The sequence below is a fragment of the Schistocerca cancellata genome, chromosome 2 (genome assembly GCF_023864275.1).
Source record: "Schistocerca cancellata isolate TAMUIC-IGC-003103 chromosome 2, iqSchCanc2.1, whole genome shotgun sequence".
Classification (NCBI taxonomy): domain Eukaryota; kingdom Metazoa; phylum Arthropoda; class Insecta; order Orthoptera; family Acrididae; genus Schistocerca; species Schistocerca cancellata.
In genome coordinates, this window is record NC_064627.1 from 859,765,260 (window position 1) to 860,868,966 (window position 1,103,707).

Sequence of the window (1,103,707 nt, forward strand, 5' to 3'; positions counted from 1 at the left end):
AGATAGGTTTTGGACTTGGTCTGATTAATTCTTAGGACTCCCTTGTCCCAGATTGGGTTACGTACTTGGTTCTTCGTACTCTGCTTAAAAGTTCTGGTTTGGCACTGCCCATATAATTGAAACTTTCTAAACATTCAACCTTTCCGTGCAATTTGTTGTTACAAGGTCAAACTGATATTCATTGTCACTGTCTTATTCTTACAATCAACTTAAATTCTTTGAATATTTTATCCCAGTAATCCAGTCTCTTCTGAAGTCCAATTTCTGCCTCTACCCAAATGGCGGTATCATCAAAAGCAAAAGTACTGATTTCTTCATTTTCTACTACAGTTAGTCCAAAAATAACGATTTTTCAGACTTCGTGAAAACTGCAAAATACCTAGTTTTTGAGTACTTTTTTCTTTATAAAGAAGAAATACATGCAATGCTATACACCGCAATCGAACCTCTCACTTTCTGGTATGGCAAGCATACGTAAGAGTACATAGCATCGCTGATATTACACTCACTACCTACTAACACAGTCAGGCCAGGCTGTGTTAATTCTGTGCTCCCGCATTACTGATGAAAATAAGACACTATGGTGTAGGGACGTAGACAGTGCGATGCGTGCAAGTTAGGTCGGTCCGGGAGGCGAGGCGAGCACGGATAGCCTAATGTCAAGGCGACAGCTCGCGATAAGCGGGAAATCCACGGTACAGCACAAACTTACACACCTCATAGAGCTGACACCAAGTGTTTCGTGTTTAGCGAATTTATTTCCATCGAACTGGAAGACGCTGACTCACTGTTGGACGAGCAGGTCGAAGTGGAACCCACTACTTACCCGGAGTCTCCTACTAATTGTTCAGTTTCCTGTCGGTGGTTACTTGATATAAATGAGTAAATGATGTAGTTTTAGAAATATGCATGAGTCAGGGCTGAAATGCCCTGGAGCTTAACTTCGATTGTTGATGTACGAATCAATCGATGGATGCCCAGTACTCACCCTATTGCATATGGAGTAATTGAATACGCCCTACTCCGCAGTGAGATGTTCAGTTTCTTTAAATGACATAATATTTGTTATATTTCTACTATATGTACAGAAACTGAAATAAAAGTGCTCAGAAACTACATCTTTACCATTTCGCACAAAACTTTAAAAACCGATATTGTTTGACTACCTGCAGCGCCAATGGTACTGGGTGCAGAAAAAAATTTTAGTAATCGAATTTGTAGAGAATTTTGTGCTCTCTCAAAAAGGAAATGGATGTCAAAGCGCTAGGAGCACAAGAAACTGATTTTGAAAAACACTGAAAAAATCCGTTATTTTCAAAACTTTTGTCTGTAGTGAGTTTAGCCTACAAATTTCGTTGGCAAAACTTGGTTTTACACTCTTTCCAACCACATAAACGAGTTAATAAAATGAAATCATCTACTCCACCTTTTGCAAGGTGTATATACAGTACATTTTTGACTAGACTATAGGGCGTGTTATAGCGTCTTTAGTATTCCAATTGTGACCGGTTGGTAACGTCGGAAGCTCTATTAGGCAGTTCCCAGGTGACGCTGTTTTATATCTAGGTCGAAAATTTTTGCGAAAAGCAAAGTATTCTGAGGATCTACGCTTCTTGCAGAGAGGCTATTTACCCTCTAACAAATGCGTTTCGCACAAACAGGGGGAAGGATACGTTATAGTTTCATTACTGGTATCACAGCCGTGTGCACAACCCTCCTCAAGCAGTTGCTGACAGGTGTAATTATCACCGAACTATCAATTTAATGAGTCATTGTATCAAAATACTAACAACGAGTAATTTACCGAATAATGTTTGGTTTCAGGAGGAATTTACTGACAGTCTAAGCAATACTGACCCTGACTGACGATAGGTTAAGAAAAGGCAAACACACGTTTATGGCTTTTGTAGATTTGGAGAAAGCTTTTGGCAATGTCGACAGGAATACACTGTTTGAAATTCTGAAGGTAGCAGGGGTAAAATGTAGAGAGCGAAAAGTTATAAACAACTTTTACAGAAACGAGATGGCGATAATAAGAGCCAAGGGACGTGAAAGGGGTGCAGCGGTTGAGAAGGGAGTGGGACAGGGTTGTAGCCTATCCCCTCTATTACGTCTACGTTTATACTCCGCAAGCCACCCAACGGTGTGTGGCTGAGGGCACTTTACGTGCCACTGTCATTACCTCCCTTTCCTGTTCCAGTCGCGTATGGTTCGCGGGAGGAACGACTGCCGGAAAGCCTCCGTGCGCGCTCGAATCTCGATAATTTTACATTCATGATCTCCTCGGGCGGTATAAGTAGGGGGAAGCAATATATTCGATACCTCATCCAGAAACGCATCCTCTCGAAACCTGGACAGAATTTGTACAATGAACAAGCGGTAGAGGACGCCACAGAAAAATTTGGAATACTAATTAAAGTTGAGGGAGAAGAAATAAAACCTCTGAGGTATGCCAACGACATTGTAATTCTGCCATAGACAGCAAAGAACTTTGAAGGGCAGTTGAGCGGAATGGACAGTGTCTTTAAAGGAGGATATAAGATGAAAGTAACTGGCAGATTAAAACTGTGTGCAGGCCGAGACTAAGTCGAGTCCTTTGCCTTTCGCAGACAAGCGCTCTACTGACTGGGCTATCCAAACCCAACTCACAATCCGTCCTCACAACTTTGACTACACCAGTATCTTGTCTCCTATCTTACAGGTACTGGCTGAAGTAAAACTGTGAGCACGGGTTGTGAGTCGTACTTCGTAGCTCAGTCGGTAGAGCACCTCGCCACGGAATGGAAGGGTCCAGATTTCGAGTGTCTGGTACGCACTTTGTATCTGCCAAGAATTTTCATACCAGTGCACAATCCGCTGCAGAGTGAAAATTACATACAGGATACAAGATGATCGCCAAGAAAACAAAACGACGGTAACTGAATGCAATCGAATGAAATCAGGTGACGCTAAGGGAATTAGATTAGGAAACGAGGCACAAAGTGGTACAGGAGTGTTACTGTATGGACAGGAAAATAGCCGACTGCAGAGGCGTAGAGGATGTAAAATGCAGACTGGCAGTGGCAATAAAAAGTTTCTGACGAAGACAAATTTGTTCAGGCGTCTCTTCCGGCTGGTATTTGTCTGAAACATCGCCTTGTACGGAAGAGCAACGTGGACGATAAACATTTCAGACTTGAAAAGAATAGAGGTTCAAATGGCTCTGAGCACTATGGGACTTAACTTCTGAGGTCATCAGTCCCCTAGAACTTAGAACTACTTAAACCTAACTAACCTAGGGACATCACACACATCCATGCCCGAGGCAGGATTCGAACCTGCGTCCGTAGCGGTCGCTCGGCTCCAGACTGTAGCGCCTAGAACCGCTCGGCCACCCCGGCTGGCGAGAGTAGAGTCTTTCGAAATGTGGTGCTACAGAAGAATGCTGAAGATTAGATGAGTAGATCACGTAACTGAAGAGGAAATTTGGGAGAAAAATTTGTGGCACAACCCGACTGGAAGAAGGGATCGGTTGACATGGCTTATTTTGGGACATCAAGGGATCAACAACATAGTATTTGAGGGGAGTAAAAATTATATAGGGAAAACGTGAGATCAATACAGAAGAAAGGTTCAGAAAGATGTAGGTTGCAGCAGTAATTCAGAGATGAAGGGGCTCGCACAGGATAGTTTAGCATGGAGGGCTGCATCAAACCAGTCTTCGGACTGAAGACAAGGACGACACCAACATCGGTCCGGAGCGATTAAAAGTACAACGACAACATAAAATTGGTTGTTGGAAAGTAAGATACCATACCGATTTGTAGGAGGATTCTTAGCGAAATATCGTCAATCCAAGAGGGTGTAGCGTGCAAAACCGTCGTTCAAGCGTATCTTGAGTACTGTGCACCACAGGGTGCATTTACCAGACAGGATTAAAAGAAGCAAGAGTTGATGCGTAGAAGAGTAGCAGTTTTCGCCACGGGGTTGTTTAGTAAGCGCGACAGTGTGTCATGGCTGCTCATCAAAATCCATTGGCAGACGCGACAAGATCTAACATTCTGCGTGGTGTCTGTCTGTTCTAAGTCGTGTCTCCCTACCACTTTCGCGCAACGACGCTCTGAGCGAGTTTTTTTTTTTTTTAGGGAATTGGCTAGTGTGAACCTGGGACCTGTTGCTGGTAAGGAGACGCCAGACCACACATGACATGTAGAGTTCAGAAGAGTTCAGTGAGGCTAGCGATGATATAACCAAATACTTAATGATTTCAGCGTCAGCTCCACTGCACTCCCTGTAAAAGAATCTTAATACTAATTAAATTTAGTGGAAGGGGTTCAAGGCTTTCCTTTTTTTTAGTTAGCTGGTAAAATAACGTCCAAAAAGCAGTTAAGTTTACCACTGGAAATTTTATTCTACTCACAAAACATTGTTAATAAATTGCGCTATTGATAAAAGGAAATGTTTTAATACAGGATGGTAAAAACCAACTGCGTACAACAAAAATGTGAACGAATATTCCCTGAATGGGTTTCCAAGTTCTACAATGGATCGAAGGATGACCTATGCCATATCACATCTATAACCTAGGTTTAAATTAAGTTTCACAAGAGAGAAAACTATCATGATGGTCTACAGTGACCCTCAATTATCTTTAATTACTTATCTAACTTGTCGTAAGTTACAGTGGCTGATGTGGCTTCTCAATAACTATATAACAGAAAAATCATAGCGTTTCAGATTTTTACTTCAAGTGGCAAATGTGAACACCATGAGCTTTAATTGACGATCGACACTAGTATTACGCAAAAAGGGGGTGTAACAGATGAGACTTCTGCAGTTCTGAGTGAAGCTTTATGAGCTGTTATGTGGCATCGTGTGCGTTCATTACCTTGTCGGTGTTCGTCAGGTGGCAGCGGACAGCACAGCTCCACTCACCTCGCCGTCTCAGCAACTCTCTCCTAACTTCTCCTTACTACAATTTACTGAAGTTGGTTTAAGAAAACTATCTGGCTGTGTTTTCATCTGACCAATCAGGGTCTCAATGTTAACCTTAAGCTCCGCCTACAAAAATTCTGTCTATCCAATGAGAAACTTTATACTTTTCGTGGTGGGGCAATGTTTTTAAAGTTTGCAACGTAGCAGAGACGCGAAAAAGTCTCACGCTAAAACTTGCAGCTGGTGTGGTCCTTTTAGTGTTATCGTAAGATCTATACTGTTTTTCTGGAGGGCTCTATCTTTTAACATGGGCTGCGGGGGGTGGTCCTGACGTAACAGACGCGAAAAAGTCTCACGCTACAACTTGCGGCTGTGGTGTGGTCCCAGCGGTTAGCTGGCGACGTGGGTGTCCGTCCCTTATCGTAGGGCGTTCCAGCTTAACACGGTTCTGCTCTCGGCTTCTGTTCTCGTTTCTCCCCTCGGAACTGCGTCTGTCTCATGGTGGGAAGGTATGATATGCATTTAGGCATTCTTGTGTTGGTCTGTGGTATTCCATTTGCTCACTCGTTACTCTAATTACTTTGGTTAATTTAATGTCACGATTTATTCGGAGCTATGTGACATATTACTAGATTTGCTTATCATGTCAGGGTTTTCATGGAAGGTGTTGGATTTACCCGACACCTTACAAAGAGGGACGTTATACGTGACAGATCTGCTGTCGAAATTTCGAAAGCGTACTTTCCATGTAGAGTCCAGTAACACTTTTTTTTTTTACCTAAATATATCAACGACGGTAGAACGAGGAGAGAGAGAGAGAGAGAGAGAGAGAGAGAGAGAGAGAGAGAGAGAGAGAAAGGTGTATGGGGGAGAGGAAGGTTTGAGACAGGAAAAGGACAGTTTTCTTCTGGTAGATAAGTTTCTGCCGTGCTCTTGCTTCACAGGCGATAAAGTTCTGTTACTGTTTAGTGTCCAGCCTACGTTGTGACAAAACTTTCCAGGAAGCAGGTCGTTATCTCTGGCACCTTCTTGCGGTCAGTCGCGTACTATCATTCCCAGTTTTCTGCCGAACCGACTAACGGAACATTGTTATCACCTGCAGTGTAAGCATACGCAGCATGTGGAGGCCGTGAGCCAAGTGCTGTTCCTGGAATACGGGCTTTGTTGTTTTAAAAAAGCTCACACATTCTCCCTTTCGTTTCAACGGAATGCATACTCGTCGCCATTCAACCAAAATGTTCAATACTAGCTAACACTTACATGAAAACGCGTGGATACCAAATAATAAAATACTTACTTTTGTTTTCCAAAATTAACTAACCGAAATACGACCTTCCTACTTCTGTCCGTCGCACGGACGGGGAAATTAAACATAGAAATTGAGCGAACTGAGAATCATTTAAAAAAAGCTACTTGTTTCATATCGTGCCCACCTGTCTCTATATGGACGATCTGACAGTCTTATAGTAAAGCCTCTTTCACACACGCAACTTAAGTAACACCGGAGCTGATGGTATACTGTACCGGCAGCGTGATCTATCGTTCATACAGGGCGCAACAAGTTCTACGTTGTGGTATAGTTTTCAGTATGGAGACTGTTGAGACGATTTGTTCGGATATTAACGTTATAGTGCAGGTTATTGCCGGGATTAGGCAAAGCGTGAGCACAAGGAAGAGAAAAATGTTGGACCTGAAAATGGATTTCATGTGGGAATAAAAGGTAACAAGGAATATTTACATAGAAATAATGCTCTAAGGGAAGATGCTGTCTGCTGTGGCAAACAAATTAACAATTGGCTTGTAAATTTCATTTGCAGACGTGCCACTCTTTGGGTTTGTAATTTGTTCGTTAATGAAAGCGCTCTGAACACTTAATTTTTACTTTCGAAACTGTCACACCCTGCTCGGGAGTATTTCCTGCATACTGAGCACGATTTGTACAGTGTGTCTCTCAAACCACATTTAAATCACTCGCTTTGTTTTATTTATTTACTTTTTATCTTTTAAATATGTATAAATTACACACACACACACACACACACACACACACACACACACACACACACACACACACACACACACACACACACACACACCTGCCGCGCACCGTATTTTTAAAAACAAGAAATTACATTCAGTAAGAACATAAGAACAAACGGACTAATCAGCGATTATCCTACAAAAACAGACATTCTCTGTCTTTCGAATACCACCACCAGGGAATTACCAAACGGTGGTGTATATTGGTGAAGGAAGTCTAGTGGTGTCTAACTATAACCGAGATGAATTTTTTGAGGCATGGCAGAAAGTGGCACCATTCAACTGACACCACCGAAAACCGTATTCTCACATGCAACTGCGGTACCAATGCAGTAAGTCACGAGCAGTTGTGGCGCTTTAGTTGCGTTTGTGGACGTGGATTAATGTGACGACGACGGAACAGCAGAGCGTGCTACGTGGGAGAAAGATGCAGCTCGTTCCAATATGTAAGGAGGGTCGCAGAGCAAATACGCAGAACTATTAGATAAATTAGAGAGAGCGAGGCAGAGAGAAATTATATCAATAAGATAGACAAAGGGTTTCAAAAACGAGAAAGTTATAATATCGTGTCAATTTTCGTAGAGTTCAGGAAAACGGGAAACTTTGTAGATAGACGAACATTGCCCCAATTTTGGAGGAGATGAGTCCGGACAGAAAATCCTTTGAACTGATTCAACAGACTTAAACCAGGACGATATCCTAGGATAGATCCAAAGGAAAACGTTCAGGGTCTTTCAAGATCGAAACTGGAACCAGACAGGCAGACAGACTATGTAACTGTGTCCTTGATAAGGTGATCAGGGAAATGAAAGGAGCGGGTGGAATACGAATGGTATGCAAGAAAAAAGGAACATAGAAGTAATGTATGACATTTGCAGAAGGGATTGTGATAGTGTTGGAATCATTAGAAAATACAACTAGCTCCAGAGACGACCGGCTAAAAAATATTTATAAATCTCTATAGAGAAGGCACAGTATCAGACGAACATGGGACACGTCATAGATGGATGACCTTAGCAGGAGGAATTTAAATACCTAGGAGAATGAATAGAAGCTATTCTGATAGAAAAAGATGCTACGTAAGAACGAATACACAAGACGAATTTGGCATGCGAACTCTATATGAACATCTACAACAAGAAAAATCTTTTTATCAACGAAAAATGAAGGAACTGCCAAACAGTCATCTTCCCTGAAGCCATACACACAGCGAAAGACTGAACCTGTAGATACTTAGATGTAAGATATTACTTAGACTGGAAACTATGAACGAAGGATTTTGAAGAGGATATTGGGGCACTGAACAGGAGACGGTAAATTTAGAAGACGAATGAACCAAGAACTGCACACCCAAACAGAAATGATCTAACACCCCCTGGAAAAGAAATTAGTATGGCCTTCGGACACATCTTTAGAAGAGACCAGAGGACGTTGACACATATCAGGTAATTTCTTGTGAACAACAGAACCAAGTAAGCGCGATTCAAGAGGTACAAAGGGATCTGGAAAGAAAGCCCACATAAGAACCATACTTACAACAGGGCGACTTTCAAATGAAAAATTCAGGCTTCCAGGACAGTATAGAGAAAACTTTGTGGGCAGACGAGCAAAGAAAGTTGTAGAGTATGAAGGTCAAAGAATATTGGTCAGAAGAAACGAAGCTAATTCGAATTAACATGCTCCTCAGACGGCAAAAATGGAAGGACCACAAAGCCCACAATGCTGAAATATCTAAAGTCGAGTAAACGCTGGAATATAAGAAAAGAATACTACGAAGAGAACTGGCGAAACGAATGCAGGAACAGGGAACTAAGACGGAAGAGTATGAATTACTAATTATTGCAGATTGCGTTTGTAACCAGGAAACCACAGGACTGTGATAACATACAGTCTTAAGCAACCACGAACATATATTCCGATATATTGTACAGAGACGTGAAAGAAATTACTAACCATGTCAGTAACTTTAATGGAAAGCACACTGTCGGAAAAAAAATGCAGTGCACTCAATAACAAAACCATTTTAGTGACAAATGATATGACAGGTACTTCATCGTGCTAGGATTATATGATAAATTCAGACCAAATGAAAAACTTCACAGTAAAGTGTACCCAGTCAGTCATATAAATATACAATGTACCCCTCTGTGACCGAAACGTAGACCTGTATTTCCCAAGAAAACTATTCTAAAGGTGCGGAATGGCGTCCTAAGACTACCCGAAGCATCTTTCTCCTTTTGGTGCAATTCGGCCTAAGCCATTTTGACTATAGCCTCTTACTAAGTTTCCTCTTCTTCCACAGGATAACCACAGCATTTATGGAAAGACTATGTAACATCAGTATAATCTTACCGTGAAATTGTTTTTGTACTGCCATTTAGCCTGAAAATGAGGTATTCTCTCGAAACATGTAGCAAAATAAATAAATGATACAATAGTTCACAAAGTTTGTGACTGGTAGCGGTAATTTAAAAAACCTTTACATATCGGCCTTGGTTCTTGCATGCTCTAGAGAACGACTATGTTCCTACTTTATCGTGTCCCATACGGGTTCAATTGGCGAGAAATCTGGTGATCTTGCTGGCTAGTGGACTAGCTGTACACCACGAAGGGCACATTGTATCGCAGTAGCCCTACGTGGACGTACAGTAACCTGCTGAACAAGCACATCACCTTACTCTCGAATAAATGGCAGTGACACAGAGTAACGACTTGTGCAATGTAGCGGGCACTAGTTATTTTACCCTGCAGAATATCATCCGTGAGCGTGAGTTGTAACGGACGACCCCCTCCCCCCCCCCTCCCGAAACTATGAAGCCTGGGGGGTTGGACCTGTGCATGCACTCAAAGAGGCCCCTCATCGGTTCTACACGTGTACGTGCCTCATTCGAATGCAGACAGATTAGATTAGTTTTTCGTTCCATAGATCCGTGCTGAGGAAATCCTCGTGGATGTGGGTCAATTTTTGTTTAGTTTTTAAAGCTGAAATAACAATACTAATAGTATGAATATACACAAAACATTTGTTTCTATTAAAAAATTCGTCAATGGAGTAGGAGGAGTTGGCCACTAGTAAGATTTTCAGGCTCCTTTTAAACTGATCTTTATTTGTAACTAAATTTTTTATGTTTGCTGGCAAATTATTGAAGATGAGTGTTCCTGAGTAGTGGACCCCTTTTTGAACTAAAGTAAGTGCTTTTAAGTCCTTGGGCAGATCATTTTTGTTTCTGGTACTGTACGTGAACTGAGCTATTTGTTGGAAAAAGAGATTATTTAGGACAAATTTCATTAAGGAGTAAATATGCTGAGAGGCAGTAGTTTGTATACCCAGTTTTTTGAAGAGGTTTCTACAGGACGTCCGTGAATTTACTCCACAAATAATACGTATTACACGCTTTTGGACTCTGAAAACTTTTGTTTGACTTGAAGAGTTACCCCAAAATATTATACCATATGACATTACGGAATGAAAGTAGGCAAAGTATGTAAGCTTTTTCATTTTTATGTCGCCTATGTCTGCTAACACCCGAATTGCAAATACAGACTTGTTAAGGCGTTTCTGCAGTTCTGTGGTGTGCTCCTCCCAACTGAATTTATTATCAAGTTGTAATCCCAGGAATTTAAGACTGCCAACCAATACTATCTGCTCTTCTTCATACTTTATGCATATGCTGGGTGGAAACCTCTTACAGGTTCTGAATTGCATATAGTGAGTCTTTTCGAAGTTTAATGTCAGTGAGTTGGCTTTCAACCATTTAATATCCATGAAAATATCATTAGAAGATCTTTCTAGAACTACACTCGACATACTATTTATTGCAATACTTGTGTCATCTGCAAACAAAACGAACTCTGCTTCTGGCAGTGTAACTGATGATAGATCATTAATGCACACAAGAAAAAGCAATGACCCTAAGATGGATCCTTGTGGGACACCACATGTAATTTCTTCCCATTCTGGTGATGAATGATGACAATATACTAGTCCCTTGCACCCTTTGTTTCCTGTTAGCGAGGTATGACTTTAACCATTCTGCAGCACTGTCCGTGACACCATAGAATTCTAATTTATTTAAAAGGATGTTGTGGTTCACACAATCGAATGTGCTAGATTTACAGAAAATACCTGCTGCTTGTAACTTGTTATTTAATGAATTAAGTACATTTTCACTGTAGGTGTAAATAGCCTTCTCGATATCAGAACTCTTCAGAAATCCAAACTGTGTCCTTGATAATATGTTATTTGTGGTCAGATGGTTGAGAAGCTGCCTGTACATTACTTTTTCTAAAATATTTGAGAATGGTGACAACAGAGCTCCACTGCATTTTCCACGCGATTCTCATGACACCAGAGTAGCCATGCGTGGTGGTGGTGGTGGTGGTGGTCGTGGTGGTGGTGGTGGTGGTGTGTCACGGGCGCCTGGATCGAGGCACACACAGTCTTAGTCCTGTTGCAAGCAGACGGTTCCCAATTGTCGTCCGTGAGAGCAGGTGTAAAATGTGCTAGATTTCTTCCCTGAATGGCGTTCAGTCTGCCACCAACGTTAACAAAATGCCTCGGTCTTTACGTGCTACTGTACTAAGTGAACCTACAGGTCTACAGGTGCAGGAATGCTGAAAGTGGCAACACACCGCCGATATATTGTGCCCAACATGTGCAGCAATCCATCGATGCGTACACCCAGTTTTCCGCAAGCCCACAATAGGAACCCATCGAAACGACTGAAGTTGTACGGCACGAGTACGTCATCGATGCCGGGGCATATTGTGCCCTAGCGTATATGTTGCAAACCCTGTTCATCATTAAACTCAGCTAAGTTACTGCCTACAGAGGCAAAACACGAGGGCGCACAGACAAACCTCCTGGGCGTCATCTGATTGGCGGTGGCCATGACGAATGAATCATCAACGCTACAAGCCCTCAGTATGCACATATTTTACGCTGCTGCCACTGAACGCAGTCGTTTTTCCCCTCGCAGCAGTGTGTAAACGTGGGAAACTTATGTATCTGGTACTGTCAACCGTCTTCACTCAGGGGGGCGAGAGATGCAGTGAAGGTATCAACCACACTGCAAGCCACACATTAGAAAATGTGATGACTTTTAGAATCATGATGACATTTTTAAGTCATTGTAACTTTTCCATACAACTGGACGTCTATTCCCGTGGATGGCTTCTGTACCATGGACTGTGTCACGTGATAGTGCCATATCTGTTTATTGCTTCATCTTTACCTTTTGGAAACAATCTTATAACCCAAATTTTAGGTTAATATATTATTACGCTAATATGTTCTGAATTTTTACTATTCTGTATCTTTTTCTCAATAACCTAAAATAATTGCCAGTTACTATGATACGCTCTGATTTGTTGCCTGCTACTGTGTACTCCGTTTGTAATTGCTGCAATTTCTTTTAATCATAACATGTGTTAACTAAGTAATATGGCAATGGCATAATGACATATGCCAAAAAACCGACTAAAGGAATAACAGAAATAAAATTTGAACATGACTAGGATGGAAAAGGAATATGTCTGTCTTCCTCAGTGGAACATATGTTCTGTGCTGGTTTAGGAGCAATGCGAACTCAGCCCAGATAAACAATATACAATAAGTTTTTTTTAATAAGCATATAAACAAACGCCCTTCCAAGAGCAAGTTAATTAAAGGAACTGTTTGTAGTAGTTCGTGTTAATCACTAATTTCACACAAGTTTGTAAATGGCCAGGTGGCCCCAATAAAGAAGGAAGTCAAAGTTGAGTTCACGCTGTTACAAACTAAGATAAAGGAGATGGAAATTTCCAAAACCATTTTTCAGTCTCAGGCGGAGGGGTCACTTCCTGGCGATGTCTGAGGTAGCTACTGGCGGCTCCACTGTGGCGGTGACTGGCTGTGAGACTGCATTGACAGTTCTGATGTTTTCCTTAGCGACAGCTCTGATGAACCACAATTGTGGTTGGCACCTAGCCGAGAGGACTAAGGAAAAGACTGTTCTGATGACACTCGTGCAGCCATCTACCAGCCTGGTTAGCATGCCCGGTCTTAATCTGCAGGCTGCTGGTGTGGCCCCTGTCGCTCCACTGGATTGGGACACACTCACTGTGTGTGAAGAGTTGCTGATAGGCTAAGTCCCAGAAGGCTCTCACCTCCCTCTTGGCAGCTCAGCTCATGGAATCAGTGAGCCTGGAGGGCTCCATCGGAGCAGGTGTGTGGGGCATAGGGGTGCTGGCCTCGCTGCAAGCTGGAGGTTGAAAGACCTGTTGAGGCAGTGGCTGGTCAGCATCGTCCGTGGCCCTGAGAGAGGGAGGTAGTCCAACTCTGGAACAAAAGACTGTGAAAGACCACTGGTAGAAGTGTGTGTGCACTGGGGGTACACTTGATTGATTCGTTTGTGGCACAGAGAGTAGTTCCACTTCGCACAAGGTCTAACCTCAGTGGCAGCAGTTCTTGGAGAAACAATGCTCGAACTTTTTCGAACTTTATACTTGCTTCAGTAAGGGGTGGTGGTATGGCTGTTAAGGAGGGGAGTCAGATCAAGTCAGAAGAACGATGGAGAGTTATGAACAGTGTGGTCGCTCACGTAATTTCTCTGTTGGCCAGACTATTGTGAGGTAGAGCGGTATGAAGCGAAAAAATAGGGTCGTGCATTATCCAGTGAATGGTATCAGTGCAGCTTTGTTAGTTGCGAGTTATGTGCAGACAAATCATTCTGCCGATCTGCTGGATGCTGTACGGAAGGCCACTGCATGGCTCAAGACAGTGCCATTGATAGAACAAAAGGAGGAAATTTCAAGAGAGATGAACTCGCGACTACATTTTCGTAAAGCTCCTTGATCGAAAATCATGGGTCAGTGTCTGAATTGCTTGAGATGATGATGATGACGACTACACGCGTTACACATACGAGAAGCCACTGAATGAACTGACTACAATGAATCAGGAAGACCCTTAAAAGGGTCCTGCTAAATCTAAGTGGAGGCACACCCAAGGAGATGACGTATTAGGCCAGGGCAAATACCGCTAAGCTGACACTGACAGTTTAAACTGACAGATTTGGTAAATTGCAACCACATTGTCAATGTCAGTATCACTCGTGCCAATATACATGTTGCCTAGCCAGCCGCTTTGTCAGCGCTATTCCCCAGTGTTGTTGGACGAGTGACAATTTGCGGTGCCAGAGGGTTTATGGAATCATGTCAGGAGTGCGACTATTGTTCCCCTGTAGTAGGTTGCCTTTAAGGACAGATACTTGTTGCGACGATCCCAAAAGGCTAGTGCTTCCAGATGGTCCAGATTCTTCCAGTCCACTGGACATACTTCTCAGATGACCAGGTCATTAGTGGAGTGACAAGCGATGAGTGTCGCGTCTAAGGGGAGAGTGGCCACTGCTACTTCTGATTCATTGTCCACGTGGAAACAGACCACCTGTCTACATCAAATTCTGGGTGTTGGCCTGCTGGAAGTCTGGAAAGAACGTCAGAATTGGCAGGTTGAGCAGTGGAATGATACTTCATGGTTTACGAGTAGCTGGACAAAATCAATGCCTACTGTTAGAGACAATGCACTCTCCAGGTAGGAATGTGTCTGGCGGCCTTTAAACGTGGTAAGAGGTTTGTAATCTGTCAACAGTGCAAAATGACAGCCATGTGCGTAATCGTGGAATGTTTTGAGGGCACAAACAATAATAACCTCCTTTTCTATACAGTTCTAGCTGTGTTGGTCCTGCGTTAACCTTATGGGGATAAATACAATTGGGAATTCCAAGCTGTTGACTTCATATGATAAAACCATGACCAAACCATAATCCAATTGCTAGAACAGCTGATAACTCAGACGGCAAAAACAAGTAGGAACGTAAACGGTTTAAAAAATGAGCATTCATTCAGGAAGTGGTGGACAGTTAAAACCTGGGCGCAATGTGTACAAAGTGATGGCGTAGCGCCATTTAAATGACGATGGCTAAAAAGGCAGTGCCCAATACGCAGCCTAGCTAAAATGACCTCCTCTCGGCCGCTGGGAGAGGCTTACTAAGACGCAGCTTATTCCTGTAAAGGGAGGACCAACGGCGATGCCAAAGGGACACCACATCGTGACAGACGGCAACACAGAGGTCATCCGAGGGACTGTAGGAACTCGCCGACTGAGGTACGAGGACTGCAGCCTTGGCAACAGCATCAGCAGCCTCATTTCCCGGCAGACCGACATGACCAGGAACCCACAGAAACGTCGCACTGGCTCCACCAATAGTGACCAAGTGACAGTTTTCCTGGACCCGCTGCATTAAGGGATGGGTGGTGTACAGCGCACATAGACCTTGAAGTGCACTGAGTGAGTCTAAGCAGAGGACACAATTGAAAAGGCTGTGTCGCCGGATGTACTACGTGGCCTAATACAGAGTGAAGAGCTCGGCTGTAAATACTGAGCAGAGTGCTGGAAGCAGATATCGAAAGACACGGGTGCCAATGACGACGGCACACTCGACACCACAGTCAGTCCAAGAGCCATCAGTGTATACAAAGGTAGTAATACGAAGTTCCATGCGAAGGTCGTGAAACTGAAGGCGATAGATTGAGGCTAGACTAATGTCCTTAGGAAGCAAATTAAGGCCAACGTTAACATGGGCCACTTCATGAAGCCAATTTGGTGAAGGGTTCACACCCATCGGGAAAGTTGCAGGTAGTGTGAAGTTAAGCCGGCGTACCAAGTGCCAAAAGCGGACTCCAGGAGGTAACAGAAAAGAGGGAAGCGCCCCATATTAGTGCTCAAAGGAATCATCAAAGGAGGAGGCATAGGATGGGTGGCCATGCATGGCGCACACAAACGGCATGCATACCTGCAGAGGAGACAGTCACGGCAGTAGGACAGTGGTAGTTCAGCAGCTTCAACATACACACACTCAACCGAGCTAGTGTAAAAGGCGCCTGTGGCTAAACCGATGCCATGATGGTGCATAGTGTTGAGACTGCCTAAGGGGGATGGACGTGCAGATGCATAAACAAAGCACCCATAGTCGAGTTTCGAACAGACAATGGACCAGCACAAATGGAAGAGGGTGGTTCGATCGGCAGCACAGAAGTACTATTTAGGACACATAGGACATTGAGAAACTGTGTACAGCAGGCTGCCAGGTAAGGCACATGGGAGGACTAAGAGTGTTTGCTATCGAGCACGAGCCCCAGGAATTTTGTAGTTTCAATGAACAGAAGGACAACAGGCCCAAGATGTAAAGATGGTGGGAGAAACCAATTGCGTCGCCAGAAATTCATACAGACATTTTTGTCAGTGGAAAAGCGAAAGCCACTGTCGATGCTCCAGGAGTAAAGACGATCAAGACATCGCTGAAGACGCTGCTCAGTGAGAGAGGTCCGTGGAGAACTGCAACAGATGGCAAAATCGTCAACAACAAGGGAGCTTGGGGTGCCTGGCAGGAGACAGGCCATTATAGGGTTAATAGTGACAGCTCAGGACACAACCCTGAGGCACACCGTTTTCTGGATAAAGGTGTCCAACAAGGCAGAACCCATACACGCCTTGAAAACTCTTAATATGGCCTGAAAGAAACAGCAAGCGGCTGGGGAAGCCCCATGTGTAAAGACTACGGAGGGTAAGAAATCTCCAGCAGGTATCTTAGGCATTCTGCAAATCGAAAAACACGGCCACAGTCTGGAATTTCCGCAGAAAACCATTCATGACATGAATGGACAAAGTAACGAGATGGTCAACTACACAACGCTGCGCTCGAAATCCACATTACACATTCATCAGTAAATTGCGAGACTCGAGCCACCGTACCAGTTGGGAATGAATCATACGTTCCATCACCTTAAAACGCAGTAAGAGATGGGGTGGTAGCTGGACGGAAGGTTTTTGTCCTTATCGGGCTTAGGTATGGGTATGACGGTGGCTTCACGCCAGCGTCCATGGAATGTGCCCTCTGCCCAGATGCAGTTGTACGTGTTAAGCAGAAAGTGCTTGCCCGCAGGAGAAAGGCGCTGCTACATCTGGATGTGAATAGTGTCTAGCACCGGGGGAGGAGGATTGGGACGAACTGAGAGCGTGATCTACCTCCCTCATAGTAAAGGCGGCATTATAGCACTCACGATTCAGAGAAGAGAAGGGTATTGCTCGAGCCGCCCCCGCTCGTTTTCGATGGAGGAAGGCAGGGTGATTGTGGAAAGAGCTCGAAACGTCCGCAAAATGGCGGCCCAAGGTGTTGGAGACAGCACTGGGTCCACAACGACATCGTCTGCTACTGTCAGGCTGGAAATTGGAGAATGGATCTTGGTCCTAGAGAGCCGTCGGAGGTTGGCCCACACGACAGAGGAAGGGGTGGAACTGTTAAAAGAACTAAGGAATTAAATCCAGGTAGCTCTTTTGCCATCCCGAAGAACACGACGACACTTTGCTCGCGTCTGTTTCTAATGAATGCAGTTTGCCAACGTAGGATGACGATTAAAAACGCGGAGAGCACGTCTCCAGGCGCGAATCTCGTCGCGGCATACCTCAGTCCACCAAGGGACTGGGGCAGGACACGGTAAGGAGGAAGTGCGAGGAATGGAAAGTTCTGCAGCAGGAAGGATAACATTTGTGAGACATTCCACTTGGTCATCACAACTGGGGAAATCTTGTTCTTCGAAGGTCGCCAGGGAGGAGTAAAGCTGCCAGTCAGCCTTGGTAAGCTACTATTTGGGCGTGCACACAAATGGCGTAGGAGTCAGTAAAAGGATAGCACACGGGAAATAGTGGATCAAGTAGGTATCAGAAAGAACAGACCACTCAAGACGATGGGCAAACTGGGCAGTGCAGAAGGAAACGTCCAAATGGGAATAGGTATGCGAGGAGTCCGAAAGGAATGTGGGTGCTACAATGTTAAGGCAGAAGAGGTTGAGTTGATTAAGAAGTTCAGCCAAGAGGACACCTCTCCTCTTTGGCAGGTCCTGGGAGAACTCCAAAGGGGATGATGCACATTAAAGTCACCAAGTAGCAAAAAATGGGGGAGGCAGCTGCCCAATAAGAAGAAGAAAGTCTGCCCTTGTGACATCGAATGACGGAGGGACATAAATGGTACAGAGGGAAAAAGTCACGTGGGGAAGGAAAAGGCGAACTGTAAAAGCTTGAAGATGGTAGTCAGGGAGATGGATTGACTACGAACGTCATTCTCTATGAGCAGCAGGCCACCCCACGAGATGGAATGCCGACCTCAGGGGGAAGGTCAAAGCGAATCAGTAAGAAATGTGAAAGGTCGAAGTAGTCATGAGGGCGCAATTTCGTTTCTGAAGGCAGCGTACAAGGGGATGCTGTGATGCTAAAAGCAGCTGTAAATCCTTGTGGGACCAAAGGCCGCGATCGTTCCATTGGCTGCTGCCAAGTGACAGCCTATGAAGAGTCGCTACTACAGGGCACAGAAACAGGAGGATCCTGTTCCATGGGGTTCACAGAAGCAGTGGGTTGCTTGTGCGGTCGGTCTGTGGAGTCCAACGCTGTAAAACTGTTGGTGGTGCGCACCAGAGACATGGAGGCTGGCCAGGACAAGGTATCACATGGCGACACCATCGAAGATGATCTTCGAGTTGGCAAAGGAGAAGACTGTTTGCCTTTGGTGGACTTCTTCGAGCCTTTCCGGTAAGAGGAACACTAGTAATGTTTGGCTGGAGGGACAAAGGAAGTCTTCACAGGAGTACTCACTCCTGTCCTTTCCGGCCAACCAGTTGTGTAGCTGGTGGCTTCACCAGCTGAGGCAAGAGCTTGATGGCTTGTTGCACAGCTGGACAGTGGGATGACGATGCTACCTTGACACTGGGCGATTTCACAACCTCAGAGCTGAATTGGAGGTCGCATATCTGTGTGGCCATGTCCTTCATGGAGCGAGGGGTAACAAGAACAGAACTATAGGTGCCAGACGGGAGAATGGGCGACTAGCCAGTAACTTGCAAGCGACAGGGTAAAGCACTTTTTTCTTTACTCTGATCTCTTGGACAGCCCACTAATCAAGATACATGAGACAATCCCAAGATTAGGCGGCATGGCCGCCATTGCAGTTTATACAACAGGGAGGAGGCAGACAATCGCCCTCATGCACATCCCTATCACAGGTTACACTTTTGTCTGTGTGTTGACAAGACGTTTTAGTGTGGTTGAAACGATTACACTGGTAGCAGCAGGTTCGGAATATCTTGCCAGACTGTGATAATTTCATAGCCTACTTTTATCTTGCATGGAAACACCATTCTATCAAAGGTGAGAAAAAGATTGCAGGTAGGCACTAAGGAAGAATCTACCTTTTTCATTACATGATGGACGGCAATGACACCATGATCAGAGAGGTGAGATTGGATTTCGGCCTCCGTTAGACAGTCGAGCAGCCTGATGTAAATTACACCATGAGAAGAATTCAAAGTTCTATGGGCCTCAACACGAACAGGGTAGCTATGGAGAAGCGAGGCAGCAAGCAGTTATTGTGCTTGGAAACCAGAAGTCTTCTCCAAAAGCAAATTGCCATTCTGTAAACGAGAGTGGGATTTCACAGGGCTGGCAATTGCATCAACACCTTTCTGAATAATAAATGGATTTATTGTGGCGAAGGACTGACTCTGCAGTACGTGAAACAGTGAGGAACTGTGGTGCAGCAGGAAGGGTCTTTGAATCATTAGCCTCATTACGTTTACGTTTTGTAGACGTTGAGTGGGAAGATGATTGACTCATCACGAGGAAATCCCCATGACTGCCAGCGTCTCCGATGGTGCACTCCTTCCAACTGGGGGCCCCGTTCACAAAGGGGCACATCTGCCTTAGGTTATTGTTCACACCTCAGGTCACACCTCCCCAACACCTGACTGAAAGACCAATCGGCAATTTGGGAAGGTTGCAGATTAGGCACTCACCCCTCCCTGGGCCTGGCATTTACCAGTGGGTACATGTGAACCCTGCCTGTCGACCAAGGGCTGGGAACTATACGTTACACGTCAGACGCATGTGCTGGCCTTCAGGACCTCACAGGGAGGAAGAAGAAAAAGAGGAACCTCAGACGCCCCAGCGGAGGAACGAGAGGAGAAGGGAAACAAAGGAAAATGAGACACTTGTTATGTCAGCGATAGACAATGCAGAACATTCCCCATAAAATCCCAGACATGTTTTCAGAGAGAGGGGAAAAAGAATAGGAAGAGGATAGAAATATAGCAAGGAAGGGAAAAAATGCTGCAAAGGCTGCGGCCCTGTGGTAGCCAAGCACGAACCCGCCAAAGAGTGGCGAGACCCCTGGGGGGGAGGGGGTGGGGGCGCTGCATGGAAGATCAATTTTCGATAGTATTTTGATTGGCCTAAACCTGACTGTAGTTGCTTAGTATCATTAGGTGTGATTTTTTTGGATGGCCTGAATAATGTGGTGTGTGCCACATTCCTGAGGCACTTCAGGCATGGCCTAGATATTCGACTTTGATCACAACGAAATAGTGTTTGTCCTTGTCGTACGTTACACTGGTGTGCTGTAGCACAACAAAAAGGGAATCTAGGTTGTTCGCCAATACTCGAGCAATTTTACACATAACAGTAATGTCATCCAGCTAGTTTGCTCTTCCACGTATATCCTGATTCAGATTTTCTAAATATCATTGGAAAATAGCTGGGGGGCTGCGATGCCAAACGGAAGTCTATTGTAGCAGAATAGCCTAAAAGGTGTGTTGATCACTGAACTGTTTCGTGATGTCTCGTCCAAAGGGAGTTGAAGATAAACACACAAGTCATGCCTGAATGTCTTTGAGCTTAGGGATAGGGTAGGTGTTGATAACGGACTGTGCATTAATCATGGACTTTAAATCTCTGCAAATCCTGTGGGACATTTATCTTTTCTACAATAAAGATCAGGATGTTCACCGACTGTGAGGTACTGCCTTCAAGATGCTTTCCTCTTGTAGGCACTGGAGCTCCATTTTTAGCTTCTCCCTGAGCACAAACCGAATGTTGCATATCTTGAAGAAATGAGGCACAGCTGACAAAAGTGGGACAACATGAACCTCAAAACTTGTGACGCCAGTCGAAGGTTGAGAAGAAACTTAGTTGTATTTGTTGCATACGTCCCATAAATATGAGCTGGCCATTGCAGGCTGCACGCTGTTAGCAGAGTCCAGGACTTCCAAGCCCAAGGTGTTAAACAAGCCCACAGTGAGGGTCTTCATGGGCCCTTCCTTCCTGACCACCAGTATGCATGCCATGAAGATGTTAGATTGGTAATGAATCTGGGCAGTAAACTGTTCTCTGGCTTCAGTAATACCATTGATGTAGCTGCAGAGTTGTCTGGAGAAAGCCTGAATTGGAAGGGAGTCCATGCAATAAGTCCCTAAACGAAGATAGTCATGGAAGAACTATTATCAATCTGGAACATCATTGGATGGTATTAATTTCCAGTGTGTTAAGAGTGAGATAAGGAGTACAGCCTAGGCCTGTAGGACATCCAGTGAGGTGGCCTCAGGCACCTCATCTAATCCTTGAGTTGGGGATGGAGGGGCTCCATACAGACAATAGATGTTCATCTTTAGGGTCACTAACATACTTCAGCTTTGTGTCCCATTTTACTGCAGGATGGACATCTTACACAGTGAAAATGGCAGTGTTGCCATGAGTTTTGGAAGTGTTTGCAAGTAGGGGGAAATTCAGTTCAGTGGGAAGGCTGTGTATGGGACTGGGACCAGCGAATAGGGTGCACAGCAAACACTTTAGAGGAGCCCTGCAACGCAGCAGAAGATTGGAGAGATTTTTCAGAAACCCTGCTGATGGGGAACTTGCCTCCAACGCAGGATCTTTGATTTTGAGGTGGTCACTGAATTCCATCGTTTCGTGACTGGATGAGGATCATGTCCCAGGCTAGGGAATTTGCGAAAAATTGTTTACGTTGGGGTTTGGTACACTGGAAAAGGCAGTCTCTGGACAGGCCTTGGCTATCCATACCCTATTGGACAGACCCTGAACCAGGCTATCCATTCCCTATAAGAATATAAACAGAGCCCATGGCAGCTAAAGAACTTAGCCACAATGTGCACTTGTGAATTGAAATAGTCGAAGGGAGAAGACTTCAATGTGCATATGGGAGGGCATGGGGCTCCACTTCTGAGTTGAACTGCAGTAGCAAGTCGTAAATTTCTGAGCCCAAGTATAAAGGGAAGGGTGGGGGAAAGGAAGGGTGGGGGAAAGGAAGGGTGGGGGAAAGGAAGGGTGGGGGAAAGGAAGGGTGGGGGAAAGGAAGGGTGGGGGAAAGGAAGGGTGGGGGAAAGGAAGGGTGGGGGAAAGGAAGGGTGGGGGAAAGGAAGGGTGGGGGAAAGGAAGGGTGGGGGAAAGGAAGGGTGGGGGAAAGGAAGGGTGGGGGAAAGGAAGGGTGGGGGAAAGGAAGGGTGGGGGAAAGGAAGGGTGGGGGAAAGGAAGGGTGGGGGAAAGGAAGGGTGGGGGAAAGGAAGGGTGGGGGAAAGGAAGGGTGGGGGAAAGGAAGGGTGGGGGAAAGGAAGGGTGGGGGAAAGGAAGGGTGGGGGAAAGGAAGGGTGGGGGAAAGGAAGGGTGGGGGAAAGGAAGGGTGGGGGAAAGGAAGGGTGGGGGAAAGGAAGGGTGGGGGAAAGGAAGGGTGGGGGAAAGGAAGGGTGGGGGAAAGGAAGGGTGGGGGAAAGGAAGGGTGGGGGAAAGGAAGGGTGGGGGAAAGGAAGGGTGGGGGAAAGGAAGGGTGGGGGAAAGGAAGGGTGGGGGAAAGGAAGGGTGGGGGAAAGGAAGGGTGGGGGAAAGGAAGGGTGGGGGAAAGGAAGGGTGGGGGAAAGGAAGGGTGGGGGAAAGGAAGGGTGGGGGAAAGGAAGGGTGGGGGAAAGGAAGGGTGGGGGAAAGGAAGGGTGGGGGAAAGGAAGGGTGGGGGAAAGGCGGAAAAAAGGGGGGAAAGGCGGAAAAAAGGGGGGAAAGGCGGAAAAAAGGGGGGAAAGGCGGAAAAAAGGGGGGAAAGGCGGAAAAAAGGGGGGAAAGGCGGAAAAAAGGGGGGAAAGGCGGAAAAAAGGGGGGAAAGGCGAAAAAAGGGGGGAAAGGCGAAAAAAGGGGGGAAAGGCGAAAAAAGGGGGGAAAGGCGAAAAAAGGGGGGAAAGGCGAAAAAAGGGGGGAAAGGCGAAAAAAGGGGGGAAAGGCGAAAAAAGGGGGGAAAGGCGAAAAAAGGGGGGAAAGGCGAAAAAAGGGGGGAAAGGCGAAAAAAGGGGGGAAAGGCGAAAAAAGGGGGGAAAGGCGAAAAAAGGGGGGAAAGGCGAAAAAAGGGGGGAAAGGCGAAAAAAGGGGGGAAAGGCGAAAAAAGGGGGGAAAGGCGAAAAAAGGGGGGAAAGGCGAAAAAAGGGGGGAAAGGCGAAAAAAGGGGGGAAAGGCGAAAAAAGGGGGGAAAGGCGAAAAAAGGGGGGAAAGGCGAAAAAAGGGGGGAAAGGCGAAAAAAGGGGGGAAAGGCGAAAAAAGGGGGGAAAGGCGAAAAAAGGGGGGAAAGGCGAAAAAAGGGGGGAAAGGCGAAAAAAGGGGGGAAAGGCGAAAAAAGGGGGGAAAGGCGAAAAAAGGGGGGAAAGGCGAAAAAAGGGGGGAAAGGCGAAAAAAGGGGGGAAAGGCGAAAAAAGGGGGGAAAGGCGAAAAAAGGGGGGAAAGGCGAAAAAAGGGGGGAAAGGCGAAAAAAGGGGGGAAAGGCGAAAAAAGGGGGGAAAGGCGAAAAAAGGGGGGAAAGGCGAAAAAAGGGGGGAAAGGCGAAAAAAGGGGGGAAAGGCGAAAAAAGGGGGGAAAGGCGAAAAAAGGGGGGAAAGGCGAAAAAAGGGGGGAAAGGCGAAAAAAGGGGGGAAAGGCGAAAAAAGGGGGAAAGGCGAAAAAAGGGGGAAAGGCGAAAAAAGGGGGAAAGGCGAAAAAAGGGAAATTGCAGGAAACGGCAAGTGCATGTTGACCAGATATTGCGATAGTTAATTTTTAACATTGTATTTGCTGGACAGCCAACAAACAATTGGTTGGCGTTCTGTTTACTGCAATCGCATAATGGGAATGATATAAAGTCAACGCAGTGTGGCTGCTGTGGTTGAACGTAAAGCATGTTATAGCATTCTTGAATCATCTAGAGCGCTGAAAGCTTCTTGTGGCAGTAGTGGGTTGAACTGTGCGTCATATAAGCCTTTGTAGTTGCACGATTCTTGCCACTCTGCAATCCACTTCTATGATCGTTAAATTGATGTTGTTTAAGAGTTCCATGGCTAGTATTCCTTTATGGACCTCCTCTGTCAAGATTAACTGCTTTGGCCAGCTGAACTGCTGTTCCATTTCCAGGAATTCCACAGGGAGCTCCACATGGTATTATACTCAATCCTACACGCATTTGGCAAACTCCCGATTCAAACCCCTTCCTATCATAGAGACCAGTTTCATGGGGTTTTCATTTAATCAGTGGATACAAATGCTGGGACGATTCTTTGGACAAGTGCACAGGCAATTCCAATCTCTGCCCTTTTCCTATACGATCTTGCGGTTGTTTCTAATTCAATCAATGTAGATAGAACATTAAAATCTAAATGTCTTTCTGTAACTTTTTTGGTGTACACTGCTCAAGACATTTTCATTTCTGCATCTATGCTCTGCAGACCACGGTCATCAGATCCTTGATCATGGGAATAACGCAGCTAGGAGAGTTCTGGCACAAAGAGTACTGCCATTTCTTCCCATACTCCTCCCCCCACCTGTACCGATTCTGGAACAAATGACATTGTCTCCTAAGGCCACCTCCCTCCCCTGTGCCAATTCTCAAACAATGGGCATTGTCTGCATTGTAGTCAGATCATTTATTCTAAGTTTAAATGGTGGGAAATCCAAAAAATCATCGGTTTTCCACACACTTGTGACATTCCAGTTCACTTTCTCCACTTCCGTTTGCGCTATGTTTAAACAGTTTTCCCCACCCCTCTGACATGACAGTTCTTGCTGCTGTCACCCTAAGCTTGAAATCCAAAAGCTCACTTTTCCCAAGTTTAAAATAGTAGGAAAACTGAATTCACTTAGTGTAAGTTTAAAATGATGGCAAGCCCTCTGGTTGACAGAGCCAGAGCACTTGTCGTAACTTTAAAACTGTAGGTCATGGATGCAACCTGTATGATTGGCAAACACTCGTCACTGGCACGTGTGGGTAGCAGGATGTTGTGAAGTTCTCAGAGAGCTGCAGCCAACGCTATCAGCCGCCAAGCTGACAGGGCCTGCATGGTGCTGTGCCCTTGCTATGCTGCGTAAGACCGTAACCTCCTGTCTGGTGTTACATGTCGACGGCAGTATTCCAAACAGCCACCTACACGGTTTAACAATTACTCCTACTTTAATTTTAGAACTACACTTCATCGCCACAAATATTCTGTGAACCCGCTCCACCATCCACATCCACTCATTACATGTTGGAGTATACAGGATTTTATGGGAGCACACCTTGAGGAGACTGCAGAACAGTACCTAGTCCATACAGTTACACTTTCATCTGGGCTATATGCAAATTATGATCCTAGCAGGGCATTTATGAGGAGGAGGAGACTGGTGTTTAACATCCCATCAACAATGAGGTAATTACAGACAGAGCACAAGCTCTTATTAGGAAAGACTGGAGAAGAAAAGCATCCATGTAATTTCGAATGAGCCATCCCATAATTTTCATTAAGCGATTTATGGAAATCATACAAAACCTAAATTAGGATGGCCAGACATGGGTTAGAACGGTCATCCTCTCGAATGCGAGTCCAGAGTGCTAACCACTGCACTTCATCACTTAGTTGGTGTGTAATTTCGTTCAGTCTGTTGTCATGCTTACTTCGTAAGTGCTCCAAACAAACATCTAGAATTGATCGCAATAGTGTCTACAATGCTATTTCCTTTACAGTGCATGACATTTTCTGATAACCATTCCAATAAATTTAGGTCTTCATTCGCTTCTCCTGCACTTGAGTTAAAGAATGGTTCTATGGATCTTAATCTTCTCAGTTTGATGTCTTCTACACACACTCTAAAGATAATTTCACCTCTCCGTTGGTGGTTGTGGAGTAAAAGGGGTTGTGAAACCACATAAAGGACTGTGGAATAACTACTTAGGCGAACGACGTGGAAAAACATAATTTTACATGTTTAGTTGCAGTTTTGGGGCAATTTGTTACAATTTTTAGTTAATTTGTTACAGTTCCTACCCTAACATATAGACGTATGGGGTTAAATGTTATGTAGTCTCCAGTGCATAATGCTTCAACTGTTCAATTTCCCACCTTTTTCCTGCTTTATACGGAGTCCAAACTTCATCCAACATACTTCAAGGTAGTCTACCTAAAATCAAACTCCTCATGACCTTAGTTTTCTTAGTTCGATGATCTGAACTATTTCACTACAGTGTAACATATCTGAATGTCTTACAACCTAGCAGGATTGTAGAATTTCCCAAAACTGCATGCACAGCCATTTCGCATCACATCTCCAGATGCCTACTATCATAACCTGCAAGAAGACCACGAGCACACGTGCCCTTGTTGGAACAACTATGCACCCACCCATTGGAAAATCATACAGAAATCCTACGAAAGCCCGTAAGCTTGCTAACAGAAGTTCCACTAATCCACCAATCTATTTCAGACATGAGACTCGCGTATCGTTCACACCTTCAGATTTCTGAACTGTCACCATTTAGATATCCGTTGGAAATGTGAGATGTCTTATGTACAACGTGAAAAACTTTCAATTTATATGAGGACTCAGTTAAAAATGCACTGCTACAATGGACGTCAGATCATTTCTTTTTATATGAAAGATGGAGTTCAACACTTCGACTACATCGACATCAAATTTCCATCACACCAAGGCACACCTACAGCGAAAAATCAACGTTAGTTAAAGAATATCACTGTCATCTATCAAAAAGTGTATGGTTATGTGTATAGTTAGTTGAGAATCTTTGGCATGAATCTTCTATTATAGTTAGTAGAGAAACTATCTGAATCTCTAATATGAATCTACCTTACTGAATTCGCCACAGGACCAATGTTTGAATCTATGGAACGAATGTACTACAACTACAACAACCACCACAAGTACTCTGTCAATGGAGCTATACTATATTTTCCCCCCACAAGCTGATCTGAACGCATCTGGGGCACTATTGGACTTTGCCTCTACAGCTGCAGTTTACGAGAGTTGTGTATAAACTTACGATGTGAAACACCTCCAGAAGAAATCACAGTAGAACTAATTTGTCTGCAAGCTAGATCTGCCAACAATCTTAAGACTGCAAGTCGAAACAGCACACCGCTCTATCATGGTCATCCACACCCTTGGGCACCAAAAGACTTCCAATGCATGCGTGTTTTTTGAATGAATCGCACGAACATTCATCCGAAATGATTTGAAAATGTGAAGTGCATGTATCACAAATCACTGCATGTCTTCAGCGACACTTCTGAGTGCTTGTACTATGCTACTGGATATCTTCAACCTCAGATCCGTGACACTTGTCATTGATCATCTAGAATCTAACAGGACAAGACTTCCATCAAACGAAAGGGATACTCTTTCACATCTAGTGCTATCTGCAGCACATGTTGGTACAGGACTTTTACGCTACTTCTGTCAAGCCTCAAACTGTGATACTTGACGCAGTTTGTCTGAAATTATTTAGAATCCTTTGGAAACGACAGATGTCTAGGTCATTTATGTACGTTTAGACACTAGCAGTCCACTATAATGAACTGTGTCCTATCTTCCAGGATCTTGGGTGTTTGTGGTACAAGGCTGAATTATGCTACATTGCTTTGAGGTTGTAATGGTAGTCTAAGAGAGAGAGAGAGAGAGAGAGAGAGAGAGAGAGAGAGAGAGAGACTGATAAGTTCATCACTAACACTACTGCCATGCACATGTCTGTTTCTGTCAAAGCGATTCCAGAGATTTGAAAGGTGTATCATTAGTTAAATATGTAAACACAATGTACTTGAGAATATGAAGTACTGCTAAACGAATAAAATCATTATTCCATGCTACTCCCCTAAGTATTTAGTTATTACACCGTCCTCTATATGCGGTTTCACAATCCTTTTTCTACTGCGCAACGACGGTAAAAAGAGATGATATTGTGTCGTTGGGCTTCCCGTAGAAGATATCAACCTGTTTGGATACCTTTCATAATACAGTAGAATTGTTCTTCGACTTCGTAAAGTACAGGAGAAACGGATGAAAGATTTTTTGGAAGGATTCTCGGAAAACGCCACGTTCTATATAGAACATAACATAGAAGACACTAGTAGCGTCAGTTCTGGAGATTGGTTTGAAGCGCTTATTAAGTAAGCATGAAGAGAGATCGGACGGAATCAGAGACGCCCTGTTAGGAAACTTAATTGTATATAGTCCATATGAAAGTAACAGTATGGACAAGGTTTGACGTGAATTTTACTGCTTCATGTGCAAATGCCATCGATTTCGATGCAGTATTAGTTGATTTTAGCATAAATTCGATTTCAGAATTCAATGATTTGCTGTACATATAACGGCTATCTCCATTTGGATATCCTATGGAGACATCTGATGTAAGCAATGTAAACCACAGTGAAGCAGAAATCCTTAGATGCCGAGTGAGTTATACGTTTGACTTCGCTTTGCCCTCCTCTGCCTACGTTCAATATACCCTGTTAGTCCTATATGGTACGAGTACCACAGACTTTAGTATTATTCTAGGATGTGTTGCAGGAAAGTTTTGTAATAAATCTCTTCTGTAGATTCAATATATTTTCTTAAGATCCTACCAATGAACCAGCTGATTTACCTACGACTGAGCTTAACTGAGCGTTCTATTATATACCCTTAAAACTTTTTACACCCAGGTATTCGTAAAAGTTGACTGACTCCAACTGTGACTCACTGATGTTATAGTATTAATACACTATTTTTGAAGTGCACGTCTTACATTTCTGGACATTTATTCCAAGCTACCAATACGTTCACCACTCTAAGCTTATCAAGAACTGACTGCATATTTTTGCAACTTTTTCTGACTGTAGCCTGCTTCATTTATTTATAAGTGCATTATCTTTAGAAAGTCTTGGTACAGTTGTCTGCCAGACCAGTAAAACACAACATGAACAGGAAGGGACACAACACATTCGCGTGCTACACAGCAGAAGTTACTTCCAGATCTGTCGATGACTCTTCAGCAAACTTAACATACTATGGCCTCCTTGCCAGTAAATGCTCAATCTACTCACCTATACCGCTTAACGCCCGTACACCTGTACTTTGATAGCCGTTGGTGAGTCGATTTATTGCAGGTTTCTGCACAACCATCTTCAGATACAACAACGGATACAAAATTGATGTCATGACAGTTCCAGGGTGGTCAACAGCATGGTACAACGCACTTTCAGAATACGAACTATAAGTTTAGTGAGAATGAAGTCTTTCCCAGTAAGCAGTCTTCTTTGGACGATGGCCACGGGCACGTATTAGTCTTTAAATACTTTCTGGTAATGACAGAACATCGATTGTATATCAATATACAGGGTGTTTCAAAATGAAAATACCGGTTTTAAGGCGTTTTAGCATCTATTACGTCCAACTTAAAATTGTAAATAATACACAAACCGAGAGAGCAACTCAAACAGTTTTGTTTGCATACCTGTGTATGACTAAAATTGGGTATGACGTCGAAACCAAGGGCCAAGCGTCCCAATGGAAACTGTCTGAAGAGCCAAGACCGAAAACAATTTGACAAGTTCGATCACATGTGAATGTTCCTGTTTTCTTCTATAACAATGGCATAGTGCATCACGAATTCCCGCCTTATGGGTGTCGGTTCATAAGGAATACTACCTGGAGGTTATGCGCCGTTTGCGTGAAGCAGACCGAAGAAAAATACCAGAGTTGTGACAAAACCACTCGTGGAAATTACATGACGATAATGCTCCCGGTCACAACTCAATGCTAGTTCGAGATTTTTGGCAAAAGACAAAATCATTATTTTGCCTCAGCCACCGTATTATCTGGTCATGGCCCTCTGCGACTTCTTTACATTGCCGACGCTGAAGGGAACCATGAAACGACGTCGTTTTGCCACCACTGATGTGAGAGAAAAAGAATCGCTGAAGGAGCTGAACACCGCAACGAAAAGTGAGTTCCAGAAGTGCTTCCAAGACTGGAAAAAGCGCTGGCGAAAGTGTATTATATCTGAGGGGGTTACTTTAAAGGAGACAAAGCTGATGTTCATGAATAAATAAAGATTCTTTACGAAAAACAAATATTCCCCATTACCTTTCCATCACACCTCGTATAGTCTGCTATTTAAATTAAGAGTGATATTCGTTTTAAGAAGCCTATACTGGCAACAGCCTGGGAGGTTATTAACCACTCTTTGAAGTTAATCGATGCCCGAATTCCCCCTCAGACTAAAACATTATAGGAAGTGGCCTATCGACTAAGATCCGCTTTATAGGAAGTGGCCTATCGACTAAGATCCGCTCTTTGTTACAGTGCAAGAAGCGTCGCCCACAGCCAGAGTCCACTTCTCACAAATTAGTGTAAAAAGTTTAGCGAGTAAGTAGAGACAGTTTACTACACAGAAGAGTACGGATTGTCCTGTCACAGTGCAAGTTGTTGGTGCATGATCTGTTCTAGGAGGAACCCCAGCCTCTGCTGTGTCATGGTTGGCACAGTTCCAATGTGTGACCTAAGTTGGCAATACTTCCACCGTCTGCGTTTTACGAGATCTCAGAGTGTGTTTGTGGACCAGTGGACAGTGACGGAACGGGGAGTGGGAGGAGGGGGAGGAGCAGAAAAATGGCAATTGTGACGGGTTTCATCCTAAACAGATGTTCACATCTGGTTTGGCGTGTGCCCTTAAGCTTATGCTCTGAAAGACGCCTGGATCCTGCTGAGCGTGTGTGATAGAGCGTGCATTTGTGGTGTGTGTAGCGAGCCTGGGTTACGCTTGCTCTTCGTGCTAACAGGTACTTCCTATTTGCCGAATTCCGTCTTTGAAGGCAGTGAGATGTTTTGAGTCCACCGGCAGACTGCGTTCCTCTATTGAAACACACAGTGTTTGGTTGCCGAGGTTTCTGATTGCTATTTTCTGAATTCGATTTGCACTCACATGATTGACTATCATTTACTGGGACTTTTACTGATATTTACACTGGCCAGCAGTTGTGGTGAAAGAAAGAAGTGTTGAACTGCCTTTATGTTAAGAACAATGATAACTGGCTATTAATTGTAGTCTGTCGCCGGTTCATTTCTCTTGACATCTGTTACTTGAAAGAATCCATGTGCTAAGTGCCAGCCACACGTAGGAAGGACGCCAGGGCTGGCTCTGAGCACTATGGAACTCAACTGCTGTGGTCATAAGTCCCCTAGAACTTAGAACTACTTAAACCTAACTAACCTAAGGACATCACACACATCCATGCCCGAGGCAGGATTCGAACCTGCGACCGTAGCGGTCGTGCGGTTCCAGACTGTAGCGCCTTTAACCGCTCGGCCACTCCGGCAGGCGACGCCAGTGCACCATGCAGTGAACAAGCTAATATTTGGCTTGTCTGATACGATGTGAGCTAGTTTATGAGTTGCAGAGACAAGCATTAGAAGCAAAAGCACAGTACGGGAACTGAACAAGTAGGCCAGCATACTCATCTACTGGTGTTATGTGAAGCGACCAACCACAATAAGATAAGCTTGGTGGCAGCTGCTGTTTGTGATTTCTTCGTAGAGATCCTAGAAATTACCCTTAACACGGGTACTCCTACACCAAGTCAAATACGTAGATTACATGTGCAATAAATTTTAAGTTATGTACAGAGCTCGTCCAAAAGACCTCTGTTGCAAGATGGACACCAAAATGGTGTACTGGGTCCAGCATCTGCAAAGCTGAATGCAATGCGGAGCCATATGAAAGACTCCCATAATCAGGAGAACCAGAACATTGTAAAGCCGCAAAAAGTGAAGAGTGGTCTGTGCCCCAGTTGGCGTTACTGAGGCAGTGAAGAGTATTAAGGAGTGACCAGCATGTTTGGTAAAGATGGCAAAGATTGGGAAGCCACATCAAACAGGTAACGAAGACCAGTCCCAGGAAGCGATAAGACTCCACCACATTGAGCAATTGGTCATTGAGGTAAAGTTCTGTTTGTGGATGGATAGTACAACAGTGACAGAAGTGCATGATGCCTGTCTTGGCAGGTGAAAACTGAAAACCATCGGTGAGCCCAGGATGCACCTTTTATACAACAGTTAGCGTTCAAGAACTTCTGGACAAAAACTGGGAGCAGGCCCTGGAAACCCCACCCACGTAGGGTAATGAGGATGTGATTGTTCCATATAGTGTCTAAAGTCTCTTGGAAGTCTAAGAAGACAGCGATAACATGTTGACGCTAGGCAAAAGCGTACTGGATAGCAGATTCCAGACAGACCAAATTCTCAGCAGTAAAATCAGCTTTGTGAAAACTGCCCTGTCACATAGCCAAAAGACCTCAAGAGACAAGGTAATATTGAGAGTTGACAATACTGTCTTAGGATTTAAAGGTTGGCTACAGCGCGGATACACAAGCTCTGGAATCTAAGATATTATTGTCGCGCTTCGCAGCGCACGGATTAACTAGTGGCAGTTTGGAAGCCAGTGTAGGAGCCCACCTGCTGTGGTGTGCACGTTCGTTGGGCGAGGGGTCGTCACCGAGCTGCCGTGTCCGCCAGCAGCGACACAGGATCCGGTATTGAGTTGATACTTTTTTATAATTTGCAGCGCGCTTATTAATTTAAAGAAAAGGGTTTGTGTATGTGCGTAGCAGCAGACGGTAATTTTGATGATAGGAGTTGTATTCCTAACGGAAACCATTGTTAGGCGAATAGATTAAGTTTTGATTTTTGTCATCGATTTCTTTTGTAATTGTCAGGGAATTGTTTCACTATGTATTTAATTGAGAAGTATTTCCGTCTGTCTCAAGAGTTTGATTAATTTGTAATATTGCTTTACTGCCACTGGATGCAGATTTACATATGAAGCGATTGTTCAAAGAGCTTCTAGCGTTTTGATAATTGAATGAGAAAGAATCGCTTTCAGAATATAGTTTTTGAAAAAAGGAATTACCCGTTTGGGTTATCATTTATCGAGTTTAGATTTGACCAATCTCTCTCTCGAATTATATGTAGTTGTAGTAAGCAGCAGCAGTCGCAGCAACAGCAGGAGCCACCATACAGAGCATGCATTGCACTCAGCATGAATAATAGGTTTTTTAATGTTTTTGTTAAATAGTGGAATGCAGCAGATCAAGCAGTGGTAGTAGAAAGACCAAGTAGGTTATTTGTTGCGTACAGGACCAATAAAAAAAATAAAGTTTAGGCGATCTCTGTAATAGTAAAGTTAACAAGAGTACAAGTAGAAAACACGAGATAAGAAGATAGAGCTCGCGACTTTCACTATCGCAGCTACTGGCTCACTATAGGTTTGTGTAACTTGCAGAGAGCCAATAGCAAGGACATGATGTTGGCAATCCATTAATAGGTGTTTGAGCATTTTGCTATGGATGCAGGCTAGCCCTGGAGCCACGAAAGGGCAAAGGTCAATGGCACTGAGGAATTCCCAGTCACTGTATGTAGGTGGCTCCAGGTGACCTGTATTGAGAGGTTACTGACTTTACCCCATCCGCTGTTTGAGGAAACAGAATTCAGGATGATAATTCTCAGACAGAGAGGCTCGAGCGTAATTCAGAACAAAATGTATGGCAACAGCATTTGGGTCGTGTAGACAACAACATTCAATGATACATCTTATAGTACTGGTGTCCATAGAAGTGTCAAGCCTTTGCCCAAACCCGTGAATGAGGGGTATGTGGTCCAAGGTAGTAACATACTGTTTCCATCATTCTTCTTTCTATCACTTTATTAGATGGCAGACCTGGGCACAGACCTGTTTAAAACCAATGAGATGCTTCGTCAATGGATGTCACTTATGGCACTGGAGAGCCCATCTGTGATCTCTAATGGCCAAGACTATTTCGGAAATCCCCAAGATACTGTCTTCCAATTGGGGGAGGGGGGGAATCCTGAGGAATAGGGGATCGCTAAGTCTGCTGCCGACAGAATGGCTGCAATTGTGCTCTGGACAGCCCCATCGATATCTCCACGTGTCAGGGTGCTTTGAACACCAGTAGAGGCAAACGCAACCCAGCTGGCATTGTTAAAGAGTTCATCCGAGTGGACACCCAGGTGAGTGACGCTGAGGAAGGGATAGGACGACCAGAAAACGATCAGTCACACAGGTCATCATCATGGACTCTCCAATAGGTGTGGGGAGAAGACTAGAGCTACAAATGGAAAGGTCAATGGCCGAACAAGATCCATACGCCACACTGAAGTGTGTTGGGGCACTGGAATTCAAGAGACAATGATCACACTCAGCAAGCAAAGTTTCAATAGCATTACTGTGACCAGTGGTTGTGGATACTGAAGTCTGCCAAAATTAAGAAAGATGGGGCAGCTGAGAAATGAATGCAAACAATGCGTTCCGAGATACTTTAACACTGACAGGGAGATCAAATTACATACAGTAAAATCCAAAGACATCCTTACACAAAGGTCCACAGTCTCCAAAGCCTTATCAAGTGCCATATGTTTGCCATAGACAGAGTGCAGAACGCATGTGCAAACTCAACCCGATTCTCTGTCATTGTCAGCTTTTAGTAATCATGCCATTCATTCATAGAAGGGCACTTGTCACACACATCAAATACAGAACTCTGAATAAAGATGTGTGTCATCGCAATTAGTTCGTAAACATTGGGCCACATATTGTGTGAAAGTATTACTCGACAGTCTACCTGCTGGAGAGCATTTGTAATCTCCATGGGGCAAGGACGAACAAAGGAGCTCTGGTACCATGGAAGACATCTGGCACCTAGGATATTATATAAGCAAGTGTTTTATATTATTCACAGACATGTTAACGAGAGATCTTTGAGACAGTAATGTTAGTTGGTTCTGGGAGTAGGAACAATGTGTGACTTTATGGAAGTTTGTGACAACTGGAACCAATATACACTTAAATAGAGAAGCAGTGTTTTATTCTATAGTCGTTTCACTTATAGAAATCTGCGAGGAAGAAAGAAGTTCAATGGTGAGGAAGAACGGCCACACCATAGTTGGACCCTGAGATAAATTGCAAGAGTTGCAAGGTTAAATCTCTACACTAAACTAATAAGGGAGTGTTAAGGCGGCAGTGTTAGCTGCAGCTCCGTGGAGTAATAGGTCTAGAACAGACGTTGCCCAAGCAGTCGAAACACCGCCACACAAGCTAAATACAACAGTCATCAGCCATTAATGAACACTCCAAGCTCGAGTCTTAAAATAGCTGTAACAGCTGTGGAGGGTACAACTTCACGACCCTGGGATCCAAGTTTCCTGGAGGACAATGCAGAAAGCAGAGGAAATGCATATGAGTTATCTTAGCTCAACCTGGCTAAGGAGAAATGTGCCAGAGTTTCACTGTATGAGCATGCTATTCGTATCCTGTGAACGTGAAGAGACCAAGGAGGCAGGTCATGCCCCAGGGTTGCCTGCTGCCACCTATCACAAGGATACGATGATTCTGAAGCAGATTATGTGGAGGGATCCAGTGCCACAGGGGCCACCAGAAACACCACCTTGGGTACAGAGTCAGAACATGATGGGTCAAGGGGGACCACTGGGAACAGTTTTCATCCTAGAGGTCTTTTTGTCCCTGTTCTCTTGGATGATTTCTATGTCCGCAAGGGCTTGTCTGCCCTACTTTCAGGGACAGACGAGGAAAGTGAAGCCATATGACCAACAACCTGAGGCAGCTCCAGCCACTGGCTGGTAACCACTTGCAGATCAGCAGAATCCTGGGAAGGGAGCATCTTGAGGGACCCCTCTCTGATAAGGGATGCCAGAGGATGGGGTTTCTTTTCCAGCTTGGAGTTGGGGCTCGATAACCCCACTAAGTGTGGAGTCAAGGTTCCAAAGTGGGTGTGGATGAAACAGTAGGAGGAGTGTCCCCACCATTATGGGAGTGGGTGTAGTTGATGGCCCGAGAGCCCAATGTAGAAGGCACATAGGATGAGGGTACCATCACTAGAAAGAATGACACTGTCATAGTCATAGCAAACATCACTGTCATATGTACAGGAGGCAAACTTATATTTCTTGGCCTCCCGATAACCGAGTCGGTCAAGATTCTTATAAATTTTCTATTTTATTTTCTCTATGACAGGCAGTAAAAGCCAGGGAACATGGGGAATGACATTCCTCACAGATGGGTGGAGGAGTGGCACAAGGAGCGTTTGTATGCAACTCATATCTACATTCCATACAGATGATGCTAGCATTACAACCTGAAGACATGTGCTCTAATCTAGTGCATTTGAAGCAGCACAAGGGAGGGGGCCATACGGTTTCATATTGCAACCATATACCATCACCTTGACCTTTTCAGGTAACGAATTGCCTTCAAAGGCAAGATGAGGGTCCCAGTATCAACCCATTGTACAAGGGGCATTCAAACGAAACTCAGTCACTAGTGTAAAGCAATGGTAACGATTTTATTAACTCAAAAATGTAGTTATACACACTACACATACTCAAAAATAGTCGCCATGGACCTTGCCGCTGGTGGGGAGGCTTGCGTGCCTCACCGATACAGATGGCCGTACCGTAGGTGCAACCACAACGGAGGGGTATCTGTTGAGAGGCCAGACAAACATGTGGTTCCTGAAGAGGGGCAGCAGCCTTTTCAGTAGTTGCAGGGGCAACAGTCTGGATGATTGATCTGGCCTTGTAACATTAACCAAAACGGCCTTGCTGTGCTGGTACTGCGAACGGCTGAAAGCAAGGGGAAACTACAGCCGTAATTTTTCCCAAGGACATGCAGCTCTACTGTATGATTAAATGATGATGGCGTCCTCTTGGGTAAAATATTCCGGAGGTAAAATAGTCCCCCATTCGGATCTCCGGGCGGGGACTACTCAGGAGGACGTTGTTATCAGGAGAAAGAAAACTGGCGTTCTACAGATCGGAGCGTGGAATGTCAGATCCCTTAATCGGGCAGGTAGGTTAGAAAATTTAAAAAGGGAAATGGATAGGTTAAAGTTAGATATAGTGGGAATTAGTGAAGTTCGGTGGCAGGAGGAACAAGACTTTTGGTCAGGTGATTACAGGGTTATAAATACAAAATCAAAGAGGGGTAATGCAGGAGTAGGTTTAATAATAATAAAAAATAGGAGTGCGGGTTAGCTACTACAAACAGCATAGTGAACGCATTATTGTGGCCAAGATAGACACAAAGCCCATGCCTACTACAGTAGTACAAGTTTATATGCCAACTACCTCTGCAGATGATGAAGAAATAGATGAAATGTATGACGAGATAAAAGAAATTATTCAGGTAGTGAAGGGAGACGAAAATTTAATAGTTATGGGTGACTGGAATTCGTCAGTAGGAAAAGGGAGAGAAGGAAACATAGTAGGTGAATATGGATTGGGGGGAAGGAATGAAAGAGGAAGCCGCCTTGTAGAATTTTGCACAGAGCATAACTTAATCATAGCCAACACTTGGTTCAAGAATCATAAAAGAAGGTTGTATACCTGGAAGAATCCTGGAGATACTAAAAGGTATCAGATAGATTATATAATGGTAAGACAGAGATTTAGGAACCAGGTTTTAAATTGTAAGACATTTCCTGGGGCAGATGTGGATTCTGACCACAATCTATTGGTTATGAACTGCAGATTGAAACTGAAGAAACTGCAAAAAGGTGGGAATTTAAGGAGATGGGACCTGGATAAACTGAAAGAACCAGAGGTTGTAGAGAGTTTCAGGGAGAGCATAAGGGAACAATTGACAGGAATGGGGGAAAGAAATACAGTAGAAGAAGAATGGGTAGCTCTGAGGGATGAAGTAGTGAAGGCAGCAGAGGATCAAGTAGGTAAAAAGACGAGGGCTAATAGAAATCCTTGGGTAACAGAAGAAATATTGAATTTAATTGATGAAAGGAGAAAATATAAAAATGCAGTAAATGAAACAGGCAAAAAGGAATACAAACGCCTCAAAAATGAGATCGACAGGAAGTGCAAAATGGCTAAGCAGGGATGGCTAGAGGACAAATGTAAGGATGTAGAGGCTTGTCTCACTAGGGGTAAGATAGATACTGCCTACAGGAAAATTAAAGAGACCTTTGGAGAGAAGAGAACCACTTGTATGAATATCAAGAGCTCAGATGGCAACTCAGTTCTAAGCAAAGAAGGGAAGGCAGAAAGGTGGAAGGAGTATATAGAGGGTTTATACAAGGGCGATGTACTTGAGGACAATATTATGGAAATGGAAGAGGATGTAGATGAAGACGAAATGGGAGACACGATACTGCGTGAAGAGTTTGACAGAGCACTGAAAGACCTGAGTCGAAACAAGGCCCCGGGAGTAGACAACATTCCATTTGAACTACTGATGGCCTCGGGAGAGCCAGTCATGACAAAACTCTACCATCTGGTGAGCACGATTTATGAGACAGGCGAAATACCCTCAGACTTCAAGAAGAATGTAATAATTCCAATCCCAAAGAAAGCTGGTGTTGACAGATGTGAAAATTACCGAACTATCAGTTTAATAAGTCACAGCTGCAAAATACTAACGCGAATTCTTTACAGACGAATGGAAAAACCGGTAGAAGCCGACCTCGGGGAAGATCAGTTTGGATTCCGTAGAAATGTTGGAACACGTGAGGCAATACTGACCTTACGACTTATCTTAGAAGAAAGATTAAGAAAAGGCAAACCTACGCTTCTAGCATTTGTAGACAGAGAAAGCTTTTGACAATGTTGATTGGAATACTCTCTTTCAAATTCTGAAGGTGGCAGGGGTAAAATACAGGGAGCGAAAGGCTATTTACAGTTTGTACAGAAACCAGATGGCAGTGATGAGTCGAGGGGCATGAAAGGGAAGCAGTGGTTGGGAAAGGAGTGAGACAGGGTTGTAGCCTCTCCCCGATGCTATTCAATCTGTATATTGAGCAAGCAGTAAAGGAAACAAAAGAAAAATTCGGAGTAGGTATTAAAATCCATGGAGAAGACATAAAAACGTTGAGGTTCGCCGATGACATTGTAATTCTGTCAGAGACAGCAAAGGACTTGGAAGAGCAGTTGAACGGAATGGACAGTGTCTTGAAAGGAGGATATAAGATGAACATCAACAAAAGTAAAACGAGGATAATGGAATGTAGTCATATTAAGTCGGGTGATGCTGAGGGAATTAGATTAGGAAATGAGACACTTAAAGTAGTAAAGGAGTTTTGCTATTTAGGGAGTAAAATAACCGATGATGGTCGAAGTAGAGAGGATATAAAATGTAGACTGGCAATGGCAAGGAAAGCGTTTCTCAAGAAGAGGAATTTGTTAACATCGAGTATAGATTTAAGTGTCAGGAAGTCGTTTCTGAAAGTATTTGTATGGAGTGTAGCCATGTATGGAAGTGAAACATGGACGATAACTAGTTTGGACAAGAAGAGAATAGAAGCTTTCGAAATGTGGTGCTACAGAAGAATGCTGAAGATAAGGTGGGTAGATCACGTACCTAATGAGGAGGTATTGAATAGGATTGGGGAGAAGAGAAGTTTGTGGCACAACTTGACTAGAAGAAGGGATCGGTTGGTAGGACATGTTCTGAGGCATCGAGGGATCACAAATTTAGCATTGGAGGGCAGTGTGGAGGGTAAAAATCGTAGAGGGAGACCAAGAGATGAATACACTAAGCAGATTCAGAAGGATGTAGGTTGCAGTAGATACTGGGAGATGAAGAAGCTTGCACAGGATAGAGTAGCATGGAGAGCTGCATCAAACCAGCCTCAGGACTGAAGACAACAACAACAACAACAACAACAACAGATGGCAACGGGATCTGCTGGAGATGGCCGTTCAGTTTTTTCCATCTTGAATTGTGCTATGAAAGTATGGTATTGACAACTATTCTCAGAAAATATCATTCTTTGTCGTCATATGCATTTTTCGCGTTTTTGGTGGCTACAATTGGAGTAGTAAAACAATAGAGTATTTCGTTCTAAAATATTGCTGGTGTAAGTAAGTTCGCGTGTTTGACGGTTCTGTGATCGGTGGTTATGTTACTGTCAACAGAATAGCCACTGTCCACACAAATTTTTGTGGTTAGTTTTATGTGCATAGTACGTTAACCTATTTTTTTTCGCTTCAGACCCACTACCCAAGTTTCAACCACCAGGAAGAATCTGCACCCCTCTATGTTTCAGTACCCCTGCAGAAGGTGAAAGGTGGCTACACTGAGTCACAGCGCCAGAGATTGCGCCAAGGAGTATTATTCAGCCGCCTCCCCTGGCAGTGCTTGTTCAGAAGTGGTAGTGGAGAGTGCTTGTTAAGATGTGGCAGTAGCGTGTCGTGGTTGAGAAGTTCCCATGGAGAGTGCTTGTTCAGATGTTGTCATTGTTTTGATGGGCTAGACACCAGATATTGTTGGATTGGGGATGCTGTAATGATCAGAGTGTGCTTTTCGTCAATGTATATGAAGGTAAAAAAATTCCTTTTTTTATTATTTCAATGTCTTAAACAATAATGCCTCTTGGTCACAGGTTCAGTCAACAAAGCATCTGGCTCGTGTTCTTGTATTAGACTGTATTTGTGGTTTCTGTGTCCAATTATAGTATTTCAGTTTTATTTAATTAATTCACTGTAAATGGTATTTAAAATATCTTGTCTTATTGAGGAAGAACCGTGCCAGATGTGTACGTTGAATCATACTTCCACACACAGAACAGTTACACTTGTGTTTTGTTGTTTCGTAGGTTTTATAGTTGCTGGGGACTTAATTGTGTTAACGGAAGTCTTCTTTCATTCTTTGTTTCTTTGTTGTTATTCTATGCAGTCAGATTGCGTACTAATACTGGTCAGGGCCAACCGGTTACGAGACTGCGTAATCGGACAGACAGTAAAATTATTTGCATAATATTTAAATAATTAAGCCCCCATGCAAAGGTTTGTATGTATCATAGGATATTTACAGCTTAAATAAATTTTGACTACGTCATACAGGGGGCGTTCGATAGGTAACGCAACATCTTTTTCTGAAAGATTGGTTTTGGTTTTATTCAGGATTCCAATAAAGCATATTATTGTCCACTCTTTTGGCTACAAAAGCCAATTTTCCAGCATAATTCTGTTCAGTGTTATGCCACCTTGCCGGTAGGACCTGCATGCCTGCATCAGAGCGAACTTCTTGCTGCAGCAACAGCCTCCCCGTTATACACGTACTGCTTCCCACAGAGTACATTCTTATGGGACCAAACTTTTAGAAGCTGGAAGGTGCGAGATAGAGACTGTAAGGTGGATGAGGAAGAACTGTCCAATGAAGTTTTGTGAGCTGCTCTCAGATGTGCAGTCTTATCAAGTCGCGTTGTCATGGAGCAGAAGAAGTTCGTCTGCATTTTTGTGGCGACAAACACGCGAAGTCGTTTTTTCTATTTCCTGAGCGTAGCACAAAACACTTAAGGGTTCATCATTGCACCAAGACGGAGTCCCAGAAGACTGTCACCATGATTAATAGCCGAGGGGTACAGCTCGGAACTTTTTCTTCGAAGGAGAGGTAATGCTGCGCCACTCCATGGATAGCCGTTTTCTTTACAGCTCGAAGTGATTAACCCACGTTTTATCGCCTTTAATGATGTTCAACAAAAAATTTTCAGTCAGTCTCTTAACGTGGAAGCAATCCCACACAGATTGTGTGGTGTTTATGGTCTTCTGCTAGGCAGCTTGAAACCCAATGGCCACACATCTTTGAGTACCCAGCACTACCAATCCTATGGAGACATCTGATATTAACTGCACCGTTAAACACAGTGAGACGGGAGTCTTTAGATGCGAAAGTTCCATCACATGACAGAAAATTCAAGCATCTGTGGACTGCTAGGTGAAAGGCTTGAGTATGGGGTGACTGTCAGCAGCCACTGTCCACCTGGGCTACACGGCAAACCACGTGATTAATATAACTGTGGTGTACTTATGGAAATAGTTTTCCCTCGTACTGAGACAGCCTGGGCTACACGGCAAACCACGTGATTAATATAACTGTGGTGTACTTATGGAAATAGTTTTCCCTCGTACTGAGACAGCGTGCTGGGTGACTTGACCACATTACGTCCACTATATGGCAACAAACTCTGCAGGAGGCAGCAGTTCAGTCTTTCATCTTTAAATGCGCTGGACAAGTATGGTACTGACCACTGTTCTCGTAGACAACATATCTTCCTGTCATATGTATTTGTCGCACATCTCACAACTACAATTCGATTTGTAAGTAAGTGTGTTTCATTCTCAAGTGCTGGTTTGATAATTCCGGTAAAACAGAAAATAAAAGTTTCTCAAACGACTCACATTACTTTTTGACAGTCCTTTGGGGGCTATACATTTTGTCCAATAATTCTACAGCTATTTTATCCCATTGGAAAAACAGGTTGTCAATCTCTGCAAAATACTCGTTAACTGTAACGATCACGTCCTCATTTGATGAAAATTTCTTCCCAGCAAGACAAAGTTTCAGACTAGAGGACCGGAAGAAGTCACTTGGAGGCTAATTCATGCACTTCGCCATCGTCATCACTGATGTGTGAAATGGTGCGTTATCCTGCTGAAAAGAACTTTTTGGCATGCCAACCTTGGTCATTTTTCAGCCAATGCAAGTTTCCATGCGATGCAGCTTTAACATCCAAGTATGAATCTGCCTTTTACCATGTGCTCTATGAGGATTACTCTTTGGAAGTCCCAAAAACAGTGGCCATCACCTTACCAGCTGACAAATTGATCTTTGCCTTCTTCAGTGCTCTTTCAATTGCCTTCATTCATTGTTTTGATTGCCATTTCCACTCTGCTGTTTAATGATGGATCCGGGTTTCATTAATAGTCAAAACTCGACGCAAAAAGACGTGCCTATTGCGATTAAATGTGAGTGGGATGTGCTTTTGGTTAACTGTGAGCAATCAGGGCACCACCTCGCACACTTTTTTTATAGACAGTTCTCCATGAAGGATATTACGGAGTCGCTCAGTTGACAATCTTATTGCCTCAGCAATCTCACGAATTTTTATTAGACAGTCTTGGATTACCAACTCATGGATTTTGTCAATGACTTTCTTATCTTTGTGATTTGTCTGACCATGTTTATGTAATCCAGAAGTCTTCAGTGATGGTGCAGAGTCCGTATGATAATACAATTCTGTTTTGATTTGTGCAGCAGTGCCACCTTTCAAACAAATATGTTTAATAACAGCAAGATACTCTTGTTTTCTTCATTTTCAATCACAGTCGACACACTGACCTACTCAGATGGGTGTCAACGGTAAACTGTAGACTGAACATTGTTGAAATTCTTTATAAGATACGTTGAATCATCAGGCTTAGCAGATAAATGCAACAAAAATAGTCCATTATTTTATGGAAATTTAGCAGACTTATCAAACCACCATCATACACCCCTGGTACAGGTAAGTACGAGGGAGAGTTGGAAAATAAGTTTCCCCTGACGACTGTGGGCAGAATTGTGCGATATAGGCGAAAGACGACACGGCAGGTGAACGCGCATGAGCAAGACACCGATACACCATTGGGTAGAGGTCGACCGCGATCAAGCAGATGGCGCTGTCGTAGTGCCTGCGCAAAGCGGAAGCCAGACGCTCAGTCTTTTCCCGGAACTATAGAGAGAAGGTGCGTTTTGGAGACGTAGTCACAGGCGGAAGTGAGAGCTGTTATCCGCTATGAATGGACACGTGGAGTATGAGGCACAGAAATTCATAGCCGCCTTGTTGAGGTGTATGGGCCAGGAGTGATGTCAAGGCAAATGGTGCGGAGATGGTGCCAGCAATTCAGTGATGGACGTCAGCAAGTGCAGGACATACCAAGGCCTGGACGGCCGCGCACGGCCACTAGAGATGCAAATGTCAGGAAGGTGGGTGACATGATTAAAGCGAACCGATGTATCACCATCGACATGGGCGAGCTCACAAGATCATTCACGACATTCTTCGATACAGGAAGGTGTCGGCACGATGGATGCCCTGCCAACTGACCCCAACACACATGGAACAACGCATGGCGTTCAGCCTGGAACAGCTCGCGCGTTACCATGAATCTGACAATGACTTTTTGTTCTGGATTGTGACGGGGGATGAAACGTGGGTTCACCATTACACACCCGAATCGAAGGCCGCATCCATGGAGTGGAAATATCCTCTATCACCTGCCCGAAAGAAGTTCAAAAGCACTCCGTCTGTAGATAAAGTGCTACTCACCGTTTTCTGGGGCGCCAAAGGAGTTTTGCTGCTGGAGTTTCTGGAGAATGTAACCATCACTACTGCACAGTACTGTGCCACTGTCAAAATTGAAAGAGGTGATTCGGAAAAAGCGGCCTGGCCTTCTCAGATCTGGCGTTCTGCTGTTGGATGACAACGTGTGGCCACACACGGCAATGGCAAAGCAAAACCATATTGCAACTCTTGGTTGGGAGCGCCTACTACATCTGCCTTACAGTCCGGATCTCGCACCAAGTGACTTCCATCTGTTTCCTGCTTTAAAGACGACTCTCGGCAGAAGGCGCTTTGGCAGCAATGCTGACGTCAAACAAGCCGTTCAATGCTTCTTCCATATCCAACGCCCTGATTTTTTACTGGAAGCCTTTTTGAAGCGTATAAAGTGGTATGACAAATGTCTTAATGTACTTTGAAATTATGTATAAAAATAAAGATATGTCTTATCTTTAATGTCTCATTCTTTTTTTTTCCTTTCACACACAACTCAGACCACAGTCGACAGGGGAAACTTATTTTCTAACTCCCCTTCGTGCATGTGTGACTGCTCTGCGGATCTACATGAGGGTTGGAACTTCTCCCCTTGCAAATAACAGCCTGGGCTATTATCAGGGTCGAAATCTTGGTAGGCAGAAGTTCACAGCCATCGCTATCTACATCACCACCATTGCCAGCAGGCCTTGCTATCCACCATTGTCTCCACTGCCAGTTATCTTTTTTACCAGTCATCACTGCCTGTCAGTGCTTTTATCATCAGTCCTCACCAATGATCATCACATTTGCCACCAGACTTTGCCCTCACCATCAGTCATCGCCAGTCCACATATTCACTATATCACCATAGTTGTAGGGTCCTACAACTACGATGTCCACAGTCTTCTTGCTCTTTTACTCCACTCTCACCTCCACTTACTCCTGTATCCTATAATCACTATCACCTCTTGCACTATGCTCCTTTCCCACTACTCTGATTACTCCATAATCCCACTCACACAACCTCCATCCCGACAATTAACTCATTTGCAGATTTCATCACTGAAGCATGCATTGTTGGTCCTTTGGCACTGCCGTTTCCATTAACAATGCCACCAACTCCACCACTGTCAAAACTGCACCAGCCAGCAACGCCATCAGCTCCTACTACTGCTCTAGTGCCACGACCATCACCACCACATCTGGGTTCAAAAACACCAGCCACACCTACTCCAGAACCAACCAGACCCACATGAGTAACATATACCACATCCACATCTGCATCAGCTTCAACCTCACCCTCACCAATTCCAGGTAAGAAAAATAAGTCATACAAAATTCCATCCCATTCCACAGTCTGCATCCTCTGACACCCTATCCTCAACTGATCCCTGCAAGCCACATTGTAAAGGCACCCCAAGACACCCAACTGCCCCCTCCCAGCGCCACAAACCAGAACCTATGGAGTCGTCTTCCATTCCAACCACACATCCCCTCTAACACATCCAGTCATCCTATTACATACCACTGTCAGGTTTTTCTATCCTAAAACATGTTCCTTTGAAACAAAAAGCACTTCACAAACATATCACAACTCATAACCCAGTATAACTCCATAATCATCAAATCCTCTGATCCTGATTTCCATATCCACCTACTGCAATAAGTACCTACCATCATGTTTGGTCGACATGCCTCCCTACTCCCACTCTGCCCAATACGACACAGTGGACAACACCAACCTCATCCCCCCCCCCAACTGCCTGCAAACTCTTACTGCTGTGATCAAAGGGGGGGGGGAGTGGAACCTGAGAGATCATATCGGGGGGGGGGGGAGGACTTAAGCAGGAGCTAAATTCCAATCACAACTCCCCAATCACAAAAGCTATTCGAATTCACCACCGTTCTGGTCCTACATTCCTCACTCATGTCTTATCCGAGGGTCCCTCAACCATACATCACCTCCTTCAGCATGGAGCCTTCATCTATCACTGTAAACACAAAATTGAGCTTCCACGTCTATTGTTGCCGCAAATTTCTCATCTACAGTGGTTAACTCATGGGTGCAAAATCCCTTCTATCTGCCCTCACTTCGAAGCCAATGATGTGTGCCTAAGTGTCCCAACCTCCAGCCCACACCCACCTATGTCTCTTGCAATGAATCCTATCCCAGTTCCTGACATGACTTTCCCAATCCACTCTACTGACACCACTTCACCCAAATAGCTCCCTACATTCTACTCCTACCACTGAAGACATCATCCACTTCACTGCCCCTGTTCTTCAAAACGTCCATCAATTTGATTGCCCACATATCCTATTTTCAGGTCACTCTGGCAGCCCATTCCATACTTCATTTAAATGACAATGGCACACATTCGCAAAACAACTTCCACCTCCTCTTTCCCCATGCAGACACCCTTGTCTAATACATTTCCACTCCAAGCTCGAGCAGCCCCTCCAACTCCACAGCACACTAGACCTCTTCCATCATCACTCCTCTCATAACCACACCAACAACCTCCTCTTCTCCGCAACTTCAATTCCAGCTCTTCATCTTCATTCTCCATTTCACTCTGTACTGTACTATTGCAATCTGCTCCATCTACCCACCACCTGGAGCTAGTCGTCAAGCAGAAACCACATCAGCATCATCTCCTGCAAATAATTGCCTCCAAGCCGCTTGCCATGAAACGCCAACTCCACTCCATCAGCAACCCCCAATAATTTCAATACTATTTTATTCACCTTCAATTTATCTCCAAAAGCTATAGGCTGAAGAACAGCTAAATCACTGCTGCCCACCTGCCCCCACAAGGGGAATGAAATAACAAAAAATAAAAATAAATGTGTGAGTGATGTTCATGTTACAGCTGAGTGAAGCCACCATCCATTCCACAGACAAATTTTTGTGGCGAATATTACGAACATACAATTTTTGGCTTCAAAAGCACTGCACGAGTATTGAAGACAAATATGATTCCCTAGATCTTTCAATTTTCGTGCAGAACTTGTGAGTCATAGGTTATTTTCATGATGCACGAATTTTGACTCCCTGTCATTTGGGTTAAAGTAAAAATGTGATGCCTGCATTTTTTCTAGTTCCCTCTCATTTTAAGTCAGGTCATGCAGGCTGTGGCTGCAGTGCCATCATAACAGCATGCTAGTGTTGTGAATCTGAACTTCTACACTCCATTCTGCACTAAGTTCTCGAAGCGGTAGTATGCGTGTAGTGTGTCTCTCGTACTGAGCTTTCACCAATGCACGACGGCGCTACTCCAGTTAGCTCTTAGTGAGGTACTGCGAACGGGGTGATGGTGGTCTTATTGACCAGTCTCGTGATCATGAATTTTGCGACAGTGGAACATGGAGCTCTCCCTGGCAAGGTATTTGTTTAAACAGAGATGCAAGTCCTCCTACTAAACAGACTACAGTTTGAACTTTAACTTAGGGTAATAAAGTCAGGGCAGCAGCACGGGGATATGTCCAGTAGCCACTTACGCGGTGTTTGTTTAAACAAAGATGCAAGTGGAGAGATTCAGACAGAGTTAGGAGAAGCAGTATTCAGTGACTATACACCTCAGAGTGAAACATGTTAAGTAGGGCATCCTTTGTCTAGCAGACACGCCTGGACCTGCAAACATCCTTCGTCTCAGGAAATGTGCCATAGTGCCAGTATTCCAGAACTGGGGCTCTGACGTCGTAGAGAGTGTGTCAGCATTCCAGGTCGGCCAGCATGATACTGCGCCATCCTGCATTTTTGAATTTTTCGCCAATTCACACTCTGAACATCAGCCCGGCTTACACTGGAATGAGGGGGAAAAACAATTCACCAAAATTTGTCCGAAAAGATAAAGAAAGAAAGGACCCATGACTCATATGACACTTCGTGCCCCAGCTGTAATTACACTACTGGCCAATAAAATTGCTACACCAAGAAGAAATGCAGATGAGAAATGGGTATTCATTGGACAAATATATTATACTAGAACTGACACGTGATTACATTTTCACGAAATTTGGATGCATAGATCCTGAGAAATCAGTACCCAGAACAACCACATCTGGCCATAATAACGGCCTTGATATGCCTGGCCATTGAGTCAAACAGAGCTTGGATGGCGTGTACAGGTACAGCTGCTCATGCAGCTTCAACACGATACCACAGTTCATCAAGAGTAGTGACTGGCGTATTGTGATGAGCCAGTTGGTCTGCCACCATTGACCAGACGTTTTCAATTGGTGAGAGATCTGGAGAATGTGCTGACCAGGGCAGCAGTCGAACACTTGCTGTATCCAGAAAGGCCCGTACAGGACCTGCAACATGCGGTCGTGCATTATCCTGCTGAAATGCAGGGTTTCGCAGGGATCGAATGAAGGGTAGAGCCACGGGTCGTAACACATCTGAAATGTAACGTCCACTGTTCAAAGTGCCGTCAATGCGAACAAGAGGTGATAGAGACGTGTAACCAATGGCACCCCATACCATCACACCTGGTGATACGCCAATATGGCGATGACGAATACACGCTTCCAATGTGCGTTCACCGCGATGTCGCCAAACACAGATGCGACCATCATGATGCTGTAAACAGAACCTGGATTCATCCGAAATAATGACGTTTTGCCATTCGTGCACCCAGTTTCGTCGTTGAGTACACCATCGCAGGCGCTCCTGTCTGTGATGCAGTGTCAAGGATAACCGCAGCCATGGTCTCCGAGCTGATCGTCCATGCTGCTGCAACGTCGTCTAACTGTTCGTGCAGATGGTTGTCTTGCAAATGTCCCCATCTGTTGACTCACGGATCGAGACGTGGCTGTACGATCCGTTACAGCCATGTGGATAAGATGCCTGTCATCTTGACTGCTAGTGATACGAGGCCGTTGGGATCCAGCACGGCGTTCCGTATTACCCTCCTGAACCCACCGATTCCATATTCTGCTAACAGTCATTGGATCTCTACCAATGCGAGCAGTAATGTCGCGATACGATCAACCGCAATCGCGTTAGGCTACAATCCGACCTTTATCAAAGTCGGAAACGTGACGCATTTCTGCTCCTTACACGAGGCATCACAACAATGTTTCGCCAGGCAACGCTGGTCAACTGCTGTTTGTGTATGAGAAATCTGTTGGAAACGTTCCTCATGTCAGCATGTTGTACGTGTCGCCACCGGCGCCAACCTTGTGTGAATGCTCTGAAAAGCTAATCATTTGCATATCACACCATCTTCTTCCTGTCGGTTAAATTTCGCGTCTGTAATACGTCATCTTCGTGGTGAAGCAATTTTAATGGCCAGCAGTGTACTTATTTACTGGTATCGATGAAAACAAAAAAAAACAGTCATTTTGCGTTGTTTATAGCTTCATTATGACATGCCCATCATTTCGTTAATGGTCTTAGTTATTCTGACATTTTCGTCTAAAACACTGCATGAATGTCGGCCTCCCCTTCCAAACACACTAATGAACTCACCCGTCGCTTCCGACTGAAGCTGGTCGCTGCTCACCGGTCATCGTGCCTGCGCGGCAACACTGTCTGAAGATAGTTATACAGTACGTGTGCTTGTTTGATTCTCAGCAAAGGCTTTGTGCAAAATCATAAGTCGTCTGGACATTTTCACAGAAACCAAATTTGTCGAATGTTTAGGAAAGTTAATTTTTCTTGATTTGCAGAAAAAATTAGGAAGTTGTTCTAGTTTCTCCCTTTCCCAGAGCATAATCCGTTGTTTTTTATGCTTATGTGGTTCTTTGTACAAACCGGTGAGAGCAAGAATATTCTCGGCGTGGTGACTAGTGGGAGTAGCTGCAGCGATTGAAGTCTGATGCTGGTGATTGGTCCTGCTGCTTTCTGATCACTACCAGATTTAAATAGCAGTCTACCATCAGTTTGATGGGATTCACACGTCAATAAATAACACGACTGCAAAATCAGCTACACGTAACATTTCAATGATCGTTAACTAAGTGTGTCACTTTCGCTCTCGTAGATGTTTATCTAATTTCCCTGATGTTAAGAGCTGTACATAAGACTAAAGTGTTTTCTGCTTGTTCACATTTGACTTCTATTGATTTAAGTAGTCCCATCACCCATCTCGCCGAGAGCCTTGTTAGAGTGTGCGGATAGTAAGTGGAGACTCAGTTTAGAGAAACAAGTGATATGCAAGGCGTACACTATATCCAATAGCACGATGTAACGACGTACAATACAAGGATTTCGGTTACTTTTAACAGTCTGGCTGCACCTCTTAGTCAACTTGAGGGCAGGATGGCAAAAGGCCGGGATGGTTCCTACTACAGGATAAGGCTAAAGGCCTGTCCCATTGTTGTCCAAGCGAACCTGTAAGTATGTAATGTCTGTATAAAAGGTTAACCTTCCCCACCGCCACAATTTCGGAGGTTATTTTGATATAAGGGGATTATAAAGTGCATTTCGTTTGATTTCTTATTCCGATTTATCTTTGTATCTTTGTTACACTCAAAATTTCCGCACAATAATGCAAACGCCAATGGTATGCATTGTGGCTATGACTAAGCAGACTGTGATGAAAGTCTCCTCCCTCCCCAACTTCCTTTCTTTGTCGTGCTGCACAACGGCGATGTCAAAAAAACTTCAAAGGGAGAATGACAGGAACGAAACCTGCACCGCTTAATCGAGCTCGTTTTTACTCTCTCTCACACTACTCTGTCTATATAACGCTAGCTATATCCAAACTCGCCTACTTATACATATAATAGAAACTTTAGTCTTACCCTGGGTTGCCACGTGTTTCGATTTTTACCTGACTGTTCGGAAATTCGGTGCCGAAGTATGAGTGGTTTGATATGTTTAGAAATCCATTCATATCACAAATATATTTACTGGTTTGCAAAATCAAATCAATAAATATCAGATGAGCTTTTGCTAACCGGCTTGTCCTGCATTCGACCCTTGACATGTCATTCTCCCTCTAATTGTCGATTCTGCTGCTCCCTGCCGCCGTTGGATAAGCAGCTGCAGCAGCTAGTCGTATACTCTTAGCTCACTTATTTGTTACATAGTTTAATTCTTAATTTCTTTGCGTGTTTTTGGTATTTGCATTGTTTAATTCATAAATTTCGGGCGTATTATAGTATTTGAGAGTTGTAGCATCGCGTTTTAGTACCTGAATAGTGTAAATTCGCGTAGTCTCCTTCCACCTGCCGAGCAGTGTGTCAGCAGTGCGCAAGTAGCAGCATTACTGCATTTACTAGGCAATCTTTTATTTTAATAACCGTTTAAATTTTGTGTCTAATTGTTTGTGCTCTCTGTAGATTAGTTCAGACGTTCTTTGCACAACAGTTTTTAGCATGGATAGGGACTGCAACTGCTTTGTTCGGATGCAGGCTGAGTTGGCATCCCTTCGCTGCCAGCTTCAGGCAGTGTTGGCTTCAGTCACACAGCTTGAGGCTGTTGCCAATGGGCATCACTGTGGGGGTCCGGATGGCGGTTTGTCGGGACGACCAGCTCGTCCCACGCATCCCCCGATCGGACTAGGACTGTGGCTGCCCGGGATACTGCCCACATTGAGGCTGATCCTCACCTGTGGTAGAGTGGGAGGTCGTCTCAAGGTGTGGAAGGGGGCGAAAGACATTCCGGAGGGCTGAACGGAAGGCCTCTCCAGTTTGTCTGACGAACTGGTTTCAGGCTCTATCTCAGGCTGATACTGATCTTCGGCCGGACATGGCTGCTTGTCCTGTTCCAGAGGTTGCCCCTCAGTCTGCAAGATCCGGGCAGTCGCAGAGGGTGGGCTTACTGGTAGTTGGGAGCTCCAACGTCAGGCGCGTAATGGGGCCCCTTAGGGATATGGCAGCAAGAGAGGGGAAGAAAACCAATGTGCACTCCGTGTGCATACCGGGGGGAGTCATTCCAGATGTGGAAAGGGTCCTTCCATATGCCATGAAGGGTACAGGGTGCACCCATCTGCAGGTGGTCGCTCATGTCGGCACCAATGATGTGTGCCGCTATGGATCGGAGGAAATCCTCTCTGGCTTCCGGCGGCTATCTGATTTGGTGAAGACTATGTACCGACTTGACAGAAAATCCTAGAAAGTTCTGGTCTTATTTTAAATCAGTAAGTGGCTCGAAACAGCATATCCAGACACTCCGGGATGATGATGGCACTGAAACAGAGGATGACACGCGTAAAGCTGAAATACTAAACACCTTTTTCCAAAGCTGTTTCACAGAGGAAGACCGCACTGCAGTTCCTTCTCTTAATCCTCGCACAAACGAAAAAATGGCTGACATCGAAATAAGTGTCCAAGGAATAGAAAAGCAACTGGAATCACTCAACAGAGGAAAGTCCACTGGACCTGACGGGATACCAATTCGAATCTACACAGAGTACGCGAAAGAACTTGCCCCCCTTCTAACAGCCGTGTACCGCAAGTCTCTAGAGGAACAGAAGGTTCCAAATGATTGGAAAAGAGCACAGGTAGTCCCAGTCTTCAAGAAGGGTCGTCGAGCAGATGCGCGAAACTATAGACCTATAACTCTGACGTCGATCTGTAGTAGAATTTTAGAACATGTTTTTTTGCTCGCGTATCATGTTTTTGGAAACCCAGAATCTACTCTGTAGGAATCAACATGGATTCCGGAAACAGCGATCGTGTGAGACCCAACTCGCTTTATTTGTTCATGAGACCCAGAAAATATTAGCTACAGGCTCCCAGGTAGAAGCTATTTTCCTTGACTTCCTGAAGGCGTTCGATACAGTTCCGCACTGTCGCCTGATAAAGTAAGAGCCTACGGAATATCAGACCAGCTGTGTGGCTGGATTGAAGAGTTTTTAGCAAACACAACACAGCATGTTGTTCTCAATGGAGAGACGTCTATAGACAAAGTAACCTCTGGCGTGCCACAGGGGAATGTTATGAAACGACTGCTTTTCACAATATACACTCCTGGAAATTGAAATAAGAACACCGTGAATTCATTGTCCCAGGAAGGGGAAACTTTATTGACACATTCCTGGGGTCAGATACATCACATGATCACACTGACAGAACCACAGGCACATAGACACAGGCAACAGAGCATGCACAATGTCGGCACTAGTACAGTGTATATCCACCTTTCGCAGCAATGCAGGCTGCTATTCTCCCATGGAGACGATCGTAGAGATGCTGGATGTAGTCCTGTGGAACGGCTTGCCATGCCATTTCCACCTGGCGCCTCAGTTGGACCAGCGTTCGTGCTGGACGTGCAGACCGCGTGAGACGACGCTTCATCCAGTTCCAAACATGCTCAATGGGGGACAGATCCGGAGATCTCGCTGGCCAGGGTAGTTGACTTACACCTTCTAGAGCACGTTGGGTGGCACGGGATACATGCGGACGTGCATTGTCCTGTTGGAACAGCAAGTTCCCTTGCCGGTCTAGGAATGGTAGAACGATGGGTTCGATGACAGTTTGGATGTACCGTGCACTATTCAGTGTCCCCTCGACGATCACCAGTGGTGTACGGCCAGTGTAGGAGATCGCTCCCCACACCATGATGCCGGGTATTGGCCCTGTGTGCCTCGGTCGTATGCAGTCCTGATTGTGGCGCTCACCTGCACGGCGCCAAACACGCATACGACCATCATTGGCACCAAGGCAGAAGCGACTCCCATCGCTGAAGACGACACGTCTCCATTCGTCCCTCCATTCACGCCTGTCGCGACACCACTGGAGGCGGGCTGCACGATGTTGGGGCGTGAGCGGAAGACGGCCTAACGGTGTGCGGGACCGTAGCCCAGCTTCATGGAGACGGTTGCGAATGGTCCTCGCCGATACCCCAGGAGCAACAGTGACCCTAATTTGCTGGGAAGTGGCGGTGCGGTCCCCTACGGCACTACGGTCTTGGCGTGTATCCGTGCGTCGCTGCGGTCCGGTCCCAGGTCGACGGGCACGTGCACCTTCCGCCGACAACTGGCGACAACATCGATGTACTGTGGAGACCTCACGCCCCACGTGTTGAGCAATTCGGCGGTACGTCCACCCGGCCTCCCGCATGCCCACTATACGCCCTCGCTCAAAGTCCGTCAACTGCACATACGGTTCACGTCCACGCTGTCGCGGCATGCTACCAGTGTTAAAGACTGCGATGGAGCTCCGTATGCCACGGCAAACTGGCTGACACTGACGGCGGCGGTGCACAAATGCTGCGCAGCTAGCGCCATTCGACGGCCAACACCGCGGTTCCTGGTGTGTCCGCTGTGCCGTGCGTGTGATCATTGCTTGTACAGCCCTCTCGCAGTGTCCGGAGCAAGTATGGTGGGTCTGACACACCGGTGTCAATGTGTTCTTTTTTCCATTTCCAGGAGTGTATATAAACGACCTAGTAGATAGAGTCGGAAGTTCCATGCGGCTTTTCGCGGATGATGCTGTAGTATACAGAGAAATTGCAGCATTAGAAAATTGTAGCGAAATGCAGGAAGATCTGCAGCGGATAGGCACTTGATGCAGGGAGTGGCAACTGACCCTTAATATAGACAAATGTAATGTATTGCGAATACATAGAAAGAAGGATCCTTTATTGTACGATTATACGATAGCGGAACAAACACTGGTAGCAGTTACTTCTGTAAAATATCTGGGAGTATGCGTGCAGAACGATTTGAAGTGGAATGATCATATAAAATTAATTGTTGGTAAGGCGGGTACCAGGTTGAGATTCATTGGGAGAGTCCTTAGAAAATTTAGTCCATCAACAAAGGAGGTGGCTTACAAAACACTCGTTCGACCTATACTTGAGTATTGCTCATCAGTGTGGGATTCGTACCAGATCGGGTTGACGGAGGAGATAGAGAAGATCCAAAGAAGAGCGGCGCGTTTCATCACAGGGTTATTTGGTAACCGTGATAGCGTTACGGAGATGTTTAACAAACTCAAGTGGCAGACTCTGCAAGAGAGGCGATCTGCATCGCGGTGTAGCTTGCTCGCAAGGTTTCGAAAGGATGAGTTTTTGGATGAGGTATCGAATATATTGCTTCCCCCTACTTATACCTCCCGAGGAGATCACGAATGTAAAATTAGAGAGATTCGAGCGCGCACGGAGGCTTTCAGACAGACTGGAACAGAAAAGGGAGGTAATGACAGTGGCCCGTAAAGTGCCCTCCGCCACACACCGTTGGGTGGCTTGCGGAGTATAAATGTAGATGTACCACTACATTTATTTTATACATCACTTATTAATTTTATTTCATGAACATATTGAAGTTCTGGAACCTGAATACATAAATCCTGTAGAATTGTATGATATGACAACATTAAAAGAGGATATCCAATCATGTAGAAACGGATCATTTCTATGGAGCAAAATCCAACCATTTTTAAAACTAAGGCCGTGTCCTACGTAAAGCGTCGGAAGCGAGCGACGGCTGGATATGCGACACTCCAGCAACAAGCGGCAGGGCAGCATACGGCGATACGCTTCTGTGTCCCATGTGCGAGCGACCATCTCCAGCTACAAGATGGCTACTAGAGCCGACCAGCTGTTTCTATAAAACGCCGCTCCTAAACTGTACAACACTGCAGCTCGAGAGTACGGCTACAAAATTAGCTTTTCACAGGAAAATAAGGCGAAAAGGAGCGCTGTGCATGAAATTTACGAAGGGAGGAATCTTCGAAGAGCGTTTCGTAATTTGTATCATCAGCCGCGAAGAAAGAAATTCTTCCAATAAACGTGTATGAGCAGAGAGGCGTACACCACCTCATGAATAAATTAAAGATAAATGTTTCTTACATTATCAACAATTTTCAACAGCCGATAGGTGTGGAAGAATGACTACCGTAAATACAAAAGAATGAGTGCTATTCCATGAGGGGTATCAGTATTGCAACAGTGGCGTCTTCGACTTTTAATTGGCCTGATGTATGGTCCTGGCCATATTAACTGAGTCAGCTACAAATATGTATACCAAGTTTTATGTATACTGTTTAAACTACGTCGCTAAGTGTGTTTTTAAAGTATTGCTGAATTATTTGAACTGTAAGTGTATAGGCATTATATCCCAGCAGATCACATACATTAAATTCCTAATAAAATACAATGAACAACCACAAAATTTTACTGATATTTGATTGTTGGTAATGTAATTCAGAAGCAGTCAATGTTACGACCAAGCTTTCCATTTAATCTGAATAGTCTGCGTAAGTAAAGCGTATTTTTTTTTAAAAAAAAGGAACATTTTGTGAAATGATTTGTCGAAAAGTGTGGAATAATATTAGAGAAACATCTGGTACAACTCCTTTTCTGCACACGATTTCTAGCATCATTCAAAGGGACGTCAAATGTTTCTCTGATCTATTTTATTTCTTTTAGACAAATCATTTAACAACATATTTTACCAATTTCTTTTATTTTTTATTTTCAAGTTTTATTCAGAAACCATGATCTCATTAACACCTCATTTGCTTTCCTAACATCTGTACCCGAAAAGTTTAGTACGTATCTGATTCGAAGGGAGCATTTTTTATAGTTAAATATCACACCAATGGAAGTTTTTATAGGCTTGATAGCTAGGCTTTGAACAAATGAACGTTTTGACACTTCATTTACACCGCTAGCAGCAGCTTTTCGTCAGATATTTCCATTTTTCCTCAACTCACTGATTAAATTTTCCTTAATTACCCTTATTACCGTCAACTAATTATAACGGGCATTCAAATGAAACCCGGTCACTGGTGTAAAGTAACAACTATTTTATTAGCTCAAAAATGTATTTATACACAGTACACCTATTCAGAAATAGTCGCCCAAACTGTTGGCACATTTATCCCATTGCGACACTAGCCGGTCGATTCCATCCTTGAAGCTAGTGGACCCGGACCCAGTCGCACACTTCGTCGTCCGTTGCGAATCGATGTCCGCGAATTGCTTGTTGTAGAGGTCCAAACACACGGAAGTCACACGATCCAAGGTCGGGACTGTGCGGTGGATGTTCCATCGTTTCCCACCGAAACTGCTGCAATGTTGTGTTCACCGTATTGGCCGTGTGTGTGGGAAGGCGTTATCATGTAGGACCATACCGCCAATGGACAACATGCCTCGGCGTTTCGACTTGATGGCTCGCCTAAGGTTCTGAAACGTGGCTTGATAACGCTGGGCATTGGTGGTGGTTCCCCGTTCCAGGAACTCGACAAGGTCACCTGTGGCAATACGCGACAGAAAGCCGTATTCCTCCTCATGATAATGTTGCAGATGACTCAAAGACAGCGCCATTCGAGTATTGCACTGATCGGCGGTCAGTTGGTGGGAAACCCACTGCGCACAGACATTTCGAAAGTTCAAGTGTTGATGCATTATGGTGTGGGCAGTGCCCACGCTAATACCCAGTAACCGATGGATCTCGTCCACAGTGATTCTGCGGTTGTCCAAGACTAAAGCATTCACTTCCGCAACCATTTCCGGTGTGATGACACGATGACTTGTCCAGGACGAGCATCGTCTTCCAGTGACTCGCGCCCCCTCAAGGAATCTTTTGCGTCATTCCACAACAACAGAACGACTCAGACTGTACTCACCGTACATAGCCTTCATCCGTTCAAGGCCTCAAATTCCCTCCGTCGTCAAAAATCGAATTACTCCTTGTTGTTCCTGCATATTCGATAGTGGACGATAACTTGTGTGGACCACGTTCTCTTCGGCGTGAAACCATGATGGCGCTTTGCAACATCAAACGATGCGAACGCGTCAGTCCCCCTACCAATAGATGGCGCCACCATATCCGCAGTTACGTGGTGCCACCTTACGTGTAAGGCAAAGCTAGACTGACCAGGTTTCATTTGAATGAGCCTCATAAGTACTTTTATGTAAAACCACACCTCACGCAGGTCGCTTTGATACCCTGTTTGCGCGTTTCTCTGTCTTTGTTTGGCTATGAAAATTCTGACAAAAACGTGTGCAATTTATAGGGGCTCTTGTTTTCTCTGCTCAAACATTTGACAAAAACGTGTCAAGTGTTAATCGTACGATAAAATACATCCTTTCTGCGTGCTGTTATTTAAAAAAAACTCGTTTCGATATCGTGAACCGTTTATGAGGTACGACAATTTTTACGACCCCCGATGCGCAGGAAAGGATGCGGACGCGCCGCGAGCAACCCGTCGGCAGATGTAACAACCAATATGTCGAGAATGAAGCTCCAGATACAATTTCTATGTATTGTTTACTTTTCAAACGCAATAATCTATGGCCTAAAATGAACCATGCGGAAAGATCACGCAGTGCGATTTTATCTTTGCAAGCTCTTAAAAAGTTTCGTGCAGTCATATACTAAGTTTCGTACAGCACAGTAACTATGACGAATAGCTGAAATAAATTCACATCTTTATCGAGCGAAGATATCAAGCTGTAAGATGCGAAAGAATTTTTTTCACTGAATAGTCTTCTTGAAATCGGATGACTATTTCACAGCCGCCGTTACGTCCGCTCCACTGCTTTGTCGAGAAGACTCATAGCTGTTGCTTTCACTTTCGCGCGTGCTCCAGCGACGAGATTCAAAAAACGTTTGAATTCTAACGCGCTAGTTGTAGCAGAGGACAGGCAGCGCCAAGGACGTCGCTCATGTAGCACTTCCGTAACTATACATGCAGTTGTTTCGTTGTCTGTAAGCTGTCGCGCTGTCGATCGCTTCTGTCGCGTACGTAGGACGTGGCCTAAATGAGGCTGAACGAAATAAATTCAAGAATGAAGCTCTCGCAGCATACCAAAGAGCCGAAGATATTCTTGGAAAGCTGTTTGACTACTAAAAATCTTCTTTTAATGTATTCAGCTAATTGGATGTAGGAAAACAGCCCCTACATATGAAAAATATGTGCAGATATCAAAGGTGGTAGGTACTGAAAAAGACATTGATAATGCTAGTTTATACGAAGAGAACCGTGTACTAAAAAGAACTTTGAAAAATTACGAAGTCAAGCTTCTGCGTCCGCAAACTCGTTTTCGTGATAAACGATTTAACAGAAGAAACGCCCAAGACAAAAAATTATAAAAAGAATAATGGCAGTTACATCCAGAAATACCTTTTTGGAAAGAGTCTTCGGTCACACGAATCATCATTGTGATCTGAATCTACGAAGAAATTTAGTGCCGATAACCCAAGGCAGACTACATATTAATTGTAATATTGCAAACTTCAAATCACCGACTTTAACCAAAAAATTAAAGGTAAAAGACTGTTGAAAGCTATAACTAGATAAAAATAAATATTTTTAATGTTTACTAGGCGTTTTATTGTGTTCACCGTCAGCTCAGCAAGTCCTTTGCCAGGCAGTGTTCGGTTATTTGTCAATTTAATCTGGAAACCCTAGTTTTATCGCCATCCTTGATTATTCTTTGCGGGCGCCCATAGAAGTACGGGTTTGAATTCGACCTCCTGTATGTACACGAATGTACGGTCAAAGAATCGGTTGATAAACTCCGTAGCAAGACAAAGCTACCTGTCAAACGTGGCTTGCGACGGTACATAACGGTTACTGCAAATGTAATTCTTCCAAACACCATCCCTTATTACCTGCAGTTACTCGTACTTTAGGTACTTGGGCTATGCACAGCTCAGTTTAAAAGGAGTAGCTACGTGTAGTCATAGGGTCGAACCGCGAAAGTTTGCTTTCATGCCCCGCAGCTAATTCGCTGCAAATAATAACATGCCGCTGTGATCCTGCAGTCAGTTTATGCATTGGCTAGAACTTCAAGTTAATAAAATACTTAAAATACTAAATAAAAAATGAATAATTTAATAATAAGTGTTCTATTCTAACTCCGTAACTGATGTACACAGAGAATCACGTACAATAATGTTTATTCGAGAAAGGACATGTCAAACTGAAGTGGTCGTACGATATTTAATTAAAATACAGACAGAAAATACCCTTGTAAACTGCAGTGAAGTGACAGAGTTACGAGAATGGCGGCAAAATCCCCAAATTAATCGAAGATACGCGAAAACGAAGACCATTTCGTCATCACAATAAATGAAAAACTCACCAGCTCAGAACAGTTCAGAGTTCAACATGATGATTCACAAATTAACATACACGATACAAAGAATAGCATCTCTTCCTCTGCTCATCCTCGATTCCGTAATAGAAGCGGAAAAAGTCCTATTCGAGGCACACTCAGACCTCTAGAGATACATAGTCCCTTCACAAGCTAGGTTACGAGAGTGGTCCTTCACCGTCCAGAGAATCGCCTACGCGACTGAATCAGGCACATTACCATAGGCAGTGACTCCGACAGAGATCCGCCACTGTGCAACTCTCATTGATCAAGGCCGTCTCCACCAAAAATACATCGTTCTCAGGTTCTACATACATGATCTGACTCATCTTTACCTCTTCCCAGACTAAACTAAAATATTACAAGAATATTTAAATAAAGAAATGTCAAACATTCGGCTACACTAAAATCAGTTACAATAAATATAATAATTGATTCGTGACTTGCGCAAGTGAATTAACGTTAAATGACAACGAAATGTCGTTAAATATTGTTTAAACAACTACAGAAGTTGTTTTGGTTTTCTTTTCAATCGTGGTGTGCGCTAACACATGCGACTTACTTCCGTTAAACGGGTACAGTTTTTAATAGCACTTTCAATCAAGATTTAAATAAAGTTACTAACAAAATAGTGAACTGTTCATTCATTAAATGTGACAATATGTGTTTTATTCATGCTGTGTAATTGTGAATAATACGAGGTTCTGATAAACATTTGTGTAATACAAAAATACAAGAGACATAATACATAAATAAATAAAGTATATACAGATGAGTGGGTTTCCGGGACGATAGCTACCATGCAGTGCTTTCATCTGAGGTATCGTTTGTTGAAATCGCATGAAGTATTTAAAAGTTATTAATTCAGAGGTTCATTGTGAAAATATTTATTCACGGTGAAATATTAACTTCTGTAGTTTTAAAGATATTGACATATTGCTGTGTCATTGAATGCGCATCATTTTCCGGAGTCGCGGATGTATTCATATTTGTTTTATACTTGAATGAATTATCATAGATGCTTGTAGAGCTGTAAGAAGCCATCTTTCAGCCCGACTGACACTCCCAAGGCCCATGCGAACAGCAACCGTGCAGATTCCCAGCTTTGGGATTTGCCCATTTCGGGCGACGCCCTTCTTGTCCTCGCACCTGAGCGGCTGCTCTGTGTCCTTTAGTGCGGCCGTGAATGCTTCGACTTCGTCGGCCGACAGAATTACATTTTGTGCCAACAGTGAACAAGAGTAATTATCGACTGACGGTGTCAACTTGTTATTCGAGTAAGTGAAATTTAAGTTTCTAATTAACAATATACTTTGTTTCAAATACGTAATAAGTTAACTAAATACGGCTTTCAGTACTTTAAGCACTATTAAGAACGAAATTATGATCTATAGTATGAGGTTAGAAAATAGCAAGTAAATTATCAAAGTTATTGCCAGATATTGTGGTGATGTTTCAAAATTTCGGCAGATGAGGCCTCAATTCTTCGTGTAAGACCTACTGAATCGAACTTCGCCGCTTTGCCATTTATTGTTTCAATTTTATAAGTAGAGCGCAAATACTTGTTACCGTCCCAAAATTCTTGTTTATCCGAACTGTTGTGTAAACAGTTCGTGTTTCGTTGTCGATCCTAATCGGCCCTACACGCGTACCAATTTATCGACCACCCGATAAACTGGACGTGTGTAGCGGCGTCCCGACCATTTTTTCTTGTCGGGCGGTTGGTTGAGTGACCATCAGACAGACGAGCCCTCCACCACTTCACTCAACAAACTGTGCTGCATGTAGCGCTGTCCAACCAACTTCCAGACTGACGATTGTCAGCAGACCGCGCGCGCGGAAATATACGCTGTTCAAAACAAATGGCTAGAGTGGCAGATAGCGAGGTAGGTAAGTGTTATGAGAGAGTTTCGAAAGAGGACTCTTCTGTTTCTTTCATTACTGTTCTTTATTACAACTATTTACGCTATAAATGCAGTATATTTTTTACTTGAATATCTTTTGTTTTCCTTTATATACCGGGTGATCAAGAAGGCAGTATAAATTCGATAACTGAATAAATCACGGAATAATATAGATAGAGAGGTACAAATTGATACATGCTTGGAATGACATGGGTTTTTATTAGAACCAAAAAATACTGAAGTTCAAAAAATGTCCGACAGATGGCGCTTCATCTGATCAGAATAGCAATAATTAGCATAACAAAATAAGACAAAGCAAAGATGATGTTCTTTACAGGAAATGCTCAATATGTCCACCATCATTCCTCAACAATAGCTGTAGTCGAGGAATAATGTTGTGAACAGCACTGAAACCGTGTCCGGAGTTATGGTGAGGCATTGGTGTCGGATGCTGTCTTTCAGCATGTAAAAAACTTCCTAGATCCCGTGAAGAGTTAATAAGGTCTGTGGCCAGCCACATATCTGGCAGTGCAACGTGCTGCGCTATTTTACAAGAATTTCAAGAGTCGAACGTACAAAGGTGCTTAAATATCGGGTGCACCATAGCTTGTTTTACATGCATGTGCTGTTAGTTTGCTGGAAAATTGGGATTTTTTTTATTGCTTCCAGTTAGCAACTATTGAAGATAAATTAAAGTCTGCCAAAATGATTCTTCGCGAATTAGATGCTGATCGATCACGATACACTTGCGACTTCAGGTAACCCCAAAGCCAATGACCGCACGGACTGAGGTCTGGGGACCTGGGAGGCCATGGGGTGGTTCTAATAAAACCCCATGTCATTCCAAGCACGTGTGTCAATTTTTACCTCTATCTACTTTATTCCGTTGTTTATTAAGTTTTCAAATTTATACTGACTTTTTGATCACCTGGTATTTCCTCAACCAATTACGTATCATGTTCCAGGTTTCAGCTATTATTTTGGATAATAACTGTGAATCTGAGATCCTCGTAACGTCTCGCATTGGATAGATACCGTGATGTGGCAAACGCCCTCTCCTCCCAGCTTACAGCGTCTCTCGTCACTGTATTCCTTTTCGTTAAGAATGGTTTCGTGATGGTCAGCGGCTCCGAAAACCGTGTTCCATCCATTCCTAGATAATTATAAAAATCATTGGCTCCCAGCTCCTTAAGAAGGGGCATGGCTGAATTTCTTTCTTTGCATAAAAACCACTTCTTTGCCCACAGCTTTCTCTCGGCTTTTCTTGACTTGTTACCTCCAAAACAGCCAAGACAAATCCCAGATTTTGTTTGTGTCAGAAAATTCTGCATCTCGTCACATGTAATATCAATGAATTTACTATAGGATCAGGCACACGTTCAATATTTACTGACATTACTAGTTTGTCAAACCTTAAATATATTGAAGCGACCTCAACTAGCAATAACATTGACGAAAATTGTCAGTTGACAACGCGATTTGACAAGGTTAAGATGTCTAAGACAGCAAAGAAAGCGTGTGCTGCAAATATATTAGCTTTAGTTTGCAAGCAACAGAAAACAACGAAAAAGTGGGAACTGATCCGACGAATGGTTGAAAAAAGGCGTCTTCACCACCGAACCTCACTGACTATCAAAACTGGTTCTCCACTACTAAGTACTTGATACTAGAATCATAAAAATTGTCAACGATTCAGAAGAATTTTATTACCTGAATACTGTTATTTCTTTTATTGTGCTTAGCAATTCTTTGGCAGATGATGGTATTAAAACAAACACACACTTTCTTTTGCGCACTGCTAAACGACAAGACAAAAGGACAAAATGATAGAAACATGTAGACAAGTTATTTCACACACGAAAATAACATTAACACGCTGCCCATGTTGAGTTGCTGAATGACTTAAGACGTTAAAGCACGCCGGTAGCCACGCCCACGTCTCCGCTTGCTCCAAGTGTCGGCTGAGAGGCACGGCCGCAAGAATGTTCAAGAACGTGATGCAGAACATATAGGTCTAAAATTCAAAAAATCCTTGCCAGTTAAAATTCTCAAATCCTGGACATTTTCGCAAACCTGACAGCATTAAAAAACCAGGATACAGCAGGATGATGGTCAGCATACTTCACTGCACAGCAACGCAGTGATATTAAAAAATACCCACATGTTCACATGACGCCGGACCTTCTGTTTGTGTATTTAATGCCGAAGGTCAGTCGCTGCAACTGTTTATTTTAATAACCATTCCATATTTAAGATCCCTTAAATGTAATATATTGAACTTTACAACCAATACCATTAGGATATATGCCTACAATTTTAGAATCACTTCAGTCCATTCTTTTTGAAAGTAACTGTGCATTCGATAAGTGAAAGATATGAAGTTTCTTCAATGTTCACACGTAGCATATTTTAAGCTTCACTGTCAGTAAACCAATCATGACGAAATTCACTACGCGTCACATTTAATTTTTGTATGCTTGAGATACGCCGAAATATGTACATGGGATGGGCCGAGAAATTCTTCACTCAATTGTTTCAATAACGAAACTAAGGTACAGACTGATGAAGTCCCTTTAAACGCCAGAAAAAAATGACAAGACAAGAAATGTTACAAAACAGAATTAGATACGCCAAATTTTCCTAACATATTCAGATTTTAATTTTCCCATATAAAACCCGTGACTGAAATCTAAGCATAATAAGCCAATCACGAATAATATAATTTAAAATTTAAGAAATCTTCCTTGCCAATTTTTGACGTTTTCCCGAAGTTTTGCAAAGAATTAAGAAATGGTTAGAAAGTTTGGTTCCTGCATGAGTCAGTAAGCACATGACTTATAATGGTTGGGAAATACATCAGTTCCTGCACCTGGATATTATCACTTTATAAAAGTGACAGGTTACAGAATTTATACTAGCAGGAAATTTATATCTTACTACGTCAAAGAACGAAAGTCCATTTCCCATTTACTGCAAAATGTTTACTATCCATATGTAAAGATCATGCGCAATCTCATCGCCTCACATTGACGTGACAACCACCTGTTGCGCCCAGTTGACCGGCGAATTCAGAGGGAAGTTCCGTGAGCCTCTTAGCGAAATGACAGTTTATGCTATATCATCATGTAATGCTTACTTATCTTTATAGTATTTCAAAAGTGATATTACCGAAAACCCACAATTTCATTAGCTGCAACATACGCCAAATACTATAGCCAATGTTCATGTTCGTAAAAACAGTATCGTCCTGGAGGCTACTGGATGTAAAGTGTATAACAGCCCTTGAGGCCACAGGTTCCCAAAATAGAATGAATCTTAGTCACATCAAATGTGTACATAGATTTGTACCATAAATCTCTTATTTAATTCCGTATAAGGAGTATTGTTGGAGGACATACGAAAATAGATGAAAAAGTACTTTTACGAATCGAAAGCTTGCGTGCGTACAGTAAGTCACACCGTTTTGAAAAAGCAATACATATTTTTTTTTTTGCTAAGTGATCAATAACTAAGTCTTAGCTATAAATTTTATGCAAATAGAAATACAGAAAGCCAAAACTAATTTATACTTACAATGAAACATTTGTCTAATACAATACGGTGACACTTACTTCTCAGAAGGCTCCTGATTGTAACGCCGAACACGTTCAGCCGCGTCTTGTTTTATAGGACACAAATTTACACTGGTTTTTACAAGTTCACTTGGGCCCCGCAATTAAAAAGCCCCGCCGCACTCTTGCTTATCGATGTTTAACACACGTTAAGTCGAGAATAAAGTCGACTAGTTTTCCATCGTATTAAGTAACACAGTGACATCTAGCGTTTTCTTGAAGTATCACATCTTACGCTCAGTTTTTTTTCCGAAACAGAGATGACTAAACTACGTAACAAAAGTTCCATAGAAAGTTCTTGAAACCTAACAAATATGAATGTCATAAGTCCATATCTCTCAGTTCGTCCTCTGTGTTGTCAGTCATGGATGATTCAGAATCGGATGAATCATCATTACTGTCCTGATCTTTAAATACATGTTTTGCAGCATATTTCTGAACATATTCTTGCACTTTCTTCTTATAATCATCTGGTTTGTGTAAATACAAGGCAGCTGCATCCGAATTCAGAGGATCTGTTGGGTTGGGATACGCGAGCAACTGGGGCAAAAATGACTCGAATATATTTGACAAGTCATAAAGAGCTGTCCATGCCTGATTAATTACATCCAGACAGACTGTCCCGGACGATTCGTCTACATTTGGATGATAAATTTTATTCATGAAACCGATTGAAGGCGACTTAAAAGGATACTGTTCAGGTAAGTGAACACGTACATTCCATATTCCACCTTCGTACGGTGTTCCTTTCGGCCCATTAAATTTAACACAAAATTCATTCAGACCTGACAGGAACGTTACCTCCAATTTACTTTCTATAAGTTTAATAATGTCTGTGTCGATTCGCCTTTTGCCTGCACTGGGTGAAGACATTATTTAGCGATGTTCCTTTCGGTGCGATGTGCTGCTTGATTTAACCACCAGATTCTTGGACACTTCTGCTCCTGATCGTTGACGTATATGGAACTCACGTCGCATACTCCCTAACGTCAGATGTGCTTCGCCACCATTACCAACACACTTTGACAGTATGACAGATTCCCTGGCTTTGCTGCACTGCCCGTACTGTCTGTACCATTTCACTACTAACGCAAGCGCAGACTCGCAGTACAGTGATGACAAAATCTCCCGTCCTACTACGAGTCATCTGTCATAGTAAAACAGCAATATCTTTGGAATACTTGAGTAGAAAATTTGCGGTATTCATAGTGGAACAGCTGATCCGATAACTAAATTTCACAGATTTGTTGTTACTTGCTAAACTTCGGCGCTACTGTCGACTTCTAGACTACTGAACGATGCCTAAACACAGTAACATTTGACGATTAATATCTGATTTGCTTGTTAGTCAATGCGCAGTGTCGGTGAAGCTGTAATAAACAATGTACGTATTTGCTTCGTTTCCACATTAGTAGCAATTGTTTTCACAGATAAGCATTGGTGTGTGATGCAATTGCTATCGCGTAGATAACTTTCTATCCCCACGTTTTGTCAGTATTAATTTCAACCCTTTCACTAGTTCTCCTGATTTTGAAAATGACAAGCACAAATGAACGCCGCCAGCTTGAAATGGAATTAACCGACCTCATAGATGCTGAAAATTTAAGGGGGTATGAAACTCTTTGTCAACTAAAAAAATACGAGAAACAAGTGTGCGGATGTAATATATAGTACGTGCTCTTAGAAGATAACAACGGTAGACATTCTTAAGTCGCATCAACGCCAGTGATTTTCACCGCTGTGTTGTTCCTGAACACTTTTCGAAACTCTACTAAAATTTTTAAAGTTTGTTGTGCTCGTGTTGTTCCAGTGCTAATAAATCGCTCGTAAACCATATATTTGTCTACAGGAAGGATGCAGCATTAGCTTACAACAACAGGGGACATATAAGATATTTGCAAGTGAACTTTGATGGAGCAATAGAAGATTATGATAAAGCAATAGCAATCGATCCTGACCTAGCAGTTGCATATTACAACAGAGGAACCGTTTTTTACAGACTAGGTAATGGTTTCAAATAATTTTTTATTACGTTGGGAGATACAAACTTAGTACTCGGCAAGTTTACCATATTGTTTTTCCTCATTGAGCTCACAAAACACAATGAAATGGTATTAGTTACATGATAGTTTTTCCACATGGAATCAGAAAATAATGCCTCCACTATCTTAGGTCTTCATTATTTGTCTTTTAGCACCATAACAAGGTGTCAGGCATGCCATCAGTGGACTAAACCACAATTTAGTTCGTTAACTAACATATCCCCCTATACTAAAGATAATTTAAAGAAATGTGGATTGTGTCTCCAGTAGAATAGCAAAAATTGATGTAATGAAATGATAGTGTGCTCTACATGAGCTGTAATTGTTAATGCTGTGATTGTGCTACTAGAACTAGTTGAATTGAATTGAATTGAATTTTATTTGATCCTGTAGGATTACATGATGCACAGTGAATGTGCATGTAATATAAGACATGTCAGAATTAGAAAACATTCATTATCACACACTTCCTAACCGTTTTTCTTACATTCTAACTTCATTCTGTATAAGTAACAATACATACAAATTTAACAATATTATGAAAAGGAAAGTTGCCACTCACCATATAGCGGAGATGTCGAGTGGCAATTTCCTTTTCACAATGTTGTTACATTCCCTACTGGATTTTTAATTATGTACACATTTAATGTGATAAATACTCATCAATACTGTAAAATTCCTTTTCCACGAGGTAGTCTTTGAAAACTTAGTGTCACATACATTGTCACTCAGTCTTTTTAGGCAGACTTGATAGTAAATTGATACCTGAGTATTGGGGTGTTTTTTCAACCATTTTCAGTCAGTGGGGTATGCTTTTTATGTCACTCTTCCTCCGCATTTGTAGTGTACACAGCACTATCTTCTGTGGTATGTATTATTGTTTTATATATGTGCAAGGATGTAATAATATGATCCTGACTGCTTTCTTTGTAATGTGAACGCCCTTTTTATTTCTTGAATGTTTGAGTTTTCCCACACTCTCTCACCATACTACATGTATGGTTTGAAGAGTCCATGGTGTATTGTGCACAGAAGCTGTTTGTCTGCATACTATGATAGTTGCCTCATTAGGAATATGATGGTTCTGAGTTTCTTACAGAAAGAATTAATATGTTGTTTCCATTTCAGCTTGTTATCTACAGTAATACCTAAGAGTCTAGTAGATTCTACTTCTTCCAGTCTTGTTTTATCCACCTCTAAACACATGTGCCCAACCTTCTCTTTATTTGTGAACAGTACATAATTGTCTTTTTTAGGCTTATAACAAGTCCATTTTCCAGGAGCCACTGAGTTGTGGTGTATGCAGATATGTATGCTCTTCTTTAAGCTGTACCAAATTCCAGCTGTTGTTCAGTATTATCATGTCATCTGCCTACAATATTTTCTTCTCTTTCTGATCAAAACCTATGTCATTAACAGACAGATTAATCGACAGTGGCCCCATTACAGATCCCTGCGGAACACCATATTTGACGGCTTTGGTTTCTGACTGATATGCATTCCTTACTGATACATATTGTTTCCTGTTGCACAAGTATGATTCTATCCTCTCGCCTGCTTGCCGTCAAATACCATAATTTTCCATTTTTCTTATCAGTATGTCATGGTCAGTAGTGTTAAAAACTTTGGAGAGATCCATAGACATTACAGAAACAACTTTTTCCTCGTCTAAGGACTGTATAATATATTCTGCAGACTGGCAGTTGCTGGTTCTGTAGATGTACTCTTTGGAAACAATGCTGTGAAAGTATAAGTGTGTTGTGTTGTGTTGTCCCGGTAGTCAACTAATCTATTATATGTGAGCATTTCCAGGATTTTTGATAAACCTGATATCGGTGAAACTGGGTGTAATTGTTAAGGTCATCCCTATCCTCTTTCTTGTGCACTGGTGATATCCTGCTTATGTTCAGTTTACTTGGAAAAATTCCATCTCTGAAAGAGCTGTTTTCTATGTCCAGCAATGGTGAGATTATTTGCTCACTTGCTTTATTATATGGTTCTATATTTAATCATTACCAGCTGATTTCTTGGATGTCAGTTTTTGTACAGTTTTTCTCAGTTCTTCATCTGTGGCTTGTGCTTAATTTTTTTGCTGACTACTACTTTGCAATTTTAAGTTCTCTACCACAATTATATAGTTATCATTGAGTATGTTAGCTATTTCTCTGCCATCTGTAACCACGGTATGGTCTATTTTTATTTTGACCTGATAGCCTATCTGTTTCTTTGTGTGATCCAGCTTTTTTCTTTCTTTCTTTCATCATTAATTACATTCCAGGCTGCCTTTACCTTCTTTTTTTGAGTTCAGCATTATAAAATCGATTGCTCTCGCTTTTGTCTGCCTTATTATTTTTCTATACTTCCTTGTAGTATTTTACAATTTTCAGCTTCATCCCTCCATCTCAAATCCTGCAGCTTCCTTTGCACTTGCCTTATTTCATTGGTAATTCACTCTGTCTGATCCCGCAACTTTTCTTGTCTCTTTATTTTGGGAAAGCTACATTAAAATGGTGACCAATAATTGTAATAAATGAATCATACTCTTCATTTAAATTCTGCACCTGTAGGGTTTCATTCGAGGTGTCCCTGCATAATATTTTACTGTAGAAGTTAATATTTTGTTCACTGATTTCTTTGATTGATTGTTTTGGTTCTGACATTATTTCCTTACTGCAGAAGCAGATCAGCTGTTGCTGATGATCAGATATTTCTGTTTGGACTACAGCTAGCATAGTTACGCCTACCAGTATTATTAATGATGATGTCAATAACTGTCTGACTTTGAGAAGTCACTCGTCTAGCTGCAGGTATTGTTGCCTCCATATTGTATATTTTACTAATAATTCCTCAAAATTTACTCTTGGTTTTGATTCTTTTACCATGTCAGTATTGAAGTTTCCACATGTAAAGATGTTTTTCTTCATATTCATTCTTAGTATGTTGGCAGCTTTTTTTTCCAGAAAAATGCTAATCTTGCAGCTTGGTATATTAAACACAAAACAATCTTAAAGTTATCTGTCATTGCATCATTAATTTCAAAGTCTTTTTCTCTAACTGTGGGTAATCTTCACATGTAGTATTTGCAGTCTTCAGGGGTTTTCCTATTTAATACATAAGGAAAATCCACCACCTTTAAGTTTAGCTCTGCAGAAGTAACTGGGTAAGATATAGTCCTTTATTGTCAAGTTAGCTATCTGACTTTCAGATAGACCATGTTCACTGATACATAGCACAGTTGTATTTCACTTAGAACTATTCCTGCTTCTAGTTTCTTGTCAGTAAGGTATTGAATATTCCGATGTAGTACCTTTATGTAACTTTTCTGTTGCCGATTTACATGTTGTGGGCTGCATTCTGAGAGCCTATTCTGTAGTCCCTCCTTTATTGTGTGGTTTTTGCTTCTTCAGCTGCAGCTAGTGTTGTAAAATTCCTGGGAATTTGAAATCAAAGAAATATGCCCAGGGAATAATGCTGGCAATATTCCCAAAATTCATAAATTACTGGGAATATGTCTGCTTGTGTCTGTATATGTGTGGATGGATATGTATGTGTGTGCGAGTGTATACCCGTCCTTTTTTCCCCCTAAGGTAAGTTTTTCCCCTCCCGGGATTGGAATGACTCCTTACCCTCTCCCTTAAAACCCAAATCCTTTCGTCTTTCCCTCTCCTTCCCTCTTTCCTGATGAAGCAACTGTTTGTTGTGAAAGCTTGAATTTTGTGTGTATGTTTGTGTGTCTATCGACCTGCCAGTGCTTTTGTTTGGTAAGTCTCAACATCTATATTTTTAGATATATTTTTCCCACGTGGAATGTTTCCCTCTATTATATAATATAAAATACGAACACTCTTATATTTCAAAAAATATTATAATTGAATAAAAACATCAGAAAAATAACCAGAATGTAAAATGTTATAAAAATCAAATTAAAACTACTAAAAGGCAAAAGGTTTAATACAGCATCTTTACTTTCCACATTCAATCTTTTCTCAAGTCCCCTAGTCACTTTCACTCTCTATATCCATTAAATCATCTTGATCCTTCTCCTCTTCTACATTCCCCCCCCCCCCCCCCCCCCCCCCCCAGGAAAAAAAAAAGGTCATCGATACAGTTACTTACTCGATCTCATAATCTTCTTTAGTATCAAGGATTTCTTCATCTTCTTCCTGTCCTCCTGTTTCCACTGGGTTGACTTCTGCTTGCATGCTTCTTTCTTCTCTTTTGGAGGTGGAGTATTCATGAGCTTCCAGTTGTAAAAAAGAAATGTCTGTTTCGCTGCTCGCCTCAGAAGAAAAATTGTTTCTTTTCTTGAGATGCAACCAAGAAAATGTACTGAATGTATGCTTTGTGGCAGCCGAAGTTACTGGTGTCCCCAATATTCCTATGCCTGTATCTGCCAAGTCACAAGTACCTCTCCACCATGACAGAGGCCTGATAATTTTATCCTTTTCGCCCATCCCTCCCCAAGAAACATTCTTTAGAATAAGCCTTCCTTGCCTGTAGTCATCTAAACTTTCTCTTACTTTTAAGATGACCAAACCCATATGCTGAGCACAATCACAAACAAAACCTATGGCGTCTAGTAGTTCCGCAGGGTTCAGTAAAGTTTCCTGCATTTTAGGGTCCAACATAAATTCTGAAATTTCTCTCTTGATGAACTTCTCCATGACTGTCTTTTCTTCGGATTTTTGTATGTGTGATGTTGGTAAGTTTTCCTTCATACTTTTCTCTAGTTCATTTAATTTCCTGACCACTCTATGTATTTGTGGGTCATTTGATTCAATGTATGTGATAAGATCAACAGTTGGTTTCAGCAAATTTATCTTCTTTTCAATTCTAACCCAAACCATAGTTTCCTTTTAATGGATGGGTCTCGATCAGCCTTTTCATTGACTGTCAATGTTTGGAGGACCACTTTGTTCGATTGCTAGCTCTCCAAACAAAAAAGGTGGCTGTTCCATGTGGTCTGTCCAGGTAACTTCAGATATATTCAGTCTTTGAGCTTTTTCTCAGAAGAAATATCATTGAACAAAGCTTTCAATATACAACTGTTTTTGACAGTTTTTACTATAGTTATCACCTCTGCAAAGAAACTTTGAACAGTCTGGCATCCTAAGATGTCAGCACACAGTAAATGGAGAAAGTGAGCAATGGAGCCTAAAGGTACTATATGGGGATACTTTTCTTTCAACAGTGTTAAGGCTGCCTTCATGTTCGGAGCCTTGTTGCCGATAAGCACCAAAAACTTATCAGGACCATACTCCTCAAGACAGATCCAATGATCTCTGCTGGGTATTCGGCATTATGTCTCTCGGTTTTTGTCATTTTTAAATCTATAAAAAATGGTTCTGCCTTTGAAATCACAAAATTAATTATAGACTCGTTTCTGATATTACTCCAGCCATCACATTGAAGATGTAAATTTTTTGTTTACTGAATTATTTTTGTAATTTCTTCTTTCATTTCTTTATACTGAGCCTAAAAATAAGTTGTAGACGTTAGAAATCTTGATGGTAACTTATATGCAGGTCCTCAATTTTTGGAAAAAATCCATCCACAGTGGGTGCTGTATCAAAGGTATGGGGATCCACTTACAAAAACTGCTTTAGCTAAGGATTGGTTCAGTACCTTGTGCAGAAAAAAAATTAATGGCAATGAACCATTTAATAAAGCCACAACAAAGAATAAAAACTATTGACTTGTGCCACCTAAAAAGTTCTTATTGCTTTTGAGAAATGGCATAACACACTTCATTGTAAACTGTTTTGCGATTTGAAGGAGCAGTTGCAATCTAGGCCTACTACTCCTAAATGCGAAAATAGTTATTTTTCAAAGGAATTGTGAAGCCATATTCTAATAGCATGAAAGTTCAGTCAGAAAAACTAACCTACTTTTGTTTTTGTGATATTTAAATGGTGGGAAATATTAGGCTAGGAGATGCTAATATATCTCTTTTAAGAAAAAAGACTAGAGTTTCCAGTTTGGCTGTTAGTCAGTAATTTTCCTTCTTAATACAGTGGAATACACACAACATTCTTACTGTTTAGCATCACAAAAGCAATTGAGGCCTACAATATAGTAGGCGACAAAAAGGCCTACTATGAACTACCCATTTTCATACCAAAAAATAGTTGGCCTTAAGTGATTTAAACTTACATTTGTTTCGTTATTCATGTGAACCAAAAATGCAGTTATTCCTCTTGATGAACCTGGGCTGTAAATTGGTATAGTACCAGATCCCAAACTACAAGAGTGTTCAGATAGGGGACTTGGCCAAGGCTTTGGTGGAGGTGGTGTTGGTGACTTGAAAGGAGATGTAGCTGAACTTAAACAAGCCGAGGATACAAAAGCTTCGCCTTGGGTAGTCTGGCCTACATTTGAATATGCATCCACTGTCAGTGCTTCATTGATATCCATTTTGGTTGATGGTCTAAGTGTTAGTTTATTGACAGTGAGTATATGTTTCAATCCTGCAGGGAATCCTGCAGGGCATTTGATACATTTTTATGCAATTTTCCATTTTAACTGATTTACCTTGCTTGTATTCTTGAGTACAATACTTACAAACACCTTTTCCTTTAATATTAAAGAAGTCCCAAATGACCACTTTTTTGTGACCATTGTGCAACAGTGAATGAAAACACAACAATGAACAAAACAGGAAGCAGGCCTACTCAAAGTTGTTTGATTCACTTGTCACTTGGAAATGTTATAATTTCACACTCTTATCTCTCACAAAGTTGTAATGAAACTGGTTCTTTAACTTGCAAGCACAACTGTCAACTGAAAAAAAACAATATGGCTGTTTCTCTGAAAGCTGCAGTGATGCAGTTTTCAAGGGGGAAGGGAAAAATGGCCTCTTTCGTCTTGTAAGAACTAAATTTCCCCATTACAGCTTATTGTAATTAAATTACCCTTAAGGCCTAAAACATGGTTATGATCAACTTAATTGGTTTTTCATAATTTTAATACTTTTTTACTTGAGCACTCTTACTTTCTATTTTAAATTATAAATAAAATATTTGGATAGGTTTTATGTTTAGGTTTATATGGATCTGGACTTAACCTCCTTGTTAGAAATAAACATATTTTTTGTTTTCAGTGTTTTAAATATCAAGGAATTAGCCCTAGAACTGCCAAGTGTCGAAATTTACAACTATTACATTTCCTAGAACTGCCATCTAGTGAGTAATTAAAGTTACTAAAATACACAGGGAAGTTTGTTTATTCAATTTGTTAAGTTTTCTGTCAGTTTTAGAGATATTTTAGGCTATAAAGTTTATTTTAAACTCATGCGAATTTTGTGAACATTAGTAATTAAAAATGGCATTTCGGGGGGAAATTATGCGAATAAACTGGCCGAATTTATGATTTACTTGAAAATACAAGTGATTTTATTGACATTGGACATGGTAAAATATTAATTAAAATTTCTAAAAGTTATAGTGACATTTCAGAAAATTAATTTATAAATCGTAATTCCTCGCAGGAAATGAGGAGTCTTTGAATTCTGAAAGTAAACACCTCTAGTCATTTGTTTGGAAAAATTAAAAAATACGACAGGTGACGGCTGATTGAGAATTGCGCCTCCAGAGAAATATTTTGTAAGTTTAGCTTTCATTCAGAGAAATGTGGGGTTTCAACTTGCCAAAAACAGTAGGCTTAGTGAATATTTTAAATTATTCTTTCCGCTAGACTTCGGTAAATGATATTTTGCATGGAATTTGCAAGGAAATTATGCATGGAATGATAAGTCTTGGATTAAAATGTATGAATTTACTTAGTTAACCTAGTTTTAAGGTTCTTTAACTGTCAATAAGTGTTAAAACATTCAAAATCTAAAAGAACTCTCAATTTTTGAGGACCTTCCCAGGCCAAAGAAATATTCCCGGCAATATTCCCATTTTATGAGTTCCCTTGCACTGGTAATATACCCAGCTCGCACCACTAGCTGCAGCAATTGATGTTTCACCCCCCCCCCCCCCCCCCCAAATCAGGCCATATTTCCATTGCTTCTGATTATTTTGCATACATTCTGCTGAGTGTTACAGACCTTAACCTGTTTAAATGCATGCCATCCTAAGTAGTTTTCACATAGAAATTTGCTTGGGTCTATGAAAACTGTCCCAAGACGATGACACTGTTCTTTGATAGTGCTCCAAACGTCGATATTTATGCCTAAATATGTTTATTGGTCCTTTAAGTCATCCTTCTACAAGATATGTACAATATGATAGTAAACATGTCCTACGAAGATGTTGTGGATAGTGGTATGATATGATTGAAACAAAAGTTTTTTTTCCACATATTTTATGTTAATGCTTATTTCTTTTACAAAAATCAGTCCCGCATTTGATTTCATACTCGTTTGAATGCACATGAGTCAAAAATTCAGATACAGCATGAGCAATTAAAAGCAATTTGGCTTTTAACATGTTTATTAAACAAGAACACAGATTTCATATTCTATATTTCTGCTGCCAGCTTGTTGTGTAGTTGAATATCTTGGTTAAATAGTGAATTTTTAAAGGCAGAGGAATACATTGTTTGAACCTGGAATTTCATTTTCAGTTCTGCATCATGATCACTGACATTCACATTTATGCAGAATTTTGTTGTAGTATTATTACTTTTAACAAACTCGCACATTTCCAGTATGTAAACACTGCCAAGACAGAATTTATTTTTGTAAGAGAGGTCTACACACGTATTGGCTTCAGCCTATGCATTACATTCAGAGCTCTCCTTCTGAGTTTCTGAGCTAGGAGGCATTTCTGTCCCAAATGTGAATACCTTACTATATCATGAATGAAACTGGGTGTCATATGAAAAGCAAACAGTTTTTGGACATGTTCTGTATAGAAGAATGTGTGGTGTGTAGCATACTTTATGCAGCTATTTCTTTTGGTGATATGTGTCTGCCATTGTTAGTTACCCAGGAGTCACAGGTCTTAAAATCTTGTTTCTAATCTGGGAGTGTTTGAGTCATAAATTCCGCCTACATATCTGGTTAAATTTTCCTGATCTTAGATGAAAGTGTTAAAATTTATCAGCCTGTATGTTCATTTATGACATCTCCAAAGTCTTGAAATTTTTTTTCTATTAAAGAGGACATTGATATCCTCTGAAATAGTGTAACGATGGTATCTCTGATGTTCAACAGTTGGTTATTTATGTATAGAAGGACCAGTAGTAGTAAGAGTATCAAACTGTGGGTTACATCTTGCATGCTGTGCAATAGCTCCACAATCAGAGTAGAATGTTCCAATACCCTCTTGATGGTTGTGCTTTGTTGGCACTTTTTGTTTGGAAGATATGATCTGAACCAGTTCAAGTGGATGCCTTTGGTGCTACAGGACTGTTTTTTCTGCATCAGCATCTGTACTCTGCAAACCACTATGAACTCTGTGGCAGAGGAAACATCCCATTGTTCCAGTTTTAAGGTTTTTTTTTCCCCCTTCCAATCATGTATGGAGAGTGGGAAGAACGGTTGTTTAAATGTCTCTCTGCTTGCTATAGTTAATCTAATCTTGTCATCACAATCCCTACTAGAGTGATATGTAGGGGATTGTGGCATGTTCCCAGAGCCATCATTTAAAGCCGATCCTTGAAACTTTGTAAGTAGCCTTTCTCACGATAGTTTATTCAAATTGTGCCTTGTTGATACTGTAGTCATAGGATACTGTGTTTTTTGAAGTGCACAGTTTTACATTTCAGAACATTTAAAGCACTTTGCCAGGAAATGAAGGACTTTAAAATCAGACATGCTGTCTGACTGACTGTTTGTACTAGATAGCAACATCATCTGCAAAAAGTCTGAGGTTACTATTAGTATTGACTGTAAGGTCACTAATACTCAGCCTGAACAGCAAGGGACCCAACATACTTCTCTGGGGTACACCGTACACCTGAGGTTATGTCTATATCTGTCGATGGCACTCCATCCAAGACAACGCAGTGAAGGGAGGGGAGAAAGGAGGGGGGGGGGGAGTCGCAGATTTTGCTTGATCTCTCGTACAATCCTACTTTTGATAACAATTGTGGGTGTTGTACTGAGTCAAATGCTTTTTGGAGATCTAGAAATACTGCATATACCTGACTGCCTTGATCAATGGTTTTCAGTAAGTCAAGTGCAAATTGGGTATCACATGATAAATGTTTTTGGGATCAGTGCTGGTTGGCATTCTGTTCAAAATAGCTCATTATGTTTCAGCTCAAAATATGTTCTAAAAGTGTACAACAGATGAACATGAAAAATATTGGATAGTAATACTGTGGATCACTTCTGCTCCCCTTCTTATAGATGAGTGTGATTTGTGCTTTTTTCCAATTACTGGGCAGGGTTTATTGTTTGCACAATCTATGATAGATTATAGTTTCCTGAGGAGCTAACTCAGCCAAAAATTCAGTATAGAATCTGATAGGGATTTCATTGGGCCCTGGAGCTTTGTTCAGTTTTAATAATTTCAAGTGTTTCTCAACACTGCTCACACTAATATGTATTTCACTCATCTTTTTAGTGGTACAAGTGTTAAATAGGAGTAACACTCCTGAGTTTTCTTTTGTAAAGTAGCATTTGGAAAGCGAGTGAGGCATTTCTAGTTTTGCTTTGCTTATTTTAATTTCAGTCTCTGTCTCATCCATGAATTACTGGATACTAACTTGGGTGGCACTAACAGTCTTTCCATATGATGGAAATTTCTTTGGGTGTTGTGAAAATTTTTTTGGCAATATTCTGGTACAGTAGTCTCTGCAGGCTTCAGACATTGCTCTCTTGATAGCCAGGTGCATTTCATTCAGCATTTCTCTGTAGCCCTATGCTTTGCTGTATTCTGTTTGCAGTCGTCTGTATCCTTAGAAGTTTCCTTTACAGCAACTGTATACCATGGAGGGTCCCATCCCATCATGAACTGTTCCACTGGGTACATATCTGTCCAGTGCATGGCCAGCTATTCTTTTAAACTTGAGCCACAGTTCCTCTGCATGCTTCTGTCCTGAGCTGAAAGTTTAAAGTTCCTCATTGAGATATGATACCACTACTTTGTCTAGTTTGCAGAACATATAAATCTTTATACTTGTTTTAGGTGTCCTTCCTACTGTGGTATTCATTCTTTCAATTGTTGCCTTGTGGTCAGTGATTTCAGTTTTGATGCGGACATCCTCAAGGACGTCATTGAGGACATCAGGACTATTTGTTGCCTGATACATTTCCATCATGCAGAGTTCCAGATTATCTGTTGTAGGTAGGTATCAGAGGAGGGATTCAGAAACGTCCCTATTTTAATCCACTACACACCCCGTTTACAATGTTCGCCTGATACATCTTCCCTTTTAGCAGATGACATGTGCTCAGCCAGTCGCGTCCTTGAGTTTGTGTCAGTGAGATGACATTGGTCATTTGAAGCTCCTCTATGGGTAATACAACCCCCCCTTCAATAGTAGGTTTCTAAGATTTCCTTCCATTTTTAGTTTCCCTCCTTCTTGAGTTTCGCTCCCATTGCTGCTGATTTCACACTCGGTTTTTTACCCTTCCCTAAGCCACAGAATGGGCACTTATGACTGTAGCAGTTTTGCGCCCTAAAACAACAACAAAAAGTAATGTTCTCTGATAGCATTTTGTACTTCATGATGTCAAATGCTTTTGACAAATCTAGACAGTAAACACCTCATTCAGAAACTTCATCTGATTTTCTACTGCTAGTAAATTGTTGAAAGTGTTTCTATATTAGTTGTATTTCCTGTTTCCATTTGAAGAGAGAACATTTACAAGGTTGAAGGCTTGGGCGCAATGGACCTAATAAAGTGGTTGGTTGGTTGGTTGGTTTTGAGGAGGGGGCCAAACAGCCAGGTCATCGGTTCCATTGGATTAGGAAAGGGTGGGAAGGAAGTCAGCCGTACCCTATGACAGGAACCATTCTGGCATTTGCCAGAAGCAATTTAGGGAAATCACAGAAAACCTAAATCAGGATGGGTGGACACAGGTTTTAACCATCGTCCTCCTGAACGTGAGTCCATTTTCCTAACCACTCCACCACCTTGTTTGGTCTAATAAAGTGTATCTGCAGCATCTACAGAATTGTTTTGCGTCATGTATCAAATGTTAAACTAGCTTTCAGATTGAATGCACTTGTGAGATTCAGTAGATATTCCACCTCTCCAAAGAGGACCAATGCTGTTGTCTTTTAGTGAAATTTGTCTAAGAGTGTTTAAGGATTTCTGAAAAATGTTTGACACTGCTATATGGAAATGATAAAGGAGTAATGATGTAGGTGTCTAAAATTTTGATAACAGCTGGTTTCAAATCCACATCTTTACTTAAAAAACTTAATTGCTCTCTACAATATTTTATGAATTTTCTTTATAAATTTGACCATCCACAACCCCATATTGACTTTTCCTATGATAATGAGTTGCTAACATTAACCAAGTATGCTAATATAGCAAATTTAGTTTGATTCCAGCCAGTGTTCTGTCACACATAGGGCATTGATTACATACCGTGAAGTGGTTGTAAATAACAATTCAATGCCTGCAGTCTTATTAGTGATTGACTACATGTCTTGTCGAACATTCATGAGTACTGTGATAAACTTATACGGTTATCATCAATTATAGGCTTAAACTTAGTTGTGTTCTTTTAAAATTCTTGAGACCAGTAGACATATTCTCATTCAAAACAATCATTCTCTAATTTCATTGTACAACTGCATGAGAAATAGGTAATTTGACAATTTTTGGGTGCTTACAAAACTATATTTTTGTAAGTTACTGATAAAAGTCTCCTGGATATGTAATTTATTTTGTAGCAAATCAGCATTTGTGGTTCACAGTTCAGCCAAAGAATACATCATCCCTGAATTTCACTATTTATCAGCACAAACAAACGTCCATTTTTGAGAATTTTTACGAGAAATTTGCAGTAAATCAGCATTTGTGATTTACTTACTGCAGCGTATTTTCTAACTAACATATTGTGTTACACCTAGATTTTCCTTAGAGATGTAGCCCTGTACAGGGTGATTTTTTCCACTGTGTTCAAACTCTTAGGGATTGATCGATAAGAGGATATGGAATAAACAAACTTGTCTGGAAACACATGGTTTCCATGCTAGAGACCATTTATTCAATCGTACATTGTTACAGAGACTGTGGTCTAATACACATTTGTACCATGAAGCCACAGTTACAGTATGTGTTGAAAATGCTTTCCATATGCCTCAATGCATGTGTGTACGCACTGTAGCTTGTTCTGTCTCTCACATTCACATTTGAAAGGCTGGATTGGCACAGTGCCAAAGGCAGCATGAATATGCTGGTCCAGTGTCTCCACATCTGGAATGGGCTCTGCATACACGATACTTTTGAGATGGTCCCATAACCATAAATCGCACGGATTGAGATCCGGTGAACGAGGGGGCCAAGCAACTGGACACCCTCATCCGATCCATCAACCAGGGAAGACACGATTGAGATGCATCCAGATGTTAACAGTGAAGTGTGCTGAGCACCATCACCCTCCGAATCACCAATAGCACATCTTCCAGCAGCGGAGACAAAGGCCGATAGTTCTGGCCAGTTAAGCAATATGGAAGAAAGAGTAGACCCAAAATAATGTTGCCAATTATCCTGGCCCACATATTCCAGCTTGCGGTCTTGGTAGCGTTCTCGCTTCCCGGGTTCGATTCCCGGCGGGGTCAAGGATTTTCCCTGCCTCGAGATGACTGGGTGTTGTGTCGCCTTCATCATCATCATTCGTCCCATTATGGTCAGAGGAAGGCAATGGGAAACCAACTCCACTCCGACCTTGCCTAGTATGGCAGTGCAGGTCTCTTGCATCATCCCCTACGCTCCTCGGAGTATGGGACCTCATCATCATCATCATCGATGCTGATGATTCGCTATCACCATACCGTGGGGGTTTTGCATACTATCTCACAGATGACTGTTACGAAAGTTGAAGCTACCATTCCGCATAAAGGTGGCCTCATCTGTGAGTAGGCTGGATCTCACAAATCCCGGAATTGTGGTTGCCTGGTGAAGAAACCAGCGACAAAACTGCTCCTGATATGGGAAGCCTATTGCTAATAAGCCATGCATGTGCTATAAGTGATAAGAGTAGTAACAATTGTCATGGAGAATGTTCCACATGGTCATCTGGCTCACGTAGTACTGATGGGCCAACAGCCTGCTACTGACATGGCAGTCGCCTTCCACAGTGGCGATCACAATTTCCTCCAAGTTCAGTGTCTGAACATTTAGGGTATGTCCTTCATTTCCTGCTTCCTGAAACACCATTGCAAACATTTAATGCTGTGGTTGTTGGTGGGGATAGGTCTCATGATACTGCCTTGCTGCCTGCCGCCTGTTGCCATTTGTCTTTCTGTTAAATAAACACCACATTCACAAGCTCTCTATTCCAATATGGTGTCATTATGTACAACGCTGTATCACATCAAATACAAGGTGAATCATAAAGAGAAGTGAATCAGACTCAACATTACCAATTACTGTGGCAAAAGAGGGCACTAGGGCATGACTTATGAGGAACAGACCACCCTCTAGGAGGAAACCATACATACTGTAACTGTGGCTACAGGGTTACAGCACATATTAGACCACAGTGTCTGTAACAAAGTATGATTGAATTAGTGGTCTCTAGCATGGAAACCATGCACTTCCAGACATAAGTTCATTAAACCTTTTTTGTTCCGTATCCTCTCATCAATCAATCTATAGAGTTTGTACGTGGTGGAAAAAATCACCGTGTATATTATCTGTATTTATCATTAATTAACTCTGTTTTCAAAACATTTTGGAAACTAGTAATTTTTACTGCCATAATAGAAATCTGGTTTTGTGTATTTGCTTCAATTTTCATAAGGAATTAGCAACCATGTAGCTGAACCGATCAAAAGATAATCAGCGGACTTAATTTAAAACTATTTGTTCACTGCCTTGTAATATATTGCACCAGCCAAAATGCAGCCCCATTGTGAATGGTTTTTCTCTAACAAGGGATGAAGTGGTTGACATTCGTAAGCAGGTGGAAATTGCCCTGAGTACTGTCAAACATTTGGCAGCTGCTGTGAATCAGTTTCTTGGAGGAGCTCCCTAGAGTTTGTGTACCTGTGATACCTGTACCAGAGGTACATCAAAAACTATCCTCTCCTGTAGATTTTGTCTCCTGTGCACAAAGTAAAAGATCAGTCAATACTTGCCCACTTGACTGTGAGTGGTGCGTCAACGATAGGTCTAGGCATCCTGTACATGGAGGACTGAGGGTGCCATACCAATCCCCCAACCAACAAATTTGGGGTGCTGTTATCAGCTGAAACTGAGCCGTGGGACTCACTTCACCTGTTTTGTCCGGTGTTAGGAGGAGCCAAACGCAAAACAGTATGGATCTATTAATCAACAGCAGTTTAAATGTATGGCAAATGATGGTACCCATTAGAGAAGGAAGTGACAGCAAGGGACAGGAAAGGACACCAGGTGCACTCAGTGCGTATGCCTGGGGGCCTCATTCAATGTGTTGAAGAGACTATTCCAGCAGTCACTGATGGAACAGAGTGCAATCAACTGCAAAATGTGGCACATGTTGGAACAAATTATGCCTGTCGTCTGGGATCTGAGGTCATACTTGGGTCATTCCGGTGTCTGGTAGAGAAGGTTGAGAAGATCAGACTTGCACATGAAGTTTCACCAAAGCTCACAATTTGCAGCATTGTCCCCAGAATGTAGCCATTTGGTTCTGAGTTGAGTGGAAGGACTGAACCAAGGACTTTGAAGGTTCATTGACAAGCTAGGCTGTGACTTCTTGGATTGGTGCCATAGGGTTTAGAATCGTAGGGTCACTGTAAATGGGTCAGGTGTGCTCTACACATCAGAGTCTGCTACTCAGCTAGCTGAGTGTGTGTGGGGTGTACACAAGGGGTTTTTAGATTAGGCAGTTTGCCATCCAATCCGGATAATGGTAACTGTAGGAAACCCAGAAGTATTAGTGTAAGATCGAAAGAAATTCTTCCCACGGGTGAGAGTATTAAAATCCTAATTGTAAACTGTCGAAGCATTCAGAACAAAGTGAAAGAGTTTGAAGCAGTCATGAAAGCAGAAGCTGCCATAATACTAGGTACAGAAAGCTGGTTGAAACCTGAAATTGTCAGCAATGAGATTTTTTGGGGAAAATTCAACTATACGTTGAAAGGATAGGCAGATGGGAAATGGAGGTGCTGTATTTGTTGCAACAGACAAGAAACTCAGATCTGCCAAGGTGTAAATTGAAGCTGCATGTGAGATTGTTTGGGCAAGACTCAGTATAATTAGATCCTTCTATCACCCACCTGACTCATCTCCTGATGTAAGCAAAAAATTCAGAGAAAACCGCAGTTCACTTGCACATGTGTTCCCCAATCATACTATAATCATTCGTGGAGACTTCAATCATTGAATAATTAATTGGAAAAATTGCAGTTTTGTTAGTTTCCAGAATGAGATTTTTACTCTGCAGCGGAGTGTGCACTGATATGAAACTTCCTGGTAGATTAAAACTATGTGCCGGACCGAGACTCGAACTCGGGACCTTTGCCTTTCGCGGGCAAGTGCTCTGCCAACTGAGCTACCCAAGCACGACTCACGCCCCGTCCTCACAGCTTTACTTCTGCCAGTACCTTGTCTCCTACCTTCCAAACTTTACAGGAGCTCTCCTGCGAACCTTGCAGAACTAGCACTCCTGAAAGAAAGGATATTGCAGAGACATGGCTTAGCCACAGCCTGGGGGATGTTTACAGAATGACATTTTCACTCTGCAGTGGAGTGTGCACTGATATGAAACTTCCTGGCAGATTAAAACTGGTCCTGAGTTAGAGTCTCGGTCCGACACACAGTTTTAATCTGCCAGGAAGTTTCAGTTTTGTTAGTAGTTGGCATGATAAGACATCCTGGTAAACTGTACCAAATGCCTTCTCTGAAAACTACATAGAATAGGTAGATAGGAACCCCACTTGTAATGGAAATATATTGGATGTAATGGCAACAAATAGACCTGACCTCTTTGAGGATTTTCACATTGAAAACTGGTATTAGAGACCATGACGCGGTTGTGGCAATGGTGATTACCAAAGCACAAAGGACAACTAAAATGAGTAGAAAAATATAGATGTTCAGTAAACTACAGTGGTGTCCAAAATTATAGGAACAAACTACTATTCCCCGTTCTGTGTCTAATTCATGATATAATCATACAAACTGTCAACAGATGTCCATAAACCATGTTCTGCACAGAAGATCGCATTCTGGTCGATGGGCAACCACACTAACGATGACGTCAGGGCATTTATCAAATGGGTAGTGTTTGCTGGGTAGTCCCTCATCCACAACTGCTGTGTACACAGTCACAGACGGTGCAGTATGGCACAGAGAAGATGCCTACCAGACTATCTACAGTGGAGGGCCATAGGAATAATTGAAGCAGGACAGTCGCAAACTGATGTGGCCTGATAGCTTAATGTGAATCGTTCTGTTGTTTCTCAGATGTGGCACTGTTTATAGAGGTTGAAACTGTATCCTGATGACTGAGACAGGGCTGACCATTTATGACATCAGAAAGAGAAGACCATTATTTGATTGTAAGGGCATGACGATACCACCTTAGTAGTGCACAACAATTGACATCTGACCATGGAGCATCCACTGGATGTGTTGTATTGAGGCAAACGGTGTACAGAAGGCTTTGGCAGTGTGGACTTGGTCAGAGACCTGCTGTATGTGTACCTCTGATGTGTCTTCACACAAGGGAACATCTTGACTGGAGTTGTCAGCATGTCACCTGGACAGTCAAACAGTGGGCCAATGTTCTTTTCACAGATGAGTCTTGATTTGGTTTGGAGAGTGATTCTCGACAGATTCACATCTGGAGGGAACATGGAACTCAATTTTGCAACCGAGCATTGTGGAAAGAGACAGATATCGAAGAGTATCCTTAATGGTGTAGTCAGGGATTAAGTTAACCACAAGAACACGTTTTCACGTAATTGTACAGCTGAATTGGTGAGGTTTAAATGCTCTCAGGTATCGTGACGAGATCTTGGGACCCCATGTGCAGTTGTTGTGAGGTGCTGTGGGCTCAGACTTCATATTGAAGGAGGATAAATGCTTGACCTCATAGAGCACACGTGGTTGATGTTTTCTTGGAAATGGAAGACTTTGCACCCATGGCGGGGCCTGCTCGCTGTCCCAATTTGAATCCCATAGAGCATTCCTGGGATGCACGAGCAGACAGGTTGTATCACATCAGCTTCCACCAACCACTTTCCAAGACTTGTGACTGGTTCTGCAGTAGGAATGGGTGTTATTTCCTCAACATGAGATCGATGACATCATTCACAGCATGCCTCATCATTGTCATGCCTGTGGTGCTGGCAGAAGTGGTCCCATCCCATACTGAGCACGTTAACCAGTTGTCAGAATGTGTGTGTGCAAATCCATTTGGCAAACACAAAGAACATTTTTGTCTACTGTTATGGATGTTGCAGATGTTTACATTCTGTGTTCTTTACATTGTTTCTACTTTACTATCACCTGTGTATATTGTTCTGAGACAAAATAAAGTCAAACCTTGCACAATTTCCATATGTTGTTTTAATTTTGGACGTCATTGTAGATAAAAAAAATCAGTAGTGTCATGTTTCATTGAGGAACTTGACACTTTCTGCTCAGAGCTGGAGCATGTAGAGGAACTAGAGTCCTGCATGACCGAGTAAGCGAGCACAAAATACGAAATGGGGCGAGCACACCCTAACTGGATAGGCTGCCCACACTGGTTCTAGTGACCAAGCATAGAAGCCGTGACCGAATACGTAGCACGCAACTTCAAACACATTACACGTGTCATTATCCGTGTGAGACTGCAGCCAGTACGGGCTTCTCATTTGTGGTGTCTCTCTCTCTCTCTCTCTCTCTCTCTCTGCAATCATGCAGTGTGAGGAAGCCAGTGCAGTAAGATGTAAGATTGAAATCAATGTTTACACATTGAAGAGACGGGAAGGTCTAAAAATCCAAGTACGGAGCGTATTTTTGGTGGTTGTAGACGAAAACAGTGCGTCTACTGGATACGTATCATGCATAAACTGCTCCACATTATTGTGTTTCCAATCGGGAACTACTCTTTCAAAGAAACACAGTTGCAAGAAACCTCACAAAGGTACAGCTCCTTCAGGAATACCGGCAGTAATAAAAAATAGTATTACAGCAAAGTGTGTTGCAATGTGTGCTAAAGATATGAGACCTTTTAATGCTGTTTGTGGCGAAGGTTTCAGAGAACTAGGCCAAGAATTAATACATCTAGGTGCGCATTATGGAAAAGTTAACGTGGCAGATGTTATGCCACATCCCTGTACTATATGCAGACATGTCAAAGAACAAGCTGATGCAATACGAAACAGTATAATGCCTTCTGTTATTGCGGAAGTTATTAATAAAACATGTGCTGCGACAGTTGATATGTGGACTGATTCGCATAATCAGGTGCACTATTTGACGCTTACATCTCATTACATTAACACAGATTGGTCTCTTGTGATCATAGTTTTATTTACAACAAAATTCCCGGACGTTAGGAAGACGGGAGTAAATATTAAAAAAGAAAGTGCTCTATGAATTTAGCTGTGTAACGTACCCGTTCTTGGAAACGTTACTTTTGTATTAAAACTTTTGTATTAAAAGAAAGAAGGAGAGAGAGAGAGAGAGAGAGAGAGAGAGAGAGAGAGAGAGAGAGAGAGAGAGAGAGGCGTTGGATTTGTGCAGTACAGAGCAGCGAGCCGTGGCGAGGCGAGGTGAGACGTCAGCGGTGACCGGTCATGCTCGGTTATCCGCGTGTCCGGAATCCGGACATCAGACATGGGGCGATCACGTGACCGAGCTGAGTCGTATGGGGCCGGACACGAGCGGCTCGGTCCCCCTGTCAACAAGCGAGCCGTGACCGTTCAAACATGGAGTGTTGCAGCACTCTAAGAGGAACTCTGGTTCAAGTTTAAAAGAACAGTTGACCATGCACTGGATAGACATGTACGCAGAACAGTTTATAATTGAAGGGACCCTTCTGTGGTGTAAAATCACTGTAAAGAAACTTCTAGAGAAATAGAAATTACAGCGTAATAAGTGTAAAATGAAGTGTAAGCTATAGACAGAGAGATACTGACTGAAACATGCTTGGCAGTAAAGAGAAGAGCAATGTGTGGTGCCTTCAATGACTAGTGTAGCAGAATATTGTCAAATGATCTTTCACAAAACCCAGAGACATTCTGGTCATATGTAAAGGCAATTAATGGCATTGAAGTTTGTGTCCAGTCCCTAGTGAATAAGATAGGAAATGAAATTGAGGGCAGCAAAGTAAAAGCTGAAATGCTTAACTCGTCATCATCATCTTGGACAGTTTCCAGCCACTGGCTGGGTCTGTCGGGAACACAAGCCTCTCCATCGTGTTCTGTCTTTCCACCATTCCCCCTCTTCCACCTTCGTCCAGTTCTCTCCTCTTCTCGTCACACATTCCTTCACTCCCTTCACCCATCTATCTCTTGGTCTTCCTCTGGGCCTCTTCCCCTCCAGTTGCAGATCAAACATCCTCTTTGGAATTCTTCCCTCATCCATTCTCTTCATGTGTCCATACCACTGCAGTCTTGATTTTTCTATCCTGTCCTGTACTGGTTCCTCCTTTAGTCTTTCCCTCACATACACATTTCGCAATCTGTCTCGTCTTGTTACACCCAACCTGCTCCTCTGGAACTTCATTTCGCTAGCCTGTATTCTACTTTTGTCGCTTTTGTGCATTACCCATGTCTCACTTCCGTATGCCAATATGGGGACAAAGTAGGTTCGGTATATAATTCCCTTGGATTTCTGTGGCACCTCCTTGCTCCAAATAGGCCCCCTAATGCATTTGTAGAACTGCCCTGCTTTTCTGCACCTTTCATTTATTTCCATTGCGTTTCCCCCCTTACTTTCAATCACGCTTCCCAGGTACTTGAAGTTCTCTACCACTTGTAGTTTTTCCCCTCCACAAGTTATATCCACATTTGGCCTATTCGTCTTCCTTGTTGTGACAATTATTTCACTTTTCTTTGCAGAGAAATGCATTCCATATTGTGCTGCCGTTGCCTCCCATGCATCTAACTGCTCTTGCACCTCCTTCTCGCAATTTCCCCATAACATCAGATCATCGGCAAAAAGCACTGCTTTCATTTTATGATCTCCAATTGCATCTGACACTTGCTGTAGGATTTCATCCATAACAATAATAAACAATAAAGGCGAAAGTGCACTTCCCTGTCGCAGCCCATTTTCCAGCTTGAACCATGCAGTACATTCCCTCCCCACTTTCACACAACTCTCACTTCCCTCATACATTTTTCTGACTTTTCGTGTTATCTCTTCATCTATCCCTTTTGCGTTCAGCACATCCCAGAGCTTGTCCCTACAGATACTGTCATACGCCTTCTCAATATCTAAAAAGGCCATGATTAAGTCCTTCCCGTACTCATAGTGCCTTTCCTGCAGTTGCCTTACCGCAAATATGAGGTCCGTTGTTGATCTTCCCGGTCTGAAACCATACTGCTCCTCTTGCAGTCTACTTTCAATACTGCTTCTTATTCTCTTCTCCAGGATCTTTTCATAGATTTTTCCACAGTGGCATAGCAGGGTGATTCCTCTGTAGTTCTCACATCTCCTTTTATTCCCTTTCTTGAAGATCGGGACTATAATTCCTTTCTTCCAATCCTCAGGAATTCTGTTCTCCTTCCACACCACCCTCAGCACTCTGTATAGCCACTGGGTTCCTACTTCTCCTGCTGCTCGTATCATATCCACTGTTACTTCGTCCCAACCTGGTGCCTTGCCCCCTTTCATCCTCTTTATGGCTTCTTCCACTTCATTCCAAGTTAGATCATCAATTTCCCCACTATTATCATCGTCTGCTGCCTTAGGCTCTCCATCGCTGTTAGTTACCCGCTTGGCGGCATTCAACAGATCTTCAAAGTACTCCTTCCAAATCTTTTTGAGCTCATGCATTTCCTCCACAACTCTTCCATTATTATCCATGATCCTCAGGCACTCGCTTCTGTCCTTCCTCTTATTTCCTACCATGGTGTAAAGTACTTTTTTGTTCCATTCACTGTCCTCTTCTAACATTCTTGTCCATTTTTCCATCCACTTCTTCTTCTCCGCCCTTACTATGGTCTGTGCCGCTTTCTTGCTTTCCTTATATTTTACCCTAGCTTCCTCTGTTCGGGTCTGGAACCATTCTCTGAAGGCTTTGTTCTTTCGAAGTACTGCCTCTTTACATATGTTGTTCCACCATGGGGTTTCCTTACTTCTCCTCTTTGTGCTAGTTCTTCCGCACACAATCTCAGCTGCCTCAACTAGGGCCCTCTTAAAATCTCCCCATTCTTCTTCCACTGTTCTCTGATCTTCCTTTGGCAGCTTCTTCCTGATCAGTGTCTGGTACTGGGTCCTTCGTTCATCCTCTTTCAGCATCCATGTCTTCAACCTTTTCTCCTGTATATCTGTTGCCCTCCTATCTTTTTTCTCTCTCAGGGTGGCTACCAACTTAACTCCATTTTCCATTGTTCCTTTACAAAGGAAAACCCAGGAGAATTGTTCCAATTTAATCCTTGTACCACTGAAAAGATTACTGAAATAAGTACACTACTGGCCATTAAAATTGCTACACCAAGAAGAAATGTAGATGATAAACGGGTATTCATTGGACAAATATATTATACTAGAACTGACATGCGATTACATTTTCACGCAATTTGGGTGCATAGACCCTGAGAAATCGGTACCCAGAACAACCACCTCTGGCTGTAATAATGGCCTTGATACACCTGGGCATTGAGTCAGTCAGAGCTAGGATGGCATGCACAGGTACAGCTGCCCATGCAGCTTCAACACGATACCATAGTTCATCAAGAGTAGTGACTGGTGAGGTGTGATGAGCCAGTTACTCGGCCGCCATTGACCAGAAGTTTTCAATTGGTAAGAGATCTGGAGAATGTGCTGGCCAGGGCAGCAGTCGAACATTTTCTGTATACAGAAAGGCTCGTACAGGACCTGCAACATGTGGTCGTGCATTATCCTGCTGAAATGTAGGATTTCACAGGGATCGAATGAAGGGTAGAGCCACAGGTCGCAACACATCTGAAATGTAACGTCCACTGTTGAAAGTGCCGTCAATGCGAACAATTGGTGACCGAGACGTGTAACCAATGGCACCCCATACCATAACACTGGCTGATACGCCAGTATGGCGATTACGAATACATGCTTCCAATGTGCGTTCACAGCGATGTCGCCAAACATGGATGCGACCATCATGATGCTGTAAACAGAAGCTGGATTAATCCGAAACAATGACATTTTGTCATTCGTGCACACAGGTTGAGTACACCATTGCAGGTGCTCCTGTCTGTGATGCAGCATCAAGGGTAACCACAGTTATGGTCTTCGAGCTGATAGTCCATGCAGCTGCAAATGTCATCGAACTGTTCGTGCAGATGGTTGTTGTCTTGCTAACGTCCGTATCTGTTGACTCAGGGATCGAGATGTGGCTGCACGATCCGTTACAGCCGTACGGATAAGATGCCTGTCATCTACTGCTAGTGATACGAGGCCGTTGGGATCCAGCATGGCGTTCCATATTACCCTCGTGAACCCACCGATTCCATATTCTGCCGACAGTCATTGGATCTCGACCAATGCGAGCAGCAATGTCGCGATACGATCAACCGCAATCGCGATAGGCTACAATCCGACATTTATCGAAGTCGGAAACGTGATGGTACGCATTTCTCCTCCTTACACGGGACATCAGAACAACGTTTCAGCAGGCAACGCCGGTCAACTGCTGTTTGTGTATGAGAAATTGGTTGGAAACTTTCCTCATGTCAGCATGTTGTAGGTGTCTCTACCGGTGCCAACCTTGTGTGAATGCTCTGAAAAGCTAATCATTTGCATATCACAGCATCTTCTTCCTGTCGGTTAAAATTTGCATCTGTAGCACGTCATCTTCGTGGTGTAGCAATTTTAATGGCCAGTAGTGTATTAGCGTCAGTGGTGTTGAGAAACAGCTGAAATTGAACAAAGCTCTAGGGCCCAGGAATCCCTTTGAGATTCCATACTGAATTTGCAGGTAAGGTAGCCCCTGTTCTAACTGTAATCTATGATATATCCCTCAGACAAAAAAATCATGCCGTTCTTGGAAAAACGCACAGGTCACACCCATCTACAAGAAGGGTAGCAGAAGTGATCCATAAAATTACTATCAATATCTTTGAGATTGATTTGTTGTAGCATTGTAGAACATATTTTGAGCTCAAACATAATGAGGTATCTCGAACAGAATCAACTCCTCAATAACAACAAGCATGGGTTTGGAAACATCGATCATGTGAAACCCAACTCTGTTTGCTCAAATGATATACTGAAAACTTTGGATCAAGGCAGTGCTTCTTGATTTCTGACAAGCATTTGGCTCAATGCTGCACCTATGCTTATTGTCAAAAGTATGATCGTATGGGGGTATCAAGTCAAATTTGTGACTGGATTGAGAACTTCTGGTAGGGAGGGCACAGCATGGTATCTTGGATGGAAAGTCATTGTCAGATGTAGAAGTAACTTCAGGTTTGCCCCAGGGAAGTGTGATGGGACCCTTACTGTTCGTGTTGTACATTATCATCTTGCGGACAATATTAATAGTAAAATTAATTTTTGCAGGTGATGCAGTAGTTATCTTTAATGAAGTACTATCTGAAAGAAGCTGCATAAATATTCAGTCAGATCCTGATAAAATTTCAAAGTGGAGCAGAGAATGGCAACTTGGTTTAAATGTTCAAAAATGTAAAATTTTGTGCTTCATTAAATGGAAGAAGGAAAAAAAAGTAAGATCCTCCGACAATAATATCTGTGAGACACTGTTGGAATTGACCAACTCGTACAAATACCTGTGTGTAACACACTGTAGGGATATGAAATAGAATTATCACATAGGTTCACTCATGGGTAAAGCAGGTGGTAGAGTTCAATTTATTGTTAGAATACTGCGGAAGTGCAGCCGTTCTACAAAGGAGATTGCTTACAAATCACTTTTGGGACTTGTTCTAGAATACTGCTCAGGATTGTGGGACACATACCAACTAAGAATAAGAGAGAATATTTAATGGAAACAGAAAAGGACAGCACAAATGGTCACAGGTTTGTTTGCTCCATGGGAGAGTGTCACAGAGACATTGAAGGAAGAGAACTGCAATATCCTCGAAGATGTATGTGAAGTATCCCGAGAAAGTCTATTAACAAAGTTTCAAAAACCAGATTTAAATGAAGACTCTCAGTGTTCACTAAAGTTATTGAAAAGGCTGTGTATGTAAGGCTAATTGATCATATTATATCACATAATTTGCTATCAAATGCACAGTTTGGCTTTAGAAGTCCGTTTAACAACTGAAAATGTTCTATTCTCTATTCTCTGGGAGGTACTGGATGGGTTACACAAAAGGTTTTGAACTCTAGGCATATTTTTTGACTTAACTAAGGCATTTGATTGTGTTGATCACAAAATATTGCTCCAGAAGTTTGACCATTACGGAATACGGGGAATAGCTTGCTACTGGTTCACCTCTTACTTTAACAACAGACAGCAAAAGATCATTATTCACAGTGTTGAGAATGGCTGTGATGTGGGGTTTGAGTGGGATACAGTCAAATAGGGGGTGCCCTGGGGATCAGTGTTGGGGCCACTCCTGTTCCTTATTTATATAAATGATATGCCCTCTAGTATTACAGGTAACTCTAAAATATTTGTGTTTGTCTATGACACTAGCTTGGTAATAAAGTATGTTGTGTGCAACATTGGCTCGGTTTCAAATGGTGCAGTTCATGACCTAAGTTCATGGCTTGTAGAAAATAAACTAACGCTAAATCACAGTAAAACTCGGTTTGTACAGTTCCAAGCACACAATTCAACAAAACCTGATGTTTTAATTTCACAAAATGGGCATATGATTAGTAAAACTGAATTCAAATTTCTAGGTGTTCAGGTAGATAGATAGACCGTCATGGAAAGCCCACATTCAGGACCTTGTTCAAAGACTTAATGCTGCCATTTTTACTATTCGAACAGTATCTGAAGTGAGTGATTGTTCAACATGAAAATTAGTCTACTTTGCTTATTTTCATTCGTTATGTTGTATGGTATTATATTTTAGGGTAACTCTTCCTATTCTGAAAAGATATTTTTGGCTCAGAAATGGGCTAACCTCGTGTCAACTCCTGTTCAGTAGTCTGGGTACTTTGACATAAGAATAAGCAGCTTTCATTCTGTTAATACTCTGCAGAAATCCAACCTATATTTGGATTGGACTTCCTCCACTCTTGTGCAGAAAGGTGTGCAGTATACTGCTGCATCCATTTTCAATAAGCTACCACAAGAATTCAAAAATCTTAGCAGTAACCCACACACTTTCAAATCAAAACTGAAAGAGTTTCCTCATGGGTCACTCCTTCTATTGTGTTGAGGAGTTCCTTGAAAAATTAAACAGATTCCTATGTTATATTGTTGACTGCATTTATTTGAACTTATGGCTTGACTTTTTCTGGGTTCATAAATATTTTAACTGTTATTTCTTTTATGTTGTAATTTCATGTACTTACACATTTCATGACCTTGGAGATTTGCTCCTCAATTTGCTCTTACGGAACTTGACGTGTAACTAAAATGAATGAAATGAAAATAGTGTTCATGAAAAAATTTATTCTATAACTTTCTTGCCAGGTGATACTACTTATATTATTGCCTAAGCTATCTTGTATTGGTTGCCTCTTATGAGTATACATCTGTTTTCAAGTTTTTAAGTTATTGTCATGTGAAAAATGATAGTGACAAGCACAGATAAAGCAACTAGGATGGCCAAAGCTGTTATATAGTACACAAGTCATAATGTTTAAAATTTACAGATGTTAACCATGAACCTTGCCATTGGTGGGGAGGCTTGCATGTCTCAGCAATATAGATAGCTGTACCATAAGTGCAATCACAACGGAGGGGTATCTGTTAAGAGGCCAGACAAATGCGTGGTTCCTGTAGAGGGCATAGCCTTTCCAGTAGTTTCAGGGGTAACAGTCTGGATGATCAGGCCTTGTAACATCAACCAAAACGGCCTTGCTGTGCTGGTACTGCGAACGGCTGAGAGCAACAGGAAACTACAGCCATAATTTTTCCTGAGGGCATGCTGCCCTACTGTATAGTTAAATGATGATGGCATCCTCTTGGGTAAAGTATTCCAGAGGTAAAATAGTCACCCGTTCAGATCTCTGGGTGGTGACTACTCAGTAGGATGTCATTATCAGGAGAAACAAAGCTGGCGTTCTGTGGATCGAAGAGTGGAACGTCAGATCACTTAATCAGGTAGATAGATTAGAAAATTCAAAAAGGGAAATGGATAGACTGAAGTTAGATATAATGGGAAATAATGAAGTTCAGAGTGTTAGGACTTCTGGTCAGGTGAATGTTGTTGTTGTTGTGGTCTTCAGTCGTGAGACTGGTTTGATGCAGCTCTCCATGCTACTCTATCCTGTGCAAGCTTCTTCATCTCCCAATACCTACTGCAACCTACATCCTTCTGAATCTGCTTAGTGTATTCATCTCTTGGTCTCCCCCTACGATTTTTACCCTCCACGCTGCCCTCCAATACTAAATTGGTGATCCCTTGATGCCTCAGAACATGTCCTACCAACCAATCCCTTCTGGTCAAGTTGTGCCACAAACTCCTCTTCTCCCCAATCCTATTCAGTACCACCTCATTAGTTATGTGATCTACCCATCTAATCTTCAGCATTCTTCTGTAGCACCACATTTCGAAAGCTTCTATTCTCTTCTTGTCCAAACTATTTACCGTCCATGTTTCACTTCCATACATGGCTACACTCCATACAAATACTCTCAGAAACGACTTTCTGACACTTAAATCTATACTCGATGTTAACAAATTCCTCTTCTTCAGAAAAGCTTTCCTTGCCATTGCCAGTCTACATTTTATATCCTCTCTACTTCGACAATCATCAGTTATTTTGCTCCCCAAATAGCCAAAACTCCTTTACTGCTTCAAGTGTCTCATTTCCTAATCTAATTCCCTCAGCATCACCCGATTTAATTCGACTACATTCCATTATCCTCGTTTTGCTTTTGTTGATGTTCATCTTATATCCTCCCTTCAAGACACCATCCATTCCGTTTAACTGCTCTTCCAAGTCCTTTGCTGTCTCTGACAGAATTACAATGTCATCGGCGAACCTCAACGTTTTTATTTCTCCTCCATGGATTTTAATACCTACTCCCAATTTTTCTTTTGTTTCCTTTACTGCTTGCTCAATATACAGATTGAATAACATCGGGGAGAGGCTACAACCCTGTCTTACTCCCTTCCCAACCACTGATTTCCTTTCATGTCCCTTGACTCTTATAACTGCTATCTGGTTTCTGTACAAATTGTAAATAGCCTTTCGCTCCCTGTATTTTACCCCTGCCACCTTTAGAATTTGAAAGAGAGTATTCCAATCAACATTGTCAAAAGCTTTCTCTAAGTCTACAAATGCTAGAAATGTAGGTTTGCCTTTCCTTAATCTTTCTTCTAAGACAAGTCGTAAGGTCAGTACTGCTTCACGTGTTCCAACATTTCTACGGAATCCAAACTGATCTTCCCCGAGGTCGGCTTCTACCAGTTTTTCCATTCGTCTGTAAAGAATTCGCGTTAGTATTTTGCAGCTGTGACTTATTAAACTGATAGTTCGGTAATTTTCACATCTGTCAACACCTGCTTTCTTTGGGATTGGAATTATTATATTCTTCTTGAAGTCTGAGGGTATTTCGCCTGTTTCATACATCTTGCTCACCAGATGGTAGAGTTTTGTCAGGACAGGCTCTCCCAAGGCCGTCAGTAGTTCCAATGGAATGTTGTCTACTCCAGGGGCCTTGTTTCGACCCAGGTCTTTCAGTGCTCTGTCACTCTCTTCACGCAGTATCGTATCTCCCATTTCATCTTCATCTACACCCTCTTCCATTTCTATAATATTGTCCTCAAGTACATCGCCCTTGTATAGACCCTCTATATACTTCTTCCACCTTTCTGCTTTCCCTTCTTTGCTTAGAACTGGGTTTCCATCTGAGATCTTGATGTTCATACAAGTGGTTCTCTTATCTCCAAAGGTCTCTCTAATTTTCCTGTAGGCAGTATCTATCTTACCCCTAGTGAGATAAGCCTCTACATCCTTACATTTGTCCTCTAGCCATCCCTGCTTAGCCATTTTGCACTTCCTGTCGATCTCATTTTTGAGACGTTTGTATTCCTTTTTGCCTGTTTCATTTACTGCATTTTTATATTTTCTCCTTTCATCAATTAAATTCAATATTTCTTCTGTTACCCAAGGATTTCTACTGGCCCTCGTCTTTTTACCTACTTGCTCCTCTGCTGCCTTCACTACTTCATCTCTCAGAGCTACCCATTCTTCTTCTACTGTATTTCTTTCCCCAATTTCTGTCAATTGTTCCCTTATGCTCTCCCTGAAACTCTGTACAACCTCCGGTTTAGACAGTTTATCCAGGTCCCATCTCCTTAAATTCCCACCTTTTTGCAGTTTCTTCAGTTTTAATCTACAGGTCATAAGCAATAGATTGTGGTCAGAGTCCTCATCTGCCCCTGGAAATGTCTTACAATTCAAAACCTGGTTCCTAAATCTCTGTCTTACCATTATATAATCTATCTGATACCTTTTAGTATCTCCAGGGTTCTTCCATGTATACAACCTTCTATCATGATTCTTAAACCAAGTGTTAGCTATGATTAAGTTGTGCTCTGTGCAAAATTCTACCAGGCGGCTTCCTCTTTCATTTCTTAGCCCCAATCCATATTCACCTGCTACGTTTCCTTCTCTCTCTTTTCCTACACTCGAATTCCAGTCACCCATGACTATTAAATTTTCATCTCCCTTCACTAACTGAATAATTTCTTTTATCTCATCATACATTTCATCAATTTCATCATCATCTGCAGAGCTAGTTGGCATATAAACTTGTACTACGGTAGTAGGTGTGGGCTTCGTATCTATCTTGGCCACAATAATGCGTTCACTATGCTGTTTGTAGTAGCTTACCCGCGTTCCTATTTTCCTATTCATTATTAAACCTACTCCTGCATTACCCCTATTTGACTTTGTATTTATAACCCTGTAGTCACCTGACCAGAAGTCATGTTCCTCCTGCCACCGAACTTCACTAATTCCCACTATATCTAACTTTAACATATCCATTGCCCTTTTTAAATTTTCTAACCTACCTGCCCGATTAAGGGATCTGACATTCCACACTCTGATCCATAGAACGCCAGTTTTCTTTCTCCTGATAATGACATCCTCTTGAGGAGTCCCCGCCTGGAGATCCGAATGGGGGACTATTTTACCTCCGGAATATTTTACCCAAGAGGACGCCATCATCATTTAATCATACAGTAAAGCTGCATGCCCTCGGGAAAAATTACGGCTGTAGTTTCCCCTTGCTTTCAGCCGTTCGCAGTACCAGCACAGCAAGGCCGTTTTGGTTATTGTTACAAGGCCAGATCAGTCAATCATCCAGACTGTTGCCCTTGCAACTACTGAAAAGGCTGCTGCCCCTCTTCAGGAACCACACGTTTGTCTGGCCTCTCAACAGATACCCCTCCATTGTGGTTGTACCTATGGTACGGCTATCTGTATCGCTGAGGCACGCAAGCCTCCCCACCAACGGCAAGGTCCATGGTTCATGGGGGGGGGGGGGGGGGGTCAGGTGAATACAGGGTTATAAATACAAAATCAAGTAGGGGTAATGCACGATTAGATTTAATACTGAATAAAAAGATAGAAACACTTGATAGCTACTATGAACAGCATAGTAGTGCTTTATTGTAGCCAAGACAGTTAAGAAGCCCATGCCTACCACAGTAGCACAAGTTTATATGCCAGCTAGCTCCACAGACGACGAAGAGATTGAAGAAATGTATGATGAGATAAAAGAAATTATTCAGATAGTTAAAGGAGACAAAAATTTAATTGTGATGGGGGACTGGAATTTTCTAGTAGAAAAAGGAAGAGAAGGAAAAATAGCAGGTAATGTGGACTGGGGGAAAGGAATGAAAGAGGAAGCCCCGCCTGGTAGAATTTTGCAGTGAACCTAATTTAATCATAGGTAATACTTGGTTCAAGGATCTTGACAGAAGGTTGCATACATGGAAGAGACCTGGAGACACAAGAAGGTTTCAGATTGATTATATAATGGTAAGACAGATATTTCGGAACCAGATTTTAAATTATAAGGCATTTCCAGGGGCAGATGTGGACTCTTGATCACAATTTACTGGTTATGACCTGTAGATTATAATTGAAGGAAACTCCAAAAAGGTAGGAATTTAAGGAGATGGGACCTGGATAAACTGAAAGAACCAGAGGTTGCAGAGAGTTTCAGAGGGAACATTAGGGGACGAGTGACAAGAAAGGGGGGGGGGGGGGGAGGCGGGGGAATAAATACAGTACAAGAAGAATGGGTAGCTTTGAGAGATGAAATAGTGAAGGCAGCAGAGGATCAAGTAGGTAAAAGGATGAGGGGTAGTAGAAATCCTTGGGCAACAAGAGATCTTTGGAGAAAAGAAGACTACCTTTACGAATACCAAGAACACAGATGGAAAACCAGCCCTAGATGGGAAAGCAGAAAGGTGGAAGGAGTATGTAGAGGGTTTGCAGGCAATATTATGGAAATGGAAGTGGACATAGATGAAGATGAGAAAGGGGTTTATGATACTGTGTGAAGAATTTGACAGAGGACTGAAAGACCTGAGTCGAAACAAGGCCTCGGGAGTAGACAACATTCTGTTAGAACTACTGATAGCCTTGGGGGAGCAATCCGTGACAAAACTCTTCCATCTGGTGAGCAAGATATATGAGACAGGTGAAGTATCCTCGGACTTCAAGAAGAATATAATAATTCCAATTTCAAAGAAAGCAGGTGCTGACTGAAGTGAAAATTACCAAGCTATCAGTTTAATACGTCAAGGTTGCAAAATACTAACAGGCATTCTTTACAGAAGAATGGAAAAACTGGTAGAAGCCGACATTTGGAAAGACCAGTTTGTATTCTGGAGAAATTGAGGAACGCACAAGGCAATACTGACTTTACGATTTCTCATGGAAGATAGGTTAAGGAAAGGCAAACCTATGTTTATAGCATTTGTAGGCATATAGAAAGGTTTTGCCAATGTTGACTGGAATATTCTCTTTCAAATTCTAAAGGTGGCAGCAGTAAAGTACAGGGAGTGAAAGGCTGTTAACAATTTGTACAGAAACCACATGGCAGTTATAAGAGTCGAGGGGTATGAAAGGGAAGCAGTGGATGAGAAGGGAGGAGGACAGAGTTATAGCCTATTACCAATGTTATTCAATCTGTATATTGAGCAAGTAGGAAACAAAAGAAAAATGTGGAGCAGGAATTAAAGTTCAGGGAAAAAGAGAGAAGAACTTTAAGGTTTGCCGATGGCATTGTCATCCCATCAGAGGCAGCAAAGCACTTGGAAGACCATGTGAACGGGATGGATAGTGTCCTGAAAGGAGGATATAAGATGTACATCAACAAAAACAAAACAATGATAATGGAATGTAGCAGAATTAAATCAGGTGATACTGAGGAAATTAAACTAGGAAAGGAGACACGTACAGTACTAGATGAGTTTTGGTATTTGGGCAGCAAAATAGCTGATGGTGGTCGGAGTAGTGAGGATATAAAATGTAGACTGACAATGGCAGGAACAGCGTTTCTTTTAAGGGAAATTTGTTAATGTTGAATATAGATTTAAGTGTCAGGAAGTCTTCTCTGAAAGTATTTGCATGGAGTGTAGCCATTTATGGAAGTGAAACACAGGCAATAAACAGTTTAGACAAGAGGAGAATAGAAGGTTTCCAAATGTGGTGCTATAGAAGAATGCTGAAGATTAGCTTTGTAGGTCACTTAAATAATGATGAGGTACTGAATAGAACTGGGTAGAAATGAAATTTGTGGTAAAACAACCTGACTAGAAGAAGGGATCGGTTGGTAGGACGCAATCTCAGTCTTGAAGGATCACAAATTTAGTACTGGAAGGAAGTGTGTGGGGTAAAAATGGTAGAGGGAAGCCAAAAGATCAATACAGTAAGCAGATTCAGAAGGATGTGTGTTAAAAGTACCTGCTCAGAGATGGAGAAGCTTGCACAGGATAAAGTAGCATGGAGAGCTGCATCAAACCAGTCCTTGGACTAAAGAAGACCACTGCCACCACCACCAACAACAACAAATATAAATTTTGTACAAAAACAGATTACTGTATTTTTTAAAAATAAGGTTGATCCTGTCATTGAATTAATCTACTTTTCACACATATACTGACGAATCTTTAGAGGAGAAAAATATTAGTTTTCTTTTTCCATTAAAGCCTCAGTATGTGCTATGTATATCCTCTTTTTGAATCCTATCAAACACTTTTGACAGGGCAAGAAAACACAGATAGGCTGGGTTATTGAACTGTGTGCATTTCTCCAAAGCATTGTAAGAGTGAAAATATCTACTGTGTTCTCGTTTTTCCTGAATCCTTGCTTTTCTATATCATTCTGTATCCTATCTCTGATTACTGATGTTAACAGTTTTAAGGTGGTATCTAAGACTTATCTCCACTTTTATATACTGGAACTGTAATACTTTCCTTCTGTTCTTTTGATATCCTACCTTCCTTCATAATACTGTTAAATAAAGTATTTAACTGTTGACATAATACCCTCTCTCATATTTTATGTGCCATCTGGCCAAGAATATTTTTTATTTTTAAATCTTTTTATTGCAATGCATATTTACTCTGTTGAGAAGACGATTAGGTTGTCATTTTCTGTCTTGTTTCGATTTTCACATTTGTTACATTCTTATACTGTAATTTAAAATAATTTTCCCACTGAATTTTGCTTACACTCGGTGCCTGAATGTGTTAATTAATATCCTCACTTTTGCATTTGGAGCATCTGCCATACTTTCTTTTGTATTCCAGTAAGGTCTTTTTCCATACATTTTGTATACTGCACCCAATAATCCTCTTGTTAATTCCAGTCTTTGTTAGATGTGTGAAGGATGTTATACTGTACCTTATGGGAACAAATTTCACTACAAGAGTCTCAGTGAAAGGTGATTCAGCTTATTGCTACCTTCAGTTATTTTTATGTGTGAACATCCTAATTGATTGACTTAACATATAATCTGTCAGAGTCTCTAGACGTGATCATGTAATCGTCTTCTTCAAACAGTTAGTTTGCACATTACAGTTGTTAAGACACTGGCCTCATATTTGGGAGGATGGGCGATGCTCTGTACAGCCATCTGGATTTCTTATCATCATCATCATGATCATCATCCATCCTTCAAGGATTAGGATGGTGCATGTTTTGAATGCACAGACAAAATCATCCCCATCTGTTCTGAGGTCTTTCAATATATCTTTTTCCCATTTGGCTCATAGTTCCAGATCATCTGGGGAGTTCTGTGATCTAGCATTGTTATGAGGTGCTGTCTCCAGTCTTCACAATATTTTTAAATTTTTCATTCATATTGAAATATTTCATTTTGTTCTAATATCTTCATTTTTAATCATTTCTCTTTTTGTACAGCCCTTCATCTTTCTTAGGAACCTCATTTCTTCAGTTTGAATATCATTTTGTTGTCATTTTTTGGTGGTAGCCCAGTTTTTTCTTCCACAGGATATCACAGGAACCGCCATTATTTTATAGACTTTCATGATGGTCTCTTTTTGTACTTTATGGCCCAATAGTCTGCTAATGGTATCACAGGCAGCTTGGAATTTGTGTATTTTATTTTTAGTATCAGGGTAAAAATCAAAACTTGTAGCACAGCCTACGTAAGAGATTTGTTCTAAAACTTAATTATCCAAAACAGTTTTTGATCTGACTGGATATTTTCCTCAGAAAGCCATTATTTTTGTTGTATTGTTATAAATTTTGAAGCTTTACTTGTTGTAAATTTTGTTCAGCTGGTGGACTGATTTTTGGAGGTCATCTTTATTCTTTTGAATAATAATGTTGTCATCAGCAAACAAAAGTACATTCAGGTGTTCTTCATTCATTATCTTAATTCCTTTGTTTACTTTACATTTATATTGGCATAGAATGAATTCAGTGTAAATATTAAAATGGGTTGGTGATAGTCTGCACCCTTGTCTAATACCTTGGTTAATTATTATGTCATCTAATTGATTCCCACCTGTGTTTATTACAATATGTGCAGTTTTGTAAAGATTTTCACTAATTCTGTTAGGTTATAAGGATATCCACATCCAGACATGATCTTCCACAGGCTATCAAGGCTCACATGGTAAACGTGACCTGATCTAAATCCATTTTGTTGTTCAGGAATAATAGCTTCTGTGATATTCTGTATTTGGTTATTGATTATCTTTGAGTATAGTTTGTAGCCAATGTTTAGGAGACTGAAGATCCTGATTTATGCTTTCGTAAATAAATTCTGGCGAATGCTGGGATGGTCTGTCAGCAAGACCGTGGCCAACCATTGTACTCATGAGTATCATCCTTATATATCTGTAAATTTGAGCTGTTTATTTTCATAGGGTTATGACTACAAATCCTACGTCATTATCAGGAGGTGTCTCCCCCTCCCCCCCCCCCTCCCCCACGGAAAAATAAATAAAAATCTTTGCTTGCAATTGAAATGTTAGCTGCAGTGTTAAGAATAAAATATACATATGTGAGATTTCAAATTTTTTTTTCAGCACATACAGTAAATTTTGTCCACATGCAGGATAGTCACTATATATTTTTTTTAATCAACCGTGACTGGTTCATGTCTGAAAGTGTACAGGTGGCTATAATTTTTACTTCTTTTTTGTTTATGTATGATAATATTGATGCAATTGAAACTGTGACCATTGATGAAAGCAATGTAATCGATCAAGCATAACTTGGTTTGAAATTTTGATTTTGGTACTAGAAGACACATAGAAGTGTTGACATACTAGTGTACCACCCCCATTCTATTTTTATGTAAAGTGGCACCGCAGTTACCATCCAGGCACCTGTGGATGAGACAGTAACTGAAATTGATGGTAGCAAAGTAAAAGCAGGAATGCTTAGAAAACCATATTTAATCCTTGTACCACTGAAATAAGTGTGATACTGAATTTGTAGCAGAGTTAGCCCATCTTTTAACTATAATCTATCACAGATACCTCAAACAAAAGTAGCTGGAAGAAAACATAGGTCTACAAGAAGGGTAGCAGAAACGATCTACAAAACTACACTCAAATATCCTTGATGTCCATTGATTGTAGAATCTTATAACATATTCTGAGCTCAAACATAATGAGGTATCTCAAACGACATCCACAATGCCAAACAACCACTCGAAAACTTAGATAATGTGAACCCAACTCACAGTTTTCTCATGACATCGTGAAAGCTATGGATCAAGGCAGTCAGTACCACACCTATGCTTATTTTCGAAAGTAAGAATGTATGAGGTATCTGGTGAAATTTGTGACTGGACTGAGGATTTCTTGGTAGACAGGATGCAGCATATTATCTTGGACGTGGAGTAATTGACAGATGTAAAAGTAACTTTCTGTGTACCCGAACGAAGAGTGTTGGGTCCCTTGCTGTTTTGTTGTATGTTAATGCCTTGCAGACAATATTAATAGCACCCTCATACTTTTTGCAGATGGTGCAGGTAACTACAATGAAGTAAAACTGAAAAAAGCTGCATAAATATCTAGTCAAACACTGATAAGAATTCAAAATGGTGAAAGATTGGCAATGTGCTTTACATGTTCAGAAACCTAAAATTGCACACTTCACAAAAAGAAAAAAAAACATAGTACCTCTACTACTATAACATAAGTGAGTCACAATTGGAATCGATAACTCATACAAATACCTGGGTGTAATGTTGTAGGGGTATGAAATGAAATGATCACATATAGACAATGTCTTGGGTAAAGCAGATGGTAGACTGGATTATTAGTAGAATACTGGGAAAATGCAATCAGTCTACAAAGGTCATTGCCCCAAATCACTCATGTGACCCATGCTAGGGTATTGCTAAAGTTTGTGGGGCCTGTACCAAATAGGACTAACAGGGGTATTGAGTGTATACAGAGAAGGGCAGCAGAAATGGACACAGGTTTCTTTGATCCATGGGATGGTGTCACAGAGATGCTGAAGAAAATGGGCTGGCAGAGTCTTCAAGATAAAGTATCCTGAGAAACCCAGCTGAAGCAGTTTAAACAACCAGCTTTAAATGATGACTAGCAATACGCTGCTATGTATCACTCCCGTAGGTATCGTGAAGACACAATTAGATTAATTACAGTAAGCATGGAGGCATTTAAACAGTCATTCTTTCCACACTCCATATAACCCCTAATAACTGGTTAAAGCGGAACGTACACTCTGCCAAACACTTCACAGTGGTTTTCAGAGTATAGATGTGTATGCTGTATTTAACAGATTTTAGAAAATAGCTAAATTCCACGAGACTGGAATAGAAGGGAGAACTGATAGAGGTACTCAAGGTACCCTCCGCCACACACCCCGTCAGGTGGCTTGTGGAGTATGGATGTGGATGTAGATATGCCTGTATTTGAAAATACACTCCTGGAAATTGAAATAAGAACACCGTGAATTCATTGTCCCAGGAAGGGGAAACTTTATTGACACATTGCTGGGGTCAGATACATCACATGATCACACTGACAGAACCACAGGCACATAGACACAGGCAACAGAGCATGCACAATGTCGGCACTAGTACAGTGTATATCCACCTTTCGCAGCAATGCAGGCTGCTATTCTCCCATGGAGACGATCGTAGAGATGCTGGATGTAGTCCTGTGGAACGGCTTGCCATGCCATTTCCACCTGGCGCCTCAGTTGGACCAGCGTTCGTGCTGGACGTGCAGACCGCGTGAGACGACGCTTCATCCAGTCCCAAACATGCTCAATGGGGGACAGATCCGGAGATCTTGCTGGCCAGGGTAGTTGACTTACACCTTCTAGAGCACGTTGGGTGGCACGGGATACATGCGGACGTGCATTGTCCTGTTGGAACAGCAAGTTCCCTTGCCGGTCTAGGAATGGTAGAACGATGGGTTCGATGACGGTTTGGATGTACCGTGCACTATTCAGTGTCCCCTCGACGATCACCAGTGGTGTACGGCCAGTGTAGGAGATCGCTCCCCACACCATGATGCCGGGTGTTGGCCCTGTGTGCCTCGGTCGTATGCAGTCCTGATTGTGGCGCTCACCTGCACGGCGCCAAACACACATACGACCATCATTGGCACCAAGGCAGAAGCGACTCTCATCACTGAAGACGACACGTCTCCATTCGTCCCTCCATTCACGCCTGTCGCGACACCACTGGAGGCGGGCTGCACGATGTTGGGGCGTGAGCGGAAGACGGCCTAACGGTGTGCGGGACCGTAGCCCAGCTTCATGGAGACGGTTGCGAATGGTCCTCGCCGATACCCCAGGAGCAACAGTGTCCCTAATTTGCTGGGAAGTGGCGGTGCGGTCCCCTACGGCACTGCGTAGGATCCTACGGTCTTGGCGTGCATCCGTGCGTCGCTGCGGTCCGGTCCCAGGTCGACGGGCACGTGCACCTTCCGCCGACCACTGGCGACAACATCGATGTACTGTGGAGACCTCACGCCCCACGTGTTGAGCAATTCGGCGGTACGTCCACCCGGCCTCCCGCATGCCCACTATACGCCCTCGCTCAAAGTGCGTCAACTGCACATACGGTTCACGTCCACGCTGTCGCGGCATGCTACCAGTGTTAAAGACTGCGATGGAGCTCCGTATGCCACGGCAAACTGGCTGACACTGACGGCGGCGGTGCACAAATGCTGCGCAGCTAGCGCCATTCGACGGCCAACACCGCAGTTCCTGGTGTGTCCGCTGTGCCGTGCGTGTGATCATTGCTTGTACAGCCCTCTCGCAGTATCCGGAGCAAGTATGGTGGGTCTGACACACCGGTGTCAATGTGTTCTTTTTTCCATTTCCAGGAGTGTAGTAACACTACAGGTAGATTATTACTCAACATGTAAGATAGTAAAATTTTTAGATCAGGTGAAGTGTACAAATTTTTTAGATCAAGTGGAGTGTGTAAAATCATCCGTAAGCACTCTGCAAAATATGCAGGTCTACACTTACCTGTGGCTGCTGGATTGTCTGAACAGCTTGTGTTTGGTAGAAGGGGGGAGAGTTATTCAGCTTATGCTAAGCAGCTAACTGGAAAAATCATTGTGATGTACTGTTTGAAGTTCTACATAACACAGAAAGATGAGATTACCAGAAGTATTACAAATAAATACACCACAGAAAACACCTTATATTACATGGACAAACATTACTCGAGTTGCCTCCTATACATAAATAATTTTCACCCATAAATTAATTTATGCATAGGTCTTTGTTACTAGATTATTCCAATGCTAGGAATAAATTTATTATTGTAATGTAGAAATTTGCTTTCGTGTAGAATGTGTACATAATGTCTTTTTAATTGTAAATTATGTGTATACTGTCTAATAATTTTAGTTGACCTTGAGTTAATTTATCATTTTTAAGAAGCTTAAAAGCAGATCTTGAACAAATAAAACATGTTGCAGAACATCAAGAATAATGCATTTTCTTATTTAGTTATGTTATGCTATGAACTGACTGAGAACTCAGTATAAAGAATATTACTGTTCAAGGGAAAATACTTACTTCACAAAATTGGCTGCTTTTTTCCATTTATACTCTACATCACTGTTTCTTCCCTCTACAGTAACTGCAGTTGAAATATGCAAATAGATGTAACTGGTTATGTGTGAAGATATAGATTTATTTGTATAATGACTTTAAATATCTAGATGTTTTCGTCAATGAAGCCCCCTGCTGATTTCCTTTGCCATCTTTGTCCAAATTATCTATTCTTCACTATTAAGGCCTTGTTGGCAACAGGGCATTAACACATTGACTGCCATGAGGCTGCAGGCAGACACAGCAGTGTCTCACACACAGTGTCATTTGCCTAGCCCTGCTGGTGAAATATCGATCACTATGTGTGTGTGAAAAGTTTAATATACCTTCATGTGTAGAACTGTGAAAACTGTTTGCACAACGTACATTCTGGAAGAGTGAACTACACACAATTTGCTAATAAAGGTTTTAGACAGTCAACAATCCGTAGAAAGTGTTGCGAACAAGTGTATGTCTGTACCTTCTTTTTCAGGTTCCTGTTATACTGTACATTAATCAGAGTTTCTCAACACATTTTGTGCAAGAATATTGGACTTATGTCTAAAGTTTGAGAAGTGTATGATGTCTGTAAAAAATTTAAAAAATAACCATTATGTTCAGTTTTGAGCCAAGATTGTAACTTGGTGTTTCACATGCAAATAAAAAATATTAATAAAATGATTGTACATCTTTTGTTTTTGTGGAGGATGTTCTACACCTACGATTGCTCTGCAATTCACAGTTAAGTGCCTGACAAAGGGTTCATCGAACCACCTTCAAGCTATTTCTCTACAGTTCCACTCGCAAACGGCACATGGGAAAAACGAGCACTTAATTCATTCTGTGCGAGCTCTGATTTCTCTTATTTTATCATGATGATCATTTCTCCTTATGTATGAGCCACCAAAAGAATATTTTTGCAATTTTAGGAGAAAGTTGGATCACGAGAAGATCCTGCCACAACAAAAAACGCTTTTGTTTAATGTTTGCTGCACCAATTCAGGTATCGTATCAATGGCACACACTCTCCTACTTCGCAGTAATACAAAGTGAAAACCCCTTCATTGAACTTTTTCAATATCCTTTGTCAGTCCGATCTGATGTGGATCTCACACCAGACAGCAGTGCTCCAGAAAAAGGCAGACAAGTGTGGTGTAAGGACTCTCTTTCGTAGATCTGTTGCACACTCTAAGTGTTCTGTGAATAAATCAGTCTTTGGTTTGCTTTAACCACAACATTGTGATTGTTCCAATTTTAGTTATTCATAATAGTAATCCCTAAGTTTTTAGTTGAATTTACAGCATCTAGATATGAGTGATTTATTGTGTAACCAAAATTTATCGGATTTCTTTTAGTACTCATGTAGGTGACTTCACACTTTTCATTAATTAGTCAGTTGCCACATTTTGCACCTTACAGGTCTCTTGTCTAAATCATTATGCAATTGGTTTTGATCATATGATAACTTTATAAGATGGTAAACACCACCATGTGCAAACAATCTAAGAGGACTGCTCAGATTGTCTCCTGTGTGGTTTATGTAGACCAGGAACAGCAGAGAGCCTGTAACACTTTGTTGGCAAACATCAAATATTACTTCTGTTTTGCTCAATGACTTTCCATCAGTTACTATGAACTGTGACCTTTCTGACAGGAAATCATGAATCTTTTCATACAACTGAGGCAATACTCCACAGGCACACAATTTGATTAGAAGATGCTTAATGAGGAACAGTGTTGGAAAGCCATCTAAAAATATGAAATCAATTTGACATCCCCTGTTGCTAACATTAATTACTTTGGGAGAATACGGAGCAGTTGTGTTACACAAGAATGATAGTTTCTGAAACCATGCTGACATTTGTCAGTAAATAGTTTTCATTGAATAATTTATAATGTTTGAACACAATATATGCTCCAAAATCCTACTGCAAATTGACATTAGTTATATGGGTCTGTAATTCAGTAGATTACTCCTATTTCCCTTCTTGGGTATTGGTGTGACTAGTGTGATTTTCCAGTCTTCTGGTGCAGATGTTTTGAAGAGTGAGAGGTTGTATGTGATTGCTAAGTACGGGGCTATTGTATCAGTATATTCTGAAAGGAACCTGACTGGTGTACGGTTTGCATTGGAGGCCTTGCCTTTCATTTGTGGTTTTCGCTGCTTTGCTACACCGAGGATATCTACTTCTAAGTTACTAATGTTGGCAATTGTTCTAGATTCAAATTCTGTAATATTTACTTTGTCTTCTTTCGTGAAGCAATTTCGGAAAACCGAGTTTAGTAACTCTGATTTAGTGGCACAGTCATCACGCAGTGAAGGTATTGATTGTGTGTTGCTGCTGGTGTACTTAACAGATGACCAGAATCTCTTTGGTTTTCTGTCAGATTTCGAAACAAGAGTTTGATTGTGGAAACTATTAAAAGCATCTTACATTGAAGTTCACACTACATTTCGAGCTCCTGCAAAACTTTGGCCAATCTTGGGGAGTTTGTGTTCTTTTAAATTTTACATGCTTCCCTCGTTGCTTCTGCAACTGTGTTCTGACCTGTTTTATGTGCCATTATCAGTTTGTGTGGTATATCTCCCAACTTCTGTCAGTACTGTTTGTTTGCATTCAAACCACAGCTGGTCCACGCTTACACATTCAGATCGGAATGTGTGGAAACTGTCTAGCAGAATTTTTATCCGCTTTTTCATAAGCATGTGCTTTGCATTTATTTATGGTGGGTTTGCATATTGCACTATTCAGTCTCACTACAACTGTGTTGTGGGTGCTAATCCCTGTGGCTGTCTTGATGCTCCCTATTTGCTCAGGACATCTGTTGCGAAGAGGTCAACAATGGTATTGCAATCATGTACACTTTGAATGGACTTTTAGAATTGTTCAAAATAATAATACAAGAAACGATTCAGTAGAATTTTGGACAGCCGTTTTATGCCTATTGCTGGCTTTAAACATATATTTTTGCCAACATATTGAGGGTACATTGAAGTCATCTTTATTGGTCTCATACAGGTACGATTTTATGTACGTAGACTGAAGCAGCGAGTGAAAATTCCCGACCTTGGTACAAATTGCCACTTGCCGCTTCAGTCTATATAGATAGAACCAGTTATTAATTTACTCTATTTGTCAAATATAACCTCTACCCACACTAACTCACAGAAACTATCTACTTCAGTTTCAGTACAACGTAAACTACTTCTGACAGCAAAAGTACTCCACTACCAACTGTATTTCATCTATCTGTTCTTAACATGGTTAAGTCCTTTGAAAAAATTTTGGCTGAACTTATTTCCGGCTTTAGCCAGCTTTACATACCTATAACGACTTGAGCTTCAGTGCTCTGGTTCTGTCTCAGCACAATTTACAACTACGGTATCTATTGCTGCTAGGTCTACCTTCCTGTATTTGCCCTACATTCTTTCACACTGGTGTCCTTTCTGTAGTTTCTTGAGATACTCTAACCTAAAAAAGAGAGAGAGAGAGAGAGAGAGAGAGAGAGAGAGAGAGAGAGCGCCCTCCACACAGTCTTCACTACCAGTGTAGCCGTTTCTTGTGTGTAGTCTACCCCTGACCCATTACACGGAATCCGGAAACCCATCATATGATGGTACAAGTCGAGGAATGTGCATACTATGTGGCAGCAGAGTCACCTGAGCCTCTGATTGAGGCCCCCCACTCTGCTGTATATCACAGGACAACAGTCAGTTCTGTCGATGGTGCTGCAGATGGTGAGCTCCCTTCATCTTGCAAGCAAGACTGGCAGTCTTTACCATTCGGATAGCTGGCCAAAACCAGAGAGAATCTCTTCCGATCCAAAGCGACAAACATTGTTGATACCGACATGAGCCAAATTATGCAGTTGGCTGCCGCTTGTGGTCTTCATGGCATCCGGAAGCACCCTTTCCACATCTGGAATGATTCTTCCCGGTGTGTACATAGAGTGCGCACTGGCTTTCTTCCCCTACTTGGCAGCCATATTGCTAAGGGACACCATTACGTGCCTAATGTTGGAGCTCTCAACTACTAGTGAACCCACCCTCTGTGAATGTCCAGATCTTGCAGGCTGAGAGGCTTCCTCTGGAACAGGGACTTCACCAGCCATAGATATTGCCTGACGCCTGTTCCTCAGACAAATTGGTGAGGCCCTCCAAATGGTCCCTTGGAAAGTTATGGAGACCAGTGCTTTACGCATTATTGAAAGCAGTTGGTTTGATTGACCGTAACAATTGAAAAATGGGGGTGTATCATATTCTTAGTGTAAGATATTCTTGGAAAAAAAAGATGAAGTACTATAAATACAGACTATGCTGGACAGTATTATTGGCCTCTGTGCAAGTTGCTGTTCAATCTTGTCAGACTGTGTGCGACTGGATTTGGCAAATGCACATATAAAAATTCTATATCTAAAGAAGCTTTTGTGTATCAGTGTTTGCAAGTTTTATTGAATAAAAATTTTATGTTTTGGAGCATTACCCCAAGAAATTATCCAACTTAACAAAGGACGAAAATGTTTCTTATATTTGTATGCACGTACAAAACCCTGAGACTCTTAAGTTAAAAATTACATTGTTTATCATGATGTGAGAAATGATCCATGCCATGAAACATAAATGCGGAGAGTGGGAGGGGGACTAGAAAACTACCACAGAGCATTTCTTTTTAAAATTTCATTTTAACACAAATGATTTTTATCATCATTGCCAAATAGAACATATTTAATTTTTGCCATGATGTACTTCCAGGCAGGTGGCACTAATTTGATGTGGACTTCGAGAAAAGTACATTCATACAGCTATAGTAAGAAAACAAGTGATGACTCCAAAGTTGTGGGTATAGCTGTATCCTAAATTGACAGACAGTAGTAATATTTTCAGAAAAAGATGTGTATGTTACAGAGGTTGACACAGGATCTGGAGTTTGGAAAGTAAGTGGTGTTCTTTACTGTTTACTAATTTGGCACCCCTGAACATGAAAATGCCACCACTCTAAACCCCCCCCCCCACCCGTTTTCTCTGCACAGTTACTGCTTCACTCAGTATACTGTGGGCTATTTACCATTGGCTACAAAATCTATATTATGTAGTGTAATTTACATAAATGTGGTAACATTGCGGGTTTATAAGATGACGAGTCAGAGGGAGAAAGTGAACTTCAATGCTGATTTCCATCATTGCCACAGAAATCAACAGCTGACTGAGTGCGAGTGCTAGAAAGTACTTGCACATGATGTTGAGTGGTTTTATTTCATTGAAGCTGTATTCAAAACGTCGGGAAGACAATGTCTGAATAGCCCAGATACATTTTGTTATATATGTGGAACTAATGGGGTAATTACAAGATATCGGAAAATAATAGAATTTTTGCTTGAAGAAATCATATTTTGCTTATTATGGAATGCTCCTAGAATAAAGTCATTTGTTCCCATTAAAGAAGTAGCGGGAAGGTAAAATGAAGTGCTGAACTTCATTATGTCCATGGTATGGCGCAAATGGAAGAATTGTCAGTGATTCGTCTGTATGACAAATGTAGTGTGATACAACAAAAGAAATGCGAACAAAAAGTTCACAAACTTGGATTCAATGATTAAACGTATCCCTCATGGCCCAGAATTGTGTTGTGATCCGTTGTCTAATATCATCAATGGATATATTTGAATTCTCTGAACCAGAGGTAAGTTATTAAAGTAATGAATCAACTATTTCAAGTGGGTTACTAACAGTAACCCAAAATCTCTACTTAAACAGAAATTTGGTGAAGGTCTTGATATCTCTGGGATCACATCTTGGTGAAAATAATATACTTGCACATGCTACCTCATATTCTGTGTATAGAAAGAGTGATGAAGACTTCAGGGTGGTGTTCTGCAAAGGCATTAGTGATGAAAGTGGAAGCTCAAAGGTATGACAGTAAGCAGTGGAAGTTATTTATAGATTCTTCAGAGTTGAGTTTGAAAGCAGTATTGCTGCTTACTGGAAATGAGCTAGCATCAATTCTAAATGGATATACAATGCACTTGAGTTACAGTACCATGGAACTACTACTACAAAAAGTGAAGTGTGAAGAACACCAATGTTTTGTAAGAGGTGACTTCAAACTGACTGGCATTCTTGGCCAGGAAATGCGGCAAACCGAGATGCTTTTCTATCTGTGTGAATTGAGCAATACCCCCCAGGGGGTTCACGGTTCTTTCATGAGTTCATGTGTGGCACACACGGGCCCCACACTATTGCAGCTCTTTCTTTTCTTCATTCCCTAGCTGCAATTCCTTTTCCCTGCCCCTTCCCTCCCTATCCCCGCTCTTTCCCCATTGCCACCTCCTTCCCCTCTCTTGGTGTTCTGGTTTATGTCGACCTGGCTATTCCCCTGGTTTCCTGTATTGGTTGCAATTTTCTTCCTTTTGCCTGTTTTTCCACCCTTTTGGCGTTTCGGTCCCCAATTCCGGTTTGACCTCCACTTCAAAATTTCCTGTTTTTAGTGTTGAGCTATATGGGGAAGAACTCCCTCCCTAGCATCTACAGAGTGGATTCCTCTTCTGCCCCCCTACCTTCCCCACTGTAACCCCCTTCCACCCTGCTAGGTCACCAGCATGTGTAGCCAGCCCGTGTGGTGGGGCTGTTATGTACCCATATGGCTGAGCTCCCTGACAATATGGGGATCACACTACTGATACCTGAGCTGATCCCTCCCCCATGTATGCCAAGGAGTGGTTGCATGTCTTCTTGGAGCACTGGAACTCCCAGCAATGGCTGCCATGACTGGGTGGTGCCCTTGAGGAGAGCCCCTGGTTGGAGTGGGTGGTATCAGGGTGGCTGCTTGGCACATGAAGCGTATCAAGCTGCAAAAATCTGGCCGTTCTCACACGGCCTTCTCTTAGAATGGTGAAGGATCCTTAAATGCTGCTTCGTATGACCTGGCAGCTTTCCCTTTCCTGGCTACCCCATGGGAGGAGGGCCAGGCTCGCCGTCTTGGGTTGAAACCCTTTTCCCGCTACCTCGTCTGTACTACGACGGATTGGGACACTTTCACCGCCACAAAGCCATTGTTTTTCATGGAAAATATTGAGGAAAAGTTTGGTGAAGTGGAGTTTATTAGTAAGATGCGGTCAGGCTCTCTGTTGATCAGAGCTTCTTCTGCCACCAAATCCGCAGCTTTCCGAGCCTGTGATCATCTTGGCAACATCCCAGTGTCTATCACTCCTCACCAATCTCTGAATATGGTCCAGGGCATCATTTTTCACAGGGACTTCATCCTGCAAACCGATGAGGAACTCCAGGCTAATTTGGAGCGGTGTGGCATTCATTTTGTTCGATGTGTGCAGAAGGGTCGCAAAGGTAACCACACCGATACTGGCGCCTTCACATTCTGGCTTTCGAGGGGGTACCCTCCCAGAGGAGGTCAAGGTTATTTACCACAGATGTGACATGAAGCCGTACATCCCTCCACCTATGCGGTGCTTGTGTTTTGGGCATATGTCTTCCAGCTGTACGGCGGACCCTTTGCGTGGTGACTGTGGCCACTCAGTCCATGAGGGAAGCCCTTGTGTTTCGCTGCCTTTGTGTGTCAACTGTGCTGACCACCACTCCCCTCACTCGCCAAATTGCCCAGAAGATACAAGAATACAAGTCCTTGGATCGCCTGTCTTATGTTGAGGCTCGCCAAAAGTATGAGAGACTCCATCCAGTGTCACTATCTTCCACTTTTGCCTCTGTTACTTCCTTTCCTCCTCCCTCGTCCTTACCCCAGCCCCACCCCACTCTCCCCTTGCAGTTCCCACAACCTCCCGTAAGGAAGTCACTCCCCCTCCCTGCCTGAAGAAGTGTCCCCCTTCTTCGGGATCTGCCGGTGATCGGGCTCCTTCCCAAGAACCCTCTCCCTGGTGTCTCTCAGGCCAGAAGACTCTCACCACTTCTTGGCCACGAGGCACACCATCTGTGTGACCTAAGGTTGTCTGCTCTCTTTCTCTTGCAGATGCCTGTACTCCCCGTGTCCTGCCCTCCTCCACTTCGGAAAGAGAAGAAGAAACATAAATCTTGGAGGTCTCAACTCCCCTCTCACAACCTGCATCTGACATCTTATTTAGGGATGTCACTCCATCCTTGTTGATGACAACTACTGACAGAGTGACCTGACCTCCTCGGCTCCTTCATCCCTACCTCAGACTCACGCCACACGATCATCCAGTGAAACTGCAATGGATAACTGCAACGTCTTGTTTCCTCTTATTCTGCGTTCTGTCTTGTTCTCCAAGAAACGCATTGCTGTTTTAACCACTCTCCAGCTTTCTGTGGGTATCGGGTGTTCTGTCGGAACTGTGCTGGCACTGGGATAGCATCTGGTGAGGTCTGCACTTTGGTTCGCTCCGATATCCTTAGTGACTGGATCCCCCTCCGTACCACTTTGGAAGTGATAACAGTTAGAGTGCAAACGACTCTGGCAATCACCCTTTGCAATGTCTACCTCCCTCCAGGTCAGCCACTTGCTTATGTTGCACTATCTACCTTAATCCAGCAACTCCTGCCCTCGTTTCTCCTCCTTGGGGATTTCAATGCCCACCATCCACTGTGGGGGAGTGTCACTTCAACGGGTCGGGGTATCCTAATCTATCAACTTATCATGGACTTCGATTTGTCTCCCCTCAATGATGGTTCCTTTACCCACTTCAGTGCCGCTCATGGCACCTTCTCTGCTATCGATCTCACGATCTCTTTCCCTGCCCTCGTGGCTTCCCTACATTGGTCACTCGATGATGACCTTTGTGACAGTGAGCACTTTCCAGTGACACTCTCATTACCCCCGCCAGGCAGACAGGCCCCCATGTTGGGCATTCTGCAGGGCCAATTGGCCTCTATACATGTCTGCTGTCCGCTTTCTCTTCTGCATGCTGCTGGCACTGCTGTCCCACTATCCACAGGGTGCCCTTTTCATCGGCCAGTACTGTGGTGGACCAAGGACGTCGCAGTCGCTGTCCAGGACCGCCAATGGGCACTGCAGTGATTTGAGACCCCTCCCAGACCAACCTCCTCATTTTTAAGCATCTCCGAGCTAAGGCTCGTTACGTCACCGTATCAGTGTGGCTTCCGGGCAGGGCGAACTCCAACTGATCATTTACTCCAATTGGAGTCCGCCATCCAACAGACTTTTACTCACTGCCAGCACCTTATCGCCATCACATTTTAGTTACCCTCCATGACGGGCTTCCGTGGTGATCCCGTTCTGATTTTTATCCGTGAGTTTTTATCTCACTGTCTCTTCCGGGTTCGAGTTGGCACTTCACTGAGCACCCCCTCAGATTCAGGAGAATGGTATCCAACAGGGTTCTGTGCTAAGTGTCACACTCTTCCTCATTGCCATAAATGTGCTTGTGACCTCTGTTGGGCCTCTGGTTACCCGGTGTTGTACATTGACAATTTTTGCATCTGGTGCAGCTTATACTCAGTGGTGTCTGCGATGCCAGCTCCAAGGCGCCATGTGACGGGCCTCTGCATGGGCCACCACTCATGGCTTCCAGTCCTCCCCCTACAAAACGCAGGTTATGCATTTTTGTCGTCGACCCACAGTACACCCTGATCCAGAACTTTATTTAGGCAAGCAGCTCCTCGATGTTGTAGCACAGTCCCGTTTCTTGGGCCTTATTTTTGATAACAAGCTGACATGGCTGTTCCACATTTGACACCTAAAGACTACATGCATGCAGAAGCCTAATGCTCTCCACTTCCTGGCCCACACATCTTGGGGTGCAGACCGTTCCACTCTTCTCCATATTTACCGTGCTCTGGTCTTGTCCAGACTCGATTATGGTGGTCAGGTTTATGGCTCAGCAGCTCCTTCCACTTTGAAACTCCTTGATGCTGTCCATCAATGTGGGGTGCGTCAGGCTATTGGTGCCTTTCACAGTAGTCCTGTTGAAAGTCTTCTCACAGAAGCAGGGACTCCCCTTCTACACATCTGAGAGCCACCTCCTTGTTTCTTATGCAGTCGCCATTTACAAATTCCCTGACCATCCTGTGCTCTTCGCCAATGAGAAATATCTCCCCCCGTAACACCTGCCTACGTGGGATTTCCAGTTGGCATGTCTCAGTACCCTCTGCTGCCGGGATCTGCACTCACTGGACTGCACCCCATGTCTTTCCTCCCATAACCCCCCCCCCCCCCCCCTATCTCTTCCAGGGTCTTAAGGTCTCTGTTGCTCCTATGGTTTTCCGGCATCTTGTATGTGCCATCCTTGCAGACTTCCAGGGTGCAACCATCTTTTACACTGATGGTTCTAAGACTACTGATAAGGTGGGATACGCTTTCATGTCTCCTACCGGCTTCGAGCACCATTTGTTGCCAGGATCATGTAGTGTATTTACAGCAGAGCTTCTAGCCATTCACAGGGCCCTCCTTTTTTTTCTCTCAGGCCTCCCCTCATAGTGTTGTAATTTGTTCCGACTCCATGAGCAGTCTGCAGGCTATTGATCGATGTTACTCTCATCACCCCTTGGTATCTGCCATCCGTGACCTTCTCTCTGCTCTTGAGCAGTCATCTTTCTCTAGGTTCTAAGTCGTGGGAATCCTAGGGAATGAATTGGTTTGGCTAGTGAAACAGATACTTATCCCCCATTTCCTTTCACGATTCCAGCTGCGGATATGTGGATCTACGTCAAATTGCTCTTTGCCCAACAGTGGAATGCCATCTGGAACGCTACTGCGCACAGTAATAAACTCCACACCATCAAGGAGTCTACTGCAGTTTGGGGCACTTCTTTCCGCCCCTCTCAGAAGGAGTTCACTGTTTTATGCTGTTTACGTATTGGCCATACCAGATATAAGGTACTCCTTTAGTCTTGGACCAGGGGCAGGTTAGTTGTGGTTGGGACTCCTTTTGCAGTCTTCATGGTCTGTGACCCCATGACCGCCTTTTTTCCAGTTTTTAGATTTGGTCTCACCTTTAATGCTTTTACTGTGTGTGTTTAATGTTCATTCTTTTATAATTTGACTCCTCTGACTGTATCCATCCACTTTTAGCATACCCTCTTTCTTATGTAACCCACTTTGGAATCGCGGAACTGATGACCTCGCCGTTTGGACCCATACTCTCTCAATCTATCACTCAAACAATTGAGCAGTAGTGCATATCGTGAGCATTGAAGCAGGAGAGTGTGGCCTAAGAGGAAGTATGTGAAAGCTCTGGATAAAACAGGAAGCTGTTTCCAATACCTGTATGCCAATTCTCAAATTTGTCGGCTGCTTACCTGTACGTCAATTCTCAAATCTGTCTGCTGCACAGTTGAAAGGAAGGATATTTGTTCAATTGAATATATGTAAATTGTTGTCTGATGAACACTTTGTAATTACAATGACAGAAATAAAATGGCAAGCTTGGGGAAGTTTAAAAAATGTGCACCATTTCCATGGGCCACAATAAGCAGCCCGATTACAAGGAAATAGTGAAAGATTACCTTACAGTTCATTTAAACAGACAGGTTGCAAGATCTCCCTAAAACTAAATTTTCTAATGTCATACATAGACAATTTTCAGAACAATTGAGCTAAATGTCAGAGGATCATGGTGAATGCTTCCACTAGGAACGTAAAACTCTGGAACATTATCAAGGTCATTGGCGAATAAATATGTCTGAATACTGGTGGCGAATCTCACATGAAGAAGTGCCACGCAGAAGGAAGGACACAAGCATTCATTCATGGGCAAATGTAAACAGAGGCAATATCTCCACTTGGAAAGCGTCCACATTACCATATTTGCTTTGTCCAAGTTACCTTTTTTTCCTTTTACCATTTCACTTCCGTCTTCCTTTCATTGGATAAAGATGTCGATGATGGTAAGAAAACCTGAAGCATTGTAAAGAAACAGGCTTCACATTCGTGATCAGCACAATTGGTTAGAAATTCATATTTTTATGCAACCTCTAAACAAAAAGTCAAAATTTGTTGACTTGTGTTGTTAAATGTATTTACAATCTGTTAACATTTGTTTGTCAATATTGGTAAGAAGTTTAATTTGAAATTTTATATTATGTAGTAATGCTGATAAACACACAAGTACTATACCTTTTACCCCTGAAGTAAGTAATGGTCAGCAATTGTGTCTGTTATTGGTTTTTCTCAATCTAATTTTCCTGCTTTATGAACATACGACGGTTGTGATTTCTCTTCTCAGCTTCTGTGTCAGACAGGATGAACAGCAATCTGCGACTGTTTGCTGATGACGTAGTAGTATACAGGAAAGTATCATCGTTGAGTGACTAGGAGGATGCAGGATGACTTACACAAAGTTTCTATGTGGTGTGATGAATAGCAGCTAGCTCTAAATGTAGAAAAATGTTAGCTGATGCAGATGAGTAGGAAAAACAACTGCATAATGTTTCAATGAGATGTGTGCTGCTCACTGTCGTATCTATTAAATATCTACGCATAATGCTGCAAAGTGATGTGAAGTGGAATGAGCACATAAAGACTATAGTAGAGAAGAATAGTCGACTTTGGTTTATTGGGAGAGTTTTATGAAAGTGTAGTTAATTTGCAAAGGAGACCGTATATAGGCTGCTTGTGTGATGCATTCTCAAGTACAGCAAAAGTATTTGGGGTCCCCGCAAGATGTCAAAACAATTCAGAGGCATGCCGCTATGTTTGTGGCTAATACGGTTGATCAACGAGTAGAAATGGAGGTGCTTCATCAACTCAGATGGGAATCCCTGGATGAAACACATTCTTTTTGCAAAACACTACTGAGAAGATTTAGAGAGTGGGCATTTGCAGATGACGACTGCAGAGAGATTCTACTGCTGCCAACATACATTTTGTAAAAGGACACTGTAGAAAAGGTAACTGAAATTAGTCCTCCTCAGCTCACTCCATTTGTACATGGTACCCTCTGCCATACACCACACAGTGGCTTGCAGTGTGTGTAGCTGTAGATTTTACTCTGTAGTGAACAGTTAATTACATTATCTGCCACAAAGACCAACAATGCAAGTAAAATTGAAAGTGTGTATATTAATGCATGCACCATCACCTTACTGGAAATGAATGAACAAAGCAGTCAGTGATAAACAGTTTCTAAAAGTCATTCAATATGATCATCACTTTGAGCATTGAATAAAAGAAAAGAAATACTGGAACATTTTTATACTTTCTCAAAATATTTGGGTATTGTTAAATACTCCAGAAATTGTTTTCCAAGTCTGGTCTCAAAGGGCACTGTATTTACTGTCTGAAGATGGTGAAAACCATACTTTTAGGCTCATATATAAAATAAATAAATAAAAAAAGCTAGTGGACTGTGTTTGTAAAGTCATCTTCAGAGGCTTGGGTTTGGAATCAAGTTTTGTGTGACCAATTGTATTGTATATTTCTTGCTGATGCAAAGACAGTGTGGGACATCCTCTGCATGTCCTAAGCACCAACATTTTGAGAAAATGTATGCGTTTGCAATGATTCTCTACACAAACCATTTAACATGGATACTACTGAAGTGTTTTATTTTTGCCTTAATACCTTTACCTGTTAAAACATTTAAGATGTCATATTTGGTCTGACTTTGTTCTACTGGTAAATGGAAATGTCATGTGGCTAGGGCCTCCCGTCGGGTAGACCGTTCGCCTGGTGCAGGTCTTTCGATTTGACGCCACTTCGGCGACCTGCGTGTCGATGGGGATGAAATGATGGGGGGATGGGGGGGGGAAGCTGTCAGCCATTTCGAGGGTGGCTACACAAAATGTTTTGAACAGTGGGACAAACATATTAGTTGTAATGGAGGGTATTTTGAAGGAGATAAGATTGTTTTGTAAACAATTTGAAAATATATAGCTTTTAAAAAATTAGTTTTTTTTGTACCCCTTCCTAAAGTAAGGTTGTGGACATGCTTGGAACACTCTTGATGTTATGCATTCCTAGTATCCTGCTGACATCATTTATAGCACTGCCCATGAATGCTATTGTCTTGGTGTCTCTTGTTGCTGCTGGCTCTCCAGTGCTATGTACTTGCCTGGTTGTTATAAACATTTCTTTTGAATATGTTCGTGAAGTGTTTGAGTCTGCTTGTAACATTTCTTTGAGGATAAATGTCATGAGCATTTGTCATACACAGCTCTGCCAAACCACCCACTGCAGAGCCCAACTTAAACAAACACAGAGCTTACCAGAAAGAGATCAAATACTTGAAAATCCCATTCAAAAGAAATGGTTGTCACAACAAGTAAATACAACTCACATTTTGTGGAAGGTACTGCTAACTTGAGAGCAAGATGAGCAGGAGACTGAGCCACACTTCATATGCAGGCAATACAATGGATAAGATCAGCAGGATCCTAGGGTGGCACATCATTAAGTAGTGTTCCACCCACCACTCAAGACCTTGGCTTTAGTGGCATCTGTATGATAGGATTTGGGCCTCCACGAGACAAGTCTACTGCATCCCCTGCCAATGTGGCAAAGTACATTGGAAAAGAAGTAACATTCTGTTGAAGGATATAAGTGACTGATTTATGAGCTTTATTTGATTTTTTGACACACATCACTTTTCTGATACAATGGCGACTGTCTTCAGGTGGGCAGCACTCTGTGAACTAATGTTCACGCTGTGTGAAACTGAACATATTACCAGAAATCATGGAATTCTGAGGGTTGACTGAAAAGTAATGCCTCCACCTTTGTAACTCTCTAACAGTTGGCAGCATTGGTATGCGGCAGGTACTGGCGTGTTCCGTAGCGTCTTCTCTACCGCTCCAGTTGACAGGAAGCCTTAGCGTTGAACGGTTGTATTGTTATAAAGTATGGAACACTGAGCACACGGTCAGTCTGTGCGATTTAAGCAACGTGGAGTCATTGAATTCTTGACAGCAGAAGGTGTCGCCCCAAAGGAGATTCATCAGAGAATGAAAGCAGTTTATGGTGACTGTGTTGATGTGAGTAGTGTTTGTCATTAGGCAAGTAAGTTTAAAGATGTTGATGCTGGAATATCTGACCTGAGTTTCACAAGCAAAATGTTGGCAGATTGATTCAAAAAGATTGTCGTATCACTCGGACAGAAAGTGCAAGCATAATTGACATTTCACGGGAACATGTGGGTCACGTTACTGATTTGTTTGGCTATCGGAAGATCTGTGCACGATGGGTACCCCGGATGCTGACTCCTAAAATGAAAGCACGGACTTGAAATTTGCCAGGAATTTAGCACTGTTTGACTTCCGCCTGCTCCTGATAATGAAAGACGGTCTGCGGGGACATCATTATGCTTCTGATTAAGACATTGAGAGAACAGAGACTGTGGTTGCGGAAAGTTTTGACTTCTTCCGTGACGGCTTCAGAAAACTTGTTCATAGTTGGCAGAAATGTATCCAATTGGCTGGTGATTATGTGGAAAAGTGAAAATTGGTAATTAAAGATCACATTCTAAGGATTATTTCTGCGTTTGATTTATTAAAATATTCCCATCCAAACCCAATCAATGAAGGTGGAGGCAGTGATCTGCAGTGGAATGTCGATCTTGTCAGCTGCATGATCTCTTCTGAGATTATGGCCACTGATGTGAATGTCTTGCAGCCTGAAGAGCAGTGCCATCAGCTATCTAACTGATCACCCCTGTTTCCATTTTATAACAAAGCCCTTACTGTTTTAAATATGGTTTTACTACTTCAATGACTTGTATTCTACTTTTTTATTCTAAAAATAAGACAAAAAAACTTCAACAATTTTATGATTTTTACTAATAAAGAATTGTCTTTACAGATGTGCACATCTAGTGCAAAGAGTAAAGGGGGGGGGGGGATGTACACTTAGCTGATTATTGTGTCGTGATCAGTTTGCCATCACATGAACATTTGTTCACCACAGCATCTGAAGGTGGCATTGTGTGCTGAAACTAGTAATGATTTGATCATAAAAAGGGACTGTGCCTAAGATGGTTCATAAACCATACATTTGCGAGACACTTAACTGCAATCAAGGAGATGTGTAAAAAGAGTAAATGTCAGACACAGCTCCACCACCCTCCTAAGTTGGTCATTATAGAGATTACTCAGAAACAGAACATGCCACAAACAATGAAAACAGTCCTTTTTGAGAATTAAAGAAGCAGTACTTCCAGACTCAGATAGTACCTGGTAAACGGAGATAGTCAATTCTGTTTTGTGGCCAGGCATGGGCTCATCGACTTACCATTAACATTAATTAATAGGTTTAGAAGTTAATGGAATTGAAATACTACCACATACTGGGGATAATGAATGGAATAATGTGTGAGAGGGACAGCAACCTTGTGCCACAGGTACAGATTGGTAGAGGTTGGATGTATATGTGCAGAAGAGTAATTATAAGGGGTGGTCAAATGAAAATGAGACAGATTAAAAAAGTAATTGTCATATCTGTTAATACATTTTTCCCACTGTGAGACAAGGTCAGTGTGTTTCCACGGAAAAAGGTTTGAAGTTGCTTACAGGACCAGGATTGTACCCAGGCATGCACCTCTTCATTCAAAGCACATCAACAGCCACAAATGTCTTTCTTCAGGGCACTAAAAATATGGAAATCAGGGGTCAGGATAGCATCCTGGAATGGACGATGTGTGAGGGCTAACTCCTGCAGCATAGCTGAAACAATGTTGGCAAAATATAATTTCATCCAGGCATGAGTCCACCCCTCTCACCTTTTGTGCATTTACTATTCCATGTTTTTGGAGCTACTTGATCTCATCACAAGCACTAGTAAAACTTTATTAAGGCAAAATTTTCTTTCCTGCCGAGGTGACACCATTAGCGAAAAAGATGTTTGAAATAGGCTGTCACTAATTCAGTGTAACATGTCTATTTGGATTTTCTTTGATTATGATTCCTAGCAGGAGATCCCAAAACAGAAGCCACCAACAATACTGAAAAACCTGGAAATTTTGACAAAGTAGTAAATTTTCCTACAGTATTACAAATAAATGTAATTAAGTGGTCAGCATATAATTATTATAGTGGAAAATGCTTCTTTCCAGGAACTAACAAAATGAGCACACAGTTGGCCGGAAATGGTTCTTCTAACATGCTTTATTGTCATTTCATATCCCTGAATGTTTTTTGTGCTATTTATGTTTGTCAGAGTTGGGCATTGGTTGCTATTACATATTTGGTACCCTAATTAATTTTATGATAACCATCCAAAATCTTGATTAAAATTAGGCTCAATCCTCTCATCTGTCTGCTCTGTCAGATTCTGTTAATGCAGCTTTTATACCAAATAGCTTAACTGCTAACTTATAAGACAGCAGTGAATTAGTCATTTGCACACAATCACTTATTTTAAATAACCTTAGTGGAAAACCTATGAATACCATGACAGGCTTTCAGATTTAGTGAACTGGAAGGCTAGCAAAGATACTCTGCAAATTAACATGTATATGATGAGAAAACTGAACAAAATAACTTAAGATCTTTGTATGTTTTGGTGCCATCCCATTTAACTGCTATCAAAGCACAGCTCATAGACAACTTCATCTTAAGACAGAAGAGTAATAGGCAAGCACTGTTATAAATGGAAACATGTGGCACACACAATACATAATTTGGATTTTCATTTTTTCTTGCACCCATTAGTGAAAAAATAAGATATTCTCATTGTACATGTTAATATGAGAGAATTTCATTAATTTTATTTTGATGTATGTGCAGGAAAGTTTGAGGATGCACTAACAGACATGGAACAGGCTGTAAGACTGGAAGCAAAAAATGGAGAATTTGCGGAAGGACTAACTGCTTGTCTTACAAAGAAAAATCAAGTAATTGCAAAATAATATTCTTTTGTATTAAAATTCAATGTGCTTGACAATCCATGTTATAATTTGCAATACAAATAAATTTGTAACTGAAATGCATATTGTTTCATTCATCATCAAAGGCACAATTAAATGTTTATAAGACAGGGTATTGCCATGATGCTGAATTTTTTTCCCCACAAACATATATATATATTTACAAAACAAGCACTGTTGATTTACACAATATTTTTGAATTGCTGTTGTATTGTTTCACTATATTGGTGTTATTAGGAGAAAGAGCACCCACTTTTTATTACCTCTGGAGCTAGAACATTTGTTTTTAATTTTTAGCTAGGAGAGTAAAATGTTCCAATATTTTTTAAGAGATCAAAAGATTAAAACAAATATTTGTATCAACACAACTAACATGTTGTGCTTTTGACAAATTTATTTACAAGATGATAAGGTACCTGATGATGCTTTCTACACACTTGCATTTTGACATAGTCTCAAAGATTACCAAACAAGTAGCTGTTAGAATTTTAGGCACTATATTTGCACTGTGGCAACACAAGAAGCTATACAGATTGAAGAGATGCTCAAAAGTAGTGCCTTGTTAGAATCTGCACACATCTGTCACCTCATGGTCTATAGCCACAGCAACATTTCAATGATGAATATCTTCTTTCAAACATATTAAGCAAATCACTTCTTGCCACAGTGACACCACATATCTTCTAACTGATGGAGAATTGTTACTGCCGGAGAAGCAACAGGTAAAATTCTTTCCATTTCCCGACGATTTTTCGCTGCTGTCTTCTGAGACCATTACAGCGTGGAACACACGTCCGATGTTTATCCTTTACTAATCTTGTCAGCACAGACACCCAAAGGACTGGGCCCATACACCATCCCCCCAAGATCTTAGAGGGGGCTGATTGCTGTGTCCCCTAATAAGACAAAAAGTAATCAGCACCCGCGAGATCATAATTCTCATCACCAATTCTTCGTTGAACCTGAAAATAAAATGCTGAAACTTCTACAATAATACAACAGGCAGTGGAAAGCATATCCCAGGATTAGTCAAGAGGTCAACCAGTCATTCGTCAGTTTAAGCAGTCAAATAAGTCATCTGAAAAATTATCTTACTCAATACTCGTGCAAATGTGAGCGAAACCAGTACTGACTTTGAAATGTTATGGGCTATTGTATTTACAACAAAGATACTGACACGACCTATAACTAAGAATAGACGATTGGTTTAAAAATACACGCATCAAAGGCCTGTCTATCTGTGACAGAAGAATATGATGAAAACATCATTTCAGAAACTAACTTTGTAGCTAAGATAAAGCAAAAAATACTAATACGCTGACATACCAAAAGATGGAATTAGAATGTATCATAAAGCAAAACAATTATCAAGAATTTATGAAGATGTAAACAATGATTTGAGAAACACTTTTTACGTGATAACCGACCATTGGGGACCCTCCAGACGAGCGCGAGTGGGCCCCGTGTTGTGGCCTGGGAGACCTATCTCTGCCAAGACTTAAGTCATGCCAGTTCTCCTGCTGGCTGTCTGTGTCACCAGACAGCTCCTCACTCTTTATTTCTTAGGTGAACCACTGGCAGAGCGTCGCCGTCCAGACCGGCGGTCCCTCTCCCTGTCTCTGTCTCTGTCACCAGCTCCACCACCACTTCGGCGGTGGGGTCTCTGCTGAGCTCGTGCACGTTCCCTCTCCCTTTCACGTTCTGCTTTCCGCATTTCTGCCATACGGCGCTCGTGTTCCGCCATGTGCTTGCGCCTCATTTCTTCCTTCACCACTATCTGAAATACCATTTTTTTTGTCATTGTATGTACAAACAGTATCAAAGTTAGGAGTAAAATGAAATCGATGTGTTATGTCTTGTTAATAAGAGACAAAATTGTTAGCAGTATGCCATGAAGGATCTGTGATCTGACTAATCATTTATACCTGACTCAGGAAAATCTAGCAGAATATCATCTTATACTTCAGGAAGAAAGAAAAACAGGAAGTAATAACTTGCACGAATTAATTCTCACAAATGAAAGGAAATCAGTGCTTTTCTAGGGCATGGTTCAATTTATTGGAGAACACAGTATTCCAACTTGAAAATCTGCTGACTCTTCAATCATGTAGGAACCTGTAGTTTAATGAAGACTGTTCACAACTTTGCCCCATAGGGTATGGACATCTGCAAGGCAGGTGCACGTGGTAGTCTACCCACCGTGTGGTACTACTGCAAATTGTTCAGGTCTTGTTCTGTAGCTTGCTGAGCCTTTTCCTACCAAGCATCTGTGGCCACTTACAATCACATATGCTACCCTCCTCCCTGACTGCCAGCTCATCAGCTGTTTGCCCACACCTGCCTAAGGGTGGGCAGTTGAGCCTGGCTTAATGTGATGCTCTACTGATGTAGCAACTTAGTATTACTCACATACAGCAATCTGAAGTCAAATGATATTCAGTTACTAGAAATCTTAAGACCAATATGAAGAATAAATCTCTGAACTGGCAGTTGATAACCTACTGACATATTTTAAGTCTTTTTTGTTTGTTTAAAACATTACTGATCGAAGATACAATCTGAAACCTTGATCCTAAGTAGGGCAGTTTTAGTCAACAGCAAAACACCAAGGCAGCTGCTTGAAATACTATAGAAGCAAAGAGGCGATCAGATACACTCCCTCACTTATGAAACCAATTATAAGGGAAGTAGTAAGGAACAGATTCTCACCACAGATGGTTACAGTGGGGATTCACAATGCAGGACATACATATGTCCTAACTTGTTTTGTTCCATATGGAGTCATAGTGACTAAAGTACTGTCAATCCTTCCCTCTGTGATATTATTTATTGCCATTATTGGGTTTTGAACAGACTCAGTCTTATTTAGCACTCTAACGACCAAGAACCCTCACCGTTAAACATGAGCAATAAAGATTAAATAGCTACAAGATGATATCATGCCCTTGGGCTATTTCCTCCTCCGCTGACTGTTTTGAACGCTCAATATCAATATTGTAGTCTCTAGTGCTAGTGCAACAAAAAATTCAAAAGAAACAGATTCTAACTAAAGGAGTTAGTAAGAGGTGAATGCTAGGTAGCACATAGACATACTGAAAGGTCATGAAAGTTCTGCCTGTAAATATGCTCATGTACCACCTAGTATCCATCTGGAGATGAGAGTATGCTATCTTGATATCTGACACTGATTCTATTCTGTAATTTTTTTTTAATCAGGATGTCAGACTGACAACAGTGTGTGTATGATGGGAACTTCTAAACAGGAACTGCAACAACAAGAAAAAAAAGACGAGACTTGAGTCAAAATTGAATATCAGAACATAATGATTAGTATCGGTTGAGCAGTGAAATCTACTTAATTCCCAAAATGTGGCAACACTGCACACACCTTTCATGCATTACACTGCTCTCATCTCAAAGAAAGGAAGTGAAGATCTTACTGTGTCTATGATTAAAGAGGCAGAAGAAAAGGAGATGCCTAATGGACATGAGACAAGTTTGCCAGACCTGGATTAGAACTGTCATCCTCACCTTCTATGGTGAGTGTCCTACCAATTGTGCTGCCTTTGATGCAAGAGAATATTTTTCTGCTCTTTACGGATATACACTACAATGAACATTTGCTACAAACTAACACAGTGGTCATTGCAATGTATACTTCCCATTAATAATAGGCTATTATCACCTCAAGTGGCCTAAATGTATTAAGGCATATGAAGACAAATAACAAAATTATGAAAAGGATAGTCGCGACTCAAATCTCCACTATATGATCAATAGCAACTATCCTTTTCATAACACTGTTACATTCCATCCTGGATTTTTCATGTTTGATTTTGCATGGAGCCAAGTAGCCGTTTTAAAATTCATGAAACGTAATAGATGCAAAATGGCGAGAAGCGCCTTCCAAAATTGGTCATCAATACATTGTAAAGTGCAACTGAGATTGTATACCATGTACCGTATTTATTATAAGATAAGGCTTTTCCCAAAGCTATCAGTCGAAAAACAAAGGGTCGTCTTATATTCACAGATTAAACTATTGCTGCAGAGTCCAACATATTTCGGTTGTTTAATAGATTCATATAGGGGTTATTTTACATTTACTGATGAAACTTTGGCTATACTGATGTCACATGCAGATATATTTTGAAGAGTTTGGAAGGGTAGGTCGGGCAAATGATACTCGCACTCAAACAGCTCCATTCAGCAATACTAAACAGTCCTCCAAAGTAGTACGTTCAGTCATCGATTTAACAATTGCAAATTTCAGGGAAAGCCTACAGCAGTTAGACTGGGATGAGGTGTACTGTGAACCTGATGACAATTTAAAATATAATTAATTTCATGACATTTTTGTAAATGCATTTGAAAACTGCTGCCCCAAGAAAATAGTTAAATATACTCGTAAGAAACCGTGTAACAAACCATGGCTTACTAAGGGTATAAAAATATCTTGTAACCGGAAAAGGGAAATGTATCTGACAGCAAGAAAGAGTAGTGACCCAGAAACTATCAAAAATTATAAAAACTACTGTGTTATATTAAGAAAAGTTATTAAAAAATCCAGAAGTGTGTGTATCATGTCTGAAATCAGCAACTCTGATAATAAAATTAAAAAAATTTGGAATATTATTAAAAGAGAAACAGGTCAACCAAGAGCACAGGAAGACAGTATTACCATCAAATTGAATGAAAACTTTACAAACAAAAAGTCAGAAGTTGAAAATATTTTTAATAATCATTTTCTAAATGTTGTGGATATAGTAGGATCCAGGTGTTCATTAGAAGATGCTAGGCTGTTAATGGAAGAGGCCATACCTATGCAATTTGATACAATTGAAATCTCACCCACTTCTCGCTCTGAAATTAGGAAAATAATAAACTTGCCTAAAAGCAAAAACTCACATGGAATTGATGGCATTTCCAGCAAAATACTAAAAGCTTGTTCTCAACAGATAAGTAAGATTCTCAGCCACCTGTGTAATAGCTCTCTGGAACAGGGCATTTTCCCTGATAGACTGAAATATGCTATTGTTATACCTTTGCATCAAAAGGGGGATAGATCTGATGTCAACAATTACCGTCCAATCTCCCTTCTAACAGCTTTATCCAAAATTTTTGAGAAAGTAATGTATTCAAGAGTAGCTTCACGTATCTGTAACAATGAAGTACTAACAAAATGTCAGTCTGGTTTCCAGAAAGGTTTTTCAACAGAAAATGCCATATATGCTTTCACCAATCAAATTTTGAATGATCTGAATAACCGAACACCACCCATTGGGATGTTTTGTGATCTCTCAAAGGCTTTTGATTGTGTAAATCATGAAATTCTGCTAGAGAAGCTCAAGTATTGTGGTATGGGTGGGACAGTGCACAAATGGTTTAATTCGTACCTAACTGGAAGAGAGCAGAAAGTTGAAATAAGTAGTTCTCATAATATGCAAAGATCATCACATTCCTCAAACTGGGGAACTATCAAGAATGGGGTTCCACAAGGGTCAGTCTTGGGTCCTTTGTTGTTCTTAATATATATTAATGACTTGCCATTCTATATTCATGAAGAGGCAAAGTTAGTTCTCTTTGCTGATGATACAAGTATAGTAATCACACCTGACAAACAAGAATTAACTGATAAAATTGTCAATACTGTCTTTCAGAAAATTACTAAGTGGTTCCTTGTAAACGGACTCTCACTCAATTTTGATAAGACACAGTACATACAGTTCCGTACAGTGAATGGTATGACGCCATTAATACATATAGACCTTAATCAGAAGCATATAGCTAAGGTAGAATATTCCAAATTTTTAGGTGTGGCCATTGATGAGAGATTAAATTGGAAGAAACACATTGATGATCTGCTGAAACGTTTGAGTTCAGCTACTTATGCAATAAGGGTCATTGCAAATTTTGGTGATAAACATCTTAGTAAATTAGCTTACTACGCCTATTTTCACTCGTTGCTTTCATATGGCATCATATTTTGGGGTAATTCATCACTGAGGAATAAAGTATTTATTGCACAAAAGCGTGTAATCAGAATAATAGCTGGAGTCCACCCAAGATCATCCTGCAGACATTTATTTAAGGATCTAGGGATATTCACAGTAGCTTCTCAGTATATATACTCTCTTATGAAATTTGTTATTAACAACCAAACCCAATTCAAAAGTAATAGCAGTGTGCATAACTACAATACTAGGAGAAAGGATGATCTTCACTATTTAAGATTAAATCTAACTTTGGCACAGAAAGCGGTGAATTATACTGGCACTAAAGTCTTTGGTCACTTACCAAATAGTATCAAAAGTCTGACAGATAACCAACAAGTATTTAAGAAGAAATTAAAAGAGTTTCTGAATGACAACTCCTTCTACTCCATAGAGGAATATTTAGATATACATAAAAAAAAGTTGTTATATTAACTTAAGTATGTTGTTAAATTAACTTAATTATGTCATGTATTGGAAAATTTGACTCGTTCCACATCATTACGAAATATCGTATTCATGATCCATGGAACTAGTATTAATCTAATCTAATCTAATCAGCATCTTGACTTCCCAATATGCTGAAGCAATTGGTACAGTATTGACCTCGCTCGAACAACCACGTGACATTTTATTCGCATGGCGCTAGTGCAAGGGATACACAAGAAACTACGAACTACCCACCATAACAATCTACTGCTCTGCTTAAAATTTAAAAATTTTGTGAAACACTAGAGGAAATAGCATCAAATCCTATGATCTTATAAACTGTCATTGTATTTGAACAGGCTTGCAATGAAAGTTCTCATACATGTGTGGATATCATATACAAACATTTAGGATGCTTTTTAACCAAAGGGAATCCACAGTGCGTACTTTGGCTTTTTATGAACATTTGCCATGTTTAAACTGCAGTTTGCCTTAATTTAAAATTAGACAAATACACAACAACAGTATGCTTTTCTGCAAGAGATAGTAAAAGTTTACATAGGGGTCAGTGGCGTACTTAACGTCTTTCCTGCAGCATTGTTGTCAACGCTGACTGAGGTATGATGGGAATGAAAGGGGGAGTGTAAGCTGTTGGTTCTGCACAGACGATGGGCGAGCGGTGGGCAGGCAACATGTTTGTAAGCAAGAAACATTGTATCATTTTCACATCAGGATAAAAGTGAAATGTGACATATATTTGGCAAAAAAACAGCTGTTCTCTGGCCCCACTGTAACCACAACCTCAGAAATCACAAAATAATCAGAAGGAACAGCCAAATACTTGCGAGAACAATGATATATAAATTTCACAGCAGTAGTGGTACTTCGGACGACAGGATTAGTAAGCAAAATAGGTTATGAAGATAAAAATTAATGTAAATTATGTCTTTGTTTATTTTATTTCCCCTTGCATTACAAAAATGAAGGCAATCAATAACTGATCTGAGTTTAGAATAGGTATAATGCTAACGCTTTAGGCAGATACGCACATCAAAAAAAGTTTTGCAGCACCCCGGTTCCCAGAACTCCTGTTGATAAGACATTGACTGTGGATGTCTTATCAAAGACACAGTCCCTTTGACTGTTCAGAGATGTCATTATACCCACCCAAAGATGTAAACAACCATGCAGGAGCAGCACATATTAGACGGAGGGGGTCCGAGCCAATCAGTTCCAGTCATTCTACCAGGAAGGAGGTACACAGCTCATGTTGTCTGTAGTTCAACCATGCCTAGACGGTTCGATTGCGTCCACATTTCTACTTTGTATCAGGAAGGGCTCTCAACAAGGGAAGTGTCGAAGGATCTCGAAGTGATGGTGCTCGGACACGGAGGAGATACAAAGAGACAGAAACTGTTGATGACATGCCTCGCTCAGGCCACCCAAGGGCTACTACTGCAGTGGATGACCGCTACCTACGTATTATGGCTTGGAGGAACTCTGACAGCAATGCCACCATGTTGAATAAGGCTTTTCGTGAAGCCACAGGACATCGTGTTACGACTCAAACTATGCACAATAGGCTGCATGATGCGAAACTTCACTCCTGATGTAAATGGCGAGGTCCATCTTTGCAACCACGACAATGCAGCGCAGTACAGATGGGCTCAACAACATGCCAAATGGACTGCTCAGGATTGACAGTTCTCTTCACCGATGAGTGTCGCATCTGCCTTCAACCAGACAATCGTCAGAGATGTGTTTGGAGGCAACCCGGTCAGGCTGAATGCCTTAGACACAATTTCCAGCAAGTACAGCAAGGTGGAGGTTCCCTGCTGTTTTGGGGTAGATTATATGGGGCCGACATTTGCTGCTGGTGGTCATCATCAGCTGTAACGGCTGTATGATACGTGAATGCCATCCTCCGACCGATAGTGCAACCTATTTTCTGCTCATTTTTCCTTACATTGTCACTACTGCCAGGGCTCTCAGACACTGGAATAGCACCCCAGCGTTGGATGTAATGGGAAAGTCCTGTACCATAGGCGATATTATAGATCTTATAATTAAATGTTTCCTTGAGACACTTAAGCCTCTTCATTATCTACGATAATGATCGAAGCAGAAGAGGGAAGGGCACTCAACTCGGGTAGTTCATGCAACAATGTTGACCATTGTACTGCAGTGGTGTAATGGTTAGCATTTCTGCCTAGCAAGCAAGAAGACCCGGGTTCGAGTCCCGGCCGCAGCACAAATTTTAATTCATTTCTTCTGCTTCGATCATCGTGCCTGGGATAGATTGAAAAGGGCTGTTTATGGATGGTGTGACCCACCAACCACTCTGAGGGATCTACGCCAAATTGCCTTTGAGGAAAGGGACAATCTGGACCAACAGTGCCTTGATGAACTTATGGATAGTATGCCACGACGAATACAGGCATGCATCAATGCAAGAGGACGTGCTACTGGGTATTATAGCAATCTGGGCCACCACCTCAGAAGGTCTCGCTGTATGATGGTACAACATGCAATGTATGGTTTTCATGAGCAATAAAAAGGACGGAAATGATGTTTATGTTGATGTCTCTTCAAATGTTCTGTACAGGTTCTGGAACTCTCGGTGATGCAAAACTTTTTTTGATGTGTGTACTTTGTCAATAAAACAGTTCATAATTTTGATTAGTCAAAACATGACTGCAATAAATTTTTCTCTAGGAGCCTCTTAAAAAAGGGCGTCGTCTTATACTCAGGTCCATCGTATACTAGGGTAAATGCGGTACTAAATTGTGAGACTGTAGTGCCCTCTTCTTTCAAATGGAGGAAAAGTTTTTCACTGTATGAGAAATGAACTCTAATGAGGTTTCGGTCAACACATGCTATTCTGAAGATATTGTATAAAATAATTTAAGAGAGTTTGAGTTACCAGTTTTCAGTAGGTTGGATTCAATTTTTAAATATCTAGTGTTGAGGAATATCCTTCAGGAAATGACTAGCATAAGAAATCCAAATTCAGTTAGCAACAAATTTGGTGAAATAAGGAATTTATTGTACACCACTGTGTAGCACAACATTTGCATGGAAGCGTACAGTCGAAGATTTTCATTTCTATGATTTAGAATGTTTAGTGACAAAACTCTGTGCACAGTTTTTTTTTTGCATAATATTTTCCAAACGTATACAGAAACCAATATTTATGTTTATGTTACTATGCAGCTCTCTAACACCATGCTGGTAATTTTCTTTTTTAAAGTAAAAACACTTTAGACGTCAAATATGAATTTAAATCTTCCCTTTAAAAAAACTGACTCACTTTTTCTATCCCTCTCTCTCTGAATGTTTACATTTTAATAGCACACACTTTATGAAAAAATAAATGTGTTCCCCTCTATAATGCTTCAAGCACATTAAATTCAATTATTCAAATTAGTGTAAAAATCCAAGTCTTTTTTTTTTCCCCTGCATCCAAAAAGGTACAGGCACTGAAGGATCAGTTATTTCATCACCTAGCACAGCTAGCTGCCTAGAACATTATTAACAGAGCCAAGAACTTGGGTATGACCAACTGAAATCCAAGCAGGAACATCTTAACTTTTTGTTAAAGAATAATGTCTGACAACAAAGCAGCTGTCAGCACTACTACTTACCAGAGGCACCATCTCCAGTCAAAAAGGCCAAAACTAGTGCTCTCAATAGCCATCGGAGATAATGCATGTGCAACCAACCCTGAATCTGCAATATCTTTCTGTAGTACATTTCAAAAACTTTTATTCACTTCTTGTCGCCATTGATTATCATCCACGTTTCATTTCTTTATGTTTGAATGTTACCAATTTCCTTTTTTACAGAAATATTGTTCTTGCTATTGTCATTCGGCATTTTAAATTTCTCTACTTTGGCCATAGTCAGTTATTTTGCTGCTCAATTGACAAAACTTATCTACTACTTTTAAGTGTCTCATTTCCTTTAACTTGACTACATTCCATTATTATTTTTTTTTATTAACTTCAGCTTGCAAGATCTTTTCAAGAGACAAACCAATCCATTCAGCTGCTCTGTAAGTGCTTTGCCATCTCAGATAATTACAATGTCATTAGCAAACCTCAAAGTTTTCATTTCTTACTTAATTACCTCACCAAATTTCTCCATGGTTTCCTCCGCAGCTTCCCTATACACAGATTTAATAACGCCAAGAATAAGCTCAGACTCTCTCCCTTCTCAACTATTCCCATTCAATGTTGGTTTTTCAGTGCTTTGTCACATTATTCTTTCCATATCACATCTCCCTCTACTTCCTCTCTTCTTTATATATTGTCTTCAAATTTATTTCTTTTGTACATACCTTCCATACATTCTCCAGCTTTCAGCCTTACCTTCTTTGCTTAGTATTGGACTTCCATCTGAACTCTTCATATTCTCTCTTCTCCAATTTCCCTACACATGACATTTATCTTTCCACAGTCATGCATGCTTCAACAGCTTTGCATGCATGTTCCTTGTATTTACCTGTCTTTTGTTTGAGAAGAAACATTCATGGGTAAATAAAACATTGAAAAGAAGTTCGGGTTGGTGAGGATTTGCTGTTGTGCCCACTGACAGAACTGCACACAATTCTGGAAATCATTTCCTTGCAATTCTTGATGTAGGTGTACACGGTATGGATGGAACTGGTGATGTGTAAGAATATGATGTACCCTGGTTTTAGGATTGCCAATCCCGTGTTCAAGCTGTCGTGTGCGTCGTGTGCTCACATGTGGATTCACAGCAATGCAAGTGAGAACAGTAGCTTCGGCAGCTTTGTCTGTGCAAGCATGGCGATGATTGCCTTGTCGTGGGTTGAAACTTCCAGTTTCCTGAAGCGTTGCAACAGGACGAGAAAACATCTGTTGGGAAGGTGTGTTCTTGTCAAGATATCACTCTCTGTACAGTTCCGCTGCCTACATAGCATTTCATCTACCTTCAACAACAACAACAACAACAAAAGAAACATTACGTCAATGCAGTTTGTACGAAGGACAGCCTTTACTGTATGCCTACTCTACACAACAATATTTCGTACATAACAAAACAGTACTGCAATTACTGTTTTGCTAACTTACATTCCCCAGAAATGGGTAGCATTTTTACCTTCTCTTCATTGGTGTACATTCTACTCGCACAACTCTTCAACTGACAATGGTTGACGGAATGACGGGTGTGCATTCTACTTTTATTTAGATTTGTCCTCTGTCAACATCGTCGATGTGTTCCATTACCCTGAGTACCTGCACTAAGCTCTGGGAGCATCAATGTCAATGTTGCATTATGTAATTAATAACGTTCTGTTTCAGTGAATAGTACACTGTGATACATTTTTGAATAGGTCTTTAGGAGAGGAAATGAATTACCGAATAAAAAATACAGGGTCCCATTTAAAAGAGTCATACCGCTGTTCATATCTTTGCAAAAAAAAAAAAACAAACAAACAAACTACAATGAAGGCAATCATGCTGATTGATGTCCCCCTGACGGCTAAAGAACATTTGCTTGAAACATTTTGTAATTTGCATGTGGACAAACAGTTATTTATGGTGGTCAAGATAAATGGGACAACCTGTACAAAGCACTGTGTGAAAAACAGGAACAGCTTCTATTAGGCTAAAAATTTCATCACTGAAGACTAAACCTGGTCACCCTGACAAGCACACTATCTGACATCCATTAAGCTTATGTAAAATCCCTGAAATGTGTTAAAACTGTAATGAAAACACACGTAATGCAGAATAAGAGCTAAAATACCTAGATGGAGATGTGACTGGCTGACCACCTTAAAATAGGAGGGGGGGGGGGGGGGCACACACAGGAGAGAGCCCTCGCCTCCTTGTATTTACCGGTCCTTTGTTTGAGAAGGAACATTCATCGGCAAATAAAACATTGGAAAAAAGTTTGGGTTGGCGAGGATTTGCTGTTGTGCCCACTGACAGAACTGCACACGATTCTGGAAATCATTCCCTTGAAATTCTTGATGTAGGTGTACATGGTATGGATGGAAGCTATGCATCATAGGTCTGTGTCCTGCTTCAGAAGGACTTCACCCCACCTGCGTGGCTGGAAGAAGATACAACATGGCCCAGTCGTGGACTTTACTAGATGCAGTTTATTGTCATCAGTTCCATCCACGCTTCTTCCCATTGGCACATGATTCTGTACCTCAACAGCGATGTGATAGCATGCAGGGGGGAGCAAGTATCTGAGGATCACAACATGCGTCGTCGGCTGCTGCATCCACCCTTTCATATTCCATAATATCCATATACCCTGCCAGCCAGCAGAAAGACACCTCCTTCCCAGCACTTTTTAGATGGAGGAGGATGTCATGGATAGTCTGGACTACTACAGCTCCCGAGTAAAATAAATGATGGAAATTCAAATTAGCAGCATCCATTTTAACTCTGATCAAGATTACTTAAAATGGCTGTCACAAAAATAGGTACCGCAAGGTCATGCCTGCTGCGTGACTTCGTTAGGCACGAAGTGTTGTAATTTCTCCACTGCACAGATTTGTTGCCACATTCACATGCATCAATTATAAAGGTCAGTGCCAGCTGCATTTCCAGTGTTCCCGTTTGATCTGATTTGTTCACGAGTGGTTTCAGTCTTCTGTAGAAAAGTGCACTGACTGACTTTAGTTTTGTAGTGAGGGTAATGGAGGAGGAAGGCTACCAGCTGGTCGGTGCGCGCAATATTTTTGAAAATATTGCAAATCCTATGTATCGATATTCAAATAAATATCATTATCGGCCCTTGATATATTGAAAAAAATTATTGACAAAAAAAATATTGACTTAGCAGCCAAAAAAAGTTTTCAGCTGCCAATTTTAGAGCTGTATATTTAGGTAGTGACTTACTATTTAATATTCTGTACATCAAAAAGCTAGCAGCAAGACGTCAACAAGCTAGCAGCAGGAACTGAAAGGAAAATGATGCACGTTCATGGCTGGCGATAACCACTTTGCTAACAATGGTAACTGCAGGTGAGTTGCACAATAAAAGGTGTCGATGGATCCATCATTCACTTTCGTCACATACTGCATTTGTCTGGAACATTACCCCGTTTTTTCATTTCTACAAATGCCAGCTACCTAGCTAGCCGTAATGTCAAAATTATGTGATGAAGTTAAACATTGCGGTTTCTGTTGGTAGCACCGAGTGCTGCTTACATTCCTCCTCACGTCTATGCCCATTGCTAAGACTAATCTTGACATTTGGATTTCTGTTCATCAGTTTCAACAACTGTTTTTGAAGAATCATAGCACACTAGTTGGGTTAAAAATTATTTTTTAACAGAACTGTTGTGCTATTTCTTCTAATCAGACATTTTGTTCTATCATTCAGCCCCCCCCCCCCCCCCCAGTGCAATCAGACTACTACTTTGTGCCATCTACACTTGCTTCACACAGTCATAGAGAAAGACTGTATGTGATGGAAGCTCAAAAAGTAGTAAGACTCCTTCACACAGTGAAAGTCAAATTATGTTCTACTACAATTTCAGAAGAACTACTTCAAATATTTTTTGAAAATTGAAAAAAAAATAATTATAAAATAACATAAAAATATAGGCACTCAATATTGCCATTTCGATATTGATATATCGATAAATAAATTATCGCCGGTATATATCAATATTTTTTGGAAAAAGATACTGATGTATCAGTATCTTATCAACAGCTCTAGTGCATAAAGGGCAAGAAGACATCGGAAAATAAACTAAGATTGTAGTATTTGAAGTAGTGAAGTTTTTTTTTCTGATCTGGCCAACAGTGAAGAAACCATAATGTAAATTTTGTGCAAATTCATAAATTGATAGCAAAACCTAATGTTAATTCTTAATCGACTATATTCCGTATTACGCGATCACATACTTTGATCCTCCGAGAAAGGGATACAAACAAAAATGGAAATTTACAGAATTTGACAATTTTAACAAAAATTTAGTGTGCAGAAAATGTACTTGGCTATGACGACAGAGGAGAGCACCCAGTGGACAGAAAAATACAAGGCAATCTCCGTTAAATAATTATGTTCTTAATCTTTTCCACTCACTTCATTTTCAGCTCAGAAAGTGTAATGATGGACAAAAAATTTTAATGCAATGCAGAGACACTGCTGCAGAAAGAGTGAGGTTTTTGTGTAAAATCCACTTACTGCATACTGAGGACAATAGTTTTGTAGTATAATTCAATAAAACCTGGGTTTCACAAAACCATATGAATAAATATATTTTGCTAGACTTAAATGGAAATAGTGGGCTGACGATATCTACAGTTACTTTTGTGTACCATATATCGGTGATCTGGGTGATGGGTGCAGTGCCAAAGGGTCTTTCACAACTGCAAATGAAAAAGAATTTTGGAGGTAGGGAGTATTCTCAGTCATATTCGGACAAGCTGTCGGAACTTAAGTCCTGGCAGCGGCATACAAGTAATCGTGCACTGTCATAACACGATGCAATAGTGATGTCTCATATGTTACCAGAATTAATTATATAGTTTTCTTAACAACTTTCTTGCTGGAAGTTTTTAGTAGATCCAACAGAACGCAAATTCATCAGTGACGAAATTGTTCATTACACAGGCGGAACAGTTTCACACAACTCGCTGTATTTTATTTTTTATCTCTGAATACTTTTATGTTTTCACCGCTGTATTTTATTTTTTATCTCTGAATACTTTTATGTTTTCAGGATAAAACAGGTATCAAATGAATCTATAAACTCTTTCCTATATTTTTTCCAATCCAAATACGCCACTGGTTCTGTTTTTCCCACATGTTGAAGAAAAAAATTATTTTTCTTGAAAACTCCTTGTAACATTAGGGGTAGGACCAAATCAATTTTCCATTTTTGTAAATTGTCTCACACTCTCTCAATGGAGGCTGCAAAGACCAACACCCTTCTGTTTGTGTCGAGGGTTCAAAATAAAAGAAATTCTTCAGTAAACTGCGAGGCGTGTGGTGCATATTATGCAGCGGACAAGGTGTGACCAAGTGCAGTGACCCAAATGGACAGTTGCATCAGGGCAGCCATCGTTGAAGGTTTTAAGTATATTGAAACATTTTTGGAGTACATTAATTAATATTTAGACTCAAATGATTTGATTTGTTGTTTTGGTATTTACCTATATTGCTTAAGTAGCTTATTTGTATTTAAATTTCATACTTTATCATTTTTTGATGTATTCAAAAATGGTTAAAATGGCTATGAGCACTATGGGACTTAACATCTATGGTCATCAGTCCCCTAGAACTTAGAACTAACCTAAGGACATCACACAATGCCCAGTCATCATGAGGCAGAGAAAATCCCTGACCCCGCCGGGAATCGAACCCGGGTTTTGACGTATTCTGGTTATTTTATTTACTTAGCTGTTCCCCCGATGCAATGACGCTTAGCTCAGAATATTACTATTTACATTAAACTTAAAGGGATATTACATTTTTTAATTTTTTTTACTTTTTGATGGTTTTATTGTGCTTTTTTAAATTTTTAATTTACGTTTTATTTCACGATTTCTAAACTTTAGACATGGTACGATCGACACACTATTCCCGCAGTCACACAAATACTTTCTCAGACGAAAACATAAAATTACGATATGAGATCTTGCCTCCCCGAAATTTGCGTATACTGACAAGATATATATTTTGATTAATATTATTAAAGATACAAGATTTTGGCAATGCAATATCACATGGGCAGGTTTTAGCTACTATTAGTAATGAAAATACATTTCACTATAATAGTATTTTACCAACTGTCACTTATCAGCAATAAACAGTGGCAGTAATTCTAAATCAAGTTGAAAGGAAGTGGGTTGCCTTTGCCCCTCTTGCAAAAGGCTACCTAAACTATTGGAACAAAAAGCACTTGATTAGCATTGAAGTGTAGACCTCAAAAAAGAACTACAAAAAAAAAGACTGCCATATGTTTATCTTTTACAGTTGAGTAGCAATACCCTTTTTCAGCTTTGTAGGCGATGAAACTGGCAACTTCAAAAGACAAAAACCATTGTTTGTAACTGTAAAAGATAAAATATATGTTCTCGTGGATGTTTATTTAGATCTTTTTGACCTCTGCTATCTGGTACTACGTATCTTGATGTAGCTCCTATGTATTAAGTAGTGTATATCAAAAGAGTGCACTGGTGGAAAACATTTTTATTTAATTTAGTTGATGAAATTTAAATGACTGAAGAGACTTTCATGGAAAGCAGCTAAGAACCATTATCCAGTTATCAAATAAAAAAATTGTATTGAAATCGGAGCTTTCATTTGAGAGCTACGATGCCAAAGACAGACACACACGTTAAACTTATAACACCCCCAGTTTGCACCAGACATTAAAAGGAGAAGGAACTGCGAAGTTGTGCCTCATCTGTTCAATTTTTCTAAAATTACCATTTACTTGCACAAAAAAAGGTCACATGAAAAATATCCATCTATTTCAAATAATGCCAATAACTGACAGGAAGAACAGCACAAGCAACCTAGAAATAATGTGAAACAATAGTTTTCTGTCAAACAGAGTGAAGGGAAAACTGAAAACATTAAACTAAAGAGAGACGTCAGAAGGACAATTCTGACTGTTCCACAGATTCCATGAATTTTTCTCCTGGTATTAGAAATGTTCTCTGATGACAAATATTTATTTTTAGGTGTTTTTTGGTTTTACAGTAATACTACTATGAAATAGTTAGTGTACAAGTAGTTTTAGTTCAATTTATGTGATGTGATGAAATGATTAAACAAATGACACAATAAATCCTGATATATTTTCTGGGGAAAAGACGGGCATTAAGGATGGACACACTACACATTATATCCATGATACAAGCACAACCAGGACAAAAAAAGTACTCTGTATACAAGAACTATTTTCCCATACAATTCAATTCACAGATCAATCAACATAAATTACATTAGTAGAAAATGAGGATAATTCAACACAAAGTCTTATTTTATTTTTAACAGCCTAAATTGGAACAAATGTACGAACTAAATGTAATAAATAGACATTAAAGATGTTGATACATAATGTACCACCTGATTAAAATGCCACAAAGTGTATTTCTGGTATGTCATGTTTATACATTAACTGATCCTAAACAACCACACACCTATTAGTGGACATTAATGTGGGTTATGTCCCTCCTTCACTTCTAACACCTGGAACTCTGCTGGGGACACTTTTAGCAAAGTTCCGGAATATCTGTGGAGGAATGGAAGCCCATTCTTCCTCAAGAGCGCACACCAGAGAAGGCAGTGATGCTGGACACTTGGGTCTGGAGCGAAGTGGTTGGTACTCTGGGCAGGCCAGTCCATTTCAAGACTGCAGGGTGCACTGTCATGCTGATGCTATCAGCCACTGTTTCTGAACAGTTTCACTACCATACATAGTACACAATGCTGTCAAATGTTTTCATTTCCTTCTGCATTTAGGATTTTCTTAAGCATAACAGGGAACCACACATTAACCATGAAAAATAACCCCATACTGTAACTCCACCTCGTCCATACTTCGGTGCTGACATTACACAATGGCAGGTATTTGGCAAACCCAAACCATTCAACCAGATTGTCACACGGTATAGTGCGATTCATCACTCCAAATAACTTTTTTTCTAGCGATCCACTGTTCACTGACATTACTATTTACATCGCATCAAGTCTCGCTTAATGCTGACTACAAAAATGTGTGGCTTATGAGGAGCTGCTCGGCCAATGGGCATTTATTTAACTGTGGTTGTTCCTTCATGTTCTACTTCACAATCACATCACTGACAGTAAACTTAGGCAATTTTTAGAAGGGTTTAAAAGTTACTGACAGATTTGTTACTCAGGTGACTCACAATGACTACTCAAAGGTCAACATCATTGAACTCTCCTGGCTGACCCCTTTAGCCGTTACTACTACTCTACTGACAACACAATACTGCCTGCCAATTTTTATACTGGTGGGCCTGCCTCAAGACAACTTATGGTCAATTCCACATTACATAGGGATGTCCGGATACTTCTGATCAGATAGTGTATGTGACACTGTGGTAGGTTAGTACGACAATGTGGATTTTCGAAAAAAAACCAAACAACAATTACAAGCTTATTGTCACCTACACATCACTGTGACTATGCACATGCGAGAAATCACTATGAGTGGTAATTTTTGTTTTACTCTATATGAAGAATTGTGGAAGTACAGGCTGTTTCTTGCTTTTCTTAACTAACTGAAACCTCGGTTGACATTTAAAAACTATTTTCCTCCAGCCCTACAAGATGATAAGGACACATTTAACAAAAGATATTACCAACCTGTTCTGCAGTAAGAGGCAGCCAATATATACATGGTGCTGTTTTTGTCTTCCTGAACAAATCGTCCAAAAGTTTTGCTGGTGCATCATCCTCTTTTTTCTTACTTTTCCTAGCTGGAAATCAAGAAAATTCAAGTTAGTTTCTTCACAGTCACCCACATCACAAACTGAAATGCATAGTCCGATCCACTAAATAATTAAAAAGGTCAATGTACCAGATACATCAGAAGGAGATGTGCTCCTGCTCCTATGTGGCTTATCTTTGCGAGATTTTCGTTCTCTGTCTTTGGTTCTTTCTTCCGATCTGCTATCTCTTTCAGGAGACATTTGCCCGATCTTACCAAGATCCCACTCCCTAACAGCAGGAGGAACCTGAAATAACATTTAATGTTTATAGAGCACTTAATAAATGAAAGATTCCACTTATAAGTGTAAGTTTACACACACACACACACACACACACACACACACACACACACACACACACACACAAAAAGCACAACAGAAAATATGCTATACATGGCTTCAGATTTGCCAATTTACGTCTAGCCTGAGTACCCAGGTCTAGAAGAGAAAATTTTAAGATATTATGATGAAATAGAAGTTACAAAAATGGATAATTAAGAAAGGTTTTATTTTGGTGTATATTTGCAAATTAAATATGGAAACATAGCTTCAGAATGTGTGTGTGTGTGTGTGTGTGTGTGTGTGTGTGTGTGTGTGTGTGTGTGTGTGTGTGGGGGGGGGGGGGGGGGGGGGGCGGCGCATGCGTGTAAAATTTGTCTCACTGTAACATGAACTTTTCTTATGAGAGATAGTTTTCTTTTGAATAAATTTAGCAGAACACTATTAATACTGAACCAGGACTATGTATCTCTGCTTTCTTGACATCAACTGGCTTGTGAGCAACACTAACCATTCCTATCCTGTAACATTCCTGATGAGAAATGGTGTGTCTATGCTAACATAATGAAAAGAAAAGAGTGGTTGAGCGCAAACAAAGCAGCAACTTCCCGTACAAAGACGGGTGCGCATCCACATAAGATAATGTTTATGCATCTAGGGGAAACAGTGATGATGTGGTGTACTATGAGTTGCTTACCCAAACTATAACCATCACTGCTGGCATTTTACTACCAACAACTGAGACGTCTTGCAGGTGCAATCCAAGAAGGACGACTAGAGAGACTGTGTGAAGTGATGCTGCTCTACAATAAAGCCCGTCTGCATTGTGCTACACTGACAAAAAACTGTGTACAGGAACGCCAGGTTGTGAAGTCATTCGCATCCCCCTTATTCACCTGATTTTGCGTCCTAGATTTTCAGCTATTCCACTCTCCAGTGAACAACATTCAAGGAACTTCCTTTCCAGATGAAAATGCATTCTGAACATGGCTTGAAGAGTTCTTCACTTAAAAACCCAATTGATTTCCACAGTCAAGGAATCTACACTGAAGTGCCAAAGAAACTGGTATAGGTATGCGTATTCAAGTACAGAGATACGTGAACAGGCAGAATATGGCACTGCAGTCGGCAATGCCTATATATGAGAAGTGTCTGGCGCTGTTGTTAGAATGGTTACTGTTGCTACAATGTTAAGTTATCAAGTTCTAAGTGAGTTTGAACGTCACGTTATTGTCGTTGCACGAGTGATGGAAAACAGAATCTTTGAGGTAGTGATGAAGTGGTGAATTTCCTGTATGACTATTTCATGAGTGTACCGTGAATATCAGGAACCAGGTAAAACATCAAATCTCCGATATCGCTGCAGCTGTAAAAAGATCCTGCAAGAATGTGACCAATGGCGACTGAAGAGAATGGTTCAACATAACATCAATACGGGCTTTGGGAGCCAAAGGCCCACTCATGAACCCTTGATGACTGCATGACACAAAGCTGTACACATAGCCTGGGCCTATCAACACAGACATTGGACTGTTGATGACTGGAAACATGTTGCCTCATCGGACAAGTCTCGTTTCAAATTGTATCAAGCGGATGGACAGGTACACAGACAACCTCATGAATCCATGGACTTTGCATGTCAGCAGGGGACTGTTAAAGCTGGAGGAGGCACTGTAATGTTGTGGGGAATGCACAATTGGAGTTATAAGGGACCCCTTATACGTCTATGTATGACTCTGACATGTAACACGTACGTAAGCATTCTGTCTGATCACCTGCATCCATTCACATCTCCAGTGTGCATTCCCACAGACTTTGGCAATTATAGCAAGAAAATGTGACACCCCACATGTCCAGAATTGGTATAGAGTGGTTCCAGGAACACACTTCTGAGTTAAACACTTCTACTGGCCACCAAACTCCCCAGACATGAACATTACTGAGTACATCTGGGATGCCTTGTAACATGCCGTTTAGAAGATATCTCCACTGCCTTGTACTCTCTCAAATTTATGGACAGCCCTGCAGGATTCATCGTGTCAATTCCCTCCCACTACTTCAGACATTAGTCTGATTCCATGCCACGTTGTGTTGTGGCACTTCTGCGTGCTAGCAGGGGCCCTACATGCAGGCAGGTACATTAGTTTCTTTGGCTCTTTAGTGTAAATGTTACCCCACGGTTGGCAGACTGTTGTAAATAATGAAGGAGAATATATATATATATATATATATATATATATATATATATATATATATATATATATATATATATATAGAGAGAGAGAGAGAGAGAGAGAGAGAGAGAGGGAAACATTCCACGTGGGAAAAATATATTTAAAAAGAAAGATGATGAGACTTACCAAACAAAAGCACTGGCAGGTCGATAGACACACAAACAAACACAAACATACACACAAAATTCTAGCTTTCGCAACCAACGGTTGCCTCGTCAGGAAAGAGGGAAGGAGAAGGAAAGACAAAAGGATATGGGTTTTAAGGGAGAGGGTAAGGAGTCATTCCAATCCCGGGAGCGGAAAGACTTACCTTAGGGGGAAAAAAGGACAGGTATACACTCGCGCACACACACACACACATATCCATCCACATATACACAGACACAAGCAGACATTTGTAAAGGCAAAGAGTTTGGGCAGAGATGTCAGTCGGGACGGAAGTACAGAGGCAAAGATTGGAATGACTCCTTACCCTCTCCCTTAAAACCCATATCCTTTTGTCTTTCCTTCTCCTTCCCTCTTTCCTGACGAGGCAACCGTTGGTTGCGAAAACTAGAATTTTGTGTGTATGTTTGTGTGTCTATCGACCTGCCAGCGCTATATATATATATATATATATATAAAAAGAAAGATGATGAGACTTACCAAACAAAAGCGCTGGCAGGTCGATAGACACACAAACAAACACAAACATACACACAAAATCTAGCTTTCGCAACCAACGGTTGCCTCGTCAGGAAAGAGGGAAGGAGAAGGAAAGACAAAAGGATATGGGTTTTAAGGGAGAGGGTAAGGAGTCATTCCAATCCCGGGAGCGGAAAGACTTACCTTAAGGGGAAAAAAGGACAGGTATACACTCGCACACACACACATATCCATCCATACATACAAGACACAAGCAGACATGAAAATGTGTGTATGTTTGTGTTTGTTTGTGTGTCTATCGACCTGCCAGCGCTTTTGTTTGGTAAGTCTCATCATCTTTCTTTTTAAATATATTTTTCCCACGTGGAATGTTTCCCTCTATTATATTCATATCATTAATTTGAACCCAACAATCACGTTTGTTATTGTTATTGTTATTGTCACTGTTACATTTCGTAGTCTTTTCTGTCATCTTATTTCCTCCTTCTGTTTTTGCCAGCAGTTTTACTTTCTATTCACCTTTTCCTTTTTTTACCGTAATCCAGTATACAATTTTATCCCGCCGATATATACTCAATAATACGTAATAATACGTAACCCACTTCCAAACCATAACCAAAATTTTTTTTTCCGCTTTCAACACTACCGCTGCTATAAAATCCACCGTTTCCAGTTCAGTTTCCAGTTCCAGTTCACAAACAGTTCCTTTCAGCTACTAAACAACCTTTTCGGCTAGTTTTAATATATTTTGCTTTATTTCCAGTTCCGTTTTTCTCACATCATCGATCATTTTTAGCCGCTTCCCACAGGTTTTAACGTCATTATTTCTTCATCAGACAATTGTTAGCCTCATTTCCATTATCTGCCACCACCAAACCACCCTTTTAATACATCCTCACGTAGTTTTTTCGAAATTTTCCCGTATTTCTCCACCCTTTAACGTGTTTTGGCGGCACTAACCTTTATGCACATCATTATCTACCTACACAAGTTCACCACAGGATCAACATAGCCCAGCTCTAACCAACCCTTTTTCGCCTTTTTTCACACCAGATCTCCATTTGCTTTCTAGTTTTACCTTTATCTCTCCCCATTTATTTTTATTTTCATTTTCATTTCAGCCTCGTGTTCCACTTTCCACCTTCTAGTACCATGTCACCCTCACAACACCTCCACAACGACCCCATTAAGTTTTATTTACATTCCCTCCGCAAACATGCCTTCGCCCTAGCCAGATTACACTCCCATATTTTATTTTCTCAGGCTTGTCTGACATTTGGCATCACCCCCAAAGGCCTCACACTTAAAGTTCCCATCTCTGGCTGCAACCCTTCTTTCCATCAGTCCCTATACCAGTTCCAAACCGAACAATCCATTGCCCTCACCCACCTAATCCTTCACCTACACATCCACTCAGCCAATCAACACACCCATCAACTCCTGTCCCTAATAAAAGTCCTCAATCTTTCCTTTCCCACATCCACACCGGTTGTTCAGAGCATCCTCCTACAGGCCAACCGCAAATTAGAAAAGCATGCCACCCTCCACCTTAAAAAACTATCCAATCTCCTGGTTTCCCACCTCCGGAAAGGCAACTCACTCACCCTTCACAACCTTTCCAGCAAACCTCAACCTCCTCTCATTGCACACAAACCCAGTCTCTCCCATCTACTCAATCTCCCACTTCCAGCTCCACTCCCTCCAAAACCTCAAAATTCCAATCAACACAATCTGGAACCACAACACCCCAATTCAGTAGTTAACCTCTCCTCCAAACCTCTCTCCCAATCCGAAACCTCTGTCCTATCCAAAGGCCTCACCTTCAGCCCCACACCCAGATTTAACCAAACAGCCCTTGTCAAAGATTTACTGTCCTACACCCGTACTCTCTGCTGGAAATATCACTTTGCCACTAAGAAAAATGATCCTAATCCTACTCCTAATGATCCAACTCCCCAAGATACTATCCAAATTGAACCATGCCTGGAACAGTTCCGTCCTCCGTCACAGCGGGACCCACCTCCTCTTCCTCAAAATCACCCTCTCCTAACCTTCCAGGAATTTCTGACTTCCAGCCTTGCCTCTCAATCCTTCTTAAAAAACCTTAATCCTACTCCCAACATCACCACTGCTGAAGCCCAAGCTATGCGTGATCTGAAGGCTGACCAATCCATCGTCATTCTTCCGGCGGACAAGGGTTCCACGACTGTGGTACTTGATCGTCGGGAGTATGTGGCTGAGGGACTGCGTCAGCTTTCAGACAACACCACTTACAAAGTTTGCCATGGTAATCCCATTCCTGATGTCCAGGCGGAGCTTCAAGGAATCCTCAGAACCTTAGGCCCCCTACAAAACCTTTCACCTGACTCCATCAACCTCCTGACCCCACCAACACCCCGCACCCCTACCTTCTACCTTCTTCCCAAAATTCACAAACCCAATCATCCCGGCCGTCCCATTGTAGCTCTCTGCCTACGTAGATCAACACCTTCAACCCATTACATGCAGTCTCCCATCCTTCATCAAAGACACCAACCACTTTCTCGAACGCCTGGAATCCCTACCCAGTCTGTTACCCCCGGAAACCATCCTTGTAACCATTGATGCCACTTCCTTATACACAAATATTCCGCATGTCCAGGGCCTCGCTGCGATGGAGCACTTCCTTTCACGCCGATCACCAGCCGCCCTACCTAAAACCTCTTTCCTCATTACCTTAGCCAGCTTCATCCTAACCCACAACTTCTTCACTTTTGAAGGCCAGACATACCAACAATTAAAGGGAACAGCCATGGGTACCAGGATGGCCCCCTCGTACGCCAACCTATTCATGGGTCGCTTAGAGGAAGCCTTCTTGGTTACCCAGGCCTGCCAACCCAAAGTTTGGTACAGATTTATTGATGACATTTTCATGATCTGGTCTCACAGTGAAGAACTCCAGAATTTCCTCTCCAACCTCAACTCCTTTGGTTCCATCGGATTCACCTGGTCCTACTCTAAATCCCATGCCACTTTCCTTGACGTTGACCTCCACCTGTCCAATGGCCAGCTTCACACGTCCGTCCACATCAAACCCACCAACAAGCAACAGTACCTCCATTATGACAGCTGCCACCCATTCCACATCAAACGGTCCCTTCCCTACAGCCTAGGTCTTCGTGGCAAACGAATCTGCTCCAGTCCGGAATCCTTGAACCATTACACCAACAACCTGAAAACAGCTTTTGCATCCCGTAACTACCCTCCCGACCTTGTACAGAAGCAAATAACCAGAGCCACTTCCTCATCTCCTCAAACCCGGAACCCTCCACAGAAGAACCCCAAAAGTGCCCCACTTGTGACAGGATACTTTCCGGGACTGGATCAGATTCTGAATGTGGCTCTCCAGCAGGGATACGACTTCCTCAAATCCTGCCCTGAAATGAGATCCATCCTTCATGAAATCCTCCCCACTCCACCAAGAGTGTCTTTCCGCCGTCCACCCAACCTTCGTAACCTCTTAGTTCATCCCTATGAAATCCCCAAACCACCTTCCCTACCCTCTGGCTCCTACCCCTGTAACCGTCCCCGGTGTAAAACCTGTCCCATGCACCCTCCCACCAACACCTATTCCAGTCCTGTAACCCGGAAGGTGTACACGATCAAAGGCAGAGCCACGTGTGAAAGCACCCACGTGATTTACCAACTGACCTGCCTACACTGTGAAGCGTTCTATGTGGGAATGACCAGCAACAAACTGTCCATTCGCATGAATGGTCACAGGCAGACAGTGTTTGTTGGTAATGAGGATCACCCTGTGGCTAAACATGCCTTGGTGCACGGCCAGCACATCTTGGCACCGTGTTACACCGTCCGGGTTATCTGGATACTTCCCACTAACACCAACCTGTCAGAACTCCGGAGATGGGAACTTGCCCTTCAGCATATCCTCTCTTCTCGCTATCCGCCAGGCCTCAATCTCCGCTAATTCCTAATTTCAATCTGCCGCCGCTCATACCTCACCTGTCTTTCAACATCATCTTTGCCTCTGTACTTCCGTCCCGACTGACATCTCTGCTCAAACTCTTTGCCTTTACAAATGTCTGCTTGTGTCTTGTATGTATGGATGGATATGTGTGTGTGTGCGAGTGAAAATGTCTGCTTGTGTCTTGTATGTATGGATGGATATGTGTGTGTGTGCGCGAGTGTATACCTGTCCTTTTTTCCCCTTAAGGTAAGTCTTTCCGCTCCCGGGATTGGAATGACTCCTTACCCTCTCCCTTAAAACCCATATCCTTTTGTCTTTCCTTCTCCTTCCCTCTTTCCTGACGAGGCAACCGTTGGTTGCGAAAGCTAGATTTTGTGTGTATGTTTGTGTTTGTTTGTGTGTCTATCAACCTGCCAGCGCTTTTGTTTGGTAAGTCTCATCATCTTTCTTTTTAAATATATTTTTCCCACGTGGAATGTTTCCCTCTATTATATATATATATATATATATATATAGAGGGAAACATTCCACGTGAGAAAAATATATTTAAAAAGAAAGATGAGACTTACCAAACAAAAGCGCTGGCAGGTCGATAGACACACAAACAAACACAAACATACACACAAAAATCTAGCTTTCGCAACCAACGGTTGCCTCGTCAGGAAAGAGGGAAGGAGAAGGAAAGACAAAAGGATATGGGTTTTAAGGGAGAGGGTAAGGAGTCATTCCAATCCCGGGAGCGGAAAGACTTACCTTAGGGGGAAAAAAGGACAGGTATACACTCGCACACACACACATATCCATCCACACATACACAGACACAAGCAGACATTTCCGTCTGCTTGTGTCTGTGTATGTGTGGATGGATATGTGTGTGTGTGCGCGAGTGTATACCTGTCCTTTTTTCCCCCTAAGGTAAGTCTTTCCGCTCCCGGGATTGGAATGACTCCTTACCCTCTCCCTTAAAACCCATATCCTTTTGTCTTTCCTTCTCCTTCCCTCTTTCCTGACGAGGCAACCATTGGTTGCGAAAGCTAGATTTTTGTGTGTATGTTTGTGTTTGTTTGTGTGTCTATCGACCTGCCAGCGCTTTTGTTTGGTAAGTCTCATCTTTCTTTTTAAATATATATATATATATATATAATAGAGGGAAACGTTCCACGTGGGAAAAATATATTTAAAAAGAAAGATGATGAGACTTACCAAACAAAAGCGCTGGCAGGTCGATAGACACACAGACAAACACAAACATACACACAAAATCTAGCTTTCGCAACCAATGGTTGCCTCGTCAGGAAAGAGGGAAGGAGAGGGAAAGACAAAAGGATTTGGGTTTTAAGGGAGAGGGTAAGGAGTCATTCCAATCCCGGGAGCGGAAAGACTTACCTTAGGGGGAAAAAAGGAGGGAAAAAAGGACAGGTATACACTCGCACACACACACATATCCATCCTCATATACACAGACACAAGCAGACATTTGTAAAGGCAAAGAGTTTGGGCAGAGATGTCAGTCGGGGCGGATGTACAAAGGCAAAGATGATGTTGAAAGACAGGTGAGGTACGAGCGGCGGCAAATTGAAATTAGAAATTAGCGGAGATTGAGGCCTGGCGGATAGCGAGAAGAGAGGATATGCTGAAGGGCAAGTTCCCATCTCCGGAGTTCTGACAGGTTGGTGTTAGTGGGAAGTATCCAGATAACCCGGACGGTGTAAGACTGTGCCAAGATGTGCTGGCCGTGCACCAAGGCATGTTTAGCCACAGGGTGATCCTCATTACCAACAAACACTGTCTGCCTGTGTCCATTCATGCGAATGGACAGTTTGTTGCTGGTCATTCCCACATAGAACGCTTCACAGTGTAGGCAGGTCAGTTGGTAAATCACGTGGGTGCTTTCACACGTGGCTCTGCCTTTGATCGTGTACACCTTCCGGGTTACAGGACTGGAGTAGGTGGTGGTGGGAGGGTGCATGGGACAGGTTTTACACCGGGGGCGGTTACAGGGGTAGGAGCCAGAGGGTAGGGAAGGTGGTCTGGGGATTTCATAGGGATGAACTAAAAGGTTGCGAAGGTTAGGTGGACGGCGGAAAGACACTCTTGGTGGAGTGGGGAGGATTTCATGAAGGATGGATCTCATTTCAGGGCAGGATTTGAGGAAGTCGTATCCCTGCTGGAGAGCCACATTCAGAATCTGATCCAGTCCCGGAAAGTACCCTGTCACAAGTGGGGCACTTTTGGGGTTCTTCTGTGGAAGGTTCCGGGTTTGAGGAGATGAGGAAGTGGCTCTGGTTATTTGCTTGTGTACCAGGTCGGGAGGGTAGTTACGGGATGCAAAAGCTGTTTTCAGGTTGTTGGTGTAGTGGTTCAAGGATTCCGGACTGGAGCAGATTCGTTTGCCACGAAGACCTAGGCTGTAGGGAAGGGACCGTTTGATGTGGAACGGGTGGCAGCTGTCATAATGGAGGTACTGTTGCTTGTTGGTGGGTTTGATGTGGACGGACGTGTGAAGCTGGCCATTGGACAGGTGGAGGTCAACGTCAAGGAAAGTGGCATGGGATTTGGAGTGGGACCAGGTGAATCTGATGGAACCAAAGGAGTTGAGGTTGGAGAGGAAATTCTGGAGTTCTTCTTCACTGTGAGTCCAGATCATGAAAATGTCATCAATAAATCTGTACCAAACTTCGGGTTGGCAGGCCTGGGTAACCAAGAAGGCTTCCTCTAAGCGACCCATGAATAGGTTGGCATACGAGGGGGCCATCCTGGTACCCATGGCTGTTCCCTTTAATTGTTGGTATGTCTGGCCTTCAAAAGTGAAGAAGTTGTGGGTCAGGATGAAGCTGGCTAAGGTAATGAGGAAAGAGGTTTTAGGTAGGGCGGCAGGTGATCGGCGTGAAAGGAAGTGCTCCATCGCAGCGAGGCCCTGGACATGCGGAATATTTGTGTATAAGGAAGTGGCATCAATGGTTACAAGGATGGTTTCCGGGGGTAACAGACTGGGTAGGGATTCCAGGCGTTCGAGAAAGTGGTTGGTGTCTTTGATGAAGGATGGGAGACTGCATGTAATGGGTTGAAGGTGTTGATCTACGTAGGCAGAGATGCGTTCGGTGGGGGCTTGGTAACCAGCTACAATGGGACGGCCGGGATGATTGGGTTTGTGAATTTTGGGAAGAAGGTAGAAGGTAGGGGTGCGGGGTGTTGGTGGGGTCAGGAGGTTGATGGAGTCGGGTGAAAGGTTTTGTAGGGGGCCTAAGGTTCTGAGGATTCCTTGAAGCTCCGCCTGGACATCAGGAATGGGATTGCCTTGGCAAACTTTGTAAGTAGTGTTGTCTGAAAGCTGACGCAGTCCCTCAGTCACATACTCCCGACGATCAAGTACCACAGTTGTGGAACCCTTGTCAGCCGGAAGAATGACGATGGATCGGTCAGCCTTCAGATCACGGATAGCCTGGGCTTCAGCAGTGGTGATGTTGGGAGTAGGATTAAGGTTTTTTAAGAAGGATTGAGAGGCAAGGCTGGAAGTCAGAAATTCCTGGAAGGTTAGGAGAGGGTGATTTTGAGGAAGAGGAGGTGGGTCCCGCTGTGACGGAGGACGGAACTGTTCCAGGCATGGTTCAATTTGGTTAGTGTCTTGGGGAGTTGGATCATTAGGAGTAGGATTAGGATCATTTTTCTTCGTGGCAAAGTGATATTTCCAGCAGAGAGTACGGGTGTAGGACAGTAAATCTTTGACGAGGGCTGTTTGGTTAAATCTGGGAGTGGGGCTGAAGGTGAGGCCTTTGGATAGGACAGAGGTTTCGGATTGGGAGAGAGGTTTGGAGGAAAGGTTAACTACTGAATTGGGGTGTTGTGGTTCCAGATTGCGTTGATTGGAATTTTGAGGTTTTGGAGGGAGTGGAGCTGGAAGTGGGAGATTGAGTAGATGGGAGAGACTGGGTTTGTGTGCAATGAGAGGAGGTTGAGGTTTGCTGGAAAGGTTGTGAAGGGTGAGTGAGTTGCCTTTCCGGAGGTGGGAAACCAGGAGATTGGATAGTTTTTTAAGGTGGAGGGTGGCATGCTTTTCTAATTTGCGGTTGGCCTGTAGGAGGATGCTCTGAACAACCGGTGTGGATGTGGGAGAGGAAAGATTGAGGACTTTTATTAGGGACAGGAGTTGATGGGTGTGTTGATTGGCTGAGTGGATGTGCAGGTGAAGGATTAGGTGGGTGAGGGCAATGGATTGTTCAGTTTGGAACTGGTATAGGGACTGATGGAAAGAAGGGTTGCAGCCAGAGATGGGAACTTTAAGTGTGAGGCCTTTGGGGGTGATGCCAAATGTCAGACAAGCCTGAGAAAATAAAATATGGGAGTGTAATCTGGCTAGGGCGAAGGCATGTTTGCGGAGGGAATGTAAATAAAACTTAATGGGGTTGTTGTGGAGGTGTTGTGAGGGTGACATGGTCCTAGAAGGTGGAAAGTGGAACACGAGGCTGAAATGAAAATGAAAATAAATATAAAAATCTGGTGTGAAAAAAGGCGAAAAAGGGTTGGTTAGAGCTGGGCTGTTGATCCTGTGGTGAACTTGTGTAGGTAGAAAATGATGTGCATGAAGGTTAGGTGGTTGTGTTGCCGCCAAAACACGTTAAAGGGTGAAGAAATACGGGAGAATTTCGAAAAAACTACGTGAGGATGTATTAAAAGGGTGGTTTGGTGGTGACAGATTATGGAAATGAAGCTAACAATTGTCTGATGAAGAAATAATGACGTTAAAACCTGTGGGAAGCGGCTAGAAATGATCGATGATGTGAGAAAAACGGAAATGGAAATAAAGCAAAAGATATTAAAACTAGCCGGAAAGGTTGTTAAATAGCTGAAAGGAACTGTTTGTGAAATGGAAACGGTGGATTTTATAGCAGCGGTGGTGTTGAAAGCGGAAAAAAAAAAAAAAATTTTTTTGTTTGGAAGTGGGTTACGTATTATTACGTATTATTGAGTATATATCGGCGGGATAAAATTGAATACTGGATTACGGTAAAAAAGGAGAAGGTGAAAAGAAAGTAAAACTGCTGGCAAAAACAGAAGGAGGAAATAAGATGACAGAAAAGACTACGAAATGTAACAGTGACAATAACAATAACAAACGTGATTGTTGGGTTCAAATTAATGATATGAATATAATAGAGGGAAACGTTCCACGTGGGAAAAATATATTTAAAAAGAAAGATGATGAGACTTACCAAACAAAAGCGCTGGCAGGTCGATAGACACACAGACAAACACAAACATACACACAAAATCTAGCTTTCGCAACCAATGGTTGCCTCGTCAGGAAAGAGGGAAGGAGAGGGAAAGACAAAAGGATTTGGGTTTTAAGGGAGAGGGTAAGGAGTCATTCCAATCCCGGGAGCGGAAAGACTTACCTTAGGGGGAAAAAAGGAGGGAAAAAAGGACAGGTATACACTCGCACACACACACATATCCATCCTCATATACACAGACACAAGCAGACATTTGTAAAGGCAAAGAGTTTGGGCAGAGATGTCAGTCGGGGCGGATGTACAAAGGCAAAGATGATGTTGAAAGACAGGTGAGGTACGAGCGGCGGCAAATTGAAATTAGAAATTAGCGGAGATTGAGGCCTGGCGGATAGCGAGAAGAGAGGATATGCTGAAGGGCAAGTTCCCATCTCCGGAGTTCTGACAGGTTGGTGTTAGTGGGAAGTATCCAGATAACCCGGACGGTGTAACACTGTGCCAAGATGTGCTGGCCGTGCACCAAGGCATGTTTAGCCACAGGGTGATCCTCATTACCAACAAACACTGTCTGCCTGTGTCCATTCATGCGAATGGACAGTTTGTTGCTGGTCATTCCCACATAGAACGCTTCACAGTGTAGGCAGGTCAGTTGGTAAATCACGTGGGTGCTTTCACACGTGGCTCTGCCTTTGATCGTGTACACCTTCCGGGTTACAGGACTGGAGTAGGTGGTGGTGGGAGGGTGCATGGGACAGGTTTTACACCGGGGGCGGTTACAGGGGTAGGAGCCAGAGGGTAGGGAAGGTGGTCTGGGGATTTCATAGGGATGAACTAAAAGGTTGCGAAGGTTAGGTGGACGGCGGAAAGACACTCTTGGTGGAGTGGGGAGGATTTCATGAAGGATGGATCTCATTTCAGGGCAGGATTTGAGGAAGTCGTATCCCTGCTGGAGAGCCACATTCAGAATCTGATCCAGTCCCGGAAAGTACCCTGTCACAAGTGGGGCACTTTTGGGGTTCTTCTGTGGAAGGTTCCGGGTTTGAGGAGATGAGGAAGTGGCTCTGGTTATTTGCTTGTGTACCAGGTCGGGAGGGTAGTTACGGGATGCAAAAGCTGTTTTCAGGTTGTTGGTGTAGTGGTTCAAGGATTCCGGACTGGAGCAGATTCGTTTGCCACGAAGACCTAGGCTGTAGGGAAGGGACCGTTTGATGTGGAACGGGTGGCAGCTGTCATAATGGAGGTACTGTTGCTTGTTGGTGGGTTTGATGTGGACGGACGTGTGAAGCTGGCCATTGGACAGGTGGAGGTCAACGTCAAGGAAAGTGGCATGGGATTTGGAGTGGGACCAGGTGAATCTGATGGAACCAAAGGAGTTGAGGTTGGAGAGGAAATTCTGGAGTTCTTCTTCACTGTGAGTCCAGATCATGAAAATGTCATCAATAAATCTGTACCAAACTTCGGGTTGGCAGGCCTGGGTAACCAAGAAGGCTTCCTCTAAGCGACCCATGAATAGGTTGGCATACGAGGGGGCCATCCTGGTACCCATGGCTGTTCCCTTTAATTGTTGGTATGTCTGGCCTTCAAAAGTGAAGAAGTTGTGGGTCAGGATGAAGCTGGCTAAGGTAATGAGGAAAGAGGTTTTAGGTAGGGCGGCAGGTGATCGGCGTGAAAGGAAGTGCTCCATCGCAGCGAGGCCCTGGACATGCGGAATATTTGTGTATAAGGAAGTGGCATCAATGGTTACAAGGATGGTTTCCGGGGGTAACAGACTGGGTAGGGATTCCAGGCGTTCGAGAAAGTGGTTGGTGTCTTTGATGAAGGATGGGAGACTGCATGTAATGGGTTGAAGGTGTAACCTTCGCAACCTTTTAGTTCATCCCTATGAAATCCCCAGACCACCTTCCCTACCCTCTGGCTCCTACCCCTGTAACCGCCCCCGGTGTAAAACCTGTCCCATGCACCCTCCCACCACCACCTACTCCAGTCCTGTAACCCGGAAGGTGTACACGATCAAAGGCAGAGCCACGTGTGAAAGCACCCACGTGATTTACCAACTGACCTGCCTACACTGTGAAGCGTTCTATGTGGGAATGACCAGCAACAAACTGTCCATTCGCATGAATGGACACAGGCAGACAGTGTTTGTTGGTAATGAGGATCACCCTGTGGCTAAACATGCCTTGGTGCACGGCCAGCACTTCTTGGCACAGTGTTACACCGTCCGGGTTATCTGGATACTTCCCACTAACACCAACCTGTCAGAACTCCGGAGATGGGAACTTGCCCTTCAGCATATCCTCTCTTCTCGCTATCCGCCAGGCCTCAATCTCCGCTAATTTCTAATTTCAATTTGCCGCCGCTCGTACCTCACCTGTCTTTCAACATCATCTTTGCCTTTGTACATCCGCCCCGACTGACATCTCTGCCCAAACTCTTTGCCTTTACAAATGTCTGCTTGTGTCTGTGTATATGAGGATGGATATGTGTGTGTGTGCGCGAGTGTATACCTGTCCTTTTTTCCCTCCTTTTTTCCCCCTAAGGTAAGTCTTTCCGCTCCCGGGATTGGAATGACTCCTTACCCTCTCCCTTAAAACCCAAATCCTTTTGTCTTTCCCTCTCCTTCCCTCTTTCCTGACGAGGCAACCATTGGTTGCGAAAGCTAGATTTTGTGTGTATGTTTGTGTTTGTCTGTGTGTCTATCGACCTGCCAGCGCTTTTGTTTGGTAAGTCTCATCATCTTTCTTTTTATATATATATATATATATATATATATATATATATATATATATATATATATATATATATATATATATATATATATATATATTATTGATGACTAAAGTCTCTGTTATGTGTATCTATTCTGTTTCTTAAACTTATGGAAAACGCTACAAACTCGTGCACTATGTCAATATATATAAAAATGGGAAATACTGCTAGCAAACATATAGAGAAGTTATGTACCGATTGACTTTCAGATTTTTACACGATACCCTAATAAACATTTGGACAGACATAGACTATACTTCTTTAAAATTTTCACACACACACACACACACACACACACACACACACACACACACATACACAGGCAAACTCTATTAACAAAAATCTCGAAAAGTTCATGAGCCACATACTTCAAATATTTGCATAATACTCTAATAAATGCTTGGCTGGACAAAGGTTACATATTATTTTAAAATACTGTATATCCACGTATAATCCATGCACCATTATTTTAAGGGGGAGGGAGGACTTTGTGTTTTGTTTAAAAAAATACTTATGTAATGATTTTATTTACTTTTGTCATCACTAGCAGAAGAATGATCATTGTCGTCGACACCTTCCCATAGTGTGTCGTCCTTGCTTCTGTCAAGTGAATTTGTAAAACCACATTTTTTGAAGAATTTTTCTGCAAGTGGTAGCAGAAATAAGTCCCTAAGTCCCAAGCACATTTCACCCAACCACAAACCTGAGACAAATCCGGCCACTTGAATTTTCCTCTTAGCATGAACTTGAAGTTTCCATCAGCTCTGCATTGTGTACACTGCTGTTTAAGTGCAGCTTTGGATGGCCGATTTACACACACATAAAGTGGTTGCAGGACAGGTATTAGGCCTCCAGGCATAATGACCAAGTCAGTTTTCCTTTTTTGTAACTTTCTCACACTTCTTCCATTATATGTCCATGGAAACTGCCCAGGACCAACATGTTACATTCAGTCAGTAGCACACCAGGGCAACATTGCCAATCACGCATCACCCAGTCATCAACAAGATCACTGTCCATCCATCCTTTCAGATTCACTCTCACCAGTATGCCTTTCACTGATATTTACAGAGTAATTTTTTTCCCTTCAAAGTATCATATAAGGCGGTAGTTTTCATTAATTGACAGTTACATTCATCATCACTGTATGCCTTTGCTTTTTGTTGCTGCCAGTTTGTATTGTGACACTGGATTTCCCTTTCCTGTTCGTGGTCTTGTTAAGTGGTATCTCAAAATAGACTGGCATTTGGTTCGTTTTACCAATATGTGATAATACATAGGAATTTTCACGGTACAAATTTATCATGTAGGAATGAAAATTAACTGCTTTTTTCACGTAATGCCCTGCAAGCCGTTGAGTGATGGTAGTTTGCCCCTGGAAGCCTAATCCATTTTTATTGAAAAAAATCTTGATATCCAGCCCCAGCTAGCTCTGAAACTGGTATGCCTATTTCTTAAGTTGGTATAAGCACTGACATGAAGGCAAGGGAATAGGGTGGCATTTTTGTCTTTTTAATGTGCAAGTGGTTAAGTGTGGAAATGTGAACTATGGCGAAGTTATTACAAAATGAGTCCAAACAGGACCAAAGTGCAGTTATTCTTTCCTTGACTGCAGAAGGATGAACACCAGTGAACATCCATCAAGGAATGACAATGTGTACAGGGAAGCATGTCTGCCGAAAACCAACAATGTGGAATGGTGCGCCAAGTTCCATGCTGGTCGCGATTTGAAACAAGACGCTGGTCAATCTGGGAGGCCAGCCTCATCCATTATGGGCAACAAGTGGGTGGTTCATGATGCAATTAGGGTGGACCAGCACAAACATTCATGGACTTGCAAAGAATCTCAACATCAGCTTTGGTAGTGTCCAACACACTATATGGCAGGATTTAGGCTACCATAAAGTCTGGTGCCAGTGGATAACTATGTTGAATGCCGAACAAAACCGGATGGCTGTTTGCCTGTAGCACCTGATACATTCCAGTACTGAAGGCAACACATTACTTGAGCGCATTATTGCAGGTGATGAAAAGTGCCACCACAGGGAACTGGAATGTAAAGCATTGACGATGCCATGGTGTCGTTCCCCGTCCCCTCATCCCAAGAAGTTCAAGGCCAAGCAATCTGCTGAATAGGTGTTGCTCATCCTGTTCTTCGATTACCGGGGCCCACTGCTTATTGATTTCAAGGAACTGTGTGTGTCCATCACTGGGGACCAGTACTTCGCTACACTGAAGAAATTATGGAGTGCAATTAAGGTGAAACATACAGGAAAAATATGACAAGCAGTGCTGCTGCTTCACGATAACGCACGTCCCCATATCGCAAATGTTGTACTGGAGAAATTATGCTAACTCAGGTGGGAGATGCTTGAGCACCCACCCTATAGTTCCGAATCTCTCCCCATGTAATTATCATGCATTTGGTCCTTTAAAAATGGCCTCATCCAGTTGGATGAGGATGTACAACTGGCACTTACACTTCTTCACACAGCTGGACACTGCGTTTCACCAAATGCGTACCTTCAACCTCATGCATCGGTGGGATGATTGCCTCAATGCTGAACCGATTGTACTGTGAATATGTGCAATTTCATTTACTTTTTCAGTCAGTTTTAACTACAATAGAACATCAAATTGCACAGGTCATGTTATCCATCATCTCCGATGTTCATGAAACTTTGCTTATACTTATAACATAAGAATTTGGGCAGAATCTTTTTGCTCTCAGGCTACAATTTTTTTTAATATCCAATTTTAAACGTGGTGATATTCTGATAACTGGGCTCTGCAAGAATGTCAATGCAAAATGGTAATTATCTACATAAATGGCCATAATTCAGGTGTTTATGAAGTTTTTGATTTGGAATTTTTTTTCATAATGTAAGAGATGCACATAGTTAACAGACATTTAATTATTTAAGCAGCAAAGTTACAAAGAACAATGCAAAAAAAAATTAATGTGTGTAGCTTTCCAATTTCCGGAAAAGAACAGACATTCAAAAATACTATAATCACAGTTCTCCAACCTGGTGGGAACTTATGATTGGTCTTAAAATAATCCCCAAGGCACTACACATTGTAATAAAATAAAATTATTAATGGGTTTTCTATGAATGGACACACAAACCTGAAATAGCAATACCTGACACCCACTGCTGCAATAGTCGATGCAAAAATTTCTCGACATATTTAATGTAGTTTGAGAGAAAAAAAATGGAAAATTTTTACAAACATAAATGCCGCAACTGAAGCTTGTTATTTGCATTGCTTTACTTCAGACAAAAGTAATAATAACAACAAAGTATTTTATTTTCAACACATCACTGTCGTATTTCCCCAGATGTCACAGAGGGGAAAAAATTGATGACTATTCTTGAATTATAGGAATATAGAAAATCAACTTAAGCTGCTGTGGTTAAAAAAAAGAGCCCTCTGAGGTTTGATAGATACTGGATGATCATTTAACATATATCCCATCATTGTCCAGAAGATCATTCAAATCAGATTATGTAAACTGACAATCTATAGTAAGGTTGCCACATGAAAGTAAAGGGCCAAAAGTTATAAATTTCATTGAAACATTTTCATTACACGGTTTAATTTTATTCAGGGTGTCAAATTACAATCTTTAAACAATGATTATTCAGCCACACTAATGTTAATTTAAAATGTACATGTTCAGCAGTGAAGATCTTGAAACTATCAATGAAACTTCTTAAGAGCATCTCTGTTTTTAATCCATTGTGACAAATTATATTCTGTTAACTTCATATCCTTTTTATTAAAGTACTACATTCTGCCTAATAATGTTGATTCAGGTACACCAATAGCACATAAAATGCTTTTCAAAGGCACAAAACAAGCCTTCCTTCTTAGGCCAAAAGAATGACACTGCTGGTCCACGTGGGTGGAGAAAAAGTAGTTAAACGTCATCTTCATCACAAACATTTCTGACGATGGCATGTCCATTGTGGGCATTTTCATTGAATGAAAAAACGAAGGAAGACTTTTCAGAAGAAGTTAATTTTCAAATCTCTAAAGAATCACAGGAAAATACCTGGTACTAGGTATTGTGCAGGTTGTTGAAAATCTCTTCTCGAGGTTCTTGTGTAGGAAATCTACATTGACTTTCCCTTAGAGATGAAAAAAACATTTGTCAATATTAGCTTTGCAGAAATAGTAAACATCAGATGCACGTTATTTGTACATCATCTGCTAGTCGAAGACTAGCTCTTCTCAATAATGTTTTATAGTTTTTCCCAAACCATTGTACATGGATTTACCGTGGCTAGTAGCAAAAAAGGAATGCTCAGCATCAATAGAAAAATCGTTTTTGTGCTCAAACAAATTTTTAAAGCTTTTTATATTGAGCTGCGCACCCATCAGCAAAATAATGCACTTCCTTCACTTGTGGGTAATGCTCTGCCAGCCACTTAACCATTTCTTTCTGGACATCATTTACAAATTCTACATCCTGTTCCATATCATCACTTATAAAGCAGTGGTTCACCATTACCAATTTACTTTCTTCATTTACCACAAATACACACAGGTGGGATTTACAGCTGATTCTTGTCCAGTGGTAATTCTGAATGAAATTGAGAATTACAAAACTGTAGTTTTCTGCAAAGTCCATTAACAGAATTGCTTTTTCCAGAGTTAAGACTTTCTTTCAATTTTTTTCAAAGATTTTGACTGACACTTACAGGGTGTCCGGAAAAGGACTCCCTGATTTCAAAATTAAATATCTCGAAAACAAAGATCGATAGAGGAATGCCGTAAACGGTATGTTTATTGTGAAAGCTGTAAGAAGTTTATACAGCAGAAAATACTGAGAAAGAGCCTACACGTTTCCATTCAAAATTCAAACGCACCATTCCATACCCGTACGAGCTGTGCAACAAAGGGTTGCCTTTGCTAATCAGATGCTCACAATGATTGATAGTGAAGGATTTGATGTTGGCTGCATCTGGTTTACAGATGAAGCACACTTCCAGCTGAATGGATACGTGAATAAGCGTAACTGGCGATTTTGGGGTTCCGAAAAGCCATATTGGTGTGAAGCGAAACCCCTGTACTCTCCTAAAGTTACTGTGTGGGCTGCAGTATGCAGCAGACGCATTATTGGCCATTTTTTCATTTGAGAAACGGTCACTGGTGCACGTTACGTTGCAATTTTGGAGCAATTTGTCGCCACACAGCAAGTGTTAGAGGATCGACCAGGTACTGAATGGTTTATGCAAAATGGAGCCCGACCACATCGGACCGAGCAAGTGTTTCGCTTTCTTGAGGAATACTTCGGGAATCGAGTCATTGCTTTGGAATATCCCAAATTTACTGGTGCAGGCATGGATTGGCCTCCATATTCGCTGGATTTGACTCCCTGTGACTTTTTTTTGTGGGGCACAGTGAAAGACATGGTCTACCTGAAGCATCCCGCCAAATTGGACGAGCTTGAATCGGCGCTCTCTGTGGCATGTGAATCCATTTCAGTTGAGACACTACGAAATGTGATGGCGAATTTCATTCTTCGTTTGCGCCACCTCAGTAGCGCCAATGGTGAACATTTTGAAAACATTGTGGTGTGATTGTTTGGAAAGATTGTTTTCATACGATTATTTCACTTATGTATGCTGATATGAGCTGTACAGCGTACAGCGCCATCTGTTAGCAGCTTTTGTAACTATTATTTCAAACTGCTGTATAAACTTCTTACAGCTTTCACAATAAACATACTGCTTACTGCATTCCTCTATCGATCTTTGTTTTCGAGATATTTAATTTTGAAATCAGGGAGCCCTTTTCTGGACACCCTGTAGACGTAAACGAGTGTGGTTTAAGTGCCTGTAATTTTGTTACCAACAAGTCTATGTATTCACCAACAGTTGCAGACTGCTTTACTAATACTGTCCGATGACCTGTGTTTATCCACTGGCTGAACTCAATTTCATCATCACTATCTTTGTAAGCTAATTTCTGTTTTAATAATTCTGACAGTTCGTCAACAACGGGACAATTATCACAGTGATTAAGCATGCAGTCATAGTTTTCAGAGTCATGTACAAGAAACTTTATACGTTCTTTGTATGTTTCTTCCATGTGTTCTGCATCCAAAAGCAGTTTTACGTTTTGGTGGATACTAAACACACACACACACACACACACACACACACACACACACACACACACACACACTCTGAATGAGTGCCGGCAGCAGCAGCTAAAATACACTTCAGTTTTAGGGAAAAAAACATTTAGAGAGACCTATGTTAATGTTTGGTTTCTCCAATTTAAAACAAGGGTACAGTTCGTGACAATCTTGACCACCATATCACTAATAACTTTCCTGCTTTTTGATTTAGAAATTGATAAAATACCCATTTCTGTTTTCAGTTTCCTTGCATGTTGAACAACACACTCATTAACGTTTGATTCTGAATTACATTTTCTTTTGACCAAGAGGGAGGAGCTAAAGTTAAAATTTGAATTTTTTCAGGAACTCTCACACTAGCTACTTTTCCTTTCATCAACAATATCATGGCATCAAAATCTTTAGCTTTCTTAACAATTTCATCATTAATTTTTTTCTCTACTCTCAGAATCTTCAATACTGCAATCTAATGCCCGATACACTTTCCTTTCCAAAACATGCTTACTTTTTCTAGCTTATTTTTGTCATATGAAGCCTTGCTGTGATTTGAAATGGAGTGAAGTTTTAAAGGAGAGCACCCCAAATCATGTGAAGTGTTATCAGCATCCTCTAATATTTTGACTTTTTAGTACGGATTCATAAAATGTCACCGCCAGGTTATCCGTATCACTTTCTTTACTATCACTGATGTCAGTTTTCTGTTCACAAATTTTACGGCATGTTGTGCACAGTTTCTGGCCTCATTTTACATAGATTCTTTTAGCAAAATGGTTCAAATGGCTCTGAGCACTATGGGACTCAGCTGCTGAGGTCATTAGTCCCCTAGAACTTAGAACTAGTTAAACCTAACTAACCTAAGGACATCACAAACATCCATGCCCGAGGCAGGATTCGAACCTGCGACCGTAGCGGTCTTGCGGTTCCAGACTGCAGCGCCTTTAACCGCACGGCCACTTCGGCCGGCCATTCTTTTAGCACTTAATGTTTCACACAAATATAAGCAAACTGACCTCAAAGATTTTTTAACTGTTTGCCTGTGTTTCTCGAAAGGATCACATTAAGTTCTTTAATGACTTGCAAAAATTTTAAGTAATAGTATCTGTAATGTCCACATGTAGTAGCACTTTTGTGATCTTGTGGAAAGCTTATATTGGTTTTCAGCAATATCAAATCTTGTTGCTCTTCACTCCGCTCTTTATTTTTTGTTGAGTTTTTACTAAGGTATAGGTTGTCAAATGACATTTTACAACCGTGCATCAATTCACATTTTCTACTGCAATTAACTGAGCTCTAATTCACATAAAACATACTTTATACAAGTGGAATGATTGGGTCCCACCACAAACAGAAAGACAAAGAGCAACTGAGGCCAAATAGACTAATTGTTGCATGCCAGTTATTCTCAACAATGAATTTCAGCAATTGCTGCATTGTTTTGATGCCTATAAAGGTTTCAAACAAGCTACTGCTGTCTAAGAACACTTTTTTCTATCACTGTGAGCAGGTGACTGGCTGAACACACAAATAATAATATGTCTTTAAAAAATTACTGAATTAGTCAAATGAAAGGAAATAAATTTTCACACTTAACGTTAACTTGTCTGCCTAGAATGCGTTATACTTAAATATGCTAATTTGATACCCTTGCATCTGAGCCAGTGAGTGGGTGAACTTACTTAAAATGACCCTTTTACATCACAGCAAAATGTATTTTGATTTCAGATGTGTGTGTGTGTCAATTAGCAAAAGACCCATCAAAATTTTTATTTTATTAAAAAGCTTACAATCTAGAGGGTTATTTAAGACCAAAATTAGGTTCCCAGCAGGTTGGAGAAATGAGATATAAGCATTTTGCCACATGCTCGCAATTTTCCTGAAATAAAAAACCGACATACTTTAATATTTGTTTCAAAACTTACTTTGTTACTTTACTACTTCAAATAACCCAGTACTGTTAACCTTATGCCCTACTTAACTACTGGGGGGGGGGGGGACCCCCAAAATTATAAGCTTCATAAACACCCGAGTTATGGGCATTAATGTAGGTAAGTAATACTTTGCATTGACATTATTGCAGAGCCGCCCTGTTATCAGAATATCACTACATTAAAAATTCAATTTAAAAGTTGTAGCCTGAGACCGAAAAGATTTTGCAGATGTTCCTATGTTACAAGTATAAGCAAATGTGCAAAGTTATGTGAAAATATGAGATAAAAGGTTACAAATCCTTGAGTTATTGTGTGTTTTGACATGGAATGACCCGAAAGTAGTTTTTATGGCTTATTGTCTTACGACTAGAATATGACTACAGAAAATCATCCTAAACATTACTGTCCTACCAATTCACAAATTAAAACTTTGCAAAATACTGTCATGGAAGCTGCTTTCATCACAGATCCAGAAGGCGGAGACCTCTCTGTCATATACTGTATACAAAATGATACCGACCACTTTCCCATTCACTTTCAAGCAGCTTCAACTGCCAATCAAGGTTTTGCTTGCAGTTATAATAAACAAGGTCTCAAGGTTACAGAGAGGTGGAAGTGAAGAAGGCGGGGGAGGAAGCAAAAATACAGAGGGGGGGAAGGAGGAGATGGACAGAGAGGAAGGGAGGAGGAAATGTGGAGAGATAGAGAGAGGGGGGGAGGGGGGTGAGAGAGGGGGGAGGGGGAGGGAGAGAGAGAGGGGGGTGGGGGGTGAGAGAGGGGGGAGGGGGAGGGAGAGAGAGAGGGGGGTGGGGGGTGAGAGAGGGGGGAGGGGGAGGGGGGGGGGGAGAGAGAGAGAGAGAGAGAGAGAGAGAGAGAGAGAAGAGGGGGTGAAGGAGGAAGGAAGAGACAAATTTGATAAGGAAGCAAGGCAACATTAACAAATTCATTATATAAGGATTAAACTGATCTTGACGGTAGTCTGGCCTGAGCCGCCATAGATAGTGGTCCTGTGTATGTGAGGTGTGCTTCCTTGTGTGAATACGAAAGGGGGTTTCTTTTCTAATGAAGGCTTTGGCCACACACAATGTGTAACAGTCTTTTTGTTGTGCCTGTTTACAAATTGTGTCACCTTTACAGTGAATAGCAATCTATCCTTCCCATATTTGCTGATAATATTTCTGCTTCCTGTGCAGAATGTCTGACTGTATAAAACGTAAAATTTTTTAGAGTTTATAATTTCTATAATTAATGGTTCAAGTGCACTTGTGTGCAAAACTTCACGATGAAATTAACTTTTGCACGATGTGTCAATGCCAGTTAACACAGCTTGACAAAATTTGGACCGTACATAGAAAGAACTGCTACATTATACCACAGAAGATATCTGAAAGAAGTAATGAATGTGACAAACAGAAACGACACTTTTATTCAAAGACCGAAGTCACAGCAATTTACGATGGACCCATGGACATTACAAAAAGTGGGTCATGATTCTTATTAGGGCATGTGATTGCCACAGACGTTGATGCATGCTCTGCAACGTGCTTCCATGCTGACCACAAGACTGGTGAGAACTTTTAGTGGACGGTGTTTCATTCCCCCACCAGCGCTGTTGATAAGTAGTGGATGGTAATTGTTGCATGTGGACATGCTGCAATACATCTTCCAAACGCATCGCAATGCAAATGTGCTTGATGAAATTCCAGTTGGGGGAACAGACGGATCAGACCATTCACCGAATGTTCTCTTGTACTAAGAGCTCCTCCAATCTGTGCAGCTTGATACGGTCACACAATGTCATCCAAATAAATGAAGTCAGGGCCATATACACCCGACACAATGCACATCGGGAAGGAGTACAAGGTCACAATAACACTGATCGTTAAGTTGACTGTGTTCCAAGATTTGGAGGACAGTACGTTCTTGCAACATTACGTCTCCCCACACAACACCAGGACCAACAAAATAATCAAGCTTGACAATGTTCCTAGGTGCATTATATGTTCCCAACTCTCACTGTATGAGGTTCCGTAACAGTGTTCCTGTAGTACACCTAACTTCCATAATGCATACACGAACTGCAGAGCTGGACAAACGTTTCTGAGTGGTGCAGGACTACTTTATGAACTATCCAGCACATCACAACTCATTTATCGTATTTATTTATCATAGGTTGTTGTTCTCTGGGCAGATATTACAATTAGCTCCACTAAACATGCATCGACACCTCGAAGTAGTAAATAATTTTTGAAAATGTGCTTTCCCTTAACATAAAAAATAATATTTGGAGCTTCTGCAACAACTCAGCTGTTTCATTTCGATATAGTACCACCTTTTGGAAAGTTTTCATTGCAGAAATGAAGGAGTTTAATGTGGACTCTACCTTCATTGACTTGTAGAGAACTTATTAGTGAGCAAGGCATTTGAACCCAGTTTTATGGAGGTATAGGTAGTTACAATTTTTAAGCAGAAACCACACATCAGCTACCCTGGTACATTAAAAGCAAAGTTGTTTTTAAGGTAACATCCCCTCTTAGCATCTGTGCGGAATGAAATTTCAAAACAACTCACCTTCTGTGCCCTCTGTTCTGGCGGTGCAGCTCCCCTTTCCTTAACTCGCCCCCTTTCCCTTTCCCTTTCACGTTCTCTATCTCGTTCTTTGTCACGCTGTTGCTGAGATGCAACCCAGTTCTCAACAAGTGGAATATTTCCGCCTTGCACAGGCAGAGAGACTGGAGGCACTCTTTCCACCTGTAGCGGATCTGTCTTGCGCACAACACTGTCAGTTTCACCTGCTGCCTTTGCCGCTTCCATATCTTCTCTTCGTCCAAAATCTACACACAACTGTTTTGGATTGGAGACAGGCCATCTTATACCATGGAGCGCATGCCGTGTCTCCCTTGCTTGGTCCTCTGTTTCGTACTATGTAACAAACAACATCTCATTAGCAAATCCAACCTTCCTCATAATTTGCAAGACAGCTTAAGTTCACATCTTTATATAATTATATGATTTTGCAAATGACCTTATACAAAGAATGAACTTTTTGTTGTTCAAAAATGACATTCCCATAAATAAATAACTGACATCAAACAAATCGCAATGCTAACAGAGTGTTATGATGTTTTAAAGAGTACTGAATAATCAAACACACAAAAACTGACAAAAATGTGCTATAATATTTTGTTCATCATAGCTCCTGCATTCAGAAATTTTCTCTGCAGAGTAACTGCAAGTTGGTTTGTGAATGGAAATATTTGAGTGGCTAGCAGCAACACAGCTGAATATATAAAACTGAAACCAGTTATCATGGCGCCAAAGGGACCGACGGTTTACAGTCATTATAGACGGTGGTAGCACGAACTGTTTTTGCTTTGTTTTTAGATAAAAATTTGCATATATGTAAGTTTCAGGCTGCCATAGAGTAACAGTCCACAAAGTATTTGTGAAAAGGGATTGAAGAGAAATTTTTCTGATGTTTATGCATTGCATATAGCAAGAAAATGCTAGTAAAATGTAAAAATCTTCCAATACATGAAGAAAATAGCAACTATGTAACTTATTCAATAACATCAAACATGTTCTTGGATAATGAATGAGGCAAATGTTGAGAATGTTTAAAACTTACTGTAAGTGTTTCATAGTATAACAGACGTGAATGACAATTTGTGACGAAGCAAGCGGGGATATTTTTACTTCTCTTGTTTTGCCATCTGTCTCCTTAAAATTCATTTTTCCATGTCCGACTAACTACCATTAACATGCGTAAGTATAATCTGCATTTTCATAAAAGAGAAAGGTTGGCCCTCAGTTTTAAAGAATATAACACTAGATCTAATTTCGTGCTTAGTTTTATGTATGTAGTTGATTTTCTAATTTATTTTGACTATTCATAGTTAATATCTTTCACTACAGGGTGAAATCAGTAATTGTTTTGTAACTTAAATTCTACTGCTGACTTATAAACAAATATAAATTCTATAATAAATGTAAACATTTGGAGGAACAATTAATTGTATGCTTAAAGGATCTATTTGGCTCTATTGGAAAACATGTTAGCAAAGCCAGCTTTTAATTAATTCCAAAGTATTTAACAGTTTTGTCACAAGTATTGTTTGTGTAACAATATTTGTTAATTTCATACTTTAAACAAATAATTCAGCCTAACTCTTGTAGTAGAAGAAAATGCTAAAAAGAACCAATTTTTCGATGTATTCAGTTAATTTAACTTCGAACAATGTGTAGTTTCAGTACCTATTATTGTGAGGATATATAAGGGCCTGATTTTTGGTCCCGAGACAGTCAGTCCACGGCCGACTTTCAGACAAGAAACTTATGTTGGTTAGATCAACAACTATGCATCATCTTAACTGTGAAATAAGTGTAACACAATTATTCCATGTTTAAAAACAATGACTGTGTCTGTTTAATACGCACCGCAATTTATTTGAAAGACTGAACTGTGTGGTTAGGCTTTTTCTGCTCGTAGATGTTCAACAGTAAACTATTGCAGCAGTATGTGCATGTTTGCCTACAATCTATTAATGGGACTTATCGAAAGTTAAACAATAGTGGACTGGCCATATAACTGTGTATTATTGGGGGGTTGTGAACAGTTAAAAGTAAAGGACTTTGAAACGCAACTGTGCACCTGTCAGCTACATTATTTACAGTAGTCAGTGTCGAAATTACAAACCTCATTTTTCACCCAGTGTAGCAACGCAAGTATGTAGACACCAAGGACAATCAATGAAGAAATAAAGCAGGCAAATGTCACAAACTCCGTTCTAGTTACTGTATTACAAAAATTAATCATAAGTCCCAAAATGAAAAGGCAGTATTCTATACATAATTACACAAAGGCCTACACTTTCTCCTGTGTTTCTCTTCAAAATTTTGTAAAAATGTGATTTACTGTACCTAATTCATTGGAAGTATCTAATACAGATAAGGACAAAACAAGAGTAATTCCACTTCTGTACTTAAAAAAAAAAAATTACCACCACTGGAATTTAATTTTTTCGTTTTCTACATCACAGCAAGACAATTTATATTGCTGTAACTTTAAAAATGCAATACAGTAACATATAGTACATTATACTGTTCTGCTTCAGATAATTGGTAATTTTATATTGCTGTAACTTTAAAAATGCAATACAGTAACATATAGTACATTATACTGTTCTGCTTCAGATAATTGGTCATTTTTGTTTGCTTTTGTATTTAAGGCATGCATACGCATTCCGCTTTTGATGAGTCATTTGTTTTAAAGCCTCATTTGAAACCAACATTCTACAGAAAACAAGATTTTGAAAATAAGCATTACATTCTTGTTAGTAGTTCCCAAATATGTGACAAACAAAAATGAACATTGGATGTTATAGCCAACATATTTCTCAGAAAATGTACTAAAAAATAATTTATTTTATAACATATGTCACAATAAGTGAGTCATACTAAGCAACATTTAAAGAGTGTGCTTACATAGGATTTAGACAGGACATCAGATTTTGCTGTTATGGGCAATACATTGCTACAAGGGGTGTCACTATGAACGGTATTGACTGTATATCGATCAGTAGTGAGCACCTGTGAGCACTAATAATCTAATGAACAATAATCACTTTCGTAGTCCAATGACATAACATGAAATTCTAGGACACTTTCTGAGCTGCTAAATTCAATGTCAAATGCTTTATTGCTATCTATGTTTGGACACACTATGTACTAGTGGCGATAAGCAACCATAACTCTCAGCAAACAACAAATGCAAACAGAATTTAAATCTTTTAAAGTTTGCTACACTGCCCACTTAAAGCAAGAAAGAAGAGAATACTAATGAGGTTAGGCATCAAAGTAACACAATATTACCTGCACAAAACATTTTGATTTAATTTTATCAATCCAGAAGCCATCTTCAACAATAGTGCCGGTCCTTGCAAGCAATTCCTTCAGTTGGTGAACTGTGAAAGGCCGTACCAAATTGGTTATAAATAATATGTCAGACACCTTGTTTTTTGGAGGACTGGGGGAACGCTGCAAGGTCCGGGCATCATCAGACACAATTGAGATCTTCCTCACAGCAAACCTATCTGAAAAAACATAACCAGTGCTGTATTAATCTTCAGATATAATAAAAAGGGCATCCACAGCAAAAAGGCGGAGGACAGACAGGAAAGTAGTCATTCTCAAAACAAATGGTTCATTAGTAGCAGACAAACAAACAGGCACCAAAAATCACAACATGTTGCCTGCTCTCCGTAGGAATGCCAACTTTCATTTCTGGGACAACTGCAATGATTCTAACGATTCTGATGACACTGTTAATTTGCGTGTAACTTTTCCATCATCATCCCATAATGCCCGTTCTTAAAATTCATTAATACAAATTTATAAAATCAAATAATTGAATGCAAGAGGAAATGTGATTTTTCTTAGAAGTTAATTTGTAATTCAGTGGTCATCCAATAAATGGAATCATTTGAAGAAAACAAAATTATTTGGACACAACACGACTGTTATTAACAGAAATCTAAATCAAATATACTTGATAAGGAGTAAAATAAAAATTTTCGATGGGCATTTACTACTACTACTACTACGCTAGACTCTCGATAATCCAGCCATTTCTGGCACATATGGGTGTCGGATTAGTGGAACTGCCAGATTATTGAGTGTCTGAAATTTATTTTATTCATTTATTTTGTTTTTATTTATTTTGAAAACATAGGGGATATAGTGTACTGTATTTTATTTAACTGAAAGATACAATTTTAAAACACAGAGGATATACTTTATTAAGCCCAAAAATACAATAATTTTCAAAGAAAACTTTGTCCTTGAGTGTATAATTTTTAACTGTCGCAATGACGGCACGTGACGGTGGCTTGCTTTATCACACAACCACTTTAAAAGCATTTCATCGGTACCGCATGTATCTGGTTGTTGCATAATGTACCCTGCCAGGAAGACCTCGGCAACTTCAGCACCAACAGTGTGAGAAATCTTCATGCTCTCTCCTCCTGTATCCTCTTCTTCATCACTTTAATCATTACTTTCTTGCACGCTTTTCATTATTTCTTCATATGTTAAACATTGGTCCGTATCACAGTTTTCTTCATTCGGCCACTTAGTAACATCTTCATCAATTTCTCCTCTTCCTCCTCGAAGGTTGTGGAACATGCCAGTTAACAAAGTAATTGATAATACTGAACTGACTGGCTAATCGCTGTCACTCACTACTGGATCCAACTTGGCATCAATGCATGGCCACAATTTTCTCCAGCTCTTCATTGTGGTAGCACTCTCCACTTTATCCCACGCTTTGACTGCTTGGAAAACATCACGTAAGTTAATTGCCTTCTGCATAGTCTCCATAGAGTCGTTTTCACTTTTGTTCAGCAAGGAGATGAGAAGTGAATGTCGATAATGAGGTTTAATTGATTCAAAACTTCCCTGGCCCATGGGTTGAATTAGAGCTGTCACATTGGGTGGGAGAAAGAGTGCAATACCATCGGACTTTAGAGAAACATTTGAAGGATGAGTGAGAGCACTGTCAGTTATAAGAAAAGTTCTTAGTGGAAGCTTTTTCTTCTTTAGCTCTTTCCTCACTGCTGGTACAAACGTTTCACAGAACCACTGAGAGAATATTTGTCTGTCCATCCACGCTTTCTTCTGAGCGCAATACTGCACTGGTACAGTATTTATGTCATTGTGTTGAAAACAACATGGCTGTTGGGAGTTTCCAATCACCGTAAGTGGTAGTTTATGACTCCCATTTGCATTACAACATGCCATTAATGTTACGCGCTGTTTCTATTGCTTGCAGCCACACGCTTCCTTCTCATTCTTGGCAGCTAATGTTTTTGAAGGAAGCATCTTGTAAAAGAGTCCTGTTTCATCAGCATTATACAAAGCATCAGCAGTTAAATCTTCTTCCTCTATTATCTTCCGTATCTTGCTTATAGACTCATCAGCATACTTATCGTTAGCTGAGCGATTTTCCCCGGTGACTGTCAGCTGCCGAATGCCATGTCGTTTTTTCCAGTTTGATAGCCAACCTTCACTCGCTGCAAACAAGTTACTATCACCAAGTTGTTTGCTAAATGCAGCTGCTTTTTCCTTTATAATCGGGCCACTGACTGGAATTCCTTTACTGCATTGTTATATGAACCATATATAAACGGCTACATCCAGTTCTTCATTCTCACTCTTTTGCAAAACCTTCCGTTTTCCCAACTCACTATCCATTTGTGTTGAGTTCTGTTGAATAACATCTTTCTTTATGATGTCATAAATAGTTGCTCGTCCAACACTGAACTCAGCAGCAATGGCTTTTTGCAAAGAACCTCGATTTAACTTATCTAAAATGTCGAATTTCTGCTTGAGGTCTTGCATACAGTGTTTCCTTTTAAAAGACATGATTCTGAACTGTAAGGAAAGCTACAATTTCAAACACAGTATATAAATCATTGTTTAACTAAGCATTGTTGTGCACAATAATTCATTGTGTACGTGTTTTTGGATGAGACCGGACTACCCAGGGCTGGATTAATGACAGTCTAGTGTACTAATACTACTACTAGAATTACATGGCCGTGGTGGTTTGTTTCTCCTGTACATTAACTAGGATAATGTATCTCATGTTAAAGACCTATATTTTCCAATTAAATTTTATTCTGGAATTTAGCAATGTCATACAAAGAAAACTGATATCTTTGCTACTGCTTTAAGACCCTTCTAGACTGTGATACACCAACTAATCCAATTAGACCATGCTTACAATTGTTTAATGGCTGTGTGTGTGTGTGTGTGTGTGTGTGTGTGTGTGTGTGTGTGTGTCACCCAACACCGTGGGCCTGACCTCCAGCAAATATGGAAGTGGTGTTAATTGAGTGATTTGTTTGACGTGTTTAAGTGTTCATTTGTGCACCATGATTATGCGACAACCGTGCCGGACACTCATGATTTGGATTGCAGTGAGGATTGGGTATTCAGTGCGACATGAATACTGGCGTGTGACGACATTAATAGGTGAACTGTGATGAGTTAACCATTATCACTTTGACAGACAACAGGAGTAACTGCCTCATTCGTGCTGTTTAAACAAAAGATAAAAAATATTAACAACAAGTATTTATTGATTACTACTACCTGACATCCTAATTAGCTTTGTTGGATTTGACATGAAACGACTCCAATGCAAACATTAACCAATCAGCCTTTATCAGTTGCGCACGGTCGAACTATTCTAAATTGTTAGGCTATAATCCACTAGTCAATAACAGTGGGTTTAATAAGGGAGTGTTTCAATGTTTTACACAAACAATTACATATTGGGGAAAGAAGAACTACAAGGCAAATGAAACTTACCCTCGATTCATTCTTCGCTTAAAAAAAAAAAAAAAAAAAAGGAAATACCAGGGGTGAATAACTATTGTGGTATCTCGTTACTACCATTAATGTCCCAGATCTTGTCACTATCCATAATGTACAAGATCTTGTCACTATCCATCCTCAAGTGATCAGAACAACAAATCAAGCTGCATAAACTGAGAGAACATTGAAGAAGATTTCAAAAAGTTTTGGTCATCAGTGCAACAAATAGAAATCTAAAAATGTTAATAAGACTATTCTAAGAGGAAGACAATATGTTTCTACCTTGGTATATTTTAAGAAGGCACGTGACTCCATCGACTATGATGTGCTACTTAACATACCAGCAGAACTGAGAACTCGATGAAAAACTATTAGGTATAATAAATGCAACTGTGACTAAAATTAAGTCCAAACTCAAATTTAAGGGATGTATCTCTACACCCTTTGAAACCAAAACAGAGAAGTAAAGTTTGGAACCTGTTTAAATCTCTCAGTACTGAGACATACAAGAAGACTGTGGAGATACACTTTAACTTTTGTAGATGAGATAGCCATAATGTCAGATGTCTTTGAAACAGCAACAGAACAAATAAATGTGAACTGGAAAAAGTAACTGAACAAACAGGCTTGCAAATAATTTTTGAGAAAAAATGGAAATAATATCAAAAATTTAGGACAATACAAACCAGTTAAATACCCAGTATGGAACAATATAGCATACGAATTTATTTAAATATGTATGTGAATGGATTAGGCTTGATAAGGACAACTTGAAAGGGAAAATCCAGGAAAATGGAAACTAAGGTAGTGTATCTAGACACTCCTGAGCGACTTAAGTATGTTATACAGAGATTAGTGGAATTATAAGGAAAGGAGAGAAAGATTTTGAACAGTACACTGTGTCTATATTGTAAAAAAGGAATCTACAAAAACAATTACCAACAAATATATTCTGAAGGAATATACACTGAAGAGCCAAAGACACTGGTACACCCGCCTAATATCGTGAAGAGTCTGCAAGCATGCAGCAGTGCTGCAACATGACAGGGAATGGACTCAACTAATGTCTGAAGTAGTGCAAGAGGGAACTGACACTATGAACCCTGCAGGGCTGTCCATAAATCCAAAAGAGTACGAGGGAGTGAAGGTCTCTTCTGAACAGCATGTTGCAAGGCATCCCAGATATGCTCAACCATGTCTGGGGATTTTGGTGGTGAGCGGAAGTGTTTAAACTCAGAAGAGTGTTTCTGGAGCCACCCTGTAGCAATTCTGGAATTCTGGACACGTGGGTTGTCACATTTTCCTGCTGGAATTGCCGAAGTCCATCAGAATGCACAATGGGCATGAATGGATACAGGTGATCGGACAGGATGCTTATGTACGTGTCACCTGTTAGTCATATCTCGACTTATCAGGGGTCCCTTGTCACTCCAACTGCACATGCCCCATATCATTAAAGGGTCCATGGATTCATGAGGTTTTCTCCGTACATGTACATGTTCATCCACTCGATACAATTTGAAATGAGACTCTTCTGACCAGGCAACACGTTTACAGTCATCAGCAGTTGAATGTCGGTGTTGACAGGCCCAGGCGAGGCGTAAAGCTTTGTGTTACGCAGTCATCAAGGGTGCACAAGTGGGCCTTTGGCTCCAAAAGCCCATATTGATGACGTTTCGTTGAATGGTTCGCACGCCGACACTTGGTGATGGCCCAGCATTGAAATCTGCAGCAATCTGTGGAAGGGTTGCACTTCTGTCATGCTAAACGATTCTCTTAAGTCGTCACTGGTCACGTTCTTGCAGGATCTTTTTCCGGCTGCAGCAACGTCAGCGATTTGATGTTTTACCAGATTCCTGATATTCATTTTACACTCATGAAATAGTCACTACCTCAGATATGCTCGTGTGTTGACTATAACACCACAATCAAACTCACTTAAATCTTGATAACTTGCCATTGTAGAAGCAGTGACTGGTTTCACAACTGCACCAGACACTTGTCTTATATAGGCAATGCTGACCGCAGCACCATATTCCGCCTGTTTACATTTCTCTGTATTTGTATACACGGGCCTATACTTGTTTCTTTGGTGCTTCGGAGAGAGAGAGAGAGAGAGAGAGAGAGAGAGAGAGAGAGAGAGAGAGAGAGAGAGAGAGGGAGGGGAGAGAGGAGGGGAGAGAGAGAGAGAGGAGGGAAGAGAGAGAGAGAGGAGGGGAGAGAGAGAGAGAGGAGGGGGGAGAGAGAGAGAGAGGAGGGGGGGAGAGAGAGAGAGGAGGGGAGAGAGAGAGAGGAGGGGGAGAGAGAGAGGAGGGGAGAGAGAGAGGAGGGGAGAGAGAGAGGAGGGGAGAGAGAGAGGAGGGGAGAGAGAGAGAGGGGAGAGAGAGGAGGGGAGAGAGAGAGGAGGGGAGAGAGAGAGGAGGGGAGAGAGAGAGGAGGGGAGAGAGGGGGTGGAGAGAGAGAGGGGGTGGAGAGAGAGAGAGGGGGTGGAGAGAGAGAGAGGGGTGGAGAGAGAGAGAGGGGTGGAGAGAGAGAGAGGGGGTGGAGAGAGAGAGAGAGGGGGTGGAGAGAGAGAGAGAGGGGGGTGGAGAGAGAGAGAGAGGGGGTGGAGAGAGAGAGAGAGGGGGTGGAGAGAGAGAGAGAGGGGGTGGAGAGAGAGAGGGGGGGGTGGAGAGAGAGAGAGAGGGGGTGGAGAGAGAGAGAGGGGGGGTGGAGAGAGAGAGAGGGGGTGGAGAGAGAGAGAGGGTGGAGAGAGAGAGGGGGTGGAGAGAGAGAGGGGGTGGAGAGAGAGAGAGGGGGTGGGGGTGGAGAGAGAGAGAGAGAGAGAGAGAGAGAGAGAGAGAGAGAGAGAGAGAGAGAGGGTGGGTGGAGAGAGAAAGAGAGAGGGGTTGGAGAGAGAAGTGAGAGAGGGTGGAGAGAGAGAGGGGGGTGGAGAGAGAGAGGGGGGTGGAGAGAGAGAGGGGGTGGAGAGAGAGAGGGGGGTGGAGAGAGAGAGGGGGTGGAGAGAGAGAGAGAGGGGGGTGGAGAGAGAGAGAGAGGGGGTGGAGAGAGAGAGAGAGAGGGGGTGGAGAGAGAGAGAGGGGGGTGGAGAGAGAGAGAGGGGGGTGGAGAGAGAGAGAGGGGGTGGAGAGAGAGAGAGGGGGGTGGAGAGAGAGAGAGGGGGGGTGGAGAGAGAGAGGGGGTGGAGAGAGAGGGGGCGGGGAGAGGGGGTGGAGAGAGGGGGCGAGAGAGCGAGGGGGTGAGAGAGTGGCGGGAGAGAGGGGGGTGAGAGAGTGGCGGGAGTGAGGGGGGAGAGAGGTGGAGAGTGAGGTGGGGAGAGAGAGGTGGGAGAGAGGGGGGAGAGGGGATGGGAGAGAGGGGGAGAGGGGGGAGAGAGGAGGGGAGAGTGAGAGAGGGGGGAGTGAGAGGGGGGGGAGAGTGAGAGAGGGGGGGAGTGAGAGAGGGGGGAGTGAGAGGGGGGGAGAGAGAAAAGAGGCGGTAAAGGGAAGTGCTGGAACTCAGAAAAGAGTGACTGAATGCATGCAGCCATGGTAAGCCCACACCGTGGTCGCTGCTGCGGGAGATTGATCTCCACATCTGGATAAAGGAGACCATAATTAGGGTGCTTTGGCAGGCAGCGAATGCGGAGTGTGTGAGATATCAGCTGATGTTGGCACAAGACTCGCAGCGGTGGAATCCCCGCCTCTGCAAGAAGGCTGATCAGAGGGCTAGTCCGCAAGGCACCAGTCGCAAGTCGTACCCCACAACGGTGGATGGGGTCTAGTATCTGCAATGTCGAAGGTGTCACAGGACCATAGACAGGACTCCTGTAGTCCAAACGAGACTGGATCAGTGCTTTGTACAATCACAAGAGAATAGAGCAGTCTGCACCCGAGGTGGTACTGCACAGACATCTAAGACCATTGAGATGTAACCAGCGCGTCCTCTTTAGCTGGCGAAGATGAGGGAGCCGTATCAACCTGACATCGAAGACCAGACCCAAGAAGCAACGGATGTGAACCACCTCAAGGGATTGGTCATCGAGGAACAGGTCTGGATGGGGACGGACTGTACAGCGACCTCACAAATGCATGACACACGACTTGGCCACCGAAAACTGAAAGCCAGAAGGACCAAGTTATCCACCATAGAGCGGCCACAGCAAAAACCACCTTGAGTCGATGACGAAAGGTCACGGGATTGAAGGATCCAAAACAGCCGCTGACTCACCAAGCGTTCAAGGAGCTGGCAGAGGGTATCGGCAAGGCTAATTGGATGGTAGCTATCCAATCGAAGTGGCTTCCCAGGCTTTAACACTGGAATAACAATTCTTTCCTGCCACTGGATAGGTAATACCCCCTCACTCCACAGATGATTGAAAAGGGTGAGTATACGACAGTGGCCAGCCACCGAAAAGTGTTGGAGCATTTGGTTATGTATCCGATTCGGTCAAGGAGCTGTGTCAGGACAAAGGGCGAGGGCGCTAGCGAATTCCCACTTGCTAAATGGCTCCAAGCAGCGAGAAACGAACGACAAAGGCAGTAGTTCCGAGCGCTCTTTCAGGAGGAGGAACGTGGGCTGGTACTGAGTCGATGCAGAGGCTTGGGCAAAATGTTGAGCGAAATGCTCTGCGACAAAGTCTGGATGCGTAAGGACACCACCATGCACAGAAATTCTGCAACGCTGGTGGGAGGACAATGGCAAAAAATTCGCCCGAGTTTCACCCAGACTTGTGAAGAGGGGGCGTGTGGTCCTATGGCAGCCACATATCGTTCCCAGCAAATCCGTTTCTGAAATTTGATTAGGTAACGGGCCTGGGCACAGAATAGTTTTAAGACCAGAAGGAGAGCAGTAGAAGAGTGCCGCTTGAAGCGTTGAAGAGCACGGCCGCGGTCTTCTATGGCCGCAGCAATTCCTGGAGTCCACCAAGGGACCATCTTCCAATGGGGGGGGGAAACCGAGGAAGAAGGGATGGCTGAAACAGCTGAAGAAAGAATGGCAGTAGTCAGTCTGTGTAGACTCATCAATACTACTGTCTGGTAGTACAGAGGGGCTGGTAGCAGAGAAGAAGGCACCCCAATCAGCCTTAGAGAAGGCCCATCTGGGAGGGTGACGGAGTGAGATATACTGAAGGAAGGTCGAAACAATCCGGTAATGATTGCTGTCACATAAGTCATTGTGGACACCCCACTGAATGGAGGGAAGAAGGCCAGGACTGCTGATGGAAAGGTCAATGGCAGAGAAAGTGCCATGTGCCACACAAAAGGGTAAGGGAGAGCCGGTATTTAGGAGACAGAGGTCAAGCCCTGCCAGAACAGCTTCAACTGTCCTGCCCAGTGCAGTAGTCATGTGACTACCCCAAAGAGGGTTGTGGGCATTGAAGTCCCCTAGAAGCAGGAAGGGAGAAGGGAGTTGTTGAAGAAGGGTGGTTAGGGCAAGGGATGTAGGCGGCCTGTCGGGTGGGAGGTAGAGATTACAAATTGTGATTGGAGTTGCCAGATGGACCCTGACAGCAATTGCTTCCAGAGTGGCATGGAGGGGAACCCATTTACTAACAATGTCCCTGCAGACCTAGGCGCAAACACCATCAGAAGCCTGCAAGAGGGCAATTCAGTTTCAACAGAAAGCGTGGAACCCACGAAGGGTGGGTCAGTAAGAATTGACAAAATGGGTCTCCTGGAGAGCAATGCATGCAGCAGAGTAGGAGGAAAGATGGGGCTGCAACTCCAGGAGGTGACGCAAATAGCCATTAAAATTCCACTGGAGGTTTCTCAAGCTGGAGTCCAAATGGGAAGCAAACGGACCGGAGCCGGACACACCACTGAGTCGCCATCAGTCACTGAAAAGGATGGGGTAATGTCCATACAGGTGGGATCAGACACTGTTGGTTCGTTGACTGGAGGAGGGGAAGGTGGCACCTCAGGGGGTAACAGAAGGGCCTTTCCCTTGTTCTTGTGTTTCTGCTTCTTCTCTTGTGAAGGAAGAGAAGGGCAGATTGCAGTAAGGTCGGGCACAGAATTACACTAGGCAATCTTGGCACCCACCAGGCATGGATCGCGCCACCGATGTGGAGCTGCAGATCGTCTTTCAGTGGGGTGCTGGGAAGAGGAGTCCTGGGAGGGAGCTCCAGTACCGGCAGCTGCCGAAGAAGAGGAGCACTTCTCTAGTGGGGGAGGGGGAGCAGCACCTGAAGGGGTGGGTATGGATACTGATGGGGAGGGGAAGGGGGGAGAGTGAAGGTGAGGAGGAAGGTGTGGGGTGAATGGGGCAGGGCTGGGAAGAGGAGGGGGTAGGAGAGGGAATGGACGCAACTGAATCAAAAGTAGAAGTTATAGGCACGGGATGGAGCCGGTCGTACCTTCGACAAGCCTCAGTGTAGGTTAAGTTGATCTATGGTCTTGTAATCTTGAATCCGTCATTCTTTCACATACACCAGGCATGCTGGTGAGCGTGGAGCAAGCTGCGCATTACAATTTACGCCCACTGGCGGGAGAGCACAGGCACTCCCCTCATGGAGGGGGTGCCTGCAGTCACAGCAGAGGGGATCATTAATGCAGCGGGAAGACGTGTCCAAACTGTAAGCATTTAAAGCATCTCATTGGTGGTGGAATGTAAGGTTTTACATCACACCGATACACCATCACCTTTACCTTGTCTGGGAGGGTATTCCCCTCGAAGGCCAGGATAAAGGCGCCCATATCAGTGCGATTGTTTTTAGGGCCTCGCTGTACATGGCAGATAAATCGGACTCCTCGCCGCTCGAGGTTTGCACAGAGCTCCTCGTCAGTTTGGAGAAAAAGACCCCAGTGGAAAATGATGCCCTGTACAGAGTTCAAAGATTGGTAGGGTGCGATGGAGACTGGGAAGTCACCAAGATGGTCACAACCACGCAGGGCTTCAGATTGGGCAGCAGCTGATGTCTTTATGAGCAAAGAACCAGACTGCATTTTACTCATGGATTCCACTTCGCCATACTTATCTTCAATCATCTCCATGAAAAACAAAGGTTGTGGCAAAACTTTCACCATCTGTCCTGGTACACACCAGGTACTGAGGGGAAGGTTTCAACCCAAGCCGGAGAGCTTGACGCTCTTCCTATGGGGTGGCCAGGGAGGGGAAGGCCGAAGGAGGAGTGTCACGTCTTCTATCACTCTTAGAGACGGCCACAGAATGGCCAGGATGTTGAAGCTTTTGTTGCTTCATGTGTACAGCAACTGCCCTAGTACCACTCACTCCGACTAGGGGCTCACCCAGCCACAGCAAGGGCCGTCTAGCACGGTGGCCATTGCCGGGAGTTCTGATACCCCAAAATGATAAGCATCAACTCCTTGGCATACACGAAGAGTTAATAGCTCAGGTACTAGCAGTGTGATCTCTGTGTTGTCAGGGGGCTCAGTCAAGTGGGTACTTAACAACCCCACCACACGGACTGGCTACCGTGCTGGTGACCTAGCAGGAAGTGGGCCAGGGTGCAAGGGGAAAAGGGAGAGGAGGGGGAGATGAGCCTGCACCATGGAAACTAGATTGGGAGTTCATCTCCAAATGGCTCACACTGAACAGAAAACGTTGGAAAAGGAGGTCAAACCCCAAGGGGACCAAAAATGCTGAAAAGGAGATGGAAACAGCAAACTAAACAATAGCACATACCAAAACATTGCTGGGAGGACAGCCAGGTCGACATGAAGTCCACTAAGAGGGAAAGGAGGGGGCAGGGAGAAAGGAGCAAGGACAGGGAAGGAGAGGGACAAGGATGGTAATGCATTCTGGAAAAAGGAAGGAGACTGCAATAGCTTGGGGGCCCGTGCTTGCCACAAACACACAAACAAAAGGGACTGTGGGCCCCTGGGGGGAATTTGCTATGTTAAAAGTGTCAGCATTGTACAATCATTGGAGCTTTAGGCAGGTCTTTGTTATAACGTGTTAGGTTTCACGGCTGAGTACTACATCGCAATATGTGGCATGTATCTTAAATAGACTCTTCAACCGTCACACATAGCATGCCACCAGATCATTAGGCACATTGGCACAATGTTGCTTTTGTATACTTTTTATTTTGCAAACAGGTTCTTACACACACACTATCTTTCCAAATTTGGCTTTGCCAGATGATTTACAATACCAGTAACTGAAAATTGGTTACATTTTTTATATTATATTTATATGCAAAAAATAAAGCTATTTCAAACTATCTCCGACAAAATACTTAATCTGGATTAGTATTAAGTAATTTTGCGTTTTCGCACTTTGAGGTAGAATTCATATCTATTTTGCAAAATGCGAATTTTTCTGGTCCCTACTTGTCACTAAAACTGGGTAGACATTTATTACCACTGCATATTTGGTGAATATTTAAACAATTACAAGGAACCCCTTGACTGTGAGGTCACAAGTTCAATATCTAGCAAGGTTCATTTGAAAGTGTTGCATTAACAATTATGACAGAAAAAACATTTGCTGCTAATGACTCACCATTTTCATCAGGAGGGTGAGGAGCTTATCGTTAAACTGGTTATCCTTTAAGGAGCAACTGCAGATGATGTGATGACATATGTTTTATAGCAACAGAAAGAACAAACGTCCAGAGGCTGAATTTGTCCAGTGGTTCAAATAGGTATAAATTGCATGTCATACACTTTTCATGAGGGATAGTTTTGTCTAAAGGGGTATGATATCTATACGCACACCAGGAATCGAGCAAAAGCCCATTATTTTGACCAGCTGTTGGCCAAAAGCACTGCTGATACCATAGTTGTACTGCAAAATCTGTAGAACACTGATTTTGAATCTGTAACGTGTAAGTCCTCATTAGCTTATTGCAGAGCCCTTTTGTGGGTAATGAGATCCATACTTGCAAATGCTAGATAGGGCATACTAACTACTTACGTAGAAATAGGATCAAAAATAACTTTATTTGCACTTTACAGGATCTCTTTCGGTGTGGTTGCTATACGTTGACTGGTTTCTCTTTCCAGTCACTATGGTGTGGGAACTATAACCAGTACAATGTGGCTGGTAGCCACAACTGTAAACAAATGATAATTTTAATGGGCCAAGGAGTGTAGAGTGGTTTAGGGAAAGAAGCCCTGCCTCCCTCCCACAGGACAGCCATTTTACACCCATGTTCTGCGAGAGCAGAACTGACATAAGGATTATAAGGATTGCCAATCCTTTCTGGTGTTGAGAGACCGCTCTCACCTGTGGTAGAAATTTGAGAAACTGAAAGATTACTAGATTCGGTGTGTGCAAGCATTTTTGTACAATATACTAAATACTGATTACAAAAACGTGCCGAAAAACGTGACAATGTGGAGAGAAACAGGCACTAGTGTGAATCGGACAGGTATTAATTCATTCAATATATTTACAAATAAATGTGTATTTCATATATTTATAAATAAATGTATATTTGTATAATATGTACTGCTATCAAATGAATACTGCTGTGTAACAAATAGTTCAAATGACATAACAATATGCTTGCACAAACTTAAGAACAAAAAATGGAAACCATTTCCTATAATTCTTGGATGACTATTTTCCCTTTCTACCTTTTGATTAGATGATTAACGAGGCACAACTGGAGCCAGTCAATATTTTACATTCAATGGGCTTAGGTAACACACTGAACTGTTCAAAACACACTTGAAAATAACTGAAGAGAGACTGTCCACAAGGCCAAAATTCCTCGCAAAGATGGTGAAATTCACTATAGTCTTACCATTTACTAATGATAGGCTACAGCTGCTTTTTTCTTCCTTGAAAAGGGTGCGAATACAACATATGGCTATAATATAATGGGACTGATGCTGTCAAAGAGTAATGCCCAAAGATGAATGACCAATAGCTGTGACGTATGAAGTCTTATCAGTCGAATGCGGCATCTCTGGTTTCTAGACAAATCTGCATGGCCATGGCCTTCGCTTGTGTAAGAGTTGTTTCTTTGTTTTCCCGGAAAAATGACAAGTGTAATAATATTCAACAAATAGTCATGAAGTTTCACACGAAACTTGGAAGAACTACTACTGAAACCTATCTATCTAAAAGAAGTACATGGTGAAGACAGTTTATCATATATGTGAGTTTGTGAGAGGTTCAGCCGTTTCAAGAGGACTGAGAAGACGCTGGAAGGTGATACACGACCTGGATACCCTTTAACATAAAAAATGGATGAAAACATTGCGCAATAGGTAATCTGATATGATCTGACCATCGGTTGAATTTTTGATTGATTGCTGAAGCTGTAAGAGTTGATCAAGAATGTAAGGCGAATTTTACCTAACCAATTTAACATGAGAAAAGTGTACATGAAACTAGTGCCAAAGATTCTCACGATCAAACAAAAAGAAGCCTGTGAAAATGTTTGCACTGACGCTTTGAGCAATACAGAAAACGATCCTAATTTCTATGAAAAAGAGATAACATGTGACAAAGCTTGCTTTTTCACTTATAATCTAAAAACTAAGCACCAATCCATGCATTGGAAGGGCCGAACTTCATTGAGAGTGGGAAAAGCTCAAACGAGCAAATCAAGATTCAAAGCGATGATTTTTTTAAAAAAATATTTATGGGGTTGTGTATCTTCACAGGTTTCCCGAAGGTAAAACTATTAACAGACTTTATTACACTGAGGTTCTTGCTCATCTCCGTGAGACATTAAAAAGAAACCCAAACTGCGAAGAACAAGTCATGGGCTCAGCATCAAGACATTAAACCACCTCTTACTGCAGTGTTTGCTAAGAGGTTTCTAGTGAAATACAGCAAACTGTATTAGAGCACACACTTTATTTGCCTGACCTAGCACCATGTGACTTATCTATTCCCAAAGGTAACATCTGCATTAAAAGGAACAACATTTCAATCCACTGAAGCAGAGAAAGAAAATGTGGCAGACGCTATCAAAAAGCTCACAGAGGAAGACTTGGTTGGTTGGTTGGTTGGTTTGGGGGAGGGGACCAAACAGTGAGGTCATCGGTCCTATCGGATTAGGGAAGAATGCGGAAGGAAATCAGCCATGCCCTTTCAGAGGAACCATCCCGGCATTTGCCCGAAGTGATTTAGGGAAATTACAGAAAACCTAAATTAGGATGGCCAGGTGTGGGTTCGAACTGTCGTCCTCCCGAATGTGACGAAGACTTCCAGAAGTGTTTCCATCAGTGGAAAAATCACATGGAGTGTTGCAGGGATATAGGAGCAGAGTATATTGAGGGTGACAATAACTAAATGTGTATGTTTTTGGAAGGGGGGGGGGGAGTTTCAGTTGTAGTCCCATTATATTCTAGTCAACCTCATAAAAGTACAAAATGGTTGTTATGTGAATCAATACTCATGTTTACTGTACAGCAGGTGGCTCACTTGCAATGAGTGGTTATCACTGTTAGCATTCAACCGCGATTCTTATACATATATTTTAACAACTCGTTTCAAGAGACAATGCTCCCATCATCAGGTTGTAAAATCTATGTCATGACAGATTTTACAACCTGATGATGGGAGCATTGTCTCTTGAAACGCGTTGTTAAAATATATGTATAAGAATCGCGGTTGAATGCTAACAGTGATAACCAGTATAATGACAACTGCTACCTCGACTCCATAATGGATTATACTAAGAAGATACTTTTGTTGTAACAGCAATGAGAATTTGAAAGACTAGTTGTATTTTGTGGAAATATGATATGAAATGTGCTTTCTGACCTGTGTCTAAGATAAATATCCTTTTAGGTTCCATTCTGTCATATTCTAGCAAGTCATATATTGGTCACACTATCAGGACAGTGAAAGACCAGTGCACTGAGCATTAAGCATCACACATGCTTACAACAGTTGAGCAGATCAGCTATTGCAGGATACTGTCTTGGCACTGGTCATCCTATGGAATATAATAACATGGAGACTCTGACACCCATTTCCAACTATTGGAAAAGTGTTATTAGGGCAACAGTTAACATTAAATTAGCAAGTAACTTTGTAACAATACGAGAGAAGGAAAGCTGCTACTCACCATATAGCGGAGATGCTGAGCTGCGATAGGCGTAATAAAAAGATCCACAAAAGCATAGCTTTCGGCCATTAAGGCCTTTGTCAGCAGTAGACACACACACACACACACACACACACACACACACACACACACACACACACACACACACACACAGCTCTCTGAGACTGCAGATGTGTATCCAAGTTGAACTTGCGTGTGTGTGTGTGTGTGTGTGTGTGTGTGTGTGTGTGTGTGTGCGCGCGCGCGCGCGCGCGCGCGCGCGTCTATGTGTGTCTACTGCTGACAAAGGCCTTAATGGCCGAAAGCTATATTTGTGTGAATCTTTTTATTGTGCCTATCGCGGCTCAGCATCTCCACTATATGGTGAGTAGCAACTTTCCTTCTCTCGTATTGTCACATTCCACCGTGGATTTTCCATTGTTTGATTCAAGTAACTTTGTAAATAGAGATGAAGGTTTCTGCTTAAATTCTGCATGGAATCCTGCTCTCTCCCTTGTCAGGAAACAGAGGGACACAGTTAATGCTACTTCACCTGTTGTTTAGTAATTTTCACTACCGATAACTTCTCGTGTCAGTCATCTTTAGTTGTGTGATGGTGCTGGTGTTTACATTGTGTGTGTGTGTGTGTGTGTGTGTGTGTGTGTGTGTGTGTGTAGTCTTTGCCTTGAATATAAGTGTGGTCACCTGTCGAAATATAATCAGTTGTTAATGTCACCCCACTGCATTCCCTTACGTTATTTGAACACTATAGGTAGATACTCTGATGTCACTTACACATACTCGTTTTGAAAATTCACAATACAGAGCAGTGATTCCACTTAGATAAAGTGCAGTAGGTGATACATCATATCAGCATAAAGATTTCATTCCAGAATAAAAGTACAAGCTTTACTTACTGTGATCATCTGCTGCTGACGTAGTGGGTCTGCTGGTGTCTGGCATCACTGCAAGTGGCCTCATCAATTCCTTTACCTCTGTAACTTTTGCTGACCAGCTTTCTTCCACTTCAATTTTAGTATCTTTACAGTTATCATCTTCAGTCAGCTGAACTTCTCCGGCAGAAAGTGGTTTGGCACCAGGAATCAAGTTCTGTAATTACAGTTCACACTTTTCAGACTAATAAAGTAAATGGAAAAATCAAGGGTTGTACTTCTTGTAACTGAAAAACTTAGAAACCCACATCTGTAATATGAAAAAAAAAAAAAAAAAAAAGAAAAAAATTTACATGAGAAATATTCTTGTGTGCACTGAAGCGCAAACTGCAAACTTTTTATGTTTTAGTTTACTGTCTCATTTGTTTTGACCAAGTCCCTGAGACTAGCTACTTATAAACAAGTACCTATATTGGATTACCATGAACCTGTGCCATAATTCATTGTTATGAAACAGTAATTAAACATGGTGTGTCATAGAATTCATCAGGTGCTGACGCCACCCTGCACCAGACCTCTGCCTGGCAGTCTGCTGCAAGTACAGCCTCTGTGATTCAACAACTGCACAGTCCAGTGAGCCAAGAAATTTGCTGCAGAGGGCCTTGATGTAGATGAGACATGAGGACAAGAGGCGCGCACAACTACAACAGGGACTGGTCTTACTGCAGACTTTTTGCTGCATCCACTGCATCATATGCGACCAATCAAATGCAATTATGACTGCCCTGCGAGAATTTAGGCCCAAGCCAGCCCTGAGCTAGCCAGTTCTGTCGTAGCCGGTAATCTGGCGTCTTCCGTTACGGACCCAGCACTGCTTCCGACCACACACTGCCTTCACCACCAGTGAACAGCACCAAGTTCATCCACATGCTTGTGGGAACTGTTGGTATCATTCGATCACTCGATACTGTCAGATGCTTCTAATGAGACTGAAGGGACTTCGAAATCATATTGGTTTTGTTGGAAGTTTCATTCTGTTCAGGCTTACGCTTCCCAGTGGGACTGCGACCTTAGAATTTCTCAGTGTTCAGTCAAATAGGAGGACTGGATCACATCACAGAGAATATTTTTGTGTGTTCCAGGAAGAGAAGGACTGTGTTATTAAGCATTCAGTGAACTTACTGTTTAGTCGAAGATTTTCTTCCAGGTTTTTGCGATTTTTGGACTCAGTCGGTGTTGAGTTTCAGTATCAGTCAAAGGAGACCATTTGGATTAAGTTGAGGAAAATTATTTTATTAATTTATTTATTAATAAATGGAGACAGAACTTCACTCTTATTTTTTGTTGTGGGAGTGTTCTGAGCCTCGAACACTTCAAAATATAATCAACAATGATGAAGATAACAGTAGGTAAAGAAATGACGTGCAGTTATCATTAATGACAATGCTGTGTGATTTTGTAATATACAGTACCGTATTTACTCGAATGTAAGCCGCACTTTTTTTCCGGTTTTTGTAATCGAAAAAACCGCCTGCGGCTTAGAATCGAGTGCAAAGCAAGCGGAAGTTCTGAAACATGTTGATAGGTGCCGCCACAACTAACTTCTGCCGTCGAATATATGTAGCGCTACACAGGCATCCTTTGTAGTTTGTACCTCTGCGTCATTAAAAAAAAAAAAAATATATATATATATATATAATAAAAAATAATTGGAAGACAAGCTTTTTTTCTCCGCCCGAGTTTCGACCACTGCTTTTTCATACATAATCCAACGAAGTAAATACAAATTCCGTATCGTTCATCTTCGAATTTCAATGTACTACGAAAATCCGACTGGTAATACTGGGATTTTTGTCAATATGGCCAACTCTACGTTCTGAATTTTTTCCTACCTGTGAGAAGAGATGGTTGCTAATAGGAACCTGATGAAATGTGAATCACGTGCAGTATTCTCTTCACCATAAGAATAATACGAATATAAACATTTTGCCATGTATTCTTTCGTGTTTGCTTCTATCTCATTTATATCCTGTCTGCCAAATAAACTACGAAACTAGAGTGAGACAACAGCAAACGCAGAAGAATATACGTATCGTGTCATGTTTATATTCGTATTACTCTTAGGCCTAATAGTGATACAGTCAGAAATGAAGCACGGCAACTGACTAGATTTTTAAATCTAAGATGACTAATTTCTGTGCAGAATTTGATGTACTAAAGAAGCGGCCGCAAAGATTTTCAAACGGAGAAGAATTTTCGCCAAACTCTCGTTCAGAACATGTTCTATCATACGCAGTCTATTATTTGGTTCTTGTTGATCATTATCAAAGAAAGCAGCAGTCGAAGTAACAACAAATAGCAGTCTCTTGTCATTGTTTCGCTAATGAGACGATTCCTCTCCTTTTTAAATTGTAGGCGGTGGTAGCGCGCACAAAAGCAAGCCATGCCGCGAGCAGCGACAAGCCGTAAACACGCACTATCAGAATGCGACAAACGATGCATGACACAGTATAGTAACGCATTTTCAGCTTCGAGTGACTGACGTAAACACCTATAACATAGAAAACGGCACTTATCAGATCAAAGCAAAATAAGCAATCGATTCAAACCAGACGAAGCACGTGAAAAAGGAAGGGTATCCATATAAATACGGACGGAGCGCCTGACGCATAGCAATGGCTACCTGGTAAAGCTTAACTGCTAAGTTTTCGACTCGAACCAAATTACTGTAGCTGTCTCGTCATTCATTCGACCTAAATTGTGTCTCATATTACAATGGACCAACTTTGTTTCGATTTGGAGGCGCGGCCTAAAACTTTTCTCTCCCCTTGAATTTCGAGTCTCAAATTTCAGGTGCGGCTTAGATTTGGGAATTTTTTTTTTTTCCTTTATTTCGAGTCTCATTTTTCAGGTGCGGCTTAGATTCAAGTAAATACGGTAAACTGAAAATAATGAAGCATGTTATTTACAACAATATAGAAAGGATAGGTTGCTATTCACCATACAGAGGAGACACTGAGTGACAGACAGGCACACTGAAAAAACAAGACTGTTGGATATTATAAGCTATTGGATTAAGTCCTTCGTCAAATGTAGACACACACACAAACACAAACACACACACACACACACACACACACACACACACACACATTCATTCATTCATAGAAGCATACTATATCTATATGTACTCAATAATTAGCGATGGAATTATTATTCTGGGGGGGGGGGGGGGGGGTCAAATTACAAAGAAGGGCCATTAGCATATTAAGTAGAAATAGTAACTGAGTTCCACTGCTGTAAATTCTAACCGTACAGCACTTTCTACAAGGGAATAAAATTGTGCAATACACTGAACAATGAGATTAAAGAGATAACTAAAATCTAAATATTTACAATCAGTTAAGGCATACCGCTTACATAATTCATATTACAAACTCAAGGATTATTTAGCCGAGACAGGGTGGGTTTACGGTAAATTTAATATTATTTACTAATAAACAACTGTCTTTCTACATTAAACTGCTGTAGTTTAACGAAAGCTATTGTAGGACAGCATGCCCAAAATCTCTGATGGAAAATAGTAACATCTTCCCATTTCCTTGAACTCAATGCCTCTATCACTGCGGTGAGGTCCTGTCTGTTTTTTCATGTGGTCCGCATGCGCGGGTGTGTGTGTGTGTGTGTGTGTGTGTGTTTGTGTGTGTGTGTGTGTGTGTGTGACGAACTGCGCATTCATGTGCATGTGAGCGCGCACAATGTTACCATTGGTGTGATACAAACAAAAAGCAAAACTACTTGTCTTACTTCTAAGGGCTCTTCTTTTCTGCAGCAGCAGTAAAAAAAAAGTAATATAATTTATATTCTACATTTTCACATTGTAATAGTCTTATTTAGACCAAAATATGGTTTACATTATTTCAGAGCATCTTTGGTGGTCATGTAACAATTTGGTTTTTATTGCAAATCTGTTTGTCAGGATCTTAAGTCCTCAAGCTTTACATTACTACAATTAAACAGCATTAAATTAAAATGATTATTCATGATTTATTTCCTCCTACTGCATTACTAATTTCTTCCACACATACAGTAAAACCCTAAACTAACGAGCCAGCATTTAAGGAAATCCCGCTTTTAAGAAATATTTCCGTGACCCAGATGAAACTCCCATAAGAACAATGTTATTCCTACCTGCTTAAAGAACATTGCTTTAACAAAAAGCCTGCTTTTAAGGAATGAATACAGAACACTCTAACAATTAAAATCCAGTTTTTGCTAAATTTGTTACATACCCAATTGAGTTGCTGAATTCTTTCGGTTTCACAAATGTCTTTTGTGTCGTGTGACGACAGTATAAGGAAACTGATTCTTTTGGTCGATAAGTACCTGAATTGAATTACACTGTGGCGATATCAGAAAAAGCATTGAAAGAATCAGAAATCAATTTGTGTCCTGTCAACAGTGCGATATTACTCACGTGATCTGATGTCACATTCACTGAGTTAGTTAGTCATGTGTTCCACTCATCAATCTCATGGTAACTGTTAAATGTGGAATGCGGAAGACAAATGTATAAGAAATGCACTCATGAATCAAGGTTATCTCTCACTCTCTCTCTCTCTCTCTCTTTTAAAAAAGCTTAAAATTTTTATTACCTACCCCACTGTCTTAAATGGCACAAAATGTATACATGGCACCTATAGATTTATTTATTTCTATTCAAGAATTCATCTATGGTATAGAAATAGTTGTCAAGGAGATATGACTTCAATTTATTTTTGGAAGTATTACTGCTGTCTGTCAGACATTTTATTTCTTGTGGTAATTTATCAATAAGTTTTACAGCAGGGTTTGGGTTGGGTTGTTTGGGGAAAGAGACCAAACAGCGAGGTCATCGGTCTCATCGGATTAGGGAAGGATGGGGAAGGAAGTCCGCCGTGCCCTTTTACAGCAGCATATTTTTACCCCTTTCTGTGCCAAAGACAGTTTAAGAAGAGGACAGTGAAGCCTGTCTGTCTTCTGGTACTGTAATCATGAATGTCACTGTTGTTTTTAAACTGGTACATATTTCGGAGAACAAATTTTATTACTAAGAACATATACTGTGAGGCTATTAAAACTGAGTTTTAAACAGATGCCTACAAGATGTGCGACTATGAGCCCCACACATTATTCTAACTGCTTTCTTTTGAGCAGTGAATAATTTTTGCCTAAGTGTTAAGTTACCCCAAAATATTATTCCATATGACGTCTGAGTGAAAGTATGTTAGCTTAGCTTACTAATCTCCATATCCTCAAAACTGGCAATTATTCTGGCTGCAAAAGTTACTTTAGGAGACCCAAAACATGGATTTTGCCATTAAGATTCTCATCTATATGTACACCAAAAATCTTAGTATGCTCTTCCCTGGCTACTGTCTTCTGTTGATGTATTATATTTTTTGAAGGAACTGTACTCCTTGCAGCAGAAAATTGGATGTACTGTGTTTTTTCAAAGAAATTATTTGTATCATCTTCTAATGGAGTTTCTTTTACTGGATTAATAATGATGCTTGTATCACAGCAAACAGTGTCAGTTTAGCTTCTTGTTTCAGATAAGAAGGGAGGTCATTCACATATATCAAGGAAACGAGGGGACCCATGATTGAATCCTGTGGAACTTGTAATGTAATTTACCCCAGTTAGATGAAGTGGCAAAATTCCTTAAATCACTTAAACCATATAAAAGGAACTTTCTGCTTCCAGTTTTGTAGATATGACAAAGTGGGAGACGTAAAGTGTTGTCTCTGTTATTGACAAATTTATCAGTTTTACATATGTGAGGGTTATGGCCTGCAACTGTAGAAAACTGATGATCATCCTCCACAATACTGAAGATAGTTGCAACATATAATTTTCTGACATGGCAAAGAACTATGATTTAGCACCGTCTTCATCATGTGGCATCCTTTTTATTAAAAAAAAAAAAAAAAAAAAACAAAAAAAAAAAAAAAAAAAAAAAGAAACCACCACCACAACAACAACAACCCACACCACACATTAAATTCTAAGCTAGTGATTCCCCTGGATGCAAAGAAAGAACAATCACGTCAACATTTAAAGATGTGGCGCCTATTATTTTTAAACGGTTTGAAGTAATGAGAAGTGGCGGTATTCCTGTAAGTGGAAACATGCTGCAAGAGAAGCTTGGGAAATCCTTTTGAAGATGGGTCTTGAAAATTTCAGTGTTGAATGGCTTGTGACGAAGCAAGCTGGTATATTTTTACTTCCCCTCTTGTTTTGCCATCTGCTTCCTTAAATCGTTTTTTTCATTTCTGACTAATTACCACAAACCTAAGCGAGTATAATCTGCATTTTCAAAAAAGAGAAAGGTTTGTCCTCAGTTTTAAAGAATATAACACCAGATGTAATTTTGTGCTTAGTTTTATGTATGTACTTTATTTTCTAATTTATTTCGACTTTGTCTAGTTAGTATCTTTTGTTATAAGGTGAAATCAGTAATTGTTTCATAACTTAAATTCTACTGTTGACGTATAAACAAATATAGATTCTGTACTAATTATAAAGATTTGGAGGAAAAACCGATAGTATTCTTAAAAGAACTATTTGAAAACATGTTAGCAAAGCCAGCCTTTAATTAATTCCAAAGTAATCAACAGTTTTGTCATAAGCATTGTTTGCGTAACAAGTTAAGATCATAATTTAAACAAATAATTCGGCTTAACCCTTGCAGAAGAAGAAACAGTTAAAAAGAACCAATTTTTCGATGTAGTCAGTTAATTTAAAGAGTTAAGTTTTAATTGTAATTTCTGTAAATTTAATTTCAAACAATGTGTAGTTTCAGTTCCTATTACTGTGATAATACACTCCTGGAAATTGAAATAAGAACACCGTGAATTCATTGTCCCAGGAAGGAGAAACTTTATTGACACATTCCTGGGGTCAGATACATCACATGATCACACTGACAGAACCACAGGCACATAGACACAGGCAACAGAGCATGCAAAATGTCGGCACTAGTACAGTGTATATCCACCTTTCGCAGCAATGCAGGCTGCTATTCTCCCATGGAGACGATCGTAGAGATGCTGGATGTAGTCCTGTGGAACGGCTTGCCATGCCATTTCCACCTGGCGCCTCAGTTGGACCAGCGTTCGTGCTGGACGTGCAGACCGCGTGAGACGACGCTTCATCCAGTCCCAAACATGCTCAATGGGGGACAGATCCGGAGATCTTGCTGGCCAGGGTAGTTGACTTACACCTTCTAGAGCACGTTGGGTGGCACGGGATACATGCGGACGAGCATTGACCTGTTGGAACAGCAAGTTCCCTTGCCGGTCTAGGAATGGTAGAACGATGGGTTCGATGACGGTTTGGATGTACCGTGCACTATTCAGTGTCCCCTCGACGATCACCAGTGGTGTACGGCCAGTGTAGGAGATCGCTCCCCACACCATGATGCCGGGTGTTCGCCCTGTGTGCCTCGGTCGTATGCAGTCCTGATTGTGGCGCTCACCTGCACGGCGCCAAACACGCATACGACCATCATTGGCACCAAGGCAGAAGCGACTCTCATCGCTGAAGACGACACGTCTCCATTCGTCCCTCCATTCACGCCTGTCGCGACACCACTGGAGGCGGGCTGCACGATGTTGGGGCGTGAGCGGTAGACGGCCTAACGGTGTGCGGGACCGTAGCCCAGCTTCATGGAGACGGTTGCGAATGGTCCTCGCCGATACCCCAGGAGCAACAGTGTCCCTAATTTGCTGGGAAGTGGCGGTGCGGTCCCCTACGGCACTGCGTAGGATCCTACGGTCTTGGCGTGCATCCGTGCGTCACTGCGGTCCGATCCCAGGTCGACGGGCACGTGCACCTTCCGCCGACCACTGGCGACAACATCGATGTACTGTGGAGACCTCACGCCCCACGTGTTGAGCAATTCGGCGGTACGTCCACCCGGCCTCCCGCATGCCCACTATACGCCCTCGCTCAAAGTCCGTCAACTGCACATACGGTTCACGTCCACACTGCCGGGGCATGCTACCAGTGTTAAAGACTGCGATGGAGCTCCGTATGCCACGGTAAACTGGCTGACACTGACGGCGGCGGTGCACAAATGCTGCGCAGCTAGCACCATTCGACGGCCAACACCGCGGTTCCTGGTGTGTCCGCTGTGCTGTGCGTGTGATCATTGCTTGTACAGCCCTCTCGCAGTGTCCGGAGCAAGTATGGTGGGTCTGACACACCGGTGTCAATGTGTTCTTTTTTCCATTTCCAGGAGTGTATATAAGGGCCCAAATTTAGATCCCAAGACAGTCAGTCCACAGTTGAGTTTCAGACGAGAAACCTGTGCTGGTTAGAACAACAATACTTCAACTAACTGTGAAATAAGTCTTACACTATTAGGCCATCTGTAGAAACAATGACAGTGCCTGCTCTCCATATGTAACTTTCTATTCTTCAAGAACAGTGAACTTCATGGTTAGGTTTTTACTGCTCGTAGATGTTCAATAGCAAACTACTGTAGCAGTATGTGGTTTGCTTGCTTACCTATTAATGAGGCATATCGAAAGTTAAACAATAGTGCATTGGGCATATTAAAAGTGTACACGGGGGGTTGTAAAAAGTGAAAGTAAACAACTGTGAAACGCAAATGTGCACATGTCGGCTACATCATTTACAGTAGACAGTACTGCACTTCAACCCCCTATTTTTTAGCCAGTTCGTCGACACCGAAGACAATCAACAAAGAGATAAAGCAGGGAACTTCGTCACATATGGTGCTCCGGGTAAGGACTATTGTGTGTAGGCACAATAAACTAGAACTCATGAAATTTGATAGTGAAGTTTGAACTCTGGCAGTTCACAGGGATTTAAATGGAAGAGATCCTACAGCCAAACAGCTCTGGGGTTTCATGGCCACAGTATAACAGCAACTAATCAGTGAGTGGGTTCTATGGAAGCAGCCATTGAGTACAGGGGCAGCCAATCAGCATGCAGGTGACACAAAATGACCACAGATAAATAGGATGCCTCGCCAAGAGAATTACAACTTGCAGCAGGCGACAAATCGGGACGACAACTGCAGCAGCAGCAGACGAGCATTTAAAGAACATGGTAATTTCATAGCAAAAGCCATTTCATATTAAGTGATACATAAGTGACCTTAACGAACAAGACAGTGGGACTGAGAACAAAGCTGTAGAGGTTAAGTTTTTAAGTGAACAGAAAGTCCTAAGTGGGGCTGGTTCTGTAGAGGATAGTACTTATAAATACATCAGACATGAATGTAACTTTTGAATGATGGGGATGGAAATCCTATTGTAGATGAAATGATAAAAGCTTCATCTACATTGTGTGGTGATATCAGCGAAATGGACGAAAACAGTAATGAAGTGCATGAGGTCGTTAAGTTTAAAGAGGAGGAACCTGGTAGTAAAAATCAGCAAGAGCGAAAGTGTATGGCAGATGGAAAAGTGAAAGTGACGTTAAGGCAAATTATTAGTAGTATTAAAACTGACATGATTAGCTTAAAAGATGAACTGAAGAAAGAAATTGAAAAGGAAATTAAGGTAGTTAGCTCTAGTCTTTCAGAATTAAATATGAAGGTTGAGGCAGTAGGGAAAGATTGTGATGAAAAGATAAAGAAAGTAGTACATAACACCAATTAGAAATTAACACTGATGAGTAGTAAATGTGTAGAAGAGAGAAAGAAACTGTGTGTGTGTGTGTGTGTGTGTGTGTGTGTGTGTGTGTGTGTGTGTGTGTGTGTAGGAGGGCGGCAGCTTCTGAAAAACAGTGTAAAGACGAAGTCAAAGCTGCCAGGAAAATTGTGTGCTGATAACAGGGTTAAACTTGAGAACCATATCATCAGATTATAAAAGGATTTAGAAACAGAGGTAGAAACCAAGTGTGCAGTAGTGGCAGAGGAAAAACTGGAAAAAGTAAATGAAAATGTAGATTAAAAATTGACTGAAATGGAGGAGGTACAAAATCTAAAGCATAGAGAAAGTGACAGTGGATCTGATAATTTTATGGTAAGCTGGATGATAGTTTCTTCCAGGCAAAAGATTAATGAGGATTTTTTTGTATGAACAAGGTCACATGGTAAGTAAAAAGGAAGTGGATCAAAGTGTTTACTGGGTAGTGGCAGTGATTTGAATGACACTGGACAAGAATTTTTTGAATCTATTAAGAACACGAAGGGTATAGTGGTGATGTATGTTTCTGGAATAAAAATTATTGGTGCTACTGGTAAACTATCAAAGAGTGTAAAACTAGATGATTGATAGGGCAGCTGTTCGAGTGCAATTTATTGGTAATTCAAAATCTTAGCATTGATGTAATATTTGGGAATAGTTTTTTGTGCAATTAGCAAGTAGGGGGTTCAACATTCTGTGTTGGATTCATTATGTGGTGATAACGCTTATGTCAGCTGCCTGTCTAAATTTTCACATTCCCTGAGGCAGTCAAACTCTTCTCCTATCCTATCTGTAGTTTATAAGTGAATCAATAGGATTCTAAAGTATAGAAATATGTTACAGAAAGTTTTTCTAGTGTTATCTATATACATTATGTTGTGTTAGTGATAAGTAATAGAATCATAAGAGGATGAAAGAAAGTAAATTGGTACCATGGTGAAAGAATTTATGTCAAAGAAAGAGGTTAGGTAAACGGAAAATGAAACATGTCAGCATATGTAGAGGATAATTAACATATGAAGTGGTCAGCTCGTTGGTGCAGCAGCAGAGTCAATATGCAGAAAAAACCATCTTAAATATGAGTTCTTAATATTAATTGTGGTATAATAGAAGTGTTTGTGTTCAATGCAATCAGTATATGGAGACAACTATCAGCCCATAGAAGTGAACTGTGGTACAGCCTCTTCTAATAATATAAGCAATTTGATGGAATACAGTGAAATAATAGTTTTTCTAAGTTATTATTTTGTCGGATCGGTAATGAGAGTTAAGTTTGCCTTAGCATACGGATCTGTTACTGTGGAGTGTTTGTAAGTAGAATCAATTTTGCATTGGATAAGCAGAGAAGATGTTCATTTATTAGTTAATGAAGCAACAATGTAATAATAACACGATGAATAATGTTAGGGATTTAATCGTTGGGAGCCTGTCTCTGCAGTAGGGATACTTTTTGAGAATGCACTCCACTAGTTAACTAAGTGAGAAAGGTAAGTAAAACAATGAACCTGACAGACATGATTAATGAAAAAGATACCTATTTACAAACAAATGTGGTGTAACTTTATTGATGATCTAATTGTGAACTAGGCAACATCTGGTACTGCTTATGTTGTGCAATTTATGACACTGCAGCTGGAATGATAGCTTAACAGAAAGAGCAATATTTTAGTGACGTAAACGTTATATTATGCTGCATCATTGGATCTATAAGTTATCTCAAAACTTCTATTGGTGTTTTGAGGAATTATGAGCTTAAAGTGGTAATACTGGAATGAAGAACAGTACGCTTGCTGATTAACTGTGGTGATAGACTGATGTGAATAGTCTGTCAGGTCAACCATTTGATAACATTGTGAGGATTTAATTTTCTGGTTGAATGAGAGTAGTGCTCAGAGTTGAGTAGAGAAATAGGGCAATGATTTGGTACAACTTCCATCCCCTTAATTTTGATTTGGTTTGTAATTAAGTTACGTGATGGTGACTATTTTGTTTTTATAACGTAATGATTAGTAAATCTATGCTGTTGCACATCTTGAGTTTTCGCTATTTTGCAAATGGGAAAGAAACCCAAAGTCAAGTTTCAGACAAGTTATGACTGAGTAATGTTTGGTGTGTAATGTGCACTTCGTTTTAATATTTTTTCTAGTCTACACCTTTCATACTATAGTCAATTTTAGTGCTAATTACTATAATGTTATGAGAACTATGTACTGCAATTATTTATGATGTAATGACTATAGTTTGCCATTAGTGTTAAACTTTTTTTTAGACATAAGTTAGAATTAATCCTTATGGGTAATTTTTGCTACCCATGAGGATTAATTCTTTTAAGCAAGACAGGACTTGTATAAAGTGATACAGATCTTAGCATGCAATCATTGTTTAACCAAAAAGGACACCACTCATCATGAATATGCCTAATTTCTATTAAAACTATAACCTCTGGATATTTTATGCAAATGTACAATACACTGTGAATTAGTGAAGTTCGGTGGCAGGAGGAACAAGACTTTTGGTCAGGTGACTACAGGGTTATGAACACAAAATCAAATAGGGGTAATGCAGAAGTAGGTTTAATAACGAATAGGAAAATAGGAATGTGGGTAAGCTACTACAAACAGTCTAGTGAACGCATTATTGTGGCCAATATAGATACGAAGCCCACACCTACTACAGTAGTACAAGTTTATATGCCAACTAGCGCTGCAGATGACGAAGAAACTGAAGAAATGTGTGATGAAATACAAGAAATTATTCAGATAGTGAAGGGTGACGAAAATTTAATAGTCATGGATGACTGGAATTCACTAGTAGGAAAAGGGAGAGGAAATGTAGTAGATGAATATGGACTGGGTCTAAGAAATGAAAGAGGAAGCCGCCTGGTAGAATTTTGCACAGAGCACAACTTAATCATAGCTAACACTTGGTTCAAGAATCATAAAAGAAGACTGTATACATGGAAGAAGCCTGGAGATACTGACAGGTTTCAGATAGATTATATAATGGTAAGACAGAGATTTAGGAACCAGGTTTTAAATTGTAAGACATTTCCAGCGGCAGATGTGGACTCTGACCACAATCTATTGGTTATGACCAGCAGATTAAAATTGAAGAAACTGCAAAAAGGTGGGAATTTAAGGAGATGGGACCTGAATAAACTAAAAGAACCAGAGGTTGTACAGAGTTTCAGGGAGAGCATAAGGGAGCAATTGACAGTAATGGGGGAAAGAAATACAGTAGAAGAAGAATGGGTAGCTTTGAGGGATGAGGTAGTGAAGGCAGCAGAGGATCAAGTAGGTAAAAAGACGAGGGCCAGTAGAAATCCTTGGGTAACAGAAGAAATATTGAATTTCATTGATGAAAGGAGAAAATATAAAAATACAGTAAATGAAACTGGCAAAAAGGAATACAAACTTCTCAAAAATGAGATCGACAGGAAGTGCAAAATGGCGAAGCAGGGATGGCTAGAGGACAAATGTAAGGATGTAGAGGCTTATCTCACTAGGGGTAAGATAGATACTGCCTACAGGAAAATTAAAGAGACATTTGGAGATAAGAGAACCACTTGTAATGAACATCAAGAGCTCAGATGGAAACCCAGTTCTAACCAAAGAAGGGAAAGCAGAAAGGTGGAAGGAGTATATAGAGGGTCTATACAAGGGTGATGTACTTGAGGACAATATTATGGAAATGGAAGAGGATGTAGATGAAGATGAAATGGGAGATACGATAATGCGTGAAGAGTTTGACAGAGCACTGAAAGACCTGAGTGCACAACTAACATTATTACGTTTTATGTAAGTTTACGAGTAGCAGAAGGAACACCCTCATGTTCCCCAGAGTTCCTCCAAACTACAACAGAACAGAAATTAGATTACTGGTGTGTCACGAACACCTGGCATTTACGATTGGAAGGGGGGGGAATGTGGTTGATGTGATAAAGTTATATATAAACCTACGTAATAAATATATACTCTTAAAATGTGAATTGTTATTATGTGTGATATCAATGTGCATAATGATTATGTATAAAATATTGTTTGTTCAATCAGAGGATGGCAATGTGTAGTGTTTCGAGAATTTCCATGTAAATTCTAGAACCACTCGGCCTTCTACCGTCTCAAACACATGATATTTTAAATATAAGTGTGAGAGAGCCTATCTACTGCGCATCGCCTGTCTGTGTGTGCAGGTCCAAAGTGTGTGGTGAGAAGAACTGTAGACACGGCAGTCGAACGGCACCGACGAGTACTGGTCGGTTGCGCCAAGGAAGTTGTAATGGAAGAACACGGCAGCCCCAAGGAACCTCTGTGTTATTTGGTGCTGTTTCATAACTTTGACTTCTGTGTTGGAGGGGGAAAAAAAAGTGGAGCTGAAAAATGATTTTTAGTAACTTTCAACACAGGCGTGCTAGAGGCAAGACTTGTTTGTGATTTCCGCAGTTGTTAAACCAAATCTTTAGTAAATGTATCTTAATTGTGTCTAATGTGAGGCGACACGGGCAACTTACAAGAAGTAAAATATTTATGTGAGAAATGACAATTTGTTCTTTATGAAAGTTGAAATATACCGACAGTGAACTAAAAGTATTCTTAGAGTACCTACTTATTTCACGAGTAAAGAGAGAGTCTTATATATTCCTTTAACTAGCATCATTCTTCAGAGAAGTAGTTCATAGAGATTTGAGAAGCCGGCTATCCAGAGAAGATCGGCTGCGCATTCCCAAATAAGTCGACTGGTGTAACAGAATGAGGGAAGGTTGCAATTCAACTTCATACATTGTTGTTGTCAAAAAACATTGGAATACAAAAATCCCTTTACAAAATATTTACATACAGTGTATTGTTGTTGTTGTTGTGGTCTTCAGTCGTGAGACTGGTTTGATGCAGCTCTCCATGCTACTCTGTCCTGTGCAAGCTTCTTCATCTCCCAGCACCTACCACAACCTTCCTTCTGAATCTGCTTAGTGTATTCATCTCTTGGTCTACCTCTACGATTTTTACCCTTCACGCTGCCCTCCAATACTAAATTGGTGATCCCTTGATGCCTCAGAACATGTCCTACCAACCGATCCCAAGTTGTGCCACAAACTTCTCTTCTCCCCAATCCTATTCAATACCTCCTCATTAGTTATGTGATCTACCCATCTAATCTTCAGCATTCTTCTGTAGCACCACATTTCGAAAGCTTCTATTCTCATCTTGTCCAAACTATTTATCGTCCATGTTTCACTTCAATACTCGGCTACACTCCATACAAATTCTTTCAGAAGTGACTTCCTGACACTATACTCTATGTTAACAAATTTCTCTTCTTCAGAAACGCTTTCCTTGCCATTGCCAGTCTACATTTTATATCCTCTCTACTTTGACCATCATCAGTTATTTTGCTCCCCAAATAGCAAAACTCCTTCACTACTTAAAGTGTCTCATTTCCTAATCTAATTCCCTCAGCATCACTCGACTTAATTCGACTACATTCCATTACCATCGTTTTGCTTTTGTTGATGTTCATCTTATATCCTCCTTTCAAGACACTATCCATTCCGTTCAACTGCTCTTCCAAGTCCTTTGCTGTCTCTGACAGAATTACAATGTCATCGGCGAACCTCAACGTTTTTATTTCTTCTCCATGGATTTTAATACCTACACCAAATTTTTCTTTTGTTTCCTTCACTGCTTGCTCAATATACAGATTGAATAACATCGGGGATAGGCTACAACCCTGTCTCACTCCCTTCCCAACCACTGCTTCCCTTTCATTCCCCTCGACTCTTATAACTGCCATCTGCTTTCTATACAAATTGCAAATAGCCTTTTGCTCCCTGTATTTTACCCCTGCCACCTTTAGAATTTGAAAGAGAGTATTCCATTCAACATTGTTAAAAGCTTTCTCTAAGTCTACAAATGCTAGAAACTTAGGTTTGCCCTTCCTTAATCTAGATAAGTCGTAGGGTCAGTATTGCCTCACGTGTTCCAATATTTCTATGGAATCCAAACTGATCTTCCCCAAGGACGGCTTCTACTAGTTTATCCATTTGTCTGTAAAGAATTCGAGTTAGTATTTTGCAGCTGTGACTTATTAAACTGATTGTTCGGTAATTTTCACATCCGTCAACACCTGCTTTCTTTGGGATTGGAATTATTATATTCTTCTTGAAGTCTGATGTATTTTTCGATGTATTCAGTTAATTTAAAGAGTTAAGTTTTAATTGTAATTTCTGTAAATTTAACTTCAAACAGTGTGTAGTTTCAGTACCTATTACTGTGAGGATATATAAGGGCCCAAATTTTGATCCCAAGACAGTCAGTCCACAGACAAGTTTCAGACGAGAAACCTGTGTTGGTTAGAATAACAACAAAGCTTCAACTTAACTATGAAATGTCTTACACTATTAGGCCATCTGTAAAAACAATGACAGTGCCTGCTCTCCATATGTACCTTTCTATTCTTCAGTGAACTTTGTGGTTGGGATTTTACTGCTCGTAGATGCTCAATAGTAGTGAACTATTGTAGCAGTATGTGGAGGTTTTCCTGCAACCTATTACCGTATTTACTCGAATCTAAGCCGCACTTTTTTTCCGGTTTTTGTAATCCAAAAAACTGCCTGCGGCTTAGAATCGAGTGCAAAGCAAGCGGAAGTTCTTAAAAATGTCGGTGGGTGCCGCCACAACTTAGTTCTGCCGCCGAATATATGTAGCGCTACAGAGGCATCCTTTGTAGGCACAAAGATAAATACTGGAACCAAAACCTCTGCGTCAGTAAATAAATTTTTTTAAAAAAAGGTGGAAGACAAGCTTTTTTTCTCCGCGCCGAGTTTCGACCACTGCATTTTCATACATTATCCAACGAAGTAAATACAAATTCCGTATTGTTCATCTTCGAATGTAGTAGCATTTCAATGTACTACGAAAACCCGACTGGCAAGAATGTTTAGAATGTTTGTCAATATGGCCAACTCTACGTTCTGAATTTTTTCCTATCTGTGAGAAGAGATGGTTGTTAATAGGAACTTTTATAAATTGTGAATCACATGCAGTATTCTCGTCACCATAAGAATAATACGAACATAAACATTTTGCCTTGTTCTGTTTCGTGTTTGCTGCTATCTAATTTAAATCCTGTCTGCGTAATAAACCACAAAACTAGAGTGAGACAACAGCAAATGCGGAAGAATATACGTATCATGTCTTGTTTATATTCGTATTATTCTTATGCTAAACAGTGATACAGTCAGAAATGAAGCGAGCAATTGACTAGATTTTTAAATCTAAGATGACTCTAATTTCTGTGCAGAATGTAATGTACTAAAGAGGCGCCTGCAAAGATTTTCAAACGGAGAAAATTTTTCGCTAAACTCTCGTTCAGAACATCTTCTATCATACGCAGTCTATTATTTGGTTCTTGTTGATCATTATCAAAGAAAGCAGCAGTGTAAGTAACAACAAGTAGCAGTCTCTTGCCATTGTTTCGCTAATGAGACGATTCCTCTCTCTCTTTTTTTTTTTTTTTATTTGTAAGCGGCGGTAGCGCGCACAAAAGCAAGCAATGCCGCGATCGGCGACAGGCCGTAAACACGCAGTATCGGAGTACGACAAACAAAGCATGACACAGTACAGTAATGCATATTCAGCGTAGAGTGACGTAAACACCTATAACAAAGAAAACTGCGCTTATCAGATCAAAGAAAAATAAGCAATCAATTCAAAACAGACGAAGCACGTGAAAAAGGAAGGGTACCCGTACAAATACGGACGGAGCGCTTGACGCATAGCAATGGCTACCTGGTAAAGCTTAACTGCTAAGCTTACGACTCGAACCAAACTACTGTAGCTGTATCGTCATTCATTCGACCTAAATTGTCTCATATTACAGTGGACCAACTTTGTTTCGATTTGGAGATGCGGCCTAAAACTTTTCTCTCCCCTTGAATTTCGAGTCTCAAATTTCAGGTGCGGCTTAGATTCGGGAAATTTTTTTTCCCTTGATTTTGAGTCTCATTTTTCAGGTGCGGCTTAGATTCGAGTGCGGCTTAGACTCGAGTAAATACGGTAATGAGGCTTATCGAAAGTTAAACAACAGTGCACTGGCCATATTAAAAGAGTATATGGGGGGGGGGGGGGGTTGTGAAAAGTGAAAGTAAACAACTGTGAAACGCCAAATGTGCACACGTCAGCTACATCATTTACAGTAGACAGTACTGCACTCCTCCCCCTATTTTTTCAGCCAGTATGTCGAGACCGAGGACAATTAACGAAGAAATAAAGCAGGGATTGTCATCATGAGCTGGTTGGATCATTATAAAAAAACATAGTAATCACTTATTTCAGAGTGTAAGTGGAATGAGTGAGGTTGTAGATATAGAAAGTGGAAATCACTGGAAGAAACGATTCCTACAGGGTTACAAGCCAGGGTAATTTCTAATGCAGGTGAAACTTGTGTTTTTTGAAATTTACATATTCTGTTATGGGAGAAAAATATCATGAAAGTAAAAAAAAAGTGAAGAATGAATTACAGCGCTACTGTCTGTAAATGGCGACATAAAAAGGCTACCTACGAATACAACAGCAATGCCTGCATGGCAACAGGCATCTGGTAAAAATTTCTCAGACATTTAAATGTTACAATGGAAGCAATGGGTAGGAAAATAGTAAGTATTATTAACCTAAGCCCTGAACATCGCAAGAAAACACTGTATCTGAGGAGTGTAAAAGTTGTGTTCCTTTCACTGAACTATGCATCACCTGCAGCCTGTGTCAGAATGCTCTCTCTTAAAGCCAAACATGACGTAGCTGCTGTCCTGAAGTCAACTCCATTCATTCAGGCACTGATAAGACTACATTCTACAGCTATGCATATGCTTGTTGCCAGCTGGAATTGTGAAACACAACATATTGTGTTACTGCACATGGTTTTGCAAATGCTGACTGTGGTACATCAGCTGCAATGGAAGTTTTGCAGCTGCTGGGCAAGGAATTTATATCTTCCTTCAGGAACTACTATTCCTTGTTTAACATAGACAAGTCAATTCTAACAAACATTAAGCAACTGGAGTGACAACTTCTGTCACTATAATATGCAGGAAGGACCAAACAAACAATTCTTCCTGTTTCTGTCTTTAAAAAAGTGTGTGTTTTTGGTATTTAAAATTTCAGATCATTCGTGAGTTTATACACAGAAGTGCCAAAGAAACTGGTATAGGCATGCGTATTCAAATACAGAGATATGCAAACAAGCAAAATATGCCACTGTCGTCGGCAATCCTATATATAAGACAAGTGTCTGGCGCAGTTGTTAGATATGTTACTGCTTTTAAAATGGAAGGTTATCAAGATTTAAATGAGTTTGAACGTGGTGTTATAGTTGGTGCACGAGAGATGGGACACAGCTTCTCAGAGGCAGCGATGAAGTGGAGATTTTTCCATACCACCATTTCATTTCAAGAGTGTACTGTGAATATGAGGAATTCGGTAAAACATCAAATCTGACATCGCTGTGGCCAGAAACAGTAAGAACGGAACCAACAACGGCCAAAGAGAATCGTTCAACATGACAGAAGCGCAACCCTTCCGCAAATTGCTGCTGCAGATTTCAATGCTGGGCATTAACAAGTGTCAGCGTGTGAACCATTTAACGATACATCATCAATATGGGCTTTTGGAGCCTAAGGCCCACTCACGTACCCTTGACGACTGCACAACATAAAGCTTTACGCCTCACTGGGCCTGTCAACACTGACACTTGACTGCTGATGACTGGAAAAATGTTGCCTGGTTGGACGAGTCTCATTTCAAATTTTGTCGAGCGGATGGATGTGTGCATGTATGGAGACATGCTTCACGAATCCATGGACCCTATGTGTCAACAGGGAACTGTTCAAGCTGGTAGAGGCTCTGTAATGCTGTGGGGCACATGCAGTTGGAGTGACAAGGGACACCTGATACAGCTAACAGGTCATCTAGATACTGACAGGTGACACGTATGTAAGCATCCTGTCTGATCACCAGCATCCAGTCATGTCCACTGTGCAATCTGACAGACTTGGGCAATTCCAGCAGGAAAATGTGACACCCCACTTGTCCAGAATTGCTACAGAGTGGCTCCAGAACACTCTTCTGAGCTTAAACACTTCTGCTCGCCACCAAACTCCCCAGCCATGAACATTATTGAGCATATCTAGGATGCCTTGCAACATGCTGTTCTGAAGAATCTCCACCCAGTCATACTCTTACGGATTAATGGTGTCTCTCCAGCACTACTTTGGACATTAGTTGAGTCCATGCCACATCATGTTGCGGCACTTCTGCATGCTCGCGGCGACCCTACACGATATTACACAGGTGTATCAGTTTTTTTTGGCTCTTTAGTGTAGTTAAACAGCTCTTACAACATCTTAACAAGTGGGAATTATAATTCTGGGTCACTCCTTCCATGTATCTACGCTAAAACTCCATTTAAGGACTGTGTGTGTGTGTGTGTGTGTGTGTGTGTGTGTGTGTGTGTGTGTGTTTGTGTGTGTGTGTAGGGGAGGCACATTTCACATTTACTAATTTCTGTGTGCGCACGTTAGTACTTAGTTAAAGCTGCTTTACTACGGTGTAGTGGATGATCCTGAGTGGGTATGTTGACTGTCTTCTTGTGACATTATTTCTGCGGTAGCTAGGAGGATTGTTATTTCTCTGCTATGTTTGATTAGTTTAAATGATGTTTGGGTGCTGGTGTTTGGTTGTTTATTATGTGTTTCTTTTCTGTGAATGCCCATTGAATCTCGAAATTTTCTTGTAGTGTCACGAAATGTTTTTTGTTGCTGAATCTGATTACTTTCATATCCAACAAACAGAATTTGGAATATCAGAAATCTGACATACCAACTCAAGTGCAACAGCTGGGATGCTTTATACTTAGGACAGACCAGCAGGCAATTTGAAATAATATAAAGAAAAAAAAATGGAAGTATGATACCAGCCACTCAACATTTCCACCAACCACAATAGGAGCAAATATGAATGTAGTACTGACTCGGCAACAAAAAACATCTCCTGACACTGTAAGAAAACTTCCAAACTAGATAGCCAATCAGAGAAAGAATGACATACCAAACAAACATCAGCACCTAATAGTTATTTAAATAAAACAAGTTGTTTTTGTTGTGGTCTTCAGTCAAAAGACTGGTTTGATTTAGCTCTCCATGCTGGTCTATCTTGTACAAGCCTCTTCATCTCCAAATAACTATCGCAACCTACATCCTTTTGAATCTGCTTACTGCATTCACCTAATGGTCTCCCTCTATGATCCCACCCCCCGTTTCACTCCAATGCTACACTGGTGATCCCTTGACATCTCACAATGTGTCCTTATCAATAGATCTCAACTTCTAGTCATGTTGTGCCACAAATTTCTTTCTCCCCAATTCTACTCAGTAGCTTTTCTTTAGTTAGATGATCTACCCATTTAACATTCTTCCGTAGCACATTTCAAAAGCCTCTAGTCTTTCCTTATCTAAACTGTTAATTGTCCATGTTTCATTTCATACATGCCTACACTCCATACACGTACTTAATCAGTTATTTTGCTGCTCAAATAGCAAAACTGGTTTACTACATTAAGTGTTTCATTTTCTAATCTAACGCCCTCAGTAACACCTGAAACATATAGCAGATAAATAAAACTCCATCTAGCCACCAAAAAGACAGTATCACCCAAAATAGTCAGCATACCCACTCAGGAGCCCCCCCAACACTATTGTAGTCAAGTACCTAAAACAATGTAATAACGTGTATGCGCCGAAGTTAGAACATGAATCTCACATATACACCCACACCAAAATATTGAAACCTATGTACACGTGTACTCTCTCTCTCTCTCTCTCTCTCTCTCTCTCCAACCACAGATAACAAGACAAATGATAATCACATAAAGCAACAGAAAAACCAACTACATGTGGTGTACGTGCCTCCACACAACATGAAAATGTATGTATATTCAGTGTCAGTGAAGTGCAATCTTTTAGAAATATGTGGAAAACCATTAGGAATGCAGTATGAATAAGTACATTGTGAGTATTAATCGTAATTTAGTGCTGTTTAATTGTAGTAATGTAAAACACAGGCACCGCTTACAGTACCGACAAACAGATTTGTAAGAAAAACCAAATTTTTGTCTGACTGCTGAAGATGTTTTGAAATAGAGCAAAAATTGTTTTATCTAAATAAGACTTACTACCATCTCAAAAGATGGAATGTAACATATATTACTTGAATAACAAAAATACTTTTTGCTGATTTTTGTGTATGCATGTTTCCACTTTTAATTCAGATGACAGTATTATGTAAACAATCAACAGATAAATTATTCATTTGCATTTGTTGTGATGTAGACTCTGATAATCAATACAAGTGCCATAGCTTTCTTTTGAAATCATTGTCACAATGAACTTTAAACAGGACCACAGTGAGTTATATAGCGAATTGTTCTAGATAGACTTTAAACAAGTAGTCACCGTCTTTGATTGTAACACACTACATGAACAAGTGTGTCAGATCAATTACACAATACATGGCTTCGTCAAACTGGAAGGAGAAAGCTGCTGTCCATTTATACATTTTGTTACATCTCAGTGCACAGCAGAAATTGTTGCTAATAGGCAATAGTGCAACAACCATCCCTGCTTCTGCCTGCCTGGTCCTAGCCATCTATGTCTGACTACTACAGCATACTTCCTTGTAGGTATAGACAATATTTACCTTGAGAGAATCTGATGAGATTGAAAGTACAGGCTTCTTATTGGCTCGGCTTGTCTTACTTGCACCCCAGCGCCTTTTTCGAGAAATGCTGCCAGCTGCTGCTGCTGCTGCTGCATCTGCTGGGTGAAATCATAAAATTTTGTTGGAAAAATATAATTAAAAGATAACACATCACATTTCTGACTAAAAAATGATGCCATCAAGAATAAAAGGACCAATTAAATTCATTCCATTCGAGTGACTCACCATTTCAAGAAAGTAGAAATAAAGATTAATAATAAACGTGTACATAATGAGATCTGGAATTAGAAATCCATCCCATCATGAATAAGGTTGTAAAATAGAAACCACAAAGGATAATTGAAAGAAAGATCACGGCCTAGAATAAGAAATATTATATTTTACAGTATTTTATGAAACATATGGTGGAAAAGCTATTGAAACTGAACTGCTAATTTCCACCATTGTTCTACATCATTTAAATATGTTACACACAAACAACACAGACTATGTGAGTTTTACAAATAAGTTACAGACCCATGCAGGAGAGGTGGTGAATATGGGGTAAGGCTGTGCGTGAGGGGAGCAGCATAATGAAATCTACATCATGAAGGCTAAGATTAAGTATGACAATGAACACCACAAACTGAAAACCCCACATTGCAACGACTGTTCGGCTGTCAGACAGGCACTGCATTATGTCTTCACAGTCTACCCTTTTTCCCCCCCAACATTTAATCAACGCATTGTAATTCAAACTGTATTTTACTTCCTGAATATGAGGTCAAATGAAAAAACTAATTTCTTCAGTTTCTGCTGTTGCTTCATTCATTTATAATACTGTTCTTGTATTTGTTTACATTTCACATTACATGGAACTTGATGATGACCAATGCATTTATCAATCATACACACACAACTAAATATGAAACCTATCATAAAACAATGGACACTGGAACGTAAATGCCTGTACGAATGTTTTGTAATTATATAATGTTTGAGAGTACATAGCAGGACTTACTTTAAAAGGAGTGCATGATTGGTGCACTGGAATGTGGCAAGACACACGATGCAAAAACACTAATAAATTCAAATCAACGTCAGTGAAGCTTGGATGAGTAATTGTACAAAAGCACATTTGTTTCAAATTTAAATTTACCCGGGACTTGGAACTTTTATAGTGTTTTGAAATGTAGCTTTAAGTAAATGAATAATGTAAGAAGTACAATATTCTGAAAAGTACAGTTGTTACTCACCATATAACGGAGATGCTCAGTTGCAGATAGGCACAACAAAAAGACTGTCACAAAATTAGCTTTCGGCATGGCTTCAGAGACTGCAGTCGTGTGTGTGTGTGTGTGTGTGTGTGTGTGTGTGTGTGTGTGTGTGTGTGTGTGTGTGTGGCCACAAGCTTATTTTGTGACTATCTGCAACTCAGCATCTCCACTGTATTATGGGTAGGAACTATCCTCTTCAGAATATTGTTACATTCCATCCTGGATTTTACACAGTAAGAAATACAATTATACATAAATGCTATCAATTTTAAAACACATGACCAATTCAGGAAAGATCGAAATATTTTTGCAAAAAAATAGTTACTAAAAAGAGAACAGCTTCAAAATGTAGAAAATATCAACAATTAAGTAGAACATATTTTGACAATTAAACTCTAAATGTTGTAGTTCTTGCTTGTTTTGCTGGTACATCCACTCACCTTTGTTTGAGACCACCTTCTCATTCTCCTGAAACAAAATTAAAAAGATGTATTTATAATAAAAGCATTGAATGGCTTCAACTCAAAAGATCAGCTGAAGTGGTACTGAGGGAACAAGTAACACTTCGATTACCTTATTATCCTTGCCATCTGTTGCAATATCAGTTTTGGCTTCATCACGGGAAACAGTTCCTGTGTCCCCTTCAATTCTTGAAACAGATTTTTCTGAACTGCAAATAATAACAACAATTATAGTAGTTATATAAAATGAAATGTGTGATAAGACTGGATAACTAATAGAGATCCTTTACATGCAGACACCCTCACAGAGAAATATCCAGAAGCGCACCACATGGTACGCCTGTAATAAAGGTCAAACAAACAATTAATTACCACAAAGCAGATGATGTCCTACTTTTCTATAGCAGCTAAAGTAAGATATTGGAAAACCATATGAAGCATCATATTCTATTATTAGTTTATGCAATACACCATTTCTTGTACACTGCGGGGAAAAAACTGCCCAGGCATGAACCATTTCCTTCCCCTTTTTAATGTTTCTGAATTTACCTTGCAGTTTTACTTAGTACAATAGATACTGAATCAAATATGGAGCAAATGTTGCATTCATAAAAGAGTAGTAGTTCTTCCTGCATCTACAACTACTCAGCAATTTATATTTAAGTGTCTGGCAGTGTGTTCACAAAACCATTTTCAGATTATTTATTGACTGCTCCACTCTTGAATAGTGTAGGCAGTTGAGGGTTCACATGTCATCAAAATCTCAACAGATATTACATATCAATCAAATGCTACTGTTGTGGCCTGAACTTCGGACAGACCTTCGCAAGTGAACATCGTATATGTGGGGTGGTCCCCAACAGATTAATCAAGGCAGTTAGGTAGATGTAGTATTTCTTAATTTCTGAAAAGCATTTGACTCAGATCATAAGGGGTGTCAAGTGAAATTTGTGACTGGATTGAGGACTTTTTGGTAGGGAGAACACAACATGTTATCTTCGAGATGTAGAAATACTTCGGGTGTGCCCCAGTGAAATGTGTTCGGACCCTTGCCTTGTGGTACATTAATGATCTCGCAGATGTTGTTAATAGTAAAATCAGGCTTTTTGCAGATGATGCAGTTATCTATAATGAAGTACTATCTGAAAGAAGCTGCAATCAGAACTTTAAGATAAGATTTCACCAAGTGGAGCAAAGATTGGCAACTTCGTTTAATTGTCCAGAAATGTAACTGTGCACGTCATCAAACAAATGAGCACAGAATACTATGACTACAGTATCAATGAGTCACTGTTGGAATTGGCCACCTCATTCAGATATGTGGATGTAACAACATTGTAGTGATATGAAAGGGAATGATCACATAGGCTCAGTTGTAGGTAAGGCAGGTGGTGCAGTTCCGCTTACTGCTGGAATAATGGGGAAGTGCAATCAGTGTATAAAGAAGATTGCTTACAAATCACTCATGTGACCAGTTCTGAAATACTGCTTAAGTGTGTAGGACCCTTACCAAATAAGACCAACAGGGGATACTGAACATATAAAGAATGGACACAGGTTCTTTTGATCCATGGCAGTGTGTCACAAAGATATTGAAGAAACTGAGCTGGAAGGCTCTTGACGATAAATGTAAACTATCCCAAGAAAGTCCATTAACATAGTTTCACAAAGTGGCTTTAAATGATGATTCTAAGAATATACTACAATCCCCTATGCATTGCTTACATAAGCAACATAACGATAAAATTACAATAATTACTGCACACACAGAGGCATTCAAACAATCATCATTCCTGCACTCCAAACATAAACCCTAATAACTGGTACAATGGGACTTACCCTCTGCCATGCACCTAACGGTGGTTTGCAGAGTACGGACGAATACGTATATTTGGCAGCCGGGCACTACAACAGTGCTGGTGCAGTACCCTATAATGCGGCATTCTGCTGTTGTTGGTTGACTGGGCTGCTATGTTGTGTAGCACAATATGGAGTTCTAACAGCTGAGTGCACGATGAGAGCCTACACATATGGTTGTAGAGGGTAGGAATGCTTCCAGCTCACCATTCCTTTGATGTCGTGCATTTGACTGGTCCAGTCTCTGTCTCATTCATTGGTTGATTTTACAGCTAAGCTACTCCAGCCTCAACAAGCAGCATCAGTGACTGGGTGGAACAGATCTGTGGGTCTCCAACCAAGCTGACAATTCTGGACTTCATATAAGATCTGCTGAGGCAAGACTGTCCAGCGAGTGCACATCATAAAGACTGCTTAGATGCCATAGGAGGGGGAATATTCACTGCAGTCAACAAAAATATTGTCTCTATAGAGGTTGAAATTGATTCTAACTGTTAAGTTATCTGAACACGAATAATCGACCTAGACTGACTTAAGTTAATTATTGAATGTTTTTATCAGCCAACTCTATTTAAAAAATGTCTAATTAAAATACGTTCAGCCCTCTGAATTTCCAGTTATTGTAGTGTGTGCTACTGTTCTCTCATTTTATTCCTTAATTTATCTTTAATTTTGATGTTACTCCCTGTACAGATTGATATCGTTATATGTTACTAACTATTGCCACTGTAAATAATACTTACATCACCCTTTCTGTTATTTCACACTGTTATCATTGTTGTCCTCACACAGGGGCCTGAAGATGGTGTAATGGAGTGTTGAAAGTGGTTCAAGTAAAATAACAACAGGAAATTTAGACCACTGAAGCTGTTCTGACATTCTATATTGAACAGCCAATGTCAAGCAAGCAACCTTCTGCATAAAGATGGACTTGCAGAGACATTCAAAGAAAGTTACGTTCAGTAGTGCAGAAATGCCCTGATCATGCAATATTTGTTGGAATTGATATTAACCTACCAGGTATGCAACAACAAAAGCAATCAACTATTGATAAAATTATTTAATTGGGTGGATAAATAAATCTACTCACCAAGCATCGGCAGAAAACACACACACACACACACACACACACACACACACACACACACACACACACAACAGACTGTTGTGATTGACAAGTAGATCTGTTATCTATCCAATTAAATAATTTTATCAAGTATAGACTGGGACGTCTATGGATTCACTGCAGGTGGTATGGCCAGACAGTCTTGTGAAGTAGTTCTAAACATGTTTCCCAAAAATGTCTTTAGCAGTAAATTCTATAGCCCACGCAAAACTGAAATAATTCAGACCTTACAGCCAGACAGACCTGACCTTACCAACTGTGTCACTATAGACACATGATTAGTGATCATGATATTGTGATGATGCTTACTAAAGTTAATAAATCTGCCACTAAAGCTAGGACAGTACTTATGCTGGAAAGAGCAGATATGGAATAGTTAGCATCCTACTTAGACAGAGAATGGATATCATTTAGTTCCACGATAGTGAATGTACAAGAATTAAGGGCAAATTTAAATTGATTGTAAATTGCGCTCTGGAGAAGTATGAGCCGAGTAAGTGGGTGAAGGGTGGAAAAGACCCACCATGGTTTAGTAATAAAATTGAGGAAGCACAGTGTTTTGCAGTCTCAGGTAAAAAAAGAATGTGTAAATGTCAAAAGGCAGAAGTTGGTACAAATTTTGGAATCTGGAAAAAGATCAATGTGCAAACCAAACAACTTTCACTGTTTCCAGAATGAGATTTTCACTCTGCAGCGGAGTGTGTGCTGATATGAAACTTCCTGGCAGATTAAAACTGTGTGCCCGACCGAGACTCGAACTCGGGACCTTTGCCTTTCGCGGGCAAGTGTTCTACCAACTGAGCTACTGAAGCACGACTCACGCCCGGTCTCACAGCTTTACTTCTGCCAGTATCTCGTCTCCCACCTTCCAAACTTTACAGAAGCTCTCCTGTGAATCCTGCAGAACTCGCACTCCTGAAAGAAAGGATATTGCGGAGACATGGCTTAGCCACAGCCTGGGGGATGTTTCCAGAATGAGATTTTCACTCTGCAGCAGAGTGTGCGCTGATATGAAACTTCCTGGCAGATTAAAACTGTGTGCCCAACCGAGACTCGAACTCGGGACCTTTGCCTGCTGTGAGACCGGGCGTGAGTCATGCTTCGGTAGCTCAGTTGGTAGAGCACTTGCCCGCGAAAGGCAAAGGTCCTGAGTTCGAGTCTTGGTCGGGCACACAATGACATCGGCTGTTGCCTCAGATTTCCACTGCTTGGGATGTCAACGCACTGCGTACTAACCATGATCAGCATATGAGCTGCATTTGTCAAAGTATTGTGTGGGAGGCATCGAATAATGAATAATGTTCCTGTCGAAAAAGAATTCTTGACCCCACACTTGTCACTGCACTGGAAAACCAATACCAGAGCTTCCTGTACATGCAACTCAACAGTCAGAACTGGCCACCCCACAACATTGGTTTTACTTTGCTTGCAATAGGGTTGGGCAAACGCTGTCAAATTTCTCAGATTGAAGAGCTGGATGTATAGTTCAAGTGATGAAAGGGGATTTAGTGGTTTTGGAGAGCACAATAAGGAAAAAGATGGTTGTTTATAGGTGTTGGCTTTGTAGTTTGTTGGTCACAATGATCCATTCCCTTGCCACAATGGCTTATGGTGCAACAGTGTCATGCTACAGGACCAAGGCTGGTGTAGGCCTGTGACCTCCTGCGACTGACTGAAATATGCAGGTGCCCCACGTTTTAACTCAGGACTTCCTAGATACTGGGCGAAGTGTCAGGCAAAGGAATGTGCCAAAGGAATGCTGCTACTGGACGAGCAGGGACTATTTATATTCCCCTGACCAGATGTATGGTAGGCTCCCATCACATGTCTGGCTGTGGAAATGATGGATTGTACTACAGCATATAGCAACTCAGTCAACCACTGGCAGTAGAATGTTGCATTACAGAGTACTGCACCACCATTAATGCCATGCCCAAGAACAGTATTACATCTGCGGCTGGCCCACATCTTCCTAACCAGTTGTGAAGACTCATGTAAAGCTCAGACCAAAACACTTCCAATAACAAACTTCCGGTTAGCAGAGGAAGACTCAGGTTGGTTGGTTGGTTGGTTGGCTGGAGGGATGTAGGAAGTCTTCACGGGAGTATTGCTTCTGTCCTTTCCGGCCTGCCAGTTGTGTAGCTGATAACTTCACCCCATGAGGAGAAAGTCTGATGGCTTCTTGCACAGCTGGATGAAGGGATGGTTGCTACCATGACACTAGGCGATTTCACAACCTCAGAGCAGAATTTGAGGTCACATGTCTGCATGGCCATGTCCTTCATGAAGTGAGATGTAGCAAGAACAGACAGAAGAATGCAGGGTTTGCGACTAGCCAATAACTTGCAGCGATTGGGTATGGCACTTTTTCCTTTACCCGAATTTCCTGGATAGTCCGCTCATCAAGATACATGGGACAATTTCGAGAGGAGGCGGGAGTCGCCATTGCAATTGATACAGGGGTGAGGAGGCGGCCGATAATCGCCCTCATGCACATCCATACCACGGGTTACACATTTCACCAGGTGTCAACAAGACACTAGTGTGGTTGAAATGATGACACTGGTTGCAGTGCATCGGGTTCGGAATGTATGGTTGGACTGTGATAACTTCATAGCCTGTTTTGATCTTGGATGGAAACACCACTCTATCAAAGATGAGCAAAAGAGTGCGTGTGGGCACTAAGGAGGCATCTACCTTTTTCATCACCCGATGGACGGCAATAACACGCTGATAGGAGAGGTATGTTTGGAATTCGGCCTCTGTAAGACTGTCGAGCAGCCTAGTGTAAATAACACCACGGGAAGAGCTCAGAATTCTATGGGTCTTGGCGCAAATGTGGCAGCTGTGGAGAAGTAAAGAGGTAAGCAGTTGTGCTCGAGTAGTAGCCTCCAAAAGCAAAGCGTCATTCCGTAAATGAGAGCAAGATTTCACAGGGACAGCAATTGCAACAACACCTTTCTGAATAATAAACGGATTTACCGTTGCGAAGGACTGACAGTCTTCAGTACCTGAAACCACAAAGAACCGTGGTGCAGCTGGAAGGGTCTTTGAAACATTAGCCTCATTCCGTTTACATTTCGTAGATATTAATTGTGAAGACAATTGGTTCATGGCAAGAAAATGCCCCAGAATTGCCATCGTCTCCAATGGCGTGCTCCTTCCAACTGGAGGCCCCCCTCACAAGGGGGTGCACCCGCCGTAGGTCACTCTTCACGTCTCAGGTCACAAACCCCAAACACCTGACTGATGGACCAATCGGCAATTTGATAAGGTTGCAACTCAGGCAATCACCCATGAGAAGGTGAATGAAGAAAGGAAAAGGGTACGAGGAAATAAAAAAAAAAAAAAAAAATAAATAAATAAATAAATAAATAAATAAAATAAAAAAATGGAGAGACTGTTCTTATGTCAGCATCGGACAATGTGGAACATTCCCAATAACACCCCAGACACGTTCCCCAAAGAAGGCGAAAAAGAATAGCAAGAGGATACACATGCAATGCAAAAGGGAAAAGATGCTGCAAAGGCTGGGGCCTCGTGGTGGTAGCCAAGAACCAAAGAGTAACGAGCCCCCTGGGGGGAGGTGTGGTAACAGGGATGTGGTGTCAACTGTGGTGAGTAGGGATCCAGGAGGTAAAGGGGTTGGGGTGGTGGAGTGTAAATGACAAAAAGTCACTGGTACTTTGATGTTGGCGGTTAGATTGTAGATGTTGGAGAGCCCTGTCTGATGGCTCTATCTTCATCTCTGTCCACATTAAACCCACCTACCACTAAGAGCACCTGCATTTTGACAGCTGTTATCCCTGTCACACCAAAAACTCCTTCCCATAAAGCCTGGCCATGCGGGGATGGAGTATCTGCAGTGAAAAGAACTCCCTTGCCCAGCAATCTGAGGGTCTCACCAAGGGCTTCAAAGACAGTTATTATCCCCCAGACCTAGCCCGCAAACAAATCTCCCATGCCATTTTCCCTTAAATTCCTAATCCTCCCCTTACCCTCAAGAACCAGACATAAAAGAGTGACCCACCTTCCTCACCCAGTACCACCCATGACTTAAACAACTTAACCACATCCATCGCCATGCCTTTTGAGTACCTATCATCATGCCCTGAAATGAGGGACATCCTACCTGAGATTCTTCCCACCCCTCCTAAAGTGGTGTTCTGTTGCCCACCTAACCTCCAAAACACCCTAGTCTATCTCTATGCCACATTCAATCCTAGCCCCATGTCACAAGAATCATATCCCTGTGGAAGACCTAACTGGAAGACCTGCCAGCCCACCAACCCAACACTTCCTATTCCAATCCTGCCATAGGTTTATCCTACACCATCAGGGGCTGAGCCACCCATGAAAACAGCCATGTCGTTTACCAGGTCTGCTGCAATCACTGCACAGCTTTTTGTATTGGCATGATTAATAACCAGCTGTCCACCAGGATGAACGAGCACTGCCAATCTGTAGCCATGAGCAGCGTAGACCACCCTGTGGCACAACATGCATCTGAACATAATATACTTGATTTCAATGGCTGCTTCACTACCTGAGCCATCTGTATCCTCTGTGCAGGTGGGGGTTATCCTTACAACACATTCTCTGCTGCTGCATTTATCCCAGTCTCAACATACGGTCCCCACACCCTCCAGCCAGCAGTTTCCATCCCCCCTGTCATGTCACTTCCTCCCCATTCTTGTCTCCAACCTCTGTTTGTTGCCCTCTGCATCTTTATCCTGCTCCTTTCCTTTTCCCCCCACCTCCAGCACACAAAATTCTGAAGCTTTGCCTGTTGGCATTCTAGCCCCTGCACACACCACCAGACAGTGTTCCTCTCTCCTCCCCACCCCATATCCTTCCCATTCCCTGCCCCTTCCAGATTGCTGCTTCCATCCCATACAACAGTTGCATTTGGCCCGAGCTGCAGGAACTGGCAACCTTGTACATGAGCTGTGCTTGCTTGTGTGTCTGAATGGTGGGTGCTTCTCTTTTGCTGATGAGGGCTGTGGTTGGAAGTTTTGTTTAAGTGTCTTTTAATTGTGCCTGTCTGCAACTTAACATGTCACCTTTATGGTAAGTAGCAATCTATCTTCTCCTACATTGTTAACGAGACCTCTAAACGTGAAATGAGCGACAATAACTTAAACAGCTTAAAATAAAGCAGAAAACAGTATAATCACACCTGTTCCCAAATTGACTGGTGATGGTCAACTTACAATGATCTCCTTAAAATAATTCTTTCGTAACGTTGACCTGGACTGCGAGGTTCTTGTGAGTCACTTTCCCTTCTGCGACTCTTCTGTGATGGCTCTGGACTACGGCTTTTCCTGTTCAACTTTACAGGCCTTTGGTTCTCGTGTGAATCAGGGCTGTGACTTCTGGTGTCTTTACTGGCTGCACTGTAGCTGTTCGTATCTCTACTTGTCCGACACAATTTTATTCTCTTTGGTTTCACTTTCACCTCTTCTGTTTTCAGTTGATCAGATGAGCCACTCTCATTTTTTGCAGATGAATTACCTGCCTCGTGGAGCTTCTCCAAATGCTTATCAGTCTTCTGTGAGTTTCTCTCATGCACTGAGTCAGTTTCCTTAGCAGAATCGTCTGCCTCAGGCTGCTGTTTATCAGATGATGAGACAGTTTCCTTAAGAAGAGCATTTTTTTCATCAGACGATTCCATTTTCACTCCTTCTGATGAGTCACGTCCACCCTCCTCCCTATTTGACTGAAAATCTGCCGAATCACTGCTGCTGCGTCTCCTTGGAACAGCACTTTCCTTGGAAGGTGCCTCTGAAGACGTTCGTGATGCACTACTGTCATCTTTGATTGCATCTTGTTGTACAGTACTTTCATCTGATGTTTCTCTGTCACTTTCTAACTTCAAACTGCTTTGCAGTGCAGAACTGTCATCACCTAGAAGTTCCAATACCTTTTCTTTAGTCATGCCCTCAGAAATATCTTTCTGAGAGTTGTTGTCACAGTCTGTTTCTGACTTATCACACGAAGAATCATTGCACATATCTGCAATCTTTTCTTCTATAGTTTTTTCTTTTTTTACTACCTCAGAATTTAATCCAAGAGATAGTTTCTCTTCAGCAGGATCTTCCTGCTCTGATCTATTGTCCATGGAATTTCTTCTACCCTGTTCACTAGAGTTCTCATTCAATTTAACTTCACTCCCCTTTGCTTCTGACACATTACTTCCCTGAGCACAGTCTGAAGCCACTCTATCCCTTTTACTAACTGTCACTTCAGTCCCATTGTCAGATTCACTTTCAGTTCTTCCTCTCTGTTCTTCACTCTTAACTGCAGAACTGGCTGCAATTTCATCACATGTTGCTCTGTCTGCAGCAGGTTCTCCATCCTCACAGCCACTGGCAGTAGACCTCCTACGTACCCTGCAAAAAAATTAACAATCATAGCACAGAACCTGACAAAAATTAGATATGTGTAAAACTTTCAATCCTAAATTTATTACAATAAAAGTGCATAGGTGCATGTGACTGCATAAAAAGTGGCAGTGGCAGAAATTAGAATTGTTATAGTCAGTTTACGCATGAGTCAACTGTATTACATAGTGTGCAGTACTGTTCGCAAAAGTAAATAATACACGTAATTGCGAGTGTCACTGACAGAGTTATCTCTCTCTGCCACTCAGCTTGCATCCTCCAAGAACACGAGAAAATCTGCTCTGTGCCATACTTAGGATTTCACTCATGGAAAAGGCACTTGAAATTGTGAGATGGAGTAACAAGTAGAACAATAATAAGAAATAGCTGAATATCACAAAACTGTGTGTAATAATTCTGAAGTTTAGAGACATAGTAGACAACCTGATAACTGCAAGAAGAAACTGAGATTAGGGTTTAACATCCCACTGACAACTAGGTCATTAGATATGGATGCGAGATAGCACAATTCGGACTGAATCCTATCTTCAGGAATATTTTTTTGTTTTACTGCATTAATTTATTTCACAAAATGAACAGTTCTTGGTTCCTCATATTTATTTTGGACCTCAAAAGGGCAGAGATTGTGTTTCTTCACCACTTAATATCTCTCTAAAGACCTTACATTTCAGTGAACATCGGCATCGTCAGTGGAAGGCACTCAGTTAGGTGTGCAAAGAATCTCTAATTTTCATCAACCTTTTCCCAGTTTTCTCACATGGTCTGTTCTGTTTCTGCCCATACATTTTTAATGGGCCTAAGGCCGTGGCCTACGTAAGCTACCACAGCCTAATCCCACAAAACAAAATCCACCAAGGACTTTGTGAAATTACTTTGCTTCACAAGAGCAATGTTGAGGTCATGAATAGCTTGTTGACGATGAGGAACTGCTGAGCTAAAGTGAGGTGGTTGATATTTGACCTTGAAGCATGTACTGTCATTGGATATTCCAGAATGAATGATGTGATGACACACATCAATGCAGTAGAATACTGCTCACTATTTCAGGTACATTTCTGCGTAACTGAAAATATCTCCATTCCCACAGTGTTGAGCAAGAGCACGCATATCAAAAATATCAGAATGGATGCCAACAACAAGCTTCCTTGTAGAGGCAGCTAAAATGTTTTTGTTATTACTACTGCTATGTCAAAATTTTTACAGTGAATTCCTCATTTCAATTGAACATGTTTACCGTTTTGTTCTTCTTGTCTTTGGTTCTAAAACAACACCTCTCCCAGTCTCAGGCAGAGACTGCTGAGACTGTGAACCTTCATCTGTGTCCATCACTTCTGTGGTGGGTAACTTTTTCTGAATTGGTTCTGTAGTCTCTTTAGGAAGCAATCCCTGCAAAAGGCAATGTAATGTTCAGTCACACCTCCTTAATCCAAAATTCAATTATTGTTGCTGCATTATTAACTGAACATGTGAATTTATGTTCTCACAAACCTGTGGGTTGTCTTCAGACCAAAATGCAGTGTCTTCTTTCCAATCCTCTTCACAGCCTGTCAAGTTTTTTTCTGTATTTTTGCCTGGATCCGTCTTCTTTTGGCCAGACTTAATTGTTTCATTTAATTCATTAGAAACTGTATTATCCTCTTGTTTCTCATCTCGTTTCAATGATCTACTCCTGCATTGAGACTCACTATCATCTGCACCAGAGTCTTCCGCTTCTGGTGAAGAGGAATGGGAGTGTTTTCTCCTCTTAGAATGCCTCCGAGATGAGCGCCGGACTGTTTTCTTTTCTGGACTCTCTCTATCTTTTTCCTTCAGCTTGTCACTTTTCCTTCTCATTTCCTAATTAAAGTGTTAAGTTAGAAAACATTATAATTTTATACATATATCTAATAATAACAAGTGAACAATCTGCAGGACTGAATTTTTTGAATTATATCAATCACAGACATAACAGCAAGGTTAATAAGCACAACGTTCTGAAGGAGAAAGCAGAGGCTATGGGGCATATATACAATGAAATAAATATCAAAATCAAAGTTAAGATTTTTAAGTTTGACAGCACTGCAATTAAAAAGATACAAGCATACATGGATTTTTTTTCCGTCAAAGTATAGTCATCAACAATTGCTGCTTTCATTTGTGAGGAGGAAACAGCATGGCATAGGATAACGCCACATATAGCTTCAATTCTGGTATATCATGAATATAGCGTACAGTAGCTGAGGCTTTTGTTTTATCAGAGTACTCCTTTTAAAGGTGTATATTGGGTAGGGGGTTTTTGCCAGTTAATGGTTGACTTCTTGGTATCAGATTTGTGGTACAACAGTACTGGGGAGTCTTTTGGAAAAAATGTTGAAAATGCCTTTAAGAGATGGAATTTGTGAGGGTAAATTTAACAGAAAAGCTGCAGCATTTTCCCCAGAAGGTGTTGGGAAAGAGATAGAGAGACTAGGATTTAATATTCCGTAGGTCATTAAGAGGGTCCACAAACTCAAATTGGGGGGGGGGGGGAAGGCCGTTTCCTTTCCAAAGGAATCAGACTGGGATTTGTGTAGACATTCTTTAGGGAAACCATGAAAAACATAGATGTAAAAGACCTGAAGGGGATTTGAATCACTTGAATGTAAGTGCAAGGATCTCGAGTTATTGTGCAACTCACTTGGTCTGTCAAGGCTGTACCACAACAGCAATACGAAAATATGTTCCAAAAGTTTCCTAAGTTGCTAAAGGGCAGCATACTGAAGTGGTTACTGGGTTAGACAAATTCAGAAGTTACAAACGTAACTCTCTCATGAACAATATACTTGCAAATTAAAGTTAACATCAGAGCTGAAGTTTTGTAGTGGGGTGGCCTTACTATGGAAAAGCAGTCTGGCAGTAAGCTTGGAATCTTGCATCTGAAAAGAGTAGTCAAGTTCTGTATTATGGTGAGCTCAGCAGTTAAGTTATGTAGCATGTGAGATGCTGAGCAACTTACAAAATCCTGTTATGGAGAGGAAGAAGGAGGTTGAGCCAACAACAGTCAGTGTTAAATCAGCTGAAAGCAGGGAGTTTTAAAATCTTCCTATGGGAGGAGCAAATGTTCAGGTGAGTGACAGACATGTGAAAGAGTGGAAAGTACTAAGGAAAGCTGAAGCTTGTAATGGATTTTGAATGGCAAGAATTACAGGGGGAAAACAGCAAAAATCTTATCATTATAGATTGTTTTGGTTTGACTTGAAGTTTTTGTAGGTCTTGTACGTCATACGTAAGAGACTGAGTGCCAGAAATAATTTTATTAACGAACTGGGCACAGCTACAGGATTACTCTGAAATTCATGCAGAAGTATATGGTAAAGCATTCACATCTAGCCACTTTTAGACTATTTCCTGACCATTCCATTCTCACGTAGCATGTCAGAAGAGGAACACCTAAACCTTTAAGTGCGACCTGTGTTTTATGTCTTTTGACACAACACAACAGTCCTATGGAATTTAGCTCCTCCTGAGACAACAGGCTTTTACTTCAGTGAACTATATGCTGAAATGAACATATGTAAAAGATTAGATATGCTTGTCAGACTGTAATTCCAAGCTGGGTGCTTTCTTCTACTGGGCAGTGTATGGCTAATTGACACTTGCACATTTTTGTTTTTATGATTCAGCTGTACTTTTGCTCATGTTTTTTAACATGTATTTTAATTATTGTGGATGGTACCTTAGATTGAGTGTACCTTAGACTAAGTTGCACACTAGACCCGTAATATAGGTGTAGCCGATATAGCGAGTATATTGATTATTGCAATACTGATGTTCCACTTTGCACTTTTTTAAATGGTGGTTGTGGTGGCAAACTGATGTGCTGCATAGTCTAAGGCCTAAATAAAGCTGGAAGGTGATGGGTTTGCTAGGGAGTTGGCAAAGTCAGTGTGTATCTCACATCGAAAAGCTATCTGAAATATGAAGATAGTGAAATTGACTGATCTGAAGTGCAGCCTGAGGTTTAGGTTAGATTGGAAGGCAGATGATTCCAGCTGGCGAGAGCAACAAATGTTATAACAATATTTTTTATGCATTCATTATATCAAAGGTACACTTGCTTCCATGGTGGGAAATCTTTTTTTCCTCTGCAGTGTGATATTTTCACATTTTAAATGTTTTTCTATGTACAAATAACAAGAACAAACCCACTCAAAAATGTGTATTACTATGGAGGTCCTGTTAGTTCGCAAACTTTTGTTCTGTTTTGATAATGTTTCAATGTTGTTAGTGACTTTGTCCATTAGTTGTTTCTTGAGGCTTGCATCTCTGCCATGTTAAGAATATGAATCCATGCATACTTCATAACAGGGAAAAGATCATTTATTTTAAATAGTGAGCAAAATGATAGCAAGGCTGAGAGGTTTACGTTAAAACACAATAACCCTCTGTACCAAGCAACAGCAAATCTTGCAGCCATAGTGTTACTGAAAGTGACAGCAAAGTTGAAGGAGGCAGGGCTGGCATGTTCAAATTTACAGCACTTGACAGAGAGAGAGAGAGAGAGAGAGAGAGAGAGAGAGAGAGAGAGAGAGAGAGAGAGAGTTTTGCCTTCAGCAGGAGTACATTACTTAGCCGCTATCAGTTAAAATCAGAATTTCGTTTAAGTTAGACATGAACATATTTCATTAATGTAACTACAATTTGTTTCTTCCCTATTGGGTAAACAATGGAAAACTTAATTTTTAAGCACTAGGGGGAAAATAGCAAAGTTTAAAAAGTCACTACTCTTTAAAATATAAACAATGGTGATTGCACCTCATCCATAGTTCTGTGGTCAGATTTTGAAATTACTCACTAAAATTAATTTTGTCAGACATTGAACCACTGCTCTATTATTCCTTATCAAATTACTAGTAATATTTGTTGGGAATGGAATCCTGTGACTAAACTTCTGAGAGGAATTTTTCTCTATGTGGATTGTATGTTTGGCAGGTGAAGATTAAATGATTAACACCGCTCACATATGAGTTGCTGCAGTCACAGGTGTCTGAATTCCTAAGTTGTAGACCAAATAATGATACAGAGAACTGCCTTGATTAAATCTCATCCTTTTGCAGTGTAAAAGTAGCTCTGTGGTGTACAGACATATCGTAAAACCACAGTATGCAGGATACATGGGGTTGTACCCAACTATAATATTTTCATTTATTCACTAATGATATTTTCCATTCCCCTTCCTAATGGGATCTGATTTCCATTTTAACTCTATGTAATAAAGCAGTGAAAGGTAACTGGATATCTAAAAAGGTTCCAGATAAAGCACCTGCCTTGGCCAACTCGTCTACAGTTTTGTTATACAAAATGCTTGCACGAGCTTTAATCCAAAGTAAATAAATATATTTCTTTATTTGAAAGCATTCTGTTATTTCACGAACTACGCTGATAAGTTCATTGCTTTGTTAACCAATTCCTGTTCTCTATGGTACTAAGAATGTTTTTGGAATCAGAAATAATCACAAGTCTTTTATCGTTCTGGGTTAAATAGTACAGTGCATCATAGCAACCGTCATTGAAAAAGTTAACAATCAGTCAAGGCGGCTACGAGAGTCTTTTTGCTAGAAAGAGCAGATAAGCAGTTGTTAGCAGCTCACGCAGACATGAACTGCAATCATTTAGTTCCAGTATGATGGGTGTTACATTACGTTAATGCTTGTTTCATAGATTTTGAATTTGACAAAAGGTTTTTGTGGCAGCACTTTCTGTGCAACATAGATGAGTAATGAGCAAAGTTTAAACAAATTGTAAGTCATGCTCTGGACAAATATGTCCTAGTAAGTGAATTAAGGGTGGAAAAGAGCTCCCAGTAGTTTAGCAACAAACTGCAGAAAATACTGACAAAGAAAGGCTTTTGCATACTTGGTTCATGCTTGAGGGATACAACAAATATGACTGTAATATATCAGCAAAAAAATCTGGTCCTATGTAAGCTCTCTGAAGCTAGTCTGGGTAAGCCTTCCTTCCAGTCACTCATTGACCAGTCTCATGTGGCAGTTGAAGATAGCAAAACAACAGTCGAAGTTTTAAATTTTCCCATTTAAGAAATGGTTGCAGGAAAATTGTACAAACATACCGTCGTTTGACCCTGGCATAGAGTCCCATATGGGCAACATACTAATAAGCAACCCTGGCATACAGAAACAACTGATAGAGTTGAAACCACTTAAGTTTATAGGTCTGGATGGAATCCCAATTCGGTTTTACAAAGAGTACTCTAAGGTACTAGCCTCTTACTTAGCTTGGATTTATCGGAAATTTCCCACTCAGCGCATCCCAAGCAACTGGAAAAAAAAGCACAGGTGACTTCTGTCTACAAGAAGTGTAAAAGAAAGGTCCTACAAAATAACAGACCAATATCCTTAACATTGATTTGTTGAGGAATTCTAGTACAATTCCAGTTTAAATGTAATAAATTTTGTAGAGACCAAAAAGCTTATATTCATGAATCATTGCTGTTTTACAAAGCACTGCTTGTGTTATGCTCAGTTCGTCCCTTCCTCACATGATATACTATGGTTGAAGTGCAACAGGCAGATTCCATATTTTCAAATTTCCAAAAGTATTTGACATGGTGCCCCTCTGCACACTGTTAATGAAGGTACGAGCACACAGAATAAGTTCTCAGACATGTGAGCGGCTTGAAGACTTCTGGAATAATAGAACCCAATATGTTATCCTTGTCGGCGAGCGTGCATCAGAGACAAGGGTATCATCAGGAATGGCATAGGTAAGTGTGATAGGACTGCTATTATCTTCTATAAAGATAAATGTCTGGAAAGGGTGGGCAGCAATCTGCAGTTGTGTCTGTGGTGTGTGGGAATGTGTCAAAGATGAGTGATTGTACGATGATACAAGATCACTTAAGACTAAATTTCTACTTTGTGTGATGAACAACAGCTGGCTTTAACCCTTTTAGTGCCAAATACGATCTGATCATGATCCAGATTTTCGGTGAAAAATGCCAGTAACGATCTGATTGTGATGCCCTTCTCATTCATTTTTTCCGCACTTGAAGTCAAAGTTGTTAGTATTTCCTAGCCAAGACACAGAAGGAAGGTCAAAGGCACAGCATATCGATCTTCTTTTCTATTGTTAGTGCAATATTTCGAGTAAAATAAACTTCTCTGGTGTTTATCTACCGAGTATTTCGCGGAAGCATGGCGTCGTCCAGTAAGAAGTTGCGGTTCTATACGAGTGATTTAGACAATAATATGATAAGTAGTGGAAGTGAAGATGAATTTGCAGGATTTGTAGAAAGTGAATCGGATTATGAGATGTCCGGTGGAGAAGAGGACTCGTTTTCTTCTTCAAGTGACGATTGTGCGTCAGCAAATGATGACGACGACGACCAAACACAACTGAATTGCAGTGCAAATACTTTTGTTGAAATAATTGATGAGGAATCAGATAATCCGCCCCCTCCAAGCTTTGAGTATGCGGAAGTACCAGGCCCTAAACATATACCAGCAAACGCCACACCAATTGATTTTTTTAATTTGTTCTTCTCGCAGCAGCTTCTTACGATTATGGTGACTAACAGATACGCTCGCCATGTGATTCAGTCAACGCATTTATCGCCAAATTCGAGAATCAAACAGTGGCAACCAACAACTGTAGCAGAAATGAGAGCTTTTACAGCAGTGATTTTGAATATGGGACTGAAAAAAAAAAAAAGACGATTTTTAGTTATTGGTCAACTGATGCAAACCTGTTGACACTGTGGTTTCCGCAAATGTTTTCATGCAACAGGTTTCAATTGTTGCTGTGGTTCTTACATTTTGTAGACAATTGTAAACTTCACCCTCCTGGTCACCTATTATATGATCCAACAGCCAAATTTCAAGTATTGCCAACAATGTTTTCCGTCGCTACTAAACTCCACACCAGCAACTGAGTGTAGATGAAAGTCTTGTTGGGACAAAGGCGCACTCACAGCTAATCCAGTACCTTCCCAATAAACATCATCACAGATGGGGAGTCACATTTTGGATGCTGTGTGATTCAGTAGTAAATTACTGCCTAGGGTTTTATGCATACCGTGGTGCAAAAAGTGATGATGACAAAAACGAAATAAAAGAAAATGGTCTGGGATATGTAGTCGTCATGAAACTACTAGCTCTTGGGAGCTACATGCCAAAAGGTTACCATGTGTTTTGCGATAACTTTTTTACATCTATTCCTCTGGCACAAAAGCTGTATTCAGTCGGCACTCATCTAATGGGAACAATTAGATGAAACAGAAAATTCCTGCCACGTGGTCTTCTGTCGAATTATGCTGTAGGTCCGCTACAGTTTTTCAAGAAATCTTTTATACTTCTCTGTGGCTTCAGACAGAAGAAATCACAGAGAAATCCAGTCCTCCTTGTGAGTACACCATCCTCTGCTAAATCATCAGAAAAGACAATTCGCAACTGACAGTCGGTCAAGAAACCAGATGTAATTTTTGAATATAATAAGTATATGGGTGGCATTGACTCATCTGATATGATGGCATACTGCTATTTAGATGAGAGGAGGACTGTCAATATGTGGAAGAAGGTAGTGTTCAGCATAATTGCCGGGATGTTGCTGAATGCATATGTTTTGCATAAGGAAAGCCTAAACCCCAGCGACAAACCACTGACACGGCTGAAGTTTAACAGCATAGTCATATGCAAACTTTCTCAACAGTGGTTTCAGGCAAGGACTGCAACCACAAGTGCAATAGATATAAATGTACCTGCTCCAACAGTATATGGTGTAGAGACTCTTCCGGGGAGAAAGAAACGCTACTGTAGTGTTTGTTCTACGAAGGATAAGAAGCGGTGTTCACGAACAGTATGCGTTTGTTGCAAGAAAGGACTGCATCCTTCATGTGTTGGTCAGCATGTGTGCAAGTAGTTGTCATAACTGCAACCTCTCATTTGTCAGTGATTTATGACTCAAGAACTGAGAACACGTTTAGAGCAAAACAATTTTTTTTGTAATGTTATGTTCTTCTTGATTTTTTCCTTAGTGAAATAAAAATAATTGTATTCCTTTATGATGTTTTTGTTACGGAAACTACATATATACCTGAAATTTTTGAGTATATCATCATTTGATGGGTCTCAGAGTAAACTGAAATCAAAGTTTTAATTTTTTTCAATAAACCCCATCATGAAAATAATTTTTTTTCTGAAAATATGTTCTTTGACAATGTATATTGCACATATTACTGTAGCCAGCAGCATTCCCTAAAAATTAAAAAAAAAAAAAATACATTCCTTTATGCATTAGTTTAGATTTTATTGCAAGTATGGCAGAGGTCTGCATTTTACTGTAAAATCGCATGGCACTTTTAACATGATCTTTTCCGAAAACGACTGGCGCTAAAAGGGTTAGATACAGAAAAATGTAAGAATGCAGATGATCATGAAGAAAAAACCCTTAATGTTAGGATACAGGACCAGTTGCGTCCACTTGACATTGTCATGTCATTTAAAATCTGTGTGTAATATTGCCAAGCAATGTGACATGGAACTAGCATGCAAAGACTATGGTAGAGAAGGCAAATGGTCAACTTCAGTTTACTGGGAGAATTTTAGGAAAGTGTGCATCATCTGTAAAGGAGACTGCATATTGGACACTGTTGCGACCTATTCTTGAGCACTGCTGAAGTGTTTGGATCCAAATTGGGTTGTACCAAAGGAATTCATCAAAAAAATTCACAGGCAGCTACCTAGATTTGTTACTGGTAGATTCGAACAACATGCAAGTGTTATGGTGAAGCTTTGGAAACATACATAAGTAGTCTTGCTTCTTGTTATAATAAATTTTGGATATATGTTTCAACCCATGAAAACTTTCTGGAGATCGATATAATATTATGTTGGTCACGATGATGTGTAGTGTTTTACATTTATTAATTACTGGGTGAGCTAAAAGCACTATCCTTTTCAGAATATATTTGCTGGAGGGCCATTGTTCCCTAAAATCAAGAGACATTACCAGTCTATTACGAGTGCACTGGCAGGAGTGAGTTTGTTTGGTTTGTTTTAGGGCATGAAAAGAACTGGGGTCATGTGCCCAAGTCCAAACTATAGAATACGAAGACGGAGAGGTGTTAAAAATGACTATGTGTCAATCCCAATTGACATAAGGCAGCTAAAAACAGGGATTTGCAGAAAGGGTTACAAAAGACACCATACAGATACAGAGGTCCAGAACTAAAAATTAAATGGCCTTCGCCATACTGCTATGACGGATAAAAGTAAAACGCAGTCAACAGCCCGTGTGACATTTGCTAAAACGGCCGATAACTCTTGACAGCAAACCCAAGCGTGAATGTAAACAGCTAAAAATGGGCATTCCATGAGGATGTGGAGGACAGTTAAAACTTGGGCACAATATGTATAAAGTAGTGTGGGAGCTCCACTTAACAAATTACAATGGCTAAAAAGGCAGTGCACAATAAGCAACCTAAAATCTGGAGCTTATTCCCATGAAGGGGACCAATGGTGATGGTAAAGTGACAACCTCCTGGCAGATGACAACACAAGAGATCAATGGAAGGAGTAGAGGAACTGCTGGGCTGAGGTACGAGGACTACAGCCTTGGCAGCAGCCTCGTTTTCTGGAAGACCAACATGACCAGGAACCCACATAAACATCACAGTGGCTCCATCACGAGTGAGCAAGTGCCAGTTTTCCTGGACCCGTTGCACTAAGGGATGGGCAGCGTACAGCGAACGTAGTCTTTGAGGGTGCTGAGAGTGTCTGAGCGGAGGACACAATTGAAAAGTCTGTGTTGCCGGATGTACTCCATGGCCTGATACAGGCAAAGAGTTTGGCTGTAAATACTAAGCAGTGTGCCAGAAGCCGATATCGAAAAACGTTGGTGCCAATGACAAAGGCACACCCGACACCATGGTCAGTCTGAGAGCCATCAGTGTACACAAAGGTACTACCGCAAGATTCCATAGGAAGGTCGTGAAACTGAAGGCGATAGAGTGAGGCTGGAGTAGTGTCCTTAGGAAGCGAATGAAGGCCAAGGTTAACACAGGCCGCTTCACGAAGCCAAGGTGGTGAAGGGTTCACACTCACCGTGAACGTTGAAGGTAGTGTGAAGTCAACCCACCAGAACAGGTACCAAAAACGGACTCCAGGAGGCAAAGTAGAAGAGGGACGTGCCCCTTACTGGTGATCAAAGGATTCATCGAAGGAGTAGGCATAGGATGGGTGGCACTGTATGCCAGACAAACAGCATGCATACCCGCTGAGGAGAAAGTCACGGCAGTAGGACGGTGGTAGTTCAGCAGATTCAGCATACAGACTCACAACCGGACTAATGTAAAAGGAGCCAGTGGCCAAATGGATCCCAAGATGGTGGCTAGTGTAGAGATCGCGCAAGAGGGACGGATGTGCACACACATAAACAAAGCACCCATAGCCTAGTTTCGAATGGACAAGGGACTGGTACAAACTGAACAGGGTGGTTCGATCTGCACCCCAGGAAGTACCATCAGAACATGTAGGACATTGAGGGACTGCGTACAGCGGGCTGCCAGATAAGACACACGGGAGGACCAAGAGAGCTTTCTACCTAGCATGAGCCACAGGATTTCGTAGTTTCAACGAATGGAAGAGCAACGGACCAAGATGTTAAGATGGTGGGAAGAATTAATTGCGCTGCCAGAAATTCATACAAACATTTTTGTCCATAGAAAAACAAAAGCCACTGTTCATGCTCCAGGAGTAAAGATGATCAAGCCATTGCTGAAGACGCCGCTCAGTTAGACACGTCCTTGGAGAACTGCAATAGATGGCAAAATCAGCAACAAATGGGAGCCGGAGATGCCCAGCAGAAGAAAGGCAATTATAAGGTTAATGGTGACAGCAAAGAGCACGGCGCTCATGATGGAACCTTGAGACACACCGCTATCTTGTATAAAAGTGTCTGACAAGGCAGAACCCATACACAGCTTGAAAACTCTGGTCTTTTAAAACAGGGCAGGCGGCCACAAAAGTCCCACATGTAAAGAGTACAGAGGATACCAATTCTCCAGCAGGTCTCATAGGCCTTTTCCAAATCGAAAAACATGGTCACAATTCAGAAAACCACTCATGACGTGGGTGGACAAAGTAACAAGATGGTTAACTGCAGAACGGTGTGCTCGAAATCCACACTGTGCAGTCGTTAGTAAATTTCAAGACTTGAGCTACCATACCAGCTGCTCTTGAAATCATACATTTCATCACCTTGAAAACACTTCTGGTGAGAGAGATGGGTCAGTAGCCAGGAGGAGGTTTTTGTCCTTACCGGGCTAAGGTATGGGTATGACGGTGGCTTCATGCCAACATTAGTGAAACATGCCCTCTGCCCGAAGTGGTTGTACGTATTAAGCAGAAAGTGCTTGCCTGCAAGAGAAAGGTGCTGTAACATCTGAATGTGGACAGTATCTGGCCCTGGGTCAGAGGATCGGGATGAAGTGAGAGCATGATCTAGCTCCCTCATAAGAAGCGGTATTGTAGCACTCACGATTCTGAGAAGAGAAGGGTATTGCATGAGCCACCTCCACCCATTTACAATGGAGGAAGGCAGAGTGATAGTGGAAAGAGCTCAAAATTTCTACAAATGGCGGTCCAAGGTGTTGGAGATAGCGATAGGGTCTACTATGACGTTGTCCGCTACTGTCAGGAAACAAATCGGCAAATTGATCTTGGTACCAGAGAACCATCGGAGGTTGGCCCACAGGTCACAGGAGGGAGTAGAACTTTTGACAGAACTAGTGAATGAAATCCAGATAGTTTTTTTGCTGTCTCGAAGAACGCGACACTGTGTATGCACCTCTTTATAACGAATGCAGTTTCCCATCATAGTATGACGGTTACAAATGTGGAGAGCACATCTCATCACAGGAACTGCGTCATGGCATGCCTCAGTCCACCAAGGGACTGGGACACAGCACGGTAAAGATCAAGCGCGAGGAATGGAACACACTGCAGCGGTATAATATAATATAATATAATCCACCTGGTCATCACAACTGGGGAAATCTTATTTGTTGAAGGTCGCTAGGGAGGAGTAAAGCCACCAGTCAGCCTTAGTAAGCTGCCATTTGGGTGTGAAAGCAGGTGCGGTAGCAGTCAGCAGATGGATAGCACACGGGAAATGGTCACTCGCTTACATGTCAGAAAGAATGGGCCACTTTTTTTTTTTTTTTTGTTGGGTGGGTTTAAGGGCGCTCAACTGCTGAGGTCATTAGCGCCCAGTCACTGTTGTTAGAGCACATGGAATCTGGTAAAACTCAAGGGGATGGAGGGGACACCAGAAGGACCCGACAAAGATGCAGACAAAATAAGTAAAAAGATTAAATGTCTTTGGACAAGCCAGTTAAAGTTATAAAACGCAGAATACGAGCAGCTGCTTGAGCGTCATCAGCTAAAACATCCGGTAAAGTAGATGGCAGGGACAGGACAACACGAAATTGACTAAAACGGGGACACGACAATAAAACATGGCGCACTGTTAATGCCTGACCACAAGGGCACTGCGGGGCTGGGTCACCGGAGAGCAGGTAGCGGTGGCTAAACCGGCAATGCCCAATCCGCAACCTGGTCACAAGGACCTCCTCGCGCCAAGATGGTCGGGAGGATGTTGTCCAAGCAGTTGGTAGCGGTTTTACTGCCTGGAGCTTGTTTCCTTGGAGGGATGACCAAGCATCCCACCACAACGACACAAGCCTCTTACAGACATCCCCACGAACGTCGGATGACGGGACACAATGGGAGGCCGGCCGACGCAGGAGGACTGCAGCCTTGGCTGCAGCATCCGCAGCCTCATTCCCAGGCACTCCCACATGTCCGGGAACCCACAGAAAGCTGACAGAACCACCGTTATCAGCGAAAGAATGGAGGGACTGCTGTATCCGTTGAATCAAGGGATGGACCGGATAGGGAGCTCCAAGGCTCTGAAGAGCACTGAGTGAGTCAGAGCAGAGTACATATGATGAATGGTGGTGGCGGCGGGCATACTGAACGGCCTGATGGAGAGCAAAAAGCTCGGCCGTAAAGCTGGAACATTGGTCGAGGAGCCGGTATTTAAATGTGGCGGCCCTGACGACAAAGGCACAGCCGACACCATCGTCAGTTTTGGAGCCATCGGTGTAAATAAAGGTGTGACCGTCAAGTCGAGCACGAAGTTCGGCAAACCGTGAGCAATACATTGCAGCCGGAGTACCATCCTTCGGGAGTGAGCTGAGGTCGAGATAAATATGAACCGGAGCCTGGAGCCAAGGTGGTGTCGCGCTCTCACCCTCTCTGAAGGTGGTAGGGAGGGCAAAATCCAATTGTCGAAGCAGGCGACGGAAGCGGACTCCGGGGGGCAGCAGGGCAGACACATACAACCCGTACTGACGGTCGAGAGAATCGGCGAAGAAGGACTTTTAAGAGGGGTGGTCGGGCATAGACGACAGCCGGCAGGCATACCGATACAGCAGTACGTCGCGCCGGTAGGTCAACGGTAACTCGGCAGCTTCAGCATAAAGACTCTCGACAGGACTAGTGTAGAAGGCTCCGGTCGCAAGACGTATCCCCCGATGGTGGATGGAGTTGAGCCGGCGTAAGAGGGACGGTCGAGCGGACGAGTAGACAAAGCTCCCATAATCCAGCTTCGATCGGACTATGGACCGATACAAGCGAAGCAGGACAGTGCGATCCGCTCCCCAAGATGAACCGCTAAGAACTCTGAGGACATTAAGGGAACGTGTACAACAGGCTGCCAAAGAAGAGACATGTGGAGACCAACACAGTTTCCTGTCCAACGTGAGCCCTAGAAACTTAGTTGTGTCCACGAATGGGAGAACAACGGGACCGAGATGTAAGGATGGCGGAAGGAACGCTTTATATCGCCAAAAGTTGATACAAACCGTCTTTTCTTCAGAGAACCGGAAGCCATTTGCCACGCTCCATGAGTAGAGGCTGTCTAGACAACGCTGAAGGCAGCGCTCCAGGAGGCATGTTCTCTGGGCACTGCAGTAGATCGCGAAGTCATCGACAAAGAGAGAGCCTGAGACATTAGGTGGAATGCAATCCATAATTGGATTGATCGCGATGGCAAAAAGGGCTACGCTCAAGACGGAGCCCTGAGGCACTCCGTTCTCCTGGAGGAAGACGTCGGACAATACGGAGCCCACACGTACCCTAAACTTTCGATCCGTTAAAAAGGAATCAATAAAAAGGGGCAGGCGACCGCGTAGGCCCCACCTGTGCATAGTGCGGAGGATACCTCCTCTCCAACAGGTGTCATAAGCCTTCTCAAAGTCGAAGAACACGGCTACCGTTTGGCGCCTTCGCAAAAAGTTGTTCATGATGAATGTCGACAAGGTCACGAGGTGGTCAACAGCGGAGCGGCGGCGACGAAAGCCGCATTGGACATTAGTAAGTAGCCGTCGAGATTCAAGAATCCAGACTAACCGAGCATTAACCATGCGCTCCATCACCTTACAGACACAGCTTGTAAGAGAAATGGGGCGGTAACTAGAAGGAAGGTGTCTATCCTTCCCGGGTTTGGGTATAGGAACAACAACGGCGTCACGCCAACGCATGGGGACTTGACCTTCGGTCCAGACGCGATTGTAGGTACGGAGAAGGAAGCTTTTGCCCGCCGGAGAAAGGTGTGCCAGCATCTGAACGTGAATGTCATCTGGCCCCGGAGCAGAGGACCGGGACAGTGCAAGCGCACGTTCGAGTTCCCGCATAGTAAAGGGGGCATTATAGGTTTCCAGATTCAGCGAGTGGAAGGAAGGTCGCCGAGCCTCTTCTGCCTCTTTCCTGGGAAGGAAGGCAGGATGGTAATGGGCGGAGCTTGAAACCTCCTCGAAAAAGCGGCCAAAGGCGTTGGAGACAGCCACCGGATCAACAAGGACCGCATTACCTGAGGTCAGGCCAGGTACCGAGGAGTGGGCCTTAATGCCCGACAGCCGGCGCAGGCTACCCCAAACGACGGAAGAGGGAGTAAAACTGTTAAAGGAGCCGGTGAAAGAGGCTCAACAAGCTTTTTTGCTGTCTTTGATGACTCTACGGCATTGCGCTCGGAGTCGTTTGTATTCAATACAATTCGCCAACATAGGATGGCGGCGAAAGGTGCGTAAAGCACGTCGTCGAGCACGGATAGCGTCCCTACAAGCCTCGTTCCACCAGGGAACGGAAACGCGACGTGAAGAAGTAGTACAAGGAATGGAACATTCGGCAGCATGGATGATAACAGCCGTGAGGTATTCGACCTGACTGTCACAACTGGGAAAATCGTGGTCCGGAAAGGTCGCCAGGGATGAGTAAAGTCCCCAGTCAGCTTTCAGTATGTTCCAGCTCGAAGGACGTGGGGATGGGGTGTGGTGCAGGAGACGAACGACACAGGGGAAGTGGTCGCTCGAATAGGTGTCAGAAAGGACATACCACTCGAACCGACGGGCAAGAGTGGTAGAACATATCGAGAGGTCCAAGTGGGAGTAGGTATGAGTGGAGTCCGAGAGGAAAGTCGGGGCGCCAGTATTGAGGCAGACAAGATTGAGATGGTTGAAGACATCTGCCAAGAGTGAGCCTCGGACAGGATGCAGGAGAGCCCCAAAGGGGATGATGGGCATTGAAGTCGCCAAACAATAAAAACGGCGGAGGAAGCTGAACAATCAGGTGCATCATGTCAGCCCGACTAACAGCAGACGACGGTGGAGTGTAGATGGTACAAACTGAAAAAGTAAAAGCAGAAAGAGTAATGCGGACAGCTATTGCTTGGAGTGGGGTGGTCAATGGGATGGGATGGTAATAGACGTCGTCCCGAATGAGCAACATGACCCCTCCATGAGCTGGGACACCGTCCACAGGGGTGAGGTCATACCGCTCCGAGGTATAGTGGGTAAAGGCAATACGGTCAGTCGGGCGCAACTTGGTTTCCTGGAGTCCAAGGACGAGAGGACAGTGCAGGCGGAGGAGCAGTTGTAATTCCTCCCGATGAGATCGAATACCTCTTATGTTCCAATGAAACAACGCCATCCCTAGTCAAAAAGTTGGGGGAACGAGACGGGGGAAGAGCTGGTCACCTCGACGGCCGCGGAGGGCCAGGTTGCGAGGGAACAACGCTACAACCGACGGGAGGCGGATCCGGTTCCATCGACTGGTCGCCAGCTGCGGCCGCTGTCCCTGGTTGTGTAGGAGGGGCAGCATCATTTGCCGACGAAAGGCCAGCTGAGCGCCTGGCAGCAGAGCGTCCCGGCGAAACTGAGGACGGCCGGGAGCGGCGACTCACGGATGGAGCGTCAGTCGAAACGAGCCGGGGTGGAGAGGGGGATAGAGACTTCTTCTTGGAGGCCTTCTTGGAAGGCCGAGGCGGCACAGGGATGGTGGGCTGGACCCGAAGAAGGTCCTCACACGCGGGGTCCGTTTTGGAACGCCGGACCTCGGAAGCCGGGGTCCGGAACGTTTCCCCGATGGACGCCTGAGAAGAGGATCGCTTCTCAGGTGGCGTGTGGGGAGAAGGAGGAGGAAGGGTGGCCCCTGGGGCAGAGGGGGTGGGGGCCACGGGGGAGGAGGATTTGGAAGGGAGGGATTTGGGAGGCGGAGGCAGAGCCCCCTGATGGGCGGAGGAGGCGGAGGGGGGACAGGAGAGGGGTGAGGATACCGCAGAAGGAGTGGACACAACTGAGGCAAACGAAGTGGTCAATGGCACGGGATGGAGGCGGTCGTACTTCTTCCTGGCCTCAAAATAAGACAGCCGATCCAAAGTTTTGATTTCTTGTATCTTCTTCTCCTTCTGATATGCGGGGCAGTCTGAGGATCTAGGCGAGTGGACGCCAGGACAATTAACGCACCGAGGTGGTGGGGTGCATGTATGTTCCTCACGAAGAGGACGTCCACAATCGCCACAGAGGGGCTCAGCCTCACACCGTGACGACATGTGCCCAAAGCGCAAACACATAAAACAGCGCATAGGAGGCGGAACGTAGGGTCGCACGTCACACCGGTAGCACATTACCTTTACCTTCTCCGGGAGAACGTCCCCCTCGAAGGCGAGGATAAAGGCCCCAGTGTCGATGCGACGGTCTTTGGGGCCGCGCTGGACTCGCCGGACGAAATGCACGCCTCGGCGCTCCAGGTTGGCCCTGAGCTCCTCATCAGATTGTAGCAGGAGGTCACGATGAAAAATAACCCCCTGCGTCCTATTGAGTGCCAGATGTGGGACAATGGAGACTGGAATGTCCCCTAGGCGGTCGCACGCCTGGAGCGCCGCCGACTGTGTGGCGGACGTGGTCTTGATAAGAACGGACCCTGAACGCATCTTGCTGAGAGCCTCAATTTCCCCGAAGATGTTCTCAATGTGCTGAACAAAGAACATGGGCTTGGAGGTGGCGAATGTCCCCCCATCGGTTCGAGAACAGACCAAATAGCGGGGGAAGTACTTCGCTCCAAGCCGGCGGGCCTGTCCCTCCTCCCATGGAGTGGCCAAGGGGGAAGGGGGCAGGAGAACCAGAACTAGAAACGGTACCTTTTCTTTTGAAAGACTCGGCCGCAGAGCGACCCGATAGACAGGCATCTAATCGGCTGACGTGGGGAGGGTGCAGCTAAGGTATCGGCAGTACGATCCCTGTGTTGTCAGGGGGCTACAACCTAGAGGGTACATGACGACCCCACCACAACGGGCTGGCTACCGTGCTGGATTTCTGGTGCCATGGAAAGTCCATCATGATCGCTGGTGCAGATGGAGACGCACTATGGGCGTAACTGGGACAACCCAAAAGGCGTTTAGGCCCAATTTGAGTAATAGTGGGTATGGTTACAACGCCGGTGCAATGCTGAGTGCCAAGGTCTGAGTGCACTTAGGACCAGTGGTACACCACGTAAGGTGTCCTTCCCCAAAAGGCTCGTACTTCTGTAGAAATTTAGAGAAATGGAGGTCAAACCCCAAGGGGGACCATCACATGGAAGGCCGAAACGGTTGAAACTCATTTTAGTCGCCTCGTACGACAGGCAGGAATACCTCGGGCCTATTCTTACCCCGGACCCGCAGGGTGGGGTGGGGGGGGGGGGGGGGGGGGGGGGAATGGGCCACTGAAGACAATAAGTAAGCTGGGCAGTGCTGAAGGTAGGTCCAAATGGGAATAGGGTAGGTCCCAACGGGAATAGGTGGGTGAAGAGTCTTAAAGGAATGTGGGTGCTTCAGTGTTAAGGCAGAAGAGGTGTGTGTGTGTGTGTGTGTGTGTGTGTGTGTTTTTCCTTTTCTCTTTTTCTTTTCTTTTCTTTTCTTTTCTTTTTTTTTTTTTTTTGGGGGGGGGGGGGGTTAGGGCGCTCAACTACTGAGGTCATTAGCGCCCAGTCACAAATGTAAGTGCACATATAATCTGGTAAAACTCAATTGGGTTGGGGGGGGTGGGGGGGGAACACCAGAAAGTTCTTACAAAGACGCAGATAAAATAATTAAAAGAGTTAGATGTCTTTGGACAAGTCCATCAAAGTAATAAAACGAAGAACACGAGCAGCTGCTCGAGCGTCATCAGTTAAAATTTCCTGTAAAGTAGATAGCAGAGACAGGACAACACAAGATTGATTAAAATGGGGACACGAGAATAAAACACGACGCACTGTCAATGCATGACCACACGGGCACTGCGGGGCGGGCTCACCAGACAGCAGGTAGCGGTGGCTAAACTGGCAATGCCCAATCCGCAACCTGGCCAAAAGGACCTCCTCTCGCCAAGATGGTCGGGAGGAGGTGGTCCAAGCTGTTGGGAACAGTTTTATGGCCCGGAGCTTATTTTCTTGAAGTGACGACCAAGTATCCCACCATAATGACATAAGCCTCTTACAAACAACCCCACTAATGTCAGACGATGGGACACAAAGGGAGGCAGGAGGACTGCAGCCTTGGCCGCAGCATCAGCAGCCTCATTCCCAGGCACTCCTACGTGGCCTGGAACCCACATAAAGCTAACAGGAGAGCCATCATCAGCAAAAGAATGGAAGGATTGCTGGATCCGTTGCATCAAGGGATGGACCGGATATGGAGCTCCAAGGCTCTGAAGAGCACTGAGTGAATCAGAGCAGAGTACATATGGAGAATGGCGATGGCGGCGGACATACTGAACGGCCTGATTGAGAGCAAAAAGCTCGGCCATAAAGCTGGAACACTGGTCGAGGAGCCGGTATTTAAAGGTGACGTCCCCGACGACAAAGGCACAAGCGACACCAGCGTCAGTTTTGGAGCCATCAGTGTAAATAATAGTGTTAATGGCAAGTTGCGCACGAAGTTCGACAAAAACGTGAGCAATACGTACCCTCCTTCTGGAGTGAGCTGAGGTCAAGATGAATGTGAACCAGAGCCTGTAGCCAAGGTGGTATCGGGCTATCACCCAGCGGACTCCAGGGGGCAGCAGGGCAGACACATACAACCCATACTGACGGTCGAGAGAATCGGCGAAGACGGACTGGTAAGAGGGGTGGTCGGGCATTGACCACAGCCGGCAGGCATACGGACAAAGCAATACATAGCGCCGGTAGGTCAATGGTAATTCGACAGCTTCAGCTTAAGGACTCTCGATGGGACTAGTATAGAATGCCCCGGTCGCAAGACGTAACCCCTGACGATGGATGGAGTTGAGACGGCGTAAGAGGGATGGCCGAGCAGACGAGGCTCCCATAATCCAGCTTTAATCGGACTATGGACCGATATAAGCAAAGCAGGACAGTGCGATCCCCTCCCCAAGATGAACCACTAAGAACACTGAGGACATTAAGGGAACGTGTACAATGGGCAGCCAAATAAGAGACATGCAGAGACCAACAAAGTTTCCTGTCCAGTGTGAGCCCTAAAAACTTCGTTGCCTCCACGAATGGGAGAACAACGGGACCGAGATGTAAGGATGGTGGAAGGGATGCTTTATATCGCCAAAAGTTGATGCAAACCATCTTCTCTTCAGAGAACCGGAAGCCATTAGCCACACTCCACGAGTATAGGCTGTCAAGACAACACTGAAGGCAGCGCTCCAGGAGGCATGTTCTCTGGACACTGCAGTAGATCGCGAAGTCATCAACGAAAAGAGAGCCTGAGACGTTAGGTGGAATGCAATCCATAGTTGGATTGATCGCTATGGCAAAAAGGGCTACGCTAAAAACGGAGCCCTGAGGCACTCCGTTCTCCTGGAGGAAGATGTCGGACTATACGGAACCCACATGTACCCTGAACATTCGATCTGTTAAAAATGAATCAATAAAAAGGGGCGGGCGACCACGTAGGCCCCATCTGTGCATGGTGAGGAGCAGGTAACAGGTATCGTAAGCCTTCTCCAAATCGAAGAACACAGCCACCGTTTGGTGCTTTCGCAAAAAGTTGTTCATGATGAACGTCGACAAGGTCACAAGGTGGTCAACAGCGGAGCGGCGTCGACGAAAGCCGCATTGAACATTGGTAAGTAGCCGTCGAGGTTCAAGAATCCAAACCAACCGAGCGTTAACCATGCTCTCCATCACTATACAGACACAGCTTGTAAGAGAAATTTGGCGGTAACTAGAAAGAAGGTGTCTATCTTTCCCGGGTTTGGGTATGGGAACAACTACGGCCTCGCGCCAACGCATGGGGACCTGACCTTCGGTCCAGATGCGATTATAAGTGCAAAGAAGAAAGCATTTGCCTGCCGGAGAAAGGTGTGTCAGCATCTGAACGTGAAAGGCATCTGGCCCCGGAACAGAGGACCGGGACAGTGCAAGTGCACATTCAAGTTCCTGCATGGTAAAGGGGGGCATTATAATCTTCCAGATTCAGCGAGTGGAAAGAAGGTCGCCGAGCCTCTTTTCTGGGAAGGAAGGCAGGGTGGTAATGGGCAGAGCTTGAAACCTCCGTGAGAAAGCGGCCGAAGACGTTGCGAGACATCCACAGGGTCCGCAAGTACCTAATTACCTGAAGTCAGGCCAGGTATCGAGGAGTGGGCCTTAATGCCAGACAGCCAGTGCAGGCCACCCCAGATGACAGAAGAGGGAGTAAAACTGTTAAAGGAGCATGTGAAACAGGCCCAACAAGCTTTTTTGCTGTCTTTGATGACTCGACGACACTGCGCTCAGAGTCATTTGTAATCAATACAAATCGCCAGCGTAGGATGGCGGCGAAAGGTGTGTAAAGCACACCGTCTAGCATGGATAGCGTCTCTGCAAGCCTCATTCCTGCAGGGGACTGAAACGTGACGTGAAGAAGAGGTAGTACGAGGAATGGAACGTTCGGCAGCACTGATAATAGCCGTGAGGTATTCGACCTGACTGTCTCAGCTGAGAAAATCTCGGTCCAGAAAGGTCGCCAGGGAGGAGTAACGTCTCCAGTCAGCTTTTGGTATGTTCCAGCTCGAGGGACGTGGGGATGGGGTGTGGTGCAGGAGACGAACGACACAGGGGAAATGGTCGCTCAAATAGGTGTCAGAAAGGACATACCACTCGAACCGACGGGCAAGAGTGGTAGAACAGATTGAGAGGTCCAAGTGGGAGTAGGTATGAGTAGAGTCCGAGAGGAAAGTCGGGGTGCCAGTATTGAGGCAGACAAGATTGAGATGGTTGAAAACATCCACCAAGAGGGAGCCTCTCTGACAGAATGCAGGAGAACGCCAAAGGGGATGATGGGCATTGAAGTCACCAAATAATAAAAACGGCGGAGGAAGCTGAGCAATAAGGTGCATCATGTCAGCCTGACTAACTGCGCATGACGATGGAGTGTAGACAGTTCAAACAGAAAAAGTAATACGGACAGCTATTGCTTGGAGTGGTGTGGTCAATGGGATGGGATGGTAATAGACATCGTCCCGAATGAGCAACATGACCCCACCATGAGCTGGAATACCGTCCACAGGGGTTAGGTCAGATCGCTCGGAGGTAAAGTGGGTAAAAGCAATACGGTAAGTTGGGCGTAGCTTCTTTTCCTGGAGACCAATGATGAGCGGACAGTGCAGGCGGAGGAGCAGTTATAATTCCTCCCGATTAGATCAAATACCTCTTATGTTCCAATGTAACAGAGCCATCGCGAATCAGAGAAAGGGGGAACGAAACGGGAGAAGAGTTGGTCACCTCGATGGCCGCAGAGGGCCATGTTTTGAGGGAACATCGCTACAACCGTCGAGAGGCGGATCCTGTTCCATCGAGTCGTCGCCAGCTGCAGCCACATTCCCGAGTTGCACATGAGGGGCAGCATCATCCGCCGACGACAGGCCAGCTGAGCGCCTGGCAGCAAAGCATCCCGGCGAAACTGAGGACGGCCGGGAGCAGCGACTGTCGGATGGAGCATCAGGCGAAACGCGCCGGGGTGGAGAGGGGGATAAAGACTTCTTCTTTGAGGCCTTCTTGGAAGACCGAAGAGTCACAGGGATGGTGGGCTTTGAGGGCTGGACCCGAAGAAAGTCCTCACGCTCGGGGTCCTTTTTGGAGCGCCGGACCTCGGAAGCCGGTGTCCGTAACGTTTCCCTGATGGACGCCTGAGAAGAGGATCGCTTCTCAGGCGGCGGCGGAGGAGGAGGAGGAGGAGGAGGAGGAGGAGGTAGGGTGGCCCCTGGGGCAGAGGCCGTGAGGGAAGAGGATTTGGAAGGGAGGGATTTGGGAGGCGGAGGCATAGACCCCGGATGGGGTGAGGAGGTGGAGGGGGGACAGGATAGGGGTGAGGATACTGCGGAAGGAGTGGACACGACCGAAGCAAACGATGTTGTCAACATCACGGGGTGGAGGCAGTCATATTTCTCCCTGACCTCAGAATAAGACAGATGGTCCAAGGTTTTCAATTCTTGTATCTTCTTCTCCTTCTGATATGCGGGGCAGTCGAAAGATCCAGGCGAGTGGATGCCAGGAAAATTGACGCATCGAGGTGGTGGGGTGCATGTATGTCCCTCACGAAGAGGGCATCCACAATCGCCACAAAGGGGCTCAGCTTCACACCGTGACGACATGTGCCCGAAGCGCAAACATCGAAAGCATCGCATAGGAGGCGGGACATAAGGTCGCACGTCACACATCACCTTTACCTTTTCTGAGAGAACATCCCGCTCTAAGGCGAGGATAAAGGCCCCAGTGCCCAACGCGACGGTTCTATGGGGACGCGCTGGACGAAATGCACGCCACGGCGCTCCAGTTTGGCCCTGAGCTCCTCAGCAGATTGCAGCAGGAGGTCCCGATGGAAAATAATCCCCTGCATCCTATTGAGCACCAGATGTGGGACAATGGACACTGGGATGTCCCCTAGTCAGTCGCATGCCTGGAGTGCCGCCGATCGTGTAGCGGAGGTGGTCTTTATGAGAATGGACTCCGAACGCATTTTACTAAGAGCCTCGATTTCTCCGAAGATGTCCTCGATATGCTGTACGAAGAACATGGGCTTGGAGGTGGCGAACACCCCCCCCCCCCCCCCCCCATCGGTCCGAGAACAGACTAAATAGCAGGGAAAAGTATTTCACCCCAAGCCAGCGGGCCTGTCCTTCCTCCCAAGGAGTGGCCAAGGGGGAAAAGGCGGAAGTACCAGAACCAGAGACAGAACCTTTCCTCTTGGAAGACGCGACCGCAGAGCGACCTGATGCATGCTGATGTTTCATCTGCGAAACGTCCGCCCCGATACCACCCACTCCGACCAGGGGCTCTCCCCACGGGCGCCACCCAGCCTCAGCAAGGGCCACCTGCCAGGATGACCGTTGCCGGGAGTCCTGATGCCCCAGGTAGACAGGCATCTACTCGGCTGACGTGGGGAGGGTGCAGCTAAGGTATCGGCAGTACGATCCCTGTGTTGTCAGGGGGGCTACAACCTAGAGGGTACATGACGACCCCACCACAACGGGCTGGCTACCGTGCGTGATTTCGAGTGCCATGGAAAGTCCACCATGATCGTAGGTGCAGATGGGGACGCACTATGGGCATAACTTGTGCAACCCATCAGGTGTTTAGGCCCAAATTGATGAACAGTGGGTGCAGTTATGACGATGAGTGCCAAGGTCTTAGTGCACTGAGGACCGGTCATACACCACGTAGGGTGTCCTTCCCCAAAAGGCTCGTACTTCTGTAGAATTTTGAAAAATGGAGGTCAAACCCTAATGGGGACCATTACATTGAAGGCCGAAATGGTTGAAACTCCTTTTAGTGTCACCTATTACGACAGGCAGGAATACCTCGGGCCTATTCTTACCCCGGACCCGCAGGAGGCAGCAGAAGAGGTTGAGTTGATTAAGATCAGCCAAGACGACACCTCTCTAACAGGTTCTGGCAGAACCTCAAAGGAATGATGCGCAATAAACTCAATGGACAGCAGAAATGAGAGCAGTAGCTGCTCAATAAGCTGGAGAAAGTCTGCCACAGTGATGGGTAGTGAGGGAGAACGTCATCATCTATGAGCAACAAGACACCCGCATTAGATGGAATGCTGACCTCAGACAGAAGGTCGAAACGAGCCGGGAAGAAATGTGAGCTCAAAGCAGCCGTAAGAACATAATGTTGTTTCCTGAAGGTAGAGTACAAGGGGCCGTTGCGATGCTAAAAGCAACAGTAAAGCCTTTATGTGGGACCGAAGTCCGCGAACATTCCATTGGAGGAGAGTCATGATGAAGAAATGAAGAGGTGTCACCTCGGCGGCTGCCAAGTAACAGCCTGCGAAGACTTGCTGCTACAGGGTAAATATGCGCGAGGATCCTGCTCATGATGTCCACTGAAGCATCGGCTTGCTTGTGCTGTTGGTCTGTGGAATCCAACGCAGAAAAGCAGTAGATCCTGTGCACCGGCCAACCGGAAAATTTTTGAAAAATGGAGGTCAAACCCTAATGGGGACCATTACATTGAAGGCCGAAATGGTTGAAACTCCTTTTAGTGTCACATTGGCAAAGGTATCACATTGGCAACACCATCGAAGAGGATCTTCGAGTCAGTGGAGTAGACTGTTTGCCTTTGTTGGAATCCTTCGATCCTTTCCGGTTAGCAGAGAAAGGCTCAGGTGTTGGTTGGCTGAAGGCACGTAGGAAGTTTCATGGGAGTACTAGTACTGTCATTTCCGGCCTACAGGTTGTGTAGCTGGTGGCTTCGCCCCTTGAGGCAAGAGTTTGATGGCTTGTTGCACAGCCAGATGAAGGGATGATGATGCTACCTTGAAACTGGCTGATTTCACAATCTCAGAGCTGAATGTGAGGTCGCACGTCTGCATCGCCATGTCGTCCTTGGAACGAGATATAGCAAGAACAGAACTGTGAGTGCAAGACGAGAGAACGCAGGGCTTGTGACTAGCCAATAACTTGTGAGTGACTGGGTAAGGCATTTTTTTCCTTTACCCGGATCTCCTGGACAGCTGGCTCATCAAGATACACGGGACAATTTCGAGAGGCGGCGGCACGGTCGCCATTGCAGTTGATACAGCTACAGCAGTGAGGAGGAGGTGGCAATCACCCTCGTGCACATCCCTACCATAAGTCACACATTTGGTTGGGTATCGACAAAGGACTCGAGTGTGATTGAAACAATGACACTGGTTGCAGCGCACCGGGTTCGGAATGTATGGTTGGACTGTAATAACTTCATAGCCTGCTTTGATCTTGGACAGAAACATCACTCTATCAAAGAGGATCAAAAGAGTGCGTGTGGACACTAAGGAGGCATCTGTCTTTTTCATCACCCGATGGGACAGCAATAACACCCTGATCAGAGGTATGTTTGGAATTCAGCCTTTGTCAGACTGTCGAGCAGCCTAGTGTACATAACACACTAGGGGGAAGAGTTCAGAGTTCTATGGACCTCAACACGAACAGGACAGCCATGGAGAAGTAAAGAGGTAAGCAGTCATGTGCTTGAGAATCAGAAGTAGTCTCCAAAAGCAAAGTGCCGTTCTGTAAACGAGCATATTTCACATGGCTGGCAATTGCATCAACACCTTTCTGAATAATAAACGGATTTACTGTTGCGAAGGCCTATCCGTCTTCAGTAGGTGGAACCATGAGGAACCATAGTGCAGCTAGAAGGGTCTTTGAATCGTTAGCCTCATTCCATTTACATTTTGTAGACATTAATTGTGAAGATGATTTGCTCATAGCAAGAAAATCTCCCACGACTGCCAGCATCTCTGATGACACACTCCTTCGAACTGGGGGCACACACGACTTAGGTCACTGTTCACATCTCAGGTTACACCTCCTGAACATCTGACAGAGGGACCTATCACCAATTTGGGAATGTAGCAGCTAAAGCAATCACCCCTCTCTGAGTCTGGCCTGTACCAGGGGGTACTTGCAAACCCTATCTGTTCACCCGGAGCTGGGAATTAAGCGTTACTCAGTCATCTGTTGTGTATCAGACACATGGGCCAGCCATCAGGAGCACACAGGAAGGAAGAAGAAAAAGAGGAACTCCTAATGCCGAAATGGAGGAACGGGAGGAGAAGAGAAACAAGGAAAGGAAAATGGAATGGAAAACTGTGGTGAAACGTTCTGAAGTCAGCGACGGACAATGTGGAACATTCCCAATAACACCCCAGACATGTTCCCCAAGGGAGAGGAAAAAGAATAGCAAGAGTTTAGACATGCAGCAAAGAAGGAAAAAGATGCTGCAAAGACTGGGGCTTTGTGGTAGCCAAGCACAAAACCTCCAAGAGTGGTGAGCCCGCTTGGGGGACTGGCAGGAGTTGATCTCATCAGGCCAAGACAAGTCCAGATACAGCAATATTGTAAAGCATCTAATTTACAGATATACTTTATGCTGGCATTCCCACATACCACACATCCATATTCGATCCTGCTCCTAATAAACGCCCTATGTAGTCAATAATAGATTGGCGTTTGCACTCCACCAAACTTTAGTTAAAGATCTGGTGATGTTCATAACTGGGAGACAAGTATTAATAATGTAATCAATGGGTGGAATCCATCTGCATCTGGAACTCAATCACTTTCAAAAGAATTTAGCTGATAGTTTAACTTGGAATGAATAACTCAGTATGAATTTCATTATAAGGCACATGACTACTTGAAATAATAACTTAAGTCTCTGAAGTAGTAGTTCCAAGTCCATTGAAAAAAATAATACCTGAAGTCTTTGAAGTAGTAGTTTCAAGTCCATTTGCATGTAATCAATCACCCACTTCTGTTACTGCCCATATCAGTTTACCGACTGCTGAATCCTCCATAGAATCATATGATATGAAAATGTATCATCAGCATACTATAGTATGTGGACATCTGGATGAATAATTTCTTGCATATCGCTAGAATAAATTATGTATAACAAGGGGCTAGGGATTGCTCCGCGAGTTAAGCCTATGGAACAAATCAAAGGTTCTATAAATTGTTTCTGATAGGCTATCCTACTGAAATCACTCTCCTCACAAGGGCAGTACAAATGCCATATATCCAACTGATAAGAAGAACAGCTTGCTTTCTAAAACGATAGAGACCTGGACATTATTAGGAGCTGATGTCACACCTAAGAATCATGACGTTAAGAACAATTTTTCTTTGAAAGCTGAGCATCACAGCACAAAATTGTTATGTTGTCCATTGCTATTTTATCTTTACTAAAGCCAAACTGGGATAAACTTAAATAACTCAGTTTCCTGCAATATTTCAAGATGACTTGATGAGTCTTTCAAGAATTTTCCCGCGGGACTGCTACGGTCGCAGGTTCGAATCCTGCCTCGGGCATGGGTGTGTGTGTTGTCCTTAGGTTAGTTAGGTTTAAGTAGTTCTAAGTTCTAGGGGACTTATGACCTAAGATGTTGAGTCCCATAGTGCTCAGAGCCAAGAATTTTCCCCACACAAGGGTAAAAGGCAATTGGTCTACATATCAATTTTGGGGTTATTTCCTGGTTTCACTACAGGTGTGATAATTTGTGTAGTCCATTCTCCATTTAAGTTCCCCTTTCCCAACATTTTATGGAATATCCAAAGTAGTAGTTCCACAGCACCCATGTGCTCCTGGACAGGTATTCACAGAAATTTTTCATAGCTGATTCAACTTGTCAGAGGAACAAAGCTAGTGGAGAATGATTGAAATGTTTCCTCTGGAATGACCATGGGGGCTTCATGACAAAATGGAAGAACTGCTTTTATCACAAATCCTTCTAACCACATGGGATCCACTATTGGCAAACCAACTGCATTAGAATGTTTTAGAGATTGATTTTCCTTCAGACATCTGAAATGTTAAGAGACCGTATTCAATCTATTACAGAAGTTGACTCAAGCCTTGTTTTTCCTGTTCTCAAGGAATCTTCTGGTGTTTGGATCTACTCTTCTGTACTCTTGGAACCACTGTAGCACCTGTTCCCCTACTTAAGGCTAACCTTTGTTTAACCACATTTTTGGAGCAGTCAGAGTCTCACCAGAAAACAGTGTTTCACAGAGTAAAACTCCTTGAGGTCATCAGTGCCCACAGAAATTTTAGTAACTGGTAAAACGCCAGTCTATAAATCCAAGTTTGCTGGTTCAATCCCTGGTCACACCTAGGATTTTGAGCTGTCACTTACTTCCCTTTCACCTCTGTTAATGTGAAAAATACTGAGCTGGACCTTGGCTTGGACCCCATGTTTAACTGTAGATTCCCCAATAACTGACTGGACCAGTCAGTTCAAAGTGTTGGAGGTCAATAATGGCATACTACCTCCAATAGAACCAGGCCTAGTAGAACCTTCTAATATTCAAACCAATTTATGGATTATTACAGTTTTATTTTTTCCATTCAAAGTTATTGCTGAGCAAGTTGAAATAGCTTTGTTTGCAATATTGAACAAACAATCACAATCTTGAGATACTGTATGTGTCACCACATCACATGGGCAAAAGCAATGTTGCATTGAGATATTGATCAGTTAATGAAAAAAAATAGAAGGGAGGAGGGAAGAGTAATACCGCAAGAGAAAGGATGATAATGAAAAGTACAATAAAAATTATTAAGTTATATATGATTTAAGACTGAGGTGAAAGAGGAAAACATGGGCAAAAATAAATTACTGATAATAGGGATTCATACAGAAAAGATGGGTAACGGGAGCAATAGTAACAATTAAGTAAATAAATGTAAATGTCGTGTGGCGAGCGCCTCCCGTCGGGTAGACCGTTCGCCGGGTGCAAGTCTTTCGATTTGACGCCACTTACACGTCGATGGAGATGAAATAATGATGATCAGGACAACACAACACCCAGTCCTTTAACGGAGAAAATCTCCCACTCAGCCGGAAATCGAACCCGGGCCCTTAGGATTGTCATTCTGTTCCACTGACCACTCAGCTACCAGGGGTGGACAACAATGACGTTAAAGATGGGGTTTTATTTCTAAAGTAAACAATACTCATCATACATGTTCTATAGTGGATAACTGCAACAATGTAGAGCACAATTTGTCCAAGAATAACTCATCGTAACTAATTGTAGGTACACCAATTCCTCCTAAACGTAACTCGAACTTTTCACTCTTTTAGAGTTAGAGATAACAATGAGAGAAATCTGTAGCCTCCTTCAAACTATCAATCCTATCTGTAATGTGTTTGTTTCATGTTAAAACTGCGTACTTGATCCACTTCTGGGTTAAAATTAGATTCACTAAAAAATAACACTCAGGCTCAGGCCAGTATTGGAGATAAGAATGCAAAAAAGTTCGGAATGTCTGTACACATGAATTTCTTTTAACGCAATTATTTCCATATAGTGCCACGTTGTGTACTAGTATACGATTACCTACACATGATACTATGTACAAATGAACTACTAATGTACATATCGCCTACCACAAAAAATAATTACCGAATATTATTCTTATTTATCATGGAATTTCAGCAGCACGTAATCGAAAGTGATCCTTTTTACACATAAATATACGAATACATTTTAACGGCAAGTTACACAAATTGTTATTGTTACGTGGCAAAAAACTACTAATAAAGCAAAGCCACTGAAAGACGTTCCTAAGCAAATTACAACTGCAAGGCATTTACATCGACGGCAAGCAAACTTTTCTTCTAAAAAAAAATAAAAGTAAAAAAAAATTAGTTATCTTCTTCAACGCTACCCCTGCTCCAGAAAATTCAGTATAACTTAGAGGCCAACTCTTTTTATAACAGATTGGGCGAAAATTATATGGTGAATACGGGCAACACTTAACTACGATCACGATGAGCCATTGTAATATGTAAATTCTAAAGTAATAAACACACAAATTCAGTCACAAAAGCACGCCATTATTACTTACTTCAATAGAAAAGTAATTATATAGATGGGAATAGCAGAGAGAGTCTATAAGCAACAACGACAATCTGCAAAGGGCTCAAAATCATTCACAAGCCAAACAGACATACAAACGCTAATAAAGACCAAAACACAAATTCCAAATACGATATCACAGTTTTCCTAATCAAAGATAATACATTCGCATCGACAAAAGGATATACTTTGCCAAAGATTAGCAGCAGTGCAGCACGGGAGTATAGGAAACAGAGACGTTTGCTGGTCAACGATGAACTCCATACTGAGAAAAAAAGTGAGGACATATATTCCGTGCTTACAGTGGATAGTGAGTTAAGTCCAAAAGTGGTGTAAGCGAGTTAAGTCCACAAATAATTCCCCGGAACTTCACTTCTTGTCTGCGAACACTGTGTTAAGTCCTATGTCATCTCCCTCTGTGCAGAGCATTAGCATTTAGTCAAGTTCGAGAAAGTTGATCCGGTACAATGTAGAGTGTGTAAGGCGGGTATTACACTGTCAAATTGCTTTGTACAATATCTTCGTCAAAGAAATGTTATGGTGTAATAGGGAACTTTGCCAAATGTCGTCAAATATTTGATCAATCTAGGGCCTCGCTGTAGATATTATCATAGAAGTCGCTTGTCTTCTGTTCACTGCGATGTGACGTTACCACGTTGAGCGCTAGCATCGCTGCAGCGTTCTGTTATCTGTAGTGTTTTTATAAACATTGCCATAAATACAATTGGTATGTAACGACAACTACAAAATTAATAGAGAGAAGTATGAAGCTGATGAGGCGCTTTACAACGTGAGGCACCCTGAATACAAAAACATTAAGAAGATTGGAGGCTTGACCTAACCTAACCTTACTCTCTCCTGTAGCAAGGAATCGGAGTGCAGACATAGCAGTTCTTGAGCATTGTGCTTTGTGATATGAAGATACACTGAGCACATACAGAAATGTATGCTCATCCATTTTTAAGTAATTGATGTACGACTTGACGTCCTCCACTATAAGCTCACGTAACAACTTTTGTTGAATGCTTTCATCTTGTCGTCGTAAAACCCACGGCTTCACCCAGTACGTTTCCTTCTTTTCCCCCCGCTTCTCTTCCGCATGTGCACACAGTGCAATTTTGGTACATGCAACTGCTGCAGTTAATAACAAGTTGTTGTCGGCCATCTTGAACTTTCACGAAAATATGACGGTGTAATACCCCTTGTAAGCGCCACGTCAAAGATCTTTGTCAAATATATTTAACAAATATTTGATCACATCTTTGATCAACCCTTTGACAAAGTTATTTGATAGTGTAATAACGGCCTAAGATCCGACCATCCTGACTTGATACATTCTTCGCTGAGCTCAATGCAGTTGGGTGTGTATACAATGAACCAATTCTGCTAACCCCTAATACGTGTCGTCGCCAGTCGCGTCTTGCGGTTTTTGGGGAACAAAGGCTACCTGATAAATCTGGCACGATGCAGCGATATTGTCGCATGTGTCGCCAAAGATAGCATACTAAGTTGGCAGATTAGAAACACGTACGCATGAAAACGAACCCTTTTAAGATGTGTGGGGTGGGAAACGTGGTGAGTCACCTGCGGGTGTGGATGGCGCTCGTTAGAGGGAGCCACCGGCGGTGCGAGGTAGATCCCAGTCGACAGCGCAGTGGGGAGAGAGTTTACAGTTGGGGAACACGAAGGGAGGCAAAGCACGATGTACGATATCACATGCAGCCGTTAGTTATGGCTCACGGAACAAACAACGACCACACTGATAGGAACAAATAAATATCCCACTCATACGGTTATAGCTGGTGGGGACTTCAGCCTTCCCTCGATGTTGTTCTTGTTGTGGTCTTCAGTCCTGAGACTGGTTTGTAGCAGCTCTCCATGCTACTCTATCCTGTGCAAGCTTCTTCATCTCCCAGTACCTACTGCAAGCTACATCCTTCTGAATCTGCTTGATGTATTCATCTCTTGGTCTCTCTCTACGATTTTTACCCTGCACGCTGCCCTCCAATACTAAATTCGTGATCCCTTGATGCCTCAGAACATGTCCTTCCAACGGATCCCTTCTTCTATTCAACACCTCCTCATTAGTTATGTGATCTACCCATCTAATCTTCAGCATTCTTCTGTAGCACCACATTTCGAAAGCTTCTATTCTCTTCTTGTCTAAACTATTTATCATCCATGTTTCACTTCCATACATGGCTACACTCCATACAAATACTTTCAGAAACGACTTCCTGACACTTAAATCTATACTCAATGTTAACAAAATTTCTCTTCTTCAGAAACGCTTTCCTTGCCATTGCCAGTCTACATTTTATATCCCCTCTTCTTCGACCATCATCAGTTATTTTGCTCCTCAAATAGCAAAATCCTTTACTACTTTAAGTGTCTCATTTCCTAATCTAATACCCTCAGCATCACCTGACTTAATTCGACTACATTCCATTATCCCCACTTTGCTTTTGTTGATGTTCATCTTATATCCTCCTTTCAAGACACTATCCATTCCCTTGAACTGCTCTTCCAAGTCCTTTGCTGTCTCTGACAGAATTACAATGTCATCAGCGAACCTCAAAGTTTTTATTACTTCTCCATGGATTTCAGTACCTACTCTGAATTTTTCTTTTGTTTCCTTCACTGCTTGCTCAATATACAGATTGAATAACATCGGCGAGAGGCTACAACCCTGTCTCACTCCCTTCCCAACCACTGCTTCCCTTTCATGCCACTCAACTCTTATAACTGCCATTTCGTTTCTATACAAATTGTAAATAGCCTTTCGCTCCCTATATTTTACCCCTGCCACCTTCAGAATTTGAAAGAGAGTATTCCAGTCAACATTGTCAAAAGCTTTCTCTAAGTCTACAAATGCTGGAAACGTAGGTTTGCCTTTCCTTAATCTAGCTTCTAAGATAAGTCATAGGATCAGTATTGCCTCACGTGTTCCAATATTTCTATGGAATCCGAACTGATCTACCCTGAGGTCGGCTTCTACCAGTTTTTCCATTCGTCTGTAAAGAGTTCGTGTTAGTATTTTGCAGCTGTGACTTATTAAACAGATAGTTCGGTAATTTTCACATGTATCAACACCTGCTTTCTTTGGGATTGGAATTATTGTATTCTTCTTGAAGTCTGAGGGTATTTCGCCTGTCTCATACATCTTGCTCACCAGATGGTAGAGTTTTGTCAGGACTGGTTCTCCTAAGGCTGTCAGTAGTTCTAATAGAATGTTGTCTACTCCCGGGGCCTTGTTTCGACTTAGGTCCCTTGGTGTTCTGTCAAACTCTTCATGCAGGCATTATCTATCTTACCTCTGATGATATATGCCTCTACATCCTTACATTTGTTCTCTAGCCATCCCTGCTTAGCCATTTTGCACTTCCTGTCGACCTCATTTTTGAGGTGTTTGTATTCCTTTCTGCCTGCTTCATTAACTGCATTTTTATGTTTTCTCCTTTCATCAATTAAATTCAATGTATATTCTTTCACCCAAGGATTTCTACTAGCTCTCGTTTTTTTACCTACTTCATCCTCTGCTGCCTTCACTATTTCATCACTCAAAGCTACCCATTCTTCTTATACTGTAATTCTTTCCCACGTTTTTGTCAATCATTCCCTAATGCTACCTCTGAAACTCTCTACAACCTCCGGTTCTGTCAGTTCATCCAGATCCCATCTCCTTAAATTCCCACCTTTCTGCAGTTTCTTCAGTTTTAATCTACAGCTCATAACCAATAGATTGTGGTCAGAGTCCAATCTGCTCCTGGAAATGTCTTACAATTTAAAACCTGGTTCCTAAATCTCTGCCTTACCATTATATAATCTCTCTGAAATCTGTCACTATCTACAGGCTTCTTTCATGTATACAACCATCTATCATGATTCTTGAACCAAGTGTTAGCTATGATTAAGTTGTGCTCTGTGCAAAATTCTACCAGGCGGCTTCCTCTTTCATTTCTTAGTCCCAATCCATATTCACCTACTACGTTTCCTTCTCTCCCTTTTTCTACCACCGAATTCCAGTCACCCATGACTATTAAACTTTCGCCTCCCTTCACTAACTGAGTAATTTCTTTTATTTCGTCATACATTTCTTCAATTTCTTTGTCATCTGCAGAGCTAGTTGGCATATAAACGTGTACTACTGTAGTAGGCATGGGCTTCGTGTCTATCTTGGTCACAATAATTCGTTCACTATGCTGTTTGTAGTAGCTTACCCGCATTCCTATTTTTTATTCATTATTAAACCTACTCCTGCATTACCCCTATTTGACTTTGTATTTATAACCCTGTATTCACCTGACCAAAAGTCTTGTTCCTCCTGCCACCGAACTTCACTAATTCCCACTATATCTAACTTTAACCTATCCATTTCCCTTTTTAAATTTTCTAACCTACCTGCCCGATTAAGGGATCTGACATTCCACGCTCCGATCCGAAGAATGCCAGTTTTCTTTCTCCTGATAACGACGTCCTCTTGAGTAGTCCCTGCCCAGAGATCCGAATGGGGGACTATTTTACCTCCGGAATATTTTACCCAAGAGGACGCCATCATCATTAACCATACAGTAAACCTGCATGCCCTCGGGAAAAATTACGGCTGTAGTTTCCCCTTACTTTCAACCGTTTGCAGTACCAGCCCAGCAAGGCTGTTTTAGTTAGTGTTACAAGGCCAGATCAGTCAATCATCCAGTCTGTTGCCCCCTGCAACTACTGAAAAGGCTGCTGCCCCTCTTCAGGAACCACACGTTTGTCTGGTCTCTCAACAGATACCCCTCCGTTGTGGTTGCACCTATGGTACGGCTATCTGTATCGTTGAGGCACGCAAGCCTCCCCACCAACGGCAAGGTCCATGGTTCATGGAGGGGCTTCCCTCGATATGTTGGCAAAAATACTTGTTCAAAACCGGTGGTAGGCAGAAAAATCTTCCGAGATTGTCCTAAATGCTTTCTTCGAAAGTTATTTCGAGCAGTTAGTCCATGAATCCACGCGAATTGTAAATGGTTGCGAAAACACACTTGACCTCTTAGCCACAAACAATCCAGAGCTAATAGAGAGCATCATGACTGATACAGGGATTAGTGATCACAAGGTCGTTGTAGCTAGGGTCAATACCATTTCTTCCAAACCCACCAGAAACAAACGCAAAATAATTTTATTTAAAAAAGCGGATAAAGTGTCACTAGAAGCCTTCCTAAGAGACAATCTCCATTCCTTCCGAACTGACTATGCAAATGTAGACGAGGTGTGGCTCAAATTCAAAGATATAGTAGCAACAGCATTTGACAGATTCATACCTCATAAACTGGTAAGAGATGGAACTGATCCCCCATGGTATACAATACAGGTCTGAACGCTGTTGCAGAGGCAACGGAAAAAGCATGCAAAGTTCAGAAGAACGCGAAATCCCGAAGATTGGCTAAAATTTACAGACGCGCGAAATTTGGCACGGACTTCAATGCGAGATGCCTTTAATAGGTTCCCCAACGAAACATTGTCTCGAAATTTGGTAGAAAATCCGAAGAAATTCTGGTCGTGTGTAAAGTACACAAGCGGCAAGACGCAGTCAATACCTTCACTGCGCAGTGCCGATGGTACTGTTACCGACGACTGTGCTGCTAAAGCGAAGTTGTTGAACGCAGTTTTCCGAAATTCCTTCACCAGGGAAGACAAATGGAATATTCCAGAATTTGAAACACGAACAGCTGCTAGCATGAGTTTCTTAGAAGTGGATACCTTAGGGGTTGCGAAGCAACTCAAATCGCTTGATACGGGCACGTCTTCAGGTCCAGATTGTGTACCGATTAGGTTCCTTTCAGATTACGCTGATACAATAGCTCCCTACTTAGCAGTCATATACAACCACTCGCTCACGATAGATCTGTACCTACAGATTGGAAAATTGCGCAGGTCGCACCAGTGTTTAAGAAGGGTAGTAGGAATAATCCATCGAACTACAGACCTATATCATTGACGTCGGTTTGCAGTAGGGTTTTGGAACATATACTGTATTCAAACATTATGAATCACCTCGAAGGGAACGATCTATTGATACGTAATCAGCATGGTTTCAGAAAACATCGTTCTTGTGCAACGCAGCTAGCTCTATAATCGCACAAAGTAATGGCCGCTATCGACAGGGATCTCAAGTTGATTCCATATTTCTAGATTTCCGGAAAGCTTTTGACACCGTTCCTCACAAGCGACTCCTAATCAAGCTGCGGGCCTACGGGGTATCGTCTCAGTTGTGCGACTGGATTCGTGATTTCCTGTCAGGAAGGTCGCAGTTCGTAGTAATAGACGGCAAATCATCGAGTAAAACTGAAGTGATATCAGGTGTTCCCCAGGGAAGCGTCCTGGGACCTCTGCTGTTCCTGATCTATAAAAATGATCTGGGTGACAATCTGAGCAGTTATCTTAGGTTGTTCGCAGATGATGCTGTAATTTACCATCTGATAAGGTCATCCGAAGACAAGTATCATTTGCAAAGCGATTTAGGAAAGATTGCTGTATGGTGTGGCAGGTGGCAGTTGACGCTAAATAACTAAAAGTGTGAGGTGAACCACGTGAGTTCCAAAAGAAATCCGTTGGAATTCGATTACTCGATAAATAGTACAATTCTCAAGGCTGTCAATTCAACTAAGAACCTGGGTGTTAAAATTACGAACATCTTCAGTTGGAAAGACCACATAGACAATATTGTGGGGAAGACGAGCCAAAGGTTGCGTTTCATTGGCAGGACACTTAGAAGATGCAACAAGTCCACTAAAGAGACAGCTTACACTACACTCGTTCGTCCTCTGTTAGAATATTGCTGCGCATTGTGGGATCCTTACCATGTGGGATTGACGGAGGACATCGAAAGGGTGCAAAAAAGGGCAGCTCGTTTTGTATTATCACGTAATAGGGGAGAGAGTGTGGCAGATAAGATACGCGAGTTGGGATGGAAGTCATTAAAGCAAAGACATTTTTCGTCGCGGCGAGATCTATTTACGAAATTTCAGTCACCAACTTTCTCTTCTGAATGCGAAAATATTTTGTTGAGCCCAACCTACATAAGTAGGAATGATCATCAAAATAAAATAAGAGAAATCAGAGCTCGAACAGAAAGGTTTAGGTGTTCGTATTTCCCGCGCGCTGTTCGGGAGTGGAATGGTAGAGAGATAGCATGATTGTGGTTCAATGAACGCTCTGCCAAGCACTTAAATGTGAATTGCAGTGTAATCATGTAGATGTAGATGTAGAAATGTGGTGAGAACAATTGAATTACTCGGCGAATACTCTGACTATGTCCGTAAGAGCAAATCATGTTTGACGGATATTATTATTCTCGGAAGTCCAGGTGTTCCAATGCGCCCCATTCTGGTTGAGCCAAGTATTGTTTTTTGTTTAGCCCTATACCTTTTGCAAGCAGAACTAAGTGATAAAACGGTTTTCCTTTTTTAAAAAATCATTGTTCATTAAAAAAGTTTGGTGATTCCTCTTGTCTTTGAAATGAGTAGCCTCAAAAAGTTTCTCTGTTTTTCAGAACTCAGGCTGGTTGCTTATGTAATGTTTTGTTGATTGTTACATATACAGCAAGTTGTACTTTTATGATACTTTGCTGTGGACAGTAGCGACTGCTCACCACGAACCGCCCTCTGCCCCCCCCCCCCCCCTGCCACAGATGTTTTACATAACTGCTAATAATTCCAGCACTGTATTTGCAGTAGTTACAAACTCTGTACAGGTTTCGTTGGGTAAAATCCACCAAGTGCTCTCTTGGTGGGGTGAACTTGATGCAAATTTCTGTTGACTTTCTACCCATTTTATTACAAGTAATAATCTGTAAACCAGTTAATGCTTTGGAAACCACAGTAGATCAAATAAGGGCTAACACCTGCCTTCTGTGTTTTGGTACTGAAATTTATTTAATGTTTGAAGGGGCTAGTGCCCGACATCTGTTTGCTGATTCTTTGTATTAATTGTTTTTAATCACTAATCATTTAAAGGGGACAGTGCATACATATTTTTTCTAGACCAGAATTTGTTTAACATTCGAAGGCACCTGGCACGTATTTGTTAATTTCTCTGCATTAACTGTTTTTAATCTAACCATTCAAAGAGGCTAATGCCCGCTTATCTTTCTGTATTGAGATTTGTTTACCATCTGAAGGGGCTAGTGCCAACGTCTATCTGCTGATTTTGTGTTGAGTCGCTAATCGTTGAAAGTGGTAAGCGCAGCTTTATCTTTTCTGTAGTGAATAGTGTTGAATATCTCAAGGGACTAGTGCCCAACATCTATATTTAAATTTTCGTAAAATCTTACAGGGACTGGTGTCCATTTACCTTGCCATATCCAAATCATTTTGACATTTTGAGAGGCTATTTTCCGACCTTTATTAATTACATTTCCTGTCGTGGATTTTAATGTAGAGAAAGGCTAATGGTCATTGCCTTAAGTAATCTTACTGTTGTCACTTGTGTCAATAAAGTAAAAGCACTGCAATATCCTTTGGGCATTAATTGTTAGCTTTTTAGATAGTTTAACTGGCAAGAGTTCTTTCCTAATTGTTGAAGTTGTATTTTGCTCAAGTACTCAAGGATACTGTTGTTTAATCGAAAGCGGAAAGTGCAAGATGGCGGCAAGTGTACACGTAACTTTAAAACGCTCTGCAGTTTTTGAGGACTTAATTTCAATCAAGTGTATTGTTTGTGACGAACCAGTGCTAAATGGAATTAGAATATGCGTGTTTAAACATAAATGGTGCCATTCACACTGCTTTGCTCAAGACGATTTACAAATACAGTGTAAATGTGACATAGAGTGTAACGGCCGCGAGATCGCGAGTGGAAAGTACTACGCGGGAATAGAAGACAGCGTGCATGACGAACTTCAAAAAGAACTTGACATTATAAAAAAATATATAAAAACAATGGAAAATTTGGTACTAACCATACGGGAACTGTCTGAATCGTCAAGGCAACAAGATCTCATTAATGCAAGCCATAAAATTCGTAGGTCTGCACAACCAAATGTACAAAGTGTAAACAGTACGACTGTAACTAGATATATGAACGAACTGAGCACTCAAAAAGGCACAAGTGAATCAAACGCAAGAAAAGAAAGTGTTAATAGTGCATCTATGGATAAAAATATGAACAAACTATCCACACAAAAATATACAAGTGGATTAAACGGAGAAAAACACAAGGTAAATATTCGTAAGGAAAAAAAAGTAAACAACCACGTTATGCATAAGCAAGGACACAAGCAACAGACATATATTTTTGCAGATAGTCATGGGAGAGGAATTACGGAAATTATGAGAAGAAATCACCCAGACCTTAATCTAACAGGCATCATCAAACCAGGCGCGCCATTACGCGAAATTCTGAAAAACAGTGACAACATATTAACGACCGGTAACAGCTGCATCATAATAGGAGGCGCAAATGATGTTTACTGTAATGAAACTTTGCGTGCAACGAGAATCCTAAAGGAAACAGTCAAAAGGATGCCTCGAGTGCATTTCTACATTGTTAGTATCCCCAGGAGACACGATCTGATGGAAAACTCGTGCGTAAACATCGAGATTGTTACAGCAAACAGGCTATTTGAGAAAATATGTAGAGGTTTCCAGAATACGACTTTCGTAGAGATAAACAGTGTTCACAGAGAGCACTTCACAAGACATGGTCTCCACATGAACGTAAAAGGGAAAAAGATTATTAGTGCCGAAATACTTAAATTTGTTAATGAGTCATCTGTAATGGAAGTGTCTCCAATCCCAATTCCGCCAAAACAAGAGTTGTCTGTAACAGTGGAACCATCATTATCTGCAGTAGAGCTACAACAAACACCAGTAGCAGCAGCAAAGGCTCAGATATTCTCAGCAGCAATGTCAGATAAACCAACAGCAGCAGAATCACCACAATCATCAGCAGAGCTGTCGTCATCAGCAACAGCATCCAGAACAGCAGACCCCATAATACTACCTCAAGGCAATGAAAATGCATGTGAGGAAAACATACAAGGTTCATTAGCCGCAGCAGCTAACAAAGAAGGGCAGTCACCAAGTCGGGGAGTGCAGGAGCCACCAGCAACAGCAAACACACAGAAGAGGTATCTGAGGCCTGGGAGATCAACAGCAGAAGCAGCTTCCAATCAAGACAGATGCCTGAGAACTAGGAGACCTGCTACACTAAGTGAGGATTTTTTATGGTACCGAGTAAGCAGAAAGAGAACATGGAAAACGATGTAAGTAAAACTGTCCACCTTAAATACCAGTGTGACAATAGTGAGAGGGACATAAACACCGGACAAAGATACGATCCAGGTTTAATGACACAAACTGAAAAAAAACATTGCATAGTACCAGAAGCAAAGGGAGCAAGTGAAGTGCTTAGTATATTACAGGAAGGGGAACTATCACATTTAAAGCCAACTGTTAGAATACTTCACCAAAATGTTCAATACATAAACAATAAAACAGAGGAACTAGAGGTAATATTACAGGAGTATAGGCCAAACATTCTAGTAGTTACAGAACATGGACTAAAAGAAACTCACATAGGAATGTACAACTTGAAGAATTATGTGAAAGTAGCCAGTTTTTGCAGAACTTCCTATAAAGGTGGTGGGGTTGCTATTTTTTCTAACTATAAATCAACTAAAGCCATAAATATAACAAAATATGCTATAGAATTGAGCTTTGAAGCTACAGCACTGGAAACTAAAATTGCTGGGAATTTATGTTGTGTATTAGGTTTGTATAGATCACCAAATGGTATAATCAAAACCTTCTTTGAACAGCTGGAAGATATAATCCAACACCTCTCAAAAACATATGCTTATTTGATAATTATAGGAGATCTGAACATAGACACAAGTAAAAATACAGACAATACTAAGACCCTATTGGACATATTGTGCATATACAACCTAAAAATAAAAATAGATAAACCAACCAGAGTAACAAAGCATAGTGAAACTATAATTGATCATATAATAACAAATATTCCTACATGCTATTGTGACACACAGGTAATAAACTCCACATTAGCAGACCATTTTGCAATCATGATAGACATTAATATAAAGACTAGTGATTCAGTGCAGAAGATATGGGAGATGAGAAGACAGAACTACCCACATAACATAAATCTGCTAAAAAAGATGTTAGAGGCAGAAAACTGGGAAACAATATATGCAGCTAAAGATGCAAATACCAAATGGAACCAGTTTTTTTGTTTATTCAGATATTATTATGATGTTACATGTCCTGTTAGTAAAAGGCTTGTCAGACAGCAACAAAAAAAGAAAAGCTGGGTGACTGGAGAAGTAATCCATGCCAGAAATAATCTGAGAGTGTATTATGACCTCTCCAAACAAAAAAATACTGAGGCCTACAACACACTGTATAAAATGAAAAAGAAAGAGTACTGTAGTTTTATCAGAAAAACTAAAGCATCATTCATCAGGATGTCTATAGATAAGGGAAAGAACCACTCAATAGGTTTATGGTCGTTCATTAATGAAGAGAGAGGAAAAGTAACAAATCGGGCGGAGGACATCTGCCCACTGATGAGTGGGAAAAGCAACACAAACCCTCTAGAAGTAGCCAATACTTTTAACAGATACTATATTACTGTAGCAGACGAATTAATAAGTCAAAATAAAACAAATGCAGCAAGTAAATTGTTAAACCCCCCACATACAAATCATACTATGGTTTTCATACCTACAACGGATGCAGAAGTGTCAAACCTAATAAAACAACTTAAAATTAAACATTCATCTGGCTTGGATGGTGTCACATCACATCTCATAAAGGAATGCAGAGAATGTATATTAAAACCATTGACACACATGCTGAATGCTGCGATAGAAGAAGGTGTATTTCCAGATTCACTGAAAGTAAGTAAAGTGAAGCCAATATTTAAGAAAGGGAACAGGGATGAATTAGGAAATTACAGGCCAATATCATTGATCTCAACATTTGCTAAAATCTATGAAATGATAATAAAGAATAGAATTGTAAGTTTTATAACAAAGTACAGTATACTGCATTCATCACAACATGGTTTAAGAGAAGGGAAGTCAACAAAAACAGCATCAACAGATATAATAGAGCACATTCTTAATTTACTTGACAGGCAACAAAAGACTTGTGGGATTTTTATGGACCTATCTAAGGCATTTGATTGTGTGAACCACTCAAAATTAATGATGAAGTTATATCAGTATGGAATTAGAGGAAAATGCTATGACATACTTAAATCATACATTACAAATAGGAAACAATGTACAGAAATCAGACATACTAGTGGGGGAAATATAACAAACTACAGATCAGAATTACAAACAGTTAAACATGGTGTGCCGCAAGGGTCTGTTCTTGGGCCAATACTATTTATACTCTATGTAAATGACTTCCCTAGCTATATAAATCAGAAACTTATAATGTATGCTGATGACACAACAATCATTTGCACAGCTGACACAAAGGAGGAGCTTGAGAAGGAAGCACTCATGACTATCGAAAATGCAAATAAATATTTAACACAAAACAACCTGTTTATGAATCAGTCTAAAACAATGAATGTAGTATTTCAGACCAAGCATAGTGAAAATTATAATATAAATGTTAATATAAATGGAAAGACTATTAAAGAAGTAACCAGCACAAATTTTCTAGAACTATAATAGACAAACATTTGGCATGGGGGGAGCACATCGATGCACTATGTAAAAAGATAAACAAACAGATCTTCATCATGCATAAAACAGCTAAGACTGTGGATGATAAAGTCCTCAGATCAATGTATTATGGACTTGTCTTCCCACATTTGTCTTATTCAGTTCATATATGGGGAAGTGCACAAGCTGGCTACCTAAAAAGAATATTCACAATTCAGAAAAGGGCAGTGAGATGCATTGCAAAAATACCACCAAGACAGACCTGTAGGCAAGCTTTTGTATACTATAATATTATGACAGTATATTCACTGTACATATACCAAAGCATAATGGCGGTAAGGTCAATTAATAAACACCTCCTAAATAAAGATGTACACAAACACGGTACAAGAGGAAATGAAAATTATTACATGATAAACAGAAATCTAAAACTGTCTATGACTGCCCCAGAAGAAGCAGGCAAAAGGTTTTTTAATAAACTCCCCAAAATCATTAAAAAAGAAAATGACCTAAAATGTTTTAAAAATCATTTGAAACTATATCTCACAGAGAAATGTATATACAGTTTGAGTGAATACTAAGATGGTGTTTAATATGTTATATCATTACTGAAATGTATCTTTTAAAATTATCATGTATGTTGCTTGGATTTGTGTGTACATATAATGTGAAACATGTAATACCTTTGTATGATTATGGACTATTTCTGTTTAATCATTTGTTTCATTTATATATAATGAAATCAAGTTTGATGTTAATAGCCTATTGTATGACACACCCAATACTCTCAGCTGGATTTTCAGCTGGAGTCCATGGGCAAAGAATAAATAAATAAATAAATAAATATTCGACCTGTGACAAAACGAAAATACGACTGAAGTTTGGTCCAGAAAATGAAAAACCTGAGTTAATGAAAGCTATGAAAGAACATCATGAGGCAGCTGATGCAACTTACAAAAGTAAGGCTACTGAGAAAGAAATTGCAAGTAACAGTAACGAAATGCAGACCATTATATTTTATTTGCAGCAATGTCTTCCAACTCCTTTACTCGAAAATTCGATTTCATTTTACAAAAGGACTTACAGATGCACTGTTTAATAATATAGGACTGTAGAGGGGACTGACACTCTGTTATTTATGGCATGAGGCTGGAGCTACGAGAGGAGCTAATGAAGAGGGACCCTGCTTGTACAAATTCATTCAGATATCAAACCAGATGTGAAAACATTGATAATGTATTCCGACAGTTGTCCAGGCCAATCACAAATCTTCTACTAATGGACACACCCACATGGAGTGTGATTCACAGCATAGTTTGATAGAGCAGAAGAAGGAAAGCTTTCGTTGTACTTATAGAACACTCATATGACTGAATGTGATTGATTCGACAAACTAGAAAAACAAGTTTCACTGCCATCAAAATGCAGAGAAACGATTTTCTTGGCTACTCTGCCCTCCTGAAAATGCAAATACAAAATTGCACTAAAAAAACGATAGTAATCCATTATGATGGAGGCGGATCAGGTGGCTTCAATTAAACAATGAACAGTCAGGGACTATTATTTATAAAAGATCACTGGAAAAAGTAGAACTATTTAAATCTGTGAGCTTCAAGAGCCGAGAAAAACAGCAAACACTGAAGCCTCTTCTGAAGTATTCCAAATCATGTAACATTTCACCTGAGAGAAACAAGGATTTGATGGACCTACTACGTTTCATTTCTCCAGTATTACATTATTTTTACCAAAATTTACCAACATTAAGAGGTGCAGGTAACGATGAAGAGCCATAAATTTTTTGTGCAAACTATAATTTTTGTTCACTTTGTTTTTTTTTCAATATTTGTATAGAATAAATGCTAGAGGTTGAAAATACCGCTTCAGTTGTAAATATCTTTTATTATCACGACTGGTTCCCTGTTCTGGACTCTTTCTGGAAACATCCCCCAGGCTGTGGCTAAGCCATGTCTCCACAATATCCTTTCTTTCAGGAGTGCTAGTTCTGCAAGGTTCGCAGGAGAGCTTCTGTAAATTTTGGAAGATAGTAGACGAGGTACTGGCAGAAGTAAAGCTGTGAGAACGGGGCGTGAGTCGTGCTTGGGTAGCTCAGTTGGTAGAGCACTTGCCCACGAAAGGCAAAGGTCCCGAGTTCGAGTCTCGGTCCGGCACACAGTTTTAATCTGCCAGGAAGTTTCATCAGTGATTAAAATTCAATCTAAATGGAATACCAAATTATACTGATGAGATGCTTAGTTTGGGAATACAATAAACAGCAAAATAATTTTTAGCCACCATTGTACGATTTTGCATAAGCTGTCAATCTTTGAATTGCGATTTGCCAGAATTCTAATTTTTGGACCTGACACACTATCCATTGCAGGCACAGATTTATAATATAAAAATGTAGGAAGATGTTTTAAGGTCGAGTAACACTTCTGGAAATGGAGTGGGATCGAATGTTAAAGCATTCCACAATGCATTTCAAATGGTGACATTCATACATTCCTTCAACAGAAGAGGACATTATGTAAACATAAACATATCTCATGACGGAGATTTGCGCAAATCTCAAACAGACAGTGATGGGCCCTACACACGCACTAACTGGCCGACCGATCGACCAATGTCGAGTGCAGCCAACTCCACCTAGTTGGTGTTGGTGCAGACTATGTATGTTCCGACTGACTTTACTCAGCGAGTACAGAACTACCCTTTTCCTATCGCTGGTTGTAAATTGTTTATAGTAACTTCACTGGGTTACATTTGACGAGTTGACACTCGGTTTTCCACAGAAACAAAAACTGAGAGTTGCCTATGCTGTTTTAGTGGTAACAAGACAAAAGAACTGAGAGAAAGTTTTGGGTGAAAACGTGGCTAACAAATGAAGAAATTCACCCACGCTCTGTTTGTTAAGGAGGTGGGAGCCGATTATTTTCGTAATTATCTAAGAATGGATGAAAAACATTTTTTGAAGCTGATGGACACCATCAAACCATTCTTGACGAAAAAGAATGTGGTCATGAGAGAGGCTGTAAGCTATGAGGAGGGGTTGTTAGCTATGTTATAGATTCTACCCACTGACCACTTTCCGATTTCAGACGAGTGTCACACGTACTTTTTAGTCACTTGCCAATCAATTGGGTGAAGTGGTGACAGTGACAGGTGAAGTGGTGGGGAGTTGGCTGTCAGGTGGTCATACTATACTGATTGCTCAACGAGAAAACTTGGTCAGTTGGTTGGACAAAGCACCTAGACTTATCCAGTTTTTCAGTTGGTTGGTTGGTGTATATGTAGAAACCTATAGTCATCTGCTAACATCGAAAGCCAACCCCTTATTACCATGCTCACTTATGTTGCAGTACTGGGTTTCCTGCTTCTGCTTAGTATCTATTAATTTATTGTTTCATTTCTTTTTGCAACACACTGAAATTGACGACTTGGATATTTTTTCAGTGAATTTTTTCAACAACAGGGGCCAGATATCTGAAACTGAAAGATGATTTAGTTTTGACTACACCTGGACAGAGAAAAGAAACAATTTTTACTAAACAAAATTTTTAACAGTGTAAAAGTCAACACTATTAAATGAGAAAATACAGGTGTTTCTGGCAGTATTTGATAATTAGAAAGGGAAAAACTCTCAAAGGATATGGAAAAAAGGGTCCATGTATTATCTTCCAAATATTAACTGAAGTGTTTATGCATATATATTTTCTCTGTCAATTCAAGGTAAGGAAATTACTCAAAAGCCACAACATCTCGACATACCAACCTAGATGTATACATGTCCAGCACATTTGTCACCTGGTGGGGATGTCTATCGAGTTTTGTGTAAGTACATCACTGGGGGTGAGGGGAGGATTCAGCCCAAAGCTTACTAAAATTTAAGAAAAAATGTATAATGTACTGATCAAAGATGCCCCAGAACTGCAGAAAATTTCAATAACATATTTCCATCAGCAGCAGATAATTTAGGTTTTAACTCATCCTTAGCAGACAGCCTACAGTACATAAGCATAGCCTTCCAAAACAATTACAATGAAATTCAACTTTGTCTTACATCTTTAAGAAAACCCCTTTCCTCAAAACCAAAAGTTCAAGTGATTATGATGAAATGACTAGTGAAATAAAATGTTGTTCATGTGAACTAAAATATATTGATTTAGTTATGGCGCTTTCACTGAGACAGCAACTCCCTTGACACAGTGGATACACTGGTTCCCGTCAGATCACCGAAGTTAAGCGCCGTTGGGCGTGGCCGGCACTTGGATGGGCGACCATCCAGGCCGCCGTGCACTGTTGCCATTTTTCAGGGTGAACTCAGCCTTGTGATGCCCATTGAGGAGCTACTCGACCGGATGGTAGCGGTTCTGGTCAAAGAAAACCATCATAACGGTTGGGAGAGCAGTGTGCTGACCATACGCCCCTTCCATCTGCATCCTCAGCTGAGGATGACACGGTAGTGGGATGGTTCCGATGGGCTACCCGTGGCCTGAAGACGGAGTGCTTTCTCTGAGACACTTGAACATGCTGTTGTCAAGGAACTTCACAAAAAGTAGACAAACGTTTAGTAAGGAATTACTGACTTATTTAATTACTGCCAGCATTTTGTAAAATTGCCACTCTTATTACAGGAAAACACGCTCAGTAACAAACAGTTTGGATTTTAAAAATGACTGTCAACTGAAAAGGCTGTTTTTACATTGATGGATGATATACTAGAATCATTAAATAATAAATTACTACCATTTTGAATATTTTGAGACTTGGCTTTGAGTTTTGGTTTGTAAAAACATTACAGAATAGTGAGCACATCAGGTTCATGGTTTTTACCTTATTTGAATGACAGAAAGCAACATGTACCAGTGCCAATGGTATAACGATTGACCTGAGAATTGGAAGAAATTAGACATGGTGTACCAGAAGGCTCGATTGTGGCTCCTTTGCTGTTTCTAATATACATAAATATTCTGCCATATGCAGTTTCTGAAGATGCAAATTGTGGTCTTTTTGCAGATGTTACAAGGAATAAGAAAATGTATGAGCAATCTTACCGAAAAGGCACCTAATGAATTACTTGAAAACATCCACAAATGGTTCAAGGCAAATGGATTATTATTGAATTTTGATTAGACTCAATAATACAATTAAGTACTTCTCATAACTCCACAAGCTATAAAAATAGGTTTCTCAAATAATGAATTGCAAGAAGTAGGTTGTGTTAAGTTTTTGGGACTACAAACAGATCATAATCTCAATTGGAAAACCCACTGGCTAGAATTAATGAAGCACCTTGGTTCAGCTGTTTTACAGTATACATAATTTTGTTATAATCGATTTGAAAATGATGAAACTAGTTAATTCTGAATATTTCGATTCACTAATGGGTTAAGCAATCGTTTTGTAGAGAAATTCAATCTTCAGGGATACTATGATATTTGAGGCTTTTCTGGCATATATACTGCTTTCAAGGTTCTTGGGTGTACTGGTAGACACAATCGTCGAATACCTACATCATTTCAGTGGATAGCCATTCTGCCATCATCAGATCATCCTGATGGAATGATGTATCTGCTGCATGTTTGTCGTACTGATGGCTACAGGTCCATAGTTGGTGTTGTGCTCGACGGTGCAGGGGTGGTGGTGGGGTGGGGGGGGGGGATTGTGCAGCTGTGGCGGTGGTGAGGGGGGAGACACTCATTGTCAGTTGGCACCTGTTGTTGCTCACTGTTCCAGTCGCATCTTGTGCCTGGATGTCGCATTCTGCTTTGATGGAGTTTAATATAGGCTCCAACGCCTTGCTCAGTTGGAAGCCTGTGTCCATATTGATTAAATTATCAGTCACGTGGATTTCGATTGCTTCTTTGGAAATGTAGTTCCAGAATTTCTCGGTGGTTCCTAATGTCCTAATGTCCTATGTCCATTATCCATACAGTTTTCTGCTACTGCATACTTGACAGGCTGCAGTAAAAGGATGTGGCACTCATGTTCTGTGCATTCATCATGGACTGTTAGTTACTTAGTTAGTCAGTTAGTTACATGTTCCACTGATCAATCTCACGGTGACTGTTATGATGTGGAAAGTGTCAAGTGCATAAGCTTAAAATTTTTGTTACCCATCTCATTCCCTTAAACGGCACACAATGCATATATTTTACCTACAGATTTATTTATTCCTGTTCAAGAATTCATCTATGGTATAGAAAGAGCTGGCAAGGAGATAAGATTTCAGTTTATTTTTTAGAAACTATTACTGGTTTCTGTCAGACATTTTATTTCAATTGGTAATTTATGGAGAATTTTTACAGCAGCATATTTTACCCCTTCCTATGCCAAAGATAGGTTATGTACACGATAGTGCAAGTCTTTCTTTCTTCTGGTATTATAATCATTAATGTCACTGTTGTTTTTAAACTGGTCCATGTTGTTGAGAACAAATTTCATTCCTGAGTAAATGTACTGTTGTAAGAATTCCTAACCTTTAAACTGATGTCTACAAGATGTGTGACTATGAGCACCACAAATTATTCTAACCACTTCCTTTTGAGCAATGAATACTTTTAGTCTAACAAGTAAGTGCTGAGTTACATAAAAATATTATTCTGTACGACACCAGAGAGTGGAAGTATGCAAAGTATGTTAACTTACTAATTTCTATCTCCTGAAAATTGGCGATTATTCTGATTGCAAAAGTTGCTGAACCTAGTCGCTTTAGGAGAACCAAAATATGAATTTTCCAATTAAGATTCTCCTCTATATGTACACCCAAGAACATAGTGTGCTCTACTCTGGTTACTCACTTCTGTTCATGTATTATATTTATTGAAGGAACTGTACTCCTTGCAGTAGAAAATTGGATGTACCATGTTTTTTCATACTTCAGAGCAAGCCCATTCACAGAAAACCAATTAATAACTTTTCCAAAGACATTATTTGCATCATTTTCTATTGGAGATTTGTTTACTGAATTAATAATAATGCTTGTATCATCAGCAAACAGTGTCAGTTTAGCTTCATGTTTTAGATAAAAACGGAGGTCATTTACATGTCTCAATAACAGAAGGGGGCCCATGATCGAACCCTGTGTAACACATAATGTGATTTCACCCCTGTTAGATGAAATGGGAAACTAACTTAAATCACTTAAACAATGAAAAGTAACTTCTAGCTCCCTGTTCTGTAGATATGACTTGAACCACTCATATGTTGTTCCATTTATACCGTAAAATTGTAATTTTTGTAACATAATGTCATGGTTCACACAATCATATGCTTTGGATAAGTCACATAAAATTCCTGTAGGTGACATTTTAACTGTTTAAAGACTCTATTATCTGGGCAGTCAAACTGTATATCGCTGTCTCAGTGGAACAGCATTTTTGAAATCCAAACTATGATTTACATAGAATCCCATTACTGTTGAGATGGCTAACTACTCTTGAGTACTGTGTAGATTGTTTGACCAATATAAGTTTTTCCCCAATTTACACAGAACTTTGTATACCACCGATTTTTAAAGATCATATCATCTTTAACTGTCCCTAATAAAGTTCATATTTTGGCTGGTGGACAGAAAACTACCATTATGTGGTGTTTTCACAGTAGTCTGCCAATTTTTGACCCTACATTGCCAGCAAAGAGTATGAAAGTGGTCTTTGTATCATACTCTTCCATGTTTTTGGCCTCCATGTGAGATGCGACAGTGACAGTGGGCGGAAGGCAACTAAGACTCTTGCCCCCATCACTGCAGCCACATGACCTTCCACCATTCACCACCACATGGAACCTGTGAGGCCCGAACTCTGGTCTAGCAGGCATAAATACTGCCTGCCACCATACTGCAGACACATCATTCTGTCAGCATCACCTGATGATGGCAGAACAGTTAATCACAGAAATATTGTGGACTTTCAATGATTGAATCCGACAGTATACCCAAGAATGTTAGAAGCTTCAGGGATACTGTTTTCAGGATACAGAAATTTGCTCTAAGAATTACACCTGATATTAAGTCTAGAACATTCTGCAGATATTTATTCAAAAAATTGGGTGTTTTGACTAACCTCCACAAACAGGGCAAGGGAATAATATTAATACAGAAAGGAGTCAAATAAATGGGTACATATGGATAACAACTTACTAGAAACATTAAACGTATTTTTTTTATTTACACGGCAAGTTCTGTAGAACCAAATTGAGGAACAAATCTCCAAGGTCATGGAATGTGTCACCAAATGAAATTAGAACATAGAAATAATAACAGATAAAATGTTTATGAACCCAAAAAAATGTCGAGCCATAAGTTTAAGTAAATGCAATCAACAATACAACAAGAATCAGCTTAATTTTTCAAGGAACTCCTCGACAGAACAGAAGGAGTGACTGATAAGGAAACTCTTCAGTTTCGATTTGAAAGCGCATGGATTACTGCTAAGATTTTAAGACTGAATGCCTTAGGTTAATTTTTAATTAGAATTAGCACCATAAAGTAGCAATGTGATGTTATTTCACTGTGTTGCACTTAAATAGCATTAAATTTACATCTTTGACTTCTTTCAACATACTAGGGATGTCCCCTCTCTGGGACTCATGGTATATGACTAATGTAATGTAATGTAGTGGATGGCTGACCAACTGATTTTGTTTGCCACTGTCAGCTGTAGCTGACCACCCCGTACTTGATCCTCCCACCATGTCACACAAGCTGAGCCATGTGCAGCACTGTTGTGGCAGCAACCCGTCCGACATTCGTAAATGATGTTGTAACTTTCAAGAATAATTTTACTTAGCTAGTATTGTTCAACATACAGCTGCAATCAATTAGAAAACTTCAAAGGTCTGCCGGAATCATATCCTCACAGTTTACAGCTTTTCTCATCACAATATTCTTTTTCATCAACTGTGGGTTCATGAGGTTTAGTAGGACAGGAAAGAATTTCTGGTGCATTCTTAAATAATTTCAGAGCTTGTCGGATCACAGCCTCTTCAAAGGCCAAACAAAATTCTAGCTTTTTCATCTTTTTTATACCATGCCAGACGTCGAGGAACACAGTCTCAATGAACGTAACATAAACAACACGCAGATGGCTATAGGAGTAGGGCAGCACTGTTATCACTGCTTGCCATCAGTCAGGCACTGTGAAGGTTGCCACCAAGTTAATCGGTTGGTGCATATTTAGGAGCCTGACAGGAGCATAGAAAAATCATTCTTTCTTCTTGTGTCAGTTTTACAGGATGGACGAAAATGTAGAATGCGCTCGCTTTTGTACTCAACCAATTATAGGAAATGGTGAGTTATTCTCATTTTTAAGTTGCCTACATTATTTTGAAACCAAACACTGAATTCGAGTTCTGTTTAAAGCACGTAGGACCTACTACCTCAAAGCCGAAACAAGAAGGATGAGGAGGAGGAGGAGCAGGAGGATATATGGCGACGTCTAACACGACTTCTAAGCGCTGCAACTCAAGATCCGTACTACACTGTTTAAAATTTAGGAACACTCTGAACTACAATTGATGTTAAACGAAGGCCTGAACATTTCTGTTTCATGAAACTAACTGGATACGACATAAAAAAGGAAACAGCCCGACAAACAGCGAGGGAAACTATCACTGACTAACATGACATGACCATTGTGCGAATAAAAATACTCAAGTCACATCTTTCAATTTGTAACATAATCTGCACCAAGTAAATAGTACACGTAATTTTGATAGTGCATGTGTTGTTGTAATCGTTTTCATTCCTTGGTAACTGAAAGGCAACGAATCTCTGCTAACAGCACGTGATTAGCTGAAAAAATCGTTGTGAGTAAGCATTCATCATTTTGTTTGATTGCAATTATATAGTAAACAGCAGTGACATTTATTTCTTGTGTGAGAATTTACAGCGAAGAAAGGAACGTAAGTCAGTACAAAATGTTCAGATAAAAGTAATCAAAGAAGCTTTGACCACAAAATTCAGGGAAGAAAAGCAAGGATCAAGAGGGAAACACGTGGGAAAATTCCATAGTATGGATACCACATTAAAAAGAAAAATGGCACTGAGGTGCAGCAGAAGATGAACAGCTGGTGTAAAATGTTGATACTTAAATCACAGAATGGCATAATGTACAAAAAATGGTGTCTGAATGGAGACAAGCACATGCCAAGGAGTTGTCTGGTGAATTTTAACAAATTTTTGAGTACCCTATCTTAAAACGAAAAACAGAAGTGTTCATCGAAGAAATAATCACATCACAAATCTGTGTAGTAGAGAATGACAGTGCCGAAGATGTATGAGACATGTCTGAAAAAAAAGCAATGGGATAAAATAAAAGAAACCAATTACAGAACAGTTGCAAACACTAAAGGAGATGTTACAATTTGAGCTGACAGCAGGAGTGTTAGGGCAGCCAGTGCAGTTGCAATGACCACTGTGCCTGGATGGTTTAGTGGTCAGAGTATCTGCCTAGTAAGCAGAAGACCTGGGGTTGAATCCTGGTCCATCACCAATTTTCAACTTTCCCTTTTGATTTAAATCAATGTCCACTTGCAGCCAATGCCTGTAATATCTTCGTGTCTTAATTTATAGTGGTTGTTAGATCAAAATGGTGTCTGTCCTTTCAGACGTGTCTGAAAAACAGAAACCACGTATATATTAACATTTAATAAATTGTGATTGGAGGGAGGGGGTTATGATCACTAACGACTACCTTGGACCTGCACCTGCCGATGTATTTGTAAGCAGTGAGGTCGAGCAGAGGCTAGGACTTTATACGCGCATTCGGAATGACAATGGTTCAAATCCACGTCCGAACGTCGTGATTTACGTTTTCCATGATTTCCGTAAATCACTCCAGGTATCTGACTGGTTGATTCCTTTGATGATTCCTTTCCCATCCTTGAAACAATCTGACTTTGTGCTCCGTCTCTAAAGACCTTGTTGTTGATGGGATGTTAAATTTTCCTTTCTACCTGCTGTATTTGACTGTTTATTAGTGCTTGCTTCGTTTGCTTCCACCATCCGGAAATAGGGGTCAAATTTGGCTGCAATGATTTAAATAACCCGATGTCATTATTGATGTCGTAGATATTGTCTGGGTATTGGTATTATTGGTTTTGTTCCTCGGTTATTTGGTCTTGGGTGTTGACAATGTGCTTAGTTTTTTACTAACTAACAGTATTTCATATTGCTGGTGTACTGCGTCGAAAGAGCACGAGACATGGAGGCCGTTAGGGGAGGGGTAGATTACAGAGACAGCATTTCTGCCTCGTCCCTTTCACACCTGATTTTTGGTTTTCAGACCTTCATTCATTACAATATTCTCAGGCATTTCTAGAAGTGTAATCCATTCAAGTAATCTGCATTTTTATCCATACTTGGCATTACGAATCCGATTCCCATAAGAGTTACTGTGTCTTGCAGATGCTGCGTAACTTAGGTTTGTTTGGTTGCCACTCTCATCATGGGAAATTAAGTAGCGTAGCATCGATTTCGATGCTGTCCTAAAGACAAACTGTATACGAGGCTTTGCAGAACATCACTTGAATAGGAGTTCCAAGAAAATTATGATCACCTGCTTGATAGTGTTGGCCCATTACTGGAAAGCAATTCGCGATTCTGCGTGACATGGATTCAACAAATCTTTGGTAGGTTTCCAGAGGTATATGGCCGCAGATAGATCACGTCATTCCCATAAATTACGAGGCAGTGGTTTGTGAGCGAGGAGCTGGTGCCCAATAGTGTCCCAGGTGTTTCATTGGGACCATGTAGAGTAAATTTGGTGGCCAAGATGTCAACACAAGTTCAGTATCATGCGCCCTTCCCCCCCTTCCCCAAGCCATTGTAGCACAAATGTGACCCTGTGACACAGGCAGTTATCCTGCTGGAAGATGGCCAGCAATAATGTTTACACAGACCACAGCTGTCAAGATGCCTTCGATTACCGCCACAGGTCGCATGAGAACCCAGGTGAAAGACCCCATAGCATGATTACTGCTCCGACCAGCCTGTGTCCGTCGTGCACGCATTTTTCGAGCAGCTATTCACCTAGGTGACTGCATATCTGGACACAACCATCGACCAGGTGTAACAAGAAACGAGATTCATCCAACCATGCGATAATTTTCCACTGACCGACGGTCCAATCTCGACGATCCCACGCCCGCTGCAGTCCTAAAATACGACGTCGTTGGGTTAGTATGGGAACACACAGAGGTCGTGTGCTGCAAAGCCTCATGTTAAACACTGTTTGCTGAACGGAGTTCTCTGAAACACTTGTGCCTACGCCAGCTTTGTACTCTGTCGTCAGAACCGTCATATATCGCCACATATCCTAATTTACAGAGCGGGTGAGCCTCCGACCTCCACTTTCCGTGATGAGATGTGGACGTCCAACGCCTTCTCAGCTACTCGTGATTTCACCGTCGGTCAACCTACTCCTATACATGCTACTGACAGTAGCAAGCGGTCAAGCGACCAGCAGATGTTCAACTTCGATGCTGTTGTGAGGATCCTGACACTTCGTGTTATTTACTGTTATCTGGAATTAAAAAAAACTGCTTTTTAGTTTGGCTGCATAATGAGTGTCGACTGTGATGCAACAACAGCTGGTTGAGTTGTAACAAGTAGTACAAATAATCTTTGCTGCTGACATTTTTTTTTATGATTTAGTGTTATTGTTCATGATGTGCACGTGCTGGGCGTAATATTTGAATGGGTATGCTTCGGTTGGCAGTACTCTTTGGATGCAGGGGCTTTAGGGAGTGTGTGTCCTTCTCGAGATTATCTTCAGTTTAATCATTAGCACCCCATTTATAGTACACTGGAAGTTTCAGTGGGAAGAAATTCACTATGTGTTGTGGCATACATTGATTTTCTTAATCAAAATATACCTTGAAATTTTGGAGAAAGACCAATTGCAATAATAAACAGTAGTTTGTGATTCGTCATTAATTGTTGTCTATTAAGTTCTTTACTGGTCATATTATAACCTGCTACTGAAGGAACAAGTAAATCATATATATTACAGAATAGCTGCCCCAGTTCATGGCACACAGTACCAGCTGCAGGTTGCTTATCTAACGGTTTAAATGCGCAACAAAAAAATCGATTTTCAGTGTTTCATACATTATTGGTCATATTTAAAAATTTAAAATCGTCGTAATCTGTCCATTAAGATGTATAATCTGTTATTAAAAAGTTAACACAGTAATAAAAATATTACAGTTAGAAACTATACACATGTCTTGAGGCAGTGTAGCTCATGGTGCACAAATCACCCAGACTATATTCATCCAGTATTTGAGACTAACATCACTTATTGACTCCAAGAAACTTTACTCGTAATTTTCTTATTCATTATTAAACCTACTCCTGCGTTACCCCTATTTGATTTTGCATTTATAACCATGAATTCACTCGACCAGAAGCTCTGTTCCTCCTGCCACCAGGCTTCATCAATTACCACTCTATCGAACTTCATAACTATCCATTTCTCTTTTTTAAATTTTCTAACCTATCTGTCCGATTAAGGTATCTAACTTTCCACGCTACGATCCCTTAGAACTCCAGTTTTCTTTCACCTGAAGACGACATTATCCTGTATAGTCCCTCCACGGAGATCTGAATGGGGGGACTACTTTACCCCTGGAATCATCATTTAACCATACAGAAGAGCTGCATGCCCTCGGGAGGAATTACAGCTGATTTTCCGATTGGAGAAACTGATGTGGAGAGGAGGATTACTGTTGCCAATATTGCAATTCGAGTGTTACACTATGTGTAATACGTTGTCCTTAATACAAGGGGAAGACAGAAATGGAACGACCAGAAGCCTTTGAAATGTGGTTTTACAGGAGACTATGAAACATGTCATGTGGATCGATTAAGGAATGAACATGTCCTGTAACGATTGATCGAGAAAAACTGTCTAAAAGCGCGTGTCCTCTAGCGAATAAGTTTTCGCAATTCGTTTGCAGAAGCTACTTCTGCCTCTTATTTGATGTGGAAACACCCCCAGTAAGTCGAATTCTGCAAGCTTCATCAACTTGCACAAGTACCTTCCGCAAGTTAATGGGAACAGTTTCTTCGATCTTGCTGCAAGTACTTGCCGAACTTGTCTGATACTGGAAGTTTTTCGAAAACTCGCAGAACTTTTGTGTGTTCAACCAAGGGTGACGACTTTCCAAAATCTCTGTGGGTGCATATCATTGGCGGAATGTAGTATATGTTTCCTGAAAGTCTCGTTTGTTTTATAATTATTACCTTTCATTTATAATCTTTTATGAACACTGCCTGTGGCATAATGATTTGTGCTTTGATAAAGTAAAATACACCGGTATTACAAGCATAAATTAGACTGCCCTAGCTCAGTCAGTAACACAGCTGACTTGAAAGCAACAGAAATCAGATCAAACTCGGGTTAGAATGTGTTTGGACCAACCCACCAACCGAGAGACATAGCATACGCGATACGGGCCTGCCTGCAAAAATAAAAATGTATTTTGTATAATCTATCATCTAATACCGTAACTTTCATTACAGCAGATAGAGATAGAAATTTAATCAAGTATGTTGTAAAATCCCATGTAATATAAACAAAGAGATCATTTGTTTACTATTTGCAAAATATATGGATAAATGTTATTAAAAATTAAACGCACTATAGTTACTGACAGACAATATCAACAAGCATAGGCCTGTAGTTCTATCTGTTGTTTGATTGATTTGTACTTATAAAACCTTATGGTACTCACCTTGACCTCTAGTAAAACTGGACCATGTGCTGTTCGTTCCATAATGAAATGTACTGATTATTTCACTGGCATCAATAGATCACTTTGGATACTGTGGAGGCTGAGTTCCCTAACTCTGTCTTGGGTCATAGAATTCCACAGGTAGTTTTGCTGTACATTACTGGATAATAACAAGACAGGTTCACTTACATGAAGTTCGCTGCAGCAAAGATTTCAAGTCAGGGGCATCTTCTGCCCTAAGCAGCAGCAAATGATGAATATTGCTGCTTAATTGGTGTGACCACAAATTGCTAGTCCTCGATGACTTAACTTAACTTAAAAGCTGGAGGGACCTTATTATCTTTAAAACCACCTTGCATGCATTTTTCCTATATTCTAATTTATGTGTTGAGATGACAGATGCAAATAATAAAAGACAATGTTAAAAATAGTCTATCAAAGGTTAACTATGTTGGGATCAGTACAGATGCTAGTAATCACAAGCATGTAAAAATGTTTCCTGTTCTGCTCCAATAGTTTGACATTACACAAGGTGTTCAAAGTAATATTTTACGTTTGAATGAGTGTGACAATGAAACCACAGTACAGTGTCTGAGTGTGTGTATAAAATAATTTTAGAATTCAACTTTAGTGACAAAGTTTGTGCTTTTTGTCGGGATAATACAAACACTAACTTTGGAAGTGTTGAAAGAAAAAGGGAAAACAATGTATTCAAGAAACTTGAAAACAAACTAAACAGGTCCATAGTAGGGGTAGGTTGCCCAGTTCATGTACTGCATAATGCTATTCAAAGTGGAACCAACATACTTTCTCAAGATGTGCAAAGTATAATTATTAAGGTCTATAACCACTTTTCAATTTATACTGTTCATGTAGCAGCATTAAGGAATTTTTGTGATTTCCTCCATATGACCCACAAAGATTTACTTAGGCATGTGAAAGCTAGGTGGATGAGCTTATTTCCTGCAATTGAAAGATTCGTACACATGTTTCAAGCTCTTAAATCGTACTTTCTGTCTCTCGATAAGTGTCCAAGTCTTCTCAAGTCTTTTTTTCTGATGCTTGTGGAGAGATGTATTTACACTTTCTGCTTGCTCAGATGAGTCCATTTCAAAAGGCTATCGCCAACATTGAGAAAGAGGACATCTCTGTGAATGAGGTTAGGGTCGAACTTAAAAACTTCATGCATGTTTTAGAGGAAAGAAAGAAATATACATTCATGACTATGAGATTAAAAGAGTTAATGTCAGATCCCTACCAGTATCAGCAGTCAAAATTTGAAGAGGATGTCATGGCATTTTAACAGACAGTTACAGATTATCTGATAAAATGGAACAAGCCTTTATCTGAACTTGAACATTTGGCAGGATACTGTTGAAGGCTTTACCTGATTGGCAAAAAAGTTGAATGTACACACAAGTGGATGCAAGAAAACACAACTTGCAAAGTGGATGAGAGTTTGCTATTTGACCAAATAGTGAAACTGAAATGTTTTCTTACACAGGAAGATAACCAGAATTTGGAGATGATGCCTCATAAAAAGTGGGTTACATTTTTAGAATTATGTTTCTAAAGAGCAGTATTCAGAACTGCTTGCTATTGTGCAGTGCTATTTCTTCATTCCAGGGCATAATGCCAATGTGGAGAGAGTGTTTTCCCTAGTGAATGCACAATGGACAGAAGAAAGAAACAGGCTAACTTTAACATTAGTCAATGCAATTCTCCAAATCGAATATAACATGAAAAACACAAATTGCACAGACTTTCATAGACTGATTCAGAATCGGAGCGAGTTTCTTTCTTGTGTCCAGATCTCAGAGAAATATGACTGGTTTAAAGCATAAGGTGAAAGATATATATTAATGGTAGCAGCACGACTGTATACATGTTAATAATGTGTGTTCAGTGCTTTAATTAAAAAGTTATTTAATGTCAATTGCAATTAATTTTTTGCACCGTTGACCACTCCTTTATAGACACCATTAATGCTTGGATTAATTTTCCTTGTTAATTACAACTTCTTTGCTGACAGAATTACTGTTTGAATTATGGTAATTATGAAGATTTGGCTGACGTGCAGAAAGGTGAAAGGACATTGTGTGATTCCAGGTTTCAACCACATCTTCATAATTACCACTGTAAAGTAATGACGAAGATTCAACTGAAATGCAAACCAATGGTCACTTGCACAACATATTGGTCTGATTCAACCACATCTTTATAATCACCGAATTTTGTCCTTGATTTTCGTCCTTGGATTATGGCAACCCTAATTGGACGTATTGTGCAGAGGGAAATGGTGCACAGAATGCTTCGGCAGAGTGGCCTTCATTGTCGCGGACCTGCTGTATGTGTACCTCTGACGTGTTTTCACAGAAGGGAACATCAAGAGTGGAGCTGTCACTATGCCACCTGGACGATTGAACAGTGGGCTAATGCTCTTTTTTTTTCACACGAGTCCCGATTTGGTTTGGACAGTGATTCTCGACGGATTCGCATCTGCAGGGAACGTGAGACACGATTTCGGGATTGTACGGTTAAATCAGCAAGCTTTAACTGCTGTCAGGTATCGTGACGAGATCTTGGGACCTCATGTGCAGTTATTGTGAGGTTCTATGGGCCCAGGCTTCATATTGCTAGACGATAATGCTCGACCTCATAGAGCACAGGTGATTGATGTTTCCCTGGAAACGGGAGATACTGAATGCATGGTGTGGCCTTCTCGCTCTGTCGATTTGAATCCCATAGAGCATGTCTGGAATGACTAGGGACTCCGGCTGCATTCCGTCAGCATCCACCAACCACTCTCCAAGACTTGCGAACAGTGCTGCAGGAAAAATGGGCGTTATTGCCTCAGCATGAGATTGATGACATCATTCACAGCATGCCCCGTCGTTCCTCATGCCTGTATTGCTGCCAGAGGATGGTTCAAAATGGTTCAAATGGCTCTGAGCACTATGGGACTTAACATCTATGGTCATCAGTCCCCTAGAACTTAGAACTACTTAAACCTAACTAACCTAAGGACATCACACAACACCCAGTCATCACGAGGCAGAGAAAATCCCTGACCCCGCCGGGAATCGAACCCGGGAACCCGGGCGTGGGGAGCGAGAACGCTACCGCACGACCACGAGCTGCGGACGCTGCCAGAGGAGTCACACCCCATACTGAGCACATTAACCAGTTGTCAGAAAGTGTGTGTAAACCCGTTACATTGGAAAAAATAAAACATTTTTTTCTACCATTATGCATGTTGCAGTTGTTTTCGTTCTGTATTCTTTATATTGTTTCTACTTTACTATCACATGTTTATACTGTTTTGTATCAAAATAAACGCAACCTTATAAAATTTCGGTTTGTTGCTTTAATTTTGGACACCAGTGTATGTAAAAGCCGACTAAGGGATTTTCCTTTGTGTGAGACCGCATGTACAATATCGTCTGCCATTTTAAAGTTTAGATTCGCATATTTTACTGTCCGAGTCGTTTCTGCGTAATCGTTCATTGATTGTATCAATACCCATTTGTATTGTGAAATTTCGAACATTCGCAAGTGCTGCGATAAACTCGTTCTGTTATCGTTAATTGTAGTGCTCTTTTGAAATGCTTGAGAAAAGTAGGCCTATCCTCGTTCAAAACAATCTTTCTCTAGTTTCATTGAGGTGACAGAAAGGAAATTCTGAGAATTTTCAGACACTTGAAAAACTATATCTTCTCAAGTTACCGGTAAAAATGTTTCGGATACGTAATATACACTCCTGGAAATTGAAATAAGAACACCGTAAATTCATTGCCCCAGGAAGGGGAAACTTTATTGACACATTCCTGGGGTCAGATACATCACATGATCACACTGACAGAACCACAGGCACATAGACACAGACAACAGAGTATGCACAATGTCGGCACTAGTACAGTGTATATCCACCTTTCGCAGCAATGCAGGCTGCTATTCTCCCATGGAGACGATCATAGAGATGCTGAATGTAGTCCTGTGGAACGGCTTGCCATGCCATTTCCACCTGGCGCCTCAGTTGGACCAGCGTTCGTGCTGGACGTGCAGACCGCGTGAGATGACGCTTCATCCAGTCCCAAACATGCTCAATGGGGGACAGATCCGGAGATCTTGCTGGCCAGGGTAGTTGACTTACACCTTCTAGAGCACGTTGGGTGGCTCGGGATACATGCGGACGTGCATTGTCCTGTTGGAACAGCAAGTTCCCTTGCCGGTCTAGGAATGGTAGAACGATGGGTTCGATGACGGTTTGGATGTACCGTGCACTATTCAGTGTCCCCTCGACGATCACCAGTGGTGTACGGCCAGTGTAGGAGATCGCTCCCCACACCATGATGCCGGGTGTTGGCCCTGTGTGCCTCGATCGTATGCAGTCCTGATTGTGGCGCTCACCTGCACGGCGCCAAACACGCATACGACCATCGTTGGCACCAAGGCAGAAGCGACTCTCATCGCTGAAGACGACACGTCTCCATTCGTCCCTCTATTCACGCCTGTCGCGACACCACTGGAGGCGGGCTGCACGATGTTGGGGCGTGAGCGGAAGACGGCCTAACGGTGTGCGGGACCGTAGCCCAGCTTCATGGAGACGGTTGCGAATGGTCCTCGCCGATACCCCAGGAGCAACAGTGTCCCTAATTTGCTGGGAAGGGGTGGTGCGGTCCCCTACGGCACTGCGTAGGATCCTACGGTCTTGGCGTGCATCCGTGCGTCGCTGCGGTCCGGTCCCAGGTCGACGGGCACGTGCACCTTCCGCCGACCACTGGCGACAACATCGATGTACTGTGGAGACCTCACGCCCCACGTATTGAGCAATTCGGTGGTACGTCCACCCGGCCTCCCGCATGCCCACTATACGCCCTCGCTCAAAGTCCGTCAACTGCACATACGGTTCACGTCCACGCTGTCGCGGCATGCTACCAGTGTTAAAGACTGCGATGGAGCTCCGTATGCCACGGCAAACTGGCTGACACTGACGGCGGCGGTGCACAAATGCTGCGCAGCTAGCGCCATTCGACGGCCAACACCGCGGTTCCTGGTGTGTCCGCTGTGCCGTGCGTGTGATCATTGCTTGTACAGCCCTCTCGCAGTGTCCGGAGCAAGTATGGTGGGTCTGACACACCGGTGTCAATGTGTTCTTTTTTCCATTTCCAGGAGTGTATTTCGTAGAAAATCAGCGTTTGTGGTTCACAGTCTGTAAGGTGGCTATAATTTCGTACCATACAAGCACTCATCTACATACTTTGCCGTGATTTACTACGGGAATTAGGTATCATTTTATAGGTTGTACATCGTATATATGAATATTTAAAGAAGACTGACATTGTCACGTACACCTTGTAAATAGTTGTTAACGCTTATTGCATGAAAGTTGATGGAGTGTCTTTATATGAAAACGGCGTAATGAATGATTGCCTATACTAGTAAAGGTTGGAACGCCAGTGGAAATGAAACAGCTGGGTGGAAAAGCCTGCACAGATGTGTTGGTCCTGCTTAACAGAGGAAGTAGCCCGAGCCGGACGGTCGGTGCACCTGAGCGCTGAAGCACAATAGAGTGGCTGCTGGCCGATATTGTAGCTAGACCCGAAGGATAACCGGAAACTCTGAAAATCTTGGACGCAGCAGAGAGGAGCAAGGAAGCGTTACTTCATAGATCATGCAGGCTGGGTTATTTCAGAGGATTTTTTCTCTTAGAAGCGTCCCATTGTATGAATTCCTAATTAACGGGGATAGGTATTTCCTCGCTAACTTTCCGCGCTGGACGACAAAAGACTAAATTATTGTTGGTCGGTGTTTGGAAGAATCTGTAGAGAGGGAGAATATTGTGTGGTTTCTAGCATATGATTCCCCTTCTACAGTTATAAGGGAGGGGAGCCGAGCTCTGCTGGGAAGCCAGCGGTGGAGAGAATGAGGTTTTCCATTTTGAGTGACTGTGTTTGAGAGACGCTTAGTATCAGCTTTTGCTGGTACAGACAGACTTGCTGTCTTTGCTCTCAGGAGATTTTTATAGTTAGAACCGTTATGCACTCTACTGTTGCGAACTTATACGATTATGGACTTCGCCTCCGCGTAGGCAGTCGTCGTTGTGTACACAGCATCCAGTGATTGAGAGCACTTGTTCTGTCTATACTCACGTAGAGACGTTATCTGAATTCCGGCCTTATGGCTGGGAGCTCGCGTTTCTTGCGTGTAGAATACAGAGAGGAGAAGACAGTATTAGATCATACTAGTCAGAGGACCGCTTTCTGCCGTCCTAGTGTTTGAAAGAGTTTTTTATTTTGTGGCTGGAATTCTTCCATCGGTCAGACGTGTACGAGAACCATCGCTCCGATGCACCGGATACAGTACATACGGTGATATTGCAAATTGTTTCGCCTTATTAGGGCTATAAAGCTAAATATGTGTGATCACATAAGTTTCATTTCCACTGAGGTTGCACACCACTGTAGATCATATTTGAAAGTATTGTCTTCTAGTGTTTGGTACGTAGATGATATCAGTCATCTCGCGTTATCTATATTAGATCGCGTAGCCATAAAAAGGGTCAGATTTGGGCAATTGATCAGTAATATTAGTTAGGAATATTCATTTGTGTCTCTTATGTATTTTGCACATTGATATATAAGCATTTACAATATATAAAGGGGTTTTAATCCCCAATAAATGTATAAGCAGAAACAGCAATTACCATTTGTAGTTACTAGTTCCCTTAATTATTCATGTATGTTTATGTTGTAATTTATATGTTAAAAAGCAAGAAGGAAGAGATAATATCATCACTAAGAGATCCTGAGAACTGCTTCAAGGGGTAGTCAGACAGGGCCAAATCTTCATTTTCGCGTTCAGTATTTTCCGTTATTTTACACCCGCCTGGAGTAGTGTCTTGGAAGTTCTGTCAAAGAATACTTTGCCCCTGAACTTCATAGTCTATCAACGCAAGTAAACGTGCGTTTTTTTTCAGAAGCTACAATTGTCCTTTGCATAATCTACAAGCAATTTGTAGCGAATCGGCGTTTGCGATTTAGTTACTGTAGGAGATCTTCTGAGTAACATGTTGTGTTACATTTAGTTTTGCGTTAAAGACGAGTAGCCTTATAAATTATCTGCCAACATCGTAAATTAACTCTGCTTTTGAATTTGCTAACAGCTACAATTAACCTCATAACTTTTTAGGAAATAGTAGTTTTCCACCACAGGTTTATGTGTTGCTTTAATAGAAATCTCGTTTTGTGCATTTGCTTTGATTCTTATAGGGAATCAGCAGATTTTTAGCTCAACAGATTAAAAGATAATCAGCGCACTTAATTTAAGGTTATTTGTTCAATGCCTTATAAACACTCTTCTAGCCAAAATGCAGCCGCACTATGAATGCTGTTTTCGAGCAAGGTATGTGTGAATGCTGTTCTTGAATACGGGATGAGCTGGTAAACGTTCGTAAGCAGCTGGAAATAGCCCTGACTACTGTCAAATGATAGGCAGCTGCTGCGAATCACTGTGTAGGAAGAGCACCTGAGAGTCATGTACCTGCGATACCTGTACCAGAGGTGCCTCAAGTACTGTCTTCTCCTGTGGACCATGTCTCCTCTGCAGAAATTACAGGATCTGTCATTATTCATCCACTTGACTGCAAGTGGCGTATCAGTGGTACATCTAGGCGTCCTTTAAAGTGTGGATGGGGACCAGGGAGGACTCAGGGTCTTGTGCCGATCTCCCTAACCAGCAAGTTTGAGGTGCTGTCTTCCACTGAAACTGAAACTGAGCCTGTGGGACTAACTTCACCTGTTTTAGGGAAACCTGTTTTGTCCAGTGTCAGGAGGAGGCAAATGCAAAAGATTAGGGGCCTATTAATCATTCGCAGTTCAAACGTTCAGCGAACGATGATGCCCCTTAGGGAAGCAGCAGCAAGGGACAGGAAAGATCACTATTGCAATCAGTGTATATTCCTGGGGCCATCATTCAACATGTTGAAGAGGCTTTTCCAGCAGCCATTGAGGGAACACTGTGCAACCAACTGCATATTGTTGCACACACTGGTACAAATGATGCCTTTCATCTGGGTTCCGAGGTCGTTCTTGGGCCATTCCAGTAACTGGCAGAGAAGGTTGAAAAGACAAGCCTTGGGCATTATGAGTTTCAACGAAGCTCCCAATTTACAGCTTTGTCCCCAGAAATGATCGTGACCCTTTGGTTTGAGTCGAGTGGAAGGACCGACCCAGAGACTTCGAAAGTTCTGTGACAAGCTAAACTGCGACTTCTTGGACTTGCGCCATAGGATTAAGAACTGTAGGGTCCCCATAATTGGGTCAGGTGTGCATTACACATCAGAGTCTGCTATTCAGGTTGCTAACTGTGTGTGGGGTGCACAGAAGGTGGACACTTTAATCACCAAGTGACCCTCCATCCAATCCAGATCATCATTGGTGGAGATTTTAATCATCTAACAATTAATTGGGTAAATTACTGTTTTGTTATTGGTGAGACATCCTGTGAAACTTTACTAAATGCCTCCTCTGAAAACCATGTAGAACAGATACTTAGGAACCCCACTCATTGGATTTAATGGCAAGAAATAGACCTTATCTCTCTGAGCATGTTCACATCGAAACTGGTATCAGTGACCATGACACAGATTACGGAAGTACAAAGGACAACTAAAGCAAGCATATATATATATATATGAAATGGAAGATTGTTAACAATTAGTGGTGAGTTTTATTGCATTATTTTACAACGTTATAAATTTGAGCACTGATCTGATAATCAGGAAGCAACAATTTTTTATTTAAATAAAAAAAATGTGGTCGCTGTAAGGATCTTGCACCACGCATGTGTCAGGGTAGCGTCTTAAAACCATTTGTACATGTTGATATCATTGTGCTCACTGCTCCAGAGACAGCAGACAGTCAGCAGTGAGATGTGTGCCCAAACAGTGAGGCACACAGTGGACTAGCTCCATGTCACTCGACACCAGGTGCCACCTGGTGATCTCAGCATTGGCCTGCTGTATCATATAAAGCTCCCACCACTGCAGACTGTGGCTCCTTTATGTGCAAAAGAGTCAGACATCCACTGCGAGAAACTGGCTCATATGAACAGCTCTGCCCCTGATGACAGATGGTACATTCGTACAGCAGCTGCATCAGCTGTGAAAGTACATGACTAAATCATATATTAGAGGCTTTGAAAAAGACAAACAGTACACTTTCCCTTACCGCTATAAATTATTATCCAAATGTTTTCCAAGATCATGTTACTTACCATTGTAATTTGTTATTCAGTTAGCACTGTCTAGGGGTCCTGGTTGTCACACATTTTTCCGAGAACATGTTGCTTATCACTAAATTTTTCACTCTGATGGCTGCCAGATGTCTTCCAAGACACTTATAATTTTTGACTCAGATGACTGCCAGATGTTTTTCCGAGAAACATGTTCCTTACTGATATGATTTTTGTGGGCTGTTACCCTATTGGCCAGATGCATCAGTAGCATCCTCCAGTTCCTCCCTGGCTATTGGTTGGAAAAACGGTGGAAGTTACCCCACTCAGTGGATTGATAGGATTTGTCTCCACCAACGAAATGCAATTGTGTGTGCTTCCTTCCTCTTAATCCACTCTGTCCCTAGGGGGTATAACTGCTCTAGCTGAATTTCCTTCTGTTTTAGACTGACTCTCAGCCATTATCAATTTGGCGATGCTGACAAGGGAAGCAGATACCTTTGTCTGGAAGACGACAGTGTATGTATATATTCAAAACATTTTACCTGTATATGTTTTTGTTTGTGTATTGGCATGATCTAATGATTTTTGGTGTTGTTACAGATGGCAGAATTCTGTCATCACTGATATGGGATAATACTTCAACCCTCTTGATGGAGATTATTATTACTCTTGAGGGAGGTGGCTGGTTTGTGATGGCTGAACTAGCACCACAAGCAATGATGAATTGGGTTGTAGGTAAAAGTCTTTATTTATGTGTTTAAAAAATAAATTTACGGTGGTTGCCTGACATCATGCTTTTCCTCCAGGATAGTTGAATACTGTTGGTCAGATGGAGATACATCAAGGCACTATTACTAAGCCTAGTCCACTGGTTGTGTATTCGATTAGCAATACATCTAAACCAAATGTGGCCAGTGTGGATATCGCTAGCTCCAATATGATTAGTTCCTAGGCTACAGATGTCGAAATACATAACATGTCTCCATCTTTCTATTTATATATACAGGGTGGTCCATTCATCGTGACCAGGCCAAATATCTCACGAAATAAGCGTCAAACGAAAAAACTACAAAGAACGAAACTTGTCTACCTTGAAGGGGGAAACCAGATGGCCCTATGGTTGGCCCGCTAGATGGCGCTGCCATAGGTCGAAAGGATATCAACTGCCTTTTTTAAAAATAGGAACCCCCATTTTTATTACATATTCGTGTTGTACGTAAAGAAATATAAATGTTTTAGTTGAACATATGCTTTAAATGTTATATGGTCAATAAAATATGAATAAATGCAAGAATTACTAAAACTGGATACGGGATTTAATTCATAAACCAGCAGTTCCACATTATATGTGTAAGATAATAAAATCTAGGACTTTCTAGCAAATAACAGAATGACTACAATCAACAACCATTGAGGACATCAACCTAAAATTAATGCTTTGCTTGCTGTTCTTGAATAATTTTAAATACATTGCAATGAATGCCTCATTTCTGAGTAAATTGCAATTGCAGCTAAATACTGTATAAATTCAGTCTTCATGATTCAGTGCATGCAGCAGCATAACAATAACTTCATTCATTCTGCATCCCAAAGATTCTGCTTCATAATGAGATTTATGGAACACAAACTGTGAATGAAACTTGAACTCAAATGGCAGCAGTCATTCAGATTGCACCAAATTAAATAAGTATTACATTAAAAAAGGGGAAAATATATTTTAATATTTTATTTTTATCTTTCATGTTTGTACAACGCACAGTAATGTCAGAATTAAAGTATGTCAGAGTATGTTGTGATAATCTTCATTAAGGACTAAAGTTGCAAGGACACAGTTGATAATATAATTAACCTAAATATACTGTTATTATTTTGTAAGAGTACTTATACAAAGACACAATATAATTGAAGTGGATTGCTTCGAAATCTGACTGTTAGGTAATGGAATTTATAGGGACAATTAACTATACACTTTAGATTTTTTTTTGGTTTTCTTAAGGGCTCCAGTAAATTGTTGTGTGATATGAAAAACATTGCTGGATACTTATTCTGAAACGTGAACTAACGATCTGGCAGGGACTGTCTAAGAACAAGCAGGTTAAAAGTAATTCTCATTATCAGGAGTCAATGTCTTCCAGGTCCCACGATGGGACCTGCTTCGATGAACCCACATGCTATACCTATTTTTGAACACCTTTCCACAGATTGGACATGTCTCAGGTTCAGCTTCAGCACTTCCATGTGCACAGTAAATGTGACGTGATATGGATGTGGTCAAAGCAAAAACCTTCAAACATATTGGGCACTGTCGAGATCCTCTCAGATCTGAAAAAAATAAAAGCAAAAACTTTTACATACAGTTAAAAATTGTGATGGTCCAAAGAATTCTAGAGCACATTACAAGTCTATGGATTGCACTGTGTTAAGACTACTGCACCGTAACATAACTGGCAGATACAAACTAATAGGTCAAAAGAATTGCAGCACTAAAAAATAATTAATGTAGAGTAATGAAATTTCAGGAATACATTTGTTTAGGTAACATATTTAAGTGATTAACATTACAAGATCACAGGTAAATGCAGGAACGAAATAATCCCCTGCAAATGTCAAATGCTGATACATTAATAACTAGTGTTACTACCAGAATGTTGAGTGCAAGTATGCAAACGTGGTTGCATTGTGTTGTACAAGAGCCTGATGTCAGTCTGTGGGACGGAGTTCTATGCCTGTTACATTTTGTCAGTCAATATGGGGACAGTTAATGTTGATTGTGAATGATGCTGGAGTTGTCATCCCATGATGTCCTATATGTCTTCGATTGGATCTGGTGATCAAACAGTGCAAAACACCTTGTCGACACTCTGTAGTGTATGTTGGGTTACAACAACGGTTATGTGGGAGTGTTATCCTGCTGGAAAACACCCTCTGAAATGCTGTTCTTTAATGGCAGCACAACAGGTCGAATCACCCAATTGACGTACAAATTTGCTGTTAGGATGCATGGGATAAGCACGAGATTGCTCCTGCTGACATACGAAATCACATCCCAAACCATAACTCCAGGTGTAAGTCCAGCGTGTTTAGCACACAAACAGATTGATAGCAGGTCCTCAACTGGAATCCTAGCACCGAGGGAGAACCATCTTTCATCAGGAAACACAACAGACATCCACCTTGCCCTCCATGAGCTCTCACGTGACATCACTGAAGTCGCAAATATTGGTGGGCTGTGGTCAGCGGAATGTACACTACAGGGTTTCTGGATCAGAGCCGTCCTTAAAATAACCGATTTGTAGTAGTTGGTTGTGTCTATGTGGTGCCACCTGCTGCTCATATTGCTGCCGCAGATGCAGTACAGTGCCCAGAGCCATACACTAAACACAATGGTCTTCCCTCTCGGTAGTGCCATGTGGAAATCCAGAGCCCAGTCTTCTTGCAACCGTACGTTCTCGTGACCACCACTGCCAGCAGTCATGTACAGTGGCTACATTCTTGACAAATCTTTTGGCAGTATAGCTGAAGGAACTTCCAAATTCTTGTAGCCCTATTATACGACCTCATTCAAACTCAGTGAAGGCATTATAATGGTATCTTTGTCACCTTAAAAGCATTCTTGGCTAACATCAACTCAAGACGTCCAGTCTCAAAGGTAGCTAACGTTCACGACCGTTACAACGAGTATTTAAAACAAATCTGATTTGTACCCTGATAGTGGTGCTACTACCACAGCTCTTACGCGACTGGCGCGATACTTGAATTTACATCATATTTCAGACGTAGAAACATATTTACAAACTTTCTTGTATGTCACACAACTGCTTCTTGATTTTGCGTTTTTTCCCCGCCAGCGAATGTATAGTGTGACCCAAGAGGAACGGTTAAAACTAAAGGACGTGACAGGAGTGATCACTAGAAGCAGAAGTGTCTAGTAAACATGGGATATAAATGCGCCCTTAAGAGCTATGAGTACTTCATCAGCTTGGATACTATGAAACAAATCTCTTCTGCAAGCTCTTTGCTTTCCACGTTTACAGAGGTGGTAGTGTGAACCAAAACAACATAGCTCTTCAGTTATGCCATTTAGAGTCCATATTTGCAAGACATCCTGTCATAGTCCTGAATATTGACCATTCCTCCTGGGTCACGGTATTTGTGGGCGCGTCTGCGCGCGTGCGTGCGTGTGTGTGTTTCTAAGATGTTTTATGAAGCAGTCTAAAGTATAATAAGATGAAGTCATCGTTTTCACTGGAGAAGTCTGTATTTGCCACAAGCAGGAAGGTGTATGAATATTCTCATTAGACTCATTCAACGGGATCTGGAACTGTAGGAAAGTTGTATTGATTTAATTTGGTTCAGGCATGAAATGATGTAATCATATTCGCTAATGGACGGACTATTAATGGTCGGCTGACTCTGCATCTGAATCTCAAAACAGGACATGATTAGTGGTAGACAGAAGACAGTTCACAAATTATACCTTATGAAATATGAGACTTGAACAGCACTTTTATTGTCCTTTATTACTAGTGTGTGGAACCATCAGTGAATTTCATAATGCAGTTGCTTAATGACACCTAACGAGTTGACATAAATTTTTCGATGACAAAAAGTGGCAGTAGCACTTACTTTTGTGTCTTTCTCTGCATATGCAAATTCAAGCTGAGATCATATGAAAATGGCTTATATACGACAGATCGCATCTCTAGGTGCTGTATGTGACAGGTGAGGTGTAACACGTCGACTATATGGAGTAACATGTTGCACTTCTAACCACTCCGGCTAATGAAAGATATTCATGGAAACTGGAAACATTGCTTAGGTAATTGTTATATGTGGAACATCCCATTGTGCATGCTCCGGTTTGCCGTATGTCGACACTTGGTGTAAAAGATGTCAGATCAGAATATCGACAAGGTGTGATGGTGAGTCAGCATCTCCACCTGCTTTGGAGATGTGGAACTACCAGTCAAGAGAGATCTGTTTCAGTTGTAAATGAAGTTGTACAGTGGAAACACTACACTTATAATACAGATGATTTACAGCGTAATTTTCGTAGTTTGAATAGTTTGGAGGTGCCTTTCAGCACCTACCCACTACAAAACGTAAAGAAGTCTCATGATACGATCTAGTGCCACTGCACAGCAGGTCAACTACCGCAAATAACCTCGAGAACATAAAATGTAATGGCTCATTTTTCATAATATTTCGAAGCTAACTCGGTTCACTTGATTAATTGTTAAGTCATTAAGTAGGATTCATACACTAACAGGCCAAAACATTATGACCACTGACCACCACGATGTCGGATGTCGCTTGGTGGCATTGAGGGCGCGTGACGAAGTACATGTAAGCACAGCAGACACAGACGGGGAATCACCCCAGTGAAGATAAGGGCTACAAATGTGGAAACGAGTATCTCGAAAATGGCGAAGCTTCTGTCATGAGCATCTATGGAAAGAGCAGCTACCACTAGGTGATAAAAAGTTGGACGTCCATGACTCTTCGCAGAACATGAGATTTGTAGGCTTGTCTGTTCTGTAAAATAGGATAGATGGTGAGTAGTAGAACAATGACGACGTCACCCCACTCTCCATTATTGCCAAATGTATCCAAGATAGCGGCGATGACGTCATCCAAGATGGCGGCGTGTAGACTTGGCAACAGCACATGACATCATCCAAGATGGCGGCCGTGACGTCATTTAAGATGGTGGGTTTTGGAGGGAGATAGATCAAGTGGGCTACCTCCACTAACATAACCCCCCTCCCCTCCCCCAGAAAAATGGCAGGAAGCTCAAATTCCAACAGGATAATGCAGCACACCCTGGTTACCTCTCCTAACCTAAGAAAATGGATGGGAAGATAGGTCACTTGGGCTACCTCCACTGACCTAAGTCATCCAGCTGCCACCTCTTCCTAGGAACTGGCACCAAGTTTGAATTTTGGTACGAAGATAAATCAATTGGGCTCACTCTACTAACCTAAGAAAATGGCTGGAAAGAAAGGACACTTGGGCTACTGCCACTAACCTAAGTCATCTGACCACCATCTCTTCCTAGGGATTGTTTGCAAAGGATCCACCCTGCGCTGGTGGCTGCTGGAGAAAGGAAGGAGTGTACTTTATTTATTTTGGGACAGTTTATTTAGGGGCGGATTTTGAGAGATAATATATTTATCACAGTGATACAGAACACATGCTCTGACATGCCACAAACCTACAGACCTGCAAACCACTCGTAAATAATGCAATACATTTATGTCCAGAGAGCCAAACAACTCGTAAATCATCAAAATAATAATCCATCTAAGAGACTCCGCAAACATGCTTGCTAATTGCCAGTTGTTGAAATCATGCACCAGTCTTTATTTAAGCAATTTGAAGCACTACCACATTCCAGTGTGTTCGCCACGAGGTCCAGAGCCCAAGTGACCTAGTACACATTACCACCTCCAGAGGCCGCTGTCGTCCATTCTGTGACGTAATCTAAGATGGTGGGGGAAATGGCGGGAAACAGTGTGGTCGCCAGGAGGTATGGACCTAGTACACAGTACTATCACCAGACAGCACTGTCCTCCACCCCATGATATATCCCAAGATAGCTGTCTGGAGGGGAAAATGACTCATTCTGCGCTGGGTTGCTGGAGAGGGTAAGGAAGGAGTGTACTTTATTTATTTTGGAACAATTTATTTAAGGATGGAGTATATTTATCACACTGATACAAAACACACGCTCTGACATGTTTCAGGTCACGCCACACAGCCTACAGATTTGTAAACTACTCCTAAATAACGCTCTACAGACGCGAAATCAACTCGTAAACTGTCCAATTAGTGTGTAGCACAGCCAACAGCGCAAAATAATGCAACAGAGACACGCAGGCACCACCCTCCGCCCCCTGTCCACTAGACCACACAGGTGGCTACCGGCAATCGAGATGCATCGACAGCCCCTGCAAAGTGACGTGACCTTCAGCTGCCAATTCACGCACAGGTGCCTGCAAGAATGAGGTGGCAACATCCTGTTCATACTTGGTACCTGAGGAATTGCCATTGAAATACGTGTTTACCTAAGCTCCATTGCTGACACGACCAGATGGGAGTGAAGATCTATTTGCAGAGCATGTGAAAACTGGACGTAAGCCAGCGTGACTCATCACTCTCACTCTGCTGCCGACGGCATGTGAAAGTTCTTCGAATGTTATGCTGACTTCACATGTCTATCTAAATAACCGCCAAGTCATCCTCGGGACTGCACATACCTGCGGTGCGGGTCCAGTGGGAGCACCATTCGCCATTGTTTTCTATAAATGAGACTTTCAGTGGTAAAATTATTTTGCACACATCGCTAAATTGCACTGACAGTTAAACCCACAAAGTTGTCTACAGCTCATCAAATACATACGAGACTCACAAGAGTGTTGAAAGCCAGGGACATATTTACCAGTGTTACTACAATTAAATATTACGATTGCTGCTACAGTCTGACACCGATTGATGTACAGGTAATGTCTCCTCTTGACGGTCATGCTTTTGGAACAAATCTCAGTATCTATAGTGCACATAATTTTCCACATAAAAAATCTCTCTCAGACCCTGTGGTTATCCCTCACGATAGGACACACAGTCATCTTCTCTAGTCATGCCACAACATAAACCACAGTAACTTTACCATGCAATATATACACATTTTACACAAACAGTGCAGTTATCTTTTATATCTGTGCAGCACCCGAAAAAATTATGATTTGTCTGCACTCACACCAGCTATATGTCACGATTGTCCTCAGTCCTAGGGAAGCACCGTCCACCTTTACTTTATTTCTACAGACGTAACTTTCAGCAGTAAAAAACTATTTTATACTGATGGCCATATTGCATCGACAACTAAACTTCACAAAGTGCCATACATATCGTCAAATATGGAAAGACTCGAAAAGACTCTTACTCAACTACACTGCACTCCTACTGAGGACAGGAGCTTGAATATTATAGCTTGAAACTGATCTCCAACCCAGCAATATATTACCGCGTACCTCTGCCATACAAAAATCATCCCTTTTACATCAGAAAGCTCTCAGAGGATCGAAGTCACTCTCTGAACAGTTGTGCAAAGACTGGCTCGTCTCACCCCTTGGTACAAATGCGTTACTGTTTCTGGTCCGGACCTGCCTGCTTTCTCGCGTTTCTACACCCATCTCCAGAATCTAGGATTACAAGAACACATGTATTTTCACATGGGTTGCAATAATATTATACCATTTTCGTCATACTTCTCGATATCAAGCACACAGCAATATAGTCTGCATAATAGTATCACTCGTGCAACATAATTCCGAAGATACAGACTGCAAATTATTTCTATACAAACCTGAAACTTTCGTGCGTATCCCACCCATGAGGACCTTTACGTGAGAACTCGAAACAAACAGTCGAAAAATGACATTTCCACTCACGAATACCGATCTCGGTGATGTAACAGATTCGAAATCATCCCTGTAATTTACAAAGTCCGAAGTCAACTAAGGTGTTTCTCATGTCTAGAGAACCAGCAAATGTGTCTTTCACCTGATAGATGCACACACCACAATCCATGGTCCCTCAACTAAATAAAGGCACGAAATGTGGAGAAGCAATGAACCAAACAATGTACATGGGCGGGAATAATGGCCCAGCGCAAACACACGTCCATATTCAGTCTTCTCAAATTTTCGTGCGATAACGAAAGCTATCCAACACATACTAAGTATTAGTTCGCTATTCTGCCATCTAGAGGACGATGCAGTTAACTCAGCTACATTCCTGCATTCCAGCAGGCCTTTGTATTCAGACGGTTCCTGCCATCAGCTGGAAACGTGAATCACTCTCACCACAGGCCACACATAGACAGAATCATCCCACAAAACCGATCACATATATGTTTTATCATTGTACTTACAATTAAATGTTACGATTGCACTGCCGGTCGCGGTGGTCTAGCGGTTCTGGCGCTGCAGTCCGGAACCGCGGGACTGCTGCGGTCGCAGGTTCGAATCCTGCCTCGGGCATGGGTGTGTGTGGTGTCCTTAGGTTAGTTAGGTTTAAGTAGTTCTAAGTTCTAGGGGACTTATGACCTAAGATGTTGAGTCCCATAGTGCTCAGAGCCATTTGAACCATTTTTTTGTTACGATTGCACTCTCAGTTGAAAGACATTCGACAATGAACTAAATATCGGAAATACACCCTGCTGATGGGTGTGGCTCTGGAAATAGAAATATCACTACCTTACTTATGACTTGACATACTCTTCCCTCAGCTTTCACAGTATTCCACAGTCACCTCCTTTGCACATATGAGAACACAAACACATACTCTATAAGCCTAATGCTCAAGGTGAACCTATCACGCATCCCCTACTACTAAATATAATACTTCGTCAATAACTGATTGCCTATGATACAAAATAATACTGAGAGAAAATCAGCGATGGATGGACATGTCTCATAAGTTTTTCTTGTGAATGATACCATTGTGTCTCCTAGAAAGAGAGTCATAATCGTCTCATATGTAAAAAAAAAAAACCGATCGCAACAACTACTGCATGTTACTACCACAAGCGGTCTTGGTTCTAAAGGTGCTCACAAGTATCCATGTTAAAAGCTATACTGGCGTTATAAATCGAGGTATGGCATTACCTCCGAATGAGGTGGTTTTTTGCCCAGACAAATATCGAGACGTGATTGTAGGAGTGCTACATGTAACCCACGACGCAACCTCGTGATAAAATTGCTGAATTTTGAAAGTGGTTCGGCTAAGGAACACATTATGTGACCCGTATTTGTAACTCCCTCACGCCGATAGATATTTCTATAGTATTTGTAACGATACCATGTCAGACGTTCTGCTATACATCCACTGAGTTATAGGCGATGAGCGATGACTGATTTAGAAGGATCACAAACAGTAGTAGATGGTGTGCTGATTGAGGTCGTAAGAAATGTACAACAGCTTTTCAGATCACTAGTGTTACGTTATTCGCTATAAATGACGTCTATGATTTGGAATCAAGTCCTCCCATTCAACCACAGCCGCAAGTGAATCATACTTCTGACACTCTCAGATCTCGAAAAGACTCACTTCCCTCGAAGCTGTTTGCTACAGTAAAATTCGAACCTGATTTTAGTCAATTCCTACACATCTTACAGCTACAGACATTTCTACAGCTCCACGCATGTGTTCGTTGCAGTTTAAGTTGGAACTGAGCAGAAGCCGAAGAAAGCCATATCCACCACCTTCTGCAACCCATGTAGAAACAGAGCGATCTGAGTTAGTGCGACAGGATCGTGTTTTGCCATTCGGTGGAAATGCGCGCATTGTGGTGCATTCCCAAACTACATACAAGTACTACAGATCCACGTCGATTCAAATCTATCAGCCCAGCATACTATCATCGTTATTCTCTACCCCCCCCCCCCCAACAGAGAAAAATGTAGAACTATAGAAGCTCCACTAACTTCATCTGATATAGAACTGACGTAGGTACCATTGCTCGCGCAATGACGCATAGCTGCGGTGCAGTCCAGCGCGGAGAGAGAGATTTCGCAATGCTTCCCAGAATAGCACAGCGTGCATCCATTCTAGCATTCCTAACGGAACACCTCGTCCCTCACTGAATTTACACCTCAAACTGCTGCTACTGCCTGTGTGGGACGATCTTATTAAATATACACTCCTGGAAATTGAAATAAGAACACCGTGAATTCATTGTCCCAGGAAGGGGAAACTTTATTGACACATTCCTGGGGTCAGATACATCACATGATCACACTGACAGAACCACAGGCACATAGACACAGGCAACAGAGCATGCACAATGTCGGCACTAGTACAGTGTATATCCACCTTTCGCAGCAATGCAGGCTGCTATTCTCCCATGGAGACGATCGTAGAGATGCTGGATGTAGTCCTGTGGAACGGCTTGCCATGCCATTTCCACCTGGCGCCTCAGTTGGACCAGCGTTCGTGCTGGACGTGCAGACCGCGTGAGACGACGCTTCATCCAGTCCCAGACATGCTCAATGGGGGACAGATCCGGAGATCTTGCTGGCCAGGGTAGTTGACTTACACCTTCTAGAGCACGTTGGGTGGCACGGGATACATGCGGACGTGCATTGTCCTGTTGGAACAGCAAGTTCCCTTGCCGGTCTAGGAATGGTAGAACGATGGGTTCGATGGCGGTTTGGATGTACCGTGCACTATTCAGTGTCCCCTCGACGATCACCAGTGGTGTACGGCCAGTGTAGGAGATCGCTCCCCACACCATGATGCCGGGTGTTGGCCCTGTGTGCCTCGGTCGTATGCAGTCCTGATTGTGGCGCTCACCTGCACGGCGCCAAACACGCATACGACCATCATTGGCACCAAGGCAGAAGCGACTCTCATCGCTGAAGACGACACGTCTCCATTCGTCCCTCCATTCACGCCTGTCGCGACACCACTGGAGGCGGGCTGCACGATGTTGGGGCGTGAGCGGAAGACGGCCTAACGGTGTGCGGGACCGTAGCCCAGCTTCATGGAGACGGTTACGAATGGTCCTCGCCGATACCCCAGGAGCAACAGTGTCCCTAATTTGCTGGGAAGGGGTGGTGCGGTCCCCTACGGCACTGCGTAGGATCCTACGGTCTTGGCGTGCATCCGTGCGTCGCTGCGGTCCGGTCCCAGGTCGACGGGCACGTGCACTTCCGCCGACCACTGGCGACAACATCGATGTACTGTGGAGACCTCACGCCCCACGTGTTGAGCAATTCGGCGGTACGTCCACCCGGCCTCCCGCATGCCCACTATACGTCCTGGCTCAAAGTCCGTCAACTGCACATACGGTTCACGTCCACGCTGTCGCGGCATGCTACCAGTGTTAAAGACTGCGATGGAGCTCCGTATGCCACGGCAAACTGGCTGACACTGACGGCGGCGGTGCACAAATGCTGCGCAGCTAGCGCCATTCGACGGCCAACACCGCGGTTCCTGGTGTGTCCGCTGTGCCGTGCGTGTGATCATTGCTTGTACAGCCCTCTCGCAGTGTCCGGAGCAAATATGGTGGGTCTGACACACCGGTGTCAATGTGTTCTTTTTTCCATTTCCAGGAGTGTACATGTATTGATCCACTGCAGAGGTCACTTTAAAGTTTCATCACTTATATTCTAGGAGAATGATCGTATTCCACAGACTATACTGTAAGTCGCAAGAGACACTCCCTGTGGTCCTGTTTAGTTGTTTTAAACACTGTTTTCTAACACGCTTTTGTACACTACCAAACATTTCGTTTTTCTGCCACGACTTCGAGACCTGTGTCAGGTTCTAATCTGACATTAAGACATTCTGATCCACGGCCTCTCGCAGGAAACTAGACATCGCACGGTAAATCATGTTGTTACGGCGGCTACTATAACACGCCACAAACTGGACGATTTTAAATAAAAGACAGTTACAACATAAGAAAACTGGAAGAGTTTTTCGCATTGTGTAGAGTTTCCAAACTACAGTCTGAATGTGATTCACAAGCTCTACATTTAAACTCATATGTCATAGTGATGGAGTAGCTGATGACACTACGTTCCGTTTCGACTGATTCCTCATATTTTAGTCATGTACGCGAACACTGTTACGGTGCTATCCACCCAGAAGGTATAGCCCAGCCGCCAAAACTCTTTCTTCAACTCAAACAAGCGAACTCAATCAGTCATTATGTGGTAACAAACAGCGTACCAGTGGACGGATGGGATGGAAAAGACAACATCAATGTACTCTAATAATAAGCATCACAGTTGATAGTGCGAACGATTTTAGCAAATTTACACTAATTTCAAAACTGACCAGTGATGTGACAGCATGTTTCCCAATTTCAGTATCATACCTAAACCACTCCTTCTCCACTTTGCGAGTACCATTGCGAATGTAGACAGATGACTGTGCAGTACGTCCATTCACTGTTAATCCCCGAACACATACATAATCAGAGTAGGTCAGACAATGCTCTACATGTTTCTAACGCCCCGAGCATAGTACATAATTCATGCTTATGGGAGTCACAGACCATTCTCGCTGTCTTAGGGGAAAATTAGAGGGTGAAAGACCCTCTCGCACTGTCTCTGACCAACCCCCCCCCCCCCCCCCCCACCTACAGCACCGATACCGATTTAATCTGCGTCCGACCAGAAATAGGCCGCTACGTTCCATGTACCGTGAATGAATGGAGCTTGCCAAGTCATAGCCTATCGAAATGCACAAGATTTCTCGAGGAGGTTAGTATTCCTTATCGATGTATAGTAACAGGTTTGAAAGAGTTGTGATGTAATAGCAGATGGTTAAGAAGAACAAGAAACAGTTGATTTTTATGAACCATGGAGCTCCAGACAGATGGAGTTCGAGGCATTTTTTCTTAAATTGACCAAGCTATCAATTTTCAAGTATTATTCCAGAGTGTAGGATCAGTATCTGGAAGGTATTGGTAAGAGAGAACATAAACACACGCACTCCTAAGGCTACGACTTTCCGCACTTAAAATGGGCTATAATGTTAGATCGCTTGCGTTTTCGACCTATCAGTCATATGGAAAGTAGCGCTGCTAATATTCGAATGTAGGAAATATATATTTCAAGCGCTTGACATTCATCCTCCTCCTCGGTCTCTCTGCGATAAACTATGGTAAAACGGGAAAACTACTTCTTTAAAACACTGGCTATGTGTGATACATGCACAATATAACTTTCCAGAGATGTATAGCGTCCACTGTTCACATCCGATCATGCTTCAGAAATTTCACTATCCCCACATCAGCCCTATATAAAACGTTCGTTAGTAACGGAAAATACCTATTACAAGGAAACAGATAAACACACAGCAGCAGCATCCGACATGTGAAATTACAAGTCATGCCGGCTCTAACTCTGTAAACAGCACATACGTCAAGCTGACGTATATGGGGACTGCTGTATCTCACAAACGACTATCGCTACTTAATCATAAAACTGATGTTTCGATTTTACACTTAAGATGCGAATAGGGAATGGAGTACAACGGATAAATGGTCATTCGTTTAGAGGAATGTGTCCAAACAGGATGGTCACGTTTCATCACTCATGAGATGGAAGTCCTCTGATGGTGGAGAGGTTTACTGTTAACGATCGCAAGTACACAGTGCTCTAAAACAAATACAGAACACGTGCTTGTACACCAGTGGAACGCAAACTATATCATGCGACTGATGCATCCAGGCAGATCAGCGGAAAAAATGGTCATTTGACCTGCGCCAACATCTCTCTCACTCTCTAGAATGCATCATCAGTCTGCCATTAAATCGTACCTCTACAGCTCCATCTCAATCGATCACACCGTCCATCGCTGTTACCCTTTAACACAGATGAAAGTAAGTTTAGAGGCGGATGGTTCTCTGTCTTCCAGAAAAGCGTCAAATACAGTAGTCAACTCGCGTGTATCACACGTACCTCAATAGACATACAGTATAATGCTACCTCGACGGAGAAAAAAATGACTGCTTCCTGACTCCCTCCGATTCCATGTCGACATGCTCTCGGATTCCTCCTGCTGCCGCATACTTGTCCCCATGTACAAACTGTTCTGAGCGAACCAGAAGATAAGCAAGTACTTCCTCAATTTCTCCACATTTCGATGTATATTCGGTCAATTTATGGCTATTCCCCGTCATTTTACGTAATTCTATCGATTTTTTTATATCACTTCTATCCATGCCATCATAACAGTACCTCTCGTTCAGTGTTCTAAAACTACTTGTAAATGTAGCACAGCTGGCAACATCTGGACCAAATGCACTGGTTGGGAGTTGTAGTATAGCACTGTACTCTACATCTACATCTACATCCACGGTGTGTGGCGGAGGGTACCTTGAGTACCTCTATCGGTTCTCCCTTCTATTCCAGTCTCGTATTGTTCGTGGAAAGAAGAATTGGCAGTATGCCTCTGTGTGGGCTCTAATCTCTCTGTTTTTATCCTCATGGTCTCTTCGCGAGATATACGTAGGAGGGAGCAATATACTGCTTGACTCCTCGGTGAAGGTATGTTCTCGAAACTTCAACAAAAGCCCGTACCGAGCTACTGAGCGTCTCTCCTGCAGAGTCTTCCACTGGAGTTTATCTATCATCTCCGTAACGCTTTCGCGATTACTAAATGATCGTGTAACGAAGCGCGCTGTTCTCCATTGGATCTTCTCTATCTCTTCTATCAACCCTATCTGGTACGGGTCACAGTCTGCTGAGCAGTATTCAAGCAATGGGCGAACAAGTGTACTGTATCCTACTTCCTTTGTTTTCGGATTGCATTTCCTTAGGATTCTTCCAATTAATCTCAGTCTGGCATCTGCTTTACCGACGATCAACTTTATATGATCATTCCATTTTAAATCACTCCTAATGCGTACTCCCAGATAATTTATGGAATTAACTGCTTCCAGTTGCTGACCTGCTATATTGTAGCTAAATGATAAGGGATCTTTCTTTCTTTGTATTCGCAGCACATTACACTTGTCTACATTCAGATTCAATTGCCATTCCCTGCACCATGCGTCAATTCACTGCAGATCCTCCTGAATTTCAGTAAAATTTTCCATTTTTACAACCTCTCCATGTACCACAGTGTCATCCGCAAAAAGCCTCAGTGAACTTCCGATGTTATCCACAAGGTCATTTATGTATATTGTGAACAGCAACGGTCCTACGACACTCCCCTGCAGCACACCTGAAATCACTCTTACTTCGGAAGACTTCTCTCCATTGAGAATGACATGCTGTGTTCTGTTATCTAGGAACTATGCTCTTACTTTGTTCATTAAACGACTGTGGGTAACTGTAAACCAACACCTTGCGGAAGTCAAGAAACACGGCATCTACTCGATTGTATCCAGTCACCCCCACATTTGGAGAGCGTTTGCTCTGTTTTCTGTATGTCTGCGTATATGCATGTGGTGATCTGTAGCATCTCTGCCGAAACAGCACAGTGTTGGTCCATGTTTCCGAGGACACCGTGCACCATACATTGTTGAACACAGAGTTCCGCAGCAGACCACCCCTTCCCATTCAAATGTTGACCCAACGACATCGCCATTTACGATGGCAGTGGGCACAGGACCATAAGAATTCGATTGTTGAGCAATGGAAACGTGTCAGCTCTTCAGGTGATTCACATTTATGCTACACTAGGTCAATTGTCGTCTCCACAAACACCGTCATCGAGGTGAACGGCGGTTCGAAATGTGCAGTGCGCCACTGACAGTCTGGTGGGAGCAGTATTATGCTATGGGAGACGTTCTCTTGCACTTGGGTGGGACCTGTGGTGTGTATCGCCCCAAGGGCAGAAAACCCCAATGAACAAATTTTGTGGAAACTTAAAGTAGGGAAGTGAGTCATCTTGACAGTGACGGCAACGATTGACGATAAAATCTACACTGGTAATATTTTGATTAACACCTATATCATTCAAATACTGAGAATAGCATACAAAAAGGGGATGTAAGAGGAAAGGATTATCATAGATTCCTTATCAAACATCTATAGAATAAATTCAAAATCATATGAACGGAGGTTAAATCCAAGTAAGTAATTCAGTCAAAGATAACATTTACCACGGAAGAGAGTTCTAGCCGTATCGAAAAGGAAATGCGATGTGACTACAATGCAACTCGGATATGGAAATGTTCAGTTAGTTAGTTGCTCTTGAGTCGCTCTAGAGTACTTTTGCGATAGTTGTCTGGACGCAAAAGCTATTAGATTGTTTCAGTTTTGAAAGTTTGATAATTTGTGAGATAGAGATTGAAGTATTGCTCAGTCATTCAACTGAAGAAAGTTAATCTTTAGCGTTCTCAATGCGACAGTATAGTAAGACGAGTGTTAGACTTCAATTGCGTAATATTGGTTTATCAGACTTATGCTTCGTACTGATGAACAGTTACAAACCTTGAGAGAAATGGATCAATGACAGAAAAACAATTCGTAGTTTTGAGTAGGACACAATAAAACGAAGACATGAAGAAAGACAAGTACGTCGATTAGTCAAAAGTTGTCATCAGCATCACGATTACTGAACTGAACAGAAGTTAATCTTCAATGGCCGGCCGCGGTGGTCTTGCGGTTCTAGGCGCGCAGTCCGGAACCGCGCGACTGCTACGGTCGCAGGTTCGAATCCTGCCTCGGGCATGGATGTGTGTGATGTCCTTAGGTTAGTTAGGTTTAAGTAGTTCTAAGTTCTAAAGGACTGATGACCACAGATGTTAAGTCCCATAGTGCTCAGAGCCATTTGAACCATTAACCTTCAATGACATATCGTTGTGCATGTGTTGTAGGGACAAACAATTAATTACAGAAAGAAGAGTCAAAAGGTAAATCTTACGTGTCGCCTAACTCATTAAACGGACAATACAATGTGTATTAATGCAAGTTGATTGACTCTTTAAACATTTTAACTGACTAAGTGAGTACATGAATAATGGACAGTGAAGAGTGATTAGTTTAAACCAGTATTATGGTGTATTAAAAAATATTTACTCCAACATAAGTTATATCTGGAGTCACGTCTGAGCGTTGTTAATAACTGGACGTAGCAACGGCATAGCATCGGAACAGTAGACAGCAAAATTTCGTCCTTGCTATCTATGATGTGAAAAACGACCGTAATGATGACATCAAGAATCAAGATTTTATTTCATCATGGAACTAACCGGGCAAAAAAAAAAAATTAACGATTGCAGTTTACCAGTTCACACAAGCTGAGAAGACTGTTGCGGACAGATAGCAGAGATTAGAGATTAGATTAGATTAGATTAGTACTTGTTCCATAGATCATGAATACAACACTTTGTAATGATGTGGAACGTGTCAGGTTAATAACAGGTGTCCATACAAGATATTCTATTAAACAAAATATTACATGACACTTAATATTTTTAATTTTTTGTTTTTGTTTTTGTGGGGATTGGGAAATTACCCACTTATTATATCCAAAAATTCATCTAATGAGTAGAAGGAGTTGCCATTAAGAAGCTAATTTACTCAGACGTATATTGCCAGAATTTGCAATGCCCCTATTAGCATAAGTAGCTGAACTCAAAAGTTTCAGCAGATCCTCAGTGTGTTTTTTTCAGTTCAACCCCTCATCAATGCATACACCTAGAAATTTTGAATATTCTAACTTAGCTACCGATTCCTGATCGAAGTCTATATTTATCAACGGTGTCACTCCATTTACTGGGTGGAACTGTATATACTGTGTTTTGTCAAAGTTTAATGTGAGCCCATTTGCAGAGAACCACTTAACGATTTTCTGAAAAACATCATTTACAATTTCACGAGTTAATTCTTGTCTGTTGGGTGTGATAACTATATTTGTATCATCGGCAAAAAGTACCAGCTTTGCTTCTTTGTGAATATAGAATGGCAAGTCATTAATATATATTAAGAACAGCAGAGGACCCAAGACCGAACTTTGCGGCACCCCATTCTTGATAGTTCCCCCGTTTGAGAAATCACCAGTTTTTTGCATATTATCTGAACTGCAGAATATTTCTAAACCACGTGATGAGTTGTGTTCTTACGAGAGTTACAGGTGCTGTTCCATGTCTGGCAACGGGGACGAACATCGTTACGAGTCGCGCCTCCTCCTGGTGAGTGAAGGAGGAGCGAAGGGACGTCACAGGTAGTAATCGAAGACATGCCGATAGGTGCGAACCAGCTGCATCTTTTCATGCTTGATAATTTCTCCAACGGCGATGTCGTCTTTCAGCAGTGTAACTGTTCGTGTCTCTGAGCGAGAACCGTACTATAGTCGTTTGAGAAGCATTAAAGCGAACTCACGTTGATATCTCAGCGAGCAAATTCGCCTGATGTAAACCCTATGGAACTCATCTGGGTCGCTATCATGGGGCCATAACAGAGTAGGCAAATCAGTGGCCCATTATTTACGCGAATTGCATGACTTGTGCATAGATGTCTAATGCCAAATACCTCCACAAACCTACTAACAAACTGCCGGATCCTTGGTACGCAGAATCAGTTATGTATTTTGTTCCCAAATCGGACAAACAAGCTATCTAACAGGTGGTCATAATGTTTTGTTTTGGCTCATCAGTGTATATGTAACTTCGCCTCTTGAGCTCTGCAATGTGATTTGCAACAACTTCATGGTAAAGCATTGGGTAATATTATGTCTGCCCATTGGCAGGAATATGTATTGTCAATTCGTTTAGTTTAAATTAGAACTTTTCATTTACAAACGATTGGATAACAAAAGAAGCACCAAACATACTATATTTTATGATATTAGAAACCTGTAAAAACTCTGTTTGTCATATTGTCAGTTTGCTATACTATCCGTTAACACAACAGCATCCAATTACTTTGTAATTACTATAATCCACAATATGAAACTAAGTGACAATGTGAACAAAAAGTTTGTTAAGGTTACTGGATTATATATTGAAATTCTGTATAAACTAAAAAAATAATGCACTCATATCTCAAGCAAGAAACATGGTAGTAATGCTTGGGCTAATGAAGTTTCAGTGCCATTAACCGAACTACAATCAGAACTGTTTATTTGAATCATTTTACTTATTTTTCCATCAAAACGAAAAATGAGTATTCGACTTTGTATGCTGTTGCATGTATTTCAGTTGTAATCACCGAATGATAACGTTTTCTGTAATTTTGAACAACTTCTGTGACTGTAATTAACGAAATTACTATATGCAAAATATTCGAATTGATAGCAAGAGTATATAAAACCCACAAGAAATAGTACAGGAGAGCCAGTAATGTGTGAGATTTTGAGCTGAGCTGTGTGACATAAAGTCAAATAAATGTGTGTACACCAGAATCCTTTGACTTTTCAACTTATTCAAGAACCATGCTGTTCTTTGGCCTGTTATCAAGTAAGATGTTTATAGGAAAACATAACTGCAGTGGAGTAATGAAAGGGAGTTCTCTTCATCATTTTTTGAACAGTTCTGAGTTACATCCATCTAACTTCAAGAACCTTTATTTCATCTACGTTTTTCAGGACTAATTTTAGCAAAGACTATTGCTTTGCTTTACTTTCATTTAACAATCGTTATCTGCAGCAAGTCAGTTACAATGCATCATGGTTGAATGGTCTGCGATACTGATTTAATTCAGGTATAGTATTTAAGTAAGCTTGTGAGTCCAGGAGTAGCATTCTAACATGAAGACTGAAAGACAATATCATTTGGGAAGCAAAATTTTGGACTGGATGCTGAAACATTCTGAAAGCAATAAATTATAATGATGATGAAACTGGACTGTGGAACTGTGAGTACCAGCAGCTACAATCACATTAGGCATCGCAACAACCAGGTTATATAATCGTCCATTATTTCATCATTTCTTCAATGCCATCAGTTCAGTACGCCATGTGAAGAAATTTTTGTTTACAGAGTGTTTTTTGTGCATGTTCTTCATATATTTTCATGAGGTGTGATGACAGTGGGGCTGACACTCAACATGTCCAGGTAAATTTGATACAAGATAGGGAGGAGACATTTCAAGATAATGTTAGTGATATACAGCCAAAAATGGAAACAGTATGTGGAGATTCAGACAGTATCTCTTCACTGATTCAATGTTCCAGTCATGAGGAAATAGTTGGCAATAGTAGCAATCTTTTTAATATGCTTGTGGAAGTGACTGGGAAGAAATTAGAAGTAGCTACCCTTTGGGATTTCCAGGTGAGGTCTAGACCAGGAAACAAAAAGGAAATTTCAATTTTTTTACCAGACATAAAAACTGAAATTTTTAGATTTACTGCTTTTTCAAACCAAAAAACTTCCCGATCCTAATGCAGTAATAACAATGTGTTTCAAACATGAGATACCAAATGATAAATATTAAATTACCTGTATTAAAGTTATTTCAGTGTTTCCAGGCCTGGTGATTCGCCATGTATACGAATATTTTCATATTTTACTGTAATTTGTCTCATAAAAAAATTTCAGTCTATTCTTCAAAATCGATAACATGAACAAATCAATTTTTAATTTCTTACCCTAATATAAAAATTTTAAATGTACAAGATTCTCTAGTTTATCATCATTATCTGAAACTGACATAACTTTATGACCAAATTTAGTTGGTAAAAATACAGCTTTTTAAGTATAATAAGGTTTACTTTTTTAAATTCTATAAATTTAATAAGCTCATTTAATGGCTCTTCAATATTGCTGCTCATAGTTGTTTGTTATTTGTTTTATTTATATGCAAGATTTATTTAGATTTTAAAAAAATAAAAATTGTTACATAGTTTAAACATTTTTTTGTTTAAACTGCATTAGAATTTTTATCTTAAAAATCCCTTCAAAGACCATGCACAGAAGATTTTTAATTGGGCTAAAAAAATGAATTCATTCGAAGAAAGCGCTAAAACCTTGGCGCCAGGAGAAACCCTGTGGGGCTTTTTGTTGGTACTCTCTTTATTTCATCTTTCCCCAAAGAGTCTTCTCTGTTTGAATTTCGCTGTTGGTCTATGACTTCGGTTGCTATGTCCCATCTGCTTGTTGGCTGGATAGTGGCATATACATCTTGGCGTAGATAGAAGAGCTACTGACAGTTGGTGTCCTCATCTTTTCCTTGATAGGCCGCATTGATGGATGGATATAAAATACAATAGAATTGCCTGGCCAGTCCAATTGCTATAGCATTCAGTTTCTCCCCGCAGGGCAAGGAAATAGCGTTCACAAACGGTATATATAAAAAAGTCTGCCTGCTTAGCTCGGAGTAACGTGCTCGCCTCCCAAGCATGGTATACATAGTTGGTAATCGAGTGACAAAGTTGATTCGAGGGCAAAAATTTCTACATGTGGTGTGGTTTCATAAACGAGTAGTGGGAACACAGATCGCACTGCTGTATATACAGTTTGACACTCATAATATGCATCAACTGTACAGTTTGGCACATGTAAGATACATCAAGTGTAGTGTTTGACATATGATAAGGTGCATCAAATGCAGAATTTTGTTATAACTTTTTATTTTTATGGATAACTGAATTCTGATAGCATTTTTGGACAGGGTCTATACCCCTGAAAGTTCGCTACCTGCTATACACAGAAGTATGTTGGGTTGCATAGCTCGCAGGGCAAGGGGCAAAATCTTTTTTCTTAATTTCTCAGTCAAATGTTAACCGATTTTAAAGATTCAAAATGCTAACATAATCCACATAAAAAGAGCCACCCAAAGAAATTATAATGAGTAAAATCGGATATCATTTAATAAGTCATATATTAAATATTTCAGCTTAAAAGTTCTCAGTTAATATTCTGTGCTGCACGTCATAAGTTAAATTCTTTTTATCATACATAATTATGTAAGCAAGGGAGTCATTAGTAATGTTATCATTAAACAAAGCACGCAACTTCATTTTTCAGTTTTCTGTGCAGCTTAACACATACATTCTTCTAGACATATTTATAACAAAAATCGGAAAATTTTCAATAAAATTGAATGGCTTTATATTAACATCACCATTTAATTTTGTTACTCGTTTAAAATAATGGAAAATCGTCACAAGCCTTAATATAATTGTTTGGAGGACGTAAGTTCCATAATTCTTGAAGAAAAACTTCGTTTCTACCACTCTTTATACAGATATTCTGTAATTTAAAATGATTGAATAAAGACAAATAAATCAACTTATTATTTATTGATTCATTTGTAAAACAACAAAAACAAAGTAAAGTATATCACATTCTGCAGAATCTTAGTAATCGGTAATACCTAATTTCAATGTTATGCGATTCAATAAAAGATGAAGGAATTTTTGGATTTCTTAGTCTGTCTTCTCCTGCTTGAGTGATTACAGTGGCTCATATCTAACCACAGGAACTTGAATTTCTATTTGTTCCACAACTATTTTACCTTCTGTAGGAAGTATATCCTTTATTTCAACTCCAGCTTGATTACAGTCAGACCATCAATGAATGGCATTGTTTACACTGGAGCTCCAGGTAAAAATTACACTTAAATCTCCTTCCCACATAACTTCCTTGTGATGTTTAAAGAACCCACTAAAAACTCTAGTGAAAAGAGTGCTTCAATTTTTTTACTTTTTACCTTCCCATTACTGAAGATATGATCATCCCTCGTTAACTCTTTGGCTGAAGATGAAGTCAGTTGCATAAAGACAGACGAAAAATGAAAGGGTATTCAATCCTAGACAAAATATGGTTCTGTTTTATTATGGTGATAAAATTGAACAGCCTCGACCCATGTCTGTCAATAAATTTTTTATTTAATTTTCCGTCATATGTTGGGTAATCTGTATCATCACCTTCAATAACACAGAAGCTCGTATACAATTTTTCCATGATTAGGATAAACCCAACCATAACCAATATAAATAATAATCTCTGCCTCCTTATTAGGAATATTTAAACTATTTTTAGTCTGCTCATTCACAGGAAATGAATAAAACTGATAACTATCAATCTTTTTCATTTCATAACAATAAAATTTACTAAAACATTTCTAAAACGACTGTCACACAAGCACCATTGAAGACAAGCAAATTATCATTTTGGTGAGTTACAGTTATTTTTAAATCCTGTATGGTATAAAAAACTGGAATGTATACAGGATACTTCGGCTTGCGAATTAACAGTGCACCAAATTCTGCATTGGATTTGAATGAAGCAATAATATTAGTTTCTCTATGAAAGTGGTCAATATCCTTTACACATATTCCAACAGCCACATTAAAATTAATGTTGATTACCTCAAATAGAATAATTTGAGGCACATCATTAGTATTAGTTCTATCATTGGCTTCAATAATTTGGTTATTAAATCCTAATACTATCCTTTATGTCCTTATTTGATTTAACATCATTCTCAGTAATAACTCTATTTAAAACTTCATCTGCTTTCATGGGAATATCAGACTTTTTTTGTGTGAATGAGTTTTTCAAGCTATACTGACCAGCAGGAATTTCTGTTGTTTGCCATCACAATACAATTTATTATTTTTTGATGTGATATTTGGCATTATAGCTGTTGCATAAAAATGATACTACAGCTATCTCTTATAGGTACTGTTAATCTTTCTTTGAGAACAGATGACTTACCACTCAATTGAAATAGACAATGCATTTATATTAATAAAAAATATGTATTTAATTAAATAAAAGTAACAGATATCCGCAAATAAGAACTCCAGAGAAGGAACCTAAGAAAAAGCAGGGCAAGGTCTTGCCTAGCTCTATTTGATGTGTGATAATAGGATGAAGTAGATGTTGAAAAACAACATTAATGACTGAGAATTATGTTTTAGTTCCAGGATGGCTAAACTGGAATGAAATAAATCATTTCTATATTTATTCAAAAAGTGTAGATCAACCAAAATACTTGGAATTCATAAAAATATGTAAAAAAAGTGGAAGAGAAAAAGAATGAGAAGAATACCAATTTTTTTGAAAATAATTATGAAAATATGCCATTTGATGAACATAAAGATAATTCAGTTGTAGTATTCGATGATTTTACTCTTGAAAATCAGGGTGTAGTTAGAGACTATTTTACTAGAGGAAGGCACAAATGACTGGATTGTTTTTATTTAGCCATGACATACTCAAAGGTACCAAAATAATTACTAAGAGGTAATATACATTTTTTAAAATATTTTTTGACAATACAAGACAAATTTAGACCACATTTGTCACGAGTTTATCACTGTTGATAAACATAAACGTTAAACATAGAAATTAAACAGAAATGTTAAACATAGAGGTCTTTTCAAAATATTCTGGAACATTTGCAATTTCACGTCAATGGTGTGTTGGAGCAAAATGTGATTGGCATCCCTGCACAGGCCTTTGTTTCATGATAACTGCCAGAAGTTTCATAGTTGTATATCTATTAGTTATAGTGCTGTGCTCTATTGAGTAGAACGATAATTTTTTAATTTCGAGATGACAGAGTTTGAGGAGTAATTCGCCTGTATTAAATTTTGCATGAAACTCGAGAAAACCTTTACAGGGACACACTAAACGATGCAGGAAGCCTACAGTGATGAGTGCTTAAGCTGTACTCGGTGTTATAAATGGTTCACATGGTTTAAAAGTGGCCAGATGGAAGTTAAAGATGACCCTCATTCAGGACATCTTTGACATCTACCAATGACGCCCATGTCAAGAACGTCTACGAATCTGTCCATATCAACTGACTGTCTGAGAGATTGTAAAAGAATGTGATATTTCAGTTGGATCATGTGATGGAATCCTGACACAACATCTTGGAGTGCATCGTGTTGCTGCCAAGTATGTCCCACAACTCATGAGTCAAGACCACAAAGATCTTCACTTAGCAATCTGTGAAGAGCATTTGGATCGCGCAAATGAGAACGAGATGTTCCTTAAGAGAACTGCAACTGGTAATGAGACGTGGGTCTACGGTTATGTTGTTGAGAACAAGGTTCGATCTTGACAATGGGTCGAGAAAGGTTCTGCAAGATCAGAAATGCTCGTCAGGTGAGGTAAAACGCCAGAGCCATGCTGATAGTTATTTTGATTTTGAACGATTAGTTCATCATGAATTCATGCCACAGTGCAGACTGTTAATCGATGGTACTGTTGGGATGTGTTGCTGCACTTCAGAGAAAATTTGAGAAGGAAACTGCCTGAAATGTTGCGAGACAATTTATAGCTATTGCATCAGAATAACGCATCTGCGCATTCATCACTGTTGGTAAGTGACTGTTGCACAAAAAACGAAATCATTGTACTGCCTCATCCTCCATACTCCCCAGACCTTGCTCCTGTGGATGTTTTTTTTTTATTTCTACAGCTGAAAACCCTTTTTAAAGGATGAAGATTTGCAATGATAGACGAGATAAAGGATAGTTCACAGATGGTGCTTCATGCAATCCAGCGAGAGGCACACCAAGACTGCGCCTGGAAGGGAAACGGCGTTGGGAGCGGTATACCAGTTGTGGAGGAGAGAATTTCTAAGGAGACCATGCCCAGTAAGTAAAAGGTAAGTTAAAATTTTGTGGACGAAGTTCCGGAATTTTTTGAACAGAACGTGTAAAAGTTAAACATAAAATGTTAAATATTAAACACAGAACTTTAAAAATAAAATGTTAAACACTAAGCATAAACATTAAATGTTAAGGATAAAAATTAAATGTAAACATTAAATATAAACATTAATCACAAATGTTAAACATCAACATTAAACATAAAGTGTTAAACATTAAACCTAAATTCAAATATAAAACGTTAAACGTTAGAAATAAATATTAAACATAAAACATGAAACATGTTCAGAAATGTTAAACGTTAAAAATAAATGTTAATTGTTAAAAATAAATCATTAATGTTTTTATCCTCACTAAATGTTTCCAAAATACGATTATCAAAAACTACAGAATGCACATTCTGTATATGATCCACAGGTGTTTAAACAGGTTAAAAGAAATAGGAGAGTATAGAAGCAATTAAAAGAGGAATTTAAAAACTAGAAGAAACAACCTGGAACAGAACACAAAAAATAAAAAGAAAACAGCCTGTTATTGATGCAATCGAAAAAGTAAAACAAGGAATCGAAGGTTGGGGTGATGATGTTCTGAAAACTATAGAAGAAAACAGAGAAGTCGAAAAGCAGATGATTCATTATAAATATTTTGCAGAATTTAATGATGTACTAGCAATTAAGCAATATGATAGTGATAAAACAGATTATTCAATAAGCAACCCAGTATTAAGGAATCACTGAAGAACTACAATAAAGAGCTTAAAAATAGAGAGAAGCAATCTACTAAAAAAATAAAATAAGTGAAGGAATGCTAGAATGTATTAACTGCAGTGAAGACAGTTTTTGGATTAGGACATGTTGGTAAATTTAAATTGATTGGTAAATTACCAGTAAAATTTGATGGAGATTAATAACATATTGGTGAAAGGGCACATTAAGGAACAGATGTTTAATGAATCAACTGAAAAACATGTTATTATGGATTACATGAATACAAGATTTACTGGCTCTGGTTTATCAAATTATGTGGATATATTGTACCATTCATTAGCATTATATTCTGATAATAATCCACATAAATTAAAATCAAGTAAAGGTACTAAATATAGATATTTACTAAAAGAAATTGTCGATGGTTTTTTCCAGAACTGAGGCAAATAAATCTGGATTATTCATTGCAAAGTGAGGATGAGAATAGAAGCGAAGGCTTACTAAAAATATACAAAAAAATTATTGAATACGTTTGGATGAATGATATTAGAGATTTAATTAAAAGATTAGCAGCTATTCATGGAGAAAAATGAGCTGGAAATAAAAATTGTCATAATGAAAAAGTGGGAATAACACCAATGTTAACAAATAAATTTAGTTATTTCGTTATCAACAGTCCAAAAGGAATACCATGTCTGATTAAACTTTTTAATAATTGTCCATACACGATTTGGAAAAAGGAAAAATGTGGAAAAGCATTATTTAATTCTTTAACTAATAAATTGCCATTTGAAACACATCAGCCTCGTTATAATTATTGTGGCACAGGAACAAAATTAGAAGAAAGATTTCCACTAGATGAAGCTTGCAAATCTCTATAGAGATGATAATGATTTAGTTAAAAGACATGAAACAAATAAAGAACTTCAACTAGCTGTCAAAGAAGGAATGGAGCGTCATCTGGAGAAAAATTAGCTGTTACAGCAGTCAGATGAATAATGTATAGAAAGAAAAAATTAGGAATGGGCTTGGAACCTGATGACAAATATTGGAACTATAAAAATATTAAACTTTATAAAAATAATAACTTCAGCAGCAGCTATACTTTGGTACCTAGTGGAAAGACTAAACCAAAAGCAATTAAAATTAAACTAAATAATGATCAACAACACAGTATTTATAATTTTTTAACTGATGTACAAATAAGAAAGACAGATAAGAAGACAGGCGGGACTTTTTATAACATTAGGTATTCCTGTTGTGAAAAAGATTATCGAACATCTAATAAAAAAGAAAGATTATTCTGGATTAATGAAACATGAAGGAGTTAGAAGACCAAAAATGACATAATTTAGTAATGAAGAAAAAAGTTCCAGCTGGCGCTGTAGTGAAGACAAAAAAAATTTCCAAAAAATAATTCATATTCTAATGCATTAAGTTATTTTGATAGAGAAAACTTTGCTAAACAATTAAAAATCAAATACTTTCATGGTGTCATTATGATCCATGAATGGCCAATTCATCCTAGAGAATGTGAACCTGCAATAGTAAATTCAGATATGCCTGATTATGTGGCCACTCATTGTATATGATAGTATAACAATAATGATAAAAATTGTGTTTGATTGGTTTGGAGGAACTACTCCCAAAGAATTCATTAAATACCTTGGCTCCAATGAGCTGTTTTATAATGGGCAGCGAATCAAAATTTTAATGAAACTAAATGCAGCCATTTGTGTCTCATTGTGCTACATTTACGGCCAGATAATTGCATATTTAATGATACATTGAACATAATAAATGTACATTTTTGGAAATAAGGTGCAGCCTAAGGGCTAGTGAAGAAATTTGCAAGAGTTGGAAAAAATAAAGTCGGCTTTACAATCATTTGACCCAAAAATAAAAATATGATATACATTTTCATAAAGAATTAAATAAAATTTTTCAAAGTATCAAGGGTTATATTATGAGGGCTATCCACAAAGTACATTACGTTTTGGAATTAAAAATAAATAAAGTATTGGAAATGTTTTTATTATATACAGATGAAAGCCACACTTAAATACTACTTTTCTACATAGTTGCCATTTAAATTAAGGCACTTATCGTAGCAATAGACGCGCTTGGAAATTCCTTCGTCGTAAAATTCGGCCGCCTGCGCCTTCAACCACGTGGTTACCTCTTTTGGGACAGAAAAGGTGTGATTTTTGTAGATTTTCTGGAAAGAGGCACTACAATAAACTCTCAAAGGTATTGCCAAACTCTGAACAACCTCAGAAGAGCAATACAAAACAAGCCTAGGGGAAAGTTGGGCTCAAAGATCTTGCTGATTCACGACAACACTCGGGCCCACACGGCAAATGCCACTCGTGAAGTTCTCGAATCTTTTAAGTGGGAGTTGTTTCTTCATCCGCCGTACAGTCCCGACCTGGTACCGAGCGACTTCCACTTATTCCCAGCAATGAAGAAGTGGTTGGCTATGCAGCATTTTGATGACGACCCACAGCTTCAAGAAGAGGTAACCACGTGGTTGAAGGCGCAGGCGGCCGAATTTTACGACGAAGGAATTTCCAAGCTCATCCATCGCTACGATAAATGCCTTAATTTAAATGGCAACTATGTAGAAAAGTAATATTTAAGTGTGGCTTTCATCTGTACATAATAAAAAAAATTATAATACTTTATTTATTTTTAATTCCAAAACGTAATGTACTTTGTGGATAGCCCTCGTAGTTTTACAGGAACAAGGTTAGTCAATATAAAAGATCCACTATGTGGTTAATGTTTAGAAATCAAAATAAAAGATCTTGTCACAGAGGCTCAGTATATGAGTATTCTCACACAATTAAATAATTATATTACCAAAGAGGAATAAGTTTCAGATAGTCTGCGACTAAATAATTACTTTACAGAAAAAGAAATAGAAGCAGTATTAATAGATCACTCAAACAAAACACTGTGCCTAGTACTTGGAAAAAGCCATAGGTCATACTCATCTACAAGTAGGGCAGTAGAAGTTATCCACAAAACTACTGTCCAATGTCCATGACATGAATTGTTTCAGAATCTTAGAACATTTTCTGAGCTTAAACATCATTAAGTATCTTGAACAGAATGACCTCCTCAATGCCAACTAGCATGGGTTTCGAAAACATCGATCATATGAAACCCAACTCGCACTTTTCTCAGATGACATACTGAAAGCTTTGGGTCAAGACAACCAGGTAGATCCACTGTTTCTTGATTTCTGGAAACCATTTTACTCAGTACTGCACCTATCATTACTGTCAAAAGTACCGTCACATGGGATATCAAGCGAAATTTGTGCCTGGATTGAGAACTTTTTGGTAGGGAGGACATGGCATATTATCTTGATGGAGAGTCATCATGAGGTCTGAAAGTTAATTCGGATGTGCCCATGGGTAGTGTGTTGGAACTCTTGCTGTACATGTTGTATATTAATGATGTTGTAGACAATATTAATAGTAAAATCAGGCTCTTTGCAGATGATGCAATTATCTAAAATGAATTACTATCTGAGAGAAGCAGCATAAGTATTCAGTAAGCTATTGATAAGATTTTAATGTGGTGCAGAAATTGAGAACTTGCTCTAAATGTTCATAAATGTGAAATTTTGCACTTAAAAAAACGAAAAAACATAGTAACCTATGACTATAATATCATTGAGTCACTGTTGGAATCAGCCAACTCGTACAAATACCTGGGTGTGACACTTTGTAGAGATCTGAAATGGAATGATCACATAGGTTCAATATGGGTAAAGCGGGTGGTAGACTTTGGTTTATTGGTAGAATACTGGGGAAATGCAATCAGTCCACGAAAGAGATTTCTTACAAATCAGTCATGTGACCCATCCTATAATATTGCTCAAGTGGTTTGGGACCCATACCAGACAGGTCTAACAGAGGATATTGAAAATATACAGAGAAGGGCAGCATGAATGGTCACAGGATTGTATCATACATGGGGTGTTTTCACAAAGATACTGAAGAAACTGAACTGGCAAACTCTTGAAGACAGATGTAAACTATCCCAAGAAAGTCTATTAAAAAGTTTCAAGAACCAGCTTTAAATGATTACTCTAGAGATATGTTAAACACCCTACATATTGCTCACACAGGGATCATGAGGGTAAGATTAGATAATTACTACATGCATAGAGACATTCAAACAATCATTCTTCCTGCACTCCATATATGAATGGAACAGGAAGAAACCCTAATAAGTGGTACAATGGGATGTACCATATGCCATGCATGTCATCGTGGTTTGCGGAGTGTAGATGTAGATATAGATGTAGATTTAATTTCAAGTATTAAATCGAAATGCGAAAAAATCCGTCATAAACAAACAGTTCAAATGGCTCTGAGCACTATGGGACTTAACATCTGAGGTCGTCAGTCCCCTAGAACTAGAAATACTTAAACCTAACTAACCTAAGGACATCACACACATCCATGCCCAAGGCAGGATTCGAACCTGCAACCATAACAGTCACGTGGTTCCAGACTGAAGCGCCTAGAACCGCTCGGCCACACCAGCTGGCAACAAACAGTCGATTTTACATTTATTGAATGGTATGAACAATAAATTCATCATGTAGATTATGTTTTTATTCTTAATCAAGTTTTTGTTATTGGTATACATATAAATAAAAATGTATCTTTAAACGATTTTGATATGAAATTGAGTGTTTTGATATGGTTTACCAAGTGAGTACAGTGCGATCCACGATCGATGACGGTTCGCGCATGTCGAGACAAGGACCAGGATTGCATTGTTGACTATTCCAAGTGATAGTTGCGGTACACACATGAACATGCTTTACGCTTGAAGAAAGCATATATCCCACATTATGTGTCCACCTTTCTTATGTGGATTGTATTACTTACTGCCACCATAAAGATGAGAACTCGCAACAGATGGAATAAAAATTCACTAAACAACTTGGTACGATCACGTTTCATGCTCACATAGCTACGGCATTCAGAGCAGAGTGCTCAGAATACTGCTGAACACTCATTCATTGTCGGTGAATGCATGATGTAAGTGCACAGAACAAGCCAAATTCGACCACCATCATTTATGACTCCAACTGTAGTGACATTGTATTAAGAAAAATCGAACATAAATCAAACTTTCTAATTGTATTATTAAATGATTTCGTTAAAAATTGTATCAGTTGATGTAAAGATAATTATATGTTGGTAAAACAATTTTAAATTTTGCAAATTTTTAATCTATATAAATCGACACTCACATCTGGTGCTTGAAGTGCAGAAAATTTACTGAAGCTCAACCTCAAAGAGTCAACTCTAAAAAGGGAAGACAGAGGATTAAAGGTATCTGCACAACATTCAAGACTAAAGGAAGTATATTTACTAAAAAAAAAATTGTAGGTGATGGTCTGAATATTTGTGAAGAAATTGTTAATGAATTACATAAACCAATGAGAGGGAATTTTAGAAGAAGAAATGCTGTTTCCTTCGATATAGATGATTTATAGCAACCAGATGTAGTAGAAATGGAATCTGGAAAATTAAAAGAAATTTCATACAAAAATAAAGGATATAAATATTTATTACCTATCTCAAAATTTGCTTGGACTATTCCAGTCAAAGATAAAAAAAGTAGGAAATGTAGTTGATGCTTTTGAAAAAATATTTATAGAGAAAAGGAAATGTAGTTGATGCTTTTGAAAAAATATTTATAGAGAAAACTCCAAGAAATATACAAACAGGTAACGCAAAATAATTTTATAATAAAGATTTTCAAGAACTAATGAAAAGTATAGCAGTAATCACTATTCTACTTTCTCTGAAATGCCTAGTGTGTCAGCACTTTCTCACGCTCATGTTTTGCCGTGGTACTATTGGTCGCAATCGCATATTTAGGTGTGCGCAGAACAATTTAAAGAAGGTCGGTTTCCATCAAGGTTGGAGTGAGTTACGAGAGGGCAGTACTCTCCTGTACCAAGGGTGGTATGGCTACGGAGGTTGAGGCGAGTCACCCTGAAATAGTGCACGGCCGTTGTTGGATTGGCATGATGTGGAGGAGTGACACAGCTGAGTGAGTGAGTACAGCGAGCCCACATTGGCCTATTTGAACTGGGGTCAGCAGTGTCCGCAGTGGAAGCCGCTGGTGCCTGTTGCTGATTTAGGCCTGGATGTTGCTGACCTGTGGCATCATGCAGCATCTCCAACCCTCATGCTGCTGTTACCAATGGCGTAATTTCTAGTGAGTGAGCCATTTTAACTTTTGTACTCCGAAATACCAAGATGTTGGCGGTTATTTTCCTGCTGGAAACCGCATTGTGTTGCAATTGCACTGCTTTACTTTCTGGCTTAGCAGTGTCCGAGTTCTTACCCATCTATACTCTTATTCATGTTTAAATCAGTTTGTTGTAAATGTCCATGTGGCCCAAGTTTACAGCTGTGCCTGGAAATGAGTTTCTGTGGTTGTATCAAGCACAAACTATTTAAAATGTTTTAATGGAAAGCCAGTGAAAAACGCTATGCACCTGTAGTTCTGTTAGTGATACTTAAATCACATTCAATTTGGGAGGTGTCATTATAAACACTGTAAATTTTAAATCTTTCTGTTCAACATTACTGGTTTTCAGTGTCACTTAGGTTAGTTAAGCCTCTTAGCAGCCCAATGCTTCTATAAACTGTGTTATGTAATTAAATACTAATGTGATGCCAGTTTTCACTTTGGTTATCTATAGAGTAAATCCAAAATCTCATTGTCATAATTAATTTTCACATCATTATCTGAAAGTTGGCTTATATGAACCATGATATGAGGTGTCTGGTATGTACTGAAATAACTGATTCCTCTGATAGATTAATTCAGTGGTTGCCATGTTAAATTAGTGCTGCGTAAAAGGCTCATGGCTTCACTAGAGTCACAAAGCTTGGCTATAAATTTATTGCTTTGTCAATATGTTGTATAGTGCAGTTTGTCTGTGTTGTGTTTGAGGCTGCCTTAGGTGCTACCACTGTTGGGTGCAGTCAGCGAGGCCTATGCTCTCTCTCAAGGGTTCTATAGTGCAACAACACAATGTTGATGAGAAAGTGCTTTCTTTAAAAAACTTTTTTAGTTGTAAATACGCTATTTTAAGTAAGACATAAAGGTTACTGATTCTACTGGATCCTTCATGCTCCAAAATAGGCAAAATAAAATTGATGTTTAAAGAAACTATTCTATTTCCCTCTAAAATAACTTTGTTTAAATGCTGGAAAATTACGTCTTGCTTAAAGTCCCCATGGCAAGGGATTGGTTGCTTCCTTGTGATGATTAATTTTTTGTGGAATTGTGATATTAGAACTTGAAGTTTAAATTCAGTTGAAATATAATTTCCCTAGCAGTGCCATGGATTGATTTGGCTTACATTGAGGTATTCATAAACAAACATTCTATTTTTGTTAATAACTTACGTTTTTAATTACTATGTATGCTATGTTTCATGGGCTAATCGTCAGTGGCTCCAATCTATAAATTCAACATATTGTCAGTTTTAGTTTTTCATTTTATTGTTACATTTTATTTGTATAAAGTCTACCACCTAAGAACAGGTTAGTGAAGTCTGAAAATCTATGCTGATACCAGTATGCCATGGTATTATACTACTATGTTGTGGTAAATAAAGTTTGTTGTAGAGTATCCTCTATGGACTCCTCACAGCCTTGAGACCTGCTAACAACATATCACTTCTTTTACAGAATTAAAAGCACCTGTAGTAGAAAGATTTAATAGAATATGAAAAGAAAAAAATGTGGAAGAGATTTACACTTCAAAGGAATTATTAATGGGTAGATATAGTCTCAGAGTTAGTCAATGAATACAATAACACAAAACATTCAACAATAAATATGACGCCAAGAGAAGTTAATGTCAAAAATTGTACGCCAACCATCTTTGTATCCAACGATAAGCCTAAATATAAAGTTGGTGATAAAGTTAGCATGAGTAAACATAAAAGAACTTTTGAGAAAGGTTATAGAGATAGTTGGTCGACAGAAATTTTTCATATTGATGTTATTCACTCTAATCCAGTCACACATAAATTGAAGGCTTCAGACAGAGAAGAAATAAAAGGAAATTTTTATGAACAAGAACTATAAAGATAAATTATCATGATATATATCATGTTGAGAAGATGATGAGAAAGAAAGGAAAACATGCTTATGTTAAATGGTTAGGATTCGATATAATTCACATAATGGGTAAATAAAAAGAAAGTAATTTTATAAAATTTTTGTGTATATAAGGGGAAGTCATTATTGATAATTTAAAGCTGTTTGATAGTGATTGTAATATTAACTTTGTTAATTGTTTTATTAGAGAAGGTAGAGTATATTTTGATATTAAAATAAAAGTTAAAAGTAATGATATAAGGTAGGAAGTATTGAGAATTTTAAATTTGGTTTCAAACATTATAACGAAAATCGTACATTTTTGGTTTCAAAACATCTAAAATATTCATTCCAACATAGACTGATTCATCGAATATTAATTTCGTTTTTTTATACAGACTGATACTAAATTTTCTGAAAATATTATTATATGTTCATAATTTGCTTTTGAAATGAATTACATATATTTTTTGGTGTCTGATATTATTTTAATAGTTTCTCCATTTCTGGTATTTTCCATTGTTTTACCAAAAACAGAATTAGTCATTAGTTTATAATAATCTTTTTCAAAATCATTAGTTGACATTTTTCTCATTCCAGAATTAAAATCGATGTATTATGGGTTTTTGTCAGTTGTTATGCACTGCTTATGATTTCTACAATGTTAAACATATTTTTAATTATTATCTAATATTGTTAATAATGTATTTTCTCCTTCTGGCGTTAAAGGTAAATCTTCAAGTAAATTGTGTAATTTTTCACAGCATTCTAAATCAACTTCTAAAATATACCCATATTTATAATCGTCTGGTGAGTCGAGTATTTTATTAATTTAAATATTTTGGATCTAACGAATCAAAATATTGAAATGGTAAAAGTTGATACATAGCCCAACGATATAAAGTAGTCACATACATTAAATAATTCTATTATCTTTTCAGACAAATTTTTCATACATTTATTATTACATTTAACTATTATCCAATACTTTGGGAAATACCTACCTGAATTGCTTTTTCTAACATTGACATCATATTACAGTTGTTTCATAAATAGGTCAGTTTTAGTCATTTTAACATGCATTTCAAGATAAACCTGGAGCAGTAAAGTGGCAAGAAATATTGAGTTTATAAGATTTAATACAAATATTTCCAAAATTTTCAAAAATGTTAGCTAATATTAAAATATCAGATTTATTATATAATTTTGTACATTCTTCCAAGTTTCTAATATTGAATTTTTTCCAACCTGGTTTTCCGTGTCGATAGTGTTTAGCTCCTACGTTATGTTTACTAATTCTCAAATAAAAGCGTCCTTTTTTACGTAATTTTGTTTGTTTCAATTTTTCTACAAACTCCATATATTTGTATGAATAAACAACTTTTCTTAACCATTAAACGTAATTTTTTACCTTGTGCTTTACTTCGATTGTTCTTTTTTAAGATTAAAAGATAATTAATCAATACTTAATGACACAAATCTAATAGTATCCACAAATCTTAAAGGTAACCCACTTCAACTACTTTACTAAGGGAAATATATTTTTCTTCATATTTTTGGCATAGTGTTGACATCTTTATTATCCAAACAAATAAACAGATGAATATCATAATTCGTTAAATTATGAACATAATGTGGAAGAGAAGGAGTTTCATAGGTAGTGTAACAATCATCATGGGTGGCACCTCGAAATTTTCCCTTTAAATGACAATGGTCTCTTACTTTTTCTCCAATAGTAAATTTTTCTTGTTGAATAAACATTTTTTAGAATTTTTAAAATTCATTTTATCTTGTTTAGTCATTATGATTTCATCATTTTGTTCATATATCGCTTTAATTTATCTAAATTCTTATTTTAACATTCCTACAAAGTTCTGTAGGACATCATAATTAACATAAATTATGGGTAGTTTATACTCTGCAACAGAATATTTTATATAATAGCAAAGAGAAATTGTCAAATGTTTTTGGTATTTATTAATATACAGTTTATCAGGACGACCTTGAGTAGTACTAACATATTTCAATATACATTCAAAATTGGTAAAAATCGCAGAAGGCAGCGTTAATGAATTATTATAATTTTTAAATATGTATTTTTCTCCTTTTTTTTGGGCATATTTATTTTCACTTCATTTTGTTCTCTGCAACTATTTTTGTGGCTGTCTAAATTTTCTTCTGAATGAAAAAACCTTAAGCATCTATCACAATAATAAGTTTTTTCTTCGTTTAGTTTTTTGTGATCAAGATAATCTGGACAAGTCTTTTATCCAACAATAAAAAGATTTGTTTCGATTCTGAATGTAAAACAAGGTTGTCATATTTTTCTTCTTTGGTTTTTGTATGGTAAAGAGTATACATAACAAATTTTCTCTTATATACATACAGATACATTGAAATATTTGATTCGTTCTCAGATTTTTTAATATCTGTGAATTCTTCAGGAAAAGTAATTTTTTCTGTTTTCAAAAATTTCATCTATTTCTAGAATGATATTTTTATATTTATTAACCCTGTCCACATGACCTTTTGGTGGATACATAGCAGTTTTTAGATACAGAAAACATGTATGATCGTTACCTTATCATTAGTTTTTTAGTGGAATGAAGTGAAAGAAGATCTAACCAGAAAGTGTAATTTTATGAGGAATGTGTTTTGCGTTCCTTCTGCAAGTGATGTTAGTTGTGCCATGGAATCCATTTACTGTGTTCAATCTTTACCTGACAACATGAGTAACCAAACTAATGCTATGATACCAGTAAAGTTGATAAAAACCCATGAAGTCAGTGTGGATGTAGCATTTGATGAAACTGAAAGTGATCTTGTACATTAAGTCCCTGACAACAGAAAAGGTGATTCAGATTTTGGGTGTCCTTTCATTAAAATTAAGATTTATTAGTGGCAAGGTAACTATTTGATTGATACAGTTAGCCCAATTTCTGGTATATCTGAACAATTTAGAGACAAGATCAAGTATACTGATGAATTCTTCTTGGGTTATCAGCCGAGTGGTGGCGTCGTCTTGTCGCAACATTTTGACGAGTTTCGTACCCATCATCTTCTGGCGAAACATCAAGTATAGTAATATTTTGTGGAAATTCCCATTGTGTAAAGATAAGATGAGCTACAGGAAAGCAAAGCAAATTAGTAAAATCTCAGGTACTTTTAACTTTTAGTATAGAAGACAAAACTTTTGAACGTGGATGCTTAGTGATCCCTAGTCTGGAAGAAAATATAATTTTCAGTATGAAATTTGACAGTGAAAGTTGAGGCTTGTTTTGGGTGGAATGCTAAAGAATTGTTTATTCTGGAACCTAAAAGTAATGATTATGTGAAAACTAATTTCTGTATTTTAAACTATGGGAAAAGTTGTAACTATTTACAAAACATTGTGACCCAAAGTGAGTACCAGGTGTTTAATGATGATATAGATTTTGATGAGACTGAGGATCAGGATTTTGAAAATATAATAGATTCTAAAGTAAGAGCAGCTACAACTCCTAATGCCCAACAAAAGGAACAACTTAGGAGTTTGTTATTAGAATTTAAAAATGTGTTCAGTGAACTTTATCTTAGAGACCATCAACTTTTCTTTCTCAAGCCATATAATATACCATTTTCAAAAAGGAAATATGTAGAGAAAAATTCCAGAAAATGGAAATGTGTGTGTGTGTGTGTGTGGGGGGGGGGGGGGGGGGGGTTAATTGAGAGAAGCAGGAGTGCTTGCAATTATCCTTTAGTTGTGGTAAGAAAGAGAAATGGTGGAGTGAGAATTGTTTTGGACTCTAGACATCTTAATAAGTTTCTTATCAGTCAGAATGACCATCCTGAGAACATGGACGAGCTGTTACGCAAATTTGCTTATGTAAAATATATGGGTAGTTTGGACTTGAACGCTGGACTTCACCAGATCCCATTTGAAATTAATTCTAGAAAGTATACTGTATTTTTGTATGGAGGTAAGTGTTTCCAATCCTATGTGGTGCCATTTGGGCTAAATGAATCTGCAGCTGAATTCATAAGAGCTCTGTATTTTATCTTGGGAAGTGAATTGAGTTCAAAATTGATTGCGTATGTCGATTACATTTTGGTGATTGAAAAGTTTTGGGAAGAACATTTGAATCTGTTAAGAGATTGTGACAGTTTGCCGTCTTTGTTTCTTCTTTTATTGTCCTCAGTGTCGACGTACTGGCTGAAAAAATAGGGGCTGGAAGTGCAATACTGTCTACTGTAAATGATGTAGCTGACTGGTGCACATTTGCGTTTCACAGTTGTTTACTTTCACTTTTCACAACCCCCCCCATATACACACTTAATAAGGCCAGTGCACTATTGTTTAACTTTCGATAAGACTCATTAATACTTTTCAGGCAAACATCCACATACTGCTACAATAGTTTACTGTTGAATATCTATGAGCAGTAAAGAACATAACCACATAATTCACAGTTATTTCGGAATATTCGGGTACATATGGAACAGACACTATCATTGTTTCAACACGTGGCCTAATTGCGTAACACTTATTTCACAGTTAAGTTGAAGCATTGAGGTTGTTCTAACCAACATGGATTTCTCGTCTGAAACTCGGCCATGGACTGACTGTCTCATGACCAAAAATGAGGCTCTTATATATCCTCACAATAACAGATTGATTGATTGATTTTAACAGGGGAGCTAAAACAGCTCAGGTCTGACCTGCCACTGCCCGCACCAAAACTAGGTTTATTGTGCGCTCCCTGTATATCTAGTAAAGCCAACCAGTGCCCTTAAATAGTGCAAGGAGACCCTCTACCAGTTTTTTGTTAGGCACAATTTCTTCAGGTCTAGTTGTCCCAAAGTTTCTGTATCTTTTACTCTCCAGTGCTATGCACTCGAAGATTAGGTGTGATGCAGTTTCTTCACCCTCATCACAGATCCTACAATCAGGGTCCTCTTCTGTTATACCCACTGTGTGTAGGTATTTTTTGAAATTCCCATGGGCGGTCATTAGTCCAGTCATGAGTTTGATCTCTTTCTTGTTCAATCCCAAGATTGCAGGGCTTCTTTTAAAACATGGCTTTGGCATCATTACCTTACCATGTTTTTGTTTATGGACCTTGGTCCCATATCCTATGTGCTGTTTCCTGATCACAGCTTTGCCGATTGTCAGGACAGGTTCCGGTCCAATAAATGGAGTTGTTGCCCCCATCCTACCCAATCTATCAGCTTGTTCACTGCCAGAGATCCCTGAGTGGCCAGGGACCCACACTAGGTTCACCCTATTGCTTCCCCTAGCTCCACCAGAGCCCTGTGGCAATCTGCAACAATCTTAGATCTTGTTGCAGGAGCTGCCAATGATTTCAGGGCTTCCTGGCTATCTGAATAGATGTAGATGCTATGGTAATTGTAGCACCTATGCATATTCTCCTCCACACATGCCCTGATTGCAGTAATTTCAGCTCGGAATACAGAGGCCAGTTTCCCCAGAGATATGATACTCTCCAGTCTTGGCTGAACCCCGTTCAATCCTGCCCCAATGCCTTGGTCTGTTTTCGACCCATTGGTGAACCAAACAATGTCCCCCATATGGTGTCGAACTGTTTTCTTCCACTGCTTCCTACTTCCAGTTATTACGTTGTGTTGTAAGGCTTGTCGAAGCAGTTGGGAGTTATTATATAGTCGGCAGGCATTTCCCCAGCCATACCTATATTTACCTCACTCACTATGTTAGTGTGTGATTCTGGATATCCGAATGAGACCCAGTTTTGCCAGTTTTAAGTCTGTGTGCCCCAGCTGCTGCCTCCATCTTAACCCGACGGTGAAGTGGAGGCATATCCAGCACGGCTTCCATTCCAGCATTTGGGGTGCTGCTAATCCCGCCCGTTATGGCTAAGCAGGCCAATCTCTGCACCTTAGCAAGCTCCTTAGCAGTAACCCACTGTTCTACCTTCTTCCACCACACTATGGTCCCATAGGAAATCCTAAGTCTAACCACTGTGGTGTGTATCCAGTGCATACCGCTGGGGCTTAGGCCCCAGTTTTTACCACAAGCCCTCCTAGTACTCACTAAGGTACTTTTTGCCTTGGAGCAGATGCTCTTAATATGAGGGGTCCAAGTTAGCTTCTCATCCAAGTTTACCCCTAGATATTTCACTATCTCCTTCACAGGTAGAATTTCATCGAATAGCTTTAGATTCCAACTTGCATGCTGAATATGTCTCTTCGTAAATGGCACCACATTTCTCAGATCCTATTTAATGCACCATTTTTGCACAATGTCCTACCCTCCTTGTACCATATTCCTGACAGTGTAGCAGAGTAAGTAGCAGAGTTTGTTACCTCTGCCACAGTGACCTCATATCAGGACAACTGCACAATCACCATGAAGTGCACAAGTAGGAGTTTTCCTTTGTGGAATAACAAACTGGAAATGCAAAGAAAACAGGTATGGAGGCTGTTTAACATTGTGAGATGTAAAGGACAATGGGGTAAATATCGTGAGGCCCTTGTCAATTACAATCTTGCAATAAGACAAGCAAAGGAGGTATCCTGGAAGGCATTCTGTGAGGAAGTGGAGGGCACGGCTGCACTGGCCAGACTTCACAAGATTCTCACTAGAGTACCAATCAATCCAGGAGGTATGTTGAGGAAGGAGGATAGGGAATAAAAAAGACAGCACATGAGAATCTGGAATTGCTCCTCAAAACTCACTTTCCTCAATATGCTCTGCCGGACAACACAGACCAGTATGTGACCCCAGAGAGACAATGGTTCTCAGGCACTCGAAGAGAGGATGGAATTGGCCAAGGAATGTGTGAACTTCAACAAAATCTAGTGGGCGTTGGGAACATTCCAACCATTCAAGTCACCTGGCCCAGATGGAATTTTTCCAGCTGTCCTGCAACAGGCAGGAGGAAAGCTTATAAGAGTCCTATGCAGACTGCTTAGGGTTAGCCTAGCAGTAGGAACCATTCCCAATGCTTGGAGGGCAGTGAAGGTTGTCTTCATTCCAAAGCCAGGGAGAACTGTTCATACCAAGGCCAAAAACATGAGGCCAATCAGTCTGTCCTCCTTCAGTCTCAAAACATTGGAAAAACTGGTTAATGTATATGTTGGGGAGAGGAGGCTAAGTACGGTCCCTCTATACCCGAACCAACACGCATACCAACCTGGTAAATCATGTGAGACAGCTCCCCACCAACTCATTGGGAAGGTGGAAAAAGCACTTCACTTCCAAGAAATAACCCTCTGCATCTTCCTGGATATTGAGGGGGCCTTCAGTAACGCGACCTTCGATTCCATGGTAAGGGCAGCAGAGGTGCATGACCTGGGGACCACTATATGTAGGTGGACCAGGGCAATGCTTAGTGGAAGGAAGGTAGAGGCCACCACGATGAATGAAAAGATGGTAATTAAGACCACTAGAGGCTGCCCACAAGGAGGAGTTTTGTCTCCTCTATTGTGGAATCTAGTGGTGAATGAACTCATTGAGGAACTAAATTCCAGACAATGCTTCTGCTAAGGATATGCAGATGACCTTGTCATAGTAATACAGATACTAAAACTACCTATTTTTCAAAGTTTAATTTACAGAAATTACAATTTATAATGATATGTTTACGTAATGTGTATACATAAACATACAGTTATAAATGTCCCCGTTCGTAGTCGCTAATTATAACAATATGTTACTTTTGTGCTGTAACATATAGCTATCTGAGCTAAGTAACATATTAAGCTATCTGTGTAACCAGTCGTTTATCAGTGGAATATTTCCTGAATGGCTGAAATATGCTGAAGTTAAGCCACTGTTTAAGAAGGGAGATAAAGAAATAGCATCAAATTTCCGTCCAATTTCACTGTTGCCAGCATTCTCAAAAATTTCCGAAAAAGTAATGTACAGTCGTCTTTATAACCATCTTATCTCAAATAACATACTGTCAAAGTCACAGTTTGGATTTCTAAAAGCTTCTGATATTGAGAAGGCTATCTACACTTACAGTGAAAATGTACTTAATTCATTAGACAAAAAATTGCAGGCAACTGGTATATTTTGTGATCTGTCAAAGGCATTTGACTGTGTAAATCACAATATCCTTTTAAGTAAACTAGAATATTATAATGTAACAGGAAATGCTGCAAAATGGTTCAAATCTTATATCTCTGGCAGGAAACAAAGGGTGTTATTAGGAAAGAGACATGTATCAAGCTATCAGGCATCATCCAACTGGGAACTAATTACATGTGGCGTCCCACAAGGTTCCATTTTGGGGCCCTTACTTTTTCTTGTGTATATAAATGACCTTTCATCAGTAACATTACCAAATGCCAAGTTTGTTTTGTTTGCTGATGATACAAACATTGCAATAAATAGCAAATCAAGTGTAGTCTTAGATTGATCAGCCAATAAAATATTTGTGGACATTAATCACTGGTTCCTAGACAATTCTTTGTCACTAAACTTTGAAAAAACACACTACATGCAGTTCAGAACTTGTAAGGGGTGTCCCAAGAGTATATGTCTAACATACGATGACAAGAAGATAGAAGAAGTGGACAGTGTTAAATTCTTGGGATTACAGCTTGATAATAAATTCAACTGGGAGGAGCACACCACAGAACTGCTGAAGGGTCTTAACAAATCTCTGTTTGCAATGCGAATTTTGTCAGACATAGGGGATATAAAAATGAAAAAGCTGGCATACTATGCTTACTTTCATTCCATAATGTCATATGGGATTATTTTTTGGGGTAATTCATCAAGCCAAGCTAAAGTTTTCCGGGCACAAAAACGTGCAGTAAGAATTATATGTGGTGTGAACTCAAGAACATGCCTCCATCCTTGCTACCCTCCCTATTTTCCTTTCCCTGTTGCTTCATAGCCTGGGTTGTGAGTAACTGAATCTCCTTTCCCTTCTTCCCTTTCTTTCCCCTCTCTCCTCCCTGATGAAGGAACATTTGTTCCGAAAGCTAGGAATGTAAATTTTCGGTTCTGAACAATATTATAAGGCACACAAGAGTATTTTATTCAGGAGACATAAGAATGATTCAGATAATTGGAAACTATGTTGGCTGGAACAATGTATTGATTCTTTAATTACTTATACACATGAGAGTTTTGGTCATTGGTGGATCAACCAAATGTACACAAAAGATCCAGAAAACATTTTTTTATAACATAGGAAGGAGGGTCAAGAAGAAGATTGTCAAAGAGCGAAGGTAAGTAGCCAAACAAGTAGAGGCCAAATGCAAAACATACTGCTTAATAGTAACCTAGATATCATGTTTGTGGATGTTTATGGATCTTTGCCTCAGTCTAGGAATGGAGTTTGTTATGTTTTTGTGGTGGTTGACGTATTTTCAAAGCTCATAAAGCTGTTTCCTCTTAAGAAAGCTACCGGTAAGCAACTCATCTCTAAGTTTGAAAACACATATTTTCATCAGGTGAGTATTCCTAAAACAATTTTACCTGACAATGGTTCTCAGTTTAAATAACAAGCTTGGTAAAATTTTGTTGATCACACAAAAATAAAGCACATTCTAAACTTGGCGTACCATCCTTTGAGTAACCCTACCGAAAGATATACAAGAGAAATTGAAACACTGCTTAGAAGATATTGTAGTAAGAATCATACAAGTTGGATAGATTATGTCTGTGATTTTGAGGATATTATGAACAGCTTATAACATTCTTCAACAGATTTTTCACCATTTGAAATCATATTTAATCATTCTGAGAATGTTAAGTTTCCTCCATGTAAAATTCAGTCACTTCAAGAGAGGGAAGAGTGTGTCAGGGAGATTATGAAAAAGCAGAGGGATAGGAGAAAGCAGAGACATGATGGTAAATGCAGATTTTTTAAGTTTGAGGTAGGAGATCATGCATTGGTGAAAGCCAATTTTTTGATTTTTATATAGGACCATTCGAAATCCTTGAAAATCCACATCCTGATGCATACAGACTTGGGTATCCTAAATCTAAGAGGTTGTTTGTATTAGGGGTGAAAGCTTATAGACATGATCCATAAGTATCTAATTTTTTTTGTTTCCTTTTATTTTTCCATTGTCAGGAATGTAATACATAAGATCACGTGATTTCTAAAGTTCTGTATTACATATCGACTAAGTTTAAATCTATGACACACTATATTTGCAGGTTCATAGAACTATATAATTATGTTTTGTAATAGATTTTTGCTTTAGAATTTGATACATATATGCCATGATACTATGGGAGTAGATCTTTTTACAATTTTGCAATGGGACAGTGCCATTAAATATCTAGTAATAAATTTTCATATTTTGCATTGTAAAAATTAGGAGTAGTATCATAGTATATCTGTGTGTATCACCTTCCTAGTTCATTTTTCATTGCATTTAGCTCTGTTCATTAAAGTTTCATATGTGAACTCCAGTCGGACGTAAACATTGTATACTTGTTCTTTTTCTCTTTTTTCTTTTTTTGTCGATATAAATAAGCAGAGAATATGCCATGTGATACAAGGAAGGTATGGAACAGCATATTTAATACACAAAACAATGTTGTAGGATTTGATCTGAATGCTAGACAGGAAGTAACTAATCCATTGGAGTGTGTGATGAGAAATCTAGGGAGGAAACTGAAAGATGTGGGTTTATCCACTCCCACACTGCTCTATGGTTGTATCCTTGCTCGTCTAGTCCACTTAAAAGAGATTGCAGGTGCTACATCAGTGTTGTCACTGAGATTTTTAAATTTTTAGCCAAGAAATTATCCTGTATGAAGAATTCATGGAGCTATTTGTTTAGAAAGATCGCCACTGGCATGAACGTGTTATTCCATATAAATGTATGTTTTTTCAAGTAGGGGGATTAGCTTCCCAATACATTATGTAACTTCAAATAAGTATGTGTTTTTTTACCATTTTAACTGAATCTTATAGGCCTCTATGTATGTAGTTAGTTTGTATGAACAATTAGCAAATAGTGTGGAAGACATTTACGACTACAGACAGTATAACAAGATACATTTCTGAGTTTGGTCCTTGAGCTACTTGATTATGTCATCAGTCAAAGCTATTTATGACTATGATTACCAGTATTTATCTTGAATACTGCTTGATTGAATCTCATTGCAACTTGAGTTGTGGGCAAACTCATGCTTAACTCTGTTTTTGGTACCCCTCGTCATCGCAACTCTGTGTGTGTACTCAAGGAGAGTGTGCAACTATTGATTGAGGCTAGACGCATCCTATATGCAGTAGATATGTGCTAGCTCTGTATGTACAGCAATTTTTTTTTTTTTTTAGAAACATTTGAAATTATGAAATATTTGTCACACTTACAGTTTCTATTCTTTACATATGACTGACCTTATTGATATACGATTGTGAGCTTTATTCATTTTGTTGTGTTGAAACATTTTTGCTGGTCTGTACCTGGTGTGGTTTTGACTCATGGGTTGGTCCACAGATTGTAAGGTTAGGCACTAATATTTTTTCATTATTTTGTTCTTTCATGAGTCAACATATCCTTGTACACTCTGGTTTATGTGGCTGATTGATTTTGTGCTGTATTCCTACTCATGACTGAGTATATCTTTCTGGTCTGTACCCATCGTTGTGAGTTTTTTGAGTCGGCTCACTTGTCATACACTTAGGCTCTGAATATTTTTTCTTCTCTTTGGAAGATTTTAAAAGTGTGACTTTATAGATCTAAACTTGCAATTTGTAGTTCTACATTGTCTGTGCCCTTATTTCTATAGTTTAGTGTTATAATGTTGCAGATCTGACTCTGTATCATTTGTCTTGTGACAGAATGCTCTACAGATCTGAACATCTGAATGCCATGTCCTGATATACGTATAAATTATGATGTGTATAGTAGATATTTTTCTTATGTTTTCTGTAATATGTTATGTATCAGATACTTCTATACATCTGTATTCCATCTTTTGACATAATTTTGTACATTGTTTGGCAAAAAAGGTCACAAAATATTGTAAACATATTGTTTCCAACTTTTGTGAGGGGGGATATAGTAAAGGGGAACCCTCCTCTAGCATTACTTTCCATCAACAGACGTAGTCGATACAATAACTAATTTTCGAATTTTGGATGGGTCAGTATTATCTCAACTGTTTATCTAAAAAGTTTCATATAATTTTATACATAATATGTTATATTTCAAGCTAAAAACTATGAAATTGAATTACTTTATTGTAGTTGTTGCAGTAGATATGTGCTAGCTCTGTATATACAGCAATTTTTTTTTTTTTTTTTTTTTTTTTTTTTTTTTTTTAGAAACATTTTAAATTATGAAATATTTGTCACATTTACAGTTTCTGTTCTTAATTACACAATTTGGTACTGTTTATTTCTGGATTTGCATATAAATTAATAGCAATTCATTTGTAAACCCTTTGGAATATTATTACCGCATCGTGAGGAAGTAGTAGTGGGCATGCCTCTGATGTGATCGGACATTTTTTTGTATTATGTAAGAACAATGTAATTTTGGCTTTGTTATTGTGATGCTAATAATAGGAGATTTTAATGCAAAAATAGGCAGGAATGAGCATCCATATGGAGTTTCTGGAAAATATTCACTACATGAAAAATCAACATGAATGGAGACTTACTATGCCAGTTCGCAGCAAGGAATAATATGATTATTAAAAGCACCTGTTTGCCACACTGAAGGATCAATGTGGGTACTTGGAAGTCTGTAGTCAATGGAGTATTGACTACACCATTGGCTGCAGACTTCCAAGTGCCCATAAAGACACTGACCATATTTTAGTGATTGCACTCCACTCCACGTCAGTTATTGATGTATGGAGCTGCAGAAGACCAAACAGTGACTCTGACCACTTTGTGATAAAATGAGACTTGAGAGAGAAACTGTCACTAACAAAGACAGCAGAGCAGGAAAGATAATGAAATGGAATACTGACAAACTGAGAATACCTGATGAAGTAAAAAAAATACCAAGTAACACTAAGCAGAAAGTTGAGCAATGAAGAGACCACAGTAGGAATGGACAAAAGGTAGAGCAAGATTGAAAAAGGCATTAAAGAAGCTGCAGAAGAAATAACAGACATAAGAAGGAACAGAAGAACCCAGGAATGGCTTGACCAAGATTGCATGTCAGCAATATAGGAAAAGAACGGGGCAAGAACAAAAGTGCTACAGAGAGAAACCAGAAATAATGTGGAACAATACAGAGAATTAAGGAGGAGAGCTAACAGACTTTGCAAGAGAAAGAAAAGAAAGTGGACTAAGAAGAAATTTCAAGAATTAGAAGAGTTAAAGGAACACAGTGAAATAAGAAAGTTCTATCACGCCGTAGGCAGAATAAAGAACAGATTCCAGCCAAAATTAATGGCTACAACCAGTAAAGATGGGAAAATGATAAAGGAGGAAGAACAGATAGTGGGGAGATGGGCAGAGTATTTCTAGATACACTAAGCAACAGCCTAGAAATGAAGAGACAGCTGCACAGGAAGAAAGAGTGGAGCTGGAAGTAGACAATTATGCCATTGAGGCAAGAAAGCCAACATTACAAGAGGTCTTGCAGACTGCACAAGTCAAAAAACAATCAAGCCTCTAGGGAAGACAGCATACCCCTTAATTAATAAAAACTGGTGGTGAGGCTGTAATAAAAGAACTGCACACATTAATGTCAGATATATGGGAAACAGAAACTATTCCAGATAATTGGAAAACTGGAATAATACTCCCCATTTATAAGAAAGAGTACAGAAAAGCAAGTGAAACCCTGTAGAGGTATAAATGGCTTTCGAACAGACAGAGGAACAATTGATCAAATATTTGTGACAAGGCAAATGACGGAAAAGTTCTATGAATATGATATAGATCTACATTTCCTATTCATCAACTTCAAACAAGCCTTTGAAAGCATAAATTGGAAGAGCTATACAGAGTACTGGAAGAATTTGGTATATGTGCTAAACTAAAAAGACTAATCAGAATGACCATCACAGAGACAAGAACAAAAGTGAAGGTTCTTAGCAGAACAAGTGAAAGCTTTGACTTTAACAAAGGCATGAAGTAAGGTGATAGTCTCTTCAATGTTCCATTCAATATGGCCCTGCATAGTCTAGTATATAAAATCAACAAAAGAGGCACCATATTTATGACAACTAGCCAGATATGGCATATGCTGATGACATTGCTACAGTAGGAAGCAATATCAATACACTCCAAGAAACATACCAGGCAATGGAAACAGAAGCCTTAAAAACTGGCCTCATAGTAAATGAAAACAAAGCAAAATATATGGTGATGTCACAATCTGAAGCCAGAAGAACCCCTACAGACATAAGCATCAATGGGAAATGCTTCAAAGGAGTGTCCTCTTTTAACATACAAATGATAACAGTATTGCAAAGGCTATAAGGGAAAGAATACAAGCAGGAAACAGAACTTACTTTGCAAATATGCAACATTTCAGAAATAACCTTCTTACAAGAAAAACAAAACTGCTAATATATAACTCCCTAGTCTGCCCAGTTATCACATATGGGTCACAGATATGGACATTGACAGAACGTGACAAAAATGCACTAAGAGCTTTTGAGTGGAAAATACTATGCAAAACCTATGGTCCAATAAGGGAGGCAGAAGGCTGGAGAATATGCTACAATCCCAAATTAAAAGTGTCTGTACACTGTAGCAACATAGTAAAATTTGTGAAATCACAGCCAATACGTTGGCTAGGACATGTGGGGAGAATGACAGAGGATAGAATTCCAAAGAAAATAATGAAAGGTGTGATCCATTCATCGGGATTGAAAAAGGCATTAAAGAAGCTGCGGAAGAAATAATAGGCATAAGAAGGAACAGAAGAACCCAGGAATGGCTTGACCAAGATTGCATGTCAGCAATAGAGGAAAAGAACAGGGCAAGAACAAAAGTGCTACAGAGAGAAACCAGAAATAATGTGGAACAATACAGAGAATTAAGGAGGAGAGCTAACAGACTTTGCAAGAGAAAGAAAAGAAAATTGACTAAGAAGAAATTTCAAGAATTAGATGGAGATGGACTGATGATGTCATTGTGGATCTCACCAGTATGGGAGTCTGGGGGTGGAAAAGAGCAGCAAATAACTGAGAAATGTGGAGTAAGAATGTTGAAAAAGCCAAGGTTCACCAAGGGCTGTAGTGCTACCAAAGAAGAAGAAGAAGAAGAAGAAGAAGAAGAAGAAGAAGAGGTGAAAAAAATCATGGGATACCTCCTCATATCATGTCAGACCGCCTTTTTCCCAGTGTAGTGCAGCAATATGACCTAGCACAGACTCAACAACATAAGGAAGTCCCTGCAGAAATATTGAGCCATGCTGCCACTGCAGCCACCCACAGTTGTGTAAGTTGCCAGTGCAGTGTTTTGTGCACAAACTGACCTCCTGATTCTGTCTCATAAATGTTCAGTGAGTTTGACACCGGCAATGTGGGTGACCAAATCATTCTCTTGAATGTCCAGAATGTCTTCAAAACAATTCAAATGGTTGTGGCTTTGTGACATGTTTGGGACTATGAAAATGGTCTCCTTGTAGCTGAGTGTAACCATGATTGATTTGGTTGGACTAGAGGACCCAGCCCATTCCAAGTCCACACCATAATGTAGCCATCACCAGCTTACACAGTGCCTTGTTGAGAACTTGGGTCTATGGCTTTGTGGGATGTCAGTTGGGTTGTAGCCCAAGAAAACACACTTATTTCTGTAAGACTCGGTATATTTCATTACAGATGTCCACATTACAACAAATCATACAGTGAACTGAAGAAGCAAGATGGCATGGGTCGTTAGGTTAACAGAGTCAAAGAACTTGTGATGGCGGAGATATGTTGTTCGTATTTGTCGACACCACACAGTTCCCCCCCCTCCCGCCCCTCCACCCCCTCCCCTTAACCACAGTGTGGAACACTGTTTGGGTGCAGTGGAAGGAGGGCATGTCCAGTGTTGAAGGCAGTGAGGGAGACAGCAGTGAAGTGATGGGGATGTCAAATCTCCGTAGGTTGTTGCGGCAGGGACCACGCTGGGAGGCCGACGTGGAACTCCTGTAGGTGGAGTGGGTGGACGAGGCATCGGCCCGCGCATAAGGATGGAGTTGTCTGGGGAGGGCCTGTGTCCCCCGTGTGATCAGCTGCCAGCATTCAAACTGTAACCCTCCTTAGGTAGTTGCCGTAGCTCAGAGAAGGGTGTGGTCGACCCCATACAGGTGTGGTCAGGAGTCGGTGATCTACTGACGAACTGGTCCCCGGTCAGATGAGGTGAGTTGTCCAGTGGATTTATTAGGGTGCATGGCTTGGAAGAAGCATAGTTGTCTGCTTGAGAGGGGAATGGAACAAAAAAGTCACATTTTTATTACGTTTACACCGGCGCGGATGGCAGTTTGCGAATGCCAAGTGTGAGGCAGGCACGAGCGGTGCACATAGAAGCTGTCTATTGTCTATAGTGCACAAGAGAGGTGTGCTCGGTGGTGGCGGTGCTACTGGCGTGTGTGGAGCTATGGAGCGAGCCTTTCGAGGAGGCGCGAGAGGGGGGAATGTTTATCAACACACTGGGCGGTGCCCACTTTGTAAATTGATGAAGCAGTAAAGCACTCAGGCATTGCAGGAGCACTATCAGTACACATGGTCTGTATCAACAAAGGCAAGATTGCACACGGCATTGTTGTAATGGTTGCCTGGGCTGCCAGCATCTCATACATAGTTTGTGCATGAAGGGCAGAATCCATGTCAGCATGATGAAAAGCAAGAACTTTGCTCTCCTCATTGTCATTTTCAAAATACACATGTTGATGTGCATTCGCTGGAGAGGCAAAGCCTGAATCTGCAGTCACATGTTGCACTGTCGAGTGGCAAAAGTGCTGAGGCGACGAAACTGCAGGAAACGTGTTGTAGAATCCAGGTGGCGGTGAAGCAAAAAAAAGTCTCGTTGTAGGCACAGGAGCTTCAATATTCTCGTGATGCATGCCAGGATACATGACTAAATGGAATGAATGAAGTAATAAACAGAGCTGGCATGGTAGATGCGAAAATACTTGCACTATGAAGAAACTGCCCTCTTATACCTTGTGTACACGATCTACTGCCATCTGGATATGTGCATGTCACTATCCCAAGATTTTTGTCTAATCAGTGTATGTTTAATAAGTATGAGTATCTGCTGCAGTAAGCATTTTCTAAAAGCTACATGATTTGTAATAGTTGATGTGATAAATTATATCCCAAAGCAACTTATACTGAAGTTTTTGACATAGTTAATCTAGTTACTGACCAGTATATTTGAGTATCGGGTTTCCTGTTATGCAGAAATATAGCATACAAATATATTCTGTAGTGGTAGGAGTTGTGACTATCACTATTATTATTTGTTCACAACATCCTCAATGAGGCCCCCTAGTTCTAGATTGGCTGAAGCCAGTTGATGTTGACTGACTTCAGGCCATGAGTGTTTTGTGTACAGTCACTGCCTAAATTGATGATCAAAAAATATAGTGCTGTGCATACCATAACATGATTGTCATGTTGTGCCATACTCCTTGAGTAAGCACACAAGTAGTGCCAGCACCCCATGAGGAAAGCACAAGTTGTTCCCTCTGCACCAGCGTTCTTCCAGTGGTTGCATGAGTTGAACTTCAGAGGTTGGTGCTTCCTTCCTTCCCTCCCCACACCACCGTGAAAAATTAGTCAGGACATTATGAAAAAACTATAGCTATTACCACGCGGCATGCACAGAATTAGGGAAGCAGTCACAGAAGCCTATGATCTGGATGATTGAATACATTGTAATTTTATTCTGGGTCTATTGATAAAAATTCTGGTTCGATGTACTTAGAATAGCTTTTGATATATAGAATAAGTGTTAAAAAATAATTTCTGCTTTGAATATGAAAAAGTTACTAATTGTATGTGACCAAAATTTTTGATAGAATTAGCTGTCAACATCAGCAGAAAAGTTATTAACGGAACTATTTTTAAAGAAGAAACTTCAAATAGCCTGGCCTTACATGGTTTTGAATCCTGTCAACTAAAACTACAAGTTAGATCCATGGGAGAAACATTTATGCCCAGCTCACCTGGATACACCACATGAGTAATGTAATTCAAGTTGTGAAATGGCACTTAGCATTATTCGATCTGTCTCGACAGTATGGTGAGGGCAGGCAACCCAGCATTTTTCTTGCTACTTACAGAGCTGTCATTTTATCTAGAATAGACTATGGCAGAATTCTACGTCATAATGGTCAAAAGAGCTGTTAGAGAAACTTAGGTGCATTTCATAAAGATGTATAAGCAATGAGGAGCACACCTATGAATGCACTATCAATAGAAGCCCTAGAGAAACCGTTCAGCCTAAGAAGACAACAGTTGTCTGATAAATGTTTCCTTTCCAGATTTTCAGTTATTGAACATCTAGTTTACCTAAAAACTCTGACGTTTTCACCCATGCAAGAAAGGAGAAGTACCAAAATGCTAGCAATATTGTAGTACAGTTATGTGTCTATTAGAATCAGTTCTCCAGTGGAGATCTGCCCCAGTGTATGAAAGCAATTATATCATACCATTTTAAGCTCTGACTTAGATAAAAGAAGGGGAAGAATTTCAAGTTTTTATGTTACCTTCAATCATTTGTTAATGCTGCAAATTAAGAGGTCAAATTATTTTCCAGTTTACATAGATGAATCAAAAATGAAAGATGCAAGTCATGTAGGATTCATCTTTTTGTGTCCACAGGTATGAGCAAGAAAACTGTTCACAATTACTCAATAATCTTATACATGTACAGCTGGAAGTGTTGTGATAATAGAGGCAATGAAGCATGCTAGAAGAATCTTAGTAACAAAAGTGATTAAACAGTTCATGGATGAACTACAAGATGTCAGTGTCAGATGGGCACAATATTTCAGCAAATGATGATGGCAGTGTGGTTATTTGCTGAAATACTGTACGCATTGACACTAACATCTGGCAGTTCACCCATGATCTGTTTCATTCAACATGAGTTATGCCAAACGAAGCTGAAGAGTCACAACAAAAGTGTTGTTATTAACAGACTCTCAGTGTCTGCAGAGAACACACTGAAAATCATGAACTGCATCTTTATTAAAATAATGCATGAGTTATAGTATGTAGAAACTCTAATCAGATAATATACACTGATGAGCCAAAACATTATGACTACCTGCTTAGCAGTGAGCAAGTCTGCCTTTGGAAAGCAATTCAGAAGTGATCCTGTGTGCCAAGGATTCAGCAAGTCTCTGGCAGGTTTCTAGTGATATATGAGACCAGATGTCCATATACAGCTCATGCAATTCCTATAAATGGTGGGCAGGTGATTTGTGAGTGTTGAACTGGCACACAATAGCGTTTGAGATGTATTGTATTGGGTTGAGATCAGCCCATTTGGTGGTCAAGACATCAATGTGAGTTCACTATCACATTTCTCAAACCACTGTAGCACAATTCTGGTCTCATGACATGGACAGTTATCCTGCTAGAAGCAGCTTTCACCTATGGGGAAGATATCAAGCATGAAGGTATGCCTGTGGTCTGCAGTAATGTTTATATAGTACACAGCCACCTTAGATTACAACCACAAGTCCCATAGAAGAACAGATGAATGCCCCCATACTATAAAATGGCATTTATCAGCCTACATACATGGTGCTGTACATGTTTCGAGGAACTATTCACCTGGATGAGACTGTATCTGGATGCAACCATCAGCATGGTGCAACAATAAATGTGATTCGTCCAACAGGCCGCAATGTTTCCATTGGTCCACAGTAAAACCTCAATGATCCCATGGCTACTGCACTCATAATTGACAATGCCACTGGGTAAATATGAGGTCACTTAGGGTTCGTATGCTATAGACCCTCGGTTCAACAGTGTGTGCTGCACAGTATGCTCTGAAACACTGTCTCTGTTGTCAGATCAACCATGGATCCCAGGATATTCTGCTTTAGAGAGTGTCTCTGTGATGAGGCTTGGACGTCCAGTGCCTTGCGCCTTCCTCTACTCAAGGCTTCAATGTCCTTCAACCATTTTGTGTAGATGCTTACGATAATAGCACATGACTAACCGACCAGCTTCACCACTTCTGAGATGCTTAACATCAGATCACAGGCCATATGAATACACCCTTAGTCAACACTGTGTATGTCAGGGTATTTGCCTATTTGTGGCTCATATTGTCACTAGAATAGTCTGCCATTCATCTATGGCCCCTTCATATACTTTTCCTTCAAATTACCACAACACTGCCAGGCAGGACTCAATCTCATGGTGGGCAGTGGTCATAATGTTATGACTTGCTGGTGTAAATAGTCTGAGTTAGAAGCCACAGTGGTGTAATGGATAATGAGAAGGCTGATCAGCTGGGAAAGGATGCAATTATTGATGAGTTATATCTTAATATTAAGCCTCTGTATGAGTAATTTTACATCTTCCTGTCATTGACAATTGTGGCCAAGTAAGAATCATGATGGCATCCTCTTGTGTAAACTATTCTGGAGGTAAAATAGTCCCCCAGTCAGATCTCTGGGTGGAGACCACTCATAAGGATGTCGTTATCAGGAGAAAGAAAACTGGCATTCTTCGGATCGAAGAGTGAAATGTTAGATTCCTTAATTGGCCAGGTAGGTTAGGAAATTTAAAAAGGGAAATGGATAGGATAAAGTGGGATATAGTGGGAATTAGTGAAGTTTGGTGGCAGGAGTAACAGGACTTGTGATCAAGTGAATACAGGGTTACAAATACAAAATCAAATAGGGGTAATGCAGGAGTAGAGTTAATAATGAATATGAAAATAGAAATGCAGATAAGCTGCTATGAACAGCATTGTGAATGCATTTTTGTATCCAAGATAGACACAAAGCCCACACCCACCACAATAGTACAAGCCTACATGCCAACTAGCTCCACAGATAATGAAGAAACTGAAGAAATGTCTGATCACATAAAATAAGTTATTCAGATAGTTAAGGGAGATGAAAATTTAATAGTAATGGTGGACTATAATTCAGTAGTAGGAAGAGGAAGAGAAGGAAAAATAGTAGATGAATATGGACTGGGGGAAAGGAATGAAAGAGGAAGCAGCTTGGTAGCATTTTGCATAGGGCATAATTTAATCATTGTTAACACTTGGTTTAAGAATCATAAGAGAAGGTTGTATACATGGAAGAGACTTGGAGACACTACAAGGTTTCAGACTGATTATATAATGTTAAAACAGAGATTTAGGAACCACTTTTTAGCTGTAAGACATTTCCAGGGGCAGAGGTAGATTCTGATCACAATTTGTTGATTATGAACTGTAGACTAAAACTTAAGGTATTGGGAAAAGGTATGAAATTAAGGAGATGGGACCTGGATGTTGGCAGTTTTAAAGGGAGCATTAGACAACAGTTGACTAGAACAGTGGAAAGGAATACAGCAGATGACAAATGGGTAGCTTTAAGAGATTAAATAGTGAAGGCAGCAGAGTATCAAATAGGTAAAAAGATGAGGGCTAGTAGAAATCTTTGGGTAACACAAGAGATATTGACTTGAAGGAGAAAATATAAAAATGCTGTAAATGAAGCAGGCAAAAGGGAATACCAATGTCTACAAAATGAGATTTATGGAAAGCACAAAATAGCTAAGCAGCAGTGGTTAGAGGACAAATTTAAGGTCTTAGAAGAATATATCACTAGAGGAAAGATAGATACCACCTACAGGAAAATTAGAGAGACCTATGGAAAAAAGAGAACCACCTGAGTGAAAAACTAGAGCTTAGATGTAAAACTAGTCCTAAGCAAAGAAGAGTAAGCTGGAAGGTGGAAGGAGTATATAGGGTCTATACAAAGGAGATAAACTAGAAGGCATGATTATAGAAAGGGCAGTGGCTGTAGATGAAGATAAGATGGGATATATGATTCTGCTTGAAGAATTTGAGAGAGCTCTGAAAGATCTAAGTTGAAACAAGGCCCCAGGAATAGATGATATTCCATTAGAACTACTGATGGCCTTGCGAGAGACAGCCATGACAAAACTCTTCCATCTGGTGTGCAGACTTTAAGAAAAATGTAATAATTCCAATTCCAATGAAAGATGTTGCTGACAAGTGTGAAAATTACTGACCTATTAGTTTAATAAGTCATGGTTGCAAAATATTAACAAGAATTCTTTACAGAAGAATGGAAAAAAACTCGTTGAAACCAACCTTGGGGCAGATCAGTTTGGATTCCATAGAAATGTATGAACACACAAGGCAATACTGACCCTACTACTTATCATAAATATAGGTTAAGGAAAGGCAAACCTGCATTTATAGCTTTCGTAGACTTAAAGAAAGCTTTTGGCAATTTTGTATGGAATACTCTCTTTCAAATTCTAAAGGCAGCAGAGGAAATATACAGGAAATGAAAGGCTATTTACAACTTGTATAGCAAGCAGACAACATTAGAAGAATTGCAGGGTATGAAAGAGAAGCAGCCTCTCCCTGGTGTTATTCAATCCACATATTGAGCAAGCAGTAAAGGAAACCAAAGAAAAATTAGGAGTACGAATTAAAATTCATGGAAAAGAAATTAAAACTTTGAGGTTTGCCAGTGATATTGTAATTCTGTCAAAGACAGCAAGGGACTTGGAAGAGCAGTTGAATGGAATGGACAGTATCTTCAAAGGAGGATATAAGATGAACATTGACAAAAGCAAGATGAGGATAATGGAATGTAGTCAAATTAAATCAGATGATGCTGAGAGAATTATATTAGGAAATGAGACACTTAAAGTAGTAAAGGAGTTTTGCTATTTGGGCAGCAAAATAACTGACAATGGCCAAAGTTGAGAGGATATTGGTAATGGCAAGAAAAGCATTTCTGAAGAAGAGAGATTTGTTAACATTGAGTATAGATTTAAGTGTTAGGAAGTCTTTTCTGAAAGTATTTGTCTGGAGTGTAGCCATGTATGGAAATGAAACATTGATGTTAAACAGTGTAGACAAAAAGAGAACAGAAGCTTTCAAAATATGGTACTACAGAAGAATGTTGAAAATTAGATGGGTAGATCACATAACTGATGAGAAGGTACTGAATACAATTGGGGAGACAAAAAATCTGTGGCACAACTCGACCAAAAGAAGGGATCAGCTGATAGAACACATTCTGAGGCATCAAGGGATCACCAATTTAGTATTGGAGGGAAGTGGGGGGCGGTGGGCAAAAATCATTAGACTGAGACCAAGAGATGAATACAGTGAGCAGTTTCAGAAAGAAAAATGGATGAAGAGGCTCACACAAGATAGAGTAGCATGGAGAGCTGCATCAAACCAGTCTTCAGACTAAAGACCACAACAACAACAACAACAACAACAACAAGGACAACAGAACTCCTCAAAGCTTGTTTAGGGAAGGAATTATGCAGAGGTACTGCTTAACAGCATCATGATTTATGGGTTGAAATTTGGACCTGGGTGTTTTCCCTATTATCTCTTTAGAATCAATATCAATGCAGTGCCATTTTGTGACTGTGACACTGAGTCTATTGGAGATGTAAAACATCTGTTTGAACCATTCCTCCTTCTCTCTCTAAAGTTTGAAAAATTTCAATAAAATTTTTCCTTTGTAAGTCACAATATGAACAGACCATGAACACTAAGAACTTCTGGCTAACTTGAATATCACAATGAAAAAGAGAAGGTCCCAATAACAATGAATGAAAGTTAAATTCTTTTTAGACAATCTGCTGTAAAATACCATGTAATCATATGACAGCATTCATTTTTGAAATAATTCATCATCAAAAGTAAACTGTGAGCACAATAAGTCAGACCATTGAGGCAACTGACATCATCATTGTTCAGTGATAGATGAGCAATCATTTTAAAAAATTATCATTTTAAAATATATGTGATTATGAGGAAATGATCATAAATCGCAGGATGGGTCTGCTTTGTAGTAAAGAAGAAATAATGAAAGAACACAAAAAATGTCTGGTCATTATCCTACCAAACCATCAGTCCTAGATCTTTTCAATCTGGCTGCTGAAACAATGGGAAAATACACGTAAAATTATATTCATTACACAGGAATCAAGTAAGGTTAGGTGTTTTTAAATAAATAAAATATGTTTCAAGGTACAATATAATCTGTTTCAACCCTGGACACAGCTTGACGTCAGATACAGAAAAGGTGCAGTACATGGAAGTAAAAAAAAAGATAGTATAACTTTTCAATGCTTCTAATGGTGTAGCTCATTAATTACAGTCTCTGACCACTATAATACAGTTATTACTCTGACAATTTATGTTATTTGAAAAGATATAAAAAGAAAAAAATACAATATATTGAAATAAATGTACAGTCACTTATAATACATGAGATCTTGACACATATACAGTCTAAGACATAAAAAACAACACACCACAAAGAAATTACCTGAATGAGACAGAAACTGGTAGATATGATGTAAATGTACAGACAAATAAATGATTACAATTTCAGAAAAATTGGATAAAATTATTCAAGAGAAAGAAAGCGCGTCAGGAACTGAGCGAGTCAGTAAAGCATTGGTTCACCCCTGGCCTTTGTGCAAGCAGTTCTTTTTCTTGGCATTGATTGATAGAGTTGTTGGATATCAAGCCAAATTCTGTCCAACTGGTGTGTAGTCAAATACAAGATGACTTAGACAAAATTGCTAGTTGGTGTGATGAATGGCAGCTAGCTCTAAATGTAGAAAAATGTGGATGTGTAGGAAAAGCAAACCTGTAATGTTTGGATGCAGCATTAGTAGTGAACTGCTTGATGTCGTCACAACAAATTTATACCTGGGCATAATCTGCACAGTAATATGAAATGGAATGAGCACGTGAGAAATGTGGTAGGTAGGGAAAGCAAATGTTTGACTTCGATTTATTGGGAAAACTTTAGGAAAGTATGGTTCATCTGTATAAGAGAACATATACAGGGTGTTACAAAAAGGTAAGGCCAAACTTTCAGGAAACATTCCTCACACACAAAGAAAGAAAATATGTTATGTGGACATGTGTCCGGAAACGCATACTTTCCATGTTAGAGCTCATTTTATTACTTCTCTTCAAATCACATTAATCATGGAATGGAAACACACAGCAACAGAATGTACCAGCGTGACTTCAGACACTTTGTTACAGGAAATGTTCAAAATGTCCTCCGTTAGCAAGGATACATGCATCCACCCTCCGTCGCATGGAATTCCCTGATGCGCTGATGCAGCCCTGGATTCTCTACATTTGGTACCGGGGTTGCGTAGACAAGAGCTTTCAAATGCCCCCATAAACGAAAGCCAAGAGGTTGAGGTCGGGAGAGTGTGGAGGCCATGGAATTGGTCTGCCTCTACCAATCCATCGGTCACCGAATCTTTTGTTGAGAAGCATACGAACACTTCGACTGAAATGTGCAGGAGCTCCATCATGCATGAACCACATGTTATGTCGTATTTGTTGTGTTCTAGCAGCACAGGTAGAGTATCCTGTATGAAATCATGATCACGTGCTCCATTGAGCATAGGTGGAAGAACATGGGGCCCAATCAAGACATTACCAACAATGCCTGCCCAAACGATCACAGGAAATCTGTGTTGATGACGTGATTACACAATTACATGCGGATTCTCATCAGCCCACACATGTTGATTCTGAAAATTTACAATTTGATCACGTTGGAATGAAGCCTCATCCGTAAAGAGAACATTTGCACTGAAATGAGGATTGACAAATTGTTGGATGAACCATTCACAGAAGTGTACCCGTGGAGGCCAATCAGCTGCTGATAGTGCTTGCACACATTGTACATGGTACAGAAACAACAGGTTCTCCCATAGCACTCTCCATACAGTGATGTGGTCAACGTTACCTTGTACAGCAGCAACTTCTCTGGTGCTGACATTAGGGTTATCGTCAACTGCACGAAGAATTGCCTCATCCATTGCAGGTGTCCTCGTCATTCTAGGTCTTCCCCAGTCATGAGTCATAGGTTGGAATGTTCCGTGCTCCCTAAGACACCGATCAATTGCTTCGAACGTCTTCTTGTTGGGACACCTCCATTCTGGAAATCTGTCTCAATACAAATGTACCGTGCCATGGCTATTGCCCCGTGCTAATCCATACATCAAATGGGCATCTGCCAACTCCGCATTTGTAAACATTGCACTGACTGCAAAACCACGTTCATGATGAACACTAACCTGTTGATGCTATGTACTGATGTGCTTGATGCTAGTACTGTAGAGCAATGAGTCGCATGTCAACACAAGCACTGAAGTCAACATTACCTTCCTTCAATTGGGCCAACTGGTGGTGAATCGAGGAAGTACAGTACATACTGACAAAACTAAAATGAGCTCTAACATGGAAATTAAGCGTTTCCGGACACATGTCCACATAACATCGTTTCTTTATTTGTGTGTGAGGGATGTTTCCTGAAAGTTTGGCCATACCTTTGTGTAACACCCTGTATAGGATGCTGGTGCAACCTATTCTTGAGTACTGCTTGAGTATATGGGATCCGTACCAGGTTGGATTAAAGAAATACATTGAAGCAATTCAGAGGTGGGCTGTTATTTTTGTTACCAGTAGGTTTGAATGACATGTAAGTGTTATGCAGATGCTTCAGGAACTCAAATGGGAATCCGTGAAGGGAAAGTCAATCTTCTTTTTGAGGAACACTATTGAAAAAATTTAGAGAACTGGGATTTGAAGCTGATTGCTGAACAGTTCTTCTGCCACCAACATACGTAGCATTCAGGGATCAGATGGAGGCATGTAGACAGTTGTTTTTCCCTTGCTCTATTTGCGCGAGGAACAGAAAGAGAAATGACTGCTGGTGGTGCAGGGTACCGTCTGCCATGCACTGTACAGGGCTTGAGGTGTATCTGTGTAAATGCAAATATAAATGTACGAGGGCGGTTCAGAAAGTAACCTCCGATCGGTCACAGTGCGGGTTGTGGGGGGAGTATCGACGCCATCTGTGCGTTCACGCACTCAACAGGTCAGTCGGCATCAAGCCGTGGTCGAGTGAACGTCGTACCTGTGCTAGTTTCGTTTTTGTGGCAGTTTGAAATGTGTGCTGCAATAGAAAACCCCACCACATGTGCGTGCTGTCATAAGGGTTTTTACAGCCAAAGGATATTCTGCAGCAGCTATTCATCGTGATCTTTGTGCCGTGTACGGACCAAGAGTTATGAGTGAAGGAGTTGTCCGTGAATGGGCACGTTTATTTAAAAGTGGACGAGAAAACGTTCATGATGAAGAGAGGAGTGGTAGACCATCATTGGTGACTGACGAACTCGTTCAGACAGTTGATGCAAAAGTTCGTGAAAATCGACGTTTCTCAATGTCGGAGTTGTCTACTGGTTTTCCACAGATTTCTAAGACTCTCTTGTACGAGATAGTGACAGCAAGATTGGGTTACCGTAAGTTCTGTGCACGATGGGTGCCCAAAATTCTTACCGACCACCACAAAACTCAAAGAATGGCCTCTGCATTAGACTTTCTGTCACATTATGAGGACGAAGGAGAACCATTGTTAAACAGAATCGTGACCGGTGACGAAACCTGGATTAAGTACGTGAACCCTGAGACAAAAGAACAATCAAAGATGTGGGCACATTCAAATTCGCTTACCAAACCAAGAAAAGCCTCGCAAGATTTTTCTGCCAGAAAACTGATGGCAATGGTGTTTTGGGATGCCAAAGGGGTGTTGTTGGTTGAATTCATGGAACGTGGTACGACCATTAATCAAGACGTGTACTGTGAAACAATAAAAAAGTTACGACGGGCTATACAGAACAAACGCCGTGGTATGCTGACTTCTGGTATCGTTTTTTTGCACGATAACGCCCGTCCTCACTCTGCTCGCAGAACAACGGCCCTTCTTGAGTCCTTCAAGTGGGACGTTATCAACCATCCACCTTACAGCCCAGACCTGGCGCCAAGTGATTATCACCTCTTCATGCATTTGAAGAAATGGCTCGGGTCACAGCGGTTTGATGACGACGAAGAGCTCAAAGATGCGGTCACAGGCTGGCTCCAGGCACAAGCGGGTGATTTTTATGCAGAAGGAATTTCAAAGCTTGTGAAGAGATACGATAAGTGTCTCAATCGCTATGGAGACTATGTAGAAAAATAGTGCAAAGATGTAGTTGTAAGATGTATATATTAAAATATTTTTATTTAACTTGGTGTATTTTTTTAAATCAACTGGAGGTTACTTTCTGAACGGCCCTCGTATATGTAGATCATCAAAATCCCAAGACAACTGGAGGACCATACCCATAATGCTCCAAAGGTTCACAGTTGGAGATTGATGTGGCAACCTCGTTGGCCAACACAGGGTTTGGCAGGGTTATGCAGTTCAGGTGTGAACCAGTTGTTCTGCTATTTTTTGTTTGGGGCACCATCTATTTGCACATTTTTAGTTACTTGTGGGCAACAGCTTTGAACTAAGCTCATTAGCATGTTAATAAAGAATTTAAAAGCATTACTATTGTTGTCACAATTATACACTCTATCCCACTAAAGTTCTGATAATTTTTGCCTTAGCTGCATAATATTGTCTGGATAAAACAGTCTAATTCTCTTAATATGCTTGGGTTGCAGAGCAGGACAGTTTTTACAGTTGACTATCAGCTATAGGCCATGATGGCTAGATAACATTGGAGCTATCACTTCACACTGATACTCACCTCTCATCAAATTGGAGATTATGTTATCCCAGCATGCATCTAATCAGGATAGTTTGCTATTCAGACAGTACAAATTGCTGTATCTTAGCAGGTTTGAAAATGGAAGACTGTTGATATTGTATGTGTGATATCAATACTAACACCACCAATACATATTACATTGTGGCCTGTATTTTACCAGTAGGTACTTATCTAGAGTCTCCATTTGATCAACAAAATGATTCATGTCAGAGGTTGGGGTGTGATAAATAGAGATAAACACTAACTTTGGTTTAGGAAATAATTCTGCAACAATTTCAAAAAGTTGTTTCTTACAAAACTGATCAACTTTCTGAGTTGCTTAAGATGTTTCATTTTTTTTTATTCTTTTCCATCTATTTAGCATCCTTACTGCATTCAGACATTGAGATTGAGATAGTTGCACCAGCATTGGCCACCACACTGTGGGCAGCATGGACTTCATGTCAGCTGGCAAGACTCACTGGCAGTGTAAGCTAAGAATCCAGGAGTGCTTTCCTGGTCCAGTTGTGTAGATGTTTTCAGCGCTTTCCACTCACTGACATTATTTTTACACACAGTTACTCACTTGCTATTGGTTTTCATCTCAGTTTGCTGTTGTGGCTTCATATGTATAGTTCTTAGCTTTCACATTTTGGATTACACTTGGTTTGCCCTTTTGAATATATGTACTGTTTTCATCGTTAACCACAGTGTTCTTAAGGCCACTTGCCATTTCTCAGAAACTGATTCATAGAACTCTCACGCATGGGCAGTACATTACTGACATCTAAGTATAGCATTGCCATAGAATATTATTCCATAAAATATTGATGAAACAAAAGATGCAAAATAGTGTAATTTTTTTATGTTTTCGTCACCGAAAATGCCAGCCACATACATAGTAAAAGTTTCCAAACTTTTACATCAGCATCTATGTAAATACTCTGCAAACCACTGTGAAGTGCATAGCTGAGATTACTGCCACTATTCATGCTTCTTACAATTCCATTTATGTACAGAGCACAGGATGAAATATTGCTTAAATGTCTCTGTGTGTGCATTAATTAGTCTGATCTTGTCTCTGAGGTCCTTACAGGCATGATACATAAAATGTTGTATGATATTTTTAGATTCCTCACTTAGAAGTGTTGGAGATCTATTATATAGGATCTTCATTCAAATTATTATCAGTATTACCACCACAAGTTTTTAACATTCAGTTTTACATGTTTTCTGTTTTATTTTCTATTATTATTCATGATGTTAAAGCCTTCCCTCTACAGAACTGAACAAAATATGTTTATTCTTAGTTAATCATGAAACCCAGAAGGTTTAAGATAAATTAATTAAAATTGAGAATAATCAATGTTGAAGTTGCCTCATTAGCATGCAGTCATCAAAGTTGTATGAGGTAGTCAACAGGTTTGAGAGAACTGACACCACTCATTAGTCCATTCATTCCAATAATCTGTTAAATTTTTGTGAAAACTATGAACTTCAATAATATTCACAATGAAAGATTGGCTGCATCCAAAATTACTTTTGCCATTTGAGCCATTGTACTTGTTAGATTCCTGGATTTGACATTATACTTTCACTTCTCATTTTTTAGAAATCAGATAACACTCATCAGTGTTCAGTTAATCCTTTAATTAAAATTTGCATAAATTAACAAAATTACAAACATGGCAAGTCTACTTGTAAGTAAGTAATCCACTGCGCAGGCATACAGTATATTATCACTATCACTATGTACCACCCTACCCCCCTCCTCCCCCTCCCCCCAAAAAATTGTCCCATGATCAGCATTCAACATGATAAGTTCTCTGCATAATATCTGCAACAAGAAGTTATATGAGCAACATCTACGGAACAGAATCTGTGTCTTGCAATAGTCCAGTTCCTTATTTATGAAAGCTTGTGGCTAGAAGGCACTAAATTAACATTTCTCTGTTAAAAAAATTATAAAAGTAGAACTTGAATATATTCATCAACTCTTTTTGATTACTATATATGTGTGTGTGAACAGTGTCTGCCAGTCTCCTAATAATGTGTTTTTGACTTTACCATTTTGAATGTGATTAGTGACTCATACCAAGAGCTATGCATAATTGACTACCTTTTGAAGAACACAGGTATTGTTTTAGCCAATGTTTTACCATAGTACACTAAAGATTATGAAAAATTAAATGATATTCTATGTACTTATAATCTGTCAGACAGAGTTGATGGGTCAACCAGACTATTTAAAGATTCCTCTAGCTGTAGTTCTGGTGCAAAACTTACGAGACTAGCAATCCTGGAAGTGCAGCTGAACTTCTTTGAAGTTTGGAGGACAGAAGATAAGGAACTGATGGAAGTAATGTTGTGAGGATGGGTTGTAAGTTGTACGTGCAAAGCTCAGCTGATAGAGCACTTCAGTGCAAAAGGCAAAGGTCCTGAGTTTGAGTCTTGGTCCACACGTACTTTTAATCTGCCAGGAAGTTTCATATCAGCACACACTCCATGTGTTGCTATGGTCTGCAGTCCAACTGGTTTGATGCAGCTCTCCATGCTACTCTATCCTGTGCAAGCTTCTTCATCTCCGAGCATCTACTGCAACCTACATCCTTCTGAGTCTGCTTAGTGTACACATCTCTTGGTCTCCCTCTACGATTTTTACCCTCCACGCTTCTTTCCAATACTAAATTGAGGATCCCTTGATGCCTCCAACATGTCCTATCAACTGATCCCTTCTTTTAGTCAGGTTGTGCCACAAATTCCTCTTCTCCCCAATTCTATTCAGCAGTTCTATTCACATAACTATCAGTTAAATCATCTACCCAACTTATCTTGAGCATTCTTCTGTAGAACCACATTTCAAAAGCTTCTATTCTCTTCTTGTCTGAACTATTTATCATCCATGTTTTGCTTCCATACAAAGCCACATTCCAGACAAATACTTTCAGAAAAGACTTCCTTACACTTAAATCTGTACTTGATGTTAACAAATTTCTCTTCCTCAGAAATGCTTGCCTTGCCAGAGCCAGTCTACATTTTATATCCTCTCTCTTTCGACCATCATCAGTAATTTTGCTCCCCAAATAGCAAAACTCATCTACTTACCTTAAGTGTCTCATTTCCTAATCTAATTCCCTTGGAATTGCCTGATTTAGTTCAACTACATTCTGTTATCCTTGTTTTGCTCTTGTTGATGTTCATCTTCAGTCCTCCTTTCAAGACACTGTCCATTCTATTCAACTGCTCTTCCAGGTCCTTTGCTGTCTCTGACAGAATTACAATGTCATCAGCAAACCTCAAAGTTTTTTTATTTTTTTCTGCCTGGATTTTAATTCCTACTCCAAATTTTTCTTTTGTTTCCTCTACTGCTTGCTCAATGTACAGATTGAATAACATCAGAGATAGGCTACAACCCTGTCTCACTCCCTTTTTAATGACTGCTTCCCTTTCATGCCCCTCGACTCTTCTAATTGCCATCTGGTTTCTGCACAAATTATAAATAGACTTTTACTCCCTGTATTTTACCCCTGTCACTTTCAGAATTTGAAAGAGAGTATCCCATTCAACATTGTCAAAAGCTTTCTCTAAGTCTACAAATGCTAGTAGCGTAGGTTTTCCTTTCATTAATCTATATTAAGATAATTCATAGGGTCAAAATTGTGTGTTGCAACATTTCTCTGGAAATCCGAATCCAAGCTGATCTGCCCCAAGGTCAGCTTCTATCAGTTTTCCATTCATCTGTACATCTGTAAAGAATTCATGTTGGTATTTTGCAGCCATTACTTATTATACTGATAGTTCACTAATTTTCACACTTGTCGACATCTGCTTTCTTTGGGATTGGAATTATTATAGTCTTCTTGAAATCTGAGGGTATTTCACCTGTCTCAAACATGTTGCTCACCAGATGGGTGGCTCTCCCAAAGCTATTAGTAGTTCTAATGGAATGTTGTCTACTCCCACGGCCTTGTTTCGGCTTAGGTCCTTCCGTGCTCTGTTAAACTGTTCACACAGTATCATATGTCCCATTTCATCTTCATCTACATCCTCTTCCATTTCCATATATTGTCCTCAAGTACATCGTCCTTGTATAGACCCTCTATATACTCCTTCCACCTTTCTGCTTTCCCTTCTTTGCTTAGAACTGGGTTTCCATCTGAGCCCTTGATATTCATACAAGTAGTTCTCTTTTGTCCAAAGGTCTCTTTAATTTTCCCACAGGCAGTATCTATCTTACCCCTCATGAGATATGCCTCTACATCCTTACATTTGTCCTCTAGCCATCCCTGCTTAGACATTTTGCACTTCCTGTCGATCTCATGTTTGAGATGTTTGTATTCCTTTTTGCCTGCTTCACTTACTGCGTTTTTATATTTTCTCCTTTCATCAATTAAATTCAGTATCTCTTCTGTCACCCAAGTATTTCTACTAGCCCTCATCTTTTTACCTTCTTGATCCTCTGCTTCCTGCAATATTTAATCTCTCAAAGCTACCTGTTCTTCTTATACTATATTTCTTTCCCCTGTATTTGTCAGTCGTTCTCTAATGGTCTCTCTGAAACTCTTTACAGCCTCTGGTTCTTTCAGTTTGTCCAGGTCCCATCTACTTAAATTCCTACATTTTTGCTGTTTCTTCAGTTTTAGTCTACAGTTCATAACCAACAAATTGTGGTCAGAGTCCACATCTGCCCTTGGAAATGTCTTACAATTTAAAACCTGGTGCCTAAATCTCTGCCTTGCCATTGTATAATCTGTCTGAAATCTTCCAGTGTCTCCAGGCCTCTTCCACATATGTAGCCTTCTTTCACGATTCTTAAACCAAGTGTTAGCTATGATTAAGTTATGCCCTGCGCAAAATTCTACCAGGCATCTTCCTCTTTCATTCCTTACCCCAGTCCATATTCACCTATTGCTTTTTCTTCTCTTCCTTTCTCTACTGTTGAATTCCAATCCCCCATGACTATTAAATTTTTGTCTCCCTTAACTAATTGAATAATTACTTTTAGCACATCATTCATTTCTTCAATCTCTTCATCATCTGTGGAGCTAGCTGGTAAATGAACTTGTACTACTGTGGTAGGCATGGGCTTTGTGTGTACCTTGGCTACAATAATGCATTCACTATGCTCTTCATAGTGGCTTATCCGTGCTCCTATTTTTTAATTAATTATTAAACCTACTCCTGCATTCCCCCATTTGATTTTGTATTTATAACCTTGTATTCACCTGACCAGAAGTCTTGTTCCTTCTGCCACTGAACTTCACCAATTTCCACTATATCTAACTTTAACCTATCCATTTCCCTTTTTAAATTTTGTTACCTAGATGCCCAATTAAGGGATCTGACATTTCACGTTCCGATCCGTAGAATGCCAGTTTTCTTTCTCCTGACAACAACGACCTCCTGAGTAGCCCCCGCCCAGAGATCCGAATGGTGGACTATTGTACCTCCATAATATTTTACCCAGGAGGACGCCATCATCATTTAACCGTACAGTAAAGCTGCATACCCTCGGGTAAATTATGACTGTAGTTTCCCCTAGCTTTCAGCTGTTCGCAGTACCAGCACAACAAGGGCGTTTTGCTTAATGTTACAAGGCCAGATCAGTCAGTCATACAGACAGTTGGCCCTGCAACTAATGAAAAGGCTGCTGCCCCTCTTCAGGAACCACACATTTGTCTGGCCTCTCAACAGATACCCCTCCATTGTGGTTGCACCTACAGTACGGCTACTGTGTCACAGAGGCACGCAAGCCCCCCCCCCCCCCCCCCCCCCCCCCCATCAACGACGAGATCCATGGTTCACACTCCATTGTAAGTGAATATTGTTTCTGGAAACATTCTGCAGGCTGGGGCTAAGCCATGTACCCACAATATCCTTTCTTCCATGAGTGCTAGTCTCTCCCGTTTTGCAGGAGAACTTCTGAGAAGTCTAGAAAGTAGGAGATGGGGTATTGGTGGAAATAAAGCTGTGAGGACAGATTGTGAGTCTTGCTTACCGCACGTTTTTCCGGTTTTGTAATCCAAATAATTGTCTGCGGCTTAGAATCGAGTGCAAAGTAAGTGGAAGTTATGAAAAATGTTGGTACGTTCTGAATTTTTTCCTACCTGTGAGAAGAGATGGTTACTAATAGGAACTTTTATGAATTGTGAATCACACACAGTATTCTCTTCACCATAAGAATAATACAAATATAAACATTTTGCCATGTCTTGTTTTGTGTTTGCTGCTATCTCATTTAAATCCTGTCTGCCTAATATACTACGAAACTAGAGTGAGACAACAGCAAACGTGAAGAATATACATATCATGTCATGTTGATATTCGTATTATTCTTATGCCTAATAGTGATACAGTCAAAAATGAAGCACAGCAATTGACTAGATTTTTAAATCTAAGATGACTCTAATTTCTGTGCAGAATGAATTTTACTAGAGATCTGTCTGCAAAGATTTTCAAACGGAGAAAATTTTTCGCTAAACTCTCGTTCAGAACATCTTCTATCATACGCAGTCTATTATTTGGTTCCTGTTGATCATTATCAAAGAAAGTAGCAGTGCAAGTAACAACAAATAGCAGTCTCTTTCCATTGTTTCACTAATGAGACGATTCCTCTCTCTCTTTTTTTTGTGACGAGGTACTACCAACAATGACAGACTGAATGAAAGACTTTACAACTACGACAAGGGACATTGAATAGGAAAGATAAGTACAAACTATTTGTGAAATTAATTTGTTTGTGGACCCGTGTGATTGTTAACAAAATGAATAGAGATGAGGGTAGTAGTGATGTAGAAGTGAAAGCTGTGGGATCCAGTCAGTACATGTTTGAGCTGAGTGAAATCGTAGTCAGCAAAGAAACAGTAAAAACTGATAATTTGCAGTTGATGTTAGCAAATCTACAGGAAATGAAGACAGATAACAATAGCAAATTGGATAGGGTGCAAGACCAAATGGACCAGCAATCAGGTTTCAGAGCTAAAAAATGGGTTATCAGAGAGGTTAAAAAGTATGAATGAAAAAGTTGATGTCTTAGAAAATAAATCAATTGTTTTGGAAAATAAGTTAACTGCCAAATCTGCAAAACATTCTTCAAATGTTAATGATGTCATAGTTGAACAGATGGCCATAGTGGAAAAAATGGAACAAAACTTAAGTAATTGAGACCAAAAAATTTTAAATGTTGAAAACAATATCCAAATTAATGTAAATGTTTTAGATCAAAAAATTTCAGCAGTTCAGGAAAACTGCATTCACAAAAATCAGTATTCAAACAATGATATTGCATGGTCCAACACTCCAGTCAAGATCTTTCCATCAGGCAATTTACATCCTGTGGATTTTCTGCACAACTGTAAAGATAGTTTTGTGTCAGGCATGAATGAGAATCAAAAAATTAAATTTGTTAAAATATGTCTTGAAGGAGAAACTCTGTCATGGGTAAGTTTAAATTTAAGTCAGTGGGAAACATATCAAAGTTTCAAGAAAAGTTTTTAAAATAAATTTTGGTTGGAAGCTGAACAGGGAAGAATCAAAAGTGAATTTTTCAATGGTCCTAATTATAGGAACAGGGCTGGTACTTTGAAAGAGTTTTGTATGAACCAACTTAAAAAATTAACACACCTTGATAAACCATTTGACAAAATGAACTTGGTTGATGCACTTAAAAGGAGATTATCAGAAAGATTGCAGCAGGATTTAGTACACAGACCTGATGACTGTCTTGAACAATTTTGAGAGGCTGGATAGGGCAGTAGAAAAAAGTATGTACCATAATAATTGGAATGATAGAAATCATAATGGTAGTAATTACAGAAACAGAGATAATGGTAACTTCTGTCAGGATCAAAGTGTCAATAGAGAGAAATTTTGAATATTGGCAGGATGGGAATAATGGGGATAACCATGGGCATTTTAATTGAAGGAACAATCATAGAAGTAACTACTCAGGAAACATCAGTTCGCCTCAATGAAGGTCCACAGTTTTGGGGTGAGGGAACACAAGAAGCACAGGACTCCCAATTTACACTTACATTTGGACAATAATAACAGTGTTAATGACATGGCACAGGTATCTGAAGTTGAACAGAAGGAATACCAGACTTCTCACTTGGTTTTTGATCAAAAGTTTTGGGATACTATGTTTAATTATAGTGATATAGGTACCATTCACAAACCAGAATGTGAGAGTAATGAGAATTTTGATGTCATGTGTACTAATGATTTCTTCTCTTGGTCAGAAAACAGTGTTACTGATATATGTAAATCAGGTGATGACTATATTGGACCTGAACTAGGTGATATTTTTGATATAGATGTAAATGGGAGCTGTGAAAGTTGTAAGTCTGAGACTGGTAGCTTATTGCAAACGAATGGAGGTGTCGATGGAGATGAGACTTGTGTTGTTAATGATGTTGTTGATGAAGTAATTTTGGCAGAATATGATGATGATGATGTCGATGTTGATGAGTAGCAGGTATTTGTGGAGTTTAAGAAAAATGAAGTTTCAGATAAGGTAAGTGATGTATGTGATGATGTAAGTGAGAGTCATGGTATACAAGTCCAGTCAAAGCAGTTTTTCATTGGTGTCATGTGGAGTAATGATCCAGACAATAGAGGTGAGTTGTCTATAAGCCTAGAGAATAAAGGTGAAAACTTTTTGAAGTTTGTTTAGGACCAGTTTGATGATAACATAGATAAATGTGCATTCTGGAACAGATTAGTTGTGGTTAGTCAAAATTTGGTGGAATGAAGTGAAAGAAGATCTAAGCAGGAAGTGTAATTTTGACAGTAATATATTTTGTGTTCGTTTTTAAATAAGTGATGTTAGTTGTGCTATGGAATCCATTCATTGTGTTCAATCTATATCCGGAAACATGAGTAACCAAAGTAATGCTATGATACTAGTGAAGTTGATAAAACCCTGCAAAAACAATGTGGATGTAGATTTTGATGAAATTGAAAGTGATCTTTTACATGAAGTGTCTAATAACAGAGATGATGATTCAGATTTTGAGTGTCCTTTCATTAACTAATGATGAAGTATTGAACAGAATTGGGGAGAAGAGGAGTATGTAGCACAACTTGACAAAAAGAAGGGACCGGTTAGTAGGACATGTTCTGAGGCATCAAGGGATCACAAATTTAGCATTGGAGGGCAGCGTGGAGGGTAAAAATCGTAGAGGGAGACCAAGAGATGAATACACTAAGCAGATTCAGAAGGATGTGGGTTGCAGTAAGTACTGGGAGATGAAGAAGCTTGCACAGGATAGGGTAGCATGGAGAGCTGCTTCAAACCAGTCTCAGGACTGAATACCACAACAACAACAACAACATTATTAAGATTAAGAGTGATCAGTGGGAAGGGAACTGTTTGTTTGACATGGGTAGCCTGATTTATGGTATATCTGAACAATTTAGAGACAAGATCCATCATAGTAAGAATTTTGTGGAAATGTCCATTGCATGTGTAAAGACAAGAGGAGCTACTACTGGTAAGCCAAGCAAGTATGTAAAATGTCAACTACTGTTAATGTTTAGTATAGAGAACAAGGCCCTTGAACATGGATGCATAAAGATCCCTAGTCTGAAAGAAAATATAAACTATGTTAGCAGATCTGTAAGACTATATAATTATGCTTTTTTCAGTTGTAAATGAATGTAGTATGTAAGATGATGTGATTTCTAGAGTTCTGTCTTATCTATTGACTTAATTTAAATCTATGATACACTCAGTATATCTGTTTGTAGCACCTTGTTAGTTCATTTTTTTTATTGCATTTAGCTCTGTTTATTAAAGTTTCATATGTGAAGACTTTTTAATCTCATCTGACATAAATCCTTTATACTTGCTTTTGGAATATAAATAGGGAGAGAATATGCCGTGTGATTTGAAGAAGGTATTGAACAGCATATTTAGTACACAAAACAATGTTTCAGGATTTGATGTGAATGCTAGACAGGAAGTTACCTGTCCTTGGAGCATTTGATGAGAACTCTATGGAGGGAACTGAAAGATGTGAGTGGATCCACTCCCCTCACTGCTGTATGGCTGTACCCTGATGAATGAGTCAACTTACAAGAGATTATAGGTGCTGGCTAATGTCCTCAGGCAACTATCAACTACATCAGTGTTGTGACTGAGATTTGTAAATCATTAGCCAAGACTGCCAAACACAGTATTATTCTACATAAATGCATGTTTTTTCAAGTAAGGGGATTGACTTCCCAACAAATAATATAACTTTAAGTCAGTATGTATTTTTTCAGTTGTAAATGTATCTTCTAGGTCTTTATGTATGTAGGTTAGTTTGTATGGACAATTAGAAAATAGTGTGGAAAACTTTCACAAGCACAGAAAATATAACAAGATGTATACATGTCTGCTTTCGTACACTGGTTTTAGTCCTCAAGCTACTCAATTATTTCATCATTCAAAGCTATTTATGACTCTGTTTACCTTTATTTATCCTGAGGACAGCAATATTGTATCTGACTGGAATGCGAGTTGTGGGCAGAGTCATGCTTAACTCTGTTTTGGGTACCCTGGTCATCGCGACTGTGTGTGTGTACTCAAGGAGAGCACACAACTATTGATCAAGGCTAGATGCTTCTTATAATTACTCTTTACATATGATTGAACTTATTGATATGATTATGAACTGTATTCATTTTGTCGTGTCGAAACTTTTTTTCTCATTTTCACCCATTTTAGTTTGGATTCATGGGTCGGTCCCCACATCATAAGCTTAGGCCCTAATATTTTTTCATTATTTTGTCCTTTCATGAGTCAGCATATCCTTAAATACTCTGGCTTATGTGACTGATTGATTTGGTGCTATACTCCTCCTCATGATTGATTATATTCTTCTGATCTGTACCTGTCATGAGTTTTTCGAATCAGCTCAGTCATCATACACTTGTGATTTGAATTTTTTTCTCTTCTCTTTAGAAGATTTTGAAGGTGTGATTTTATGGCTGTAAACTTGCAATTAGTAATCCTAGTAATTTACCTTGTCTCTGTATTTATTTCTGTAGTTTACCAATTGTCTTGTGACAGAATGTTCCACAGATCTGAAAATCTGAATGCCATGGCCTGATATATGTATAGATTATGACTTTCATAGTAGATATTATTCTTATGTTTTCTGTAATATGTATCACATACTTCTGTCCATTATTTTGTACACCGTCTGGTAAACCTTATAGTCTGTCACAAAATATTGTAAAGGGAACACCCCCCCCCCCCCCCCCCCCGCTAACATTACCTTTCTTCAACAGAAGTTATTGATACCAAAAATACTTTCTACATTGTAAACAGGTTAATATAACCTCAGCTGTTAAACTAAAAGAATTTCATATGATTTTGTACAGAATGTATTATATTTCAGGGTAAAATGTATAAAAAGAAATTACTTTATTTTCTTTGTTACAATTGATATGTACTAACTCTGTATGTACAGTTAAAATTTCTCTTCTTTTAGAAACATTTTGAAATTACGAAATATTCAGCACACTTAAAATTCCTAATATTAACTGCACAATCTGACACTAATTATTAAATTTATTTCTGCATTCATTTACAAAATAATAATAGAAATTAATAGACAGGCATTTGTCAAGAAAGATTGTAAACTCTTTGGAATACTGTACCGCAGAATGGGGTAGTAGCGGGTACAACTCTGATGTGATCGCATATGTTTTTATGTTTGGCAGTAACAATGTAATTTACAATTTTGAATTGGGTATTGTAAAGACAGTGTTATATAGAAAAATGTGATAGGAAAAAAAAATTACAGAAACAGAAATTATGGAGCAGGCTTACTTCAGCATTGTCATGTCATTTGGAACCTACAAAGTCAAAAATTTCAGCCTAAAGGAACAACCCCTAGACATGAAGAACTGGAGCCAACTATGAGAAAAGAAGATAAGTAAAAACATTTATTGTAAATCTTACTCCTCTTAAATCTTATTAAAAGATTTTAGTCTGAAAAGAGTGACAATCAACAGGTAATGTGAGGGATAGCAAACTTTGATTTACACAAGTCTGATAGAAAACTTTGATTTGCACAATGTACATTCTATAGTTTTTGCACTGCCAGTGGTAAAAGTACTCATTTTTTATGTTGCTGTTGAAATTATGTTTTCATTGTTAGCAACAGTGCAAAACATTAATAATAAATAAACAAAGATTATGGAGAAAGTTGTTCAAGTGGTGCTTCTAGCATATATATTTGCACATTGTGTGGCAAATTGAAATTAAACATCTGCTAGCACAAAATACTTTAGCCAAGTGGAATAACAAGAAAGTGAAACATTTGAGTGACACCAAAAACTTTTGGGACGGGACAGTGAAGCACTTTGAAAAATGTGGGCTGTCCCAGGAAAAATGGGATGATGGGCACCCTATTCCAAAACCATGTTGTCCACTGAGATTTCAGGCCTGATTCTCCCCCCCCCCCCCCCCAAAAAAAAACTGTTTTAGCCTTAGTTGTAAAGATATTAACAATGAATTGTTAACTAGGTAATTCATGAGAAGAGGTGCACATTTTAAAACATTATCTTTTCTTGCACTACTAGGGTATTATCTGCTTACAGCACATACATATATAAATAAATAAACAATAAATCATATTACAGCCTTTATCTGCTTACAGAACATACAAATGTAAATTAATAAATAAATAAACAATAAATCACATTACATCCCTGAAAATTTTCGTCTATGTAGGAATTTACAGAACATAATATGTGAATCAATGAGCCACAGCGAAAGTAAAACTTGGCAAGGAAAACATGTATTGCTAATAAGGACTTATGTATAATTATATTCTGCAACCACCATCTCTAAGTTTTTATGCTCTTTTTTTTTTTTTTTTGTTAATGCAGTATTAATGATGGATGCAGAAAAGTAACCCTCCCCCACACATGTATATCCAAAGCTGCAATACCCCAGTTGACAACATTGTCCTGGTGGGTTGAGATGCACTGACAAGAAAATATAGACAGACGGAACCATGTAGTCATATGTGAGTGTTTTGTAATAGCTATCTCTAAAGGACATTCTCTGAAAGTCAGCAATGTTTTTAGTCTTGTTTATGTGCCTGTGGAGCATTCAATGGCTAACCTACATGGTGAGTGGCTATCTTTATTCCTTCCACTTTCTGCATTCCACCCAGAAGTTTCCAGTACCATAATGATAAATCTCTATTCTGAGGGTTAGTCTAGAAGTTAAGATTCAAGAAGTAGATGTTCTGGGGTGTGTTTTTATGCGTTTGTGTTTTTGGGTGTATGTGATGTCAAGCAATAGTGATTTTATCCGCTTGTACTTGAATTATTGTAAATGATGTCCACAGTGGTTAGGGTCACAGTCTCTAGACTGCAGGATCCTTGGTTTGATTTCCCTGGAATGGAGATTTCCTTCATTCGAGAATTCAGTATCTGAGCTGTTCTAATCATTTCATCTCATCTTTATCACAAAGATGCTCAAGTTGCCGATGTGGTATCAAACAGAAAGACATGCACCAGGTGGCTGAACAGCCCTAGATGGGGGTCTCTTGGCCAACAATCCCATATCATCATTTCACTTCAGTTCATTCTAGATGATAGCTCTATTTGAAAGTTCATCTGATAATATAAAGCACAGATCACTGTGGTTGATTAATGTGCAACTCATTAAAAAAATAATAACTGTATAAATATGTTTGTAGCATATCCAGGAGCTTGTTTGATCCCACGGGTTAAAACATTTGATAAAAGTGGAAATAAAATATTTTATTTCACTTTAAATTGCATTTTGAGACCGATCTCTTGCACAGCCTTCCTTTCTTTTTGTCACCTTTGGTTCTGCTTCCAAATTTTTAAACTGTAATGCAATAAAAGGGAGAATAGTGTTGACTCACATTATGAACAGACTATGTGCAGATGAAATAATTTTCTCTGAGCAGACGAAAATGTATGGTGACTATGTCTTCAGCATTAAAGAATACACTGTAGAAACACAAAATTTGCCATAGTCACAAAATAAACTCGAACTATTAACTGACCCAGTAATTTAATACCACATTTCACATGGGAAGTGCTGGTGAAATGATGATGACTTACTTCAGCTTATGTTTTTATTTACTTTTGTTTGTCTTTTACTCACTGGATGACCTGAGACTAGACACTGCTTATGTCAACATTAATTGTTATATTATAATACTCTAAATTCCAGGACAGAAACAACAAACAAAAATGAAAACATCTGTTAACATCAAGAAAAGTAATGAGAATTTTGTACTTATGTTATAAAAAGAGAGGGAAAGCTTGAAGGCTTGGGAAATTTTCTGATCTTTAAAGTGTGGCTATGTGCCAACTACCACAAATTTTGCAGATGAATGGTTACATTTCCTCACTTTTCTTTTACTAGTTATTTAATTACTGTTTTTAAGCCTTTTAAGGCTTGTTGTGTGGGTAATTCATTCATGCTTATTTTTGCAAGGAAACTAAATGGCTGGCCAGTGCAGTGGAATTCCCAGTACTGTTGTTATAAACAAGCACAAAATATTAATCTTAGCTTTCATAACTTGTATGTATCTTCTTCATGGACGGATGAGGGATCAGTTGAGTAAGGTTGCAATCCCTCTTCACTCCCTGAAAAAGAAAAACCAGTTCTGAAAGTTAGGATTAATATTTTCTGCATTTAAGTGTTTTTATCAACATTACTATGAATTTTGCCTTGTGAAGGTAAGTGTCGGATAGTCATTGTGCCTCACTGCAGTTTTAAATTTTCTCAGCTTAATTTTCCTTTTGGTACATACTTACTTTTAAGGAAATATATTTATAGTGCTGCTGTTTATGTGAGCAATGGTCAATTGCTGTGAATAAGTTTCACATTATATTACTTTCACTGTATGACTAAAGACTAATGCCATTCACCCAAAGCATGAGTTTATAATTGAGTTAATGTTAGCAGGTGTTACAGCTGAAGATATCTCCCTGAGCCACTGCTGGGGCTCTGGAAATCTACATGGCCATGCACCAACTTCATATGCCTCTGAAAGTTTGACGTGCGGCTGAGTACTTTGTTGCAAAGTTTACACACAGTCTCTCCTGAATGTATTTTCTTGTGTGATGACAAGTTTTTAGCGTATCTGTAAGCTGCTCCACAAATGTCACAGGAATACATTCTTCCCTCAGATGATGACTCCCCAGTGTGGTACAAAATACCGGGTAGACCTGTAGAAGAAAACAGTCCTCAGTATTTGCAAATAAAATTGAACTATTTGTTCTTAGACATTGTATTTGTTCATCCAAAGCCAATTAAAGTACTCCAGTCTTGAACAGAAAATTGTGATACTGAATAATTATGAATTATGGAGGTGTAATCTTTGCTATTTACATATGGTGAATTTTCATCTTTTTTAAGAATTAAGCAAACTTTATTGTGTGGTACAAACAACATAACTGGACATGGAACAATTGACAAGCCATAGACCTCTATTTTCAGTTATCTGCAGAAATGAAAAATATTTAGCCAGCTAGCTAGGGAGGAGGGACAGATGGGGGAGAGTGGTGAGAGAGGAGGGATTTTCTGGCGGACACACAGTTCAGCATGGAATTCAAACACAAAATAACTACAAATTTTTATTGAACAAAATCCAGTTCCCAAGACAAAATCTACCACATTCTTGTGGGTTATCTTTTGGTACTTCAGCCACAAAATCACAGTTAAGAGGGCCATATATTTAATAGCTGATGATTTAAAGCTGACAGGATGAGTGCTAATTAAAAAGGCTGTAGGGAAAGAGAATATCAAACTTATTAATTAGTTTTAAAAAGGAACAAGTGGATTCAAAAACTTCAGAACAATGACAATATATGATATCTTCTATCCAAAGCTTCTTTCTTTATTTTGGACAACATAGCTATCTTTTATGTAAATGGATATATTCCACTTTGTTTTCCCACTGGGATTACTGCCTGAGAAAGCAAAGCAGTCATCAAAATTGAGATTCCAGAATAAAATTTTCACTCTGCAGTGGAGTGTGCTGATCAAAACTGTGTGCCGGACCGAGACTCGAACTTGGACCTTTGCCATTCGCAGGCAAGTGCTCTACCGACTGAGCTACCCAAGCACGACTCATGAACTGTACTCACAGATTTAATTCCACCAGTACCTCATCTCCTACCTTGAGTGAAAATTTCATTCTGGAAGCATCCTCCAGACTGTGGCTAATCCATGTCTCTGGAATATCCTTTTTTCCAGGAGTGCTAGTTCTGCAAGTTTCACTAGAGAGCTTCTGTGAAGTTTGGAAGGTGGGGCAGAAGATACTAGTGGAATCAAAGCTGTGAGAACAGGTCATGAGTCATGCTTGGGTAGGATTGTGAGTCATGCTTAGGTAGCTAGTTGGTAGAGCACTTGCCTGTGAAAGAGAAAGGTCCCGAGTTCCAGTCTCAGTCTGGCACACAGTTTTGATCTACCAGGAAGTTTCATATCAGCGCACACTCCACTGCAGAAAGAAAATTTCATGCTGGAAACATCTCCCAAGCTGTGGCTAAGCCATGTCTCTATAGTGTCCTTTTTTCCAAGAGTGCTAGTTCTGCAAGTTTTGCAGGAGAGCTTCTGTGAAGTTTGGAATGTAGGAGATGAGGTACTGGCACAATTAAAGCTGTGATGATGGGTGGTGAGTCGTGCTTGGGTAGCTCAGTCAGTAGAGCACTTGCTTGTGAAAGGCAAAGGTCCCAACTTCGAGTCTCGGTCCAGCACATGGTTTTGATCTGCCAGGAAGTTTCAAAATTGAGGTTGGTTTGAACAACAAAGGGCTTCTCTAGGTACAATCCGAACAGAGGTGGTTCACTTTTGCTTTTCTGGGCAGTTGCAGTGATGTCTAGAAGTTAGCATGGAGTACTAATTCTGGTGCAACTTGGCATTCATACAGGGAAAATGAGACAAAGATGAAAACAGTGTTCAATGCCAGAAAAGGTTGTTTGTAATGGTCTGAATAGTGACAGATGTCCTAATCAGGCCATTCAGCAGAGAAGAATGAGTAAAAAAATTTTATTTCTGTAAAACTGGCATATTTTTAAACAATGCACACCGTAGCACTAGTATATGATAGTTGCAGTTTATCTGAAGCTGTTGTAAGTTAGACAGTAATTCAGTGGGGAAGCAGTCTTGCGTATAAAATATATATTTGAACTGAGAAATAGTTTTCAGAATAATATCTTTCACAAAGTGATGAAATCTTTGAAGATTTTAAATATTGCAGAGTAAGTGTTGCTCAAATTGAAGATCAAAATTTACAGTCCTTGAAAAAGAACAAGAGAAAAAGAAAGACAGTTGACATTTACATTAAACAGGAAAAGCCCAAAAAACACAATTACATTCAAGTAGCATTTATGTGTGAGAATGAAACTGTAAAATCATCTCCATTAAGAAATAAAAACTAGCGAACCATTAGCTAAATATATGGAATCATAAGTTTGATAAAAAATTAGTTAACAGTACTATTTTTTCAAAAACAAGTATAAGAGACAGTCAAATGAAAACTAAACCCCTCACAATGGGATCATGCAATGATTCCATTCAAAAGTAATCACCACACATTAAGACACTGATTCCACTGGGAAATGAGATGAGCAATTCCTGTTTCATAGAATGTGGGCAGTTCCTGTTTCATAGAATGCGGCTGACCACTGACAGATCCACATCCATACCCACACTTGCATTTCCTCATCCAACTGAAACTGACACCCATGCTTGTCTTTCTTCAGGTTGCAAAAGATGTGAAAATTAGATGTGAAAGAATCAGTTTTTATGGAGGATGTTGCAGTGTTTCTCAAACAAATCACTGAAGCACAGCCTGTGATTGTGGCAGTATGGAGTGGGCATTATCATGCAACAGGATGATTTCGTCCAACAGTACTGCTGGGCACATTGACTTCATGTCAAATTGTGTTGCAGTTTCTTCAATGTGTCTGCATAGCACTGTGCATTGATTGTTCTTTGAAGCTTGAGGAATTCAACAAGCAGAGGGCCCCAGCAGTCAAGAAGATGGACATCATGACCTTTCTGGAACTTGTATGAACAGTTTTGGATTTCTTTCATGGGGAAGATGTGGGGTGTTGTCACTGTTGGCTTTGCCGCTTGCACTTGAGTTGTGACAGCGCTGTCAGAAAGAATCATTTTGTTGCATGATAATGCCTGCATCACACTGCCAATCATATGAAGGCTATGCTACAGTGATTTGTTTCAGAAACACTATAACATTCTCCGTACAGCCCAGATCTTCCACTGTGTGATTTTTCACATTTTTGGTGATCTGAAGAAAGACATATGTCAATGTCAGTTTCAGCCAGATGAGGAGGTCTGAATGAAATGCATTTGGCTCTCAATAGAGCAATGCGTGATGCCATCAATGACTACTGTAGCAAAATATTGTAAACAACATTTCACAAAATCCAGAGAAATTCTGGTCATATGTAAAGGCTGTTAGTGGCACCAAAGTTAGTGGCCAGTCCTAGCAAATAAGACAGGAACTAAAGTTGAGGGTAGCAAACCAAAAGCTGAAATGCTTAACTCCATTTTCAAATTTTCATTTACAAAGGAAAACCTAGGAGAACTGCCCCAATTTAATCTTCATACCACTGAAAACATGAATGAAATAAGTATTAGTGTCAATGGTGTTGATAAACAGCTGAAATCGTTAAAACTGAACAAAGCTCCAGGCCTCAATGGAATCCCTGTCAGATTCTATACTGAATTTGTGGCTGAGTTAGCCCCTCATCTAACTATAATCTATCGTAGATCCCTCAAACAAAAAACCATGCCCAGTTCTTGGAAAATGGCACTGGTCACACCCATCCACAAAACTACCATCCAACATCCTCGACATCAATTTGTTCTAGAATCTTAGAACATATTCCAAGGTCAAACATAATGAGGCAGTCTGAACAGTATCACCTCCTCAATACCAACCAGCATGGATTTTGAAAACATTGATCATGTATAACTCAACTTGCGCTTTTCTCACATGATGTACTGAAAGCTTTGAAACATGGCAACCAGGCAGATAAAGTGTTTCTTAATTTCCAAATAGCAATTGACTCAGTACTGCATTTATTGTCAAAAGTATGATCATATGAGGTATCAAGTGAAATTTGTGACTGGATTGAGGACTTTTGGTAGGGAGGATACAGCATGTTATCTTGGATGGAGAGTTGTAATCAGATGTAGAAGTAACTTCAGGCATGCCCCAGGGAAGTGTTTTGGGCCCTTGCCATTCATGTTGTATATTAATGACCTTACAGACAATATTAATAGTGAAATCAGGCTTTTTGCTGGTGATGCAGTTTTCTGTAATGAAGTACTATCTGAGAGAAGCTGCATACATATTCAGTCAGAATATTTCAATGTGGTGTAGAAATTGGGAGGTTGCTCTAAATGCTCAGAAATGTAAAATTTTGTGCTTCACAAAATGAAAAAAATGTAGTTTTCCTATGACTATAATATCAATGAGTCACTGTTGGAATTGGCCAACTCATACAAATACCTGGGTGTAACACATTGTAGGGATATGAAATGGAATGATCAATAGGTTTAGTTATGGGTAAAGCAAGTGGTAGACTTTAGTTTATTGGTAGAATACTGGGGAAGCACACTCAGTCTACAAAAGACATTGCTTGTGAACCACTTGTGTGACCGGTTCTAAAATACTGCTCAAGTGTGTGGCACCCATACCAAATAAGACTAACAGAGGATATTGAATGTAGACAAAAAAGGGCAGCACAAATGGTCACAGGTTTGTTTAATCTGAGGGAGAGTACCACAGAGATACTGAAGAAACTGAACTGGCAGACCCTTGAAACAGATGTAAACTATCCTGGTAGAAAATCTATTCACAAAATTTCACAAATTGGATTTAAATGATTACTCTAGGGATAAACTGTTATACTGGACCCAAAGTAGCCCCTGAGGGTCGGCAACCCATATTACACCACAGAGGATGAAGGTGTCTATGCCCAAGGCATACGAAAAGCACCACGGTAAACACCGGCTATTTACATACAAGATAATGGAAACTGACATTCCGAGCACTACTTCCTGCGGGGGGAGCTTGAGCCATGGCCTGCAGGAAGTATCACTACGCCAAAACCTGATTGGCTGGAGACAGCTCTTTAGGGGCTAGAACCAGCCCCGAAGTTCGGTTCAGGCCGGATGCCGACCTCGTGTACTGCGACCGTTGAATATTATGTCTTTGTCTCTGAATTGGACTGTTACTAGTGTGTGTGTGTGTGTGTGTGTGTCTGTGTGTGTGTGTGTGTGTGTGTGTGTGTGTGTGTGTGAGTGTAAGTGTGTGTGTGTGTGTGTGTGATCTGCTCTGATTATTATATACACATATAAAATCTGTCTTCTCATTTCATCAAATGTAGGAACTGTTTCAAGATCCAAAAGATAATAATCAGAGCAGGTCATTTTAATTTTTCTATCTGTTATCCTTGCTCAAATTGCTACTGTTTATGTGGATAGTAAGTACATAACATAAATTTAAGAAAAATGGTTGAGCTGTTATTATGCAAGCATTTGTTGTTATTCATAGAATGAGAATCATATCACCATAACTATGAAATTATATGGGGTCACATTTTTTGGAATCCAAAATTTGCAAAAAGAGCCATTAGAATCATATCTGGATGCAAACCCAATGACTCATACAAACCAGTGTTTTAAGATTTCTGGTATTCCACCTTTATCATGTACATACATTACAGAAACTATTATTTTCTTTAAAATAAGTATAATGTGATAGCATAGTGGTTTTAAAAATAAAAAAAAAAGATGACATTCATAATCACTACACCAGACAAAACAGTTACTTATATTTGACCCGAACCAGCACTTGCCTGCACCGGAAAATTGCTTTCCACATGGGAATCAAACTTTTGATCCAAATTAAAACTTTTTTGTGCCAGAATTGCCTTTCCATGTGGGAATTAAACTTTATAACAAATTACCAAGAAATTTAGGAGTACTAAAAGAAGCTCAAAATTTAGTACAAAATTCAATGTGGTATGCTTTGAATAGTTTGTAGAATGAAAACCTGTCTTGAAGTCTGGCAGAAAACCCAAAGAGATTCTGGTCATATGTAAAGTACACCAGGTAATACCTTCCATGCATGATAGCAATGGTGATGTTACTGGTGACAGTGCCACTAAAGCAGATTTACTAAACATAGTTTTCTGAAATTCCTTCACCAAAGAAGATGAAGTAAATATTCCAGAATTAGAATCAAGAATGCCAAATGAGTAACTTGGAAGCAGATATCCTCGGTGTAGCAAAGCATTTTAAATCATTTAATAAAGGCAAGGCCTCCAGCCCAGATTGTATATAAGTCAAGTATCTTTCAGAGGATGCTGATACAATAGCTCCATACTTAGCAATCATATACAGCCACTCACCCACTGAAGGCTCCATATGTAAAGACCCGAAAGTTGCGCAAGTCACACCAGTACCCAAGACAGGAAGTAGTACTAATCTGCTAAGTTATGGACCTGTATTGCTGACGTTGATTTGTAGCAGGATTTTGGAACATATACGGTGTTCAAACATTATGGGTTACCTCGAAGAAAAAAAAAACAATTTATTGACAAACAGCCAACATGAACTCAGAGAATATCATTCTTGTAAAATGCAACCAGCTCTTTGTTCTCATGAAGTAATGAGCGCTATTGAGAGGGGGTGTCAAGTTGATTCCATATTTTTAAATTTCTAGATGGCTTTTGACACCATTCCTCACAAGTAATTTCTAATCGAACTGTGTGCCTATAGATGATATTATGTGCCTGGAGCATGATTTCCTGTCACAAAGATCATAGTTCATAGCAACTGACACAAATTCATAAATTCATCAAGCAAAACAAAAGTAATATTTGGCATTCCCCTAGGAAGTGTTACAGGCCCTCTGCTCTTCCTTATCAACATAAACAATTTAGGAGACAGTCTTAGCAGCCCTCTTATATTGTTTGCAGATGATACTATCATTTACTGTCTTGTAAAGTCATCAGATGATTTAGACAAGATATTTGCATGGTGTGAAAACTGGCAATTGACTCTAAATAATGAAATTATGAAAACATCCATACAAGCACTACAAGGAATCTGTTAAATTGTGGCTGGACGATAAATCACACAAATCTAATAGCTGTAAATTCAACTGAATACTTAGGGATTAAAATTATGAATAACATAAATTGGAATGGCCACATGTTGTTGGGAAAGCAAACAACAGACTGTGACTTATTGGCAGAACATTTTGAAAATGCAGCAGATGTACTACAAAGACTGCTTACACTATGCTTATCCACCCTTTTCTGGCATACTATTGTGTAATGTGGGACCTGCATCAGACAGGATTGATGGAGGACATTGAAAAAGTTCAAAGAAGGGCAGCTTGTTTTGTATTATGAAATAGGGGAGAGAGAGTCACAGATATAATGATTGGAGTGGCAATCATTAAAACAAAGGCATTTTTTGTTGCAGCAGGATCTTCTCAAGAAATTTCAATCACCAGCTCTTCTCAGAGTGTGAAAATATGTTGTTGGCACCGACCTACATAGCAAGACATGATCATTGTAACAAAATAAGAGAAATCAGTGTTTGCATGGAAAGATTTAAGTGTTTGTTTTTTCTGCATGCTGCTCAAAAGTAGAATGGCATATAAACAGCTTAAAGGTGAGCCAGTGAACCCTCTGCTAGTCACATAATTGTGAATTGTGGAGTACTCATGCAGATGTACCGGGTTATCAAAAAGTCAGTATAAATTTGAAATCTTAATAAACCACGGAATAATGTAAATGGAGAGGTAAAAATTGACACACATGCTTGGAATGACAAGGGGTTTTCTTAGAACCACCCTGTACTGCTAGACGCGTGAAAGATCTCCTGTGCGCGTCATTTGGTGATGATCATGTGCTCAGCTGCTACTTTCATCATGCTTGGCCTCCCAGGTCCCCAGACCTTAATCCATGCGATTATTGGCTTTGGGGTTACCTGAAGTCGCAAGTGTATCGTGATCGACCGACATCTATAGGGATGCTGAAAGACAACATCCGATGCCAATGCCTCACCATAGCTCTGGACATGCTTTACAGTGTTGTTCACAACATTATTCCTCAATTACAGCTATTGTTGAGGAATGATGGTGGACATATTGAGCATTTTCTGTAAAGAACATCATGTTTGCTTTGTCTTACTTTGCTATGCTAATTATTGCTATTCTGATCAGACGAAGTGCTATCTGTCGGACATTTTTTGAACTTTTGTATTTTTTTGGTTCTAATAAAACCCCATGTCATTCCAAGCATGTGTGTCAATTTGTATCTCTCTATCTACATTATTCAGTGATTTATTCAGTTTTCAAATTTATACTGACTTTTTGATCACCCAGTATGTGTAGATGTAGAGATATAAAAGCTAATACTGTGAACAAAATCTTAAAAATCTTTAAAGTTAGATATGCAGCATCATTTGTTTTACACCACTGAAGAATATTTAAATGTATCAAGTATATTACATAAATGAGAAGAATTTGTAATTTTATATGTGTGTGCATAGAAAATTAGTTACCATAATACTGCTTTTGTATACATAGGCCCAATAAACATATAATACAATATAATAGATAACTGAAAACAACCATTTTAGTGTGCAAAGAACATGCTGTATAAAGTTCAACCTGCTACCAGTATGACCACCAAGGTGTTTTGAGAGGTGTGCTTGCTGTATTACAGCATTATTATCATTATTATTATTATTATTATTATTATGTATTATGTACAGCAATAACAACTTTTGGTCAAATGAAGCGGCTGGTACCGAGCATTAGTTTTGACTTGTGACATAATGATGATGCGATGTCATCTACATGTGACAAATTTGAAAATTTGTGTGTGATGAGAGGGCATTTTGAAGTAAGTGTTGTTTAAAAAGTCACTCTTTTGCAGTAAATTTCAGTATCCAGAATGTTCCTGTGTATGTCATTTTAAAAAAATTGTATTTAGAGGTTTTTGTGTGTCTTGAGTGTGTAATTGTGGTAGTCCTATTGTAAACTGTGGAAATGTGCAACACACTGCATACCATATCATTTCTTCAAAAGCATGGTCTATCACTTTATTAACTTACATGTCATGAATGCAAAAAGTTATGAAGTTTCTGCTATCTGTACCAACAACAGATGTATTTAGCATTGTCAGAAGTACAGGTCAAATAGTTGGGGTATTTGGTTTTTAAAAAATTATGGCTTTCCAGCTGTAATACTGTTTTGTTGATTTTTTTTCTGTTATTATTCTTTGATTTGGTAGTCTGCAAATCTATGAGTTTTCTGGAATTCAATTTAACTATACAGATGACACATTTTTTTATGAAAATTTGTTGATTTGTGGTTGGTGAGTATGAAGTTGAATAGCTACGTATGATAAGTGAAGATGATGACATCAATTTTACATTGAAACTGGCTTTTTTTAATTGTTTGTCAGTATCATGATGATTAAGTTAGCTACATAGGTTTATTGCAGATAACAATACCAATTTTGTGGGTTGTTTAGGAGGTTTTATTTATTTTTTTGTTTTGTTTTCGGATTGTTTGTATTTATTGAATAGGTTATCATTTCATGCAGTTTTTATTCTTAATGAGAACACTGACTTGAATTGTGACCTTTCTAAAAAAAAATTCTGAAATCAAAGAAAATCTTAAATGGAATTATTTCAAAACTCTAAAGTCTATTTGGCAGTCATCAGAGACACTGCATGGGATTGCAAAAGAACATGCTTGCAAGTGATTCAAAGGATGGAAAATATGAACAGAGTTGTGCATTGTAGTCCAAGGGGTTACTTTAAAGGGAGCAACATGTAAATTAAATGCAAAAATCTTTACAATAAAAGGTTTTTCAATTAATTTTCTCAGTTTCCATGAGACTCTCTTGAGTCCGAGTAGTGTGGTCATATAATGAAGTACTACATAAAATGTATGAATGACTGAACAGTTCACAGAAATATGATAAAAAATTAAAGTGATGATTCATGATAGTACATACATACAAGAAATTCGATACAGTAAAAGGCTCTGAAGTACTCTAAGTAAACTTTGTAGAAAATAGGATTGTATCACAAAGAAGCCATGTAATAGCTTAAAGGAACTTTTGACTGTACAATTCAACAGTGCTAAAATTGATAAAAACTGAAATGAAATACAAACAGGAATTTAGTCCTATTCCCACTTACAAGGAAACATTACCAACTTGACCTTGTATTTTATGGAGAAAAAAAATCATGCATACATGATATTAGCCCCGGCAATTGATCTGACATGAAAATATGGCAATTATATTGACAGTACATGGTTATGACCTTCTGAAAGTACAACTTTTAAACATGCATGTGCATCACTTGTTTGTGACTTGCTCCACCCCATTGTGCCCGCTTGATGTCCGAGAGCAAAATACTGTACAGCAGAATGACAACCAGTGCCTTCCTATTTAAGAGTAGCACAACTCTTGCAAATGTACTCCATTTTAATGGTGTCAGCTTCACAGTCCAATAGTTACATAGTGCTATCTTACTTCTTTAATACCACACTCATTTGTTTTGTTAATTTACATCACATTCGTGCATGATAACATAAAAGTGTTCAAAATACATAGATCTCTGACACCAGCTACAAGTTAAAAAGTGACAAAATGATATTTTGATGGATGTTCAAAGTGATCAGGCTGGTCACTGATGCAGCTTCTTCAATATCAAGTTCAGTGGAAGACAGGTGTGTAAAGAAGAGAATGCACTTGAAGGATATTGTTACACTGGCTGAAGTTCACATCAACACCCAGAAGTCATTGTGCACTGGTAAACCTGCAGACAAGACCCTTGAAATGTGGAAGACAAATACCCTAGTGGCTGAAGTATCTTGCTTCACCTGGAGGTATTGTCAATACAGATGTTAGTAGTACTCTGTAGTACACCTAATGATGACAAAAGTTTTAATTTTTCTTGTATATTTTCATGTTCTGTTGTTTTATAATATAATTTTAGCAGCAGTGGCAGCATCGGTGGTGGTGGTGATGGTGGTGGTGGTGCCTGAAGTATTTTAGGAAAACCACAGAAAACATAAACCAGGATGGATGCATGAAGACTGTAGACATCACCCTCCTGAATACAAGGCCATTTAGTTTATTCCTAGTGCACAAAACTGTTTTGCAAAAAATTACTTAATAATCTGCTAGACTAGTGCTGAACTGTTCATTCGTTTCTCAGTCTTAATTGTTGCAAGCACTATACATACATTGTCTCATAATGTATTCAAGAAAATACACACACTATCAGCTGTCATCAAGACCATAACAATGATGTTTGATTTCCAAAGAGACATTTATTGATAATGTATTTATTCTGCAAAAATAAGCAGTAAGAATATTGTTCAACATTGGTGACAATATATCTTGGAGAAACTTCTTCTAGAGCACTTCTAATTATTTTTCTTATGCTCTTGTTCATTTACTCATTAATTTTATTTATGTTTTCTAATAAAAATCAGCTTCAGATTAACAGTGCAACAAACAATCATGACTCAGGAAGTAAAAATAATTGATGTATTTTTGTCTTGGCTTGAACTGTTGTTATCTGTTTCAGTCCACAACAACTACTACTACTAACAAAAGACTGTATTATTGCACTAATAAGTATCTTGTTGTTGTTGTTGTGGTCTTCAGTCCTGAGACTGGTTTGATGCAGCTCTCCATGCTGCCCTATCCTGTGCAAGTTTATTCATCTCCCAGTACCTACTGCAACCTACATCCTTCTGAATCTGCTTAGTGTATTCATCTCTTGGTCTCCCTCTACGATTTTTACCCTCCATGCTGCCCTCCAATACTAAATTGGTGATCCCTTGATGCCTCAGAACATGTCCTACCAACCGATCCCTTCTTTTAGTCAAGTTGTGCCACAAACTACTCTTCTCCCCAATCCTATTCAATACTTCCTCATTAGTAATGTGATCTACCCATCTAATCTTCAGCATTCTTCTGTAGCACCACATATCAAAATCTTCTATCCTCTTCCTGTCCAAACTATTTATCATCCATGTTTCACTTCCATACATGGCTACACTCCATACCAATACTTTCAGAAACGACTTCCTGATACTTAAATCTATACTCGATGTTAACAAATTTCTCTTCTTCAGAAACGTTTTCCTTGCCATTGCCAGTCTACATTTTATATCTTCTCTACTTCGACCATCATCAGTTATTTTGCTCCCCAAATAGCAAAACTCCTTTACTACTTTAAGTGTCTCATTTCCTGATATAATTCCCTCAGCATCACCTGGCTTAATTCGACTACATTCCATTATCCTTGTTTTGCTTTTGTTGATGTTCATATTATGTCCTCCTTTCAAGACACTGTTCATTCTGTTCAACTGCTCTTCCAAGTCCTTTGCTGTCTCTGACAGAATTACAATGTCATCGGCGAACCTCAAAGCTTTTATTTCTTCTCTGTAGATTTTAATACCTACTCCGAATTTTCCTTTTGTTTCCTTTACTGCTTGCTCAATATACAGATTGAATAAAATTGGGGAGAGGCTACAACCCTGTCTCACTCCCTCCCCAACCAGTGCTTCCCTTTCATGCCCCTCGACTCTTATAACTGCCATCTGGTTTCTGTACAAATTGTAAATAGCCTTTCGCTTCCTGTATTTTACCCTTGCCGTCTTTAGAATTTGAAAGACAGTATTCCAGTCAACATTGTCAAAAGCTTTCTCTAAGTCTACAAATGCTAGAACGTAGGTTTGCCTTTCCTTAATCTTCCTTCTAAGATAAGTTGTAAGGTCAGTATTGCCTCACGTGTTCCAATATTTCTATGGAATCCAAATTGATCTAACCTGAGGTTGGCTTCTACCAGTTTTTCCATTTGTCTGTAAAGAATTCATGTTAGTATTTTGCAGCTGTGATTTATTAAACTGATAGTTCGGTAATTTTCACATCTGTCAACACCTGCTTTCTTTGGGATTGGAATTACTATATTCTTCTTGAAATCTGAGGGTATTTCGCCTGTCTCATACATCTTGCTCACCAGATGGTAGAGTTTTGCCAGGACTGGCTCTCCCAAGGCTGTCAGTAGTTCTAATGGAATGTTGTCTACTCCCGGGGCCTTGTTTCGACTCAGGTCTTTCAGTGCTCTGTCAAACTCTTCACGCAGTATCGTATCTCCCATTTCATCTTCATCTACATTCTCTTCCATTTCCATAATATTGTCCTCAAGTACATCGCCCTTTTATAGACCCTCCATATACTCCTTCCACCTCTCTGCTTTCCCTTCTTTGGTTAGAACTGGGTTTCCATCTGAGCTCTTGATATTCATACAAGTGGTTCTCTTTTCTCCAAAGGTCTCTTTAATTTTCCTGTAGGCAGTATCTACCTTACCCCTAGTGAGATAAGCCTCTACATCCTTACATTTGTCCTCTAGCCATCCCTGCTTAGCCATTTTGCACTTCCTGTCGATCTCATTTTTGAGACGTTTGTATTCCTTTTTGCCTGCTTCATTTACTGCATTTTCTCCTTTCATCAATTAAATTCAATATTTATTCTGTTACCCAAGGAGTTCTACTAGCCCTCGTCTTTTTACCTAGTTGATCCTCTGCTGCCTTCACTACTTCATCCCTCAGAGCTACCCATTCTCCATCTACTGTACTTCTTTCCCCCCATTGCTGTCAATTGTTCCCTTATGATCTCCCTGAAACTCTGTACAACCTCTGGTTTAGTCAGTTTATCCGGGTCCCATCTCCTTAAATTCCCACCATTTTGCAGTTTCTTACTCTTCTTCTTAATCTACAGTTCGTAACCAATAGATTGTGGTCAGAGTCCACATCTGCCCCTGGAAATGTCTTACAATTTAAAACCTGGTTCCTAAATCTCTGTCTTACCATTATATAATCTATCTGATACCTTTTAGTATCTCTGGGATTCTTCCATGTATACAACCTTCTTTTATGATTCTTGAACCAAGTGTTAGCTATGATTAAGTTACACTTTGTGCAAAATTCTACCAGATGGCTTCCTCTTTCATTTCTTAGCCCCAATCCATATTCACCTGCTATGTTTCCTTCACTCCCTTTTCCTACTCTCGAATTCCAGTCACCCATGACTATTAAATTTTTGTCTCCCTTCACTATCTGAATAATTTCTTTTATCTCATCATACATTTCATCAATTTCTTCATCATCTGCAGAGCTAGTTGGCATATAAATTTGTACTACTGTAGTAGGCGTGGGCTTCGTGTCTGTCTTGGTCACACTAATGCGTTCACTATGCTGTTTGTAGTAGCTTACCCGCACTCCTGTTTTTTTATTCATTATTAAACCTACTCCTGCATTACCCCTATTTGATTTTGTGTTTATAACCCCGTATTCACCTGACCAAAATTCTTGTTCCTCCTGCCACCGAACTTCACTAATTACCACTATGTCTAACTTTAAGCTATCCATTTCCCTTTTTAAATTTTCTAACCTACCTGCTCGATTAAGGGATCTGACATTCCACGCTCCCATCCATAGAACGCCAGTTTTCTTTCTCCTGATAACAACGTCCGCTTGAGTAGTCCCCGCCCGGAGATCCGAATGGGGGACTATTTTACCTCCGGAATATTTTACCCAAGAGGACCCCATCATCATTTAACCATACAGTAAAGCTGCATGCTGTCGGGAAAAAATTACGGCTATAGTTTCCCCTTGCTTTCAGCCGTTCGCAGAACCAGTACAGCAAGGCCGTTTTGGTTATTGTTACAGGGCCAGATCAGTCAATCATCCATACTGTTGCCCCTGCAACTACTGAAAAGGCTGCTGCCCCTCTTCAGGAACCACACGTTTGTCTGGCCTCTCAACAGATACCCCTCCGTTGTGTTTGCACCTACGGTACGGCCATCTGTATCGCTGAGGCACGCAAGCCTCCCCACCAACGGCAAGGTCCATGGTCCATGGGGGGGAATATAACTGCAAAACTGTGAAATAAAAATGAAAGATGAACTGCTGTATGTTGAAAACCAGAGATGTGTCCAAAATTTAGCATTTTATTCAAATTAATTTTTTACAATCATTTGTGGGTATATAAAATGCAAATAGTGTTTCTCACCCACTTTCATTCATTCATCATGTTCCAAAAATCTTATCAAGAAAGAAACCGTTAGGGATGTGGGTGAACCCATGCATATTAACCTACAACCACCTCATCTTAGGATTTAATTTATATGATGCATTACCAATAAACTAACCTATAGCAATCACTATACTGCTAAATGGTCTGCCTCCACAGCTGAGAAGTTGGTACATCTGCAGCACCTGCATTCAGTTCCCAGTGCAGGTGGTGATATTTTGTTTTGGTAGTAGGATTGGAATGAGGTTCACTCAGCATTGTGTTCTGAAAAGTAGTTGCTTCACCATCTGGATACCTGACAATAGCTGGGACAGGAGTGTCTTGATGTTATTCACTTCAAAAACACCTTCAAATTACACAATTGGGCAGAGGATGACATAGCACCCTGGCAACATCACATGGTCCTATGGGCATCATGAAGTTAGTTTATTTGTTTATTTTGAATTTTGCTTAGTATTAGTTGTGCTCACAACAGCTTAATTTAACCTAACTTGTGTTATTGATGATGATGGTGATTCTGAGTGAGAAGGAAAAGTGCGGCACTTAGTGCTGGCATATAGCACACTCCTCTTGAGTAGCACTGATTGGACTACATAACTAAGATAACATTAGCAGTTGTCATATGTTGCTGTAATATTTGTATACATGATTTCCAGGAAATAAATTTTTTACAAAATTGTTAAGGCTTTCGTGGCCACTTGTTGACAAATTGCCTGTTGGCTTCTGTCTCATGTTCTTCGGCCGAAGTTTGTCTGATGATTTTTCTGGCACTTCACCAGCATATTGTCAAAGTTTCACTCTCCATTGCTGGTGGTGAACTGGATCTGAGCTCGCAACCATAGACTACATGTACCTGGCATGCCAAAGTCCGAGGGCTTCTCCATGGTCATTTCCGGTGCACTTTTCTCGCTATCTGCGATGGTTATTCACTGCAAGACAGGAAGCCAGGATTTGTTTACATTGAAACTTTCCTCTTTCTTATTGAAACTATTCTCATTTTTGTGTATTTCTACAGTTTCTCTGCACAAATGGGTGCGATAGTTCTTTTCTACAGCCATAACTTCTGTGTCGGAGAATTTTACTACATGGTCGGGCTCTCACACAGAGCGCGCTCTCCCACAGTCGATTTCTCCACCTGTTCTGTGATCCTGGTGTTGATCGATTGTCCAGTCATTCCAACATAAATTTTTCCGCATGTGCATGGTATGCGCTATATTCCTGGCATTGCAAGTGAGTCCCCTTTCTCCTTTGCTGATCTGAGACACTCTTTGATCTTCTTTGTTCATTAGTAAATAATCTTTATGCTCTGTTTTACGGATTTCAAAAATGCTGTTCCACTGAGACAGCAATATACAATTTCACTGTCCACATAATAGAGTCTTTAAATAGTAAATTGTCACCAATAGGAATTTTCTGTGATTTGTCCAAAGCATTTGATTGTGTGAACCATGACATTATGTTACAGAAATTACAATTCTGTGGTATAAATGGAATAGCATATGAGTGGTTTAAGTCATACTGACAGAACAGGAAACAAAAGGGGTCAAGTGATTTAAATGAGTTTGCCACTTCATCTAACTGGGGTGAAATTACATTAGGTGTTCCACAAGGTTCAATCATGGATCCCCTTCTGTTCTTGACATATGTGAATGACCTCCCTTCCTACCTGAAATAGGAAGCCGAACTGACACTGTTTAAGCATCATCATTAACTGAGTGAAAGAAACTCCAATTAAAAATGATACAAATAAGGTCTTTGGAAAAGTCGTTAATTGGTTTTCTGCAAATGGGCTTGCTCTAAACTTTGAAAAAACACAGTACATCTAATTTTCTGATGCAAAAAGTACAGTTCCTTCAATAAATATAACACATCAACAGAAGTCAGTAGACAGGGTAGAGCATATTAAGTTTTCAGATGTACATATAGATGAGCATCTTAATTGGAAGATTCATATTTTGGACCTTCTAAAGCGACTAGGTTCAGCAACTTTTGCAATCAGAATAATTGCCAATTTTGATGATATAGAAATTAGTAAGCTAACATACTTTGCATACTTTCACTCTCTGATGTCATACGGAATAATATTTTGGGGTAACTCAACATTTAGACAAAAAGTATTCACTGCTCAAAAGAAAGTGGTTAGAATAATGTGTGGGGTTCATAGTCGCATAGTCTTGTTGGCATCTTTTTAAAAGATTGGGAATTCTTACAACAGCCTCACAGTACATTTACTTACTAATGAAATTTGTTCTCAACAACATGGACCAGTTCAAAAACAACAGTGACATTTGTGATTATAATACCAGAAAAAAGAAAGACTTACACTATCCTTTACTCAACCTATCTTTGGCACAGAAAGCATTAAATATGCTGCTATAAAATTTTTTGACAAATTACCAGATGAAATAAAATGTCTGACAGACAGCAGAAATAGCTTCAAAAATAAATTGAAATCATATCTCCTTGACAACTCCTTCTATACCATAGATGAATTCTTGAATAGGAATAAATAAATCTATAAATAAAGAATATGCATTTTGTGCCATTTAAGGGAATGGGGTAAATAATAGAAATATTAATCTTTAACTCTGTATTGTAATATATATGATGATGATGATGATGATGTCTCATACTCCGAGGAGCATAGGTAACAATGCAGGAGACCCGCACCGCCGACTACTTAAGGTCCTAGCGAAGGTGGTTTGCCATTGCCTTCCTCCGACCGTAATGGGGATGAATGATGATGATGAAGACAACACAACACCCAGTCATCTTGAGGCAGGGAAAATCCTGACCCTGCCGGGAATCAAACCCGTGAGCCCATGCGCGGGAAGCGAGAATACTATCACAAGACCATATATTAAAAAAAAATCTTCTTTCATATGTGCATTTCTTGTGCACTTGACACGTTCCACATCACAACGGCTACCGTACCATGCAATTGATCAATGGAACATGCAACTAACTAACTAACTAACTAACTTTGTACAATATACAGCCAATCCTGTTCGTCACTCTGGGAATTACGGCAGAAAGGCTGTACTCGTCAGTTCTTCTTCTGATTTGTCACTTTGCCAAGTGTTTGGCTTTGTTATACTTCTAATATCACTTGTGGAGTACCCATTGCTCCTCAGAAACTTTCCAAGTGTTGTAATTTGCGTCAGAGGTGCTCTGGCTCACATATTCATCTTGGTCGCACTATGAGCGTATTAATCATGCCTCTTTTCTGGCTCAAGTGGTGATGTGACAGTTTGTGCAGGTATCAGTCCATGTCAGTTTTTGATACATGCTGTGTTCCAGGTTTTCACCATCCCTTGTGACCAGTACATCTAGAAATGGTAGCTTTTTGTCTTTTTCTACTTTCACTGTAAATTTTGTGTTGGCATGGAGCCTGTTCAAGTGTATTAGGAAGTCACCAAGACGTTTTTCACCATGGCTCCGCACAATGAAAGTATCATTGATGTATCTGTACCACACCTTAGGTTTACGAGGTGCCAAGTCCAGTGCCTGTGCTTCGAAGTGTTCCATGAATAAGTTGGCCACCACAGGACTAAGATAACTACTCATGGTGATGCCCTCCAGCTGATTGTAGAAGTTATCATTCCATGTTAAATAGCTCATAGTGAGACATGCATGAAAGAGCTTAGTGATGTCTTGCGAGAAGACGGAACTGATGTGCTCCAGATAGTCCCTGAGTGGCACTTTTGTAAACAAATAAACAACATCAAAGTTGATCAGGATGCCATTTGGTGCAAGTTTTAGTTTCTTCAGCTTCTCAATGAAATGTTTTGAGTCCTTTACATATGTGTCAGTCTTCGCCACATGTGGCCAAGTTTTTGCCAGTTTATATGTTGGTGAGCCAGTAGTGCTAACAATCGGTCTTAGTGGAATGTTATTCTTATGGATCTTAGGCAATCCATACAGCTGAGATGGTAGGGCTTCTGTGTTGTGCAGGTCCTCTGTATGACGGTCAACAGAGAAGATGTCTTGATTAACCAATCTGTATTTCGTGTGATATGCTGTGTCAGATCTGCACTTAGTTTTCAGTACGTCATTAGATCTAACATGTCCTGGACCTTCGGCTCATAATCTTTGGTCTTTATTATGATGGTTGCATTTCCCTTATCGGCAGGCCATACCAATATAGTCTTGTTGGCGTTAAGGTTCTTAATGGCTTGTACCTCTTCGTTCTTCAGATTTAAAGCTGGTGGCTTTGCTCAGCTTATTGTCCAGGCTGTTTCAGTGCACATTTCCTCTGCTCTTTCACTTGCACCAAATGACATCCTGATCAGCTCTGATGTTGTTTCTTTGTCTACAAAAGTGCCACTCAGGGACAATCTGGAGCACATCAGTTCCATCTTCCTGCAAGATATCACTAAGCTCTTTCATACATGTCTCACCATGAGCTATTTCATGAGGAATGGCAACTTCTACGAACAACTGGAAGGCATCGCCATGGGTACTTCTCTTAGTACAGTGGTGGTCATCTTATTCATGGAACACTACAAAGCCATGGTGAAGAACGGCTTGGTGACTTCCTAAGAAAACTGAACAGTCTCCATGCCAACATAAAATTTACAATGGAAGTAGAAAAGGACAAAAAACTATCATTTCTGGATGTGCTAGTCACAAGGGATGGTGAAAACCTGGAAAACAGCATGTATCAAAAATTGACATACGTGGACATACATAAACTATAAAATCACCACGTGAGCCAGAAAAGAGGCATGATTAATATGGTCATAATGTGGGAAAGATGAATATGTGAGCCACAGCATCTCAGATCTCCTGCAATGTGAGGAATATACTATATACCTTGCAAATGCAGAAAAGATTATGTTGGAATGACTGGACAATTGATCAACACCAGGACCACAGAACGTAAACGACATTGCAGATTGGGGCAGATGGAGAAATCAGCTGTGGCAGAGCACGTGCTGTGTGGGACCAACTTCGTAGTAAAATTCATTGACACGCAAGAAAAGAACTCTCGCACCCACTTGTGCAGAGAAGCTGTAGAAATACACAAACATAAGAATAGCTTCAACAAGAAAGACGAAAGCCTCAAGGTAAACAGGTCCTGGCTTCCTGTGGTGCAGCTAACGACTGTCACAGGTAGCAAGAGAACTACACTGGAAATGACTGCAGAGAAGCCCTCGGACATTGGTGCGCCAGGTACATATAATCTGTGGCCGTGAGCTCAGATACAGTCCACCACCAGCAATGGAGGGTGAAGCTTTGACAATGCCAGCCACTCGTGCTGGCAAAGCATCAGAAAAATCATCAGACGAAAGTCAGCTGAAGAACCCGAGACAGAAGCTAATAGGCAGTTTGTCAATAAATTTTTTTATATTAATTGTGTCTTTTCTTTATCAGATGGTATAAGTTTGTTAGAAAATTCATATTGTGACATAATAGGTCACTGCACAAAGACAAATTAAATTTTATCCTTCAGCATTCCACAATATTTTGGAATTTACATGATAAAATTGGTGATTAATGGTGTATGAAATATCTGGTACTTTATCATATCAGAGGGAACAGTATGCCACATTTAACATGGCAAGTTAACAATAAGAAACTGTAAACAAGATTTGTGTGTCTACATGTATGTGTGTTCTGTGTTAACTAAGAGAGAAATATGAAATGTGTTTTTTTGTGCTAACTAAGAAAGAAAATGAAATGTTTTTCTCAGTAATATTAGACCCCCCCCCCCCCCCCCCCCCCAAAAAAAAAGTAATGGACAAAAGCCCTAATTTTGTGTGATGAAATGTTACTGTGGATGAAATGAGATCAAAAATGTTTTTCATCTGAAAAATGCACCCTTCACAAATATGCTTTGGCAGTGGGAAAATTGAAGGGTCTGGATAATTAGTTGTTGAGTTACCCACATTATTTATCACGTTTGGCACTTTACGATTTCACTGTATCCTCATTTATAATGCTCTTCTGCCATGCAAAGATTAAGTTTTATGACATTTAGGTCCACCACATAAAGTATCTGCCAAATTCTGCTTTGACTGACCTTTGATCCAATTTGTAGCCTGACTTTACTGTTGTAACGTCTTCCGCACACACCACTTGCCAAAACCTCAGTAGACGCTTTTTTCACAATTTGTCCTTAACTGACACAATACTTATGGACTTCATAAGGTCATCATTTAAAATGCTCTTCTGATTAGTGTCAGCAGCTGCTCATTTGAGGTTCTTTGTTTCCATGATGCTTAAAACTGATCATACAGCTCATTTCTAGTGGGCCAACATTTGGTGCTATAGATTGCGAAAAGACTGGTGGCAATGTGGCAAATTTTAAATTTCAGATTATCTTTTTCAACAGCTGCAGTTGACTTTGGTTGTTATTTCTAACTTCATCAAAAATCTATTGGTCCTTGCACTGACTTCATCAGTAAGTTGGCCACTGTTCATGACTGTGTACCCAACATACTTGAAAGTTGGTCATTAGTGATAGATCTAGGCTGCGAACATGTATTGATCTAGCTTTTTTTAAATGAGATGTCACATACTTTGTCTTCATTATTATGAGGCACAAGTCTGAAGTGGCAGTGTCCACTTTGAAACTATGGAAAATCTGGAATGGAATAACAACAGTATGAAGAAGATAGATTCCTACTCACCACATAGAGGAGGTGCTGAATGGCTGTCTTCCTCAATGTGCCTTTCAGCTGCTCAATGCCATCTCTATGTGGTGAGTGTCCATCTTGAGAGGGAAGGAAAGAAGGTTAGGGTTTAAAATCGTATCAATGGCAAGGCCTTTATAGATGGAGCACAAGTTCAGTTCGAGGAAAGATGAGGAAGAAAACGGGCAGTTTCTTGTTTAAAGGAAGCATCCTGGCATTTAACTTTAGCGATTTAAGACAGCACTTTTATGGATTGAACATAACTTCTCAGTTTGGAAACAGGAGCAATGTGCGACTGCGATGTTACTTCAAAATGACATATTCCCAAAGTATTAATCAAGTCAAGCCATGTGGTACTTGATCAAGGAAATTCATTAGGCCTAGTGTCAAGTTAGATGCAGCTACATTATTGTCCACGAATAACCAAAAAAAGTCGTACGTAATGGCACTGCAAACAATAACATCTAGATGTAACTTGGCTTGTCACGATGGAATACTGAATAACTATGTTCTTTTTACAAGAGATAGCCTTTGAAACATATGTTCAATGAAGTTTCGAAGACAATCATCAAGGGAAGCAACATACTGTCATTCTGCAAAGGTCTGCATCGCACAGTGACCTACAAGATACGAAAGTCAATGACAAATGGGACAGTCAGCAGACTCATTTCAAAAGCCATTATGGTTTTTGTTGAAGCTTGAAAATGCAGAAAATTTCTTTCCAGATGTTATGATACTGTCTGCTACTGCTAATGCTCAGGTTCAGTTAGTTCCCACATCTATAGTGAGTTTTGTGCGAGTTGTACATAACCATTCTACATGCATATTGTTGTAATGGTGGTACATGTGCAGTATCATAACATGTACAATGGGTGCCTGGATCTCAGTCTTTTCACATTTACAGACTGTGCCATGAACTGTCAAGACTTTTCTAACAAGTATAATTTCTGTTGTTGTTATTTACTTTTTATTTGTAGTATGTTCCTTACAGCCACTTCTGGAATTACAGGCCTCTACATATCTAGTAGCAGTTTTATTGTTTTAGTTGGCAATCAAGAAATGGTATCTTATATAGCTGTTATTTTATTGCATTTTAGTAAACTGATCTGACTGTAGCACTTTTTTCAAGTCCAGCAGTGTAACTGTAGGTTAACATATGTAACCGGAACATAGGGAAGTGCATAGCGTGAAATTTTAGCTTTTCTTGTTGTTCTGTATTTCTTAAAATGTTACTCTTTACCCAATACTTTCACTAAAACTACAGTTATAATGGCTATGACTGGTATCATAGATACATACTCCAGAAAGTTCATTACTCTTTTATTGTGACCTGAAAAAAGCAGCACCTTACTCTATTAAACAAAATCATACACAAAATGTAAAGCTGGTGGCAAAGTAGCCATTCGGATTATTATTTATATTTCAGGGCAGAAAAGGAAATGAGTGGAAGTAGGTACAGTTTGACAAAAAAATTGTTGGACTTACTAACTTCAACTCTTTATTATTAAAATGAAATACATTTTTGTATAGTTTCACATAATTGTATTGTCATCATAAAGAAAGAAATATTTTGTTACATGTTATGAAATACAATAACTGTCACCTAGGAAATCAAAATTAAAGGTATTATGAAAATGCATAGCCATTATGTTTATACACAGTTTATTTTCCATTTCCCTACAGACTTTTTGTCTGGAGTTTTACAGTGGCTAAAACTTTATTTTATACTTAACAACCAACTTGAATAGCAGCTGTATGACAAGAGTGTATTATGTGGAACACAGTTTGTTAGAGTTATATGGAGTGGAGGAAAGTCATTTTCGATTGCAATACTTGTGTGCCAATAGTGAAGGTGTACCTAAAGAGCTTGGTGAGGAGACCAGTACCTAAATGGTAACACATCTTAAAAATACTTACAATCACATGTGCCCAGGGAGATGCACTGGCTTATTGTAAGAAAGAAAACAACTGCCTAAAGACATGAGTGCTTGATATACTGTACACTTATTTTTATTTTATGCACGATCACAGAATATGATTACAATCATAACAAGTTTTACCCATACATTGTCATACAATGCTTTCTTTTCCAAATGACCTACATAAAATGAAGCCGGCCAAGGAATGGCTAAAACTGGTTATAATCAAATAATATAAATCAGTTGCCTGAAACTGCAGTTGTGTGTGTGTGTGTGTGTGTGTGTGTGTGTGTGCATTTATTGTTGACGAAGGCCTTAATGGTTGAAAGCTATAACTATGAGAGTCTTTTTGTTGTGCCTATCTGTGACTCAGCACATCTTTGCTGAGTAGCAGCTTTCCTCCTCATAATATTGTTATAAAGCTGGTTATAATTATAATCATGCCCTATGAGTGACTAAAAGCTTTTGGGACAAAATTAATTGTTGGTGATACACTACTGTCAGATCATGGCAACAGCACATGGACAAGTTAACTAAAAATCTCCTTTCTGCCTGGTTTGCATTTATAAATCTGTCTCCTTGTGTTGACCTACAGACAGGACTTTGTGTACTTTCACTCAATACTGCCTTATAGTATACCCTTCTGTGGCAATGTAGCTAAGATGAAAAAAGTATTTATTCTACAGAAAAGTGCAATAAGAATATTGTAAAAAGTTGACAACTGAACATCTTGCAGAACTCTCTTTGGGGATTCTTACACTTACATGTCAACACACAGACGCTCTATTGGTAAAGGGTGGCACAAAAGAGAACACAAAGATTTGACTTGCATAGTATCGGTCGTGGGAGTGAAATGGCAGGGTGGGGGGACCTGTTGCTTTGTAGGTTATTACTTTCAGTAGCAACGGCACAATGTACCGTGCATCATCACATGTTCACTTTTGAACATTTCCTCAAAAGTAATGACTCTGGGGTGACAGTTCAACAGATTTTCCATATGCACTTCAATGATTTGCAAAATCGTTGAACACCTGATCACAACTGGATAATCATGAAGCAGACATCACCTGGTTATCCTCACACAGTGTGAATGCACAAAAATGTTGATAGAGTAAGAGCATCTGTTTTTCAAAGTTCTCGTTGCTCCACTAGGTGGTATTTCCAACTCTGGGTTGTCTCACTGCTTGCTGCAGTGCATCCTGAATGATGAATTACATTTTAATCCTTACACAGTGATGATCATGTAGAAGTTTCATGGCTGTGATTATGATGAATGGAGACAGTTTTGTGAGAGAATGGTTGATGTTCCTGCTGCTGATGACATTGTGTTGATGATGAGCAATTAAGCACACTTTCAGTTAGAGGTTATGGAAACATACAAAAGTGTTGCTATTGGGCAACAGACAACCCACAAGAAGTGCATCAGAAACCACTGCATAGTGCATAAGTGACAGTGTGGTGTGGAGTGTCCAAAGGGCAAATTGTTGAGCCTTGTTTTCCTGAAGAATGCAGTGTTAGTATGACAGTGAATGCTGCATGTTATGTTGCAATGGTAGCCAATTTCATGTGATCACAACTGGGCACTATTGGGATGAACATGGCAGACAAGTGGTTCCAAAAAGAGGGATGCTGCTGTTTCACATGACATGTTGTTGAAAGTTACGGTGAACTTTGAAGAAAGACTTTTAACTGTGTATTCACTAAGGAGATCACCAAGTTATATGTTGTCTTAAAATGTAAAAAAAACGTAACAATTCAGAAACTGGATACATTACCAACTGTCATGATGTGAGTACATTTTGTATGTGAGCAAAATAGAGCCAATTACACTCGTATGAAATTCACACATTCTTTTTGCACCACCCTTTATTTGTTGTTAATAATAAAAGTGAATTTAAGATGAACTCTGATGTCCGCAACCACAATATTAAAAATAAAAATATTTTTCATATAAACCATGGATCCCTATCTAAGTTTAAGAATGGCATTTTATATTCTGTTGTAACAGTTTATAGCATACTATTCACAGAAATCAGACAGGAAAATGAAAAACCCCAGATATTTAAAAACAAATAAAATGAATATCTCATTAATCACTCTTACAATCTGTTATAATATCTGGGCTCAGAGATGTAAATTCCAAATAAATCTAATGTTTGAGTTAACCAGATCTTGATACCACCAATATATAAAATGCTGACAGTGGGCTGCGTAAACTAAATGCTTTATTGCAAGTGTTAGATAAAAACATTATCTGACAGTGATAGTGTAAGTGAAGCAGCAGTAGCTTTTTTTCATTTCTTTTTCAAAAGACCTTTTTTTTTCTTCTGTAACAAAATAATCTAGAAGTAGTTCCCATATTTATCAGTGTGGGTAACTTAGCACAAGTAATAATTTAGTAGCTGTTAGTGGCTGCTTTTCCCTGTTAATGTTTACGTATAGAACTGAATTATAGAGGTATGCTGCAGCCAAGATATAAACAGAGTATTCATCCTTTTAAAAAAATGCAGTTAAGGCATTAAGCAAATGTCAGCCAAAGAGCCTGAGATTAAAGTCAACAAGACATACATTAACAAGTAACCACAAAAGCCTCAACAATTTTGGGGTTTGGATTCTGTGCAATATCAGATACAATGAACAATATAAAAGGATGTTCAATATATGAGGGCAAGCTGATAAGTTATTCTCCAACTTTTTATGTGAAAACTCTTAAAGCTTTTTAAATAAAACAAACTTTATTAAGATTCTACATCTTTATTCTTCACGTCTACATATTTTTTCTCGTACATAGTCACCCTGGGGATGAATACACGTTTCACAATGAGAGACAAGTTTGCTGATACAATCACTGTAGAATGTTTGACTTTGTCGATGAAGTGATGACCTCACCTCTGTTTGCACCACTTCATCACTATTAAAGGGAAGTCTTCGAATGTGTTCAATTTCTACAAACAAAGATTGGATGGCACTGTATGATAGGTAACTGAGAACAGTGAACCCTGGGGTGTCAGACTGTTGCAGATGTCACAGTGCTCATGGTGCAGGAGAGGGTGCTCCATGTATGGAAAACATTCTCTATGGTTAGAAACTCGATTACAGCACACTGCATCCCAAGCACTGGCATAGTTACATTACCCACCACACTACAATTCAGAGCCCTCTAGCAGCAGAGGGTTGCAACTTGAATCAGTGGAGCAGAAACTCAAACGAGTAATATGCATGACACAAAGTATCTCAACTGATATTGAGAATAGGATAAAAAATTTGGAGGCATTACTTCTCAGCATGCCCTCGTGTATTTCTCACATTGCACAACTAATTTTAAAGTACAGGCAGTACAACAGGTTTTTTTTTAAAAAAAAAGGATGTATATATTTTTAACACTAGGGCAGGTTGTGATTATAACATGGCAAGATATAACATAAAATGTACAAACAACATTCCGCACTCATATGAGAAACAAATTGTTTAACAAACTTCCAAAGTTTATTAAAAAGTTTAAATGGAAGTTGCTTTAAATATGATTTGAAGGTGTACCTCAGTAGAAATGTTTTTATAGTGTTATGGAATTCCTCTTATAGGAATATATTATCTTAATTTCCACTACATTATTTATAGGTAATATGTAAAATAAAGGAAAGGCTACCGCTCACCTACAGCTGACTGACACATGGTGCATAACACATACGACAAAATCAGTATTTAGTAGCTTTTGAGCTCTTGCTCTTTGTCTAGTTGGAGTATTCACATTCACACACACAATCGCACAAACACCCAAATGAAGACACGTGTGGGCATGGTGAGATTGACTCAGTCAGTCAGTCTTTCTGTGACTGTAGGTGTGTTCATTTGCATGTCTGTGTGTGAATCTGTGTACTTTTACTAGATAAAGAGAGAGAGCTTGAAAGCTACAAAATATTGTTTTTGTTGTTTATGTCTGTGTGCCACATATCAATCATATAGGTGAGTAGTTGCCTTTCCTTTATTCTATGTATTATTCCATCCAGGAATTTCAATTGCTGTTAGTTATAACTAACTAATATAATGGGTGGCGCAGTTACAAGTAGCTTGCCCCAGACCCCATTCTGAATGTTAACACAATATTTTGGCTTCTAAAATAAACAACCACAACAATGCTCAATTTTATGCAATAATTGATTGTTATCATTCTTCTGTCAGCATTTCAGTTTATTTCATCAGCGAAGTTAGATGTTTCTCTTTGCAGTCTGCAAAATGACTTTCTTGATAGAAGAAAGAATTAAAATTGTGGAAGCATATGTGAAAAACAGTTTGATTTACGAAACTCATGAAACTTGTTGGGGTCATGTATCCAGATAGAGGGCTACCTCCAAAGAGAGCAATGCAGAATCTGTATAAAAACTGGTGCACCTATGCATCTGTGCAAAATGTAAAATAAAAAAGAATTCCTTCACTTTGCACACCAGAAGTTATTGCAGACATCCACCAAAGGATCCCAGAGCCCAAAGAAGTCTACACATAAATTGGCCCAACATGCGCATGTAAGTAGGTGGAGTTGCTAGCGGACACTGGACAAGTCTTAATTTGACAGTTGTGCAGCAATTATGGGAGCATGATAGTCATAAACGTGTAGTTTACAGCATTTGGCTATGGAATAAATCAACAGCGGTTTGTTAGACCCTTTCCATTACATCATGAGTGATGAAAATTGTTTCAACTTTCCAGTCATATGAATTCACAGAACACGAGGTACTGGGCAATAGAGAATCCAGACATTGTGTGTCAGCAATCACTCAAGGATGAAAAAATTGGTGTTTGGTGTGGTGTAACAAAACATGCATTATGGGACTGATATTTTTTGGCACTAACCTCAACATGGTTGTATATATGGAAATTTTTGATACATTTTGTGCTCAACTCACTGAATACAAAAGACAATACCGCTTCTTCCAGCAAGATAGGACAACAGCCACATGTCTAAGGTATCCCTGGAAGGAGTCTATGATGTCTTCACTGAGGAACAAACTGTCAACAAATATTTTTGGCCATATTTTCTGGGTCTAGCAACATGTGTTTTTTTCCTGTGGGCACACTTGCTGAGCCACACGTGATACAGGAAGTGAAAGACAATATCAGCTGTGAAGCTACTGCCATCGATACATGAACTTTATGCTTGGTGTATCTGAATATTCTTAAACATGCACAGTTTTGTACAATGTTGCAGGTGTCACTTTCATCATCTTCTACAAATGGGTTTTTCAATGTATTTTTCATTGTAAATAAATGGTAAGTGTGGTGTCACTGCCAAACACCACACTTGCTAGGTGGTAGCCTTTAAATTGGCCGCGGTCCATTAGTATACGTCGGACCAGCGTGTCGCCACTATCAGTGATTGCAGACTGAGCGCCGCCACACGGCAGGTCTAGTCTAGAGAGACTCACTAGCACTCACCCCAGTTGTACAGACGACTTTGCTAGCAATGGTTCACTGTAAACAGACGCTCTCAATTGCATGATGACAGTTTAGCATAGCCTTCAGCTATGTCATTTGCTACGACCTAGCAAGGCACCATATTCAGTTACTATAATCTGAACAGACAATATTTTGAATCATGTACCGTCAAAAGTGATGTTCATCATTAATGGATTAAAGTTAAGTATCAAACCAGCTATGTCCGCTTTCTGAATTCTAATTCCTTGTCATGTTCCAACCTCATGTCAGTATAGTTCTTTCCTCCTCACGCCAGCCTGCGTGAGCTAAAACGCGTACATTTCGGACTCCTCTAGTAACACGGTGTTGGCTCTTCTGCCAACACAACAGTAAGTCCATTTCAACTTTTCGTTTCTGTAATTTCACCACATTTCCTTTATACTTACATGGGCTACTTTTATCTGTGCCATCCTGTACATAACGTTTCTGTAGTTGTTTCCGGAAAGTTATGACATAAATTATAACATGTGCCCACAATCCAAAACAAATGTAGCATTCATCTAAGGTGAATAAATAAATAAACTTGACTCATTCCATATCCCTCCATGGTGGGATTTATTGAACATAATGTGTGAATGAATGAATGGTGAATTGTTGAATTTGCTGGTAATTTCATTGATATATGGTTCAGAAAACCATCATCACATGGGATGACTACTAGTTTAGTGATTCAATATAGAGCAGGGTGGCAACCATCAGTGTCACAGTGAATAGTTGTATGCATCACATTTTGACATACTTTTTTGCCATCATTTTTCTGGGCAGCTCCTAAAGAAGTTTTTTCTGGCAGTTTCCAGCAGCCTTATAAAAACTGTCAAAACATATTGTATGTAATGAAGTTAGCTTTGCAGATCAATAAAGGTATAAGTATAAAGCTGTACATAGTGCGTATTCCAAGACACTATGTTGCAGCTTAAATAAATGGAGGCATTCTGTCTGTAAAGTCTGCATTTTATTATCAAAGAACAGAAACTCCAAATTGGAATATCAACAATTTCCTAATTTGCTGCATTTTATTATGATATTCAGCTTTTTAGATGTACCTTGTAGTAATTACATTGGTGGTTTGGTTTAGGGGAAAAAAAGAAAAGAAAAAAAGCAGCAAAGATTTGCATTAAAGGAGAATTTAGTAAGGCCAAGGAGACTTCTGAAAACCAAAGTGCACTGCAATAATAGGACAAACATGCCAAAACAAAAATTTTCAAAGATTACAAGGTGCGAAATTAATACCAGGAATTGAATTACCTAAATGCAAATTAAAATACATGAAAAAAGAATTTTGTGCTAGAAACACAGTGACATGATAATATCAATAAAGTACTGTCTGAAAAAGAAGAAGGAAGTATTGTGCACAATACATAAGATGCCACCCATAATTCTGTGTCCCAGTTGACATTTAATTTCTGTTTAGTCTTATTTCCTCCTATTTTTTTTTTTTTTTTTTTTTTTTTTTTTTTTTTTTTTTTTTTTTTTTTTTTTTTGTGATATATATACGAACATCTGCCTTCAAAGGGTATCATTTTCTGTGACTATCCATGTGTACTTGTTGCTGTTGAAACTTGTTAAAAGAGAAATTTCACAAAATTTTTTCTTTGATGTTTTTATTATCTATACAGTTCAAATCAAATTATGAAATTATTTTGCCTTGAAAAAGTTACCTAAGAAAATTACAGAATGGCTAGGAAAACAAGACTATCTGAAACAATTATAAAAACTAATTTACATAAAATATATTTGGCTAAAAAAGAAGCATAGGAGTAATATGTAAATCACATGTTCTCTTGAGTCATGCTCAATACTGAACTCACACAGCAAAAGCAATACAAACTTATAGACTAATAGAAATAACGACACTGAATACGGCAGCAGTACTTCAATGTAACAATAACTTTTTATTTTTTTGTTACTATGTACTGTTATTAGATAAATTAATAATACATTTAGAATTCCGTTTTCCTTTTTTACTGTGTCAGTGACTGACATTTTTAAATATCAGAGTACATTAAAGAATGATGCCAAAGTAGATATTTCTGTTTCTGACTTGTAGCCATTGCCAACTGATTTTGTAGTAGGATCCACAATGAATTAAAAATTTTATTAGTAAAAAGTTCAAGCCATCGACTTCAAAACATTGTGATAATTAAATGCAAAACCTCCAGGAAATTTGTCAACAACAATTTAAAAACTTATAATTTTTATTACAGGCTTACTAGTATTACAAAGTGAGACATAATATTGAAATAACTGTTAACGTGAATTAAATGAAACATAATAAATATTGACAGTTTTAATGAAAATTCTCTTCTACAAATCATTTATAGGTCCCGGAAAAGAATCAGAGTGAAAAGACATCTGTTTGTGGTAACGACTGTTGTGAGTAGACAGGCTCCATTTAGTTTTAAAATAACGATTGCATTTCTCACACATAAAGATCCGGGACTGTACTCGATGTTTCGCTGCAATGTGACGTGAAATGATGGCAAATGTGTTGAATGAACTTTGGCAGATATTGCACATGTAACGGTCACCCATAACCGAGTACTCATCACTGCTATCTGAAAATGAGAAAAAGCAGAAGATTACTGACAATATTAATTTCCCCAGCACATCAGTTATGAAGTCTGGCAAAAAAGAATAGTGTCTGCTGGCAATACTAAAAGACTATATGTACTAGCATGTGCGTACATGACTTTTTTGACATTGGACTATATCTTTACACTGTGATAAATTTCATCAAAATTGATCAATGCAGAAGCAATGGGTGACCAGTTTGTTAGAGATGTTTTTGGTGTAAGATATTACTTTATTTTACTGTTTTCAGAAGGTGTAACAAAAGAGTAATCAATTGTCTGGAATATAATGAGGCAAAAATGGAAGAGATCCAGTGTAGCTTCATGGAAAATAACATGTGGCAGTACTTTAAGTAGTGACAGGTACAAATACAGGCAACAAAATTATCTGGCAAAGTGCAAGAACCCACTGCATTAAACAGTATGTCCACTGTCACTGAATTGATTAATTTTGATGAAATTTGTTACAGCATAAGGACAAAGTTAAAGGGTGAAAAATGGTGACAGACTACAACAAATAGTTCCTTATAATGCTAGCAGTCTAGTCTCCCTTTTGCCAGAACTTTTCTATATCCCAGTTCTAAGTTCAAGCAAATGAAGCCTACATTTCACATGAAAATTTGAAGCCACTGGAAAGCAAACTAAAGACAACTTCAAAACAAGTAATTCATATCTGGAAAGATGTGATAAGAATGCAGAATTTTGGGAAAATAATGCATTGGCAGTCAGAGTGCTGAAAATGACCACATTCAAAGGGAGAGAAAAGAGTTATTTTTCATGTATCACCATCAGTATTGGTTGTATAAAAGGAATGTGAAACAGATTGCTGGAATAAATACTGTTTCATACAGAAGAGACATCTCAGCTTAAATAGATGTGAACAAATAGATGTTGAATTTTCAATAGTCCCTTCATCAGAAGGAGGGAAACATAGAAAATTATTAAAGGAGCTCATTTATGTATTGTTTGTTACTTCTTATATACATTTAGACACAATATTTCTGTCTATCCAAAATTCACAATCTTTCCTTTAATTTTTTTCCCCATTTATCTATTCCCCTTGAACAGCCTAAGACATTCTGATAGCCAGGGATTCAAACCCACCCCACCCCGCCCCATCTCTCCCAAGAGTTGGACACACTAATATAAACATCCTGCAACAAACTTGTTGTTTCAGAACTAATAATCTGATTTACTTGTTGCTCACTGTCTTTCATTTCTCTGTTGTACTCTAACATATCCTGAAGCGTTCTACACTCAATAGTGCATCTTTGAGCACTGTGTTGATTTAACATGTTGTTACAGAATTTCATTGCGGAAAACTGTTGGTACTCAATTCACTGGTGCATCCATTAAAACTGCCACAGATTTACAAGGTTTATCATAGAACTAATATATTTACTTGCACAACATGTGTTCTTTGAACTTTAACTACAGAATAACTAGTGAAAGAAAAACTAAATTTGCTGGCAGAGACAGGAGGGCATTAAAGAGGATCACATTGATGTTTTTGACACTACATCTGATTCAGTTTAACTATTTCTTTTGGCCACAGGTACAGTATAGATAATGAACATTTTGCAACCAAAAGAAGTTGATAAACTGAAGTGGGTGTAACAATCCAAAAAATTGATGTAGACCTTAAAAATGAAGTTGTACTTCCAGAATGCGTTGGATGTGCACAGAAAAATAAAATATTATGGTTGAAGATGATGTAAAAAGATCTCTAATTTTGTGTGACAGAAACTGCATAAACAAAACATTCATACTGAAGTGGCTATATTGCTTGTACACCATGTTAACACAAAGAAAGAGGTTTTAGTAGTGCAAAAAGCACAAAACCTGGGCACCTATGAACGGAAATATATATTTTGGTGAGTCTGGGATATACTGTTTCCTTATGAAGAATTCATTTATACATCAACAATACCAGGGTAAGTGAAATTCAGACAATTCTGAATCATAGTGCAGTTCTGTAATGAATTGCAAGGTCTTATCGTCATTTTCAGTTCCATCATTGTCCAGCTCCAAGCTAAGAATGAGCATGGAGGAGAGTTAGTTGGGTCGGCAACCAGCTAGAAAACCACTAACATAGAACACTGGTAAATAATCCAATTCCCTAATGAAGGCAATGGCTTCACACACAAGGCCTTTAAGGAGGATGATGTTACCTCTGTGGAGGAACAGCCACTGGAAAACATCTCATGGTATCTGTTCTGCTGTTAGGGGTGGCAAAGATATCTGTTCACGATGTAAGGGCAGTCTCTTGGTATGTGAAAACCATTGGGAAGCTACTGCATTAACAAAGTACTCAAAGTACTAAAAAAAACTGCTTACATAGCATTACAAATCTTTTGACAGTAAAAATTAATTTCAGACAGACATCTGCATGCAAGATGCTGAAGAAGATCACATTGATACAAGATTAAGAACAGGAGCAAGGAATGTTAAGATCTTCTTGCAATTGGGACGTTGGAGAATCTGAAGGAGGAAATGAGAAGAAACAGAGTGGATATAATGGGACTCCCGGATGGAGAATGGACAATTTGTACAAAATGAATTCAGGATATTTTATTCTAGAGCAGCATGCAGAGTAAACCATGGTTTTGGCATAATATTTGGGCCAAAAGTCAAGGATGAAGTGACATGTGTAGATAAAAGGCTGTACCAGTGAAGACCCACAACAAGAAAAATCTGGTGAAAAGTTTACAAATGCCAGGCAGAGGTCAATCTGATGATGAAGTAAATGAAAACCACGACAAGGTAGAGGCTATAATAAAGAAAGAAGAGAAGAATGTATGTTTAACAGTAATGGGTAACTGGAATGCAATAACAGGTGGAAGAACTGTGAGCAAATGTGGATTAGGAAGAAGGAATGAGTGAGCAGAAGTATTGGAGGACTTCCATAAAACAAATCTCTTCATTATTGCAAATATTTTCTATGAGCAATACAGAAGAAAAATGTACACTTGGACTAGATAGATGGCTCAAACATACCAGACTGACTACATTTTGATAAGGAAAGATTTAGAAATTGTTCAGAACATGATAAGACATTATCAGGAGCAGATATCACATCAAATCAGGTCTCTTGATAGGAGAAGAAAGATAGAAAAATGAAGACAAAATTTAATGTGGAAATACTTAAAAAGGAAGAGGTGACAAGTGTATTTCAAGAAGAACTTAAAAATAAAGAGGTAACAAATGTATTTGAAGAGAAAAATCCACAAAAAAAGAATCCAAATAACATAACAGTATAAAACACAGCCACAACCCAGCCTCGTAGCCAAGATGCAGCTACCACCAGCAGTCGCGGTCATTATCTGCCTGCACAGCAAGTCCAGCAGCAGAGAAATGTTCCCACATCCAAATTCTGTGAGTCAACAGGCAATTCTGGGGCACTGACAAACTTTTGGGAGGCTTACATGGCTTGATCCAAAACTGTGGGCAATCTCGGTCATTGGTCCTATTTGAGTCCCTACTGCTTGACAGAGAAATGTGACGTCTTCCATGTTGTCAGAGCCTGACAGCTCCATATACAGCCCCACAGCTAGCCAGTTACCATTCCAGACAGCCAGTCAGTGTCGTGGCAACAAGCCAACCACAGAGTCAATGTCACACTTATGAGGCAGCCGCTACTGTTGGTGCCGGACTCAGAACAACTGGCTGTCTGATTCCCAGGCCATGGCAACCAGAAATCCATTTCTCTCTACTCAATGAGAACATTCATTGATCTGCCTGCTGCCTAATGGATGGAGAACGAATGGAAGACATCCCCCCTCCCCCCCACTCTCCCAGCTCCATTCCACTGATGTCCATCACAGCCAGTGGTCCAGAGTCCATCTCCCTGGGCAGCTTGGATACTGTTGCATCACCAGATATTGAGCCACAGCATATGAAGACTGTGCTGCCTAGTGCAGGTTGCCAGATCTGAGATGGGAGCTGTGACCTCAGTATCGACTAGATGCCTGGTGTGTCAGCAAAACTAAATCGGTGCACCGCCTCCTGGGTAATGTGTGTATTCCACAGGCCACATGTATGCTCACTTTACTGAGTGGAAATATGAGACAATGCAAAGCTATGTCCTGGGTGAGGTCACACCAATGTAATTGTGCAGATCAGATGGGATGGTAAAGAACTGTTATGTTTATTAGTTGTTTTGCTGCAGCTGCTCACAACATCTTACAGTCCCCTTGCCATCACATGAACACAGCACACCCTAGGTGAGAGTCAACCACCTCCTTATAGGTACTAAGACGCCTTTCACCACTGAGTAGTAGTAATTAACCTTCTGACCCGCTACATTTTGCATTTAGAAGTAGGATTGCTTGGAGATTGAGAAGAAGGTATGCTCCATTCTGGTGACAGAAGCAGATGAAGATTTCAATGATGAGTCAACTGGGACAGCAACATATGTAAGCAGCAGCTCAGATTTTGGGTTTTTACTCAGGGGTCCTTGTAACCTTGTATCCTGGGAATCCCACTGTCCATTATGTGAGTCAATACCTGGGTCTGAGACACAGATCAACTATCAGAAAGCTTCCACTGTTCTATCCACTATTGTGTGGAAATTGCCAGACCTTGGTTACTGGCCTTTATTCAAGACACTTCCATGTGACACAGAAATGCAATGTCTCCTGTGTGGTCAGCACTTGACAGCTGTATTTAAATCCCCTTAGACAGCCAGTCATCATCCCCATATGCTGGGAAATGAGTCTGTGTTGGATGCAGCCAAGGAATCAACACTGCACTTATGATACACCACTGACACCAGACTCTGAACCCCTGACCACTGCCTGACTGGCCAGGTCCTGGCAGCCAACACTCCACTACAGTCTGTATGTGACTGCCTCATGGCTGAGGCATGAATGGAAGACTGCCCAGCTCCATGATGCTGATATCCATCACAACCTGATGCAGCCAACAGTCCAGGGTCCATCTCCCTGGATTGCTCTGTCTGCTGTTGTGCCACCAGGACCCTGAGCCAGAATGTAAAATGTCTTTACTGCCTGCCACAGGATGTCAGTTCTGAGGCGAGTTGTGACCTTCATGTCAACTCAGCACCCAGCATGTTGGCAGTGTCAAGTCAATGCGCCACCTCCTGGGCAGCATAGATATGCCGTAGGCTGCACTAACACTGGAATGCCCACCATACCGAGTCAAAATGTTACAAGATGACATCAGGCTGTGCCCTCGGTGAGTGTGCATCCATAAAATTGTCCAAATCAGGTAGGATAGTGAAGAACTTCATTGATTGTTTTGCTGAGCCTCCCACTATGTCCTCCAGTCTCCCTCATAAGCACAGGAACCCAGCAAACTCCATCTGAGAGTTGAGCACCCCTGACAAGCACCAAGACAGCTCCCACCATGCAGTAGTGGTCAGTGCACAGCCAACCCTCTACAATACACAACTCATCAGGCAGTAGTAGCAACAATTTGTCTTGAAGAAGAGAACAGTGTTAAGCAACCATGCCAACCCTCTACAATACACAACTCATCAGGCAGTAGTAGCAACAATTTGTCTTGAAGAAGAGAACAGTGTTAAGCAACCATGGGTAACAGAAAAAAAAAGTTGGTTGGAGTAGATGAAAGAAAATACAAAATATGAACATTTTGCTAAATAAGAAGGTAGAAAAAGATACAATACTCTAAATAATCAGCCTAAAAAAAAACTGGTAAAGCTACAGCAAAATGCCTACAACAGAAATGTGTAGAAATTTAGGAATTAGAAAGAAAGGGGAAGTATGGAGTGATGTATGGGAAGCAAGTAACTTGGACCTCAGGAAGAAGGAGAACAAAATGTGGATGATAAAAGGTGAGAATTGGAGTGAAATTGCAGGAAACAAGGATTAATCAATAAATGGAAGATGTATCATGAAGAATTATATGAGGTACGAGGTTGCCCAGATGCTTTGGATGTGTTGCGGTCTTCAGTCCAAAGACTGGCTTGATGCAGCTCTCCATGATACTCTATCCTGTGCAAGCTTCTTTACCTCTGAGTAACTACTGCAACCTAATCCCTCTGAATGGACTTACAATATTCATCTCTTGGTCTCCTTCTATGATTTTTAATTTCCACACCTCCCTCCAGTCCTAAACTCATGGTTCCTGATGCCTCAGAATGTGTCCTACCAACCAATCCCTTCTTTTAGTCAGGTTGTACCACAAATTTCTCTTCTCCCCCATTCAATTCAGTATTGCCTCATTAGTTTACTGATCTACCCATCTAATCTTCAGCATTTTTCTGTATCACCACATTTCAAAAGCTTTTATTCTCTTCTTGTCTAAACTGTTCATTGTCCATGTTTCACTGCCATATATTGCTACTCTCTGTACAAATACTTTCAGAAAGGACTTCCTGACACTTAAATCTATACTTGACATTAACAAATTTCTTTTCTTCAGAAATGCTTTTGTTGATATTGCCAGTCTACATTTTGTATCCTCCCTACTTTGACCATCATCAGTTATTTTGCTTTCCAAACAGGAAAACTCATTTAGTACTTCAAGCATCTCATTTCCTAATCTAATTCTCCCAACATCAGCTGATTTAGTTTGACCCTCATTTTGTTTTTGTTGATGTTCATCTTATATCCTCCTTTCAAGATACTATCCATTCGTTTCAACTGCTCTTCCAAGTTGTTTGCTGTATCTGACAGAATTACGATGTCATCAGCAAACCTCAAAGTTTTTATTTCTTCTCCCTGGACTTTAATTCCTACTCCAAATTCTTCTTTTGTTCCCTTCACTGCTTCCACATCATACAGATTGAATAACATTGGGGATAGGCTACAACACTCTCTCACTCCATTCTCAACTTACTGCTTCCCTTATGTGTCCTTCGACTCTTATAACTGCCATCTGGTTTCTGTACAAATTGTAAATAGCCGTTTGCTCCCTGTATTTTACCCCTGTTACCTTTAGCCAAAATTGTCAAAAGTTTTCTCTAAGTCTACAAATGCTATAAATGTAGGTTTGTCTTTCCTTAACCTATCTTCTACAAGAAGTCATAGGGTCAGTGTTGCCTCGCGTGCTCCTACATTTCTCTGGGATCCAGACTGATCTTCCCCAAGGTTGGCTTCTACCAGTTTTTCCATTATTCTGTAAAGGTTTTGTGTTAGTATTTTGCAGCCATGACCTACTAAACCGATAGTTAAGTAATTTTTACAACTGTTGGCACCTGCCTTTTTTCTTTGGAATTGGGATTATTACATTCTTTGCCTGTCTCATTCATCTTACTCACCAGATGGAAGAGTTTTGTCATGGCTGGCTTTCCCAAGGCCATCAGTAGCTCTAACGGAATGTTGTCTACTTCTGGGGCCTTGTTTTGAATTAAATCTTTCAGTGCTTTGTCAAATTCTTCATGCAGTATCATATCTCTCTTCTCATCTTCCTCTATGCCCTTTTCAATTTCCATAATATTGCCCTTACCCTTGTATAGACCCTCTATATACTCCTTTCACCTTTCTGCTTTCCCTTCTTTGCTTAGGACTCTGAGCTCTACATTCATACAGGTTGTTTTTTTTATTTTAGATATGGAGGATGAAAAAGAATTACTTGAAGAGGATAATGCATTTCCAAACATTGCAGAAGCCAAGAAAAGGTGGAAATACTGAATTCGTCCAATAAGATTTATGATTAAGGTGAGTGGTCAAATGACTTCACGGAAATAGTGATGATGCCAATATCAACGATAGCTAATACCATGGAATAAATGGAATATAGGACAATCAATGAGATATCTTACTCGGTCAAAAATTCTATTGAGAGTAATGAACTCATGTTGAGATTTCTGGTATAGAGAATTAGAAGAAAAACAGTTTGGCTTCAGTTGGAAATAAGGTACAAGATATGCAAATGGACTGTTACAGATCATTGGGGAAAGATGCCTAAAAAAGGTGAAGAAGTTTGTGTAATCTCTGATGACACTGAAAGAACCTTTGAGAACAATTTTCTGAAGCACAAACTGCAAATAAGAGTACAAAAAAGCAAATCATCATATGACACAACAAGTAAAAATAATGAGAGGTAATTAAATGGCTGTAAGAATTAAAATTGGGTTAGAGATTAGACAATGCTGTTATCGTTCACCTACTATTTTTAATATCCATTAAGATGATTTAGTGAAAAACCACTTCCAGCACGAGAGTTGTGTGATAATAGTAGGAAAGATAATATGATGTATCAGATTTGCTGATGGCTTGGTATTACAACGTGAAAATGAAAAATAAATTAACAATACGATAAAAGAACTAAACTCCAACTATGCAGAATATGGAATGAAGATAAATGTGAAAAAGATTACACAATGGTTTCAACAAGGCAACTGAGAAAGATGAAAGTGAAAATCTGTGATGAGATAGTGGAACAGCCTGATAATTTCAAGTGCCTAGGATGAAAAATAACATGATTTGTTATCAAGAAATAAAGATAAGGAAGCTACTACAGAAGAAACATTTTACAGAAGGAGGAGTATTTTCTATGGTCCATCAAATGAGCAATTAGGGACAAGATTAATGAAATGTTTTGTGTGGATTGTAGTCCAATATAGCGCCAAAACTTGTACACTGCAATGGAGAGAGAAGAAACATTTGTGCCCCTCGCCACAGACACTATGTCAGGTTCATTTGTTCATAATTCATAAGCTGGCACTAGATGTCATGAGTATTGCTGCCAGAGGCAGCCAGACAGCAGACGTGGCCACCAACCGATGGCCGTATTGCGGACATGCCTTCCTAGGCTGCCACTGGCAGTGCTGCTACCAAATTGGATACGAAGCTAGCATCAGGCCCCCTTCAGTATTATGACTGATGCCTTTGAGTACACAGTCTCTTTGTGTCAGTGACTACAGTATTACAGACTTGTCTACAGGCTATGGCACTCGGGGCATTGGTCGAGACTGACTGTACCCATGCTCTTCAACCTATTGAGTTAAGTACGTGATTTTCTTTTATTGTATTTTTTTTGTCCCTGTTCTCTGTGTTCTGCTGTTGAGGCTGGTCCTTTGTTAATCTGCTGCTTGGTGGATTTGTGTCTTGCTGCGACAGCAACACTACAGCAATGAAGATAGTGTTGTGTTTCTTGCAGATTCCTGGACAAACACCACATTGCTTGGTAATGATTTTCTCTGTTTTTCAGAAACTTATCTGTGACTTCTAATTGAAACATTCCTTACAGCTCCAGTGTTTACATTTTGTTTCTATTCAGTGTCTACTCTGTGTTGAGTCATGGCGAATGTGCTGCAGGATTTACCACTGAGCCTAGCTATTCAGTTCCAGGCCTAGCAACTTCAATAACTTATCACAGGAATGACACAACTGATGCATCTACAAGCAGAACTGTTGGTGTCACTTGCATCACCACAGGGAGCACCAAAACAAGCTCTGCCTGTCTGTGCACCACAGTTCCAGACATCTGATGCACAGTAGGAAGACTGGTGTGAATACTGTGCTCAGCTTGACACCCACTTCACTGCACATCATATTCAACAAAAAACCACATTTCTTTGGCAACAATAGGCATTGTAGTACACGAGCTGGCATGTGAACTTTTTCCCACAACCTGCCCCAAATGTGTAGCCTATGAGGACTTGATTGCTGTGTTAGACAAATACCTTTATGAACAAGTGAATGTGGTTGCTTCTCATTACAAGTTTTTCCTATTACATGTGCAACCTCATTAAACTAGAAAACTGTGAGTAGCTCATTTACAAGGCCTGACCAGGCATTGCAACTTTAAGTGTGAATGTGGTAGATGCTATAGTGACGACATGATCTGAGACACTATCACAGAGAACATGCCTCACTCTAAAACCAAGGAACAAACACTGAAGTACCCAGATCTAAATTTAAAGCAAATGTTGGAATTAACTGAGTCACAGGATTCTTATGATAGTGCTGCAGTAGACTTTGACTCTCCTCACATATCTGTGGTGCAAAGTATGATTGATAGCGAGCTGGTCGTGCACCCGGTTCAGACACCGCACCACTCCAAATGACAGCCAGGGCAGAGCGGTGCACAACAATAGTGTAATAGGCAGATGGTGTGTGGTGTTAAATCTTGGCTTCAGTGCTTCATGTCACACAAGTGGCAGGCATGCCCTGCCATGATGCAAAGTGTTTCCATTGTGGTAAGCATGAACATGTAAAATTAGTGTGTTTGCATAAGAGAAATCTCACAAGCAATCTGTTCCTAATTCAAAATGTCAGTCTGTGAATGTCAATGTCGTACTTTCAAAGTCACCTGGTGCTATCCATAGTGCCATGTCAGTGTCAAAATCAGAGTCACAGAAATCTAATAACTCTTATCCTATTCAGCGACAAGCAAATAAACTCTTTGTCACTTTGCAGACTGCTAACTGTAACATGCACATGCAGTTAGGTATGGGAGCTTCGGTGACAATTTTGAACAGATGCGTGTCTGAACTGTTAGGAAAGCCTAAATTTCACAAATCACAGAACAACTCTCTCAAGTTTTCAAAAGCTATGATACTGGTCATGGTATCCCAGTTCTTGGTGCTTTTAGATTGCCTACCACTTTTCACAATGTTACGAAGACAGCTTCATTCACAGTGTTGTGTTCAAAGGACAGTCAAAACATTTTTGGTATTGACTCATTCAAACTTTTTGAGTTGCAATTTCAGTACTCTGTTTCAAAACTTTGTGGAGATTTCAGTGAACTTTTTCAGTACTGCCGCAGCAGAGCCACCAATTCTGAGGCTCATATTACAGTGAAGGAAAGTGTGCAGCACAGGTTTAGCTGGGAATGGCCTGTACCTCAACCAATTAGAGATCAAAGCACCACAAAAATTGTTAAACTGGCAGGGCAAAGGTGTAAACACTCCAGTAGCAACTAGTCAGCGGGTATCTCCTCTTGCAATCATCATGAAACCATGTAGCAAAATAAGACTGTGTGCTGATTTCAAGTTGGCAGAGAATGCTCACACAGTGATTGACTCATTTCCATTAACATGGTCTCATGGACCGATGGATGAGCTAGGAGCAGGTAGTTTCTTCTCTAAAATAGTCTCACAGGATTCTTATTTGCAGATGGCATTGGATGAGCAGTCTCAGAAATTTTTTGTGACCAACGCTCACAGGTGGTCACTCAAGTTTTTGCATTTGGCCTTCAGCGGTGTTTCAGTGCTTGTAATTTTTCGGCACTTTCTTGAACAGCTGACTGCTGTAGTGCCTTCATGCACAAATTATTTGGACGATATTGTGGTTTGGGGTCATACTCCCAAGTAAAATCTTTATAATCTTCTGCTGGTCTCAAGTGCTACAAACACAAGTGTTATTTTTTTCAGACCAAATTTGAGTGTCATCAATGCTCAGAGCATCCACCCTTAGCAGTCTCGTTTAACTGCAATTCATAACCTCCCAGTGCCTTGCAACATAAGTGAACTTCAAGCAGTAATAGGAAAACCCACTTACTACTTCATTTCATTCTGAATGCAGTGCCAATTGCTGATCCATTGGACATGTTATGCAAGAAAAATGTTCCTTTTGTATGGTATCAGGAGTGTCAAATGGATTTTCAGAGACTGAGGGAAGCTTTGTTGAGTGTTTACTTCATCACGATCCCATTACTACAGCCTAGCTAGCGATAAATGCTTACTCATATGAGATTGGTGCAGTGCTTTACACATAGTTGGATCCATGGGCAGACCAACTGTGTTTGCTTCCAAGCTTTCTGCAAGGCTCAGTGCAATTTTTCCCAACTAGAGAAGGAATCCCTTGCCATTATCTATGTTGTTGTTGTGGTCTTCAGTCCTGAGACTGGTTTGATGCAGCTCTCCATGCTACTCTATCCTGTGCAAGCCTCTTCATCTCCCAGTACCTACCGCAACCTACATCCTTCTGAATCTGCTTAGTGTATTCATCTCTTGGTCTCCCCCTACGATTTTTACCCTCCACGCTGCCCTCCAATACTAAATTGGTGATCCCTTGATGCCTCAGAACATGTCCTACCAACCGATCCCATCTTCTGGTCAAGTTGTGCCACAAACTTCTCCTCTCCCCAATCCTGTTCAATACTTCCTCATTAGTTATGTGATCTACCCATCTAATCTTCAGCATTCTTCTGTAGCACCACATTTCGAAAGCTTCTATTCTCTTCTTGTCCAAACTATTTACCGTCCATGTTTCACTTCCATACATGGGTACACTCCATACAAATACTGTTGACTGTCACCTGTGAAAGTTCATAAGGTTAGGTGTTACTGTGGTTGTGCCCCATCCTTTTTGTAGAAAACCTCATCACCAGATCCATAAAGTACATGTACACTTGGAAAAATTAACTCGCGTAATATTTTGAGGTGCACTTCTCCGGTGAGAGTACCGTCAAAGAAAATGTGTCCTACGAAGCCTCTAGATCAGTGGTTCCCAACAGGTGGTCTGTGGACCCCCAGGGGTCCGCGAGCTATGCCAGAGGGGTCCAAAAGATGCTATTAGAATAAAAAATATATTAAATATATTTCGTATGATAACACATATTTTGTTTTGGCCGCTTTCTGCATAAGCAGAGCTTTAGCGAATGCTAACTTCTGCGTCTAGCAGATTTTAAGCAATAATCAAAAATTTAACAATAACAATGATGGCTAAATTGAAAAAGTTTTAAGTTCAATATTTTTTCAATAAAAATATGTCAATGTTGTTTCTAAGTACCAAAAATAGAAAACATATAAAAAGATCCTTAATTTGGCTTTTTTAGGTACTTGATACTCTGATATGACAAGGTACTATTCATGATCGATGGGGGGTCCTCGAGAAAATTTTGTTGGGAACTCCTGCTCTAGATGGCTTTATTTGGATACCAGTTTTGGCCATTTACTATGGTACCTCCAGGCCCCCTGACCAAAGTGTAGGAAGATTCTGACCTCGGTTTTGGTCAAAATATGGGCCAGCAATCAGATACTGGTATCTGTAGATTTCTGCTTGATGCAGCGATCACTTCAACCATCACCTGCTGACTCAAATCATCAGTCAGCAGATGATGGTTGAAGTGATCACTGTATCAAGCAGAAAGCTACAGATACCAATAGCTGAATGCTGGCCGCTATTTTCACTAGAACCGAGATTGGAATCTTACTTCCCATCAGTCAAGGGGCCTGAAGGTGGTGTAGTAAATTGCCAAAACAGGTAGCCAAAAAAAAAAAATAACAGATTGAAAATTAGATGGCTGAAAGGTGTCCAATTTGAAATTTTGTACTGAGCAGCCGAGTCCCACAACCATCTCTGAAAAGACGGACGTACAGAGATTTCATCACAAACTTTTCATCATCAGTTATCATTTGTTGCTGATACCATTCAGAAAATTGTATTTGATGATCAGGATCATCATCATTAATTGCATACAGTAATTGTGGGATGTAAATTTTCCATTTAACCACTTTTAGAATTTACTGTACACTTGTAATGATAATCCTGACTTCGCATGCACATTGAGTAACAAACTTCTGTGGAGAAGTAACACACTTTTCCGACACTAGAGCTCATGAAGCAGGACTTGTAACTGTACATGGTCTTTGTAACATCACAAATTGTTCCATATGTTTCAAACTAATCAATGATGCCTTTAATTGTTGGGTGCACTGGAGGTTCTGTTTCAAACTACCACCTCCAGTGACACTGCACTTCAACGGCATTATCAAATTTGATAAATTACTTCAGAATGCATTTTTGCTGCTCAAACATGTGTTCAAGCCATTTTGTTTTCTCATTATTATGATGAAAGTACTGACATCCACTGTGTGAAAGATCATACTACAACATACTCGTAATTCAAATTGATTGACAATATCTGTATTCTGATACAGTCTGACAAAGAGCATATACATTTTTTGGCAGACTCTGTACACAACTATGAAAACTGGAGGGGGTGGGGGGGGGGGGGGGGGGGGGGACTAGAGAATGCTCAGTTTGCAGTAATGGACCTGCCTTATGGACAGAAAATGTCATCATAATTGTGATTTTCAGTGGCTACACCGATGTACTAAAAGGAACCAAGTCCTTTGCTGTGTCTGACAGAATTACGATGTCATCGGCAAACCTCAAAGTTTTTATTTCTTCTCCATGGTTTTTAATACCTACTCCAAATTTTTCTTTTGCTTCCTTTACTGCTTGCTCAATATACAGATTGAATAACATCGGGGAGAGGCTACAACCCTGTCTTACTCCCTTCCCAACCACTGCTTCCCTTTCATGCCCCTCGACTCTTATAACTGCCATCTGGTTTCTGTACAAATTGTAAATAGCTTTTCGCTCCCTGTATTTTACCACTGCCACCTTTAGAATTTGAAAGAGAGTATTCCAGTCAACATTGGCAAAAGCTTTCTCTAAGTCTAAAAATTTTAGAAACGTAGGTTTGCCTTTCCTTAATCTTCCTTCTAAGATAAGTCGTAAGGTCAGTATTGCCTCACGTGTTCCAGTATTTCTAAGGAATCCAAACTGATCTTCTCCGAGGTCGGCTTCTACTAGTTTTTCCATTCGTCTATAAAGAATTCGTGTTAGTATTTTGCAGCTGTGGCTTATTAAACTGATAGTTCAGTAATTTTCAAATCTGTCAACACCTGCTTTCTTTGGGATTGGAATTATTATATTCTTCTTGAAGTCTGAGGGTATTTCGCCTGTTTCATACATCTTGCTCACCAGGTGGTAGAGTTTTGTCAGGACTGGCTCTCCCAAGGTCGTCAGTAGTTCTAATGGAATGTTGTCTACTCCGGGGGCCTTGTTTCGACTCAGGTCTTTCAGTATTATCTATATGTGACAAAATTCCATTAGTATCTTTATGGAAGGATGTTTTTCTTGGTGACAAATCACAAACCATTGACATCACAGTTCAGGCCTTCCAAGCCAGTTCTGCCATACACAGCAGAGAAACTGCAATGCTGGTCATTGATATTATCCAGTTACCAGTATGAAATCGTGTACAGACCAAGAGCTAAACATTCCAATGCAGACACCCTCTATCATTTACTTGTTGGCAACAACACAACATTCAACACATTTAAAGACTCTTGTTCCCATATTGATGTGCAGGACAATGAAACTCTCGATGTGTTCCCCATTGATCAATGTCAGATTGCTTAGGCGATGGCTGCAGATCCCAATCTGCTGCAATACATCCACACTAGTTGGCCACATACTGCATTTCAGGGTGGGTTGTTGGTACAACATGGTGTAATTCTATTTCACTTGGGTAATGATCAATTTATGTGATAGTTCCACAGTCTCTACAGAAGAAAGATCTTCATCTTTTGCCTCAAGGCCTTGGAGGCAGCTCACCTAATGCCACTGTTTATGCCAGGATGGACACACAGATTGAACAGTTGACCTCTCATTGCCAGGCATGTGCAGAGCACCAGTCTGCTCCACCCCAAAGATACTTCGATGGCCCAAGCCCAGTGCCCCTTGGCAGAGACTATATATTGATTTTGGGGGTCCATTTTGGAACAACCATTGGCTAATTATTGAAAATTCCCATTTGTGGTGCCAATACAATCAACCACAATGGCAAACACAATCAAAACTCTCAAATAAATTTTCTGTATAGAAAACCTCACAGAAGTTATAGTCTCAGATAATGAACCATAGTTTACATCGGCAGACCTCAAACAATTTCATAATGCCAACAGAATTCAATATGTGACAAGTGCACTGTTCCACCAAAAATCTAACAGCAAAACAGAATGCTTTGTTAGAACATTTAAACAGAAAGTGGGCAAGTTACATGTCTCCCACACAAGGGAGCAAACTTTGGTGATTTCCCTGTCCTCATACCATTCCCAGTTAGACAACGTCAAGTTGCCTGTGGAAGTCCTGCATGGATGCCAACAGAGAACACTGCTGCATCCACTACAGTTGTCAGGCCTTCCCCTTTGGTGTACTAAATTTAATGTCAATGATCATGTCTTTTACAGAGTCTTTGGCAGAAACAGATGGTGGGAACAGGGAGTGGTAACTCAAGTCTTGTGCTGCTTTCTTTATCTTGTACAGAGTTTGTCCAGGCTGCACAGGCAGCATCAGAATCAGCTGGAGCCCTAAGGTATCTCACAGCCCCAACCGACCTCACCTCCCTTGTGTCTCAAGCCACTGGCACTGGATGGGGAGCCCACAAACGTCAACATGGTACCACCAACTCATAGCAGAGTCAGCAGTCCTTGCCATGGAGGTCTGGTCCTCTTCATCCTTCCCCTTTTCTGCATGCCTCCGAGGACCCACCAGTCACCAGCGTGTCATCATCTGTTCACAAAGATGCTCCATCTCTTGACATGGGTGTACACCCTATGACCGATTTCTCAGCTGGTGTTTGTGGTCATTCGTAAGGTGAATGTCAGAGTGCAAGCAGGAGCTTGCAACTGCCTACAGTTCTGGCTCCTGCATCCACTATGACACTTGCATCCAGACTGCTCTCCCCTTCCCCCCACTGTCATTACCAATGAAGCCAGTACACAACACAGTGAGAACGTTTCCAAGAACAGAGGGGGCAAAATGTGGTGTCATTCGCCCTGGCACCATGCCAATCTACTTGTAATTCGTAGGTTGGCACCAGACGTTATGAGTACTGCCACCAGAGGCAGCCGCACGGCAAATGCAGTTACTAACCAGTGACTGTGCTACAGACATCAGTTTCTAAGCCAGTGTTACTATTAAAGTGGTAAGAGGCTGCTGTAAGCTAGTATCAGCCCCTCTTCAGTATTATGATCAATGCCTGAGAGAACACAGCCCCTCTCTATTAGTGACTGCAATATTATGGACCGACTATGACACTCTAGACATTGTATTGGCTCTGACTGCACTAGTGGTCTGCAACCCATTGGGCTAAGTAAATGAGTTTTACTTAACTGTTGTTGTGTCTCTCACTCACTTCCTTCTACCATAGAACCCAAACTTCACTACAGGATACAACAAGACACTTAGTGGGTCTTGAGATGTGGTTTTGGAGAAGAGTGGAAGATATGAAATGGACATATAAAATAAGGTATCAGGTTGTGTTACAAATGGTGAATGAGAGAAGACATATAGTGGAAACAGTGGATGAGAAGAGATTGCATAATCAAGAGTGGACTAGAACAAAAGATGTTTGAGAAGAGAACTAGAGGAAGTAGATGATTCTAAGTAACTGACAACATCAAAAGGTATTCATAGTACAAAGGATTCAAAAAATGTATACACACCAAGGAATGAAAACTATTTATTATTTCATTGTTTTACATTAAAATACTGATCACATATGTGCCTGTGGTGAGGTTAGATGTTCAAAATGTCCGCTGCTGGGCGACCAAACACATAGTGGAACAATGACTGGTCACCACAGCAGCATCGGTCAATGTTTCAATGGTTATTGCTGCACATGCTGCTGTAGTCTCATGGCATGATCTCCAACGCACATGGCTTGAGTTGAAAGACTTGCTCTTTCACAGTTTCCCACAAGTAAAAGTCCATAGGGGTTAGATCTAGAGACATTGGTGGAAACTCACTGGGCTCTCTTTGTCCGATCCAATGTCCCTGTTGACTGTCACCTGTGAAAGTTCATAAGGTTAGGTGTTACTGTGGTTGTGCCCCATCCTTTTTGTAGAAAACCTCATCACCAGATCCATAAAGTACATGTACACTTGGAAAAATTAACTCGCGTAATATTTTGAGGTGCACTTCTCCGGTGAGAGTACCGTCAAAGAAAATGTGTCCTACGAAGCCTCTAGATCAGTGGTTCCCAACAGGTGGTCTGTGGACCCCCAGGGGTCCGCGAGCTATGCCAGAGGGGTCCAAAAGATGCTATTAGAATAAAAAATATATTAAATATATTTCGTATGATAACACATATTTTGTTTTGGCCGCTTTCTGCATAAGCAGAGCTTTAGCGAATGCTAACTTCTGCGTCTAGCAGATTTTAAGCAATAATCAAAAATTTAACAATAACAATGATGGCTAAATTGAAAAAGTTTTAAGTTCAATATTTTTTCAATAATGAATATGTCAATGTTGTTTCTAAGTACCAAAAATAGAAAACATATAAAAAGATCCTTAATTTGGCTTTTTTAGGTACTTGATACTCTGATATGACAAGGTACCATTCATGATCGATGGGGGGTCCTCGAGAAAATTTTGTTGGGAACTCCTGCTCTAGATGACTTTATTTGGATACCAGTTTTGGCCATTTACTATGGTACCTCCAGGCCCCCTGACCAAAGTGTAGGAAGATTCTGACCTCGGTTTTGGTCAAAATATGGGCCAGCAATCAGATACTGGTATCTGTAGATTTCTGCTTGATGCAGCGATCACTTCAACCATCACCTGCTGACTCAAATCATCAGTCAGCAGAGGATGGTTGAAGTGATCACTGTATCAAGCAGAAAGCTACAGATACCAATAGCTGAATGCTGGCCGCTATTTTCACTGGAACCGAGATTGGAATCTTACTTCCCATCAGTCAAGGGGCCTGAAGGTGGTGTAGTAAATTGCCAAAACAGGTAGCCAAAAAAAAAAATAACAGATTGAAAATTAGATGGCTGAAAGGTGTCCAATTTGAAATTTTGTACTGAGCAGCCGAGTCCCACAACCATCTCTGAAAAGACGGACGTACAGAGATTTCATCACAAACTTTTCATCATCAGTTATCATTTGTTGCTGATACCATTCAGAAAATTGTATTTGATGATCAGGATCATCATCATTAATTGCATACAGTAATTGTGGGATGTAAATTTTCCATTTAACCACTTTTAGAATTTACTGTACACTTGTAATGATAATCCTGACTTCGCATGCACATTGAGTAACAAACTTCTGTGGAGAAGTAACACACTTTTCCGACACTAGAGCTCATGAAGCAGGACTTGTAACTGTACATGGTCTTTGTAATATCACAAATTGTTCCATATGTTTCAAACTAATCAATGATGCCTTTAATTGTTGGGTGCACTGGAGGTTCTGTTTCAAACTACCACCTCCAGTGACACTGCACTTCAACGGCATTATCAAATTTGATAAATCACTTCAGAATGCATTTTTGCTGCTCAAACATGTGTTCAAGCCATTTTGTTTTCTCATTATTATGATGAAAGTACTGACATCCACTGTGTGAAAGATCATACTACAACATACTCGTAATTCAAATTGATTGACAATATCTGTATTCTGATACAGTCTGACAAAGAGCATATACATTTTTTGGCAGACTCTGTACACAACTATGAAAACTGGAGGGGGCGGGGACTAGAGAATGCTCAGTTTGCAGTAATGGACCTGCCTTATGGACAGAAAATGTCATCATAATTGTGATTTTCAGTGGCTACACCGATGTACTAAAAGGAACCATATCTAGTAACAGTTTTGAATCCAGTTTAGGTGTCTGTATTTGTGGAAAGATAAAGGCATTGCTCTCAGTAGGGGAAAGCATCTTCCAAGATGGTGTTAACTGCCACTCACAATCTACCCAAAACCCGACTGATGAGAATGAGAATCAGTAAGTCATTACACCTGACCTGATGAGTTTGAATATTATTCAGCCATTGTGGTTGTGCTGAAAAGACAACAAAAATATATATTAAAAAAAAATCAAGAGTTTGTTCCCTCCATCCAGCACCTCACAAGGTACTGGCATGGTTTCTTTGTGAAGATATATAAAAATCCTGTTGCCCACCTTTCAAGATTTATATGCATTGGTCCTCAGGAGGATTCAGACTGTTAGTTTCATTTTCCATGCAGCATTTGTGCAATACATAATGACGTGGAATGAGTCTTTTACATTGACATCACAGATTAATTTGTAAATATGTTTTTCTTTAAGTTACTTCAATTTTTTATTTAAAACATACAGATTTGACTACGTAATTCCTACCCACCATCTTCCATACATTACAACAGAAATTCTTCTACAAAATAGAAGGAGTTGTCAAGGAGAAACTTTTTCAGTTTGTTTTCATATTTTAGTTTTGCTGTCTGTGAGACATTTTATATCACTGGGTAAGTGATCAAAAGTTTTTGTTGCAGAATTCTGCACTCCTTTTTGTGCTAAAGAAAGTCTTAATGTGAAGTAACGAATGCAATTTTTTCTTCTGGTATCGTAATTACTTACATCATTGTTCCTTTTGAAAGAGGATTGTTTACAACAAACTTCACGAGGGAATAAATAGCAGTAGTCAAAACGCTGAATTCCTTAGTCCGATGTCTACAAGTTGTGATGGGTGACCACAATATATTATTCTCGCAGCCTATTTTTGGGCAATGAACACTTTATTTCTTAAAGATGAGTTACCCCAGAACATTGTTTAGAAGACAAACTTAGTGCTTCACTCCTAAACACAACATTTCAGCTGTTCAGAATAAATAATGAAAGCTGATAAAATGCAAATATACGAGACAGGCTGGCCATGTACTGCCTTACAGTGGGATTCAGAGTTATGGCAACAAGGAAACTGCAGCAGAGGAGGAACACCAGACATGGGCAAACAGAACAGAGATTGGAGATAAAACACAGCTAAGAAAGCCAAAGGGTGGTGGGCAGCAGTAAATATGGGCACCTGAGTTGGTGAGGAAATTGGAAGTTAGTGTCAGCAGGTTAGGGTGCATGAACAGAATTCCTCTACCTATAAATGAGTCAGAGGCGTGCAACTGAAAGACCCATTTCTGCCACTCAGGAGCCTCAACTGTTCATTTTCCGACTCATACCAATCAAAAGTACAGCTTTCTCCCACTTCAGCATGTACACACAGTTAATTGCTTTTTGTAGCCACATCTTTCCTTTCACAGCTTTTGTTGATCCCCACTTAATTTCTTATAGTAAGGGAAGTTCTGGCACACACACACACACACACACACACACACACACACACACACACACACGTAAGGGAAGTTCTGGCACACAGACTTTGGCCAATGGAATCTCATAATTCATTGTTGGAAAACAGTATAATATAACTATACATTTCATTGAGATGTTACAAAAAGGAAAGAAGAAAAAATGGGACTTAAGATATTTAACCTAGAGTATGTCACTGCTAATAAGTATTTTAAAATTACTTCTTTCTCTGCAGTCTGTTTCCTGTTTTTCACTTAGTTTATTATAAAGGAATTTTTAATTAAAACATGACATTAACCACTGCTGCCACCATTTCAGGCAGTTGTTGATAAAATGAGCTCCCCTTTTTCTGATCTTTTCTTGTCTTTGAATACCACTTCTCACAATCACCACTGTACTGCTCAACTTAACACGGCTTTTATGTTACATTAATTGTAAGTTTAACATCATTTATGGAGAAAGGGTAACAGAAACCATATATCTGAGAACAGTGTAGCTGTACTCTATCCATTCTCCAGTACAGAAAAAAATCTGAGAGTGATGTAGAAGTGTGTAAATAATGAGCATCTGGGGATCTTTCTGATAAGTAGGTTTTTAGTTAACTCACAACATCAAGCTACAATCCATGACTTAATTCCCACAACTATCAAAATGTGCTATACACATATATGCTGCAATACGCTCTTGGTTTTGTCTTCATGATGCTGACATGGAATTACAGAAAAGCTAAGCTGAGAAAGACCTTCAGATTTCTCAGCTGTGGTTCAGTTTTGTAATATGGTACATTACGTTTTATGGAACAACCTCATTAATTTGAATCATTTAAATATTTTTGTGGCAATATGAGTGTGGTCTACTGATCGCCACTATAATTACAGTTTTTAACTCTCTTTGCCAGTCATTCATCTGATGAATATCAACTAGTTTCTTATGCTCATAACTAGAAGACCCGACCTAAACATGTCGCTCCTCTCCCATACATTTCTCCACAGTGGTTGCCGACCTGATACAGCAGATGACACAAGATTTCCCACAATAACACCCCTGCTGGATCTACACTGTGAAATCAATCATACTCATTCCTTGTGTGTATAGTTCTTCATTACCCATTATGCAAATTTTCAAAGACTAAATTAACATCATTGTTTCTGACTGAGCTTTCTTCTAAATGGAAGTTAAAATATGTGTGCAAGATGAACTATGTTGCTGCTCTTCATGTTTGTTTGATTGACTAGAATCTTCTTAACATTGACTCATTAACTTACTGTGCTATAGGCATTATGTTTATGTTCACTGATTTTATCCATGTGATCTGACATAACACAGTCTGACACTAAGGATGTTGGACAAAATATGTTAATATTTACAAGGGTAGATTGAGGTTCACAGTACATTAAAACGTGTTTATATAAGGTTTATCTAAAAAGGAAAGATGATGAGACTTAACAGACAAAAGCGCTGGCAGGAGTTTGGGCCCAAACTCTTTGCCTTTACAAATGTCTGCTTGTGTCTGTGTATATGCGGATGGATATGTGTGTGTGTGCGAGTGTATACCTGTCCTTTTTCCCCCCTAAGGTAAGTCTTTCCGCTCCCGGGATTGGAATGACTCCTTACCCTCTCCCTTAAAACCCACATCCTTTCGTCTTTCCCTCTCCTTTCCTCTTTCCTGACGAAGCAAACGTTTGTTGCGAAAGCTTGAAATTTGTGTGTATGTTTGTGTTTGTTTGTGTGTCTATCGACCTGCCAGCGCTTTTGTTTGGTAAGTCTCATCATCTTTCCTTTTTAGATATATTTTTCCCACGTGGAATGTTTCCCTCAATTATATTTATATAAGAAACTTCCTGGCAGATTAAAACTGTGTGCCCGACCGAGACTCGAACTCGGGACCTTTGCCTATCGCGGGCAAGTGCTCTACCAACTGAGCTACCGAAGCACGACTCACGCCCGGTACTCACAGCTTTACTTCTGCCAGTACCTCGTCTCCTACCTTCCAAACTTTACAGAAGCTCTCCTGCTCTCGCAGTAAAATTACCCCAGAATGTCACACCATATCTTAGCTGAGCCTGTTTCCTGACCAGTGCATGCTTGCAGAACACACAAAACACAGCAGCCAGTATTTATTTTACTAGCTCAGTGTGTTTATCTTGTTTCAGATTACCTAGCTCCCACAGACAAGGGATATGTATTCAGTGTTTTTTTATTTGGTTGCTAATCGACTATTACAGGTGGTTTGGATAGGTTTGTTTTTTGTGTGGTGTGGAAATTGTTGAATACTATCTTTTTGCTGTTTATAGTCTCTTGTTTACGGCTCAGTTCCAGTATTAATCTGCTTTCTATATTGCTGTCCCCTTTGAAGGGTACAGTTGTGTCATCTACAGATATAACGTTTCTGTAATCATCTATATTCAGGCTTGATTCATTTACATACAGGAGGAATAGCAGAGGTTTCAGACATCATTATGAAAAAGAGTCTTCAAGAACATAGTGTAAGTAAAGGTGTAAATTGTTTCTGTACAATATGTTTGTAATAGTGATCATTAATCTGTTAATTTCTATTTCAGCTTGAAAAAGTTGCCACTGGCCATGTCATAAATAACAAAGAAGTTACTACTTCGGGAAGAAGGTTTCTGATTTCCCAGTTATAGCACATAATTTCTGTTTACTTACTCCTGCTTGCTCCATATTTATATATAGTGTATTGCTGTTTGTCCTGGGGTAAGAGTAATCCACATGGTATAGAATGAAGGCCTCTAAAAGTCACAATTCATCACTTTAGTAACATAAATTTTCAATTCCTGAGTCTCCAGTTATAACATGTAATTTCTTTTTGCTTACTCCTGCTTCCCCCATATTTATATACAGTACATTGCTATTTGTCCTGCGACAACAGTAACTCACATGGAATAGGATAAAGGTCTCCAAATGTCACACTTGCAATTTGTCACTTTAGTAACATGAATTTTCAAACCACGAGTCTACATGATCATATAATTTATAGTGTTCTTTTCAGTCCTCAGAATTTTCAGACTTGTTTCCTTATGTCTGCAAATTATTAAAGATATTTATACCATATTACAGTACTCAAGCCTATACCTACAACAACAGAATTTACATGAAAATAATCAGGCATTATTCCCAACTAGTTTCCTTAAATGATACATTATGTCTTTTCTTTGCAACTGAAGTGATTTTTTTTTAGTACCATATAAGCATACTCAAGTCTCCAGTTCACATTACTTACAATTATGACTATCACAACATTTCAAATTCCCTCACTTGTTATTTAGAGACATTTGAATGGCATGTTTTGTTTTCTCTGTGCTCAACAAAACCCAGCAGGTGCAACTATTACAGCTCAAATATGACATTACATTTAATAAAAATAATGAATTTTATGTAAGCTATAAGATGAACATGTACTAAATAATTAAGGCTTATAATGAGATGAAATATTATTACCACTCACAAAAATTGGAAGAATTTGGGGTGAACTGTTGGAAACATGGAATGACATTAGATGAGAAACAACAAAATTTTAAAAATCAAGCATTTCTTCCAAGTTAAAGATACAATAAAAATAAAATATGTTTATGTTTTGTAGTGCAAGCTTTTCTTTTTGATGCTGTTTTAATAGCTTGTGTGTCAGCTTGGTACTTATTTTTATCAAGCAGCTTCATTGTTAGGCCTCTTGTAACTTGGTGGAGTCCATTCCTGACCATTCAATTAAAGAAAAATGTGAGGTGTTGACTAGGAACTGAATGTTGGACCTGTGTATTAGTAGTCATCACATGATAGACACCAAACCATGGATGAGATAGGAGACAGCAAAAGTGGTGAAAGCACACGAGATTAATTAAAGAAGGGAGAAGTAATATAAAACACTGAGCTGGAAATAATGTTACGTAACTGAAATTGTGCAAAAAATTGAAATGGAGCAAAAACCCTGTGCGCCCATCAGGGCGTGATGTTATACTCTGCCACTGGAATTATTGAATGCAGTATGGAGGGGCGTGGGATCAGCACACTGCTCTCTTGGCTGTTGTCAGTTTTCATGATCTGAAGCTGCTGCTACTCTGTCAAGGTTCAGTGCACCCCGTTCCAGTCCTCCCACGGAGAAAAAATCCCTGGCAGTACCAGGAATTGAACCCAGGTCCTTTATATAGCAGTCAACTGTGGAGGCAGACATAAAATTTTATATACATACTGAAACTCATGACACAGGCATAAGAAAAAAATAAGAGACAAACTGGAGATGTAGTGTTGAATTTGCAGGGGGTAGGAAGGGGAGTGACAATAAAAGACTAGGGGAAGGAAAGAGTATGTAGGGACAAGAAAAATTAAAAAGATTACAAGTGAAAAGGCAAGAAAGCTAGAATAAAAAGTGATAGTTGCAGTAACAACAAATTGCACTGCTAAGACAATATTCAAATTATAAGTGATAATTTATTACAGTCACAGTTTAAAATTAAGTCCAGAGAACATAAGTGATTTCAGCCTACTGGAGCCATCTTTTAATCTTTACCCCCCGCCCCGCGCGCGCGCACACACACACACACACACACACACACACACACACACACACACACAGAAAAAGAACTGTGGTAACTTGATGATGATGATGATGATGTTTGGTTTGTGGGGCGCTCAACTGCGCGGTTATCAGCGCCCGTACAATTTCCCAACCTTTGCTCAGTCCAATTTCGCCACTTTCCTGGATGATGATGAAATGATGAGGACAACACAAACACCCAGTCATCTCGAGGCAGGTGAAAATCCCTGACCCCGCCGGGAATCGAACCCGGGACCCCGGGCTCGGGAAGCGAGAACGCTACCGCGAGACCACGAGCGGCGGACTGGTAACTTGCTGTTTGATTATATATATGTAGATGTTCGAGACATGTTGGAATATAAAATTATGAGCATTGACTGGTTATAGATTATAAGGCCACAAAGAATTATTTGTAATGATCGCTGCCTCAGTGCTGAAATACTGAACAGGAAAATGTCCAGAATGGTATCCATTCTAGATGTTAATCTAAGAACTTTAGGAGACAAATGGTATGGAATGGAGATACGCACATAAGCTTACAAGTAACTGGTGTGCATTACAAGTAATGGTGACCTTTTTGATTTGTTTAAAGAATGACATGCTTAATTTTAAAAACATATATTCTGTTGTTGTTGTTGTGGTCTTCAGTCCTGAGACTGGTTTGATGCAGCTCTCCATGCTACTCTATCCTGTGCAAGCTTCTTCATCTCCCAGTACCTACTGCAACCTACATCTTTCTGAATCTGCTTAGTGTATTCATCTCTTGGTCTCCCCCTACGATTTTTACCCTCCACGCTGCCCTCCAATACTAAATTGGTGATCCCTTGATGCCTCAGAGTAGATCCCTTCTTCTGGTCAAGTTGTGCCACAAACTTCTCTTCTCCCCAATCCTATTCAATACTTCCTCATTAGTTATGTGATCTACCCATCTAATCTTCAGCATTCTTCTGTAGCACCACATTTCGAAAGCTTCTATTCTCTTCTTGTCCAAACTATTTACCGTCCATGTTTCACTTCCATGCATGGCTACACTCCATACAAATACTTTCAGAAATGACTTCCTAACACTTAAATGTATACTTGATGTTAACAAATTTCTCTTCTTCAGAAACGCTTTCCTTGCCATTGCCAGTCTACATTTTATATCCTCTCTACTTCGACCATCATCAGTTATTTTGCTCCCCAAATAGCAAAACTACTTTACTACTTTAAGTGTCTCATTTCCTAATCTAATACCCTCAACATCACCAGACTTAATTCGACTACATTCCATTATCCTCGTTTTGCTTTTGTTGATGTTCATCTTATATCCTCCCTTCAAGACACTATCCATTCCGTTCAACTGCTCTTCCAAGTCCTTTGCTGTCTCTGACAGAATTACAATGTCATCGGCGAACCTCAACGTTTTTATTTCTTCTCCATGGATTTTAATACCTACTCCAAATTTTTCTTTTGCTTCCTTTACTGCTTGCTCAATATACAGATTGAATAACATCGGGGAGAGGCTACAACCCTGTCTTACTCCCTTCCCAACCACTGCTTCTCTTTCATGCCCCTCGACTCTTATAACTGCCATCTGGTTTCTATACAAATTGTAAATAGCCTTTCGCTCCCCGTATTTTACCCCTGCCACCTTTAGAATTTGAAAGAGAGTATTCCAGTTAACATTGTCAAAAGCTTTCTCTAAGTCTACAAATGCTAGGAACGTAGGTTTGCCTTTCCTTAATCTTTCTTCTAAGATAAGTCGTAAGGTCAGTATTGCCTCACGTGTTCCAGTATTTCTACGGAATCCAAACTGATCTTCCCCGAGGTCGGCTTCTACTAGTTTTTCCATTCGCCTGTAAAGAATTCGTGTTAGTATTTTGCAGCTGTGGCTTATTAAACTGATTGTTTGGTAATTTTCACATCTGTCCACACCTGCTTTCTTTGGGATTGGAATTATTATATTCTTCTTGAAGTCTGAGGGTATTTCGCCTGTTTCATACATCTTGCTCACCAGATGGTAGAGTTTTGTCAGGACTGGCTCTCCCAAGGTCGTCAGTAGTTCCAATGGAATGTTGTCTACTCCGGGGGCCTTGTTTCGACTCAGGTCTTTCAGTGCTCTGTCAAACTCTTCACGCAGTATCGTATCTCCCATTTCATCTTCATCTACATCCTCTTCCATTTCCATAATACTGTCCTCAAGTGCATCGCCCTTGTATAGACCCTCTATATACTCCTTCCACCTTTCTGCTTTCCCTTCTTTGCTTAGAACTGGGTTTCCATCTGAGCTCTTGATGTTCATACAAGTGGTTCTCTTATCTCCAAAGGTCTCTTTAATTTTCCTGTAGGCAGTATCTATCTTACCCCTAGTGAGATAAGCCTCCACATCCTTACATTTGTCCTCTAGCCATGCCTGCTTAGCCATTTTGCACTTCCTGTCGATCTCATTTTTGAGACGTTTGTATTCCTTTTTGCCTGCTTCACTTACTGCATTTTTATATTTTCTCCTTTCATCAATTAAATTCAATATTTCTTCTGTTACCCAAGAATTTCTACTAGCCCTCTTCTTTTTACCTACTTGATCCTCTGCTGCCTTCACTACTTCATCCCTCAAAGCTACCCATTCTTCTTCTACTGTACTTCTTTCCCCCATTCCTGTCAATTGTTCCCTTATGCTCTCCCTGAAACTCTCTACAACCTCTGGTTCTTTCAGTTTATCCAGGTCCCATCTCCTTAAATGCCCACCTTTTTGCAGTTTCTTCAGTTTTAATCTACAGGTCATAACCAATAAATTGTGGTCAGAGTCCACATCTGCCCCTGGAAATGTCTTACAATTTAAAACCTGGTTCCTAAATCTCTGTCTTACCATTATATAATCTATCTGATACCTTTTAGTATCTCCAGGGTTCTTCCATGTATACAACCTTCTATCATGATTCTTAAACCAAGTGTTAGCTATGATTAAGTTGTGCTCTGTGCAAAATTCTACCAGGCGGCTTCCTCTTTCATTTCTTAGCCCCAATCCATATTCACCTACTACGTTTCCTTCTATCCCTTTTCCTACACTCGAATTCCAGTCACCCATGACTATTAAATTTTCGTCTCCCTTCACTATCTGAATAATTTCTTTTATTTCATCATACATTTCTTCAATTTCTTCGTCATCTGCAGAGCTAGTTGGCATATAAACTTGTACTACTGTAGTAAGTGTGGGCTTCGTATCTATCTTGGCCACAATAATGCGTTCACTATGCTGTTTGTAGTAGCTTACCCACATTCCTATTTTCCTATTCATTATTAAACCTACTCCTGCATTACCCCTATTTGACTTTGTGTTTATAACCCTGTAGTCACATGACCAGAAGTCTTGTTCCTCCTGCCACCGAACTTCACTAATTCCCACTATATCTAACTTTAACCTATCCATTTCCCTTTTCAAATTTCTAACCTACCTGCCCGATTAAGGGATCTGACATTCCACACTCCGATCCGTAGAACGCCAGTTTCCTTTCTCCTGATAACGACATCCTCTTGAGTAGTCTCCGACCGGAGATCCGAATGGGGGACTATTTTACCTCCGGAATATTTTACCCAAGAGAATGCCATCATCATTTAATCATACAGTAAAGCTGCATGCCCTCGGGAAAAATTACGGCCGTAGTTTCCCCTTGCTTTCAGCCGTTCGCAGTACCAGCACAGCAAGGCTGTTTTGGTTATTGTTACAAGGCCAGATCAGTCAATCATCCAGACTGTTGCCCTTGCAACTACTGAAAAGGCTGCTGCCCCTCTTCAGGAACCACACGTTTGTCTGGCCTCTCAACAGATACCCCTCCGTTGTGGTTGTACCTATGGTACGGCTATCTGTATCGCTGAGGCACACAAGCCTCCCCACCAACGGCAAAGTCCATGGTTCATGGGGGGGGACATATATTCTAGGTAATATGAAATCTAAAAGTTGAAACATTTTTAAAAAATAGCATATTTTTACAGTTGATAAAACATTTTTATTTAGAATATGTTTCACAATTACATAACCTATGTAAATAAAGAATTTTCATTGCAGTTTACATTAAAAGGTACTTATAATTCAACCACTGTATTGTGTGAAGATGTAGTAACATAACAAAATGACCCAGATGGTCCTGTGACTTGGAGGGGGTACACTTAAGTGTAGTCTTCAGTTATTATAAAGACACTGGAGATGTGCTGTCCACACATGAATATTGGCTTACATAAAAGAAAAGTAAGGAAGGCTAGGTTTACTGTCTTTTTGTTGACAAGGTCAATAGAGATAGAACACAAGCTGAGAATGGAGGACAGTGAAAGAAATCTGCTGAGGTCTTTTCAAAGGCAACAGAAACACAGCATTTTAATTCAGCTATTTAGGGAAATCTTGGAAAAAATGTAAATCTACATGGGTGAATAGTGATTTGAACCTCATTTCATTAAAATATGAGTGCAAGGCCTCAACCAAAGCACTACCTCGCTTTTTGTTAGTATCAGCTGTCCAGCATACTGTGGGCACTGCAGGACGGAAAAGATATATGGGATTCAATCTCATATTTGATGTGTTGCATGGCACATGAATCTGACAGCAACAAACTAAAATTATCATCAGATTGTCCCACACAATACCAATAAATTTCAAGTTCTTCAAGTGGATTCAAAAACCACCATTTACATGTCTAAAAAGGTTAGGTAAAGGATAGATTGCTACTCACCATAAAGATGACCCACTGAGTTGCTGACAGGCATAATGAAGAGACTGTTATACATTACAGCTTTTGGCTAAAGCCTTCTTCAGAAAAGAAAACGCATATGCATTCACACAAGCAAGCACACTTCATGCTTACATGACTGCTACCACTGGTAGCTCTGACTGAAATGTGACTGTCACGTGAACAGCAATCTGGAATGGCATGGGGAAGGAGGAGGGATAGTATGGTATGGGTGGGGGGGAGAGTAGAGCATTGTCTGATGGTGGGTGCAGGGACTAGGTCATGGCCTGAAAATACCTCCAGGCATAGCATCAGGAGGTGGGGGTAAAAACACAGGGCGGAAAAGGAGAGGGGCACGGAAGGGGAAAGAATGCATGGGTGCATTGGCAGAGAGTGGCACACAATGACGATGAGGGATGTGAATTGGGAGGAGGTGATAGGATGGGGGGGGGGGGGAGGACAGAAACTGTTGAGTGTAGGGTATGGGGACAGTATGTCACCGTAAGGTGAGAAGGGGACAATTCTGGGAGTGAAGAATGTGTTGTAAGGATAACTCCCAACTCCGCAGTTCAGAAAAACTGTTGTAGAGGGGAGGATCCAAATGGCCTGGGTTGTGAAGCAGCCATTGAAATCAAGCATGTTGTGTCACAGGGTGGTCTACTCTTCTCTTGGGCACAGTTTGTCAGCAGCTGTTCTTCCTGGTGGACAGCTGGTTGGTAGTTATACCAATATAAAAAGCTGTGCAGTGGTTGCAGCAGAGTTGGTACACAACATGGCTGTTTTCACAGGTGGCCTGGCCTTTGATGGAGTAAGATAATCTTGTGATAAGACTGGAATAGGAACTGCTTAGTGAGTGGATTGGGTAGGTCTTGCACCTCGGCTTTCCACAGGGATAATCCTTCTGGTACGGGTTGGGACTGGGAATGGCATGGGGATGGACTAGGATGTTGTGGAGGTTGGGTGTGCAATGGAACCCCACTTTAGGAGGGGTGGGAAGGATCATGAGTAGGATATCTCTAATTTCAGGGCATGATGATGCATAATCAAAGCCCTGCCAAAGAGTATGGTTCAGTTGTTCCAGTCTGAGGTCATACTGCATGACAAAGGGGGCACTCTTTTGTAGCTGGCTCTTTGGGGGTGGTGGGCGGATTGGGGGTGTATGGGGATATGTCATGTGAAACCTGCTTCTGGATTAGGTCTTGGGGGGGGGGGGGGGGTAGTGCCTGTCTGTGAAGGACTTGGTGAGACTTCCAGATTACTGGGAAAGGAAGGTCTTGTCACTGCAAATATGCTGTCCCTGGATGGCCAGGATGTATAAAAGGAATTTTTTGGCATGGAAGAGATGGCAGCTGTAAAAATACATGGACTGTTGGTGATTGGTGGGTTTAATTTGGACAGAGGTGTGGATGGAGCTGTCAGAGAGGAGAAAGTTAACATCCAGAAAGGTGGGACACTGTGTTGAGGAGGACCAGATGATGCAGATGGGAGAGAAGGTGTTGTGGTTGTGAAGGAATGAGGACAGAGTGTCTTGGTCCTGAGTCCAGATCATGAAGATATCATCAATGAACCTGAATCACATCAGGGGTTTGGGAGGCTATGGAGATTTCCTCTAGATGGCCTGTAAACAGGTCAGCGTAGGAGGGTGTCATGCAGGTGCTCACAGCTGTACTGCATATTTGCGCTGCATACTTTAGCTTCAAAGGAGAATTAGTTATCTGTTAGAATGAAGTTAGTTAGAGGTATGAGGAATGAGGTAGTAGGTTTGGAATCTGAAAGATGTTGGGAAAGATAGTGTTCAGTTGTGGAAAGACCATGGATACGAGTAACATTGGTGTATTGGGAAGTGATATCAACAACAACCAGCAGGGAACCAGAAGGTAAATGGATGGGGATGGTGGAGAGTTGGTGATGGAACTCGTTGGTATATTTGATGTGGGAGGATAGATGATGGGCAACTGGTTGGAGGTGTTGGTCAATGAGGGCCCAAACCCTTTTGATGGGGGCACAATAACAAGCTGTAATGGGACAGCCAGGATTGTTGGGTTTGTGAATTTTGGGGAGCATGCAGAAGACTGGTGGGTAAGGTATCATGGGAATGAGGAGGGAAATGGATTCAAGGGAGAGGTTCTGGGAAGGGCCTAAGGCTTTAAGCAGGATCTGAAGGTCGTGTTGAAGTTCTGGGATGGGATCACTCTGGCAGCGTTTTCCAACACCCCAGTTCCCGGAACTCCTGAAGATACGACGTTGACTGTGGATATTGTATCACAGACACAGACCTTTTGACTGTTCGGAGATGTCACTACACCTGCCAAAGATGTAAATAACCATGCACGAGCAGCACCTATTAGACGGAGGGGGTCCGACAGCCGATCAGTTCCAGTTATTCCACCAGGAAGGAGGTACAGGTTCGTGTTGTCTGTAGTTCAACCATGCCTAGATGGTCAATACCACAGTTCAGTCACATCCGCATTGTTACTTTGTGCCAGGAAGGGCTCTCAACAAGGGAAGTGTCCAGGTGTCTCAGAGTGAACCAAAGCGATGTTGTTCGGACATGGAGGAGACACAGAGAGATAAGAACTGTCAATGACATGCCTTGTTCAGGCCGCCCAAGGGCCACTACTGCAGTGGATGACTGCTACCTGCGGACTATGGATTGGAGGAATCCTGACAGCAACGCCACCATGTTGAATAATGTTTTTCTGCAACAACAAGACATTGTGTTACGGCTCAAACTGTGCGCAATGGGCTGCATGATGTGCAACTACACTCCCGGCGTCCATGGCGAGATCCATCTTTGCATTGCAACCATGACACCATGCAGCGCAGCCTGACAACATGCCGAATGGACCGCTCAGGATTGGAATCACGTTCTCTTTCACTGATTAGTGTCACATATGCCTTCAACCAGACAATCGTCGGATATGTGTTTGGAGGCAACCAGGTCAGGATGAACGCCTTAGACACACTGTCCAGTGAGTGCAGCAAGGTGGAGGTTCCCTGCTGTTTTGGGGTGGCTTTATGTGGGGCCGACGTACATTGCTGGTGATAATGGAAGGTGCCCCAATGGCTGCATGATACGTGATACGTGAACGCCAACCTCCGACCGATAGTGCAACCATATCGGCAGGATATTGGCGAGGCATTCATCTTCATGGATGGCAATTCGTGCCCCCATCGGGCACATCCTGTGAATGTGCTTCCTTTAGGATAGCGACACTACTCGACTGGAGTGGCCACCATGTTCTCCAGACATGAATTCTATCAAACATGCCTGGGATAGATTGAAAAGGGCTGTTTATGGATGACGTGACCCACCAACTACTCTGAGGATCTACACCAAATCGCCATTGAGGATTGGGACAATCTGGACCAACAGTGCCTTGATGAAATTGTGGATAGTATGCCACGACAAAGACAGGCATGCATCAATGCAAGAGGACATGATACTGGGTATTAGAGTACCGGTGTGTACAGCCTCTGAAGTTCTCACTGTACAGTTGTACAACATGCAATGTGTGGTTTTCATGAGCAATAAAAAGGGCAGATATGATGTTTATTTTGATCTCTATTCCAATTTTCTGTACAGGTTCCGGAACTCTCGGAACTGAGGTGATGCAAACTTTTTTGACCTGTGTAGGTTGACAAGTCAGACATTTGGCAGAGGCAGTCAGCCAGGTAGTCACTACGACTCATCATGACACAGGTGCAGCCTTTTTCAGGCTGTTCTGTTTTGAGAGTGTGTATGGCTGTCCTTTCCTGTGCTGAAAGGTTGGTGTTCTTAGTAAGGAACCTGGGGAAGGATGGTGATGCCAAGTTGGAGGTAAGAAATTCCTGGAAGGTGAGTGAGGGGTGATTGTGTGGGAGGGGGTTAGGATCACTGTTGGAGGGTGGTGTGAACTGAGAAAGGCAGAGTTCAATGTTGGAATTAGCTTGGATTTGGTTGGAGGAGTTAGTGGCATAGAACTATTTCAATTTCAGGGTTTGGGAGAAGGAGAGTAGGTCTTTGATGAGTCCAGCGTGGTTAAACTTGAGTGTAAGGCTAAAGGTGAGTCCTTTGGATAGGAATGAAAGTTCTGTGGCACTGAGGATTTTGGTGGAAAGGTTAACAACAGTCTTCCTAGATTGTTTAGGCTCTAGATGTGGAGTGTGGGTAGGGAGTTTTGAGGGAGTGGCAAGATGTAAAGTCCACTAGGAAGGGTCTGGTTTCTATGAGGGGTTGACGAGGAGGAACACTGCGGATAGGATAGGGGTTGGATAATGATGTCCCAAGGCTGCAGTAGGATGTCAGCAGCTTGGATAACTTATGAAGGTGATGTCTGGAATGCTCTTCCAGGTGCTGGAGAGCAAAGCACTCAATTTCAGAGATGTGACTATGTAGTAGGCATTGCACAGTAGCCGTATGTTGCAGAGGGAGCAGAGTTGGCTCTGGGATGCCTATACCATGGAAATGTGTTTCTGCAGTATCAGGTTTGTGAAGGGCAGGTTGAAATGGCTCTGAACACTATGGGAATTGACATCTGAGGTCATCAGTCCTCTAGAACTTAGGATTACTTAAACCTAATGAACCTAAGGACATCACACACATCTATGCCCTCTGAGGGGCAGGGACTGGTGAAATTTGAAAAGTTGGAAGTCATTGTGAACGGAGGAGTGGGTTCCAGAGAAAGGAATTTTTATGACTAGGCTGTTGGGAGGGGGGACTCAACGGTTTAGGCAGTATTTAACGAACAGGATGTGGGACTGGTTTTTAGCCAGGGAAAGGAATACTTTTTTGAACTGGTGCAGAAAGATGGAGTAGTGGTCCATTGTGGCAGTGATGGCGTTAGGGAAGTGGGAAATGATGTAGGAAATGGGCAAATGAAGGTGTTGGGTGGTTGTGAGGGGAGCCCAATAACAGAAATATACTCGTAAAAATAGATAGAGGTGTGTAAAAACATGCACAAATGTGTTAAAAAAATGCACATATACTTCTTTTATGCTTCATGCATGGAACTTTGAAATTCTGAGCAATATTACCAATAAAGAATTTAAATGTATATAGAAGTGTACACTAGGGGCTATTTCGTTGCTTCTTAATTGAATATACCCTTTAAAGCATATCTCAAAGATCCTGCCTGTGTACTCCACTTAAAACCTCATTATATTTTGCCATTTGTAATTTTGTAGATACAAGAGTGGACCAATTTTGTTTTAATCATACTAATGACAGTCATTTGTGTATAACAGCAAATACCTTACAGTTCATAGCTACATACTACCCCTATCTACACTCTTGTTTGTAGGTATGAAATACTTTCTTGGAAACCAAGTGCACAAAATATGGCTCTAATATTAAAACTAAAGGAAGGGCCCATAAGAATAATAACTAAAAGTAATAACTGGGATCACTGTAAAAATGTGTTTAAAGAGTTGGGTATTCCATTTACCTTGCACTACTTCTGATACACAAAATGTTCAAGCAACTTACGGACATGTCTTTGACAACTGCCGTTATTTCATCAAGTGCACAACCCTGTTGTTTTCAAGGGACAAATGCCATTCCCTGCCTCAAAAATGATGGGGTCTGTATTTGGCAAAACATTGGTGGTTGTCGAAGACATCACTCAGCTGCATTTTTTATTTTATTTTTATTTACACGTCAAGTTCTGTAGGACCAAATTGAGGAGCAAATCTCCAAGGTCATGGAACGTGTCAGTACATGAAAGTACAACATACGAGTAATAACAGATAAAAATAAAATGTTTATAAACCCAAAAAAGTCAATCCATAAGTTTAAGTAAATGCAATCAACAGTACAACAAGAATCAGCTTAATTTTTCAATGAACTCCTCGACAGAATAGAAGGAGTGACCCATGAGGAAACTCTTCAGTTTCGATTTGATTGCACGTGGATTACTGCTAAGATTTTTGAATCTCAGTGGTAGCTTATTGAAAATTGATGCAGCAGTATACTGCACACCTTTCTACACAAGAGTTAAGGAATTCCGATCCAAATGCAGGTTTGATTTCCACCGAGTATTAACTGAGTGAAAGTTTCTTACTCTTGTGAATACGCTAATATTGTTAACAAGAAATGACAGTAAGGAATATATATAATTAGAGACCCATCACCTGGCAGCATTTTTTATTTTATTTTTATTTACACGTCAAGTTTCGTAGGACCAAATTGAGGAGCAAATCTCCAAGGTCATGGACTCATGAACAGGGGTCGACAAGAAGTTCGTGAACTTACACCACTTATTGCCCGAACCACCCATTTCTGAGCCAAAAATATCCTTTTAGAATGGGAAGAGTTACCCCAATTTACAATACCATACGACATTGAAAATAAGCAAAGTAGAATAATTGTCGTGTCAAACGATCAGTCATTTCAGATACCTTTCGAATAGTAAAAATTGCAGCATTAAGTCTTTGAACAAGATTCTGAATGTTGGCTTTCCACAACAGTTTACTATCTATCTGAACACCTAGAAATTTGAAATGTTCAGTTTCACTAATCATATGTCCATTCTGTGGAACTAAAACATCACATTTTGTTGAATTGTGTGCTAGAAACTGTAAAAACTGAGTCTTACTGTGATTTCTGTAAGTTATTTGATCATTCCATTTACCAATCAACAATGCATATTAAGAAATCTATTATTCATTACATGGTCATTTATGATTATGCCATAAGAGGAAGGAAAAATATTTTCTATCAGATTAGAAAACTGCCAATACTGTGCAACACCATCTCTGGCACTGATAATGGCCTCAATTTTGGAAAGAAGAGAGTTCACAAATTTCTTCCGAGTTGCCTATCCAGCTGAATCCACTCACTAATGATTACATCCTGTACAGTTATCAAATTACAGGGATATTGACTGCTATATTACACCTGCTGTTCCCAATAATCAGAGACATTTTCTGTTGAATTAAAACCAAGTGATTTAGCATGTCAGTCAAGGTGCCAAATGGCATCTTCAGTGTTCATCAAACTGCAAAAGTATTTGTGCAGTCCTGTGAACATGAGTGTTGTCATCTTGGAAGACAGGAGTGTCCACAGCATACTCATCATGAAGAGGTAGAAGATAGGGCAGCAACTGTCACAAAAATTAAACAAACATCTTGGTTCTCATTCACAGTAATCTGAATGTGTGGGTCAAAGTCATGGTAAGAAAAATTCCCCAAAAACATTACAGAACTACCTCTGACATGAACTACATCCACTTCACACTGCAGGCTAAATGCCTCAGTGGATCATCAATGAATTTGAGGACTTTGCATCATATGAATAGGCAAAATTGCAGTTCCTCGGATCACACTACATGTCTCCAGATGGCTACTTTCCAGTTCCCGTGTTGTTTAGCCCACTGAAGACACCTAGTTTTATATGCAGCTACGAGCAATGGCCTTTTGTGGGATACCAGTCTTCAACTGTCCAAGGCATGCAGTTCAGTTTTTGGGGTTGAAATCAATTGTCATTGACAAGATACGACACTCACCTTTAGTACCCGTTAATTAGGATATTCTTACAATCACTGTTCTTATGCCATGTTAAATGGCTACTAGTGCTACACCATTCTTGTAAACACATTGGACAACCTGCATCGATTCACTGACAAATCTGGATACTTCATTCACTCTGATGTCATGGGCACTTCCAAACATGAAACTCCTTTTTGCCGTTCTGTCATTTTTCTGTATTGATCCAACTTGTTGTGCTGATTCTATACAGCTGACTGGCACATACACACCACTTCATTATCATGACTTACACCTGTGGTAGATGGTCATATGACTACCTGGTAGCAGTTCTATGGCATCTACTCTCCTCCAAAGTAACCACTGACCTCGTTTAATGGGGTGAGTAATACTTTGGCTGGTGAGCTTACATACTACACAGTAAACTATCACACAAATAACACTACACTGAGGTGACAAGCGTCATAGGATACCTCCTAATATTGTATTGGACCTCTTTTTGTCTGGCATAGTGCAGCAAATCGATGTGGCATCAACTCAATAAGTCGCTGGAAGTCCCCTGCAGAAATATTGAGTCATGCCGCCTCTACAGTCACCCATAATTGCCAAAGTGTTGCTCTGCGGGATTTTCTGCCCAAACTGAGCTCTCGATTATGTCCCATAAATGTTCGATGGAATTCATATCAGGCAGTCTGGGTGGCCATATCATTCGCCCGAATTGGCCAGAATGTTCTTCAAACCAGTTGCAAATAACAGCGTGGCTGCATGCAGCATTGTCGTCCACAAAAATTCCATCACTGTTTGGAAACATGAAGTGCAAATATTTAAGTAAAGCACTATGTCTTCAGGCCACAAGTGGCCCATCGGGACCATCTGACCGCTGTATCAGACTCAGCTGAGGGTGCGAATAGGAGGGGCATGTGGTCAGCATTCATTATGATGGGTTTCTTTGACCAGAGCCGCTACTATTTGTCGAGTAGCTCCTCAATTGGTATCACGAGGCTGAGTGCACCCCAAAAAATGGCAACAGCGCATGGTGGCCCAGTAGGTCGCCCATCCCCGTGCTGACCACGCCCGACAGTGATCTGGCGGGAACTGGTTTATCCATTGCGGCAAGGCTGTTGCCTGCAAATGTTCTAGTACTAAACGCAAATATTCTTGAAGAAGTTCAGTTGGACCAGAGGACCCAGTCCATTTCATGTAAATACAGACCACACCATTACGGAGGCAGCCCTAGCTTGCACAGCAGCTTGTTGACGACTTGGGCACATGGCTTTCTGATGTCTGTGCCACACACAAACCTTACCATCGGCTCATATCAACTGCAATCTAGACTCATCTGACCAGGCCACAGTTTTCAATTCATCTAGTATCCAACCAATATGGTCACGAGCCCATGAGAGGCACTGCAGGTGACATCATGTTCTTAGCTAAGGTACTTCTGTCAGTTGTCTGCTGCCACAGCCCATTAATGTTAAATATCACCACACTATCCTAATGGATACATTTGTTGTATGTCCCACATTGATTTCTGCGGTTATTTCATGCAGAGGTGCTTGTCTGTTAACACTGACAACTCTACGCAAACGTCACTGCTCTTGGCCGTTACGTGAAGGCTGTGAGCCATTGCATTGTCTGTGGTGAGAGGTAATGCCTGAAATTTGGTACTGTTGCCACACTCTTGACACTGCGGATCTTGGAATACTGAATTCTCGTATGATTTCTGAATTGGAATGACCCATGTGCCTGACTGCAACTACCATTTCGCGTTCAAACTCTATTAATGCCTGTTCTGCAGCCATATGCGCTTCAGATTCTTTTCACATGAATCACCTGAGTCCAAATGACAGCTCCACCAATGCACTGCCTTTAATACCCTGTTTATGTGATACTACCGCCATCTGTATATGTGCATATCATGGCTTTTTCAGATATTTTTGGCCAAAAACAATTCTGTAATGATGTCGGAGACTCAATATTTACTAGAAGTGGCCCCATAGGATTTTTATCTGTTCCAAAATAAAGAAAATTTTAAGGGACCATCATTTTACAAGCAAAGTTGAGGTTAAAACCACACCAGTGTGAGAATTAAATGCTATCTCAAAGATCGAGTTAGTAATGGAACTGGTCAGTAGAGATCAGAAACAGCAAGGGCATGTCTAATGTTCGAATTGCATCAGTAGTGATGGGCTCCCTTCATTCTTGTTGCACTTCTGTGAGCATGAGAACTGTGACTGCAGTCGTTTCATTGACTTGTTCTTTCTTACTAAACCACACAGGTGTGTAAGGGTAGTTGTGAATTATTGTTAGTACAGAAGGTGAGTACACAACTTGCTGTTGTAAAGTAACACTGACAAGGCAAAGTGTCTGAGTGTCAGGATCAGATGGTGTTTAATGAAACTGTGTTTTGTGAGACTGTGGAGGGTATAGCACGAAAATTAATGATGCAAAGTCCTCAATGGCAAATGTGTTCCATTAGAGGAGAAGTGAAATGTGGAATAAGTTTCACACTGTAGTTCATGCTTGAGATGAAAACATACAAATTTTGTCCAATGCAAACAAAATAGTTGTATTCTTATTTATTCTATATCCACCATGAGAAAATATACATGCTGTGTGAAATGACATCTGGGTACAGAAAACATTACTGTAACATCCCTGCGACAAAAAAGTATGCTATTTCTGTGCTCATTTGATCCTGGCAACTTGCAAGTTGTGTAGTGTACCATTCATTTCTGCAATTTATTTTAATAATTAATCACAATTTAGAGACTGCACTTCAATCTCATGTCATGTTTTCTGATACTGTCATAACACTCTCAGTAACGTCTCAAAAGTGTGTTTAAATCAATGTAAATGTTAGACATTCTCCGAATAGGTAGTAAATAATAAAACAAATTTACAGAAGTCTCAAAACAAGTTTTACCTACTTAAATGTTTGTATAAACACAACAATAGTCACTGCTAACCAATCAGTTGTTACATTGGTATATAACTTACTTCTGTCATTTAGGTACGTTGCTCATTTTGTGACATTTCAGCTCGCACTTGAGAATGGCTGTCAAGCAACGATCATGATAATGCAAAATAAATTAGCAGTAATTTACAGTTTAATGGCAGAAATTTCTTTCAAGTCATTTGTGTGTGTAGTGGGACTGCTGCAAGTCCGTGGTTACACTTGTGAATTTGTGTACTTCTCTCCTTTCTGAGCAAGCTGAGTCCACTTGTATCCAGCATCAAACTCAGGTAACAATTTGGCTGTGGCAGAGACTCAAGAGTCGAGTCTATGGGCACACAGAGCTGGCAAGTTGGGAGATATGTCACAGTGCTCGCTGGTGAGTTTGCAGCAAATATAGGGAGCTCATTTCTGATCTCTACTGGTCAGTGGTCTGATACATATATTTAATTCACTATGCCATCCAATAACATTTTTCACAAAATATTATTTTTGATTTTCATTTACATACATTTTTGGCAATGTCTGCTTGTGTCTGTGTATGTGCGGATGGATGTGTGTGCATGTGCGAGTGTATACCTGTCCTTTTTTCCCCCTAAGGTAAGTCTTTCCACTCCCGGGATTGGAATGACTCCTTACCCTCTCCCTTAAAACCCATATCCTTTCGTCTTTCCCTCACCTTCCCTCTTTCCTGACGAAGCAGCCACTGGTTGCGAAAGCTAGAATTTTGTGTGTATGTTTGTGTTTGTTTGTGTGTCTATCGACCTGCCAGTGCTTTTGTTTGGTAAGTCTCATCATCTTTGTTTTTAGATATAAAATCAACTTTTCATTTACAAACATATATAAAACAAAACTGAATTCTGGAATTTGTTCTAAAGGGTAAAAATGTCATATCTTCAGATGACTGTGCCAACTGTGAGAACATTGAGGAAAAAAAATAATGTTTGTAAAATATTATTACAATTTTTAAATTATATTACCATTGTGCCAATTACAGAAAAGGTTAGAAGGTCCAGAAGTGTTTTGGGGTCTGGAAAAAGTGCTGATATAAGTGTGTAATATCTAATGGAAAATTTTGGGAGATAACATTCATGTAGATGAACAAATAAAGATGTTTCCAAGAGACAAAATTCTTATTATTTTTAACACTCTTCTTATATAGTAGTAAACTCTTTTAAATGGTAAAAGAAATATGTGTAGACTCAATGGAGTTAGTGGTGTAAGAAGAGGTCTCATTTTAAAGTAAGACTGAGACTATCTACTCTTTAAAAATGCCATTATGACCTCTGCCCACCACTGCTTAGTGGCATTGCAGGCATGTGACGCAGTAAGGAAAAAATGTAATGCGAGTAGAGATGGATGGGGAATCATTCAAGTGACAATGCAGGCTCCAAATGGGGAAATCCACTGACATTTGTGTCACTGACAAAGGGCAGACTGTTATAACTCCACACCTGGTGAATGTGAAAGTGGTTGAAGGATGGTGAAACCATGAGTAGGTGACAAGGTGTTGGGCATCCATACATCATCATGGGACACGTAGGTCAGAGGGTTGCACACTAAGTAAAGCAGTATAGGTGACGCTCTGTGGCAGATCCAATGACAGAGTACAATGCCACTGCAGGCACAAGTGTTTGAAGTAAACCATCCAACACACATTGTTGAACATGGGACTCCACAGTAGATGGTGTCTATGTTTACAGATGTTGACCCAACAACTTTGTCAGTTACAATAGTAGGATCAGCAAGATTGGACTATGGATCAATGTAAATGTGTTGTGTGGTTGAGGAAACAAAGTTTCTTTTCACACCAGGTCACAAACAGCTGATAGAAATACAATATATTGTGTGCTGTTGCTGTACAGATTTGTTGCACAATATGCTCTTCATACAGATTCCAAGCATTTATGCAATTTTCTACAATCCTGTGGCTCTGCATACTCAATTTTTGACAGTTTTCTTGTGTTCAATAATTTGTACATCTGTAATTCAATAATATTGTCTCAGTATGATACTGGGGTGTGATGGATAAAACACACAAAATGAAAGGAATGTACAGCTTTCAACCTAAATGAATGGCTGTCCGCTAACTGTGTTCAAGAGCAAAGTTTATCACCTAATGACTGAACATGCCTAAAACTTCAACAGCTGTTTCACAACTCCTGGCATACACCCTCCCACCACTCCCCCCACTCCTTCCCAGTTTATGTGAATTGTGTATGGCAATTATCTTCCTAATACATCCTTCTAATTTCATACTCCTGTCTTCAATCTCTGCTAGTTCCTGTCAAGCCCCCATTTTACAGTTACCTGGCAGAGAACAGCCCAAGATTGTACCAGCTTGAGGAATTTGCTAAAACCTATATCAGTGTCTGATTTGAAGATGCCCCAGCACTTTATGACAGAATTGGCTATTGCTGGTGATGATGATAACTTGTCATAATTTTCTGCATTCGCATTCAACAGTAAGAATTACATTAGTCTACATCTGCACTCTGGAAAACAGTGTGAAGTACAGGGCAAGGAACACTTCCTATAGTATTTGTTATTAGGGCTTTTTCTCATTCAGTTCACACGTACGGAGTCTGAGAATAATGATTGCTTAAACACTTCTGTGCACACTGCAATTAGTCTAATCTTGTCCTTGTGACCGCTAAAGAAGGAGCCTGCATAATTTTCCTAGCTTCATTACTTAAAGTTGGGTTTTGAAACTTATTACGAAGGCTTTCACAGAATAGATGACATCAGTCTTCAAACATCTGACAGTCCAGTTTTTTTCAGCTCTCCATGATGCACTCCAAGGGTCAAACAAACCGGATATTATTTATTCTGTTTTTCTTTGTACACATTAAATTTCTCAAGTAGTATTATTTGGTATGGGTCCCACACACTTGAGTCCTATTCTAGGATGGGTTGCATAACTGTTTTGTATGCAATCTCCTTTTCAGACTGATTGCATTGCCTTAATATTCTACTAATGCACTGAACTTTGCCCCCTGCTTTATCTATGACTGAGCTTATGTGATCATTTCATTTCATACACCTACAAATTGTTATACCCAGATATTTATATGAGGTGGCTGACTCCATCTGTGACTCACTGATACTATAGTCATGGGGTAGTATGTTAGTTTGTTTACATTTTTGAACTTTAAAAAGCAAGTCACCGGCCTTTGCACCTGTTTGAAACCTTATCAAGATCTCACATGTGCAACTCCCTTAGTTCCATGAAAACACAACTTCTCTGACAGAATCTCATGAACAACACAACAAATATCTTGGTTAAGCTATACAGAATCACAGCTGAAGACACAATATGATGTTTAATTAGTAGATAAATGTCTGTAAGGGTGAAGGATAAGGAGACACCAAGGTGGAATGAGTAGGTGAAGGAAGCAGTAAAAGAAAAGGAAACAGAATGGCATGATTGGAACAGAGATAAAAAGGAAGAAAGTAAAAGGAAATACCAGGAAAGTAAAAAGAAGTGTAAGGAAGTGGTAGCAGAAGAAAAGAGGAAAAGCTTGGAGGAATTCACACGCGAGTTGAAAAGGATGGAACTGGGGTAAAAAAATGGTTCAAATGGCTCTGAGCACTATGGGACTTAACTTCTGTGGTCATCAGTCCCCTAGAACTTAGAACTACTTAAACCTAACTAACCTAAGGACATCACACACATCCATGCCCGAGGCAGGATTCGAACCTGCGACCGTAGCAGTCCCGCGGTTCCGGACTGCGCGCCTAGAACCACTAGACCACTGCGGCCGGCGAACTGGGGTAAAAGGATGCTGTAAGGAACTACAAGGAGTAAGATTTAGGAAAGCACTTACACAAAGCTGGCGAAAGTGAAAACTGGAGAGCTTAATATTATAACCAGAGGAAATAAGGAAAAAATGGAAAGAGTACTTTAATAAACTGCTAAATGTGAAAAAGTCATTGAAAACAAAATAGAAGTATGGCATGGGGACCCGGGCCTGGAAGAAGAGAACCACCTTACAACTTTAGAAGTGGAACTAGCATTGAGAAGGATGAACACATGAAAGGCACCTGGCTTCAATGAAATAAGTGTGGAGGTGATAAAGGCAGCTGGACCTACTGCACTACATTGGTTATGTAGATGCTAAGATGCATATGGACTCAGAAACGTGTGCCTGAAGAATGGGGAACAGGAATAATAATGCCAGTGTTCAAAAAAGGAAACAGAAAAGAATGTGATAACTACCAAGCGATCACACATGTATCACAAGTATCAAAAATAATGGAGACGATACTGAAAAGAAGATTTAGGGAAAAAGTGGAAGGTCAGTCAGAAGAGGAGCAATATGGCTTCAGCATGGTAGATCAATAGTGGACCCAATCTTTAGTATGAGATAGTTGATGGAAAGGCATTGGAGATGTGGGAAAGATCTGATGATGACATCCTTGATTTAGTGAAGGCTTATGATAGTGTCCACAGAGAAAAAGTATGGGAAACCTCGGAGAGAAAGGGAGATGGAAAACAAAGAACCGAGATTCTTTAAAGCAATGTATGACAAATCTTCAGCTGTGTCCAGACCCAAGATGAAAGAATTGAGTAATTTAGGAATAGTACAGGCTTGAGATGAGGAAGTATGGTGTCACCACTATTATTTATAGTTGTGATGGATGAAACTGTGAGAGAGACAAAAGAAGTTTACAGAGGAAGGGAGATTAAGTTATTGCTGTTTTCCAAAGATATTGTAATGTGGGGAACCAACAGTAAGAAGGTATAAGAACAAATAGACATATTAAATTTAAAAAAAATACAGGATATATGCAATGAAATGCATTGTGGAGAAAAGCAAGACAATGCTGATAACCCGAAGAGACAAAGAAGGTGAGAGACAAATTAACATTAAATGAAGGGATATTGAAAAATGGATAAGTTTATGTATCTAAGAATTGTGATAATGGAAGTCAAGAATGAGGGCAGAAGTTAGCAAAAGGATACAACAAAGCAATGCATTTTACCAGAGTGTGGGGATGGGAGGGGACAATGAAGTGTAAGAAAGTACTGTATAAGACATACTTAAAACCAATACAGACATGTGCACTGGACACATGAAAAACGACTGGAAGGAAGGAGAGTAGACTGCAAGCCAGTGAAGTGATATTCCTAAGAAGTATGTTAGGGAAAATGAGGAGAGACAGAGTAAGAAATGAGGATTTTAGGAATTAAATTGGAGTAGAAACACTAAATAAGAGAACAAAGAAGAACAAATTAAAATGGTTTGGACATGTAAAGAGAATGGGAAATGTAAGAATATCAAAATGAATGATGAAGGCCAAGTTTGAGGGCAAAAGGGTAAGAAGGAGAGCTAGAGTGATATGGATTGACTCAATAAATACTAGTTTAAAAAGAAGAAATCTGGATTGAAACCAAACAGTTACACAAGAAGAAAGATGGAAAGACAGAGGAAAGTGGAGAAATATCATAAATGTCCCAACCCAGCCTGGTGCTGGATAAAGGGAAAATGAAGATGATGATAAGTAGATAAATTTTAAAAAAAGCTCTAAAACAGCCTTTCTAAAATCCAAACTCTACTTGGTTAAGTATATTAGCAACACAAAACTTAAGAAAATCGTTAGATCAGGGAGATCAGACAATAGTTATTGGCCTGTGCATACTCAACCTATTATAGAGAGGTGTTATAATGGCATCAGTTTCAGAGTAGCCTCCCTGCGAAGTGAAACAATACTAAACAGACATGTGACTGATTATTTCAATAAAACAGTTCAAAAAGTTTTCAACTTTTATTTCTATAAGACTGTACACTCACTGCAGATTACAGTATATAATAATTTCTTTTTAATGGATTGAATTGTCTGGACATACAATCCAAAGATTTTTAATAAAGATTTAAAATCTTTCTTTAAAGCATAGAAATAAAATAAATTCAGTTCTCAAAAATGATTGTCTGAAAACTGTTTTGTCACATTCAGCTGTAGTTTCCTGTGTTGATTGGATAACATCTTTACAAACAAGGAAGAAATAACATGCACTATGGATGTGGGTATAAGCTATGCACTCTGGTCAAATAAATTCTCTAATCTGCTGGGTTTTTTTATGATAACAAAATCACCATTCAGTCAAATACTAAATTTCTGCCTGGCTCTGTAGGCATCTGCATTAATGTTGCATGAAAAATGACCACATTTTTTGCCTTACAACTATGTTGGCCAGCGAGAAAAAAATCTCAAAATAGACATTTCTATCACTGCCTCTTCTGGTCTATAAAAGTCATTACTACACAAGCATTTGTGAATTGTAGGACAAGAAAATTTTAACCATCAAACTCTAACAAGTACAGATTTTGAATTATTTATAAAGAAATGTGTTAAATAATTCACTCAATTACAAGTAAGAAAGAGGAAGAGATAAATACACATTCAGACTGGGAAATTAACATTTATCAGTTTTGCTTCTTTCTGCAATAAAATGTCAGAAGAGTTCAATCAAATTCACAGATTAGATTGAAGACCATTTACATGAGAGTTTATAATTTGGAAATTAGAATTTTCCAGTTCAATGCAAAGATACAACAATTAAGTATACAAACACTGTTTATAACTTTACAATCATTGCAGTTCTGTTCTTTGTAGGTTTAAGGCAAGGTTTCAAACCTTTTCATGTCTATTCAACTGCGACTAACCAACCTTCAGGAGGAAGGTGTATGGTAACTCTCTTTGAATAATAGTTATTCACAGGCAAGCTGCTGCAGATTCAGTCTACTCTAATAGGTGAAAACAGACGTCATACACAACAGTTTACTTAATATTGCCAGAAATGCAATTTCATAAAAACAGAACTGTTTTGTATCAACAGTTAACTTCATTTATCAATACCACACTCTCAGAATAAGTTTAAATTTAGCATCAAAGCAAAACTGGCACTAGAAACTGTTATCAGAATTCAATTACAACTGTTGAAACTAATAGCACAAACTGAGGTAGTATGACAAGCAAAGTAAAAGAGATCAGATGGATATGTGATCTGAGATTTTGCACAGTTAAAGGTGGTCATGGTGGTTGTATCCCAGCTTCTGCTTTTCTAGTGATTCACACTCCACTTGAGCTGAACCATTTAAGTTTGAAGTACATGTTTTTCTGAAAACTTTTAGGAGAAAGGACTACATTTTTAATCAGCAAACATAATACAATAATGGACAGCCCATGATAGAAGATACATAATGTATGGTGATGAACCTGCTATCACTATACAGAGAATATTTTTAATTCATGTGGACATAAAAAACTAATGATGATACTGATCATGTTTAAAGTTTCTCTCTTTCCAGGTTACTCACACACAGACATATTAGTACCTAAGGCAAGCTGGAAAGGAAGAGAATACAGAATTCAGAAGTTGAGAGGAAAGGAGTCAGATGAGAAAGTTTGGAGGAAAACTTTTTTTATAAGGCACAACTGTGACAGTTATCAATATCAACTGAAATACATAAATAACTGTAACCAGATACTTCATTTATTTGTCCATTATGCATTTCTGAGGATTAAATTTCTAGCATCAAGTGAATTTATTTAAAACAATGAAACATACATGGTTTCTAAATATGATTTTCTGAACAAATGTGTGTAATATAAATACGATTCAGTAAAGGCCTATGAATACTGGAAGGTATTATATTGCTGTCTGCCCCCGATAGCTGAGTGGTCAGTGTGACGGATTGCTGTCCTACGGGCCTGGCTTCAATTCCCGGCTGGGTCAGAGATTTTCTCCGCTCAGGGACTGGGTGTTGTGTTTTCTTCATCATCGTTTCATCTCCATTCAGCACGCAGGCCACTCAATGTGGCGTCGAATGTAATAAGACCTGCACCAAGGTGACAGGACCTGCCCCGCAAGGGGCCTCCCGGCCAATGATGCCAAACGCCCATTTCCATTATATTGCTATGTACAAAAGCAACAAAAGTTTAGATGTAACTACAAAGTTTCAAAAAAGCCATGTACTAAATAGTTTCGTTTTAGCCTTTTGCTGGCAGACAGTGCCACTTGTTGATTAGAAGAGATATGTGTAGAAACAACCAAAAATAAATATTTAAATAAAATTTAAAGTTGCAAAACGTACTGTGTCATTAGGTCAGCCATGATTTATATTATATTAATTTAAATAAATCCACTGCATGATGGGTTATAATGCACTGATAAGCATACTGGAAAGATGAATAAAAATGACTGGTTACATCACTTCAGGTTTTCTTGCATCCACAGTCATGCAATATTTAAGAAACTGTTACATTTTCCACTTGGACTGTTATTAAATATATTTATTCATGATTCTGACTGGCCTATTACTCATTTCTCAAGTGACAGCTCACTGTGAAGAAGTGCATCAGTGCATAACTGAAAGGAACACTCATTTCTAGAGTGACTGGTTACAGTTATATGTATATTTGATACAGGAAGCTAAAAATAAAAGTATGATAAGATTAAAATAGTATGCGGTAATGGGACTGGACCAAAGGCATGTGTTGGGGCAAGAGACTGGATGGGAATGAACTGTGCACCATCTGCAGAAAATAAGAACTCCAGGATTATACACTGAAGGGAAAAAATCGCAACACCAAAAAATAGTTAATGTAGAGTAATTAAATTTTTGGAATGCATCTGTCTAGGTACTATACTGAAGTGATTAACATTGCAAGATCACAGGTGAGTGTAAGTGCAAGACAAGCTATTGAAAATGTGAAATGCTGGTACATTAATAGCCAGTGTCATTGCCCAAATGTTGAATGAAAGCATGCAAACTTGTGTGTATTGTTTTGCACAGGTGCTGGATGTCAGTTTGTGGGATGGAGTTCCATGCCTGTTGCACTTGTTTGGTCAATACAGGGACAGTTAATGGTGTTTGTAGATGATGCTGGAGTTGTCATCTGATAATGTCTCGTATGAGCTCGACTGGAGACAGATTGGTATGTGGGTGAGCGTTATCCTGTTGGAAAACACCCCCTGGAATGATGTTCACGAATGGCAGCACAACAGGCTGAATTGCCAGACTGAAATACAATTTCAATCAGGGTGCATTGGATAACCACAAGAGTGCTCTTGCAGGCATATGAAATTGCACCCCAGACCGTAAATCCAGGTGGACCTCCAGTGCATCTAGCATGCAGACAGGTTGGGTTCAGGTCCTCAACTGGCGTCCTTCTAATCAATACATGACAATCATTGGTACCAAGGCAGAAGTAGCTTACGTCAGAAAACACAACAGTCTCCACCCTACTCTCTGAAGAACTCTCACTTGACACCACTAAAGTCACAAATGGTGGTGGTCTGTGGTCAGTGGGATGCACACTACAGTGGGTCTGGCTCAGAACTGTCCTCAAATTAACCAATTTGTAACAGTTCATTGTGTCACTGTGGTGACAATTGCTGTGGGAATTGCTGCTGTAGACGCAATATGATGCAACAGAGCCATATACTAAATACAATGGTCTTTCTTCTCGGTAGTGCCATGTGGCCATCTAGTTTTTAAATCATAATTACAGATATTTGAAAAAACACATACAATTATGAATTCATACCTTTTTACCACATGGTGTGGTTTTTCTGATATATTGTGTTTCTACAGCGTCTGCTTTGTTTCACAGTTTGTCATCTGCAACCACTTACACCTTAAAGCAGATAAATTGTTTAAGCCAAAATTACGATTTGAAAATTGTTATTTCTATGCCTGAAATTAATTAATTCTGTGTGTGTGTGTGTGTCACTTACATTTTCTTTTCCTCATCTTCATCACTGCCAAACACTATATATTGAGCAGCCACTGTCACTGTCACTATTTCACTGTTTACCAGCTGTAAAAACAAACATGGCGGACAGTGGAACAGTTGAAGTTGTAAAAACAAGATGGTTGACAGTGGAACAGTTGATGGTGTTCCTGGCGGCTGTTCTGAATCTATCAGAGAAGTTTGTGCATTTGTGTGTGTGTGTGTGAAAATGGAGGGGGGGGGGGGGGAGGGAGAGAGAGAGAGAGAGAGAGAGAGAGAGAGAGAGAGAGAGAGAGGGGGGGGGGGGGGACAGAAGTTTGAGGATTTTTTTGGGGTGGTTGGGGGGAGCACTCTATAGGTTGGTCTTGTCTAATAATTCATTGAGGGCAGAGAACAGAGTGCCATTGCAAAGAGCTGTGTATTCATTTATCACTTGTTTTCCTTCCACTATGGTTTTTTTGTATCTGATAATTTTCTTCAATTATTAGTTTTTGTGTGGAGCTGTTGCAGCATTTGAGAATTTTCAAATCAGTATTGATGTTTGTTGGGTTATGTTTCTTGTCCGTAAGGTGTTCAGAAAATGTGGAATGACAGCTCTTAATTTTTAATGCTCTTCTGTGTTCTGTGTATCTGGTATTAAAGTTTTTGCTTGTCTACTCTATATAAAATGATTTGCAGTCTTGACATGTTAGTGGGTAAATACCAGATGTGTTGTGTTTGTCTGTGCCTGTGTTGATTGTCCTTAGTTTTCTCGGTGTTGAAGTGTCTGTCCTGTAGGCTATTTTTACCCCTTGTTTTTTGAGTATGTTGCCTATTCTGTGGACTGCTTTGTTGTTGTAGGTGAGAGTTTTTACAGCTGGTAAACAGTGAAACAGTGACAATGACAGTGACTGCTCAATATATAGTGTTTGACAGTGATGAAGAAGAGGGAAAATAAAACCTAAGTGAAACATAATGTAAATACACACACACACACACACACACACACACACCACACACATAATTAATTAATTCCAGGCATAGAAATAACAATCTTCAAACCATAATTTTGGCTTAAACAAGTTATTTATTTTAAGGTGTGAGTGGTTGCAGATGACAAACTGTGAAACAAAACAGTCACTGTAAAAACACAATATATCAGAAAAACCACAACGTGTGGTAAAAAGGTATTCATAATTTTATGTGTTTTTTCCCAAATATCTGTAATTACAATTTAAAAACTAACAGTTACATGTATACCAACAGTAAAGAACATTCTTTATCTTTAACAGTCATAAACTAAATACCCACTGAAGATGCTGCAACTGCAGTGAAACATGTTTGGGTTAAAAAACAAAACTGTGTTTTGTTAGAGGCGGACCCTATCCAAAAAACATATGTATTGTTAAAGCAAACAAGGAAAAAAAAGTTTCAACCCCAAGACGATTAACGGTTTCTTTGTCACAGTAAAGGCATTCTTGACTAACATCAACTCACTATGTTCAGTCTCAAAGATAACAAATCCTCATGACCATTACAGTGTGTATTTAAAGCAAACATGATTTGCATCCTCATAGTGGCACTATTAGTGCCACTCTTACTCGATTTGCATGAAGTTTGAGTAGACATAATTTTTTAGATGTAGAAACATGCCTACCATCTTTCATTTGTCGCACAACTCGTTCTTGGTGTTGCAACTTTTTTTCTCATCAGTGTAAATTTCAGAATGTAACCAGAATAAATGGTTGAAATGTAACACACTTTACAAAATTTAGTTTACCAGACACATCTGATTGCTTGCTGCCATCACAAGGAAATACCTGAATAGGAAGGGACAAACCATGGAACAGAAACAGGACTTAAGCTATAGTACTACAAGGAATGGGAAAAAAACAATAAAATGAGAGAGGAAAATAAAAACCAGGAGATTTTACCCAAAACTACCTGCAATTAATTACTTTTTTACAATCAATCTATGGCAGCAGAGCAAAGTGTGAGGGGGAGAAGGGGGGCAAAGAAGGGGGGGGGGGGGGCACTGTGTGTGTGTGTTTGCACTCTGACATGAATAGGAGTTCAAAAGCTGAGCAATAACACAATACCATTATTATTACTTTGTGTACCTGTCTATCACTCAACCTTCCACTCCGCAGTGAGTGCTCATCTGTCCTTATATCATTAATTTATTTTTCCATGAACATATGCAATTTGTACCTCAAAAATCAAGATGACGAACACATTCACAACGGCTGACAACCATCTACTGTACATGAAGCTTCTATCACAGACTTAAATTTTCTTCATATTCATTATTTTTAGCGAAGGCTATTAAAAATGGCAATAAGAAATATAAACTGCTTTTCAGGTGTACATACATCAACAAATGCTCAACTCTGGGTCAGCTTTACAGTACAGTGAGAGTAATACTTCAAAGAGAAATATGAAAAACCAGTCATTCATTTTCCTAGAGTTACACTACAAATAGTTTTCTGCCAAGCCAGCCTGAAAAACACAATTGTGTTCTCTTACATATTTCCACTCGATCAAAAAAAAAAAAAAAAAAAAATCTCAAATAACTGCCCATTAAGGTTTGATATGCCTCAGACCGAAGCAATGAAGATAGCACAGTGTAGTGTACATCTCCATCACTGCTAGAGAGTGCAAGTGTTATCTTTTCCAAACACCGTGCACCATGCGGGTGTGTTCACGTAAGCTGTACTTGTTCTTGAAGATGCGGCTGCAGTAGGTACATGAGGCAGGTGGTATGCCTGCATGTTGTGTCCTGATGTGTCTTCGAAGATTGCCCGAAGACAACACTGCATAACAGAAGGGGCACGCCTCCATCCCCGGAGATGGGACGGTGTTCCCTGTGATGCATGCAACAACAGTCAGTCAGTACCTATGTGAAATACAATACTATCGTAACATATAGAAAGTAGTTCCTGTTGAGGAGTCTTTTTTCAAGAAATTTGATAGTAGTGTTGCAACTTTAACTCAATGTAGGATAGTAAATGAAACCAATAAAAATTTAGATTCAACAAAAAGTTTTCTCAGATGTAAATATGTACCACCATGTCCAAACGCAAAAGTGTGGAAATATAAGAGAGGTACAGCACATCTAAGCAGAAAAATGTTAGGGATCATTAGAATAACCACTACACTGTGACAGAAAGCAGTAAACAAACAGAAGAACTTAAAGAATATATTGAAGGACCATTAATGGGATAAGATAGATACTGAGATGGGGTAGGGGTGGAAGTGGGGGAGGCAAGAGTCCCGAGACAAGGAAGGGGTGGGAGAGGGTGAAGGGGGGGGGGGAAGAGAGAGAGAGAGAGAGAGAGAGAGAGAGAGAGGGGGGGGGGAGATGAGTAAATAAGTACTTTATTAATTAATTATTCAGTTAATGTTTGCACACTTGGCATATTTGTATTTCTTGTATACTTCTTTTTAATACTTCATCGATCTGTTATCCTTATTGCTGTTCCCTGAGAAAAAATTTACAGTCTAAGTTTATACAATTTGATAATTTGCACACTGTTATTGTTGGAATTTCGAAATAACAAATGTTCCTTTCAATTCAGATCAGATGTTCCCACTATAATGAAAAAATATTACCTGTATCACTTGTGATACAGACAGGTAACCTTATGTCAATAGCAAGGCTCAAAACCACCTTCAAGAAAAAAGACAATGGGGCATAAAATATGTAAAAGTCTGAGAACAAAGTGTAGACAATTTCATGCATTATACATAAAATGAATAAACTCAATAAGGTAAATGATATCCAACTTCCCGATGAGAGGAACAAGACACAGGATAACAAGTTGAAATAAGTGACTGCAAAATTCAATGAATTCTTCGTCCCAGTAACTGAAAACAGAAAAAAAGAATATTTGAGCATCAGAAGGAGATCCATTACACTTACTTAGACAAACATTGATTACTCCACCATGACATCAATTTTGCTAAGTCATCTGTTAGAAAATTTAGAAAAATCATCAGATCACTGAAAAGAAGTAACTCTCTCTGGCTGTGAAGGTTCTCATCAAAGTATGAAAACCTTGTGTGACTAAGAAGTATCCCAGTTGAGTTAGCTTTGCAACCATTCAATGAGTTAAGGCGTATGTGGTAGTAACAGCAATTTATAACAGTAGAGTTATTCAAGGCACTTCTTATTATAGAACCACCTTCTCCTTCCTATGGTTTGAAAATTTTTTGAGAAGGTAGTTTATGACAAAATACTTAATCATTTGCTAAGAATAACCATCCAACAAGAGCTCTGTTTGGCTTCCATGAAGGCTTCTCTACTTAGAAAGTTCTTCTGGGGAAACTAAAATGATATAATATTAAAGGCATTCTCTTGGCTTGGATTAAGTTGGATCTTAACAGTAGAAAATACAGGGTTACATTAGCAAATGAAATAACAGGAATAAAACTACACTTAACTTGGAAAAAACACTAAATTTGGTGTCCCAAGAGATATGATGCTGGGTCCCTTCCTGTTCTTGGTCTACATAAATGATTTACTTGAGGCATTGGAAACCTTTCCAAAAACTATGTTGTGAGTTGAGGACATTAGTATATTGATAGAGAACACAAAAACACTGACACCAATTATAGCGAGAAAATTAATTCAACAGGCTTCAACTAGTTCACAACAAACAGTTTAATCTCCAGTCTTATAAAGACTCATATTAACGATTTCCAAACAAATAAAAATTACTTAGAGGTGCCCGTATATAGAACAATGGGCACTCATTTACATGGACAAGAAACTGAGGTAGATACAAATATATGGATAAGTTAACTGAAAAACTCAGCTCTGCCTGCTTTGAAAAGTATTCACTGTACAGAAGTGAGCAATATATTATAAAGCCAATATATTATAAAGCCAATAACCAAACATCTTGCACATGCCTTTTCAGGGAATTTGACATTCTCATCCATAATACATGTACTCCCTGACACGTTTTTGGGTTAATGACAACAGTGAATTTAGGATGAAATGTGAAATTCATGATCACAATATTATAAACAAAAATAATTTCCTATAGGGAATACATTCCTAGCTAGGGTCCAGAATCGACTCTTTTATTCTGAATTAAAATGTTATAATGTAACAGATTACTGCCAGGAAATTGGAAACCCTTAGATATACAAAAACTTAGTAAAAGAATACCTCATCAGCCAGCCTTTCTACAGTTTATCTGAGTATTTTGTACTCAGGGATGTAAATTTCACATATCTCTAATGTTTATAGTCTTAGTTTGAATAAAATAAATTTCCTTGAGAGAGAAAAACTTCTGTCCACAAATCAGCACAGATTTAGAAAGCATCACTTGTGTGAAACTCAGCTTGTCCTTTCCTCACATAATATGTTGTGGCTCATGTATGAGGGACAACAGACAGATTCTCTATTCCTAAATTTCCGGAATACATTCAACACGATGACCCACTGCAGAGTGTTAATGAAAGTATGAGCATACAAAATAGTTTCCCAGATTTGCAAGTTGCTTGTTAACATTTCTTAAGTATTAGAGCCCAGTGCAGTGTCCTCGAAGTCAAGTGTTTATCGGAAACAAGGGTATTGTCAGGAGTGCCCCGGGGATGTGTGATAGGACTGCTCTTGTTCTCTATATATGTAAATGATCTGGTGGACAGGATGAGCAGCACGCTGATGACGGTATGGTGTACGGAAAGGTGTCCTCATTGACTTACTGTGGGAGGATACAAGATGACTCCACAAATTTCTAATTGGTGTGATAAATGACAGCTAGCTCTAAATGTAGAAGAATGTAAATTAATGCAGATAAGTAGGAAAAACAATCCCACAATGTTCAAATACAGCATTAGCAGTGTGCTGCTCGACACAGTCACCTCAATTAAATATCTAAGCGTAAAGCTGCAATATGATATGAAATGGAATGAGCATGTAAGTTCCATAGTAAGGAAGGCAAATGGTCGACTTTGGTTCATTGGAAGAATTTAAGGAATGAGTGGTTCACCTGTAAAAGACACCGTGTACAGAACGTAAGTGCAACCTACTCTTGAGTACTGCTCAAGTGCTTGGGATTCCTACCAGGTCAGATTAAAGGAAGATGTTGAAGCAATTCAGAGGTGGACTGTTAGATTTATTATCAATAGGGCCAATCATGTGAGCATCATCATGAAGCTTGGTGAGCTGAAATGAAAATATATAACATATAGGCATAATAGACCTATTTTGAGTGCTCTATATTTGTATCAATAGCTTAGGATAATGACATAGTGTTATCAACATGTATATGATAATGACACAGTGTCATCAACATGAATACTCCCTGCTTAATATAAATTTGTATAATGTTTTCTTTTTTATTGTAAAATTAACAATATATAAGATTCCAAATGTGTGCTATTGTACTACACTAACATTCATATGATTTATATATACATTGTTATGAGAATATAACCATCTTTATACTGTAATTGAACTTACTGACGAAGCCCATTCTTATTCTTATTCTTATTCTTATTCCTTGGAGGTACTTTCATGGAACTCTATTGAGAAAATTTAGAGAACTGGTATTTGAAGCTGACAGCAGATCAATTCTACTGCTGTCAATGTACATTTCGCATAAAGACAATGAAGAGGAGATAATGTAAATTGGGGCTCATATGGAGACATATGGTCAGTTGTTTTACCCTTGCTTTATTTGTTAATGGAATGGGAAAGAAAATGGCTAGTAGTGATGCAAGCTACCCTCCGCCACTCACCATGTGGTGGCTTGCAGAGTATGTACGTAGATGTAGAAACAGATCTTGACTCAGTACACAGGGAGTCTCAGGAGTAATGGCCACTATCCAGGGATATGACACGAGTGATCATTCAAAGCCAAAAAAAGTCTAGGCGACATGGGCTGTAAAATGTATACCTTGAGAGCTACAAGCACTTCTTCATCTTTAATATGGTGAAACAAATCTCTTCTGCTGCAAGCTCTTTACACTCCATATTTTGGGAGGAGGACCAAAACAAGAAAAAACTGTACTAAACATGGGCTCTACAATGCAAACCTCAATAGCTGTGAGCACCTATTCAGTAGAAGTGATGTGTTTCACAGTATCAAAGGTGAAGAAGTGCTGTTAGCTCTTAAGGTATGCAGTTAAGAGTTGACATTTACCAGACTTTTTGCTCCAAATGGTCATTCCTGTCATATTCCTGAATATGGTCCATTCCTCATGGGACGCCCTGTGTAGAGAGATGATAGGCTTGTGTTAAGTTACATACAAGCTTTGCTTGAAGCAGTTCCAGTAAGTATCATGTGACACCTGTCATAATTTGTTATTAGTACATTTTACAGAAGTAGCTTGCAGTGGCTGGTACTGCCTGTGAATGTATAACTTGATTCAATCCATATTCCTGAAGCATCTCCTTCTTGAGCTTTGAATGAATGCATTTGTTTTGTTAAAAATATTTTAAGTGAGTAATAGTCAGTCCCCCAAAAAGAAATTTCATGATGCATCTGTGAACTTCATTGCTCAATTTACAATTATGTAATGGATTCCACTAAAAACTGACATCCTGAAGGCTGGAGCCAATGACCAGAGGTTACCAGGATTATTTGCCAGATTATTTTTGCTATGACCAAAATTCAAGAAACCACATCTTTGTTAGCCTCCTGGTATCTGACACATTACTGGATTCACAGAAAAAGGCAACAGGATTTTTTATCAATCACTTGTTCTGTTCTTCTTACAGAGACTGTAATGTTTGTTCTTTTTGACAGAGGGCTCATTTATAACAGAGCACAATGCACAAACGCACTCCTGTGAATACTTGCACATAATAATAGTGTGTTCATTATATCGTGAGTAGTGGAGCTAATTTGGCTGGAAAAATCTGTTTTAACTACTTCATTTATTTTCAAAGATCAGTAGTACTGATTGTTACATCACTCTTCTTCTAGTTGCACGGTGGTTATTTGCATGAAGAACATCTTGAGCTTCCCTTGCAAAGGAACAATTCACAACAGTATGTGAAATTTTATGTTTTATTTTCTCATCTTCTGCTTCATTTTTCATTTCATTAATGACTTTGTGGACAACAATTTCTATGTTACTGACAGTGTTAGTGCACAAACACAATTTCCAGTGACTGATGGTTATCTTTAACAAACAAAATATAAGCCTGTGAACACTTGCTTATGACAGCGTTTTAATTACATCATAGGCTGCTGACTTTGTAGTAGAAATTAATGTCAACACTATGAGTAGATAGCTAAAGAACATCAGAGTTTTTTTTAAAGTCTTATTCAAGGGCTTGTTTCTTCCTATACCAGGAAAAGTAGGTGGTTCACTGAAATGGAAACTGTACAGTAGTGAACCTGAACTACCTGCAGAAGTGTAAAATATCATTTGTTTCTGTTCCATTCTCTTCAATGTGCAAGATATTAACTCATGTTAGATTATAAAATAACTACTGATACACACATTACACAACGTTTGGTGCCTATGCTACACAATCCATAAGGGAAACTGGGTTTGCAGTAAACTACTGGATGCAGAGAGTTGTTTCCATCAGTTTCCTTTTGGAAACTTGCTTCTCTGGCTACAGTTAACTTTTTGAAGGAGAAGATGTTTCTGTATAGCCTGTATTCTTTATAAATAATTATACTTTGTAACTATCTAATTTCTACCTTATTGGTGATTGCCAAGCATACACCACCAAATATAATAATCAATAATAATTTCAGAATTTGTTATGTCCAAGAAAGATCTGAAGTAAACATAAGAGCCGGCTGCACCTCATATGTCTGACAGTACCATTTGGTGGTGCGAGGGTTGGACAAAAATATGCTAACACCACAAGAAATGCATGCTTGAACATAAATGCACAGATGCTAGCCAAGCCTGCAGGTTTCGCTGTTGCATTTGACCATGAACAGTACCTGCACGATGTCCTCAATACACTGCAAATGACAGTCATTGTCACAACAGTGTTCTATGTAGTTGTGAGCACATTATGTCAGGACTAAGTGAATTCGAATGTGGACAAATTGTTGGTGCCAAAGGGTATGGTGTTTCAAGAGACACCATATTCAAGATTTATACTGCATATAGAAAAAAATGGAAAACATCAACCACTAAGTCACAATGGGGACAAAAGTGTGTTTTAATTGACTGTGACAGATGGTCATTGGAGAAGATTGTGATGAAAAATATGATGATGACAGTTGCAAAAGTCACTGCAGAACTGAATGGCACACGCGCAAACTATGTCAGCACCAAAACACACGAAGGAAGTTGCATAAGCAGGGCACTGCAGGGTGAGCTGAAATTCTGTGACCACTCATCACTGATGCAAATGCCTGTAACAGGAAAAGATGATGCCAAAGTCATATAACCTGAACTATGAGTAATGGAGAAAAGGCATTTGGTCATACGAGTCTTGTTTCACACTCTATCCAACTTCTGGGCAAGTTTTACATCCCAAGAGTGAAACATTGTGGAGCTTTGGTAATGATCTGGCCAGTCATGTCATGGTATTCTATGCTCCCCATCATTAGTCTGAAAGGTTGCATTACTGTGAAGGATTATGTGATCATTTTGCCTTACCAGGTCCATCCTATGGTACAATGTCTGTTCCTCAGTGGCACAGCTGTGTTCCCAGGTGACAGGCCATTGTTGACAAAGTTCACATCATCCAGGACTGGTTTTGTGAGTGTGAGATGAACTATTGCATCTCCCTTGGTCACCACAGTCACCAGATCTCAATATTATTGAACCTTTGTGGTCTACTTTGGACATAAGGATGCATGATCCACTTCCATCATCATTGCCGGAATATGCCACTATTTTGTGCAAAGAATAATACAAGATTCCCTTGAAAATTTTGATACAATGAAAGGACATGCACCAAATATGTGAATAACTGTACTCCTCTACTACTCTAGTGTCTCATTTTGTAATCAAATTCAGTCAGCATAATCTGATTCACAATTTGACTACATTCCATTACTCTTCTTTTATTTTCGTTGATGCCCATCTCATTGCTTCTTTTCAAGACACTATCCATTGCATCCACCTGATTTCCCAAGGCCTTTGCTGTCTCTGACAGGCTCCAAAACTGTCTCACTCCTTTCTCAATTAGTGCTTCTTTTTCATCCCCTTCAACTCTTATAGCTGAGGTCTGGCTTCTGTACTCTGCTCCTGTATTTTATCATTTCTACCTTCAGAGTTTTAAAGAGTGTATTTCATTTAACATCACAAATGCTGTAAACAAGAGCTTGTCTTTCTTCAGTCAATCTTTTAAGATAAGTCACCGAGTCAGTATTGCATCATATCTTCCTACAGTTCTCCGTAGCTTTCCTGAGGTCAGCTTCTATCAGTTCTTCCATTCCGCATTTTCTCCGTAGCTTTCCTGAGGTCAGCTTCTATCAGATCTTCCATTGCGCATGAACATTTATGACTCTGCATACCATTAGCTCACGAAAAACGTGCTGTTCCTCCTAAAATAGTCTTTGTAAAAAAAGAAAATGGCAGTGTTTATTCAAGGGCGAACCTAAAATGAAGTATAAATATGTGGAGATATATTCCAGCTTTCATAAAAACCAAATTTAATTCACTTACATAATAATAAGCATGCCATTCACATCCAAACCTCATAATACGTTGCATATGGTAATTCTGTTCATTAAATTGTCATTACTGCTAAAGAATACAGACAAAAATGTAAGTTGCTCTTGAAAACTAGTTAGCTTCAGATTGATATGTACTTTCCCACGAGAGTTCCAATGCAATGCTTTTCACTTCTGATATTATAATATTAATAATGTGGCCTGCTTAAGAATAATGATTCCTTCATATGAAGATATTCAGGGATATCTTAATAAGCACATGAAATCTCCCAAGCCAGTATGTTCTGGCTTTATAATTTATTCTGTACATTTTGTGAGGAATACGATGGTGCAATATATAAGCTTATAACAGTGAAAACATCTTTAGTGACAATGATGCCTTTTTAATGTTAAAGCTTAGCCTTCCAGTAAATGATGCTTCAAGAAAATTTGGTAACTGAATATTTTGAAACCAGTGGTTGAGTGTGATCATCATCTCACTTATGAAATGGATAAATTTGTAAGCTAAAAGAAACCGTTCTTGTTTCAGTAAATTCTCAGATTCATAGGTGAGTGTACTTACAAGCAATTTGAAAAAAAAAATATTAGGATACAGCACTCTTGTTCAGTGTGGTTTTACCACGTCTGTTGCAAAAACCAAAGCACACTATGTGCCATGTTGGTGCTCTTTCCTTTTACAAATTGCCCACCTTATCTGCAGCTAAGATACAGAGTGCGCTGTTTATCTAGGGAGTGTGGTGGTGGTACACCAATCAGGGAAGTCAGATGTTGCCACGTGGAGTAGTGAATGGGACCACTGGTGCTTGGGTGGCAACATTCTCCTCTCTTGGTATCAAAGGGGTCACATAGCTCGAATTATGGTGAGACATACTGACTTTGGGCACTGGGAAGTTGTGTCATGGACAGTGCGGTATGCTACCTTATGGCACTTCTGGACCATAGTGCCCTTGCAGCTGTGCTTCTATATGCCACGCCAGCCTGCATCATCTCCATTGAGGAGGTCGTCGCTCACCAAGTTATGTAATTGTAATCTATTAATGTTCCATGTAACTGCTGTTATCCTCATTCTAAAAGCCTACGTGGTCAGTGGAGGTTGCCACTCGATAACTGCCACATTAGATGTGGCAGCCCTCAACCCTTCCCCCTTTCTTTTAATGTCGGGGGCAGTAAAAGCACCGGCTTTGGTGACCTTGTGCTTGGTTTGACCACAATTGACTGTATTTCATAGGCACTGTGTCTAGGCACAAACCGATTGTTTTCAGTTATTCCTTATTTTGTCAGGTCATCACACTGTTGGGTTCTATTTATTGTGCTTGGTGTACCAGTCAAATTTTGTAAGAGAAAAAGCATATAATCCACACCGTATAGATTAAACCTTGTGCTTAAGAGATCTATCTCTCTTGTCTTGTGCAGAGTAGAATTCCTTAAGAAAGGCTGCAGAGCCAAATAATAAAGGTTAGCTAAGGTGCTGGAATTTGTTTCTCGCTGCAGATATAGAGGCAGTGCCTAGTCCTGGCATTTCATATTCATTATTTTTTTAATTCTATAATTCAGGCAATTGCATTTTAGTTTTAGGGTTGTTTAAGTGTTGAGTTAGCACAGTGGGGCAAGTTTGTAACATTCTTGTCAAAGGTGATGGAAAATTGTATTTAACTTATTTGCACCCATTACTCTTCTCTCACGCTGTACAATAACATTTTGTCATAATTTGACATTTAACGTTTCCTGTTTATGGATTTGTCTATAGAGAGTTATAGTCTGATAAAAGGCCCTATTTAATTTTATAAGTGTTGTTGGTATCCAAATTGTTGTCCCTTTCTAACTGCCGTTTAATGTAATTGTTGCTTGTCTCAGAAAATGATTCTCTTAGTATGTAGAGCATTTTTTAATGGTAATAAAGTTTGTCAAATGGTGAAAGAGGTGTCCTTAAAACCTTGGCTCAGTCCTTTGATATGTTTGATTTTGGTTAAGCTGCACTCTTCAAAAGGTGACAATTTCACACTTTATGTAAATTGTTGTTTAGGTTTTTTTTGAATAAAAAATATTATTTAAAAAAAATCTCCATACATTATAAAAAGGCTATTGTAAATCCTTTCTGTGAGTTCCCACTGACAAAAAAATGATTTCCTTCACTGTAACACTAACATGAGACAAATCAAACTTGTGATTGAACTTTTCAAAAACCATTTGCAATTACCCATAATGCAATAACAATTACTTAACTTAAATGCTTTTATCTGCTTCCAGTGAAGTGGGAGACTGTTTACCTGCCTTTTTGCAAGTAGGCAAGACTAATAAATAGTAGCAGATAATTTTCTCTACCAGTGGTATACCAATTCAGTCACCAATGGTCATGTAAATAAAAATGTATGTGTTCATTAATCGTATATGGAACTTCTTGCTAAAGACTTCTAGTTCTGATACTTCATCCATGCCATTTCAGTAGTACACAAATACAAATTGTACATTTCAAATCCCATTGATATGTCTCTTACACCTGAGTTATGTATGTTATGAAACTAATACATCACAATTCACAAATCCGTTGTGAATCTAAAAAATAAAACACGATTTCCTGTGCAGCACTATGAAACAGTATAATAAAACCAGCTACTAAGAAAATGTTATTTTCCAGTTAAACTGCAGGTGAATTTACTTAGGGCATAGTAACTAATATCAAGAACAAGATTTGGCTCTCTAAATTATACAGTTTACAGAATGCATTGTGAATGAGAAATGCTTCCAGATTCTTTTAGAGAACATAATAATAATTAGCAATTTTTGAAAGATGGCACAGTTTTTCTGAAAATTGTGTCTGTCTGTGTCATCATGGTAACAGATGTCTCTCTTAGTATCTAAAGCAACAGGTTTCAGGAAAGTCATTACTTTTACACATCGGTCCTTTTAAATTTTTTTGTATTTTTATTTCGTTAGTTACAATTGTATAACAAATGCAGTCACTTTATTTTCAATGGAGGGTAAGAAAATTTAGCCTACTTACAGGAAGTAAACTAGTAATTACACATAAATGTACAAAAATTACAATATTTATCATAAGGATTAACACTTATTTTATGTAGTGAAATGTCTTTTAATTCAATCTAATATCACACTCATGGCCACTGTATGCAGAACATGAAAATGACAGGTTGCTCTTTGACTTCTCCCATCTGAAGGTGTTAACTACTTGTTGCAAAATAAGTGGCACACTAGATGGAATAAAAGACTTTTCGGTACTTCAGTTGCCACAGGTGCCTCCACCTGGCAGTATGTCAAACATTCATAAATTTATTTTACAATTTTTTCTTCTGTTGTATCACAGACTGTTGTCCCAATCACAGACAGTGGGAAACCAAGTAGTTAATAACTATATTCTGACCCAGATTCAGCATTTGAGGATTGTAAGTGTATATCTCATAAGTCATTTAGCATGAGTCATGTGAATACGATTCTTGCCACACTTTGGACAGACGATGCACCTTGCTGCGATGGACCCACATATTGTACTTATTTTTGAACAATTTTCCACAGACTGTGCATGGTTCAGGCTCAGCTCCAGGATCCGCATGTGCAGTGTGAATGTGACGTGTTAGGGATGTAGATACAGCCAAAACCTTCCAGCATATTGGACATTGCCGAGAAGCCCTCATTTCTGAAATGAGGAAACCCACAATGTTTTATGAACAATTAACATAAAATAATTAGACTGCTCCCTTCTTAAGGTTAGTGATCTTGTTTCTGAACTTCAGCCGGTCACTTTATGTAACCATATTAAAGTCAGTTTAAAAGTAAAATACATGTGGAGAAAGAGCAGTATTCTGTAGATGACAGACACATAGTGTTGGGTATCAACATCCACTTCCTGAGTGGCTTTGAATACTTATATTGTACTTATAAATACTTTCACACATGTGAGTAAAATTGCAGTAGTGGTCAGCATGACTGATAACAAAAGTTTATGTACATAAGGAGAAGATGGGGTTGACACCATAACAGATTAAAAACTTTTCTGCAACTAAGCAACTCATCTTCAGTAAAAAATACTAGTTCTGTCACAAATTTAGCTGTGAGTATTTTCTATTACATTAAATTCTAACTGCTGAAAGTTATTATAAAGACGCCCTGCATAATTACTGTGCTTCTACATTTCACACAACGTATCCTAACACACAGCAAATTGGATGGCACAGCACAAAATACTACATTAAAGTAATTGCATGTGGTGATAGTAAATGGAAGCTCTATTATCATGATCTGACAGTTCAGATGGTATGCACAAGAGTAAACATAGTCATGTTGACATGGGCTTATCTGCATAGTCACAGAAGTACAGATTATTTTTGAGTTAAGGAGAAAATAGAAGCATTAGTTAATAGAGAAGTAGAAGTAGTAATACATTACTCTTTTCAAAGTGCTGTTTTTGATCCTACACTGCAGATACATAGTGGTGTTCTACTGCAATAACTCGTTCAAATATCATTTATAGCACTTTCTTGTTCCTTTCATAAATATGATCTTATAAATTTAGACTATTATTCCAATCATCTCACAAATGCACATCACACAAATATGAATTTCTTTCATACTGTAAAATTCCAGATTTTAAATACAATTACTTATATCCTTTACAAAGAAAAAGATCTCCAAAACTGAAATAGAATCAAATAAAAGAAGGAACTAATGCCCTTATCAGGGAGCAGCAGACACAGCTGAGAACAAAATGTAACACAAAAGCTAATGATTGATGCCAGATAATCCTCAATTCTGCAAAAAAAGGAAATGATTAGTCGAAACACGACTTTTCAGTAACGGAGTAGAAAAGTCACACATGACCCCACGCCAAAGGGCATGTCAGGATACAGCAAAATCAAAAGTGCCAGATGAAATTTCTACCTAACTCCCGTAAAATTCCATTTTCTACAGTTTGGGGTTCTCTGATTCAGAAACTATCTGTGTCTTCTGCTGCTTGGCATGAAATATTTCTTCTGTGATTATGTGAAGATGTACAATTTGTAATATTATTGACATTGAATTATAACTATTCATATTTACACCAGAATAAATTTTACTGACATTCAGATGACTAATGATTAATAGTGATTTAGAGTTAAGAACAAACTTATATACATGGCATTTCTATGTAATACTTAGCAAACTGACTGTAGTATTATAAACAAATTTATCCTTGCTACAGTTATGCAATGTTCAATTCATTTTAGAATTGAGTCTAATGTGGAATTTAACTTTTCACGATATCATCAAAAGAAATTTCTTACATTTACTGATTAAATTGATTTAAATGACATTATTTACGAGTTTACAAATCTAAGAGCAGGTAGCTGATGCCATCCTTTTTTTCTTTTATGAAAGACTTCCAAAAATATCCAAACTGTCTGATATTTCTAAATGCAGTGGGCACAAATTGAGATGGCTCACTAAGTATAATCTTCACTACAGATGTTACTTCTCTGCACTCACCATCATAATGTTAATGAATATTCACTCACTGCATGCACTCAGTATCATCATACAAAAGAATATTCACTAACATTAACAGATTGAACACTGATATTGCACCAGAAGACAAAGTATTCCATTTGTACTTCATTCATTAGCCATCTCTAATGACCTCACCATTGACAGGACAATAAACTATAATCATCCTTTCTTCTCCCCTCCCCCCCCCCCCACCCTCTTCTCCTGCCCACACCCCCTTACCCCTGAATGGCCCACTTCCCAGTAAGAACAATGGGCCAATTACAGTTCCTTATTCTTTCTTCTCTTCTTTTCTTCCAGTACTCTTTCATCTGTTCACTTCATTTTTTCTTTCTGTCTTCTAGCCAATACAGATCAGTTTTTTTCACTCTTTTACCCCGGAACACTTCCATATTTAATACTTTTTCCCTAATGACTTCCCTATCAATTGTTTCTTCAGCTTTTATATTACTGTTTTCTAAACATATTTTTACTTCATGGATCCAACTTGTTGTTGACTTCTTATCTCACAAATATTTGAAGATATTTATGGTTGATCTATAGTCTCTAATCAATATCAAAGTCCATAAAACACCAGTTTTCTTTTTCTCATTACTTCTGATATGTTTTCTATTAATTAGTATTTCTTTCTTTCAACTCCCTGAAGAAAAGGGTTCAGGCTCTCTCTCTCACTGGTCTCATTTCTGATCAGCTAGAAAAAGCGTGATAGCTCATCTCAAAAGCCAGTGCAGTTTTGCTGAGATGTTAATGTGTCTTTCAATCAGCTGTAGATTTATTTCCTCATTTTTGTCTGTTCTTTTCCAGAATGTATTCTCACAATACAATAGAATGTTGAGTGGTCCATGTCTGTCTATATATGTATCTAACATGTATGCTAAAGTGGTGCACATTTCTCTCGGCAGTAGAGTAATAAAATAATCACCTGCAGAATTAGAGAAAGGAGTCTTAATCTGGCTCTCCAACTCATATACTATTTTTGGAACAAAAATGGATATCTTAACATTCTTCTACACTCCTTTCATTTTTATGATTTGCATGTTGTATTTAGTTTGTATTTCTTTCTTTACATTTTCACTGATTTCTGAAGAGCTTGTGCTCCAGTCTCCTGAGGTATGCCGGCAATATTTGAAGTCACAACTACGGTAGTCAGCACAACCAAATAGTTTTCACATTACATGAAATAAAGAAGTACTGGTTCTTGGATTCACTTCAGTATGTTTAAACACTTTCTTTTGGTCAAAACATGTTTTTACAAGAGTAAAAGGGGTACACTGAGTACAACATACTAGAGTTGCAGGAATCCCCCAACACCACTGTTAGGGCTATCAAATCCTGGACAACCATGCACCAGTTTCATATGTCTTCGGAAGTTCGATTTGCGACTGAGTACTTTGTTACAAAGCGCACATAATGTCTCTCCAGAATGTATTTTCTTGTGTGATGTTAGATTTGCAGCATGTCTGTATGCCGCTCCACAAATATCACAGCTGAACATTTTTGCTCCAGGTGATGAATTTCCCTGCTGGTAACTGATATTTTGCAGACCTGAGGAAAGAAATAATCTTCAGAAATAGTAAATAAACTGTCAGGTATCTGGTTTTTACATAAATATGTTTGCTGATTTGAAGTTAAAAACCACACAATTTCTACTAACTTCATTGCCTGTACTACGTGAAACATGATTACAAGAAAAAAACAATTTTTTTTGCTGTTTCAGTTAAATAAGTATGTACTCTTTCCTTGAAGGGATCACAAAGTACAAACAGTAAGGGAGATTCTGAAAAGAAGAATTTCTGCCTTTTAAATTCATTACTGAATTTGATCATTTTTGGAAAACCACATGAATGTGTTTGATCTACAACAAACTGAAATATTCACTTTAGCTAAAGTTATTCTGCAAAATAACCATGGTTCTTCTTTTGAAGAAAGCCACAATAATGAAAATGAATACAATAAAAGAACTGAAATGTTCATAGATGATCAAATTATAGAACTAATATGTCCATTTAAATATCTGAGGTGTGATTGCCCCTGGGAAGTGTGATAGGACCTCTCTTGTTGTCTATATACATACAATCTGATGGATAGGATGGAAAACAATCTTTGACTGTTTGCTGATGACGCTGTATTGTATGCGAAAGCGTCATCTTTGAGTAACTGTAAGATGATATAGGATGACTTGGGTAGAGTTTCTGTGTGATGCGATACATGGTGGATTATTCTAAACATGAAATAATGTAAGATAAACCAATCCATAAATGTTCAAATATAGTATTATTATTCATGTGCTGCTTCACATAGTCATGGTCAAAGTTACATGAAGTGCAATAAGCATATAAGGAGCCAGACGCTCCTTCTTCTGGTGGAAGAGTTGAAGAGGAAGGAAGAGGGATGAAGGAAAAGGGCTGGAGAGGTATACGGAAAGGGGTGCAGTTAGAAAGGTCACCCAGAACCCTGAGTAAGGAAAGACTCACCAAACGGGATTGAAGGAAGACTAATTGTTGGGAACTGCACTGGACGAGATTTGGAAACCTGAGAGCTTAAAGTTGGAAGACAGAGATTACTACTAAACATTGTGCATGAGTTAATAAGAGTGAAAAGCTGTGCATTGTATGTAACAGAGGTGGGAGGAGGGATGGTGAAAAATAGACAAGTCAGAAAATGAAAGATGTAGAAAACTGAAATGGAGTGATGAAAGGGGCAGTTATTGCGAATAAATGCTGAGACGGAAAGAATTAATGTAAACTGAGGCAAGGTGGGCGGCGAGAACCAAGGACACGTTGTAGTCCTAGTTCCCACCTGCGGAGTTCTGAGAAAATTGTGTCTTGGGGGAAGAACCCAGATGGCGCATGTGGTGAAACACACACCAAGGTCATAACTGTCATGTTGTACAGCATGCTCTGCAACAGGATATTGTGTGTTGCCTGTATACACCCTCTGCCTATGCTCATGCTTTTGAATTTTTTTCCATTTGTGGTCCACATCTTTGTCCTCAGCACTGAATATCTTAAGCTGAATACCCAGATACTCTGGAGTTTGCTCTCTTGTAACACTGTGGAAATTGTGGAAAAACCTACAGAACAAGATAAAATAAAATGGTGTGAAAACCTTACACCTGCTGTTGAAAGCAGGTTTTTGAGAGAAAGTGATACAAGAACAATAAAAGGAGAGGAAAACATAAAAGGGTAGAGATACTTGTGTTACTCCAGTGACATGCAGAGAAAGTTGTGAAAACCAACCACTCACTGAATTTCAACAAAGTTCACAATCTGCAGCATTTTTCCCAGACCTAATCATGGTCCCTGGTTCCAAGTGAAGCGGAAAATTTGAATCAGTGACTTCGAAAGTTCTGTGAAAAGCTAGGCTGTTTCTTCCTAGACCTCTGACATAAAGTTGAGAACTGCAGGGTCCCTTAAATCAGTAGGGTGTGCACTACACATCAGGTGATGCTACACAGGCAGTTAACTGTGTCTGGGGTGCACACAAGTGTTTTTTTAGATTAAGAGGCTCACCTGCCACTCCAGGTAACAGTAGCTGTAGACAATAACAATAGCTGTGCAACACCTGAGTACATAGGTGACATGATACATCTTCCTTACTAAAGAACTCTAAATCCAGTCATAAATTTTACTCAATACTTCATGTGACTGCACTATAATTAATAAGCACTATGTAGTACTGAGTCAAATGCTTTTTGGAAATAAGAAATACTGCCTTGATCCATGGCCTGTGGTGTAGCATATCCCTCCAGCAGAGCATTTACCTAACCAATGAAAGATGGTTGCAATAATGTCATTATAAGACTCAAAGAAATGTCCTCTAATGCAAGAGTATTAAAATCATACTGATTAACTGATGAAGCACCTGAAACAGAGTGCCAGAGTTTGAAGAGCTCCTAAAAACCAATGGAGTTTACATAGTACTAGGTACAGAAAGCTGGTTAAAACTCAAAATTAATAGGAATGAAATTTTTGGGGACAATTCACTTGTATTTCAAAAGGATAGGCTAAAAGGAAATGGGAGTAGTTTATTTGTTGCAGTAGACAAGGAACTCCAATCCACCAAAATAGAAACTAAAGCTGCAAGTAAGTCTGTTTGGGCATGACTCAGTATCAAGGATGTATCTTTCTATCGACCACCAGACTTCTAAAAGATGTAATTGAAAATTTTATGCAAAACCATCATGATCATCATTTTAATCATCCAACTATGAATTAGATGTAGTGGGCATGACAAAACATCCTGTGGGTCAAAATGAAATGCCCTCCCTGAAAACTACATAGAACAGATAATTCGGAATCCCATGCATGACAGAAATATATTGGATCTAACCCCTGCGAACAGACCTGCCTCTCTGAGGATGTTCATGCTGAAAATGGTATTAGTGACCATGAGGCAGCAGGAAAATCTCTCACTAAACACAAAGACACTCTGTTCATGCCAAGGCTGCCAGTTGTATCAAAGTTTTTGTCCATACGCTCAAGCATGAAACTGAAGGCAGCAAAGCAAAGTCAGCAATACTGATGTCAGTTTTGAAATGTGCCTTTACAAATGGAAATCCAGGAATGTTACGCCAGTTTAATTCTCACACCACTGCAAAGATGAGTGATATTAGATATCAGTGTCACTTGCACTGAGAAACAGCTGAAATAGCTAAATTTGAACAAATTTGCAGGGCCCAGCGGAATCCCTATCAGATTCTATACCGAATTTGTGGCTGAGTTAGCTTCCCTTTTAATCATAATATTTACGGTTTTCATGCAAACAAAAAACTATATCCACTAGTTGGAAGGAGGACAAGCCACACCTGTCAACAGGAAGCACAGAAAAAGTGATCGACAAAGCTACCATCCAATAACCTTGATGTTAATCTATTGTAGAATGTAAGAAAATATTTTGAGCTCAAGTATAATGATTTAATAACAGTTTCAAGGTGAATTAAAATGTATAATGTTCTTGAAGATTTATTTATTTTACCATTTTCCCTTAGGAACTCAATCTAAATGTTACTTTTTTAATTATACATTATGTGCTCACAATCTGTAAAGAAATTACTTCTATAAAATCTTGTTTCTATATTCAGGTATAACCCTGCAATGCCGTATTCTCCTCCTATCCAACATAAACTTAGTCTTGCTTACTGTTGACACTGAGTTCATAATTACATTAAGGAAAGACTCCCACCACTATGGACAACACATCTCTTTAACGTCTATAGCTTGCTGAGTAATGGCTATACTAGATAATCTTAATCTGTTACTAAAAAGGAATTCTTCCTTTCCTTTTGTGTGGATTCTAGGGGCTTAGTTAAAACTGTGGCAAATACCTGCCTCTTGCAGACAGTGAGCTCTCCAAGCGTACTTTGCTTTGCTGAGAGTCATGTGCAGGTCCTGTGATTCATAGTAAGCAGTCCAGACAGCTAAGAAGCCAGATTTGTGCCACAGCCTAGATGAATTTTAACTTCTCACATATACTTGCTGAATCCCTGAATTTACATAAAGAATAGAACATAATATTACATCTCAAAGAGTAACCACAACTGAAGAACATTTCTGGTAGCTGACCAATATCCACTACAAGTCTTCATCCTGTCCAAACACGATACATTACAAAATTTCAAACCATAATTACCACAGCCCCAACCTAAACACATACAAAGCTATTGATCGAAGTACTATTCCTAACTCTAGAACAATGTTGTGAACATACTTGAAAATGTGTGCTCATCTTAAAGTTTAATGTGCCAGAGGTAACACAAGCTCAGAGTCAAAACTATTTTTCATATAATCTTGAGTACTATAGTTATCTCATACAAAATGGAAACCTCTCATCTCTGTTCCTTTAAAGGATTCCGCTCCTTATTTTCAATACCTTCACAAAGAATTTAATAGCTTCTATTTAATATCTAGTATCTTATCGGGTTCCACAAAATAACCTTGTATTATTATTATCACCAAATAAACTTGTATTGTTATTATCAGTCTCCACATCACCAAATATATTTATAGTTCTTTAATAAGTCATTAGCTGTAATGAAGAATTTCTGCTTTGATTTATCAACATACTGTAAACTTTATAATTGAGGGTTATTCAAAAAGACAGACAAAATTTAATTAATTTGCATTGCACAGCATATAAATGGGACATGGATAGTCTACATACTGAAGGAAAGAAGAAGGTCCAAAGTTTCATTTTGTTTTGTTAACCACTATCGGCATAAATGGCCACTAGGATTGTGATAGTTGGGTAAACAGCTGCTTGGGTACTACCACAAATAGTGAGTTGTGAGTAAGATAGATATGACGCAGCAGAAGGTTTTCTGCTTTCTTGAGTTAAGTGAGTCAGCGGTTACAGTGCAGTGGCTATTTCATTTCCAATTCGGCATTGAATGTGGACAAAAGTCTATGGGCCATTCTTTTTTGCAGAAAGTACTGTAACTGGGAATAATGTACCTGGATATGTTGGAACAATGGCTTTTTCCTCAACTTATCGAAAATTCACAAGACTGCATTTTGCAACAGGATCAAGCTCACCCCATTGGCACCATCATATCTGAGGGTTTTTAAATCAATCTCTTCTTTGGCACTGGACAGGTTGCATGGGAAATCAAGATGTGGCATTCCACTTCTGGTTAGCAAGATCTCCTGATCTCATGCTCTGTGACTTCGTCTTTTGGGGCTATGTTAAGGAGGCTGTTTATGATCCACCTCTACCAACAACTCTGGTTGACCTGTGGCTCTTAGATGTTTGCTTTGCACCAAAAGGGGGACACATTAAAATATATATATCCTATGTTAAAAAAACATTGAAACTTTCTTCTGTCATTGGTATGCAGACTGTTCATGTACAATTTATACTTCATAAAATACAAATCAATTAAACTAGGTCCACTTTATGAATAACCCTGTATTATCACTTTTTTCTGGTCATTGCTGTCCACCTATTTTTGTTACTCTATCGGCATCCATAGTCTGCAAACCACTGTGAAGTGCATGGCAGGGGTACTACCCACTCTCTAAGTTATTAGGGCTTCTTCCCGTTCCACTTAGGTATGGCTTAATGATTGCTTAAACATTTCTGTGCATACTGTAATTAGTCAAATCTCATCTTCATGATACCTATGGGAGCAATAGATTGTAGGTTGTAATATACTCCTGGAAGTAAACATTCATGAAATAGTTTTTCTTTGTCTTAAAGTGTCTGCCAGGTCAGTTCTTTCAGAAAATCCATGACACTCTCATATAGGTCAAACCAACTTCTGAGGATTTTTTTTTTTTTTTTGTGCTGCCTTTCTTTGTATCCATCCAATATCCCTGTTTTCCATATTTGATATGGGACCTACACACTTCAGGAATGTTCTAGGAGGAGTTGCATGAGTGTTTTGTGAGCAATCTTCTTTGTAGACTGATAGGAGTGATAGCATTTCTCTAGAATTCTACCAATGAACTGGTCTGCCACCTGCTTTACCTACAACTGAGTGTATATGATCATTCCACTTCATATTCCTACAACCGTTACACTCAGTATTTGTATGAGTTAATAATTTCTAATCATGAATCATTGATTTTGTGGTCATGAGATATGGTGTTTGTCTGCTAATCTTTGCACTAGTTTGAAGTTTGAAATCTGACTGAATATTTATATAGCTTTTATCAGATAGCACTACATTATAGATATCAGTGTCATCTGCAAAAGGGTTTAAGTTACTTTGAATATAGTCTGCCAGATCATTAATCTACAACATGGACACAAAGGGTCCCAACATTCTTTGTTGTTGCTTGTCTACAATGACTTTCACACCAGTCAATGACTATCCATCATAGGTGACATGGTACATCTTCCTTACTAAAGAACTCTAAATCCAGTCATAAATTTTACTCGATACTTCATGTGACTGCACTATAATTAATAAGCACTATGTAATACTGAGTCAAATGCTTTTTGGAAATAAGAAATACTGCCTTGATCCATGGCTTGTGGTGTAACATATCCCTCCAGTAGAGCATTTACCTAACCAATGAAAGATGGTCGCAGTAATATAAACCATATAGTAGTTACTTATTTAAGAATACAAAGCTATTTGCAGATTTTTATCATCTGTTTTGCATGTGGACTTATAGGGTTGCATACTGAGTTTCCTTATGTTGGGATGGCACCTGCAGTATTATCATGAGTTACAGTAACTGCATGGGGTTTGTGTAAACTCCATGAGCTGACATCCTGACTTGGAGTAGAATGGTGTGCTACTGAGTACAGAGGATGCCGTGACAATGCAGTATGACATCATGGCAGAACAGAGGACAGCTACAGAACTGTCAAACATGTCATTAGACTGATGTAGGATTTCAAAGTGTACATACGAGTGATGTTTCCTGTTACTAAGAGACTGTACATTGGCACGTTTTATAAACAATTGTTAAAATGAGAAGTATTTCGTATTTCCCCTTAGAAAGTTGGTGATGTTTATCAGATTCCAGCACCAGCACAACTGCAGTGGTAATGAAGCCCATCATGCTTCTCCAGCACAGTCCAAGCAGAAAGTTTACTTATAGGTGGAGCAATTCAGAACTTCAAGAAAATGACAAATTTGTATCTGAACAAACGTATATTTAAAGGGGAACATTGCAGGCTTTCAGGATGTTGTTGTTGTTGTTGTTGTGGTGTTCAGTCCTGAGACTGGTTTGATGCAGCTCTCCATGCTGCTCTATCCTGTGCAAGCTTCTTCATCTCCCAGTACCTACTGCAATGCTTTCAGGATATCATGTGAGAAAAGTACAAATTGAGTTTCACATGACTGATATTTTTGCAATTTTTGCTGGTTGCATGAAAGTGTTCATTCTGTTCTCATTATGTTTATGCTCACAATGTTCTACAATCCTACACAACATATGGCTGACAAGAATACTGGACAGTAGTTTTGTAGCTCACTTCTGCTACCATCCTTGTAACTAGGTGTGAGCTGTGCTTTATTCTGACTATTGTGCCCAGACTTTTTGTTCAAGAGATCCACAGTATATAGTGGTTTAAAAAGGAGTTAACTCATTTCAAATTCTGCATATTATATAATAAGGATCCCTTGTAGCACTGGAACTTCATTAATTTTATACATTTACAGCAGTACTCTGTGAACCTCTGTGAAGTGCATGGCGGAGGGTAATCCCATTGTACAAGTTATTAGGGCTTTTGCCCGTTCCATTCACATATGTTGCGCAGAAAAAAACGATTGTTTAAATGCATCTGTGCATGCTGTAATTACTCTAATCTTATCCTCATGATCCCTATAGGAGTGATGTGTGAGGGTTGTAGTATATTTAGAGTCATCATTTATAGGCAGTTCTCGAAATTTTGTATGTAGACTTTCTTGGAATAATTTACATCTATTTTCGAGAGTTTTCTAGTTCAGTTCTTTCAACATCTCTATGACACTCTCTCACAGGTCATACAGTCCTCTTTGTCAGGGGTTCCACACACTTGAGCAATATTCTAAGATGGGTCACATGAGCGATTTGTAAGCAACGTCCTTTATAGACTGCTTGCATTTCACTAATATTCCATTATACCAATAAATCAAAGTCTGCTATCTGGTTCAACCATGACTGAGCCTAAGTGATTGTTCCACTTTATGTCCCTACTAAGCGTTACATCCAAGTATTTGCAGGAGTTTACACATTCTAACTGTGACTCACCAATATTATTTTCATAGGATACTATGATTTTTTTTCATTATGTGAAGTGCACAATCTTACATTTTTGAACATTTAAAACGAGTTGCCAGTCATTGCACTTCTTTAAAATCTTCTCAAGGTTTGACTGAATATTTGTACAGTTTCGTTCAGACTGTACTTCTCTGTAGGTATCTGCACCATCTGCAAAGACTCTGAGGCTACTATTAATATAGTCCACAAGATCATTAATATACAGCATGAACAGCATGGGCCCCAACAACTTCCCTGGAGTACACACGAAGTTACTTCTACATCTATCCACTACCCATCCAAGATAACATGTTGCATACTCTCTCCCAAGAAATCCTCAATCCAGTTACCTATTTCATCTGATACCCCATATGATCGTACTTTGATAATAGGCATATGTATACTACTGAGTCAAACGCTTTTTAGAAATTGAGAAATACTGCATCTACCTAACAGTCTTGATCCATGACTTTTACGACGTCATGAGAGTTGGGTCTCACATGATCTATGTTTCCAATTCCATGATGGTTGTAATGGATATGGTCATTCTGTTCGAGATACCTCATTATGTTTGAGCTCAGAATACATTCTAAGATTCTACAACAAATGGATGTCAAGGATATTGGATGGTAGTTTGGTAGATCACTTCTGCTACCCTTTTTGTAGACAGGTGTGAACTGTGCTTTTTCCAGCTACTAGCCACAGTTTTTTGTTGACAGCATCTACAAAAGATTATAGTTAACAGAGCGGCTAACTCAGCCACAAACTGGGTATAGACTCTGACAGGGATTCCATTGGACCCTGAGCTTTCTTCAGTTTTAAAGATTTCAGCTATTTCTCAATGCCACTGACACCAATATGACCGTATTTCACTCATCTTTTGAGTGGTACAGGAATTAAATTGAGGCAATAATCCTGGGTTTTCCTTTATAAAGAAACATTTGAAAACAGAATTAAGCATTTCTGCTTTTGCTCTGCCACTCTCAGTTTCATTTCCTATCTCGTCCATGAGTGGCTGGATACTAACTGTGGTGCCACTAACAGCCTTTACACATGACCAGAATTTCTTTAGGTCTGCAGACTGTAGCTTCTCATTTGCTTTTCCCACAACTAAGGTTATATGATCAATCTGCTTCTATCTTGCTACTTCCTTGTATTTGTCTCATATATCCGAGCAATTGTGACTCATTAACCTTGTAATCAAAGTCTACGATATTTCTACATTTCATGAACTTTAAAACTTCTCATTTTCCTATATAAAGGTGGAGTTGCCTGTCCTTATGCTAGATTGATATTGTGCCAAAAATTAACTGGATATTAAAACAATTTCAATAGGTAAAATTTTCCCATAGACAACTGCATCTGGTATGGTAAGTATGAAACTATATTAATTCAATCCAGTGAGACCACGACACCTAACATGAATAATATTGGGGATATTGCACTTCCTTTTCATCCAGGATAATGTGTTGCATTCTGCCCGTCAAGAAATTTTCAACACAGTTGCAAATCTGATTAGACATACCATACAAATGGAATTTATTTGACAGACTTTGGTGTGTTACTGAACAAAAAGCTGTTTTAAAGTCTAAGAACATCAAATCCAACAGATTATCTCTATCCATAGCACTCCAAATAACATGGCTGATGAGTGCAAGTTGTGTTGGACAGGATCAATGTTTTTAGAATTCATAGTAATTTTGGAGGGGGAAGGTGATTGTATTCCATTATATTTGAACTCAGAATATGTTCTAGAATTCTGTTACAAATGTAGATAAGTGGTATATGGAAGTAGTTCTGCAGAGGAGTTCTGCTGTCCTTGTTGCACATTTAGTGTGATCTGTGGTGATTTCAAATTGCTCGAAATATCTTTGGTAAATCATGGTCAAGATTGCAGCAAATTAATTTGCAAATTCCATGCATAGCCTGACAGGGATTCCATCACACATTTGGACCAAGCTGGGTTTTAGTGATTTTAGTTGCTTTCCACCATGACTAGTCTAATAACATCATTCATCTTTGCAGCAGTAAAACAACTGAATGACAGCAACATTCTTTGGTTTTCTTTTGTGAAGGAACATTTGAAGCAAATATATTTAAAATTTATTTTGTTATGATTTACTTCAGTCTTTGTCTCTTTACAGTTTCCACTGACAGCCTTCACTTGTGACCATTTGTATGAGAATTTTTAAAAATAATTTTCAAAAAAACATAGGTTTTCCATCATACTTCATTTCTGCACTTGTAATTTCCCCAACTTTGAGCTGGTTAAAATGTCCTCAACCAGTATCGCATAGTCTGAGAACACATAGCTCAGACAGGCAGCTACTAGAGATGTTAAATATCACAAGATTCTCTTATCAGTACAGTGAAAAATAATTTTAGTGCACCACAAGATTCTTATACAAGCACAGTGAAAAATATGTTAGTATATTGCATCAGAATATCAGGGGATTAAAAAACAAAGTACATGAGCTTCTTGTTTGGTTATAAGATTTAGAAACTGAGGGTGGAACAGATGTACTATACCTGCCTGAACATCATGTAGTCACCGGTATGAAATGGTAAATGTAGGTGGATATAAGCTTTCAGCACATGTAAGTAGAGACACAATGGAAAGAGGAGTTGCCATATATGTTAAAATCTGTCACAGTGTGAAAAATTTGGAAACTAAAAAATTTTGTTTATAGCAAAATACAGAAGCATGTGTGTGTGAGCATAAACTAAATAATTGTACTTTTATAATTGTAGCCATGTGTAGGCCCCCATTGAGAAATTTTCAGCTATTTTTGAAAAACTTGGATTCTTTGTTGTGCTATCTATCAGACAGAGAGGGACACAAATATTGTTTGTGGTGATTTCAATGTAGATTTTCTGAAAGAGACCAATAGAAACCTTTACCTTGAAGTATTACTTGGTTCTTTCAATTTGATGTCAGTTATTGATTTTCCTACTCAGGTGGTACAGGAAAGCAGCACACTAATAGATAATGTTTTCATAGACCAAGATAAATTCAATCAAACAAAAGCTTTTCCTGTTAAGAATAGTCTGTCTGATCATGATGCACAGCTAGATACAGTATATGACAAAGCTCCATACAGTAATGCAAAGCAGTACTCCAAAATAGTGTGTTCAATTAATGATTTAACAACTGAAAATTTTAGGGAAAGTTTGCAACACTTGGACTGGGATGAGGTGTACAGGGAACCTGATGCTACTTTAAAATTTAACCTATTTCATGATACCTTCGTGAGGATATTGGAAAACAGTTTCCCTGAGAAAACAGTGAAATACACTACCCTCCATAAGTTTGGAAGCACCTAGTAATTATAGACAATGGAAAGGAAATACAGTATAAAAATGCATTTTGTTGTTTTCCAAATGTTTATTAAGCTCAAATAATACACAGGAAGATGCAACAATTAAATTTTCGATTCCTCAAAATAGCCACACTTTCCAGAATGAGATTTTCACTCAGCAGTGGAGTGTGCACTGATATGAAACTTCCTGGCAGATTAAAACTGTGTGCCTGACCGAGACTCGAACTCGGGACCTTTGCCTTCCACTGCAGAGTGAAAATCTCATTCTGGAAACATCCCCCAGGCTGTGGCTAAGCCATGTCTCCGCAATATCCTTTCTTTCAGTGCTAGTTCTGCAAGGTCCACAGGAGAGCTTCTGTAAAGTTTGGAAGGTAGGAGACAAGATACTGGCAGAAGTAAAGCTGTGGGGGCCGGGCGTGAGTCGTGCTTCGGTAGCTCAGATGGTAGAGCACTTGCCCGCGAAAGGCAAAGGTCCCGAGTTTGAGTCTCGGTCGGGCACACAGTTTTAATCTGCCAGGAAGTTTCATAGCCACACTTTGTTTTCATCGCTGCCTTGCACACTCTCAGCATGCGCTGCATCAGTTTTGCCAAGGTTTCAGTTGGAATTAATCTCCATTCTTGCTGCAGGACCTCCCACAATTGTGGCCTCACTCATGATTTCCCGTTTTTGGATTCTCCTGTCCAATTCATCCTATAGCAGCTCGATTGGGTTACAGTCAGGGGATTGGGGCGGCCATTCCATGTTTTTCAATATTTTACGAATCTCTAGAGACTTCACATAGTTCTGACACAAGCAAAACGTATGTTTTGGGTCATCGTCTTGCTGCAAGACAAACCCTTTCCCAATCAGACGCAAACCAGATGTATTAGCATGTCGCTGGAGAATGACATGATAATCCTTTTGGTTCTGTTTTCCATCTACTTTCACCGAATCTCTGACTTTATTCTCTCCAAAGGATCCCCATACCATCACAGAAGCCCCTCCATGCTTTACAGTTGGAATTACGCACTGAGGATTCAAGCGTTCATGGGGCAAACGGCATACAAATTGACAGCGTTTACTTCCAAATATTTCTAACTTGGATTCATTAGTGAATAAGACTCTTTCCCAATCCCCCACTGCCCGATATTGGTGTGTCTTAGCCCACTGAAGCCTTTTCTTCTTGTTAACAGGGCACAACAATGGATTCCTTGTTGCTACATAACCTCGGAGGATGTTGTCTGCCATGCGTCCTCTCACTGTTTACTCAATCACCAGTGTATCCCTCATTGTGTTTAGTTCAGCGGTCAATTCATGGACAGTTTTAATCTGTAGCATTTACTGGTCACTACCAAATACTTTTCCTGACGTTCTGATATTTTCCTGGGTGCTCCTGTGCAAGGACGATCTCCATAGGAGCCTGTTTTTCGATGCCAGTGTATGGTTTTGACAACTCCACTGATGGAAATCATCAGTTTCTTTGCTATTTGTCATACGCTATTGACTTCTTGGTGCAAAGTGATTATCATTACCCATGATTCATAAGGAATCTCGCACTTTGGGGCCATTTTCAGTTACTTTCGCAGCGTGTTATACCTTTATGCAAACGCAACTACAAGTGAATAGAAATGCAAACATCGTAACTCTACACAGCCATGCGGTCTACTCGCACCACCTGGCGTGTGCAGTAGAACTGCTTGGACAGGTAACGTCAGTTTACATAAAACGGAGCAATACTAGTATCTTCCAATATGTTTGTAAATGTACAACAATTAAGTGTACAATACTGTACGTGTCATTATTAACTGTTATTTGAGTTTGTTATTCAATATTCTACCAAATAACTCACATAGATCACTTCCATCTTGCTCCATTGTAATACGCAGAATGGTGTTTCCAAACTTATGGAGGGCAGTGTATAATTGTAAGAAACCATCTAAAAAGTGATGGCTTACTATGGGATAAAAATATCTTGCAAACTGAAAAAGGAAATGTATCTTATAGCTAGGAGGAGTAATGATCCAGAAACAGTGAAACATTATAAAAACTACTGCACTGTATTAAAAAGACCAGAAACAGACCAACCGAGAGCACAGGAAGACTGTATTTCTATCAGACTCAATGGAAAGTTTGTTAACAAGAAGTCAGAAGTAGAAAACATTTTTAATAATCATTTTTAAGTGTTGTACAGAAAATAGGATCCAGCTATTCATTATAAAATGCAAGGCAGTATATGGAAGAGGCAATACCTATGCAATTTGATAAATTTGAAATTCAACCAGCCTCTCCTACTGAAATTAGGAAAATAATAAATTCACTCAAAAGTAAAAACTCACATGGAATTGATGGCATTTCGAACAGAATACTAGAAGCTTGCTCCCAACAGATAAGTAGGATTCTCAGCCACATATGTAGTAGCTCACTGAAACAGGGCATTTTTCCAGGGATACTGAAATATGCTATTGTTAAACCATTGCATAAAAAACAACTGCTGCTCAATCTCACTTTGACAGCTTTATCCAAAATTCTTGAAAAAGTAATGTATTCAAGACTAGCATCACATATTTGTAAAAATGAGGAACTAACAAAATATCAATTTGATTTTCAGAAAGGCTTTTGAACAGAAAATGGTATATATGCTTTCACTGATCAAATATTAAAGGCTCTGAATAACCGAACATCACACATTGGGATATTTTGTGATCTCTCAAAGGCTCTTGGTTGTGTGAATCATGAAATACTTCTAGATAAGCTTAAGTATTGTGGTATGAGTGGGACAGTGCACAAATGGTTTAATTCATAAATAACTGGAAGAATGCAAAAGGTTGAAATTAAAGTACAAATAGAATGCAAAAATCAGCAGAGTCCTCTAACTGGAGAGGTATCAAGAATGGTGTTCCACAACAGGGTTCAGTCTTGGGTCCCTTATTGTTCTTAATATTTATTAATGACTTGCCACTCTATATTCACGGAGATGCAAAGATAGTTCTTTTTGCTGATGGTACAACTATAGTAATCACACACAAAATACATATATCAACTGAGGAAATTGTAAATAATGGCTTTCAGAAAATCATTAAGTTGTACTCTGCAAATGGATTCACACTAAATTTTGAGAAAACACAGTATATACAGGGTGTTTCAAAAATGACCGGTATATTTGAAACGGCAATAAAAACTAAACGAGCAGCGATAGAAATACACCGTTTGTTGCAATATGCTTCAGACGACAGTACATTTTCAGGCAGACAAACTTTCAAAATTACAGTAGTTACAATTTTCAACAACAGATGGCGCTGCAAGTGATGTGAAAGATATAGAAGACAACGCAGTCTGTGGTTGCGCCATTCTGTACGTCGTCTTTCTGCTGTAAGCGTGTGCTGTTCACAACGTGCAAGTGTGCTGTAGACAACATGGTTTATTCCTTAGAACAGAGGATTTTTCTGGTGTTGGAATTCCACCGCCTAGAACACAGTGTTGTTGCAACAACACGAAGTTTTCAACGGAGGTTTAATGTAACCAAAGGACCGAAAAGCGATACAATAAAGGATCTGTTTGAAAAATTTCAACGGACTGGGAACGTGACGGATGAACGTGCTGGAAAGGTAGGGCGACCGCGTACGGCAACCACAGAGGGCAACGCGCAGCTAGTGCAGCAGGTGATCCGACAGCAGCCTCGGGTTTCCGTTCGCCGTGTTGCAGCTGCGGTCCAAATGACGCCAACGTCCACGTATCGTCTCATGCGCCAGAGTTTACACCTCTATCCATACAAAATTCAAATGCGGCAACCCCTCAGCGCCGCTACCATTGCTGCACGAGAGACATTCGCTAACGATATAGTGCACAGGATTGATGATGGCGATATGCATGTGGGCAGCATTTGGTTTACTGACGAAGCTTATTTTTACCTGGACGGCTTCGTCAATAAACAGAACTGGCGCATATGGGGAACCGAAAAGCCCCATGTTGCAGTCCCATCGTCCCTGCATCCTCAAAAAGTACTGGTCTGGGCCGCCATTTCTTCCAAAGGAATCATTGGCCCATTTTTCAGATCCGAAACGATTACTGCATCACGCTATCTGGACATTCTTCGTGAATTTGTGGCGGTACAAACTGCCTTAGACAACACTGCGAACACCTCGTGGTTTATGCAAGATGGTGCCCGGCCACATCGCACGGCTGACGTCTTTAATTTCCTGAATGAATATTTCGATGATCGTGTGATTGCTTTGGGCTATCCGAAACATACAGGAGGCGGCGTGGATTGGCCTCCCTATTCGCCAGACATGAACCCCAGTGACTTCTTTCTGTGGGGACACTTGAAAGACCAGGTGTACCGCCAGAATCCAGAAACAATTGAACAGCTGAAGCAGTACATCTCATCTGCATGTGAAGCCATTCCGCCAGACACGTTGTCAAAGGTTTCGGGTAATTTCATTCAGAGACTACGCCATATTATTGCTACGCATGGTGGATATGTGGAAAATATCGTACTATAGAGTTTCCCAGACCGCAGCGTCATCTGTTGTAGAAAATTGTAACTACTGTAATTTCGAAAGTTTGTCTGCCTGAAAATGTACTGTTGTCCGAAGCATATTGCAACAAACGGTGTATTTCTATCGCTGCTCGTTTAGTTTTTATTGCCGTTTCAAATATACCGGTCATTTTTGAAACACCCTGTACAATTCAGTACAGTAAACAGCATAACACCATTGATAAATATAGACTATGAACAGAATTCTGTTGCTAAGGCAGAATATTCAAAATTTCTGGTTGTGTGCATTGATGATAAATTGAATTGGAAGAAACACGTCGATGACCTGCTGAAATGATTAGGTTCAGTTATGTGTGCTATTTGGGTTACTGCAAAGTTTGGTGATAAACATATCAATAAATTAGCCTACTATGCTTTCATATGGCATCATATTTTGGGGTAATTCAACACTAAGAAAAAAAGTATTCATTGCACAAAAGCACACAATCAGAATAATAGCTGGAGCCCACCCAAGATCACCTCGCAGACATTTATTTAAGGAACTTGGGATATTCAGAGAACCTTCGCAATACATATATTCACTTCTGAAATTTGTTATTAATAACCCATCCCAATTCAAAAATAACAGCAAAGTGCACAGCTACAACATTAGAAGAAAGGATGATCTTCACTATTCTGGGTTAAATCTGACTTTGGCACCGAAAGGGGTTAATTATGCTGCCACAAAAATCTTTGGTCATGTGGCAAATAACATCAAAAGTCTGACATAGAGCCAACCAACCTTTAAAAACAAATTAAAAGGATTTCTGAATGACAACTCCTTCTACTCAACAGCTGAATTTTTAGGTATGAAGCAGTAACAGTAAAAAAATTAGAAAATGAAAAATGAAAAATAAATTATTTTATGTAAAGAAAACTTATGTTAAAGTGACATGTTCCACATCATTATGAAATGTCATATTCATGATCTATGGAACAAGTATTAATGAAACGAAATTTAATGTAAATACTAATGAGCTGAGGTTTCCTCTGAAGTTCTCAGTTATTTCTCTAGACATTCTACAGTCTAACAGAAAGACACAACTACAACTTTTATCCGGTATATGCTCAACAAAGCGCATACTAACAAACTAAATAACTTACAGAACACTTTCACTGGAAAAGTGTGCATACGTGGGGGGGAGGAGAAGAGTGAGGGAGGGAGGGAATCAGGACAGTGGATAAAGAAAGGGGACATAGGGAGTAACACCGGAAAAATTAAAATCAGACTTGTACAATAGTCGTACAAGAAGATAGTTTTCCTATTGACCACTTGTATGTGCAAAAGAAAGGAAAGGGGTTGAGGGGCCAATGATAGTGTGCATGTTGTGTACATTCCACTAGATACCATACCAAAGCTTGCAGGGCATAAAAGTACATCAATAGTAAAGCATAAAATTTTATCGTGAGTGAGGAAAATATAATGTAGCTACACACAATAGAACTCTGATCAAGTTTTCCAACACAAGTACTTTAGAAATTACTGAGATATTTGCAGATCAAACCATATGACATTTTACAAATCTGAACACTGAAGTACTGTATGGTGTTATTCTGTAGATGGTAGACTTCTGCTCATGATTCATGTCTCTTATTAAACTAAAAATTGGTGAACAGATTTTCTTTAAAAATAATGAAGCATTCCAAAATAAATTGTCTCAGCCTTCTAAGGGATACCTAGAATGAGTTCCATAATCATCTGATTTTACCAATACTGCAATGTGCCTTAATTATATTAACCACTGCAGGAGAGAGGGGAAACAGGCTTTCTACAGCACTGTCTGCACGACCAGCACATCTTGGCGCAGTGTTACACCGTCCGGGTTATCTGGATACTTCCTACTAACACCAACCTATCCGAACTCCGGAGATGGGAACTTGCTCTTCAATATATCCTCTCTTCCCTTTATCCACCAGGCCTCAATCTCCGCTAATTTCAAGTTGCCGCCACTCATACCTCACCTGTCATTCAACAACATCTTTGCCTCTGCACTTCTGCCTCGACTGACATCTCTGCCCAAACTCTGTCTTTAAATATGTCTGCTTGTGTCTGTATATGTGTGGATGGATATGTGTGTATGTGCGAGTATATACCCGTCCTTTTTTCCCCCTAAGGTAAGTCTTTCCGCTCCTGGGACTGGAATGACTCCTTACCCTCTCCCTTAAAACCCACATACTTTCGTCTTTCCCTCTCCTTCCCTCTTTCCTGATGAGGCAACAGTTTGTTGCGAAAGCTTGAATTTTGTGTGTATGTTTGTGTTCGTTTGTGTGTCTGTCGACCTGCCAGCACTTTCATTTGGTAAGTCACATCATCTTTGTTTTTAAGTATATTTTTCCTTCGTGGAATGTTTCCTTCTATTATAACCATATATATATATATATGTTTGTGTCTGTATATGTGTGGATGGATATGTGTGTGTGTGCGAGTGTATACCCGTCCTTTTTTCCCCCTAAGGTAAGTCTTTCCGCTCCCGGGACTGGAATGACTCCTTACCCTCTCCCTTAAAACCCACATCCTTTCGTCTTTCCCTCTCCTTCCCTCTTTCCTGATGAGGCAACAGTTTGTTGCGAAAGCTTGGATTTTGTGTGTATGTTTGTGTTCGTTTGTGTGTCTGTCGACCTGCCAGCACTTTCATTTGGTAAGTCACATCATCTTTGTTTTTAGGTATATATATATATATATATATATATATATATCTGTGTGTGTGTGTGTATGTCTGCTTGTGTCTGTATATGTGTGGATGGATATGTGTGTGTGTGCGAGTGTATACCCGTCCCTTTTTCCCCCTAAGGTAAGTCTTCCACATCCTTTCGTCTTTCCCTCTCCTTCCCTCTTTCCTGATGAGGCAACAGTTTGTTGCGAAAGCTTGAATTTTGTGTGTATCTTTGTGTTCGTTTGTGTGTCTGTCGACCTGCCAGCACTTTCATTTGGTAAGTCACATCATCTTTGTTTTTAGGTATATTTTTCCTACGTGGAATGTTTCCTTCTATTTTATATATATATATATATATATATATATATATATATATATAGGTGTACTTCTCATAACATGTAAGTGTACAGAGTAAATCCATCATCACTTATTACAGAATAAATAATGTCTGTTATATTTGGATGTTCATTTGAGTATTCTGCTATATCATCACAAATTGCCATAATCACCAAAGGCTGGTTACTGTCCACAAGCTCAATCTTAATACAGGTCTAAAATATTTACTTACCGGCATGGCTGGCAGCAGACACTGTACTGTCACACACAAGAGGTATGAATGTCAAGCTTTCAGAAGCAGAAGTGAAGGTTCTTCTGTATGGAGAATATAGGAAAAGAGAGAGACTGAAAGGAGAGAAAATGTTTAATGGACTAGAGGGAAAGTAATTCAGAGCCTTGACCCTAGAGAAATGTGACAACATTGGACAAAATCAAAATTAATGCTAGCTTACAATAAACTCCACTATTACTTTCTGTTTTCTCCAGTCCTCTTCTGTCCTGTTGACAAAAATTAATGAATCTTTCCTCCCATCACTATATGTAACTCAAAGGAGCCCTTAAGGTTCAAGAATCAAACATCTCTCATGTGTGACTGTAGAGTTCCTGCTAACTTATATGCCAGTACATAAATTTTAACAAGCTATAAGTTTCAAAGTTCCATGAACAGATGCTTATATTACATAAATGCCTGCACAGTGTACCTTCATACATCCTGGTCTTTTCAATCTGTTTTCACAGATACAGAATAAGGTGAATGCACATCTGCTGGAACATTGGTTCTTCACTATCCCTTCTACATGACACACATACTTAACTATTTTTGCTGTCTCAGTTTTTCATCCCACTTCTCACTACATGCTCTCACTCTACATAATCACACAATGTTTTCTGTATAATTATTCCAGTTACCTGCTGAGTTCGTATTTTGGACTGTGTTACTCACTCACACTGCTCACTGTTCCTCAATTCAAGTCCAATATTTGATGTGCTGTACTGTACATTTAAGATTCGTTGGACCAAATAAATACAAATATAAAACACTACTGCAGGATACTCCTTATCTCATATTTTTATTCCCTGCTATATACTGAAAATCACTGTCCATATGCATTTGTAAATTCAAAATGACATGGTGAAGCTTGACAAAAGCATCAAATAAGCCAGCTCTTTTCTCCCTTACGTGGATCTTGCAACTGTCAAATGTAAGACAGTAACTAGAATTACTTTCATTCATCACAGTCATTTTTAATACAGTCTATCATTAGCAAAACTGTATCAAATTTATCTGGCTATGATACCATAAATATATTAAATTATAACTCAACATTTGATACATTGAATCAACATATCAAAAGGGTTGGGAACTAAGACACATTTTCATATGCTTGAAGGTGTGGAAATCACTTGTTGCTAAATTCAAGCTATGCACTCGATATACCAAAATGCCCCATCTGAACAGATGCAACATTTCTTGTGTTTGCAGCAAATAGCTTCACCACACATTACCCAGAAAACACAAAAACATTGAGTAAGCTGAAACAAGATGTTTTGGAACAATGAACCTACAGTCCAGTGATACCTCCAACTCTCTTATACATTTTCATGCCCATGAAAAATGGATTCTTCTCAATGAACTGACTCTGATAAGGAACTTCTAAGACACTGTCATGAGATAACTGTGCTCATGTGTCTCAAAATTTTATACAGATGATATTTGCCAACTAATTAAGATGTATGCAAAAATCTGAATGGCAGTGAAGTAGAAAAGTAATACAAATGTTTATACTTCAGATTTTTCTAATAAATATTCTTTAAGTATTCCAGTACTGTATTTATATTAGATTAGTGTGTAAGTTCGAAGTGTTTTTTTTCTGCATGTTGGTATTCTGGTTGCTATGGATTTATTTATTGATTGTAATTTTTTATTTGTAGCTCACTGTTATTATTTGTGTTAACATGTTGACATTTTTTCACTTGGAAATAGTGAGTGGAGCTGTGGGCTCTAGAAAAAGGAGTGCCAAGTCGAGCAATTGGAACATTTCCAACATATTCCTCTATTTGAGTTCAATAGAGGTGTGACAGCAATGGAGTTTGATAAATATTGTTTAAATGCATGAATCCAGAATGATCCATGTTACTGTACTCAAGAACTGGCAAATATGATGAACTGTGATCATTCCCCAATAATGCAGCATTTGCATGCAACAGGGAAGGTTCAAAAATCAGATGTATGGGTACAACATGCTCTAAGCCAAAATCACAAAAATCAGCAGGTGCCATATGTGCATCTCTGTTTGCTTATCGACAATTGGCTCATGAATAAAACTGACCATTCCTATTCTGCATCATTGCTAGTATGAGAAATGGTGCCTTTAAGCTAATGTGTGGAAAAGAAAGGAATAGTTCAGCCCAAACAATCAGCAACTCTCCACACAAAAATCTGTGCATACCCACAAAAGATAACATTATAGTGCTGGTGCAACAGCAATGGTGTGGTGTACTACGAATTACTTCTCTGAGGTATAATAATCACTGCTGACTTTTATTGTCAACAACTAAGCACATCTTGCAGACACAGTCCATGCCAAGAAAAACAACTAGGTGACTCTGTCAAATGACAGCACACCATGACAAGGCCTACCTGCATTCTGCTAGACTGTCAAAAAACACTTTACAGGAGTTGGGTTGGGAAATCATTCCACACCCAACTTCTTCGCCTGATCATGTGCCCTCAGATTTTCACCTTTTCTGCTCTCTATTGAACAACCTTCAAGAAACTTCCTTTTCAGGTGGAAATAGGCTCTGAACATGGATTGACAAGTTCTTTGCCTCAAAAACCATGTGGTTTCCACAGTCACAGAAGCAAAAAGCTACCCCAGCATTGGCGGACTGCTGTGAATAGTGAAGGAGAATATATTATTGATGACTAAAGCCTCTGTTATGTGTACCTGTTGTATTTATTAAAATTATGGATAAATGCTAAAACCTTATGCACCAATCTGGTAGCTTACTTCCTGGCTAGCCCTAATACAAACACTTCAGTATTCTGATGACTTTACAGAGAATTTTATAATCCAATTTTTCATCTGATTTAATTATATGATTATCAGTATTCCTGTATGTTAAGTACATTTTTCTCTTAGTTCTGCTCACTATTTTGATGCCATTTATAAGCCAGAGTTTAGGAGCATTTAATCTACTGACACAGTTTTTTTTTAGGACAGCAATTTTCAAAGGAAACTATGTTACAGAATACTTTATTTACACAAGGTGTATGGTATATATCTTTCCTGTGTGTATTTCACAAATATTTTTTGAATTCCTCTGTTTCTTTCTCATTCAAGACCCTTGCAGTTTTTCACTTATTATTATTATTTATGTCAAGCACCACAATATTAAGTTCAGCTGATGAGCTTAATGACCTCAGACACAATTAATTATAGAATAAGTCTAAAAAATTCTGTCAATTAGCAGTGGTGCTACTACCCATACCTGCAGTTGGAAATTCTTATGTTGATAATTTAATTATATAAAATGAACCAGGAGTATAGGGTAATTATAGAATGCTAAGTTCTCAAAAATTTAAAGGTTTGGTATTCCTTCATTTTTTTGGAAGTTTAGGAGCTTGATAAAAGAAGGATTCAGTATATGATAGAAAATCTATAATGGCTGGTTCTTTTTTTGTGCAAAATCTGTTCTATATATTTTGCCATCTGTCTTTTTTGGGCTTTTGTCTCCTTTAATCACACATGATTAATTGTTACTGTAAAAGTTCCTTTAGTTGCAGCAGACGCTGCTTTAATTCAAATTGATGTAAATATAATTATTACAAAGGTGCCCCTTGTGAATTTTCATGACTGGTCCCTACCAAGAAATATTGCAAGCAATCTCTAATAAAGCAGTCCAGCAACATTCTTGTTCCCATAGACGATAACTGTGCTCTTTTATGTTAGAGTTTTTCATTGGTTTTGAGGTTCATTTTGTTGTCCTTTTGGCTTATTCCATGATCTTGGTTTTCCACTTCCAACATGGGAAGAAAATTTCTATTATAGATACTTATTCACAGTTTGCAAAGACATGAAGTTTTGAATAGTGGGTGATAAATTCATCATTCTCAATCAGGTACCTCTCCATTTTATTTATGTACAAAGAGAAACAAAATGAAGAATTCTGCACTTGTTCTAATTTTATTCCTATGAACTCTGTGCTGTACATGTTTGTGAATGTAGTTTGTATTACAAACATCTAAGGCAAGCCAGATTCACAACAGTTTTCTTTTGATTGTTTCCAATGTGAGACCTTAGGCACATTAGCAAACTGACAGTAAACAACACCTTTGGTGAAAGACCACTCGTCAGGTGAATGAAGTTCCTTAGTCATTCTTAGACAATAAGTGATACAACATGTCAAAAAAGGGCGGCAAATGAGTTCACAAGTAGTCTTCTTTTCCCACAAGCTATATTTATTGAAGTTCAGAAAATTGCAGTGTATAATCTTCTTGCCCATGTATCATATGTTCTTTCCATTTTATACAGTCACCCAATAAATATTATATTCAAGTACTTCATTACAGACATTACAGACAATAAAAGTGCTATTTCCTGTCTGCCCATGAGCACTCAGTTCACATTTAGCTGTAAATCAACACACTCAAAAGTAAATTCCTTGTCCACAGTTATGAACCTGTGAGTGTCTACCATGGAAGAGTAGCTCTTGACAAACAAGAAAATTATTTCTAGAAAATATCAGAAGGATACTGAAATTATTTGATAAATATGAGATATATTTACAAAAACTGCCTTAACAGTACTGCCTTATGGCAGCTACAGCAATACATCAACATTTCTACAGAGACTGCTGTACAACCAACAATACTTACTGAGAAAAAATACATGATAAAATGAAATTCTGAAATGGGTGCTAAAGACACACAGTTTTGTCCTGTAAGAAACAGTACTTTGTTCTTTTTAAAAACAAATTTTCTTCTAACAAAATGTTTAGGAACTGACAGACTATTTATAGAATCAAATCCTGTGATACCTATCATCCCTTATGTCATTCAAAAACAGATATTAGTGTCAAGATTAAAAAAAGCAGTATTGCACATTGTTCTGGTCATAGTGTATTTACACTACTGTTACCATAGCAACCAGAAATGCTGAAGATATTCACAGTAAAACCACCAAAAAGGAACACACAATTCTACAGTGCATGAAGTAAACCATGTACTGTTGCCATGTGGTGCTTGAGATAGGCCAGACGGCTGAGGACGACATTGCATACTGGACAGCGTGTCGCACCTCGGTGTACGTCTTTGTGTTTGGACAACGAGCTGCCAGATTTGAACACTTTGTCACAGAGCTTGCACGCGTAAGGCCATCGGAACTGAGATGTGGAATGGGGTGCAGGTACGGGTAGGTGCAAGGGCTTTGTCTGTGCCTGACGTGACGACTGGTCCAGCTCCGGCGCTTCAGGTATTGTCCCTCCACTGGTGGGCCACCAGCCGAGTTCTTCATCCAGCCACACCGCCTCGGGTTCTGAAGGGAGAGGAACCTCAATAAGTATCCATAATTGGACAGAAGTCCCCTTCTCCACTGGAGTAAGCCCCACTTGTACTGATAACATGTACTTGTTACGACAAGTACTGACGAATTTTAATTGAACCTGATTCCAAGGCTAAATGTGATAAGGGTTTCAACTTGCAAAATTTTCCATTATCATTTCAATGAATGTATGGGAAATTAAATAAAGACACATTTCTCCAAAAATCACTAAAAATCACTAAAATGTCAGTTATAATTACATAAGTCATGAAACACAAAAACAAGCTATGTAACAAACAGAAGAAAACACATGTTTTACTACTGTAACTGAGAATTAAGAGTGACTTCTTTTTCAATTCAGTAATCTGAAGAAAAGTTTCACACAAGCTTCAAATGTTCTGCTTTGATGGATCAAGATGATGGTTCATCTCTTCCTTGTATTTACAAAACCTCTCTGTGAAAGCTCCAGAACAATTACCAGAAGTTAGATTCTGGCACTATGTTAAAATGGAGACAAGAACATTATAATTACACACTGATGCACAGCATAGCATAATATGTAAGTTCAGTTTCATGAATTTCCTTCTGCAACTATAAATAATACTAAGCTATAAAAAGAAATTTCTGAAGTAAATAGCTTCCTGTCTGCAGCAAGAAACTCATCTTCTGAGGTGGCACGCATCAGTATTGTTATGAGCATACTGTATAGACATTACCAGGAGCAGAATTTTTGTACTTACTTTAATAGCCTCCAATTACCACTATCAATAAATGAATTCCATGACAGTTTCTCTCATGAAAGGAAAAGGTAGTAAGTTAAGTAACACAGTGATGAGCAAAGATATGAAAATTCCATCAAAATTAATTTGCTTGATGACTCAAGAATAAAAACCACTGTGCATGGGGCAAAATGTAATTTTACATTACTTGGAAAAAATGAAAAGAATAATTTACAGTAGGTAATAACTTAACTTTCATATTTTATATAATCACGTACTCAATAGATAGTTATCTGTTCACATAAAACATGACAGTTTCTTCAAACATTCAAAGCTTTTTTTGTTTCCAAATTCAAGCTTAACAATAGTAGTGGTTTCTCCAGAAGTACTACTCATTTTATGTAATAAAAGAAGTAAAGTAGTATTATTCTAATGGTTGGTTTAAACACCACTGTGATTTTCTACGCACTCTCCTAGTTGAGGTGTATTGTTCTTGCTTTCCTCTGACCTATGTATTAGCTCACTTAATCAGCTACGTGTGGATTTACAGTTCAACAACGAATTTGAGTTATGGTTCAATAGCACTATTTTTACATGCACAAAATATTGCGAGGGGTGAAACACACATTAGGAGGCTGAAAACACTCTTAGCCTGATCTTAATTTCACATTGTGCACCTCTGGATTACTTGGATGTACACTTAACCAACCGAGTAATGAAGCTGTGCGATATTGTGTTAATAAATCCAACACACTTGAATCTTAATACCCACTTCTACAGTACGTAACTTAAATCCATTTTGGAGCCTTAACAGGAATGTAGTGATTCACAAGAAGACTAACTGCACACATAATACAGAAAATAATCATAATCACTGAAAAAAAAAATGCTCAAAAATGGCTTTTACAAATATTTAAAAGTTGATATTCAAAATTAATGTTTTGAAATGGAATTTCCTTCATGGATTCCAAAGGGATAAAGGGGAAAAGGAAAATGCAAACCAAGAAGCAATCAGTCATTTACCAGCAATTTGTGGGCAAACATATCTGTTGAGAGGCCAGACAAAAGTGTGGTTCCTGAAGAGGGGCAGCAGCCTTTTCAGTAGTTGCAGGAGCAACAATCTGGATGATTGACTGATCTGGCCTTGTAACACTAACCAAAACGGCCTTGCTGTGCTGATACTGTGAACGGATGAAAGCAAGGGGAAACTACGGCCGTAATTTTTCCCGAGGGCATGCAGCTTTACTGTATGGTTAAATGATGATGGCGTCCTCTTCGGTAAAATATTCTGGAGGTAAAATATTCCCCCATTCGGACCTCTGGGTGGGGACTACTCAGAAGGACATCGTTATCAGGAGAAGGAAAACTGGCATTCTACAGATTGGAGCATGGAATGTCAGATCCATTAATCGGTCAGGTAGGTTAGAAAATTTAGAAAGGGAAATAGATAGGTTAAAGTTAGATATAGTGGGAATTAGTGAAGTTCGGTGGCTGGAGGAACAAGACTTTTGGTCAGGTGAATACGGGGTTATAAATACAAAATCAAATAAGGGTAATGCAGAGCTAGGTTTAATAATGAATAAAAAAAATAGGAGTGCGGATAAGATACTACAAACAGCATAGTGAATGCATTATTGTGGCCAAGACAGACACGAAGTCCCACCTACCACAGTAGTAAAAGTTTATATGCCAACTAGCTCTGCAGATGACGAAGAGATTGATGAAATGTATGATGAGATAAAAGAAATTATTCAGATAGTGAAGGGAGACGAAAATTTAATAGTCATGGGTGACTGCAATTCGATAGTAGGAAAAGGAAGAGAAGGAAACATAGTAGGTGAATATGGAATGGGGATAAGAAATGAAAGGGAAGCCACCTGGTAGAATTTTGCACAGAGCATAACTTAATCATAGCTAACACTTGGTTTAAGAACCATGAAAGAAGGCTGTATACACGGAAGAAGCCTGGAGACACTGGAAGGTTTCAGATAGTTTATATAATGGGAAGACAGAGATTTAGGAACCATGTTTTAAATTGTAAGAAATTTCCAGGCGCAGATGTGGACTCTGACCACAATCTCTTGGTTATGAACTGTAGATTAAACCTGAAGAAACTGCAAAAAGGTGGGAATTTGAGGAGATGGTACCTGGGTAAACTGACAGAAGCCGAGGTTTTAGAGAGTTTCAGGGAGAGCATTAGGGAATGATTGACAGGAATGGGGGAAAAAGATACAGTAGAAGAAGAATGGGTAGCATTGAGGGATGAAATAGTGACGGCAGCAGAGGATAAAGCAGGTAAAACGATGAGGGCTAGTAGAAATTCTTGGGTAGCAGAAGATATATTGAATTTAACTGATGAAAGGAGAAAATATAAAAATGCAGTAAGTGAAGCAGGCAAAAAGGAATATAAAAGTCTCAAAAATGAGACTGACAGGAAGTGCAAAGTGGCTAAGCAGGGATGGCTAGACGACAAATGTAAGGATATAGAGGCATATATCACTTGGGGTAAGATAGATACTGCCTACAGGAAAATTAAAGAGACCTTTGGAGAAAAGAGAACCACTTGTATGAATATCAAGAGCTCAGATGGAAACCCAGTTCTAAGCTAAGAAGGGAAAGCAGAAAGGTGGAAAGTGTATATAGAGGGTCTATACAAGGGCAATGTACTTGAGGATAATATTATGGAAATGGAAGAGGATGTAGATGAAGATGAAATTGGAGATATGATACTGCGTGAAGAGTTTGACAGAGAACTGAAAGACCTAAGTCAAAAATAGGACCCACGAGTAGACAACATTCCATTAGAGCTACTGACAGCCTTGGGAGAGCCAGCCCTGACAAAACTTTACCATCTTGTGAGCAAGATGTATGAGACGGGCTAAATACCGTCAGACTTCAAGAAGAATATAATAATTCCAATCCCAAAGAAAGCAGGTATTGACAGATGTGAAAATTACCGAACTCTCAGTTTAATAAGTCACAGCTGCAAAATACTAACGTGAATTCTTTACAGACAAATGGAAAATCTGGTAGAAGGTGACCTCGGGGAAGATCAGTTTGGATTCCGTAGAAATGTTGGAACACGTGAGGCAACATTGACCCTACGACTTATCTTTGATGATAGGTAAAGGAAAGGCAAACTGGAATGGTCTGGAATACTCTCTTTCAAATTTTGAAGGTGGCAGGGGTAAAATACAGGGAGCAAAAGGCTATTTACGTTTTGTACAGAAACCAGATGGCGGTTATGAGTCGAGGGGCATGAAAAGGAAGCAGTGGTTGGGAAGGGAGTGAGACAGGCTTGTAGCCTATCCCTGACGTTATTCAATTTGTATACTGAGCAAGCAGTAAAGGAAACAAAAGGAAAATTTGGAGTAGGAATTAAAATCCATGGAGAAGAAGTAAAAACTTTGAGGTTCGCCAATGACATTGTAATTCTGCCAGAGACAGCAAAGGACCTGGAGGAGCACTTGATGAGAATGGACAGGGTCTTGAAAGGAGGATATAAGATGAACATCAACAAAAGCGAAATGAGGATAATGGAATGTAGTCAAATTAAGTCGGGTGATGTGGAGGGAATTAGATTAGGAAATGAGACACTAAAAGTAATAGATGAGTTTTGCTATTTGGGGAGAAAAATAACTGATGATGGTTGAAGTAGAGAGGATGTAAAATGCAGACTGGCAATGGTAAGGAAAGCGTTTCTGAAGAAGAGAAATCTGTTAACATTGAGTATAGATTTAAGTGTCAGAAAGTCGTTTCTGAAAGTATTTGTATGGAGTGTAGCCCTGTATGGAAGTGAAACATGGATGATAAATAGTATGGACATGAAGAGAATAGAAGCTTTCAAAATGTGGTGCTAGAGAAGAATACTGAAGATTAGATGGGTATATCACACAATTAATGAGGAGGTATTGAATAGAATTGGGGAGAAGAGAAATTTGTGGCACAACTTGACTAGAAGAAGGGATCGGTTGGTCGGAAGGATGTAGGTTGCAGTAGGTACTGGGAGATGAAGAGGCCTGCACAGGATAGAGTAGCTTGGAGAGCTGCATCAAACCAGTCTCTGGACTCGGGACCACCACAACAACAACATTTTTTTGTTATATTGTCCATGTGTAAAAATGCAGAAATGGCAGCTGAAATATGTTAATTATTATAACCCTTCTTTTAAAAGTAATTTGACTTGTCTCCAATATAGAAATTTTTGATTTGTAAATGTACGTCATGAGACGAATAAACTACATTCTACACTGATTTTTGATCAAACAGTGCTGTTCGTCAAAACTATTTTTCTCTTCAAAAGTGAAATTATAATGGAAAAACCAAGTCTACCTATTCCTGAACAGTGGCAGCAGAAATAACAGTAGGAACACTTGTGATAGTTTTTGTCCTCTTATGAATATAATGGGTACATAATTTTTTAGAAAATTTTAGCTGTATCAGTTTTAGAACACCTTACTCTATGATAGAGATAGCTGTACCATGGGTGCAACAACATAGGAGGTGTGCCAAGAGGTCACACAAACATGATTTCTGAAAAGGGGCAGCAGTCTCTTCAGTAGTCTGGTTCATTGACTGATCTAGACTTCTAACATCAGCCAATATGGCCTTACTAAGCTGTCGCTGCTTGCGGCTGAAAGCAAGGGTAAACTAAATCCATAATATTTCCAGAGAACATATGGATTAATGATTATGGCATCCTCTTGGATAAATACTCTGGCAGTAAAACAGTCCGCAATTTGGATCTCTGGGTGTTGACTACCCAGGAGGATGTCATAATAAAAAAAAAAAAAAAAACAAGAAAGCACACATATAAAAGATATTACAGTTTGCAAGCTTTCGGAGCCAGTGGCTCCTTCCTCTGCCAGAAGGGTTGAAGGGGAAGGAAGAAACATGAAGGAAATGGACTGGTGAGAGCTCCTGTCGAGGAGCTCCTGGAAGAGCTAAAAAATTAAGCAAATTCCAGTGTTACATTCTTGATTTTCTTTATTTAAACTAATGATGTGTCGCCTGAATATGTTTCTTATATTTCATTTTATCTGTTTCTACAATCGTGTTATAATTTCATGTATTGACTCGTTCCATGACCATGGAGACTTCTCCTTAATGTGGTCCCACGGAACAATAAATAAATAAAAAAGTTTACTAAAAGGAGTAGCGTTCGGAAAAGTTACCCAGAACCCTGGGTCAGGATGAGAAGGAAGGAATAAGTCTCCACTGACCTCGAGTTCTAGATGACTGTTCCAAACTCTACCCCTTTCTCCCGGACCTCATCAGTCCTTTTCTTCACCCGTCTTCCTGCTCCTTCAACATTTCTACCAGAAGAAGGAGCCACTGCCTCTAAAAGCTTGCAAACTGTAATAGCTTTTATACAGGTGGCAAAACAGTCACTGCAGAGAGGTTAAAATAAATTGGAAGTAACAGTGAGACATAGTTAAGTTGGTATTACCTAATAGTGATAATTACACCTTGTCAAGTTGGTATACAATGCAATGACAAACAAATCAAACACAATAATCAAACTAGTGGATTGTTGAAAGTGTGAGCTGTGAAACATGTTTACGACTGAAGTTTTTCAAACTGTCGCGATGTTAAAGAAAGAAGAAAGGATTTTTGCATTGAAAACATTTTATGAAAGTGGTAAAACAGCAGTTTTTAATGAACGGGGAAGAAACGAGATAGATTTGAAGACTATGGATTTGTTTAGGACGCACAAAGATATGGCCACCCACAAAACAGTCACAACTGAGGAAAATGAATTGTGAGTATGTTCAGCTGTGACCCAAAGTCCACGATAATCAACCAGATGATTAACAACTGAGCTGGATTTAACACAAACGTCAGTTCAAAGTGCAGGAGGTCAGGTCCATATGTACGAGGATAAGAGTGGAGAAACTTCAGGATAAGGAAATCAGGCACAAGTACATAACAGTGATCTCAGAAAGGTACCAGTTAGTTGAAGGTAGTCAATTACAGTCATTGGAAAAGGAATGGACAAGGTACAAGGACACCGTACTAGAAGTGGCTAAAGAATGTCTTGGAACAGTAGTGTGTAAAGGCAGGATGAAGCAAACAGCTTGGTGGAATGACACAGTCAAGGCAGCCTGTAAAAGGAAAAAGATGGCGTACCAAAAATGGCTACATACTAGAACTCAAGTAGACAGAGAAAGTTATGTTGAAGAAAGAAACAAAGCCAGACAGATAATTGCAGCATCCAAGAAGAAATCTTGGGAAGACTTTTGAAACAGGTTGGAGACTGGGTCAAGCTGCTGGAAAACCATTCTGGAGTGTAATTAGCAGTCTTCAAAAGGGAGGTAAGAAGGAAATGACAAGTATTATGGACAGGTCAGGAAAACTGCTGGTGAATCCTGTTGATGCCTTGGGCAGGTGGAGGGAATACTTTGAGGAGTTGCTCAATGTAGGTGAAAATACGATCAGTAATGTTTCAGATTTCGATGTACAATGGGATAGGAATGATGATGGAATTAGGATCACATTTGAGGAAGTGGAGAAAAGGTCAATAGATTGCAGTGCAATAAAGCGGCTGGGGTGGATGAAATTAAGTCGGAACTCATCAAATGCAGTGGAATGTCAGGTCTTAAATGACTACACAGGATAATTGAAATGGCGTGGGAGTCGGGACAGGTTCCATCAGACTGGACGAAAGCAGTAACCACACCAATCTTTAAACATGGAAACAGAAAAGATTGTAACCACTACAGGGGTATCTCTTTAGTCAGCGTTGCGGGTAAAATCTTCTCAGGTATTGTAGAAAAAGAAAGTGCGAGTATTAGTTGAGGACCAATTGGATGAAAATCAGTGTGGGTTTAGAGGTTGTCAAGGTCAGATCTTTAGCTTACGGCAAATAATGGAGAAGTGTTACGAGTGGAACAGGGAATTGTACCTATGCTTTATAGATCTGGAAAAGGCATATGACCAGGTTCCTAGGAGGAAGTTATTGTCTTTCTACATGATTATGGAATAGCACACAAACTTTTGTAAGCAATTAAAGGTCTTTACATAGATAGTCAGGCAGCAGTTAGAGTTGACGGTAAATTGAGTTCATGGTTCAGAGTAGTTTCAGGGGTAAGACAAGGGTGCAACCTTACTTCACTGTTGTTCATATTATTTATGGATCATATGTTGAAAACAATAGACTGGCTGGGTGAGATTAAGATATGTGAACACACAATAAGCAGTCTCGCATATGCGGATGACTTACTTGTGATGGCAGATTCGATTGAAAGTTTCCAAAGTAATATTTCAGAGCTAGATCAGAAATGTAAGGACTATGGCATGAAGATTAGCATCTCCAAAACGAAAGTAATGTCAGTGGGAAAGAAATATAAACGGATTGAGTGCCAAATAGGAGGAACAAAGTTACGAGGTGCATTCAAGTTCTAAGGCCTCCGATTTTTTTTCTCATTAACTACTCACCCGAAATCGATGAAACTGGCATTACTTCTCGACGTAATCGCCCTGCAGATGTACACATTTTTCACAACGCTGACGCCATGATTTCATGGCAGCGGTGAAGGCTTGTTTAGGAGTCTGTTCTGACCACTGGACAATCACTAAGGCAATAGCAGCACGGCTGGTGAATGTGCGGCCACGGAGAGTGTCTTTCATTGTTGGAAAAAGCCAAAAGTCAGTACAGGGTGTATACGGGGACAAGGAAAAAAAATTCCCGGATTATTCCCGGATTTCTCCCGGATATCCCGTTTAAAAAATATGCTTTTTCCCGGGCGAAAATACACTTTTTCTGTTCTAAGTGACAGTAGGTTTTCCGTAGATTTTCCCTCGGAACTGTAAAACTTATCAATCCTTTGAATGGTTAACGTTTTATACAATCGTATAGAACTTCCCGAAAAAAAAAAAAGACGGGGCAAAGAAGTTTTGGAGAGACTTTTAATTAAAAAAAAAGAAAAAGGCGAGAAATTTTGGAAAGACCTTTGATTTGCAGCAAAACATACGTTGCATATTTTCGTATTACGAAAGTATAAATGCGAATTGCACCAAACACAGGGCGTTGGTTTCCGGAGCGTTGAAACCAAGGTTGCGATGTTCTTTTGTAAGCGAGTCATATCGCAAGCCACGAGATCTCGTCAGCCGATTGTTGTTGTTGTTGTGGTCTTCAGTCCTGAGACTGGTTTGATGCAGCTCTCCATGCTACTCTATCCTGTGCAAGCTTCTTCATCTCCCAGTATCTACTGCAACCTACATCCTTCTGAATCTGCTTAGTGTATTCATCTCTTGGTCTCCCTCTACGATTTTTACCCTCCACACTGCCCTCCAATGCTAAATTTGTGATCCCTTGATGCCTCAAAACATGTCCTACCAACCGATCCCTTCTTCTAGTTAAGTTGTGCCACAAACTTCTCTTCTCCCCAATCCTATTCAATACCTCCTCATTAGTTACGTGATCTACCCACCTTATCTTCAGCATTCTTCTGTAGCACCACATTTCGAAAGCTTCTATTCTCTTCTTGTCCAAACTAGTTATCGTCCATGTTTCACTTCCATACATGGCTACACTCCACACAAATACTTTCAGAAACAACTTCCTGACACTTAAATCTATACTCGATGTTAACAAATTCCTCTTCTTGAGAAACGCTTTCCTTGGCATTGCCAGTCTACATTTTATATCCTCTCTACTTCGACCATCATCGGTTATTTTACTCCCTAAATAGCAAAACTCCTTTACTACTTTAAGTGTCTCATTTCCTAATCTAATTCCCTCAGCATCACCCGACTTAATTCGACTACATTCCATTATCCTCGTTTTGCTTTTGTTGATGTTCATCTTATATACTCCTTTCAAGACACTGTCCATTCCGTTCAACTGCTCTTCCAAGTCCTTTGCTGTCTCTGACAGAATTAGAATGTCACGGCGAACCTCAAAGTTTTTACTTCTTCTCCATGAATTTTAATACCTACTCCGAATTTTTCTTTTGTTTCCTTTACTGCTTGCTCAATATACAGATTGAATAACATCGGGGAGAGGCTACAACCCTGTCTTACTCCTTTCCCAACCACTGCTTCCCTTTCATGCCCCTCGACTCTTATAACTGCCATCTGGTTTCTGTACAAACTGTAAATAGCCTTTCGCTCCCTGTATTTTACCCCTGCCACCTTCAGAATTTGAAAGAGAGTATTCCAGTTAACATTGTCGAAAGCTTTCTCTAAGTCTACAAATGCTAGAAACGTAGGTTTGCCTTTTCTTAATCTTTCTTCTAAGATAAGTCGTAAGGTCAGTATTGCCTCACGTGTTCCAACATTTCTACGGAATCCAAACTGATCTTCCCCGAGGTCACCTTCTACCAGTTTTTCCATTCGTCTGTAAAGAATTCGCGTTAGTATTTTGCAGCTGTGAACTTATTAAACTGATAGTCCGGTAATTTTCACATCTGTCAACACCTGCTTTCTTTGGGATTGGAATTATTATATTCTTCTTCAACACCTGCTTTCTTTGGGATTGGAATTATTATATTCTTCTTGAAGTCTGAGGGTATTTCGCCTGTCTCATACATCGTGCTCACCAGATGGTAGAGTTTTGTCATGACTGGCTCTCCCGAGGCCATCAGTAGTTCAAACGGAATGTTGTCTACCCCCGGGGCCTTGTTTCGACTCAGGTCTTTCAGTGCTCTGTCAAAGTCTTCACGCAGTATCTTATCTCCCACTTCGTCTTCATCTACATCCTCTTCCATTTCCATTATATTGTCCTCAAGTACATCGCCCTTGTATAAACCCTCTATATACTCCTTCCACCTTTCTGCCTTCCCTTCTTTGCTTAGAACTGGGTTGCCATCTGAGCTCTTGATATTCATACAAGTGGTTCTCTTCTCTCCAAAGGTCTCTTTAATTTTCCTGTAGGCATTATCTATCTTACCCCTAGTGAGACAAGCCTCTACATCCTTACATTTGTCCTCTAGCCATCCCTGCTTAGCCATTCTGCAGTTCCTGTCGATATCATTTTTGAGACGTTTGTATTCCCTTTTGCCTGCTTCATTTACTGCATTTTTATATTTTCTCCTTTCATCAATTAAATTCAATATTTCTTCTGTTACCCAAGGATTTCTATTAGCCCTCGTCTTTTTACCTACTTGATCCTCTGCTGCCTTCACTACTTCATCCCTCAGAGCTACCCATTCTTCTTCTACTGTATTTCTTTCCCCCATTCCTGTCAATTGTTCCCTTATGCTCTCCCTGAAACTCTCTACAACCTCTGGTTCTTTCAGTTTATCCAGGTCCCATCTCCTTAAATTCCCACCTTTTTGCAGTTTCTTTAGTTTCAATCTGCAGTTCATAACCAATAGATTGTGGTCAGAATCCACATCTGCCCCAGGAAATGTCTTACAATTTAAAACCTGGTTCCTAAATCTCTCTCTTACCATTATATAATCTATCTGATACCTTTTAGTATCTCCAGGATTCTTCCAGGTATACAACCTTCTTTTATGATTCTTGAACCAAGTGTTGGCTATGATTAAGTTATGCTCTGTGCAAAATTCTACAAGGCGGCTTCCTCTTTCATTTCTTCCTCCCAATCCATATTCACCTACTATGTTTCCTTCTCTCCCTTTTCCTACTGACGAATTCCAGTCACCCATGACTATTAAATTTTCGTCTCCCTTCACTACCTGAATAATTTCTTTTATCTCGTCATACATTTCATCTATTTCTTCATCATCTGCAGAGGTAGTTGGCAATAAACTTGTACGACTGTAGTAGGCATGGGCTTTGTGTCTATCTTGGCCACAATAATGCGTTCACTATGCTGTTTGTAGTAGCTAACCCGCACTCCTATTTTTTTATTCATTATTAAACCTACTCCTGCATTACCCCTATTTGATTTTGTGTTTATAACCCTGTATTCACCAGACCAAAAGTCTTGTTCCTCCTGCCACCGAACTTCACTAATTCCCACTATATCTAACTTTAACCTATCCATTTCCCTTTTTAAATTTTCTAACCTACCTGCCCGATTAAGGGATCTGACATTCCACGCTCCGATCCGTAGAACGCTAGTTTTCTTTCTCCTGATAACGACGTCCTCCTGAGTAGTCCCCACCCGGAGATCCGAATGGGGGACTATTTTACCTCCGGAATATTTTACCCAAGAGGACGTCATCATCATTTAATCATACAGTAGAGCTGCATGTCCTCGGGAAAAATTACGGCTGTAGTTTCCCCTTGCTTTCAGCCGTTCGCAGTACCAGCACAGCAAGGCCGTTTTGGTTAATGTTACAAGGCCAGATCAGTCAATCATCCAGACTATTGCCCCTGCAACTACTGAAAAGGCTGCTGCCCCTCTTCAGGAACCACATGTTTGTCTGGCCTCTCAACAGATACCCCTCCGTTGTGGTTGCACCTACGGTACGGCCATCTGTAACGCTGAGGCACGCAAGCCTCCCCACCAACGGCAAGGTCCATGGTTCATGGGGGGGTCGGCCGATGACAGCAGCTATTCAGAGCATATGACACGTGTTATAGTCAGCCAATAGCAAGATCACTGGTTACATAGCGCGAACACGCAAGAGGAAAAGTTAACGGTTTACATTAATGTACACAGTACCGTATTTCTACAAGGAAAGCTAAGCTTTCATATTTAATGTTAGTCTCTAAGATTAACACGCTACAACAGAACCTAAGCTTTCACATGTAATATTGATCTTTTTTGTGTGTGTTATACTTTAAGACACATCACACAAATGTGCCAGAAAAATTTAAAATTATGATATAAATGTCTCGGCTCCAAATTCTTGTAAGTGGCTGGTCCTCAAACTGTTCAATTTCGAAATCTCTGTGATTTAGATATCCATCCCACTTTCTCACACGTAACACAATTCATCTTACGTAAAAAGAAATTTACTTTGAAAGTAACGCTTTTCTAACTACCGTTCGTAATACTATCCAGAGACTGTTAGAAATAGGTTCGATTTACCAGTTGCCAGAGAGTGCCAAAAAACAGGCATTACTGTGCGTGTGCAACTGCAGTGGTGTAGGAAGCCCGTATGTTCGTGTGTATAAAGCACTAAGAGAGCTTACATTACACCATAAAAGAAACAGTGCATCAGAGGATACTCCAAGAGCATCGGAATTTCGTAAACCATACTAAAATGCATAATTCGGCTTGAAGTGCAAATTGGCTTTTTCCAGATTCACAATGAAGTAGGTCCCATCTGATATTAAGCTTTTCAGTGTGGTTTTTGGGATGTAAATTTTCTTGGAGTACCAGTACTCTACGATCTCATTTTTGGTTCTTTATTACGGCATAATGCCATATATGGCAGAAGATGATAACATGCACTTGAAATTCAGCGAACAGTTGGAACTAGCCAATACTGTAGAATGAAACACTTCGTTTCAAATAAAATGATTGCCTCGGCGGAAAGATTAATAAAGCCAAATTTCTTTAGCAAACTTGCAAAAATAACTTCACTGTTCTGCAAATGCTTGACTACTACTAACTTGGAAACAAAATAAAATCAGAAAACTGAAATTAATAATATATTTTTGCCCTCCGTAATTATGTGAATGTATTTTAATTCGCTTGATAGCTCTCGGCCACAGAAATCCGTTTTGTTTTCATTTGACATGGGAGCTGTACACGAAGAGAAGCAGCGAAATCACTTAACGTTAACACGGCTAACGTGGAGGTTAACCCCCTCCCCACTACAGCTCAGACAGCTCTGTGCAAGCGTGAATCTGGCAGCTAGGGCGCGCGAGAAAAATTTTTCTCATTTGCATCTGGCTGCTTGCTGCTGCTACCGATACAGCTAACAGCCAAACTTCAAGTAGCGGGAGAAGGTACTGCTTATTACGCAAGTCAAATGCGCATGCGCAACAGACTGCTGGCAATTGGTCAACCGAACCTAATTGAACAGTTGTGACGTCATGCTCATAGCAAGCAGTTTATTGTTACGAAGAATTACAGTCTGCGCCCTAAGGCATTTGACATATTTTTGCTATTTGCAGACGCTTGTGCGTGCACGGTTTTTTGTTGTTGTAAATTGCACATTTCCTTTGCCACTAAAGTTTTATTTTTTCCCTCTCGTTTATATTTTATTGTTGCAGTATTGTTCTCCAGTAGCAGGATATAATAACATTCTTTGCTAGAGAATCTATTCTGCAGTCAAAATTACAAAAATTTAACTGAAAGTTAAAACAATGAAAAATTCCCGGAATTCCGAAAAATTCCCGGGTTTTTCCCAGTTTTCTCCCGGATGAAAAAATTCCCAGGTTTTTCCCGGATTTCCCGGGTCGTATACACCCTGCATTAGGAGCCAGGTCAGGTGAGTAGGGAGCATGAGGAATCACTTCAAAGTTGTTATCACGAAGAAACTGTCGCGTAACGTTAGCTCGATGTGCGGGTGCGTTGTCTTGGTGAAACAGCACACCCACAGCCCTTCCCGGACGTTTTTGTTGCAGTGCAGAAAGGAATTTGTTCTTCAAAACATTTTCGCAGGATGCACCTGTTACCGTAGTGCTGTTTGGAACGCAATGGGTAAGGATTACGCCCTCGCTGTCACAGAACATGGACACCATCATTTTTTCAGCACTGGCGGTTACCCGAAATTTTTTTGGTGGCGGTGAATCTGTGTGCTTCCATTGAGCTGACTGGCGCTTTGTTTCTGGATTGAAAAATGGCATCCACGTCTCATCCATTGTCACAACCGACAAAAAGAAAGTCCCATTCATGCTGTCATTGCGCATCAACATTGCTTGGCAACATGCCACACGGGCAGCCATGTGGTCGTCTGTCAGCATTTGTGGCACCCACCTGGATGACACTTTTTGCATTTTCAGGTCGTCATGCAGGATTGTGTGCACAGAACCCACAGAAATGCCAACTCTGGAGGCGATCTGTTCAACAGTCATTCGGCGATCCCCCAAAACAATTCTCTCCACTTTCTCAATCATGTCGTCAGACCGGCTTGTGTGAGCCCGAGGTTGTTTCGGTTGTTGTGCCTTCATTAAACTGTCGCACCCACGAACGCACTTTCGACTCATCCATAACTCCATCACCACATGTCTCCTTCAACTGTCGATGAATTTCAATTGGTTTCACAACACACAAATTCAGAAAACGAATGATTGCACGCTGTTCAAGTAAGGAAAACGTCGCAATTTTAAGTATTTAAAACAGTTCTCATTCTTGCTGCTGGCGGTAAAATTCCATCTGCCGTACAGTGCTGCCATCTCTGGGACGTATTGACAATGAACGCGGGCTCATTTTAAAACAATGCGCATGTTTCTATCTCTTTCCAGTCTGGAGAAAAAAAATCGGAGGCCTTAGAATTTGAATGCACCTCGTAGAACAGGTGGACGGTTTCAAGTACTTAGGATGCATATTCTCACAGGATGGCAACATAGTGAAAGAACTGGAAGCGAGGTGTAGCAAAGAAAATGCAGTGAGCACTCAGCTATGATCTACTCTCTTCTGCAAGAAGGAAGTCAGTACCAAGACTAAGTTATCTGTGCACCATTCAATCTTTCGACCAACTTTGTTGAATGGGAGCAAAAGCTGGGTGGATTCAGGTTACCTTATCAATAAGGTTGAGGTTACGGGTATGAAAGTAGCTAGGATGATTGCAGGTACTAGTAGATGGGAACAATGGCAGGAGAGTGTCCACAACCTGGAAATCAAAGAAAAACTGGGAATGAACTCTATAGATGTAGGAGTCAGGGCGAACAGGCTTAGATGGTGGGGTCATGTTACACACATGAGAGAAGCAAGGTTACCCAAGAGACTCACGGGTTCAGCAGTAGAGGGTAGGAGGAGTCGGGGTAGACCAAGGAGAAGGTACCTGGATTTGGTTAAGAATGATTTTGAAGTAATCGGCTTAAAATCAGAAGAGGCACCAATGTTAGCACTGAATAGGGGATCATGGAGGAATTTTATAAGGGGGACTATGCTCCAGACTGAACACTGAAAGGCATAATCAGTCTTAAAATATGATGTCAGTTCAAAGAATGTTACACAAACAGAAGTTTAAAGTTTCCATTCCACGTTTACGATATGGGTACTTGACAATGACCCAGATTGACATCTTCAGTTTTGTGAATTGATGCTTGACCAACAGAAACACACTCCTAACCTATTCAATAAAATTGTGTGGTCTGACGAGGCCGATTTGAAGTTAAGTATACAAGTTAACAGACATAACTGCACTTACCAGCATACTGAGAAACAAAATCATTTGTTAGAACAACCCACTAAACCAACTTGATGTGAGTGTTTTGGGGATAATATCATCATTTGGCAGACTTGGACTATATTATACCTCATAATGGGACACCCTCCTCTAGCATTACCTTTCTTTAACAGATGTAGTTGATACAAGGGATATTTCTGAATCTTGTATAGGTGAACATTATCTTGGCTGTTTAACTAAAAGAATTACACATGATTTTGTATATGATGTATTATATTTCGGACTGAAATGTATAAAAAGAAATTACTTTATTACAATTGGTACTTATTAATTCATTATGTACAGTTAAAATGACCGTTCTTTTAGAAATATTTGAAATTACAAAATATCTGGCACATTTAAAATTCCTATTATTAATTATGCAATCTGACAATAATTATTAAATTTATTTCTGGATTCGTTTACAAAATAATGATATAACTTGGTGAAGATTTTTCTTTTATCAAGAAAATTTATAAACTCTTTTGTTTTGTAAACTCTTTCGAATATTGTTAGCACTGCAGAATGTAGTAGTAGTGGGCATGCCTTTGATGGAATCAGACATGCTTTTATGTTTGGCAATAACAATGTAAATTTCTGTTTTAAAGTGGACATTTTAAAGACAGTGTGACATAGAAATATGAGATAAAATAAAAAAAGTCACAGAAACAGAAATTTCGCAGCAGACTTACTTAACAGTTATCAAGTCATTTAGAACTGATAAAGTCAAAAATTTCAGCCTCAAGAATTTACCCCTAGACATGACGAACTGCAGCCAACAATGAGAAAATGAAGGTAAGTAACAAATTTATTTGTAAATCTTACTCCTCTCGAAGCTTATGAAAGTTATTTGTGGATACAGATATAGTAAGTGATTTTATTTATTTAATCATGTCAGAAACACACTATAGCTTACAAGTTATACAAAATGTTCCAAAACATGGTACTATAAGCATTACAATTAAATGTGGCGTGACCAGTATGCAGCAACTTCGCATGCTTCCTTGGTGGGATCGATGACATTCTGTGGCGTGCATGTTGTTGGGCACAGGCCGCAGACAAGAAGATGACTCATTGTCTGTTCTTCACCACATTCACATGCTGTGGAGCCACATGAAAATCCCCACTTTTTCAAGTTAGTATTTGTTTTCCAACTCCGGAACACAGCCTGTTGATGGTCTTCCATACTGACCAGCTTTGTTTGTGACATGATGGGAGGCTTTTGGTCGAGATCATCAACTCTGCAAGGTGGCTGAGTCTGGAATGCCATGAGTTGACTCTGAAGTTCGAAGGTGGTTCAGGGAGAATTTCAGTTGAATGGAGAAAGCTTTTCCTTGACTTGAGCCTTGGTACTACTGGCTGGTACCTGTGTAGTGCGTGGGTCTTCAGATTCAATGCCTTAGACTTTTCCAGTTGGATGCACATTCACGGCGGATGTCTGGTGGTGGCATGCCCGCTAGACAATAAACTTTATCTCAAACATCCCGTAATGAGTCTGCAGGTTTCATTCAAGGCGATATCCACTTCTTTAGCATGACTAGATTTGCACCAGACAGGGCAAGCATATTCTGCAGCCGAATAACAAAGAGCTACAGCAGAAGTTTTTAAGATGCGAGGATGTGTCCCTCATGTTGTACCTGATAATTTCCGGAGAATGTTGTTCCTTGCAGATACCTTCCGTTTGGTGTTCAAGCAATGTATTCTGTAGGCATAATGATACCTGGTCTAGAAGAACTATGCCTGCAGATTTATACGACTATATAATTGTGTTTTGTTTGTCATGAATGTAGTATGTAAGATCATGTAATTTCTGAAGTTCTATATTATCCCTTGACAGAGTTTAAATCTATTTGCAGATTCATAAGACTATATAATTAAATTTTGTTTGTCTGAAATTTAGTATGTAAGACGATGTGATTCCTAAAGTTCTCTGTTATTTATTGACTGAGTTGAAATCTATGATACACTATATAATTATTTTCTGTAATAGATTTGTGCTTTACAATTTGATACATATGTGCCATGAGACTAAATGAGTAGATCCTTTTGCAGTTTTGACTGAGACAATGTTCATAATTTGTGCTGTAAAAATTATGAAGAGTATCTGAGTATATCTGTATGTATAGCCTTGTTAGTTCATTTATTTCTTTGCATTTAACTCTGATTATTAATGTTTCATATGTGAACACTTTTTAATCACAACTGACATAAATCCTACATAACTGATTTTGGAAAATGAATAGGGAGAGCATATCTTGTGTGATGTGAAGAAGGGGTTGAACAGCATATTTACTACATAAAACAATGTTTCAGGATTTGATGTGAATGCTGAACAGGAAGTTAACTATCAGTTGAAGCATGTTATGAGAACTCTAGGGAGAAAACTGACAGATGTTGGCCGATTCACTCCCTGCACTGCTGTATGGCGTTATCCTGCTGGACTGTTGAGTGTCTGTCAACTACATCAGTGTTGTGACTCAGATTCGTAAATTGTTAGCCAAGACTGCTAAAGACAGTGTTATTCTGCATAAATGCATGTTTTTTCAAGTAGGGGGATTGACTTCCCAATACATTAGGTAACTTTAAATCAGTAAGTATTTTTTTTATCAATTGTAAATGAATCCTCTAGGTCTTTATCTATGTAGGTTAGTTGGATGGACAATTAGCAAATAGCGTGGAAGACATTTTCTAGTATAGACAACATAACAAGATGTATACATGTCTGCTTTCGTACACTGATTTTAGTCCTTAAGCTACTTGAGTACGTCATCATTCAAAGCTATTTATGAGTCTGTTTACCTGTATTTATCCAGAGTATTGCAATATTGCATCTGACCAGTACTTCAGTTGTGGACAGACACAAACTTTACTCTGTTTTGGGTACCCCTGATCATTTATTTATTTATTTATTGTCTTTTTTTGCATTCAGTCACCAACTGGTGACTTTTGCAAACGTAATAGCATTTTTATACAATTTTTGTACAAACAGTAGGAATTTGCAATTCACATTTACAAGAAGCCACTTAATAGTGACACATTTGGCAATATATGGCACAGTATTTCATAATGCAACATACAGTTGTTACATAGCATAGGTATTTGAATTTACAGCATGTTGTTACAAAAATAATATGTATTACAATCACCTCAGAATAGTACATTTTATAGATAGAAGAGTTAGGCCTACATTTAAGAATAGTTACATTTTTATCAGTATTCATTCAGTGAGTACAAACATTTGAGAGTTAAGAATGATTTTAATTCCCTTTTGGATGCTTTACCTCTGTGGCATCTTATAGCACTTGGCAAGTTGTTAAACCATATCTGGCCATTTATCCAAGGACTATGATATGTTGTCTTTAGTTTAGTTCTGTTTCTGAAGAAGCAATCTTTTGTCTTGTGTTATGGGTATGCACATCAGAGCACTTAGCTTCATTATTTTTATGGTTCACATAGAATGTTATTAATTTGTACAGATACAAGGAGTATACTGTTAGATATTTACGTTGTACAAAGGTTTCCCTACATGAATCTCTATATCCTAGTCGATGCATGGTCCTGATTGCTCTTTTCTGCAGTGTTAGGATTCTGTTCATGTGCCTATCAGCAGCACATCCCCATACATCTATTCCATAATTAACATATGCAAATATAGTCCCATAATAAGCAGTTTTTAATGTTTGTTCAGAGACTAATTTAGATAGTTTGCTAATTAAGTGCAATGAACTGCTGATTTTATTGCAAACAACATTGATATGTTCTACCCATCTAAGATTTTCATCTAGGTGTATCCCCAAAAATTTACATTTGTCAGTGTCTACTTTATTGATACCACTTATATTATCAATACAGGTTTGGTATGAATTACCAACTTTAAATGGTAATAGCTGTGATTTCCTAACATTGACCTTTAGACCTTGATCATGGAAGTAAGTAGTTATTTGACTTAAACCATTTGAGGTATCATCTGCATAACTTACTAGTTGGGAGTACAGAGGTGCCTCTAAATCATTAATGTAGACCACAAAAAGGAAGGGCCCAATACAGAGCCCTGAGGTACACCTTGTTTAACTGTTTCATAGCTGGATTGGAAATGTTTAATCTGACCATTAATTTCACAACTCAGCTTTGTACACTGCTTACAATTGGTTACATAAGTGATCAGTAGTTGTATGGATGTGGCATTTATATTGTAAGTTTCCAGTTTGCTTAGTAGTAGCTTATGGTTCACTGACTCAAATGCTTTAGTAAGGTCTAGAAATATCACTGCTGTCTGCATTCCCTCATCCAAGGTCTGCATTCCCTCATCCAGGGCATCATCACACCTTGTGGAGAAATTCGGTAATTGCCGTAATGGTACTGTGATGCTTTCTGAAGCCATGCTGTTTTTCTGCTAGTAAATTATTCTTCGTGAAATAATCAATAAGTTGTGTCAACTAAACAATTTCAAATATTTTACTGAAAATTGGTATTAGTTATATGGGCCCGAAGTTTGAAAGCTCTTCTTTCAATCCTTTTTTATGCACAGGTTTAACTGTATTTTTCTTCAATATATTTGGAATTGTGTGCTCCCTGATACTACTGTTGATCGTATTGGTAATTATTCCAACCAATTCCTTAGTGCATTTTTTAATTATAATACTACTCAGTCCATCCTAGCCAGATGAGGTCTTATTCTTTAAGTTATTTATTATTTTTCCTTTTTCCTCCACATTGACTAAAGAATGTCTTGGAACAGTAGTGTGTAAAAGTAGGATGAAGCAAACAGCTTGGTGGAATGATACAGTTAAGGCAGCCTGTAAAAGGAAAAAGAAGGCGTATCAAAAATGGCTACATACCAGAACCCAGGTAGACAGAGAAAGTTATGTTGAAGAAAGAAACAAAGCCAAACAGATAATTGCAGCATCCAAGAAGAAATCGTGGGAAGACTTTGGAAACAGGTTGGAGACTATGGGTCAAGCTGCTGGAAAACCATTCTGGAGTGTAATGTCTTCGAAAGGGAGGTAAGAAGGAAATGACAAGTATTTTGGACAGGTCAGGAAAACTGCTGGTGAATCCTGTGGATGCCTTGGGCAGATGGAGGGAATATTTTGAAGAGTTGCTCAATGTAGGTGAAAATGCGATCAGTAATGTTTCAGATTTCGAGGTAGAATGGGATAGGAATGATGATGGAAATAGGATCACATTTGAGGAAGTGGAAAAAATGGTTAATAGATTGAAGCGCAATAAAGCGGCTGGGGTGGATGAAATTAAGTCGGAACTCATCAAATACAGTGGAATGTCAGGTCTTAAATGGCTACACAAGATAACTGAAATGGCCTGGGAGTTGGGACAGGTTCCATCAGACTGGACAAAAGCAGTAATCACACCAATCTTTAAACATGGAAACAGAAAAGATTGTAACAACTACAGAGGTATCTCTTTAATCAGCGTTGTGGGTAAAATCTTCTCAGGTATTGTTGAAAGGAAAGTGCGAGTATTAGTTGAGGACCAATTGGATGAAAATCAGTGTGGGTTTAGGCCTCTTAGAGGTTGTCAGGACCAGATCTTTAGCTTATGGCAAATAATGGAGAAGTGTTATGAGTGGAACAGGGAATTGTATCTATGCTTTATAGATCTAGGAAAGGCATATGACCGGGTTCCTAGGATGAAGTTATTATCTGTTCTACAAGATTATGGAATAGGAGGCAAACTTTTGCAAGCAATTAAAGGTCTTTACATGGATAGTCAGGCAGCAGTTAGAGTTGACAGTAAATTGAGTTCATGGTTCAGAGTAGTTTCAGGGGTAAGACAAGGCTGCAACCTGTCTCCACTGTTGTTCATATTATTTATGGATCATATGTTGAAAACAACAGACTGGCTGGGTGAGATTAAGATATGTGAACACAAAATAAGCAGTCTTGCATATGCGGATGACTTAGTTGTGATGGCAGATTCGATTGAAAGTTTGCAAAGTAATATTTCAGAGCTAGATCAGAAATGTAAGGACTATGGTATGAAGATTAGCATCTCCAAAACGAAAGTAATGTCAGTGGGAAAGAAATATAAACGAATTGAGTGCCAAATAGGAGGAACAAAGTTAGAACAGGTGGACGGTTTCAAGTACTTAGGATGCATATTCTCACAGGATGGCAACATAGTGAAAGAACTGGAAGCGAGGTGTAGCAAAGCTAATACAGTGAGCGCTCAGCTATGATCTACTCTCTTCTGCAAGAAGGAAGTCAGTACCAAGACTAAGTTATCTGTGCACCGTTCAATCTTTTGACCAACTTTATTGTATGGGAGCGAAAGCTGGGTGGATTCAGGTTACCTTATCAACAAGGTTGAGGTTACGGATATGAAAGTAGCTAGGATGATTGCAGGTACTGGTAGATGGGAACAATGGCAGGAGGGTGTCCACAATGAGGAAATCAAAGAAAAACTGGGAATGAACTCTATAGATGTAGCAGTCAGGGCGAACAGGCTTAGATGGTGGGGTCATGTTACACGCATGGGAGAAGCAAGGTTACCCAAGAGACTCATGGATTCAGCAGTAGAGGGTAGGAGGAGTCGGGGCAGACCGAGGAGAAGGTACCTGGATTCGGTTAAGAATGATTTTGAAGTAATAGGTTTAACATCAGAAGAGGCACCAATGTTAGCACTGAATAGGGGATCATGGAGGTACTGTATAAGGAGGGCTATGCTCCAGACTGAACGCTGAAAGGCATAATCAGTCTTAAATGATGATGATGATGATGATGATGATGATGATTGACTTCCTTAAATTCAAAAGCAGTTTCCAGCCAAGGGTAAGGCTTTACCATCCGAATCAGACCAGTGTTATTAACTTGATTCACAGCTGAAGATATAAAATATTCATTAAATATATGGAAGATTTTATCTGGATCATTAATATGGTTTCCTTCATGTTGTATTCTGTCAATCTGAGCATCTAACTTAGGGGTGGCTTTGCGATATCTATTTATTATATTGCATGAAGTCTTCCCTATATTTGATGACTGAATTATTTCCTTATCTAGGATCTGTTTTCTTAAATTTGAGAGCTGTTCCTGAAATTGTTTTTTAGCTTGATTGTACTTATCCTGAAATATTTGCAATTTAGTTGACTTATGAAGCACGCTTACATCCTCGATATTTTGCCTGAGTTTCATCATGCAAGCTGGAAGAGTCATTCTCGTGTTTTTTACATTTTGGTTGTGAGTTACTAACTACTTTCTCAATTCCTTTCACTGGGAAAAAATTAAGATATTGTAAAATAATATCATAAAATTTGGCCCATTTGCATTCGGACCCTTTTTGCTGAAGAACTGGTTGCCATTTCTCAGATTCTAGTTTACTTTTAAAAGCATTAATTTTTTTTCTCTTTAAGTACTCTTTTATATTCTACGACCTAAGTCCTTTCTTGGATGCTTGTGTGTTCATAGTCTACAAATTGACATTTGTGGTCCGAGTAGTGGAGTCCACATTCCAGCATCTAATACTATCTTCTACCTCTTTACTTAGTATTATGTAGTCTATTCTACTAGAAGTAGACTGAGTTACTCTTGTATCTGAATTTACTGTATTCATAAAATTATAGGAGTTAAGAGTATTATTAGCCTGCTGTTATGGTTATTGCAAGATGTTGCCTCTGTATTCAAGTCACCAAGTATTGTTACCTCATCTGGGTCACAGTGCCCCACTATTCTACCAAAAATATCTATGAAACGCCCTACCTCAGATTTAGGTGGACGATAAATCCCAATAATTTTCTGTTTCATCGTGCCCTTTCCGTAACCTTTGACATGAGTTCAACGCCTGTAACTCCAGTCAAGCCTTCATTATTACAAAGATCTAGATGGTTTAATTTATTTACTTTGAGCTGCTCTCTAACAAATACTGCTACACCTCCACCTTTAAGATGCTGTCTACAGTAGCTATTTCCTGTCGCGACAGTGTGTGTGTGTGTGTGTGTGTGTGTGTGTGTGTGTGTGTGTGTGTGTGTGTGTGTGTGTGTGTTCAAGGCGAGTGTACAACCATTGATTGAGGTTGGATGCTTCTTGCAATTACTCTTTGCATATGATTCAACTTATTGATATGATTACGAGCTTTAATCATATTTTGTGCCGAAATATTTTTTTCGGGTTTTTACCCGGTGTGGTTTGGATCCCTGGGTCGGTCCCCACATTGTTAGCTTAGGCAGTGATACTACACTATGGCACAGAATATGTAACAGCATTCCAAAAAAACTTTAAAGATTTATTAATGAAGACGGAAACCAGTTTGAACATAATAAATAAATGTAAGTATTGTTTGTGTTTGTAATGATACGTAAATTCAGTTTTCTGTTTAAATCAGTGCCCAAGTCCAGTGACTTTTGCGACATCCTATATGTGTGCTCCCCTGCCACCTCTTGGTGAGTAACTTTTTATCAATCCAATTACATTATATTTTCAAAAACTGGTTATTTTCATTGATATAAAATACAAAACAGGTATTCTATGGTTTTGGAGTGTGGAATGTAAAATCCCTTAATCTGGATGGTAGGTTACAACATCTGAAAAGAGAAATGGATATGTCAGAGTTACAAATACGAGGGCAGTTCAATAAGTAATGCAACACATTTTTTTCTCGGCCAGTTTTGGTTGAAAAAACCGGAAATTTCTTGTGGAATATTTTCAAACATTCCCGCTTCGTCTCGTATAGTTTCATTGACTTCCGACAGGTGGCAGCGCTGTACGGAGCTGTTAAAATGGCATCTGTAACGGATGTGCGTTGCAAACAACGGGCAGTGATCGAGTTTCTTTTGGCGGAAAACCAGGGCATCTCAGATATTCATAGGCGCTTGCAGAATGTCTACGGTGATCTGGCAGTGGACAAAAGCACGGTGAGTCGTTGGGCAAAGCGTGTGTCATCATCGCCGCAAGGTCAAGCAAGACTGTCTGATCTCCCGCGTGCGGGCCGGCCGTGCACAGCTGTGACTCCTGCAATGGCGGAGCGTGCGAACACACTCGTTCGAGATGATCGACGGATCACCATCAAACAACTCAGTGCTCAACTTGACATCTCTGTTGGTAGTGCTGTCACAATTGTTCACCAGTTGGGATATTCAAAGGTTTGTTCCCGCTGGGTCCCTCGTTGTCTAACCGAACACCATAAAGAGCAAAGGAGAACCATCTGTGCGGAATTGCTTGCTCATCATGTGGCTGAGGGTGACTAATTTCTTGTCAAAGATTGTTACAGGCGATGAAACATGGGTTCATCACTTCGAACCTGAAACAAAACGGCAATCAATGGAGTGGCGCCACACCCACTCCCCTACCAAGAAAAAGTTTAAAGCCATACCCTCAGCCGGTAAAGTCACGGTTACAGTCTTCTGGGACGCTGAAGGGGTTATTCTGTTCGATGTCCTTCCCCATGGTCAAACGATCAACTCTGAAGTGTATTGTGCTACTCTTCAGAAATTGAAGAAATGACTTCAGCGTGTTCGTAGGCACAAAAATCTGAACGAACTTCTCCTTCTTCATGACAACGCAAGATCTCAAACATGTCTTCGCACCCGAGAGGAGCTCACAAAACTTCAGTGGACTGTTATTCCTCATGCACCCTACAGCCCCGATCTCGCACCGTCGGATTTCCATATGTTTGGCCCAATGAAGGACGCAATCCGTGGGAGGCACTATGCGGATGATGAAGAAGTTATTGATGCAGTACGACGTTGGCTCCGACATCGACCAGTGGAATGGTACCGTGCAGGCATACAGGCCCTCATTTCAAGGTGGCGTAAGGCCGTAGCATCGAATGGAAATTACGTTGAAAAATAGTGTTGTGTAGCTAAAAGATTGGGGAATAACCTGGTGTATTTCAATGCTGAATAAAACAACCCCTGTTTCAGAAAAAAAATGTTTTGCATTACTTATTGAACTGCCCTCGTAGTATGAATTAGTGAAGTATGGTTGCAGGAAGAACAGAACTTCTGGTCAATTAAGTACAGGGTTACACAAACACATACACATATCCGGCAGTCATAGGTCCTGCAGACCACACACTGCTTCCACAAACTGCCTCCATTCCTTTTTTTTTTTTGCCAGGTTGTCCATCCAGCGCTGACCTCCTCATGCTGTGGGGCATCTGGTATTTGGTTGAAAACAGCGAAGGTCTCGAGGTTGAGTCTCGGTTCGGCACGCAGTTTTAATCTGCCAGGATATTTCATATCAGCGTACACTCCGCTGCAGAGTGAAAATCTCATTCTGGTGTTTGGTTTCCCCTCAAGAGGTTTCTTCACCTGACTTTCTTGTAGCATCTGGCTATGTGGACTGCCCACTAGATTCTTTTCAGCTTATGCAGTATTTATTGAAATAATCAGCAACCAATACTGTAGTATTCTTCGTTGTCGCATCAAGAGGCAGATTTTCTCATTCTTCCTCCTCCTCCATTCTCCTTTATCTAAGATTGGTAACCATATCTTCCTCATTACTCTTCTTTCAGGTATTAATAGTTTTTCCTTTACTTGCTCAAACAGTCCACAGTTGTACTTCCAGTCCATAGTGTCCAATAGACACAATATTTTGGCGATCAGACATGTTGCCATCATCAGGTGCACTGACGAACTGAGCTCCTGAGGACAGGCGGCTGTCTTAAATCCCCTCCCCTTGTGTGGCGTTCTCTCCATTGTCTGCACCCACGGCCGTGCGTCGGCAGTCGCTGAGATGCTGGTGCCGGCATCTGTGGTGGTGTCGGTACAATTGCCTCGTCTGCCTTGGTTGCCCATTTGTTTTCTTTGCTAAGCATCTTTTTAATTAGACTCAATGCTGGTTCCCATGCCTTGCTGAGGTTATAGCCGCAATCTCAGTTGGTGAGTCCATCCCAGGTACGAATTTCGATAGCCTCTCTAATGACGCTGTCCCAGTATTTAGATGTCTGTGCCAAGACCCTGGTATGTTGGTAGTACATTTCATGATTTTCAGACAAACAGTGCTCTGTGGCCACCGACTTGGTGGGTGTACCTAAGTAGAGTGTGCCTCTGATGTTCTCAGCAACGGTCTTCGATGGTGCACGCTGTCTGTCCATTATAAGTCTTCCCACACTGACAGGGAATCTGGTATGTGCCGACCTTCCACAAACCGAGATGATTGTCTTTGACACTTCCCAATAATGCTCATGTTTTATTGGGTGGGCAAAAGACTGTTCCTAATCGGTGTTTCCTCAATATTCATCCTATTTTTCCCAATAGTGCAACAGTATACGGTATATAGGCAGCGGCTATCTCTTCTCCGTGACTTCTTCCATCTCCACACACTGTATTGTAGAGGTGGGGCAGGGAGCATGTCTGATCTGCCATTCCAAATACCCGTTTTTCCAGAATACAGTTTTGAGGTGTTCCAGCTCATGGGGCAGACTCTCTGCGTCAGAGATGGTGCGCGCCCTGTACACCAGTGTTTTTAGCACCCCATTCCTCTGCGAAGGGTGGTGGCAGCTATCCACATGCAAATAAAGGTCATTGTGTGTTTTCTTCCTGTATACCTCGTGGCGCAGGATGCTTTTGACCATGACGTCCAGGAATGGTAATCTTCCTTCTGCTTTGACCTTCATAGTGAATTTGATGTTCAGATGTATGGAGTTCAGGTATGAAAGGAAGTCTAGGAGATTGTCCCTTCCATGGGGCCAGATCACAAATGTGTCATCCACATAACGGAGAAAACAAGTAGGTTTCCATTTGGATGACGCCAAAGCTTCCTTCTCGAAGTACTCCATCTAGAAATTCGCGACCACAGGCGAGAGTGGGCTCCCCATTGCAACTCCTTCTGTTTGTTCATAGTACTCTCTATTAAAGAGAAAATACATGGAGGTCAGAATGTGCCTGAAAAGGTCAGTCCTCTTCTCATCAAATTTCTGTGCAATAGGCTCAACTGACTCTCGAAGAGGCAACCTGGTGAATAATGAAACAACGTCAAAACTCAGCAGGATATCTGAGTCTTTCAGCTTGAAGTTGTCGAGATGTTTTACGAAATCCACAGTATTACGAACGTGATAAGGGCATTTAGCCCCGTTGTTCAATTATTCACCAGGGTGCCCAATCTTCTATGCATAGTTGTCCATTTTTTACTACATTTATTTCAACTCATGGTTTGATTCACTTACTAGTACTATGTCATCTACATATGTGAGACAATTGAAACAACCATCCACCTGTACTCCAAACCAGTCCTGTTGCCCACATTTCCTTAATACGTTCTCTAAAATGTTACTGAACAGAACACATGAAGAGCATCCCCTTCTTTAAGACTTGTCACAATCTCGGACCCTGCTGACATAACCTTTCAGAACAGCACTGCTGCCCTTGACCCATCCAAACAAGTTTGCACACTTCTCACAAGCTTCTCAGGGATTCTGAAGTCATGCACTGCATTGTATAGGCTGTTCCAATGGATGCTTTTGTATGCACATTGAAAATAAACAAATGGAGTATAGATATCTTTATAATATTTCCAATGTTTCTCAAATAACTGTCTTAGGGTGAAAATATGATCTATTGTCCATTGGTTTGGTAGAAAGCCACTTGGTATTCCTGTGTGTTATTCTCTATGAATGGTTGTTATTTTCTGAGTATAATGATAGACAGAACCTTGTACATTACATTCATTAAGTTGATTCCTCTGCAGTTACCACATTCCACTTTGCTTCCCTTCTTGTATAATGGACATATTATGGCCAATTTCCAATCTTCTGCCAATGTTTCATTCTTCCATATCAACTAGATCAATTTATATAGCTCTAAGTACAAGCTCTCGCCTCCCTCTTTGATTAATTTTCTATTATTCTATCTTCCATGGGTCCTTGTTATTTGTGAGTTTTTTTTATTGTAATTTTCACATCTTCTTCTCACTTCCCATTCTTCTTCATCTTTCCTTTGCTCCTGGTCGCTGCAGGTAGCATCTCATCTGTGCCTGGTGATTCAAGAGAATTGTGAAGTAATCTCCCCATCTTTCTATAAATCTTTCCTTATCTTTTATCAAGTTCCCATTTTTATCTCTAATGAAAAAGGCTGGGCTCTGAAATATGCGTTTCCGATTTTTTATGTACTTGAATTCTTCTTTTGGTTCTCTGCCCAACTTTTCTTCTGATGTTGAGAAAATGTTCCTTTTTCTGCTTATTCTCCCTCATCTTCCTTCTCTTTTCTGTAGCCTCCTGGCATGTCTCTTCCTTATTCTCTTCCTTCTTCCCAATGTATCCTCCATTGCACTTAGTATCAAGGCCTTCATTTCTTTCCACTTTTCCTCCACATTCTCTCTAGCTTCCAGGTTTTCTGGTGTCTTGAAACAGTTTTTCATTTCTACAGCAGACTGTTCTTTAATTGTACTTTCTCACAGTTTCCCAACATTTCACACAGGTTCTAGTGTCTCCTTTTTCTTAAGCATATAGAGGAACATCATTTTAAGTCTAATTACACACAAGAAGGAAATTGTATGCTGCACAGTCAGCCTGGTGACACTATGGCTATAGTGCTGGCCCACCAAGATGTGATCTATCTCGTTGATAGTTCTTCCATCCTGTGGGCACCAGATTCACATAGTATTCAAGCTGAGTTTACTCTTAGGTTCTTTGAGACACCTAAATTGATCATCCTCTGACCATTCTCATTGACCTCAAATTGCAAACTCTGCCTTCCTATACTTGGTATATAGAATCCCTCTTTTCCTGCTTTTCCATTAAAATTGCACCGAACCAACTTCATGCTTCTAGTTGGCGCACTCTCAATTGTTTGTTCTAGTTCATCGCAGACTCTTCCTTTTTCCTTATCTGTACAGGGTTAGCAACACGAAATCAAATATATGTGAAGCAATAAGTAACACTGGCAGATACATGTCTGTACTTAGTATTTATTTAATTGCAAATTAAGCTTCATTCATCCATTCCACCATCACGAGCCCCTCTATGGCAAATGATAGTCATATGACCTACAGTATTCAACATTATAAAAGAATTGAAAACATCAGTGTCTACAAACCTACTCATGTGTGGTGTGTCTAGTACAGCTGCTTAACAAAATATTTTTGTGGCTACGAAGACTTTCCCGGCGTAATAATTGATAATATTCTTCTTGGGTATGCAGCCGGATCATAACGTCTTCATGACACAATATTTCCGCGGTCCAACTGGCCGCCATCTTCAGGTGAGGGTGCTGGTGCACGATCTCGCCGGAACTGACTTCCTAGCGCAAGCTGCGGCCCCTATATAGGCCGCAGAAGACCCACAACGCGTGCGTGAGAAGGTGCCGTAACTGCCCTCTAGCGCCGTAAACATACGGCGCCACCAGTGGTGGAAATAGGCGAAATCGAGATATCGCTGTCAAAAATTAAAAAAATTTTATTCCGACGATTGAAACACAGACCGTTGTTTTTTGATGTCAGATAACACCGGGTCCCAAGTCTTACTTAAAAGATAGCCCCTGTCTCTATTAATAAGATTGTCAGATAAACGAATCTCTATGGATTCTTTTAAAACACAGTCCCAATAGCGAGATGCAGGGGCAACCATTTGTGTCTTGTCATAAAGCATTCTGTGTCCCTCGGTGAGACAGTGCTCCGCCACTGCAGATTTCTCAGGTTAAAGCAGCCGTGTGTGCCGCTGATGCTCAACACATCGGTCCTGAATGGTCCGGATTGTCTGCCCAAGTTCGTCCTGGTGCTGCCGTGCCACCGAGATTATACGGTCTACCCAAGATTCATAAGAAAGGTGTCCCGCTTCGTCCGATCGTGAGTAATTTGGGTGCTCCTACCTACAATCTAGCCAAGTATTTAGCATCTGTTCTTGGCCCTCACATCGGTAAATACGAGCATCACATTTCCAATTCTATGGTGTTTATTCAGAGATTGAAGTCCTTGTCTCTTAGTCCCTCAGATTTACTTGTGAGCTTTGATGTCATGTCGCTTTTTACCCGGGTTCCTCTGGAAGAATCCTTGCAATTAATTGGTGAGAAACTGGATGAGGAAACAACCAGGCTTTGTCGCCACGTGCTGACGTCGACGTACTTTTTATTTAATGACAAATATTTTGAACAGACTGACGGAGTGGCTATGGGGAGCCCATTGTCCCCAATAGTCGCCAATCTTTTTATGGAAGATTTTGAGGACATGGCGCTGAAGACGGCGTCCTTAAAACCAACTTGTTTCTGGAGGTACGTTGACGATACGTTTATGGTGTGGCCTCATGGGAGAGAAGCTCTTGACCGCCTCCCAGATCATTTTAATTCTCTGCATCCTAGCATCAAGTTTACTATGGAGGTAGAAAGTGATGGAAAGCTTCCGTTTCTGGATGTTCTGGTGTACAGAAAGGATGATGGGACACTGGGACACAGTGTTTATCGAAAGCCTACGCACACGGACCGTTACCTGCATGCTTCTAGCTGTCATCCATCGTTCCAGCGTACGGGGGTCCTGCGGATGTTTGCGAGAAGAGCTTATGCCATTTCAGATGGAGAAAGCTTGACACAAGAATTGGACCATCTTAAGGTTGTGTTCAAGCAGAATGGCTATACAGATAAACAGATCCGTTGTGCTTTCCAGTTTGGACCTTCGCCTGAACCACCAGAAGATACCTGCAAATCGGTGGCTTTTCTGCCTTTTGCTGGGAGCATTTCCTCGAAGATAGGAAGAATTCTGAAAAGATACCATATCAAAAGTATTTTTCGTCTGCCAGCCAAGATTAGAGCGCTCCTTGGCTCTGTAAAGGATGACTTGGGTTTGAGGAAGCCCAGTGTGTACAAGATCCCTTGCCACTGTGGGAAGGCTTATATTGGGCAGACAATCCGGACCATTCAGGACCGATGTGTTGAGCATCAGCGGCACACATGGCTGCTTCAACCTGAGAAATCTGCAGTGGCGGAGCACTGTCTCACCGAGGGACACAGAATGCTTTATGACAAGACACAAATGGTTGCCCCGGCATCTCGCTATTGGGACTGTGTTTTAAAAGAATCCATAGAGATTCGTTTATCTGACAATCTTATTAATAGAGACAAGGGCTATCTTTTAAGTAAGACCTGGGACCCGGTGTTATCTGACATCAAAAAACAACGGTCTGTGTTTCAATCGTCGGAATAAAAATTTTTTAATTTTTGACAGCGATATCTCGATTTCGCCTATTTCCACCACTGGCGGCGCCGTATGTTTACGGCGCTAGAGGGCAGTTACGGCACCTTCTCGCGCACGCGTTGTGGGTCTTCTGCGGCCTATATAGGGGCCGCAGCTTGCGCTAGGAAGTCAGTTCTGGCGCCAGCACCCTCACCTGAAGATGGCGGCCAGTTGGACCGCGGAAATATTGTGTCATGAAGACGTTATGATCCGGCTGCATACCCGAGAAGAATATTATAAAATATTTTTGCATTTAGTGGAGAAAGCTGAAATTCCATGAAAAGATACTGCCTCAGCAAAAAACATCTTTTTTTTTTTAATGTTTGCCACCTCACTGGATTATCGTATCCATGACATTCTCTCCCTTATTTTATAACATTACAAAACAGATTGCCCTTTGTCGATGTACTTATCAACCCTATATGGTAAGGATCCCATATCACACATCAGTACTCCAGAAGAGGATGGACAAGCATGCATAGGCAATCTCTTTGGTAAATCTGTTGCATCTTCTAAGTGTTCTTTGGTTCACCTTCCCTACAATTTCCAAGTGATTTTTTCCAATTTAAAAAAATGGTTCAAATGGCTCTGAACACTATGGGACTTAACATCTATGGTCATCAGTCCGCTAGAACTTAGAACTACTTAAACATAACTAACCTAAGGACATCACACAACACCCAGCCATCACGAGGCAGAGAAAATCCATGACCCCGCCGGGAATCGAACCAGGGAACCCGGGCGCGGGAAGCGAAAACGCTACCACACGACCACGAGCTGCGGACTTTCCAATTTAAGTTGTTCATAATTGTAGTCCTTCGGTATTTAAATGAACTGACAGCCTTTAGATTTTTGTGACATATCATGTAACTGAAATTTAATGGATTTTATTTATGGATTCTTCTGTCACTTTTTGGTAGCACAATTTGATATTTGTGATTGAATAACACATAAACTGTTTTTGTTCTCCTCATTTTTGTTTATTTCTTACAGTTTTCCACTTACTGTGTCATCTTCAAGAAACAACTGACTTGCGTCAACCAGAAACACTAGTTCTTAGGTATCCAAACATTATAAACAAAGAAAGATACACACCGCTTGTACCGAATGTTTTGCACAAAACTTGTTTCTAACATGTATATTACATTTAACACAACGGAAAATATTAAACATATTAAATAATTAAACTACACAATATTACAGTATTATAGTTTGTTTGGTTATAATGCCAAAGTCTATGATGTCATGACATTGCATGAGAAACTGTCAAACTGAGCACATTTCATTTAAGCTGTACAACTAACATGTTTTTAGCATTTCACAATGAAGGATATTAAACACAATAAATGATTAAAATACAAAACATTACAGCCTTATAGGTTATATGGTTATAATGCTATACACTGTGAGGTCATGCCATTGGTTGAGAACTATCTAACTAAGTACTAGTTATCTACATTGTGCAACAAACGTGTTTCACATTGTAAATTAAAGTCTGTGCAATGGACAAACATGCTGCCTTCCATCCTATGGTACAGCCTCTTATATTGACACCAATGTCAAAACAGAATTCTCAAGCAGAATTAGAAAGCATTTAACATATTGTGTCTAAATGGCTATATCCCTGACTCAACTAATAACATTCCACACAAGAAACAACGAAAAAAATGATGTCCTAATTGGATACTCACTCTGCAGCAACAGTCATATCTAAAACCCACTAGTGTACTATACCATATTTAGAAAAGATATTTCATAAATTAGTGAAAACTCTTGAATCCTGCAATTATAAAACTTTGTTTTATGTAAGAGGCACTACAGCTCATATCTCATTCAGCACCAAGGCCAAAACAGATTTATTAAACAACAGTGATTTTTACAAAATCACCTGCAATGATTGCAATAACTCTGTATATAGGTCAAACAAGCAGAGCTATAACAATTAGGCTGACTGAACATGATTGCAGCTGGAGGTCATGTAAGTCACTCTCTACCTTTGCCAAAAGTACTGAAGGAAGGGCACAGATACCAAGTCCATGCACAAGTGCTAGATATAGCAAAAAATGAAGAAAACTAACCCTGTCTAAATCACTTGAGGTAAGCAAACATTTAGCTCCAAATCCCCAGCTGGTTCATATTCCTTACCTTGCTTACCTCTCAAGCTTCAATATTATAACAATACAACTTGTTGTATTTTAATATCATGCTTTTTAAGCATGTACTTTGTTTCATAGATGTAGATGTAACAGATTATCACAAGAAAGTAAATCCCTTTGGCCTAGGTGAAAACTCTGAAAACTTTACAAAATTCTCAAAAGTTTCTGTGGAGGATGTAAAAAACGCTATTCTAACATTAAGAAACAAAAAATCTGCAGGATGGGATGGAATACCCACCAAAGTTATTAAAGTGGTACCCAACAGAATTGCAAACCCACTAGCTCGGAAAATAAATCAATGTTTTGAAGAGGGCTGTTTACCAGAGGTACTGAAATATGCACTCTTCAAGAAGGGATCAAGAGAGATCATGGGAAATTATTGTCCTATCTCGATTCTCCCAGTTCTATCTAAAATACTTGAAAAACTTGATGTTGCACAAATCCAAAACTTCATTGCAAAATATTCTGTTATTCTAAACAATCAATTTGGTTTTCAGCAGGGTAAAAACACCATCGATGCAGTAAATAGTTTCATTGAGAAAATAAGTACATCATTCGACAAGAGAAATAAAGTGGCAGGAGTTTTCTGCGACCACACAAAGGTGTTTGATTCCGTAAACCATGCATCGCTTGTTAACAAACTTGAAAAGTATGGCATTAGCAGCAATGCCCCACAATGGCTTAAATTCTATTTATCCAACAGAAAGCATAGAGTTAGCGTTCCTTCAAATGGCACATATTATTTTTCTGACTGGAAAAAAAATATCTCAGTGTGTTCCACAAGGCTCCATACTAGGCCCAGTCCTATTTCTCTTTTATGTTAATGACTTACCATTAAATATCAGCTCCCTATCAGTCCTGTTCGCATATGATACTTCTGTCTTAGTTGAAAATCAGGACTCGGAAAAAATTTCCAAATCTGTGATCAGTACCCTCAGTACCTTAGAAACTTGGTTTCAGCTAAATCGGTTGTATCTAAACATATCTAAGACTCAGTGATGCAGTTCAGAACCAAACAGTCAATTTGTGAGCAGATTAAGATTGTACGCAACAACCAAGGTTGTCAAATTCTTATGTTTAAATGTAGATAAAAATTTGAGCTGGCAGGCACACATTGAGTACCTGGCAAACAAACTGAGCAATTTTGCATTTGCAATGCAAATACTGTCAACTGCAACTGACATGGACACATGAAAAGTAGCATATACAAGCTACTTCGAATCCATTATTAGGTATGGTATTGTTTTTGGGGTAACTCAACAAACATAGTGCAGATACTAAAAACACAGAAAAAATCATATGAAATATGTGCACTGCAAATCACAAAGAACCATGTTGACCATTATTTAGAAAACTTAAAATATTAACTCTCCCTTCCTTATACATACATGAGATTATTATATTTTTGTACACCAGACATGAATTATTTGAGGGAAACCATTTTGTCCATTCACATGTTACCAGAAACAAAGGGACCTCAATACATGGGAATGAAAATTTGTAATAAATTAAAGTTGATGCAGGTGAATTTAGGTTCACTTAAAAGAAAGCTATATGAGGTACTGACACTGAAGTGTTATTACTCAGTGGATGAATTCATGCGGGACAAACTGGAAATTTGAGCTAGGTACAATGTGTTATCCTTATAGTGTTGTTATTTATTGTAGTGCTATTACTTATTACTGTAAAAATCATTGTAATTGTTTTATAAATTTTTGACATGTCTCCTGTATGCAAACCAAATGGATTGTAAATGTACGTCATGAGATGAATAAAACACAATTCACAAACTGTCTATTGCATAAGCTTTATTTTACAATGTAAAACATGTTTGTTGCACAACATAAGTGACTAGTTCTCAGTTAGACAGTTCTCAATCAATGTCACAACCTTACAAACTACAGTACTACTGCCATATATCCTATAATAATTAAATATTGTGTATTTTAATTATTTATTATGTTTATATTGTCCATTGCACAAAATGTAATTTACAATGTTAAAAACAAGTTTGGTGCACAATATTACATGTAAGTGGAATGTATCTTTGTTTGTAATGTTCGGTTGGCTAAGAACTGGTGTTCCTTGTGGATGCTAGTCAGTTGTTTTCTGATCTTTGCCCAATAAGCTGAAAACTACTTATATATAAACAAAAATCAGTAGAACAAAAACAGTTAAGTTGTTATTCAGCCTTAAATTTAATGGATACCTTTTATTGTTTAGATTCAATTGCCACTTTTTGCACCACACACTAACCTAACCTATAATTAATACTTTGTATTTTAATTATTTATTGTATTTAATATTGTCCATTGATAAAATGTAATTTACAATGTTAAAACCAACTTCAGTCACAACATTCTGTGTGAATGGAGAGTATCTCTGTTTATAACGTTCGACTGGCTCAGAACTGGTGTTCCTTGTGGATGTTAGTCAGTTGTTTTATGAAACTTGCCCAATAAGCTGAAAACTACTTAGAAATAAACAAAAATCAGTAGAACAAAAACAGTCAAGTTATTCAACCTTAAATTTAATAGATTCCTTTTATTGTTTAGAGTCAATTGCCACTTTTTGCTCTACACAGTTACCTCGTTTGAATCATTTTGGAATTTGTTTTGATCTACTGATTACTTTACTAGACAGTAACACACAACACCATCTGCAAAAATCTAAGAGAGCACTCGATGTACTTTACGTACATCCAGACTTGAATTTTCTGCCATATTTCAAGACAGAGTTTTGTCATGGAAACAATAAAACCATCTCACATTGAAGTCCGCATTAAATTTTGGGGCTTCTATAAAACATCATCAAGGTTGCAGATTTTGTGTATTTTAAAATCTGTCCCGCTTTTTTCATTGCTTCTGCAGCAGTGTCCTGACCTATTTCTGTACTGTGTAGGATATGTTCCATCTCTTATTACTTTATTTGGTATAAATCTCTCAACTGCCACTGGTATTACTCTTTGAATTTAAGCCACATCTGGTCTGTGCTTAAATAGTCACTTTTGAATGGAGACTGTCTCTTAGGAAGGTATCAGTGAACTTTTATCTACTTTAAAAAAAAAAGACATGTTTTGTGTTTATTTTTAGTAGATTTGGATGGAATGGTATTCAGTCTTGCTACAACCATCTTGTGGTCGCTTCCTATTGGCTTTAGATTATTTGTTACTAAAAGGTCAAGTGTTATGACTGCCATTTACATTCCATATGAATGTATTATATGAATGTGTGACGTCTGTTCTTTTGGACATGTCTAAAAGAACAGAGACCATGTGGAATCAACAGCTGTGATACATTATATGTAAATTGAAGTTGGAGGGGGGAGAAAGGAAAGGGAAGGGAAAGGAAGGGAAGGGAAGGGATTATTGATGTCAGCTGCATCAGGATGTTACACAAAATTAGCAGCAATGAATGAAAATGAGTGCAAGACAGGGATTCGAACCTGGGATCACCTGCAGGAGATCACAGGTTCGAATCCTGGTCCAGCACATACTTTCGCTAGCTGCCGCTGATTCCTCGTAATATCCTGATGCAGCTGATATCAATAATCCCTTCCATTTCCTTTCCTTTCTCCCCCCTCCACCTTCATCGTACATATAATTCACACTTCATTTTGTTAGTTATTCAGTTTGATATTCCATGGATCATTTTGCATGATACATTGTTATGATGTGAAACAAGTCATTTTACATTTACATCACAAAGTAATTTGTAAATATGGTTACATGTTAAACATTCATAAGTTTTTTTGATTTAAAAAAAAATCATACAGATGTGAGTTAGTAATTCCTACCCGCCGTCTGGTAAAAACAGTCCACTCACCCACAGTCAGCTCCCTAATAATAGAAATTCTTTTACAGAATAGGAGGAGTTGTCAATGAGAAACTTTTTGAGTTCATTTCCAAATTTTAATTTGCTATGTGTCAGACATTTTAAGTTCCTGCATAGGTGATCAAAGACTTCATTGCAGCACTGTGCATCCCTTTTTGTGAAAAAGACAACCTTAATGTGGAGTGATTAATGCCATTTTTTCTTCTGGTACTGTAATTATTTACATCACTGTTCCATTTGTACTGCAGTGCATTTACAACAAACTTCATGAGGGAAATAGTGTACTGTGAAGCAGTAGTCAGAATGCCCAACTCTTTAAACAGATGTCTACAAGATGATAGTGGCTGAGCACTTCATATTATTTTTACAGCATGTTTTTGCACAATGAAGACTTTCATTCTCATAGATAAGTTATGAAATAACATTAACCATTTGACATTATTAACATTATTATATGTGAATATGCAAAATACATTAAGTTACTGATTTGTCTCTCCCCAAGATTTACAATAATTCTAAGTGCATATGTGGCTGAACTAATTCATTAGGAGCTCCAAAATGTGCTTTTTCCAGTCAAGGACACTTTTAAAAACTTTAACATTTCTTCTGTTTCTGTATGAATGCTTGGATTGATTACAATAGTACTGTCACCTGCAAAAAGAACTAATTCTACTTGAAGAAAATAATCTCCTTTCAAACAAACGGTTTGGTTACAAACGAGGAAGAAATACCACCTCAGCAGCTCTTCATATTGCAGAAAACAATAAATTTCGGTGATAAATAGACATTCTCTAATGTAAACGGTAAACAAAGGGGTATCACAGGGCGATTCTTTTTTATAATTGCCATCAATGATTTGCCACATCATCTTCCTCAATCTGTGGTCTGCTATGTAGACAATACAACAATTATTGCAAAGCACCAAGATGCATCAGCATTACAACAAATGTCACTGGAATCATTAAATTGTGCAGTAAAATGCTTCTCCTCTAACAAACTGCTGTGTAATACTGACATGACCCAGAATCTTCTGTTAGGACTACCTAATGATATAGAAACTAGATCAATTAAGCTTTTAGGATTCCATACTGACTCCAAATTGAGCTGTGGAGAACCATCAGTCACTTCTGCAAAATAATATCAAGGATAACATATCTAATGTGAAACTGAGAGATTTGATTACTCCTAACTATTTAAGATTGATATATTTTGAACTGTTCCAGTCTCACATTTCTTACGGACTGCTAGTATGAGGCCACTCCACACTTATAGCTGATACATTGAAGGTACATAAAAAAGTCGTACGAGAAATGTGTAGGTCTGGACCAACAGATCACTGCTGATCTCTGTTTAGAGGACTCAATATACTTACAATTGTAAATCTGTAAATATATGTCTCATCACTGTACAATACAACAAATAGCAAACAATTTTATATAACAGGAGATATACACGAACACAACACCAGAGGAAAAATTAAAATGGATATTCTGAGACACAGACTGGTAAAAACAGTCCACTCACCGACAGTCAGCTCCCTAATAATATTTAACAAATTACCACCCTCAGCATAGTCCATGACTTCTAAACTATTTCAAAGAAACTGTACAGCTGGCTGGCTGAAAATCCATTTTATAATGAACAGAATTTTTTGATGAAAAAATGTCAACCCTTGTAAAAATTTAAAGTATATGGGTAAATGTTTGTAGTTGCACAGATAATTCATTATAAAACTTCGTAATTGTATGTATAATTAAGTATAAATATCTGCAATCGAGCATATAATAAAATACACGAAACACAAGTTAAAACTTGGAGTTTACATTTAATTTCTGTAATTCTGTAATTATGTATAGAACTAAACATATCAGTATTACGTATAAGACATAAAGCTTATTCTGTTATGTTAATGGTCAATGTCATATAAAGTTGTATAAAGATGCTTTATAATAGAGGGTAGACTGTCTACATTATCTGAGGAACAATAGTGGACATAGAACCTTATGTCTGTTGTCAGCAGATAGAGCATCTGTTAGGGTAAACAGTTAATTTCTTGCTTTGAGCTTAAGCAAAGAAAACATTATCAATTAGGTTCCTACTGTCGTTATTCACCTGTGTTGGAAAGTTAATTATTGAGATCAAATTGTAGGATCCATACAAGCCTTACAGATCATTTTTCTTTTAGAATCCTTTAGAAAATCTACATTGAAGCCACCACAGCCTATTAACTGCTTGCTGCTGTCTGACAGAGAGCACAGTAATGAATCCTGTTTCCCCATAAACATTTCAAAATTTCCCAGTGGAGAACTACATACAGTCACAATTAAAAGTGAAGTATTTTTAGTTGTAATTCAGAAGCACACACTTTTATGCAGTAATCACTACAAAATCTACTAGTCTCAATGTTTTCGAACTTGTGTTCTACCTTAATGTACATAACAATGCCTCCTTTTCCCATATTAGCTCTGCATGAGTAAGGTGCTAGATATAGATGAGTGTTGCTCAGATAGGCACAGGATGTCTATCTTTTCAGAGTTCCCTAAATTTTCCAAACAGACAAGAAGCTTTTGTACCTACTAAACTGGTCTCCTGAACTAATTACTGAAAATAATTTTTGGAGAAAGAATTTTGCACAATTTCAGAAAATTTTATGCCTACCACCAACTTTAACATGTATTTTCAGGAATATGTCGAGGGCACACTTGTCACAACCAACTATAATAGTATGAGTAGTGTACCTGTTTAAAATAATATTCAAGTTTTCCTTGAATCTTACAGCAAGAGTATCATCTGAGTTGACAGGGTTGGTGAAAGGAACCAGTTATTAATTTACACAGAAAATTTATTCCATTCCATCTTGGCGTGGTTTACAGCAACCTGCTATTGCTAATATTTAAAAAAAAAAAACAGTCATGGGTTGCAAGAACGTTCTTTATTAACTTGAGAACAATGTGTTTCACTTGGATAGGGCATCAAAACATTACGTTAAAAGATCAGAAATTTTCTGCCAAAAAGCAAGAAAGAATGATACCACATCAGTCATACTTAGAGGCAGCCTCATGGAGACAATGACAGGCATAGCAGTGCAGACCAAGACCTCACCTGCAAGCTGTAAACAGCCGTACACTACAACAACCCCAGAGACCCGTCCGTGTTCACATAGTGCATACTTTATTCAGGTTGCCAAGTATAGTTTCTTCTCATATTAGCTTACAGGGAATGTGTACTTCAGTCTCACTGCAAGATAATGACAATATTATGTAAAAGATAGTTGCTACACACCATATAGCAGAGATGCTGAGTTGCACATAGGCACAACACAAAGACTGTCAGCAAGTAAGCTTCCAGCCAAAAGGCCTTCATTGAAAATAGACAAAACACACACACACACACACACACACACACACACACACACACACACACACACACACGGACACAGTCTCCGGCTGCCTTGGGCCAGACTCTGGCTTCAGGGTGTGCGTGTGTGTGTTTTGTCTATTTCCGATGAAGGCCTTTTTGGCCAAAAGCTTATTTGTTGTCAAGTCTTTTTATTGTGCCTATCTGTGACTCAACATCTCCACTATATAGTAAGTAGCAGCTATCCTTTTCATAATATTGTCATTATTCCATCCTGGATTTTTCATTGTTTCACTACAATTTAATCCACTTCTAGCAGCAATAAACACTCCACCACCAACTGTGTTTAATCTACCCTTTCTAAAAACCATAATGTCATTTGTAAAAATTTTGACTAAACTTATTTAGTTTAGTTAGTTTAGTTTAAACTTATTTAGTATTTAGTTCGACTCTAAACTCCAGCTTCGGACAGCTACACTACCTAAAATGATTCGAGCTTCAACACTTTCTATTAGCACTCAGAGGTCTAGTTCAAAAAGCCTACAACAACTTGTAGGTATAATACTGATGGTTTCTAGGACTATCCTCATCATGTGTTTAACCTGCACCTGCTTGAGACTGAAGCCCTTTTTGTACTTTCCCGAGACCCTCCAAATCAGAAAGCCACACAGTACACTCTACACAGCTGCGACTACTAGTGTAGCCACCTGCAGCCAACTGCTGTGTGTAATGGCCTCTTGATCTGTTAAGTGGAATCTGACACCCCTCCACCCTATGGTGCAGATTTAGGAATCTGCAGCCCACACAGTCTCTCTGATTCAGACCCTCCACTCGGCTCTGCACCAAAAGGTCTGCAAATCAATACTGGCAAAATGCTACAGATGGTGAGCTCTGCATATTCATCTTACAGTCGAGACTGACCAGTCTTTACCACTTCAGATAACCACCTGAAATCAAACAGAATGTCTTCCGATCCATAGTGAGACACATCATTAGTATTAACATAAGCCACCACCTGCAGTTGGCTGCATCCAGGAGGCAGTGGTTGGCAACAGTTAATTTGATGGGTAGTTTTAGTTAGGTGTGTCAGTGATGTTCATTGTATCTCTCCTTGACTGTTCTAAACATTTGCTCCACATAAGACATAGATTTGCACGGAACGTGGTACACAGACACAGCTTTCGGAGACCTAGGTCATCTTGAAAATTACAAAGCTATGAAACGATGAAAAATTATGGATTTCAGAGAATACCAGTATGGGCTCTGAAAAATGAAAGAGCAACAAAGGGTGTACTGGGAACTGGGAGTCAAACTCGGCTATAAATAGCTGCGTGGAACCAACAATTTTTCACTGTCTGGGTGAGTCCAGGTTACAGCTGAAGAAGACGGCTGGGTTGTTCGTTGTAATAATGTGCATAAAATTAGGTGTTAGGAAAACTTTTATGAAGGTATTTGTCTGGATTGTATCATTGTATGGAAGTGAAACATGGATGATTCGCAATTCAGACAAGAAGAACAAAGAAAGTTTTGAAAAGTGTTGCTATAGAAGAATGCTCAAAGATTAGAGGGGTAGATAAAATAACAAATGAGGAAACACTAAACTGAATTGGAGAAAAAAGAAACTTATGGCACAATTTGACTGAAAGAAGGGATTGGCTGATAGAATACAGAAATTGTAATTTTTGTCATGAAGGAAGTGTGGGGGTAAACAATGTAGAGAGACACCAAGACTCAAATACAGTAAGCAGGTTCAAATGGATGTAGGTTGTGGTAGTTGTAAAGAGATGAAGATGCTTGCACAGGACAAACTAACAAGGAAAGCCTCAGTAATCCAATTTTCAGACTGAAAACCACAACAACAACCACTACAACAAAAGAGAAACAACTACTCAGCTGCATACCAGGATGTTCATCATTAATAAAGTACACCAAGAAAATCTGAGACATCAGATAATGGCTGTAGCTTCTCCTTGCTTTCAGACATTCAGTGTATCACAATAGGAAGGCTAAGTTGGCTACTATTATGCGGCCAGATCACTCAATAATCCAGTCTGTTGCCTCTGAAAGTGTTGAAAAGGTTGTTGTCCCACTTCAGGAAGCATATGTTAGTGAGACCTCTTGGCACTCAGTGATGATGGCACCTACAGTCCAGATATCTGTATTGTTGAGGTGTGTAAGTCACCACACTGCAGAAAAGTCAAGAGCTCATATTTATCTACATTGATAATTAATTTTGCCATTAAAAGTTAAAAAAACTAAAATATATCAAATCTTGCTTGATAAGATGGTTCATATGAGTGTACTTTCCATTCATGATGATATTCTTCGATGTTGAAATGTTCATTAGTTCCCATCAATACACTTTTTCTTTATAATCTGCACATTGATTCTAAAGATATGAAAATTCTTTTTCTATTTCATCCAATCTCTGTCAACAAACAATTGTTCCAACTACAATCAAAGACTAACTACTTTCCCTTGGTATTATTTAGATGGTAAATAATTGTCATGTAAAAAAAAAAAAAAAAAAAAAAAAAAAAAAAAAAAAAAAAAAAAAAAAAAAAAAACATTCATTTTAAAAATATACTCGCAGGTACAAAATGAAATGTAGTCAACATGACACACATCTCCTTTGCTTTTAAATACACAGATAATTATTCAAAAGCTAATGCCCCCTCACATAGCAACATCATAATACCCTACAAATGTATCCTATTTTGCACCTACAAACTATTCATCTACAACAAATAAGTATGCCCCATTTGCATTAGTGTTTGTCAATCTGATTTTATGTCCAAAGCAGCAAAGCAAAAGATGGATAAGACCAAAACTTTTCATATGCAATGTAATCAAAATGTTATAAGTAACTATCTTAAGTCTATCTGACACATTCATTATGTAGCACCTCTGTATTCCCACTCTTCATGAAGCATACAGTGTTTCGAGAGATAGGACCAGCGGGAGGGAGTGAGAGGGGGGAGGGGGACACATCAAGCACCCCACACAGAAGAGAGTTGTCATTACTAAAGCAATGGATTTCCAAGGGAAAATAGCACAATCGAAAATACACATCAAATAATAATATAATTTTGGTGTTAATAAAGTGACACAAATATTAATTAAACAAATACAAACTGTGAATTTTAAATGTTTATTCTTAACTTTGGATACACAGTGCACAACATTGTTACAATGTTCATGCATAGATAATGGTTTGTCAATAAAACTGTGTTTAACAGTTTTTTCACATTAAGCTACAAAATAGTTTTCAAATATGAAGAAGTAATCTAGTAACATTCACATGGTCCTGATTTAGACTAGGAAACAAGTGTGTGCCGCTTCTGGTGCCAAAACAGAGCAGTTCTTTGAATAAAAAAGTGATGCTTCATTCTCAAATCTTATTCATTAACTCCATATATGAAACCAAGTTAACAAGTTTGCAGCAGTATGACAATTTACGCTGCAATGTACAGCTGTCACCAGAAGATGTGCTGTAATTTTGCTGAAACCAAACTATTGCTTAATTTTTATTCTTGAAGAAGATGTAATGGTGAAATACAGAGAATAAAAACTAGAAAGATTGTAACATTCAATCTGACTGATGGGCATTTTTACTATTTAAAAAATTGTGTACATTTCAATTTAGAGTGCTTCTATTTCATGACTTTTAATGTATTTTGTTGGTTTAAAATTTCTGTAAAATACCAACATCTATTACAAAAACTGAATGAAGTATAAACATTTTCAACTTAAAGAACTGCAGCTGGTCATTTTGATTGGTTAAATATTTTTTACATTTCATGTAACTTAAGGTGCAATAATGGATTTTTAAATCAATTTAGCTTATTTTATTTCATTGTTGTGCTCTTGTTCTCTCTCTTTCTTTCAATTTTAATTTATTTAGTGGAAGAGTGGACATACCTTAGTTGCTGTTCTCTGTCAATAAGTTGTTGTGCTCAGCAGAAATTCAGCACTCCTCATTATTAAAGTGCGTTGCTGTCTTCACTTGGATAGAGAAGTACTGAACTACTTTAGTTGAAGAAGATTCTGGGAGTGATGATATTAGTGAATGTGATGAGTTGGATGATAAGGATGACACAGAATATCTGCCTCATGAAACAGAACAAGGTGAATCATCAGATCCAAAAGATGAACATTCAGAACCTATGCAACAACATGTGAGTAAGTCAGAGCTTACAGTGGTCCCACAAATCTCTATTTGCAGCCAAGGAGGGAGACCGAAAGATTCACATTCAACTCAGCATCTGAAAATTGGAAGTGAAGAGACTGCAGCTGATGCAACAGTGTGGACTCGAAATGGAGTGAGCCATGCACCCGGAAGATTAGGGCATCATGTGGTGGAAACTCGAGGGCCAATGTGTCAAGCTATGACACTTATAGTCACAGGGAGTTACTTGAGGGCATGGTGAGTGTTGCGAGACAATAATATTTGACAAAACGCAAAAAATCTTTACAGAAATTAGAGCCCGAAAAATTCTCCAGGATGACACATGGGTATTTGGTATCGCCCAATTAGAAGTTGCCATAGCTGTAATGTATGCACATGGAGTGTATGGAGGAAAGAATTTCCCCCTCATACTTCTGAGGTCTCAAGTGTGGGGGCAACCATTTTTTTCTTGCACTATGGAAGAACTAAGTTCATACAAGTCATGCAATTATTAAGATTTGGTGTTAAGGACAAACCAATGACAAAGGAACCAAGACTGATGTCTTTACTGCAGCTACCCCAGACTGGAATCCATTTGCAGACAACTGTATCTGGAATTATATACTAGATGCATTTATAACTGCAGGTGGGCAGCTCTATCCATGGAAAGCACATTGCCATTACATACAACACTGGAGTAATAAACCAACATTTGGTTAGAAGTTCTGGCAGTCAGCAGATGCCAATAGTAAATATATGATGAATGGGTTTCCTTACTTGGGTAAACAAAGTTAAAAAGCCACTAAGAGCATGTTGTTACATGTCTCATGCAACGTTACATTCTGAAAGGAAGAAATGTAATGTATGACAATTTTTTCACAGCCAAACATCTGGCAGAATAGTTGAAGCATGAGAACATAACCATGGTGGGTGGAATGAAAAAAATGTGAAGAAAAGTTCCTCCATCAGTAAAGTCTACTGCCAGATCTTAGAAAAGTTCCTCCATCAGTAAAGTCTACTGCCAGATCTTTGTATGATACTATCTTATACAAATCTGGTGACACAAGAATTATTTCTTATCAAAGGAAAACCATGAAAAATGTTGTTTACTGAGCACACTGCACCAGTCAATTGCACTGGATCAAAGAACACAGAAGAAACTCCCCGAAGCTGTGAGCTTCTACAACTCCACTAAATTTGGAGTTGATATTACGAACCAGATGTCTCATCAGTACACTATAAGTTCGGCTACCACAAATGGCCTTTGCACAGTTTTCTCAACATGCTAGATCTTGGGGGAATCAATGCTTGGATCCTTTACAGAGGGACAGCAGGAGAGAAAGCTAGCTGGAAAATGTTCCTTTTCAAATTAGCAGAAGAACTCTCCTTTGCATAAGTACAATCATGGAAAGGGCCTGTTCATACATTCACTGCAACCAATAAAATATTTAAAGGGCTGGTACAGAAGACTTGTCAAATAGAAGGACACAATTATTATCAAACAAAAAATTTAAAAAAATATATTTGTGGTGTAAGAAATTCGAATATGGTCCATATGCTGGAAGTGATCAGTACATGTGTGCAAAGTTTTTTGACAGAGATAATGGCTTTCATCACTGAAAGTTTAGTTTCAATGAATATTGTATTTATGATGTATTCTTTACTTTGATCCTTTTTTTCTTTAATGAAATGATAGACCCTATGGAAAAATTTAAGAATAATGCTTTGGTAGAGTATTTATAATACACTACTGACAATTAAAAACACTGTATTCAGTTAATTTAACAAGCAAAAGTGAAAAAAGAAATAAAAACATTACCGGTCAAAATGACCGGCAGCAGTTCTTTCAAATATTTCATGAATGCTGGCCCTAGTTTTAAGTACCCAAGACAAGAGGCAAAGAAATGCAATTAAACTTCACACACAAAATTATATATGCCTATCTGCCACCAAATAAAAATTGTCAGCAAATTTCCTTGATTGTACATGTGCATTGCAATTCTTCTTTGATAAGTTTAGCTTAGTATAGAGCTTTTTTGCACTGAGTGTGTGCTTTGATTATGTGTGAAAGTAAACTGTGATGATCTGTATTCACTCTATTAAAAGGTGGAGTAAGAAGCAGGAGGACCATAGCCAACTATTCAGTAGCTTCTACCTATTGTGAATTGACTGCAGATATAGTGAGCTTTCACTAGCACTCAGTCATCTTATGGGCACTGAATTTTGTGTAGATTGCCATTAACTCACCAATACGAAATAAACTTTGTGTCGCTTGCTGTGTAATGCAAGTCTTTGAACCAGATATCATTTCAGTGTCTTGTGTTTGGGTTTTGCTGCTTATTCGCCCAAACAGCTTCTCATTTGGTCTCTTGAAGTTGAGCAACGCTATTCCAGATCTTTCTATCACAGAAAATCCAACATGGTCACCATGAATAAAATCCCAGACACATCCATTACTTTCTTGAAAAAAGGCTATAGTGTAGTAGGCCATTAAAGGCCAACAAATAATATTGCCTCTCACTGTACTATGTTCCTGTGCTGTTAAACAGTAATGCAGAACGGTAATACCCTCCACGACTCCATTCTATTTGCACACAGTTTTCTTCTGCTGTGGGTAGGAAACAGGCATCATTGCTATGCATCACAAGGTGGTATCCCACATTTATCCATGGTTTGAATCTACAGTGTAGTGTAAGGAAAATCTCCAGTTTGATGGTACTAATGTGAATCAGCACAGGAGTTGCCTTGTCCTCTTTTTGCCAATTGTATACCAGTGCTGCAACATGGTACAATATATATCTAAAAGGATGGAAACAGTATGGTTTTTCTCTCTATTCTACTACTTTTATTGACACAGTGATTCTCACTTAGTGCTGGTAGTAATAAGCCAATTAGAAGTTTCCAAACATGTGAGAGACTCTTCACATTTACTAGGGTTGTAACATCTTGCAGCTGTTATGTCTGTAAGTCATCCATATCACTTCACATCAGCTGACGGCACAAAGAATTCAGTCAGCTCTATATACTCCCACAATGCAGCCAATATTAAATATTACTACAAACAGTATAAAGGTCGAATGTCGTGGCTAGCCATTGTCCCTCCCTTATATGCTATCTCGTGGATTTTTATTCAAGCTCAAATTGCTAACAGCTGCACAGTTTCTGTCTACTGACAGTTGAGTTCATCAGCTGGGCATCCTGACAACTTCAGCATCTCACACTGCATAACTTTCAACCAAATTTCACTGCATGTGATCATATTGTGTATTTAACTGTATTTGTCTGGCAGTGGGCTCAGAGAGGAAAATCAACAATGACCAAAACCACATTCACTACATCTGATAAATATGCTCTGGAATTAAGAAAATATGTATTTCTTAAAATAATAACAATAATAATAAACTTTACACACAACTGCCATCAACATCTTATTATAATCCACAGCAGTGACTGTAGCTCATTTTAGAATATGTTAAAAAAGAAGCTAATTTTGCTAGACTTCTCATTAACAACAGAACCAGCTTAAGCATGTGTTTCTTACTTGGTCACTATGATAAAAAGAATGACACAAAATGAAACAGAATAAACAGCACAACAAGTCAACAAAATTGTTTGAGTTATAAGCTCACAAACTGCACTCATGTCATCAACACAGTCAATAAAGTTTGTGGACCATTTTCAAATGCCTCCTGACATCCACCCTGCGACTCAATGTGGCATGACAAATGGGACATTTTGTTTTGTCAAAATGAGTTTCCATGTGCTGTTTCAGAGATGTGCGTTGCTTGTAGCTCGAATCACATAGACTGCATCTGTATTCTCCACCAGTCTTTGGCATCGAAAAGTCACACGCTGCTGATAAAGAGAATGGGAGCCATTCGTAACCTAGAAACCAAATAACACTGATTTCAAACACACTGTTCCTTACTGTCAGTAGTACCACAACAAATAAAATCCTGACCAACAGAAAATATGAGTATACTCCAGCTGATAAACATGAAGTACGAATGGATTTTGAAAACTCTTAGGTGAGAGAGTAACAAGATGAGTAAAGCTGTAAACTTGTTGACAAAACAACACTTAGCACTTCTGAAAAGTAAATAAGTTAAAAACAATTTAATGGTGCTGAACCAAGAGGCAAGCAAAATTAGGCAACTACTGTGTTCCATTTACAAAAATAAATACAGTAGTGCCCTAACACTGATTGTAACGTGATTTCTACACTTCATTTGGAACTGAAAATTTGTAAAATGAAAGATTTTGAATGACAACTCTTACAACATTTGTAATTGCTAAAACGTTGATGGACTAGAATTTTAGTCTTCTTTCTACAGTAATATTCCTAGAATACTAGCCTTTCTCTTGAATCTTTCTAAGAATATAAATAATGATATGAGTAAATAGGTAACAACTCACCATACAGCTGAGTGGTCAATAGGCTCATAAACAAGACTAAAACAAATATTAAGCTTTTAGAAAAGTCCTCCTTTTGGAGCAATTTAACACACACACACACACACACACACACACACACACACACACACACACACAAAGGAGAGTGTGGGTGCATGTGCGATGATCTATAACATCCTGGCTGAGCAGCAGCTTAATTGGGTAGTAGTCAGGCAATGTAGCTCTGCCTGTGTGTGTGTGTGTGTTTTCTGTATTAGTTTGCTCTAAAAAGCAGACATTTTCTGAAAGCTTAGCAGCCTTTTCAGTCTTATTTATGAGACTATCGGTCAGTTGATACCTATTCACCAATTCCATTATTTGTACACCACCCGGGATGTTCTATTATCATAGCTAAGAATATGGTTCTAGTATTTGCATGAACTGTGGGTGCTGTCACAGATTTGTTCTGTTCTTCTTCCACTCTGCAGCATGTTGTTGACTATAAGGCTTCATCTCACATTGCTGGTCAAGACCATATCCACAAGATGCTGTCCATTTGGCGAAGAAGATGCGAGACAGAAATCTGCATAGTGCTAGCAATTGTTCCTGGCTAACATACACTGCTAGCCATTAAACATGCAACACCCTGCGGGCAGTGTGCAACCAACGTTAAACTGATATTAAGAGTACTACGTGTGTGGATATGCAAATGATGATGTTTGTTTGTGAGAAGATCATGCTATACCTTGTGTAAGGAGAAACTTCTATTAGCACTGGTCGGAATTCGGAAGTGGCAGGATGGTGGCCTACTGAGACTTCAATATATCGTTCCGTGACACTGCTGCTCATGTTGGTTGGGATCCCACAACTGTAATGCAAATATGAAGTCTGTGGGTTAAGGAGGGTCATACTCAGCGCCATGCAGAATCTCGACGGCCTTATATGGCTTGTGCCTGAGAGAACTGACTTAATTGTTCTCTCAACTGTGCAGTCCCATATGGCTACATAATGTACCTCGAATCTAGAAATGGGCTCGTTTGCAGCATGACAAATATCCACACAGAGAGTGCAAGATGTGTGAAGCACGACAGACAGTCAGACTTGTGACCACTGTTGCGGCTTAACTTGATGCTTAAGCAGAAAAAGAAAGTGGTAGGGGGCAATACACCAACAATGGTGTAACCAATGACAACAATGAACTCAGGAGTTGCACCACACCATTTTTTCAGATGAATCTCAGTTCTGCCTAGATCAACACAAAGGACATATCCATGTGTGTTTGCTCCACAGAGAACAAACGTTGTCAAATTACAGTCATCATTGTCACAACCACCTAGGCTGTTGGTATGTGGTTCGAATGGGTACACAAAATGACCACCTCTACTTTGCAAAGCTGGTAATTTTGACAACAATCGTTACATTTCTGACATGCTAAGACTGATGGCTGTACTCTATTTTTCAGGTCTCTGTGACATTATCTTGCAACAGGATAACACAAGACTGCATTGTGTCCATGCTGCACCGACCTACCTCGATACAGAAGGTTTTCGACTGTCACTCTAGCCTGGATATCCTACAGATCTCTCTCGTCTGGTCACCCCTTGCCAGGAGACTGGCATGCTGCCACTCGCCAGCCACTATGATTGATGAATTGTGGCACAGGGCTGAAGCAGCATGGAATGATATACTTATTTTTGTCATCCAAGCTCAGTTAGAGTGGCTGAGTTAGAGGTTTTATTACTGTCAGAGGTACCAAATTTTTCACCCTTTATTCCCACAACGCAAATATAAATTTAATCACTTTCTTCCTACTATATTTCATTACTTGCTCTCCTTCCTGGTGTTGCAATTTTAATGATCAACAGTGTAGAACAGCACTGGACTCAACAAGGTTTAACAGTCAACAACAGGTCAGACTGCTCACAGCCAACAATTCTCAAATATGCAGTAAGCACATCTACATGAATACTCCGCAAATCACATTTAAGTGCCTGGCAGAGGTCTCATCGAACCACCTTCACACTTCTCTATTACTCCAATGCCGCAAAGTGTGCAGAAAAAAAGAACACCTATATCCGTCTGTGTGAGCTCTGGTTTCCCTTACTTTACTTTGGTGATTGTTTCTCCCAATGCAGGTTGGCGTCAACAAAGATTTTCACATTCCAAGGAGAAAGTTGGTGATTGAAATTTCATAAGAAGATTCCACCACAACAAAAAATACCTTTGCTTTAATGATGCCCACCCCAAATACTGTATCATTTCAGTGAAACTTTCTCCCCTATTTCGCGATAATACAAAACATGCTGCCTTTCTTTGAACTTTTTTGATGTACTCCATCAATCCTATCTGGTGAGTATCCCGCACCGCACACCAGTATTCTGAAAGAGGACGGACAAGCGTAGTATAGTCAGTCTCCTTAGTAGATCTGTTACATTTCCTTAAGTGCCCTGCCAATAAAACGCAGTCGCTGCTCAGCCTTCCCTACAACATTTTGTATGTGTTCCTTCCAATTTAAGTTGTCCATAATTTTAATTCCTAGGTATTTAGTTGAATTTATGGTCTTTAGATTTGACTGGTTTATCATGTAACTGAAATTTAAGGGATTCCTTTAATACTCATTTGGATGCCCTCACACTTTTCGTTATTCAGGATCAATTGCCAATTTTCACACTGTACAGATATCTTTTCTAAATCATTTTGCAATTTGTTTTGATCTTCTGATGACTTAACTAGTCAATAAATGAGAGAGTCATCTGCAAACACACTAAGACGGCTGCTCAGTTTGTCTCCCAAATCATTTGTATAGATAAAGGAACAGCGAAGGGCCTATAACACCACCTTGGCGAACGCCAGAAATCACTTCTGTTTTACTCGATGACTTTTGTGAATCCAGTCACATAAATGAGATGATATTCCTTAACCACGCTATTTCACTACAAGCTGCTTGTGTGGTACAGTGTCACAAGCCTTTCAGAAATATGGAAAAATCTGGATTGGAAGACTTGCTTTTGTTAAGTGATTTAAGTTGCTTCAGTACTTCGAGGACATCTGCTACTACGTTACTCATGTTGGCAGCTGTTCTTGATTCGAATTCTAGAATATTTACTTCATCTTCTTTGGTGAAGGAATTTGGAAGGCTGTGTTTAATAACTCTGCTTTGGCAGCACTGTCATAGATAGTATTTCCATTGCTGTCACTGCCTTACGATAAATCATAGCTGAATTATATATAATTTTCTGGCAGATGAAAGCTCAGGAGATTTTTTCATAACTTCTGGGTAGAAGGACATCCTATAAAGAATTTTATGCTTGTTGAGGATAAGTGTCTATAACAGCATTTCAGATAAACTTGTACATACCCATGTCAGCTGCTATTCTGTCCAGTGCTTCACTGCCACTATTAATAACATTCTTAGAACATTGTCATGTGACACACACCATTACACTTCATGTCACAATTTTCTGAGAATGTAATTGGTAATAGCAATACTCTCTACAGAATTGCACCTGTGTTGGTTACTTACAAGTAGACTTCCTAGAAGTTACAAAATTCCATTTGTATTGTAGTTTCTGAATTCTTCAAATACACAATTAGTCATGCATAACAAAGTTCAAATAGGTGGAACCTTGCAAAGCTTGTATAGATACCAAAGATAAAAATGTAGATAGTTGAATTATTATGTTTTGTACAATGCACCCTGTTATCAGAATATTGCTCCCTGAGAAACAATTGGAAGGCACTGTTTTCCCAACTAGAAGCACTTCTGCTGCTTTGTGGGGATTTCAATACCCACAGCACAAGTTGTGGGGATTCTTGTACAGATGGCCCAGGACAAAGCTTAGCTAATGTAACAGAAGGCAGTCACCTTATAATCTGTAATGGCGTCTCTCCTACTCTGGAGTCTCTTCCCTATAAAAGTGGCTCTGTTACAGATGTCATATAATGATCGCTACTAACTTTCAATGTTTCTATTTGGTCGATACCGAGTGACACATGGATCTCATCATTCCCCTATTACTGTGAGGATAGAAGTGATGGCAACAACATGTAAAATTCTTTCCTACATCCCTTGGAACATCAACAAAGCAAACTGGCATTATTTCAAAAAAGCAATGGAAAATATAATTGCGAAGTATCAGAAATGGGTGCAGCACACATAACCTGCTAAGCATTCCTCAAAGTATTAAATGAGGTAGCAAATTACAAGGTACTTCATTACAGGTTAGGTCCTCCATAATATAGTGGAACACCGAATACCCTTGAGTGACTGCCCAAGGTCAATTAGTGCTTAAGCAGTATAAGATCTCCTTACATTGGGAAGATTATTGGCAATCTGAGAAGAAATATGCTCAAACCATGATGTCTGATGTGTGGAATATGACAAGGAATCTCAGAAAACATAATTGGAACCCCTACCAGGGTGAAATGGGTAACATCTACTTGGAAGATATGGCTGACAAATTGGCTTCTTCTTCAATCTGCAATCCATTTATTCACCCAGTAGGCTTAGTATTAATCTGTTTCATTTCTTGTGCCCACCATTTCAGTCAAAAAGAGTTAAAGAATGTGCTGCAGTTCTTGACAAACTCTGCCCATGGAATGGATTATGTGCACTACCCCCTGTCCCCGATCTGTCAGATTGCGCACTTATGACATTTCTACAACCCTTTAACAGCATTTGGATGAAAGACGTTCTTGTTTCTGGCTGGAATACTCAAATAATTGTTCCAGTTCCCAAGCCTAAACCAATACCTGGAAGTCTGATGTCATACAGGCCCATTGTATTGTTGTTGTGTGTTTGAAAATTGCTTGAAACTCTTCAGAGTAGTTACTGGTGACAAAAATACGCATTTCCTTGGGAGTCACAACACACATTTGAAATACCTTCATTGATTTCAAAAATAACCTCAGAAAATTGTAGGTATCTTGAAAAAAGTGTATAAGGCATGGAAGAGTTGTGTAATTCAACACCATAGGTGACTGCCAATGAAATGTTGGTTCTACCATGTTCATTATTGTCACTTATTACCCACTGTGTTATGTCTATCATTTTACAGGTATTTTGTGATTCTTCCTTCAAGAAATATACGAGTACATAGTGCACAAACTGCTAGCGACTGCCACAATTTTCTTCCTCTTATCGTCCTTACTTTCTAATATATAAACTACTTTCAAGGTATCAAAATGTACTAGAATAAATCAATTCATCGTCCGTGGCCTCTGGCCTGCCGAGGAGCACTGCAGCCCCAGGACTACGGATAAACCATGAAAATCCGCCACATTATGCCACACAAAAACAGATCCAGCCTGCAGGTGAATCAGTGAGACTATATCCGATGGGCAGGGCTTGCACATTAGTGGGAAATGATTGGCTTCAGATAGTTAGAAATGGCCAGCCATTTTGGCCCGTTGTGGAAGTCCACTCATGTGGCCAGCTATTCACGTGCATGTGTCACAGACACCATGTTGATGAAATGAGACCACAGTGATCAATCCATGCAAAAGATAACTTCCGCAAATACTCTGAGAATCAGTACTAATGAGGATAAGATAATCGCTGAGCTGCAGAGAGGCATGTAGAAAAGGCAACCACACTCTCAAAACTAAATTTTTGGCCATAGCATTTGTCAGAAAACAAAAGCACATACACAATCTCTCAGGCACAACTCAAGTAGACTTGACCGCCGTCTTCGGCCGCTGCGTCAACAATCTCTGAGAATCAGATCCAAACAAATGACTCCTCACACGTCTCAGCCTCTCATCGGCAGCTGCTAGGCTAGCAGCAAGAAGTGGTGACAGCACTGACTGCAAGCTGAGGGGAGTGGTAGGAAGGGAAGAAGCAGTTGGAACGAGGGGGTAGGAAAGCGGCACCCAGTCAGCGACAATGCATGACATCTCATAAACAAACCATTTTATGTACTGAGACAAAAACGAGATTTTCCCAGTGTCATTTTCAAATTTCTCTGATAGTTCCCTGATTTCCTTGACACGTTTGAAATTCCCTGATTTCCAGAACATGTGGCAACCCTGCTGCCCCACAGCATGAAGCAGTTGGAGGAAAGGGAAAACACAATGAGTATTAATCAACAAGCTGTTTCAGTACACTTTGTTGGTGTTCTTCATTCCAACATGGCCCAAAGACAACATCTGGATGACTTCACACGGGGAAGAATCATTGGGAAACTGGAAGAAAGACTAAGTGTGATGAGTGTATCCCACGAGTTTGGTATTGCTCACAGCATTGTTTCGTGTGCCCGGGGAGTATTCCAAACCACAGGCACTGCTGACCAGAGGAGAGGCGGTGGTTGACCACAGTCAACTACAGCAGCAGATGACCGTTACACTGTCCGACGAGCAAGAAGGGACCTACGCCAAACACCAGGTGCAATTGCAACCACATTTAACAGGACTGCAAGGTATGCAGCCTTGCAATCCACACTGGGACAGTGACAAAATGCATAGGGGTGGTCTCATTGCCCGAAGAGCAGTATGTTGCATTTTGTTGATACCCACACATCGAGAGCACCGTTTGCAATGGTACCAAGAGCACTGGAAGTGTACCAATGAGGAGTGAGGTCAAATGCTCTACTCAGATGAGATCACATTCATTCAGTCTGAGTAGTGATTCCGAATGTATCCTCGTATGGTGAGAGTTGGGAACATGCAATGCACCCAGGAACATAGTTGAATATGATCATTTTGGTGCTCCAGGTGTTACGGTGTGGGGAGGCACTATTTTGCACGGGCGTCCTGATCTCAAAATCTGTAAAACTGGTACAGTCACCATTCAGTGTTATTTTGTCACTCTACTCCTTCCCCATGTGCGTATCCTCAGGGGTTGCATTTTGCTCTGACTTAATTCGTATGGGTCAAAATATGTCAGCACATCAAACGAGATATTCAGTGGATGGACTAACATAACCATTTATCCAATTTAAATTCCATTGAGCATGTCTGGGATGTGATTTGGTACATGTTCGACTGTCAAAGATCTCGGGCCGCATTACCCTGCTGCCTTGCTAGGAGATGACAGAGCCGACACTGTGAAAAATAAAGAAGCACGCATGACCCGGCTGAATGTCTCTCTAGGTCCCATCTGCAAGCAGTACTCTATGCTGGATGTGTAGTGTTTACACCGGCGAGTCTGTTGCTGCTACGGTTTGAGGGAAGACCCTGCAGCAGTTGTGCTTTCACAATTAGATGCATGATGTCCTTCCTTGGCCAATGTAGGGCATCTAGCAGTGGAGTAATCATGATAACCATAATGAATGGTTGCCAGATATGCTCTGTTTATAGAGGTGCTGCACACTGGTGATCAGAAACACAAGACAGTTTTGAGTCACTCCTCAGATTAGTTGTCTACAGTGGATGCTTCCTGATATATGTTTGCTGATGGGGAACAAAGCAACACTTTAGTGCATGGTGAGCATCATCATGTCAGACAGTTTTTTCACTGGCATCAGGACAAGAGTCTCATTTGTACTCTGAATATTTGGGTGTGTGTCTGGGCTTTGAATTGCTGAGTTTTAACTGAGCCTAAGGCTTTTGTTGGTTTAAGAATTGATTGTTTTAGGAATAGAAGTAAAATGTTTAAATTTTATTATCTGTTTGTTGACACAATATCTTTTAAATGTTCTTATATATTTTAATGCCATAAACTTTCTGTAGCTCTTTTGAATTTAAATGGTTATGATGCTTGAAGCAAGTTACGGAAGATTTTGGCTAGCTTGTAAAGCTTTGTGGCTTCCTATCAGTTGATTATACTGAACTGAAAATGAATTTACATAAGTTGCAAGCATTAAAATTCTACCTTCAAACAAAATGTATTTTCTGTTAGAATTTTTGTTTGGCCCTCTTGGCCATTAACCCCTTTAGTGAATATTTACTTAATTACTGGTTCTTTAACTCATCTAATTTAATTTGATTTTTACCCCAAGTCGGCTACATAAGTTTCAAGCAGGTTTCCTTTAATTATGCTGAGTGATAATTTGCCAGTGTACATTTTGTAATTCTTTTAATATATGTGTATTGTGCCTATACAGGAATGTGTTAATACATTCTGTGAAGGTAGCAGTTAGCAAGGCCATAGGGGCTGTATGTTTGGAGGCTATGCTGTTAGTCGCATTTCAATGTCACCATCATTTGAAAATTTTTGTACACTATTCAAATTGTTATTTGTTGTTAATTTACTGTTAAATAAATGTATATAATTTTTTGTTTGTTTCTCTGCGTTTGTGTCCATGGTCATTTCATGAATGAGTTAAGCGTGCTAAGTTTTTGTCTGTTAATACTGGCAGACTGCTCACTGGAAGCAGAAAAAAATGGTTGTGGTGGGAGTGGGCATACGCTCAGATCTGTGTAAGTGGAGGAGGAAGAGATTAGTGTTTAACGTCCTGTTGACAACGATGTCATTAGAGACAGAGCGCAATCTCGGATTAGGAAAGAAAATCAGCCATGCTCTTCCAAAGGAACCATCCCGGCATTTGCCTGAAGCGATTTAAGGAAATCACTGAAAACCTAAATCTGGATTGCCAGATGTTGCTTTGAACCAACTTCCTCCCAAATGCGAATCTAGTGTGCTAACCACTGCGCCATGTCGCTCGGTCCTGTATAAGTTTTGGGTACTGGTTGCTTTGTCTCTGTTTCAGGATGGAGTCTGCATCCTGTACGGTAATGAGAGAAACATATTTGCAGAATGTATGTTTGATACATGAACTTCAGTTTCCGTAAACACCATCAGGAAAGTGTTTGCCGCTTGCACTGCTTGCCCTTAGCTGTTGTGGGATGCTCGAGAGAGAGTGTATACAATCACATTTTGGATTTGAGATGGTAAATATGGAGGTCGCCTGTTTTTGCAGATTCAGCAATTGCAAGCAGTCTGTGTTCACTTCAATGCAGAATTGGTTTATTGAATTGGCAAGGGGTGATGGAAGGTGATGTTCCACAGTTAAATCAAGGTACTAATTTGCAGACAGGCAGTGAGGAAGCTAAGTTTTGGCAGGGCTTTGCAGAATTATCAACTCTATTAGTAACGATGGATGGATGGATGGATGGAAAACAGTAAGGAGATTATGAAAATGCTTTTATTTACTGTCAGGTTAGAGAAACATGTGGCTGTTTTATGTCTTTCACATAATTTTGTCTTCCAAGAACTGTACTCTGACTGAATGACTCTTAAATAAATTAGTGCTGAAGCTATTTAGAGAAGCAGCGTAATACGGGATTTACACAGTAAAACTGTTCAGGGCAAGTTGGATGTCCATATGGTAAATGTGCATGTTTTTGAGTGCGGGAGTGCAAGAAGGGCTTAGTATGTATGTGAAGAGTATTCGTAAAGCTGGTATTGTGTTGTTGGGGAAGTTATCGGAGGCTGAGATGGTATACATCACTGATGGACTGCATCCACATGATTGCTCCTGTGCGGTGTTATGCGATACACTGACTTCTTTCACTGATCTGTATGACATGACATCAGCAGCTGGAAAAATTAAGTTTGCGGACCAAAAGCATGAATTAGCATTGGAGGTAGACTGGTGCAAGACAGCTAAAAGCTTGCAATCAACAGCTAAAGCATGAAATTGATATTGGTCTCAGGAAATCATCTGTTTTCGTTGCAGTCAATCTAGTCACATGGTCCGTGATTTACAGCATCCACGAGAGGCTTTTAGAAATAAATGACTCCATCAATTGGTGCTGCAATGTCAGAGGCACTACAGAAAGTTCACAAGTTGCATGTAAATTCTTTGCCATTTGTTTGTTCCGTTTTAAATTCTGTGTGCACTGGTCAATTCTGCCAGTTCTGTATTTTTGTGGGACAGCAAATACTATTCTTGGTATCATAGCATGGGAGATCATGTTCAGAGGAAGGATTTTACAGCCAGTAGTAGTTTGCTGTTGATAGCTGGTCTGTGTTGCTTGAAGATTGAGATTGGTGGGTTTTCGTGGCCTTTCCAATTTCTGGTGGTCAAAGGGTTGACTACTCAGATAAAACTGGGGTGTGACTTCTTAACTAATACTAGACGTATGTGAAAGTATTTTTATTTCTTTCTTTTTAATTTATGGAGGCAGTAAAGGTTCTCTTTCGTGAGGGTAACATTCAGCAAAGACTTTGTGTGTCAGTAGTGAGGCCAGCAGGTTTAACTTGAGTCATTTACACGAAGATCACACTGAATATGTGGTACATCTTCTTGAGAAATTTCTTGAGGTATTCTCCAATAATTTGGGAGTCACTAATAACATCCAATACTGGATTCAATTGATCAATCACGCACCTATCAGACAAGCCCCATATCAGTTATCACTACCAAAAATGGAGTAATTATATAGGATTGTGGATCAGCTTTTGAAGGATGAGGGAGGGGGTTATTAGATATTTGGCCTCCCCCATGCATCACCCATTTTCCTGGTGCCTAAGGCAGGTGGGATGGGATACCGCCCAGAAGAGCAGACTATCGTGCCCTGATTCAGAAAGAGGTGCAAGGACCATTTCCAATGCCACATTTACAAGGTGTTCAACTTTGCTTCCGATGTTTGCCAATAGGTGGCGACAACGGTAAATAGCGGTTGAAAGAAACAGATCGCAAACATCAGGCAGTTAGCTTAGAACTCAGTCAACATAACCTCATTCAAACATTAGTTGATTTGTGTCTGCATCATAAAGTTGTTCTTGATTGAAAATGTCATCTTACGAGCCTAATTCTCGTCATTTGCAGGAGGTGTTACTGTTTTGTTTCAATATGAAGAAAACAGCGACTGAGTCTCATTGAATGCTCTCAAGTATGTATTGTAAGGACACTATTAGTGAAAGAACGTGTCGTGAGTGGTTTCAATGCTTCAAGAATGATGATTTTAACGTGATAGACCGGCATAGTGATGGAAGAGAGAATGTTTTTGAAGATACACTATTGGAGACACTGCTAAGTGAAGACCTGCATCAAACTCAAGAAGAATTGGCACAATTAGTCGGAATGACACAGCAAGCCATTTCAAAATGTCTCACGGCTATGGGCATGATTCAGAAAGGAGGAACTTGGGTCCAGTGTGAGCTGAAACCAAGAGACATTGAACGGCATTTGTGTGTTTGTGAACAGTTGCTTCAGAGGCAAAAACGGAAGGGATTTCTCATGGGGACGGAAAATGAGTTCATTACAATAACCCTAAATGCAAAAAATCATGGGGATATCCCAGCTATGCTTCCACGTTGATGGCCAAACCAAATATTCACGGCTCCAAGATGATGATCTGCATTTGGTGGCACCAGCTTGGCATCATGTACTGTTGTTGTTATGGTCTTCAGTCCTGAGACTGGTTTGATGCAGCTCTCCACGCTACTCTATCCTGTGCAAGCTTCTTCATCTCCCAGTACCTACTGCAACCTACATCCTTCTGAATCTGCTTAGTGTATTCATCTCTTGGTCTCCCCCTACGATTTTTACCCTCCACGCTGCCCTCCAATACTAAATTGGTGATCCCTTGATGCCTCAGAACATGTCCTACCAACCGATCCCTTCTTCTGGTCAAGTTGTGCCACAAACTTCTCTTCTCCCCAATCCTATTCAATACTTCCTCATTAGTTATGTGATCTACTCATCTAATCTTCAGCATTCTTCTGTAGCACCACATTTCGAAAGCTTCTATTCTCTTCTTGTCCAAACTATTTACCGTCCATGTTTCACTTCCATACATGGCTACACTCCATACAAATACTTTCAGAAATGACTTCCTGACACTTAAATCTATACTCGATGTTAACAAATTTCTCTTCTTCAAAAACGCTTTCCTTGCCATTGCCAGTCTACATTTTATATCCTCTCTACTTCGACCATCATCAGTTATTTTGCTCCCCAAATAGCAAAACTCCTTTACTACTTTAAGTGTCTCATTTCCTAATCTAATACCCTCAACATCACCTGACTTAATTTGACTACATTCCCTTATCCTCATTTTGCTTTTGTTGATGTTCATCTTATATCCTCCCTTCAAGACACCATCCATTCCGTTCAACTGCTCTTCCAAGTCCTTTGCTGTCTCTGACAGAATTACAATGTCATTGGCGAACCTCAAAGTTTTTATTTCTTCTCCATGGATTTTAATACCTACTCCGAATTTTTCTTTTGTTTCCTTTACTGCTTGCTCAATATACAGATTGAATAACATCGGGGAGAGGCTACAACCCTGTCTTACTCCCTTCTTAACCACTGCTTCCCTTTCATGTCCCTCGACTCTTATAACTGCCATCTGGTTTCTGTACAAATTGTAAATAGCCTTTCGCTCCTTGTATTTTACCCCTGCCACCTTTAGAATTTGAAAGAGAGTATTCCAGTCAACATTGTCAAAAGCTTTCTCTAAGTCTACAAATGCTAGAAACGTAGGTTTGCCTTTCCTTAATCTTTCTTCTAAGATAAGTCGTAAGGTCAGTATTGCCTCACGTGTTCCAGTATTTCTACGGAAACCAAACTGATCTTCCCCGAGGTCGGCTTCTACCAGTTTTTCCATTCGTCTGTAAAGAATTCGTGTTAGTATTTTGCAGCTGTGGCTTATTAAACTGATTGTTCGGTAATTTTCACATCTGTCAACACCTGCTTTATTTGGGATTGGAATTATTATATTCTTCTTGAAGTCTGAGGGTATTTTGCCTGTCTCATACATCTTGCTCACCAGATGGTAGAGTTTTGTCAGGACTGGCTCTCCCAAGGCCGTCAGTAGTTCCAATGGAATGTTGTCTACTCCGGGGGCCTTGTTTCGACTCAGGTCTTTCAGTGCTCTGTCAAACTCTTCACGCAGTATCGTATCTCCCATTTCATCTTCATCTACATCCTCTTCCATTTCCATAATATTGACCTTAAGTTCATCGCCCTTGTATAGACCCTCTATATACTCCTTCCACCTTTCTGCTTTCCCTTCTTTGCTTAGAACTGGGTTTCCATCTGAGCTCTTGATATTCATACAAGTGGTTCTCTTATCTCCAAAGGTCTCTTTAATTTTCCTGTAGGCAGTATCTATCTTACCCCTAGTGAGATAAGCCTCTACATCCTTACATTTGTCCTCTAGCCATCCCTGCTTAGCCATTTTGCACTTCCTGTCGATCTCATTTTTGAGACGTTTGTATTCCTTTTTGCCTGCTTCACTTACTGCATTTTTATATTTTCTCCTTTCATCAATTAAATTCAATATTTCTTCTGTTACCCAAGGATTTCCACTAGCCCTCGTCTTTTTACCTACTTGATCCTCTGCTGCCTTCACTACTTCATCCCTCAAAGCTACCCATTCTTCTTCTACTGTATTTCTTTCCCCCATTCCTGTCAATTGTTCCCTTATGCTCTCCCTGAAACTCTGTACAACCTCTGGTTCTTTCAGTTTATCCAGATCCCATCTCCTTAAATTCCCACCATTTTGCAGTTTCTTCAGTTTTAATCTACAGGTCATAACCAATAAATTGTGGTCAGAGTCCACATCTGCCCCTGGAAATGTCTTACAATTTAAAACCTGGTTCCTAAATCTCTGTCTTACCATTATATAATCTATCTGATACCTTTTAGTATCTCCAGGGTTCTTCCATATATACAACCTCCTATCATGATTCTTAAACCAAGTGTTAGCTATGATTAAGTTGTGCTCTGTGCAAAATTCTACCAGGCGGCTCCCTCTTTCATTTCTTAGCCCCAATCCATATTCACCTACTACGTTTCCTTCTCTCCCTTTTCCTACACTCAAATTCCAGTCACCCATGACTATTAAATTTTCGTCTCCCTTCACTATCTGAATAATTTCTTTTATTTCATCATACATTTCTTCAATTTCTTCGTCATCTGCAGAGCTAGTTGGCATATAAACTTGTACTACTGTAGTAGGTGTGGGCTTCGTATCTATCTTGGCCACAATAATGCGTTCACTATGCTGTTTGTAGTAGCTTACCCGCACTCCTATTTTCCTATTCATTATTAAACCTACTCCTGCATTACCCCTATTTGACTTTGTGTTTATAACCCTGTAGTCACCTGACCAGAAGTCTTGTTCCTCCTGCCACCGAACTTCACTAATTCCCACTGTATCTAACTTTAACCTATCCATTTCCCTTTTCAAATTTTCTAATCTACCTGCCCGATTAAGGGATCTGACATTCCATGCTCCGATCCGTAGAACGCCAGTTTTCTTTCTGCTGATAACGACATCCTCTTGAGTAGTCCCCGCCCGGAGATCCGAATGGGGGACTATTTTACCTCCGGAATATTTTACCCAAGAGGAAGTCATCATCATTTAATCATACAGTAAAGCTGCATGCCCTCGGTAAAAATTACGGCCGTAGTTTCCCCTTGCTTTCAGCCGTTCGCAGTACCAGCACAGCAAGGCCGTTTTGGTTATTGTTACAAGGCCAGATCAGTCAATCATCCAGACTGTTGCCCTTGCAACTACTGAAAAGGCTGCTGCCCCTCTTCAGGAACCACACGTTTGTCTGGCCTCTCAACAGATACCCCTCTGTTGTGGTTGTACCTACGGTACGGCTATCTGTATCGCTGAGGCACGCAAGCCTCCCCACCAACGGCAAGGTCCATGGTTCATGGGGGGTGAGGCATCATGTACTATGAGGTGTTAAAACCAAGTGAAACTATCACAGGTGCTCATTACTGGACGCAATTAATGCATCTGAGCAGAGCATTAAAAGACAAATGGCCGCAATACGGCATTAGGCATGATAAAGTGATTTTGCAGCATGACAACGCTCAACCCCACATTGCAAAAGAGGTCAAAACATACTTGGAAACGTTAAAATAGGAAGTCCTACCCCACCCGACATATTCTCCAGACATTGCTCCCTCTGACTATCATCTGTTTAGATCAATGGCACATGGCCTGGCTGAAGAAGTCACAAATTGGATTGATTTGTGGATGGCTTCAAAAGATGAACAATTTTTTCAATGCAGGATGCGTACACTGGGCGGAAAATGGGAGAAAGCAGTGGCCAACGATGGAAAATACTTTGAATGATACATGTGTAACCAGTTTGTTTCATTAAAGCCTCAAATGTTGGGGAAAAAATGGTGGAAGCAAAGTTGTACACCTTGTACGTATCTGTTTCTCTTGGTTTTTGTTATTGATTTGAACCAAGCTTATTAAACAAATCATCCTGGCGGAAGGGTCTAAAGCAGCTACCACTTTCAGTACTGTTTACAATCTTTATGAATTGGAATGTGTTTCCTATGGGTTGACTCAGGGTTGGGTTGTTTTGGGGAAGGAGATCAGACAACGAGGTCATCGGTCTCATCGGATTAGGGAAGGATGGGGAAGGAAGTCGGCCGTGCCCTTTCAAAGGAACCTTGAGGGATTTAGGGAAATCACGGAAAACCTAAATCAGGATGGCTGGTTGGCTCAGGGAGCTGCAGTTCTTCTGGGATTATCGGACACAGTCTTTGGTGATTTAAAGTTTGGGTACATCTATCTTGATGATGTTGTGATAAACAACAAGACTTTGATGAATATCTGGGGCACGAGTCAAGTTTTACACTGTTTGGGGGACTCTGGCTTAACTGTTATGCTATGTAAGGTCAGCTTGGTTCACAGTTAGATATCCTTCATTGGGAACATTGTTTTGAGCATGAGGGTAGAGACAATCAGAGTCGAACTGAAGCTATTTATAGTTTGAAGCCACCTAGGGACAAAAAGGGTGTTACCCAGTTCAGTGGGATGGTCAACTTCTTCCGGAAATTTATTCCTAATTTTGCCCAGCTTGCCACATCCCTTAATCAGTCATGCATAAAAGATCAGTTTTTGCTGGACACATTTACAACAGGCAGTGTTTGATTACCTGAAGAGAGATTTTGCTAGTGTTGCCTTATTGGATGTATCGGATTTTTTAAAACTTTGTGGTGGAAACTGATGCCTTGAATAGTGGACTTGCTTCCCTGTTGCTTGAGGAGGAGGGTGAGTGCAGGCCACTTGCTTATGCTTCACAGAGTCTCTCGGGGTTGGAACAGAAATGCTCGGTATATGAGTTACATCCCCTTGCAGTTCTATTTGGACTTCACTTCAGAAACTTAAGTTATATCTTGAACATAAAGAATTTGAGTGGAAACTGATAACCAAATGCTGAGCTGGGTGTTGCCCACACCTTGGAAGCCGGCCATACTGCTTGTTGGGTGATATGTGTTTCAGCTTTCAAATTTTGGGTCAAACACATACATAGCTCTAAAAATCAGACTGTCAATGCCTTGATTTTGATGTTCTAGCTGTCTAGTTTGGGTTCCAATAGCTTGGAATATCCTGCAGAAGCGGTTGCTGCTGTCTTGTCTGAGATCCCGTTACTGCCTGGTAATCTGAAGCAGGAGCAGGATCCCGAAATCGGCAGCATTTTGGAGAAACTGGGGCAGGGAGAGACAGTCGACAAGTATTGCATTTCAAAAAGAGTATTGTATTACCAAACATGATATGATGACAACATGAAAATATGGTTGCCCAGGAAGTTGATACAAGTGGTGGTTAAGTATTTCCATGGTTCTTTGTGTGGCAGACATCTGGCTTATGCTAAGAAAGTCCAGAAAGTTAAAGGCTAGCTTAAGTGGAACAGTCTTCTGAAGGATATTAAAAGCTTTATTGGTCATTATGAACTTTGCAAGATGGCAAAAGCCAATTCCAATACTCATCAGGTGTTCTTATGCACCTCCAGAGAAAGCAGCCCTATGGATAAAATATTTATAGTCCTGCTGCATACTAAGGCCGAGTATCAGTACATATTCATCACAATAGATGTGTTTATTGGATTAGCCTGGTTGATAACCAGTAAGTCAGTTACCATTGATGTGACCATTCAACATCTCACAGCTATTTTTGCCAGTTTTGGCCTATCCAGGGTCTTGGTCTTGGATAATGCTGTGCAGGCCATTACTGAGACAATGTTGTCACAGTTTGTAGGACCTTTGGCTGTCTGAAAATTTATCCCAGTGATCTATTGGGTGCAGAATCCTGAAACCAAGAAATGGATGCTGATCCACTTGAGCCAACTTGCATCAAATAGGAATAATGATGGTGAAGATGAGGAATCAGGATAATGGCAAGCCAGACGACCCCCTTTCCCCTCAACCACCATCATGGTTTTGAGAGGGGAAGGACAAGTCTGCCCACGATCGATTGTCAAAGATCTTCGGCCACACTAACCTGCAGCCTTGCTAGGAGGTAACAGAGTTGACAGTATAAAAAATAAAGGAGCATGCACAGCTTGGCTGAATGTCTCTCTAAATCCTGCCTATGAGTAGTACTTTATATGAGACTGGATATGTAGTGCCTACACCAGTGAGTCTGTTGCTGCTGTGGTTTTGCCCAATACGTTATTAATATAAGTGCTGCACACTGGTGACCAGAAACATGTGCTGCACACTGGTGACCAGAAACACCAGACAGTTGTGAGCCACTCCCCATATTAGTTGCTTAATGGTATGCTTCCCTAAGATGTTTGCTGATGGAGAACAAAGCAACACTTCAGTGCATGGTGAACATTATGTTTGGATGCACATAGTTTTTTCACTGGCATTAGGGCATATTCTGAACATTTGGATATGTGTCTGGGCTATGAATTGCTGAATTTTAACTGTGGTTGGGTTATTTAGGGGAAGAGACCAGACAGTGAAGTCATCGGTCTCATCGGATTAGGGAAGGAAGTCAGCTGTGCCCTATCAAAGGAACCATTCCGGCATTTGCCTGGAGCGATTTAGGAAAATCACGGAAAACCTAAATTAGGATGGCCAGATGCGTGGTTGAACCGTCGTCGTCCTGAATGCGAGTCCAATGTGCTAACCACTGGGCCACCTTACTCAGTTTTAACTGGGCCTAAGGCTTTTATTGGTTAAAAAGTTGGTTGCTTTTGGAACAGAAGTAAAAGGTTTAAATGTTCCTATTGTGTTGGCCCATTTATTTTAGTGCCGTAGACACAGAACTTTCTGTAGTTCTTTTGAAGTTAAATGGCTGATTTGAGTTATGAAAGATTTTAGCTAGCTTGTAAAGTTTGGGGCTCTCTGTCGGCTGGATAAAGTGAGCTGACAATGGGTTTACACAAGCAAGCACTAAAATTCTACTTTAAAACAAAGTTTAGTTTTTTTTTAAGAATTTTCTTTGGCGTTCCTGGCCATAAACTCTTTGGTGTAAATTCATCTAATTTAATTTAATTTTTACACAAAGATTCGCTACATAAGTTTCAAGAAGTTCCTTTTAATAATGTCGAGTGACTATATGCCAGTGTATGTATTGCAATTTTTTAATATACATGTGTTTTAGATTTTGCCTGCACCCAACATGTGTAAATGTATTCTGTGAAGACAGTGGTCAGCAAGGCCATAGGGGTCATTTGTATGGAGGCTATGTCATTCATTGTGTGCCCATGTCACAGTCATTCGAAAATTTTTGTATACTATTCCAACTGTTATCTGTCGATAATTTACTGTTGAATAAATGTATATAATTTGTGTGTGTTTCTCTGGGTTTGTGTCCACAGTTCTTCCAAAACTGAATTGAGCATACGTAAGTTTTAGTCCCATAGTACTACTAGGACTGCGCAGGATGTATTGGGGAGACATACTGCAATATGTCCACATGCAACAATGAACATCCAGAAGTTGCAAACTGCACTAACTAACGAATGGAATGCACTATCACAAGAATTCCTTATCAGTCTTGAGGTCATTATCATCTCAATATAATAAGAGAAGTCAGTGCTTCCATGGAAATAACTAGGTGCTCAGTTTTCACTTGTGCTTTTCAGAAATGGAATGGTTGAGAAATAGTCCACAAGTAGTCCAGTGCACCATTAGACAAGTACCTAGGTGTGAGTCGCAGACAGTCATGTACATGTAGACGCAGACATAGGCATTTCATCAACACAGAGATAACTAGCAACAGGACATTAATATGGCCAGAGAAGGGATAGGCAGGGGTAATGAAGAGACTATGTTAGGCTTACAGAACCATTCAAGTAGTGATGAAGAGTGGAAAGGGGTACATGCAGTAACTTAAATCAAAATGGCCAGATACGGACTTGAACCTCACTCCTCCAATGTCTTAACTGGTTGTGGAAGAGACAGGGAGGAACACAGCTTGTAATGTATAGTGAGCAGCCCTTTAGATATGTAGTTGGTCTCTCTTTCAGGTTACTTGCATTTTTCTTTTCTGAAATCAGTATATACTGATGTAAGGCTTGTGAGTAATAATTTTTTCATACCTAAAGGATCTGACACTCAAAATGGTTATTACAGTAATTTGTAGAATGTAAGTGTCACTCTGCAGAGCAGTGTACTCTGTTGTGAAACTTCAAGACACATTAAAACTTGGTGTCAGACTGGGTTTGTCCCTACTCTTGACTTTCTGGGGAGTGTGCTTAATGATTGAGGTGTTCTAACACAATAAGGTTTGCATCCTGCATGTTATGGAGGATTGAAATGTTTTTAGGTGACAAGGAAGAGATTCATTTTTGGACCAGTTAAGCAGTGAATTCATTCCTGTCTTTTCTCTGTTTTTCAGCCCTGAATTTACTTCAAAAAGTCATGTAGTTGTTGGAAATTGCTTACAGCACTCAACTTCTTTGCATTTAAGATAACAAGAAGTTTGGGAAGTTGCTACACTCATGAGAACTATTGAAATTCACCATATTGCAAAATGTTGAGCAAAACAACTGGAATGATCAATAAGGCCCATCAGAAACATATGTCAAACAGAGAATATGAAATAAACATGGTAACTAAGAGTTTTAAAAAAAGATGAATTTAAAAACTTAATTATCTGTTAGCCACTGGTTGCAAGGCATCTGATATCACAGTTGTTGAAACACACTGTGCTTTAGTATTTGAAGAAGTGGCTCCCGTAGCCAAATGTAATGAGTCTATTCTTACAGTATTTTTAATTGAGCTGGAACAATAACATGACATTGCCCGCATGAGGCTCAAGAGATGCACGCGTGCAGTAGCAAATAACCTATACATATTACTCAAATAAAGTCCCACATCATGTTTTACTGCCTCTATGTGAAGACTAACCTCAGAGATTATTGTAGGGTTTTGATAGGGTTTTCATTAGAGATAGACTGATTCACAAGGAAGTTAGGCAGGTCGCTAGTCTTGACTAATTAGGCAATCATTACAAGCTGCCTGACCATAAGGGAGGAATGTGTTTCAAAATAACTGAGAGCTTTGAATAGCTCTACAGTGTCTGAAGAACATACTGAACAGAATAGTAAAATATGCTGTAGTACTTCCGCTAAATAGCTGTATAACACTGTTAAAAGCCAACTTGTATTAACACTCTCTCTCTCTTTCATTAAATTATGGAATTTTCTGTTATCTAAATGATTTCCTATTCCGATTGACTGCTGGCAGAGTCTGCTTGAATTATTAAATTTGTACCAAGCTGATAATTTGATTTCTGAGGCAAAAATTTCTATCACGTTAATGGTGTGCTCGCTACAATGCATGGGGCGTTTCCTGTATGACAGGAATGAAACAGGAAGGTGCCTGGTAAATTTTGTGCAGAGCATAACTTAATCATAGCTAACACCTGGTTTAAGAATCATTAAAGAAGGTTATATACGAGGAAGAGGCCTAGAAACACTGGAAGATTTCAGATAGATTACATAATGGTAATACAGAGATTTAGGAATCAAGTTTTAAATTGTAAGACATTTCCAGGGGCAGATGTGGACTCTGACCACAATCTATTGGTTATGAACTGTAGATTAAAACTGAAGAAACTGCAAAACGGTAGGAATTTAAGGAGATGGGACCTGGATAAGCTGAAAGAACCAGAGGTTGTACAGAGTTTCAGGGAGGGCATAAGGGAACAACTGACAGGAATGGGGGAAAGAAATACAGCTAGTTGGCATATAAACTTGTACTACTGTAGTAGGTGTGGACTTCGTGTCTATCTTGGCCACAATAATGCGTTCACTATGCGGTTTGTAGTAGCTTACCCACACTTCTATTTTTTTATTCATTATTAAACCTAGTCCTGCATTACCCCTATTTGATTTTGTATTTATAACCCTGTATTCACCTGACCAAAAGTCTTGTTCGTCCTGCCACCGAACTTCAGTAATTCCCACTATATCTAACTTTAACCTATCCATTTCCCTTTCTAAATTTTCTAACTTACCTGCCCAATTAAGGGATCTGACATTCCACGCTCCAACCTGTAGAATGTCAGTTTTCTTTCTTGTGTTAACAATGTCCTCCTGAGTAAACCCCACCCGGAGATCCGAATGGGGGACTATTTTACCTCCAAAATATTTTACCAAAGAGGACATCATCATCATTTAACCATACGGTAAAGCTGCATGCCCTAATGAAAAATTACTGCTGTACTTTCCCCTTGCTTTCAGCTGTTCACTGTACTAGCAGAGAAAGGCCGTTTTGGTTAATGTTACAAGGCCAGATCAGTCAATCATCCAGACTGCTGCCCCTCTTCAGGAACCACAAGTTTGTCTGGCCTCTCAACAGATAACCCTCCATTGTGGTTGCACTTACGGTATGGCTATCTGTATCGCTGGGGGACATATACCACTAGGTAATATAGATACTGCGTACAGGAAAATTAAAGAGACCTTTTGAGAAAAGAGAACCACCTATATGAACATCAAGAGCTCAGATGGAAAAGAAGGGAAAGTAGAAATGTGGAAGTAGTATATAGAGGGTGTATACAAGGGCGATGTGCTTGAGGGTAATATTATGGAAATGGAAGAGGATGTAGATGAAGATGAGATGGGAGATATGATACTGTGTGAAGAATTTGACAGAGCACTGAAAGACCTAAGTAAAAAAAAAAAAAGGCTCCAGGAGTAGAGAACATTCTATTAGATCTCTAATTCACTTGGGAGAGCCACTCACGACAAAACACTGCCAACTGGTGAACAAGATGTATGAGAAAGGTGAAATACCCTCAGACTTCATGAAGAATATAATTCCAATCCAAAAGAAAGCAGGTGTCGACAGGTGTGAATATTACCGAAGTAGCAGTTGAGTAAGTCATGGCAGCAAAATAGTAACATGAATTCTTTACAGAACAATGGAAACACTACTACAAGCCGAGCTCAGGGAAGATCAGTTTGGATTCCTGATAAATGTTCGAATGCGCAAGGCCATACTTACTGACCCTATGAATTATCTTAGAAGATAGATTAAGTAAAGGCAAACCTATGTTTCTAGCATTTATAGACTTGGAGAAAGCTTTTGACAATGCTGACTGGAACACTCTCTTTAAAATTCTGAAGGTGGCAGGGGTAAAATACAAGGAGTGAAGGGTTATTTACAATTTGTGGGTTATTTACAATTTGTACGGAAACCAGATGGCAGTTATAGGAGTCGAGGGGCATTAAAGTATTCAATTTGTTTATTTAACAAGCAGTAATTGAAATAAAATAAAAATTTGGAGCAGGAATTAAAATCCATGTAGAAGAAATAAAAACTTTGAGGTTTGTCCATGACAATGTAATTCTGTCAGAGACAGCAACGGACCTGGAAGAGCAATTGAACAGGATGGACAGTGTCTTGAAAGGAGGATATAAGATAGTTGAACTAAATCAGGCAATGTCAAGGGAATTATATTAGGAAATGAGACACTTAAAGTAATAGATGAGTTTTGCTATTTGGGGAGCAAAATAACTGATGATGGTCGAAGTAAAGAGAATATAAAATGTAGACTGGCTATGGCAAGGAAAGCGTTTCTGAAGAAGAGAAATTTATTAACACTGAGTATAGATTTAAGTGTCAGGAAGTAGTTTCTGGAAGTGTTTGTATGGAGTGTAGCCATGTATGGAAGTGAAACATGGATGATAAATAGTTTGGACAAGAAGAGAATAGAAGCTTTTTAAATGTGGTGCTACAGAAGAATGCTGAAGATTAGATGTGTAAATCACTTAACTAATGAGGAGGTACTGAATAGCATTGGGGAGAAGAGGAAATTGCAGCACAACCTGAGTAAAAGAAGGGACCGGTTGGGAGGACACGTTCTGAGGCATCAAGGGATCACCAATTTAGTAATGGAGGGAAGAGGGTGGGAGGGGGGGTGGGGGGTAAAAATCATAGAGGGAGATCAATAGATGAATACACTAAGCGGATTCAGAAGGATGTAACTTGCAGTAGTTACTCAGAGATGAAGAAGCTTGCACAGGGTAGAGTAGCATGGAGAGCTGCATCATCCAGTCTCTGGAGTGAAGACACCAATAACAACAGGTCAAAGAAAAGTGTAATTCATCTTGCTAGTAGAAGGTGTCCAGCAGCAAGTGATGGAGTGCCTTTCCAGAATTTTAAGAATAAAGGGGATACACAGATACACTGAAGCTCTGAGTCAGACTGTTGACACTTTCTCAGGTTACTCACTTGATCGAATGATGCCCAAGACAAGACATGCCCTGGCATGGAGTGGACTGCTGTCCTGCACAACCCCGAATATCCTATTTATCATTGAAAAGATGTTTTTCGGCGATGCGTCAACATTTTGTTGACAAAGAAACCCACCTGGATAGCTGCAAGTGTTAGCATGTGCGCTTCCAGGATTTGGAGAGCACTGCCAGCACTGGACTGAATCTGTGCAGTGGATTAATGATGAAGACTTGTATACCAGCCAGCTCGGATGTGGTTCTTTGGCAGTTTCCCCACATACAACACGGTGAATACCGGTCTGGTATCCATATCCTATCTTAGTTTCATGATTCACAAACATTTTGAAAACGCTTTCTCATTTTTACATGGATAACACTTGACACAAACAGATGGGGTACATAATGTCAGTCTGGGGAGGGAGGGAGGGAGGAGAAAGGGGAAGGGAAGGGGTAGCAATAGGAAGGGTGTCAAGCTGTCCTCCATCACTTGACACTGAACATGCTGACTTCCTGAAGACACAGAGTAAGGCCAGGAAAAAGATGATCTAGTTGACAGAGAGATATTAAAAAGACAATAACACCACAATTTTTCTGAGAAAAAATGGGAAAGAAATTGGTACTCGCTATGGTCAAAACAAAGAGACTGTCTTCCCATTTGAATCAATGCTATACATAGAATAAATTATAAAAGTAGTTAAACTGAATTCTGGCACTGATTCTAACAGAAGACAAATGATCCATAAACTGTACAATAATCAAACGATGCCATGTGGTAAATAATATGTCTTTTGGTACTAAACAATTACATACTGAAGCTGGCAATGGAATGATAAAGAAGCGTGGAATTAAAATAATATCTATGTTATTGCAGTCAGGGCTGAATAAATGACAAATGATACATTGAATAACGTCAGCTAGCAAGCCTGAGGCAAGGATTGAAAAGAATATTGTTTTCCAAGTCAGACTACTGAACATAAATAAAAAATAAATAAGCAGGTGTGAGTAGGACTTGCACTCAGAGGGTTCAATGCAAACTTAATTACATTATAGACAGTTCGTCAATTCCAGGAATCAAGGGTTTCCAAGACTTTTGCCTGTTACTGACATTGGCATTGGCAAAATATCAGTCCTGGGAATTTTAAGATTTTTGAGAATGTTTTAATTTTAAGTCCGAAGTTAGATAGCAAATGATAACTTTTTTCCCTTGTGATATAATTGCAAATTAACAATTTTCAATTTTTTTTCCTTTACTTGTACTGTGAAACCTTGCTTACTGCCGAATTTCATGATTTTAGATCAATGGGGAGTGTCCTGTATGTTTTAATGAGTGAGTTTGCAAGTATCAAAATATAAGACATATAGGGCTGTATCTTTTGACAGCACTGACTTAGAAGCTTAAATTTTTTATACTGTGAAGAAGTGTTAGACTAGGGTGACCAACATTTGAGGTTTAAGAGAGATTTAGTCACATTTAATACATGAATCTAAAGAAAACAATTTATTTTTATATTATATGATACAACAATATAATACCAACAGAATTTAACAAATTTGCACCTGTATATTACATGTACTCTACAAGTACTTACTTACAGAATCTGCACAACTATACAATTTTTTATGTTCCTGTGTTCTAAAAAAAAAAAAAAAAAAAAAAAAAAAAAAAAAAAAAAAAAAAAAAAAAAAAGAGGAAACTCTTTGCAATTATAATCAAAACTGATTTCCATCATAAACTCTGACTTAATCAGTTATGAGTCGCTGCTGCTTCTCTGATCAGCCAACGTATTGTTTATACGAGAAAAATCTCTCTCTCTCTGAGCATTTGACCCTGGAATGCTTAATACAAACCTATGATTTTAATAAGGTTTGGCACATCAATTTGTTTGTGTTCTAAATCTTTAAAAAATTTAACTCAACTTTCTTCTGTTGTTCCTGTTTTCACCACAGTCACAGAGCTAGCACCATAGCTGGTGATCAGTACAAGGCGAGCACACCCATGGGGTTGCTAGTACTGACCAAGAAACAAGTAAACATTCCTGTCTCATGAATTCTCTAGATGTGCAAGCTATGTCATTCTTTTTCGATTCCTTGCATTCCCTCGACCCAAGCACAAACAGAAAAAAAGATTGCACGTCGACAATAGCGTCGGTTATCATAGGAGGGGCGATTGAGAAGTTTCCATTTGAGGGCGTTGCTTCAAGGCAAGGGCAAGATGGCCGCCGAGTAAGTAACGCCAGAAAGCATTTCCAGAAAGTTAAGTGATTTAGACAAGAATATAATTTAGTTTAACGCCGACAACAAATTAAATACGTGCATTAGTGTATCGTTTAGTCTTGCCGTTAAAGGTTTGACTTTTCTTTGCGTATTTTTTCAGAAAACACGAAAAGATCGTAACTTCGCGAAGTCGCGCTTAGGCTTAAATTTTGTAAACGTGTTTGTTTCTTGTTTCACGGTAATTTAACTAGTTTCTCGGTAACAAATAAGTAAACTACCGTAAATAGCGTATAACTTTATTGTTTTAATACAGATTTCAGAAAAACAGCGTAATTTTATATCAGAAACTTGCCTATATACATTTGTTTATAGGCCTAATTCTCGTAACGTTTTTCGAGAATCAAAGTTAAAGTATCTCGTTTAATTGTCCTTTTTTTCATTCCATCGAGTGAAATATATAATAAATAGCGTATACCTTCGTTGTTTTAATACAGATCTCAGAAAAACAGCGGAATTTTATATCAGAAACTTGCTTATATACATTTGTGAATAGGCTTAATTCTTGTAACGTCTTTTTTGATTTTCGGTAATTTAATTGATTTATTCTAGCTAAAGTATTATTTTTGCCATGAGTGAGAAGTGCCTGACTTGCCGTAGAATTGTTAGTTCCGGGGTTTGGTGTGATGGATGCAGTAGTTTTTTTCACTGGGGGGACTGCAGTGGCGTGGGTGTTGGGAAAGTGGATCAGGCTCATCAGTGGTTATGTAGGATTTGCAGCAGAGATAGGAAGATAGTGGAACAGGAGGGGAAAATTGCTGCCCTTCAGGCTGAGCTAGATCAGGCTAGGGAAGATCTGGACAGGTTAAGAAGGGAGAAGGGCAAAGAGAGGTGGGAAGTGGCAACAGGTAGCAGAAGGAACAGGCCTAGAACTAAGTCTGACAGTTTTGTGGTGAATGTCAAAAATAAGTTTGACCTGTTGCTTCAGTTAGAAACTGATGAGCCTCAAGCAGAGGTAGGTGTAGACAGGACACAACAAACTTTCAATAGGAAATTGAAAAAGAATGTAGGAAAGTCATCGAAAAGGAAGAAAGTTTTGTTGTTAGGCAGTTCTCATGCCAGAGGTGTAGGCCAACTTCTGCAGGAGGAATTAGGACCAGAATACCAGGTCACAAATTTTTTCAAACCAAGTGCTAGTCTGGATCAGGTGACAGAGGATTTAGGTTCACTCTGTAAAGGATTTACCAGGGAAGACACCGTGGTTATTGTGGGAGGGCCAGGGAACAGCATCGACAGAGATCCTGGGTACAGTATAGAGTGTGACCTGGTGAAGATTGCGTCGGCATCGAGACACACCAATGTTGAGTTTGTATCTGTCCTGAGACGCCATGACCGGCCTCAATTGGACTCTTCTGTTGGGAGAGTTAATTTGGAGTTGGAACGGCTGCTTGGGTCAGGTGCGGGGGCTCATATTGGTGTGGTTCCTGTTGATTATCTCAGTAGGTGGGACTATACCAGGCATGGCCTACATCTCAACAGGAAAGGGAAGGGGAAACTGGCTGGGGTAATAGCAGGAAATTTAAGGGGGGGAGGCACTGCCATGAATGGTAAAATACCAGTGGTTACAGGTGTTGGAGCAGCATCTTTTTTAGGATAGGTAAGACAGAAAGATGTCAAGTTCTACGAGAGGTCAGGATTGAAACAAATCTTCAATTTAGGAAAGAAATTAAACAGCACAATTCCAGCACATTAGATAACCAATCACAGCTACCAATTATAAATTTTCACCAATCACCAGAAATTTTATCTCCACCAAGTTGTATCTCAGTCCTAGGTAATTGCATTGATGAATTAAAGTCACCCAACCCAGTTGACATAATCTGCCTCTCTGAACACCATGTGACCACTGGTATAGGAACTAGGCCTAAGCACAATGAGAAACTCAGACAGGAGAGTACTGCAAATGTTAGAATAAGGAAAGGTTCTCATAAAAGTATAATTAAAAATAATGTAAGTATATTTCATCAAAATATTGGGAGTTTAAAGAATAAAGTAGATGAGCTTCTGGTTTGTTTAGAAGATTTAGAAGCTGAGAATGAAATAGATATACTATGCCTGTCTGAGCATCACATTGTTACTGATATGGATAAGGTAAATGTAAGTGGTTATAAGCTCTCTGCACATGTAATGAGAGAAAATATGGAGAAAGGAGGAGTTGCCATATATGTCAAAAGTTATCACTGTGCAAAAAGTATAGAAACAAAAAAGTTTTGTGTAGAGAAACATATAGAAGCATGTGCCTGTGAGCTTAAATTAAATAAAGGCACATTTATAATTGTAACTGTATATAGGTCCCCATCAGGAAATTTTCATCTATTTCTGAAAAATTTGGACTCCTTGTTGTGCTATCTGTCAGACAGGGGGAAGCAAATTATTATTTGTGGGGACTTCAATGTAGATTCTCTGAAAGAGGGTAATAGGAAAAATGACCTTGAAGTATTACTCGGTTCTTTCAATTTGACACCCGTTATTGATTTTCCTACTCGGGTGGTAAAGGATAGCAGCTCACTGATGGATAACTTCTTTGTAGACCAAGATAAGTTTAACCAGATAAATGCTCAGCCTGTTGAGAATGGTCTTTCTGATCATGGTGCACAGCTGGTTACAATATATGACATAGCTCCATTCAGCAATACTAAACAGTCCTCCAAAGTAGTACGTTCAGTCAACGATTTAACAATTGCAAATTTCAGGGAAAGCCTACAGCAGTTAGACTGGGATGAAGTGTACCGTGAACCTGATGCCAATTTAAAATATAATTTATTTCATGACATTTTTGTAAATGCATTTGAAAACTGCTTCCCCAAGAAAATAGTTAAATATACTCGTAAGAAACCTTGTAACAAACCATGGCTTACTAAGGGTATAAAAATATCTTGTAACCGGAAAAGGGAAATGTATCTGACAGCAAGAAAGAGTAGTGACCCAGAAACTATCAAAAATTATAAAAACTACTGTGTTATATTAAGAAAAGTTATTAAAAAATCCAGAAGTATGTGTATCATGTCTGAAATCAGCAACTCTGATAATAAAATTAAAACAATTTGGAATATTATTAAAAGAGAAACAGGTCAACCAAGAGCAGAGGAAGACAGCATTACCATCAAATTGAATGAAAACTTTACGAACAAAAAGTCAGAAGTTGAAAATATTTTTAATAATCATTTTCTAAATGTTGTGGATATAGTAGGATCCAGGTGTTCATTAGAAGATGCTAGGCTGTTAATGGAAGAGGCCATACCTATGCAATTTGATACAATTGAAATCTCACCCACTTCTCCCTCTGAAATTAAGAAAATAATAAACTTGCTTAAAAGCAAAAACTCACATGGAATTGATGGCATTTCCAGCAAAATACTAAAAGCTTGTTCTCAACAGATAAGTAAGATTCTCAGCCACCTGTGTAATAGCTCTCTGGAACAGGGCATTTTCCCTGATAGACTGAAATATGCTATTGTTATACCTTTGCATAAAAAGGGGGATAGATCTGATGTCAACAATTACCGCCCAATCTCCCTTCTAACAGCTTTATCCAAAATTTTTGAGAAAGTAATGTATTCAAGAGTAGCTTCACATATCTGTAAAAATGAAGTACTAACAAAATGTCAGTTTGGTTTCCAGAAAGGTTTTTCAACAGAAAATGCCATATATGCTTTCACCAGTCAAATTTTGAATGATCTGAATAACCGAAAACCACCCATTGGGATTTTTTGTGATCTCTCAAAGGCTTTTGATTGTGTAAATCATGAAATTCTGCTAGACAAGCTCAAGTATTGTGGCATGAGTGGGACAGTGCACAAATGGTTTAATTCGTACCTAACTGGAAGAGTGCAGAAAGTTGAAATAAGTGGTTCTCGTAACATGCAAAGATCAGCACATTCCTCAAACTGGGGAACTATCAAGAATGGGGTTCCACAAGGGTCAGTCTTGGGTCCTTTGTTGTTCTTATTATATATTAATGACTTGCCATTCTATATTCATGAAGAGGCAAAGTTAGTTCTCTTTGCTGATGATACAAGTATAGTAATCACACCTGAGAAACAAGAATTATCTGATGAAATTGTCAATACTGTCTTTCAGAAAATTACTAAGTGGTTCCTTGTAAACGGACTCTCACTGAATTTTGATAAGACACAGTACATACAGTTCCGTACAGTGAATGGTATGACGCCATTAATAAATATAGACCTTAATCAGAAGCATATAGCTAAGGTAGAATATTCCAAATTTTTAGGTATGTCCATTGATGAGAGATTAAATTGGAAGAAACACATTGATGATCTGCTGAAACGTTTGAGTTCAGCTACTTATGCAATAAGGGTCATTGCAAATTTTGGTGATAAACATCTTAGTAAATTAGCTTACTACGCCTATTTTCACTCATTGCTTTCATATGGCATCATATTTTGGGGTAATTCATCACTGAGGAATAAAGTATTTATTGCACAAAAGCGTGTAATCAGAATAATAGCTGGAGTCCACCCAAGATCATCCTGCAGACATTTATTTAAGGATCTAGGGATATTCACAGTAGCTTCTCAGTATATATACTCTCTTATGAAATTTGTTATCAACAACCAAACCCAATTCAAAAGTAATAGCAGTGTGCATAACTACAATACTAGGAGAAAGGACGATCTTCACTATTCAAGATTAAATCTAACTTTGGCACAGAAAGGGGTGAATTATACTAAAGTCTTTGGTCACTTACCAAATAGTATCAAAAGTCTGACAGATAACCAACAAGTATTTAAGAAGAAATTAAAAGAATTTCTGAATGACAACTCCTTCTACTCCATAGAGGAATTTTTAGATATAAATTAAGAAAAAAAATTATTAAAAAAATAATAAAAAATAAAAAAATAAATAAATAAAAATAAAAAAACACACAAAAAAATAAAGTTGTTATATTAACTTAAGTATGTTGTTAAATTAACCTAATTATGTCATGTATTGGAAAATTCGACTCGTTCCACATCATTACGAAATATCGTATTCATGATCCATGGAACTAGTATTAATCTAATCTAATCTAATCTAATCTAATCTAATCAGCACATATGCAACGCCGTGCAACTCTGATATAGGTATGTAAGTATCAATAGAGATTTGTGGGGCATTCTTGTCTTTCCGACATGTACATTGTAAATGTGGAAATGTGAACTATGGTGACATTATTAGCAAATGTGAAAAAGGATCACTGTGCTGTTATTCTTTTCTTGGCTGCCGAAGGACAATCATTGGTAGACATCCACTGGGAAATGAAGAGTGTGTATGGGGCAGCATGTCTGTCAAAAACCACCGCTATAGGAAACTGTGACAAGGGGAGCTCCTCTTTCATGATAACGCATGTCCCCATACTGCAAATGTGATAATGAAGAAGTTACATCAACTCAAGTGGGGGACATATGAGCACCCACCCTAGGGTCCTGATCTCTCCCCATGTGATTATCATGACTTCAGTTGTTTAAAAAAGGCTTTGAAGGGCCAACAATTCTGTTGGATGAGGATGTGCAGCTGGAAGAGACAGACTTCTGCACACAGCAGGACATGGCGTTTTCTATCAAAAGGATATCTTCAACCTGGTGCACCAGTGAAATGATTGCCTGATTCTGGTCTGTATGGCCTTTGAACACAAACTTTTTGATCACCCCTCACACAAAAATCTTTTGTGAGCAGTTGGTAATTTGAATTATCCATAGTAGTTTGCCAGATTAATATTTAAAAGGTTGGTCATGGAAAAAATACGTGGGAGAAACATGCGATCAATAAGGGACCTGGGATGATTAAATAAGAATTGCTATATTACGAGAAATCCCGAAAATATGGAAGAGCTGGTCACCCTGCCTTAGACCTTAGTATGTGACAATTTTCAACGTGATATGTATTCCCATTCCTGAGAGAAAGGGATGTTAACAGACGGACAGACAGAGAGTCGGATAAAAAATGACAAACTTATTTTTTTAGTGTGTTATAATTACAAATTAACGATTTTCAGATTTTTTCCTTTAACTGTACTGTGAAACTTTGTTTCTTGCCAAATATAATGAATCCAGATCAATGGGAAGTCCCATTCAGGTTTTGATGTCTGAGTTTGCAGGTATCAAAATATGTGAGAGCAATGGCCATATCTTTTGATTTCACTGACTTAGAAGCTCCAATTTTTTCCACCCCCAAGGGACCACTGACATTAGTAAGTGGCATGAATTTCAGCTTGGTACATCCATCTGTTCCTGAGAAAAAGGGTTTCAGTAGTTGAACAGACAGAATGATGGATGGACGAGAAAGTGATCATACTAGGGTTCCTCTTGCCATCTGGGGTATGGAACCCTAAAAATGGGAATGTAGAAATTAAATTAAAATGTGGGATTGTAATCGTAAACACAGAAGAAAAGAACAAAATAAAAATGCTGAAAATAGGCAGGTAATCTTTGTGGAGACTAACCAATGTGTAAAATAAGATGAAGAAGACTGTGCTTGGCAGCATTTTTAAATTTACAAATGGTGTTGAATATTGGATTTTAGAAATTTCTTCAGAAAGTAATACAATCCTATTTCCACATCTTCTGAAGAAGAAATGCCTTCATACTGTACCATGGTCAATATGTTTTGCTTTTATACTTTCTGCTTAATTGGGTAAATTTCAGCTTGATATGTCTTGCTGAAACATGCAAGGGGAGACAATCATATGTTTCAAACAAAGTGGCAGGCAGTTCTAGACACAATCATACATTTCAAACATAGTGGCAGGCGCTTCCTGGAAAGTGTATTAAACATACAGGCTTACATTCTTTCTTGCCTTCACTTATTATTCTCCTCTCTTCTTTTTTTCTCCCACTCTTGATATTTACTTCTGATATTTCTCATTTTCCATTCCATATATCCAGTAAACAAAGATAAAAAATATGTTGACAACAGGAATACAATCAATGAAATCAATTAACATAGATAAAGAATTACAAATTATTGGATTGCACAATGATGGAAAATAAACAGAAGTAGCTCAAAACGTGCCTAGAAAGAAGGATCTCACCAGATTATAGGGTTGATATTAAAGTGAGTAAATAACAATGAAGGCTCACCATTATCTCCAAATCAATTTAGTTTATTAATTTCATAAATATGTAAATAACAATTGAAACAAACATTTTTCGAAAAAGTAGTATTAGTTCAGAAATATATTTATGCATTACAAAAACAGTATTTACATTAGACACAAAATATCCTGCTACCAACAAACAAACTTTCAAACTGTCATTCATAATATCGAACATGTCACCAAATACAGGAGGCATACAACTGTTCAACAGATATAAAATGAATAGAAAGGTATTCAATAAACGTGCTTTACATCAAGCACAATGTTAGTTTCAATAGAAAGAGATTCGAAATGAACACATGAACACAAGGCATGGTAACATTACTGCCCACTACATGAAAAAAGTAAGTTTTCACAACAAAGCAATAAAGTAATTGTACATTCACAATCTAATTTTCATAAGTACATGAATTTCCTCCTAATATAGCAATAATCAACTACTTTCCTGAAGCTGTATTGCATTTACAATGTCTTTTCCCATTTTTATGATCAGCAACTGATAACAACTCCAAAATGTTCAATTGTAAGGAAAAACAAGAGTTATTGTTAACAGGCATATTATTGCAATCAGACAAATGCAGCATTACTCACTCACTATGTTGAAACAGCAAGCATAAACTACTGTGAGGACTATTAAGTAACAATTCAGGAAATAAAAAATAAATAAAAATATAAATTACTAACTTGGTCAAAACTATATGAATTGTTATTTTAACAAGAATGTACATAGCAAATAGAAAGGAAATGCAATATCATGTCAGCTACACAATTTTAAATAATTTGTAAAATGAAGAGCAGGAAAATGGTTTCACTTTTTCTCTGAACTCTCTTATTTGTCAAGAAATCTTCTCAGAGTGTTAAACTAAGCCATCAACCCCCTCCCCCCCCCCCCCCTTTTTTTTTGAAAGCCGCTAAGAGTTAATTTTTAGGGATGCACTTAAATAGCATCTACTGATACTATTATGATTGTTCTTATATCAGAGCACTGATATGATTTAAGTATAAGCTGTACAATTTCAATCCAAGGGTCTCTGTTAACAGAAAAATATTCACATATCCTAAGATATATGAAAATGATTAGCTGCACCACAGCATTGTCACTATGAGTTTTAATATGAAATTGTGTGAAAAACGGATTTTATAATACTACCATCATTCATACAACATACACAAATTTACTGCACACATTTTCTCACCTTGTAGTTTGAGCCCGTGTCCATTATCGGGTAATAATTCCAATTACATCATTGTGACTGCACTATGATTATATATTTTAAAAAAAAAAAAAACCAAGACAAAAGAGATGTATGATATTCTCATAACAGAAGCTGTTTACATGAAAGTACTAGAAATTACAGAGACAGGAGGGTTTGCCATAATTTACCTTCAGGAGGTGGAATACAAATACAACCTACAACTAATAGCTGTTTCCTCCAGGAGGAAAGAAGGGTGGATCAGGCAAGGTTACAAGGGAATGGCAGGTCAGTCAGACCACAGGATAAGAAGGGACTGGTTAGGAGGACGAGGAGAAACAAATATCATCATTTTCCCTTATCCCACAACAGGTGGGTTCCCTGTTATCCTGTAATCTGAACGACCAGCTGTTCCTTTGTAACCCACCCCTGACCTATCCCTAATAGTTCTGAAAGCTGGGTTAAGTGTCTGCACTCCTAAACATATCTGCTAACTGTACTGGAATACCAAGTCCTGAAGGTAAGCAGTGGCCAACGAGTCTGTATCCTTGTAATTTTTATAGTCTTCTCAAGATAATTTTCCTTTTGATACAGTATGACAAATTATTCAAGTTCATGTATAAGCTTATGTCTGTACATATCTAGCCAATAACAATGCGCTATAGCTTTTAGTTTAATGTTTCTATATGCTAAAGATATATTTTGTAACTGACAAACCGGTTGCATACTTCATGTTACACTAGTAAATTCAGTAGAATAAATGCATAAATACGTAAACAACACAGGAAAGATCTGGCAAAGAAGCACTTGCACAATAAATGAAGATTAGAGTTTAATGTCTTATTGAAGAGATGGAGTCAAGCATATGGTTGGTTTGAACATTGTAGGTGGTATGCTACTGCATTCTGCCAACCTTTGAACTGACTGACATTACCAGTTATAGAGACACTGGTACCATAACAAGGGCTCCCAGCCATAGTGCAATGGGGCTTTTTTCACATCAACACATTACTGCTAGAGATGAAAGAAGTGATTTGTGTGTGGGGAAAAAAATTGAAAAAGACATTATTAAGTACAGCAAAATCAGAATTTTATGTTTCTTTAAGTTATCTCACACATGGAAAGGACATTCACAATAATATTTTTGTAATGAACTACAGCCTGATTTACCTTCATCAATTTACAGAAACAGTGTAAAACCAAAACCACGATGGCTGGAAGGGGACTTGAAGTCCACTCCTCCAAAATGTGATTCCAGCACACTAACCACTGCATCACTTTGCTCAGTGTACAATGCACAAATGTGGCAGAAAGTATAATGTATGTTTCATGTGAGAGTAACATATATTAAGTGAAAAAGCAATTTGACCATCACTTCTTTTTGTTGTTTGGTGTGAGAGAGCAAACTGATTATGCAGTTACAACAATACAATGGTAGATAAAAGTATACATTGCAGGAATACACAAAGACTCATCTTACAGTATTTACTAATGCTCCAACTTTCACCAACTAGAAAACAAAATTTCCATGTGTATCAAAAGTGAAATTTCATCAACAGCATTAGAATAAAAGACATCACAACAACTTACGTATTCAAGTTTAGATTACAATCATAGTACAGTCACAACTGTTCTACGAATGGTTGCCTGAGAGTGAGTTGATGCTTAAAAACAAAGAAACAATAGACTGCAGTAATAAAATGCTCATTTCATGTTTTTATTCAAATGAACGATATAATTTAGATAACCCTATTCCAGTAAAAGACTTAACTTGGACATTTCAAGAATGTGTAACAGTAACAACACACTTTTACCATAAAACATTCTAATCCCCAGTTTTTATTGTACAGTGCTGGATTCCACTGCCTGGCATGGCAGTTATCACCTTGAAAATTATATCATTTTAAGTCTTTCTCTAAGAACCTTTTAAATATGTGCAATACAATATGTCAGCTGAGTTATAAAATACTTCCAAGTGAAAGACAAACTCTCCCACATCCAATCTGTCAAAAGTAACATACTTGGTTGTTTGACGTAACTAGTGAATTAACTTGAGTTTCAGAAAATAAAAGATGTGTGGATTTTCCGTTGTCTCATTATCAGTGTCAATATGTAAATACAGTTTCTCATGAGCTCTCCCACTGAAAATGGAACAGCAATGTTTTCAGTCTTGTTTATATGCCTGTCAACCGATCACCCCAACAATAAAGTGGCTTGTTTGCTTTACTCCTCCTATTATGTATCATTATTTGCACTGTTGCATACAACCAGATTGAAGCAGTAAGTTTCAAAATAAAAGTTGCTTTACCAGAATTTTGCAACATAACAGACATGAACAAGTTTGGATAGTAGAGAGAAAATTAGAATTACTCAGAAACAGAAGGCAGATCTGGTAAAACAAAATAGAAATTTAAAACATAATCCTCTTGATAAAATTCAGGTACCACATGTTTGTTTTAGTAAACACAAAAAGTACTAATTATTCTCATGTCTGTAACACTTCTATACAGTTTACCTGTCCCTATTGTTTACAGCCCCATAACCACAAAGGTGTTTACATTTCCACAGCTACCATCAGCTAACTCTACTTTGCACTTTATAAAATTACATTTATTCTTAAGATACTGTTAGATTGAAACAACACGTTTTAATTAAGTACTAGAGGTTTGTAAAATTTCTGTACCACACTCCTAATTCACCTTGGAAATCACTGGAACACAAGTTAACTCCTGTTGCCACATTTTAAATTTTTCCAAACTTACTTCTTTCTTTGTTCATCAATGAATGTATCTTAGTTCTAGATTTATTTTCAGTTGTACACTGTTATTGTTTTCATTGTATAACCTATTACGACAACAACTCATATTGATAAAAAAAGCAAATATCACAGCATGTTAGTTTGGTAACACCAATCCTCATAGCGTAACTGTTTATTGTGCATACATTCATGGAAAAAATGACACTGAAGGTATGATGGTTCTGCATTTACTTTTCTTGACTCATTTAGATTTGATAAAATTTTACAACCTGAAAAACTTAATGATATGAGCTGTTCCTACAAGGTATTTCTCTATATGTGTCTGTAATATGTCAGATGAATCCCAACCATCACACTAAAATCGAACACTGACGTATTTTCACAGCACCTCCACTGTTTTCATTGGACTTTTTGTTTTATATATGGCCTGGAGTACATTCAATAAATATATTTCTGGTCTGTTTAATGACAACAAACAAAATTATTGAAATTTTTCTTTTGTGGTTTCAAAAACAATGATATGTATTTTTTTTCTGTGTGCAATTTACACACACTAAAAGTGAAAAAATTTGTCATGAGATTAATCTTCAAAAATGCTGTTGATTCTGGACAGTTTTACTACTTTGCCTTCCTGTAACTTTAGGACACCATCACAAGCTAACATTTTAAGTGTGAAAGCTACTTTCATACAGCCACTCTACACAGTAATTTATCCTCAAACATTTCCATAGGTAATGCTAGCTTCCCTATAAAAAAACTAATTACTTCTGTTAACTGGCTATTCCAGTACAAAATGTAGAGGCCAAACTTTGGTGTTGCCTAGCATGAAAGAGAAAGTACGAGTAAAAAATGTGTAACTGACACAGGTCTTGTGACCAAATCATATAAACATAATTTTCATCCATAATTAGATTTTTTAAAGAAGTAATCACTAGCTACATCAATTTTTGTAGTAATGCCAGTTATCATCATGTCCATATTGCTGAAATCATTGTGATAATGACCACCATCATCATTAACCAAAGACAATGTGTTGCTGCTGCAGGCGTTCATCTGTGTTTCTTTGCCATCTGCAACCTGTGGTTGTAGCTTTTACAATTCATTCCACTGATCACACTCTGCAATATTGATGTTCTGTGCCTATCCCATGATTTTTTTCTTAGTGGTATTCTTTAAAAAATTATTGTGTTGAATTAGATGCCCAATCAATTTGATTTTTCTATTTTGTATTATGTTAAATCAGTGACCTTTTTTCATTGACTTATTTTTACAGTGTCTCAGAGGTCATTTTACTACAGTTCTCCACATCTACACCCCAGTGCTTCTAATTTGTTCTCTTACTGTTTCCCTGGAGTCTTGGGATTCACTGCATAACTTAAAACACTAACTGAAAAAAAATTGCTGTGTTGACACTGAGTTGGTAATATTCTTTTTCATTAATTTATGTAGCAGATAGATAACCTTTTTGGGAGTACTGACGGTTATCTTAATATTGTGAACTGAACTGTTTACCAGAGGCATAAGAGGAGATATTAGTATTTAAAGTCCACAAAATAATGACATGACAACATACTTCAAGGAGAATAAAAGAATGGAATATCCCAATGTATTATACTCTACATGGGCACTCTCTGGAAAAGGCGAAAATTTAGTGTAGTAAGGTGTTTTTCTTTCAAGAAAATGATTTAAAAGTCGGTATTGCTCAGGATTTTAAAAGGTTTAGATATGGAAGTTTCATATGGCTACTTACAAGTCATCATTCATCTTCCAAAATATTAAAAATACTCCATACCCCCAGAGATTGTGCTCACTGAAAGTTATATTAGCAGTTTACCTAAGGTGAGAGATACTGGTTGTGGTTATTGACACATTTGGTGTAATTTCTGTGACTGCAGTATTTATTTATACCTCAAGATTTCACCTACGTAGCTGTGTCAATGTACACATTAATCTTAAGAGTTATCCATATTGTGTTTCCTAAGATGAAACAGCATGAAAAGTACCAGCCAATAAAATCTGATAGGTTTTCAAAACAACGAAATGAAAAAAATTGCCAAAAGATATTTTTTAAGAGAAGCTCAAATACTACGGTATCAAGAATCTTGCTGGCAACTGATTTTCATCTTATCGAACTAAAAGAATCAAGAAAGTTTAATTAAGAAACCCAGGGGGGGGGATCCACATTGAAACATCATCTTCAAAAATGGGAATAATCACTACAGGTGTACAACTAGAAACAACACTGAATCCGCTATTGTTCTTGTTATATTAAGTAATCTTATATCGTGTATGCAATAAGCATATCATGCAAGGATTAAAAACTTGACAATGTAAATAATATTTTCTTGAAGATTAATAACTAGTTCTCTGCAAATGGACTGTTGCTGAACTTAGACAGAACACAATACAACCAATTCAGTACTGCAGGAGGCCTGATAACACGAGGGTAAACAAATAAAACAATATTTTAAATTCTTACATATTTACGTTAATAAGAATCTGGAATGGAAGTCACATGATACATATCGTCTTAAACCTCTCGGCTCTGTCACTTCTGGTTTATGGATAATATCAGATTTTGGAGAGGAAATAGTCAAATAGTTGGCTTAATTTTCCTATTTTCACTGTTTTATTTTATAACTTGTCATCAAGGAAGAAAATGTTTGTTACACACAAGTTTGTAACAAGTGTGGTGTCCACTCTAGAAGCTCCTGTAGACAGTTCTTTAAACAGTTGGGTGTACTAATAACTCTCACTGTGCATTTACTCCCTTATGGCATTTGTTGTCAATAATAAATCACAGGCTGATAACAACAGTAACATTCATAAATATATTACAAGAAGAAATTATTTACACTATCTTTCACTCAACCTTAGTGTGGCACAGAAAGGAGAGAGTTATTCATTCATAAAAATCTTAGAGTACCTACCCAGTGAGGCCATAGATACTAAAATTAACTTCAGATAACACTTTCATGATGACTCCTATTCCATAGAAGAATATGTGTGTGTGTGTGTGTGTGTGTGTGTGTGTGTGTGTGTGTGTGAGAGAGAGAGAGAGAGAGAGAGAGAGAGAGAGAGAGAGAGAGTCACATAAATGGGCCACAAATTTCCATTTTTTCATCGAGAAAATGTACGATAATTATAAAACTGACTTGTTTCAATCACAGCGAGAGGTCGCTATTATGATTCATGTAACATGCAAATAATGAAACTAAATTACACAATAAAAATGTTCAAACTATTTTAACCTAGAATATATTCACGAAAATGATGCAGAAAAGCTACATACACTATACATTTTGTAAAACACAATATGTTGTATATTTTTTGCAACTAATTATTACACCCACATTCTCATGTATTTATCCACATTTATCTAACCAACACAGATATACTGCCTAGTGTCACTGCCTGCCAGTCCACTCTGATCCACTAGTGTTTGGTTCTGGTTGCAAAACAACATGGTGCACTGTTACCATATGCTGTTTGACGTAAGACGTTCGACAAAGTACCACTTGGCATATGGGGCACCGAGTCTTTCCTTCATGCACAGGCATATGCTTGCAAAAAGATTCATAATTTCTGAATGTTTTTCCACAAGTCTGGCAACAGTGAACCTCTCTTGGGGCAGAATTGCGGTTGACATGTGCACACTTCAGCAACATATCTACAACAGAAAAATAAATAATTTTTTCTTTCTTTGGAAAGATATCCCTAGGTCTTTCTCATGTGTGTGCAGCAACTGCCAAGTTCACGAGACAATGAGGGATCACTTACACAGATCCTGTAGCACCAATGATCATTATTATACAAATTAAGATTCTTGAGTTTTCAGTGACACTTAAGTACCAAAAGACTTTGATAGAAACCCACATTAAAAAAATCATCAATTTTCATAATACCTCAAGCAGGCAATACAATAGTGAAACATACAGTATATTTGCAAAAGTTGAATCTTAACCTCCATATATCCATATGGAGAATAAAACAAGCAAAGATGAACATATGAAGAAGAAAAATAAAACAGATTTTTCCTAACAGTTGTAATGATACGACCAACACACCCCGTAATACAAGAGTACCCTCGACTGCACTTTTAGAGTAGCCTCCACCTTACCACGGAAAAATTAAAAGACGAGAGAGAGCGAAACACTTCTCTTCTGAATGACATCAGAGAGACTATAGGCTACAGCTGGTTTGCTCTGTATTTTTAAACATAAAGAATAGTACCAGTATACAGTCGTTATGCACGAGATGATACAATATTAGTTTTGATAATATGTGATTAGACATCTCAAAAGTATGGTAAAGGTCTTCACTGTGCTCCTAAAATCTTACAGATGCTTTAAGGCTCAACTTTAATCTAAATCTGAAATAACTAAAAACAAAGAGAGAATTTATGAGTACACTTCTGCAATTCCTACAGGGCATATTTCAAAACATTTTGCCCGAAAGAAAACCACAGGATAGCATATGCCACTAACCATACCGAACATAAAAGAGTACTTGAGTAGACAACAAAAAATAATAATACAGTCACACTGGGCAATACTGGGCAAGTGTAGGGGCTGTGAATGTAAAGGAAATTAAGTTAACAAATAAAATCAACATGCTATAAACCAACGTGTAGTTGATAAAGATGGCAATATTTGTGCTAGGATGAATTTAACAATCCCGTAACAGGATGACATTAAAAAACATATATTTTCCACGTTTACGGATCCAATAATGAAAATATTGGTACTGATAACAAAGCCGTAAACTTTTGACAGAAATGCCAAAATTATGAATTTTGCCATTGATCTATTTCTTCGTTGTGAGGGCACATCACTTAGCACAGAAGTTCATTGTTATTTGGCCACAATCAGTATGCCTGAGCTAAAAGGAAGGAAGATAAAAGTTTAGTGTCCTGTCAACAGCACACTCATTACAAACGGAGCACAAGTTCAGATTACGAAATGATAACGCACGAAATCCTTTACAAAGGGATCATCCAGATTGACTGGAGCAATCTAGGGAAACCATGGAAAACCTAAACCTGGATGGCTGGATGGGAATTTGAACCACTGTCCTACCAAATGCGAGTCCAGTGTGGGACATTGCACAGTGCACAGTGCACCACCTGACTCGGTACAGAGTTACTCTCATTCTGTGTGTTCTAGTTTTATTACAATATTTACAATTATGAAATCTGCAATGTAGATGACTTTTACTCTTTAGGCAGTCAAATAACTGACCAAGGGAGAACTAAAGAGGATACAAGGTGAAGACCAGCAACAGTAAGAAAAGGGTTTCCGACAAACACAATTTTGTTAATACTAAATAAAAATTTAAGTGTTAAAAAGTTTTTTCTGAAAATAGATTTCTGAAATGTAGCCTCATGTGGAAGTGAAATATGGCAACACTCAGTGCAAAAAAGAGGACACAAAAGGGTTTTGAAATGCAGTGTTAGGGAAGAGTGCTGGAGATTAAATAGGTAGATCAAAATGAGAAGGAAAAACTATATGAGACAACTTGACTAAAAGAAGGGATAGTTTTATGCAACGCCTCGACAGATATCAATGAATAGTCAATTTTATAAAGATGGAAGACTGCACTCAGCAGGTTGAAGTGGATGAAGGTTGCTGTCGTAATACAGATATGGAAAAACTTGCGTAGGACAGATTAGCATGAAGAGCTGCATCAAACCAATCCCCCAGACAATTACAGTGTGTTCACCTATATCATAGTTCTTGCTCCTTTGCAGAAAAGTTCTCCTGGGAGAAAATGTTTATCACAGTTTTCAAGGTATCAAATGAGGCACTCTGTTATAACTACACTGTTGCTAAGAATAGATGCATTTGCTAGAACACAGCAGCTATTTCATCACTTAACTATAATTACGATACAATATTATGTCTTTACCCCCAAGATATAAATTTCAATGTCCCACACTGATGTGAGAGTACTTGGAAAGACTTTTAAGCCTGAATGCTATGTCAGCAATCAGCTTCCACATCTATCACATAGATCAATCTAACCAACAGTTCTGACACAATATAATACTTATAAAGCTAAACACTGTGGGATAGTCAATAGGTGACTGGCATTATTAATTTACCCAACAGAAAACAAATCTTTGTAATTGATGCAAATAAAAAAAGACTGACTGAATATTATAAGCAGAGTGCATCAGGAATCTCAATTGAGATCTTTTCTGTTAATCAATTACGTGAGCCACTTGAAAGCTGTTTACCTTTCACAGGTCCCTAGTATAAAGAAAATTACTTCAAATGAATCCATCATATCTACATCTATACTCTGCAAACCATTGTAAAGAGCATGGTAGAGATTCACAAATCCAACCGGCCATCACTGAAACCATCATGTAATATTGTTGGTAGTCTGAATGTAGCTCATCTGTTGTAATTTTAATGCTTAGAGTCACCCCACCAACAGCCACTTATGATGTTATTGTATCAAACTTATTATGTAGACACAAAACATAAAAGCAACATAAGTAAAAAAGAAAGCCAGAAACTCTTTTGGGGTATTAAAAAACTTCTGCTTAACTGTTGAAGGTGATGAGCGATTACTGCAAAGGTGACAGACATAAATGAGGTACATACAAATATCATCACGTAGAGGACTCATTCAACATAGATGGGCAATAAAAGAGGAGGTGTATAATGAATACGAGTACAGTATTTTGAGGATACAAAGGAGCAGATCACGGTTTTATTGCTTTCCCACCTTTACCCAAACATCTTTCAGCAAATCTCACAAATTTCGATCAATTTACACACAAAAATTCTAATGAAAATAAAATAATCTCAAAAAATTGAGACCTAACTTGTAAAGATGAACATAAGTAGATAATTTTACAATAACAGTTTAAAAAAAAAATGTAAGTAGCGAATGATTATAAGGAGCTCAAGCAATCATTTTCAAGTAATTTCACCTTTATGTATATGTTTCCATTAGAGAAAGTACATTTGATTGAAAGTGTTATTAGGTTCACGTTGTATGCGGTAGCATAAAGAAAGCTGCTTATTACACACAAGGCAGACGGCCATACAATGACCAAATGTGGAACTGCACTGAGGTGACAAAAGTCATGGGACAGCAATATGCACACATACAGACAGCGGTAGTATCATATGCACAAGGTACAAAAGGGCAGTGCATTGGCAGAGCTGTCATTTGTACTCAGGCAATATATGTGAAAAGGTTTCCAACGTGATTATGGGCATACGACAGGAATTAACACACTGTGAATGCAGAATGGTAGTTGGAGCTACACACGTGGGAAATGGAAATCATTAAGGAATTCAAGCAATGGAAAATCCACGATGGAATGTAACAATATTAGAGAAGGAAAATTGCTACTCACCATATAGCGGAGATGCTGAGTCGTGATAGGCACATCAAAAGGATTCACACAATTACAACTTTTGGCCATTAAGGCTTTTGTCAACCATAGACACACACACACACACACACACACACACACACACACACAAATGCTACTCACACACACATCTGCAATCTCAGACAACTGAAACCACACTTCAGCTGCCTGAGACTGCAGGCATGTGTGAGAGCTGCATTTGTGTGTGTGTGTGTGTGTGTGTGTGTGTGTGTGTGTGTCTATGGTTGACAAAGGCCTTAATGGCCGAAAGCGGAATCTTTTTGCTGTGCCTATCGCGACTGAGCTTCTCCGCTATATGGTGAGTAGCAACTTTCCTCCTCTAATATCATTAAGGAATTCACTATTCCGAAATCCACAGTGTCAAAAGTGTGCCGAGAATACCAAATTCCTGGCATTAGCTTTCACCATGGACAATGGAGCGGCTGATGGCCTTAATGTAACGACCAAGAGCAACGGCATTTGTGCAGATTTGTCAGTGCTAACTGTCAAGCAACACTGTGTGAAATAGCTGCAGAAATCAATGTGGGATGTATGATGAATGTATCCATTACGACAGTGCAGTGAAATTTGGTATTAATGAACTATGGCAGCAGACAACCAAAGAAAGGTGCCTTTGTTAGCAGCAAGGTATTGCCTGCAGCACCTCTCCTGTACTCTTGACCACAACGGTTGGACTCCAGGTGACTAGAAAACCATGACCTGGTGAGATGAGTCTTGATTTCAGCTGGTAAGAGCTGATGGTACAGTTCGAGTGTGGCGTAGACCCCCTGATGCCATGGATCCAAGTTGTCAACAACACACTGTGCAAGCTGGTGGTGGTTCCATATGGTGTGGCCTGTATTTACGTGGAATGGATTGAGTCCTCTGGTCCAACTGATCATTGACTGGGAATGGTTATGTCTGGCTACTTTTGGAGACCATTTGCAGCCATTCGTTGATTTCATGTTCCCAAACAATAATGGAATTTTTTATGGATGACAAAGTGCAATGTCATCAGGAACAATTGTTTACAATTGGTTTGAAGAACAGTCTGGACATTCGAGCAAATGATTTGGCTTGCCCAACAAAGAGCCCAATGAATATATATGGGGCTTAACTGAGAGGTCATTTCACGCACAAAATAGTGCACTGGCCACATTTTCACAATTATGGCTGGATATAGAGGCAGCAAGCCTCAACATTTCAAAGAGGGCTTCCAATAACCTGTTGAATCCATGCCATGTCAAGTTGCTGCACTATGCTGGGCAAAAGGAGGTCTGAAGCAATATTAAGAAGTATCCCATGACTTTTGCCACCTCAGTGTAAGGTACTGTTTTAAGATTTTACAGGGAATTTGGTTACTAGAGTAATATTAGTGCCTCAATATAACTTACCTTTTCACAGTAAATACAAATACACTCAGAAATGACAGTTAGATGGATGGGGTAAGCAATATGTACTTTATTATTTAACAAGTGGAGAAGTAAACACGTAAGTAGTAAGCTTCATAAAACTTCAGCTTGCTCTCTGCCTCTGTGGGTCCTATCATTTTTGTATAAGATAAGCATTTTTTCTTACAGAATTGTTTAAATTCAACTTTTATGGATTAAAAATGGTGCACTAGGGTAGAGGAGGGGGGTGGGGGGGGGTGGGGGGGTGAGAAAGTGAGACTCATATGGTAAGTTAAAATCAAGACTGAAACACTAAATGATTTTTACTGAAACTTCTTTACCAAAGGACACAACTCAGTCTCTGCATTCAACTGTCCCATGAACGTGAAAATGGCAGACAGCAATAAGTGAGCATAGATCTGAAAAATAGATGAAAGTCTCCTTCTTATTATTAGCAGACTGCAAGTCACTTGAACCATGGAGCATACCACTTTCCTGAAAGAAAAAAATAAACAAAGAAAGACAGAAGGAAAAGAAAAATGGTGGGGGGGGGGGGGGGAGGGGTAAGTGCTCTTAAGCCACAAGATGGGTCACAAGACTCTTTTCTGAAGACTGAACAATTCCTACATAGGGATCAATAAGATTCCTGCAAGCACCAATTGCATGGAACCCTCCTTGTTCTCTTTGTTCATGACATTCAGAAAGCAGTAGATAGTGGTATTCAGATTGATGCCATGTTTCTTGATTTCCAGAAAGCCTTTCATATATATAAAAAAAAAATGTGCATATGGAACACCATATAAAGAAAATGGATCAAAGACTTCCTAGAAAACAGAACTCAGTATATCATTCTTAATGTAGAAGCTTTGTTAGATGTGAAGGCAGCTTCTGTGTACCTCAAGATAGTATGACAGGGTAGCACTATTCACAATACATAAAAATGGCCTGGTGGATAATACATGTAGCCGTAAGAGGCAATGCACAAATAACACAGGTGTGTAGAGGGAGGTGACATTGTTAGAAATGAGTTATGAAATACAGAAGGACATGCAGATGATCAGCATCTGGTGCAAGGGCTGGCATTAGACTACAAAGATAAATAAATGTAATTTTCATAAATAGATGAAAAAAATTGATATCATTTCACCACACAATCACAGATCAGAGATTAGTCACAACTCTTTAAATATCATGACTTACCTGTCTGACGAAACTCGAGGTGGAACTACTACAGATATCTAATCAGGGTGAAAATCCATGCCAGACTCAAATTTATTGAAAGCAAAACCCTAACATGAATGATTTATGAGTTCTGTCCATTAGTCTGAGACCATTGCCAAGCTGAATTAATGGGAGAAATAGAAAATATTCAAAAAATGTTTTATAACTTTCCATGGGTTTGTTCGGTCAATGCACGAGCATTACAGAGATGCTCAACAAACTGCAGTTGGGTATGTTACAAGAAAGATTATGTGAATTACAAAAAGCAAAACTAAAATGATAGAAAATGAAGTTCATTCAGACAGGTAGTAATAGCCTCTCTTCCTGAATATAATTTGTGGATTTGTGAATGGAACAAGGTGGAGAAAATGATTCTGGAACATTAAATAACCTCTATCACACACCAAATGGTAGCTACCAGAGTACAGATATAGATCTAGGTGTAGGGAGGACCCCTGAAGATACCTCCCTCTCCAATGATATGAGATTCAGCTTCAACTGCCTTTTCTCGGCATCACTTTTGATTATCATCTCTTCATTAACTCTGTTTGGTCAATAACTGTTCTACATGCATCTAAGACTAAAAACAGAAATCGACTTCCAAAAGCAGATCATACGAGTACAATTTCCATTACGAATCTATTGCACCAAATTTACAGAAGAGTTATTTTACGTAAATGAAGAAATACATATCATGTGAAGTGCTATACTATTAATCTAACATAATACAGGATACAAATAAATATACAATATTAATGTCATATTGCAACTGGTTAGTGCAAAAGTATGTATCAAATATTCTTACATGGCAGTCAAATTACTGGATAAGAGAATATTTTAATGTAGACTGATTACTAAGTGTTACACCATGGGCTATTAGGGCGTGAGACACCATAGTGTATCTGCGACTGAACACTTTGCTGCAGACAGGGCATCTTGTCAAGCCGCGGTGGATGTTTCTGTGATGTGCCAAGGAGTCCTTCCTACCAAACACCTGGCCACACACGTTGCAGCTATGATCTGATGGCACATCAGCAGCCGATGATGACAAATCCGTCTCAATTAGGTGGTGCAGAAGGGAAACTACACAGAAAAGTGCCTATATCACATAACTAACAATTTGTTTTCAACTAAAGAAACAATCAAAACGAAACATAAGAGAGATACATATCTGGTACGTAGCAACCAAACAGTCTGTGGCCTAAATTTTTTTATCTTTACACATATGAACAAGAGGGAAAGCAGTGACATTATGTGATATGCAAAGCATTCTAATATGTAAACAAAACAGCCCAGAATGAAAGCTGCAAACATTAAACAGAAAAAGTGATAGTAATGGCACATTGACTGCAATGCTCAAAAGAAATAATGAACCACAAGTTTTTTGTTTCTTGTTCTAGTGTTAATTTAAAAGAAGGAATGGGTGTACACAGATAGTTCAAAGGGTGAATTCTAAATTCACCTGGATGGGGAACATACAATGAGGCAACTTTCAATAAACCTAGTCAAAATATAAAAGTGAGTCAGTCAAATATATACAATGGTGGATTTTCAGAAAGCAGGAGCCTACATAAAAAACAATGGATTGTTACACAAATGAAAACAAAAGAATATGAAAGAAGACAAAATTTTGATGTTATGCTTAAATAAAAAGGAGAAAGTAAAAGAACACAAGTTACATCTAGATATAACAAAATGGTTAAATAGCACAGCTGACAGAAGACCTTTCAAGAAACACACGTGTCGGGCAATGCAATGGTTATCTCCACTGACAAAAAATCCAAAATAACACCATTTGTGCTTGGGAGAAAGAACCAGGTGTAATAATCGAGCAATAGAAAATCCAGGATGGAATGTAACAATATTATGAGAAGGTAAGTCGCTACTCACCATATAGCGGAGATGCCGAGTCGCAGATAGGCACAACAAAAAGACTCTCACAATTATAGCTTTCGGCCATTAGAGCCTTCTTCAACAATAGACACACATACACACACGCAAACGCGACTCTCACACACGACTGCTGTCTCTAGCAACTGAAACTACGCTGTGTACAGCAGCATCAGTGCAGGAAAGGTGGGAAGGGGGGAGTGGCGGAAAAGGAGAGTAATAAAGAGAAACTGGTTGTGGTGGTGGAATGACGGCTGTGTAGTGCTGGAATGGGAACAGGGAAGGGGCTGGAAGGGTGAGGACAGTGACTAACAAAGATTGAGGCCAGAAGGGTTATGGGAATGTAGGATGTAAATACTTTCCTAGCATTTGTGGATGATTTGTGGTCTGAAAGCCTGACAGATGCATCAGTGCAAGATAATCTTCTGGAGCAAACAGCCAATAGGGCAGGGCTGGAAGGGTGAGGACAGTGACTAACAAAGATTGAAGCCAGAAGGGTTATGGGAATGTAGGATGTAATAACTTTCCTAGCATTTGTGGATGATTTGTGGTCTGAAAGCCTGACAGATGCATCAGTGCAAGACAATCTTCTGGAACAAACAGCCAACAGGGCGGACTTAAGGATCTCAGAAGAGAAAACAAAATTTATGACAAACATAAAAAGTGCTTAAAAATGGGTAACAACAGATATTGGGCTAATAGAAAAGGCAAAAAATATAAATATTTCAGGATGACTATTCAAGTAAACAGATTAGAAAAATCTAGTTTAGAGGAAAGGACACAAAATGCAGAAAAGATGTATGTTATAAGTAATAATACCTTTAGTAAAAAGTGCTTATCTAAAAAACTTAAAATAAAGCTCTATAACATGGTAGTGAAACCAGAATACCTGTATGCCAAGGAATGTCTATAATCAAAAAATATGATTGATGAGTTAGAAGTATTAGAAAAAAGAATTATATGGAAAATAGTAGGTCCTCAGAAAAAGGCAGCATTTAGGAAATTCATAAGTAATGATGAAATTTAATAGAGCACAGAAAACATCAGAAGCAATAAGCAAGAAGAGATAACTATTCTTTGGACATATTTACAGAATGAATGACAATAGTCTCATCACACAGAGTTTCAAATTTCTCGGGGATTCAAGAGGTTACAATAGATTGAGATAGGACTAACATAAGAAAAGTAGTAGCATTCGAAAGAGAGACTTTTTAAGGATAAAGTTTTAAAACTGGAAGGATTTGCAGGCAATAGGGAAAGCACAATTGACACAAAATGATTGAAGAGAGGAAAAAGAAATACAGTGAACAATGAAGGCATTCTGGAAGAAAAGGAAAAAGAATAATAAAGGATTAAGAATTGAAATGGGCATGTACTCCCTAGAAGGCCCTAATGCAAGAAGATAATGGTGTGACAATTGAAATAGAAATATATGTTGTACTTTTAAACTCGTTGTCTTGTTAAAATACTAAGCAGCTGATAGACTCCTGAACAAATGTAATTATATTGCATATAGGAACCTCCAGTGAAAAACACAAGATAATTCATGGCATTGGTTACAGACAGATACTGCCTTTAAGATCTAAAAAAGAATAAGCCCAGTGGACCAGTCATATGTCAAAACACAGCTGATTTGATGTAATTACATTTTTATGGAGATGTATTGATTGTCTGTACAATCACTATGAGAACCATAACCCAAAGATAATGGCTTTCTGCACAACGAAAATTTAACGAAGTGGCACTGGACAAGAAAGAGGTGGCTATTTCATCAGTGTCATGTTATGTTTTGAGGTAGCTATTTCATCAGTGTCATGTTATGTTTAGAGAAAATGTTAAAAATGTCAATGTTGCCAATTTCAAGTTTCAGCTATATTTTTATCATCAATTCCAGCAGATCATGACTGCTGTCTTAAGGCACCCCATGAAGACATTATCATAACATAACCCAACCTAGCTCAAAAAATGTTACTTCTCTGTCAGTATATTCACAGAGTATTAACTGTTACATTTTTCTCACTTTTCTTCCTCCTGTTACATGAAATATGACAAAGAGAACCTCTCAAGACCTGTTCAGTTGTATTTCGATAAGTTACTATTTAAGTTATCCTAGTCTCCTAATGACAACTTGTTAGGAAGTTGAAACTTGTTAGGAAGTTGAAACTGGTTAGAATAGCACTTGTGTGACCTGTGGCTGAAAAATAATTTTTAAAAAATCATGTATATTTCTTCTTTTCATAACCTTTTTACCCGTTCCATTTACTATTATATTTCATGATTGTTTTTGTCTTCAATTCTTTGCCCCTTACTTGATTATTTCTTTTCATTCTTTATCCCTTACTTGATTATTTCTTTTCACATTTGTTGTCTAATAGTAGTATTCTAGCCAGGACAAGCAAATATTTATTAGCTTGCTGGCACTTATCTTATGTTTGCTCTCCAGATGTAAAGTCAGGATTAGAGAGAATAACAATCAAATGACATAAAAGCAAATGATTCAGCTCATGGGACAGCAGTATAATTTATCTTAAATTTTCGCGGGCAAGAGTTCCTGAAAATGGAACCATAAATGACTATTAATCCACTTCTCATTTGACTTTCTATCTATGTCTCATTAATTTTCTTCAAACAGTTAATGTGGTGTGAAAGGCTAGCATAGTAGACTGAGGTGATGATGGGTTGATTGGCTGATTTGGGGGAGGGGACCAAACAGTGAGATCATCAGTCAGATTAGATGAGGAAAAGATGGGGAAGGAAATCAGGCATACCTTTTCAAAGGAACTGTCTCAGCATTTGCCTGAAGTGATTTAGGGAAATCATGGAAAACATAAATCAGGATGGTCAGACATGGGTTTGAACCATCATCCTCCCAAATGCGAGTCCAGTGTGCTAACCACTGCACCACGTCGCTGGGTGTGGTAGAGATATTAAGTCATAAGATGACAGGATTTTCCCTCATGCATATACCTGCTTCCTTGCAAACATTTCATATGTATATGTTAGTGCATGTGTTAATGTCTGAAGAATTTCATGAGTATGAACAAAAAATGGTATCTCATTAACATCACAAATAGAAGAAATTTGAATGGTATTAGCTTATCTTTAATTTATACACTATATTGCAATTCATTTACTGGAGCTGGAAGAAACACTGTTCACTGCATTTTCTTTTCACTGAAACACAGTATCACTACCACGATGATGAGTACTTCGATATACTTTTGGTAACATCTATACAGAATATTAACGCTTGTACAAGTAAATTCGTATAACTGGTTTATATTCCATATCCTTGATGTTGTTTAGAACACAGAAAGTAAGCATTTCTCTATGACATCAACAAAGTTTTTAAAGTGTACTGATTTAATAAAAAAATCTTTGAGACAGTTGCTGAAGTTCAACAAATTGAAACAAATTTTGTTTCTAACTGTTTATTAAATGACAGGCATTTGCAAGTGAACAGACTTATTCAAAGAATGGAAAATCCAGAATGGAACACACAAGATTACAGCCTCTGGCAGTTGAAGCCACAATGCGAGCAACAGCAGCAGTGCATGGTGGGAGTGGCAATTGGGTTGGGATAAGGAGGAGGCTGGTACAGGGGAAGGGATAGCAGGATAGGGTGGGGGACAGTGAAGTGCTGCTGGAGAGTATGCAAGAACAAGGTGAAGAGATGTAGGGCAGCTAGGTGCAGTCGGGAGGTTAAACGATGGGCAGGGGAGAGATGGGGTGGCCGGTGGGGGGAGTGTAACAGAAAAGGAGAGAAGTAAAAAGACAGAGTACATTGATGGAAAGAGGGCTGTCTAGTGCTGAAACGGGAACAGGGAAGAGGCTGGATGGGTGAGAAAAATGACTAATGAAGGTTGACGCCAGGAGGGCTACGGGAATGTATGATATATTGCAGGGAGAGTTCCCAGCTTCATTGAAATGAAGGATGTTGTGTTGGGTAGCGTATTCAGCAACAGGGTGGTCCACTTGTTTTTTGGCCACAGCTTGGCGATGGCCATTCATGCAGACAGACAGCTTGTTGGACGTCATGCCCACAAAGAATGCAGCACGGTGGTAGCAGCTTAGCTTGTAGATTATATTACTGATTTCTCAGGTAGCCCTGCCTTTGATGGCATAGGTGAAGTTTGTGACCAGACTGGAGAAGGTGGCAGTGAGAGGATGTATAGAACAGGTCTTGCATCTAGGTCTGTTACAGGGTATGAGGCATGAGGTAAGAGGTTGGGAGCAAGGGTCGTGTAGGTATGGACAAGTATATTGTATAGGTTCGGTGGACGGCAAAATACCACTGTAGGAGGGGTGGGAAGGATAGTGGGCAGGACATTTCTCATTTCAGGGCATGACGAGAGGTAGTCAGAAACCTGGCGGAGAATTCAGTTGCTCCAGTCCTCGCTGGTACTGATTTACAAGGGGAATGCTCCTCTGTGGCCAGACGGTGAGACTTTGGGAGATTTGTTTTTGTACAAGGTTTGGAGGATAATTGCAGTCTGTGAAGTCCTCAGTAACACCCTTGGTGTATTTCAAGAGGGACCGCTCATCACTGCATATGCGACTACCCCGGGTGGCTAGGACTTATGGGAGAGACTTCTTGGTATGGGACAGGTGGCAGCTGTCAAAATGGAGGTTTTGCGTGTGGTTAGTAGGTTGATATGGACAGAGGTACTGATATTGCCATCTTTGAGGTGGAAGTCAACATCTAGGAAGATGGTTTGTTGGGTTGAGTAGGACCCGGTGAAGCAACTGGGGGAGAAGCTGTTGAGGTTCTGGAGGAATGAGGGTAGTGTGTCCTCACCCTCAGTCCAGATTGCTAAGATGTCATCAATGAATCTGAACCAGGTGAGGGGTTTAAGATTCTGGGTGTTTAGGAAGGATTCCTCTATCTGGCCCATGAATAGGTTGGTATAGTATGGTGCCATGCAGGTGTCCTTAGCTGTACCCCCGATACGTTTGTAGGTAATGCCTTCAAGGGGGAAGTAATTGTGGGTGAGAACATAGTTGATCATGACAACTCAAAAGTATGTTGTTGGTTTGGAATCCATCGAGTTTTGGGAAAGGTAGTGTTCAACAGTGGTAAGACCATGGACATTGGGGATGTTAGTGTAGAGGGAGGTGGTATCAATAGAGATGAGCGGGGCACTGTGTGGTAAAGGGACAGGAACTGTGGAAAGTCAGTGGAGGATATGGGTATCTTTTATATAGGAGGGTAGATTCCTGGTAATAGGCTGAAGGTGTTGGTCTACGAGAGCAGAGATTCTCTCATTGGTGGCACAGTAACCGGCCGGAATTGGGCATCATGGGTGGTTGGGTTTATGTACTTTAGGAAGCATGTAGAAGTTAGGAGTGCAGGGAGTGGTAGGGGTGAACAGAGAGATGGGACTCCAGGGAGAGGTTCTGGGATGGGTCTAAGGATTTGAGGAGAGACAGGAGATCCTGCTGGATTTCTGGAATGGGGTCTCTGTGGCCAGGTTTGTAGGTGAATGTATCTGACAGCTGGCAGAGTCCTTCTGCCAGGTAAGCCTTGCAGTTCAAAACAAGAGTGATGGAGCCTTTGCAGGTAGGATCACAAAGTTGGAATCAATTTTTAGATGGTGGTCTGTGGTTCTTTCTGTGGGTGTAAAGTTAGTTTGCATGTTGAGGGCTTTGGGGAATAACGGTGAGCCAAGGTTAGGGCTTAAGAAATTCTGGAAAGTTAACAGGGAGTGAGTTGGGGGCAGTGGCATTGGATCTTGGTTGGATGGAGGAGTGAACTGAGTCAGACCAATGTTGAATCCTACCTGGCTCAGTTCACTCATCCATCCAACCTTGATCCACCCCCACTGACCTCAAATTACCCCCCCCCCCCCCAGTTACTTTCCAGAATTTCTAAACCTCTAACCTTGCCTCACCATCATTCCCCAAATCCCTCCAAGTGCAAACTAACCTTACACCTACAGAAAGAACCATAGTCCACCATCTAAAAACTGATCCTGACTTTATGATCCTACCTGCAGACAAAGGCTCCATCACTGTTGTTTTGAACTGCAAGGATTACCTGGCAGGAAGGACTTTGCAAACTGTCAAATACATCCACCTACAAACCTTGCCACAGTGAATCCATTCCACAAATCCAACAGGATCTCCAGCCACTCCTCAAATCCTTAGGCCCATCCCATCACCTCTCCCCAAGTCCACCTCTCTACCACTTCCTGCACTCCTACCTTCTACATCCTTCCTAAAGTCTATAAACCCAATCACCCACAATGCCCCACTGTGGCCAGCTACTGTGCCCCCACTGAGAGAATCTCTGCTCTCGTTGACCAACACCTTCAGCCTATTACCCAGAACCTACCCTCCCTGTATAAAAGATACCAACCATTTCCTCCACCGACTCTCCACAATTCCTGCCCCTTTACCACACACTGCCCTGCTCGTCTCTATTGATACCACCTCCCTCTACACTAACATCCCCAATGTCCATGGTCTTACCACTTTTGAACACTACCTTTCCCAAAACTCGATGGATTCCAAACCAACAATCTCCTTCCTATTTGTCATGATCCACTAAGTCCCCACCCACAATTACTTCCCCCTTGAAGGCATTACCTACATATGAATCGAGGGTACAGCTATGGGCCTATGCCAACCTATTCATGGGCCAGATAGAGGAAGCCTCCCTAAACACCCAGCATCTTAAACCCCTCACCTGGTTCAGATTCAATGATGACATCTTTGCAATCTGGATCGAGGGTGAGGACATTCTATCCTCATTCCTCCAGAACCTCAACAGCTTCTCCCCCAGTTGCTTCACCGGGTCCTACTTAACCCGACAAACCATCTTCCTAGATGTTGACTTCCACCACAAAGATGGCAATATCAGTACCACAGTCCATATCAAACGTACTAACCATATGCAATACCTCGACTTCAACAGTTGCCACCCGTTCCATACCAAGGAAGTCCATTCCATACAGCATAGCCATCCTTGGTTGAGCAGTGACGAGCGGTCCCTTTCAAAACATACCAAGGATGTCACTGAGGCCTTCACTGACTGTAATTATCCTCTCAACCTTGTAAAAAACAAATCTCCCATGCCTTGCTCCAAACCCCTTACCTCATGCCTCATTTTCTGTAACAGACCTAGATGCAAGACCTTTTTGGTACATTCTCCCACCACCACCTACTCCAGTCCAGTCACAAACTTCACCTATCCCATTAAAGGCAGGGCTACATGTGAAACCAATCACGTAATCTATAAGCCAAGCTGCAATCACTATGCTATATACTATGTGGGGTGAAACCAATAAGCTGTCTGTATACATGAATAGTTACAGACAAACTTGGCCAGGAAACAAGTGGACCACACTGTTGCTGAGCACGCTGCCCAACAAGACATCCTTCATTTCAATGACTGTTCCACAACCTGTGCCCTATGGATCCTTCCCACCAACACCAGATTTTCTGAACTGCGCAGGTGGGAACTCTCCCTGAAATATATCATACATTCCCGTAGCCCTCCTGGCCTCAACCTTCATTAGTCATTTTTCTCACCCATCCAGCACCTTCCCTGTTCCCATTCCAGCACTAAACAGCCCTCTTTCCACCAATGCGCCCTGTCTTTTTTTACTTCTCTTCTTTTCTGCTACCCAACCCCCCACCCACCCACCTCATCTCTCCTCTGCCCTCCGTCTAGAATTCCAACTGCACCTAGCTGCCCTACTCTCTCTCCACCTTGTTCTTGGATGCTCCCCAGCAGCACTTCATGGTCCCCCACCCCACCCTGCTGCCTCTCCCCATCCCCACCGCAGCCTCCTCCTTATCCCCACCCAATTGCCACTCCCATCATGCACTGCTGCTGTTGCTCGCAGTGTCGCTTCAGCTGCCAGAGGCTGCAGTCGTGTGTGTGTGTGTGTGTGTGTGTGTGTGTGTGTGTGTGTGTGTGCCGCAGCCTCCTCCTTATCCCCACCCATTAGCACTCCCATCATGCACTGCTGCTGTTGCTCGCAGTGTCGCTTCAGCTGCCAGAGGCTGCAGTCGTGTGTGTGTGTGTGTGTGTGTGTGTGTGTGTGTGTGAGAGAGCGTGTGTTAGTGAGTGTGGCTGTTGTCTAATTTCGACAAAGGTCTTGTTGGCTGAAAGCTTATATTGTGACAGTCTTTTTGTTGTGTCTATCGGTGCCTCAGCATCTCTGCTATATGAACAGACTTTTTCTTATTCATTTATAATGCATGTTTGGAAGTGGGCTGCATATTGACAAATGGCAAATATCAAGACGTCCCTCATACAAATTATCAGATACTTTATTTCCAGTGTTTCTGAAGACTTTGCAATTCTGTTGCTGTTCTGTATAGAGAGCATGCCCAAACAAAGATGGGCTGTGGGGAGTGTCATGTGACACCTAACGTTTTAAAATTTATCCTTTATTGCACAATCTTGTTTCTACATTTATTTTTATAATGAATAGCTTTTTGTATCCACATCTGATGTGGTGTTCCATATGGATATGATGGGTTGCTTACGCACCTACACAGATCTGGAGATGATCAAATACTGCTTGGAACTAATCATATAAAAATAAATGTGCAAATGAGATGATGAAATGAAGCATAAATTTTAAGTTTCATTATCATTGTGGAATCTCTCACTATGAATATATCTGCAATAGTGACACCCAGTGTTAATGGAAAACATGTTAGTTCTCATGACAAACTAAAAGTTTGTTAAAAGTTTAATTTAATGTGCACCTCAATATATTTACTACAGCTACTTTGCTGTGATAATCTGTCCAGGATATTTATAAACTGTAACATCACAACAAAAAGAATACCAGTATCAAGTGTGACCAAAAAAGGGAAATAGGGTTGCAAGAATGACACTTGACTAAATTTATATGCTTCAAATTCTATGGTGGGGAAAAAGCTAGGAGACAAGTCAACCCAAAATACACAGGCAATCTGCAACAGTCAAATCACTGATGGTCCTGTTGAATGTGACAATGAGGGCAGAATAATGAGACACTCACTGATTGTGGATTGTTCATTAATTAAAACCTACCATCTAATTCACTCAACCATCCACTGGATTAATTTGAACATCACGTCTAGCTTATGTGTGGAGGTCATCAGTAAAAACTTCTGATTAGGACAGCTTCACTTCAACAGTAGTGTGGTTGAGCTTATGTCATGACTTGGAATTTCATATCATCAAATTCCAGCGGCCATTACAGTAAAAATTTTTTCTTCCAAGTGCTCTTTTTACTATGCTAATATGAACTAAATTAATACAGCTGGTGCTGTACAATCACTGTCACTGGATATGTACTAATGTATTGTCCCTTCATGATTTGGAATAATTTTTCCACAGTTAGTGATGAAAGTATCAAAATCTCAGATTCAATAAATTCCTACACAACAGAGTCCGTGTAAAATAAAGTGTGCAGATATCGTAAATAGTGTTTCTTCTTCAGTAATAGCTCAAAAAAAAAAAAAAAAAAAAAAAAAAAAAAAAAAAAAAAAAAAAAAAAAAAAACGATATCCTACTACAAAACGATGGTCATTGTGAAAAACAAACTTCTGCTGCATACAATAAATTTGCTCCCAAGACCGCAAAGTTAACACAGGTTCATAGTTATCAAAAAAGGTTACCGAATGTGCAAAAACAGAATATATCTACACAGCAAAAACACGTTTCAAAACCTTCTAGCCCCAAAACTGTGATGAACAAAAAAATTTGTGTGCTTGGTGACAGTCATGGACGTGGAATTTCAGCACTATTGAAAGATAAATGTAATTAAATGGTAACAGGTTTTGTGAAGCCAGGAGTGCAGTTTTGTGAGGTAAATAAACTAACAAACTCTACTAATGTATCTCACTTAAGTAATTGTGATTTTGTCGTGCTTCTAGGTGGTTCAAACGATATATATAGGAATGAAACAAAAGGGTTTGCAAAAGATATGAACGAATGCTTAAACCACCTATTACATACAAATGCACTCGTTGTTAACATTCCTCATCGTTATGATTTGCCTTCCTGGTCCTGTGTCAACCAAGAAATTTGCATTGCAAACAAACTGATATCAGAAATATGTTCTACATTTCATAACTAGAGATAGAAAAACTCCGAAATCATATCCTGAAGAAATCAGCCCCAAGTATCAAGATCGCCAAACAACCACAAATTACAAAATGGTTTAGGCCAAAAACAGAAGCTTTGATGGAAGCAGAACTGTGTCAACCACTCAAAACCATTTCTGCTACTGAAAATTGCGTGCAAGAAGCCACATACAAAAATAAAATCTTGGCAAATTTTTTAGGGTAAGTGCTGTGTCAGAAATACCTTTAGAAAAGAAATTAATTAAACCCTTAACTGAAAAGTCACAACGTCCATCATTTCTTGTATTACACCACAATGTCCAGTCATTCAGAAATAAGATTCAAATGCTGGAAGTGTTACTTCAGTCTCAAATAAATCCAGATGTAATATGTATTACCGAACACTGGCTGTCTAAAGAAGAAATTCAGTCAACCTCTATTCCAAGGTACTCATTAACAAGCTTCTATTGTAGGAATTTCTCCACACATGGCGGTACTGCTATATTTGTAGGACCAGATAAAATTCAGTGAGGTAGGCCTAAATGAACAGATTGCATTATCTGAAGATAAGGAATTTGAGCTTTCTATGGTTAAGCTGCCTGAACTAAACTATATAATTATAAATGTATACAGAGCACCAAGTAGTAATATTCCAAATTTTATGGCCAAATTAGAAGTTCTGCTGAATAGTGTCAGCTCATTAAATATGAGAATAATACTTTGTGGTGATTTTAACATTGATTTATCAAAAAACAGTAATGCTAAACTTGATTTGTTAAACATGACCAAATCCTTTAATATTATTCCCACAATACACTCTCCAACAAGATCAACAGAGCATACTGATTCAATAATTGATCAAATCTTCATAACTGATACTTGTTACAAATTCACTGGCGAAGTACTGAGCATGGGATACAGTGACCATGATGCTCAGCTACTGAGCGTTGACATGGAAAATAGTAAAATCAGCCCTAAAAAAGTATTTCAAAGAAGAAACTTTTCAGATGGCAATATTAGGATTTTTAACTTCCTATTAGCTAAGGAAAATTGGGACAGTGTTTACATGCAAACAACTGTTGATAATATGTTCTTAAGCTTCCATAACACCTTCCTTTATTACTTTAATACAGCATTTCCTTTTGAAACAAAAACTTCAAGCAATCAAAATAGAAAGTCGTGGGTAACAAAAGGAATCAAAATTTCTAGTGAGAGAAACAGATTTCTCCAATATTGCTCCAAAAAATATATAGTCACTGAAGAATTTTCTGACTATTGTAAAGCCTACAAAAAAACTTATCTTAGAGTGATTAGACAGGCAAAACTTTTATGGAATGACAATTTCATAAGAAACTCTTCAAACAAAATGAAAGCTATGTGGAAAGTTATTAAAAAAGAAACTTGTAGTTCAACACCTAAAAAGGAAAACATTTCTCTAACACTTAATGACTCTAAGGTCACAGATTCATACACAGTTGTAAACAAGTTCAATGTATATTTCACCTCACTAGCAGAAGATCTCGTTCAGGCAAACTGCAAGGTATCGTTCTTCAATTCCACCAATACGTCAAACAGCACTAATGCTACAATGTTTGTTTATGAAACAAACCCTGATGAAATTATGAACATAATAAAATTGTTATGCAATAAAATCTCTAGTGGCTATGATGAAGTACCTGACCTCATATTAAAGATGTGTGCTCCTCATATAGTAAAGCCATTATCAACCAATCATTAAAAACTGGCATTTTTTCCAGATGCTCTCAAAATAGCTAAAGTCTCACCATTACTAAAGAAAGGTTCCCCTGATTTAGTATCTAATTATAGACCATTATCCATATTAAGTATCTTTTCAAAAATCCTGGAAAAACTTTTTTATGACAGGCTTATAAATTTCATAAAAAACCACGCACCAATCAGCATTCAACAACATGGTTTTAGTAAATCTTTATCCACCCAGACAGCAATTTTTGAACTGTTGGACCACATACTGAAATCAATTGACCAACATAATATAACTGCAGGTATCTTCTTAGCTCTCTCTAAAGCCTTTGACATACTAGATCATAAAATACTGCTTGCTAAATTGGAAAGAAGAGGAATAAGAGGTGTGGCTCACAACTGGCTATGCTCTTACCTACAAAACCACAGACAGAAGGTATCACTTCAATACGATATTAATGTACAGAATAAAATAAATAACACAGTTTTCCTCTCGGAGGAAAGAACAATAAGATATAGTGTTCCCCAGGGTCCTGTTCTAGGGCCATTACTTTTCCTCATTTACATAGATGATCTTGTTGAACGTATGAGCCCACAAAAAACTATCCTGTTTGCTGATGATACAAGCATAGTGTTGACTGGATCTTGCCCTGAATCCCTTCAGACAATATCTGATAACTCTATGAAAAAACTTTCTGAGTGGTTTAACAAAAATGGCCTAATTGTTAATAGTGGGAAAACTGTATGTGTCAACTTTCATCTAATTCCCACATCCAGTCAAAAAACTATCCAAGTAAAGTTAAATAATTATAAAATTGAAAATGTAAATGCAACAAAATTTTTGGGTCTATGGGTCCAACAAAATTTAAAATGGGACACACATATAAACAACTTATCAAAGAAACTCTCATCATTGTGTTATGGACTAAGAATACTAAAATCTACTACAAGTAAATCCACACTAATGCAAGCATACCATGCGCAGTTCCACTCATTGCTCCGCTATGGAATCATCTTTTGGGGAAATTCAACTCACAGCACAAATATATTTAAACTACAAAAAAGAGCACTGAGGATAATCTGTGGCCTCAAAAAGCTGGAATCCTGTAAATGTCAATTTATAAAACTTAATGTTCTAAGCATCCCATCCCTATTCATTAAAGAAACAATCCTATTCACCAGGGAATGCCTCTCAAGAACAGGCAAATTAATCCAAAACAATGATATACACGCTCATTATACCAGAGGGCAATCTAACATCCATCAAATTTTTTCAAGGACATCATCATACCAAAAATATATAACTCATCTGGGTGTCGTATTACACAATAAAATTCCAGAACAAATAAAAACTGCTCCAGATCCAATATTTAAAAATAAACTAATGGCATTTCTGACAAAGCACTGTTTCTATTCAGTACAAGAATTCCTGGAAATGAAAAATTATAAAGTTCCTTTGTAAAATACTGTGATTAGAGTAAAACATTCTGTAGGCAAAATAATAACCTAATTTCTACTATACACAACTATGTTTCAGTTTCACTACCCAAAATTTTTCAACTCGCTTTTTGAATGTACAAGTGCACATTCTATTAGTATTAAAACTTAATTGTCTGTGAAATCTCAATGTTAATTTCATGTTTAATGTAGTTTTTAAATGACATTGTCCTTCTGTTGTGTTTACAGTTGACATTTTCACTATTCTGTAATCTCAGTGATTATTTGTGTAAATTTAAAGTAGCACTACATTGCCTACATGTTTCTTAGTTCCCCATGTAAATTGTTTGTATTCTCTGTATGTGAAGTTACTATATTCATCAATGAACAATTTTGTGTACATTTTTTAAATGATATTTGTTAAGAAAAATGACTTGTCCTATATCATGTGTACTTTGTACAATATGTGATCCACAGGATAAATAAATAAATACAATACAATACAAATAGATTTCACTCCAGTAATTGTATTTCTTGTAGGAAAACTTGTGATGCTGCACTAGAGAAATTTAGCAATTTATAGTTTTCTGTATAAAGGGTTGTGGAAAAAATTGGAAAAATAAGACAGATAAGACACTCCTCTGATTCTGAAGCTAGAAGTTTACTTGAACACATTAGGAGCAACAGTATTTTATTAAACAGAATTATATTAGTTTGCAACAAAATAAATTCAATATGTAAATTGGCATTTTCTGTACACATAAATCTGTGCCAGGAGTAATTCTAATTCCCTGGGCTTTTTAAAACTGTTCTACCCAAAGCTCATCTGAATCTTTCAGGCACTTGGCCATAACAATGAATTGCATGAGCATTTAATTCACAATACAATGGAGAGCAAAAAAGGCAGCTAAGGAATCTGTGATGGCCAGTTTCCCATTTTACCTTGAACAGAACATCTAATAGTGTTAAAAAGTCATGAATGTAGTTGGTTTTTATATATAGTGAAGCAAAGGATTTTTTTTAAAAAAATTATTTAACTTCTTTGATTATGAGAGAGTCAAGTTTGTTCACAACATGGAAGCACCACAGAAACAGCATCATTCAAAGCAGCAGTTGATTGAAAATTTCTGATTGTTCAGTGGACAGCAGGCTAGTAAAGTCCAAGAATCGATTTCCAATAATAAATTAAATAAAGGTTACTGAACCCCACATACATTTCATAATGTAACAACCAAAGCTGCAGGAAGAGTGTTGATACTACAGTATCATACAAAAACATTTTCTACCAAACACACATTCACTGCTGTATGAAAAACACCAATTTAAGTTTCCTATGCCACACAGTTATCCACAGTTTAAATGGTACTGCTAAAGCTTTTTGTACAACCAAAACTACTTTCAATACATAATAGCAAAAACTTTTTTCTTAACATATTTATATTGTATAAATCTTGGATTTCCAACAAAATTATTATTCACAGCCACAGTCAATAATTTTAACAAGGGAAATTGCGTAGTAACTGTACCTGTTCACTTTGAAGATTGGTTTCATGTCAACAGAAATATCAATTTCACATTTTGTAAAACCAGAACTTCCTCTAATGCGTGACATAATGGAGTCACAACTAAAGTACAAATATTAGTATGATAGATGGTAAAAGAATCTTCAGAAAAAGTCATGTTCTCCCAGTCAAATTTGTAGAGAAGATACATCAGCTGAAACACTGAAATCCTGCAGCTAGATAGTTTCCTACTAATGGAGGAACACTACAGCTCAGTACATTTTTGATAGCAAAGATAAGGCACAATTACTAGTCAAACAGTGGTGTAAATAAAATACATGTCTTGACTGTGATACATTTTCTATTGGTCAGTCAGGCTGAGACATGGCAGCTAAATTTGCTGAACATGTGTTGCAGAATTCTGACTTCAAATTTGTTGAGCACGTACTGAGTGAAGGTAACAGCTATCAGCCAGTCATATGTCCTCCACATATCCAAGAGCAAGATCTGAATCTCTTGGAAGCCCTACAAAATCAACAAACACAGTCCTCATTAATATTAATGAACACAGTTTAGTACTTCCTCCTGCCTCTAGCTCACTAAGGCATTTCTCCAGTTCTTCTCACATGGACTGTTCCTGTTTTTCACTGAATTTATTTATTTTATTGTGACTGTCTATGTACTACATATATTCTGTTGTTTTATTGTACATATTCTCTACAATGGAAGCATTTCTTCATAAAAACGATACAGAATTTAGCTGTTAGCAATACTATCTTTTATCTGTCTCTGCATCACCTTTCATGTGTTGTGTAGTACCTCTTCAAGTTATAATTCAATATTCTTGTGTAATATTTATTTGATTTGACTGAGAGTGTTAATTTACTTTAAATTGTTACATAGATGAGTACATTGTTTCACTTCATACACATTTTCTCTTCTATGAGTGTAATTCTATGTTAATGATGTTAGGACTCCCCCCCCTTAAAAAAAAAAAAAAAAAAATTCTGGTTTGTTCCCTTTACATAAATTTACTGTTTAGCTTCAACACTTGGACTCAGGACCTTTCCATTTCACGGGCTAAGACCCTGAATTAAAGATTTGCTAGGAAGTTTCTTTTTCAATGTTGTTCACCAGTAATGTATCCTCTATGACGACGATAAGCAGATAATCTGTGATGGCTTTGTAAGTCGAAAACCAGTACAAATTAATGATGCAGAACATCCACAATTTTGTGCTTTTCATTATAATTGTACAAAAGAGTTTAATAATTTTTGAAACATTAGAGTATTTATACATATGTAATTAGAAACAAAAAATTCAGCAATACATTCAAGGTCAAGATACATAGACATGAAATACAGTTAATTTCATGTTTGTCCACTAAACAACTTGTAATGCACAGCTGATAGGTGCAATTTCATGTTGTACACTCGGCTGAATACTTTGTGGCAAACTGGGCACACTGTATGTCCTTGGTGAGAGCGTTTGTGGTGAGACAGTGAATCTGGGTGAGAGAATGATTTGCCACATTCAGTGCACCAGAAAAGTTGGGAGGACTCATACGGAATGCTTCCACCAAATTCACTTCTGAGCAATGTTTCTGAGAAAGAAAAACATACTGACAATGTCAAAACAATATTTTACACTCTCACATAAAACAAATTTAAGTACCTTACTACAGGCAACAGGGAGACTAACACTTCCTCATAAATGAATGTATTCCAAAGTTATACAACATAATGAATATTGACAACGTTTGCAATAGAAGACAGGGATTTTATTTAATATATTACAAAGCAGCAATAACAACAGCAGGGCTGAATGACAAATAAAATTAAAAATTCAGTTTGATCAGAAAGGTGAAGTATCAACAGTTACAGAAATTAAACACTCTGAAAGTCAAGAGATCTTGCCATATTTGTAAATCTATGTATCTGTCTTTCAGAAATTGGTAAATAAACACTTCTCTGTTCTTTCATGAAGACTTCTTGACATTAACAAGGTTGGGAGTTTTTCTATAAAGAACACAGATGTTACTCTAACAGCAGCAGATTGTAGCAGAAATATGGGAACATTACTGCTAAAACCCAGGGGCACAATTAAGTGAACAGGATAAGAAATGTCTGAAGTTACTTACATTAGTATGTCATCTGTAGCACTTTGGGGTATCTACACTGCCAGAAAAGAACTGCAGCACCCTCAAGGACAAGGCTATTTTATTGACAAGTGACGTGACAGATAGTTCATTATTGTATGAGTATATGACAACAAATACAGACCAAGCGAAACACATTTGCCACAGCACAGGGGGCCCAAACAGTTGCACTGAAACACAATGGACCATCCTCTGGCAGCAATGCCAACACGTATTCTCAGACAACCATGCGGTTGACTATCCCCAAACACTTCACACCTTTTGTTGCAATTCAGCAGTAATTCTTAGAGGTTCTGCAAAGTGAATAAGTTCCCATTTCACCATGTCCCATACATTTTCAATTGGTGTGAGATTTGGTGATCATGCTGGCCAGAGCAGTTGTGTACACCAAGAAGAGTACATTGCATTGCAGCAATCATATGCAAATGTGCACTGTCCTGCTGAAAAAGCACATCACCTCCCTGTCAAAAAAAGGCCAGTAGAATGGGGATAACAACGTGTGTAATTCAGCAGGCACTGGTAACTTTACCCTGTTGAAACACAAAATATGACCGCAAATTGTAACTGATGGCACCCCACAACATGAAGCATGGTGGGGGACCTATCTGTCACAGGCGAATAAGCTGCTCATCAGGTCTACATCATACACGTGCATGTCCATCATTCTCACACAAAGAGAATCTACTCTCATCACTGAAGACAACTGAGAGTCTTTCCACTCTCCAGTGAATACTTTCATGAGACCAGAATTGCAGTGCTTGGCAATGTCATGCTGTCAGTAGCAGCTTGCCCATACGCACATGTGATCTTAGTCCTGCTATGAACAGGCAGTTCCCAATGGTCCTTGGGATTCATCAGTTGCAACATGTGCCCACACCTCTTCCCTGGATGACATTCGATTGGCAACTGTTGTTCTCACAATGCGTCAATCTCGATGTGCATCCACACTATGTGGGTGTCCAAAACCTTGTCTATGGGTATGGTAAAGTTCCACAGACCACTTTTGTGAGAAGTGACAACCCACGATACACTGTGTCCAATAGGTGAGGCAACCAGTCGGTATGTCCATTTAGGTTACTGCAGGCACATTTTGTAAATCTGTTCAAACGGCTAAAGTTGTTCAGCAGGAGTACACACTTGTCAGCAGTGCACAGTTGTACGGTAGAATGGATGCTGTATACTGTTCACCTAACTCAGCACAGTTACTGCCTGCAGAGTCAAAACAGAGGACACACAAGACAGCCCTCTAGAGTCAAAACAGAGGGCGCACAGAGAGCGTCCGCAGCACTGTATGATTGCCAGTGTCTGTGGCAAATGTCTCTACAACACCTTAGTACGTACAGGGTGCAGCAGCGGTCATAGTAGGATATTAAAAACACATCGGGCAATAACTATAATTTATTTATTACCTCTTATGTCAATTAATAGTTAAAGGTATGTCATTTACTAAAGTGTAAGTCACTGTCCATTGCGTGGATTACTTTTTGAATATGACTCCTGTCAAATGATGCACCCTCTACACAACACATTCATCTAGGCAGTGTTGGAAGCTTTCCATAACTCGGCATAACGTATTCCCTGCGGCATTGCTGATGGCAGTTTTGATGCGATCCTTCAACTCAGGAATGGTGGCACACTTCGGAACACTTCTTGCTTCAGGTAGCCCCAAAGGGAAAAGTATGCACATGAAAGGTCAGGTGAGCGAGGCGGCTAGGAAATGTCACCAAAATGGGAAATTACTCTACCGGGAAATGTCTGTCGAAAGAAATCCAAGCAAAATCTGGCTGTATGCAAGGTCACTCCGTCTTGTTGAAACCATAATTGTTCCACGTTCACATTGACCGTACCTAATTGGGGAAGAATGAAGTCTTGAAGCATCTTTAGGAAGTGTTCACCGATGACAGTTACAGCCACACTGCTGTCATCCTCAGAGAAGTAAGGGCCAATAATCGCAAAGGAAGCAACTCCACACCACACTGTGATATGCGAACTGTGTAAGGGCTTGATGTGCAGTTCATGTGGGTTTACATCACTCCAATAACGCATATTTTGTTTATTCACCGAACCACATAACTTGAAATGAGCTTCATCTGACATCGGGATGGTGTGCAACAATTGTGGATTTTGGTGAAGATCACGCAAGGTTAAGCAGAATGTTTCGCTTAAAACCCAATCACAAGCCCTAATTTTCTGAACAATCTTCAGCTTATATAGGTGAAAATGGAGATCTTCATGCAATATTCTCCTGCATGACCAATCGGACAAATGCACAGTTTGTGCATGACAACGAGCAGATCTGTTTGGGCTACGCAATAGTGCAGCACGAACATTTTCCACGGCTTCTGTTATCTGCACAGTTATTTCGCTTCTTCCCTGTTTGCCATTGCAAACAGAACCTGTTGTTTGAAATGCACGTACCCATCTCACAATGGTCCTTCCACCTGGAATTTTCCCATGATGTCCAAAGTTGAAATGTTGCTGAAATAGATGCTGGGGTAGCAATAACAGAGTCTTTATTCTTGAAATAACTTTCAACAGCAAAGGCACGATGCTGTGCACTCCACCGATGCTGTGCACTCCACCGCTCCATATCACTGTCACACTCGAAATGGCAGCTCATTAGTGCATGAATGCAGCACGAGCTGGCCTGCATTCCTGCAGTATGTCATTGTACTATGCAAGTCAAATTATGCTATGAACGCTGCTGCACCCTTTACATATTATACCCTGGTGCCACTGGACACAGTCATTGAGGGTTTTGCATTTTTTTCCCAGCGGTTTCTGAAATAATCAACAACATGGTTATCAAAATCCACTGGTATGACAGTAGTAAAATCTGTTTTTTCAATCACAGGAAGGCAAGGGCAGTACTTCCTCCTTCCACACCAAGTAATTTCTCTTGTCGTGAAATTTTTGCCACATAGTTCACAACAGTGAAATATCAACAAGTTTATACAAAATTCCAGTTCAGAAAAATTTTGTTTTTTGAAGATCAGCAAACGTAAATAAAAATCAGAAGTATTATTATACACCAAAAATAAAACTAAAAAACCAATGAGTTTGAAATTATATTATCGTATTTTACTGAAATTTTATTTTTTACCATTACTTCTTAAGTGTAGCAACATTTATATGGTGCTTGATGTGATGAAAAGATCAACACTAAGGTCATATTCTTTTTTTAAATACCTGTCACATAACAGATAATTTCATTGTAGCCCTATTATTTCAAGATAATTCAAAATGGTGTTTGGTTTTACTTTTTCTGAGCTTACTGAGGACTAGAAGTAACATTCTTTCCTTGTTTAGAACTTTTAAGTGTTCAGTTCCAACTATTCCTTGCCCAATGCAAAATGTCAATTTTTTGTTTTTTAGTTGTGTGAAAAAAAACTAATGCCATAATTGAAACAATAAAGAGAAAATTCCACCTTACTCCTTTCTGTCATGACCCCCCCCCCCCCGCCCCTTTTCTATTTTTCTCTCTCATCCTTTAAATTTTTTAATACAGTTTTGTACAGGCAACAGAAGTGGGGAAGAAACACAGGATGTAAGTGAGAATCTTCCACAGAATTTTAGATTAGGCCAGAAAAATTGGAAAACAATGGAATTAACCTAGATAATAAAACTTTTGGATGAATGTGTAAACATTTCAGCAAGGACCTGGTGGTGATAATTGGGAGAACCTGGTAAAACATAAAATAAGAGTTGGTACTGAACACACTAATGTTGATTTTCTGGAGGTGAAAATGTACTAAGATCAACCTTGGGTTAGCACTGTTGTAAAGCAGGTAAAGCTGTCTGGACTCCCTCGGAAAGTTGTGAGGTATCATATCAGTGTGTATATACGAGGTGCATTCAAGTTCTAAGGCCTCCGATTTTTTTCCTCCGGACTGGAAAGAGATAGAAACATGCGTATTGTTTTAAAAAGAGGCCGCGTTCATTGTCAATACGTACCAGAAATGGCAGTACCGCACGGCAGATGGAATTTTACCACCAGTGGCGAGAATGAGAACTGTTTTAAATACTTAAAATGGCGACATTTTCCTTACTTGAACAGCGTGCAATCATTCATTTTCTGAATTTGCGTGGTGTGAAACCAATTGAAATTCATCGACAGTTGAAGGAGACATGTGGTGATGGAGTTATGGATGTGTCGAAACTGCATTCGTGGGTGCGACAGTTTAATGAAGGCAGAAAATCGTGTGACAACAAACCGAAACAACCTCGGGCTCGCACAAGCCGGTCTGACGACATGATCGAGGAAGTGGAGAGAATTGTTTTGGGGGATCGCTGAATGACTGTTGAACAGATCGCCTCCAGAGTTGGCATTTCTGTGGGTTCTGTGCACACAATCCTGCATGACGACCTGAAAATGCGAAAAGTGTCGTCCAGGTGGGTGCCACGAATGCTGACAGACGACCACATGGCTGCCCGTGTGGCATGTTGCCAAGCAATGTTGACGCGCAACGACAGCACGAATGGGACTTTCTTTTTGTCGGTTGTGACAATGGATGAGACGTGGATGGCATTTTTCAATCCAGAAACAAAGCGCCAGTCAGCTCAATGGAAGCACACAGATTCACCGCCACCAAAAAAATTTCGGGTAACCGCCAGTGCTGAAAAAATGATGGTGTCCATGTTCTGGCACAGCGAGGGCGTAATCCTTACCCATTGCGTTCCAAAGGGCACTACGGTAACAGGTGCATCCTACAAAAATGTTTTGAAGAACAAATTCCTTCCTGCACTGCAACAAAAACGTCCGGGAAGGGCTGTGCGTGTGCTGTTTCACCAAGACAACGCACCCGCACATCGAGCTAACGTTACGCAACAGTTTCTTCGTGATAACAACTTTGAAGTGATTCCTCATGCTCCCTACTCACCTGACCTGGCTCCTAGTGACTTTTGGCTTTTTCCAACAATGAAAGACACTCTCCGTGGCCGCACATTCACCAGCCGTGCTGCTATTGCCTCAGTGATTTTCCAGTGGCTTTTTCCAACAATGAAAGACACTCTCCGTGGCCGCACATTCACCAGCCGTGCTGCTATTGCCTCAGTGATTTTCCAGTGGTCAAAACAGACTCCTAAAGAAGCCTTTGCCGCTGCCGTGGAATCGTGGCGTCAGCGTTGTGAAAAATGTGTACGTCTGCAGGGCGATTACGTCGAGAAGTAACACCAGTTTCATCGATTTTGGGTGTGTAGTTAATTAGAAAAAAAATCGGAGGCCTTAGAACTTGAATGCACCTCGTACAAAGACATACCTATAATTGTCTATACCTTGGGGGTTAGATACATAAGATATCTTTTGTTTGTTAATTTCTAGAATCAGGCAGACAATTTTAAGTTGTTCTCAAGAACACAACAGTGCTTTATTAAGAATGGTCATATTGGAGGCAGTATGACCTTATCTTTCCCTGACTTTTAACAGTCTTATCCAGCAACTTAATGGGGGCTCTATGGTATGACATTGGGTCTGAAATTTGGTGCCACATGGTTTGTCTCACTTTACCATACCACCGCTAGAAATGAATGAAGTGTCAAGTAACAGAAAAAATCCTAAGACTGATCGAGGACAGAGCCCTGGACCTTTTGATTTGTAGTCCGACACACACTTAGTCAGAGAATGAAACTGATGGCCCCCTGAAGTCATAGCACAATGTTACTAGGATTGCAAAGAATATTGTCTGTGATCACTATGAGTATTTTATTTAATTTTAATAAATTACTGGTTTCAAAATTTGAATATCCCATTATCAAATTAAATATAAACCACATGTCATACGGCCAATGTGTGGAATGTTGATCCATTGGTCATATAATTAATGTGTTGACAACACAATTACAATGAACAAATAATTATCAACACTTAGGGTGGTGAGCACCAGTGTAGTATAAGTTACTCTTGTAGAAACTCTTACCTCTTTAGTCTCTACTACTTTAGTAAATTACTTCTGTAGTAATACACTCTTTTAGTTGCTGTTGGAGAGCTCAATTCTATTTACTTCTTCAGTTGTAACTAAAGTAGTAATGCCTTTTTACTAAAGAAGGAAGCCATTTCTGCACACTGCAGACATTTGCATTACATTCACTCTCTGAAAATAATGATTGTCAGCAGACATTGCATCATTTTTTGCGTAACTTATGTTCACTGCTATAATTTTAGACGCTAGAAAGGATTATTGAACTGAATTATTAAAATTGGAAGACCTAAATGCTGTTGTACTAATTAATGATAAGAACTGTATATTATGGAAAAAAAAACGTGCTATTAATGGATGAATCTATTGTTAACACGATAACCTACAGCTATCAACATCCATTGTTGGTTGGTGACATGTATTAATTTAAACAGCAGTTTGAGATACGAGCTAGCAGCAACATGGAGGTAGCCAGGAAACGTTCAAAAAAACATGCCAGAAAATGAAAATGAGCGGTTTGCTGAAATAATGAAAATGTACACAACTATTATTGAATCTAAAGAGCACGATGTAATCATGTTAAAAAGGAAAAAGGATGCTTGGGAAAAAATACACATTGAATACAACGCAGAAGCTTCTACACATAGACCACAAGATCAGCTTAAAGTAATCTAGAAGGACATGAAATCAAAAGCAAAGAAAATGAAAGCTAAATGTAATCAAAAATAATTTCAAACTGGCGGCGCAGTAGGTGAGACGAAGATCGATGATATAAGCCAAATGGTTGTTGATATGACCACACAAGTTTTTGAGGGGATAGCTGGTGTTAACAACAATGACTTGTCTGAAGATAATGTGATACTTTCAAGCAACTTCGATGATGATAACTGCTCCGAACATAGCAATGAAACTGGTGGAGGCGGAACTTTATCCCATAGTCATGAATATCGGCCTGCAGTCTGGTGGGAGCATATCAGATGATGCGTCCAGCAAAAGAGAGAGAGAACATGCAGTTGTAGTGAAGAACCGAGCGTTGTTGAAAACAGCAGACGAGCTTCATTCCTTAAAAATGCATTTAATACAAGAGGAATACAATGCAAAAATGTTTGTTAATAGAAGGACAAAGAGAAAACATAGAAGAAGAGCGTAACCTTAAAATGGAAATTATGAATAAGTTCAAGAACGTAATGGAGCAAACTTCAGGTTCCAGTTCTTCAGCCAATGTGCTCGAGAAATTTGGATTTTTGTGAATGAATAAGAAAATATTCATATCAATAAAGCATCTTTTATTTTCTTGATATTTTTTCAAATGGTCAATGTGTTCTTGTTTCTTGTATGGCATAATATTTTCGTTTATCATATCAGCATCAGTAATAATTTTTGTTAATACACATTTTAATATTTATCAAAGTTTGCAATATTAAAAAAAGTTTTTTTATAGAAATAATCAAAACATTGTATGACTTTGTATACTCAATTCTCAATTAAGAAATACAATGAGAATGTTAATTCCCTGGAGGGGGTTGGGGGGTGGGGCAGAAAGGAGAGAGAGAGAGAACATAACTATAAAATTACACATAAAATGAGTCACTTTTCGCTGCAGTAGTGACAATCTGGTGGCTTATTTATTCATTTAAAAAGGAAAAGACTTTACACTAATTTCTAATTTTACTAGCAAACTAGGTACAATTTTAAGTAATTACGTTTAATAGACCTTCAGACAGCTTGGTCTGGAGCATCTGATTCTGGCTGAAATGCATATTGTTTGATGTCATTCACCTCCACAACATCAGGGTGAAACACATCTCCAACTTCTATTCCAAACTTCTGTAGAACTGCAGCAGCCACCAAAATATTCTCTCACTTGTTTGGTTTAAATTGCACTTTTTTAATGAGAATTTGAAAATGTTTCTTCCAAACACCAAAATCTTCATACTGGCATCACAGATGATTTTGTATTGATAGAAAAGAAATTCTTGTAATTTCTGTATAGTTCTGCTTGTGCTCCAAAAGGACAAAGTGTGGGTATATTATGTACACAAGCTATGACACCTATGACATTTGGTAATCCACCAGTTGGATACAATTCCCTTTTGTTCTTTGATATATTTTCTTAGCTCTGTGGCATGCACACATACAGTGTCTTTAGGGCAATTAAACTGTTTATCACACTGTTGAAAGCTCTTCCAGCAGTAGTACGATGGATATTAAAGAGATCCCCTGCTATGATTTGATAAGTATCTGTGCGAAAGATTCGCAGTCCACTAAGAAGTTGCAGCCTTGGAGATAAAGCACGGTTCCTATCAGAATTATGCTGCAGTAACGGCTCCAGCATACCAAGCAGCAACTGAAAAAATTCCTTACGAAACCCAGCCGCTGTTTGAAATCACTGTCGCTACACATCACAAATGGGTCTCTTCTCTCCATTAAAACCCTCATCCTAGGGCTGTTCACCTCTTTCTCCATCTCCATATATTCTTCATAGTCCAGGTAATACAAAGAATTCGACACTTAAAACACAAAACTCAAAGATTGCACCTTACTCTCTTACTTTACTCCTACTACTGCCTAGGAGTAAATTTTGACCTTTCCTCTTTAAGTTACTAATGTAGTAGCGTACTCTTCAATGGTGCTCTCCACCAGCAACAGAGTAAATAAATCTATTGCAGAGGTAAATCAAAAATTTACTCCTGGAGTCATTTACTCCTTTAGTTCAGTACTATCGATTGGAAGTCGCTGATTTCCTTCTCTCATAGTAACTTACTATTTTAGTTTCACTTACTCCCAGTTGGTGCTCGTCACTCTTAGTGTGCATAAGATAGTGCATAACGTAACAATATTACTATCACCATTCCTAATTAACAAAGTTCTCTATTCAATACCAAAAGAGAGGTGAGACATCATAAAGTTGCCACAAATATAACTAACTGCAGTTGTGGAATATTTTGGAAATAAAAATAAACCATTTAGCTAGAATCTGCAACTGCAAGATGTACTGCAGTATGCGAAGTGGTTTGTCCGGGAACATTTAGACTTAAATCATTGAGCTCTAGTACCAAAATAGCAGTTGGTCTGAACTGCTTCTTTCGTAATTGGACATCTGATATGTAACTTAATATCTTCAACCATCATGTTACTATTCTCATTTTCTAATATTTTGTGGTTTAGAATTTTTGAATCTTAAATGATTTTGAGACAATTTTCTCAACAGTCATTGATGACTTTGGAGAATACTAGCCTTGAAGGTAAATATGTAGCAGATAACAACAGCCTCCCTTACATTCAATATTTTACATTTCAGTTATTTCATATATTCGTATTTTTTCACAACTTCCACCTCGTAGCGTGCAGGATCATGTATTTATATTAGAGGTAGCACACATTTTAAAGCCAGAGAAAATCAGTCATAAGTAGGCAGATAAATATTTTGAACTGGCAGCCACTGAAGCAAAAAAGCAAGATGTCCACATGAAGTTAACCTTACTGTGCATGTAATGTGCACCTAGTAGAAATGTGTATACTTCCTTCAACAAATTATGAGATGTGTTTTGTAAGTAATTACCTAAAATAAAAATAAAACAAATAAACTTTTCTTACCAATTTTGTGTTTACATGAAGTCTGTCCTTTAATCTGCTTTTCTACGCAATTCTCACCATTATTAAGGAATTTATCATACTGTACAACCAGCTTTAAAAACCATCCTCATAAAAATCTGAAGCCTGGGAATAATTTTTGATAATTTAAACAATCCGTAACAATCACATAACACACACTTCCTGACAACTGAAAAAACCCATCACATAACATTGAAATCGAAAAACATCTGTTCTCTGTCACTTTTTCATAAGCTTTCTGCACCAAAATGTCAGTAATGACTGGTTGTCAACTTTGTTCGTCACCATGCAAATTCATACACCCATCTTTAAAAGCTCTCACCCATCGCTGTACCATCCCATCACTGTTCTTTCGTTTGTTCAAGAGTCAGGCAGACTATGTTAAGTTGTTCTCAACCTTAAGTCTGGTTTCAACACAACATTGCTTAATTACAAATGGCTGTATTGGAGATGGTATGCCCTTATTTTTCTCTGACTTTTAACAATCTTATCCAGCAACTTAAAGGGACTTCTATAGTATAACATGGGGTCGGGACTGTGATGCAACTTGGCTTTTTTCTCTTTACCATAATACTGCTAGAAGTCAATGAAGTGATAAGTAAAGGAAAAATCCTAAGATGATCAAAGATAGAGATCTGGACCTTTCAATTTGTAGTCCGACATTTAATTAGCCAGGAAATGAAATGGATGGCCCTCTTAATTCATCACACAAGGTTATTAGGATTGCTACTAATATTCTTTCCTTGGTCACTTAAAGAATTTGATTTCATTTTAATAAATTATTTGTTTTGAAATTTGAAGATCCCATTATCACGAAATGGGTGCTTTATCAAACTATTACAGAATGTTTAAATTATCGAATGTTACACTCAGGCAGCAGATTTCTATGGGGATGGTTTTCACAGCTAGTTCTATGATATGGTAAATGCCGTAACAATGGTGGGAATTACTTAGAAAAGTAGATTAAAGTACAGGCTTTCATGTAAAAATAAACTGCTACAAAAGTCTATTTGTTTTATTATCATTTCAAAACGGTACTTACTTAAAAACAACATATCTTGCAGCTGAAGTCCTGGAAAGGGTCCCAGACCCAAAACTAAAATAATAAAATGTGGGGACATTAATATTAACATAGGTGCTGAGGCTAACATTAGTAAAATCTTCCTAGACATTCTGAACACTTTTGGTATGACACAGTTGGCAAATAGTGCTACTAGGATATCAAAAAGTTCAACATCAATTTTAGACCATGTACTTGCAGATATCAATTAGGAAAACTTTAAAGTATTTATAAAGTATATTGGCCTCTCTGGTCATTACTTTTAGATAATAAAGCTAAAGACAAATGTGGTAAAACACACAAAACAGGAGGCCAACAAAAGATCTTCTTGGAACATAAAACATATACTTTGTCCAGGGCACTGGCAAATCAAACCTAGGATGCAGGCATGTGGAAAACAATACAGTTTCTAAGTTCTCTAAATTCTGCACATTGCTACTCCAACAGCAGCTGCTAAGGAAAATATGTGATAAATTTCTCAGTTCTTTGCAAAAGTGCTACACTAATCTAGAGTTCCTACATTAATATCACAGGTACAAATAGATTTATGGGAAGATATTGCTTGCTGGGAAAAGAAGTTCAATAATGAAATAATACATAATGCAGAAAACAAAAGCAAAGTGGTACAGGATGTCATAAAACAAGTAACTGGAAAAGGCAACAACACACACATAACACAGAAAGTAAAGATGGGGCTATCGTAACAGAAAATCTCAGGAATTGGCAAATCTGACAAATGGCTATTTCTCTGAGACTTTGGAGAACTCACAAAAATTTTTCTTAAACACATGTGGCACCACAATGAGTTACACAACAAGTGCAATGCTGCTGCTTCCTATAAAAGAGCTTGAAGGCACGAAGACAACAGACAGTATAGAATAATAAGTCAGCAGGCATGTGCATAAACACAGCATATCAATATCATCAAAAAAAAAAGAGAGTCCTTTAATTCAGGCGTTTTTCCTGAGTACTAAAGAAAGGTAACGCAGAGAACACAAAAGGCTATGTGCCAGTTTCTCTACTGTCAGCATTCTAAAAAAAAATTGAATCAATAATGAAGATAGACCAATGAGTTAGATGAATAAACACAACCTTCTAACAAAGCACAATTTGGTTTCCGAAGTGGAAGTAGTACAATACTGACTAGCACAGAGTGACAATAATGGTGCTTGAAGTTCTTGACAAGGATTAGTGCGTCACCAGCATATTCTTAGACTGGTCCAAGGCTTTTGACACTGCTGACCATCTACTAAACAAGCTAGAAGCACTGCGTGTATTAAGGTCTTACCGAGAAGACAGCGTGCAAAAGATAGAGATAGTTCACATGTCTGACAATGATGAATTTTTAATAAAAACAATAGTCAGGCAATAAACATAAACATAAGTGTGCCTCAGACTAATGTTGTGTGTCCCATTACTTTCTTAACATATCAATGTGTTTCTGACAGCACAAGACATTGAGAAAAAGTTCTCTGGCAGCATTATCATAGTCACTGATAAAACATCAGAACTCCTATTAGAGAAATCAAAGGAAATCCTCAATACATTTAGAATTGAGCATAATGTAATAGACTGTGAACATAAAAAAAAAAGGACAAAGAGCTTGCGCTTCGGCATACTGGGAGAAAACAGCCCTGTCACATAAAGTATAGATGATGAACCTACACGTTGTATAAGAAACACAAAGTTTTTTTTGGATGAATATTGATTGCCAATTAACATGGAATGAACACACAAATATGCTAGCAAAAAGAATACCTTCAGCGTGCTCTGCTCCAAAGGTTATATCATCAGTTTATAACACCAATGTCTTGTCGTGACTTATTATTCCTATAATACATACACTCAATTCTTATCTATGTGATTCTTTTCTGGGGATCAAATACAGAAAACATGGACACAGTTTTCATTTCATTTATAAGGGCTGTAAGAACAATAACTAAGGTAGCAGCCTAGTTCATTGTAAAGAATTATTGTAAAACACTAAGTATTCTTAATGTACCGAGTAAGTACATCTACCTATCTGACGTAATTAACAGGCAAAATATTAATAAGTATTTCACTTATAGTTCTACACATAATCGTGGGATAAAAGCCTGTATGGACTTACATTTACTAAAGAAAAACAAACAAAAAAACTCAAAACAACATTTACTATCATTGAATAAAACTGTACAATAAATTGCCAAGAGGATTGGAAAACGTAATTAAAATTTACCTCAGCCTAGTTCATTGTAAAGAATTATTGTAAAACACTAAGTATTCTTAATGTACCGAGTAAGTACATCTACCTATCTGACGTAATTAACAGACAAAATATTAATAAGTATTTCACTTATAGTTCTACACATAATCGTGGGATAAAAGCCTGTATGGACTTACATTTACTAAAGAAAAACAAACAAAAAAACTCAAAACAACATTTACCATCATTGAATAAAACTGTACAATAAATTGCCAAGAGGATTGGAAAATGTAATTAAAATTTACCTGTTTAAAAAGATAGTAAAACATACTTCATAATTAAACAATATTTATAACACTCAAATTAGGGGTTCATAACAAATGGGTACAACTACAAAATCCTGTCACATTACAATACATACATATTCATATTCACAATGTAATGCCTTTACAAGCATATATGTCAAGATTTAGAAAATGTATCTGAATTGTGTGAAAACTGACCCTAAATAACAAAAAGTGTGAGGTCATCCACACGAATGTTAAAAGGAATCTGTTAAACGTTGGTTACACAATAAATCAGTCTAATCTAAAGGCTGTAGATTCAACTGAATACCTAGAAATTACAATCATGAATAGTTAAAAATGGGCAGAGCACATAGAAAATGTTGTGGGGAAGGAAAACCAAAGACTGTGTTTTATTGGCAGAACAGATCTACTTACGAGAATGCCTACATTACAATTGTCCATCCTCTTTTGGATTATGCTGCATGGTGTGGGATCCTTACCCGATAGGATTACCAGAATACATTGACAACATTCAAAGAAGAGCAGCACATTATGTATTGTCACGAATTAGGTGAGGGAATGGCACGGACATGATACAGGATTTGGGCTGGACACCATAAAACAAAGGCATTTTTTGTTGCGGTGGAATCTTCTCACAAAATTTCAATCACCAACTCTCTTCTCCGAGTGTGAAAATATTTTTTTGATGCCAACCTACATTGGAGAAACAATCATCATAATAAAATACAAGAGGTCAGAACTTGCATGGACTAATATAGGCGTTCATTTTTTCCATGCACTGTTCAAGAGTGGGATAACAGAGAATTATTGTAAAGGTGGTTCGATGAACCCCCGGCCATGCACTTAAAGTGTGATTTGTAGAGTATCCATGTACATGTAGATGTACACCTATAATGTGTGACAGTTATGTCCCATCATTCTCCTGAATTCAACTATCACTCATCTTGCAGGGGGGGTGGGGGTGTACGTTGACGTGGCTTCCATGAAGACGTGCTTCGGTTATAATAGCTTGCTTATGGATCTGGAGTCAGTATACCTGACTGACTGGAGAGAGTGCAAGGGGTATAGCAGGTTACCGGTGTAACTTGAGTATGAGCAAATGAACACTGTACAATCATGAAGTTTCAGTTCCAAGGCCTTACAGTCCAGAATGGGTATGCCAATCAGGCAAAATAGCTGTTTGATGCAATCATCCCACACATACACCAGGTTGAAGACATAGTTTGGTAAAACACTGTGTCCTGGTACATAAAGTCTGTAGCTGCCTGCTGCACATCCTCGTCCAACAGGAATCATCAACCCTTTAAGGCCTTTTTTAAGGTACCGTAGGAGTGATAATTGCGTGAGATCAGGGCTATAGGATGAGTGCTCGAGTGTCTTCTACTTGTGTTTACGTAACTCCTGCAATATGTTCCAAATTGACTGGCATTTTGTATTAAATTGTGACGAGCACTAACTTTGTGCACTATTCCACAATGGTGGTTTTGCACAGACATGTTGTCCCATACCCACTCCATAGTTCACGTTTCTGCATTTACTGCACACACGTCAAAAAGACACAAATGTCACAATATTCTCTTGTCTGTATGTCGGTGCTTATATACCTGCACTGGAGTAATACTATGTTGCATATATGCTACAGCAACACCCTCAAATGGAAACTTTTTGAGCACCCCTTATACAATAGGGATCAACCGAACGAGGCAGTGCAGTTGTTACACACAGTCCTCATACCCAGGAGGGTGGAGTTAGCTCTTTTCGCCCACTGTGATTTAAGTTTTCCTAAATCATTTAAGGAAAATGCTGGGATGATTCCCACAGCAAGGCCATGGCTGACCACCTGCCCTGTACTACCCTTGTGAAAACTCACTTGCGTATCCTATGTGTATGTATATTTTGGGCCATATATTTTCGTTGTATTGTGATGACAAATCCTGTAACATTGTGGGGTGATTCCTGGAGGAATAAATAAATAAGTAAATGTAGCAAGTTTTTAAAACTCAAGTTTTTGTTTATTCCATTCAAAGCAAGAATAACTATCAACTACAAAAACAATATAAAAAACATAGATGATGGCAACAATACCAGAAATATGTTAAAATCTTGTGGCCCAAAAACAAGTGACATTATCATTCAAGTAAGCAGATACAGAAACTTACATTACGGAATTTAAACAGTGAAGTTACTTAATCTATTGTTGGGAAATTGTGAAAGGCATTGCACGAGGTTCAATGATTGCCCGCTTAATTTTCTTTGTGAACAACCATCCATTTAATTTTGAACATTAGTCAGACATTTTTACAAATCTACAAGAAGCAGCATCAAAACAGAAAATTACATGTAATACTTTTGTAAAACGTTATTAACTGGTTTTCTGGTAATAAGCTTCCTCCTCTGAATTTGGGAAAAGTGAGAGCGACAGGGGACAGGGTGGGGGTGTGAGGGGGGGGGGGGGGGGGTGAGGAAACAACTGGTGCTTGGCCACGAGAAATCCTGGCAAAACATTTGAGTTTTGCACAATGCTGATTAACTGGGTACTGAGCAATAACTAAGATCTTATATACTAAGAGATCAGCAGCACGTATTTAGCAAACTTCAGATGGTTGCAGAATTAAGTTAAGAGAGGCATGAATAAATTCCACAATTTCGTCACCAGACTAGTACATTCTCTCAAGAACAGTCTTATACAATTAAATTTCACTGGTGTCACAATGACTTATACATATGTATGTTATACACACGCACACATGCACACGCACCTGCTATAACTGGCTGAGAAGACACAACACCACTTCAAAAAAGAAAGTGTTAACTATTTTTGTCTTTTGTTGCGCAGTTTGAAATTTCAACTAGTTATTGAAAATTCTGTTCTTCATTCACAGTTATTTCCTTCTTACCCTGTACAGTGTCACATTACCATAAATGTCTTTTAAGTTACTGATTTGTAATACTCTGAAAGGCACCTTGTTATTTTGAATTCATCCCTTAACAGTAAAACATAAGGACTGCATTGAGTTCATCACAGTAAGTACAGCAAACTCACGAAGAGTTACAGATTGACAGTTTCCTTATAAATCACTATAAAAACAACTGCATAGTTTTCTGTGCTGGTATGAGGTTTTTCTTAATTATATCAAAAACAGCACATTTGAGGTAAGGTGGACCATTTTCAACAATGAATATCACTTTGCATGTCACTACACAAGATGCTTACATGATGAGGCACCTTTATAAGTGGTAAGTGACGAAAAACAAACCAGAGGTAGGAATCTCTTAATTGCAGAGGGCCTCTCTCCCCTCCTCTTTCTTATACCACATGACATCAATCAATCTTAAGTTTAACATGGTAAGATACTGCATCATCGGTTAACCATGCACTTGGTAGGTATGTACCCAGTAGAACAGTTCATAATGGGAGGGAACCTCCATGGTATAAAATCACTGTAAAGGAACTTCTAAAGGAACAGAGATTACTGCATAATAGGTGTAAAACAAAGTGTAGGGCTATAGATAGAGAGATGCTGAATGAAACACGTTTGGCTGTCAAGAGAGCAATGTGTGATGCCTTCAATGACTATCATAGCAGAATATGGTCAAGTGATCTTTCACAGAACCCAAAGAAATTCTGCTTGTATGTCAACGTTGCTAGTGATATCAAAGTTAGTGTCCAGTCCCTAAAGAATAGGAAAGGAACTGAAATTGAGGGCAGCAAAGCAAAAGCTGAAATGCTTAACTTTGTTTTCAAATGTCCATTTACAAAGGAGAATTGCCCCTTTAATTGTCATACCAGTGAAATAAATGAATGAAATCAGTAGTAGTGTCAGTGGGATTGAGAAACAGTTGAAATTATCAAAACTGAAAAAAGCTCCACGGCCGATGGAATCCCTATCACATTCTATACTTAATTTTCAGCTGAGTTAGTCCCTCTTCTAACTATAACCTATCATAGATCCCTCACACAAAAAACAATGCCCAGTTCTTGAAAAAAGCACAGGACACCCCCCCCCCCCCCCCCCTACAAGAAGGATGGTAGAAGTGATCCACAAAATTGCCATCCAATATCCTTGACATGATTTGCTGTAGAGTCTTAGAACATATTCTGAGCTCAGACACAATGAGGTGTCTTGAACAGAATGACCTCCTCAATGCCAGTCATCATAGATTTCGAAAACGTCAATCATGTGAAATCCAACTCGCACTTTTCTCACATGACAAAGCTTTGGATCAAGGCAATCAGGTAGATGCAGTATTTCTTGATTTACGAAACGCATTTGACTCGGTACAACTACGCTTATTGTCAAAAGTGTGATCATAAGGGGTATCAAGTGAAATTTGTGCCTGGACTGAGGGCTTTATGGTAGGAAGGATGCACCACGTTATCTTGGATGGAGAGTCACCATCAGATGTAGAAGCAACTTCAAGTGTGCCCCTGAAAAATGTGTTGGGACCCCAGCTGTTCATGTTGTATATTAATGATCTTGCAGACAATATTAATAGTAACATCAGGTATCAGGTTTTTTTTTTTTTTTTTTTTTTTTTTTTTTTTTTTCAGATGACACAGTTACCTTAACGAAGTACTACTGAATGACGCTACATAAATATTCAGTCTGATCTTGATAAGATTTCAAAGTAGTGCAAAGATTGGCAACTTGTTTCACATGTTCAGAAATGTAAAATTACGCACTTCACAAAATGAGAAAATGTAGTAACCTATGACTATAATATCAATGAGTCACTGTTGGAACTGGCCAATTCATACAAATACCTGGGTGTACCACTTTGTAGGGATACAAAATGTAATGATCACTTACTTTCAGTCATGAGTGAGGCAGGTGGTAGACTTCAGTTTATTGGTAGAATAGTCAGGAAGTGAACTCACTCTACAAAGGAGATAGCTTACAAATCACTCATGTGACCGGTTCTACAATACTGCTGAAGTATGAGGGACCCATACCAAACAGGACTAGCAGGGGATATTGAAAGTATACAGAAAAGGGCAGCATGAATGGTCACATGTTTGTTTAATTCATGGGAGTGTGTCACACAGATACTGGAGGAACTGAAATGGCAGAATCTTCAAGGTAGATGTAAACCATCCTGAGATAGTCTATTAACGAAATTTCAAGAACTGGCTTTAAATGATGACTCTAGGATTATACTACAATTCCCTATGTATCACTCACTTGGGGATCATGAGGATAAGATGAGAATAATTACTGCACGCACAGAGGACTGAAACACTCATTCTCCCCATGCTCCATACACGAATGGAATGGGAAGAAACCTTAATAACTGGTACATTGAGACGTAGCCTCTGTCATGCATCTCACGGTGGTTCGCAACAAACAGATGTAAATGTAGACCCTCAAATATAGTACATACAAAAAATGTAATGAAAATTCCACAAAAAGGTGGCAGAAAGATCATTAAAAGAGGAAAACACTGATTCCAAGTTGTGTTGGCCTGGGCATGACCTTAATATGGCACCTCAGCAGCTTAACAGTACTGTCAAAACAATTTTTGTTCATCACTTTTAACTGACAGGTTTCCCCAGAATTGGTACCTTATGTTAACGGATACTTTTCTCCACTTTCTGAAAGTGCAAAAATCTGGCACAGTATCATAGAGGCACACTGTAGAAGGCAGACTTCTCAAAATATTGAAAAACAAGCTACTGACAAAACATGGATTTGGTATTTGCGTATACTTGCTCTACATAACTATGAATGGCTGTGACAGGAACAATTGCAACTAAGTAAGAACTTTCAAATTTCATTACAAAAAACTAAATAATGATTCAAAATGCAGGCATGGCGTTTTTTCATAGATTCAAGTAAAAGCTGAGTGAAAATAATGTTACCAATTTCGAAAAGTAACTGTTACTGCAAAGGGTACCACATTGCAAGAAAATGGGAACTGCTAAAAAGGGGAAGTGAGAAGGTGGCAAATACTAATATAAGCATAATGTAAGCACAGTATCCATTGTTTCAAGCAAGTTTCATTTTAAATTTTGTTGTGCACTGGATTCGAATCGGTTTCATCATAAGCTTCATGTGTTCTGTGTGACATGTGAAAACTGAACATCTGTAATGCGCTCGAAAACTCATTTGCATTTCCTTTATACTAACATAAATTTTGTTACTGAGAGATGGTGCACTGGTTAAGATGCTTGGCTTGTATTTGGGAGGACATTTGCTAAAATATCCATATAGTCATCCAGATATGGATTTTACCTGATTTTCGTAAACTGTTTTAACCCAATGCCGAGAAGATTCCTTTCCAGGAAGTCCCCAATTTGACATTATGCTCTGTATCTAATGTTTTCATTGTTGACATGACATTAAACCTTAATCTTCCTTTCTTCTTATCAATTTTGTTGCAATGTATTACCTAATAGATGGATACTTTTGAAATTGTGAACCACATTTTGTCCCATCTTGTATGCAAAGATGTCTTCATTAAGCCAGAAAAATAAATGCTTTGTTTAAATAATCCAGTATTCTACTGATTGAATTATTAAAGGCAGTCAAAAGAAAAGGTCATTTTCAAACCGTATAGATCTTACTACATATAGATATATGTTCTAATTCCTTCATGGGAATTGCAAAAACATGATTGCGATTATGTTTTAATACCACAAGAACAAGGGATTCTGTGAAATGTGCCATAAAATTCCAGTCAACAGCTGGCTTGTAGCTAAAGCTTCCACACTCTCTTTAAAAAAATAAATATGGATAAAAATGTAGCTTCATATTTCTGTTTTTCAAGGTCACAAAATGAGAAATTACAGCAGTATATTGCTTTCATGCCAGGTGCACTCTTGCCATGTGACACCTCATAGCATACATGCGATTGAAAACACGCATGCACACTGGACACACGGTTCTTCCCTGGTGCCATAACCTGTGCTGACGCAGTGAATTTTCGTGCACGAACAGTTTCCCACATTCGTGGCAGCGGTGATGTGGCTGAAGTGCCCTGACCCCTGACAGGGATGTCTCCCACGTGGTCTGGTCTGAGAAACAGAGAGAAAGAAAAGAACAGTTTCGAGACCATCTCCAGACTTCACGAGACCACAGAAGCAGTACAGGTCAAAGACTTCCGTGTGTCATCGCAATGCAATTAACACAAAATGTGTTTTTTGAATGATGTTTATAAACTACATGTTACAGACACAAAGGAAGCACCTACTTACCACCTGACAAAGCTGGAATAACTGGAACAAAGGCAACAAAAATATGAAATGGCAAAAGACATGAAACAGTAAAAACAGTGAACCTACCCTATTCCTACAATTTGTCCTATCTGCCTTGCCAGTCTTAGGCTGGGTTGTTCAACAGCTTTTCAGCTCCACCATCCACAGAAGGAAATGGCATTTCCAAAAACTATGAGATCTATTGTCTTTTAATATTTCATGTTTTCATAGGCCCCAGCCACATCCCAGATTGGTAACTAGTAGAGAGATGCCTATTATCTTAATAAAGATTATAGCCTTCATTGTTTATTTTATGGTGGGAATAATAATTGCATAAAAGAGTGGTACATTGAAAGCCAGAGAAATTTTCTGTACTGTAAAGTATCTGTGTGCCACTCAACAATCAGTTAGAGGATACCTTTTTTCATTTTTGTTTCTTACAAATGATCAATATAAAAGACTGTTCTCAGTTTTGTTGAAATTAAACTCTGAATATGAAGTTGAAAGCTGTACCTGCAAACCCATTACAGATAAAGAAGCAATAATTAAATAATAACTGCCACAGCAGTAACCATTACAATAAGGTAAAAAAAAGTCAGACAGATCAAATTTCAAGTTTTCAAAGGTTGAAGTTCCGCTGATGGAAGTTACCAACAAAGGAAAATGATTTGGTGCAGAAACAAGTACCGAATTGACTAAGAATGACAAGGTACACAGAATACACGAAAAGAAAATAACAATGCAATACAAGAGCCAGAATTCAAACACCCAGTCCCAATGCTATGATTCAAACACCTAGCCCCAATGCTATCAAACTGATACTGCAGTATTTATGGGATATGCTGGTTAAAGTTTCATTATTATACAAACTTATTTTTAGTACAGAAAAAAGCTATTCCTACAAACAAAGAAGGGTGTATGTGATGACTATTGGGACAAAACACAGCATACCTACAGAAAAGCATGCACAACTTATTACCATCTATTAGACTATGAGAAACACGGTACAAGGAACATGGGAGCATCAAACTGACAACTCGTTCAGATAGCTGACGGTAGTGCAATGACAACAGAACATGTGGCGACGAGACAGCCTCAGGACAACACTGCCAATAAGAGCAGGCATGGCCTTCCTGAAGAACTACACTCCGAGAATATCACAACGTTGTTCAACTAGCTCTGACAAATGGATGCCAACAGCTAAAATCAGGGCAAAGGTTACAGGCAGGGTAACCATGAAAGTCTGGAACATATTATGGAAGCTGGGTTCAGATCCTGAATGTGTGGTTTACTGCTGCACCATACCACAAGCAATTTTTTGTATAGACACACACATAGGGTGGTCAGAAAATGTCTGAAATGCTTGTCGTGATGTTGTAGGGCAGATTGTACTGAGACATAAATGTTAACAAAAAATGCAATACATTGCACCCTTTCAGAGTTATTTAGCACTGAATTTAGCAAATAAGGTCGTTGCGTGTGCGAATTCAAGTTTCTGCTAACCAAACAAAGCACTCATATCTGTGTGTGTGTGTGTGTGTGTGTGTGTGTGTGTGTGTGTGTGTGTGTGTGTGTGTGTGTGTGTGTTTGTAGGGGAAGGTGGGGAGGGGTGTTGCACCATAGTTCATAATCCTCATTACATCGTAGGCGCTCCTTTAAGTGACTGGGTAAGTCTGTTCAAAAGCCAGAGAAAGGTGAGGGCATGCTATCTCTAGTACCAACATGCCTAGTAGAGCACTGTGGCACTTAATCAACCTTCAAGTTGATGACAACTTTACCTACTTTATGGGAATCTGTTCATTTGGCACTCTCTTCTTCCAAAAATCTATTTTACCCATTATGTTGTTACTCATGTTGTCTCTACCCATAATGTTTGTTCAAATCCAGAAAGGTGCCCAAAATAATTTTCTGTATTATCTACAACTCATCTTGCAGTAATGAAATTCTTACTTACCTGTTACTCTTTTTCCATTTTTTGTAACTCATAAACATAGAGTTTCTTTTTCTCTTGTCACTATTATTAATTTTCTTCAGCTATCTGTCCCCCTCCACCACACCCCTCCCTCCTGACCTTCTGTTAATCTATAGGTCAATGTCTTCTCATGTTTCAATTACAGTACAGCTTCCCATTAACAAAGTTTATTGGAGTAAAAGAAAATAGTTTCTACTGTAAACCAACAGGCCACAGTTCACACACAGGTCCACCCACAACATGGGGAACATATTAAAACCAACAGACAGAAAGTGACCACCACTTCAATTCTTACTTTAACAGATTGTAAAGAAAGTACAGGCAACACAGTTGGTAGGTAATAATGTGTTTGCAAGGAGTATGCTACTAAAGTAGATGAGTGTTATAGACGAGTACCAAGAGCAAGTCATTAATGTGAGCAGCTACAATGTGAGGAAAATGTTAAAGTAAATAAGATTTACAAGTTGCTCTGGTTGATGTTCACAAAATGGGAACAATTATTGATGAAACTCGATTCTGACTCCTAGCAAAAATGAATGGCCTTAGGCCCAGAAAATACGAAAGAAAAGGCAAGAGAAGAACAGTAAGGCCGCTACATCCAAACACTTTTGCTGAACATATGAAAGAACTCAAATATGTGTTCAACAGCCATCTTCCACCCACAAAGTTCTGAAATACTTCTTATTTGAAAAAAGAGACAGCATTGGTCGTATATTTTTACTATCGCAAAATCGATTTTCTGTCACTGAGTGACCATCTTCAGTGCTAGAAGTTAAAAATTTTTTTCACATTACGATCAGAGAGTACAACATAGCACAACTTCTAGCACTGAAGATGGTCACTCAGTGACAGAAAATCGATTTTGCGATAGTAAAAATATACGACCAATGCTGTCTCTTTTTTCAAGTATACCTGTTATCTGGTCGTAGTGCACAAGACAACATGGAGTCTCCAATCAATACTTCTTATATCGCTCACTAATGCTACTGTAGCACAGTTCAGTCTTGACAGCAACATGTCTGTGCCTGTTGGTCTTCTACTGCAAGAGCTGCAGTTGTAATTCTACACAAATAATTAAATGAGGACTATAAATGAGTTACTGTAATAATGGGATATCCTAGGTGAAATACAACAAAACTCTCTCCCTCCCAAAGTAGTGGCTATTTTATGTGATGCTGGTGATACCAAACAGGTCAGACAAAGAGGGGGCACGAAACACGGGATAGAAAGACTGTTTAAGAAGTAATCAGTAGATGTGTATTAATTCTCTTAGCCCTCATGTTACTATCTTCCACCTCCTAGAAGAAGCCTTTCAATCAGCCTGCAACTGTAAACGCATGCTGTTGTCAGAGTATCATTTTGTCCAAGTAACATTACAAAGAAATGACTACTACTGAAGAAATGTCTATCACTAATAAGGTTTATGTGGCAATAGTGTGCTTGGTTCACATAGCTACCACCTCAGGGTCACCACAAGTTTCCCCAAGTGATATTTTCCTGGTTTCCAGACATGTTTTAGCATTTTCCCCTAACAAATTTTGCAAGGATGACTAAACACGTAAGTTGACAAAAAAAGTAGGGACTTCTGTAATTATAAATGGGTGAGCAAAATTCTTAAGTACTAACATCTTTTGTAACGAACTGTATTTAGATGGAGAAAGCAAGCCTCACTGTATGTGTGTTTCATTAAGACCACTGATGTTATTTTATTTCAATAAAACGAAATACATTTGGTGACAAAAATGTGCATTTCCTTGGAATCGCAAGACAGATTTAAAATACCTTCACTGATTTCAGAAATGACCTCAGAGAAAAGTAGGTCTCTTGGAAGAAGTGTATAAGGCGGGAAAGACTTGTGTAAACCAACACTTTAGGTGACCACCAATAAAATTTTGGTTCTACTAACCGTTATTGGCAGTTATCACTCACTGTGTTATGTTTATTATTTTAGTGGTATTGTGTGTCCTTCCGCTTAGCTGAATGGTAATGTGTTTTCCTACCATGCAGTGGGTCCGGGTTTGATTTCTGGCTGGGTTGGAGATTTTCGCTGCTCGTGGACTGGGTGCTGTGTTGCCAAGATGTGCTAGAATAAATAAAATGCCATGGGCAGATCGGTAAGATTAGATATGACAGGCAGGGCCTACACATTAGTGGGAAATGATAGGCTTCAGATTGGCAGGCCCGATCCATTAGAGATACCCACAGAAATGACTTGTGGTTTTGGCCCATCATGGAAGTCCCCCCGTGTGGCCAGCTAAATCATGAGTCAGAGACAGCATGTTGATGAAATGAGACTGCGGTGATCAATCTATGCAACAGATAACTTGTGCAAATATTCTGAGAATCAATATTGATGAGAGTAGGTAGCAACTCTCCATGAAGATGATTGCTGAGCCCCAGATAGGCACGTAGAAAAGACAATCACACTCTCACAACTAAATTTTCAGTCACATCCTTTGCCAGAAAATAAGAGAACACATACTTCCACATAATCAGTCAGGCACAACTCATGCTCATGTGACCACCATCCCTGGCCGCTGTGCGTACAGTCTTTGAGAATCAGATCCAAACATACTACTCTTCACACCTCCCCGCTTCTCGTCGGAAGTTGCTAGGCAAACGGCAAGAAGTGGTGACAGCTCTGACTGCAAACTGAGGGGAGTGGTAGGAAGGGGAGAAGCAGTAGGAATGAGGGATTAGGGAAGCAGTGCACATAATCAGCTGCGTCCAGCCAATGACGACGCATGACACCTCAGTAAACAAACCATTTCACCAATGGAAAATTTTCAGTGTTTTTTTTTTTTTTTTCCCCTTTCTAAATTTCCCTGAGACGTTTGAAATTCCCTCATTTCCAGAATTTGTGGCAACCCTGCACCTGCACAGTTCACTCAGTGTTAAACAACTGAGCTCTTGCTGCTGCTTTACTATGGTAATGTAGGATCTTAAAGAACAAACAACAGGTGCCGAGGCAAATATGCTATGTGGTCAAAAATTATTGCTTACAATATCTTTCATTAATGTCGTTCATTCACGTTATATTTTTGCAAAAATTCTTCATTTTTGATAAACCTACTTACAAAATTATATAATCTGCTAAATCCAAGTAGAAAAATCTACAAAAAGGTAGTTTTATGGGGATTGGGAAGGACAGAGCTGTGCAGCTTTGGCTGTTCTGCTTGGCTGCAGGACCTCTTCAATGCAGGACTGTCCCCAAACCAATATGATTAAACTTTTTGTGTGGCAGACTACTGAGGCATGAGTGTACAATACAGAAATGATGGTTTATAGATACACAAAACATCTTATGTGAAAAATGTGGGTAACTGTGGAAATAAAAGTTTAATGACATTTGTTTCATTGTGAATAGAAACACAAAGAAGATACACATACAGCAATCAGTGTCAAGGCAGATGACACAGGTCATTGAAAAGAAGCAGGTCGAGCCAAGTCAAGTCATCAAATTTTAAGGAAGACATGTTATAGTTATAGCTCACCCTAAATCCGTACGGCAAATTCCTTACACATCAATATCAATGTCAATCAAAATAGTGTCTGTCTTTAAAAATGGAAATCATATTGCTTCTCATGCTATCAGTTACATTTGCATGGCTGACACCCTCCCCCCCCCCTCCCCCCCCCCCCAAAAAGTAAAGTGAGGTTGTACAATGGTTAAAGTGCTTACTCCTATTGAGGAAAAGTGGGTTCAAATTCTTAGTCTGCCATTCTGATTTTGAAAAGAACAAAAGATGATTTCTTTGTTCATCCCTGTCCAATTCAACATAGAATGAGGACTGGGTTTTAACATCCCATTGATTTACGAGGTCATTACAGATTGAACACAAGCTCAAAATGGATCAGGATGAGGGTGGAAGCTGAGCATACTATAAAGCTAATGAATGAAAGCTGGGAGATACTTCCTTCACACAGTCTTAAATGCCATGAGCTACAGCAGTGGATATCTTGGTTGCTAAAAAACATTTTGTTGATCTCAAGTCTCTTTCCTGGTATTATTACTGCGTCTGGGGTCTGCATATGATTGGCTCTAGACCATCCTACCACATTCAACAGAAAGAGGAGACTCTTATGTGGCAAATTAGATAAAGAACTAAGGAAAAGGCTTGGCAAATGTTTTGTCTGGAGTGCGGTACTATATGGAGCAGAAACATGAACGCTGAGACGAGAGGATGAAAAAAGTTAGAAGCATTTGAGATGTGGATGTGGAGGAGAATGGAGAGAATAAGCTGGATGGAAAGAGCGAGTAATGAAAGAGTACTGGAAAGGGTTGGTGAGAGAAGATGTCTGCTGAAGGTTGTAAGAGAAAGGAAAAAGAACTGGTTGGGACAATCATTGAGAAGGGAGGGCTTGCTAGCAGATGCTTTGGAAGGATTGATTTGTGGGTGAAGACTGAGACAAAGAGGGAGATACAAGACGATAGACAACATAAAGAGAAGAGGAAATTATGCAGACCTGAAGAGGATGGCAGAAGACCGGACAGCCTGGAGAACTACCATGTGAAAACCTGCCTTTTGGCAAAACACTGATGATGATGATGATGATGATGATGATGATGATGATGATGATACCATCCTAGACATTGCAATTACTATTGTTCATTACACTATACTAGCAAAGAACATTACAAAATACTGGATGTCGGAGGGAGCAAATTCCACAAAACTGACAGAGTATCATGTTAATAATAATGTTGATACTGTTTCAAACATATTATGAGTTTCAGAAGGTTGCTCTCACACTATATCCCCTTGTAGGGTGCAACAAGATTCAGGATGTTGCAGTTCAGCCTGAGTTCAAGTCACAAATATACATATTGGGAATTTGAAACATTCAAAGATTGGGTAACATCTTGAATTTTAGTTGACACTACTGCTGAACGATAATTATCTTATTGCAAAACTATGGTTACATCATCAAATGTTAAAAATAACAGTTTTGGGGACTACAGACAAAGCCAGCCGCGGTGGTCTAGCGGTTCTAGGAGCTCAGTCCGGAACCGCATGACTGCTACGGTCGCAGGTTCGAATCCTGCCTCGGGCATGGATGTCTGTGATGTCCTTAGGTTAGTTAGGTTTAAGTAGTTCTAAGTTCTAGGGGATTGATGACCGCAGTTGTTAAGTCCCATAGTGCTCAGAGCCATTTGAACTACAGACAAATGATAAATCTACGATCTATAACACTGATTCTTCATAAAACAATGGCTACCTTATGCTTTGGATTGCTCATAGGGGCAAGTTGACGAGCATGAATTAGTGTCATCCATTAGACATGTCATCAATTACAACTAGAAATCACTATTTCTTTTTCTTCTTTTAATAAGTAAGCAAATCTGTTTTTACTCAAAGACAATTAACAATCTATCCAAACTGTTTGTGTGTATGAAACTTCCTGGCAGATTAAAACTGTGTGCCCGACCGAGACTCGAACTCGGGACCTTTGCCTTTCGCGGGCAAGTGCTCTACCAACTGAGCTACCGAAGCACGACTCACGCCCGGTACCCACAGCTTTACTTCTGCCAGTACCTCGTCTCCTACCTTCCAAACTTTACAGAAGCTCTCCTGCGAACCTTGGTAGAGCACTTGCCCGCGAAAGGCAAAGGTCCCGAGTTCGAGTCTCGGTCGGGCACACAGTTTTAATCTGCCAGGAAATTTCATATCAGCGCACACTCCGCTGCAGAGTGAAAATCTCATTCTGGAAACATCCCCCAGGCTGTGGCTAAGCCATGTCTCCGCAATATCCTTTCTTTCAGGAGTGCTATTTCTGCAAGGTTCGCAGGAGAGCTTCTGTAAAGTTTGGAAGGTAGGAGACGAGGTACTGGCAGAAGTAAAGCTGTGGGTACCGGGCGTGCGTCGTGCTTCGGTAGCTCATTTGGTAGAGCACTTGCCCGTGAAAGGCAAAGGTCCCGAGTTCGAGTCTCGGTTGGGCACACAGTTTTAATCTGCCAGGGAGTTTCATATCAGCGCACACTCCGCTGCAGAGTGAAAATCTCATTCTGTTTGTGTGTATGTGTAGCACATTCAAAGAAAGAGGAGGAAGAAAGGAAAACAGAAAATTATTTGCACTGATGAATAATAAAAGTTTGGTACTAAAACTATTATTATTGTCACTGTTTATAACAGAACTGATGTAGCAAGATGAAGACCACATGCTATTTGTAGATATTAACATAAGATTCATATCAACAATTTAGGAAAACACTAAAAGCATAAATCATCATATTATTGCAGGAAACATTCCAAGTCCCACACAGAATTAAGTGCAGCAATGTACTGCCACCAGGTGACTTGTTAAATACAGAAAATGCTATATATGATTTCAATGGTCAAATATTAAATGCTCTGAATATCCGAACATCATCCAATGGGATTTTTTGTGACCTTTCAGAGGCTGTTGACTGTTTGAATCATGAAATTCTTCTGGATAAGCTTAAGTATTGCGGTACGAGTGAGTCAGTGCACAAATGGTTTAATTCATATTTAACTGGAAGAATGTAGAAGGTCAAAATGAACAGCACAGGTAGTCTGCAAAAATCAGCCAAGTCCTATAACCAAGGAGGTATCAAGAACAGTGTCCCAAAGAGTACAGTCTTGGGTCCCCTATTGTTCTTAATACACATTAATGACTCACCACTCTATGTTCATGAAGGTGCAAAGCTAGTTCCTTCTGCTGATGATACATGTATAATAACCACATTCAATAAACAAGAATTAGCTGAGGTAACTGTAAATAGTGTCATTTTATAAAATTATTAAGTGGTTCTCTGCAAATGGACTTTCACTAAGTTTTGAGGAAACATAGTATATACAGTTCTGTACAGTAAATTGCATAATCTCCTCCTTAGCCCCACCATCCAGTAGCGTCTCCCATCATGTGCTGCTGTCCGCAGTGTGGCCTCAGCAACCAGAGACTGCAGTCATCTGAATGTGAGATGCGTTTGTGTGTTTATCTGTGTGTTCTATCTGCGATGAGGGCCTTGTTGGCTAAAAGCTCAATTTTCTGACAGTCTTTTTGTTGTGCCTATCTGCAAATCAGCATCTCTGCTACATAGTGAGTAGCAACTATCCTTTTCATAATATATCACATGTATGGTAGCAGAGAAACAGTAAAAAGACTAGTAAGGATTGTGCATATCTGCATCATAGTTGATTTTATAACTTTTTTCTCTATCTGACCACGATGCCACATATTCAAAACATCATCAGTTTGAAATATACTGTAAAGGAACCTCTCCAGACTAATAATTATCAGCCTCTTTTATTGACCCAGTTAGGTGTACCCATTCTTAAAAAGATTTTTCTTGAGAAATTCCAGTCATCCTTCACTCACAAACATCACACAAAAAAAAGTTCTTCTAATAGCTACTAATATCATCCATAAAGAATACGAAAAACTGCAATACTCTGTAATCAGGTAAAGTAACTGTCGCAACAGACAATATTCTGAAGTTTGCATATTCAGAATATCAATACAGGATGCAGAAATCTGCTCAGCTGCATACAAAAATTACTCCTCTTTCCAGCTCAGCTGAAAAGAGCATAATGGGGACAACTATGCACTACCCATATCATGGTGAGTAGTATGGTGAAGGAGGTAGGCTGCATTTGACTAGCATAATGTTACCGACACGAAGAATGGAACTGATATTTTGTTTTCCTTACACTAATGATTGCTACTAAAAAAAAGCTGATGAATGCTTAAGTGTTTCATGTAATGGAAGCTGAAAATGCTTTTATAAATTGTTATACATGTGTAATATAATATATTTGCTATTATGTTAGTATCAGTTCACACAAAAATAAAAAATAGAACAGTCCAGAAATAAGGTCCACAGCATTTGACTGCAAGGAATGGTCGCTGGTTATGTGTTACACTATTTTCACAATGTTTCCTAATTTGCTCCCATTGAGGACTGTGGAGGCAGAAAACAAAGGAAATATCTTTAGGTACAATACAGACCCAAGGTGAAGCACATAACCCTTTACTTTATAAAAGATAAAGACATTAAAAGGCGTAACAACAACTTTTCTAAGCATCTCTAGGCAGAGTTTGCTATTCTTCCCTACAGGACACAGCTGAGAAGTACAATTTAAACTGTTTTAATCTCACACAAGAAAATCTTTGTGATTTTTATAATTTTTTATACCTTGTCAGACTATAGTACCTAAACTGTAATTCTGAACATAGAGCAAATTGTTGGAGCATACTGCTTTGCTATTGTATACACTAGAATTAGGTAACCATACCTTTGCTCTACATATCACATGTGGTCGTAACCTGAAACTAGTCCAGTCTATGATTTTTTTATTCTTTGTATTAAGCCAGCTAAACAAAAAATAGTTTTAGTGAAATAAAAGGTGCCTTACTGTGTATCCACATTAAACTAAATCTTAAATGGCACAAAATTCATATCCTTTCACTCTCATCAGCAGTAGAACAGGATAGTAACAAATCCTCTATACTGATTAAATAAAAGTTCTAAGTACAATAAAGTTCTCAGGATGAACATCATGTATTAAATGTGAACAGTTTGCCAACATACTGCGTAAATTTAGAAATACCTTCTCTTCTTAAAGAGTAAGTACCTTCCACACAGATTTTAATAACCCAAAAACATGCATTCAAAAGCTGTTATACCAAAAGATAATTTGAAGTTAAGTTTCTTGGTGACTAATAAAATAACTGATGATAGCATTTAAGTTGAATACATCAAATTTCAATTGGTATTTGACATTTCTATTCACGTGTATGTATATTAAACCAGGGACTTAGAAATGATGGAGGGGCTTCGTCCCGCCATAGCACTCAGTGGTTCAAAACACAACAGGCCACAGCAGTCCACCCACCCCACACCGCCGAACCCAGGGTGCGGTTCAGACCCCAGTGGAGACAACAACCCCAAATCTGTATGAATATTATCAGTTCTGATGGCAAGCCATTATTAAGCAAAGGATGGAAAGTGTCTATGTAAAGAATACAAACTTGAGGACAATTATATAAAAGGAGAAGAGGATGTGGGTTAAAGTGAGAAGGGAGATATATACTGTGAGAGGAATTTAGACAGAACACTGAAAAGCTTACTGGAAACAAGGCCTCTGGAATAGATGACATCCCCGAGAATTACCAAGGTCCTTGGGAGAGTCAGCCATGACAGAAAATTATTCCACCAGGTGTGCAAAATATATGAGACAAGTGAAATACCCTGAGACTCCCAAAAGAATGTAGTAATTCCATTTCCAAACAAGGTAGGTGGTGGTATGTGTGATTAGTACTGAAATATCAGTTTAATAAATCACGACTGCAAAATATTGACATGAATTATTTACAGAAGATAGGAAAAACTGGTAGAAGCTGATCTCAGCGAAGATCAGTTTGAATTTCGGGAAATATAGGAACATTTATTCTAGAAAATAGGTTGTAGAAAGGCAAACTCAAATTTACAGGATTTGTGATTTAGAGAAAGCTTTTGACAATGTCGACTGTGCTATACACTCTGAAATTCTGAAGATAGCAGGGATAAAATACAGGGAGTGAAAGATTATTTACAACTTGTACAGAAATAGAGAGCAGTTATAAGAGTCGAAGGACATGAAGAGAAGCCGTAGTTGAGAATGGAGTGAGACAGGAAGCAGCCTATCCTCAATGTTATTCAGTCTGTACACTGAGCAGGCAGGAAAGGAAACCAAGGAGAAATCTGGAAATGGAATTAAAAGTTCAAGGAGAAGAAATAAAAAAATTAAGGTTTACCAATGACAGTCTAATTCTGTTGAGAACGGCAAAAGATTTGGACAAACAGTTTAATGGAATAGATAATGTCTGACAGTCTAATTCTGTTGAGAACGGCAAAAGATTTGGACAAACAGTTTAATGGAATAGATAATGTCTTCAAAAGAGATTATAAGATGAACATCAACAAAAGTAAAGTAAGGGTTATGGAGTATAATCAAAATTAAAACAGGTGATGCTGAGGGATTTGGATTAGGAAGCAAAAACAAAAGTCATGGATGAGTTTTGGTATTTGGGCAATAAAACAACTGATGATTCATTCTGAGGTTGAAGCACACTGTTGTGTTCTTTTTGCTTAAAAATAAATTTATGTTTTGGATAGGGTTCCACCTTAAGCAATCGTTTTTCTCATTTTTATCTAGACATGTTTCACTCAAGTTTTCTTAGAAACTGAAATTTCTGTCATACAGGTAGTAAAAAGCAATTTTTCTGTTGTATGATTGAAAGAAAATAAAAAACCCCTCACTTATGATGCTATAACTTTGGAGAAATAAATCTGGGCACAAGAAAGAGAACGTTGGGTTAACTTAAGGCAGAATTCGATTCAAAGATAAACAACTGATGACATTACAAATGTTGTAGCAAAGTTCTTGTAGAATGTAAATACTCACAGAAAAGCAGAAGTGTTGAGTTTTCGATAGGCACACACAAAAGAAGGAAAACTTACTAGCTTTGGAAGTTATTCCTTGATGATCTACAGTAAACAGGCACATAAACACTCTCACAAAAATGCACACACGTGCCTATGCGGTGCCAGCTGGACTGACAATGCCAATGCTTCTTTGCAGCAGGTGGGCTGATTGTGGTGGAGGTGGTGCCGTATGGGGTGGGCAAAGGAAGAGGGAAGCAGAAGGCAAGGACAGGTTCTGGCAGGTGAGTTGCTAGTGGCTCGGAAGGAGGCCGAATTGCTGGCTAGCAACGTGGAGGGAGGGGTGGCAGGTATAGTTGTAGCAGCCATTAGGAAGTGGCACATACTAAAGGTGACATGAGGACATGAATTGGCAGGGGTTATAGGATGGAGGAAGGGGAACTGTTGGGTGGAAGGTGTGGGGACAGCGGGTTACCTGAGATTGAGGCCGGGACGATTAGACGATCGGAGGACGTGTTATGAGGATAACTCCCATCTGCATAGTTCAGAGAAGTTGGTGAGGGAGAGGAGGATCAAGAAGGCACAGGCTGTGAAGTAGCCAATGAAATTGAGAATGTTGTGCTCAGCTGTATGTTGTGCTGTCAGGTGGTCAACTTTGTTCTTGACAACAGTTTGGTGGTGGCCATTCATCCTGGTGGACAGCTGGCTGGTAGTCATACCAACACAAAAGGCTGTGCAGTGTTTGCAGCACAGATGCTATATGACATCGCTGCTTTCACTTGTGATCCAGCCCTTGATGGGGTAGGGTAAGCCTGTGAAAAGACTAGAGCAGGAGGTCTTGGGTGAATTAACTGAGCTGGTCTTGCACAGAGATATGATCTCTGTGGCAAGGGGCTGAGAGTGGGAGACACACAGGGATGTTGTGTAGGTTGGGTGGACAATGGAGCAACACATTAGGAGGGGTGCAAAGGATCTTGGGTAAGATGTCCTTAATTTTAGAGCAGGAAAAGGGTAATCAAAGCCCTGGTGAAGGATACGGTTCAGCTGTTCCACTCCAGGGTGATATTGAGGGTGACGAGGAGGATCGGGGGCACTGCTTTGTGGTTAGTTCTTGGGGGTTGTGGGAAGATTGGGGGGGGGGGGGGGTCAGAATATGGCGTGGGAAAAATGTTTGTGGATTTGGTTTGGGGGATACTGCCTGTCTATGAAGGCCTTCGGCGGACTGGGAAAGGGAGTTCTCGTCACTATGGATACATCGTCCATGGGTGGCTAGGCTGTATGGGAGGGAGTTTTTGGTATGAAAGGGATGGCAGCTGTTGAAATGCAAGTACTGTTGGAGGTTAGTGGATTTAATGTGAACAGAGGTGGGATGGAGCCTTTAGCAAGGTGGAGGTCCATGATCAGGAAAGTGGCACGTTTGGTAAAGGACGACCAGGTGAAACGAATGGGGGAAAAGATGTTGAAGATGTGAAGGAATGTGAACAGGATGCCCTGGCCCTGAGTCCAAATCATTAAGATATCATCAATGAACTTGAAAAAGATTATCGGTTGGAAGTTTTGGAAAACTATGAAGGTTTCCTGTAGACTGCGCATGAACCTGTTGGCATAGGAGGGCACCATGTGCGTGCCCTTAGTTGTGCTGTGGATTTGTTTGTAAACCTTCCCTTCAAATGAAAAATTGTTGTGGGTCACAATAAAATTGATAATATGTATAAGGAATGAGTTGGTGGATCCGGAGTCTGAAGGACATCAGGAGAGGTCATGTTTGATAGTGGCAAGGCAATGAGCATGAGGGATATTGGTGTATAGTGAGGTGGCATCAACAGTGACAAGTAGGGATCTGGGAGGTAAAAGTGTGGGGATGGTGGAAAGTTGGTGAAGGAAGCAGACAGTATCTTTGTTGTGGGAGGCTAGGTTTTGGGCAACTGGTTAGAGGTGTTGGCCAACAAGAGCTGATGATGGACAATGTGGACAGGATATAAAATGCAGACTGGCAATAGCAAGTAAAGCATTTCTGAAAAAGTGAAATCTATTAACATCAAATATAAACTTAAGCATCAGGAACATTTTTCTGAAGGTATTTGTCTACTGTGTAGCCTTGTAAGAAGTAAAACATGAATCACAATCAATCCAGATAAGAAGAGAATAGAAGTTGTTGAAATATGCAGCTACAGAAGACTTCTGAAGATTAGATGAGTACACCAAATAGCAGATGAAAAGGCACTGAATCAAATTGGTTGAAAAAGAAATTTGTCGCGAACTTTACTGGAGAGAAAATAAATAAATAAATAAAGGGACAGACTGAGAGGATTTATAATGGAAGGAAGTGTGGGGGTAAAAGTTGTAGGAGACCAAGGACCAAATATAGTAAGCAGGTTCAACTGGATATAAATTGTAATAGTTATACATATATGAAGGGGCTTGCACAGAATAGACTACCAAGGAGAGCTGCATCAAACCATTCCTTGGACAGAAGACCACAATAATGACAAAACTGCATCACATCACAAAATTAATCACCACATCCATGATTGACAAGTACGTTAACAATATTACAATATTTGAGGCAGAAAACCGAATCAAGGTTAAGAGAAGCAAAAATGAAGAGCCAGACTTCAGGCTTCTCATTTTTAAAATCTCAAAGATGTGCTTCTCTATCAGCCACGATATAGTTGCTCCTGTTCCAGCAATTGACAAGTTGATCCGTGTATTCTGTTTTAATCAATATTAGCAAAAAATAAAATTTTGTGCCCACAAGAAGTATAAAGAAAGCTCAGCTTAGTTTCTTTGCCAGCTTCGACTTGAGTTTATTATCCATCTACATACACTCCAATCAAAATTACTTTGTGATTGACGTTTCAGGGAGTCGAGTAAAAGGAGTCAGCTGCCATCCAATTGCATGAGGGCAGCTAAGAAAGTAACCATCATTCTAGCATGGTAATAGTAATTGTGGGTGGAGTGCTGCCTTTGTCACATCTGTATGTTGTCTGATTCAGTATGTGTCCAGCTGTGAAAGTATGAATCTTGTTTTTTTCATGAATTCGCTTGTTATAACCTCAAAACACATGAGCTGTAATTAAAAAAAAAATCCCATGAAAGTTGATGTGCAAGCAGTAATGAGAGTTCTTTTGACAAAAAATGATTCAGGGGCAGACTTTAAATCAATAATTCTGTATTGAGTATTGTGTAGGATCCAAATGTTGTGAGTGAAAGTGTTGTGTGGCAATGGGTCTCATTTTTTAATAATGGTTTAGCAAACATTCATAATGAAGGCAGGAACAATAGGCCTTCTGATTTTGAAGCAATTAAAACGGAACGATTTTGGTCCTGGCCCATACAGCCCAGACTTGACACCAAACATTTTTCAACTCTTCACTCACATGAAGAAGTGCCTTACTTGGCAGCAATTCAATGATGATGATGAACATCAAAATGCCTTGAAAGACTGGCTATGCACAAAGACAGCAGAACTTTATGAAGAAGGAATTCGTAAATTACGGTATGACAAAATGCTTAAATTTAAATGGTGACTATGTTGAAAAATAGCAAAGAACTGGTTTCAAGATTTACATAAGAATCTTTTTCTATGAAGTTTCTGTATGTACAGCCAAAAGGAGGTTACTTTCCAAATGGTCCTCATAGTTCTTTCTCAAGTGCCATATGCCTACTGCATTGCCTGTTTTTTAGATTACATGCAGAGCCTTGTGAAGCATTGTTGGCTGCATACCACTAATACTGTCCTCTATCACTGCATATGTCAATCACAATGTGCTTTTATTCAGAATATAACTAACAATTTTCAATCCATTACATAATTATTTTTTGCCCACCAATCAAACCTCCATGGACAATAAAAAATCTGTCATAAGACAGAGGGCACCAAATCCACATAACGTGCACATACTGTTTGTTACTTTCTGCACAGTGTACAGCACTGACTTGCTCTACCCTAATGTTCAAATAAGAAAAGCAATGAATTGGTATACTCAAATAAAATATTAGAAATATTCAACCATGAAACTGGGCGTCACTAAAGCATTGATTATCTTATATTTACGAGTACAAAAATTAGCTGTCTATCACATGTTTTTGCAGCAACAGAAACATTCCAACGGAGGTATTCATATAATTGAGGGAATACTTACCACACAGGCAATTTATGTAAATAATTATGAAAAAATCTGCTGAGCTTCATCTTTAACAGGAATGAAGTGTTGAAGCAAGTCATAGGCACACTAGATGTGTATTGGATCTTATCATTGGTGTTTCAAACGGAAGCACATTGTTTCTTAAACATTTCACACAATAACAATAAAACTGTCTTGCCAAAGTTCTTTCTATGATTATAATTTTTTTACATGTAGCTACAAGAGCAAATGAAATGTTAATAATTAACACACCAGTAAATATTTTCTGGAACATGTTTGAAGTTCTTTGATGTACAAATATTTCCACCAACTGACTATTGTAAACACAATGACTGAGACATGTGTAACAGTTCTCCAAGTCCTTTACATGTTAACTGAGTCACATTTTGGATAATTCATACACTTCTAAGTTTCTTCATGCAAAGATACTCCACTTCAAATGTTTCAATTCAGCTTCCATCATGAAAAAATTGCATGTTTCAGTCACTGTTAGATCTTTCTGACCAGCCTGTTGGAAAAGTACTATGTGCCTTGGCAAGATGTATCTTCAAAGTGTGTATACGACCGAACACTCTGCCACAGATGAAGCATTTTGTTTGCCCCCTGTGGGTGCTCATGTGATGGTACAGGGATCCTGGGTTTTTGAATGTCTTCTTGCAGCATGGACACTCAACAAATGGTGGTCTCTTGACTGACATGGGACTGCGGATGAGGAACCCACGCTCCCAGTAGGTTGGATAAAGCGTCTCTGCTGTTGCACCAGCTAGACCAAAATACTCCACATTACTACAGCACACATAAACATCTGCTAAGGATCACATGCAGCCCAAAATATTGGCCGGAAAGAAAGTCGCAAGTCAATTAGAATCTGATTTTACTCAAATGTAGTGTTTTGTGAGGTTACAAGTAATGGTTAGGTAAACTTGTTACTATTATACATTTGTTCAGAAACTTTGTACATCTGATAATGAATTATCACCTGTGTACATCATGTAAGACACCTAAGGATTTGACATTAAATACAACTTCCATTTCTACACTTAAGCTATTTTTTCACAAATCTCACAGAAAGTAAACCAAACGATAGGTTATACTCTGCCACAGAACCATTACACTACAAAAAATGGAATGTACATAATCATGTATCAAGGGGTGCAATGCAACTGTACTATAGAATGAAAAAGAAGGGCAGCATAAAGCAACATCTAACAAAAATGTGTCACTGTCACCAAGGGATTGGTGGTGAAGAGGGACCAATAACTGAATAAGTTAAGACACATTTGCAAAACACAAATTGCACTCCTACACTGAAACATTGCAATACTTTCTTTCCGACCAGACTAAACAAATATTCAAGAAATGATTTTTACCACCCGATTTTCTTTACATTCTGTACATCGACTGCTCATCTTCTGCATTATATCACCCCTGAAGAAAACTGCAGACCTCCTAAAGAAAATCATTATGTTCATTCACCAACTGGGATAAGCATCTGCTACATAGTGAAATGTCTTATTTACTTGGCTCCTAGATGGCATGAATGCACCAAATAAGTCTGAATTTTAAAAACCCCAGCAAATCCCAGGATGCTACTTAGGAGATTGTGGAATCATTTACACAAATTCCACTCTCATTTCTCTTTTACATCTGAATTATGAAGACACAAGAGCCAAAACAGGTTCTGACACCTTACCTCACCCACAATGTAACATTATTACACAAGCACAGAAGGAAAGCAACATCAAATTATGATAGTATAGAGGGTGATCAACAGGACACGTATCAGTGCCCAAAATATCAAATGATTCTTCCTTGAAATGATGGAAGAGGAGGACTAGTGCACTATTCCAATGAAAAAGATTTCATTTCTCAGTATTAGTGTCAGTAATTTAATCTGTCCAAGTATTTTATAATGATACTGGATCCGTCAACTAAAATGCAAGTCAGGTATTACTATAATAATAATAATAATAATAATTCTCCATGTTTCAATTGCCTGGTCACTGAATTCACTTCAGCAACCTGCTAGTCCCTAACCTACCTCAAGTATCTAGCAGGGAAAGGGATCTACAGTTTAACATGGAATCCAAACCACATGTCAGTACTGGCAAATATTCACATCATTGAGATGTGAATTCTAAGCTAAAGGTACCCCGGCGGGAGGGGAGGGGGGGGAGATATTTATTTATTTTTGTTGAGGGGGGAGGGGGGGGGGAGAATGGTTTGATCACGATTTGATACCATGACCTTTCAGATTCCAGGCTCACAATTTACCAGAAGACAAACAGGCCCACGTCATGCATACAGACACTTGAATATACATATGTGTTTAATGAGGAGAGGGCAGAGCAGATGCAAGCTGTGACATGAAAGTCTTCAGTTTTTATTCATCTGCATTGTTGCTGAACTGTTTGAATTTCTTATTTCTGCAGGTACATCTAAATACTAAGGCATTTCACAGTTTCATTTTCTATTTTCATCTTTATAGCATGTAGATTAAAAAGTGGTTGTTTCGTTTCTGAAGGCTGCATCTGAAAATCTTCGAAGTGTTAAAGAAAAGTGTCTTCTAAATGTACTCTGAAACACAAATGATACTGTTTGCAGTATTTTGTGTACGTTTCCCACAAATAATAACAGTTCCAAGGGCACATTAATAACAAGCACAGTACAATGGAGGCCGAGTGGTTCCTACAATATGTATGTTGTTTCTATTTTTACACTGTTGTTGCTATTCCAGGTTGAACCACTAAAATATTCACACACACACACACACACACACACACACACACACACACACACACACAAAGAAAAAAAAATCACAACACGAATGAAGAGTTGTGCGACATAAACAAAAGTTGGTAGGTGTGCTAAGAGGATGCAAATCAGGTTTGCGTTAAATACACACTGTAACAGTCTTCAGCTTGAGATTGGAAGTAGTGAGTTGATGCAGGTCAAGAATATCTTTAAGGTGACAAAGAAGCCATTATCATCACCTCACAGAGCTTGAATGAGGTCTTCTAATTAGGGCTACAAGAAACTGGATGTTCCTTCTATGATGGAGAAAGACTTGGCAGGAATGTAGCCGCTGTATTTGATTGCCTGGCAGTGCTGGTCACGAGAATGTATGGTCGCAAGAAGACCAGGTTCTGGACAGCCATTTGGCACTACCGAGAGGGTAGACCATTGTGTTTGGCGTATGGCTCTGGTGCATTGTACTACACCTGCAGCAGCAATCTGGGCAGCAGTTGGCATCATGACGACACAAAAAACTGTTACAAATTGGTTACTTGAAGGACAGCCCTGTAGCATGCTTTCCACTGACGCCTACCGACGTTTGGAACTTCAGTGGTGTCAAATGAGAGCTCATTGGAGAGTAGGCTGGAGGCTTGTTGTTTGTTCTGACAAAAGCTGGTTCTGCCTCAGGCCTGTGACAGCCATGTGTAGATTACAAGGGGGCCAGTTGAGGGCCTGTAACTAACCTGTCTGCGTACTAGACACACTGGACCTACACCTAGAGTTATGGTCTGAGGTACGATTTCGTATGACGGCAGAAGCACTGTCATCATCATGCCATGCACCACGACTGCAAATCTGTATGTCAATCTAGTGATTCAAGCTGTTGTGCCGCCATTCATGAACAGCATTCCATGGGGTGTTTTCCAACAGGATAGCACTCACCCACATACTGCTACTGTAACTCAACATGCTCTACAGAGTGACAACATGCTGCCTTGGCCTGCACAATCATCAGATCTGTCTCCAATCAAGCACATATGGGACATCAACAGACAACAATTCCAGCATCTATCACAACTAGCATTAACTGTCCCTGTGCTGACTATCCATGTGCAACAGGCATGGAACTCCATCTGGCACTGTACAACACAATGCATGCATGTTTACACACATGCATTCAACCCTCTGGTGGTCGCACTATTTACTTATGTACCAGCATTTCATAATTGCAATGTCTTGTTTCATGCTTACATTAACTTGGGATCTTGTAATGTTGATCACTTAAATATCTTACCTAGACAGAAGTATTCCCAATTTCATTACTCTACAATTAATTATTTTTTGGCATTGCAATTTTTTTCTTGTCAGTGTACTATATGAGGTTAGCAGAAATTAGTTATGCCAATTTAACTTTATTTCTATTGCATTCATTCACTTTGTCATACACCCATCATGTGGAACAAGTCCAGTTAACTAACATAGTAACTGCAGTAGCAAACACTGCTGGCTATTTCCATGAAGTGCAATGTACAAATGACCATGTTCTTCCATAAAAAGCAATTAATTTCCAACTGATAAACCATAAGTGGTCACTCAAGTAAACGTTTACAGTTCTTTGTTTTTTTACAGACACTATTAACACAAAAGATCCATGAAGAACTGCACAGAGATTTGTGAATATAAATGTAAGTTATAAATAAAAGCTTGGGCCCAAACAGACATCATAAATATATAACTGGAATGTAAGATCATCTACTGTCCAATTTCACTGATTAGTTTAGCCTTGTGTAGATCACAATATCCCTCTTCGAACGATAAAATTGAGATCTACTGCCCTTTTCCCAGAATCTATACCCTATAATTTTATTACTAATTGCTGCAAGACATTTTCTGTCAGTGTGACTCAATGTGGCTTCACTTCTCTTTATTTTTCAGGTTCTAGAAGTCATTCTGCAACTAAAACTTCTGCATGAACACCTTTAACTCATATTGATTTGTTTTGTGGACGAGCCTTCTTTCTTTTCCCTTCTTTTCAATTTCTTAAATATTATTGTACTGAGCTGGAACTACTTATTAACATTAATATTTTCAATTTACGATTGCCTCAAAGATGGTGTCAGCTCATGGAAGGTTCATGTAAGTAGCTGAAGCACAACAACACTGTTAACATTAAATTATTTAAGAATTTACTATCGGTGACTGAAATTTTACTTATAACACAGTTTTTCAGGTTTTCATTCTATAGTTTACAATTAACATTCTCATTTAATTAGGCAGACTTGTCTGTTGAGTAGTATCTAAGATTCCTGACAAGAACTAAAGGAAAAAGGAAGGAAGATTAGGGTATAACATCCCATCGGTAATGAGTTCATCAGAGATGAAGCACAAATATAATTGTTGAAACGATGCTGACAGAAATTGGCTATGCCATTTCAAAGGAATAATCCCAGCATTTGTCTGAAGCGATTTAGGGAAATAACATAAAACCTAAATCTGGATGGCCGGCCACTGATTTGAGCCATAATTCTCCCAAATGCTAACCAATGTACCATCTCCCTCACTCAGCCAACAATTGACGTGTTCTTTCACAACAGAAATTCATAAATACAAGTGCATTAAAAGGAAAAGCAACCTTGGAAAGCCAATAGAAACATTACACAAACCACTGTTGGATCAGGTAAATTAAATCTAAATGCAAAAAAGTTACCACTACATCTACATACCCACAACGGTTAGATAATATGACCAAATAAAAATAAAAAAATAAAATAAAAAAAATTATTTGGAACTTCACCACCCTTTGACAACATAATGACGATAACCACACAGATTGATGCAAGTTATCTGATAGCCAGTACTATACACAATGTGTCGCCCAACAATGAGGCATTTCTCTTAAAACAGAGATATGCTATATACAGCATGGCTAAAAGACTGAAAATTACACACATTACATAGTTACAGCACTGCATAACTGTTCTCATTTCCAATAACTGTTCATACGAAAATAAAAACAAAGTCTTAAAAGGAATTTTCGCTGCCCTTTCTATCAGATCAGAACTTGACACATAATAAGTAACAGTATGCTGAAGGTGAATTCACACTGGAATGACTTTTCTCCCTCCAAAATATACATCAGCCCATTATGTGATGGGATGAACAAAGCAAGGAACAGAAAGAAATACACTTACCCATGTGTAATTTTCCATGTAGATCACTTATTTTTCAAATATTAAGAATACCTTCCCTTTAATTTCATGTCCATCAGGCATAGGAAAGAAAAAAGAAAAGAGGGAGCCCACCACTGCAAATATCAGGGTAGAAATCTATCACACTGAAAAAATTGTGTGCATGACAATTAACAGATAACATTGGTAGTCATCCCCGCAACGAAGAAGCAGCATTTGTGTACCACTTGATTCACTCAAAATTAAGGAATCGAAGTCTAAATGTCTATGTTCGTGAACAAGGGCTGCCATCTGCTTTTTAACAAGCTAAAAAGTGAGCAACTACCAGGTATAATATAGCAACATTAATAGACAAAGTGTACTAACATGCTAATAATTATAGCTGTATTATATAGTTTCCACGTCCTTTTATTTGAAGTAAAGAACAAAGTGTCTAGAAACCCTAATACTAGAGCAGTAGCGTTTTCACGTCTAAACTGTAATGTTCTATATTTACTTTTTAATTTATGGTAATTCTTGAAATACTTTCTAGGACAGTAAGTATGCATTCTTCAAAATTTAGTTTGACTTTTTAACAATTTTTCTGCGGCTCACCAAAGTAATTAAAATGAAATTGTCACTGATACTCTTGACATCGTACTTTATTTTACAATTCAGTTACATATAACTGTAATTTTTCTTCTGTTTAGCAATAAAAACTGGGAAATAACAATCTGAGGACTATTCTTAAACATGGTAAAAAACTGTCACATGGGGGGGGAAAGAAAGCACAAGCAAAAGCGGCTATGTGAATGCACAGAAAAGTTTTCTTTTGTTTACAATGTAGAATTTCATGCTAAAGAAAATTTAGAATACTAATACAGTAAAGAAATAGCAAACGAGTAATTATTTTCAGTCACAAAGAACGCAATAAAACTTTTTTTTTCCATTCTCCTGTAAAATCAGCTTCAAATCACATGGCCCATTTTGCAGGCACTACATGTTTAAATGAAATGTACAAAACACTTGTCAATATAACAATTAACAGCCTATGAAAATTGAACAGTCACATAAAAATAAATACTAAATAAATAACTGTCAAAATTGGCAACACCACTAAATGTGTACTCCTTTCTGGTTGTTCATATTCTTTCAAGAGGCTGAAATTACTATTCAACTATCTATAGTTAGCCTCTTTTCTACCGTTACTAAAAGAAAACAATCAGTCACAAACAGTGTAAGTGAATATGATTAGCAACATGCAGAGCATCACTAAAGTTCAAAGCTTCAGTCTGTTGTTATATTATGGATGAGGTGCATATGGATCTTGAGGTAGTATGTCCTACTAAACACTTTTTGGCAAATAGGGCACAGGGTGTGACCACGATGGAGCCGGCGGTGCATCGAGAGGGATCCAGAGTGCTTGAACACCTTCCCGCAGATGTTACATGTAAACCTGGGTGGTATGTTACCCTTACCCTGTTTACTTACTGCATCCGGAATTCCCCAGCAGCCTAGCGACAGGCGCTGGGGAGAGTCTGGAGAAAAGAAGATCACATTTCAGATTATATAAATACCAATATGGCTCTCACATCTTTTAAGCTGGACCTCTCTCTACAGAGCACTGTATAAAGAATAAAGTGTTGCTGCCCAACCGAACTACAAAAAGTATTTCTGTAAACCTATTAATTATTTGCATATTTAGTGAGAGGCAAGTTTCTTGTAATTATTGTTTGGAACCCCTGTAGGTACAATGGCTACAAAAATAACATTTATTTTCTACTTTAGTCTCTCTTAATCAGAAGTCCAGTATATCTTTTGACAGTCATGTCACCATCATGTGGTGAAATTCATTACTCATATTGTGGGCTACAATTGTGCTATGCTAATGTGATATATTTTTGGCAGATGTGATGAGAAAACTGAAACATTAACATATTATATACACATTTTATGCATGATGACTTGGGAACACTGCAGGTGTTATTGGAAAAAACTGCAACCATTCATATTTTTTAAAGACTAAGTTATTTCTCAGCAACTATTGGGTTGGTGTATAAGTTCCTAGTGTTTTTCCATAAGTTTAAAACACATGGCAGATACACATAACAGCAATTTCAATCTTCAATAAAACACTCTCCTTCACTAATTACAACAGTCTGCCAATGCTGGGGTAACTTTTCGATTCTGCAACTGCAGAAATCACATGGTTTTGAGGTGAAGAACTCATGGAGCCATGTTTGAATCACATTTTTATCCAGAAAGGAAGCTCCTTGAGTGTTCAAGAGAAAGCAGAAAAGGTGAAAATCTGAGGGCACAAGAACAAGAGGGTGAAAATGACTTTCCAACCCCACTCTTACGTAGTGCTGTTTGTCAGCCTAACAGAATGGAGGTGGTCATTACCCTGCAATAGCTTTAGGCAGCCTTCCTGGTCATTGTTCTTGGATTGTGTCTGCAAAATGTCTCAGTTGTTGACACTAAATGTGAGCAGTGATGACTACACCTCTGGAAAGCAATTCGTACTACGCCATACCGTCACTGTTCTACCAGATGCACAACATTAGCTTTTGTGGATGTGCGCATATCTGTGTCTGGGAAATTACTGCTTTGTTTTGAAACAACCATTCTTTTCTTTTCCTTATATTAGCATAAAGACGTCATCTCTCATCACCAGTAACAGTACAGGATAGGAATGGCTGGTGTTGCCCACGAGCCAATAGATGATGACCAAGCAGAGACGTAAATAAGGCCAACTCTCTGATTTTTTGTTGTTTTGGCTTAGAGCATGCAGTACCCACACACCACTCACCCAACTTTTGAACCTTCCCCATTGCATGAAAATGTCGCATGATGTTGGAATGAGCACAGTTCATCATATTTGTCAGTTCTCAAGTACAATGACATGGATCACTGTGGATTGATCATCATCAAATCCCAAAGGTCGTCCTGAACATGGAGAGTCATTAATGTCAAAACCGATCCTCCTTGAAACGAGAAAACCATTTTCTTGCCGTGCTCTGTCCAATGGCATAACGCTTTCACCCCTCTACCACTGAAGTCAAACAGAGAAATATGTATGAAATGTTCAGATTTCTCCACTTGGCACTCCATTTTCTAGCATCCGCAACTCCACTCACTATTTCCAAAGACAAAATGACAATATGTAAACTCAAGTAGCAAATGACAATCGATAAATAAACCCACAGCAACCGGAGCACCAACATGCAAACCAAAAACCTACTAACTTATGCACCAACCTAATAATTACAGGTCAAAACAATATAACTGCAGTTAATGTTAATGTCTCAATAGTGCATGAAAACACACAACCTGGTTGTCTCATCACCAACTCCCAAACAGATTCCACGCTAGCACACTACAAATGAAATCCACAATGTAAATAGTGATGGCACGAGTATCAATGCATGCACTGGATTTTAGATAAGGAGTAAATGAAACAGAAAATCAATGTTGTTTGCAATTCATCACTGGTGAAGCGCTCCTTTCTTCTTTTTTTCCCACAATATACTGTGATAACTTCTGCAGCTGTTGCTCAGTTAAAGGTATTGTTACTCTCATCACATTGTTATTTCTGCTTTACTTTTCTTAGTAAGCAGAAATATGCGTATCACATTTAAGCAAAGAAAGCATTCACCTGAAGATATGGATACAGGGCTCCCTTATAAATTTATATAATTTTCTGACTTTCCAGTTTCAAATTGCTGCCACCAGTATTTTATGAGATACTCAACTTGTTACAATCATCAATGAAATGGGTGCCCAAGTGACATTAAACAACAAGCCATGAATAAAGGAGCAGTGCAGCACAGAGTTTCTGAAGCGTGAATTATATTATTCAAAACATTAACCAAGATAAACAAAAAATGTCACAATGAAGGATCACATACGAACACAAGTAACTATTGTTTTCTTGTAGTTTAAAATGCCAGTTTCACTACAGCGAAAAAATTAATCTGATCACTGAAATACAGAGATTACACATGTGATTACCACTTTTAAAGGAACATATTTCACTTAAGTTCACATGTCTAGTAGGATGACAATTCATGGACAGCATACATGTGAACTTTTAGGTACTGTGTTCTACTGAACACTTTGTGACAAATGGGGCACAAAGTGTGGCCTCGATGGAGCTGACGGTGCATAGAAAGAGATGTAGAGTGCTTGAATGACTTCCCGCAGATGTCACATCTGAATCTCGGCTGTGTGTAAGGTTTGCCCTTCATACTTTCATCATCTGGAATTCCCCAGCATCCTATCGAAAAGAAGACCGTTTCAGAATACACAAGTATGATATGTAGTCAAAATATGCTAAACAAAACCTCAATACAAAACTGAACAGTCCAAAATGAAAATTAACTTGTAGTGGTCAGAAGGGGGAGCACCCATTTACTGAATGCTGAAACAAGGAAAAATGGAGTAAAGAGTAGATACTCAAATTTGAATCTCACTTTCAGAATTTTGAGCAGTTCCTTTTGCATGGGAAAATTGTGTTATAGGTAATGTGAAATCATAAAAGTACAATTTACAGGCACTGAAGAAAAAGAAATCGCACAGAATTATGCACCAGAAGACAGACAGCTTAGATTTAGTGGGCACTGTGGACTACCACACAGTTGAGAATGAAATTCAGAAGTACAAACAACAAACCGAAGTTCAAAAGAAATCACAGGGTCCAGATACAGACTACAGATAAAAAATAACAAAACTTGAGAAACTGACTCAAGATGATGGTTTGGATGTAGCCAGCAGGTGATGGGAAGGAAATTTAAATAAACAAAATGTAAATTATCAAAAGAGGACACACACAGATGGACTGAAAGACAGACACGGTAATCAAACACTATCAGGAAGACATGATAAACTCTAGAGCAAAATCAAAATGAAGAAATTGAGAGGACAGTAGTACAAAGTCGATGGTGAAAGCCAATTATGTTTGGTAGACCATCTCTTTACCTGTGGTACCACATTGTGGAGTTGTTACTAACTGTCTAGTGTACCTCAGTTACACGGTTTAATATTATAGTACCCCTATTTATGTTTTCATACACAACTGGTACTAACTATTTCTCAATTCTCGAGGTGTGAACTATCTTTTCACCACCCACTAAAGAAACTGCTCAAAAAAATGTGAATGTCTCAGCTCTACGCTGCTACAGCAACGGGTAAACAGGTGATCCTCTTCTGTTTCACGTGGTCTTAAAATGAAGCTTGTTATTCTTGGAGGTATGCAAGCCTCAATATACATTACTGTACTTGTAACGGCAGATTGTGTGAAATTTTACCAGTATGCTACAATATTACAAAAACAAACAGATAGTGTTTCGATATGTCATCATGATAGGAGTGGCAATACTGTTGCAATATTTGCTTTACCTAATAAACTGAGGTCAAGTATGTTGTTTACATTTTTACGATTTCCGCTATGTTTTTTATTAATGCATTAATATGTCATAGATCTTTCGCTCTATCCAAACCCCACACGTCTCTGTTCCCAAATAAGAAACATGAAAAGCAGAAAAGTGAATTACGAACATTACACATTTTCATACTAAATTTCCTCACATATTTCCTTGACTTATAGGGGTAGTAATTGTAACTAAATTGAATATATTAATTTTATGTATATAAACTGAACTATTTAAATAGATTTAAGTTTTCATTTAATAGTTTTAATATTGTAAGGAATAAAATAAGATTGGGGGGGGGGGGGGGATTATCATGGTTGCAACGTGACTCAATCCCTTGCTGATCAACTGCCAGTTTGGCTTGCACTCGAAGAGGAATAGCATAATTTAAGTGTGATATTTACAGTGCTCTGTAGCACATGATCACCAGCCACCACTGTGTAACTGTATTCACAGACAAAATGGCACACTATTTACGTTCATTCTGCACATACTATGTGATGCACTCCCTGACATCCAATTAGCAGTCATTTGCCGCCTCAGCTCTATACTTAGAAGAGAGTTGCTGGGTGAAAATCAGACATGCTTATATAGTAAATTATTCCCTGTAAAATTGTTGGAATAAGTTGCAAGTAGACACGACCTCTGAGAGGGGCAAGGAACAAATGTTGCATAAACAACTGAGAGTCATCAATCGGCATGGTCTTGTAGCCATCTGTTGTGATCTTCATTAACGAAATAAGCACTTCCCTTGACTTTGAAGTAGAAAACACTGCTTCCATTATCAATGCAGCCAGGCCTCAGGAACACATTATATCAACTCCATGACCATGACCAATCTGCGATTAGCACCACCAGTTCTGCAGATGCTATCACCACCTCTTACTGCAACATTCACCTACTAAAATCTTATCTAATGAGACATAAATTGTTTTCACTTTGTCATTTTCCTGTTATCTATCAGCATGCACACTGCAACTTTAGTAATCACCTTGAGGTTCTAATTTTAATGTTTTAATTTTTGTTGGCAAAAATATAAAAGGCACTGATAATCTGCTGACATTGTCAGTATGTCTGCTGTAACTTTTTTGTGTTTAGGGAATGTATCTTTTCTACAAGCAATTTATGGGGTACATTATTCCACCCTTGGAATTTCTTCCCTTGCATCACTGAAATACATCAATTTCTTAGAACAGTCTGTAGAAAGAAAAATGACCCTTATAGAAAGGATAATGTGGTGCAAACAAAACATATAGTAGATAAATGCCAGAAAAATACGTACAGGCATAAATTCTGTGCATCTTCCCCTCATCTCTATAAAACAACCACCTAATTTACAACTGCAGCTGAGGAAGTGTTAAAAGAGTTTTAAATTCATTGTAACAAATATGTCAATTGCCACTTAGATCAGTCACAAAAAAGTGTTTGTAACAACAATATCTAGTAAGATAAAGTGCAAGTTTTTGGAAACAGATGGATACAAAAATCTGTTTATGATTTTCTTAAATCAGTTAACGTGCAAGCTGGGATTATTTCTTTACAAAGGACACGGCCAATTTGCTTCCCCAATCAGGGTTTTTGCTCTGTCTCAAATGACCTTGTTACTGACAGCACATTAAATAATCTTCCTTCTCCCACCTGCAGTGCAACTATGAGTCACACAAGTAAGCCAACTCCTATCAAGTAGTGAGTAGCAACCTCAGCTGGCATTGTTATGGTGTGAATGCAAAAGCACTAAAATGTAAGGACACAGAACTACAGCATACAAGATGGATAGAAATATAAGGACAGGGCAGCTGCTGCAAGGGAAAGTGACAACAGTTGCAAGCATACACAGCAACATAAGATGACTGATAATAAGAGACAACTCACGGAGGATGAGGATACGGATGACTGCTCAGAGGGAGAAGGAAAAAGGATAAAGAGATTAGCTAGCTGAGACCAATCATTCAGGTACGAGGCAAACAGAAGTATGAAACTAGTAAGATGTGTTCGGAAATGGATTGGTAACAGAGACAGGGTCAGATGAATTGGAAGGGGGAAGAAGAAGATGCATATCAGGGACCTGTGGAGATCAGTACTAAATGGGAGACATTGTCAAAGAAGACAGAAGTACATCTCTCACCTACGCAACTCAGGGAAGCCTGTGTTTGATATAATAGATAGGGGTGAGGGGCCTAAATGCCACAATTTTTGAACCAACAGCTGCAAGTGATCATATAATATGCTGCTAACCAGTGTGCACTGCAACTGCTCACACTGAAAACCAAGCAGTGGTTACAGCCTTTTGCTATAGGATATGCTTTGACAAATGATTGTGCTTGTCACAGAAGTGACAGACATTGCACCTGGAGGTTCTTTAGGTACAGGAATCAAGGGAAAATGGACTTGAGAGGGGGAGGGCTATAAATAAAGCATTTTGTAAGTTGTTTGAACATTGGAATACTACTTCAGTAACCATAGGATGAATTTTCTGAAAATAGTTCATGTTTCAGGGAACAATAAAACATGGTATACAAAACTAGTGCTTCTCTCATGTGTTATCTGCAATACCCTTATTACACACCAAAACTCCACAGACACATGGTGGAACATCATCAGCCAGAACTCTAACTGCTTCCCAGAATGGCCTAACCTGAAATGAAAACTACACCTGTCAAAATCTTCCATATTAATGTAGTACAGTACTATCAGCACAGCCCATGAAAAATCTTTGTCCCTACTTACAGCTCTTCCGCTTCCAACATCATATCAAAAGTCATATAAATGTGGAAAGATTCACTGAAAGACCTGATACATGTAACCAGCTACTGCATCCAATTGCGTTATTTTACCAGCAATTTCTAGTCCATTAAGAAAATGCGATTTGTGGATGCAATTACAGTCAGCACCTCTGAGAACACATTGCTCAGTATGATGACTAGTAATACAATTTTAATTATCACCTAAAAAAAAATTCACTTTGAAATCCTCACATCACAGTACAAAAGCACACTGCTAGAGGAGACAAGACAAAATGGTGCTGGCCTTTGATAATCTGGAGACAGTTGGTTCCTCTAGCGACATGCTACAGTACGATGGTGCTGGGATTTCAAAGTGTATCGAGACTGCAGACAAGTAACTGCAAACGGCAAAGAGAGTTCTATGTAACTATTTTCTTTTTTTTTAGGTAATAATTAAATAATGTAACTACCTATTTACAATGTGGATAAAAAAGTGGCAAATGTCCTTCCAGTGCAGCATTTAGCAATTCTTCCAGCATCAATCACTGCACTGTTCTTCAATTGGTGTTGCTCTTTCTCAGTCTCCTTTGCCGTTTTTTCGTCTTAGCCAGTTTCTCACATTATCCTTTTTGGGACATTTCCCCCTCTCTCTCCGCATCCTTAACTGTCCTCCAAAACTGATTTCTTTATACTCTCCCATTATCATTTACATGACCCTTTGGAACTACTGTCAGTGTTCAGCTGCCATAGCCCCAATATTTCTAACATGCACCTCATTTACATTTATGCCATCACCTCCAGCTGAGGGCACTATTCACACCAGTTGGGAGCTGCAGTGGCAGCAAAGATAGAAAGAAAAAGAAAGAAAGAGAGAGAGAGAGAGAGAGAGAGAGAGAGAGAGAGAGAGCTATTTTGCTTGCAGTGTACAGTGAGTGAGTGTCTTTGCCGACAAAATTCTTTATATTCCGATTTTCCATTATCATATTATATAAAATAGTATGCAATAAAGTCCCACCGAAATTAGATTTTCAGTTGGACGACACACTGTGGACGCGAAGCATATGGTTCTTGAGGTCATACGTTCTATTCAACACTTTGTGGCAAATAGGGCACGACGTGTGGCCACGGTGGACCTGGCGGTGCATCGAGAGAGACGTAGATCGGTTGAATGCCTTTCCGCAGGTCTCACATCTGAATCTGGGCTTTAAGTAGTGTTCACCTGGCTGACTTACAGCCTCTGGAATTTCCCAGCTGCCTAGTGAAAAGTGCTGTGGGATGTCTGGAGAAAAGAATTGTGAACTTCAGAATACAAAAATATGAACACGTATCAGAAAGACATACTCACACACATGGACGCTCACACGTGCATGCGCCCACACACACACACACACACACACACACACACACACACACACACACACACACACACACACACACACACACCTATGCAAATGCAGTAGGATGTAAATCTCACAAATCAAATGCCCCATTTCTTTAGAATGAGGAAGTCATTATGCAACAGGATAATAAAATGTGCATGACATTCACTGCTTTAAAGCCAAGGAGCATTTGGAAATAAATAAACAAATTTCAACAAATATCAGGGGAAGGGATAGAACAGTAATAACCACCACCTTGCAGCCACCACAACATGGTCAGATTACTACTGAGCTTTCAATCAATTCGCTTACGCTTTACGTAAGTGTAGTTGATAGAGCAGGCAGCAAAACTAACACTGAGTAAGTAGTACTCTAATCAGGAACATAATATCTATTTAACAAGTTTTCAGCTCAAAAGTAAGTAAAATCGTTTAGACATAGTAGATGATTTCTCTCAGTACAGTTTGGTAACCACTTCTGACCTCTATGTAGTCTATTGCCCATTATTACATAGAAAAAGAACCTTCACAAAGATCTTTGACAATGTTTTATTTAAACTTCTTTGGTAAAAGTATCTCACTGGAGCCATTACATTACAATAAATTTATTTTGTCATAATTCTTCAAATGATTGCCGAAAAGTTAATCGTCTGTGCAGTAGGACATAGTGTAATGTTAACAATTATCACATTGGACTGAAAGGAAATACGAACGAAAACAAATGCGAATGATACTGTAGGCAGTGAGAAGTGAAGCTCAAAGTATTCACATGAATTTGATTTGTGAGCTGCAGTTCACGAGTGTTTCAGAATGTTATAGAATCTTACGGTAGATTCAAGAGAGTTCTAGTGTGTTCCTGGATCAAGAATGTTTTAGAACATTCCATTATCCTGTCATTGAGGTCATACATTCACGCTCAGAATGGTACACTGTACGCAGACAATAGTGAGACACAAGTGTTAGTAAAGTTTTGGAAATTGATTAGAGTGGATAAAAAAAATGAAGGTGACATAAATTTAGGTAAAGTGAATTGCATAAGTTAGTGAACAGTGTATTAAGTGGAATCTTAGTGCCTCAAGTAATATTAACATTTAACATGATACTGAAATGTAAAAGAGGAAGAGGATATTGTCAGTGGTGAATTGAACAGAAGGAAACAGAAAGAACAGTGAAGAAATGAAACAGAAAAGGAGCAAGACGCACATTTAGCTTCAGAATGGAGGAGAATGAATAGACTCAGAGACAACACAGTACATGAACAAAAATTACAGTAGATGTTTGAGTGAGATACACAGCAAACAGACAGAGAGAAACTGTCAAAGAAACAAGATTAAAAAATGAACTAAGTAGAGCTGCAATGCGAGAAGTTCATGAAAGACAATAATCACAAGCACACACAAAAAATTAATTAATTAATTAATTAATTAAAAAAATATTAGTGTACAAATCACTCAAACATGTTGTCATTAGCAAAAATGGCTCAAGTGAATCAGCTCTTCGGCGCCAAGAAATTCAGCAGAGAACCCCCAAGAATCTGTTGCATGAGCGGAAAGTCTGGGAATTCTGACATTGCCCTCACAGTATATATTTTCTTTAATGTCGTTTGTTGTTAGCAATATTAGCTTATTCCCAAGAGTTAGCAGCTTTCACTCAGTTAATACTAGGCAGAAATCAAATCTGCATGTGGAATGCACTTCCTTGACTCTTGTGCAGAAAGGAGTGCACTATTCTGCTGCATCCATTTTCAATAAGCTACCACAAGAACTCAAAAATCTTAGCAGTAGCCCGAACGCTTTTAAGTCTAAACTGAAAAGTTTCCTCATGGTTCACTCCTTCTATTCTGTCAAGGAGCTCCTGGAAGAGCTGAAAAATTAAGCAAATTCCAGTGTTACATTGCTGATTTTCTTTATTTTAACTTACTAATTGTCGCCTGAATACGTTTCTTGTATTTCATTTTATCTGTTTCTACTATCGTGTTATAATTTCATGTATTGACTCGTTCCATCACCATGGAGACTTCTCCTTAATTTGGTCCCCACGGAACAATAAATAAATAAATAAAAAAGATTGGATTAGCACCATTGGGAGTGTCTCCACCAGAAGTAATTCATTAAATGACTGGAGATACTACAGAATCACAATGTTTTCAACAAAATATGAGAGCATAAAGCACTTGCTTTCAAATGATATACTGTCTTGTTAGTCCCTTGAGCAGTGAAGAACATCACCTCAACCCTGCGTTTTCATGGCAAGTCTACGATAGAGTGGGATCACTGTCTCCATGGTAGATGATTCTTATAAATTTTTGCAACTGTACTTCATTGGTTATGAACAAAGGTATGTTGCTCTACGGTGTGCAAATATAAGTGGACTGAGACCGAACATCACTGAAGAAATTCAGATGTTTTTACATAAGTTCAATCAATTGGTGCATGTATTAAAAACAGCAATGGATCAAATGATATCCAATGAGTATAATGGTGATTCTAACTGACTAAAGACCATATGGAGAAGAAGAATGGCAATGTAACAGTGGACAGTGAGTACACAAGTTGAGTTACAATGATTCCACAAGAAGAAAGGGACTACAATGAATTGTAGAAACACAACGAACTGACAAAGCACTGTAATATCTGTTAATTTTTATAAAGGAGAAGATGTTTACCAATTCAATTTGAAACAAGTGAACCCAAATACATGTGTGGAAACAAAAGAAAAACATAACCTCATAGGAATTTTATGCATATCACATGAGGCTGAGAGAGAATCATGTTACCAATTCTTGTCATTTATTTCAAAAGCTCCTGGGACAAGTGACAGTGGTGGTAAGCATACACAGGAATATAGCATTGATGATACTGTGAGACAAGTTAGAAAGATGTAGGATAGGGGTTGAATACTCTGAGAATGGAAAAAAATGTAGAGGTTACAAGCTGAGACCAAAAAAAATACTTCAAGTAAGTAAGAGATAAACAGAAGCATGAAGCTAGTAAGAAGTGTTTGGAAATGGAATGTTAACAGAGACATGGCCAGATGAATGGGAAGTGGGAAGAGGCAGATGCAAACCAAGGATAAGAATACTATGTGGGTTGCTTGGTCAAAGAACATGTAGGCCCTTTTTTTCACTTATAGAATTCAAGGAAGCTACTGTTTGTATGGATGGACAGGAGTGGGGGATACATCTGTAACAGATTGCGAATTAGCAGCTACAGATGACCAAAAGCTAGTTATTCGAAGCTGTATTTAATCTCAGTTCATACAGTTTAACACATGGTTTGTTGTTACACTCACACAAAATACAAAGCAGGGGTTACAGTCTTTTGCTATTGGGTTTCATGAATTCCTGCCAATAATCACCAGCAAAGGGTCCTTCCATTGGGTGTTGCAGTTGCAAAGAGCATCCAACGTCGAAACAAAGACGATTTATTAAAGACAAAAGTTTAAGGACTAAAACTATTTCATCAGATTTCCCACTGCATCATCATATTTAGTATTACTCTTCATTTTACTTGGAAAGAAATCATGAGACTCGCCTCTTATTCATGCATTCTAGGAGGGTTTACCAGCTTAAAGAGAGCAGTAGAATACTGCTTTAGAAAATGGAGGAGTAATTTTTTCAAAAACAATTCACATTTCAGGAAAATAAAAATGTGCTAAGATGGTATGCTAAATCCCGTGCTTCTCTCACATGCGTTAATTAGCAAGTTCTTACTATATAGCAGCACTCTTGATAGAAATGATGGGACACCATCAGCCGGAATGTCCTAATCTGAAATGAAAAATATTCTTACCAAAATCTCCTACACCTCATGTTAATTTGGAACAGTGCCATCTGCTCAACCTGTGAAAAATGTTGGCTCATTTTCATGGCTCTTCTGCTTTCAACCTCGTAACGCATCATATACTAGTGGGAAACTTCACTGAAAAACATGAACCATGTAGCCAGCCACTGCCTCCAATTCCAGTTCTATTACCAGCAATTTCTATTTCATTAAGAAAACACAATTTGTGAAAGCAATTATGGTCTGCGCCTCTCAGAACACGGTGCTCAGTATGATGATTAGAACTATAATTTCAATTATCACCTCAAAAAAATAAATTTATTTAATTAACTTTTTTTCACTCTGAAATCCTCATACAACAGCCCAATAGCATACTGCTAGAGGGGACAAGATAAAATGGTATTGCCCTCTGACAAACTGGAGACGATTGGGTCCTCACTACAGTACCGTGGTGCAGGAATTTCAAAGTGTCTCAGGACTGCAGAGACACAACTGCAAACAACCAAAGAGACTACACTGTAACTTTATTTTTCTCATTTTTAGGTGACAGTTAAAACATTATGACTACCCCATGTACCATGTGTCTAATTTCACAAGGTGCCCCTCATCCACACCACTGAAATATCCCCTTAAACTACTCTAGCTTCTTTGGGTTGAGCAAGTCGCAAATGTCCTTCCAACACAGCATTTAGTAACTTTTCCAGCATCAATAACTGCACTGTTTTTCAACTAGTGCTGCTCTTTCAGTGTCTCCTCCTACATTTTTTGTCTTAGCCAGCTTCTCTCATTATCCTTTTTCGGACATTTCCCCCCTCTTGTTCCACATAATTAACCATCCTCCATAGCTGATTTGTTCTCTCCCATTATCATTTACATAGTCTGCAACTTTACATTCTCCTTTACAGCTAATGTTACTGTTCAGCTGCTCCAGCCCCAACATTTCTATCCTCTCTCCTTTTCCTAAATTGCACCTTGTTTACATCTATTCCACCATCTGCAGCTGAGAGCACTACTCACACCAGTTGGGAGTTGCTGTGGCAGCAGAGAGAGAGAGGGAGAGAGAGAGAGAGAGAGAGAGAGAGAGAGAGAGAGAGAGAGAGCTGTTTTGCTTGCAGTGTTCAGAGAGTGACTGTCTTTGCGGAAACCATTCTTCATATTCCATCCAAGATTTTCATTATCATATTATATAAAACAGCATGAGATAATGTTCCATCGAAATTAAACTTTCAGTGGGGCAACACACGATGGACGCGAAACATGTGGTCCTCAAGGTAATATGTTCTATTCAACACTTTGTGGCAAATAGGGCACGACGTGTGGCCAAGGTGGACCTGGCGGTGCATTGAGAGAGATGTAGAGCGGTTGAACGACTTTCCGCAGGTGTCGCATCTGAATCTGTCCTTTAAGTAGTGTTCACCTGTCTGCATTACAGCCTCTGGAATTTCCCAGCTCCCTAGTGAAAAGTGCTGTGGGATGTCTGGAGAAAAGAATTGTGAATTTCAGAATACAAAAACATGAAAAGATATCAAAAACACTTAATCACTTATGCACATGCATGCACACGCACATGCTTGCTTGTGTACACACACCTACGCAAATGAAGTACGATAAAAGTAACATATAAATCTTGAAAAATCAGATAACCCGCTCCATTCAAACAAGGAAGTTGTTATGTAACAGGACAATGAAATGTGCACCACATTCACTGCTTTAATGCCTTGAAGGATTTGAAAATAAATACATTAATTTCAATAAAAATCAGGTAGGGGTAGGGGTAGGAGATAAACAACAATAACCACCACCTTGCAGTCACCACAACATGGTCAGATTACTATTACATTTTCAGTCAATTTTCTTACTCTTTACACCTGTGCAGTCTTAGGAAAGTCAGACTAATATGGAAGATGTACCACATTCAGGGGCAAAATGCCTTTTTAACAAGTTTTTGGCACAAAAGAAAGTAAAACTATTTAGAAATAGTAAGGATCTTCAATGTAATGTTTGGTAAACAGTTCTACTTTTGTCAAAGTTTTATTAAAACTTCTTTAACCACAGTACCTTATGGGAGACACTATTACAATACAGTAAAATTTTGTCATAACTGTCAGAAAGTGGAAAGTTAATCACATGCGCACTGCGTGTCATGTAATGTAATGTATCAACACAGTTCAAGTCAATGAAATTACCATTATAACCATGTGATATAATTATTCAATAAAGAAGAGAAGGATTACAAAGTATCACAGAAAAACAGTTCCTACAGCCCACTTCAATATCAGTTAATTTTTATAAGAGGAGAAGAGCGTTACCATTTCAATTTGAAACAAGTGAACCCAAATACATGTGCTGAAACAAATAGAAAAATAACTGTCAAGGAGTTTCGTGCATATTGCTTAACAATCTGAGAATATGAGGCCTTCTATCTATTACCAAATCCTGTCATTTATTTCAACAGTTTCGAGTTGATATGTACACTACGTACTCAAAAATAAAGAGGCAGAACAAATGATATTCACACTAAAGAACCAAAAGAAATGAATATATCTAACTCACTAAATAATAAGGTGATAAACACAGTTCACAAGCAAGTATCATAGTAGAATAAACAGTTAAATATTAAATAACGAAGCAGAGTTTTTTCATTAAATTAAATAAAAGTGTATAGAAAATATAATTACTTAATTTAACTTTATAATTTCTGTCATTATGATTCAATTTCTTAATTCATATTTGATAGGAGCTAACTGGCTATGTCCAAGCTAAGGGAGGGAAACTTCGAGCATTTAGACATACAAACTGAAGTGATTGTGGCAAAATTTTGTGATACTTCCACACCCATCTGCTGCCAATCACTGGTTTTTGTGTGCTATTGGATTCCTTTGTTGTGCACTACAGTGGTTACACACTAAAAGCTGTTTTAATTGCAGCAATATGTGAGTTGGAAGTGGTCGATATCACATTGTGATGGTCAACACATCACCTTCAGTCTCCTTCATATCAATATCTATTACAATGAAAAAAATTGAGATTTATCTACGACGCTCGTGTTTTTACGAATATTCCAGAATGTTAACTGATGTTCTAAAATCTTCTCAAATGTTTCAGTGATATAAATTATCCCACTGGGCTCTTTAACATTTTTGAATGTTCTTGGATGTTTCTGAATGTTCTCAAAAGTTCCAAAGTTTTCTTTAACATTCTATAATTTTTTATGAATGTTCTATTTAAAATTAGGGCACTGCTGAATACTTCAAATTTAAGAGTACGTTTAAGTATTCAAGAGTTATTTTTTAGCGCATGAAATACTTACATTTTGAGTTTTATTTTATTATGATTTTTTTTCATTTTTATAATGTTCTCCAGTCATCTTTAATGAACTCAGGAAACAAAAGAAAATGTAGAGTAAGGAAAATGGTCTTTTTCAGCTGGTATATAAGAACAAAAATCCAGAGAAATACACGCAGGAATTAATTCTGTGCTTATTCCCCTCATGAACAGCACTTGATTTACAACTGCAACTGAGGAGTTATTAGAACAACTTTCAGTTATTCATAACAGATATGCCAATTGCCATTCAGATCAATGTCACAAAAATGTGTTTAAAAACAAATGTAAGAGATAAGATAAAATGCAAGCACTGGGACAAGAAATCATTTGTCATTTCCTTAAAGCACTTAATGCATGTTCTGAGATGCTTTCTTTGAAAAGCACATGGCCAGTTTCCTTCCCCAGTCAGTGCTTGTGATCTGTCTCCAATCACTTGTCAACACCAGAGCACATTAAATCATGTTCCTTCTCCCTCCCTCCAGTGCAACTATGAGTTACACAAGTAAGCCAACTCCTACTACAAAGCAAGTAGAAATATCAGTTGAGGCTGCATGGTGTGGCAAGCATACAGAGGGAGACAGGACCAATTACAGTGAGAGACAACTTTAGGAGGTGCAGGGCAGGGGTTGATTTCAGTGAGCAAGAAGGAGAGATTTCAGTGAGCGAGAAGGAGAAAGGGCAAAGAGATTAGCAAGCTGACCAAAAAATGTATTGCAAGTCAGAACAGAGGCATGGACAGATGAATGGGAAGGATAAACAGGAGGATGGAAGCCAGGGACTTACATAGTTCAATACTGCGTGGGCTGTAGGCTCCACAGAACATGTAGATACATTTCTCACTTGCATAGTTCAGGGAAGCTAGTGTTTGTTGTTACGCTCACATAGAAAACCAATCACTGGTTACAGCAGTTTACTATAGGCTGTGCTCTGCGAAATGGCCTTCCCTTCAACAGAATAGCAAACACCAGCACACCAGTGATAGGATCAAAAAGGAGATGAGCATAGACACATACAGAACAGGCAATGCAGATGGAGTTTTTAAATGACAAACATCATTTGCCAGTACTCAAACTGCTTCTCAGAATGCCCTAATCTAAAATGAAAAATACTCCTGCCAAAATCATCCTTACCCTGATGTTAAAATAGTGTAGCATCATCTGCACAACCTATGAACAATCTTTGTCCATTCTTCTGGCTCCTGCTTCCAACCTCATATGCAAGTCATATAGCACTGGGAAACTTCACTGAAAAACCTGATCCACGCAGCCAGCTGTTGCCTCCAATTGCAGTTCTGTTATCAGCAATTTTTATGTCATTAGGAAAAGTCCATTTGTGGAAGCACTTAGGGTCTGCACCTGTATCATTGCAGGCACTGTGAGGTGTTATTTTTGAACACAACTAAAAACCAACTTCCATCCCACTGAACAGCCAGAAGAACTGAGACCAGGGTCAGAGAACACAAAGTTCAGTACGATGGTTAGTAATAAAATTTTAATTATCATCTAAAAAAAAAAGTTAGATAATTAATATTTTTTGTTGCACTTTGATATCACTGCAGCACACTGCTAGAGGAGGCAACACAAAATAGTCCGGTCCTTTGATAAGCTGAAGACGGGTGGCTCCTTTAACAAACATGCTACATTATCATGTTGCTGGGATTTCAAAGTGTATCAGGACTTCTGACAAGTAACTGCAAAAAACCAAAGAGACTACTATGTAACTTTATTTTTCTCTTTTTAGGTGATAATTAAAACATTATGACTATCCCGTGTACCATGTGGCTAACTTCATGAAGCCCTCCTCATCTGAGCCAATAAAATATCCCCTTCGACTACTATAACTTCTTTGGGTTGAGCAAGTGGGAAATGTCCTTCCAACGCAGAATTTAGCAACTCTTCCAGCATCAATAACTGCACTGTTCTTCAAATGAAGCTGCTCTTTCACGGTCTCTTCCTACGCTTTTTGTCTTAAACAGTTTCTCTATCCTTTTTGGGACATTTCCCCCCTCTTGCTCCACATCCTTAACCATTTCCCAAAGCTGATTTCTTTGTTCTCTCCCATTATCATTTACATAGCCTACCACTTTACATGCACCTTTACAGCTACTTTCAGTGTTCAGCTGTCCCAACCCCCTATATTTATATCCCCCATCCTTTTGATTTTCAGTGCCTCTTTTGCATTTATTCCACCAATTCCAGCTGAGCGCACTACTCACACCAGTTGGGAGTTGTATTTCCAAGAGCGAGGAAGGAGGGGGGAGACAATTTTCTGGTAAATAAAGTATGATAGCTGAGCTACAATAATCAAGATCTCACATGTACTGAACATTTGCTTTGCAATGCTTGCAGTGTACAATGTGTGATCTTTGCGCAACATTCTTTACATTCCATCCAGGATGCTTCATTATCAAATTATAAAAACTATTATTAAAGAAAGTCCCACCAAAATTAGATTTTCAATTGTGTGAGACATGGTGGATGTGAAGCATATGGTTCTTGAGGTCATACGTTCTGTTCAACACTTTGTGGCAAATAGGACACGATGTGTGGCCTCGGTGGACATGGCGGTGCAACGAGAGAGACATCGAGAAGTTGAATGACTTTCCGCAGGTGTCACATCTGAATCTGTTCTTTAAGTAGTGTTCACCCGGCTGACTTACAGCATCGGCAATTTCGCAGCTGCCAGATACTCCATTCCTTAAAAATGAGGAAGTCGTTATGCAACAGCATACTGAAATGAACATCGGATTCACTGCTTCAATGTCAAGAACCTTTAGCAAGAAAATAATATTTCAACAAAAAAATCGGGAATGTGAAGGGATGAGAAACAACAACAATAACCACCACCTTGCAGTCACCGTAAAATGGTCAGATTACCATTCAGCTTTCATTCAATTTTCTTTACCTTTACACCGCTGTAGCGTGTAGGAGAGCCAGCATAACAAACACACCGAGGTGGAACACAAAATAAATACACAAATAAAAGTATCACAAGCAGGGGCATATTTCTTTTTAACAAGTTTCCAGCGCAAAAGTAAGTAAAACCCTTTAGAAATGTTGGGAATGATTGAAACACAATTTTGTAAACAGTGCATGCCTAAAATCATATTACACTGGAAAAGAAACTTGACAAAAATGTTTGTCAAAGATTTTGTAAAACCTCTTTGATCAATGTACCCTGCTGTAGTCGTTACACTACAGTAAAATTGTTCCATCATAATTGTTCAAGTGGATGCGGAAAAGTTAATCATCTGTGCAGTAGCATGTAATGTTCTCGATGAGCACATTTGATTGAATGGAAAGAGAAACAAAAATGTTTGTGGGCAACACTACAGGCAGTGGGTAGAGAAGCTCCAGAATTTGATTTGTGAACTCAGTGGGAATACATAATGCGCTGTGAGGAAATTATGTGAGAACAGACCAACAACCATTTCAATTTGAGCTTAAGAAAGTAGCCCATCATATTTTCAAACGAAATACACATTTAAGAGATGCTATTTCTGCTTGTCTCACCTTTATAGTAAGATTTTCAGTGACAAACAAAAGACAATTGCTAGCAATGTTTATTTCAGAAAATAAAATGCATTTTCTTTAAGAAATGTGCAGTGGCTGTGGACCCACTCACAGAAACGGCTATTGTTACTTTTCAAGTATTAACTTCTCAAGCTATTTAGTTTCTTATTCATATTGTCCACTATGCAGCCACTTCTAACACTGCTGATTGATGCAGTTATTTCCTTATACGTTCCTAACCACTTAATGCAGTTTCTTTACTTAACATGCTACGGAATATGCAGTATTTTATTCTCATAATATTGAGAAATTATCATGGTGGAAGAGTACACTTTGATGTCATTCTACTAGTTGCAGCTGCAGCAGGAGCAGCAGCAGCAGTAACAATAGTAGTAGTAGTAGTAGTAGTAATAGTAGTAGTAGTAGTAGTAGCAGCAGCAGCTACTAGTACTATTAGCAGCAGCAGCACAACTGTTCAAGTAAGTGCCAAGCATTCAATGGCAAACTTTTATTTTAAAAAAATAGGATCATATTCTAATTTTTATCGAAGACTTTATATAAAAGATTACTTTTATAAAAACAGTCCAAATATACTGTCAAATATTTTACAAAGACAATTTTATGAAAGATCATTTACAGTGTAGTACAGATCTAAGACAAAAATTCTCTAAAATTACCAAAGAAGCCTGAAAGTAACACAATGATCCAACACCTGCAGACATCTGTCACTGGTCATTTTTTGATCTCTCTGATGCTGATCAGAGCATATGATACCACCAGTAGTGGGCGGATTTTGCATGTGTTGTGCAGTTCAAAAAACATTCTACATAAATTTTGTAATTCCATGTACTGGATTATTCAACTTCTTGACCAAGAACTCCAAGAACTGATGGAGTCAAGCTTGGAAATTTACCAAAGGACTCATCTTTAAATATATAGAAGATAGATGGGAGGTTTGCAGTACAGGACATTCATATGTGATAAGAGATAGCTACAATATTGTGAAAAGGAAAGTTGCTACTTCCATATAGCGGAGATGGTGAGTCGCAGATAGAGACAACAAAAAGACTGTCACAAATAATAGCTTTCGGCCTCAGTTCCCTGAGACTGCAGTCGTGTGTGTGTGAATTGAATTTTTTTTTGAGTGTGTATGTGTGTGTTTGCTGACTAATTCCGATAATGGCCTTACTGGCGGAAAGCTATTATTTGTGACAGTCTTTTTGTTGTGCCTATCTGCGACTCAGCATCTCTACTATATGGTGAGTAGCAATTTTCCTTTTCACAATATTGTTACATTCCAACATGGATTTGACTTTAAGGGACAACTCACCAAGTGAAGATGAATATCAAGTCACCAGCACAAGAAGTTTCTCATTACAACATTGGGAAGGGAAGGGAACGGAAGGGAGAGGGGAATTGCAACTTGCTCTCGGATTTTTCCTTTTTAAAACAGTCACTATTAACCTGCATCTTCATTAATGTTACATGTAACCTACTCGAAAATCTTGATCATACTGAGGAACACAAAGTTTGGTAAGACAACTGTTTTCTAAGATGAACAAAACTTTACTTTCTATTGCATAAATTTCATGCTAGTGATGAATTGTGTGTTATTAGTAGAATTATTAGTACAAATGCCAAAATATCCATTTAAAACTGAATGAACTGAGTCTATATTTTAGCAACCAATAATAATGCATGCGTGGTAATAACTTCTTGAAATTTTCCCCTCTACTGACAAAGATGCAAGAGTTGTAGCTTGGCTGGTTTAAAAAAACACCCACACAAAAAATAAAAATATTCTATTGTTAAATATGTTATGAATTCATCCCTTTACTCCTGACTGCCTCTATTGCCAAAGCATCACTATACATCATTATACGACAATGATCATCCGATTTCTTCATTGCACATTGACAAGAGTGAATATTACAAATTAAGGAAAGATCCATAAATTGTTTTAGAAATATAAAAGTGTTTAGGTTTGACAACTTTTTTACTTTTTTTTTATTTCCCAGAGTTCGACATAGTAGTTTAATTGTATGAGAAGTACAAACAATTACAGTATTTTTCAAAGTTCTGCATTACGCCAATCATTTCAGTTTATCCGAATATGTGGATGAGGACCGATATCTCATCATGAAATAGAACAGTTGCTGTGCATCAGATAAGCAGCAGATGGCACAAATGGCTGTTTAGCTTTAGGAAGAAGTTCACATCATAAATAACAAACATACAGGTGTGGATGTATTTTTCAGGTCCAGATGGGCTTCTTCAAAACTAAGTTTCATTTGCAGAACAAAAATAACTCTTTTCCAAACCTCTGAAGACACTACACAAATATGTAGAAACAGTATGTGTACATGTCAGATAAACATACATAAGACTTGTCAGATGGAACTTCATATTTCTAAAAATTACATGTAAAGGCATCACAGGTGTTCCAGAGATGGTACAAAAATAATGGCAACTACATTACTCAACAAGACATTACAAAGTTATTATTCAAAAGGAAAAAAAGAGTAATTTAAATGTGACAGTATGAAACGTTATAAATAAACGTCTTTCGGATCCCTGCTGGCTTCTTGGGTAAGGAAAAAAGTTAACTTCAAAACACTTAGGGAAATAAACAAATTATGTTCTTGATATTTTCTCCACTATTGTCCCACTGACTTTCTAACAACTTAAATAGCTCTCATACAAGTAGAACGCAAAAAAAAAAAAAAAAAAAAAAAAAAAAAAAAAAAAAAAAAAAAAAAAAAAATATTTTTGGCTTGGCAACGAGTTTTAGGCATGATGTCATTTATAAAGCTAATAATAATTGCCAACACTTATTCTTTTATCCAGTGGCTCTGTAACAACCCTATCAAAAACTATACACATAAAAAGTATTGTAGGTTTAACAGTTCCTTAAGTAGTCAAATGGCAAGAAATGTGAAGAAAATCCCTTGAGATGTAATGCATCTTGAACTCCTGAGCATAGAAAGCAAATGAGCACCTGCTACTTCCCTCTAGAAAGCAAATGAGCACCTGCTACTTCCCTCTCATAGATCATGCTTAAAAGATCTTAGTGGGGCAGAGGGGAGTAGATATTGGAGTCAATCGACATATTACATTACACAAAACCAAAATCACTGGCTAATCTAAAACAAATACTATTCTGTTAAAAGATGTGGAACTCACCTGATTCATTTTCTGCAACTTCTATATGATGTTCCATCCATAGTGATCTTGTAGAACTCTTCAAACTACAAATTCTATCATTTCAAAATTCTCTTTTGCCTCTGTTCATAACTTTGGCATTTAACACAAAAACCTAATACATTGATTGAAATGTCACTTTTGATACATCCCACTCCATCCAAGCATAACAACTGAACAAAGTACTTTCTACAAAATTATGGCAGTAACAGCTGCTTCTTTTTTGTCTTCTAAAGTACAATTTTGATTCTGCATGTAGTGATTATAGCAATAATGTCAGATGCACACATAGGCCAACAGAAATCATGAATAGTCTGTTGTATGGCACTGATAAATGACATTTCAGACCAACAGATACATAGCTATTTGCACATAAATCATTCACAAAGAAAACAATGCAAGTCAAGCACGCATACCTCATAACAGGCTCTTCAACTCAATGCCATACCAGTTGCTTGTATCCACTGTTGCATATTCATGTTGAGCAGCTTCTGTGTTGTCCAAAGACACCAAAATGAATATTGTTGCCGATTTTTCAATCACAAAAAAACTTGGGCTAGTCATGAGAATCAACTCTAGCGTCTCGATGTTATTAGGTGATAACCAGTACATTTTGGAAATGTTTGGCCATACATGGTACTGGCAGTAACAGGATGTGAGTAATTTCAATCATGTACATTAAAGATTGCTTACACTGAATTTAACATATAATGTAAGTAGTAACTAATAATTGTGATAAGTGAAATTTGGTATGTTCCATAGCTTTCCAATATGTCTGAAGCTTCATATCAGAAAAAGTTTCTGATTTGATCCATTATAAATGGTTTTTGAAAATTTCTAAACTACAGAAAATTGGAACAACAAATGTTACATTGCTATAATAAGACTATTAAAATTTTAATTTCATAAAAACAGATACATAACTGTCAAAAACAAAGTTTTATTTGCGACTGAGAAATACAGCTTCTCTCAAGTTAAGGTCCAAGATGTACATCAAGCATGTAGAAACAAAATGTTTTCACATGAGAGAGACAAATAAGACTACCCTGTTGCCAGAAAATTAAATAGCTGTTTAAAAATTTTGCAACATTTATTCATAAATAGAGGCTGGACATCATCTACCTCAAGTGATTCCAGATATAGCAGGATATGGTCCAATATTCACTTTTTCTCATTTCCTGAGCAGAGAGAAGCATGCAGTACGTGACCTGTAGCAACTAGCACAGCTGTGTACTACACTGGCACTTCCGCTGTACAAAGTGGAAGGTCATAGGACAGCGAGTGACTTACATATAAATACTTTATTTATTGAAAAACAAGTGTATCAATTGCCAGTGCCTATTTAGTGTGTCTGTAGTACATAAAGGAAAATCGGCTTTGGTCCAATATCAAGTAGGCATGCTTTCCTACATACAATAACCATGATTTATGGTGCAAAACAAGTAGTTCTGAGACCACTTCCATTTTTTGTAGTGAAAAGTAACGGTTACAGGTTACATAAAGTTGTTGAAAAGCAAATAATGTGAAATATGACGAAACTGATAAATATTTTGAGCAATGCATTTCAGTTAATTCAGCTCCAAAATGAGATTTCACAAGTTTTTCCTGTAATATCTTAAATACTAATGTCTTTTGACTATGGCAACAACACCAAGAAAAACAGAATGAGAGAAAACTTAAAAGAAGTTACGGATAACGTAGAAAAAAATTAATTTGGAGGACCATGACAAAAAGAAGAGTGATTAAATGGTATTAACGGCAGATCTAAAGAAGGAAGTGTGGTGGGAGAAGGATGCTATCCACCTTTCTGCACAAGTACATGCCCCTTAATTACAACACCTGGATTCAAAAGACTATGACACGTGACAGGAAGTTCATATTTTACTTATTGTTTTTCTGTTTATTACAAAGTGTTTTACTCTGTGATTCTCCAATAGGTATTAGACGAATTACTAGGCCATCATTTGTCGACATTTGTGTTAATTTTTTTAATATAATGTTTTTTGCTTCTGCAAGGGCTGTCAAGCTGACATGCATATATTTCAAATGTTGTCTGGGTGCATGGTAGAAATAGAGTTGCCAACACTACTAGTATAAATCTTTCCTATTTTGAAAAACGCAATGAAGGTGACTGACTCCAGCACTTCCTTCGTCATCCGTTTCACAATATTTACCATAGACAATTTCCAGTATGACACTAGATTTAATGAATGATTTGTTCCTCCTCTTTTGGAGTACTGCTGCATGGTGTGGGATCCTTACCAGATAGGACTAAGAGAGTTCATCGAGAAAGTTCAAAGAAGAGCAGCAAGTTTTGTATTATCAAGAAATATGAGAGGGAAAGTGTCACTGACATGATACAGGAATTGGGGTGGATATCAGGGTTATAAACACAAAATCAAATAGGGGTAATGCAGGAGTAGGTTTAATAATGAATAGGAAAATAGGAATGCTGGTAAGCTACTACAAACAGCATAGTGAACGCATTATTGTGGCCAAGATAGATATGAAGCCCACGCCTACCACAGTAGTACAAGTTTATATGCCAACTAGCTCTGCAGATGACGAAGAAACTGAAGAAATATATGATGAAATAAAATAAATTATTCAGGTAGTGAAGGGAGACGAAAATTTAATACACATGGGTGACTGGAATTCGAGAGTAGGAAAAGGGAGAGAAGGAAACTTAGTAGGTGAATATGCATTGGGGGTAAGAAACGAAAGAAGAAGCCACCTGGTAGAATTTTGCACAGAGCACAACTTAATCATAGCTAACACTTGGTTTAAGAATCATGATAGAAGGTTGTATACATGGAAGAACCCTGGAGATACTGACAGGTTTCAGATAGATTATGTAATGGTAAGACAGAGATTTAGGAACCAGGTTTTAAATTGTAAGACATTTCCAGGGGCATATGTGGACTCTGACCACAATCTATTGGTTATGAACTGTAGATTAAAACTGAAGAAACTGCAAAAAGTTGGGAATTTAAGGAGATGGGACCTGGATAAACTAAAAGAAACAGAGGCTGTACAGAGTTTCAGGAAGAGCATAAGGGAACAATTGACAAGAATGGGGGAAAGAAACACAGTAGAAGAAGAATAGGTAGCTTTGAGGGATGAAGTAGTGAAGGCAGCAGGGGATGAAGTAGGTAAAAAGACCAGGGCTAGTAGAAATCCTTGGGTAACAGAAGAAATATTGAATTTAATTGATGAAAGGTGAAGATATAAAAACGCAATAAATGAAGCAGGCAAAAAGGAATACAAACGTCTCAAAAGTGAGATAAACAGGAAGTGCAAAATGGCTAAGCAGGGATGGCTAGATGACAAATGTAAGGATGTAGAGGCTTATCTCACTAGGGGTAAGATAGATACTGCCTACAGGAAAATTAAAGAGACCTTTGGAGATAAGAGAACCACTTGTATGAATATCAAGAGCTCAGATGGAAACCCAGTTCTAAGCTAAGAAGGGAAAGCAGAAAGGTGGAAGGAGTATATAGAGTGTCTATACAAGGGCAATGTAATTGAGGACAATATTATGGAAATGGAAGAGGATGTAGATGGAGATAAAATGGGAGATATGATACTGCGTGAAGAGTTCGACAGAGCACTGAAAGTCCTAAGTCGAAACAAGGCCCTGGGAGTAGACAACATTCCATTAGAACTACTGATAGCCTTGGGAGAGCCATCCCTGACAAAACTCTACCATCTGGTGAGCAAGATGTATGAGACAGGTGAAATACCCTCAGACTTCAAGAAGAATATAGCAATTCCAATTCCAAAGAAAGCAGGTGTTGACAGATGTGAAAATTACCGAACTATCAGTTTAATAAGTCACAGTTGCAAAATACTAGCGCGAATTCTTTGCAGACGAATTGGGAAAATAGTAGAAGCCGACCTCGGGGAATATCAGTTTGGATTCCGTAGAAATATCGGAACACATGAGGCAATACTGACCCTACGACTTATCTTAGAAGCTAGATTAAGGAAAGGCAAACCTACGTTTCCAGCATTTGTAGACTTAGAGAAAGCTTTTGAGAATATTGACTGGAATACTCTCATTCAAATTCTGAAGGTGTCAGGGGTAAAATACAGGGAGCAAAAGGCTATTTACAATTTGTACAGAAACCAGATGGCAGTTATAAGAGTCAAGGGACATTAAAGGGAAGCAGTGGTTGGGAAGGGAGTGAGACAGGGTTGTAGCCTCTCCCCAACGTTATTCAATCTGTATATTGAGCAAGCAGTGAAGGAAACAAAAGAAAAATTCTGATTAGGTATTAAAATCCATGGAGACGAAATAAAAACTTTGAGGTTCGCCGATGACATTGTAATTCTGTCGGAGACAGCAAAGGACTTGAAAGAGCAGTTGAACAGAATGGATAGTGTCTTGAAAGGAGGAACATCAACAAAAGCAAAACGAGGATAATGGAATGTAGTCGAATTAAGTCGGGTGATGCTGAGGGAATTAGATTAGGAAATGAGACGCTTAAAGTAGTAAATGTATTTTGCTATTTGGGGAGCAAAATAAATGTTGATGGTCGAAGTAGAGAGGATATAAAATGTAGACTGGCAATGGCAAGGAAAGCGTTTCTGAAGAAGAGAAATTTGTTAACATTGAGTATAGATTTAAGTGTCAGGAAGTCGTTTCTGAAAGTATTTGTATGGAGTGTAGTCATGTATGGAAGTGAAACATGGACGATAAATAGTTTGGACAAGAAGAGAATAGAAGCTTTCAAAATGTGGTGCTACAGAAGAATGCTGAAGATTAGATGGGTAGATCACATAACTAATGAGGCAGTATTGTATAGGATTGGGGAGAAGAGAAGTTTGTGGCACAACTTGACTAGAAGAAGGGATCGTTTGGTAGGGCATATTCTGAGGCATCAAGGGATCACCTATTTAGTATTGGAGGGCAGCGTGGACAGTAATAATCGTAGAGGGAGACCAAGAGATGAATACACTAAACAGATTCAGAAGGATGTAGGTTGCAGTAGGTACTGGGAGATGAAGAAGCTTGCACAGGATAGAGTGGCATGGAGAGCTGCATCAAACCAGTCTCAGGACTGAAGACCACAATAACAACAACAACAACAACATTGAAACAAAGGCAATTTTCACTGCAGCAGAATTTTCTCATCAAATTTCAATTTCCAACTTTCTCCTCCGAATGCAAAAATATTTTACTGATACCAACCAACATCTTCCCCCCCATGAACCATGGACCTTGCCGTTGGTGGGGAGGCTCGCGTGCCTCAGCGATACAGATAGCTGTACCGTAGGTACAACCACAACGGAGGGGTATCTGTTGAGAGGCCAGACAAACGTGTGGTTCCTGAAGAGGGGCAGCAGCCTTTTCAGTAGTTGCAAGGGCAACAGTCTGGATGATTGACTGATCTGGCCTTGTAACAATAACCAAAACGGCCTTGCTGTGCTGGTACTGCGAACGGCTGAAAGCAAGGGGAAACTACGGCCGTAATTTTTCCCGAGGGCATGCAGCTTTACTGTATGATTAAATGATGATGGCCTCCTCTTGGGCAAAATATTCCGAAGGTAAAATAGTCCCCCATTCGGATCTCCGGGCGGGGACTACTCAAGAGGATGTCGTTATCAGGAGAAAGAAAACTGGCGTTCTACGGATCGGAGCGTGGAATGTCAGATCCCTTAATCGGGCAGGTAGATTAGAAAATTTGAAAAGGGAAATGGATAGGTTAAAGTTAGATATAGTTGGAATTAGTGAAATTCGGTGGCAGGAGGAACAAGACTTCTGGTCACGTGACTACAGGGTTATAAACACAAAGTCAAATAGGGGTAATGCAGGAGTAGGTTTAATAATGAATAGGAAAATAGGAACGCGGGTAAGCTACTACAAACAGCATAGTGAACGCATTATTGTGGCCAAGATAGATACGAAGCCCACACCTACTACAGTAGTACAAGTTTATATGCCAACTAGCTCTGCAGATGACGAAGAAATTGAAGAAATGTATGATGAAATAAAAGAAATTATTCAGATAGTGAAGGGAGACAAAAATTTAATAGTCATGGGTGACTGGAATTCGAGTGTAGGAAAAGGGAGAGAAGGAAACGTAGTAGGTGAATATGGATTGGGGCTAAGAAATGAAAGAGGAAGCCGCCTGGTAGAATTTTGCACAGAGCACAACTTAATCATAGCTAACACTTGGTTTAAGAATCATGATAGAAGGTTGTATAAATGGAAGAACCCTGGAGATACTAAAAGGTATCAGATAGATTATATAATGGTAAGACAGAGATTTAGGAACCAGGTTTTAAATTGTAAGACATTTCCAGGGGCAGATGTGGACTCTGACCACCATCTATTGGTTATGACTTGTAGATTAAAACTGAAGAAACTGCAAAAAGGTGGGAATTTAAGGAGATGGGACCTGGATAAACTGAAAGAACCAGAGGTTGTACAGAGTTTCAGGGAGAGCATAAGGGAACAATTGACAGGAATGGGGGAAAGAAATACAGTAGAAGAAGAATGGGTAGCTTTGAGGGATGAAGTAGTGAAGGCAGCAGAGGATCAAGTAGGTAAAAAGACGAGGGCTAGTAGAAATCCTTGGGTAACAGAAGAAATACTGAATTTAATTGATGAAAGGAGAAAATATAAAAATGCAGTAAATGAAGCAGGCAAAAAGGAATACAAACGTCTCAAAAATGAGATCGACAGGAAGTGCAAAATGGCTAAACAGGGATGGCTGGAGGACAAATGTAAGGATGTAGAGGCTTATCTCACTAGGGGTAAGATAGATACTGCCTACAGGAAAATTAAAGAGACCTTTGGAGATAAGAGAACCATTTGTATGAACATCAAGAGCTCAGATGGAAACCCAGTTCTAAGCAAAGAAGAGAAAGCCGAAAGGTGGAAGGAGTATATAGAGGGTCTATACAAGGGCGATGTACTTGAGGACAATATTATGGAAATGGAAGAGGATGTAGATGAAGATGAAATGGGAGATACGATACTGTGTGAAGAGTTTGACAGAGCACTGAAAGACCTGAGTCGAAACAAGGCCCCCGGAGTAGACAACATTCCATTGGAACTACTGACGGCCTTGGGAGAGACAGTCCTGACAAAACTCTACCATCTGGTGAGCAAGATGTATGAGACAGGCGAAACACCCTCAGACTTCAAGAAGAATATAATAATTCCAATCCCAAAGAAGGCAGGTGTTGACAGATGTGAGAATTACCGAACAACCAGTTTAATAAGCCACAGCTGCAAAATACTAACACGAATTCTTTACAGACGAATGGAAAAACTAGTAGAAGCCGACCTCGGGGAAGATTAGTTTGGATTCCGTAGAAATACTGGAACACGTGAGGCAATACAGACCTTACGACTTATCTTAGAAGAAAGATTAAGGAAAGGCAAACCTACGTTTCTAGCATTTGTAGACTTAGAGAAAGCTTTTGACAATGTTGACTGGAATACGCTCTTTCAAATTCTAAAGGTGGCAGGGGTAAAATACAAGGAGCGAAAGGCTATTTACAATTTGTACAGAAACCAGATGGCAGTTATAAGAGTCGAGGGACATGAAAGGGAAGCAGTGGTTGGGAAGGGAGTAAGACAGGGTTGTAGCCTCTCCCCGATGTTATTCACTCTGTATATTGAGCAAGCAGTAAAGGAAACAAAAGAAAAATTCGGAGTAGGTATTAAAATCCATGGAGAAGAAATAAAAACATTGAGGTTCGCCGATGACATTGTAATTCTGTCAGAGGCAGCAAAGGACCTGGAAGAGCAGTTGAACGGAATGGATGGTGTCTTGAAGGGAGGATATAAGATGAACATCAACAAAAGCAAAATGAGGATAAGGGAATGTAGTCAAATTAAGTCAGGTGATGTTGAGGGTATTAGATTAGAAAATGAGACACTTAAAGTAGTAAAGGAGTTTTGCTATTTGGGGAGCAAAATAACTGATGATGGTCGAAGTAGAGAGGATATAAAATGTAGACTGGCAATGGCAAGGAAAGTGTTTCTGAATAAGAGAAATTTGTTAACATCGAGTATAGATTTAAGTGTTAGGAAGTCATTTCTGAAAGTATTTGTATGGAGTGTAGCCATGTATGGAAGTGAAACATGGACGATAAATAGTTTGTACAAGAAGAGAATAGAAGCTTTCGAAATGTGGTGCTACAGAAGAATGCTGAAGATTAGATGGGTAGATCACATAACTAATGAGGCGGTACTGAATAGGATTGGGGAGAAGAGGAGTTTGTGGCACAACTTGACCAGAAGAAGGGATCGTTTGGTAGGACATGTTCTGAGGCATCAAGGGATCACCAATTTAGTATTGGAGGGCAGCGTGGAGGATAAAAATCGTAGGGGGAGACCAAGAGATGAATACACTAAGCAGATTCACAAGGATGTAGGTTGCAGTAGGTACTGGGAGATGAAGAAGCTTGCACAGGATAGAGTAGCATGGAGAGCTCCATCAAACCAGTCTCAGGACTGAAGACCACAACAACAACAACAACAACCAACCAACCAACATAGGGACAAACAATTATCATAATAAAATAAGGGAAATCAGCACTCGCACAGATAGCTACAGGTGTCCATTTTTTCTGCATGCTGTTCGAGATTGGAATAACAGAGAATTGTAATGAAGGTGTTCAATGAACTCTCTGCCAGGCACTTGTCTGTGATTTGCAGAGTATCAATGTAGATGTATTTCCAATTAATTCTCACACTTCTTCATTTACATGAAACTTTCATTGTCTTGTTTAATTTGTTCTTCTGGAGCCATAATAAAATTTATGCAGTGCCTGTGTTAATGCCAGAGTCACATTAGGGCACAGAAAATCAATTACTTTTTAATAAAGACAGGGAATGTAACATCAACAGACTAATTAGGGTACTTGTGGTACTAAACGATTGGGAAGATGTGGTTGCCACACAAGTCACACAATTTGTAAAATTCTGTTCATTGCCTAACATTGCAAACAGTCTCGCAACAGATGCGCCAAATATGTGCCCCTGATGACAACGGCATTGTCAGTTTCCAGAAATGATCTGTTCGCTATCCTACATAATATATACTATAATTTAATTTCCTGACAGCTTAAAACTATGCCGCAATGGACTTACTTCTGAGTTTTTGCTTTCACACAAAATGCTCTACCATCTGAACCACTGAAGAAAGGTTGATTGGAGTTTAACATCCCTTCAATGGCAACTTCTTATTACATCATGTCAATGGTCATGTTAGAATGCACTTTATTCCAAAAGAATGCTTGCTCAGTTATGCAAGAAGTACGGTGACTCAATTTGGTCTACACTACGAGTATACAAACCCAAAAATATTTTATTGTATCTCGAAACATAATACAGAACATAAGTTTACCTGTCAGAGTATGAATACTGAAATTCAACACAAAGTGGTGAAAAGAAATGCACAGGCAAGTTTTGCCTGCAGTAACACAACTTCACAAGTTATAGAAAAGAATAATGTACTTAAAACAAGTGAGGAAAACATTTAAAAAATGATTGTATGTGTTTTGTACTTATATTAGGCTCATCTGCTCTGTTTGAGATATTTTCACTACTAATAAGATTAACATCTCTCCTCAGAGCGTACAAACACAGAGCATGCTCAACCATCAAAGTGAATGAAAGTGTTCACTTCATTCAGTACATAATAGTTTGGGAAAGCCTGCAGCACTGTGAATGAAAGGTTGGTTCATACGTAGAATAAACAATTTGTGTTACTTCTAAACAACTGTTTGTTGTGCTAAATAAGGCAATTTTTGAGGTCTCATTCTGGTTATAAAGTGGCTATCACTCAGTCGTTCACATTTTATCAGCAATGTATGTGTTCCCCCTGAGGGAGTACTAGAATTTTACACTTTATTTCATCTTTGTTCCCAAAGACACCAGGCATTTGGTTCTGCAGAAACTCGTTCATGCGCACTATCCTCCCAAAATCTAAATATGACACGAAAGCTTATACATTTTGAATTGCTGGGAACCATCCAATGCTGCACATCTGTCTACAACATGTTTGCCACTTGACAAACACCTCAACTTTAATCTGACAATTTGGAAGAACTGGGTTGACGGTTGGTTGGAGGTTAAGGGTCTAAACAATAACGTCATCAATACTTTGGCCAAGAGGTGGTTGATCTGGAGTTATTGACATACCTGGAAATTTGATCAGGCTGTGAAAGTATGTAGGAGTGGTAAAGTCAATTCAATGAAAACAATATTGGCACCAGAGCTGAGAAATACGTTTCAGAAGTAAAAGTGTACGGGTCAGGTGGGTACAGAGGTCATAGCAGACGAGAGATCTCCCAGGGCTAATCTGTGTGAGAGAAACCCCACCCTCATGCAATCTCCCATAGCAACCCAACTGATGGCAGTTACAGAGTAAAGAATGCCTTCTAAACAGGAGATGTATAATACTAAAAGTGAGAAGGTTAAAAACATAATGGACATCAGTTGGATCATAATTGTATCAGTAGGAATGACGGGAGAGAAATAATCACGTCAGCAGGTGGTTGAAGCCAGGTTAGTGTCCGCTGGGGCTCTGCACGTGAATGGAGCTCTTCCTCTCACAATTGTCTCACCCCCAAACCGTCATTGTCAAAGTGTAAAACGGGTGGCAGCACACACTATTCATCGAAGTGTTGCCTCTAAAATGGAAGTGTGTGGCTAAATAAAGGTCCTAACTGCATCCAAAATAATTAAAATAGAGTACAAGAGGGATGACCAATACAGCTGTCAAAGGAGGTAAGGTCAAGGATACCCCATACCCAGCAAGCAGCAGGAGACTCTCCACCCCAAACACCTTGCCCCGCCCCAAAATTAGTTTAAAACATTATATCAGAGAATAAAAACCACTTTCTGGAGAAAATGGAGAATCACTGCAACTGTCCGAGAATCATTAGAGGTAAAGAATCTGAAAGGTTACGCTTAGCACAGAAAGCCAGAAGGACGAGACATTCCACCAGGACGTGAGGTACTGTCCATAATATTCCACAACCACAATGTGGCGGTGGCTCGTTGCATAAATTAAAACTGTGAGTTAACCCGATACGACCAATCCAGAGGTGACATAACAATGACGGATTCCTTAGAGGAGGAATGGAAGGAGAAGTGTATGCAACAGCAGTCTCCTCAATAGTGTGCAGTTTATTAGATGGGGCAGTAGCCCATCAGATGATGTTTCATCTACAACTGAAGGAGGCATTATTTCTGCCCGTAAATCTGTACCTGGGATCGTCGTGTGAGTGTCGGGCAAGGAATCACTTCGCTAGCCAAACGGTCAGTCACTTCATTCCCTGGGATAGTTATATTTATTCAGACCGAGAGATAGACAACTGAGCAGGCAGTAGAACTTCAGTCAGAGAGAAAATTATGACTATCAGTTATCACAGGTTGATACAAGTAACATCAATGTCCTGGGACTGGTCATTGGGTCATCACACATTAAAATGTGGTCAAGTGACGTCTGCTGTTTAATAAAATATAGGGCTCTGTTAATGGCTATCAGCTCTGCCATTAAAACATTTACTGCCACGGCAGTAAATGTTGTTCCCAACCAGAGGGGGACAAAAAGCATATCCTGTCCTCGTCACAATTTTAGATTTGTCAGCGTAAATGACGAAAGTTCCCCGATACTCCTGCACAGCTCGGAGGAACGTCAAAAAGTCGTACGAATGACAACCTTTTGAAATTGTGGCCTCAGTACTAACCAAAAGGGGAGGGGTGGTTCGCGAGAAAAACGTGGAGGGAGAGATGGGGTTAGGTGGAGGTCCTGACACGGGGTCTCAAGGTGCATTCCGACAAGTAATCCCAACTGAAGTCAGTGGGTCAATACACCTTGCACGCAAAAAGAATCTAATAAATTAGACGATCAGGAAATTGTCACATGCTGATTGCTCAAGTGAGCAGGAGTCGGTACTGTGGGAACTGAAAAGGAAGACCCTTGCTTTGGCAAGAAGACTGCCTACAGGGCTAGACTGGAGGCTGGAGGCGCCAGTGGCCAGTCTTCCTCCACAATCATGGACTAGGCCCAACAATTTCAAAGTTGAAGGTGCCGCTAAGCCAAAAACTTAGCAACCGTAGTCCAATCGGGACAAGATGAGGGCCCATTAAATTACGGAGAAGAGAAGCACGATACACACCCCACGAGGCGCAGGCAAGGAAGCAGAGAATATGAGCTTTCACGTGCAGTTAATCTTTAGTCGATGTATGTGGGGCAGCCTTATCAGCTTTTTATCAACAAGGAGCCCCAAAATTCAGGACTGTGCAACAACGTCCGAGTGCCGAGTAAACAAATAGACTTCCGGGTAAGGACCGTAGTACGATGGCAAAAATGCACGACTCGTGTTTTCGTGGGAGAGAACTGAAAGCCGTGGGAAAGGGGCGAAGCAGAGGCTCTTCGGACGGCACCTCGGAGCTGGAATTTTGTCGAGGCTACGGACTGGAAGCTATACTAAATATAGAAGTCGACACACGGAACAGGAGTGACCACTGATCTGGCAGAGGTCACCAGCCGAATGACGTCGAGAAGGAGTGCGACACTCTTAGTGGAAACGTGCGAGATGCCATTCTCTCGGGCCCACGGAGGCCCAAAACGACTAGTGGGATAAACACTGACGAATAAAAATTGGTAGGTGCCTCAAAAGCCCAGTCGGGACAGAGGAAGCGAGATCGGGTTTAACGTCCCGTAAACATTGAGGTCATCAGAGTGGAGCAAAAGTTCAGATTGTGGCAAGGATAGGGAAGGAAATTGGCCGTGCCCTTCCAAAGGAACCATCCTGGCATTTGCCTCGAGAAATTTTGGTGAAATCACAGAAAACCTATATCTGGATGGGCAGATGTGGGTTCGAACCGTAGTCCTCCCAAATGTGAGGCCCGTGTGCTAACCACTGCGCCACCTGCTCGGTAAGCCCAGTCGTGGAGGGTAAGTAAAATGTGGTGGTGCCAAGTAGTGTCATACACCTTATGTAAATAATAAAAGACTGCAATGAGGTGCTGGCACTTAAAAAAGCCTGTCAGATTGCTGTCCCCCCCCTAACCAGATGGGTGGTTTTGCATCATCCATCATCCCTCCTGGAAACCACACAGATATGGGACAAAAGACCCCGTGAACTCAGAACACGGCATAATCAACAGGCTTCCATCCTTTCAAGTAATTTGCAGTGCAAATTGGTGAGGCTAATAGGTTGGTAGCTGTTGATGGACATTGAGTTTTGCCTGGTTTAAGGGTTGGGACAATGGCACTATCTCACAATTTCAGAGGGAAAACACCTTCTAGCCAAATATGGTTGAAGTTGCTGGATAGGCGAATCTTTGAGTAACATTCAGATATTGGATCATCTGATTGTGAATTGCTTCAGGGCTTGGGGCCCTATCGCATGATGAGTCAAGAGCCTGAAGAGGTTCCCAGTCAGTGAAAGGTTCATCATATAATTTACATCTACATCCACATTTATACTCCACAAGCCACCCAACGGTGTGGAGCGGAGGGGAAATGATAGGGAAATGACTTAAACTTGACATTTATATGTTCTAAAGGTCTGAAGAGAACACTAATGCTGCCATTAAATGGATTGCTATGTGCTCAACAAGAACTGACACATCAGTATAAGTACCAACCTGAACAAAGAGATGCAGAACAGTTGTTGATCTCTAGTGGTGGCCCAGAAGACTATGGTGTTTGGCCTATGCCTGGGAAGAAGAGGCAATATGTTCCCAAGGAGGAGATGCAACATTCCTCTTTAATGCATTTAAATAGCGAACCATAGTGCAACGCTGCTTAAAAGTGAGGAGGGTGTTCTGTGAAGGATGTCCCTTGACACATTGCAGGCGCCTTTAATTAACATGAACAGCTGTTATAATGTCTTTGGTCCACTTTGGCACCAGTTGGTGGCAGATGGGGCCTGCAGGAAGGAGAATACCAGTCTGAGTGCCCTGGGTGATCGCATGACAGACTTCTCCAACAACCTCGATGGTGCAATCTGACGGAGAGGGGGCAAAAGGGATACAGCAGAGGTGTACAACTGCTGCTGGCTCTTTGAGCACCTGAACACGGTAAATGGTCCACCGAGAGTGACAAGGAAGTGACCGCATCACAGGTAACTGGTGACTGTCATGAAACAACCACTGCTGCAAAGCCATGAAATTGGGGAAAGAGATCATAAGGTAGACACCGTAGGCAGCGCTGAAATAGTTAGGAGTACCACCGTGGAGGAGAAAGAGAGATCAAGATCAGAAAGAAGCTGGTAGATCAAAGCGGTACTTCCCCACAGGGAGTGGTATGCTGTAAAATCTCCAAGTAAGAGAAAAGAAGGCAGAGTTGTCAGCTTAAGGTTGTCAGATCCAGATAAATAAATACTCTGCCTGGATGTAAATAAAACATTACAAGTGGTGATCACTGGGATCACTTGCACTCACAACGCTATTGCTTCCAACATGGTATGGAGGGGCATCATCTCACTGACGACATCTTTGCGAACCAATGTACAGACCCTCCGGATGCCCTGTTGACACCAGTACAGTGCCAACAGATTGCATGGCAACCTTGAAGAGTTGGGAAACAGTCATAAGTGAGGTGTGTTCCTTAGCCAGCAACACATATTACAGAACAAGAAGAAATGAGTTGTTGTAGTACTGGTAGGTGACAATATTCGCAGCAGTTCCATTGGACCATCACACTGAATGTATCCCGGTTAGGTGCGAAGGGATCGGGAGGACAGGTCATTCCAGAGGATCACTGTCTGTCACTGGTGGGGGTGGAACATAAACAATGAACACTGGTTAGAATCCGACAGCGTAGGGGTGTCTGGTTCCTCTGGGGTCACCAGAGTAGCCTCCCAGGATCCATTCTTTTTCTTTTTCACAACCCTGGCAGTCGAGGTTCTTGTGAAGGCTTATCCACTGTGGGTGTAGGAATGGAAGAAGAGCGGGCAGCCCTGAGACTCACAGTCTGTGGCTCATTCAGCTCCTGACTGGTGTCGCACTTCTGATACGAGGGTTCTCAGGGAAAGGGCTCTTGAGAGGGAGTCCTTCACGGGTACACAACAGGTAAGGAAGCTGCACCTCCAACTGGATGTGAGGAGTGGTTCCCAAAGACGGTACCACAGTAATCACGAGAGGGGAGGGCCTATCATTACCACATTGTAATATATCACACCTCCACTGGCTGAGACATAACTCTTTCTGTTTAGTTTTGTAGTTTTATGTATTGTTTTCACCTTTTTTAAAATCAAGTATTCTTTACTATCAATTAGGTAAATACTTGAGCAGTTTTACCTCTGATGACATCTCATTTTCAGTTGTCTCAAAATAAATTTGTGTTCTGAGTTCTTGTGAAGCTAAGTGGGTGCAAAGAGAAGGGAGGTACGCTCACATTTTTATACTATATTTGTTAAAATAAAGAATGAGTCTCACAATATGTTGGTGTGGACTACCTTAATAACTATTCCTATTTAATCATTTTATATATGCTATGGTGCCTATGGGCAGAACGACAGCTGTAATGTGCAACTCACGGAAAGCAATGCTCACACGGTTCACAACAGTCACGTGGGATTTTCAAGTATGCCCCAAGCCTGCCAAGTGGCACACTGAGAACTTCAAACCACCAGGTACCTCACCAAGCAATAACAAGAGATACCTGGCTGTATCACAAGACCACTCATATGTCCTTTCAGGTGTTACTAGGGGGCAGCACGTCTCTTCCTCTAGAACAGCTGTTTAAGGAAAACAAAGGGATCACTGCAGACAGTTCTTGTCAACAACAGCTGGACGACTCATGTGCTAACTACTTGCAGTCCCTCTATTAAGCTCTCATCGACATGCCATCACCAACAACAGCAGAATTCCAAGATGTAGACTTCTGTGTTGGAAAAGACCTTTCTTCGAGTGTTAGTCATTTCAGTGGATTTTGTCTGGAAACTCAGAAGAGGAGGAGTTAATTTGTAATTATAAATTGTGACAAACAGATTTTTGGTTTTTGGGAGGACAAAAAGAACCTATTGTACTCCTACTGGGACTCTCTTTCAATTAGGATATTTCACAGAATAATGACATAAAGCAACCAAACTATTTCTTCCACCAATCACAGTCAGAACAATAGGAAAATATAAATGAGAATGGTTAAGTTTATTTGCACAACAACCGGATCTATACGTCGAGACAGTAAATACACCACATACTGCTGAAGTCTGGGCCACAGCAGCAGCAAAGGTTGATATGCACTAGATTGGATGCAAGCAATCATATTTTTCCAAATATGAGAGTTGATATGTGACCTTGAGTTCCTGAATTTTACATTCCTTGAATAGGTTGGCACATTTTGGGTGGTAATTTCCTCAACTCAGACAACAGGTAGTAGTATACATGGTGAATTTTTTGTAAAGTGGCTGGCCATACTCTATATAAATCTGATCATATGTACAAGTGGAGACACAGGTATGAAGTGCTCGTATTTAAAACACGGTATATCGAGGGTGGGGAATATAACATATGATTTGGACCTTCCTTGGAAGCAAATGCCCCTGAAAAGCAAGGCTGGATGCACTGGTGTCTCACCTTGTTGTCAGCAGGCCTTGATGTACACAACATACTAAGTAGATCCCTTGCTTCTCCAAGTATTTGTGTGGCCCTACACCTGACTGCAGGATTAGGTCCTGGCTAATACTTAGTCCCTGTACCATTTTGAGGTTCTTGTTGGATGTGATGGTAACAGGGATGTCACCACGTTGTTTATAAGAGTAACACCAGAGGTTGTGTGGTATTTGCCATCTTAACTAAGATGGAACCACTTCGCAATTTGCTACGGAAATGAAGTTTACCCAATACATTGTCAATATTCTCCACAAAGACTTTGGTTTATTAGAGAGAAAAGATGCTGTAACTGTTCAGGTTTAACTCTAACTGTTCAGGTTTAAACCAGGAACTGATGGGGATAACTGACAGCAAGTCATTTGGTTTTGTTCTCCTCCCGCGGCACAGCAAAGGAAGGAAAGTTCCTAGGATCGTAACAGTTTGCACTGAATTTAAGTCTGTCTGATAAGACGGCTGGGACCTCACTGTGACTGCCTGATAACTTTGGGCATTATTCAAAATTCCAGTTCCAGAAATGCAAGTGCCGAGAAGGTGACATTACCAAATTAACAGTTTAGTAAGCCGCTGTTGCAAAATATTAACATGAATTATTTACTGAAGATGGAAAAACTGTCAGAGGCCGACTTCAGGGAAGAACAATATAGCTCCCACAGAAATAGAAAAAAAAAAACACAATACAGTACTGTCCCTTTGATTATCTTAGGAAATAGGTTAAAGAAAGGCACATCTATGTTTATAGCATTTGTAGGTTTAGAGAGTGCTAAATGGACTAATGGACTATACTACTTGAAATGCTGAAAGCACCAAAAATAATATATAAGGGCAAAACATAATCCACAACTTGTACAGAAACCAGACTGCAGTTTTAAGAATCTAAGGACGTGAAAAAATGGAGTAGTCATGAAGTGAGTGATGGACATGGTCTATAATTGCTGATGTTATTTAATCTGTATGTTGAGCAAGCTGTGAAGGAAACCAATGAGCAATGAGGAAATGGAGAAGGAATAAAAATTGTGATGTTCGGTGATGGCACTGTAATTCTGTCACAGACTGCAAAGGACTTGCAAGAGCTATTATACAGAACGGATAATATCTTGAAAGAGGCTATAAGATGAATATTGATAAACGTAAAAAAAGGGTTTTGAGTGCAACAGAATTGAATCAGGCGACACTGAGGGAATCTATATTATTAAATGGCTAAAAACGTCTGGTTTCAGTAGCAGGTTGCTTATCTAAAAGCTTCCAGAGGCAACAAAAATTTGATTGACATTGACTGAATTTCATTGATCGATTTTGAAACCTTAAAATGCTTTTGTAATCTACTCATTAAGAAGTATAATCTCACATTATAGATTTCAAATGAGAAGTTGACTATTAAAGTTACAAACTGTAAACATACCTTGAGGCATCATAACTCACTGCATACACGTTACCCAGACTATATTACAATGAAGCACTTGGGAACTTCCAACAAACTTTATGAGTAATTTCAAACCATTCAAACTTTTTCCCGTTAACACACCACACAAAATAATGAAAGTAAAACTGCTTACTAAATTTTCACTATTCATGCAGTAAAACTTTAGCATCACGCATTATGTCTTAATACATTATTTCTTTAATGCTAATTCTATTCCAAGCATGTTTTGCAGATAATATCCACATACACCACTGAATGTATCTGTAAAATTCTATCATTGTACGACACATAGTTACACAGATATTACATTATAAACACTGAAATGTGTGGAAAACTAGCAGTTTTGTACATGCAAGTTCAGTTCTTTAAAGTACTGGGGTGGAGAGGTTACTGGTTAGATAACCAAATGAGACACTACTTAGTTGGATTACGAAATGAGAAACTAAAATTAGTAAGTGAGTTTTGCTATTTGGGCAGCAAACTAACTGCCTGTTCTCAAGATAATTGCATGGACTGTAACCCTGTACAGAAATGAAACATGGATGATGAATGGGTGAGACAAGAAAAGGATATAAGTTTTTGAAATGTCGTGCTACAGAAAAATGCTTAGGGTTAGAAGGGTAGATCAAAAAACTAATGAGGTGGTTTTTGAAATGTCAGGCTACAGAAAAATGCTTAGGATTAGAAGGGTAGATCAAAAAACTAATGAGGCGGAACTGAACTGAATTGGAGAAAAAAACAATTTATGACACTACTTGACTAACAAAAGGGATCAGTTCTAGGACATATCCTGAGGCAAAGGAATCATCACTTTCATAATGGATAAAATTGCAGAGGGCAAAAACTGTGAGAGAGAAAACATCTGACTACAGTAAGCTGGTTTATGTGAGCTGATTGCAGTAGCTATGGAGAGAAGAAGAGACTTGCACAGATAGATGGTTTAGAGTGGATAACTGCATCAGAACATTCTTTCAACTGAAGACAATGATGATGACAACGATGACAACAAAACAACAAAAATACTACACTGTCATATACTGTGGTAGATCATACATTGCTTTGAAAAGTATGCTTTCAAAATGTTTTAAACAATTTATGTGCAGTGACTGGAATAAGTGCTTGAGGCTGGACAAGTGTGGCAAACTTGATTATGAGTAAGGTGATCAGGATTATGGTAGGCTACAAGCTATCAACTGCTGTTACCACATTGCCAACGCAAAGTGCTGCCACTATGCTTTCCATGGTGTAATGTAACAGTCCGCTTCTTTACTATCAATTTTTTTCACATTATCATTTGTGTATTTGCTTCAAAAACTTTTTACATCGATATTTTCTGCAATTCAGCTACTCTTTTCCATTAATCATTTAACATTTGTTCCATATTTTCTGCTGTTTCCCTTCTCCTACAGTTTAGAGTACCAAATCCAGTACTCTGCTTTCTCTCCTAGCATCTTTTGTAAGTCTTATTTTTATCCTCCTCCTTCCAAAGTCCACTCATCCTCAGTCTTCCTTTTAAATACATTCCTTGTTATTGCTCCATCTCTCTCTCTCTCTCTCTCTCTCTCTCTCTCTCTCTCTCTCACTCACACACACACACACACACACACACACACACACACACACACACACACACAAATCTATGCGTATCTACTATTTCATTATTTCCTAAGCTTTCCCTGTTATTGACTGCATTGTCTACTGTGAAGCTAACCCCCAAATTTAAAATCTTCAGATTAGCTGTGTACTCTGTTACTTTCTGACGCCTACTGCAGAAAATGCTATTAACCAGATAAATCAAATAGCATGGCATTCAAAGAAAAAGAAATATGGAAAAGTTCAATAATGAATATGACAGAAGTAAGGAACAATAAATAACTGCATCCAAAATGGAAAATTTGTGTAAGTACTGAAAAGACTAATCATTTTGCCACAAATCTGAATGATCCACTTGCTTTCTCTTTCTCAGGTAATCAAGAAGTGTAAAAAGTAGTAGTAGTTTTGTACCTAAATAGTTTCCCAAAAGAATTAAATAGTAAAAAACAATTATTAAATTGACAAACTGCCTATTGGCTTCTGTCTCGGGTTCTTTGGCCGACGTTCATCTAATGATTTTTCTGACGTTTCGCCAGCACGAGTGGCTGGCATTGTCAAAGCTTCACCCTCCATTGCCACCGGTGGCAATGAACGTCGGCCGAAGAACCCAAGACAGAAGCCAATAGGCAGTTTGTCAACAAGTGGCCACAAAAGCCTTAACAATTTTGAATTATTAAATTATCATTTATCTAAGCCTTCAGTATCAACAAGAATAAGCAAGCTTGATTAGTCATTTCTAAGTGCATATCCTGAAAACTGCTTATTATTTTGATAGTAATTAACTTCTTTACAGAGGCATTATTTTTAGTACATTTTGATGGAACCTGGATTCAAGCCTTCTTAAATTATTTTCGACACTTTCTAGAATCATTTCGACATCTCATTTTCAATTAAAACTGCTGTAGCATCTGCAACTAAGAGTGAATGAATGTCAATAGTGAAATAGTCATTTACCTAAAACAGAATTAAATGGGGATCCCAATATTGATTGCAGTAGGATTCCTCGGGAAATTATCTTCCAGTCCGAGGATTAACTTTGAAGAAAATTTAATAGCCAAGCAATTACAGATTGCTCATTCTTACCTCCAATTATCAGAAATTTTAATCAGAGAACTAACTGCTTGATTTGACAATTGTTGTTGGCATTACTGTCTGCTTCCTACCTTAAGTATAACCTTAGGCACTATAAAGCATTTTTCCTGATTGCACACATCTGCAGTTTTTGGAGAACGGGTGTTTCAATAAATGAAATGCTTTTGTTAGATCACAAAATATCCTTGCAACATTTTTACTCTCACCTAATGTGGATCTTAGCTTAACTGTAAATTCATTAATGGTATTTACAGTGCTTTTTCTTTGCTGGAAGCCAAACGGCCTCATTTTTAAATTATGTTATTTGTTGTAAGAAATTTTTAAATTTGTTTAGCTGCGATTTTTTAAACAGTTTAGAAAAGACTGCCTGAAAGGAGATAGGAAGGTAATTCCCCACTTCGTCTGTTGATCCCTTTTTTGAAAAATCATTTTATTTCTGACAATTTCAGCAAACTAGGAAACACTCCTCCTCGAAGGGCTGCCTTACAATAATGGACAATGGCTTTCAAATAATGTAATAAACACACACGTTTACAATGTGGGAACTCTATCCCACCTAGTTGAAAACACTAAAAATAACTGTTAATATTAACAACATATGCCACAAATATAGATAATTTCTCACAATATTGTACACATATATTTTGCATATATTATTATAAAAGTTCATTACCACTAGTGCATTCTGCATGTATGCATATTTTCTGACAACATTTGGAAATGCGCTTCTGTACCAAAACTGGCTGGATGCAAGAATAATGAAGGAAAATTGTAGCAATTAAGAGTTTGTTCCCAATAATTTCCTGCCAATAGTTTTCTACTTAATATCTTAACCACGCCACTCACTAAACAAAAACTGAGGTCTTTTAAGAATATAGGTCTCTTCTGATAAAGGCTATTTCAACAAATGAACCCTTCATGCAACCTATTCTGCTAGCAATATAACATAGTCTAACTGAGGCATTATTTTGTATACCAGGAGAGTAGAATGAAGATAAATTAATATTGGGACAAATCTTACAAACTGCTCTTAAAGGTGCAAAGAACCAAAATGTAAGTGCAGTGTGTTTCCTTAAAAGCAGTAGTTAAATTGCAAACATACAAATGTAATGAAAATAAGGATTCAATAAATGAAGCGCAATATGAAAGAAACATGAAATCGATTGCAGAAATGATTTTTGTAAACGAAATAAACACTAACGCAAAATATGCACAAAAAAGCTTTGTGTTTATACCATCTGCAACAATGGAAATGGTGTCCTATACTTAGGGGGGGGGGGGGGGGGAGAGAGAGAGGGGGGGGGGATTAAATGTGAAACTGTAATATCATTATAATAAGTTGTAATCTGTAACTATGCCTGCCGGTTACTTGTTTTGTAAATGTGGATGAGGGACACAAAAATAAAATAAAATTGTAATAAATAAGAAGTATGTAAAATCTCACGTCATCACATAACCACACCATACTATGACTTGTCCTATATGAAATATATGTTCTGTGCTTCAGTATGTGCATATCTTGTACAAGAATGATTCCAGGAACAAATAAATAACCTCTTGCCAGTCATACAAGTGCAGTTATTTACAAAATGAATTAGTACATCTGAAGAACCATCTTCTGAACAATTTTGTGTCACATGTCATCTTACCTGAAATTAGTTTCATTGGAGAACACGAGGATAAAAATCTTTATCAAATCAGTTTCAATGTTCAAGTCAGGTGACTGTGTTGTTCAATGGTGTTGTTCCGCATCTGAACACAATGAGTGTGCAAACTGGAGCCTTATTATCTAGCCAGAAATTGTCCTCATTAGAGAACAATAAAAGCAGCCAAGAATTTATGGTCACACTTGTTCTTGCAAAGAAATGGAAGCAATGGAAACCATTAAATTCTATCTCTCACCGTCAATACTGTGGTTAATGACATTGTAGTGTATATTTCTGATTGAGTATCTACTATACACAACCTGATCTGTAATTAAGAATATTAAATAAATGAAAACGTAACTCGTCAAACCACACAGTACTATTCGCATTGTGCTCTCACACAAATGGTTATCAAAATATTTGGAGACTCACTGCATATCTCAAACAGACTGCTAATAAGGAAACAGGCTGCTAGATGTGCTAACTTGCTAGATGTGCTAACTGTGTTCCGATTTCAACCTGAGTGCCACAGGCATCTTGTTTTTGCTTGTGGTACTTGTACCTTGCACCAATACTATTTTCTGCAACAAATTTATTCCTATTAGGTTGCTTACAGTTTGCATATTTCTCCATACATTAAATACCTACTGTTGTTATCTGCCACAAACTATTACATATAACTCATACATAGCTATATGCTGAAGAGGGTCTACATCACAATAACAGAGACATGTATGGTTGTCAAATGCCTTTTAAACACAATAAAGTTCTTTCCTGAAACACATCAAAGTCTAAAACACAAGCTTATTTCTATTCACTGGAGTGGTTATCAGCTACTCATTCAATGTGTTCTTGATTTCATGTAAAGCGTAGCAGGAAGTCCGTGCTCTTATTCACAAACAAATGGTGTGGGTGTCAAAAAGCACACATTACGCAAGTATATTTTTTGCAGTTTCGGGCAACTGTAGTAGCTTAAAAAAATTTTGGAGCACATTAATAACACGTAAATGTTGTATTTACGTTTTCAGGATCCCATCCACTTTGCCATGCTCTTAAAAACTAAATTTTACATTACAATGCACTCCCCCCCCCCCCTCCCCCCCTCTTTTCCATGCTCCAAAGTTTGTCTCTTCTTTTTCTGGTAACTCAAGATGCACTTTCTCTTATGAAGTCTTAAAGGTCATGTATTTCTAATCCCCTTTTTCTTTACTTTCATCTTTCATCCTGCTGCGCTCCAAATCCCCTTAAATGCTACATCTCTTACTTACTATAACATACTTCCTGCAACCACTGTCATCTGACCAGGTTATGTTCATTAGCATTACCTTCAAGTAACAATTCCCCAAAGACACGTTTCAGCAACTTTTTCTTTTCACCTCCTTCCCTATTACTTCCCTTCCTCAGGTATAAGGGATTTTACATAACAAAAACTTGAGAGGCAGTGTCTACATTTGTTTGTTGCCAGGCTCTGTTTCTAGTCAATGAAACACATTCTCCTTCCTATACTCAAACATGTACTGAGGATTTAATTACTCATTATGTTCTATTAGTGCAATTAAATACTTGTGAATCAGAAAGCATTTCCCTGCTACCAATATACACACATCAAAAAAAGTTTTGCTCCACTCCGGTTCCGAGAACTCCTGAAGATAGGAGTTGACTGTGGATATTGTATAACAGACACAGCCCCTTGACTGTTCAGAAATGTCACTAAACCCACACAAGGATGTAAACAACCATGCATGAACAGCGCCATTAGACGGAGGGGGTCCGACAGCCAATCAGTTCCAGTCCTTCCACCAGGAAGGGGTTACACAGCTCGTCTTGTCTGCAGTTCAGCCAAGCCTAGACGGTCAATACTGCGGTTCGATCGTGTATGCATTGTTACTTTGTTCTTTGTTACTTTGTGCCAGGAAGGGCTCTCAACAAGGGAAGTCTCCAGGCGCCTTGGAGTGAACCAAAGTGATGTTGTTCGGACATGGAGGAGATACAGAGAGACAGGAACTGTCGAAGACATGCCTCGCTCAAGCTGCCCAAGGGCTACTACAGAAGTGGATGACCGCTACCTACAGATTAGGGCTCGGAGGAACCATGACAGCAATGCCACCATGTTGAATAATGCTTTTCGTGCAGCCACAGGACGTCGTGTTACGACTTAAACTGTGCACAATAGGCTATATGATGCGCAACTTCACGCCCGTTGTCCACGGCGTGGTCCATCTTTGCAACAAGGACACCATGTAGTGTGGTACCCAATGGGCCCAACAACACGCCGAATGGACTGCTCAGAATTGGCATCAAATGCTCTTCACCAATGAGTGTTGCATATGCCTTCAACCAGACGATCGTCGAAGACGTGTTTGGAGGCAACCTGGTCTGGGTAAACGCCTGAGACACACTATCCAGCGAGTGCAGCAAGGTGGAGGTTCCCTGCTGTTTTAGGGTGGCATTGTGTGAGGCCAACGTCACCGATGGTGATCACGGAAGGTGACGTAACGACTGTACAAGACATGAATGCCATCCTCCGACCGATAGTGCAACCATATCGGCAGCATATTGGTGAGGCATTCATCATCATGGACGACAATTCATTACCCCATCGTGCTTCAGCATAATGACATCGCTCGACTAGACTGGCCAGCATGTTCTCTAGACATGAACCCAATCGAAGATGCCTGGGATATATTGAAAAGGGCTGTTTATGGACGACATGACCCACTAACCACTCTGAGGGATCTATGCCGAATCGCCGTTGAGGAGTGGTACAATCTGGACCAACAGTGCATTGATGAACTTGTGGATTGTACGCCATGACAAATACAGGCATGCACCAATGGAAGAGAATGTGCTACTGGGTATTAGAGGTACCGGTGTGTGCAGCAATGTGGACCACCACCTCTGAAGGTCTCGCTGTATGGTGGTATAATATGCAATGTGTGGTTTTCATGAGCAACAAAAAGGGAGGAAATGATGTTTACATTGATCTCTATTCCAGTTTTCTGTACAGGTTCCAGAACTCTTGGAACCGACGTGATGCAAACCTTTTTTTGATGTGTGTAATTCACTCTTAAAGCATGACCACTATTAACTCACAGAATGTGTTATAACACACTAACATAATATCTTCTTACTGTTTTCTTTAGATGCTACATAAATACTACACACTGCAGCTGCTTTTTTTATTATTATTACCAAACTCTGCAGACAAGTACATTTTCCTTCAAAAGTACACACAGAAAAATTACAAATTCAAGTAACAATGTATTCCTCTTCTACTCTCAGTAAAAACTTGACAACTGAGCCACTTGATTTGTAATTAACGGCACTAATAGCATTTTCATTATTCCTACACCATTTAGGAGAATATATGTTCAAAAACCATATAACAAATTTGGACTTTTCAAAGGTAACTAAGCATTATGGCAAAAATTTACCTTTAACAAAAATACGGAAGTCTACACTATACAAATGTAAGTGTAGCAAGAAGCAGCATTCCTACAAAATTACTTGAATGCAGGCCGATTCACCAATAAAATACAGTAAATACCAAAGGAAAAGTCTATTACTCTTCTACTAGAAGAAACGTGCAAACTGTAAATCAGGACATAACTGTAATTATGGTATGTTTCTGAGAAGCAAAAACCTGAAGAAAATGACTTGATTAAATATTATGAACAAAAAATAAATCAGAAATTTGATGGGAGACACAAAGGCATATTTTCTAATAACTGCATTGAGAAAAACATTATAAATTATAAAAATTATACTGTATAAAATGGCATCCACTGCGAATTCTTTAATGAAACGTAAAAATATGAATGAACAAAAAATGTTTCCTGTCTCCATGGAGTCACCAATTCCACCACAAAAACTAGCAGTTTATTTACATAAAAACAGAAATTGAAACAGACAGACATCAGCATCAAAGGAAAACTAATGTATTGGCGCATTACTCCAGCCACTGGTGAGAGCAAAAATAACATAGTACATGTAATTTTCTTATACACGCAATATTTGCTGTCCTGAGAGACAATGCAGTAAGTGAATACAAGGAAAACACTATCTTTATGATGGTCTATCAATAGTATGTACTTTACATACTGGCTGAGTATTTTATTCCTTCAATGGTATTAATTTTTTCCTCATATTCATGAATATATAATGCTGGATCCCCCCACCTCTCCTCTCCCAATCTGATATCCTTGATCTGATACATAGTTTTAGCTTGTCTTTCTCTTTTCTTGAGCTTTAAAAAAATTATAGTTCAAATTATACTCTCACAATTTTTCTTTCCAACCTGCATTTATAAATTATAAAATGCCAGTATTTTCATTGTTTAACCTATGTCAGGCTCCAATAAAACTAGAAATGTCATAGTTCCATTACTACTATCAATTACTGTATTTTAAAAAATGGAAAATTAAACTGGTGTGATTAAAATTTGATCAATGTCTTTGAAAATTCTTTAAAATAAACAACACTAAGCAAATATGAAAAGTGAGGTCTACAATGTTTCTCCTATTATACTACAACATTACTTTTTACAAATTGTAATCTCACAGGACCTCGTGTAAAAGCCTAGAAAAGTGCCATTATGACAGACTGAAGATGCTTTACAATGTATGTCAGCTTCAGGTCATTGAACAAATGTTAAGTATTTCATACTGTAACCACCAGTACTCTCATATCAATCATTTTCAGCATAAATATTTCTACAAAAAAATGTTGGAAACCAATTTTCCCACAGAGTTTGGTGACTCAGTCCAGAATCAACTGAATGAGTGACGATGCAGTTTTGCTGCCTAATCTATGACATTTAGAACAAACTCTTCTTAGCGCTGTTTTGCCAGCATTACAACGAACTTTTCTGAGCACTGTTTTGCCAGCAATGTCAGAGCAATGTGTAATTGCACTGATTTTGGATCTACGATGAGGAATCACATTTTAACAATGATACTAGTAGCACAGTGACACGTGTAGAAATTTTAAAGGTTGTAACAAAAAGAGAAATAGCTGATCAGGGGGAGAGAGGATCTAGAAATGAATATTAGGTGAAATCACCTAACATCTCCATTTCTAGATCCTGCCTCCTCTTATCAATATAACAAGTGCACTGGTTGAAACTATTAAGTCTCTACATACGTTAATGACAGCACTTCAGAAAACTAAACTCGGGGGGGGGGGGGGGGGGGGGGACACGTTTTGGAAAGTTCTTTGATGTGCAACAACATGTACACTGCATATTTTGTTTTACGAAAGTATAAATTCGAATTCCACCAAACTTTCCGAAGGACTGAGATCGAGATTGTGATGTGCTTTTGTAAGCCAGTCGCAGCTTATGTCAAGCGATCTCGCCTGCCAATGACAGCAGATATTCAGAGCATAGGACACGTGATGTAGACGGCCGATAGCGACATCACTGTTAAGTAGCACAAACACACAAATAGGGAAAGGTAATAGTTAAAATTAACATACATAGTGTTCCTAAAAGAAAAGAAAAGCTTTCACGTACCCTATAATATTGGCCTCTAAGATTAATAAGCTGCAAGAGAAGCTAGGCTTTCACACGTAATGTTGATCTTTTTTGCGCGTGTTACACTTCAAGATACATCACGGAAATGTGCCAGTAAAATTTTTAACGACGACATAAATGTCTGATCTTCTGGGCTCGAAAATATTCTAAACGGTCGTTCTCAAAGATTTGAATTTTGAATGAGAGTCAAACGCTCTGTGATTTAAGAAATTCATTGGACATTCGCGCACAGAGTTCATCTTGTGTAAAAGGAAATTTACTTTACTTGAAAGTAACGCTTTTCAAACAACCATTCGGATTATTTTCCTGCGACCTGTTAGATTCGTTTCAGCGGTTGCGCCAGATGACAGGCGTCGCCGTTCTTGCGCAGCTACGATGACGCAGGAAGCCCGTACGTTCGGTACGTGTAAAACATTACCAAATTTCTTTAACAAACCGACAAAGATAACTTCATTGTTCTGCAAGGCGATTAACGCTTGACTGCCAGAAAGGTAGAAAAATGTGAAACTAATAACTTGTTTTAGCCTTCTGTAATTATGAGTATTTATTTTAATTCGCTTGAGAGCTCCCGACCACAGAAATCCGTTTTGTTTTCATTTGACGTGAGAGCAATAAACGAAGAGAAAACAGCAAAATTACTTAACGTAAACACGGGTCACTTGGAGACTACCACCTCCCCACTACAACTTACCGACTGCTCTGTGCACCAGGTCCGGATCTACGATATTTCCGAACCGGGTCAATATTAGATAGTAGCACTCCTCATCCCCGAGCGCTTGAGGTAGGACGCCAAAAATTTAAAAAATCGGATTTTGAAAAATATCTTCATATTGCAGCGCACGTCTTTCTGAAGTGTCTGATACATAAAACATATATGATCTTGGCAATGCAAGACATGTTATTTGGTCTTAAGTGTGCGGAAGTGCAATGCCACGCCTCTTCACACAGCATTCTTTTGTGGCACGTCTCTGTATTTCGCTCTGTGGAATTCAAATGTGTAATATTTTGTAATGGGTGCCATCAACTTATATTCAGGCCAGTGGAAATTAAAATGTCCTGTGGTGCCTCTCCTGCTCCCAGTCGACCGGTTTGACATCCTGCCCTGCTTAAAAAAAAATCTCGCAATTAATAGTGGATGCGATTATTTGTAACTGGGAGAACAAGAACTCTTCAGAAAATTTGCAGTCTTTACTACCTATTAGCTAATAACTTGCTGTCCTGTGTGACATAAAATTATATACAGGATACATAAAACGAGTAAAGACAAGAGACAAGCAAGACAGTACACATTTATTCAATCCTTAAGTCCTAACTTTTTTTTTCTTTCTAATCTTGCCACAGTTTTATATGGCGTACTTTCCTTTCTTGGAAAGCATCTATTGTGCCATCAAAGTTCGTCAACGTTTTGCTACATGAAAAAACTGAAATGTCGTTGTCTAATACCAGAAAAGCTGTTAATACAAATAGTAACCAAGACTGGTGTGGTTTCTCGATCTGATTACGTGTATTTTGTCACTATCTGCTAGATAAAGCGAAATAGGCCTGCCTAATATTGCAGCAGTTGTTACACACACCAAATAAACAAGACTGTTTTGGCACAAATGGTCATTTTTATAACACGACAGAATATAATTCAGGAAGTACCAATATCAAAAGCCCATTAGGCCTACTACAAGCAAAACGTTTTATGTTAGGAAATTATTTCACATTTCATTCATACTCTCTAGCTACTGAAGCATGAAATCGAAGAGTAGTAGTACGAAATTTTTACATAAATTTGGAACCGTCATATACTTCCGTAATTTGTGACAGTCTCCGTTTCTTCTCCTTCCTCGTTTTAACAATCTTGTCATCACTAATTCTGTAACTATTCCTGCCAGCGTCAAAATTTATTCTCTGGTTAACTTCACTAACCCTGCACAATCACCGGTTTAGTTATCCCGCATTTGTTCTGCGGTTAAGCGTTATTAAGTGCTCATACAACGCGTTTTCCGCGCTACTCCCAGAATAGAACTTTAGCGGCTGCTAGCCGAGGACTGTAGTGTTCCAGTCTGGCAAAAAATTTTCTGTCAAAATTTCATTTTCTTGGATACACGGAGAAGACAACACTTAATCTTGGTTGCCTGTTATTCCTGTTAGTCGTTTATTTCCACTCTGGTAGTCTGAATCTATGGAATTCGCTAGTAATTATAACAACGCTGATGATTTGCAAACCCAGTCAACCGCATAAACAGCGATTGTCATTGATTGTCATTCACCCATTCGGCTTTATTCGCTCAGCTCGTATAGACCCGTTGCCTTTTGTCGGCAGGAAAGTATTTTTCTAGATGCGACGGGGATTCCCCGGCAGAGACGTCACGTACACTATGCACGCATTCAAAAATCAATTTACAATTCATTCAGAAATCAACTTAAGAATGTGATCAAAAAAGTTCAAAAACCAACAGGGATGCATTCAAAATCATATGAGTAATCGATAGACCAATGTGCCCTGGATGCTAGGCGCTTTGTGAAACAATGTCTTTTTCATCAATACTATGAATTTGGTGCAAGTGTTAAGAGTTGTATACAAGGGAAGGGAAAGGAAAGGAAGATGAGTATATCTGGCAGACATACTTACAGCGCTATGCCACGTAATCTGAATATTGAATTATTGATGTAGCTGGGTGAAGCAAAAGCTCAGTTTTAAATCTGCAGGCTCGAGATCTGGTTTATATATTTCAAATTATTTTTTATCAATGACAATTCATTTGTTAACTGAATAAAACTTCACAAGCTATGATTGCTAAAAATGAATTTTATTGGCTGGCCAGTTTTGACAGAGCTATGCTGTCATCATCATCAGATCTTATACTTTAAAATATTACAACATATTGTCTATCAGTGGTGCCACTCACTTCACACTGCATATACCCTTCCCACTTGCAAGAAGATCACTACAAACCGGCAAATCAAACATAAACTTCAACACAATATAGCTATGTTTATGTTTGTATACAGTTATTTTACATTGTTGATTTGTAGTGATCTCCATGACAGAGGAAAAGTATATGCAATGTGAAGTGACTGGCAACACTGATGGACAATACTTTTTAATATTTTAAGGCTTAAGAGCCGATGATGACAACAGATCCGTCAAAACCAGTCATCCAATAAAATGCTTTTTTAGTTATCTTGATTTGTTAAGTTTTCTTCACACTGCAGATCGCCCTCTTACTGATAATCAGAAATATATAACAGTTCATTTGATTAAAAAAGCAGGAAAAACTTCCAAACTTAGGAACTTTCAGAACAGGGCTGAATACCTCACTATAATAATAATAAATATAAATTAGGATAAACTGCTACTCACCGCATAGAAGAGATGTATAATTACTACTCCCCTGAAGGCATCACGTACACCTGTGGTACAGCCATTGGCACTACTTGGCACCATCCTGTGCCAACTTACTCATGGGCCATATGGAAGAATCTACCTAGCAACCCAAAATCCCAAACCCCTCACCTGGTTCAGATTTACTTATGACATCCTTCTTCCAGAACATCAATACCTTCTCACAATTCACTTCACCAGGTCCTCCTTAGACATTCCTCAATGTCAACCTTCATCTCACAGAGGGTACCATCAGTACCTCTGACAACATCAAACCTACCAACCACCAAGTCACTACTATACAACTTAACCACCTATGGTCATCACACTTGCAGTAACAGGCAGACCCTACCCAAATATGCCAAGTGTCTAACAGAGGCTCAATTCATCCAGAAACAAACGTCCTATGCTTTGGTGAGAAACACATGTCCCACATCTTGTCTCCCCAGTCACCTATAATCCCCCACATATCCACCATCTAGCCACAATTAAGCAATCCCTCCTCATAACTCAGTACGACCCAGGACTGGAGGAATGAATCACATTCTCTGTCAGGGCTTTGACTACCTCTTGTCAGGCCCTAAAATGAGAAATATCCTCCCCACCTCTCCCTCAAAGGTATTCCACTGTCCACATAACCTAAGCAATATTTTTGGCTGTCCCTATTCCACCCTGGTCCCACCACCTTGCCCTATGGCTCATACACCTGCAAAGGACCTAGATGCAAGACCTGTCCCACACATACTCCCTCTACCACCTACTCCAGTCCTATCACAGGAATTTTCTACCCCAACAAAGGCAGGGCCACCTGTGATAGCTGCCATGTAGTTTACCACTTAGCTGCAACCAACAGACAGCATTCTCTGTGGACATGGCAACTGACAAGCTGTCTGCCTGCCAAACTGTGGCCAAGTGAGAGCTGGACCAGCCAGTTTTCAAGCATTCCTTGCAATACAGTGTGCTCCATGGAATGGCTGCTTCACAGTAGGTGCCATCTGTACCCTTCCCATCACAATGTTTTTTTAATTGTGCAAGTGTGACTGCGACATAGTCTTAATACCTGTAATCCCTGTTGGCCTTCGCCTTCAATAGAGTTATACTCCATCTACCTCTATACCTTTCCCTGCTCCCACTCCAGCCACAAACATGCATTCTATTCCCCCACCCTCTCCATTCATCTGTGTAGTCCTTTCCCTTCCTCCTCTGCTTCTCTCTTCTCCCTGGTCCCACCTCCTCCCAGCAAAAAGCTCTCCGAATACAGTGCCTACCAGCCCACCATCCCATCCCTGCTATGTTCCTGTACACTCACACAGACAGCACGGCATCATCGTTCCCCACCGCTGCCATCCTATCCCTCCTCCATCCATCTCCTCTGTGCCCCCACTATCCATCCCAGTCAAGATTGTCACTCGTTCCAGTGTGGCCACAGTGTCCAGAGATGACAGTTGGGAGTGTGTGTGTGTGTGTGTGTGTGTGTGTGTGTGTGTGTGTGTGTGTCTTTATCATCATCTCTCTTGGTCACACAACCCTTCAGCCCCACAATCCGTCTGTCTCTCGATATTCCTCTGTCTCTCGATATTCCTCTAGGTCTCTTGCTTACTACTGTCATTTCATTTCATGGGCTTCTCTTGGTACCCCACTAACTTCCGTTCTTTCAACATGCCCTTCCATCTTAAGCTTGTCTTTTCTATGGGCATTTGCATGAGCTTCTCTTGCATGGGCTTCTCTTCCACATTTCTCTCCTGTGTCATTCCTTACTCCACCCATTCTAGTATGTCCAGTTCAACCTCTCTGGGTTTCCAATTCGCAAACCTGTATCCTGCTCACCTGCTTTTTCTTCATTATCCACATTTCTGACGTATATGTGAATATATGATCGATATAGCATTTGTTTGCATTTTGGTGGTACACCCTTACTCTGCCCTAGGTTTCTCACATTCTGCAGAAGTCCATGAACTTGCCTTTCTCTTTTACTAATCTTACATCATTCCTTCTGCTGTCTGCTATTATGCTCCGTAGGTAGTTGAAAATTTCCACTTTCTTTTCTACTTTCTCTCTAATAATTTTATCTGTTGCTACTCTCCTCTTATTCCTCATTTTCACCATCACTTCACGCTTCTTTGCATTAAATTTCAATCCATATTGTCCCTCCACTTCCTCTCATACATTTAGGCTTTCTTGTACCTCTCCTAAATTTCCTCACATTAAATAATCTGCAAATACCATTGCTTTCGTATTTTCATCTTCTGTTCATGCTACCGCTCCTGTCATTATACCATTCATATCAGTGATGCACAGTACAGGAGATAGTGCACTCCTTTGCTTGACAACATTTTTTCTGTTCCAACAAGTCTCCCTTCTCTACTTTAACACAACTCACGCTCCCTTGATACATTTCCTTTATTATTCTCAAACTCAGATATCAAGGGTTTTCTGAAGGGTTTTCCAGATCTTGCTTCCTTTCACACTGTCATATGCATTCTCAATGTTCATTAACACCATTATTAAATCCTTACCATATTCTTCTACTCTCTACACTGAAAGCAATATCTACTGACAAACTTCCTATTCTAAACCCATCTCTTCCTCTCAGCCCCTTCTCTTACTATCTTCCATCTTTCTTTTCCAGAATTTTCTCAAATACCATGGCAGCATTACACATCAAGGCAACTACCCAATAATTTTGACAGTTACCTGTAACCCTCCTTAAAGACTGGTACTGTGATTCCCACCCAAAATGCCGTCAGCTCTCACTATCTCCGCACTTACTTCATACTGTCCAAGCACTCTTCCTCCTCTCATGGTTCATGGTACTTCTGCCCAAGTTTGATCCATCTTGACATCACCTACATTCCTTGGCTCCTAATTTCCCTCTTCCATATTTCCATTGGGGTTTAGTAACTCTTCAAACTATTCCTTTCCCACACTAGAACATTCACAGTTGGACCCTTGCATATTCGGCCACCACACTCATGGATGTGCTTTGCAGGGCAGTTAAGTCCCTGCTTTCTCTCGGGAGGTTGTTTGTCAAAACAGGATTTGCAGGGCTGTTCACTGCGAAGCCTCCTGCAACCACCACATCCTATGGGGGCGCAAGCCGTGTAATACATGGCAGACAGGTCACAGTAAACAGTGCTGCAGCTGCAGGTACCTATTTGCATCGGCGTTGTCACATTTCCACATCTTGCTATGCCTGTATTACTCAACTGACCAACACTTAGTTCACTGCTCAGTCCCTCAACAACCACTTCCACTCTGTGCTCCAGACTGAACATCAGCTGCCTTGATTCCACATTTTGGACAACAACGCCTGTTGCTGTCACCATTTCTTCAGACAGTGCCATCTCACACCTTCACCAGGATCATCACCCACTGGAGATCCATCAGTCACTTCCGTAGACTGGACCTGCATCTTGACAGCCTATGAGCTTCGCCACACTCCTCACCACTACCAAGGATTATGGACTTAATCATAGCAGGCACCCGCTACAATCATCAAGATGGATTATTTTCAAGTTGTACGCAAATGTAGACTTTTTTTCCTCTAAAGTTGTACCGAGTTTAGTTCAGACTTAATAAGCAAAGAGTTGTTATTGCAACGAGTGAATCCAATCACCGCCAGTCACACCACTCGACTAATGTTATTACACCCACCGCCTACTCGATTTCCTATACAGGCTCAACTTCATTTCCTTATTTATTGATTATTCTGACATTTTCCATATATGACCTCCTTACTTGTCCCACAATCCTCTTCCATCATTTCTGTCCACACTTATATCCATTTCCTCTTCCACCTTCTTCTTCTCCTCAATGTATTCCTTTCTTGATCTCTCTGTCGTCTCCTGAAACCACACACAATGCTCCATTTTTTCTGAGTTTCTTGCCTTACTCTGTCAATCCACCTTTTCTTCGACAACTATTGTTTTGAAACTCCCCCCCCCCCCCCCCCCACTGCTCCTGAGTTGTATGGGTACGAATAAGTGTGTGTGTGTGTGTGCAAAAAAATCTGACAATTTTTTTCTTTTTTAATGTGTGTCAGCTGCTCAATGCCTCTTCTATGTGATGAGTAGCAATCTAACCTAATTCATATAGTTATTTCATTCACATTTCCCACTGTTTCATTTCTCTATAATGATACTTTTATTAAGCTACAAAAGTAAAGAGAACTATTACACTGCCCCTTTTAATACACATTTTAAAAATCCCTGCACTACATCTATATTGTAGATGACAAAAGTACACAAAATTAAACATGCATGCTCTTCTGTGTCCTATCAAGCATTCATAGGGACCAGTTTATTTGTACGAAGACCATCAAATGTAACTAATATTTCAGTTTGTGAATCATAGCTGTTACTGAATACAATTCTATGCATTATCTAATTGTGTCTTCTTAAAATGGATTCTTTTTTAGTTAGTTTTTTTTTTTTTTTTTTTTTTTTTTTTTTTTTTTTTTTTTTTTTATGATTTATACTCTTGGAAAGGAGACATTAAACATATGTCTCACTATCTTTAATTAAACACAATGCCAGGTTTTTGTCTAATCACACAGCTGTTGTTTCACTGTCAACTGTTGGAAATTACCTCATATATACGAGGGCAGTTCAATAAGTAATGCAACACATTTTTTTTCTGAAACAGTGGTTGTTTGATTCAGCATTGAAATACACCAGGTTATTCCCCAATCTTTTAGCTACACAACACTATCTTTTAACGTAATCTCCATTCAATGCTACGGCCTTACGCCACCTTGAAATGATGGCCTGTATGCCTGCACGGTACCATTCCACTGGTCGATGTCGGAGCCAACGTCATACTGCATCAATAACTTCTTCATCATCCGCGTAGTGCCTCCCACGGATTGCGTCCTTCATTGGGCTAAACATATGGAAATCCGACGGTGCGAGATCAGGGCTGTAGGGTGCATGAGGAAGAACAGTCCACTGAAGTTTTGTGAGCTCCTCTCGGGTGCAAAGACTTGTGTAAAGTCTTGCGTTGTCATGAAGAAGGAGAAGTTCGTTCAGATTTTTGTGCCTACGAACACGCTGAAGTCGTTTCTTCAATTTCTGAAGAGTAGCACAATACACTTCAGAGTTGATCGTTTGACCATGGGGAAGGACATCGAACAGAATAACCCCTTCAGCGTCCCAGAAGACTGTAACCATGACTTTACTGGCTGAGAGTATGGCTTTAAACTTTTTCTTGGTAGGGGAGTGGGTGTGGCGCCACTCCATTGATTGCCGTTTTGTTACAGGTTCGAAGTGATGAACCCATGTTTCATCGCCTGTAACAATCTTTGACAAGAAATTGTCACCCTCAGCCACATGACGAGCAAGCAATTCCGCACAGATGGTTCTCCTTTGCTCTTTATGGTGTTCGGTTAGACAACGAAGGACCCAGCGGGAACAAACCTTTGAATATCCCAACTGGTGAACAATTGTGACAGCACTACCAACAGAGATGTCAAGTTGAGCACTGAGTTGTTTGATGGTGATCCATCGATCATCTCGAACGAGTGTGTTCGCACGCTCCGCCATTGCAGGAGTCACAGCTGTGCACGGCCGGCCCGCACGCGGGAGATCAGACAGTCTTGCTTGACCTTGCAGCGATGATGACACACGCTTTGCCCAACGACTCACCGTGCTTTTGTCCACTGCCAGATCACCGTAGACATTCTGCAAGCGCCTATGAATATCTGAGATGCCTTGGTTTTCCGCCAAAAGAAACTCGATCACTGCCCGTTGTTTGCAACGCACATCCGTTACAGACGCCATTTTAACAGCTCCGTACAGCGCTGCCACTTGTTGGAAGTCAATGAAACTATACGAGACGAAGCGGAAATGTTTGAAAATATTCCACAAGAAATTTCCGGTTTTTTCAACCAAAATTGGCCGAGAAAAAAAAAGTGTTGCATTACTTATTGAACTGCCCTCGTACAATTAGGTGAAATAAACAATGTAAAGTTTGCTGGGTGGACACACACAAATTTTCATTTATCCTTGATACATTAGAAAAACTATGTCAATGATAGGAATGATTACATGGTAGCAAATATTTATATGCCAACATGAGTTTAATCTAAACTGTACAGTTTATAACCAAGAGTTCTGACCATTAAAATACCATATCACTAATATTTAAAAAAAAAAACACCAACCTAGATAGTACCTAGCTGAAGACTGATTCTTAATAAACCAAAGTTAAATAAATCAACAACTGAGCACTTTTTTAAAAATATCCCCATGAACATTTATGTATTTCTTCATTCTTTGGATCCACCAACAAAAGGGGTTAGTCAACACATCTGAAGGAATGTCTTTTAAAACTCTGATTTAGGATGTTACAGCCTATTCAGATGAAAAAAAAAAAGCTGATCTCAAAAATTTTCTTTAACCCCTGAGAATACAAAGTCGCAGGGTCTCATGTTAAATGAACAGGCTGTGTGTAATAGCACTCATGCCTGTTTTGTTCACAAAAAGTCAACAATTCTCAGTGTTGTGTAAGCTGATGGACTGTTACGGAGGAGAAGAAAATGAATTTTCTTTGGATGTTGCAATATCCGAGATCCAATTACAAGACACGAGAAACATATCAAATGTTCCACGAAATTTCTGGTGAACTGTCAGATGCCAATAACTTGCTGCAATGATATTTTGGCACATCTTCAGGTGTACACTGGCGAAAGTACACAGAGTTCCCCTAATTAAAAAGATACACTGTACATGTGTCAGTGGAGTTTTAAACAAGAGAGCTCAGTGTACTTTTGCTAGTATACACCATACGACTCTGTGCTCATATATTGCAGAAGCAAGTTATAGTCATCTGCAAGATTGCCCAAAATTTTATGGAACAATCTATACGACACATTCCACTCAACAGCATTTGTGCACCAGGTACCAAAAGTAAGAGTAGTTAAATGTTCAGTCTGTAAGGAGAATAAGATGATTTTTGTAACTAGATTTTCATCTTTATCACGGAAGCAGGAACTGGGAATTGCTATTTAGTTTGGCATTCATAGAAACAACAATATTTCTCCTATAGCACAGGTACACCTGGCCTGATTTCAGTTGCTCTATCAACAAATGGCACCAAACACACACACTCCTTAGAAGTATGTCTTCTGTTGTAATTTTCCTTGCCTTATCTATGTTCATCAGCATCATAATTGCTGTAGCAAAATATACAAAGTGGAACATCTTTAAGAGACACAGAGAGCCTCTCTTCCCAAACTCACAAAACAAACTTCAAACTATCATGCTGGGCAGAATGCTCTCAAAATTGTATAACAAAGAAGTGTGCCACTCCCTTACATTTAAGCGCCTTTTATTGTTGTACAGAATGAGATCATGAACATTATGTCACAAGTGGTCTATATTGGAATGAAACTTGTTTGCCACTGACATTTCATCATCTTTCCCACTGTTATTTGTGCAATAGCCCACACGTTTGTCTTTGCGATATTTGGGCCAACAGGCAGCTCTAGCTCCATTTTTGTATAGATTGCAGACATATGTGCTTGTGTAAAACATTAAAAGGAACAAAAACTGGAAATTAAATAAAGGTGTGGAGAAAATGTAAACATACCACTTCTGTTACAGGTAATATGTCCTTATGCCTTGATTATGGGACGAATAGTGCCTGGGGCATACAAGGAACACTTGTAAAATGTAAACAGGTACATCATTTTCACAAGGTGTGCTTGGTTGTAAATTCGACGTTAACACACACTGGTGTGACAATTTTGACATCATGTAGTAGCTAAGCAAACAGCTAGGTAAAAGCAGGACACATGACCATCATGAAAGTAGCTGGCCACTAGCAGCACTGCTGCCAATGAATGTATGATAGTAGAATTAAATTTGCTAGACTTTTTAATTGTTTATTGAAATATTAATAATTAAATATCTTTTATTCCAGTATGAAAGGACCCATTTCTTCTGCTGTTACTGGGTTAGGACACATTACAGTGCAGTCACAAGTGTGAATAAACGTAATTATTGAAAGTAAGTTGTATAACAAAAGTAAACAACCCAAAAGAAAGTAAATCATTATAAATCAATGAAAATGATAAGGAAAAATGGAGGTGGTGAAGAATATTAAGGAAATTCTCAGCCAGTGTATAAAACTGCCTCACTTAAAAAAATGAGATGCAGTCCACCAATATGAGATTTGTAAGCCACAAGCACTGCATAGCATAGTGGATCCGGCCAACAGAGAATATGTTTTAGGAGCACTCAGTCTCTCCGGCGGAGATGGAAGGAATTATGTCCTTGTCAGAAAAGGCACTTTCACTGGCCACAGCTTCTTGTCCTTTATTTCCAGCCACTTATCCTCTCAGTGATGTACAAGGCTGTGTTCAATAATGACGGCCCCATGGAAGGGATAGCACATTGTACCACGGTAGATATCAAGAAAGTCACATCATCATCCGTGACAGAGGTTTTCACATGCTCAAGAATCCAGTAGAATATCACTTTCTTCCCAGGTGGAGGAAGAATCCCTAGTTGATGTCACTGCTGAGTGATACATTGCTTGAGATGAATTATACTAGCTCTGATTGTAGGAGACCATAAACAGACTAAACATGCCACAGAGTTCTCGTTTCACATATTTAGCTACAATGAGAGTTTATTTACTTTGAATTTTCTGCAATTACAGGAGACATGCTGCAGTAAGAGCACTGATACATAATTTTTATACTAAGCTGATTTAAACATGACTACCTTTGTGAAAGTTAGCTGGTAGATGTTTGTTTGCTGTCTGCACTACAGTCCAACATTTGTCGAGGAAATTGCAACCACAAAAATACCTGTAGTTTCACAGAAGACAATTTTTGAATAACATTGTATTTGCCTTGATTATGCAAGCACTTCTACATGTTTCCTTTCGAAATACTATATGGTTGAATGCTTCCCTCATCTCTAGAAAACACTTCACATGGGCAAGGTAGCAACAGTATTAAGAACTTTTGGCATAATCCTTGTCCTGTGTGTGCCTTCCTTGTGTAAGGATCTCACAAAATGTAACCCATCCATTGTAATAACAACCTTCAGTATTGATTGTATGATCTAATAGTCTCTTTGTGAAGAAACAAACAACATATATGATATGAAATCTCCTCAAAATAGTTCAGACAATGAGAAGTAAGCTTTGCACTATTGGAATATGCACATGCCTAACACACAGTAACACTCAGGTCACCAAAGTGTAAATGTTTTCTCTGCCACATTATTCAAATGTACACAATTCTAAACCGTTAGGAGGCCTCTGAGAATGTTAAACTAAAACAACATTGGAATGAAACTATAGACATTCTAGAGACAGACAATGTCAATAATGGTGTGAGTAAGAATCTCCAAGTACTCTCAGGTCCTGCCTTTACATATACACACCATAAACAATGAAAATTTATTTCTTAAGTAAGCATGATGTGTTTATGAAATGATTTACATTGTGTTAGTATGTACAGTTCTCTATTAAGCTCCCATGTTTACCACTCCCTCTACCAAATGACCGTAAATACATTGGGTGCCAAAAAAACATCAAGATCATCACAAACAAGGGCAGGGGAATGTTCTAGTGCCAGCATTTCCCTATCCAAGTTAACTGCACAACGGTGCATAAATGTACCCATGAACATGACTTACAATGACAGGTCTTACAATGACAGAGAAAGACACACACTTCCCAAATGTCACAAAGTCAAATCAAACAGGGATCATAACTTGGAAGTGATAAATGATTTGTGCAATTAAACAATGTGTGTGAGACAACTGCCAAATAATCCAGATTGTCTGTAAATCACACATTTTATATATGTATTTCACTAGTTTTAGCAGGTGCTCCAAGTACACCATCCATCAAAACGATAAGATTTTCTCATTTGAAGAGCAAATCTGACACATGACTGGTTACTGCATGGTTGCTACACTTACACTGATTTACTCATCTGGCTTCATCCTCTGTGTTTGGTGACACAAACAAATCAATAATTGTTATAATATGAAATAATTTTGACTTACCTTGCATCCTACTACATGCACCCTCTGTTTTAATAAAAATAAAAAAAAAAATAAAAAAGGTACATGGATCAATAGAAGAAACTTGATGTTATCCACTTCCTACTCAAATATTCACTGGACGCTGAAGTCCTTACAGTTTGACAAAACATATAGTGATTGTGCAAATGCTCTCTCCCCCCTTCTACCTACCTACCTACCTACCTACCTACCTACCTAACTCCCCACCTCTATATCAACCATCAATGACCGAATGTTGGCTTCCAAATCTCCATGTTCTGGCCATGATAGGAATGACCTTTCATATTTCAAACTAAGTCTCTTTATTTTCTTCATAAATTTCTTAGTTGTTTAACAGATGTGTAGGAAGATAATCCATCACAGTGAATATGATTAAAGTGGAAATATTTGCATATATTCCACATTTACTTATGTCTCTGTTACTACTAATTGAAGAACGGTCATAGCCTTATCACCTAATCAGATTCTTAGATATCAATACAAACATATGCTGGAAAGTCTTTTGTGCCATTTCTGAGGAGAGACAGAAAGTGTCTCCGCCGGTCCAGAGGAGATTAACATTCATTAACAGCTAGTTCTTTCACATGTGGTCTGGAAATTGTTTACGAAGTAAATAATATCCAACATTTCCAACTGGATGACACAGCCTAAAGATAAATTAACATTTTCACAACACTACCAATGATCCTTAAAAGAGAAAACTTAAAATTTCAGTTTTCTTTGATACCAAAGATCTTACCACAAATTACAGCAACACCACATCCGATGTGTGGAATCGGTTTGAAGTTGATGTATAGCAATCCACAAATGAACAGACCATACGTTAATGGACTGTAGTTCTCATTAACCCTACTGCGTAAATTTAGAGAGCCTGTATTTGAAGAAAATTGTGCGACCACTACGCTGTCACCGTCTTATATCTTATGCAGTGATCATAAGAATAAAATAAGACAGAAAAAAGCTGTTCTTCCCTTTTGCTCAATAAGTAAATCGACTGGGGGGGCGGGGGGGGGGGGGGGGGGGGGGGCTATAGTGATGGTAGTTAGGTGTGATATCCAAGTCGGATATGTTGACACTTCATTTTACAAAAAAATAAAGTACCACCAATGATGTGTTCACAAAAGGTAAAAAATCAGATCTCTTGGGTATGCAGACCCACTAAATACTAATTCACAATGGCATATACATGCTAATAAGATCACAAATCCCTACTGAAGATGCTTCACAAACATAAAGCAGCAAAATGCGTACTCAACTACAAACAGCCTTTCATTTAGTTGTATTAGATAACCACATTTCCAAGAATGTTACACGAACTTCTATGTTGTCTAAAGACCTCCAATTCTAACCACCAAGCTAATTCTCCACATGAAAGATGATATTAATTCTGAATGACTTTGATAGCCAATCTAAGTCCCTACCTATGAATGAACTAATGAAGATGGACACATCATCCAAGAATGGGGCTGCACCTCATATGTGTTATTACTGTTCAACAGCAGAATCCAGATGCAAGGTTACAGCTCAACTACTCCGTACAGCAGGTTAAATATTAGCAGCATTAGAAAAACAGAAACATTTCTTAGCAAAAGGTTCAACTTTATAAATGCTCAGGGCTTTTAATGAGGGTTTAGATAAAGTAGGGGACAAAATATCAGTATGTCTGCACCACACCACCACCTCCATGATCGAAGTATAAAGTTTCCAGACAGCGAATACCAAGATGTAGTAGATGAGACTACATTCCGTGGCAAACAGCCAAATGTAAAAGTATGAACAATGTGCACAAGAATCTATACAAAGGAAATACTTCCTTACAGGACACAACCCAATTTGGGTACAGTCTCACTCAGGCATTTAGGGGAAGGCAATAAAATTGCCTTAACATTACTAAGGAGTTCAGCACTGCCCAAAAGTGAATAATATGAAAGGCAAAGTAACAAGTACTTTGGCTATCTGCCAACTCCAAATAAGCAGTCATCTGAAGGAGACACAAAATTCCAAAAATTGCATTGCATTGTAGGAAAAAAACCATAAGCCCATTAAATTAATCAAAAGTGGGAGACAAGAAATAAAAATTAAAGTTTGTTGATGACACAGCAATTATGTCAGAGACAGCAAGGGCCTTGGAAGTCAAACACAAAGCGTGATTTTGGAAATATGAACATAAATGACAGTATAAAATGGCAATGATGTGTGGTCAAATGAAATTATGTGATGATAAGGAAATCAGATTAAGGAAATATCCACTAAAAGTAACACACCACTTTTTGCTATTTGGACTGCAAACTAACTGATGACAGCACAAGTAAGAAATATATAAAATACAGCTTGGCCATAGCAGGAAAACATTTTATGAAAAAGAAAAATAAGTTATCAAACATAAATTTAAGAGAAATGTAGAAAAAAATAGGCGAAGAGAACAAGAGCTACTGAAATGTACTGTTACAACTGAATGTTCACGTTTAGATGGGTAGGTCAAGTATCTAATAAGGAGGAACTGTATTGACTTGGGGCGAAAAACAGCTTTGTAGGAAAATTAGACTAAAAGGAGGGATAGGTTAATAGGATTAATCCTGAAGCTTCATGGAGCAGTTGATCTGGCAACGGGGGGAAAAGGGGGGATGTGGTGGGGGACAGTAGATGGAAGTCCAGAGCTTGAATATAGCAAACAGGTTAAAATATACGTATGGTGCAGTAGGTATGCTTCAATGAAAAGACTTGCACAAAATAGACAATTGCGGAGAGCTGCATCAAACCAGACTTTCGACTAAAAAAACACCATGAAGCTCATATTTCTACTCCAAAGAATCTCAATAAAATGACAATTACACAAACAACATCAAATTCGTATTTTCACTACAAAGAACCTAAATAACATTTACCCATATGAGGAATGGAAGGTTACCAGAACCAATAATCTCCACACAGCACAAATTATAAACTGCAGGAGCCAACACAAAACAAGAGTATATATATGATAAGGTACAGAAACAATTAACGTATCAAAACTCTGGAAAAGTTTCATATAGCGCTAATATATAAAATCTGAAGAAGACTGATCTTTCAAGTAGTTAAAAAATGATCACATTAATGTGTCACCTAGTTATGCTATATGAGGACTTCCTACAAATTAGAAAGGTCACCATTCCAAATTCAACTCTCAAAATACATTAAATGTTGCACAATTCAGATCATAAACTTATTAGGATTTACAGAAGATGGTTTTCAGATGAAACAAATAACTGATTTTGCTTTAGTAGGCCTATTAGCTGTAATTTACTGCAAGTAATCTTAAAAATAAAACACAAGGATCACAGTCTCTCAAATTCAAATAACAAAAACAGTGCATCTAAAATTGTAGTAGACGGCAACACGTGTACACAAAACACGCTTGATTGCGCAAGAAAAAGTTCCGATCGCATACGTAAACAAACACAACGGAAAAATAACGTAAAAATATTTGGAGACAGTCATGCTCGCAATATTTCGACATGCATGTCGAACTCTGCTCAAGATGGTTCGTGTATATCAGCAATTGTTAAACCAGGTGCAAAATTCGTGAATGTGGTAGAAGACATACACACAGAATGTGCTAAATTCACGGAAAAAGACTGTGTTGCGATAATCGCAGGAGCAAACGATGTTTATTGCAACGAGGCCAGCACTTTCATTAAAAAGCTACTCGTATTGCTGCAGTTATTACAGCATACAAACACAATACTAACAACTGTGCCCACGAGATATGACCTCGCAGACTGGTCTTGTGTGAACAGAGAAATTTGCCTAACGAATAGTAAACTGAAACACTTTTGCACTAAGGTTACGAATGTGACACTACTGGATACAGATAGGTATGAGAGACACTGGTTCACAAAGCATGGACTACATCTAAATCAGTTTGGCAAAAATAAACTAGCAGCAGACATTGGAAAAGCTTTTAATGAAATAATAGGCCTAAACAATAACGATCATGAAAGCAGACCACTCATAGCCCTAACTAACGAGGGAAACTAGTGAGCTGGGCCAACTCTAGCAGGATTTGGTCCAGTAACAAAAATCTGCAACAAGTAATTAATACACAAACGAAAGTTCACTCAAACAGCAATACAATTAAAGACAAACAAAAGTTAACAGTGTTTCATCAGAACATAAGAGGCCTATACTGTAAGCTGGATCAGTTCACAGCAAATATAGAAGACACAAAAGGTATAAACAGTGCCCACATTCTGTGTCTAACAGAACACCACATCACTGCTGGTATTGAAGTGGTCCCTATTCCCAACTATGTTTTGGCAACGTCTTATTGCAGGAACTATATGGACAAAGGAGGAGTAGCTGTATATGTAAAAAACAATGTCTTGTTCACGGCAATAGATGTACAAAGATTCTGCTTTGAGCTACATTTTGAAGTATGTGCTATAGAGGTGCCAGACACTGTCTCCAGATTAACAGTTGTGGCAGTTTACAGGGCACCATCTGGAAATTTTAAAGTGTTTGTTAAACAATTATATACTCTTTTGTTGTACTTAAGTAGAAAAAATAGGGGCATGGTAGTTGTTGGGGATTTTAACATAGATTTCTTGGTTAATTCTCCCTGCAAGGGGGAGTTTGAAAATCTCATGTGCACATACAACGTTGTTCCCGTGGTTAGCTCGCCCACCAGAACCACAACCTCTTCCAGTACTCTCACTGATAACGTTTTTGTTGATCAGAGTAAAGTCAACCATATTAATATTGAAATGGTTATAAATGGTCTGTCTGACCATGATGGACAACGAGTTACTTTCAACAGCTTGGGAATTCCTCTGAGTGACACCTCACTTAGATGGAAAACAGTAAGGAAAATAAGTGAGGAAGCTATTCAAACGTTCAGATCATGTCTTCAGCATACTGACTGGACACCTGTTTATCTAGCAGAAACTGCTAATTCAAAATACAATTTATTCACAAGTGAGATAGCAGGTATCTTTGAAAGTGTATTTCCAAAAAAGTCATACAGAGTCAAACCTGCTAGGTCTGCAAAAAAAACCATGGCTCACTAAGGGCATCACAGCTTCCTGTCAGAGAAAAAGACAACTCTACATAGCATCAAAGACTTCTAACAACCCTGCTCAGCTAAAACATTATAAACTCTACTGTAAAATTGTTGCCAAAGTAATTAAAAACTCTAAAAGGATGTGTATAGCATCTGAAATTACTAATTCTGAAAATAAAATTAAAACAATCTGGAGTGTGATAAAGAGAGAAACAGGGACTGTAAACTACACCAAACACAAAAATATTGTTTTAACTGTTGACAACTCAGAGATAACTAATAGTGAGGAAATTACTGAAATCTTTAACCAACATTTTTTAACTGTCCCAACGCAGATAGGTTGCCATGGTTCTGTAGATAAAGCTGCCTGTATAATGAAAAATAATTTTCCAGAACCTTTCAGTCAAATAAGTGTGCTTCCCATTACTGCCAATGAAATCAAAAAAATCATACAGTCTTTGAAAAATAAACATTCTGCTAGTATCGACGATATTTCAAGCAAGCTGTTGAAGGCTTGCTGTAGTGAAGTGACCGAAGTTTTGTCTCACATCTGCAACACATCCATGCAACAAGGAGTGTTTCCAGACAGAATGAAATACTCTGTTGTCAGGCCCCTGTACAAAGCAGGGGATGCTACAAATGTGTCAAACTATCGCCCTATCTCTCTATTAACAACATTTTCAAAAGTCCTAGAAAAAGCTCTGTACAACAGGATTGTGGCACACCTTGGTGACCTGAACATCATTAACAGTCAGCAGTTTGGTTTTCAAAAGGGAGTTTCAATAGATAACGCAATTTTCTCATTCACAAATGATGTTCTAGAGTCTATAAACAGTAAGAGGCTGCCAATTGGTGTCTTATGCGACCTATCAAAGGCGTTCGACTGTGTAGATCACCAGATACTCTTCAAGAAGGCCTGTCATTATGGAATTACAGGACCTGTAGGGAACTGGTTAAAATCGTACCTCGAAAATAGGAAGCAGAAGATTATTCTAGATGTTTCTGATAGTGTATCGCAATATATAGTGGACTCTGAGTGGGGAATTGTGCAGCATGGAGTGCCACAGGGATCAGTGCTTGGGCCCTTGCTGTTCCTCATATATGTTAATGACCTGCCTTTATCCATCAATAAGAAGTGTAAATTTACAATGTTCGCTGATGATACGAGCATTGTGGTGGATAATGTGTCAACTACTGACTTAGAATCCGAGGTCAATGATATCCTTAAAGAAGTTCTGGGTTGGTTTAGTATTAACTCACTTTCAATAAACATGAAAAAAAACAATTTTATCCAGTTCCAGACAACCCACAAAAACCCAAAAGAAATAGTTATCACACAGAATGATCAGATGATAAAGCAAGTGTACTTATCAAAATTCCTAGGCGTATACGTGGACAGTAGGCTGAACTGGGAACATCACGTTCTACAAACACTAAAATGGCTGATGTCGACAACATTTGGTTTACGAATTTTGTCACGCTTCAATGACATTACCATCTCAAAGTCAGCTTACTTTGGCTATTTTCATTCAGTCATGTGTTATGGCATCATCTTCTGGGGCAAGGCACCTGCCGCAAAGAAAATCCTCACAGCACAAAAAAGAGCAATAAGAATCATTTGTGGTGTACCCCCACGAACATCATGTCGAAATCTTTTTAAACGACTTGAAATACTGACAGCAACATCTCAGTACATATATTCACTGATGTGCTTCATAATAAATAACCCCACTCTGTATGAAACGAATTGCCTACATCATGAACATAACACCAGAAGAAAAGAGGATTTCCACTGTGAGTTAAAGAACTTGACACTTATTCAGAAAGGGGTAAAGTACGCTGGAACGAAAATTTTCAATTCCCTACCCAACAGCATCAAAAGTATAAGGAGTAGTACACCATTATTTAAACGTAGCTTGAAAAATTATTTACTTGAGACCTCACTTTATTCTATATATACTAGAGGAATTCTTTCAGAGAAATAAGTAAAACCCAGATTGGAATAATGTTTTTAAATTTTTTGACACTGTTTACTGTTAAACTAATGTAATAATGCCCTAATGTAAAAATTCCTGTTTTTCTCATTTCCATTTTTGGGTCACTTTTAAACCCAAAGTGGGGAGTTTTGATTACTGTTCAAGGTTAAAATAGATGCAATAATGTCCTAAATATGAAACTGCTATCTTCACATTTAGGTTGACTAGTTTTTAAGCTAATAAGTATGACTTTAGTGCACTGTTATTAATATTATAACAATGTCTTTATTCTATGTATTTTATTATGTACATTGACACGTTCCACATCTGAGTGACTTGCTCACATGTACAGATCTATGGAACAAGTACATAAATAAATAAATCAAATAATATACCAGTGACTACACATAAGATGTATAAGTTTCTTGTACTTGCAAATGAGAGACAATAAAAAAAAAGTGAAGGTAATATAATGGAAAAAAAGGACAATTATTCTGGGGACCACACCCAACTATGTGAACAACTAGTAGAAAACTGACAGATTTCACACAACACAATTATTGGAAGTTAATTGCAGAGACAATACTCAACTCGTTTTTTGGAATTTTCTTGCTTCTTTTCCGTATTAGATTTTCACAACCTATCAACAATGGATCACTGGAGCTACAGCTCAGCTCAGATATAAGAAGGATGTAGAAAAGTGCAAACTATTACAACAATGAATGATAACAGAAGTCACAAAAAAACTTAATTTTCTAGTATTAGTGGGGAAACGAATGAATAATTTCCTTAAAAGGGTAAGGTGAATTGTGGAGAACTCAGATTAGCATCATTGTTAAAAGATGATTATTGGTAATACAAGCTAATGCAATTTTCCTGTGTTTTTCAAGTGACTTATAGATTTCAAGAGTAATACAGGTACCAAGTGCGACAACACTGTGAGTAGATCTCAACATGAAGGGGAAATGCATTAGACATATATAAAAATAGGACCAAATTTTGAAAACAAAATTCATTTCGATGATATTACAATCACTGGACTGACAATTCACAATTACTGTTGACAATGAAGGTTTAGCAGGAAAATCTATGAAATTTATGCCCTTCTTAACAAATCAATTCAATCTGAAAAGAGTACTATGGAGTTGTGATTCAGTCTTTTTTTTTTAAATTAATATTATTATTAGAAACAATCACTGTGTCTTTCAATAGACATTACATCAAAAATTATTAAAGTAGTAATTGCTCCTAAGTTTGACGTGGGTGCATCCAAACACATTTTATTTCCTTCTACACAGATAACAAAATATTGAAAACTTAGTTCCTTGCTAAAGATTGCTGACAGGGTCCTTAAATTGGTACTGCCAAGTAATGGAGTTTGCAAAAAAAAAAAAAAAAAAAAAAAAAAAAAAAAAAAAAAAAAAAAAAAAAAAAAAAAATAGCTTTCATTAAAAAGCAATGTTCCTAAGATTTCAACAACTTAAGGAGAAACTTCAAGCCTTATAAATCCTCATGAAAGACCCTAAACAGGAATAAAATGAAGATCTGTCAAAGGAGTACAACTTTGGTACAGGAGCTGTATCTTTGCTTACTATTCTCCAAGTTTATCGTGGCTTCTGCAACAACTGTGCCACTTTTTCTAACCTTTCTAAGACATCAAATTAACAAAAGTACCATGGATGAAGCCAGAGAGTACACATTATAAATTTATAAACACATTTGTAAAAAAAGAAAAAGAAAAACTGAACACTCACCCTGCAGAGAATCTTGGCTCTGGCTTTCTCCCGACGGTCCCGGTTTTGCAAGGATCTGGGCTACAAATTACAAGAAAATAATTTTCCCTTGTCACGAACATTACAAAAATGAATAAATATAATTCTTGCCTTTTAATTTAATTTTACTAACTGCACATAAAAGGGCCATTTATTTACTGTGTAACTGGACACGTGTCAGTGGTACGGTGTCACAATATGTCACAACATAGATATGACTTACTGAAACAAAAGAAAACAATATAATACAATATTTATTACCCAGCCAAGTGAACTGGTTATCTGGCCAGAGTGGCAGCACCACACTGTTCTTGCCTGAGAAGCAGGGAAGGGAGACAATAATAGCATACACTCTAACATGAGAAGCGCTGTCACACACTACACATTTTTAAGCACCACTGAATAAAGTGCCTGTTTACAACAATAACAGAAACAGAATGTGCTGTATATCTCACTTATGCTCCTCACAACACTTCGCGGGCATTAGCCATAATACCTTTCCCAGTGATGTCATTATTTTCCATAGCAGTGTCCATCAATTCTTCATCTGCAGTTTCAGTCACAGATGGTAATACAGACTCTTTGTCGCAATCTATACCAAACGACTCTGTTAAATTATCTCTTCTCCAGGAGCCATCACACACTTTTCTGGTGTGATACACAACCTCAGAAGACCTCTCATGCCACAATAGAACAAGCTAACTTCACAGCATTGGAAAGCAGAAAGATTGCATAGTCTGGTGGTTAGTGCTTACATTTAGTATCACACAGATCCTGGGTTTGATTCACAACAACCACTTCAAATCCTTTTTCTGGTGGAAAGTTCTTGAAGCATGTCCATTCAGCCTTGTGAGGAAGACTGAAAAGAAGCAGCAAAATTGACGCATGTCACCGAAGTAGTATTATGTCAAACGGCTTGCACCAGGCAAGATGACATACAACATTCACTTATTAGCAGCGAAAGCATCAGGCATTATTTTTATGGTGAGATAGCTACACGCTTGATGCATTATGATTATAGATCTTACTCTTTGCAAGATTCCGGACTGCTTATATAGGATTTAGGTTTAGACAGTACAGCAGAAATAGGCACGGAGCCATTTTCTTGCAAAAATTAATATGAGACATATTCAAAAAGTGGAAAAAATGGTCAATAGATTGCAGTGCAATAAAGCGGCTGGGGTGGATGAAATTAAGTCGGAACTCATCAAATACAGTGGAATGTCAGGTCTTAAATGGCCTGGGAGTTGGGACAGGTTCCATCAGACTGGACAAAAGCAGTAATCACACCAATCTTTAAACATGGAAACAGAAAAGATTGTAACAACTACAGAGGTATCTCTTTAATCAGCGTTGTGGGTAAAATCTTCTCAGGTACTGTTGAAAGGAAAGTGCGAGTATTAGTTGAGGACCAATTGGATGAAAATCAGTGTAGGTTTAGGCCTCTTAGAGGTTGTCAGGACCAGATCTTTAGCTTACGGCAAATAATGGAGAAGTGTTATGAGTGGAACAGGGAATTGTATCTATGCTTTATAGATCTATAAAAGGCATATGACCGGGTTCCTAGGAGGAAGTTATTGTCTGTTCTACAAGATTATGGAATAGGAGGCAAACTTTTGCAAGCAATTAAAGGTCTTTACATGGATAATCAGGCAGCAGTTAGAGTTGACGGTAAATTGAGTTCATGGTTCAGAGTAGTTTCAGGGGTAAGACAAGGCTGCAACCTGTCTCCACTGCTGTTCATGTTATTTATGGATCATATGATGAAAACAATAGACTGGCTGGGTGAGATTAAGATATGTGAACACAAAATAAGCAGTCTTGCATATGCGGATGACTTAGTTGTGATGGCAGATTCAATTGAAAGTTTGCAGAGTAATATTTCAGAGCTAGGTCAGAAATGTAAGGACTATGGTATGAAGATTAGCATCTCCAAAACGAAAGTAATGTCAGTGGGAAAGAAATATAAACGAATTGAGTGCCAAATAGGAGGAACAAAGTTAGAACAGGTGGATGGTTTCAAGTACTTAGGATGCATATTCTCATAGGATGGCAACATAGTGAAAGAACTGGAAGCGAGGTGTAGCAAAGCTAATGCAGTGAGCGCTCAGCTACGATCTACTATCTTCTGCAAGAAGGAAGTCAGTACCAAGACTAAGTTATCTGTGCACCGTTCAATCTTTCGACCAACTTTGTTGTATGGGAGCGAAAGCTGGGTGAATTCAGGTTACCTTATCAACAAGGTTGAGGTTACGGATATGAAAGTAGCTAGGATGATTGCAGGTACTAGTAGATGGGAACAATGGCAGGAGGGTGTCCACAATGAGGAAATCAAAGAAAAACTGGGAATGAACTCTATAGATGTAGCAGTCAGGGCGATCAGGCTTAGATGGTGGGGTCATGTTACACGCATGGGAGAAGCAAGGTTACCCAAGAGACTCATGGATTCAGCAGTAGAGGGTAGGAGGAGTCGGGGCAGACCGAGGAGAAGGTACCTGGATTCGGTTAAGAATGATTTTGAAGTAATAGGTATAACATCAGAAGAGGCACCAATGTTAGCACTGAATAGGGGATCATGGAGGAACTGTATAAGGGGGGTTATGCTCCAGACTGAACGCTGAAAGGCATAATCAGTCTTAAATGATGATGATGATGATGATGATGATGATGATATTCAAAAAGTACAAGTCACCTGACACAGAAAAAATACAGGGTTTCACAAAAAAAGAATGACCTGATTTTGGACAGCAATAATTACAAAACACAGGACATGCTGGCAAGGAAATGTGTATTGTGTAAATGGCCGTGGCCTGGAACTTTCAGAAAACCACGTGTCCTCAGTCTGCAGTGAGTCAGAAGTAAGACTGCAGCTATTCAACAGGTGTTTCATGTGCTGCAGTTTGCAAAGAGAGAGTCAGTGATTTCGGTCCAGTGTGTTATTCGTCAGCATTTTGGCATCGATCTGCCTGCATCCAAAAACACTTGTTGAGGGTACCACCAATTTGAAGAGACAGACAGGGTGCTTGTGCAAAGGTAAGAGTCCAGGTCAACCTCTCACTTCCTATGACATGGTGAAAAGAATTTGGCAAATATTTCAGCAGAGTTCACGAAAGCCTCTCATGACTTTATTTTTCAACAGCATGGAGCCCCACCACACTCGCACAATAATGTACATCAGTTTCTCAGTGACATGATGCCTCAACACTGGATAGGGTGCACAGGACCCCTGTGTTCTTGGCCTCCAGGAAAGTGTGTTCATCTCCCTTTACCTCGTGACATAGAAGAAGTGAAGAATATAATAACATCTGCCATGATTTCTGTAAAAGCAGATACATTGTGTAAAGGTTATGATGAATTTAGCTATAGTCTAGATGTTGCTTGTACCACTGCTGGTCGACACAGAGAGCATTTATAATACCACATCTAAAACTTTAAGATTTTTGTCAGTATTTTGGAATTCACCCCCATCTCTGTAGTACATTTCTGTCAATAAATATGGAGATTGAAATCAGGTCATTCTTTTAGAAACACCCTGTATACTAATCCGAAAAAGCTTTTATCCAACTTTTTTTTTAGTTTCCTACAAACCCATTCCACTTTCCTATGTAGCTGCTGTTCACTTCTAAGTGATTACATAATGAGCTAGCTTCTACAACTCCTCAGTATATATGTTCTCCTTGAGCTAGCAGATAACACCATGTTTAGTGCATTTATATCTATGAAAGCAAAAACAACACAAGGAATTAATTGCTAAAATGTCATATACAACTGAGTTGTAATCCACATTATCTACTGACATGTTAAACTTACTAAGCACAGTGTTATGTGCTAGCTCACACTGACAGTGACTTGAAAGCTATTAATACCAACTAATGCCAATTGATTTCTATCGATTTACATATTCCTAACAGCAGCCTCCCCCCTCATAAAATATGGACTTGCTATGGCGTGGTGGTTTTCATGCCTCAACAATACAGATAGTTGTACAGTAGGTGTAACTACAATGGACGGGTATTTGGCAGAGAGGCCAGACAAATGTGTGGTTCGTGAAGAGGGGGAGAAGCCTTTTCAGTAGTTGAAGGAGCATTATTCTGGATGACTGGTCGATCTGTCCTTGTAACATTAATCAACACTGCCTTGCTGTGCTGATAGAGTGAATGGCTGAAAGCATGGGAAAACTACAGTTGTTATTTCTTCCCTGCTCCACTCTATGGTTAAATGATGACGGCATCCTCTTGCACTAAATTGTCAGGAGGATACACCCATTTTGGGGGTTACTCTAAGATATGTCACAGTTATTACCATTTGCAGCAATTTCTTGCCAACCATAAAAGTAAACAGTAATGGGCATTTCCATCTATGTAGTATGTCCAATATTTGAACTGAATATTGAGCCTTTTTGGGTCTTCTCGCACTCTGCAAGAGTTTTTCTGTGTACTGGCTTTCCTATAAAAAATTACATCTCTGCCAACAGCCTCATGGAGGTTCCAACATTATATATCGTATATAATATACACTTCATGAACATTGATGATCTTATATTAAAAAAAACTCCTTTTGGGTATCCCCCGAAATTACTTTTACATCAAACCCATCAAACCATTTTGCCCCATCACAAACATGTACAGTTCCATCTGCTAGGAAGAAGAAAATCCAGTCACAAAGCTGCTCTGATATTCTGCAAGTACCTATTTTGTTCACTATGTGACAGTGCAGGCCTGTATCCAGGGTTGCCACAAGTTTCCTCAAGTGAAATTCCTTGATATTTCCCTGAGTTCCAGACAAGTTTTAGCGTTTTTCCCTGACAAATTTTGAGATCTCAAAAACACGAAAGGACTTCTGTATTTCTCCCCCATGTGAGCAAAAATCTTATGTACTAACATCAGAATCTTTTCTAATGAACTGTTTTTAGATGGAGAAAACAAGCCAAATGGTAAATGTATATCATTAAAGATCACTGTTGTTATTTTATTTCAATAAAACAAAACACATTTGGTGACAAAAATACACATTTCCTTGGAGTCGCACGACAGATTTAAAACACCTTCACTGTTTTCAGAAACAACCCCAGAAAATAGCACGCCTCTTGAAAAAAGTGTATAAGGCAGGAAAGATTTGTGTAAACCTGCACTGTAGGTGACTGCCAATAAAATCTTGGTTCTATTATGTTCATTACTGTCAGTCACTATCCACTGTGTTATGTCTATTATTTTACAGGTATTGTGTGATTTTTCTTTCGACAACTATATGAGTACATAGCATACAAACCACCAGCGACTGCCACAATTTTCTTCTTCTTATCGTCTACACTTTCTAATATGTAAATTACTTTTGACGTGCCAAAATGTACTACAATAAATAAAATGTATGAAACACTACACTGTACGATGTACTTGTGGTGAGACACAGTCGCAATTCCTGAAATCCATGCTCTTGGCCTCTGGCCTGCCGAGGAGAACCACACTCCTGGGTCCATGGGTAAACCACAAAAATGAGCCACATTACACCACACACACACAGATCTGGGCTGCGAACACATTGGTGAGACTAGATCTGACAGGCAGGGCCTGCACATTAGTGGGAAACGACAGGCACACTCTAAGAACTAAATTTTCGTCCATAGTCTTTGTCAAAAAATGAGAGGACACACACATCCACAAAACCACTCAGACACAGCTCATGCACACGTGACCGCCATCTCCACCTGCTGCACCAACAATCTCTGAGAATCAGATCCAAACAAACCACTCCCCACGCCTCCTTGCCTCTCGTCAGCAGTTGCTGGGCTAGCAGTGGTGGCAGACTGACTGCAAGCTGAGGGGAATGGTAGGAAGGGGAGAAGCAGTAGGAATGAAGGAGTAGGGAAGTGGGACACATACTCAGCTGTGCCCAGCCTGCAACCATGCATGACACCTCAGTAAACAAATCATTTCATCTAAAGAGATAAAAATGAGATTTTCCAGTGTTTTTTTCCAAATTCCACTGACATGTTTGAAATTCCCCTATTTCCAGAACTTGTGGCAACCCTGTGTATCGTATTTGTTCTGGAAGTGGACAAACACAGTACGGACTTGGACGCAGTAGTGTAATGTCCTTTGAATTTGTGGAAAAACAGAGTGATTTGATTTTCACAAGACTGCAGTTAGCAAAATCTGTACTGATTTCCACAGAAATGGTTTTCATTCTCCAAACAGACAGGTCATAATAAGCGAGAATAAAATGTGTTCATTATTTCACAGTGTAATGATTTCAAAGCCACAGGCAAATCATTACATGCATCTGTCTTATAACCATCCTTGAAATAGGGAATACCTGTGTCTTTTTCCTATCATTCGGACCTTTCATTTGCTCCAACAACCTGTAACAAATTGCTGTTAGAAGAGGAACATGTTTCTTCAGATTATCTACATAGAATAATTCCCAGCTATCTTTCTTATGTTCAGCAACCCTAGTTGACATTTTTTATTCCTTAAGTAACTTATCTCAATAAACATCATTTCTACGTTTTTGAGATGTTTGAAAGGAGAGACCACAATGATCTTTTGCATTGAAACAAATTCAGTATTTTGGCCTTCTCTTAGTCTTCCTCCGTTTCAGTGCTGAGTGACTGTATATGCGAGTTTAGTTCATTTATTGACTTAACATGAAACCAAATCATCTTATGATCATGCAAATGTCACCAAATTTTTACTTCCAAATTTATTAAAATTTCCCCCTTTTGCGTACATGCTTCGTTTAACTTTTGTCAAAAGGATCTGACTTCTCTTAAATCTCTGATGACATTCTATCTTTTACTTTGTAGCAAATTTCTAATAGCTAATAAGCACAATGGGTCTTTCTCATCCCTCACAACCTTTTTCAACAAATGCTTGTATCTAGTGCATTGTACAACGTTTTGGATTTTATCCTTTTACACTCCACATCTTCACCCCCAGGAACGAATGTTTGACACTAACTGCTCAGGTAAGTTACATCTACACGATTACTCAACAATTCACACTTCAGTGTGTCACAGGGGGTTGGTTAAACTACCTTCACACTATCTTTCCATCATTTCATTCCTGAATAGCGTGGGTGAAAAACAGTCTGTTTCCTTTCACACACGATGACATAAATAATGCCCTATCTTTCTGATCATTTAAAGACCTATAGTGACTTATGTCTTCTCCTTCTCTACAGTACCTGAACTGAAAATGTTTCATGTCTATCAGTTACAAGAGTCCAACGACATTGTCTCCAGAAGTTGGTTCTCTACTAAATTTTCAGAAAATCCATTCAGAAGAATCTAACTTGAATCCGTCTGTCAAGCACCTGTTTTAATCACACGACTTTCCTCTCCTCCTGTAGCACTGAAGCTGAAAGCTCCCCCAATTACAAGAGTATGATCAACAAATTTCCCTGGCATAGTCTCTGATGTGATCTGCCTCTACAGCTCCTGAGGCAGGTGGACTGTGAAATCATCACATTGCCTTGTTTGATCCTTATCTTCAATCAGATCATCTCACATTTTGAGGCTGTAATTACTCCACTACATATCACTGAGTTCTCTTTGGCAATAATGTGACCAGCTTCGGAAAGACAGGGCACTGGCCCCTCTACAATCTGGAGTACAGAGTTTTTATTAATAGACTGAGCAGATAATCATCAAATCTCTAGAACATGATAGTTTTTTTTTTTTCCACATATAAAATATAGTTCTTATAGCATGGCATGTCTCTAAATGAATCACCTCATTTATACAAAAAAATGGCAATTTTAGAGTGAAGAAAGGCAAACCTAAATTTATAGCATTTGTAGATTAATAAAAAAGCTTTTGAGTATACTGACTGGAATACAATATTCGAAATTCTGAAGGGAGCAGGGGTAAACTAAAGAGAGCAAAAAGTTATTTACAAGTTGCATAGAAACCGGACAGCAGCTGTAAGAGTTGAAGGACACAAAAATGTTGCAGCAGTTGAAAAGGGAATGAGACAAGGTTATGTTACTCAAAATGTACATTGAGCAAGCAGTAAAGGTAGTCAAAGAAAAATTTGCAGAAGGAAATAAAATTCAGGGAGGAGAAATAAAAACGTTTTTGAGGTTTGCTGGTGATGATGTAATTCTGTCAGACACACCACAAAGGACTCTGAAGGGCAGCTGCAGAATGTGTTCAGTGTCTGGAAAAAGAGGTTACAGGATGAACATGACAAAAGTAAAAATCCAGCAATGTTGACTGAATTAGATTAGGAAATGACACGATAAGGACTCTGAAGGGAAGCCGCAGAATATGTTCAAGTGTGTGGAAAAAGAGGTTATAGGATGAACAGGACAAAAGTAAAAATCCAGCAATGTTGACTGAATTTGATTAGGAAATGACAGGATAAAAGTAGTCAATGTGTTCTGTTATTTGGTGAGCAAAATAACTGATAATAGGGCAAAGTAGGGAGGACATAAAATGCAGGCTGGCAATAGCAAGAAAAGTGTTCCAAAAAGATAAATTTGTTAACAAAGAATAATCATCCTGGGTTGAAGCACTTTTGTCTGTGTTTGCTTACAAATCGATTTGTTTTTGGAGAGGGTTCGTCTTGAGCAAAACACTATTTCTTGTTTTTCTTTTTATTCCACAGACATGTTTTGCTGAAGTTTCTGTATCATCAGTGGGTTCTGTGTTGTCTTCTATAAAACAAGATAAATATTTTTACTACTGATACACCAAAATTTGAGTTTTTAAATACAGTATATACATATTTGAAAAATGAACCAAATTTTGTATATATACTTCGTTGGACCTGGCTGTTGGGGAGGCTTGCGTGCCTCAGCGATACAGATAGCCGTACCGTAGGTGCAACCACAACAGAGGGGTATCTTTTGATAGGCCAGACAAACGTATGGTTCCTGAAGAGAGGCAGCAGCCTTTTCAGTAGTTGCAGGGGCAACAGTCTGGATGACTGACTGATATGGTCTTGTAACACTAACCAAAACGGCCTTGCTGTGCTGGTACTGCGAACGGCTGAAAGCAAGGGGAAAATACAGCCGTAATTTTTTCCGAGCTCAGATGGAAACCCAGTTCTAAGCTAAGAAGGGAAAGCAGAAAGGTGGAAGGAGTATATAGAGGGTCTATACAACGGCGATGTACTTGAGGACAATATTATGGAAATGGAAGAGGATGTAGATGAAGATGAAATGGGAGATATGATACTGCGTGAAGAGTTTGACAGAACACTGAAAGACCTGAGTCGAAACAAGGCCCCGGGAGTAGACAACATTCTATTAGAATTACTGACAGCCTTGGGAGAGCCAGTCATGACAAACCGCTACCATCTGGTGAGCGAGATGTATGAGACAGGTGAAATACCCTCAGACTTCAAGAAGAATATAATAATTCCAATCCCAAAGAAAGCAGGGGTTGACAGATGTGAAAATTACCGAACTATCACTAACGCGAATTTTTTACAGACAAATGGGAAAACTGTTAGAAGCCGACCTCAGGGAAGATCAGTTTGGATTCAGTAGAAATATTGGAACACATGAGGCAGTACTGACCCTACGACTTATCTTAGAAGATAGGTTAAGGAAAGGCAAACTGGAATGGTCTGGAATACTCTCTTTCAAATTTTGAAGGGGGCAGGGGTAAAATACAGGGAGCGAAAGGCTATTTACAATTTGTACAGAAACCAGATGGCTGTTATAAGAGTTGAGGGACATGAAAGGGAAGCAGTGGTTGGGAAAGGAGTGAGGCAGGGTTGTAGCCTCTCCCTGACGTCATTCAATCTGTATATTGAGCAAGCAGTAAAGGAAACAAAAGAAAAATTCGGAGTAGGTATTAAAATCCATGGAGAAGAAATAAAAACTTTGAGGTTCGCCGATGACATTTGAATTTTGTCAGAGACAGCAAAGGACTTGGAGTTTTGTCATTTGGGGAGCAAAATAACTGATGACGGTTGAAGTAGAGAGGATATAAAATGTACACTGGCAACGGGAAGGAAAGCGTTTCTGAAGAAGAGAAATTTGTTAACATCGAGTATAGATTTAAGTGTCAGGAAGTCGTTTCTGAAAGTATTTGTATGGAGTGTAGTCATGTTTGGAGGTGAAACATTGACGATCAATAGTTTGGACAAGAAGATAATAGAAGCTTTCGAAATGTGGTGCTACAGAAGAATGCTGAAGATTAGATGGGTAGATCACATGACAAATGAGGAGGTATTAAATAGAATTGGAGAGAAGAGGAGTTTGTGGCACAACTTGACTAGAAGAAGGGATCGGTTGGTAGGACATTTTCTGAGGCGTCAAGGGATCACCAATTTAGTATTGGGGGTAGGGTAAAAATCGTAGAGGTAGACCAAGAGATGAATACACTAAGCAGATTCAGAAGGATGTAGGTTGCAGTAGGTACTGGGAGATAAAGGAACTTGCACAGGACAGATTAGCATGGAGAACTGCATCAAACCAGTCTCAGGACTGAAGACCACAACAACAACAACAACCACCACCACCTCATTACCACAGGCTGCAGATTTCCTGGACTTTATGTAACTTAATACAGTTGTTTTGTTTCACAGTCTGTCATCTGCAACTATATAGCAGATAATGCAGAGCAGTAATTTACTGTATTTACTCGAATCTAAGCCGCACTTTTTTTACCGGTTTTTGAAATCCAAAAAACTGCCTGTGGCTTAGAATCAAGTGCAAAGTAAGCGGAAGTTCTGAAAAATCTTGGTAGGTGCCACCACAACTAACGTCTGCCGTCGAATATATGTAGCGCGCTACTCAGGCACGCCCTGCAGGCTCAAAGATAAATACTGGCGCCAAAACCTCTGCGTGCGTAAATAATATTTTAAAAAAGGTGGAAGACGAGCTTTTTTCTCTGCCCCGAGTTTTGACCACTGCATTTTCATACATTATCCAACGAAGTAAATACAAATTCCGAATTGTTCATCTTCGAATGTAGCAGCCTTTCAATGTACTACGAAAATCCGACTGGCAAGACTGTTTGGGATGTTTGTCTGTCAATATGGCTAACTTTACGTTCTGAATTTTTTCCTACCTGTGAGAAGAGATGGTTGCTAATAGGAACTTTTATGAATTGTGAATCACATGCAGTATTCTCTTCAACATAAGAATAATACAAATGTAAACATTTTGCCATGTATTCTTTCGTGTTTGCTGCTATCTCATTTAAATCTTATCTAACTAGTAAACTACGAAACTAAGAGTGAGACAACAGCAAACGTGGAAGAATATACGTATCAGTCATGTTTATATCGTATTATTATTATGCCGAATAGTGATACAGTCAGAAATGAAGCATGACAACTGACTAGATTTTTAAATCTAAGATGACTAATTTCTGTGCAGAATGTAATGTACTAAAGAGGTGTCTGCAAAGATTTTCAAACGGAGAAAAATTTTCGATAAACTCTCGTTTAGAACATCATCTATCATACGCAGTCTATTATTTGGTTCTTGTTTATCATTATCAAAGAAAGCAGCAGTGTAAGTAACAATAAATAGCAGTCTCTTGACATTGTTTCACTAATGAGATGATTCCTCTCTTTTCTTTTAATTGTAAGTGGCAGTAGCGCACACAAAAGCAAGTCATGCCGCAAGCGGCGACAGGCCGTAAACACTCATTATCAGAACGCGACAAACAATGCATGACACAGTACAATAATGCATGTTCAGCTTAATTCCAATCCCAAAGAAAGCAGGTGTTGACAGATGTGAAAATTACCGAACAATCAGTTTAATAAGCCACAGTTGCAAAATACTAACACGAATTCTTTACAGACGAATGGAAAAACTAGTAGAAGTCGATCTCGGGGAAGATCAGTTTGGATTCCATAGAAATACTGGAACACGTAAGGCAATACTGACCTTACGACTTATCTTAGAAGAAAGATTAAGGAAAGACAAACCTACGTTTCTAGCATTTGTAGACTTAGAGAAAGCTTTTGACAATGTTGACTGGAATACTCTCTTTCAAATTCTAAATGTGGCAGGGGTAAAATACAGGGAGCGAAAGGCTATTTACAATTTGTACAGAAACCAGATGGCAGTTATAAGAGTCGAGGGACATGAAAGGGAAGCAGTGGTTGGGAAGGGAGTAAGACAGGGTTGTAGCCTCTCCCCGATATTATTCAATCTGTATATTGAGCAATCAGTAAAGGAAACAAAAGAAAATTTCGGAGTAGGTATTAAAATCCATGGAGAAGAAATAAAAACTTTGAGGTTCGCCGATGACATTGTAATTCTGTCAGAGACAGCAAAGGACTTGGAAGAACAGTTGAATGGAATGGACAGTGTCTTGAAAGGAGGATATAAGATGAACATCAACAAAAGCAAAACAAGGATAATGGAATGTAGTCGAATTAAGTCGGGTGATGCTGAGGGAATTAGATTAGGAAATGAGACACTTAAAGTAGTAAAGGAGTTTTGCTATTTGGGGAGCAAAATAACTGATGATGGTCGAAGTAGAGAGGATATAAAATGTACACTGGCAATGGCAAGGAAAGCGTTTCTGAAGAAGAGAAATTTGTTAACATTGAGTATAGATTTAAGTGTCAGGAAGTCATTTCTGAAAGTATTTGTATGGAGTGTAGCCATGTATGGAAGTGAAACATGGACGGTAAATAGTTTGGACAAGAAGAGAATAGAAGCTTTCGAAATGTGGTGCTACAGAAGAATGCTGAAGATTAGATGGGTAGATCACATAACTAATGAGGAAGTATTGAATAGGATTGGGGAGAAGAGAAGTTTGTGGCACAACTTGACCAGAAGAAGGGATCGGTTGGTAGGACATGTTCTGAGGCATCAAGGGATCACCAATTTAGTATTGGAGGACAGAGTGGAGGGTAAAAATCGTAGGGGGAGACCAAGAGATGAATACACTAAGCAGATTCAGAAGGATGTAGGTTGCAGTAGGTACTGGGAGATGAAGAAGCTTGCACATGATAGAGTAGCATGGAGAGCTGCATCAAACCAGTCTCAGGACTGAAGACAACAACAACAACAGCTTAGAGTGACGTATAAACCTATCCCAAAGAGAACGGCACTTACCAGATCAAAGAAAAATAAGCAATCACTTCAAACCAGACGAAGCACGTGAAAAAGGAAGGGTAGCCATATAAATACAGATGGAGCACCTGACACATAGCAATGCCTACCTGGTAAAGATTAACTGCTAAGCTTACGACTCGAACCAAACTACTGTAGCTGTATCATCATTCATTTGACCTAAATTGTGTCTCATATTACGAAGGACCAACTTTGTTTCGATTTGGAGGTGCGGTCTAAAACTTTTCTCACCCCTTGAATTTGGAGTCTCAAATTTCAGGTGCGGCTTTGATTCGGGAATTTTTTTTCCCCCCCTTGATTTCGAGTCTCATTTTTCAGGGGCGGCTTAGATTCAAGTGCGGCTTACATTTGTGTAAATAAGGTAATTCAAAAATTTTACGATTGGGCATGTTTGGTTATGTCTAATAATATGTGGAAGATAGTGAATGTGTGTATGTGTGTGTGTGTGTGTGTGTGTGTGTGTGTGTGTATGTGTGTGTGTTTTAGCAATGTGTTTCACACACTGTCTTGAAAAACTGAAATTTATGTGTGTGGCAATAACAATAAACATTTATACTGTTTTATTTGATAACAAAAAAACCATCTACGATGCTTAAACTTAAGGGAAACTTTTGTGGGAATAAAAAGAAAAAAAATGTGTTTTGTTCAAGGAAGAGCCTCTCTAAAAACAAATCTAATGAATTTTAATTTAAGTGCTAGGAAATCATTTCTGAATACACGAGGCGTGTTTTTTTTAAGTAAGGTCCATTTGAACGTAAGTACACAACGAAAGGTTATTTCAAAAAAGTAAATTTATGCTCAGGATGTACATACTTCACTCTATTTTTCGACATAGTTGCCAAGTTTGTTCAAACACGTATCATACCTCTCAACCAATTTTAAAGTACCCTCTTCATAAAAAATTGCCACCTGCTCCGGTAACCAAGAGTTCACTGTCGTTTTCACGTCGTCGTCATCGTTGTAACAGCTGCCACTGAGGTGTTGTTTGAGGTAGAGGAACAGATGGTAATCGCTCAGCGCAAGGTCAGGACTGTAGGGTGGCTGGTCTAAAACTTCCCAGCCAAAACTGTCCAACAGATCAGAAGTCTGTCGTGCAGTGTGAGGTCTGCATTGTCATGGAGAAGGACAATTCCCTTTGTCAGCATGCCACATCTTTTGTTTTGAATCACTCTGCATAGCTTTCTCTGGGTTTGGCGGTATGCTTCTGCATTGATAGTGGTTCCTCATTGAAGTCGACCAACAAAACACCATGCCTATCCCAAAACACCGATGCCATGATTTTGCACTGGGTCAGAATCTGTTTGGCCTTCACCTTTACAGGCGAGAGTGTGTGTGTGTGTGTCTCCACTCCATGCTCTGTTGCTTCGATTTGGGCATGATATGCGAAACCCATATTTTGTCTCCAGTTACTGGAGCGGACAGGTTCCTTGCTGACAAAAACTGTATCACTGAGTGAACCTCACAGGCGGCGGGCGAGTTGATAGTCTTAAACATTTTGAAAGCACAGAACAGAATGATAGGTTTGTTTATAAATAACTCATCTGCTACCAGTCGCTATTTTCTTTATTTTATTTTTCGCACAACGCGTTTCAGGAAATGATTCCCATTTTCAAGTGTGTTGTTTGAGTTTGTTATGCCATTTCTATGTGATGCTGTCGACGCGTGAGTGTCTGCTTCATTTCGTTGACAAAGTTTCGTTATGGTCCATTTGTGCAGTCTCACACACACTAAACATCACACACAACTTGTTGTATACTTTTAAACATCGAAAAGTTTAAAAGTGTAAAAAAAAAAAGGAAACCTGTTGTTTTCACAGTCACAGGCTTTCAGAACCATTTACAATGGATCAAATCAGACAGAACAGAATCGTACAGGTTAGCTACAGAGCTGAAACAGCACAGTTGTTTTTGAGGCATGCCGGTAAACGACGCACGCACTCGTTGTGGTACGCGTGCGAACTACTAGTGTCTACAACAAAATGGACCTTACTTACAAAACACGCTTTGTATTTGTATGGAGTCTAGCCTTGTGCAGAAGTGAAATGTGGATGATACACAGTTCAGACAAGAAGAATGTTAAAAATTACATGGGTTGATCGAATAATTAATGAAGAGGTACTGAGTCATATCTGAGAAAAAAATTTGTAGCTTAACTCGACTAAATGGAGAGAGAGAGAGAGAGAGAGAGAGAGAGAGAGAGAGAGAGAGAGAGAGAGAGAGAGGAGGCAAAGCTGAAACACAGAAAGCTTATTCAAATGCATGTAGATTTGAACAGTTATACAAAGATGAAGAAGCTTGCACAGGATAGACTAATATGGTGTGCTGTATCAAACCAGTATTTGGACTGAAGATTACAACAGCAAGAAGAAGGAATGAGTAGTTCATGTGCATAATAAATGTCCTTAGACGCTCAACTTTCTAGGTAGGTGAAGTTTGAGTGACTACACACGTCACTACGAAGGCAATCACAATGTTTCCAAGCACCTTATGGTGGGATGTCGCCTGGATACCTGTAGCTTCAGAAATTCTCTTTCATTTGTTGAATGAGGAGAAAATAAAATGAAATCCTAATGCCACATCACATTTGAGAGATTAATTGATGATATCACCATTAAAAGACAAATGGTGCATAGGTTGCCAACATTGTCTGGAAAACGTGATGCCACAGCTACTTATGACGCCAATAACTGGACGGCCTGGGGCTGAATGATGGTCAGCGATGTAGTTGCAAATCTCGGCATAAAAAGCAAATGTGGATAGTAGCTGTACAGGTGTCCCCGTAAGTCTTTGTAACAAATACAAGATATTGCCCCTTGCTGAGAGAACGATTAACACCACATAGTACTCTGCTGGGATTGTAGAATCATACTGCAAGGTCCAAATATGCACAGAGGCTGGGCGTGATGATGATGCCCATCAGGAGCTGCAATATTAGACCAGTAATGGAGCTCCTCATGGAGATATCTGGTGTATTAGAAAGGAAAGCCAATGTGTACTCAACATGTTCACTGACTTCTCATACAAATTCTGGTGTACAACCTGCTGACAGCTAGTGAAGGCAACCAGTATAGAAGAGAACATTCATTCTTTCAGTCAGTTTTAATATGGCATTAGTTAACTTCAGGAGCATACACAGTGGGTCTAATTTGTTAACAGTAATAATGCCCACATAGTACTAGAAGACAACACTGACTGAAACCAGAAGTTAACAGCAATGAAATCTCATTTCTTATTGGAACATACTGTATTACAAAAACACTGGCTAAACACTAATGGTGGCAACGCAAATAGTGTCGTAAATAAGTTGATAACATCTAGTGAGATTATTACAAATACAGAATGTAAAGTAATCCAGGTTAAGTTAGGTATCAAAGTCGATCAAGAAAGGTAATTACACGATTTTATAGACTATTTACCACAGGTACTGCAGTGGGAAAATGTAAGGGTGCAAAACAGCTGGTGATTTTCCCACATACGGGGTGAAACACAACTCCGCTGACAAATTTTCAGTAGTTGCTATGGGATACCTCTGAGTATTTTAGTGTAAGGGCTCCACGGTCTCTGGCAACTTGTTACAGAGTAATAAAGGAATTATGCTTTACTCAGTTTGTTCCCACAATCACCATAGTTTCCATGAAAATACCTTCACAGCAGTGAAGGTACTTGTAATATGCAATCACCTAACATAAAAAAAGAGCAGTGCAACAACGCCTAGTACTGTGATGTGGTTGCCGTTGCTGTGGGAACAGCTCAGCATAGCACTATTGTTACCACTCTCCCACTGCTTTTAGTGAACCCAGGTCACACTGATGAACACTTCTTCATTAGTAAACCTATCCACACACAGTTAGTCTACAACTAAACCAGACAGAAAAACAAACCCAGAACTGAACCAATCTGTACTGAATGGGAGCTCAGGAGTGAAGGGTAAAGAGGGTATTACTGTTGTCAACAGCAAGTACTGTGAGCGAGTTTTTCTCCAAGCAAGGCACACAGTGTATACCATTAAAATTTGCACTTTTGAGCAGATATTTTCAGTGCATCACAGATACAAAGGTAATTGGGGCAAAAACCACACGAAATGCGGTAACTCTGTAACGAGCAACCAGAGACGACAGGTCCTTCATACCAAAATATTCACAAGGTATCCCTGAACAACCTCCATATATATTAAAAATAGCAAGTTGACACATGTCTATCTCCCAATCCTGGATACATTGTTATTAGTACTACTGATTTGTTGCAATGTGAGAGCCCTCAAAGTCGTGATACAGCAAAAGGTTCAGTGACTCTCGTCTAACAGTCTGGACAATAGTTTGGACAATAGGTGTGAGCCATAGGTGGTGACCACTGCCATGTGCTAGCTAAGACGAAGTGATTTCACGTGTAATGATGTTACAATGACTTCAATTTAGAGCAATTTCAATTTGACAATTTGTTAGTTAGCGTTCATCTGTACAACATCGTGCTCTAAGCAGAACTCACGTAAGCTACACACTGATCATATAATAATGATGATAATAATAATAATAATAATAATAAATGATGATGATAATAATAATAATAATACTGACAATAATAAACAGTCTATGTTATTTATGGATTTTGTCATTGAAATTCTCGGTACATCTAAATAAATATTGAATTTAATATCAACTGAAAAACAAGTAACCAACTGAGGTTTCAGAATGGAGGCATTATGTGGGTTCAATTTGGAAATTAAGCCCAAAACATGAGCCAAGAAGTAAATCTCTAAACTGGGAATACACAAAACTGGATCCTGACATAATCAGGCCAGAGAAACTTTGAAAATATTGCACATAAATTTCCTGATCATGTGAAAGTAATTGAGGAAAATTTCAACTAGAAAGCTATGGACTGGCAGAACTCCATGATTAAAACAGGTTTCAGGGATAGGAACATGGATTCAAGTGCAATAGCTCTAAATGTCTTTTCAGAAAATTGTTTTGGATAGTTAGAGAACCACCTTGTATTAGATCTCCTTTTGAATTCTGTTAACACACACAAGGAACCCAGAGACAAAGAGGGTGAGGAAGGAAATCAGAGACCATAAGGCTGATGCAGCATCACTTAAGTACAGAAGGTTGTATAATATAGGAAAGATTAGCCATGGTTCAATAGTCACGAAGGCAAAGAAAATTTCATCACTGATTTAAATAAAGTCAAAGTCTTGTTGACTAATAAAAACCGAATGAAGCTAAACTGAGCACAAGTAAAGCAAAGCAAGAAAATAAAACAAATTCAAAAGTACAATTCTGACAACCAATCTACAAAAAATAAAAAATAAATAAAACCTTTTGGTCTTACGTAAAGTCAGCAAACACAAGAAAGATGTTTATACAATCATTCGGTGCCATTCTGCAACCAAACTGGGGGATGACAAAGAGGGCTGAAATACGGAATTCTGTCTCCCGAAAATATTTTGCTGTGAATATCCTAAAGTTGGTCCTCCCTTAAATCAACTCAGAAATGCTAAAATGACAGGTACAGAGACAAGTTATCACAGAATAGAAAATCAACTGACAATGTTCAACAGTGAAATGGTATTCAACAATAGGCAACATCGAACAGTGGCATTGATAGACATTAAGAGTGCATATCATAATGTTCAAACTAAGTTTCTACTACAAAAATTAAGTCGTGGGGATTCTGTGTTTGGTACTCAAACCATCCCCCACTACAGAACTATATATTGTCGGTGAAGAAACAATACCACGTAACTAACATGTTGTCAATTTTGTGTTTTTGAGTCAGCTGACAACCTTTACTTTCAGAGTATCTGCTCTTACCACCAGAATGCCATATTTTTAATTATTTACATAGAAAATGAACTGGAACAATATTCCACATGTGACAGTGGAAAAAAAATTGATGGACATACTGTAGAACTGCAAAACAATGAAATACTGCATAACTACAGTTTTTAGATGCAGGAAGCAATATCGTGGAAATGCAGAAGCGCGCACAGCCACAGCACATTGTTATTGCTTACTAAGTATCTCCCTGCATTCGAAAGTGGTTCCTTGATTGTAGCTTCAGTGCATGAAAATGGACAATGTTTTATGAGACAGTCTTTTTACGGAGGAAGAAATTGTTTCTTAGCTGTAATTAGCATATGAAGGCAGAGATTCTTTCCTGAGAATCCTTGACAGTCATAAGAAAATTGTTCGATCATTTACTCCGCATAAACAGCAATCCACTAAAACTATGAAACTCAATAGTATCACAGTTGTTTTATTGTTATATAAATCAGACCAACACACTTCACTCATTCTTTGCTTTAATCATTTCTGCCTAAGATTTTTTGAGCACCCAGTTAACTCTACGTTCTCCAGTAAATGCAGGAAGAACAACAGGTGAGAAAAGTAGTAACATGCACAAAACAAGAATTAATTTTGTATATGGTGTTCACAGTTACTTTTCCTTCATCATTTAATGACACAGATTAATTTTCTTGTGTAACAATGTTACTGATATCACCATTATCATAAATACATGAATTTGAGCTTCAACCTTGATCCTCTGCTGTTGATTTACAAATATTTGTTACCTAGAAACTTTTCTGGCTGTATCCAGGAACGCCCAAATAGAAACATAAGTCACAGTTGCCAATAGAGATGGTTGTAAAAACCCACCTATTACTATACCTACCACTCACAGTGTGCGTAAGCTGGGCCACTACAGGAAGTTCAGTATTCTACAACATCCAAACAGCATGCACACAATTGCCCGTGGCGGCCATCAGGGGAAGCCCAGTCACCAACCGCCGTCATCAGGTCTCCCATCACACAGTACTACACCAGCGACACCTGATGCGGACTGCATCTTCATACGGGCAGGCAAGAGCCTTCGGGCCCTCAAATGTTAAATGTCTTCTTGGTCCCCTGCCCCAAATCAATCAACCAAGCAAGCAACTGTATCTCTTTTACGGTTGTGTGTTTCCTTGTGTTCCTAGTTAGAACAACGTCACTATTCCTTTACACTCATTGCTACATGATTGTGTTCACTGTTTACCAGAAAATTCAGACAACTTATTGGAAGACAATGAAAGCACAAATGTTGAAAGTGAAGGCCACGAATTTTATGGCGAATCCTTGAGAAAAGGCACACTAGTTTATCATTTGAGGAATAAGATGAGAAAACATAAAGATGTTTCTCGGTAATCTAGGGATTAAAGAATGGACTGTCCAATATTAGTAAATAATTCCACACATGGGATGAACCCCCAAATTCAGTCTTAATATTCACGAATAAATCAAATGAAGAAAAAAGACAGAACCTTCATAAAAAATCCTGAAATGCCTTCCAAAATTGCCACTACATTACTGCAGGAAATCCTGTTCCAAGCTGTACCCTGAATCTATTCCACAATGCAAAGAGGAGCTGTATGGACTCTACAAGGAAAAATGTAATATGGAGAAAGTTCCACCATTAAGTCAGGCCACTAACTTAACTTTCGGAGAGGGTAACGTGAGCTTATTTCCCCCCCAAGAAAGACCAGTGTGATTTGTGTCATAACTATAGGCTTGGAAATAAGTGAAGATGTGGAAGCAGCACACAGAAACTAAGAACAGGCTGCAAAAAGATCTGGATGTGTAAGATACCCAACACAAGCTCTGCTCGTACACTACAGACATACAGGCCATGAAATTAGCTCCATTTTTACATGCAAGTGCAGTTTATTATAAAACAAAATGAGCTGTTCGTAACTTTACAACATACTTCTGAAAGTCACGATGCAGTATGTTACTGGTTCAATGAAACGTGAATTGGTTGCAACAGGCTTTGCCTACTGCAACACGGACACCCTGTCCAAAAGATTAAGAAAAATCCTGTCCAAGTAATCTTGCATTCTGACAGCTGCACATATCAGAATAGAAATGTAATATTATTAAACACTCTTTTAAGATTAGTGATTGACACTTGAGTTTTGACTATGCATAAGTTTACGAAGGAAGGCCATAGTCATATAGAACGTGGCTCAGTTCACAATTCCATTGAGTGCAAGCTTAAAGGATGTGAAGGTACACTTCCTAGCCATTACATCTTGATTGCTAAAGTGATCAGAAAAAAATCCACAACCTTACGAAGTCTACAATGCTGATTGTTCCTTTTTCACTGACTATGTAGAATTTTTGGTTGTACAACTCAATGAGGCCTGGAAGAGCTGTAACAAAATGATTCTACAGTTATGGACCTAAGCACGATGCAGTAGGGTCCAAATTGTATTATTTAGTAGGGTCCAAATGGTATTATTTACTGCAAGCACACTTTCAGTCTAAGAATAACTCTTGGAAAATCTTGTTTCCCAAAACCATATAAAGAAAGATTGAAAATCAAGAAAACCAAATAGGATCATTTAATGCAACTTAAAGCCATTCTTCCTAAGGGTTATCACTGAAATTATGACAATAATCATTACAAGTGAACATCACCTTGCAAGTTACTGTTTCAGGAATGACAGTGCAGTGTAGTTCTTTCTTGCTGCTTGAAGCGCGTTTGGCTTTTTTTTCTTGAAGAAATGTACAGACAGTATCAGGACTATGCAAAAGATGTGTGCTATTGAAGTTGCTTCCGTGAAGTCTTTCAAAAAATAAATAAATAAATAAATAAATAAAATAATTAATGCTCCAAAACATTGTTGTAACCAACTTTTTCAGCACCAAAAACAATGTAAAAGCAGTAGGTCACACAGAAGACTCTGATGCAAATAACATATCCTGCCATAAATACTGAGAGAGTTCTGTGTATCTGCCATTATTCAACTTTCACAATAGTATTTTCTTTGTTGCACTTTTTGAATGATCCAAAATTTCACTGTAGTGCTACAATGCAAATTTAGTAACCACACAAAACGTATCAGGTATTCTATACAGTTTTTTGTTTCTGCTGCAAAATTTGTGTTTTGCTACTTAAGCTGTACTGTTTCTTTATTGACAACATGTAAGATTCCAGAACAAATTACTCAGTCTTCATACAACATTACAAGGACTGCCTCAATGCTCAATACTCATCCCTCTTCTATTTTCATATATTTTACATATTTTAATGTACAAATGAGATAGGACATCATCATTTCACCAGGCATTAAAACTCTCCAGTTGTTGTTGTTGTTGTTGTGGTCTTCAGTCCTGAGACTGGTTTGATGCAGCTCTCCATGCTACTCTATCCTGTGCAAGCTTCTTCATCTCCCAGTACCTACTGCAACCTACATCCTTCAGAATCTGCTTAGTGTATTCATCTCTTGGTCTCCCCCTACGATTTTTACCCTCCACGCTGCCCTCCAATACTAAATTGGTGATCCCTTGATGCCTCAGAACATGTCCTACCAACCGATCCCTTCTTCTGGTCAAGTTGTGCCAGTATGCAGATGATTTAGGCTTTTTTTTCTACACAACAAACTCTTGAATCTCTTTGCCTGACGTCAAACAGGGCCATTTACACGATAATCTACTGGCTGAATATTAATGGCCTAAGAAGTTTTAACTGAGAAATCTTCTGTAGTTCACTTCAGCTGCAAAAGGACATGACTGACCAGCTCAGGAATTTTATTAGGAAGTGTCTCATTCCCACTGGTCACTAAAGCAAAATTTTTCAGGTATCGTATTTGACATGCGCTTAACATGGGCTGATCACATATCTTGTGAAAACAGGAAACAGGATTAATGTAATGAGATCTGTAGCTGGAACTTGGTGGGTTGCACACCCTTGCATTTCTCGACTGTATTCAAATGCCAAGTCCGTTCGATTATCTATTACGGATGCTTCTTACATCATAATCTCACTAAAGGTGCACTTCATCAACTGGGCATAGTACAACTCCTATGCCTGTGAATAACCCTTGGAGCAATACGACTGGCTCTTACAAGCACGTTACTAGTAGAAGCTGCTGAACCTTTGCTGTATGATGGATGCCGTACTTGGTGAGGAAACGTGTTTGCTACAAGAGTCAGCTGAACAGTAGTAGATTAATCACCCTCCACTGAGACATAGGAGTCAAACTTCTGCTCATAAGGTCTACATCAGAAATTACAAATTTTTGTCCTTTGCTAGAGGCAGCACTAACTTAGCACGTACCACAAACAGGTTGATTCGAACAGATTGATACATAGTCCCATTTGGAACTTCATTCATTACTACCAAAATACGAAAAATTGCTTTGACACAATCTATTCAAGCTTCAGTGCGGATTTATCTTTACTGGCCACACTTTATTCACCAATATACCAATGGCATTCAATATCAAGACTTCACCTGTAGAATGTGCATTTCTTGCCCCCAAACTGAAATGTTCCAAGCTCTTTTGTCTGCCCCCTCATTATTCAATTTTTATCCCGAACTTGATAGTATCTGAGAGGTTTTCAACTTTGATCATCACCAGAACCTGCTGACATGTTGGACTCAAAAAGTGTATTGCAATTTACTGAAAACTCGGAGTGGAAGAGTTAAACACATATTGAAATACTGGAACTCATAAGAGAATCATTGCTAAATAAATGAAGAGGTATAAGAATGTCCTTTCTATGGCTGCCAGCTTGTGTAGGATTGATCTATAATGACAAGGTCGACCACGATGAAAAAAGGCAGTGTTACTGGCCCTTTAACGAACATCAGTTTGCCATCCTCCTATTTTTAATTATGAATGTGGCAACTGCACGAGGAAGAAGTGGCAGTGGATTGGTGCATTTCAGTCTGCCATAATGATCAATAATGCGCTGTAATCCAGCCAGTAATTAAAAGTAACCCCTTGTTTCAAAAACTTCAGGAAAGCAGGGGGCTGGTAACTATATCGATACAAATGCGTACCAGCTATGCTTCAACTCCTTTCCACGTATCCTTCACAGGTATCGAGGAAAATTCTTTGTGTGACTATCAGAAGAAAGGAGATGCCAACCACTTGCTGTTTTCCAGCAGTTTCTTTGAACAACAGTAAAACTGCTTACTGCAAAATCTTGTGAAATTGAAGAAGCCCATTTTATTACACCACAAAATTCCTCTAATACAAAAAGCCTTTTTCTGTTTGCTTTGAATTGAACCATTTGCTTGTGAAACTTGGTGTTCTATATGTGGTTGCACAAACACACTAATCTCCATACAGATGCTTCCCAATCTCTGATGAGTACTCTTTCTTATATTCTATTTTGTCTGTGATCGATATGTCAAGATTCATTAGCTATAAGTATTGAACCTTTGTGGAAAGAGTAAAATAATTTAAAATCATTGTTCAAACTATGTATATTGCGATTTTTCTGCCTACATGATTTTATATTTGTACAAACCTGTAGGCAGTATAGTTTCATAAATCTATACCTTATGTTCTTGTGTATATTATGCAATATAACTTGCTCTGGCTCTGTAGTAGCAGCAGTTGCAGGCAAGCAGACAAAGGTCTAGGTCACCCACTCTAAAGAAAAGCAACCACACAGACAAGTGCAGCAAAAAGGTCATAGCCCTCCTTCTATAACAGGTGTAGAAAAGTGGAATTCATTTTATATTTACATACAATTACCTGAGTCGAAACAAGGCCCTGGGAGTAGACAACATTCCATTAAAACTACTGACAGCCTTGGCAGAGCCAGACCTAACAAAACTCTACCATCTAGTGAGCAAGATGTATGAGACAGGCGAAATACCCTCAGACTTCAAGAAGAATATAATTCCAATCCCAAAGAAAGCAGATGTGAAAATTACCGAACTATCAGTTTAACAAGCCATGGCTGCAAAATACTAACACAAATGCTTTACAGACAAATGGAAAAACTGGTAGAAGCCGACCTCGGGGAAGATCAGTTTGGATTCCGTAGAAATGTTGGAACACGTGAGGCAATACTGACCTTACAACTTATCTTAGAAGAAAGATTAAGGAAAGGCAAACCTACATTTCTAGCATTTGTAGACTTAGAGAAAGCTTTTGACAATGTTGACTGGAATACTCTCTTTCAAATTCTAAAGGTGGCAGGGGTAAAATACAGGGAGCGAAAGGCTATTTACAATTTCTACAGAAATCAGATGGCAGTTATGAGAGTCGAGGGACATGAAAGGGAAGTAGTGGTTGGGAAGGGACTGAGACAGGGTTGTAGCCTATCCCCAATGTTATTCAATCTGTATATTGAGCAAGCAGTAAAGGAAACAAAAGAAAAATTTGGAGTAGGAATTAAAATCCATACTTGGAAGAGCAGTTGAACGGAATGGATAGTGTCTTGAAGGGAGGATATAAGATGAACATCAACAAAAGCAAAACGAGGATAATGGAATGTAGTCGAAATAAGTCGGGTGATTTTGAGGGTATTAGATAAGGAAATGAGACACTTAAAGTAGTAAAGGAGTTTTGCTATTTGGGGAGCAAAATAACTGATTATGGTCGAAGTAGAGAGGATATAAAATGTAGACTGGCAATGGGAAGGAAAGCGTTTTTGAAGAAGAGAAATTTGTTAACATCGAGTATAGATTTAAGTGTCAGGAAGTCGTTTCTGAAAGTATTTGTATGGAGTGTACCCATGTATGGAAGTGAAACATGGACGATAAATAGTTCGGACAAGAAGAGAATAGAAGTTTTCAAAATGTGGTGCTACAGAAGAATGCTGAAGATTAGATGGGTTGATCACATAACTAATGAGGAGGTATTGAATAGAATTGGAGAGAAGAGAAATTTGTGGCACAACTTGACTAGAAGAAGGGATCGGTTGGTAGGGCATATTCTGAGGCGTCAAGGGATCACCAATTTAGTATTGGAGGGCAGCGTGGACAGTAATAATCTTAGAGGGAGACCAAGAGATGAATACACTAAACAGATTCAGAAGGATGTAGGTTGCAGTAGGTACTGGGAGATGAAGAAGCTTGCACAGGATAGAGTAGCATGGAGAGCTGCATCAAACCAGTCTCAGGGATGAAGACCACAACAACAACAATAACATTTTACAGGACCTAAAATCTCCTCTGTATTAAAGGACATAGATTCCACACGCAGTAGTCTTGTAAACTTCCACTTACTCTATCTGTCAATGATATACAGAGGACAGCAGATGACAGCAACCAGGTTGATACCGTGTTCCCCAACTCAGAAACAATGCAATACAGCTCTGCAATCTTGTATAGTGAACAAAACATTAGACTGATGATTAAAATACTTTTGGGTGTTTTACCACATCACTGTATAAAATACTTTCATTTTAAACTGTAAAATCAACATTTTGACCATATTGTAATGGCCTTCCACAAAGCAAGACTGAGGAAGGTCGTTGTAATAAAGCCCAAATGTTCGTTTTACAGTTTATAATTAAAGTATTTTATACAATGACATAGTAGAGGAATAAAAATGATATTATGAAATGCATGTCCAGCTTTGCGACTGGATTCGTGTCTCCCTAGCAAACAGAACTCAATGTATTATTTTAACTGGGGGGGGGGGGGGGGGGGGGGAGCATCAAATGTAGATGTGATTTGAAGAGTACCCCAAGTAAGTGTTATAGAGCGATTACTGTTGTGATATATATGGATGATCTGGATAATTTAGGATGATTACTGGACTGTTGTGCTACCTAATTAGGTACAGATGCCATAGGAACCAACATTAAAAAGTTGGTTTTCAACTATGTCAAACTATAAAATCACTGACTTTTTAGAATATGTGAGCGCAAACATCGTTTCGACCCAACAGCATATTCAAATAATTGTTTTTAATTCACCAGCAAATAATCAAATTGACATTTAAACATTAAAGGTTAAAACAAATGATCCACCAGGAATAACAGTTTTAATCTTTTAACAAATTCTCAGGAGTTGTAGAACACTTTAAGAACACAACTGACATCATTTACATGTATGTACTTATACCCATTTCTGTCAATAATAACATAGTGGGGAGAAAGAGAGAGAGGAAAAAAAAAAAAGTTTCCCTTTGAGCACATTCTATCAAGATGAAAATTAACTACCGTATGCCAGTGGACATTACAGTTCTTTGAAGAGGAACTGGAGAATCTGGCAAGTTTCGACTTTGTTCTCTTTATATGCAGTTATTGGCCAACTATTTTAGGAACCTCATATCATTACCTGCTCTTCAGGTCACATACGATGGATGGCTGTGTGTCAAATTGGCTCTTAGGATGGTATCGTTACCTTTTTATCATCTGTTATCACTTTGTCAACCACAACAAAGCTTGAACTGTGTACATGCAACTATGTCATCACTACCTGCCAATATTATCAACATTTTGTTTGAAAATTCCATGCCTTATTTGAGACACATCCCACTGAAATGTTCCTTTACTTATTTCAAGAAATTCTACATTCAATTCCATGTGTTGACAAATTAGAATGGCAGAATAGTTACCTGCACATTCCATAGAGCCAATACGGAAAACTCACTACAATGTGAGATGTGTCAGTAAGTTAACAAATGAGATTTTTTCTGTAAAATTTGGATGCAGGCTGGTGGTCAACTACGTATTTTAATTTTTATTTTTATCTCAGTATATGGTGTAATTTAGTAGTGTGATTATGAGTTGTAATACCAAAATAATTTCAATTTGTTTTAAAGCTATTTTCTTTGTCGAGCAACACCTTTAACCCAGAAGGATGGAATTAAATATTTTAATAACTGCATGCTTCAGTTCTTTCTGAGCAAGTATAAGGACCCTACTGTTTTTGTACCTACAATTATATTTAAATCAAGAGTAGCTCTTCATGACACACTTCATAAGAAAGTAAATGTATGTGAGGCTGTTGTCAGAATACCAAGTTCTTAAAATAATCACTTACATGAAATCTGAGGATGGATTTTACACACTCACGACACTTAGGCAAAACTGATTCTGTTAGAATGGTTTTAAAGTTTGTAGTGTTTTTAGTGTTTCTGGTTTGCTTGTTGGTATTCTGCCAGCTATGGGCTTATTTATTGATTGTCATTTTTTATTTGTAGCTCATTGTTGCTATTTGAGTTTACATAATACTGTCATTTTGTCATTAGGAGATAGTGAGTGGAGCTGTGGATGCTAGAAATGGAGTGTCACGTCGAGAAATCAGAACATTTATCTGCATCTACATAGATACTCTGCAAATCACACTTACATGCCTGGCAGAGGGTTCATTGAACCTCCTTCACAATATTTCTCTATTATTCCACTCTTAAACAACGCACAGAAAAAACGAGCAGCTATGTCTTTCCGTGAGAGCTGATTTTCCTTATTTTATTATAATGATCATTTCTCCCTATGTAGGTCAGTGTGAACAAAATATTTGCCATATATTTTTGGTCCCTGAAATTTTGTTAGAAGATCCCACCACATCGAGAAATGTTTTAGTTTTAATTATGTCCACCCTAAATCCTGTATCATGTCTGCGACACTCTCTCCCCTAAAAAATACAAAACATGCTTCTCTTCTTTGTGCTTTCTCGATATACTCTGTTAATACCATCTGGTAAGGATCCCACCTTGCACAGCAGTACTCCGAAAGAGGACGGACAGGTGTAGTATACGCAGTCTCTTTAGTAGACCTGTTGCATCTTCTAAGTGTTCTGCCAATTAAGCTCATTCTTTGGTTTGCCTTCCCCACAACACTTTCTATGTGCTCTTTCCAATTTAAATTGTTCATAATTGTAATTCCTAGGTATTTAGTCAAATTTACAGCCTTTAGATTTGATTGATTTATCATGTAGCCAAAGATTAACAGATTCCTTTTAACACTCATGTAGATGACCTCACACTATTCGTTATTTAGGTCCAATTGCATATTTTGGCACCTTTTAGATATCTTTTCTAAATCATTTTGCAATTTGCTTTGATCTTCTGACGACTTACCAGATAATGAATGACAGCATCATCTGCAAACAACCTAAGACAGCTGCTCAGATTGTTTCCTAAATCGTTTATATAGATAAGGAACAGTAAGGAACCTGTGACACTACCTTGGGAATGTCACAAATCACTTCTGTTTTACTCAATGACTTTCCATCAATTACTATGAACTGGGACCTCTCTGACAGGAAATCATAAATCCAGTCACATAACTCAGACACTATTCCATAAGCACACAATTTGATTAAAGGTTACTTGTGATGAAGTGTCAAAAGCCTTCTGAAAATCTAGAAATATAGAAAAAATCTGAAAACCCTTGCCAATAGCACTCAAAAGGTGAGTAAAGAGCTAATTGTGTTTCACAAGAACAGTGTTTTCTAAATCTATTTTGATTGTGTGTCAATTGACCATTCTCTTCGAAGTAATTCATAATGTCCAAACACATTATACAAAGGATGTTCAAAAAGTTTTGCACAGTCATCTCTAATTTTTTTTATTTCTTGCAGGAGAATGAATTTTTTTGTGAACATACTTTGAACATTTAGCTATAGTCTGAGCATACTCAATGTAGCCTCCATCAGCTGTGATGCATCTGGCCCAATGTTCTTACCATGATGTAAATGCACTTCGGTAAAATTCTGGGGATTGACTTTTACACCATCGCTTGACACAGGAAATATGGTCTTCCTCACGATCAAATGTTTTACCATGCAGGTGGGCCTTCAGATGACCAAAGAGGTAAAAATCAGATGGAGCCACGTCCGGACTGTAGGGAGGATGAGGAACTGTTTTCCAACCCATTTTCCTGATTTTCTCCTGCATCATAAGGGCTGTATGGGGTTTGGCATTGTCATGGTGTAGTCTGACGAGCTGATCCTGAAGCTGTGGTCTATGGGTCTTGATGGCACGTCACAGCCTGTCCAATGACAAACAGTAACGGTCCCAGAATGAGATTTTCACTCTGCAGTGGAGTGTGCGCTGATATGAAACTTCCTGGCAGATTAAAACTGTGTGCCCGACGGAGACTCGAACTCGGGATCTTTGCCTTTGGCGGGCAAGTGCTCTACTAACTGAGCTACCGAAGCACGACTCACGACCGGTACTCACAGCTTTACTTCTGCCAGTATCTTGTCTCCTACCTTCCAACGGTCCCAGTTAATTGTGGGGCCAGGTTCTAAAAAGTCAACAAAAATGACACCACACTGATCACAGAAGGAGGAGGCCATCACCTTTCGGCCTGCTGTTCTTAAAAGTCTTTGTTTCTTCTTCCGAGGGGAACCCAGATGACGCCACTCCATGGATTGGGTGTTGCTCTCAGTTTCGGACAAAGACAACCATGTTTCATCCCAGGTAATGACGCCATCACAACACTGCTTCCACTCTTCAGTTAAGGTCTTCATGAGACCCTCGCACACATTCTTCCTCATCGTTTTCATTTCTCTTGTCAATAATCTAGGCACCCAACATGCACAGATTTTTCTGTACCCTAGTGACTGTACCAGTGATACCAGACTACCCAATGACAAACGAGTCATTTCAGGAAGCTGTCGTGTCATCACACATCTGTCATTTTGGATGATTTGATCAATGATCTTATTCACATGCTGTCAATGGTCTTCCACATCGTGGATTGTCCAGTAGAGAGAAATCACCTTCTTTAAACCTCTGCAACCACTGCTGGATACTGCTTCGATCTACTGTGTCCTCCCCATAAACAGGGAGCAACTTCCTGTGAATCGATGTGGCAGAGTCATTGCCAGTCTTGAAGAGGAACTCCATCACCAACTGATGTTGCAACCTGACATCTACTTCATGGTCCATTATGGCTCATGTGTAAATGAAAGAAAATACTTTTATATACCAACTTATAGTGAAATGTTCCAAGTATGTTCACAAAAAAATTCATTCTCCTCCTGCAAAAAATAAAAAAATTACATACGACTGTGCTAAACCATTTGAACTCGCTTTGTATGTTCCAAAATCCTGCTGCAAATCGATGTTAATGATGTGGGCCTGTAACTCGGCGAATTACTCCAACTGCCTTTCTTGAAAATTGGTGTGACTTCTGCAACTTTCCAGTCTCTGAGTACAGATCTTTTCTCGAACGAGCGGTTATGATCATTTAGTATGGGGCTACTGCATCAGCGTGCTCTGAAAGGAACTTAATTAGTATACAGTCTGGACCAGAAGAGTTGCTATTATTGAGTGGTTTAAGAGGCTTCACCCGAGGATATCTACTTCTCAGTTACTTATGTTGGCAGCTGATTTTTATTCGAATTCTGGAATATTTACTTTGTCGTCTTTGGTGAAGGAATTTCAGAAGGCTGTGTTTAGTGAAGGAATTTCAGAAGGCTGTGTTTAGTAACTCTGCTTTAGCAGCACTGCCATTGAAAATATTTCCATTGTTATCATGCAGAGAAGGTACTGACTGTCTAGCTGCTGGCATACTTTACATACAAAAAGAATCTCCTTGGATTTTCTTCCAGATTTTGAGACAAAGTTTCATTGGGGAAACTATTCTACGTATCTCACATTGTAGTCCACACTAAATTTTAAGCATCTACAAAAGATCGCCAATCTTGGGAATTTTGCATTCATTTAAATTTGGTATGCTTTTTTCCTTGTTTCTGCGATAGTGTTCCTACTCCTTTTGTGTACCAAGGGGGGACCATCTTCATCATTTTTTAATTTACTTGGTATTAATCTCTCAATTGCTGTCAGTACTATGTCTTTGAAGTTGAGCCACACCTACTCTGCACTCAGATTGTTAATCCGGAAAGAGTGGAGATTGTCTCTCAGGAAGGTGTCAGGGAAATTTATATCTGCTTTTTTGAATAGGTATATTTTTCATTTACTTTTGGGGGATTTAGGAGTTACGGTATTCAGTCTTGATACGGCACCCTGTATTCACCAATCCCTGTATCCATTTTGATGCTTGTTGTTAGCTCAGGGACATGTCCCACATATTCTTCTGCTTGAGTTCAATACAGGGGTGACAGCAGCAGAGGCAGCCAGAAACATTTGCATCGTGTATGGGAATAATGCCATTGGACAGAGCACACTAAGTAAATGGTTTTCTAGTTTTGAGGAGGATTGTTTTTACATTAGTGACTCTCCATATTCAGAAAGATCTGAATTTTCCATCGTTGAATTAATTTTTAATTCCATAGATGTAGCTTAAATTTGGTGTAAAACACAAATAAATTGTCAGCATGTTACCATATTTCTCACTATTGAGTTTATAAACTGATTGACTCATTTTTCAGCATATTTTCAGCATAGTAAAATGAAGATCATTTAAATGCATTAATCCACAATGATCCCTGAGAACTGACAGGTGTGAAGAGCTGTGATCCTTCCACCATCATGCGACATTTGCATGCAATGAGGAACATTCAAAAATCGGGTGTATAGGTAGTACTTGCTCTAACCCAAAATCACAAAAATCAGCAGGGTGGGCATATTTACAGCTCTGCTTCATCATCATCAAATGGCTCTTGACAAACACCAACCATTCCTAACCTGTATCATTACTGGTGGCAAGAAATGATGTCTTTGTGTTAACATAAGGAAAAGAAAGGAATGGTTGAACCCAAAAAATGCAATAACTCCCCATACGAAGATCTGTTTGCATCCACAAAAGATTAATGATATGCATTTGGTGGAACAGCGACAGTGTGCTATGAATTGCTTCCCTGAGGCAAAACAACCACTGCTGACATTTATTATCAACAACTGAGACGTTGAAGACACAATCCATGAACAACGACCAGAAAGACTGCGTGAAGTGATGCTACTCTGTGTTACACCCGGTTGCATTCTGCTAGACTGACAAAAAATACTGTACAGGAGTTAGGCTGGGAAGTCATTCCACACCCACCATATTCACCCGACTTTGCACCCTCACATTTCCACATTGTTCACAAACTATCGAACAATCTTCAAGGAACACCTTTCTGGAGGGAAAAGCACTTCGAATATGGGTCAACGAGTTCTTCACTTCAAAACTACATGATTCCTACAGTTGTGGCATCGAAATGTTACCCCAGCATTGACAGCCCCCTTGTAAATAGTTAAGGAGAATAAAATATTAATGAGTAAAGTCATTGCAATGTGTATTGTTGTGTTTATTAAACTTATGGAAAAATGCTACGAACGTGTGCACCAACCCAATATATTCATTCGTTTACAATATTAACGAAGGGTAAAATATACTTTTAAAATGACACATGGCACACGCAATTATGATAGAAAACATAAAGCAATTATTGCAGAAATTCTATATCATCACTGACTGCATAGTTTTGTCACAAGTGAATAAGTTCATTTCATTATATACTCTAATTTGATACTTTAATGTAAACTGTTATAAAAATCTGAAGTGACAATATAATTATTGCAATCCAATAATGTGAAGGAAAATAAGTACATTTGTAAAGAATCACTGATTGGCAAACCCCAGGGACTACTACTCATCTATTTCTCACTTTGCTTATAATATCACATTTTCTTCGTGAAATGTAAGTGTTGTATCTCAAGTGCATGTGTCTAGCACACAGGTCTGTGATAATCTTGTGTCAACTGCAGTATTGCTTCTATTGATTATGAAAACATGAGAGGGTGAAGCTAGTGCTGGGATACAACCTATTCCTCCCAAACAGCATGAAGAGGGGACAATGCTGGACATCACTATCCAAGTCAGTTCATCATCAACAGTGTCATGTCGCCTCTCTGACAAACAGGAGAAACAGTCACAACTTAACCAAGTTCAGTGACAACCAGACTTGTGATTGGGCACTGTTTATCGACACTTTTAATCTATTAACAGGCAAATTCAACTGAACACCTTTCAATCACCTCAGTGGCATAAGCAGGTAGACTCCGTCTGTACATTCAATCCTGAATTTTCCATTGTTGAATTAATTTTTAATTCCATAGATGTAGCTTAAAATTGGTGCAAAACACAAATAAATTGTCAGCATGTTACCATATTTCTCACTATTGAGTTTATAAACTGATTGACTCATTTTTCAGCATAGTAAAAGATTACTGATCCGTGAAACATAAAGTAACTAAAACTTAACAGTACTAAAACTCATTATACACATACAAAGCACTGATGCCACAAACTTATTTTCTCGTATGTTTCTAAGTTTTACATAGCACAAAACTATCAAATATTAACACGTCATAGCACAGCTTCAGAGTCTTGATAGGTTTATATTTTGAAACTGAAGTATAACCCTATCAAGTCTTGATTCTGTAAGGAAACACATGTGCCCATTGACTGTATTTATTTCAAGTGCCGAAGAGTAAACATCCTATAGCTACATCTGAAATTTGCTAGCCACCTTACAAGGAGTGGTGAAGCACATGTTAATTACCATTACCATTCCTTGTACTTTCTGTTCCATTCACAAATGGTGTCTGGGAAGAACAGCTATCAGTAATCCTCTGAATAGGCTCAAATTTCTCTGATACTACCAGCTTGATCTCCACATGACATGCATTTAAGAGAAGGTTTGTCTTATATATCTGAGTCTGACAGCCTTTTTTACAAGTTGTGTTATGTGCTTGCCCAATATTAAATTGCTGTAAACGCTTACTACAAGATATTTTACGTTGCTTTCAATGAGTGATCACCAATAATGTAATCAACGAATGATGGCTCTTTCCACATATTTATGTACAATATGTTGAACACGTTCGGGTTTAGGACCATTTGTTGATCTGAGCATCAAGCATTTGGCCTCTGCTACTCTTTGTGCACTTCACTACAACTTTCTGGCATTGAGGCTACACTATATACAGCATTCTTACAGAGCTTCTGATGTCAGCCCACATGTCATTTATATATGTTGCACAGTTGAAGTCATATAGCACTTTTTTTGAGCGTTCATCATGCTACTTTCATGTCTTACAATTTATTTTCATGCTAAGTTATGCATGGTAGGTAATCTCCAAGTCAATCAAAAACTGGTCTGATATTCTGTGAGTTCTTTTTCATTTCACTAGTTGACAGTATGGAATCCTAATGAATGCTTCCTGGAAGTCAAGGAACACAGCATCAGCCTCAGAAACACTATCTCCTGCCTCAGAAACACTATCTCCTGTTTTATAGATGATCTTGCACAGTACCATGGCACTACCGCATGTAACTAGCCACCTTGCATGTCACATATTAAGTTTTATGATTCCATTTGGCAGAACATCTGTCCTTGCACTTATTACACATAAATTGACTTATGTATAGAAACCAGTTTCCAAAGACACTATGTACTTACACAGTTCAACAGCAGACAAGCTGTCCGAAGTGGCCCCTGCATCCCGCGAGCTCCCTCCGTAAAGATCTGACAAATCTGGCGGAGCCGAACTCACTCCTTGTGTCGGTGATGAAGCACCCTCAGTTTTTGCAGCAACAAGTTGTGCCATGCTCGCAAGAGAGTCATTTTCGACAGCTGTTCCACTGGACATCTGACCCTGATCAGCACGAGTCCGAGATTCATCAACATAATCGGGCATTTCCATTTTGACGGGAGGGTTTGGTGTGGGTGGCGCAATTTCAGTGGTTTCTGGGTTCTGATCCGTAACTGACCTTCTGGCTGGAGAAGGTGGTGGTGGTGGTGGGGACCCACTTCCCTCATCGTCACATTTCCTACTGGTCACAGACACTGCAGCAGGTTTTGCGATTGGCTGCTGAGTAGATGACCAACGGCGGCGTTTATTAGGTGGTGACTCCGGGCGTCGTTCTATATTAGAGGTGGTGGGAAAAAAAGCCGGAGCCTGAGGGGGACTTCGCGGAGACGACGTACGCTGTCTGTTGTGTCGCAAGAGCCCAATATGGCCACTGTTACTGACAGAGGCTTCAGTCTCATGAACTGGTGGTGGTGGTGGCGGTGGTGGAGGAGAGTCCGTCAAGTCCACCTGTAGAAAGTTTGCATACATGTTACATAACTGCACCCCTATTATTTCTGAATAAACATTACAAAAACTTTAGAAACAATTTCTAACATAAATGTCACTGTCATAGGTTACATATCACACTTAACAGATAGTTACTCATCAACATAAACTTAAACAAAGCATCATAAAAATGTAAGGCTCACTACTTACCATGACACAAATATAACAATTTTCAAATTAGAATCAAGTAATTAAATTTATAATGTAATGCAAGGCACATAAACATAACTCTCCTCTTTCCCTTAAGGTCAACAGCAATATTCAAAGTGTATCACTAGATAATCTCCTAGTTCCTTACCAATTACTAATTACAAATTAACATACTATTATTATTATTATTATTATTATTATTACTACTACTACTACTACTACTGCTGCTGCTGCTGCTGCTGCTGCTGCTGCTGCTATCTTTCACGAAGTCTTCAAATTCAACCAACAAAATTATAGGTCCCGTGATCAAGAAGCATTGTTACTGTGACTCATGGAAAAAAAGGTCAAACAGAAAAAGGTCAAAATGATCACAGAGTATAAGCCATTAAATTCATGCAGGCACTACATTGAAGCTAAGGTAACAGAATTTTACTGTAAAGTGGACATCTGTAAATACAATTCTGAAAAATCATTTTTTTGAAATCTCTAGAATGCTGAATAGCTGCCAGCAAAATGTTTACATTATTGTTTAGTTTTTGAAAGTTGTTTTCCTCCATAGGATTTCTATTCTGGATGTAGCAAACTTCCTCGTAAAACACCTAATTGCATACAAAATTTAGAGGAAAAGCCTACATAATTTACAGTAAAATTTTAATCTACACTGTGAGGCATCTATCAACACACAAGCAATAACCAAATTCAGTACAACATCGATACATGTAATTAGTGTATGTGCCCCCTCCAGGAAGTAACCAATCACCTCTTCAGAGTTGAGAAGTATGTCTTCTATGTGGATTTGGGAATTCTTTTGTCTGATAACGTCCCATGTTGCTTTGCATTTGATGGAAGTATCTTCCATGTACTGTTCACAAGCAAGTTTTTGGTCAGGGTCGGGGTTCCGAATCTCAGTCAGTAAAAACGGAACTATTAAATGATAACTTTGTTGTCTGTCTGACTGTTACAAACACTTTTACTCAGGAACAGGTACAGGTATCAAATTAAAATTTATGTGAAATACTACGGTCTATGGTTCATTGGCATCTAAGTCAACAGAGTCAAAATATATAGACATTTATGCCACATATTTCAAAACTCACAAACTCACTCATCAAAACCTACAGCATACTTCCCATTGATAATTTATAATTCTATCACATAATAATTATTCTTGTTTTTAATTTGTTGTCTCTATTTTAAAATTACCTTCCCTCAGGAACACACAGAAGCAAAAAGGTTGAAATTTATGTCACATGCTACAGTCTATGGTCCCTTGGTAGAGTAAATAATTTAAACTTCTAAGTCAAGCAATCAAGAGATATGTCCCAGCTAACATCCAGTAATTTATCAATTAATAAAGAGGTGCTACAAATGATTTACTCATTTTCAAAATCTTATATTTTTCAAAGTACAGGATGAGCACAAAGTCTTGCACCGGTTATAAAAATTTATAACAGAATAAATGTTTGACATAATAAGTTACATTTGATGCCATTACATAGGTTAGTGTTACTAGTTTATTTTTTAAGACCACTTACCTTAGTAAACCTCAACGTATGCTCCCCTGGTAGCTCGGAAAGTCGAGACGGTATTCCGGTTTCCGCCAGGTGTTTTGTAACTTGTGTTCTGTCACAGTACCCACAGCTGCTTGTATCCTAGCCTCCAGTTCGTCAATGTCAGCAACTGGTGTGATGAAGACTCTGTCCTTGATAAAGCCCCAGAAAGTAAAGAGGCTTAATGTCTGGAGAGCGGGGTGGCCGGGTGTTGGACCGTGCCTTCCAGTCCACTGATCTGGACATTATTCCCCTCTCCAGACATTACACCCCTTGACTTTTTTTTTCTGGGGCTATACCAAGGACAGAGTCTTCGTCACACCAGTTGCTGACATCGACGAACTGACGGCTAGGATACAAGCTGCTATGGGTACTGTGACAGAGCACATGTTACAAAACACCTGGTGGGAACTGGAATACTGCCTCGACGTTCTCCGAGCTACCTAGGGAGCATACCTCGTTTACTAACATAAGTGGTCTTAAAAAAACTAGTAACACTAACCTACGTAACGGCATCAAATGTAAATTATTATGTCAAACGGTTATTCTGTAATAAATTGTTATAATCAGGGCAAGACTTTGTGCTCAACCTGTATTACATGTACACACATGACTGGTACATGAATAGAGCCATAAACTCACCAAGTTAGCATTGAGCCCACCAGTTGAAGGTTACGAGTGCAATGTCTTCGCAAAATAGTGACAAAGCAAGAAAAAAGTTTGTGTGTGTTGGAATATGTAAGATGTTTATCTGTTATAACAGTGCAGCATACATTCAGAAGGAATTATGGAAAACTGACCAGATGGAATTATGGAAAATAGAGCACTATGCACTGGTACTGGTCCAGTTCTCTCTGTTCCCCAGGACACATGACCTAACACCATGTGACTTTTTCTTTTGGAGATACATTAACGATCATGTTTAGTTAACCACCCTCAATGCCAAGAATACCTGAACAGCTAGAACACATCAATGCTGTTGTGATGACCATCAACAGGATGTTGCTACTCACGGTACAGAATGAACTTCACTACTGCTTGGACACATGTCATGTGATCAGAGGCATTCATCTAAGAGTGCAAAATGTAAACTCGGTGAGTTTATGGTTCGCTTCATGCACCAATCATACTTGTATATGTAATGCTTTGGAAAATATACAGGGTGTTACAAAACTATTCATTCAAATTACTACAGGAGGTAGAAACATCAAAATAAATATATTTCGTTATGGTATATATGGTGCCTGACAGCAATTTCTGATGCTAGGAATGATTCGCACACAAGGTAGTACAGCATGTTAATTACAGCAGTAGGCATAATCCGTAACTCTTCAGGCAGGGGGGTTACCTTCATAGTCTTGTATGTTATTGAATTTAGCATATGTTAAAATTCAGGAGTAAGTAAGAAACACACATTTTTTGTTTTCTCCACAAAAATTCGAACACCATTTTCAAGATGCGAATTTCGGAAAAAGTTTTTAAATGCTGTACCTCTAACAGTTCTAGATATTTTGTTAGAGTTTTTTTTTTTTTATTATTTGAAAGATAATTGCTTTATGATTACAATGGTATCCTTCGTTTGGACAAACCTGCCAAAGTTCTTTTACTGTTGTCTTTTGAACTTTGTTCTTCATAATTTAAATTTAATTTTTTTTTCAAAAATGCCAATCCAGAAAAGTTAGATTTTTTTGTTGTTGTTGATTAGAACCATGTAGTAATTTATTCTCTGTAAAGGAGAGGTTCCACTTTTAAGTTGGACAGGTTTTAGTTTAAAAAATCATTTTTTTTTAACTTTGAATGGTAATGTACGTCTTCACTCAAATTGTTTCTTTCTAATTTTTTTGTTATAATGTTTATTTCTATTGTCTTTCTTGCAGTTATTTCTTACACTTTTTTGTAGTTTCTTGTCAGTTTCTTTGTTGTGGTTGTTCACTGCCGGCTTAGGTATTGTAGTTGTACAGTGCTAATTTGTTTACTGAAGAGGCTTCTAAGAAACCTGAGACCATCCAGTGAGTTCAGTGTTTTCATGAGGAATTTGCCATTTGATACAGTTGCAGTGGGTTTTGTGAAAAGGACTGTTTGAAATGTCTTCTGGCTGGGGCCACAGGAGAGTGAAGTGTGCTGACTTTTTGCATATCCATAAAAGAGTGATACATAAGACAAACAAATAGACTTCGTTCAGGTTGGGAATAAGTGTTCTTATTTGAAGACTGCTTCAATGTGAAGATGTTTCCAGTGATGCCTGTTTGTGTTCTAAATGTTTTGACACAATAACAACAATGATAGTATCTGGACAAGGTGAATATGATGCAGATTTTGCATCAATAGAGGAAGAACTAAACACCCTGAATCAGTCAACTACAGAGGTAGGTGTTAGTCCTGTTAAGAAACCGTGGCCAGTGAAGTCGAGTCATAAGCTCAAGGCATCAAGAAAGCACAGAGAAATTACTAAAGCTATGGGTGAATACACTACAGCAAAACTGACCACACTCTTCAAAGCAGAAATTCCATCTTCAGAAGAAAATTAGCCAAAGCACTCTTGCACCTCTTACCACAAATTTTTCACAAATATCAATTCAGCTGTTGAATATTGTGCAACCTACAGTGAAAAGGCGCAAGTTTTAACTATTATTCCAGAGACATTTTCAAAGGAAACAATTTTGAACCACATTCCATCAGTATCAAAGTATATGGTAGACAATCAGGAAATGTGAGGCCTGTAAAAGGAGTCTTTGGAAGACCAGATCCCTATTATGGTCATCCTGTACAAGCAGCTCAAGTTCAAATAGCGCAGTCATTTTATCTGGAAGATAATCGGACTGTTCTCGCCAGAGTGCCAACAAAAAAGACCATAACTGTAACAGTTGAAGGTCAAAAAGTTGTGAAAGTGAAGAGGTACATGACTCGCAGTATTAAAGAAACTTTTGCAATTTATAAGAGCAACTATACAACTTCACATATTGGAAGATCGAAATTTCATGCACTGCGACCTAAATGGGTAGTTCCACACCCACCTAGAGATGTCTGTTTATGTACGTACTGTGCTAATTTTGAACTTTGTGTGGTAACTTTGAAGAACTTACTGGACCACGAGACATAGGACACCTTGGTTGGGCGTGTGAAGTCATTAGTAGACTGTGACGTAAAGCGACAGACTTGTTTGTTTCAAGAATGTTGTGACTGCCCTTGAAAGGGAGGACTGTCTTTATAGATACCTGGCCTGGAAGAGACATAGCACATAACTCTGCAGAGGGTTGGGTTGTTTGGGGGAAGAGACCAAACAGCGAGGTCATCGGTCTCATCGGATTAGGGAAGGACGGGGAAGGAAATCGGCCGTGCCCTTTCAAAGGAACCATCCCGGCATTTGCCTGGAGCGATTTAGGGAAATCACGGGATACCTAAATCAGGATGGCCGGACGCGGGATTGAACCGTCGTCCTCCCGAATGTGAGTCCAGTGTGCTAACCACTGCGCCACCTCGCTCGGTAAACTCTGCAGAAATTACATATGTGACATGGGAGGAAAATAAACTAATTAAGAACACTGTTGCCTTTGACAGTTTCATTGATGAACTTGGTAAACAGTCAGTGAAAGCAGTAACACACCAGCATCTGAAGAAATTGCAACAACAACTCACTGCAGAAGTGAAAGGATGTACACAGGCTGAAGAACTATGTTTAGTGCTTAACCGTGATTTTGCTGAGAACTCGTCTGTAATTCTCCCACAAGAAGTATGAGGGTATCATTGGAGTAATGACCAGGTTTCAATTTTCACAGGAGTGACAGATTTTCAAAACAAGACCACACGTGTTGCAGTTATAATTCATGACACAGGACACGGCTTAGCACGTGCTTTACTAGCAATGCGCATAATTCTTCAACTGCAAACAGGGGCAGAGAAGATCGTTATTATTCCTGATGGTGCTCCTAGTCATTTTAAAAATTGTTACCAGCTGTTTGAGTTGAGTTAAGTCACTTGTGCCAACTGACTGGGTGTACAGTGGTGCTGGTCACGGGAAGGGGCCTTGTGATGGTGTAAGAAGGCCTGCTGAAGCACCATAATCTTTCCAGACCAAATATAGCAGTGATTCAGAATGCTGAGGATTTTACGAGAGTCATGAAATCTTACACATCCACAGCCCTCATTCTTTTGTCCAAAGAGGAAATCGAAGAATCCCGTGAGCAGAAAAAAGGAGAAGGGTCCACTACTGTGAAAGGAATTCAGAGGACATCTTTCTGGACTCAAAGTGATGTGCGAACTCATATTGCACGCACTTTAAAGAGCAAGAAAGAAGAAATTTCGTTCGTTTGGCCAACACCTCAGAAACAGCAGGACAATATTCAGATTCAAAGCCTGAGAAGGGGGATGTTTGTGGCATGTGTGTATGACTGTGACTGGTAGACTGCAGAGATTATAGACATGAGTTACAAGTTAAACGAAATTGTAGTGAACTTTATGCTACCACATGGACCAGCTGCTGGATCTAGGTTTCCAGCTGAAGGACAGCAACAATGCCATCAGTGCTCACTTCCTAATCACAATGCTTTGAAGATTGTAAGTGCTCCAGTTCCTATTGGTTCAACAGGAAGGCATCCCTATATATCAAAGGAAGATACTGAAGGAGTGGAACACATTTTTAGTTCCTTGACTGGCTAATTTCAGTACAAAACAGAGTGCGCAGAAGTTGTATAAATTAAAACATTGAAGTCTTTGGACCTATCACATACATTCTGGAACCATTTAAAATGCTTGGAAAATGAGTCTCTTGCTCATTTTTCAAAACTAATATTATGTTAAATAAGGCTGGTTCTTTTATTTTTATGAGCCTGTTATGTGATAATGTGGTAATAAAATATGTTTTATGTATGGAATAAATTTCAATTGTTTATCAAACCTGTTCAACCTAAAAGTGGAAGCTCTCCTTTTAAGGGAATGAATAACTGTATGGTACAAATCAACAACAAAAAATAAAAATTTTATGGACTGGCATTTTTGAAAGAAAAAAAAAATCCGTGAATTATAAAAAGGTTCAGAATTCTATAGTAAAAGAACTTTGACAGGTTAAGTCCAAATGAAGGATTTCTTTGTAATCTTAAAGCAATTATATTTCAAATAAAAAAAAACAACAAAATATCTAGAACTGTTCCAGGATACAGCATTTTAAAATTTTTTCCAAAATTCGCATCTTCAAAATGGTATGCGCAGTGTCATCTATGCAAGGCTGTATCTCAAAGCAGAAATTTTTTGGAGAAAATAAAAAGAAATACGTGTTCCTTAATTAGTCCTTCATTTTAACATATGCTAAATTTAATAACATCCGCAACTATGAAGGTAAGGTTTTTTCCTAGCCTGCCTGAATTGATATGGACTATGGGCCCGTTGACTGTCGTGTCAGTTTGAAGATCCCTGGCACGTCCGGAATGGTACCAACAACAACAGCAACTCTTGCAACGAGGTCTTCTTCTGTTTCCACAACAGTTTCATACAGCAGCTCCTTCATACAAGAGGTCAGGTGACCACAGTGGCCGGGCTGATCCATCATTTCCAAAGATGGCTCTCAGACGATCACTCACTACAATGCTGAAATGGGCTGGCACCCCCTTGTGCTTTGTCTAATATGCCAGAGTACATCGTCCAGCAATTCTGGCAACACATGTTCCATGAAGATGCGGTATCTCCAACTGTTGAGGTGGAATGGAAGAATGTATGGTCAAATCAACCTATCACCAACAATATTGTCCCACACACTGCCAAATTGCTTTTGATGAGCACTAGGTTGAGTACCTCATGGACTCACGTGTGCCAAAACATGTGAATTTTGGAAATTGAAACAGCCTTCACAAGTAAAGAAAGCTTCCTCAGTGCACAGGACCTCAGCCAGAAATAAGGAGTGCAGGGCAGTTTGTTGTAAAAATCACTGTGCGAACTGCATGCATTATGGGAAAAAATCTTCAGGCGCTAGTGCTACCACACACTGGAAAGGATGAAGCTACTCATCATGTAACACATTCCACACAAGGCTATACCCAATGCCAAGGAAGTGTGCACTATACCCTCTGCTCGAAGGTGGATTGTCTTCAATTGTCTTCAACATGTCGCAGACTCTTATCTTCCATTTCGGGAGTTTGCACTGTTTGATACCGATCATACTTGCATAGAAAGTGCTTGTTTCACATAGCACGCAATGCAGACATCTGAATGTCTCGTGTTGTGGCACCCTTTGCTTGAGAAAGCACTGTCAATAGTAGCACATTTCCTTTTACAGAACCATATACCAGATGCAGGTCAGTTTCTTCAGCGTCAGTAAACCACAAGATGGTCGCTGTTGTCATCACAAGGTGGTAATGACTGCAACTGAATTGGTACTTTTACAAGAAAGTCATTGTTGTTGTCACAAGGTGGCAATGCTTGCAAATCAATAGGTGTGTTCCCAAGCACACCTCTGACCCAACCATCCACACACAGAGCAGTTTTGTGTGTCAGTACACATTTCCAATCCGCAAACTGACAACAGCTTACATCAGCACCACTAACAAAATGTTCCCTAATGTTACAAGTAGATTTCAGAGACCATATGTGCCTTATCAAAATACATTTGTTTTGATGGTCTCTACCTCCAACATTAATTTGAATGAATAGTTTTGGAACATCTGTGCAGCTTTGAAGATGAATGAATCATTCATAGTAGCCCCATAATTTAGCCCTGTATATTCATCTTTCAGCCCTCTTATCCATTTGACACAAGGCTTACTGTTGACTGATAAGTCCAATTTTGAGCACTGTTCACAGCAGAACATTACAAGTAGAGATTCACGATCTTCCAGAGCTCCACTAACAAGTCTGGAATCATACATACCTCTTGAAAAATATAACCATGAATTCGTAATTCTGTGCAAGTTGTTGTTCATATAGATCTTAAGATATTAAAAAATGTTCTTATTATGAAAAGAATGGATTGCTACTCACCACATAGAGCAGGCACTTAGTTGCCGACAGGCACAATGAAAAGACTGTTAAACAGCTAAGCTTTCAAACAAAAAAGTCCTTCAGAAGTAGGAAACACACACACACACACAAATCACAACTTGCACACACGGCCACTGTCTCAAGCCACTCGGGCCATAGCAGCAAAAGACAATGGTCATGTGTATGTGAGTTGTTATTGAGTGACTGTGCATGTATTCTCTATTTCCGAAGAAGGCCTTTTGGCTGAAAGCTCAAATGTGTAGTAGTCTTTTCATTGAGCCTATCTGCGACTCAATGTTCCTATGTAGTGAGTAGCAATCTATCCTTTTCATAATACTGTTGCTATTCCATCCTGGACTTTCCACTGTTTAAAAAATGTTCTTGTTTATATTCTTTAGGGTTTTGGCAATACTAAGTCGAAATTGTGACATGTAATGATTCTGATTTTTGATTATACTATTTTCATAACAACTAGTTCAAGTCTTGAGAAAATGTATTTACCAGGGGTGGCTTCTGAGGTAGTGCCACTGTGCTGTGGCACCACTTGTATAAAAAAGAAAGAAAGAGAAATCTATGTGAACTGTGCATAAAACATTGTTTCGGAGTATGTATTTTCTGATTTGAAGAGACGTGTTTCGCTGGACACTCTCTCATGGTAGTTTTCTGAAGCTTGCAGGCAACTCCAGATTGGCACCATCTGTCCTCATATGCACTGTGTGAAAGGCTCGGCCGTTGGTTTCTACATGCTTCTTATGGCGGTGGTGGAGCCACAGCCAGTCTGACTCAGAGCTTTATGTTCCTTCCGCCAGAGACAGTAAAGTGCAGGACCTATAGAAGCACGATCTGCCATCTAGCAATCATGTTAGAATAAATCAGGGCGCAGATTTCTTGTAATCCAGTTTTACAATCTTTCTGCAAGTTAATGCTAATGCATTCCTAAATGATAATTAATGCTTAATTAAACTGAATATGGAAATAATTCCCTTAAATATCGTTACAAGTAGTTATATGTAATTGAATCTAATTATGCCCTTAGATTTTGAAACTAAGAGGCATTATTTCAATGTGGGTGTATCTCACAACAGCAGCACTATTGTCACAGAAAAAAAACTAATGTATTCACCATATGTTGAGCATGTTTTCCAAACAAAAGGTTTAGTATTTCTGTTTCTACTCACTACATTCGTGTAATACAGTTCTGTACAAATACGTTGTAGTTACTGCGAGGTCAGGCAATTGACATATGTAACTGTCTGCACAGTGTTATCTGTATGGAAAAATTCAGTTGACTGTGAAAAAAGCAAACATGAACAAAGTAAATGAGTTATTAAAAATGCCCATTTAGCGAGAGGACTCTCAGATAAAAAACACTAGGTAGGCCACTCTCAAATCTTAAGCTGTAGCAGTAAACAAAAAAGCAATCCAGAAATTTACCAAAAGAAGAAATGGATTTGTGATTGTGAAGAAAGCAACGCTGTATTTGTTTTCGTTGTGTGTCATGTGGGGGAGACGTTCATTGGTTTATGACCGGAATAACTGATATTGGGCGTATATGGTCTAAAATGAAATGTCAAAGTGACACATAAATAATGTGCTTAGTCTTTCATTTCTAGGCAAAACCAACATTCAGCAGAAATTAGATTCACAAATAGACTAACAATTGACAGCCACAACAAACGTGTAGAAAAGAATAGATACATATTGAATTTAATTGTAAACTGTATTCGGTTCTGTGGTGCTTCGGAACTGGCTCTCAGGGGAGATGATGAATCTGATGCCTCTCAAAATAAGGGGATTTTTTTGTGAACTAGTTCTGTTCACTGCGGAACTGGACAAAGATCTTCAAGTACATCTCATTCAGGCATCAGTGCGCAAAGGCATTTCTAAGACTGTTCACAGCAAACTACTGCAATGCACGTTGGTAAAGAAATAAAACGCGCCAATTATGTAGCAATAATGGCGGATGAATGCACAATTTATCTTGTAAATTTCAATCGGTTATTGTTTTGCGTTATGTTGTTGAGGGAAAACCTGTTGAAAGATTTTGGAACTTTGTTAATGCAGAAAGTCAGATTGCTCATACTATAGCTGAGAGTATTCTGAAAGACATTCAACCATTAATTGGCAATGATTGAGCAAAACTAATAGCTCAGAGTTACGATGGTGCAAACGTTATGAGTGGCAAGTTGAATGGGGTTCAGAAATTAACTAAAGACAAACATCCAAATGCAAAATACATCCATTGTTATGTGCATCAGTTCAACATTATGTCTACAGCAGTCTCTGTTAATCATAAGGCCTGTAACTTTTTTGCACACCTTTCAGATAATTCTTCTTTCTTTTCTAACTCACCAGAGAGATCAAAAGTGTTGCATAGCATTATTCAAAAAAGCTTGCCCCATGTGTGTGATGAGATGGAATTACCATTTGCGAGTAGTAAAAGGTGTTTTTGAAAACAGGGAAAACTCTTATTACTGTTATGAAAGTCACTGAAACAAGTGAAAGCATAAAACTACCTTCTACTATTGAAAAAGCTGGTTCATATAAACAAAGCCTGCAAGATAACGAATTCATTTTCTTGCTATCATTTTTCTGTAAGATAATGCCTCATGCAGTCATATTTTTTTAATCAGCTTCAGAAGAAGACAACCAAACTGACCACAGCGACGCAAGACAACCAGAACTTTGAAGCGGTGTTGCAAAACATTAGAGATGACATTGACTCCATCCTTAACGAGATTAGTTTTGAAAATGATGAAATGATGCCAGCCCAGAAGCCACTGATTCTTGATGGGCATAAAAAAAAGAGGTGCTTTGGAAGTGTGTACTGATGTCATTCTTTCTGAAATAAAATTACATTTTCAGTTCACTGGATACCTCATTGCAGCCAAATTATTTTATGTAAATCAGTTTGACAAATACATCACAGATTTTCCAAACAAGTACCTTGAAATTAAAGACACGCATATATTTCTGGGGAAAAAAAAGGTTGAAGAGTGAGCTTCAAGTCTTCTACGCTAGGCCTGGGGAGCAGTTTCTGGAGCAGTTCCATTTCTTTTGTCGATTCTAGAGGGTGAACTTCGTGACCCGTGAGACTGTTAAGGTTTCGAAACTGCTAATTACGAAGCCTATCTCAACATCAGAAGCTGAGCGGCACTTTTCAATGCTCAAGGCTGCGTGGAGTGGCCGAGCAATTAGAGGCGCCATGTCACGGACTGCACACCCCCTCCCGAATTCACACACATTTGAACATTTTCTCAATGCTCAAGAGAATTAAAACGTTCCTACGAAACACCATGAAAGAACAACATTTGAGTGCCTTAGGGATACTATCCTGTGAAAAGTAAATCATGTGTAAAATGAACATTTCAATCTGAGATGACAGATTTATCTGCCAACAACAAGGAGCAATGAATCAATTTATAATATTGTTCCTACTAATTATTTTTAAGCTGTCTCGCCAAAGTCATGGAGTTGCTACTTTTGGCGATGACAATGCTTTTAATTTTAAATTTTGGTAATTTGATTAAATTTGCTTCGCAAAATACAGATTACAAGTTCAAATAATTTATACATGCTCTATTATTTCTCGTTCTGGCACTCATGTTGTAGCGGACAGTTTTCTGGCAGTCAGCCACAAACGTTAAACAAACAATGAGTTTTGGCTGTTGAGGGAATAAGAGAAAGTGGGGGTACAAGCCACACCTCCCTCTCACAGGGCTGGCAATCTACATCCGTGTTCTGTGCTCCTGAGAAGGCCGAACCAATGTAATAATGTACATCTGGATCGCTGATTCCATCTGGTGACATGAGAGTCAAATTCAAACCCTGTGACAGAGTAAGATTGCTCTCTGCACTCATTTCAAAATAAGAGAAGGAAACCACCAACAACTAAAAAGCAAAGCGGAGCACATATATCATTCAGTAATGACTAGAGAGCAATTGTTAGCTGACATTGGTGGATTTGTTGTGTGGTAGTTCAGGCCCGATCTCCACCGGTATCTGAAGCAACTATACATCAAAACACCCCTTCTTTTATGACTGCCACATAAAAGTGACCAAACATACCCTGTGAGGAATGAAGAATTGTGCTGTTGATATGAGTTCACACGTGTGCATTTGTGTGTGCAAGAGAGATTTTTGGAGTTTGTGTTACTTTTTACATCTCATGCAGACATGCGAAAAAGATAGCTAAAGCAACCCCCCACCCACCCCCACCCCCACCCCCACCCCCACCCCACCCCCACCTCCCCACCTCCCTCCCTCCCTCTCTCTCTCTCTCTCTCTCTCTCTCTCTCTCTCTTATACAATTACTTGCTATCATGTTCTCCAGGAATATATCAATCTCTTACTGTGCATAAGAAGGGCACTGTTGTAATTAGTGTTTACTTCTGTTTCTCTATACGTTTTATATCTAAAAACAAAGATGATGTGACTTACCAAACAAAAGTGCTGGCAGGTCGATAGACACACAGACAAACACAAACAAACACAAACATACACACAAAATTCAAGCTTTCGCAACAAACGGTTGCTTCATCAGGAAAGAGGGAAGGAGAGGGAAAGACAAAAGGATGTGGGTTTTAAGGGAGAGGGTAAGGAGTCATTCCAATCCCGGGAGCGGAAAGACTTACCTTAGGGGAAAAAAAGGACAGGTATACACTCGCACACACACACATATCCATCCGTACATACACATGGATATGTGTGTGTGCGAGTGTATACCTGTCCTTTTTTCCCCCTAAGGTAAGTCTTTCCGCTCCAGGGATTGGAATGACTCCTTACCCTCTCCCTTAAAACCCACATCCTTTCGTCTGCACATAGTGTCCCAACAGAATAAACTCAAGGAAGATAAAATGCTGCCTATCATCTTAAAGCCATTGTTCTGACAGACATAAAACAACATTTTCAGGAAATGTTCTAATTCTACTATTTTGATTCTAATGCAACAAATATTTGTTTGCATTACAGTAAGAGATTTATTTTTAACATTTTCCCTTTCCAGTGTTACTTTTAGCATCGAGCTCAAGTGCAAGATGTTAACCAACTGTTTTCATAGACAGTTTTATTTCATTGTAGACTATCTTTAATTATATTTCTGACAGGATCAGCTATGAACCTTTTCCTTCACAGTTTAAATGCATCCCATGCTTAGTGTGTAGATTACAATGAAGCTTATTTATATCCAACTAGCTTATTGCCTGCGCCTACAATGGCAAATTAGTATGTCACATGTACCACGAGTTTCAAAATGAATATTGGGGTTAATTTAAAGCTTTATAGTATTTATTAATTCAACTTATAATTTTAAACAATGTGAGGGTTATTTCAAAAGTTCTGCACACTGTACGACAGAACTGAAGAAAATAATTTATTTTACAAAATATTTTACAGGCCTTCAATGTAATCTCCGTTATTGCTTATCACAGCTTCCCAACGTTTTGGCAACTCCTGTATTCTGGATGGGCACCTTCACTGTTGAGCTGTCTTGTTACTTGGCTCACCACACGAAAAATGAGGAGATAGCAGCAAACATGTCAGGCCTTCTTTGATGTAATTTCAGGCACAAAGCATTTTGCAGAAACAGCTTGTAGAATGTGCCTGTCTCAGACAACCCCTGGGGCACTCTATTTGTAGCTATGACTCCATTCATGTCATACACAAAGATCTTCATCAGTTTCACCTTTGATTGTTGGCGGCAGAATTTTTTTGGCGTGGAGTCAGAACTTTTACATTGTGACAACAAAACTTCAGTTTTGGGTTAAATTTCATATACAGGTTTCACCAAATCAAGTACAACAATCCTTTTTGGAAACTGTTCTCCCTCTTTTGAATAACATTGAAGCAATTCTTCTGTGATTGTTTTGCGCCCTGCTTTTTGCTCTTCACTCACATCATGTGGAATCCATCTGGCAGCAATTTTCTTTCCTTTAAATTTTGTATTATGATTCTGTGACCTGAAGTGACACATTCTGGCCTCATATGTATTTCCTCACAGGTTTTTGATCAATCTTCTTGAAATTTCATTAACAATAACCTAAGAGATGTAGTCTGTTGTAGCTGATGCCCTTCCACTTCTTCGGTTGTCCTCAGTGCTTACCTAATCTTATTGAAAAAGAGCAGACCACTGAGATACTGCAATACGACCCACTCTACTATTCCCATATGCCTCTCAAGGCATTGTAAATTTCCACTGTGTTGTTTCCAGGTAGGTATTTGATTTTGATGTAAGAACACTGGTCACTACGCGTAATCCGACCTGACGCAGTTTCAGCTTCCATTTTAAAATGTAATCACTCATGACATAGCCACATGAACCAACAAACACATATACTAGCATCACACCTAAAGTCTCACTCATAACTGACATGAATTTTAACTTGCTCATGCCATCATAATTGTCATCCATCCGCAGTGTGCGAGACTTTTGAGATGACCCTAGTACATCAAATGAAAGAGCAACTCAAAGAGTTATCTTCATATACCTGTGTGTGCATGCACTGTTTTTCAACGTCTTTCGTTAGAAAGCTCTAATAGCAAATTGGTGAGTAGTGAAAAGAAAGCTATTTGTGTTTTACAGTTTGCAAGGACTGAATCTGTTGTTACAGCGCATCGTGCATTTCGTGTTTAGTCCCATTGTAATCTCCCAAGTGATTACAACATCTGTAGATGGTATTACAGTTGAAGATACTGGCTGTCTTTGCAAAAGCAAGAGTACAGGACGATCGAGAGTGACTGAAGACAGAGTTGAACGACTGAGAGTGTTTCACTCACAGCCCCAAGATATCAGTTCGGAAGGCTAGTAGTGAATCAACAATTCCAGTGACAACTATGTGGATACTTTTACGGAAATGCTTACAACTATGTCCTTATTATTTGCAATTGTTACAAGCTCTAAAGCCTACAGGCTACAGTTTATGTGCCAACTTTGCAAACAAAATGCTACTGCATGACGAAGATTTTCTGGATCACATCGTCTTTAGTGTCAAATTGATATTTCATATAAACAGAAATGTGAACACACATAATGTGCACATCTGCGGGTCAGCAAGACCCCACAAGGTGGTACAACTGCAACGAGACTTCCCTAAGCGGAATGTTTTTGTGCCCTATCCCGGTGGAAAGTTTATGGCCTTTCTTTTTTTAGTAAAGTAACAGTAACTAGTTTTTCTTATCTTGATGCACTAGAACTCTTGGCTCTTTCCCCAATGGGAAGCAGCTGAACCACAGAACACTATCTGGCATCAAGACAGTGCCCTGTCTGCTCGGCATAATTCAGTACCCGATTGGTTAAACAACATTGTACCCAAATGCTAGACTAGCCCCATGGGGACAGATGACAGAGCTTGTTTTGTATGGCTTCCACATTCACCCAACCTGACGCCATGCGATTTTTACCTTTGGCAGTTCATAAAGGATCATGTGCATGTCCCCTCGCTGATCTACCTGACTTAAGAAAACAGGAGTGATCAAGGTTTGGGAAGAACTCATTTATGGACTCTATATCAGGACGTATACATGGACAAGGAAAAAAAAAATTCCCGGATTTCTCGGTTGAAAATACACTTTCTTCTGGGTGAAAATACACTTTTTCCATGTAAAGTGACAGTATACTTTTCCTCGGCACTGTAAAATGTGTCAATCCATGAGATGTTTATGGTTTTATACACCAACGTAGAATTTCCTGGCACTTTAGAAAACGAAACTCAGGGGGGAAAAAACATATTTTGGAAAGATCTATGATGTGCAGCAACATGTATGCTACATATTTTCATGTTATGAACACATAAATTCAAATTCCACCAAACACCATATGTTACTTTCCGAAGCACTGAAATCGAGATTGCGGCGCACTTTTGTAAGCCTAGTTCATGTCACGTGATCTCGCCAGCTGATGACAGCATTGGACATGTGATGTAGTCAGCCAATAGCAAGATCAGTCTTAAGTAGCACGCACACACAAATAAGAAAAGTTAATGGTTTAAATTAATATGCATAGTGTTGCTACAAGAAAAACAAAGCTTTTACGTATAATATTAGTATCTCAGATTAATAAGCTGCAAGAGAAGCTAGGCTTCCACATATAATGTTGATCTTTTTTGCGCATGTTAAACTTTTAAGATACATCACACAAATGTGCCAGTAAAAATTTTAATAACGACATGAATGTCTGATCTCCTGGGCTCGAAATTCTTCTAGATGGTCGTCCTCGAAGAGTTGATTTTTATATGAGAGTCATACGCTCTGTGATTTAAGGAATTCATCGTACATTCTCGCATATAGTTCATCTTGCTTAAAAGGAAATTTACTTTGGAATTAACACTTTTCAAACCACCATTCGCAATATTTTCCCGTGACCTGTTAGAAACTGGTTTGTTTGAGCAGTTGCCAGAGAGTGCCAGATAACAGGTGTCACTGCACTTGTGCAGCTACGATGACGCAGGAAGCCCGTATGTTTGTATGTGTAAAATATTAAAAGATCTTGCATTATGTCATAAAAGAAACAAGACATCAGAGGAGACTTCAAGACCATCGAAAGTCCGTGAACCATACTAAAATGCATAATTTGGCTTAAAGTACACGTTCATATGTTCAAACTCGGATGTACATTTTCTTGAGTACCAGTACTGTATTATCTCATGTTTGGTTCTTTATTATGGCATAATGCCATAAAAGCAAGAAGATGGAAAATGTGCACCTGAAATGCAGCGAACAGTAGAAACTAACCAACAGTGTGAAGTTAAACACTTCCTTTCAAATAAATTGACTTCCTCAGTGCAAAAGAGTAATAAAAGCCAAATCTCTTTAACAAATCAACAAAAAAAACTTAATTGTGCTGCAAGGCGATTAATGCTTGACTGTCATAAAGGTTGAAATAAAATCTGAAACTAATAATACATTTTAGACTTCCGTAACTATGCGAACATATTTTAATTCATTTGATAGCTCCCGGACACAGAAGTCTGTTTTGTTTTCATTTAATGTGAGATCAATAAATGAAGAGGAAACAGCAAAATCACTAAACGTAAATACAGGTCACGTGGAGACTACCCAACTCCCCACTTCAACTCAGACTGCTCTGTGCATCAGCCCCGGATCTACGATATTTCCAAACCGTGGAAATATTATATAGTGGCACCCAGCCACACATCTGTAGCCAGAAGCGGGAGAAGGTACTACTCATACACGACTCAACTGCATATACAAAACAGCCCGTCCGCAACTGTTCAAACGAATCTAATGTAAACAACTGTCACATCAAGTTCATCGGAGGCAATTTGTTGTTAGGAAGCATTGCATAGTCTTCCTAAAGCCTTTGACACACTTCGCTGTAGGCAGACACTTGTAGGAGCACTGTGTTTTGTTGTAGTACATGGAGCATTTCCTTTGCAACTAAAGTTTTATTTCCCCCCCCCCCCCCCCCTCTTGTTCATGTTTTGTTGCTGCAGTATTATTCTGCAGTATTATCCTTTGTTTGAGTATTGGTTCTTACAAGTCAAAATCACAAAAATTTAACTGAAAACTAAAACAACGAAAAATTCCCGGAATTCTAAAAAGTTCCCGGGTTTTTCCCAGTTTTCTCCTGGATGAAAAAATTCCCGGGTTTTTCCCGGATCTCCCAGTTGTCCCGGGTCATATACACCCTGTGTATGTGTCATGAGATGAATGGTGCTCATACTGAATACTTGTAAGAAAAACTGAGTTGCTCTCTTTCATCTGAATTATAATTTATAATTGCAAGATAAATGCAGTAAATGCTAAAAAGCTGTAAAACCTCCTTATTCATTTTGAAACACCCAGTACCTCACACAGGCAGCTGTACGATTCTCCACTGTTTTACAATTTATGACTCGAGAAAGGATGTTAAATGTATCTGAGATATCGTGCCATGTGACACAATCTTTGACACAAAATGTGCTGACAAAATTATTGGCTTGCTACTGTTTGACTCACTGAGCAACAAAAGTTAAGAGACAGGTTGCACTTCACTTTACTTCATACTTTTAAAGTACCGCAAGTTAACCAATTGCAGGAAAGAAATACCAATGGATTGTAGTGGAACATTTTTACACGTCATCCCATCTCATTACCAACCTCAATCTTACGGTTAATAGGGGTACTTTACTCTCACAATATTTTTATACAAAAAATGACTGATGTGTATACAAAATTTGGGTGAAATTGCTCTGGCATTCCTAAGTTATACCTTTAGCTCAATATTGTCACACTCAACATCATCATTTTGTATGTGCTAAGTTTGGTAGCAACTGCTTCATCCATTTGTGGTGTAACCTATCACTCGGGTATGTGCAACTCTATATCTACTTAGGTGATGAGTGATGGTCACAATCATTAAATCATATGATAATTTAGTGGTTAGATATAGAAAGCTTTTTTTGGAAAGTTCAGGATGGTATAACAACATTATGAAAAGCGTAGATTGCTACTCACCATATAGAGGAGACAATGAGTCGCCAACAGGCATAAGTTGTGCTTATGTGAATATCTGTGTGTTCTTTATTTCATGAAATGGCCTTTTGGCCACAAGTTTAAATGTATAGCTGTCTTATTTTTGTGCATCTCTGTGACTCAACATCTCTAAATATTGAGTAGCAATGTATTCTTTTCATAATAATGAAGCTGTTTTTTTGTCATCTGTTTTGCATGTGACAAGTATATGGATCAACACCGTGCATCTTCAAAATGAGATGGCGACTGGATTGTTACCATGAGTTGCGGTACTTGCATGGGCTTTGTGTAACTTCCACAATTTGGTGTCTCACTTTGGAGTAGGATGGTGCAACACCAAATAAATGCATGCACAATGACAATTCTGAGTGTCTCATGATAGAGCAGAAGACATCCAAAGAACGGTCAAAAAGTGTGATGTCAAGCTTTACAGACGAGCAATGTTCTCTGTTACTAACTTCTGTGAAACTGTACATTGGGATATAATATAAGAAGTTGTTGAAACAGGAAGTATTTTGTATTCACTGGTAGAAAATCATGAATTGGTTGATGATCATATTCCAGCACATGCAGAACTGCAGCACTAATGAAGTCCCTCAACTCCGCAGGCATGGTCCAAGAAGAAAATTTATTTACAGGTACAGCATATCATAATTTCAAGGAAACAAAAAATTTGAATCTAAACACATGTATATTTATAGGGTAACATTGGACATTACAGATATACATCTCCAATCCCCTCTCCCATCCAAGAGGACAAACATCATTGGGGTGTCAAACAATGAGCCCAGTGGCCTCAAAAAGTATTGATTTGATACTAATATGGGTCATTACAAGATTTTTTAAATATATTTTTTCATATTTTGTCATGAGTTCTCACCTCCACCCCTATGGGTACAAATAAACAAACAAATAATGGAAACCCAGGATGGAACAACGGCAATATTAACAAAAGACAAAGATTCCTACTCACCACACACAGGAGATATTGAGTTGCAGATAGGCACACCAAAAGGACTGATAAACATGTGAGTTTTTGGCCAAAAGGTCTTCTTCTAAAGTAAGCAGCGCGCGCACGCACACGCGCACGCGCACACACACACACACACACACACACACACACACACACACACACACACACACACACAATGACCACTGTCTCCAGCCACAGAAATGTTTCTTTATTAACACTTGCACTGTAAATTAGACTGTGCCTATGCGGTGCTATGGTATTTCCTTAAGTGTTCTCTTCTTAAAAATTCTGTAAAGCTTTCAAGCAAAATTGTTAAGGCTCTCGTGATCACTTAATAATAAATTGCCTGTTGACTTCTGTCTCGGGTTCTTTGGCCATTGTTCGTCTGATGATTTTTGGCAGTTTGTCTTTCAAGCAAACATCTGCTTCATTTTTTGCAACATTATCTGAGTGTATTACAAGAACTATATAGTTATTTTCTTGCATTATTTTCATTTGAAGATCAGCATCTACAATATCATTCGAATGTCTGGATTTAGTGTTGTTTTCATTGTAATACACAACATGTAGAAAAGGATGCAGTGTGTCTTGGCTGGTGGTCCAATGGTAGGGCCGAACTTCATTTTGTAGGCCAAATGAGTAATTTTCAGTAAGACCACCAGTTACGAGAAATTTTGGAAATTAATTTTGTATATAAGCAAAACATAAGTGTTATGAGAAGTATGAAGTTAAAACTTATTAGTGTAGTTCATTAAAAATAACCATGTATCTGTGTGTAATTCTCTAACAGGTGAGAATGCACATGAGGACAAGTTCATAAAAATAACTGTACGTAACTGTACAATGTAGTTGCAAAATATTTGTGCAAAAACAAAGTTACATTTAAAATAAAGTGATTTGCAAACTCGTTAACCAACCTCACAATAACACTATTTCATGGGAGATGGCAAGCTGCACAACATTGTACAGGTCTTACAAATCTAACATTCTATAGAATATGATAATAATCACAACAGATTTAAAATGTTTTAGGCTTAAGTTTTGTTTAAATAAAATATATATGCTTTTTAACCCCTTAATACCTAAATAAATTTCTAGATGAAAGATAAAAATAAAAAATTGTCACCCCTTAGAGGTGCCCACAACACTCGGAGATTGCAGCACTTGTCAGAAACATCAGTAGCTTCCATGCAGAATGCTACCGGCACTAGCATTAAGACACAGTTAACCTTCCAATTATTAGCACTGCACTGATATGATACGAATTCCTGACACTCAGCATTAAGGGGTTGTTTTCATTATTTTACAAGGGTAACTTTCTGTGTGTTTCTACTGCTAATAAAGAAATATAAATAAAGAAAATAAAACACAGTGTGCCTATGGACACCCCCCCCCCAACCGAATGCAAAAAAATAAATAAATAAAAAATTGTGCATGTGAGCGCGAGCACGCACGCATGCATGCAAGCACACAACACACACACACACACACACACACACACACACACACACAGTTACATTGTGCCGGCTGAACACAACATGCTAGGATTGCAGTTTGGCAAGAGGATTGGCATGAGGGGTTGTGTTGGGTGGAGTGGGTAGAGGGAGAAAGAAGCGAAAAAGCAGGAGGAGGTTACAGAAGCATAACTGGCAGATTGGAGGACAGTAACAGGGGTGCGAGATATGAATGCAGGAAGGGCAGACAGCTTGTGCATTGGTTGTGAATGTGACAAATGGGCACAGGAGCCAGTGAGTTCATGTGGTGCATGTCGACAATGATATGGAACTGGTGAGTTTGTGTGGTGCATGTCGATGATGACATGGAAGTGTGGACTGCGAGGGGGTGACAGGACAGAGGAGGGGAGACTGTTGGGTAGAAAGACTGCAAGCAGTGGGTTAGAGGAAACTGAGGCCAGGATGATTAAAGGAGCAAAGGATGTGTTACAAGGATAGCACCCATCTGCATAGTCCATAAAAGTTGTTGGTGGAGAGAGAAGTATCCAGACGGCATGGGTTCTGAAGAAACCATGGACCTCTAGCATAATTCTCAGCAGCATTTTCTGCCACTTTGTCTCTTGGTCTTGGCCACACTTTGACGGTAGCCATTGATTTTGGCACACAGCTGGTTGATGACCATGCCCACATAAAATGCTGTGCAGAACCTGCAGAAGTGCTGGCATATGGCATAGCTGCTTTCACAAGTGGCCCTACCTGCCTATGACAGGACTAGAGTAAGATGTGATGGGTCAGTGAATTGGGCAGGTTTCAGATAGATAACATGGAGGATCGCCTAAAAGTGAAATATAACAAGGTCTGAAAGAACAGAACAAAACAAGAAAAGTTATGACACAAAAAAATGAGAAATAAATTTCACCTAATGTTAAATGCATGCACGAGCAGTATAATGTTCAAATAAGTAGAAAAGTGCTCAGAATAGTTTAAGGATATTATGATAGCTCAGGACAAATACTGAGAAAGCCTTAAGAACAGAGAGAAACAAAAGAGGCACCTGAGCATTTGGATGTCTATACAATGCACCTACACAGTAAAAATACTGAGGTCTCACCTCACTCTCTGGCAGTGGACTACTGTCCCTCTCCTTCTCCTTGCCCTTATCCTCAGAGAGGCCCTGCACTGCCAACAGTTCCGCTGTTGTCAGAAAGGAAGTGAGCTGCTCCTGCATAACATTCACCTCTCCATGGTACATGAAGTCTATCAGAGCCACCAGGTCTTCAAATTTGACATTGCGAAAAATTATCACAGGATGTTGGCAAGGATTTTCCTGTAAAGAAAACATACTTTATAGAACATGACATACTTCAGTATCACTACAAAAAGAGGGAGTAGTACTGTCCAAAAACAACAGAAAATTGTAAATACTGCTCATCCAGCTGCCCTTTTCCATCTCAATAATGTAGAATGGGAATAATTCAGTTTTTTATTACTCTCTACTATGAGTTCCCTACACAATCTTTAAATGTGTTGTATGAATTATTTAACAGGGATGTTTTGACTGAGTTTTTAAATAAATGGATTTAGTTATTTGTTTTATCTTCTTGGGCAAATTATTACACAATTTTAATCCCTAACTAAAAATGTTGTTTTGAGTTTCTCATCTGTGTTTCTTTAATAAATGTCCAAAACAGTTCTTGTTCAGTGACCGTGTATAGAACTATTAATGAAATACTAATGTTTTTCCTGGTACCAGCAGAGAGGTAGATGTACTAATCTGGCAGAGTAAGGATATATAATTTCTTAAATAGTTCTTTTAGTTACTATTCTTACAGTCCCTTAACACCAGTCTGAAAATTGTGTCCATGTTTAGTGCATTTGATCCCCAGCAAAGAACTGAGCATAGAGAGGAATAGTGTGTCACCATAATTCTCTGGCATAGTGATGATAGGGCCCTAAGAACATAATACACCAAAGACATTCTCTTTGCCAGTATCTTTGTATGTTCGTTCCATATCAACTGACAATCAATATGCATCCCTAAAACTTTGTGTTTGCTACACTGCCTACAGATTTACCACTTAAAGTGATGGAGTTGTTTCCCCTATTATTATTGAAGTTCATAATATTTGTTTTCTTTAAGTTGAATGTTAACTTATTACATTCTACCCAATTGTAAATGTTTTTTTTATTTATTCACACGTCAAATTCCGAAGGACCATACTGAGGAGCAAATCTCCAAGGTCATGGAATGTGTCAGTACATGAAATTACAACACAAGAGTATTAACAGATAAAAATAAAATGTTTATGAACCCAAAAAAAGTCAAGCCATAAGTATCAGAAAACACAGTCAACAATATAACATAAGAATCAGCTTAATTTTTCAAGGAACTACTTGACAGAATATAAGGAGTGACCCATGAAGAAACTCTTGAATTCTGATTTGAAAGTGCATGGATTAGGGATGGGTTGTTTGGGGGAGGAGATCAGACAGCGAGGTCATCGGTCTCATCAGATTAGGGAAGGACGGGGAAGGAAGTCGGCCATGCTCTTTTAAAGGAACCATCCCAGCATTCGCCTAGAGAGATTTACGGAAATCACTGATTTCAATTTACCAGATATAGACTGGGACACTCAGATGTTTAGGACGGGTGGTAGGGACAGAGCATCGAGTGACATTATACTGAGTGCACTATCCGAAAATTACCTCGAGCAGTTAAACAGAGAACCGACTCTTGGATATAACATCTTGGACCTACTGATAACAAACAGACCCGAACTTTTCGACTCTGTAAGCGCAGAACAGGGAATCAGTGATCATAAGGCCGTTGCAGCATCCCTGAATATGGAAGTTAATAGAATAATAAAAAAAGGGAGGAAGGTTTATCTGTTTAGCAAGAGTAATAGAAGGCAGATTTCAGACTACCCAACAGATCAAAACGAAAATTTCTGTTCCTACACTGACAATGTTGAGTGTTTATGGAAAAAGTTCAAGGCAATCATAAAATGCGTTTCAGACAGGTACGTGCTGAGTAAAACTGTGAGGGATGGGGAAAAACCCACCGTGGTTCAACAATAAAGTTGTTGGGTGGCTTGCGGAGTATAAATGTAGATGTAGATGTAAAACCTAAATCAGGATGGCTGGACGTGTGATTGAACCATCGTCCTCCCGAACAAGAGTCTAGTATGCTAGCCACTGCGCCACCTCGCTCGGTGTGCATCGATTACTGCTAAGATTTTTAAATTATCGTGGTAGCTAACTGAAAATGGTTGCAGCAGTTTACTGCACACCTTTTTGTACAAGAGTTATGGGAGTCCGATCCAAATGCAGATTGGATTTCCGCCAAGTATTATCAGAGTGAAATCTGCTTATTCTTGGGAATAAGCTGATACTGTTAACAAGAAACGACAATAAAAAATGTATGTATTGAAAGGCCAATGTCAAAATACTCAGACTAGTGAACAGTGGTCGACAAGAGGTTCACGAACTTACACCACTTATTGCTGGAACCACCCATTTCTGAGTCAAAAATATCCTTTTAGGATGGGAAGAGTTACCACAAAACATAATACCATACGACATAAGCAAATGAAAATAAGCAAAGTAGGCTAGGCTCGAACGATCACTTACTTCAGATGCTCAAATAGTAAAAATGGCAGCATTAAATCTTTGAGCAAGATACTGAGCATGAGCTTTTCACAACAGTTTACTATCTATCTGAACACCTAGAAAATTGAACTGTTCAGTTTCACTAATAATATGCCCATTCTGAGAAATTAAAATGTCGCATTTTGTTGAATTGTGTGTTAGAAACTGTAAATACTGAGTCTTACTGTGATTTAACTTTAGTTTATTTTCTGCAAGCCATGAACTTATGTCATGAACTGCACTGTTTTGAACCAAGCCAATGCTGCATGCACCATCCTTTGGTACCAAGCTAGTGTCATCAGAAAACAGAAATATTTTAGAGTCACCCATAATACTAAAGGGCATATCATTTATATAAATAAGGAACATCACAGCCATTCTCAACACTGTGAATAATGACATTTGCTGTCTGTTGTTAAAGTAAGAGGTGAACAAATTGTGAGCTATTCTTCATATTCCGAGGTGAACCAATTGTGAGCTACTCCCCACATTCCAAGGTGAACCAACTGTGAGCTACTCCTCGTATTGCATAATGGTCCAACTTCTGGAGCAATATTTTATGATCAACACAATCAAATGCCTTAGTTAAATCAAATAATACGCCCAGAGTTTGAAACCTTTTGTTTAACCCATCCAGTACCTCATGGAGAGAAGAGAATATAGAATTTTCAGTTGATAAACGGACTTCTAAAGCCAAACTGTACATTTGATAGCAAATTATGTGATATAAAATGATCAATTATCCTTAAATACATATCCTTTTCAATAAATTTAGCAAACACTAATGCCACAGAAATAGGTCTAAAATTGTCTACATTACTTACTACTTACTACTCAGAAAAAAAAGGAAAAGTTACAAATATGGCTAAGTACAGGGCTAACATGTGCAGCACAGTACTTTAATATTCTGCTAGGCACTCCATCATATCCATGAGAGTCCTTAGTCTTCAGTGATTTAATTATTGACTCAATCTCACCCTTGTCTGTATCACAGAGGAGTATTTCAGACATCACACTCAGAAAGAGTTATATGATTCCCTGTAGAAACTAAAATTTTATTTAATTCACCAGCAATGCTCAGAAAATGATTGTTAAATACTGTACATATATCTGATTTATCAGTTACAGGAATATTTTTGCTACGAACTGACTTTATATCATCATCCTTGTGCTGTTGACCAAACACTTCCTTCACAACAGACCACATGGTTTTAATTTTATCCTGTGAATTAACTGTTCTATTTGCACATCAATCCACCGGTTAGTCCCTCAGCCGTTAGGGGTAAAACCCAATGAGACTCGGGGCAAGTAAGGCTAGCAACCTGCTTCCCTGGTACTTTAAATATGATGCTGGCAACAATCAGAGCAAAATGCCTCGGACCTTTGGAGGTGACGAAGTCCCACCTCTAACTGACAAACCAGGGACTCCTAAGATACGACTTGGCAAACAAATGGTAATGAGATGGGGAGCTATTAATATCAATGGGGGCTACTCTGGGAAGAAGGTAGAGCTGGCAGAGGCTGCAAGTAAGATGGGGCTGGACGTTTTAGTTGTTAGTGACATTCGGGTAAGAGGTGAGAAAGAAGAGGAAGTGGGAGAATACAAGGTCTACCTGTCAGGAGTCAAAACAGGAATAGCACAATGGGGTGTAGGGCTTTACATCAGGAAAGAAATGGAACCCAGCGTAGTTGCAATAAGGTATGTAAACGAACAACTGATGTGGATAGATTTGACAGTGTCTAGCAAGAAAATTAGGATTGTGTCAGTATATTCACATTGTGAAGGGACAGATCAAGATAAGATGAATAGTTTTTATGAGGCACTCAGTGATGTAGTTGTTAGAGTAAAGGACAACAACAGTGTTCAGCTCATGAGTGATTTTAACGCCAGGATTGGAAATCGAACAGAAGGGTATGAAGAAGTTATGGGTAACTTTGGAGAGGATATTGAGGCCAACAGGAATGGGAAACAACTCTCGGATTTCTGAGCCAGTATGGGCTTAGTAATCACAAACTCCTTTTTTAAACATAAGAACATTCACCGGTATACTTGGGAAGGCAGGGGAACGAGATCTGTCATTGACTATATAATAACAGATCATGAATTCAGGAAGACTGTGAGGGACACACGTGTATTCAGGGGATTCTTTGATGACACTGATCATTATTTAATCTGCAGTGAAATTGGGATTGTGAGGCCGAAAGTGCAGGAGGTCAGGTCCATATGTAGGAGGATAAGAGTGGAGAAACTTCAGGATAAGGAAATCAGGCAAAGGAAATCAGGCACAAGTACATAACAGCGATCTCAGAAAGGTACCAGTTAGTTGAATGTAGTCAATTACAGTCATTGGAAAGGGAATGGACAAGGTACAAGGACACAGTACTAGAAGTGGCTAAGGAATGTCTTGGAACAGTAGTGTGTAAAAGTAGGATGAAGCAAACAGCTTGGTGGAATGATACAGTCAAGGCAGCCTGTAAAAGGAAAAAGAAGGCGTATCAAAAATGGCTACATACCAGAACCCAGGCAGACAGAGAAAGTTATGTTGAAGAAAGAAACAAAGCCAAACAGATAATTGCAGCATCCAAGAAGAAATCGTGGGAAGACTTTGGAAATAGGTTGGAGACTATGGGTCAAGCTGCAGGAAAACCATTCTGAAGTTTAATTAGCAGTCTTCGAAAGGGGAAGTATTTTGGACAGGTCAGGAAAACTGCTGGTGAATCCTGTGGATGCCTTGGGCAGATGGAGGGAATATTTTGAAGAGTTGCTCAATGTAGGTGAAAATGCGATCAGTAATGTTTCAGATTTCGAGGTAGAATGGGATAGTAATGATGATGGAAATAGGATCACATTTGAGGAAGTGGAAAAAATGGTCAATAGATTGCAGTGCAATAAAGCGGCTGGGGTGGATGAAATTAAGTCGGAACTCATCAAATACAGTGGAATGTCAGGTCTTAAATGGCTACACAGGATAACTGAAATGGCCTGGGAGTTGGGACAGGTTCCATCAGACTGGACAAAAGCAGTAATCACACCAATCTTTAAACATGGAAACAGAAAAGATTGTAACAACTACAGAGGTATCTCTTTAATCAGCATTGTGGGTAAAATCTTCTCAGGTACTGTTGAAAGGAAAGTGCGAGTATTAGTTGAGGACCAATTGGATGAAAATCAGTGTGGGTTTAGGCCTCTTAGAGGTTGTCAGGACCAGATCTTTAGCTTACGGCAAATAATGGAGAAGTGTTATGAGTGGAACAGGGAATTGTATCTATGCTTTATAGATCTAGAAAAGGCATATGACCGGGTTCCTAGGAGGAAGTTATTGTCTGTTCTACAAGATTATGGAATAGGAGGCAAACTTTTGCAAGCAATTAAAGGTCTTTACATGGATAGTCAGGCAGCAGTTAGAGTTGACGGTAAATTGAGTTCATGGTTCAGAGTAGTTTCAGGGGTAATACAAGGCTGCAACCTGTCTCCACTGTTGTTCATGTTATTTATGGATCATATGTTGAAAACAATAGACTGGCTGGGTGAGATTAAGATATGTGAACACAAAATAAGCAGTCTTGCATATGCGGATGACTTAGTTGTGATGGCAGATTCGATTGAAAGTTTGCAGAGTAATATTTCAGAGCTAGATCAGAAATGTAAGGACTATGGTATGAAGATTAGCATCTCCAAAACGAAAGTAATGTCAGTGGGAAAGAAATATAAACGAATTGAGTGCCAAATAGGAGGAACAAAGTTAGAACAGGTGGACGGTTTCAAGTACTTAGGATGCATATTCTCACAGGATGGCAACATAGTGAAAGAACTGGGAGTGAGGTGTAGCAAAGCTAATGCAGTGAGCACTCAGTTACGATCTACTCTCTTCTGCAAGAAGGAAGTCAGTAGTACCAAGACTAAGTTATCTGTGCACCGTTCAATTTTTCGACCAACTTTGTTTTATGGGAGCGAAAGCTGGGTGAATTCAGGTTACCTTATCAACAAGGTTGAGGTTACGGATATGAAAGTAGGTAGGATGATTGCAGGTACTGTTGTTGTTGTTGTTGTTGTGGTCTTCAGTCCTGATACTGGTTTGATGCAGCTCTCCATGCTACTCTACCCTGTGCAAGCTTCTTCATCTCCCAGTACCTACTGCAACCTACATCCTTCTGAATCTGCTTAGTGTATTCATCTCTTGGTCTCCCCCTACGATTTTTACCCTCCACGCTGCCCTCCAATACTAAATTGGTGATCCCTTGATGCCTCAGAACATGTCCTACCAACTGATCCCTTCTTCTGGTCAAGTTGTGCCACAAACTTCTCTTCTCCCCAATCCTATTCAATACTTTCTCATTAGTTATGTGATCTACCCATCTAATCTTCAGCATTCTTCTGTAGCACCACATTTCGAAAGCTTCTATTCTCTTCTTGTCCAAACTATTTACCGTCCATGTTTCACTTCCATACATGGCTACACTCCATACAAATACTTTCAGAAATGACTTCCTAACACTTAAATCTATACTCGATGTTAACAAATTTCTCTTCTTCAGAAACGCTTTCCTTGCCATTGCCAGTCTACATTTTATATCCTCTCTACTTCGACCATCATCAGTTATTTTGCTCTCCAAATAGCAAAACTCCTTTACTACTTTAAGTGTCTCATTTCCTTATCTAATACCCTCAGCATCACCCGATTTAATTCGACTACATTCCATTATTCTCGTTTTGTTTTTGTTGATGTTCATCTTATATCCTCCCTTCAAGACACCATCCATTCCGTTCAACTGCTCTTCCAAGTCCTTTGCTGTCTCTGACAGAATTACAATGTCATCGGCGAACCTCAAAGTTTTTATTTCTTCTCCATGGATTTTAATACCTACCCCGAATTTTCCTTTTGTTTCCTTTACTGCTTGCTCAATATACAGATTGAATAACATCGGGGAGAGGCTACAACCCTGTCTTACTCCCTTCCCAACCACTGCTTCCCTTTCATGTCCCTCGACTCTTATAACTGCCATCTGGTTTCTGTACAAATTGTAAATAGCCTTTCGCTCCCTGTATTTTACCCCTGCCACCTTTAGAATTTGAAGGAGAGTATTCCAGTCAACATTGTCAAAAGCTTTCTCTAAGTCTACAAATGCTAGAAATGTAGGTTTGCCTTTCCTTAATCTTTCTTCTAAGATAAGTCGTAAGGTCAGTATTGCCTCACGTGTTCCAGTATTTCTACGGAATCCAAACTGATCTTCCCCGAGGTAGGCTTCTACCAGTTTTTCCATTCGTCTGTAAAGAATTCGTGTTAGTATTTTGCAGCTGTGGCTTATTAAACTGATTGTTCGGTAATTTTCACATCTGTCAACACCTGCTTTCTTTGGGATTGGAATTATTATATTCTTCTTGAAGTCTGAGGGTATTTCGCCTGTTTCATACATCTTGCTCACCAGATGGTAGAGTTTTGTCAGGACTGTCTCTCCCAAGGCCGTCAGTAGTTCCAATGGAATGTTGTCTACTCCGGGGGACTTGTTTCGACTCAGGTCTTTCAGTGCTCTGTTAAACTCTTCACACAGTATCGTATCTCCCATTTCATCTTCAGGTACTAGTAGATGGGAACAATGGCAGGAGGGTGTCCACAATGAGGAAATCAAAGAAAAACTGGGAATGAACTCTATAGATGTAGCAGTCAGGGCGAACAGGCTTAGATGGTGGGGTCATGTTACACGCATGGGAGAAGCAAGGTTACCCAAGAGATTCATGGATTCAGTAGTAGAGGGTAGGAGGAGTCGGGGCAGACTGAGGAGAAGGTACCTAGATTCGGTTAAGAATGATTTTGAAGTAATAGGTTTAACATCAGAAGAGGCACCAATGTTAGCACTGAATAGGGGATCATGGAGGAACTGTATAAGGGGGGCTACGCTCCAGACTGAACACTGAAAGGCTTAATCAGTCTTAAATGATGATGATGATGATGATGATTTGCACATCACATACTCTTTGCCATCCTAATAACGTTTTTAAGCACCTTGCAATACTGTCTGTAATGGGCAACTGTAGCTTGATTGTGACTACTACTAACATTTTGATACTATTCCCACTTTGTTCTACGTGGTATCCTTTTATCCCACTAGTCAGCCACCCAGGCTGCCTTTTACTGCTAGTACCCCATTTAGAATGTTCTAATGGAAAGTAACTCTTACAGAGCATGAGAAATGTGTTAAGGAAAGCATTATATTTTTCATCTATGTTATTGGCACTATAAAACATCCTGCCACTCTTTTTCCATGCCGAGGTTTAAAAAACTCTCTACTGCCATTGGATTAGCTTTCCTATATAGTTTGTAATTATATGTGACATTTGTTTGAGTACAAAAGCCTTTTCGTGTTAAAATTTGTGCATTATGATCTGAAAGGCCATTCACCCTTTTACTAACAGAATGCCCATCTAGTAATGAAAAATGAATAAAAAATATTGTCTATTGTCTATAGTCTGCATCAGATCATATGAATTTAGGAGATCTACCAACATCCTTTTTCTTGCACAATCGCATACAAAATTAATACTGAAGTCACCACATACAACTAAGAGAATTTCATTTACCTTCTCTACAAATAATTCTGGCAAATTAGTAGTGGATATAATGTCATCAGCATAGAGAATGTTTTTCCCATGTCTTATATTGCCTGGAAAGTCACTGATACATACACTCCAGGAAATTGAAATAAGAACACCGTGAATTCATTGTCCCAGGAAGGGGAAACTTTATTGACACATTCCTGGGGTCAGATACATCACATGATCACACTGACAGAATCACAGGCACATAGACACAGGCAACAGAGCATGCACAATGTCGGCACTAGTACAGTGTATATCCACCTTTCGCAGCAATGCAGGCTGCTATTCTCCCATGGAGACGATCGTAGAGATGCTGGATGTAGTCCTGTGGAACGGCTTGCCATGCCATTTCCACCTGGCGCCTCAGTTGGACCAGCATTCGTGCTGGACGTGCAGATCGCGTGAGACGACGCTTCATCCAGTCCCAAACATGCTCAATGGGGGCAGATCCGGAGATCTTGCTGGCCAGGGTAGTTGACTTACACCTTCTAGAGCACGTTGGGTGGCACGGGATACATGCGGACGTGCATTGTCCTGTTGGAACAGCAAGTTCCCTTGCCGGTCTAGGAATGGTAGAAAGATGGGTTCGATGACGGTTTGGATGTACCGTGCACTATTCAGTGTCCCCTCGACGATCACCAGTGGTGTACGGCCAGTGTAGGAGATCGCTCCCCACACCATGATGCCGGGTGTTGGCCCTGTGTGCCTCGGTCGTATGCAGTCCTGATTGTGGCGCTCACCTGCACGGCGCCAAACACGCATACGACCATCATTGGCACCTAGGCAGAAGCGACTCTCATCGCTGAAGACGACACGTCTCCATTCGTCCCTCCATTCACGCCTGTCGCGACACCACTGGAGGCGGGCTGCACGATGTTGGGGCGTGAGCGGAAGACGGCCTAACAGTGTGCGGGACCGTAGCCCAGTTTCATGGAGACGGTTGCGAATGGTCCTCACCGATACCCCAGGAGCAACAGTGTCCCTAATTTGCTGGGAAGTGGCGGTGCGGTCCCCTACGGCAGTGCGTAGGATCCTACGGTCTTGGCGTGCATCCGTGCGTCGCTGCGGTCCGGTCCCAGGTCGACGGGCACGTGCACCTTCCGCCGACCACTGGCGACAACATCGATGTACTGTGGAGACCTCACGCCCCACGTGTTGAGCAATTCGGCGGTACGTCCACCCGGCCTTCCGCATGCCCACTATACGCCCTCGCTCAAAGTCCGTCAACTGCACATACGGTTCACGTCCACGCTGTCGCGGCATGCTACCAGTGTTAAAGACTGCGATGGAGCTCCGTATGCCACGGCAAACTGGCTGACACTGACGGCGGCGGTGCACAAATGCTGCGCAGCTAGCGCCATTCGACGGCCAACACCGCGGTTCCTGGTGTGTCCGCTGTGCCGTGCGTGTGATAATTGCTTGTACAGCCCTCTCGCAGTGTCCGGAGCAAGTATGGTGGGTCTGACACACCGGTGTCAATGTGTTCTTTTTTCCATTTCCAGGAGTGTAAATACAGGAGTGGTCCTAACATACCACCCTGAGGAATACTACGTTAAAATGTTTCGAACATGATAATAGTTTCACTAAAAATATATCACCGTCTTTGGCATGGGCTGTTTATATTTCTCCCAATTTTCCAAAATGACTGGAACCAGATGCTGCTCCTACACCTATTGCCAGTTTTTTATGGTCTACAGTGCCAAAAGCCTTGGACAGGTCTAAAAGTACGCATATAACAAAGTCATTCTTGTTGAGACCTTCAAGTATCACAACTGTAAATTCCGATATTGCAGAACTGCAAACTTTGAAACCAAAACATCACTTCATTACTAGGGTTGTATTTATCCTCCTTTATCCTTATGTATCATATATGCTACATATAACTTTCATTTTTTTCTATCTCAGGAAATGGACTCAATCTGCCTCAATGAAGCATACATTTACATCATGTTCTTTCTGTACAGTATTTTTATTTCCACAAGCTCCCAGTAGGTGGTGGCATCTGCTTGAAGAAATCTGTTTATCCCAGTTTACAATGTCAGCATACCTCTGCGAAATAAATGTGATTTCTGATTGTTTTCAGTAATTTTGAATCATAATGTGTTTATGATATGCAGTAATATGTCAATCTACCTTATACCATTGAATAAGTGATAGTTTATTTCATGACAACAATATCACGATACATCTTTTCCAATGTAGAACTGGATCTACATTTGGCAGCAACCTATACTTTCACATTCACAAGACAGAATGCAAGAGGAAAATAGAATGAAGAAGAAGAATGTGATGACAAACATGATGCAGTTCCAATGAGGAACTGACCTAGAACACCAAAGCCTGTGCCATCACCAACAGCAAGAAATTTCAAATGCCTTAAATCTATCTGAGATCCTAGGGGGAAAAGTAACTGTTGCCCATGCATGCTGCCTTGGATGTAAATGTTTCACATCTGTACATTGCGCTACATGCAAAATATCTCTCTGTTTCACAAAATAAGAACTGCTTTTGCAATTCCATAAAAATAGCAGTACCACGAAAAATTTTCTGAGTGTTTCACATATACAACATTTTGTGCTACTCACAGAAATATATTTTATGTATTTCTACTGTCAGTTTATAAACAAAATCCATGAAAGCAATACCTGAACACATTTTATTACAAGGATAGCCTATAAAACATATTTGAATATTAATGTAGTGCATGCCTTAACTATTTTGATCAATCGCATGAGTTTTTTACATTTAGTATTTTAGCTGTATTTTGTCCAATAACAACCTATTGACCGCCAACATAAACTTTTAATTTATAAAATCTAAGCTCAGGACTGAGGAGGCTATCAGGCAAGTCATAGGTCTGTATTTTATGACTGATTCTTTTTGAGAAAGATGACAACAGAGAAAATGGCTTGTAGTTTTCATTATTTTCCCTTATAAGTTTACTCTTGTAGGATGATAATTTTCTATGCTTTAGATAATCTGGGAAAATGACTGAATTAAAAAGATTTGTAACTATATAAAAGCAGGCGTTGATGTACTTCATTGGGGACATGTTGAAAATGTGTTCAGGTTCGAGTCCCAGTTGGGGCACACATTTTCAACATGTCCCCAATGAAGTACATCAATGCCTGTTTGCAGCTAGGGTGTCCATTTAATTATCATTTCATAAAAAGATTTGTTTAGTATGTTCGTTGATGGGGTTTTTACTCTGTAAATGCAGAACAGAAATTTACACATAATTTAGGCCTGCCCAACTCCTTTTTTTCCTGACTTCTGTTTTATGGAAATTTTGATGCAATTTTTCTGGAATATCAGAAAAAAGTAGCCATCACAAAATTTAGTAAGGAAAGTCTGGGCAGAATAAGGAGATCACTCAGCAGATAGCAGAAACAGTGAGTCATTGTACACACAAAAGACAAAGAAAACTTGCTATTTTTCAGAACAAATCCTTTGATTGTACCCAGGCATGCATCTCTTTTTTCAAAGCAAACTGACAGCCACAAATGTCAGGGTCCCAAAACATGGAAATCACAAGAAGGAGAGACCAGAACTGTATGGAGGATGTGTAAGGGCTTCCCAGTGAAATTTCTGTAGCATACTCTAAACAACCTTTGGGGCAGGTGTGAACTGTAAATTTAGCTGCACTTGTGGAACTTGGAGACAAAATGCTTCGCGGTGTGATTATCCAGGACCTTGCAGGCAATAGAATATGGGATGAAATTCTAAAGAATGGCAAACCCTGTCCCAATGACGTACTTAAATTAATTGAAGCTCATGAAGCACAAGACCTCGGAGACCTGACTTTCATGTGCTTACTGCAACACTCACCAAGCCTAGTTCTAAGCAAGCTATGCCCTAACTAGCTCATGTTAATAACAGCTGCAAGCCACAGCATGAACAGGATAAGAGGCACCCCACCTTTTATACTGCAAATTCACACACTCCAAAGTCTTTTGTCTAGTGTTACATTACACTTGATCATAAACACTGCTTCTTCTGCCAAGAGGCACACTGATATTCTCCAAAGTCATGCCACACAGCTAGTGTGCCTCCAAAAAAGCACAAAGTAAATTCTGTTCCACTTCAATGCAGATTTGAGCACATGGAAGTTAATATAATCTCATGTTCTGAATCTTTACCTGCTCTGCCTGGTAATACTCAAACGAACCACAGACACAAGCACATGAATCGCAAAGCAACATACACAGGGCAAGACTAGGCTAATTCAAATCGGCTCTTCTTGCATGGACAAACAGTAAACAGCTCTCTCTCTCTCTCTCTCTCTCTCTCTCTCTCTCTCTCTCTCTCTCTCTCTCCCTCCCCCCCCTCAAAGAAAGGAGGAAGAAGAAATATCTGAAAGTTAGAATTGATAGCCATAATCAGAGAACACGCTGCAAATTATTCATAACCTTACAGATCTACACTCAATCTGAACCTTTTCAGTCAGCTACTCACATGTCAGTCACACTGATTAATCAAACTTCTTAAGAGAAATTGGGAAACTCTCAGCCTCAAAAATCATATCCAAGTCCCTCAGCCTACAACAGCAACATCTCCATTCTTGAGATGTGCACTTTGCAAGCAAAATATTGAAATACAATTGTATCAGTGTAATTCACAGTAGTTCAGTCATGCTCAAGTGCTAATATTTTTAAGGATGCATTTGAGTTGACTGGATTAGATATTCAGGACAATGTGCAAGCTACTGATACCCAAGTTTCCCATGCCAGCATTCATCAATTGTGTGAAAAAGATGGACACAACTGGGACACGCAAAGACTTTTAAAGTGCACATTACACCTCAAAGGCAATGGTCAACCACAGTTATATTGAGCACACCCAGTGCCCTGAGCCATTTGCGATAGTTGCTTCTCAGCCCAGCTGATTAGAACAAACTGGTTTCTTGAAAGATATTTCTGCTCATTAATGAGCATCTCCTCTGGTTATCACATGAAAACTGAATGGGAAAAATCAGAATTTTTGCCAGCTTGAAAGCCAACTATTAACTCTCCAACAGTTACTGAATCTTACCGCTCCCAAGTATTGAGATAATTATGGATCACCTAGCAGGTGGACAATTCTTTTCTGAAACTGATCTGGCCAATTCTTATCTTCAACTTCCCCTTGATGAGGAAACGAAAATGGGCGTTAATAAATGAAACCATATTTTCCAAAATAAAAGTTGAAGTATTATCGTACTTTCTTTCGTCCTCGAAGTGCAAATATGAAGTTTCAGCGAAGCGATAAAAACAATTCTTTTCTGAAACTGATCTGGCCAATTCTTATCTTCAACTTCCCCTTGATGAGGAAACGAAAAAAATTACTGTGATAAATACTTGTAAGCTTGTATCAATACTACTGCCATTCTTCAAACGCGCATCTGCTCTTGGATTATTTCTAAACTTTCTTGAACAAGTGACATCAAAAGTTCCATCATGTTCAAATCATTTGGATGACATCATCATTATTTCTGCATAGACATTGGTACTGCACCTGAAAAATTTGTAATATCTTTTTCAAGTTTTAACATAAGTGATCATTTTTCAATACTGAAACTGTATATTTGGGACATTTCATTGATGCCCATGGTGCCCATCCCTCAACTAAGCATTCAGGGGCTATCCGAAGATTACCTTCTCCTAAAAATGTAAAAGAACTACAGGTAGTTCTGGGCAAACTGAAGTACTATATCACATTTATTCTGAATGGAGCACAAAAGTTGAAACAGGCATTGCTTCGTCAGCCTTGTCTTATTTATTTCAATCTGCAAAAAGCCAGTGGTGCTTGCAGTTGACGCACCATCACGTGGCACAGTGGCAGTTTTACCTCACGTGGTCAACAACTTTGAATGCTCCATAGCATTCGCGTCTAAAGCCGCATCCACAGCAGACATGCTGCACAGTGCAGAGCCATGCACAAATGTGTGGCGCACAATGGAGCAGGGTGTTCGTAGACTTACAACAATGTTCCCACGTGTGCACACGCATAAAAAAAGAAAAAATAAATACAATTTAAAAAAATGGAAAATGATACATGCCATCCAAACAGAGCCTTGCACAAATGAAACATTTCCTTTGATGTATTGACACTGCATGAAACATGTTCATTATTGCACAGAGCATCGCAGTTTGACCACATGCGCTGAGCTTCATTTTTGGCTTTGTACAGCACAAACCTGTGTGGACACAGCTTAAGATGTTGAACAAGACCCAAGTTAATTACATTAAGCTGCAAAGAAGCCTTAACCATTACATACAGTGTCACAAAATTCCATACCAATACCTCCAGGGTAGAAAATTTTTTCTTGTGATGGATCATAAGCCACTGACTGCTCTTTTACACCCAACAAAAGAAGTGCTTGATCATACAGCACAGAAGCTGCTGTGTTGGTAGTTCTTTCAAATTACCAGTATGAAATTCTCTATTGCCCTATGACAGAGCAAGCAAATGCAAATACACTGGCTCACTTACTTGTGGGAAACAAACCAGAATTCAATGAATCAGAAGCTTTTTGTCTTCAAATTGAGCAATCTGATTCACAAGAACTGCAAGTTTTTCCCATCAATTTTTGGCAGATCACACAGTCTGCTGAACAGGATCAATAACTACGATTGCTAAAGTATTATATTCAGATGGGGTGGTCTCATAATCCAAAATCAATTTCAGATGTAGTAGTCTGCAAATACTATGCACAGCACAACAGCCTTTCTCTTCAGAAGGGTGTAATTGTACTGCAGTCTCCTAGTGAACAAACAACCAGCTGTGATTCCCACATCATTGCAGAAACATGTTCTGAAACAATTACACAGAGGATATTGGGAAATCGTTGGAACTAAGCAGCTAGCGTGTCAGCATTGTTCATTCCTATCTCCAGTTTTCTGGCTGACATTCCCAGCAGTTTGCACTGCCAATATCACGACACAGGCTGGTTGGCACTGTCTGGCACTGTACCACAGCCAACTCCTTCAGCAGCACCACGGCATCGTCTGCTGTGGCCGCCCACTTCATACATCGTAGTGCCTTCTGCATTGGCATCCCACTTCCTGTCCAACCCACACAGGATGCCTGCATCACAGGGCATACATTCACCAGGAAACCTACGTTATCTGTGTTTTCAACACAAATATTTACTGCTGGCCACAACACAACACCATGTCTCCACCAATGGCCACCAGGGACTGCTACCCGTTCGGGGAGCCTGCAGAACAGCTTCACCAGAGGTCGCAGCTAGCACAGGCACTACTCAGAGCTGCCACCCCAGCAACCATGGCCAGATGCCTCTTCTAGCTGACCTATCTCTTGCAGATGGACTTGGTATAGTCAACGAACATCTTCATATTTTAGAACTGTTTTATTGTGATAACTCCCCAAGAAGAGTCGGGTCTTTTCTATTATCATTTGTTATTTTATAACTGTGACAATCCACAGTTGGGATCAAGTCTGTCGTTCTTTTGGGGATGGTATTATTGTTTCATTTTGGTGAGTCCAATATATTGTTTTCGGTCTTGTGACACCCCCCACCCCACCCCACCCCCCCCCATCCCCCGCGTCACCCACACCCACACCTCCATTTTGTGGAGGAGGAATGTGGTATCGATGGTGTCTTCATTGAATGCACTTGGCAGGTTGCACAGTGCTCTCACCTCTGCAGAAGAAACATTTAAATTAGCCACTCCGAGCTGCTGCTAGAGAGGGCTCGGCAGGTGGCTCTACACATGCCATGACAGGATCCCAAATTCGCATAACATCATTGCCTGTAGCTGAAATTTATCTTTTTGTGCCAACACACTTAGAGCTAAACCACAGACTGTCCTCAGGTTATCATCCTACTACTATCCGATCACACAGGGCATATGGATGACTGTACAGTGTGAACTTATGAAACCATCATGATGCCAGTTGTCCTATAACTGTTAATATTGATAACCAAGAATAGAGAGAGAGAGAGAGAGAGAGAGAGAGAGAGAGAGAGAGAGAGAGAGAGAGAGAGAGAAGTGCCCACAGGATACGAAGTTATGTATGCTTTATATTGAATATATTGTAAATAAATATATTTCAGTTTTAAACTTTCTATAGTATTTTATTTGTTCCAGAACACTCATCTATCTTGTTACACGTGGGACAGCCCGCCCGGTTAGCGCACGGCTTTCCGGATTGGGAAGGAGCACCTGGTCCCCGGCATGAATCCGCCCAGCAAACTTGTGTCGAGGTCGGGTTAGCTGGCCAGTCTGTGGATGGTTTTTAGGTGGTTTTCCATCTGCCTCGGCGAATGTGGGCTGGTTCCCCTTATTTCGCCTCAGCTACACTTTGTCAGCGATTGCTGCACAAACAAGTTCTCCATGTACGCGTACACCATCATTACTCTACTACGCAAACATAGGGGTTACACTCGTCTCTCATCTGGTGTGAGACGTTCCCTGGGGGATGGGGGGAGGGGGGGGGGGGGGTCCACCGGGGGACGAACCGCAAAAAAACCCTTAACCCTGAAGGAGTGGTTCGGTGTGGGGCAGCGGAGGGGTGAAGTGAACTGCGGTAGTTATTGTAGGGTTGTGAACCTCTGCAGCTGCGGCGGGAACGGAGCCTCTCCATCGTTTCTAGGCCCCCAGTTGACATACGATACAATACAATACACGTGGGACACAACAGACATTTTTGGAATATACTGCAAAATGTTTCTGTCAATTATGCAAATAAAAATTTTAGTTTTTTGTAACTTTTACTCTGATTTTAAAGACAGTTCTTTGTATGAAGTAATAAAACTTCAGTATTTAAACCTCTGTACATGAAGGTAATCAAAATACAGGGTTAGCCTACATGATTCATCGAATTCCAAAGCAAAGTACTGTTTATTGGCAAGTTTATCATGTACAGATGCTGGACGGCAGGCCTGGGATGACACTCTACAAAATAGTGAAAATGCAGGAGATGAGTTTTAATGCATTACAATATGCAAAGTGTTTGTCAGTCATGAGCATTCAGTGTGCATTCGTACACGAATACAGAAATTCTGCCCTTGGTCAAAAGAGTGTTTTGCATTTGTTTCACCAGTTTCATGATACTGGTTGTCTGCTTAAAGGGAAAAGCAAGAGGTGCAGGTCTCAGAGTAAATTGTGGAGTGCTTGAGACAGAGTTCTCTGCACAGCCCACAGAAATCAACCATTTGTGCAAGACGTGAAACAGGCAGTCCACAGAAAACAGCAGGGTTTGTTTTGCAGCAGCATTTCCATTTCACGATTGGAGTTTTGTGCCCAAATGTGGCAAGCTATGGAATATGATGATGACTTTGTAGGACACTGGTATTCACAAATGAAGCGACTTTCCATCCGTTGAGAAGTATGAATTGTCACAACTTGAGTTGTAAGGTACTGAGTTGTCACATGTCCATGTGGAGTTAGAAAGGGATTCACCAAAAGTGAATGTCTTCTGTGCCACATCCAAGACAAAGGTGCATGGAGCCTTTTTTTCATCAAGCAGCTGGTGTCAAGTTCCGTGTACCTGGATGTGTTGCAGTTGTGTTTGTTGCCACAACTGACTGCTGATTTCTCCATTTTCCCCTTCAGCAGGATGGGCCTCCACTTCACTGGCACATACCTTTCCATGCCTTTCTCAATACAGAACTGCCACATCTCTGACGTATGCTAGACTGGGTAATGTTCTTATGCTGCAACGGCCAAAAGGTCGCCACATCTCATGCCACATGATTTCTTCCTGTGGGTTTATGTTAAGGCCAAAGTTTATGTACCTACAATGCCAACAATGCTGCAAGAAATGGTAACAAGACTGACAAACATGCTAGAGAACATGTAGAAAGAACTAGATCACCATCTGCATGTGAGGCTGTATGACCAAGGGCAAACACATTGAACATTTGTACAATGTACCTGAAACTTGGTGAGTATATCTCATGTACCACCCACCTTTGTATGCCTATATCTGTAAATAAACAGTGCTCTGAAACCTGATGAATCATTTAGGCTAAAGTATATACACTGACAGAAAAAAAGCAACCCCAAGAAGGAGTTATGTGACATGAACGAAAGTTGTTTGGCATGTTTCTACATCTGAAATGTGATGTCTATTCAAATTTTGCATCAGCTGCATAAGAGCGGCACTAGTAGCGCCACTATGATGGTGCAAATCAGGTTTGTTTTAAATACATGCTGTAATGGTCTTGAGCATTAAAGATGACAAAGATGTCATTATCAACATTTCTGAGTTTTAACGAGGTTGGGTAACAGGGCTACAAGAAGCTGGATGTTCCCTGCAACATTGCACACAGACTTAGAAGGAATGTAGCTACTGTACACGACTATTCGCAATGGAGGTCAAAAGAATGTACAGTCGCAAGAAGACAGGACTCCAGATGGCCACATGGCACTACTGAGAGGGAAAACCGTCATTTTCAGTTTACGACTGTCGCATCATACTGCAACTGCAACAGCAATCTGAGCTGCAGTTGGCACCACAGTGATACAGTGAACTGTTACAAATGGGTTACTTCAAGGACAGCTCTGAGCCAGATACGTTGTATCATGGAGTCCACTGACACCAAACCACTGTCATTTGTGACTTCAGTGGTTTCAAGTAACAGCTCATTGGAGGGCAGGCTGGAAGTCTGTTGTGTTTTCTGATGAAAGCTGGATCTGCTTCAGTGCCAGCAATGGCAGTGTGTCGGTTACGAGGTGGGTAGTTGAGGGCCTGCAACCAAACTGTCTGCATGCTGGACACGCTGGACCTACACCTGGAGTTATTGTCTGGGATGTGATTTTGCTCAACAGCAGGAGCGCTCTCTTGGTTATCCCACACATCGTGATTGCAAATTTGTATGTTAATCTGGTGATTCTACCTGCCTTTCATGAATAGCATTCCACAAGGTATTTTCCAACAGGATAACATTCCCCACATACCACTGTTGTAACCTAACATGCTCTACAGAGTGTCAACATGCTGCCTTAGCCTGCTTCATCACCAAATCTGTCTCCAATCAGACACCTATGGGATATCATCGGATGACAACTCTATCGTCATCCACAAACAGCATTAACTGTCCTTGTATTGACCGACAAAGTGCAACAGGCATGGAACTCTCCCACAAAGTGACATCCAGCACCTGTACAACACTATTCTTGCACATTTGCATGCTTACATTCAACATTTTGGCAGTTACACCGGTTATTAATCCTCTTCACATTTGCAATGGCTTATCTTGTGCTTACATCAACCTGTGATCTTGCAATATTAATCACTTAAGTATTCCCGAATACTCTACATTAATTATTTTTTTGTGCTGCTTTTTTCCCATCAGTGCACTATAGATGGAATTCGTGGTTTTAAAAGATGATTGATTAAAATTTTTCTTTTACAACATTTTACATAAAACTATTAAAATAAAAGAAAATGAATCATTAAAAATATGTTCTTCATTAATGTTACACTTAGTTCCCCATTTCAAATATGTTCTCCATTAATGCTACACTTAGTTCCCCATTTAAGTTTTGTGGATATGTGATTTTTCATTATATTTTACAAAATAACAAACACTAACAATGTACTAGATTTAACCGACTGATACTTCTAATATAAAGGCTGGTACAAAGCTAGTAGTGATGATTGTAATAGTAGTAAGACGGATGCTATGAACTGATTTGTCAGAAATCTTCAACCAGTTAACGTAAAAATTTTAACACTGTATTCAAAGTTGAGTGCTAACCACTAGTATTTCATTCTAGAGTTTGAAATACGATGCAGACCTCTCACCAACAACAGATATCAAGCCAGTTTCATCAGATAGGTACCGTATTTACTCGAATCTAAGCCGCACTTTTTTTCCGGTTTTTGTAATCCAAAAAACCGCCTGCGGCTTAGAATCGAGTGCAAAGCAAAGCGGAAGTTCTGAAAAATATTGATAGGTGCCGCCACAACTAACTTCTGCCGTCGAATATATGTAGCGCTACACAGGCATCCTTTGTAGGCACAAAGACAAATACTGGCGCCAAAACCTCTGCGTCAGTAAATAAAATTTTTAAAAAAAATTGGAAGACGAGCTTTTTTTCTCCGCCCGAGTTTCGACCACTACTTTTTCATACATAATCCAACGAAGTAAATACAAATTCCATATTGTTCATCTTCGAATTTCAATGTACTACGAAAATCCGACTGGTAATACTGGGATTTTTGTCAATATGGCCAACGCTATGTTCTGAATTTTTTCCTACCTGTGAGAAGAGATGGTTGCTAATAGGAAACTGATGAAATGTGAATCACATGCAGTATTCTCTTCACCATAAGAATAATACGAATATAAACATTTTGCCATGTATTCTTTCGTGTTTGCTTCTATCTCATTTAAATCCTGTCTGCCAAATAAACTACGAAACTAGAGTGAGACAACAGCAAACGCGGAAGAATATACGTATCGTGTCATGTTTATATTCGTATTACTCTTACGCCTAATAGTGATACAGTCAGAAATGAAGCACGGCAACTGACTAGATTTTTAAATCTAAGATGACTAATTTCTGTGCAGAATTTGATGTACTAAAAAAGCGGCCGCAAAGATTTTCAAACGGAGAAAAATTTTCGCCAAACTCTCGTTCAGAACATGTTCTATCATACGCAGTCTATTATTTGGTTCTTGTTGATCATTATCAAAGAAAGCAGCAGTGTAAGTAACAACAAATAGCAGTCTCTTGCCATTGCTTAGCTAATGAGACGATTCCTCTCTTTTTTAAATTGTAGGCGGCGGTAGCGCGCACAAAAGCAAGCCATGCCGCGAGCAGCGACAGGCCGTAAACACGCACTATCAGAATGCGACAAACAATGCACGACACAGTATAGTAATGCATTTTCAGCTTCGAGTGATTGGCGTAAACACCTATAACGTAGAAAACGGCACTTATCAGATAAAAGCAAAATAAGCAATCGATTCAAACCAGACGAAGCACATGAAAAAGGAAGGGTATCCGTATAAATACGGACGGAGCGCCTGACGCATAGCAATGGCTACCTGGTAAAGCTTAACTGCTAAGCTTTCGACTCGAACCAAACTACTGTAGCTGTATCGTCATTCATTCGACCTAAATTGTGTCTCATATTACAATGGACGTCGTCAAATTGAAAGACCTGCACCAGGCGAATGGTCTACCCGACGGGAGGCCCTAGCCACACGACATTTCCATTTATTTTTACAATGGACCAACTTTGTTTCGATTTGGAGGTGCGGCCTAAAACTTTTCTCTCCCATTGAATTTCGAGTCTCAAATTTCAGGTGCGGCTTAGATTTGGGAATTTTTTTTTTTCCTTTATTTCGAGTCTCATTTTTCAGGTGCGGCTTAGATTCGAGTGCGGCTTAGATTCGAGTAAATACGGTATTTATATAATAATTCCAATCCCAAAGAAAGCAGGTGTTGACAGATGTGAAAGTTACCGAACTATCAGTTTAATAAGTCACAGCTGCAAAATACTAACGCGAATTCTTTACAGACGAATGGAAAAACTGGTAGAAGCCGACCTCAGGGAAAATCAGTTTGGATTCCGTAGAAATGTTGGAACACGTGAGGCAATACTGACCTTACGACTTATCTTGGAAGAAAGATTAAGAAAAGGCAAACCTACGTTTCTAGCATTTGTAGACTTAGAGAAAGCTTTTGACAATGTTGACTGGAATACTCTCTTTCAAATTCTGAAGGTGGCAGGGGTAAAATACAGGGAGCGAAAGGCTATTTACAATTTGTACAGAAACCAGATGGCAGTTATAAGAGTCGAGGGGCATGAAAGGGAAGCAGTGGTTGGGAAAGGAGTGAGACAGGGTTGTAGCCTCTCCCCGATGTTATTCAAGCAGTAAAGGAAACAAAAGAAAAATTCGCAGTAGGTATTAAAATTCATGGAGAGGAAGTAAAAACTTTGAGGTTCGCCGATGACATTGTAATTCTGTCAGAGACAGCAAAGGACTTCGAAGAGCAGTTGAACGGAATGGACAGTGTCTTGAAAGGAGGATATAAGATGAACATCAACAAAAGCAAAACGAGGATAATGGAATGTAGTCAAATTAAGTCGGGTGATGCTGAGGGAATTAGATTAGGAAATGAGACACTTAAAGTAGTAAAGGAGTTTTGCTATTTAGGGAGTAAAATAACCGATGATGGTCGAAGTAGAGAGGATATAAAATGTAGACTGGCAATGGCAAGGAAAGCGTTTCTCAAGAAGAGAAATTTGTTAACATCGAATATAGATTTAGGTGTCAGGAAGTCGTTTCTGAAAGTATTTGTATGGAGTGTAGCCATGTATGGAAGTGAGACATGGACGATAACTAGTTTGGACTAGAAGAGAATAGAAGCTTTCGAAATGTGGTGCTACAGAAGAATGCTGAAGATAAGGTGGGTAGATCACGTAACTAATGAGGAGGTATTGAATAGGATTGGGGAGAAGAGAAGTTTGTGGCACAACTTGACTAGAAGAAGGGATCGGTTGGTAGGACATGTTCTGAGGCATCGAGGGATCACAAATTTAGCATTGGAGGGCAGCGTGGAGGGTAAAAATCGTAGAGGGAGACCAAGAGATCAATACACTAAGCAGATTCAGAAGGATGTAGGTTGCAGTAGGTACTGGGAGATGAAGAAGCTTGCACAGGATAGAGTAGCATGGAGAGCTGCATCAAACCAGTCTCAGGACTGAAGACCACAACAACATCAACTTATGTATACTCCTCTTATTACAACATAAAATGCAAAATAAGGTTATTTTCTTTAATGGCGCACTCTAGCTGTTACGTAAGTGACTGTAGATAGGAGGAGATAAATTAGAACATACAGCTAACTTTACTTCTTGATACGCTAACACCAATCAACAAAAATCTCCATAATGATTTTGCAGGCATTGTGTGTTTTTGATGATATCTGTTCATAAGAGCTAAATTGTCAGTTGATGCATGCATACGCCAAAATGAATACCTGGTGATTACAGAAACGTTTTTCACACCTGTATATATGCTAGAAAGATTTAATGGGATTATCTGAAAGTTTTTGATGATATTACTAGTTTTGTGATTATGCTGTTACAATTTACACATTATTTTACACCTGCATACATCTAATGTTAACTTCTCATGCTATATGTATTGCTAAATAATGGCTTAGAAGCTGGAAAACACCTGCAGATGAAGTGGATAAATGTTTAATTTTGATAAGATGACTACAGTCCCTGTCGAACCCCAGTTTTAAACTTCAACAAATTCTTAGTGGCTGTCAAACCAAATGAAAATAAATGCATGTCTATACATGGAAAGTGACAAGTTGGTCAGTGATTTTGTACTCTATTATGTTCATCTGGAACATAAATGATGGAAGGATCTGGTTTTAAAACAATTTATATTTCTACATTTAACAATAATTTAGTTTAAGACACATGTTAATTTTACTGCAGAATGTTCCATACAAATGAATAGGTAAGTCTGATTCAGCACATATGCCGATGAGACAGAACATTGTGATCACCTGCTTAATAGCTTGTTTGTCTCTGGAACGAAAAATGCCACTGATTCTGCATAACTGGGATCTGACAGTTTGTTGGCAGGTTTGTGCAGGTATATGGCATTAGATATCTACGCAGGTCATGTAATTTGCATAAGTAAGGGGCAGCTGATTTGTGTACATGGTGATGGCACCTGATAGCACCTACATGGGTTCCATAGGAGTTACATTAGGCGAATCTGGTCACGGAGACATCAACGCGACACTGTAGTGCGGTTCAGGGTCCAAGACATGGACAGTTATACTGCTGAAAGATGACACCGTCATTGGAGAAGACATCAAGCATGAAGGGATGCAGGGGGTTCGCAGCTGTCAACATGTCTTCAATTACTACCACAGGTCTCACACAAGCGCAAGAGAATATCTACCATAACATAATACTACTCCCACCATCCTGCGTCCCACTATCCTGCGTCCATGACCTGCTGCACGTTTCGAGCCGCTGTTCATCTCGATGGCAGTGTTTGTGGAGCAAAAATGTGATTCACCCAAAGGGCCAACATGCTTCCATCAACCGACGGTTGAATCCTGATGATCCCGTGCCCACTGCAATCGTAATTGAAAATGTCATTGGGTCAACATGTGAACATATACGGGTGGTCTGCTGCAGAGCACCATGTTCAATGATGTACAATAAATGGTGTACTCTGAAACACTTGTGCATGCACCACCATTACGCTCTTTCAGCAGAGATGCCACAAATCACCATATATTCTACTTTACATAGCACACAAGCCACTGAACCCCACGTTCTGTGAAGAGTCGTGGACGTCCAGCCATTTAGTGCCTAGTGATAGTTTCAAGGTCCTTATTCCTTATACCTCTTTCTGTAGATGCTCACGATCATAGCACATGAACATTCAACCACCGTTTCTAATTCTGAGATATTAGTTCACAGACTCTGCGTAATAATAATCTGCCCTTTGTCAAAGTTACTTATCTCAATAGTTTTCCCCATTTGCAGCCCATATCTTTGCTAGAGCGATCCCCCTTCCATGTCTGCTCTGCTTATATACTTTTGTTAGCACATCATGTGCCCACAACACCACCAGACGGCATCCAGCATCGCAATGGGCAGTGGTCATAATGTATGGCTTATCAGATGAAGATACCTTGTGGTACTTTTACCTCACTTACTAGTCTTTTTTTATTAGTCACAAATAAGTTTGTAAACATATAGGAAAGTCTGGCAAAATGTAAGTATTTAGGAGTAAAGGAGACCACTCACTGAATTCAACGGGCGTTGAGCCGTCGTGCGGTAACCACAAAAAGTTCTGGCAGAATTTAACTATTTAGGAGTAAAGGAGACCACTCACTGAATTGCAGAGGCATTGAGTCGTTGAGCGACAGCCACAAAAAGACAATTAAAATTTTGCTAGCTTTTCCATAAAAACATTTCTCCTTCTGCAATATTTTGTTACTGTGCAATCCCCACTACATAACCAACACATTGAAATCCTTGCTGTTCAACAACTGGAAGAGCACTCCAGATACCATCTCCATAAATCATCAAACTTGTTGACGTTCTACAACTCATCAACACCTACCCTACCCACTGTGAATCACCCCAAGTCAACCCCTCATAGTACCCAGACCCTGTTTTGCCAACCCTTTCAATCTTTCACATCCTCAACTCCCTCCCAACACTCCACAAAAATCCAGAAACTGAACCATACCAAAACACTGCAGGTAAACTTTCCACCAAAAAACTCAATCCTGTGGAAGTTTCATTTCTATCCAAAGGCCTAACCTTCAGCCCCACATCCAAGTTTAACCATGTTGGACTCATCAAAGACCTACTCTCCTTCTCCTGATCCTTACAGAGGAAACACTTCTTTGCTAACAATCCCTCCAATCAAAGCCAACCTAATACCAACATTGAACTTCACCTCTCCCAGTTCATATCATCATCCAACCATGACCATCTTCTCCCCCCTAACCACCCCCTGGTTGGCTTACATGAATTCCTTACCTCCAACATGACCTTACCATCCTTCCCTTGGTCCCTTTCCAAGAATATAAAACTCATAATAGGAGAAAGGACAGCCATTCATAACCTCAAAACAGATCCTGGCCTAGACGCCTTCCCTGCAGACAAAGGCTCTACCACTGCCATGATGAACTGAAGTGACTACCTGGCAGAAGACTTCTGTCAGCTTGTCTGACTCCTCCACACACACACACACACACACACACACACACACACACACACACACACACCTCCTAAATGTTTCCCAAAATTCACAAACCGAAAAATGCTGGACACCCCATTGTAGGTGGTTATTGTGCTCCCACTGAAAGAATTTCCACTCTTGTTGACCAACATCTCCAACCAATTGTACGAAGCCTAAACTCTCACATTAAAAGATACAAACCAGTTTCTTCACAGACCCTGAAGCATCTCAAATCCATTATCAACCATATCCCTACTCCTCAACTGTCGATGCCACCTCCCCATATACTAATGTCCCTCATGCTCATGGCCATGTGACTATCAAACACTACCTTTCCCAATGCCACTCCACCTCTAAATTCGTCTTCTCATTACTCATACACATTACCAACTATACCCTCACTCATAACTACCATTCTTTTGAAGGGCAAGTATGGAAATAAATCTGCAGCACACTCATGGGCACCTGCATGGTACCCTCCTATGCCAACCTGTTTAAGTTATTTGCCATCCAAAGGAAACCTTCCCAATCTCCCAAAAACCCAAACCCCTTACCTGTTTCAGGTTGATTTATTCCATCTCCAACATCAAGACTCAGGACCAAGGCACCCTATCCTCATTCCTCCACAACCTCAGCACCTTCTTCCCCAACCACTTCACCTGGTCCTCCCCAGCCCCAGTTATTGACCTCCACTTCTGTGATGGCTCCATCCACACCTCTGTCCATATTAACACTACTAACCACCAACAGTACCTGCATTTTTTTACATGTCACCCCTCCCATACCAAAAAATTGTCTCATACAGGCTGCCTCCTTGTGGATGGCCATTATGCTGAAGGCCTTCACAGACGGGTGCTTTACCCCCACCCTCAAAATTAACCCGCAAACAGATTTATCATACCATATTCTCACACACTGTCAATCCTCCTACCACTCCAATAGTCAGCTGCAAAGGATTGCCCCCACCCCCTCGTCACTCAGTATCAAGTGAACCAGATCCTTCACCTGAGTTTTGATTATCTGTCATCATGCCCACAAATGAAATTCTGCTAGACAAGCTCAAGTATTGTGGCATGAGTGGGACAGTGCACAAATGGTTTAATTCGTACCTAACTGGAAGAGTGCAGAAAGTTGAAATAAGTAGTTCTCATAATATGCAAATATCAGCACATTCCTCAAACTGGGGAACTATCAAGAATGGGGTTCCACAAGGGTCAGTCTTGGGTCCTTTGCTGTTCTTAATATATATTAATGACTTGCCATTCTATATTCATGAAGAGGCAAAGTTAGTTCTCTTTGCTGATGATACAAGTATAGTAATCACACCTGACAAACAAGAATTAACTGATGAAATTGTCAATACTGTCTTTCAGAAAATTACTAAGTAGTTCCTTGTAAACGGACTCTCACTGAATTTTGATAAGACACAGTACATACAGTTCCGTACAGTGAATGGTATGACGCCATTAATAAATATAGACCTTAATCAGAAGCATATAGCTAAGGTAGAATATTCCAATTTTTTAGGTGTGTCCATTGATGAGAGATTAAATTGGAAGAAACACATTGATGATCTGCTGAAACGTTTGAGTTCAGCTACTTATGCAATAAGGGTCATTGCAAATTTTGGTGATAAACATCTTAGTAAATTAGCTTACTACACCTATTTTCACTCGTTGCTTTCATATGGCATCATATTTTGGGGTAATTCATCACTGAGGAATAAAGTATTTATTGCACAAAAGTGTGTAATCAGAATAATAGCTGGAGTCCACCCAAGATCATCCTGCAGACATTTATTTAAGGATCTAGGGATATTCACAGTAGCTTCTCAGTATATATACTCTCTTATGAAATTTGTTATTTACAACCAAACCCAATTCAAAAGTAATAGCAGTGTGCATAACTACAATACTAGGAGAAAGGATGATCTTCACTATTCAAGATTAAATCAAACTTTGGCACAGAAAGGGGTGAATTATACTGGCACTAAAGTCTTTGGTCACTTACCAAATAGTATCAAAAGTCTGACAGATAACCAACAAGTATTTAAGAAGAATTTAAAAGAATTTCTGAATGACAACTCCTTCTACTCCATAGAGGAATTTTTAGATATAAATTAAAAAATAAATAAAAATAAAAAAAACACAAAAAATGAAAAAGTTGTTATATTAACTTAAGTATGTTGTTAAATTAACTTAATTATGTCATGTATTGGAAAATTTGACTCGTTCCACATCATTACGAAATATCGTATTCCTGATCCATGGAACTAGTATTAATCTAATCTAATCTGAGGTACATCCTGTCCAAGATCCTTCTGACCCCTCCTAAAGTGGTGTTTCATCACCAATCCCACATACACAACCTCCTGGTCTGGTCTGCTATGACTCTTCTGCCTGCAACCACTACTCCAGTCCTGTCACAGGCTTATCCTGTCCCACCTGAGGCAGGGTCACCTGTGAAGGCAGCCATGTAATATATCAGCTGTGCTGCTATCACTGTACAGCATTTTATTTAGGCATGACCACCAACCAAATGTCCATGTGAATGAATGGCCTCGACCAAACTGTAGCCAAGAACAAAGATTACCATCCAGTGGCATAACACGCTGTTAAGCACAACATGCTCGAGTTCAGAAGCTGCTTCACGACCTGGGAGATCTGGATCCTTCCATCCAACATGAGCTTTTCTGAACTACTTAGATGTGAGTTATCTTTGCAACACATCCTTCACTCTTGTCATCCTCTTGGTGCCATAACTTTGGTCATCTTCTGTTTCCACATCCTCTACCCAACAGATTTTGCTCCCTCTGTCCTGTCACCCCCTTTCAATTCTCTCCTACACATCACCTTCATTGTGTGCTGCACCTCATCAGCAGCTGGTACAATGTAAGTGTGCGCGCAGGTGTGTGTGTGTGTGTGTGTGTGTGTGTGTGTGTGTGTGTGTGTGTGTGTGCGAGCGCATGCGTGCACATTTCTGCTCTAGAATCTTAAAGGATTTATTCTGAAAGCTAGTAAAGTTTTCAATCTCTTTTGCATGTGTCACTTTCGACAAGTTGAGACTTTCCAATGAAACTGTAAGCCTTTATCGAAAGGTAGAAGATGTAATGCAGAAAGTAAAACTGTGAGGGCAGTTTATGAGTCTTGTATGGATAGCTTAGTCAGAAACAGAACTACCTGCAAAAGGCAAGGTACCATATTGGAGTACCAGTCCAGCACATAGTTTTAATGTCAGGAAGTTTCAAGGTTGTAAGTGGTTAAGTAATATGTATGTAGTATATGTTTTGAGAAATCTGGCAGACATGCAAATACGATAATAAGGTACATGGCGTCAGCTAAGCTACTATACCTGTTTTTTATTTACATTCTTACTTGTGTCTACACTTTTAAAATACAACACATGCAAATCCTTTCATTGTCTACTCTCTATAGACCAATTCCCTACTTAACTACACTTTGCATAAGATCTGTTGTTCTTTGGAATTATGGTATCCTTTGCTTCCCTTGGCTACCTATAACACAGTTATTTACACAGCCAACGTGGTTGGTGATGGGCTATCTGATCATATAACAGATGAAAGCGCATGGTGTAAAGTATAGTGTTCCCCCCCCCCCCTCCCCCCCATAGCCAATCGGTTGGCAGTAGAGTTTCAGGAGATAAAGAAGATGAATGAGCATGGCAAAATGTGCCTCTATCCCCCACTCCCTCTTGCAGTGGACAACTGGTTTTCTTGAAGAGTTGTGTAGGTCTCTGTCTGTGCTTAGTCCTGTAGGCTTAATAATTTCAAAAAGTTATTCAAAATCAGGCTGTAAGTCACCACATACAATGCCCCCAACCCCCCCCCCCCCCCCTTTCTCTGCCACACTGAAGCAAGGCAGCTTTTTGCTTATCAAACACTGTAGTAAAATTAAGTTTTTTGAATCCTAAAAGTCAGTTTGAATCCAGTTATGCTTGTTAACCATTTCTATTTACTTGGGTGCTACTACATTTAGTTTATTCTGAGAGCCTCAGATTGAAATTAGAACCATCAACTTTCTGTATACTGTATTGGTGCATTTCAGCCGCATCCTCATAAGCAGCACAGCACTTTCCGTAAATGGCATTTCAGTGGCCTCTGGATTTTGTACTTCTTTTCTTTCTGCATACATTATTTTAAATTTTCTATGTGTTGTTTGATTATTTCTCCTGACACCCCATCTGCTTTGGTTTCCTTTATTGAAACGTTAAATGGTGCTACTTCCCAATGTCACAAAAGGCACCAAACATTGCTGTCAAGGTCACAAATCTACTAATGCTTCTCTTTTGTATGGATATTTTATATGAAAGACTTCAATTTTACCGTCCAAGCTCCTCCTGAACGACAGATTTATCAAAATAATAAAACTCTTCTTATTCATTTTTCTTCTTCTCCTCTTCCTCCTCCTTTTTAGACTGAATAGACCATGTTTCAAAGCAGACAACAAAAGGTGAAAAAAATAAAAGCAGAATGCACCTCCAAATGGTCTCTCTTCTGCATATTCATAAAAAATATGACTATAATATTTACTTCATGATTTTAAACATGGCTGCGGCAGCAACTGTTAAAATTCTTCACAATAAAGGATGACAGCCAAAAACAGTTGCAGGATAAAAATTTTTATTAAAATTCTTGACCAAGGTTTCGGTACATATAAATATACCTTCATCAGAAGTAAAACTTCTAAAATTACATCATGCAATGGAGAATAATAAAAACAATGATGTTTTAATTACTGACGACGCCTTTGGCTTAATTGTTTTTATTATTCTCCATTGCATGATGTAATTTTAGAAGTTTTACTTCTGATGAAGGTATATTTATATGTACCGAAACCTTGGTCAAGAATTTTAATAAAAAATTTTATCCTGCAACTGTTTTTGGCTGTCATCCTTTATAATATTTACACTATCTGTAAAAAAACATACTAATGATTTGAATGTCATAAAAAGAATCCCCAGCCTGCATCTGCCCCTCTGATTTCTTGAATATCTCTTATGCTTATCAAAAAATGATTGCTACAGACTGTAAAAATAATACATTAAGTTTTTGTTGCAGACAAGCACAACTAAATACACATACTTAATACATTAGCTTTTGGCCACAGCCCTCATCAGAAAAGAAAAAACACACACACATTCATTCACACAAGCAAGCACATACCTCACACACACGACCACTATCTCTGGCAGCTCAGACCAGAATGCAACTGCCATGTAGAACGAAAGCAACAATCTGGAGGGGATCGGGAAGGGGAACAATGGGGAGAGGGGGGGGGGGGGGGGGGGGGGGGGGGGAAGGAGAGGAATGGAAAAGGGGGAAGATGGTTGAGTGTGATGGCAGAGAGAGCCACACAAAAGGGGTGAGAGATGAGAGTAGTGAAGAGGTGATAGGACAGATTGTGTGGAGAATGTTGGGTGCCAGGTGTGGGGACAGTATGTTACTGAGGTCGGGATAATTTCGGAAGCAGAGGATGTGTTGGAAGGATAACTCCCATTTACGTAGTTCAGGAAAGCTGATGGTGGAGGTGAGGATCCAGATGGTTTCAATAGTGAAGCAGTCATTGAAATCAAGCATGTTATGTTGAGCTGCATGATGTGCCACAGGGTGATCTACTTTGCTCTTGGCCACAGTTTGGCGGTGGCCGTTCATCCTGTGGATAGCTTGCTGGTAGTCATATCAATAAAAAAAAAAGTTGTGCAATGATTGTAGCAGAGCTGCTACAAGACACAGCTGCTTTCACAGGAGGCCCGACCTCTGATGGGGTAGGGTAAGCCTGTGACAGGACTGGAATAGGAAGTGCAGGGCGGGTGGATTTGGCAGGTCCTGCATCTGGGTCTTTCACAGGGATGATCCCTGTGGCAAGGGGTTGGGAATGTGAATGGCATCAGGACAGACTAGGATGTTGTTTCACTACACAAGCCACCTGGTTCCTCCCCTGAACTGCACAGATTGAAGTTACACTTTCTTCCTCAAACAACGGTAACATACCGTCCCCACACTCTACACCCAACAGTTTCCACCTCCTCTATCCTATCACCTCCTCCCTATTCTCATCCGCCACCCTCTTTGTGTGTCACTCACTGCCAACTCATCTGCCCATCTTTCCCCTTCCCCACTCTTCTCCTTTTTCATTCCTTATTTCTGCTTCCCCCCCCCCCCCCCCCCCCCCCCCCCCCCCCCACACACACACACACCCATAGCCTCCCAACTCTGCGCCTGTTGGCATCCTAGTACCTGTCCACTCTGCCAGACAGCACTGTTCCCTTCCACCACCCGTACCATGCAATCTCTTTCCCTTCCTTGCCTCCTCCACATTGTTGCTTCCGTTCCAAGTGACAGTTGCATTACGGGCCAAGCTGCTGCAGATGGTGGTCATATATGTGTGAGGTGTGTGCTTGCTTGTGTGAATTAATGTGTGTTTATGTTTCTTTTTTTGATGAAGGCTATGGGTGCCTAATGGGTGCCTGTCTGCAACTTAACACTTCATCTCCATGGTAAGTAGCAATCAATCTTTTCCTTATATTGTACACATAAAAACTTATTACACTATGACTACATAACCAATGAGCCACAAATGATGTCATAGGTTCTTAAGAGTAACAATGTGTGACGATATGAAGCAGACCAATTACATAGGTCCATTTCAGATAAAGTGATTGACAGCCTTTGAATCACTGGCAGGACACTGGGAAATTGCTTGATAAACACCTAGATGACCATCTGGTATGCTGTTTATATGTGTAAAACAACCCCTATAGTTCAGATGTACAATGTATTTCAAGGGCACAAAATGAAGAGCGATGTGAATGACCACAGAACAGTTTTAGCAGCAGAAAATAGTAACAGATATGATGGAAAAAGTCAAGTGGCAGGCACTTTTAAGTAATAAGTCTTAACATCATCCAAACAAACGGCTAAAGAAGCACTGATAAATAGTTGTTAGAATGGAACCTCCCTGATTATTGCTCTCTTTGGTACTTCACAAATAAAATTACCAATAAGCTCATAGAGAATCATAAAAGCAATTATTTCTCTGTACAATTTCCAAATGAAAAGTACTGAAAGTCATGTCTTCTACTATTATTTTCAAGCTGTAGATGTATACTTGGAAGTATTTCTTACCTTGAACAGATCTCTAAAATAAGTACTGCAGACAGACAGCAACATCTTGTGAGCCTTAATGCGCTTGCCTTCACAGCTCAGTGTTACGTCCACCAACTCATCATCATTTCTCAATGTGTCAAAGGCACCAGTTATGTGGTTCAGGTAATTATTCCACCTGAGTGAGAACTGCTGACTGCTACCCATCTTCAGCAAAAAATTATAAGTGCATTAAGTTTGGTTTACTCTTAAAAGTATTCGTCTGCACTAACACAACTACAATCATTCACTTCATTATAAACACTTCATGGTTACTAAATACACAACACACTATTTTTAAAAAAGAAAGGTAATTCAATATGTAAAGTGAAAACTTTCCATCCATTAAATGAGTCCATACACTGTAAGACATAGTGTTACTCAATTTTGTTGTAACATTTAGGTAAAGCCAAATATTAATACATGGTCATGACAAAGCTCAAGTACCATATTGTCGTAACATCTAGGTACAGCCGAATAGGAGACGGAAACATCAGTTGGCTGAGCTTCCTGCATACAAAATACTGGAGGTCACCAACATACAAAGAAAGATCAATGTGGTTACTGGTGCCAGAGAGGCACGCATTTTTAGGTTAGGATCAGGATTCAGGCACCCTGTTTTGAAAGATGTCAAACTAACAGAAGAGCCCCACAAAATGCTTAAGAATGCAAAGAAAAGTAAAGTCAGTTTATTTCATCAATATATTGGAAAATTTAAAGAGCTCTTTAAAGATAAGACATCATGCACCTGTCTGACCACTACAAAACCCCACATTAGATAAGTTACATATAAAACACATCCACCAGCTTCCTCATGCAGACCTAATAAGGAAAAAGAAGGATTTGTTACATATATTAAGACAAAATTCAAGTTCAAAACATTGAGATAAGTTGACTTTGTATTAGTCAGCACATTGAATTGTATACTTGTGAATTAATACAGAAAAAACAGTTCACTTTTAATTGTAATTGTATATAGCCCACCACTGGGAAATTTTGGAATGTTTGTAAGGAAACTAGATTTCTTAGTCTGCTGTCAGACAGCAGCAATCAGCTAACACTCTGAGGTGACTTCAATGTAGATTTCATAAAGGATTCTGACAGGAAAAATGATCTAGAAATCTCATTTGGATGTTATAATTTGATTTCAGTAATCAACTTTCCAATATAGATAGTTAAGGACAGTACGGCCCTAAGTAGTTAGTTACTTTCGTGTTCCATGGATCATTTTGCACAATAAATCGTCATGATGTGGAATGAGTCATTTTAATTTCATATTGCAAATTAATTTTTACGTCTATTTGTACTCTAAACATCGCAAATAATTAATCCTCCCCCTGCAAAAAAAATTAAAACAAGATATACAGATTGAGTTAGCAATTTACACATTACAAACATAGAAATTCTTCTATGGAATAGAAGGAATTGTCAAGGAGAAAGTTTTTCAATTTATTTTCAAATTTTACCTTGCTGTCTGTTAGACATTTTATATCACTGGGTAAATGGTAAAAATTTTTTGTTGCAGAATTGTGCACCCCCTTCTGTGTTAAAGAAAACCTTAATGTTGAGTAATGAATATCATTTTTTCTTCTAGTATTGTAATTATGTACCTCACTGTTCCTTCTGAACTGTAGTGGATTATTTAGAACAAACTTCATGAGGGAATAACTATACTGTGAAGCAGTAGTTAGAATGCTCAACTCCTTAAACAGATGTCTACAAGATGATCACAAGTGAGCACCACATATTATTCTTACAGCAAGTTTTTGGGCAATGAAGACCTTTCTCAAAGATGAGTTACCCCAGAACATTACTGAATGAAAATAATCAAAATATGTCAATTTACTGATTTCTCTCTCCCCAAAATTTGCTATGATTCTAAGTGCAAATGTGGCTGAACTAAGTTGCTTTATGAGTTCCAAATTGTGTTTTTTTTCCCAATTTAAATTCTCATCAATATGGACGGCTAAGAATTTTGAAGTTTCCATCCTATGTATTACTTCATCATTATGTGTTACACTTATCACTGGTGCAGTACCCCTATAAGTGCAGAACTGAAAATGATGTGTCTTTGTGAAATTCAGGGTGACACCATCCGCAGAAAACCAGTTAAGGATACTTTTGAGAATTTCGTTCACAATTTTTTCCATTTCTGTGTGTATACTGTGAGTGATTACAATACTGGCGTCATCTGCAAAAGGAACTAATTCTGCTTGTTGTACATTAGACGGTAGTTCCTTTGCATATATGAGAACAGTAGTGGACCTAAGATTGAGCCTTGGGGAACCCCATACATGATTTCTCTCCAGATAGAATTATGTCTCTGGATTTCGTTGGTTGAATTTCTACTCAGTACAACTTTCTGCATTCTTTTGGTTAGATATGACATGATCCATTGGTTGGCTATACCATCAATCCCATAAAATTTCAATTTACCTAGGAGTATCTTATGATTCACACAATCAATTGCCTTGGACAGGTCACAGAAAATACCTACTGGTGCTCTTTTGTTATTTAACTCTTGCAATATGTCATGTGTGAACATGTAAATGGCATTCACAGAAGAGCAACCCTTCTGAAACCGAAACTGTAATTTGCTGAGGATTTTATTGTTGCCAAGGCAAGATACTATTCTAGAATACATCACCTTCTCAAAAATTTTGGAAAATGATGTCAGCAGTGAAATCAGTCGGAAGTTACTGACGTCTCTCTTATCACTTTCTTTAAAGGGGAGTTTAACAACGGCATATTTTAGTCTCTCTGGAAAAATGCCTTGAATTAGTGATGCAATACATATTTCAGACAATACCGGACTTATTATATGGGAACAAATCTTTAGCACTTTATTGGAAACACCATCAAAACTAGAAGAACTTTTACTCTTGAGAGAATGTATGACCCTCTTAATTTCAGAAGTAGAAGTTGGTGGTACATTCCCACGACGTAATTTTATGAGAATTAATTCTTCCACATATTGTTGTGATCTTTCTCTTGAACTGTTGGTCCCCATGCTTTCCACTACGTTTAAGAAATGATTGTTGTTGTTGTGGTCTTCAGTCCTGAGACTGGTTTGATGCAGCTCTCCATGCTACTCTATCCTGTGCAAGCTTCTTCATCTCCCAGTACCTACTGCAACCTACATCCTTCTGAATCTGCTTAGTGTATTGATCTCTTGGTCTCCCTCTACGATTTTTACCCTCCACGCTGCCCTCCAATACTAAATTTGTGATCCCTCGATGCCTCAGAACATGTCCTACCAACCGATCCCTTCTTCTAGTCAAGTTGTGCCACAAACTTCTCTTCTCCCCAATCCTATTCAATACCTCCTCATTAGTTACGTGATCTACCCACCTTATCTTCAGCATTCTTCTGTAGCACCACATTTCGAAAGCTTCTATTCTCTTCTTGTCCAAACTAGTTATCGTCCATGTCTCACTTCCATACATGGCTACACTCCATTCAAATACTTTCAGAAACGACTTCCTGACACCTAAATCTATATTCGATGTTAACAAATTTCTCTTCTTGAGAAACGCTGTCCTTGCCATTGCCAGTCTACATTTTATATCCTCTCTACTTCGACCATCATCGGTTATTTTACTCCCCAAATAGCAAAACTCCTTTACTACTTTAAGTGTCTCATTTCCTAATCTAATTCCCTCAGCATCACCCGACTTAATTTGACTACATTCCATTATCCTCGTTTTGCTTTTGTTGATGTTCATCTTATATCCTCCTTTCAAGACACTGTCCATTCCGTTCAACTGCTCTTCGAAGTCCTTTGCTGTCTCTGACAGAATTACAATGTCATCGGCGAACCTCAAAGTTTTTACTTCTTCTCCATGAATTTTAATACCTACTCCGAATTTTTCTTTTGTTTCCTTTACTGCTTGCTCAATATACAGATTGAATAACATCGGGGAGAGGCTACAACCCTGTCTTACTCCCTTCCCAACTACTGCTTCCCTTTCATGTCCCTCGACTCTTATAACTGCCATCTGGTTTCTGTACAAATTGTAAATAGCCTTTCGCTCCCTGTATTTTACCCCTGCCACCTTCAGAATTTGAAAGAGAGTATTCCAGTCAACATTGTCAAAAGCTTTCTCTAAGTCTACAAATGCTAGAAACGTAGGTTTGCCTTTTCTTAATCTTTCTTCCAAGATAAGTCGTAAGGTCAGTATTGCCTCATGTGTTCCAACATTTCTACGGAATCCAATCTGATCTTCCCCGAGGTCGGCTTCTACCAGTTTTTCCATTCGTCTGTAAAGAATTCGCGTTAGTATTTTGCAGCTGTGACTTATTAAACTGATAGTTCGGTAACTTTCACATCTGTCAACACCTGCTTTCTTTGGGATTGGAATTGTTATATTCTTCTTAAAGTCTGAGGGTATTTCGCCTGTCTCATACATCGTGCTCACCAGATGGTAGAGTTTTGTCATGACTGGCTCCCCTGAGGCCATCAGTAGTTCTAATGGAATGTTGTCTACTCCCGGGGCCTTGTTTTGACTCAGGTCTTTCAGTGCTCTGTCAAACTCTTCACGCAGTATCTTATCTCCCATTTCATCTTCATCTACATCCTCTTCCATTTCCATAATATTGTCCTCAAGTACATCGCCCTTGTATAAACCCTCTATATACTCCTTCCACCTTTCTGCCTTCCCTTCTTTGCTTAGAACTGGGTTGCCATCTGAGCTCTTGATATTCATACAAGTGGTTCTCTTCTCTCCAAAGGTCTCTTTAATTTTCCTGTAGGCAGTATCTATCTTACCCCTAGTGAGACAAGCCTCTACATCCTAACATTTGTCCTCTAGCCATCCCTGCTTAGCCATTTTGCACGTCCTGTCGATTTCATTTTTGAGACGTTTGTATTCCTTTTTGCCTGCTTCATTTACTGCATTTTTATATTTTCTCCTTTCATCAATTAAATTCAATATTTCTTCTGTTACCCAAGGATTTCTATTAGCCCGCGTCTTTTTACCTACTTGATCGTCTGCTGCCTTCACTACTTCATCCCTCAGAGCTACCCATTCTTCTTCTACTGTATTTCTTTCCCCCATTCCTGTCAATTGTTCCCTAATGCTCTCCCTGAAACTCTCTACAACCTCTGGTTCTTTCAGTTTATCCAGGTCCCATCTCCTTAAATTCCCACCTTTTGCAGTTTCTTCAGTTTCAATCTGCAGTTCATAACCAATAGATTGTGGTCAGAATCTACATCTGCCCCAGGAAATGTCTTACAATTTAAAACCTGGCTCCTAAATCTCTGTCTTACCATTATATAATCTATCTGAAACCTGTCAGTATCTCCAGGCTTCTTCCATGTATACAGCCTCCTTTCATGATTCTTGAACCAAGTGTTAGCTATGATTAAGTTATGCTCTGTGCAAAATTCTACAAGGCGGCTTCCTCTTTCATTCCTTCCCCCCAATCCATATTCACCTACTATGTTTCCTTCTCTCCCTTTTCCTACTGACGAATTCCAGTCACCCATCACTATTAAATTTTCGTCTCCCTTCACTACCTGAATAATTTCTTTTATCTCGTCATACATTTCATCTATTTCTTCATCATCTGCAGAGCTAGTTGGCATATAAACTTGTACTACTGTAGTAGGCATGGGCTTTGTGTCTATCTTGGCCACAATAATGCGTTCACTATGCTGTTTGTAGTAGCTAACCCGCACTCCTATTTTTTTATTCATTATTAAACCTACTCCTGCATTACCCCTATTTGATTTTGTATTTATAACCCTGTAATCACCTGACCAAAAGTCTTGTTCCTCCTGCCACCGAACTTCACTAATTCCCACTATATCTAACTTTAACCTATCCATCTCCCTTTTTAAATTTTCTAACCTACCTGCCCGATTAAGTGATCTGACATTCCACGCTCCGATCCGTAGAACGCCAGTTTTCTTTCTCCTGATAACGACGTCCTCTTGAGTAGTCCCCGCCCGGAGATCCGAATGGGGGACTATTTTACCCAAGAGGACGCCATCATCATTTAATCATACAGTAGAGCTGCATGTCCTCGGGAAAAATTACGGCTGTAGTTTCCCCTTGCTTTCAGCCGTTCGCAGTACCAGCACAGCAAGGCCGTTTTGGTTAATGTTACAAGGCCAGATCAGTCAATCATCCAGACTGTTGCCCCTGCTACTACTGAAAAGGCTGCTGCCCCTCTTCAGGAACCACATGTTTGTCTGGCCTCTCAACAGATACCCCTCCGTTGTGGTTGCACCTACAGTACGGCCATCTGTATCGCTGAGGCACGCAAGCCTCCCCACCAACGGCAAGGTCCATGGTTCATGGCAGAAATGATTATAAAATACATTTGCTACCTGTGTCTTGTCATTTATAACCCTTCCATTCAATTCAATAGTAACGTTATCCTCTTCTGTGGTTGGTTGTCCTGTCTCTTGCTTCACTATGTTCCATATTGCCTTATCTCTGTTATCAGATGCACTGATTTCTAACTTTATGTGCATGTTTCTTGATTTTTTAACAACTTTTCTTAGTAATTTTGAGTAGTATTTGTACTGTGCAGCTACTGCAGGGTCTCTACGTGTTCTTGCCAAAAGATACATTTCCCTTTCCCAAAATACTTTAATCCCCTTAGTGATACCATGGTTTTTTACATGACTGTTTAATGTCCCTTCTGATTTGCTTATGTCAAATACTGATATGGATCTATCTTGGAATAGATTAAATTTTATATATTGGCATTTGGTTCTTTATAAATTTCATCTCAGGTTGTTTCTTGTAAGCTACTCTTAAAAACTTTTGTCCTGTAGTCATTCATTATTCTGACTGACTTCCACTGAGGTGTATTCACACTGTAGGGGACTATGTCATTTGTCCTGACTAACTGTTAATCATGATCAGAGAGAGCATCTGTTACTGGGTACACAGTTATTTTCTTGCTTTGTGCCTCATCAAAGAAAATATTATCAATTGGGGACCTACTTTCTTTATCCACCCGTGTCGGAAAGTTAACTACCGAGAGCAAATTGTAGGATTCAAATAAGATTTTCAAATCATTTTTCCTATCAGAATCCTTTAGAAAATCCACACTGAAGTCACCACAGACTCTTAACCGCTTGCTGATGTCTGACAGACAACACAGTAAAGAATCCAGGTTCCTCATAAATAATTCAAATTTTCCCAGTGGGGATCTATATATTGTTACAATTAAAAGTGAACTGTTTTTCAGCATTAATTCACAATCACACACTTCTATGTGCTGGTCACTACAAAATCTACTTGTGTCAATACTTTCAAATTTGTGTTCTGTCTTAATATATGCAATAACTCATCCGTTTCCCATGTTAGTTCTACATGAGTAAGCTGCTAGACTGTAATCTTTTATATGTGACTTATCTAACCCTGTGGTTATGTGTTGCTCAGACAGACACAGGATGTCTATCTTTTCCTCTAAATTTTGCAAGCAGGCAAGAAGCTCTTCTACCTTATGTCTCAATCCTCTTATATTTTGGAGGAATAAGCCAACCTTACTTTTCTGTGGATTATTGTGGGGGGGGGGGTCTTCTGTTACAGTGGCTTCTTTCAAAAATGTTTCTTTTGATGACACTCAAAGGAAAAAATTAACTGTCTTCCCAGTAGCAAATGCACCCTCTGATCATGATGCACAGTCAGGATAAATAACAGTTGTCTCAAAGTATGGCTACTCCTCAATGGAAATAAGTTAGAATAATTAATGTCTCCAGGAAAAATGTTTTTAAGAATATTTTACAAGGGATGAAATTGATATTGAACCAAATGCGAACATAAAATTTAATCTATTCCATGATACATTCATATCAGTATTTGAAAATAGCTTTCCACATAACCTAATCAGAAGGTACATTAAACACCCGTGTAAAAAATCATCGAGCACTAGGACTAAAGTATCTTATAAAATGGGTAACGTAGGCATGAACAAGGAGAAATCCTGTAGTAGTTGCACACTGCAAAAACAACTCAAAATTACTAAGAAAGGTTATTAGAAAATCAAGGAACATTCACATAATGTCAGAAATCAGTAATTCTAATAACCGAATTAAGGGCATATGGGGTATAGTGATATGAGAGGCACGGCAACCAGCCACAGAAAGGATGACGTCACTATTGAACTGAATGGAAGGGATATAAATGATGAGTCACAGGTAGCAAATATATTTAATAATCATTTCTTAAACGAAGTACAAAGTATCGGGAACAGAGTGTCACAAGTTCCCCCAAGTGAAATTTCCTGATATTTCCCTGATTTCCAGACAAGTTTTACCATTTTTCCATGACAAATTTTGAGATTTTAAGGGTACCGTAAGTAAAGACATAAAGAAAGTAAGGACTTCTGTATTTCCCCCCCATGTAAGCAAAAATCTTTAAGTACCAACATCAACATCTTTGTAATGAACCAAATGGTATGTGTGTTTCATTAAGACCACTGTTGTTATTTTATTTCAATAAAACAAGACACATAAGATGACACAAATATGCATTTCTTTGGAGTCACAAGACAGATTTAAAATACATTCACCAATTTCAGAAATAATCTCAGATAAAAATAAGCCTCTTGAAAGAAGTATACAAGGCAGTGAAGAGTTGTGTAAACCAACACTATAGGTGACTGCCAATAAAATGTTGGCTCTACTATGTTTGTTATTGTTGGTTATTACCAACTGTGGTTGGTTGGTTGGTTTGGGGAAGGAGACCAGACAGCGAGGTTATCGGTCTCATCGGATTAGGGAAGGACGGGGAAGAAAGTCGGCCGTGCCCTTTGAAAGGAACCATCCCGGAATTTGCCTGGAGCGATTTAGGGAAATCACGGAAAACCTAAATCAGGATGGCCGGACGCGGGATTGAACCGTTGTCCTCTCGAATGCGAGTCCAGTGTCTAACCACTGCACCACCTCGCTCGGTTTACCGACTGTGTTATATGTATTATTTTACAGGGTATTGTATGATTTTTCATTTGAGAATTATATGAGTACACAGCATACAAACCACAGCGACTGCCACAATTTCTTCTCCTTATCGTCCATATTTTGTAATACATAAACTATTTTCAAAGTGCCAAAAAGTGTTACACTAAATAAAATGTCTGTAAAATGCCACACTGTACAACGTACTTGTGGTGAGAAAGTCACAATTCCTGAAACCCAATGCCCGTGGGCTCTGGCCTGCCAAGCAGCGCCTCTATTCTGGGTCCACAGATAAACCACGAAAATCCGCTGCATTATGCCACACACAAGCAGACCCGGCCTGCCAGCAGATCGCAGATACGAGATCCGATTGTCAGGGCCTGCACATTAGTGGGAAACGATGGGTTTCAGATCGGCAGGTCCGATTCATTAGAGATACCCACTAAAAAAGTCTGCGGTTTGGGCCAGTCGCGGAAATCCATTCATGTGGCCAGCTATTCATGTGTCACAGACACCATGTTGATGAAATGAGACCAAAGTGATCAATCCATTCAACAGACTTGTGCAAATACTCTGAGAATCAATACAAATGAGGGTAGGTAGCAACTGACCGTAAAGATGATCGCTGAGCCACAGACAGGCACATAGAAAAGACATCACAATTTAATTTTTGGCCATAGCCTTTGTCAGAAAACAAGAGCGCACACACATTCACACAATCACTCAGACACACCTCATGCACACATGACCACCATCTCCAGCCGCTGTGTCAACAATCTCCGAGAATCAGATTCAAACAAACTGCTCCTCGCCTCTTGTCGGTAGGACACCAGAAAATGGTGTCAGCACTGGCTGCAAGCTGAGGGGATTGGTAGGAAGGGGAGAAGTAGTAAGGATAATGAGGGAATAGGGAAGTAGCATACATACTCCGCTGCACCCAGCAAGCGACGATGCATGACATCTCAGTAAACAAACCATTCCATCTACTGGGACAAAAATTAGATTTTTCCAGTGTTGCTTTTTTTCCAAATTTCTTTGACACAATTGAAATTCCCTGATTTCTAGAGCTTGCAACCCTGGCGACAAACAGTTCGAGAGACAAATCACTGCTTAGTGTGTTGAAAAACTCTCATACAATTCAGTCTTATGAATACATCACCAACTTCTCCTTCTGAAATTAAGAAAATTATACTTTCTCTCAAAGAGCACTAAATATTTGTTCCCATACAATCAGCTTACCTGAAATCATAACTAACTCAAGGCATTTTTCCAGAGAGACTGAAATATGCAGTCATCAGACCCCTATTTTAAAAATGTGATAGGAGAGACGACAATAACTACTGACCTGTTTCACTGCTGACATCATTTTCCAAAATTTTTGAGAATGTGATGTATTCTAGAATAGTTTCTCACCTGGGCCACAATAATATTCTCAGCAAATCAGTTTGGATTCAGTAGATTTGCTCTACTGAGAATGCCATTCACATGTAAACTCACCAAATTTTTCAGGCATTATATAATAAAATCACACTGGGCGATATTTTCTGTGACTTACTAAGCCATTTGACTGGAATCTGAACAAAAGAATGCAGAAAGCTGTACTTAGTAATCCCATCAATATAATCCAGGGAAATACTTCTGACTGAGAAGAAATCAAATACAGAGCTCCCCATGGTTCAATCTTATGTCCACTATTACTCCTCGTATATGTTCTTTATGCAGATGACACTAGTTTCGTAATCAATCCAAGAAAACATACAGAAACAAAAGAAATGGTAAACAGGTTCTCAAAAAATTTTGTTGACTGATTTTTCTGCATACGCTCTCAATGTCAATTAAAAAAAAAAGAAAAAAAAAAAAAAAAAAACGACAGAACCATATTCAGTTCTACAAATCTAGGAGTACCACACCATTGATAAGTTTAATACATGGTGAGGAAATAACAAATACAGTAAAAACTTCAAAATTCTTAGGTTTCCATATCACAGACAATTTAATCTGGAAAAAGCACATTTTGCAACTCCTAAAACGACTTAGTTGAGTCACATTTGCACTTGGAATCATTGCAAATCTTGGGGGAAGACAAATAAGTAAGTTGACGTTTTGAGGTAATTCATCTTTAAGAAAGAAATTCTTCATTGCTCAAAATTTTGCTGTAAGAATAATATGTGGTTCTTAATCAATATTGTCTTGTAGACATCTGTTTAAGGAGTTCGGCATTCTGACTGCTGCTTCACAGTATATTTATTCCCTTGTGAAGTCTGTAATAAATATTCCATTACAGTTTAAAAGGAGCAATGATGTACATAATTACAATATCAGAAGGAAAAATGGCAAGCAGTACTCCACGTTAAAGATTGTTTTTAGCTTGAAAAAGGGGCACAATGTTACAGAAAAAATGTCTCAACAGTAAATTTTGAAAACAAACAGAACTTCTCCTTGATAACATCATCTATCCTGTAGAATGATTTCTACTATTGTAATGAGTAAAAAGTGGTGCGTAGGAATTAGTAATTCATATCTGTAAACCTTTTCTTCTTTTGGGAAAAAAAAAAAAAAAAAAAAACCAACACAAAAAGAACTTGGCAATTTTAATCATGTAATCACATGTAAAAATTATTTCGCAATTTGAATGTAAAATGACTCATTCCACATCATTAGGATTTATTATGCAAATTGATATATAGTGCACGTAACTAACTACAGTAACTTACCACCCACCTTATTACAACAAACAGCAAATACAATTATTTTAGGTTAATGGGGGAGAGAGTAAAACAACACAAATGCACCAATTTGTTCTTCACTGATACTGTTACAATATCTTCTGGTTAAACAATCGCCCAACATTCCATGAGGTGGTACAGGAATGGTCCATGGGAAGACACATGTAAAACACTATCTAAAAAATACATAATGAATCTGTATGTTGTGTCTTCCAAGGAATGGTATTTCAACACGTGCAGTATCCTCAACAAGGTGACTTGTGAGGAATATAATAGCCAGATGAATGAAAGCTTGCTTTAAATCACCTTCTGTAATAAAATGAACTAACGGAGAGCCTCTGTACAGAGGTGACTGAGGAGGTTGTCATGGCAGAGGTGCATCTTTGTGATGAAGGTTACATTACATGTCTTCTACTGCATATCCAATCAGTAAACCATGATATTCTGGAAGAGGACATAAGTTGTACAATTTTTAGTCACTCAAATCAGCAATTAACATAGTTTGTGAGATATTCTAAAAGAAGAGAGAACTTGTTTTAGCATTTTTATTTTCACAGAAGATGAAGGGGGTGGGGGGAGGGGGGGGGGGGAATGGAGGCGGGAAGTAGTAATCCTAACTCAATTCTGCACCCACTGAAACTCAATTCACGTTTGTCGTGCACTGATCTCATGAAAAGAACCCAATACACAAGAACGCCTGTTCATCTTAAACAGTTACACATAAGCCTACTTGTAGAACCAAAATATTTGCTGACAGTGATCACTGGGAAAGAGAAGTTTCACCTTTCAGATATAAGGAATTCTGATATTCAAAAGTCATTGAGTATAACTGGACTAGACAACAATTAGGCCACATTCTTTTCAATAAAATGTCGTTAACAGACATAAAAAAGTGAGCCTACTATTTTCAATGTAATGTCTAAAATTTTATTTTAAAGTAGACCTACATCTTCCGTATCAGTCCAAGTCATTCGTCAATAGAATATCGACATGAATAATTCCCTTCCGTGTATTACACGGTAAGACTGACGGATTTTCCAAGTATGGTTGCTCTCAAACCACTGGCAGTAGCGGGCAGTTGACAACATGGTTTTTGCTTAGAACTGACCCCCTTCTGCATATTACCGATGAAACTGATCAAGTTTATGCCAAAATCTCAGAGTGGATTCAACACAGGCAACAGACAAAGCGGGCCTAATATACAGCAGTACAATTGAGTAAATAAATTGGGCAATAAATGCACGACGACTTACAGACACTTTACAATAGGCGTCAATAAACGAAGTTACTCTCTCTTGTGTACGACGCTGTTCATGTATCGACACAACACGATTCACGGGCGCAGCTTGCTGTCATACGTTGTGAACAATCTGCTACAGTTCCGATCGCAGCTTCTTAAGACGACTACAATGAATTGAACCATTAACAACAAAAAGCTGTACACCAACTTCGTCTACTCAGATAATCAATGACCGAGAAAGGTATAACCGGCAAACACATAAATAAATACTTGCATGCTAAGACGCACGGTAGGCCCTCAAATTACACAAGTTGTACACATGATAGTTTGTGGGCGTGTGACATCAAGAAATAAACAAACGAGTTAAATGTGTTTTCATCACAACAAATTTTGCTTCGTCGAAAAAAATCACAATGTAAATTCCCGTAACTCATTTTGTTTCATAAGGCGAATGTAATTTGAAATCACGCCTTTATCTTAGCGCTAATACAGCAAATCTGAAAATTGTTTATGCATGGAACTCACTTTTCTTCATTGACGCCTCAAACGTTCTTTACTTTCAAATCCACTAGCCTACGGTCATCAAACAAACAAAATGGCGTCAATAAATAATCACAAAGGACTAAAACTCTCCGGGAGGCGGACATACAGTACACGACAATTTTCCGTTATTAAGCGGTGCAACAATAATCCAAAAATAACTCGAAAAGTAAAGTCTTTGGGTTAGATTAAATTAAGTTTACACCATAGTAATATAAGAGCAAGATTGATTTTTTTCGGCATACAGAATCTTTAACACCAAACACCGGTCTGCCGCGAAATTTTAACCTGTTATAGAATTAGACACCAACTGTCACATAAATACGCGTGGATTATACCGCTACAAAACAGTAAAACAAAGTTACTTAGGTATGCCAGAAGAAACGGGCACACCATTATCCTTTTCAGTTCTCTACATTGCATAGTGGTCATTTTTACAGTTGCGGTTTGGTAATTTCAGCAAAAGCTTTAATTTCACAATAATGTTAATGAACACTTGATCATTCTGGAACGAAAGTGATTTCGCCATCGATACATGATAAACCGCTACCGTAAATAGACTAGGTATATTTATTATGCGCCGGTACTATTTTTATCTATTAATGACGAATTAAATTTAGCGCAGTGTGAACTATTTAATATCTATGTTGAGACTTATTTTCTTGTTACTTTGATAAGAATTTCTTTGGCTGTTGTTCTATATCTTGCCTGCGACGATGGCAAGGTCAAGGAAACACTCTATGGTTTGTGGACTTTATTAACTCAAACTTTTCAGCGCAAAAGTATAGCTAATCAGCTGTTATTACGAGATTTTTTAATAATTAAGATTTTGGCCCTAGGGCTGAATCTGGCCCATACGACTCGTTAGCCTGCTTGTTTGGAATAAAATCAGTAATGCAGAAATGCCGTAAGTACGGAGATTGAAAGGGACTTTATTCTCCCAGTCGACAGGCTACTACAGTACACCGTTAAATGTAACGAAATTATAATGAACTAGAGAGAGAGAATATGTTTGACTGTTTAACCATTATTAACTAAGTAATACGAAGAGAAAACCCAGTTGACAATTCTCTAAATGTAAAGGAACACAGAAAAAACATAACAAGTATATTTCAAAACAAAAGATAACAAGCATGGCAATGATGGCAAAACACAGCGCTCCTGGCGGCCGGCAATGGAACTGAATTGCCAGCGCGTGATCGAAAACTTACTGCACGAGACACATATCAAACACTCGTGCACTTTCACTGAACAGAACTGCACTGGTGGCGGCCGCAGTCACTGCAACAGCCCCCTTGGCTGAAGCGGAGTACCGTCCAGAAAGCACTCAGTGGACGCATCGACCAAATCTCATGGTCTGTTTGTTCTCCTGGAGATGGCATCATGGCTAGTATTGATGCAGGAGGTGTTGTTGCTGGACCAGGTGCTGGCGCAATAGTTCCTATGGCTGGGTCATGTGCTGTGTGAGGCTGTGTCTGTCGAACATCGGTGTGGGGCAGCTCATTGAAAATGAGTCTGTCTATTGTAACGGAAGTGTGTTTGCCATTCACCAGAAGGTCCAAGGAGAGACCTCCTCTCTTGACAGCATGATATGGCCCAGGGGTTGTAAGGCCGTTCTGACGCCACTATTGCTTAACATCATATGTGTGCAAGTACCAAGGTCGTTGTGGACAAACTTGACAACAGTTCTATGTCTGAATGGTTTTGGTAGCCAAATCTTCTTGAAGTGAGCTCTAAGGCGACCAACAAAGATAGACAGGTCTGTATCAACTGGCAGAGTCAAATCCACAGATTCGCTAAGCAGTCGTAGTGACTTTCTGTAAACCAGTTCTGCAGAGGAACCATCCATATATTGTTTGTACGCATTCTGTAGACAAAGTAGAGCCATCAGCAGAGCTTCTGTCCATGCTGCAGCTTGGCACTTGAGAGCTACATTTAGTGTTTGGCGCCAATTCTCTATCATTATGTTGCTGGCTGGGTGGCTGCTACTTGTTCTGTGATGATTCATACCACAAAATGCAACCAGCTTGGCGAAAAATTCTGATTACATCTGCTTGCCATGATCTGTTATAATGTCCAAAGGAGTGCCGGAACATGATACCCAGTTTAGCATGAAGTAAGAGCAATTTCAGGTGTGCCGCAGGGGAGTGTTGTAGGACTGTTGCTATTCACAATATACATATATGACCTTGTGGATGACATCGGAAGTTCACTGAGACTTTTTGTGGATGATGCTGAGGTATATCGAGAGGTTGTAACAATGGAAAATTGTACTGAAATGAAGGAGGATCTGCAGTGAATTGACGCATGGTGCAGGAAATGGCAACTGAATCTCAATGTAGACAAGTGCAATGTGCTGCGAATGCATAGAAAGAAAGATCCCTTATCATTTAGGTACAATATAGCAGGTCAGCAACTGAAAGCAGTTAATTCCAGAAATTCTCTGGGAGTACGCATTAGGAGTGATTTAAAATGAAATGATCATACAAAGTTGATCGTCGGTAAAGCAGATGCCAGACTGAGATTCATTCGAAGAATCCTAAGGAAATGCAATCCGAAAACAAAGGAAGTAGGTTACAGTACGCTTGTTCGCCCTCTGCTTGAATACAGCTCAGCAGTTTGGGATCCGTACCAGATAGGATTGATAGAAGAGATAGAGGGGATCCAACGGAGAGCAGCGTGCTTCGTTGCAGGATCATTTAGTAATCCCGAAAGCATTACAGAGATGATAGATAAACTCCAGTGGAAGTCTCTGCAGGAGAGACGCTCAGTAGCTCGGTACGGGCTTTTGTTGAAGTTTCGAGAACATACCTTCACCAAGGAGTCAAGCAGTATATTGCTCCGTCCTACGTATATCTCGCGAAGAGACCATGAGGATAAAATCAGAGAGACTAGAGCCCACACAGATGCATACCGACAATCCTTCTTTCCACGAACAATACGAGACTGGAATAGAAGGGAGAACCGATAGAGGTTCTCAAGGTACCCTCCGCCACACACCGTCAGGTGGCTTGCGGAGTATAGATGTAGATATAGATGTAGATGTAGAATGCATGTACCAAAGTTTGCCGAGACATGTCGTCCACAGGTGCCACTTCTGGCCAATGAGTGAATCATTGTCAGCAGGTACCATTGACTATATAAAGGTGGTAGTGGTCCCACGATGTCCACGTGCAAGTGAGTGAAATTCGTGGCACTGTCAGGGAAGTTACTGACTGGTGCATGTATGTCCCAGCTGACTTTGCAGTGCTGACGTTGTATGCAACATCGCATCCACTCATACAGTCTTTCATCACTTCTGATCACACCACGTGGTCAGTCATGAGGTGTAACATAGATTGTGTGCCGGGTTGACACAGGTTATGTAATGATTTGAAGGTGTTCTTTTGAAATGTAGACCTATTGCAAGTATAAAGATGAAGTTGTTTCCTGCAACAGCTCTTGCAGTTGCCGGTCAGTACGTTGTGCGCCAGAGAGCTCTGCATAGTCAGTAGTGGGGACACAACTGACTCAAGATAGACAGTCTGCTACCACATTTTCGATGCCAGATGTATGCTGAATGTCCATAATGAACAATGCAATAAACATTAGCTGGCTATGTTGCTGTGGCAGAAAGTTGACATTGATCTGCTGAAAAGCATACATGAGCAGCTTGTGGTCGGTGAAGGCTGTAAACTCACTGACTAGTATATCACTAATACCTCGTGGTCATAAGCGATCCATTTCTGTTGAGGTGTTGACAGTTTCCACACGAAAAAGACAAGAGGTTGCTATGCATCATTGTTGCATTGCTGCATCACAGCGATCACCACAATCTGGCGTGCATATACCGCCAATACTAATGGCGCAATTTGCTCAGGGTGTGCCCAAAATGCAGCCCCCATTATTGCTTGTTTTGTTTGCTTCAATGCAGCAGCCAAATGATGTGTCCAAGCTACTGCTGCGTTCCCTTTGCATTTCAGACCTGCGAGCAAAGCCATTAATGGTTTTTGAATTTCTCCTGCCGCCAAAAAAAATTTAGCACCCCTATGTTCCGTACGTCGAGAGAAGAGCTTTGACAGCTGGCAGTGTAATTGCCAGTATTCGACACAGACGGCCAGCGAGCCAGCAGCGGGGAGAGTGGGGTGACAGACATTCCCGTCCCACCCTTCAGCCCATGGCAACACTCGGCTCCTTCAGAACCTAATAATGCTGTATCATTCATTGGAGCATTGCTGTAGTGGCAGCATTTTGCTGACCGATGTGTTCCTTGATGGAATATATTTTCACGTGCGTTACCAGCGTTTGTTACCTTACACAAACACACACACAAATATTTTCTTTAATGATGTTGCAGCCATTTGATGGCAACAATTGTTGTTTCATTGTTATATGGTTCAGATTTTGCTGTATTTCATACCAATCTGATATCTTTTGACATATAAATAAGTTATTGTACTTGAAAATGGCCTATGGCCGAGCTCTGAATCGTATAACAATAGAATAAAAATTGTTAGCGTCAAATGGCGGTAACATCATTAAAAAATTACCATGACTATGGTTACAGCCAAAATAAACCCAAATTTTCAACATTAACAAGGTAAAGCAAATAACACAAATGTAACATGTAAAATATCGAATAAGTACATTACCTCTATTTTTCTTGTGGGAGATTGGAAACCCCAAAATCATCGTCATCCGATCAGTCATCTCTAGTCACGACCACATAGTCGTCAGTATCTTCGCTGCTGTCCTCATCATCTGTTTAAGAGATAACAATATTATGAACGGATTCTTTCTTACATCTTCTTCTGTGTTTGACCTTGTAATCTCTTTCCACATGTGGTTCACGACGTTCTTCCAATTTTCTGACATTATTCGAGTGACAGCCTCATTTACCAGTCTTTTTGTGTCTTGTAACGTAATGGTTTTGCTTCACTCTGCAACATTTGCTTTTATTTGAGCCCACATGAGTTCAATTGTGTTGTAATGGCAGTGGAAGACATATAACTTTGTGGCCCTGGTTCTCTGCTAGTGTATCAATCTTCTGTGGCTTGCATTGTTTCACTAATTCCAGAAGTTCCACTTTCTGCATATTAGGTACAAAGCCTATTTTATTATCTTTCAACCAGCTGACTATTTTCTCTCTCCTCGCAGCAGCCGTTGGTAACTTATTTAATTATACAGGATGGTATGGGACTTAACATCTGAGGTCATCAGTCCCCTAGAACGTAGAACTACTTAAACCTAACCAACCTAAGGACATCACACACATCCATGGCCAATGCAGGATTCGAACCTTCGCGCGGTTCTAGACTGTAGGGCCTAGAACCGCTCGGCCACATCGGCCGGCGTTTCATCGCAAACGAGTAACAAACCAGTCTTTGAATGTATCTGAATTCATCTCCTTATAGTAGTCGACAGTTTTTTTATGACTGAAACATCATCATAGCATCAGTTACAGAACCGTTCATAGAGCCAACATGAACTATAATTAGTCGCCCTCCCTTACCAGTTGGCACACACATAGTTCCGTGGCGCAAGTCGTCTCTCCATGCGACAGAACATGCATGACGCACATTGAGCCATGTTTCGTCAATCCATATTACATTTTCCGAATTCACTGCTAGCAACTAGCGCAGGAAACGACAACTCCATGCTACAATGTCTCCGCCTTCCATTAATACCTTTCGCCCTGAGAACTTTTTCCAACGAAAGTCAATTTTTTTCAAAACAATGGAGAGACTTGTCGTTCTGCCTGTGAACAAACCATTATCCGATAGTGATGCCATCAAATTTTTAAGTGTCAGATACTCCTTCCTGCTATAGTATGCAAGTATACATATATGTGTTGCCTGACAGCACTTTCATCAAAATTGTCTGTTTCAGTCAGACGACACGATATCTTCCTTACCTTTCCTGGCATCTGAATAACAGGCCTCACAGCTGAAGTGCCAGCCTCTTTATCATTTGTGACTCTCTTCACTGCCGCTGTAGAGATGTTCAATGCTTCTGCCACTCTGTCAACCACTTTACTCACTGATTTCAAAGGGCCACCATTGTCCCTTTCCCTTTCAAAGTAAACACGCAATCATATACAAATTCGCGCCCTAGGGATTTCAGTGTAGCTCCTTTCTGACAAGCCCTCTTCTCTGCACTACAGGCAGCCATTTTCCACTTATACATACTTTTCCACTTATACACATCGCAAGAACTCACAGAAGTAGCAGAATGCACACGTATACACACAAAACTGAATATAGCACGTGGCACAACTGACTGAAAGCAGCGGTCGCCCAGCACTGCGGCAACACTGGTGCATTGCCACAGTAACGTAAACAAAAGCTCCAAATCTGACTGGCCGTTATGGATGTGTGAAGCATGTGCACCTAGGCCGCATCAACTGTCAGAGCTCTTCTCACGCCGTATGGAGTATAGCATCTGTCACAACTTCTTAACTGTGGAAGGTCAAGGGATCTTTAGAAACGCTTCCATTTTCTTAGTTAGTGGTACGGAAACTGATGAGGTAATGCGATAACCAAGGAAATGGGCTTGTGGCTAGTCAAAAATATACTTTGCCGTGTTCAGAACAATGTCAGGTTTGTTCAGTCATTTGAAAACTTATATGAGATGCTGACTGTGTTGTTCTGGCGATGCTGAAAATAAAAACAGTATGTTGTCAAAGAAAGTGAAGCAAAATAGCAGATCTTGCTCTATGGAGTCAATAAATCTCTGTTGTGTTTGCACAGCATTCCTGACACTGGATGTCATGAATTTTCTCTGTAAGATACTAAACTGAGTTATGATGGCTTCCTTTGGGATGTGTTCCTTGGCCACAGGTATTTCTCTACCACAGTACAAAACAATGTATGATTGAGCACCATTCAACACGTAGTTGTAGTCATGGAGCAATGGCACTGGATATCAGTCTGGTATTGTTCTGGCATTGATGGGTCTGTAGTCACCACAAGGGTGCCATGCATCACACTTTTTTGGTATTAGATGCGGCGTTGAAGACCAAGATGGTCGCATGATGTCCTCTTAAATCATACTGTCAAATTCTGCCTTTGCAATTGCTAAGCAATCCGGGGCTAACCATCGTGACTTACAAGATTTCAGGTGTCCCCTCAATAGTCTTTACATTGTGCTTGGTATTACGTTTCACGGCTTTAGACATTCCAAGCGGTCTTGTCAGTGCTGGGAAATTCGAAGCAGTGTAGCATACTCACAGTCAGCAGCTTTGTTAAGCTTTGTGGACTGGATGGTGGTGTGGCGCCGAAATCCCATGGCCATGAGTCTGGTGGCGTGGTTGCCCAGGCGTTTATTGGCGATGTCAAGCTATAGATTTTAGTGTGCCAAGAAGTCAGCCCCCATTATCTGCTCAGCAACGTCCGCTATCGAGAAACTCCACTCAAACATATAGTGTAGGGCTAGATTCAGTTTGAAACATAGCGTGTCGCACCTCATGGTCCAAGAGTTGTTTGCAGCTGCAAGATAGAATGCCAGTCGTGGCCTAAACTGATGTAGCATCGACTCATGAGTAACTCAAGAAGGAACCAGCAAAAACAATTTCATCCACAACTTTGCAACGATTACGACTCGAAACATTAACACACAGCACAAGAAAGAGCCACTAAGTACTACAACATGCCATCTAAAACAAGATCTGACTCAAAAACCATTCATCACTGTGATGTCGCACAACACAATGCAGTTACATCACAACTCAGCACCTACAGGTGGTATCGCAGCTACCGCTTGGGCTCTCCCAACCAGCCAGCTGCAAGTAATCACGTTGGCAGCACTAACAAATTGTGCACATTGCTGTTTAAGTCCCCTGAAGTAGGTCAGTAGTGTTACAACACAAACAAATAAATTTGAAGAAGCATACCTTAATTTTCGGCGGTAAATGTACTCCTCAATTCATTCCTGCATATTGTGAAGAGAGTGACTCAGTGATATGAAGAAATGTAGCTGTATCATCCAAAACAGTACCTCCTCGAATATCGATCGAGCTGGAACCGACCATGTTGAACTACTAAGACAGACAGTACTCATATCTGTCTCCCCTAAATTTATTGTGGCTGGCAATTTCAAAATAGCCGTAACCATGAATACCCTACTTTTCCTCAGTTTGACTGAACATTGCACTCACACACGCAAGTAGTTACCAAAAAACTATTACATTATGAATGATCACCCTTTAGCCCTATCAAACTAATTACCACTGATAAAACTCTTTCAAAAACTGAGCAATTTGTGGTGTGCATCTGCCTACTAATGTAATGCATATAATGCACAGCATGAAAACTTCATACGATGTTAAATGCCGAACAATAAAACATGCAAATGCAGGTGTACTTTTACAAACTACATAGGTACAGAAATACTGCCAATTAAGAGAACTCTTTAACTCTTATCTCACTAGTATTGGTAGCTAATGTTTGCAAAAATCATTGTGTCGTGAATTAACTGGTTTACAAAGTTATTATAATTATGAAAAGAAATATTTCAATGAATTAAATCAAATATTAACACCTTCTTGAATGTTATTGAAAATAAAGTTGAATAGCATTACAATTACAATTATTTAAAATGAATGACCAAGAAAAGCTATTGTTGTTTCTATATAAAAAGTTTATACATTACTGATTAGAAAACTGTAGTTTCAAGTGTCTCTTGGCAAAAGGCGCTTAGCTGATGCTGCTGGCAAGTCATCGAAGTCCTTGTCATCAGTCTATGGTCCAGCACTTTCCACAGTATATCCGTCTACACTACAAACATAAATCAAATCAGTTGTACTGCAGATCATTAGCCCACAGTTTAAAAGAAACAATACATGCCACACACAATTATCCATGTCATCACACAATCACACAGCGATCAGCACACTATACATTCACAGTTAAAGTTTTTTGATCAAATGTAACACGAATATGCATTACCATATTTTCTGTTTAATTCCATAGTCCATGGAACACATTAAATAGTTTGTGCTGACTACAATAGAAAATAATATCTGTACACTGTACACACAACTTATTGGTCTTCACATCAAAGTTTTATAGTTAATAATGAGTCAAAACACAGTTCCGTAAATGAGCAATGTGACACATAAAGTCACTAACACTTTAATTGTGGTACACACTGGGATCACAAATATGGCACTGTCCAAACACTGATATTTTTCACTGGCCACACAACATGTAGCACTACCCATGCAGCACAACAATCACCTCCATTCTCTTCTTCGCACTCCCGATTCTTTGGTGATGCTTTCTCTGTCAGCCTACTGATATGAGTCGACACCACTCACACATCTCGTTTCACATAATGCTTAAAAATTCTGATTACAACGATTTACAGTTTTATACAAAACCACAATTTCATATTACTCTGCCAATAGAAAAAACATTCAAATAACTTGTTAACAAATAAGAAAGCAAACAACATCAGATAACTGAAAATGGCAATTACATTCATATCAACTCCGTTATGTAAACAGAAACATAATTGGAGGTGGTGGTAAGTTCCTATGGGGCCAGATCGCTGAAGTCATCGGTCCCTAGGCTTACACACTACTTAATCTAACTTTAACTAATTTACGCTAAAGACAAAACACAAAGCACTCGAACCACCGAAGTGGGGAGCTGTGTGAACGATGGCAAGGTGCCTCAGACCATGCAACTACCCCATGCGGCAACATAATTGTAAAAATAATTCAATTTACAGAACTTATTCTGAGATAACCCTTTCAGTGTGTGATAAAAATAAAGCAGGATATAAGCAAAAGAACATATAGAAATGTCTTAAGACTCAAACATCGATTAAATACTTTTTTGTGCATTGTATGTATACATGTAACCCAAAATAACTTAAAATACCATTGTCATCTTTTGAACTTATATCAGAATTATATACCAATTGTTATTATGAGAGATACACATAAGAATAACATTTACATTTCTCCTTAAGTTCCTAAACTATCCTACCAGTAACAGGAATAACGTAGCACAGTATCCAAAAAATTAATTTCACCTTCCTACACTGGCATACAACAAAAAATAATACAACTGATGATTTACATAGAAACCCAGATAATCACATTTTGGATCTCATTGTTTTTAATTCTTTTATGTAAATTTTCATTTCTTAACACCTCACATTCAAAGTCCCGATTTCTGTACACTGATTCCTTTAGCTATAAAGTTATAGAAATCACTGTTGTTACTTTGTTTCATGATAAAAGTAGTCTTTCATCCTATTTCTTATTACTAACCTACGCAATGAACTGAAAATTATATACTTTTACAAATTCCAATTCCATTTACGACTTGACATAATCCTTTTCTATTACTACTTTTCCTACTGTTATTTCTCTATTTGCATATTATAGACAAATTTAGAAACACTGAACTACTGTTAAATCAACACCCATCATGCTGTTAAATATCCTCTGCCTTATATGGCGCGGCAAATTTAAAGAATTTAAACTTTCACTTTTATACTTCAAAAAACAAAATTCTACACTCCCTACACCTTCATTCAATTCTCCTCATGAATCTCATGCTTCACATTGAGAATATATAGCATTCATTAAATTTACAGTTTTTGCTGGTTCCATTCGAGCTGTGTATAGCTTCAGATCTACTACATTTTTAATGGCAGACTTCTTCTTCGACTTTGGATAAACCAAATAGAACGCTTTTGGGTGGGGTATACTGGCTATTTTAAATGGTCCTTTGCACACAATTAAAACACTTCTATATTTCAATATTTATTTCTTTTCATTTCTGATATGTATTCACTAACACCAGATCCCCTACTTTCATGTCAACACATTTTATCTTATCATCATATCATTTCTTCCCCTCTAACATTTTCCTCTCTACCAATTCTCTCAATCTCTTCATTCTGTCTTTTCAACTTAATTTGTTTCCAACAGGGAAAGATATTTTCTCCTCCACCAAATTCAAAGATCTCTCACCTTTCACAAACTCATAAGGAGAAAACCCTGTTACTCTAGTTCTTCAAAGTCACTTCCTATTGGTATCATCTTTATTTTCAGACGTCCCATTAAGTTGGTACTATCTATTATCAAATACTCCTCTGCCTCACACATTTGTTGGGGGGGGGAGGAGGCGACGACACTATGCAGAACAAAAATACACTCCTGGAAATGGAAAAAAGAACACATTGACACCGGTGTGTCAGACCAACCACACTTGCTCCGGACACTGCGAGAGGGCTGTACAAGCAATGATCACACGCACGGCACAGCGGACACACCAGGAACCGCGGTGTTGGCCGTCGAATGGCGCTAGCTGCGCAGCATTTGTGCACCGCCGCCGTCAGTGTCAGCCAGTTTGCCGTGGCATACGGAGCTCCATCGCAGTCTTTAACACTGGTAGCATGCCGCGACAGCGTGGACGTGAACCGTATGTGCAGTTGACGGACTTTGAGCGAGGGCGTATAGTGGGCATGCGGGAGGCCGGGTGGACATACCGCCGAATTGCTCAACACGTGGGGCGTGAGGTCTCCACAGTACATCGATGTTGTCGCCAGTGGTCGGCGGAAGGTGCACGTGCCCGTCGACCTGGGACCGGACCGCAGCGACGCACGGATGCACGCCAAGACCGTAGGATCCTACGCAGTGCCGTAGGGGACCGCACCGCCACTTCCCAGCAAATTAGGGACACTGTTGCTCCTGGGGTATCGGCGAGGACCATTCGCAACCGTCTCCATGAAGCTGGGCTACGGTCCCGCACACCGTTAGGCCGTCTTCCGCTCACGCCCCAACATCGTGCAGCCCGCCTTCAGTGGTGTCGTGAGAGGCGTGAATGGAGGGACGAATGGAGACGTGTCGTCTTCAGCGATGAGAATCGCTTCTGCCTTGGTGCCAATGATGGTCGTATGCGTGTTTGGCGCCGTGCAGGTGAGCGCCACAATCAGGACTGCATACGACCGAGGCACCCAGGGCCAACACCCGGCATCATGGTGTGACCACTGGTGATCGTCGAGGGGACACTGAATAGTGCACGGTACATCCAAACCGTAATCGAACCCATCGTTCTACCATTCCTAGACCGGCAAGGGAACTTGCTGTTCCAACAGGACAATGCACTTCCGCATGTATCCCGTGCCACCCAACGTGCTCTAGAAAGTGTAAGTCAACTACCCTGGCCAGCAAGATCTCCGGATCTGTCCCCCATTGAGCATGTTTGGGACTGGATGAAGCGTCGTCTCACGCGGTCTGCACGTCCAGCACGAACGCTGGTCCAACTGAGGCGCCAGGTGGAAATGGCATGGCAAGCCGTTCCACAGGACTACATCCAGCATCTCTACGATCGTCTCCATGGGAGAATAGCAGCCTGCATTGCTGCGAAAGGTGGATATACACTGTACTAGTGCCGACATTGTGCATGCTCTGTTGCCTGTGTCTATGTGCCTGTGGTTCTGTCATTGTGATCATGTGATGTATCTGACCCCAGGAATGTGTCAATAAAGTTTCCCCTTCCTGGGACAATGAATTCACGGTGTTCTTATTTCAATTTCCAGGAGTGAAATGGCTCTGAGCACTATGGGACTTAACTGCTACGGTCATCAGTCCCCTAGAACTTAGAACTACTTAAACCTAACTAACCTAAGGACAGCACACAACACCCAGCCATCACGAGGCAGAGAAAATCCCTGACCCCGCCGGGAATCGAACCCGGGAACCCGGGCGTGGGAAGCGAGAACGCTACCGCACGACCACGAGATGCGGGCTAAATTTCCAGGAGTGTATTATATCAGAAAAGTAACAATTCTGCAAATATAGTGATAAATTAACAAGAAAAAAATCAAAGTGAAGACATTTTTACTTTCCCAACTGCTGCTGAAAGTTTTTCAGATGACGAAGTGAAGTATGGTGTTACAAGCACTATATAGACGTGTTGTGTATCCCTATTGCACTTTTACCAATTAATGATGCTCAGAAATAAATGACAATCGGAAATGAAAACCATACAACAAATTATCTCAGAGTAGTGTACAAATATTGTGCAGATTTTTTATTTTATTTGTGTGTGGGAAATGGTGCCAAGGGATGATGCATATATTCAAGATGTGATGGTAATTACAATAACTTCTCAAGTACCTGCACGGACTTCATTACAAAAACTCCCAGCATCATTGGCCTACTTTCGAGAAGTGCAACATCCACAGAGAATATGCAAATCCGACACTTGCTACAGTCAATCGAATTTTGATTCTAACGATCTATGGATAGACTAGCTTGTAGATGTTTCAGTTTGGACGTTTTCATCTGACAGATGCTTGAAGCTATGTAGTTGAGGTATGTGTTGAGACAATATATCGAGCATATACACAAAAAGTGTTTGTATATTATTCAAGAAAAGCAAGAGTTGCAGATGACACTTCCTCATAGAAATAATAGAGCAAAGAGGAGATAAAGTCCTTTATCGTCTCATTCAAGACAATGGTTGAGCAAATAAGAGATAAAGAGGAACAATATTAAATATTTATTGAATAAATCACATCCCTACATTTTGGTGCTCTACAGTAGGACACATAGCATTGCTGGAGGAAAGACAGAAACACAAAAAGTTGTGTGGGTTATTATTAAATGGCATTAGTTAACAAGACCAAACCATTTCAAATGAATAGTTACTCTGAAATGGTGCAGTTGCCCCTGGTAACGAGACATACTTCATAGGCAAGGACTGCAAGTCTTAATGTGTACATTAAAAATCATACGTATATTAGGAATAAATATACTGCTGATGAAATACAGTTGAAACAGATGGTATTAAATGCAACAAAGAAGATTATTAAGATGGTGGTTCAGAAGATTCACTGTTGATAGCTTTTATAGGTGAAGAATGTTTCCAACAGGCAATCGATGAGTTCACAGCAGCTAGTGTTACAAGCAGCACTTGCTATATTTCGCCACGACGTAACCGATTGCAGTGCCGCAGTGTACTCCACATTATGATGTTGTGTGCTGGCACACAAAGTCTATTTACACAAAAACAACTTTTTTTATTTTTTGTGGTATTATGTGTTAAGTGAAGACTGAATTGTTTTTTTTTAAGGAAGTGCTAGCGACTGTTGTAAATTGTGGAAGAGTTATTCAGTTATTAGCATTGCATATCAGTGAGAGCTAGAACAATAAAAGAAATATTAAAAGCCATTTGTGATTTGCATGGTGAGATTTGAAAAGCCAACACTGAGTTAAAGGCTCAATGTGTTGAAAGATGGATGCTTAAGGGGTTATGTGTGAAAAACTTTTTGCTGGCGCAAATGTTCAAGCAGTTACTAAACTAAATTTCAAATCTATACAACTAATAACAAAATAGATCAGCAAACCAATCAATTTGGGGGTACTAATGAGAAGATACATAAGCAAGCTAATAAATTAGATGAACATAATGGTGAAACCCATCAGGGAGAAGCAGAGATAGACAGTAATTTATTGGAATTAGAATCCACAGTATTAAATTTAAAAAGTCTGACACAGTTGAACAGTCAGATTTAGTTACACATTAAGTAAATGAACGTTCTAGCGACTGAAATGCTATTCAAAATCATTTCAGATACAAGAGGTAGACTGATTATTTCATAAGAAGGTAGATACCCAGATGAAATAAAAGTCTCATGTTTCATTTTAACAAGATTGGTAAAATTTGTTAATAATTTACTTAAATGAATGGTTCACGAAAATACGAAGTTATCTCTTCATGCACCTTTTCATCACTTATTATCTATGAATAATCTGTTTTGGGAAAAATTGTGTAAATTCGTTATACAATAACACCTGAAGTGGTGGGGAAAATATATAAATGGTTTTTGAGGACAATTAAGCACTAGCCTTAGTCACTTTGATTTATCAGTAAGATTTGCTGTCTATTTATTTATAATATTTGAATTTCGGTACAAGTTATGTAGTCATAGTCCAGCAATAGTATTAAGATAGAGAAATATTCATGAAAAGAAAAGAATAAGGTTCAGTTATTCAGTTTAAGTTAGATTGTTCAGTACAGACGAAAGGAAAAGTAAATGTGTAGCGAAAACAAATAAAAAGAAAAGGAAACAGAAATTTGAAACAGAAGGTAGAAAACTTCAAGGTGGTATGAAGCAGAATGAAACAGATGAGTCGACAGCCACAGCCAGAGATACACTTTAATTTTAATCATGTACCAAAAGCCCTTAGGGGATTTACACCAACAAGATCATAAAGTGGCCATTGTATTTCTCTTTATTTTGTTTTTCTGTCGACGACTCTCCTTAATTACATTTTATTCAACTATATATAATTATCATCATAGCTATATAGGAAATCCAGTGTGGGAGGTGTGTGGAATTGTGCTGGATGCTAGAGAGCCAGGTTAACCCGAACTTATTACTAACAACAGACTGTACAGACAGACTGTGTGTGTACAGTACAATCGTTGACAGTAAACAGAAGATGATCCAAGTAACAAAGATATTCCTCCCTGTGGAAGGGCTATCACTGCCAATGATTTTTATTTGTGCAATATTTTGCGTCATCAGTGGTAAGATGTGGAACAGTGGCAGGAGGCCACAAAGGTTCCAACCGCTCACATATTCTTTGCGCAGTTGCACATAACCAGCCATACAGTGGCCAGGTGCAAGGCAGTCAACTGGACAGTTTCTCGTCGAAGAAATGCAATGATGGTGCCCCCTCCCCCTTTAGAGTCCAGATGATGCTGGTTAAACTTGGGTGGAGGTCGTCAGATAGGTCCATAGCGAGTGTGGTTATCGTTGCCAAAGCTCTCGAGCTCCAGCAGCGGAAGGGTCGCTTATGGTGGTGACAAATAAGGTGATGCATTTTAGTCCCTCTCTTCATGTATCTTGTCTACTGTCAAGTGGCACTTGTGTCGTCTTTGCTGGGTGAATCTCACGAAACCTAGATGCATTTGAGGTGGTGTGTGGAGATGGTGGCCAGCTTCCATTCTAGTAGTATGTTGAATGTATCTGCCCATTTCACTATCCAGTATGATCCAGAATATGGTGGTTACACTAATGGTGTGATAGTATTGTCTCCAAACACAATCACAGACTGCTAAAGTCTTATGCACTAAAATTCTTGATGAGCCACAGGGTTGGGCTGGTAACTCTGTAGGGGCTGGTGGTTGTACTGGAGAGATTAAATCTGCTGGTAGGCTGAGTGACTCACCATATAAGATCTCTGCTAATGAAGCTTCAAGGTCTTCTTTTAATGTGGAATGAACACCCAATAGTATTCAGAGTAAGGACTCTGCCTATGACTCCTATGGCACATAAGTACTCCCTTGAGTGTTTGATGCCAGCATTCCACAAGTATGCTGCTCTGTGGATGGTAGTCTGTGATGTGATAGCGCTGAACGCCACAGAAGCTTGGAGAACGGTACAGACTTGAACTGGAGGCCCTGACCGGTAGTGATAGAAACTGGGCAGTTACAAATACGATGTTCACAATTGTACGAGCACCCTCGAGAAATGTCTGGCAAGCGTCTCGCCTCAACCCGGCAAATGATGCAATCGATTGGAAAGAACATATCAGTAGCCTTTTGACCCTGGTAGTGGGTCAACCAGATTGAGGTGGACATGTTGTAAATGGTCTTTCGGTATTTTGTATCTCTCGTGTTTTGGATATACATATGGACCAGTCTTGCAATGCTGCCAATCCCAAGCATGTTTGAGTCAACTTTTCAGTCTCACTTTATATCAGGAGGGACAAAGTGGTCTCTAACAAACTCAGTGGAAGTGTGTACCTCTAGGTGCAATGGTCGGAGTAAGCTTCCAAAGACACGCTCTCCCACAGCTAGCAGTACTACTGGACAGAGTCAGTGTTGAGAAATGTCGCACCAGACTTGTGTTGGGGAAGAGGGGATGGTGCGCTGCTCCAGTTTCAGTGAAGTCATACTGTAACGCCGGAAATGCATATCCTCCTATTTCCATCTATTGTACTATTACTTTTTTTCCTTGCTTTGTTACCTCAAGATATGACATTTCTGTCTCTTTGTATATTGTAATTGTTTTACTATTTGTATATTTATGCATTTATGTCGATGTATAATTGGTTTGTTTCGTAAATATTATTTGTATTTTTACGCTGGGTCTTGCCTAGGGAAAACTGCTATCGAACGATTACATCGATAGGTCGTGTGAAGAATCAAAGTGTGTAGGATCTTTGGGAGTGTTAACTCTGACGCGTGGAGCGCGGGCTGAGCAGAGAGGGAGTCTAGCTGGAGTAGCGAGTGGAGCAGGTGTGTTGTGCGAAGCTCCCGCGAGTTGCCGCGCTTTCGGGGTTTGGCAGAATGTAATTGCGCTCGACTTGCGATGATAGTTTCTGACATGGTGTCGCGGACGGGAAGCATTAGCTGGCGCACATCAAGAGCCCGTTTCGTCTGGTGACCGTGCCGAGAAGAAGGCGCGCCAACATCCAGCTTCTGCAACAGCGACGGCCGACAATGAGTGACTGTCGCCACCTCCTCGATCGACGGCTTCAAACCTTCAATCAACCAACAAGGAAGACTGGACGCACGTAAAGTTCTAGAACTGTATGGCAGACCTCAGCATTTTAAAACTATTCAAATTACAAAATTACAGCAACGTAGCATGAACCTTTGTTGCTCATTGTCCCAATTGCATTACCAAGCAGGGTCCCTTCCTTTTCCGGAATGAACCCGAGGGTCGTTGAAATTCAAACGCCAGCATTAAAGTAACATCATTTCACTGCTTTAATTTCAAAGTGCTGTTAAGGTATTCATAGCTGGCTACAATATTCAGATTACACAGAGCACGAATTAAGAGTGCGAGCTTTGTTACCTTATTTTAGCTTACCTGTGACTGCAGCTCAGCTTGGTACATACTAAATTTTACTATTGTTAATTGTTCAGAATAATTTAATTCAAGTTCAAAGTTAAATCTCTTATTTCTAAATTGCGTAGATTCAAGTAGCTTTTGAAATGATTGTTGAGGTAGTCCAAGACTAACCGTGTTTTACTGAATTTCGATGTGCTTCAGAAAGAAAGCTCACTATTAACTTCACTCACTAAATTAACTTTCGATTTTCCTGTTTTATTAATTCTTTTGCTAAATTAAGTCAGAGTGTAGCGAAATTTATTACTTCTGACAAACTTTCAGTTTTCACACTACACGTGTCAACCTTCAGTTGCCACACTTCTAGTGCTAATTATATGTGTAATAACCTTTCTTTTTCAGTTACTATAGTAATTGTCCTTAGGACTGGCGACCATAATTTCCCCCAAATCTCAAATACCTAATTACCGCTAGTTAATTGTTAACGTAATGGCTGCACATTTACTTTCTTTATTAACTTTACCCCTTTTCCAAATTAATTTCCACCAGTTTCATTAGCACTTTTCCTTTCATTTAGATGTAACTCTTTCCTCCCTCTTTACCAACAGATTAACTTCGGTGGCGATTGCTTTTCCAAAATTCCCATTACGTACATGCGGTTTCATTTTTCACTGTCATTAAGGTCGGTAAGTGAGGGGGAGGTTACAATACTATCCTGCAAAATTTTGCAGATTTGTAGATCCTGTCGTTGAGCTGCAGCGACATCTTTGTTGTTCATCTTAACCAAACGTGTATTGACTCAAGACAGGTAATCTGCCATGCTGTTATCTGTGCCCTTTAGATGTTGAACTTTAACGGTAAAATTGTTAGTGGTCTATCCTTGATGTATTCTTAGAAATACAGCATGGCCTTGTACACAGCTGGCAGCTCCTGATCATAAGCCAACCTCTTACATTGAGATTTGGTTAGCTGCTGTGAACAAAAGCGCAACTATTGTTGTTCGCCTGCAGTTGTTTGCTGAAGTACTGTGCCAGTTGTAGTTTCACTTGCATCTGAGGTGATTTACAAAGGAGCTGCTGCAGCAGAAAGAATTGCTTGTAGCAAGCTGAACTTAATTTGGTCGAATGCCTGTTGCATTTCAGGAGTCCATATTTAGTGTTAAAATACTCACATCCAGTAATATCATATAAAACATCTATTTCTAGCTCATTAATTTTTACTACAAATTAGTATTGTTCATATTATGGAGGTCTGTATGTAGGGACTCCATTTAACAACACATAAAAAATAGATCACGAAAACTAGTTTTTATTTTATTATTAAAGATTTTTCTACTAAATTAGAATGGCTAAAAAAATTACAACTTCTCTAAGACATCTAGGATATCGAATATAACTAATATTTGGGTTGAATTCAAATTTAACAAAAGATCTTTTTGAGCAAAATAAGAAACAGAAAGAGAAACAGCTTCAGCAGCACATTTGCAAAACATTATTTTAAACCATCTTGAGAAGTACAAAACAGAATAATGCTACTGATTATATTAAAGATAGTTATATAAATGGTGCAAATCAATTTTAAATTTGTGGTAGCACAAACAACGTTTTAAAAAAACTGTGAAGGAAACCAACAGACAAATTCTCCCGTTTTTATGACAGCAAAAAATTCTAAATTATCAATTTTATGATCATCATCATCATTACTATTAATTAAATAATAATTTACAAAGAAATTAAAAGATTTTGTGTTTGTATACTATTCATAGAAGTTTCTTACTCAAGAACCAAAAAATCTGAAGGATACAGAAATTAAAGAGACATTTAAAAATAAAATTTTTTGCAAGAGAGCTTCAGCGAAGATTGAAATGTAGAAGACGGGGTATTGGAGGAAGTAAAACTGTGAAGATGGGTCGTGAGTCGTGCTTGGGGTCTCAGTTGGTAGAGCATTTTTCAGGGAAGCGTAATTTTTCAATTTTTCCTTCATTATTTATTTGACTCAAAAACTCACAGTAAGTATTCCAAGTTCTGCATCACATGTTAAATTCTTTTTTCCATGAATGATTACATAAGTTAGTTATCAGCTGGTATATGAGGATTAAAATTAGCACATAGTTTCACTGTCATTTTTTATGTCACCACAATTTCTTTCTCTATGCATTTTATGACATACAGATCTATAGATAGGATAAGTTGTTAAAAGCTTATATGAGATCAGCATCTCCTGTCATTTGAGTAACTTGTTTAGAGGCATGAAATGTATCATAAGCTTTGAAATAACTATCTGATGTCTCTAAATCTACATTTCTTGCAAAATAATTTATTTTTTCCTTTTTTTCAAATATAAAGATTGACATGATCATATAATGATGAATCAATCAATTGATTATTTTTATGATTAGTATGAAAAACAAGAAATACAAATTAAGACATATAAAACTCAGTTGAGTACAGTAATTTTTTATATCTATCTGAAAATTTCTCTTACCACTTAATACTGCTAATTCTTTTGACCTTAGTTCATAAGCAGAAATCGGTGACTTAGGATATTTCGATACAATTTCTCACTGTCGAAGTTCATAATTAGGTTCACATTTAACAACTGACTCTCAAATTTCCATATTCTCAACCATAATTTTACCTTCTTTTGACAAAGTACCTTTTATTTATACTCTAGAATTATCATAGTCAGACAATGTAAAAATTGCATCATTTCCAATTGCACTCCAAGTAAAAATTATAGTAAGAACTTCTTTGGCACATTTCTTCTTTATAATCTTAAAAAAAAGGCAAAAATTTCCAGTGGATATAGTATCTAATTTTTTTGCTCCTTATTTTACCATTACTAAGTGTACGTGATTCAATACATATCTTATCAGAAAGAGATAAAATTAAATCCAATAAACACATGGAGAAATGAATGGATGTTCAAATCTAGATAAAATATTATTTTCTTTCACTATGGATATAAAATTAAATAGCTACATATACCACATAATCTGGCCCTTTCACTATAACAATTTTAAAACTCATGTCGAAATGAACACGATTTGGAAGTGGCTAGTGAATGTTAATTTCTACATCCTTATTAGAAATATATCAATTGTCTTTACTTTTATCATTCACAGGAAAAGAACAAAACTGATTGCTTACAGTCTTGTACATTTACAAAGAACAAATTTTTTAAATTCATTTGTAAAATAAATGTTACAGTGTCAGCACTGAAATAAATTACGTTATCATTTTCATTACTATCAATTATTTCTAAATCGTAAGTTTGATTGTGACTTGGAATAAATAAAGTATTTTGGGATTCATAAATTACACGTGTATCTCTTGTGACAGTAGGCTTCAATGAAGCAATAATATTAGTTTCATGATGAATATAATCATCATTATTTAGTAATATCCCAACAGCAAAATTAAAATGAACATTAATTCAAATGCTACATTTATACAAATATCGTTAGCAATAATTTCTCCTTTAGGTATGATAATTCTCTTATTAAATACTAAGACACTTTTGAGACTATCTGTTATATACATATACAAATGAATGTCACCCTAAATAAACCTGCATATTAGGTTTATTTTTTTATGAATAATTTTCTCCAAACTTTTTAAATAATATTACCAACTTGAATTTCTATTTTCTCTGTTACATTAGAGTTTATTATTTTTTGATGCGATATTTGGAGAAAAAAACGTTGTCTGGAAAACCGAATTGTGCAACATTTTTATAACAATCTCTTACAGGAACAGTTAGTCTTTGCTTGAGAACTGATTAATTACCACTTAGTTGGAATAAGCTTTTCATTTATCAGTAATACACTGCTACTAGTTACATGAAAACGATTTGGGAAAGAAAAGTGGAAATATAAACATGGTAAACTATTAACTAATTCAATATGACTTATGATAATAGGACCTAGCAGATGTGGGGAAACGATGTTGATTATTATATTTACGTCCAGTATGGTTAAATCTGGATAAAATCAATCATTTATAGATGTATTATAAAAGATTGTATCAATCGAAATAACAAGTGCTAATTAAAGTATGGAAAAAGGATATGTGAAGATAGTTCCATTGTCTTATTTGATATATAATTCTTGAAAAATCAGGAAGTGCTTTAATAGAGGTAAACATAAAGGGATAGATTGTTTTTCTTTGGGACAAACATATTGAAAAATACCTAAAGATTAGATAGATAACCTTTATTTTTTAAATGTATTTAGATATAATTAATTTAAATTATTTTTATGGGTGTTTGTTTCTGGAAATTTAAATTTTGACGATTTTAAAGAAAAATGTAGTAAATGTCGGAACAAGTATCAGTTCGGATTTTTCACAAAAGATATGACAACAGACACTAATGACAGATTAAATATTGTATAAGAATATGAATAACTAATGCTTCTCATATTAATTAATTAATTACATAGTCACTAATGAACCTCTATTAAAAAGATATTAAAACCAAATGGTAAACAATGATAATATAATTTTTCCACAAATATAAAAAAGATGCTCTTGATTTTTAAGAACAATAAAAAACTTTAGAAAAAATTTACCAATTTTGTACAGTTTGCCATGGTCTAATAATGAAGCTGAATGTGGGCTATATACATGGTTGGTATTGTTTTAACAAATTTAATATTTATAAATCTATTAACATAATATGGTGTTGACTTATTAAGTCCAGTTGTTGAACCCAAAAGTTAAATAAATATTATCAAACCGCTATTATAAATTATTCAGTCATAAAACACAAACACTACAGATTAACATAATTTTTAAACATAAAATTAAGCTCAAACAACATAAACATTTTTGTTAAACGTAACCATTTACAATAAACATAGACATAATGTAAACATGAGCTATATAAACATAGATTTTAGGTACAAAATGTAATAATTTAACAATTTTTTATCTTGATTGAATGCTAGTAATATATGATCCAGAACAGACTAAACGAAACATAGAAAGTTGTAGAATTAAAAGACGTTTTTTAAGTGTGGAAGTAACAACTGAGAACAGATTATAAGAAATGTAAAAAAGATCAACCCATTATTAATGCAGTCAAACAACTTAAGCAAGGGTTGTGCATTTAGATGAAAATGTTCTGTAAGTTACTGAAAAAATAGAGAAGCTGAAAAACATTTGTTTCTTATTATTGTAAATTTTAGGAAAATTTGAAGATTTACTGTCAATCGATTACCATATATTTTAGATTATAAGACGCTATGGAGTGTAAGATTGACTTTTATTTTCAAGCAATTTTTAAAAAAATATCATTTACATGCTTTTTATTCTTTGATTGCAAAGCCACATTAAAATAATCTTAGCTTATAAAACCAAACGGATCTTTAAAATCCCTGAATATCGTTATCTCAACTATCTTCTTCTGCTTCTTCTTCCTCTTCATCATTATTGTTTTCCTCTTCATTTATAAAACAGTCTTCACTGCCCTTGAGAACTCTTGAAACATTTAACATTAATGTATTCTCTTCCTCTAGACTATGACTGTTTTTTCCATTGACTCCCTTGTTTGTTTTAAAACTCCCTTTATCGCGAATTCATGCTGAGATACATACACCAACCATTTGTTCCACTCCTCTCTCACATACACTTTAAATAGTTTATTTATTAAGACATCAAGAGGTTGCAGTTGTGAAGTAGGTCCTCCCAGAATAATAGCAAGCTCTGTATTTCCCTGTCTCAGTTTCCCTTACACAGAATTTTCAAGTTAGTACTAAACTGGTCTAGCACATGAAGAGAACTCATCTTCAATAAAACACTTTTCCTTCTCTCCCGGGCTCTGTTATTCCATAATTTCATACCAGCCCCCTCCATTCAAACCTTATAAAGTACATGAACAACAACACCTGGTGTTATTTAGAAGGTTTTGGCATTGTTTTCTGCTTATAAATGATCACTGGATTAAGTATAGTACCGTTAGCACAATCTGAAAGGCCAGCATGTAGTGCTTTTTTTCATGTCCACTTGTTTTTATAGTTACAGTTTTACCACCTTTCACAGTAACAGTTCTGTTACTCAGTACATCACATGTTAGAGGAGGTGCTTTCAAATTCGTTCTTTGGCTTAGAGCTACACCAGTTTCCTTTTGATGTTGAATAATAAAGCAAAGGAAACATTATATTTTCTCTTCCTACTATTGTGGAGCATTCTGAGATATTTTGGTTTTGGTTCTCATGCTAAGTCCATGACGCTTCATAAACCTGTAGCATGAACCAATGTTACTCTTAAAGTCTGTTAAGTACCACAGCAGTGCTAGCTTATGAGCATGTATTGGAATCATTTTTGTGTTTATTTTTGATGGTATCCTGGAATCCATTTCAAAACGTAATCTTCTAGTTATGGCTGTTTTGCATTCAATCTTCTATTTGCACATTTAGTCTTATTAATTTTTTTTAGTTCTTCTGTACTATGCCAACAATCGCGATGGTTTCTTCTGTTGGTGGAGGATTCTGTTTCCATGTTCTTCTGCACATGCTATTATTTTCGATTTATGGCCCACTTCATACAAACAACTTCAATTTTTTCCATTATGAAACTAGCTACTGACAAAAATATTGTACTGTTACCAATAACACAAATCACTTTTAATTCAAGTTGAGTGGTGCCATAGACTGCAATGATTCATCAAAGGCAAGAGCAAGTTCTGGGTTTGCAGGGCAAGAGAGAGACACTGTTGGCAAGCATTTGAATCCCCCTACTCGTGTTCATCATATCGTTGCACTGCTGCTGCCAGTTAAATCCAGTGTTATCAGATAGGGAGAGGTTCCCCACAGCATCGAATATATGACCAATTTTAAGACTGGTGGCAATTATAAAGCAGTGGGCAGTTTTTATTAATTTCGAGTATAAGATGTACCTCAATTATGGAGGCAATTTATGGAATAAAAAATTTCGTGTAGTAGTCTGTAAAATACGATGTACTTTAAGTGAATCAGAAATAAAAAGGAATCACTGAATAAACATGAAGAAGAGAAAAAATAAATTATGAAGAACAGAAAAATAAGCATGAGTGAAAGAATGTTGAAATATATTAACAATATGGAAGACAAAGATACTGAATTAAGACCACCTGGTATGTTTAACTAAATGAAAGGGAAAAAACATATTACTGTAGATTAGATGAAAACAAATTTTGATTCTGTCATTTTGTCATATTTGCAGATGCATTAGTTGATTCATGAACTCTAAATTCTGATACGAACCCAAATAAAATCTAATCAAATTGAGTTGTTAAATACTGTGTTCTCAGATAAGAAACTATTGAAATTTATTTTTCAAAATTAGCAGCAGATTACTCAGAAAGTGGGAAGACAGGTTAAAGACAATAAAGAAGCATACAGGAAAAGCTGCAGAGTATGTTTGGATGAATGTTATTAGACATATAATCGACTGATTAATGATAATTAATGGAGTTGAATCAGCAGCACATAAAAAAACATCATAACGAAGATCCTACTTTGTCTAAAACTGACATGGTCAGACCAAAGAATTTGTTTTATCCAAAATGTTTAGTAGATGGTTTAATGATTTTATTACACCTCATTTAGTTAGATTTTTCATCAATTTACCACATGCATTTTGGAAAAATTAAAAATGGAGAAGGCTTAGTTAACACATAAATCAATAAATTACCATTTGAAATTCATCTACATGGCTGTAAATATTGTGGTCCATGAACAAAATTAGAAGAGAGATTGGCTACAGAACATCAGAGTATAAGTACATTAATTGAAGCGTGTACAAAACTTGATATTTCATACAGAAGTCATACAGATTTAGACTCTAGTCATGAGGCAGATAAACAACTGAAAACATCTCAAGAGAAAGAATGTTTGCTGAAGAGAAAAAGTAGCTGGTGCAGTGGCCAGAGGCATTATGTATGGAAAAAGAAAATTACACATGGGAGTTGAACTTGATAATAATGGCTGATATAAAATTTTTGTTATTTTTTCTGAATAAATGAATGACTTATTTAACCTGCTCAAACAAGAAAGAGATAAGAGAAATGGTGAAAATATTTGGGAAAAAATGGGCTTTTCTGTGGTGTTATTAGAATACAGCATTATGATGAATTCACAAGTGGTCATTTGTGTGTGTTTGTGTTAAAGCTATTGTCTGATGGTTATAAATTCTATAATATTTTAAATTTAATAATTGAACATCTTTGGAAGTAAGATAAATGTGTAAAGTACTCAAACAATTTGGAGAATTAGAAAGATCAAACGTAAGATCAATAAATTTTTGATCCAAAAATAAAAAATTCAGTTAAAGAATTTTGTAGTGAAGTCAGTAACATTTTTTGAGTAGCTTAAAGTTATATTGATTTTAATGCGTGAAGATTAGTAGATGTAAATGATCCAATGTATAAAAAGGGTGTAGTTAACAATAGGTCTTTCGCAAATGAATTAAATAAGCTTGTTAGAAAACCTGAAGACACAAGTATTCTAACACTGTTCAATAGGTATGTCACTAAAACATATCTTAATGAAAAAATTAGTCAGTACAACACTATAACTCATCTTGTCATCAGGTCGCCAAGACAACATGTTCTGTTATTCTTGCATAACGTAACTCAGCTTTGAGATCTTTAGCTTCAATGCCTAACCTCTATTCCAAAAGATCATTTAATTATTGCATCGTGATATTTAATAGTTGATTGCTTCATCCTAGAAGAATAAGTGGTTGCAAAGTAGGGCACCTAGTTCCACAAGTGATGCAATATACATGTACATGGAATTCTATTGATCTAATGATCAGTGAAGTTATTTGAACAAAACGGTTTCTGACTTTTACTACCTGCATGTTACTGGTCATTTGATAAACACTTGGTATTACAGACTCGTATGACTTATATAGTGAGAATGTTAAAAGTATTTTGCTTGCAGGATCAAAAGTTAATGAAAATAAGTGATCTGATTATCTTGGGTGCTGAACTAGATTTGTCATAAAGTACACTGGTTAAAAGGCTTAAGGTTCAAGTTTGTTTTGTTTGTCAAAGTGAAATAGAGATTTAATTTCACAAACCCACTGCAGAATGACCTGTTTGTCGTTAAAATTCCGTTTTAATGACTGCTTGACTTAATGTATCTGCACGAGTGATTATATTTGTAAGTTCAAACTATGAATGAAACATTGTCAAAATCTATCAAACGAAACTGAGAGTGTGTAGAATAGCCTAGAGATACTTGGAAGGGGATAAAGGTATGAAAGGGTCAAATGAAGGTTTTCTTAACATTGAGTTAAGATCAATCAGTAACTTTCATACAATGTTGTTATGTTCTTGTATCTAATATGCATTTCACTGCTTGCATTATGAAAATCGTGCATTTTTGTAGTGAAAAGATCAGAAGGATTTGGTGCCATAGTTACTTTTAACCATTACATATAGTAGCTGAGTTACATTAAAACGATTGGCTGTTTAATCGCCATGTAAGCAACGAATGTTGAATGAAATATCGTCTGAACAAATTTAGTTATCAATTGCCTGATTATGAGTATTCCTCCACGAATGTATGTCGTATCTAAGGACATACTCAGATATGACTGCCAGTTCATTGGCCTTAAGTAGAGAGGGCAAGTTTCACATGGGGTTTTTAAGGGAGAAACTCTTGTTTTTGCCTCAAAAAGATTGAGGACTGCCCTACCCTCTGGCCCTAGACAGTGCCTAGTCTTGGTGTCGGTAACGCCATTTCCCTTTGTTCTAACCGCCTCATCTACTTTCTGTAGGGATGCAGAACCCTGCCTTTACACCATAGTGTTTCTGCACACCAGCAGTTTATTGTCTTCTATATCATCTGCCATGCAGTATTATGGCACAAAGTTTCTATTAGCCTGTACATTATTAAGAAAATTCTAAATAGTGATATATTTTTCTCCTTTGGCTGTAGGAGTAGATGGAATAAAGGAAGTGATTCAACATTTCGCTTGTAATAAGACTATGTCAGGAAAGAATCTTACACAATTACTAAGTAACTCACTTCACTTAATTCCTAATTCATTATTGTGTTGAACTCTAAACAGCCAAGAATTTCTAAATAAGTGAATCATTGTTGTGAAAGGCAAAGGTGTAATCCTGCATCATGCAGCTTCCTTTGTGGAAACCATTCCACACAAGAATATTACATAATGTGGCCCATAACTTCACAGGAAATTCCCCAAACCAAAAGCAGTGTCATAAGTAATTGACTTTCCAGCACATTTGATATTACCAAATAAAGAGCCAAGGTGACATGTTATTTGGATTTTGTGAAAATAATGCTGCTGGAGTGTGGGTAATTTGTCGACATTTGAGTATGTTTGTGTAATAACTCTTTTGTGCAACCTGACAGCTGAGTGCTCAGCATGATGAACTGTCATGCTAAGGGGACCAGGTTCGATTCCTGCCTGGGTCAGAGATTTTCTCCACTCAGAGACTGGGTGTTGTGTTGTCTCTATCATCATCTTCTCATCCCCATCGAGACGCAAGTTGCTGAAGTGGTGTCAACTCAAAAGACTTGCACCAGGTGAAAGGTCTACCCGATGGGAGGCCCTAGAGCCACACGACATTTCCATTTCCATTAATCTTTTGTTGTGAATTTGCTTGAAAATATTTCAAACATAAAGACAGCATCAACGTTGTAATACAGGACCCACATTTTTCTTTTTAGAGCTCATCACTGGAACACATGACCGAGATGTGTGCCATAGAAGCTGCAAGTTGTCTCGAAAACATTAGTAATGCAGTTTCCACATCTTATTACATTTATTGTTCTGGAAGTATTTATTTGTTTCAGAGTGAGGCAGGTTCTCACTTAATTAAGGACTGTGGAATACAGTCGATGGTCAAAGTGATGGACAAGGCCAATGAAACTTGTGATTATTGTCAGAATTTTCTACAAATTGGAAAGAAAACTTTAGTATGTCAAAGAGAAGCTATGAAGAAGATAGAAGAAAGTTTTTCCGATGTTGTAAGATCGGTCAAGTAGCCGGAACAGCTTACTAAGGAGCTGAATGAGTTTTTTAGATAACAAAAAGAAATACAAGTAGATCAGGTGTGCATTATTGTAAATAACTTTGTTTCATCCAGGGGAAAAAGTGTACAAGTGTGAAAATGTTTGCAATGACTGTAAATTTCTATTCACCAAAGGCATATGAATATTTACAAAAATTAATGCCTCTGCCTCAAAAGTCATTGATTTTGCAAAGGATGGCAAGTGCAAATTTTTAGCCTCATTTCCTGAGAAATATATTAAAACACATTCTACATCTACATACATACTCCTCAATCCACCATACGGTGCGTGTCGGAGGGTACCTCGTACCACAAATAGTATCTTCTCTCCCGGTTCCACTCCCAAACAGAACAAGGGAAAAATGACTGCCTATTTGCCTCTGGACGAGCCCTAATCTCTCTTATCTTATCTTTGTGGTCTTTCCGTGAAATGTAGGTTAGTGGCAGTAAAGTTGTACTGCAGTCAGCCTCAAATGCCGGTTCTCTAAATTTCCTCAGCAGCGATTCACGAAAAGAACGCCTCCTTCCACCCGAGTTCCTGAAGCATTTGCGTAACACTCACGTGTTGATCAAACCTACCAGTAACAAATCTAGCAGCCCACCTCTGAATTGCTTCTATGTACTCCCTCAATCCGACCTGATAGGAATCCCAAACGCTTGAGCAGTACTCAATAATATGTCGTATTAGTGTTTTATAAGCGGTCTCCTTTACAGATGAATCTCATCTTCCCAAAATTTTACCAATGAACCGAAGATGACTATCCACCTTTACATGCTCGTCCCAGTTCATATCGCTCTGCAAAGTTACGCCCAAATATTTAATCTACGTGACTGTGTCCAGGGCTACACAACTAATGGAGTATTTCCTATTCATCTGCATTAATTTACATTTATCTACATTTAGAGTTAGCTGCCATTCTTTACACCAATCACAAATCCTGTCCAAGTCATCTTGTATCCTCCTACAGTCACTCAACGACGACACCTTCCCGTACACCACAGCATCATCAGCAAACAGCCGCACATTGCTATCCACCCTATTCAAAAGATCATTTATGTAGATGGAAAACAACAGCGGACCTACCACACTTCCCTGTGGCACTCCAGATGATACCCACACCTCCGATGAACACTCACCATCGATGACAACGCACTGGGTTCTATTACTTAAGAATTCTTCCAGCCACTCACATGCTTGGGAACCAATCCCATATGCCCAAACCTTAGTTAGGAGTCTGCAGTGGGGCACCGAGTCAAACGCTTTCCGGAAGTCAAAGAATATGGCATCCGTCTAATACCATTCATCCTTGATTCACAATATATCTTGTGAAAAAAGGGTGAGTTGCGTTTCGCAGGAGCGATGCTTTCTAAAGCCGTGCTGATGCATGGACAGCAACTTCTCTGTCTCAAGGTAATTCACTATATTCGAACTGAGAATATATTCGAGAATCCTGCAAAAAACCGATGTTAAGGATATTGCTCTGTAATTTTGAGGATCCGTCCTTCTACCCTTCTTATATACAGGCGTCACCTGCGCTTTTTTCCAGTCGCTCGGGACTTTACGTTGGGCAAGAGATTCGCGATAAATGCAAGCTAATAAAGGAGCCAATGCAGTAGAGTACTCTCTGTAAAACCGAACTGGAATCCCATCAGGACATGGCGATTTATTTATTTTCAACCCATTCAGCTGCTTCACAACCCCGGGGAAGTCTATCACTATGTCCTCCATACGGGAATCTGTACGAGACTCAAACGGCAGTATGTTTGTACGATCCTCCTGCATGAAAGATTTCTCAGATGCTAAATTTAAAATGTCAGCTTTCGTTTTGCTGACTTCCATTGCCAGGCCAGACTGATCACTGACTGACTGGATGGAAGCCTTCAACCCACTTACCGATTTTACGTAAGACCAGAATTTCCTTGGGTTTTCAGCAAGATCTTTTGCTAAGGTGTGACGGTGGTAGTGGTTGAATGCTTCGTGCATCGCTCTTTTTACAGCAGCACGAATCTCTACTAACTTTTGCCTGTCCTCATTCTCCCGATCTTTCTTGTACCGCGAGTGCAACTGTCTTTGCTTCCTGAGCATTCTCCGAATTGCGCTGTTAAACCACGGTGGGTCTTTTCTGGCCATAACCCACTTTTTCGGCCCATACTTGTCCAATGCGTGATTTACAGTGTGTTTGAAATTTTCCCATAATTCTTCCACGTCCATCGTACTGGGAGTAAATGAAGTTGATTCATTTACTAAGTGGGATGCTAACAACTGCTTATCTGCTCTTTCTAGTAAGAATACTCTCCTAGCCTTCTTGACCGACTTTTTAACTTTCGTAACCATAGTCCTAATGAAAACATCATTATCACTAATCCCTGTCTCAACACTGACACCGTCGATGAGGTCTGGTCTGTTTGTGGCTACCAGATCTAAAATATTTCCATTATGCGTTGGCTGTCGATTTAGCTGCTCAAGACAGTTTTTGGATAATGTGTTCAAAAGTAATTCACACGACGGCTTGTCTGTACCACCTGTAATGAATCCATAGACATCCCAATCTATACTAGGTAGGTTGAAGTCACCTCCGACTAATATAGCATGATCCGGGTACTTCTGCGATACAGAATGTAGACTTCCTTTGAATGATTGTAGAACTGTCACGGTGGAACTTGGTGGCTGGTAATAACACCCCACAACTGACTTTATTTCCCCTAGCCCTGTTAAACGTGTCCAGATAACTTTACAATCACACTCTACTTCGACATCAGTAGACACAATATTTTTGTCAACTGCAATGAAGACACCACCTCCTACGGTGTCTAATCTGTCTTTCCAATACACGTTCCAACCCTCAGTAAACATTTCAGAACTTCCTATCTCAAGGTTCAGCCAGGTCTCAGTCCTGAGAATAATTTGCGCGCCACACACTTCCTGGAGGGCAGTAAATTCAGGAACATTATTCCGAACACTCTGAAAATTTACTGCTAATATCTTGATAGCTGAAGTGTCTTTACCCTGATCGCATCCGGATTTCCCTGCCTGCACGTCGACTGCTAAGTGTTCATCAGGACACCTCGCACTACTGCCTAGCCTAATAAAAACCCATGTGCACATTGATCTGAAACCTGTCATTAGTGACATATTCCAAGGTACTTGCTTAATTGCAGACAGCATGGCAATTAGAAAGCAGGTAGAATGGCCAATGGAACCAAGAACAACACAGACTTTGTAGTCATTAATGGGGAAATGCCTCATTCAAGAGATATCGTAGAAGCATCTGAGACACTGATTTTCATGCTTGTCTCTTTTACATCCCCTGTTGCATTTTTCTTTATAAACTGTACTGAAACAAAAACCTACCATTCCCGAAAAAAACCGTTCTAGAGAAGATATACCTCTCTAGTATTAAAATCTAGTTTATTACTCGTGAAGGCTGTAGGGTAAATGTAAACTTTTTACATTTATTGAACTGTGTTCTAAGCTTTTCTAAAGGTACTTTTAAAAGTAATTTTCCTCAGCCTGTCACAAAATATAATGTTTATTGTATGTTGGTCATGAGTCACATGGTAAAGTTTGCTCAAAATGCTCTTGCAGAAGTATTTCCCCGTTCTCTCATAGTGTCAACTGACCTTGTTTTCTCTATTAAAAATTATAAGCAGCTGCATTCTTACAATAATTGCTGGAATCCTTTAGCTTAACTTTCCACAAACATATGGACTCCTATAAATTTCAATAAATCCAGTAATGTACTCCCTACCGATGTGTTTACACATGCAACAAAAGTGATGTTACAGCAAATGATACGATGGCTGATAACGACTGTGGCTTTGCATGCTGCTGTTTCCATAAACTCCTGTCAAAAATGTTGTTGCATTGTTTTCAATACAGCGTGCACTGGGAATATCCATATCGACATTGGTGTTGTCATTCAGGTTATGATATTAGAACACATAAAAGATTACACACCAGCAACTTACTCAAGCAGAACGAATATGGAAAAAGGAGTTGTTACATATATTAAGACAGAACACAAGTAAGCCACTGAGACAAGCAGATTTTGTAGTGATCAGGGCATAAAATTATGTGCTTGTGAATTAATACTGACAAGTAGTTAATTTTTAATTGTAACTATATATAGATCCTCAAAGGATATTCTGACCTGTTTATGAGAAATCTGGATTTCTTAACGTACTATCTGTCAAACAGCAGGAAGTAGTTAATAGTCTGTGGTGACTTCAGTGTAGATTTTCTAAAAGACTATGATAGGAAAAGAAATCTGGAAACCTCATTTGGAAAAAAATGGCTCTGAGCACTATGGGACTTAACAACTGGGGGCATCAGTCCCCAAGAACTTAGAACTACTTAAACCTAACTAACCTAAGGACATCACACACATCCATGCCCGAGGCAGGATTCGAACCTGCGACCGTAGAAGTCACGCAGTTCCGGACTGCGCGCCTAGAACCGCTAGACCACCGCGGCCGGCCAAACCTCATTTGGATCCTACAGTTTGATTTCAGTAATTAACTTTCCAACATGGGACTCTACCTGGTAATGTTTTCTCTTGTGAAGCTCAAAGCAAGAAAAATAACTGTTTACTCAGATGCAAATGCTCTCTCTGATCACAATGCACAGTATGGATATTCCACAGTGGAAATAATTTAGAATAATTAATGACTCCAGGACAAATGTTTTTAAGAAAAATTTGCAACATATTATCTAGGATGAAATTTATATGGAACAAAATACTAACACAAAATTTGATATATTCTATGGTAAATTGAGAGTAGCTTACAAGAAACAACCTGGGATGAACTTTATAAAGAACCAAATGCCAAAATAAAATTTAAACTATTCACTGATAAATTCTTATCAGTATTTGGAAATACGTTTCTGCATAAGCTAATCAGAAAGTACATAAAACACACAGGTAAAAAAAGCATGGATCACTAGAGTGAAAAAGTATCTTGTGAAAGGAAAAGAGAAATGTCTCTGTTACCAAGAATGAGTAGAGATTCTGCAATAGTTGCAAACTAAAAATCTACTCAAAATTACTAAGAAAGGTTATTACAAATTCAAGGAACAAGCACATAACATTAGAAATCAGTAATCTTGACAACAGACTTAAGGCTATATGGAATGCAGTGAAGGAAGAGACATGACAACCAACTACAGAACAGGATAACATCGCTACTGAACTGCATAAAAGGGATATAAATTATGAGTCATTGGTAGCAAATCTATTTCATAATCATTTCTTAAATATTGTAGAAAGTGTAGGGACAATGAGTTCAAGAGGAAAATCACAGCAGTGCGGTGAAAAATTAACTCTCCTTCTGAAATTAAGAAAACTATACATTCCCTCAAACATAAAAGTTCATTGGTTGATGGTTTTTTAGTAGGATACTACGTATTTGTTCCTATATAATAAGCCCTGTCTGAACTGAAATATGTAATGGATCAGTGACTCAAGTCACTTTTACAGAGAGACTGAAGTATGCTGCTGTCAAACCTCTCTTTAAGAAAGGTAACAGTGACTACCGACCTGTTTCAGTGTTGATATCATTTTCCAAATTTTTTTTATATGGTGAAGTACTGTAGAATAGTTTCTCGCCTAAGCAGCAATAATATCCTCAGAAAATCACAGTCTGGATTTCAGAAGAGTTGCTTCACTGAGAATGCCGTTTACATATTCACTCACTTGATTTCACAAGCATTAAATAATAAAATAGCGTCAGCTGGGATATTCGGCAAACTGTCTAAGGCATGTCACCAGGCAAATCACAGTATTCTCCTAGATAAAGTAAAGTTTGATGGGAGTGATGGTATAACCAACCAATCTTGTAGGAAATATTTTCACATGGGGGGGGGGGGATGAAGTGGGGAGAATGTTGGGAGAACAGAAGAGGCTCTCTCCTGGAACTGCAGAGTTTGCAGTAGGAACATTTTGATTGGGGAACAGGAATGGAAAATCTGTGCCCTTCAGGCACAGTTGGAGGAAGCAAGGAAGGAATTGATAAGGATCAAGGAAGATGGGAGGTGGGGGGTAGGATGGTTGGGAACTGGCAGCTGGTAGGAGGATAGGAAGAAAGTGGATGCTGTCTAACAGTTTTATCATCAATACCAAAGATAGGTATCTACCACTGCCAGAGTTAAGTGGAGAAGAGCCTCAGGTAGAACAAGGAGCAGGAAATGTGCAGCACACTTCAACCGAAGCCAAGAAGCCTAGGAATGTATGAAGTGTTTGGAAGAAGAAAGTGCTGCTACTAGGCACTAGCCATGGGCGAGGTGTAGGGTCTCAGTTGCAGGAAATTTTAGGGGCAGTGCACCAAGCCACCAGCATCTTCAACCCAAATGCATGGCTAAGTCATGTGATAGAGGACCTAGGGTCTTTATGTATGGACTTTACAAAAGAGGAACATGTAGTGATAGTTGGTGCGGCAGGAATCAGTTTGGACAGGGATGGGGCATATGACGTAAGTGGTGGCCCGGACAAGATAACTTCCCTGATTCATGGCACCAACGTATACTTTGTTGAGCTGTTCTGGCATCATGATCGACCACACCTTGATGGAGCTGCGAGGTGAATCAATGTGGGGTTAGGGATGGCTCTGAGGACAGCCAACTTGGCTCATGCTTCTCTGGTACCCATCAGGACTATCAACAGATGGGGTTTCACTAGGCATGGCCTACAGCTAAACAGTACTGGGAAGGGAAGATTGGTTCAGCTGATTCATGAAAGTATACGGGGCTTAACTCGGGCCACACATGGTCGAATACCTGTTGTCATGGGTAAGAAAAGTAGGTCTTTCTTAGGATAAATCCAGACAACAGGTTCCCCTGCCTAAAGAGCGTCTCCAGCAGTTTAAAAAAATACTGAAACAATCGCTCACGAGACAGATTTCAAATATCACACATACCAGATTTCACAAATAAAAACAAACCACTGGAAAGAGTAACATCAGACATTACACAGACTTAGCAATCCTCTATCAAAACACGTAATCAATAAAAACTAAAATACAACTATTAGAAGTTGAGCTCCAATCTTTGAACTGCACAGTAGTTTGTATTATTAAGCACTGGTGTAGAGACACAGAAATCCAACACATAGTATTATCATTGTATGAAAGGGCAAACTCGTTCTGCAGAACTGCTTCAAGAGGTGGATTTATATCAGAAAAGGAACGCAATTCAAATCAAGAAATGACCTCAGTACAGTAAGTGAAGACAAACACTTTTGAAATATAGGCTGTTGAATTACCAGGGCTTGATATCATCAAGAAATGAATCATTTTTTTGTGTGTAGGTCTCCCAGTGGTAGTGTGGATACTTTTTTCAATAAATTTACAGAAGTTCTAGATAACGTCTCAAGTACAAAGGTCAAAATAATTCTTTATAGGGACATTAACATCAACACTAATATCATAAATGAATCCAGCAGCATCTTCATAAATATCCTTCAAAGTTTTGGCATGTCCCTATTGGTCAACAGTGCAACAAGGGTTACTACAATGACGTCATCAGTAATTGACCATGTGGCCACAAATATGGACAGGGAAAAATGTGATGTAGCTGTAAAAGATCTCAGACTGTCAGACGATCTCTGTCAAATAACAAAAGTAAAATCAGGCATCGAATCATTCCCTAAACTACAAATCTACAAACGACATCTATCAGAAATCAATAAAAAAAAGTACCAATGCGTGTACTGAAACAGTGCAGAGGGATTATACAAGGCCCCTTAACAAATATAATAAATGAATTCTTCACATCAGGGACATTTCCAGAGCAGGTGAAACAGGGAAGAGTTGTACCTTTGCTTAAGAAAGTTAATAGAGAAGACATAGAAAATTATTGCCCCAATCCCTGCTGTCACCATTCTCAAAAATAACAGAAGCAATTATGAAAGACAGATTATTGAATTACTTGAATAAATACCATCTTTTAAGTGAATAAAAGTGTGGTTTCCAAAGTGCCAAAAATATGTAGTCAGCCATAGTAGAATTCACAGAAGTTGTACATGATGCTCTTGATAAAGATGAGTGTGTCACAGGCATATTTTTGTATTTTTCTAAGGAGTTTGATAGAGTCGACCACAAGATTCTGTAAAATAAATTAGAAGCATTAGGAATAAGAGGGGTAGCTAATGACTGATTTCGATCATGTAGCAGATAGGGTACAAAGAGTAGAGATAACATATACTTCAAATAGATCTAAACATTTAGTAAAACACTTATCAGATTCAAAATACATTAATATAGATGTTCTGCAAGGTAGCATATTACGACCAGTACTATTCCTCATATGCATCAATGACTTTCCCAGCAGTGTTACTCATAGTGAAAAAATTCTCTTCGCTGATGACAGCAATATTATACTCGCTGAGAAAACAAGAGGACTCCTTGCAGAGAAAGCAAATGAAACTCTCAGAGAAGTTTATTATTGGTCAATTAGCAATAAAGTGACATTGAACATAAAGAAAACTAATGCTATGAGTTTCAGTTTGAAGAGGAAAAATGACAATGTTAAATTAAATGTAGATAGCACCTTTATAGACAGTGTAACAAATGCAAAATTTCTAGGAATGAATATTGATTCTCAGTTGAAGTGGTGTGAACACACAAAGGTACTTGCAAACATGTCATCAGCTTGTTATGCCCTTAGAATCCTATCATCAGTGTGTAACATGCAGTGTCTTTTAGTTACATATTATTCATATGTACACTCAGATCTTAGCTATGGCATTCTATTTTGGGGAACAAACGCACAAAATATGAACACAATTTTCAAACTCCAGAAAAGAGACACAAGAATAATAACCTAGAGTATTAGTTGAGCTCATTGTAAAGATCTGTTCAAAATACTGGGGATTTTAACTGCTCCATGTGAATACATTTACCAGTCAGTTGTACACATTAAAATTAACATTGGTAATTACTGCACAAACCGTTCTGTCCATGACCATGCAACAAGAGCTAGACTCAACTTACATTTACTAAGAAAAAATAAACAAAAACCTCAAACCAACATTTTCTACCAAGGAATAAAACTGTGCAATAAATTACGAAAAGAGATTAAAGAAATTGCAAAAATACACTTATTTAAAAAGGTAGCTACAAGTATCTGTTATGCAATGCGCTTTACACACTGAAGGATTACTTAGATAAAACAGAGAAGGAGCTCGGTAAAAAAAGTTATGCAAATAAATAATAGTTATAATGATTATAAAAGATCCAACATTCAACATAACACCTTCACATTATGTTTTTTCCTTCTTATTTCCATTCTGGAAATACTTACCCCCAAGCTATATATAGCACAATACTAACACCTCCTCCTCTTTCTGAGCTCAACATCTAACTCATTATAGAGGAATGCTGACTCAGTTTCAGGATAGCAAATGGGAAGTTGTGGTACAGAAAATGGCCCAGATATCACCAATGTGTGTGTGTGTGTGTGTGTGTGTGTGTGTGTGTGTGTGTGTGTGTGTGTGTGTGTGTGTGTGTGTGTGTGTGTGTGTGTCTTTGTGTGTGTAGTGAGTGAAGTGTTATGCAACAACGTGTGTATAGTGTGCGCAGTGACTGATAGTGAGGTATGAGTGAACAGTGTGGCATTACATTATTTAATAAGTTATTTGTAAAAAATATTGTATACCAGGAGTAAATCTAATGATTGTCACTAACTAGAAGTCTGTTAATGTATGTGTATACGAATTAGCTTGCTTTAAATTGATCTAAACTTGTAAATACTTTGACTTGTCCTATATCCTTGTAAAAAAGATTTACAGATGAATAGATGTACTACAACTACTACTACTTACCAAAAGAAATGGCAAACAAAGTTCTTTAAAGTATCATTGAATCATTTTCTGTGAATGGTCTTACCTTCAATTTTAAAAAGACACAACATATTCTGTTCTGCACTTCTAGAGGTACTACACCAGCGATAGGTGTTACACATTGCGAGGAAATAATAAATAAAGTGTAAACTTCAAAATGCTTAAGAGTCCATGTTGATGAGAATTTGAACTGGAAAAACCACATTTTGGAACTCTTAAAACAACCTAGTTTAGTCACATTTTCGCTTAGAATCGTTGCAAGTTGACATTTTTGTATATTTTCATTCATTAATATCATATGGAATAATGTTCTGGGGTAACTCATCTTTAAGAAAGGAAGTCTTCATTGCTCAAAAACTTGGAAAGCGAATAATACGTGGTGCTCACCCACAACCATCTTTCAGCCATCTGTTTAAAGATGCATGGCACTACTATTGTGACTCCTGTGCTTGTGAGACTTGTGAGCCTTTTGTATGATGTGGACAGAGTTAGTCTCCAAGGACTCTCCACAAGACATGCCTATGAGCCATGTAAGTCTATGGCTTGTCAGGCGCCTTCTGTTGTAAGTATATCAAAGGGATGCGCGGCAAGCTGCACAAGTGGTGTGGGCGATGACAAGCCTTGATCATTTGGCTTTTTCCACTTGTCCAGTTTGGCCTTGTTACGTTTCTTTTTCTGTGTTGTGGACATCGGTTTTTCTTTTGAAATGGAGTGTGCTCACGATTTTACTACTAAATTGATAAACATTTATGAACAACATTGTGTGTTGTGTGATGCTACAAACTCACATTATAAAATAAAATCCAAAAAGTGACTGAACTCTATGTGGATGTATTATAATTTTAAAAAAAGCTTATTAGCCACTTATAGGAAAGTCTGTCAGAAGAAAAATGAGCCTGAGAAGTCTGGCTCTGAGCTGAGGAAGTCAACACTTCAAAGTTGTTCAATTTCAAAGTATTTGAATTTTTACACTGCAAATATCTGCCACAGAAGACGATCACTACAGAAGTAAAAAAAACGACCTATTAACAAACTTAATAGGGTTGGGTACCTATTGGTTTCTGTCTTCACCTGCTTAACGTTTCGGCTCTCAGGTTATATTTCAGTATGTGTTCTTTAGTTATTTTTAATTTTTTGGTGTTATTCCCTGCTCATATCTTATATTAAAATATTTTTATTTTTATTTTAGCTTAATTGCCATTACTATTAGGAATCTAATACTTGTTATGGGTTTATAATTTAAAAATTAAAAAAGGTTTAATTGTGATAAAAATATAGGGTTTGTGGCAAAATGAGCTCTGAACATATCAGATTTTTAAAAATACTAAAAACAGAAATAAATTTTTTGACATAAAGGGCACTGAACCCCTTTAATTGCCACGAAAAGTTGGCAGAAAAGTAAATTATAAATAAATAATAATGCATTAGATTTATTGATGTAACACAAGATGTATGTGTGTGTGTGTATTTTACTTCTATCTTCCATTTATTTCTTTATTAAAGAAATAATAACAATAAAAGATAGGAGTTAAGAAGGTAGAACATCACACAGATGGGTAATTGAAATGTGTGGAATCGGGTAGTCACTAATACACAGGTAGCTAGTAGCTGAAAAGAAAAAGAAATTCTGTAAAAAGTTATTGATAATCATCTTGACATGGCAATCTCCCATCTCCAGACATGAAATAAGCAGCGAATTCATCTCAAATGTCTTGGAAAATCTGCTCTGAACATTACGAAATGTTTAATAATTGTGTAAATGTTGTAGTAGGAGTGATCGCACTCCTCCAACTTACTGGCATTAAGTATTGATTCTCCTCATGATCCACTTCTCCTACAAGAGTATGAATTTGTCTGGAAGCATAACGTTTTTGCAAGAAATTATGGAGGTATATACAATAGGCAGAATATGGAAGAAACTATACTGAACGCATTTTTAAAAATACGCCATGCTCTTGAAAGTCTGCAGATACAAATTCTTTTCATTGAGCTCCGAGGTTGTTGTCCACAAAACGGCTTCATGATGATTGTTGAGGTGAAATGCGCCATTTCCAACAATAACATAGGGCACTTTTTTCTGTTTATCTGGGAGGTTACGATCATTGAGGCCTCATATTCTTAAGAAAATGATATTGAAAGGATCGTGTAGCCACCTTTCATTAGTCCGGTAGCCCAATTTCACAAGTATTTCTCTTTCTTTTCCTTGTTTCTCTTTTCTCTTTACTCTCATAGTGGCGTGATTGAATGAATGTGGTTGTGTGTGACGTTGCTAGACGGTGGCGTAGTCTGCTGCAGAAAGTCTGCGATAGTCGTAGAGATTCAGCAGCACTGGTACAGAATAGCCAACTCTCGTAGTGGTCAAGTAGGCAAAGAGGTTTGCACTACTTGTGAGAAATCCACCTGCGTTAGGTTGGTGGCGGAAATGGCATCTTTGGGCTTTCCGGTCCACGCGGAGCGTGGAGGAGGCTGGAGAGGAAAAAGGGGGCAGTCTGCCGCCGGTACGGGAAGCGTCGACAGCTGTGCTCCAGTCGAAGAAGGGTGAGTTAGACTGACCGCGTCGCGTGTTGTTACTTGGCGAGGGGAGAGCTGTTAGCTTTTGGTCTCGCTTTTTAAAATCTGGAAGATTGCTTTGCCTTGTCGCAGCAAGGAATGCAAAACTTTGGCAGATTTTTCTTTTAGCAAATTTCTGTAGCAGACTTGGATCTGCCGGAAGAGCGCCACACAAAGGTGTCGATAAGAAGTGAGCACTCGCTTCTGTGTGAATGTTTGTTTGCCTTCAGCTATGCCTGCATAAGCTTTCACCTTTCTAAATATTTAGAGCTTTGCCTTATCGTAAATTTTTCTTACTTTATGTGTCTTTTGTCTGTGGGAAGCCAACCACGTGGTAGAACTTTATAGTTGTTGGGCTACCGGCATCACTAACTGTCCGATAGCATGTTTGTTTTAGATAATGTTAACATGATTGTGTGATGTGATATTGTTGGAATTTGGCACTATACCCAGAAATTGTGTCTCCACAAACCATGTGTTATCAGCAATCGTGTACATGCCTCACATCCTTATCTTAGGAATAAATGATTTTATCTACAATTTTCTCTTGTGTTCCGAGATTACGTTTTTGCACCTAAGCCACTCACCTCGTAGCTTTCCCGTTAGCACATCCAATGCGTTTCCTTATGCACAGGTCCAGTGATTAGTCTCCTCTTGTATTTTATAACAAATGCTTTAGATTAAGTCATATTTTCAGGTGTGTTGCTGGGAGCTGATCTTATGCAGTGTTCATGCATTTTCTATTTTATTTTAAATGTTTGATTGTCGTGAACAGTGCACAGGCAATACTATTAATTACATCGTATCCACTGTGAGCGACCTCACAACGTATGCATTTTTGTGAGTCTTTGGTCTGTGATCAAATTAATTTATTTTCCGACTCGACCAAACCTTCGATTAGTTTTATGGTTAGAGTCGGTGGCAACCCTAAACTTCTTAAGTTAATTTCATAAGCAATAAGTATTTCCATTCCCAATAATAAGGAATAACCCATAGTAACAGGTTAGTTACACATGGCTTATCCTGCTCACGGATTTCGGTAAACCAGAGATCTTCTGATGCGCAGTGAGGATTAGTTATTTTCGGTTGGATGTGCTAATTGGTATATTGTCTTTCTGTGATACAGAATTTACGTGAATTTATGATATAGGTGTGCATTTTCTTACATGTTTTATCTTGTATATGTATTACTGTATAGACATTGTGATTTAGTATTCAATTGTGTTACAAGTGTGGGTTGATTCTTGTCCTGTGGCGTGTATCGGTGTCATATAGTAAATCTTGGGTGCTTTGTGGGGACTGTGAGTCCATTAGGAGACTTTGGCATTATTCTTGTTGTATTTTATAGCACGGAGTAACTATCCTTATGATGGAGACGCGTAGCTGTTCAGGGAGCTGCGATCGGAAAAACCTGCCAGACAATAACCCTGAACAAGGACGAGGTCAAAACGTCGAGTCCGACCATGAACGAAACGCGGAAAACGCAAGTACAAGTGTTGTCCATCCTGAGCCCGCTGTAGTGATTTCGAATTATTCGATAGATGCAAATTCATGACAGACTATGCTACGACAGTTACTAGACAGTAATAGGAGACATATCGAGGAAGTGAATAAAAAACAAGCGGAAGAAAATAGGAGACATACCGAGGAAGTGAATAAAAAACAAGCAGAAGAAAATAGGAGGCATATCGAAGAAGCAAATAAAAGATTGACTAGTGAAATAGTACATGGTATTGGGGAGAAACTGGCTATCATTGACCAACGCATCTCCGCCTTAGAAGAGGGACAACAAGTCATTAGTAAGCAGGTGATGGAGCAAGAAGAAAGGTTCGCTGGGAATATACGTATGCTAGCAGAACAATGCCAGAGTGAACAAGCGACTCTTGAGTCCCGAGTAGGACACAATTCCGCCAGGGATCTCCGTGCGTTAGCAGAACAATGCCAGAGTGACCACGCGGCTCTTGTGTCCCGAATAGAGGACACTGCGGCTAAGTACCCGGTCCACCTTAGCGCGCAGGTAGAAACCCTCAGCCAGGCGATAATAGCTCTCGAGCGAGAGCAAGGGCTTACGCAAACAAAACAAGACACGGCCCACCGAGAGATGCGAGAAGAAATAGCCAGGATCTCAGACGCAGTGGTGCGTAAGTCTGACAATAATAGGGAAACGATTACCTCGTCATCAGCGGATGCAGACGAAATACAGTCGATAACGAAATGTCCGCGTGGACAGTGTGAAATAAAAATACAACAAAGAGGGGTTACCGAGGGAATATGTGAGCGCATGGCCCATTTAGAACTTCACCTAAAAGGGTTAAAGGCCCATGAAGTTGAAAGAAATGAACGAAAGGGCCATTATTCCGACGATGATTCCGGGAACGATGGCGAATTTGATCGTCGTCATGATCACGGATCTCGTACCAGGTGGGAACGGCGCGTATCCCCTCAGGAACGTTCGCCAAGGGAAACTCACGAATTTGACTTTAAACATTTTCTGACGGTGAGGAAGTTTGAAGTCTTCCGTAACTCGGCTACGGGGATTCACCCGTGGGCCTGGTTACAGCAGTTCGAGTTCTCCCTTCCTCCTACGTGGCCCAGTGCGCACAAAATGGAGTATATGTGCGGCTACCTCGAAGGTGAGCCAGCGGCGCGGATGAGGTCAATTGCACGCAATTGCTACACTGTTGGGGAGTTTCGACAACACTTCCTGTCGATCTATTGGTCAGTGGCAGCGCAAAGTCGTGTAAAACACGGACTCATTATGCTACCAGAGTTAAACAGGTCAAAATTCTCCAGCCCTGTGCAGATGTTCGAGCACATGCTGCTGGCGAATGAACATCTTGACGATCCTTATGCACCTGCGGAAATTATTCGTATTTGCCTGGGAAAGTTTCCAATGCAGTTGCGGCACGTTATCCTTGCAGGGCGATGTAAGGATGACGTAGAGGGGTTTCGCAATTTCCTTTTAGAGCTTGAATGCGATGCGAATGGCACCACGCAGAATTACGGTCAGAGCGCCTACGAGCAGCGGCCGCGCGAGCGAAGCCGCAGCCTTAGAGACAGGTGGCACTCCAGACGTAACGGGTCGCCTGTGAGTTACAGAGAGCGCGAGCGTTGGCAGCGTCGCGACTCCTCACGGAACGCGGGCAGAACAAACGATGCCAATGGTCATCATTCGCCGAGAGTAAATCAGAGACACCCCGGGGAGTTTAGAAGATACGGTAATGAGCAGAGATTTAGGCGCAATTATAGTGGACCTAGGAATGGTAGTCGTGATCGACCACAGAATAATTATCGAACAAGCAACAACAGGGGTGCCGTAAACAGTACGGGTGGTCCGCCAGTGGGTGTTGAAATTCGTCCCGCAAACCCGCGTCACAATCCGCCACATGACCCTAATCAAAGGGATCAATGACTAGCGGCTGACTCGGTTGGCGTCAGCTTAATGAGTACCAGTGCTATTGATGTGCATTTGATAGAAGAAGACGATATTAGGGAAGATTTGTTGAGGGAGGACCACAGTATTGGTGTGCCCGCGGTAAACCCAGTCGTGTCTGTTTACATTCGGGGAGTCAGTCTTAGATGTGTACTCGATACAGGCAGCCCCTTTTCGCTGATTAGTGAGGCGGCGTTTCGGAAGTCTGAAGAAACGGGGAGTTGGCCAACTTTCCAGGTGAGAGGAACCACAGTCAGGGGCGCGATATATGGAAAAAGTGTTAAAATTAAAGTTCAGACTCGAGTAAACTTCGTCTGTTAAGGACATGAGTTTGAATTCAATTTTTTTGTGATGCCGCTGATGAGCGTGGCGATGATATTGGGGACTGACTTCATGCATGCCCACCGCGCCGTAATCGACGTGGCTGGCGGTGTTATGACTATCGTTGCCGGGAGCAACCCTGTCAGTCTAATTTTCGAGGAATGTGTTTTGCGCAAGGAGTCTGAGGTGAGCTGTCTGAAATTTCACGTTAGGACTGAGTCGCAACCTGGGCAGGAGGTTTTGGTCAATCTGATTAGTGACCTAGATTCACAACCTAATGAGTATGGTAGGAACGATGTTTTCACGAGCGCTGTGAAAAGGTGTATTGCTGGTGCGGGAGCCTCGGAAGCGAATCGTATGGAACTGTGTCGCGTTCTGAGAAGCCATTCCCGAGTATTTTCGGATTCACCGGGGGCAATTGATGGATTTCTGTACCGCTTTACGGTGCGCGAGCATCTTCCTTTCTTTGTTAAGCCCTACCCCATCCCACTGGTGCACAAGAGAAGTGTGGAAGCCGAGATAAGTAGGATGCTGGAGCAGGGTATAATAGAGCGAGCTAGGAGTTCATATAACTCGCCATTACTCGTTGTGCCAAAGCGGGACAAGTCCGTGCGTTTGGTGTTGGACTCGTGGCAAATAAATACGGTAATCATGTCTGAGACAGATAGGCCAGAAGGATTGGAGGAACTGCTGCAAAGGTTTCATGGCGTGAAAGTTTTGTCATCCGTTGACCTCCGAAACAGCTATTGGCAAATTATGCTCGATTCGTCTTGCAGGCAATACACTGCCTTCCTCTGCTATGGGAGCTGCTACCAGTTTAAACGCCTCCCTTTCGGATTGAATATCTCTTCAGCCGCCTTCATAAGAGGCCTGAATAGCATACTACCTGACGACCTAAGAGCGCGCGTAACTGTGTATGTGGACGACATTCTAATTGCAGAGAAGTCATGGGAGGAACACAACCGGGTTCTAAATCGATTGCTCGAAGTATTCGAGAAAGCGGGGGTGACCGTGAATCTGGACAAATCCCAGTTCGGGCGCGAAAGCATAAAGTTTCTGGGTCATATTGTGTCGGCGGATGGAATTCATCCGGATCCCGAAAAAATTTCAGCGATTGCGGAGTGCGCAACGCCCACGTCAAAGCGTCAGCTCAGGGCTTATTTGGGGCTTTGCAATTTCTACAAGAGATTTATAAATCTCAATGTTTTGTCCACCCCTCGTTTATGTGCACTGACGGGTAAGAACACCGTTTGGATGTGGGACGAACAAGCACAGAGCGAATTTGACGAATTAAAGAATGCATTGGTTAACGCTCCATTGCTCGCCCATCCGGATTTGAATCAGGAGTTTTGCCTGATGACAGATAGTTCACTGACGGGGCTGGGAGCGGTGTTGTTCCAGACGGATGGTGGAAAGGACCCGTCCACCTGGAAAACTATCTCGTTCGCCAGCCGTGTGTTCTCGCGGAGTGAACGGAACTACTCTGTCACGGAGCTTGAAGCCCTGGCGATTGTCTGGGCGTTCAAGAAATTCCGTTACTATTTGTTCGGGCGCACGACCAGGGTGTACAGCGACCACCGAACACTACAATTCCTAATGAGCGCCAAAATCAATCACGGTAGACTCGGACGGTGGACGGTGCTCCTCCAGGAATACCACTTCACGATAGAGTACATTCCGGGGCACAAGAACATCATTGCTGATGCTCTATCTCGGATGCCTATCGGGGTCACCCATGCTGAGGATAACGCTATTGATGAAAACAATTTCAGTGTGTTTTACCTTCAAAATGTGGCATTCGAGAATTATGTCACTACGTCACTAGGCAATATCGGGGCGGAACAAGACAAGGACGAAGTCTTGCGTGACATCAAAGAGAAATGGCATGATGAATCCCACGCGGCCATCAGGCAGTATTATATTATCTGGAATGGCATCCTATTTAAGAGGCGAGCTTTGGATGACTCCAGGTGGCTGTTAGCGATTCCGGAAGAAATCGTGAACAAGCTCGTGTGGTACGTGCATTTGAGCTACGGTCACTTTGGTGCGAGGAAATGCTTGGAGAAGCTGCGGGAAACCTGTTACTTTAATAATATGCTTCGGCGTATACGTAAAGTAATTAGGGTATGCAAGCCCTGTCAGCAAGCCAAGTCGCCCACTGTGTCGTTTGCCGCACCAATACACCCGATCGTTCCCAATAAACTCAGGGATCTCGCAGCAGTAGATCTATTCGGTCCGCTAGTGCGTTCTAGGAACGGATTTGCGTACATTTTTGTGGCAGTAGAATTGACGTCAAAATTCGTCTGCCTCACCCCGCTGCGTAGGGCCACCGGAAAGGCAGTAGCTGCCGCGTTCGCAAATCACTTCTTACGTGAGGTTGGCACTGTGAAGTGTGTGATTTCGGACAACGGGCCACAATTCAGGTCACGTCACTGGGAGCATATGCTTCGGAGAAAGCGAGTGAAACCGATCTTTATCTCCCTTTTCTGCCCTTCAGCAAATCCTTGTGAAAGGTGGATGAAGGAGATTGGAAAATTGTGTAGGTTATACTGCCACCGTGACCACCGGACGTGGGACACGAAACTAGCCGGTTTCCAGAACATATTAAATGAGTTGCCAAATGCCTCGACGATGTTGCCACCGATTCTGGTCTTGAAAAACAAGGAGCCTCCGAGTAAAATAAAAGAGGTGGTTCCCTGGCCAGCAGAACCCAGGTTACGAAGATCTGCAATTGTGGAGCTTGCCCTGAAAAATATAAAGAGTGCCGCCGAGGCTCGGATAAGAGCCTACAAAAAGAAGGTGCGGAACATAACATTTCACGTAGGCCAGAAAGTACTTGTACGCTCGCACAAGCTCTCTAATAAACGGGCTGGGTTGTCAAAGAAGTTCTTCTTCTTATTCAACGGGCCATACAGAATCAAGCGGATTCCACATCCGAATGCGCTTGAAGTAGAAACACTCCGCTCTCGAAAGTCGAAGGGCCTGCACCATATCTCCAACGCAAAACCTTATATTGAATAAGAAGCAGACGATCTTGCGCCTCGGAGGTCGGAATGACGTATTGCCCATATGTTTTTCTCGCATTCATTCTTTCGTGAGTAAAATTACAGTGCATATTTTCCAATGTTTTGATTCACTCTGGTGTGATTAAAATTACAGTGTATATTTTCTGTGAATTGTAAAGGGTCCCCCAATATATGTGTAGTTATTTCTTCTTCTGAGCAGAAAAGAGTAGTGTTGTGCAGCTTCTTAACGTATGAATGATTATGAGGCTCAGATGAAGCGTTTCCTATTACAGTAAGATGGCTTTTGTTTTTTGATGACTAAAAAGGTATCGGGCGTATTGACGTGGCGAGTCATTGGAAGTAAGGTAATTCTTGATGATAAATTACAGTTGTAATGTTCTTATTCCCCTTAGGTGAGCATGATTTAGTGAGATTTTTCAAATGTACTGCGATGTTGATGAAGTGACTTGGTGACTTGTAGGCGAAGGATTTGTATACGAATGGAGATTAATAGTGTTTGATTTTCAGAGTTGCCATCTTATAAGATATTTGGAAAGTGTAACTTGCCGCCACATACTACTAGGTACGGTTGAGGGCACCAGAATGTGAAACCCCAGAAGACGTATATGGAAACAGCTTATTAACTCAAGCAACTTGATATTTAATAGCTATTCAGTGCGACTACCTCCAAGCTGAAATAACATGACGGTAGGTGAGGACCCCTGGGGACATGTGGTGAGTAATTGTGTAGTCATTATGAGTATCTATTGACAGCAGTAAGTTGGGTACTCATGACCCTGGACAATGGATTTCTTTTGACAGTCTTTTTTATGTACTTATAGGACAAGTGTTTATGTGTTTGCTAATAGGATAGGATGACTTTTATTTCCATTTTTATGCCCACTGACCTTTTGCATTAGTCTGATGAATAGATGTTGAAACATTTACCATTCCAGATGTGACTTGAATGAACCTTCTGTGTCTCATTAATCATAACTTTTATAATGCAATGTCCATAGAAAAGAAGTCTCGGAAATTTTTCACAGATCAGCAAACGTGTGCTGCTAACCTTGGAGGAGCAGTCAATGAACAACGATATGGGTATTGGTGTTGAAAGGAATATTTTGTTTATATGTGGGAATTGTAGTTGGGCTATATGGTGATGGTGACTACTACGAGCTGTGTAGATTGTGTGTGAGAGCGTAGTTAGGAGTAGGTAGAGTTTTGTGTCTGTAGTTAGCAGCGGCGCCAAATCCTATCCAAATCCTGACCAAACCTTGTACAAGATCTACCCTGAATAATTGACAGCAGATGTAATGCTGGAACTATATTGTATAAAAACGATTTTTTGTTTGTTTGAATATTGGTTATGTAATTTTCCTCATTATTTTTTTAATTGGTATTGTTAACAAGGCCCTTCTTGTCAAGTTAATTTTGGGCAATATTCCACGTATTGATCAGGAGTAAGAAACTCCGCTGATTTTGTGGTAATCTGAACACATGATATTTTGTAACGATCCCTGTGAGCGCAGTTCTTAAGTGGGTGCAAGGCCGCCTAGGGAGTCTCCGCATCAGAAAGCACAGGGCTTGGTCCACCGCCAGGCGTTGCAGAACGCTGCTATCAACGGCGAGGCAGTGGTGCGGCGAGCGGTCACAGCTATTTCTCCATCAGAGGGGAGGGGATGCTGGTCTTCCCCCAAGCCCAGGCTCACACCGGGGCCCATGGGCGTGTCACCACGGCAGCGCCAGCTGATGGCCGGCGTTCCACTCCATGCGCTAGTCATCTGACAAGCGAAAGGAAAAGTATGACGCACGCCAGGCGAGGCCGCCGATTCCTGAGCGCCGCTAGTCCAGACGGCCGCTGCGGTGAGGTACTGCCCACTGCCCAGAGGGACGCGTGTCCCACCACTGACACATCAGCTGAGACGGTGCAAAGAGGCGATAAGCGGGTCTCAAGCCCAACACCCGCACAAGTTTACGTCGACCTCGATGCGACGGAGAAGAGCACGTGTCTCTCCATTGACACGACAGGAGACAGGGGCGTGTGTCGTAAAACACCTTCCTCCACAACACACGGACGACGACCGCCAAGCTGCCTTCTCGATGATGAGGCAGGGCCCACAGGCGACGATGTCTTGCAAATCTGCAACGTCGAACCATCCCACAGTGTGGACGCAGAGGGTGGAAACGGGCACGAGGCAACGTCGCGGGGTGCTGTCTAGGATGAACAACCTGGGTTACAACGGACGCTACTATCAACGCCGCTGCGAACTCCCCAGTTCAGTGTTGTGGTCCCCTAGTAGCTTATCCTCCAAGTCGCCTTTAGAAGAGACGCCCACCCCAGCACCTAAAGAGAATACCCAGTGAAACAACCATGTGACGAAACTGAAAAATGACAGCGTGTCAACGAGTTGATTTTTTGGATGTGTTTTTGTAATCATGTCTTATTTTTCATAGGTGATTATTTACCAGCTGTCATTCCATTGGGTTCATTAATGATTTTGTATCACTGTATTTGTTGTGAATATTGTATTTTGCACTTTCGCTTGCATGTTTTTATATATGTCAGCACCAGCTGATACTGCTTTGGTTCGTGATAATGATTTTGCATCATTGTATTTGTTTATATATTTATATATATTATGTACCTGTTCATCTATGTCTCTATGTTAACTTTTGATAATTGGTTAAAGCAATTTTAAAATAATATCTCATGGTTGTGGTCGTAGTAGGTCAGATGACATGATATTAGCGTAGAATATCACGCTTAATTTAATTTGTTCTGTTTGCTTTGCGGACCGCATGAGGTCACAATTATTGACTAAGGTCAGATAAAGCTCACTTGGATATAAGAGATTAGTCAATTCTTTTGTGCTGCTGTTTGCTGTTGCAATTCTTACTCGTTAGGGTATGTTTGTTTCGAAGACTGTTGGCGAATCTCCTAGCATGGCGAGAAAATTCGCGGCACAGTCTTCTCCGGGACGTTTGGAGTGATGAAAGGGTCCTGTAGCCACCTTTCATTAGTCCGGTAGCCCAATTTCACAAGTATTTCTCTTTCTTTTCCTTGTTTCTCTTTTCTCTTTACTCTCATAGTGGCGTGATTGAATGAATGTGGTTGTGTGTGACGTTGCTAGACGGTGGCGTAGTCTGCTGCAGAAAGTCTGCGATAGTCGTAGAGATTCAGCAGCACTGGTACAGAATAGCCAACTCTCGTAGTGGTCAAGTAGGCAAAGAGGTTTGCACTACTTGTGAGAAATCCACCTGCGTTAGGTTGGTGGCGGAAATGGCATCTTTGGGCTTTCCGGTCCACGCGGAGCGTGGAGGAGGCTGGAGAGGAAAAAGGGGGCAGTCTGCCACCGGTATGGGAAGCGTCGACAGCTATGCTCCAGTCGAAGAAGGGTGGGTTAGACTGACCGCGTCGCGCGTTGTTACTTGGCGAGGGGAGAGCTGTTAGCTTTTGGTCTCGCTTTTTAAAATCTGGAAGATTGCTTTGCCTTGTCGCAGCAAGGAATGCAAAACTTTGGCAGATTTTTCTTTTAGCAAATTTCTGTAGCAGACTTGGATCCGCCGGAAGAGCGCCACACAAAGGTGTCGATAAGAAGTGAGCACTCGCTTCTGTGTGAATGTTTGTTTGCCTTCAGCTATGCCTGCATAAGCTTTCACCTTTCTAAATATTTAGAGCTTTGCCTTATCGTAAATTTTTCTTGCTTTATGTGTCTTTCGTCCGTGGGAAGCCAACCACGTGGTAGAACTTTATAGTTGTTGGGCTACCGGCATCACTAACTGTCCGATAGCATGTTTGTTTTAGATAATGTTAACATGATTGTGTGATGTGATATTGTTGGAATTTGGCACTATACCCAGAAATTGTGTCTCCACAAACCATGTGTTATCAGCAATCGTGTACATGCCTCACATCCTTATCTTAGGAATAAATGATTTTATCTACAATTTTCTCTTGTGTTCCGAGATTACGTTTTTGCACCTAAGCCACTCACCTCGTAGCTTTCCCGTTAGCACATCCAATGCGTTTCCTTATGCACAGGTCCAGTGATTAGTCTCCTCTTGTATTTTATAACAAATGCTTTAGATTAAGTCATATTTTCAGGTGTGTTGCTGGGAGCTGATCTTATGCAGTGTTCATGCATTTTCTATTTTATTTTAAATGTTTGATTGTCGTGAACAGTGCACAGGCAATACTATTAATTACATCGTATCCACTGTGAGCGACCTCACAACGTATGCATTTTTGTGAGTCTTTGGTCTGTGATCAAATTAATTTATTTTCCGACTCGACCAAACCTTCGATTAGTTTTATGGTTAGAGTCGGTGGCAACCCTAAACTTCTCAAGTTAATTTCATAAGCAATAAGTATTTCCATTCCCAATAATAAGGAATAACCCATAGTAACAGGTTAGTTACAATATACTTCGAAAAATTCTATGCTCTGAAATTCGACCTTTGCAGTGCACACCAGTATACAAAAAACAGTAATCAGCACTCACTAGACCAAAAATAACAGTACTGAAAAACGTCTTATGATTGAAAAAATTACTTCCAGACTTAGCTGGACTTCGGACTGCACAATGTTTGCCTCCCTGGCACCAACGTAATGAGGAAATTTCCATTTTCTCTCATTTTCCTTTGCTACAAGCAACCACTGTTGTTGTGTCTGCATTAAAATAAATAAATAGTACCTAATAATTATTAACAGTATTAAGAATTATTATTAATAACATTAATGATAATGGACATTCTGATAATAATGAACATTAATAGTAATTGAAATTAATAGTAATGCATAACAATTGGCAGGCAAAAATTATCATGAATAGTCTACATTTGTCATATCAACTTTTCATTGGTCCCAATTTTTTATGATTATTATCGTATTTTCCCCCTAATCCTACATCCATTCTTGTCTTTTTTTATTTTCATTCCTTCATTATTGTTAATGTGAATCTATTGTTGCCACTTTGTATTAGGAGATATTAAAGGATGATCTGGAAGAACAGTGGGTTGCGAACATGGATTTAAACGAAGGTACAGCAAACACTTCAGTAATCAAGAAGTGTATCATCAAACAATACAAGGCAACAAAATACCATCCGCTCCAAACCACTGCAAGAAGATGTCTGCTTCACCAACAAAATATCTGTGGAAAAAGGCCAAGGATCTTCATATATGAGAGGCATATAACGCACCACAAACTGCTATATCTCAAACTAGAGACGAGTTTGACATCTATGGAGAGTTTGCATCGAATGCTGTATGATCCATGGACAAACAAACATGTGTGTTTGCTAAAAAAAAGAATTTTCTGACATGGTTTTCAGAGCAGAAAGCGGCTGTTTCAAAAATTCTAAACCTAGTTCGACCAACAGCGACTACATTTGCTCATTGCATTTATCTTTTTCTTCAACTCAGCATGTAAATAGCCATGAGCAGATGCAAACCAACATCCAACAGACATCTACTTCTGCTTTTAACAACACAGAACAAGGCTCTCCACATTTTCTCGATTTTCTTGATTTATAGTACATATTTCAAAGTAATAATCTTTGTGCTAAATTTTTTTACACATTTTCTAAAGCATAATTTTGTTTATTATTATGTTTGCATTACTAACAAAAGTTGTATAATTCATTGACTTACCTTTACAACCTCCTTCAGGCTACCGGAAAGAACTACACATACTTCAGGAGCAATGTTTGATACTCTTTACTTGGAGACTTTAAATAAAAAGCTGAGACTGGAATAGGAATCGCCAGTTGCTGGGTATCTGAGTGTAAGTACCAACCGCTCAGTAACTAGCATAGCTTTCCGAAATTTGCTGTCAGCTGTTGCTACCTTTGGCCCAACCATATTTATCAAAAATTTAAAATCAAATGCAGCCAAAATGTTCTTGATATGTATGTTTTCAACATCCAAGTCATGCATCTAATCACTCCCACTATATCTCTTTTTACTTCTTAATACTGTGGTCATCCACCACCTGCATTTTCTTGGGTCTTTGTTATGTCTTCCTATATCTAGTTTCTCAGCTAACAGCCGCATCACAAGAAAGCTGGCACTTGCTATAGCCACTTTGCCCATTTCTAAATTAGGAAGTTGGCACTGGTCCTGAGTGCGAGCGCGAAGTGGAATCTCTTGAGTCAAAGACTGGCAAGCAACTGGAATACTTTTGGACAAAGATAGATGCACTACAAATGCAAGTCAAACAAGTTAGGCAAGTCTCCTGACGCACACTTCTGGAGTGCATAAGTAGTGTCAACGCACTTAAAGGAGTTGGGCATTCTGTCTACGTGGTATATTTATTCCCTCAGGAATTTCATCTACATCTACATGGATACTCTGCAAATCATATTTAAGTGCTTGGCAGAGCATTCATCGAACCGCATTCGTAATTTTCTATTATTCCAATCTGGTATAGGCATTCTGGTTCAAGGCTGTCAATTCAACTAAGTACCTGGGTGATAAAATTACGAACAACATCAGTTGGAAAGACCACATAGATAATATTGTGGGGAAGGCGAGCCAAAGGTTGCGTTTCATTGGCAGGACACTTAGAAGATGCAACAAGTCCACTAAAGAGACAGCTTACACTACACTCGTTCGTCCTCTGTTAGAATGAATATTGCTGCACGGTTTGGTATCCTTACCAGGTGGGATTGACGGGAGGACATCGAAAGGGTACAAAAAAGGGCAGCTCGTTTTGTATTATCACGTAGTAGGGGAGAGAGTGTGGCAGATATGATACGAGAATTGGGATGGAAGTCATTACAGCAAAGACGTTTTTCGTCGCGGCGAGATCTATTTACGAAATTTCAGTCACCAACTTTCTCTTCCGAATGCGAAAATATTTTTTTGAGCCCAAACTACATAGGTAGGAATGATGATCAAAATAAAATAAGAGAAATCAGAGCTCGAACAGAAAGGTTTAGGTGTTCGTTTTTCCCGCGCGCTGTTCAGGAGTGGATTGGTAGAGAGATAGTATGATTGTGGTTGACGAACCCTCTGCCAAGCACTTAAATGTGAATTGCAGAGTAGTCATGTAAATGTATATGTAGATGGTATAGCACGCAGAAAGGACACCTATATCTTTCTGTACAAGCCCTGATTTCCTTTATTTTATCGTGGTGATCGTTTCTCCCTATGCAGATCGCTATCAACAAAATATTTTAGCATTCGGAGGAGAAAGTTGGTGATTGGAATTTCGTGAGAAGATTTTGTCCCGACGAAAAACGCATTTCTTTCAATGATGTCCAACCCAAATGTCGTACCATTTCTGTGATACTCTCCCCCATATTTCGTGATAATGCAAAACGTGCTGCCCTTCTCTGAACTTTTTCGATGTACTCTGTCAGTCCTATCTGGTAAGAATCCCAACCACACAGCAGTATTCTGGAGGAGGATGGACAAGCGTAGTGTAGGCAGTCTCCTTAGTAGATTTGATATATTTTCTAAATGTCCTGGCAATAAAACGCAGTCTTAGCACTCATATGGATGACCTCACATTTTTCGTTATTTAGGGCCAACTGCCAATTTTCGCACCATTCAGATATCTTTTCTAAATCGTTTTGCAATTTATTTTGATCTTCTGATGACTTTATTAGTCGATAAACGACAGTGTCATCTGCAAACAACCTAAGACATCTGCTCAGATTCTCTTATAATCGCTTATATATGTAAGGAACATTAAAGAGCCTATAACTCTGTCTTGGGGAACGCCAGAAATCATTTTTGTTTTACTCGATGACTTTCCGTCAATTACTATGAACTGTGACCCCTCTGACAAGAAGTCACAAATCCAGTCTGAACTGAAACGATATTCCATAAGCGTGCAATTTCACTACAAGGTGCTTGTGTGGTACAGTGTCAAAAGCCTTCTGGAAATCCAGAAATACAGTATCGATCTGAAATCCCTAGTCAATAGCACTCGATACTTTGTGCAAATAAAGAGCTAGCTGTGTTTCACAAGAACGATGTTTTCCAAATCCATGTTGACGGTGTGTCAATAGACCGTTTTCTTCGTGGTAATTCATAATACTTGAACACAATATATGTTCCAGAATCCTGCTGCATATCGATGTTAACGATATGGGCTTGTAACTAAGTGGATTACTCCTACTACCTCTCTTGAATATTGGTATGACCTGTGCAACTTGCCAGTCATTGGGTATGGATCTATCGTAGAGCGAATGGTTCTAAATTATGGTTAAGTATGGAACTAATGTATCAGCATACTCTGAAAGGAACCTAATTGCTATACAGTCTGGACCAGAAGGCTTGCTTTTATTGAGTGATTTAAGTTGTTTCACTACTCCGAAGCTATTTACTTCTACGTTGCTTATGTTGGCAGCTATTCTTGATTCGAATTCTGGAATATTTACTTCGTCTTCTTTTGTGAAGGCATTTCGGAAGACTGTGTTTAGTAACTTTGCTTTGGTAGTACAGTCTTCGATAGAATCTCTATTGCTATCGCGCAGTTTGTTGTAAACAATCGACTACAGGTCCAAAGAAATAAGGATGTACATAATTACAATACCAGAACGAGAAGTGACATTCATTAACCTCATTAAGGTTGTTTTTAGCAAAGAAAGGGGCACACAATGCTGCAAAAAATTCTTGATCACTTACTCAATGATATAAAATTTCTGACATAGAGCAAAGTAAAATTTGAAAACAAACTGAAGCAGTTTCTCCCTAACAAATCCTTCCATATTGTAGAAGAGAATCTATTATTGTAATGTGTAAAAAGTAGTGGGTAAGAATTACTAACTAACATCTGTATATTGTAGAGGACAAGGGGTTATTTTTAGGAAATACGGCGCGAAATTATGGTTTAGTGTGTTTCAGTGTACGATGCGCCAGTATCAAGGCAAACGGCGGACGAAGGCTGGCCGGCGCGTTATGCAGGTGACACAGTTTTGCAACGAGCATCGGTATGTGTGTACGTGCGCGGCAGCCATCAGAACACAGCATTAACAGAATTACGCAGGCGCAGGCCGCGTGTGGCGCGGTTGCGTTAGCCAACTCCTGGAGAACCTCCTAATAAACACACCACCGCGTAACCGGCGGATTCAGCAGTGGCCTGAACTATTTAAGGGCATCAGAGTTGGGCGTCGGCATTTGGTGCGACCGACTGGGCGTTCGGTCGCTGTCACGTCGTCGTCATCAGTGACGCTGTCTCCGAGGACCGGTCGGCGGGGGCGTTGCCCGCTGCTGCATCGCCGACTCCCGGCGTCGTCACGAGCCGCCATGTCTGCGAGCTGGGCCGCGCCTCGTGCTGCTATGCTCCTACCACCTGCACAGCCGCTGACCGAGCGCGGCGTCGCTTTCCCCGGACTGCGTGCATATTTCGTCTCCACCACTACACGAGCGGTGGGGCTGAGCTACCGGAAAATGTACTGGGAGAACCAACAATAAAGAGGAAGATTGCTAAAAACAGCCACCTTCTTATACCCAGCCATGCCTTACAGCCCCGACCACCTCACCCTCTTCGGTCATCCTGTTACAATATTAAAATAAATAAATAAAACCACCATGTAACCGTATTACAAATTATGGAACGTAAAATGATTTATTCCCATTATTACGATTCCTGTACAAAATGATCAATGGAACATGAAACTAACAAGGTATAAACTCTTCAGCTAAAAGCTTTGCAGCTCCCATATGAATAATTTTGCTTGTCGCCAACTTGAAAGTCACGTAAGTAGCGCTTCCAACTAGCGTGCATGGAAACGCTAACTTGCTTGGAATGGTAGAAGCAGAGGGGATGCACATGTAAGAAATTCATGCCTGTGGAAACCCAGTCAGACCATGAAAGGAAGCATCATGTGACTAGCTGCTGTTCACGTCTGGCTGCTACAAGAAGTTAACAACTGATGTGGAACTGTATGATCAAGTGGAATATGATTGTGTAGATTTGTAGCTATAAAATTCGTGTACTTATCCTCTCTTTTATCCCTCAATTATCTACACACTAAACAAATTAGTAAATATACTAAAATGCCTGGATGCTAAAATATCATACTAACTACATTTAAGTTGTACTTAAGAATTTCTACCTGCCAGAAAGAAAGTGTGTGATTGCTTTTTTGTAACATGTTTGGATCCCATTGAAAAAATCAACTCAAGGCTAAACAGCAGGCAACATTTCTTGTAACGTACATGGCCAAGTTAAGTATCATTGTGCATTAAATATTTAGAAATGTATTACAGTAAATTAATACAACATTATACCACATGCTACTGGCTCATTGTGGATTACTTTAAATACATTTACACACAAATTTTAAATGTAAATATTACTCTATTCCTACAAATTACTTAGATATTGTATCATTGTTTGTCTAAACCAAATAATAAACCTTCGGATTCACAAGCAATTCTCTGTTGTAGATTGGTGTATGACATGAAACACTTACATCTTTGTAGGTGTCTGTGTCATTGGTAAAGGTAGTTGATTAACATCTTCATCTCAGCAGACTTAAAACTATTGATATCTATTTAGTCTAAAACTGAAATCTAGATTACTACCATATGTAAGATCGTGTCTGTATACATCAAGCTTTCTTGATATTGGCTTACCCAACTTTTGTTTGCTTTTGGAATAAGCCATTTTCTTAGCATGCAATACTAATACTATTAATGTTGTAAATGACTGAGAAGTGTTGGACTGTATGCTTCTGTCATGTATTCAGTATTCTTTTGATAGCTCTGGTTGTTTTCTTTTGCCACAGAAATACTATTGGTGTACAGCTTAGTTTCCACAGAGACTGATACAAAGATGAAAATGTTAACAGAAGAAAGTATAGCATGTAAACAACTGTTTTTCACTTACAATACTTCTTAATTTGTGAAGGGTGGACCCATTTTCATTAGGTTCCTATGTACCTTCTGATTGTGTCCCTGTTATGTCAATTTGAGATCTAGCCATGTGACTGACAGAATTTACTAATTCTGTCACTGAGTTTGTGATAGAAAATGTGTTTAGTTTCAGCTTCTGTGTCACTTAGAAAATAGATGGCATGTGGAAAAACGACTAAAGAGTACCTATTATGCTTACTTTCTTTCTGGACTTTAACATGATTTCATATTCTTTGGTAATCTGGCAGCATCTAAGCGCGTTTAAAGAACAAAGAAAAGGTAATTAGAATCATAAAGGATGTAAAACCAAAAACTCCTTAAGCCCTTGTTTGAATTTAGGTATTCTGCCTTCACCATGTATCTACATGATTGAGACCATTGATTTTTAAAACTAATGTAATGGCCAAGTAATAGCAGACTATTTAATAAGAGACAATCATCAAATGTTAATGTTGTGATCTTCAGTCGGAAGACTGGTTTGATGCAGCTTACCACACTACACCCTTAAGCAAGATGGCGGCTGTTGAAGATGTAATTATTGTCAGGTCTGTATATAATGGTAAAAAAGGCTTGTGTAAGTGTTCTCTGTGCGAGAAATATAGGGCAGTGTAAGAAAATATGTCTGTGCCACGTCACATTTTAATAAAAACACTAGAAGAAAAGAACAAGCAAATCCTTGTGTAAGTAAAAGTGACAATGATATACACGCAAAACGCGGACGTTTGCAGAAAAACAAAGACGAAATACTTCGTGAAATAGACACAAAAGAAAGAATTATTAACGTCCTGTGTGATGCTATTGTAAAACTACAGCAGGAGGTGAAATATTTACAGTCATATAAAAGTAAAAATATGACGCATAATGCACCAAGCTAAAACTATGTCGAGACTGTTAGGCCTAAGCAATTCACGTGAGGAAAAAAAAAAGTTAATATGTGTTCCAAGTGCCACTAAAAATAGTTTCAGTGTTTTAAAAGCAGACAAAGGATCAGATATAAATGCAAATGAAAACACAACTAAACGTATGTCCATTATGACGAGAAAGGTAGGAAAGAAAATTTCCAAAGTAAAGATACATTCGGGTAGTCATACATTACGAACATGGTGCAAACACATGTAGTTATGTGAAACTGGGGGAATCTATGCACAAAACTGCAAAAAACCGCCTTAAAAGCCAGAACTTTTTAAAAGCACAGTAATAGTGCAATTTACGAAAACAAATTATCGAGTGCTGCCGAAAACATGGAAGTATGACTGGATTCTAACTAGAGCAAAACAATGATCGTCATTGTAATACTGCATAGACACGACCTCACAAATGATTTGCTTCTAAATAAAGAAATCATGAAGGCCACCAAACAGTTCGAGAATATATGCAAAATGTATGAAAACACTTAACTGTTTCCTGTCAACTACCTACAGACAGTTTTACAAGATATGGAGTGCACTTAAATGGAAAGGGAACGAGGCTTCTCAGCTATAAAATTATGGAAAGTTGATGGCAACAGCAGAACCAAGATTACCATGCCTGCACAAATAATAGTACAGCAAGTACCACCGATTACAGCAGTGGAAACATAAAAAATTACAGCGACAGGAAAACCACTATTAATGTCAGAAACAAAACCACCATCATCAGCTAATACAGCATAGCCAACACCAGTGGGAGAAAACCAACATCAACTGAAGCAAAAAATTCTCTTCAGAAGTGGCAGGAACTACAGAAGCTGCAACATCATCTCAATCAACAGCAGAACCACCACCATCAGTAACAACAACAGAGCCACTGCCACCAGTGGCAGCAGCATCAACATTGCCAGAATTAGGACTGTTATTGCCACAAGAACAAGCAAAAAGGGAAAAAGAAGCAACAGCAACAAATAACCATCAACATCAACAGAAGAAACATCAGAAGAATCAATAGGAGCAAGTCATCCCTGTAACAAAAGAAAAATTTCGTTGGCATGCCATCTAAGAATTTTTTGTAGAAACTGGGATGAAAGAAACAGTAAGATAAGCTACCTATGAAAAGTTGTGCCTGGGCAGTTTAGAATAGATAATTTTGATCAGATAATGTCTAGAATTGTAATGATAAACTTATCATGCATGTAAATACTGGATGTTTATCATGACTTAGGAATATTTCTAGAGAGAACAAAATGGCCTGTAAAGGTTGTTAGCTCACGTGAACATTGGCTTAGAGATGAAAATATATATTTATTGAATTACCGATTATGAAGTAGCAGCTAGCTTCTGTAGAGACAATGGGTATGGTGGCTCTTATATTCTTGATCGTTCATCAGTAAAATACCTAACAGTCAAAATTTCAACAATTTAAATGAAGATCACACATTTTAAAGTTGCTACATAGAACCTAAGAATTATAACATGCTGATACTCAGCATATATAGTACCCCTGCTTACTGAATCTAATGCAGTTTTCTGGTCAAACTTGAAAAATTACTCCACCAACTCAGAACTGAAAAGTTATGTAAATAAATTATTTTTTGTGCTGATTTTAATACAGACGTGTGAAAAAAATGACCAATTTGCATTTAAGATGAAGGAGCTTATATCTAAATTTTGAAGAAATGACAGAGATAACTTCTTCATCTGCATCCTGCACAGATAACTTTATAGGGCCACTTGCACAATATCAGGATAAATGCAGGGCTAGCTAACAGAGGAACAGGCTAACCACTAGTTAACATGGAGTGCGCATTGTACATTGCTATTTTGTTCCTTGGTTAGTTATTGCCAGAATATCATTCATGTCAAGTTAAGTTGGCAACAACTGAAGAGTGCTCTGGGTATTTTCGCATGCATCGCTTCGTATTTACATAGTCGTCGTCTGCTGAAATAGCATGTCAAACATGAGTGGTACACGTTGCAGATCGCAAAACTTTTCGCTTGATGATACCTTGAGGCTGGTAGATATTGTGAATGAATTCAGGATTATAGTAGAAAACATGAAAATTGTTGCAGTCTCATTCAGTGAAAATATTAGTGCAAAACATTTAACCAAATTGGTATGGTAAATATATGTATAACTTTCTATATTGAATTTAGTTAAATGATCAGAAATTTGTTATTTGACGAGCAAGAGATTTTTCTAGATTCCCGAATAAAGCATACGAAAAAATTCGCAACAGTTCCCATTCACAAACAGCTTCACACAGATCGACATACATATATACATTAACCCTTGTTCCATAGATCATGAATATGACATTTCGTAATGATGTGGAATGTGTCACTTTTAACATAAGTTTTCTTTACACAAAATAATTAATTAATTTTTTATTTTATTTTATTTTTTATTTTTTTTTACACACTACTTCATATCTAAGAATTCATTTATTGAGTAGAAAGAATTGTCATTCAGAAATTCTTTTAGTTTGCTTTTAAATGCTGGTTCGCTAACTGTCAGACTTTTAATACTATTTGGCAAATGACCAAAGATTTTTGTGACAGCATAATATACACCTTTCTGTGAGAAAGTGAGATTTAATCCCGAATAGTGAAGATCTTCCTTTCTTCTAGTATTGTAGCTATGCACTTTGCTGTTATTTTTAATCGGGATGGGTTGTTAACGACAAATTTCATAAGTGAATGTATGTATTGCAAAGGTACTCTGAATATCACGAGTTCCTTAAATATATGTCTCAATTGTGATCTTGGGTGGGCTATAGCTATTATTCTGATTACTAACTTTCATGCAATGAATACTTTCTCTCTTAATGACGAATTGCCCCAAAATATGATGCCATATGAAAGCAGTGAATGAAAATAGGCATAGTAGGCTAATTTACTGATATGTTTATCACCAAAATTTGCAATAACCCCAATAGTATAAGGAGCTGAACCTAACTGTTTCGGCAGATCATCGATGTGTTTCTTCCAATTCAGTTTCTCGTCAATGCACTCACCCAGAAAGTTTGAGCATTCTGCCTTAGCAACAGACATCTGTTCATAGTCTATATCTATCAATGGTGTAATGCCATTTACTGTAAGGAATTGTATAAATATTGTTTTCTCAAAATTTAATTTGACTCCATTTGCAGAGAACCACTTGATAATTTTCTGAAAGACATTATTTACAATTTCCTCAGCTGATTCTTGTTTGTTGGGTGAGTCAGAGCAGCTACAAGAGACGTACGATTATTATTATGATTATGATTAATATTATTTAAAGAAAGAAATACGTAAACATTAAGCACAGAAAACGTAGCAGAGGCAATAGATTGGTGGCACCACATATGTGGAATGTTAGTTCCAAATAGTGTACAATGAAATACGTGATTTGATAAAGTTGTCAACAGAGGGATGCCACAGTCAGTTCTATTCAGATGCAAAATTTCCACACAATAGTATTCCATCAAATGTAGCTGTAGGGTAGATGGTGAATTGAATTGTAAGTAGGCAAATAAATAGAAGCAACTGTGAAACGGGTCTGTTATGTGAAATAGTTGGTCTTTATAGTCTCACCAACAAACTGTGACAACATAGACATCATGAAGATTGATTTGACTGAAAATTCTGAAAGGTGTTACCGACTAGCTTGCTGTTGTATTTAGATCTTAGAATGATTCATTCGTTACAGCAGCAATGGGTGTTATATAGAAAATACCCTTGCTAAATTATTGAACACTATTCATCCATCCACTTTTGCAGTTCTTGGGAATATATAAATCACGTTTCTGTGATATGATAATTATTAATTATATTGAGGGTATATATTGTGAGGTAACAGGCGAGTTGTGGTGCCCTGAAAATATTCAAGTTCGGAGTTGGTGTGGCCACACTGGCCACTCAGCAAGCCAGGGCTCGTCAGCAAACCTTGAGGTGCCGAACATTAGCCGGAGCAAGAGGGGTAGCCCCAGAGTATGGTCCAGGCTGACCGCTTGGCTGTGAATTCCATTTTGACACTGTGTCGAGTAATGGGCTTTGTGTTGATGGAGGAGATTTGTATGCAGGGAGTGCCAATGATGGTGGACTTTGCGAAACCGTAATGGCAGACATTTCACAGTTCATGTAGAAATTAATAATAGCCAGAAGAATCATGATACCTTAAAAAGAACCATGTATGATAACATTATTTGCACATCGATTCTGAAGGCGTAATCAGATTTTCTACATCTTTATTAGTTTAAAGTTTAGTATCGTTCAGTAAATTACATAAGTAATGCCCTGCAATGAATTTCCAACATCTAAGCGGTTCATCAGATTTTGTGGATCGACAGTCTTTAGAAAGCTATTAGTGTAAACCTAAATTGGTATGAACTATAGACATGTAACTTGAATAGTACAACAGTTACTGGAGGTCAAAGTGGCTGATTACTATTGATCACGTCAGGCCATAAGTACTCCAAAGTTAAGCGAAAAAACGGTAGCAGCATGCTTATAAATGTATTTATTCGTCTATGTCTTTGTTTATATCAGATATATACTATTCATGATGAAATTGGTCAAATATTTACTGGTTTTAGATAGCAGAGAGACAGTAGGCTACTGGCCCATTTTTGGTTTCTACTCCTTTGATATATGTGTATTTAATTTCTTTAGGTATTTATTAATGTCTGTTGTGGTCCAGCCATAGGAGTATTTATTTATTTCAAGTTATTTAAATGTAAATCCAGTACTTCGTATGCATATCAATATGTTTGTAAGTGTTTGGATACATAGTGGGAGCGTTCTAGCCAATCACAGCGCTCGTTACTACAGCAGGAGACTACCCAAAGTACCTGGTTCACTAGTAGAATTGAGTCTTTTCTGAAAGAAAGAGAAGAACGACATGAGACAATTCAAGAGAAATTTAAAAATACAATTCGTAGCCACTCCTTCCACTGTTATTATTATGTAGATCCAACAACTAAAGATTCTTGTCAACTGAATGAAAAGTACCTATGTTCTTGTAACACAGAGGTAGTTACTTTATAGTAATATGTATGTGGTTGTGTGAATAATGTGGAGAAGAAATAAAAACTTTGAGGTTCACCGATTGCTGGAAGAGGAATTGCACGGAATGGACAGTGTCTTGAAAGGAGGATATAAGATGAACATCAACAAAAGCAAAACGAGGATAATAGAATGGAGTCGAATTAAATCTGATGATGCTGAGGGAATTAGAGTAGGAAATGAGACACTTAAGGTAGTAAATGAGTTTTGCTATTTGGGGAGCAAAATAACTAATGATGGTCGAAGTAGATAGGATATAAAGTGTAGACTGGCAATGGCAGGGAAAGCATTTCTGAAGAAGAGAAATTTGTTAACATCGAGTATAGAATTAGGCGTCAGGAAGTCGTTTCTGAAAGTATTTGTATAGAATAAAACCATGTATGGAAGTGAAACATGGACAAAAAATAGTACAGACAAGAAGAGTACAAAATCTGTCGAAATCTGGTGCCACAGAAGAATGCTGCAGATTAGATTGGTAGATCACATAACTAATGAGGAGGTACTGAATAGAAGTGGGGACAAGAGAAATTTGTAGTACAACCTGACTAGAAGAAGGGGTCAGTTGGTAGGACACATTGTTAGGCATCAAGGGGTCACCAGTTTAGTACTGGTGGGAAGCGTGTGGGGTGGGGGTGGGGGATAAAATTGTAGAGGGAGACTCAAGAGATGAATGCAGTAAGCTGATGCAGAAGTGTGTGGGTTGCAGTACTTACTCGGAAATGAAGAGGCTTGTTCGGAATAGAGTAGCATGAAGATCTGCATCAAACCAGTCTCTGGACTGAAGAAAACAGCAACAACAGCAATACTGTTTAAGGTTAAGACTTTGGGCCTTCTGCCTTTGAATATTGGTTGCAGTTTATTTTTAACAAAGCCCTTCAGCCGTTTTGGAGTAAGGTTTCTTACTGGTCATAAAGCTTTGGCCTTCTGCCTATTGAAAGCTTATTGCAGTTATGTTGTTTTAAATCTATCAGCCTTCAGACACTTTTAAAAAACTTAATCGATTTGACTAGCCAAGTCTTACATCGCTTGACCTTAAATAATATTTAATGTTAAAGCCAAGAGCAGTTGTATTTAATTCATGGGGCTTCAGCAGTTTTAGAATTAAACACGTTTTCTGTCGATTGTCAAGCTTAGAAGTTTAGCTGTAATGTTTGGACAACTAAATAAAGTGTTATGTTTGGAGTGTAACTGACAGCCGCTCATTCTGGCCCCTTTCCACAATTCCTACTACTTGTCCTATCCTGCGGGTTTAGCACAAAATAATTAACTTTTTCGCAGTTTCTATTTCATGTCTAAAAATTCATCTATGGAGTAGAAGGAGCTCATATTCAGAATTTTTTAATTTTTTTTTAAATATTGGTTGGCTATCTGTCGGACTTCTAATGCTATTTGGCAAATGAGCAAAGACTTTTGTGACAGCATAAGTCACACCTTTCTGTGGTAAAGTCAGATTTAACCCAGAATAGTGGAGAGTGCTGCAGATATCCCGAGTTTCTGTGGTAAAGTCAGATTTAACCCAGAATAGTGGAGAGTGCTGCAGATATCCCGAGTTCCTTAAATAAATGCCTGCAAGTTGATCTTGGTTGGCCACCAGCTATTACTCTGATTACATGCTTTTATGCAATTCATACTGTTTCTCTTAATGAAGAATTACTCCAAAATATGACGCCATATGAGAGCTGTGAATGAAAATAGGCATAGTAGACTAATTTACCGATATGTTTATCACCAAAATTCGCAATGACTGTAATAGCATAAATAGGTGAACCTAACCATTGCAGCAGATCATCGATGTGTTTCTTCCAGTTTAATTTCTCATCAATGCACACACCCAGAAATATTGAATATACTGCCTTAGGCACAGATTTCTATTGATAATGTACATTTATTGATGGTGTTGTGCCATTTACTGTATAGATATGTATATACTGTGTCTTCTGAAAACTGTGTTTTGCAGAGAACCACTTTATAGTTTTCTGAAAGATATTATTTACAATTTCCTCAGCTGATTCTTGTTTGTTGGGTTGATAATTATACTTGTATCATCAGCAAAAAGAACTAGCTTTGATCTTCATGAAAATAGAGTGTCAAGTCATTAATATGTATTAAGAACAATAAGGGACCCAAGACTGAACCCTGTGAGGCACCATTCTTGATACATCCCCAGTTAGAGGACTCTGCTGATTTTTGCAGACTGCCTATACTGTTAATTTCAACCTTCTGGATTCTTCCAGTTAAATATGAATTAAACCATTTGTGCTCTGTCCCATTCATACCACAGTACCCAAGCTTATCTAGAAGAATTTCATTATTCACACCATCAGAAGGTTTGAGAGATCAGAAAACACCCAACTGGGTGATGTTCGGCTATTCCATGCATTTAATATTTGATCAATGAAAGCGTATATAGCATTTTCTATTGCAAAGCCTTTCTGAAAACCAAATTGACATTTTGTTGGTACTTAATTTTTACAAATATATGATGCTAGTCTTGAATACATAGCTTTTTCAAGAATTGTGGATAAAGCTGTCATAAGTGAGATTGGGTGGTAGTTGTTAGCATCAGACCTATCCCCTGTTTTATGTGATGGTTTGACAATAACGTATTTCAGTCTATCTGAAAAAATGGCCTGTTTCAGTGAGCTACTACATATGTGGCTGAGAAACCTACTTATTTGTTGGGAAAGCGCTTTTAGTACTCTGTTGGAAATGCAATCAATTCCAAGTGAGCTTTTACTTTTAAGTGAATTTATTATTTTCCTAATTTCAGTAGGAGAGGTGGGATGAATTTCAATTTTTGTGAAACTGCATAGGTATTGCCTCTTTCATAAACTGCCTTGCATTTGCTAATGAATAGCTGGATCCTATTTTCTCTACAATGCTTAAAAATGATTATTAAAAATTTTTTATACTTCTGATTTCCTGTTAACAAACTTTTCATAGAGTTTACTAGAAATACATTCTTCTTGCATTCTCGGTTGTCCTGTTTCTCTTTAACAATATTCCAAATTATTTTAAATTTTATTATCAGGTGTGCTAATTTTAGACATTATGCACATACTTCTGGACTTTTCTTAATACAATGCAGAAGTTTTTATAATGTTTCACTGTTTATGGATCTTTAGTCCTTCTAGCTATAAGATACATTTCCCTTTTCTGTTTACAAGATATTTTTTCCCCTTTAGTAAGCCATCGTTTTCCTAGGGAAACTGTTTTCAAATATACTCATAAAGTTATCAAGAAATTGGTTAAATTTTAAATTGGCATCAGGATCACAGTCTAACTGTTGCAAGTTTTCCCTAAAATTTTCAGCTGTTAAATCGTTAACTGACTGCATTTTGGATGAGTTTTTGCATTACTGTATGGAGCTATATCATATACAGTGACCAGCTGTGCATCATAATCACACAAACCATTTTTAACAGAAGAAGTTTGTATTTGATTAAATTTCTCTTGGTCTCTTAAACCATTATCTATTAATGTGCTGCTTTTCTGTAACACCTGAGTAGGAAAATCAACAACTGACATGAAATTGAAAGAACCAAGTAATACATCAATTCAAGTTTTCTCTCTCTCTTTCAGAAAATCTGCATTGAAATCCAAACAAACAATAATTTGCTTCCCACCATCTGACAGATAGCACAACAAAGAATCCAACCTTTTCAAAAATAGCTGAAAATTTCCCAGTGGGGACCTATACATGGCTTCAATTATAAAAGTACCATTATTTAGAGAATTAGAAAAATACCGTTATTTCGTATAAGCTGAGAAGCACCTGTTTCTACATCTAAATCTACATTTACACTCCGCAAGCCACCCAACAGTGTGTGGCAGAGGGCACTTTACATGCCACTGTCATTACCTCCCTTTCCTGTTCCAGTCGCATATGGTTAGTGGGAAGAACGACTGCCAGAAAGCCTCTGTGCTCGCTCGAACCTCTCTAATTTTATATTCGTGATGTCCTCGGGAGGTATAAGTAGGGGGAAGCAATATATTCGATACCTCATCCAGAAACGCACCCTCTCGAAACCTGGGCAGCAAGCTACAACGCGATGCAGAGTGCCACTCTTGCAGAGTCTGCCACTTGAGTTTGCTAAACATCTCCATAAGACTATCACAGTTACCAGATAACCCTGTGACGAAACACGCGGCTCTTCTTTGGATCTTGAGATGATGATGATGTTTGGTTTGTGGGGCGCTCAACTGCGTGGTTATCAGCGCCCGATTCTTTGGATCTTGTCTATCTCCTCTGTCAACCTGACCTGGTACAGATCCCACACTGATGAGCAATACTCAAGTATAGGTCAAACAAATGTTTTGTAAGCCACCTCCTTTGTTGATGGACCTCATGTTCTAAGGACTCTCAGAATGAATCTCAACCTGGCACCCACCTTACCAACAATTAATTTTATATGATCATTCCACTTCAAATCGTTCCATATGCATACTCCCAGATATTTTACAGAAGTAATTGCTACCAGTGTTTGTTCTGGTATCATATAATCATACAATAAAGGATCCTTCTTTCTATGTATTCACAATACAGTACATTTGTCTATGTTAAGCGTCAGTTGCCACTCCCTGCACCAAGTGCCTATCTGCTGCAGATCTTCCTGCATTTCGCTGCAATTTTCTAATGCTGCAACTTCTCTGTATACTACAGCATCATCCTCGAAAAGCCGCATGGAACTTCCGATACTATTTACTAGGTCATTTATATATATATTGTGAAAAGCAATGGTCCAAAAACACTCCCCTGTGGCACACCAGAGGTTACTTTAACGTCTGTAGACTTCTCTCCACTGAGAACAACAAGCTGTGTTCTGTTTGCTAAAAACTCTTCAATCCAGCCACACAGCTGCTCTGATTTTCTGTAGGCTCTTATTTTGTTTATCGGGCGACAGTGCAGAACTGTATCGAACACCTTCCGGAAGTCTAGGAAAATGGCATCTACCTGGGAGCCTGTATCTAATATTTTCTGGGTCTCATGAACAGATAAAGCGAGTTGGGTCTCACACGATCGCTGTTTCCGGAATCCATGTTGATTCCTACAGAGTAGATTCTGGGTTTCCAGAAATGACGTGATATGTGAGCAAAAAATATGTTCTAAAATTCTACAACAGATCGATGTCAGAGATATAGGCCTATAGTTTTGCGCATCTGCTCTACGACCCTTCTTGAAAACTGGAACTACCTGTGCTCTTTTCCAATCATTTGGAACCTTCCATTCCTCTAGATAGTTGTGGTACACGGCTGTTAGAAGGGGGGCAAGTTCTTTCGCGTACTCTGTGTAGAATTGTATTGGTATCCCGTCAGGTCCAGTGAACTTTCCTCTGTTGAGTGATTTCAGTTGCTTTTCTATTTCTTGGACACTTATTTCGATGTCAGCCAGTTCTTCGTTCGTGCGAGGATTTAGAGAAGGAACTGCAGTGCGGTCTTCCTCTGTGAAACAGCTTTGGATAAAGGTGTTCAGTATTTCAGCTTTACGTGTGTCATTCTCTGTTTCAATGCCATTATCATCCCAGAGTGTCTGGATATGCTGTTTCGATCCACTTACTGATTTAATGTAAGACCAGAACTTACTAGGATTTTCTGTCAAGTCGGTACATCGAATTTTACTTTCGATTTCACTGAACGCTTCACGCATAGACCTCCTTACGCTAACTTTGACATCATATATGTTGCTCTACACAATTTTTTTTAGTTTGCCAATTTTTCACACTATGACAGATTTTAACATACATGGCAATTCCTCCTCTCTCCATAGAGTCTCTAGTTACATGCACTGAAAGCTTATATCCACCTACATTTACCATTTCCATACCTGTGACTATGATGTTCAGACAGTCACACTACATGTATTCCACCCTCAGTTTCTAAATCATCTAAACAAACAAGAAGCTTGTTCTACCATACCATATCAGCGCACACTCCGCTGCAGAGTGAAAATCTCATTCTGGAAACAAGAAGTTTATTTACTTTGTTTTTTAATCCCCTTATATTCTGATGCAATATACTAAGATTAATTTTCACTTTGCTTGTATGACAATCTTTGACATACTAAAATTATTTTTCACTGTACTGTTATGAGAGTCTTGTAATATTTTAACATCTCTAGTACCTGCCTGTCTGAGCTTCTCATTAAGCTTAATTTCAATCAATGTTGGATGATTAGACACTGAGCTTCGCCTAAAAAAGAGGCACTCCTATGAGTTTCAGCACTCTTACCCCCCTTAAAGGTTTTCTATCATCGCAGCCAATTTACCATTCGCTTTACTATTTAGATGCAGGTCATGTCTTCTTAAGTCTCACCTACCAATACCATCAACAGAAATCAAACCTATGCCTGAGAAAGTAGCCGCATGCAGCATCTAATCGAGCCTCATATTGACCCTCCTGTCAGAGTCGATCATACTGCACCAGAATTTGGACTTCATTTAAAAAAAAAAGTACCTAGTAAATAAATATTATTAATATGGAGAAGAATTTATGACTGATTGTCACAAATAGCTATGCCTGAAGTTTAATTTTACTCTACTTCATGCTAAAGGAGTACTTTAAGCAAATATTTACTCTTAATTTAACTTTATTTTCAACATGATTATATTAAATCATATTGAGGTACTTAGAATTACAAAACAGCTGTAAATTGTTCTCTATACTTACAATTAAAAAGCAGTTTTAACTTGAAGAGCCACCTGTGTCCAAACATTTGATTATATATATCACGTTATGTGACAATAAAATTTCTATTCTATTGTATCCCGCGTAAGCATCTTAATCTCCTCGTGTCTCCTCCTACTGCAACCTACATCATTTTGAATCAGCTTACTGTATTCATCTCTTCATTAGGATGAATTATGCAAAGAAAAGGTAAATTCCAGTAGCAAATGTAAAACAGAACAAAAAAAAAGAGAGCAAGCGAAATGAGAAAAATCAAGCGATATTGTAGTTGGCAAGTGCAGCTACTTTCAGAATGGTAGAACACGTGCAGCCAGATGTTCGTGATGACGGGTTGGCATCGAGCAGTGATGTTAATTTCCGCTCCGAAACGCCAGCGCAGCCAGGCGTTTTACTGGCGCTATTGACTTCCTAGGATTGTCAACTTTGACATTCTCTTTCAACGTTTCATCTTTGATGTAACATCTTTGAAGTGTATTTTCCTAGTGTTTGATGCTGATTTGTTCGTGCGGTTACGCAGCGGGTTTGGTGTATGTCGAGAAGAAGGTAGTAGTGTCGCGATACAATGGGTTCTAGATATGATAGAGCCATCACAGTTTTTTCTCCTGATGGACATTTGTTGCAAGTTGAATACGCGCAAGAGGCAGTTAGGAAAGGCTCTACAGCTGTAAGTGTATTATTTTGTAAATAATCCTACTGTGTAGCCCGGAGTGTAGCAGAGTTGTTTGACATCTATGTAACGATTTACTGATAGTGATTCGGCCAACAAGACTTCACACAACCTTAATCAAAGAACCTTCCATTTGTCTCGGATGTCACACACTGCAATAGCGTTACATGTATCTCCACTACTCTCTCACTCTCTCTCTCTCTCTCTCTCTCTCTCTCTCTCTCTCTCTCTCTTTCTCTAGACATACACACCTACCTCTAAAAATATGCGTACTTATTTCTTATAAACATGTTATCTGTTTATAGGTTGGTGTACGTGGAAAGGATGTTGTTGTTTTGGGAGTAGAAAAAAAGTCTGTTGCGAAGTTGCAGGAGGAACGAACTGTAAGGAAAATTTGCCTTCTTGATGACCATGTTGTTATGGCATTTGCAGGTATGTGTACAACCCGTAAACATTCATTTCGCGTGTGTAATTATTTTACGTGTCATATGGAAAAGAAAGAATATAAAACTGTACATACTGTTTTTGGTGCGTAAATTAATTCCAGCCAGTATGTTCTTGGAAGTGACAGGGTGTGGCATAATTCAGGTTAAATAATACCTCCACTTGATGTTTCCACAAGAATGACCTGCCAGTTCACTACTTCATTGTGCAGTGCAGTGCAGTGGCAGTAAGCCAAAAATAAATTAATAATTTTATTAAGCATAATGGGTTTTTGTAGTTTTTATTTAATCATTCTTATAGCTTAGTGTAGTGTAAAAATACAGGTATATAACATTAGAATTTGTATACAAAAAGAATACAGATGAACAGAACTATGTATATAAGTATCAAAGTTCCTAATCCATATAAGAAGTGTATCAACTTTCATGAGATCATTCCAAATCCCCCACTATGAATGCAAGGGGCATTCATCTGTAATGTGTTTGTATGACTCAGAACCTTACAATCCCAAATCGGAGACTCCCATTTGTAAAGTGAGTCTGCGCATTGTCCATACCCTGTGCGAACTCTGTTCAATTTCACCTAAGTACTTAGGGTACTTCTTATGGCAAAGAGTGTTTGTTTCACTCTGAGCTCTGTGTTTTGTTATTCAGATGGAATGATACTTCAGTTTTACTTGTACTGCATTTAAAGTTGCCTCTTTTTAAAATGGCTCATAATGGTTAGGTCACCTGTAAGAATAGTCTCAGCTTGTGTGAGATATTTGGTTTTACAAACCAGAGCAATATCATCCTTGTAGCAGAATTTTGTTGACCTGGTATTGGGGAGATTAGAGATATATATAGGATGAGTAATAGGGTGGCTAGCTCTGCTAGACCATTACTTAATTTCCTTTCCTTGCCCACATTTTCTCCCAAGTAAATGTGGAAATACCTGTCGTTTATCATGATGTTGATGAGAGTTAGTGTTTCACAATCACATTGTTTCTTGTAATTTGCATATCATCTCTTCTCTCCAGACTGTCATATCCTGCTGTTAGGTCCAAGAGCTGACAATTTCTTCATGTCTTCTTGGAAACCAGCCTCTGTGAAAGTTGTTAGGGCCATTACCTGGCCGCAGAAAATACGCTGTAGCCTGAAACCTGCTTGCTCAGCTGGGATATGTTCCAGAACGAAGCTATTAATTCTACTATAAATGAGCCTCTCCAAGAGTTTATAAGTACGGCTCGGCTCAGGAGGGAAATTGGTCTGAAACTTTGAAGGTAGTCAGCTGGTTTATCTGCATTCAAAATTGATATTATTTTTGTCCTCATTAGCTCGTTGGGCAGTGATCCATTATCTAGGATGTTGGAGAACAGGCGGACCAGCCATTTTTTCCACCATTACCAGTGTTTATCAGAAATTCTGTGTATATTATCCAGACCATGTGCTTTACCATGTTTAGTTTGTTTCAAGGCCTCGTCCAATTCAGTCAGTGTTAATAGAGAAGAGAAATTAGATTCGTTTGGGCACTGAGCTTTTAGAGAGGTATGTTTTCATTTTATTTTGGAAGTATGTTGTTTGTCATGGGACGACCTAGCTGTTTCAACGGAAATACAGAAGTGTCCGATCTTACCCGTCGGCTTTGACCCATGACGTCACCAATATGGCGGAAACGACCATAAACGACAATTCCAATATGGCGGATATAAAAACATCGCATACGTATCATAAACACTGAAATACACAGTTTTCACAAAAAGCCTAATGACTCTAACGGGACAAGCGTGGGAAATTGGGGGTTTTTGGGTGGGGAGAAACTAAATATACACAAATGTAGCCACCGACCGTCATACAAAACCACACAACACGACGAAAAAAATCAACATCACGAAACTAACCAAATACCAAAAAACACATTCTTCTCCGGAATCAGACACTTCCCTTGACCTACATACATCTACAGTAACTCCCGATCCCATAAATTAGGATCGAACACTTCCGTTGACCTATATAGCACAACAGAACCTACCGATCACATCCCCCAATACAAAACTCGAAAAACAGTTCCCTTAAACCTACATACATCTACAACAGCTCCCAATCCCACAAATTAGGATCGAACACTTCCCTTGACCTATATAGCTCAACAGAACCTACCGATCACATCCCCCAATACAAAACTCGAATAACAGTTCCCTTAAACCTACATACATCTACAACAGCTCCCAATCCCATAAATTAGAATCGAACACTTCCCTTGACCTATATAGCTCAACACTTCACAACTTCGGCGATTAATCCGAATAGCTGTAAAAACTTGATGAGGTCTAACGGCGTCTCGCCCAGCAACGCCCTCAACCGAACACTATTCATGCGGTCTTTCATATCCATTCCTGAACAAAAAACCACAACCGAATACACTCAATAACAAACTCACCCGACGTACAGCAATTATCCTTACATCAACCATCACACAAAAACCGTTAACTCACTAATACAAATTCCGCTTCAACACCACGAACACAGCACTCACCACTGAGCAACAACAAACTGACCCCAGCACACCAAACACACTAAAACCATGAACACACCACCAGAGGGCACGACAAACACTCACACGACATATACAAACACGCCACAATCACAAACCAAACTCCGCGCCGTAATGACGTCACACACCACAACACGCTTACGTCACGGGTCAAAGCCGACGAGTAAGATCGGAGGTTTCTGTTGACCCGTTTCAACTATATGGATATCGATTTGGCTACCTGAAATTCAAGGCTTCTGACTGGGTTTATTGGATGGTCGACCAATCTCTCAAAGAAGGCTCCTTGCATTTCTACCTGAATGTTAGATGTTTAATTTTCTACCATCTCATAACATTGTACACTGCTAGCAGCGTCAAAACTTTGAAGGAGGTCATCTGCAATATCACTGTCACCAGTTCTGCCGCTGTCACCAGTTTAGCTATTTTCTTCATAAAGTTCTTCGCAGTGTTCATTCCATCCTGTTATATGTTCCTTTCTGTCTCCATGAGGGATAAACTTCTTAGCAGCAGCAAGAACAGCCCCAACAAATCAAGTATAGTTTTTAGGTTTTGGTGGAATAAAACAAATGTATTTATCTAGGTGGTCGACAAAACTCCACCTCTCAGCCCTGCAGAAATTCCATCTGGGTCATGGTATGGATCCCGCTGTTGGAACAGAGCCCAATATCAAGGATTACGGGCCTCTGTGGGATCTGGGCAGCAATCGGCAGAACATTCAGGGCCAGAGCACATTTGATGGCTTCTAAATATTATTTATAACGGTCACTTCCATTCCTGTTGAGACATAATGTATCTCATTTTCTAGGGTTTAAACTAGCTCATGTCCGCAGCTCGTGGTCGTGCAGTAGCATTCTCGCTTCCCACGCCCGGGTTTGATTCCCAGTGGGGCCAGGGATTTTCTCTGCCTCGTGATGACTGGGTGTTGTGCGATGTCCTTAGGTTAGTTAGGTTTAAGTAGTTCTAAGTTCTAGGGGACTGATGACCATAGATGCTAAGTCACATAGTGCTCAGAGCCAGCCAAACTAGCTCATGTCCGTAGTAGAATGCTACACATGCAACCCAGGTAATGCTAAATGATCTAGAACAAATCAGCAGTCGGACCAAGTATTAGATTTCCTGGCTACAAAATTACAGACAAATCAATTTTTTTTTGATACAGTAGCACACCAAAAGGCTGATACAGTTCATTACTTTGTGACTTTGATGTGTCAGGATCGCTTGTTTCTTCTAATGAAAAACTTATTTTAATTTTATTTTAATTGTAGGCTACTGGATATGGTAATCTTCCCCGAAGTCAGTGAAAACGCCAGGGTCAGCAATGGTTGCATGTAGGTATTTGGACATTTATGTTGAGGGTCTATAGTTAATTTCAGGCTGGCTGTGACAAGTTCTATTAATTTAGCACTTGTGATTACATATTTACAATGCTTGCATAGAACAATCCATTGTTTACTGACCAGCAGCTTTCCAGTATTCATCCCAAGGTTGTAATCAGTTCCTCCACATATTTTGCACAGTTTCTTTCAGGTTATCACCAGAATTTCTCTCAGTACATAAACATTCCCCTTCCTCAAAATTGTTGTCATGGAGCATTACTTTTCTCTGACACCAAACCACATGATTTTGCTGAACCTTTTCACTAACCACGTTCTGTTCAAAATTATTATTCCTTTGAAGCCAAATCTATGAAACTGCATGACACCTTTCTGTGACAGTGTGTTTGTGCTTTCAAGAGAAATCCCTCATATCCACTTAACACGATAAATCCTTTCTCAGATCCATATTCATTGATGGCATTTACATGATCTGAACCCATGGTGTGGACAGTGTTGCTGTTTCCTGCAAAACCCTGTCAGTTTGCTGTCAGCAGTACTCCCTTTTTTACATTTCTCTTATCCACCATACATGAAACTGCATGCTTATTCCTCATCCCTTCACATGACTGAAGCATGCCCGTAAAAGCATCAGTTTGTTTTTCCCCAGAGGGCTCATGGTTCTTTCATGAGTTTGTGCGTGGCGCACATGGGCCCCAAGCTATTGCAGCCCAGATTTCCTTTTCAGGCTGCATTGCCTTTACTGTGCCCCTCCCTCCCCATCCTCGCTTCTTTCCAGCTGCCCCCTCCTTCCCGTCTCTGTGTTCTGATTTATGTCAACCTGGATATTGGATATCCACCTGGTTCCCTGTATTGGCAATGGCCACTGTGCCAGAGGGCCCTTGCTGTGGCTGGTTGGCACCCGTGGGGAGAGCCGCTGATCAGAGTGGGTGGTATCAGGGCAGACTCTATGCAAATGAAACGCATATGGGTCCAGAATTCCGGCTGTTCTTCTACGGCCATCTCTTTGAATGGTAATGATACTTTTAAGCCCGTATTACACGATGCGCGAAAGCGTACGCCTATGCACCAGCGCCCCTAGCGTGCATACCTGTAACCACATACTGGATCACGTCCAACCTATTACACCGTCCACGCGGGATATACCTAGTGCGCATGCACAGCAGCAGACGACGATATTCGCGAGCAGCAGACGATACGCGCGCGGAAAGAAAACATAAGTGTGTGCTGTCTTGTAAAGTCGTCCGTTCTACCGCGAGCAACTCAGGAACGAGTGTATGATACACTGGATACTTTCAAATTATTTCTGTGAGCTCAAGGTTCGTATTTAATAAGAAATTGTTTTCTCTTGCGTAGGTTACAACTGTTCTGAATTACAGACTCACTATATTTATGTTAAGACACTTGATCATCGTGTAACATAATATGCATATTACTCAGAAATAAACGATGCCGACTTACCTTATTATGATATAGCGGGTCCTGCGGGTTGTACATACACTTTTCTTCGCTGTACGCCTGAATGAGGATGCTTAAAGCCTGTTTGTTCCATTCCATTTCTAGAATATGAAGCAATAAATAGAACAACAAGCGTTCACATACAGCCAGTATAAAAGAAAGTCAACTGGCAAAAAAATACTATTTTTAACTGCATTTATGAAAACCTACTTACTGAAAAAAAATGTGGAAAAATCCCAACACGAAAAACTGTTATTTGCCTCTACACATCCAACCATAAACAAACAACAAGCAGAAAGCACTGCGGTACCCGCTTCTGCGCATGCGCAAGTTTCGCAGCCTAGTGCACATGCGCGGGTTGACGGGAATTTAGAACTGCTCTCTATTCCGGCGCGCGGATAATGTGTCTGCTAATTTTCGTAGTTTCACCAGTTCTACCGCCAGATGGCTGTCGCGACAGACCAGTACCGTTCGCGGCGGACCGTCGTGTAATACCGGCTTTAGTGCTGCTTCTTCTGCCCCTTCGGCCTTCCCTTTCATGGCTACCCTCTGGGAAGAGGGTCCGGCTAATTGGCTAGGGGCAAAATCTTTCCCCCACTATCTGGTTTGCACCAGGACTGATGGGGATACTTTCACCAATACCAAACCTTTATTTTTTGTGGAACACATTGAAGACAAGTTTGGCGAAGTGGGCCATCTCAGCAAGATGCGGTCAGGTTCGTTGTTGATCAAAAGTGCTTCAGCTGCCCATTCTGTGGCCCTTCGTGCCTGTGACCGTCTTGGTACAATTCCTGTGTCCATTAGCCCCCACCAGTCTTTGAATATGGTTCAAGGTGTAATTTTTCACAGGGACCTCATCCTTCAAACTGATGGGGAACTTGGGGACAATCTAGGACCGCAGGGTGTTCACTTTGTCCGGCGTGTTCAGAAGGGCCTGAAGGACAATCACATTGATACTGGTGCCTTTATCCTGGCCTTTGAAGGGGATAACCTCCCTGAGAAGGTCAAGATTATGGTTTATTGATGTGATGTGAAGCCGTACATCCCACCACCAATGAGATGTTTTAAGTGCTTGTGTTTTGGACATGTCTTCCCACTATTCGCAGACCCCTCTTTGTGGTGGCTGAGGATGTCCACTCCATGAGGGGGGGTTCCTGTGTTCCCCCTCCTGTGTGTGTTAATTTTCATGGCAGTCATTCTCCACGTTCACCGGATTGCCTGGCTTATAAGAAGGAAAAGAAGATACAGGAGTATAAGTTCTTTGATCATCTAACCTACACTGAGGCTCATGAGAAGAATGCACATCTTCATCCTGTGCCAATGACATCTAGTTATGCTTTAGTTACATATTCACCCCTTCTTCCCCCTTCCTTACCCCACTCCCAAACCCCTCTCCTCCCCCCTCCTCTGCAGTTTCCACACCCTTCCCACTGGGCACCGCTCCCCCTCCCCAGCCAGAGAAGTGTCCCACTTCTGCCGGTCAAGGTCACCCCTCCCAGGACCCCCATTCCCGGCCAAAGGACTGACAACCATGAGAACCATGGTCTGTAGGCCCCCAGGTTGCCTGCTCTTTCTTTTCCAGATCTTGCTGCAGCTGGCACCTTTTTGCAGCACAGCCCTCCTCTATTTCAAACAGAAAAGAAGAAGAAACATAAGTCCTGGGACAAGGAGCCTCATCCCCACCTTCGCACTCTGACCTGCTGTCATGGATGTCACCCCCTCCTTGTCAGTGACCCGGCGGCATGACTGACTTTAACCTGTTCACCCCCCATTCGAATCATCATTCTACGGTTATCCAATAGGACTCTAATGGATATTACCGTCACCTTCCAGAGTTGAAATCCCTTATTTCGTTTCACTCTACAGCTTGTGGTGGTTCTACAGGAATCTCATTTTACTGATGATCACTCGCCGACCCTCTGTAGTTTGCGTGCTTTCTGTCAAAATTGGGTCGGCACCTTGCGGGCCTCTGGTTGCGTTTGTACGTTGGTCCGTCCAGATGTTCCTAGCACGTGGATTTCCCTTCAAACTACATTGGAAGCAGTTGCTGTTAAAGTCCGCCTGGACTCTGGGGTCACAATTTGCTATCTTTATCTCCCTCCTGACAGGGCTCTTACATCTGCTGCCTTAACTGCCCTTCTTCAGCAACTTCCTCCTCCCTTCCTCCTTGGGGATTTTAATGCTCATCATCCCTTGTGGGGTAGTGCATTTCCATCTAGTCGGGGTCTTCTCATAAACCAGTTTCTTGCAGACCACGACTTGTGCCTTCTTAATGATGGCTCCCCTACCCATTTCAGTGCCCTTCATGGTACCTTTATTGCCATTGATCTTTCTCTTTCTTCTCCCTCCCTCCTCGCTTCATTACACTGGTCACCACACAACGACCTTTACGATAGTGACCACTTCCCGTTCCTTCTCTCGCTCCCTTCCCGCTCCCCGATGGACAGGTTACCTCCTTGGTCTTTCCAACATGCTGATTGGCCTCTATATACTGCACAGGTCAGTTTTTCTCCCTCTTTGTTGGGTTTTATTGATGATGTCCTACGTGACATGTCTGATGCAATTGTTCGTGCTGCTAGCCTTGTTGTCCCATGCTCATCTGCACCATTTTGCCACCGGCAAGTCCCGTGGTGGATTACTGCCATTGCTATCCTTGATCACCATTGAGCTTTGCAACACTTTAAGTGGCACCCATCCACTGCCAATCTTATTACCTTCAATCGCCTTCATGCCAAAGCCCGTTACTTAATCAAATGGAGCAAATGAGTGTGTTGGGAATGCTCTGTTTCTTCCCTTGGTTCTACTGTCCTTATGTCACAGTATGGGCTATACTTCGCTCTCTCCAAGGTTGCCATAGGCAGTCAACCTTCCGGGGCCTTGCCCTCCCGGGTGGCCTTTGCACGGGCCCATTGATTCTCGTGGAACACCTTGCGACCCATTTTGCAACAGCATCAGCATCACCCTCCTATCTGGCTGCTTTCCTTCATCTGAAACAGCAGGTCGAAACTTCCGCCTTATGTTTTACCCCTTGTCAGTCAGAATCTTACAACAAACCTTTTACTGAATGGGAACTTCTTCCCGCACTTTCTTCTTCTCGTGATACGGCCCCTGGCCCAAACTCCATTAGTAACCAATTGCTTCAGCATCTCAGTGCTCCACAACGATGACATCTTCTCCGGGTGTTTAACCGTACTTGGCTCCAGGGTGATGTCCCTTCTCAATAGAGGGATAGCATCGTGGTTCCCGACCTTAAGCCTGGCAAGAACACCCTGTTTGTTGAAAGCTATCGGCCAATTAGTCTGACAAATGTTGTTTGCAAGTTACTTGAACGGATGGTAGCCCGTCGGCTCAATTGGCTCCCCTGCTCTCGGGATCTATTGTCCCCTTACCAGTGTGGCTTCCGAGAGGGATGGTCTCCAATCGATCATTTACTTAGATTGGAATCCGCAGTTTGGCAGGCTTTTTCCCAGCACTGCCATTTTGGTTGCTGTATTTTTCAAACTTCGCAAGGCCTATGATACGGCTTGGTGCCATCATATTTGACTTATACTTCATAAGTGGGGTCTTTGGGGCCCATTCTCGTTTTTTATCCACCAGTTTGTGTTCCATTGGTCGTTCAGGGTTTGGGTTGGTACTGTTTTTAGTTCTACACGGACCCAGGAGAATGGCATCCCACAGGGTTCCGTATTCTGGACTTGTAGCCTCTGTCTGTCCTTTGGTCACCCCTGCTCTATATGTGGATGATTTCTGTATTTGGGTTAGTTCCTCTTAGAGTGCCTCTGCATGGACCCCCTCACAGGGGTTTCAGTTCTCTCCTTTAAAATCGCAGGTGGTCCACTTCTCTTGCTGTACTACGGTCCATCCCGATCCGGACCTTTACCTCAATGCACAACTGTTACCTGTGGTCCCACAGTTTCGTTTCCTGGGTTTTCTTTTCGACAACAGGCTTACTTAGCTGCCTCATATCAGACTTCTGAAGATAGGATGTTTCTGTAAACTCAATGTCCTTCACTTCCTTGCCCACACTTCTTGGGCTGCGGATCGTTCCACTCTTCTCCACCTTTATAGGGCTTTAGTGTGGTCTCGCTTGGACTGTGGTTGTCAAGTTTATGTTTCGGCTGTTCCTTCTACACTGCGCCTCCTGGATCCAGTCCACCATCGTGGTATCCGTTTGGCCACCGGTGCCTTCCCTACTAGCCCTGTTGATTGTTTCCTGGTTGAAGCCGAGATCCCCCCTCCCCTTTTCTGTTTGGCGGTCACAGCTTCTGGTTTCTTATGCAATCGTTGTCCGTTCCTCTCCCACTCATCCTTCCTATTCTATCCTGTTCCCAGACCAAGGATGTCGCCCATCTGATTTGCGCTCTCGGGCAGGTTTACCGGTTGGGCTCTGCCTTGCGTCTCTTCACTGTGACTTTGTTTCCTTCTTTGTCCTGTCTCCCAGGTTCCCTCCCCAACACCCTCAATGATTAGTTCCTCTGCCCCGGATTAGGATGGATCTCCACCAAGGTCCGAAACACTCTGTTCCCCCGATGGTGTTCCATTGTTTTTTCTGCCGAATTTTATGGGAGTTTTGGGATGCTGTTGTTTCTTACACTGATGGCTCTAAATCTGCTGATCATGTGGGATATGCCTTCACGTCCTCTGTTGGCATTGAAAATCATCTCCTGCTAACTGCATGTGGGGTGTGTACTGTGAAATTGATGGCAGTTTCCCAGGTCCTTACCTTTATTAAGCGGTTCCAACTCAACCGCGTTTTGTTATGTACAGACTCACTGAGTGGCCTTCAGGCTATTGACTGGTGTTTTTCCCACCATCCGTTGGTCTCTGCCATCCATGAACGTCTCACTAATCTGCACAATGCTGCTTGTTCCGTTGACTTCCTCTGGGTCCATGGCCATGTCGGTATCCCAGGTTGCTGATTGTTTGGCTGGGGAGCACTCACTTACCCCCCCTTCTCTGCAACCCCTACTGCAGCGGATTTACAGCTTCGTATCAAGTCCCACTTCACACAAACTTGGGTCACCTCTTGGGAGGCTACCTCCCTGTCTAATAAAATTCGTGCGATTAAGGTGACACCTGTCCTGTGGCGTTCTTCCTTCCGCCTTTCTCAAAAGGACTCAATCACCCTGTGTCATCTCTGCATCGGCCATACAAGGCTGACCCATGGTTTTATTTGACGTAATGAGCCACCCCAACTTTGTGGTTGTGGAGCCTTCCAGTCAACCACATTTTGGTGGAATGCCCCTTTCTTTTGGCTCTGCGTACTAAGTAGAGACTTTCCCGCACTTTACCTTTAATATTGGCAGCCGATTCATGGATGATGGAACTGGTTCTCAGTTTTCTCTGTGAAAATAGTTTTTATTTTCAGTTCCAAGGTTTTTAATCTCCCTCTGGAGTAGGAGCAGGGCAGTGAGGGTTGGGGTGTCTCCCACTGTAAGTTGTGTTTGGAGATTCCTGACTCCCCTGCCTGGCCGAGATCCTCTTTTCTCTCCCTTTTACTCTGTTTTTATCACTTTTAGATTTGGTTAGTCTCCCTTTACAATATGCTCTTCTACGTTCTAGCAGTTGAACGCTTTTGAATAGAAGGTGGTCTTGCCTACACTGCATCAGAGGTGGGATATTTCCTGCCTCTAGCATAGCATTGGGGTTTCCCACTTGCTGACTACCCTCCTTTTGTTTTCACCATTGACAACACGACTGCACTTTCGTGTTTTTTAGCCTTTTACCTTTTATTGTTACGACTTTTCTGAGATGTAAATCCATCTGAATGGACCGCCTTTGACACAAGATGGTCCCTTAAACCCCAATCAACCAACCTGTATTCCTTGCAATTTTGTTCCTCTTGCCTATTCTCTTTCATACTTTATAGAATTTCGTCTCCCCCCCCCCCCCCATTTGGGTTTAACCCCCACTTCTAAATCTTCTGTCTTTAGTGTGAGCCATTTGGGAAGAACTTCCTACCTGGTGTCTATGGCATGGCTTCCTCTCCCCTCCCCCCACCTTTAATTCTTCCTTCCCCACTGTAGACCGCCCCCCTCCCTCCTCTCTGCCACAGTAGGTCACAAGTGCATTTATCCAACTTGTGTGGTGGGGCTGTTATGTACCCATTTGGCTGAGCCCCCTGACAATACAGGAATCACACTACTGATACCTGAGCTGTTCCCTCCCCATTTTTGCCAACGAGTGGTTGCTTGTCATCCTGGAGCATTGGAACTCCTCGCAGTGGCCATCATGCCAGATGGCCATTGCTGTGGCGCCCTTGGGGAGAGGTCCTGATCAGAGTGATTGGTATCAGGGCAGATGATTGGCACATGAATTGTGTCAACCTGCAAAAAGCTGGCCATTCCCAAATGGCTGTCTCTTTGAGTGCTAGCGGATCATTGAATGCTACTATTTATGAACTTGCAGCATTCTTTTTCTTGTCTACGCACTGAGAGAAGGGCCAAGCTTTGCCATCTTCGGATGAAACTTTCCCACCACCTGGTCTGGTGGGTGGGGACACATTCACCACCATAAAGCCATTGTTTTCGTGGAGAATATTGTGGACAAGTTTGGCGAAGTGGAGTGTCTCAGACGTGATTGGGCTCCCTGTTGATCAACGCTTCTTCTGCTGCCCAGTCTGCAGCCTTTTGTGCTTATGATCATTCTGATGATATCCCAATGTCTGTTATCCCTCACCATTCTGTAAATATGGTCCACAGAGTGATTTTTTCATAAGGACCTCATCCTGCAAACTGGTGAGGAACTGCATACTAATCTGGAGCAATGCAGCGTTAAATTTGGTCAACATGTGCAGAAGAGTTGTAAAGACAACCACACTGATACTGGCACCTTTATTCTGTCTTTTGAGAGGGATAATCTCTCGGAGACCGATGTGACCTGCCACCCATGAGGTGCATGCATTTTGGGCAAATGTCTTTCCACTGAATGGCTGAGCCTGTGTGTGGTGACCATAGCAACCCATTCCATGATGGAAGCCCCTGTGTTCTACCACCTGTGTGTGTAAATTGTCATGACTGCCACTCCCTGTGCTCACCAGATTTCCCAGTTTACAAGAGAGAAAAGAAAATTCAAGAGTAAAAGTCCCTGGATCGTCTATCTTATGCGGAGGCCTGCCAAAAATATGACCACCTCCACCCAGTGTTGATTTCTTCTACTTTTGCCTCTCTTACATCCTTCCCCCCCCCCCCCCCCCCCCCCCTCAAACTCTGACTCACCCCATCCCCGTCCCACTCTCATCTTCACATCTTCACCTCACTTGTGGTTCCCACGCCTTCCCCTCCAGGTACCACTCCCCCTCCCTAGTCGAACAAGTGCCTCTATTTTGGTGCCCTCCAGCGATGAGGTCTCCCCACTCCCCTGGGACCTCTCCCGCAATATCTCTCAGGCCGGAGTCCTGCTGCCGCAACTCGGCTATGGGATGTGCTGTCTGTCTTCCCCAAGGTCGCCCGCTCTCTTTTGGTTCCAGATCTTGTGGAAGCCTGCTCCCCCTGTGTTCTGCTCTCCTCAAACTTTGAAAGAGGTGAAGAAGAAGAAGAAGAAATGGAAGTCTCAGGACAAGGCTCCTACCCAATGCCCCCTGGAGGCGCCATCTCACCCTTCGCAACCTGAGTCTGACATCATATTTATGGATGTCACCACAACTTCGTTGGTGACAACCACTCTCTGCATGATGATCCAGTGGAATTCTTGCTCTTCAAGAAATGTACTTCCATAATGACCATTCTCCCATGTTTTGTTACTTTCAGTCGTTCTGTAGGAACTGCGCCAGACCCAGAATAGTGTCTTATGGGGCCTGCACTTTGGTTCACACCGATGTCTTCAGTGACTGGATCCCACTTTGTACCAACCTGGAAGCAATAGTGGTAGGTGTGCGAGTGACCTCAGCAATCACCATTTCCAATGTCTAGCTCCTTCCAGGTAGGCCACTGCATTATGTTGACTTGCCTCTCATAATACAGCAATTCCCCACCCCTGTAACTTCTCCTTGGGGACTTCAGTGCGCACTACCCCCTGTGGGGAGGATTGCCACTTCAATGGGTAGGGGTCTTCTAATTGACCAACTTATTACAGACTTTGATTTGTGTCTTCACAAAGACAGCCCCCCTGCCCCCGCCCCCTAGGGGGCTTGCCGCTCTTTGGCGGGTTCATGCTTGGCTACCACAGGGCCCCAGCCTTTGCAGCATCTTTTTTGTTACATGCTGCATGTCTATCCTCTTGCTGTTCTGTTTCCCCTCTCTTGGGGAACATGTCTGGGCTATTTCTGGAAATGTATTCTGCATTTTTGATAATCAATATCGGAATACTCTCCACTGTTTTTCATTCCTTGTTTCCTCCTTCGTGTGCCTCCTCCTATCCTTCCTCCGCTTCAATGTTTTGCAGGTAATGTGTAATTCACAGCCCCGGGTCAACAGGTAGAGTTCGCACATACCACCTGGTACCAGTCAGGCCCAGGGAGGGGTGATTGCCTGAGCCGCTATCTTCCCAAATTGCCAATTGGTCCCTCTGTCTGATGTTCGGGGGGTGTGACCGAAGGTGTGAACAATCACCTTAAGGCAGGTGCACCCCCTTGTGAGGGGGTCCCCCAGTTGGAAGGAGCGTGCCATTGGAGATGCTGACAATCGTGGGCGATTTTCTCGCAGTGAGCCAATCATCTTCACAATCAACGTCTACAAAACCTAAACAGAATGAGGCTAGCAATTCAAAGACCCTTCCAGCTGCGCCATGGTTTCTCGTGGTTTCACGTACTGAAGATGGTCAGTCCTTCACAACGGTAAATCCATTTATTATTAGAAAGATGTTGCTGCCATTGTTGGTCCTGTGAAACCCGGCACTCATTTACAGAATGGCACTTTGCTTTTGGAGACTGTTTCTACCAGTGTCATCATTCCAACCACACTAGAATGTTTTGTCAACACTAAGCCAAATGTGTAACCTGTGGTATGGATGCGCATGAGGCCGATTGTCCACCTCCTTCTCCCTGCTGTATCAACTACAATGGCGGCCATGCTGCCTCCTCTCGGGATTGCCCATTTTTCCTTGATCCAGGTCAAGGAAAGAGTGCCTTACCAGGTCACCTGCAAGTTATTGGCTAGCCGTAAACCCTGCGTTCCCCTGTCTGGCTCTTGTAGTTCTGTTCTTGCTACCTCTCGCTCCATGAAAGACATGGCCACACAGACATGTGACCTCAAATTCAGCTCTGAGGTTGTGAAATCGCCCAGTGTAGCGGTAGCATCACCATCCCCCGATGCAGCTGTGCGACAAGCCATCAAACTCTTGCTTCAAGGGGCAAAGCCTCTAGCTACACGACTGGTAGGCTTGTAAGGACAGAAGGAGTACTCCTATGAAGGCTTCCTACGTCCCTCCTGCCAAATAACACCTGAGTCTTCCACTGCTAACCGGAAAGGCTCGAAGAAGTCCAACAAAGGCAAATGGTATTCTCCTTTGTCGATTCCAAGATTCTCTTACGCAGTGTTGCCACGTGATACCTTAGCCCGGTTGGCCTCTGTGTCACTGGTGCACACCACCAACCGTTTTTCTGTTTTGCACTCTACAAACTGACAGCACAAGCAAGCTGATGCTACTGTGGACTCCATGGAGCAGGATGCTCCTGCTTCTGTATCCTGTAGCAAAGAGTCTTCACAGACTGTCACTTGCAACATTCGAGGTGACACCCCTCCGTTTCTTTCTCCTCATGACTCTCCTCCAATGGAATGTTCGCAGCCTTCGGTCCCACAAAGAAAATTTATGGCTGCTTTTAGCATTGCAGCGTCCTCTTGTACTGTGCCTTCAGGAAACAAAATTGTGTCCTCACAACTGTTTTGAACTTCCACATTTCTTTCTGGTTCATTTTAACCTTCCCCAAGAGGTCGGCATTCCATCTCATGGGGGCATCCTGTTGCTCATATGGGATGACATTCTAGTCAGCCCATCTCCCTGACTACCCATCTTCAAGCTTTTGCTGTTCACCTCTCCTTTCCTCACCTGACGTTTTGTACTATTTATATCCCTCCATCATTCAATGTCAGCAGGGCAAACTTCCTTTAGCTTGTTGGGCAGCTACCTTGCCCATTCCTGCTACTCGGTGACTTTAATGCGCATCATCCCCAGTGGGGTTCTCCCAGAACTTGCCAGAGGTGCCCTCTTGGCTGATCTTCTTAATCAACTCAACCTCTTCTGCCTTAACACTGGAGTGCCCATATTCCTTTCCAACTCCTCGCACACCTGTTCCCATTTGGACCTATACTACTGCAATGCCCAGCTTGCCCATAGGCTTAAGTGGTCTGTTCTTTCTGACACCTACTCAAATGACCATGTCCCATGTGCTGTCCATTTTCTAATTCCTACCCCAACTGCGTGCACACCCAGATGGCAGCTTACTAAGGTGGACTGGTGGCTTTACTCCTCCCTGGCGACCTTCGAAGAACAAGATTTCCCCAGTTGTGTTGACCAGGTGGAATATCTCACTAATGTTATCCTTACTGCTGCAGAACGTTCCATTCCTTGAATTCCTCTTTACAATGCCATGTCCCAGTCTCTTTGTGGACTGAGGCATGTTGCGATGCAATTTGCGCGCGGAGATGTGCTCTCCGTGTTTTTAGCCCTCATCATTCGGTGGCAAACTGCATTGATTATAAACAGATGCATGCAAAATGTCATTGTGCTCTTTGGAATAGCAAAAAAGCTAGCTGGATTTCGTCCACTAATTCTTTTAACAGTTACATCCCTTCCTCTGTTCCCCCCGGCAGGCCCGGGAGTTTGAATAGGTTCGAGGTATTCCTGCCTGTCATAAGACGCGACTAAAAGGAGTCTCTCACCTTTCAGCCTTTATGTGATGGTCCCTTGCAGGGTTTGACCTACATTTTTCAAAATTTTTCCGAAGAGCGAGGCAATTAGGGAAGGGCGCCTTACATAGTGCATCGTGCATTGAGATCTTTAGCCCACTTTTTCGTCATGGCATTGCAGCCCCGTTCATCCTTCCTCCCTTGACCAAGGACATCTTCATGGGTGCGTTTTCCTCCACCCACTGTGCAGTGTTGTTTTCTGCACTAATGAGGACCGTGGAATTCTTTGCACCTCATTTCCAACACAGTAGCCAGTCCGTTGTGGTGGGGCCACCATGTACCCTTTTGGTTGTAGCCCCCTGCAGATATTGCAGTACACCTGAACACATTGCTCAACTCCCTAAACCTTTCCTACTTTTGGGGGAATTTAATTCCCATAACCCCTTGTGGAGTAGCACCATGCTTACAGGCCATAGCAGAGATGTCGAAAATTTACTGTCCCAACTTGACCTCTGCCTGTTAAAAACTGGGGCCACCACACATTTCAGTGTGGCTCATGGTAGTTACTTGGCCATTTATTTATCAATTTGCAGCCCAGGACTCCTCCCATTTATCCACTGAAGAGCACATAATGACCTGTGTGGTAGTGACCACTTCCCCATCTTCATGTCAATCCCCCAGTCTCATACCCATAGATTCCTACCCAAGTGGGCTTTAAACGAGGCAGGCTGGGTAGCCTTCACCTCTGCTGTCACTGTTGAATCTCCCTAATGTGATGCCATCGATGTTTTGATTGAGGAGGTGACTACAACGATAATTTTTGCGGCGGAAAATGCATTCCCTCTTTCTCTAGGGTGCCCCCAGCAAAAGACAGTCCCTTGGTAGTCGTCGGAAGTTGCTGAGGCAATTAAAGAGCATCGGCGAGCTCTACAGTGATATAAGGGGCACCCTTCCCGAGAGCACCTAATAGTGTTTAAGCAGCTTCGTACCCGCATTTGCCTGCTTATAAAACAATGGAAACAGGAGTGTTGGGAGAGGTACGTGTTGACCATTGGGTGCCATACATCACCTTCCCAAGTCTGGATGAAGATCAGATGTTGTTTTGGGTACCAGACCCCAACAGGTGTCTCTGGCATTAACATCAATGGCTTGCTCTCTACCGACACAAATGCTGTTCCAAGCACTTTGCTGAGCACTATGCTCGAGCCTCTGCATCTCCATCGGAGAACACCTCCTTCCCCCCCAGCCCCTTTCGCACCCTCAAATGGCGGATGGAAAGGAAAGTCCTCTCATTCACTACACACCACAGTGAATCCTATAACGTCCCATTTACAGAGTGGGAGCTCCTCAGTGCCCTTGCATATTGCCCCAACACAGCTCTTGGGCCGCATCGGATCTACAGTCAGATGTGAAACATCTCTCGTCTGACTACAAGCGATGTCTCCTCATCATCTTCAACCAGATCTGGTGCAATGGAGTCTTTCCATTGCAATGGCAGGAGAGCACCATCATTCTGGTGCTAAAACCCAGTAAAAATCTGCTTGATCTGGATAGCTATCGGCCCATCGGTCCCACCAGTGTTCTCTGCAAGCTGCTGGAACGTATGGTGTCAGCGGTTGGGTTGGGTCCTGGAGTCAAGTGGCCTACTGGCTCCATGTCAGGACGGCTTCTGCCAGAGCCGCTCTACCACTGATAATCTTGTGTCCCTTGAGTCTGCCATCCGAACACCTTTTCCAGACGCCAACATCTGGTTGCTGACCTTTTTCACTTACGTAAAGCATATGACACAACCTGGCGACAACATATCCTTGCCACATTTTATGAGTGGGGTCTCCACTCGAGATTTTTATCCAAAGCTTCCTATTGCTCCATACTTTCCGTGTCCAAGCTGGTGCCTCCCATAGTTCCTCCCTTATTCAGGAGAATGGCGTTTGACAGGGTTCCGTATTGACTGTATCTCTATTTTTAGTGGCCATCAACAGCCTAGCAGCAGCTGTTGAGCCATTGGTCTCCCCTTCTCTGTATGTGGATGACTTCTGCATTTTGTATTGCTTCTCCAGTACTGGTGTTACTGAGGGGCGTCTACAGCGAGCCATTCATAAGGTGCAGTCGTGGGCTCTAGCCCATGGATTCCAGTTTTCAGCTGCAATGTCATGTGTCATACACTTATGTTGGCGTCGTACCATTTGTCCAGAACCTGAACTTTATCTTAATGACGATCCACTCACTGTAGTGGAGATGTATAGATTCTTAGGACTGGTTTTAGACGCCCGATTGACTTGGCTACCTCACCTTCGTCAGCTTAAGCAGGAGTGCTGGCAGCACCTCAAAGCTCTCTGCTGCCTGTGCAACACCAACTGGGGTGCAGATCTATGCTGCTCCAGCTTTACAGAGCCCTTGTTCAATCCCGCCTTGACTATGGGAGTCTGGTTTACGGTTCGGTGGTGCCCTCAGTGTTGCATTTCCTCGACCCAGTGCACCACTGTGGCATTCGCCTAGCGACGGGAGCTTTTAGAATGAGTCCGGTGACCAGTCTCCTGGTGGAGGCTGGAGTCGCTCCATTGCGGATCCGACTTGCACAACTGCTCACCAGTTATGTTGTACACATTCGTAGTTCTCATGAGCATCCAAATGACCGTTTGCTTTTCCCACCCTTGGCAGTTCATCTCCCGCATCGACGACCCAGGCCAGGGCTCATGATTGTGGTTTGCGTGCAATCCCTTCTCTCCAAACTGGAGTCCTTCCGTATACCATCTCTCCTTGACGTCCATTCACGTACACCTACATGATGTACACCTCGGCTGAAGATACGTCTGGATCTTTTGTTGGCCCTAAGGACTCCATTAACCCCGCCGCTCTCCGCTGTCACTTCCTCTCGATTCTTGACGTGTCCGGGGGCTCTGAAGTTGTTTACACCAATGGTTTGATGGCTGATGGTAATGTCTACACAGGCCATATTGAACAGCATTCCTTGCCCGCTGGCTGCAGTGTATTCACCGCAGAGCTTGTGGCCATATCTCATATGCTTCAGTGCATCCATTCCTATTCTGGTGAGTCGTTTCTTCTCTGTTCTGACTCCCTGAGCAGCTTACAAGATATCGACTAGTGCTACCCTAGTCATCCTTTGGTAGCGAACATCGAGGAGTCCATCTCTGCCCTGGAACGGTCCAGTCGTTCAGTGGTGCTTGTGAAGACCCCAGGACACGTCGGAATTCCAGGCAACGAACTTGCTGATAGGCTGGCCAAATAGGCTACACAGAAACTGCTCCTGGAGATGAGCATCTCTGAAACTGACCTGCATTCTGTCTTATGCTGCAAGGTTTTTCGGCTTTGGGAGACAGAGTTACATAACAGTATGCACAACAAACTGCGTGTCATTAAGGAGACTGCGAATGTGTGAAAGTCTTCCCTGCGGGCTTCTCGCAGGGAATCAGTTGTCCTTTGTCGACTCCACATTGGCCATACGTGGCTCACACATGGTTACCTCCTCCGTCGCTGTGGCTCCCAAATGAGTCGTCCACCTCTTGCTGGACTGCCCACTTTTAGCCGCTCTGCGGCGGGATTTTTACTTTCCCAGCACCCTACCTTTAGTGTTGGGTGACAATGCCTCAAAAGCAGTTTTAAAGTTTTACGTTTTATTTGTGAGGTTGAGTTTTATCATTTGATCTGAGTTTTAAAGCATGTCCTTTGTCCCTCTGTGTCCTCCATCCTAGGACTTATAGGTTGGAGGATTTTAATATGTTGCAGAGTGGCTGGCTTCTCCTTTTTTATTCTCGCAGTCAGCCAGCCATGGTAATCTGCGTACTTGTTTTTAATCTCCTCTCCCAGTTTCTTGCATGTCTCTTCGGTTTTCTTATTCTGTTTTGTCCATTGTAGTGTTTAGTTCTGTAAACCCCCTCAGTCAGTCAGTTTGTTTACCTCAAATTGATGATGCGCTGGCTTTGGCAGCTGGTTTGCTTGTGTTGCAAAAAAAAAGGGGGGGGATGTAGTATGTGGAGTAAAGAAAGATTAAAGAAACAAAAATATTATTCCTTTTGTGGCGGAGTTCGTAGCGACAAACACTTCGCTGTAGAAACGGCTTACGAAGTCACCGCCACACTTTTAATAGCGGGCCGACCGGTCCGCTGGAACAGTGAACAGAAAGATGAAAACCCAAACAATCTGATTAAATAAAAGTTGGTACTTATCTTTATTAACGAAGATACAGAAACACAGTAGTGAACTCCGTGTCTACAGAAATCTGTCTAGTTCGAGTCGGAGCGGCTAGGTCAGCGTCGGCTGACGACAAACAACTACTCTGCTGTGATGAACACACAACTGACTAGCAAGTACACAAATCAGTCGCGAGTATACAACTGAGCGGCGAATACAGAACTGTCCTAGCGCTCGCGACTCCATCGCTTAAGAAGCCAGAAGCCAGCGGTGGCGCGCGCAGACTTGCGGCGATTTCCTGTATCGCTGGCGCTGCTTATGCGGACGGCGTCCGGACTTTGATGCTGCCAACCTTTTGGCAGCGGGCTCGGTTGGCATTACTGGCTAGGATATAACAATTCCCATAGCAACTATTCGCAGTAGACACACTACAGAACATGTCTCACTGTATATATTGCTGTCTTTTTCTTTTTTTCTCCATGTGGTATTGTATTATTTGATTTGTTCAACATTACAGTACAACCTTTGCACAGAATGTAATGTAAAAAAAATTATGGTGAAAGCATCCACAAGCCTCCCTGTTCTTGGTGTACACGCTTGAACAAGCACGCAAAATGAAAATTCAGTCAAGCATCAAGCTTCTTGTACAGTTCTAATGCTGGTGCAAATTTATCCTACACACTCTCAAGTGTGCTTGGACTAGCACATACGTACATGCATCCTTGTCCAGCAGACAGTTTTATTTGCGGTTGACTTAAGTTGTTACCCTACAGCCATTTTAATTATAGACACATCTACACAGGAAAGTAGCAGTTATCAAAAAGTGCTGGTATCTTTCAACAGATAGACAGTATCATAACTTGTTATTCCTGAAGCAAATTTACAGTGACGTTCTTTCCTGTGATACCAACCAAGTCATAACTAATGGGAAAAATGCATAAACTAGTACTTCCTCCCAGGCCTTGAAAAAATTAAGCACTTTTTTCTGTCTGGCCTTGAATTATGGACTGCCACTTTTTGTGTACTGAGATGGGAAATACCCAGTGTCCTAGTCTGTCGTTTCCCACCCTCTTCTATTGTCTCCCACCTATTGTGTTGGAAAGCTAACAGCCACAGTGTAATGTTCCTGGAAATGTAGTCACTGCAGCTTGAGAACCTAGCAGCGTTTTGAATTTTCTTGAAAGTATGATTTTCATTTGCTGTCTGGATTTGGTTGGGACTCTTTCACTACGCATTCAATTGTTTGTTAATTTAGTTCATGTATAACATAGTCCTAACACTTCCTCATCCATCAAAGTTATTGACACAATGCTACAGAACTGTATGCTAGGCAAACGGACGAGGTCTAGCAGAAATCATTGGTGAACAGAAGTGTTAAATTTTATCAAAAGGAAATTTCAGTTGAGAAAACTATTCAGTAACGTAGTGACAGAGTAGTGGCTACTTCTTACCTTCAGGAGGCAAAATACAATACAGTAGGAAATACTCTTACATTCGGGAACCTGTATTATCTTCCTTCTTCAAGAAGGTTCAAATAATTAGTTGGAGAAGGCTGGAAAGATGGAGTAGATCTCTCATTCCCATGTTAAGAAGGGACCCTCCTCCCTGCCTCCCTGTAATTCTTCTTTAATATTTTATCTCCCTCAGTCCTGTCCCTCATCCCTCCCACCTCCCTTCTCCATTCTTGTTCTAATTTTTGCCCTGGATAGTTCATATTTTATCACCCAGTAGCTTCACTACAATTTATCATCTCTTAACCTTCCATTTACTGGCAATGCATTAGTAATAGTGTTCCATAATTTGGAAATTCTCTGTTAGATCATTGTTACAGGAGGATTTGTGTGTGTGTGTGTGTGTGTGTGTGTGTGTGTGTGTGTTAATACAGAGTTTTGCAGTGCCAGAATCACTAGCTGTAGTGAAGATTTCCCTAAAGGATCCCATTCATTGATCACCAGAATCTTTTGTCAGTTCATTTCATTGACATTGATATCAAAGAGGAACTAAGTATAAAGTTAATATTGTCATTGCACTTGCACCAACTCAGCTATAAGAGCAGTTTGGTTTTTACAACAGCATTTATCTAAATGTTTTAAATTATGTGTAATGGTAAAACTAACTTCTTTCATGCCAGTATATCGGAAAGTAATTATTATAAACACATTTATTTATTTATTATTATTTTTCTTTACAGGTTTGACTGCTGATGCTAGAATACTGATAAACCGAGCCCAGATTGAGTGCCAGTCTCATAAGTTAACAGTGGAAGATCCTGTTACATTAGAATATATCACTCGCTACATTGCTGGTAAGTGCCTTTTCTCATATCACTTATTTATAACACAGTTTCTGGAACTGCATAAACATTAGTAGAGATTAAATGGGGGCATGTGCTTATTGCTGGTGTTGATACAAAAATTCTTGTGAAACAAATAGTGAAGTGGAGATCAGAATCAAAATCCAGAAAGATGGGGCAGCTTGACAGAAGCCAACCATTTCAAATCAAACATTGCTTCCTACACAGCTTATTGCCCATTACACACCACATTTGCAGTGACAGGGTACCTGTCAGTGTAATGGAATTCTCATCCAAAATCTTTGATAACTGACACCATGCCATCCAGCTATGTCCAAAAACAATTCCCCTGTGCCTCATCCCGTGTGCACTAAACACTCCTTACACATATGCTGAACTGTGCCTCTTTTGTTACATGATACCACCCAGGGCTGTAACCACAGTCTGTGAGGATATTGACTGCAAATCATTGTCCTCAGAGATAAGGAACAGCTGATAGAATATTGTCCACCACTATGCCACTTGTGTTCCTGCCCCCCCCCCCCCCTGTTGCCCCCTTGTTCCCCTCTCCCCCCCCTCTCTCCCCCCCTCCCCCCCCCCCTGCTCCCCCCCCCCCACCTCCAAGAGTCTTATCTCAGTCTAAGGCTGCTTCCACACTGGTGACTTTGTTGTGGTGATCCAGCTGCTGCTGTGCATGTAGTTGTATCAGTGGGCACACATCTGAACTGTGCACCTGAAGCTATGGCATGAGCTATCTGCATGATCGGATGAGCCAGTTACTAAATGTAATCTGATGAGGAGGCATTGCTTTTTGTTTTGTTGCTGAAAAGAAAATGCAGATGTCAGCAAAATCTGTAAACCTTGTTTCCTGAATCACAAATTACAGGACGACATTCTGTTTCAGTGACGAAAATTTCCACTTTCAAAGTCACTTTTGCAGCTGGAAAGTGCACAAAATTCTTTAAAATGACTCAGGAAATACACTTCAGTTGACAGTGACAAAGCGTGAAATACACAACACAGCCCAATGAGGTGGCAACTGTTCACCCTCTCCCTCTGAAACCTAGCTGTCAGGTCGCCAAATGTGATTAAGTGGCAGACGTGATTGAATTGTCGTGGTGGGGACCGGCAGTTGTTGCCCCCAGGGGCTCAGCATTCATTTGCTGAGTACGGGCTTGGCGACCCCGGGGTCCTGAGCTGGGGACTGGTCAGCGCCGCCAGTCTCCTGTCACCGTAACCCCCGGTCATGCTTCAGCGACCACCGTATGGCGCGGCGGAGGAATGTTGTGTGCTGCGGGGATTGGTAATCTTGGCTTGACCGTCTGGATTGCGAGGAAGGACAACCTCTATAAAAAACCCTCAATCTTCCGGTGTGCTCCGCGCCTACGAGATGCATGGCTGTTGGGGTGGAACAGTCGCAAGCGGGCAACCTCTGGGGCACCTGCCGCACCCCAGTTGTATCAGGCTTAATCAGGCACGCGGGGCTCTGTCTGGGCGGACCTTTAGTTCCCTAGCTGCTCGTGGGACCATAATGGACCCTTCGACCTCTACGTTTCCCCCTACCAGTGGATTGGGTGGGCCACTGGTAGGAAAACATACCCAATCGAAAAAGCGACTTCGTGCTGGGAGTCCTCCAGCGCCTGGTGTTGATCGAGATTTATCAGACTGTCGTAACAGAGCACATGCTGATAATCAGAATGTGTTTTTGATTCTTAAACGGAAGGAGGGTAGCTTTGAGAGGGTTTCTCCCTTTTACATCCACAAGGGTCTTGAGGGGATTGCAGGCACACTTAAATCTGTGAAGTGACTTCGCAATGGGACTCTGTTAGTTGAGACTTCTAGTTCCCGTCAAGTCGCTTCTCTTCGGAAGGCAACGTGTCTCGGAGAGTACACTATCGAGACCGAGCTCCACTCCACTCTGAACTATAGTAAGGGTGTTGTGACATGTAGGGACTTGGTGGATATCCCCACAGATGAGTTAAAATCTGAATGGGCTGATGACGGTATTGTTGACGTGCAGCATATTATGAAACGAGTCGATGGGAACCTAGTCAAATCCGACTCGTTTATTCTCACGTTCAGTTGCCCGAGACTCCCAGAGCATGTTAAAGCGGGGTTCTTACGTTTGCCAGTAAGGCCATATTTCCCCAACCCAATGCGCTGTTTTAAATGTCAGAGCTTTGGGCATACTACGTTGGGGTGCAATGGGATAGCCACTTGTGGTAAATGTGGTCAGCCTGCCCATGAAGGAGCCGATTGTTCATCGCCTGTGAAGTGCGTGAATTGCTCTGGGAGTCACCCTGTCTGGAGCCGGGTCTGCCCCATCTATCTCGAAGAACGGAAGATACAGGAGATTAAAACATCTAAGCGCATCCCCTATGGTGAGGCCAAGAAGCTCTTTAAGGCCATGCAACCTCCTGTGTTTACAACATCTTTCGCTTCCGCTCTGAAGAAACTGGTGTAAATGGCCACTGTTGCTACGCAAATGGAGGTTGCTAGTGTTAGCACTAATACCTGCGTTTGCCAGTGCACTTGTGCTGCTGCGGTTGTTTTGCAACCTGCGGCTCTCCCTGCAACGTCGGACAAGGCTGTGGTTGCTGACATTGGGGTACTTCCTGCCTCTCCCCCTATGGCGCCTTCTGCCCAGGTGAGTAAAGCTCCACCTGTTGACAAGGCTGTGCACTCTAAGCCCTCCAAGACAAAGACACCGAAGGTGAAGGTTTTGCCACCTGAGGAGACTAGTCAGGGTCGGTCCGATGACGAGGCCATCATACTGTCTGACATCTCCTGTGGGTCGTCATCGGAGCTGATGGACATTGATGTCGACCGGGGGCGATCTTCTCGCCCCAGGAATAAATCTCCGGCGGGTACGGGCTCTCCTCCGAAGCACAGAGGAAGGGTGAAAGTTCAGCCACCCTAATCACTGGCTCCCATATTACAGTGGAACCTGAATGGGTTCAGGATGCATGTGGCCGAATTACAACTCCTTGTATGAGAGTGCCCTTTGGGCTTATGTCTCCAAGAGAGACATTTTCGGGCCACTGATGCTCCTTCTTTACGGGGCTATACCATATATCGGAAAGATGATCTGACGGGGCAAAGGGCAAAGGGTGGTGTTGCGGTTTTTGTCCGTGACATGCACCCCTCATCTGAGCTCCCTCTCGTTACAGACTTGCAAGCAGTTGCAGTTGACCTTCTTGTGGGTCGGAGGCTCACAGTCTGTTCAGTCTACTTACCGCCTCAGGATGTGATAGACTCTGAGGCTCTCACACACCTTATTAGCCAACTCCCCTGCCCATTTCTTCTGCTGGGGGACTTCAATGCTCATAATGTCTTATGGGGCTCTCCGACTACTTGCCCCAGGGGTCGCATTCTGGAAAGCCTCATGATGTCTGAAGAACTGTGCCTCCTCAACTCTGGTGCTCCCACTCATTTCTGTACTGCTTCCGGGTCGTCATCGGCTATTGGCCTTTCCTTTTGCTCTCCAGCACTCGCGGATTCTGCTCTGTGGGAGGTTGTTGCTGACCTCCATTCTAGTGACCACTTCCCCCTTTGGATTCGCCTCCTGGATGAGGCTGTGGCATTATCAGTGCCATCTCGGTGGCACCCCTGCAGAGCTGACTGGACACTTTTCAGCCAACTGGCTGTTTTGGAACACCGTGCCAGCGTCCACGAATGGGTAGACCATGTTACAGCTGTGATCTCCCATGCTGCTGAATTGTCCATTCCACGGTCATCCGGTAATCCCAAGAGGCGCCCTGTCCCTTGGTGGACCACTGAGTGCCGCTCCGCCATCCGAGCCCGCCGTGCAGCTCTGCGCTGCTTCAAGTGCCATCCCTCAGCTGACAATCTTGCGGCCTTTCGGGTGGCAAGGGCCAAAGCACGGCGCGTGGTTAAAGAGAGCAAACGACGGTCATGGCAATTGTTCTTGAACTCCATCTCCCACTCCACTAATTCTACAAAAGTATGGGAAGCCATCAGGAGGATTTCCGGGAAACGCAGCCAACTACCTGTCACGGCATTGCTGCATCAGGGATGTCTCCTCACGGCGCCGAGACACATTGCCCAGACACTGGCCATGCATTTTGCGGAATCTACCGCCAATATTAACTGTGATCCAGAATTCTGCCGCTACCGAACTGCCATCGAGAGGGGTCACTTGGACTTCAGGTCTCCAAATTCTGAACCCTACAATTGCCCCTTCACAATGTGGGAACTGGATTTGGCGCTGTCTGTGGCTCATGATACTGCGCCTGGTCATGATCAAATCCGGTACAGCATGCTGCAGCACTTGTTGCTGCCATCCAAGGAAGTTCTCCTGAGTTGTTTTAATATGATATGGTTATCCGGCACATACCCTGACTCGTGGAGGGAGGCGGTTTTGATTCCTCTCCTCAAACCGGGGAAGGACCGAACGCATCCCAGCAGTTATCGAAGTATTGCTTTGACGAGCTGTGTCGGGAAGACGTTGGAACGCATGGTCAACCGTCGCCTGGTTTGGCTGCTCGAGACCAGGCAGCTCCTTAGCCCCTCTCAGTGTGGCTTTCGGCGTTGTCGTTCCACTATCGACAACTTGACCCTGCTTGAGGCGGCCATCCAGCAGGCCTTCCTACGTAACCAGCATTGTCTCGGTGTCTTCTTTGACATTCATAAGGCGTATGACACTACTTGGGGCCGCCATATCCTCAATCAACTCCATGAGTGGGGCTTTCGTGGCCGTCTCCCCATCTTCATTCGGTCCTTTCTTTCCCACCGCCTCTTTCGTTATAGGGTTGGTAATGTGCTATCTGATTTGTTTGTGCAGGAGAATGGTGTTCCTCAGGGAAGCGTTTTAAGTGTCACCCTCTTTGCCGTCGCCATTAACAGTATCACGTCCACTATCCGGAGTCCTGTCCAATGCTCCTTGTTTGTGGACGATTTTGCTGTTTTCTGTTCTTCCTCCACTCTTGTCACTGCTAGTCGGCAGTTGCAGCTTACGATACAGCGATTGGAGACATAGACTGCGAAGACGGGTTTTACCTTTTCTGCAGAAAAATGTGTGTGTGTTCATTTTAATCGTTCTCGACGTCTTTTTACCTCCCCTGAATTGCGTCTGAGGGACACCATTCTTCCTTTTAGCGACACTGTGCGGTTCCTGGGCCTCACCTTTGATTCCAAGTTGTCGTGGTTGCCTCACCTTAAAGACCTCAAGGTGCGGGCCCTGAAGGCACTGAATATTTTGAAGTGTCTGAGCCATCGGTCCTGGGGAGCAGATCGGGCGCGTCTGCTGCAGTTCTATAGGGCTTTCGTCCGGTCGCGTCTTGACTATGGTTGCACCGTGTATGGGTCAGCAAGGCGTTCGTATCTGAAGATTCTTGATGCAGTACACCATGAGGGTATCAGGCTGGCCACTGGTGCCTTCCGTACCAGTCCCATCCCCAGCCTGTGTGCTGAGGCAGGGGAACCGCCGCTCGCCCTCCGGCAGCAACTCCTCATGGTGCGACGGGTGTGTCAATTCCTTGCCTGTCCTACCTCCCCTGCGTACCCTACCGTTGCCCGACCGCCTATGGAACGTCTCTTTTCCAGTCGTCCCAGGGCAACGAGACCATTTGGGATTCGTGCCAAGCATTTGCTTGAGTCCCTTGGTGTGGAGCGTGTGGCCCCCCAACGACAAGGTTTTACTCGCCTGCCTCCCTGGTTGCTCCAGAGGCCCAGCGTCCTTCTAGACTTGTCGGAGTACCGGAGGAGTTGCACTCCTGTGTTTGTTTTTATCTCCTTATTTTCTGATATTTTAAACCAGCATCCCGACCATGTACCAGTATTTACGGATGGCTCTAAACAGGGGGACTCTGTTGGTTGTGCTGTTGTTTTCCCTGATCGAGTCGTCAAGTTACGGCTTCCTGCGGCGTTTACCATCTTTGATGCCGAATTGTTTGCGATCTTGCGGGCATTGGAGCAGATGAGGTGTGTTCCCAGTCTTAAGTTCCTCATCTGTTCTGACTCCCTGAGTGCCCTTCAGACCATGCAACACTTGTACCCAGCGGATACGGTCGTCCAGAACATCCATGATGCCCTCCTCCACCTGCAACGGCAGGGGAAGGAGGTGTCCTTCTGCTGGGTGAAGGGGCACGTGGGTATTAGGGGAAACGAACTGGCGGATGTGGCTGCCAAAGATGCATGTTCCCTCCCTCACGTTGTTGAATGTGCCGTCCCCCTCCATGCTGTTACCTCCCTCCTGCGTTTTCGTGTTATGCGTCAGTGGGAAGAGGAGTGGCTGGCAGTCGGTGACAATAAGCTGCGTCTGGTCAAGGCTACCACGCGGCCATGGCGTACGTCCTACCAGTCATGCAGGCGGGATGAGGTTCTCCTCACTCGCCTCCGCATCGGGCACAGTCCCTTAACGCATGGTTTTTTACTCCAGCGGGAGGACCCCCCAATCTGCAGTTCTTGTGGCGTCCAGATTACTGTCCGCCACATTTTACTTGACTGTCTTTTATTCTCTGACCAGAGGGAGGTGGTTTCCTTGCCACCGGATTTGCCCTCTATTTTACAAGATGACGCAACGACTGTAGTTAAGGTCTTACGGTTTTGTGTCCTGTCCAATTTGTTGCCTCGGATTTTAGGGAGAGGATTTTAATGTACTGCTGGGTGACTGGCTCACCCAGGTTTTAGGTAAGAGGTCAGCCAGTCACGATTACCTCCTTGTTTCCCTTCAGTTTCTGTTCTCTTTTCCTTGTGTTTCCCTTCCTTTTTAGTGTGTCCCTTCTCCTCTCGTTTTGCCTCTGTGTGTGAGGATTTGGGACTGCGTCAGGTCTGTGTGTTTTAGCCGTTCTCCTTGTTCGCTGTCTTAGTCCCTTCACTGCATGTGTTCCTGTTTTTATGCGTTTGGGCGCTGATGACCACGCTGTTTAGCGCCTGTAAACTTCAAACACACACACACACACACACACACACACACACTCACACACCGGCAGTTGCACAATGGATCGTGTGGTCAAATCACCAGTAAGGCCTTACAAGAAGAGTGTGTTAAATGAAGACTGTGGACAGGCCACATGGGCAAGTCACACAACTAAATCGCCATATAAGGAATATAAGAGGTGGGTTGTTGCAAGGCCTCACTTATACATCCAACCAACACTTCCTATTTCAGTTCTGTCGGTGGCATTTGCTGTGCCATCAGAAGCACCGAGCAGGGAAAGCAGCCACACTAGACAGCAACAACTTACTGTAACCACTAAGCAATTTTCTACCTCAGTATGACTACAAAGTAAACTATCCAATGGGTTAATGGCAATTGCCAATCTGTGGCTAAGAGCTAATACCCGGATGTTGAACATGCTGCTCGGTGTAAAGTGTGATTGAGCTTGTCTCTTATGTCGCAGCTCACATCTGGACATGCCTCTCCACCCTTCTTCTTCTTCCGAAAGTGGTAATCGTGATTTTATAATATATCAGTATGAGGTATGAAATCCAAATTCCAAACTGTTGATCATTATGTATACACTGTGAACGAACATTTTTGGATACTACTCTGAATGTGTCCTCTCTGTTATTAGGCTATGTATCATTGTCATAAACACATGTTCTGTCAGAGTGAGGCACTGGAAGGAGTTGGATTTCTACCTACATCCAGCTTAATGATATTTTAATAACCAAAATGGGGAAGTCAACCACCTACCTAAATCTGTTTGACGTGTGGTGTAAAGAAACATAAAACAGCACAGAGATGGTGCCAGCTTTCATGATGCTGGTTTTTTTCCTAACTAATGTGTGCATTCTCATTTGGAATAAGAAAAAGCTTGGTGTAAGAGGTCTTTTTAAAAGCAAAAGGTTCTTAAGGCTTATATATTGTGCTTGCATTCATTGGAAGTTCATCATTTGGTGTTGCTAATCTACACTTATGCAGTGTTAATTGGCAATATGAGAATATTATTGGGATTAATAAGATTTATTAACTTAATTTGCAAATAATGAATCTTTTTTTAGACGCTTACAAGGAAAAAGACAGTTATCAGTCAGTTAAAGGACAAGATGAAAAGTCGACAAAATACAGCCTTCAGTTGCATAGTAATATGGTAAGCAAAGGAATGAAGATATACTTATAGTAATGATCACAGAAAACTATATTTGTAGGTTTGAAGCAAAAATACACGCAGAGCAATGGACGACGACCATTTGGAATATCATGTCTTCTTGCTGGTTTTGACTATGATGGATCGCCACATTTGTACCAAACAGAACCATCGGGCATTTACTATGAATGGAAGGTAATGTGCAGAACTATGTTATCTATTTTGCAAATTTTTCTGAGTAATGTCTAAATAAATCAAACTTAAATTACGATGTAAACTAGGTAAACACATTTAAAATGTGAAGTTATCTTACTCAGCTACACACACACACACACACACACACACAAGCATTAAAGTGATTAATCGATTCAGTTGGCCTTGCAGGCTCATAATTACATATTGCTCACAGTTTCATTTGAGCATAATATTGTATGATTTGTTGATCTCTTCATTGTTGCAACATGTTCAGGTGGCATGCTTTGTATTGAGAGGGTGTGGTGCTGGAGTTCAGCGAGTTCCACTCCTCATACGGAACATGAGGTATGGTCTTGTAAAGAGATTTCGGTCTTGCTTGAGCACTACCCATTTCTTGTGACAATACAGAAACACTTACTCTTACATGTTCTGTGGACATGTCAAGACAAGGAAGGAACGAACTGTTTCCCACTGCGTACATCATGGGTTAAGAACAAGACCTTAGAATTAGAATAACCCACGCGCTACTTACCATGCACTGTCTATGATCAGCTTGAAGTGGGGTAAAATAATGCTGAAGCCGAGGCATTGTTTTCAAACAACATTACTCAAGACCAAGAGCTTACTCAAAATGAACAACACATTTACCTTGTGTATACCAATTGAAAAGGGTCAACTTGTACAAAATAATTGGAGGAAAACAGTGATAAGATACATTGCTGCTAAGACTGAAATATTGAATTTTGTGTGAATAACATGTGGTTGCAGATAAGAGATTTAGTGTGTAAGTATTACAGTGGAAAAGTATTTATTTATATATCTTTAGCAGTTTCTAACTCTATCTCTGTGACCAAGCTGTCAAGAAGGCATTAAACACTAAATGACATAAAGGTTCAGTATTCTAAAAACTGCCAATATTTCATATGGGAAATAAGATTGATCAGTTTTTCAATGTAATAGCCATATTAGAACATAGGGATCTTTCACACGTGTGGTCATGCATTTGTGGGGGAAGATGGGCTCACTGTACAGTATTTGATAAATTCTGACATATGATGATCTGTGTTTTCAGGCCAATGCCACAGGTCGTAGTGCTAAGACAGTTAGAGAATTTTTGGAGAAATATTATACTCCAGAGGTTGTGTCCACAGAAAGAGGCACTGTAAAATTAGCAATTAGGGCACTGTTGGAAGTTGTGCAGTCAGGAAGAAAAAATCTGGAGATCGCTGTGATGCATCAAGGAAAGCCTATGCAGGTGTGTACCTTTCCAGTCATTAATGTTTTATGCTACAGGTTATTAGTAAACAGCCTGATAAAGTGCACATGTATTTGGTTGTGTTAAGTTTATTCTGTAATTTACATGTTTAGATTTGTTGATAGTGTGTATATTACACTTACAACATTTTGTATGTCAGTATGTAATTAGTAAATAATCATGTAGGTAAATAGTTACCATTAGTTCTTGGTATTTTGTGCACCAGTTTTCAGTTGCTGATAAATTTACCACAACATGTTTTGTGATTATGGTAGCTCTTTATCAAGTGCTATAAAACAAAGAAACTAATCAGTACATTGCAATACTATGCATACTGACAACCACATAAATGTCTATGCTATCCAGCATTACTCTCCCATTAGGTGTTGTTGACATTAAAAAGTCAGCAGCAAGTGTATATTGTCAAACATAAAACTCTTCCATGAACATTTGATATTTGTGCATATATCGGCTCGGTTGTGAAGTACAGGCAGCCGTCTCAACCTATTAAAGATAGTACTAGCTCATAAAGAATGTATCATAGCCCACATTGATGCCACTGGCTACCATAAAATCTTTTTGAACTGTGTGTTGGGTCCTAGCAAATAATAAAAATCAATACTGCACTTGTGTTACAATGTGTGCGTCCACGTAGAATGACCAACAGGACACAGGACACATTAAAACTTAACACTTCTAACTGCACTGAAGTGCCAAAGAAACTGGTATAGGCATGCTTATTCAAATATAGATAAGTAAACAGGCAGAATACGGTGCTTTGGTCAGCAATGCCTATATTAGACAAAGTGTGTGGCACAGTTGTTAGATTGGTTATTGCTGCTACAGTGGCAGATTGTCAAGATTTAAGTGAGTTTGAATGTGGTATTATAGTTAGTACATGTGTGATGGGACACATCATCTCTGAGGTAGCAATAAAGTTGGTATTTTCCTGTGCAATCATTTCATGAATGTACTGTGAATGTCAGGAATCTGGCAAAATGTAAAATCTCCGACATTGCTTCAGCTGGAAAAAGATCCTGCAAGAACAGGACCAACTATGACTGAAGAGAATTGTTCAACATGATGAACTGCAATTCTTTTGCAAATTGTTGCAGCTTTCAATTCTGGGCCATCAACAAGTGTCAGCATGTGAAACATTCAACAAAACATCGTCAATATGGGCTTTAGGAGCTGAAGGTCCACTTGGGTACAGTTGATGACTGCACAACACAAAGATTTATGCCTCACCTGGGCCCGTCAACAACAACATTGGACTGTTGATGACTGGAAACATGTTGCCTGGTCTGATGAGTTTCATTCCAAATTGTACTGTCAGATGGATGTATATGGGTGTGGAGACAACCTCATGAATCCATGGATGCTGCATGTCAGCAGGGAACTGTTCAAGCTGGTGGAAGCTCTGTAATGGAGTGGGGTGCGTGCTGTTGGAGTGAAATGTGGCCTTGATATGTGTAGATATGACTCGTAACAGATGACACATACGTAAGCATCCTGCCTGATCACCTGCAGCTATTCATGTCCATTGTACATTCCGATGGACTTGGGTAATTTCAGCAGGACAATGTGACACCCCACACATCCAGAATTTCTACAGCTTGGCTCCAGAAACACTCTTCTGAGTTTAAACTTCCACTGGCCACCTAACTCCCCAGACATTAACATTTTGAGCATATCTGGGGTGCCTTGCAACATGCTATTCAGAAGAGATCTCCACCCCCTCGTACTCTTACAGATTTATGAGCAGCCCTGCAGGATTCATGGTGTCAGTTCCCCCCAGCACTACTTCAGACATTAGTTGACTCCATGCCATGCTATGCCATGCCATGTCGTGTTGTAGCACTTCAGTGTGCTCGCGGGGGCCCTTACACAACATTAGGCAGGTGTACCAATTTCTTTCTCTCTTCAGTGTACAATAAGTTGGTGGTTGCTTATCAAGGAAGACATTGCTGAAGTGGGCCGAGAAATGCCGTTCTGGCAAATCTGTCTCCTCATTTAATGCATGGACACAGTCTTCTCTTAAAATGCAAAAAAAATTCAACTTCCTCTGTGCTGCTACCCAACAAATGCTGCTTATTCTTCAGTTGCTTAACCACTGTTGATGAGCCATTCTCCTTATCATCATTCTCTTTAAACCTTATTTTAAAGTTTCTTCCCATTCTTCCTCACGCACACACAATCTTTACACTTTCTTTCATAAACTACCATTCCTGCTACCCCCACCCTCTCCCAGTTCTCTGCTGTGCCAATCTTATGCTTCAGCCTTAGCTTCAATGAATTGTCTATCCCAAATGCAGTTTTAACCTCTTTGTTGTTAAACAGCCTTGCCAATTTATGACAGATAATCTCCCAATATGGCATGATTCTGTACTTTTGTGGATTTTTCGTGTTTTGTCAGTTCTATGCCCTACCGAAATAAAAACAGGTAAATAGTGGCAGAAAATGGTTTCGATGTTGGTTTAATATTTAGGATTGAGGCAGCCTTAGGACACAGAAACCAATAAAGCAAGAAAATTCCACAGAAAAATGTCATGCCAGTTGGGGAATTATCAGTGAGGTTATTTAAAACAGAGGTTAAAATTTTGTTCAGGATGGACAAGAACTGAATCAGAGGCTGAAGGGTAAGATAGGCACAAGGGAAAATTTGATGGAGAAGGTAGGAGTTTATTAAATAAAGCATCAGGGTTGTGAAATGAAGTATGTGGGGAAAATGTGAAACTTTAAAGAGAATAATTATAAAGAGAATGGATCATCAGCAATGACCATGCAACTGAAGAATGAGCAGCATTCATTGAGTAGCATCACAGACCACATGAGTACATTGTACTTTGAACAAAAAGGGTGGTTGCTCTCAGATTTAGAGGGAGTTAAGATTTTTCGCATTTTAGGAGATGAATGTGTCAGTGTGCTAAATAAGAAGACAGAAGTGTCAAAAGAGCATTTCTTGGTCCACTTCAGCGATGTCCTCCTCGGAAAGCAGCCACCATTTTATTTTACAGAGTGGTGTCAGATTTCAGTGTGTCCTGTTGGTCATTTTATATGGATACACACATTGCAGTATAAGTACAGTATTGGTTTTTAGTATTTGCTAGGACTTGACACAATGTTCAAAGTTTTTACAGTAGACAGTAGCATCAATTTGGGCTGTGGTAGATGGTTTATGAGATAGTACTATCTTTGGTAGGTTAAGGCAGCTGCCTTCAGTTTACAACTAAGCCTTATGAGAGTATTATGCACTAACATGAGATGTTCAAGGAAGAGTTTTATGTTTGACAATGCATGTTTGCTGCTGGTGTTTAACTTTTGACAGTACCTAATGAGACAGAAACATCAATGTATGTTACACTGCTGGACAATGTAGATATTTACATGGTTGTCAGTATGTTTAGTATTGCAGTGTATTGATTTATGTCCTTGTCTTGTAGCACTTGATAATAGGACAACATAATCATGGTACATGTTGTGATAAATATCACACATCTGACAACTAGGGCATAACTTTCTCACTATTGATTCATGAGGCAGTTGTATGATGGCTTGATAACAGATAAATAGTTTGCAATTGTAAATATGAAATTTCTTTGTACTGCTCATGTGTAATGGTTGTTAGCAAATAATGTGATAGTGTTTGTGTGATTAGTATGTATGCTGTTAGCTGTCCTGCTTCACACCAGTATTGAGGAACAGTCTGCATAATTCTGAATAATTCACATGTTCTTCAGGTGTACTTCTTTAAATTCCATTAATGTGCTATCCTGTAATATTTCCTTTTTTAATGTGAATTACTTTTTGTTATTGTGGTCAACACAATACATTCTCATCAGTTCCCATGCAGCTCACAACTGGCTTTTGATATATGAAAGTACTATCTTCAAAAAATTAAGCACTTGGGAAGAAATCAGCAGTTGAGAACTGCGTATTGTCTCTCAAATTCAAAATACTGTTTGTTGAAATTAAAATCTTGTCCCTTACTTTTGAGTAGAAATTAGTGTTTAAGAAAAACTTCAACCAGAACTGTGATCTTAGTATGCTATAACCTTAGTATCACAAGGAAGTGAGCTCACGAGACAAAGAAGATAGAAATTTCCTGAATTGTTTATGTTGCTAAAACAGTGCTGGCACCACCAATGCGTACATTGTCACAGTCTCTGGCAGCATGATGTAATGATGCCATACTCCAATCATTAAGAAGCCTCCTACGGGCTATAAATAATTGCCCTGATAGTCAGGTGCTCCTGGCAAAGACAATGGAGAATTCTGTCAAAAACTCAAGATTTTACCCAAATGTAATGTGGCAGGTATACCAAGAATGTTTCGAACAGATAGCAGTTTCAATATTGTTGTTTCAGTAGGGTAATGAGTTGGGCGTTATCAGTAGAAATAAAGCATTTTTCTCAGAGTTCTAAGCATAAAGAGCTTCGTTTATCAAGAAGCCTACGCTGCATAGTAGAAATAGCGTTGAAAAAAAATTATTTAACTTAAGCTTAGAAGAATCATTTTCATATCTTGATGAACAAAAAGTTTTGATTTTACTTAGTTTTGATTTTACTTTGATGATGGAAAAATGCAGTGGACACAAAGATAAGTACTTTTGTTTGTCTGTATACTTCACTTGAGGATCTCAATGGATCTAGACTGCTTTGTTATATTAAACAAATTTACTCTCAAAGTAACACAGTATTATTAATCTTTGATTTCAGATGTTAGATGCTGACAAAATAGAAGAATATGTGGTGGAAATTGAAAAAGAAAAGGAAGAAGAAGCTGAGAAAAAGAAGCAAAAGAAGTGAGCTTTATTTGTTGAAAGGGAAAACCATCTTTCTCTCATTTGTGTCTTGAATTTCATTTTTGTGTGAAAATAAAAAAAAACTTGCTTAATGTTGTTTTGGAGATTTTTAATTTTTTCCAGTCATAGAAATGACTGAATTTTACTTGTGTTCCATTATTTCACATTTTCACAATCCAACATTTGACTTCAGTTATGAGATACAGTAACACTGTGCTATCTTGTGGGGACATCATGCGTTACACAGCAACTGAAAGATAAATGCGCACTTGCAGTGACGTCCACGATAAGAAGGCATTTCAAGAAAATCCAGAATTATATCTACATGGTTTTCAGCTAATGCAAATTAAGTGAAAAGAATCTCCTTCCACATTTGTTAATTTTTCTGTCAAGCATCTGCATGCCTTGCTTTGGTGTAATGCTTTTTAACCAGAAAACATTATGAATACTAATTGTAGAGACAGGGACGGAAATTAGTTTTGTGACAAAATGTAGAAATAATAAAGTTGAAAAGGAGGGAGGTTCAGGCTTAGTTATATGGATTAGGCTACCTTGTATATCCATATTTCCAAATAGTGATTTATTCTTCCAACAGTTATAATTTTTCTTTCTACAGTGTTTAGTGAAATATTTTAACCATTGATTTAAAGTGATCTTCTATATTATTTTTCACATTAGTGAGCCAAAACTGTAAGACTTCTGCCCACAGCAAGACTGAATGTAGTCTGGTGGTGCTGCAGGTATATGATGTGATTAGTAAAGTGTATAAACAGAGCAGAGATGAATCAAGAATAATTCTCCCAACAATACGGGACACACATAGGGAAAGCCACTGATGTAAGTGATGTTGACAAAGGGTAGATCGCTATAGCTCAGCACATGGGAACAAGCACCAAGGAAACAGCGAAGCTAGTCAGCTATTCGTGTGCAGCTATGGAAATTGGTTGAAGCTGAAACCAAGAGTTGGTGACAAGGTGCTGGAAGCTCATGCCTAATCACTAAATGTGGTTGTTACCGGCTTGCCTGCTCTGTAAAGCTGCATAGGCAGTGATCTGTGGCAGATTTGATAACAGAGTTAATGTGTTTTGACACACTGTTAATCACACATTGTTGAACATGTTATTCTGCTGCAGACGATCCTTAAGTGCTCCCATACTGACCCGAGAGCATTGTCAGTTGTGACCGCAGTGGGAAAGTGATCATCGAAATAGGACTGTGTGTTGGTGGAAATGTCTGATTGAATGAAGGATGTTTCCTGTTCCTGTTGGGATATGCTGTCATCACTGGAAACAGCTACTCAAAACATGCACCATGCCATGGACGCAGTCCTATGAAGACAGTGGAAGACCTTGGAACATTCATCTGGGGAACATTATTACAGACTACTTGTGTTTCTTGATGCTTGATGTTCTTGCCAATGGCAGTGTCATCTTGCAACAACCCCCAGGGGGCTCACAACTCTTTTGTGTGTACATGCTTGGCTACCATGGCTCCCCAGCTTTTTCAGCACTAATTCCCTTTCTGTGCTGCAAGCCTGTACGCCCAGTGACCCTCTCCCTTTTCATTGAATTGTGTTTGTGGCGTAGACCCTGCTTGGACCTGGTGCGCGATTTAAGACCCTAGTTTTCCATTTCACTTCCAGCACTGTCTACAGCTTTTCATTAATAAATACATGGTCCCCATTGTTGGGTTTGACCTGTCACCACTTTTCCAAATTTGTCAGAAGTGTGGATTGTGCAGGGAAGGTCAACCAATGTGATATATGTTCCACCTTTATGCCTTTCCATCTTAGCATCCTTGCTTTCCAATAAGGTATTACACCCAGTATGGTAGCCACCCCATTTTTCTTTCTTTTTTTTTTTTTGGGGGGGGGGTTCATCAAGTACCTGCACAATAGTAGCCACTGACCACACAGTGATTGCACTATTGGTGCCTGAGATGAAACCTTCCCATTTATAGCAAGGAGTATGTGCCCATTGTCACTGGGGCATGGGGGCTCCGAGCAATGGATTACTGTCCCAGTAGCTGTTGCTGAGGCTGGGTGGCACCATGGTGGGTGACTTGCATGTGAAGCAGATGAACCTTTCTCGTGCTGGGGGTCACATGGTGCTAGCAATCTCTTCAGAAGGAAAGAACTCGTTCGACTTAGAGAGATATGACCCTAAAATGTTTCCTTCTCTGGCTGTCGCAGGAGGAAAATAGGGCGGAGAGACAAGCAGATATACATACTGCTTCCAATACCTGGTTTATACAAGGATAGATGGGGAGTCTTATTCTTTGTAGAGACTATAGAGGGCAAGTTTGGGGAAATTGCAGCCATCTCCAAAATGAAGTGTGGGTCAATTTTGACTAAAACTGCATCCCCTGTCCTGTCACAGGCGTTGCTTACTTGTGACAAGCTGGGTAATATTCTGGTGACATCACTTCCCATAATAGTCTAAACATGGTTCAAGGCATTTTCCATCGTGACACCCTCTTGCAGACTGATGAGCTGTGCACCAGCTTGAAGTGACAGAGTGTACTCTTTGTCTGTTGCGTCCATAGGGAGCCAAAGGACAGTGGGGTTGCTACCAGAGCCTTCATCGTGGCCTTTAAGGATCATTGGCTGTCTGAAAAGGTAGAGGTGATGGTATGCCTGTGCCTAGTGATGTGAAATTGTACGTCCAACCACCTTGCCCCCTCCCCCCCCACCCTGCCCCGTGCAGTGCTTCAAATGTATGAAATTCGGCCACATGACATTGCATAGTGATGCTAGCTCACTCTATATAGATCGTGAATGACCACTGCATGCAAATGTTCTTTGTGCCTCACTGCCCATCTGCATCAACTGTGAAGAGAACCATTCTCCCTGCTCACAAGTCTGCACTGTTTTTCAGAGAGAGAGAGAGAGAGAGAGAGAGAGAGAGAGAGAGAGGGAAAAAACAGGAACTGGGCAGACTGACATACCAAGAGACGAAGAAAAAGTATGAGCCTCTACATCCTGCACGCACGACGGTGTTGCACGTTGCAGCTATGATAGCTTTGTCCCCTCTGCCAATGTTATTCTCCTCCATTATGCATCCTACGGCGAGCTCTCAGGCTCGCTTGACCACGTCTGCCCACCTGATGGTTTGGGTCTTCCCCCACACCAACTTTGGGAGTGATGGCTCCCCATCCACTGGGGATGCTGAGCCTGTTCCCCAAACCAGAGACGCATCACCCTCAGCCAGCTCCTCATGTCAGGAAAGGGTCCCTCGGGACACTCCCCTCCAAGGTTTCTGCTGGTATGCCACTAGCTACCAACCAGTGGCTGAAAGAGCCAAAGGCTGCTTGTCATAGGGCTTCACAATCTTTTTCAGTCTCTGAAACGAATTCAGGGAAGCCCTTCCAGTCATGCAAACCCCTTAAGGAAAAGAAAGATGAAAAGAAGTCTTCAAAGATGAAGAAAATTTCGGTGCCCCCACTCCCATCACCAGAGCCCACATGTTCTGATTTCTGTGGCCGCAGCAGCAATCCTGGTGTCTTCTGAAGCTCCAGATCACACTGCAAAATGTGTCTCATTACCTGTGTGTCTTGATTGCATTCCCTCTCAACCAGTGGCAGCAGGTGACTGGGATAGAAGCTGCCTCCTTAGTCCGTTAATGCACATACAGTATACTGACAGCACAATTCTCCATCCAAAACCTGGTTGAGCTACGTCATCTCTTAAGTTCCTCTGCTGTCTGCATTGCCCTTCAGGAAACTTGGTTTCCAGTAACATGAATCCCTGCCCTTTGTAGCTACTGGGGATATTTTAAGAATCATGGCGATTATGATAGGATGTCAGGTTTAGTTTGCAGGCGTGTTCTGGACTCTGTATATAGCGAATGTGTGTCTCTTATAACACTTCGGAGGCTGTGGTTGTTCGGGTATTTCAGGATTTTGCAATCTGTAATGTTTATTTCCTTCATGACGGTGGAGTGCCTCTGAATGTATTGTCTGTGTTGATGTCTCAGTTCCTCCCACCTTTCATAATCCTGGCAACTTTGATGCCCATAACCCTTTGTGGGGTGGAATCATGATCACTGGTTTGTGGTAATGACATGGGAAACTTACTGGCAGATCTCAACCTTTGTCTTTTGAATAATGGTGCATCCACACTCTTCAGTGTGGCACATGTAATTTAATCTCTATTTGCAGCCCTGGTCTTCTCTCCTCCATTCATTGGAAGGTCCACAATGACCTGTGTGGTAGCAACCACCTCCCAAGCTTACTGTTCTTCCCTCAGGCTCACACTCCTGGGTGCCTTCCTAGATGAGCTCTCCACGGTGCCTACTACGATACTGTCACCTCCACTGTCGTCCTGTGCTCTCCGCTGATGAGACTGTACAGAAGCAGCAGCAGCCATTCTATCAGCAGTCAATTTAGTGATCCTCTATTCTTTGGGATCCCCCCTTCAGTAGGTAGTACCTTGGTGGACCTTGGACATCATCGAGGCCATAAGAGATCGTAGACAGGCTCTCCGATGCCATAAGCAGTATCCATCAATCGAGCACCTTATTGCCTATAAATGGCTCCATGCCTAGGTCCAACACTTAATAATAAAATGACAGATGCAAGAATGCTGGGAATGGTATGTTTCAACCATTGGATCACCTATGCCTGCTTCACAGGTTTGGGCAAGATCGGATGCCTCTATGGATACCAGTACTCTGCAGGTGTACTTGGTGTTTCCGTGAACAGTGTAGTTTTCACTGACCCAGACACTGTACCCAAACATTTTACTCTGTATTATTCTTGTGCCTCTTATCAACCTGCCTTTTGTGTCAAACAGTGGATTGAGCAATTGCACTTATCTTTAACTACACACCACCTGGAGTCCTGCAATGCTTCATCCAGTGAGAGGTAGTTCTTCAGTGTCCTTAGTTCTTTGCCCCGGTACAGCACCAGGGCCAGACCATATCAACAACCAAATGCTCAAACACCTATCACTGGACTGTCGGCATCATCATCTTACCATCTTCAATTGTATTTGGAGTGAGGGTGAGCTCCATTGTCAATGGTGGGAAAGCATCCTTTAGAGATGGACAGCTATTGCTCAATTAGTCTCACCAAGATTCTCTGTAAGTTGCTCAAATGCATGGTGAGGTGGTGTCTGTGTTGGCTCCTTGAGTCTAAGGGCCTTCTGGTTCTATCCCATGGCAGTTTTCACCAAGGTTCTTCCACTGCTGATGATTTTGTTTGCCTGGAGTCTGCCATCAGAACAGCATTTGATCAATATCAATACATTACTGCTGTCTTATTTGACCTATGAAAGGCTTAGGACGGCACATGGTGACGCCACATCCTCAATACCTTACATGAGTGAGATCACTTCCGATTTTTGTCCAGAACTTCTTGTCTCACCTTACTTTCCAGGTTCGAGTTGGTGCTTCCCACAGCACACCCGTATACAAGAGAGTGGGGTCCTGCTAGGCTCTGTATTAAGTGTCCCTCTGTTTCTACGAGCTATCGTCAGTCTAACAGAAACTGGGCAGTTTTCAGCATCGCCCTTCATGCCAGTGATTTTTGCCTTTAGTATTGCTCCTGAGCGTTGTTGAACACTGACCGCATGGCGCCCTTCGAGAGTCGAAGTAATGGGCCTCTACCCGTGGCTTTCAGTTTTCTGCTGCCAAGACTCATGTCATGTAGGTTTGTCACCATCATACTGTTTATCCACAACTAGTAGTTTACCTTGACAACCAGTTAGTGTGGTGGAGACTTGCTGCTTTTTGGGACTGGTTTTTCATGGCCGGCTGACGTGGCTTCCCCATCTTCACCAACTTGAGCAAGGATACTGGCTACACCTTAATACACTTTGCTACGTTGGTAACAGCAGCTGAGGTGCAGACTGCACTTCCCTTCTGCAGCTTTACAAAGCCCTAATCCTGTCCCATCTTCACTATGGGAGCCAGGCATATGGATAGGCACTACCCTCAGCATTGCAGTCACTGAACCTGATACACTACTTTGGGGTCTGACTGGCAACAGGAGCCTTTGAAACTAGCCTTTTGAATAGCCTACTCTTGGAGGTTGAGGTCCCTCCACTATTGATCAGGTGCCAACAACAGATACTCAATTATGTTATACACTTTTGCAGCTCCCCTAAGCATCAAACTACCATGTCCTTTCGCCTAGTAGGGAGATCCCCAGAACTGAGGTCACGATTGCATTTCGACTACAGTGTCTCTGCTCTGAACTCAAAATTTCCCCCACTGTTGCTGTTTGTCAGGGAGCAATGGTGTACACACCTATTGCGTGTACCCTGACCTCGGATCTGTCTCTATCTTTTGGACCGAAAGATTCAGTTGACCTCATGGTTTTTCTCCACCTGTTCCTGGCTGTGCTAGATGCATTTCCGGATACGGAAGTGGTATATACTGACGGCTCAATGGATGAACTTGTTTTGCCTACACACATTCAATGTGCAGTGAACTGCGCTCGTTGCCTAATGGATGTAGTGTCTTCACTGCTGAATTGATGTCCATCAAATGAGTCCTTAGTCAAGCTAGTTCTTGCACCGGCTAGATGCTTCTAATCTGCAGTGACTCTATAAGGAGCCTCCAGGTGATAGACGTGTGCTACCCTCATCACCCATTAAATAGGGGTCCCAGAACTGGACCTTCGCTCAGCTGTACACCATCAAATGTTAGATGTCTGGAACTCTGAATGGTCTGCCCTGGACTCCCCATACAAACTGAGGCCAATAAAGAACACAGTGACCAAGTAGCAGTCTTCGCTTCACATTTCTCACAGGGAATCCACTGTCCTATGTTGACTACACATTGGCCATAGTTGGCTGACCCACAGCCACATTCTCTGATGTGAGGACCCACCTTACTGCTGGTCTGGTGCCTGCCTGATGGCCCACATTCTACTCAACTGCCCAATTTGTTTACTTTGTGGCAATCTCTTAACTTTCCTGACACACTACATCTTGTGCTAATGGACAATGCCAAAGCGACAGACCTGGTTTCCTGTTTCACCCACGAAGTTGGTTTCTGTGAAGTGGGGCACTTTGGCCTCATTGGCTACCTGAGGGTTGGAGGGGGCAACCCTTGCCTGCTGTTGCTCTTGCTCAACCATGTGGCCTGTTTCCCACCCTTCCCAACTTTATATTCTCTTTGTCCTTTTAGGTTTGCTGTTTTTGATGTGATGTCTTTCCTAAAATGTTATCATCTGTCTGTGTTGCTCATTTTCTTGGGGTAACATCTCCAATCACATACTATGCTCCGGGGTCCACAACTGCATTCTGCACAGAGCGTCTCACTGTACCCCCTCTCACTCCCTTCCTACTTCTCTTTGATTTTCTCTCTATCTTATTGTATCTTGCTTACAGTTGGGCTTCCCAAGATTTGCCTTTTGTGTCCTTGTGAGGATTATTCCCAGTTCGATGTATTTAGGATGAAGGGACTGATGACATTGCACTTTTGTTTCTTTAACTCCAACAACCAACCAGTTTCTGAGCAGTATAACTGTCCCTGTCACAGGATCAGAACCATGCTACAGTGGTTTGAGAAGTGTAATAGTAGACTTATATTGATGTCTCAGACAACTAAATTTGCCTGATCGGGAACAGATAGATCACAGTTGGGATACTGTCAGACGACAGCTCTGTGAGCTCAAACCACCAGCCCACGGTGTACAGGAATTGCATGGCCCATGTGTAGACATCTGCTGTCTCATATCTCCAGAATCCTACCACAGGCTTGTGAAATACATACTGTGCTGAATCACTGTAGTGTTGCAGTCGAAAGATGAACAAACACACTATTAAGCAGAATGAAATTTTCGCTCTGCAGCGGAGTGTGGACTGATATGAAACTTCCTGGCAGTTTAAAACTGTGTGCCGAATTGGGACTCAAACTCGGGACCTTTGCCTTTTGTGGGCAAGTGCTCTACCAACTGAGCTACCCAAGCACGGCCCACGACTTGTCCTCACAGCCTTAATTTCACCAGTACCTCGTCTCCTACCTTCCAAACTTCACAGAAGCTCTCCTGTGAACCTTGCAGAACTAGCGCTCCTGGGAGAAAGGATATTGCGGAGACATGACTTTGCCACAGCCTGGGCATGCAAGGTTCGCAGGAGAGCTTCTATGAAGTTTGGAAGGTAGGAGACAAGGTACTGGCAGAATTAAGGCTGTGAGGACGGGTCATGAGTCGTGCTTGGTAGCTCAGATGGTAGAGTACTTGCTCACGAAAGGCAAAGGTCCAGAGTTCGAGTCTTGGTCTGGCACAGTTTTAATCTGCCAGGAAGTTACACTATTAATAATGTTCGGCTCATCATTGTCTCTCGTGCTGCATTTCCATTAGGTGTAAAAGTAAAACAGTCCTTCCTTCAAATTTATATTGTCATTATTAACAGCTTACCTTATTTTTCAAATGAGCCCCTCTAACTAGTAATCACTTAACCTATTATAGCCCATTAGGAATACTGAAGAACACAAATTATATGGCAATGAAAAACTCAACCTCGCATGTATACAGAAATTTGTGGATAAAATACACATTAGGATCACAACAAGTTACTTGGCTAGCCGAAAGTCTAACAATTAGAGTGACAGCAGGAGAAAACTCACAGATGTGGAAAGGTGCAAACTTTGAGAGCCAGTGGCTCCTTCTGGCAAACTGGTTAAAGGGTAAGGACTGGCGAGGTTTAAGAAATGAGTAAAACCATCTGAACTACGGGTCAGAGGAGACTTACTATGTGGGAGGGGAAGGAAAGAGTGAATGTGGTGTCTTCTCTGAGCGCCTGAGAGAGCTTAAAGGTGGAAGGCAGGTTAATAAGCAAGATAGATTACTGAAAAAACTAGTGAAAGAGCCAGTCAGAGTGGAAAGCTAAGTTGATTATATATGCTGGACAGGTTAGAGGAGCAGGGAAAAATATATAGGTCAGAAAAGAAGGAAAATAAAAGTGAATGAAAAAAAGGAATACTGTAGATCCTCATTATTTCGAAAACAGATAAACCAAAAACTCTGTTAACCTGTACTAGCTGTTAAGTTCATCAAGCCCTCAGGGGCTCAGCATTGATCTGCTGCATACAGGTTTGGTGACCCCAGGGTTCCTGAGCTGGGGACTGGTATGCGCTGCCAATCACCTGTCACCATAAGCTCTGGGCATGCTTCAGCGACCACCGCGCGGCGCGGCAGTGGAACGTTGTGTCTCTCCAGGAATGGGGATCTTGGCTTGACCGCCTGGATCGTGAGGGTGGGATAAACCTCTATAAAAAAACCCTCAGTCTCAAGGTGTGCTTGTACACTGATGGAATGCATGGCTGTTGATTGGAACAGTCGTTAGTGGGCAACCTCTGGAGAATCTGCCGCACCACAGTTGTTTAAGGCTTACTCAGGCACATGGGGCTCTGTTTGAGTGGACCCTTATTTCCCTAGCTGCTTATGGGACCCTTCAAAATCTTCTCCTCCCATCAGAAAGGGTGTACCACCTGGGCATATGTGCACCCATTCATCCAAAAGAATGAGACAGGCTAGTCTTCCTGATAATAAGAATGCTTAGGACTGTAGTAACAGGGCTCATGTAGTCATGAATAACAATGTGTTTCTAGTGATAAAGGGGAAGGAGGAACATCCATAAGGGTTTGGAAGTCCTTGCTGAAACATTAAAATCTATAAAACGATTGCGTAATGGTGCATTGCTGGTTGAAACTAACAGGTCAAAGCAGACAGACCTTAAGAAATCACAGAAACTGGGTGACTATAATATCATTGTTGAGATGCACACCTCTCTCAACTCCAGAAAAGGCATTGTCACATGCTGAGCTATCATGGACATAGCAGAGCTGAAGCAAGAATAGGCATCCCAGGGAATAGTCAACGTGGAGCAATGAACGTGCAGGGATAATGGAGCAACTGAAAAGACTACCACTTTCATTGTCATATTCAGTTCTCTGGCACTGTCTGAACATCTTGTGGCAGGGTTCCTTTGACTTAATGTTCAGCCTTACATTCCAAACTCTATACAGTGCTATAAATGCCAGCATTTCGGCCATCCAACCATGAGTTGTGGAGGTGACGCGATCTGCAGGAACTGCGGAAAAGCCACTCATGACACTGGGACTGACTGCCCATCTCCAGCAATCTGCATCAACTGCTGTTGGAACCATTCAGTCTGGAGCCGAGACTGCCCTGCTTTTGCTGAAGAATGCAAAATACAGGAGATAAAAGTGACCAAATGGATCCCCTACGTCAAAGCCAAAAAAGAATGTAAAGCAACGAAACCCTCTTTCTTTGCCACCTCATGTTCTTCCATGGTGCAGAAACCTATTCCCAAGGCCTACATGTTGACACAGACGACACCTAGTATGCCTGTATCCACCACAAGCGTCTGTTCTTGCACGTGTACATATCAAGGGAAAAAGAGTAGGAACAAAGCAGTCCAGGCAGCTGCACCAGGAAAGACCAAGTTTCGCAGTGAGCATCCAGAAGGTACAAGAGAAGCAGAGCCTCTCAAGGCCCCTTTCCCCCCATATCCTTGAAGGGACAGGGTGCAAGGAATGGGTCATGAAGTTTGGGTGAAAAGCTGTTTCGATCGCCATCAGACGTTACTCTTTCCTGTCTGACTAATGAGGAGGATATCATGGGGTTAGATGCCTTGGATCCAAGCAGTCCCTCCATTCCCCCTCACTCTTCATGTGCTTCACCTCCCCAGTGCAAAGATAGGGGTAAATTAAAACCTCACCCATAACATGGCTTCCATACTATAGTGGAACATGAATGGGTTCAGGACTCATGTGGAGGAACTGAAACTCCTAGCACGGGCATGTCTCTTGTGCTTTTGTTTACATAAAATGCATTTTAAAGATATAGAAGTCCCTGTGCTTCAGGGATATATGCTATACCGCAAGGATGGCCTATCAGGGGAAAGGGCCAAGGGAGGTGTTGAAGCGTTTGTCACTAATGCGCATCGCTCCTCTACCACCCCTTGGCTACTGACCTGCAAGCAGTTGCAGTTAAAATTCATGTGTGTTGAAGGATCACAGTTTGCTCACAGTATTTACCTCTGCAAGATGCACTAGACTCTGAGGCTCTCATGGATCTTATCGCACAACTTCCGCGACCAGTCCTCCTCCTGGGAGACTTCAATGCCCATCATGTCCTGTGGGGCTCTACCAATACTTGCCCTCGGGGTTGGGTTTTGGAGGACCTCATAACGTCTCACGAGCTGTGCATCTTCAGCATGCGTACTCACACACATTTCTCTACTGCTACTGGATCATTCTCAGCCATCGACCTCTCTTCCTGTCCTCCCACCCTTGCTGACTGTTCAGTGGGAGGTCATTGATAACCTTCACTCCAGTGACAACTTCCCAATCCGCCTTCACCTACTAAATGGCTCACCACCCGAAGTTAAGCCTTCAAAATGGATGGTCAGTTGGGCTAACTGGATGCATTTCAGCCAGCTGGCTGTGTTTGAACACTACGACAGCATCCAAGGATGGGTGGACTGCATCACATGAGTGATCCATTGTTCCACTGACCTCTCCAACCCACAGTCCTCAAGTCATCTTAGGAGGCGACCAGTACCTAGGTGAAGAGATGAGTGCCATTACGCGATCCGGGAAAGGCGTGCAGCTCTTTGACATTTTAAATACTGACCATCAGCAGACAACCTTAGGGCCTTTAGAGTCATGAGGGCCAAGGCTCAACACGTCATTAGGGAGAGTAAGAAAAGATCATGAAAAGTGTTCCTGGACTCCATCAATCTTTCCACTTTTTCTATAAAAGTATGAGAATTCATCCAGTGGATTTCTGGTAAATGCAGCAGAGCTGAAACAGCGGTGCCTCCAAACAACACCAGAGACATTGCTCAGATGCTGGCTGAACATTTTGCACAAACTACTGCCAAAGCAAACCAGGATCCAGCATTTCGTTGTTATTGTGCAACTGCAGAGGGGGAAAAGTTGGACTTCAGGTCCAACAGTTCTGAGGCCTACAACTCCTCGTTCTCCATGTTGGAGCTCAAATCAGCACTGATTGAGATTCGTGACACTGCACCCAGTCACGACAAAACCCGGTACTGCATTTGCCAGCGGCATCAAAGGAAATCTTCCTCAAATGTTTTAATCTAATATGGCAGACAGGCAACTTCCCCAACTCGTGGAGGGAGGCAATTCTGATCCCTCACCTCGAACCAGGAAAGGACTGCACATGTCCCAGTACATCTACATCTACATCTACATCCATACTCTGCAAGCCACCTGACGGTGTGTGGCGGAGGGTACCTTCAGTACCTCTATCGGTTCTCCCTTCTATTCCAGTCTCGTATTGTTCGTGGAAAGAAGGATTGTCGGTATGCCTCTGTGTGGGCTCTAATCTCTCTGATTTTATCCTCATGGTCTCTTCACGAGATATACGTAGGAGGGAGCAATATACTGCTTGACTCTTCGGTGAAGGTATGTTCTCGAAACTTCAATAAAAGCCCGTACCGAGCTACTGAGCGTCTCTCCTGCAGAGTCTTCCACTGGAGTTTGTCTATCATCTCCGTAACGCTTTCGCGATTACTAAATGATCCTGTAACGAAGCGCGCTGCTCTTCGTTGGATCTTCTCTCTGTCTTGTATCAACCCTATCTGGTACGGATCCCACACTGCTGAGCAGTATTCAAGCAGTGGGCGAACAAGCGTACTGTAACCTACTTCCTTTGTTTTCGGATTGCATTTCCTTAGGATTCTTCCAATGAATCTCAGTCTGGCATCTGCTTTACCGACAATCAACATTATATGATCATTCCATTTTAAATCACTCCTAATGCGTACTCCCAGATAATTTATGGTATTAACTGCTTCCAGTTGCTGACCTGCTATTTTGTAGCTAAATGATAAAGGATCTATCTTTCTGTGTATTCGCAGCACATTACACTTGTCTACATTGAGATTCAGTTGCCATTCCCTGCACCATGCGTCAATTCGCTGCAGATCCTCCTGCATTTCAGTACAATTTTCCATTGTTACAACCTCTCGATACACCACAGCATCATCTGCAAAAAGCCTCAGTGAACTTCCGATGTCATCCACCAGGTCATTTATGTATATTGTGAATAGCAACGGTCCTATGACACTCCCCTGCGGCACACCTGAAATTACTCTTACTTCGGAAGACTTCTCTCCATTGAGAATAACATGCTGCGTCCTGTTATCTAGGAACTCCTCAATCCAATCACACAATTGGTCTGATAGTCCATATGCTCTTACTTTGTTCAATAAACGACTGTGGGGAACTGTATCGAACGCCTTGCGGAAGTCAAGAAACACGGCATCTACCTGTGAACCAGTGTCTATGGCCCTCTGAGTCTCGTGGACGAATAGCGCGAGCTGGGTTTCACATGACCGTCTTTTTCGAAACCCATGCTGATTCCTACAGAGTAGATTTCTAGTCTCCAGAAAAGTCATTATACTCGAACACAATACGTGTTCCAAAATTCTACAACTGACCGACGTTAGAGATATAGGTCTATAGTTCTGCACATCTGTTCGACGTCCCTTCTTGAAAATGGGGATGACCTGTGCCCTTTTCCAATCCTTTGGAACGCTACGCTCTTCTAGAGACCTACGGTACACCGCTGCTAGAAGGGGGGCAAGTTCCTTCGCGTACTCTGTGTAAAATTGAACTGGTATCCCATCAGGTCCAGAGGCCTTTCCTCTTTTGAGCGATTTTAATTGTTTCTCTATCCCTCTGTCGTCTATTTCGATATCTACCATTTTGTCATCTGTGCGACAATCTAGAGAAGGAACTACAGTGCAATCTTCCTCTGTGAAACAACTTTGGAAAAAGACATTTAGTATTTCGGCCTTTAGTCTGTCATCCTCTGTTTCAGTACCATTTTGGTCACAGTGTGTCTGGACATTTTGTTTTGATCCACCTACCGCTTTGACATAAGACCAAAATTTCTTAGGATTTTCTGCCAAGTCAGTACATAGAACTTTACTTTCGAATTCATTGAATGCCTCTCGCATAGCTCTCTTCACACTACACTGGAGTATCGCCGCAACAAGCTGTGTAGGAAAGATCCTGGAGTGAATAGCTAACCATCATCTGGTCTGGTTGTTAGAGACCAGGCAAAGCCGCTATCAGTGTGGATTCCGAAGATTTTGGTCCAGTGTCGACAATCTGACTGTCCTAGAGGCAGTTATTAAGCAGGCTTTCCTCCATAAGCATCACTGTGTTGGCATATTCTTAGATATAAGTAAGGCATATGATACTACTTGGAGACACTGTATTCTCGCACAGTTGCATCAGTGGGGCATTTGTAGCCACATCCCTATCTTCGTACGGTCTTTCCTGTCTCAGCAATTTTTTAAGAACCCAAGTTGGTGGCAGGCTGTCTCTTTCTCAGCTCATGAAGAGAAAGGACTGCACATGCCCCAGCAGTTCCTTGAGTGTCGTCTTAATGACCTGCTTAGGAAAGACCCTGGAGTGAATGGTTAACCATCGTCTGGTGTGGATGTTAGAGACCAGCCAACTCCTTAGCTGCTCTCAATATGGTTTCTGAAGATTTTGATCCACTTTTGACAATCTGACGCTACTAGAGGTTACTATTCAGCAAGCTTTCTTATGTAAACATCATTGTCTCATTGTATTCCTTAATAATCAGTAAGGCATATGACACTACTTGTTCTCATGCAACACCAGCAATGAGGTTTCCATGGCCACCTTCTGATATCCATACAGTCCTTCCTGTCTAAGCACTTTTTTAGGTCCTGAATTGGTGTCATGCTATTGGTTCATTTTGAGCAAGAGAATGATGTTCCTCAGGACAGTGTTTTAAGTGTTACCCTCTTTGCCAGAGCCATCAATAGTATCACATATATGGTAAGGAGTCCTATTCTGTGCTCCTTATTTGTAGACGGTTTTGCTGTTTGCTGTTCCTCCTCCAATGTTGCAATGGCGAGCCGTCAGATGCAGCTTATAGTGTGAAGTTTAGAGGAGTGGGCTGCAAAGATGGATTTCCAGTTTTCTGCAGGTAAGTGTGTGTGTGTGTGTGTGTGTGTGTGTGTGTGTGTGTGTTCATTTTAATCATTCTCGTCATCTTTTTAACTTGCTTGCCTTGAATATGGGGGACTCCTTCCTACATTTTAGAGACATAGTGCGGTTTCTGAGCCTCATTTTTGACTCCCGATTGTTGTGGTTACCACACCTGCGAGACCCGAAAGCCAGAACCCTTAAGGCACTGAACATCATGAAGTGCCTTAGCCACAGATCTTGGGGAGTAGACAGGGTGCATTTCTTTCAGTTTTACCAGGCTTTTGTGCATTCGTGGCTGGACTGTGGTTGCACAGTGTATAGGTCATCGAGACCCTCTTATTTGCGGATCATTGACACTGTCCATCATGAGGGGATTCTGCTGACCACGGATGCTTATCAGACCAATTCCATACCTAGCACCTGTGCTGAGACGGGGGAACCACCACATACTATCCGGTGCCAGCTCCTCATGGTGTGTCAGGCGTGTAAGTTCCTTGCAGCTCCAACTTCACCCACACACCATACTGTTGCTTGTCCACCCCTGGAATGCCTTTTTTCCAACCATTCACAAGCCTCGATACCATTTGGCATCTGTGTGCAGTGTGTGTTGGAGTCACTCGGTGTGGAGCTAGTACGACTCCAAATTCAGAGTTTCAACCATCTGCTGCCCTGGTTTTTGGAGAGGCCTAGAGTGATTTTAGATTTGGTGTGGTACAGGAGAAATAGCATTCCTGATTCAGTTTTTAATGTGATATTCTCTGATATTTTATCTGATTACTAAGACCATGTAGCTGTTTTTACGAATGGGTCTAAGCAGGGGGACTCCGTTGGTTGCTCTGTCATTTTCCTGGATCATGTCCTCAAGGTCAGATTTCCTCCAGAGTTTGCCGTCTTTGATGCAGAATTATGTGCGATCTTACGAGCACCAGAGCAGATGAGACATTCTCCTGGTGTGAGATTTCTCATCTGCTCAGATTTTCTGAGTGCCCTTTACTCTCTGCAGTGTTTGTACCCAGCAGATACATTAACCCAGAATATCAAGGATGCCCTCCTACAACTACGACTGGGGAAGGAGGTGTCTTTCTGCTGGATACCTGGGCACATTGGAATTGTGGGGGATGAAGGGGTGGATCGAGCAGCCAAGGAGACGTGTCGTGATCCTCTGGTATTTCGGTGTGTTATCCCCCTGCATGCTATCACCTCGCTGTAAGTACAAAGTCATGTGTCAATGGGGAGATGAGTGGCTGGCAGTGACCGACAACAATCTCCGTGTCATTAAGCCCACAAGTCGGCTGTGGAATACTTCCTTCCAGCCACGTCAGTGAGATGAGGCCCTTCTTACTCATCTTCGCATAGGCCACTGGCCTACAAAACATAGATTCTTACTCCAGCGAGAGAACCCTCCAGTGTATGGTGCTTGTGGCGTGCTGTTCACTGGCAACACATTTCATGGACTGCATTTTATTTGCCAACCAGTGGGCAGCAGTGGATTTTCCGGCAGATGTGCTGTCTATTTTATGCAATGATCAAATGAATGTGGCTTAGGGTTTTAAAGTTTTGTGAGTTGTCCAACATTTTTAACAAGATTTGGGAGATGTTCTTAATGTGTCAAAGGGTGGCTGGTTCACCCTAGTTTTTTGTAAGTGGCCAGCGTCACATGTACCTGTGCTTTTCTTTTAGTGCTTCTGGGTTTTGTTTTCTCTGTGTTTTAATTTCTTGATTAGCTCTCTTCCCTTCAAATTGGTTTTAGCGCATGTGAGAGTGCATGTGATACAGAGTGACTGTGTGGTCATTTTGAGTGCATGCATGTACAACACTTATAGTTCATCTCCACATTCATTTGTTTTCATAAGCATGAGGGCACTGATGACCTTGCCATTGGGAGCCTATTAGACCCAAACACGCTTAAACAAAATTTCGGACAATTTGCACAACAAACTAAAATTTGGTCACCCTGTGGCATATTCTGTATATTATTCTTTGTCTCTACCAAACAAGTATGTAAATATGTAGTGTTGCACACTACAGTATTTTCCTTTATGTGTTTCACTTAATTTGTCTCGATTCTGTACTGTACTGTAATTTTGAAACAATGGCCCGATCACTTGTCTGCTGCTCACATGTCACTTCCACGGTGTAAGAAACAAGCATGGTCAGCAGATCACACACAGTCTGCAACATTCAATAGTCCAGAGAGCTCTTTGTCTCTGTTCATGAAAAGTGAATGTGTTTTTCTCCTTTTGCTCCATTACTTGCAATATTCCACCGAAACAGAAACGAGTTGATAATGTTCTAACACTAAAACAAAAGCAGCAAATTCTAAGTATGTGCTGACAGCAAATGCCATTTTCCAGCCCGATGTTCAAAGACAATTGCCCATAGAGAGGGAATTTTTGGGTTTGTTTGCTCTGAGTGCTGGATGTGGCCGTTTTAGAAGAGGCATAAACTCAGTGCTGTCAGTGTATATGGAAAAGCACATAGTGCTTGAGGAGATGCCAATGAGTGGGTGCAGCAATTTCAGTCCAAGCTGTCTCATTGTCATTACCCAAGAGGTGTGTTTAATATGGATGAAACTGGTATTTTCTATAACTTGATGTCTAGAAGAAAAAAAGGGCGAAAATGCCACGAATGAAAATGCAGCAAAGCGAGACTAATGGTCTTGTGTTGTAATGGAAACAGTTTTGAGAAACTCGAACCATTAGTGATTGGAAAATACACAAAAATCCATTTTGTTTTGAAAATGTCAACCTACTCAGTCTGCTATGATGTTATTCTCATAACAGTAAAGCTTGGATGACCAAATCTCTCTTCTGTAGCTGGCTCTTGCAGATTCAACAAGAAGTGGCAGTGGCAGTGAGGAACAGAAATATTTTGCTAACTTTGGACATCTGCTCTGCAAATCAGTTAAGTGATGTGAAACTTCTGAACACAGAAGTTGTCTTCTTACCAGCTAACACCACAAGCCAACTGCAGCCCCTGTATCAAGGTATAATCAGCTCTCTTAAACATAATTACAGATGCCATCTTGATAATGGTGCCATCAGTGCTACTGAACTACAAGAAATAGTTCCACATTGGAATGTACATATCCAGGCCATATGCTGCTTTGGATGAAGTTGCAACAGACACCATAACTAATTGTTTAAAGGCGGCCTGGCGAGCAACTGATAATGCCGCTGAAACTGAAGAAGAAACTGGCGATTCATGGTCTGAAGTTACAATGGTAATACCAATTTGGATTCTGACGCTGCTCTTCTACAGGCTTACATCCGGTCAGTGCCCTCTTATACTGTCAATATGGGAGAATGGATGCAGGAGGATGACAACATCAGTGTTGGTGAAGAACCGTTCATCATTTCTGCTGATGATGCAGAAGATGATTCTGAGGAGGAACACGAAGATATAACACTGCCATACCATGCTGAAGTTGCAACTGCAATTGCTGTTCTCAAGAGATTTGCTGTCACTTCTGATGTCTCCATGGCATTTCAGGCTGCTCTGAATGTGGCTTCTCTCTTCAGAGATTGCCATATTATTACAATCAACAATCTGTCAAACAACAGTCAATTATTTTTTCAAATTAATGGAAAGTAAAACATGTTCTGATTAAAACTTAGTGAATTAAAGAACAGTATGTTAAAGTTTTTCTTAAGATTACTGTTTACAGCACTCTAATTCAATGGTTCCATATTGTTCCGCAATATGTATGTTACTGTGTTGTTAAAAGAAGAACAAAAAAGAAAAAGGAAAAGACAAATATCTGGCAATATGTACATATACTTTCTCAGTTAAACAAATGCTAGAAATACAATTATATGTATACAGTTTAGTTATTTTTATTTTTCTTAGAGGTCATGAAAATAGAACACCCTAATTCATTGGAACCTTCAACAAGAAGAAAAAGAACTCATCAGTCACCTATTTTTGCAAAAAAATACTGGTTAATTCGACCTTTGTTAAACTGAATTGCCTATTTTTTGGTCCCATGAAATTAGGATTGACTGTAGTTACTGAAAAGAAATGGTATTATCACATTAACATAAATTCAGGTCTTGTGGATGTTGAGACCCGAGCACATGTAAAGCCTGTACCCACTGGCAGAGTTTTTAGGAACATGAGAAGAGGGTGACACTAGATAACACATGTGGTGAAACTAGGACTGAGATCATGACTGTCATGTTGTAGTCGATGCTCTGCATCAGGATATTGTGTGTGACCAGTTTACACTCTCCATCTATGCCCATTCATCCTAACTGATAACTTGGTGGTAGTCTTATCAGCGTAGGAGGCCAGATGGTGTTCACTTAACTGCTGGTACACACTGTGTATCGTTTCACGGGTGGCTGTTCCTTTGATATTATATGTTTTGCCCATTACAGGGCTGCTGTAGATGGTGATAGAAGGGATGGTCTGACCAGGAAATAGTGGAGATGGTGGGGGGTAGTCAGAATGTCAGACAGACTGGACCTCATTTCAGAACATGATTTTAGGAAGTCATAGCCCTGTTGAAGTAGCTGATATACACCTCAAGATCAGGGTAGTACTGACAGAATGCGTACTCCGAAGATTTGAGGTATCAGCAGTATCAGGAATGTATGCAATAGCTCAAGATGAGGTGAGAAGGGTGGTCTAAAGACTCTGCGTCTGAACAAATATGTTTGCCTCAAAGACCAAGTCTGTAAAGGATAGAATGTTTGACTTGAAAATAATAGAAACAGTCAAAATGTAAGTGCTGTTTGTAGATTTAATGTGAACAAAAGGTGTAGCTTATGGATCCCAGGAAACCCCTCTCCAAGTGACCTATGAAAAGACTGGAATAAGAAGAAGCCACCCTGGTGCCTATGGCCATGCCCCTGGTCTCTCTGTGTGGTTGCTCCTCACAGGTAAAGTAGTAGCTGGTAAGTATGCAGTTGATGAAGGTGAGCAGGGAGGATGTCTGGTTGATGTTGAAGTGCAGTGTTGTGTGCTATGTAATGCTACATGCAAGTGGTAATTATTTTTAAGTATTATCTTTGGTGCAGTCATTGACTTCTATTTCTCTTTGGTTTTGTATATGTTGCATTTCTTGTTGAAAACGCTTTTTAACAGTTTTATCAGTTACGCTTTAGTTTTCATATTGCACTAGAGCTAATTATTTACTTGGCAATAATTAGTGACTGTGATGTGATCTCTGACAGTCACTAATGTGAAATTCGATGGTTCACTAACACTTTGTATCATGCCACTTCACACACACACACACACACACACACACACACACACACACACACACACCTGAGTCAACAGCATCGTCCATCTCCCACTTCCCAGTTCACTGTAACTCAAAGGTGTCAGACCTGCTACCAATTGTAGATGTGTCTACTGGCACAATAATTAATTGTGTGGCTGTAAAACCACCACTGTTTTGGCAACAGAATCCCGTGCTGTGGTTTACACAACTTGAAAGTCAGTTTGTACTTGCGCATGTAACTGCAGATGACACAAAGTATAATTAAGTAGTTGCTGCGCTTGATGATGACATGACCACAGGAGTACAAGACGTTCTGGCATGGCCACCAAGCACTGACCATTTTTTAACTATCAAGAGCACCCTGATTATCGGGCTCTCGCAATCTGAGACAAAGGGTTGGAGAATCTACTTCACACTGAAGAGCTAGGTGATTGCACCCTATCATGGCTACCATGCTGACGGTATACATTAGTGAGTAACGCAGTTAGTGATGACATTCTGTGGAATATTTGGTTATTTGGCCTGTCACCCAATGCACAGAAGATATTGACAGTGTGCACCGGCAATCTAGATGCACCCTCACACTTTGCAGATTGCGCAGCAGAAATGTATCCATCCATATGCATTACAACTTTTTGCCCTCAGCCTCAGGCAGATAACATCCTCTCTGCACTACAAGCATAGGTTCCAAGCTTACCACAAAAGTCGCTGCATTACAGACCCAGACTACCAGTCACCGATATTATCGCCACAGCTCACCAGGAAAGCACTGCTGCTCACCTTCATTAGCAGGAGTTTGTTGGTACAACTGAAAGTAATGGTTCCAAGACACAGACGTGTAGCCTACCATGCAAACAGGGAAATGCAGCAGGATGACGGCCACTGTCTCTCCAGAAGACAGCCATTGACTGTTTGTAATGGAACATGGCACTAAGTTATAGTTTTTAGTAGACATGGGTGCTGATATGTCAATCTATCTATCTATCTGCCCATCCATTGTGTTGCAACTGTGATGACTATCGCCTCTTTGCTGTCAGTGGTTCTACAATTGCAATGTATGGTTATGTCACATTAGTGTTGGACTGAGGTCTATGGCACAAATTTGAATGGCAGTTCATCATAGCGCATGTGACACACCCCATATTCGAAGCGGATGTTTTATCATTTCATGGACTCCTACCTGACCTCTGTCACTGACACCTTCTTGACACTACTACCAACCTAGCAATCTAGGTTGCTGCGCAGAAGACACAGCAGTACAGGTGATTACCAGTGAGTCTCCATTCGTAGAGTTTTTCAGACAGTTGCCGGAGATCACATGCTGGACTTCCTTACTGTACCTGTTCAGCACTTGACGATGCACTAATTTTGACTACACCTGGACCAGCTGTTCATGCTTGATCACACTGCTTGACGCCTGGGAAACTGAAGATAATTAAGCATAAATTCATGTCAATGCTTGCACAAGGAAATTGTCGCCCATCGAGCAGCAGTTGGTCATCTCCACTGCACGTGGTCCCAAAAAAGAATAATGGATGGCCATGTAGTGATTATAGAGAGCTCAATGCCAGAACCATTCCAGACCTATATCTAGTATTGCATATTGAAAATTTCACTTTGTGTCCATGGTAAGTACATATTTTCCACATTGGACTTAATTCGTGAATTCTACCAGATACCTGTGCACTATACAATGTTTCCAAGACCACTGTCTGCATGCCATACGGACTGTTTGAATTTACCCAAATGCCATTTGGACTTTGTAATGCTGCCAAAACATTTCAACAGTTATGGATGACATCACAAATGACTTAGACTTTTGTTGTGTGTGTATCGATGATGTTCGGGTCATATGAAACTCAGAGGCAGAACACTTGTCACACTTACAACAGAACTTCACTCGTTTATGAACACGTAGCTTGCTCATCAACCCATCAAAGTGTCTCTTCAGAGCAAGAGTCACAGTTCCTAGGCTGTACTATCAACATGCCAGGCATATGGCCACTGCAAGAGAAAGTAGAAGCTTTACTTAATTTTCCACAGCCTATGAAACTTAAAGACTTTCAATAATTTCTTTGTGTAACCAGTTCTTACTGTCAGTGTTTTTCCAATCATGCCCTCCTAACTGCACCACTAGATAAATTCTTACATGGTTCTCTAAAGCCAAGGACAGAATTCGGTGGAATAGTGATGCCAAATTGACATTTACCAAGCTGAAGACTGCCATCGCAGAAGCTACACTTCCTCCAAATTGTTGAGCTGAATGTGTCCTCCTAGACCTCGTAAGACACCTCCCACTGTCAGGAGGATACATCTACTGCCTTACAGCCATAAATCATTTCACACACTGCCCTGGAGTGTTCCTGATCGCTGATATTACTGTTGAAACTGTCGCGACTGCTATCTTCCAGGGATGGGTCGCCTGTCTCAGTGTGCATCTATGAATTACAACAGACCAGGAAGACAATTTGAGTCATATCTGTTCAAAGCACTCACCTGTGTATTGGGTTCAAAGCAAATTACAACTACAGCTTACCACCCAGTAATGAATGGTTTAGTTGAACACATGCACCACCAACTCAAAGTGTCGCTTCGATGTCACGACTCACAGCGGTGGACGGAGACATTGCCCATCGTCCTCCTGGGTCTGTTTGTGTAGCTGAAAGAAGACTTGAAAGCCACGAATCCAGAACTTGTTTATGGCCAGACAATATGACTGTGTGGTGAGTTCTCTGCCAATGTGCCAGATAACTGCATTGACCTGTCAGTTTTCATACAAAAGCTGCATATATGGATCTGCCAACTACACCCTGGTGCTCCAAGGGACCAGCAGAACTGTAGTCTTTTTAATTTTTGATGAGATACGGGAATGCCATCATGTTCATACAGCATGACACAAAATGCAAGCTGCTGCAGTCACCATAGTATGGACTGTAACGTGTCACCAGTAGGGAAGACAAGACATTCAAAGTAGATGTAATGGCTACACCAACTACCATCACTGTTGACAGGCTTTCCATGTACCCTACATTGGCAAGGACTCACCTAGACACCACAAAGGACTCAACAAATGCTCCAGCTGCTCCACTGCCCATTATAGATCAGCTGCAGTTGACGTCAGAGGCAACCTCTAATGTGCCTTCAGCAGCGTGTGCCTGACCCATTGTTACCTGGTCCGTACGCCACATCTCATTCAACAGTAGATTAGATTAGATTAATACTAGTTCCATGGATCATGAATACAATATTTCGTAATGATGTGGAACGAGTCAAATTTTCCAATACATGACATAATTAAGTTAATTTAACAACATACTTAAGTTAATATAGCAACTTTTTCGTTTCGTTTTTTAAAATATCTAAAAATTCCTCTATGGAGTAGAAGGAGTTGTCATTCAGAAATTCTTTTAATTTCTTCTTAAATACTTGTTGGTTATCTGTCAGACTTTTGATACTATTTGGTAAGTGACCAAAGACTTTAGTGCCAGTATAATTCACCCCTTTCTGCGCCAAAGTTTGATTTAATCTTGAATAGTGAAGATCATCCTTTCTCCTAGTATTGTAGTTATGCACACTGCTATTACTTTTGAATTGGGTTTGGTTGTTAATAACAAATTTCATAAGAGAGTATATATACTGAGAAGCTACTGTGAATATCCCTAGATCCTTAAATAAATGTCTGCAGGATGATCTTGGGTGGACTCCAGCTATTATTCTGATTACACGCTTTTGTGCAATAAATACTTTATTCCTCAGTGATGAATTACCCCAAAATATGATGCCATATGAAAGCAACGAGTGAAAATAGGCGTAGTAAGCTAATTTACTAAGATGTTTATCACTAAAATTTGCAATGACCCTTATTGCATAAGTAGCTGAACTCAAACGTTTCAGCAGATCATCAATGTGTTTCTTCCAATTTAATCTCTCATCAATGGACACACCTAAAAATTTGGAATATTCTACCTTAGCTATATGCTTCTGATTAAGGTCTATATGTATTAATGGCGTCATACCATTCACTGTACGGAACTGTATGTACTGTGTCTTATCAAAATTGAGTGAGAGTCCGTTTACAAGGAACCACTTAGTAATTTTCTGAAAGACAGTATTGACAATTTCATCAGTTAATTTTTGTTTGTCAGGTGTGATTACTATACTTGTATCATCAGCAAAGAGAACTAACTTTGCCTCTTCATGAATATAGAATAGCAAGTCATTAATATATATTAAGAACAACAAAGGACCCAAGACTGATCCTTGTGGAACCCCATTCTTGATAGTTCCCCAGTTTGAGGAATGTGCTGATCTTTGCATATTATGAGAACTACTTATTTCAACTTTCTGCACTCTTCCAGGTAAATATCGTTGACACTGTGGGGGTGGGTAGTGACAAGCAAGTTGCGTAGTGGAAGTGATTGATGTCTTTAATATAAGGGGGGAGTCTTTCTTTACTATAGGTTGCAGATGTTGATCAACCAAGATATAAATGCAGTGGATGCTTTCAGCCCAGCAATTGTGGACATTCAGGGTGGTTGGATTTGTGGATCTTAGAAAGAAGGTGAAAGATGCAAATGCATGGTTTGGGTTGGGTAAGAATCTCTAAGGATTGATGTGTTGGTCCTTGTGAGGGGTCTGAGCTTTTAAGGAAGGACTACATGTCAGTTTGTACCACAGGGATGGCGTCTTGATGACAGTAGCTGAATATAGAAGTGTCAGAAAGCTGGCATACACCCTCTCTTACATTATCCCGTTGGTTTATTTTTTATTTACACGTCAAGTTCCATAAGACCAAATTGAGGAGCAAATCTCAAAGGTCATGGAATGTGTCGGTACATGAAATTACAACATAAAGGTAATAACAGATAAAAATAAAATGTTTATGAACCTAAAAATAGTCGAGCCATAAGTTTATCTAAATGCAATCAACAATACAACAAGAATCAGATTAATTTTTGAAGGAACTCCTTGACAGAATAGGAGGAGTGACCCATGAGGAAACTCTTCAGTTCTGATTTGAAAGCACATGGATTACTGCTAAGATTTTTGAAAATGGATGCAGCAGTATACTGCATCCCTTTCCGCACAAGAGTTATGGAAGTCTGATTCAAATGCAGGTTTGATTTCTGCCAAGTATTAACTGATTGAAAGCTGCTTATTCTTGGGAATAAGATAATATTGTTAACAGGAAATGACTGTAAGGAATATATATATATTGAGAGGCCAATGTCAAAATACTCACTTGTGAACAGGTGTCAACAAGAGGTTCGTGAACTTACACCACTTATTGCCCGAACCGCCCGTTTCTGAGCCAAAAATATTCTTTTAGAATGGGAAGAGTTACCCCAGAATATAATACCATACGACATAAGCAAATGAAAATAAGCAAAGTAGACTAATTTTCATGTCGAACGATCACTCTTTCAGATACTGTTCGAATAGTAAAAATGGCAACATTAAGTCTTTGAACAAGATCCTGAACGTGGGCTTTCCACGACAGTTTACTATCTATCTGAACACCTAGAAATTTGAACTGTTCAGTTTCACTAATCATATGTCTATTCTGTGAAATTAAAATGTCAGGTTTTGTGGAATTGTGTGTTAGAAACTATAAAAACTGAGTCTTACTGTGATTTAGCATTTTCTAAAAGCCATGAACTTATGTCATGAACTGCACTATTTGAAACCAAGCCAATGCTGCACACAACATCCTTTACTACCAAGCTAGTGACATCAGCAAACAGAAATATTTTAGAGTTACCTGTACTACTAGAGGATGTGTCATTTATATAAATAAGGAACAGGAGTGGCCGCAACACTGAACTGTGGGGCACCCCCATTTGACTGTGCCCCACTCAGACCCCAAATTACAGCCACTGTGAATAATTACATTTTGCTGTCTGTTGCTAAAGTAAGAGGTGAACCAATTATGAGCTACTTCCCATATTCTGTAATGGTACAATTTCTGGAGCAATGTGTTGTGATCAACACAATCAAAACTCTAAGTTAAATAAAAAAATGTGCGTACTGTTCAAAACCTCTTGTTTAACCCATCCAGTACCTCACAGATAAAAGAGAATATAGCCTTTTCAGTTGTTAAGCGACTTCTAAAGCCAAACTGTACATTTAATAGCAAATCGCTTGATATAAAATGATCAATTATCCTTACATCATAGCCTTTTCAATAACTTTGGTGAACACTGATGGCATACAAATAGGTCTAAAATTGTCTTCATTATCCCTTTGTATAAAATGCTTTACTACTGAGTATTCATTCAGAAAACTGACCATTCCTAAAGGAAAAATTACAAATGAGGCTAAATACAAGGCTATATGCGCAACACAGTACTTTAATATTCTGCTAGGCACTCCATCATATCCATGAGAGTCCTTAGTCATCAATGATTTAATTATTGACTCAATCTCACCCTAGTCTGTATCACAGGGGAGTACTTCATACATCAATCTCAGAAAGAGTTATATGATTCCATGCAGAAACTAAATTTTTATTTAATTCACCTGCAATGCTCAGAAAATGATTGTTAAATACTATACATGTATCTGATTTATCAGTAACAGAAATATTTTTACTACAAACTAACTTTATATCATTGACCTTGTGCAGCTGACCTGACACTTCCTTCACTACTGACCAAATGGTTTTAACTTTATCCTGTGAATTAGCTAATCTATTTGCATACCATATACTCTTTGCCTTCCGGATAACATTTTTAAGCACCGTACAATACTGTGTGTAATGGGCTACTGTAGCTTGATTGTGTCTACTTCTGACATTTTGATATAATTCCCGCTTTGTTCTACATGATATCCTTATCACACTAGTCAGCCACCATGGTTGCCTTTTACTGTTAGTACCCTATTTAGAATGTTCTAAGGCAAAGCAACTCTAAAAGAGCATGAGAAATGTGTTAAGGAAAGCATTATATTTGTCATCTATGTTATTAGCACTATAAACATCCTGCCACTCTTGTTCCTTGACGAGGTTTAAAAAACACTCTATTGCTGTTGGGTTAACTTTCCTAGATAGTTTGTAATTATACGTGACATTTGTTTGTGTCAAAAGCCTTTTAGTGTTCAAATTTGTGCATCATGGTCTGAAAGGCCATTCACCCTTTTACTAACAGAATACCCATCTAGTAATGAAGAATGAATAAAAACATTGTCTATAGCTGTGATACTGCTCCCCTGCACCCTAGATGGAAAAATTACCGTCTGCATCAGATCATATGAATTTAGGAGATCTACCAATGTCCTTTTTGTTGCGCCATCATATACAAAATTTATATGAAGCCACCACATATAACTAATTTCTGGTACTTCCTATAAAGTGAATCAAGAACCCTCTCTAGCTTGAGCCAAAATGCTCTGAAGTCAGAGTTAGGGGACCTATAAACAACAACAATTAGAAGTTTAGTTTCACTAAATTCAACTGCCCCTGTACAACATTCAAATATCTGTTCAGTGCAGTGCCATGATACATCTATGGACTCAAATGGAATACTGTTCTTTGCATACATGGCCACTCCCTCAACCCGCAAGGAACTACTTGAAAAACAGCCAGCTAATCTGTACCCTGGTAAAGGAAGCCTCTGAATTGTCAAATTATTTAAGTGGTGCTCCGATATACCAATAATTTAAGAGTCACCATCTATAAGCAGTTCACTAACTGGGATCTGAGAACTAGTGGTGAAACAACACTGGATGTTAGATATTATTGGAAATCTTGTAAGGAGTGAACTTGAGATATATGGTTGTGGATCAAGATTGGATCATGGTGAGGACTGTTTAAAGCAGAGTTCAGTTTTAGGTTTCCTTCTGCATTGATATGATTACCACCAAGTTATCAGTTAGGCAGGAACTATGTCTGCAACTGCCGCTCCTGTGTCCCTACAAGCATCTTTACTTTCACTCAATATCTGAAGCCTGCTTCACATTCCCCACATGACTACTCTTAGCCCTCTTATTCACTGGCAGAGGGTACTTTTGGAACGTTCCTCCATCAGCTACACTTTGTAAGTGCACACTCCCTGTCAGCAGTACTTGGTGTGGAAGTACTATTCATGTGTACAAAGTGTGAATAGCTCTGGTATTTAGAGACATGCAGTAGTGCACTGGCTCAGGCCCGGCTACATATCCAGCATGAGATGTGGTTTGTCTGTGCGAATAGCCAAAGGAACTGAAATAAAAAATAAAAATTTTAAATTCCACCAAAGCTTTTCACTCAGTAAGACTGGCCACCAGGTACACCCTTCCCCCTTACGTAGGTGCCACTTATGGATCTTAATTTAATTTGACAATAGAATGATAGAAGGCATTGGAAAGCTCCTTTGGTCAAGTTATGCCAACATTTAAAAGGGTTGAAAAAGTATATATTTTTGTCTAGAGTCACAGTTTATTTATTTTGCCTACTAGCTACCAGTTCTGGTACACAGTACTATCCTCAGGCTGTCCACTGGCACGCAGCCATCATGCTTGCTTCCCAAGTAGTGTGTATTTGATGGCTGTGTGCCAGAGGATGATCACTGCAGCTGGTAGCCTGTATGCAAAATAAATAAATTGTGACTAGACACAAACACACAATTTTTCAGTACTGTAGTGGTAACTGTTCCACCAGCAATATATCAGGAATATGCAATTTAAAAGGGCCATAATGTAACGGAGGGAATTTTTCAGTAGAAGAAATTTTTGAAAGTACTAAAAGGGATAAGAGTTACAGTGCTTTGCCAATGATTTTGCCTTATAAAATTTTATTACAGTGAATCATAATCAGATTGGCCACATGACTTTAATACAAAAAGAAAGAGAAAATGGCTCTTTGAGATGATGCACTGGCACACTGTCATTGGAATGAAGGTGGCAGCAGGTGGGGTAATGGGGTACAGAACTGATGAGGACAGTGCATCAGTGCCGTGAGGCATCAGCTGGGCAGTGGCTAGGCTGATGCAGCTACAGAGGACTGTGGTCGGTGACATTGTTGGTGCTACCGATGGAGCCAGCAGGGGCAGTGGTTAGAAGTCGCAGGTCCGTGGAGACTGTAACATGACATCAAAGGAGTGCATCAGTGGAGACATATCATTACAAAAAGGGGTTGCTCGTAATGGGGGCACAAACTTTTACCAATTGACAGTGTCATTTGTGTCAAAAGTACTAACATATGGGGTATCAAGTGAAATTTGTGACTGGATTGAGGACTTTTTGGTAGGGAGGACACAGTATGTTATCTTGGATGGAGAGTCATCATCAGATGTAGAAGTAACTTCAGGTGTCCCTTAGGGTAGTGGTTTGGGGCCTTTGCTGCTCATGTTGTGTATCAATGTCCTTGAAGACATAATAATAGTAAAATCAGGCTTTTTGCAGATGATACAGTTATCTATAATGAAGTACTATTTTAGAGAAGCTGCATAAATATTCAGTCAGACATTGATAAGATTTCAACATGGTGCAGAGATTGGAAACTTGCTCTGAATGTTCAGAATTATAAAATTTTGCACTTCACCAAATGAAAAAAATGTGGTATCTTATGACTATAATATGTGTGTGTCATTGTTGGAATTGGCCAACTCATACAAATACCAGCGTGTAACACTTTGTAGGGATATGAAATGCAATGATCACATAGGTGATCTAAATGATTAATGGAAAATCTCATATAAAGATGTCAACCAAATACTAACAAAGAGATAGAGGGGCTGGCCAATACTTACCTCAGCTCAGTACAGCCGATAGATACACAAAAAACAGAACCGAAAATTTACGTTCCTACCTTTCAGAACAAATGTTCCTTCATCAGTGAGGAGAGAGGGGAAAGAAAGAGAAGAAAGGAAAGTGGATTCAGTTACTCACAACCCAGGTTATGAAGCAACAGGGAAAGGAAAACAGGGAGGGTAGCAAGGATGGAGGCATGGTTGTCAGAGGGAAGCCAAAGATATTCTACTGTAAGTACTGTGCCAGCTTCAAACCAAAGAGGATGCATACAGAAGTAAAGAGGTATACAGTATAAAGATAAACACAACTATGTAGGATGAAAAGATGTGTGAATGGCTAAAGAGGAAAGGGAAAGAGGAGAAGACTGAAGAGTAAATGGGAGTGAGGTTGTTTAACGTAGGTTCAGTCCAGGGGGATGGCGGGATGAAAGGATGTGTTGGAATGCAAGTTCCCATCTCCGCAGTTCAGAGGGACTGGTGTTGGGTGGGAGAAGCCAAATGGCACATACAGTGTAGCAGGTTCCTAGGTCCCTAGAATTATGCTGGAGGGTATGCTCTGCTACTGGGTATTGGACATCTCCTATGCTGACAGTTTGTCTGTGTCCGTTCATGCGCTCAGCCAGTTTAGTTGTTGTCATACCGATGTAAAAGGCTGTGCAGTGCAGGCATGTCAGCTGATAAATGACGTGTAGTTGCACACGTGGCCCTGCCTTGAATTGTGTATGTTTTACCAGTAGCGGGGCTGGAGTAGGTGGTTGTGGGAGGATGCATGGGGCAGGTTTTGCAGTGGGGTCAGTTACAGGGGTAGGAACCGCTGGGTACAGAAGGTAGTCTGGGAATATTGTAGGGTTTAACAAGGATGTTACGGAGGTTAGGGGGGTGACGAAAGGAAACTCTGGGTGGTGTGGGGAGAATTTTGTCAAGGGGTGATCTCATTTCAGGGGTTGACTTGACTTTCTCAAAAGAAGGTTGTATACATGGAAGAATCATGGAGATACTAGAAGGTATCAGATAGATTATATAATGGTAAGACAGAGATTTTGGAACCAGGTTTTAAATTGTAAGACATTTCCAGAGGCAGATGTGGACTCTGACCACAATCTGTTGTTTATGAACTGTAGATTAAAACTGAAGAAACTGCAAAAAGGTGGGAATTTAAGGACATGGGACCTGGATAAACTGACTAAACCAGAGGTTGTACGGAGTTTCAGGAAGAGCATAAGGGAACAATTGACAAGAATGGGGGAAAGAAATACAGTAGAAGAAGAATGGGTAGCTTTGAGGGATGAAGTAGTAAAGGCAGCAGAGGATCAAGTAGGAAAAAAGATGAGGGCTAGTTGAAATCCTTGGGTAACAGAAGAAATATTGAATTTAATTGATGAATGGATAAAATATGATAATGCAGGCAAAAAGGAATACAAACATCTCAAAAATGAGATCAAGAGGAAGTGCAAAATGGCTAAGCAGGGATGGCTAGAGGACAAATATAAGGATGTAGAGGCTTATCTCACTAGGGATAAGATAGATACTTCCTACAGGAAAATTAAAGAGACCTTTGGAGAAAAGAGAATCACTTGTATGAATATCAAGAGCTCAGATGGAAACCCAGTTCTAAGCAAAGAGGGGAAAGCAGAAAGGTGGAAGGAGTATATAGAGGGTCTACACAAGGGTGATGTACTTGAGGACAATATTATGGACATGGAAAAGGATGTAGATGAAGATGAAATGGGAGATACGATACTGCGTGAAGAGTTTGACAGAGCACTGAAAGACCTGAGTCGAAACAAAGCCCCGGGAGTAGACAACATTCAATTAGAACTACTGACAGCCTTGGGAGAGCCAGTCCTGACAAAACTCTACCATCTGGTGAGCAAACTGTATGAGACAGGTGAAATACCGGTACCCTCAGACTTCAAGAAGAATATAATAATTCCAATCCCAAAGAAAGCAAGTGTTGGCAGATGTGAAAATTACCATACTATAAGTTTAATAAGTCATGGCTGCAAAATACTAACACAAATTATTTACAGATGAATGGAAAAAGTGGTAGAAGCCAACCTCGGGGAAGATCAGTTTGGATTCCATAGAAATGTTGGAACACGTGAGGCAATACTGACCCTACGACTTATCTTGGAAGATTGATTAAGGAATGCAAAACTACATTTCTAGCATTTGTAGACTTAGAGAAACCTTTTAATAATGTTGACTGGAATACTCTCTTTCAAATTCTAAAGGTGGCAAGGGTAAAATACATGGAGCGAAAGGCTGTTTACAATTTGTACAGAAACCAGATGGCAGTTGTAAGAGTCGAGGGACATGAAAGGGAAGCAGTGGTTGGGAAGGGAGTAAGACAGGGTTGTAGCCTCTCCCCAATGTTATTCAATCTGTGTATTGGGCAAGCAGTAAAGGAAACAAAAGAAAAATTCAGAGTAGGAATTAAAATCCATGGAGAAGAAATAAAAACTTTGAGGTTCGCCGATGACATTGTAATTCTGTCAGAGACAGCAAAGGACTTGGAAGAGCAGTTGAACGGAATGGACTGTGTCTTGAAAGAAGGATATAAGATGAACGTCAACAAAAGCAAAATGAGGATAATGGAATGTAGTTGAATTAAGTCGGGTGATGCTGAGGGAATTAGATTAGGAAATGAGACATTTAAAGTAGTAAAGGAGTTTTGTTATATGGGGAGCAAAATAACTGATGATGGTTGAAGTAGAGGATATAAAATGTAGACTGGCAATGGCAAGGAAAGCGTTTCTGTAGAAGAGAAATTTATTAACATTGAATATAGATTTAAGTGTCAGGAAGTCATTCCTGAAAGTATTTGTATGGAGTGTAGCCATGAATGGAAGTGAAACATGGACAATAAATAGTTTGGACAAGAAGAGAATAGAAGCTTTCGAAATGTGGTGCTACAGAAGAATGCTGAAGATTAGATGGGTAGATCACATAACTAATGAGGAGGAATTGGATAGGATTGGGGAGAAGAGGAGTTGGTGGCACAACTTGACTAGAAGAAGGGATCGGTTGGGATGAGACGTTCTGAGGCCTCAAGGGATTGCCAATTTAGTATTGGAGGGCAGTGTGGAGGGTAAAAATCATTGAGGGAGACCAAGAGATGAATACACTAAGCAGATTCAGAAGGATGTAGGTTGCAGTAGGTACTGGGTGATGAAGAAGCTTGCACAGAATAGAGTAGCATGGAGAGCTGCATCAAACCAGTCTCAGGACTGAAGATGACAACAACAAAAATAGTGCAATTTCACAGTTTGTTACCCCAGTGCTAAGTGACATGGTAGAACACATGTAATAATTGGTAAGAATTCAAGAGTGGAATTTGATAAGTGCCAGAGCCAAATGTGTCTGGCAATCTTTACTGACAATTAGGATATCATGGGTCGCCTGACAGTATGTTTCTGGGCAGCTGCCCAAGTGAGTGGAAATGTGTACAGATGGTAACATTTGAATTCACAATTCGCGTACGTGGCAGGTAGTGATATCTGTGGTTTCAGCATATCTGTAGACTGGGACAATTGTATGTTGACAGTTATGTAATAATGTGGAAGAGTTGTTTCCCATATGGGGTAAATCATCTGCTCTGGTGCTGATAAATGGAGTGAAATGTTTGTTAATGCTTGTAAAAAGCTTTCATTGGGTAACAAGTTAGGAATAAACTTCTCTTGCAAGCCTAACTGAGAGATAGTAGGCAAAGTGTTGTCATACAGTTGAGTTTCATGGTTGTTATGCACCAAAATTTGTAATGCCTTGGTTACTTACAGGATAGCAATTATATTCAACAAATCCTTGTGTATGGTAATTAATTCTTGTTGGATCAAATTCTTATGGTCTTGATGTTGTTGCACTAATTCAGTGGCTACACTACAAATTTGTCTAGTGGCATTTAGGAGGCTATCTTCAATGTGTGAAAATTGCACCAGTTGGCATACAGGAATTGCATTGTTCTGAGATTAAAAATGATAGCTTGGTGGAGAGATTTATTCTAGTGATCAGTGTCAGCCTGGTCAGGGGTATCAAATGTTGTTTTCATGCACCTCCACCTGCATTAAACCAGGCTTGCTTGTTGTGGTGGAGTGGTATTGCATCCAAAATTCGGTGTGATTGTTCTAGGTAGTAGCAAACACCTGCTTCAGATCTCATAGAGTGCAGAGAGTTCTATTCTGACCAGACCACCTTAATAAAGGGCCACACACTGTTAGGCAGCTCCAGATTTGCTGTAAGACTACTTCTTCTGTTTTCAATATGGTTAAATTCATGCCAGACACCATTATGACCCACTGAGGGGTGTACAGTAGCTTGTCCAACTGTTCAAACATTATACCAAAGGATAAGGGGTTTTCCTGCAATGGTGGGATTCCTACAACACTAACAACAGGGCCAATGTAATACAGCACTTCATCTTTAGTAACTGGTGACAGTCGATGAAGGTACAACAGCTCAAGACATCTCTGTGAACATAGCTATTGCCAACTTGCCATGCTCTTATAGTTTCACTAGGTAGCCCAAGTCCGACTACCTAAAGTTCATTAATAGAAGATGCTGGAATGAGGCAGATAAATCCTATCACTGCTTTTAGTTTAGAAAAACTGACAGGATGACCTAAACATTGGTTCCACACAAGATAACACAGTAGCTAAAATGTTGGTAGTTAACTTTGAACTGGTATAGCAGTGGTGCTCAGTAGAGTGCTGAAACAGTACTTGATGAATATGAGCAGTGACTGGGTATTAGCAAAGTCTAACAATTCCCACAATACACTGATGAGCCAGAACATTATGACCATCTACCTAATAGCCCGTATGTGTACTGGCGCAGTGGTTAGCACACTGGACTCGCATTTGGGAGGATGGTGCTTCAAATCCCTGTCCAACCATCCTGATTTAGGTTTTCCATTATTTCCCTAAATCACTTCAGGTAAATGCGGGGATGGTTCCTGTGAAAGGGCATGGCTGACTTCTTTCCCCATGCTTCCCTAATCCGATGGGACTGATGACCTAGGTGTTTGGTCTTCTCCCTCGCATCAACCAACCAACTGGTATATGCACCGTTGATACGGATAACATCGGTGATGCATCATTGCATGGAAGCAATGTGACATTGGTAGGTTACTGGAAGGAATTGGCACCACATCTGTACACTTAAGTCACCTAATTCCTGTAAATTCCAGGGAGGAAGGTGATGAGCTCTGACACCACATTTAGTCACATTCCAGATATGTTCAATCAGGTTCAGATCTGGGGAGTTGGGAAGACCAGTATATCAGCTGGAACTTGCCACTGTGTTTCTTGAACCACACCATCACACTCCTGGCCTCAAGACATGACGCATTACTAGTTAAAAAATCCCACTGCCATCACAAAACATTATTGTTATACGTGGTTTCCAACCAGTGTATGATATTCCTTGGCCAAAATGGTGTCTTGCATGATCTCCACTGGACCCATGGATGCCCAATTGAATGCTCCCCAGATCACAACGCAGCTGCTGCCAGCTTGTCTCTGTCTCACAATACAGATATCAAGGAGCTGTTCCCCTGGAAGACAATGGATTTGTGCCTTCCCATTGGCACTGTGAGGAAGGTATTGGGGTCCACCAGACCATGCAGTGCTCTGCCACTGTGCCAACATCCAGTGCCAATGGTCATTTGCCCATTTCAGTCACAGTTGCCAATATTGTGGTGTTAACAACAGCACGTGCATCAGTTATTGGCTGTGGAGGCCCATCGTTAGGAGTGTTGGGTGCACTGTGTGTTCAGATACACTTGTACTCTGCCCAACATTAAACTCTGATGTTAGTACTGCCACAGTTTGCCACCTCTCCTGTGTTTCCTGTCTTTCCAGCTTATGACGTCTGACATCTGTAATGAGGAGTGGCCGCCCAACCCCACAATGTCTGGAGGTGGTTTCACTTTGGTTTCGCCGTGTGGGGTAGCTGTTCAGTCTAAGGTACCTTGCCATGATTCGCGCGACTCCCCCTGTCAGAGGTTCGAATCCTTCCTTGTGCATGGGTGTGTGGATGTTGTATTTAGTGTAAATTAGTTTAAGTTAGATTAAGTAGTGTGTAAGCCAAGGGACTGATGACCTCTGCAGTTTGGTCCTATAGAACTTACTACAACTTGCAACTTTTCACTTTGGTTTCATCATGTGTTGAAGACATTCACCACAGTACTCCTCGAACACCCAACGAGTCATGCAGTTTCTAAAATGCTCATGCCAAGCCATCACAATCTGCCCTCAGTCAAACTCGGTTAGATCGTGTGCCTTCCCCATTTTACACACGGACAGCGTGCTTACTGACACTACATGCATTGTGCCTGTGTCTGACTAGCAGTCATTGTTGCTGTCGCCTGAATGCTGCTGCCGCGTGAATGCTGCTATCACTTGCACAGGTTTACATCAATAGTATGTTGGTAGCCATAATCTTCTGGCTGATCAGTGTGTAGTGTGGGAGAGCTAAGTCAGCACAAATGAAGGTGAAAGGGGCAGGAGGCACTGCTTTGCCTCTAATGCATACAAATCACACAAGTCAGCACTCATGTATAGTCAAGCATACCATGATATCTGAATGTGTTTGTCTTGTAATCCCGGTGATTTGTCTGCAAAATCTACTGGATATTGCCAGGTGCTGGTAGCCTTGAATCTTAGCAAAAGCAGCAAATGTGCAAGGAAATCCTAAAATGGAAGCATAGCTTAGTCATACAAGAGATCAGATATTGAAAATGTCGAAGTCATCAAATGTAGTTTTCAGAAAACCTCCATAGACACCTTTCAGAGAACAGCATCCATTTTCCAGGGAAGAAAGGAACCAGTAATGCCGTATTGTAAGTTGTGTTGTATTAAGGCTGTAGTAATGGAGCAAAGGCAAGTTGATGAGATCAACATTTGAGTTGCTTCTGTCTCTGCACATAATCACAGTTACACAAGTTGTTTGTTGGGTCAGATGTCAGAAGTGCTAGTCATGAATACATCAAATCTAGAGCCAGTGTCCAATGAGACAAACAGTGAAGACTAGTGGTAGCCAATCTCATTTGCTTCAGGCGAAACAACAGAATTCATGGTTCAGCACATAATTCAGTCATTATGGTGACTGACTAAAAGAGGGATTCCTTATGATGAAAGGTGACATTGTTCGAGACTATCTCTTGCAAAGACAAGCATAGGTACATAAGAGTTATATTTCAACTTACCAACAGCATCAAGTCTACTTTTACAATCAACTTCTTTGCATTTACACTGAACAAATGAAGAATTTACTTAAATTTGTAATGGTTTTAGGAACAAAATGAGCTAATTCATATCTGCCACTTATGTGGTACATTGCTTTCTGTAGAAGTGGGTTTAGTTTGAGCTTTGTGTAGGTTGTGTAATATTCCTTAACACATATTCTGATTTGGAAACTCAGTCAAAGGAGGGTTAGGGGACCAGTGCTATGAGGAGATGGTAGTGACTAAGTCCTGCTACTTAACTGAGCTGAACGTTTGGCAGGCAAGTAGTAAGGTACCATCATGGTTAGCAAAAGCAATGAGCAAAGATGGTACTTTTGAGCTCATTCAACAAAAGCGCAACTGTCTCTTTCAGAGTATTAGCAGTGTAAATTACTGGTAGCCTTGGCTTGTTAGGTTCAAATTAATAACGACAAAAGCAGAGTTGAGATGTATGCACGATATTCAAATATACACTCCTGGAAATGGAAAAAAGAACACATTGACACCGGTGTGTCAGACCCACCATACTTGCTCCGGACACTGCGAGAGGGCAGTACAAGCAATGATCACACGCATGGCACAGCGGACACACCAGGAACCGCGGTGTTGGCCGTGGAATGGCGCTAGCTGCGCAGCATTTGTGCACCGCCACCGTCAGTGTCAGCCAGTTTGCTGTGGCATACGGAGCTCCATCGCAGTCTTTAACACTGGTAGCATGCCGCGACAGCGTGGACGTGAACCGTATGTGCAGTTGACGGACTTTGAGCGAGGGCGTATAGTGGGCATGCGGGAGGCCGGGTGGACGTACCGCCGAATTGCTCAACACTTGGGGCGTGAGGTCTCCACAGTACATAGATGTTGTCGCCAGTGGTCGGCGGAAGGTGCACGTGCCCGTCGACCTGGGACCGGACCGCGGCGACGCACGGATGCACGCCAAGACCGTAGGATCCTACGCAGTGCCGTAGGGGACCGCACCGCCACTTCCCAGCAAATTAGGGACACTGTTGCTCCTGGGGTATCGGCGAGGACCATTCGCAACCGTCTCCATGAAGCTGGGCTACAGTCCCGCACACCGTTAGGCCGTCTTCCGCTCACGCCCCAACATCGTGCAGCCCGCCTCCAGTGGTGTCGCGACAGGCGTGAATGGAGGGACGAATGGAGACGTGTCGTCTTCAGCGATGAGAGTCGCTTCTGCCTTGGTGCCAATGATGGTCGTATGCGTGTTTGGCGCCGTGCAGGTGAGCGCCACAATCAGGACTGCATACGACCGAGGCACACAGGGCCAACACCCGGCATCATGGTGCGGGGAGCGACCTCCTACACTGGCCGTACACCACTGGTGATCGTCGAGGGGACACTGAATAGTGCACGGTACATCCAACCGTCATCGAACCCATCGTTCTACCATTCCTAGACCGGCAAGGGAACTTGCTGTTCCAACAGGACAATGCACGTCCGCATGTATCCCGTGCCACCCAACATGCTCTAGAAGGTGTAAGTCAACTACCCTGGCCAGCAAGATCTCCGGATCTGTCCCCCATTGAGCATGTTTGGGACTGGATGAAGCGTTGTCTCACGCGGTCTGCACGTCCAGCACGAACGCTGGTCCAACTGAGGCGCCAGGTGGAAATGGCATGGCAAGCCGTTCCACAGGACTACATCCAGCATCTCTACGATCGTCTCCATGGGGGAATAGCAGCCTGCATTGCTGCGAAAGGTGGATATACACTGTACTAGTGCCGACATTGTGCATGCTCTGTTGCCTGTGTCTATGTGCCTGTGGTTCTGTCAGTGTGATCATGTGATGTATCTGACCCCAGGAATGTGTGAATAAAGTTTACCCTTCCTGGGACAATGAATTCACAGTGTTCTTATTTCAATTTCCAGGAGTGTATAAGAGGATGTAAGGTAGATGCAAGGCCAGCTGGGAAGGCAATCATGATCAGCTGTTCGAGCTTGCAGCATCCCCAGCAAACTGGCATGTTATGCACCACACCAGGTAGCTCACCACACAGAGCGCTATATACAGGCACTCACAACATGGGCATGCTGTAATTGGTTGCAGTGGGTTAAATTTGGGGGAGTGAATCAGCTGTTGCACCTTATCAAGAACTTAATCTCTTTACCCTAGAACTAATTTGATCAGATGAAAAGAACAGCAGACAGAACATGAAAATATTATCAGATGATAGAAGTCCAGGATAGAAAAAGAACATAATTTTGTAATGTAGTTTTAATGAAATTATTACGTAACATAATTTTGTCCATAAAATAAAATGAAAGGGCCTGTATTTATTCCCATAATGAAGCCTAGAACAATAGTAGTTGAAGTCATTATGGAACTGCTGTGTTGATTTTGCATCTTGAAACTATGGGTGTATGAACTGTAGTTACTAAGAAGTTCACCAAGGATTAGGATGGGACAACAGAGTGAGCTGGGGCAACAGTGACAGAAGCAAAGAACACTTCCAAAGGTATAAAACAGACATTTTAGGCTGGTACAACACAATTCTTGGCAGGTAGTACTGTACAAGTTGAGACAGTAAGAATGCTACTGCTCAACAGAAACTTAAGTGAATATGTTACTCTGTCTCTTAAAAATAATAAGTTACAAGGTAGTTTGTGTTTCATTCAGTGTGGTTGAACATTTGAACTGACTGTGCCAAATGCTGCTTGATAGTATTATTAGTAACGTCAATTGCCTAGTGAAGACGGATCCAAATGGTATTTTAGCTTTGAATTTTCATCAGATCTGAGGGGAGCAATTAATTTGCTGCACAAGTGAAACAGTAAGGTGACAATAGAGTGCAAAACACATGAATGAGCCATACGAGATATGTTAAATCTTCCTAAGACAACATGATCATTATTATAAGGATATACGTTCAATGTGCTTAGATCAAGGGAATAGTATTCAACAATATTTAGTTTGTCAGTTTCACAAAGATGTTGGGAATTTATTTTATCTGTAGACATAATGTGCTGTGTCAGTGTTTTATGCTTGCTATTTTTGTGCTTCAGTTAGTCATCTGTCTTTTGTGTTTTGATATTACAGGAGAGTGTGCTAGATTGGTTATTGTACATGAAGCAATAAGATTTTCGCACTTATGTGAAAAGGCTGAATGATTTGTATGAGTTATAAGTGAATTTGTGACCACAACAAGGATGGTTAATCAGTGTACAAGGTGAATACTTATAATCCAGAAACTGAAGCAGCTTTATTATGAGAAAAAGATAATTAAATTGGGCAACAAAATTAAAAAAGAACTGTATGGGATATAGTGAAGACAGAGACAAGTGAGGCAAAAAAGGAAGAGGAACAGATAGCTCTAAAATTAAATAAGAGTTTGCTAACAAGTACACATAGTGTTGCAAACCTCTTAAACAAGTACTTCATTTCTGTTACTGGCAGCTTGGGGTTATTAGGTTTGGTGAACAGTGCAATGGAGTATCTGAGACCAGTCTTTAAAAATAACTTCAGTAAATTGGAAATGACACATTTCTCAAAGAAGTGGCATTCATCAAAGAATCCTTAAAATCTAAGTATTCTAGTGGGTATGTTAGCATATCAATGAAATTAATCTAAGAGTGCTCATGCATGTTGAGTTCTGTCTTAAGCTATTTGTGTAATCAATCTTTTATCAGCAGAACGTTTCCAGACTGGCTAAAATATGCTGAATTTAAGCCTCTTTACCGAAAGGGGGATAAAGAGATACCACCAAACTATCGACCAATTTCACTTTTGCCGGCTTTCTCAAAAATATTTGAAAAGGTTGTGTACAAGCATCTCCTTATGCATCTGACTGCAAATGATATACTGTCCAAGTCACAGTTTGGGATTTTTAAGAGTTATGATATAGAAAAAGCTGTTTACGCTTACAATGAGAATGTACTTAATTCATTAGATAATAAATTAGAGGCTACTGGCATTTTCTATGACCTGTTAAAAGCCTTTGACTGTGTGAACTACATCATTCTCTTAAGTAAATTAGAATATTATGGTGTCACTGGCAGTACTGCGAAATGGTTTGAGTCTTATCTAACTAACGGGAAACTTACATATGGTGCTCTTCAAGGTTCCATCTTGGGTCCATTGCTTTTTCTTGTGTACATTAATGACCTCTCATCTGTTACATTGCCAGACGCTAAGTTTGTATTGTTTGCAGATGATATGAACATTGCAATAAGTAGCAAGTCAAGTACAGATTTAAAAATAGCTGCTAATCAAGTTTTCACTGACATTAATAAATGTTTTAAAGCTATTTCACTGTCATTTAACTTTGAAAAGACTCTCTATATGCAGTTCAGAACGTGTAAGAGATTTCCTTCCAGCATGTGTATAACTTATGAAGATATGCAGATTGAGAGGTTTCTGAGATTACAACTCGATAATAAATTCAGTTGGGAAGGGCACACCACAGAACTACTTAAGTGCCTACAAAAGTCTGTATTTGCAGTGAGAATGATGTCAGACGTAAGAGATATAAATATAAAAAACTTGCATACTTTGCCCACTTTCATTCCATTATGTCATATGGGATCATATTCTAGGGTAATTCATCAAACTGAGCAAAAGTTTTTAGCGTGCAAAAGCATATAATAAGAATCATTTGTAGTGTAAATTCCAGAACATCATGTAGAAACCTGTTCAAGAAACTTTGTATTCTAACCACTGCTGCTCAGTATACTTATTCCTTAATGAAATTTGTTGCAAGTAATATAGCTCTACTTCAAACCAATAGCTCAATGCATAGAATCAATACTAAGAATAAGAACAATCTATTGAAAAACCTAAAATCACTTACCTTGACCCAAAAAGCAGTCCAATATTCAGGAACATACATTTTCAATAAATTGCCAACAACCATTAAAAACTTGGTTTCAGATAAAGCACGGTTTAAAAAGAGTTTGAAAGAAATTTTTATAGGCAACTCCTTCTACTCCGTAGATGAATATCTTAACAGAGATTGTTAGGCCAGCTTAAGTAAAAATGTCTGTTAGATTTCAGTTTTGACAGCACTTTTCACAACAGTCAAGTTTAGGTACTTTGTATATGATAAATTTATTAATAATGCATAACAATGTTTCGTTCTGACAGCGTATTAATTCCGTAAATATTAGCTGTTCCAGTTTAGTGTATTGCATTTACCTATTTTGACAATCTCCTGACAAATAATCGGTGTAGTAAGTATTATATTCAAATGTTTTATGTTTTTTATGTTATACTTCCTGACGTGTTCCACACCCACAAGAATCATCTCATTTTTTGGGTCTATGGAATGAAAACTGAATCTGATCTAATCTAATCTAATCTGTGATATGCCAGAGAAAAGGGTAGGGGCACAAAATAAGTGACCAAATAATCTGCAGTATTATTCTTAATACTTTTTTCAAAAGAAATGTTATGCAATGTAACCCCCTATTTTGTAAGAGAGATGGGTTTTTATAAAATGTCACTTTAGGGGGAAAATTATGATAGTATAATGCCAAAAAAGAGATAGTCTCCCCAAAAGACAGTCTGCATATGTAATTGTGTCTGTGCATAGTTATCTGTGTCAGCTTGTCCGTTATTCATGGGAGGTTATAAGTCTGAATTCATTCCATTTGCTGTTAGTAATTGTAGTTAGCAGAACATCATTTAGATGAGCACTGAAGCAAGTCATCGCAGTATCAAAACCCTGAAGAATTGAGTGAATGAGTGTCATTAGTCCCAGATAGGAAAGAGGTACATGGTTGGACATAAGCAGGAGGGCATGAGTGTTAATAGTCATTTATAAGTGTGGCCCACTTTGAAAGCAGCACCTTCACAAGTGCAGGGGCTTGTTGACAGGGAATTGTTTGCAAAACATGACTCTACTGAGCTGAATGCTATGTTAGGTTCAAAGAATGCTGTGGAAACCAGCCCATAACCCAAAATAAAACAGGGGAACAGATCACAGTCGATGGCCCTCAGTGGCTAAGTCAGAAATATGGTGTTTGTTTGAAAAGGGTATGTGGAATGCAGTATCACCTCGATACTATCTGCCACTTAACCAGAGATTAATGCAGTCAAGAAAGAGGATGAGATAGTGTGGGCCGAGTTAGGAGAGGGAAACGAGTTTGGGACTACGAGTGAGGTACAACTTGTAATTCTTCCCTGTATTAATTTTGTGCATTATTGATTGAAAATGTTATTTTGTGTATTATTTCTCTGTCTTTCCTTATTGTATTTCCTGCAGAGGCTGGGATAGCTGAAGAAGAGTTGACAGGTTATCCTATTGTGAACCAAGCCATTCAGCCACATTTCTGAACAGCCAAGCACTGTTGGGCACCATGTGGCTCTAAGATAGGACATGTAGGTAACAGCTACTCATAAAACCAAAGGCAGCTTCGGAGATATGACAGCAGGGATAGACCTTGCCCATGCAATACTTGTGTGTACTAGAAATCAGACTGCAGATCCATGTGTAGGCAGTTTACTGGTGGTTGCCTTGATTCCATCCCATAAAGGAAAATTGGTGGAGAATGCATATATACCTTCTCGATAAGTATATGTGATACTTTTTATAGTCATTTATGGTTAGACAAATTTTATTATAGATGGCAGAATTATGATCTAGACAACTGAGAAATTTGTGTGTAGTCAATAAGCTGTGCAGTGACATAGGAGGGCTTATTGCATGTGTCTACCAGAGATGCACTAAGAGGAGCAAGAACTCTTAAAGCCTTGCATGCAGTTTGTAAAGCCTCTGAAGTTGTTGGCATGCCAATCCTCTGAACCTGGGTGGGAAGGTGGTTTTACTGCAAAGCCCAACACAGATGCAAAATCCATGGCTAGATCTTGTGAGAAAAGTGGCAAATCATTAGATTCTGTCCATCCTGGTACTGCCTGTCAGATTGCATGTGAGGGCAGTTCCAGTGTACTTAACAGCAAAGCCAGATGAGAACTTGGAAGCCTTAGTTACAATTGTTTGGGATGGTGGTCACACTGGTGGAGGGGCGGAAAGCAGACATGCAGAATCGGAGAAATTCCAGTGTGTAGCAACTACATCTAACGAACAAAATCAGTAAATTACGCCTAAAACATCTAAAGCTGTGAAAAAAATTGCGAATGATTCCTCGTTATACATTACGACAAGGAACAGGTTTGATGTGCTACAAAAAGATGAAAATTGTGAACAACAAAGCACTGGGGTAAATAAAAACTTCATAGTTCAAGAAAACAGCATAAGTAGCAAGAAACATTCGTACAACAGACACAGCACTAACACAAAAAGTTCACCTAAACACAAAAAAAGAATAACAGTGTTTGCAGACAGCCATGGGCGATCAGTTGCAGCTAACTTAATGCATCAAAGTCATAATAATTTCGTAATCCAAGGAAATGTTATACCAGGTGCACCATTAACTTCAATACTTGAAAGCTGTAACAACTTACAAGATCTCACAATGAATGACACAGTTATAATCTGGGGTGGCACAAATGATGTAGCCAAAAACAAAGCAGACAAGGCATTAAATGCTATAACATCAGCATTAATTAAGCTTCAGCACACAAATGTAATCATAGTAGGGATACCCCATAGATATGATCTTGAAAGCTGGTCTTGTGTGAACGATGAAACCAGGTGAACAAATAGGAAAATAGCCAAAATAGTGAAATCTTTCCAAAACACTCAGTTTGTAACAGTCCCTGAGAACAGAGACTGGTACACTTCTCACGGACTACACCTAAATGCTAATGGCAAGGAAGAAATGGCCAGAACTCTACTTGCAGCCATCTCTCCAAAAAATCAACTAAAGCCTGCAATATCACTTGAGTGGAAGGATCCAGATGGAACTGAGCAAATAATACCACAGCAAGAAAAAATTAGAGTACCAGAAATCAACCACAATGTTGTCAAGAGGACAGTAATGAACAATGGAGTAGGAAGATCAGTTTGCAGGAACAGGATATTCAAAAGTCCAGAAACACATTGTGCTCCTAGAAGATCCTCAAGACCAATAAAACCCAGAGTTCAAAGTGACATGTTTTTGTGGGAAAGTAAAGCAACTAACAAATTCCCAGGACTGGGTAAAAACAACTGGCCAAGCCAGCTAGTTAAAACAGCAGAAGCTGTTGCATCAACTGCATACTCTTCAGCATCACTTACTCAATCAAATGTGGTGGAGTATACAACTCCAGTTACTGCAACACCAGGCAGCTCGGCAACTCCTCGGACTGTACGGAGCAAGAAGGCACCTCAACAGCTACCTTGACTACTAGACAGACAAAAGCCAGGTTGGGTAGTAGATCGAGAAATGCAAGATTGCCAAAGAACAGGAACACTTTTAGTGCCTGGATCCAGAACTTATGTAAGTGAACCAACTCAGTGCATTTTAAAGGAAGATAATCAGAGTGACCAGTTAAAAATACCACTAAGGCTCATGCACCTAAACATACAGTACCTTAGAAATAAGCTTAATATATTACAGGTTTTTGTAAGTGAACAGTCACCTCATATAGTAGTGTTAACTGAGCATGGATTAAAATCTGATGAAATTATTTACTGTAAACTAGAGGGCTACTCCTTAGCAAATAGTTATTGTAGACAGCAACATAAGGGTGGTGGTGTGGCAGTTTACATTAGTGAGAATCTTGAGTACAAGAAAATAAACTATCTAGACCAGTACAACAAAGAAGGCTTGATTGAAGTGACAGGCATTGAAGTCCACACCAAAGAGTGTAGAGAGGTTATGAGAAAACATAAAGTTATTGGGATTTACCATCCACCAAAGGCTGATGTAGTTAGCTTCATAGACATATTTAGTAGAGTAGGGACGTTGTGGTCCCGGTGACCTAACTATACTTGGTGATCTGAATATTGAGGCAAAATCTTCCAGTTTGTGTAATATGAGGTTAATAGATACTCTTAACTCATATAATCTCATAAATGTAGTAAATAGTGATACCAGGGTAACAAAGTCCATATCTAGCAGAATTGATTACGTTATGCTATGTAAACATATTAAAGACAGTGTTAGGTGCTGGAATATGGATTTTCACTACTCTGACCACAAATGCCAGCTTGTAGAGTATGTAAACACAAGCATCCCAAAAATGACAAAAGTTATCGAAAATAAAAGAATCCTAAAAGAGGGTAACATCCTTGCCCTAAGAAATAAATTAGCTATAGAGGACTGGGATCTGGTTTACCAGACTGAAGGATCTGAAAACAAATGGGCCAAATTCTATGATAGTATGCTAAGACACTTTGACATATGCTGCCCTGTTAAGAAAATACAGAGAGTGTTCACCCATAACCAAAGTGCAAAAACCAACAGACTGATACTTCCAGCAAATATGATAAAACTCAGGCAAAACATCCAGGACCTGGATGTGTTACACAAGTCAACAAACCTGCAGGTTTTTAAGGCCAAGTACAACGAAGCCAAGAAAATCTTTAAGAAAAAGCTTTCAAATCTAAGAAAACAGATATACAGCAATGAAACAGCTCAATCAGACAATATAGCCAAGACCTCATGGAGAATTGTAAATCAATTTCGCAAAGCCACAACGAAGCCAGAAACTGAAATTTTAATTATAAGACATGAAGGAAACACAAATAAAAAATAAAGTCTGCAATGTTTTCAATAAATACTTTATATCTGCAGCTGTTAGTCCAATTAATAACACAGTTGTGAGTAGTGAGGTAAAGCTCTGCCCCTTTGAAGAGCCACCTTTTGAATTCAAACAAGTAAGTGAAAAAGAAATAGGCAGGATAATAAATAACCTAAAGAATAAGTTCTCATCTGGATGGGATGGTTTGAGTAGTATCGTGATTAAAAAATGTAATAAGGAATTAGTTAAAATAATCACCCACCTGGTAAACTGCAGTATCAGAGAACATACATTTCCAAATGTATTGAAATGGAGCACAGTTAAACCAGTGCATAAAAAAGGATCCAAGGAAGAGGTTTCAAATTTCAGGCCCATATCATTAATACCTGTCTTCAGCAAAGTATTTGAAGTTGTGCTGCTGACACAACTTAGTGACTATTTCTTGAAAAATAAGTTCCTAACAGAGACACAACACGGATTCCGAAAAGATCATAGTACTATCACAGCAATTACGGAATTTCTTCACAAAACGTATGGTGCCCTTGATCAAGAAATGCAAACAGCTGGCATATTTCTAGACCTTACTAAAGCCTTTGACTCGGTAAACCATGAGTTACTTTTAAGTAAACTTGAGTCATACAATGTAAATGCTGCATCCATGCAATTGCTGGCTACATATTTATTTAACCGCACGCAGTGCACAAAGCTGACTTACAAAATCAATAATCAAATCATTAATTTCCAGTCCAAATATGAGACAGTCACACAAGGTGTACCCCAGGGCTCAATTTTGGGCCCTTTCCTTTTCCTGGTGTACATAAATGATATAGAGCAACCTTTCAACTCCCAATTGGTAACCTATGCAGACGATACCTCACTGTTATTTCTTGGTAAACAAAATGATGAGTTAACGTTGGTAGCAACTGAGGGACTACAGCAAATAACTACTTATTTCCAAGATCAAAGTTTGAAAGTTAATATCAGTAAATCTCAGTTATTGCCATTTAAACTTACAAACTCACACCAAACCTCTATCAGTAACATAGGTGGAATTGAAGTAGTGGACACAGAAGGCTGCAGATTTCTAGGTATTCACCTAGATGAAAATCTAAGATGGGTAAACCATATAAAATTTTTATGCAATAAAATCAGCAGTTCATTACATCTAATCAGCCAGTTATCAAAAGTAGTTCCACATCAGACATTAAAAACAATTTATTATGGAACCATTTTTCCACAGATTAATTACGGGATAGAGATATGGGGTTGTGCTGCCGACATACATATGAACAGAATATTAACACTACAGAAAAGAGCAATCAGAATTATCCATGGATCAGGGTATAGAGATTCATGCAGGGAAATCTTTGTTCATCATAAATACCTCACAGTCTACTCACTGTATCTTTACAAATTAATTATATTTTTGTGACACATCAAAACAAAGAAACAAAGTGCTCTGATATGCATGCCTATAATACAAGAAATAAAGACTGCTACTACAGACAAAGAACAAAATTAAAAACAACAGACCATAGTCCATGCATTAGTGGTCAAATATGGTACAACAGATTACCGAGCTCTATAAGGTGCCACAAAGGGAACTTATTCAAAGTGAAACTGAAACATTTCTTGATTGACAAGTGTTTATACTCTTTAAGTGAATATTAATATTAAACTAAAATAAATTATATATATATATATATATATATATATATATATATATATATATAGTTATAATAGAAGGAAACATTCCATGCTTGTGTCTGTATATGTGTGGATGGATATGTGTGTGTGTGCGAGTGTATACCCGTTCTTTTTTCCCCATAAGGTAAGTCTTTCCGCTCCCGGGACTGGAATGACTCCTTACCCTCTCCCTTAAAACCCACATCCTTTCGTCTTTCCCTCTCCTTCCCTCTTTCCTGATGAGGCAACAGTTTGTTGCGAAAGCTTGAATTTTGTGTGTATGTTTGTGTTCGTTTGTGTGTCTGTCGACCTGCCAGCACTTTCATTTGGTAAGTCACATCATCTTTGTTATTATATATATATATATATATATATATAAAAACAAAGATGATGTGACTTACCAAATGAAAGTGCTGGCAGGTCGACAGACACACAAACGAACACAAACATACACACAAAATTCAAGCTTTCGCAACAAACTGTTGCCTCATCAGGAAAGAGGGAAGGAGAGGGAAAGACGAAAGGATGTGGGTTTTAAGGGAGAGGGTAAGGAGTCATTCCAGTCCCGGGAGCGGAAAGACTTACCTTAGGGGGAAAAAAGGACGGGTATACACTCGCACACACACACATATCCATCCACACATATACAGACACAAGCAGACATATTTAAAGACAAAGAGTTTGAGCAGAGATGTCAGTCGAGGCAGAAGTGCAGAGGCAAAGATGTTGATGAATGACAGGTGAGATATGAGTGGCGGAAATTTGAAATTAGCGGAGATTGAGGCCTGGTGGATAACGGGAAGAGAGGATATATTGAAGAGCAAGTTCCCATCTCCGGAGTTCAGATAGGTTGGTGTTAGTAGGAAGTATCCAGATAACCCGGACGGTGTAACACTGCGCCAAGATGTGCTGGTCGTGCACCAAGGCATGTTTAGCCACAGGGTGATCCTCATTACCAACAAACACTGTCTGCCTGTGTCCATTCATGCGAATGGACAGTTTGTTGCTGGTCATTCCCACATAGAATGCATCACAGTGTAGGCAGGTCAGTTGGTAGATCACGTGGGTGCTTTCACATGTGGCTCTGCCTTTGATTGTGTACACCTTCCGGGTTACAGGACTGGAGTAGGTGGTGGTGGGAGGGTGCATGGGACAGGTTTTACACCGGGGGCGGTTGCAAGGGTAGGAGCCAGAGGGTAGGGAAGGTGGTTTGGGGATTTCATAGGGATGAACTATATATATATGAACTATATATATATATATATATATACACACACATACCTAAAAACAAAGATGATGTGACTTACCAAATGAAAGTGCTGGCAGGTCGACAGACACACAAACGAACACAAACATACACACAAAATTCAAGCTTTCGCAACAAACTGTTGCCTCATCAGGAAAGAGGGAAGGAAAGGGAAAGACGAAAGGATGTGGGTTTTAAGGGAAAGGGTAAGGAGTCATTCCAGTCCCGGGAACGGAAAGACTTACCTTTGGGGGAAAAGGGACGGGTATACACTCGCACACACACACATATCCATCCACACATATACAGACACAAGCAGACATATATATATACACTCCTGGAAATTGAAATAAGAACACCGTGAATTCATTGTCCCAGGAAGGGGAAACTTTATTGACACATTCCTGGGGTCAGATACATCACATGATCACACTGACAGAACCACAGGCACATAGACACAGGCAACAGAGCATGCACAATGTCGGCACTAGTACAGTGTATATCCACCTTTCGCAGCAATGCAGGCTGCTATTCTCCCATGGAGACGATCGTAGAGATGCTGGATGTAGTCCTGTGGAACGGCTTGCCATGCCAATTCCACCTGGCGCCTCAGTTGGACCAGCGTTCGTGCTGGACGTGCAGACCGCGTGAGACGACGTTTCATCCAGTCCCAAACATGCTCAATGGGGGACAGATCCGGAGATCTTGCTGGCCAGGGTAGTTGACTTACACCTTCTAGAGCACGTTGGGTGGCACGGGATACATGCGGACGTGCATTGTCCTGTTGGAACAGCAAGTTCCCTTGCCAGTCTAGGAATGGTAGAACGATGGGTTCAATGACGGTTTTGATGTACCGTGCACTATTCAGTGTCCCCTCGACGATCACCAGTGGTGTACGGCCAGTGTAGGAGATCGCTCCCCACACCATGATGCTGGGTGTTGGCCCTGTGTCCCTCGGTCGTATGCAGTCCTGATTGTGGCGCTCACCTGCACGGCGCCAAACACGCATACGACCATCATTGGCACCAAGGCAGAAGCGACTCTCATCGCTGAAGATGACACGTCTCCATTCGTCCCTCCATTCACGCCTGTCGCGACACCACTGGAGGCGGGCTGCACGATGTTGGGGCGTGAGCGGAAGACGGCCTAACGGTGTGCGGGACCGTAGCCCAGCTTCATGGAGACGGTTGCGAATGGTGCTCGCCGATACCCCAGGAGCAACAGTGTCCCTAATTTGGTGGGAAGTTGCGGTGCGGTCCCCTACGGCACTGCGTAGGATCCTACGGTCTTGGCGTGCATCCGTGCGTCGCTGCGGTCCGGTCCCAGGTCGACGGGCACGTGCAGCTTCCGCCGACCACTGGCGACAACATCGATGTACTGTGGACACCTCACGCCCCACGTGTTGAGCAATTCGGCGGTACGTCCACCCGGCCTCCCGCATGCCCACTATACGCCCTCGCTCAAAGTCCGTCAACTGCACATACGGTTCACGTCCACGCTGTCGCGGCATGCTACCAGTGTTAAAGACTGTGATGGAGCTCCGTATGCCACGGCAAACTGGCTGACACTGACGGCGGCGGTGCACAAATGCTGCGCAGCTAGCGCCATTCGACGGCCAACACCGCGGTTCCTGGTGTGTCCGCTGTGCCGTGCGTGTGATCATTGCTTGTACAGCCCTCTCGCAGTGTCCGGAGCAAGTATGGTGGGTCTGACACACCGGTGTCAATGTGGTCTTTTTTCCATTTCCAGGAGTGTATATATAGTACTAAACTTGTAAAAAAATGCTATGACGTTTGCAAAAGACACCAGTTGGTGTCTCCATGCAAAAAAAAAAAAAAAAAAAAAAAATGAGGCCATGAACTGTAACTCAAGGGTTGCTAACTAGATCAAGAGACTGGAGATGAAAATTAGAAAGAGGGGTATCCACATTGGAAATCCTCTGAAAAACATTCCAGAGCTGACATGTTGTGGTTGACTGGAGCCACTAGTTCTCAGTGTGCACATGAGGTGTATGTGTGTCTGTGTGACAGCAAGATGAAAGAAGGTAGGTGGATCGTAGTATAAAAATGAATTGTAAGAGAGTACTATGAACATTCAGGGTCTCTGTGATTGCTAATCACACTGTGCTAAGTGCATGCTACTGGAGGATCAAAGACCCGATCAACAACCTATTATCCACCCTACGTAAGGGCACTGATTGCCTTGTTGTGTATTGAATGTTACAAATAAACTGTATATTAGGAGGTGCACTTACAAGGTGTTCATAGACTACTACATTTCAGCTAAAGTCTGAGAAAGACTCAGGGGCATTTGCCGACCGTAACTGAACAGTTTCATCCACAAGTGTTATGGTGTCCATCTGACTGGTAATGTGAATGAATGGAGTAACAGCATTCCCATTATTGGTCTAATGCATACTGATTTATTATTGATGTTTTGTTTCATTTTCCAGAATGGGTTAACTTTGGTCTATAGCTTGACTATCTGGCCGAGATGCAGCTCAAACATTGTGACAGATCTTCAGAGAGTAGGTAACAGGTACTGTGACAAGGGAGCAACAACATCTCAGTAATTTTTGGTTAGTACCTTAAGATAGAATTGGTACTGTCAGAGTGACATAGTCTAGGTCATCACAGACTATCCTTCCCCCTGTGGGTCCGGGGTAAGAATAGGCCCGAGGTATTCCTGCCTGTCGTAAGAGGCGACTAAAAGGAGTTTCAACAGTTTCGGCCTTCCATGTGATGGTCCCCCTTGGGGTTTGACCACCATTTTTCAAAATTCTACAGAAGTATGAGCCTTTTGGGGAAGGACACCTTACGTGGTGTCTCACTGGTCCTCAGTGCACTAAGACCTTGGCACTCAGCATTGTAACAGCGTTGTAACCACACCCACTATTCCTCAAATTGGGCCTAAATACCTGATGGGTTGCACAAGTTACGCCCATAGTGCGTCCCCATCTGCACCTACGACCATGATGGACTTTCCATGGCACCCGAAATCCAGCACGGTAGCCAGCCCGTTGTGGTGGGGTCATCATGTACCCTCTAGGTTGTAGCCCCCTGACAACACAGGGATCGTACTGCCGATACCTGAGCTGCACCCTCCCCACGTCGGTCAAGGAGTAGATGCCCGTCTCCTTGGGGCATCAGGACTCCCGGCAACAGTCATCCTGCCAGGTGGCCCTTGCTGAGGCTGGGTGGCGCCCGTGGGGAGAGCCCCTGGTCGGAGTGGGTGGTATCAGGGCGGACGTTTCGCAGATGAAACGTCAACATGTATCGGGTCGCTCTGCGGCCGAGTCTTTTAAAAAGAAAGGTACTGTCCCTGGTTCTGGTTCTCCTGCCCTTTCCCCCTTGGCCACTCCCTGGGAGGAAGGACAGGCCCACCGGCTTGGGGCGAAGTACTTCCCCCACTATTTAGTCTGTTCTCGGACCGATGGGGGGACGTTTGCCACCTCCAATCCCATGTTCTTTGTCCAGCACATCGAGGACATCTTCGGGGAAATCGAGGCTCTCAGTAAAATGCGTTCGGGGTCCGTTCTTATAAAGACCACCTCCGCCACTCAGTCGGTGGCGCTCCAGGTGTGCGACCGACTAGGGGACATCCCAGTGTCCATTGTCCCGCATCTGGCACTGAATAGGACGCAGGGGGTTATTTTTCATCGGGACCTCCTGCTGCAATCTGATGACGAGCTCAGGGCCAACCTGGAGCGCCGAGGCATGCATTTCATCCGGCGAGTCCAGCGCGGCCCCAAAGACTGTCGCATCGACACCGGGGCCTTTATCCTCACCTTCGAGGGGGACGTTCTCCCGGAGAAGGTAAAGGTGATGTGCTACCGGTGCGACGGGCGTCCTTACGTCCCGCCTCCTATGCGCTGCTTTCGGTGTTTGCGCTTTGGGCACATGTCATCACGGTGTGAGGCGATTGTGGACGTCCTCTTTGTGAGGAACATACATGCACCCCACCACCTCGGTGCGTCAATTGTCCTGGCATCCACTCACCTAGATCTTTAGACTGCCCCGCGTATGAGATGGAGAAGAAGATTCAAGAATTAAAAACTTTGGATTGCCTCTCTTATTCTGAGGCCAGGAAGAAGTATGACCGCCTCCATCCTGTGACGTTGACAACTTTGTTTGCCTCAATTGTGTCCATTCCTTCCACAGTATCCTCACCCCTATCCTGTCCCCCCTCCACCCCCTCACCCCATCCGGGGTCTATGCCTCCGCCTCCCAAATCCCTCCCTTCCAAATCCTCCTCCCTCGCGGCCCCTGCCCCCTCTGCCCCAGGGGCCACCATTCCTCCTCCTCCCCCTCCGCCGCCTGAGAAGCGATCCTCTTCTCAGGCGTCCATCAGGAAAACGTTCCGGACCCCGGCTTCTGAGGTCCGGCGTTCCAAAACGGACCCCGCGTGTGAGGACCTTCTTCGGGTCCAGCCCACCATCCCCGTGCTTCATCGGACTTCCAAGAAGTAGTCTTTATCCCCCTCTCCACCCCAGCGCGTTTCATCTGACGCTCCATCCATGAGTCGCTGCTCCCGGCTGTCCTCCGTTTCGCTGGGACACTCTGCTGCCAGGCGCTCAGCTGGCCTCTCGTCGGCGAATGATGCTGCCCCTCCTACACAACCCGGGAAAGCGGCCGCAGCTGGCGACGACTCGATGGAACAGGATCTGCCTCCCACCGGTTGTAGCATTGTTCCCTCGAAACCTGGCCCTCTGCGGCCGTCGAGGTGACCAGCTCTTCACCCGTTTCGTTCCCCATTTTTTCTGACTAGCGATGGCTTTGTTACATTGGAACATAAGAGGTATTCGATTTAATCGGGAGGAATTACAGCTGCTCCTCTGCCTGCACTGTCCGCTCGTCCTTGGTCTCCAGGAAACCAAGTTGCGCCCAACTGACCGTATTGCTTTTACCCACTATACCTCGGAGCGGTCTGACCTCACCCCTGTGGACGGTATTCCAGCTCATGGTGGGGTCATGTTGCTCGTTTGGGACAATGTCTATTACCATCCTATCCCATTTACCACCCCACTCCAAGCAATAGCTGTCCATATTACTCTTTCTGCCTTTACTTTTTCTGTTTGTACCGTCTACACTCCATCGTCATCTGCAGTTAGTCGGGCTGACATGATGCACCTGATTGTTCAGCTTCCTCCGCCGTTTTTATTGTTTGGCGACTTCAATGCCCATCATCCCCTTTGGGGCTCTCCTGCATCCTGTCAGAGAGGCTCCCTCTTGGCGGATGTCTTCAACCATCTCAATCTTGTCTGCCTCAATACTGGCGCCCCGACTTTCCTCTCGGACTCTACTCATACCTACTCCCACTTGGACCTCTTGATCTGTTCTACCACTCTTGCCCGTCGGTTTGAGTGGTATGTCCTTTCTGACACCTATTCGAGTGACCACTTCCCCTGTGTCGTTCGTCTCCTGCACCACACCCCATCCCCACGTCCTTCGAGCTGGAACATACCGAAAGCTGACTGGGGACTTTACTCCTCCCTGACGACCTTTCCGGACCACGATTTTCTCAGTTGTGACAGTCAGGTTGAATACCTCACGGCTGTTATCATCAATGCTGCCAAACGTTCCATTCCTCGTACTACCTCTTCTTCACGTCGCGTTTCCATCCCCTGGTGGAATGAGGCTTGTAGAGACGCTATCCGTGCTCGCCGACGTGTTTTACGCACCTTTCGCCGCCATCCTACGTTGGCGAATTGTATTGGATACAAATGACTCCGAGCGCAATGCCGAAGAGTCATCAAAGACAGCAAAAAAGCTTGTTGGGCCTCATTCACCAGCTCCTTTAACAGTTTTACTCCCTCTTCTGTCGTCTGGGGTGGCCTGCGCCGGCTGTCGGGCATTAAGGCCCACTCCTCGGTACCTGGCCTGACTTCAGGTAATGAGGTCCTTGTTGATCCTGTGGATGTCTCCAATGCCTTCGGCCGCTTTTTCGCAGAGGTTTCAAGCTCCGCCCATTACCACCCTGCCTTCCTTCCCAGGAAAGAGGCAAAAGAGGCTCGGCGACCTTCCTTCCACTCGAACGTGCACTTGCGCTGTCCCGGTCCTCTGCTCTGGGGCCAGATGCCATTCACGTTCAGATGCTGGCCCACCTTTCTCCGGCAGGCAAAAGCTTCCTTCTTTATACCTACAACCGCGTCTGGACCGAAGGCCAAGTCCCCAGGCATTGGCGTGACGCCGTCGTTGTTCCTATACCAAAACCCGGGAAGGATAGACACCTTCCTTCTAGTTACCGCCCCATTTCTCTTACACGCTGTGTCTGTAAGGTGGTGGAGCGCATGGCTAACGCTCGGTTAGTTTGGATTCTTGAATCTCGACGGCTAGTCACCAATGTTCAATGCGGCTTTCGTCGCCTCCGCTCCGCTGTTGACCACCTTGTGACCTTGTCGACATTCATCATGAACAACTTTTTGCGAAAGTGCCAAACAGTAGCCGTGTTCTTCGATTTGGAGAAGGCTTATGATACCTGTTGGAGAGGAGGTATCCTCCGCACTATGCACAGGTGGGGTCTACGTGGTCGCCTGCCCCTTTTTATTGATTCCTTTTTAACAGATGGAAAGTTTAGGGTACGTGTGGGTTCCGTATTGTCCGACGTCTTCCTCCAGGAGAATGGAGTGCCTCAGGGCTCTGTCTTGAGCGTAGCCCTTTTTGGCATAGCGATCAATCCAATTAGGGATTGCATTCCACCTAATGTCTCAGGCTCTCTTTTTGTCGATGACTTCGCGATCTACTGCAGTGCCCAGAGAACATGCCTCCTGGAGCGCTGCTTTCAGCGTTGTCTAGACAGCCTATACTCATGGAGTGTGGCAAATGGCTTCCGGTTCTCTGAAGAGAAGACGGTTTGCATCAACTTTTGGCGATATAAAGCGTTCCTTCCGCCATCCTTACATCTCGGTCCCACTGTTCTCCCATTTGTGGAAACAACTAAGTTTCTAGGGCTCACACTGGACAGGAAACTTTGTTGGTCTCCGCACGTCTCTTATTTGGCTGCCCGTTGTACACGTTTCCTTAATGTCCTCAGAGTTCTTAGTGGTTCATCTTGGGGAGCGGATCGCACTGTCCTGCTTCACTTGTATCGGTCCATAGTCCGATCAAAGCTGGATTATGGGTGCCTCGTCTACTCGTCTGCTCGTCTGCTCGGCCATCCCTCTTACGCTGTCTCAACTCCATCCACCATAGGGATGGTTACGTCTTGCGACTGGAGCCTTCTACACTAGTCCCGTCAAGAGTCTTTATGCTGAAGCTGCCGAATTACCATTGACCTACCGGCGCGACATACTGCTTTGTCGGTATGCCTGCCAGCTGTTGTCAATGCCCGACCACCCCTCTTATCAGTCCTTCTTCGCCGATTCTCTCGACCGACAGTATGGGTTGTATGTGTCTGCCCTGCTGCCCCCTGGCGTCCGCTTTCGTCACCTGCTTCGACAATTAGATTTTGTCCTCCCTACCACCTTCAGAGAGGGTGAGAGCCCGACACCACCTTGGCTCCAGGCTCCGGTTCATATTTATCTCGACCTCAGCTCGCTCGCGAAGGAGGGTACTCCGGCTGCAGTGTATTGCTCACGGTTTGTCGAACTTCGTGCGCAACTTGCCAGTCACACCTTTATTTACACTGATGACTCCAAAACTGACGATGGTGTCGGCTGTGCCTTTGTCGTTGGAGCTATCACCTTTAAATACCAGCTCCTCGACCAGTGTTCCAGCTTTACGGCCGAGCTTTTTGCTCTCCATCAGGCCGTTCAGTATGCCCGCCGCCACCGCCATTCATCGTATGTACTCTGCTCTGATTCACTCAGTGCTCTTCAGAGCCTTGGAGCTCCATATCCGGTCCATCCCTTGGTGCAACGGATCCAGCAGTCCCTCCATTCCTTTGCTGATGGTGGCTCTCCTGTCAGCTTTCTGTGGGTTCCCGGCCATGTAGGAGTGCCTGGGAATGAGGCTGCTGATGCTGCAGCCAAGGCTGCAGTCCTCCTGCCTTGGCCGGCCTCCCATTGTGTCCTGTCATGTGACGTTAGTGGGGTTGTTTGTAAGAGGCTTGTGTCGTTGTGGTGGGATACTTGGTCCTCACTTCAAGGAAACAAGCTCGGGGCAGTAAAACCATTCCCAACTGCTTGGACAACCTCCTCCCGACCATCTCGGTGAGAAGAGGTCCTTCTGACCAGGTTGCGGATTGGGCATTGCCAGTTTAGCCACCGCTACCTGCTCTCCGGTGACCCAGCCCCGCAGTGCCCTTGTGTCTCTTCGAGAGAAGGACCAGAGAATAGGTTCAATGATACAGCAGGAGAGTAATGAGTAAGAGTGCAGGCCTAAAAAATTAACTGCTATGACATGTGACTACAGTCACCAACTGAGGGTCTCACCTGCAATACAGGTGACTGAACATTGTGACTTGTCATTGATGTAAGAACCTGTGTCACTGAGATTATTTCTATTCTACCTTGTTTACCACAGGTAGAAGTAAACATCTCTTTGTGAATCAATCATCAAATAACAATGTTAACAGGTGCTGACAATGGCCATGGTGTCTGGCAACAGTGCCGTAAGATAATCCAATAGCAATTAGTACATCTCGCTACTTCCCATAGCTTATTCATAACTCTGGTGTAGAGTTTTAACATTAAAAACATGGCCACTTGAATGTGAAGTCTTTATAATACGGTTAACTACTGCCAGACCTCATGAGAACAATCTCTTCCTGTCACACCTACACATCTGAATGACTGCCATACAAGTGCAACTATTGTTAAAGAAATAGTGTGACATCGCATGGCAGAGTGCACATATTTTGCAGTACACAAACTCAATATGGAGATAGCATATGCTACTGTAGTGAACACAGTGAATATACACTGAAGCACCAAAGAAACTGGTATAGGCATGCATATTCAAATACAGAGATAGTAAACAGGCAGAATACAGCGCTGTGGTTGGCAACGCATACACAAGACAACAAGTGTATGGTACAGTTGTTAGATCGGTTACTGCTGCTACAATGGCAGCTTATCAAGATTTGAGTGAGTTTGAACATGATGCTATAATCAGTGCATGAGTGATGGGACACAGCACCTCCAAGGTAGCAATGAAGTGGGGATTTTCCTGTACGACCATTTCACAAGTGTACCGCGAATATCAGGAATCTGGTAAAACATCAAATCTCTGACACTGCTGTGGCTGGAAGAAGAGCCCACAGGAATGGGACCACCAACACCTGAAGGGAATTGTTCACCAGGATATATGTGCAACTCTTCTGCAAATTGCTGCAGATTTCAATACTGGGCCATCAACAAGTGTCAGCATGCAAACCACTCAACGAAATGTCATTGGTAGGGCTTTCAGAGATGAAGGCCCACTCTTGTACCCTTGATGACTGCATGGCAAAGTTTTATGCCTCACCTGGGCCCATCAACAACGACATTGAACTATTGATGATTGGAAACATGTTGCCTGGTTGGACAAGTCTTGTTTCAAATTGTATTGAGTGAATGGACATGAACGGCTACGGAGACAACCTCACGAATCCATGGAACCTGTGTGTGAGCAGGGGACTGTTCAAGGTGGTGGAGGCTCTGTAATGCTGTGGGGCGTATGTAGTTGGAGTGATATGGGACCCCTGATATGTCTAGATACGACTCTGACAGGTAACATGTACGTAAGCATCCTATCTAATCACCTGCATCCATTCATGTCCACTGTGCATTCTGATGGGCTTAATGCGACACCCCACATGCCCAGAATTGTTACAGAATGGCTCCAGAAACACTCTTCTGGGTTTAAACACATCCGCTGGCCACCAAATCCCCAGACGTGAACATTATTGAGCATATCTGGAATGCCTTTGCAACATGCTGTTCCAAAAAGATCTCCACCCCCTCATACTCTTATGGATTTATGGACAGCTCTGCAGGATACATTGTGTCAATTCCCTCCAGCACTACTTCAGATATTAGTCGAGTCCATGCCATGTCGTGTTGTGGCACTTCTGCGTGCTCACAGGTGCCCTACACAATATTAGGCAGGTGTACCAGTTTCTTTGGCTCTTCAGTGTATTTTCCCAAAGGAGATGGAATAGCTATCTCAACTAATCATCGGGAAGAACTAAAACCACTATCAAAGTGTTTTGAAGACAAGTTTTTCACTATTTCAACTAAGCAAATATGGGTTGTTACATCCTTTCTAACAACATCAAGGATACTTTCTTGCATTTGTTAACTTCCAGGAACCTGACTTCAGCATTATATTTCACATGTAGTGATATTCACAGAAAAAAGTCATAGTTATGGATAGGTTCAGAGGAGAGGGTCTGTCAGGAGTTCCTAACACACATGAAACAAAATACATCAAAACATAAAATAATGGTGCAATTATTAGCAACCTTATGTTAAAACTATATATTCCAACCCATCCTGTGATAGTGAAGGTACCATGAATGTGCAGCTCATGTTTTTATGATGGTTGGTGCCCTATCATCACATAAGATAGTGTAGGATTCAGTGTTACCTTTTGCCCACTCCTACTAAGAAACTGTGCTTATGGCTTCTGTCTTTAGTGCTTCTTCAGGGGACTAAGAACGGAATTTTTTTTTTCACATTTTCTGATTTTTATTTCATTATAAAATTTGCAATTTTCCGAATAAAATGATGTACAGGGTTATTACAAATGATTGGAGCGATTTCACAGCTCTACAATAACTTTATTATTTGAGATATTTTCACAATGCTTTGCACACACATACAAAAACTCAAAAAGTTTTTTTAGGCATTCACAAATGTTCGAGATGTGCCCCTTTAGTGATTCGGCAGACATCAAGCCGATAATCAAGTTCCTGCCACACTTGGCGCAGCATGTCCCCATCAATGAGTTCGAAAGCATCGTTGATGCGAGCTCGCAGTTCTGGCACGTTTCTTGGTAGAGGAGGTTTAAACACTGAATCTTTCACATAACCGCACAGAAAGAAATCACATGGGGTTAAGTCGAGAGAGCGTGGAGGCCATGACATGAATTGCTGATGATGATCTCCACCACGACCGATCCATCGGTTTTCCAATCTCCTGTTTAAGAAATGCCGAACATCATGATGGAAGTGCGGTGGAGCATCATCCTGTTGAAAGATGAAGTCGGCGCTGTCGGTCTCCAGTTGTGGCATGAGCCAATTTTCCGCGGGCTACGCGTGAAACTTGTCCGCACGCGTTCAACTGTTTCTTCGCTCACTGCAGGCCGACCCATTGATTTCCCCTTACAGAGGCATCCAGAAGCTTTAAACTGCGCATACCATTGCCGAATGGAGTTAGCAGTTGGTGGATCTTTGTTGAACTTCGCCCTGAAGTGTCGTTGCACTGTTATGACTGACTGATGTGAGTGCATTTCAAGCACGACATATGCTTTCTCGGCTCCTGTCGCCATTTTGTCTCACTGCGCTCTCGAGCGCTCTGACGGCAGAAACCTGAAGTGGGGCTTCAGCCGAACAAAACTTTATGAGTTTTTCTACGTATCTGTAGTGTGTCATGACCATATGTCAATGAATGGAGCTACAGTGAATTTATGAAATCGCTTCAATTATTTGTAATAGCCCTGTATATATCAATTATAAACTCACATGGAAAGTATTTTATTTATTTATTTTTTTAAATATGATCTAAACCGGTTGATAATGTTACAATTTTTTGTGCATTACTTCAAGATCTAATAAAATCGGTAATTTTGTATATAGAAGGCTGTGGATTGCTGTGTTATAAAGGCCATGTCCAGAAGAGGATGGGCACCGGGTTGAGGAAGTTGAAACAAAGTTTGAGAGACAAGAAACTTTCTGATGGTAAAACCATAAGAGGCAGGCTGACAGACAAAATGATTGATGAACTACATAGTAAATATGGGATGGCCATTCGAAATAATACCGAGGATTTGTTGAAAATGAAGCAGGCAGTATGGGCTACCTTCTTCCACAGACTGTCAAATCATGAAAAACCAGTACACCACCTTTGCCCTCCTGGACCTGATTCATGGTGCAGTTACCACAATGCCCAGTACTCAAACAGTTCATTCAGCCATAAACATCCCATCCCAGCTGCAGTCATGGATATCATAAAACCTATTTACAGAAACCTGGAAAACCCTGGATTACTGAAGAAGCATCTGCATGGTCAGACTCAAAATCCCAATGAATCGTTCAATAATCTTATATGGACTCGCTTACCAAAAAATGTTTTTGTTGGAATGAAGACACTAAAGCGGGGGATCAGTGATGCTGTTATTGCTTTTAATGATGGCAACATAGGTAGGGTGAAAGTGCTACAGCATATGGGAATTAATCCTGGAACAGATGGACAAGGTTCGCATTGATAAAGCAGAGTATGCAGCACAGATGACCGTTAAGGAGTCCAGAAAGAAGACAAAACTTGGAAAAAAGATCAAGAGGATGATATACAGTATGGTGCAGGGTGCTTCTGAGTGACTAAAAATAAAAAATTAAGCATATATTAAGTGAGTTACAGTCTTTTGAAACTTTAGAAGCCATTCCTGAAAATTTACATTTTCTGCTGCATTTTTCCCTAAATCTCAGAAACCACTTTGAGTAAAGTATTCAAATTTTCAGGGAACAATAACATACATATTCTGAGTCTACTGAACTAAAAGAAGAACATAATGTTATGCATAATTAAAATTATTTAGGATAACACACAAAAAAGTACACAAAATTTTAACAGTATAACTAAAGAATTTTATTTCCAAAAAGCAGTGGCTGAAATGCAATTATTGTAGTTCAGTAGACTTAGAAGATACAGTTTAATGTCCTGTAAAAGTTTCGTGTCAATGGCTACAGTGGCTCCTGAAATACAGGGAAGCCAAGTCACTAAATTTAATATTGTCGGGATATTATATATAGTTGGTCATGGCAACTAGGAAGGATGTTGTTGGTTTGGAATCCATTGGGCATTGGGGAAGGCAGTGTTCAACAGCAGTAAGGCCATGGGCATTAAGAATGTTAGTGTACAGGGAAATGGCATCAATTGTGATGAGCAGGCCACCGTGTGGTAAAGGGACAGGAATTATGGAGAGTCGGTGAGAAAATAGTTGGTATCTTTTATATAGGAGGGTAGGATTCGGGTAATATGTTGAATGTGTTAGTCTACAAAAGCAGAGATTCTCTCAGTGGGTTCACTGTAACAGGCCACAATGTGGCATCCTGGGTGGTTAGGTTAATGGACTTTAGGAAGCATGCAGAAAGTAGGAGTGCGGGGAGTGGTAGGGGTGAGTAGAGAGATGGACTCTGGGGAAAGGTTCTGGGATGGGCCTAAGGATTTGAGTAGTGACTGAGATCCTGCTAGATTTCTGGAATGGGGTCACTGTGGCACGGTTTGCATGTGGAGTATCTCACAGCTGGTGGAGTCCTTCCTCCAGGTAATCCTTGCAGTTCAAAACAACAGTGGTGGAGCCTTTTTCTGCAGGTAGGATTATAAGGTTGGGATCAGTTTTTATATGGTGGGCAGCAGTTCTTTCTGCAGATGTAAGGTTAGTTTGCATGTTGAGGGATTTGGGGAATGATGGTGAGGCAAGGTTCAAGGTTAAGACACTCTGGAAAGTTAACAGGGGGTGATTTGGGAGCAGTGGGGGTGAATCACGGTTGGAGGAGTGCACTGAGTTAGGCAAGGTTCAGTATTGGTCTTTGGTTGAGTCTGATTGGTAAAGTTGATGGCGAAAGTGTTTCCACTGTAGGGACTGGGAGAAGGAGAGAAAGCCCATAATAAGTCCCATAATTGAATTTGGGAATGTGCCTTTGGAAAGGACTGATATTTCTGTGGGGTTAAGGCTTCTGGGGGATAGGTCCATGGCAGTGTTGCAGGTTTGTTTAGGTTCTGGGTTCTGTATGGTGATGGGAGGGAATTTTGGAGGGTGGGGTAAGTGTAATAGGTCTGCAAGCTAGGGTTTGTCAGCTATGAGGGGATGTGGGGGAGGTTTGGAGGTTGTTCTAGAGCTGGTGGATAGTGGTATTCCAAGGTGAGAGTAGGAAGTGAGCAGGATGGAGAGCTTTTTGAGGTGGCATTGTGCATGTTACTCAAGTTCCTGCAGGGCAAGAGCTTCAATGTGTGTTATAAGTTCCAGGACTTTGGGATTGTATAGCAGAAGAATTTTGCAGATGGAGAGAAGGTACTGCAAGGAGGTTTCAGCTTGGTTGATATGGTTTTGCAGGACTATGTTAGTGATGGCTAAGGATTCGCAGATTCTGAACAGCTAGAGGTCATTGTGGAAGGACAGGTGGCAGCCAGAGATGGGTAATTTAATGGTAAGGCCATAAGGGGGATTCCATGAGCCAAGCAACAATGCAGGAACAGGAAGTGGAATTGGGAACTGGCTACGGATAAGGAAACTTTTCTGTATTGATGCAGATGGAAGGAGGAAGGATTCATGATGGTGGGAAAAATGCGAAAAATTACATAGATATTGTAGAAATAAGTCCGAAAAATTTCACAAAAATACGCCCAAATACATGTGAAAATTCACGAAAAGGATGAAATGGCTGCAGAAGGGGGAAACAAGATGAAATCTGAGGGAGTCGACAATAGTGAAAGGCGAACAATGGGGAATCCTGGGTGGTTAGGTGACCCCATTCCAGAAATGCAGCAGGATCTCCTCTCACTACTCAAATCCTTAGGCCCATCCCAGAACCTTCCCCCGGAGTCCATCTCTCCACTCACCCCTACCACTCTCCAGACTCCTACCTTCTACGTGCTTCCTAAAGTCCATGAACCTAACCACCCAGGATGCCCCATTGTGGCCTGTTACTGTGACCCCACTGAGAGAATCTCTACTTTTGTAGACTAACACCTTCAACCTATTACCTGAAACCTACCCTCCTACTTAAAAGATACCAACTATTTCCTCCACCGACTCTCCACAGTTCCTGTCCTTTACCACATGGTGCCTGCCACTTCCCTGTAAACTAACATTCCTAATGCCCATGGTCTTACTGCTATTGAACACTACCTTTCTCAATGCCCGATGGATTCCAAAAAAAAACAACCTCTTTGATAGTCACCATGACCAACTGTATCCTCACCCACAATTACTTCTCCTTTGAAGGCATTACCTAGAAACAAATCAGGGGTATGGCTATGGGCACCTGCATGGTACCATCCTATACTAACCTATTCATGGTCCATCTAGAGGAATCCTTCTAAAAGCCAGAATCCTAAACCTCTCACCTGGTTCAGATTCATTGATGACAACTTTGCTATCTGGATCGAAGGTGATGGCTCCTATCCACGTTCCTGCAGAGCCTCGACAACTTCTCCCCCATTTGCTTCACCTGATCCTACTCAATCCAACAAGCCACCATTCTAGATGTTGACCTCCACCTCAAAGATGGCTACATCAGAACCTGTGTCCATGTCAAACCTACTAAGCATCAGCAATATCTGCCACATTTTCCATACTAAGAAGTCCCTTCCATACAGCCTAGCCACCTGGGGTCGTTGCATCTGCAGTGATGAGCAGTCCCTTTTGAAACATACCGAGGGTGTCACTGAAGCCCCACCACCTCCCAAAGCCACACTGTCTGGCCACAGTGGAGCATTCCTCTCGTAACTCAGTACCACTCAGGACTGGAGCAACTGAATTACATTCTCCGCCAGGGTTACGATTATCTCTCGTCATGCCCTGAAATGAGAAATGTCCTGCCCACTATCCTTCCCATCCCTCGCACAGTGGTATTCCACCGTCCACTGAACTTACACAATATACTCATCCATCCTTACACAACCCCTGCTCCCAATCCATTACCTCATGGCTTATACGCTCCCTGCCACTGTTGGATAAGCAGCTGCAGCAGCAAGTCGTATACCCCTAGCTTACTTATCTGTTACATAGTTTAATTATTAATTTCTTTGCGTGTTTTTGGGTACTTGCATTGTTTAATTCATAAATTTCGGGCATATTATAGTATTTGAGAGTTGTAGCATCACGCGTTAGTACCTGAATAGTGTAAATTCGCGTAGTCGTCTGTCATCTGTTTTTGTTTTGAACGGCCAGTGTCAGTTGGTCACAGCCAGTGTGCTTTCTGCCGCCGTTGGATAAGCAGCTGCGGCAGCAAGTCGTATACCCCTAGCTTACTTATCTGTTACATAGTTTAATTCTTAATTTCTTCGTGTGTTTTTTGGTACTTGCATTGTTTAATTCATAAATTTCGGGCGTATTATAGTATTTGAGAGTTGTAGATTCGCGCTTTAGTGTTTACTTCGTAGATTCTTACTTAAATTGCGTGTGAGTTTCATATAGGAGGTGTAATTTCGAGTTTTAGTTACTGTAATCGTAAATTCAGGCAGATTGTAGTGCAGTCGTTAGACATTTGTACAGGTTAGTTAATACATTCTTTGCGTGTTTCCCTTGTGTTATCTAGGCACGGACTCGTGTTTCAGTAACTGTTGTTCAACATCAATTAGAATGGACAGGGACTGTGATTGCTGTGTTTGGATGAGGGCTGAGTTGGCATCCCTTCACTCACAGCTGCAAGCGGCGCTGACTTCAGTCGCGCAGCTTGAGTCTGTTGCCAATGGGGACCAAAGTGGGGAGCCGGACTTGGGTATCACGGGGATGTCAACCTCGTCCCGTCTGTCCCCAGATCGGTCTGCCGCTGTGGTTGCCCCGGTTGCTGCCCGCAGGGGGGCTGAGCCCTCGCCTGTGGTTGATTGGGAGGTCGTTCCAAGGCGTGGCAGGCAGCGAACGACGTCCCCGGAGGCTGATCAGAAAGCCTCCCCGGTGCGTCTGACAAACAGGTTTCAGGCACTGTCCCTGGCTGAGCCAGATGCAGCTGCCTGTCCTGTTTCAGAGGATCATTCTCAGCCTTCAAGGTCCGGGCAATCACAGAGGGTGGGCTTATTGGTAGTTGGGAGCTCCAATGTTAGGCGTGTAATGGGGCCGCTTAGGGATATGGCGGCTAAGGAGGGGAAGAAATCCAGCGTGCACTCCGTGTGCATTCTGGGTGGAGTCATTCCTGATGTGGAAAGGGTCCTTCTGGATGCCATGAAGAGCACAGGGTGCAGCCAGCTGCAGGTGGTGGCACATGTCGGCACTAATGACGTGTGTCCTTTGGATCTGAGGAAATTCTCTCTGGATTCCAGTGGCTATCTGATTTGGTGAAGGCTGCCAGTCTTGCTTACGAGATGAAGGCAGAGCTCACCATCTGCAGCATCGTTGACAGAACCGACTGTGGACCTTTGTTGCAGAGCCAGGTGGAGGGTCTGAATCAGAGGCTCAGACGGTTTTGCGACCGTGTTGGCTGCAGATTCCTTGACTTGTGCCATAGGGTGGTGGGGTTTCGGGTTCCGCTGAATAGGTCAGGAGTTCACTACACTCAGCTGGCGGCTACACGGGTAGCGGAGGCTGTGTGGCGTGGACTGGGCGGTTTTTTAGGTTCGAAGGCCTCGGGAAAATATGGGGTGGGCTGCAATCTCAAAGGGTGCATGGCAAATACAGGACGTGCTTGGATCAAGGAACAGTCGGAATTATAGTTGTAAATTGTTGTAGTTGTGCTGGGAAAGTCCCTGAGCTTCAATCGCTAATAGAAAGCACAGACGCTGAAATCGTTATAGGTACAGAAAGCTGGCTAAAGCCTGAAATAAGTTCTGCAGAGATTTTTACGAAGTCTCAGACGGTGTTCAGGAAAGATAGATTAGGCAGAATTGGTGGTGGAGTGTTTGTGTCTGTCAGTAATGGTTTATCTTGTAGTGAAGTCGAAGTAGATACTCCGTGCGAATTGGTATGGGTGGAGGTTATACTTAACAGCCAAACTAAGTTAATAATTGGCTCCTTCTACCGACCCCCAGACTCTGATGATATAGTTGCTGAACAGTTCAGAGAAAATTTGAGTCTCGTAACAAATAAATACCCCACTCATATGGTTATAGTTGGTGGGGACTTCAACCTTCCCTCGATATGTTGGCAAAAATACTTGTTCAAAACCGGTGGTAGGCAGAAAATATCTTCCGAGAGTGTCCTAAATGCTTTCTCCGAAAATTATTTTGAGCAGTTAGTCCACGAACCCCTCTTAGCCACAAACAATCCAGAGCTGATAGAGAGCATCATGACTGATACAGGGATTAGTGATCACAAGGTCGTTGTAGCTAGGCTCAATACCATTTCTTCCAAATCCGCCAGAAACAAACGCAAAACAATTTTATTTAAAAAAGCGGATAAAGTGTCACTAGAAGCCTCCCTAAGAGACAATCTCCATTCCTTCCGAACTGACTATGCAAATGTAGACGAGATGTGGCTCATATTCAAAGATATAGTAGCAACAGCAATTGAGAGATTCATACCTCATAAATTGGTAAGAGATGGAACTGATCCCCCGTGGTACACAAAACAGGTCCGAACACTGTTGCAGAGGCAACGGAAAAAGCATGCAAAGTTCAGAAGAACGCGAAATCCCGAAGATTGGCTAAAATTTACAGATGCGTGAAGTTTGGCACGGACTTCAATGCGAGATGCTTTTAATAGGTTCCACAACGAAACATTGTCTCGAAATTTGGTAGAAAATCCAAAGAAATTCTGGTCGTATGTAAAGTACACAAGCGGCCAGATGCAGTCAATACCTTCGCTGCACAGAGCCGATGGTACTGTTACCAACGACTGTGCCGCTAAAACGGAGTTATTGAATGCAGTTTTCCGAAATTCCTTCACCAAGGAAGACGGATGGAATATTCCAGAATTTGAAACACGAACAGCTGCTAGCATGAGTTTCTTAGAAGTAGATACCTTAGGGGTTGCGAAGCAACTCAGATCGCTTGATACGGGCAAGTCTTCATGTCCAGATTGCATACCGATTAGGTTCCTTTCAGATTATGCTGATACAATAGCTCCCTACTTAGCAATCATATACAACCGCACACTCACCGATAGATCTGTACCAACAGATTGGAAAATTGCGCAGGTCGCACCAGTATTTAAGAAGGGTAGCAGGAGTAATCCATCGAACTACAGACCTATATCATTGACGTCGGTTTGCAGTAGGGTTTTGGAGAATATATTGTATTCAAACATTATGAATCACCTCGAAGGGAACAATCTATTGATACATAATCATCATGGTTTCAGAAAACATCATTCTTGTGCAACGCAGCTAGCTCTTTATTCGCACGAAGTAATGGCCGCTATCGACAGGGGATCTCAAGTTGATTCCGTATTTCTAGATTTCCAGAAAGCTTTTGACACCATTCCTCACAAGCGACTTCTAATCAAGCTGCGGGCCTATGGGGTATCGTCTCAGTTGTGCGACTGGATTCGTGATTTCCTGTCAGGAAGGTCGCAGTTCACAGTAATAGATGCCAAATCATCGAGTAAAACTGAAGTGATATCAGGTGTTCCCCAGGGAAGCGTCCTGGGACCTCTGCTGTTCCTGATCTATATAAATGACCTGGGTGACAATCTGAGCAGTTCTCTTAGGTTGTTCGCAGATGATGCTGTAATTTACCGTCTAGTAAGGTCATCCGAAGACCAGTATCAGTTGCAAAGCGATTTAGAAAAGATTGCTGTATGGTGTGGCAGGTGGCAGTTGACGCTAAATAACGAAAAGTGTGAAGTGATCCACATGAGTTCCAAAAGAAATCCTTTGGAATTCGATTACTCGATAAATAGTACAATTCTCAAGGCTGTCAATTCAAATTACGAACAACTTCAGTTGGAAAGACCACATAGATAATATTGTGGGGAAGGCGAGCCAACTGTTGCATTTCATTGGCAGGACACTTAGAAGATGCAACAAGTCCACTAAAGAGACAACTTACACTACACTCGTTCGTCCTCTGTTAGAATATTGCTGCACGGTGTGGGATCCTTACAAGGTGGGATTGACGGAGGACATCGAAAGGGTGCAAAAAAGGGCAGCTCGTTTTGTATTATCATGTAATAGGGGAGAGAGTGCGGCAGATATGATACGCGAATTGGGATGGAAGTCATTAAAGCAAAGACGTTTTTCCATGCAGCGAGATCTATTTACGAAATTTCAGTCACCAACTTTCTCTTCCGAATGCAAAAATATTTTGTTGAGCCCATCCTACATAGGTAGGAATGATCATCAAAATAAAATAAGAGAAATCAGAGCTCGAACAGAAAGGTTTAGGTGTTCGTTTTTCCCGCACGCTATTCGGGAGTGGAATGGTAGAGAGATAGTATGATTGTGGTTTGATGAACCCTCTGCCGAGCACTTAAATGTGAATTGCAGAGTAGTCATGTAGATGTAGATGTGCCTGTAATATACCTACACGCAAGACCTGTCCCATACATCCTTCCACCACCACTTACTCCAGTCTGGTCACTAACATAACCTATCCCAAGCTGTCCGTCTACATGAATGGCCACCAACACTCTGTGGCCAAGAAACAAATGGACCACCCTGTCTCTGAACACACTGCCAAACATGATATCCTTAATTTCAATGACTGCATCACAGCCTGTGCCATATGGATCCTTCCCCCCAACACAACCTTTTCTGAATTGCACAAGTGGGAACTTTCCCTGCAATGTATCCTATGTTCCCGTAACTTTCCTGGCCTAAACCTTTGATAGTCACTGACCTCACCCATCTAGCCCCTTCCCTGTTCCCATTCCAGTACTACACAGCCGTCATTCCATCATCACACCCAGTCTTTTTATTTCTCCCCTTTTCCGGACTCTCCCCCTCCCCACCTCTCCCTTGCCCTCTGTCTAACCTGCACCACTTCACTGTCCAGCACCCCCACCATACTATCCCTCCGCCTCCCCACCCAGTCACCACTATCATCATGCACTGGTGCTGCTGCTCGCAGTGTGGTTTCAGTTGCCTGAGACTGCAGTAGTGTGTGCAAGTTGTGTTTGCATTTGCATGTATGTGTGTGTCTGTTGTGTATTGTTAACGAAGGCCTTAACAGCCAAAAGCTTTAATTGTGACTGTCTTTTTCTTGTGCCTATCTGCAACTCAGCATCTGCACTACATGGTGAGTACCGTATTTACTCGAATCTAAGCCGCACTTTTTTTCCAGTTTTTGTAATCCAAAAAACCGCCTGCGGCTTAGAATCGAGTGCAAAGCAAGCGGAAGTTCTGAAAAATGTTGGTAGGTGCCGCCACAACTAACTTCTGCCGTCGAATATATGTAGCACTACACAGACATCCTTTGTAGGCACAAAGATAAATACTGGCGCCAAAACCTCTGCGTCAGTAAATAAATAAAAAAAAAAAAAAGGTGGAAGACGAGCTTTTTTTTCTCTGCCCCGAGTTTCGACCACTGCATTTTCATACATTATCCAACGAAGTAAATACAAATTCTGTATTGTTCATCTTCGAATGTATTAGAATTTCAATGTACTACGAAAATCCGACTGGCAAGACTGTTTGGGATGTTTTTCAATATGGCCAACTCAACGTTCTGAATTTTTTCCTACCTGTGAGAAGAAATGGTTGCTAATAGTAACCTGATGAAATGTGAATCACAAGCAGTATTCTCTTCACCATTCACCATAAAAATAATACGAATATAAACATTTTGCCATGTGTTCTTCTGTGTTTGTTGCTATCTCATTTAAATCCTGTCTGCCTAATAAACTACGAAACTAGAGTGAGACAACAGCAAACGCGGAAGAATACACTTATCGTGTCTGTTTATATTCGTATTATTCTTAGCCTAATAGTGATACAGTCAGAAATGAACCATGGCAACTGACTAGATTTTTAAATCTAAGATGACTCTAATTTCTGTGCAGAATTTGATGTACTTAAGACGCGGCCGCAAAGATTTTCAAACGGAGAAAAATTTTCGCCTAACTCTCGTTCAGAACATGTTCTATCATACGCAGCCTATTATTTGGTTCTTGTTGATCATTCTCAAAGAAAGCAGCAGTGTAAGTAACAACAAATAGCAGTCTCTTGACATTGCTTCGCTAATGAGACGATTCGCCTCTTTTTAGTTGTAAGCGGCGGTAGCGTGCACAAAAGCAAGCCATGCCGCGAACGGCGACAGGCCGTAAACACGCACTATCAGAATGCGACAAACAATGCATGACACAGTACAGTGATGCATTTTCAGCTTAGAGTGACGTAAACACCTATAATAGAGAAAACGGCACTAATCAGATCAAACAAAATAAGCAATCGATTCAAACCAGACGAAGCACGTGAAAAAGGAAGGGTACCCGTATAAATACGGACGGAGCGCCTGACGCATAGCAATGGCTACCTGGTAAAGCTTACGACTCGAACCAAACTACTGTAGCTGTATCGTCATTCATTGACCTAAATTGTGTCTCATATTACAATGGACCAACTTTGTTTCGATTTGGAGGTGCGGCCTAAAACTTTTATCTCCCCTTGAATTTCGAGACTCAAATTTCAGGTGCGGCTTAGATTCGGGAAATCTTTTTTTCCTTTGTTTCGAGTCTCATTTTTCAGGTGCGGCTTAAGATTCGAGTGCGGCTTTGATTCGGGTAAATACGGTAGTAACTTTCCGTTTCATAATACTGAAGATTGATTTTACACTTTTATACACAATTGTGCTGGAGAATTTGACAAGTGATTTTTGCATGTTGCCTTGAACAAGTGTGGTCTCTGATAACTATATCGGAGTGTAGCATCCTCTGTCATTTATGTGATTACAAACATTTTCTTTGTCATTGAATCATACAATCCAGTGGGCCTGCAGCTACTGACCCCTTGTTGTGGATTCATTGTTGAGCGGTGCTGAATCGTGCATTCAGCACAAATTGTCTCAGATTTGTTCAGTCTGTGGGAGTGTTTCACACAGATACTGCTGGAACTAGACTCACAAAGACAGATGTAAATTGTCCTGAGAAAATCTGTTAGCAAAGTTTCAAGAACTGACTTTAACTATTGACTCTAGGAATATACTACAATCCCCTAAGTATTGTTCACACCGGGATCATGAGCACAAGATTAGAATAATTACTGAATGCACAGAAACATTCTGTCCATCATTCTCCCCACACTCCATATGTGAATGGAACAGGAAGAATCTGTAACAACTTGTACAAAGGGACATGCCCTCTGCCATGCATCTCACAGTGGATTACAGAGTTTAGATGTAGGTGTAGCAAGCATTGTTCCATGTAGAACCTGTATGTCTATTTGTCAAAAGCTATCAACACATACTGGTATATAAAACTTCTTTCTTATCACTTCTGATTTACCAATACTTCTTTTAACATGACTCCTCAGTCTATTGACAATGTCATTCTGACAGCACATCAACCAGAAAGTCTGATCTTGGTGGTATTTGGGTTTTGACATCAAGCCAGAGACCTTTTTCTGTACCTCCATTGATTTTAAAAGAGGTGTTAGTTTTTAACATCCATGTATACAATTCTGTTGGATCTTGCAGAAAAGGTCTCATTCCACAGTTCCTCGTGACTGAGGTGTGCGTTTATTGCTAAAACAGTGAATTGCCTTACTGAATTGGACAGTAAGCCTCTTGTAACCTATCATCACCTGAAAACAGCATGGGAAGTCATTCCCTAATAAGAAATCAAAATCTTTTCTGCATTTTCACACTACTTCCACATCAGATCCATACTTCTTCCCTACAGTCTGAAGAGTTATGACACCAAATCCCTGCAGGCACTATTACTTCTTCTTTCAATCAACTTACAGTACAGTATGGTGCTTTAAGTGCATTCTTATCACTGTGAGACATGAATAAACACTAATCTCAGCTCTTGTACCTTCTAATATTTTGCAAGTCCTTCCCCTGAGCTTGCCTTCTAAAATGATATTGGCCACCTCACCTAATACTCCCTTCTAGACACATTTCACTTCAACATCTACCTCTACATCTATATCTACATCAATACTCTGCAAATCACTCTTAAGTGCATGACAGAGGACCCATCAAACCACGTTTTCAGTAATTCTTTCTTACTCCACTCTCAAACAGTATGCTGGAAAAACGAACACCTATATCTTTCCATGCAAGCTCTGATTTCCATTATTTTATTATGACAATTGTTTCTCCCTATATAGGTCAATGTCACCAAAATATTTTCGCATTTGGATGAGAAAGTTGTTGACTGAAATTTCATGATAAGAGCCCAATGCAATGAGAAATACCTTAGTTTTAACCATGTCCACCCCAAATCCTGTATCATGTCCAGTTGACTGAAATTTCATGAGAAGATCCCAATGCAATGAGAAATGCCTTAGTTTTAATGATGTCCATCCCAAATCCTGTATCATGTCCATGGCACTCTCTCCCCTTTTCCTTGTACTACGTTAATTCTATCTGGTAAGGAACCCAACCAGGTGACAGTACTCCAAAAGATGATGGACAGCTGTAATGTAGGTGCTATCTTTAGTAGGTCTACTTCACCTTCTAAGTGTTCTGCCAATAAATCACAGTCTCTGGGCCACCTATCACACAACATTTTCTATCTGTTCTTTCCAGTTTAAGTTGTTCTTACTGTAATTCCTAGGTATTTAGTTGAATTTACAGCCTCTGGAATTGACTGATTTATTGTGTAACCAATGTTCAATGAATTCCTTTCAGCACTCATGTGGATGACCTTACACTTTTCATTATTTAGGGTCAACTGCCAATTTTTACATATTACAGATATCTTATCTAAATCATTTTGCAATTGGTTTTGATATTCTGATGACATCAGTAGATGATAAACAACAGCATCATCTGCAAACAATCTAAGATGGCTGCTTGGATCATTTCTAAATTGTTTATATAGATAAAAAAACAACCGAGGGTATATAACATGACCTCGGCGAATGCCAGAAATCACTTCTGTTTTACTCATGACCTTCCATCAGTTACTATGAACTGTGACCCCTATGAATGGAAATCATGAATCCAATCACATAACTGAGATGATATTACATATGCACACAATTTGAATGCAAGCCACTTGTGAAGTGCAGTGTCAAAAACCTTCTAAAAATCTGAAAGTATCGAATCAGTATGAAATAGCATTCAAAAATTTGTGAGAGAGAAAAGCTAGTTGTATTTCCAAGAATGATGTTTTCTAAATAGGGTTGGGTGTGTGTCAGTAGCCCATTCTCTCTGAGGTTATTCATAATGTTAAAAGACAATATGTGGTCAAAGCTCCTGCTGCATATTGACCTTTAGTTTTTGTGGATTACTCTTATTGCCTTTCTTGAATATTCGAATGACCTGTACAACTTTCCGGTCTTTGGGTATGGATCTTTCATTGAGCAAGCAGTTGTATGTGATTGTCAAGTATGGAGCTATTGCATCAGCATACTCTGAAAGGAATCTAAATGATATGCAGTCCGGACTGGAAGGCTTGCTTTTTAAGTGATTTAAGTGCTTCATTTCTCTGAGACTATCTACTTTTAAGTTACTGTTGTTGGCAGCTGTTCTTGATTTGAATTCTGGAATATTTACTTCATCCTCTTTGGTGAAGGAATTTCAGAAGGCTGTGTTTAGTAACTCAGCTTTAGCAGCACTGTCATCGATAGTATTTCCTTTGCTATCATGTAGAGAAGGCACTGATTGTGTCTTGCCGCTAGCATACTTTACATATTATGAGGATCTCTTTGGGTTTTCCGCCAGGTTTTGAGACAAAGTTTCATTGTGGAAACTATAATAAGCATCTTGCATTGAAGTCCATTCTAAATTATGAGCTTCTGTAAAAGATCAACAATATTGGGGATTTCGTATTTGTTTGATTTTAGCATGCTTTTTTTGTTGTTTCTGCAACAGTGTCGTTACCCATTTTGTGTACCAAGGGGGGGGGGGGGGGGGGGTCATCTCCGTCATTTGTTAATTTATTTGGTATAAATCTCTCAGTTGCTGTCAACACTATTTCTTTGAATTCAAGCCACATTTGGTCTACATTTACATGATTAATTTGGAAGAGCTGGTGATTGTCTCTTAGGAAGGCATAAAGCAAATTTCTATCTGCTTTTTGCAATAGGTATATTTTTCATTTATTTTTGGAGGATTTGGGAGTTATGGTATTAAGTCTCACAACAACAACAACCCCTTGTTCACTAATCCCTGATGTTCTTATTGGGGGTGAGGGCAGATGGCAGTACCTGCCCCATGCTTGTTTCCCCACTGAGATCTCTCGTTACATCTGTTGTTTTATGTAGTATTCCACTGTGGATAACTTCGCTTTTGATTTTGCTGAGAGCTATCACTCGTTTGCCTGTCATACAGCATTTCATACAGCATGATGCAAGACAGTGCTCGTCCTCACCGTTTGGCTTTCCAAGCATTTGCAATTAAAACCATTCATGAAAACATGACATGGCTCGTTGCTTCATGAGGGAGCTGGAACAAATTGACCCACTTCCTCACATAACACAGCCAGTCTTATAGCTTCATGTAATGAGGTAGAGGAAGCCACTTTGGCTTCACTACCTATCTTCAGGGTTATTCTACAGATAAATACATCAATAACTCTCACTTTGGCCTCTTTAGTTAACATTTCATTACACTTGGCATCCTTTGCCATTGTGTACATATGACAGGATAAAACCCATCTCTGATTAGTAAAAGCCTCAAAACCTTCGTTGTTTTTTTGTCGTAAAGTAGACAGACGGTCTGGGTAATAACTACACACCCTTTTGTAGGAGTAGCGTCCTGTTAACCCCCTTGAAGCTTCACACAACATATCAACTGATTCCACATAGATCCACACTTCAGCAGACAGTTTTCATTTTGTTACATTCAATAGGAAGAATCCAGCCAGAAGCACATGTGTCCTACATTTTTGGACATTCTGTAAAAAGGTGTTAACATTCTCACTGGGTTAACCCACAAATGTGGGAAAAAAGAGACTGCAGGGTGGTGGTGCAATGTTTAGAATTTAATTAACATTCCAAGCTGCAGAGCACCAGAGGTGCTTCCAGCAGTCTGGCTTGATCCCTGCCTAGTTTTGCATTTGTATTCATGCAGTAGCTCAGCCATCTGTTCCTGTAGCTGTAATTTTTGCAGGGTTAAAGCATTAATCTGCTCATACAGAAGAGTGGCATGATCTACATTAGCATTTCCAGTACCAGCTTGCTCCTGCGGCCAATTCAGCCCAGAGCAAGTATACAGGGTGGAGAAAAATTGTCATGAAATTTTAACTCTGGATAGCTGATGCCAGTAGGAACCCAAATTACTAATGTTGTGTAGGTTGACAACGCACCATTTTTAAACAATGGAAGCTTGGTGCCACATGCTCCGATTGGTCATGGGATTGGCCTGTTGCCATTCATTGCATTGACGGGCAGCACTATGGTTGTCAATTGACATACAAACATTCCTTGCCCCATCACTGCCCTCACATGATATGCACGTGTGTTGAATAGGTCTTGCTGGTTGTCTCCACCTCATGTCAGAGGCATTCACATGTAAGCTTTGCTTTGGAGCACACACGTCACCTGTGATTTAGTCATACAGTAAGCACGGCGGCACAGTATTCATTTGAAGAACAGTGAGATATGGTTTTTGTTTATGGACAAGCTGACAGTAATGCACATGAAGCTCGACGGTTCTATGAGGAACTGTACCCAGCAAGACACCACCCACGCCTGCAAATGTTTACAGCAATTCACCAGAGACTTTGCGAAACAGGCTTATTAGTGGGATATCTTGGTGATGCGGGAAGACTTTAAACATGATGGGATGCTGCATTTGAAGAGACTGTTCTCGAGCGCTTTGAGGAAGCACCTACGACAAGTACTAGAGTGGTTGGGCACGACATGGGGGTCACTTATTGGTCAGTCCAGGAGGTTTTGAGTGATGATGGCCAACATCTATTTAGTTTCCACCCTGTCCAAAATCTAAATCCTGTGGCGTACTATGAACACAGGCTAGGGTTCTGTTGGTGGTTTCTGCGACATGTTGCATGAGGTCCTGACTTTCCCGCCATTGTCTTGTTTACTGATGAGTGCACCTTCCATCGGGATGGCCTTTACAACACTTGAAACGTTCATTACTAGGCAAGGGGAAACCCTCACATCACGTATATCCACAGATACAAGGAACAAATTCTGCTCAATGTTTCGGCAGGCATTGTAGGTGACCATCTAAGTGCACCGATCTGTCTACCTCCTTGACGTACTAGGGCAAATTACCTTCACTTTTTGCAAGAAACTCTACCTGGCCTGCTGGAAGGTGTTCCCTTGGACACACAGCTATGCATATGGTTGCAGCATGATGAGGTGCCCGCACATAACAGTCTTGCTGTGCATGAATATTTAAATGAACTCTTTGATGGCCACGTAATTGGCAGAGGTGCTCCTAGGACATGGCCCCCGTGATCACCAGATGTCATGCCACCCGACTTTTTCCTGTGGGGATTCTTCAAGGTTCTAATTCACCCACCCAGACGTGAACCACCTAGAAACAAAGAGCAATTAACAGATCACATTCAACATGCTACCAATCACATCATGGCAATGTCAGGAAGCTTTTAAAGAGTTCAACAAAACACTATTCAACGTTACCAAGCTTTTGTCGCATCAGAGGGTCGCCAGTTAAAGCACCTGCTTTAACTAAACAATGTCTTAGCTACAAAAAATGCCCTTTTCAGGGCCTACACAATTTGTAAAAGCCTTTCTATACACAAACTAACAGCTGTTGATGGGTTTGTTCCTGGTATATCTTATCATGAAACTACAATGGAGCTGATTTGCCCCCAGAGTTCAAGGCTGGTGTACTACCACGGAGTGTGTAGACCACCTTGGATACAAGGTGATCTCCAACAGGCAAAGCATTTGCTGTCATGCGTTGTCCAGAACATCCAGCAAGAGGGCAATATCACAGCCAACCAGAGCATGTGGTGCAAAGTTTCTATAGTTTAAAAATAGTGCGTTGTCGACCTATACAACATTATTAATTATGGTTCCTACTACCATCAGCTACCCAGGGCTAAAATTTCGTGACACAATTTTTCTCCACCCTGTATATGGAGCAAAAAATTTCTTTAAGACGATCAAAACTTTTTTGAAAGAAAAAGCAGTAACAGAATTAAAATGAATACTAAAACCTATCCAGGATGAAATACACAGAAAAAGTGGTGACACAAAAGAGTAAGCATACACGGCCAGTGAGACTTACCTTATATTTTCCAACAGTAGTGCATGGAACATCGGTGATGGGGTCAGTAAGCAGGACACTGTGCATGTGACAGCACTCATTCAGCTGAAGAGCAGTGATGTAGTGGGTGGCTCACACAAGACTGGCCTCCATAGTGATGTAACAGTAGCATGGCAGTGGTATAGCCTGTGGCCCATGTCCATGCTGCCATCTCTGGCCAAACAGAGTGATGGTGCACCCCATACACGTTTTCATGCGGCGTGGTGTATATGTGAGCATCTAATCCCAAGAGAATTTGGACTACAGAATAATATGGCCCAGCACAGCAATGCTACAAACTCACAGGACAACATGGAAATAATATGTGGCAACTATCCACAAGGGAATGTTCCAGTGTCCTAGACCAAGATCTAATCCAGTGGCTGACACCAACTTTGCATAGATGGACCAAGAATAGGACTTCAGCAGGATGTGGGTGTTATGAAATTTACTAAAGATGTAAAACCAGAGGATTTCTGCTTCCTGACTGGAGTTTATTGCTTCATTATTCACTACTAAGGGTTTCAGGTGACGATCTTTGGTACTCACGAGACTACGACAGAGGGAAGCAGGAGCATGATGCCCAGAAGAGGAGCAGGGACAAGTCTGATCAAGATGAGAGCTGGCAGACAGGAAAGCAAGCCTGCCCACTTCGTGTCCTGCACATGATTGTTCTTGGCTCTCTTTATGGTTGGAAGAGGGTACTTTGGGAGTGTCCCTCAATCAGTGACGCTTTGTGAACCATTCCCTCTTGCCAATACTCAGTGTGGAAATACTGTTCATGTGCACAGAGTGTGGGTAGGCCTGGTATCAGGAGACACCTGGTATAGCTCCAGCCCAAGGCCAGCTGTAACTTCACCATAAGATGCAAGTTTGATTGTGCTAGGAACCATAGGAAATAATAAAAGTTTTAAATTCCACTAAACCTCTCCATTCCGTCTGACTGGCCACAACATACACCTCATTGGACCAACAACTGAGTACTGTCGGTCAGTTTTGGATCTGAAGGTACTGACAGAGGAAACTGAAAGATCCAAAGAAGAGCAGTGTGTTTCATTACAGGTTCATTAAGTGGAGTAGCATTACAAAGATGGTCAGACAACTCCAGTAGTTGATGCTAAAAGAGAGTTGGTGTGTATCATCGTGTGCTTTACAGTTAAAATTCAAATTCCAAGAGTGTATGTTCTTAGAACAATTATCAAATCTGTTGCTTCTCTCATGTATATCTTACAAAAAGAATATGAAGATAAAGTTAGAGGCATACCACCAAATGTTCTTCATGCTGACCATTCACCGTTGCAACAGGAAAAGGTAGGAATGACAGTGATTACACAAAGTACCTCTGCCATGTAACAATAACATGGCTTGCATAGCATCATAGTATGGATGTAGATAGTGTTAATTATAATAATTTTCTATACCTTTCTCTCTTCTTATCCATGGTTTGAAGTGTGTTTACCTTCACATTTTTTTGTTTTACAATTACATCAGTCATTTTATGTTAAAACATTATGTACAACACAAATACTATTCAAACAATGGAAAAATTTGGGATGGAATAATAACTTTTGGGCATCAATGTATGGAGACAATAGTGGCCATGTGAGTTGTGTATGTATGAATCTGTGTGTGTGTGTTTCAACATCTGATGATCTGATTTATTAATTCATCCTATAAATCTTTGTGGGAAAACACACACACACACACACACACACACACACACACAGAGAGATGTGTGTGTATATATATATTGGTCTGTGTCTGTGTATACGCGGATGGATATGTGTGTGTGTGCGAGTATATACCTGTCCTTTTTTCCATTTTTCCCCCTAAGGTAAGTCTTTCCGCTCCCGGGATTGGAATGACTCCTTACCCTCTCCCTTAAAACCCAGATCCTTTCGTCTTTCCCTCTCCTTCCCTCTTTCCTGATGAGGCAACCGTTGGTTGCGAAAGCTTGAATTTTGTGTGTATGTTTGTGTGTCTATCGACCGGCCAGCGCTTTTGTTTGGTAAGTCTCATCATCTTTCTTTTTAGATATATTTTTCCCACGTGGAATGTTTCCCTCTATTTTTATATATATATATATATATATATATATATATATATATATATATATATATATATATATATATATATAATTAAAAAGAAAGATGATGAGACTTACCAAACAAAAGCGCTGGCAGGTCGATAGACACACAAACAAACACAAACATACACACAAAAATCTAGCTTTCGCAACCAACGGTTGCCTCGTCAGGAAAGAGGGAAGGAGAAGGGAAGACAAAAGGATATGGGTTTTAAGGGAGAGGGTAAGGAGTCATTCCAATCCCGGGAGCGAAAAGACTTACCTTAGGGGGAAAAAAGGACAGGTATACACTCGCACACACACACATATCCATCCGCATATACACAGACACAAGCAGACATTTGTAAAGGCAAAGAGTTTGGGCAGAGATGTCAGTCGGGACGGAAGCACAGAGGCAAAGATGATGTTGAAAGACAGGTGAGGTATGAGCGGCGGCAGATTGAAATTAGAAATTAGCGGAGATTGAGGCCTGGCGGATAGCGAGAAGAGAGGATATGCTGAAGGGCAAGTTCCCATCTCCGGAGTTATGGTTATGGTTATCCGCGTTATCTGGATACTTCCCACTAACACCAACCTGTCTGAACTCCGGAGATGGGAACTTGCCCTTCAGCATATCCTCTCTTCTCGCTATCCACCAGGCCTCAATCTCCGCTAATTTCTAATTTCAATCTGCCGCCGCTCATACCTCACCTGTCTTTCAACATCATCTTTGCCTCTGTACTTCCGTCCCGACTGACATCTCTGCCCAAACTCTTTGCCTTTACAAATGTCTGCTTGTGTCTGTGTATATGCGGATGGATATGTGTGTGTGTGCGAGTGTATACCTGTCCTTTTTTCCACCTAAGGTAAGTCTTTCCACTCCCGGGATTGGAATGACTCCTTACCCTCTCCCTTAAAACCCATATCCTTTTGTCTTCCCTTCTCCTTCCCTCTTTCCTGAAGAGGCAACCGTTGGTTGCGAAAGCTAGATTTTTGTGTGTATGTTTGTGTTTGTTTGTGTGTCTATCGACCTGCCAGCGCTTTTGTTTGGTAAGTCTCATCATCTTTCTTTTTAATTATATTTTTCCCACGTGGAATGTTTCCCTCTATTTTTTATATATATATATATATATATATATATATATATATATATATATATATATATATATGGTATGAACTATATATATAGGGATGAACTAACCTTCGTAACCTCTTAGTTCATCCCTATGAAATCCCCAAACCACCTTCCCTACCCTCTGGCTCCTACCCCTGTAACTGCCCCCGGTGTAAAACCTGTCCCATGCACCCTCCCACCACCACCTATTCCAGTCCTGTAACCCGGAAGGTGTACACGATCAAAGGCAGAGCCACGTGTGAAAGCACCCACGTGATTTACCAACTGACCTGCCTACACTGTGAAGCGTTCTATGTGGGAATGACCAGCAACAAACTGTCCATTCGCATGAATGGACACAGGCAGACAGTGTTTGTTGGTAATGAGGATCACCCTGTGGCTAAACATGCCTTGGTGCACGGCCAGCACATCTTGGCACAGTGTTACACTGTCCGGGTTATCTGGATACTTCCCACTAACACCAACCTGTCAGAACTCCGGAGATGGGAACTTGCCCTTCAGCATATCCTCTCTTCTCGCTATCCGCCAGGCCTCAATCTCCGCTAATTTCTAATTTCAATCTGCCGCCGCTCATACCTCACCTGTCTTTCAACATCATCTTTGCCTCTGTACTTCCGCCCCGACTGACATCTCTGCCCAAACTCTTTGCCTTTACAAATGTCTGCTTGTGTCTGTGTATATGCGGATGGATATGTGTGTGTGTGCGAGTGTATACCTGTCCTTTTTTCCCCCTAAGGTAAGTCTTTCCGCTCCCGGGATTGGAATGACTCCTTACCCTCTCCCTTAAAACCCAAATCCTTTTGTCTTTCCCTCTCCTTCCTTCTTTCCTGACGAGGCAACCGTTGGTTGCGAAAGCAGAATTTTGTGTGTATGTTTGTGTTTGTTTGTGTGTCTATCGACCTGCCAGCGCTTTTGTTTGGTAAGTCTCATCATCTTTCTTTTTAATTATATATATATATATATATATATATATATATATATATATATATATATATATATATATATATATATATATATATATGAAAGACGAAAGGATGTGGGTTTTAAGGGAGAGGGTAAGGAGTCATTCCAGTCCCGGGAGCGGAAAGACTTACCTTAGGGGGATATATATATATAAAGAAAGATGTGAAACTGAACGAAAAGGGTATAAAAAACGCTGACCCTCAGAATCTGAAGTTCGACTGTGTGATGAAAGGATTAGAGGAACTGCCTATTTAGAGTGTAAGCAACCTGCTTTTTGATACTTATGGGATTTATTTTACACTGTAATTTTATCTATAAAGTTTGCTTTCATTGTGCAACTTACCTATTTCTGGAGTTTCGTCCTTTTTATCTTTGCAATTTATGTACCCTCTGTAGCAGGTGTATTTGCCAAGAAAGGTTAATCAAAAAGTAAGTTAAACATTATTACGCAGGCCAAGAAACCTTATTGAATAATGCACTACACATAAAAATGACACAATTATATACATTATCTTTTCACACGGTCACAAAGTCTCTGTAAATAATGGCTGGAGCATATATCCGTCATTTAATTCCTACATGATACAAGTTTGCTCCTTGGTCAAGGAGCCATTCAAGAATTGCTGTGTGAACATCCTCATGGTTGGAAAATCTCTTTCTCCTCAGATGTTCTTTAAGCTCATTGAAAAGACAGATACTGCAAGGCACAATATCCAGGATGAGTGGGGGATGATTCCAGATCTCCTATTGAAAACACTGAAGCAAAGCTCGCATGAATACGCCATGTGAGGGGTTGCATTTTCATGCAGAAAAAAGAAGGAAACTGTGGCCATGATATTCCCTTCTGATAGTGTAACTTTGCATTTCTTCTATGCATCAGGGAGATGTGTGAGAATTCTATAGTTGCTCACTTTGTTGCAGGTTTGAAATGATGGACCATGTCTCATCACTCATGATGATGTGGCTGAGGGAATCATCGATTTCCAAAGAGTAATACTCAAGGAAGTCCAGAGATGTCACAAATCTTGCACCTCTGTGTGCAGGTGACAATGAAACCCGATTCCCACGTGAGTGCAATTTCCAATACTGTAGACAATCTCAGATGATGGAATGAGCACTGACTATTTAGATGTGGATCTGCTCTGCAATGTTCACAAAAATCTCTCTGTGATTGTTATGAAGCATACCTTGATTGCCAGGACATTGTCATCTGTGGTCAATGCCAATGGATTTCCTTTCTGATAAGCATCACCCAAATCTGTACAGCCTTGGTCAAATTTTTGGCACCACTTCAATACAGTGAGATACAGAATTTCATTGTGACTCTGTGTGCAATTTAGATTTTTTGTCCACAAGAAACATATTGTCTTATGTGTTTCACCTTAGGAGTATATTTCCAGTTGCTGTGCCATTTCACTTATGCACTGTCATGTACCTGTTATCTGTACCATAGCAGAAATGTGTCTGCAGAAAATCTGGAACATGTACTCTCTTCTTACAATGCACCATTCTTATTGTGCAATGGTCTTAGCATGGGATGACATGTTGACTGTTGTTGGAGGTGGACATGTGTCCAGATATGCAGTCAAAAGTTTAGTGTGGAATTCCAACATTGCATTGGCAAAAGGATCAGATAATGTATTCAATCTTATCATTTCTTTATTTTACTGTCTCAGCTGCACTGACAATTTGGAATAATGGTGAGTAGTTTCAGACCTGTCCATTCATTATCTCTTAGCGCTAATGGATGACTTAATGTACAATTGGCACTTACATTAAGGACACAGAATATTCAAAGTTGAACAGTTGTGAATCGCTTCAAAAGGAACAAATTTTATTTCATTACTTATTGGATAAAGGTACAACAATGAATGAACATGCTCAAAACTAGTCATCATAATCCAAATTGTCTGTACAACTGAGACAAGAAAGTTGAAAAATAATTAAAAAGTTAGTGACTTAAATGGAGTCAAAAATAGAGCTTGAATAGTGTGGAGTTCATAATTAATTAATAATTGATGACAGGGAAGTTGCTTCCTAATTATGAAAGTTGATCTTAGCAGATACGTGGGCAATAGTGGTACAGATTACATTTGTGTATCCATAGCATTTGAATGACCGTTTTTATAGGTACAAAGCAATGTTTTATTTGACAAATAACTGTAACATCATTTATATTATAAACTAAATATCAGATGTCAACTTGTGGAAACATTAGTATCGCTGGCCACAGAAAACAACCCGCAGTCTTATCTCTGATGGTCAACGGTAGCAGTTCAGTTTGGTCTGTGACTTGAGTGTGTTATGTTGTGTATCCTGGTATGTATCGAGTTTATATACAATAAAGTGTGTTGTGTAATCCATACCACTGTGTAGTCTATCATTCACTATCACAGTGTACCTGAATTCTACATTGGTGGCCCTGAACTGTGAGTGAACACAAAAATAGTGCAAATTTGCATAACAACAATGTGGCTGTCACCCTCCTATTATTTTATGGCAACTGCAAATTTTGTTGAACTCTTGCACCCCTCACTATCGACAAACATGATCAGTGCTCCATATATTACCCAAGTGATTAAAAGAGACAGTGACACTTCTCACACGCCAACCTCGTCACAAATTTCAGGGGCATAACAATGCAATACGACTGATGTTCCACTTATTGACTGTTACGGACTCCACCAGTGTAACGCATACCCTTATGTTCCATCAACATTTCCATGACCTGGGCAACTGATCCATGCTGACCATGTGGCAGCCATTATCGTGTGCAATGGATATAAGTCAACCCAATATGCATGCCGTCTCATCTACGCCACATGACAAGCTGTCCATCCTCCATTCCATGCAGTTGCCGGCATTACCAGCCACCACCCATTTGCAGTTCTCCCTATGCTGTGCAGCTGTATTCCAGACACATTACCGAAACAAACAGTTAAGTGTTTCATGGCTCACACTACTGCCATTCTGTATGGACAACACAAGCCAGTGGTTCGTGATCATCAAAAGCATGTTTGGCTTCAACCCCATCATCAGGGATGACATGAGCATGTCACTCTACTCAGCCACCTTGGCACCCACACTGACCTTATCATCTACAACACCATCCTGGCACTGCCATCTACAGACAAGCATGAGACCACCAAAACAACACTCTTACAATGCCTCTCCCAAAGAGCAACTACATTAGTTACTTTACAAAGAACATTTACAGGATGGGACCCTCTCCAAATTGTCACATCTTCACAGCAAAATAGATCCATGCATGATGCCTCATGAGGTGCAGCGGATGATCTGAATCGTCAAGCTCTTATCCCAGATGCAGATGATTTTACTTGCCACTAGTAACCACACCCCCCCATGCCCGCCACTCCCTGGCTGACCACATTTTTGCCATTTCTCGACACAGACACAGTATCAACAAAGCTCCCAACAATGGTATGGATACATACACTACACTACCTTGCATGTGACCTCTTGCAGCCACCGACAGTTTCTCAGCACACCTGGTCCTGCCCAATGCTGACATTACTGCAGCCACTGCTCACTATGTTTACAAAACAAACTCGGCTTCAGCTGTCAATCCCAGTACATCAGCAGCTGTGCACACACAGTCTCACATCTGATGGTACCATGCCCGCTTTAGCGACACCACGTGTCTCTGTCATCAGTTTTGTGACTACTCAAACTCACCTCACAGACCACGCAAAGTGCCCCGAGCCGTGAATGATGCATAAGCTGCCTTGACACACACAAATTCATCACCTGCCAACTGGCTTCCAGTGTCGATCCGAACAATCATCCTTATGTCCTCAACCAGATCAGCGGATTACATTTCCTGCATGACACTGGATTGCAGATCAGCACAGCACTTAACGCTCCTACCTTGCCTACGTCTGAAGACTTGCACCTTCACTTGACAGGTGCTAATGGTTCTCTTATCACCACCGTTAGGGGTATGCAGACATGGACTCTAGACCTCAGCTTTGCTACATCCTTCATGTGGTCGTTCATCATCGCTGATATTATAGAACCAGTCCTGGGTGCTGATTTCCTATGGGCCTTTCACCTAGTGGCTTTACTGCATACAAACAAGCTCACCTACAGGCATCCTGACCACACTGTTGACAGTCCACTTACCCCGACTATCTCAATGCCCCAAGACGCCAATGTCGACGGTCCTGTGCCTTCAGCTACACCCACGCAACAGTACATACAACAGTGTGTGGACTTCGCTGACTGCTTACTACACATCTGTCAACAGTGTATGGACATGCAAGAGACACTTACTCGCCTCCAACAGGGCAATGCATCCCTATGCAGCAACATCCAAACAGCACAAGCAGAACTCACAAAGGTTTGCTCCATCCTTGAGCACCTCCATTCCTTACCTGTCGCCTATGCTTGTGGACCCGCATCTGTCACCCGACACCTCAAGTCATCGGACACAGCCACCCCCACCTCAATGTTTACCCAGGTCAGTATATAGACATGCCTGCTCCTTTACCACCTGCTGACATCCATGCCACACTCGCACTACTGCTGCTCACCTCCCCCATCCCTGTGCCCATGTCAGATGTTGCCTTCCATGCTGTATATGCACCTGTGCAGATTGCTGCCTCCCACTCCATGCCTGTGCCTGCATAGAAACGGAGTCACCTGTGCTGTGCCCACACCTGCACAGTATGCTGCTGCCCAAAGCAAGCCAGTACCAGCACTGCTCGCTGTACTGTGACCAGACCTCCACAGCTCATCGACTGTGCTGTGCATGCGCACACTCTGGCCCTGCCCAGGCTGCCTGGCCCAGTCTGCAGCTGCCATCTGACACTGCCACCTCCCAGTCCAAGCCAGCACCTGCATGAGGCACTGCCTGCTGTGCTGTGTCTGAACCTCCACAGCTTGCTGATCATGCTGTGCATGTGCAGATTACTGCCTTGCTCAAGCAACCTGGCTCCAGCCTGCAGTAGACATCTGACGTCATTTCTGCTGCTTGGGAGACCAATATTTATGTGGCCTGCACTGACAAACTCTCATCTAGTGTTTTCACCCTTCACAATCTTTGTATTTTATCAACCATCAACAACAGCATGGTGCACCACATTAACAATATATCCACCTGTTAGTCAGTGCCAAGGACATCTACTGCCTGACCACCTCTGCACGGTGAAGGTAGCAGTGGATGAGTTGTTACGAGCTGACGTTATCCGCCCATCAGATAGTAGGTGGGCCTCAACCATCTGCCTCATCCCTAAGAAGGATGGCTCAGCTAGACTTTGTGGGGACTATTGTGCCTTGAATGCTCACACAATCATGGACAGTTACCCAGCCACTAATATCCATGACTTCACACACTACCTTGCCGGTGCTAAAGTGTTCACTGTAATTGATTGTAAAAAGGAATATCTGGAGATACTTATGTACAAAGATGATATTCACAGGACTGCCATAATGACACCTTTTGGATTGTTTCAGTTCCTTTTAATGCCAAATGAAACTAAAAAACCACTGCACAGCTCAGGTATTGCTTTATAGACAGCCTGCTTATTAAATTATCTTTTTCTTCCACGTATTTGGACAATACCCTCATTTTTTTGCCAGACATGGGCTCACACTCTACCCACCTCGAACACATTATCAACACTCTCAAAGCCAATGGTGTAGTGATCAACACTGACAAATGTTAACTCCGTGAGCCACAAGTCACATTCTTGGGCCACATCATTAATGTTATCAGCATGCGCCCAACTCCAGAGCTCATCGAGCTGATTCATAACCTACTGCAACCATTCGACTATCACAAATTCTTCCACTTCCTTGGAATGGTCAGTTACTATTGCTGTCACTTGCCCCACACTGCTGCTCTGCAGAAACCCTTAACACAGACCCTCAAAGGCAAAAATAAAACTCACCACAGGAAGCTCACATGAACCACAGCCATGCAGTGTGCCTTCCAACCGATCAAGGATGATCTAGTTCAGGAAGCCATCTTCGCTCATCCAATTCCAGAAGCTCCCCTGTCTATCACCACTGACACTAGCAATTTAGTGATAGAAGCCATCCTTCAGCAAGAGGTTTATGTCTGCAGTCAACCCTTGCACTTCTTCTCCCATAAACTGACTGAGACACAGTAGACGTGGTTGGCTTATGACCAGGAGGTACTGTCTGTTTACGAGGGCCTTGCCGTATTTCACAGAAGACACTGAAGGATGCCCCTTTGGCATGTACATGACCACTGGCCCCTAGCTGATGCCATCCATAGCAAGGATGAGTGCCTCCAACATTACCATCATCTCAAATACATTGCACAATTCTCTACAGGCGACCGGCATTTGAAAGGCGCATACAGTGTCGTCGCTGACTACTTGTCAAGCATTGGCACCATCTTGGCCATGATCAATGTGGACAAGCTTGTGCAGGTTCAGGACAGGACCTCTTAAATGATGCCTCTTCCACTCTCATCATTGAACCAAAGTTTATCCCCAGTTCCACCTGCCCTCTCCTCTGTGATGTGTCCCAAAGACACACATGTCTGCTCGTCCCACAGCAATTCCACAGAACTATTTTTGACCAGTTTCACAATCTCACCACCCTGGTGTCAAACCCACTACTTGTCTTATAACTGTGCAATACATTTGGCCCCATGTGAAGTGAGACTGCAAGTCATGGATGAGGGTCTGTGCACCATGCCAGCAATGTAAAACCATTCGGCACATGCGCCTCCTTCCAAATATTGAAGGGACGCTTCCAACATATTCATGTGGGCCTGGTCGGCCCCGTTCCCCTATCCAGCAACTGAGAAGAGGGCATTGTCATCAGTGCCTGTTGTAATTACGACATAATAGACATTTTAATTCAACAACAACAATGGCTGTGAGACTCTGGTACATTTGCAACTATGAGAATTGACTGTGGTGCTCCATGCACATTCTACTTTGATGAGGACATCTTTTGTCGCATAGAAGAGAACCCAACTGAGTACTTGAAACATTACCCATGCTATGAGCTCATGTAGAGCAGACAAATCACAGATTTGCTGTGTGCATACTGTGAAATGGGTGATGTGAAGGGATCCAATCTTTCATACTTGTTTTACATCCAAATGTGGACACATCTTCCAGATATGAGTCCCTTATCAAAAATTTATTTACAAAGTACCCCATACAACCCATAGAAGACTACAATAGGACTTGTTAAACACACTGCATGATTTACAAAGGCTATTTAAGCAAAGAAAATAATGAAACTTTAATTTTTATTAAGTATTTTAACTGCACACATCTTAAAAGAGATGACAGACTTCAGAGTGTATTTATGATTATGTAAAGAACAGACATCACCGTTCATCTGACAGCCGCACACATAAATGATGAAATAAATTCTGAAATCGACTATAATTGGGCACTGAATTGAACTCACAGGCAACAATTCCAGCTCAGCACAAATTTTTACTTGTCTCCACAGAATTCATTTCATTAAGCAATGCTTGTTGAACACATAACTCTGAAGGAAAAGTGGAGATGATGTAATGTTTTATTTCACTTTAGTGTGATTCTGAATCAAAATACACACCTTATTTAATTTTCTGCTACATATTCAGTAGACAAACGATACATCTGGAAACTTTGACAAATTGATTGTCAGCAGCAATAATATAATTACAGCTATTTTATAAATATCAGTACTTAATCAGTACTTGGTGCCATCTATTAATGCCAGTCAATAACACCAACGAGTTTCTTTACTTATCACCATATTTTAATAAGTGTTGTTTAACATGTGGTGAGGTTGAGGTCCACTCAGAATACTGATCTTTGCCTGTTGATAATGTAAAGGCAGACCCTGTTGACTCTGAAAAACACAAAAATGGCTATTTACTTTAAGAGTTAATACAAATTGAATATTAAAACACACACACACACACACACACACACACACACACACACACAAACTGCGGACAGCACAGGTGCCTGATGGGAGCAGCACTCTGGCATGGATGGTGGGGTCTATGTGCAGTTGAGAGGTTTGTGCAGAATAGAAGACTGTGTTATTCTGGAGTGGGAGCAGGGAAGAAGATAGGTAGGTGTAGGAGAGCGACCAGTAAAGGCTGAGGGCAAGGGGGCTACAGGAATGTAGGATATGTTGTAGGGAGAGTTCCCACCTTCATAATTCAGAAAAACTGGTGTTGGTAGGAAGAATCCAGATGGTGTAGGCTGTGAAGCAGGAATTGATATGTGCTTCACTTCAATCAGTCACTGATATGTGCTTCACTTCAGTGCCTAGTCCTTATCAACTGGCACCTGAACAAGATTGAAATCATTGTTAAAATTTGGGTCTGTTCTCTCAGCCAATAGACTAACCAAAATATACAAATAGACACACCCTGGTAAACACCCATACTGAGCTGTCTACAGGCCTCTGTACAAGCTCCAATATATCTTACCTTGTCCTCATAGTCCTTAAGCAAAATGAATGTTGACAGCAGTAGAATAGCTCTGCTGTCAGGTGCAAATGCCTGTTCTCTAAATTTTCTCAACAGTGTTTTGTTAAAACAATGTTGCATTTTTTCCTGGGATTCTCATTTGTGTACACGATGCTTCTCCATACTCACGTGTTGATAAGCCCTACCAGTAACAAATCTCGCAGCATGCCTCTGAATTACTTTGATGTCATCCTTCAGTCCAATCTGGTGGATATCCCAAACACTTAAGCAGTTCTCAAGAATGGGCCGCACTAGTGTTCTATAGGTGGTACCTTTATAGATGAGCTTAACTTACCTAAAATACTCCCAATAAACCACAGCTGACCATTTGCCTTCCATACTATCGGCCTTACATGCTCATTCTGTTTCATATCGCTTTGCAGCATTACGTCTAGATATTTGACCAACATGACTGTATCAAGCAGCACATAACTAGAATGAAATTTTCACTCTACAGCAGAGTGTGCGCTGATATGCACATAACTAATTCTGTAAACATCAGTAAATGTGTATATGCTTACAGCTGCAACACTGTGAAATGTAGAAAGGCCACGAGAGAGCATTAGTGTTGTTACCAGGCCTGGCAGGATATATAAGGGGTACAAACAGCGTCGGGTATTGATGATCACTGTGAAGGACATGGAGGTGCCGTGTAATTGTGTGAGAGTGTTATCAGCATCTGGCTGTTTGAAAGAGGTCTCATTGTGAGTCTCCATTTGACCGGCTAGTCAAATTGTGTGATATTCAGTTTTGTGGAGCATTTGAATGTGACAGTGACTTGATGCCGGACTGCATGGGAACATGAGGGCAGATGTACACATCATCAAGACTCGAGTCAATCACATCTTACCACCACATAGGAGGATCACCATATTGTGCACCAAGCAGACCAAAATTCTTTCATATCTGTGTCTGCCATCTGACAAGTAATGCACTTGCTGCAATGTTCTGTCTTACCACACCATTGCTTGGATGCTAACAAGAGTCAGACTAGAGAATTACCATCCCATGTGTAGGCTACCATTAACACCACAACACAAACAGCTGTGTTTGTAGTGGTGCTCTGACGGAAGCATGGACTGTTGATGAATGGCGTTGCACTGTGTTCATTGATGAATCACAGCTGTATAATACCCTGGAAGGCAATTGTCTTCTAAAATGGCAGCAACCTTGGGAGAGTAACATTTCTCTGATGTTTTGGAGAGGCACAGTGGTGTTACTCCTGGTGCCATCATGTGGGGAGCCATCAGATATGACTTCAGGTCACAGCTGGTAGTAACTGAAGGAAATATGACAGCAGAATAATATGTGAAGGACAGTCTGTGTCCTTACATTTTACCTCTCATGTAACAGTATTTAAATGTGAAAATTCTCATCCACACATGGTACATGTCCCTAAGAAGTGTCTGTGTGATGCTCAAGTGATCAAAATCTCCAGATCTGCCCCAATGGAACACATATGGGACCAGCTCGGATGTCAGCTTGGTAAAATTCTCTAAATATCACAACAACACTTGCGACAAACTTTTCTACATGTTAGAAATTTAAAAAATCACATGACTTCTCAAACTGCCCTTCTCTGTATACAGTCAATATCCCCCATTAGTCCTATTTAGTATTGGTCCCACACAGTTGAGCAATATTCTAGGATGGGCTGCATGAGTGATTTGTAATCAATCTCCTTTGTAGACTGACAGCACTTTTCCATTATTCTACCAATAAACCAAAGTCTACCAGCTGCTTTACCCACAACTGAACCAATGTGATCATTCCATTTTATGTCCCTACAAAGTGTTACACCCAGACATTTATAAGAGTTGGCTGATTCGAACAGTGACTCATTGATATTGTAGTCATAGGATATTACATTTTTGTTTTGTTTTGTGAAGTAGAAAATTTTACACTTCTGAACATTTAAAGCTAGTTGCCAGTCTCTGAACAACATTCAAATCTTATCAAAATCTGAAGTGCTGGCAGGTCGATAGACACACAAACAAACACAAACATACACACAAAATTCTAGCTTTCGCAACCAACGGTTGCCTCGTCAGGAAAGGCAACCGTTGGTTGCGAAAGCTAGAATTTTGTGTGTATGTTTGTGTTACCAAACAAAAGCGCTGGCAGGTCAATAGACACACAAACATACACACAAAATTCAAGCTTTCGCAACAAACGGTTGCTTCGTCAGGAAAGAGGGAAGGAGAGGGAAAGACGAAAGGATGTGGTTTTTAAGGGAGAGGGTAAGGAGTCATTCCAATCCCGGGAGCGGAAAGACTTACCTTAGGGGGAAAAAAGGACTGGTATACACTCGCACACACACACATGTCCATTCGTCTGCTTGTGTGTGTGTGCGAGTGTATACCTGTCCTTTTTTGTGTGTGCGTGCGAGTGTATACCTGTCCTTTTTTCCCCCTAAGGTAAGTCTTTCCGCTCCCGGGATTGGAATGACTCCTTACCCTCTCCCTTAAAACCCACATCCTTTCGTCTTTCCCTCTCCTTCCCTCTTTCCTGATGAGGCAACCGTTGGTTGCGAAAGCTTGAATTTTGTGTGTATGTTTGTGTGTCTATCGACCTGCCAGCGCTTTTGTTTGGTAAGTCTCATCATCTTTCTTTTTAGATATATTTTTCCCACGTGGAATGTTTCCCTCTATTATATATATATATATATATATATATATATGGTTATAATAGAAGGAAACATTCCACGAAGGAAAAATATATCTAAAAACAAAGATGATGTGACTTACCAAATGAAAGTGCTGGCAGGTCGACAGACACACAAACGAACACAAACATACACACAAAATTCAAGCTTTCGCAACAGACTGCCACCCCATCAGGAAAGAGGGAAGGAGAGGGAAAGACGAAAGGATGTGGGCTTCAAGGGAGAGGGCAAGGAGTCATTCCAGTCCCGGGAGCGGAAAGACCCACCTTCGGGGGGAAAAAGGACGGGCACTCACTCGCACACACACACATATCCATCCACACATATACAGACACAAGCAGACATCGCTTGTGTCTGTATATGTGTGGATGGATATGTGTGTGTGTGCGAGTGAGTGCCCGTCCTTTTTCCCCCCGAAGGTGGGTCTTTCCGCTCCCGGGACTGGAATGACTCCTTGCCCTCTCCCTTGAAGCCCACATCCTTTCGTCTTTCCCTCTCCTTCCCTCTTTCCTGATGGGGCGGCAGTCTGTTGCGAAAGCTTGAATTTTGTGTGTATGTTTGTGTTCGTTTGTGTGTCTGTCGACCTGCCAGCACTTTCATTTGGTAAGTCACATCATCTTTGTTTTTAGATATATATATATATATATATATATATATATATATATATATATATATATATATATATATATATATATATATATATATATATATAATACAATAGCTATACATCAGAGGATATGCTTACACCACAGCTGCAGATTTTGTTTTCAGCAAAAGTATGATAGCTATCCAGAAAGTAAGTTCCACTAATTCGTAAAAATCACTAGTATGTTAAGAAAATTATGTAACTGTACTCACCAAGCAGTAGCAGAACACACACATAAAAGATGGTTGTAAATGGCAAGCTTTCGGAGCCAGTGACTCCTTTTTCAGGGAGAAGCATTGAAGGGTAAGGAAGAGAGGTGAAGAAAAAGGTCTGGAGAGGTCTAGGAAAAGGGGCAGATTTCAGAAAAGTCATGCAGAACTGTGGGTCAAGGGAAACTTACCATATGAGATGAGAAGGGAAGACTGATTGTTGAGGACTGCATCAGACGAGATTTGAAAACCTGAGGGCTTAAAGGTGGAAGATAGGGTAATATGCAGATGAAATTATTGTTTAAACATCATTCATGAGTTAATAAGAGTGAAAAGCTAAGTGCATTGTACGTAACAGAGGTGGGAGGGGGGCAGTGAAAAATACATAAGACAATGAAAGATATAGAAAACTAAAACGGAGTGAAGCTAAGAGCAGTTATAGTGAAGAAATGCTGAGACGGAAGAAATTAACATAAATTAAGGCCAGGTGGATGGTGAGAACCGAGGACATGTTGTAGAGCTAATTCCCACCTGTGGAGTTCTGAGAAACTGGTGTCTGAATGAAGAATCCAGATTGTGTGTGTGGTGAAACAGGCACCAAGGTTACGAATGCCATGTTGTAGAGTATGCTTTGCAACATAATATTGTGAGTTGCCAGTACACACCTCTGCCTGTGTCCATTCATCATAATTGATAATTTGGTGGTATTCATGTCGACATAGAAGGCTGAACAGTGTTTACATAACAGCTGGTATATGACATGTCATTTCATTTCACAGGTGGCTCTCCTTATGCTAGCATATGTTTTGCCAGATACAGGGCTGTCATAGGCGGTGGTAGGAGGGTGCATAGTGTGAATCTTTCAGTGGGGATGGTCAAAGGAGTAGGAAACATAGGGTAGGGAGATGGGTGCAGAATGAGCATAGGGTCTGACAAGAATATTGTGGAGATTGGGAGGGGGATGGAAAGCTATTCTAGGTGTGGTGGTCAAAATTTCAGACAGAATGGATCTCATTTCAGGGCATGATTTTAGGAAGTCATGGCCTTGTCAAAGTAGCTGATTAACACATTCTAGACCATTATAATACTGAGTCACTAATGGTGTGCTCCGAAATTGTTTTTTTTTTTTTGGAGGGATCAGCAGTACTAGATTGGACGTGATGGCCCAGGAAATCTGCTTTTTAACTAGGATGGCAGGTAGGATGTCCCTCATTTCAGGGCATGCTGATAGGTAATCAAAACCCTGGTGAAGGATGTGGTTCAGTTGTTCCAGTCCAGGGTGGTACTGGGTGATGAAGGGGACCCCCATGAACCATGGACCTTGCTGTTGGTGGGGAGGCTTGCGTGCCTCAGCGATACAGATAGCCGTACCGTAGGTGCAACCACAACGGAGGGGTATCTGTTGAGAGGCCAGACAAACGTGTGGTTCCTGAAGAGGGGCAGCAGCCTTTTCAGTAGTTGCAGCAGCAACAATCTGGATGATTGACTGATCTGGCCTTGTAACACTAGCCAAAACGGCCTTGCTGTGATGGTACTGCGAACGGCTGAAAGCAAGGGGAAACTACAGCCGTAATTTTTCCCAGGGGCATGCAGCTTTTCAGTATGGTTAAATGATGATGGAGTCCTCTTGAGTAAAATATTCTGGAGGTAAAATAGTCCCCCATTCGGATCTCTGGGTGGGGACTACTCAGGAGGACGTCGTTATCAGAAGAAAGAAAACTGGCATTCTACGGATCGGAGCGTGGAATGTGAGATCCCTTAACCGGGCAGGTAGGTTAGAAAATTTAAAAAGGGAAAAGGATAGGTTAAAGTTAGATATAGTGGGAATTAGTGAAGTTCGGTGGCAGGAGGAACAAGACTTCTGGTCAGGTGACTACAGGGTTATAAATACAAAGTCAAATAGGGGTAATGCAGGAGTTGGTTTAATAATGAAGAGAAAAATAGGAGTGCGGGTAAGCTACTACAAACAGCATAGTGAACCCATTATTGTGGCCAAGATAGACACGAAGCCCACACCTACTACAGTAGTACAAGTTTATATGCCAACTAACTCTGCAGATGATGAAGAAATTGAAGAAATGTATGATGAAATAAAAGAAATTATTCAGATAGTGAAGGGAGACGATAATTTAATAGTCATGGGTGCCTGGAATTCGGTAGTAGGAAAATGGAGAGAAGGAAACGTAGTAGGTGAATATGGATTGGGGCTATGAAATGAAAGAGGAAGCTGCCTGATAGAATTTTGCACAGAGCATAACTTAATCATAGCTAACACTTGGTTCAAGAATCATAAAAGAAGGTTGTATACATGGAAGAATCATGGAGATACTAGTAGGTATCAAATAGATTATATACTGGTAAGAGAGAGATTTAGGAACCAGGTTTTAAATTGTAAGACATTTCCAGGGGCAGATGTGGACTCTGACCACAATCTATTGGTTATGAATTGTAGATTAAAACTGAAGAAACTGCAAAAAGGTAGGAATTTAAGGACATGGGACCTGGATAAACTGACTAAACCAGAGGTTGTACAGAGTTTCAAGGAGAGCATAAGGGAACAATTGACAGGAATGGGGGAAAGAAATACAGTAGAAGAAGAATGGGTAGCTTTGAGAGATGAAGTAGTGAAGGCAGCAGAGGATCTAGTAGGTAAAAAGCCGAGGGCTTGTAGAAATCCTTGGGTAACAGAAGAAATATTGAATTAAATGATCAAAGGAGAAAATATAAAAATGCAGTAAATGAAGCAGACAAAAAGGAATACAAACGTCTCAAAAATGAGATCGTCAGGAAGTGCAAAATGGCTAAGCAGGGATGGCTAGAGGACAAATGTAAGGATGTAGAGGCTTATCTCACCAGGGGTAAGATAGATAAAGCCTACAGAAAAATTAGAGACCTTTGGAGAAAAGAGAACCACTTGTATGAATATCAAGAGCTCAGATGGAAACCCAGTTCTAAGCAAAGAAGGGAAAGCAGAAAGGTGGAGGGAGTATATAGAGGGTCTATACAAGGGCGATATACTTGAAGACAATATTATGGAAATGGAAGAGGATGTAGAGGAAGATGAAATGGGAGATACGATACTGCGTGAAGGGTTTGACAGAGCACTGAAAGACCTGAGTCGAAACAAGGCCCTGGGAGTAGACAACATTCCATTAGAACTACTGACAGCTTTGGGAGAGCCAGTCCTGACAAAACTCTACCATCTGGTTTGCAAGATGTATGAGACAGGTGAAATACCCTCAGACTTCAAGAAGAATATAATAATTCCAATCCCAAAGAAAGCAGGCGAATGGAAAAGCTGGTAGAAGCCGACCTCGGGGAAGATCAGTTCGGATTCCGTAGAAATATTGGAACACGTGAGGCAATACTGACTCTACGACTTATCTTAGAAGCTAGATTAAGGAAAGGCAAACCTACATTTCTAGCATTTGTAGACTTAGAAAAAGCTTTTGACAATGTTGACCGGAATACTCTCTTTCAAATTCTGAAGGTGGCAGGGGTAAAATACAGGGAGCGAGAGGCTATTTACAATTTGTACAGAAACCAGACGGCAGTTATAAGAGTCGAGGGGCATGAAAGCAAAGCAGTGGTTGGGAAGGGAGTGAGACAGGGTTGAAGCCTATCCCCGATGTTATTCAATCTGTATATTGAGCAAGCAGTGAAGGAAACAAAAGAAAAATTCGGAGTAGGTATTAAAACCCACAGAGAAGAAATTAAAACTTTAAGGTTCGCCGATGACATTGTAATTCTGTCAGAGACAGCAAAGGACTTAAAAGAGCAGTTGAACGGAATGGATAGTATCTTGAAAGAAGGATATAAGATGAACGTCAACAAAAGCAAAACGAGGATAATGGAATGTAGTCGAATTAAGTTGGGTTACACTGAGGGAATTAGATTAGGAAAAGAGACACTTAAAGTAGTAAAGGAGTTTTGCTGTTTGGGGATCAAAATAACTTATGATGGTCGAAGTAGAGAGGATATAAAATGTAGACTGGCAATGGCAAGGAAAGCTTTTCTGAAGAAGAGAAATTTGTTAACATCGGGTATAGATTTGAGTGTCAGGAAGTCGTTTCTGAAAGTATTTGTATGGAGCGTAGTCATGTATGGAAGTGAAACATGGACGATAACTAGTTTGGACAAGAAGAGAATAGAAGCTTTCGAAATGTGGTGCTACAGAAGAATGCTGAAGATTAGATGGGTAGATCACATAACTAATGAGGAGGTATTGAATAGGATTGGGGAGAAGAGAAGTTTGTGGCACAACTTGACTAGAAGAAGGGATCAATTGGTAGGACATGTTCTGAGGCATCAAGGGATCACCAATTTAGTATTGGAGGGCAGCGTGGAGGGTAAAAATCATAGAGGGAGACCAAGAGATGAATACACTAAACAGATTCAGAAGGATGTAGGTTGCAGTAGGTACTTGGAGATGAAGACACTTGCACAGGATAGAGTAGCATGGAGAGCTGCATCAAACCAGTCTCAGGACTGAAGACCACAACAACAATGGTGGGGTAATATTATGCAGTGAAGGCTGAGGTGAGAATGATGGTGTATTGCTGTAAAGAGGCTGCATCCTAACAAATAAGTTTTCTCCGTATACCAGGGCTGTATGGGAAAGAATGTTTAACATGGAAAGAATGGCAACTGTCAAAATGTGAGTACTGTTGTTTGTTGGTAGGTTTACTGTGGATGGAAGTGTGTAGCTGGCCTTTGATGAGGACGAGATCAACATCAAGGAAAGTGGCATGGGATTCAGAATAGGACCACGTGAAATTTAATTGGGAAAAAGTATTCAGAGATTCCACGAATTTTAGCAGGTCAGCCTTGCCATGAGTCCATATGTTAAAAGAATTCACAATGTATCTAAACTAAACCAGGGGCTGAAGACCAATGGATCAATAAAATAATTTTGTCAATAATTGATTGTTTTCACTAGTATATTAAGTGTTTTTTTATCACATTTTATAAATGCAAAACAACTACCAGTGATTTTGCTAATTAATTGCTTCCTACATTAAGACATCTGTCATTGAGGAATGAGTTTTTCAATGTCTTCATTGTAGTATTCTGCCATCCGTGAGCTGCAACATGGTTTGATACTCTCCTACAATAGTCAGAAGCTCTGGGACTCATTATGCAGTGACAATTTTCTCTGATTCTGTCATTAATCTTTGCAACAAGTTCATTTGTCACAACAGATGGTCATCCACTGCTTCCATCGCCATGGCCACTGGTCTGATAAAGAAACAGCACCCTTTCTTAAAGCACCATCATTCACAATTTTCTCTCTACATACTGCACAATGTTCACTAAGAATATCTAGAGCTTTTATGTTTTTCAGACACATACAGTGGCTTACACTACATCATTCAAAGTGAAGGTACTTTTAACGATGGTGTCCATTTTGGTTTACAATTACAGTGCAAAAATTTGTTTAATAACATTTCTGTAGCACTGCCGGGTGACAAGAGTATGCTGATGTCACCAATATTTATACTCCTTCATGCACCAGACAGGATTAAAACTTACTTTCCAAACAGACTTCATAGTTTTGTTTATGTACTTAACACAATTAATATGGTAATTAAAAAAATGGAGTAGCTGTTGATTTTGTATTACAATAAAATATAACTAAAGTTAGGAGACTACTCAACAGTATATAAACTTTTTACAATGAAAAATATCACTCTTGATTTAGGTAATTATTAGTCAAACAAGGTAATTCAGACAACACTGCAGGAAAAGACAGATTGCTACTTACCGTAAAGAAGATACATGAAGCTGCAGACAGGCACAATTAAAAGACACTTAAATAAAGCTTTAGCCACAGCCTTCATCAGTAAAAGGGAGACACACAAGCAAGCACGCCTCATGTACGCATAACCACCAACACCAGCATCTCGGGCCAGAATTCAACTACCACATGGGATGGAACCAGCAATCCTGAGGGGGTGGGAAAGGGGAAGGGATAGTAGCGTATGGGTTGGGAGAGAGACGAACGCTGTCTGATTGACTGTGCAGGGACTAGAATGCCAACATGCACAGTGTAAGGAGGTTGTGGGGCAGGGAGGTGGGGAAAATGGAGCAAAAAGGAGAGGAGTGGGTAAAGACGACCTGATGAGTTGACAGAGGGTGGCAAATAAACAGAGTGGGAGATGATAGGACAGAGAGGGTGGAAACTGTTGGGTGGATGGTGTGGGGACATCATGTTACTGTAGGTTGAAGCCAGGATCATCACGGGAGCGGACAATTTGTTGTGAGGATAACTCCCACCTGTGCATTTCAGAAAAGCTGCTGGTGGAGGGAAGGCTTCAGATGGCTTCAGTAGTGAAGCAACCATTTAAACCAAGTGTGTTACGTTCAGTTGCATGTTGTACCACAGGGTGGTTTACTTTGCTCTTGGCCGAGGTTTGGCGGTGGCCATTCACCTTGGTGGACAGTGGTTGGTATTCATACCAATATAAATAGCTGTGCAATTATTGCAGCAGCGGTGGTGAATGGCATGGCTGCTTTCACAGGTGGCATGGCCCCTGATACAGTAGGATAAACCTGTGACAGTACTGGAATAGGAAGTGTTGGGTGGGTGGATTTGGCAGGTTTTTCACCTGATCTTCCACAGGGATATGGTCCTTGTGGCGAGGTGTTGGGATTGGGAGTGCATAGGGATGGACTAGGATGTTGTACAGGTTGGGTGAGCGATGGGACACCACTTTAGGAGGGGTGGGAAGTATCTTGGGTAGGATGTCCCTCATTTCAGGGCATGCTGATAGGTAATCAAAACCATGGTGAAGGATGTGGTTCAGTTGTTCCAGTCCAGGGTGGTACTGGGTGATGAAGGGGACACTCCTTTTTGGCTGGTTCTTAGGGGTGGTGGAAGTATTGGGAGTGTGAGGGAAAATGGCATGGAAGATCTGTTTGCAGACTAGGTCTGGGGGATAGTGCCTGTCTGTGAAGGCCTTAGTAAGACCCACAGCATACTGAGCAAGGGAGTTTTTGCCACTGCAAATACGCCATCCCCAGGTGACTAGGCTGTATGGGAGGGATTTTTTGGTGTGAAAGGGATGACAGCTGTCAAAATGCAGGTATGGTTTGTGGGTTTATTGTTGGCAGCAGTGTTGATAGAGCCTTCAAGGAGAAGCAGGTCAACATCTAGAAAGGTGACACACTTGGTTGAGGAGGACCATGAGAAGTGGATGGGGGAGAAGGCGTTGACGTTGTGAAGGAACGAAGATAGGGTATCATGGCTCTGAGTTCAGATCATGAAGATATCATCAATGAACGTGAACCAGACTAGGCGTTTAGTGTTTTGGGAGGCTAGGAAGGTCTCCTCTAGATGGCCAATAAAAACGTTGGCATAGGAAGGTGCCATGCAGGTGCCCACGGCTATGCCATGGACTTTGATGAGGCCCACCACGAATTCCTCTCCTGAGCCAACCTCTTCATCTCAGAGTAGCACTTGCAACCTATGCCCTCAATCACTTGCTGGATGTATTCCAATCTGTATCCTCTACAGTTTTTGCCCTTTACAGCTCCTTTAGTGCCATAGGAGTCATTACCTGACATATTAACATATGTCCTATCATCCTGTTCCTTCTCCTTGTCAGCATCTTCCACATATTCCTTTCCTCTCCGATTCTGCGCAGAACCTCCTCATTCCTTACCTTATTAGTCCACCTAATTTTCAACAATCGTCTATAGCACCACATCTCAAATGCTTTGATTCTCTTCTGTTCCAGTTTTCCCAAAGTCCACGTTTCACTACCATACAAAGATATGCTCGAAACGTACATCCTCAGAAATTTCTTCCTCAAATTAAGGCCTATGTTTGATACAAGTAGACTTCCCTTGGCCAAGAGTGCCCTTTTTGCCAATGCTAGTCTACTTTTGATGTCCTTGCTCCATCTGTCATTTCTTACTTTGCTGTCTAGGTAGCAGAATTCCTTAACTTCATCTACTTTGTGACCATCAATCCTGATGTTAAGTTTTTTAGTGTTCTCATTTCTGCCACTTCTCATTACTTTTGTCTTTCTTCAATTTACTCTCAATCCACATTCTATACTCATTAAACTGTTCATTCCTCTGGTGTCTTTCTCTTTCCCAAAAACAAACTGATTGTCATGTAACACAATCTATATTTTCTTTTCCATTCTTGTGAATATTATTCTTGTCAGCAACTTCGATGCATGAGCTGTTAAGCTGATTGTGCAATAATTCTTGCATTTGTCAGCTCTTGCAATCTTTGGAGTTCTGTGGATGAAATTTTTTCAGAAGGCAGATGGTATGTTGGCAGACTCATACATTCTACACACCAAAGTGAATAGTCGTTTTGTTGCCACTTCCCCTAATGGTTTTAGAAATTCTGATGGAATGTTATCTATCCCTTCCACCTTGTTTGATTTTAAGTCTTCCAGGGCTCTTTTAAATTCTGATTCTAATACTGGTTCCCCTACCTCTCTCTAAATCGACTCTTGTTGCGTCTTCTATCACATCAGACGAATCATTCCTCTCATACACACCTTCAATGTATTTTTTCTACCTATCCCTTTCTGTTTCTTGTGTACATAACTGATTTAACTGAACAAAAATGCAAAGTTGTAAGCTATGCTGATGACATATCTTTTTTCAGCAGGGACCATGATATGTGAACTACTAAAAAAAGCAAATAAGATACTCATAAATAAACAGAAGACAGTGGCAATGCAGTTTATGCCTAGCTATAGTCAGGACATAAATAGAACTCTATCTACACCTCCACTGGCCCTTAACTACACAAACAAACACAAATTTTTGGGTATAATTGTTGATGAACACCTGTCATGGAAAGAACATAAAGACGACATTTGCAAGAAAATCAGTACAGATGTGTATATACTGAAAAGGGTCTCAGCTTTCTTGGACCATGACAGCTTGAGACAAATATACTTCAGAGTGATACAGCCACATCTTCAGTATGGCGCTAAGATATATGGGGTGGGACACAAGCTGTTTATACAAAGAGATTCTTCAGACTGCAAGAAAAGGCAGTAAGAGTGGTAGCCAAGATAAACAGGAGAGAGCCTTGTAGAGAAATCTTTAGAAAATGTAAAATACTACCTGTATCCTCTATGTACATCCTGTAGGCAACAATGTTCATGAAACAAAAATCCTGAATATAATGTACCAAATAGAAATGTCCATAGGTACAATGCACGAGGAAGGGAAAATTTTCAGACCTCAAGGCAGCTAATTTAAACACTTTAAAGAATGATGTTAAACATTTATTAATAAAGAAAAATCCTGAATATAATGTACCAAATAGAAATGTCCATAGGTACAATGCACGAGGAAGGGAAAATTTTCAGACCTCAAGGCAGCTAATTTAAACACTTTAAAGAATGATGTTAAACATTTATTAATAAAGAAAAGCTGTTATCCAGTAGAAGATTTCAAGCTGTAGTCTCCCTTTGTAAAACAGTGTATATAGAATAAGTCTGTTTTTGCAACAGAAAAATGATAATATCTGATCTTGACACACTATATCAATATATGCATTTACATTTCAAGTTATAAAGTCTCTCTGTAAAACAGTGTATATAGCATAAGCTTGTTTTTAATACAAAAATTTATAATTTCTGACCTTCATTATTTATATCAATGTGTGCATTTATGTATGTGAATTAAACCTTTGTGCATGTGAAATAAAATTCAAGACAATGTCCGAAAACTGATTGTTATAGGGACAGCCCTGCATGTAAAAATGGGATTCCTATTGTATTCTTAATGTTACCACACTTGCTTTTAATTTCACCATAGGTTGTTTTGACTTTCCTATATGCTGCGTCAGTCATTTCTTTTACGATTTCTTCACATTTTTCACACAGCCATTTCATCTTAGCTTCCCTGCACTTCCTATTTATTTCATTCCTGAATGACTTGTATTTCTGTATTCCTAAATTTTGTACTTCCTTCTTTCACCAATCAACTGAAGTATTTCTTCTGTTACCCATGGTTTCTTCACAATTACCTTCTTTGTACCTATGTTTTTCTTTCCAACTTCTGTGATTGCCCTTTTTAGAGATGTTAATTCCTCTGCAACTGTACTACCTACTTAGCTATTCCTTATTGCTTTATCTATAGCTCTAGAGAACTTCAAGTGTCTCGTCATTCTTTAATAGTTCTGTATCCCATTTCTTTGTGCACTGATCTTCCTGACTAAGCTCTTAAACATCAGTCTGTTCTTCATCACTACTATATTGTGATCTGAGTCTATATCTGCTCCTGGGTATGCCTTACAATCAGTATCTGATTTTGGATATCTCTGTCTGACCATGATGTAACTATCTGAAATCTTCCCACAACGTCTCGCCTTTCCAAGTATACCTACTCCTCTTGTGATTCTTGAAGGGAGTATTCGCTATTACTAGCTGACATTTATTACAGAACTCAATTAGTCTTTCTCCTCTCTCATTCCTTGTTTACATACTTCATTCATTCGTTTATATTCCTCATTTACTTTTTATTTTCCTTCCCTTCAAAGGAGAAGTAGTTGTGAGTTAGAATAAAGTTAGTAAGGTGTATGAGGAATGAGGTAGTGGGTTTGGAGTCTGAAGGACGCATCACATTTACAAGCTCTGCTGCAATAATTGCACAGCTTTTTATATTGGTATGATTACCACCAGCTGTCCACCAGGACAAATGGCCACTGCCAAACTGTGGCCATGAACAAAGTAAATCACCCTGTGGCACAACACTCAGCTGAACATAAACACACTTGATTTCAATGGCTGTTTCACTACCCAATCCATCTGCTGAATCCTTCCCTCCACCACAAGCTTTTCTGAAATGCGCAAATGGGAGTTATATTTGTAACACATTCTCTGCTCCCATAATTATCCCGGCCTCAACCTACAGTAACGTACTGTCCCAACACCCTCCACCCAGCAGTTTTCACTCCCTCTGTCTTATCATCTCCCACCCAGTTTATTTGCTGCCCTCTGCCAATGCATCCGCTCCATATTTCCCCACTCCTCTCCTTTTTTCCCCTCCTCCCTGCCCCACAACCCCCTTATGCTGCCCCTGTTGGTATTCTAGTCCCTACACACTCCACCAGACAGCATTCGTCTCTCTCCCCATCTGTACACTACTATCCCTTCCCCTTCCCTGCCTCCTCCAGGTTGCTGGTTCCATCCCAAGTGATAGCGGCATTTGGGCCCGAGATGCTGGAATTGGCGGTCATGTGTGCATGAGACGTGCTTGGTTGTGTGTATGAATGGTGTGTGTTTCTATTTACTGATGAAGGCTGTGGCTGGAAGCTTCATTTAAGTGTCTTTTAATTGTGCCTGCCTGCAACTTAATGTGTTTTCCTTACGGTTAGTAGCAATCTGCCTTTTCCTACATTGTTGATATTCCTACCTGGAGATTCCACTGTTTGATTAAGTAATTCAAACAAGCTTTTAGTGAATTTCTACTGACTGAAAATTTACTCTTCTAATTAGTCAAATAAGAGTTTCATGTAATCTGCATCTAGTTTTGGTCTAATGATAGGAAGCTAATAAACCTGCGATGATATTAGACACATTTGCTTATATTACCTGTGCTATGACATCCTGAATCTGAGCTGGTATCAGATATATTGCCAGATTCCATCAACAGCTTTCTCTGGTAATTGTACTGGGCAACAGCTCTTTCAAGTGCTTCTTCCAGGGCTTGCTGTAACGTAACATGAAAGAGTCCAAAATTGTTTGCCTAATGGTTGATCTACTGTTACGATTTTTATTCATACCTAAGTAACTTTAGGTGGAGAAATATTTTAATTAAAACTAAACTCTGTGAAACAATCATCTAATAGGAAAGTGGACTGACATTTAACTATCAATTGTTTCCAGTCTTTGGACACTTAACTGCTCTCTGACCATTGTTTTGTTCTGTGCCTAAGATACAAGGGCAAATCAGAAAGTCATTGCCCCTACTTTTTATTAGCCGAAGTAAGCTACATACACTCTATTCTATGCACCTTACACTATTTTTCCACATAATCCCCACACCAGTTCACACATCTGTCACATCGTAGAACTAAATTTGAGATACCTCTGCAGTAGCATTCATCCAGCTGACTATGTAACCAATGTCGAATTGCTGTCTTGGCTTCATAATTACTCATGAATCAATGCCCTGCCAGGAATTTCTTCAGTGGTCAGAAACATGGAAATCACTAACTAGGGCTAAGGCCTGGACTGTATGATGGATGGTCAAGAATCTCCCAGTGAAATGCCAAGAGCTTTACAGCAGCTCTGATTGCCACATGTGATCTTGCATTGTTGTCCACACTATGAATCCATCAGCACTTCATCTGGTGGCAGCCCTTACGACGTGACAGTCTGGTACAATAATTGCTGGCACTGATGGTTGCACCTTGTGGCACGAAATCCAGCAGTAGTGGTACACAGTTATCCCAGAAGGCCGTTAACATCCCTTTCCCAAGAGATGAAGCACTTCATCACCAGTAACAATGCGGCCCAGGAAACCTTCACCCTCCTTGGAGTACCATTCCAAATGATTCAGTGAAGACATCATTCACTTGCCTTTCATTATGTCATCCACTGCTTAGGCACCTCCTAACATGAAACATTCCGGTACCCACGGACCCATGAATGATGTTGTAAGCACTCCTATATGAGATGCCAAGCTCCTGGGAAATGGTCATGATGTGCACATGCTGATCTGCTTTCACTATTGCATCCATGCGGAAATTGTCATTGTCTGTCAGTGATGAACGTGGCCTCCCCAAATGCACATTGTCATGTAAGACTTCACGGCCTTTGTCGAACTCACACCACCACCAGGTCACAGTTCTCAAAGTGGGACTGTTTTCCCCATATGCGGGCTTGCATTTCGCGGTATCTCTCTCCACAGAATATCACACTTTGCTGTTCTAATGCCATGGACACGTGAAGAACCACCATCTTTAACAACTGACAGCAGTGCCATGTGCCCGAGATACTGGCAGACATGCCAGCACGAACCACGACAGGTCCAACGTTACTATTATTTCTTACAGTCACAAAAATAAAAATAAATATGAAGACACCCATGGTACTTGTGATTATTTTTCTTTAAATAACTTTGGTCTAATGTGTCCTCTTATTACTGCATGTGTATTCCTATCACTAAAGTTTGTAATTTGTGATGGCGGTTTCTGAAGAATATTCCACATACTCACTGCTACTGAATTTTGTACATTTTCCACGTATTTGGCGAAAACACGGTGCTACTTCCTGCTGATGATTCTCAATAGATATTGTGAACCATCAGAGGTTATTGTGGCATTTCGCCCGTTTTGACTGTGTTTCCCGTGGACTGCATAGTGCAACAGACTATATGAAACCACCCAAGGCCAAAAATGAAGGTGAAAATGACTCTCACCCTCCTACTACATGTATACACGGACATGCTGGTTCCAGGTGGCAGCAAGCAATGCAACTTTTCACAGATCTAGCCAACTTATCTTCCGAGGAAGAAACAACAAGATCTGTTACCTGTATGTGCCACAGGGCCTATGCTAGATACTAGTGAACAATTGCAACACCGCTTCCTCACTCCTATGTACCTGACATGTGCTTCTGCGCTAGTTTTTGGGGTGATGAAATCATTCTTACCCATTGGCAGAGCTAGACCATCCAAGTCACACCAGAATATTTCTGGGTTTTCTACCACACTGTAACCAAAGTGGTTACATTAAATGATACCCTGCAGTGTTTACACCATACAGCATATGAAACCAAAACTGCCTTGGTTCCTATCAGAGCAGTGGCAAACCTGTTTCACAATCGATTAATCAGTGTTCACTGCACACAACATTTTTAATGATACAGTGAAATATTCTGCATTACTGTGTCATATAGGTGAAAATGCTGCCACCATCAGTGTTGTTACACTACCACTAACTCCTTTTAACAAGTCTGAGGCAGCATTACTACAAAGACTGAGAAAATCACTTGAGCTGCAAATTCAACTGGCTATTTTCTCGGAACAATTAAATGGACCGATGCCCTCGCAGTTTTTGCATCACCTAGAAACTTCAGTAGATGCTATATTAATGGCCAACAATTCATTGTCACCCAGATGGACAAGCAAACTGCCTCACGAGATTCAAGCATCTTTAACATGTAATGAGGAACTAACAGAAGAAGTTAAGTTACAGTCAGCAGATTGCATTTTCATGTTGCAATGTGGACACCCTTGTTAGGCAACAGTCACCACCAGTACATGTACACAACTGCCATGTTGTGCATCAACATGGCAGGTGGTGACCAAGCAGAACCAACAGTACCTGATGCCTCACAACACAATGGAATGATGGCAGCTGTCTCGGCCTTCCCTTCAGCATGCAACAACTGTGTAGGACCAAGTGTTCCCAAAGCTGTTCGACACTGCTCTGATTTCAGACAATCGAGACACACTGTGCTCAGCTGACAACAACAAACTACCAGGTGTCGCTCACCTTTCACAGTGCAGAAAGTGCATTGATGGTGGTTCCATGCACAGTTTGACACTGCCACATGCAAGTGCTCTCCTCCTTGCAATCACACAAGTACCACTTGTGACCTTCATTAGACATCAGGTGACACAACATTATCAAAATATGAAAAAAAAAAAAATCCAAGCAGGTGAATCAAACCAACTTGTTTCCACCATCTGCCATCTGCAATGGCCACCTCTATGTATGTGATTGTATTACTAACCAGCATTTTTTTCATTGACTTGGGTTTCAAAGTTAGCACAATCCCAAACATCACTATTATTTCTTATGCTGCAGATATCACATCTGAATTGAAGGTGGCAAATGGGACGATTATTACCATGCACTGATCTGCTTTACACAACACTGACTTCAGCAACAGCCAGACTCTCAAGAGGAATTTCATGCAAGCAGACATGTTAGGAGCAGAATTTTTCCACCCTTTGAGTCCAGATTTAAGATGGAGTGCTCTTCTATAGATCATGGGGAGTTAGCATTCAGGGCCTGATTGGGAGACCTTCAACACAGTCTGTTCCACAACATGCAGATGCATTGTAAACCCCTATGTGCAGGCTTCAGTAGTTACGCTCCTCCCCTGAGGATCAACTGGCGCAACCAATAAATTGTACAGTGGCACTAGAAAGGAACGTCTCTCATTGCAAGAAGAAGATTCCTCATTACAGGAGACATTGTGTGTGCAATGCAAACAGTCCACAGTGGCTAAATGTCAGCTTTCTTCATTTTAACCTTCACCTCACATCAACAATGAGTGCCTATTATTAAAGGACTTCAACCTCATGGACAATTGGCATAATGTGGAGGATATTTAAATCACAGTATGGGACTTCATCAACAACCCTCGGTATGACGAGATAGACACATCTATGAGTTACTGACCCACGCTGTGCTGGCTTTGGGCTCAGTGGGAACTAAGGGTGATGAGCGCACACCACTCCTGAAGTAAAGTTGAGGAAACCATCCAGCACTGCTGACGACATCCCCTACCTATTACAACTACACTTCTTCTGCACCTACTACACACACATACAGTTTACTGACAGTGTATCCAGTGACAATGACCAACAGCATTTAGTGCTCCCCAGTCCCTGACCCACCCACAGTTTCCACCCTCTCTGTCCATTACAGTGCATACAATCGAAACTATGGTGAGACCACCCGTCTCTTACGAGGTATGTTGCCTTTCCACTAACAAGTTACAGATTACAAAAGATGCTATAAACAAACTGTTAGCAAAGGGCATTATACGCCCTTCAAAGAGTGCACGGGCTTTACCAGTTCATTTAGTTCTGAAAAAAAAGACTGAACATTCAGAAATATCCAAGCTTTTCCAGATTCATTATCAGTCTTGGCATTATAGACTGCCAGAAGGCTTACTTGCAAATACCGATGGCAATGGAGGACATCCCTAAAACTGCTATTATTACCCCCTTCAGGTTATCTGAAATGTTACACGTGCTGCTTGTGTTAAAAAATGTAGCACAGAAACATGACGGAGAGTCAGCAATTCTGTTTTATGCAAGCTCCTGTTTTGTTTTTCATACTTTCTTCTTCACCAAAAGAAATGAAGAACACCTCTAGCAGATTTCTTGTACCCTGTATCAATTATGTATTATGTATTTTGACCTCTCCAAACAAAAAAATACTGAGGCCTACAACACACTGTATAAAATAAAAAAGAAAGAGTACTGTAGTTTTATCAGAAAAACTAAAGCATCATTCATCAGGATGTCTATAGATAAGGGAAAGAACCACTCAATAGGTTTATGGTCGTTCATTAATGAAGAGAGAGGAAAAGTAACAAATCGGGCGGAGGACATCTGCCCACTGATGGGTGGGAAAAGCAACGCAAACCCTCTAGAAGTAGCCAATACTTTTAACAGATATTATATTACTGTAGCAGACGAATTAATAAGTCAAAATAAAACAAATGCAGCAAGTAAATTGTTAAACCCCCCACATACAAATCATACTATGGTTTTCATACCTACAACGGATGCAGAAGTGTCAAACCTAATAAAACAACTTAAAATTAAACATTCATCTGGCTTGGATGGTGTCACATCACATCTCATAAAGGAATGCAGAGAATGTATATTAAAACCATTGACACACATGCTGAATGCTGTGATAGAAGAAGGTATATTTCCAGATTCACTGAAAGTAAGTAAAGTGAAGCCAATATTTAAGAAAGGGAACAGGGATGAATTAGGAAATTACAGGCCAATATCATTGATCTCAACATTTGCTAAAATCTATGAAATGATAATAAAGAATAGAATTGTAAGTTTTATAACAAAGTACAGTATACTGCATTCATCACAACATGGTTTCAGAGAAGGGAAGTCAACAAAAACAGCATCAACAGATATAATTGAGCACATTCTTAATTTACTTGACAGGCAACAAAAGACTTGTGGGATTTTTATGGACCTATCTAAGGCATTTGATTGTGTGAACCATTCAAAATTAATGATGAAATTATATCAGTATGGAATTAGAGGAAAATGCTATGACATACTTAAATCATACATTACAAATAGGAAACAATGTACAGAAATCAGACATACTAGTGGGGGAAATATAACAAACTACAGATCAGAATTACAAACAGTTAAACACGGTGTGCCGCAAGGGTCTGTGCTTGGGCCAATACTATTTATACTCTATGTAAATGACTTCCCTAGCTATATAAATCAGAAACTTATAATGTATGCTGATGACACAACAATCATTTGCACAGCTGACACAAAGGAGGAGCTTGAGAAGGAAGCACTCCTGACTATCGAAAATGCAAATAAATATTTAACACAAAACAACCTGTTTATGAATCAGTCTAAAACAATGAATGTAGTATTTCAGACCAAGCATAGTGAAAATTATAATATAAATGTTAATATAAATGGAAAGACTATTAAAGAAGTAACCAGCACAAATTTTCTAGGAACTGTAATAGACAAACATTTGGCATGGGGGGAGCACATCGATGCACTGTGTAAAAAGATAAACAAACAGATCTTCATCATGCATAAAACAGCTAAGACTGTGGATGGTAAAGTCCTCAGATCAATGTATTATGGACTTGTCTTCCCACATTTGTCTTATTCAGTTCATATATGGGGAATTGCACAAGCTGGCTACCTAAAAAGAATATTCACAATTCAGAAAAGGGCAGTGAGATGCATTGCAAAAATACCACCAAGACAGACCTGTAGGCAAGCTTTTGTATACTATAATATTATGACAGTATATTCGCTGTACATATACCAAAGCATAATGGCAGTAAGGTCAAATGATAAACACCTCCTAAATAAAGATGTACACAAACACGGTACAAGAGGAAATGAAAATTACTACATGATAAACAGAAATCTAAAACTGTCTATGACTGCCCCAGAAGAAGCAGGCAAAAGGTTTTTTAATAAACTCCCCAAAATCATTAAAAAAGAAACAGACCTAAAATGTTTTAAAAATCATTTGAAACTATATCTCACAAAGAAATGTATATACAGTTTGAGTGAATACTAAGATGGTGTTTAATATGTTATATCATTACTAAAATGTATCTTTTAAAATTATCATGTATGTTGTTTGGATTTGTGTGTACATATAATGTGAAACATGTAATGATTATGGACTATTTCTGTTTAATCATTTGTTTCATTTATATATAATGAAATCAAGTTTGATGTTAATAGCCTATTGTATGACACACCCAATACTCTCAGCTGGATTTTCAGCTGGAGTCCATGGGCAAAGAATAAATAAATAAATAAATAATTTAGGCATGGTAGTGAATAATGAGAAATGTCCAATATGACAACAGAATGTAACATCTTTGTGTCATTCTGTATCACCAGAGGGGATCAAACTGATAGAAGAAAGGACAGAATTAATTCAGCTGATGCCTAGGCTTACAACTTACAAGGAACTAAGGAGATTTTTAGGCATGATTAACTCCTATTGGCATCATATAACACAGGCTGTGGAAATCCATGCACTTCTAACCAAGACACCAAAAGAATACTAAGGGGAAACGACCTATGCTGTGGTCACAGGAAATGTTATGAGCTTTTGAACTGATCAAATGATTGTTACAGAATGCCATGACCATGGCTCACTTCTCATCCATAGCCCATCTGTCTATCATTGCTGACACTAGCAAAACTGCAACTGATGGAGCTTTGCAACAAACAGTGGATTGTATACAACAGCCCTGTAAATTAAAAGGATCATAATAGTAGTGGTCAGCATATGACTGTGAATTACTTTTGAATCATCAGTCTTTGACTGGTTTGATGTGGCCCACCACAAATTGCTCTCTTGTGCCAATGTTTTCCTCTCAGAGTAGCAGTTGTAACCTACATCCTCAATTATTTATTGGATGTATTCCCATCTCTGTTTTTCTCTACAATTTTTACCCTCTACAGCTCCATCTAGCAGCCTGGAAGTTATTCCCTGATATCTTACCATCCTGTCCCTTCTTCTAGTCAATGTTTTCCATATATTTCTTTCTTTGTTTATTCTGTGAGGAATCTCCTCACTCCTTACCTTTACAGTCCACCTAATTTTCAACATTCTTCTGTAGCACCATATCTCAAATGCTATGATTCTCTTCCATTCCACTTTCTCTACAGTACATGTTTCACTACCATACAATGCTGTGCTTCAGACCTCCATTCTCAGAAATCCCCTCCTCAAATTAAGACTTATTTTTGATACTAGTGTACTTTTCTTGGCCAGGAATGCCCTTTCCGCCAGTGCTGCCTAGGTAACAGAATTCCTTAACTTCACAATAACCAATTCTTATGTTAAGTTTCTCACTGTTCCCATTTCTGCTATTTCTCATTACTTTCATCTTTCTTTGTTTTACTCTCAGTCCATATTCTGTATTTGTTCCATTCAGTAGATCTCGTAATTATTCTTCACTTTCACTGAGGATAGCCATGTCATCAGCAAATCTTATCATTGATATCTTTTCAGCTTGAATTTTAATCCCACTCGAACCTTTCTTTTATTTCCATCTTTTCTCCTTCAATGTATAGATTGAACAGTAGGGCTACATTAAGTAATGCTATATGCTTTACGGAAGACACTGAGGGCCAATCTCTCACACTTTTCACTGACCATTGCCCCTAGGTCCATGCTATGTATACTCCTAGTTGGGAGATGTTCCCCCATCAGTTCAGGCATATGGACTATATTGTGCTATTTTCAACCAATATTGGCACGAGAAGAGGGGGGGATAACGTGACTGCAGATTACATGTGTCGCATTCATGCTCTTAGTGCACTGGACAGATTTTGATGGCTTGGCTACAGCACAAGAGTATGATTGATTAACTTGATTGGTTGACGGTGGTTATGAGATTAAACAGCAAGGTCATAATGCCCACAATTCAAAAGCTACATGTGTAAGATAGAAGTGTCCACAAAAGTGGGCGGTTCCAGTCAGAGGGGTCAAACTATAAGGTGAGGAAGCTAAAAACGTGCACAGTAGAAGGCAAAAAAAGGGCAGGTCAGATCTAAAAACTGGAAAAAACAAAGGGGATAAAGTAGCGGTCTTTGCAAGGGGAAGTGGTGATGGGTCCCAGACCCAGAAAACACGAAGAGAGGCCCCAACCACAACCATGAGGAAAGCAAAACATTAGAATTGAAAACAAAACCACTTTCACAAAGGAAACTGGGGAACAGTTCAGCCATCCATGGATCATCTGCAAATATTAAAGGCAAGAAATTTGGAAGGCTATACTTAGTATGAAGGACCAAAGAAGGGGGCATGCCACCAGTATATGGGATATTGTCAGTATGACTCCACAACCACATTGTGGGGTGGCTCATTACGCAAGTATGACCAATGTGTAGACGGCACAAAACAGCAGACTCCTTCAAAGAAGAGAAGAAGGAAGAGTGCCAAACTACAGTAGTCTCGTCTTATCTATCACTTTAGAACCTTCAGTGTGGAAGGTCGTAGCACCCTGCAAATCCTCAAAGATGGAATGTACAAGATGCCTGAATACTGTTGGGATGACAGAGACCTTAGGAACCTGGAATACGAGGTGTAATTGGAAAGTTTTAAGACTGGGCTTGTAATTGTACAATGTTGCTACTTACATGCTACTGTGATGCATCTCCTTCAAAATAGTCCCATTCTTACTGAACACACTGACTCCAATGGTGTTTCCACTTTTGAAAACAATCCTGGAAATTTTTTTCCTCAAGTGTGTTAAGGACACTCTCCGTATTTGCCTGGATGCCTTCAATCGAGTCAAATCGCTTCCCTTTCAGTGAAAATTTTAGTTTAGGAAACAGGTAGATGTTCACAGGGGCCAAATCAGGAGAATATGGCAGTTGTGGAAGCACAGGAATTTTGAATTTGGTCAAAAATTCAATGATGGAGAAGGCACGATGAGCCAGAGCATTGTCATGGTATAGCACCCAACTCCTGTCTTTCCACAATGAAGGCCTTTTCTTCTGCATCATTTCACGCAAACGCTTAGGGACACATCTGTAATATTCCTGGTTAATTGTCTGTTCTCCAGGGGTAAATTCATGATGCACAATACTGGTAGAATCGAAAAAAAAAAAATCACCAACATTGTCTTCACCTTCGACCGACTTTGCCATGCTTTTTTCGAAAAACTTTGCACACACTCGATGCACATTCATATCTTCAGATAAAATTGCCTGAACTGCATAGAAACTTAAATTAAGTTCATTAGCCATCTCCCTAATTGTAAGTCTATGATCAGAGCGCACTAAGATGCGAACTTTCACAACGTTTTCGTTCATTTTTGAGGTGGAAGGACAGCCGGATCGTGGTTCATCTTCAAATGATTCACGGCCATTTTTAAATCTGTTGAACCAGACAAGAACATTTGACTGGCTCATTCAATTATCTCCAAAAACTGTTTTTAATAGTTTGTAAGTTTCAGAAACTTATTTTCTGGCTTTAAAACAAAATTTCACACAAACTCGTTGCTCCAGTTTTACGTCCATTTTCACGCAGACAGAATCTGGTAACAAGCCCTACCAGACTCGCACTCAATCAGCTGCCACAACAAACTGAATAAAGGAAACACAGTTTCCTGTGAGGGGGCGTTCAAGGACAAGGCAATGACTCACTCTCCACTCTCTGTCTCCTGCCCGCCAAACCAGTAAGCAGTAGCGGATCCATTCTTAAAACTTTCCAATCACACCTTGCAGGTCAATCCTAATCTGTGGTCAAGGCACCGCCCAAGGGGGAGCATGGGAAGAAGTAGACGGGGCACTTTCCAGGAACCAGAGACAGAGATTCCAACACAGGAAAGTAAGATGCATTCCAACCAGCAATCCCATCCGAGGGCAGGTATCAGGAGGGAAACATCCCTCATTTGCAAATAGGACAGGTACATGGGATGGTCAGGGAATCATTGAAGGGTGATTGTGTAAGAAACCAGTAGCTGATTCCATCGTATTTGTGGAGATGTGAATCCCTGTGACTGGGAGGAGGCTGTCGACAGGACTAGTGCGAAAGCCACTGATAGACAGACGCACCCTATAGTGATGAACAGGGTCAAGTAGCCACTGAGCCATAAACCTCACAAGTATAATCTAGTCTGAACAAAATCAGAGCATGGTAAAGATGGCAACAAGTAGCATGGTCTGCACCCCACAATGTATGGGCCATGAGGCAGAGAGCATTGTGAGGAGGTTGTCAACAGGACTAGTGCCAAAGGTACTGATAGCCAGATGCAGCCTATAATGATGAAGAGGGTAATGTAGTTTCAGAGTAGAAGGAGCCACTGAGCCATAAGCCTGACCACTATAATCTAGTCTGAACAAAACCTGAGCATGGTAAAGATGGAGACGAGTAGCATGATCTGCACCCCACAATGTGTGGGCCATTAGCACTTTCGAGCAGGCAGTTGACATGATTAGTGCGAAAGGTACCGATAGCCAGACAAACCTTATAATGATGAACAGGGTCAAGTGGTTTCAGAGTGGTAGGAGCTGCTGAACCATAAACCTAACAACTAAAATCTACAAGGGCTATTCAGTAAGTAGGAAACGTTTTGGCATTAAAGAAAAACTAAGAATAAGAAATACATTGTATTACATACATCTGAAAGAGTGACCAACATACTACTTTTCCACAGTCACCAAACACATTGAGGCACTTATCATAGCGGTGGACAAGATTTAAAATACCTTTGTCATAAAATTCTGCTTCCTGAGACTTCAGCCAGTGAGTCGCGCCTGCCTGGAGTTCCATATCGTCGTCAAAGTGCTGCATTGCAAGCCAGTTCTTCATCTTGGGAAACAAACGGAAGTCACTTGGTGCAAGATCGGGGCTGTAGGACACATGAGGGAAAATTTCCCATTTGAATGAATTAAGGAGTTCTTCAGTGCGGTTTTCCATGTGAGATCGGGCACTGTCGTGCAAAAACAAAATTTTGGACATCAGCTTTCCTCGGCATTTGTTTTGAACTGCTCTTCTAAGGCTATGCAAAGTCAGTACCAGGCAGAATTTATGGTTGCTCCACATTCGAGAAAATCAATAAGAAGCACAACTTGCCTATCCCAAAACACCGTCGCCATCAACTTCCTTGCTGACAAGGTTTGCAAACATTTTCTTGGATTTTGGGGGGGACCACAAAATTTGTGGTAGCCTAACTTTTGAGTGACAATTTTAAACAACAAAGTCCATGAAACTTGTGGAAAAGAAAGCGAAAAGCTCCGTTATTGTGAAGCGTCTGTTTTCATGAATCATTTCATCAACTTCAGCGACAAGATTGTCAGTCACAATGCTCGGGCGTCCACTCATTCTCTTCATCATGAATGTTGGTTCAGCCATTTTTAAACCAAATGCACCACTTCCGGATGGAACATTCACTGATTATGTTATTTCCGTACACCTTGCACAGTTCACGATAAATTTCTACAGGATTTAGGTTATTTGCCAACAAAAACCGTATCACAGACCGCACCTCACAACTGGTGGGATTTTCGATTGCAGCGCACATTTCAAATTCCGAATATCGAAAAAATCAGATGCACAGAGACGTTCCTGCTGTCACGGATGGATGCAGACTGAGCTGCTGAGCATGCACATGCCAAAATATACATGATCGGCGTGCACCTAGTGGTGTCAGATGGAAATGTTCCCTACTTTCTGAATAGCCCTCGTAGTCTGAACAAAACCAGAGCATGGTAAAGATGGAGAAAAGTAGAATGGTCTGCACCCCACGATGTGTGGGCCACGATGCAGAGAGCATTAAGCGTCTCCATGCATGTAGTCTTCAGGGGGCAAATATGGGGGAATCAGGTCAGTTTTTTTATCAAAAAGAAGGCCAAAGAAATGGAACTGCACTACAATATCTAGGTGCAGGTCCCCTAAATAAAGTTCTGGATCGGGGTGTATTAGGTCCAAACAAAACCCACATTTTGGAGGGAGAAAACTGTAAGGCATGGGAAAGGACCCATTGGATGGCCCCTTGGAGCTTGCATTCAGCAGATGCTAACAAGTGGGAGCTGCACCAGATGCAAAAATCGTTGACATACAAAGCTGGGGTAATTAGAGGTCCAACAGAAGGTACAAACCCACTGATTGCAATGAGGAACAGAGTGACACTTATCACAGAACCCTGTGGGATACTGTTCTCCTGCGTCTGAGAGGAGCTGGGAGAGGATCCAACTCAAACCCGGAAGAGCTGGTGGGATAAAAACTCACGGATAGAAATTGGATCCAACTCAACCCTGGAAGAGCCAGTTGGACAAAAACTCATGGATAGAAATTGGAAGGGGGCCATGAAAGCCCCAGTTATGGAGGGTAACTAAAATGTGACAGTGCCAAGCTGTGTTGTGTGCTTTATGTAGGTCAAAGAAGAATGCGACAAGGTGTCAGCTGTAAGTAAAAGCCTGCCAGACTGCTGTTTTCAATCTGAGCAAATGGTCAATTGTGGAGTGTCCTTCCTGGAAGCCACAATGATATAGGGATAAAAGGTCCTGAGATTCGAGTACCCAACATAATCAGAACCTAACCATCCTCTCAAGTAGCTGACAAAGTACGTTGGCAGCCTAATCAGTCCGTAGCTGTCGAGAGACATTGTTTTTTCCCCGTGGTTAAGGACAGGGATAATTACGCTGTCAGATTAGCAGAGCGGTCTAAGGCGCTGCAGTCATAGACTGTGTGGCTGGTCCCGGTGGAGGTTCGAGTCCTCCCTCTGGCATGGGTGTGTGTGTTTGTGCTTAGGATAATTTAGGTTAAGTAGTGTGTAAGCTTAGGGACTGATGACCTTAGCAGTTAAGTCCCATAAGATTTCACACATACACACACACAATTATGCTGTCTTGCCATTGCAAGGGGGAGGTAAGCACACACAAGCCAAATGCGGTTGAAGACCCTGAGTAGATGATGCCTCTGGGTAATATCCAAGAGTTTGAACATGTGGTTATGGATGGAATTGGGCCTGAGGAGTATCATGTGATGAGGTAAGAGCTTGAACAAATTCCCATTCAGTGAAGGGTTCAATATAGGCTTCAGCTTGGTGGGGGTTGAAACAGAGAGGAGTTTGTTCAAATCGGTGTTTCTGCAGAAGAAAGAGAGCAGGACAGGAATAAGATGACGATGCTGTCACAAAGTGTGTCGTGAGGTGTTCTGCAAGGACCAATGGATCAGTACACAGGGCACCCTGTAGGATAAGACCCTGGACAGCTGATTGTCACTGGTGGCCCAGAAGGCTATGGAGTTTGGGTCAAACCTGCGATGATGATGCATATGCCCCAAGGAGGAAACATAGCACTTCCAGCATTCCATTTTACTCAGCTTAATAAGGTAGCAGCCCTTAGCATGGAGACACTTAAAAAGTGATACTGTTGCTATGTGAAGGGTGTTGTTTAAATCACTGCAGCGTCCATCAACAGTCCTGGACAGCAACTGCAACATCCTTTTTCCATTACGGTATTTGTCAATGATGAGGGGGACCTGTGGACGGGTGGATAGCAGTACCAGTGGCATGAAGGATAGTGTCAGAGATGTCTTGCACGACAGCATCAGTGCATTTCAAGAGAAAGGTATCAAAGTACACAGCACACGTACATAAAAGCCAGTTGGCTCTGCAGAAAGCCCAATGTGGGAGCCTGTCTGCCTGGCAGTGACAGGGGAATGATAGGAACACCAGAAAGTGGCCACTGTCACAAAGATCATCATGGGGTGAGAAATTTGTGGAAGCCACAAGAGTAGGGGAGGAGATCACGAGATCAATAGTAGAAAAGGTGGCATGAGTGGCACTGAAGTGGGTAGGGGAACCTTCATTGAGGACACACAAATCAAAGTTTGTAATAAGTTGATCAATTGGAAGACCCATACCTGTCAAAGTCACACTCCACCACAGGGAGTGGTGTACAATGAATTCCCCGAGGAGGAGATATGGGGGCGGGAGTTACTGTATTAAGATAGCCACGTAAACATAAGGAAGTGGCATAACTGGAGGGAGGTAGACATTGCAAATGGTGACTGCTGTAGTCATTTGCACTTGTACCACTATTGCTACCAGGTTGGTAAGGAGCGGGATTCAGTCACTAACCACATCAGTGCGAACCAAAGTGCAGACCCTCCAGATGCTACTCTGGAGCCGGCGCAGTTTTGACAGAATGCCTAATAACCTCAAAACATTGGAGAGTAGTCTTCACAGAAATGTGTTTCTTGAAGAGCAAGACAGAATGCAGAATAAGAGGAAATGAGGTGTTCTATTTCGGATAGGTGATAATAATATTCGTTGCAATTCCATTGGCTTAGTGTGTGGCAAGAGTGAAGGTTAGACATAAAGAAGCCAAGGGGAGGTCATGTCACTTGGCCATAAGTCAGACTCAAGTTGTGAGGGGGAAGATGGCACCTGCGGGGCGCACCGGAGGGGACTTTTCCTGGGGCTTATGTTTCGTCTTCTTCTCTTTCGGAGGATGAAAAGAGCAGGGCACAGAGGGAGAACAGGCTTCTGCAAGATCCAGGGCCGGAAGAGAGTGAGCAGCAGGGAAGGAAGAGAGAAAGGAAGGGAGGAAAGGAATCCACACCTTAGACGCTAGGGAGAGAGTTCTTCCCTAAATGACTCAAATCCAAGGGGGGACCAAAACGCCAAAAATTATGAAAGAGAACAAGCAAGAGGAACAAAATTGCAAGGAATACAGGGAACCAGATGGGTAGATAAGCCAACATAAATCAGAACACTGAGGGGAAGAATGGGGCAGTGGGGAAGGAGCAACGATGGGGAGGGAGGGGCATGGTGAAAAAATGCAGCCAGGGAAGGAAGAATGGGGTGCAATAACTCAGGGGTCCATATGAGCCACACACAAACTCACAAAGAACTGTAAACGCCCTGGGGGTCAAGAGCAAGGTGAACAATTACCAGCCCCCTTAAATGACCCTAACATGGGCTTATACAGTTACAGCACATTAGGATACCTGGCTCTCAAATTTACTTGTGGTGCAATACATCACAAGGCAGGCCACACCCTTTAGTCCCAATGTCTTTCTTTGACAGTTTGCACAATCTGTCACACACAGCAAATCGCCCCACCATGAGGCTCATTATGAAGCATTTTGTCTGGCTGGGGCTTAAGGCAAATTGTAGGAAATGGTCACGTGCCTAGATTCCTTGCTAGCACAGCAATACTGGACACTAAACTTTTCCACAGTACGACATCTTTATAGTACCAAAAGGCCATTTCCAACATGTCCAGCTGGATTTGGTCAATTCTTTATCAACATTCAACCAATGGCTCCAGATACATTCTGTCAGCCATCATCCATATGACAGGGCGGGTTGAGGCTGTTCACCTTACAATACACAACGGCGGAGTCTATGGCAGGAACATTCACAAACATATGGATATTTTGTTTTGGGTGCCTGTTATCTATCATGACCAACCTGGGGCAGCAATTCAGAGATGTTCAGAATGCTATGCTTCCATACAACAGCTTATCACCCTCAAAGCAATGGTTTGGTTGAAAGATGGTCCCAAACCCTGATTGCCGCTTTGATATGCCACAACACACAATGGACCGAAGCACTGCCATGAGTCCTACTGGGTATCTGGACTGCATACAATTATGACCTGAAGTTCTCACTTAAAGAAGTATTGTATGGTGAATATCCCCTACTGTCGGGTGACTTCCTCTTACCCACTACAACAGCAACTTCTTTAGAATTGCCGTTGTCAGCACTCAAAAGTCAAACGTCACACAGCTAACGTCCACATGCCGCTTCCTCAAGCCCATAGCACCATGCAACTGCAATTATGTAATGTTACAAAATGGCACAGTTCATGCTGCAATCCAACCACCTTATTCTGGCTCCTACAAAGTCATCCATCATCTGGGGATTGACATTTTCCATCTTAATGAAAGGCAAACCTTCAATGGTATTGGTTCTGCACCTCAACTCTATCAAGTTTAGAACAGGAGGATGATAACTTTCCTTCATGACCTAAGGATTCTTCAACCATTTCCAGCTCCATCACCAAGGAACTTCATTAAGATAATACAACTTCAATGGCTGATTTCAATGTCCGTTCCGCTGGTTCAAGCATCGCTGATGATCCAACCTGCTGCCACTATGGCACAACTCTTCATCCTCCAGTATTTCTTCAACATTACATATCTGAATAGAATTCCATTCCTACTCACCCCATGGTGCTCTGCACTGGAGGGAGTGAGACCTGGAGCAGCATCGATCACCAAAACCAACACTGACTGCCAAATCAATATTAAAAACAATGAACAAGTGTCTCTCTTGAGAAAAATCATTGTCTTTGCCTTTCTGTGCCTACTATTGTCTTGTCTCATGTACTCTGGTCTCCAGTGTTCTCTGATTAGTGTGTGTATTCATATCAATAAAGTTTATAATTTGAGGCATCAGTCCCCAAAGATTATTTCACAAATTCATGGCTAATGACTTCCCACACACTTAAGTTGGTTTGAATATCTGTTCTCACAAGCAAATATACTGCAATATTTCCTCAAGACACACATTACTAGACTTTTTCGACAAGTACGTAGTTTGTATCCTGAGATCATTTGGTAAAAAAAGTCTTAGTGACACACTGTCTGTTATATGGTTGGCTGGCTACTGAAAGGAAAAACAGGGGCTGAGCCGTCCACTCAGATCTCATTGATCTCCTCTCCCAAAACTTTAGGTAGGTGGCCTGATACTTCACAAAATTTTACAATGTGTGTAAACACTGACTCTATTGTTAGCTAGGATGGTGGGCCAGTCTACTGCAAAACTGACAGTTGCCCTTACACCTACATATGAAATACATGTAGTTAAAATAGATTGTACTGAGAATGGTATTCCACAAGCTTTACACATTGGTGGATAATTCCATCTACCAAGCAGCTTAATTTCAATGAACATGTATGTGGGATGTTAGTCCTCATTTTTGGATGTGAGCATGACCTGGGAGGGCAAGTTTGCCACACCTCTCTTTCATTTGCTACATCTTGTCACACCTCCAAAAAAATGTATCTGTCAAGGCTCACAGAACAGGAAGGAATACTCAGCTACAGCCATGTCTCCAACAGGAGTATTACATAAAAGCTGAGGCCCTGAAATATGCAGCAGAACACAGTCAGGTGGGCTGGTAAAGACCGCACATTTGAGTGAGCGAGCTGTAGGGTAGAGCTGTCAAAAGTTGTTTCTTGTATTAGCTGGCAGGTAGAGGAGACAGTTGTCACAGAGTCATTTGTTGCCCAGCACCTTGTGGAAGGTGGTGGGCAGCGGAAGAGGGAGGCAAATGTAACTGTAAAAGTCTGGGGGGAAGTGGGAGAAAATGGTCACAGGAAGTGAGAAGTTCAGGGTTGGGTATACATGTCTGACTCACAGTGTACAAGTTGAAGTTGTGTAAGTTTTTTTAGAGATCAATAAAACACAGCAACAAGATGAGCAGTGTACAATAGTATGAGACAATGGTAATACAGGAGTTATTATACTGAAAACAAAATAATAATAACAACAATAATAGAGAAAACAGTAAGAACACCTGATTATACTGGAACTGGAATAAATTAATAACACAAAAGTAAACAAACAGCAACAGTCACAGTATATGTAAGGTTGTGTCTAGTGGCGGCTTGTGAGTATACATTTTAGATGTTCACAATTTTTTTTTTTTATTCAGATAAACTTGAAAGTATGAAATAGCAACTCTCTGAAACATTTATGATTATGAACAAATTTATACAACTGCAGCCACTGTCAATAATATTAATTGTTCTCCCACCTTTGCTTCATCTGGTTCTACTCAACCCAACAAGCCACCTTCCTATATGTTGACCTTCACCTCAAAGATGGCTACATCAGTACCTCCGATAATATCAAACCTACTAACCACTAGCAATACCTCCTCTTTGACAGCTGCCACCCATTCCATACCAAGAAGTCCCTTCCATACAGCCTAGCCACCCGTGGTCATCACAATTGCAGTAACGAGCAGTCCCTTTCAAAATATACCAAGGGTCTCACTGAAGCCTTCCCTGACCGTAGTTATCCTCCCATCCTTGTACAAAAACAAATCTCCCATGCCTTATCTTTCCAGTCTCCCACCACCTGATTGATGTTGATTGCAAAAACGAACGTGAGCATTAATGTCCCTTTCTGTACTTGATCGGTTAAATAATGTAGCTTCATTGATAGATCTTGTTATGGGTTCATTTCCTTGCGTGGAACGCAAATCTTCTCGAGATAGATTTAAAAAGCTCTCAATGTTTTCTTTCCATTGTTCAAGTTCTTCGCCTAGTTGTTCTCTGGCTTCTCGCAACCTTTATTAAATAAATTTTCGTCCCACAGTCTGGCCACAGAGGAGCATTCCCCTTGTAACTCAGTACCATCCGGGACTGGAGCAACTGAATTACATTATCCGCCAGGGTTTCGATTACCTTTCGTGATGCCCTGAAATGAGAAATGCCCTGCCCACTATCCTTCCCACCCCTCCTACTGTGGTATTCCACTGTCCACTGAACCTACACAATATACTCATCCATCATTACACAACCCCTGCTCCCAATCCCCTACCTCATAGCCCATACCCCTGTAATAGACCTAGATGCAAGACCTGCCCCATACATCCTCCTTCCACCACCTATTCCAGTCCAGTCACTAACATCACCTATCCCATCAAAGGCAGGGCTACCTATGAAACCAGTCATGTGATTTACAAGCTAAGCTGCAACCTCTGTGCTGCATTCTATGTAGGCATGTCAACCAACAAGCTGTATGTCTGGATGAACAGCCACCGACAAACTGTGGCCAAGAAACAAGTGGACCACCCTGTTGCTGAACACACTGCCAAACATGATAACCCTCATCTTAATGACTGCTACACAGTCTGTGCCATATGGATCCTTCCCACAAACACCAGCTTTTCTGAATACCACAGGTGGGAACTTTCCCTGCAATACATCCTAAGTTCCCATAACCCTCCTGGCCTCAACCTTCGTTAGTCACTGTCCTCACCCATCCATCCCCCTCCCTGTTCCCATTCCAGCACTACTCAGCCGTCATTTCACTGCCACACCCAGTCTTTTATTTTCTCTCCTTTCTGCTACTTACCCCCACCCCCCTCTGCAGCTTCTCTCCGTATAAACTGCAACACTTGACTGTCCGCCACTCCCACCATACTATCCCTCCCCCTCCCCACCCCAGCCTCCTCCTTACCCCCACCCAGTTGCCACTCCCATCATGCACTGGTGCTGCTGTTCGAAGTGTGATCTCAGCTCTCTGAGACTGCAGATGTGTGTGCAAGTTGCATTTATTTGTGTGTGTGTAAGTGTGTGTATGTGTATGTATGTGTGTCTACTACTGACAAAGGCCTTAATGGCCGAAAGCTTTAATTGTGTGAATCTTTTTATTGTGCCTATCGTGACTCAGTATCTCCGCTATATGGTGAGCAGCAACTTTCCTTCTCTGATATTGTAATATTAATAATAAAATAAGAATGACATCAGATCTAATTTTACAATATAGTGAGAGAACTGACATACACCATCAAAAAAGTTTTGCATCACCCTGGTTCCCAGGACTTCTGAAGATTGACACTGACTGTGAATATTGGATCACAGACACAGTCCCTCTGAATGTTCAGAGATGTCACTAAACCCACCCAAAGATGTAAACAACCATGCATGAGCAGTGCCTATTACACGGAGGGGGTATGAGAGCCGATCAGTTCCAGTCATTCCACCAAGAAGGAGGTACACGGCTCGTGATGTCTGTCATTCAACCATGCCTAGACGGTAAATACCACTGTTTGATCACGTCCGCATTGTTACTTTGTGAGAGGAAGGGCTCTCAACAAGGAAAGTGTCTAGGCGTCTCGGAGTGAACCAAAGCGATGTTGTTCAGACATGGAGGAGATACAGGTACAGCCACAGGACATCGTGTTACAACTCAAACTGTGTGCAATAGGCTGCATGATGTGCAACTTCACTCCTGACATCTATGGTGAGATCCATCTTGGCAACTACGACACCATGCAGCACAGTACAGATGGACCGAATAACATGCCAAATGGACCGCTCAGGATTGGCATAACATTCTCTTCACCGATGAGTGTCGCATATGCCTTCAACCAATCATCGGAGACATGTTTGGAGGCAACCCGGTCAGGCTGAACACCTTAGACACACTGTCCAGCGAGTGCAGCAAGGTCAAGGTTCCCTGCTGTTTTGGGGTGGCATTATGTGGGGCCGATGCACGCTGCTGGTGGTCATGGAAGGTGCCGTAACAGCTGTACAATACGTGAATGCCATCCTGCGACTGATAGTGCGGCCATATCAGCAGCATATTGGCGAGGAATTCGTCTTCATGGATGACAATTCGCGCCCCCATCGTGCACATCTTGTGAATGACTTCCTTCAGGATAACGACATCACTCAACTAGAGTGGCCAGCTTGTTCTCAAGACATGAACCCTATCGAACATGCCTGGGATAGATTGAAAAGGGCTGTTTATGGACGATGTGACCTACCAACCGAGGGATCTATACCTAACCACCATTGAGGAGAGGGACAATCTGGACCAACAGTGCCTTGATGAACTTGTGGATAGTATGCCATGATGAATACAGGGATACATCAATGCAAGCGGACGTGCTACTGGGTTTTAGAGGTACTGGTGTGTACAGCAATCTGGACCACCAGCTCTGAAGGTCTCGCTGTATAGTGGTACAACATGCAGTGTATGGTTTTAATGAGCAATAAAAATTGCAGAAATGGTTTATGTTGATCTCTATTCCAATTTTCTGTACAGGTTCCAGAACTGTCAGAACTGGGGTGATGCAAAACCTTTTTTGATGTGTGTATCTGAGGAGTTTGCTATCATCTAACAGACTTTATGCCAACTGCCAAATGAGCGAAGATCACTGTCTGCCACAGAGTGCTATCACCTAGCGGCATCAACTTAAATGTGTAGGTGAGTGGTAATGCATAGCTGTGCATGCCACAAACCGTGCACATTGTTAATCAAATCCATATGTATTTGACCCATAAGGCAGTTTCGTCATACCAGCTGTGCATGTGCAGAAGCTACTCAAAACGTGTACAACTGAACATGTGCTCACAGCACTGATGCCAAGTTTCACAGATTATACAAGAGCAGTAGTGCGGTAGATTTAAGGGTTGTTTATTTCAGATTACCTCATCTATGTTATGTTTAACAACATTCAAAGAAAAACAACCAATAAATCCACAAGGTGTCAAAAGTTAGGTGTTCACGTGCCCTTCTGCTCTGACACAGCTGACGCTGCTAGTTAACCTAAACAAACAAATAACGATAATAGGGAACTGAAACTTGTGACAGATTAAAACTGTGTGCCGGACCGAGACTCGAACTTGGGACCTTTGGCTTTCACGGGCAAGTGCTCTACCAACTGAGCTACCCAAGCACGACTCACACCCTGTCCTCACAGCTTTACTTCTGCCAGTACCTCGTCTCCTACCTTCCAAACTTTACAGCAGCTCTCCTGCACAGTTTTAATCTGCCAGGAAGTTTCATATCAGCACACACTCCGCTGCAGAGTGAAAATCTCATTCTGGATAATAGGGAACTGTTTACAAGAAAAATACTACAAAATAAAATGTTTCTTTACAAAATATCGCTTTGGGCGCGCACAGTTTAAAGCTTCTACGTTCCACGTGTTGTTCACTGAGTGCTTTGCCGTAGCTGTCTTCACGATTATCCTGCTATGCCTGGTCCACGCATTCTGCAACACGAACTGGGAGATCGCACTGTTCAATTACTGCCTCGTTCCACTGCAAGTATGGTCACTTCCGATTTTGCTAATTTCTTCCAAAGATTTCGTAACGTTTCCGATATGACCTTAGGGCAATTCCATAGTTACGGGTGTTACATGTACACACCTTAAAATCAGGAAAAATAATGTAAGGAAAAATATTTATTGAATTTAATATTGAAAACTTTTAAGGCTTACATTGTATTTCATGTTAGAAATGTTGATACTGGAATTGTTTTATTGTTCTCCTGGTTATTAATCAAAAAAGTAGTGTTACGGGTGTTACCAAAAGTAGACCTGGTCCCTGTTAGGGAATTCTCTAATTTCTGCAAACTTGACGAAGCTTTTATTCTTGTAAAACAACTGTCAAGAGGTATTGCCCCAAATTTTATTTTGAAATATAAATTTTTATTTTTTTGGACATCGTAACTCAGTATATATATATTTTTTGCTGTTACGGGCATTACATTAAATGTTACGGGTGTTACATAGATGCATCAGATTTGATTCTTGAAGGAATAAATCTACCTCTTACAATTGCATAAAAAGAAAAGAAGTATTGCAGTTCATTTGGAATAAAAGTATGTACTTAAGAGAACATATCTGAAGGATAAAGCTATTTATTACACAAAAAATTTTGTTACAGTTTTATAGTACAACTAGGCCAAGATATCGTTACTTACTTAACATTTACCTCATTTTGTAGGCCTAATAAATTTATGATAAAAATGTTTTCTTTTTATTGATTGGTTTAAAAACTTCATTTAATAAACTTTTCCAGCAACATCCAATTCAAAATTGAACTCATAGTACAAACGGTTACCTTGTTTGATTTCTGGTGTTGTTGCCTTACTTGACTGAATTTCACAAAACAAACATCAGTTTCATCTAGTTTAGAAAGTGTTTTACTTTTTCCTACTGACTTCAGAAACATTATTTTCACATCAACCTCACTCGGGCAGATTCCCAAGTAACGGTGTTGAATTTTGGATAGGGTTGGCTTCTTTATGTCACTTGGAATGTCAACCAAGACAAATAACCCAAATTTTAAATCAGACTTTTCAATTTTATTAGTTAGGCTTAACTCACAAGCACTTCCAATATTGTCTTGTGATTCAGATGGTGAAACAGTCTCCTTGTCAGAATCATCAGAACTGCACACTTCATAGAAGTTTATGCATCTTTTTGCATGTAATGTTTTAACTTTGGCATCCTCAGTAATAAATACTGACATCCTTGTCATTAATGACTCTGCTGTTTCTGAAACCAGCAAATCAGTTGTGTTATAAGCCCGAAAGTGATGGCAGCCCTGGATTTGAGGAATTGCTTGTAAATTTTTCCACCTTTCATCCAAAATAGGAATGTTATGCTCCACTGCTATCTTATCAACCCATAGTACCTTAATTTTAGAAAAATTCTTCAGAGTGTAGTCATAAAAGTCAATTGCGTTGTTAATAATAACTTTCCTAGATCTAACAGATGTCTACACACTCCTCTTCAGTGCACCTCCTATGCCATACATGGCTCCTTTACCATGTGAACTGGCAAAAAAATTCCATTCAACTGTCAATCCAAAGTTTCAGAGCCAATTATATCGGAAACTATCTTTTTAATAACACCAGATTTTTTACTGGGGCTTTTTGGAAGTACCTTCAACACTTTCTTCACAGCTTTGCCAAATGTCTTTAACACTTGTAAGTCCCAATAGGAGAAGATTCATTTGGAACTTTTGATCTTGCGAGTTCTAGTTTTTTCTTTTCTCTGAATGCTCTCTCTCTTACTTTTCTTCGATTCTTATCTCTAAGACGTTGATTATTATTCAATTTTTTTTTTTAACCTGCAATCTTCTTAATTCGTCTCGTTCTTTCTTCAAGTAAGCTTCTCTGTTTTCATGGTTTTCTTTCATCTTTTCTTGGTACTTCTCCACTCTTTCCCTTGCTGGTACTGGTGCCATGGTCTCCGAAGACAGAAATCATGATAATGTAGGCGTATATATGTATAAACATAACTCTGTCCAGAGAGATAAAAGTAAAAGACATTGTTAAGCATAGGCTCTTGTGAATGACTAGAATCTGCCTCAATGAGCAGTTTACTGGGCCTATATAAAATTTAAAACTGAGGTTAGCAATATTGTTGTTCTTGGAAAAGTTAGAATGGAAAACATAAACTATATGTAATCTAATTTTGGGCTTAATTAACTTTTTAGGAGGATGTCAGTTGAGTCAGGTTAATGCCCTAATTAACTTTTATAATGTATGTGTAGTGCTTAAACAAAGGTATGCAGTGGAATAAAAATTTTAGTTTTCATGCTTAAAACTGTTTTCAAAAATGACTCTGAGCACCATGGGACTGTGGTCATCAGTCCCCTAGAACTTAGAACTACTTAAACCTAACTAACCTAAGGACATCACACACATCCATGCCAGAGGCAGGATTCGAACCTGCGACCGTAGCAGTCACGCGGTTCCAGACTGAAGCGCCTAGAACAGCACGGCCACACCGGCTGGCAAAACTGTTTTCATATGTCATAAACATAGTTAAGAAACTTTATTCATTAGTAATAATACCATTTGGTGATAATTTAAATGTAGGGCCTAGGCCTACTAAAGATTAAGGTGGCATTAAACCTTCCAATTCAAGTTACGGGTGTTACGCATGTGTTAAGTAACACCCGAAACAAAAATTAGTAACACCCGTAACAGCTCTAAGAGTGTTAAATAAGATTTCAAAATGCCATGTAATGGTATGATATTGTAAAACATGTGCATAACCTCACTTTTACAGAAAGGTATTGCACAGAACAAATTTACTAGATTACAAATAAAACTTTTGTATCTTTTTTGTTACGGGTGTTACAAGCTGCATATATATTATAAAACTAACAAAATAAAGAAATGCATTAGCTTACCTCAGCAAAATGAATTATTATGAGCTATAACAATGTTGACTTCAATATTCTTTGCAACAATAGAACAATCAGCCATAGATAACACAACTAATATTCATCTGGAAATAGCATAAAACATGCCTCTCTTTGGTGCCATAGAGTAGTGCACTTTAAACACTTAGTGAAGGTAGAAATTTATTTTTTTCATATTCATGATTATTTTGCAATGAACAAATATACTTTTAACTTGGCATTTTTAAGGTTATATTTGTAATATTGTCATTTTAATTTTTTTGTCACAAAGTCTCTTTAACATGGAATGACCCCTTAATGTTATGATGGGCCCACAGTTCTCTGAAATCTGGCACCATGCGTCCTACTCTGTGACTCCTACCAATATCAAATTCAAAATTCAAGACTTGTACACCTAATTTTTCACGTGCGATTTTGAATAATACTTCGTCTGCTTTTTTTTTTTTTTTTTTTTTTCAAAATGTTCTTCTGGTACACCGAAGACTAAAGTTATTACGTCTTCAGTACCGTTCAGTCTCATCCGTTCTGTTAATAACTCTTTTTTTCCTCCCAAGGATACGTACTTTCTCTTAGCTACGGCAACGGAGTCTAGGGCACAAACAACCCTTCTTGTCAAGTTCAATGGTGCTCTGGATTTTCCCGAGCATTATGGTAGAGACGACGTAGGTGATGGCTTGCACAGTGGGTCTGATGTGTCGGCGTGCTGTAGAGCTGACCACCTCAGCGCAGAGGAACTCGCAACGTCCGCTAGGATGCCGGCCGGCGCGGCCGCCTCTGTAGTGATTGGCTGGGCAACCGCGCTGCTGACTTTGCCTGTGGCGTGCCTCGTCGTCTTACCGTTATTTTAAACGGCACACACACACAGACCAAAAGGAGGAAGTGTAATACCGTTTATAAACACTCAACAAGTGATTTGGAGAGCTTCTGAACAGCAGCACTGGTACAGAACACCTAAACTTAAGCGTAAACTGGCGAGCTGTACTGAGCACTATTCACTCGCTACGCGCCATCTTGGGTATAGTCCCTAATTTAAATGTGATGTTATAATCTTATTCCCTGTCTCTGTCAAATTTCGGCGACTCGCCACGTATATCGTTGGAGGTGTAAAAATAGGCTACATGATACGGACATACAACGCACTTGCTAACGCAATAAAAACTGATGAAAATAATTTCATACGGATGAATCCTTTCTATCTTTTACTTCAATTTCTCACACTGGCCAACAGTGAGCTTCCACTGTTAGTAGCATGACAAGAATTACTACCTGCGAAGCAGAAGAGAAACCGACTGGAAGTGCTGCACAGAAATTAATCAGGGTAGCAATGGCCAAAGAAGCATTCAGTAAAAAAACCAATGGCTAAAATTTGAGGAAAAGTTGATAAACTGTTTGCATAGTGTCATCTTACATTGTGCTGAAACGTAGACAATGAGGAAGCGTGGTTTCTATTGTGACAAAAAATTAAAATATCCGGCAAGCATGGAAATTGTATTGAAAATGTTACTCGAGATTCTAGTCAATAATTCTGTTGGTAAACAAGGAACCTTCGCATAAGTTTTTTTTTTTTTTTTTTGTCTGCATTGCAACCTGGATTGTCAGATGTTCGATTTTTAACGAACTGTTCGCTATTTCAGCCCCGTGTTCGTAGTTCGGCAGTGAAGAATGGTTCGATATTTTTAGAATTCCGCTCATATCATTATTATATTTATTGATCCGCAAAATCAAGTCAATAAACATTCAATGCATACACTAAATAGAACTTACAGACGTTCTACGTCAACAAACTGAGTGTCCTTATGGCAAAAGAATTGTGCATTTGTTGTTATGTGAAGTTTGCAAACATACAACGACGTTTACGAATAACCTAGAGGTAACAAAAATTTGTTAAAAGCTGTAACAGGCAACAACATCGGTTACATTTATATATACCGTTATCGCGCTTTCAGACACCACCATAATATCTATAATTTTTAATGTTTACAAAGTGTTTTTTCGCCATGCAATATTGGGTAATTATCTCAATTTAATCTGGCAACAACGCCATTAGCACTATTAAACAGTTTTTAATAATTTTTAAAAAAGGTAACACACAAAGAAACGAAATATTACCCGACATCTCATTAACGTAGATCCGTATTTCGTCTCGTTTTCCACAGAGATAGGATTTTCTATTTTAATCTCTTCCAGTTTTTCCAGGGGTTTAGTATAATTTCTGGTGACGTATACTAGTAAGTCTTCCCGTCCAAGGCGAAAATACTTGTGCTGGAACTCGTGAACATCAAGACTCCGACCAGAAGGGTTACCACGAGCAACAATCTTCCGAAAACCGTACAGATTCAACTGCCTAACAAAGCTAGTTATATTTCTTGTTTTGAACAATGGTGCTGTGCAGTTAAGATATTGATCGCGAAATACATTGTAGTCCACAACAATACTTCTTCCTTGTTGCCCCCAACGAATTGCGTCTGACTCACAGTTGTTTATGATATCCCACAATTTCTGTGGAAATCGTTTTGACAATGGTATTGTATCTCCAGTCATTGTGCCGCAAAAATACTAGTACAATAAAACACACACACGAGAGAGAAACTGCCCAGTTCTTGAGCGTTTTATATTTCACTATGTGTTCAATTTTTTTGCGTTGTATGTATAATATTCGTTCATTTGTTTTTCTAACGAGTTTTATTAAACATCGATTTTACGTCAGGTGAATGCAATTTTCGACAGGTGTTTTCTCGTGACTGGTGATCACGCCTTGATAGCACTGTAGATTTAAATTCATAAATATAGTAGAAACATTGTGCAGTAAGGATACACGAATTGATGTACAAAAGTGGCAACTGCAGATTTTATCGACAGGATATTATATTGACTTTTGACTCGTACAATATGATTTCAATGTAATTCATCTATGCACGAATGACAACATGATTATATCCACATTATAGCGACAGCTAATGGTGTGCTGAGGGATCACAGCGATGTTTTTGTTTTTCGTATTGTATTACCGGTACCAGAACTGCAGAATTCTATACTCCAGTACATGCGTTTATGAAGCATTGCAAATAATAGTAATGTCTACGCCATGTATTTCAGTTTGGTTTGCAGAGGATAGGTTACCGTACAAAGAGGACTCTGAAATTTTGTTTTCTGGAGTATCATTACCTTGTCTGCCCTCAGGGCCATTTGTTGTGATATCTCGGAACACTTCTGTCACTACTTTAAAATAAAATATTTAAAAAGCGCTAGCTGGAATTGGTAAAAGCGTTTTTCTTTAATTAGTGATAACTTATTTTTTCCTTGTGTTAGCCGTCAGTGATGACAAACAGCGAAAAAATGTTAGTGCCCAAATTGTTCGTATGCATCTGAATCATACATGCGTGTCAGCAAAATAATGTGTAAAAAATCTACTGCAAACTATTTTCCTTGAGTTGAGTAGTGTTATGGACAGTAGGTACGCATTATAAAGTAGTAATAATAAAAAAAAAATATTGTCATTCGACGCATTACAATTATAAGCAAAGTCAGGAGCATAAAATTCTACGCTACCTATTGTATCAGGTATTTGGTGTACATCAAATAGGTAAAAGTAGTAACCGTATGTTAGGAAGCAGTACTGTCATCATCTAAAAAACTGTAATAAGGATTGTTGTTGTAGCTTATACAATTTAGCCTCAAATTCATTTACAGGCAATTCTTTAAAGTCCACACTTAGTCTATTAAACTTCCTTAGTTCAAAGACTTGGTAGGAATTTGCGATTTAGATATCAATGATGCACTCAGTGAAAACAAAATCAGAGGAACAATGTTGAATTCTACCACAAAAGAAGTTCAAACTAGAGCAAGTGAGGGCATGTCTAAACCAATACATCCTCTCACTACACATCAATCTGGTAGTCACAATTTTGAATTTTATGTCAATGCAGACTGAATTTACATTACTAAGACTAATACGTACTGCATCATGATGTGAGGAAGGGAAACTAATTAAATCAGTGGACATACAATTTTTTTTAATATTTGTAAACACATTGTCAAGACAAGCAGAGCCCCTTGCAGGTTTACAGTTAACATAATGTAAGTTATATTGTTTAAGCAAATTTATGAGCTCTGTCACAGCTTTTCTTGTCCTGCAACATATCAAGACTTGAATTGACATCCCCAACTGATGATAATACTATATTTTTCACATTTTAGTATGAAAAGTGTGCTTTAAAAGGTTCTCATGTGTCTCAAGGAGGACATGGTTTTCACGACTAGATGGCCTACTACTACTATAACTAGCTTAAGACCCTCAGTTACTAAACCTGATATTTCAAAACGTAGTTCATCGCAGAGAGTGTTGAGATCCAAGGTACCATATTTTGGTGTAAGATATGTTTTTGCATATATTTCTACCCCACCTGTAAGTGATGTTCTCTAGCAACTAATAAATGTGTAGTCATCCAGTACTTTCTACATCAACATTTATAGGCCCCTACTCTACAAACCACTGTAAGGTCCATGGCACAGGGTAAGTCCCATTGTACCAGTTATTAGGGTTTCTTCCTGTTCCATTCACATATGGACTGCAGGAAGAATGATTGATTGAATGCCTCTGTGCATGGAGTAATTATTCTAATCTTATCCTCAAGATCCCTATGTGAGCAATATGTAGGGGGTAGTAGTTAGAGTAATCATTTAAAGCTGGTTCTTGAGACTTTGTTAGTAGACTTTCTCGTAATAGTTTACATCGTATCTTCGAGTCTTCCAGTTGAGTTCCTTCAATATCTCTGTTACATCTCCCATTGATTAAACAAACATATGACCATTCATACTGCCCTTTTCTGTGTATGTTCAGTATCCCCTGTTAGTCCTACCTGGTACGGGTCCCACACACTTGAGCAATATTTTATGATGGGTTGCACAAGTGATTTATAAGCAATCTCTTTAGTAGACTGATGGCACTTCCCCAGAATTCTACCAATAAACCTAAGTCTACCACCTGCTTAACCCATGACTAAACCTCTGTGATCATTCCACTTTTTGCTCTTCAAAGTGTTAAACCCAGGTATTTGTGTGAGTGGCTAATTCCAACAGTGACTCATTGATATTCTAGAGATAGGATACTACATTTTTTTCGTTTTGTGAAGTGCACAATTTTGCATTTCTGAACATTGAGAGCAAGTTGCCAATCTCTGCACCATGTTAAAATCTTGTCAAGGTCTGACTGAATATTTATGCAGCTTCTTTCAGATAGAACTTCATTGTAGATAACTGCATCCTCTGCAAAAAGCCTGATTTTACTATAAATATTGCCTGCAAGGTCATTAATATACAACATGAACAGCAATGGTTCCAACACACTTCCCTGGGGCACACCCAAAGTTACTTCTACATGTGATGATGACTCTCCATCCAAGATAACATGCTGTGTCCTCTCTACCAAAAAGTCCTCAGTCCAGTAACAAATTACACTTGATACCCCAAATGATCGTACTTTTGACAATAAGCATAGGTGTGGTACTGAGTCAAACGATTTTTGGAAATCAAGAAACACTGCATCTATTGGTTGCCTTGATCCAAAGTTTTCAGTATGTCATGAAAAAAGTGCGAGTTAGGCTTCACATGATCGATGTTTTCAAAAACCACACTGGTAGGCATTGAGGAGGTCATTCTGTTCAAGATACCTCATTATGTTTGAGCTCAGAATATGCTCTAAGATACTACAACAAATCGATGGCAAGGATATTGGACGGTAGTTTGAGGATCACTTCTACTGCCCTTCTTGTAGATGGTTGTGAGCTGTGCCTTTTTCTGAGAACTGTGCACAGTTATTTGTTCCAGGGATCTATGATAGATTATAGTGAGAAGAGGAGCTAACAGCCGCAAATTCAGTATAGAATCTGACAGGGATTCCATCATGACCTGGAGCTTTGTTCAGTTTTAACAATTTCAGCTGTTTCTCAACATCACTAATACTTACTTCATTCATCTTTTCAGTGGTGCGAGGATTAAATTGGAACAATTTTCCTGGGTTTACTTTTCTAAAGGAACATTTGAAAACACAGTTCAGCTTTTGCTTTGTTACCCTCAATTTCAGTTCCTGCCTCATTCGCTAGGGACTGGGTACTAACTTTGGTGCCACTAAAAACCTTTACATACAAACAGAATTTCTTTGGGTTTTGTAAAATTTCACTTGATAATATTCTGTTACGGTAGTCATTAAAGGCATCACGCATTGCTCTGTTGACACCTATTATGCAGAAACCTCAGTTTCTTCAGAAGTTTCCTTGCAGTGATCATATACCAGGAGGTTCCCTCCTATTATACACTGTTCTACTGGATACATATCTATCTAGTGTGTGGTCAGCTATTCTTCTAAACTTGAGCCTGGGTTTCTGTAAGTTGCATGCCCCTGACCTGTGCTGAAGTTCAAATTCCTCATCGAGATAAGATATTACTGATTTTTTGTGTAGTTTACAAACATACATATCTTTCTGCTTGTTTTAGTTGTCCTTTGTACTTTGGTAATCATTGTTGCCACAACCTCTTCATGGTCACTGATACCATTTTTGATGTGGACATCCACAAAGAGACCAGGTCTTTTTGTTGCCTTTTGATCCAATATTTTTCCATCATGAGTGGGGTTCTTAACTATCTGTTCTAGGTAGTTTTCAGAGAAGGCATTTAGTAAAGTTTCACAGGATGTCTTATCATGCCCACCACGTAACAAAATTGTAATTTTCCTAGTTAATTATTGGATGATTAAAATTTCCACTGATGATTACAGTATGATTGGGGAACTTACATACAAGTGAACTGAGGTTTTCTTTGAATTTTTCAGTTACGTCTGAAGATGAGCCTGGTGACCGATGGAAGGATCCAATTATCATTTTATGCCCATCCTTGATACTGAGTCTTGCCCAAACAAACTCACATGCAGCTTCATTTCTATCTCGATGGATTTGAGTTGTTTGTGTACTGCGACAAATACACCACTTCCATTTCCCATTTGATGTAGGCCCTAAATTTGAATTTTCCCCAAAAATCTCACTGCTATCAATTTCAGGTTTCAACCAGCTTTCTGTACCCAGTATTATGTGAGCTTCACTGCTTTTCATGAGCACTTTAAACTTTGGCACTTTATTAAGAATACTTTGGCAGTTTACCATTAGGATTTTAATGCTCTACTTGTGGGAGGCATTTCTTTCAATCTTACACTGATACTTCTGTGTTTCCTACAGCCATCATTATCAGGATTGGATGGAGAGTCACCCAGTCTAAAAACACCTTGTGTGCAGTGCACACTCAGTCAGCTTCCTTAGTTGCAGCTTCTGATGTTTAGTGCACACCTGACCTGTTAAAGGGACTCTGTAGTTCTCTACCATATGGTGCAAGGCCAGGAAGTTGCAGCCTAACTTGTCACAAAACTTTCGAAGTCTCTGGTTCAGTCCTTCCACTCGACTCTGAACCAAATGGCCACGATCAGTTCTGGAGACAATGCCGCAAATTGTGACCTTCATTGAAACTCCATGCGCAAGGCTGGTATTCTCAACTTTCTCTGCCAGTTTCTGGAATGACCCAGAACGACTTCGGAGCACAGACGACAGGTATCATTTGTTCCGAAGTGCTCCACAGTCTGCAGTTGGTTGCACCCAGTTCCCTCAATGGCTGCTGGAATAGCCTCCTCAACATGTTGAATGAGGCCCCCAGGCATACACAGTGAGTGCACCTGTTATCCTTTCCTGTTCCTTGCTGCCATTTCCCTAAGGGGTACCATCATTCATCATACGTTTGAACTGCTGCCGATGAAATGAAGTGAAATGAGCATATGGCATTGTTGGCTGGGAGGCTCTATCCAAGGAAGTTCGGCCGCCAAGTGCAAGTCTTATTTCAGTCGACGCCTCATTGGGCAACTTCCGCACTGGTGATGAGGATGAAATAATGATGAGGACAACACAACACCCAGTCCCTGATCGGAGAAAGTCTCCAACCTGGCTGAGAATCGAACCCTGGCCCGCGTGCATAGGAGGCGAGCACGTTGCCACCCATTGATTAAGAGACCACTACACTTTTGCGTTTGCCTCCTTCTGACACCAGACAAAACAGGTTTCCTGAAAACAGGTGAAGCGAGTCCCAGTGGCTCAGTTTTTTGTACTCAAGCACATCCTCTTTACACCAGTGTTCACTTAAACATAAAATATTCACCAAATTTTCATTTGTAAATTTGTTAAATATTAAGTTTCTATCACCCATACCCTGAATGTGGAGCAAGCCTATTTTAAACTCTATTTTTGGTGTTGCTTTATTTGCATGTTTACATAGTTGACAATACCTAATGTTACCATGTAAAAGTTGACCAGGTTGTGTCCTTATATTAGTGGAACATCCCACCCAGTCTTTGTCTATAAGTTTTTTGTTATCTCAGTTGGAACATAATCCAAACAGAGTATTGGTCTCTCTATCTTCCCAAGCCAATCCAATACCATTCTGAGAATTATATCACTTAAAACACGTTTACCTAATTCGTTGAAATGCTGGCCATGCTTAGTATGCTAATCTTTGCCACAACTATTGGTGTTAATTAAAGTAACATTCTTAAGGTGCTTAAGAGAGTTTTGACAAAATAATTTAATTGGATATATAAAAAATCTTCTCACCAAGTGGCAGGAGAACACACACATAAAAGAAGGTTGTAATTAGGCAAGCTTTTGCAGCCAGTAGCCCATTCTTCAGGCAGAAGGGTTTAAGGGGAAGGAAGGGGGGGTGAAGGAAAAGGACTGGAGAGATTTAGGAAAAGGAGTAGATTTTGGGAAAGTCACGCAGAACCACAGGTCGGGGGAGACTTAAACCCGCATGGGATGAGAAGGGAAAACTGATTGTTGGGGACTGCACCAGATGAGATTTGAAAACATGAGAGTTTAGAGGTGGAAGACAGGGTAATGTGCTAGACAGAGATTACTGCTTAAACATCATGTATGAGCTAATAAGAGTGAAAAGCTAAGTGCATTGTGTGTAACAGAGGCGGGGAGGGGAGGGTGGGGGTGGAAAATAGACAGTTAAAGACAATGAAAGATGTAGACAACTAAAACAGAGTGAAGAAAAGAGTAGTTACTGTGGAGAAATGCTGAAACAGAAGAAATAACGTAAATTAAGGCCAGAAGGCTGGCAAGAATCAAGGACATGTTGTAGTTCTAGTTCCCACCTGTGGAGTTCTGAGACATTGGTGACTGGGGGAAGAATCCATATGGCACATGTGGTGAAACAGGTGCTGAGGTCACGATTGTCATGTTGTAGAGCATATCTTTGTTTTGAAATGAATTATATTTATTATTAATTGGTAGAACAAAGTCATGCTAATATTTATTGTTCATAGATTTGTAAGAGCTCCCCTTCGATTTGCAGGAACTCATCTACTACTAGGCTTGTTATTGTGAACCATTATAGTCCTAACCTCATATTCTAGCAGTCCTTTCGTGGGTTTAGAAATATTAAGAAGTGCCTGCTGATCACTTTCTTTCAAGTTAAGCTTGAGTCCTCTATTTTCATCACGCAGAATTTTTAAGTCCTTTTATAGCTCAGCAATAATTAACAACAAAGAATTTCTATCTTCATTGGATACTTTGTCAGGTTTTATGATGTTACCTGTCATATTGAGGTGGCCATCAGCACATCTTGGGCAGATCCATTCGGCACTTTTTTCAGTTAGGTCACACACAAAATGATTCCAACAATTGAATGAATCACACAAAATACCATTTCTTACATTTGTATTATGTTTTAACATTTAATATAAAGGATCAACCTGTTTTTTTTGGGAGCTGAATCACTGCCTACTACTTTGACCGGCGCTATCTCGACACTCCAATGTGTTTGGTGATCTATAAACATAATCTTTTAATAGTTTCTACTCTTAATTTGTAATAAATTGTGCTTCAATTCCTCCACTTGTCCCTCTTGAATGAGTTTTTTTTCTGACTTCTGCTTTACTTATTATCAATGATAATTTCAATTGTATGACTTTAAATGTATCAGAGACTGAGCATTACTGATGTTGGTTTAATTATTTTTGAACAGTTGTTTATTAACAGATCGTCTTACAGTTGGATCTGTTTTCATTTCTGTGGATATTTTTTTTGTAACTTTGCCAAATTAATGGTGTTTTTGTGATGTTCATAGTGAAAACAAAATATTACAGCTTGAATATAGATGTGGATATTGAAGAAGATGCAAAATAGCTTCTTCCATCAAAACATCAGAAGCCTTGTCAATAAAAGGATGAACTTCTCATAACCATACAGGGAAAGCTCAAGGATAGATGGAATGCACAGCAGACTTTAACATATCAGAACATCACATGAAAATCAGTGAAGTTAAACAAATTCATCTTGTTGGAGAGAAGCTATAATACTACTGTAGAGTCAATAAGAAGAAAGGAGTTGACTGTATTTGCAAAAAATGGAGTTAAGCCTCAGGTGATTCAGAGTGATGAATATTGTGTTGAACAAGTTATTGAACGCTGTGCCACAATAGTGGATCAGGAAAAGCAGCAGCTGTACTAACAATTTGTAGGCCAACAGCAGAAACAATCTTAAGCTTCATAAAGCACCTAGAAACAGTTTAATAAGGTTAATTGTAACAAAAGGAAAATTCAAGTGAAAAAACAAAGTATGAGATGGAACTGCTCACCAGTATTTACCTCCAAGGTGCGAAATAGGTAGTAAGCCTACTACTGATAGACACACATAAAAGTAAAGTTGGTGAATGAATGAACAATAGTATCGTAGTCTTTCGGGACCATTAGTCCCTTAAGGTTACAAAATGTTAAAAATGAATGTTGAGTCAGACCGACCCCAGGATACTCTGACACCTCCCTTTCATCTGCATGTGATCTTGTTCTCACTGCTGGTGGGTCCCTCTCCTCCTGGGGTTTGAGTTACATGCCCTTCCTTCTTAACCTTTGAAACTGTCACCCTCTCATGCCTGTGAGAGAAAGTAACAGTTTCAGAAGCTAGGATAATGTTGTCACTATTATTTTTATATGCGTTTATCGGCAGTAATACGTATTTCGCCTCCTGAAGATAAGTACTACGTAGCAGATCTGCCTAATAATTTATTAGTTTTAATAATGTTACACAGACTTAAGTGGAGAATCATTGATTGTAGAGAGATCAGTATTGATTATCTATCCCTAGTACTGTTCTCCATCTGTGGATTACATACCACTGTAAAATTCCGTACAAGAATTGAAGAATGTAGTATTTGAAGACCCAGCAACTGGCAGTGATTTAACTGTAAAGCCAACAGTCAACTGTTCATCTGATCGTGAGGATCAAATGTTGATAAAAAAAGAAAAAAATATATATACATCATAAAAGAAAAGTATGGGATCGCAGTATCATAAACAGTGATTCAATCATTATGCTTAAGAAGTAACTGTGGGAAGAACGCTAAGGCAAAACTTACGAAGTAGACACATAGCTGGAAAATTTAACTCTTTCTTAAATATAGTCCTACGGCACTTTAGAAGCAAGGATAAATTACAGGTAATTCTTGGGATTAACACTCCAAGAATAAAACAAAAATATTTTCCACTATTATTAAAAAAAATATCAAGGCTAATTAAATGAAGCACCCAGAAAATAACTTTGGCAGAAATAATGACACTCAAAATATTGGTCACCACATTCAGTCATTGCTTCCTGACAGTGGCAGCAAACATTACGCCCACTAGTAAAAAACCAGATACAAATGGATTAGATTTACTTGTGCATACACTCTGTATGCAACACCAGCAAACATTAGTTTCAAAATACAACCTCTAAAATGATTACAAAACTCCTCAAGTCAGAAAAAAGTAGTAATGCTAACTGAAAGCAGAGGCTCTCATACACAGATGAAAATAAACTCAGATTGGGGGAACATAACATATGGGGTCCAATCTTTTTCTTAAAATAATCTTACAATTACTTTAAAGGGAACATCAAAAACTTTAATGTTTGCTGATAACACAAGCATGTTATTTGAGGCTCCAGACTCAATAATACCACATACTCAGCTCATATGACAACTGGACAAGCCTAGGTGGTTTGAAGCTAACAGTTTAAGTCTTGGGTTCTCAAACCCATAATAATGTAAGGAGTTAAGGTAACAACTCTGAGAATAACTGAAGCACTGAGTCTTCAGTATGTTATTCAACAATACTAAGAATGTACAGAAAGCTTCAGAAATGAAATTTTTATTGCTGTGATTGCTTGTAGGTACACTACTGGATTACTAGTTTCGGCAGGGCTAAGCTGTCATCTTCAGCTCTGCATGGTTACAAAAATATTATACTGTTGTCGCCGTAGTAGTTAATTAATGATTTTACATAAGTTCTTTTTGATATATCAATGCACAGGTTATGAAATCACGCTGGGTGATATGCCGCACACTTATTTTTGTACCCTTGTAATGGACTGTGAATTTGAAATAAAAAGTAAAATTACTTTTAAATAAGATATTACAGTAAACATACAAATTCCAGCACATGCCTACAATAATATTATCCTGTGATGAAAAGAGAGTAAAACAGTAAAAAATATAACTGTGTTCTCACGGCAATCCACCGTCATACAGGTGCAGCACACCAAGAAGTACGGCGTGTGTTTGAGTTGACTGCTGTCAACATACTGCCAAATACCAATTAGGCTACTAGAGTAATCCAGAGCAGTACCACCAGAAGGCAGTAATAAATATATTCTAGGTTTTTTAACAACGTACACATACATGCAATAGTATATGAAAGAGTAGAATGTGAATAATTTAAAATGAAAAATAGTACAATGTCAGTCATATAAAATGGAAAATACAATAGGTACTAATATATAGTCAGTTTTCAAGATAGGAAAAATTATTTCCAATAAGGCAGCGAATGTTAAACATTTGTTAAAGGCTAAATGAATGAAGTCAAGTGGGACACAATATAGATAACAGCATGAGCTTCGTTCACTTTATATATCATTTATTATACTTTTCATCTCACAGTAGATGTCACATTGAAATTTCCAATTATAGTGCAGTTTTACATATTTTTTATTGTAATGTATACATACACATAACATAGCATAAAAGTGATAGCATCTTGGCATATTACAATAATGGATATATACATATCGGAAGGATGTGCCATAACACGAGGTCTAGGTTACTGATTTCATGTGGATAATTACATATTTCATAACAAGTGCGCACATGTACATTTTATACTGTAGTGATAATTCTACAAGACCTAGAGCAAGGAAATAAAGGAAGACAACTTTCAATTTGTAAAGTTTGTTTATCGATGTCTACAACATTGCTCTGTGTCTAGGTAACAACTGAACAGTGTAATTGTAAAGATGTGATACTACAATAATTTACAGAGAGATACCTTGCCATTTCCGGGCTTTATAGGGCAATACGCAGATTAAGTACATAAGGATATTAGGAATGACAAGTGAGAAGAATGGCAGGTACAGAACTACTAACATACAATATATGTTTATATTCTATGAGTGACATTGTACTAGCTTCCGTTTTAAAAGATTCACATTGTATTCGCTCACATACTGTTACATATACATATATACTCTTCAAAATGTAGAAAATATGTATTATTATCCTTGAGCCTGCTGCCATCTGATGGTACTCCTCTATATTACTGTATTAGCCCCAGCTGGTTTCCATCAGTATGTTGCTGGCAGTCAACTCAGACACATGCTGCACTTCTTGATGTGCCACACCTGTATGACTCTGAGCTGCCATGAGGGCACAGTTACATTTTTTAATGCTTTACTCTCTTTTCATCATGAGGTAATATTACATGAGGCATTTATATTGGAACTGTAATAACTTACATTCCAAATTCACAGTCTGTTACAGTGGTACAAAAAGAAACGTGCAGTTTTATCACCCAGCATGACTTCATAACCTGTACACTGATGGTATGCCAAAAATAACTCGTGTAAAATCATTTATTTACAATTACAGTGAAAACAGACTAATATTTTTGTAACCTTGCAGTTGTGAAGGTGGTAGCTTAGCCCTGCCGGAACTACTAATCCAGTGTACCTACACGCAATCAAGGCAAAAAAAAGAGCTCTGTATCTGAAGCTTTCTTTACACTGAGTTCATAATCACTCTCCAGCTGCCAGTCAGGTTTTTATAATACTTCAGAGGTATAGATTACACTTACATACAAACACACACACTTGTTTGGGAGTAGATGAGTACACTGTCTTTAACATCCTATCCTTTGCCACATGGGTCACACCCCTGTGGAAGACTAAGGTGTTAGATCTATCTCTTGTCCACCTATCCTACTCCAGTACTGTGAGAGAATTACCCTATCCTACTCCAGTACTGTGAGAGGATTACCCTATTCTGTCTGAAGCACGGTCACCTGCGAAAGTTGCCATATCATATACCAACTCTGCTGTAATTTCTGCACAGCATTTTACAGGTCCAAACCATACCATCAGTCAACAGTCCACCCAAACGAATGATCACCACCAAACTGTGGCCAAGAGCAGGACTGACCTACCTCTGGTGGGGCACAATATCAATGGCTGCTTTACGACTACTGCCATCTGGATACCTTCACCCAATACCAGCTACTTACTCTAAATTAAGTAGCTGGGATTTGTACTTGCAACATATTCTTTGATACTGTCCTTCTGGCTTCAGTCTCTACTAGCTCTGTCCCACAATAACCTCCACCCCCTGCCCTATGACCATAACTACCCTCTTAGCCAACTCTTCAATATCATTATTTACTGTGTACAACTCCCCCTGCTCGTGGCCAATGTGAGCCCACCAGGGACACATTCCTATCCCTCGCAGCCAACAGCCACCATTCCCCAGCCCTTCCTTCTGCCCCATGCCAGATTCTTCCCCTCCTCACTTCACCCAGCTCACTCCAGATAGCTGCAGTGCTGGCAAATTGAAGCCAACCAGGACAATGTAGCCATGCAGGTGTATATGCGTACGTGCAGGGCCGGTTTAAGGCCCATGTGACACAAACTGATGCTTGGGACGCCAAGCTGAGAGGGGCCAGAGGCATCACAACTGTAAGGGCTCTGTACAGGATGTATCACGATTAATAGCTGTCACTTGGGACACCAAACTGAGGGAGGTGCCAGGGGTGCCCAAGTGCAAGATTTGTTTATAGTGTGCATTAAAATTAGTAGTAAAAGCTGACATGGGTGAAAGTTTGTGAGGCAAAAGCAATGGGAGCCCACCAAATGATAAGTCGTCTGTGTGAAAAAATGTTCTTGAAGTGGCCCTGTGTGTATGTGAACTCCATAGCCCTGGAGGATGGCCCTGTGTGTGTGTGTGTGTGTGTGTGTGTGTGTGTGTGTGTGTGTGTGTGTGTGTGTGCGCGCACTCCATAGCTCTGGAGGAGGATGCATCTGAATGCTAGTGACAGTTTGTCCTGTTCATGTGTGTATTGATGACTCATCATCTCAACTGTTCAGTGAATTGTTACCTTTCTCCTTCCATTATTTAATGACTGGTTCACAGACTAACCACAACAGGATGACACTTGGCTGGCACATGTTAAACATACAGACTGGTGATATGGCTGTACAGACTGGTGATATGGCTGTACAGACTGGTGATATGGCTGTACAGACTGGTGATATGGCTGTACAGACTGGTGATATGGCTGTACAGACTGGTGATATGGCTGTACAGACTGGTGATATGGCTGTCTAAACTTATAGAAGCAATTGCAGAGGAGCTGATGTTTGCTGTGACCGAACTCTGCTAAGGTTTAATATTGACTAAGTGTTTCACCAAACTCTTCAACCCTGGTATGCCAATGTACTGTGTACAGAGTTGTGGGAAATCCTATTGTTTTGTGCAAGTTCCTGGAATACTGGTGCCTCAGAATTAAGGTTTATTGGAAGAAGTAGACTGGGGTAACTCAGACAGTGTATTCAGAACATGGGGCTCATCTAGCTACTTCTGCACCTGTGGCTTGCATCATGAATTTTTGTTACAACAAAACAGATACAGCTTCTTTTTATACTTGCATAGAAGGTTCAAGTAAATTCCAGTATTACATAAATAAGTCCCACAAGCTTCCAGAAATTACAAATCTTAAATGATACATAATAAGAGGAGACGAGTATTGAACCAGTGAGAAATAAGTTGCCAGACTGTGACTACAACCACTACAGAATGGCAGGTGACTTACAGCACACAGCAATATGTATTCCATAAAGTACTTTTCATTATCATAAAGATTCATGTGATTTCAAACAAACAATAATGACTTGCATGCACCGGAAGATGCTAATTGTCATATACAGAAGGAAATATCCTGTGTGAATTTTCTCAAAGTCTAGTTGGTCAACAAGTTAAAATGGAGTCACCACATTGGTAAACTAATCAAGAAGCTCATTCTGTTGACCTAAAGGTATGAGTGTTGGCTTATTTTTCATATTTTCATTGCCTGTTGTCTTATTGAATTATCTTCTGGGGCAGTGCACCTCAGCTAAGGCTGAAAGCTTACTTGGTTGACAGTCTTTTTGTTGTGCCTATCTGTGACTCAGCATCTCTGCTATATGATGATCAGTAGTCTACTCTTCTAACAATATAGTCATTAACAGAAATAAAATATTTATTGAGCAGAAGAGCACAGCAAGCATACTGTGTAAAGTAGATAGCCTCAAATTTTACAGCAGTCTTTTTAAGAATATTGGAATTCTTACATTCATTTCCATATACTTACCGCTTACTGGCTTTTTGTCTCCGACCACAAAGAGTCACTTTCAACTGTGATTTGCACTGTCAAAATACAAGACACAAAAATAATTTTCATTTGCCTCCTCATCTAGGGTTCAGAATGAAGCTATGTAGTCTGGTGAGAAGATATTCAGCAAGTTCCCAAGTGACATAAAGTAAGAAATTTAGAATCACTTCAAATCAAAATAAAAGTCTATCTTATTTGCCACTCTTTTTACAAATAATCTGAATATTTAGATTCGAAGATTGAAAAGTTATGCTACACACAAGGCAGTTGGCAATATCTGTTGTAAAACTTCACAACAAGCTGGAATGTACTGAAAACATGACTCTATATTTATGTATGTAGGTAAATATTTTCTTAAAAAAATCACTAAGCTATTGACAGCAAATAGACAAAAGCTGTCTACTACAGTTGAGGAGGCAGCAGTTTTTTTTAAAGTAATAACTTTCTTTCCAATTTCATTGATTAAATACACCTTGCATAAGCATGAATAGATGTAAGCACTATGGTGGTAGTTTATTGTTGGTACAGTATAGAGATTAATTTATTTCCTTGTCTTTTGTTTATATATTATCCTGGGTTGTTCCATGTTCCTTAATGTTTTCTTTCTTGATGCACTCCGTGTGAATGGATAGCTGGATGGATGGATGAGTGAATGAATGAACAAATCAATCAATCAGTCTTCCCCACCCATGTCTAGTCTAGCTCCTACATCTAATTCTGTAAACGGTAGTTGCCTACGATTAATGGCACAGGGTTATATTGGTTATCAGTATCAGTTCACTCTTTTTCGTTCTATTTGTGAATGGTGAATGGAAGAATGACTGCTTGTATGTCTTTGATTTTACTGTCCATGGGCATTGTGAGAGGTACAAGTAAGAGGAAGTAATATGTTGCTTGACTCTTCTTGGAACAGGTGATCTCAGCATTCTAACAAAAAAAACCTCTCTGTGATGCACATTTTTTTTGTACAATCTGGCACAAATTTTGGATTTGCATGTCCTGGATGCTCTCACACTTCTGAAACATTCCTTTGAGGAAATGTGATTCTTTGGGTCTTCCTTATCTCTGTTAATCCTGTACAATAACGCTCCCTGACTAATGGGAAATACTTAAGAATAAATCAGAATAAGGTTTTGTTTACTTAGGATTCTTTCAGTGAATCTTAGTCTGACATCTACCTTTCACGCAACTACTTTTAAGCAATCATTCAATTTAAAAATCACTGTGGATGCAAACTCCTATATATGTTTTAGTAGTGACCACTGCTAGTGATATGTCATCAATTGCATAGCTGAAAAATAATGGGGTACACTCAAAGTTACTTTCATAGATGACACTTCCTCCCCCAGTAGTGACCTTGTCATCAACAGCAAATTAAACATGAAGCTTCCTTCTTAGGATAGTACACAGTTTTCATATGAGACAAGGAGTGAGGTTGAAATGTTATGACTTATGAAAGGGTGAAGGCAGTTTTTGTGTGTACAATATATTTCATCTCAAAGGGGTAGGTGAAGCCCTAGCAAATGAAGGAATTATAAAGATTAAGATTTAATGTCCCAGTGAAAATGAGGTAGTTTGAAATGCTGGATGAGGTCAGATCAGGGAAGGAAATCTCGTAGGAAGAACCCTGACATTTGCCCTAAGCGAGTAAGGGAAATCACGGATGGCATTACTCTGGTTGGCCAGCTGGGTTTCTGAGCCACTATCCTGCTGAGTAAAATCCTAGTATCTTACCATCCATACTCCGCAAGCAACCTGACGGTGTGTGGCGGAGGGTACCTTGAGTACCTCTATCGGTTCTCCCTTCTTTTCCAGTCTCGTATTGTTCATGGAAAGAAGGATTGTTGGTATGCCACTGTGTGGGCTCTAATCTCTCTGATTTTATCCTCATGGTCTCTTCGTGAGATATACGTAGGAGGGAGCAATATACTGCTTGACTCCTCAGTGAAGGTATGTTCTCGAAACTTCAACAAAAGCCCATACCGAGCTACTGAGCGTCTCTCCTGCAGAGTCTTCCACTGGAGTTGATCTATCATCTCCGTAAAGCTTCCGTGATTACTAAATGATCCTGTAATGAAGCGCGCTGCTCCCCGTTGGATCTTCTCTCTCTCTTCTATCAACCCTATCTGGTACGGATCCCACACTGCTGAGCAGTATTCAAGTAGTGGGCAAACAAGCATACTGTAACCTACTTCCTTTGTTTCCGGATTGCATTTCCTTAGGATTCTTCCAATGAATCTCAGTCTGACATCTGCTCTACCGATGATCAACTTTATATGATCATTCCATTTTAAATCACTCCTAATGCATACTCCCAGATAATTTATGGAATTAACTGCTTCCAGTTGCTGACCTGCTATATTGTAGCTAAATGGTAAGGGATCTTTCTTTCTATGTATTTGCAGCACATTACACTTGTCTATAGTGAGATTCAATTGCCATTCTCTGCACGATGTGTCAATTCGCTCCTGCATTTCCGTACAATTTTCCATTGTTACAACCTCTCGATATACCACAGCATCATCCGCAAAAAGCCTCAGTGAACTTCCGATGTCATCCACAAGGTCATTTATGTATATTGTGAATAGCAATGGTGCCACGACACTCCCCTGTGGCGGCACACCCGAAATCACTCGTACTTCGGAAGACTTCTCTCCATTGAGAATGACATGCTGTGTTCTGTTATCTAGGAACTCTTCAATCCAATCACACAATTGTTCTGATAGTCCATATGCTCTTACTTTGTTCATTAAACGACTGTGGGGAACTGTATCGAACGCCTTGCCGAAGTCAAGAAACACGGCATCTATCTGGGAATCCATGTTTATGGCCCTCTGAGTCTCGTGGACGAATAGCGCGAGCTGGGTTTCATGCGATTGTCTCTTTTGAAACCCATGCTGATTCCTACAGAGTAGATTTCTAGTCTCCAGAAAAGTCATTATACTCAAACATAATACGTGTTCCAAAATTCTACAACTGAAAGACGTTAGAGATATAGGTCTATAGTTCTGCACATCTGTTCGACGTCCCTTCTTGAAAACAAGGATGACCTGTGCCCTTTTCCAATCCTTTGGAACACTACGCCCTTCTAGAGACCTACGGTACACCGCTGCAAGAAGGGGGGCAAGTTCCCTCGCGTACTCTTTGTAAAATCGAACTGGTATCCCATCAGGTCCAGCGGCCTTTCCTCTTTTGAGCGATTTTTATTGTTTCTCTATCCCTCTGTCGTCTGTGCGACAATCTAGAGAAGGAACTACAGTGCAATCTTCCTCTGTGAAACAACTTTGGAAAAAGACATTTAGTATTTCGGCCTTTAGTCTGTCATCCTCTGTTTCAGTACCATTTTGGTCACAGAGTGTCTGGACATTTTGTTTTGATCCACCTACCGATTTGACATAAGATCAAAATTTCTTAGGATTTTCTGCCAAGTCAGTATATAGAACTTTACTTTCGAATTCATTGAATGCCTCTCGCATAGCCCTCCTCACACTACATTTCGCTTCGCGTAATTTTTGTTTGTCTGCAAGGCTTTGGCTATGTTTATGTTTGCTGTGAAGTTCCCTTTGCTCCCACAGCAGTTTTCTAACTCGGCTGTTAGTTTTCTAACTCGGTTGTTGTACCATGGTGGCTCTTTTCCATCTCTTACGATCTTGCTTGGCACATACTCATCTAACACATATTGTACGATGGTTTTGAACTTTGACCACTGACCCTCAACACTATCTGTACTTGAGACAAAACTTTTGTGTTGAGCCATCAGGTACTCTGAAATCTGCTTTTTGTCACTTTTGCTAAACAGAAAAATCTTCCTACCTTTTTTCATATTTCTATTTACGGCTGAAATCATCGATGCCGTAACCGCTTTGTGATCGCTGATTCCTTGTTCTGCGTTAACTGTTTCAAATAGTTCGGGTCTGTTTGTCACCAGAAGGTCTAATATGTTGTTGCCACGAGTCGGTTCTCTGTTTAACTGCTCAAGGCAGTTTTCAGGTAAAGCACTTAAAAAAAAAATTTCACTGGATTCTTTGTCCCTGCGATCCACTATGAACGTTTCAGTCTCCCAGTCTATATCCGGCAAATTAAAATCTCCAACCAGAACTATAACATGGTGGGGAAATCTAGCCGAAATATTTTCCAAATTATCCTTCAAGTGCTCAGCCACAACAGCTGCTGAGCCAGGGGGCCTATAGAGACATCCAATTACCATGTCTGAGCCTGCTTTAACCGTGACCTTCTTGGTCAGTAACCGCTGGCAAAGGCTCCACTTTAATTTTTAAGGCCTCAGTGACATTGGGTGATAACTGAGGCACTGGTTAGCAGTGCTGATGTGTGGTTTTTTTATGGTTAAAAGAAGAAATGATGTTCAAGAGGTTACGGGCTGTTTTGGTTGGATACTGTGTCTTTCTCATTAAAAATGAGAGACAGACAGCATCTTTTCAGCATAAGCTCCTCTGACCAGCACAGCTGGTGGAAACAGTTCCTCCAGAAAGCTTTGTTCCCATAATGAGAGTTAGACTGCATTGACATTTAAAAGAGGTGCATTTCCAGTTTTCCCCTACTCCCCTTCAGACAGGGTGCCATGGTGATGAGACAAGTTTTCCAGCTAGGCTGAGCACTACGGCACTCATGCAAGTGCATGGTTCACATGCCAAATTCTTGTCCTTCCCCCCTGCCCCCCCTCGATCTAGACAGTAACATTATTTGGCAATGAAACATGAGTGGTAAACAGTAGAGGCAAGAAGAACTAGAAGGATCTGAAATATAGTGCCACAGAAAAAATACTGGATTTGATGGATAGATTGAATAACTACTGAAGAAGTACCTGATATGAATTGGGAATAAAAGAAATTTATGGTTCAACTTGGAGGGGAAAAAAGGACTGGTTGATAGCACACATCCTGATATATCAAGGAATAGTCGGTTTGGTAATGGAGGGGGAGAAGTGGGGTGGGTAAATACTGTAGAGGGAGATCATAGTGTGACTGCAGTAAGTAGGGTCAAACATGAATGAATGTCTGTGGGTTTTATAAATCTGAAGGAACTCCCATATCATGATTTCTGCATGATGACAGCCACTCCAGTCATTGCCTATATTCCATTTACATTGATGGGCGACACAGAAATGCCACCTTTCTGAGAAATCAGTGCCAAGTAGTTGCATTTGAACACCTCTTGGACCAGCCATTATTGTCGAACAGCTGGGCAGCAAGGTAACATGCAGTCTGCCTTGGCCAATGCTGTATTGATAATGTGGCCATCTCTGCCATCACTAGTTTCAGAACCTCTGCCTGCCACCTGTGCAATCCCAGCACTCTGCTGCCTTCACGGAACTTTGACATTGGGAGCCAGCCACATGTTCCTCTACCAAGGTGCCAATGTATGACTCTTTCGCCCCGAGCCACTGGGGCAGGTCACAGACTGTCATATTCATAATGGAGCAGGCACATTGGTTCAGCTTGTTATGGGCCAGGTAATGAGAGACTCCCTCTATGCAGCCGCACTAGCCACTACGGGAGCCCACACTCAGCACTATCACCTTAATGTAGGGCCAAATGTTGGCTCACTGGGAAATGCCGAGATGGTGTATTACCCTCGCTCACCATTGATGCCAGCAGCTTCAAAGTCCAATGACTGTAAACAAACAAAATTAAAAGAAGTGCTTGTACCTATGAACTGTCTTTTCCTGTTGCTCCTGCATCCACTTTCAGCAGAGAACCACTGCCCACACCCTGCCGTTTCTGGTACCATATTATAATTGTCGTCAGCAGTGTCTCTCCTCCTCAAACCTCATTATAATTGGTACCAGAAGAACTGCTGAAGAGGATGATGGGTGGCAGCTAGAAGATAACAACTAATTCCATAATTCTGATGTAGGGACATCCTATGCAACATTATGAATAAGTGCCAATTTTCAAGTTTTTTGGGGCTATTTAGGGTTGGTTTTCTACCCTTTGTTCTTTATTTTATTTTTATTTTGGTGTACTGTATTCTTATGTTGGTAGTAAGTAGGTAACATAGCTAAACAAGTTTTGTCTCAGGATGTGATTCAGCATCTGACTGATCAAGTAGCTCAGTTGCAGCCACAGTTAGGACAACTAAGGAAGGATAGGATGGAACAGTCATTTCCTAGTGCACCTATCCTTGACAATAACACTGCTTCATTGGTCACTCCATTTTCCTGAACATCAGGGGAAGATGTATTTGTGATTTTTGACAATTTGGATACAGTGCCAGGTTCGGAAATTGGAGAAAAAAGCAATTACTGAGCACAGTCAAACAAAGTTGACAGAAGATGCTAAGAGCGTATGTGATGTGCCACAAGAAATTAATGGAAACACAGATTTGATGACTTCATTTGATGAATGAAGGAATTACATTGTTGAAACTAGAAGTCTACGGATACCAGTTACTTAATGCTGGCTCCTATTCCGATTGCACATGAGGTTGGATATACATTGAGATAATAATAAGAGCCATTTAACAGGATATTCCAGAAAAACGGAGAGTCAGTAGAGACTCTTGTAAATTGCATTCGTAAATTATGAATAAGGCTATATTGCACAGGAACCCGAACAGAGAGGACTTGACGCATTTTGAGGGGTTTACAGAAATGCCACTTAGTGTTCCAACAGAATACCTAAAGACTTATGAAGCAGTAGAATCTGCAGTAGGATGCAGTATGTTTTGTAGGATGGAGAGTCACAGTCAGGTGTAGAAGTAACTTCGAGTGAGCTGCATTTGTGTGAATATGTATGTTATGTTGTCTATTTCCAAATAAGACCATCTGGCTGAAAGCTTACTTGTTTAGTAGACTTTTTGTAGTGACTATCTGCAACTCAACATCTCCAGCAGCACATCATCTCCACTATATATTGAGTAGCCATCTATCTTTTCCACAATATTGTCATTATTCCATCCAGGGTCTTGCATACATATTCAGTCAGATCTTCATAAGATTTTAAAGTAGTGTAAAGATTGGGAACTTCCTTTAAATTTTCAAAAATGTAAAATTGTGCACTTCATGAAACAAAAAAACAGTATCCTACGACAATAATACCAATGAATCAAACAATGGAAAATCCAGGATGGAATCTAACAATAATATGAAAAGGAAAGTCGCTACTCATCATATAGCGGAGATGCTGAGTCACAGATAGGCACAATAAAAAGACTGTCCCAATACAAGCTTTCGGCCAACAAGACATTGTTTTTGTTGTGCCTATATGCAACTCAGCACCTCCGCCATATGGTGAGGAGCAACTTTCCTTTTCATAATATAGTAATATCAATAATTGATAAAATTATTTAATTGGATAGATAAAAAAATCTACTCACCAAGTGGCAGCAAAACACACACATAAAAGACTGTTGTGATTGGCAAGCTTTCAGAGCCAGTGCCTCCTTCTTCAGGCAGAAGTGTTGAAGGGGAAGGAAGAAGGGTGAAGGAAAAGGACTGGAGAGATCTAGGAAAAGGGGTAGATTTTGGGAAAGTCAGCCAGAACCATGGGTCAGGCGAGACTTATTGTATGGAATGAGAGGGAGAGACTGACTGTTAGGGCTGCATCAGACGAGATTTAAAAACCTGAGAGCTTAAAGGTGGAAGACTGGGTAATATACAAGACAGAGACTACTATTGAAACATCATGTACAAGTTAATAAGCACGAGAAGCTGAGTGCATTGTACGTAACAGAGGTGGGAGGGGGCAGTGAGAAATAGATGGGAAAGACAATGAAAGGTGTAGAAAACTAAAACAGAGTGAAGCAAAGAGTAGTTACAGAGAAGAAAAGATGAGACGGAAGAAATTAACATACATTAAGGCCAGGTGAGTGGCGAGAACCAAGGACATGTTGTAGAGCTAGTTCCCACCTGCGAAGTTCTGAGCAGCTGGTGTCTTGGGGGAAAAAATCCAGATGGCACGTGTAGTGAAACAGGTGCCGAAGTCATGAATGTCATGCTCTGCAACAGGATATTGCGAATTGTCAGTATATACCCTCTGCCTATGGCCATTCATCCTAAATGAAAATTTGGTTGTAGTCATGTCAATGTAGGAGGCTGAACAGTGTTTACATAATAGCTGGGGTATGACATGTCTTTTCACACGTGGCTCCCCCTTTGATAGTATATGTTTTGCCAGTTACAGGGCTGCTATAAGTGGTATTAGGAGGGTGCATAGGGCAAGTCTTGCAGTGGGGAAGGCCACAAGGGTAGGAGCCATAGGGTAGGGGATGGGTGCAAAAGGAGCATAGGGTTTGGCAAGAATATTGTGGAGATTGGGAGGGCGACGGAAAGCTATTGTAGGTGTGGTGGGAAAAATTTCATACAGAATGGATGTCATTTCAGGGCATGATTTTAGGAAGTCGTGACCCTGTCAAAGTAGCTGATTAACACATTCCAGACCACACCAATAGTGTGCTTCAAAGCTGTTTTGTAGAGGGATCAGCAGTACCAGGATGGGATGTGATGGCCTGGGAAATCTGCTTTTTAACTAGGCTGGTGGGGTAATCATGTGCAGTGAGGTCTGAGGTCAGAGGTCAGAATGGTGGTGTAGTGCTGTAAAGCGTCTGCATCTGAAGAAATACAATTGCCTCAGATGCCAAGGAAGGAAATGTTTGACATGGAAAGGATGGCAACTGTCAAAATGTAAGTACTGTTGTTTGTTGGTAGGTTTAATGTGGGTGGAAGAGTGTAGCTGCCCTTCAGTGAGGATGAAATCAACACCAAGGAAAGTGGCATGGGATTCGGAATAGGACAATGTGAAATTTAATTGGGAGAAGGTATTCAGAGATTCCAGGAAATTTAACAGGTCAGCCTCACCATGAATCCATATGGTAAAGATGTCATCAATGTATCTAAATCAAACCAGAAGATGAAGACTTATAGATCCCAGGAAAGCCCCTTCCAAGTGACCCATGGAAAGGTTGGCATAAGAAGGAGCCATCCTGGTTCGCATGGCCACACCCCTGATCTGTTTGTATGTCTGCTCCTCGAAGGTAAAGTAGTGGTTGGTAAGTATAAAGTTGATTACGGTGAGTAGGGAGGATGTCATTTATTCTGGTCTGGAATGTTTTAATCAGCTACTTTGACAGGGCCATGACTTTCTAAAATCATGCCCTGAAATGAGACCCATTCTGTCTGAAATTTTGCCCACAACACCTAGAATAGCTTTCCGTCACGCTCCCAATCTCCGCAATATTCTTGCCAAACCCTATGCTCCTTCTGTACCCATCTCCTTACCCTATGGTCCTACCCCTGTGGCTGGCCCCACTGCAAGACTTGCCCTATGTACCCTCCTACCACCACCTATAACAGCCCTGTAACTGGCAAAACATATACTATCAAAGGTAGAGCCACCTGAGAAATGACATGTCATATACCAGCTATTATGTAAACATTGTTGAGCCTTCTATATCAGCATGACTACCACCAAATTATCAGTTAGGATGAATGGGCATAGGGAGAGGGTATATACTGGCAACTTACAATATCCCATTGCAGAGCATGCTCTACAACATGACATTCGTAACCTCGGCACCTATTTCACCACACGCGCCATCTGGATTCTTCATTCAGACACCAGTTGCTCAGAACTCCGCAGGTGGGAACTAGCTCCACAGCATGTCCTTGGTTCTTGCCACCCACCTGGCCTTAATTTATGTTAATTTCTTCTCTCTCAGATTTTCTTCACTGTAACTACTCTTTGCTTCACTCTATTTTTGTTTTCTACATCTTTCATTGTCTTTCCCATCTATTTTTCACCACCCCCTCCCGTTACGTACAATGCAATTATTAACTTGTACACGATGTTTCAGTTGTAATCTCTGTATTGCATATTACCCTGTCTTCCATCTTTAAGCATTCAGGTTTTTAAATCTTGTCTGTTGCAGTCCCCAATAACCAGTATTTCCTTCTCGTCCCGTACGGTAAGTCTCCCCCGACCCGCGGTTCTGCGTGACCTTCCTAAAATCTATCCCTTTTCCTGGACCTCTCCAGTCCTTGTCCTTCATCCTTTTTCCTTCCCCTTCAATTCTTCTGCCTGAAGAAGGAGCCACTGGCTCTGAAAGCTTGCCAGTCACAACAGTCTTGTATGTGTGTGTTCTGCCGCCACTTGGTGAGTAGATATTTTATCTATTGAATTAAATAATTTTATCAATAATTGATCGTTTTTGTAGTAATATCAATAACACATAGCTGGAATTGGCCAACTGCTATAAATACCTAGGTGTAGATTGTTTTTGTAGTAATACCAATAACACATAGCTGGAATTGGCCAACTGCTATGAATACCTAGGTGTAGCACTTCGGAGTGATATGAAATGGAATGGTAACATAGGTTTAGTCATGGGTGAAACAGGTGGTAGACTGCGGTTGTTTGGCAGAATACTGGAAAAATGCAGTCAGTCATCAAAGGAAATTGCTTACAAATCATTCTTGTGACCTGTTCAGGGATATTGCTCAAGTGTGTGGGAATAGGATATCTTCTTGTGGGTTTAATGAACAGCCAATCAGTTGCAAAGTGGAAGGTTTATTGAAACCCCCTTACCATGGTTTCAATGTTTATAAAAAAAAAAGACCTTTTTTCAGAAGGAAATAATGACAACCTAAACATGTTAACAGAGAGAGTGTGTGTGTGTGTGTGTGTGTGTGTGTGTGTGTGTGTGTGTGTGTGTGTGTGCGCGCGCGCGCAATAATATCTCGTTACAAATTATTCACACTAACTGGGTTACATGTTGTGGCAGAGTTACATTAAAATACAGCTGAAAGATGCCAGTCAGATGTAAAATTTCAGCTCCATAATAATTGAAACATGGACATCACGGTGGCTGTCATTTAGCATTACCTCATCAACATACAGCAAGTGCACTAATGTCGTGTACGCAGTTCTTGGGCTAAGGAAAGCTTCCAGCAAGGAGGGCACTAGTAGTATGTGAGGAAAGTGCGCAATAATGAATGAACACTATTACACTAAACTTGTTTAAAACATTAAAATGATAATCATTACATTAAAATGATAATCATTACATTAAAAACCAGATCATTCCTAGCTGCATAAATATTTCAAATTAATAGAATGGCAACAAGTATTAAGTTATACCATCTAGAAAATGTCATTGTGGTAAAAACAAAAATTACATAAACTGTGAGATAATGCAAGCAGAAAACAATAGCATAAAGACTAAGGGGGAGAAGGAATTGGGGATACAGAAAGGGAAGGAAAGGAGGGTGGAGAGAGGTGGGGCGAAGGGGGGGGGGGGAGGAGGGGATATGCTAAAATGTGTATAGCTCACAAATGTGACACATCTGCAAAATTGTGAACATCAAAACCTCCAGATATATTTACATAATATCAAAGAAGAAACACTAGCACTAACAGATGAGGAAAATGACATGTGCAATAGTCGCGTGGAAGATCGAGGCACTACTTTGTTACATTAATAAAAGTAGGGGCCTGAAGCTATCTAGAAAATTTCTATTTTTGAGTTGCACCTGTTCATTTAAAATGGACCCATCTTTGTGAGCAAATTTGTTTAAAAATATGTAATTCTTCTGGCAAGTCCAGCCTATAAACTTTACTTTCTTTATGCAAAAGTTCTAATTCTTCTAGTCTCTATGATGTGTGTTGGAGAATAAGCATATGTTCAGTAAAAACAGAACTGTACACATTTCCCTTATTTTACACATTTTCTAAATCATCAATAAAAGATTTCTCAAAAAGGTTTAGCACCAGGTTCAAAAGATGGACACAAAAACACAGGAAGACTGCAAGGTGGACGTCATCAAAGAGTAGTATTATGAAAGTATCATGTTGTGCAATGGGTGATGTGTACCAACTTCTATGTCCCACAGGGAAAGTCTAAAAAAATTACCAAAGACCCTATCAAGTGACATAAATGACATCACCTGTTAATGTTAAACTACAGCTTTCAACTTGCACCACAATAGTTCATGTTAAGTCATGCCCACCCTTTTAAAGCAGCACCTTCAGAAGATGGGAGGGGAGGGCCTGAAAAAAAGGGAAAGTAACATAAAATTAGGCAAGAAAAGCAGAATGCCCTGGCAGTTATTTCGCCACATCACTAAGTACTTATGCCACAAGAGGGAATGATGAACTGAGGATTTGAACATAATTGAGAACACAACATGTACGTGAATTTTATGTGTTTACTTACTAATTTTAGTTATGTTTATGTTTTGGGAAGTACTGAATTATAGAGGGTGCTGTTATGAAAGCGTTTCTTGAGTGAGCATAACGGAAAATTTTTTTTTAGGTATTTAGTTGAAGTAATATTTTGGGGTGAAATTTTTACTTGCAATATTGTTAATGATAGTAGAACTTACCTTAACACTTATACTGGTAGTGAAACATTGATGTTACCAAGCATGACATGTCAATTATTTTGTGAAAAGTGCATGGTTATTTGATGTGGAAGTGATTGTTTACTCTCAGCAGGCTGTAACATCAGTCAGGTTGCCATTGGATGCAAGTGTATATAGGTGTGCAAGTTAGTTGTAGGTACTTAGCTTTAAGCATAAAGATTTTTTTCTGAATCATCAATTTTTGAAAGATGATTGGCCAGACAATCCCATGCATGCTTTCCACACAGGAATTACTGCACTAACAAACTGAGCCAGTCACCATCTGCCCTACACAACAGGTGGACACTGTATTCAGGTCGTATGAGTTCACCTTGTTCCACTCCAAAATCCTGCAACAGAATGCTCGAAAGAGATACTCACAGACAAAATAGAATTCAAAGAATAATTGATTTAAAAACAGAATTTTTCCAAAGAGTAGTTCTGCATTGGTTTTCTCTGGGGCAATAGCAATGATTATTGTTTTCACTTGTTATGAGAAAGGACGTTGGAGTGGTGCACAGAGAATAGAGGTATGGGGCCAAGCTAATGATCAATGGCACCCAGTGCAATTTTTCCAGACCAACTTTTCAGTTACTCACCACTATCACTGGACCCCCTCCCTAAATATCACCCACAACTTATCTACTACATGTACCCTTATAGGGATCCTACTCACTAGAAACCTGACTTACTCGAATAATGTTTTGGAACTCACCCTGCTCACCTTCACAGATCAGATGATAGCTGTGCAAAATGGCCATATATCAATGGAGCACCTTTTAAACCAAGTAAAAAAAGTATCATTCCGAACATCAGCACCAGCTCATAACTAATAGGAACATCAACTTCAGCTGTCTGCATGATTTTGGCCATAATAGGTGTTGGTTACTGCCATTTCAAAACCATCCCTTCCTGATTTCAACCTACCGATTCAAACCAGTAGTAATAGCACCAAAGAGAAAGTTACTGAAAAAGGTCAGAATCAATTGTGACTAAAAGCTTCATGTGTGAGCCAAGTGCACGTGAGGTCCAAAAAGTGCAAATAGTGTGAAAGACCAAGTGTCTTTGTGAGTGAAGCAGGGGGACATCAATTGTAGAACAGTACACCAGGAAACAGCCATTGACTGCTGATGTTTCCTGAGCTACGTGCTCAGCACCCCAGCAAAAGTTGCCATTTCCGTAGTGTCAGATTTTTACATGACATTGCCCTGGGGTCAGCCATTGGGAAGCCGCTCTAGCTTGACTAACTTCTGTGTGATGACAGCCACTCTAGTCATTGCCTCCGGGGTGAGACAGACGTGCTGCCCTTCTGCAAAGTCAACACCAAGCAGCTGCATTTAAACCCCTCCCAGACCAGCCATCATTGGCCAACAGCTGAACAGTAATGTTATGTGCAATCTGTGCTGGCCAATGTGGTGTCAATGACATGACTGTTCTCTGTTCTCTCTGGGCTCCGAACCTCTGTCCGCCACCTGAGCTTCTGGGTGCTCGGTCACTTTGCTGCCTTCCCTGCCTCTACCAAAGTACCAATGGAAGACCCTTTGCTTGAATCACTGGGGCAGGACACAGTCCGCTTATTCACTATGCAGCATACATTGGGCCTGTACACTATGGTCCAGGTAATGAGAGACTCCCTCTATACAACAACAGCCACTGTGGGATCATGCACTCAGCATTATCATCTTCATGCTGGGCTGGAGGTCGGCACATGGGGTTGGGGATGCTGGGACAGTGTATTAGCTTCACCCAATATCAACACTAACAGCTTCAAAGTCCAATGATTGTAAACCAACAGTAAAACAGAAATTCTTGTAACAACAAATTGTCTTCTCCTGATGCTCCACAACCATCTTTTGCAGTACAGTGAGCACCACCACCACCACCACCACCACCACCACCACCACCACCACCAACAACAACAACAATAACAAATCACTGTACTATGAGGCATGACTATTTATGACATAGCACTTTCGTACAATTTCGGTCCAGAGATTAGTGACCCTGCTACTACCACTGTGTTAATGATGATGAGCTCAGTGCGTGTTTATGGACACAGATTG

At 40.2% G+C, this 1,103,707-nt stretch overlaps 5 protein-coding genes and 1 non-coding gene across 26 annotated transcripts; 3 read left to right on the forward strand and 3 right to left on the reverse strand.

Annotated features, from left to right (window-relative positions):
- Positions 1–13,085: 13,085 nt before the first annotated feature.
- LOC126162799 (ubiquitin-conjugating enzyme E2 H-like) lies at positions 13,086–66,866 on the reverse strand. The gene is made up of 2 exons (XM_049919525.1): positions 65,781–66,866; positions 13,086–13,273 (listed from the first exon to the last, which is right to left on the reverse strand). Exon 1 carries the CDS (start codon positions 66,651–66,653, stop codon positions 66,102–66,104), a length of 552 nt encoding a protein of 183 aa, XP_049775482.1. The 5' UTR covers positions 66,654–66,866; the 3' UTR covers positions 13,086–13,273; positions 65,781–66,101.
- Positions 66,867–66,960: 94 nt separating this feature from the next.
- On the forward strand, positions 66,961–126,050 carry LOC126162800 (tetratricopeptide repeat protein 32-like). 4 transcript variants are annotated; one of them, XR_007535117.1, is made up of 4 exons: positions 66,961–67,164; positions 67,630–67,784; positions 112,464–112,645; positions 125,373–126,050. XR_007535117.1 is itself a non-coding variant. In XM_049919526.1 (4 exons), the coding sequence occupies exons 2-4, from the start codon at positions 67,317–67,319 to the stop codon at positions 125,492–125,494; spliced, it is 351 nt and encodes a 116-aa protein (XP_049775483.1). In that variant the 5' UTR covers positions 66,964–67,164; positions 67,300–67,316; the 3' UTR covers positions 125,495–126,050. The 4 variants fall into 4 exon arrangements, 2 of the variants coding, with proteins under 2 accessions (XP_049775483.1, XP_049775484.1); XM_049919526.1 differs by lacking the exon at positions 112,464–112,645 and adding an exon at positions 67,300–67,390 and having other exon boundaries at positions 66,964–67,164; XR_007535116.1 differs by lacking the exon at positions 66,961–67,164 and adding an exon at positions 67,173–67,390.
- Positions 126,051–126,197: 147 nt separating this feature from the next.
- On the reverse strand, positions 126,198–254,773 carry LOC126162798 (apoptotic chromatin condensation inducer in the nucleus). Of its 5 annotated transcripts, XR_007535115.1 has the most exons (14): positions 254,595–254,773; positions 224,896–225,243; positions 224,642–224,793; positions 222,217–223,395; positions 214,133–214,229; positions 214,000–214,027; positions 212,283–212,401; positions 189,860–190,052; positions 173,477–173,697; positions 170,177–170,527; positions 144,491–144,647; positions 144,277–144,389; positions 126,940–127,289; positions 126,270–126,408 (listed from the first exon to the last, which is right to left on the reverse strand). XR_007535115.1 is itself a non-coding variant. In XM_049919524.1 (13 exons), the coding sequence occupies exons 2-13, from the start codon at positions 225,238–225,240 to the stop codon at positions 126,214–126,216; spliced, it is 3,150 nt and encodes a 1,049-aa protein (XP_049775481.1). In that variant the 5' UTR covers positions 225,241–225,243; positions 254,595–254,773; the 3' UTR covers positions 126,198–126,213. The 5 variants fall into 5 exon arrangements, 4 of the variants coding, with proteins under 4 accessions (XP_049775481.1, XP_049775480.1, XP_049775478.1 ...); XM_049919524.1 differs by lacking the exon at positions 126,940–127,289 and having other exon boundaries at positions 126,198–126,408; XM_049919523.1 differs by having other exon boundaries at positions 126,266–127,289; positions 212,283–212,389.
- On the forward strand, positions 134,113–134,185 carry Trnaa-agc (transfer RNA alanine (anticodon AGC)). The gene has a single exon. It is a non-coding gene; the product is annotated as a tRNA-Ala (tRNA).
- Positions 254,774–293,260: 38,487 nt separating the features above from the next.
- On the reverse strand, positions 293,261–831,731 carry LOC126162801 (broad-complex core protein isoforms 1/2/3/4/5-like). Of its 14 annotated transcripts, XM_049919533.1 has the most exons (7): positions 818,465–818,520; positions 818,000–818,185; positions 784,023–784,238; positions 760,670–761,309; positions 725,502–725,561; positions 469,228–469,486; positions 465,971–466,097 (listed from the first exon to the last, which is right to left on the reverse strand). In XM_049919533.1, coding segments are annotated over exons 1-7 (1,365 nt in total). In that variant the 5' UTR covers positions 818,468–818,520; the 3' UTR covers positions 465,971–466,096. The 14 variants fall into 14 exon arrangements, with proteins under 14 accessions (XP_049775497.1, XP_049775489.1, XP_049775491.1 ...); XM_049919540.1 differs by lacking the exons at positions 465,971–466,097; positions 469,228–469,486 and adding an exon at positions 293,261–293,588 and having other exon boundaries at positions 818,465–818,519; XM_049919532.1 differs by lacking the exons at positions 465,971–466,097; positions 469,228–469,486 and adding an exon at positions 368,688–370,090.
- Positions 831,732–903,408: 71,677 nt separating this feature from the next.
- Positions 903,409–941,001, forward strand: LOC126162806 (proteasome subunit alpha type-7-1). Its single transcript, XM_049919546.1, has 6 exons — positions 903,409–903,601; positions 903,910–904,036; positions 926,500–926,613; positions 934,717–934,850; positions 935,923–936,105; positions 940,824–941,001. The coding sequence occupies exons 1-6, from the start codon at positions 903,500–903,502 to the stop codon at positions 940,911–940,913; spliced, it is 750 nt and encodes a 249-aa protein (XP_049775503.1). The 5' UTR covers positions 903,409–903,499; the 3' UTR covers positions 940,914–941,001.
- Positions 941,002–1,103,707: the final 162,706 nt, after the last annotated feature.

What these genes read in the sequence shown, in the direction of transcription:
- LOC126162798 (XM_049919520.1), bottom strand. Translation starts at nt 225,240, where the DNA reads ATGAGAAGGAAAAGTGACAAGCTGAAGGAAAAAGATAGAGAGAGTCCA. An exon ending in GAAGGTGGTCTCAAACAAAG is followed by an intron (nt 212,402 to 213,999) that starts GTGAGTGGATGT and finishes GATTTCACCCAG; the next exon opens with CAGATGCAGCAGCAGCAGCA. An exon ending in AATCAAAATGTTTTGTGCAG is followed by an intron (nt 170,528 to 173,476) that starts GTAATATTGTGT and finishes TTTGTTACATAG; the next exon opens with TACGAAACAGAGGACCAAGC.
- LOC126162806 (XM_049919546.1), top strand. Translation starts at nt 903,500, where the DNA reads ATGGGTTCTAGATATGATAGAGCCATCACAGTTTTTTCTCCTGATGGA. An exon ending in TATCACTCGCTACATTGCTG is followed by an intron (nt 926,614 to 934,716) that starts GTAAGTGCCTTT and finishes CTATATTTGTAG; the next exon opens with GTTTGAAGCAAAAATACACG. An exon ending in ATCAAGGAAAGCCTATGCAG is followed by an intron (nt 936,106 to 940,823) that starts GTGTGTACCTTT and finishes CTTTGATTTCAG; the next exon opens with ATGTTAGATGCTGACAAAAT.
- LOC126162800 (XM_049919526.1), top strand. Translation starts at nt 67,317, where the DNA reads ATGACAAGCACAAATGAACGCCGCCAGCTTGAAATGGAATTAACCGAC. An exon ending in GATGCTGAAAATTTAAGGGG is followed by an intron (nt 67,391 to 67,629) that starts GTATGAAACTCT and finishes ATTTGTCTACAG; the next exon opens with GAAGGATGCAGCATTAGCTT. An exon ending in AACCGTTTTTTACAGACTAG is followed by an intron (nt 67,785 to 125,372) that starts GTAATGGTTTCA and finishes ATGTATGTGCAG; the next exon opens with GAAAGTTTGAGGATGCACTA.
- LOC126162799 (XM_049919525.1), bottom strand. Translation starts at nt 66,653, where the DNA reads ATGTCTTCACCCAGTGCAGGCAAAAGGCGAATCGACACAGACATTATT.
- LOC126162801 (XM_049919528.1), bottom strand. An exon ending in GTCCACTGCCAGAGAGTGAG is followed by an intron (nt 761,310 to 784,022) that starts GTGAGACCTCAG and finishes AACTTTCTACAG; the next exon opens with GTGGACTTGACGGACTCTCC. An exon ending in GAGCCAAGATTCTCTGCAGG is followed by an intron (nt 493,998 to 725,501) that starts GTGAGTGTTCAG and finishes CTCTCCCTTCAG; the next exon opens with AACCCGAGGCGGTGTGGCTG.